Source organism: Pleurodeles waltl, chromosome 4_2 (genome assembly GCF_031143425.1).
Source record: "Pleurodeles waltl isolate 20211129_DDA chromosome 4_2, aPleWal1.hap1.20221129, whole genome shotgun sequence".
Taxonomy (NCBI): domain Eukaryota; kingdom Metazoa; phylum Chordata; class Amphibia; order Caudata; family Salamandridae; genus Pleurodeles; species Pleurodeles waltl.
The window spans coordinates 821,068,099-822,221,531 of NC_090443.1; the positions used below are offsets into that span (position 1 = coordinate 821,068,099).

A 1,153,433-nucleotide genomic window follows, 5' to 3' on the forward strand; every position below is an offset into this window, starting at 1 on the left:
ATTTATTGTTATCACTGTATTGTATTTATTTATTTATTTATATAATCATTGCATTTATTTTTTGTATCTGTTGAGGTCATTAGCACTCCGGCACTCAGCATTGCTGCTATTTTGAGTTGCCCTCAGGAATCAGTGGTCGCGGAGTGCCTGTCTTTGTTTTTGTTTCCCCTCTCCTTACTTGTGTGGGTCTTTCAGGGCAAATCGTGTGATTTCTATTGAGGACATCAATGATTCTGAGGTCGATTCTGATGCCTCAGATGACGATAATATAAGGTCTTGGCTCCCATGCCAACAAAGAGACAACATGAAGATTTCCAGAAAGAAGAAGAAACATGAAGAAGAAACATCTGAACCACAGGGTTCACTCCCAGTACTTTGGGCTACTTTTGACCCACAAGGCATAGTACATCCTGTTGAGGGTAGACCCTAAATTATGGAAATTAGCAACACATGAGGCAGGCCCCTTGGTGGGAGGCATTGTGTTTAGGGATCATTTTGTAAAGGAGATAGCAAACTTTGTAAACACTTTCATGTTTCTTGATAAGGCCCAAGCTCCTCTAAAAAGGCTTTTTAACCTCACCTTTGGATTGGGGCTGGCAGAGGCTGGGGCCACTCTGCCAGCTACTTATCCTGCCTGGTTCCTTCCTCCAGAGGAAACCTATGACTTTGAGCACCAAGGACTGATGGTCAAAGGAGAACCACCCCTTGTCAGAACCCTTTTCAGAGGGCCACTGTGCCCAACCATGGGGGTTGAGGTCTTTTACTCCTGATCTTCCAGGGCCTGACCTACTATGGATTCTGAGCAACTGTGCCAAGTACCCCTACAGCACTTGACTCTTGGGAATAGAGTGATCCAAGCAGACTAAAACTCCCTTGAGGAAAAGTGTGAATACAGGGGAGTGAACACAGGCTCACAACGTAAAATGTGTGCATCAGTAGCAATGAATCATTGTCCAGTGAAATACTCACTTTTATGAAAAAGAGAGAAGTATTTTATTTCTACAGCTAATCATACAAAGGGTAAATATGACATTCACAAACAACTACACAATCCCCCTGAGATCAGGGCTCCAGTTTTTCCTTGGCAGTTCCCTTTCTCACTTCCTCCTAGCTCTAGAAGTTGTGTTTATTCCCCATTCATTATTGGCAACTTCCAGGGTATCCCCCACTAGTATTCCGAGTCTCAAGAGTCCACTCTAACTCTGTTCTAAAGTCAAAAGAGTTCCAGTGCGGACACACTATTCTAGCCAGCAAGTTCCTCCTGGGCCGACTTGCCAGAATTCAGTCTTACCCACACCTGCAGGCTGATACCATTGAGTTCCTTGCGTGCAGCTCAGGCAGGCTTCACTCACTGATCCCGATCTCCTTCACAAACGTTTACACTCCTTCGGCAACCAGAGGTCCTTACGCTTCTCGTTGTAGGTAAACCTTCATGGTCTCTGCCGTAATGGGGTAAGATGAGGAGATCCATCATCCAGGGATAGACTCCTGGTGGATTTCCACGGCGGCCTCACTCCGACGACAATGTTCTGGGACATATCCCTCTGGCATATGAGGTCACTGCATCTCTACTGTACATGGGCACTGACCCGCTCAGCACAGCAGGTGTCCTCACTGCAGCCCCTCCTAGCATACGGGGTTGCAGATCTTCAGCTGCACATGGGCTTTGGCTCGATCGGCACAGAGTTCGACAAAGTTCACTTGAGGCAGCCTCCTGGCATACATGGTTGCTAGTCCTTAGCTGCACACAGGCTCTGGCTCGATCGGCACAGCGTTCACCACAGATCACTTTCCAGTGGCCCTCTCCTGGCATATGGTGGTCGCCATCTTTGTCCTGTACAGGGGCAGTGACCCGATTGGTGCAACAGCCATTTTCTCACACCTCGCAGTCCTTTCAACAGGACTCCCCACTGGACCTTGCTCCCTCAAATGCTCTTCTGTTCCTCACAGGGAACACTGGTCTTGTCAAGCAAGCAGGCAATGGTGCTCCAGGGCAGGTGGCCTTGGATTCCCTGAGTGATGTACCCTCAACCACCAGGGACACTAACAAGCTTTGGCCCCCAGTCTTAGGATTAGTCACAGGTAGAGGTCTTGCAGAGCTTCCTTTCCTAACACAGTCCGTCTGGCTGCTTGGCAGGTGACAGTTTTTGGAGTCTCAAACTGTGATATAGAGTGTTGGTGTTTGAAGTTTATATTAGAGGTCTGTTTCTTTTGAAGTGCTTACTCTTCTGCCCTCTTAGTCCTCTCGAAAATAGTCTGTCACAGCAGGAGTGACTCCAAAGCTAATAGCCCCACAACACGAGTCATGGGAGAGGCTACAGTTCACTTATGTATGTCAGGCACAGTGACATGTGTGCCAGAAAAGGTTAGCCCAGCAGTAATCTTCATGATTCTCTTATCAGCCTCATCTCCTTCCTGCGATGTGCCCAGCCCCCTTCCTTGCGACCCTTCACTGAATTAAAGTGCACCCTTTGAAGTGTACGGGGGAAGCCTGGCTCTCCCGTCCCCAGTGTGTCCCACCCAGCTTACAGAAATGCAGCAATACACAAACTTGTCTGGGATGATTCCTCTACCTCCTCATGTTTCACCATGCAGGCATGGGCCTCCAATAATGGAACCAACAGCCCTCTATGTATTGTATAATTTACAGGCACACATACACCCAGTGCATGTATACAGCAAACACACAATGTACAGCGCTGTATCCTTCATGTATTGTACCACTTATAGGTACACATACACCCAGCACATGCATTTCATATGCATGCACAGCACAGCGTTGCATCCTGCATGTACTGCATCACTCATGGGCACACATACATCCAGCATATGCATTTAACATGCACACACAGTGCAACACTACATCCTACATGTACAATACTACTCATTGACACATATACATCCAACGCATGCATTTAACATGCACGATCTGCGCAGTACTGCATTATCCCTGCATTGTACCCTTCTCAGGCACACATTCACCAAGCGCAGATACGCCACTCCTGTGCTGAGCAGCACTACACACCAAACCGATGTAGAACAAGGGTGAGTTAAGCACACAGAAGCTTCCCTTTTACTGAGTGAGCCCATAGGCCTTACTCCAGTGACACAGGTTAACAAGCATTTGCAATGCAATAGGTCTTGCATTTGTGAGAGTTAGAGCTATTTGCGTAAATAACAATGTCTTTTACCTATTTTGGTTTGAAGTGTAGTGGATATATGATCAGAGACACAGCTGCAGCACTGTGTAGAGGACTAAGAATGGGGAATTTCCACTGGGAACTGAGACACAGCTGCAGCACTGCCTAGAGGACATAGAATGAGGAGTTACCGATGGAACCAAAGAAGCAGCTGGCAGCACTTCCTAGAGGGCTAAGAGTGAGGAATTACCACTGCGACCAGAGAAACAGCTAGCAGCCCTGTCTAGAGGACTTAGAATGAGATATTACTGACGGGATTAGAGAAGCATCTTGAAGCATTCTCTAGAGGACTTAGAATGGGGAATTACCGATGGGTGAAGTGAAGCAGCAAGCAGCACTGCCTATAGGATTAAGAATGAGGATTTACCACTGGGACCAGAGAAGCAGCTGTGTTCTGTCTAGAGGACTTAGAATGAGGAATTGCCTTTGAGACCAGAGAAGCAGCTGCAGCATTGTCTACAGGACTAAGAATGTGGAATTACCACTGGGACCGGAGAATCAGCTCTATCATAATACTCAAGCATTCATACAGCAAGTGAAACCACACTTGAGGCATTGAACTGTGCTTGTAGGGCTGCTGGGTTTCCCAGAGTGGTGATAATTCTCCGATGCCAGGGGGCAGGCAGCACAGGGTGCACGGCCAGCAGAAGGGTGAGGTGTAACCGCATTTCTCCTAGGTGCCCCGGCCATTAAATGTAAAATGAGCCCTACCAGTTCCTGCCTGTGAGGGAGCTGCCGATGGTGAAAGGGAAGAAAGCCAGCTAGATATGCTGGCCCTGAAATGTCTGCCACTTGCCAGGGAAGTGGGCACATGCTCGGTGCAAGAAAAGGGCACGAGTAGATGGGGGGGGGGGAAACAGACAGTGGCAGATGACTGCAGTGATGAAAGATGCTGGCGAATGTGGAGCAAGGGCTGCTAACTCCCAGGACCTGCCATAAGCAAGCACATGTGTGCACCAGTTCAGCAACAGCAATGATCACTTGAAATACTCTTCCTTTATCTGTTTTTTGAAGTTCAGCAGACGTCTAGAATAGTCCAATAGGATTTGCAAACATATGCTTTGCTTAATTTGGATTGTTCTTTCCAGCATGTGGAATGGAGGTTTCTGAAGTATCATCGCTGTGGGCAGACAAATGATTGAAAGGCAAGATGTTATTAGTGCTTGAGAGTGAACTCTCTTAAAATGGAGCTGCATGAATCGTTCCTTTCTAAGTCTCTTCTTTATCTTTCACTTGAGATAGGGACGTTGTATCCTGTCCTTTCTCTGAGTTCAAACTAGTTCAGTGCTGTTCTTGGCATAACATACCTCTTGCGGTATGGTGGCGCACAATGTCTGCTTCGTCCAATTTAGCTTAATGATTCCAGCATATTTCACAGTTTGTCCTTTTACTCTCTCCGCCCCCAGTAAGATGCTGCTGTGATCTTGCAGAAACCGTATTCTTAGTACCCAGGTTTCCTCAGTGCCATATGATTACCACAGCCCATTCCCCCCCCAAAAAAAGTGCTTTGTTAGGTTATGCACGATTATAGTTTTATAATAACCTTTTTTTAAATGCCCTAATTTAACACAGATTCGTATTACTTTTTTAATGCTGGCTAATACGCCTGAAATAAAATATTTGCTGTTTCATCACATGGAAATTGTAGAGAAACTAATCTGTATTCTGCTGTGAAAAATAACCTTGCAAGGAAATGTGTAGGACGAGGGAGGTGAAGAATTATCGGCAGCCACCCTGGGAGAAACTCCCTCCTCCGCCTCACCGCCACCACCATGGCTCGCTGCTGCATCCCATTGTGCTGCCGGCGCCTCTGGTAGGTACCATGGAACATGCAACAGGAATGTGCTCAGACCTGCCGCATGGAGAGAGCCGGCCGAAAGGTGGGACTGAGCTGGGCCCAGCAGCCATCTTGTGACATGGGAGGTTGGAATTAGCCATTTGTTCACCCCAGTCATACGCTGCAAAGATTTGCTACAACTGTGTGTGGGTGCCTAGTAAAAACACAGAAAGATTGTCAGTGTGGGCCTGGTACGTGAGCGCTTTGGACAAAATGTCAACATTTAAACTACATAATGCTAATTTCAACGTCTGAGGCTCCAAGCCACAGACATCACTGAGTCATTGACTATGAATGTAAACTCCAGAGTGTGCAAACCAAGTATTTTATTCTATTGTCAACACATTTGATGCTTACAACTTTTAGAATTATGTGTCTTTGATGGATACATTTTGTTGCAAGAAAAGGCAATTTGCTAACACGTAGCGAGGCATCGCTATGGAGCAGTTTGGCTTTTCTAACACATTGAAATAAAAATAAACAAATAAGAAAGACAGCATGGAGGAGGAAGGAAAGTCTTGAACTGCACAGCAAATGTGACCAGATAAGATTTACAACCCTAATTACAGCAGAGCTCAGAAAGACAAGTACTCCAGCTGCAGATGAAAGATCAAAGTAGTCCCTGAACACATCTCAAAGTGGTGAGCAGTGTATTTAGATAGTAGTTGGTCCGATCTTCTGGGAGGAGACAAAAAAGAAAAAAGTGGGACAAAGAGTAACATTATCCACTAGCAAGCAAAGATTTTTAAAAGACACTGGCATTCACAAATCGCAATGACTGGGTGGAGGTGAGCCTCACAAACCATCTGCAACAGGTTGCTAAGTGGCAGTGTATGTGCTGTCTAGGCTCGACCTAAAAATGACCAGTTCTCTCCTACTGATTACTACACGGTATACTGCCACCACCACTGCTCTTATGCTGCTTAACTCCTGGTGGAAGCCTCTCACCATTATGAGTGTAGCGATTTGGGCACCCCTCCCAGTCCAACAAGACCCCAGTTGGGGAGACAGGCCTATGATATGGCAAGCACACATTTTTAAAAAAAAAATATCTTTTATTACTTTTATAAGGGTGATAACATGAATCAAAATACGTTGTGATATTCCCTGGCAACTTAAACCCTCCCGCCCCCCATCGTGCACTAAGTCCTTCAATATATTTCTTATGATGAAAAGTCTCAAAAGTCTCGAGGTAGGTCAATGCTCCGGCGTTGTTATTAAGTAGTTCTAGCAGTGTGTTCGGAGTCTGAGTTCGATGAAGAGTTGTCTTCGTCCGAGGAGGGGGCATCAGCCAGTTTTAAGTTTTCAAGCAGTAAGTCCCGTTGCGTAACACTCTCTCTGGGTCTTTTGGCCTCGGGATGCTTCTTTCATTAGTACTGTGCTCTCTATTTCGGCACATTTTTCTAGTGCATCTAGCCATCTAATTATTAGTGGGCCACCTGGGTCCTTCCAATGTAATGTTATTTCTCTCCACGCTAAGATCAAAGCTAGGTCTATGAATTTGTTTGACATCTTATGTGTCGATGGGCGTGGGAAGTCCCCCAGGATTGCTGCTATCGGGGTAGGTGATAGCGTTCTTTCAGTGCAGCCAGCTAGCTTCCCGAATACTTCCGACCTGTATGCGCTAATTAGGGGGCATTTCCAAAACATATGTATTATGTCTGCTGCCGGATCAGAGCAACGTGGGCAATCAGATTTATTTGTATTATATATTTTGGCTATCCTTTTAGGAGTTAGGTAAGCTCTGTGGAAAATATATAAATTTATCAATTTAAATCTTGCATTTCTAGAGATACTGTAGACGTGGGATGTAATTCTGTCCCATTGATTGTCTTCTAATATCATGTCAAGGTCATTTTGCCATTTTGTCTTGAGTATATTTAGTGGAGTGCAGGTGTCGCCTTGCATGAGTTTATATATACCAGAGATTAACCTCCTCTGCTCGCCCATTGAGCATAGGAGTTCGCATCCCTTATGGTCTGGGGGTTCACAGGTGCCCTTGCCCCACATTTTTTGAATGATTCTTACAATGGCAGTATGTGTGAGAAACAATCCAGGAGGGAGATCAAACTGATCTTGCAGCTCCACAAAGGAACGAAGTTTCCCATTACCATATAGCTCACCTATTTTCGTGATGTTGAACGGGGTCAGTTTGTTAATATGTTTGAAGATTTGTTTATTTGGGAAGCAATTCAGAGCTTCCAAGGGGATTTCAGAAGCATAAGGTGTTTTTAAACGGGAGCGTTTGAGGTACTGTTCCCATCAGTGTCTGATGGATTCCCATTCTATAGGAAGCGTCTCTTTCTGTTTCCTGGGGATCAGTATTATGTGCAGGATTTTGGTATTTGTAAGTCAGCTGCGACTCGGGGTTTGTTAATCAGTCTTGCTAACCATTGCATTTGTCCCACCCAGTAGTAGATTTCTAAGTTAGGTGCAGCTAATCCCCCCTCCGAGGTAGGTCTTTGTAGGGTCTGAAGTGCTATTCTGTGTCTACTGGGACCCCAAATGAAGCTTGCAATTAATGACTCAGCACTTTTAAATATCCAGCAGGGAATTATTAGATGTAGCGTGGAGAAGAAAGATAAAAGCCTGGGCAGTACTATCATTTTAATCAGTGCAATTCTTCCAGCGACTGTAAGGGATAAGGTGGTCCAGAATTGCATGCTAGCTTTAATTCCCCTGATTGCGCTTTGTATGTTCCCTTCTAGTAAATCTTCTACTGAATGATAGATATTGACTCCAAGATATTTGAAGGTGGATGAGGCCCAGGGTAAGCCCTTAGTGTCAGGGGGTTTCGGGGTGTCTTTGGAGGTTGGGAAAATGGAGGATTTTCTCCAATTAATCCTGAGTCCCGAGGCCGAGCCAAAATCATCTAGCATTTCTATCACTCCGGGGAGATCCGCCACCAAGTTTTGAAGGAATAATAGCATGTCATCAGCATATAGCGCGATGTGGTGTGTCCAATTGTTAATTGGGATGCCTTCAAAGTGACCTTTGGATCTTGCAGTTTGAGCAAGGGGTTCTACTGCGATTGCACATAAAAGAGGGGAGAGTGGGCAGCCTTGTCTAGTCCTTCTTCCCACAGTGAAGGGCTCAGAGAAGGTGTTGCCCGTACGTACTCTTGCTGTGGGGTTTGTGTATAGTAATTTTGTCCAGCGGACGAGGCTATCTCCCAGTCCAAGTTTTAACATGACTTGCTCTAGGTAATCCCATCTCAGGCTGTCAAATGCTTTTTCGATGTCTATTGAGATTATAGCAGCTTGCGATATGGTGTCATTTAGGGAATGAAGAAGTGATATTAATCGCCTGATGTTTAGCGCTGTGCTGCGTAGTGGGATAAATCCCGATTGATCCTGGTGAATCAAAGAGGTCATGTGTGGTAAAAGTCTGTTAGCTAGTACTCTACTTAATATTTTATAGTCTAAATTCAGCACTGAAAGCGGTCGGTATGAGCGGACATCGGTAGCAGGTTTGTCTGGTTTTAATAAGGCGATCATTATGGCCTTATTAGTGGAATGCAGTAATTTGTTATTTGGCCAAGCTTCCGTATATAGTGTGCAAAGTCTGGGTGCCAAAGTGTCCTGATATAGCTGATAGAACTCTGACGGGAGGCCGTCTGCTCCTGGTACTTTACCCTTTGCCATGCTTTGTATTGCAGTTTTGATTTCTGCAATCGAGATAGGGGCTGCTAGGGTTGTGCTTTCTTTAGCTTCCAATCTAGGGAGCCTCAGTGACTCCAGTTCAGCGATCTGGGTACAATTAATTGTTTCGGGGGTGGAGCATATAGAGAGGAGTAGTATTCAAAGAAGCAATTATTAATTTATTTTTGGCTAAGTACTCTAATCTCTGGATCTATCTCTATTTCAAGGATAATAGTTTGATGTTTGTGGGGTTTAGCTAGCCAAGCCAGAAGAGCGCTTGCTTTATCCCCTTCTGCATGCTGTCTACTTAAGTATTGCTTATAGGTGAAGCGAGAGAGTCTAATGTTCTCCTCTATTATTTTCGTTTTAGTTTCCCTCAAAAGAGAGGACAGTTCAGGGTTAAAGGGGAGCTTGCACTCAGTATCTCTTAGGGAGTCTTTTAATTTATTAAGCTCTGTTTCGATAGATCTGCGCACTCCAATACGTTTCCCAATACAGTTACCCCTAGTTACTATTTTAAAGGTTTCCCATTCTAGCGCTCTAGAGGATGCAGTTCCTGCATTTAGTTTGAAGTATTCTTTGATACTATTGAGGAGGTGATGTTTAAAGGCCTCGTCCTCTAATATCTCAGTACTGAGTCTCCAAGTGGGTATTACTGGTTTTTCTTTATGCCAATTAATTGAGATTAATAAGGGGTTGTGATCTGAGATGGTACGGCTCAGGTATTCAGCTGAGGTTACAACGGGTTGTAGCTCCAGAGAGATTAGTATTGTATCTAATCTTACGTGTAGGTCATGAACCGCAGAATAAAAGGGATATTCTCTATTATGTGGGTAGAGGTGTCTCCAGCAGTCTCTGATTTGCCAGCCTTGTTGCCATTCTGAAAGGGCCTTAGCTGCTTTTATAGATTGAGCCTGTGAGAGGGGGGGGTGTTATTTGTCCATCGTAATATCAGAGATGCAATTAAAGTCACCTCCTATTATTTGCGGATTCGCCAGAATCGGACTCAACTCCCCAGACATTTTGTCAAAGAATTTCTTCTGGTCTTGGTTCGGGACATAGAGGCTTCCGATGGTTATTTCTCTCCCATCTAGTCTGCCCGAGATGACTACATATCTACCATCTTTATCTATGTATGTATGTAATGCTTGAGAAGGGATGCCAGGGCGTATCCAAACTAGTACTCCTCTCTCAAATGCCGAGTAATTAGTGGCAAATATTTGGCCTCTCCACCTTTTTCGCAGTGCCGTGACTTCCTGCTCTAGCAAATGGGTTTCCTGTAAAATAGCAATATGTGCCCCTCTGCGTTTGATGTAGCTGTGTACCTTATATCGCTTAGCTATATTATTTAACCCCCTAACATTCCAGGTTATTAGCTTGTAGTTTGAAGTCATGGACTTGGTTCACTGGTTGTTGGTGAATAATGTAGGTGTGGTTCAGGGGTGCTTTTTCGCTACAACTTTCTAGTAAATGTTTGGGACTAGATATATCTTCTATTCTAGGCCTCAGTGCACGAAGTTCCCTTATAACTAATTGAAAAAACAGAAATCCCAACTCCCACTCCCCAGGACCGGTTACAAAAACTCTTCCCGTCCAAATTGATAGCATTCCAGTTCTATAATCCTATAGGAGGGTGGCGTGGTAGGGACCGAGAGTGCACGTCAGGGGCTTTTCCCGGGGCCCAGCCTCAAAATGGTAGGATCAAAGTTATGCACTCTTTTATCCCAAGAATTAACTATTATTGTCCCGGCCCAACTGCTGGGTAAGGATCCTAGCCGGGTTTATACGTTTTTCTCTTAAGTACTCACGGATCAGAGGACTCACTCTTGTTAGCGTCAGATGATTTCTTCAGATGTTCCTGGAGTTATTCTAGGTAGGCTAGTGGCGAGGATAGGAGGAGCCCCCTCCGCTGGAGTCAGGATCTGACAAATTGCTCGATGTTCGGTGTCTAGGGTTAGTTCCCTTGCTGAGGGCCGCTGCCGCTTCTACAGCATCTCGCATCTCCCATAAGGATTGGTGCTTAGGGGAGGGCTCTTCCGTGATCCGTTTAGATGAGCGGCTGCGCTTCTTCTTCGGTTCATTGAGGGGGCCGGAGGGCATCGTTGACGAGGTTAGGTTCAGTGATTCTAGCCATTCCTCCACCAGCTGTGGCGAAGAAAAAAAATGTGTTTTGCCTTCGTGTTCTATTCTGAGCTTGGCAGGGAAGAGCATTGCATATTTAATCCCATTGTCTCTTAGAGTGCGCTTGTGCCCGTGGAAGGAAGCCCTCTGCATCTGGGTCTCTCTCGTAAAGTCCGGGAAGATCATGACCCGTTGGTTGTTGCATAATATTTCACCTAGTTGTCTTGACTGGGCGAGGATGTGGTCTCGGTCTTTGTAGTGCAACAGTTTAGCTATGATTGTGCATGGTCTAGCTCTCGGGGGCGGTGCTTTGTTGGGGATCCTATGTGCTCTTTCTATTGCGAAGTGAGCCGTCAGGCCGTCTGGTTCCATACTGGTTCTAATCCACTCCTCCAGAAAGGCTTCAGTGCTGGTTGCTGAGGACTCCATGCCTTCCGTATTCCAATAAGTCTAAGGTTATTCCTACGTGCTCGGTTTTCGGCATCTTCCGCTCTGATTTCTAATGCCTTAATTCGGGAAGTCAAATGTACCATTTCTTTGGATGCAGTTTATTGCTTGAGGTCGATATTGGTTAAAGATTTTTCACTTGTGTCCACTCTTTCTTTCAATTCGCGGTGGTCGTCTCTGAGTAGTGAGAGTTCAGATGAGAGGTTGCCGATTTTCCCCTTGAGTGCTTCACGGGATTCTTTGATAGCCAGGAGTACCGTGTCTAAAGTTGCTTCTTGAGTGGTAGGGCAGTGTGAGGAGTTCTGGCTGGAGAACTGGGTGGATTGATTCACATTTGAACATTCCGTTTGGGCCTGACCGTCTCGCTTCTTGGGTTTCCCCATGGCTAGAACTGTGCTATGGATAAAGTGGGTGAGTTGTGCAAATTTTACCAGTGCAGGGGTCTAACTTAGCGGTTTCTGCTCAGGTTGCCTGTCTTTTTCCCCATCCAGTTACCACTGTCCACAAGTTTCTATCATTGACAGGGGGGGTGCTCGGGTCTTCCCCGCCCCTCACTCTGCGCCCTCTTGCGTGTTCTGCTTGGGGTGTTCATACGGGGCCAGGTTTCGCGGTGCAGTTTGGGGTGTACCGGGTGTTTTATAGCTGTTTGCCATTGAGATCCTTCAGTGTAGACCCTCTGCTGTTAATGATTACCCCCTTGGCTTTGACACGTCGGTTATCTAGTGTGCCTCCAGGGGGGTTGGCTCCAACCCTCAGAGAGGGATCTGAGGGCTGCGTCCGGGACACGCTGCTGTGCCTCACCTCTCGTTGGTGCGTTTGTTTTCTCGGTGAGGCCAGCACGAAGTTCTGAATCAGAGCGGTGAGTCAGGTAGGAGGTCTCGCCGGTTGCGGGTTCGCCCCGGTAAATAGTGTCTCAGGTTCTTTACCGCGTGGGCCCCGAAGCGGGGGTATTTTGTTCCAGCACCCAGGACCCTTCTTCAGCTACTGAGTCATGCGGGTGTAGTGGCTCACGGGTCCGATTCTTAAAATGGGGGGTCCCCGCTGTGCTTGCGGATGTTAGCGGTCCTATTTTCCCCCGGGTCTCTACGATGGGATAGTTCTGGATTTTCCCCCATCTCTCCGAGTCAGTAACAAGTGATCTTCGCTCAGCGCAGACTGGGAATGTGGCGGCGGCCCACCGAGTCTTCCCATGTGTTAAACTGGTCCCGGTGATCAGCTGTTTCTTTTCTATTTCATACCCCAACTCCGAAGGTGGCCCTCCGCGCTCTCCCTGTTCTTCGGAGGCGCTGCACCGCTCTCTTTTGCGCACGCCATCATTCACTCACCGGGTTCTTTGTTGCACTTTTTTGGACTCGGCTTCGGGCTCCGGTTGCTGCGCTTGCTCAGGGGTTTCCTCTCGTTCTATGGCCTTCCATGGGCACCACGTATTACGCAGTCGCCATTTTGTTTTCGTGCTACTTTTTCTGGCCGACCAAGAGTTTCACAAAATTCTCCTATTACAGAGTGCAATACTCAAGAAAAAAGTAGCATATCTAGGTCCAGCCGAACTCCGGAAGGGCCCACGGTGGTCCGCTGTCAAATTGTTGGGTTCAGTGCGGTAGATATGCCGGCCTGGCCCCGATCCAGCTCCGGAGCTCCGCACTAAGCTTGCAGCCTCATCGGCTGCCGGCCACGCCCCCCCATATGGCAAGCACACATGGCATATTTGCCCATAACAGCAAAAATCAGCATTTGGGAACCAGACATCAATACATTGGGTACTCGGGGCAGGAGTGCACATCCATTACTATGCAAATGACTTTTCTGTTCCAACAGATGCTCCTCCCATATCAGAAACCCCAAACCACTCCAAATCTGGAGAGGTTGGGTGGTGAGATCAGTAAAACTGGCAGGAAAGTCCATCAGCATTCCTGTGGTTTAATCTGGCTCTGTTCTCTACCACAAAGTCTAACCCTTGCAAAGAAATAGATATTCAAACAAATAAGTGTGGCACTTATGCAAGGAACGCACTATAGGAAAGCACTCATCCTCAATAGCCACCCAGTTCTGTTCTCTGAGTCATAGTCCTCTACTAATAAAGGCTACCAAACACTCACTACATTTGCCATCCAGTTAAGCTACAACCGCTCCAACTCCTTTGTCAGAGGCATCAGTCTGTACAATGAATGGCTGGCTGTAGTCAGATGCTTTCAGTGCAGGTGCAGTGCATAGAGCCTTCATCAGTTCCTCAAATGCCTTCTGACACTTCACAGTCCACATCACTTTCCAGGGTTGCCTCTTAGAGGTAAGAACAGTCAAGGGGGCAACTACTCCCATAGTGTGTCACAAAATTCCTGTAATACCATGTGAGTCCTAAAAAGGCTCTCGCTTCAGTCTGGGTAGTAGGCACTTCCCACTCCATCACAGACTGAATCTTGTCATCCAATGGGTGAATCTCCTGTTCCCAACCTCATGCCCAAAGTATACTACAGCGGACCGCCCTACTTGACACTCGGTTGCCTTCATGGTCCGTTTTGCCCCCAGCCAAAACCTGTCCTAGGTGTGTCAGGCGGTCCTGACATGAATTGCTGAACACCACAATGTCATCCAGATAAGCCACACATGGTTCACCAGGCACAGAAAGTTGGCAGGATCATTCTTCAACCCAAAGGACATCACCTTAAACTGATACACCCATTCTGGCGTAGAAAATGCCATCTTCTTCTTGACATTTGGTGCCAAAACAATGTGCCAAAATCCACTGGTCAGATCCAAGGTGCAGCACCTCACCGATCCACAAGCTCACCTGCTCCTCGGATTCGATGGGCACTGTTTTTTCTAACCTCATTGAGGGCTCGGTAGTCCTCAGAGATCACCAAGTCACTAGACCCTTGCTTTGGTACTAAAACCAAAGGACCAGACTAAGGATTACACAATGTCTCAATGAGTCCCAGGTCTAACATTTTGGCAACTTTTGCCTTAATGCTTCCTCTAACCTGGTCTGACATTCTATACTTCCTGCCCTTTGCTGCCAGACTGTCACCCATGACTATGTCATGCACACAGACAGGTGTCAACCCTGAAGTCAAGAAAAAGATGTTTGAAAACTCATCCCAACACCTCTCTACATTCTCTCTGCTGCTCAGGCATTAACTCAGTAACTAATTGAACCCCTTCCACTATGCCATGCTTCATGTCACCATGCAGCAAGTCAGAAAGAGGCTCACTGTCTACCTCTGCTTCCTCTGCCATAGCCATTCACTGCGTAATCTCTGCGGAGGTAAGGCTTCAGCTTGTTCACAGGGAACACTTCTTGGTTTCCTTGTAGCATTTGTGTACACCAAGTAGTTTACTCAGAAACCGTCTGAATTACCTTGTGTGGCCCACGCCATGTGTTATACAAAGCCCTCGGGAAAATAGGCTTTAGCATCACCAACCCCTGACCTTCCTGATTCCCAGTCCATGTAGATTTCTGGTAGTAACATTCCTTCATTAGTGCTTGGTTGACCTGAAGGTTTTCCTTTGTCTGACTGATGTATTGCACCATCAACTTCCTGAGGCCAATGAGATAGTCTACCACATCCTTCTGTGGAGACTCTGAGGTTTCTTCCCACCCTTCTCCGACTAAGGTGAGTGGACCCCACACTGAATGTCCATACAGAAGCTCAAAGGGGCTGCACCGCACTGCACCCCATTCTGTGAACTCTCATGGTAGGCAAATAAGAGATATAGCAGGAGAAGATCCCAACTTCTCCTGAGGTTCCCTTGCAGAGTTCCTGTTGGAAATGACACTTTCTGATGGGTTATACCCAAACATTTTGCCTTTTCCCTCCTATTTTTCTGACCTTCTTTTTGTTAGCTTTAGGACTCTGGGTACTTTACCACTGCTAATCAGTGTGAAAGTGCATGTGCTCTCTCCCCTAAAACATGTTATGATTGGCTTACACTTGTTTGGCATATTTAATTTGCCTGCAAGTCCCTTGTAATGTGGTATCCGATATACCCACAGCCTGTAAATGAAATGCTACTAGTGGGTCTGCAGTACTGATTGCACCACACAGAAGTAGCCTTTAAAACTTGTCTCAGGCCACCCAGAAGTCGTTTTTAAAACCTGTCTCCGGTCTGCCATTGCAGAGTCTGCGTGCTCACTTTACTGCCAAATTGACTTGGCATTTCAAACTACTTACCAAGGCCTAGACTCCCCTTTTACTACACCCAAGTCATCCCTAAGGTAGGCCCTAGGTAACCCTACGGGCAGGGTACTGTGTATTTAAAAGGTGGGACATGTACTTTTATGTTTTGCATGCCCTAGTAGTGACAAACAACCTATTTAGTTTTTCACTATTGTGAGGGCTGCTCCTCCTACAGTTTAGCATTGGGAATTCCTTTCTGTGTTTTTAAGTTGTAATTTCTGATCAATGAGGAGTAGCCGGGCAGGTTTGATATGTTGGGATTGGTAGTGAAAAATCCTGCTTACTGTAAAAAGTTGGATTTTACAATACTATTTTAGAAATAACACTTTTTGAAAGTGGGCAATTCTCTGTGCTTATAACTCTAGTGTTTTTCAGCCTGTCTCCAATCCACTTCTGGTCTGTACTAGTTGACAGCTCCTCTTTAAGGAGCTCCTCCAGCCATAAACACAGGGCACTCAACTGCATCTGCATTCCATCTGCATACTGATGGATCTTCCTGGGCTGGAAGGGTGGAGGAGCTCTTGCTCACACTTCAAAGGATAGTGACCTGCCCCACACAAAAGAAGGATAACCTCCCACAGATAGTCTGGAGCCAGGGCTGGATTCAAAGTGGTTTATTGGACACTTGAAAGAGTTCCTTTGAAATCATCCCTTGATCAAAGACATTTTTGAGTATGAGTACAGGGGCTCTGATCCCATGTTTTCCAATCACTTTTGGAACTGGGACAGAACCTCTATCAGAAGGACTGCTGCGTTGCTCAAAGGACTCATCTGGACTGCTCTTCTGCTGTTGCCCTGCTACTGCTGGGTGCAATAAAGGACTCACTGGATTGCTTTTCTTTTCGTTGCCCTGCTGCCAGATGTTCCCTCACTTTGGCTTCACTAGGCACTGCTCGACTGCCAGGAGACACCACCATACAGCCTATGTGCCTCATGTGCTGGCCTGCTGTCTGCTTGCTGCTCTAGTGCCTACAAGCATTCTCCTTGGACTAGCTGCTCCAGAATTGCAGTGGGACTTTGAGTCTGGCCTTCATGGTCACTTCCAACCTTGAGCACAGTGAGCACTCTGTATTTTCCTTCACCAGCGCATTGTGAGCACTTCGTTGGCCACTCCTGGTCACTAGTGCAAAGTTAGCGCTTTATTTTCCACCAGTACGTGCTGAGTGTTCTCTGGCGCCAACAAGGAGCAGCTTTCCTGAGTACCCCCCATGTGCCATAAAAGTCTAAGGGGACAGGAGCTGACTCAGAAACTTCTCCTGCGCTCCACAGGCATTGCAGGGAGGGTTTCCCGCCTGCATGACTCTGGATCTGCGAGTCCCTGGTGGGCCGAGCCAAGTATCTACGGCAGTACGATTGCTGCCTACATGAGTTCTTAGGGTGAGCTGGGCACCTGGGGAGGTTGTTAGCTGTCTCACGCTACCTTCACAACTAACTGATGGGAGGCGGGAAGCTGTACTGGAGTAGGCTGATGCGCCCGCCCGCGCGGACAGCGGCCCATTTTTAAACCTCTCATGTGAAGAGTTGCTGTGTGGGCACACTGCCCACCTTTACATTGGGGGGCTTGATCCGTGGCTCATGTTGCAGGTCAGGTCCTAAATGGAGGCCCTGTTTGCCACCAGAAAGTGGCTTTCCTGCATGCAGGACCTTGCCCTGATTGCCGTATCACCCCTAGTAGGCGCACAGGCGATCCAGTGTCCTACAACTGAGACTACATTTTCCTTTTTGACCAAGGCACTCTGCAAATACTGTGACCCTGGTAATAGGAGTGCAGGGGTCCCGGTGCCTATCTGGGCATATTCCTGTTTATACACTGATGGTGATATGTGGTGGGTTTTGTACTCACAGTGATACCTGGTGACTCATATGTTTTCTGTTATGACCTCACTACTGTGTCTCATGCCCTGATGTTGTGATGTATGACATTTTGATCCTTGCATTGCCAAGGTAATGAGTACTGACTCAGGATTTGCATGGTGCGCATGGCATTTATGAATAATGTCCTTTTGGTCTATGTTGTGTACAATATACTCAATTTTTTTATAGAACCCTATGTGGAGTCTCTTTTGTGGTGCATTTATTGTGTCACTGGTGTGAGTAGATTGCACAAACACTTTACACATTGCCTATGGAGATAAGTCTGACTGGTCTTTGCCAAGCTGCCAGGGAGTAGGCACAGGTTATCTTTGGTGTGTAACTTACTTGCCCTGACTAGAGTGGTGGATTCTGCCTGGCTTAGGTGCAAACACTAGCCAATCAGAAACCCCATTGCTAACAGTTCCTATCATGCTCTTCAATGACTCCATAAGCCCTGTCAGAAATTATTATCAATGGAAATCCCACCCTAGAAAAGATCCCCAGGAGAGCTCTTGCTACCACCGGTGCAGCCATGCTCCTCAGAGGTACACATTTGTGTTACCTGGTGGCATTATCCACCATAACCAATATATACTTGTTGCATTGACTGTGAATGGGTGTTGAATAAACCAACTATATCTATTCCCACCTTCTCAAATGGAACACCTACAACTGGTAGAGGCAATAACAATGCCTTGGTCTTCTCTTCTGACTTGCTACTCATCTGGCAAGTGGGACAGGTTGTGCAGAATCTCTCTGTGTCTCTGCACATTCCTGGCCAGTAGAACAGAGGGTCCAACCTATCCTGTCCTGCTAAGGGCACTTAATGGTCCAGTGACAACAGTAAGTTCCTCTGCACTGCAGGATTTACTGGCTCCACAGGATTTACTGGCTCACTATAAACTATTCCATCCTGCCACCATCATAGATTTTCCCAACCACTCCTTTGCTGACCTCTGTGTGGGCTTCCCTCTGAGGCCCCACAAGTGTAGGACACTGAATCAGTACCTTGCGGAAATCTTCCCAGGTAGGCTTTCCAACAACTAGCAAACCTTGGAGCTCTGGAAGCAAGCCAGACTCCAGCAACTGGTTGACTTCAGGAGCGTCATCCTCCCCTCCCTCTGGAGCAGAATCGATGACCTCCACGGCCATTGCATTCTGAGTCTATCCCTTTCTGCAAACTACTTTGTCATGGTCCCTGCAAATCCAGAACAATCCCAGACTGAGACTGATGTACAACCTGCGCTCTGGTCAACACAGCTGACACTGTACAAGCCATAAAGAATTCTGGTTGTGGCACCAAGCCAGGGGCTATCAAATTACAGCCCAAGAGACATCCACCACCTTGCTTTTTCCTTACCCTGACATCAGTCCTGGCCACCTTTCCATTGAGCCCAATCTCAACCCTGGTAACAAAACCTGTTTCCCCAGTCCCAGGGAGTATCTCTTCAGGCTTAAGGAACTTTCTCTCAACCACAGTGCAGAAGCCTCTCATATCCCTCAGGGCAGGCAGTTTCCTCTCATTGATACTAACTTCATACACAAATTCCATCGTTTTAGGATGAATGGGCTTCAGAGCATCTGAGTCCCTCTCTAAAATGTCCATAGCTACTAGGTGGAGCGCAACTGGGCCCTCTTGGGTCCCTTCCCCCACATGTAACATGCTTGCTAAAACAGGTGATGCTGGATCCGGATTTTTCAATGACAATCTCCCTTAAAAATTCCCACAAAATGGCACTTGAAGCAACTCACCACCTTGGTCGAGGAAGCCCTTCCCTGTTCTCCTTTCTCATGATGCTCCTTTCCAGACGCACACCATTAGCATTCCCATGTTTCCTGGGCCCTCCTTGAACCCCATGAGAATTACCCTGCCCCCAACATGAGTGCACTGCACATCCCTGTGTTGTACCCTTTCCAGGCACACATACACTCAGTGCAGAACCACCACTTCTGTGCAGTATTACACACTGAACCAATGTAGGCACGCAACAGCAGAACTTTAAGTGAGTGAGCCTGTAGGCCTCATTCTAGTGACAGGTTAAAAAGGATCTGTTCACTACTACTGATCATTGTGCAGTATGTTGCCACCACTGTGCTCATGATGCTTAACTCCCGGTGAAGGCAGTAGCCTCTCACCACTATGAGTGTAGCGCTTTGGGAACCCCTCTTGGTCCAACAAGACCGTAACTCAGGAGACAGACCTATGTCTTGGCTTACACGCATGATCAGTGTATGCCTATGACAACAAAAGTCAACATTAGTGATTCAGACATCAGTACAGTTGGGCTTTTAGGGCAGAGGTGCACGTCCATTAACATGCATAACACTTTTCTGTCTCAGCACCCCTTCTCCCCTTAAAGAGGCTGAAGTTATACAGGCTGCTTTCCATGCTTGCACAGTGGATCAACCAGTTTTTCCCTTCAAGGTAATACGTTGACCCTCTTCCTCTCTAGACTTAGGGGTGTGTCTGACATTCTGGTCACAAGTGGGAACACAAGGTACGTGGGTTCTTTAAACAGTGCTGCGTTGCCATCTTACATTTTATGTGGCCCCTATCCAGACCAACCCCCCAAACAGATTCACTTTTTAGAGCAGAAACAACATTTAATAGATCAAAGAATCTCTTTGCAGATTCAGAATCCAACCATGGTTTCCTCAGCAATGTTTCCTTGTGGACATGAAATGTGGAGGTTTTTGACTAGTAATCAGTCTCAAGAAACCAAATGCCTGATGTGTCAGACTGGAGACATTGCAGCCCATATTTATACTTTTTTAGCACCACATTTGCCTCATTTTGTGACACAAAAGTGTTGCAAAGTTACAAAATACCATTGTATTTTGTAAGTTTGCGCCGCTTTCACGTCAAAAAGCAGCGCAAATGCGGCACTAAAAAAATATAAATATGGACCTACATCTTTTAAGGGACTGTGTAAGAGAAGGAGGCTTCATGTTCCGGTCAGACCTAAAGACCACCTATTTAGCAGTTCCAGTTTTCCACCACATTGGCGTTTCCTGCAGTTTCAATGGATACAGACACAATATGAGTTTTGGGCACTGCCATGCAGTATCTTCAGATCCTTGGTGCTTCCCTGAGGCTTGTAGGCCTCATTCTAGTGACAGGGGTTAAAAAGGATCTATTCACTGCTACTGATCACTACATGTATGCCACCACCACTGCACTCATGCTGCTTAACTCCTGGTGAAGGCAATAGCCATTCACCACTACCAGTATAGCACTTTGGGTACCCCTCCTGATTGAACAAGACCTTAAGCTAGGAGAGAGACATATGTATTGGCTTACACTCATGATCAGCGTATGCCTATGACAACAAAAGTCAACATTAGTGATCCAGACATCAGTACAGTTGGGCACTCAGGGCAGGGGTGCACGTCTAATAACATACATAGGACTTTTCCGTCTCAGCACCCCTTCTTACCTTAAAGAGTTTGAGGTTATATAGGATGCTTTCCATGCTTCCACAGTGGATCATCCAACTTTTCCCTTCAAGGTAATACATTGACCCTCTTCTCCATCAGAGGTATGGGTGAGAGTCTGACATTATGGTCACAAGTGGGAACACAATGTATATGAGTTCTTTAAACAGTGCTGGGTTACCATCTTCAATTTTACGTGGCCCCCTATCCAGACCAATCCCCCAAACAGGCCCACTTTTCGGAGCAGAAACAACATTTAATAGATCAAAAAATCTCTTTGCAGATTCAGAATCAAACCATGGTTTACTCAGCAATATTTTCCTTGAGAACAAGAAATGCGGAGGTTTTGCCTAGTAATCAGTCTCAAGAAACCCAATGCCTGGGTGTTTCAAAATGGAGATGTAGCATCTTTTAAGGTACTATACAAGAGAAGTAAGCTTCATGGTCCGGTTGAACCAAAAGGTCGCCTATTTAGTAGTTTCCAGTTTTACACAACATTGGCATTTCCTACAGTTTCAACAGATACAGACACCATATGAGTTTTTGGCACTGCCATTCAGATTCTCTTCAGCTCCTTGCTGTTTCACCAAGTTGCTGAAAACAGTAACAGAATATTTGAGAGCCCAAAGCATTCTTCTGTTCATTTATATAGACAATATTGTGCTCTTGTCACCAGATACCCAGCTCCTCAAATAAAAGCTAAGTTTGACAACCTCCCTATTAGAGGCCTTGGGATATGTGATCAGTCACGATATGTCAGATCTAGATCTGTCGAATCAGATGACCTTCCTGTGGTTTGCCATCTCAGCTAACTTAGCCCATTCAGGTCAAAATAATTGCTATACCAAAAAAGAGATCTGTCAGGTCTCACACTCCAATGGATTTCCAGTCTGATGAGCTTTCTAGCCTCTTCCATTCAGACAGTTTTTCCAGTGCCACTACATTATTGTGCTCTTCAGTGGCTAATAACCCTTCACTTAAAGAAAGACCTCTCATGCTCAGACCAGATAAGTTTGCTAAGATCTCCAGTGGTGGCTGGATCACATGGACGCGTGGAACAAGACAGCCATTTCTGTCTAGTTCTAGACGTGGTGATTGAATCGGATGCCAGCCGGTTTAGCTTGGCTGCAAGATATGGAGGAATGACAACTGGGCAGATGGTCCAAAAAGAAACTATCCCTGCATATCAATTACCTTGAAGTCCTGGTAGGAAACGCTATGATTCTTTGTTTTTCCTCTCAGGCAGCTCAATGATGTATTTTTTACAGATGAACAATGCCTCAGCAGTCCAGTATGCCAACAGATTGAGGAGGACAGAATCTTGTCTACTAGAGGAGATTGCCAAGGATTTTTGCCACTATTATCCAAATCACAACATTTGAGTTCTAGCGATGCATCTCCCACTCAAGGAGAATAGTTTGACAGACTGTCTTTCCCATTACCTCAAGGATTCCAGTGCATGTAAACTGAATTCATCCTTGTTTTCCTGGATAATGTAAAAATAGGGCCCATGTCATGTGGAACATTTTGTAATTGTAATTGTAAAATGTATTTATATAGCACTTATGACCTCTGACGAGGCCTTGAAGGTCTTTTTTTGCGGCGAGTAGCACTTCACTCTTCCCATGTGGACATTGTAAGGCCAGCCAGAACATCCTCATGCACAAAGATTTCCCGGCCAGTAAACTAGGGAAAGTGAGACAAATCAAACATTTTTTACATGTAGTACCCCCTTCTCTAACTATGTTTTGAAATGTCCTTGTCACCAATGGTATATAGGGAACATGAAACACAAGGTTAAGAAATTAATTCTTAAACATATGCGAGCTATCACTTCTAGTGACCTGCACTACTTGGTGGCCAGACATTTTGTTGAAAAACATAACTCGGATAACTGGTTGCTCTCCTATTTTGCCATCAAACATGTGCCAGCGAAACACAGGGATGGTGACAGATTATTGATATTGAGGAAGAAAGAATCCAAAAGAATCCAAATAGATTTTGGATCTAGAAACAAAATTACCTAGAGGTCTGAATACGGATGAGGAATTAAATATTTACCTCCATGATGGATGATGTTGGTACTTATGTTAATAAGATGATTTCAATCTTTGCTATTTTTCTCGCAAATAGTAGATATGTAGTAAGTTGCCAAAAATCAGAGATGAGGATATTATGAATGTTATACACTAATTGCCGAGGCACATATGGTGATAAAAGGAATGGACAATATGGGAGGGGTGAGGTATATGAGAAAATTTATGTTACACATACTGGGTTTTGCACAGCCCAGTAGTGCTTGAGCTAAACAGGGACAACGATATGCAGTACTTAATAGTCCACATGGCAGTGCAGTTTGAATAGTAGTGAATGTTTTGAGAATAGTGGGGGATAGTCGATACCATATGAATAATGAACAAATATTAACAGAATGTTATGTGTTAACATCAGTATTTGGAGGCTGTGCAAAACAATATATGCTAGCCATTGTGGGTTGGTTTAAGATTTGATAGAGGTACGTTGTCCTGTGATTATGGGAACAAATAGTAGGTATTTATGTGATGATGATGGGCACGGGGGGACTGAGATATTGGAGAATGGATAAATTTCAATGTTTTTTGCACTTGCCGCCCTGAACAGCCCAATTGAGCAAGATGTTATCGAGATTGAGGGAATAGGAACAACGATCTGTATTATTTTACTCTGAAGATGGAAGTTTCACTTTAAATATTGTGAAACACAAGGGGGACAACACGATGAATGGATCGAAATGCCTAAACTAAGACGCACTATGTGTTTATGGTTATTTATAGTTGTTTCCTCCAGAAGGTTGCTGGCATATTTATCTATTGCGGCAAATGCGAGTTTTGGGATTTTCTGTATTTGTTGGTGAGATATATGTTGTCCTATTTCTATGTGCATGAAGACTGTGCATTTATGCTACCATGATTGGGCAGCAGATGCACGTGATCAAGGCTGAGTAGTGTTAGCACGTCAGACCTTAATAAGTAAACTTACAAGGGACGCAAATAGGTTGATGAACCTTTTGACTCGTATTAAGAAGTTCTTACCATAGCTCCCATACACAAATCAATAATCAATATACAGTAATCAATAATCAATAATCATTAGCAATCAATAAAATCAATAATAAATGGATTCAGTAAATGCCACGCACCGTGACCTTTCAGCCATGAATAACCACACCTTAGTAAATGTTTAGTAAGTTTATTTCCCTTATATTAACAATACTAAAGTCATGTAGATTAATCTCAAAATCAAATGAAACACATATAAAAACAACACTGGTTGTCCAAAGCGGCGGAAGAAACGCAATCTAATCAAAGCTTGTACCACAACACATTCTAGAGCTACAGTGCAAATCAATAGCAGAGTCAGTTGCGACAAAGATATAACATACATAAAATTCAGCAAGGTAATTTATCAATCATTAGTCCCTGTGATCATCAGTCATGTGTGAGGGCCCTTAACTAACGTCAGATTAGCCTCAGCATGTTGGGCTTCATGCAAAACAATTTAGGAACACGAATTTAGAAAGACATCTAATTATGGATCTGTCAAAACAGCGCAGTTGATACCTAGAAAGAAAAGGCATAAAATACATAACAGTCAGGTCTCATTATATCTACCTATCCTCGGTATGGGTCAGCAAAGCAGAATCAGTCTTCATCCTCAGGTCATCACTCGATCAGCAATGCATCAGGCTCTCTGTCAGTATGAAAGAATCTCATATCTCTCCTACAGTCTCTTCTTCTCCCAAAGTCACTCTAGATCTGAATAATTTTCCTCTGTTGCATTGTTATATCAAAGTCACCTAAACTATCCCCTAATTCCCTATTGGTCAGATAATCGTACGTTTATACTTTATCCAATAATATCTCTATACGAAGTCTATGAATTCTAATATTTCTCTATTCGCATGCAGTTGATTGGCCCACATCATCCGGCTCGTCAGGTAACAATATTGTTGCATCTTCTGCTACAGTCAGTGTCTTCATTGTTTTGGTCCTGGGAAAGTACATCTCACACACATTACACATAAGTTGTTACACTAGCAGGAACATCATCTCCTTGCAGTCGGTTCTCACGAAAAGCTTCTGTTTATCACTTTCAACAAGACAATGGTCATTTCACAGTTTAATTCACTCTGTCAGCATTTTTATTAAACGCTAAGAAATACAGCTTCTGCATGAGGCCTGGCAAGACTAGGCCAAAACACTTGTTAAGTTAAGGCCTACAATTAATAAAACTTGAGCATACTTCATAACCCTTAAAATGACATATTACTACATTAATCAAGTACATATTTCATAAGTAATATTGATTGATTAGTAAATTTCGTGAACACTGGTGGTCATTCTTCAAGGTCACATTTTCAAGCGCGTGCATTATTTTTCTGCGTTATTCATTTTCGACATAACTCATTATTCAAAATACATTACAAATGTCTAATTAAAACACCTGCGCTAGCAGTAGGACAGATGAAAAGCGTAGTGAATAAACTTGCCACAATGGTATGCCGGCTTTTCTGGATGTCCTGAGTGTGAGTCTATTTATTTTTGTTTTGGTGTTGGATATATAAATATATACACACTGAAAAAAACATAGGTTACAGGGACATTATAGTTAAGTTCACGTTTTATCCACACAAAACCATAGAAAGCAGTTCTAGTTATACTAATAGTTATACTTATGTTAAAAAACTATGCCTTGTTACTTTCCATATCTTCAGATAAGTATAATTATAAGTATAACTATAACTGCTGAATTTCTATGGTTTTGTATCAGTAAAACATGAACCTAACTATAACGTTCCTTTCACCTTGGTGTTTTTTCAGTGAATTTCTATGTTTTTTTTAACGTAAAGTAATTAATAAATACTGCATGTTAACACAACCACCGCTGTGTACAGTTGAAGCGTCCAGGCTCTGCAGCCAACCCCTTTGCATGCACCCAACCCCATGTCTGCATACAGCCTTTGGCCATGCATGGCGTGGGTATGGTGAGTGAGAGGGTGAGGTTTTTTATTTTCCATTGGGCTTCAGATCCACAGATCCATCAAGGATTTACAAAAGGGGTCATGCTGTGTGTCACAGTGGATCTGCGGATCAGCCAAAAACAAAAGGGCAATTTTTTGCTCATCAGAGGTCCCTTAGGGACTCCTCTATGTGTCATATGTGGACAGGATACCTCTATTCTCATCGGCTATGTGTACTTTTATCTATGTTTTCTCCCCAATGGCCCAGCCAAGATGCAAAATGGCGGCCACAACCTTTCTTTGAGGTTGTGGCCAGCCAGCTAGGTCCTTGCATTTTGCTCAGATCGGCAGGTACACGCTGAAGATCCGCTTCCCTACTTATCTTCATTTTTTTGCCTTCAATAGCTCTGAAACTACTGAACAGATTTACACCAAATCACAATAGGAACAATCTGTGGACCAAGATCTAGCGTTGTGCCAAATTTGGTGTAATTCCATTCAGCGGTTTCGACTGTAGCTTTGTCTAAAGATTGCAGAATGCCCTTAGATATAAAATGGGGGAAAAGCATTTTGGAAAAACAAAGATTATAAAGTGACATTATAGTTAGGAATTGTAATAATGTGCTACTTAACATCCTAAAAAAACCCTTAGATATTCACTGGAAAAACCAAAGGGTAAAGGGACGTTATAGTTAAGTGAAAATGCCAGCGAAAATGGCACTTAAAACATAGCATTTTAAGTGAACAAAACGACTGAAATGTACCTGTTATAGATTTGTCAAGTAACTATAACATGTGCCCTAATTAACTATAGCACTACAGCTGTATCAGGCCCAGAGGAAAGGGGTACCCCCTCTCCTTTTGTAACACATATATACCAGCCCCGGGTCCTATTGAAGGCTGAGGGAGGGACCCCTTCATTAATAATAACTTATCAGCTTGGAGGATTGTGTCTTTTGGGGCCAGTTAAAGGCTCAGGGAGGGTGGAGACAGTCCCCTGCCCTACATAATAACATATCTGCCCTGGGGGATGGGGTGTCCGAGGCCTATTCAAGGCTCAGGGTGGAGGGGCAGCATGGCTCCTCCTCTATTATTCTATATCTGCCAGCCCCTTGGGCCCTGGCCGATCCCGGAGGGGTTTAAAAAAAAAAGTGGTGAGTTACAGTTAGTGTTGGCTGGTGGTGGAGTGTGTAACAAGGTGTGCTACTTATAATAATTTGAAGGTGGTGACTACATTGTAGAGTAAAGATTTAACTATAACTTTAAATTTTTTAAAGTTTGTGTAATTTAAGTTTGGCTTGTATAGGGAAAAAAGTTTTCTTAACAAAACTTAGCTTTAACCTTTCAGTTTTTCATTGAATTTCAATGTTTTTTTAAATTTTTTAATAATAATGTACTTCAAATGTCGTGACTGAAGAGTTGTTACATGGAGTGTGGTCTGTACTGTGGAGGAGAGTGTTGTAAAGTCTGTTATCATAGAATGGAGTATTGTAGATTGGAATAGAGTGAAGTAGAATAGAGTGTAGTGGCTCATTATACAGTGTAGTAAAGTGTTATATAGTGCAGTGGCATGGTGTCTCATATGGTGGAGTCAAGTATCAGACTGGAGCAGCGAGTTGCATAGTAGCATAGTAGACTGGTGTGTCAACTAATAGAGTAGGGTGTCATAGACTGTCATAAAGTAGAGTGTTATAGAGTTAGGCAGGGTGAAGTGGAGTGTGACAGAGTGGACTATCAATAAGTGGAGTGTCGTAGAGTACAGCTGAGGATGGTGTCATAGAGCGGAGTGCCTTGTCATATAGTGGAGTTGTGTATCACAGAGACAAGTCAAGTGGTGTGTCATCAAGTGACATATAGGGCCAGATTTACAACGCTCTAGTGCCATCTGTGTGTCACCTTTAGTGACGCTCTGGTGGCGCTATTCACTGAACCATATTTACAAGGAGGTGTTAAGCCACTTTTTGTGGCTTAAAGCCTGCTTCTAAATATGGGCCTCTCCGACGCTGTTTTCTGCAGCAGAGGGGTGTGCAATGGGTGTTGCTGTGGATGTTCCACTGCAACACCCATTGATTTGATGCTGCCCCAGATTTACGTAAATCTGTGGCAGCGCCAAAAACGAATGCCACCCCAAAGGTGGCGTTAGCATTGCGCAATGAGGAGGAATACTTTTATTCCTCCTCGTTTTTGCTTTTCCTATGTGAAGAATGAGCAAAAGCCCATGAATGATTGTTTATGTGCAGGAAGGTGTACCTTGGCGTAGCTTGGAGTGCAGTAAAGTGGAATGGCGGAGCTTACAGTTAAGTAAAGTGTCACAAATTGGAGTGCAGTATTGTACAGTAGAGTGTAGTGGCATGTCGTACAGTACTGTAAAGTAATATAGATAACAGTAGAGTAGTGTGGCATACAGTCTAGTTGAGTTATGTAGAGTGGAGTGGTGTGGTGTACAGTACAGTGTTGTAGAGTGTGGTAGAGTGCATTGGCAAACAGAATTATAGAGTACAATTTCATGGAGTGGTTTAGAGTGGAGTGGTGTACAGTGGAGTAGAGTAGTAGAGTGGAGTACTATGTCATAGAATAGAGTGGAGTAAAGTGGAGTGCAGTGGCATACAAAGAGTTGCTTACAGTGTTGTATAGGGGTCTAGCATATTGTAGAGTGGACTAGAGTGGAGTAGAGTGTTGTACAGTGGCATGAAGTATAGTACAGTGTTGTACAGTAGAGTGTAGTGGTCTAGGCAGGAGTAAAGTGTCAGAGAGTGGCATACAGTGTAGTAGAGTGTTGTATTGTATAGTTGTATAGAGTACAGTAGTGTGTCAATCACTGAAGCTGTGTATAGTAAGGTAAAGTCTCATACATTGGAGTGGTGTTACATAGTGTAGAGTAAAGTACAATTGTTTTTTTGGTGTGCCTTAGAGTAAAATGACATGGAGTGTAATGCTGTAGCATATGTAGTAAACAGTTATAAATTTGGAGTGGGATCCTATACAGTAGAGTGGAGTGCTGTGTCATATAGAAAGCGTTAAATAGTGGAACTGAGCCTTGTACAATGTAGTGTACAACAATGAGTAGACCACAGAGTTCGGCAGTGGAGTGTGCGGGGATAGATTTGAGTAGTATGTTGTAGAGTGCCATAAAGTTTTGTAGACTCTCATAGTGTGAAGTTATATAGAATGGAGGAGAATGTCATTCACTGATGTAGTGTAGAGTAGAGTGGCGTACACAGTAGTAGCCTACAGTGGATTAGCATAAAGTGGAGTAGCATACAGTGGTATCACGTACAGTGGAATACTTTACAGTGGAGTATAGAAGAGTGGAGAGACATAGAGTGGATAGTTTAGAGTGGAGTGGTGTATGGTGGAGTGATGTAGACTGGAGTAGGGTACAGTTGATTAGTGTAGAGTGGGGTGGCATACATTGAATTGGTGCTTCGTAGAGTCAAGGAAACATGCATTGGAATGGCATCTCATACAATAAAGTGGAGTGCTGTGTTGTAGAGTGCTGGAAACTGTTGTAGAGTGGAGGAGAGTGTTGTGCCATAGAGTGGATGGGCATAGAGTACAAATATGGACAGTTGCGTGTACAGGGATAGAGTGGAGTAGAGTCTAGGACAGTGGCTTAGAGTGTAATAGAGTTTTGTAGAGTGGATTTATAGAGTGGAGGAGAGTATACTGGAGTGGTTTCCAATGAAATAACGAAGAATGAACTGGCGTAGAATAGAGCGCCATACACTGGAGTGGAATAGCGTACAGTGGAGTGGCATACAGTGGAATTTCGTGCAATGGAGTGGTGTGGCATATAGTAGAATAGTGTAGAGTGGAGTGGAATATAGTGGAATAGCATGCAGTTGAGTAACATTCAGTTGAGTGGTATACAGTGGAGTGACGTAGACTGGAGTCGTGTGTAGAGTGGAGATGAGTACAGTGTAAGAGCGTGGAGTGCAGTGGTGTACAGTGGATTTCCATAAAGTGTAATAGCATAGAGTGGAGCGGTGTAGAGTGGAGTCTTGTACAGTTGAGAGGCATAGAGTGGACTGGCATAGAATGGAATAGCTTATAATGGAGTGGTGTACAGTGGAGTGGTGTGCAGATGTGTGTCAAATTTAGCAGCAGTTTAGATTATGGTGTGCATGTTAACCTAAAACAGTGAATTGCTCTGCCTGCGTTTCTCCAGATTTACTAATCAACACAGGGCCAACCATGGTGACCTTGCGTTGCTTTGTAAATCTTATGTATTGCGTTGCCCATGCAGCATCATGCATGACGTAAAGGTACCACAATCCAATAATGCAGCTAGGCCTCAGTTATATTTTGGACCATGTTATACTGCAGTAATGTTGCAGTAGGCCATGGTACATGGAAAGGCAATCATATTGTTTTACTACACTTTCACTGTGTTCACTTATTAAAGTGGTAATAAGGAGAGAAATATATTTATATTTTTTGCATATTTTTATATTTAAACTTATTGTTTATGACCACAAACCCCTGTGGTTTCAGACATTTTTGTGAATTTTGCAAAAGTACTGCAGTGACAGCTATCACAATTTTAAATACCTTATCACTTAAAAAATACTCACCCTACTTAACTGCAGTACCCAAAAAGCATACTCTGTGCACCATAATGTATAATCCTGCCAAATTTCATGTAAATCCATTGAGCTGTTTCATCTCTGCATCAAATACCATAGTCTATGGAAAATTCAGTGGTGGAAAAAGCATTTTGAAATCCCCTTTTGTTCTGCACACCCTTACAATTTACCACAAAAATTTACATCATCTCAAAATGTAGAGAATGCTGTGGATCTGGAAAGGTTTGTGGTGGAAAGTTATTAGGGAGCTACAATCCAGGGAGTTCATATCTCTGAGAATAATTGCTATAAGTACACAGTCCCAATTAGATTTAATGTGATTTCTTTCTTTTTGTCTTTTTTATTTGTTATGTACTTGTTATGTGTTTATTGGTTTACATAATCATGTGACCATAAATGTGTCTTTTAGTTGTTCATGTAGTAATTCTGAGCTTTACATGTGCAGTCCAGTTTTTTGGGGGCTTCCTTACTACTTTTTCTAGGATTGTGCTATATATGAAGCCCGCAGTGAATGAAAGCCATGCATTGTTATTGTTATAAAACTTGAGATTCTTTTTTTCCTTAGTGGCCAATTATCATGTCCTTCAAATAATAGCTTGTGTAGCTCACTGCTAGGTCACTTTTACATTTTTTATTTGACTTGTTGGACACAGTTTTAGTTTATGAGCCAGAAAGCATGCAAAGAAAACTGATGTGGATTAACATGTTTTCTATTTGTTATGTATTTGTTTATAGATTTTCATTAGCATGTGATCATAAATGGGTTTTCACCTTTAATGTAGTAAATCTCCCCTCCCCTCAAAAAGAAAATACAACCCTGGAGCTGAATCCCAAGGGCCTGTAGTGGCTCAGGGAGGGGGATCCATGCACCATTCCTCTCTTAAATTACTAAAAGGACCCCGGGGATGGCATCCTCGGGCCTGCAGAGTACTGGGGGGGCACGCACCCGCCTGCTCTTTAAAAATACTACAAACGTGGTAGATGGTGTGCCTGTGGTCTGTAAGGGCTCGGGTATGGGCGAAGCTGCCCCCTCCTCATAAAAATGAAAACGGCCCTGAGAGATGGGGTACCCAAGGCCTGTAAAGGCTCAGAAAGGGTGTCTGAATGCCCCCTCCCCACATAATTATAAAAGGAAGGTTGTCCTGGTTGGGCACTGGGACTCAAAAAGGTGTAATAAGTGAGCTTGGCTACGTGCTGCAAGGACATAGATAGGCTGACACAGATCTGCATGGCAGTTCACAAGATGCCGAAACATGAAGCAAGTCAGAGCCAACCAAAGCTGAGAAGTAAAGCAGTGCTGGTGAAAGACAGGTATGGGTCAGTGGAGGAGCGCTGAAAACAGCATCAGACATCAATTGAGTCATGGTTGCAATTCAATGTTTATCAGATCTTTCAAAGATGGAAAGGTGCAAAGGACATAATATTCGAAGAAGGAAGATTTGTGTGTAGAGTTTCTTGCGGGTGAATCTTGTTGAATGAGTGTTTGGTGCACTATCCAATGTGTTTTATTGGGCTTTAGTCTGTGGCATATCATGGTCTGAGAGCTGCTGTGAGCTTATTGGGGCTCCATATAAGGTGAATCATGTTGGATGTTTATAAGCTGATCTGTCTAAAGTGTTGAATTGCAATGTTGTAGTTGTTGTTTCTTCATGGTTAGTGTTGATGAAAGCCGAGTGATAGCCAGCTATAAGTCAGATGTGGGCTGTGTTGTGTATGTGAAAGGTATTCTGGCTATTAAGTCATTTAGAAGAGTGTGTGTAGTGTTTCATGGTGGGTAGTTGATGTACTTTGTATACAGAATATGCTTGCATGATCATGTATTTGCCTCAAATATACCTATATCACTCAACGATACCTTTTTCTTTTTTCACCCTTTCAGTTTTACCTTCCACTCCTCCCTTCTTCCTTTCCTCAGTCCCCGTCCCTTGATTTGGCACATTGTAATGTTTACAACTTGATTACGCTTGTTGGAGTTGGCTGCTGACAATTGGTGATGAAGGGTGACTAAAGCTGCCTCCTCCACACATGTGATTGTTTCGTCTTCCATTACAGCACTAGTGTTTTGTGAGTGAGTGAAAGCCAGTTATGTGCAATACCTGGGCTGTGTTGAATGTAAGTGCTATGTTGTGCTGAAAGTCTCATGTTAGTTTTCAGTATGTCCTATGGCAGAACGGAGAGACTTCAAGTTAAGATTACATTGCTCACCAGTAGAGGCTTTTATTGATGTACATTACTTAAAAACATCAAGTACAGTATCAGCATTTTCACAAACTATGGTACCTGTATTTTCTTCTCAGGGAGGGCACCATTTTGGTTTGTTAGATAATGTATTCACTTTCTGGCTTAAATAAATTCAGCGTCTTACAATTTATTAAGAGCAGGACATTGTGTGTTAAACTTTTATCTTTGAAAAAGTTTAATATGACAGGACGTGTTACAGGTGAATACATTTTCACCATAAACTCTCATGCTACTGTTCTGATCACATGTCATAAGAGGCAGAACACCTCACACACTTTTGTCACCATGTAAGAATTACTACAAAAGGCTACATCGCTCTAATGGGCAGAGATGGCAGATCTTTACAGTGAGCAATGACGTAGACTGGTATGATCCATGGGCAGTGTTAGCACTCACTTTATTCAGCCTTGGTTTGGGTATGCAGCGTCCACGTCTCACTTCTTACCACAGCTGGTGACTAGGAACTATGGTTAGGTGTATGTAGTAAATATGTACAAATCAATTCATTAAAGTCTGTAATATATATATGTCGTGCATTTTCGTCCAAGGAGAGACAACCACAAACCTGCTGAGTCGTTGGCAGGACTGGCTGTTCATTCTGAAATGTGCTCCTTTGCTGGGCAGCGCGAGAGGGGGCACCTGTCCATTTTCTTCTCACCTTCGCAGCTTGAGGCTAAGAGAAATGTACCAGCTTGGGGTAGGGTGACCAGAATTTTAAAGCCAAAAACCGGGACATTTCACAAAAATGGAAGAAAGACAAGTTTTCTTCAACCGAGCGCCGAGAATGACAGCGCTCATCACCACAGAATTACAGAAGAGGAACTAAGAACACAAATCAAATGCCATTTTTAAATCCAGGATAATGCCTGTTAATGAAATAGCTTTCTAATAACACCCGATTTGTATTTCTGCTTTAGAAAACAAAAAAATCACTTCTTACAGTTTTCAGGCGACTCTCTTTAAAAACCGGGACATGAGCTAAATTTCCCGAAATCTGCCGGGACAGCTGGTGAAAAACCGGGACTGTCCTGGCAAATCCGGGACACCTGGTCACCCTAGCTTGGGGGCGAGAGAATCATCGGGATTGCAACAAGCCAGCTCTTTCTCTGAGGCCATTGACAGCAGTAATGCTCTAGCTGTAGCTCGTAAATCTTCACCTTGGCTTGTGTTGTTTCTACGCAATCATATTACACTCAGATTACAAGGGCATCACATTGTTTCAGTAACATCCCCACACTCTATGATCATGTTCTTTTAATGCAACTCTTCTTACCAGACAAGCTTGAATCTTATCTGGACCCTGGAAATTAGCAGAAACTGCAAAACTACACAACTCTAAACCTGCACTAGCGCACACCATGTCAGTTTCATCTCTAATACAAACCAGCTCTCTTTGAACTGCACTACTTATATGATTTATCTGCTTATTAAAACATAATGGAAACCGCATCTAACTCCTTCAAGCCCCCAAAAAGGCATGCACTTACTCCATTCAATCAGCAGAAAATAAAACAGAATGAAAACCTAATTCAATTTACCTATACCATACATACCCTTGTTTAAAAAGATTGCTATTCCATCATGAAACTCCTGCTAAGAGACTAGACATCATAAATAACGTTTACCTGAACTTGTTATTTATTATAGAAATCTGAATCTCCCTAACATCTCTCAACTTAGTTGGCATGCTAGTAACAGATGTTAACTTATTTACTTCATATTGCAGACTGGATAAAAAATTAAAGCAACCTAGCTTCCATACATAAAATAAAACATGGATCAGTGGATTAGGAGGCTCTTCTTTACCCTACTTCAAATTTATGTGAGTAACAATGAAATTAACTAATCGGAGAAGATCATCTGGTTCTGCACCAGCTTCCACACTCAAGGACACACACAAATCTTCCTAGAGCACATTAACTACCCAGTTAGCGCCTTTCAGTAATTTTATCGTTCTTTGCGTAATTAAAAGAAATGTGTACCCTATACAGTCTTTCTGAGCTGCAAACTGTCCAAATCGCACACAATTTTCAGATTGAGGCATGTCCTTCCTTGATCTCAAAAGCTCCCCATATTCACCAGTCTTGGGTATTCTGCTATACTTGATTTGACCAACCTATTTGTTAACAGTTAGCCAGGGTGGTATCCTGGGCAAGGATGGAGAGGAATTACCTTAAAAACCTAATTGACTCCAAAATGATGAGGAGACTCCCTGAAAGGTATATCAATAATTATACACTCTGAAGAGTAATTAAATGTAGCAATAGGACTGGATATGTGACAAACCACTGAAGATCTCACACAATATTAAAGTCTGCCAGCTCCAAATAGTATCCAGAAATAAGCTCCTTTCAGTTAAAAAAAATCTCAAACCCTCAAAGCATTGAATGCGCTGAAAGAAACGATAAAAACTCACAGACCTAGTTCTCTGCATTAAAATCTGTTTTGTTAAAAGGTAAACCAAGGATCTTCAAATCCCTCAAGAGCACCATTTTAAACAATCAACTTTATAGTTACCCATTATAAAAGTTAACCGTTCCATTTCTGTTCTGCCAGAAGGGTTTGGGTTGGACCCAGGCAAAACTCCTCTTCGTTTGCGCTGCAGGCTGTAGTCCAGCCCGCAACACTACCATCTTCACCATCGCTGGCCATGGCCATGCCTGCCTTGCCTCCCTTTCTTTCTTTAGCACACTACGGTTCTACATGGCGGCTGTTGTTGCTGTTTTGGCATCGCGGGTGCATTCCGCAATGCCTGCTTCTCATTTTATGTCAGATACACCACAGGTCCACGCGGCGGCCCATTATTCTTTCTGTGGCATTTCAGGAATGCTGCAGTTCCAGGCTTGAAACCCTGGCTTCCAATACAGCACTCTGCTGGGGCCCTGACACAACGACCTAACGCTTGGGGAGGAGATGGAAGCTCTTTAATTCCTGTTGCATCACTTCCTGTCTATGGGTATATAAGGGGTACATCTTTCATTTTCTTGCATTGCAACACTCCCTGCTTCTGCTGGTATGTCCATGCTCCTGTTGGTGTTTCCTGCTCCTGTCTAGTGTACCTTTGTTTCTTGTTGGCGCTTCTTGTTCCGGTTTGGAGTCCTCGTGCCTTCTGCTCTTGCCTGGAGGTTCTGTATTCCGGTTTATTTCCTGGCCTTCTTCTTTCACCTCCCTTTCTTTCTTGGAGTTCCCGCATGCAGTAAGAGGCTTTTTACCTTTTGTGTTTTTCCTCTTTGACACTCCTTCTGGAAGGCACAGTCTGCTCAGACGCTACACTGTTGGAAGCACTGTGGCTACTGGAAAGTGTTGCCCTTACCTCGTACAGGCCAGAACCTTCAAGAACTGAAGTCGGGAACCGTCCCCGTACACCAGAATTGGAAAGAGAAGTTCCGATCATGACCGATTGCAACGCCCAAAGCCCTGTTTTGGTCCTGAAGTCATGGATGCTCCCCAAGTGTTACCTTCAGAAGAGTCAGTAGAGGCAGCACAAACCTAATGTAGACTGTTCAACAACAAGCTCAATGATTGCAATAGTTGCTTGATAAAAATGTAGCATTACGTCAAGTTTTAGCAGCTAGGATGTCTGATGTTCCAACAGTCCCTACCACCATTCCTCGGTTATACTGGCGATCCGAACAAATTGAAAGAATTCCTGGATTCTTTTACAATTTTCTTCACTTTCCATCGAGCCAGTTTTGCACAGGATGGCACTAAGTTTAGATATCTGATTAGAGCCTTATCTGGCCCTGCATGGCATGAATGACACCCTTGGTAGCCACGGAGGACACTTGGTTGTCCGATTACATGACATTTATTGCTGCCTTCAAACAAATGTTTGAAAGACTTGGTTAAGAGACCTTTGCAGAAGAAGCCCTGTGTGAGATCCAGGAAGGGAATCAAGATATCCTGCAATATATAACACAGAGACCACTTGGGTGGAACATGCACTAGTGAGGTCTGTGAGAAGACGAGTTGGTGCATTCACCTTGAGTAGATACTATGGCTGGTCTTATGGATTTGGCAATGTCAATAGAACCACGCCTCTATAAACGTCGGTTGGAGAGTCATAAGGTGCATGTCCAGCCAAATACAGGAATGACACATTCCAATAGTCATAGAATAGATACTTCGCAACCTGAAATACCTCCATCAACTAGAGAGGAACCTATGCAGATAGGTTTGACCAGAGGGCCACTATCCAAAACCGAACTAGAACATAGGCGAAAACAAGGACTATGTTTATATTGTGGTTCTTCTGGCCATATGGTTTGTAACTGTCCCACTCGTCCATCAAGGCCATCGGGAAGCAACAGGTCCCATCCTCAGTACGAAGGGAGAGGATAGGATAGTCTGGAATACTTTCAATCTAATCCACGAAAGAACCTTCAAATTCTCTCTTTCTTTTACCTATACTTTTAAGTCTACCTCATAGCATAGAAGAAAAGGTATTCGTACTGTTGGACTGTGGTGCTAGTGGAATGTGTCTGGATGAAATATGTCTCTAGAGCAGTCAAAGAAATGATGCCATCATTACGGCTGACCTTCGGAAGGCACCAAGAGCACTTGTCCTTTGACCTGATTGCCTCACCCAATCATATCATAATATTAGGGATACCTTGGCTGATCAGGCACAATCCTTGTATCAACTGGGAAACCAGGACTATCTCCTTGTCATCGTATTTTTGTCAACAATTTTTCTATGCTACTGAGGACTATTGGTCACCCAAGGAGATGCTTATAGTGACAGAAGATTTTTGCGACTCCATCAGTTTCATTCAAGGGGTACCTAGTCATTACCAGATGTATGCAGATGTCTTCCAGAAACCAAAGAGTAGGAAGTGACCTCCCTATAGGGAATTTGATTGTGCCATCCCTCTTGAACATGGAGCTACAGTACGCTTTGGAAGATTGCACTCTCTCACCGAACCCGAGAAGGAAACGCTTAGACAATATCTCAAAGAGAACCTTCTGAGTGGTCTGATTACATGGTCCTCATCGGCCACTGGAGCACCTCTCTTCTTCGTGCCAAAGAAGACCAAAGATCTGCAGCCATGTATAGACTTTCTAGGATTAAACAAGGTCATTATAAGAGATCGCTATCCTTTGACCCTAATCAAGGATATCTTAGAGTTTGTTAGAGGGGAATAGGTGTTTGCCAAATTGGATCTTTGGGGTGCTTATCATCTCTTTTGAGTCAAGGAAGGAGATGAGTGGAAAAACAGATTTAGAACACCCTTGAGTCATTTCAAATATCGGGTTATGCCCTTTGGACTGACTAATGCTCCTTCTATTTTCCAAACGTTTTTATGAATAATGTGTTTGCGGAACTCCTAAATCAGATAGTTTTGATATATTTGGATGACATTCTGGTCTATTCTGCTAATCCAGATCTGCATGATTCACACGTTACTAAAGTCCTGGAAAGGTTACGTCAGAACAGTCTGTTCTTTAAAACTGAAAAGTGTGAATTCGACAAGCCTGAAGTCGAATATTTGGGTTATCGAATCAGCAAGACCCGAAAGACCATGGACCCACTAAAGGTAAAGGCTATACTGGATTAGCCCTCACCTTCAACCATTAAAGAAACCTAATGTTTCCAGGGATTGACAAACTTCTATCACCAGTTTGTTGGTAACTTTGCCCACAGAACAAGTTACATGTCCCAAACTTTTAAAAAGGAAAACCTCTGGGAGGGGTTCAAATGGACCGAGACCGCAGAAAAAGTTTTTCACTCCTTAAAACGAGCCTTGACTCAAGCTCCCATTTTACGCTATCCTGATACCACTAAAATGTTTATTGTAGAAACACATGTGTCAGACAGAGTAGTAGGGGCTGTCCATCTCCAGAGATAAGAGGATAATGGTCTAGAAGACCCTGTTTTTATTTGTCACACGTCTTGTACAATTCCAAGAGGAATTACCCTGTTCTCGATTGAGAACTGTTAGCCATGAAGTCAGCCTGTTGTGAATGGAGGCAGTTCCTAAATCAGAACAGACCATAGGAATCTACAATGTCTTCGCAGCATTCAATGCCAGAACAGTTGCCAGACCTGGTGGGCCTACTGTTTCAACCAATACGACTTTACCATTACCTATATACCAGGGTCTCGGAACAATCTGGCAGATTCCCTATCTCGTTGTTATCGGGAAAGTCCTACTCTTCTGCAGCAAAATATTATTGAAACGCAATGAATTATTGCCACTGTTCAATAATTTCTTGATAGGGTCCAATTGGAATATGCCTCTCTAACTAGAGAAGAATGGAGAAATGTGATTGATCAGCTTAATCAACACCATAAACACTACTACAATCGGAAGGTGTTATTCCTCCCTACAAAAAGGGTACAGTTAGAACTATTGCAGATGTGCCATGATTCTCCCATTGCCGGTCACCGTGGTGTCAAGGCTACTCTAGAATTAGTGCTTTGCTCTTTTTGGTGGCCATCAGTAAAAGAAGATACTGAGACCTATGTGTCCTCCTGTCCTATCTGTGCTCAGGCCAAAGAAAACCTCACACCAAACCTGTAGGGTTGCTCCGGCCTCTGCCTGCTCCCCGAACACCATGGCATACAGTGTCCACTGATTTCATTACCCCCTTGCCCCCATCTGCAGGAAACCAAATCATTATGGTGACCGTAAACTCATTTTCCAAGATGGCACGTTTTACCGCTTTCACAAAACTACCTACTGCAAAATATTTTTTATTGGTGTTAAACAAGTGATAAAGACTGACATTGAGCAGGAAGCACCTGCACAATACACAGTTATCAAATGTATCCCATTGCCCCCTGAAGTGAACTTTTCACCAACAAACAATAAAAGCAATATTTTTTCAATTACACAAAGGTGTTGGGTTATTACCATCTCTCCAAGGTAGGTATGCCACCATTGCCTGATTTTTCCAGATCATAGTACCTGTACCAGGGGCCCCAAATCTTACCATGTTTCTTTGGGCAACCTCTGGCTTTATATTCTGCTGTCATGTATAGATCCATTCCCTTCTTCCAGTCGGCTGTCATTGTCGGTTCAGGAGCCCACCACCTCCGTGATATTTCTCTCTTAGCCACCACTAACCCCAGTTACAAAAGAGCATCTGTGGGAATGCCTAGAAGTATATACTTTGGATCCGCTGGGACGGATACATTAAGAATCCTTCCCAATTCATGTATTATTGTCTCCCAAGGGTGTTGAATCATTGGGCAGTCCCAAAGGATGTGTAGGAATGTTCCTACTCTCATTTATATCGCAGGCATTCCGGTGACTCAGCTCTCCCAAATTTATAAAGTCTGACTCTGTCAAAATAAATGCGGTGCAGTATTTTTAATTGTATAAGCCTCAGTCTTCGTTTTAATGGCCATTACTTTGGGGTGCATAAGCTCTGCCTCCCATTCAGTGTCATCTAACTCTCCTAGTTTCCCACCCTATATGTCTTTCAGTTTCTGCAGGCTGTCAGGGACATTATTATTTATAGTTTTGTACGTATATGAGAACGCTTTTTAAGGTATATTCTCCTGAAGTAGCCTGCCTTCTGGTGGGGCATATTTTGGAAGCTCCCCCATGTCTATTCCCTCTACCCGCCATGCATGTTTTAGCTGTAAGTATCTATAGTGTTGCGTTAAGTGCAATTGGTATTCTTTTTGGAAGGAAGTAAAAGGGATCAATTCTCCAATCTCTATGATATATCCTAATTTAGATATCCCTTTGAGGTCCCAGGACCGAAACCCTTTGAGTTTCCCTATTTCCATAAAACTCTGACCAAGCCACAGCGGGGTTGCTCCAGTGATCTTTCTCGCCCACCCTAACTATTCACTGATTTTGAGCCAGATGCCAATCGTCACCTGTGTTGCTGGTAACAGCTTCTTCCAGCTCCGACCTCTATACAAGTAGTGCAGTTTTTTGACTGGAATTGGTGGCGTTCTACTCGGTAGGTGCGGTGGTCGGCAGGTGCATATCCCCATTCATTAATTGTTGTCAGATGGACCAACCATCAATATGCCCTAATGTCTGGGAGGGCCAGACCTCCATTATATTGGTTTCTCTGTAAAGTTTGTAATGCTTCTCTAGGATGTCCTCCCTCCCATAGTAGTTGGCGTATTCCCCCGTTGATTTTGGCAAACTATTCTTTGGGGACGGGGTATTGGCTATTTTGGAGAATGTATAGAAATGTGGGCAGAGTCATCATTTTAAACATTGCCATGTGGCCCATTAAAGTCACTGCCAGCTTCGCCCATCTGCTCACGTCTTTTTGGAAGTCTTTTTAGCACTCAGTGGAGATTTTGGTCCAGATCTCTTGCTCTATTTAATATGGCATAAATTCCTAGGTAGCTAAATCCTTCTCAGTCTTTACCAATATGACGAGACAGGTTATCCATCGATGTATCCCCTACAGTTGGATATAAGTGTGACTTATCCCAATTTATATTATATCCCGAATGGGCTCCATAATCATTAAATACCTGTAATATTGCCAGAATAGTCTCTTTAGGGTTGGTATCATAGAGGAGGACATTGTTCCCGTATAGGGAGATCCTTACGTCTTTCCCTAGAGTTTCCTCCGTATGAAAACCTCTGATGATGAGAATTTGGAAAAATCATAATACAAAAAATATTTCACTTACATGGTCTGCCATGGGTCATTGTAGCCGACCGAGGTTCCCAGCATATCTCGGTTATGGAAACACTTCTGCAGGTCCCTCCACATTGAGAGTGCCTTGTCCTCAGGGTTTCAACCTCAGACTAATGGTCAAAGTGAATGCTTAAATCAGCGGTTGGAACAATACCTCTATTGCTTCTGCAATTCTACCCAAAGAGATTGGTCTTTCTACTTACCGTTAGGAGAGTTTTCCTATAACAATACTGTTCACAGTGCATCTAAGGCTACCCTTTTTTCTGTCTATATGGTTACCATCATTGGCCTTTTCCTCTGTTTTACTGGACTCAACTTCTGTTCCAGCAGCAGCTTATTTTACCCAACATGTCAGAGCCATTAGGAAAAAGATACATTTGAACCTGCACAAAGCCAAAAAGAAAATGAAAAATAGCACTGATGCCCTTCGACGTCAGTCTCCTTTATATCAGGTTAATGACAAGGTTTGGTGCTCCTTAAGATTCTTGCCTCATCGCCTGTCCCTGAACAAATTCAAACCACTCTTTTATGGACCCTTCAAGATCACTCAAGTGGTAAACCCATTGCCTTTTCGTCTGCAATTGCCACGTTCCTGGAAGGTACACCCTGTGTTTCACACTTCGCAGCTGAAACCTTATGTCAATGACCTTTATCAAAGGGGTTTTTTGCGACCTCTTCCAGTCCTGGTCAATAATGTTCCTGAGTACGAAGTACAGGAATCATGCAACTCTCTGTTCTTTAGGAACCGTTTACAGTTCCTAATTTATTGGAAGGGTTACCCTTCCAGTGACAGAGCTTGGGAGGATGCACACTCCGTTCATGCTCTGGTCCTTTTCTGCCCATTATTTCAGCTTTTTCCTGACAAACCCCGGGCCTTGGGAGGGGGACCTACTGTTGCGCCGCGGGCTGTAGTCCAGACTGAGACACTACAATCTTCACCATGTGGACTGTGGCGCAGCCCGTGACACGTCCCTCTTTTTTCTTAGGCACACCAGGTTTCTACGTGGTGGCCTGCTTTTGCTGTTTTGGCATCGCGGGTGCATTTCCCATACGGCTGCTTCTTCTATATTTCAGGTGCGCTGTGGGTCCACACGGTGGCCCGTTGTTCTGTCTTTGGCATTTCAGGAATGCCACACTTCCAGTCTTGGAACCGCGGCTTCCAATACAACACTCTACTGGGGCCCTGACACACCTTTCTTATGCTTGGGGAGCAAATGTTACAAACTGGCTAGTAGCCATTCTTGCGGGTCTTCTTCCCATAATCCATAGTCTTGTTCCCAGAATGCCTAGGGAAGGGTTTTGTTACACCAGTCTAAGATGGCGACCTTTCCTATCTCTTTCATTACTGTTTCCCTATTCAAAATGGAGGCTCTTTACTTCCTGTTGCATCACTTCCTGTCTATTGGTATATAAGGGGCATAGGGCCAGATGTAGCAAAGAAACATTTTGCGAGTTGTAAATAGCGAGTCATAACGACTCGCTATTTGCAACTTGCAAAATGTTATGCAGAACGGTGTCTCAGACACCGTCTGCGAGTCGGTATGGGGTCGCAATGACCCACCTCATGAATATTCATGAGGTGGGTCGCAAATTGCGGCCCCATACCGACTATGGGCACTCGCAAACATGGAGGCCTGCTGTAGTCAGCAGACCTCCGTGTTCGTGACTGCTTTAAATAAAGCATTTTTTTTTTTTTTAAGTGTAGCCCGTTTTCCTTAAAGGAAAACGAGCTGCACTTAAAAATAAAACCGAAACCTTTAGTTTCGGTATTTTTTCAGGGCAGGGAGTGGTCCCTTGGACCACTCCCTGCCCTGAAAAAATGTTTTTGGGTCCAGTCACAAACTGGAAGGGGTCCCATGGGGACCCCTTCCAATTTGCGAGTGGGTTACCATCCTCTTGAAGTGGATGGTAACTGCAACACCATTTGCGACCGCATATGCGGTCGCAAATGGTATTGCATACCACTAGGAATCGCAAATAGGAAGGGAACACCCCTTCCTATTTGCGATTCTGAAATGCATTTTGCGAGTCGGTCCGACTCGCAGAATGCATTTCTGCATAGGAAAATGCGATTTGCAACTCGCAAACGGCAGTTTTTGCCGTTTGCGAGTTGCAAATCCTTTCCTACATCTGGCCCTAAATCTTTCATTTCCTTACGTTGCAACATTCCCTGCTCCTGCTGGTGTGTCCTTGCTCTTGTTGGTGTTTCCTGCTACTGACTGCTGTACCTTTGTTTCTTGTTCGAGCAAACAGTTCCTATTTAGAGTCCTTGGTGCCCTCTGCTCTTGCCTGGTGTTTTATGTCTTCCGGTCTATTTCAAGGCCTTCTCCTTTCACCTCTTTTTCTTTCTTGGAGTTCCTGCTTGCTGTAAGAGGTTTTTTCCCTTCTGTGATTTTTCTCTTTGGGACTCCTAAAAGGCACAGTCTGCTCTGGCTTTACACTGTCGGCAGCATCGTGGCTACAGGAAAGGGTCGCCCTTACCTCAAACAGAACAGAACCTTAAAGAACCAAAGTACGAAACCGTCCCAGTGCACCAAAGCTGGAAAGAGAAGTTCTGATTGTGACATCTTCCTTCTGCATTGCCCGGATGCCCAGTGGTTTAACACACCTGGTAAAACCGAACCCAATGTTTTTGCATCTGTTAATCCTAGATGCGAGAACACTGGGCCCTTTGCAATTGACAATTGAAGTATTCCTCTCCTCCCTCACCCAGGATACCATACTGGTTCACTGATAATGAAGGCTAAAATGGTTATCCTTTCAATTGTTAAACAGCCATTCCTTACCCAAAACCACTAACCCCGGCTCCTATAAAGTGGAACCCATTCCAATGAACCTGATAAACTCTTGTGCCTCGCATACACAACCCCTTTAATTGTCAAAATCATCAATACCTTCCTGATTGAAAGTAATTTCCACATATCACTAAAATATGGTCAGATCACTCCTACATATAAAATACCTCTCCTATGCCCCTTAATCTTACTGAATTTATAACATTTCTCCAAACCTCCCTACTTGGTTAGAATGATAGAAAAGAAGTCCCAGGAGAACTCTTAAACCACATATCTAATAGCAATCTCCTGAGCCCTTTCCAATCAGTGTTCTGTCCTGAATACACGAGTGAAACAGCAACTCTAAGAACACTGGGTGAGATTTTACTTGTTGCCTTGCTTACCTTATTGACTGCCTTCAATATAAACAGCCATAAAATTACGTTTACTATCCCTTTTGCTAGGATGCAAAAATGAAAGGGCATTAATCTGACGGTGTTCGAAAATATACTCATTCACATCATCGTCGTTACCTCTAAAATGTGGAACAACTAAAGGAACACCCCGAGGATCAATCTCATCTGCCTCTATACTTAATCTCTCCGTGGAACATCTAAATGCAATGCTAGTGGAAGAAGAGATTGTTTTCTATCAATGTAGAAAGATAAGAAATTCTAACTAAGGATTTCAGGAATGTCAGTGATCATAGGCCTGCACAAAAGCTGCGGGAAAACTTCTAAACTCATTCTTCCTGAAGCTAAACTCAGCAAAACTTGAAATTCTTATTCTTTTCTCTATAGAATCTCAGCCACACCTAACCAACCATCTCACATACTCCGGATTCTACACAAAATGCTTGTGTTTCACCACTGACCAAAACATGAAAAAGCTATTGCACAATTTTAAAAATATGAAAATAGAATCATTCTAACTGTTTCCTTAGATAACCCATTCCTTCTGACTGCAGAATAGTTGTACAGTGCCCAATCTTCTCACAAAGTCATATATATTTTCAGTCACTAACATACAATAGAACTGTAGAATACATTTCTATTTCTTGTGGCACTTGATTTGCAGTTCTGATGTGTTTCAGGCCAGTGTTCAGTGAACAGCAGTCATGCCTCGGCACAATAGAATCCCAGTATGCATAGACCTTTTAAACTTCTAGTTCTGTGAGTGGTTAATGAGATGCATCTTTTTATTTGTAATACATCGTTCATTATTGTGTTTAGAGATTAAAGTCATTATGTTTGCTGTGTGTAATGTAAAATATGCCTAAACTACACTAAATTATTGCTAATTCCTTGTTCATGTTTTAGGTGTGGGCCTTTTTTATTTCCTGCCTCTTTGAGGACGTGTTGTTAAGAACTCTAAACAGGCTTCATTTTGTGTCCTCTTGGTAACTAGATTAAAACAGCAGCAAAGCATCTTAATATTCAAAAATTACTATTACATTTTAAAATATGGAGGAGCAGATACCATCGGAAAGGATCATAGTGCAAATAAGATTGAGAACCTATCCATATAGAAAATATGCTTTTGATTATTCTCCAGGACCTGCAGGTTGAGAAATCATAAGGTAAATCTGGGTTCACGTCTAGGTCAGCTAAGAATTTATGTGTTACATTTTAAAATAACCACTTTTTAAAATATAAAATAATCAATGGCAGTCATTAACTTTTTGTCGTGATTAATTGTATCACCATATCCTACACCTTTTTTTCTTTTAAAACCTTTGTTGTTTTATAAACAATTGACAAGAGACAAGAAAGCGATGCAGCAATAAAAAATTACTATACAGTAGCATCAGGGTCACTCTTGATTCGTTTCATGGTAGCAGTTACAATCGCAAAGTACCACAGTGGAGGCAAGAGGTATATCGAAGCATAGACAATAAATAAATGTACAAAGTCCAAAAGGAGGGACAGGGAGGTTGATGGTCCAGTGTACAACCTCCCCATCATAACCTATGCAAGACAAATAAAGTACACTGTTCCAATGAAGAGAGAGAAAAACCAGAGGGAAGTACTGTTTCTCAGAAGCAAAAGCCCTTACACATCCAATATGATGTCAAGCTTCATCATTGGGCCTGCTCCTCATCAGACTGGCGCTTCAGTGTCTGACGGGCGCTGTAGTGTCTGATGTGTGAGGGCTTTTGCTTCTGAGAAACAGTACTTCCCTGTGGTTTTTCTCTCTCTTCAATAAATATACGTAGTCAACATAGTTGTGTCCAATCTTCCACTCCGACCCTTGCACTGCCAATTTATTGCTGCATTTCACTGTCCATGGAGTCATCTTCCAAAGCATCGCCCTCCTGGCCCAAGAACTTTTGACCCAATAAGTCAACTCGTGGTTTAGAATCTGCGTGGGTGAGTTGCATTTGAATTTCCCCACCCACTGACCATTCAGTGACATCCCGGAACCCATAGTTCCTCAGTGGGAGCCATAACCCGAATCCAAGTGATGGCTACCGGCCTCCTTGCTGTTAGGGAAACTACTCTTCAACCCTCCTCAGAGTGAAGCAAAGAAAACACAAACACCAGGCAAGGCTCCGGAACAGATGAAATGCGTCTTTAGGTACCAAGGTTTATTGGCATGCCAAGGCAGAAGGCAGACGCACATCCCAGTGTTACGTCTTACAAGCAGGCATCTTCTGCCCTGAAGCATATAAGTCACGCACTTATATATGTTAATATGTGCTGTCACAGCACAACCCCAAAAGGGGACATAGACCAAACATGGGCACACACATACAAAAGAAATGCTGCATATACAAAACTTAAAGTCCATAGAGTAAAAATATACATAATGCAGTGTGAGCATGAACACGTGAACAGACAACAGGTGGTCCCTAAAGAAAAGGGGGCTGGGTTGCTGAGTAGCTGAACTTGAAGTGTGAGACCGAGCTAAACTTGTTTACACAGCTGGCATAGGTGTCAGAGATGTCAGCAGGGAAGTCTTACTGGGATTCAGATAATGGAGGAGAGAATCGGAACTAAAGTATCATATCTATTGGTACATACATGTGAATATATATTTTTCTCAACACTTGCCAGCATTAGTGCCAACTGCGGGAACCTGTATGTTTTTTTGCGCTTCTTGGGTCGCATCAAGTTGCCCAGCAGGCAGTGCTGTGGTGTGAGCGCACACGTCAGTGCAGTGCTCCAAGTCAACCCCTCTATTACCCTCTCACAGAAGTCTCTCACGTCTGGGCAGCCCCATGCCAGGTGCATAGAGTTTGCCCCCTCTGCTCCGCAACAAGGACATGCAGCGGTGTGCTCTTAATTGATTTTGTGCATGCCCCACGGGTCATATAAGTACGAGGCACAAAATTAAAGTGTATCAATTTGAACCGGGCATTACTGGACATAGACTTCAACAACGCACAAATAGTAGCCCAGTCCACATCCGAGACTGCCCCAAAATCTGCCTGCCAAGCATCGCGAACTCTCAGCAGGCTGCAGCGCCTTGTAAGTTAATGAGATAAGGTGTCACCCACATCTCAGTGTCAGGAGCGAGCCAAGTGTAGCCGACGCAGGTGGCGCCTCAGGATAAGATGTCCAGACTGCCCTGACCATATCCGACACACACACGTAGTGCAAAAATTGCCTTGGTCCCAGCTCGAAAGGATCCCGCGCTTTCTCAAAGGATATATAGACATAAATAGGACACAACTATTTTCCAGCTCGCAATCTTCCTCGTGCAAAGGTTAAATTGACATAACGTCCTTCTTCTGGTAGAACTGAGCTAAGGCCCAGAGTGGCAACTCCCTTTGAAAAGGGGCCCTCCTGATCACCACTGTCACCAGCCTCTGCCACACCGTAGCCATCTGGCGTACCAAATATGCTATCATGCAAGATGCACACAAGCCCGCCATCAGCAACCCTAGGAGATCAGTCCTCTCCAGCATACCCGCCAGAAGATCCCTTTCCTAGTTATTTCCTCCCTCCGTCCATTTTGCACCATGCTTCATGTGTAATGCATAGTGATAACATTTCAGGCTCAGGACATGGAGTCCACCTGTCTCCTCATTAATGTCTGACGAGCCACCCTACTCTGCCTTCCCGCCCAAATAAGTGAGATGAGAAGGGTAATCAGCTGACGAAAGACACCCGTTCTCAGTGGGAAACACCTTCTTAGACACTACTATTCTTTCCATTAGTGATATCTGTAAGGTGTTCCAGAACCAAACGGATGCTTGCAGGCAGCCAATCACCAGCTGATATTAAACTGGAATTGTTTTTTGTGTGTATGTGCCTCCATCCTACCCAGATATCGGGAGTGATCCATCTCTCACTGAAACCCCAGACCTGGCAACCAGTTTCTAGGCACCCTCACCAGCGCCGCCAACTGGAACAATAAGGACTTTTGTTTATTAACAAATCTCTCTCTCTCTCAGTAACTTCAACAAGACCCTGCAGACGGCCTGGGGCCCTAAGGTAAAACACTGCATCATCCACGTAGAGTCAAATGATATGCCTAGAATGGAGCATCTCTATCTCCCATTCATGCATGACCTGGTGTACCTGTGTTGCCAGTGGTTCTACAGCCAGGGCAGACAAGAGGGGTGACAGCAGGCATCCCTGTCGTGTGTCGCTTTCTATGTCCCACCACTCCGATCTATATTGTCCCACCTTCACCCAACCACTGGGGCAGGTGTATAACAATTGAATGCAGGCTCTAAATTGCAGCCCTGTTCCCATGACTTTCCTCACCTCTAGCAAGTACCCCCAATCCAAGGTATCCAATATCTTTTCAATATCAGTTGAGGCTATCACCATCTCCTGGTTGTCCTCTGCCTCATAGAACACATGTGCAAGGCGCCTCAAGTTCAAGATCCTATTGCAACCAGATACAGAGCCACACTGATCTACATGAACCAGCCCATTCATCACTGGGCTCAGACGATTGACCAAGAGTTTACATAATTCTGATGTTAGAATTTATCATCATGAGTTGTTGTTACGAGGCAGGATCTGAGGTAATACTCTCCAGCTTAGGTAGCATACAAACAATGTCTTCACACATGCTAGGCGGGGGTTCCCTGTCGCCTCAGCTTCCAAGAATACCTCTAACAAAGGCTGAACCCCTGATAAAATTCCACTGGGAATCCACCCATGCCCCTCCCCCCTCCTACAAAGCCTTGTTCTTAGGTAGCAATTGCAAGAGAGCCCTAAGTTCCTCCAACATAACCTCTGCATCAAGCTCAACTGCTGCCACTGCTCTTAGCTGAGGTATGTTCAAAGGTGACAGTGAAGCCTAAATCCTGTCCAAAGAGCTACAGTGGCCCCTGTAACACCAAACAAGTGCAGCTCAAAGGCTCCCACAACCTCTGCCTGTGAAGCTACAACTGCTCTATCCGGTTCAGTCAAATGAATCATGGGATGTGAGCACTCTCCGTCCAGAGTAGTCAAGCCAGTAACCTGTCCGATGTATTGCTCTCTCCATGCAATAGTTGATTGTGTTGTGTAAGCGTATATGCGTCAAGCCTGTCCCACTTTTCAGCTATCGTCTGATGGACTCGCAATTCCTCCCTCTGGTGATCCTCAGGTCTATCAACAAAGAGAGGGATCGGGAGAATTGAGGGCCATATTTATACTTTTTGACGCAAAACTGCGCTAACGCAGTTTTGCGTCAAAAAAATTAGCGCCGGCTAACGCCATTTTGAAGCGCCGTGCGGGCGTCAAATTTATACTTTGACGTACGGCGGCGCAACCAACAGGCGGGAGTCATTATTTCGTGACGCACACAGCGGCGTTACGTCGTAAAGGAAACCAACGTTAACGCGACGCAAATCACTGTGGGTCGATTTACGACAGCGCAACCCGGAAAGCGTTGTTTTTTTTTACGCTATTGCGTCAAATTTTAGCGCGAAAACTGCCCTTTCAGCAGAGGAGAGCCAAAATGGATCCCAGATGCCACTACAGACCCCAGGAGGATGACAGCAGACCAGGAACCAGCCAGGAGGATCCATACCGGAACCAGGACATTTTTAGAAAAAAAAGAAAGTGTCGCTTCAGTGCAGAGGAGCAGGAAATCCTGGTGAAAGAGGTGACGGAACACCAGCACCAATTGTTCATCACCTCTACATTGCCACTCAGTAGGAGAGAGGCCATATGGAAACAAATTGTGGACAAGATCAACAGTGTGGCTGAAGAATGCCGCACAGTCACCGAGTGTAAGAAACGCTGGCATGACTGCAAACGTAGGACAAAAGAAAAAATGGCCAGGAACAGGAAGGCCGCAATGCAGACTGGAGGGGGGAGTCCAGCACAACAGGAGGCCCTGGACCACATGGAGGAGATGGTCGCAGCCGCCATCCCAGAGGAGATCGTCACAGGGATTCAAGGACAGGACAGCGCAGACTACCACGACACAACGCACATGCAGGGTAAGTCGCATGGGGAATTAAAATGCAATAATGGGGACTGTAAGCAGGGGGGGGAGATACCTACTACACAATGCATGTAAGTCAGCACATATATGAAGTGGCATGGGTAAAGGGGCATGGCAGGGGGGCATGGCCAGCACAGACTGAATCTGGGGCACGACAAAATACAGCACCAACAACAGTCCCATGGGCCATCCTGTAAGTACAACAATAGAGCCAAGGGAAAGCAGCGACAGGTGGGAAGGCCACTACGTCAAACTCACATCCAGGCACTTGTCTTGCAAAATCTATCCTACATCAACTAGGTCCCTATCAGTAATGCAGTAGCCAAAACAACAACTCCAATGTAACTGCCACAACAGTTGACAATAACACCTCTCATCTCTGTGCAGCTATAGTACCAAATGGCAGGAACCTCCCCATGGAACATACATACCTAAATTAGGGGGTGAGGATGACATCTGCAACTATTCATAGAAATAAGACAAAGGCACCAGTACACTCAAATGCCGAATGTCCATACTTGACACATACATAAGCCAAAGTAAACAGCAATAGGAGCCACACAGCACTAAGGACACACACATGCTGCATACATCAGGGTCTCTCACGTGCCTGGCTAACAAGGCTACATCATTAATGTCATACTGCTCAGACAACAACATTGAGGAGGGGACACAGGCAACTGGTCACTGAAACACACCTGCACAGTCTGACAACCAAATAGAACCTTCATATGATAAACAGGCCAATCCAATTAAACACACATGACCCAACATCATCTTCAAACATCAACAATGTTTACATCCATACCACATCCTAACATTGACATGCATAGGATATGCCACGTCACATGTACATTTCGGGCAATGTGAATAAAAAGTGTTTGGGGCAGGTCCTGAGAGGCAAGTGTGCTGCCAGGGCATTCACAACACCCACAGTCAGTCAAAGTGTAGTGTTGTAAGTGTAACGTATACTTTGCGCATTAGCTTCAGGCTTTAGGCCTTTGTGCACCTTGCCCTGAATGTACTTTTACTCATTTGCTCACATCTAAGAGCCTCAGAGCACTTTGCACTAAATGCTTTTTATTGGCCTTCCTATCAGTTAATTTAGCAAATAGCCAGTCCTACGGTGTTGTTAATTAGTCAAATCACACTGTTTTGCCTACTTCTGCACTGGAGTTTGCCAGAACATATTCACTCTGTGCCCCAGTCAAGGATACAGTCTGGTACATTCCCGATAGACGTGGTAGGGGTTAAGATTTGGCATTCCTGCGTAGGGACACTTTGTCATCACGATGACATATGACTTATAAAATCACTTCCTTGTCCCAAGACACGCAAAAGGGAGTTTCCAAACAGAGAACCACAACTAGACGCTGCCTGCCTTGCTGCAGATGCAGAACCAGATCACAGGCCATTGCTCTGATATGAGGGATGATGTCTCCCCAGTGATTCAGACAGGCAAGCTCCAAGCTTAACATGCTGTGCTATAAATAGAACAAGCAGAGGGATAGTAGAAACAGTTAGGCTGCATGATAGCTTTGTACAAATGTTTTACTCTCCTGCTGACTATTTCAATTCTAACAGTTTGTATTGTTTGGGTTATTGTGGCTCACACCTAAATATGTACAAGTCAGTTGTGCAATGAAATCATCATATTAAACAAATACTGTCTTTGTCATTTGTGTATGAGAACATACTGGAAAAGAGAGAATTGTGTAGGATCTGAGTGACCACCACTTCCCTGAGAAGTTCCAAAGATGTCATGCGCTCGGATGTCTAAACATTCCTTTGCTGTGGGAGACCAGAGGCACTGCTAGTTAGCCAGAGCAAAAAGAAAGAATCAGGGTGACAGAGTTAATTACAAGTGTGTCAGACTTAGTCCCCCACACCATTAGCTATCCTGCTGCCTAGAAAGCCAGTAAGCTCATGTAGGATAATGAGAGCCCACCCAACAAAATGTCCCTCCATAAGAATAGTTAAACACGGAGGGAGGAGTAGGACAAAAACATGCCTATTCCTAAATTTTTACAAAGCAACACCTAGAGGCGATCAGGCAGACAAGTCTGATAGCTCCATATCATACATGTGACACACAGGTGGGCCATAGGCCTACAACAATGCCCATATGAAGGACAGCAGATACCAAGACAAAAACAGAGCACAAAGTTAAGGCATCCAAAGGCTTGTATCTTAGTGCAAAATTGTCACAACACAGACACACTAATTGTACCCTGTTTCATTGCAGAGGAACATGGATCTCCTGCCGATATGCCTGTCCCTGATTTCCCTGATGACATGGATGACGAGCCCATAAACATTCCACAGGAGACCATCCAAATGGCCCTTGAAAGCCTCCAAACCCCACCTTCAGTCACAAGGAGGAGCACAGAAGAAGCAGCCACCACAGGAGAACCACCCGCCACCCCAATTGTAAGACCTGCCAGCTCCAACACAGCTGAGGACTCTGACGACACTGGAACCAGCTTCGAAAGAACCGTTGTTGGGGTACAGTGGGAGCTGGCCAAGGAGGTGCGGGTGGGGATGCAAACTATGGCAGCCAGCCTTGAGGGGGTGCGTTTGTGCATGATGTCTTCTGCTGATCAGGCAGCTGCTATGCAAGCCCGAACATCTCTCTTGCAGGAACTTGCCAAAACACAGAAGGAAATCTGCACAGCTGTCATCCAGTTGACACAACAACTACAACTGCAATCCAGTCAACGTGTGCACGAATGCAACATAGAACCCCTCAGGGCCGACCTGGCTGCCTACCATCGTGATGTGGCTGCCATTCTCAAAAACCAGCAGGCCCTCCTTGCTGCAGTACTGCCCTTCATAACTCCACAGGGAGCAGCCCCCGGGATGTCTGCCTCCATGTCTTCTAACACTGAGGTGTGTGTTGCCCCTTCACAACCAACAACAACAAGGACAAACCAGGCAACACACACATCAGAAGAAGAAGACATGGAACAGATAACATTCTCACGGAAGCACTAGTCCCTGCACCATGGCCTACTTTGACCAAGGTCCTACGTTTTGTCAAATGCCAGTCTCACTACAACTACACTCAATGACTGTTCGGCAATCCACTGTATGACTTGTCCCCATTGCCAGTGAATGTCTCTCTCCTACTATTTGCCAATTCCTGTCCCTCTGCACTGTCTGTGACATCACCCCAGCATGTCAGGAGCATCATCCACACCCCTTCTGTAGGATCACCATGTAAGAATGCACCAGAACGGACTCAGCAAACATGGTGAATGGACATTTTGCACTACAGCACCTATAAATAAATAGCACTTGCACACCTATTATGTCTCTGTGTTATTTCACACTTCAACTGTGCAGTACCTAACTCCAAAGTGCCTGTGTGGCAACCATGTAGATTCTCAATACTACTGTCCTGATTTCATGTATTCTGAAACATCTGTGCAGTGGCCAGGATTGCATCATAGCCTTACCATACTGAGGAAAATAACTGATGAAGGGACTAACCCCACACAATCATGCTGTGTTGGACAGAATGATGCACCATCTATAGCTATTCTAGACAACTAATGGTGGCTGAGAAACGTAGGCACCATGCAATACTAAAATAAGAAATAATGCCGCAAAATGTAAAGAAACATTAACAAATTACACTGCATCAATCACCCTTATGGAGTATACTTCCATGAAGGAAAGTCATGCAGAATCAGTACACACATGATGTAGGTCAGCAATGAAAGCAACAAGACAAGAGTGTGAACAACTCCTCATCTACAAAGATCTCCCTGAACTTCACACTGCTGTCCGACCTATCAATTTACCCACAATAACAAGTCTGGAAGCACTCTTTGTGAAGTAGGATACATACCAACACAAAACCTTGGTGATCAATGCACACTACCAATGGTGGGTCTCCCAAATGGTGGATACTTACCTAGTTAGCACACGGGTAGCTGGCATGTTAAACCTCAATTTCCTGGGGATGGCGAGCATAGGACACAAATGTCATACTAAAACATTCAGCTACACTGATGTCAAGGCCATGATAAAGTAGCACCTAACGCATCATGTAAAGGGTTAACTATATATTTATTTCTATTGAGTAACACAAGAGGCAACTAAGGGAAAGGTAAACCTACACTAATCTAACCTGACTGCTACTAACCCACAACTGTCCCTAACTAACCTAAGCTAAACTTACTCTACACATGTAACGAAACGATCTAAACATCAACCCCCCACCCACCATTATGAGACAGGACACATGCAGGACAACACTTACTAACCTACACACATACTATACTATCCTAAACAAACATATATTTTTTTGTAATTTTTTGAAAGTTTTTTGTATTTTTTTATTTTTTATTTTTTATTTTTTAACAGGAATCCCAACATTGCCCCCCACCCACCCACCCAAAAAATACAGATAGAAAGAATAAAGACCCCCCCCCTCTTCCCTAACACTAACTAAGCTAATTACCTATACTTACCTAATACCAATCCCCAAAACCCAACTAACAGTAGAAAATTAGAAAGAGGAGAGAGGGGAGGGGTAAAAGTTCTACAGGGCAAAAGTCCTACAAGTTCGCCCTCCGTAGTGTCCGCCTGATGGAGCGGACCCTTTTTTTAATATAGCCCATATCCTGGCTCAGGTTGTCCACCTTCTTGACAAGCTAGTCCATTTTTCTACTTAATGCCAGGAAGGCAGCTGGGTCCACAGGAGGGGCTGAGGTTGTTTGTGTGCCGGCGGAGGTTGAGGTTGTGGCAGGAGTTGGTTGCCCACTGGACTGTCCTGGTATCACAACACGGCTGGGTCGAGGTCTGGAGGAAGAGCCAGGGTCTATTGTTCCCGACGTTACTGGGGCCACTTGGGGAGACCTGGTGGATGTGGTGTTGGTGGCTGTTGGTGGCAATGTAGGGGGAGCCTGTGGTGTGGCCCACCATGCCCCGGAGGCCCGATCCGAATGATATTTGCGGGCCATCCTCCGGTACCCACACTGCACCTGCAGGATGTGCCTGTATCTCATGGCACGCCTCTCAAAATGGTGGCGATCTGCGGCACTCATGTTTGCAGCTGTGAAGAGAAAAGGCAAATATTTACCTTTGGAATTGCATTGGGTGAAATAGCACAATGGGTTATTTGTACATTACTAGAAATGTATTGGTTGCAGCAATTGTCACAACATAGTTCACTGAAAGGCTCAGAGGAAGTACATGTAAAGCATGCATACATAAGGGCATATCACACCTAGAATATCCATGTTTCTACATGATGGATGACATCACCCTAAACTACTCATCCAAATTATACCTAAGGCATCTGACGTTATGGCTGCACCTCTTCCGCATACTGACTTCACTACATATGTCACTCTATGTGATAACTATCACAATCCTCACTCAATGCCATTTGTAATTAGTTGTGTGCTAATATTGAACCCATGGGCCATAACCGAATGTGTACACTAGGGGCCAGATGTAGGAAGATGGAAAATTGCGACTAGCAATTTGCAATGCACAACGGTGTCTCCGACACCGTCTGCGAGTCGCTATGGGGTCGCTAAGACCCACCTCATTAACATCAATGAGGTGGGTTCCAAGTTGCGCACCCTTAGCGACTATGGGCACTCACGGGGATGGAGGCCTGCTGGGAACAGCAGACCTCCATGGCCGTGACTGCTTTTAAATAAAGCAGGTTATTTTTCCCCAAGTGTAGGCCGTTTACCTGAAAGGAAAACAAGCTGCACTTAGCAAAAAATACAAAATCTTCAATCTTGGATTATTTCAGGGCAGTTAGTGGTCCCTTGGACCACTGGCTGTTTTGTACATGATTATTTAGGTCCACTCACAAAGGGGAAGGGTTCCTATGGGGACCCCTTCCAGTTAGCAAGTGGGTTACCATCCACTTCAAGTGGATGATAACTGCGACTCCCTTTGCGACCACGTACTCGGTTGCAAATGGAATTGCATACCACTGCGAGTCGCAAATAGGAGGGGAAAACACCTTCCTATTTGCGAGTTGGAAAAGCATTTTGCAAGTATGTTCAGAATCACAAAATACATTTCTGAATAGCAAACAGACGTTTGCAACTCACAAAGAGCAATTTATGACATTTGCAACTTGTAAACAGTTTGCTACATCTGGCCCTAGGTTCTAAATCAAGTCGCAAAAGGTCGCAAGTACGTGTAACATACTGGTTGCTACAGTCCTAGGTACCCTGTTTCACATTAACATGGTAGTCTTTGAGGGTGGTGTGGGAAGAACAACCAACAATCCCATGTTCAATGCACACCCAGGAGTGTATAGAAAGTTCAACAAGTATGTGCCTTCACACACAACACCTATGAAGGGCTAGCAACACGTTGGAGTCAGCCAAACATTGTCACATCCAAGGTCCACACATGTCAAAATGCTATGACTTAGGCCAACATCACATACTATCAGTGAGGCATGTTTTATAACACACACAGAGGAGCAAGAACACCCATTATCATGAGTCGACAGAACACCTAGGCCATTGCACTCAAGTCACACACACTTCTAGTTCACCTTGTGGAAGTACATGCCCCCGGAAGATCCAACCTACAGTGTACACAGTCCATCCTCAACTAGGAAGATGCACTTTTCATCAAAGCCATTTGCCAAAGCTATATGGGAGAATGTCAGTCTGATATGCAGACTCAGTTCATGCCAAGTCCCCGACCAAGTCTTACATTGACCAGTGTATTCCAAATGACTCATCCCATTCCCCATTGCGGCCCAACTGGAATGACCTACAGCCCCTAAATCTGAGAGATGGCTAGGTATTGGTTTACAGAAACAGAAGTGCTATTTGATATCCCACTAAAGCAACAATGCCAATGAACGGCCAGCGCATCAAATCATGAATTCTGTTGAACACACAGTAGTCCATCATGCATCACTAGCAAACAATAAAAATAGCACTCAGGCCACACTCACTGTAGGTATCGGGGTCCTCAAAATGTGCCACCTCTCCCACGGTGTACGGTGCTGGTCCACCTGTAAAGCATGAAAGGAAGAATATACTCAGACTGGGTGCACTGACAAATAATTGCAGTTACAATGACACTGTGTGAATATGACATGGCAATGATACACTTTCCCACATGCTCATACTGCATGGATGAATTTGTATTCAACATTAACATTGGATGAGTCTCCTGCTACAGTTACACACCCTACTACACACATGCAGTTGCCAGGACAGTCAGGTGTTGTCAAAGATACCCCTCCATTAGTATTCCCCAACAATAATGTCTTCCATACATCTCAGCATGTGCATACCAGAGAGACATCCAAAAGCTGGTTACTTGAGGACTGCATGACCCCTCACAATCAAACAGGCTAGGTGGACATGTTCAACACACAGCAACCAGACACACATGTGACATATGTGTGGACAACATATCTAACTTCATGTGACGTGAAGGCAACACACATTTATAGCATCATCATGGGTTTCAAATTTTCTGTCTAGCTATGGCGTCAACATATGTAGGTATGTTGTTTCTACATGACTTACTCATTGGCCAATATGACCTGTAGAGTACAAATAGAGGCACTAACGTGTCGCTTGTCTGACACAAATGCAACACTACATTACATACAGCTACAGGCATCTGGTATGTGTTGAAAACATGAGCCATCTGACTGCTAGCATTGGTCTTCCTACACATTGTGCAACAACTACACATTAGGGCACATATTTATACTTTTGTAGCTCAGCATTTGCATCATTTTTTGACGCAGAGACGGGGCAAACTAGCAAAATACAATTATATTTCGTAAGTTGGCGCCGTTTTTGCGTGAAAATGTGGCGCAAAATCGGGGATAGAAATGTATAAACATGGGCCTAGGTTTCCCTAGCATTACACACAGTCAGCTACTTATCTAGGAGATTGGGTAACTATCATCACAGGTCCCCACACAGATTTCTATTATTCCCATGTAATTGATTTGTACTCGCCAACATAGCCACCAATCCTGATTCCCAGGTGGTCCAGCAGGTCCTGTTCCCTGGATATCAGATCTGCCCAGCGGTGCTTTAATTGATGGTCATTCCGCATGCTCCCATACACCCGGACCAGGTGAAGGCGCACCTTCCCCCACCGGACTTTCCGTGCCTCCGTGTGATACCCCTGTATCACACGGCCCCCAGCCTCCAGCATCAGTGGGAGGAAATGGCAAACTAGCCAAATGAATCCCCCCAATTCATCCTCACCCATCCTGGAAAGGCGAGGCCTACCTGACATATTTACAGAAAAAATTAGACAAATGAAATAATAAAGTAAAAGTGGGAAATGGGGAAAGGTAGAGTTGTGAAGGAAAAAGAAAAATGAGAAAAATAGCCCTACTAACCCCAAAATTATGCTACCCAGAACAGACTCCCACAGACAATACAAACAAAAACAGGATTAGACAAAACTAGACTAAACAGATTGAGACAATATTATGCAACAAGACTAGGATCACAAAAAGACAAAATACAAGGTACACAGGACACAAAAGCAGTTAAACACAGGACAACACCTTTCACACAACCACACAGTCTAGATAAATCTGAGACTGCAAAGTGAAAGTGAAAGTTAACTCCCAGTACAGATTTAATAAACAGGATATCCTATTACATCACTTCCTGCATAAAATGGCCGCCGTTTTTGTTTTCTCGGTATGCGTCATATTTTCACGCATACACAATGTGCGTCATTTTTTTTGACGCATAACATTGCACATGATGCAGAGTCAAAAAATATGATATGAAAATTAATAACTTAATAAGGTACATGAGATGTCCAACATATTGTCCATGTTGCGTCAAATTTACTACGCATACATCATGGGCGTCATATTTTTTCCACCTACAGGAGTGCACATAATGCAGAGTCAAAAAATATGATATGAAAATTAATAACTTAATAAGGTACATGAGATGTCCAACATATTGTCCATGTTGCGTCAAATTTACCACGCATACATCATGGGCGTCATATTTTTTCCACATACAGGAGTGCACATAATGCAGAGTCAAAAAATATGATATGAAAATTAATAACTTAATAAGGTACATGAGATGTCCAACATATTGTCCATGTTGCGTCAAATTTACCACGCATACATCATGGGCATCATATTTTTTCCACGTACAGGAGTGCACATTATGCAGAGTCAAAAAATATGAATTGAAAATTATAATTTCATGGCTAAATATGAGAAACATTTATGAAAATTTATATTTGACTCTGCATTCTGTGCACTCCTGTACGTGAAAAAATTATGACGCCCATGCTGTATGCGCAGAAATTTGAGCAATTTTTAAATTAGGTCTTCATTTGTGTGATACACATTTGTGGTTAGCTATGACACATGTCCGTTGTTGTATGTATAGAAGGCATTCACACTGTAATATTTATGATACGTTAAATCATCTATTAACCATATTTGTCCACATATTTTGGGTAATTGCTGATGGCTATTTTGAAATGATGGATGGGATACCATGATGTATTCCTTCTCCAAAATGTGTCCACAATTATGATGGTGATGCTTTTATCTATAGTCCTAACAGGGAGTGCAATAGTCACTTACAGTTTTTATGGGGCTAACCATGTCCCATTATGAATTTGTGTTTCTGATTTTTGTTTTACTTTTGACATGTAGCCCACACATGTGCCTTATGCATGTGTTTAGTTCACAAGTACAAGATTCTTGTATATTTGTGGGGCGGTAGAGGTGGACTTAGGCCCCCAGCACCCTAGGATTTGCCCATCCAGATTAGCTAATGTATCCATTGGCTTTTATTTATTCTGTTATGCAAAACCTGCAGCAGCAGGCTAATGTAAGGCCATATGGTATGAATCACTGTTAACCATTCATTCATCTCATTAGCCCATTTGACGTTTGCACTATTGATGATTTGGAGCAATCTGGCATACCATTTTCCAATGACTATGTTTGCAAAATCTCAGCGTTCCTCATGTGCTGATGACAAATATTTAGTTGATGTCTGTGGCCCTTTCTGCATTACCTGGTTTAGTGGCATGTTACATTCTTCCTGCTAGGTTCAAACTGGGACACTACTGTGATGGGCTGCTTTCAAATATTTGGTTGATTGGATGACATATGTGTACATGTGTGTGGGAATGTGGATCCACTATCACCTGTCTGGGTGTATGTTGTCACTGTAACTTCAAGGTCTCCTCATGAGTTGGTGGCAGCTAATGTTGTTCCAATTGGGTATTGCTCATATCACACACTTGAGAGAAGCCATTGATGACATGGTCACGTACACATGGATGGTCCCACCATGTCTCTGAACACGTGTGATGAGACTTTCAAATGATCTACATTTTTGGCCTGGGTGAGAGACTGTCTCAGGTGTCTGGATCAGGCATGTGTAATTGCCACATTTGTACTCCTGTTGGCCTCTGTGTATGGTAATGTATCATGCCACATCCTACCCCTGTGCATACATTTGTGATGTTTATTTTTGGTGTGATGATTGTTATAGCATTCTTGCTCAATGAGACGACATTCTTCTTCAGCAATTTCAAACTAAAGGTGGTCAGAAATGCATAGGCCAAAGCATGATGTGGTGTTTGTTATCTGTGTTTATTTACAATTGTGCAATACGAGTTGTTATAAGAAATTATGAAAAAACATTATTGACAAGCTGTTGGCGCCTACGCACTCCTGCTGCCGTGTTAGGTTGTTCCCCCTCCTGTTGCAGGCCAGCATCCTCCTCTTCGTCATCCTCAGGCATGTCTGGGTCCGGTTCAAGGAGGGGAATGTTCCTTTTTACACAAATATTGTGCAATATGGCACAAGTGAGTATGATCTTACAGACCATCTCTGGGGAATAGAGTAGGCTACTGCCAGTTATGTCAAGGCAGCGGAACCTTGACTTTAGGATCCCAAAGGTCCGCTCCACAATGCTGCGTGTCCTCTTGTGGGCGTCATTGTATGCCCGCTCTGCAGCAGTATTTGGGTTCACAAATGGTGTCATTATCCAAGGCTGGATGCCATACCCCTGATCAGCTGAAAGAAAAACACAGAATGGGATCAATTAGATGTAGGAGGCACTGTTGTACAGATCTTTGATGGCAGTAGTTGTCTTGTGTTGTCTGTGACTCTTTTGTGTACTAATGTGACAACCTATAGTTGTTGGTGAAAACTTTTGCATTGAGTTTTTTTTCCTTGGCTGAGCAAGTGTTTGTTGGCTAACCGTTTGTCAGCAGTATGTATTTGTTTTTTCAGTACAGTGTGCCCTCCCTAGCATTGTGACTTGTCATACAGGTGTCCGTGTGTCTTCACTGGGGGTGAGATGATAGTTCCATGCAGAGTTGAAACATGAAAGTGTATTTAACACGTTCATGTGAAAGTACCCAGGCCATCCCATACCTTAAAACTTATGCAATGTATTAGTGTACGGGTTATTGTGAGACTTCCAATTTGCAAGGTGACATTTAGGCACCCACACTCATTAATGTCTTCACATTAAGTTGTAGAGTAAAATCAAATGTGTGACAGGTTCAATGGTGACTTCTGAAACATGGCTAGTGATGTGAGTACCTCAGTGTGTTCCTGGCTAGGTGTTGCTATTGTGGTGTATGTGTTGTTTGTCCTAGAGGTTTGCTGTGCAGTGTGTATATAAGTAGGATTTTAGTCCTTACCAACAAGTAGTCCATTGCCATACCGTCCATCCTGGAAGTGTTGGTTCATGGTGCTGTGACGGAAGATGAATGCGTCATGTACACTCCCAGGATATTTAGCCACAATGTTGCTGATCAATCCTTGGTGATCGACTATGGCCTGCACGTTGATGGAATGTGTGTGCTTCCTGTTGCGGTAGAGGTGTTCAGTCGCGGCAGGTGGCACAAGGCGTACGTGTGTGCAGTCGATTGCACCAAGGACGTGCGGGAAGCCACTGATGGCGTAGAATGAAAATGTCACTTACCCAGTGTACATCTGTTCGTGGCATTAGTCGCTGCAGATTCACATGTTGTGCATAGCCCGCCATCTGGTGTTGGGTCGGAGTGTTACAAGTTGTTTTTCTTCGAAGAAGTCTTTCGAGTCACGAGACCGAGGGACTCCTCCTCCTTGCTTCCATTGAGCATGGGCGTCGACTCCATCTTCAATTGTTTTCTTTCCGCCATCGGGTTCGGACGTGTTCCTTTTCGCTCCGGGTTTCGGGACGGAAAGTGTGTTAGGGAAGCAGATGTGGAGGGGTGTCAGTCGAATGATGGCATCCAGTACTTTTGGCAGGAATGCAGAGAATGATGGTTGGGATATTCCACCAACCAGGGCACCAGTTGTCTGAAACGAGCCACTTGCCAGCAGGTGAAGTACGGCAAGCAGCTTTGTTTCTGTTGGGATAGTGCGGGGAGTCACTAAAGTGGGGGCCAACTGCTGTTCAATATTTCTCAGCAGCTGCTGAATGGCCTGCCAGTTCAACCGATACCTCTGGATGATGTCCCGTTCCCTGAGGCCATGCAGGGTTGTTCTTGGGCGGAATATCCTCTCCTGCCTTCTGCGCTGCCTTTGGGGTCCCTGCTGTTGTTGTTGTAGCTGCTGTTGTTGCTGCAGGGCTCTGCGTCTACGTGCACGCTGAATGAAAATCACCTCCATGTCTCCCTGTTGCTGCTCTGCTGCTCTGCTGCTCTGTTGTTTGTTCTGTGTGTTCTGATTAAATACAGGTGTGTTTGCCCCATTTTAACGCCTGCCCTGACCCAGGCGTTAAATTTTGACGCTATTCGTGCTTTGCGTCATTTTTTAGCTCCGCCTACCGGCCGGGAGTCATTTTTGCCCGGAAGCATAAATACGACGCACGGCTGTGTGCGTCGTTTTTTGGACGGAAACGCCTACCCTGCATGTCATTAACGCAGGGCGGGGTGCCGCTTCCAGAAACTGACGCACATAGCGGAATTTTCCTTTGCGCCGGCTCGGGCTTCAGTGTTTAAATATGGGGCAACGTTTGCGCTGAATGTGCGCCAAAATTTTTGGCGCACATTCGGCGCAAACAGAGTATAAATATGCCCCTGAAGGTCCAGTGTACGTACTCCCAATACGTATAACCAATACAAAAAAGTACACTGTTCCTAACTCTAGGGTGAACAATTAAAGTTTAGGAGCTAGAGCCCTCACACACCCGAAAGGGTGTCATGCTTCATTATCGGGAAGCTCCTTGTCAGACCGGCTGGTGCAATATCTGACGGGCTCCCCTTTCGGGGGCTCTTTGCCGGAGATCTTTTTATATATGGTGGCTGCCGTTAATTCATAAAGGTCAGACACTCAATATGGTAGGAGAGTAGAAGGATTTAAGATTGATTGATTGATTGATTTGAGACACCTACCCGCGGCGTGCTAGCCCCGGAGGCTCCGGGGCTAGCACGCCACGGGTAGGTGTCTCAAATCGAGGACACCTATGCAAAAAAGCAATAGGCTGGATCGTGCTACTCCCCAAGGGGCCCCCCACACGAAGAGGGCGGGGCGACCTTTTTTTTTTGTTTCAGACTCTTGACGAGACAGTTCACACAAATGTAAGTGACTGTTACCTATTTCTCACACACATAATTGGATAGTGTTTTCTTTTGTATATAGCCAGGAGAAGTCTAGTTTGATGTAGGTCCTGATGAAGCGTTAGAGGATCTTTCACGACCAAATTACGCGAAACACGTTGACCAGACCCTAGGGGTCAGGTGACAATTTCCCAGTACTCCAGGCTTTTAAAGTGGTTAAGCATTACTCTCCTTTTCCACTTAAGTATGTTTTTAATCTTGATCGTAACCCCTTTGGATAACCAGTAAACAGATTAGTTTAGGGGTTTCTAATCAATCTTAAATCCTTCTACTCTCCTGCCATATTGAGTGTCTGACCTTTATGAATTAACGGCAGCCACCATATATAAAAAGATCTCCGGCAAAGAGCCCCCGAAAGGGGAGCCCGTCAGATATTGCACCAGCCGGTCTGACGAGGAGCTTCCCGATGATGAAGCATGACACCCTTTCGGGTGTGTGAGGGCTCTAGCTCCTAAACTTTAATTGTTCACCCTAGAGTTAGGAACAGTGTACTTTTTTGTATCGGATCCTCAGGTCTAGACTTAGCATCCCAGCCAGTTCCCCTTCCTCTATGTGCAGCTCCCGCAGCAGCTGCCGGCGTACCCCGTAAGTCACACCCAAGCACTGCCCTCTCATCACAGTGTTCATGGCATCCCATTCAATTGTGCTGGCACCAGTTAAACTTTAATTAGCCGTCATGTACATGCAATAGCGTTTCTCTCCCTGCTATATCTGCCAAGACATCAATCGGGAAGCGCCAATTCCTTGTCTGAGCCCCCCTTCAGGCGGTCTCACAAAGTACCAGTTAATGATTCAACAAGAATCGGGCCAAGTGCAGTATTGGCAGCAAACACTCAAGTGACATGCTTGCAGCCAGCACTCTATCAAGCCTCCTGTGCGTGTGGTGCGTAGGTGAATGATGGGTGAAGGCTTTATCTAGCAGTCTACGGGCCCTCCAGACATCTAGCAGCCAAGACTGAGCATCACTTCATGCAGCGCCAATGTCATTCGAGGCTTTGTGGCAGTCATAGAGGGTTGCCTATCCCTCTCCACATCCAAAACACAGTTCAAATCCCCCAGCCAAAGGTGTGGGCCATCAACGTCCGAAATCAGTTCTTGGAGCCTAAAGAAGAAGAAGCTGCGGGGTCGTCAACATTAGGGGCTTATAAATTAAGTAAGGAGACAACCCTTCCATCAAGCTTACCATGCAGGAAGACATACTTCTCCTCCACATCAGCCTCCACATAACGGGGCACAAATGTGGTCCTTAAAGTCACCCAGAGGAGTACCCTCCCTTGTGTAAGTGGAATAGTAGGCATAATACAGATACCCCTTTCATTCCTTAGCCACCTTATTAATCTCCATATACCATCAATGCATCTCCTGAAGACAAGCAAAATTTACCCTGTGATGCTTCAAGAAGGACAAGATCCTATAACTTTGATGTATGTAGTCTGTCCCCAGACATTCCAGGTAAATATCTTAAATCTACCTCCCATTCTTATGATATGTTAATGAATTACAAGAATCCTCCACCAGCGCCTCTGCAACTTGTCAACAGTGCTGCATGAAAAACTGATTAAGCAGTAGAAACATACAAAAACACAAACATGCCCCAGGACAAACATAGTAGAACTGTCCTGCTGCATAAACCCACCCATATTGTGTGCCAGGACAACACCTATCCAGCCAGGATAAGTACTTCAACCCTGTACCCCCCCTCATGACTGTCCTTCATTTCCCAGCTCCCTAGGTGCTAGCAGCCACGTATGCAACTGCACACCAGGGTTTTATTCTTGAGTCCTATAAGAAAAAATGGGTGTTAACCAATACAGTAAACAACAATACCATATCATGTACAACTCTACCCAGCGTATGTCACCACAAGGGTGCAGACAGGGGCGAGTCCTCTGGAGAGTCAAGTAACAAGAGACGGATGCCTCAGGTAGTCCCCAGGACTAAACACCCACCGGTCCCTCCCGCTGCCAAAACAGATCACTGCACACTAAATAAACATGAGGGAATGTTACGATCCAGGTCCTACTTCTGCAGTAAGATTAGTCTCCGGCAAATTGTCTATGGGATAGAGCTAAGTGTCATCCAATAGGGAATCCAAAGCCGCACAAGGTGACCCCATTCCCTTCTTCCACAAGGTGTCCAGCCAGCATGTCTGCTGCCTGCATGGTACCATCCTCCTGTTTTGTGACTCTGTTTGAGGCCTGTGGCTCACCCCTCAGGCAACCCCCACCAGAGTGGTTCCTCCAGACACCTCAGATCTGCTGCACCCCGAGCGGGCCCGAGCCCCCAATCCATGGATCAGGGCCCCCTCCGACACCTCCAGCCAATCACATACCTCCTCTGGGTGTTCGAAAAAGGTTGCCTTGCCATTAGAGATGACCTGTAAAGCAACATGTACTTTGGATTCATGCCAGACAATGTTTGTTTTACTCTAAGGAATGACTTACGTATCTCCTGTACTTTTCCTTGTGTAATCAGGGAAAAGGAAAACGGAAATAGCATGATTGTCAAATTTTGGGATATCCTGCTCCATAACAGCATGAACGATACAGTCCCTGTCCCTGTAATACAATATTTTGGCAGTAAAGGCCTGAGGGGGGCCCTCAGGCTGCAGAGGCAGCACCAGGGCGCGGTGCGCTCTTTTCTCTACAAAAAGGTCCAAGAGAGGCCTTGGTTTCAACTGCTGCTTGATTGATTTTTCCAAAAATGTTTCCGCCAAGGAGCCCTCCACCCACTCACGGAACCCCAGAAGCTGCAGAATGGAGCGGTGTGAGTGCCCCTCTGTATACTCTACCCAGGCCTCCAATTCCCTTGTGACCGTTGTCATTTTAGCTGAAGTGTGGAAACCTCACCCGGAAGGGACTCTATGTTATTCTCAGTGGTTTTTACTTTCTCAGCCACGTTTCACAGATCCACCCGAGGCAGATGGACTATGGAAACTGTCTCTGTGACCACTGACAGAGAGTGGCATATTGTTTGATAGTATTGGATGACGGCATCTTCAAGTGCTTGTCCTTGCCTATAGTGGTAGAAACACAGTGCTGCACACTACTCTACAGTGCCTTCGCTATGCCCCAGTAAGAGTGGATCTGTGTGCAGGTCAGACCACCCACCCAGCCCTGATCTGCTGAGCAGCTACCAAGGCATGTCATTCGTAGTGGTACCCAGCACAGCACGGCAGTCTCCGATTCCAGCTGCGCTCCTTTGCTCTCACCAACGGGGCAGCAAGACACAGTATGCCCCATACCTAAGGGTGGCCCACCCAACATTATTCATGACCGGTACTGCAGGGCAATCAGTATCTGCGTTCCTAGGGACCCCAAAACCAGACCACAAGAAGACCTCAGCAGGTCCTCAGGCATATGCACCCAAGAGGCCAGTTGTTCAGTCCAGTTGGGCTTGTATTGTAGTTGCAGTAGGTTGCCTCCCCAAGATGTCTCTCAGGGTCCCCTGCTCATGTAGCCCATAGTCAGAGTCCTCTTATTGCACAACAATAAAAGGACCCTGTCCCAGGTATTCTGTTTTACAACCACTCTGGTCCCTTCCGTGGCAAGTCCCACCGGCCCCACAGCTCTACTCCGCTGATGGGGGTGCCCAAGTGTCGACGGCAACATTCAGGGGGTCCCAACATTCCCCCAATAGCGTCAGGGAAGGCAGCAACATACTGCACATGCCCACAAGACACAGTGTGTAGATGGGTGCCCCAACAGCACCAGAACCAGCCGTAACCACACAAGGTCACCCTTTCTCCTCACTGCATCCACATGCAGGAGCTCCTCTTCACTCAGCCTGTCCCTTGTAGGCAGTCGCAGCAATCCCACTACCACAAGGCCAAGTCTCACCCCGCAAAGGAGACCACCGTATGTTTTCCACTGCCACTGATCACCCTCTCACCAGCTGACCAGGGTGTGCAGAGCAGGCAGTTCTCCCCTAAGCACCAGGGACAGACGAAGGGCCTCTCTCTCTCCTCTGACCACCAGTGCCACTCTCCCCAGTGCTCTTCTTAATTTATTGCCATCCAGAAGGGCTGCCAATCACCCACTATGGAGATGTCTCAGCTCAGCTGTGCTCACTAGGCCCAACTAGGCTGCAGCAATGCGGGTGTCTGTCTGTACTCAGTATGGCACCGCCAAAATGCAGAATCCCTACAATAACAGGGTTCCCAGCTGGACAACTGTTGTAGGATCAACCGCTTGCCACTCCTGCAGCGATTCTCAGCTCAGGATCGCCGGATTATGCAGGATTTTAGACGGGCTTGCCGGGAGTGGCGAGCACTATGGCCTGTCAGCCATCATGCCAAGCCAGACCATGCCTCTGTCCTACAGCCTTAATATATGGAAAGGACAATGGTGACAAAGTAGACCACTAATAATGAACATTATTACATACATACATATATTCATTAGTGTGAATCGTCTGGGAGTTGGGTGTGGTATGCTATCATATTCCTCTGTACTAACTAGGTGGCCACTGAGTTGTTGGATACAGTTGGGCCTCATGCCCTTGGAATTGTGGTCTCATTAATGTGGCAACACCCGCACCACACACACACACACATACACACAAACACAGACATATGAACATACGCACACACATATGCGCACACATATATATGATATGCATACGCACGCACAAAAATAAGCATGCACAATACAAGGGATTCTACCATGGGATGTGATGTGCTCTCCTGCTCGGTAAAAAGTGTAGGGAGTACCAGCACTAAGCATTCAGAACTGTAAAATTCATATTTAAATGGTATTGCTGCTGGAAGAAATTTCTCAAGTAGCACTTTGATAGGCTGTCAGGAATTATATTTTTACAGCAAAAACGTGAGTTTCAATATTTCTTATAGAAAAACAAGTAGTTTGCTTTACAACTTAGGAGAGGCACATCCAGCTCCCCATTTTCATATCATGGAGGGCTAATTGTTGTTTAGCCAACAAGTATTTCTCCCCCTTGAGTGGCTCACACGCCTGGGGCTTTCTTTACGGTTAGATGTTGGATTTGAAATCAGATCCTCCTAGTACTTAGGTCTGTCATGTGGACGTTTAAGGATTCTGGTGAAATAAAAGCATAAAGCAAAATTATCCTTTAGGTACAATGGTTGTGTACATCTACTACAGGTTAAATCCAAGATTATGGTCCATTGCAGTCTGAATGCTGCTTCGGAGGTCACCGAGGTCACTCTCTTGCTTAGCCAGCATTTAGCTCCAGTGGAGAACATACCACTCAGACCTCCCCTCAATATGAATGCAGAGAAACTGCGTACCATCATGGACTATTACCCCAGAGCCAGTCCTGTATGCAGCAGTGTGGCCTGTCACTCATGTACAGTTGTTTTAGGACAGCACGTGCATGCAGCCTTTTTTACTGGCTGCCATCTTGAAAAGGGGACGCAAAAGTATTATTGCATGTGTGAATGCCACATTTAAGGGACATCACTGGAAAAGGGGAAGTATCTTAGATTAGAAATATCTTCTCATCTAAGCACGTCTTTGAGTCGCCTTCTTACCTTCCATATTGTTTCCTTACTTTACCTATATTCATTTCACTCTGTGCTCATTTTTGGCACTTGATCTTGATTAACATTTTGAGCTTCTCTGAACTATTTACCCTTGTTGGCTACCTACGTCTACCTTCTTTTTGTCTCCTCCAGCAATAACTACTTGTGTGAATTACATGTGGAAATCTAGACTTCCATCTTTTACTCTTCTTCCCAGGACTTTACTACTGTGCACATCTTTATCTGTTTGTCCACTGGAAGCCTGCTGTTGATGAACTTGAAATGATCGCTGTTCATCACTACAAGCCTGTTCTCTTCTTTCCCCACTGTCAAGGCATTCCCCTTATTTGCTGCCTACTCTGACTCTGTGTGAGACTCTTATTCTGTCCATTGTGTCCCTTTCTATGATGGCTCTTGTGTGGTCGGACTCTTGTGGGGTCCCTGTGTGAGACACTTATGCTATCAGCCGTCCTGTGTGACACACTTATGCTAGCTGTGTTGTGATTGCCCTGTGTAAGACTATGTGCCATCCCTTCAGACCTGGTGTAAGAACCAAATTTGTTTGTGTTCTTTCCTCTCACTGCATATTATCTTCCCAGCTTGAAGTTCACTGGTCATCTAATGAACTTGGAGACCTTATTACTCCTTCAATACCAGAAAGACAATTTGTGAGGGGAGGGTTACAATGCACAGATCTACAACAACTCAACCTCACTCATTGGTAATGATGTGTGGTACAGCAACATGATCCTATGTTTCCATCCACACACAACAGCCTTTTACACATTTTTTGTCCTGCAGCACTTGTTACTGTGTTCTCCCCTGACATACAATCCAGAAAGAGAGGTAGTGGTTGGTTTGATTGAAACTCTTTCTAGTGGGGTCTCATCTGACTCCAGTGTCTTCTCTCCACTTGAATCTTATTAAATGTATTCAGAAAATAAAGGAATATTTAGATATAGAAATAAAGGTGATCCCATGTAGGTAGATTTTATAATAAAAAAATCATGCCGTCTTGTGAAATAAATATAGTTATTTTTGAGCTTGCAAGTCAAGAAAAAGGGCCTCTGAGTGCTCATGGACTTCATGACGAGCACAGTCTACAATGTGATGCTGCGTCTAGACTGTCTTTTAAAGAATGCCACATTTTATAGTGCATTGTATTAAGCTTTGAAAAAAACACAGAAATATAATGTTCTCACTGTACACAACTTTTTGAATCCTGTGTTGAGTTTTGGAAGCCAGCTATAAAAATGATCTCACTGAATTGTTTAAAAAATGTGCCATCAGAGGAAATAAGGCTGAGACAAAATAAAATTTCCAAATTATGGTATACAAAACGGTTACAAACAAATTATGGTATACAAAAAGGTGACAAGCATTGTGTGTAAACACACAACAGTAGAGGCATATTTGTCTTTGCAAACTGTTATACAGTACATATACATGCATGATATACATAGAGTGGGCTTTGATTCCACCTTATGCTATTAGCTGTTTGGTGTATCATTCCTTGATTTGCAATGCATGAGGGTCTACTTTGCATCACAGACATACACTGAATCATTACTCATTACATTTTGTATCTCATGGATGCATTCTATATAGAAAGCAATCATATTTTGCTTTATTTTTTTCAGTGCAGCTAATTTCTATAATGTTTAGATCCGAACTCAAAATACAAACTGGTAGCTTTACAGATGCTTTTTTAAACATGCAAACAATTAAGGAATATTCTCTGTCCTTAATGCATCTCATTCTTTCAAACATGCTGGTAGATGCATGATAACTCTTTTACTAAACATGTCCTTATGTATTCGAAAATGGCAGCACCACATTTTTCATAGATGCCTTTAAAGTTTCTGTATCTAGTCATTCAATTCAAGGTCATGCCCAGTATTTCCAAACAAATGAAATTAGGTTGCTCATTCTTACCAATGCTTTGTACAAAATCCTACTGAGATTTTGCTACATCAAACTGTACTTGTCATCATTCTGAAGACTGAGCAAGCCTGATTTCTTAAATTGCTACCCTAGCAGTTGAGTATTAGTTTTACAAATACTTTTCCCAGAATATAATTTACTATAACAACACCTAATCACACTCCGTATTAGACTTAACTTTCCTTGGACACATAAGCCTATTTTCACTGCAAGGCACTATTTACAACTAATAACTCTTTGGTGTTTAATCCTCAAGTTTAGATCCGATCCATTGATTCACTGCAACTCCTCTCTTCTTGACTTTTGCAAGTCGATGAAATCCTGGCTTTCTGGGTAAGCCCTCAGGGCTGGCCTCACACACCTGCAACAGTGCATCTGGATACCCTCATAGAAAACACTGATACATCATAACAACTGTAGTCAGTTATTGTATGTTGTGTCTTAAATTCTTCACTCACGATACACACAAAATCTGAGATTATTACTTTTTCAGTTTTTTTCAGTTAGTCTGTCAATTGATAATACATAAAAAGCTCACTCATGATTAATATGTACAGAGAGGTACAATGAGTAAAAAATTAAATAAGGATTGGATAGCTAAGATTAAACTCAATGTATCACTCTTTTGCAGCCTGAGCCCCCTTCATTTACCTGACCTCATCTTATTTTTTTCATTACTGTTTAGTGTTATTTATAGAACTGTAAATTAATACCGCAACAATTCTCAGCCACAGCACTTTTCTTTTTTTAAATCAATAATAATTTAAAAACAAGCATTTACAATGCAACGGGTCTCACGTTTGCTCATGTTAGAGCTGATCGCGTTGTAAACTCTTAACCCGACTTTTCACCTATCGGGCAAAAGTGCATTTATGTACATAACCCGAAAAAGTGAAATCAAGTATGTAAAGCGCTCGACTTCTGCCAAGCGAGATTGCGCTCGTAAATTAGAGAAAAAAAAGTCCACGAGCCCGATGGAAAACAGCGAGCCTCGCATGTTTTCTGTACTTGGTCGCTGCGCTTGAGGAGGGCTAGCCACCGGAAAAGGCATGACATGTGGGTGCCTTCGACTAATGAAAGCAAGCAGATTTTATTAGGGAAGCTCACGAACCAATAAAAAACACTGACGTGAAGTTGACAGGGCTCCGAGCCCTTTTCTAAATACAAAAGAGTCTCGCTGCGATACGCATGCGCGAGCGCATGCAACGCAGGCTCGACCCTAATTATAACATTGCACATGTATTGGTTGCACGCTTTGCTATCGAATATATAAGTTGCTGTCTCTTTACTCGAAAGAAGCCTGCAGAAATAAGTACCCATACTTCTGTGAATAAGATGCCTGTATTTACAAGATAAAATATGGCTATACGAGTAATTAATTGGATTCAGTAAAGTTTAGAAAATGCTTTGCAATGACAGTATTTCATAATCATTTTTTACCACATAAGAAGCAAAAGTAAAAAAGAAAATCACAAAGAAATAAAATGCAGAGATGTATTTTCATTTCTGCCATACACAACATTAATACACCTTTGTGCAAAACATTTGAAAATCAATTCAGACTATACAATATTGTCAAATGAGCAAACTGCTTTTCATTTTCTGAACACAAAAGTACTATTTTAATACAAAAATGGAAACTGTGAAATTGTAATAATCACAGGGTTGTTTGCATATCCTTAAAAGTGGTTTCAAAATGAATGTTCTAAATTGATTATACTTGACTTTCAGTAACTGTTTATAGAAATTCTTAGAATAATATGTAGTTTATTAATAAAAATAGTTTTTTTATTGCTTTGACTTTTTATGAAATATTGCCTGATTGCTTTTTCTAGAGGATGTTTTAAATGGCAGATGACGTTAAGAGCTGAAATAGAAATGTCAGTTAGTCCAAAGTTATGTATTGACCTAAAAACAATAAATATTACGGAAAAATGATTGTCATTTAAAAATGTGGGTTAGAAAGTCTTCATTAAACAGTTGCATAGCAACAAAATATACACATATTCTAATTTCCCCTCTCATACACAAATCAAGAGCTAGGACCATTTAATTGTTGAGTAATAATTGACAAATGGAATGATATATTGTAAATATGATTTTCGTTTAAGTACCATATATTGAATCTCAACATTTTTGTAGGATAGGCCCTACTGGCTTGGTCACACATAATATAGAATCTACAAAACAATCTCAGGCAAAACATGACTGTAGGGTGCAGCCTATTCACAAAAATAGTAAAACTGCAGTTGAATTTATAAATGTACAACCAAGTGTAGTTTTACTACATTTTGGAGCTAGCAATTTCCAATTGGAATCCGCATGGAAAATTGCACCTGGCACAGGTTTCCATGCAGATTTCTTGTTAAATTAACGGATTTCCAAGTTTGGAATTCATTCTTCCTACACATAGTTCTCTGTGATGGAGAACTCTGCTCCGAGGGGATGGATTCCCCTCTGCAAATACACATTTTTTGTTTCTTTTTTCTCTGCAGGGAAATATTTTTACAAATTGAGAAACATTTTCCGGTACATCCCCATCACCAAATTTTAGGGTGAGCCATTCTCCTTCCCACTCTGGAAAAGGATTTATGCCAGCACTTAGCTGAAGTAAAATTTGCAGGCTGTGAGCAATTTGTGAATGCCCACAAACATACTTGTTTATTTGTGGGCATTCACAGACTTCCAAAGTGACCCATGCCTTTAAACACCAATGGCATTCTCAGTTCCACCCCTCTTGAGTGGGATTTACAGGTGTGGCTATCTCTATACTTGTGGGTGAGTCTTCACACCCATGAAGTGGATTACTCTTAACTGCTTTCTTTTTGTGAATTGGTGGAAGGCGTAAGTAAGATAAATTTGTTCATAAGCGTATGTTTCTGTCCAAAATTTATATTTGTGACTATACCCTATTATGATCAATAGATATAAAAATATCAAAAATTGCAGCACTCTTACTTTATCTGACCTCCTATTTTGAGCACAAAACAAATGTTAAATATTGTGTGGAATTGACAAAGTTGTCTCTTTGAAATTTAAGTTACCATACTTTTTAAATAAATGTGGAAAATGAATTGCTGAGACAGTAGAAAGCAAAAATTAATGAGAAGGCAGGGGGTATTGTACCTGTAAACAAGTCAGCCTGCACAGAACTGTATTTGGTCGACAAATGCAATAAAGCAGAAGCAACATCAAGTATTTTAATGGCAATGCATTCACTATGCATGTAGTTACCACTAAATAATCCTGAAATGTCCTTCTTCACTGTATGAACATCTTTGCTTGTGTTCCCAAAGTTGAGTTACCCACAACATTGTTGGTTACTATCATCATATGCTGAATGTTCCTTTTCTTGGCTGTAGTATTCATTTGCCTCATTTTGATGAGTGCACAGTTGCGCTTCACAAAAGATACTTTTTTGGAAATATCTCCTTATCAGCAGACAAATCTTACTTTAATAAAATATTTGAATATAAATCTATTGGTCTTTCTAGTTTTTGCTGTATGTTGCATTTATAAAAAATTAAAACACTCACACCTCAGCTGAAATCACTGATTCATTATGTCCATGGCTGTTTGAGTCCCCTAGTAGTGATGACTGCTTTGAGTCTGATTTATATGCCTTTTGAGTTTTATTTCCGTAGACAGCTGCACCAGTTCCACTCGGATGACCCTGCATTGACATATGAGACAGTAAAGGAATGTTTGCCTCCTGGTTGGATCCAGATGAAGGCAAGCTGGTAACATGGCCAGTGCTTGTTGATCCACTTGCACTACTTGGTGAACGGCTTTTGGGTGGAGGGCAATGTTGAATTACTCTTGGTGGCCCCTGTGGCTGGAAGTGGGTAGCTGGGAAAGCTGCATATCCTGGAGGTATGGGATAACCATTTATTGGAATAAAGCGCTGATTCTGTGACATTGGTGGCCCAATGAAACCAGCAATTTGGCCTTGTGGCAAACCCTGTGTAGTGAACAAGAAATTTGGGTACCGTTGATTGCTTAAATTGCTAACTGGACTTGCGCTGAGAGAAGTTGTTTGAGTAGTGGCATTTCCACCAGAGGGTGTAGTTGAACTAGTGTGACTTGAAAGTCCTTCCCAGGACCGTAGTCGGGCATGGATGTCTTTAAATCTTGGTCTCCTTGGTGGAATTTCATGCCAGCACTCTGTCATCAAGCTGTACATTCTGGGAGGGCAGTCTTCTGAACATGGCAACAGTTGTCGTTTCCTAATCATTTCTATGACTTCTTGATTGCTAAACCCATAATAGGGTTGAAGACCAAAGCTGAATATTTCCCATAAAACCACTCCAAATGACCAGATATCTGAATCATAAGAAAAGTTTCCATACATAATTGCCTCTGGAGGCATCCACCGAATTGGTAAAAGGGATTTATTTTGAACCCTGTAATAGTCTGATGAATAAATTTCTCTAGATAATCCAAGATCTGAAATTTTTACATGGAGTTGCTCTCCAACTAATATGTTACGAGCAGCAAGATCTTTATGGACAAAGTAATGGCTCGAGAGGTATTCCATTCCAGCAGCTATCTGAATTGCAATGTGCAAGAAATCACCATGGTCCAGGCTGGATTTTACAGTGCCATCTTCGTCACTGCTGCAGCCTACATCAGAGTGGGGTGACCGCATGATTAGGAACTCATGAAGGTCACCTTGGTTCATGTATTCAAAAAGCATACATACTGGCTGCTCTTGAGTTACAACACCAAGAAGACAAACAATGTTAGGTTGATGCAGTTCTGCCATCAGTGATGCTTCTTGCTGGAACTCTGCCCATTGCTGAGGATTATTAAAGTCTTTTAGTGTCTTTATAGCAACAAGTTGAGCATGATCCATTCCAGGGAGATAGAGATGACCCTTGTAAATTTTTCCAAAAGCACATTCACCTAGTTCTTCCATGAACCGTACGGCAGAAAGTGGCAGTTCTTTTGCTTTTACCTGTCAAACATAAGAAAGCAATGTCAGAATAGTACAAATATGCAAGTGTGTTTCGTATTGAGTTATGCACAATGTTAAGCTAAGCTACTAATTTATCACAAACAATGTGTTGATGATGCCAGTTAGAGGTATTCATCGATCTTTGCAAGAAAGTAATTAAAAGGGTCAGGCACTTGCTGTATGACTTAGACACACATTACAAGATCTATTTTAAAATCAAGGCAGTGACACTGCCCCCCGAGTCATCAATATCCCGGTTACGGTAATCACCATTATGACGAAGAAAGCTGAAAGAAGGAAAAAAATATTGTTTAATTACTTTAAAGCATTACAAAATTAGAGAGTGTGTAAACGAGCTAGTACAGTATAAAAATACTTTGTAGAGTTCAAATTAAATCAAAAGATTAAAATATTTCTCGACTGCCATCATAAATTTAACAGTTCTGCATTTTAGTCGAAGATTCGCCCCACTTCAGGAGTGAATATTCAAAGCTAGTAAGAGCAGTTTTAGGAGGGTCATTTGTGTCTGATTTAGATGTGGACAGGGACAGCCACAAAGAATATGCAGGACTGACTCCACATGGTAGCCACAAAGCCTGAGCTTTCACCTATGTTTTTCATAGCCAGCAGCGGTTTCATTTAATGGGCACAGGGGCTGCGACCACCCTATTACCAGGTCGGAATCCGCAGGCCACATTTCTTTTAGAATGCTTGGTAACAGCAGTAGGGATGTTACTTCACATTTTAAAACAAAGGTAGAAGCCTTGCGCTAGTCCTGCTGTTGCCTACCTGCCTGTCTGATATTTGACACCCCAAATCAATCACAGGCGTCAGACAGTCCAGGCAGGCTGCCAGGCAGTTTCTTTGTGACACATGCGCTAATGCGCATGTGTCACATTAAGCTTACTAAACAGGGCTGACATGGTGCCAGCCCTGTAGTCACTGTTTGGGGGCCCTTAAAACCACCCACAAATGACTCTAGGCAGTATCATTTTTCCAAGCAGCCCTGCATGGGTACATTATAAGCCCTGTACCTCCTGAGGCTGCAATGTCTAAAACTGATGCATGACGACCCACCCATTCACAAGTCATCACTGGATGGGGTGAGGTCAACAAGCATAACTGACTCCACCTATCTCTATGAGGAGTTGGGAAAGGTAGTGTTTTTTTTGTTTGTTTTTTATGGGCGAGCACAAAGCGCTCCGTTTCAAGCTGTAATCTCTCTTTCGGTTTCCAACCACCCCATGTCACGTCAGTCACTTTCATTGGTTTGTGGGCTGGCCTTTTAAAATCTGCTTGCTTTCATTTGTTAAAGGAATGCCTACGCCATGCCTTTTCTGTTGTTTACCCCACCTACACAGCACCGGTAAACTACTAAAAACATGCGTGGCTCGATGTTTTCAGCATGGTTTCCGGACTAATTTATCTGTTTATTTTCCACACAGCGCGATGGCGCTGCATTTTACATAGTGCAATCGTCCTGGTTTTCTTTTCTTTTAATTTGTGTGGCACGAAAAGTCCGGTTAGGAGTTTACAACGCTAATAGCTCTAACTAAAGCAAATGCGATACCCGTTGCATTGAAAATGCTTGTTTATACTGCCTGCAGCGGTGTCTCCTTGTTTCAGAAATATATTCCAGCTCTCACCCTCTCGGGACTCCGTTTGCTTCAAGCATCTAGAGCCACAGAGATTATTTGCAGTAATATTAGTGAGCTGCTGCTGTTTACAATATTGAAAACACACCTCACTATCCATGAATATTAGATCTAAATACATTTAGAATTTACACAAGTGCGCTTGTGCTGCACTCTCAGTGACCTGGCTAAGTGGGCATGAAAGAGCTGAAATTAGGTCATAAATTAAAAACTGTTCCCGATAGGTGTCCCCAAAATACGTTTGGCACAGGGCCCCCAAAATCCTTACAATGTCACTACTTTGTAAGTGGCCTAGTTTCTTATGATACATGAAACAACTATCATTTTAGTTGAAATCAAACATAACACGTCTTTTTATAGAGCATATATATTCCTGAACTTGTGTTTAAGGTGCACTCATACGTGATAAGGAAGAAAAGTGAGGCTTGGTGACATAAAATATTTGCCTAGGATCACACATTTTGGTCAAGTGGAGAAGGCAGAATTGATCCCAGGATTTCTGCTTTTACATTGTACAGGTCAGACCTTGGGACCGGGTGGTTGCATCACTCATGCCATGAAAGCTGGAAAGAACTTTTATGCCCCATCACTCTCAAAAGTGACCAGCCACCACTGTTCACAGCCCAGGGAGGGGCTTGGTCTTTACACGATAGTATGCCAAAGCGATTCTGAATTAATTTTAATTTTGTATTTAGTGAAAATGGATGCCGAAGGTATTTTGCTCAAGACTACTGGCACAGGAATTAATTATTGACAAGGTGTGCGCGCGTTTTCTGAAAGTACTCTCATCTGCTGTGCATGATACAATCCTTACTGTTTTGTTTGCTTTCTTTTTAAATAAGGCTATGGCTTATACCTTCAGCCCATGCTTCTTCTAAATCATGTGTTATTATTGAGGATCGTAAAAGTTCAAACCGCGGTTTTTAGACATGAACTCTTAGAGGTAATTTCTTGCCAAATTTGATAACTCAGCGAGTTTCCACAGCTGGACTTTATTTTGAGAATGAGTTTGGCAGAAGGCAGCATCATTTCAGACTTTTGATTACACACACCGAACTCCAGCCTGATTTGTGGTTCAGAGGCATTTGTCGGGAGGCAGAACACACGCCTGCAAACTTTGCAGAGAGATGTATTAATCAATGAGACTGATGATTCTGGCAGTGCAACTAGACCACATGATAAAGTTGGTTGTAATTTACTTTTCATTACCTTGGTTAAAGGCTCAATTGATTGGCAATGGATTTTTGTTTGAAGTGACTTGAAAAAATGATGTTCAATTGAGTTAGCTTTTATTCAATGTTCATGAAATGTCCCTCGATGGTCGATTGTTATGGCCAGATATTTCTATCAATATATTGTTTCAATCTGTTTCAGTTTTTCCACCAATAATCGTTGATGTTGTTTTGTCTATGTTCATTTCCAGCATGATTTAGGGCAATAAGTGCTTCAGTCCATTCTAGGAGTCTTTGAAGACCTTGATCAGGAGGTCTTTCTGCATATTGCACATTAGGTAGATGTTGCTGGTCCAGTCTCAGTGAATCTGCAGGCACACCTTTGTTGGCATCCGCAATAAATTAGTTAACCAGGAAAGTGGCCAGGGCACGACCTTGCTTGAGGCCTTTCGATGTCAGAATCACCATTATGAATTTCTACCCTTAGAATGAGGAACCACAGTAATCAAGGTTTGCTCACTGATTTCGGTATGTTTTTCTCTTATTCCGGGAACTTATCCCTGGGTACATTCCATCTGTTTTTACACAGGTGAAATGAGCCTGAGGAAAATCCTAGTCATGGGTGTTACTGCAAGATGCACACTCCTGATTTGGCCCTGTTTCTCTATATTGTTAGGGAACTCTTTAGTGACTTGCAGTATCCTTACAATGTACGGCAAGGCAAACTTTACCCATTATAATCAAGTTGTAAATGGGCTGCGAGCTTAGTTTTGGGAATACAGTCACATCACGGACATCCCTGAAAACGAGCTATATTGTGAGTCTGTAGAATTATAGGGAGTGGAGATACAGGTGCTTTTGTGCACCATTGCCCCTCCGCCCCACCCCAGGATTAGCATAAAGTGTAGGCATTTTGGAGCACAGTAATTGCAAAGACATATTTGCGTCATCCTGCATTGCAGTTGTCGCCTCTATGCCTTCCTTTCATATGGTTCTGTTGATTTTCAAGCTATTTATTGTGTCCACTCCAATTCCAGCATTTTCTATCCACTTCATTAAATGTAAGCAAATCTAAATAGGGCATATTTGAAATCCGCTGTCTTTTTTTTGGGAATGTTCGGCAACCACAAAGCTGTAAATAAGACCCTTCCCCAAGGGACATGACACAGTCACCCTCTGCTGAACAGTATCATTTGTAGCCAGAAATCAAAAATTGGCTGCATAAAGTTTTGATGGAAAACTAGGGGTGGTGTATATTCAAACTATTAATGATGTCTGGGCTAGTGATCCGCTGACGCCACTTATCTATATGAAATGTAAACATGAACTAGAAAATATAGATTACTTGAAAAATGATAAAATTGTTGTTTGTTTGCTAGGATTATAAATGCTAGGGTAACCAGTACCACAATTTTATGTTATTTTAGCAATCTTAAAATGTGCATACAGGGAGTGCAGAATTATTAGGCAAATGAGTATTTTGACCACATCATCCTCTTTATGCATGTTGTCTTACTCCAAGCTGTAAAGGCTCGAAAGCCTACTACCAATTAGGCATATTAGGTGATGTGCATCTCTGTAATGAGAAGGGGTGTGGTCTAATGACATCAACACCCTATATCAGGTGTGCATAATTATTAGGCAACTTCCTTTCCTTTGGCAAAATGGGTCAAAAGAAGGACTTGACAGGCTCAGAAAAGTCAAAAATAGTGAGATATCTTGCAGAGGGATACAGCACTCTTAAAATTGCAAAGCTTCTGAAGCGTGATCATCGAACAATCAAGCGTTTCATTCAAAATAGTCAACAGGGTCGCAAGAAGCGTGTGGAAAAACCAAGGCGCAAAATAACTGCCCATGAACTGAGAAAAGTCAAGCGTGCAGCTGCCACGATGCCACTTGCCACCAGTTTGGCCATATTTCAGAGCTGCAACATCACTGGAGTGCTCAAAAGCACAAGGTGTGCAATACTCAGAGACATGGCCAAGGTAAGAAAGGCTGAAAGACGACCACCACTGAACAAGACACACAAGCTGAAACGTCAAGACTGGGCCAAGAAATATCTCAAGACTGATTTTTATAAGGTTTTATGGACTGATGAAATGAGAGTGAGTCTTGATGGGCCAGATGGATGGGCCCGTGGCTGGATTGGTAAAGGGCAGAGAGCTCCAGTCCGACTCAGACGCCAGCAAGGTGGAGGTGGAGTACTGGTTTGGGCTGGTATCATCAAAGATGAGCTTGTGGGGCCTTTTCGGGTTGAGGATGGAGTCAAGCTCAACTCCCAGTCCTACTGCCAGTTCCTGGAAGACACCTTCTTCAAGCAGTGGTACAGGAAGAAGTCTGCATCCTTCAAGAAAAACATGATTTTCATGCAGGGCAATGCTCCATCACACGCGTCCAAGTACTCCACAGCGTGGCTGGCAAGAAAGGGTATAAAAGAAGGAAATCTAATGACATGGCCTCCTTGTTCACCTGATCTGAACCCCATTGAGAACCTGTGGTCCATCATCAAATGTGAGATTTACAAGGAGGGAAAACAGTACACCTCTCTGAACAGTGTCTGGGAGGCTGTGGTTGCTGCTGCACGCATTGTTGATGGTGAACAGATCAAAACACTGACAGAATCCATGGATGGCAGGCTTTTGAGTGTCCTTGCAAAGAAAGGTGGCTATATTGGTCACTGATTTGTTTTTGTTTTGTTTTTGTATGTCAGAAATGTATATTTGTGAATGTTGAGATGTTATATTGGTTTCACTGGTAATAATAAATAATTGAAATGGGTATATATATTTTTTTTGTTAAGTTGCCTAATAATTATGCACAGTAATAGTCACCTGCACACACAGATATCCCCCTAACATAGCTAAAACTAAAAACAAACTAAAAACTACTTCCAAAAATATTCAGCTTTGATATTAATGAGTTTTTTGGGTTCATTGAGAACATGGTTGTTGTTCAATAATAAAATTAATCCTCAAAAATACAACTTGCCTAATAATTCTGCCCTCCCTGTAGTTGCTATAAAATGAAGCGAACACCTCTAGGATCCTGTCTAAAAATGCACTAACCTAGAAGCGTGTGCTAGGTTAAAAAGTCAGATTTTGAGGCGTTTCTGAAAGATTCCTACAGTTGAGCTTTTGCATAGTTGGACAGGCATATTGTTCTACAGCTTAAGAGCAAGATATCTGAATTTCTTTCACTTTCTAAAGACTGTTGTAGTCAGCCTTGTTGCAGCTTCTAAGGTGTTTAGGCCTTAAATTCATTCCTCTTGACCATTCAGATGGGCAGTGCAGAACTTTGTTTTGTAATGTCACTTCTATCTTTACCATGAATTGGAATAGGCTGTAAAGAATCTATCATTTGCACACCTTGCAGGTTGATTTTTCAAAGAATTTAATTTCCTATAACACCTCTTCATAACCGTAGCTAAGTAGTAAGCACCACATAACAATTTGTTGATTCCTTAGGTCTTCAAAAGGCATATCAGTAAATATTCTAATACCAAATAGAATGCTGCTTACAATTCTTCAGCCTCAAATGTTGCTGCTTTCACCAATGACAACTCTGGAATTGAAGGAAAAACGATCATATTTTTCAATCAAAATATTATCAAGGTAATATTGCAGAGCAAACTGATGGACTTTTCGTTATGTCTAGCTAAGGCTAGTTAATAAAGGAGAACCCGACTACTTATTCACCTTTTATTACCAGAATAGTAACTCTATCCCTGAAGGCAGTTAGTTGATTAGTCGCTATATCCTATTTGCTAAACTGCTGACTTGGAACCCAGGAACCTATGGTCATATTTACGAGAGCCTTGTGCAGCAGGAGCGTCACTTTTTTTGGATGCTCTGGTGTAGCAGGCCTCTCAGCCATATCTTTGAGGCCACAAATAGCCACATTGCATGGCTTTTCATGGCTTCATATATATGGAGTAGGACAAAGCAGCGGAAGTCACTGTGTTCCCTCACTCTGCACCAGAAAGGATTTCCATGGGTGTTGCAGTGGATGTTTCCAAACGGCACCCATGGATTTTGACGCTGCCCCAGATTTACTTAATCAAGTAAACCTGGGGCAGCTCCAAAACCTTATGACTCCCCAGAGCAGGCATAACGAGGAGAAATATTTTTATTTCTCCTCATTTCTTCCTCTTTCCATGTGTGCTGCATGCAGCACACATAGACAGAGGAAAACGTCTCTCAGTATTGTTTTTGTGCAGGAAGGTGTCCTTTCCTGCACAAAAACAATCCTGTATGCAACGCAGGCACTCTTGAACCATGTTGCAAGGGTGCCTGCATTGGCGTTAGGCAGCCAAATGTGCACCAGCACAGTGGGAAAGGACAGGAATGCACCATATTTTGTAGATACGGGGCGTTCCGCCCTTTCACATTGGCGTAGGGCAGCACAGCAAGAAGACTTGCAGCACCCCCCTACGCCAGTTTCGCATAAATATGTCCCTTAGTGTCTAATCTCAGCTCCTGGCCTTGACTGAAAACCATGTGAATCTGGGCAAACACTTTATCTCCAGGTGCCATGAAATGTAATGCAAAATAGCCTTATAGCCTGCTTCAGAGGGCTATATCAGAAGTTAAAGGCCCTGAAACTGAATTATAGGCCTGAGCCGCAAGCAAGGGCCTATAAAGATGGCCTTTAATAATTGGTATAGCCCAAGGAAGAATGGCTATAAGGCTATTAGAACATTCCACCCACTGAGAGTAGAATGTTCTACATTAAAAAGGGAGAAACATAAAGACAAATATTGGAATGTTGGGGCAGAAGGTCTATACCAGCCATTATGAGCCCAGAGCTACTCCACTGTCTTCAGTGGAGCTACAAAAATTCCAATGTTCCAACTGAGAATCTGTGTAATGTAATTGTGAAGTTTAAATCCACCCTAGATGTACAGTGCTATGCTGATACTCAGCTAGGTTTCTGCTACGTAAATGCCAATACAAACATACAAGGAAGTGGGAATTTCAAGCATGGTTACTGAAGGGGCTTTAACTCTTTTGTAAAATCCTACACTGGGTAGTATTTTACTTTCTGCATATCACCAACCTACCCCTTGGCAAAACATGAATTTGGATATAGGGGTGCTGAAACATCCAAACTATTTGGACTGTAATAACTGCAATACATATTTTAACTCAATTTCTTCATGGTTGCAGTGTGTAGATGGCACTTGTATTAGTGTGGATGATCCTGAGGACTTAAAATAATTTTTCAAGAAAACTGTCCGAATAGGGAAAGTTCAGCAGGTCAAGGCAGCAGCTGGTTTCCGAGGAGTAGGGATTGCCATCGGGGAACAGCTGGATGAAGTTGCAGTGAAGATTTCTACATTCTGACTATGGGGGTCATTCCAAGTTTGGCAGGCGGCGGTCGACGCCAGCCAAACTTACCCCGCCAATTGACCGCTCCGTGGTCAAAAGACCGCGGCGGCCATTCAGACTTTCCCGCTGGGCCGGCGGGCGCCCGCCAAGGGAACACCCGCCGGCCCAGTGGGAAAGGCCCTGCAACACAGAAGCCGGCTCCGAATGGAGCCGGCGGTGTTGCAGGGGTGCGACGGGTGCAGTTGCACCCGTCGCGATTTTCACTGTCTGCTATGCAGACAGTGAAAATCATGCTGGGGCCCTGTTAGGGGGCCCCTGCACTGCCCATGCCAGTGCAGGGGCCCCCAGGGGCCCCACGACACCCATTCCCGCCATCCTGTTCCTGGTGGTAAAAACCGGCAGGAACAGGCTGGCGGGAAGGGGGTCGGAATCTCCATGGCGGCGCTGCTTGCAGCGCCGCCATGGAGGTTCAGCCCAGCCAGGGGAAATCCGGCGGGAAACCGCCGGATCCCCTTTTCTGACCACGGCTTTACCGCCGCGGTCAGAATGGGCAGGAAAGCACCGCCAGCCTGTTGGCGGTGCTTTCCGTCGGTCACGGCCCTGGCTGTTTTTACCACCAGGGTCGGAATGACCCCCTTAGTCTCTTTCATGGAAGTTCAAAATCTCCAGGGGAACAAAGCTGCAGGCTGTAGCTGACGAGGCCACCATGAGGCCGGATACCCTTCTGTCTGGATCCACTGGGCAAGATTTGCTGCTGCAGAGAAGAACATAGCAGGAGCTACTGCAAATTCAGGCTGACCAGTGATGCGCCTTGGGCAGAGCGGTGAGCAGGAAGATCCCAGGCTTGTCTCAGTTCTCAGAGCCTTTTTTGAAGAAATGTTTGTATGTCCCAAGTTTTGGTTTTGGGCTACCTGGGCACTGTTAGCACCATTTCAAAGAGTAAATGCCTGGACAGGGACCACTTGGAGAGTCTGGACTCACTCAGAATGGGTTCACGTGCGGTTCAAGATGTTTGGAGCCTTTTCTATCCCAGAGTCTGTGATCATGAGGCCAGCCAACTAGCCCTTGGAGTCACTCTGGAAGTCTTGGGTTCAAGCAGGTCTCAAGCAGCAGGTCCTTCCTCTGAGGGCACAGGTCAGGCTTCAGGCAGCAGGGCAATCCCTTTGGTACAGCGGGCAGTCCTCTGAAGTGCACAGCAGGCCATAGCCAGCTGGGCAGGCCCTTCCACTGGCCCAGAAGTGAACTGAAGAGCAGGTCTGAGAGCCCTATTTTCAGCTGTGGCTCGTCTGCTAAGACAGAGGAGTGTCGCCCCACTGCTTTGTGCAGTGCTGAAAAAGGAAAAATAAAATTATAATAACCCAATGTTATTATCATTTTATTTTTCCTGGGGAGCCAGATTAGGGTGGGCGGGGCTGAACTGGGCTGGAGGAGGAGTGGAGTGCACAATAAGTGCCGTTTTGGGTCGGCCAAACGGCCATGCGCACTTAGTATTTCTCCACCCAGCTATATTGCACAGCCGGGAGGACAGCGTGCACAGGCTCCCACTCCCTGTCTGAGCGCCAAACCAGACTGCTCAGACCAATCATGACGCTTCTGTTATGCTGGTGACAGCAGCCTCGTGATTGGCTTAGGGGAGCCTGGGAGCCTGTGTGCTTCCATGCTGCCGGGGTTCAGGGAAGAGGACAACCAATAGAAAATATAAGTGTTTTTTTTATACCCCCTACCGCCCTGCCATGCCCGTTGAGTAGCAGCCACCACTGCTTAATTTTACACTGGGTGCCCCCTTTAAAGAGAAAGAAACTTCTGGATAATCCCCCCCACAGAAGTGTCTGGAAAGTCCTGCTTCCCTGCCCTGGTCCCAACTGTCTGCAGGTAAAATAGGCTGGTGTTAAGTTCTTTGTGGGTGAGCTGAGGCAGTGTCTTTCAAGTGCAAGTAAGACTGTGCAGAGCTCCGCCCGCTCCCCCACTCCCCCCTGTCTTGGATGACCCACCCTGCCAACACCCAGTCTCTCTATTGTGTGGCTCTCTGACAGGAATCAACAAAGGGAAACTGCCAACTACACCTAGTCATGTGACCTAGAAAACAAGCTGCAGGCATCCAATGCTAGGACAAGAAAATGCCAACTCACTAAATGTGTCATTTTCAGAATTGAGACTTAAGATCTGACCTTAACATTAAAGAGGATTTTAACTTATAAAGTTCTATTTACATGACATTTCCACCTGCTCCTAGACAAATGTTATCACTTATTAAAAGTAGTAAGTAAGCCCTATGGAAGTGGTAGGGCTCAAAGTAGTGAAAACGAATTTGTGAATTTTTTACTACCAGGACATTTAAAACATAAGAGTACATGTCCAACTTTTTAATTACAATGCACCCACGCTATGAACTGCCTACGGTCGACCCTAGAATCAGTAAAGTAAGTAGGGTTAATAAACAGCAGTGTTGTACTCCATGTTTGAGGGATCACTTCTCTACAAGCAGAAGAACATACTGCTGGAGCGCACAGCTCTGCTGCATACTTGAGCGAGTGCAATTCCATCAAGTTGTATCTGAGTCTAAGCTGGTGCTGTTGGGCCATTTGCTATTGCGACAAGGAGAATGTTCTCAGAACTGTCTCTCCCTTTTACTAGTCTTGGTATAGGCAGTTTTTGAGGATATCACCGATAGGTTTTCTGGTGGACATGCACCACATAAGGTTAGACCAAAGACCCAACCCTCCCACAGAGAGGTGGCCTAGCAGTTTTCCAACATAGCAGCAACAATCTTCAACACATTTTCATTGCACAAATGGATTCATTTGTTCAAAAAATTGATGATGCGCTGGTACTTTTTTGCCAAGGGTATGGGCAACTGTATCTTACCACATAACTAAGCAGTCACCATGTCACAGGCATAAGGATTATGTGCAGCTATTGCTGTAGTTCCACGGGAAGAGCAAAGAACATACTTCAACTTGCTAATTTGAGTCTGTATAGACAATACACCTGATTAACTCATCTAGTCTTTTCTCTATGTCCGGGAAAAGACAATTAACAATGCATTAATGCTTTTAAGTAATTTACAGCGAACAACCACATTGTTGAAGAACAGATGGTTTACATTACACATACACTTTAGTCAAAAGTCTTTAAAGCTGCAATATTGGGACTTGCATTCTGTTAATAAAAGCAGAATGACCTCTTTTTAACCTCAAGCAGGGTTTGTCTACTTGAACCAACTCGGAGGAGTCCTGTTAGAGAGGGTGAAGTCAGAACGTCTGGTTCTAGATGTTCATTTACAGTAAGTGGTCATAAATCTCTTTTCGTTTTGTTTGACAAGTATGTGTCATGCAGCAACGCGCAAAATGTACAGAAGTGCAAAGTACATACCATCTCAAGGCTAAAATAAACAGAAAACAATGGAAAATTGAAATAATAAATCTCACTATCCCTATCTTTTTATCAGTCGCTTCCATTAGTTGGATTTGGCCGGTTACATGATTTACCTTAACTGTGAAAAACCTTTCTGAGATTGAAAAAATGTTATACAAGATAAACACACATTTCAGGAGTTTCAAAGATGGCACTCATGTTGTCGAGGTTTCTTTTTCATCGGCAAGGTCTATGGGCCATATGTACGAACACATTTTCCCCTAGACACAGATTGGGTAAAACCCTTTGCTACATCTGGCCCTATGTATCTGTAAAACAGCGAAAAGGTTCGGGCTCAAGGAAGATTGCATTCTAGGCCTTCGCGCAGACGCAGACGGGAGAAGTGTCGCACTGGGATTGTCTGTAGCTCGTGCAGTAGCTTTGTGGGGTGTATCACGTGCACGGTCTCGCACGACACTTCTGTGCACCCGTTTCCATGCAACTGCGCTGTCAGTTACCAAAAACCATCTCTGAGTTTGCACTTGAAGACAGAGAGGCACATGCTGCTCTCTGTTTTCGAGCTGTGCTGTCTGCTGCCCGTGCACTATTTTGCAGGTTTGATGAATTGTTGCATGTACTGTAGACAGTGTTGCTTTTCCCTGAAAAGATGCATGGATCACTTAGTAAACTGGACACGTGAAAAATGATGGCCCCTAGTTTCTGAAAGCCTGTGAGGTACACATTTACTGCAAGATGTGTAGAACACATGGGTCAGTATTTAAACATGGCGTGTATATCTCCATTTGCTGCTATTTTTAAGATAATTTCTTCTATTCTTCTGTTTTTGAGAATCTATTAGTGCATAATTGTTGCAGGTGGTTGCAGGAGGTGGCTATTTTTGGGGATCAGTACTTATTTTCCTTTATCAGACTTTGACCAGAGCAAGAGAGAGAAAGGCAGAAATGTGAGGAAGAGAAAGAGAGGAACACAGCAAGAAAGCTGCAACGCCTCCCCCAATTAGGGCAGAGGAGCGTCACCCCCCTGCTGCCAGTGCGGCAAACGTGAACAATAAAATGGTAATAAAATGAATTACTGTTTATTTTTCACTGCTCCCAGCCCGAGCAGTGTTTGGGGGTGGGGCATTGCTGCTGACTGGCAGCAGAGGAGTGGTGTTCACTCCCCCAGTTCACACTGCGCATGTCAGTTTGGCTGGCTGTCTGGAGCCGGCCAGCCTCACATGCGCAGTGTTAACCTCTCCACCTAGTTGTCTGAGACAACAGGGTGGAGAGCAGGCACAGGCCCCCTGTGGCTTCTGTGGCACTGCTCTCATGCTGCTTATTTGCAGCATGAAAGCAGCGTCGAGATTTGTAGTGAGGAGCTGGTTGAGACTCCACGGGCCTACTGCACAAAGGCGAGGAGCGTGGGTAAGTACGTTGTTTTTTCTTTTATCTTTTGACTCACTGACAGGCACTGTGAGAAACTTGCATTGCATTTAGCCTTAATTCTAGAACTATTAGTCACAGACCTTTATAATAATGAGCCATGATTAAGAGCTTTGGAATGTGAGTCTGTAGGCATCATGATTTAATATAGTTCCTGCCACTGGACTGGCACTCAACTCGACGACCCTCCACTGATAAGGGTCACTGGCCCCCCCTGCAATTGCAGGGTTGAAAAAGAAGCCATTAGTGAGATGAAAAGAAAGAAAGGTTAGGGTGGTGGAATAAAGCGGCATGCATGAGCTGGATTGTAGACTCAGCAGTTTTGGGGTTCAGAAAGTACTTCTTCTGAGGGTCTTGTGTAGATACTCTGTTCTCTGTTTCACGCAGTTCAGCTTTTCCCCATTCCTGCTCATCCTGTGTAAGGTTGCTCAAGGTTCAGCTAAACTAACCACTCGCCATTCCTCTCCACTTCAGATTCTGTCCAAAATGTTCACTGACTGCACTCTCCCACAAGAGCGTACTATCATTTATCCATTTTCTTCTACAAACCAAGCGCAGGCAGCCGGAGAATGGTGCACAAAGGTTTTGGTAGAAGATAGAATTTATGGGAGTGTGACTCAGTGATGGTGAAAGTGGGGCTCGGTTAGTGTGAAAATGTGCCAGGGAAACGATAAAAGCACAGCTCAGCCGGTTCCTGTTCTCCTCTCTTTTTTTAAAACATTTATTTATTGGCATTTGATATCAATTATGTTCAGGTCAATTATAATGTATTATTGAAATACATCACTCTCTGAAACATATGCACATATTCCAGAATTAGGAAGATTGATTGTTCAACATTGTGTAGTTAATCTTTCTGAAATGACTCCCCTCTCTCTGATGTTGGTTGTCTGTGATATAGTTTGGGACTATGTATGTGATTATACCTATTCTACCTTGTGCAGACGTCATAGTCCCTTTAGAGGTGAAACAGTAGGTAGGTAGTAGGTGCTACACACTATAAACCCAGATATTTCATGGCGGGTTTGTTACATTCCCTAACATACCTGGCGTCTGTGAATAAACTTCACTTCCTGTGGGACTGAAAGAATGAAGATGATACCCTGGCCGTAGGGTATGTAGAGCAAGGCCTTCCTTAAGGGCAGCAGAGAATGTTATGGTCCTTCCATACCCTTACCCCACCTACAACCCCCACACCGCGCCCGGGGGGGTAGGGGTTGAATCACTGCTTCCTAATCGCGCCTTGATCAACTTTGGAGGGATGCGGGTGGGGTGAAGCGGGAAGCCTGCTTCTCTCTTTTCCGTGGACATTTGTATGTGGTGAAAACATTCCAGTCTAGAAAAATAAACCTTTTTTTTGGCTCACTGGTATCTGAGCAGTTGGTTACATTGTAGCCAAAACACTCACAGCTCAAAGTGGACAGCGAGCTTTGTCTTCAGGCCAGGTTTGGCGTTGATCTGCCCGGCATTTTATTCTGTGGCCTTGGCTAAAAATCTTTAGGGGAGTTGAAACTGGAAAGGAACAATCCACAACTTCTGTTTCCTAGACCAAGTTCTGCAGATCTTTCATTTTTTGGGAAAGTCGCAAGAAAATTAGTCAAACGTGACCATAATTATCAAAAACACTGATGCTTTCCATAAGAACGTCTAAAAAAAGAGTGCATTTTTTGTTTCCAAAGCATAACATAGTTTGGGAAGTGTACTTAGGCAATTTCTTTAATATTAGACACTTTTTTCTTCAACAAAAGGGGAGGAAATCATTAATCAAGACATTGAGTCTGTGGGTTTGTCTTGATTTTCGAACGTGTGGATGCTGTTAAAAAGTACAACATAGCTAAATACACTATCTTTTTTTTAAACATGCTTAAGGGGGTGTGATCAGGCGAGTAACTGAAGGCGGACTGTGAGGCGACGAGTAAATACACAATTTAAATATTTATGATAAGCTGCATCTTCCTCTTAAGGTATTTCTGTTTGGTTACTCTGGGTGGTCCTAGGGCCACGCCTGTACCTCCCAAGGCACCTAATACCTTGGGAAATGCCCCAATGGCACAACACTTTGCCTCTACATCATTCACTATTTGTTGGTTTGATGGAAAAATGATGTATTTTGGTACTGGTTGCAGGAGGCTGCCTGCTGAATCACCTTTGTAAAAAGTAGGCTGTGCCAGAACATGAAGTCTTTCCGCGGGCCCTGAAGTTCCCACATAACCAAGAAAATGCAGCGTTGCTGGAATTTTAGGTCGGGCCTGGGTTTTGGCATCTCATGGTCAACCTCGCCTTCGTTTGACTCTAAACAGACCTCTGTTGAACCTCCTGCTGCACTTCTGCCAGCAGTTGTAGCTGCAGAACTGGTAGATTTACCTCTTGGAGCCAGAAGTAATGCAGGGCTGCGCTTGGGCCATGGTGCTATTCGCTACCGTGCATGAGCAAAGATGTGGTCTGTGCTTATACATGAGTCAGGTTGGAAAACTGGTTTCAGCTGTTCTGGTTGTAATGTCAGTGTTATGTTGAGTGCATTTGGTTTTGTTTGGGAGATTGTGTGGTCGGTGCCTGCCCAAAATATGGTTTTATTTCCAATTATGTAACTTGTTTACCATGTGCAACCTTGATGTGAGCTAGTAACATGGTTTTAAGTGATTGATTTTTCACCTTGGATTTGCTTTAGTGTAATTTGGTTTTACTTACTACTGTATATGCTCAGGCCTGGAGAATTTTTGTAGAGCAAAATCCCCCACCTTACACAACCTCAACTGCAACTATTTCTTTTTCCACACAACGCAATACCGGGTACAGTTTCACTCACATGCAAAAATAATCACATTCCCCTAATATTAGCAGAAAAATTCACATCCCATAAGCTTGTAATTATAAAGAGAAGATGTATTGCTGTTCACCATGTGGTAAATCCTCTTTGAACAACCAACGAAGACCTACGAGCAGGAAACTGGATAATTGCAAAACAAGGCAAAGATGGCAAACTGTGGCCAGAAATACACAGGTCTCAGTACAAATAAAATATTGACAGAATTTAGGAAAAGTTCATACATATGTAACATTAGAAATATTTAGCAGGACCCATAAAACGTGAGAAGATTTTTAGGAAGTCTTTAACATCAGGTCATGCGTGCCCAGCAGGAGACAGGCTTCAAAGAACTGGTTTTGTGCCTGTTGGCGATTACCTCCTTGCAGTTTAGCATTATGAATTATACCCTCACATTTGGATGAATGATGTGGCCACACAGCCGGCCTGCTGTCTGAACTGAAACAGATTTCTTCCAAGAAAAATGGCCACACATTGAGAGAAAAGCATCCTGAACTAGCTGGAAACATCCTATTATTAGGCATCAGTTCAGAGAAGCAGTGCAGCCCTGGCTGATAAAAATCACACCGTGTAAGTGTGTGGGGCGGTTTTTAAAGTCAAAACAAGCCTAAATTAGCTCAAAGAGAAACACAAATAAAAGTATTTTCTAAATGGCTGTTTTAGGCATAGTTTCTACGCACATTTGGGAAACATACTTCTTGGCTTATGGCGACTCCTACTAGTCGCTTCTATTTTTCAGTGACTGCTGCAGAAATAATCACAATTGTTTCTCAATTAAACTTTGCGGGTACTGTTGCTGTAAAGAGCACAACCAAATTGATGTGAATCAAGTCTTCAAAAAAATGGTGCCCATAAATAGAGAGCAATCTTTAACTAAACATTCAGCTCTGTGCTGGAAGCATATTAAACCCTCAAACTATACTCTTCTTATACAGCCTTGCATGCCATACCTCTACAATACAACCATTTGACAAACCACCGTAATACAGCCATGGATGCCAAACCACCGTAAAGCATCCTTACATCCTCATCCAGCATATTACAGCCATACAAGACCATCCATGATAATACAGCCCTCCCTGCATGGCAACTACCAGAATGCAGCCAGGCATACCAAACCAGCCATGCAGTGCTTCATTTGTAAAAACAAATTGCGTGCCAGGCCCCTCTTCAGGAGGCCACTACAGCTTGCACCACCCATTGCCCTTACCAGCACTGCCAATGACAGAACCACCACAACTACTAACCATTCCACCCTACAAATGTGACAATTCAGACTATTCCAGGCCTCCAAAGCTATAAGAATGGCTTGGGCAGCAGGAATTAGTATTTTGTTAATGTATATCGAATTAATAAATAACTGTTGTTGTGTTCATCTCCAACTTAGACAAACAGCGCCACCAAGTGGCAGACAGTCATAAATGCCAGTGTGTCGTGCCCAGCACCAGATCACCTGCTCAAATTAGGCACTGCAGCCATTCATACTCTCCCACCATATTATAGCCATTCATGCCCAACTACGAGAATACAGCCCTGCATAGTAACCACCATAATACAGCCAACATACAAACTACCATGATACAGCCATGCATGAAAGACCATCACAGCGCAGCCACCCAAAATCACCCACCATATTACAGCCTTGCAAGCCCATGATAATACAGCATGCTGCCAAACCACTATAATGTACCCATGCATACTCATCCATCATAATACAGGCAGACGTACCAAACAACCACCATAGTACAGTCAACATGCCAAATCACCATATTACAGCTATGCATGCCAATCCACTATAATTCCGCCATGCATACTGACCCACCATATTACAGCCATACGAGTTTAACCATGATAACGCAGCCATGTGTGTCAACCCACCATAAAACAGCATGTGTGCCAAACCACCATAATACAGCATACTTGAAAAACCACCATAATACAGCCATGCATGCCAAACCATCATAATGCAGGCATGCATGCAAAACCACTGTAATGCAGCCATGCATATTCACCCACCATCTTGCAGCCATGCAAGGTCAACCACGATAATACAACCCTCCATGCATGCTAACCACCATAATACAGCCAGGCACAGCAATTCACCATACTACAGCATCACACGCTAAACCACCATATTACAGCCATGGAAGCCCAACCATGATAATGCAGCCATGGGGTGTGAATGTGTTACACCTATCTTCATCCTGGCAGTGCCATAATGTGTGTTCACCTCCACCCTAGCAGCAGCATTATTCTTTAGCACCTTTACACTGGCAGTGCCAATGTACTAAATATAACTTCACCCTGCTAGTACCAGTGAATTATATATAAACCCACCCTGACAATACCAGTGTATTATGAGCCCCTTCATTCTAGCTGAGTCAGTAGTTTATACCACTAGAATAGAGTAATGCCAGTAAAACTACTATAATTACTAAGCATGACAAGCCACCATAGTGTATCCATGTTTGGAAACCAATCACAATATAACCATGAATGTCAAACCACCAAAAAGCGGATATGTGTGCCAAGCCACAAATATATACATATGTGCCAAACCACCACAATATAGTTATGCATGCCAAAACACCACAAAAACCCTTGCTCATTTAACCACCATAATACATTTATGCATGGCGAAGCACCATAATTTAGACGATGCTTGGCAAACCATTATAATAGAGCCATAATTCAGTCAATGTGTGGCAAAGCACCAACATATAGCCATGCATGCCAAGTTAGCAGTAAGTACGATATATGAATAATTATTAATTAGGTGAAACACGGAACAAGTGATTTCTCTAAGTATGGAGGACATTATGGGATAACCCAGGAACGGATTGAGTTTTCCTTTGCAATGAGATTACTTGCAATGAGATTACCTAAAACCCCAGGCAGCACATAGCAGGTGGCGCCATTGGCAATTGTGTAGTAGGCATAAACACTGCCTTTAAGCATATGTTTTTGTGGCTGCCCAGGTAGGTTTTGGTTGAGGGATGTTGATACGCCCATCAACCAGAATGCAGTCTCTCACAGAGAAGTGAAAGTAAGTAGGCCAGGGGTGTCCAACATAGGTCTCTGAGGGCCAGATCTATGCTAAATTTTCAGGAAGTCTTCAACAGACGAATGTAAATATAATCAATCTGTATGGAACTCATAGATATAGTCAATAGTGACCCTGAAAATCTGAGCCTACCTGGGACTAAGGATAGAGGGTATTGACGGTAATATTCGTGATGTCACCACAGGTGCGTAGGCAAGATCATTCCTGGGACAGCCACCCAGCCCCATGAGATTTTGTGATTTCACCCTTCTAAGAAATCATGAAGAGTAGGGGCTCTTCTATGAGGTAAACACCTGAGCCAAAAACACTTTACAAAAGAGCAGGTCTGAGTTCATTGACAAAAAGTAGAAATTATATCTTTAATTGATTTCCCTGTGCGAAAAATATGTAAACATGTTGTAGGTCACAATAATTTATATAGTCTATACAAAATGATTCTGTTCGAGAGATTCAGAGAGGGTGTATGAGCTTCCAGGAACAGGGATGAAAGAAAATGTAGTGGATAATCAGCAAAGAGGACAGAGTAGCTGAAATGAAAGTCAAGGTGGATGCCACCTGGTAGTGGGATGAGTGATAGGAATTAGCAAGCAGTGCACAGGGGAAAGAGGCGGGAATGGTCAGACTACACTAAAAGGACAGAGGAAAAGAGGGAAGTGAATAGATTGCATTAGGAGGGAAACAAAGGACGGGTAGATAAAGCAAAGGCAGTTGTGGAGAAAGTAGTGGCAAAGAGATGGTTAAGGTGGTTGGGAGGGAGCGAGCTTGGGGCTCAGTGAGGGATGCTATGGAGGGAGCGAGCCTGGGGCTCAGAGGTTGATGCCTATAGAGGGAGCGAGCCTGGGGGTCAGTGAGGGATGCTATATAGGGAGCAAGCCTGGGGCTCAGTGAGGGATGCTATGGAGGAGCGAGCCTGGGGCTCCGAGGTTGATGCCTATAGAGGGAGTGAGCCTGGGGCTCAGTGAGGGATGCTATGGAGGGAGCGAGCCTGGGGCTCTGTGAGGGATGCTATATAGGGAGCGAACCTTGGGCTCAGTGAGGGATGCTATAGAGGGAGCGTGCCTGGGGCTCAGTGAGGGATGCTATGGAGGGAGCGTGCCTGGGGCTCAGAGGTTGATGCCTATGGAGGGAGCGTGCCTGGGGCTCAGAGGTTGATGCCTATGGAGGGAGCGAGCCTGGGGCTCAGAGGTCGATGCCTATAGAGGGAGCGAGCCTGGGGCTCAGTGAGGGATGCTATGGAGGGAGCGAGCCTGGGGCTCAGAGGTTGATGCCTATAGAGGGAGCGAGCCTGGGGCTCAGTGAGGGATGCTATGGAGGGAGCCAGCCTGGGGCTCAGTGAGGGATGCTATGGAGGGAGCGAGCCTGGGGCTCAGTGAGGGATGCTATATAGGGAGTGAACCTTGGGCTCGGTGAGGGATGCTATAGAGGGAGCAAGCCTGGGGCTCAGTGATGCATGCTATGGAGGGAGTGAGCCTGGGGCTCAGAGGTTGATGCCTATAGAGGAAGCGAGCCTGGGGCTCAGTGAGGGATGCTATGGAGGGAGCGAGCGTGGGGCTCAGTGAGGGATGCTATGGAGGGAGCGAGCCTGGGGCTCAGTGAGGGATGCTATGGAGGGAGCGAGCCTGGGGTTCAGATGTTGATGCCTATAGAGGGAGCGAGCCTGGGGCTCAGAGGTTGATGCCTACAGAGGGAGCGATCTAATGACAAGAAGAGGGGATTTTGAGAAAAGAACGGGGCGCTCACTACTATATCACTTCTAAGGTATGCAATGGACGGTGCTACCCAAGGTTGTTCCCCAAAACAACCTTGAATTGGAAAGCCATAAGGGTGTCCCTATCTAAATATACCAATGGAAGCACTCAAGTCCTATAGTAATATTAATGAAGAGCAAAATCAAAGTCCACAGTTCCACTTGAAAAGGGCATCATCTTCCTTAATCTTTCCTTTTAACAGCTACAGCCAAGCCAACACATGTTTCGTCTGGGTATACATCTCCCATAGACTTCATCAGGGCTTCTCTCAACTGATGCAAAACATAACTCAGTTTGTAACTCTATATTGTAACCTAGTTTCAAAGTATGCTAAGGTGCTATTATCTAATGTTTGATGCTAATATCGAGTGTGTCTCCTTCCTCCCTCTGTTGTGCATGAAGTGCTGTAAAGAATCATAGTACACCTTCCTATAGTGCCACTATCAGTGAGGGATGCTATGGAGGGAGCGAGCCTGGGGCTCAAAGGTTGATGCCTATAGAGGGAGCGAGCCTGGGGCTCAGCGAGGGATGCTATGGAGGGAGCGAGCCTGGGGCTCAGTGAGGAATGCTATGGAGGGAGCAAGCCTGGGGCTCAGTGAGGAATGCTATGGAGGGAGCGAGCCTGGGGCTCAGAGGTTGATGCCTATAGAGGGAGCGAGCCTGGGGCTCAGTGAGTGATGCTATGGAGGGAGCGAGCCTGGGGCTCAGTGAGGAATGCTATGAGGGAGCGAGCCTGGGGCTCAGAGGTTGATGCCTATAGAGGGAGCGAGCCTGGGACTCAGTGAGGGATGCTATATAGGGAGCGAACCTTGAGCTCAGTGAGGGATGCCTATAAAAGCCGAGGTCACCGTATGGGGTATTAGTCCCTGAAGGTAGAGTCTGCAAGTGAAAAGGGTCAGGCAAGTGAATCTCGCTTCACTCAGATGAATCAGGCTGAGGGAGTAAATCTCCTTTTCAAAGACTGACTGAGGAGCAAGTGCTCCGGAACCCTTCAGTGTCTGGTTGCTGTACCATGGTTCTAGTGACAACAGGCAGTGCACACAGTATACACTCACTTTGTCTTGTCTATGTGGATGTGGTATATCCATCTTCATCCTGGCAGGGCCATCATGTGTTCACCTCCACCCTAAGCATCATTATTCTCTATCACCTTGACACTGGTAGTGCCACTGTACTAAATATTACTTCATCCTGCTAGTACCAGTGAATTATATATACACCCACCCTGACAATACCAGTGTATTATGAGCCCCTTCATCATGGCAGAGTCAGTAGTTCATACCACCTTCACAGCAGTATTGCCAGTGTATTACCTCCCCCTTCATCCTGCTACTACCGGTGAATTATGTACAAAACATCCGTCCTGACAATATCAGTGTATAATGTTCAACCTGACGGCGTCAGTATACTTAATACACCTGCACACTGGCAGTGTAATTATATTTGATGCATATTAATCCTGAAACTGTCAGCGTACTTAATGCACATTCATCCTGACAGTATCAGTATACAAAACGCATCTTCCTTCATTCTGGCAGCGTCAGTAGAGTAAATGCACCTTCAACCAGCAGCTTCAGAATACTAAATACATCTTCAACCTGAGAACATCCGTGTCCTAAAGACACCTTCACCCTCACACTGTCAGCATACTAAATGCATGCTCACCATGATAACGTCAGTCTATTAAATACACTTAAGCCTGACACTGTCAGTATACTAAATGCATGTTCAGCTTGACTGTGTCAGTATAGTATACACACCTACACATTGACAGTGTCAGTATAATAAATGCACCTTCATCTTGGCTGTTTCATTTTATACATGCACCTTCACCATGGCAGTGCCATTATACACATACATCTCAATTCTGACAGCATGTGTGTTACATCACTGTCATCCTGGAAGCATTTTTGTGTTACGTCACCTTTATTCTACCAGTGAGCTGCGTAACATCATTCTTGTGCAGGCAGTGTAGGTGTGCCGCCTGACCCTTGATCCTAGCAGTATCAACACAGAAGCCCCACATTCTGTAATTACCATAATATATACCCGTCTCCGTGCTGCCAGCAAAACTATTGTGAATGTACTTATATCCGGGCAACATCTTTCAGTGCATGCACTTTTATTACTTTATAAAGGTCTGAATTAAATAAATGCCTACCTCAAAGTGCTGGTATGACTCACAGACAGGAGAAGGAAGAAACAGACATCATATATAATACGGTTTTATGGGAATGATTCACACAGTAACTCAGAAGTGAGACGTCTGATAGTGGGCATGCCTGGTTAGTCATTAGACTGGGAATTTACATTAGTATGGGCAAGTTGTTGACTATTGTTGGAAGGATGATTCAGTTTGGGACAAGGAACTGTCCAGAGCAAGAGCATCTCAGATTCTGTGGGCACTGGGCAAGCAAGATCAAGACATGGTTTGGACCTCCTCAGGTGTTTACATTAGGATTTATACCTTATGTTCCGTGTAGTCTCACCTGACCAGCACTCTGCCTCCTCCGCGCTTCTGTCATGCTTGAAACACCAGCAGACACTACACTAGCAGCAGGTACTGAGTTGGGTGAAAGTCAGAAAGTCCATAATTTACTGTGCATCTGTGCAATGATTTGAAGGAACCACGTAAAAATATATCTGACATTTTGTCTGCTTCTTTAGTAAAGGAGGAGGAAAGAGTCTACAGACACATCATGGTGATGGCACTGGGGTTTAAATACTTTCAGAGGTATTCCTCTCCTTTGGCTCCTCAGGAACATCAGTGGTCCCATTATTCCAAGTTTGGTGATCTTCAAGTGGAGGGATACATCTCCCACAAGTCCTTCACTACCTTGGCTGTCCTGAGGATCAGGAAAAGTGGACGGCCAGCACTATAAAAAGCATGCTCAAATCCCGCTGCACAGAGGACTTTGGTGTTCTTCAAGTAGGGCACTACATGTCCCACAAGCCCTGCCCCCACCTTGGCTGCACTGAGGGTGAAGAGAAAGGGAGGAGCAGAGAGCTCCATAAAGCATGTGCTCTCAACCTGCTGCAAGGGGCGCTTTGCTGATCTTTAAGTGGGGGACTACATGTCCCCCAAGCCCTGTACTACCTTAGCTGCCTTGAGGACAAGGAGGAGGGGGCAGAGAGTGCTATAAATCGTGGGCATGCATTCCGCTGCAAAGGGAAATTTGGAGATCTTCAAGTAAGGGCTACATGTCCAATAGCCCTGCGCTTGGAGTCTGAAGTCCTTCAAAATGTAATGAACTCTAGTCAGGAAAAGAAACTCCTTAGCATAATTTGCTGGATCATTGCTGGCATTGCCTCTAAATGTGCTGATGCATTTGGCTTGAATATGTTACAAAATATGGTCATCATGTTCCAAGAAACCTGGCGCACAGAAGAAATTGTGTGGGATGGATCTAATAGTTTGTACAACCCAACAGTCACTTCAACCATGAAGGTGGTGTTAGACCTTTCTTCTATGGACTTGAGCTCTGCTTTTGACGGGGTAAACTGGTATAAGCTATGGGGTATCATTGTTGACATGGGCTTGGAATCAAGTTTAATAGATTTTCTTTGTACCCTTCATTCAGACACAAGGGCATGTGTTAGGTATGGTTCCAAGAGGGAGTTACAACAAGAAATTTGCCAAAGATGCTTGCTGGCACCTGTATTGTTTATACTATGTACCAGTGGTCTAAATAGACAACTAAAATCTCCCTTTAGCAGCTTTAATATATGCAGGTGGTGCCATGCCCCCTCTTGAGCACCTCTGTTCTTTAAAGGTCTGGATAGCATCAAAGCACATTATACCTCTGAGGGGAGGGGGTAGAGTATAGGCCTCCCAAAATGAGACCAATCTATATAAAGGGTAAACCTATTGAAAGGGTATACAATTTCCCTTATCTGGGTGTCACATGGGGGCGAGGGCAAGCAGCGGAAGATGGCGCACGCCTAACTCGTCTGCTCCAGCGGGGCGGAAACTCCGTCTTTTATCCTGGGCCGCCCCCCGGGGCAAACTAAAAAAAGAAAGATGCGGAGGCCCGTGTGAGGGAGCCAGGCGTCAACAGAGCTCGGAGCGAGCCTTCCCGGGCGCGTTGGTGGCGTGCGGCGGGTCCCCGGGCCTGAGGCCTACCTCCGCATTGGTGCCAGGAGCCGGGCAGCCGAGAGAGCCGGTGCGCGGCCCGCCCTGCGGCCGCACGCCTTTGCGGAGACAACACCCGATCCAGATCGGGAGATCGAGGCAGCCTCTCCCCCCCGGGGTCCGCAGGCGAGCGGAGGGGCCCCCGGGGAGCTACTGGAGGAGTGGGCGGGGCCTCGGAGCCGGAGGTCCATGTGCTCCTGCGGCCGCGGGGGCCGAGGTGACGGTGGCCTGAGCTGCAGGCGAGCCCTCGGACCCCCTTCCTTTAAACTCAGTGGAGGTGGACTGGAAGCAACTGGGACAGGAGCGTGTGCTGCCCTGAGCCCCGGGGCAGGGGTGGGGACCACACTGAAGTGGAGATCTGATGGGCGCCGACGCCCCTGTCGCGGCAGACACGTGCCTCGAACGACGGCGCAGACTTGAGGACCGGACCTGGCATTTGGGGTGCCCCCCCTGGCAGAGGAAGGTACTGGGGGCCCTGGCGGCATGAGAAGGGGGGCGGACACAGGAAATCCCCTGCAGAGCGACAAGGCCTGGAGGGGCCCTCCGTGGGAGCGAGGAAGTTGCCCTGGGGCTGCGGTCTTGCCCGAGGGGCCCCGGGCTGGGGGGCGTCTGGGTTCGCCCGACAACGCCTGAGGTGAGGTGAATCCTGGGGTGGACCTTGCAGGGGCGCGCCCTATTGAGGAGCTGTAAATCAACGGACGGCCACTGGCCCAGAAGTAAGGTACAGCGAAGCGGCATCCCGTGGTGCCTCATTGGAGGTGGACGGCCTGCCTGGCAGGGCTCGCTTGCGGAGATAAGAAAGAAACGGTCTGCGGTCCCTTGCGCACTGTCCCCCATGATAGTGATCTGTAGCAGGCGCTTTGGTTGTCCGGACCGGGTTGAGCCCTGAGGCGGTGGCGCCCTGAGCCTATTGTGAACCGAAGCGAGGGAGAACCGGCCCCGGTGCTACTGAGATCGGACCTGGGTACCTTTGCGGACCTTGAACTGTGCTGGAGACCGAGGCTCTGGGTGGAGGAACACCTGAGCTGGCACACCGGACTCTGATTCGTCCCCTGGGGGAGCGATTACCTGCACACCCAATGTCCCCTAAGAGCCGCCACAAGGCTAGAATCGTGGACGGCACGGCGGCCCCCCTGGCCCAAAGGGGGGGACACGCAGGGCCCACCGCAGATCAAAGTACAGGACACCCTGGATAAAATACTAGGCGCGATAGAAGATACTAAATTGACACTGCAGGAGGCCCAGCTCAACCGTGGTTGAGCTGGGCCTCCTGAGGGCTGACCACCACAAGTTATCAGACAGAGTCAAAGAGACAGAAACCACACTGGCTGACATCACACCTAAACAAAAAGACCTACAGGCCGAAATGAAGCACCTCAGAGACAGAGTGTCACGTCTAGAGCAAAGAGCAGAAGATGCAGAGGGGAGAAACCGTCGGAATAACGTGCGTGTGGTGGGTCTCCCCGGTGGGGGCCAAGGGACTGAATATGGTGGAATTCCTTGAAAAATGGCTGAGCACAGTGGTGGCACTGGGTCGGCTGACCTCCTTCTACACCCTGGAGAGAGCAAATCGGGTGCCCTCGAGACCTCTGGCGCCGGGCAGACCCCCCGAGTGGTGATCGCAAGATTATTACACTACAGAGATATGGACATCTTACTGCAAAGGGCACGAGAAGAGGGCCCATTTAAAGTAGCGAATGGCAAAGTCACACTCTTTCCAGATTTCACAGTAGAGGTACAGAGCAAGCATGCCTCATACATTGCAGTCAAAAGGGCTCTTAGGAATGAGGGTATTCAATATTCGCTGCTGTACTCGGCTAGACTGAAAGTAATGCTAGACGGTAAAACATAATTTCTTCAATCCCCTGAGGAGGCATAAGAGTTGCTGGAAGCCCGTGGGGTACAGGTGGAGTGACTCAGGGGGGGGGGGTCCGGTTGGAGGCGGACCACGCCGACCACCCAGGAGGCGACGTGCCTGAAGCCGCCCCCGTATGGCACCATCTCAGAACCAAAAAGAGAGTGGCAGAAGAGCGGTACTAGAGGCAGCGGCCCGTATGAGTGGAGAGGGGTCCCCCCCGGAGTGATTTGGAGGAGAGTCGGACGAGACCGTGATGTTGTCGGCGGGGGGCTTGGGCAGTTCGGTGCCAGCCCCAATAGAAACCCCACAGACTGCAGACGATCTTTAATACCCACAGGATTATTGGACAACCCTGGGGCAGGTGTAACTGATGTACTAAAGGCCTCTCTGTGCAGGGCCACCTCCCTATTGGAATCTCGCCCGTACAGGCAGACTGGCGAGAACTGCAACTAAAAGTTGACACAAGCTGCACTGTTGCACAGGGTTTCTTTTTTTGGGTAGCCTACTGTTTAAGAGGCGCCCTGGGGAGGGGGAGTTGGGATAGGCAGTTACTAGTTAGGATGGTAAGGGGTGGAGAATGGTTGGAATACAGCAGAATTCCATTAATGAGCAGGGGAGAGCTGAAGGTAAAGGTGATAAAGTGCAGCCGATATAAATCTGTAAAACACCAACATGACAGAATACAACTTCTTAACGTGGAACGTTAGGGGGATGGGGTCACCGAACAAACGACACAAAATACTGCCTTACTTAAAAAGGAGAAATATACAGGTGGCAATGCTACAGGAGACCCACCTGGCGGCTGGTGAGCCTGAGAGGCTGAGACGCAGATGGAGAGGACGGGTATTCGCAACAGAGTACTCAGCATTCGCAAGGGGAGTGATGATCTGGGTCCGGGCAGGGGTCCTCCTAGAGATAGAGGCCTCCAACGTAGACCGAGAGGGGAGGTTTGTAGTTCTGGAGGGAAGGTTGCACGGTATACCGATAGTCCTATGTTGCATGTATGCCCCAATCAGGACCAGATCCCCTTTCTGACGAGACTGTCGAGCCACCTCACCCGTCAGAGAAGAGGGGAGCTCTTGGTTGGAGGTAACTTCAATAGTATATTAGATATAGATTTGGATAGGTCAACTCCCCCGCTGCAGGGAGCAGTGACAAGCAAGATAGCCGGGAAGCTCAGTGAATGGCTAGACTCTTGGGGGCTGGTGGATATTTGGCGGGAACAACACTTACACGACATGGACTACTCATTCTACTCAGGCCTCCACCGGCTCCATACCAGAATCGACAGGGTGGTGTGCACAGCAGACCTTATATGGGGGATGGTTCACTCAGAATATCTGGGCCGTACCTTGTCCGACCACAACCCCCTACTGGTAACGTGGAGGGCGACAGAGGTTAGGCCCCCCATCCCGGCCTGGAGACTAGCCCCTACAGCACTTGAGGACCCAGCATATAGAGACACCCTGAGACAGCATCTGACTGATCACATTCAAACTAACAGTGGATCCACCACCTCTAGATCACTGGAATGGGAAGCCCTTAAAGTGGTGACAAGGGGTTTTTGTCTGGGACAATCAGCCGGAATACGTCGCACACTTGAAAGAGAACTGACCAGGCTAGAGAAGATAATACATGAGAGGAAACTGGGACTGGGGTCGGACACACCAGAAACCGAGGAATATATTCAGGCAAGAAGGGACCACTCCCAGGTCAAAGAGCAACTCAGATGCCACAATACACAAAAATATTTTGCCTCTTTGCAGTCTGAAGAGGGTAGGTCCGGGAAGATACTAGCCTGGCTGGTAAGACCGGATGGGGAGGCCGAGCCCATTACAAATGTGCTGAACAAGGAAGGGATATGCAGAAGTAGGCCAGGTCCTGTAAATAACGCATTCAAAGAATATTATACCTATCTCTATGGGAAACCGACTGAAATCAGCACGGAAATCTTTGATAATTATTTACAACAGATACCCATACCAAGCTTGACTGCCGAAGACTGGGATAGCTTAGGGGGCCCAGTAACGATGGCGGAGGTCAGTGAAGCTATAGCGTAATTAGCCCCTGGGAAGACCCCGGGACAGACGGCCTCCCCATGGACTTCTACAAAAAATTTGAGAAACAACTGGCTCCCCAACTGGTAGAGATGTATTCAGAAGCGCTACGAATTGGGATAATGCCGGGCACCATGAGAGAGGCACTGGTGATCCCACTCCCTAAGACAAAATCAAGACAGCCATCGGTAACCGACTTCCGCCCCTTGTCAATGCTAAATAGTGATTTTAAAATACTAAGCAAGATCATGGCTAACCTTCTGCTTAATCATGTACCAACTCTTGTGCATGAAGATCAGAATGGTTTTGTCCCGAATCGCAGCACCTCCTTGAATCTGAGGCGTCTCTTTGCAGTCCTGAAAATGCCTAGCGATGCGAGACCTACAGTGGGGGTGTTGCTAGCGGTGGACTTTGAGAAGGCGTTCGACTCAATTAGATGGGACTACTTAAGAGCAGTGATGCTCTGCATGGGAATGGGTGAAGGCTGGGGCAGATGGGTGGACCTACTGTACACGTCACCGCTGGCAAGAGTGAGGACAGGCAAGACGGTATCCGACACCTACCCAATTTACAGGGGAACCAGACAGGGCTGCCCATTATCCCCATTGTTATTCGCCCTGGCCATCGAGCCGCTGGCGTCCCAGATGTGACAGGACGGTGTAGGTAGAGTAGTGGAATGGGGACACCAAGAACATATCATCTTGCTTTTGCTGGTGATATACTTGTCTACCTTAGGGACGGAGAGGGGGACCTACCATGGGCATTGGGAGTGCTGGAAAACTACGGGAATATCTCTGGACTACGCCTTAACCGTAGCAAAACATGCGTGTTCCCCATGTTATCAGGTGGTGAACGCCCGACGACATGCCCTGGGGACATGATTTGGGCCTCACGAACCTTCAAGTACTTGGGTATACAGGTATTTCATGATAAGACAGACTTGCGCGAGGGTAACCTGGGTAGAGCACTACGATCCCTGAAGTCGTCGGTTGGGTTCTGGCGGTCGCTAAAATTAACGGTAATGGCCAGAATAGCATTATCTAAAATGGTTATGTTGCCTCGCCTCCTATATTACTTCGCTAATTTGCCCCTTCTGATACCAGCAGCATGGTTCCGTGAACTTAACACCCTACTCAGGGAACTTATATGGGATGATGGTCGGAGACGCACCTCGCTCTCGATACTGTGCAGACCAACTTGCCAAGGGGGTCTGGGAGCCCCAGATTTTGAAGCCTACTACTTGGCATCCCAGTTGCAATGGGTAGCCAGATGGTTTACAGGTAAGGGTCAACTGGAGAGATGCTCCGCCCCAGCGGAGGAGGATATAAACCGGTTCATTGCGCGAATGACGAATAGGAAGCTCCCTCCCCACACTCACAGCTTGATGACAAGAGTGGCACTGGCGTGTTGGAAGAGATGCGCAAAAAGGGTTCGAGTGGGCCCCCCGTACTCCCTGGCCCTAACCCTAGCGGCACTTGCGGTTGAAGCAGGAGGGAGGAACCTGGGGGGCTTGACTCTCGGACCCTGGAGGAGAGTGGGAATAGAAACGATGGGAGACCTGTTTCATGAGGGAGTGCTGAGATCCTTCGCTAACCATGTTGATGATGGAGTCTCCCCGGGGAAATTCCTTCTGTTCCATAAACTGGTGCACACGTTGAAAACGCATTGGATCACGGTCAATGCAGAACCGGCCACCCACAGGGTGTTGCATCTCCTGTTGACATCGGGGGAGGAGACCCATCTGATCACTAAATTATATCGAGCTCAAATTGAGGATGCACTAGACTCCCTGCGGCCACTGTGAGAGAGATGGGGGAGGATAGTAGGTAGGGAACCGTCCTACGCGGAATGGAACAGAGCCCTAGCTTATACCCGGACTGTTGCGCGCAGCACACGACTGCGTTATACACAATACAATTACCTACACAGAACGTATCTCACCCCACATCGGTTAACTGTAATCTATGGGGGTGATCCTAGGACGTGTCCTAGATGTAAAAATGTAGACGCAAACTTCGACCATATGGTATGGAATTGCCCGGAGATCCAGCAGGGGTGGGGCGAGGTGATGTCTGACCTATCAAGACTCCTCAATATGAACCTGAATCCGACCCCCGACGTGTGTTTGTTGGGCTATGGGAATGACCCCGGGGAAAGGTGGAGATCCGCTTCTTGAACCTGGCCCTGGTACTGTACAGGAGACAAATCGTGAAGAACTGGAAAGCACAGTTTCGTCCCTCCCGGGTCAGATGGAGACAAGATGTTACAACATGGGCCAGAGCTGAACTCCAGGTTCTGAAGAGCGAGGAGGGGAAGGGACTGCGCCTCCAACCTATTGCACAGGCATGGGAGGTGGCGGTGACAAGCTGGAGCAGTATAGTGAGAGTAGTGGACGCAGACACAGACGCACCGACAGTAGTGGAAAATGGGTAAACAATGAGAAAGGAAGGGACGCTGCCACACCCTCCAAGGCAAGGATAGATTGGACAATGATGAGACCAAGATTGAATAAGAGGCGGATCATTAACGGATAGAACCCAAGACATTGTGTAACAGACAGAATGGACACGGTAGAACCCCACCCACCTGAAACCCAATCAGGCAAAGTTTAAGAGCACTGACACCATATATATTATCTAGCATACCCCTGCGCAAGAAATCACCACCCCTCACAATACCATCAGGTTCAAGTTTAAGTTAATAATGGTTTGATATGAGTTAAATGTGTTGTATAATAGCTAGAATACTATGGCGTCACAGCATCCAGCCAATAGGACATCCCACAGAGAAGAAGCACTACTAATGCTATGCTCCTACATAAGCTTAAAATATAAAGGTTACCGAACAATGTAGTAGACAACTAAACAATGTAGACAATGGTGATGTTAACACTGCTACGTATAAATAAGATGCAAACGAGATGGCGCTGTAACCAAGATACTGTTTATTAAACAACAAAATGTTAATACAAATTTTTTTTTTTTTAAATCTGGGTGTCACATTTAATTCTCTTTGTAATCGGGCCAGCTCCCTATTAAATAGGTCCAGTAAGTTTCACCAGTCAACTGGGTCTCCTTTCAATTTTGCAAAACATATTGGGTCCAATCCCACTCCAGCTCTGAATGAAATACAGAAATGTAAGTGTATTCCGATTTTAACCTGCGGGTCTTTTATCTGAGGCTATAGGACCATTAGTAGCCTCCAAGTTGTGACCGCTTTGCCTACCACCAGGTAATACCCATTATTTTGTTCATTGGGGGCTAGTACTTAAATATGTCTGAGATCAAATTAAACTAGCCGCCTAGTGTGGCTGTTGATACAGGCTAATAAACATGCCACCTTAAACAGGGACTTAATAGAGGATTGTCTCGCATGTGGCCAGGGGTATGAAATCCCTTGGCTCACGTATGTTAGGAAAATGTCCAGCGATCATGGGAGACCTGATCTGTATCTCACACTCACAAAAATAACCTTTAAATAAAAAGCCTGGGTGAAGAGGCTTTACTGCGAAAGGGCAGAGCTGATTAGGGAGGCAATAGGAATGATCAAGCACCTGATGAATGAGTACCCTACCTTTCAGACCTCCCTAGTATAGAACCTTATCTCAGTTTGGTGAATAATGTGTGGGAAAGGCCCTCATTGACACGATTCAGTATAGGCAATATAGGATTTCACCTGTCTTTCCTTCCGGGCAAGGCCGGCTCTAGGGCGGTGCAACCGGTGCCAACGCACCAGGTGCTGACTTCGAGTGGGGCGCCGTGTATTATGATTTATAAGCACCTGCTGCAGAGTTCCGTGCCTCCTGCAATGTTCAGGCAACAATAAAAATCTCAAGATAACTGGTGATTAATGTTCTACCTGGAGAGAAATCGGAGTTTTCAGGGGCAGTGTAAAAAATGTAGTTGTGAGGCAATCTATGGTGGTTGTGGTCAAAGGGGGTGGGGTGGTGCCCACAAACAACAAGCACAGGGTGCCACCAGCGCTTGGATGGCCCTGCTTCCGGGTCAGAACGATATAGCTACGACCCAGCTACGCCCGTGCAATGAAATTTCCGCCCAAACATTGCTGCACTTTGTTTTGTTTTTTCAAGTGTTTTAAGCCACACACTCGTCAATCCTTAAATCGCGTGTTTTTTTTAAATCTAAACCTGCACTCTACAGTACATGTAATCATGTTTTTACTGCTCGGGGAGCTCTTTCTTAAAGTCTGCTGTGTGACTATGGAAATCTTTGCTTTTATAATGGGGTGGGATAGGGAAAAATGCACTGAACTGGAATCTTGCAGCTGTTTCATCTTGCTATTTATCATTTTCTTGTGTCTTAATTATTTTGTGTTTTAACGAGGATGTGGGTAGATTGTATTGTGGTACCCTTATGCCTAAATTTGCTGGCCAAATAAAGATGTTTGATGACGATGACCTTAGCAGCCCTTTCAGGACATGATAACAGAGGGGTCATGACAGATTCTCTCTTCTGATTTCTGATCCTTCGCAACACATGACTCCTTTGTGTCCCCATCAAAGTTTCTATCATATTGTATGTTCTGTTTGCGTAATAATCTTCATTCACAAATGGTGGGGTGTGATTTTAATGCTTGCATGGCAGCTTATCATTTGAAAACTTTAACCATCTCTTATAACAATGCTTGACACACAGAGAAAATGATTCACCCTAAAAACGTTGGGAATTGTCAACGTACCGAATGCCATTCCCTAGGAAAAATAATCGTTTTTTTTCATAATAACATTTTTACACCACTGCTCGCTTCTAGGCACTGTAAATAAAACGTTTTATTACCCAGTGATACTCAATTTACCGACAAAGAAAGGATGGAAGGCTGAATTGACAAGGTTGTTATTCAAACGTGCAACCTACAGATTACGCGCAACCCCTTGTCTGGGGATGACAATAGGTCTTTGTTTCATCTGTTTAATTTCCAATCGAGGTGTGTGCCGAGGTAGTCACGATCAGACACCATTCAAAAGTGTGAGCATTTAAAGTTTATTGCAGCTGAGCAGTCAAACACTTGGTTTCCATCCCTGCATAAAATGCTGTGAGATCTTCACAAATTAATAAGCCTATTGGCAGGGGGCCTGCTGACCAGTGTGCTATTAATAGAAAGCGTAAGTACCAGACAGGTGGTGTGTGTCTCCCGTCAGATTTCGAGTCAGTAATCCTGTTTTTCTAGTACAAACAAATGATAAGTGTTACTGTGGACAGAGGAGCAGGACTGATGATATAAATAGAAATTAGGAACTGCAGGCCAGATGTTTTCCTCGTTATTGGACAAGCTGCCAACTGTTTTCTGTGGCTGGCACCTTAGACAAAGAGGTAGGGTCTGGGTGAGTTACTTTAAATTTTCTGACGAGTTTTTTCACATTGTAAGCCTTTTTCTGTCGCTTTTAAAATCACCTTTATTTTTTCCTTTTGGAGTGCCAAGAGGCCTATTCCTGTGTGTGTGCCGCGCTTTATAAACACCCTAAACAACATAACATAAGGAGAATCAGTTACAGAATGGCAAGTATTTCAATTTTCCCAGACTGCGAAAGTGCCTCATGTTTGTATCCCCTACAAACATGGAGAAATAAGGGAAACAACGACTATATCTTAAGTTGAAAGGGAATTGTATAATAATACACAGTGAGAGCATATCCTCCGATGAAAGAGCTACATCCAAACCGAGGTGGGCTTGCTGTGGGAAGATTATCTTTCAACTTAGTGCAAAGAATCGATGGTTTCTCAACTTTGTGACCTTCCCTATGAGATCGTTGTTGCACTAATAATGGTTCTGTTGCGCTTTAGGTGGTCAAAAAATCTAATATTGGGTTCAAAAGTGTTATAATGCAGTAGTACCCAACCTATTAACTTCTGTGAACCCCCACTTTATCATTACTGGAATCCAGGGACCCTCCACTGAGTCATTATTGGAATCCAGGGACCCCCCACGGACTTCTTCCTGGAAGCCGGGGACCCAGACCTAATGCTGTCGATGATTTGAACAGCAAAACAATACACAAAAAAATGGGAACAAGCATTCGATCAAACACATAGAGAAATGATTACGCATTGTAATTAATTTGCAAACAAAATAAAGAAAATACATTTTTAATTTTAATAGGAAAATTGGCGCTTTTCTAAATTCAATTGAAGCCACACATCATCCATGCTATATTCTGTTTGATGCCCCTGCACTGCTCCCACAAATCAATCTGAGGATACTAATTTAATTTTTATATAATTTTTATAATCCAATTCCAAGTTCCTTGACGTTTACAGTACATTTTAGAATTTCCAATTGTACATCTAGCCACTTTATTTATATACCCTTTACTGATCTATTAATATTAATTAATTTTCTAAGCAGTCACAGACCCCCTGAGAAGGTTGTGCGGACCACCAGGGTACCCTGGACCACAAGTTGGCAACCACTGCTATAATACTTTCAGCAAAACCTTAAGGTGTACAGCCATGTCCACATCTGCATATTTTGTGCGGGATAAGAAATGTGAATTATGTGGGCACAAAGCTAGTGCTCACTCAGTAACAAGCGGGTGACCCCATATAAATGGGGGAATCCTTCTGCCCATATGCTTGCTGGAAATTATGGAAATATTTTTGTGGGCAAAAAAGCCCTGGAGGACATGTTAAAGGACGACCACCTGCGAAGTGGCAAGATTTACCTACAGAGAGTCAAAGTAGTTCTATTGCACTTAGGAAGTGAGAAAAGAGTATCCTGGGAAACCCCCACTAGGAGATGTAGTCAAACCTGTAGCCCCCGCGCCCACAAATGCAGGAGAGGTTTTGTCCTTGTGGAGACTCTATAACGTGATTTACAAAGACAATTTTCTGACTTTTGACTGATTTACACCTGTAATTAAGTATATTTTTTTTTGTGTAAGTTACACCATAATCACAAAAGGGTGCATCTCCGTGATTTAAGAGTGCTTAAGTACAAGTGTTTTAAGCATTTTTAAGTTTTCTCTTACCTCACACTTGTTGACATCCTCAGGAGAGTTTCAAAGGAAAAGTTAGGGAAAATCCGTGCAAGCCTGTTTCACACCTACCCAAGTGTAACCTTTTGATATTCACAAACATTTTATATGTGTTTCCAATAGGTATCTGTATACCTAAATTACAACTGGAAGATAAAGATGTAACTGCTTCTGAGCATGTGGGGCAGGAGCACCAGTCACCCCAATTTTCACACAGGGGTGGAGTAAGATAGGACATGGTACAGAAAATAGTTCTAAGTGAGAAAAGAAAGGATTCCTAAAATTGAGTACATTTATTTATCCTATAAAGGTATATTTTAGGAGTATTTATGAACTACACAAACTTATTGATATGGAAATAGTTGTAATTGTCCTTTAGTGAATTCCGCACACATAAGACTACTCCTTAAGACAGCCTAAAGCATGGATGTCATTTAGGGGTACAACCCCTGGGTGTCCCCTGTAAACCTGGCACTGCCTTTGCGACCTTTAGTGTCAGAGGTTGCAAAATTAGTGACAAGAACTTTAAAGGACGGCTCACCCCTATTGGCGCCTGGTTCTGCCCACCTAATTTTCTGCCCATTTTTATTATACTTTTAATGAACAGTACTAGATGTTTTACTATAATTGCAGTAAAAAATAGAAAACAGTGGAAGAACTGGACCGTCGCTGGCAGCAGATGTAGGTTAAATAAAATGCTTTTAAATGGATGTGTAGATGTGCTTGCGGGTGAGTGTGTTTATGTGTGAGAGACAGTGTGTGTGTGTCCTAGCACATGTTTCTGTGAATGTATATATGAGTGAAAGTGATTAAGAGTAAGTGACAGGTAGTAAGTGAGAATGAGTGAAGTCAGTGTCCGTAAGTGAATATGAATGAGTGAAAGCAAGAGACTGCAAGTGAAAGAGTGTGACTGAGCTCCAACACACTGTGAAGTGATCACATAGTGAAACAGTGGAACATTGCAGGTAGTGTGAAAACCCTTGTGACCTTCACTTCAACTTCATATTTTTGTACGTTGATGTGGCGTTGGAAGGGGTAAAATGCAGCGCCATATTTACAAAGTGATGCAATGCTTGAATTGCGCCACTTTGTAGTGCCTTGCACCACATTATGCCTGCGCACGGCATAATGTATGGAGGGGTGCCTTCTGGTGCTGGAGGGGCCGTAAAAATGACGCAAAGGAATCTATGAGATTTATTTGCGCCATTTGTATCGACATTCTTTAATGCCTGCTAAGTGCAGGTGTCAAACAGAGGCTCTCATTGATTACAATGGGCCTCTGAGTGCTTTGCAGGATTAGCGCTTATGACGCTAATCACCCTAAATGCCTCCATGGTGCACCGTATTTTAAATACGGTGCTACCATAGTGGCATTAGGGGGCGTTAAGGGTCGCACAAAAAGTGGCCCTGCAATAGGTGCAGCGCCACATTTCATATATCTGCCCCTAAGGAAGTAGGGAAACAATACCAACCTCATCATAAAATGCACCATTTTTTTTAAATGTAGGAATTGCCTTTTGCAACCATTTCTAAATGGTAATGGTTAATGTTAGAGCTAATATACTTGTATTTAGTCATGGTGATTTCTAGATCTTACTTTGTGATTATTGCCAGTTTGTTTCTGTTTTTCCAGGGTTTTTCTTCATCCTTACGTCTAACTGTTGGGTTATAAGTAAGGTGCCTGAATAACGTTTGGTGCAGGGCTGTTATATAAAATTGGTCAAATAATTGATGGGTTACAGACTTCTTCAGTTCAAGTAGCACTAATAGCTGGAAATTTACTTGAAGTGTGAAGCATGAAGAAACAACCAATGCCTATGTGTATTCGCTGAGCGAAATAGAATCAGAAAGGGTGGAAATGTTGAAGCTATGACATGCATGCAACTCTACATACGCACTCTCATGCCATTAAAACACTGCCACAAAACTCACAGTGATCTGTAATTCAAATGTTGGTTGCACTAAAAAACTGTCAAATACTTGAAACAGTTTTACCAAAGATGAAGACAGTTACATTTAAAAGTTAAATTCAACTTGTTCATGGATTGAAGCTGAGCATAACTGATGGCACTACATTTCCAGATCAAAACATGACTTTCTCTCCCTCTTTATTAAACAAGAATTCTGAAAATACAGCTTTACCTTCTGTTTGTAAGCGTTAAGCATTGACATCTCCACGTTCTGCCCCCTGACATGTTTCGGCTGCCTTTGAACTGGAGGCGATGTGGCCTTCTGGTTGTTGCGGCAGATACAGATGAAGAAGAACAAAAGAGCGATGGCTAGAGGGATGGCAACGCTTGGCACTAGTATGTAGAGAATTTCCATTTTACTCTTGTCTTTGATTTCCTTGAAATCTGTATTATAAAATGTTATTAAAATGTTATGCATTATACTGATGAATAACTCAGTAAACACAGCATTGACCTCTATATTGCTTATCAAAGGGGGATTTTTCACATCCTCACAGCAGTAATTGGAATGGAAAATAGTTTGCATCAATATGTGGTGCAAACTGTGATGTAAGCCCATACTCAGAAAGTGCCACTGGACCACACAAATGGTACAGATCTGTTTTAGTCATTCTCGTGACATAAATGCTGCACAAAATTAAAGAACATGATAAGACTATCTTAATAAAATTGGCCACAAATAGGTTGGCTTGTGGAACCTAAATGACATTCCCAAAAACCAATAAACAGTAACAAAACTGCAATATACTACATGCACAGAGCCATAGTAAGAGGGTGGGGAGGTGAGTTGGCAAAGCAAGGAGCATTAAGGGTACATAGTTTACAGATGGTCCAAAAAGATCATAGGTTTATAGAGGGCTGCTAATGAATTGATGCTCAAGCATAGTTATATTTGTTATTATTATTTTTCTCATTGAGGTTATTATAAAACTATTATTAGTACAATAATTGAACTGTATTACATCATTGTTAGCAACATTATTATAATGATGAATAACATAATTATATTTATTCCTGTATGTATGGTTTTTAATATTGTCATCACAAGTCAGGTCATTGCTGTTAGTGATAACATAATAATTAGCAATTTCAATGGTATTACTATAATTGTTGTTGGCATTAGTATTCATTTTCTAACAAATCATATTATCATCAGTATAGTGTATGATGATGTTATCTTTTGTAACAAGTGTTCAATTACCAGCATAATTTAAGTATCGATTAGACATAATAGTGCGTTGATGCCCAAGGGCAGAACAAGCTTTATTGTTTTTACTTTATATCCTATTTGTGATGTCATACGTGATCTCAGCGATATTATTAATGATGTGAGTTAGATGTCATCAGTGATTCCATATGTGAGGTAATTAGCAGTGTACAACTGGCTGAAAATGGCCTATAGCCACACACACTTTGGTGTTGGCTGAAATGCCTAGTATGTAGGAGTGGTGCACATCGTGTACTCATGATCCTTCACCTGTAGCACAGTAGCTTCATTCTTGGTCAATAAATATGGACTTAAGAATGGAGACTTTTAGAGCACCATGCTTTGCTTTGTTTAAAACACACTCTGTTTGTAGAACTGGGAGATAACTGAAGCTTTTATATGCCAGTTCCAGTTAACAATGGACACTGCTTGGAATTATAATTGACATGATCAGGGTTTATAACACTGCAATTTGTTCAATTAAAGCTCCAATCATGTAAATAGATGTATAGATTTCTTAATGTGCATTTATACATACACATAAATATGTATATACACATGTACATGGCATTGTAGAAACCATGTTAATTTCTCTGAAAATGTGTATAAACATTATAGTAACATCATTTTGGTGAATTGAACTCTTTTGATATGCTAGTTAGATTTCTCCCATAGCAAAATGACACTGTAGTCTTATTTACTTAATCTGCCCTTTGACTGAACCTTTTTTCTGAGACAGTACATGAGATCCTTGATTTTGTAACGCCTTTGTTTCACAGCATTTATTTCATCATTTTTCAACTTGAATGTTATACAGAAATAAGATGATGTTTACCACATGCGTGAATGTCACAAAGGTCGGATTTGACATGTTCATTTAAGGTAAGGCACCAGGGGGCTTCCTTCAGGTTTCCAGGGTTTCGGCAGTAGGAATGTCCCCCATTCAGCTCTGGATACCTGAGAGCTGTATAGCTGTGAGTGTGGGGGTACTGGGAATTCCAGGGCTGACACTGCAGGCCGGACCTAGTTATGCTGACAGTTCCACGGTAATCCACTCCAGTGCTGTTGTAGCATTTGTGATCTAAAAAACATATGAATAAAATAGTTTGAACCTTTTTGACTTTGTAATTCACTGGTGCTTTCCTTTATCCAGAACTCAAACCTCCAGAGTACTATCTGACAATTATTTAGGTTTCTGTTATCAAACATTTTTGGACTCCATATCCAGTGAAGACGTTTAAGTTTATGCTATAGTTTTAAACATTGTGCACTTTTAAACATGTGACATCTGAAAGGATTTAAGAAGTAATCCCCCATTGTATCCACATCATTTACACTGTGTAGGAAATATAATATAGATTGACTTAGATAAAAAAGCACAGTTATCATATTCAGGTTCTTCTAAACACTGAAAATGTTTGCAGGCAGGTTAAAGTTCTTGTTGAGTGAACAGTCAATAGCTTATCATGTTGAGGTATACTGTAGGACTGCAGACTGACCCTCCCCACCCGCGTCCATCCTTGTAAGGTAAATACATTGTGTAACACTGAATTGGGTAATAGGATGAACAAAGGGCCAGATGTACGAAACGTTTTGCGACTCGCAAACGGCAAAATTTGCCGTTTGCGAGTCGCAAAACGTTTATCCCAATGCAGAAATGCATTTTGCGAGTCGTTACCGACTCGCAAAATGCATTTCAGACTCGCAAATAGGAAGGGGTGTTCCCTTCGTATTTGCGAGTCGCATTGGGATGCAATACCATTTGCGACCGCATATGCGGTCGCAAATGGCATCGCAGTTACCATCCACTTCAAGTGGATGGTAACCCAATCGCAAATTGGAAGGGGTCCCCATGGGACCCCTTCCAGTTTGTGATTGCACCCCAAAATATTTTTTCAGGGCAGGGAGTGGTCCAAAGGACCACTCCCTGCCCTGAAAAAAACCGAAACTAAAGGTTTCGGTTTTTTTTTAAGTGCAGCTCGTTTTCCTGTGAGGAAAACGGGCTACACTTAAAAAAAAAAAAATGCTTTATTGAAAAGGCAGGTCGCTAACATGGAGGCCTGCTGACGTCAGCAGGCCTCCATGTTAGCGAGTGCCTATACTCGCAATGGGGCCGCAATTTGCGACCCACCTCATGAATATTCATGAGGTGGGTCATTGCGACCCCATTGCGAGTTGCAGACGGTGTCTGAGACACCGTACTGCATAGCAATTTGCGACTTGCAAATTGCGAGTCGCAGGGAACTCGCAATTTGCAAGTCGCAAATTGCTCTCTTCCTACATCTGGCCCAAAATGTTTACAGTGGTTTTCGATTTTGGTGATTTACTGCTACAAAAGAAGTCAGTTATTATTGATGAGGTGCTAATAGAATAGATATGAGAAACTCTTTCTGCCTTCCTAAAAATCCCCACGTTTTTCGCTTTTTTGACCCTTGAATTTAAACCTCAGTTGCGAGTTGAGTCCTATCAAACTGGCTCAGCCACTCTACTATGGATGTCAGTTCACCAAAATGCCAGGGGTAGCAGACATATCATCCATCCTGTTCCTTAGAATGACATCACTTGAAGGGTCTAAGGGCCACATGTACGAACGATTTTGCACATCGCAAACAGCAAATCTGGCTGTTTGCGATGTACAAAATGCTCTTCCAGATGCACAAACCCAGTTTTGAGATTCTGTAAACTTTTTACTGAATCGCAAAACGGGATTGCGACTCACAGTTAGGAAGGGGTGTTCCCTTCCTAATAGCGACCTGCAGTCCCATGTATGATTGTTTTGTGACTGCAAATGCGGTCGCAAAACAAACGCAGTTAGCACCAGTGTCACACTGGTGCTATCCCATTCTCAAACTGGAAGGGGTCCCTATGGGACCCCTTCCCCTTTGTGAATTTCACTGAAAACATTTTTTCAGAGCAGGCAGTGCTCCACTGCCTGCTCTGAAAAAATGAAACAAAAAGTTTCATTTTTTGATTTGTAATGCATCTCGTTTTCCTTTAAGGAACACGGGCTGCCTTACAAAAAAAATTGCTTTATTTAAAAGCAGTCACAGACATGGTGGTCTGCTGTCTCCAGCAGGCCACCATCCCTGTGAGGGCCGCCATTCCCAAGGGGGTCGCAAATTGCGACATACCTCATAAATAATCATGAGGTGGGCATTTGCGACCCCCTTGCAAGTCGCAAATAGTGTCAATGACACTATACTACATACGGTTTTGCGACTTGCAAATTGCGAGTCGCAAAAAAACCTTTGATTCACATAGCCCATAGTACTTTTCACCCAGATTACATCACAGATAATCATGTAATATGGTGCAGGACAAGGTAACACATGCATGTAATTATTTTTTTGAGGAAACACTTCTACAGGTGTCATTAGTGGAAGCAATGCTAAGTCATGATTCACATGTTTTATTTTGTGTATCGCTTTTTTTAAATAACATCCAATCTTCTGGGCAATACACTGTGTTTTGATTTCTGTACATAACCTTTCAGGCAATGCAGAGGATATTGTCTGCTGAATTGTTTGTGCATAATATAAAACTCTACTTCACAAGAGTTTTTGCACATACCTCCACACACTTTTTCTGAGGCTTGCCTGATCACTCTGGTTAAGCTACCAAATGTGAGCAACATGCCCCATCAATGAAAGCTGCTTATCTTTGTTGAATGGGCTGAGGGTCACTGCCTAGCATGTCATTTTCTGACACCGGGCGTTTATTTATTTCCTGAAGCTGGCAAGTACAGGCACCAAATCATTCAGTGGTGACTTTAGGTTCTTTAAGTGAATTGCATTGATACGATTTATTTGTTGGTAAGTCAGGGTGTCTCTCATACACGTCCAGGAGTTTCCAAAAGGACTATGTGTTAACTGTGGGCAGAGTGACTTTCTGTATGGCCTTCTCTAAATTTTCACAGAACATATAATTGTACACCCTGGTGCTAAAAGATTCATTTTAGGCCCTTTTCATAAAAACAATGTAAAAGTAAAGGGTGGCAATTTACATCTCGGCCTCAACGTACTTTTATGTTTTTTTCAATTCACAAACCATGATACAACAATGCCAGGAAAGCTGAGCCAGGTGCAGGTTTCCATGGATATTACACTGAATGTTATGTGACATCTCCTTCCGGATCCTATTCCTGCTGTGAGTAAATTTACAGAGAGTAGATTTCAGCAGTGGTAAAATGGAACTCACTGTGCCGATGCACAGTTTGTTATCTTTTTGTCTCTAAAAAAACATTTTACTCTGGGAACAAAGCCCTTCCTTTACACCCCTATCAAATGTACACATGATCCAGTGTCTTTCCCATACAGGAGTAACTAGCATTTAGCTGGAGCAACTCTCCAATCATTTCAGGGTGGGGTGGTGGTGGGGGGGGGTATGGATTTGAATTTCTTGATATCCAAAAATATATGCTTGGCTGTGTTCACAAACTTACAAGGCAAATAAGGCCATGTGGTGTCCATTTTACACTTCTGTTGTGGGATTTAGTACTGGAGATTTCTCTATATTCGCGATGGAAGAAGTAATTCAATTTACAGCTACAAGCAACCTTGTTGTAAATTCCTGCCAGGCGTAAATGAGGTATTTTCAGGTGTAAATTCATATTTGTGCTCTAAAATGCCTTTAGAATACGCAATATGTCTTCTAAAATATCACTTCCATTTCTATGGCTGTTACTTCCTGCTCTTGGATATTAAAATGCTCTATGTTTTAACATTTCGGATTACCACATTGAATTAATAGGTTGTACACTTTAAGAACAACATGGACCATATCCACTGATTTGATAACCAAAATCTGTGGACAATTAGAAACCCCTTGTGTAACATGCATGACTTTTAATATGCTTGGTAAAGTGCCAGTCAAATGTTAACAAGTTGTTATATATGAATTCAGTTACAATTTTGCTAACATTCTATAATTCCTAATTCTTCTTCACAACGCTGCTCGACAATTTAAATTATCCTAGGTGTCACTTACTTTTATTGATAGGCTCTGCGATGGGAATTCCAATCCGAATACAATTGGAGGCCTCGGGACTATCTGGCTGAGGAAGGTCTTCGCAGTTTGGCAGCTTTAACCTCATCAGAATCATCGGATTCGACCTTGCAAAGATGTACTCGGCCTGGCAGAGGACATTCTCTAGGATCTCGCACTCGTCGCGGCACAGATCTCGAGGCTTCGGGGCTGCTGAGGTTTCATCACAGTAAGGGAAGGCATAGTGGCATAAGGATGGAATGGCAAACTGGGAACATTTGTCTGATAAATGATTGGATGTGCCAATCATAGTGAAGGCAGCTGCAACACAAACAAGACTGTTTTAGTTAATAAGTCAGAAATAGGTGTCCCTATCCCTTAGGTCCAGTATCACTTATATACATTTCATGTAGATTTGAACTAGTTATTACTGAATATGCCAGGTTTGCTGGACTAAAGCTAAAACAACACAAATTAAGTCTTGCGGATCACCAACCAAAGTCACATTGATTTGTTGTCAAATTACCAAAAACGCATGACTACATAACCAAAGAGCAAGGGATTCGGGGACAGTAAATACACAAATGTCCCAGTCCACAGCAGGTGGGGAATTTGGATGGCCCTGCACTCCTCCATGAACTACACGCATGCCATACACATATATTGACACCGGTCACCTAGTATGGAGGTGAACTTGAGCCTCAAGTGACCTCTGATCCATGTACAGCATGCATACTCCTGCAAGCTTCCTTTGGACCTTTTGACTATTGTTTGCACAGAGGGACTCGATGTCCTTTTTGGCATTTCTCCCCAAGAGGAGTCTACACGATGTCTTTGTAGTGCAAATTATGGGCCAAGTGATAGTAATTAAGACTCGCACTATAACTCATCACCTGATGATCTTGTCCAAACCATGACAGCTTGATTATCAGCTGCAGTGTTCCACCAGGTAATGCAATTCATTTTACCCTTTCTACTTTATGAGGCAGCTCTATAAAGGTGAGGATTCTCACTATGGAACGGGAGTTGGCACCTGAAGTGGCATTATCTCAGTAGTGGCAGTGAGGGCTCTATTGGCTTCTTTGACATTCCATTTGTCCTGTGGTTCAAACCAGCATGAAGGTCTCTGGTTCCACAATCAGATCGAAGATCACTGTCACGATTGGCCAATCAAATTATTCACGTTTTGGGTCTAAACAAGAGTTTGAACCCGAAACAAGATTACAGTCAGACCGCAATTTCGGGGTTTTGCATCTGTGATTTACAGTTTCCACCAAAGTTTTTATATTTCTATATTAAAACATACATCGCAATTTTTATCTTATTGAATGCTATTGTTAGTTAGTATTTGAGTGTGCCTTATCAAATTTTCCAGAATCTGTCTCACCATTAAAATAGAAGAGAGGTAAATTCTTAAATAAATACATAAATTAAACAAAGGTAACATGCAACAATAAATACTTACAGCACACTGTCAAGCTAGGCTTTCCCAATGAAAACATACATATCACTTCGGTCCAATATGTAAGCATTTAAGGAAATATATTATCATTAAGCTTTGATGTATTGTTAGTTCAAGAAACACTGAGACATTACAAGAGTGTAGATCGTTATGTGACAAAACACCAGAACACGAGCAAGTGCCTACCTGTAATCTGATTTTCAATTTCTCCTTGCATATGTAAGGATTCCATATATATAGTGCGGTTACCAATAAATCGAGCACAGGCAATGCCTCTGTACGGTTGACAAAATCCGTCTTCTTCATATTCATCACTGAAATCAATAAAAACAAAAGAAATGAACTATGGGTGCCATGCAATGAAAAGCCGCTAGATGGAGATAGAGTGTCAATTTGGTTCATGATGATTTTACAGTGATTTATTAGGTAAAATAAATGCCCTAATATTCTGAGCAAATCAAAGAAAAAAAAAACACAAAATACTCCTTACGTGTTTTTTTTAAGTATAGCGTTTTTAAGTTTTCTAATAGTGCTACTTTACATCACGGGTCAAACAATTGAAGTTCTGAGTGTGAAGAACATTATAAAGACTTGGTCAACCTAGAGGCAAGCTCCCGTTGACCTACAATAGTCCATAGATTTCAACTTTCACCTATGCTCTAGATCAAATTACCAATTCAATTTACACAGAAGAAATGTAGCTATAATGTGCTGAACGGCAATGTGGGAAGCATTGTTCAGTTACATTTTCTGGTATAGGCCCTGATCTTTCCTCGAAGCAAAATGATTACTTACCTGTAATGTCTTCCTCGTCCCACCCTCTCATCATGAGGTGTCCCCACACCTTTGAGAACAACGTTTTAGGATGATTACCTAAAAAAAAACCAAAACGACCCCCTGTAAATGTGCCTTTTATATGATCACCTCCTGAGTCGACTACCAAAGCAGAATTAAACACAGTAAAAGGTGGGGCACAGATAGTAAGGCAGGGGCGTAACACTGGATAATGCACCCCCAGCGGGGGAGGAGAGAGGCAAACCTTCAGGGCCACCGTAAGGCTTCAGGAAGCCTCCTTTCAGCCCACAGCCAAAGAATATCTGTGAGATATGTGAGACCCAAGGGCCCCTCTTCACACAGAGGTGCAGGGATCATTTTGCCTTATGCCACTGTACTAAGAGCTTGAAGGAGGAAGAAGAAATGGAGTAATGCGACTACCAGTAAGGAATTGAAGCATTGCCCTCCCATCACGTCTCCCAACCCTTACATCATGAGGATTCCTCTAAGCAGATACTCACCAAGGAATCCAACTAGAAATAACACAAAACTTAGCCAAAGGGCAGGAGGAACTAAGTTAGAAGTGCAATTGCCCCCCCCCACCACCTACCCCCAGTGCCAGTTCCAGAATAAGATGACAAGCACTGGAAAATAAAAGTAATAGGGAGCCTAACAAAGCACCCAGAGAAGTAGGACCTGAAAATGCAGATGCCAGCAAGAACTAACTCCCACAAGCCAACAAAAAATCCAAGTAACTCTATGACAGCCACTGGCCAACAAACGTGTGGGGAAAGATCCAGAGGGGTCCATAAAGTAGTTCTAACAAGACAAAGAGCCAAGCACATATTTACCCCTCAGTAGAGCAGACAGACGCATATGCACAAGGCAGAAACCACCAGCAATACACAATGCAAGAAGTGGTGTCAGTGACAGGAATGTGTAATTGACAGACTAGGAGTCAGATGTTGCTATGAGACCATTGCCCCAGAAATCAAATCCAATCCCAAGTACCCTATTGAGCATAGTTGGATTCCAACAGGCATGAGGCCATACCACTTCCAAAACAAGGGAATTGCAAGAGAACATCAGCTTAAGTCACACACCAAAGGTCAAATGAGTGAGAAATACAGAAGCAAGGACAGCAGCCACCATCAAGCAAAAGAATAGCAGGTGATCACAAAAGAGGGAAAGCTCCTGGATTAAAATAGTGCACATGGGAGGGCTAATTAGTAACACTCTTTGAAGTTTTTTATTTTTTTATTTTTTACATACAACCCTTACTTGGATGAATTATATCCAGAAATAAAAGAGCCTTGTATATTAAATTCAGACTAGGCACACAGGCCCGAATTTAAGAAAAGTTGCAAGATTTTTGCGGTCACCCTAACGGGGGGAACACCCCCTTGCATGCCTTATGTCTGGTGCAAGCATAATGTTGGCGCAAGGGGTTATAAAGTGGCACAATGCATGCGTTGCAACATTTTCTAAATATGGTGCAGTGAATTTGGACTCATTGGGCCATATTATTGTCATAATAAATGATGCTAATGTGGTGCAAAGAGGCCCTAGGGGCTTTTAAATCTTAGTGAATGCCTTTAAGATCGTATTATAGCACTTGGACCAATGAAGCTAGGAGCTCTGATGACTTTGTTGAAGTTGGGGTGGGGGTGATGAATCTATCATGCACTTTATGTTTATTCATGCTGCAGGCTAGGAGATATTATCTCCTCCCCTTTTTATTAGTCACAACATCAGATATTGCAAGGATGCTTTGACTCTTTGCATGCGCACTGACACTGGTCTAAATTATAACCAGGTACCTTCATATAATTAAGCAGCTTGAAAGGTACCAGAGCGCTTTAACCAATGAATTGAATTAAGAAGGGCTTAGGCCTACACATCATCTTTTTGTTCACTTGCGCTTTAGCACTTTGTGTCCCCTGTACAAACAACTGGCAGCTAGTTTTGTACTTTCAGTACTGTTTGTTAAATTCTGATTATTAGGCAAGGTACCTTTGTAGCATTTTGTCTGCACGGCTATGGGCACACAGAAGCACTTGTACCTTGTCTTCTAGTTTACATTTGGAATTGCTACTCAATCCAGGGAAGGCTTAGGGTGGCTTAGTAACTTTATGGAAGCAAAACATGTATGTGGAAATGAATTAATCTATATATGTTGTTATATGCGTTGTCATAACTTAAGTTCGTGTTGTGTACTGTATAACTTACATCTGTAAGATGAAGCAATAAACGTGATTTGACTTGACTTTGACAGCTAAAACAATGAATCTTTATTGGTGAAGTGACAGTAGCAACTAAAAACGAGAGATAAAAACCAGCCAGTAGCCACGCAATCTAGTACAAGAAATGTTTGTGGACCAGATTACATTGGTGCTAATGTTAATTTTTCAAATCATAACTTACCCTCACAAAACAACTTTAAATGTGGAATGCATTATGTGTAAAATCAACAGTAACCCTCGTGACAAATATACACACATAGACAATTTCACGAGTGTGCCCACGAATCAATGGAATTTTTAAATTTGCTAGGACTTGCTAGAACTAGTATTTGAAAATGACATCATGTTTATACGCTCATTTTCTAATATACCAGAAGACCAACCACTCTAGTGCCACAGTCTTGGAAGGGGCATGTTTGAAACACGTTTTAAGGAGGGTAATCCTGCTAATCTCTCCAATTAGCATCTTCTTTCTATACTTAGTCTAGCAGGAAAACTGGTTTATAATATTTAGACGGAGGTAATACAAACTTGAATAAAAAATAAGAGCACCCTTCCTATTTCACATATGGGCATGGAAAGGCATACCAGCAAGACATAATGTATTTGGGCGAGTGCTCATTTGGGGTGTATGCTTGCAACAACTTGGTGTTGTGAATTTGTCAAACAGTCATGCAACCCCATGGATCATGTGTTACTGTCCAAACCTGTTTAAACCCTGGAATTACCCTGGCGGTTTCATATCAGGATATTGAGGTCAGAAATATTGGCCTGCAAAAACATTGCCTGCATATAATGGACTCCTGCTATATTGTCAAGATAAGTTTGTAAACAAGTGCAAATGTACTATTCTTTACTCTGTACCTGCTCACCTTGAACAAATATGGGAAGCTATACATGCAATCAATACGTTTATGCCTGTCCATGACTCAGGTCAATGATGACATCGCTTCACTTACAGAGAAAAAATCCAGACTATAATGTCGGCCTCCTGGTACACCCAGGTGCTCAATGATAAAAAAAGCTCCTCAGATTCACTGAAAGCTGAGGGTCGCAAAATCACACTAAAGCCACATTTGAAAGTTCGGTTTCAATGGAAAATACTACAAAAAACGTATATTTGAAACTTAACCCATTGTCATTAAATCTCAAATTGGCATGAATGAATATCTTTCTAAACAGATTTTTGAAATAATCAGATCAGCCATAAATACTTGACTAAGCTCAATGTGGATGGACCAAATAATAAATGTGAGTAATTTGCCCATTTTGTTTACTCTAAAACCAAACCGAATAAAGTGTCCCTCTCATCGCATCCCAACTACCTGCATACAACGCTATGTTGCATATATCCCAATAACTAGTTCATTTTAAAGAGATCTCCAAGGAAGAACTAGTTTTCCTCATCTCTAACTTAAACCCTTCCTGTCATATTTCTTCTCTACCTGCTGACCTAGCTAATCAGATGCAGGAACATCTTGTGCCACAGTGGTCTAAACCTATCAACCTCTTACTAACTCAGATGTCTTTCTGGATCGTCTGAAATTTGGACAAGTGTTTAATCTCCTAAAACAATCCCACAGCAGACCCAGATGATTTTAACAACTTCCACCCAAGTTGTACAAAAATACAAGTCAAACAGTTTGCATTCCTGTCAGTTTTCAGATCTAGTAGTACAGCCATCCTGCAAATTATTGACGTTTTACACATTTTGGATAACAGCAATTCCTGCTTCCCAAACCTGCCTGTCCACTAGCCACTTTCAGTACAGTTAACCATGAACATATGGTTATTGAAGGCGAGGTACCGTACTGGTTTAAATCTTTCTAGTAAACCACTCTCAGCCGCTCAAACTGGGCAGTGCCTACTCCAATCTAGTTCCTTTTCCAACTGCAGATCCAGAGTGTTTTGTCCTAGCCACCACACGTTTCAGACTCTATCCAGAACTGTTGGGTGACATCAACAAAGAGTCTAGCATATCTTATCACCAATATAAAGGTGACACCCAGCTCTATCTGAAGGTTTCTTCATCTACTGAGATATCTCTGCTGCCCTCTACTCTCTACATCATACACTCCTGGCTGACTGCTCACTACCTAAAACTGACCCCTATCAACACAGAGTCCCTGCTCATTTCACCCCAACCCTGGTCCTTACCCATCCAAAACTGGTTTGACTCCAATGATGTCTTAAACTGGACACTGGTCACTTGGGATTCAGATATAACAAGTAACTTCATCTTCACGAACACATTCACTCCATGGTAGGGTATACAAATCACGAGCTCAGACTCTTTAGAGGCATTAAAACCTTTCCACCTGAACAGGACCTTCCAAGCCTTGGTAATTTCTGGAATACATTTTAGAAATGCCATGGTTTCAGGCACTCCCTTAACTCACTACACTCTTCTTAAGGCCTCATTGTGTACAACGCTATGCCTTATTCCTGGGATCTACTAGTTTGACCACATCACTCCCATTTCTTGAATTGCTTCCTTGTTGAGGAACTATCCTTGTACAACCTTGTATATTTAGTGCACAAACTCATAGACTTTGATCATTCTGACTATGTAACCAAGAAGTTGAAAATTTCAAGAGGTGACTTCGAATTCTGAAGCTCTGAAGTTTTCTTTCCTCAAGATCCATTCTCTAACAGAAAAAAACGTTGACCCACTTTTCCTCAGAATCTGCACCAAAGGTACAGTATTGTATTCTGCCACACTAACTCCATCCTTCCTAGATTAAAAAAGATACAAAACATTTTTTTCTGATCCGCTAGTACCAGCCTTCCCCTTGCTAGTTGTCTTTATTTTCACCATAGCTTCCATATATATTCAGGTGCAAGTTGTTCTGTTGTGAATTACCTCGCACTTTGTACAGAGCTTTGACTGATTTTATCATTGTATATGATTTTGGTTTATTAAGAATGATGGCTGCTCATTGCTGTCCATGCTACTGGTTTTCTTGGATACCATGTATAGTAACTATCTAAAGTGCTCAAAATATCAAATAAATACAAACTAAATAAATAAATTATGGATTCGATTTTCTTGTAGGTCAATATTAAAAATTTGATATGGTACTGGAATACCCCACATCCATTGCATTGGTTTACATAGTTACTGACACCTGTTTTCAAATGTCTAAATCCCTTACATCCATGGACACAAATGGGATTCCCTCTTACACCAGCATGCATGTGTGTGTCTGTGTGTGTGTCTTTGTGTGTGCGTCCTTCCTTGCTAGGAGGATGTATGGTGTGAGCATTGTACAGTGCAGATGATCTGTCCTCTGTTTCTATTACTCTGTGAGCACACATTTATAGGTCTGCAAAATAAGTAGTATGTATTAACCGGGCACGCCGCTTTATTACCGTCACAATTATTCACAGCAATCAACCACAAAGGGAAAATTAAGCCCATCAGTAATTATCATGTTGACCCTACATTGTTAATGGCAATTAAACATTTTAAATATATTAAAGTACATTTTTAATTTACATTTTAAATGTAAAAAATTTTAATTGCACTTTAAAATTTAAAATGTACATTTTAAAAACAGTGGAATAAACGCGCCTGTAAATGCTGCAGAGGTGCCTGATGGAACCAATCTGCTGGGTCTGCAAATTAGTACCCATCTAGAATTGACCAGATCACGCAGCTGTCTCTTTGAATGCTACCCTCACCTTTTTTCAAAGTGAGTAGAACATACCCTAATACCTAAATCCATTACTGGTGGAACGAGTTAAAGAGAACTAGTACAGGTAAATATTGAAATTATGCTCAATTTTGTTTACAGTGGCTAACCATCCAGGTTTGAAAGATATTTTCTTGGTTTTATTTTTTCAACAATGTTACTTGTATGCTTCTTGGTTATATTAGTCCCCCAAAAGAGCTTCTCAATGGTACTACATGTTTTATGAAGGTCAACCCTTTTAAAACAACTACAAAATGTTTGGAGGTCTACAGAGAGTACAAAAAATAATGGACATCAGATGTAGTCAGCGTTTGAAGATAAATGATGCCTCCTATAACAAAGCATAGTGTGACAGGATATGCTGTCTGTGCAGGGAAAGGTTTGAACATCTAGGCCATAAGCCATTTTCCTCTTAAACGTCGTGTGCTTAGAGATTAGTTCATCTATGCCCTCCTTTACCACACAGTGCTGGTGGCGAATAAATGAAAATGCCTCCCAGATTAATTGATGCATTTCATTCACAACCTTTTGTGTTGATTAAATGAGTCACCTTAAGTAGAAGGAGTAGATGGGGTTCAAGTCTTGATGTTCCAAAGGGCTGCCTCGCACATCACAGATGAGGCTAAAGAAGCCACAGACGTCATTTAGGTGTCGCCAAGGGTCGCAGCTTGCACCCCCAGAGTGCCCCTTGAGACCCCTGGCACTGCCTTTGTGACCCCTGGCTTCAAAGGTGGCAAATTCAATGTCAGGAGCACATGGGCAGCTCATCCTTATGGACCTCTCTTGGTGATTCACTGCCTTGTTTTCAATCAGTTTTTTTACTACGATAATAGTAAATGATATTATAATATTCACTATTATTGTAATACAAATGGAGTAGTTAGCTAGACTATGAGTCTATGATCCTCCATCGTGGCTGAGGTAAGTACACATTTTTTTTAATGTATGTTGTGTACATGCTTGCAGGTGTGCATGTGCTTATGTAAAAAAAAGTGTGTGCATGAGTGAATGCGTGTGATTATGTGTGTAAGCATGTGTGTGTGTTAAAGTAAAGATAAAATGGCGTGTGATGTCACTTCTGCTACCCTGGGGCATTTTGGTGAATTGACGTCCATGAAAGAAGCCCACAGATCTCAGTTACTTATATTCCCATTCAGAGGGATGCAGTCTACAGTTCACGCAAGGTCACCCTATTTTAAATTCGAGCCAAGATTGCTTTGCAAGAGGTGGCTTTCTGTAGGGGCACAGAGAAGCTATGGAACAATGGAATGGAATGTTGCCCAGAGCAAGAAGCTAAGGTTAAACTCCAGTATTTCATCCTTCATTTCTTATGCTGTAGAGACAAGGCGCTTACTGATCAACGTAATGAAATACACTGACACATATTCATTGGATTCACTCTTTGATTCATTTCATGCTTTTATTAATTATACTGAAGGTTTGGAATATGTTTTCAGTATATATTGTTGTAATTAATTGTCATATAAACTATACTTCACTGTGCATACTCACTATTGACATGTAAATGTGTTTAAAGTGTTCTACTTGTTTCCCACCTCAGCGTAGGGAGCCCGAAATGGTAAATATGGTTCTTTTAAATAACCTTGACTTGTAACAGTCTTTTACAGTGAAATATAGCTCCCAGCTGTTTGGGTGGTGTGCCTTTTCTCCAAAGGAAGTCTTGCTTTTTAATGAATAACACGTGTGTGTTTTTTGTATTTTTCACAACAGCAGAAGGCGCACAGCAAGTCTGGCATTGGTGTTGTAAACATCACTATTGACAGGTGATGCTTTTGGGGTTTAAAAAGACCTTAAAAGTGAAGAGTTCCACTTTTTAAAAGCATCTTCTTCATATAATTGCGTTTTGCTTTGGCTAAATATTTATCTTGGACTTTCTCGCATCGCCTTCAGTTCCTGCTGTGGTGTCCCAAGTGGCTTTGCTGTTTCAAAGCTGATATTATGTTACACAGGGCATTATAAAAGCGAGGAGAAAATATCCTCGGAGTATTTTGACTGTATTATAAATTATGGTTAAAAATGAGTTTTAGAAAGACATCTTTTGTGAGACCGTTTACTCTTTGCATATTGCCATCTGGTAAAAACGTCACTGAATGTCACAAATGCATTTTTATTATAAGGAATCTCCATAATGTTATGCATAACGCACATATCAGCTTCTCTGTAAAAATAAAATCGTAAACCCGAGGGAGAAAGTTCTATGGCATTGAAAAAATTAAATGAAATACAGGCGAGGAGAAAACACAAGGTCATTCATGCGATTTACGATCTGATGCGGAATAGAAACGAACATTCAGCCCAGGCCAAATAATTTGTGAATGAAATTCGGCCTTTGACTTGAGCTGGTTATCTGCATCTCTGCGAAGTCAAAAAAACAAGTTTATTTGCGGATGGAAGGTCAAGTTGCAGTTCACCGTGTATGTTACTGATTCTTCCAACGGGTTTACCTAAAGGGCTCACATACGTCATCGAGAGAGGAGTGAAGGTGTTATAAGGTTCTGGCAGTTCTGCAAAGAAATGACACGTGGGCATGCACAGAGTGATGAATGCATTTGCAGATTCGTTTAGCGCCTAAATGAGTGCACACACTGCTCACGTTTGTCCTGCTTTAATTGTATACAAATCGCCACAGAGGGACGAATCGCCACAGAGGAGTGGATTACGAGGTTTCCATCATTTTCATCGGGGCCATTAACAATGTTAGTGGCCACAAAAGCTTGGTCCGTGAGACTGGAATGGGGGTGAACTTCAAATTTAGCAACAATAACGCTGGCTTATCTTGTGAAAATACATTATTCGAAAAGCAGCCAATAAGGGAGGCTTAAGGAGCAGTATTATTGTTAGGAGTACTGAAAACACAATATTTGTCGAACTAAGCAGCATTTTTTAAGACCTTCAAAACAGAGAAAAGAGAGCGAGGTGTGTGTGCTTTAGCCTGTGCGCATGTATAAAACCCAGGTGGAATCTGACAGACACCTCACCATACCCAACTGAAAGCACGTGTACCCAACTATTTACTACAGATTACATTTTTAGGGGGGTTGTAACACCCCAAACACTCCCCCTGAAGCTACGCCCCTGCCCATTGGGAATTACAAGCTCCATTGTGTGTTCATGGACCTGGAGGATTTCTCCTGTGGACTCTGACTGCTGAAGTAAGTCAAAATTTTGGATTTAAATTTTGGTGGGAAATAAGGAATATGCCCTTTAACCACAGGTATCTCTGGCAATTTGTCATTTCTCAGGGGAACCTCAGGTTCCCACCCCTAATTCCTATTAACTCCACTCACTGCACAACCCTGGCCCTTTAAACTGCCATCCTTTGATTGGACCAACAGCGCTGCTGATCACTCTCTGATCTCCTACCCACGCACACCTGACACCGCTTCTTCCCTGCTGTAATAGGAGAGTGCATGTGTTCACCCATCACTCCCTCAGCATTGCCTTTGATAGCTCTACATGTGCCTTCACAATAAGCGTGTGCTGTGTTTTACGACACGCTACTATGTACAGTAAATTCAAGTGCAAGTCAATAGGGAACCGAGAGACGTAAGGTTTGAAGTTGTAGGCTACATTTGTGCTTCTTCCTAGGCTAAAGTGGGACCAATGCATCAGAGGCTGCCTGTAGCCAAACGTTGACTACACGTGCATTGGTGCATTGTCATCAATGGTACACAAAAACAGAAGGAACCATGTTGGAAAGGAGTTCAATAAGCTCTCTAGACCAAATTGTATTCCAGGCACGGAAGGCCTGTCTATCAGAGTTCATTGCCTGTTGAGGATTTTCGCCAGGGATCTACCGAATTGGGATAAGAAAATGGTCTGACCAGACAACATCTTGGGATTCTTCAACCTAAATAGGAAAGTTAAGAAATATCAGGTCGATAGTATGTCTTGCTGAATGGGTGGGGGGTCCTTACTGCTTTAGTTAGGTAAAGGGAAGCTATTTTGTCTACCAGTTCGCAGGCATGGTAAGGTTATCAGTCTGTAGAATGATGTCCCCTAACAGTGAACAATTAGCATAATGGAGGGTCAAGTGACCCAGGGCTTCACCCAGTGAATTAATAAATTCCCAGCGTAGCCCAGGGGGTGGTAGATCATGGCACCAGCTAAAGAAAGCAGATACTCAAACCAAAAATCTAGACCCTCTGCTCCCAATAGTTCAGATATTTGAAAATGAACCCATTGAAATGCATGATTGAAGGCAATCGCTGCCCAGCCACCTCTACTATTAACCCTGTCTGGGTGCATCAATGAGAACCATTCATGAATGGCTGTTTCTATATCCGGAGCGGCAGAGTCATTCATTCATCCATGTTTCAGTCATAAAATGAAAATCAGCTCTTAATCACCCAAAAGACAGTAAATGTATGCGAGGCTCAAATGTTAATAAGCACAGCCAAGAGCTGAGGAGAAGTTGGCTGTGGATGAGAGTGGCAGAATCACCTGTGGAACCCCGCTCCTTACTGATATCAAAAGGCAGAACGTATGGCAGCGTCTGCAGGCAAACTCCCCGGCACAGTAATCAACAGATATGTTATGATTATGTTGACCCTATTTTGCTACAGTAGATTTATTAGTGATCCAAATATATTTTCTGAACCTGTACTAAATATATTGTAATAAATGTTGTGTTTAATATTATGTGTTTCTGGTTCAGGCAGGGAGAGATGGTTCTGCAGCAGCTCTATTTGCTGGGATGGAATCTGGTTGGTTGAAGCTGGTAACTGGCCCAGAATATCCACTGGAGAAAGCATATCAAGCTCATGAAGATATCATCAGTAGCAAGGGGGCCCTAGGGAAGATGGTTTGGATAATGTGAAAAAGTAATGTGGGTTGGAACTCTACTATTTTGTTTAAGAAATTGTTAATGGCAAATTTCATCCAAATCACATTTACCTAAGTAGCAGTTGGGTAAAATCTGCTTGAATGTTTCACGTTTTTCATATCGAGTTCACTGTAAAAAGATGTTATGTACATTTGTTGCATTGCTTTACAGACTGTTTTACCACATATTTCATGTTATGAAACAATTTCTTCTGATCTGTAAATTGCACTTCAGGTTTAATTTGAAATATCTTAGCAACAAATGATGGTACTCAATTTGGTCCCGATCTCCTATGGATGTGTCCCAGACACATCCCACAAGGTCCTATCCCCCTGTCAGTATTAGTCAGCAGTAGATCTTAGAAACTTGCTGTAGAATGTCGAGTGCAGCTATTGTGTCAGCAAACTAACTATCTCTGCTCAATTGACAAATGGCTCTCCTCCAAACACCGGCTTGGCCAGTTATGTCTTCCACAAAGGAGAAGGATCATGTGTTTTTATTTTTTCCATGTTAGCATTGATATAATTACATTACATGATAGGCATTTGGGCTTGTAGTTACAAACACCCAACTCACTTTCCTCAAATCTTTACACACCAGTTTCTGCAGTGCGGTATCTCTACTGAACTAGGCCCAAACACGTTTAGGGCTATTCACAAAGCTAACATTCACTTGTGAATAACTTTAGTAGTTTTCCCTATTCTTTTGTAGGGGATGTATGTCCCTACCTAAATCCTTACCCAACCATCCATAAAGCCCTCCTTACTCCTCCAGAGAGCTCCTCCCATTCAGAAGTAAGTATGCCCCTTTTTGCAGCCACTCGACCCTACCACATTTACAACTAAGTAATAAACATACATGTGTAAGGATCTCCCCATAGAAAAGATAGGAGAGGGGGAGGTGGAGACTTACACTTACAGATCTGTGAAAAGCATTTTGTAATATTCTAGCAGAATCATTGTGTTACTACTAAAAGCACTTCCAAACACATTTTTTAAATAGGTCTTTTTTAACTTTTGTGTTTTGTGAAATATACACCAAACAAGTATTTTATAGCCTTTAAATTATCTCTTTCTCAAGTCAGAGGCCTACCTCAACATTGCTACCCTCCCCACACTTTCATCCCATTCATATAATCTCTCCATTGATTCAACATTATTTAAACAAAGACTTTAGAAAGTTCATTTCCATTTCACACCTGTTTGCCAAAGGTTTGGTTTCTTTTCCCAAGCTATTTCCTTCCACATTACCCCTATGTTTGATCTTCTTCAGGTAAATAACTTTTCCCATTCCCCCCACTTGATCTCTTATTTGACCTTGAAGCTTGGCTATTTTTCAGTGGTGGAAACCTCTACTTTATTGACACCCTCTCCTTACTAATCTATTGTTCCAACCAGTCCTCTTCTTCATACTTCCTGTCATTTCTTTTGCAATTGCTGCGTGGGGGGCATCCGCCCTTTAATAATTACCATTGTCCTTGGTCATGCCTGTCCTCTGGAATTCGTTTGTTCACACTATATTATCTATATTTCTGGCCCCTTCCTCTACATGTTTCCTACATGATTCCTTCAGACTACCAAATAAGGAGTTTCTGTCTTCTGCTATAGCTTTTTCTGACATAAAACATCATAATGTATTGCGCCTGTAGATCTGCAATGCTTTATTTTACTTCCTTGAAGGAATTTATAAGTTTCTTTTCTGAAATTACCTGTATAATCTTGGAATACACATATTCTTGCTGGTTCACTGTTGATTTGCATTATATTTCATGCTCTTAATTCTTCTGCTGAGTAGCTTTACAATTATAGCTCTAAGGTGTGCCTCAGGTTTGGGGAGAACCCTGGAAGAGGGAACTAGGCAGGAATGGTTTAGATCAGGTCAGTGCTGCCCATCACGTACTTTTGCCAGATTTTAAGTATGACAACTTACTATTAAAAGGAGTTCCACATATATTCATTTTATGCAAATTTAAATGTATGTGGATATCCTGAAAATATGACCTGGTTTTATCCCTCCCGCACCTATGATGAACATCCCTATCAAAAAGCTCTTTCAATTAATTTTTCTGGTAATAGCCATTTTGCTCCTAGGATAAACTAAAGATTTTTTCTGGTGGACAAGGGCATTATCTGTAGACTGTATCCAGTGCGCTCAGTACCGAGCTCTGATCACCATTGATAAATATAAATTGGACTTGGATGGATAGAGCGCCAAGGGCCTCTCTTGAAGATGCTAACATTTCATTATTGTTGATCTATAGCTACATGTTAGTGCCTAGAAGGTGTGATAAATTAGCCAATCTCATTCTAGTCCCAAATTCGTTCTTGTACAACCAGGAAAACAGTTCACAATTTAATACTATTTTTTTATATATGCTCAAAGCAGAAATTGAAGGAGGTGCTGCCATTGTAGAGTGATGCACACTACACAGCACTGTTTTTCTCGAACACCCATGATGCTTGAGGGCAGTTAGTGGTAATAGACACCACATGCCATTAAAGAACATTTAAGTATTATTTAAAGTTTTCCTTTCAAAGAAAGAACATAAATCAATTATCCACACAAACATGCCTTAGAACATCTGATGATGAAAACAATAAAGGCTCGTTATACATGAATCCTCGAAAAATAAATATCCAATGTTCTCTTGTTAACAATGCTACACCATTCTCTGTATTTAATTTGAACATACTTAACATGAGAAAGTTTATGCATGGAAAGAACCCATGTAAGCTAGTAGATGAAAATTATTTTCTCATAGTTTCCATTGCTTTGTAAAACAGTAATTTATTCCCAAGTTTGAAAATAGTAACATATTGGCTGTGGTTCATGGCAATGTCATGGTAGCCTGTATTTCACTATGTAAAGGAAGAATATTATCCAGTCTTCAATCTCATATCTGTAATTTCATCTGTTTATTTAAGTATAGAATTAGAATAAGATGCAGATGTGGTTGTGCCTTCAAAATTATATCACTAATTTTTGAAACAACGCAGTCTTGAAAATATATTATGATACGGATGCATGAAAAGGTTGGCGGAGAACAGATGCACGTGGTGTGGGCAGAGCAGAGCTCCCCCGGCCAACACCATTGCAATGTTCACTGCCTGCTTTGCAGATAGTGAACATTGCGAAGGTGCTGATGCACCACGCACACTACATACAGCATTGCCGCTGGCTCTGTTACAAGCTGGAGATAATGGTGTAGGCTGTTTCCCGCTGGGCCAGTGGGCAGAAACTGAGGTTTCCGCCGACCCAACAGGAAACTCATAATGGGCCCAGCGGGGAGGCAGCCACAATGTTGGTAACCTACCCATCGGGATTTCAGCGGATGGGCTTTTCCATCTGACAAAATCATAATCAGTCCCTTAATGTAGCACAACGTCATGTCAAAGATGGTCAAAGGAGTCAAAGTTAGCTTAACATTTTAAAGCTTGATTTCTAAGGTTCTCAAAGTGAAATGTTTTACAAGCAGCACTCACAACAGTTTACACAATGCACAAAATCTACGATTATAAATACATAATTGCGCAACAATGACCTTCATTTTCATTTGTCTGTGTCCTTTAGAATAATGCGGCCCAGCAATTTCTGTGTTTTAGAACTATTGTAGCTGTAGCTGTTAAAAATTAAGGAATCCCCTTACTGTTGGCTTTTGCTTTCTTTTGCTCCCATTAGACCTTCCTTCTTCTCATTCACTCTCCAATACCACCTTCTTCCTGATGCCCCATTGCAATCGGTGGGCATTTTGCAAGTACTCTTAAGTCACAATTGTGAATGTGGCACTATATAACTCAGGGGCCAGACGTTCAAGGTTTAATGCAACGCAGCAAGTCAACTTGCTCAGCTGCTCTGCATGAAAGGGAGAGGGCAGGAATGCATCATATTACTCACTCTATGGCACATTTCAGGTTTCTGCCTGTGCTGGAGCACAATTTTCTGCCTAGAACCAATGCATGTATCCTTGCGCCATGGTGCCTTCATCTTCTTATGCAATCAAAGCAGAATTGAATGGTCCAGACTGATATGAGGGATGGTGTTCCAGATGCATAAATGGAGAATGCCTTTTCCTGTTCACATTCTGTTGCCTCATTTTTCTTCTTTTTTGCACTTCTTCATTTTTTTTTTAATGGTGTCATGTCTGCAGGTGTTCTAAACTACACACACATTACAAATTCTAAATTTATGGTAATAACTTAAAGTTATAATTTGTGCCCCACACAAATCTTATTATAACTCGCACACCTCTGTACAATGTTGTCAGCTTACTAGCTAGACTAAAGTATCTATGTCATCTCTTCTCCATGCACTGCTTCTATCTTTACTTATTACATCACTCAGAGCACGCTAATCACAGCATCCACATATTCCATCTGAAATGACATCACTTATGAGAAGAGTGTGGATGGTAGAGGGATGCGCGAGTTATCGGCAGTTTTCAGTCTTTGTAGACTAGAGCCTAACTGACTACACTGCCCTTTTTGCTCACTTTTCCTTCAACAAAGCTTTGTGAATGATTCTTCCTATTTTCTTGCTTTAGATGAAACTCTTTGATTTAAAATGTGCTTATTTAGTTAGTGGAAATTGCCCACACTATAGTGAGCTTTTGTGGCAAGCAATAATGGATTGATTTCCTTCAACCAAGATCGCGTGCCGAAACAAGAAGTAGGTGTAATCATGGGATATTCTTGTAGCTTAATTGCTGTCATGGGGTTACTTAACGATAGTATGTAGAACTGGTATGTCCATGCAATCGCATTCACCCACTTAATCACAGGTTGCCACATCCTTGTTCTCTTATTTGATCTATCTGATATCCATTTCCGTGACATTCCTTACAGTACTAGCCCAGTCTTTCATGGCTGGTGGCGAGATTGACAGTCATGTTTTGCAAATATCTCTTCTAGTAAGATGGACCAGGTAAAAAAGAGGATTTTTTGTCTGTGTTGATTGCATCCAAGTCAATCATGTATCTAGAAATGTCCAACATCAGGTTGAATGTTAAAGCTATATTTGTTACACCAATAAATCCATGAGAAAGTTTGTGAAGGAATCTCCCTGTCATAAAGCCCTTTTGCTCTTTATGAATCAGGTATCTGAGAACCCTTTTCAATCTTCTTGCTAATATATTAGTTCAGATTTTATAATCATTATAGTAGTCTTAAAGACCTGTATGAATCACAACTTTCTGGATTTTTATTGGGTTTAAGTATCAGGGTGATTATCGCTTCCTTTCAGGAGGGAGAGAGTTCAAGTCCCTTTCTATAGATTTCCTCGAATAGCCTGGTCACAATTAAAGCTCCCAGTTTTTAGTCTTTACTGATTTTTACAGATAAATACAGACAGAAAGCAAAGTGTTTTCTGTTGTATTTATTTTTAAAAGCAGAAAGATACAGAATAGTTTGCGATTCTTGTGAATAACTCTTCATCCTGTCCTTTATGAATTCAAGGCCAACAGCTGAGCAAGATACAAGCATGAGTAGTTTAAAAAAATACAGGATGAGATTTCCTTAAATACAGGTATATGTTACAGTATATTTGTATATAATACTAATAAACTGTGGGTATAATATTTTATTGTATTTGAGGGCTGAATTTACTAAAACGCGACAGCCATCAAAGTATTATTTGAATGACTGTCTGTTAAATAAATTTGAAAATATACCATTGTACGACTCCATTTATTCTCAAAACATAGAATAAATATGGATAAATACAAAGAAGACGGCAAAAAAAAATGGATGAATACAGATGGAAATGCTTAAACAAAAATACCATAAAACCGGGAGCCCTAGTCATAATCAGTATAATTGTATTTCCCAATTCTTTATCAGTTTATTTGGTAATCCATTGGATCCTGCAGACCCCTTTTTTCCCCGTCCTAAACAGCCTTGATCACTTTTCGTTGCTCTGTACTCTTATTTAAAGCAGCGGCATGAGCATCTGAGAGTTTTACAATGGGGCCATCAAACATATCTGAACCTCAGTTACTTTTAAATTTTCTGTGTAAACCTCTCTGGAAACAAATTGTTGAAAAGCCTCTTCGATATCGTTGTGATCATTTACCACCTCCCCACTCCTCTTTTTTTCATTTGCCTTATAAGGTTTCTTGTGAGATCTTTTTTTATCTTCCATGCTAGTAACTTACCACTTTTCTCCCAATATTCTAAATTAGTCAGTTTACTAGCCTGCCACCTCCTCCTTACCCTTTCCTCCATCAACCCTGCAAGTTTGTTTCTTTTCTTCTGCAACTCAATAGAATAAATAAATTGTATTTGTATAGTGCTTACTACCCCTGACGAGGCATTGAATCGCTTTGCAGCGAGTAGCACTGTACATGAGCCAAATTAATGATCAGTCAACTGGTTATTGGGGTTTGTTTTGTATGCTCATTCCATGCATTCAGGCCAGTTTATTTGTGGTAATTGTCAACATAGATGTGATCATTAGAGTAGGGCTAGGTGAGACACAAGTCCTAGCTGGAATTATTAATAGGTATTGTTATGGTTTCCAAGGGCTTTAAGACAGTTAGGCATGAGTTTTTTAGAGTATTTTTTGTGCAGAAGCGGGAGACAGAAGGTAGAAAGAAGAAGAGGGTGGTTTTAAAAACATAAGTGATGAAAGGCCAATTTGTCATGCAGGATTTTAAGGTTTATAATAGGTTGAGAATTTACGCATGCAAATTGTGGATGTAAACCTGTTGAAAGAAACAGTTTCAAAGATACTTCTCGCGGTAAGAAAGGAAACACAGTGTGACAAATAAGAGCCTTTCTTCACTACACCCTATATAATACTATACTATAAAGTACTGGCGTTTATGCGAATTATCTGCACCAAAAACAATATATATTATACAAAACGTTATGTAAACAACCCACCAACTCAAAAATATAACAAGGCAATTAATATAGACATATTGCAGTAACCATTAGTATATTCAGTGCCATGTTTGTTACCCATTCAGTGTCTGGTTTGGAAGGTGATGTCCCCTTCATCTGCCCCCAGAGCACACCCACAGAACAGACACCACACCATGCCCAGCCACAGCCTCCTGCATCTCCACTTTACTCATCCCAAGCCTCATCCTATTACTATAAACTATAAACTCCCAATTAACACTTATGGATTCTTTCCTCCTCCTGCCCCTCCAGTACTCCAGGCAACCCAACTAACAAACTCACATATCTGTGGCTCAAATTAACTCATAATACTAAAACTACTCATATTTCCCTATACTAATCCACCACTAATTCCTTTTGGGTTCCGGAGTAGCGAGCTACTCGCCGAAAATCGCGCCGCCTCCTCGCCAGGGGTAGTAAGCGCTATATAAATACTATTACAATTACAATTACAATCATTCATTCAGTCTGTGTTCATAATGATGTGCAGCAGATTTTGTTAATTTAGTATTGAGAAATTAGTAATTCTGTTTAAAAATAGTTATTCTGTTGGAGTTTAGTTCTCAGTTTTTAATAACCATAACATATATTTTCGTTTCCAGTGCTAGTCTTTCACTGGCAGGGATGCTGACATCAAAGCCATGTTTAGGGGGGTGGATGTGTGCTTGGAATGCAGGCTGGGATATGATTAACATTGAATCCCAAGTGAGCGTTTAGAAAAACACACCGAGGCCACCGGAAGGCGGGAATCCCGCTCAGCATCTGGGCTGGATCTGCAATAGCACTCAGTGGCACATCCGGAACTGCTGCATTTTGTCAAAACAGTAACGGGGGAGTACAGTGTGCACAGTTTCTGTAGAAGACGCTTAATGCCATTTTCTAATCTGTTATCGAGAGCTGTGTTATCCTGAACAACAATCAACTTTAAGAGTAATTTACAAACAAAGAAGATTCTAATGCAGTTAGGCACATAGTGCAACGCAGGATCGAACTAAAAACCTTCATTTTCACCATGTCCTGCCACTAAGTGACTGTGCACCATAGTACCCCGACCAGCCACCCCTTATCTTGCCCATTCTCCCTGCAAAAACGCCAAAATGTATACATTTAATTGCAACTGTGCCTGGAGCTATGTAAACGTCCTTATGCACACCATATAACCATGCGCCCTTTTGCATACCTCCCACTTCTATGCAAATGGACCCACTGTCGTCTGCATCACGTGAAAGCACAAAATAAAATAAATATATTGCCTGAGTAAGAGTTACACATTTGTATAGGCTCCCATCGAACATTTATTGTTCACCAAAGCGCCCTAATTTGTGGATGGGATTCAAAGAATCTATACATAAAGCGTGTAATAGTCAAGAGCTACTGTGTTTATCTACCTATTATTTTTGAAAAATTCCGTATGAGAGCCAATGACATGGAAGATTCTAAATAAGAGCAAATGATGTGGAAGATTCAATATGAGAGACAATGATATGCAGAAGCGGCTTGCGTGGCTGGGGCTGAGACTGGGCGGGGGCGCGGAGGGCGCTGGAACAAAACAATTGAAAAACAATAATAAAAAAATCTTACCTGCTTACCAGGCAGACTGGGAGTCTGTGCAGACTCTCCAGTCCAGAACCCTGTGCGCATGGGGGTTTGGCCGGCCCAAGACGGCCAAACACACATGCGCTCTGAGGGGAGTGCACAGTGCACTCCTCTCTGCTCGTCACCCCCAATGCCCCGCCCCTTTTATATGGAAAGGAAAATGAACAGAGTTTATTATCCTTTCCATGTAAAAGGATTTGCAGCGGATGCTGCTGTCGGGGGGGGGGGGAGGAGGGGTTGGCTGACGTTTCTCCGCCCATATGGAGGAGCCGCGCCTGATGATATGGAAGATTCCACATGAAAGCTGGAATTTCTTTTTCAAGAAACTCTCTAACCCCATACCCTCTCTTGCTATTTACACTGTTGTTGGCTCTCACATGGCAGGCCAGTGGTACGGTGTTGTAGTGGCCAACCTTTGTAAAGCACAATCCTGCTGGGCCCTTTCAGCAGTGGAGAGGTTAGTGATGCTGCTGAAAAAACGCAAATCTGGTTAAAAGCTTGTTACCCAGATTGGCTCCAAAGAGGTCAGCCAAGCGGCGGCTAACATGCTTGACCATGGATTGTAGACTTCTTTCATCGCTTCTGAACCTGAGGTTGTCATGGTGTTCTCTGGCTCTAACGCCTTCGGCAAATGGCTCAACAAAAGAAGTACTTAATCTGCTGTATTATGGTATCACTGGTGCCAAGTGTACAGGCCAACTTGTGGAAATGCAATCAAACTGTACCTCCCATCTTGTATTAAGTATGCCATTTGTTCAGAAACAGGGAGATGATGGCTATAGCCTCTAGACCGATCCATACTTTTCTACAGCCAGCTTAACTTTAATCAGTACTTGAAAGACCAAGTTGGCCACAGTTGAGAGTCATATTCCTTCAATGAAACAAACTCCAAATATGAAACGTTCTATTGACATTCTGCTTTCCCTACTCAAGAAATCATCAACCTCTGACACCAGGTATGGTTGAAAAATATGATATCAACAAAGACCTGAGTGCACCTGCTCCGAACCTTATCCAGTTTATCAGTTGCTGTGTAATGATTGATTCTCATTCTGACAATGCATCTTGTGATCCATGTAATCCTATTGGTCCTTCTGCCTTGGCACCCACCCGAGTTGATAGGCATCCGTTTTACCACATGGTAATCTCAGCTCAACCAAGGACCTCCTGAACAATCTGATGGGCCGGGAGAATACTGATTTTGTCTTGGATGGCTGCCCTGACTGTAGCGTTCATCTCACTGATCATCCACTTTAATTTTCAAACGTCCCTGTAAAATCTAATTCTCAGCTAAAATGTGACTACCTGATACCTGCAGTAGTCGGCATATGTTTCTCTATTTTGCAGACAAACTAGGAAGTAGGTTCAATGTTTCAGACATATCTGCGATTTCTGAAATTGATAGATCAGCAAAGTTTAGTTCTAAATCTGACAATAATTCTGTGAATGGTACTGACAAGGCAGGACCACTTTAAGCCATTAAGCTAGTCTTTATCTCTTTGACTAGTTTGCATAATTCACAATAGAAACACAATTCCTCTCTGCTGCTATTTTGAATGACTTTCGGGATAGAATGCTGTAATTAAGTAAGCAATCATTGAACTGGTAGAGAGATTTCTCCTGTAAATACAGTGACCCAAATATTTCCTACAGACCTTCATATGTTCCTCCTATATCAAGCTGCCTCAGAGAAAGATGATAATTATTGTTTGTAACCCTAGTGATAAGTCCTGCAACACCTTGAATGTACACTCAAATTTGCATGCACCAAACCTAAGATGTGAAGTAAAGGTAAAAAGAATGTAGATGATGACCTCTGTAATAGAGATAATTTCAAAATCTTAAAGGATGTGTTGACCTATCAAGCTACCCTAGTTATTATCCAAACAAGCATTTGCTATGCAATGGGTCTCGCATTTACTCGATTTAGAGCTATTAGAGTTGCAAACTCCTTACCGGACTTTTCTTGCCACATAACTTGAAAATCAAAGATAAAACAGTTTTGCATAACTGAGCCGACTCACAGCGCGACGGCCTCCATTAACATCAGTGATAAGGGGGACACAAAAGGAAAAAGAAGTTCTCTCGCAATCAAACTTATCACCAAAAGTGCAATTAGCCAAGTAACAGGTGCGATGGCCAAGGCAGTAACAAAACCTCCCTCAGGAGGGACAAACGTAAACCATTTACCAATGTCATCAAAGGATTTTTGAAGGGCAAGCCCACGAACGAGTGATAGTGATGGGTGTGCGGTGGGCGTTGTTAAAATCCCAGATACATACCAACACGCCAGAAAAGTAGCACATACATGCTGCTATGTTCGACCTAAAAAGGGCAATCTAACCACATAGAATCACCCCAAATTTTTTACCAATTGCTACCTATCTTACAATTACAGCTATTACCTCCCCTTACTATGGTGATGGTCCAAGTAACATTAATAACTGTGATAGCCAAATAGGTTCCTATCTTAAAATGCAAAATAAGACTGTTGACTGTTCATTGGTGTGTAAAGATCCCTATAAAAACCTGCAGTCAGCTTATTAACTATGGGGATCAGTTACCTGCCAACAAAGTAAGATGTTAGTATTGCTACTTATCTTGCCTGATCACCTATGTTGATATGAAATGTGTTTCATTTAAAAACTCAATTTGGGATTTGCTCATGGGCACCAGCAGGATTATTTTGGTGGTTATTCCCAGAAAGATTTAGTTTTCACTTATGCCCAGTCTCTTGACGTTCTTTCATATGATGTGTCATTGTCCAATGACTCTGAGTGTAGGTACTCTGAACTGCTTGAGAAAATTGTAGTAACACACTCTCTAATATGTGCTCTCATAGCTTGAGTATAGGTTTACAAGTATTGTCTGGTTGTAATTTTCCTACAGTGAATACACTAATAGTGAAGGTGTTTGCCCATTTTTTAATGTATTCATTCCAACTTAAGGCCATGAAAAGTCTTTATCAGGCTTAGTCAGTCAACAGAGGTTGCAAAGTCAGATTCACATTTAGAAAATCCAAGTTTTTTATTGTGAAATATTTATTTCTTATACATGAAAACTCTGTTTTTACAGTATAAAAATGTAACTGCATTTCATATTTTTAAATGAATTAATTTGCCCAAACATACTCCATTCATGCATATCTTAAACAGTCACACAAACAGTTTCTTTTGATGGGTTCTCTTAAGCCAAATTACATACACTATCGACTCAAAGCCTGGTAATGGCTCTAATAACAGTAAACACAGCATAAAAAGTGCTGTTATGGTATTTCATTGGATTAAACTAGATGAACCCACCTCCCGCCAATGTGCATCTTCTACTTGAATCAAAATGCTTCCCTTCTTTCATGAGTGCTTACAACAAGGTTAAAGGGGGTCCTAAAATCCACCAATAAAACCAATTATTCGTTTTGTTGGGATACGTTCATATCCATAGAACTATGTTTTGGCTACCTGTCTGCTTGCCCAATGATTGATATATCATAAGGCACCTTAAGTCTGCTTCTTGCTTCGCAAAGTGGTAACTCCACTATTTTGTGCAAAGGGTCATACTATCTTACTGCTTTCAACACCACATGGATGATTTCCTCTGTACTAAGCACAGTCTCATCCAACAAAACCTCTATATTGGGATACAAAGAATCCTCCTTTTAGAAATATATCTCTAATAGTACTCGCACTATAAATTTACTCCAAGATGTGTAGAATGTACAATTTGTTAATAATTGGGCTAAGCTTTCTGGAACTGTGAATAATTTAAATTTGTGATTCCCTAAAGGGCTTTGTAATCTGAAAAGCCCATTTTGCATTTCTTAATGGCCCAAAATAGCGATTCAGACCCTTAAGAAATGCAAAATGGCTTTGTACGTTTGGCCCAATATTTCTGATTGCAATATTTTCGTAACTAGCATTGTCTTCCAAAGGCTATCTAACAGATTGGATCAAGTTCCTAGACCTGCTTTTGCAGTCTAGACTGCCCAAAAAGTTTATTCCAAATATATTCTTGTTTCCTTTTACTAAAAGAGTGAATATGCCGTACCTCAAGATTAAGAATAGGCAAGATACCCTGGGATTTGAATCTGTGCTCTACATTTGCTACTGCTCTGTGGCAGTTTGAAGTTTATGGGCTTTTCACTCTATCTGCTCGAAGATATTAAGATACTTTATTGTAATAATTATATCACTGTTTAATCTAGGCCAGGCAAAAAGTGGACTAATTCTCCTATACAATCAATATATTAATATTGCGATAAGGAGTAACCTTATTTGGGTTTTTTAGAATTTTTGTCCTGTAGAATCCACACCTATTAATACTATTCAGATCGAGTCACCTTCAGTTGTCGACTGTCAGGGTTGCCTGGAGTGGGGTCCCTAGAGTGCTCCTGTTCTGTCAGCATTCTTTGATGGATCAGAACCACATGTTACACTTGTCATGAGGATGTGCTCAGCTGAAGGTTTTGACTGGCCAATTGTTGACCTATTTTGAAATTCCTACTGCAAGTGGCAGCGATGATTGGGAAATGGATTGTGCAACGATAAATTGTCATTACTAGAAAATGTGTTGCTCTTCTTATTTCTTAAAAAGGTTTTGAATTGTCATAATAAAATTTGATGTTCTCTGTTTGTTTTTATGGTTTATTCCTTACAACAAATATTAACTGCATTTTAATGTAAACATTTCTGAACTAAAAGAAACTGCACAAAAATCACATAAAACAAAGTAAATATATATCAAAGCTCAGTGGTAAAACCCTGTCAGATATCATGTTCCCAGGAGTAAATTTGAATTAAAACAGTGTCACAAAATCCAATAGAAAGTTTCTGCATCACTGTGAGTTGTGACCAGCTAAAAAGATCAGAATCAATAAGTTACCAAGACAAAACTCTCTATAGGTATAAGTAATTACCAAACACATGGGTCGTCATAGGGATATCCGTGACTCTAATATGGGGATATCTGATCCTCTATATATTTATCAAACCTAAAAGGACGATCACTAAGGCAGCCCTACCTTTTCATCTAACACTGTATCAAAACAGCCAGCAACCACATTCCGCAACTTTGGTGGAGTGAGGCAGATTAATCTCGACTGTACATTCACTCATAGTGCATTGAAGCTATCCATGATGTAGGGCACAGTAACAAGTTACTAATGCAACAATGATTACAATATTCAACTTGCCTTTGTTACTTGTGTAATTATAAAATGATGTAGTACTCATAGAAACCTCTGGCCTTAGTAATCATGTTCAAAACCTAAAAGCAGAATTAGACACAGAGACATTTATTCATAATGCTGCTTTGTGACAGACATTACCACGTTGGGAAAAGGAAGTAGATCCTCCTTTCCTAGGCATTTATGATCTTTATTAATCTAAGGTAGTCACAAACCTGTGGACTTTTGGTATCACTCATGCACCTGCATAGGCACACCTTCAATTATGCATTGTATTGCTGGATACGCTTTGGAACCTAGCCTACATATCTACCTATGATAGTGCCAACTTGGTTGACCGGGCCCTTAAAGTATAACTCAAATAATTATTATATTGTAGAAAACCATGCTCCCTATATATTGAATTTTCAAGGATACTGCATTCTGTGCCTCCTGATATCACAAATGGAGATGCAGTTTGGTCTGTGGTGCTGGAAATGAAGCACATGTTTAGGGAACCACCGGACACATCCAGACCAGCAGTTTCCCAATCTAACTACACAGGTATAAATGCTAACTCACTAATTAAATTTTAGACTCACTCAAACATGGTTTTTGTTTGTGTTTCGACTTGCTTGTAACATTACTCAAACTCAAATATTGATGCAAGAATTCCTTAGTTTTGTGTCTTCGACTACATTTTATGCAACTGGTAAGACCATCAAAGAGCCAATATCAGGACCCAGAGTTGTTGATGCCCTCAACTCAATGAATCATTAATATTGTGGAATAAAGTATAAACAGGAGCATAATTTTCGGGGGCGGGTGGGTGTTTAGGGTGTGACCCCTGCCCCCCCCAAATAAATGCATTCTTGGCTTGAGAGTTGGGTCTTGGGTCCCTGAGTTGGGTCTTCTGTGTGTTTGTTTTTTTTTCTCGTTATCCTTGTTTTGTTAAGAATTTAAACTCTTTTTTAAAGAAACTAACATAGAGGCCCACCTTATGCAAATAAGTATGGAACCTGTTTCTCATGGAAACAGTGTACTTCAAACCTTGCCCATTCCTCTACCCTTTGGCATACTGTTTTTTAGTTGGGAAATTTGCGATTCACACTCCCTGAATCTTACTGACTAAGCTACGTCCATGACTATGAATTGTTGCCCATGTATCTGCCAGTGTTTGTTGGTGTTTCAATACTAACTTCAAAGTTCTGATGAGAGTGTAGAAAAAGCAGTCCAATGGTTTTACTACTGATGGCTGTGTTTGTTTCTCTGGAAAGGTACCCTTATTAATTGCCACTGAGAGGTTGGAAGGATGCTCTGCATGCTCTCGAAGCTGGTTTAAAGCTCCCATGTAAGTACTTTTCACATTTCATCTGCTGATTTTGAACTTGACAGTGAAGTATCTCCTCTGGCCCAGGGGTGATTTTAGCGGAACAGGACAAAGGATGAGAAGTTTTTGGAACTTCAAATCATCTGATAACGGGAACAGAAACAGCTGTAAACTACGTTACAGCGTGCGCCTCCTGCTGGGCGCGTTAGCTGATATATAATTTCTTTGGGGTGCATCCTGCTCTTTCTCAGGTGCTTTTTTATTTTAACATCTTGTGCTGTGGTAACCCAGCGACAAGACAATATGTTGTAATAGTGCTTACAGACGTGGGAGAAGTAGACATGAGAGAGGAGTTGCTGTATACTTCACGCATCACCTCATGCTCTCTGTGCTCTGCTCACTATTGTTTTCATTGAGATGAAATGCATTACATTGCTGTAGCAGCAGGCATTGGTGCTCAAGTTTGCTGGTCAGTAACGGGTGGTTTTCAGGGTCATCAAGGGTCAGTGAACACAGAGGGGCTAAGCAGAGAAGCAGGTGGAATGTTTGTTTGTGGGTTCCCTTGAGTGTGTTTTTCTTTGCACTTTGGATGCAATGAGACCCACTTCAGAGATCTTTCTTCTCTTTGGAGTTTGCAGGTGGGTGATGATCTGGGTGGCGAGGCTAGTGAACGTCCTATGTTGTTTATTGAATCCATTAGAGTCTATAAGGCTGAGCATGGAAGTGGATGAAGGTTGCTTTGAGTATTTTAATGTCTGGTTATTTATTACGTTTGAGTTGTGCAGGCTCAACACAGAGGTGGTTTGGGTTCCCTTGTGTTTTTCACTTTCTACTTACTGTGTTCTAGTGGATATGCCGGTAACTCTTGCCTTTGGGTTTCGTTTATATCGGTCAACAATAGAGTGGGGAAAATGGATATACATTTCTCTGCATTTCTTTAAGATCTTCCAGGATAGAGTCTCGTCAGACACGCTGGTGAATGCTGCTGCATTGTTTCCTATGGGGACACCATGATGAAGCAGGTCCTTTATGGTCTATCATTTCTTGCAGGACCAGTGCTGAGGGAGAGGATGGCTGCATTTCTTGTGCCTTTCGGTTCATTTTGGAGGCGGAATGATGAGCATATGAGGCTGAAGCGTTAAGTTGTCTTCTTTGTAAATCTGCAAGGGCCGCATGCAGTGCGTGGGGGAGTGGTGTGGTAGACTGTTGCTCTGTCCTGAGTCAAAGCAAGAGAGGTAGGGGGTTGTATTGTGTTTTACTTCAACCACGAGCAGGGAGATTTGCGGTGTCCATTTGTGTTTTATTTACAGTGGCTGAGACTGGATTGTCGTTGCAGAGCAGCGTTTCATTTTTTTAATTTTTAATTTTGCCTCATCGGTGTTGTGTAGACTATACAGTTGTTATACAGCCTTCCTCTTCTGCTTGTCTTACATTGTTTCCCTTGCTTTTACTCTTTCTGCAGGCAAGTGATATTATTTACCCACGGGGGTCGTCCCTCCTGAGAAGTTAAAGATGCTGAAGGCCTTGAACTGCCTGTGCAGCAGTGGCGTAAGGAAACTTGAGGGGGCCCCCTGCAAAGTACCTAGAGAGAGGCCCCTCCCCCTTGGACCCAACCAAGGGCCTGCTACCCCATGCACAGTGTACTGTGCTGAGGGGGCCCTCTAGAGCATCCCCGCCGCTTTGCAGGGGCTGCGGCGGGCTTTGCTACACTACTGTGGTGCAGTAATTTGTCCTTAAGGAGAATCACTGTGCAAACTATTTTTTGCATGTGACGAAAACTTACACTGTTTCTGCATGTGCTATGCTGATACTGTGTTTGTGCTTATATGTGCACCAGTGGATAACCTTGCACAGCTATTGCATCTGGTGTGTGTGGGTGTGTGTGAGAGCGATTTTATGTGTGTACATGCATGTGCCTTTCACGAGCCTTGCACAGCTGCACCTGTTCTCTGTGTGTGTGTGTGTGGCTGTACAGACTGCAACGCTACTCATTGTGTTACTGAAGCTTGGTAAATTCTTTTCACTATGCAAAAGCCATAACAATTGTCTTTGACACTGCTTGCTTTTCTTATTGCCTTTGTAAGTTTTGTCTCATTCCCGTCTTTCAGAACACTAACCTATATATTTTATGTAAGTATCAAATACATACACTTAGATGGTGTTAAGGCAATGCACTGCCGGACTCTTTAAGTGGAACTGTGTGTACCGATAATCAAAATAAGGTTTTGTTCTGTTTACTAAATGATGAAGTGACTTATCATCTAAAAATATGCATTAAATCAAGAAGGGATTGGCATAACTCACTATGAATGTGTAGGAAAGTGGCTTTGTTCTAGCATGGTTACCCCCATTTTTTGCATGTTTGTCAGTGTTTGTCAGTGTGTTTTTACTGTCTCACTGGGATCCTGCTAGCTAGGACCCCAGAGCTCATAGTTTGAGGCCTACATGTCAGTGTGTTTTACTGTGTTGCCAGTATGCTTGACTGTCACTGGAGTTCTGGTAATCAGAACTCCAGTGCTTATGCTCTCTCTGTTTTCCAAATTTGTCACTATAGTCTAGTCCCTCCATATTCCAATCCAGATTGGCACACTGGACCCCACCCCCTTATAAATCCCTAGTATATGGTACCTAGGTACCCAGGGCATTGGGGTTCCAGGAGATCCTTATGGGCTGCAGCATATCATAAGGAGCTCATACAAACACTCCTTTAGGACTGCCACTGCAACCTGAGTGAAATAGTGCAAACACTTTCACAGCCCTTTTCGCTGCACCAGGTAACTTATAAGTCACCTGTACGTCTGACCTTCAGTTACTGAAGGCTAGGTGCAAAGTTACTGTGTGTGAGGGCACCCTTGCACTAGTAAAGGTACCCCCACATTGTCCAGGACTGATTTCCCAGACTTCGTGAGTGCGGGGACACCATTACAAGTGTGCAATACATATATGTCAATACATATATATAGCTTCACAATGGTAACTCCGAATATGGCAATGTGAGGTGTCTAAGATTGAGAAATTGTATCCCCAATCCAATTCTGGTATTGGGGGCCCATTCCATGCATCCTGGGGGCTCTACCATGGACCCCCAGTGCTGCCAAACCAGCTCGCTGCCACCTCAAGGACAGGTTTCTGCCCTCCTGGGATTGAGCAGCTCAATCCCAGGAAAGCAGAACAATGCATTTCCTTTAGGAGAGGGGTGTTACACTCTCCCCCTTTGGAAATAGGTGTTAGAGGCATGGGAGGGGTATTCTCCCAGAGCATCTGGAAATACTTTGAAGGGCACAAACTGTGTCCTCCTTGCATAATCCAGTTTACACAGGTTCAGAGACCCCCAGTCCCTGCTCTGGCATGAATCTGGACAAAGGAAAAGGGAGTGACCACTCCCCTGCCCATCGCCACCACAGGGGTGGTGCCCAGAGCTCCTCCATAGTGTCCCTGGCATTAGTCATCTTGGATTCCAAGGTGTGGGGACCCTCTGGGAGCATCTGAGTGGCCAGTGCCAGGAGGTGACGTCAGAGACCCGTCCTGATAGGTGCATACCTGCTTAGGTAGCCAATCCCCCTCTCATGGCTACTTAGGGTCTCTCCTCTGGGTGTTTCCTCAGATTCGGTTGGCAAGACTCCACCAGGATTCCTCTGCAGCCTCTGCTTCAGCTTCTGATTGTCAGATCAACCGCAGACTGCTCCAGGAACCGCTCTTACTGCAACAAAGTATCCAGGAAGGCTACTGTGACCCTGCAACTTCAGCTCGAGCCAGCAACTGCAACAGTTTCCAGGTTGTGAATACTCTGAGGACTGCCTGTCTTCATTCTGCACCAGAAGGACCGAAGAAATCTCCTGTGGAGTGACAGATTCACTTCCCTGCTTCAGCAGGCACCTCTCTGCAATGACAACCGGTTCTCTGGGACTCCTCTCCTGTCGATGAGCATTATCCCTGGAACACAGGTGATAGACTGAAGTGATCCTGACTGTCTAAAGGTCCAGCTGTCCAAATTTGGTAGCGGTAAGGGCTGGCCTCCCCGTGCAGACAGTACCCCTGTGCACTGCGTCTTCTGCAGCTCCTTGGGCTTCTGTGCACTTCTTCCAAAATTTGCATGGCGTAGCCCGGGTCCCCAGCACTCTATCCTGCGATGCTCAGCTCCCTGAGTTGTTCTCCGGTGGCGTGGGATCCCTTTGTGTAGTGCTGCGATGACTGCATTCTGCAACTCCTTTGTCCCCGTGTTCTGGGACTCCTATGGGTGCTGCCTGGTCTTCTGAGGGCTCTCTAAAGTGCTGAGAGCCCCCTCTGCCCCTTCAGTCTGAGTTGAAGTACCCAGGTCCCTCCTGGACCCAGGTAGTGCCTTTTCCTACCAACCGCAACATTTGCATGAGCCAAGGCTTGTTGGAGGAGTCCAACAATGAAAACCAGCCTGCATCCAACGAATTGACATCTCTTGCACCAAGCAGGAACCCGCAGCTGTCTTCTTTGGTGCATTTCTGACTTTTTCTTCCAACAGGAGAATCCACTCTTGCACCTTCATCCGGGTTAGCAGGACTCCTGTTCTTCCTGCTCTCTTCATCGACTTCTGGACTTGGTCTCCTCTCTCCACAGGTCTTCAGGTCCATGAATCCATTGTTGGTGTCTTGCAGTCTTGCTTGTTTTTTGCATAATCCTTTACCACGACTTCTAGTGTGTTCTGAGGAAACTTGCTGTACTTTATTCCTGTTTTCCTGGGCTCTGGGGTGGGGTATTTTACTTACCTTTGGTGTTTTCTTACACTCCCAGTGCCCCTCTACACTTGCCTAGAGGGGAACCGACATTCGCATTCCACTACTATAGTATATGGTTTTTGTTGCCCCAGGCCCAATGCAACCTATTGTGTTTTTCACTGTTTGCACTATTTTCTGACTGCTTACTTATCTGATTTTGGTTACTAGTGCATATATTGGGTATAATACTTACCTCCAGAGGGGGTATAGCCTCTAAGATATTTTTGGCCTTGTGTCACCAAAATAAAGTACCTTTATTTTTGGTAAGATTAAGAATTGTCTTTCTTGTGTATAAGTACTGTGTGACTGTAGTGGTGTTGCAAGAGCTTTGCATGTCTCTTGGTTCAGCCCTGGCTGCTCTGCTATAGCACAGTTACAAAAATGAAGGGGTGTGATGAAAGCCAGGAAATGTCCCTATGTATCTGCTGGCACAGTTCATTGGAAAAAATAAGAGAAAGTGGCACCAGAGAGAGCTTGTCCCCTGGAAATGTCACTATGGCTGTTATAACGAGGTGGCCGTCATCGCATGCGATAATGTGAGCATCTGATAAAAACCGGCACAAGCTGATCGGTCTTTATCAGGCGCAACAATTATTGCCTACCCCAAGATTTTGGGAAGTAGCATGGATATTTTGGTTCTTACCGTACCGAAATCCTCATGTTCAGGTACTAACCAGCATTTCTCATCCAATAGAAATCAGCATGCTTGGCCAGCCGAAATGTATCTGTGGGGCATATTTTTAACTCTGAACTCCTAATTCCAATATGTACTGTAACAGCAGATACCTCACTGATTGGTCAGCTCGTAAAGATATCCTAAGTATTTCTGGATTTTCAGAGTAGACAGGGAATGAAAACCCATGGCCAGTGATGAGTATGTGGTGAGAATTCCTGGAATAGACTGGCTAGAGGATCACATTTACTATACCTGGTTAGCTGGGTGGGTCGAATGCGATAGCTTAATTGACTATAAAGTGCAGCAACAAGCCTTGGCAGCATGTCACACAAGTTTCCTATTTGAAAATTTGCTTCTGTAAAGAAATGATTTTTCTGGGTACTTTGACAAGCCCAGATATACTGGAAAGGTTATGGTCTCTCTTTGACAAGTGATACTAAAGCCTCTGGCCTTTTAGCCAAAATATTTTGAAAATTGTGCTGTAAACTGATTTATTTAGTTCCATTTCTTAAACCCGTTGCCCCCAAAAATGGCTGGGGTTTATTTGAAAGGTGGCTGTACCGTACTGATATTACCACATCTAACAGGATTATGTTAAGTTCTAAGTCCATCCTTGAGAAAATATGACTAGTGCTGGACCACGGATCTTGGTCCTGAAGTAGAAGCAATATTGGAAGCAGTGCACATTCGGATGAAGAGAATGATAATAAATAGTGGCCATGAAGAGAGTTTGGAGGCGCCTTCCAGGCTGGGCCATCGATGCTCCTGGACAGTTCCAGGGCAGTGCGAATAGGTTTCGTATCTGCTTTGCAGAAAAGAATGGAATGATCACATCTTTAAGTACCGCAGGGAATTTTCATTATCCCTTGGCATGAAATGAGCTTCAAGTCGCCTCGCTAGTTATCTTACTCTCTTTCTATCAGACTTAAATTTGGATTCCACATCATTCAAAGTCAGTAGCTGAATAGATGGGGCACTAGCATTCCTGGTTGAATAAATGATAAGAGACACAATATGGCGCTTGGTATGTTGCAGCTTACATTCCAACATACTGTTTTCAAATAAGATTGGGTTTCTAATAGGAAGAGTATCTATCTATCTATCTATCTATCTATCTATCTATCTATCTATCTATCCAGGCGAAATGATAGCAAGCACCTCAAGGTGCATACCTGCGCAGTCCCTTCACCTCCAGAACACTTCATCATGTATACAATGAAGAGGCAGTATTCTAACACATTTCAGCAATAGAGTCATGCTCAAGGAGATATTGCAAAAACATGTTGGCCTTTATGTAATAAGTTTGGGGAAATAAATTACTGCCTACACTCTGTTGTAGTGCTGCCTCTTAATTGTATATACGAGATTTTGAGATTCATGGTCAGTCTATCATTAGTACAGCATAGGCCAAACAATGGACATGAATGGGTGTTAATTAAAAGGGATTTATTGTTTTGTCTATAATAGTGCACACTATTTGTCTTTCTTTCTCTCTCTTGCCTCTCTTTAAGGTGGTTCCGGTCCTCTGGTAAGTGTCAGCGCTCAGTCACATACACAATACGGAGGAGAAGGGAAAAGGAAAGAGAAAAGAACCAATGACAGGTGAGTCTGTTTGTTCGTTATGTGGTGTTTTTCCAAAAGAAAAGAAAAATAAATAAATACCATAGGGGAGGAGTGGATATTTTTAGTGAGGAGGGTGAGTGTCCATATCAAAATATAAAAAAAAAGAACAAACATGACTGCATGCACTATGTCTCCGATCATGCACCAGTCAGCATGCTTTCCTAGTCAGAACTTTTCAACTCTTCCAGATTCCCCTTTATTCTATCACTGTTATGTGGGAATATACCCCACCTTCTAGTTCTCCTCCTCTCCCCACCTTGTCTTGCCCCTTTTTAGTATGGATGACGCAGAGCCCTGGAAATGGTCATGTGGCTGAGTTCTGGGTTCTGTTTCTGGGGACCTCGTTGTTCCTCTGTTGGGCTGGTTCTTCCTGGGGCCCCTCCTGCTCCTTCCTCGTCTGCTTTGTTTTCCCTCCCTCCTGCTCACCCATCCAACTTCCTTCCTGTGCTTCCTTTCGAACCTCGTGTGTCGTCTCCTTCTTCTCCACCAGTCGCATTTTCCTCCTGTTCCTTGCTGACTCTCCCTGCCTGTCCTCCGCTTGCCTCCTTTTCCTCCTTTCTGGTGTCTTCTTCCTCCTCCTCGTCGGCGTTCTGCGTCTTCTCGTCATCCTCCTCTCTTTTCTCCCCTCCCCCGGCGTTTTCTTCTGCTTGCGACGTTACGTCCCTACGTTGGGACGTACCACTCTTTCTGGTCCTACTGGGGCACTCTTCCTTCGGCCCGACCCAGTTTCCACATCTACGTTGATGGGGTTTAGTTCCCCGTCACAAGGGCGTACACGCGTATGCAGCCCCTTCTGTAATAACATTGTGACCCAGGGGTACACAAAGAGGGCACATATGCCCATTGCATCCCTGGCGCACAACGTATAATTCGGCCCCAGGTGCTAATAGAACCTTCTATCCTACTCTTTTATAAACATTCATCATGGTTCAATACAGTCCTGACTTTTTAGCCAATGCCACTGAGGGTGAATGAGGGCCTGGACAACTGACGCCTGCTTTACTGCAGGCAGTGGGGCGACTGCTGGCTGTACCAGTTCCTCATCCTCATTCTTGTGACGAGGAGGACCCAGGACAGTTCACAGTACTCCTAGTGCCTGATTCACAGATTCGCACTGGACAGCATGTATATTGTCCTCTCTCATCTTTGTGAAAGGTGAGGAGAAAAATATAACCTCCTGCCCTTGATCAATATGGAGGGTAATTAAGGACCACAGGTACCAGGAACTAGGTATCAAGGCCTCCTTCACCATTTTAAAAATGAGTGTCAAGGAGGGCTGGGACAAGTGACATCTTCTGGGGCACCTTAATCTCAGTCAATAGGACAAATTGTAAAGTACCCTTCTGTTCAGCATTATAACAAACTAACTATATAAACCATTCAAATTCCAGTACACCCCTTATGAAGCAGCCGTGCGCTGTATAAAGGCATTTTAAGTGATTAATTGACTGATTCCTTCACAAAAAACTTAACTTGAAGGTGCAGAGAGGGTAGCTACAGTACAAAACCCCATAAGACATGAAATTCACAAGTTAATGTTCTACCTTAACCTTAGCTCAAAACACCCACCACCCTCACTTAACCTTAACTTCCACCTCATCATGCACCCTTTCCAACCTGAAATATCTGTGTTTACATATAATACCACATTATGCAATATACTCGATTACAAATTACATAAGGATAAACTAATATCATATAATGAGTAGTTTATATACACTTACACATCTAGACGTTATCAACAGAATATGCACAAATAAACAAAAATCAGATTGACCATTTCATTTTTAAATCACTACAGATACTTAATTGCACCAACACCCAATCTTGCACACTCTGATGCAGTCTCTCATTCATATCTCATTTTCACGCCCCACCAGTGATGGCAGCAGGGTTAGACTGGGTCAGAACAGCGGCCCCAAAATAAAAATGGCCCCATTAGTGAATCATATAGTTAAAAAGCTGCCAAGGTTTGTAAAGTGTGGCAGTTTTGAAATTCTAAATACATGCTGTTTGAGTTTTGTAAGATATAGAAGACAGCATGGAATTGAGCTTACTGCAGGCAATGTTTGTTTAATATTAAGAAAATTAACAGTAAAAAACGGCCCATCAGACCATAATACAGGCCCACAAACAGCCAAAAAACAAGGTACACCTGGGGACCACCACCTCCCGGGGGCTATAATTGTTGGAAGGGGGCTTGGGCCCCCGATTGAGGAGCCATACATGGCCCTGGGGACCACCACCCCCAGAGATGGCTCCTGCTATGTCCTGGGGTGCTTAAAGCAGCTCCTTGCTTGCTGAAGCAATGGGACCGCATGGGAGGTCTTGAGGCATCCCATGGGTCCAAGATAGCCCTTAAAGGGCTTGTTATAAAATAGATTTTTTTTAAAAGCACATAGAGACCACAGGGAAGCCCTTGAGGACACCCATAAAGGGCTAAAAAAACTGGTTTAAAAAGAAAAATAGAATAGCTCAGTATGAAGGTCCACCTGGACTTGTTTCCCTTTTTTTATTTTTATTTTTAAAGTAAAAATGTTTAATGCTCATATTAAACATAATTTTACTTTTACAAAATGACAAATACATTTTTATTTTTAAATTGTGCAGACATATTTTATTCTAACTATATCATACATCAAATCCTAAAAAAGTCTCTATCTCTCACCCCCTTACTCTCTTTCTCTCTCTTCCAATCTCTTTCTCCCACTCACACACCCACTCAGACACTTCTGCACCCACTCACAAACCCACTCAGACACTCACGCACCCACTCACAGACCCATGAGACCCTTGTGCACCAATTCACAGCCCCAGACAGACCCTCATGCACCCACTCACATACCCACTCAGACAATTATGCACCCACTCACAGACCCACTCAGACTCTCACACACCCACTCACAGACCCACTAAAGTCCTCATTCACCCACTCACGGACCTGCAGACACAGTGACGTACCCACTAAAACGCTGATGTATGCACTCTCACACCCAGACAGACACTCTCACAGCCTCTCTCACCCCCAGATACACCCTCTCACTCCTATTCTGACACCCAGAGAGGTCATGGGCAACTTCTGCCACACACAGTCAAAGGGCCATGCACAGCATGGGGGTTGGGTGGTTAGGGGCGTTGGCCACAGGGACTGGCTGCAGGCCAGCCCTTATGGGCAATCCCTGCTGCACACGGGTGTAGGACGTGCATAGTGAAAGGTTGGGTGGTTGGAGTAACGTAAGTAATGAAAATGACTAAACGTTAAAAAAATATATAAATTTACTGGAAAAACTAAAGGTTACAGGGACGTTATAGTTAAGAAATAGAATTAAAAACACAATAGAGATTCACTTAAAAAAAACAAAGGTTACAGAGACGTTATGGTTAGGCTCACATTTTAAATGTACAAAACCATAGAAATTCACCAGTTATAGTTAGAATTATCGCAAGTAACCATAACTCGTGCCCTAAGGTAACTATAACTCGCTTCCTCCCCATGCAGTGCTAATTAGCCTACAAATTAAAGCACGCATGACATTTTTGATAAGATCATTGATTACGTCAATGAAATATTTGCAATAAAATTATTGATGAAAAAATTGTGCATGGCGGGGGCGCAAGTTATAATTAATTACATTGGGGCACAAGTTACAGTAATTTGCGATAACTCTAACTATAACTGGTGAATTTCTATGGTTTTAAAGCAGGCCCAGCCCATAATTGGACACCCATTTCTCGGCCCCTCAGGAATGAAAGCCCTGGGTACTAGCATATTCCAAGGTTGATTGCAATCCCTTCCTCCTGCACCAAAACCACAACACGGGGAAGCAGAAAACGCTCCTCAGTCCTGAATGTACGCTGCTGTGGGAGGAGCTCCCCCCTCACCATCACAGCCTTTGTACTGACATTTACTACCTTCACTTAGTAAAATAAATGTCAGTATATTAATTCTCAGAATTGGGGACTAACACCGTTGCATTCCTGGGTAGTGCGATTAATCCTTATTCCAGCAATAAAACTGAACACTTTCAAAGTTCCAGTTTTTTCCGGTAACGGCTGGGTATGACCCCCAATCCAACAGTCTTTATAGAATGAAGAAAGTCTGAAGTTACTTACAATAGTCGTTTTACGTAAATTGGGTGTATTTTATTCTTTAAAATAAATGGATGCAAGCCTGCACTCCGTGTATCAAATCCCTGGCGTCACTGACATTTCTTGTTCCAAAAATATTGTTTGAAGCACTGGAGTATTGTTTATTTTTTGTTTTGTCTGTTACATTGTCTGTTCTTCAAGAAACAACCTAAAAGCATATGCCTGAAACAGCTATAATACTGATGGCATAGTGTAATTTTTGGGTACAATTTTCTGACACAATGATATCTAACTTACTATGATGAGCCTTCAAGTATTTCCCCTAGCCAAAAGATTATTAGAAGATGGTCCTAATCCCATCAGTATTTACACTCAGGACATATGTGAAAGGGCAATGATGGCTGTAGCTGAAGAGCAGGGCAGTGTTCAACACTGAAAAAGCTTGGGTCTGTGACATGGGGCTCTATAGTACCAAAGAATGCTGAAACAGATGATGGTCTTCTCTAAGTAGCAGAAGGCAAACCCCAAATTCTTTAAAGGGGTGGGGTTAGTTCCAAGCTCCAACCCTCTGCTACTATTCTACACCGGCTGCTATTTAGAAGCAGTTTTTGGAGTCCATGCGGTCCATGTTCCGGCACGCCTTGTACTGAATGCATACAACAGCAAACTGGCGTCTGAGGGGGCCACACTGCACAGAACAAGCATTACACATCTCGAGTCACTGTCAGTACAGTTTAGTAATTCAATGACTCACGCCTGCTATATAAGCGCATAAGAGAAGGGGTATGAATATTCTTCTCTAAGTCATTCCAGGCAACTAAGGATACATGTATTCTGGTGTCAGGACATGCGCAAAACAAAACAAATGAAGGGAAGCTTATTATAGTTAGGCATGCTTTTCATCTGTTATAAAATGAAATATAGTAGCATAGACCTCAGCCGACTGAAACAACCTAAAATGAAATACTGTCCAATTCTTCAAGTTTTACCTTACGTGTTGTTAATGCAGTATTTATATATATATATTTATATATATACACTTGCGTGTTTAGATGTTTGGTTATATTTGGGCTACTGGGCATCTGCTGTTCAAAAGCCTGGTTTATTCCTACACTGAAAAGGTGAGTTAATCCTCCATCTTTAAGCTGTTCCTGCTGCTGATAGCCACTTTTCTGACTTATTAAATTGTAATGTTGGCCCCAATATACAAGCATACACGGTTGTCCAGATGAAGACCTGGTACTTGTAAGATCAAAGAGTTGAAACATCAACTGATCATACCAGAGGATTGCTAGGTTGAACATGAAAACTGTTGCATTTTTCTGTATTTAAGTTGTTGCTTTTTCACTTTGAGAAATACTATATTTAGCACTAGAAACTCAGGGCCTGAGTTAGAACTTGCCAGACTGGTTACTCTGTCACAACAGTGACGGATATCCTGTCCACCGAAGTCTAAGTCCCATAGAATATAATGGCATTTAGATCTCGGTGGATGGGATATCCGTCACCGTTGGGACGGAGTAACCCATCTGCAGAGTTCTAAATCAGGCCCGTCATTTCTAATCAATTAGCCATCTGCACTTAGCGTTACACAAGTGTGACCATATTCAAATGAATATGTATTTAATGATGTTCATCATATTTTGTCTTTTGGTTGTTATCCCTTCAATACATAAAAAATTAATAGCTTTTGTTGCCTATTGCTGATGCTTTTAAGTTTAAGAAACTATGGGACTGATTTAGAACTCGGTAGATGGGTTACTCCATCACAATGGTAATGGATATGCTGTCCGCTGAAATATAAATCCCATAGAATATAATGGGATTTAGATTTCGGTGGACGGGATTTCTGTCACCGTTGTGAGGAGTAACCAGTCTGCAGAGTGCTAAATCAGGCCTTACCCCTTTAACCACTGAACTAAGTATGTATTGAATGTCTCCACAGAGATCACTGCTTTTGCTTTTTTGCTTTGGTCTATAATAAAGATAATTTTGTAAACTGAATACAGGGGTTATTCTAAACAACAGAATGCTGCAGGGGAGCTTAAGGAGCATCAGAGACTTTTACATTAATTTCCAGAGAACATAACATTGTCGTTATGTAATGTGGTAAGCATTAAAAGTATGATTTGGTGCATGAAAATCAGTTGATGGGCCGTGAGACCTTTTTCTAAAAAATGCATCTTTTTTCAACAAAGGTTTCAAAGCAACTCCCAAGACTCTTCTGTGTGTTGTTTTAAAATTGCCTTTCATTCATCCCTGTCACAAAATGTTGTTTCTGCTGAAGTCATAACTGATAGGAGAGTTCTCTCCGATAATAGTTGGAAAAGCTGGTTTATATCAAAGCTAATCCTTATCATTGTACTGGAATATAAAATAAACCATCTGTTCAGGCAAGCAGAACACTGATATATGAACCTACGATTACGAATAATTTTAATGTGTAATAGCGAAAAGCTAAATAAACAGTAATTTTATGCACACTGCCTCCTAATTTATAAGGGCTGTACCAAAGGCGTTCTTTCCTAATTATTGTAAATTGATTGTATGTTTCTCATTGCAGGCAAAGTGTTTTTCAGTGCCAGCAAACTCCCATTACAAAAAATCAAGTTCAAGAATGAAGTTTACAATATTTTGGGCCTATTGTAATCCTGATTCAGGTCTAAATGTATCCAGATTAAAAATTGTGTGGCAAAAATGCAAATATGTAATTTTCCCCTCTTCACGTTTCCAACAAAAATCCTGGCAAAATGTTACAGAAAAACTGTCAGAAAGACGTAAAACAAGTGATAATCGCGTGTGCCCACTTCAATACCACATAATATGCCTCATTCCAACCTATGGAACGTTATTTTGAAGGTAATACTGCATCTGATAAACATTGTGCCCAGCAGTACTAGTATTTTCTGCTTGTAGTATGATTGTAGCAAATATTGGGGCACACAGAATTAATGTTGTGCTGTTTACAGAGTGTGGGGGAGGGGGGGAGAAGAATGAAATAGTTGTAGCATCTCCATCCACACATGTATAACGCGAAGTGCAGAGGGCCAATTAATTAGAACCTAAGTTTCCTGTGCTAAATATAGTAGTTTTCAAAGTGAAAAACAACAAACTTAAATAAGGAAAAATGCAGCAGTCTTTATACCCATATAAATTCAACTGAGCAATCCTCTGTTATGATCTGTTAATGTTTCAGCTCTTTTATCTTATTAGTATGGGGTCTTCATCAGGATAACAACATATGCTTATATGTTGGTGTCAACACTACAACTCAATAAGTTAGAAAAGTGGCTACCAAAGATATAGGATTAACTCATCGATAATCACTCCCTCAGATGAAGCACCACATAGTTAGATGACCAAGCCAAATTTTGTTGCAAGTGATGTGGGGCAAAGTTTGTCAGAATGCTGGGACTTCAGCTCTGAAATGCCCTGAAAAGAGATATCCTGGACTGCAGGCACTCAAGTACATCCTAAATAGTAAGGCCTCCAAGGAGATTTTAAGAACCATCCTTCTTGGGGCTCACCAACTCCATTCATGCTCCACTATCAGTTGAGTCATCCAAAAAACAGTTTTGCCAAATATCTTGAATAAGCAAGAAAGATTAATATTTACCTAGACTTCAGGACCTGGAGCCTCACAATTATATGTACCGGTGTTGTAAAGTGGCTGTAAAGGGTTGTGTTAAAAATAAGTAAAGATAAGTCTAGCAATAACCATGAGTCATCAAGCTGACTTGCTAGAACTGGTCAGGAGCATTGTTAAGCCTGACAAAAATGCAATATATATGGAAGTATGAAACTAAGGATAGTGAAAACCCAGGCTGCAGGTCCATCACACCTACATAGAAGACAAAGTTTTGAATATGTGGGGTTGACATACAGTGTTTTGATAGTCAGAAGGCATCTCCAGATCTTTTAGGAATTTTAAAAGGTTAGCAAAGTCCCTTGAGACAGGAAGTACACCTCCAAAATGAAGCTGTGTTCTTTCCACATTGAGGCACTAGTCCTTGTGCTTTGGTTGTATCTAATTAATTGATGGGTCCTGGGTTTGCTTCTTATTTTGAGGGCAGCACAAGGCCAACTCTAGCTCCATATTCAAGATCCATCTCATCATTTACTAGGTTTGCTCGTGTGCTTAGTTCTGTTGGTGCTGCCTTCATTTTTAAAACACATTAGCTTGTTTATACAGGTTCTAACATTAACTATCTCATAACAAAGGCGCAGTTGAAGACCATCAATATTTAGATGAGTTGGGGTTACAACGATGTGAAGGTCTATGTCTCTAGCATAAACAGAAAATTGTTAATCCTTATGTGCTTCTCATACTCTGTCCCTAAACCGTTAGTTCTGTAGAGTGCAGCACTAATATATTAACTTTCTTGCCCCCTTGCATATTTGTGTCCTCAATCCTTCAATCACACAACTCACTGTTGTGTTTAATCCTTTCCAGCTGGCCTTCTACTTTTGACATGGCACAGAGACCATTATGCAATGCCTAAAGCCTATTACCTGCAGGAGAAGATTACATTTTAGCAACCAGACTAACCCCTTCATTTGGAATAAATAAAAAATTAACTCCAAAAAATACAATGGAGCCAGGAACCATCTAATTGTCTCAGAAAAGATCTTAATTCTGGAATCATCCTCAAACAGTCATATACCAGAGGAACTAAACAGTTTCCTTAAATAAATGAACATATTATATAACATGCTTAGAAAAAAGCACTCACTTTGTACAGTAGAGCTAATCCCTGCATAGGGAAGAGCGGTTACGCATATTATTTGATGTCTATCATTCTCATGTGGCTCTTTTTTATTTCTGTAAAGCTACTAATGCGTTGAACTTAAGACCCAGAGGGAAGCACACTTAATGTCATGATTCACTATTTCTAATATGTTTTTCATCCTGAATTTGTCCCTGCCTAATTAGTGATGGATTGAAACATGAACCCATTTACAATGACTAAGGGCCTCATTACGAGTTTGGCGGTCCCACCACAGGACAGCCAAACTAACAAGGAGGACGCCACCGCCATAACGGTGAAGTTCCCCCTGAGCGTATTAGAATGTTCCCGCCGGGCTGACCGGTGGGAACATTGTAATACGCGTTCCTACTGGGCTGACCGGCAGGAACAGTATTAGGATATTGGCCTTGGATCCCTTAAATGAGCCGATGCCAATATCCTAACACTCGAGCATACTCGGAATGCGCACGGTCTGCAAAGCATGCTTTCTGAGCAAGCTGGGCTGGGGGGTCCCTTCACTGCCCACAACATGGTTGTGGGCAGTGCAGGAGCCCAGCTGTGGCCCCCAGCACTTCCTTCCGCCAGCCTTTTCTTGGCAGGCTCCCTGCCCTGAAAAGGCTGGTGGAAAGAGGAGTTGTAATCAGCCAGGCAACACTGAGCTCAGCGCCGCCATGGCTGGTTGCAAGCCCGAATGCCTTCATGCCATCGGGAACCATGTTCCTGGGGGGACGGCTGTCCTTTTGCAGCCCGACTGCCAAAGTCGTAGTTTGACAGTCGGACCGCCAAAGCCGCAGTGGACCGACTGCCACTGTGAGTTTGGCGGTCTCGTGACCCCCAAACTCGTAATGAGGCCCTAAGTCCCATTACTATTGCTGATTAGGGATGCATTGTAATATACCTGTGTCATTCTCATACTGTATTTATACTAAAATAATTATCATACATTATGCATTATGCATTATGAATTAATTGTTTTTGTGTGCATACACCAGCAGTCAACACTGAACCAAATTTGCCACTACTTTTTTTTCGTTCTGTGTGTAATATACAGTGATTTAGAATAAATGTTTAGGAACTTACAAATAAGGTCTACTTAATGTCTCTCATTCTGCGCTCCCAATTAGTATCTCAAAAATGTCACTCAGCACAGGGCGCCAAGCATTTTGTTCTGTGTTAAAGTCTATTTCCCAAATGTGAACATTCAGTTCCTCATGCTCAAGAAAATGTAATCTCAGCCCTGCAAAGCATCCACTAGCATTGCCCACTCCTAACCACATCCCACTACAATTTAAGAACACACGCTTGTAAATATCAGCTAAAGCAAATGAAGAAATGGACCTCTTTAAAAATTAGCCTGTTGCGCCATTTTCTTTCCAACAGAGGAAAGAACCACACACTTCTCGCTGTTAACAAGATCTATAAAGTTGACACGTTCTGAAGTCAGGGCCCACAAGCCCTTTAACAGCACTTTAGGCACCGCAGCGTTCACCACTTGACATGGCCAGGCACATGGCGCGTTGCATGTTTCTAATTATCTGGATAAATGGTGTCACACCTCATAACCTTTTTTACAGTCTAGGATTTGGAGATAAGTGCTTTACCGTTGTAGTTAATCGCATCTCCCTGCCACCAGTCATGGGGCATACTTTTCCACAGAACAAATTGATAATGCCATCATGACCTTTGCCTTGCGCCTTTTCTAAGAATTACCAAAAATAAATACTTAGAGTTTATTGCTTCACTGAAAGCTCGTTTTGGGCCAGTGAAGGTTTATTTCCTTATTTAATGTTTGTATTAAGTTGAATAAACGGGTTCTTCTAGAAGGGACCCCTTGCCTCCCCGCACCCCCGTGCTAACTTGTGGCTCGCTTGATTGACACACCTGAGAAACAATGCCTGCACTGTTGTGGCAAAAATGCAATTGTCCTTTGCAAACCATATTAATTTACCTCTTCACCGGGTGGCCTTCATAACTCCACGAGAATTCTGATTAACTTCATGTGTACAGCGGACTGAGGGGTAGTAGAAGTATCTGTGGAGTTCTTAATTCTTATTTTTTTGTAAACAAAACAAGACACTGCTTCTCAGCTGAACTAGGAAGAACATGGCAAAGGATATACAGTGGCAGTAAAGACTGATAATAAGGCACAAAACTTGAGTAGTCATCAAAATGCATGTTCTGTATTCTGTAGTTTCTATCTCACATTCTGTTTAATTCACCCACCAACCACACGTTTCCTCTGAACTCCCGTTTCCCACCCACGATTTTCCACAGTAGCATTGTGAACTTCACAGGTAAATGCACGGAACATATCGATTCAGATTCAATTTAACACATCGCTGTACTTTTCACATGGGGCCAGTAAAACGTCTGCTTAAAGCTGTTTGCCACAGCTGTGCACCGTTCATGCATTATAATCAAGTTTGTATTCCATTCACTCTTTCAATCAATCTAACAAAGGCCTTCTCACACAATAGACAAGATTTCGCTGACTGTGGTGTGTCCTTTTACAGTAAGTCATGTGAAAATAAAGCAGGGAAAAGGCAGGACTACAAAGAGGTTGACCAGATTCATGGGAACTCAGTCAGTAAAATTCCCCGAATTGGTGGTATGCAGAGGGAGAGGGGATTAGGTCAACAAATCTCTTTCTGCCAGCCCATGCTACCTGACCTTAGCTTCAATTTTATAGGCCAGAAATGTTCAATTTTGTTGGGACTCCAAAGTAGCGACCATGAGAATGACAGTGCAGAATGAGGGGCTGGGGGGTTGTACCTTAGGTCCCACACCAACAGGAAAGTGGGCCTACAAAGCCCTTATTCCAAAGACCAAACTGATCTCAAAGTCCTGCCCATGCCACCCACACACATCACCACAATTAGGACCATTGGTGGATGCATGGGCAAACCTCACGTGGGTCAGGCATGTACTGATGTAAATGAGGTCTGTGACTTGTGAAGGAGCTCCTTCCTTCCAGTCAACTTAAGGTTATCACTAATCATACAGGATCATGCAATGCTTTAGGGTGGGACCTGATGTGTTGAAAGTCAGATGTGCTATTCGTGTAACTACCTTCAACCTTAACAACTATTTTCTGTTTTTGTTATTAAAGATTTATTCAGAACAATCAATCCAAAGCCCCCACATGTCTTACCCATGTAAATCTATATATTAGAAAACCTGAGTTGAAAGTTCTTGTCATCTAAGTTCCCTTTAAGTTTGTTAACGGCATTATGTCTGAAAAGATACAATACAATAATTTTCCTAAACAATCTTCTTCTCTAACTAAACCATAATATTTCTAATGATTTCCTAACAAATTCTGTATTATGACAGTATACTGGAGGGCATACCTACCTGTGCTTTCTTAGGTTTCACTGGTGCCTCAGTCCTGAGGATATCCATTTACTGATCCAGGATGCCTTTTATAACAGAATGTTACATTGTTTTTAGAAAGAGTTAAAGGGCTAATTTAAAGCTGAGTGGTAACGGGACACTTGTCAAAGATTCATGAATGTCCCCTGTGCCACGCTCACGGTTCCTCTCCTTCAAGAGTACTACTGTGTTTTGTAACAATAGAAACTAGTCTTTTAGTGCCAAGGTGTCCCAAAGAGTAAATGCACTCTTTACAAATACACGTGTTATGTTCTGTGTTTTATCTAGAGGCAATGGAAGCAGTATTTGTCATAGCTGAGCCACAGCTGGTTCTGTTTTCGGAAACACTCTCACCGTGCTGGTCTGCCAGCTAACTCTATGTTGGAAGATCTGCCCACTGTATGGGTTTAGACATTATTTTTCACCTTTCTTCCCCCTTCTCGCCCTTTAACTGGTAGGTGAACAGTGCTGGTAGCACCTGCTCCACTATCAGCCTTTCCACTATTCCGGCAAAGCATCTCTTTGGAAGTTATGGGAGATGCCTACACCCCACCCTGCTTGATATGAGATAGAAAGTAGGTGGGGATCAAGAATGGGTTTACAGTATTTTACAGCAGTTTTATAATTTTGTGAGGGAGCTTGCCCAATACATTTTCCCAATCTAATTGAGAAATGCATTTTATAGTTTGGATTTAATTTAGTGTCCTGGAGAGTCACACACAAATTCTTTACGATATAGACAGGCTGATAGAAAATCACCATATGTAACCCCATTAAATTCTGATTTTACAGACATAGGAATCAAAGCAACCAAAGTTTCCTACTGAGGTAGTGTCTGCCCCCTGTCAATTAGTCAAGAATCTATGTTGGTATATCCTTCTCTTACAGAGCCTCCACCCCTTCATTTATTTCACTATAAACGAACCGGTCTTGCCTACTTCGGTAAATAAATGAAAAGACCCCACTAATTTACCCTAAGGCTACTTAAAGTGACAATTGCTACCTTTAGCTGCTTGAATTCAGAACTCAACAACTGCATTCCTTTATGTCTCTTTGCTGCATCAATACCCAACTATGGAAAAATAAAGACAGTGAATCTGGCTGAGCATTTAAACCTCCTATACTTGCTTATTCTTTCCCTCGTAAGGAAGTCCAGGAGGAATGCTTGGAGTGGTTCGTGCCAGGCCTCCCTGTATTGGAGGAGAGCACAGAATCGGAGATGCTCAGATAATTATATAGTCATCCGGGAAACGAATCCTTATCCATATCGTAGGAGAAAACAATTTCTCTAAGTAGATCTGCCACATATTTTGTTGAGGATCCTCCATATTGTGGACCAGTATTTGTTGCCTTCGCCCTATAGGGTACCATCACTAGCTGCAGGTTGGTTCTACTGGATCTATTCTTTAGATCTTCACATTTGAGTCACAATAATTTACATATGACTTCCTGTTTCAAATCTCATTCCTGAACGGAGGCCTCCAGGGTTGTAACTCTTTCATCAGTGCCACTAAAGACTTTAGTAGGCATAAAACAATTATTTATCCAAGGAGTCTACCATCTCAGCTAACTTCTTGAACATAAATACCTGTTATGCCTCTGTGTTTTTGATGTAAATAACTTCTTCAAGGATAGTTTCCATAAATCTATAGCTCTTTTTGGATTAGCCCTTGGTAATTTTGGTGAGACGCTGCATTTGATATCTACCCTTCCGTACAGCTCTTCCTTTCTGATCACTTCTACATCAGTGTTGTGTGTTAAATCTTCCAAATCGTTTGTGCCAATTGATTGCGCTAGTGAACTGAATTGAGAGCCCTTGCTCAGAATATAGCTGGTGCATTAAGGGATAGTATTTTTGACCTGGCTTGTTGAAACTTTGTTGTTAGGGTTACAGTAATTTTCCCATGTTAGTTAGCCCACTTAAGGGTCTCTTTTGCTCTCATGAAGCTCTTTCTTCCCACTTCTCTGAACAAAGGAGGAGCACTGAAGGGGTCAACTAGATCAGGCAATCCACAAATATCAGGGATTCTCATGATGAAATGTTGATGTCGCAGTGGAAGGCTAAGTTGGTTGAATTTCATGCATGAGACAGGGGCCACACCATCAGATGGATGCTCTTCGGTATCTTTGCTTCCTGCGATTTTGTCTGCTCCTAACACTTCTGCAAGTCTTTGGTTTAAGGGGTAACACTGCAGGCATAAACTAAAGCGAAAATTATGTTTATACTGCCCAGTTCATCACTAGCTTCCTCAGCACCGAATTGCGGCTCAGCAGAGACCATCCATCATACTTTTAAAATCTCCTGTTTCTTAGGCAGTCACAGCAAAATATCTTGTGAATCTATCTTAGCAACTACCTTGTTAGTGCATTTTGGTACTTGTAATTCTTCATTTATCCCCCTGAGACCTTCAACGTGAGTCTCTGCATGCCTCAACGAGGAAGGAGTGGATGCTGGAGTGGTTTATGGATTATTGTTCACCTTCACCTCCAGGCCTGGCTCTTGTCAGCTACTGTATTGCTGTTGCAAACTGCCCAGTCCTCCACATTTCTTTCACTCTATTCCATTTGTTCCATGGGTACATTATGAATCTAGAGATTTTGTGAGTGGCCCATAGATTTATCTGATTCCTTATGATGTAATGTACCTTCCATGGTTACTCTTTTTATCTTTATGATCACAATTCTGGATCTTATGAGCCACCATCCCTAATTCTCTCCTTTTTGGTCCAGGTTGCTTAGTCAGTTGCATTTTTGAACAAGCACCACAAGTGCAATTTAAGGTCTATTAAGTCTCCTCCTGCTGATTGTGTTGTAATAACAAGGGTATTTCAAATTCATGTAGATAACTTGGTGATGCTACAAACTCAAAATAACCAGTTTTCAATAAGTTTGCCAAAGATTATTATCAATGGACACATTTTTCTTTCACAGAATCACATGCTAAAAGTGTTCATATCATTTCAGGCACCCACTGGGAAACTAATGATATAGACAATTATTTTGCCTAGGAGAAACCTACGTGCATTCCTAATGCACCAGTCCAACAAGGCTGCTTTGTGTAATTTATTTTCACTCTTGCTTGACAATATGGACTTGATTTAAGAGTTATTAATACCATTGGCATTAGGTGTGATCCCATCAGAAGACTTGTACAGACTGCCCTATCATCCCTCCCCCACAAAGGACTGGTTATGGCATTTTACTGATTCCTTTGTGGCATTACAGGGCAAGATATGCCAACATGCCCATCAATGCCCCAATACCAGCAAAGACCAGTTACTCTTCATTGATTACTCTCTCTTCCAGATAAATGGTCGTCTCTGCTGTCATTTGCATGGGCTCTTCTGGCACCAAAGAAACAGGAGACAGGGCCAACCTGAAATAAGGTATACTCTAAACAGTAGGTTAGGTAGATGTTATTGCTGTCTTTCAAGACATCTTTCCTGCAGCTGATGGTCTACATGATGAATCATATCAATCATTTCTGGGAACAAAGACATTTGGGGAAATAGCACCTTTTCATCCTAGATTGTTGTAATAGACCCATCTATATAAGGTTATTTATCTTGTTCCTTTCACATTGTTTTAGCTGCCAATTGGTGCATGTTTCTCTCAGAGGAATGTTCCCAGTATGCAATAATTGCAGTTCTGCTTTCCTGCTTTATAGTAGACAGCACAGTCCAAGGGTGCAAGAGTCTTTTCTTCATGTACATTTTTGAGAGGTTGAGCTTGGGCAACCTTCTTTCCAAGCTACCCTGAAGCACACAGAAGTAAAACTTGTGCAACTGACTCCTGGCAAGAAGGCACTGAGAGGAGTAATGCCATGGGCAGAAAAGAACAAGAAGGAGCAAAGAAGAGGTACACAGAATGCCAGAACCGCAGGTGGAACTGAACTTGTCCAGAGTAGAGGTAGCCCGAGGTGGGGACGAGGAGCATGGTGCCCGTTTAGCACATCTGCTTACAGGTCAATGATTGCTACGCACTTGCAAGAGGATTCTATAAGGAAGCAGCGTGTACTTGAGAGTGGCGGTTACCAAACAAGACTCCAGTTGCGAGCTGAGTTCTGGTTTTCTGTAGGCAGAGGTTGGCGGGGGTTATTCCAGGTCAATTTGATTCAAGTGAGGAGCTTATCTCCTTAGACATGTTTTTTAGGCATGGGCAAAGTGAGCAATTGTCCAAGGTCCCCACTTTCTAAAGATCCCCCTGGGAAAATAAACGTTTTCTCTATCTAGCTCATCTATTTCCATTTCTCAACCTCTCTCCTCTCTGCCTACCTCTACCTCTACCTCCTCTAAGTCTGTTTCTATTTGCCCAATGATATCTTAAGGATATCTAGGAGCCCTGTAAAGTCATTTTACAACTGGTTTTGTGTGAACCCTGTATCTGAAGGATTATTTGGCATGCAATTATCAGAAAGCGGGTAATAAAATTCAAAGTTGTTTGGAATTTTGGGCCCCCAAAATATGTTGTCACCTTGGCCCCAAAAATCCTCAAGACGATACAGTAACTCTGTTTGGGAGTTTTGATGTGTGCACCTTGAGGGTGACGTGAGTTGAAATGAGAGAGAAAGTGTTGTTTTTTAGATTAATCCTTTGCAAGATATTTGTCATTTTTGGGAAATGCTATATTTGTGAAAGAAGAGTCAAGTAGTCTAGAGAATTGTTGGAGGTGACAAATGCTGTTGAGAGAATGTCTATGTTGAGTGCTTGCTCTGCACATGAAAGAGTGAGCTTTCCACTTTTTTTTCTTGCTCATTACTCTACTGAGTAGGAGGGTCTTTAGTATTAGTTTGGCTCAGGTTTTGTTTCCTTTTCTTTCCTTGCTTGTGTTGATTTAGAGAATAGAGTGCATAATTAGAGAGAGTGTTTGGCAGAGATCCTAGATTCATTAATAGTCTCTTGACGCATACCTGTGAAGCTAGAGTTCACCAGGAAGAATGATATAAGGCTTATTTTAGATGTATTTAAAACTGTTCCACTATATCTAGAATAGGAGGGTGTTTCAGAGATGTTCCTAATTAAGACAGTTATCTTGAAAGTTATCTTCCAAATGGCCCAGTGAAGAATGTAGATCCATATACAGTAAACCAACAGAGAAAAACTAGTAGCATGCAATAACGTGACATTTCCCCGCAAGAATAGTGCCCTTAGTAGATCTACTCGAGCCAAAAAGAGTTCATTTTGTTAGTGGACTTTCATCTGCGTGACAAAGCCAGAAAAAGCATTTGCAATGCAACCGGTCTCGCGTTTGCTTGAGCTAGAGCAATTAGCATTATAAACTGCTAACCAGACTTTTCTTGCCGCATAAATTGAAAATGAAAAAAATAACAGTTTCATATAACTGACTGGACTTTTCTTGCCATATAAACTGAAAAGTAAAAGTTTCACATAGGTGAGCTGATGGCCACCATCAGTGCAAAGCTGACACATAAAGGGAAGTAAAAGTTCACTCATAGTGAAACCTATTGGCAAAAGTGCAAATATCTACGCAACAGGCAAAAGTGCAATTAACCATGTAACAGGGCTGATGTCATGCAAAGTGCTCAACTTCTGCCCAGCGAGATCGCGCTGCAAAAAAAAAGAAAAAGTAATCCAGAAACCGGATGGAAAACGTGGAGTCTCGTATTTTTTCAGTACTTTGTCGCTGCGCTCGAGGAGGGCTAAACACCGGAAAAGGCATGACTTATGCATGTCTGTCACTAATGAAAGCAAGCAGATTTGAAAAGGCAAGCTCACGAACCAATGAAAGAAACTGATGTGACATGGGTGTGGCTTGAAGCCCAAAGAGAGATAACAACACGGGACGGAGCGCTTTGCGCTCGCCCTTAATAAAGAGATGTAACAGTTTTCCACAACATAACACAGGGGAGAACTTCTTTATTTTAACCTATTTTTTTATTATGTGTGCTGAGATACATTGAGAAAAACTTGCGAAATTATCCTTATTGCTAAATTTACACTTTTTTGTTGAAGACAGCCATTGCAGAGTTGCAGAATATTGGAAGACAATATTGGTTAAATTGATTTTTCAGAAAACCTTTGTGAAAGCATGTAAAATAACTGTACTTGGGTAAACAAAAAGTGTGATGTTAATGATGTGCTCTAAAGAAAAGATTTAAGACTATTGGACATTACTCAATGATAGTAACACAGTGGTAAAATTACTAGAATAAACTATTTGTATAAAGGGACCCTCGCTCACTGGTAACTCTAGTGACAATAGGGTTCTCCCACCTCTAAGACTGTATGGAGCATTAAAGTAGCAACATAAAAAGGAGTGCATTGAAACCCTATTAATATCAGTTTTATTTTTAAACTTGCTAAGAGTTCCCCCAATAAACTTTTCAAGGTATGGGACACTGCAGGCAATTTTAAATATAGATCCCACATTAATATGAACAAAGAGCTTTGCTGCTAACACAGCATAGATCCCATCCAGATTCCCCGTTGTAGCGTGGGTGGGTGAGGACCAGAGGTTGAAGAATGACACTAGTGTAACTAGTGGGCGAGGGTCCTTTTATACAAATAGGGAATCTCCAACTATGTTCTCATGGAGAGACTAGCTCAATTATCAATAAGAATTTTCTCTCTTGTGGTTTTGGCCATTGAAGCAATTGAAAGTGGAGCAAACCCATATACCTGGCTTCTCACTCCCTTCTGGTTGGTGTATTGGACCTACCTACTGAATAACAGACAGCAGGTGTTGTACATTTACTGTTGCCAACAACATATCACCTTCACCCCTACACATGGCAGAGTTTTTATCAAATATTAGCCACATTATGCAGGCTGGCATTACTTTGTATATTCAAACAAACATATTATGTACAATATTAGCCTTTTTGCCTCAGACACCATTTGCTTAGCTATTATTTTAGTACCAAGACCAAAATAATCAGATCTGACCCTAAGTCAAAAGGGGGGACACACCACCCCATAATCATCATTCAGGATATCATTTGTTTTCTGCTGGGTACACTTGAACTGGCATGCAGTGTTAAACTTACGATGATCCAGGACTTGATGTTGGAGGTGGACCTGAAATCATAAAGTAGAAGAGGTTAGCAAAAAAATAATAATGTTTGTCTATTGGAATATCATGTTGATTGTTTAGCATTCAGCCTATGTAATACCCATCATGCAAACAGGAATTTGCTAAGTGAGACATCAGCTGAAACCATTATGTACCATTGAATGGTATAAAACCGCTAAGAACATAAAAATTCAGGTTGTTCAGAACTTAAATTAACTGAAATTCCCCCCAGCGTTAACGTCTATTCTCTTTCATAACAGCACCTAGTGAAGGGAGTCAGTCGCATGGATGTATGATCACTTTTGGTTACCCTCAGAAAAGATGCAAGTAGTTCCATCATGGGGCACTAAAAAGGCTAATCTAGACAAAGGACGGCATGAGTCCAAACCCTGAGGCCTTGTGTGGGAATGGCGGTAAGGTACTGTCTCAGCTGAGAATTTTGTGACATAGGAGGGAAATCTCACCACTGTACTGAAAGGTGGGGTCAACAATAGAGAGCCAAGACCTCTGACAGAACCCAATCAGATAGGATGCAAACCCAATGATTAATGCCAGAAGTACTTGGCCTATAGCTCACTTTTGTTTTACAAAGCCCTCAGCCAGTACCATTGAATGTCGGGGCGCTAAATGCCAGGGTGCATGGTCTTGATTCCAACATATGCCTCTTTGATCTACCACCAGGCACTCCCAACCCCTTGATCTTACTCCTGCATTCTCTCTTTGACACTCTCCTTCTCCCTCCATGTTTGATTCTCTCTCTTGCTCTGGGTCAGAGTCTAGTGAGGAAATATAGGTGCCGCTCTTCAAAGATGAGTGCTTGTGGGCCCCATTTTCAAATTAAGCACTGATGTCAGTACAAATTTAATGAAACAGTGGACAGGAATATAACTACTGGGAGGGAGAGCAGCCATGATGCCCCTCATGCATAAGAAGCATTCTGTGCAATATTTTAAGTCATTACCATCAAACCTAAGGGCAGATTTATGGAAAGTGGTGCTGCCCCGAATGCAGCACCACTTTCCCTGAGCCCCTTAGCGCCCCCCCTACTGCCACCATGTGTGCACCTTATTTAAAATACGGTGCACCATGGCGCAGGGTAGGGGCAATAGCGTCATTCTATGTGACGCTATTGATGTACTTTGCAGGAGTAGCACCAAAATTCTGGTGCTACTCTTGCAGAGTACATAGGGGCCCATTCTAAATAATGGAAGCCCCCTTTTAACGCCTGCTTTAAGCAGGTGTTAAAAGGGCCAAAAAATGGCGCATGGAAATCTCATAGATTTCCTTGTGCCCTCTTTTCAGCCCCCCCTAACGGGGGAACGCCCCCTGGCATACATTATGTCTGGCGCAGGTATAATGTGAAGCAAGGGTTTACAAAGTGGCGCAATGCAAGCATTGCACCACTTTATAAATATGGCAGTTGGAAAATGACACCTTAACGCCCCATTTGTGTTAAAATAAATGCCGCAAATGTGCTGCAAGGTGGCACTATGGGCTCATAAATATGCCCCCTAGTGTTACACGCATGCCAAGAGCCAGTCAATCTGTCAGTCTGCTTGTCGCATCCACCCATCATTCCATGGCCTCCATACCATCCATTACAAATTCATCAACCCATCACATCTATCCATGGGCATGCATAATGATAGCTAGCTCAAAGAAGGCCATAGAGACTTTTTTCCACAATGAGTGAGCTATCAACATTTCTTCTAATGTGATCACTAACACCCAAACAACACAACGTACAGAAGAGGTAATTGGATAGGATTTGAAGAGGATTCCTGCTGTTTATAGCACAGGGACCTCTGTGATGCAAAGAGTTTATACATCAAATATAGTTTCATGTTTTGCAGGTCTTAGGAAATCTTATTGGCAAAACCATAGCCACAGTTTTACAAAACTGATCCTCTCCTTTTTACCCACAACAAATGTAGCATTTGAATTCCTTTAAGTGAACAATATTTGATGAGTTGGTGGAGCACAGTTGGATTACTATATTTTTCAATGACAGGTTGACAGAATAATTCAAGCACTCTAATTGCTTCCACAATAACTCTAACATGCCAGACATTTAAGGTGATGATTTTCACAAGACCACATCTCAAAGTATGAAGACACACATTAGATGTTCTTAACTTCACTTCTGTGGGGGGACTACAAAGCTCACATGCATTCTAGCTAAGGCACTACTATCAAGGTCTTCATTGACAGGATGATATTTACACATATATATTTCAAACCATTGATCAATTGAAGACTGATTTGCAAATTTTTCATAATGATCAAGAGACCAGTCCTATTATGTGAAGCTACTGAAAAGATTCACTTAGGTTCAATTAGATACTCATCTTTACTGTATGAAATATTCTGGCATACGGTGAGTGTGCAATCCTTCCTGCAAGCTACATTGTCATTTAGAATCAATGCCCTCTGTGACTTGTTGCATATCTTCCGATCTTGGCACCATCTTCAGGTCTAGTGGCCAAAAATATTAAGGTAATTCTCAAATATTTTCAAAATGCCTCTTTTTCACAATCCCCTCCTAGCACTTCTGAGTGCAGCTGGGGATAAGCTACGATTGACCATGACCTCTTGGTATTGTTTTGGGTTTGTACCAATAATTATATCTTGGTCATTGTTTTAATGTGGGTGGTACTCTGGCTTTCCATCTATGTTCATAAATTTGATACCTAAATTAACCTCACTTACATACAGTTCCACAATTCTCTTCATGATTTTTGTTCTGTGTGCTCTTCAACCTCATTGGTTTACAGGACATTTCCTTTACTTTGGAAACACTTATTTCCACTGGAATGATGTAAAAACATATGTAAAGTGAAAACTCTTGGGAAAGTTTAGTTGCCAATCGCCTTCCTAGCAGATTAGCAGATAAGATGACTGAAACGGTAAAAGGGGTGGGGGTAAAGGCACATGACATTTTGCCAAGCACATCTACTATGGGATGTAAGTTCAAATCTCAGTTTGTAAATTATGTTGGTTGGGCATTGCTGGGATTGGAATATCCTATGCATGGCATATAGGAGTGTACCCCTTCTGTGAGTGCCTGACTGCATGTGAAACTGGCATCCTGACTTATACTTTGGCCCTGACGTCATGCTAATGTAGCATGTGGGCAGAGGACTAGGAATATCCTTGACAATGGAAGGTGTGGGACTTATCCTGTGACCTGAAAGGGCTTATATATTTGTCCTAAATGTAGATGGTGGTCTCTTGCTCATGCTTTAGGTGAATCACATTAAGTAGGGGTAAGAGTATACTGTGCTTTGCATCTTTAATATGACTAGACTTTTTTTCTGAATCCCGGACCTCACTCGTGTAAACTTCCTTTGTGATGTGATGCACAGAACTTTGCACAGACATCCTTTGTGCTGGTTTTGTGTGTGTACAGTGCTTGTGTAGCACATGTACAGTTGCAAGACTATATGGGCTGAATTATGAGTTTGGCAGTTGGACCTTTCAAACTCAAATACGGCAGTGGGGAGGTGGCCGTCAAGCCGGCACGCTCACCACTGTCGTATTACGATGTTTTTGCCAGGCTAACCAGCAGAAACAGTGCTCGGCATTGTCTTTGGCACCCTCAGGGAGCGGAGGCCAATGCCGTCGCACAGACAGTGCCTCCAGCACCCTCGGAATGCGCACGGTCTTCCATAGCAAACAGTGCGCATTCCAAGGGTGCTGCCTGGAGGGGGAGCCTGCACTGCCCACCACATGATCATGGACAATGCAAAGGCCCCCCTGTGCCTCAACTCTGCCTTTCCACCAGCCTTTTCATGGCGGGGACCCCGCCATGGAAAGGCTGACGGAAAGGAAAGTTGTGATTAGCACAACAGTGCCAAACTCGGCACCGCCGTGGCTGACCACGACTTTCACCGCTGCCAACCCATTGGGATCCCTGATCCTGGTGGTGGTAAAGTGCATATGTTCTCTGTGTAAAGTGTACTGTTGATTGGTGTATCCATGATTGCCATATTTGATTTACTGGTAAGTACCTAGTAAAGTGCACTAGAGGTGCCCAGGGCCTGTAAATCAAATGCTACTAGTGGGCCTGCAGCACTGGTTGTGCCACCCACATTAGTAGCCCTGTAAACATGACTCAGACTTGCCATTGCAGTGTCTGTGTGTGCAGTTTTAAACTGCAAATTCGACTTGGCTGGTGGACCCACTTGCCAGGCCTCAACCTTCCCTTTTACTACATGTAAGGCACCCCTATGTTAGGCCCTAGGTAGCCCCATGGGCGAGGGCAGCGTATGTTTAAGGTAGGACATATAATAGTGTGTTTTATATGTCCTAAGAGTTAAATACTGCCAAATTCGGTTTTCACTGTGCAAGGCCTATTTCTCTCATAGGTTAACATGGGGGCTGCCTTTAAATATCCCTAAAGCGCAGATTCTCTTTGAGAGCAGATACAAAGGAGGAGTTCAGGGTCTCTGAGCTCACAATTTAGAAATACACCTTTTAGTGAAGTTGGTTTTTAAATTGTCTGTTTGAAAATACCACTTTTAGAAAGTAGGCATTTTCTTGCTTATACCACTCTGTGACTCTACCTGTTTGTGGATTGTCTGTCTAGGCCAGTTTGACAGTTGGGCTGTTTTGCACCTCTCTAGACAGTGACTCAAAAGGGGGCGGCGGTGTTGCCAGCATATCCTGATGAGCCATCTGAGCTGGAGAGGAGGGAGGAGTGGTTGTTCACACCTCAAGGACTGTGCCTGCCCTCACCAAATGCAATCTCTGACCCCCTGTTGTGCGTCTGGGGCCTGGCCTGGACAAGGAAGGATCTTGCAAACACTTGAGACTTTGCTTTGAAGTTTGCCAACTTCAAAGGCAGAACTGGGTATAAGAAAAAGACCCATAACCCCAGACTTTTAGAATCTTTCTGGAATCAAGAGGAACATCTGCAAGTACAAGAGTTGAAGAGCTGAAGGAGGAATACTGTCCCTTTGCTGTGCTGCTTTGCTGGACTGGCCTGCAGCTGCTGCTTCTGCCTGAAAAGAGTGCAAAGGGTGAACTTTTCTGTGTGTCCTGCTTGAGAAAATTCTCCAAGGGCTTGGAGTAGAGCTTGCCTCCTGTTGGAAGTCTCAGGGACACCAAAGACTTCAGTTTCCTCAACCTGCAGCACTGGGAACTGTGTGTTTTGTGCTGTTCAAGAGGAGAAACCACTACGACGCCGCCAATGACGCCACTGGCCTGCACCATGACCTGCCGGCGCCACAAGGAATCGCACTGCCACACTTCGCACCGCGACCCTGGTCTCCCCGACTCCGTCATCGGACGACTTCACTGAGCCGCTGCTCGCACCGCCACCTATGGGCCCGCACTCCGGCATCGCCTGCTAACACTGCAGCCTGGGCATCCCCGACGCCGCCGCTCCTGCTGACACTGGCACCACTGCCTGCACCGTGTGGCCTGTGGACACCGCTTGTGAGGTACACGAAGCACCGTCCCGCACCGCATCCCTGGTCCACCGACGCCAGCACCATCGACTCCTGTGTCGTCACCAGTTATCCTGCCTGTACCATGGCCTGTGGACACCGCTTGTGAGGGTCACGAAGCATCGTCCCGTCCTGTACCGCTGGCTTGGGCCTACCGACAACAGCGCTTCAACAACGACGATGATGCTGCCTGCACCGTGACCTGTGGGCACCGCACTTCGCATCGTCCCGCTTCGCACCACAGCCCCGACGTCATCCACGCCAGCGCACCTGACTTCATCAGCCTGGCATTCGATCCGCAACGCCTGTGACCTCAAGGACCCAGCGACTCCTGCACCGACTCTGGAACTGACACCACGACGTCACTGACGCCGCTCTCTGGAGCTCACCGTGAGGATCACGACGCCCTGCAAATCCAAGGTACTGTTTGTGGGTCTTCCCGACATCGTAGCTGGCCCGCAACGCCGCAGCCGGCCTGAACTGTTGGTTTTGTTGATCAAAACGCTGTGATAGCCTCAGGTGGAGCTATTGACTTCAAGGAACTGTATTTTGGGGCAAATCTTGCAGAATTCATATTTTTATTACTGTATGTTGGATTTTTATTGTATTTGGTCTTGTTCTATATAGATAAATATTGGCTATTTTTCTAAAACTGGTGTGGTGTCTGTTTGTAGTGTTTTCACTTATTTCTGTATGTTATGTGCAAATGCTTTACACATTGCTTCTGAGATAAGCCGGACTGCTTGTGCCAAGCTACCAAGGGGGTGAGCAGGGGTTATCTGAGCGGGAATCTCCCTTATCTTGACTAGAGTGAGGGTCCCTACTTGGACAGTGTGGAAACCGACTGCCAACTAGAGACCCCATTCCTAACATGAAGGAAGAGAGTGCTCTATTTAGTCATCGAAGAGCTGTATGTATGTGGTGTGTTCCTGACAGCCAGTCTTCCAGTGCGGGGTCATCACCTGAAGTCAACACTTTCTTCTGGAGATAAGGACCAGTTAAAGAGCCTAAAAGGCAGCCTGCTGAGGGCCAGAAGTGTGTCTGGTCCTACATGACAAGATACTGTTCAGGAGGAGAAGCCCATCCTATTCCCACCATGAGGAGCACCAGAAAAAAAAACTGACCAGAGAGAGAGCTTGAGGATTGAACCATGCTATAAAGGCATACACTGCCTCATGTTGCAGTACCCGAGTGAGCTGTATCAACCTTGCACCAGAGCTGATATTCCCATGACACCGTGCAGTTCACCTCAGGCTGCTACTGAAGAGTGGAGGGAGTGGAGAACCCTGATCAGCTGAGGGGATAAATGTCCCTAAAAATATTACAACGAGAAAGTCAGAATGGAGACTTCAACTGCTGGGAGCCTGACCAAAGCCAACCATTAGGCTTCTACTGCTGGAATCAGATGCTGCTGTGGACCCACCTCCCAGTGACTGCCCTGTGAATTTTTTTCTTTGTGAGGCTGCTGCTGAGTTCCCCCTGTGACAGAGGAGTCAAGATATGAAGGTGAGAACACAGCTCACACCCGCCACACAGCCCAGACTACTGCAAGCAGCCAGCAGTAAACCCGAGGGCCTTAGCCTGAACCAGCCGACAGGAGTCTGAGAGGCGTGGGCGGACTTGACGCACCCACATGAAACTATTCCCAAAAGGAATGATAAGTGCATTGAACTGAGTTGCTTATCGGGCCAGTGAGAACTTTTTACGCCATCTGCACCTGAGCCTATTCTTTCTTGAGCCTGTAGAAAGCGGAGGTTCATTAAAGCACGATTGTGGCCATAACAGGGGGGATAGCAATTACCAGGTAAGCGAAGGAGGACGTAGCACCTAGTTGTTAGATCACAACTTAGTGCAGCGCTGTAAAATCGTACTCATCCGATTGGGTAGTATTAAGTATTGCTGTGATCCTAAAACAGGCTTCCCTGCCCCCTCCTCAACATTGGTCTGACAAGCATAGGAAAGAATGTGTATCTTTAAAATTGCACTTTATTTAGTATTATAAAAATTGCCCTAAAAAAAACCAATAAAAATATATTATTAAATGTGACTATAATGAATTTGCTGATCGTTGCCGGCAGTCCCTGGCCCTAATTCTGTCTCAGTTGTGCATTGTAGCTACAGTAACCTCAGAGACATCCAGATTTCTTCTAAGCTATTTGGTGCTAGAACAGCCAACGTTGATTAGCTCTTTATACCTGCTAACCATCCACAAACCAGCTGAGATAACATCAGCGTGATATCGGTCTCAGTACCGTGAACAGAGCAATCCACCATTAGACAGCAAGATAAGGTGGTTAGAGACAGCTATGAGAGCTATTTCAGTGATGTGGGTGAAGATTCATTCACAAATGGAATCTATGGTAATAACTAGAAAAACTGTGCAGTAATTGTTTTAATTTGATTTGTTTTTTTTATTTTAAATCGATTTGAAAAAGTTATTTTTTGAGCAGATGATTTAAGCTATTATTCTGGGTTACCCATAAATATATTCAGACATTTGTGACCTTAATAATGGAACTTTATTTATAAACAGAATGGTGGCTAAAGCAGCAGATGAAAATCAAAAGATGAGTGTTGTTGATAAGGGATCTTCTCTATGATGGCATAATTAGCATAATGTATACAAAATGTGTATATATACAGTGATATCAAACTTAAACCGATAGATGTAAATAATAAGTGTTTCTAATTTTTGAACGTAACATTTGAGGACATTTGATTTGAATCTATCCAGGTTTATTGTGTTTTTTTCTCACTCCCCACAGGTTATAACAACATGATTTAAAATAAAATCTTACCAAATTTGACAAACAGCACACCAGTGGTAGATACAGTCCTTTTGCTGTTTGTTGCAACACACTGAAAGTATCCAGTGTCCGTTGTATCAAGATTCCGTATTCTTAATCGCGACCCATAGTTTGTTGCACGAATTGAAATCCTTCTGGGCTCTTGCACGACAGGGGCATCATTTTTTAACCACTGTATCGTTGGTGAAGGATTTCCAGACACTTTACAGTGCAATTCTGCCGTTTGCCCAAGCGAGGTGGTTATATTGTTCATAGGCTCAAGAAGGGTCAAGTAGACATCTGGATGAATAGAAAAATATAACATTACCATCAGTGCTTAATTTGCAAATAAAAACGTGCCTGTGCTCAAAGCTCATCTTGAAACACCCTGCTGCTGCAATTAAATGTTCAGCACAGCATACTGAGACAGTGTAATCCTATATCCATCTCGGGCCTCTTTAATTCATTTACAGACACTCCCTGTCCCTTCAGCTCACTCTTGCAGCTTTCTGCTTTCTCCATCTGTAATGCTTTTTCTTCTTTTTATTCCTCCGTTTTTCCCATATGTGTCTTTTGCCTGAGGCGGAAAAATAAGCCCTGGCCCTCAAAAATAAGTGCTGGTGCCCCCCACGGGAAACCACCAGCTCAAATTAAGCACTGATTACCATGTAGCATAATAATTACAGTACTGGTCAACACAATGGGGGTGATTCTCACCCTGGTGGGCGGCGGAGGCCGCCCGCCAGAGTTCCCCCCTCCAAAATACTGCTCCGCGGTCGAAAGACTGCTGAGGGTATTTTGGCTTTTGCACTGGGCTGGCGGGCGACCGCCAAAAGGCCGCCCGCCAGCCCAGTGCAAACCACCCTTCCCACGAGGACGCTGGCTCAGAATTGAGCCGGCGGAGTGGGAAGGTGCGACGGGTGCAGTGGCACCCGCAGCGTATTTCAGTGTCTGCAAAGCAGACACTGAAATACAAAGTGGGGCCCTCTTACGGGGGCCCCTGCAGTGCCCATGCCATTGGCATGGGCACTGCAGGGGCCCCCAGGGGCCCCACGACAACCCATACCGCCATCCTGTTCCTGGCGGGAGAACCGCCAGGAACAGGATGGCGGTATGGGCTGTCAGAATCCCCATGGTGGCGCAGCGAGCTGCGCCGCCATGGAGGATTCTAATGGGCAGCGGAAAACCGGCGGGAGACCGCCGGTTTTCCGCATCTGACTGCGGCCAAACCGCCGCGGTCAGAATGCCCTGTGGGGCACCGCCAGCCTGTTGGCGGTGCTCCCGGGTCAGAATGACCCCCAATATATTTCTTTAAGAAAGTATATTTATGGTCACTTCCTAAAATCAGATAGTCAATGTCTGTAATAATGTTTAGTATGTATCTGAACCCTTCATGTTTTAATGGCCTGCACTATAAAAAAAAGTGGTTCACTATGGCAGGCCTCAAACTGAATTTTTGAATTAGAGTTACAGAGGCCTACATTATACTATGAGTAAAAAAAAAATCATGGTTAGGCTCGAAGGAGGAGGAGTGTCCTCTCAGTCTGGCCTGGAGAGTACTTTCTTTTTACAGTGGTCAGCCCGATTTCCTGGGGGTTTTGCCTGACAGTCCTCACAACCTGTCAGAGGACATTGTTAGGAACAGTTATAACATAACACTTTTTTAAAATATTTGGTGGAAGCATGCGAGGGCAGCAAATACACTGATTTAGGCAATCTGGATCTTAGATGAAGGTGTAAATTGTAAAAAGTTTTACAAAGCAATAAAATATTGGTGCTGATTAGAACACCGTTTTATGTCATGATATGTCCCGACGGATGTTGAAGATAATGTCATTGGGCTACCTGAAAAGCAAAGTATGAGATTCCACAAACTACCCGGTTAAGCACCATATTCTATAGTAAATATCCCAGCACATATCAAGGCGTATGCTGGATTAGTATGTGCCTTCTAGTGATCATCGCTAAGCTCATAAGGGATGTCATGCTAACTTCTTCCATTGATTCATATGACTGAACTCAGCACAAGAAAAAGTCTCTAGCAATTTGGGACAAAGTAACCACCCATCCAAATGGTCTGTAACTCCCGGCTATAATTTCACACTCCTCCATGGTTCCTCCAAGTGCTCTGATGAAACCTAAAGTGGACCTCTTTACAAACTCTCTTAATCAAATACATAAATAAATTGTCAAAGGAAATCGTGATTAGAATAGGCTAGTTCAAAACTTTTTTTCTAGATGCATATCATGTTCAATGTGTGCATAAAAATATATTCGGTCAACACATGAAAATGTATTATTCATAAAGTGTTGTTTATGTAGTCAGTGCTAGGAAATGTAAACCATTTAAAACAAAAACATCTACAATGCCGTGCCGATTACACTTAAAGAAAATTACCAATTGTTTTGTAAACAGAAGTAAGATTCTTTTAATGACGTAGATATAGTAAATGCCAAACAGAACTACTCTACTTTCACCGCCTACAATTCAATAACTGGCCAATAAGTTGGGCCACGTTCCTATTAATGGTGCAAGTCTCTGTCAGTGATTGCCATTGCAAGCGAACTACAACCATTTGACTAGCTGCAACATCTTTTATCCTTAAACTCATAATAACTCTTAGAGCATGATTTAAGTTAGTTGGATGCATGACATCTGCCAAAAGGAGGCTAAGTCCTGCCTGCCCTATTTAGAGTGCATAGACATCTTACACCATCTAAATAGGGAGGAAGGACCAACCTCCAATCTCTACATTAGTCCCTTATTTTGGCGCAAACCACACACTTTTTAACAGTGCAAAAATGCTTGTACAAAATAGCAAAGAAATGAAATGCTTCGTGGGGATGGGGGAAGGATAAGGTGCTTGAAAGTCACTTCTGTAACACTGTCACACATCCGAACAAAAAGTTTCTTTGCTTGAAACATTCACTGAAAGGAATGAGTAGGTCTTGAAAAGCCAACCTTTAGCACTTTGTTTCCAGACTCTTCTCTAAAAGATAAATTCACTAGCAGGAGCAGCAAAGAAAACCCACTGTAAAGTGTCCAAAGGTGACCTTTTTATAAGTGAGAGATCTCCAAAGCCAATGAAGACCAAACAAACACAGACCATGCAGATTAAAAAAAGCATGTCATTTCAAACTGAGGAGTTTGTTTTTAAAATGAACTCTGAAAATAGATAACATTGAATACATGGTTTTTAATGAACAACTACTATCGGGTTGTAGTAGGAAATAAATTGTGCTCCTGTTTTTTTTCCCACGAGGTCTAATGTTCTGAAAGAAATGATACCTCATTCCAAGTGTGGTGGATGAGAGGTAGTAGGTACTCAGCCTCAGAAATATTGCCAGAACAGAATGGAGCATTCACTAGGAGCAGTGAACAACTTCTGGTGGATGTTTTTTTATATCAGAATGAGGCATAATATGCAAAATAAGAAGGCTTGGTAGTTTCAAGCAGTTTCTAGCCATTGTCCCCAGTTACATTTTGCCAGGTTTTTTCCTGGAGAAACAGGTTAGGCAAACATTGTGGGGGTGTGCTCGTTGCCAGTGAACTCGGAAACTTCCATTTCTATGCGCAAACTCCCACACACGAACCAATTGAACACATTGTCAATGTTAAGCAAGTTGTTTCTTCTGAACCTCAAACTATGTTGCAGAGTACTAAAGGAGGAATTGTGCCACTCTGTGCAAGGACGCGCAGGCGCTCTACTTCTTGGAGTCAGATACTGGTGGGGGCTGAAAACTGAAAGGGGAAGTTCAAATGTAAGAGGTACCCGGTGAACATTATTCGGGAATGTTTGAGTTTCATTAATAAATAGAATAGAATAACAGGCCATTGGTTACTAATTACGAATAAAGTAGTGTCCATCCTAATGGCGGCTGAATACAAGCTGTTTTAGCCACGTTACGTTTCAATTTCAGGTGCCACCCGGTGTCATCAGCATGTTGGCAGGACTGGGATCTTTAGAGCTACGACAAAAGGCGCATCTTTAACACAGGATCAGTGGAAAGACCCAAGCACAGCACTACACTGATTCGGCACATCATTTACGGTACACGGAAGGGTACCAAGTGCAAAACCTGTGCCTAAATTATAAGCCAGAATCGTTCCTCTTCACGATGAGTCTGAGGCAGATGAATCTGAGATGTGACTGGGAGGGCTATCGTCTTTCTCAGAGTGAAGTACCTGTCATAAGTGCATTCACTGAAATTCTGGACGAGCCCCCAAAAAGAATTTGAGAAAACATCTCTGCATTCTTTGATAATTACTCTCATGAAAACAGTAGAACACATCTGGACAAAGGCAACTCTAATATACATCTGAAGGGATTTCTTCTTGTATTTTCTGTTTAAAATGTATATGTCCAAGGAGAAACAAGTGCCAGTCTTTGCTGATTCTTCTAATTACTTTCCGGCTTCGACCTAAAAATCCAGATCAAGGCAGTAAAATAATACCCAGGTGGTAACCCTAGTAAATACCTGGGGGGTCTCTAACCTCTGCATTCAGTCTAGCCCTGAAAGCAGTGTCTCTAGTGCAGGTGGCCTCACTCTGCAGTGCTGGGCCAACAAAGGATGGAAAGAACTTCCTGAGCAGGTAAGGAGTTCCAGTGAAATGTGGTCCAAGGTGTCCGCCACTTACATCAAGATGACCCTTATGTGCAAGGGGAGGTGACCAGGTGGCAACGTTGCAGAGCCAACAAATGACATTTTACTTTACCTGCATTCAGGGATTTCACTCACTACAGGTGAGTACCTTAAATGAAGGAAACTCGCCTCGATTTTCAGTTTGGCTGTTTGGCTTATGACACAATTACACATACACGTGTATTTGTTGTTTTTTTATTATAATTTTTCACTTCTTCTGCACTTGGTGATTCACGCAGCATGCTGTTCTCTTGCCAGTGGTTTATGTCTTTTCCTTCCTGTTTGGGTTAAGAACATTCTCTGCAAATTTGGGAAAACAAGCAGCGCACTGACTGTTCATGGCGCCAGGTCACACTCAATACACACAGTCTCTGAAGGCATGATGCTTGATATTTCAAAAAGTGCATTATACACTCCCTCTCCACGAGATGGGCTAGGCTGGCACCCCAGTGAGCAGGCTGGTATGGGGCCTGACCACATCTCAGCAGGTGAACTTACCTGAATGCGGCATGCAGCACCCAGAATGGCTGACGACATAGCATCCCCAACTGACTCACAAGACAGAAAAAATAACACTGAGAGCTCCCTGAGTGCAATCGCTCTGGTGTACCTCCACTATCACTACCACACTGCGACAAAAATGCAGAATCAGTGACGAAGCTGCATGGTCCAGGCACCCTACCTCTGAGGTAAGAGCACAAACTGAGGCATCATGCAATCTACCCCTACGACTCTGTGAAAAACCTTTTGTGATTGGTAGAAAAAGTTCAATAATTTTTACTCTCCTGCCCAAAATGTTCCCGAATCGTCAGGGAAGGTTCCTGGGATACTAACCAATGGTTTCAAGTAAGAAGAGGTTTTTACCAAATTACAGTCAGCACCACACCAAAAGTCCAGTTCCAGCTAGCCTTGTTAGATTTCTTCTTTGAAAACACCTTTGACTCCGTCCTTTGGATTTTAGAAGTCCTTCTTCCCGGAAATGTAACTTCTTGAAAATATCTTTATGAGTCCCAGCTTCAACGGGATGCAAGAGACTCATGTTCCTCAGTACTTTGACTGGCAGACAGGAGTCTTTCAAGGTGGGCAGTCTTGTGACGCCTTCTCAGTCTAATTATTCAATAAAGAGGACTATGATTTGAGAGTGACAGAATTCCAACATATTCTTTTCCCTAAATTTTCAGAAGGAAAGCACAGTCCCTGGTTCCTAGTCCTAACATGAAAATGAATACCACAATGCTTTTTGGGGGAGGAAAACCCCCTGCCCAAGTTTCTCTCTCTCTCTTTATTTCTACCAGCTCCTGCCAGAGTCAGCAACCACTGACACCTCTAGAGGGGTTGTATGACAGAACCACGCATGCCAGAACAACGCATGCCTTAACAACGCAGTCGGAACCAGAACCGATTCATCTCCAAGCATGCCTTTACCTCACATGCCTTTACAACGAATTTTGTTGTAAAAGCATGCCTAGTAAAGGCATATGTGGAAACGGCATTGTGGTTCTGCCATGCAAACCCCAAGGCCCAAAACTACCCCCATCCCCTAATAGCTAAGCTACCTTCACCCCCCACCCACCCGAAGCCTTAAAAAAAACCCTACCCTGATCCCCCCCACCCCTGTCCCCCTAAAAACTAAACTATCCCGACACCCCCAACCCGCCCTGAGGCCCAAAACTACCCCAACTCTAATAGCTAAACTACCCCGAAAGCCCTAAAAAAAAAAACTACCCAGACCCCCGACCCCCGACCCCCGACCCCCGACCCCTGCCCCTAAAAACTAAACTACCCGACACCCCCCCACTCTGAGCCCTAAAACCTTCCCCACCTCTAATAACTAAACTACCTGACCCCCCACCCATTCTAAGCCCAAAAAAAACTAACCCGACCCCGCCCCTAAAAACGAAACTACCCGACATCTCCCACTTGCCCTGAGCCCTAAAAACGACCACCACCCCTAATAACTAAACTACCCTGGCACCTACCCTAAGCCCTAAAAAAACTCCTACTTTGATCCCCCACCCCGCCCTTAAAAACTAAACTACCCTGACACACCCCACCTGCCCTGACCCCTAAAACTCACCCCCACCCCTAATAGCTGAATTACCCCGACCCCCACCCTGAGCCCTAAAAAATAAAACCACCACAGCCCCAACCCTTAAAAAATAAACTACCCTGCCCCCCTCCCTAAGCCCTAAAAATAAATCTACCCCCCACCTCGGCCATAATAATTATTCAGTCCCCACCACCCACCGTAAGCCCCCAAAAAATAGTCTGACCCCCAAGCCATTAATCTACCCCTCCCCAAAAATTCCCCCCCAACCCTGCCCAGCCCCACTTACCTCACCGCGTCCTCTCCTGCTCTCTGCATTTTTCTGTGCCTATGCGTAGTTTCGCACTTGTGTGGTTAAGGCACAGAAAAAAGGCATTTGTTTTCCGGCAAGCCTGGTTACGCTTGTGTGGTATATGCCCGTGTTGTTTTGAACGCGTGGTTAAGGACGTTTCCCCTCTAGGATCAACGTCGCACACACAGCACGTTGAACAACTCCAGCCTTCTCCCTCTGAAGAAGTAAGGCTCCTGTCAGTCGCTGTGAGTTCCATATTTCAAAAAGGGACTTGACTCATAGTTGAGAAATAAAGTAAGATATTCATTGTGGGAGATGTCCTTTGATAAATGACAACCTTCCTTTCTTACTGGGTTGCCGAGACAGAAGCCCTTGGTAACAAGGTAGACCTTAGGCTGAGTATTTGTGTTCATCGATGCTTTGTACTCTGTGCACGAATGCCACTATGGGGGTTATTCTAACTTTGGAGGAGTGTTAATCCGTCCCAAAAGTGACGGTAAAGTGACGGATATACCACCAGCCGTATTACGAGTTCCATAGGATATAATGGACTCGTAATACGGCTGGTGGTAAATCCGTCACTTTTCCGTCACTTTTGGGACGGATTAACACCTCCTCCAAAGTTAGAATAACCCCCTATGTGTCTTCCTTTGTCTGTACATGTCAATGTATGTGTGAGCTATACAGGGGGTTGCACGGATCTTGTATGGCTGTGTGCATGCATTGCAGAAAAAACACACCTTTTGGTTTGGTCAGTGCTGCCAAGCACTTAACAACGATGCTTATTTTGCAACACAGAAAATCACGACTTGGGCGACTATTTCCTGTTGAATGCACTGAATCATGACTTAAAAATGTCCTTAATGCGGTCAGAGCAATATTATTTTATCGTTTCTTCCATGGTTCCTGTTTTTCTTCTGTCAGTCAAACACATGATTAACTCATAATAACCATAAATTAAATGGAAACACGAAAAAAGACTGAATGGAGCCAGTCGACCTCTACTGGCAACTAGCAGAGCGAGCCATGTTTTTGTAAGTAAGAAGGAACATGGGATTTTAGCAGCTCATTTAGAGTCGAATTGAAGAATTGACCTCAAGACCAATGCATGAATGTGGTGGAGTAGTTTAAAGCCCCATTCAGCAGCTACAGGGTGCGCTGTGAGTTGAAGCCGCACCACCCTTCTGCGGATGGGGACCAGTGTGACATGCATGGAGCTTAGGGTGTAATGATTTACATTCACCTCATTTTTTGGAAAGGTAGAGAATCATGATCCTTCATTGTGCAGACAGATGTGACTAGTTAGGTGTACTCAGTCCTCCTCATTGTGATTAATGGAAGAGGAAAGGACATTGCACATCATGCAGCCACTCAGTGAATGTTGGGACTGAGACATTCAAGGGGCAGCAGTCCACCTTCTCAGCATATGCTTTTCATTGCAATCTCTGCCTCTATAATGGACTGAGTTTGGCGGAGGGGATTACTCCATCCCAAAAGTGACGAATATCCCGTCCGCCGTATTATAAGTTCCATTATATCCTATGGAACTTGTGAAACGGCAAGATGGGATATCCGTCACTTTTGGGACAAAGTAACCCCCTCCGCCAAACTCGTAATGAGGCCCTGAATCCGGAATCCGGTTAATTACTGGAGTGACATCACCACAGTGGTTAACAAAACTGTTTAACCACTTCCCCTTCGTTCTGCCCCCCCACCCAGGTCTCCATTAGAAAGGCCATTGGTGGAATCACCCACCACCTTCCGCCTGTCTTGGGTCTTGACACAGCCGAGGAAGATGGGAGAAAATGGGAAGCGCAGTGTATCTGCTAACTGCCTTCTCCCTTCTCAGCGTGGGTCGCGACTTTCCGCTTTTAATGTGAGAGCAGAGAGTGTGGCTTTCACCTGGGAGGGCACTTGAGTGCAAAGAGGGAGGTGGGGGTGGGTGGCTGAAAACCAGGTAATTTTTTTGCCATTTTGGGCTTGGGGCAGGGTTGTGCAGTAGGTTGTGATGGTGAGTGGTAGGAGTCCAGGTTATGATATTTTAATTTAGGGGTGGGTGAGTGAGTCTTGAGGGTGATGTATGTGGATGTCAGGAAACAAGATTTCCTATACATTTTGTACAATACATAAAAGTACAGATAGGTAAAATGTGAATAACTAAGTTTCACTCTTGTCTTTTTGATGCCACTCAGAACCACTAAGTGAATGACATCTGTTTCTGTCACAGTTGCCCGTCTTTAATTCTAGATATTATGTATGGATCTTACTGAGACCCTTTTTCATGACTAGCAGATTCTAAATCTTTTTATTCACTGCAAAGACATAACAGCAATGGGGAACCAACTTATTTTTTCATTGTTGCCGATGGTCGGTGTAATGCTGGCTCTGGGATATCTTTGAGACGAGAAGATGTGGAAGGGCACAGAGCATGGTGGGGGTGGATGGGTGGGGGGGGCGGAGTTCCTTTATTTGACATTTTAGACCAGGAGGAGCAGCCATGTTATATATGGCTCCCCCATTGCTCCTCTGCCCCTGAGTAGCAGTTCTTGGAAAAAGCAGATTATTTTGGGAGCCGTAGATAAAGTTATTGAATGGGTAAAAAATGAATGGTGTTTTTCGCCTCAGGGTTCTGAGTGACATCATAGACAACTCAAACTTTGCTTGACATATAGACCAATCGAGCTTCAATACTGCTCAGTTTGATGTCGTTCAGAATCCCTCTGCGAAAAACATCCCCAGTATTCACTGTTAGCCATCTATAATGCTATATATTGTACATCCTTTATAATATTATTAGATCTAGCGACAAAGAGCAATGGCATTTAAAATGGACTCCAAGATAAGTTTATTTTGACTCTATTTTTATCTCCGTCCAATGTGTCATACTTTGACATGTGGTGTGTGCCCAGTATTATTTAGCATGCAGGCTTTAAAAGAGAGAATAAGAACGAAAAACAAGCATTGAAAAAGACGTTATGTTTAGTCTTGGCAAGCTGGTGCGATGGACACTTTTTATTTTGTTTTGTATTTTGAAAATACATGCTGAAAACAGTAAAAAAAAACAAGAAATAGATGTTGCTTCCTAAATGAGGCAGCCATTTGTTAATTACTAAATATATTTTATAAGAGCAGGGCTGGGTGCTACCTAGCAAGCAGGTGTATGTATAAAGGTTAGATAAACTCGTTGTAGTTTTTAGATATGGTTCAGGAAATAAGATTACAACTGGTAACCAGAAGACATGCTTTAAATACACAATGATGACTAAAAAAGTATAGCAAATGGAAAGAAAAAAAAAGCCAAAGTAAAGTATTGGAGTACCAGCCTAGACACTGAGGCACACTTCCTTTTAGAACTATGTACAAATATGCAAGAGCAATATGCCATCACTCACAGCAAGAGATCCAGTGGCTGAAGTGGGCTGACCTATTGTCCCATGCTATATGCTGCAGGGAGTTGGGGGTGCGGTTAAGCAAAATGTGAATGACAATTGAACAGACCAACAGATGAAGAAGGCTTACACAAAGCCTCTTGGTGTATCTGTATCTATGCATTTTTTATTTATGTTTTTTTTAGGTGACTAGAGCTGTCTTTAGGCCAGACCTTAAGCAGTACAGAATACAGCTATGTGGCAGCATGTGATGGGAATGAAATCTTTATTTATACCTTGCAGAATAATTTCTACAGGCACATTTATTTGACAACTTGCTAGGGAAAGCCATCCTCTTTGTTGTAATGTATCCAATAAATAGGTGTTAAAGCAGCAGTCCACACCCTCTGCTCATTTCACCATTTTCTGCAGCAATATACATTATACCTCACCACCTGGTTTCATGATGCTCTTACACTCTAAGTGTTGTAACTATGTATAATCTACATGCACCTCTGCTACACCAACCTCTTTCAACAGTGTTCTTTGCAAATAACCACTGTATACAACCATAGCCTCCACAGACAAAACACGTCTCGGTATGTTTAAAATGTTAACTAAATCCACTATAATCCCACAGTCAGGCCAAAGGCCATACTAGATGCGCCTTGAATCATTTATTGTTTTTCTGTCACTGTGGACTCATACCTGAAGTAATTGGAAAAGATGGATATCAGAGCAATTGTTTAGAAGTGTGCTCTATTGGGCTTTTGGAGAGGTCTACTGTGGTTCATGAGCTATTTTGGAAAATGGTAGTTCACTTTATGGCTCTGGTGAGATATAGAGCTGAGGTTGACCTTACAACTGATATCTTTTTTTGAGGGCACCCTGCATGGGAGAAATGAAGAGAGTCCATACAACCGTACATTATCAAAATGGCAAGCCGAGCATACTATCCTCCACCAATCCAACAGAATCCCTAGGAAAGAGCCCTAAGAAATTAGGTCAGTAGAAATGGGAGTCCAGATTTTGAAAAAAGCGATTACATAGAATAATATTTTTGTGGGACTGATTGAGTATTGTTGTTTCCAGTTGTCTGCACAAAAATTGTTGTTTAAAAAAGGGGCCATTTATTGAGTAAAAATAGATAAGGATTTGCTGCACTTGTGACAAAATCCACCATTTGCTTCATAGTTTTTTTACTTCAATAAGAAACAAGCATTGTTAAAGACAATAGGTTTAAGACTGTCTGCCAGCCTTCTGGAAATTCTTGTTTTGTCAACGTTTCTGCAAAACTTTATTATTTGGGGACATGTTGGGCCATCATCAATCCTAAAAAACATACATTTGCTGCAGACAATAAAATAGTTTTTGGTAAAAAAAAAAAAAAACACGCACACACACGTTACCATAGTACTCCCTGGCACTGAAGGGAACTACTTCGTGTGTGGATGTGTTCCCTGTGAAAGGGCAGCATGCCGTAACTCGCAGTGAAGCCAGCCAATGACTAAAGTAAGCTAACACATTGCCCCCTAATACATGCTGGAGTGGGTGGAGGATAAATGTGAATGACACCAATCGCAGACTGATGGATGAAGTCTGGATGAAACCCCTATAGGTAACTATTTTATACAAATACTTTTAGGAAAATCAAAAGGTTTTGGCTAACACAGACCTAATGGTCACTCAAGTCTGGCATTGGCTGTAAGTCTCTTGCCTTTGAGAAAGAAAGAAAGAAGCAGGCAAGAAGAAAGAAAGAAAGAAAGAAAGAAAGAAAGAAAGAAAGAAAGAAAGAAAGAAAGAAAGAAAGAAAGAGAGAAAGAAAGAAAGAAAGAAAAAAGTAAGTCTAGGTGAAACCCTTATAAGTAACTATTTTCTACAAATACTTTTAGTAAAATCAAAAGGTTTTGGCTAACACATACATAAAAAATCACTCAGGTCTGGCATTGACTGCAAGCCTTTTGTATTTGAGAGGGAAAGAAAGAAAGAAAGAAAGAAAGAGAAAGAAAGAAAGAAAGAAAGAAAGAAAGAAAGAAAGAAAGAAAGAAAGAAAGAAAGAAAGAAAGAAAGAAAGAAAGAAAGAATAACTTAACACAGAACAGTTTCAAATTAAGAGTCTAATCTGGGATGTTGTGAAACAGCAGAGGAAAGCAAAATACTCCAAAATAAATTTACAACAGCATTGGCAGGAAATGGGATCTGATAAAGAAGGAGTATGCTTCGGAACATCCTGTTATCACATCAGGCACACTAAACACAAAAGCAACACTAGAGTATTTATAAAGTAAAAACAAAAACTCTGGCAGTGAAGGGAACTAGCCTGTGTGCATATGTGTCTCTTATGAGTGAGCAAAATGGGGTCACTCAAAGTGAAGTTAACCAGTGGCTTAAGTAGGCTGACCTTATGCCCCATGATTTTTGCTGTAGTGGGCAGAATCAAAATGTGAATGCAACAATAATAGACCAATGTTTGAAGAGATGTGGCTGAAATCCCCCATAATTAAGTATATTATACATATTTTAGTAAAACCAAAAGGTCTTGGCTAATGCCAGACCTGGAATTGCCTTTCCTTGCTGCAAATGTAGGTGATCCTGCAGCATTTTTTGATCTTCCATTGCTGCATACTTAGATTGACTCTGATTATAGCACACCATAGTGGTAGATGTCACGTGTTGTTGTGGAGGTGGGGTTGGGAACTTGACATCATTTCTCCTGAATCCTCAGTGGAGGCCTTCTCGAGAGGAGACAATACAAGTGGATGAGGGAGGCAGCTCTGCAGGATTGTTGTTTGATGTGGTTTCTTCCTGTTCTGCTCTCCATTAATCTTGCTTCCTTCCCCTTCTATTCCTTTGTAACCACTGCAGAGCTTTGGGTTCTAGACGCTCAAGGGACAGGTTAGAGATACAGCCTTGTTCACTTGGGAGGTTGGAAACTGTACTGTTTAGATGGTTGATGCTTGTGCGCACCACCATATGTGATTGTAAACCTACTTGTGCTTCATGGTCATAAACAACATGGCTCTTAAAACAAGCGAAATAACCTTCATTTCCTTCTGCTATAAATCATTCAGCCGCGTAAAGTTCAGGTCTAGTTAGAGAAAAAAATACCCACAAAAGTTTGGCATAAGAGCTGTGATTTAATGGGCCAATCTTCTCATACTGAAGACAAAGAACACGCATTGTCTGCTTTCATCATCTGCTCATGCAGCAGCCTGGACCGCATGAGAACCGCTCAGCTTGGCCTTGAATTCGTCCAAGTCACTTAGCTCCAGAAAGCTCATGTCATCGTGGAGTATAAACATCAACCGGCCATTCAGCAAAGCAGTGTAGATTGCTTGCACATTCCTGGCCTTTTGGGCAAGCATGAAAAATGGCAGAATCCAAGAGTAACACTAACTTTCGACCACAGAAGTTTGAGGGGAAAGGATGTTAGGTTTCCAAATTAAGACAAACAAAAATACTTTAGGGGTGAATCAGAGTTTTAATGCCAGTCCTGGGCCTGTTAATCATTCATTTGTTCCTCCTGATTGCAGCCCTCAGATGGACGGTAAGGGCTATGGGTGTGCAATACTGCAATGTTTTTTTCCCGTCTGAAGTATGTACACTTCTCACTAGAACGCTAGAGATCATACAGCATTAGGTGGGTCTTTCACATGTAAAGATGGCCTTTATGATTGTCAGATCCCCGTTGTCAGTCACAAGCATAATGCAGTGCTTAACTTGTGCCTGCATTTTCTGGTACCGGGCACTAGCCACTTTCGCAACACAAACTCTTTGATAGTCTACCACATGGTGGTAGTGTCTGAGCATTTTTTTAATTGAGCACATCAACAGAGTACTCGAAAACTAAATACATTAAAAGGAATAATGCTAGCACATCCAGGCCACTTTTACAGTTTTAAAGTTTTGGGTGAATATGCCAAACTTTCACTTTGGCAGGAGTGTGATGGTTGATGGGTAGCCCTGGTTCTGGCATTTAGCAGCGCTGACGGGCAGTGGGCAGTTGAAGCTGCACTGCCCTCCAGAGAAACACGTGAAGTCCTGGCAATTACTTTTTTTTTTTTTTTTTTTTTACAAATTAAGCACTGATATAATGGCCTCACATAGCTTCCCCACATGAGTGCCCACTGTTCAGTGAGTTGTAAAGCAAATGCATGCGAAGTATGCACTCAAAACACTCATGATTTACCCAAGTAGCACAGCGGGCTTATTTATTAATATTTTGTCCGGATGCTCCCATGGTTGAAGGCCACGCAAGGCATTGTGTCAATTTACTTGTCATTGAAAAGGCCCACGGATTCAGATCAACATTGTGAAGCACCTTAGGAAATCCAAGCCATTGTTTTAGAGTACTCACAGGAAAAACAAGGCCAAGTGTGCACTCACACACACGGTTCGTGGGTGGCCACTGCCAGGCAGCAGCTGCCTGGGTTAAAAACTGCCTAGGGTTTGGTAAAATGGGAAAGTCCACAAGCTAGAGCTCGGTACAAGGGAACTCCAAGAAACTGCTGTTAAGAAACATCTCTGAAACCTCAAGTCAAAACCCAGAATTGTTTTGTGATCATATCCCATCAAAGCTCATACAGTTATTCACACATTTTTAATTAGAACTGCCTGACACAGGTCCAGGATGCCGGGATCCAGGCACTTTTCTGGGAAGGCGCATATAATAGTATTTATTGCATACACTAATACAATAAAAATAAAGTGAACTTCACAAACAGTCAGGTGAAAATATTGTACGGATCTGGCCCTACTTGGCCTATATTGGACACCCACTTTTTAACCTGAATTACATGATTTGTTTAGAAGCTATATGACCATAACAATGTTCAAGCTATGGATTTTCTGGAATGCGTTAATGGGGCCCTAATTCCATCAGTAAATAACCAGCGAATGTCTGCCTGGGGTATTAAAGGATTTCCCTTCACATATCTGCTATCCGTCAATGGTTGAAAACACTGTCAAGGTCTCAGCTGTTCCTCACTGGAGCACAAACTCTGAGCACATCCAACTCGTTCCTCCCCCTCTCTAATTTGGTTTAAGCTTGAGCGACATGCAGAATAGTTGCTCGGTGAAAAACATACACGGTGTGACCAATGAAACACTCACTTATAAGAAAGAATGCTACGTTTCTTACTCAAAGCAATTCACGTTTTTCGAAATTGATACGGGGCAAAATCTAGAAAGGGTTATCCACTCAAAAAGTCAAAAATAGTATGCACACACGTGAACTAAGGGACAGAAAATGCACAGTTGATGTAGTAGTAGTGAAAAAACTAGAGAGGACCGTGTTACTTTATTTTTTAAACAAGCGTTTGCAATGCAGTGGGTCTCGCGTTTGCTCGAGTTAGAGCTGTTAACGTTTTAAATTCCTAACTGGACTTTTCTTGCCACTGAAATTGAAAAAGTTCGCTCGCTCGCAGTAATACGTATCAACCACGTGCAATTATCCATGTAGCATGGTGGATGTCCAAGGCGGTAACCAAACCGCCCCACGGAGGGACAAACGTAAAGCATTTACCAATGATAACAAAGGATTTTTGAAAGGCAAGCCCACGAACAAGTGATATTAATGGGTGTGCAGTGGGCGTGGTAAAAAGGCCACAGATAGATTGCAACAGATCAGAGCGTTTACGTACTCCACATAAAAAGGTGAGGAAACACTTGTTTTCTTTGAAACATTTTATCTTTACTATTTTTTTTGCATTGCAAATTTTTGTTTTATAGTCCTTTGCTAATGTTTTTGACCTTGCACACAATTTTATGAGCTACTCTTGCTACATCTGTGGTTGCTCTCTCCTGCTTCAGTGTGGATTCTTTAGAGAATAGGCCATGGGTGGTTGTGTGATTACCATTTCTACTGGTTACTCCTCTGATGCTTCTGTGTAGACTCCAAATCATATATGATAGTTAATAGAAGATTGCAGCTCCTCGAGTACCAGCCACTACATCTAGGAACTTTACTACACTCATTATACAAAGTGTTTTAAACTGTAAGGTACAGAGAACTCTAAAGTTGTAGTTTTTCACAGTTTTCTGTTGCACCTTGGCCATGGGTGCAGCACAGTTTGAACAGTCTCTTCCATACATCCATGGCACGGAAACACTTTCTTACCAGGCCACACTACACTCACACGCTTCTCTGAATCCTTGCACCAACATCTAATGCTTGCGGTCTATCACCCCTTTTCTCCTCAAATTGATGCGTGGGTGCAATGACACTCCACAATAGTCCGGTCCTCACACATGAAATCAGATGCTGCAATATATCCCATGACAGACAAACGCTCTTCCATCAATTGCGCCCACACTTTCACTTCTTTGCCTCATCAAGGGTCTGAAGCCCCTACACATGCAACTACAGCTCAACACAGCACTTCTGTAGGAGACTGTCTCAAGCCTAAAGCCTACTCATCTCAGTGTACATGAAGAATTTTAGTTGGTGAACAAAACTCTGATATCTGCAAAATTTCTACCTCTGCTGTTTATCTTGCGGGGGTAGCAACGGCTAGATTTTCAAGCAACAAAACAGGTTAAAGATATAGAAATGTAACTCCAGTGGAATGCATCTCATGCAATGTGACCTACTCCGCTGAGGAGGTTTTTTAGAAAAGGACCACCTCAGAGGAATACATCACATTGCAACTAATCAATGTTGTTAAGCACGTTAAGCAATTACCACATACAACTTTTCACAAATGAGAGGCACAGGTTTAAATCCCCATGGGTCAGTTCAGAGTTTCCCTCTTTGAAAGGTCGGCAAAGTGAGTACAGTCCGGTTTGGTAACCTAAACAATGCGTTCTATCACTACCAAGGGGCTGCTTCGTGATGTATGAGTTAGTCTAGTAAATTGCAAAGCCTAAGGGGCCACAAACAGGCAGCAACTTCCACCATAGGAGGTAGATAGTCAAGCTAAAATCTTGAAGTATCAGCACTGCTTGGACTTCTAAGATGGCACCAGACACTACGTAAACGTGAATATTGACACATTACACGAAGCGTCCAAATCGAACAAAGAGCATGCATTTTTGGACAAAGAAAGGGCCACAGAAAGAGTTGAATGAACTACATACATGATTTTGTCACTTGTAGTGGTCAATTTGTGCAGGGTAACTTCAACTCCCTGTCTTGCTCATTGGATAGGGTCTGATGCACAGCGAAACACTGTGTTTTTTAGCAAATGCAAAGCAGCGAGAAATGACTATACATTACAGCCACATGTTTCTATGAAAGAAAATGTGTGCCTTCCCTCTCATTGGAATTAAGTTTTTACCTAATAGCAGTGCTAGCACAAAGGACACAATGTTGTCTTTCTTTTAATGCAATATTAAACTGTTCAAGCTGCCTCTATTGCAAGGGAGCTCTTAAAAGGATTAGTAACAAACTTTGGGCAATCTACTGAGTACGTTTACTGGTCTCATCGTCAGAAAATAAGAAAAAGCAGTTCCTAGTTTGCTTAAGTTTACATTGGTTCATATTTTTAGTTTACTATGTTTTAATTGGCTTTTCAAATTTATCTTGCAGAAGTCAAAGAGAGTTGATCCAGCAGGATTTCAACTCATTTTTATTCTTCCTCAATGTACAACTACGCAGGCTTTAACTAAAACTGGTAAAAGTGTCTACACCCCTGGTGTCTGTGGGGCAGTACTTAAGTTCTCGGGAACACAGAATCATTTTGGGATCCACTTGGAGGGTCATCGATGAAAAGGGAACATAACAAATGGCAAACTACTTTGCAGTCACAACACTATTCTTGATGAATAAGAAATGAGTAAAAGAAAACACCAGTGAGTGATCGGACCCACCTTTGTAGCTCTGACTTGTCAGTGAACATTTTGCAAGACTTATTGTTACTGATTCTTTAAAATATATATGGCTCCATCAGTGGAGTATCACTCTCTCACCTCATGCTGTTGGCTAGTTGACGTATCATTCCGTTTGCCAGGAAGTGCTTCAATTGGAATGTATAGAGGACTGTTTTATATGTGAAAAGTACACTCAGTCATTTTGCTGTTTCTCATGTTCTATTCATTATCCCCTACACACATTCCATGAAGTCCAACATAACAACAAGAATAAGCTGCCTACACGGTTCAGTGTGAAACCCACAGAACAACACAGGAGAAACAAATCAAAGGGTTAAAACACTGAAAGGCTAACCTTATACATGGGCTTGGTCATTAATAATATATTTCTTATTCTCTTATATCTATATACATAATCTATAATTTATCTAACTATTATGTACAAACATGAGTATCTCTGCAAGCCAGTCACCCATGTTAGGTGCTGAATAACGTTTACGTTTTTTAAAATCATTTAATTGCTACAACTAAAGATTTAAAAACATTTCTATCCAAAGACATACTAGCCTAAATTCATCAGGAACGCATTATTATCACCAGTGAAGACGATAATTGAGCTGTCAAGTCAGGAAGAATATTGATTCTGTCAAATATTTCAGGGCAGGCTGTCAATCTAGGGCAATAACAAATCATGAAACCTAAATCGACAGTGGTAATTAACACCTATCAGAGTCAAGTAACTTGAATCTTTAAATTTTCACTGGAGTGCAACAAATAACGTCTACATTTCTGAATGTTGAAATATAAATTCAAGTGCAATTTCACATTAACGTGCATGTAAATTCTGACTTCTGAGTTCTTAATCCTTTGCGATCTGTTGATTTCTGTTGGATCTGGCCCTCTCTGCAGGGGCATCCCCATGTTTTTTGTCTTTTCCCTCCACTTTTGCTGAATTAATTTTTGCTGGCTTTAGGATTCTGAGCACTTTACCACTGCTAGCCAGTGCTAAAGTGCTACCCCTCTGTACTCCAAACATGGTAACATTGTCTTATCCACAATTAGCATATTTAATTTACTCGTAAGTTCCTGGTAATGTGCACTGTAGGTGCCCAGGTCCTGTAAACTAAATGCTGCTAGTGGACCTGAAGCACTGATTGTGCCACCCACGTCAGAGCCTGTGTGTGCAGTTTTAAACTGCCATTTAGCCCTGGCAAGTTCACCCACTAGCCAGGTCCAAACGTTCTTTTTATTACATGTAAGTCACCCCAAAGGCAGGCCCTAACTTGCCCCAAGGACAGGATGCAGTGTATTTAAAAAGTTGGACATGCGTTTTTATGTTTAACATGTTCTGGTAGTGAAAAACTGGTAAAGTTGTTTTTTACTACTGCAAGGCCTATCTTTCCGATAGGTTAACATTGGGTTTACCTTGATACAGTTTTTAAGTGTAATTTCCAATTGGGAAGAGATAGAAATTTGGGGTATGGTGTCTCTGAACTCACAATTTAAAATCACAATTTATGGTGAAGTCGGATTTTAAATTGTAAGTATGAAAATGCCACTTTTGGAAAGTTGGCATTTTCTTACTTCAACCATTTTGTGCCTCTGCCTGTCTCTGAATACACATCTAGGGGAGGGGGGTGACAGCTGGGTTTTGTGCAATCCCTCTAGACAATCACACACAAAGGAAGCTAGGGTGTGACATTGACATCCTAATGGCCCATCACCAGGCTGGTGGATCTTCCTGAGCTAGATTGGGAGAGAGGAGCTGACACTTGCACCTGAATAGGACTAGCTGCATTACCTGCTGTAGAGTGTTTGGAGCCACGGAAGGAAGGGCGGGGCAATGTGCACTTCAAAGGCCTCTCTTTAAAGTCTCCCCCACTTAAAAGGCACAACTGGGTATAAGTACTGGACCCCAAACCCTACCAAATCAGTACACAATTGGAACTGAGGACACTCTGCCAAGAAGAAGGACTGCTGTGCTGCCAGGAGGAACTGCCACTTTGCTGAACTGCTTTGCTGTGCTGGCCTGCTGCCTGTCAGTGTAAAGTACTGGAATTAACTTCTCTACATCCTCCAAACCTAAGTGACTCCAAGGAATTGCTGGCTTGCCTCCAGTTTTGAAGTTCAGGGCCATCAAAGACTTCCTTTCACCTTGCTACAGCTTCTGGACTCATTCAACTGTGAATCCTGTCCTGCCAAGAGGTGCCAATCCAGTCCTGGGCCTTTGCATCTGTTGTACTACAAAATCAGACGCATTGAAGCTGTTGCACTGATCGGAAGCACTGCATCAATCCTTGACACCGACGAATTGCTGCTGCTGCTGAGGACGAGAACTTTGTATCGACGATGGCACAGCTTCAGATTGACGCATCCCCACCAGCCTCTGTGCCTTCGTCTATGCATCGCTGGCTGAGCGGCTGAATGACGACGCATTGCCTTCATCACACAGGGTTTGATGCTGCACTTCGAGGACATTGCTTCGACGATTGCTCGATGCTGATGCAGCCCCTCACTGCGTGGATTGGAACCGACACATCATCACTACATGCCTTCGATGTCGGTGCAACCCTCCATCGAAGGTACTTTTCAGCGGGCCCGGCGTGAGTACTGTAGCTGGCTTGGCCTCCATCATGGTCGGCCTGAACTTTAAATTTACGCTAGTCCAGCACGACCTCAAGTAACCTTTAAGCGCTATTGCCTTCTAAGCACTTTATTAAAGTTTATTCTTTACAAATTCATATCTCAAGTTCTACTTATTGGATTTTTGTCATTTTGGTCTTGTTCTACTCATTGAAAATATTATTTATTTTCCTGAACTGGTGTAGAGTTTTTTGTAGGAGTTTTCACTATGTTACTGCAATTTAAGTGTTGCACAAATACTTTACACATTGCCTCTTAAGTTAAGCCTTATTGCTCTGATCCAAGCTACCAAGGGGTGAGCAGTGGTTAATTTAGGTTGTGCATTTAACTTACCCAGACTGGGGTTGTGGTCCCTACTTGGACCGGGTGCAAACCTCTGGCAACTAGAAACCCAAGCTCTAACAATTGGTATTTTGGTTAACGCAGTTTTTAGTCCTTCTAAATAGATAAACTACTCTCACACAAACCTTGTGTAATAATCACCAAATTATACTCACCAAAGAGTGTTTGCTGTAAGGCTGAAGTGGCTGGATCTGTTAGCCTCAATCAGTAAATAAAAGATATCGTGAACTTTTATTTTGTACATTATTTTTTTGTGAATTCCCTTCTGCATCACAGATATTTTCTAATGTTATGTTTGAATTCTAATAGAAAGTGGTCAGTTTTCAAGTGGGCTAAGTCCACCGACTCTTTTCATTTAGCTGAGCACAATGCTATAGGCAGCATTAAGATGGGTAGTGCCAATAATATTATTGACTTTAAAGTTAAGAGAAAACAAGTGCATCTATTTGTCCGTTAAGATTTGATATAGGGGTTTCACATATGTGCTAAACAGTGAAATGAACAAATCTAATCACCGTGAGAATAGCAGTGTTCTACTGACAATAATCTGGTAATGAGGTATAGGAGATAGAAACTGTGAATGAGCAAACACAGCTTTTATTATCTTCAACTGCCTAGGTTTCACATAATTATTTAATGGGGGAAGGCACTGAAGACAGTGGAGAAGCCTATAACATTACAAAAGAGATTTGGGATTTATCAGCATCCGGGAGAAGAGATTCTGTAACGTCAACAAAGACAGTCATTCTGCTTGAAATCTGGCTTGAATGTTATGCAGGAAGAAGAATGAATTCTGTAGCTCCTGCTGTAATATACGCTGAATGATAACTAGCGTAGGATAGTTTTGACATGTGGGTGCCCCTTACTCACCTAGGAATGCAGACTTAGTTACGGCAAGTAAGCTTGAACAGTCTAGCATGATATAGGAAAAGCATGGAATGTTGTGACACTAAGGTGTTAATCTAAATTTCCTGTTTGGAAACATTAGCTTCTGTAATGTTGGAATTGTAATACAATTCAGCTTGAAAGTTGGTGAAATTATATTTTCTTGCAATGTCAGTGGTTTCATATTTTTTAGGAAAAGTGTCATATTAATTTTCTTTAAATCGTTTGGTATTAACTTGCAGTGCAATTTTATAATTTCATTTTATCACTATCTATAAAAGGAGAGTGTTTTTAGAATATTATTAGGGCTGTCTGTATGCTAGTAAACTTAGGACTATAAAAGTCACTTTTATGAATGATGTTTTGGAAAGATTGTTTTCTCACTAATTGTTGTTAAACTGGTATCTATGAGGTTTAATTGTTAGCCTAATAAACTTTGGTTTGGTGTCAATAGTTCTCTTGTAATTTCCCCCCACACCCAATGAGGAGGTCTCTTGTCTGACAGCATTGGGGAAACACTAACAGCTTAGCAAGTTATACACGAGCACCGATTGCACAAAGACAATGGCATTCACAACAACAGATGAGCCGGTTGTTCCTCATGTATCTCTGGCTCACCAATGGGGGGCTCAAGGCTTGTACCCTGAAAGTAGGCTCAAGAATAAAAAACACGAATGACTACAATTTTAATGTTCTACTAGACACTGCTATTCCTAAAATAGAGCAATGAAATGGCAAGCAGAATAAGATATAAGCAACTGGTCATTGGATATTTAGGATTAAAGTCTTTCAATAAAAGAGTACACTACAAAGCCTTGTTCAGTGATGATTAAAATGGTGTGCACAGCTATAACCAACAAACCAATGCAAAATGTATAACTTCACAATATTTATACCAATAAGTAACATCATTTTAATGCACAACATCATTAATAACCAAACAGGGGTGTTGGGGGCGTGGCCAAGATGGCGCCTGCGCTGGTCGCAGAAGACCAGAGCTCCAGCTGGGCCCGGCAATTATCCTGACATTCCGGCTGGTGTCCGTAACCCGAGGGTCCCCTAAGTGGCGCCACCAGCCACCGGGGCCTTGTGGGAGCTGAACAGGCCAGTTCCGGCTGGTTAAGAGGCAGCAATGGGAGTAGCGGCCGGGCCAAGTGCGGGGGGCCCGCTGGGCCGCTAACAAGCCGCAGCCAGGAGACACGGGCAGAGTCCAGCCCTGGAGATGGAGAAGGGCGGGCAAGGAAGGTGAGCCCCTGCTGCACCCTCGGGGGTAGAGCGGAGCCTCAGCCCTGGCCTTGTGGTTCTGGGGCGCCGTTCCGATCATCCGAGGCCTAGCTGAGGGGCATGCTCGGAGAGTCGCTGGGCCCACCAGGTTCGCAGAGAAAGGACAGGGCTGTGCAACGCGGCACTACCGGCCATCGGAGCCTTGAGGGAGTTGAACAGGTCAGTCCTGGCCGTTTGGGAAGCTTCCGGGAGATGTGAGCAGAGCCGGGGCCAGGAGAAAGAGCCAGATAGGCAGAGAAGGTGAGCCACTGCTACACCCTACCTGACGTAGCTGGGCCCCCATTGATTTCGAGAAGGTGCTTTGATCACCTTGGTCCTAGCTGAGGGGTGAGACCAGAAAGTCACTAGGCCCACAGGATCCACCGGGGGAGAACGAGGCTGTGCAGAAGCCAGTACCCCCTCTTAAATAACTCCCCCCACCGGGGCCACCCTAACACCTAGCAGTAAACGAGTCGCCCACCTGAGCTCAGGCACTTGAACGTTGTTTGGACATTATTTAGTGAGACGTCCCTGGTAGCGAGAGGGGAATACTGCACGCATTGGTGGAATCTGGGCAGGTGCGCCTCACTTCTGTGACGCCCTGAAGCATTGCTGGGCTTCTGGACGCGGTGTCCTAAAAAGACGGACAAGAAGTGAGGAGACTGCTGGCTATCACCAGCGACTGCCACATTTCTGTGCCGCACCTCGGGCTCATTGCTGCACGTCAGTGACTCCTGTGCATTACCTCATTACTGATGGTACCACCATGTGGATGACCTTGAGACAGTACTTTGCCACCCTGCCTTGCTCTGGATGGATGTCTACTACGATGGGGAAATCTAAACCACTTTAATCATCAACAGCAGGGTCAGAGGAGGGTCCGCACTCTACTAACTTATCGGTCTCCACAGTGGACAGCCTCCGCCATCTTGAAACTACGTTGCAATGCCACTCAGTGCAATTTGATAAAGTACTGCAAGCTATCCTAGATACCAAAACCTCTCTTGAGTCTCAGATTAATGCAGTTTCTACAGAGGTGAATCTACTGCACGCATATCATTGTAAATTGGTGGACCATGTGGAGGAGGTGGAATCCACCCTCGCCACGATGCAACTAACGGTGCAGGATGTCCATGCTCGGCTGCAACGAATGGAAGATGACATGGTTGTATTACAGCGGAGACCCGAGGATGCAGAAGGGTGCTCCAGGTGCAACAACATATGCCTATTGGGTTTCCCGTAACTTGTTGAGGGCCCCAGCAAAGAACTTTTCCTTGAAACCTGGCTCATAAAGACGGTTTTGGAGGGCAAACCGACTAAATTCTTCTCTATTGAAAGAGCGCACCATATATCGGGTCATCCTCCAGTGCCTGGTGCCCCGCTGTGCCCAATAATAGCACGACTACTTAATTACAGAGATTGAGACCTACTTCTGCAGCGGTTCTGAACTAAAGGACCCTGGCAATATGATAATGCTCCGATTACAGCATATCCGGACTTCACTATGGCGGTGCAACGGCCACGACATTCTTGCATTAAAGTGAAACAACTCTTAAGAGAGGTGAATTTTAAATATGCCTTGCTGTTCCCAGCTAATCTTCGAGTGATAGACATCGAAGTAAGTCACGTCTTTCACTCTCTGGAGGAAGCATGGACCTGGCTCCACACTAAAAATATAGTGAGCACATCATCGGAGACTCAGGAAACCAGAAACTGGCTGACACCCACATCTAAGACTCGAAGGAAAAGGTCACCCAGGGCTAAACCAACTAAAAACCAGGCAGCCGCGGAGCGGGCGCGGGTGGTCTCGGAGGACTCTCTATGCAACACGAATCCTTATGTGGCCCTGAGGACTGAGCAGACGACTGAGTCTGGCTCAGACACAAGTGGCTCTCAATCGTCTAGTACTCTGACCCATACAGGGCCACGGTATACTCCAAGATCCACAGACGACCTGTGAGACTGTTCCTCCATTACACAATAACCACGCAAGAAGATTCCAAATCATATCAGTATTATAGCAACCGATAATATGTAAAGCTAAGGACCCAGCAGCTGTCGCTTGTCCTTTTATGCGAGCTCACACTGGGCATCTTTGGTCCCTTCCTTGACCTCACCCCCGGAGAACTGTTCCGTAAGGACCTGTTTGCCATAAGGCATTGACTAGATCCTTGCTATTTTTCTTTACCAAGGGTGTTATGGTGTTGTTAGGCATTCAGGCCTGGGGAATGGGAGTTGTTTATGATGTTTGTATTACTACGGTTTATATTACTGTCTGGTTCACGCGATGTTGGCATGCGAAGAATGGAAGAGCCACCGAGAGGGGGATCAACAATACTGAGATGTACTTCCATAATTATCCATGGTTCATCAGACTGTAATGTATAACGTCCTCACGTGGAATGTTAGGGGTATAGCAGCACTCCACCATAGACATAAAATATATGCGTATCTCCGATACCGTCATATCCACTTTGCTTCTTTTCAGGAAATCCACCTCACCAAAAGTGAAGTGGCCACAGTTTGTCAGCGATGGGGTGTCCAAACCTATGGAACGGGCTATTTATCCTATGCCCGCGGTGTCTTAATCTGGGTTGCGCCTGAGGTTCCATTTATGTCCAATAGGATATTGTCAGATAGAAGGTAGATATATAATGGTAGAGGCCACCCTAGACGGCCGTCCTGTATATTTGGACTCTTTATAAGGCCAACAACACTGCACAGGTCGCCTTCCTGGACACCCTAACTCCTGCTAGGTTAGCAAGGCTGCAGGTCCTGAGGTTATAGGGGGGCAGACTTCAATTGTATACAAAATATAGACTGGGACCGATCATTGCCCCCCGTGCCTGGCACAGCAGGTTTCTCAACAACTAAGCATTTCCAACAGTGGACTAAGAGCCTGGATTTGCATGACGTTTGGAGACTAGGGCATCCTGATGAAAGGGAATACTCTTACTATGCTCCAGGCCACCAGGCACACATACGTCTTGATTATCTCCTCAGAGAACTGCCCATAGATATATAGTTCTGAATACCTAGGCAGAACTTTATCGGACCATAACCCACTTAAGGTTTCAATGGAGAAGGCCACATCCAGTAATCCCCTCATGGCACCTGCGAGTCAAGGTTCTACAAGACATGGTATATAGCGTGACATTAGCCACAGCCATTTCTGCTTACTTTCAGGAAAACTCAGGAACGGGGATGTCTAGAGGAGCGGAGTGGAAGGCCCTGAAAGTGGTTATGCGGAGACATTGTATCGATACAGCATCGGGGGCCCCCCATACTTACACACAGTGTACTGGAATCAGAGCAACTTTTGCGTTCATTGGAGATGGAAGCGGTCACCACACCGAGTGAGTATCCTAATTTGGTGGCTCAGCGCCACCACTACTGGGAGGAAGTCAAAAGGCTAGATGACCTAGATTATAAATCCTATGTGGCCCTTCAACACGCGGACGGTGACAAGCTAGGACATATATTAGCATGGCTGCTGAAAACGGAGACTGCTAGATCCATGACAGGAGCCATACGTGACGACACGGGGACTGTCCAGAACACTCAGGCAGACATTAACAGAGTATTCACTAAATACTACAAACAATTATTCACTGCACTCAGAGGCTCCCACTGCTTCTGCCTTATCTGCTTGGCTCTATGCTGGGTTGCTACCCACCTTGCCCAAGGAGCAACAGCAGGAGCCAGAACGGCCCCTCCAATAAGAGGAAGTCACTTTGGCAATTCAGCAAATGGCACAGGGTAAAACACCAGGGTTTCCTGTCGAAACATGGGTTTCCTGTTGAATACTATGTGACCTTTGAATCCTCTTTAGTCCCTTGTCTCCATGAAGTCTACAGTGAGGCACATCAGGGTGGTATTCTGCCTGAATTGCTCTGAGAAGCCTTGATCGTAGTGCTGCCAAAGCCTGGCAGGGACCCCTGAGAGGGGAGTTCTACAGGCCATTGTCAATGCTAAATCCAGATTAGAAGATCTTAAGCAAAAACCTTATGAACAGGCTTCTCCCTATATTGAATACACTTATTCACATTGACCAGAATGGTTTTGTCCCGGGAGGGCCACACACTCCAATATCGGACGGCTATCATATTGTAGATGCCCTACCTGTGGTGGTCTCGCTGGATTTTGAGAAAGCGTTTGGGACCATAGGTTGGGAATATTTGCTACAAACCCTCTGAGCTTTCGGTATAGCACCCAATTTCCTTAAATGGGTTAAGCTTTTATACACAGATCCAAGAGTGTGTGTTCGCACAGGCCACTACATCTAACGTTCCTTCCCCATAGGACGGGGCACCCAACAAGGTTGCTCCCTATCACCGGTCCTGTTTGCAATGGCCATTGAACCACTGGCTAAGGCACAACGTTCCCGTGGCCCGGAATGGGGCATTGCAATGGAACCCATATGGCACATCATCTCATTGTATGCTGACGACGTTCTATGTACTTATGGGATCACACTGCCACACTACCACACTTATATGACTTACTTACGCATTTTGAGGAGGTTGCTGGCCTTAAGATAAATTGGTACAAATCCCGTCTATTCCCACAGCGGTAGGTGGCATTAGATCATTGTGACCATTTACAGGGAGGACGCCTCCCCCGGGGCCTTTGCTACCTTCCGTTATTTAGGAATCAATGTTTTTCACTCATCCAAGGACTTGGTGGTGGGTAATCATGAGCAGGCATTGTCGTCCATACGATAGTCAATGCACGTCTGGATGCGCTTACCTTTGTCTTCCATGTGTAGGGCATCGATAATAAAGATGCTAGTGCTCCCGCGCTCGTTATATCTTTTTGCTGCTCTTCCAGTGATTCCGCCCAGGTCCTTCTTCCACTCCTTATGGAGTTTGGAGACAGCCCTGGTATGGGGATCAGCACGTAAGAGAACCTCTTTGATGACCCTACAACAGCTTTGTTCAGAGGGCGGCCTGGGAGTTCCTGATAGTCAGCGAGATGACAATCTCCTGACATGGCTGTTTTCCCCGGATGAGCAGGGCTACAAACCTGGGCTGCTGCTGCGCACGGCCAAGCTCACCTGAACATGCTACATTAAGGTATTTCGGGCACCACTTACTTATGCACCGGAAATACCTTTATGGGATTTACTGGTCATGAATGGCCTGTTGGGTATCCATAACTCTGTCCCATGGAGGGAGGCTGGACTAACACACTTAGGTGATTTGTATCAGGACGGTGCACTACTCTCCTTCCTGGACCTTCAGGAGCAACATGACTTGGGTGTGGGCCTCTTTCTTGCTTACTTAGCTGTCAGGGCAAAACTTGTTAACACCTGGGCCCCTGGAATATCTGACCCTCAAGTACATGCAGGGCTACAGTGTATCCTTACACATCGCTTAGAACGTAGAGCTATATCAGCCCTGTATAAGGCACTTTCTCATGGGAAAGGTAACCCACCATCTTAGAGCAAGGTACGCTGGGAAGATTCCTTAAATACAGAGCTCACTACCACACAATGGGATATTGCCCTCATGCAAGTTAAGCAGTTTTCTCGGAACGCACGTCTGAAATATACACATTTTAATTATGTACACCAGGCTTACCTTACACCCTACCGACTCAAAATAAAATTCCCAGGCACGTGTCCTAGATGCCCTAGATGTAACCTTGAACTTGCCACTTTCGACACATGGTATGGGAATTTCCATCAATGTTGCAGGCTTGGACGGAGGTCATGACACAGATATCCGTGTTTGTAGAAGTCCATATCCCACCCACCCCATTTACTTGTCTTCTCGGAATATTACCTCAAAGAAACCGCAATAAATACTAATTGAAATTCACTGATCTTGTGGCAGCGCTTTATAAGCACCTAATCACCATGCACTGGAAGGCACCTCACCCCCCCTAAAATAGATTACTGGCTGCGAATTATTCACAAATGGGTGTTAGCCAAAGCTAAAGCCATGGCTACTGACTGTCGGCAATGTGGTGGTGATACCGCCACTACGACATAGGATCTTTACACTATCCGCCTATATAATAAGTTACACCCACCAGCAGACGCCTGACATTTTGACATTTCGACACGGTTGACACTGTTCATATTTTGATGATTATGTATGTTCCCTTCTGAGGTTTTTAGAATGACCATTAACATAGCTGTGCACAACCTCCCGATAGGAGTGATATAACTTCCTACCCCGAGGCTCCCTCTCAGCAAGTAGAACCCCCTCCCTCCCTCACATTGTTTTCTTGTTCTGAATCCAGCAACACTCACTTTATAAGTGTTATACGGCGCTAACCAGATGGTTTCTTATGTTTTTATATCATAGTAATGTTGAAGCTATGTAACAATATTCTGTTTTGTGTTGAGTTTTATTGGCTTATCCTGCGATACTACGAATATACAAGGATCATGCATTCCCCTAGAGGCGAACACCCTCGAGGATGTACAGTGCCTTTACATTGCTTCTATGTATGTGTTGATGTATGATTGTAGACAAAATGCCAGTAAAGAAATTTAAAAAAACAAAATTTATAACCAAACCTACTCAAACCAATAAGTAATACTAAATTAGTACAAAGAACAATGCGGGTTAAGCTACCAGCAATTTGGCAAACAAAAGGCGAGGAACATCACAAATTGACAAGAAGAATAAAATGGATGATCTTAAGCTCAACCAAGATGGAAGCTTGGAAAAACAAGTGGGATGCCATAACAACATCCAAGGCTGGTCTGAATTGGTTGACAGTCTGTTACTTCCCATAGGGACATCACCAACATAACCATAACATTTTTAATAACTACACCCAGGATCCCGAATGGGAGGTCAAATTAAGTCCCTGCAAACTAAGGGGTGCCCTTTGGGCAAACAACAGACTAGGAACCATCGCCATCCGGCAAGAGCTAGAAAAGGTCACAAAAAACCATAAGCATGACCTATGAGCCAAAAAGAGAAAGCACCTAGAGGCTGAATGGGTCAAAATCTTTGATATATTGTCAAGAAACAAAGAGTTATATTATATAAGCACTGTAAGCCATACTCGCGCAACTCTGTACCAGCAGATACATTGGTAGCACACGTTAAGTCTTTATATACTGAGAGATCAGACAACCATATGGGAACATCATGGACCCTGCCCTTGCCAACAGATTTAAAAAGTGCAAAATTTGTAAAAACCAGAATACGCACCGCTGGATAAACAGGCGGTAATTAACATGCTGACAAGGCTTTGGAGGGGTGATGCCCAGGGTCCAAACTGTCTTCCAGGTCCCTCCTTAGAGAAGACGCCCCCTTCTGGGCAGCTGTCCTTTCCCCATTGTATCTTGAGAGCAAAATGAATGAAGACATCCCAGACTCATGGCAGGGTTCATTACTCCAACCAATCCATAGAAAAGGGCGACAATACAGACCCCAATAATTACAGGGTCATTGCACTTTTGGATATTGACGGGAAGGTATATGCTATCATGCTGCTACAAGAGTTAGCCTAGTGGGTTGCCAAAGAGGATCTGCTCCCTTTCCACAAAACTGGCTTCCGTGAGGGTGGATCAATGATGGATAACATTATGGCCCTTTCACACATCATCCATCAAGAAACCACAACAGCGTGCCTGTGTTTGCCTGTTTCGTCAACTATTCTGCCCCATTTGATGGAGTAGTGTGCAAAAACCTCTGGCAGAAGCTACACAGTTGGAACATTCTGGATGAACTGCTGAAATCCAACATGTCACTATACACCAAGACATGGGTACGCATCAAGCTTTCTGGCGAAAACACCACCTCTAAAGTACCTACACATTATTGTCTCAAAAAAAGATGCGCCCTTGTCCCCATTTTGTTCAACTTGTAAACAGCAGACTTGGGCCTCGATCTGTCGGGGAGCTATCCTGCGACCCCTGATAATCTTATCCTTTTAGACCACAGAAAAGCAGGTTTTGAGAAGGCGCTGAATGAGTTAAACAAATATAATGGAAGAAATGAGCTAGCGGCCAATGCAAGCAAAACCAAAATGGTCATTTTTTGACGGTACTCAAAAAAAGGAACCACAAACGGAGGATAGGGTCACAGTGATAGAGAACTCCTAGACTTATAATTACCTTACTTTGTGCTTTAGTGACACACTGCAACCTACCACACATCAACATAAGCTGAAGATCAAAGGTAGGCAGCCATATACGACATGTGCAAGTTATACTCCTGCCTTTATAGCTCCACGACTAAGGCCATCCAGAGAGTGCTAAAAGCAAAGCTCACGCCATCTGTCAACTATGGACAGTAAGCGTACCCAGGTCTACTTAGTACCCCCCTGACTAAGCCAGCAGCTGAAAAATAAAACAATAGTTTACTCTCATTTTAGTTTTCAGCTGCTGGCTCAGCCAGCAGCATGTGCGGGGGGGGGGGGCAGGCTGGACCATGGGAGGGGATAGAGGGGAGGCAGGGTGGAGTGCATGCACTTAAGTGCACATGTGTGTTTGGCCGGCCGTCTTAGGCTGGCCAAACACACATGCACACTTAGGTTTCTCCGGTTGGAGAAACTGCACAGACTCCAATACAGTGTCTAAGCAGAAGACCAAGCCGCTCAGACCAATCCTGGCGCTGTTCTCATGCTAGGTTTAGCATGAGAGCAGCACCAGGATTCCATTGGGAGCCTGTGCTGGTGTCCCAGGGACTGCTGGGACACCAACACCATTGAGAGGGAACACGAGAGAGACAGCCAGCGTAGGAGAGGTACGTTTTTCTTCTTGTTTTTTTTATTTTAAACCACCTGTCTTGATCCCCCACCTGCCCGCCCTTCACCTTGAGGTATTCGGCGGCTGCTGCTTCTTAGTACTGCATTAGATAAAAGAAAATGCATGGGGTACAAGCAAATTTTCCAACTTTCTTCTTACTCTCGGAATGCATTGTTTCGCCTAAAGTTCTGCCTAAGATTACAAAACTATGAATGTATGGCTGCTCGTGCAAAACATTTCTTTCAGACAATCAAAGCTCCAAAAATCTCAAAGAAAGCGGACCTCAAAACTGTCTTAACCTCTGGGAACAGACCATGGCACAACTACCCGATGATTGTCGCCTCAGAAACATTACCTGTGATAGCACTTCTTTAATAGTGTAACGATTTTAAGTAATCACACAATACATTTTTCATTCATATATTCATAGTCCTCTAATAGTGTTAATGGAAATGTGATGCTTTATCTCCTCTGTAATATTATTTATGAACATTTGTAATTACATATGTCACATCAAACGTAAGGCCATAAGCACTGCATCAGGTTTGCAAGTTATGGTTTGAGAATTTCAGTGGTTTTTCTGCTTTTATTTGCAACCATATCTGCACTTTAGCTGTGTTTGTTAAGCACATTTTTAAGGTTTCTTATAACCATGTGTTAAGGTGTTATAACCAAAGCTAACTATAGCTTCCCTCAACCTTGAACTTTCGTTTGCAAAAAATAGGTTGTTTGGGTTACTGCACAAGATATCAAGGGAATGGTGCGAAATCTGATAAAGAGAGATAAGAAGGACGCTAACTAACCTAAAAACTATTTAAGAAATGCATTTCTATTTTATAGCCCAAATATTTCCGTCTGCTTTTCTTCTCACCCATATCGCCCTTATTAAATCCTTCTGCAGTGCCAAACGCACAATGGAGCCTCCCTCATTCCCACCAAAACACGCAGCTTAGGAAATATGTGTGTCAACAGAATGCCCAACTTCAAAGTCAGAACACAGAAGCCACAGATGAAAAATAACCACACAAGAGGGAATGTTATGCTAGGGGTTCACTGAACTCAGAGCGCCTGAACTGTGAAGTGACATGGGAGTGCGTCTGCACAGCCAAAGGCGGAACATTCTTTCTGGCTTGGGGTTTTGCCAACAAACACACAACACATTATAAGTCATTCTTATGATTCCAATAAGTTAAAACTGAAGACAACTGATGTTACCTTCAAGGGCCGAAATCTGAAGTTTAAAGTGTGCCCAATCTTCTGCAAATACAAGTGTCAAGCATCAAATGGATTTGTGGTCTCGCCTTGAAGTTCAGATATGATTCCCCAAGCCATGGCACTTTATTTGATTGAGCATTTATTGCTCTTCGGTTGACTCTTATTAGAAAACATGCACCGACAAATAGCCTTTTCATTTGTTGGCGTTTGATTCAGTGCATAACATCTGCGGGGCTGTGTGGATCTCAGTTTGTCCCTCGCACCTGAAGGAGGCAAGAAATTGTAATTTTCCAGTGCAGAAATGCATGCAAGCACAACTCGAGATTAATGACAGCACTGACAGCCGCGGGGAGGCAGTTTATTCGTCGAAAATGAGCGGAGGAAGGAAGCCTCAGCATATCTGCGCATCATTGTCACCAACGTTTACAGGAAAATGCATACGGAGCTAGTTAACTAAACATATACCATATATACTGCATGGTAGGGCACAATCTCTAAATAAACATCTATAAGTAATCTACATACTGCAGGCTAACTCTGACATCACTTCTGAGTTTTTATAAGAACACTATAACAGCGGCGTCTGCAGAATGTGACGCCCTTTTTAATATTCTAGGTACCTTCTGACATCAGAACGTCCTTGTAATAAAACCAAATTGTGCCACTACTCTCTTCCTGTAACCTATTACAAGCTAGTAGTGGGAGTCGCTGTCAGTGCGCCTCATCTCACCAGTAGTAGAGAGCCCTTCCAAACAATGAACTGGCCTGCAAGTGTGTGGAGGAGTTGTCCATTCTAGTACTACAATTTTCAGGGATGAGAAACTGCAGAGCTGGCTCAGTGAATCCACTAATGGGTCATACAGAAGAGGCCACTTAAGCTGGCCACAACCACGCTGAGGAGAAACCATGCCAGTCGATCCAGCCACAGCCAACAGCATATCAGAGCGGAGAGGCCATCCCAACCAGAGTGGATACGCACACCTGCCCAGCCTCCTCCCACACACCAATGCTGGAGAGAAGGTGGAGGTCCAGTGGTTGCGTGGGATAATTTACCCTTAACTGGGTACATAATTAAGATATTGCACGTGACGCTGGAGATACACATCTTTATAAAGTCCTTGAGCATTCAGCCTCAGGCATCTACATATAAGGTAATGCTTTACCTCTTTTGAAACTTAAGGTATCCCTATGATGTGCAGTTGGGGGTACATAATCCTGTGTATGCTGCGCTAATATCTTCTAACTCTAGATTTCTCAGGTTTAACAGCCTGTCCCTCAGCACATGCGAAGTATGAAAAGCATCTCTCTGTGGCTTATGACCTGTAGGGAGTCAGAAGCAAACAGGCTCAAAAAGCCTCAGAATGCCTCACAAGAAATTACAGCCATTTCTGGGTACAAGAAACACTAGAGTTTGGCAGAAACACAGGATCATCAGGAGACCCTTTACAGGAGTGGTAATAATGAAAAGAGGCGGGGTTTAGCAACAGATTGACCTAAGAATATATTCCAAAAATTAATCTTGCACCACTTCAATTAACTTGATTACCAGATCTGGCTTTTTACACCTTAAGCTAGTGGTTGCCAACCTTTTGACTTCTGTGGACCCCCACTTTATCATTACTGGAACCCGGGGACCCCACTAAATCATTATTGAAATCCGGGAGACCCCGCCCCACTGAGTCATTACTGAAAGCTGAGGAACAAATCTTTTAATATTATTTAATCTTCCGAGCAGTTGCGGACCCCCTGAGGAGGCTTTGCGGACCCATAGGGGTCCCCAGACCACAGGTTGGGAACCACTTCCTTAAGCAACTTTGAGGCAGTTGAACAAGTTTAGTGCTTTGATGACAGATGAGATATCATTTTAAAATCAGATTCAGTTATTAACTTTTCTTTAGTAAGATTGGAGGAGCAAGATTTATTAAGAGGTTGACTGAGACATGTTTTAAGACAGTGGCTTTTAGTGAGTGCCTAATGAGTGAATGAATCATTTAGTCTCAAGGGTATTGAAAAGAGTTCAATCATTTAGACGCTTGCCCTGAGAAAGCTCGATCAAATGGAAGATCCTCTTTTGAAATGTTGGGTCTGGAAGCAATTTCTGTTGCTTTTACTAATCAGGAGCCAGCAGAAGTGGTCATTTTATTTGAAAAGCCTTTTGAATTAGGGGTGACCTGTATCTGTTAAAGCGTTTTTGGATGTGTTTATTGTTCATAGCTGTAATCAACATTGTTATCATGGTTGCACAGCTCAGAATATTGAATGATACTTCGTGATGGCGCCTCCTGAAGCAGGTCAATCTGGGACTCCAAGTCCCTCGCCATACAGTATTCTTCACTAGCGCTCCCCACACAGCAGCAACTTGTGATGTGCTTTAAAGCACTGCAGGGATGTGTGCCTGCCTCCTCCCACGGGACTTGTGGTGGCGCGTCCTGGTGCGGGTCAATCTGGGACTCCGAGTCCCTTGCCACGCAGTGTCCTTTACTAGTGCTCACCACATAACAGGAGTCCTTGACGCACTTTGCATTGCTGTAGAGAGGTGTGCTTGCCTCCTCCCAAGGGTCATGTGTTGGTACCTCCTGGCGCGGGTCAATCTGGGACTCTGAGTACCTCGCCATATGTGTCCTTCACTAGTGCTCCCAATACAATGGGAGCCCGCAATGCTCTTTAAAGCAATGTATGGAGATGTGCCCGCCTCTTCCAAAGGTTCTTGTGATGGCGTCTCCTGGCCTGGGTCAATCTGCGACTCCGAATCTCTCGCCACAGTGTCCTTCACTAGCGCTCACCCAATGATTGTTTTTTCAGCGACTTTTAGATACTTGTGTCTGCCTGCCACAAATATCTGCTTGTGTCCTGCACTGGTACTGGGTCAAGGGGAACAATTATTGTGCAGGAAATCACAAAGCTAACTGCCTGTTACCCTTTTTAGGTTGAGCGCGCAAGTGCTCTGGCCTGTTGTAATCTATCTGTGGGCTTTTAACCACGCCCACCACACGCCCATCACTATCGATCATTCATGGGCTTACCTTTCAAAAATCCTTTGTTATCATTGGTAGGTGCTTTATGTTTGTCCCTCTTTGGGCCAGTTTTGTTACCGCCTTTGCCATCAACCCTGTTACATGGATAATTGCACTTTTGCCGATTTGTTTGACTGAGAGGGAGCTTCTTTTTCTTTTTGTGTGTCTCTTTCGCTCTCATGCTCATGGCAGCCGTGGCGCTGTGAATCGGCTTGCTTATGTCAACTGTTTTACTTTTCATTTTCATTTTATGTGGCAAGAAAAGTCCAGTTAGGAATTTACAACGCTAAAGGTTCTAACTCGAGCAAACACGAGACCTGTTGCATTGCAAATGCTTGTTAACCTGTCTCTAATCCAATTGGTATTTAGGACATTCCTCCATCAGCATTGGCTATGCTATGCTCTACCAGAGACTCTGTGTGATTTTGATCAACCATTTGGTCGTTGCTCCTAACTCTGACCCTTACTTTGTCACTGATTATGTAACTGACTTTACTTGACTGTTAATTTACTCATCTTAAAAAAGCCATACAATTAAAATTAAATAACAGTTAAACCAGGTAAATCATTAACTGTACAAAATGTCATTCAAATGAAAAAAGAATCAATCACATAATGAATCTGAATAGAAATTTGGGTATAAAAATGCAATCATTTAATTTACAGTGAATATCCACCCTGAAGCCCTAATAGCCAATAAAAACAACCCTTAAATTTAAAAAACAATGTATCATTAACTTTTAGGGGTTTCGTTATTTTTGAAGTAGTTTTAGCTTGTTCTGAGATGAGGAATTTAATTGCGGCGCTACTTGGAGGGAGCAGCAGTGACCATTTCAGCTCTGCACTAGCCGCGCAGTAAGAGGTGCCATTTTCTGGAAGGCACGCTCTAGATGCTGGACTCTCTGTCTTGCCCTATTTCATGCAAGCTGTGGTGCAGATGTGGAGCAATATAAGTGGAGCTTTACTATTTTGCTGACAAATCTAGGCCCTTCTGCTAAAAATGATTGTTAAGTGTCTTATTGCTTATTTGAAATGAACTGCTGAAAATCGATCTAAAACTCTTTCTTCTAAATTTTATTACTCATTTGCACACCGTAATATTGATGAGTTGCACGATCAAAATTTGCTCTAAAATCTTTGCTGCTATTTTCTTTTAAACCAATGGGATTAAAGTGTGTTTTTTTTGCATGTTCTGGACCTAGGAATTCAATTGCGGCGATACTTGGAGGGAGAGGTGGCAGCCATTTTCCCACTCCTCCGGTAGCACAGCAAGAGGTGCCATTTTCTGGAAGACACACTCTAGGTGCTGGATTCTCCTCCGTCCTGCCCAACTTAACAATGGCAAGCCATTTGCACCCATCCGCTCCTGGCTTGGACCAGCCATTATGCCCTAACAAATAGGTATTCCTGTTGTGAGCTAAGAGTTCTCCCGTATTAGTAATAATATAGCAAATATATTGAAGCATAAAAATATACTTGACAGTTCACCAACATCTACTTTCCTGGTAGAGATTAAGAACCATAGAGCTGACAGCTACATTCCATCAAACACACTGAATGACTTACACGTCACTTATCTAAACACTTGCTCATTAGTAAAGCACAGAACGAAGATATTTGACCTACTCAATGCTGACCGTTCAGATATCCTACTGCTTACTGAAACTTGGCTATGAGGCGAAACCACCCCAGAGTTATTGGCCGCCTTACCTGATTTGTATGAAGTTTACAAGGCGAATGGGATGGGCAATGAGAAAGGTGGGGGGTGGAGGGGTGGCAGTGATTGTTCATCAAAAATTCAAAGCATCTCTTCTCCAATTCAAAATAATAATACTGAATGTGGAATTACTCATAATCAAAAATTCCGGTAAACAATCAGATACTGACCTTTATGGTTACCTATTGCCCTCCTAATTACATGTCGGATTTGCCCCAACTGTTTTAAAGTATCTTATGCTCTTTGCTGGTCAACAATTTCAAGATTTTCTTAATTGGTTACTTCAACTACCCAGGCAATGACACTAATGGTGAGTGTAAGGGCCAAGAATTCTTCAACCTAATGAACAGTTTAACATTTTACCAACGTATATTACTCCATACTTATATCAAAGGAAAATCCTTGGATCTGTTGTGGACCTTAAGGCCCATATTTATACTTTTTTAGCGCCGCATTTGCATCATTTTTTGACGCAAAAGCGGCGCAAACATACAAAATACAATTGTATTTTGTTAGTTTGCGCCGCTTTTGCATAAAAAAGCGGCGCAAATGCGGCGCTAAAAAAGTATGAATATGTGCCTAAATTCTAAGGTTATCAATCTGGAAGTGTCTCCGTGCAGCTGGTCCGATCATCATTTGATTAAATGTGGGCGTCCTTCTTCCTCTCAAAGTAACAACTGCACTATTGGACAAAAATATTCTAGTAAGTGTCTCTCAGGTAATACAGAAAGCATGAAAAGCACCCTAATCAACTCTACTGGAACTTCAAAATGAACATCATTGTAGTCACGGAAGAGTATAATCAATGAATGATAGCAGTGAGTGACATATGTAGGTGGTCATTCCAACCCTGGCAGTCGGCGGTGAAGCGGCGGTAAGACCGCCAACAGTCTGGCGGTCTTTTTTCATGTATTCTGACCATGGCACAGCCGCCGCTTCACTGTTCCGACCGCCACGGCGGTAACGACCGCCGGGCTGGAGACTTGGGTCTCTAGCCCGGCGGTCGACACATACCGCCGGCGGTATTCCAACCCGCCTGACCGCGGCTTACCGCCATGGATTTCATGCGGTTTGGGACCGCCATGAAATCCATGGCGGTAAGCACTATCAGTGCCAGGGGATCCCTTCCCTGGCACTGATAGGGATTTCCCCCACCCCCAACCCCCGCCCCAACTCCCTCCCCTACCCCCCCACCACCCCTGCCACCCCCAAAAGGTTGCAGGACCCCCCTCCCCCACCCTGATCCCCAACATATACACACACATACACGCACGCATTCATGCACGCACACATGCACATACACACACTGCACATACACACACCCCCGCATTCATGCACGCACTCACACGCCCACTCAACATACACACACGCACACCCCCATGCACGCACACAACTCACAACATCCCCCCACCCCTCTTCCCTAGCGGACGATCACCTTACCTGTTCCGGTGATCCTCCGGGAGGGGACGGGACCCATGGGGGCAGCTCCGCTGACACCGCCACGCCAACAGAACACCGCCACAGCGAATAACAGGTCGTGATTCGCTGGGCGGTGTTCTGTTGGCGTGGCGGTGGAGCTACCGCCACTTCCCCGCCTGCCACCAGTATGGCTGTTGGCGGCTCTTCGTCTGGAAACGGGCAGAGCGCTGCCAGCAGTCAGAATGGCCCGTGCGGAAGACCGCCAGCACTGGCGGTCTTCCATACGGCGGTCCCTTGGCGGTCTGTTGAAAAGACCGCCGAGGTTGGAATGACCCCCATAGTCTGCTAACTAAACCTAAAGCTAAAACCCAGACCAGACAGGCTCCTTGGTTCTCTCAGCAATTAAAAGATGCCATGCTTAAATAATGCCAGCTTGAACGCTGTTGGCATGGAGATTATTCTGAGACTGCCAGATATAACTTCAAGAATGGGAGGATGTGATATATACTACTTCTCAATCAAACTAAAACCACCTTCTTGCACCTAGGATCGTGGAATCCTCCTATAAACAGAAGGATAAATTTAAAACATAGCAGGAATTGATGGTACCTGACAGAATTATCCTGACAATGGCTCCTACTCAAGACCTCTGTCAATGAATGATAGCAGTGAGTGACATATATAGGTGGTCATTCCAACCCTGGCAGTCGGCGGTGAAGCGGCGGTAAGACCGCCAACAGTCTGGCGGTCTTTTTTCATGTATTCTGACCATGGCACAGCCGCCGCTTCACTGTTCCGACCGCCACGGCGGTAACGACCGCCGGGCTGGAGACTTGGGTCTCTAGCCCGGCGGTCGACACATACCGCCGGCGGTATTCCAACCCGCCTGACCGCGGCTTACCGCCATGGATTTCATGCGGTTTGGGACCGCCATGAAATCCATGGCGGTAAGCACTATCAGTGCCAGGGGATCCCTTCCCTGGCACTGATAGGGGTCTCCCCCACCCTCAACCCCCGCCCCAACTCCCTCCCCTACCCCCCACCACCCCTGCCACCCCCAAAAGGTTGCAGGACCCCCCTCCCCCACCCTGATCCCCAACATATACAAACACATACACGCACGCATTCATGCATGCTTAAATAATGCCAGCTTGAACGCTGTTGGCATGGAGATTATTCTGAGACTGCCAGATATAACTTCAAGAATGGGAGGATGTGATATATACTACTTCTCAATCAAACTAAAACCACCTTCTTGCACCTAGGATCGTGGAATCCTCCTATAAACAGAAGGATAAATTTAAAACATAGCAGGAATTGATGGTACCTGACAAAATTATCCTGACAATGGCTCCTACTCAAGACCTCTGTAATTTGTTGGATATTCTATGCACAAAAAAAGAGAGAATCCTGTTGCAAAGGCTACCTTTTCCCCTATCAACACAGATTGTCTACTTTCTCTGATGTGCAAGGTAAAATCTGGATCTGCTTGAGATCCTTGCCCCTCTTGAATTTTGAAATCTGTCCAGCCTGCAATACAAAATCATCTAGAATCCTTTTAAAATGAATCCCTGGCCTTAGGGATAGTTCCCAGTTCATTTAAAGAGGGTATTATAATTCCGCTACAAAAGAAGCAGGGTGAAGATCTATTGAATTTGAAAAATTATCATCCAATTTCACTTCTGCCATTCTCCTCTAATGTTCTGGAGGCTCATGTGGCACATGCTACCTATATGAAACCAATTTCATTGATTCTTTTCAAGCCGGATTTCAATCGGCTATAGAATCATGATATTGGTACTCAACAACATGCGATTGGCATGGAATAATGGACAAAATGTGACTCTGGTAATACTGTATCTTTTGGCGCCATTAGACAAGGTCGACCATAAAATCTTGGTGGACTGTGTGGAGGCCGCTCGATTAAAAGGCCCCACACTTGAATGAATCAAATCACTCTCACGCAATCATTCACAGGCAGAGCACCTTATACATTCAAAGTCACATCAATTTAGGTGATGTGTCGGGTGCCTCAGGGTTTATCCCTCTTCCCCTACACTTTAATATTTATATGAGGCTTCTCATTAAAGAACTCAGGAAAAGAGATTGTCTTATATACAGCTATGCTGATCATTCCCAGATTCTATTTCACCTGGATGGCTAGACTATCTCACAGGAAACAGTCCATTATACCATGTACTTTATCTGGGAATGGATGACCAGGAATCAACTGAAATTAAACACAGACAAAACAGAAATCGTCATCTTAAAAAACAAGGACTGTCAGTGGAATCAACTATACTGACCAGTAGAACTAAACCCGACCCCCACACTGAAGGGTCAAACCAAAGGTTGTGGAATAATTATCGATGGAAATCTATCTTTAAAACCACAAAGTGGTGCTGTAATCTCTACCTGCTTCTTTATCTTGAGAAAGATTAAAAATAGCCATATTTTTTACCAGGATGAGTTAAAAACAGTAATTATGGCTTGATCATTTCGAACTTGACTATGCTACTTCCTTATACATAGTTCACCTCTAAAAACTGATTCACAGGCTATAGTGTGTTCAGAACAAAGCAGTAAGGCTGATCCACAGTTCTCCAAGACACCCAGGCCCGTATTTATACTTTTTTAGCGCCGCATTTGCGCCGCTTTTTGACGCAAAAGCAATGGAAACTTAGAAAATCCAATTGGATTTTGTTAGTTTGCGCCGCTTTTGCGTCAAAAAGCGGCGCAAACGCGGCGCTAAAAAAGTATAAATACGGGCCTCAATCCCTTTGCTCAGAGAACACCAATCGCTTCTCCTAGAACTGAGGATTAAATTTAAAGTCTATTGTCTTACCTTTAAGGCAATCCTGGGAGAGATTGCATCTTTTCTAGGGGAACGTTTAAAGAAGTACTGTCTAGTTTGGGGAGTGCATACATCTTCCTCCTCTCTCCTGATCATCCCTCGAGTTAAGACGACTAGAATGGGAGGCAGTGGATTCGCTTTTGTAGCTCCCTTCCTCTGGAACTCTATTCCTGTAAACTCACGTTATTACACAAACTACTTTAGCTTTAGGAAAGAACTCAAAACTTGGCTCTTTAGGCATGCATACCCTGGTTCCTAGCGGTACATATCCCGCCTAGTAATTTCCCCATAGCTCCATGATACTAATGGTAAAAAAACGCTTAGTAAAATTAAGATAACAAATAACAAAAATAAACTATAGATAAATATAATTCTCCTGAGACTCTGTTCTGAGGCAATTGTATCTTGCCACCAACCATTAAAGAAATACATGCTAGATCAGTTCAGTGATACAAAGTCATTGCCTCATTATAATACCTTACTTTATATTTTTGGAACAAATGGCTGAGCATCTGTTTACTTAGGGGCAGGGTTTTATACAGAATAGCATGAAATGGTTCTCGTCCACCTAAATTGCACGTGAACAGATCAGAGTGATATTTATCTTTGCTTCTTTTATTGAGTGGAAGCTAAGAAAAATATCCAGGTAAAATACCCAGTATGAAATTCACATGAAGACTTCTCTTAGCTTCTGCTTGGGTTAGATCTAAATGGGGACTATACACCTTGGGAACATTAAAGTACTTTACTCAGCCTATTGTTTTCAGGGTAAATTCTACATGTTTCAGCCACGGAAATAATTTAAATCCCTTCATAGTTAAACTACTACTGAGAAAGCCCAGTTCAAATCTTAAAGCTGCTGTTGGGGTGCCAGGACCAAACATGTAACAGTGGCCCAAGGGTTTCGATCTTGTGAAAATCCGTAAACCCACAATCATGACCCCACAGCTGTATAAGGAACAGAAGCAACAGTTTTCATCTTAGAAATTTCAAAGGCTAACTTTATGGAAGGAGCTCCAATAATCCTCCAGTGGTATTCCATTAATTTCAAAAGCTTTTCTCAATTTACTCATTTAATTCATGATCATAAGCTTAGTTTTCCTAACATTAGTAGTACGTTGTGTACTGTTGCAATAGTGAATGAAGACCCACAGTAGTCCATGCATTGCACACTCAGTTCTTTTTAACAGGACAGCGTTATACGCAAAGAGGAATATGCCAATGTTTTTCTTCACCCATTATTAAGGTATTTAGATTTGGGTCCATAAGAAAGCTGTCCACATCATTTATATATAAATTAAACAATGTGGGTGCCAGGATACAACCATTGTTCTAATGCCTACTTTGGTGGGAAATTAACTGCCACATTCTTCCTTCTCATGATGTATAACCATGGTAGAGGAATTATAGTAGAGACACTTCAAAAGCAAGTAGTAATTTCATAGGCATGATCTGGACAACCAGGATGGAAGAAAGAAGAGTTCTGTTGACTAAATCAAAATCATCCTTCACATTTTCATCATTACATGTTTAGTACAGGGCAAATATATTCCCATTGCCAGGTCGGCAGGGCCAATTCCATTTCTGAATTCTTCCTGGAGATAAGACATGATCTGTTGTTTCTCAACCCAATGTTGAATATAGTTAAGCAATAACCTTCCATTGATTTTGCCCACCTGTCCAACAAAGATCAGATGAGAGTTCCCCAGGTCTGTACAAGAGACTTTTTTTTAAATATTGGCACTATAATAGGCATCCTATGGAACTCAGGGATCATTCTTGTGTTCCTTATGGCATTATGTTTTGAGAATAGGAGCCCTTACAGAAGAATTTATTTGAAAGACATTGGTGGGAACTCAGTCTGGACCCGGTGCTTTATTGGACTTCTGGAAGCAGATTGCCTCTATTGTATCCTGTAATATAAATAATCATCTTAGTCCAGCTCCTGGAGCTCCTGGAAATAAGATTTTGCAAGTTGTTCATTAAATTCTTTCTGAATTGTTACAATTACCATGCCGGATGGAGAAATGTGGAAGCTATTCTGCGGCCCCACTCACTGGTTCAAGTTAGTTGGCTGGCTGCTGTGCCACCTTTAACTATGGCCTAGAATTTTCTGGTACCTTTCTCAAGTACAGCTATTTTCACCATGTACCAGACTTTATGTTGCAGATGCTTCTTGTTATTTTTTTTACTAGGAATTTGTATATTTTTCTCAGTTGTTTTAGAATCAACTCCCATCAGGAGCCATTTGTCTATATCTAAGGGCTCCCAAAGGATTTTAGTCTTCTTGTAACATACCTCGTCATACCACTTAAAGTTGTTTGTTGATTTTTTTATAGTTGCTTGAAATCATGATAGTTTTGAGAGGTCTAAGTATAAATCTTATGGAATCCACAAACATTGTTTATTTATTCATTGTCCACAATTTCTGTGTGATAAATCACTTATATGAATTTGTCTTGGGCAGTCTTTTCAACATAAGCATTTAGGGCATCTTGATTGCCTGGCATCCCTCTAATAGGCCTTAGACATGTCTTCAACACTAATATTTGGGATGTCAGGTGATACTCCTGATTATTAGATGTGAACTACAGACCTGGCAATAGCAATTTGGCAATTAAAGATTTGTGGTCACTTTTGCCTCTTGAATGTACACTCAAATCAAAAACCGTATTCCAACACTCCATACCAGTTAAGACGTAATCAATTAAAATTCTTTCAAACGTCTCCCTATAAGATTTATTAGCTGGAATGTCAAATGGTGTGCACCCATTTAGGCTCCAGAGACCACATGATGCCAACAATGTAGTAAAGGATAGGGATTCTTTAGAAGGCATAACGCCATTAATTACAAGCTCCTACATGCCCAAAGCATTTTCTTCAACAACAAAATCTAGCTCAAGCATTATTTTGTGTGACCTTGTACTTAATTTACTAGAGACTTGCATATTACTTTTTTGCACTTATATTTATTGATGTTCCTAGAACCATTTTTTTTAATATTCCTCAGTTCATGTTTATGATAAGGTAGAAATTAAAAATGTCCATTCTGCATGTCTCATTTCCAGGAGTAAAGTGCTGTAAGCTAATATTTTGTATATCTGATGGTTAAAAGATTTTCTTCTCCATGTTCTGTTACTTCAAATGAATCCTCGTGTTTGACCAATAGTCAGTATTTGCTTGCTTTGTACTAGGGCCCCAATATGACCTAAAGGTGACCTTGATGTCAGCAACTTCTTGCTTTGGTTTCCTTCCCCTGGTAGTTCTAAACTTATGGGGTAATGATCTTCAATAAGCATGCTACCCTTAATACCCCATTTTAGTAGCATCTCATTCTGATGGAATTTGCCTTTACTAGCGTCGGTGCTGTCCACAGAGTTTCTGTGATTTCTTTTCCTGTGACCACATTTTGTTCCAAATATTTTACAGCTAAAATGTCCTGTGAAGAGATGTTTTCCTAACCCTTTAGGATGTGATTATTTTTTAAAAGGTTTCCATATTAAGAATATCATGAGAACTCCTTGAGGTATAAAGGGAAAAGAAGAAAATAATACAGGTGTGCTTTTGAGGTAATTGGTCAAATACATCTTTTGACCAAGCAAAGGGCCCAACTAACTATTGGGGAGATCTTCCTGATCAACTATCAACAAGGGCCTTATTGTTTGGTGCACCTATAACCATATCAGTTAAAGAAAGTCTTCCAAAATATGAGTCATCAATTATTTCTATTGTCTCCCTTATGTTTTTGGTACTTCTTGCAACATGAGGTATAGGTATAATGTTTCGGCAATGCCACATTTTTTCTCAGCTGTTACATGGTCTTGCAGCATTCTACTTGTGAAGTATGATGTAATATTATTTTTGACCTTAGCAGAATCAGCAATTGTAACACTTAAAAGTAGCACTGATGGTGAAAAAGTGGATGAAAGTGTTGGACTTATGCCATGTCTTTGATCTTCTGGCTTGCAAAATAAAAAAGAAGCAGTAGAAAGGTCCAGATGAGTCACAGAAATAAGACCTAGGTCTCATGGTTTATTGCTTGTCTGGCCTTAGGGGATTCAATCTGTAAGACAGTCTGTGGTGCATGAATTACGGATCAAAAGGAATCTAAATTGGCATCCTGGATCTCATTGGCAAGTTTGCGGTCTTTCATTCTTGTTGTCCTCACTATAATAACCAATGTTAGAATTAGAGAATATTTACGGCTTATATAGGAGATAAAATATATATCAAAAAGTCACTGATAAATCAGGCGATGCTAATAGTGTAAGCATTTAATATGTGTAAAAGAGGTATTATCTTACTAAGTTAATTCCCTCTGCACACATGGTCTGCAGCCTCAGGCAGGAACCCCTTCCACTTTGCCTGTTTTCCAGTTATTGCCGTTTGACTAGGACTGTTATGAAATGATTACTATTGTTGTTATTGCAACCATTGCCTGACACTGCTACCTTGACCCTTACCCTTAAATCTTGCCAATGTCTCAATTACAAACCTCATTAATGTACCACCCGATTACTAGTATGATGAAATATGTAGAATGTGACATCTCAAGATGGAGGAATCTTAGAAGATTTGGGGTATCACAAGCACCTCTCTGGCTCCAAAGCCCAGGATCCAGGACTCTGACATTGTCAGGGGCCACAAGCCACACTGGAGTTGTCTTTGCCTCTAGGTCCTGGCTCTCAACCGCACCAATATCTTGGCTAGCACACTCAGTTACGACACTTCTCGCAGCATCTGCCCCTCGGAAACGGGTGAGCTGGCGGAGAGACTTAGAGCTTGGATTAAAAAGATGTCTCGCTATGGCTTAGGACATGAAACTCGGAGAGGTATGAGTACTCCAGCTACTTTTGCAGTCCTCACTGACTCTGGTGTTGACGTTGACATACTACAGAACAACCGATAGAGGCACCAAGGGAATAGGAACTCAGTGGAAGGATTGACAAGCTGATCAGATTCCTTTCTTTTGAACCTTCCTTTCTAATAGTTCAGGTACTGATTAATACTTCTAGGGCCAGATGTATCAAAGGGTTTTTCCCATTCTCTGTCTATGGGAAAACGCTTTAGTACATATGGCCCCTAGTGTGTTTATTTTCTACAGTGCTTAAAATAGTAATAGGAGAAAATTAACCTGTCTGCATTTTATCACACATTCTAACCCAAAAAGCTAACTTAAAAATTCGAATTTCATTATATTACTTAAAATAGTTGCTACTGATAAGTTACAAGCCATATGTTACAGTATAGACGTGCTTATTTGATACCAGGCTGTAGGGCTGTGAGGTTTATTCAAAAGTTCTGTTCCAGAAACAGTTGTATTTTGGTCTCCCCAGAAGTGTGGGGTCCCTCTGTCCCACAGTTAGACCTTGACTTCCAGATATGTGTCTCTGTGTTTGTTCTTTTAGAAGGAAAGTTTAGGGATAAATTGTGTTATTGCCAATCAGAGATTTCTGTTGGGCATGTAGTGTGGGGCCAGTCCCTACAGGTATCCTGGTACTCTGTCCCAGTAAGTCTGCGTGTGGTCCTACGAAAGGTTGTTTTTAAGTAGTTGTAAAACTGCGGGTACAGACACATTGTAGCCCTTGATTCTGGAGCTTTATACTATTTTCATATATCCCTAACTCATTTCTCCAACACATTTGACTTCAAGATGTCTCTTAGATACTTTTGAAGTATTGGTAACTTCAGGAGAGATCCTGGTAAGACTCATGTGGTGCTTTCGTTTGTTACTGATGACTGCAAGCACATTCTCCAACCACATTATGCTAAATGATGCTCTGGCCCCTCGCACCTCAGTCCACTGCAACCTCCCTAGCCCTTCATCCCTCATATAACCGGGTTTTGGGATGGACCTAACAAAGTTCCCCTTAGGGTATAATTCACAGCATAAATCTGCATTTTGACTCCTTAGAAGACAGGGAATGTAATGATAGCCTAGTCTTCACATTTGGCTTATGATGTAACCAAGTAAGTTTGAGAATGGGACAAAGGGGTGTGAGTAGTCAACGTCGAGTGAGACATTTTTTGAAAAGGGGGAAGAGAATCTTTGGAGTGTAAGAGGACATATTTAAATTTTTCTAGGTTTAGATTCATGGATAATCAGGACACTGAATTTGTATGTTTCTCCAAAATGTTTTTAGGCTTAATGCATCTGATGGACCTACAATTTAAAAATACAGCTGGATATTGTCTGAGTATGTGTTCATTAACATCCTGTTTCTTCATGTAGTAGATGAAAAGGGTAAGTCAAAGGAGAGGTAGATCACAGAAGATTAGTAAAGATGGAGAGCTCAAAACGTTTTTACAAATTGTGATCTGTGTGGGAGGAACAAAGAAAACCATGTCAGCACCAGTTTGTTGGTGGAGAAGAGCACTGGGCTGCGTTTGAAATAAATGCTCATTTGTGAAAGGGCAGAAGAGGTATGTGGTAAACAAAACAAGAGCTATATGCGACTATTCTTGACACTCAGTGAATAATCACAATTATACTTTTACAAAAGAGCAATCGATATTTTGAGACATAAAAGACAGATTGTTAAATATTCTCTTTCCCAAGTACATTACTGCTTTTCTGCTGGCTTTGACTAGTTGACCCCTCTAGTGACAGTCACATAAATACTAAGAGAATGAGATGCATTTTGTCCTGGATGTTCATTGTGGGACTGGAACACTCACCCAGGATTACACTTTCTCAGAATAATATAGAAAGGCAAATAGCGGTGATAATGAGGCTCTGCAGACATCATACCAGTCCATTACCACACTCTTCATGGATGGCCAAATGGGAGGCCTTCTGCAAATTAGGGGACTCCCCAGTAAGACTTCACAAAATGGGTGCAACGTCTGATTAGACATACCATTGTGAGCCATTGTAGTGAACGTGAAGCAAAACTGCCACAATAACCCGTGTACATCAGCGAAAAAGATTTACTATTAACCTTGATTTTTCAAGTCATTAGTTAGTTATTCGCTTTGATGTGGAACATTTTTGCTTGTTTGGAAATGCACATGGTCTAACTAGTTTCTTTTGAAATTCTGTAACTAGGAAAAGTCATAAAGCAGAGCTCCTCATGCATAATCAAACGTGGAAGGCAACAAGTTAAACCAGTAAAGTGCTCCCTATGGCACAGTTCACTCAAATATTTAGCTTTTCCTGTTCTGTTTTAGGTTCATTGTCGACAATTTTACTATGTCTCTAGCAGTGATGAGGGATTTTTCTAAGAAATGTACGCGTGACATAAGCATCCTAATGTCATATGTCCTAATACACTGGTCGAAAAAACGGGTCACAATTGGGGACCAGTATGTTTGTAACTAGTGTGGTATTTTGAGAACCGATCCTTGTATCAATAGGCAAGTTCCCAAAATTCCGAATGAGAGCAGGTCGCAATCTGACCTATCTCATTAATAGGTCACAAATTGTGACTCTGATTCTATGGCTAGCTATCACAGGGAATGTGGCCTGAAAATGTCAGCAGACCACCATGACTTTAATTGGATTTAAATAAAGATTTTTTTAATGCAATAATCAGTTTTACTGAAGGCAAACCAAGGCCATTTCCTTTAAAAAAAAGTTTTCTGTTTTTAAAAGGTTTCCATAAGAGTTAGCAGTAGTCCTCTGGGCAACTGCCTACTCCACTGGAACTTGTTTCAGTATTCGCAAAAAGGAAAGGGGTCCTCTTACCCTTTGCAAATGAACTACCACCCCAACTTGGGGTCTAGCAGCTTTTCAGTATTTAGCTACCAGAACTCCAGTGACAAACCATTAATACATAGGACACCGATTTGCATTTTGGAAGGGTTGCCTAGAGCATACCCTTGCAATTGCAAATCAATATCCATCGCAATCTCTTTTAGGGGATTCGTACATTAGAGAAAACGTGTGCATTCTCAAAGGCTCCTATTTTGTGAATTGGAGCGGTTATTACTGCAAAGGAGGTTAGTACAGCTGCGCCAGTTCATCATTGCACGGATACATGGCTTTGGCCTAGCTGTGTGAGAAGCCACAAAAGAGTGCGGTGGAATTTATCGTTCTTAATTTATAATTGCGAAATCAAATACATTATTCCTTTTGGCTTTCTTTGCGAAGTCTACTGCATTGTTTGTTTGTCAGCCTGCACCTTGAAGTCAATACCTTGATAATCTTGGAGTTATTATGAAAGTAACATATTTAAACTCAGCCTTCAACACCACAGAGCTACATGATGAAATGCCGGGCCAGGCACAAGGGAAGAATTAGAGTGCAGCGTGAGCAGAGACTGCAGAGGCGAAAGCTATTGAGGCCGGTGATAGACTGCCCAGGCGGAGGGGTTCATTAAAGACTGATTTTGTCCGCCCTCTGTTCATCTGTTCCCCAGTGTGGGGGGCACATTTGCGGCCGGTACGTGGCATGGCTGTCTCCAGCCCCATAACACTTCTTTTGTGCGGGGGCTACAGGTCTGTCAGACAGCACAGCCAGCGGCCGGAGCCTGCAGACAATACCGCCCTGTTATGCCTACTTATCGAGCATGGAATCTTCCTTTGAACGGGAGGTCTGGGGGAGGGGAGTGGGAGGGTCATAGGGGGCTGCGGGGATGTGGGACTCTTCTGACTGATTTTGTATCCTGCAGCTTTGAATATTTGAAGGGGCTACAACCCCGACTGGGCATATGGAGGTATCTGTTTATGATTACAGGACGTGAAGAGGGGGCCTGAGGGACCTGCCCCCGTCTGACATCAGCCACAAGAAAATGTGCCTGAGGGCAAGTTCACAACAGCATGGGCCTTCCGGAGTTGTGGGCTACGTATGCATGCATATGATGTAGCAGAAATTGTGGTACTGTCCTCCATGTCACAGCGACCATCTATACGTAACACTTGTGGCATAGCATTGCAAGTTTATGTTTAGCAGATTAGTTTGTTTTTATCTTATACTTAATGATGCTAATTTACAGTTTGCATTAGAACAGTAATAGATTTCATATTTTAAAAGTGACATTTAAATCTAAAGAATGCTGTTATGCGTTATAGTTACATGAAAGGGTTAATAGAGTTTTTCATTTTGAATTCACTGTAACATAAACACTGACAGGGCTTATTATTATTGAGTTTATGGTTTAGAATGCTAAATGTATATAAAATGTATAAAATAATGTGCTGTCCTAATTCACTTGCATTAGCCTAAGGGAGGCCTGCAAAAGCCCTGCTTCATGGTTTCTTAAAAATAGATATTCTATTGTTTTATGCATAATGAGCTTGGGAACTAATCTTGAACAGCAGTACCTGTGGAATAAATATGGATACAATGGTTTCAATGCGCATGGATGAGCTAAGATCATGGACGTCATTTAGGACTGGCTTCAGAGGTGGCAAAATCAGTGTGAGGAACACAATGGCAGCTCGTCCTTATGGACATCAGTTATGGTCCCCTCTCTTTGTTTTCTGTCAATTTTCTAATACAGTAATAGTGAAAAGTAAAATATTATTCACTATTAGTATAGTCAAAATTTGAATGTGCCCTTCCATGGCAGCTGTGGTAACCAAAAATGCTTCTAAATGTATGCTGTGTGCATGCTTGCGGGTGAGAGCGTGTTTATGTGAGTGTGTGTAAGTGTGAATTTGTGTGTATGTGTAAGTATGTGTCTGTGAACGAAAGTGGAGGCCAAAGGGCTTGTGATGTTACTTCTGCTCCACCTGGCATTTTGGTGAATTGACGCCCATGGCTAATATGGAAGTCGTTTCACATGAAGAACCTGAGAACTTTCACTGATGTTGCAGTCTGAAACGTATGAATGCTTGTCATTGGGCATTTTCACTTTTTGCATCATATGCAATGAAGGATGGACATATCATTTTGCCCGAATAACTTTAATATGCCGTTCCCCAACTGGACTTTGGTCTGAATCCTATCCATTCCTCACTTCTTGCGTAACCCCTTGTACTCTGAGAAGTAAAGTCCTCCCTGTCCTTTGCCCCCTTGAAACGCCTTGCCGAGACTTAAAGAGATTTTCCCCTGACACAGAGAAGACTCTTGACTGAGTTTCTGAAATGCAGATGCCTTCCATTTTTACTTATTTACTGCAAACCTTAGTTTGTTACAGGTCTCCCCAGATTTCGTTTTTACAAATTCTTTTTGTCTTGTTTGTGCTTTTTGCCTTTTTGCCCATATCTGCTTGTTCCAGCACATGCTAAATGCACTTGCAAATTTAGAGGGTTATGAGAATTGCAGAATTAGAATTGCTAAATGGTTAACAGAATTAGACAATGTTTGTTTCCTCCATTTCAAATGTTTCTATTGCTTGTGTGTATAGCTATTATTGAGTGTCTAGCATTTTTTATGTTAATTCGTTTGAACTTCTTTAGAAGGCTCAGACAACCACTCATGATTCTGAATCTTTACAGTCTTGTTTTGAGAATTATCTCTGTCACTCTGGGCATTAATATGCAATAAACATCCTTGGATATCAGCTTGGAGTATTCTTGGTGTGGCTAAATGAGCCATACTGTTAATTTAATTGAATGTTGATGTTTTGATGTCCTTTTCCTCCACATACTTATGTTGGGCCAAAAGAGTCATCAACTCAGCCCAAGCATAGGCCTGCGAAGGAATATACTCCAACGCATAAAAAAAAATAATGTGTAATTTCCCTTGTTTGCAACTCACCCTTAGCTTGCCAGTGTGCACACAAGGGGTCTAAATTATGATAGTTTCTTGTGGGACGCTTTGTCATTTTATAGAAGTGCATTGGATATTTTCAACAGCACCCTATAAATATAAATAAATAATAAATATGGGGTTTGGGGTATTTTCATAGGACCATGCCAATATAAATAAATAATAAATAAAGGCTAATGGGAAATTTTCATAGCACCATATAGCATCAGAATCATCCTTATGCTCTTTTATAGAATCTGATGTATCTGCCGCACATGGAGACTGAAAGAGTTGTCGTGACCAGCATTACAGGGGTCATCTTTATGGATTCTCTGAGCACCTACATCCAGCGGGATGTGCCTACTATCTGAGAAGCATTCTACAAGGCATACAAAGAGGCTTACAGGGTGCCTCGAGGTTGTATGGTACACCATGTTTCAGTCTTACAACTCCCTTCTACAACATTAGTCTGATTTCATTTCTCTCACCCACTAGTTTCCGCTAGTGGCATGCTTCAACATCAAATCCTCACCTAGAGCACCCAGTGTGTCGGGTGGGCTCAACCTCTCAGAAAAGTTAGTACTTCTAAGTGAAATTTCCAGTGGGACCTGTCTTGGGATAATAAAAATTCCTTTGGTGACCGGAATACGTTTTAATTACATCTGAACTAGTACTAGGGTAAGGTTAAAAACAGGTGAGATGTCAATGGGGACTGATTATGTAACCCCGAACATCAGCTGTAATAGTGGTCTACATGTTTCAGCCCTCACCCACCAGGTCTCCTGGCTCAAACTAGCAGATATCAGTATAGGTATATTCTCAGTGCACGCTTTTTGTGATATCCACAGTTTTAAGTAAATGAGAAATTACATGTACATACATGCATAACACAACTTTTGCACTCCTAGAGCCAAACACTTTTGGCCCTGTACCTAAAATGGGGGCTCTAAAAGGCCCCTTAGGGTGCACTGGAGGAGGAACAACCATGTAGTCGCACATTCGTCAAGGGTTCCCCCGTGCCAGCACACCTAGCGATGGCTCCAATCCCTGCATTTACAAGGTTTGGGAGTTGAGTGGTCCCATGCTCAAGACTTCTAACTCCCCTTTCTCTTGATTATGTCGGAATTTTAAGCTTTGGTCTCACCGTTATTTTGTGAGTGCTGAGCTGTTGGCGTAGCCAATGTTTGTCTATAAAGAACTGTTTACAATAGTAAAAGGAATAAATATTCCAGAATACTGTAGGAAAAGAAAACACATATTTTACGTATCTCAGACTGTACATTGAATTCAATGTTTTTACCCTTTATGAATGGCATTGTTTATTTTTTCAAATACTTTTCACTCAGATAACTGAACAGAATTTAAAATGAATGAGGACATATCAGAATGTAAAGTAAAATTACTGCTAAGGCCTAATTTACTTTCCACTGGATTCAGCCATTTGGTCCTTTATAACAGACCAGGGAACAGATTTATGAGCTTCCCAAAGTATAATGCTGAGTCCAGCGTCTGCCTCAGGTGCTAGCTGAGGTAGTGCAGTGGATGGCCATTCCACCAGCTCCATAAAAGACTTTGGGCCTCATTACAACCCTGGTGGTCTATTGACCGTCAGGGTCGCGGTGGCGGTCTGACTGCTGCCAAAGTGGTGGTTGGACCACTTTGGCGGCGGTCTGACTACCACATTATGACTGCGACGGTCGTGCTGTGGTTGGACCGCCAGCACTGCCAGTTCTCCTCCACAGGAGGGTCTCGCGGTTTTAGCAGTCCTAATCTGCCAGGACAGCTCTGCAAGCAGCCCTGGGGATTTCGACTCCCTACCTTCTCTGCCAGCCTTTACATGGCGGTAGCACCGCCATGTATAGGCTGGCAGAGACGGGGTGCAGAGTGCCCCAGGGGGCCCCCTACACTGCCCATGCACTTGGCATGGGCAGTGCAGGGGACCACCTGGTCAGTCCCGTCGCATAGTTCACTGTCTGCTTTGCCGGCTCGATTAGGAACCGGAGACAATACTGTAGGCCGTTTACCGCTGGGCCAGCAGGTGGAAACTTTTTTTCCGCCTGCTGACCCAGCGGGAAACTCATAATGGGGGCTGCAGGAAGGCGGCTGCACTGGTGGCAACCTGACCATCGGGAGTCATAATGACCCCCTTCGTGTGGCAAGCTTGTAAATTAAATATGTATAATACTGTGGATAAAACAAAAACAACCCTTAAAGCTTGCTCTTCAGCAATGCCTCAGCAAGCATGTCTGTTGCTCTGCTTTTATAGACAAGCTGGGAGGTGTGAGAAGCAAAAACAGTGTGGGGAAAGGGTACTTTAGGGAAAGCAGCACACATGGGTGACAGCTAAAAAACACAGGTACTCTTCTGTGTTGAATGAAGAAGAAAAATGAGTTGAGAGAAACATTTGAGCAGTGAAAAAATAAATCAGCCCATCAAAAATCGTAAAGAGGCTATGCTCCAGAGGTGGGAAGAACAAAAAAAAGAGGATGGCAAGTCATCAAATAAGAAGCAAGCAAATCAGAGTGACAAAAAAGGCAACCAATGGGTCGGCTTTAAGTCCACTGTAAGTTCACAAGAGGTCTTTTGCAACCAAACAGTTTGCACTGTCTGGCAGGCGAATCCTAAAAAATAACATGGAGTAAGGCACACACACAAACCCATACTTCCCATTCTTTCCAATTCCCTCCCCAGTCCCCAGTGGTTCTTGATCAGAGCAGACTGCCTGAGAGCCAGGAGCTACTTCCAACTATTTACAGCATATACATAAACAATGTCACCATCTACATATCAGTACATGGATAGCCTAAGTATCATATGGCCACAATAAAAGAACATCTGCACATTTTCGTATTGAAATCAGGGGCGTCATGAACCCCCTACTTTTAACAACGTGGCTTAGTGCCACTTGGTAGTACCTTGTCACATAAATCAATTAATCCAAGACACTGGCCTCCAAACAGAAAGTCCTAAATACTCAGCAAAGCAATAGTTAATGCAGCTGTGGGGTGGGGGTATCAAATGGGACAAGGTTGCACAAAAGTAAGCGAGGGAGGGTGGTAGGGACCGATGGAAAGATTAATGTATTTAGAGAAGGTTGGAGAGAGGATGGAGGGGGAGGTGGATGTGTTGCTTCAAAGATGGATGGAGAATAAACAGAAAATAGAAGGGTGGATGAATGAATGGAAAGAAGGATAAATGGACAGAAAGACGGGAAACTAGGTGTAGAAAAGGATGGGTGTGAGGTTGAAGGAGGGATGAAAAAAACGATGGAGACACAGCAGGACGGATGGCTAAAAAGGCAAAGCCAAAATGTCCCACCTTAGAGACCCATTGGCTCTGCCAATGTCTTTTTTCATGCAGTACAGCATCGAAGCAGATTCTGTGCAGCATGAAGGAAAGATGAAAAAGAAAAGAAAATAAGCACAATAGCATGGTCTTCGGGACATGTAATTTTGGAGCACATGTATGAGTGAAGCACACATGCACGTGGCAGCAAAATGGTGCTGGCAAAATGGTGGTCACTGCACTTTCTTTTAATAAATGTTAATGAGCAGAGTGGTCGGGGTAGCGTGTGGTTGATTGTAGGGGTCAGCAACGTGGAGTGGGGGAGAAGCAGATGAATGAATGAGGGCGGAGAGCATCATGGAGGAGAGTGGGGGGAACATAAGCACTCGAATGAAAGAAATATCGGGGTGACAGAAGCACACGGGTGAAAGGGGGCATCATGAGCGTGGGAAGGAAACAGAAACACATCGGTGAGAGCAATACGCAGGCCAGAGAAACTCACAGGCGTGAAAGGGCAATATGAGCCCAGATCGGTGACAGAGAGCGTCAGAGAGAAGAGAAGCACATGTGAGAGACAGGCCGGAAAAACATGGACTGTAATGAAGTACTGAAACATAAAAAGTAGCTCTCAAAATGAAAGAAGTTGAAGGACACAAGTATCTCAGTCATATTCAAAAAGAGGGCCAAACAAAAGAAGAGGAAGTAAAGCGCAGAGAAGCCAATGAATACGAATCAAGCAAATGAGAGTCACGGTGCAGCTAACCAGCTGGAAGTGGTGGGTGGGATCTAAGCCCACTGTGAGCTGACAAGAGTCTCACAGCTGTCTAGTACGCGAGCGAGACTTAAAAAGACTTTACAGAGGGAGACAACAGAGTAGGGAGCGAAAGTGCAAAAGTAAGGCACATTTATAAGTCAGAAAGTGAAGAGACATGGGACATAAGGAAAGGAAGATGTGTGTGGTGTGGCTGAAGCATATAATGAAGACCATGAGCGCTGGAATATTATATTCCTCACAAATGTTACATGACTTTGTAGTTTTGAGATGAAGACACATGGAATATTGCAAAAAACAACCAACTCACCCGCCCCTTTTAACCATTAACTTCAGGAGTGCTGTGCTGACAATGCAAAAGTGAACAGTGGTGCGCTCCAAGCAGCATCCACACTGGACCCGCATTTTACTTCATGTGTTTAGAATGATACTCCCATGTGTCAAGTGATGCCTGTCAGGATAGGCACTGCTCCTCCTTTTGCAATCACACTGAAGTCACACAGTGGCTGCCAATGAGCCCTTCTTATATTCCTCAAACAGTGCCCTGCAAAGAGGCCGGCTATGCAGCAGTGACAGGCACTAGCGCCTCACCGCCTCCTCATAGTCTAGCACACACATTGAGACAGATTTGTAACATGTCAGCGGGGCACCGGCTCTGGTGCTGACTCCATGGGCCCTCCAACAATGGTGCTTGACAGGAGTGCCCTTCACGGAAGAAGCGCACATGGAGACATTGTGCCATAACAAGTCCCACCTCCCCCGGCTCTCACTGATTGGGTGATTGGTTACTAGTTGAGTCACGTCAAGGTAAGTTGCAGATATCTGCAGAGGGTGCTGTGTTCCGTCCCACTAAACAGCGCAGAGCAGTATCCCGAGGTATTAAAATGGATAGGTGACTGGGATACCTGAAAAATGCTTTTCGGGCCACGATCCAGCAGCCACTACCCATAACACCCATAGAAAGGCAAGAGACAAAAAAGAGACAAGGTTTATAACTTGGAACACAAAGGGGCTGACCTATTCCCGACAAATATACCACATTCTAGCGTATCTGCAGCAAGTTGATGTAGACATAGTGCTAAATCAGGAAAGGCACCTGAATGCAGATACACAACATCGACTTCATACGAGAGGGAGAGAGCACACAATTGTACTCCATATATGTGCGGGGAGTGGTGATACCAATCTGCAAAGGTCTCCCTGTCTGTCCACTGGGAGGTATATCATGCTACATGTGCTACTGTACACGCACCCTGTCCTGATTATCTGCATTTATGACCCATAGCCCCTCTTTGTTTTCTTGAGGTATGGCAGAAAGCGCAGACCTATGGAACAGATGCTGTACTATTGGAGGGGGGACCTCAATGTTACTTTAGACCCGAAACTCGACAGATCATAAGAGGGTCGGCGTCCCCATGCCCATGCGGCTGAACAACTGAGAGACATTATGTCAGAAGGGCGACTGAAGAACATCTGGCGGGTTAGGACCCCAAATATCAGATGAGGTACATGGGTGGCCAACACATGGTCAAAATGGTCCAGATTAGACTATTGGCTGGTCACGAAGAGTGTAGGGGCATGGGCCACTGGTGCACGGAATCTCCCAAGAACCTATTTGGATCATGCCCTGATTATGCTAGAACTAGATGTGCCAGAGAGGCCCAGGGGTGTTTTCATGAGGGCTTCCCTGCTGGGTCCTGAGGGATGAAGTATTCCGGGAAAGGGATCCGAAAGGAGATAGTGCTTTTCTTTTGACACAAATGTTAAGTCGGTTGACAGCCCCTGAATACTGTGGAAGATCTACAAGGTGGCGATAAGTGGCTTATGTGTCTCTAAACAAACTGCGGTCTTTAGGGACATCAGAGCCCTTCTGCACAGACTTGAAGGAAAGTTGAACATGCCGGAAGCAAATCGCTGGCAACGGTACCCCAGCACGGCTCGCAGAGGAGCAATGGACACTTGAGGCATTTCAAGAGGCTGAATAGAGTGAGCTCAATCACCTGGCTAGAGAAGTCAAGGTCCATACTCATGGGGAGGGCGAGAGACCTGGCCCAGAGCTCTGTCAACTATTATATGAAACAGCCACCTCAGCTCAGTCATCACTGAGATAAAAACTAGTAGTAGAGAAGTAATTTATAACACCTCTGAAATCCTGACATTCAGCACGTACTTTCAGGAGTTGTTCAGCTCCGAAGGCTCCCCATCTCCTCAATAGCTTGCAGGCGGAGACAATAGCACCGGTGTGGCTGGATTGAGGCAATATTGAGACCAACACATAGTGGTTGAAAAGACAGTCGAAACAATCTGTGGCCTCCCAAACGACAAAGCCTTGGGACCTGATGGGCTACTGCCCCAATTTTACAAAGAATATCCACAGATGCTGTCAACCTTGTCCGCTGGCAGTACAGATAGAGGACGTTTCTTTCTTCCCTCTGTGAGCATTGATGATTAGAGTCCTCAAACCAGACAAACAGAGCACACACCCGGACTCAAATAGGCCACTCTTGGTTATTAACATGGACAACAAAATATTAACTAAAATACTGGCAGCCAGATTACTTCCCCCTGTGCTGAAGTTGATCCACCCAGACCAGGCGGGAGCCATACCTGGTAGATCCATGTCACACAACCTGCACTCACTGTTTGTGCTACTGCATCATACAGATCCCAACATTGCAGCAGCAGGGTTTTTTTAGATGCCACCAAGAGTTTGACTCATTAGGGTGGGCCTATCATTTCTATGTGTAAAAGAAACCTGATAGCCAGGCTGAGGCAGAACGGAGCTGTGTCTGCCCTGATTCAGGTGGCTGGGGGGAAACGCCAGGGATGCCCGCTGCCCCCCATCTTGTTTGCATTGGCAATGAAGCCACTGAGTGCCACGCTGCACCTGCACCACCTGGAGAGGGGACTCTCATTCAGCGATAGGAGGGTTTTGATATCACTGTACTCTGATGATCTCACACTCTACATCAAAGACTCAGCAACTAGTACAGCACCCCTCATACATTCATTCATTCACTTTGCTTCCCTTTCGGGGCTAATGATAAACTGGGCCAAATCCCTTATGATGCCTTTTACAGACTGCAGAGAACAGGGGGACCTGGACTACACACTAGTCTGGAACACAGAGCCCTTTAGATACTTGGGGATCTAAATTAGCAGGGACATGCAAGAAATTGTTAGAGAAAATTACGGTAAGGCGCTGACTGTGTTTAACAATATCCCAATTTTGATAAACACAGCCTTCTTTCAGTAAATGCAGTCCCTTCTAGCGAGGGTGATGTGAGCTGGAAGACAGGCTTGGAGGAAATGGGAAACTTTGAAGTTCCAGTATGAGAGAGGAGGGCTGTGCAGAACGTACATTACATTTCCCAAATCTCTACCAACCACACGTAGCAGTTGAGGGTGACAAAGTCGCTCCATACCAACTCAACCGATATGTCTGAGCAGATATTAAGTGCCCAAGTTAGGACATTTATCCAGCTGTAGCTACGTTGGGGTCCTGGTGGCGGCTGCTAACCAAGGTGGAGTGAATCTTGTGTTTGCCCCTAGCGTCCCTCTAGTATGAAACCCCATGCTGCCGCCAACTTGGATAACTCCATGGCATGACGACTGCAAACACTGGGCCTTAGTTGTCTAGGAGACCTTTATCAAGGGGGCAGTTTTATTTCCCTGGTCGTCATCACGGAGCAAGATATGCATACAGCATTGGATATTTTCCTTTATCATAGGCTGAGGGCACCCACAAAGAATGGGGCCCACCCTTTCCACAGCAGCCACCCACATTTGCACTACTAGAGCACGTCTGTACTTCCGCCATCCCCCAGACACTTGGTCTCACGCATATATCCAGCATTCCAAAAAGCTCTCCAAGTCACCCTGGTGGTAGCAAGAAGGCAATGGAAGACACACAGTGGACACACTGCTGTGCACAAATAGGACCTCTGTCCCCCAATTGCACACATTGATTCATTATAAGTACCTGCACAGGTTATACCACACGCCCGCAAAATGACACAGACTGGGACCAAGAGATTCATCACAGAGTGAGAGATGTGGAGCACAAAAGGCGGGTTTCTGGCACATAACATGGGATTGTCGCGGGACCAGGCAATACTGGAAGAAGGTGGAAAGAGAGAAGGGTGACATGGTGGGCATGCCCCCAAAGCTCCAGTGACTGATGGCCCTACTGGGCTAGGTGAAGGACGTACCGGTGCCTGACCGGAAACTAACAGCACTGCTTCTGGTGCTCGCAAGACTCAGAGTGGCAAAAAATGGGGTAGCCGGCCACTGCCCGTGCTGTCAAACTGGATTCATGATGTGAACTTTTGCAATGACCAACCATCGGTTTACTGGGTGTTGACGCTATATTTGTGTAGGCCTCAAGACATTTGGGTGTTAGTGCACCATTAATAGCTGTGTCGAACATCCGAGGAGGCCCTAGATGAGGCTGTAGTGCCAGACAGTGAACAGATGGGACTGACCGGGTTGTGGGGATGACTGTAGTGGCCTCCCTGGCATTCTCTGAGGGAGCATGGAGGGGCACACAGAGGCCTATTGCATTGATGGAGATTGGTGTGTGGTGGCTGACAACAATGACATAAGTGGGTATGGGTGGTGGGGGTGATTGTGGAAGCAGGGAAAATCAGTTGAGGCTCACTGTGTGGTGAAAGGGTGGGGTGGCGGGGACAACAAAATAAACAACTAACATAAAATTTTAAAAAATAAATACAATTAAAACATAACTGACTCGCCGCTGCGCCACTCCTCTGTCCTCAGTCACTGCAGGCTCCCAGCCAGCCATGCAGCCAATCCTGACACTGCTGAGAGCACGTTAGGATTGGCTGGAGTGCACTGACTTGGCATTCCCGGGCAAACTGGGAGCCTGGGTCTGTTGTCTCCAACCTTGCAACACAGTGCCGGGTTGGAGAAAGCACAGCGCACATATGTGTTTGGCCGGCCCAAGACGACCGGCTAAACATACATGCGCACTGAGGGGAGTGCTGTGCACTCCCCCTCCATGCTCGTCATTCCCGTGGCCCCACCCCTTTAACAATAAAACAGTAATAAACATTGTTCATTGTTAAAGGGTTGCAGCTACTGCTGGGGGTAGGGGTTGATGTGTGATCTGTACCTTTTCTGGTCGTTACTGGTATCTTAAAATCAGTAAAAACGGATTAAAAAAAATTACCTCTCTAGAAAATTATGAAAATGCTTTTTTTATGTTATGTGTAAAAATGCTTTTTTTGGTAGGGTGGAGTTGCCCTACCGAATACAATAAATATACTGTATAGTTCTGCGTTTAAAAAAAAAAAAGCTGTCCATGCACATTCAAAGATGGAAAGGCTGATGCACACAGTCAGCCATAGGGAAAGTGAGCCCTATTTTAAATTATTTACATTGTTGTCCGCATTGAAGAATACAACTCCTTTGATTTGTTCACTTTTGAATTTGTTGTCATAATTTAACATCCATGATTAATAACAAACTTAATGATTCAAGAAAAAAAACATTGTAGGATTTCATTTTCAGCATTATAGCAGAGTTTTGTGGTGTCCCTAAAATATACATTTTTAAATAAAATATCAGAAAATGCAGAATAATTAAGCATTGTCAAAGCCAATAGGTTTAGCCTTTATCTTTTTTTTCTATGTAACTGGCTTACAAATATCTGAAAAATATTTCAATAACGTTTGTTGTATTAAATTAAAAACAAACATTATTATAAAAAATTTCTAATAATTGTAAGCCAGTTACATAGAAACAAAGACAAATGCAAAACATCTTGGAATGCGGGAAAGACAGAAGAAGACAGCAGAACACTGAGGAAGATGGCAGAACACACAGGAAGATAGAAGACGGCAGAAGAGAGAAGACAGAGGAAGACAGAAGATGGCAGAAGGGAGAAGACAGAAGAAAAGAGAAGATGGAAGAAAAGACAGAAGACGGAAGCCAGAAGAAGAGAGAAGACGGAAAAGAGAGTAGGCGGAAGAAGCCAGAGGTCGGAAGAAGAGAGAAGATGGGAGAAGAGTGCAGACGTGAGAAGAGAGAAGACGGGATACAGAAGGAAGACAGTGAAAACAGAACACGTTATGCAGAAAGAAAAAATCAAAGACAGATGGCAACAAAGAAATGAGAGAGAAAAGAAGGCATTGAAGAAAGAAGATGTCAGCGAAGTAAGAAGAGAGCATGCAGGAAGAAAAAAGAAGTCAGCAATGAAGAAAGACAGCAGAGAAGATGGAAGCAAAGAAGGAAGACGTCAGCGAAGAAAGAAGACAGCACGCAAGAAGAAAAAGAAGTACCTTCTGCTTTGCAGCCAACGGGACGGACATTGGCCAGTGTCCCATAGGAAGTGACCGGAAGGAGTAATAAATCCACAGGAAACTCAACAGCAAGATCAGCAAAGAAGACGAAGATGACGACAGGAAGTCACATGAACACGATGTGCTGGCAATCCGAAGCAGGTAAATCAGAACGACGTTGGTATAAGCCAATGGTTAGTTCAGGTAAGTAAGGGAGTTCCAAGCCCCTCTTTTATGTTTTTTACCAACAAAAGATTTCTCAAGCATGCACACAGGTGCGCATGCAGGCGATACCTGAAAAGTAATAATCGTACAAGCCTTGGACTCCAAGTGTTATTGGAAATTACAGTCCATAATTAGACATTAGTCAATGCAGAGGGCCTGATTTAAATTTCGGTGGAGGGCTCACTCCGTCACAATGATGATGGATATCGTATCAGCCAAAATCTTAATCCTATTGTTTCCTGTGGGATTAAGATTTTGGCGGACGGGATATCTGTCACCGTTGTGATGAAGTAACCCCTCCACCAAAATCTAAATAAGGCCCAGAATGTCGCACTAATGAAGGCCTGATTTAAAACTTGGCGGACGGGTTGCTCCATCACAATTTTGACGGATATCCAGTCCGCCGATATCTAAATCCCATAGGATAGAATGGGAATTAGATTTCGGCGGACAGGATATCCATCAGGTTTATATCAGGCCGTAAGTGGTTAAAATGTGTTTGCCATTATTCAGGCTATGTGAAATGCACATTCTCTAAGAATAACACACTCTTGACTCTACTCCTGGAAAGGCAAATGTACTGTAGCTAAACAAATGTTGAAACAAAGCTGTCATAATTCACTGCTCCCGCTGCTGGCTGGGTCCAACATATACGATAGCTCGTTTGAAAATTGGCAGGCTGATTTACTGAGCGTCGCACGAAAATGAAAAAAGATGAAATATTAAATGTGAATTCACGAAAAGGCTATTTTTCATCCCTAGTGCATCAAAGGAATGGAGCTGCTATCCAGGGATCCTACACCGAATTATCTCTGCCTCAAAGAATTATCCTCTTTTGAGCTCCTGCAGTCACAGCATGTTAGTGAAATGGATAAAACGCCAACTTATCTATTCCCTGTTTCTGCAATAAAAATTCAACAGCAGAACTTCTTTCAGTATTGGATAGTACGCTCACACGCCAAGTACAACATTTATCAATTTCAATTTCACTTTATTTTACAAAAGCTTCGAACTCTTCCCAGAGACATTTATTCTTTTTTCCAGATAAATCCAGCAATCAGTAATTGAAAGAATGAAATGAAGGTTTATGTAAAAACGTCCACGCAGAATATGTTGAGCTCCCCTGGAAATCACACACAGCATAACAACTCAATCATAAATGGTCCACCTCTCCAAGCCCCCCCTCAAATGCAAAGGCAGTGTAGCTCTTGACTTGCTGCCAGAACATGTCGCCTCTTTTTACTGAATTCTAGATACAGTTGGGTTTTGCAAATTGAGGGCATTAATGAGGAACCAATGAAACAACTAGAGGGTACAATCTGGTGTTTCAGGGGCTGCCATGATTGTTTGCATAAGACAGGCCCATGAAAATGTGTCAAAAGGCAGAAACAGATCCAGAAAGCTCAGTATGGTGGTCCCATTGAATTCTGAATAAGCTAGGATTATATGACATATGTTGACAAGATGTGTTTTAGTAGTTGGGTGCCTTGTGTGGATACTCAATTGGCAGAAATCAACGATATTGTAGGTTTGTTGTTGCTCTTGCTGGAAATGCTTTCGTTAGATGTTGGAGAGGGCCAGAGATGTGTTGGGAGAGTCTGAGCATGGCGTGACTGAATGATCATCATTCAGAGTAGATGGGGTCTGCCTGCTTGTGGGCTGTAAGGACTGTGTGCGATTTCAGTCAGAGGTTTGAATACAAGCCTCAGAGAGAAATAAGTAACTAGACACAATAGCTGGGAATGATCTCAGAGCTAGACTCCGTTGGGGGTTGAGGGGGTGAAATTAAATGAAGGCGTTGTTGGCGTCAATGATGTCAATAGAGGAGACATGGACCTTGTGGTTGGATTTGGTGAAGATGCAGCTGGGGAAAGGATGGAAGTTTTCCAAGTTTTGCTTCGAATTCACTTAAAATTACTTTGGCTGCCAGTGAAGAAACTGTTGGATTTGGAACAAAGGTTCATGAAAAGCTTGACAGAGAGTTTATGAAGTATGGTTGATGGAGCAGATTATGGACTGGAAGAGTTCACTTTGTTTTTGGTCCATTTCTGAATCAAGGTTCTCATGATTATTGATTGACATTACTCTTTCCCTTCAGAGATTAAAAGTAATTTACAATGAGGTTTCGCATTATGGAAAGGGCCGCACTGTCCCTGTTTGCACTGTGGTGAATGTTTAACAAGGATGTTATGCATAAACCAGGGCAGTGCACCCTATTACCATCAATTCAATGCCCCAAGGGCAGTACCAAGCATGCACCTGCCTTGGGGGGGCAGCACATTATTGAAAGTAGACTGGTTGTTTGAAACAGTCACTCCTTCATTCACAGTGAAGGTGGCTACCACTTGCTTTACACAGGGGGCTGAAATTCCCCAATGCGTGGGTCAGTAGGTGCTGCACCCACCTGCAGAGGTATATTTGAGGGGGGGTGCTGATGGGACCCTCTTTAACCCCTTGCCGGAGGCACTCTTATACTTCTTTGCAGCCTACAGCCAGTGAGTTCTCTGACAACTTCCTTGCCTAAGCACCCATGTCCGTAATACTGTGTGGGCACAGATGCAAAGTGTTTCCCTCATTAGATTGGGGTCACAACGCCTAGTAAATGAGGGAAGGCAGCTTTAAGATTGTGCTATACGTGCGCCAGCGTGATCAGTATGACGGAAGGGGCCATGCAAGAATGCTAAGAAAACCAAGTGGACCAGGAAAACTACTCACACATGAGATGAGGCAATTTACTATCTGTCCTACAAGTTGTCCAGGTGATGGATACTAAGGTGGGTGGGTGGCGAAGCCCACAGTAGGACGATACAGACAAATTCTCATAATATTCAATTGTTTTGAATAAACCCTAATTGCAAACATCTTTTATTTGTTTTGTTTGCCTGACTGAGACTTATAATGTGTGGGGACTAGCATAAATAGTCTTTTTTTTACTTTTATCTTACTAATTTATTATGTGCCATTAGATTGCAACATGGCTCAGTACAATAGAGAGAGGTGCTCTAGAAGGCTTGCCTGGTAACTTTGCGGAAACTACCTGATTTTCATTTTGTAGTATGTTTTTTTCTGTACAAATGAGGCTAAACGATGGAAGCCTTCCCAGGTTTCGCCATTAAATAGGAACACAAGATAAATGATGCTGTAAAATTTCCAGACAGATCACATCTTTAGAATCCCTGCCTGCCATTGTGAACTGTGTAAAGTCAGGATGCATGTAATCTGAAACACATGAGAGGCTACAAAGCAATCCCTCTACAGTACTGTAGTGCCATGAACATGTGTGGACCTCTGGAAAAATCATTGCTCATAGGGATAAGAGTATAAGGAGAACTGAAAGATAATGCTCATTTACTGTCCCAGTGTTCACAATTATTTGACTTGCACCAACATAATCTCCCTTTTAAGGCCTAATGCTCTTCTAGAAGCCCTGTTCCTGCTGTCTAGGACTTCACAGGAGATTCTATGATGCCAACACACTTGGCATGAAACAAATTTGGAGAGCAATCCTTATGCTGGACTTAAAGAACTGAACATGGGTTCATTTACAATAAAAAGTGTATTTGATATTGCATTACGGAGTTTGAAGATTTGTTGCACTGTTCATAACATGTTTTACAAGTACCAAACCAAATTATCCTAATTTTATCAGCCTAAGGAGGTCAAATAGCTGAGCCTTTACCATTGGGTTGTTGTTACAACTCTATCTTGTGCACTATGTGCAGTGGATTTTACTCACCGTCCTCATATCATTCCTTCCCCTATTGTACTATCATGCACTTGGGGTTCCATTGTACTTTTTTATTGTTTCCAGTTACCAATTGCACCTGCCACCTGTTAGACCTCATATCCGTTGAATGTAACACATGATCTTCCACAGGTTCATTGGAATATACCATGCTTCCACATGGGACAAGTGCCCTTCTGGAATACTCTGTGCTTCCTGTATAAATTCCCCCGCCAAAAGTGCATCGGCGCTTGGCCTCATTCCTGTCCAGCGCAAGCATCGTCCCATCACTCACCTACTGAGTTGCCTGCATCTTCAACATCCCAGTTCTGAGTAAGTTTTGTCCCTGCACTCAACTTCCAAATTGCCCAGATCTCCCAGCGCTCTAGTCTTCCAAGCCTTCCTGATGATCCTGTGACCCTGGATTCTGCAAAGCTTCCAGTGTCTTCCTTCATGAGCTACAATCCCGCCTCCTCTTGAGCTTCATGCACAAAGCCTCCTGCCGTCTTCAGATTCCAGTTAAAGTACTAGACTAAGCTAAATAATTTCTCTTCAGGTTAGTGTGCACATATCCTTTATTGTAGTAGCAGGCCTGTCTGTCAGCCTCTTCAAGACTCTAGACCTTGCTCCAATTCCTTCTCCGTAATTTTCCTTCAGTGCTCTTTGCTCGTCCTTGCTCCGGATCCTCTCTCCAAACCTTGGCGCTTGAACTGTGTTGCTCATGGACAAGAGGCTTAATTTTGAATGAACCTTGTAACTTCAATCTATTTACCAAGTGCAATATTGTTTCTTGCATACCTTGGGAGTGTGAATAACTCCAACCCCTGTTTCAAGTACAACCTTGAGAGTGTCAGTAACTCCAGCCTTGTGCAGAGTATAAACTTTTTCTGATTATAACCTTGTTCTGAGTGTAACCTTGCTTCAAGTATAACCTTGTTCTGAGTATATCCTTGCTCCGAGTATAACCTTGTTCCGAGTGTAAACTATGTACCGAGTGTAACTTAGTTTCGAGTGTAACCTCGTCTCAAGCATACCTCGAGAGTTTGTTTAAACTCCAACCTATGTACCAAGGGCAACCTTGTTTCTAGTATGCCTTGGGAATGTACCTGACTCCAATCCATGTATCGAATATAACCTTGGGAGTGCCAGTAACTCCTGTCTATGTTCTGAGTTACCCTGAAAGTGGCTCCAATCAGTATTTCAAGCTCTTTCTCAAGAGTCACAGAAGATTCTCTGTGTATTCTGCTCTTATGCTGTGCTTTTTCGAATAAATCTGTAAGTGTTGGTTATTTAAGCAGTGCATCATAAGTTATGTAGAGGATTGCTAATCTATTAATGTTAATTGCCTCTTCTTGTTGTCCCCAGTGTATTGAGTCTTCACAAAAAACAGAGATGCTGGTTACATAAACATTCACCTCTGCATATTCAGAAGGTCCTGGGAGTGACACAGCCTGTAAAGCAGAGTAGTACCATCACTGAGCAGGCCCAATACCATTCGTTTCTTTTTTTAATTTTATCCCTTCCTCCTCTGAAAGCCACGGAATATAGGAGTACTGTCCCTTGATTTTGTATTTTCCTGAGAGGGAGTGGTGGTCCAGCATCACGTCCAGAGTAGTTTCCACAGTTGGCACCATGTGAGTGTGTGACAGATGTGAACTGACATGTGCAGGCGACACACAGACCTGTGCAGTGGGCATTTTACTAGCCACTTAGCAACTTATTAACTACTGTGCTATTAATTTGTTTATTTAGTTTATGAAGACAGAGATTGTAATCAATGTCATATTTATTTTACTTCTAAAGAATCACAAGGTATGCTTGACCTAGAACTACATGCAAGAAAACAGTCACAATACAGGGCTCCTAAATATAAGGGGTAAAATATGTAGGCATCATTGGGATACTACAATGAGCACTGGAAAAGCCAATTGGTATCACTTTGCCACTTCTTATTGTCTGTCAGCATTGGGTTTGTCAATGTTTGTAAACTTTCGATGTAAGCATTGGAAAAGCCACCAGTGACCTGCAGCTTTCTTGGAGTGCTGTTTTATGCATTTTCAAGATGGCAGTAATGTTCAGTGCAGACATAACTTGGAGGTTACTTTGAAGTGCAGAATATAGCATTCCAAAATGAGTGACTTTTATTTTCTATATTTCCAAGATGACTACCGCATTGTGTCAGAATGCAGTGTGGCAACTATCTTTGAAGTATAGGAAATAACATTCCAGGATGACCTCCACTGCAGCTAAAGGTGTTGCCAGTGCTTATAAAACTGCATTGGATGCACTGGCATGCCAAAAGCAGTGGGCAGCCAACAAACACTATTGCCTATACTTTATGATGGTGTTTATGCAAGTTCGTGGTCATCTTGGAAGCATAGAAAACAGTCTTCTAAGATGGCCACTATTGACCAGTCCAGTGCCAGGGAAATTCTACAAGCATCATCAAAGTCAATAGCAGCAGTGAAGAGCAGCAGGCAGAGGGCTAGGAGAGAGAGATGCCAAGCAACAGGAGTGCTTGGTGTTGATGACAGAGGGATTTGGAGAAAGCAATATGGAGGCAGTGTGGGAGGAACTGAAAATGACTGGAGTGTGGAAACAAGGATGAATGGAAAGGAGGGGATATGGAGCGAGAGAGGGAGCAAAGAGAAAAAGAGACAGAGCAAGAAATAGGACGTGTACTTATGCTGAAGCTCAAATGGCACAGAATCATGCAAGTATTGAAGTAGGTACCTAACATCAGCAGTGGAAAGTGACATTCAAACAATACTAAATCAGGGTGAAACATAAATGCTCTTGAGGCAGGGAAAAACAAGAATAGGAAAGTCATTAGACCAGGAGCAGAGAATTGAAATTCATAAAAAGTGATCAAGTGATGAACAGGGGTCGGACTTAAAGCCCACACTAAGCTAAGGCTGCGTGTAGGAAGACCACAAATAACTCTTGTTTCTAGCCTCTAAATCCAACATTGCAATGATTCCATCATCCTGTATTCCATCCTGAAATGTTCCACAATATCTAAATTACACACAAAAATGTCACTGAAGCAAACAGGGTTTTTATCATAGCTCAACACAAAATATAAAACTTTTTAAAATATGTAATTTACACTGTCCACTTTTTTGAGGCATATACTTGTCAGAAATTCAGAAACTTCAATGCTTTAGATCCCATCTGAGATCAACAATATTTACCTAAAAAGTATTATATCATAAAAAAGAGAGTAATTTGATCATTGACAATCAAAACTCATTTCATCCATGATTATTACATTTTAAGCATGAATTAAAAATAAATATAAAGAGTATAACAAATTAACTCACATGGAGGCGTCTTTACCAATGTAATCTATTCTTTAATTTTAAAATTTTTACATTTAAAATACAAAAGCTTTACACCCTTGTTGTCAGTGTGATGCAGAAGGAACTTTGTAGAAGGTAAATTGTTCTATGAATCCTCAGAGCTATGAATGATTTCATGTATGTGCTTGGATACCTGGATATCTATTTTTCATTAGTTATTCTGAAGAAGATTGCCAACCCATCAGTTACTGGGCCACAAAATGATTACTCAATGTATTATACTGTGATTGCATTTCTATAGATTTGACTTCCCCTGATATGCTTAACAGGTAAGTAGCACAATATCCAGGAACCTGAGGATGTTGGTCAGTCCATTCATTATTCAAGATTAGTCTTGTGTTCTGAGCAAAACTATTCCTTGCTCTTTCTTCATTTTCTCTGTTGTAGAATCAATTAATAAGACTTAGGCATGATCATCAATGGAGGTATGTGAATTCATACAAAGGAGTGGTGGAATGACTAGATAGGCTAGAAGACATCAGGTGCTTGATTTAGAGTTTGGCAGATGGGTTACTCTGTCACAAAAGTGAATTTGTTCTCAAAGCACTGCAGTTCAGTGAAGTTCCTAATGTTTTAAGAAAATAGATAACAAATGTTGTAAAACACAGGTTATTTTGGTCGGAAATTTTAAAACAGAATTCTTTTTCACAAATTAAAAAAAAAATCCTGCAATATTTCTCCACACCTGTAATATTTTCCTACAAGGGTGAGGAAAATCTCTGTCCCTGAATGTTTACTAGAAAATGCAAAAATACCAGGAGAATCAGTCATTATTGCTACACTTCCCCCTCTAATTACTCATTTTGCCCCAAAATTTCACACATAGCTTTCATCTGCTATCAGCAGCTACAATTTCGGAATAAAACACAACAGATCTGTGGTGTTCCTGCTGATCTCACAATCCCAATCGGGCTCAAACCTGTAATTTCCAAGTCAATCTCAATTAAGCGGCCACTTATAATGAGGGTTTAGGTCCTCGATTTATAATTGGACAATGGCATATTTTTACAGGTCTCTTAACACTTGTAATGGCCATAATACTTGTCTTGTTTGACAAATTGGTGGAAGTTGACAATGACAAGCTATCTGTTTTAATATTCTGTGCTGCTATAAAAATAATTCATTTAAGTAACAGTAGAACGGATGAATGAGCAGTTAAGTGAACTGGATCCACTAGGTATTTTGTTGTTATTGTCGTAGTGTAACGTAATGATGTGTGTGCTTGGTCATTAATCTTTATAAGCTGAGCTATTAGAGAAAAGATGATCTGTGATGTTTTGGCAAAGATTGTTTTGTTCATTCTAAAATCCATTTTGAGAAGCACAGCCACAATATTTTTGTGATGTGAAACAATGATTCCCTAAGATGCTGTTATGTACAGGTGTTCCAGCCTTCATGAGTGATATTGCTATCATGCCAGATGTCATATTGAGTAACAATAATCCTCTCTGTAAATCCTGAATTGCTTGATCTATCAAGCCTGCTACTTGATGTCCATATTGTTCCAGTATCGATTGTGTGTCAATGATTGAAACTATGGAGACCAATAGACATTGCTTACTCATGTCCTAGAGCTCTCAACCCTTTTTTCCTTATCACTAACTCATAAATATCGGCACTGCATTTTGATCAGCTTCCAAAGTGAGGAAAATCCTTTTACTTGAAACATGTGAGCAAATTCAATAAACAAAACACCACAATAACTACACATGGGACTAAAATGGCAGCTAAAAACAGCTAAGGAGAAAAAGGGTTGTGGTAATGGACAAAGGAGAGGAAGGAGGTACCAGGGTATAAGTATTTGTAAGCATACGTTAGCATAGGTCAGTGTTGCAAATTAGTTACTAGGCCATAGACGGGCATGGAGCTACTAGAGTAGAAATGAGGTTAGAGTAGACGTAGTTGAGGATAGGGAGGCATTGAGGTGCTAAGGGACAAGGAGTGGTAGTGGCAGGGGCAGAACTAGAGTATATTTAGGAGAAGAATACATAGGATATCTATAGGGAGGAGAAAATATGGTATAGGTAGAAATAAAAAAAAAAAAAAAAGTTGGAAGAGAATAAGGGGGAAATTGCTTAGGCCATTAGGAGAGACAAAGAGCGAAGGAGAGAGCAGATGGGAGGGGTATCCATACTTGGAGCACCCCATGTGTATTCACCTTACTGCCTCCTTTCCTCTGGTCCAAATTTCAATGTGATCCTCCTGCCCTCCTATATTTCCTCTCTCAGGTTGTACCTATGTCTTTTTCCTGGTGTGCTGCGAAAGTGTGGAAAGTAAAAAAGGACTTGGCCTACTATCCTCCTTGATGGACAAATACTCTCATAACAATAAACCCCTTGACACTTACAACTGCAAATTTTTCTTTTCCAAAAGTACTTATTTCCTTGGGCGCTTTTCCCACCACTTTTTAAGCCCATAACTCACATACAACAAAATTCTCAGATGCATTATGGGCATCTTACTCTGTCCCCTTAACACTAAGGCCCTCCTTACGACTTCGGCAGGTGGAAACGCTCGTACACCCAAAGCTGTGCGGTCAGAAAATTGCCAGTACGGTGATCTGACCACAAGGGTTAGTAAGAATTTCCCAGTGGACCGGCGGGCAGAAACTCTGTGGGAAACAGCCCACAACATTGACGCCGGAGGCAATGTTGCGGTGCGCCGGGTGCAGCAGCACCCATCGTGCTTTTCACTGTCTGCCAAGCAGACAATGAAAAGCGCGACCGGGCTGGCCATGGGGGGCCCCTGGTGCCCCTACTCTGCCAGCTTTTACATGGCGGTGCAAAGGCCACGTAAAAGCTGGCGGAGAGGGGACTCATAATCCAAGCCTGCAGCGCTGCCCTGGCACATTGAGGGCACCGACAGGCCATCCGCAGGCGAAAAAGTGGCAGTGCCGGCAGTGCCGGCAGTCCGACCGTGGTGCTTTCGCCACAGTCATAATGTGGATGCCGGATTGCTGCATTGGTGGCCGTCCGACCGCAACCGCGAGTCTGGTGGTCCTAGGACCTCCAGACTCATAATGATGTGCTAAATATTTGGTCCTCACATTCCATGCAGTAATTAATCTAAATCTCAGCTTTTTAGCATATCACTGAGTACACCTATAACATAAATTTAAATTACGATACAATATTTTTGTAACCACTAATGTATCAAGTAAAGTTTGAATGCTGGTAGTGATGTTACCACAAAACAGCACAAGGAAGCTCTGTTTTTCAATAATGAAATGTTCTAATGTTTATGGAGAGTGCTGCATTACTTAACCTGATTTTAGTTTTTCTGCTAGTGATACTTATTATCCTCAACAAGTCGTTATAGTCTATTGGCTACCTCACCCTAAATATTTATATGGAATAATCATATCATCAAGATAATACATAACTTATCATAATGTTTTGCACATGTGTAAACTTTCACCTTTAAACAACACAGGACATATTCACAAAGGCATTTGAAGTAGATAGTGTAGTACTCCTGTAGTACTCTTTTATGTAATCTTATAAGCTTTTATGACTTTGTTGCCCTAAAGCATTTAAAATGTGATTAAAGTGGGCTCCTTCGGCCAATATTTATACAAGGTAGTACCAATAGAAAGGACTGTGCCCCTTTGCACTTTTATTAGAAAAGGAAATTTTGTGTTTTTCAGGACTGATTCACAAAGGCATGTGAGAGTATATAAAAAAGAGTGCTACAGGATTACTGTTTCCATTACTCAGAATTGTTTTTGTGAATCAGCCCCGATATTCCCCAGCAGAGTTACGATGTATGAGACAATCCCCATTGAAGTTATATTGTGCTTCAGGAAAGATGAGTGAAAATGTAAGTATGAGCTGATGGAGATTACTATTTTGGGGTTACCTCATCTAAGATATCTTAATCAGTATCTTGATACTTGCAGAACAGGCCAGAGATCTACTTTTAGTATCAAAAGGTGAAAATGGTAAATTGCTGGTAAGTTTGGTTATGGACAACTGAGCGGGGTTCACATTAAAAATCTATTTAAATCTTGAACACCTTACCCCATATAATAGGTAACTGAATTGCTTGTTGAATATGGTCATTTACAAGTTTACCTCTAAGTTCCAATTGGCATCAATTAAGGTCTAGCAACTGCTTACCCTGACTTGCCTTCTGTGACCCTTGGCATTACCCATTGCTATTCCTAGTTTCAAGGCTCACAGATGTAGTGAAGGAAACAGAACGTGGATGGGACTTTAAGGTTCTTTCTTATGTGCTATAGTTGTAACTCTTTGTCCTTACACTAACCCCTGAGCACCAATAAGAATCTGTTAAGGGGCTAAGAGGTCAACAATGCGATGTCATCAGTGGTCAAGGGGTGTGAGATGTTGCTTTCACTGTCCCTGTCATTTTGGTTAGTCAACATCCCTAAACATACCATTCCCAGTTGGTGGTAAGACTCTTTGGAATGAATGGCACAAAATTCACCTAACTTAGATGGAGACAAACGGGGCAGCTCCTTCGCAATGACAAAGGACCGTGGACCCCCCTTGGTTACCCCAGGATCTGAATGATAAAACAATATTGCATTATCATTTTATCTCTCAGCTGCTGGCTCAGCCATCAGCAGGTGCAGGGAGTGGCATAGCTGGGCCACGGGTGGGTGGGGATTCAGGGAGGCGAGTGGAATCTGTGCACTAAGTGCGCATGTGTGTTTGGCCAGCCATCTCAGGCCAGCCAAACACACATACACTCTTAGTTTCTCCAACCTGGCTGTGCTACACAGTCAGGCTGGAGAAACTGCACAGGCTTCAGTGCACTGTCTGAGTAGTAAAACAAGCCGCTTAGACCAATCCTGTCAGCACCAGGACTGCTGGGGAGCCTGTGCTGGTGTCCGAGTGAATGCTGAGAGACTGGAAGAAGAGCAGAGAAACAACTCGCAGGCGGTGCTGGAAATAAGTACTTTTTTAAAATTAGATTTTTATCCCCTTGTCCCTCCTTTTGAGATTTGTGGCGGCCGCCGCTGGAGACAAAGGCATGTGAACGAGTACTCCGGTAGTGCTAGTTTACAGAATTGACTCCTGAATATTTAAAATTGAAATAAAATTAAAATATTTGGGCTCTATACACAGTTGTACAAAGAGAAAGGGTTCTGATCTCGTTGCAGTTTTGCAAACATGGAGTTTGACGTTTCGGGCTCGAATACCAAACGCATCTAAGAGAATAGAAAAGAGTACTTCTGTAGTATTGCTTTTCGTACTCATTGTTTTTTAATCCTCCCCAAAGTTTTTATTCCCTGTGAAAGCACATACCAGGCAACTCTGAGATTGCCTCTGGGAATACACTAGGTACAGATAGAAATTTAAATGCCTGAGGACTAAACCATGATGATTTTTAAACCCTTCTGAGTAGCAAATGGGGAGCCTCTCTAGTGATAATGCAAAGAATACAATGTGATGAAAATTAAAACATTAGTACTGTGAAAACCTAAAGTTGAACCAAGAGTGCAGTGTTCACCGGGGGCATTTTTTTACTACCCCGTGTTTCCTTGTCCGATATTTTAAAATTGAAAAGGCACTGTGTCGCTGACACGTCGTCAAACGGCAAACCTGTGTGTGAAAATGAAATTTCTTTGTATTTATATTTAATAGCGCTGTTTATATAGTGCTCCCTAACCCCGGGCAAAAGGACACTTTACAACAGAACAAAACATCGAAAGAGAAACAAGTGTATTGTAGATGGCCAAGTCAATGAGAGATTATTTTTTATCGAACAGTTTGTCATTGAAGCTGGTCAAAAGAATTGTTCCACAAGTTTCTAAAACCTTGAGATGAGACAGGCATTTGTATAATCAGGGAAATGATTTATGACGTGCACAAGCACGAACTTCAGAAGTGCAGGTTGAGTAACGCAGCTAAGAAATTACACCTTTGACAGCGAAGGTGCCAACAGCTAATTACAATTAAAACAATTTACAGTTTTAATAACAGCTTCTTGGTCATTTTCTGTGCTTCTCTTTTAAAAAAAACATATTCTGATGGCATAAAAGCCACGTGAGGTGATGTTTAACGTGCAACCCAAGGGAGTTGCCGTCAGTTACTACCGTTTACTGCTGAAGAGGCGGTTAAAAACGCTTTTCATGACGTCTGCAGGAAATCTTGTCTGGCATGTGACTGTAGAATTTTCCGGCCTTGTCTAGATTTTTATTTCCATAAGGGTTAATGAAGTGTCCAATGAATAGTTAAAAATGGGCACATGAAAACACAGCTTCATCGCTTCACCTGCAAAGCCGGAAACCTTTGCTCCAGGATTCTATGCAGGCACCTATTTTTAGAACTGATTGCAGTCTTATTGCAGAGGATACGAATCAGGCAGTCTAGTGCTCAGAGATGTACACTGTGAACCAGACCATTGGAGCCCTTTTCACAGTGGCACGTGCACCCAGACCGCCCACTGACACCTCTCTAAATGCCCTGCTTGATCTGTGTACTCCTGCTAGCGAGAATGAGTCTGTGTGTGGGGGAATGGAGGATGATTGAGAATTGCGTCAGATTCTTCCTTTGCCAAATCTTTTAAGTATTTACACATATTTTGTTTTACACCTTAGACTGCCAACCACCTACCTCCTTGCATTAGGAGATGAGGTGCTATGTCATTTAAAAATGTAAGGAAAAAAAGTACAATTAACACATTTATAATTGGTATATTGCAGATCATCATTGGATTCTATGACCTTTTATAGGCTTTCAGCTTATTACTTTGTGCTCCAAATTGTCACATAACATGTTGATGACGAACAGTGTCCTATCTGTGCCCCTGAAGTGCCCTGAAAGTGTAGATACAGGCGTCCCCTATTGGTCCATGATTATTAGGCTTTACGCAATTTAGTAATTATGTTTGCAGAGAAATGAGATTTAAGTTAGGCATTTTCTTGGTTGCTATTGATCATTTTTTTCTTTGAGGGAGAAGCAATTCCTTTATAAAACATTAGCTAACCACACTTAACTTACAAATCTATTTATTCAAGGAGGTCCAAAACAGCTTTTCGACCATTACAGACCCACCAAATGTAGTTATATGTTCTGATGTATTTGTTCCTTTTTCAAATATTTGTATTCGATTTTTAGAAAAATATCAACAACAAAATAACCCCATTGAGACAGCAGGCATATTTCACATAGTAGTTTCAAACAACTTACAAGGACCAATTTTAAAATTCCATAGTCTCTGATCAATAACATTGCTTAAGTCTGATCAACATTCATAAGTTGGTATTGCTTCCTTTAATCTTAATGTAAACGTGACATGTAACCTTCTTCAGGGCTGTAGTGGAATTCACTGAATGATGATTCCTCACTGCTTAGATATTGACGTAGGATCGGAATTGGAAGTGAAGCGCGGGATTCTTCGTTTCTAAGTCTTTGATAATATACGTGTTTTAATTGAAAGGGGAAGAGGAAATGTAATTGTTTTGAGTAAGTATCAGGTCATCACTTAATCAGAACCATCAGAAACGATTCTGAATTGCTAAGAATAATCAGTATTTGTCATGCTTACAACATATTTCATGACTGCGTCAAAACATTTGAACATTTCCAGGACTTTTAACTAAACTCCTCCCATACGCTACTGATTCCCAGGTGCACGGTGCCCATTTTATGACTTTCGTACAAAAGGAGATGGCTCCCTCTTTAATCTGCTAATCGTTTGGGCTGCACCATGTTTTGGGCACGCCTCCAAGCCTCACGAACTGATCCCAACTACTCCCACATAGGTGCATTTAAGGAAAAGAAGTAATAGACTTGGTGCTGCCAATATCCATTTAACTTAAGAGAATAGACTTTTTTTTGAGGAAGTGTGTTTAGAGACTGCTCATGACACTAATGCCAATATAATATTGCTGTTAGCTTACGAGATCAGGTAACTGGCAAGATATTTCACCAATAAAGATATCACAAATACGTTTTGCTAGACTTTTGCTAGACTTCACTCCTACTCACTCAATGCTGCATTACATGATATACATGATATACAATATGTGTATATAACATATTATAACAAGGAGGTGAGAGACTATTGGTAGCATAATTGTGCTGAAAACTTTTAGCACATCAGTCTGATTTTTGAGAAAATATACAATTGATTCTATAGCAGAATCTTAAACGAACGTTTATGTCACGGACCCTGTTTCTATATCATGCCTACAATAATACTGCTATAATTTCTGAGCATATATCTTTTTATTCCAAAGTAAGAAACAAAACCGGATGAGACTGGCCTCTACTGCTGCCATTGAAATATAAATGGAACTGGATAGAATAATATATTCACGTTTCCTATCCCCCACTAAGCAGCCTGGAGTCCAAAAGGATGACCATTTGCCCATTTGCTCAATGTTGTGCTTGCAGTTTGAGACAGTATCTCTGTGAGCTAAAAGACCAGCATTTCAAGCTGCACAAACCACCCTCACTAACACAATAACTCATCTACAGACATGATACCAATCATTGCCAAGGGCTTATAACAGAAGGTAATTCTACATATAAGTCCACTGACACTTATTACATTGTTTCCATCACAACTTCAGCCAGTAAATGTAGGAATGCCAGATTCTGGACACCACTGAAGCAGTGCTTATGTGAAGTTCGGAATCCATTTTTTCAGATTTTAAATCTACCTCATCTAGAATGCCCTAAATAATGGAACAATCCTGATTCATTCGTAGGTTGAAGGCAATTTGAATAGTCATACAGACTCTCCTTAGAAAGAAAGAGGTGGTCAAAGGAATATTATTGTATCATTATTTCAGTAACATATAATCAATTTCTGGTCTTTCCAGTGAGCCTAAGATACAAGAAAATCACTGCACTGAATCAAATGTCTTCTTTTGCTTCTTAATTTTTCCAAAGAGTGCCACAACAATTTAATCATCTTCCCTTGAAAGTATTGTGTTTTGCATATAGAATTCTGCACAATAGCCGAAGTGCTTTAATAAAGTCTGGGAACTATGATGCTGTCCACAATGGGGATGAGTGAGAATGGGGGTGTGGTCAAAGGTGCGGCAAAAAACAAACACATTTTCTGTAACTTTTTTCTGTCTTCTACCTTCAGGTAATTGCATATAAAATAACGTACAGCTACATGAAAATTAAATGCAAATTATGTTAATCAGTTTGAAATGCACTATGTTCATTATGAAACCTCTATGGGTTAATGCATTGCACCAGAGAGACACAGAATTGGATATCGTTTGGTGCAGTGGACAATAGTGACCTGTGTGTGTTTAGTACCACAAGGTCCCAGTCTGTGACAGAAAGCACTGTGAACATGTAAGTCATCATTTTAAATGAGCATTACACATAGTGAAACATTTTTAACTGTCTTTTAAAAGCACACACTTCACATCTTAGCTGGCAGCTCCTTTACATTACCGCCGAAAAAGAAAAAAATATGTCATCAGGAAGCTTTAAGAGCTCTCAGTTAAAGCCAATTCCAGCTTCTAAGCACCCTTTACATTAGCAGATTGTCCAGTTGCACACATTTACAATTCTCTCAGGCAAGCAGGCACCGGGCAAGAAGGCTTGTTCAGCTGCCTTCCCCTGCCTCTGTTTCACAACACAAGAAACCTCCTGAATTTCAACTCTTGGCACAGTTGTCTTTTCAGTAAAAGCAGGGAAGCGGTCTTTCTAAAATTGAAAAAGATCCCCCCAAATCCGACCATTGACTAGGTAGCACTGCAAGTGGTAAGGAATCAGACCTATTTAAAAGAAAAGGTAAATATTTGTGATTTTTCTAAACTCTGACTGTCCTGCTAAAACAACCTCCACCCGTGCAAAATGAATTTGTTAAATAATGATGAACTACATTTTCATGATACAGGAGGAATCAACATGTCTACTAGTTTGAATTAAATGTAAATATGTAGGGTTTTTTCATGTAGTAAAAACATTTCTTGCTTACAAGATCAAAGGGATATTGCTACTCTCTGGACAGCAATGTCACCTCTTTAATGCCTGTTTTATACCAGGATCAACTAATCAACACCCTAAAAATTACATGGTCTTTTTTAAGTGTCTGTTACCGCGGAGCACAACTTTCGATTCGTTTGAGCTAAAAGCCAAGGAATTTTTGTAGAAATTAGCTGATTATCTAACAGATGGTGGATTTAAAAATGCTTAATTCGAGTTGCTCTGCTAATATGCGACTTCTATGTATTTATTTGTTATCAATTTTTACAAAAAGCTACATTTTTGCACACTTCGAGGCACCAGCACCATGCACTTTTTTGTTTTTATCCTTTGCAAAAAGTTTAAAAAATACATGTGGTACGAGCATGACTGCAGAACCCTTGCGTTTTAAAAAATAACCCAGCGAAACTGGAAGGCAAGCAGTTTGTTTTTTCTTTCCCACAACAATGTTTAAGTGACATGGTGTTTGCTTTGTCTTTTTCGCTGGAGACACGACTTTTAATGTATTTATTTATTTATGAGATAAGCAGCTCTCTGGCACTGACCTCCGAATGGAACAAGACCACATACCACATGAGTGTGCCTACCGCATGTGGGTTTTGTTAGCACTGCTACAGAGAAAAGCCAGTTAATGCACCTTAATTTTTATAGGGCAGCTGTGGATTCAAGTTTTTATACGAGGGACTCGAATAGAAAAGTATCTCGCATTTTAAAAGGAAACATGTTTTTGCGCATGATTCATTTTTGAGGCCATTAATATGGCTTTTTTTCCTTTTTAATATTTAAAGTCAGACCCTGCTAAATAAGATCCACCAGCCGAAATGTCATGCAGGTCACAGAGCTCCATAATTCACATCTTGAAACATTTCTACCATGTGGAACATTTTACTGGAGGGAAAAGAAAACATTCGCATGAAATCCCCACGTTTTGACTAATTAAATGTTGGGCGATTGCTAGTCAAGCGAGATTCTTTCTACTTTACCTTAAAGTTTCTAATCTAAAATATGTCAAGTCGCAAAAGTGTTGGGAGGTGTATAGAAGGTGGGGTTTATGCTTTTAATTCAGTTCTCTTTCTTTACCTTTGTCAAGGTCACTTGAAACGTTCCACAGTGAGGTAGGCATTAAATCAGCAGCGACTGTCAACTCAGTTCCTGTGGAGGGAGAATAAAAGAAACACTTAATAAACGTATTTATAGACTGCTAAAGACCTGCGTGATCTTTGCAAAGACACCAGTGCCATCAGCACAGTTATTGACATTATAAAGGCTGCTAAGAGCTGAAGGGCGTGCTATCATACAGACAGAGATAGACACAGGCCAGACAGACAAACATAACACACACACACAAAAAAAACAGGCACAAGTAGATATGTGGATATACAGATCTAAAAGGACAAGCACACACATACATACAAGCACCCACACATACCAGGGCATCCATGCATCCATCTATACATGTGTCAGCACACACCACACACCACCCACACACAGGGGCACACATACAACATCCACCTCAAACTCATACACACAACCACATGTTCAGATGAATGCAAGCATAAAACAACACACAAATCAAATGGCCACAAGGATGCACACGTTAACAGCTAACCAATAAAAAGACTCACACAAACACACCACAACACACACTTATACAAGCAAAAAACAAAGAGATGTACATTGATCTGCAGACACTCGATCATCCACAGATACACAAGGACACACACACATATGCATGCTCCACACAAAAAAAGTCATGTCACACTCACAGCTTTCTAACAGACAAAGAAGCCCTGACACGCAATTGACAGCCATACAAACACATGATACAAAAATAGAAGGGCACACATGGGCATTCACACACAAACATACAAGGACACACACTCAGGCAAACACAGAAAGACACAAATGCACACTTGATGCACAGAGAATACAAGCACCACACACACATACAGTCAAGGAAATAAATACATCCATCTTCCTCTGTGCACACCTCGATACCCATGAACAAAACACTCATTCATTTAAACATGACCAATGCAAAAATACATACCCTGACACCAACACACCAACATAAATCACCAATAACTTGATTGAAGTCCATTGATGCCCCTTGCTGGCATGCACCATTTCCAAACTGCTGCATTATTTGCAAAATTATTACGACCAGCACCCATGCTTATCTTTCAGACAAGTTCACCATCTCTGGTGGATCTCTGCACCGGAACAATATCAAACTGCAAACTCAGAAGTAGAAAAAAAGAAAAAAACACAGCAGGCCTTTTCTATCTATGCACCCAGGATCTGGAACACCATCTCTGAATCTATAACAACTGCTCCTATTTAGGAAAAAGTTTAACACACACCTTTTTAAAGAACCCTACATCACAATGTAATAATCATTCACAACCCTGCTTCCCTACTTTTACTTACTGATTTTATTGTGAAATTGTAATTGCATTTATATACCGCTTACTACCCCTGACTAGGCGTTGAAGCACTTTTCATACTTTATGGTTGTATTTGACAATGCACATCTCTCCACTGTCTCTTGGCTAGGTTTGCACTGTAGAAATATCATATACATAAACACAAGCATGGGCACATTAGACATGGGCACAATAGACAAGGACATACTGACAACCACTTACCCACAAAATCACAAAAGACACACACCTTGTGCTCATATCTATTCAACACACAGAAAGACACAGACACATAATTTGCTCTCAATTAAAATGCACACACAGAAGAAAAAACATGTTAGTTATAAACGCCATACAGACACCCACACACATCTGATAACCACAAAGCACTCCCACACATACATGTTCACAAATGTTGAATGATAAAAAAAACAACTGATAGGCTTGAACCCAAGAGGCCTCATTGATAAAGTTATTTGTAAATCCAAGTGCCTTGATCATGAATGACAAAATCAGGATCTGCATATATTTATGCTCACAAGCTATTACTACCTGAGTGGAAAACAGAAGGAAATGCCTTATACTTTACAAATGTGTAGGGGAAGAATATTTCTCTTTGCAGGGAAATAGGACGTTTACTGTGACGATGTACAGATTCACCAAATGTATTGGACGTTCGTCTGTAGAAGAGAAATATGGCTAGTGTAGGAGGAGTACTTCATAGTCCCCAAAAAGTAAAAACTCTGAGCAAATATTTAAATCTACCATTAGATTTCCGCCTTCCAAAACCCTTTTGTGAAAGGGGCAAGGACCATTTATTTCAGTTTCACTATTTTTGAAATGGAAAGGGCACATTCTTAAAGATGAGACACACCTTCATTCAAGTCAGAGCTTATCTACCCTCATAGAGCTTTTAACTAACATATGCCATCAAAACGGGTGAGAACTGTTATTAGGGAAACAAAAATGATGCATATACAAATCTTCTATTCCTTTGTAAAATCTTCAGTTCTTTGAACTGAAAATGTCACTTTATTTTCTGAATAATACCACTATACAACTAAGAGTATTTGTCAGAGCATGAACTTACAGAAAATACAAATCTTTCTTTCGTGTAATGGGAGAAAGGGATCCAGTTAGTCCTTTGGCCCTTAAAATCCATAAGGATGTTGTCATCAAAGGCGTCAAACAGGTGGATCAAGAACATACCCTTCAATAAAGGAGAGCTCTAATATATATTTGTTTTGGTGTAAAAATAAATATTTATTTCCATTTTAAAAATATACCACGTTTAGCTATTTATTGACATAGTCCTTGCTCGAGTGCAATAATCCTTAGCATTCATCTGCCAAGTTGCGATTTTGTGCAACAAATGTCATTAGTATCAATGCCAGTTGCCCTCAAAGCCATCACTCTCAAAGATTCAGAGCCAATAGCAAGTACGTAGGGCATTCTCTCAACCTCTCAAATTTCCTTATAATATATACAATTTTTCTTTCTTTCAACATGACTTTGTTTGTAGGATTGCAGCCAGCTATTGGTCATGCGCTTTGGACTCTATGTAGGAAAGTTGGCTGTGAAACTCGGTAGATAAACACCCAGTGACATGGGTTTGTGAACACTAAAATGATTGTATTCCAAATTGCCTATCATTCTTTCACTTATTTTCCTCCAATGAATTCGAACTGCCCGTCATTCAGTTTTGGCGTCCAGTCTAGTCATTCCATGCTGACCACACTACTCTCTTTTTCACAGCATCACCCCACTCCTCCAGTTGCATTTTACAACTTCTGCAATGACACGCTGTTCTCAGCGGGGTGAGCCAAAACTAAGGACCCAGTCACATATTTTGCAGGGGGCCCTGAAATGTAGCCTAGTCCTCCAAGTTCACAGTTATAGGAATGTCTTCAGCCAAGTGGGGCCATCTGGGGGTGCAGGTATCCCTGAAGGGAGGAGTTGCATGGGTCTAGTTTACACTCCACACACCTGATGTACCCCAGCTTTACTTACCCCGCCATCAGTTCTACGATGTCTTCGATGCTCGAATTACTTTTTCCTTTCCTCAATGTATCTGACAGCTTCAGTAAGCGGTCCTAAGCGACTGTTCTCGTTTCTCCCTCTCCTGCTCTCAGACCATTTCATCTAGTTATTTTGAGTCACTTGTCGACTATTTACTGATAACCCCTAGAATCGTCTCCAGTTTCTTTTTTCATGTCTAATCACATCTAACAGACTTTCAGATGAAGTGCACATCCTAAACGTTTGTTCTTCCTATCATATACCCTACCACTCTCAGTCTCTTTTTGCTTTTTCAAAACAAACTAAAATGACAACATAGAAGGTTTTGCGTTTGTCCGTTCATGATACTAGATGTTAAACTAAACATTCATTGAAATTATATCTGTGTTGGAATTAAAAAGCTGAAGTTCACAAGAAAAATATTGCCTTTAGATATCATTAATGGAGGAATGCTGAAGGCTTGGCTATTGAACAATACATTGAAATATATGTCTTACTTTTTTAACATAGAACTGTGTTCATGCTACATTTAAAAAAAAGAAAATGTATGTAAAGCCAAGTGACTTAAGGATGTATCAAAAACGATGATGTTTTAAGGAGTCAGTGAACGGTGGGGGTTTTATGGGGATGTCTTGTTTCAAAATTCTTTTTTCAAAGACAATAAACCCTGTGGTTTGCATTAAAGGATTTTGATGAAATTCCCAGCGCTGAAGTGGTAAGGCCAAACCTACTCAAAGTGTACTTTTAAAGCCTGTTCTTCAATGCACACCCTTGGAAGTACCAGTCCTTCTTAACTGTTCTCAGTCAATTAATGACATTATCTTTAAACGCTTTGCATCTGTAATCCTACCATGAAAAATTGTTGAAATATTATTTTTCTGATTGACTTTACAAGACCCTTATCATGGTTGTGTGTACTCAGTCAGCCAAAAATGCTTTTATCTCCTTTTTCCAGTCCAACGAGAGGCTAGGCTTGTCAAACTTTCCAAAGAATCTAAGGTTGCACCAAGAATATGGCCTCCTTGGCCTTAAGTAAGTGAATAATTGACCACTGTGCGCCACAATGGGACATTGCATTCCCTTGCACCTTTAACACCTTTAATCAATCACATTTCCAATGATTGATTACAGAAGAGTAGGGTTGTTGCGTGCTTTGTCTGAGGCCCACCTTACTCCTGTAGTAATATACCCATAACCCAACACCGTAGGGCCCAGTTTTTGCTTCCTACTAAGTGACTGCCGTACTTCCCCTCCCTCTTTAATTGGTAATTAGATCCCCCCATTTTTCTAAGCTCCGAAGCTCAAGCAAAGCAATTTCGAATGTTCACTACTACCCTCTCAAACAAGTAGTAAATTACTGCAAGGTTGAATAATTTATTGCAATAATTTCAGAATTGTTAGTGAAATGAAAAAGCATTATGCTGCTGGCTTGAATTCAACCCTGTGAAAACCCATCAAGCATTGCCCTAATGTATTTCTAACATCAGGCACATTGGTGGGAGACTGGTGCAATAATTTCAGTGATGTAAGAATATTCTTCCCTGTAATCCTTAGTGTGTTAGGGCATTTCTACTGTAACGTTCTGCACCAGTCTAATGAACAATCTGGGTCTGTTGACTGCAGAATAGGAGTACCCATTCCTCCACTTGGGCATTTTGCAGCACTGTTGCAGGCTAGAGGGTTAGTTTCAGGCTGTGATAAGCTCTCATCAACCAACAGTGCTCCACATAACCCCATTCCACTCACATTCTCCTACAACGTGTGTTTGTCCTGAATAGTTTTGCAGGGATGATTTTGGTTTCATGTCTCACCCTGATTTACTGACCCAAAGTAGTCAGTCTAATTAAAAATTACTTGCTAGGTATAGCTAGACCCCCACAGAAACAATGGAGAAGATCTTGGGCAAAACAATATTTTACCTTGTGCCCTTCTGCTGTAATATAGTGGGGGTTAACATCCTATTTATGTTGACATCATGAAATGTGATACTCAGGTCTAATTAGAAAACAAAATATGCAACTGTTTTGTCCCTTGAACCTTTGCAATGTGAACTATAGGGCGCCTTTCTCTGCACTGCCAGGCACCAGATCTGTTTGGGCAAAAGAATCTTTCTTTGTCCAGAAAACGTCCTGGTCTAGACATTTAAGATGTTGGATTGACCTCTTCAAATGCTCCCCAGGGCGAGGTAGGTATAAGTCTCTTGTGTGTATTTAAAGTTAGAGGTGGAGCTGTTTTAGTGGCTGGGCAGAAAGTTTTCAGTGCCTACCATTGAGTTTGTTAAAGAGTAGAGTTATTATGACATGTTTTAATTCTTAAAGTATACAAAAAAGGGATGGAAGGAATGTTAAACATAATCTCAGCCACTGGTAATTATTCAGGCCATCCCATCCCAGTCCATTTTTATTATGCACACCATGCCAAAGAGTGGATCACTGGCTTGTCCATCAGCGAACAGAAAAGCAAGAATTCGATAAGTATTGCTGACTTCCCTTAGGCCCTTATTCATGTTGAGGTTTGGTGGAATCTTGATGTCATCTCATAGTGTCCATGGGCTTAATGGTCCATGATATCTGTGACTAATATTTTCTGCATGCTGCTTGTATTATGTCTACTGATCTACATGTTTAAAAAGGGGTACAGTGGAACTTGTCATCATTGGAGATCATGTTGCGTGCACTTTGGCCATGATAAGTACATGGCATAAGAAGATCAGACTCTTCGGGTGTGCTTTGTTCCACTATTAGTTTGTCCTAATATCACTGTGCTTTATTATGATGAAAACATACACTCATTGACTTTACATCAATTTTACCATTGAAGTTATATATTGTTAGGATATTGCATGGCTTCACCCATTACTGCTATACTTATATACTTTATATAAAAAAAAGCAGACTATGGGGGGTATATATTTTGGGAATATGCTTCATTAAACCACTATCCTTAGCACAGGATCAGAGGCTATAGCCAAAACATTGTCTATACCACAAAACAACTGAAGCAGCCTGTCAGTAGAAGCCCCAAAGCAGCGTGGGGTGGGATTCCAATGAAAGGATGTGAGGTGGCATTGTTCCAGCGGGTACTGCTTCTGTAAGCAGAGCAAATTGACTATGATAAGGGCCATTATAAAAGGATTGCCTCTATTTCTCTTCACAGGATAATCCTGGGGTCAGATGGCTTCCTTCTGTACCAGAGCATTGTGTCCTCAGCAGGTCACTGGGCCCATACTACCTATGCATCTTTACAGACTACATAACAGCATATGGGTTAGGACTGGTACATCATGTTTTTGCTTGTAAAAGTGCTTCATTGTTCTATGGCAATTTGGTTGTTGCGACATTGCAAAGTCCACAGTAGATATTTTTGCATACCTACTTAAATACCATTGGCATAATCTAGATAGCATGAGACTAGTGGTACCATTGCTGAGACCCTACGGTTTTTGTCCAAGGAGAAGGCATATTGCTTTTTTAGCTTTCAAGTAAAATAAATCAATGTTTTACCATTCTTGGTTTTAGCATGCTGGCCAATTGTGATTCCAGTGACAAGGCCAATGTAAAACAGTAACCCCAAATGTCTACATTCAGGAGAAGGGGTATTGCACAGCCCTAATGTCTCAGGTCCTATGCCCACAAACTTGATGGGTTGTTTTCCAACTCACAGAATGTTTATTTTGGATGGGTTTGATAGAATGACATATATAGTATTTAATTTGTTCAGAAGGAACGCATATTCTGCAAATAAATGACATCGAATGGATTTTGTAAGTATGCTCTCTGCAAAAAGTAATTTTTGTGTCATCTCCACAATTTAAATACTGGAAATCAAATAATCCGGTCTCTGTATTAATGGCTTCAATTAGACACCAAACCAAACATGATATAGCAGACCATCTGAGGCTCCACATTACAATGTTTTTTTTCCTAAGCGTTTATGTCTTAGAGAAAATATAAATATACATAAAACCAAAGAATACACATTCAATAAATTAGAAGAGTACACCTAAAGATACTAATCATTCAGCATACTCAAAGCATTAACTTTGATAACTGAACAATATACAAGGGACACACCAAGAAAACATATCTTGCATATGCAAAGAAACTATTCATAGAAATCTACACAAACATTACTTTTTGCAAGAACTTTCTCCTTAAATTACAGCTAGTCTGCATTGCAACACACACATTCACATATTTGGATTCATTCATAAAGTCACTTACTAGAGTTTAAAGATTCTAACTAAAATCCTAATCCCTGAACCCAGAAACTCTTTTTTCAGATTATGCAATCAAGGATATGCAAAGAAAACCAGTCTTTCTAAAAAAAAAACTCAGATGTTCAGCAATCTAGAGAATGCAGAAGTATCATCAGGAGTTTGGATAAGAAACTATTTTTGAACTTTTTAATTTGGCCTTAAAAACGGTAAAGACTGTGAAACCTTGAGGGAGACCACATCTCTTTAGAGTATCATATAGAAGTAGACAATTCACATGGTCACTACTTTTCAGAACCTCTACATCAATGACATCAATGAACATCTTAAAGTTAGAATGGCATAATTTGCCTACGACTAAATCTACCAGTGAATACTTGGACTAGGCATCCTCCATCCTCGATGTATTGAGACACTTCAGAATGCTCAAATCTCTATGAAGAAGGAAAGTAGGTTGTAACCTACACAGACATCGGTGCCCTTTACAGGCATAGGGTATGTGTTATCAAGAAAAGACAAATACAAGGGAAGCAACTTTGAAGATTTTCTAGACAACCCTTCAGCTGATGCAAAGAGAGTGGCTCCAAAGAGAGGGCCTGGTCTGAGGGGGGCTGATAAGTTGGCAATGTGAAACATCTCGGTAGTCCAGTTCAATTACCATTAAAATTCTAATTTTAGGACCTTATGTTAAGCTTTGTCATGCACACAGTGTCATGGTATGCAGGATTGCAGATGTTTTCATAGAAATGACACTGTCTGCAGTATGTACCTTATTATTCTAACTCGACGGATCAGCACTTGTGCCACAAACACCAGCGCATGGGAACGTGGATCTAGACCACCACCACATGTTATGGTGCTTTGCCACACGCACTAATTCACAAAGTTAGTAAAATAGTGACTTTGCTACAGAGTGATTATATATATATTTTTAATGCTTGCAAATCTCCCTTCGGCTCCTGTGGCCCTTGTGGACGTGATCTTCATACCGTTATGTAGACTGTTACCGACGGCAAGCACTGTATAAAAATAAGATATTATGATAATGGTGCACAAGGAAGCAAATTTAAAATCAACCATTGTGTATGACTTAGTGCATCTTGCACATTATTTAACAAGAAAAAATGTAAGTAACAACATACCAACATAACACTGCTTTTGTATTGCTTGGCTATACAACCACAGCCTTTTGCGTAAAAGAATGGTAAATCCGACGCATTCAATTGAATATTGCTTGTTTACAAGATTCGCAAACGCCAGCGTTATGTGATGGGATAAGCTGCTTATATTCTTTGTTTTGAGATTTTTTGTTTAAGAAAAGAGATTTAGAGCGCTCTTTTTTAGAATACATGGAATGTTTTGTTATTTTACATTTATTAACGGAGGGCTATGTAACATACTCTGTTTCTCGGACCGCTGTGCTCCCATTGGCTAGCTAAAAATCCAGCGAGGCCTAACTTGACATAGCAGTGGCCTGTTGCAGCACCTAAACAAATATCTATTGTTGGAGGCCATAGCAGCTGATTTGTTTCAGATGACAAGCAGACACAATATCATAGTAGCTGCAGGGCATTCTCAAAGGGCCTGGCGAATCAGTTTGTTCTACTTCTGTGAAGCTGAGAAGGCCCTGCGAGTTAGACTAAGCAGGGCATTTTGTTAGACCTTCAGGAATGAACTGTAGAATATGAAGCATGTCTATCAACAGAAAAAGCGAAGCGAGGACACATTGTTACTAGAATACTAATGCTGTAAAACAAAGAAAGGTGAAATCGGATCGGGACTAAAACAGGGACTCTGAAAAATGTCTAGAGAAAGATATACTTTCTTTTTTGTTTAGGCGAAATAGAGACACATTTTCTGTTTTTGTTGAGGCCCATGAACATCACGTAATTTGGACAGAACTCTTCCACACTCACAGGAATTCAATCTACTCTAGTATATTAATTTCAGAATTCTCCAGGAAGAAAGGATGATCTCAAGTAGCTCCGTGTACCACAAGGATATTTCAGATTTGGAGACTGAAGGTTAGGAGGAGGCAATAAACACTGAAGAAAGAAGCAATCTCCCTCTCATTCCCTTGCCAGGTGTCATTGCCTAATTCGTAAAAAAAATAGTGACAGATCCCAAAAATGTTATTTATAGCATGCTTCCCACTGCTAATGTTGTAGTCCACATGCACCCCTGACGTCACCTACTGTCAGTGAGGCGGCCACCGTCTGCTTTCAGCTGCAGCACAACCCTGGATGTGGCCATTCTGCCCCTCGCCACACAACTGGATTTTTATACTGAATCTTCGGTCTGTCTCTGACACTTCGTGCGTTCTTGGTTTGTGTCATAAGCTTCCCCACAGGCTCTCGGTCACCTGAGCTATCATCCTCTGCCATAGAATTATGATGAATGCTGCCTCTTTGATTGACTCGTTGCCTCACCTTGTGGCAGGTAGGAAAAGCGAATATAAAATCTGTCTCTTTTCGGTCCCTTTGTCTCATCTTGGGTGAGTCTCACTGGATGGCTGTGTGTTACTTGTCATTAGAGTGTGCTCTCAGTTACAAATACTTTGTTGGCTTGCAAGGCTAGCTCTGAGGTGAGTTGAGGTGCGCAGGAGGGAGAACACTAGGCATGCACATGCAGAGGTTGTCACAGGGGTGCTGATGGTGGGATGCCCTTGAAGGCAGCTCCTCATATGAGGACCTGGCAGGTCACTAAGTAGCGTCTGCTTGATTGCAAACTAACCATGGCAATCTCTTGTGCACAACCGCAAAGTCTCTTCAGGTTGAATGCACAACTTGACTAAGCGAAGATGTGGCACATTCAAGGATAATATTCACTAAATAATAATCCACAAATTCTGTATGTTTTGTACCAAGGATGACCTGCCTGCCAGAACTACAATTGAGGTGTAGGACTCCGGAGTGATGGTACCACTGATGAGTGAGTGACAGGACAAATAGCCCATTTGTCCTTCCCCTGGAATGGCCACATGGCAACACCATGCTAAGTTAATGCAAACTGCAAATCAAAGTCCTCTTTCTTTCCCTTTCAAAAGTCCGTCGTGCATTCTAGTGAAAAGTGAGATTAAATTGAGCGGTTGTTTTATACCTAACCTTAACCTAAAAATTAGGGTCTAACTCATCTTGTAAAATAGATGGCATTTTCCACGCAAATTGGATCGTTCAAATACTCAGACTGCTATTGGACGAATCCCTCCAAGAAGCTGATTAATAACCCAGAACAAATATATTCAAGTGAGAGGCTTCTTGCCAGAATAATATCAATAGCAACTTTTGGAGTGACAGTTGTTTTTTTTTTAACCTTTCTCACTATTGTATTTTCAGTTCACAAAAAACATAAAATTTATATGAGGGGTTCGCTCTCAAGCAAAGATGCACAGAACAGCATCTTCATCCTTGAACCTTCTGCAGTTCACATACATTCAACTTGCTGCCCCGTTCTTGGAAGATCAATTTATAGTACTGATGAGTGAGAAGCTTTAATTCCTTGGTTAGAACCACCGATTTTTACTTTTCCATGGTCTAAAAACCCAGTACTACAATGCTTTAATAAATCATCTCATAAATTGTTTTAGTTCCTGCATTAGTTTAGAACACTGATTCTTAAGCTTTTGACTTCTGAGGACTCCCACTTAGTCATTACTGGAAGCCGGGACCACCAATGTATCATTTTCAATTATTTGAATGGCAAAACAATACCCCAAAAATAAAGAAATATGCATTAATTCAAATAAAAATAGAAATGATGAAATATTTTATTTATTTCACAAAAAATATAACAATAAAATAATTTTAAATTTTGGTACCCGGAAAGTTGGAGTGTTTCTAAATTTAATTGAGGCCACTCATCATCCCGACTATATTCTGTTTGATGCACTTGCATCGCTCCCATGAATCAATATTAGGATACTAAATTAACTTTTAGCATCCAATTTAAAGTGTTAATTTTTTACATTTTTCTTCTTTATTTATAAGCACTTTGTTAATCTTTTAATATTATTTAGTTTTCCAAACAGTCGCAGACCCCCTGTCGCTGGGCCACAGGATAAGGACCACTGGTTTAGGTCATTGTCAGGTCATTCTTCTGCATTTCCCATCAGGATCCTTCTCTTGGACAGACAGCAGCACACCTGCTATCTCTGGGCTCCAGAAGAGAAGTTCAACTACCATCACAAACCTCACCCTTAATTCTGTTGGATGCAAAAGTCAGGACTTCGCTCCTTTACCCAGAAAATGTGTTTCATCCTGTTGGGCTTTCTGTTGGTGTTCATTCTGTGATGATATGCTTTTATTTCTCGAGTTCTCTGGGCTTTCATCCAAAATGTCTTTTACAGAAAACAGTCTTTCAATAATTCTCTATCTCTGCTCCTCATATCTTAAGCAACATCTCTGCTTAGCCCTGCCAAGCCCCATCTTTTGAAACTTTAAAAACGAGAACTCTCAATGCTGATGCTCGCCAGAAACTTTTCTTAAAATAAACCACCATATGTATTCTCTAAGCCACATCTCTGATTATCCATCCTCCCTAAATTCTCAGTTACTATGTGAACTTGCTTTTGACATCTCCCATAGGCCTTCTAACAACGTGTCTTCGTTCTCTTACACGCCACTCGGATTTATAATTACCCCATTTGCTGATTCTCTTGAATGTGGTGGTTTTACTTGTTTCAATATGATTCTGTACATTGCTCTGACGCCCCTGTGGTCCTAGTACACATTCTATAAAACCACTAAAGCGAAATAAAATAAAAATAATATGAAAGAAGTGAAAAATAAAGAAAAGAAACAAAAGAAAATAATTTCAAGTTCCTCCCCGAATCACAGCTCATGCCGGTTAAGGCTGTGTGATGTCTTCATGGGGGTTTTGCATACAATAAGTTCTACTTGCTACGGTGACCTGCCTAAGCCAGAGTCTATAAATGGAACTTTTCCATGTCACGTTCATTTACGAAGTGAGAACATGTAAATGCGCTGAGTGAGGTCACTCAATGAGAACAGGTGTTGGGTGATAGACCCATCAAAGATGGCCTCTCAGGGGCAACAATAACACGCGTCGAGCGCGGGGAAGGGAGGCTACATTTTTTTCCGTCATGACTACTTTATGACCAGTCTGGGCAAGCAGGTATTAAATCAGTTTACTTTAATAATGACATCACTGGTTGTTCTGTTTGTTCACATAGGTGGGTGGGAGCCAGTGTGACTGCACTAGAAGGTTTTCTGCCTGTGCTGTATTCATTTAGAAATGTGTCAGTAATTTCTGGACACATAAATCCAAAGAAAGGCTGCACTTGAACCTTACAGAAGGAAATGATGTGTCCCTTGAGCAGTGGCATTGATTACAGCCATCATGTGGTCGCCGGCTTATGCATGAGGCAGCTTTACAGTCACATAGGAAATTGTCTGCCTGGCTGGCGCCGGAGGAGGGTGTGAATCGATAAACAGTACCCACACCCCAAAGAAAGTGTCAAACTAGAATATAGAGAGATGATAAATTCTACTAGTGAGGTTGTTGGCAGGGAAATTTGTCGATCAGTATTCTAAACCATGTTACTTTAGTCAGGCAGATTTACTGAGGACAGGGCTCACGCTTGCTCTGATGGAAACAGTTGTGGAGCTATCCTTACATTGAATGTTCATTGGTGATACCCTTAGAGTTCCGTTAATGAGATTTTAACGAAGCGTGAGCAGGCCCCGATTCATGTACAATTCATGCAAAGCAGAGCAGCAGGTAAAGGGGCGGTGCTGCGTTGCATGAATGGGAGAGGGCAGAACTGTGCCATAGGTGCTAGATGTGGTGCAGTTCTGCTCTCTGCCAGTGCTGGCGCACTTTTGATGGCCATACGCCAATGTGGACATCCTTGCCCCTTAGTGCAATGGTGCCTGCATTGTGTGAAGCATCGTTTTTGTGTGGGAAGACTATCTTTCAGTACAAAAACTATGCTTGAAGGGGTTCAATGAATGAATCAGTATTTGTAGAGAGCGACTTGTCACTCGTGAGGATATCCAGGCACTAAGTGCAGGTCTCAAGCCTTTTCCTGAATTTGGTCAGCGTAGGTGAGGTGCGGAGGTGGAGGGTGTTTCAGGCCTTGACATTTCACACTTTGTGTTTCCTGTAGAATTCAGCACACAAGCAACCAGACAAAATATGAGGAGAAATTAAAAAAAGACTCCTCATTATGCCTGCCTCGAGGCGGTGCAGGATTTGAGTACAAATGCCCGTTTACAGTTCTTTGTAGACATTGGATTTGTATCGAAGTCCAGGAACTGTTGCATTTGAACGGCCATGCACCACACACACAATGTCCGCTTGATGCAAAGTAATGCAAGGCCATGCATTGTACAGCTTTGTGCTACTTTGTGTTACAATACAAATAACAATTCGCGTTAGATTGTAAATCCTATCACAACACTTTGCATCGGGTTTGCATTACAAAAGTAACGCAAACCTGATGCAAAGCGTTAGTAAATTGGGCCAAAATGTGTATAGAATTTTAAAAAAATGGTTTGACTGATGATATAGCACCCGATGAGTGCAGGGCTACTACTTTAGTTTGCGTTTTTCATGTACTGCTCTGGACAATGCCACCACAGGAGAAATAATAAACTGTTATGTATACATAGCAGGTTTTACAGACTGACCTAATTCACAATACAGTAAGCAAACCCGCTAGGTGCACTGGGCGCCTGAGCTGTTCATAAGTACTAACCGGGGGCATCGAGGTAAGGCTGTGTTGCACCTCATCCTTAATATGTAATGTCAACATTTAAGGTTCTTGACTTTATATAAAAATATGGTGATGAATGTAAGATGTTTCTAATGTTTATGACGATGAGTGTGTGTGCAGATTGGAGTAAACTCAAAAGATTCCCTGATTGAAAAATGAACAGTATTTCACTGCTGAATGAACCCTGAAAAATAAAATGATAGATGCATGGAATGGGAAAAACACTGCAGTGCTTTGTCTGAGTGCTACGTTATAACATAAATGCTACTCAGAAACGAATTGTAACACTGGCTTTGCACCTATAATCTTATTATCTGTAATGCACGAGTAATTAAAATATTATTGTACACATCAATGGCAATTCAGGAAAGCCAGGGCCATTGTAGGTGGGTGGAACAAGATTGAGGAATGTCTAATTACTCCATTAGTTTGCATTGAATGGGGGGATGTGGCTGTGTCAGCTGGTGGTATGGAAGGATTGCTTTAAAGAGCTGCAGGATCAATGATATATTTTGTGACTGGTATTTGCAAAGCGCATAGTCTTCCATTTTTCTGCCCATGTAGCGCTTCCAGCAGATTTACCTTTGGTTCCAGAGCTACATCTGCAGACTAGAGTCTGAGTCATCTCGTGGTGATGTGCTACATGAATTGTGTTGTGGCTATATTCTTGAATAGGTGGCGGAGCTGGCGGTCCCACCGCGGCCCGACTGCCAGGGTTGAAATACAGCGCTAGTGACCGCCAGACTCGTAATGAGGGGCATATTGTTCTAAGGGCAGCATGGGCATTTGTGCCTGCTATTTGTACCTTGGCGAACTATAGTTTTACCGATCGAGTGCAGATGCTTGCATGCACCTTTCACTAACTGTGCTATAGCAGGATTTCAAGGGGCTATGCCTCGTATCCATCGTGCATGCCCCCACGCATAGGAGAGAATAGTTTGCCTTTGCACCCATGATATGTTAAAGATGCAGGCACAGAAACAAGACCATCAAGAACTAAGAGTGTGATGTACATAGAGGTGCTGCACGGTCAAAATGCCCCCTGAGGCCCCCCTTGTGAGAGATGCCCAGGGTCCTAGAGACTCCCAAGCACCTCACCGCAGGAGAACATTATCACCCATTGCATCCCCTTGCCTGTGGATCTCTCCCCCTCTTTGTAATGGAGGCCGGGTTTCAGCCTTTAATGAAAGACAGATTATCCACCTGGAACAACCAGTCTGTCCTTCACCAACACCAACGTAAATTAGTTTCTGCGTCACTGTTATGGTGGAAAGTGAAGTCTTAGGCACTGCAGAGGGAAGACCACTGCTGTGTGCGCCTTTGTCCATGCCGACGAGAGATGAAGCCACGTCATGTCAGCGGGCTGCTGTATTTCCACTCTAGGGGGCAGCGGTGACAAAGGTGCGGCTACGTAAGTGGCCTATGCTAAATACTTACCTATGTCTGAAAAGTCAACTCGACTCATTCACTTCAAACCGTGTGTGTCAGTTGTGTTAAACACGCCACTGACCCAACAAGACACAACGTCACAAATAAGCAGTTTCATTAACCTGTGCAAAGTCGAGAAATGTCACATTGATTCAGAAAGGTATGTTCTTCCTGAGACACGGCCTCTCCGGGTCAAGGGCCAAGCAAGTGCAGCGGCACCCGGCCCCAGAGGGCCGAGAGACTTACAGAGCATTGCTTACTGCTATATTTTAGCATTACAACAGCAGTCTGGGGGGCATTTCCTGCCTTGCACTAGGAGCCCAGCCTATATTAGTGCTTTGGGTGGTAAAAGGCTGCTCCCAATTCATGCGCTCGGAATATGTTCGCAGAATTCGGATGATCTAAAATGAACCATGTTTTTATTAGGCCAACTTCCTGCCTCAATGACGGTACGTCTGGGTCTCTGTCCGTGTGTATGCTTGATATCTGCCTCCTCTGAGAATCTCAGTCCTCTAGCCTAGTGTTTCTTAGAGAAGTTTTACAATGAAAATGTTTTGAGCTGTACCTTCTAATGATGCAAAACCCACAACGAACAATAAAAGTACAATTTATTAGCTCCCAAACAGTTTTACAGGGCTAATTTATGTGGGGAACTCTTTGCCCTGGGATTTTATTGTTCCCTTTTTACTCTGGTGAATGAGCCATTAATTTTCCAAAATCTGATGCCATACCTCTTGTGAGGCGATTGTTATTAAAAGAAAAACTAGAGATTCAAGTATTCACACCCGATTTTTTAAATAAAATGTAATTATCCAAATCCACAGAATGCTATGGCACAACATCATCGTGTTCACGGAGAAGAGTTGAAAACTCGTGGTCTCATTTGAGACATATCACGTTTACCACTGAGAAAGGAAAATGCTTTTAAAATAGCCACACTAATCACCTTGTCAGTGATTAAATATAATTACTCTTGCTTGTAAATGTTATACTTATTCACTGATTATGGTTTAAAAGCCAGAAATCACATTCACATTACAAGAACAGAACGGTTATATGCAGAATGTTGCACGTATCAATAATAGGAAGGCACATTTCTTCCGAGAATCATCCGCAATGCTGTGTTCTCAGGCGAAGGATGTATATCGACTTCAAAAACTACATGCGCCTATAGGAGCACTGGGAGCCAGGTCAGCTCTCTCCACATCATTACTAGGTACCACCACCAGTAGCTATGTTTGTTGGAATTATTGTCTCGTTTTTAGTTTAGCACCATGGCTTCACTGTTCCAGGAACTGGTTCGGGTCCAGCCTTTCCAATCGCTTCCAGCAGGTGAGAATGGAAACTCTTCCTCAAAACACTCATCCCTTCAGTACATGTCTCCTATCCTGTTCAACCTGTACGCTGAACCATTTGGTGAACTACCTCAAAAACATGGGTCCATATTTAGGAGGGCCTAGAGCCATCTAACGACACCTTAGCGTAATTTTTTTTGTCACTAATGTGGTGTTAGATGGCCAAAAACACCACATCAGATTTACAGAGTGGGGCAATGTTTGCATTGTGCCACTTTGTAACCCTTTGTGCCACATTATGCCAGGCATAATGTATGCAAGGCGGGCTTTCCCGTGTCAGGGGGGGCAGAAGAAATGGGACAAAGAAGTCTAATAGATTTCTTTGCGTAATATTTTCTGCACTTTTAACGCCTGCTCAGAGCAGGCATTAAAAGGAGGCTTCCATTGTTTCCAATGGCCCACTGGGTGCATTGTAGGATTATCGTCTACATTTTTTACACTAATCCTGCAAAGCGTGAACTAGCGTCAAAAATTTGCACACATGGTGGCGTGGGGGGCGCTAAGTGGCCCAAGAAAAGTGCCGCTTCACTAGGTGCAGTGCCACTTTTCATAAATCTGCCCCATGATGTCTTTCCGTCCGTCATATGGACAATACCTCCATCTATTTAAATAGAATTTTCTTGCATATCTAACTGCCTTTTTGCAATTTAAGATTGTGAGAGGGAGTCTTTTATAAGAATAAAAACATTATGTTATCAACCTGTATAGAAGAATTTGGCCTTAACTAAACATTGCATTTAAACGTGGGTTTTACATTTGAAGTGTGCATTCTGTCCTTTTCTTTGTTCGTTTTGACCTGTGTCATGGCCATAAGTATATTTCATGATGCCAATGTCCTCAGTAACAAATGAATGGATAGATACATGATTAATATCATGACCCTTTAACATATGAAAGGAATTATTGCAATGCTAGATTATTCTTAAAAATGTTTCTTTATGGATAAGGTTTTGCTAGAAAGACGTGTGAGAATGGAAATGAGATCTTTTAAGAAATGCACTGTGCTCACATAACTGTTCTTCCTCTCATAGACCTTTATCAGTGGGAACAAACTCGAATGTTTCATTACTGTTTAGAAAATAGTTAAATATATAGTGCATTTAGAATGTTCTTTGTTAAACCTTTCCATATCGATGGAAGCTGCCCTATTCAAATGAAGACTTCTGAATGCTGATTGGCTAAAGCAGAAGGTTATCTACTCATGCTTTGTAATTTGTTTCATTGTACAATTTTATAAAAATGTGTTCCCAGACTAAGATAGGGGAGACACTTTTTAGAGAGAGACACATTTAGACTCTCACATAGGCAGACGGAGAGACTCTATCCTTGCTAGACTCTTTGAGAGTCCTCTGACACCTTTTGTCCTATACTCTTTGCCTATGTGTTGGATTTATTCGGAGACTGATTTATCCACTTGAACTTATTACTGAGAGACTCTACTGAAATGTTCAGTGAGGTACTTTTCTAGAGACTATGGCCCTCAATACAACCCTGGCGGAAGGTGCAATGTTGGCGGTAGGACCACAAACAGACTGGTGGTAATTACTGCCACATTATGACATTGGCGGTTTGGCACATGCCAAACCGGCAATGTACCACACCGTCCGCCACGGCGGTAATGACCGCCAGATTGGAGACAACGGTCTCCAGCCCGGTGGCCATTACTAGTCCGCCTGCGGGATCATGACCCCGCATACTGCCATGGATTTCGTGGTTTTTGAACCACCACAAAAACCATGGTGGTAGGCACTATCAGTGCCAGGGAATTCCTTCCCTGCCACTGATAGGGGTCTCCATCCTTCAAAATGACCAGCTGGTACCCCCATAACTAGGAACAAAGAAACATGACAGAAACAGCTGGAAAGGAGATGGCACACCAGCAAGGACACCTCCAACAGGGCAGCCTTCAAGAACTCTCTGAACCTCTACCACCTCCTGCTGAGGGCCACAAAGAAGACTGCCCCAGCAGCACACATTGAAACCCGTACTAACAGCAAAAAACCTATCATAATTAAGGAATTCTCCAATCCTGCTGCCAGCGAAAACACCATCACACCCTCGCAAGAGCTGTACAACAACCTTGCCGACTTCTTCCATGACAAGATCGCAACCATGTACACAAACTTCAAACCCCAACCTACACCCACGGACGTCCTCAACAGGTACACCCCTACTGAAATGGACACAAACCACAGTCTGACCACCTGGAACCAACCCTCCACCCAGGACACCACCTCGAGAATGAAATCCATCCACTCCGGAGCTCTCACAGACCCATGCCTGCACCAAAGGATGGGCCAGGAACTCATCACCCTGCTCAACTTCTCAATCACCACTGCAACATTCCTCAATGTCTGAAAACATGCAGTCACATCACTGTTCAAAAAAACCTCCACTGATCCCAGCAAACTCAAAAACTCAGGCCCAATGTCCCTGCTCCCGTTCCCAGCCAAGGTACTGAAAAGGACTATCAACAAGCACCTCACTACATGCCTGGAACAGAATCAGCTACTCAATGCCTCCCAATCTGACTTCCACAGCAATAACAGCACTGAGACTGCTCTGATTGCAGCCACCAATGACATCTGAACCCTCCTCGACAGAGGAGAAACTCTGATCCTCCTCGACCTCTCGCAGCCTTTGACACTGTATTCCACCACATGCTAATCAAGAGTCCACCACTTTAACACCTAAGGGGACGCGCTCAGATGGATCACTTCCTTCCTCACCAGGAGAACACAGAGAGTCCGCCTACGACATTTCACCTCTGAACGACATTGTCTGAGGTTCAATCCTCAGCCCCATGCTCTTCAACGCAAAGATGACCCCGATAGCCAACATCATCATATCTCATGGCCTTAACATAAAAGCCTGTGCAGATGACAACCCACTCATCCTCTCACTCACCGATGACCATACACCATCGGAACCACCTTTCACAGATGCATGACATGTGGCACTGACTGGATGAAGAACAACTGCCTGAAGCTGAACACAGGCAAGATAGAAGTACTGTACTTCGGCAACCACAGCAACCTTTGGAACGACTCTTGGTGGCCATCAGATGTGGGACCTGCTCCCACACCCACTGGCCATGCCAGAAACCTCAGGATCATCATTGCCAAGACGTCCACCGGTCTCCTCTGCCTGCTTCCTCACTGTGAGCATTCTACATAAGATCTTCATGTTTCTTACCCTGTACATGAGACGCACTATGACACAGGTCCTTAGGAATCACTGTGCACCTACTTAAGAGACTTCAAACCATACAGAACGCTGCAGCCAGGCTTGTCCTTGACCTCCCCCGAAGAACCCACATCACACCCACCTCAGGCAACTCCACTGCTCCCGTACAGAAGAGATGTCAATTCAAGCTGCTGACTCACACACACAAGGCTCTACACAACTTAGGACCCACCTACCTTAACCATCACCTGAACTTCTATCAGCAATCAAGAAGATTACGCTACTCCTCCCTTTCACTTGCCTACACTCCCTGCGTCTTTCAAAGCAGAAGTGGAGGATGCTCCTTCTCCTACATCGCAGAAAAGACCTGAAATAGCCTTCCAATGCAGCTCCTGACCATCATCTCACTTTCGGAATTCCTATGAGTTCTCAAGAACTGGATGTTTGAATGAGCCTTCCAGGACCTGCAAGCGCCTGGATATCCTATCGGGTGATTAGCAGCACTATATAAATCTGGATTGATTGAATATCAACGGGACTTAAAGAATTTATACAGAATATTAAAACCTCTCACCAGATGCAGAGGTGACAGCTAATCACAGCACAGCCTGTTTTATTTCCTGTGTGGTGCAGAAATGTCCTCCGGTCAAGGTTTTGCTTACTAGGAGCCAACATTGGATAGGGCAATCCTGCATTCACACACGCAGCAGACAAGCACTATTGATAATGTATAGGCAGTGACAACCAAAACCCCTTGTGAGTTCATGCTGACCTGGTGTCCTCGCACTTAGAGGAGTCCCAGTGATTTACTTGACTGCTTTTGAGTTCAGTGACAAGCGCAATACAAAAAATTTATATTTCTAAAAAAAATTAAATCTTAAAGAAGCTCATTTGAATCAAGTACTCTTGGCCAGTTTTTACAAATACATTTCTGCTTCATTGCCTTCTTTCCCCCTACACCACTAGAGCTCTGGGTGCAATACATACGTTTTGGCCACTATGAAGGACTATATTTGCACGAAGCTGTATTTCTCAAAAATGCATTAGTTTTAACTGGAGAATCACAAAAGATGTGGCCGTTTTTAAACCCTTGAAGCCTTGATAAAATAGAAATTGCAGACAATCCCTAACACGTGCAAGGTCCAATTAAAACAAACATTGGCAAAGTAAAATCCAAATGCTCTGACTAACGCCAGACCTAAAAATCGAATTTGAAACTCACAATATTCAACAAAGGGTATTTGCTGTTGTTCATCTTTCCGCAGCGCTTCACAACCCAGGCTGGAAATCACTAACCCACCATATGAAGGGGAAAGCACATATCTCAATGAATGATGAAGTTGAGATCAGACATTTTCAATGGCCAGAGAGAAACAGAAATTAACCCTGTGTGCTTGTACAATGGGTTGGTGACACAGTGCCTGTTATGGCAATCTGCAGTGATTTAAATGTCACGGGTTCAAATTACAGCGAGGCAGACTCAGTCTTCCTTCTTTCTGTGTTGGGTAAATTGAGTAAAAAAAAAATGAGCAACAGTAACATCTGCAATTAACAATGCTTAGCAACACTACAAATGCAGTATGAATAATTACATATGACAAGCTATTATTCTTTAGTGGGCATCCCTCCCACCTATGGTTTTAACAGGTGCCTCATGGGTGCTTAAATTGAAGTGGGGAGTTGACTAATAACAAATAGAAAAGTAAGTATATGATACCCTGATTTAATTATACAATACATTATTTTCAATATTTAAGAACAACGTTAAATTATTAAAAACATTATTGTGCAATCAAATTGCAGAGACAAGGAAAGCCTCTATTCTGCTACTTATTAATGGCCACAGACAGTACTTCTGTACTGTGCAACCATATTTAGAAGTACAGATGTTACCAAGAGTCTCTATGTACATCTTCACAGCAGCCAATGCTTGTTTCGTGGTACCACATTACTGCTTCTTCGGGAGCAAAAAGTGTAATTGGCATTAGAAGAAAAAGATCCCCATCACCTTTAAAAATCGAGATATCAAAGAAACCGCAAAGAGGCAACAGTTTCAGAAGGAGCTTGATAGTTCGCAGTCTTCACAGCAATATCTCCAACATGCACCAGAGTTCAACTCCAAATTCAAATGGATCAAATGTCTTATATGTCACAAATCTTGAAACAGCTCTTATTAAGGCTCAAGGAGCTTATATAGGAATAGTGTTAATTAATCTGCGACCGCAGTAGTAGCGGTTCCGAAGCATCCCTCATCCCTCCCGGCACTTCAAAGAGCAAGGTGTAATTTACTGCAGTGCACTGAGTGCACAGTGCATCAGATTGTAGTATAGAAAACACCGGTAACTACGAGGCAGTAGTAAGTCTTGCTATAAACAATTTATCTCAACCTTTTGAAAACCATGAATATTTTCTCTTCTCCTATAGCACTGTAGAATGAAAGAGTCAGAAAGTAAAAAGTGGAGGTAAGTGACAGGGCTTGCCAGGTGTCTGAAACCACAGCAGGGACTATGTCATTATCCCACTGGAATTGTGGTTCGTGGTAAAAGTCTAATCACTAACGCAGAACAATGTAATGCACTTTCAGAGGTGAATGGCCACTTAAGGTTTGCTGTTGGATGGGTACTTGTGGTGTTTAATTCCACTTAGCTGTGATCACTGAAGCACTGACTGAATTTACACCATTAATAGCAGCTCAGCCCTTTTTATTCCACTGTTCAAATCACTGAATCTCAGCCCCAGTCCTTATACTACTCTCATTCCAAGAACCATAGAACTGCTTCTGCACAATTAAAGGCATTTGCAGCTGCTGCCAAATTGTATTTCAGGATTACATTGACTGTACAGACATTTTGGCCAACTGACCCCTGAAAAATGTTGGTTTTACATTAGACAATATGGGGAAATGTAATGTTCGCACTTGTCAGGTGGAGCAAATATCAGTGCAAAATTGGACAAGCATCAGTGCAACCTATAAACACATCAAATGCCAAAGCAAACATGTACCAGCACTAGTAGATCCCATGGAATCTGGAGATGTCAACTGTTAGACATGACAGTCTTGTATTCCACCAGACATTTTGCCATTAGGACTCTGTACACTTTACCCCAGCTAACCAATGGTAAGGTGCTTGCGCTCTCCCTCTTAAACATGGTAAAACTGGTATACACACAATTGGCACATTTAATTTACTTCTATGTCTCTAGTAATTGGTACTACACGTACCTACGGCCTGTAAATTAAATGCTGCTAGTGGGCTGCAGCACTCATTGTGCGACTCACAAAAGTAGCACTGTATAACATGTCTCAGGTCTGCTGTTGCAGCCTGTAGTGCAAAATAAACCTTGTACCGGGCCTAAAAAATTCATTCTTAGGTCGAGCCTAGGCAGCGCGCATGTGCTGTCTGCAAGACATGCTTTATTCAGTCTATGGGCTTTAACCACGCCCGCTATTGCCAACCGTTCTTTGTTGTGCCTGTCTTAGATGCTACCTTTTTATTGGTGCACTTTTCTAAATGTCCCTCCTTTATGTGCTTAGTTCCCTCCCAGGTGATTTCACTAAGAGAACATTTTTGTTGGCGATCACACTACGTTCACACTTCCTCTTGTTGCAGCGTGTGATGGCCCCACCTCACATCTGGGAATTGTAGCCTTAGTGTTCTTTTTTGGTTGTCCATACAAATGTGTTCACACCACACCAGTGAAAACACATGGAAGATTTCAGGTTTTGTTTGTGATGGTGCTTTGATCTTGGCTATCTCTCTTTCTCTGCACTTCCAGCACGGTGATGGCGCTTTGTTCTTGGATACCTCTCTCTCTCTCGCTCCTTCCCTCTCTATATCTCTCTCTCTCTCTCTCTCTCTCTCAATCCCTCTAGTTCTCTCTCTCTACCTCTCTCTACCTCTACCTCTCTCGCTCCACCTCTCTCTGTACCACTACCACCACTCTCTCTACACCTCTCGCAACTTCTACACTCTCTATCTCTACACCTCACTCTGTACCGCTACCCCCTCTCTCTACCTATCTCTCTCTCTCTGTCCACCCCCTCTCTACCTCTCTCTCTCTACCTCTCTCTCTCCCCATCTCTCTACCTCTCGCTCTACCTCCCTCTCTAACTATCTACCTCTATCTACCTCTGCTTCCCTACCTCTATCTCCCTCTACCTCTCTACCTCTACCTCCCTCTAGCTCTCTACTCCGCTACCTCTCTACACCACTACCTATACCTCTACCTCTCTCTCTACCTCTACCACTCTCTACCTCTAACCATCTCTCTCTACCTCTAGGTCTACCCCTCTCTCTCCCTAATCCCCTCTCTCTCTACATCTACCCTGCTTTCTCTCTACCCCCCTCACTCTCCCTACCTCTCTCTCTCTACCTCTGCCTGTCTACCTCTACTTTTCTATCTTTAAACCTCTACCTCTCTACACCTCTACCCCTCCCTCTCTACCTCTACCCCTCTCTCTCTACCTCTACCCCTCTCTCTCTACCGCTACCCCCTCACTCTCCCTGCCTCTCTCTCTACATCTGCCTGTCTACCTCTACTTGCCTATCTTTAAACCTCAACCTCTTTACACCTCTACCCCTCTCTCTCTACCTCTACCCCTCTGTCTCTCCAAGTCTACCTCTCTACTGCTACCTCTCTAAAGCTACCTCTCTACACCTCTACCTCTCTCTACCTCTACCCCCACTACCTCTACTCCCTCTCTATCTGTACCTCTCTACCTCTCTACACCTCAACCTCTCTACACATCTACCTCTCTCTCTCTACCCCCTCTCACTCTACCTCTACCCCCTCTACCTCTCTACCTCTACCACTCTAGCTCTACACCTCTCTATCTCTCTACAACTCCCATCCCCACCTCCCCCGACGCATATTGATTCTGACACAGCGGGCAGTTGTTTCTTATTCACAAAGCATATTGGTAGTCTCAAACAAGGAGCTGGCGAATGCTCTGAACACAGCCCCCAACCGTCCTTTAATATTTTCGATGCGTGTGAGTACGATGTCACACTCATATCTAGGGGTGTTTTTTCATTTGTATTGGCAATGCGAGATGCTAAACAATAACACAATAGAAACACAAAAATGGCACATTCGCATCCAAAATACGAGACCTATTGGGTATGCCAATGCTCGTTATTACTTATAAGTCATCCCTAAGGTAGGCACTGAAGACCCAAAGGGCAGGATGCATGGTACTTAAAAAGTATGAATAGTGTGTTTAACTTTTACTTGTTCTGACATGGAAAAACTCCTAAAGCCGCTTCTCACTGTGGAAAGGGTATCTCTCCAATAGATTAACACTGGGCTACCTTATTACAGTTAATAGGAGACAACTTCAGTATGGGAACAGGTAGAGGAGTGCTTCTTGCACTAATTTTAAATCCTCTTTAATAGAAAAGTTGGATTTTAAGTTACTATCTGAGAATACCTCTTTTCTGCCTAATCCAAATGTACATTCCTGCCAGTGCCCAGGTGCAATACTGTGAACGTTTCTCCTTAGATGTGTTGTGTATTCCGTCCTGATATGGTGACAAAAAGGAGTTGGTCTTGCAGACAGGATGGCTGTAGAGAAGGTGTCCCCTGCCCTTATTACACTTTAAAGCACCCTTCCTGCAGCACACCCAAAGGAACCTGACACCAGGCCTGCTCTTGCCTGTGTCACCCTAGACAGTATGGAGCCAGACCTAGGAGAAGAGGAAGAACTGACTAGAACCAGTTTAGGAATAGGCCAGGGATTTCTCCCACTCAAAGGCTGGCACAATGTATAAATGTGGCACTTTTAGAACCCATCACCAGAGCACTCCTGGACCTGTGGAAGACTCAGAAGGACAGCCCTGATGTCCGAAGAAAGAATAGTAGACCTGCTTACCTTCAATCTAAAAGAGTTAGTTGGCTGACCTTCTGTGTGAGCTACGGGGACACAACAAGTTTCCAGAGACCTTCCCTCCCTGCAACTGTCTAGCTGACCAGAACCACCTGAACCAGCTTCAGCCTTGCTGCCGGCTTCTCCTGTGGTGAGACTTGTTGCCCAAGATGTGTCCCTTAAGGCCAGACCCTGGTCTGGCATCAGAGTGTACTCCTCTTGCCTCAAAACTATAGAAATCGGCACTCCAGGGGAAAATCCATATGTTTGGGGCTCGTAACCCTGAGAAGGCTCCTTGCATCAGCAATGGTCACCACGTCTTCCACAAATGTGACGGTCCGACAGTGACCTGCTCTTTGTGGCAAACAGCAATGGTCCACATCATCCACCAAAGTCACATCGAAGCTCCGGTTGAGGCTCCTCACCTGGACTTTGAGAAGGTAAACTTTTCAGAGGGATGAACCCATTCCCTGTATCTGCCTCACTTTCCATTGTCTTCAGCCTGAACTTGTGAATTTGACCTGGTCCAGCGCGACCAGATAGCTGCGAATTGAGCTTTGTGCTTCTTGGTGCTATTTTACCTGAAAACTTTAAACATTAATGACCTCGGATCTAATGATTGGATTTTTGTTGTTTTGGTTACATTTTGTTTCTTATACTATACTCTGTCTTTCTAAATTGGTTTGGAATTGATTTTTACAGTGTTGTGTTTTGACTTTATTACTATTTCAGTGCTGCATAAATACTTTGCACATTGCCTCTAAATTAAGCCTGACTGCTTTTGTGTAAAGCTATGACAGAGTTTTGTGGTTCACCCTGACAATGAATGTTTATTACTTGAATGGGGCTCTCACTCCCTCCTCTAATAACTCAATTTATTACATGAGCACTAAACTTTGGAAATGTCACTAAACGTGTACACCGAAGGCTATCAAGTCTCAGCACAGGAGAAGCAGCTTTAATTCAAGCCTCAAAGGAAGTGGCAAATTACTGTACTACAATGGCCTAATCACTAAAGCAACTTCTCTTGCAAGAGCATTTCTAAGTCCTGCAAGGTCTACTAATGGCAATCCACTGCTATGCAAATATTTCTTAATAATAGCAAATTATATAATATTACACAATATCACTTGTAATTTCAACGACGACTGCATAGTTAGTATAGAAAAGGGACAAAGGGCCAGATTTACAGCGGGTGACAGCGGATAATCGCCTGATTGGTGGCAGGGGTGGTAGATCCAGAGTACTCAATAACTTAGCCTGATCGTGCAGGAAATACTTCCGGTGGACTCTCCTGTGAACTTTACAGTGTGCTGACAAACTGGAGGATGTCCTACTGTCTCCCAACCTTACATCAGGCCCACCTGGGTTTTCGGCTGAGTTCTGTCATTCAGGGCCCCTCCGACAGTGGGAGTCTCGTCGGAGGTGAAAGGTGAGTTCGCTGACTCACTTGAAAAACCCATCACAGCAGCCCAAGGATCCACTGCTCGTTTACTGTGCAAAAGACCCCGAAGGCATTCAACTTTCTGAAGAGTTGTGATGACTTGTGTGCCTTTGGAAAGCAAAAGATTCTGAAGTTTGTGAGTTTTCGGGACTGATGTAGATGTCAGAACCTTTGTTTTCAAGGCTCTGAATGTTATCTGTCATTTCAATCTTCGTGGTCCACAAGCCACACGGTAGTGATGACAGGCTTCCATTGTGGCGAGTGAGAGGGCCTTCCCGACACAAATGTAAAATATAATATCTGAGGTTTTTGAGGGAAACTTAAGTTCACACAGCAGGCCTAGGAAGCAACATATCTTCTTTAATGAAGTGAGGGGTCGGTTCCTGAGACGATCGAAGACATCTTTATTAGTCAGCTGGCCGTACCCTTTGTCGAACCCCGCTTATCTGACGGCTCCGTCACGCCCCTTTCCTCCAGCTGCGATAGGGGAGCAGGTGGGTGCAGATAAAGCGACTCCACAAACACTCTGTGAAGTCTATTCGCTGTTGCAACAGACGCCTTGGACCACCTGCGCATCCGGGCTCGGAGTCCGGGAGAAGAAGCAGTCCATTATTTGAAGGCCCAGCGGCGTGCGCTGGTATCATATGAGACACGCTCCGCCAGCGGAGCCCTCCTTCCTGTAAACCGATGTGAGCCTATCTGCGGCAGGGATTAACTGCTCTACACTGGGCCTACAAACCTGGCAGAAGCACGCGGGGCCATCAGCATGCTTTGGCGAACAGGAACAGGGCCCCCTTTAGGTCCACCTGTCAGGTGGTGGCCATTCATGCAGTGGGCGATGTCCCCACTGGCGTGAGCTTCAGGGGCGTGCCTTCTACTGGAGCAGGCAGTGTAGTGGCACCGGGACCTAGAGGCCTAGGGGGGCCATTGAACCTGATTATTGTTGTATTTAATTCGAAAAGCTGCAAGGGGAGCATTTTCTTCCTTCCACTCCCCTCTGATGAGCTCACATTGTACTGCAGCACTGTGGAAGCTTCTCACACATGTTTTGCTAACCAAGGCTGCGGGTAGTCCAAATCCAAATGACACTCGTTCAAGGGGCGTAGCTATCCATGGTGCAACAGGACAGTGGCACTGGGGTCCAGAGGCACGGGGCGCCACTGAACCTTGGTAATCACAGTACTTTACTACTCAACCAGTTGTGACTGGGGGACCATGCTCCTTGCTTGCACTCGGGCCCTTGGCACACTTTCTACTCCACTGACTTGGGATTCAGTCTTGTTTCTGCTTGCTGTGTCTCATGACAAAAGAGTCATCCAGAGTGTGATGTCACAATATAGCTCAAAACTCCAGCAGATATCTTCAAACAAAGCAAAACTGCAGAATGCCTAATGCTGGTGAATGTCAGATGCAGGACTGTGTTCAGAGAGTTGTTTTTTATCTGTACATTGGATGAGCACTTTAATTTGATATTGTATTTCAGAAAACCGCAGTGTCTTTGAAGTGCAGCGGGCATTTGTATTAGGCTTTATTTACTCCGGGAAGCTTCAGTATTAAGCTGCAGATGCATGTCCGGCCTCTTCTAAAATATCTATTTCAGGGGCCTAAATTTAGTACCACTGCAGTATGAAGTTGGCGTTTACTCATCTGCATGTAGTAAGTGAGGGAATATTTTAGCTTGCATGACTGGTATGTTACTGATGCAAAGTCATCGGCATAAAGGGCATAGCCATCTGGCACCCCTGGAGAGGGAGGAGACACAAACTCCACCCCATGTGGACAGGAAGAGGAGTGGAGCCACAGTCTGCACCCCATGTGGACAGGGATCCCAGCATACCTTTTTATAGGCTGTTGGTGCAAAGGCACTGACGCTGAGGCAAAAGCCTCAAAACTGTTTTTCTGCAGGCAGACCACGCCCCCAGTCTGTGATGGGCTTTGAAGGCAGTCATAAGTATGCATGGAGGCCCAGACTGGACGTTCCCTCGACGGTAAGAAGGTCTCTAGCAAAGTCCCAAACAGTGGCTTGAATCTCTGCCCTGTTTCCCTGTTGCAATCTCCTCTCATGTGATAGTCCCTAGAGTAGACATCTTCAAACTGTGGGGCGACCCCGGCAGGTGTCTATGGCTGCATTGCCAGGGGGATGCAAAGGTCTCAGTAAATGCTTGTAAATTAAGATAGCCTGAAAGCGCAACCTTATTATTTGGTGTGTTTCCAGGCTGTCTTCAGGCAGCCATTAAATGTACGCATGGACACTGTGATCCTAAGTTGCATGACTGCGGGAGTCAGTCTGGTGGCAGGGTCAGTGACCTGAATAAAAAGAACAAAGGGCCAGATTTAAGAATTCCCTAGTGCCACCTTGAGCCACATTAGTATCATTTTATTTATGCTAATGTAGCGTTAGATTGGCAAAAACAACACACCATATTTACAAAGTAGCACAATGCACACTTTGTAAACCATTGAGCCACATTATGCCTGCACCAGGCATAATGTATGCAAGGGGGCGTTCCGGCATTAGGAAGCACAGAAAAATGGCACAGTGGAATCTCAGAGGTTCCACTGCACCATTTCAAGCATCATTTTTAATACCTGCCCAAAGCAGGTGTTAAAATGAGTCTCCCATGGTTTTCAATGAGCCTCTTCTATCTTTACAGGATTAGTGTCAATATTTGTGCGCTAATCCTGCAAAGCCCCAAACTAGCATCAACATTTTTGGCGCTAGTTCCCTAACGTGCACCTTTGGTGCACCGTATCATAAATACAGCAAAAACATGGTGGCATTAGGGGGGGTACAATGGGGTGCAAGAAAAGTGGCGCATCAAGACATGATGCGCCACTTTTCATAAATTTTCCCCAAAATATTCTGTAACTGTTTTGTTGTTTTTGGCACCTCCAGTTAACTGCATAACAAATAGCACATACACTTCAGATTAAAAATAAATGCAAACTAATCCGCGGGAAAGGCACTCATATGCAATTAAACCTCAGTTGGTCAGCGCAATCACTGCAGATATCTCTCTGTGAGCAGAGAGTCACAGAATTGAACTCTGGTTGGTTGTATTTATGGTGCTTCTACGTCCCAGGCAGTGACAGTAAGCACTATGAATGTGCCATTACTTTAAAACTGCATTGCACACAACATAAGCCAGATTTCAGCAAAATGATTTAGGCCCAAATTTACAAAACTGAGGCAAAATGTTGTGTTGGTATTAACATTCCAGCTCAAATTGCATTTGTATTGGATTGTAACTAAACGTAAAGTAACACAAGGCAGTGCAATGCTGCTCTACAGCCCAGATTTACTAATGCATTGTGACAGGTTTGCACTACTTTTGTAATGCAAACTTGACACAAAGAATTAGCATTGGATAGTTCCAAAGTAACACAAATTTGCACTGCCTTGCATTTATTTGTATTAAAAAGGCATTCCATGGGTAGTGCATTGGTGTTCCCATGCAACCACCATGAGATTTGATGCGAATCCCAGTATAAAGGCAATTGGGGACAGAGCTTTGAGAAATGTTTTTTATTTCTCCCTTTTTCCCTCTTTGCATGCATGCTGCATTGTACAACGCACAAAGAAATGCCTTCAAGCATAGTTTTTATACAGGAAGGGACTGCACAAAAACTATGCTGATCACAGCGCAGACACCTATATTCTATGGTGCAACAGCATCTCAGTTGGCGAATGGCAGCATAGAGTGCCCCAGCACAGGTTGAGAGCAGAACAGCGCCACACCTTAGTAGGCGTGACTCTGTGTTGCTGTCTCCTGTTCACGCAATGCCGCACAGAAACTTTACTTACTGCGCTGCATGATTTCTTAGTAAATCTGGGCCTCAGAGTTTAAGATAAAACAAGTGCTCAGTGTATATTTTAAGAATACCTAATCAAAACCAAACTCTGTACCTAATCAAACTGTACCTATTACCAATATTTTAATAAGAGTGCATTAAAAGGACGCAATGTAGAACTCAACTGATAACACTCCTGTGTTACCTCTCAGAAAGAATACATCTTTGTCAACATGAAGCTTCAAGAGACTCCATCAATTAAAGCCTATACTGGTTCCCAGACAGCCTTTAAAACCAATTGCATGCATCTACATTTCTTTCACTTAGCAGGCAACCTGGTGAGAAGGCCTGTTTCTTCTTTACTTCTCTGTCCCTCTCTAGGCTTCTCAGCACAGGAGACATGCCCCTCCCCCTTCTCTTTCAGCAAAAGACACCTCATGGCCAGCAATTACTGCTCAGGGACATATGATTGTTTTTTAACAAAAATATGGGAATTGTTTTTTTAAGTCACCCTTTCTGTGTAGGCCCCAACCAAAACCGCGGTGAGACCTGTGGCCTTTATTCCTCAATTTCTTTTTAACACTAAGGGGCAAACAACTTTCTTTGGGTCTTAGACCTAGGTGTGATGGCCCAGTGATGTGGGCAGCTGGAGGCAGCGTTTATGTATCACTGGTGCTGCAGGTGCAGTAGCACCAGAGCCCAGGGGTGTGAAAGGGCAAAAAAATAAAACAAATTATGGCTTTTTTACTATTGTTCCTTGTGTGCAATAGGGCCCAGTGCACACTTGTAGTGCCACAGTTGCTTTGGGCCTCGGCAATGGCCTTAGGGAGGGAAAATTGATGCAGATTAGAAACGTTAGTTCAGGCCTCTATGATATGGGAGGGAGAATGATGGGCCAAGACATGGGCCCGTGTTTTTAGCAATGGACAGAGGAGACAGCCCGCTTTCAAGAAAGAAGCTAGTACCTATCATTAGTGAAGAAGGAGCAGTGGTGCTGGTGCCCAGGAGATTGAGGGGCCCACTGCATCACAATTATGATTGCATTACTTTACATAAGGGGCATCAGGATTGCATTCCTTACTAGCATTAGAGCTGAGAGCACGCTTGCTTCAGATGGGTGGGGCAACATGTCTTTCTGAAAGGAACAGAGAACCTGCTTGGAGATTGGAGTCACAGACAACCGTGGTGGGTAAGGGGTGAAAGAGGCAAAGGAGATAGCCTGCTACTCAGGGCCACAGCTAGTATTAGTGCAGCTGGCGGAGTTGCAGTGGGGCCCGGGAGTATGGGAGGCTCACACCCTCCCAATTATGGGGGAGCAATGTTTGTTGATCAATATCTGTTTTTGTTTGATGCATGTACTCTTTTATGAATCTCGTGTTTAGTGTGGATTATGAGCTACAAAAAAGTACCACGGAAAGGAACTCACTAGACCAGCTCCCTAGGCTCAGCCGCCTTCCCTCCAGTCTTTGCCATTACGTTTTTGGATGGTGGTCCAACTTCAAAACTTTTAGCTTAGGGAGGCACAGAGAAAAAAAATTGAAGACCTCTGTCCTAGAGTCAGTGCACCTTAGATCATGGGATTTGCCATTTTTTTGTATATTGTGTGTCTCTTCCTGGTCTGTGCCAGGCACACAGTATGAGGGTGTGAACCGGTGCCATTTACCCATTTGAAAATCTGACCCATTGAACCTTCTGGCTATTGCTGTGATGTAAATATATTATATTGGACCTTTTATCCCTACCTCAAGCATTTTGCTCCTCTGATGGGTCATGTTCACTCTATATAGAACCACAAATACATTTAAAATAACAACCTTCTGGTACAAAAATTAGCTGACCTTCCTACCCCTTGTAGTCACCATCAAGTATAAGCACAACATACCAATGTGAACATACATCGATTCTTTACAAAGTAAAAATATAAACCTTTCTTACAAAAAGATAAATGGAAAAATGACTTCAATCTACTCATACATGTACAACAAAGAAAATCAACTTTTATAAATGATTAATTGTGCAGTGTATTTTTAAGACTGCTACTATTTTCAGCCACGTGCAAGACTGAAATCTATCCCTTTTTCTGAATTATTGTCTTCCTTTATCGTTTTCCACAAATCGGGAAGTAATACACATAGGGGCATATTTACAAGAAAATGACGCATCGGTCCAGATGCACCATTTTTCTTGCATGCCCCTAGTGCCACCTAACGACACCATGGTTGCGCTGTATTTACAATACGGCGCACCATGCAGTCGTTCGGCCAATAGCGTCAACATTTTTTACACCATTGTGGCGCTCGCTGCACTAGCGTCAAATGTTTTGATCCTAGTGCAGCAAAGTGCAAGGAGGCCCATAGGTTACTATGGGTGCATCATTTTAATGCCGACGTTAAAAATGGCACAGTGAAATGTTGGAAATTTCACTGCCCTATTTTTGCGGGTCTCCTAGCACTGGAACACCCCCTTGCATACATTATGTCTGACGCAGGCATAACCTCGGGCAACGGGGTGCAAAGTGGTGCAAAGCATGCATTGCACCACTTTGTAAATACAGCGCAGCAAAAATCCCTCCTTAAAGCCACATTAGAGTAAAAAAAATAACACTAATGTGGAGCATAGTGAACCAGTGGGGCAACAGGCATGACATTCATGCTGTCCCTTCAATAATAGCAATACCCCTGGTGCACATGTAGTGCCAGTGCTATGTGCTATGTGCTATGTTGAGGGAATATTCTGATTTGTTTGTGGGTGTGGCCTTATGCAAATTAGGTTATTGCTTTGCCTATGCGACCCCAGTCATATTACAGATGCTGGCACATAGGCAAACAGGCCCTTAGGAGGTGCACAGGTAGTGCACCATAAAAAGGTGGCACATTATCAGTGTTCCCTGAGGGCAGCCCCCTGGAGGGGCAAATACAGAGCCACCCCCGCCCAAACATCCCCAGGCAAGTGCAATCTCTCACTGCATCTACCTGCAAGGGGATCTCTCAGTTCCCTCTTTAAAGTGCAGGCGGACATGGAGTGGCTTGTAAACTTCACTCCCTAATTCAGTGAATGCACTGCCCTAGATTCAGTGCATTAATTGTCATTAGCTGCGCTGTCCCTATTTGCACACAACTCACCTGCTTAAAGGTGGGTTATGGTGCGTGTGGGGACAGGCGCTCAATACATAATAACGGCCATAGTGTTCTGCTCACATATTCCAGTAGTTCTTCAATAATGCTCATTCCTACTTGCTTTTCGTATTTGCTCTCAGCATAACACTACCGTTCCTATTTGTTGACTTGGCCAAAAAGTTTCCTCTTTTTTAGGGTCGAGCCTGCATTGTATGCGCTCGCACATGCGTATCGCAGCGAGACGCTTTAGTATTTAGAAAAGGGCTCAGAGCCCTGTTAACTTCACGTCAGTGTTTTTTATTGGTTCATGGGCTTGCCTAATAAAATTTGCTTGCTTTCATTAGTCGAAGGCACGCATACGTCATGCCTTTTCCAGGGGCTAGCCCTCCTCTAGCGCAAGCGACCAAGTACAGAAAACATGCGAGGCTTGCTGTTTTCCATTGGGCTCGTGGACTTCTTTTTCTCTAATTTACGAGCGCGATCTCGCTTGGCAGAAGTCAAGCGCTTTACATAGTTAATTTCACCTTTTCGGGTTATGTGCATAAATGCACTTATGCCCGATAGGTGAAAAGTCGGGTTAGGAGTTTACAACGCGATCAGCTCTAACATGAGCAAACGCGAGACCCGTTGCATTGTAAATGCTTGTTAATTTTTGGTGGCTATTGATTCATGAGTTGATTCTCAAAAGTGGTGAAGTCCTCAAATGGGCTGAAACGTATTACTTTGAGACCTGATACAAGGCCATGTAGTGAAGCAAACTAAGTTACTGTTTACATTCGTTTGGCAGTACACTTTGTTAACTGAGGGACAAAAAGTTTTGGCAAAATCAGATACTTGGTGAGTTGCCTCACTATATATTGTCATGTGATTTTTGAAAAACAAGAGTGCTTGCTTGTGGTACTAAATGGCACTTTATGTGGTGATATCTTGAAACACTTTGTATTGGAACTAAAGAAGGAAATAGCCTAGGTTGCATGGCACAGTAACTTAATATTTTGGATATAGTGCCCAGAAATGTACTATATAAGTCAAGTAAAAATCACTATGAAGATCTCTGACCATAAAGAGTACGGTGAGCAAAGACAATCTTAATGGACACAAAGTCAGGCATAGTCAGGGACTTTCACATTTCCTAAAGATGTTTGAAGATCTCTGACTAGCTTGAAGCATAGTTTTGCTTCACACACCTGGCTCCATTCACTGCAGCTATTGCAAAGTCCAGGAGCACAGCTGGTTAGCTTTTGGTTGTTAGTGATGTTTAGAAGACAAGGTTGAAGATGTAGCCTTTAGAGTGAGTTGGGTGTGTGCCATGTTATATCACATTGAGTGTGTAAAAGAGGTTGAATGGGGTGTCTCTTGTCTTTTTTGAAGGTTGAAGCCACTGAAGAGGGTGGTGTGGGCATGCCTGATGGATGAGGTGGTGAGCAGATGTGAGAATTCCACAAAGTCCTTGTGCTGCCTAGGAGGTCTGTACATGAGATGCAAGATGGCAGTCTGAGTTGCAGAGAGTGGGAAATGACATGTTAGCATCTCCTTGGAGTTGGCTGTTACTTGTTTGCTTAGAGTGCTGGCCCTGAGGACTTATGGATGACTGCACATATAACAAGCATTGGAAAAGCTAAGTCTCATCTGATATAAGAACTATTGACTTAGCAATGTGTTTTTGCCATGCTGTATACCATGCCGTATACCAGTGTGACTGCTGTTCAGCATGGCTAAAAGTTAGTGGTGTGTGGTGTCATGTAGTGGACTGGGTGAGTAGCGTTGTAGAGTGGATTTGTTGGAGTAGAGTGTGGTAGAGTGCAGTAGGAGGAGTAGAGTGTCATAGAATTGAGTAAAGGGGAGTAGGGTTCAGCAGTTCAGTAGCAGAGAGTTTTGTAGAGTGGATTGGAGTGGTGTGGAATAGGGTGGAGTGGGTTGGAGTAGATTGAGGTAATCTGGTGGATCGAATTGGAGTAGAGTGGGGTGGATTGGATTGGATTGGGCTAGACTCGGGTGGGGTGGACTGGATTAGGGTGGGATGGGGTGAATTGGAGTGGAGTGGGGTGGATTAGATTGCACTAGAGTGGGGTGGATTAGACTGAACTGGAGTGGGGTGGATTAGACCAGAGTGGGGTGGATTGTATTGGAGTTGATTGTATTGGATTGGAGTGTGTTGTGCTAGATGGATTGGATTGAGTTGGGGTAGACTAAACTGAGAGTGGGGTGGATTGGATTTGGATAGATGGGGCAGACTGCAGTCAATTGGTTGGAGTGGAGTGGGGTGGTGGAATGGAGTGGAGTGGGGTGGATTAGAGTGAGTTGGATTGGTGTGGAGTGGATTGGATTGGAGTTGGTTGGACCTTTTGAAGTGGGGTTGGTTTTTGGAGTGGGATGGGTAGGAGCGGAGTGGATTGGAATAGGGTGAATGGGATTTGTTTGGGGTGGATTGGATTGATTTGGGGTGGATTGCACTGGAGTGGGTGGATGAAGGTGGTTTGGAGTGGGGTGGATTGGATTGGAGTTGGGTGGATTAATGGAGATTGTATTGGACTGAGATGGATGGGAGTGGGATGAGCTAGGTTGTGGTGCATTGGATTGGAGTGGATTGGATTGGAGTGGGGAGAACCGAGGGTGGAGTGGGGTTGGGTGGATTGGATTGTGTGGGGTGGGTTGGATTGGAGTGGGTTAGATTGGATTGGGTTGTATTGGATTGATGTGGAGTGAATTGGAGTGGGGTGGATTATGGTAGATTGCAGTATGGTGAAATGGGATGGCATGGGGTAAGGACTGGGGTGAGGTGAATTGGATTGGTTTGGGGCAGATTGTTTTGGATTGAGTTGGTAGATTGGATTGGGGCAGATTGTTTTGGCTTGAGTGGGAAGATTGGGGTGGGGCAAATTATTTTGAACTGGACATTGGACTGGGGATGATTGGAGTGTGTCAGATTGTTTTGGATTTGAGTGGGCCAGATTGGAGTGGGTTAGATTGTTTTGGACTGGAGTGGGGCATATTGTTTTGGATTGGAGTGGGGCAGAATGGAGTGGGCAGGTTGTTTTGGATTGGAGTGGGGCACATTGGAGTGGTGAGGATTGTTTTGGATTGGAGTGGGGCAGATTGGAGTGGGGTGGATTGTTTTGGATTGGAGAGGGGCAGATTGTTGTGGATTAGAGTGAGGTAGATTGTAATGGGGCAGATTGATTTTTAGATTGGAGTGAGGCAGATTGCTTTAGACTGGAGCGGGCTGATTTTTTGGATTGCCGTGCGCGGAATAGTGTAGGGCAGAATGTTTGGGACTGGAGTGGGGCAGATTGGAACAGGCACATTGTTTTGGATTGGAGTAGGGCAGATTGGAGTGGGGCAGACTGGAGTGGGGCAGATTGTTCTGGATTGGAGTGAGATAGATTGAAGTCGGGCTGCTTGATTTGTATTGCAGTGGGGCAGATTGTTTTGGATTGGAGTGGTGCAGATTGTTTTGGATTGGTGTGGGACACATTGGAGTGGGGCAGATTATTTTGGATTGGAATGGGGCAGATTGTTTTTTTATTGGAGTGGGATAGATTGTTAGGGTTTTGAGTGGGGAAGACTGGAGTGGGACAGATGGGGCAGATTGGAGTGGGCTGAGTTGGGAGGATTGGAGTGGTTTTGGGTGAGTGGCTTAGTTTGGATTGGGGTGGATAAAATTGGTCTGGGGTCAACTGGATTGAGTCGGGTAGATTGTTGTGGGGTGAGATTGAGTGTAGTGGTTTGGAGTGGGGTGGGGCGGATTAGATTGAAGGTGAGTGAATTGGGGTGTACTGCATGATTATGTGTTAAAGCATAATTTTGGAAATGACGCATGAGGAAGAAACAATGCTACTTTGCAATATTCAGAACAAGATAATTGTCATCTTATGAGAACAGCGCCCACAGCCAAAAATAAAACAAAACAGGAGTGCAAAGTGAGAAAAGAAACTTGCCAAAATAAAGGAAAATGTTGTTTGTCCTGCTAGGCACCTTTTTGCTAGCTGCAAGCCATCTGTTTGCAGGGCCCTAGAAGTTAAAAAGAAGTACCTAAAACACATTGGGAGCAGTGGACGGGCACTGATTAAGTTGAATCAATCAGTGCTTGGTCCCTGCTCCACAGAGAGGAACAGAAATGATGAAATACAGTGTTTAAAATAAGAGTGCCAGGGAAGCCTACAAATGATAAAGAACTGGTGGGCTCCAAGCCATTTTTAGATAACAACAGTCTCACTAGCAAGAAGCATGCACAAGCCCTAAAAAGGGAGGAGTTCTTGCTGTCATCCATAAGCATCTTGATCCGCCACCCTAGGCAAGCAAGTAATGCAACTCCATGCAGCTTCTCTCATGCCATTCCCCACTCTCTGCAAATGTGATCAATTCACAAAGGCATGTAAAGATACTTAAGAGTACTACAGGAGTACAAAGGATTACCACAGAATGAGTTGTTTACATACTCTTACATGCCTTTGTGAATCATCCCCAAATGTGCATCATTTGCATTTACTGCCACAACAGGTGCCCAACTGGTGGTGCAAGAAAGAGTAGGTCTTCCAGTGAAATTCAATGTAAGCACAGCTTTTACTTTGCTCCATTACAGCGGCAGGAAGTGTAGCAAAGCTTGCTATTTTAATATACTTCATTTTGCATGCTGGTAATTGTGGGTCTTCAAATTGAAAATCGAGCACTTTAAGCACATCAACAGACTGCCAGACTCGCGGTGGTGGTCATGTCCGCCACCGGTTTGGCAGCCTGACCGCCAAATTAAGAGTTTAGGGGTCTGAGCGTCAAATGACCACCGTCTCCGTCGGGAACAATGTTCCAAAGGGGCTGACGGTGCTGCAGGTCATAATTAGTTAGGTCAGTGCTGAAGTCAGCACCGTTCTGCTGATTACGACCTGGTTCTCCGCCAGCCTTTTCATGGCAGTTTCACCACCATGAAAAGGCTGGTGGAGAACAGGTGCAGGGAGCCACGGGGGCCTTTGCACTGCCCATAGCATGGGCAATGCAGGGGTCCCCCTGCCCAGAACCCTCATAATGTGCACTGTCTACTGTGCAGACAGTGTACATTCTGAGGGTGCTGGTGCCCCTGCGGGCCGCAGCATTGCCGCCGGCTCGATTACGAGCCAGTGACAATGCTGCTGCCACTTTGGTTTCTGCCCGTCAGCCCAGCAGGAAAGTCATGATAGGGCCGGTGGGGAGGTAGCCAGTAAAGCAGCAACCTCTCCATTAGGAGGTTGGCGTACGGGTCTTCCCATTCGCCGAACTTGTTATGAGGCCCTTAGTAAAGCAAGGTAAACAGCCCAGGAGGACTGATCATCTCATCCCTGGCATATGCCACTTTGGAGTGATCCCAACTTGTAGGATTTACCCATTTTCGTAGCTGGTAATTTGATAGCAGTATTTGTAACTCCAGATACATATCAATATCATAATTCCTGCCTCATTCTGATTCAATCAGGTCAGAATGAGGGACAAACTGTGTTTTCAAAGTCTATGCACCAGACAACTGCTAGTTTTCCTTTTTTCTCACGTCTTTTCCTTATGCATATTTCACTAGATTTTTCCACACCATCATTACGAGTGGCCTGGGCTTTGGTGAGAATGTCTCGCACCCAATAACAATCGAATGTGATAAGTAACACCTATGATGAGATTTTCCCCAATAATAGGGAGAATCTGCATATTCCGCTAACTGACTGCCATTTGTCTCAGTATTGAGCAGGGTAAATTCAGCTCCAAGAGTGCACTTTAAATCACCTGGTAATTACCTGGTTGCCACAAAATACACAAATTGTACAAATGTTATTCCTGCACAAACAGGTTTTGAGGGGCTGTATTATTTTAGGTCACTCATAATTATGGCTGAAATCTGTTCTTATGTCGGGAAATAAATAGCCCATTTGAGATGAGTGCATTTTAAATCTTCGAATGAGTAGTGCACACCACTTTCTAATGTTGATTTTTAACAAAGCTGGCCCTGTTTTAAAGTATATTGATAGTGCATGCTGACTTTGCCCATGTTGCAGCTGTAGCGGCTCTTTTTAGGTTTCGCCTGTATGCTGTGCCTGCGAAGTCTTTTGTTAATAAAAAAAAAAATCTCAAAAGGGGCTTAGAACCCGCTCCATACTTACCATTGGTAGGCTTCTCGGTCACTCACATATTTTGGCTTCTGATTGGTCAGAAGGCTCAGGCTCGTCATCAAGGTTCACTTCTGCTCTCTTCTGCTGTTCTGCGCTTGGAGCCTGGACAAAGTAAAATTTCTAGCTGGCAGCCAGTGGTTGGCTTTCAGCCTCCTTCCATGGCTGCATGCTTCTCAAGGTACTATTTTTTTAATGACGTTTTAAGCACTCCATAAGTGTGCCCGTGTTTTCAGACAGTTCCCCTCCTTTGCATTCCTTCTGTATAGTTGCTTGTTTTTTTTAACTGCACTTTCCTTGCCTTCCTCGACTCCCTCATGCTGCATTACCCACACCACCCTCTCCCACCATCCACTTGTTGGTGCGCCCTCACACGACTCCTTCCCTGCTGTCTCTTGTTTCTACCTCATGTTCAACAACCCTTCCATCCCTCTCCCCGCTGTCTGTTCTCACTCACTCCTCTGCACCTTCCTCAGAGTGGGTTTCTTAATATGTGATGTCCGTTTTGCCCCCTTCCTCCTCCCTGCACCTTCCTTTGTGTGGCTTGTTATGCACTATTTTGTAGTTTATGATGGTAATGGCTGCCTGAAACGTGACCCTGGATGGCACATAAGTGACCCTATATGGCACCTAATACAATTTCATCGAGCTCAGAAAGAGAGGCTTTATTATTTTCAGCTGCCCTCCGCAGAGATTAATTGTGTGAGTTGCTCTTTCAATTAAGTTCAGAAGTGTATTGAGAATATTTGAAATAAACTGACATGAAACCTTTTGAGCCTATCACAAATGCACCAATTTAACAATGAAAATGTCAGGCTTGACAGCACAGACTCAAGTGTACGGAAGATGTACGCACTGGGCGCTCAGTCTAAAAGCACAAAAGTTGTGCTCTTCATTACAGATGCCAGCTATTTTGGTAAAGTGTCTGGCAGTGTGATATGCTCTTTTAAGAGGGAACAACCCTTTTGTTGGTAAAGTTTGAAAACCAAGGATGCAACTAACACGTGAAATATCTGCGGACATGCATGACACGCTATCTGGGCTGGTTTTCTGCGGCTCTCATTTTTTAAACCGAGCTGTATATAAGGCGGCACTCAACTACGCTGAATGTGCACTCTTAAGGAGACGCCAGATGTCAGTGGGGTGAATTTAACTCATGCACTCCCCATTGTGCCGAATGTGCACTAAAGAAGATAATCTTCTATCACACAAGCTACCTTCCTCGAAGTACGTGCAAAATTCAAACTCATGAGCTGAAAATGCACCAGATGTCAGCGGAGAGTATTTAACTCATGCATTCCCTGTTGCACAGAATGTGCATTCTCTAGAAGATGTTCTTCTATCACACGTTACCTACTTTGAAGTACTTGCAGAATTCAAACACATGAGCTGAAAATGCGCCAGATGTCAATGGGGAGAATTTAACTCATGCACTCCACGTTAAGCCGAATGTGCACTCAAGAAGACGTTCTTCTATCACACAAGTTACCTACCACAAAGAACTTGCAAAATTCAAGCTCATGAGTTGAAAATGCAGCATATGTCAGCGGAGAGCATTTAACTCATGCATTCCCTTTTGCACAGAATGTGCACTCTCAAGAAGATGTTCTTCTATCACACGTTACCTACTTTGAAGCACTTGTAAAGTTCAAACTCATGAGCTGAAAATGTGCCAGATGTCTGCGGGGAGCGTTTAACTCATCGCTGAAGCCTGTAGGTTTCACCTGTGCGAGATCTATTGGCTTAATCCATGTCTTTCAGATATGTTGCACAGCACCACATGTTGGTGTGCAAGATGGGTTAAAGTGGAGAAAAAAATGCTTTGAAGTGGCCATTGTTGCTTGCATCATTGTGGTAATACTTCCTTTACTTTCAGCTATGTTGCATAGTAACCTGTGCTGTTACAAACATTGGCAAAGCCAATAGGTGTCGCACGAGCAAAAACTATTGGCTTTGCCAATGCTTGTTTCTAAAGTGTCAATGCCCTAAAGACACGGTATTAGCTTACATTGGCTGCGAAATGTCAAGAAGGCGTTTCACCTGAGGATTCAACAGACTCTTGAAACCCACACAAAAGCATATGATGTTCTGTTCCACATCACTTACACAATATCCGCAGCTCGGTGAACTAGATCCCTCGTGCTTTGATGTGTCTGCCTGACTGCGTCTGCTGTCTCACTGACAACATGCCTCTCAGCTATTCTCTCTTCGGAGTCATAGCTGTCTGTCAGTCTCAAATGAGCTTCAGACTTCTCCATTTCATTCTCAGCTTTGTCGGCAGTATCAGTGTTCTCATCGCATCCACAGCACACTCAGTGTGCGATAAAAGTAAATTAGCCAATTATCTGTCGCCCACCAGGAAGCAGCTGATAACAGGCTTGTGGTGTCTGCTAACGCGACCTACAGGCGCTGTCACCACAGGCCGCAATCAGACGAAAAAACATTGTAAATTGCGTTCCTAGCGGTCGACTCTACTCTTGATGAAAAAGCTTAGTTGGATTTTTTCACTTATTTAGGTGTGCATTCATGAATCGAAGATGGGGTGTGCTTTGTGATTGCCCTAGAGCCCCCCTGAGCAGCACTGTAAGGTGAAACGGCTATGCAGCCAAAAGAAAACAAGCATTGGCAAAGGAAATATGTCTGCCTTTGTCAAGCTTGAATTTTATAATTTACTCTTTTTGCAAATACATGCAATTAAATTAAAAAAACTAATACAAAATATGAATGATAAAATCTATAGGTGCCATGTATATGTTTTTCAAATAAATAAAAAAAGACATCGCAAAAATAATTGGAAATAAATACAAGGAATGAAAACAGACATCAAAGCAGAGATTAACCCACCACCCACAAACGTGGACTACTTTTAGGTAGATGTGCACATGTGCACAAGAACAATCCCCTCAATCACAATGTAAGATAACCAATGCACGAAGTTGGCCGATCCACTGCCCCATGCTTGATGCTGTGGTGGGAAGATTCTAAAATGAGAATGACACTTGAACCGACCAATGGATGTGTAGAGCTGACAGAAAGCTACATATGTATGCATATGTATGTGTTTTTATTATGATTTTGTATTAAAACATAAGGCAGGGGAGACAACTAAATCTGATTCTAGTCCAGACAAAAAGTCAGTACTTTTTATCGAGTCCTGCCATGATAAAAATCACCCAGAACAGTCTTTCCAGAATGTTCTTTATGCAATGAGTTCTACTTGGATTTTGAGACCTTATGTGCCATTATTCATCTTATGGTTGCTTTACTGGGCAATGCGTCCATAAGGGAAAAAAGTTATCTTCAACAAGTCCTCCATCACCAACACTGTGGTTTCTAGTATGCTGCTTTGTTTTAAATGTATAGTTGGGTTTTGAGGTGTATTTTGACATCAGTTACTGGGTGGGGCACTTTAAGCGGGCAGGTGAGTCTGCTCATAAAGCACTTTCTTCCACGAAGGTTGTAAAAACGACAATAGGCTTGGGGACCAGGATGTGCGACTTTGATTAAGCCTTTAAGTGTATTGGCAACATTCACAAATAAAAGCAGTAAATCTACACCCATAGTAGTACTCCTATGAACAGGGGGATATTTACAGTGTTTGGGAATCACTAACATTCCCAGTGGTATTCCTGAAAAGGTGTACCATGTACAGCATCTATGTGTACTACTAAGAACTTTGTATCACATGTTACCTGTGAGTTTGTTACATAGCATAGAATTACACACTGGGAAAGAGGACCCTGATGAGCAAATTCAAATTTTTTTCTTAGTTTTTTTTCCTCCATGTGGAAACCATTTTCTCCACGGAGAAACCCCTTTCCCTACACCCCCTTCAAGTTTGGTTCTTCTTTCCTCCCTGCAAGAGGAGAGTAAAACTATAATCATTTTCAGGATGGGGAGGGTAGGATCAGAATTTTTGAATGACAGCAAACTCAAGAGTTTGTGGGCGTTCACAACATTTCAGACTTTCCTTTGGGCCCTCCCTACCATCTGCATGGGGTTTACACAGCAGATTTCTCCATTCTCGAAGCAGATAAATCTGCAGTATTATAATCAATTACGCCTCTCAGGAATCATTCTGTGAATTACTGATAGGGGTAAGTGATGCATTTTTCAGTGGAAGATTTTCATGTTTAGGAAAATCCAAAAGGGGGATCCCTAGATTGGTCAGGAGAGAAAACTAGGGAATCAAATCAATCTTTAAACAAGCATGTCTCTCTCCTATATGTTTCACAAACAAACAACTACCCACAGATACCACAAATATTGAAATAATACAAATTTTATTCTAAATCAAACAAAAATACAAAAACCATATAAAATAGAAATCCTGTTGTAACTCACATAAAAACACAAGGACAGACAATTAATAATCAACACCACACCTCACTCAAACCACGCTCATATAGAGACAACAGATAAGGACAAATTTCTCAACACAAATCAAATTCCCAAATAAATTGCAAAATACCATATATACAACACTTGTGGGGATTTTTGTTTTTTTGTTGATTTTCATGTTTGGCATCTTTTGGCATCATTTCGGTTGATTATAAATGTTCATGTTTAATCAAAAATGCCTCATTGAACCAGGCCCGAGGTCTTTATTGTTAACTCTTTGCTTAAGATTTTATCATAAACCTGCACAGTTATGGTTTACATCCTACAGACAAGTTGTGTTGTACCACAGAGAAAATGAGTTATCTTTCATAGGTCATTTAAATCTTCATATATCATCCTGTAGAATCCAGCCAGAGTGCTTCATGCCTACTATGGTGCCTGCAGAGCTGTGGAAGGTGAAGAGGGGAGTTTAGATTACATACCCACTTAATCCCCATTTCTCTGCAAGAGAAAAAGAGAGATGGAGTAAAATAAACAGCTATATTGTTGACACAAGAGGGGGATGGAAATACAAGATGGCTCTTTTGTGTTTATCTGCTGTGAGCATCCATCCAGCTCTGTATGTGACTCCTATGGCACTATGGCCTTTTGCAGAAAGTCCTAAAGTTTCTCACTGCGTCAGATTTTCTGTATAACTAATTTCCTCACTGAGATCCATCTATTTAAAGTTATCTCATGAATATTATGTGTTGAAGTACTGAATGGCCAACAGGGTCGGCAGTGAAAGATCACTAACCCATATCAATTCAACTATTGTAATGCCTTTATCCTTTATGACTTTGAAAAACTGCCCAGTGTAAATACTATTTAAGTTAAAAAAAAAGTGTCCTCAGCGAGTATGCTTGATAGACAGACAAACTCACAAATAACACAATTGTATTAAACACCAACCCATCAAAGTGTAAAGCAATTGTAATAGATGCCCCTAAATGGTCTCCTTTTTTAGCAGTCTCAGAAGGATTGAGTGCTTAGTTGGCCTTGTACACAGCTCTCAGGAGCAGCTACCTTAACCTGCAATACCATGCCACAGCAATCTCTAATGAGGTGGATGCAACCCAGTGACACGAAAGAATCCCTAGCCCTGAGCTAAAGGATTAAGCCATCCAGTTGCCTGACAGTGTACAGATTGGCTGTAAGCGATCTAAGCTCAGGCAAGAACTGAGCACAAGAAGAGGCGGACGCTCACTGAAACCTGTTTCTATTTTTAAGGATCATGTGCTTGTCAGAATGATTTCAACTTATTACTGGCTTTTAAAACTACACCAGTCATCCCAAGGACGTGAAAGCGTATGTCTGTACAGAATGGGATTCATATACTGGTTACATTAAATGTTTAGAGGGGGTGGACATTAGCTGTGCTGAAGAGCTTGTGCAGGGTGGGCATGGCAGACCCCTGCAAAGAGCGTTTTGAGAGTAAAACATTTCAGCAGTTTGGTGGTTTAATAACAGGTCCGGGCAGGCCTGACTGAGCAAGAGGGACCCACGGAGAAAAGACAAACAGCATCAGAGCTGGCACCAGCAGACAGGCACAACACAGAGTACTGCGAGCCACCTCTTCATTCAATGTGTCATACAAAATCAAAACAAATGATATCTCCGAAAGCAAACTTGCAAACATGAAAGGAAGGGTGCCAGGGAATTCTTAGTTACAATATTTTACAGGAGGAGGGAATGCGCAATGTATGATTTTCAGCCTTCCTCATGCCTTACCAACATATGTGTTTTGGGGCGAGGCTTCCATTAGAGCAGCAGGTGCAGTGGCGCCCGGGCCCAGGGGCCTGAGGGGCCCACTCAAGCCTGCTAATTGCTGCATTTTACAGTTCAAGAAGCAGCAGCCAGGGGCGCTATTTCCTTCCTTGCACTAGGGCCATTGCACACTGCGTAAACTGCATCTCAGATGTGTGCCCGGCCCTTACAACGTGGTATTGCACGATGGACCTGCGTGTGTACAATGGGTTAGATGTGTGCCAAGTGCTGCATTGCCTGCTCCAGTAAGCATGTGGGACGCCGCACTTGCTTACAGTTAATGTGCACGGCCTACCAGTGCACCCACAGCCTGTGAACAGAAGCGTGCCAGAGCCCCTCCAAGCACGCGCGTACCCACACTCGTGCCTCAAAGGGGGGATTTCAGGGTTTCATGAGGATAAATGATGCTTCATTGGCTGGTTTAGGCAGAAAATCAATGACTCCCCTGACGTCGTTCAAATCTGTTAATAAAATTCGCCAGGTAGATTACAAAAAAACTGTGAAAAATACAAAATGTACAACCTGCTGTGCAGTGCAAGTTGTGTTGAGCCTGCGCCAGTGGTGGGGTGAGCATTCTGCTTTGCATTGTGTGTCCTCGCCCCATGGAAGCCGAGTGCACACATCAGAAGGGGTCTGCCCAACGGCTGCACGTCCCTGGGAATTTACGGAGGCGGAAGTGCTCTATAAAGGTGGAGACCTCCCTCTTAAGGCATGGGATGCTTCACTCTGTGTGACCAGGGCAGGGGCTCCTGCTGCAACGTAATGTAGGTACAACCAAGCACTGACAAGGCAAAGATGGCAGGGTCCCTCATGCAAGCAGGAAATCTCCCTAGCTATAGAGTGCTAGCAAAATACAACCATAATAAGAGTCAGGGGAGCACCTCACACCCATAGGTCCCGGTGCCACTGCAACTGCTGCACTGTGGATAGCTAGTCTCTCACTCCCAGCAGCTTTTGAAAGAAGCGCCAGCTAGTATGTGAGACCACCCCTGGGGCGTCAAAGATTCCAGACCATCCAGTGATGGTCTACAGTCTGCAGTCCCAAGGACAGGAGGACTGTATATGAGGGGTGCTCGGTAAGTGAGAACTCACCCCGAGACTTCAATCATTAACTGAGAGAGTCCTTATTTCTTTTGGAGATCAGGACCCATTTTCTGTTTCTTGTGTTCACTGCAGTTGAGCTGGCAGTGGAGGATGGAAATTCATCCCCGATTTTATCTAAACTTCTGACTGCAGTGATTGAAATAATTGATTTGTAATCCATAGTTGCATGGGCAATTATTCAGGTTCTGGCCTGTTTTCTGTCAAGTAATACAATCCTATTGGATATTGTCCAGTGGTAAAGGGACATTTCCAAAAGTTTATCTCTTACTCTTGGGTGGATCCTTCTGGCGCACACATCTGCTAGTCTTTCCAACTCTCTTGCCAAGATCCAATAACTTTGAAATCACTTTTTTTCTCAAAGATAATTTGTCATACCATTAAACTTAATTACATATATTTTCGAGTTCAATTAATGACAGTTAAATTAGGGTTCTAGAAGAGTGGAAAGTCTGAATCATGTCAGCGAAGACGATAGTTTTGAACCCAGTGTGCACCAGGCCAAACCCCAGCGCTCTGGTAGTATCTTGTTAAATGCTCCATTACCCTGTACCCCTCCCTGCTAGCTGCTTCTTGGCGCTCTCCCCACTATCCCCTACAATTTGAGGCAGGGCAGGAGCTAAAAGAGCAAACATTACATTTGCTTCAATAACGTATTGTTTCATATTCAGAGATGTGCAGAATGCTCTAGAGAGAGTCAAATATAAGTTCTGATTAGAAGTGATAACTGAAATGTAAGCAACATTTTAAATAGTACTCAACAATGCTTCTGATGTCTATCAATAAACCTATTCGACAGATTGAAGTTTATTTTCCCTTTCTCCACTTAATTAAAAAACTTTAGTGCCTACTTGAATGATGCAAATAATTGGTGTGCTTTGTTGCCTTGTTAGGGGAATTAAGTGATATACAAATGTGCAACTTTTCCTTCTTCCTTTCATACCAATATAATTTATTTATGGCCAACAACATCCCTGGTCTGCTGGAGTGCCGTCACCTTCCTACGAGCCAGTGAGAAGGGAACTGACTTCCCTGAGTCCTCGGGCACCCAACTCCACACTCACTGACAAAACGTTTGGTTGAAGGAATTCACGATCTTGCTGATCTCAGTCCCTGCCAAGGAATCATAAACAGAGGTCGAACTGTCCTGCACCTCACTGGTAGAAACAGACCAGCTGAAACGACCAATCAAAGTGTTGAATTTTCCTTCAGTCTGAGACTTCCTGGTTAGGCATGTTACACTTCACAGTGCAACATGATGCAACCTCCAATCTACCAGGAGGCTGGGAATTATCCTTACACAATCAGTCTCAATAGAGTGTAGAAGCACATAACTTTTCATTCATCAGAGGAAGTAGAATTTTGTACCTTCTGCACTATATATGCTTTTTTCTTTCCATAACAATTTTAAAGACAGAGAGGATTGACCACAAAGGAAGTTTCCTAGAAAGTTTGTCTTGCAACCAGCCAATTAATTAGAAGGAATATACTGAAAAATAATATTAACTTGTTTCTTATATAGTACTTAATACCACATTTGTTTGCCACTTCTAAGCCCTACAAACAGCAGGTATCACGAGGGCCAGTCAAATTTTAACTTTTCAGAGATATCAGAAGAACCAAAGGGTGCCACTGGGATTCAAACTAGTGACTGACTTTGGCTGAACAAGATAGCGGTAGAAATCACTTAATTCACTGAAGCATTGCACGCAACTCTTGACGATCACAAGCATATCTTGAAAGTGCGTACCAGTCTTCACATATTTAGCAATAGGTATTTCAAGGAAGCATATTATATAAATTTGATTTTTGAATTGTGTCTGCGAATGATATATGTGCAACTGTGGTGAATGGACGCCCTTGACATGAGTTTTAAATTCATTTTTATTGCAGACCCCAGTCACAGTTCAGCCTAATTAAAAAAGCTTTCAGGTTCCTACCTGACTTATGTCAAGAACCCCAGTTAAACTTTGTTAAAGTTTGGGCTACTGCCAGAATTTATTTTATGCGTTGGAAAGGCTGTTACAGACAGCCTGACATCCTTTACAGTACAGGGAGTACTGGACATTTCTACAGCCTTGTAATCCCCTGGAGAGGCATAAAAAGAACACAATGTGTATACCTTAGACACTATGGAAGCAATGAATGTTCAGTGCAATTAATCCAATTCAGCAGAGGATGGCACCACTCCTTTAGCGTGTTGTGTCCTGGCACAGAAAGTAAGTTGCTCCCCCACCAGGTATATTCCTATTTCTTCCTATTTCCGATGTAGGACAGAGCTGCCAGTCTCCGCAGTGTCTACAGCCCACAGACTAGTATTGTGAGCCCCATGATAAAGCGCTTTGACGTGAGACAGTTTTGTGTCACGCACAATACAGGCTACAACCTTCGAACTGGTTAGTTTTTCACTTCATCTGATGAACTAAACATTTAAACTCGGAATAAAAAATAATTTGAGAAACAATATTGGTCCAAAACTGCTCTTAAAACCGCTTTTCTTTCTATTGCAATAGTATCAATTCATATATCTAATATTGCATTGATGGCCTACGAAGAACAATAACAGACATTAATCTAAAGTACATCACAGTTTGATCCTTTAATGTGCTTTATCAGTACTCCTGTGTCTATTGAATGCACTCGAAGTCCATATGGTAAGTGCTGGGAAGTATGGTTATACGGCTAGTACCTGTCATAAGATGGCCCGGGTGCCATTTGTGCTCTTAGATGTTCTCACTTCTGCTCAGAACACACGCTCCTCTAAAAACTATGGAATTGGTAAGAATCCAGGATCCTGAATTTGCCCAAATAACTTTCACACCCTATAAAAATATTTGTGGAGATATTTGTTGAGTTTGGTTAATGAGATGAAAATTATGCACTGCAATTAAACAGCAATGAGGTTAACCTTTGCACCTCAAAGACTGAAAGTGATTCATATGCAAGATAAAAACATAGAGTAATGTTGATGGAAACTAACTGCATAAAAGATTGTGCCAATGCTGCATTCAGTCACCGATTTTTGGTGGTTACTGGTGGACACCCATCAATGCCAGACTCTACAGTCTAGATCCCATACGCTATAGATGACAAGGGTAGTTGACAGACTGAGGGAAATTGACCCATGCCCTATACAAGAGGTACAGATACTCCACCCAACATCTGGAGATAATTCATGTTGGTTTTTCCTTAAATAACCAATAAATCAAAATGTTAAAAAAACAACTAGGTAAAACAGATTATTTGTGGACTATTTGCACCTTGATAACTAAATAATTTAGGAGATTAGTGGGTGTCGAAAGGAAGTTCTCGGTGAACAGTGCCCACAAGCAGTATCAAGTCTCTTGGAGCATGTGGCAAGCAGAAAGAGGAAGATTATTTCTTAGTGAGACATTATCATTTTCCTGTTACATCCATCATGTATCTTAGGGAGGCTTCCCAAAATCACAACACTTACAGGCTCCATAAGGGCATACCCTGGACATCAGAAACTACACCACATCATTGGGATTATGTTTGCAGGCCTCAGGAAGTCACAGAGAAGCTAATGTAAGCCCTACTCAATGATGTGACTCAGTAGCTGGCGAGCCAGCTTCCATTTTAATTTCCATTAATCATTTGTACAGTTTGACAAATATCATACCTTTACTATGCTTGTGAATCTAATCTGTCTAAGAATAGTTCATATTCCTCCTCTGGAATTGTTCCTTTTATTTATTTTTATGGGTTTCTAAAGTTGCAAAGTGGTAAGAAAGGGTTTCTCATAATGGCTAATCAAGTGCTAAGACTTGACAAGTTTGGCAGTAAATGTGGTGTGTTATTGATGCCCCCCTTTTTCTCAGCTCCCACTTGACGAATCACCCCCAAATTTTCCAGACAGCAGCTGAAGTGAGTGGCATACTAGTTTGAAAATTTAATAAATATTGGTCAAAGGGCGCCAAAGTTATTGGCAAAACAGAAAACTCTTTTCATATGGACACTAGTTCCTAAGTACAACTACCTACTGGCAACCACCAGTAGGTAATAAATATATATATATATATATATATATATATATATATATATATATATATATATACTTTAAAATATATGAAAACTATGTTTAAAACAATTAAAAAATAAAATTAGCAAGCCAGTCTATAACGAAAACATACATCTTTAGAAAAATAAAATTAATGTAAAAATAGTTTTAATTAGCGATAACCTAAAAAATATAAAAAATATTTAAACAATTTTGGAAATGAATTATATTAGACATATCAACTACTTAAGAATTCGTTGTTAAAAAATATACTAATATATACATTTAATCTACATTTCTTTACATAATTGTAACTTCAAATAAAAAATAAATAATGACAAAAAATCGATAATGAGCAAAATTACCAAAAGTGTTTGGTGAGACATTATCATTATCACATTTACTCTTCTAATTCAAATTTAAGCAAGAGTAGGGGAAGTGTTAGACTTGCAGGGGTTAGAATGACTATTCCTCTCTAACAAAAGGAAAAGCAAGGAAAGTGTTTGACTTTCAAGGGGTTGTGTTTACTATTCCCACTCCAACCAAATCAAAGGGGAAGAAAGTGTTGGACTTTGGAGGGGTTAGATTTACCATTCCCACTCCAATGTAAGCAACAGTAGGGAATTGTAGACTTTGGACAGGCTAGCATTACATTTTCCATTCCAACGTAAGCAAAAGCAGGAAAAGTATTAGACGTTGGAGTGGTTACATATATCATTCCATTTCCTAATATTTAAAAAAAAAAAAAAACATTTAAATACCTAACTACATAAAATATTGAACCTATTTAAAATATGTATGAATTATAGATAAATAAAAGTAAATGTGACCAACAACAATAACATTCATTCAAACAAAAACTATTTAACAAACAACAAAAATAAATTAATGTAAAGTAAATATGCCTCCCTCCACAGTACACAAAAACCCACCAAACAAAACAAAAAATGTGAATTAAATGATAAAACATTAATAACATTAAATGAGTAATTAGATAGAGCAAATACAATGTAAACAAAAGTTAAATATAAAATTAATTAGGAAATGTTATTAAAAAAAGTATAAAGAAATTAAAATATTATTAAAAAACAACAAATAATAAAATAATCATCCAATTAACCTAAAACCTCATTACAATTAAAAACACTAATTTATATTTTCAATAAGTCCCACACTAAACTTCTTTATGCCCAACATTCCAATACTGAACTATAAATTTAAATTACACATTAGAAATCACAAAATATACATAAAGTAAAATAACAATGAAGCAAGTAATTAATTAACTTGATTAATTACTAATCATTATCTAATTAACATAAAATGTATTTACAAATATAATTAGTGATTTATATTAAAAACAAATACATTTCCTAATCCCCATTACTTAATTAAAAATCACTAATTGTTTACAATTTTTAATTCAATTTGAAAAATTACAGACTATGCTAAAATAAATAAAGGAATTCATCACTTTAACAGTTTACAAAATGAATTGCCAATTAAATAGTTAATTAACAAAAAAAAACAACAAAAAAAACAATCTTCTCTTGCTGCTCTCCTACAAGCCCAACAATCAACTACTAAATTAAAAACGAACAATTAATGTAAAACAATATTAATATTACACAGAAATGTATAAACTATAATAACACATACAAGGCAATTATTATAATAATACTACTCCCTGAAAATAATATAACGAATGTTAAATTAATAAAAATGGGATGAATATGAGAACTATATCAAAGTAAACAATAATATGCATATTTAAAAAAAACAATATTATACACGTAAAAAAGTATATTCTTTCCTTTTATATTCTGTCCCATGATATTTCTGACTGTCAACATTTATAACATGATATTGTTGCACCACAATCTTTTTTTAACCAATATTTTGCTTATTCATCACTGCCAAGTGCATGGGCAGTGCAGGGCCCCCCCAGTGCTCCCTGCACTTGTTCTACACAGCATTTTCATGGAAGTGGTACTGCCATGAAACCACTGGCGGAAAAGGAGGTCGTAATCCTCAGGGCAGCACAGCTTGCATTGTTGACAGTCTGACCCCATTCTGTGAGTCTGGTGGTCTACTGACCGTCAGGCTCATAATGACCCCCTTAGAGTTTTATATATATTTGTGCATTGTCTACATATTGAAGCATGGCATTCTTTTCATCATGAAGCACTGACACTGTTGATTCTATGTAGGAATTAAAGAGATGACTGTGAACATTACTACCTGACGTTGTTTGTAAACAGTAGCTTTCCACAGTAAGTAATGTTATGTGCTTATATATGTGTCACCATTCATATCTCAACCATCACCAAGTAAATTTGTTTTTTGGGAAGCTAGCCGCAACTGCACTTATATATCATTATAGTAACCATGTACAGAAATTACAAAGTCAACCTCTCAACAAATAAACAGAAATGCAAAATGCAAATAAGTACAAGCAGCCCAAATTCGTTGCATAGCACAGTACAATTAAGAAAGCATAAAGGAGAAAGTATATAAATAACCCCCACCCCGACCCTGGCCTGAATTCATTCCCTTGTGTGAGCCGAAATGTTTGAGGCAAGAGTGGTTAAAAGATGTTTGCCACATACTTCTCCTAAAAATAAGCATAATATGTCCACATTAGAGCCAGAAGATGTTGTTTATAATGCTAAGTAACCACTTTGATTAAAATTGCATTATCCCTAGTAATCTTTTTGCCTCTTTGTGATGTGATCCATTTCCCTTTTTCAATAAGATGTAAAAGTATATAAACATGAGGAAAACCAGCATAAAGCACAGTACATCCAACATCAGACTACTGTGTTTAACCTAGAGATGACTAGCTGTCATCATGATCACAGTTCTGCTTTGTTAGTCTAATCTCCTGTTACCATAATTCCTATAAATGGTTATAAGAATTTTCTATGATTTTCAGAATCCTTAAAAAATATGAAATCAGCCCTGCCAGGCCTGCAATGATGCAGTATGTTTTGGCCTTTTGAGATGATACATCAAAAAGTAATGTTATTAAAAGCTCTGCAGCAAGGATTGCTATCGCTTACCAGTGCTGGTCTCATCCTACAGTGAAAGAGTGAATATAGATCAAATTGCTAACGATATTTCGAGCCATATTGGAATGGCTGACCATTACCTCTACGACCAAATCAGTAATCAGCAACTATTCATACAGCTTTATTCATCTGGAGAAACACAGCTGACCACACACTCTAGTCAAGATGACCTGAATGGATGAAGCACAGGTCCAAATCCAGGAGTCAAGATGACCTCATATGGATGTGGGATGTTCTCGAAAACGGGGCTGCAACAATGGAATATCTGACCACTCTCTGTCCAAATCCAGGGATTTTGCCAACCTCTACAATCACATACTGTGGTTTTGGTTATTTCAACCTGTCCTCAAATGAACAATGCACACACCTCTCTGCATTGGCTTCCCTACAATAATGTTGCTTTCTGCAACGTCTTCCAGCATCTGAGTGTGCACTCCTGACACTTGACCATTGATAAAGCTGCTAAATTTTTCCATGTTGCCTAATCTCCTACCAGCAGAGATCTTAAATCCAACCTGCCTGTGAGACTAAACACAACTACGTTAAGGTTTCCCTAAAAAAACATTTTGATATTGAGTTGGTTCCATGAAAATATAAAAAGGTTGAATAATTAAACTATATTAAAATGTGGGCTGGTGTTGGTAGTTTAAGCATTTGCAATATCCATACTCACAGAGAAACTGACCAAAACAACTCTAAAATGTGACTTGAATTCCATACAGGTCCTTCAGAAGTCAATCACACAGTTGGAAGTTTTTAGCAGACTAGTAAAGCTGACTGTAGAAAATGAAGCAATCCAATCTTGGTTTACTTCTTTCTGAATAAGAAGAGAACTAGATTGTGCCTGAAACATATTTTTAAGTCTGGCTTGAGAGTACAGCTCTCACCAGAACTTATGTGTTTAAAAAGGGCTTCCAGGAATATTAAAGAGATGGACTGTGGCTCCACCCAGTTGTAGGCCCACTTGCAGTCAGAGTGTGATTTGTGGAAAGCTTTGTGCTTGCACTGAAAGCCAAACAGATGTGACCATTTGCTTATCGAGCTGCTTGAGCCAGGCTCTTTAACAATCAAAGCTATTGTGTTTGACCTTTCGATCACCCACATGCCACGGATGGAGCATGCTCTTTAAGGTCACAGAAATGCCACTGTGATGCTATTAAACAACAGCTCTGAGACAATTAGATAATTATGGTGTTTGTTTTTCTCAGGTTGTCATTAGTGAAAATTTATGCTCAACACAGCAGGGCTTCCTAGGTCATGGCAGCATTTGGTTGTCCAGTGACCAAAACCATACGCTTAATCTGTTTGCTATGAAAAGTTATAATAAAGTCAGTGGACTTGACTTAAATATTGTGAAAAGTATATGTTAAATTCAACAGGCGTTTAAGGGTGGGTTGTTATTACTCTATTGGTAGATAGGCCTTTTGTTCCCCAAAATGTCACAGTTTAGGCAAGGGTTGTATTATTAGTTCACCATGGGTATAGAACTCTTGCAATGGGGGAGGTGGGTAGTGCCCCAGTAGACACCAGGGAAAAGTTTGCCAGAAAAAGAAGGGGTGAAGCAATCCAGTCAGCCAGGCATTGGACTGTGCCCTTGCCTCAGAATGGGTGAAACAGTCTTTCTGCTCCCCTTGGGGGTGAATTGGGGATTTACCCTCAATTCCACCACTGGCTCCCCCAGAGCAACAGACCACCGTACAATCTGCACAGAAGCTGTTCATAGGTGTATAAATACAATACATGTATGACAGAAATCCCCTTTGCAAGCACTTTTATGGTTTAATCATCCATGTATCACTATTGATTATTCAATATTCAGGATTCAGTATGGTTTCCACATGAAATTAAGTGTGCACTGAATGTGAATAAATGGATAACAGAGCCTTCATACCACTCTGTGAAAACTCTGGGTCTAAAAACATTTAAATAAGAATAGGCAAAACAGCTTTTCTCCCCTCCTCTCCATTTACCCCAATCTTCTCCCTCACCCAGTTTTTAAAGGAGAAGTGTGAGAAAGCGTTTTTAGCCAAAGTTTGAGGATTACAGGGTATTGTGGCTAACAAAAGGTAGTGGGATCCATGCAAGGCAGACCACCCTAAACTCGTTTGGGTTTCTAGTTTTTATTAATATCTGGGTTTGGTAGGTTTCTCTGTGTGGCACCCAAGCCCGGCTCAAATTCCTCAGTCACCCACATTGCAAAGAAGGGTTGATTTTGATAGGGACAATTTGATGTCTCCACATTACTTTTTGGGGGGTTTCCTGTTATAGGCACAGGACCTACCCACACATGTGGAATACAGTTTATATCAGGAATAGTGTGAAAATACAGACAAGTAGAATATTTCTTTGTTATTACCTATTGGATTTTCTCTATTTGTGGTTTTCATGTGTAAGGTAGTATGCAAGAAAGAAGACACTTTGCAAAATGTCATCTGAATCATATGATGTTATGGGTAACTCTAAATTCAGAGGTGTACAAATAATCACTGTTTGCAAACTTCGTATCTTGTACACATTTAATAAAGAAAATACATATGTTTCCTTCATACCCATTTTGCACATATTAGGTATTAGCGTATGAATTGCTGCATAGTCAGTATACAACGAAAAACCATTATAAATTACAGCTTAGTTGTTGACTAAGGGTATTGCATGTTTGTGGACAAACACTATGTACCCCTGCAACCAGAAGGGTCTGATGGACATAACATTATGTTACTTTTGTAAATCGGCCATGGGAGCAAAGAATTACAGCTGAAAATATTGGCACCAATTGCTATTTTTCATATTTATTTTCATTATTTTCTAATTCATCAATTAGTGTCTTTAGGAAACCCATAAGCAATTGACACAAATTCCCCTTGCTAAATTTGGAATTTTGTCTAGTTTTCAGCAATGTAAAGCTTTCCAGTTTCACCCTTGGGTTTTACACCTGTTACCACCATAAACTGCAAAAAGTTTGAAACCAGAAACAAATAGGAAAATGGATCACCACTTGGAAAGATGCAAAAACTGTGGCAAAAATACTTGTTTGCTTTCACACCTCTTCTTTTTCTTAAAAGCTAGGAATATATCGATCTTAGCACAGCAAACCTTTTGTTGATGCCATTTGTAGAAAAATAATTATGCATTGCAAAGCACTGTTTCCCATTTTTTCAAAAACACAACATTTTTTGCTATATTGTGGCTACTTTCTTGGTTTGTCAAGGGTAATTCACAAACCCTAAGCACCGCTACAATTCCTAAAATGTGTGAAAAAAGGACATGATTTGCCCACGGAACTTAAAAAAAAAAACATTACACAAAGGCATAAGCGCAGTGCCTCAAACATTAAAAAAGCCTGGCAGTGGGGCGGAAAAAGCCTGGCAGTTTAGTGGTTAAACGCCAGACCTGCTAGCCTTGCCAATGCTTGTTCCCTCTGCGAAAAGGTAACTAGAAAATATAGTGTACACAAGGGAGCTACAAAACGTGTGCTGTATGCAAAACAATATCTCAACCAGAGAGTATACTGGAGGCTCATTAGTGTCTGCAACATCACCCGGATGAGGGTACCGGGATGACTGCTAGTGGTGAATTGCAAGTGAATGCTTTAGAAGGTATTGTAAGTGACCTATTGATTAATGAGTCCTGTCATGTACCTTTCTCCTAGGCCTGAAACTTGTAAACATGTTTGATGGTAGCTTCAACCTGAAGCTATACCTAACATACCTTCCTATTATGACCAAAGAACCACAAAATGCATCCAGGTCATTCGTCTCAGATCAGGAAACAGTACCTCTGGGTCACTGTGATCCAAATTTGAAAACACACACTTTTAAGGGCTTTCATTTGAACTTGTGAGGAGCCTTCAGTTGATGTGCATCTATGTGTGCCAATGAATGCCCGAGATGCATGCATTCGGGTGTGCACATGTGCTGAAATCACAGTTTGTGAACTCTCACAAGCAGTTACACAGCCTGTGCATGAAAACTATGTGGCGATTGGGTTGGCCACGTTGTTGTGTGTTTTGCTGAAATGTTGGACCACTTCAAATTTGGTTAGGAGCACCACAGACACTCTGCGAATACAGGCGTGTTTTTGTTGTTTCTGTGCTCATGTTTGAAAAGGTGGCGTGGTGTCTATGGTTTTCTTTTGTGAATCAATGTGTATATGTATAGTCACTGTAGTAGTGGAGGTTGGGGGTGTGAGGTAAGGGTCTAGGGTGGTAGATCTAACCCCTGTGGGCATATACATGTGGGACACATCTCGTTTACAATATCTATGCCGCTTGGTGCTTCAGCACTTGGTGATGCCTACAATAAAGAGCAGTCAGACATCACACACTCTTGTGTGGGGTTCTACCTTGTCTAGTCATCTGAACAAACCTGGACATACCTGTGTGAACGTGTGTCACCTTAAATGAACTCTGAGGCAGGACGTTTTACTCCCCTAGGAACTGCATAGGAATGAAGTGAATAATAAAAACAGTATTTCTGCCCAAAAACATTTTGAAGCTATGAATAATAGTCAGAAAATATATTTGGCCTATTATCATATTACAACGTAAAGACAAATATTGTTTACCTTGAGCATCCATTGAAACTCCTAAATGGCCCCCGCACTCAGAGCTTACCCTTCCTTTACAGCTGTATCGGTGAGCAGTCAAAGGACCAACATGACACTGACGAAACCGGAAGCATACAACAATAAAAAGTAAAGGACGTTCTAAATGCAAAAGAGCACTATCTACAGAATAGGGACTGTCTATTGAACGGGGATAAATTGAATAACAGGTTTTAGTAACCATTATGCTCCATCATTGTCTAATGAAAATAAAAAGAGCCTGAGCAGCTCTGCTTAGCAAATTACACTCCCTTTCCTAAAAAAGGAACTAAATAGCTTATTGTACTCTCTACAACTGTATATATGGTTTATGCTATGGTAAAAAGGTATTAACACAACCATGGTGCAAGGTGTTAAGTTTGTGCAGTGAGGTACAATCAATTTGAAGAGGCCCCATGACCATTAACAAAGTTGTTTGTCTGTATATATTCAGTGCAATATACGTCTATGAGGCAGCCAACAGTGCCCTCTCATCGTTGTCCTTGAATCATGGTGTTAATACTGAATCTCTCCTTGGCAGAGTCAGTCTAAATCTGTCAATTCCTGTTTATTGGTACAGTTGTTTTACATAAAATGTCAACGGGGCCACATTTATTTTCACTGAGAGCGCGCGCCCACACACACACACACACACACATATATATATATTTGTACACATACATAATATAAATATAATTAAGATCCTTTTACATGATATGCAACAAACGGAAATGACTAAATGCACGATTGAAAATATCTAACGGTGGTCTTTTTGCACAAAACTCGTTTTTGCTTCTTTTCTCAACTTTGGACGGTAAGAAATATCATCAAATTAAAGAGGGATTCTTGTGCAGCGTCAATAATCCAAACAGACTCAAAACGTGCCTCAGCTCGGGAATAAACAGCCCTGGCAGGGACAGAGGTAGGCCCGACATGTTTAGGGAATACAGACAATAGCAGAATTATCTGTAAGCAGAGGCATACATGTTTTCATTCTTCTCATTCTCAGCCTCTCGTCACTGACCTCTGACAGCTGTGCATGAAGGATGTGTAGTCACCATTCACGAAAGAAAATAAACCATTGACGAAACACGCAGTACATTCCTGCCAATCACCTCGGGGGGAGGGCGCAGGCGAGGGGAGGATTGAGGGAGGTTGGCATTCCAGGTCATTTTTATCAATGAAGTGCTTGTCATAACTGGAAGCTCTTAGAATTACACTATGAGAGTCAGGCCAAGGGACAATGGGCTCCATTGTACGGGATTGTATTGTAGTTGCATTTATAAAGCAGTTCTTACCCCTGAGAAGGCACCCCAGCACTTTCAATGGAGGGATAGCAATGTACACCATTGGCTTGACTTGTTTTGAAGGGTCTGCCATATAATCTATATGAGTCACAAAGAGTGTCTTGCCCGGAGTTAAATGTGATGGACTCTTGACTTTAGAAGCTTACTGACAGGAAGAAACTTTGTGGAATCAACCTCCCTTCTCAGGGTCCAGTACCAGTGCTTAATTTGAACTAGTGGTTTCCCGTGCGGGGCACCTCGATTTATTTTTTCTGGTCGGCACTTATTTTTCTGCATCAGGAATTTACTGCGAGCAAAAGAGACAGATGGGTAAGACGGAGGAAGAGAAAAAAAGCATCACAAAGGGAGACAGCAGAAAGACGAAAGACGAAAGAGTGAGTTGAAGGGCAGGGAGTGGCTGTAAATGGATTAAAGAGGCCCGAGGATGGTTTTAGGATTATGCTGCCTCTGTGCTGGCACATTTAATTGCAGCAACCGTTTCAGAGGAGAGCTTTGGGCACGGCATGTTTTTAATTACAAATTAAGCACTGCCCAGTACATTCCTCTCCATTGAAGCTGGTTATAGTTCTTCTGAAGGGAGCCTAAATGGTCAATGTATTTTATTAATATTTAAACTGGATCCCGGCACATATCTGCTTCACACCACCTATGAAATAAGAAAAATCCCCCACCTCACCCTTGTCAATTTACACTTCTCCATGGCTTCCAGTGATTAGTTCACTTGCATGCACGGGTCATGGTGACAGAGAAAGGTTGAAAAGTGCTTGGCTATGCTCCTGGTAATACTTGCAGTAGCAGTCCCATTGGCACAGTATTCATATTTAGAGATGTCACAATACTAACACATATGGGCATCATTCAAGCACATTGATGAAGGGGTATAGCCGTCCTCTATTGGCGGAGCTAAGTATTCAATGACACAGTTGTGTGCTAACACTCAGCTTGTTCCATATAAAATCGGTCCTCGCACAGAAATTGCCAGAGAGTTCTTTGAAACAAGTCCTAATCCAAGAAAGAAGGCGTCAGGCATTGGTACCTTAAGACACAATGTCATCTTTTCAGCTGAGGCTTGTTTTCAAGAGAGACATCCAGTTGGAAATACAATGGACCAAATACAGTGTCTAATAAATTCAGTCGACAAACGGCTTCTTATATGTTGCTCTAAAATGCCCAGTAGAAAAGCAAGCTAAGTTATTGGACACTAATACCGACTTCCAAGATGTAACTATTGTCAAAAGGCATTTTCTAGATAACAGCGCAAATCCAAGCAGCAGAAGAAACCATTTGCAACATCTTAACAGGGGTATCTTGTATCCATTTGGTCTTTGTCTCTTATTCCTCTACTTGCACAAGGTGTAGCACTTGTGCTGTTGTATTTTGTAATGCAGTGCTTCCATTGTGCGAATGGTTGTAGGTGGTGGGCACCAGCACTTATTGCAGGGATCAGGTTTATTTTTCAACATCAGGCTCTGTGAGAGAAAGCCATGAAAGAGAGCACGAAGGGGGAAGAGAAAGATAGGAAAGCATTGACAAAGGGAAGACCCAGCACTGACAAAGGGAAACAAACCTTCAGGGGAGCGATAAGGACTGAGCTAGGATAGGTACTGGGGGTGATGTGGGAGAGAATGAATCATAAAGTGGAATCAAGGCAAGGCAGCCTGGGTATTCAGCAACACCCCCATTCAGCAGAGTTTCTTTCATCAATTAAGTACTACTATTGCGCCATATTAACAGAATGATAATGCATGTTGTGTTTTAGAAAGTCTCCCTCACATATTACATTATGTCAGCATTGGATATCTATTGTGAATTCATTTTAACTCTAGAGTTTTTGTAGGATAGGATTGTTTGGTTTAATAACCATCAAAAATGCATTTGTGTATATATAGCAGGCAGACTCAAGCTGAAATGTACTTTTTAGAATATGGACTATTACATGGCATGCTATAAAAAAGACTTAATTTTTTTATTGTTCTGACAAGCAAAAAACATGTTGCAGTAAAAACTGATCTTTAAACAGCACTTACTATACAATGGTCAGGACTGTTATCAAAATACAGTGCCAACATCAAAGGTGCTTCAGGAGCAGTTGGTGTATAAATGTACTTCCATAGTCAGACAGTAATAAGCTTTTGTTCTAGTGGCAAAACATTAACTATATCAAACATTATGCAGAAATAACATCGCTGCTGTCTTTTCTTTGCGCTCTTTGCCTTTGTTAGTTACACAATCAGCTTTTTCAGAGAGTATGATGCTACTTAATTTTAACAAAGAACATTCCCAGACCTAGAGAGGGCCACAGCTAGATTAAGATCACTGTAGGCAGCTGCCTTAAGGCACAACCACGAATGGCCACCGGTGGCTCTCTTCGATAGTGAAGCTTCAGGTCAAGAAGAATAAAACTCCTCTGTTTTGGAAGAAGACACCTTAAGATGTACAAATGATGAAAGGATTACTTCTAGCCTTGGGAACTGTGAATGAGAAAACCCTAACCAGTTTTATTCGCTGTCCATAAAGAAACTATTTCATTTCATTTAATTTCCTCTCCCAGCTATGTTGCAGTATTTGGCTGCCCTGGTAGCTCAGACATAATCTGTGTATCAAATGAGCTACATGAACCATCTCAGTGTCTTCCCAGCTTTGGCATGAGCAACAATTTTCTTCTAGGGACTACAGAGTACCATTTGAAGATCTTCGAGACGAGTCTTTGTACTCAACCATTGCTAATTTGACTTTGATTCCGCGGCACTACCAAGAATATTTAGACATTTCTGAAATACTGTATTTAAGTTGCCTCCTCATAGGGAGTTTGGTTGTGCATACCTATTTAGCTTAAAGCACGTTTTGATCAATTGTATCCATTCTTTGAGCAGGAAAAGAGAAAAGGGGCATTTACAAGAGAATCTGCAAAATGGACTGACAGTTTGTTCTTCATCCCCAGTTGGAATTTCTATAGTTTTATTATCCCAAAGAAGACTTTGAACCTCCATCCTCGAACTTATCATCAAGTACTAAATAGCGTCATCATCAAAGACAGGTATTCCCTGCCCCTGAGCCAAGACAAACTTGAGAGAGGAGCAATTGTTTACCGAGAGTGACTTCTGTGAGAGGAATCATCTTTTGAGTATCAAAGTGGGAATAAATAGAAGGCCGCCTTTTGTGAATCGTTCGAGTACTTTGATTATTAAGTGATGCCCATGTGGCTAGCCACACTTTTACGGAACACATCTTTGCAGGCATCCTTAACCACTACATAATAGTATGGCTTGATGATATACTTATCTTTTCACAGGCCCTAAATGATGATGGCAACAACATCTCTTTTGTAAACCTGAGAAGTATGAAGTGTGAATTTGATAAAGAACAAGCAGAGTACCTGGGCCACTTTCTACCACATTTTGGTGTTTCTGTGGGCCTTGCGAGGACTGCTGCCATCCCAACGACTCTACACCCACTACAATGAAAGAAATGTAGTGCTTCTTAGGTTTTGCTGCAATCATAGTAGATTTGGCCCACTTCGCTAGCAATGTAATCAGAGTTATCAGGCGTGAACATCTAAAGTACAGGTATGTGGGATGGCAATACTGAGCAAACTTTTCAAGATCTTCAATTGTATTTTATCCAAGCACAATTTCTGAGCTATCCAGATCTGTTCAAAACATTTACTGCGGAGGCAGACTTATCTGAGAGAGACACTAGGGGTGTTTTGTTGCAAGTAGAGGGTGAAGATGCTCTTGAACACCCAATCTGCTATTACATTCCTGTGAATGTAATTCAGTTATTGAAAGGGAACTGTGAGTTATTAGACTTAACTGTGTGGATTGGAGATATTTTTGAAAATAATCCTTTGAGGTTAAAACTGACCATAGGGGCCTAAAATGTGTCCATAATGTGTAGAGTTACAACAGGCTTACTCGGCCTATTTCTTTTCTCAGCATGATTTTTTATCTCACACATATTGGTATCTAAAAATACTTTTGCTGGTGCTTTGTCTTGATAATAGCCTTGGCTTCCCAATTTAGTGGAACAACATATTATTCCTTCTCATAGGACGATAGGATTTGTACAGACTTAGCTAGGTGAGGTGAAACAAGCACATACCTGTTTCAATCTTTCTGTTTTGGAAGATCTTATTTCTAAATCTCTGCTAACCAAACCAGAGTGTTTATATTTTCATCAGCAAGTATTGTATGTTGCCACAGAAAGCTTCAAAGAGAGGTTCTTAGAAAATGTTATGATTATACCATCTCTGGACACATAGCAGTGGAAAATACCCTTGATTTTGTACCTCATAAGTTTTGGTGTCCATCATTTAAAGTAGAGATGCTCATAAAAAATAGTCATTGTTAACCATTTAGACTTCTATTTCCTCTTCCTGTATACCACCAGAACAGTGACCCAACATATTTCCAGATTTAATTGTAGGGCTTCTTCCGTATAATGGATCTCAAGTGACAACGGTGATAGTTCGCATATTGACTAAGATAGCACATTTTTATCCTTTCAAGGATACCCCTACCACAGAGACTATGGCTCAAAACTTCATCACTTACATCTTTTGTTTGCATTGGCTTTGAAACAATATAATTTCTGAATGAGAATCTCAATGTTTCTCATTTCTGGAAGGCTTATTGTTTCATCTGAGATCCCCAACAAGCACTTTCCTCTGATTATCTTCCTCAGTCCAGCGGCCAAAATGAGAGAGTTATTCGGTGCTCTGAGCAGTATATGATCTCAGTTTAAGAATTAGTTTGTTTCTCTCCATCCCAGGAACAAAGTCAGAATACAGCTCCCTGTGAAACCATTCAGGCAGGGGAAGAGGATGTGTGTTTTTCTCCTAGTATATGACACCTCATAGCTGTCATTTTGGGTACTAGCTCATTTTGATTTTATTCCCTACCCAGGGAAGCATTTACGAAATGTTGCAGAATGGGTTGCGAGTGCGCTTGTATTTTCACTACGTGTCGATGCAATTAGTCCTGACTTGCACAGGAGGCCAGAGACTGATGGGAAGCAAACTGGGGCTGTCAGACCTCAGTTGCCCAAACAATGAAGAAATATTTTGTAACACGTAAGGAAAATACTGAGCTTCCGGATCAAGGGGGTACAGCAAGCCGATGCGAGGTCACCACCGGCTGCAGGTGAGTTACATTCTTGCAGTCTGAGTGGGCCCTAATGTGCAATAGGTCCTTATGGTGAGGACAGTACATGTCAGCTCATGCATTCCTTCAAGGCCTGCTTTCGCAAAGGTGTTGGAAACGCTGTTAAGTGTCAAAGAAGCGGGACAGTATGACACCTGGCGTGACACATGTGGCTCAAAGTGCTAGGTTGTGTCAGTGTGAGTGAACTGCGGATAACTCCATTCAGCAATCTGTATACAAGCAGCCAATACTGCCCAGGTCAGCGTTATAAAGTAGGCTGGGAGAAATTTTAATTATGCTGGAGTAATTTTAGTAATTACGCATTAGTCTTTTGATGCAAAATTACTGAAAATAAACAATTGTGCCAGTTGAGTAATTGTGAGTGATTTGGGGTAAAAACCCCTACGCAAGAGCACAGGAATAAAGACCTAAGAGAAAGCAGGTGACTGTTGGCTATTGCTGTTCGTGTCCTGTAGCATTTAATGCTAATTTTTTAGCGCTAATTTTATCATTGGCCCATTTTAAATGCAAGGGTGCATTTGCATTATGCTTTTCACATAATTATGCATAATTTAAAGTAATATTGTGGTAATTATGAGTTATTATGCTAGAAAGAATTACGCCAGTAACACCCACAGCTGTTATATAGCAAGTATTTCTTGTAATAGAAAAGTAATGTCAAAATACACCATATAAGCTTAGTTCCACTCCACAATTCTTCAATAGTCCCAGTGGTATGCCAAGGAACCTGCAATGAAACCCAACACATGAATATACTGACACTACTCCAAGTAAAGGAGCCAAACAAAAAACAAATAAGGAAAACTCAGCAAAAGTGAAGTTTATTTTGTTCAACAATGTCAAAGGGTTCCTGAAAATAATGTAACCACATTCTCCCAAAATGTGGGATGCCCAACTGTAAATTGTTCAAAATTGATTCTCAGGTTTGAAAAGTAATTGAATGTATAAAGCTAGAACGATCCCTGAATCACTGCATTTTTCTTTCAGTTTACTTTTGACAAGATTGACCTGTACCCCTGTCAGATAACACTACAATTAGATTGTCACTAGACTGCCCTATTTCGAAATGAAGCAAAATAATTGACGATAGGCATGAGCATTGGGGACCAACTTAAATCATTGCATAAGGTAAACAAAAGTGAAAGGAGTCCGCCCCCTGTCATTCGTGCAACTCCCATAGCAGTGACTAGGAGATCTGGGGTGACTTACGTGTCCTTTCCCCAGCGACGAACAGTGCTAGACGAAGGCCTTTTAAGGAGAGGTGTGGTCTCCTCTTAAAAATTACCTAGTAAAAATAATCTCTGTGAATAACGTCAAATATCATTTGGGAACACACTCTCTCTAGATATGTACACCACATAGTAAACAAGCATTTGCAATGCAATAAGTCTCACATTCGCTTAAGTTAAAGCTATTGGTGTTGCAAATGCATAACTGGACGTTTTTTGCCACATAAATTAGTCAACCCTGCCGCAAAATTTGGTCCTCTCTGCCACATAATTCCAGAGGCCCTACATATAACTAAAGCACTTGCATTTACCTTCTTCCTCTACCTGCAGCAAAAAATGAAAATATTGCCATTGTTTATTATATTATTATTCCCCCCCCCAACCTATTGTGGGGACCCAGAGATGACCGGACCAGAAAGAGCACGTCATGTGGTGAGTTATGGGCAAAAATGTATTGGTAAAGGAATTCCTCGCAAAGCATTATGGGGCCAGTATCTGAATGCAGCAAATTTTGTAGTGTCTTGACTGTAATGCTCAGAACAGGCCCTAGAGGAAACCATAATAAAAATAGCATTTGTAAGAAACAAACAACCATTTAACCCTACAGGGCATAACGACATGAAAATAGAATGGCAGAAAGTAATGCATTGTAACCATATATTTAGCCCCTAGAGGATGTAGTGCCTTACATATTTTCAGGCCTAGCAGGCCTACTGAAATACTATTACAAACAAGGCCCTTAAAACACAAACCAGTCCTAGCTGTAAAACAAAACTTCCAGCCATGAAAGAGCTTTAAAAGATACTTCATGGTGGGAGAGGTTACTATGTTTGCCCCCCGCCCCTCAACCTAAGGTGGGGACCCAGATATGACCTACACAGAAAGTGTGCATCTTGCTGAACGGTTTGGCGGTGGCCCCATTGTCGTAAGACCACCACAGGCTGAGTTATGGGCAAAAATGTTTTGAAAAAGAAATGCCCGGCAAAGCATTATGGGGTGAGTTTCCTGAGTGGAGTGAATATTATATCATAGGCTCTCCGGCACGAAGAGCGGCGCATTGAGTATTTCTGATTTTTTTAATGTTTTGAATGCTCCAGTTTGTATATTTTTCAACTGATAAACTTGTAGGTAGGTGGTAGTCATGTAAAGCGCTCCTCAGATGGAGTACGCACTATATAAAACTTAACATACTCGTGTAAAACACTCCCCGGGTTTGCACTATTTGAACCTTTTAAAAAAAAGCAAAGAACCCCCTCCAGCTTGCAGCCTTTGTGCGCAAACACCAGAAAGAAACAGTCTCATGCCCAAAATAAGGAAGAGGAAGAAACAACATGGGGCCACGCAGCGCGAAGCGGCGAAAGCAAAAGAAAAAAGCAGTGCACCACACCAAGGCATATGGCCGATCGTGCAATAATCCACGTAACATGCTCTGCCTCCAAGGTAATAACAACGCAGCCTCAAAGCGGGACAAATGTTAAGCATTTACCTATGAAATGAAGGGAATTTTGAAAGGAAGGGCAAGGAATGAATGAAAGTGATGGGCGAGAGATGGGTGTGGTACAAGCCCACGGATGTAGATTACAAAATGTCGAGAGAACGCGCATGCGCGCTCCTGGGCTCGGCCTAAAAAGAGGGGTTGGGGTGATACATTTAGACACTAGGAACATTTGAAAAAGAGAAAGAAAAATTCAGCAAACAAAAGAGAGTTGGGTTGGAAAGAGAAAAACAGATTGGGAGAGAGGGAGAGAAAGACATGAGAGGGAAGGGAGTGAAAAATAGGAATGGAGGGAGGAAGAAAAGAGAGGGAGCTGGTGAGAGAAGGAGAAAAGAGAGGATGAGGTAGAATGAGAGAAAGGTAATGTTGTGGAGCGATAGAAAGAGAGCATTACCTTAAACACCTACTTTGTCCATTTTCCTTTATTTTTTTTAAAACAGATAAGTATAGTGCACCCTGATCTGTGTCATATACCTTGGACAATGGTTGAATTAGACATTGGGAATAGTTAAATCAATGCTGATTAATTTGTACTACCTCGTGTCCACCAGGCCCACGAACATTACTAATGGATAATAGAAATGCAGAGTTAATTAGAGAATGGTAAACAAGGTGGGGATCGATGGAGTGTTAGTCTTAGCTCTGTGGGAGGGAGACAGAGCTCTAGGCTGCTCTTCTTGTATGTAAGATATGTACAATCATGCTCTCAGCAAAACACTTACACTTGTATGTTTAAAGATCATGCAATAAAATATAATCCCCTTTTAATATACCCCTTCCATATGCTTCCTGGAGGTCAGTGTGACCTTTACTTTTCCTTATATTCTTCTACCTTGCGCTGCCTTTATGCTTCCGCAGAAGAGAAAAAAATTGGTCATTCCAGTAGGTCTCGCCTTTGGGCCACATTGAGTTTTCCAATGGTTTTTAGACATGCTGCACAGGGTGGTGCGATGGGGGGGACTTTAGCTAATAGGGAGTGCATGTGGTGGGCAAAAGCAGAATGAGGGATGCAAAATGGGAAGCAAACGACAGAGGGAGAGAGAGAGATAGAGAGAGAGAGAACAAAGTGAAGTGCTTAGTGGAGCAAACAGACAAAAGAGAGCAACGTGAGCTAGCAGGGAGAAGCACACAAGCAATTTCGGGAAGTGGGGAAGCAAAACATGGAAAAGAGAGAGGAACATAGAGCGTGGCAGTGGGGGAGAGAAGCAAATTAGGGAGACAGCTGGATAAAAACATGCACTCTTGTGGAGTGATTAAATTAAAAAAATGTAGTGCATGGAGAGCAAGCAGTGGAAAGACACAAGTAATGCATTCATGCTTCAGGGGCGGTACAAATATAACAACAGGAAAGAAAGCCCACACAAGCTTACAGGGAGCAAGCAAATGAGTGTGACAATAAAGCCAACCAATTGTAAGCAATGGGTGGGCTCTAAGTCCAATGTAAGCCAACAATACATCTCTGAACAGGCAGTGAATGTGCTGTCTAGAAGGGGAAATCCAAAAAGCTGTGCCTGAAAAGGAAACAGAGGAAGCATAAAAGCCAATCAATAGAAAGAGATTGGAAAAGATGCTATTCTACATTGGAGGGACAAACACAAGTTTGAAAAGCAGGGATGCATATGAGAAGCACGGAGTGACAGGAAAGCAACCAAAGGTGAGCAATCGTTGCTTAATTTGAGCTGGTGGTTGCCTGTGGGGGCCACTGACACATATTTTGGGGACCAGCCCTTATTTTGTCTGAATGAGGGAAAAACATACATACAGGGAACACTGATGATGAGAAAGATGGCAAAACTGTCACAAAAGGAGAAAGCAGGGACCTGTAAGAGGAAAATAAGGGGACAGGGATCATCTGGTAGGCAGTTCATACACTTGGGGAAGCCAAACCTTAATATTTGATCACCCCAATATTTACCAAAATAAATTCTCTAGAGTCTCAACTTGATCTTGGGGTTAGAGACTACATTCCTCATCATGAAAACACAATTTAGCAGAGTTAAATGGAACAAAATATTAGACACATAAAGGACTGAATTCTAGATCGAAAATAGAGCAAAAAGGGTATTTATTACAGAGTAGTCAAAAAGGTGGGACAGATGAGAAATGCATGAATTGCCATGAAGGTGCAACACAGAAGTACAGAAAAATGCAAAATCATAAAACCCTAACTTGACATATTCTAAGCAAAAATTATAAGTGTCAGATTCATAAAGAGCACCAACAACATAATGCATTGCTTATGAGGAAAATGCCAAGGTAATCCCATGAAACACAAAATGCCAGAGGGTATATACACAAAATGAACAAGCTGTTAGCTGATTCTGCAAATTCAATATGGTATGATCATGGTTAGGGTCCCATTTGGCAAATCAGGAACAACAATTAAAACCTATGTAAATATTTAGCACTAACGCATTTATTAAAGTAGAAGAAATCTTCCACTTGCTTCCTCAGCAACGGTACTCCAGAGAAGTATAACACAAATGAAATGTTTAGCAGTGGCTCATAGAACTCACACCAGCACATCTTCAGCGGACCTTCCAGTGGAAGTCCTTAAAAAGTATACTTTGGGTAATTCATGGAAGCCTCATTCACAATAAACATTTTCTAAAAAATGTTGCACATTGCACATATGTTGAGGTAATTTACTTGATGCTCTGTGGAAGCAAAGTTAGAGATGGCTTTGCAGCGGGACACTGATTGGAAGGGGATATGAGCAGAAGAAGTTGAACAGAAAATAATAAGCCGCTCCATTTAAAAAATAAGAGCATTCTACACCCAAAGGTGGCATAATCATTCATTGCAGTTTTTAACTTTCAAAGTGACCTAGCTAACTTGTTTCAAATGCAACTTCATTACATCATCAATTATTATTCTATGCACCAGTAAAACTCAAATTATTTGAAAGCAATTTGCACACGATATTCTCACATTTGAATATTTTAAAAAATGCTATAAAACCCTTTCTTGTAGGCTTGACATAAAACACCATTTCAGGGGGACCTAAAGGGGCAAAAAAAACAGTCCCTCTTCTTCTGATATCAAAATCATGCTATAAAAAGCCTGAGTGTATGATGACATAATGTGCATGGACTAAAATGCCACACATTTGCATGGCGTTAAGTGTAAGGGATCAAAAACAATACTGTGTGTTTCTTTATGTTTTCAAGACTGATGTTGTGCCTTATTATGATGACATCACATGTACCTGGGGAAGTGGACAGATCCTGGTGAGCTGTGTTCCACAGGCTTGTTTTTTTTATATGTATGGCTACTGAGACTGCCTCCTTACCAGACCTGTATATGACAGGTATTGAATTACCCAATTAATGTTATCGACTTTAGAAGATTAAAGCATGAGTGCCTGATTTAGATTGTGACGGATATCCTTTTCACCGAAATATAAATGGCGTTGGAAATAAGGGGATTTATTTTTCTGCAGACAGGATATTCACCACGTTGTGATGAAATAACTCATCCGCCAGAATCTAAATCAGGCCCTAAGCCAATCTTGGCTGGAATTCTGAACTGAAATCTGAAGGTTACGAAATGACCTCTGCAACAATGATGAAATCAAACAAGCTGGCTTACTAGACACAAACATCCTGGTTTTCCCAAATCCATCCCCCATGGGTTTGTGTTGTCGATGCAGATAGGGAATATGTTAAATTAGGCTGTGAAGACCGCCAGAGCAATGGAGGAGAGTGTCCTCTCTCAGGGTTATGCAAAGAGCTGTGGCACAATAAACCTTCTTCATGTGGTACCACATGGTACAGAGCCCGGGGTGCAATAATGCCCGACCAACTCACAGTCTATCAGATGGGCCCACAATCTGTTTAATGCTGCACTGTCCCCATTGCATCAATAACCAATGTGTACACTCGCACTCACTCACTTACTATCTCTCTTCAACAGTTTCCTTCACCCACAAGGTATGAAATTAATATAAATATTTTAAAATGCAACATTTAGTAGCCACACAGACCTCTACAGCTAGCAATCAAACCCCTGGACGAGATTACTAACTTTGTTTCAAGAAGTGCTGGAGGACAGAACTGACGTAGTGGATGTGTGGGCTATGGTACTGCATAGGAAGAGAGTGCTGCAAGTCAGGAATGATGTACATTGACAGAGCTCTTTTTTAGGCATGGGTGGAACTCGCACAGTTTCACTCTGGAATTACATAAAAACTCCATGGAGTTCCGGCAGTGGATGAAATTCGGGCATTTGGCGCTGCTCCCGCTCATTTTTAGCCCCGGGAGCTTGTTCTGCACTGTAATAGCCTGAACACCAGCATGCACCACGCAAAAGGGTGCTGCTTATTTCTGCTGCTTAATTAGATTTTCTATTCGACTGGCAGCTTTCTCAACGTGAATGGCTACGACATGCTGCAACTGTCAGCATTGAGAAATCTCACCAGGAGGCGTTCTAGCGCCTGAAAATAGCACTAGTGGATCTAAATTCTACTTGCCAACTTACATTTTTTGAGCTGTGCGTGAGAAAAAACTCTGCCACGCGTTGGTTGGTGGAGTTTTTCAAGAACTCAGCGCTCCAAGTGCAACGCAGAGTGGGCAAAACTCTGCGAACTCCGCTGATGGAGCAGGATTTTTCACCCACCCGTACTCTTTCTGAGCTGTGGGCAGAACTAGAATAGTAGCATGTGAAACCAGGCAATGTGAGCAGAGCCGTCTGTGGTCTTTGAATAGTACTGAGATAGCTCTAGGTCAAGAAGAAGGATATTGGTAAAGCTGTCTGTGGGCTACATTAGTAGCCAAGTCGCAGGTCTGCAATGAGGTCCACCAATAGAGTGGTTTGTGAGTGGCCATTCTAGAACAGCTGCAGCTCAACATTGACGTTCACTGTCAGGATGGACTTACAGATCAGAATACTACAGTGCTGCCAGACATGAACGAGGTCCATTGACAGAGTTGTCTCAGAGCTGCCATAACAGAATAGCTGCAGGGCAGCAATGTTGTCTACTGGTAGAGCTGCCTGTGACTTGCAGTACTATAATAGTTACAACCCTAGACAGGAATGAGATCCACTGCTGAAGCGGTCAGTGGGCTGTAGTGCTAGAATAGCTGAAGCTCATGTAATGGGGTCCACTGGAAGAGTTGTATCTGGAATAACATGATAGAATACCTGCAGGTCAGAAATGAGGTCCACTGGCAGAGCTATCTATGGGCTACCGAGCTAAAATAGCCACAGATCAGAAGCTAGTTCCACTGGTGGAGCTGGATAGTAGATGATGGCGCAGACCAGTACGAGATGTCTCCTTTCACCTCTCCTGAAAGAGAAAATGAAGCAGTATTTCGGCTGCTAGAGCAAAGCAAGGAAGCTTGGGGGTTCCTGTTGAAATAATTAAGATATTGTAAATAGACAAAGCATTGGCAAAGTGTTTATTTTCCTTTTTGTTTGCAATCCCAGTTGAACCTATAAACAAAAAGAAAATAAAGTACCATGGGTGAGGGAAACCAACAGGTAGGGGTGGAATCATGGAGGTCTGGGGAAGCAACATAAGGCCACGTGTGGCTGGGAAAGTGTTGGACGTGACATCCCTGTTGTGGTTTGTTCCCGACTTTTTAACTTCCAGCCTCCTGTTTTTGCTGGCCTTAGGATTCTACACACTTTACCTTTTTTAAATAGTGCTAAAGTGCTTATGTTCTCTCATTTAAGCATGGTAAAATTGGCATATACCCAATTGGCACATTAGGTTTACTTGTAAGTCCCTAGTAAAGCGGTACTACATGTACCCAGGGCCTGTAAATTAAAGCTACTAGTGGGCCTGCAGCACTGATTGTGCCAACAACTTAAGTATCCCTTTAAACATGTCTCAGGCAATGGCATCCTGTATTTGCAGTTTTAAAGTCATATTTTGACTTGGCAAAAATCACCATTTTGTCAGCCCCAAACCTTCCTTTTTATTGCATCTAAGTCAGCCATAGAGTAGACAGGACCGGCTTTAGCCCTGGTGGTTCCTCAATGTGGGAATCTTTTTGGCACCCCCAATGACCTCCTTCTCCACTGATTCCCTCATTACCACCCTCCAATAGTGTCCCTCATCTTTTCATAGCCATCTCTCACATGCATTTAATTTGTTTTATAGTGCTATTCATACTAGTGTAGGGTGTCGGAGCACTTTAAGTCACACATACTTTATACAGAGACAATCATATATGTGTAAATCATCTATAGAAAATATTACATAAGACAATGAGAGTCTCAAGGTGTAGTAATCAAATGTCTTCCATACCAGTAGGCAGTATATTTTAAGTTTTTTAATCTGCAGAAGCACAAACTCGGGATTTAAAATGTAGCACAATTGATGGGGTTGGCTTTACTAATAAGAATGTATTTCTACCCCAACTAACCCCCTTTTGCAACCTGCTTGTTGAGAAGGAAGACTGACCTGTACTGTTCATCCCAGGCTGAAGAGACTCCAAGGGACAGGCAGCTGACCTCCTTTTCTGAGCCACAGCGACATAACAAGCTCTGGAGCATCCCCGCAACTTTTCAGCTGACCTGCTGCCTAGACATGCCTGAACGCTGCTGGGCTCTGCTCAATTGAGGTACTGACTCCCTGTTGGTGCCCCTCAGGTCCTGGACCCTTGATGTGGCTTCAGCTAAGTTCTACGGAAGTTCCTGGGCTCTTTGCAAATAGGCCAGTTCTCACCAAGATCTTGCTGCCAACTTGAATCTCTATTGAACCCAACTCTGAGCTACAGCGACCGCCGACAACACCTCATAGTGTGAGATCTGCACTTCGCTGTACAGCACCACCAGCTCACTGTGAATGCCAACGTGAAGCTCCAGCAACGACCGTCCACAACACTTGACAGGATCTTCGCTCTACAGCGACGAACATCCATAAGGCCCAGTCTGCACTTCGTGCTACATCAATGACCATCCGTGACAATATCCCTGCTCCTCACGACCTCCTTCCACTGCGAACGGAACTCTTTGCACTGGACATTGATACTAACTCATTCAGCAGGACTAACATGGTCCTCGCGTCTGGCTAAGCTCCATTGGGGTCAGCCTGAACTTGTAACTGTCACCATGTCCCGCATGACAAGATAGCCACAAGTGGAGCTTTGGACTTTTTGGCACTATTTTCACTCCGATCTTTAAAATTGCATTTCTCCCATTCTACTGATTGGGTTTTTGCCACTTTGGTGTCAAGTACTTTATTACGTTTTACTCTATTTTTCTAAATTGTTGTGGGATTGTTCCCGTTTTGTGTTTTCAGTTTATTAATGTTTGAAGTGCTGCATTATTTTACACATTGCCTCTAAGTTAAGCCTGAATGCTTTTGTGCAAACCTACCAGAGGGTGAAGCAAAGTTTAATTTGCAGTTTGCTTATGTTTCACCCTGAGAGAGATTGTGGTTGCTGCTTGAGTTGTGTTTCACCCCCCACCAACCAGTATCCCAGTTTTCAACAGAGAGCTACACAGAGGGTGCAGGGAGTGAAGGAACTGGGGAGAAAGGAATGGGAGAAGCAAATAGCAAGAGAGAGAGAGAGTACAATGTGGAGCTAGAGGGGTGAAGCATACAGGCAAAAAACCAACACATGGGAATAAGCACACAACAACATCATGGAGAAAGTGGAGTAACACGAGCACAGCAAAGGGGGAGAAGTAGTCAAAGGGGACAGCTGGAAAAACAAATGCACTCTTGTGAAGTGCTTAAGCAAAAAGAAAAAAAAAAACCTGAAAAGTTAGGGTTGTAAAAACGAAAATTAGTGCAGTCATGCTCCAGGGTAGAGACAAATATAAAGCCCCATTCAAGAAGCAAGCGTATAAGAGTGACAGAGAAGCCAAACAATGATAAGCAATGGGTGGACTCAGAGTCCCCTGGAAGCTGACAATATATCTCACAACAGATAGTGCATATGCTGTCAAGTGGGCAATACCTAAAAATGGAAGAAATCAACAAATGTTTTTTTTCTCCTTTGACCAGCCAGGCTACCACTTACAGAGGTAAAAGGTCCACCCAATCACATGCAGAATCTACTCTAATCTCTATGTTCTTGAATAGCTTTGGATTGAAGCAGAAGGAAAGATTGTATATTCTTTATAAGTTGACTTCTTGTGATTTAATTTTATTCAAGAAGTGTGTACCTGCTCTCATTTTTGGGGATCATGGCTTAATTTTCATCCTTGTACCTTGACCTTGTCAAGAAAAAGAGGGGAAAAGACAGAGAAAGTAAAAAGAAGGAGGAAGAGAATAAGAGGGAAACCGAGACAAAGGGAGAAAGTAACCATGAAAACAACTTGAAAGAGTGAGATAAAGAGTCAGGCAGTGTAGGGAGGTTGAAGAAAGCAGCTTGAGGTGGAATCAAGATTAGAAAGCTTTAGTATACAGCAGCTCCAGCAATTAGCAGCGTTTGTGGTGGGTAGCTTTTGTGGTGGGTTCCTAAGAAAAACTTAGGGCCCTTGTATTTTTTTTTGTTTAACACAATAAATGACTTTGGTGTTTGTGCTTCCTTTGTTCTGGGGCTTTTTTGTGGAATCACTAAAAAGGATTGAGGCTTTCAGTGTCCTTCAGGAATATTCCAAATAAGGTCTAATTGTGGTTGAATGGTAAGAACTAAAATGACCCTTATAATAAAAATACGTTTTGAATACAAGTGATTTAAGATGGACATAAATGATTAGTCGTAGACGAATGTAGTGTAATGTGTAGTAAAGCTATTATAATTGTTTTAATTTGAATTGTCCACAGTTGTTTACTGATCACCTACTTAGGAGGTGATTTCTCTTAAGATGCACACCACCACAGTATGAGTTCAATTAGGATCCAATGAAAAAATATCCTATGTAAGCTACTCTTGAGTCATATTTGAAAGGGGCTTGGCGTGAGATGTTATATTCACATAGCTTTAAATTAAATCACACAATGAAGCCTCTAACTTTTCTTCAAAGAGCACCTGCTGTGGAGCGACTGAATGAAATAGCCTGTGTGTTTAAGACTGTACATCGCAGCATATGTTAGACATCAGACCATACCGCCTCCTGCTCACCGTTTTCATGCAGAGCTAAGCAATGAGACTTGCTCCTTCTAAGGAGGATTCAAAGACAACAGCTGACTTTTGTTTCTCTAGTTGTGCCAGGCACTTTGTGTTAAGTACATGTCAGGCATGACTTAGGTAATTGATGTTTCCTTTATGGGTCTTCAGTCCCTACTCTGAGCTCCACAGGAACATTTCAACCACTTTTCTTTCTGAACCTGTTATATAGAAGATCCTATAAAAGTAGGAGTTTAAAAATGTATGTTAAGTTTAATTTGAAATTAGGTAAGAGTAAATACAGAGTCTTAATTTAACGCCTTCCCTACTAGGCCTTCACCCCCCCCCCAAGTGCGAAGCCTTTTTTTGACTATTTGGGGTAGTTTGTGCTTAGGCCCCCATAACTTTTTACCCACATAAGCTATCCATGCCAAATTTGCTTCCTTTTTTTCAAACATCATAGGGATTCTAAAGGTGCTTAGGGCCAGTTCTACAACAAAGTAACGCATTGGTCCTGATGCACCACTTTGCTTGCGCCGCCCCTACCCCACCTAACTCCACTGTGGTTGCGCTGTATTAACAGTACGGCGCACCATGGCGCTCATTTCCACAATAGCGTCATAATTTATGACGCTATTGAGGCGCTTTGCTGGATTAGCGCCATAAATGATGGCACTAGTGCAGCAAAGCACTAGGAAGGCCCATAGACTACTATGGGCCCATCACTTTAATGCCTTCCCCAAGCAGGTAATAAAAAAAATATGGAAGAAATGTTGCTGTGAAATCTTGTAGATTTCACTGCGTCATTTGTTGCAGTCTCCCTGAGTGACTCCTCTTGCATGCATCATACCTGGGGCAAGTAAATGTGGCGCAAGAGGTTACAAAGTGGCGCAATGCTAGCATTGCGTCACTTAGTAAATATGGTGAAGGGGAATGGCCTTCTTAACACCAGATTAGTGGTAAAAAGTAATGATGTCTGGCGCTAGGAGGCGCTAGGGCCTTGTCAATCTGGCCCGTAGGGTTTGTGGATTCCCCAGGAGCGACCCAAAAAATTTGCCTAAATATAGCTAAATTTTGTTTTTAAGGGGGAAAATGCAAAAAAAAGTGCTTCAGAAGAAAGTGTCTAGTTTTTTTCCTGCAATTGGTATCAACGAAAGATTTGAGGTGCTAAAGTCACCATTTTTCCAACCTTTCAGGGACAGGTAGACTTGATTCAGAAAACCAAATGTTCTAACACAGTTTTTGCATTTGTGGTGGATCCAGGAAAGTTGTATATTTCTGAAAACTAGACACAATTCTGAATTCAGCAAGGGGACATTTGTGTAGACCCTTCAAGGATTTCTCAAAGAAACCACGTGTTGAATAGAAAAATATTGAAAAATAGTATGAAAAAATAGGCATTTGTGACAACATTATCATTTGTAACTTCTCATCATGATGGCCTATTCAGAAAAGCTATAGACTATTACATCTGCTAGACCCTTTGTGTTGTGGGGATATATATGGTTTGTGGGTTTTCCAAGAACTTGAGAGGTACCAAGAGCCAATAACTGAGCTGCAACTTGCAATGGTTTTTTATTGTTTACCAGATATAGAGCAATTAACATGGTAAAATATAGATAGTGAAAAGTAGGTATAAAGGAAACCTATGCATTTCAAGAATGGGCACAAGAAATGGAGTTTAAAGACAGAGGTTATTTTCACATTTCAGAATTTGTGGGTACCCTTACTAGAATGTGAATTAGAGGGTATTTCTCAAAATTACTTCTTTCTTACATATTGTCTTACATTTGGAAGGTGCAAATGCAGAGAAATACAATTAGTAATAACACTTGTTCTACTATTCTGTATTCCCTTACGTCTCCCAAGAAAAATGGTACCTCACTTGTGTGGGTAGGCCTAGTACACGTGACAGGAAATGGTCCAAAACGCAACATGGATACATGAAAGTTTTCCATGCAAAACTGATCCGTTTTGTGCAAAGTGGGCAGCTTTGGTATTTGGGCCCTACCTTAGCCAGCACTTAGGGAAACCTTGCAGACCTGTACAATTTTGAAAACTAGACTCCAAGGGGAATCCAGGATGGGGTAGTTTGCGAGGCTCTCACCAGGTTGTTTTACCCAGAATGCCTTGCAAACCTCAAACTTTGACTACAAAAACAAATTTTCCTCACATTTCTGTGATAGAAAGTTCTGGAATCTGCACAGAGCCACAAACTTCCTCCCACCTAGCATTCTCCTAAGTCTTCTGAGGAAAATGGTGCCTCGCTTGTGTGGGTAAGCTTAGTGTCCATGACAGAAAACAGGCTAAAATGAAACATGGATACAACAAATTGTTCCATGCAAACCTGACCCTTTTTGGCAAAGTGGGTAGCTGTAGTTTTTGGGCCGTACCTCTGCCGGTACCTAGGGAAACCTAGCAAACCTGTATGTTTTTTAAAAAACTAGACACCTAGGGGAATTCAGGGAGGGGTGAGATGCATGGATCCCACGAGGCTTTCTACCTACAATGCCCTGCAAACCTCAATCTTTTCCTGAAATCACTCATTTTCCTTACATTTTTTAGATGAAAACTTCCAGAATCCACAGGAATCCACAAAATTCCTACCATCCAGCATTGCTCCACTTGTGCCAATAAAAATGCTATGCAACTTGTGTGTCTGGGCCTAGTGCCAGTGACAGAAACATATCAAACCTAGGACCATGGGAGCCCTTGCGTGAGGCCTCCTATTGACATCAGTTGGATCCATTCCTGCCGCTGGCACTTCGCTCAACCACACAAGACACAGCATTTTTATTGGCAGAAGTGGGGCAATGCTGGGTGGAAGGAATTTTGTAGAATCCTATGTGTTCTAAAAGTTTCCATCTCAGAATTGTAAGGCAAATGTGAGATTTCAGGCAAAGTTTGATGTTTGCAGAACATTGTGGGTATGAAAATGGTGTGAGAGGGATGCAAAGCACACCACCCAGGCTCCCCTAGATGTCGAGTTTTCAGAACTGTCTGGGTCTGGTAGGTTTTTCCAGGTGGCAGAATACCCAGGCCCAAAACATGCAGCTGTTCAACATTGCAAGTGAGATGACACCAGGAGTTAGCCAAACTCTCCTAGCCTAATCTGTAAAAACTCAAATATAATTTTGCTTGCCATTGGTATGAGATGCTTTAGTCTGCAGGGGAGCAGAAGGACTGCTTCCCAATTTTTTAAGGGGGTGAAGGCATGCCTATGTCCTTGCTGGGCAGCTCCCACTCCAACAAAAAAAAGTAATCCCTGGTGTCTAGTGGGCTTTCTGCCCCTGGGGGAGCATATGGGGTAATTTCACCCATCTGGCCCCCAAGGGGACAGAGAGACTGTTTCCCTTTTTTTCGGGGGGGGAGGGGTGAAGTTGGGGCATGACGCCATGCCCATGCTGGGCATCCCCGACCGTTACAACTAAAAAACAAAAACAGTAATCCCTGGTGTCTTGTGAGATTTGTGTCCCCTTCCGGGATGGAAGATTGGGTAATTGACCCCATCTGCCCAACAGTTTCCTCTTTATTTTGGGGGGGGGGGGTGAGGGCATGGCCATGCCAATGATGGGCAGCCCCCACTGATAGAAGTTTTTAAAGAAAGTAATCGCTGGTGTCTAGTGGGCTTTCTGCCCCCCGGGGGGAAAGGGGAGAAGGTAACTGCCCCGATCCCCCCCCACCTGTTTCCCCTTTTCTGGGGGGGTTGGAGGCATGGCCATGCCCATGCTGTGCACCTCAACCCCTACAAATAGAAAAAATAAAAGTCCCTGGTGTCTAGTAGGCTTTCTGTCAACCTGTGGTGGGTATTTATCCTATCTGACCATCAGAGGGGCAGAAAGACTGTTTCCTTTTTTTAGGCGGTGGCCATGGCCATATCAGGCAGCCCCCTCCCCTACAAATAAAACAAATTGAGACAGTAATTCCTGGTATCTAATAGTTTTCTGCCCCTTTTGTGGGCAGATTGGCCACATAGTGCAATCTGCTCCCGGGTGGAGGAGAAAAGAGGCCAAAAAAATGCCCCCATATTGACGAGTGACCTCTGCCCCAGGGACCTTTCCCTGAAATATATTGTAAAAATCCCTAGTGTCTAGTGGTTTTCTGCCCCCCCACCCGGAGGGGGAAGATCGGCCTAAGTAGAAGGCCAGTCGGCCTCAGGGGGGCAGAAAACAGCCAAAATATTGCCTCTATTATGGGGAGTGGCCGTTGCCTAAGGGGCCACTCCCTTTAACAAAAATAAATCCCTGGTGTCTTCTGGGGTGGATCCCTGCTTGGGGATTACCCTCCTTTGGTGATTATACAGTAGATGATGAATTATGTGGCAAATGCAGCAAATACATAATCATGCAAATAAAGCCACAACCACACAATTGCATGATTCCAGTGGCCCTAATGTTACTACTACTGCTATTACTACTTCTGCTAATAATAATAATAATAACAACAACAACAATAATAATAATAATAATAATAAAAATAATAATAAAAATAATAATAATAACAAAAAACAATAATAATATATGTGCAGAAATGGACAGTGAACCCAGAGTACTGATCCTCACAAAAAGGAGTCCATGCAGTTTGGCACAGCAGGGATTGCAGTGCAACTGTTAGACAAAGTGTTTTGTGAAGATGGGATCAAAAATGTTGCATAGCCCGGCGCGGGTATACGTTTTCCACCAACGCATCCGGACCCAATAGAAATGCCTCAGCTGCGACAAACTCGTGTTAACAGAACCATAGGTCGGTTGTTTAGTGTGTGCCCAGTGCTTACATTGACCCCTAATGACTAATGTTAGTAAAGGAATGAGGTTACATTAGCAGGATGTATCACACAGAAGAGGACATCTCATAGCTGGTTTCATGTGCGTGCAGATCCACTCTACAGCCCACTGAGTCCACACAGGATGCATGCTAAATAACCATCCTCGAAGAAGCATGAGGTAATGCAGTTTTGAGTTTCATCTGATTGACATTTTGGTCCAATTTTTGGATGGGATTTAATATCGTTGTCTTGCCTTTGACGTTAATCTCCTGGTTGGAAATGGACCAGACCTGTGTGTCCTGTGTGTTCTTCCAATCTTCAGAATGGTTTATACTTTAGATCCCCTTTCATGAGCAGACTCTTGTGTCTTCCCACAAAAGCCTTTGTCATGTTGTGTGAGATTCATTTGTTATACTTGATCGCTCTCCAGAACAATTATACTGCGTCTCCGAGGAAATGTGTATTCTAAAGAGATTTAGTTACTTCTCTGCTCGGGTTACAACACTTTTGGTAGCTGCTGCATCTAATATCCAGTCTCAAAATCAAGCCTTTTTGGAAATCCCTTATGGTAGAGAACGCTTAGCGTCAACTTTGTCAATTTAAGGGTTTGGGTAGAAAAAAATGAGTTAATAGGTTAAGCTAGATGTGTAACTCAACTCAAAGCACTCCTTGGAATTCGGTGTGTGTTATCCAGCTACTGTGGTGATTGTTCATTTCACAATTATTTTGCCTAATGCTTACACTTACGTGGGGTTCTGTTCGCCCTCCATTCATTGTATTCACTACTGTTCCTCGTGCTCGGTCCTGATATCTCCCCAAGCCCCCACCTTTTAAGAGGGAGTGTAAATTCACTCCATGAAACGGTGTGAACCGGCCTTGCCTTTGAGTTATTTTTTTTTACCTTACGTCATTGTTCACATAGTTCTGTATATATCCCCCTGTGGCAGAAAGTACACTTTTCTCTCTCATGGGTTGCCTGTGATACATAACTCATGGAGTTCTCTGGGCACTGTATTCTCACACTGGCAACTTTACACGCTTGCCTGGTGTTCGAGGGCGCAGAAATAGGTGAACCTTGAAATGGTGGTTATTTAACACCAGCTGGGGAATTGGGAGCCCAACTTGAAGTCACACAACCCTAAAAATATGGGGAAGGGTCCTGAGAGGCTGTGGCAAATTTAATTTGCTGCCACATAAATTGTACAAGATTTACTGTTTGCTAATTCTGAAGGCGAATGTAAAATATTTCCACTGCAGTCTGTTTATTTTGGGGAAATGTTGACCTTTAAGGCGTTCTCATCAGAGTCAGTAGTGCAGGTGAGGTCGCTGCCTCATTTGCAGATTTCAATAAATATTGCTTCAAACGCAAATAGATGCAGAAGTTACAAAAAAAGTGTCAACTGCGGTGTGGTACAGTGCAGGCCCATTGCAAAGGTTAATGATCACCTTTAAGTTTTTAATTGCTAGTTTCAGCTGTGAAACCGGTACTAATAAAATGCCATGTTAGCCTTGACAGTATTTCTGTGTCGTAAAATGACAAACTAATGAAATAATAGTCAAAGTGACATAAATATGTAGGGTCTGTATGTAATGACACTTCCTGATCAGAAGATTTCACTAGTGAGTCGAGTACAGAGTTTTACTCAGTATTGCTACTTTGTGTGTTAGCATATGAGGAGCTTCAACATCAATTGTGTCTCCATGCCAACTACATACCCTGCCAGAAGAAATGTGATGGGCCAGTGATCCTCGACAAGATAGCAGGCCAGGCGATGGCACCAAGGAATTTTCAAACTACTTTTGGAATGTCATGGTGCCTTAAATGTTGAACAACTATCCCTAGTGAGGTCGTTCTCGTACAGCCTTTCTGAATTTAAAATCTGTATACTGCTCCTGAAGTGCTTAGTGAAGGCTTTTGTAACCAGGATTTCTGGTTATTTGGCAACCCTTTTAGGAAACACATTTCCATTCCTGGATACATTTTTTTTTTTTTAGCAAAGGTCACCTCGTTTTAAATATCAATATGCTTTGTTTTTAGAGATTTTCATTGTGCTACATTTTTTCTCATTGGTCCGAATCTCGAGCTTTCATGGCACAAAAAAATTAAATTGCAATAAAGGTCTGTGGCTTGTCTCTTATTCTCTATAATGACTAGGCTAAAGTGCATTTAGCTGATAAAAATTGGCATTTGATCTATCTCTGGAGGGAAATCAGATATCTTCCTACAACCTAATACAAGAATTCTAAATGCACGAAGCTACTAGATTCAAGGTGAAATGAACACATAACAAACAGTGTGTCACTGTTCGTATGTTAGATAAACAAATTCTTAATACAAGGCCATCGATGACTCTAGCACAGAGCATGTTCCATAACAAACATGTACATTTTCCAATGACAAGGTACAATTTGCTAATTTGAATCCTAAATTACTGGGAGTCTATGATTGAATGCTATTACAGTGTTTCTCATAAGTTCACCTTGAGAATTATAGAAATCAGGTATATACAGATATAGTATGAAAAGGAAAATATCTACTAAATCCATTCTCTTCTCCCAACAAAGAATAAACATTATCAAAACAACTATTTGAAAGATTTTCATAATTTACTTCTTTGTATGCATAGTCAAAAGAAAAACTGAGAAGGGCCGTCCTCATTTTACCTCTTCTGAGTCTGAACACAGGTGCATCATTAAAGTTGCCACTGCATGTTGGTGGTTTTACACATATGTTTTTACGTTCCTCGAGGTGAAATTCTTAATTTTGTAATTTTCTACCATTTTTTAAAGAAGTTGTGGTAAGAGAAACACATCATTTGGTCTAGGCCTTTTTATCATACTTTTTTCAGACGAGTACACCAAGGAGCTTCCCTAGACATAATCAGTCTCAAATGATTCCCTCTCTGTGGAATTCAAGGTAGATAGTTACACCCGACCAAGATGAAAGTTCACAAGCAACCGGCAGGCAATGTGAAGACCGATGAGCAATATGAAGGCTTGATGTTATTTTAAGGAAATAGTTCACAGGTCGGTGGATAACTTTTTGCATTTGTAGCACTATAAAAGATAAATGTTGATTAAGGCTTTCAGTTGGACCAACACGGGGTTAGAGCAGGGATATGCAAAATGTGTCCACAACACAGGTGCCACAGCAGAATATCTGGATATCTATTCCACAGAAGAAGCATATGTATAGAAAAAAACCATGATTGGTAAGCTCAATAATTATCCTGAAGCTATGGAATGTCTCTGGCCCTCTCGACCAACGTTAGACAGCCAATAACAATTACTCACTGCTTGAGCAAGTAGAAAATAAAAAATAACCCAATACCATGTGTTAATGATCGCTATTTCCTCAAAAGTAGGATACCCTAACCAGTACACACCCAATGTAGGGAGCATAAGTGTGGACAAACGCAAGACTGAAACCAGCAACTAAGCACCTTCTACAGGCATCATGGTCTATTATGTTGTACCTATGGTTGAGTTTATGTAACATGTTTCTATACCTGTGAGGTAGGATTTTATGTTCAGGTATGAATTGCAAATTAGTGACGATCTAGCATTCCAAATTAGGAGTTGGGTCAACTGTACCTGCCTTCAATATGGAATAAAAATGTTTTCTTATATTTGGGCAGGTGTTGAAACTACTAATCTAAAATAAATAAGGATGCACATAAAATGAGTCAGGTTATTTTAATTGTGTACGTGGTGAACAATGAGGGCAATTATGAAGCCCAACCCACAGCAAGCATCCATATCTGTGCATCCGATGGCTTCCCCAGATCCACCATGTTTGCAAACTATCACCCCTTTTGAAGCTGAAGAATTTGCATCTATTTTGTTTTGCTTAAACATCTGCTTTTCAAGAACTTGTATGATGAGTCTTCAGGTTCACCGGATCATGGCAGGCTATAAAAGTAAAGCAAAAATAATGTACACACAAATAAATGGCTATGACGCAAACGCCTCCACCACCAGGTGACTAAATTGGATGTATAAGTCACCGGTGTAACAATAGCCCCTGCAGCCACTGCAGTGCAGGGGCAGGGGGTGAGCTCCAGGGGTCCGCCTCAGCACAGCACACTGTACTGGCAGCAAGCTCCTGGCCGGAGAGGTTCTGGCTGGGTGGGGGTGGGGGGCCCTCCATGTACTTTGCAGGGGTCCCCTCAAGTTTTGTTACGCCACTGGTACAAGTGGAACTATATGTCTTCCCTCAGTCTAAACAATCACTTGGATTATATCTGGCATAAGTTGCTTAAGATATGATACATAATCATAATAATTAGTCACTAGATTTATTGATAACACACTAAAGCTGAACTGCCTCAAGGCTCGAATATGAGGTGTTGTATCCACCTCTATGTCTTTTATTTCATCGGCCCAAGAAGGACACACGGCAGTGCTTGCGGTGACATACACATTTCTCATTGTATTAAGAGGGGTGGGCGAAACTCCTCGGTTTTTAATCTGCAGTAAGCAGAGGGGAAACGTTTGGCAATTCCACCTGTTTTCACTGGTTTTGTATTTACCTGCCCAGAACGGAACAGAGGTGAAATGCAGGCAGCATGCCCTGCAGCGCAATAATTATTCGTTCCACACAGTGTGAGAGCAGGGAACAAGAAATCCCTGAGCAGCGCAGCACTGCCGGGACCGGACAACAGGATTACCTTGTTGTTAAATACATTAAGGTAATTATGCTATTTTGGCCCCGAGAATGCACCAAAGCAAGCTCCCTAACAGTGGCCCCGGCCTCGGATAGGCTAGGAGGACCTAGGAGATAGGCTTAGAACAACACTGCCAGGTTTCCAGCTCATTTATTCACCTTAATGAAGTTACCATTAAGGTAAATACATTACCCAGCCCCTTACAGTGTGGCTTTTGTTCCCCCTACCGTGAAGCAGCTGAGCATCTCTGACTCCACTCAGCAAGTAGAAAAAGAGGGTGAATTTTGCCTAAACATTAATATGTTGAAATATATTAAAACTCACTGTATCCGTTTGGAGTGAACAGAAGTCTTAACCGTGAACCTGGGCTATCCAAAATATGGCTGCTGTAAACATTAAACTGATACCCAGGTATTCAATGTTAGGATGACACCAGACACTTTTATAGGAGATCTGAAATCCTGGATGCATCAAATCAGTTCTGAGTCCATCACCAGATCTTATAGTTGGCTGTAACCTGAGGCAAGCTCCTGTTGTCATCATCTCCTGTCTTCCTTTTCTTGGTCTGATCTCTTTTGACAGCATCTTTATTATATCTGAGGGAAAATCAAATTCAGAAAGTCTTGGCATGTGCATTATGGTTTATTGCATGTCATGGTAAAGAGCTCAGGCAATTATACTGAGTCTATTAGCAGGCTTCAGAATGCAGTGTGTGGAGCAGAACGCTTCAAATATGTTTTTCTTGGCGAACAGGCCACCCTGCGATGGAAATTTTACTGACACTTTGAGACTTACTTTATGACTATATTCCCTATGGTTAATATCCACAGAGGTCACCATGGAAATCGCTGCTGCAGAGCTGCTCCCAGGTTAAATAGCATCATTGTACCTGGCCTTGTGGCTCTATCGCTTTTTGCAGTGTTACACTCACCAGGATCAAGGCTACAGACGTCTACGGAGCGCCGGGCGGGGTGTCAGCGTCATCGGGCAAAGCCTCTTGGGGGTATTATGTATTTCAAGCCCAATATTGAGTAGCATGCAATAACTGTCCTTAAGTGAGGACAGTGGTGATCCAGAAAGACTGGGAAAATAAACCTCACTTACACTAAACAAATCTAATGTTTGGCGGCGGTGCAGTGTGGTCAAGGGACTCCCCTTGGTATAAATCGAATTTGAATGGAGACTTCAAAATGAAAGCCAAAAAGAAAACTACAACATCTGATCCAAAATCAGTGCACTTGGGCATAGAGCAGCGGCACTGGAAGCTTGCGTGTGCTGTGACGCGGGGGATAAGTATAGGATTGTGTGCAGATGGAGGGCCGCACTGGGGAATCTCAATGAAGAAAAATTAAATCTATTGTGTTACAACCATTTCAGGTATTGCTTTTTTAGTTCATTCCCCCATTTAGAACCACAGCTGGGGACAACACACACAAAGTGTAGTATGTATTACCAAACAAACCCCTAAGAAAATGCCAGGTACAAATATCATTGCTTGCCAAAATCTAGTACAGACTTGCCTGAACCAGTGTAACGTACATGTTGTGGCCCTAAGTTAGTAATGTCCTGCCATCACCAAACTTGTGTGACTGTGCTCACCAAGTCAAAGTTAAAAAGCAATGTTACAGAATGCTCAGGATTCACACAGCACAAATGCTTCGTTGGGTTTAGAACAGTATGCAAAAAATAAAAGTCAGTTCTTCAAATCCATGGAATGAGTTATGCCAAAAGTTTTAATCAATTATTAACAACCAAACAAAATCAAACAAAATCAAGCAACCAATTATGATCGTGTTTACACTCATTCTGGGTGTCAAATAACCAACATACCGAGGCATTGAAGCATATATGCTAAATCACTCACTCTGAATATGATCAGTTCATAAAAACGCGTTTAAAAAACACCTGCACATAATGTTAATAATTAATAATGATAATGGAGTTGATGATATTGATTGTTAATATTATTCTGTAGATGAAGTTGATGATTATTATTAGCATTAACATTAAACACCTTGCGACACTGACATACTAATAATAACGCGACAATAATACGTCATTTGGTATGGACAGCCTTCAGAATATTATTCACGAGTTCAGTATTTTAATGCAGCTCATCTGCGATTGGCCTCAGAAGGATAAAAGGCGGAGTTGACCTGTGTTGACCTGCTCGCGCTTTGAGACTACGTGAGCCTCCTTCCGAGGGGATTTTACAAGCCAGCACCTCCTGCAGTTGAAAGATGCCGAGGGAGTGAATAGTTTACTTGAGTTAATTAGAAAGCAGTTGCCAAATTAAAGAGGTCAGTCAACACTGAAATGACGGGTTTAGAGCTGGTCCGAAGCCACCATCAATAAATGCAGCAAAAGGGAACTTTGAAGCGCAGACTGATGGCGAATTGACTGATGGCGAATTGACTGGAGTTCATTAGACAAGCTCTGAGGGCTATACAGGGTATAATCCCAGGATCCGCTGTAGTTCAGTCGCTGCTTCAGAATAAAAATACACCGATTCTGTATGTGTATATGGAGAATGTATCGTGGTCAGTAAAATAAACGTGACTGTTGTATTTATCACGTGATTTTTTTTTAAAGTGTCATGCGTTTGACCAAAAATCGAAATTAATTGCTTCTGAAAAGACGGATGCGTTTCTTACTTCATTTGTCCAAATTACCCCGCAGTTTCTTTGGCTTCTCATTTCTGACCTGACACTTTTCTTGTTTGCAACTCTTCCCTTGATGTCTTGCTTCTCAACTCAGTAATCCATGAAGAAAATTAATTGTGTTGAGCTCATAATGATAATAACTTGTGTTTCAAATTTGTGGCTGGTGTTGCATAACTTGTCATTTCCGACCACGAGAGCCAAAAAGTGGCAATCTTACAGACGCAGGATGCCCGGCGTCGGTCCCCTTCGTGGACAGCTTTTGTGTCTGCCATAGGCTGGAGCTAAAAGCCAGAGTACCAAAAAAGTATTTCCTTCATCTCACCTGACATCTTTTATAGGTGCACGCGCTGGAGAGAGCCCCGCCCAGACACACAGAGCGTGGGCCCAAACTGCCAGACTATCTTCCTCTGATGGCCCTTGAAGGGGGCATGAAGTCTTCTATGACTGAGTGCAGTGCTAAAATATAAGCCCCGCCATCAGGGCTAATCAGTCAATCAGTCAGTTAGTCAGAGGCTGGAGTGCTTGATGACTTTGCAAAGACAGGGACAATTGACTTCTTGCTACACTCTAACACCCTCATTCTCAATAGGTGTGTTTTACTGTCTAGTACCTTGGGGGAAAATCCACACCTTGTGGTTTTTCTCCAGGGACAAAATTGCTAAAATATTGTTTTCCTTCTTCGAGCGAGGGTTAATATACAAAATTAGAAAGCACGAGGGTTAATATGCGAAACTGGAGAGATCATGCATGAATCCACAATTTTTCATCTTTCTGGCCTGCGACCATTGTGATTTTGTTCCCCTGGCAAAATGTGCATAAGGAAAAATTCAGGGGCACCTCACCCACAATGGCGAAGCAGTGTTGCCCTATAAAATGGTATTTGACTATGGTTGTATTGCGCAGGTATGTTTCAACGTAGGTTGTGGTTTAAAGCCAAAGGCTGTTGCAAAAGGTCTGTAAGAAAAGCCTAATCTTCCATTGACTATAGATTATCCCTGAGTTGATATCTTAAGGACGTCCCTGTTAAAGAGTTGCAATAAATGTTATTGACAAATTCTATGTAGAGAGGATTTATAAATTGTGGATGTTTATTTCCAGAACTTACTTGACTAAAGATTCTGAGGCATTGTAGATTGTTGAATAATGTAAAATGTAGGGGTGTCCCACTCAGAGGTGGCTTATCTCACACTGGCACTGTAAACATGGCTCTAAGGTTGTATGTCATTGTGCCCATCTCAGGAATGTATGTAGTGTGTTTTACCAAACTACAGATTGATGTCCAGATTGCCTTGCAGATGATGTATTTTCAGTGGCAAATGCATATCTGTTGACTTCTTGACTTAGAATTGTGGGTCATGTGAAGTCTTTGGGAGGATAATCCGATTAAGGTGAGAAGAAAAATGGCCGCAGTTGTAGCATGTTGAATTTCTTCAAGTCCGCAAACTACATAGGATGCTGTCTCAATGACTGGATGATGTCATCAGTAATGCCATCTGAGATGATATTAGTGATGTACTCAATTATGTCACTAAACAAATCTTGAGGTATGTAATATGTGAGCTCATAAGTACTGCACAGCGAGATATTGTTAGCTCGGTAAACTACAACTGGTGAATTCAGTGGTTTTTAGTATTTAAACATTAGTTTTCATCTAATTTCAACACCTAACTATAACATCACTTTAACCTCTGTGTTTTTACAGTGAATGTCTGGGTGATTGTTTAACGTAACACACAATCTTAGTACCATATCTAACTATAGTGTCACTTTAACCTGTGGCTTTTTAAACACATTTCTGTGTTTTTTATTATATTCACCTTGAGCATAGCCTTAGGACCCTGGGGCAACCTACAACCAATGCCCCTTCTGTGCATGGCTTTTGGCTGTGTGCAGCAAACCAGTGGCTGCAGGGCCCAACCACTGGCCAAATATGGGCACCCAAACACCTGCTGTGCACGGACTTGGGCCATGCACACTGGGGGAGCTGGCTACAGGGCCTGCCCCAAACCTCTGGCACGGGTGCCCAACCCCCAATGGGAGCCCGACCTACATTTTCTTTTTTTAAAATATTTTTCTGCTACCACTCTACTCCCATAGTACGTGATGCTCAAACTTCACCCACAAGATTTCATGGTGCCATGCAAGATTTCTCAAGGTACAAAGTCCCACAGTCCTGTAATAGGAGCCATGCCATTTTCCTCAGCCATTTCTCTTGGACAGTCAGAAAATCTTATTTCCTTACTTTTCACTACCATGAGACCCCGCAGGACAAACTGTTTGGATATATCTAACTTTTAAACCCCTTAATACCTATCCAAGCACCTCTTTAAATGATAGTTTCTCAACAATGACTGAACGTATTTATACCAAATCACAAAGAACACGCTTTCTGAATAAAGTTCTAACTTTCTGCTGTATTTGGTGCGATGCCATTCAGCCATTTTTTCTGTATCAGAGAGCAATGTTTCCTATGGGATTTAAAATGTGAAATCAATGTTTTGGGACCCTGACCCTTTTTCTTGGCTTTCTCTTGATGGATCAGCATGAAAGTTTCCCTGAAGGAGCCGAAGTGGAGGAACTTCTTTTGGAACATTTCATGCAGATTTGTCAAACGGCATCAACGCTAATAGGGAAAAAAAACTTTTTGTATGGAAACTCTGATCTAACTATAGCAACACAGTTGTGCCTGCCACTGAGTAATATATAACCTATACAGACTTTAAGCTAGCCTTTTCATCTGTTGGTCTACTGTCTGATGTGTCATTCACACTTTTCCTCCTCCTACTACAGTATACAGCTTGGAGCAGCTGGTTAGCCCACATCAGCCAATGTCTGATTTCCCTGTGAGTGATGACATTCTGATCTTTCACTAGCAGCACATGTGCACACTAAGTAGTTCCCTTCAGTGCCAGGGTTACTATGGCGATGTATGCTGTTTGAGACCAGAAAGAAGATTTTTGCATTGGGCAACATCTTTTTTTAAATATTAAGGAACGGTCCAGCAATTCACCCAACAATAATGTTTTATAAAACCCATTACACAACAAAACAAGCATAGGCAATGGCAAAAACTGGTAGCAAACACTAACAGCCTGATTCACAAAGGGCCTCTGCACTTATGACGGAGGCCCAGCAGTCGTGGAGCAGTCTCTACACTCAGAGTGAAATCTGCAGTGAGAATTCGCCCGAGTGCGGAGATTCCCCCACGACCGCAGGGCCTCCACCATGAGTGCAGAGGCCCTTTGTGAATCAGGCCTTCAATTTACACCCACCTAGAGGATAATGAAAAAAGGCCTGCACTATTGTTTTCAGCCCTTGCTGTAAGGCTTGAATTCCTGCTGCATGCCAGCAGCACTCCAGTTATACAACCCATGAACCCCGCAAATATGAATATCTGAGTTAGACTGGCTAGTCTTTAAATCTTTGACTTCAAGGATAAAACCTGACTGATAGCAGGGTAGGGAGTGTATTAGCCTCTTGAGCCATCATTGGAGCAAAAACATCAAAGTGGATATATGACGGTTTCTAAAATGTTCTCAGGAGTGCACATTTTCTCTGCTCTTATGTTATAGTTTATCCCGCATAAAAGCCCCATCTCTCCAAGGGTTACTAACAGGTAACCTGGTGCTCTGACTCACACCAACTGGAGATGCAGGAGGCCAGAGTTCTATAGGATCTTTCCACACTCAATTTCCACAAAGCCAAAGGTTAGGTTACAAGTGTGGCGAAACCAAACTTGAAGTCTAACAAGAAGTGATGAACCCTATCAGAGTGAGCACTACTATATACAGAATCAAATGACAAAGTCCTTCAACAACAGCCACATGCATAACGCACTATGCCTATGGATAACAGGATATAGCGGGTGACTGACTGCAGTCAACAAGAATCTGAGCATGGTGTGGATGCTCACATTTTGAAAGCGCTACAGTAACATTCAAACTGCAGAAAAGTGCTATACATATCCTCTTAGTGTAACATAAAGTTTGTCATTTTTTCCCCTTCTTAATATGTGTCTGTGACACTTGCCAGACAGTATTCTAACCAAGCACTGATGTTCCATTCTCAAATCTCTAGGAGTGTTCACAAATATTGTAGTTAATGGTTGATGAAGCTTTGCCAAATTTCATTTACTGAAACTGTCTGCTTTGGCAAGAGAGATGTTTAAAGACTTACTTGCAGTTTACTCAAGGAGGAAATTGCACATTCAGTAAGACATTATTTTCCTTAGGTTTCGTTGCTTTCCTCTTCAGAGCAAATGGAATCGAATGTGCATTTTAAACTTCATGAACAAATATAATGCAATTGGCATATGAATGGCCTATTTCAGCGACAGAAAAAAAGAAGTGGTTTTGATTTTATGGCACACTTAAACTAAGTGTTTCGGAGATTTATTAAGTCTCTTCCTGTGCATGAGAGGAGTTCACCTTCCACTTGCAGAGTCATAAAATCTTCAGGCTCTCCCGGGTAGGCCGTTTTTTTTAGGTCTGGTGTTAGTCAAGACCTTTAGGTTTTACTAAAACGATTAGCGTTGGCAAGTCGGAATCGATTGGTTTGCTTTTACTAAAATTATACATATGATAAACATTTATTGAGACTTTCAGCCAGCCCTCTTTATCCTTTGCTCTTTTGTTTTGTCTTTCTTATTCTTCTTATGCTCACTACAGCATACAGCATGGGGTGATGGGGTGGCCTACCTGAGCCGCTGGCTAATTTCACTGTGAATTACAGCATTCTCCTCTTTCACAGGAGGCATAATCGCACAGTTGTTTCCATGAGTGCCAGGAATTGTTATGGCAATGTGTGCTTTTTTTTTAGACCCAAAAATATTTGTGCTTTTTGTAAAAAAAAATTAAAGGTTGATGATGATCCAATAGTTTCCAACAATAAAGTTCTGCATGAACTATGGCAAAACAAAACAAGCATTGACAAAGCCAAAGATATGGCTTGGCCAATGCCAGTTTAATGGTTCAGCATGCCACTTTAAAGCTCAACTAGGGTGAACAATAGAAGATCACAAAAAATGTCATTTCCTAACATACACTAAAATACGCTAACTCTGGCAACTCTCTTTTTTTAATCAGTGACTGGATAACATTTCAGGGCCGTATATGCTAAAAAAGATGAAAAGGTCCATAGCAGTATATTTAGACATTTACACGTGTGGAAGATGGGTTTCTCGGTTAAAGTGTAAATTCCATATTCCACCTGCTAAAATGTATACTACATTTATAATGTTAGCAATTACTAGGTGAGTCTCTTTCTCTCTGAGCGAGAGGCAGATCGAGAGAAAGGGTCGCAGGCACTTTACAAAACATTTTCGTGTCAGTTGAATGTCAGTGAAGTTGTAATCAGCAAACACATTTAACAGAATGCACTGCTTTGAAATAACAGTTATGACCTCAGTTTTGTCCTTTTTATAGTGCTGTATTTAGTTTCTTGAAACTTAATCTTAAAAGCGCTGAGAAGTCCTGACCAGGATTTGAACAGCTGGACTATATATAGGTAAAATACACAGCAGTCACCAGCAACCACTTAACTCACTGAGTGATCTTGCCCGGTAAGTCTAGGATCACAATCTGGTCTCAAACTCTATCTAGCCTGTACTACAGTGACTAACAGGGGCGGCTCCGCCCCACTGGTTTTTCCAAAAAGGAAAAATTAAGTTATTATCATTTTATTTTTCCTTGTAGGGCGGAGCGGTGCTGGAGGGAGGGGGCCTGAGGAGGGCTATGTGCACACAAAGTGTGCATGTCTTCTTGGCTGGCCGGGTAGAACACATGCATAGGCTCCCATTCCCAGTCTGAGCGGCGAAGCAGGCTGCTCAGACCAATCACAACGCTGCTTTCAGCAAATAGAGTTGCTGTCAGCAGCGTCATAATTGGCTGGAAGTCTGTGCAGCCTGGAAGGGGAAGAGGACGGAGGGGAGACAAACGCATCTCCCCTCAAAGGTAAGTGTTTTTGTTTTCTAAAAAAAAAAAAAAAAAAATTTACAACCCCCGTCCCTTTGCCCCCTGTCCCACCCCACCACTCCTGTTCAGTGACAGCCGCCACTGGTGGCTGATTGTCCTATATTTACAGATTTCTCCTGCAGTCATGGTTCCTGTTCTGCTGTACACAGAGAAGCACTGTGCAACACCCACTGTCCTGCATTTGTCTTCTCCACCACTTTTAACCCTCTCAAAGGATAAATAACTCTCATTCTTTCATTCCTTTATGAGCTACAGAGGATGTGCCTGTTCAATGTTGGGAGGGAGGAGCTGCAGCACACAAGGAACCCTGCTGTTTCAGGAGAAGGTTTGACTACAGAAATTCAAATAGAGTTGCTAAACAGCACTGAATGTATGAATGAAAACCATGCTGGGGAGCTGTCCTGGGAGCCTGTTTTAAAGTACTGACATATTATCAGATCATTGACAGAGGTACAGGAAGAGTATGATTTGCCTTGGATCAAACAGTTCATTAAAGTAGAAGACCTGGGACAGCAGCACGCTGCTATTTACTGCAACGGATATCAATTTACTACAATTTTGCATTTTGGTGCATAAGCAATGAGCCTGGACACTTCTTCACTTCCACAGGTAATATCCAGTCTGTTTTCAAGCAGCTTTCACATTTATTTTACACTCCAAGTCTTGCTAAAAGAGACCAGAGGAATTAGTTAAAAATGTCCCAGAGCACACAATTTGGCCAAATGAGAGACAATGATTAAAAAGTGTGTCTCCTAGTTCCAACTAGTCCACTAGATCACAAATGGGGTTACTGTAATTCTGATGGCAAGGCCAAGGGGATGCCCTTCTCAGGGAAACAGTTGCTATGTTGTGGGCCCTGCCTTGCTTTAAAATGCGGTGTTTATTTCCAGCAAATTTAGGCGAGTTGGTAAAGCTCAGATTAGATATCAAGTGTCCTAGTTCTATGACTATACACACTCATTGGACCAAGTCCTGTGAGAGTAGGTAGTTACTGGGCAGTATGCATGCTAGATTCAGATATTCACCAATGGGGTTTCAAAGTTTAAGACTATTTCATTCCATACCAGAGTAGTTCATTTTCTAAACTTGTCTCTCAAAAGTTGCAATAGCAAGCAGTTAAGGCTTACGTCAGAAAGTGGTGAAGGGTTAAACTCATACTCATATAGCCATGTGTGTTCTACCCACTACTACCATTGGTACACCAGATACAACATGTCTTATCAGCTTCAATTGAATGCTATCGATGCGTGGTGCACTGGTTTCCATAGTGCCACAATTAAGTTTCATTTTGCACTGCTAACCCATCATCATGATAGCTTTGCTACATAATGTTTAATAAACTATTGCCACCTATACTGTTTTACAGTTATGTTCTGGTAAAATATATATGCTTGATATACTCTTACTCATACTTCTGTCTCCAACCCAAGTCTCTTGACACTCGTCAGTCACAAGCTGACTCATGAGATTATCATTCCATTGCACTGTCAAGGTAGGAGGCCCACAGGAGAGTGAAAATGGTTGGCCAACTTGTGCGCACTCCCACGCCCACTCCCAAGGCTTTGACATACATTTCTTTTTATTGATTCTGTTAGCAGCTTTCACTTGCCTATTCATGCCCAAGGCACAGTCATGCACTCCATATTCACAAAATACAAGTGGATCAATACACCTAGCAAAGGATTATCATGGCTCCATCTTTACACATGAAATTCCAACCGCCCTTTCAGTGACAACATCATGCTTTTTGTCAAACCACAATCTTACTTATGTGTGATTTCTTTACATTGTCCAATAATATATCTTTTCTTGTAGCCAGTGGATCACAGGTTTCAGGTGGCCTTCTTCGCCTCTTCTCTCAAGCCACTTACCTCAAATTGCACAGGTCATTGGAAAGGACAGAGATGGAAGTCTGAAGAAATGAAAACAAATAGTATAATGCATTCCTCCTTGCTAGCTGCCTGCTTTATTGTACTCATTTGGGTAGCAGTCCAGCATTCGTAATTTCAGAAGCACCTTCCAAAAGATACATGCCACTTCTCAAACAGATTGAAAGTCCCTGAAACATAACTATGAGGGCTGATGGAATAACTTCAGTTCAACCAGACCTGTCAGTGGAATTAACTTTCTATATCTATTTGCTGGAATTCTCCCTGCATGCCCAGATTACAGTAATAACCTCCACATGGATTGTCCATGAATTCGTTTTATAACACTTCCAAGCTCAAAACACACATTCCAATTTAAGTCAATACTTAGTCTGCTGGTTGTCTGTAACCAAAATAGGCTCCACAGTTTATTGAGTTCTTTGTGTTATGTGGTTGTGTCATTATGTGTGCCACTTGAATATGGTGTGCATGTTGTTGTGTATGTTGCGTTGTGTTGCTGCGTACAGTACTCAGGTGCATATTGTTGTGTGGCGGTCACTGTCATGATATGTGTAGTTGTGCTCGTGTGTGTTTGTGTAGATGAGTGTGTTGGTTGTTGTGTTTGTGTCATGTGTGGGTGCAGTGTCACTAGTGTGGGTATGTATGTTTATGTGTGTTTGAAACATGTAGATGTTGTGTTGTGTTGTAATGGATAATGGTGTGTCTGTGGTGTGTTGTGCTGATGCAGGGGGACACATATGTGAAGGGCAGAGTGTGTGTTTGTGACTTACGTCTTTTCTACAAACCAAAATTGGGGGGAATAGTGGGAATAAATTGTAAAATATTTTGGGTAAACGGTGAGAACATTTATCAGACACTGTACATACTGGTGTATTTATTATTATCACCAAAACAAAGATAATTTATTACTTTGTTAAAGCAAGCTCCAGTGTGCTCCCAATGTGTTTTACTTCATAAGATACATATTCTCACATATCAATGAACATGACATAAAATCACATGACATAACGAACACAAAAAGGACTTTATATACATTAATCAAAGAGCCTTTTGATACTCACAAAATTTTCTTAACACATTTCTGTGACTTCAAAACATATACTCAAATTCCTTACATTACACAAAGACAAAACATATTAAATTCTATCCACGTAAGTCGAAAAACGTCTGGATTTCCAATTCCATACCCCAATAAGTTTATGTGGCTTCAAATACCATATATAAACATAAAGTCCCCCGCTCAAGGTGGCCCGATATTTAAAAAACAAAAGGTTCCCAAGACTTCTATATCTCTGATTGCTTCAATACGCCATAATTATATGTGCTCAGCTTTGAAATTTATAAAATGCCCCTTGGAAAATGGGATGGAGTTGATGCTTTTCGACCCTCCTGGCTTTGGGCCTCTTCAGGACATTGGAGGAAAAGGAACCTAAATTATATATTTAGTGTCTGTGACTTTTACCATTTCGCATGAAAGTTTCCAATGTAGTTACAATGTTAAAAAGTTCACACTGTTAGAAGGAAATGTTCACACATAATTAAATATATATACTCAGTCACCCAGAGGACACGCTATAGCCAAGTGATACCACACACTCGTCCTCTATATGGTGTGTATATTTTTGCTTGAGGACGTGGCTGGTGTACGTGAGAAAACCACAAAAACTGTGAAATAAATCAGTGTGCCACCTGGACGTGAGGGAAAACAAGGTTGCACTAAACAAAGAATGTCAATCCCTTAGCCAGGAAACTGTAAAATTTAATATGTGTTGTCTTTGTGTAATATAAGGAATTTGTACATATGTTTTTAAAGTCCCAGAAATTTGTTAAGAAAAAACTGGGCGTATTAACCGGCTCTTTGGTTAATGTATATAAAGTATTTTTGTGTTATTTATGTCATATAATTTTATATCATGTTCATTGGTATGGAAGAATATGTGTCTTATGAAATAAAACACATTGTGAGCATGGAAACTGGAGCTTGCGTTAATAAAACAGTAAATTGTCTTTGTTTTGGTGACAATAGCATATACATCAGTGTGTATGGTGTCTGATTAATATTCTCACCATTTACTGAACATATTTTACATTTTATTCCCACTATTCCCCTTAATTTTGATTTGTGTATTAGACATATATGCCCAGGATACGTGGGACGACTTGGGCAAACTCCATTGTTGGTATAGTTACCTCTTTTCTATGGGCACTGGTTTTGTCCGATGTCCGTTGGGTCAAGTGATGTCCTCCCTCCATCAGCAAATCGCCACATGTGAACTGCCTGTCCAACTGTAACACCTACTTGACAGCTAGGGAGAGCACTCCATTGTGGCGGTCTTCGCCTCAGCTACAAAACATCTAAATACGGCAGACGGTGCGATCGTCAACTTGGTGGTCTTCTCGAGTCTGCTGTTGACGCAGCTTGGCGGTGCAACCATCAAGAACTAAATCGGGCCGTAGTGACAAGTTATATATCTATATAAAGTATCCAGGGCTCCATTCCTATATCAGTTTGGTCCCCAATGTGTCTCTTAACCCAATATAGTCTTTCCATAATCCACCATCTAGCTGTATTTCCAAAATGTCTGGAAATGTCCTTGTAATAATACATCTACACACCCAATTTGCATCTAGTACTCTCTTGTAGTTTTTATCTGGTACATAGGAAACAATATTTAAAACCATTTTTTCTAAGAGAACATTTGCATGCTTATCGGGAGGCATTTCAGTACTTATTTGACCTAATAGATGCCAGCCACTGTTTGTTTTAATGTATCAAAGGTGTTTTATTAATGTTTAAAGTACAAGAAAAGACTTGTCTTATCTGGAAATTTAGGGGGTGATTCTGACTATGGCGGACGGCGGAGGCCGTCCGCCATAGTCCCGCCACCAAATGACCGCACTGCGGTCAAAAGACCGCGGCGGCCATTCACACATTTCCTCTGGGCCGGCGGGCGCTCTCCAAAAGAGATAGGCATGGGCACTGCAGGGGCCCCCAGGGGCCCCGCGGCACCCCCTACCGCCATCCTGTTCATGGCGGGTTTCCCGCCATGAACAGGATGGCGGTAGGGGGTGTCTGAATCCTCATGGCGGCGGAGCGCGCTCCGCCGCCATGGAGGATTCCCCCGAGCTGCGGAAAGTCGGCGGGAGACCGCCGACTTTCCGCTTCTGACCGCGGCTGAACCGCCGCGGTCAGAATGCTCGTGGGAGCACCGCCAGCCTGTTGGCGGTGCTCCCGTGGTCGGTGGCCCTGGCGGCCACCGGCCGCCAGGGTCAGAATGACCCCCTTAATGTCTCTAGTTCTTGCAATTATTGACCTCTATAGCACAAATGCTAGCTGAAGTTTGTTGCAATTAGCAGACCCCGGGCTCCTTTACAACTTTGAAATGTTCCTGCATTGATAGAACTATCTTTCCTTATTACACATAGTATTTCATATTAAGTTTGATGCTGCCAAAGGGATCATAGGGGTTCTCTATGAATTCTGAAATATTTTGAGATTAATACAGTTTTACCCCATTATTACACATAGCACTTTATTTTTGTAGAACTGCGGTTATCCCATTTATTAATAAGAACATGCTAGATGTAGCTATTTTGAAATAGTTATTATATTTTCATATCAAGGTAATGATGTGATGTTTTTGTGATGCAATGCAGTTTTTAATGATTATAATCCAATGATGTTTTTTCATGTTATAAAATTGTGATATATTTTATGATTTATTTTGCTATAAACCAATTAAAGTTTGAACTGTTTGACTGACTGAGTCTGAAAGGTTTCAGTATCCTGAGGTCATCTCAGAGATGTGTGCACTTCATAAGGCACTTTAGCCCAAATGTAATCATGGGTCAGTTTAATCCATATGGGAAAGTACTATCATTCAAAAGTGGCAGACAAACTTTTTTTCTGTTTTCGCACTTTAAGAAAAATGAAAAACAAACACATATTTATGCTGTACGCAAACAATCATACATCACTTTGAAGCTGAATATGATATTAAATTTTAGGTAAGAATTATAACAATTTTGATTAAGTCTTTGTAATCAAACCAAATGTCCCTCTCCTTTTATCATAGTTTCTATGACGAAGCAGTTATGAATGACTTTCGTTTTTAGAATTATTTTGCCAACTTTGATAAAGTGGCTAGTCACAATGATACCTTTAAAGTTCTGGTTCTTGTATTTCTTGTATCCATGTGAGATATAAATGAATCCCTCCATTGATTTACTGGAGAGATGATGTGGAGTTACGTCATTGAGAGCAGAGGGGTGGCCATCCACAGAGGCAGAATCGCACTGGTGTCCACATGAAGGAGGCACTGTAGTAAAACCCATAGATATTACACCGAGCCTGCAAAGCATGGTGATGCCCCATGTATCTGTTTTATGTCTCTCCCGTGCTGTCAAATAACCATCAAGGTCCTTTTAACAGATGCCTCGTCCACATTTAAACAAATAAGTCTTGACTGAAAACAAAAAGGCCAGAAGGAGGTATAAATACTTCATATCAATAGAGTATGCAATCAGTGAGATGTAAGTTGTTCAATGTGAAAATGTCAGCTTCAGGAGCTGTTGGAGTTCTGATACTAGGAACTAGATATCCTCACCTGTAAATGGATACTCCTGGGTCCTAATGTCCACGATGTTAGGCAAGACTTTACCTAACTCAGATTAGGTTGATTTAAACAATCAACACACAGACCTGCGTTTGTCATTATGAGGTGAATAACTCAAATAATGTTCGTTTTCTGCGGGAAGATTGTAAATAATGTAAACATGTTTGGAAACCCAACGATGTTTATTTTACTTCTTACTCTGTTACCTAGATGGAATTTTAGATTGAAGAAAGGTGTTGATTTCGCTGGTTGGCCGTGTATCTCTTTCTTGTGATTCTGTGAGAAGCGTTCATTCACTTCTTAATGTTTTTGGTTTTTATGCAGAGATAAATGTCACTTTGCTTTTAGTTCATCCACCTGCCTGTGGGTGGAGTGCTAGGCCATTAGGAGGATGGGTCAGAGGGCTGCGTGTTCTCTGTTTGGCAGTCCCTGGTTCTCTGGCGTGAGGAGGGTTTTGGTGTCCCTAGTCCGATCGTGTGGGGGGGTCAGTACTATGTGACCTCTCCCCTTGCTACAAAGAAACAGTTTTCCACTTTGCCCTCTATTGCACACAAACTATATCGCAATTTAGTGTTTATCTTTAATACTAGGACCCGGTGAGAGATTCAGTTGCGGGTAAAAGCACTGAGGCCGCTCACTCACTCCTATCAGGAGCGCCCAGTGCTTCCAGGGCTACAGCCCGGATACTGTTCAGCACTTTCTCAACCCTTGCTCGGCTCAGTTGCCCAATATTTAATTCTCCTTTGTAAAATTCAGGGCACTTCCAGCTGTGTCACATCTGTTTTCAATGAGTATATTCTCTGCTTAAACGGAATTACCCTGACTAACAATAACCAGCCTGTTGCTTTGCTGTAAAGTTCTCTAAATTAATATTTGAAAATTACTAATCATGATTGATTTTGAGAAGTTTTATTGCTATCAGACCTTTTCTTTATTCCAAGAACCTACCATATACTGGTTTCAGCTATTGATCCCGCATCTTCTGCAAAACCTTCTCACATGGCAGGAACCTTTCTTTTCGTTTTTATTTGTTCTAATAATGAAAGCATGCAGCTTAACTTTTCTTCTTAAATGCTGTTTCTACCAAAAGATTGAAGCAGCCAGCCACTGATCCGGGCTCTCTGATATAGTTGGATATTGGTTTTCAATGTTTCTCCAGAAAAAAAAAATAACATTTGGATCTCATTGTAGAAGTAGGTAACAACACTACAGGGTTCAGAGAAATGATAGTTGTATCGTTACAAAAAAATACTCTGGACCATGCCAAACCAAACCATCAGTTTCAAAGACAGGACTTTCCATACCTTTTGGGTTGGAGAGGATGAACTAACAAAGGACTTACAAACACAAGGGCCTGATTATGAGTTTGGTGGGCAGACCTTCGGCCCGCTAGACCCGTGGGGAGGAGATCGCTGTAGAGCTGGATGTCTCCCCTCTGGCCCAATTACAATTTTTCCAACAGGCTGACCAGCAGAAACCTCTGTATTAGGAGGTTTTCACCAGTCAGCCCGGTGGAAACAGTGTGACGGCATTGGCCTCCGCTCCTCAGGGAGCCAATGCCAATTGCATCGCACAAAAGGTGAGCCCAGCGTCCTTGGGTGCACATTCCGAGGGTGGTGGGCAGGGGGTGCCCCTGCACTGCCCGTGGCTTGGTCTTGAGCAGTGCAGGGCTCCCCCTGCGGCCCCCAGCACTGCCTTTCCGCCAGCCTTTTCATGGCATGATCCCTGGCAGAAAGGGAAGTCGTGATCAGTCCGGCGGTGCTAAACTTAGCTCCACCGTGGAGGACCACAACTTCGACCGCCGCCAATCCATCAGGATTCATGATCCTGGTGGTGCTGGCGGTCCCCTGATGGTCCGACTGCCAGGGTCGTAATATTGCAGTCAGACCGCCAGTAGTGCATAGGTCCGACCACCGCCAAACTCATAATTAGGCCCCAAGATTTATAATTTAATATATTGTGAAATTGAAAAAAACATTCTTGGAGCTGGAAGGGCTTGCTCAAAACTATTCAGCAGTATGCACAAACATTTTCGCAAGATTTCTGTCAATTATGCAGTGCAGAACTATAAGGAATTCTATAGTTTCTGTCATTTTCTTTTCAAATTTGCAACTGGAAAAGTTTGTGTTAAGGCTAAGACAGAGGTGCAGATTGAAAAATGACAGTGGCACTGGCAGGCTGGGTTAATTCCTGGTGCTCATTTTAATCACTTTTAGTCTTGGAATTATTTTCATGTCCACATTCAAAAGCTGTCTTTCGCTCAAATAAAAGGTATCTCACAATCTGTCATGATTATGTACGTCTCACCAAAGGCCTTAAGAAGTTTGACCATGTCACTTCAACCCTGAAGGAACTACACCCGCTCTCACTTCAACCCTGGATCATCTTCAAGACCAGCTGCATCAATCAATCAATCAGGAATTTGTAAAGTGCACTACTCACCCGTGAGGGTGTCAAGGCGCTGAGGAGGAGGGGAGGAGTGAAGGTGGGGGGGGGGGAAGGTGCTGTTATTGCATCACATGCAAAGCTGCCAAAAACAGAACCCCTGCTTACTTGGAGAGAAAATAACCACAGCCAGGACCTCGGGTGGACGGGGAAGAACCAGAAGCCCTGAGATAGACAGATTGGAAATTATAAATTGAATGAAATAAAAACTGCGAAAATATGCTTTCTCCATCTATACTTCCAGGATCAGGAAAACATCTCTGTCATCCTACATTTCAGTAAGAGGCTGAAGGCTCATCCCTTCAGATAACATTATAGGTCACATTTATCAACAATTTGCACCAGTGCAAATTCACCAAAACTGACTCAAACTGGTGTACAGTGTTTATTTATTTACTTTCCAGAGGAAACTTTATTTGTGCTGGAAACTTGCCTAACACAAATGCAAAGTAACTCTTTTCAGGCGTTCCGCTACCACCTATCACCCATGGTTTGTGACGGAAAACCTTATCTACTAACATCTGTGAAAAGGGCTTTGCATCAAAATTATGCCTCTTAGAGGCTGGTGCAAAACATGAGAAAAGCTGTTTTCTCTCCAAAATTTTGAAACTTTACATGTGTACTGCAAAGTACATCACACATCCAAAGAGGGAAAGATGCTAAAAGAGTCTGAGTATAATACCTTTTACTGGAAGGGTAGCCTTCCAGCACAAATCCTATGCTAGACATCCTACACACAACTTTACACTATGTTGCCAAGATGTGTGTGGCTCAAGGCAGTCTAATTCACACTGCTTGTTGTTCTACGTAGGGAGTGTGTGGCCGAGAAGGCCATGGTTTGCTTTTCCTTTTTAGGCAGGTTCAGACTGATTTGCATATGGACGTTCCTTTCTCATGAGATCACAATGGATAGCAAAGAAGTGATAGATGGCAAACCACAGGGTATTTACTTAAAATGCACAATTGCAAACGAGACCACGAAAACGAGTTCAGCCTGGGACTTTTAGAAACTTTCCCTAACAAGAATTCCCCATGCGGCCCTGTTTCCATAATTTGTCAACAAAAATGCCAGTTGTATGTGGCAGAGCAGTACAGAATAAATAAAGGACTACAGTAATGCTTCCATTGATCGGCCTCTCGTTGTTTATTTGTGGATTTGTGTAAAGCGCTTATCGGTCACCTCAGAGCGCTTTGCCCTGGGATACAGATTTGCAAGAGAGCCGCAGGAAATGTATATTCCTCGGAGTTTGTAAATGGTCCAGGGCAATGCTGGTCAAATGCAGCCTTTTGGCTGCAGTTGACCTAAAATATGTTTTTGTGTGATTTAATGATACAATAAATAAAAATAGCATCCTTCATCCTCTCCCATCCCAAACAAAAAGTTATTTCCGGGACGTTTGTGCAATGCTGCTAAAATGCACAGGTGAAAAAAATGATACTTCTTGGCTCCTTTTCCAGTTCACATGAAGTTACTGACCCCTTCCCCGACCAGAATTAGTACTCCAGGCCTCGAGCAGCTTTGCCTATTGTCACCAGGATGGATATAGTTTACATTTCTTAGATCTCTAAATCTAACAAAGCTGGAAAGAAGATTAGTAAATGAATAAAACTGGAAAGTTCATTAAACCAGCAACTAAAATTCCTGCAGCATTACCCACTGATTACAACCGACAGTGAAAAGCAATGCAGCAGACCATCGTGCTAAGGGGATTAGCGTAGTCGGCCGCGTGATTGGTTGGCCTTTATTTGGTTTGTGTTACCATGGAAAATGACATTGGTATTCTTTAGCCGATTAAGTACCGCACAATGAGAAATAAAAAGAAAAAAAACAACAAAACCAAAAAAGCCTTCCAAATTGATAAACCCAAACCTTGTCCATATTTTATCTGTCATTGACTTAAAGTAGCTGAGTAAATTCTTAGCGTTGTACTGTGGAAAAGAATGCAGACAATGCAGCTGCCGTATGTATGGTTTTTGGATTGGTATTGTGTAATTATTTACAGTGTGTGTCTAGGCATTTCGTTTCTGGAGCATAACCCTTAGGCTGGAAAGTGACAAGCATTTGATGACATTTCAATGAAAGTAGAAATAATGTCACAGAATATGGCAGATGTGATGCTGACATTCGGTAATAGGTGTATCCTAGAGGGGTAAACGTTATTTTATTCCATCAGGAAAGGTTTGCAAAGTGTCCAAGACTGACAGCTCACCTGTGCAAAGTTTGCAAACTGCGAAATCATTTGTATTCATGGCAAGTTAATTTTCACTGTCAAGCTGGAACACAAGCCTGTTTTTTCTCTGGAACTTTACAATTTATGGAGCTTTTCTCTGCACTAATATATTGTGTGGAAAAAAACACCAAGGCCCTGGTTACAAGTAAGCTTGGGCACAGTTGGAATTACGCTGGTGTAATTCTGTAATTTTGGGAATTACATTTTACACTTGGTTGGTGAAATTCACAACATTATGCCATTATGCCACGTCGTTTGTTTAGTTGCATCGCTATTTGTGGCAAAGTTGTAGTGTGTGTTAGTGGCTGATAACCATGGCAAATTATTTTTTTGTGGGTTTTTTTAGCACAAAAATAATTTTTATCTGAAAAATTACACAAGTATGAGTCTTTCACTACATTTAAGCACTAAGGGTTAGAAGTACAAAACATTTTCCTGGTCGCAAACGACCCAATTAGCCCTCAGAAATATCATTTTTCAAATATACAAAATGCAAATCGCAATTTGTATATGTGATTCTTTATTTGGATGGGGCATGTTCTGGGTGTCCCACCCAAATACCGAATCAGTGTGGTATGTATTACTGTTTTGTGACCAAATTTCGGTGGCAAAACAGTAATATTTTGCCACCATTTTAAAAGTGGTGGTGACCCATTTGCAACAATATGGAGGTGGGAGTAGGGCTTTTTTGATGAGCATACTCCATCAACAATGTTAAACTGTACCTTCAAAGAAGAGTGCTATGAAAAGGTTTCAGAAGATGGAGTTTGTGTTGTAAGTAGTGAACTTTAAGGAATACACAGAAAACTTACTACAGGCAGTATTCATGCTGCATCCTTAAGAAAGCCTGTGTGCCAGCACATTGTTACACTGTGAATGAAAAAAGGCATAAATCCAAAGACATGTTATCACGACAGAAAAGTAAAACAAATTAACTTGCAAGGGTGTTTAATAAATACCACTGTGTCACTGTGACAGGCTAAGGCATCCAAACAGCACACACTTACTAAATAAAAAAGGTTACAAACAGCAAGTAAATTGTCATTCTGTAAGGAAAGTAAGCACATCCTAAGTGGTCTATAAGCAGACATATGAATGACATAGCACTTCAGAACTGGTTAAAATCGGTATAACTTGCTTTTTATGCCTTATTCCAAGAGAAGAACAATTGGGCCCAAAATGTGTGAAAGGTATGCAGTGGAAAACTGGTTTTAACTTATTGTGGAAAACTCATGATTCTCATACAAACATGGCTAAGCGAAAAAGTCTGTAACTTACATGAACTTGTAAATTTTCCAAAGAACTTTCCAAAGTCTGCAGACAAAAAAATGCTATTTTGCACACAACTGAATTCTAAACAAGCAGTCATGTTGCTCAGTTCAGGGGTTATTCACAAGGAATTAAATCTTTGGGATCATATAGTTGCCTAGCAATTTATGGGGATCTTCTAAAAATGTCTATGATTGTACTGACTTCTATAATCAAGGTAAGATGCAAAAAAGGTCATGTTGGTCATTAGCATATGTTTACATCCAAAATTACATTTCTACACTTACCATGAGTCCACAAAGGATTCCTGATGAGAGGATAAGTGTATTTACTACTGAATAGTTCTTCACCTTGAGAGTGGATAAATTAGCTGTAGTAAATCCAACTCAGTGGTTGGTAAGTGGGCATCCCAAAGCGTAATTTGCCTTTAGTAATGTCCACTCGTTTCCAAATTTATTTCTGACCCTTTTTCACCCAGGAAATGTTCAGATATTTACTTTTGCCAGAAGCTGATGTAACTTTCCTTTTAGGATGGAAAGGGGAATAGATCACCACCAAACTGCTGGGGATGTAGGCAAAGGGTTTTTCCATGGGGCTAATATTAGCCCTGGAGAGGAAAGATAATGTTCATTTTCACAGGAGGCTCCAAACCCTCTGTAGGGAGTTCTTCGCTATGGGGAATTCCAGATAGGTGGAATAGGAACCTTTAGAGAGAAATCACCTGACATTCCCAAAAGTTCACCTGGGACAGATTTCCAGATGTACTTCTGGAAATGTTTGTGAATAGAACAAAATGTAAGAGAATGCTCAGATGGAGGTGCAAATGTCACCCTGTACCTTTAAGAGTTTTAAGGCACATTGTGCTTGAAAAGTCTTGTTTGTGTAATGACAGGTTATAGACTAGAGTATGGTTGAAGGGTTGTAATGTTCTTTTCTGCCACTATCAATTCTTTAAACACCCTTTAACATAATGAGCCTGATTAAAAGACGTGCTGCTTTTCACAAAGCAAGAAAAACACTTTTACAGTTTTCAGAACAAATTAAGTTATACCAAAAGGCTCTTCATGCAAGTGTTGCAGAACAAGCTGGAAATGTTATCAGCTACCTAAGCTTTCACTAGAGGTGTTTTTGAAGGGGGATATGGTGGGCATGTAGTTTCAATTAGTAAGAAAAAGAGTAAAACGTTCTCAAGTTTTCTGAATTGACATATGCATGAATACTCACATGAAGTTAAGGCACATCAATTGTGCAGGGACTCTTCACAGGAATACCAAATACTTATACATGTTTCTGAAAACACGAATAAGTTAATGCTGCATGTATAGTATTTACTAGTGTAATTTACATTCACACAAGAGTGTAAATAACCCAGAATATATTGCATCTATTTTTGTAGATATGTCAATGTCAAGCTTTCTTCTTTTTAATTAATATTGAATAGTGCTGTAGCTGATATCAGACATCAAACTGAAAATGATTCACTCTCAAGAACAACACTGGGCCACATGTAGTGCTCTATAAAGCACTAATATTAGTATATAACTTATAAGCTATTTTACAGTAATTTAACACAGTGTAATGCAACTTAGATTAACCCAGGGTAGCATAGTAAAGCCAATCAAAACAACTGACTCTCTAAGGCATGAACTTCCGCCCTCAAACAAAGCTTGATAATTAGATGTTTTGATTCCCTTTGGCTATTGAGTGTTTGACGAGTGCTTGACCTATTAATTGAGTCATGTTTTGGTACAACTGCCATTCTGTTGCTGGCATTTTGATTAGTGAGATAGTTGCTTCTGGATGTCTTCTGATCACAGCTTACTAGTAGAATGTAATCTTTGAGAAGCTTTCTCCCGTTTGTTGCTCTTGTGATTACCCTTACTCACTCTGTAGAGTTTCCACTGCTTTTCTCTAGTTGACAGACCTGGAAGTGGGATCAGATGTGTATGGGAAAACACTACAGTCCTGATGAAGGTCCTCACAACTTGGCAATAGGCCCAAAACATCAACTGTTTATCATCAACTGGGCGAACAAATTAGAATCACAATAGCATTCTCTCAGAGTATAGGATGTGCTGTTGGGTCCAATGATGATTTGTATAGTATATGTTGTAAACAGATAAATTGTTTATATTTCATTAGTTTATTGCCTTTCTATAACTTATTGGTGTCTATTTGTTTTTTGAAAATCCTGCAATAAATTTGGGTCTGCATACTGCTTTCCCACACGCAGAATTAGTTTTTCCTTTAATGCACTTTTCTGTCACTGAAATGAAGTTAAGGAGATTTAAATGCAAATTTGTTAACTAAATTAATAAATATTACAAAAACGCTTGAAGTATTTCTTGTTGATAGTATTTTAAGTATTTTACCTCACCAATGTAGAGACAGTACTACTTCTGCTTTGGTCAAAGAATATTGTGAGAGGCAAATATGTCTTAAGATCATGATATAAAAAATATTGTGGGTCAGAATATCACAGATAAAAATATAGTTTCTTCAAAAATATTTTTTTCTGAAGCTAGTACAAATATCACTGTGTATTCTGGCATTGTAATTTATATCATTTGTGAGTGTATTTTTATGTATTTTATAATTTAATATTTTGCATTTGTTTTTAAACATTTTGTATTTTTGTATAATATTTTTAGGAGTTGGATGTTGGATTTATAGGAGAATAAGGTGGGGAGTAATTTAAATGCTTTATGTGTGTTTTGTTTAAAATTGTTGTGTTCATCTTTGTTTTTAATGTTTACAAATGTACAAAATTAAATAATTATTTTTTAGTTTTTTAATATGTAAATTCAGGTTTTTACATATAAAGGTTTTAAAAATATACTTAAAAATTTGATTCAATATTATTTTTTTAATGTGTAATGATATTTTGTGTACAGCTTAATAAAACGTTCCTAGATAAACAATCTAGTTTGATAAACAGGTACTTAATAAAACTATTTTTATTTATTTTTTAATAATTGGAATAATTTCATTTAAATATTATTATTTTTTATCAAGGTCATTTTGTAATTTTTGTTGTTTAAATGTATGTTATTTATTTATATTTATTATTCATTTTATAAATAAGGGCCTTTAAATGTAAAGTTTTTTAATTATAGCTACTACTTTGAAAGTTATAATAAATATTAGATTTTGGTATTTTTTGGGTAGTACTCTCAACTTACTTTTTTATGCTCTATGATCTATTGTTTGGATAATTAAAATGGAGTTCTGTAATATATCCCTAAAATGTGTGGTAGTAGTTAATTTTGAAATCTAAAAGTACAGCACATATTGTAATGTCTTTAGGTTTACAGTAGCAATAGTAAAATTGACCACCCTCCACCCCACAGTCCAAAATTTTCCCTAATGAGTTCATGTTTAGATTTGGAATAGTAAATTTTACCCCCGCCAAAGTCCAACACACTTTTAAATGTGATTAGGTTTGGAGAGGAAATAGTAACCCCCCTAAAGACCAACACTTTCCCCAGTACATTTGAAGTAAATTTTTCAATTTCCAACAATTTCTTCAATGTCATTTAGGGCCTAAGTACAAGTTTGGCAGTCAACAGACCACCAAATTCGCGTGGCAGTAGGATGCTGCAATTCAGGTGGTCCGACTGCTAGATTATTATTTTGGTGGTCGGACCGCCAGAAGAACGCTGCCTCCACCGGGTAGGGGATCCTGACGGGTTGTTGGCGGTCAAAGTCTTGGTCAGCCACGGCAGTGCCGAGTACGGCACCACTGTGCTAATCACTACTGCCCTTTCCACCAAACTTTTCCCTCCATGAAAATGCTGGTGGAAAGGCAGTGCTAGGGCCCACAGGGATGTCACTGCACTGTACAATGTCTTTGGCAGTGCAGGGTCCCCCCTGCCAGCACCCTCGGAATGCGCACTGTCTGCTATGGCATTGGCCTCGGCTCCCTAAGGGGGGATCATAATATGACAGTTTCCGCTGGTCAGCCCAGTGGAAACATCGTAATACTTTGATGCTGAGGCACCGGCTTGACCGCTTCTTACCACCACCGTATTGGAGCTCTGGTGGTTCAACCACCCAACATGTAATAAGGCCCTTAGTTTGGACTTAAAAGAGAAAATCTAGACTCCCCAAAAGTTCAATACATTCCCACATATGGTTTCGTTCAGAGGTTGAATAGTTAATCCAACCCCTCCTCCAAAGGTCAAAACTTTTCCCATTGTGATTAAGGGCCTGATTTAGAGTTGGAGGATGGGTTACTCCGTCACAAATGTGGCAGATATCCTGTCTGCATATTGCAATTTCCATAAACTATAATAGAATCATACAATGGTGGACAGGATATCCGTCACATTTGTGACGGAGTAGCCCCATCCACCAAACTCTAAATCAGGCCCACGTCTGGAGTAGGAATAGTAAATCTGACCTCTCTGCTCTCCAAAGCCCAACACTTTCCCTAATGTGGTTAAGTTTGGAGTTAGAATAGTAAATCTGCCTCCCCCAAAGTTCAACACTTTTCCCAATGTTGTTAAATGTAGAGTGAGATTAGTCCCTTAAAGTCTAGCATTTCCCTTTCCCCAGGGTGGTTACATTTGGTGTAAGAATAGCAATCCTGAACCCTCAAAGTCCTACACATTTGTAGATCAGTTTGGAATGGGAACAATACATTTGAACCCCTCAACAACCAACACTTTCCCCAATGTGATTAAGGGCCTTATTACAACTTTGGCGATCGCAGTGGGGAGGCAGCTGCGAAGCCGGCATCCTTCCCATCGCCATAATATGACTTCCACTCCAGGCTGGCTGGCACCGACAGTGCAGTAGCATTGGCCTCAGCTCCCCCTGTGATCCCAGGGCAAAAGTGTTGCACTGTCGAGGTCTGCAGCATACTCAGAATGTTCACTGCCTGCTATTACAGACAGTGCGCATGCCAAGTGTGCTGACAGGGGGCGCTCCTGCACTGCCATTGGCATGGTCATGGGCAGTGCTGGCCCCCCGTGACCCTGAAATTGACCAACAACTGCCAGACCCGTTGTGAGGAGACCGCCGTCAAGGTGGCATTCTCTTCACCAGCCCTATTATATATTTCCCAATGGGCTGATGGACGGGAACCAAGGTTCCCGCCTGTCAGCCCAGTGGGAAAGGTGCATGCAGGCAGCACCAGCACCATCAAAATGCACACTGTTTGGCCATCAGATAGTGCACATTTTGAGGGTGCTGGGCAGGGGGCCTCTAAACTGCCCATGCCCATGGAAATGGGTATGGGCAGTGCAGGGGCCCCCGTGGCCCCCTGCCCTTGTTCTCCACCAGCCTTTTCATGGCATTTGAACCATGGGCATGGGCAGTGCAGGGCCCCCCTTGTCACCCCCTGCACTTGTTCTCCACAAGGTTGTAATCAGCAGGGCGGAGCTGACTTCAGCACCACCCTGGCTTATTACAACCTGCACCGCCATCATCCCATCGGGATCGGAGGTCCTGGGGTGGGTGGTGGTAGGTTGGCGGGTCTGCCGACCAACATTGCAATGTGGCACTTGGACCACCACAACCACAGCGGTCCGGCCCCATCCTCCTCCCCAGGAAGACCCATTCAGTATGCAGATGCAGCTGAGTATCCTGTGTTGTGAGTGTCTAGAGGAAATACACAAGTGCAGCTGTCACCTAGACTAGGTCAGCTGTGTGTCAGAGACAGGCTGTAGGTGCACAAGGCAGTGCGGTTGCAGTAGCAATAGTGAGGGTAGAGACATACCCACTTCCGAAAAGTGGTATTTCTAAAATAGTAATAATAAATCCGACTTTACCAGTAAAGAGGATTTCCCATTACCATTCCAATGATACTAAACATGATGCTGCATGATTACAGCTTAAAAGTATTTTAAGGCATTCCCAATGCTGGCCTATGAGAGGGGCAGGCCTCACAGTACTGAAAAACTGCATTGGGAGTTTTTCATTACCAGGACATGTGAAAGTTAAAAGTACATGTCCTGCCTTTTACTCACATTGCACCCTGCCCTATGGGCTACCCAGGGCCTACCGTAGGAGTGGCTTATATGTAAGAAAATGGGTGTTTAAGGCTTTGCAAGAGGTTTTGAGTTCCAAGTCAAGGTGACAGTGAGACTGCACACAGACTCTGCAGTGGCAGGCCTGAGGTATGTTTACAGGGCTACTTAAGTGGGTACACAATCAGTGCTGCAGGCCCACAGGTAGCATTTACTTTCCAGGCCCTGTGTATATGGTATACCAATTTATAAGGGACTTAAAGGTAAATTAAATATGGCAATTGGGGATACACCAATGTTACCATGTTTAGGGAAGAAGCACATGCACTTTAGCACTGGTTAGCAATTGTAAAGTGCTTGGAGTCCTAAGACCAACAAAAAGACACAGAAACAAAACAGGCAGTAAAAGGAAAAAAGTCTGGGGTAAGACCACCTTAAGGATGCCAAGTCTAACACTGAGCAAAAGAGGAAATTATATTCAATGATATGGTCAATATGCATGGGATAAAAGGCAAGTTGCAAAAAGCACAGTGTGGCACAGGAATTGAGCAACTTAAACGCATCATGAAGATCAATCACGTTTACCTAAATATTAAAACTGCCAAGAAGTAGAAAATAATACTATCTCCTGATAAATGGTGCAAGAAAATCTGCTAGTGAAAGGCAGAAAACTGCTCCTGGGCCAAGAAGGCCAATGGTAAGAATCTCAGTGAAGGTGTCAAAGGACTTCAATAAGGGAAAACTAGTTAATTTCAAAATGCATTAACAAAAGTATTTCTGGGAAATTGTATAACCTTGTAACAAACAGGGAAACGATCACTAGAACTGGCTCAGAAGCGCCATGTGTCTGCGATTCAGTAATGAGCAGCATATCCAGCAGCAAAATACAGTCAAGAATCTCTAGTTTGTATTTTGAGATGGAGTGGACATTCACCAACATGCAGGACAATGTATCAGGTGGAGTGTGAACCTCTCCATATATAAAACCAGCCCTGAGAGAAATGTTAGCAAGGGGACTACAAGGCAGTGGGAAAATATATAGAGGGTGAATGCTAACAAAGTAACAAAGTAAAGGAAATGCGACAGACAAGTAAAATCAACAGGATGGATGGCTAGACCAGCATAGCGGCTGACCCTGTGCACAACTGGTGCGTGTAGGGGCACAGATGGGTGTGCCTTTTACAGCTGTGTGTGTATGAGCAATAGCTAAGATGCCCGAGCGCAAGGGTTAGACTCTTCTGACACTGTGTTCAAGTCAAAGTAAATAAAGTGTGAGAAACAATTAATAAAAACAAATAGTGAGCTAAAAATAGCATGCACAAAACACATCTGTTAAAATAAAAGAGCAAGGAATTGGACAACATCTTCATAGTACATGAAAAAAAAATGTGGGCATGCAGCCAACCTGGCACAAATGTTTTGCTTCTTAGCAGTGTTGAAAGCCAATGGTGGCTGTAGGAACATGGCCACATTGTATTTCACGCTCTCTTCTGCAGCCATTGAGAGCATGTGCTGTTCAGACAGGTTTCACCCCACAGGGTGGCAGACGTCACGGTTGGAGTGTGTGCCACCGTGTGTTTCAATCGCCCTTGGCAGTCAGTCAATTTTCTGTTTTTCATACCTTGCTGACATGATTGTTATTTTTTGCTTCCTCTGAATAATAGTTCCTTGCATGTGCCAGTTGCGGACCACTCTATATCGGTTCTGGGCACATGTGGCACGCACAAGCTGTTGTGGTATTGTTGCAAACTCTCAGGGTGAGAAGTTTTGTCTTCTCTGGTGTGTGTCCCCTACTCATTACAAGTTGTAGCATCTTCCCCAGCCCTGAAGTATGCAGATGAATTACACCACATGGGAGCTGTGATCAAAGTTTACTTTATTCCTCAGAATACACTTACACACTTTGCGTTAAATCATACTTTCCATTAACCACACCTTAACACCTCCCTATACATTTTGTACTTCCTGCTCAAAGGCCGCTCAGAACCATGAGGATTCTAGTGCACATAACATCTAGATACTACAACTTACACCTATCATCGTATATTTATGGCTAGTTGTTCTCATTAAAGTGTTTTTTTTTTCTCATTTTTGGGTTGGTCAAGTTGTTCCAAGTGCGGACAATGCAAATCATGATTTTGTGTATGATAGGATGCATATGGCGACCACCTAATTTCTCTGTTTATTGCAGAGCTAATGTTTTCCATGGTCATAGTGTCTTCTCTCATTAGTAGGGTGTGTTCAATTTAAATTTAACATGGTGATGCAAGGTGAAACCTACATATATGTGAGTGATACTGTATTTCTTTGGATAACCACTTGTTCCTAAATTATGTTACCAGAAAGTGGGATAAATTAAGATTTCATAATCCTTGACATACACCGAGATGAGGCAGAATGCAGCAAACAAAAAAAGCATTGGCTGGCAGATGAGCGTGTCTGGCTCATACTGTATGAAAATCTCTGCAGAGACTTACCTGGGCAGAGGGCGGGAAGAGGGCAGCTTGTGGGCTGTGAGCCTTGGTACTAAACCAATGCTAGGTCTGAAGAAGATGCTTCTGGCGTTCACAGATATGTGGTGGCTTTATGTCCATCACAGAACTAAGTTGCATCATAAGCAATGTCATTATGTAAAGTCAGTAGATCAGTGTATCCATGTGCAAACTCCTGTGGCCCTGTACACACATGGCGCTCGCGCTAACTAGGCCTGCCTATAGCCAGAGGCTAAGAAGACAAGACTGAGTTCTTTGTTGTATCCTTGCTGGAATCCAGCATCAGTCAAAAATTGGGGCACAATCTCTAGGAATACAGTGCTATGAAACAGTGCCACTAGCCAATATTTTAAACCAGGTGACGCAAATATATTGAAACCACAATTCAAAGACATTGCATGAGGACCGCGTTTGCTTCAACATATGGGCCCGATTCACTAACCCTTTTTCTCAACCAGTACTAAATCAAATAAGGAGGAAAGTGCAGTCTTTGCACACACAAATTCACAAAGAGAATTTGCACTTGTGCACAATGGAATGCATATGAGAAAATGGGGCGATGTACATGCTTTTTACCCAGAAGTGGAGGAGTCAAGTGCAGATTCCAAAGCACCCCTCATTCACAGAGTGATGAGCTGTAATCCGCACCGAGCATCGTTCCAGTCCGGGCCTGTCCCAGAGGTCGAGAAGGAAACACACAGTAAGAGCAAGAGAAATAAAGTCTCTTTCCTGGGCTGCAGCACTGGGAAAGCGCCTTGAAACCCTCACAGGAGGTATGCCAAGCTATATAAACCTACATTTCATTTTTTCATTAATCAGACTCCTCCCAAGACTGCAGGAAGTGAACCCGCTGGTGCGTCGTGCTGTCTAAGTCACTGGAAGTATCACTGATCCACACACAGTAAAGTAAAACATGTCTCCTCTACTGCTTAAGGAAACATTCATAAGCAGGTCCCTTTTTGAAGAAGATGAGCTCTGAAGTAAGAGGTGCTGAAAACAAAGGCTCGGTTCCATGGATGTCATTTCACCAAAATGCTAGGGGTAGCGCAAATGACAACACACACCTTTTGACCTCCACTTTCACTCACACACACATAAACACACTCTCACCCGCAAGCATGCACACAGCATACATGTAAAGGCATTTTTTGCTAACCTCAGCTTCCATGGAAGGGCATATTCCAGCTAACTGTACTCCATTTGTATTACACTAATAGTGAATAATGTATTTATTACACTAATAGTGAATAATATATCATTATTCACTAATAGTGTAATTTAAAAAAATGACAGAAAACAAAGCGTGGAGCCCTAGCCGACATCAATAAGGTCCAGATGGAACTGTTTTCCTGGCAGTGAATTTGCCACCTCTGAGGACAGGGGTCACAAAGGGAGTACCAGGGGTAGCAAAGGGCAAGCCAGGGGTCGCAGCTGCAACCCCTAAATGAGATACATGCTCTGTTCATCACGCGGTGCAACAAATGAGCTGAGGTCAAGTTAAAGGAAGAGAAGACAAAGACAAACACAAAAGCATCTGCACTCCGGAGATGAAAGGGCCGAACAGTGGGTGAACTGGACTATAACTTTTTTCCACTCGAAGGGCGCTTCAGGCCACCTCCGGCACGAGTTCCTTCCCACACTGACGTTTCCTGACCACATATTCCTTAACGATTCCCTTTTTTGGCTGAGCCGTTCTCTTCTTTGCCACTTATTAATCTTCCCAGAACATTCTGGTCTCTCGGTTCCTTGTGGGGTTCTACAGATTTCATAAAAGTAACTTTAGTAATAATTATTTTCTTGCCATTTTTCTAAAAAAAAAAAGTAGAATAGCACATGCCCTCACGTTGTTATAGAATAGTGATCAATTGAGACTTCATTCCAATCAAATTTCTTCAAGTGACGCATTATTAGCATATTAAACTATCATTGGTAACAGTGGATATTAAAATAAAGCTCAATTTGATCTTTTTTTTAATTCATTTGAGCTATCAATTAATTCTTGATCAACAACAACATGAGGAAACGTGTTTTTATATTTTTATTTCAGAAAACTGTCAGCGACAATAATTAAAATAAGCTGAAGAAAAACCACAAACTATAAAAGTTGTTGAAAAACGTTTTAATAATCTAGTGAAAGACGGAGGAGAACCCACAGACCACAGCAGCCTTCGACCACCTAGCAGAGATTAAGAAATTCTTAACACTGCGTTGGGGTTACCTTGCACGATTGGATGGCATTCATGAACATTTCTGAATTCTCTATGCTTAAGACAAAAAACAGCTATTGGCGAACAGTTCTGCTGGAGCAGTAACTAAATATCAATAGGAAAAATGAGCCACTGGCAGAAATAATGTGTGTTCAGGGCAATAATGGTGAGTGGGCTCCAACACAACAGCCCTTTGATAAGGTAACCTAAGAAAAATAGTAGGCTGGTTGTCTGTTATTACGGTCTCTTTGAGTATTCATGGAATTAATAATAACCCCTAGACGGAAAATGATCCCCTTGTCCCGGTTCCGCGCCGCATTACAGTAGGGTCTGGTACAAAAAGAGCATTCATGCCCACTGGTCTCAACAGTGCCTAATAAAGTCAGAATGAAGAGTGGCACATGCTTGTTGAGAGACTTGGCGAGCCGGGCGGGCCAAGGCCCTGCCAAATATTTAATGACATCGAAATATGATAAGCTCCATGAAGCATGGCCATGGGCAGCATTCTGGGCATCTGAGGAATTACAGGAAAAGGCACTTTTCTGCTCTGAAGAATGATGCCTATAATCCTTAAAGATTTACACTTCCCTTGCCATGTTCTTGACACGGAGGAGCACATTAGCACGTTCCATCTAAGAGCTGAAAAGAACAGCGCAGTTAAGCTTTACTGTACTGCTCAAGGCTATGACATGGCGTTAGAGCCCTCTCTAGAGGGTATTAATCGCACATTCATGATTATAGGTTCAGGCTGAAGACATAGGTGCATATTGAAGCTAAGAGCATTGAACAGCTCTTAATGCCGGCTGCCTGTTTGTAAACCCGTCCAGCTTATCTTAGTCAGCAAAGGCAGATCAGCAAGACAATTTTCCTAGCCTGCTCTATATTCATGCATCACTCATCACTCATTACTAATTTTAGAATACAATTAAACAAGAGTAGTCTGTGCCAGCATTCAAAGCGTTCTGAGCCAATCCCATGATTTCCCACAAGGTGCAACCAATCAGAAGAGTATGCTGGCACTGGCCACTGGTGAGTCAGATAGGTGTGGATAGCAAGGGCCATATTTTGCACCACTGTGCCACAAGCACAAAGCACATGTGTCATGAATCTGATTAGACAAAGTAGCATGAAGACCCTGCAGCTGAGTGCAGCACACCCTTATTGATCTGCTCCTCTTGTGTTTTTACTGGTAGAAGCCAAGTGCTGCAAGCACATGCACACATTTGTTCTTTGTGGCCTCAGCAGCACAAAAAAGAGACCTGTAACTCCAGCTTGGCTCTGGAAGGTTATCAACGAAAGAAGATACACAGGCACAAAATAGAACTCTTCTCAATTTAATTTGCACCAAGAAGATAAGGCAACACCCCATTGTAGGCACTTGAAAAGCGCCTATGTGTTTGATCTTGTGAAAGAACACTGCTTCTTTAAGACCAGAGAACACACCCTGTGCTTAATTAGCACATAGTGATGACTCTTTCTGTGGTACTTCTCGAGGCCACCCGCTGAATGATGCCATAACGGAATTAAAATCCAAGCAGGCATCAATCAGCAATGGAACATTCTGGAATACCTACTTTCAGTGGATGATAGCAATACCAGGCTGCATAAGGGAAATTCTTTTTTTTTACTACACAGAAGGTTTTGCTTGTGGTATTCATGATCCACGATGAATTTCTGCATCAATCAAAAAAGCTTCCTTTGATGAAAATCTTCTCAGGGACTTAAATATATAGATTATTAAAATTGCCATTGGAACAGTCACCAGAATGGCCTTACACAATACCAGCACACTAATGCACTTAGTTGCCCCAAAAAGATTTCTGGAGGTTATCAGGGTGGATAATGCCCGATATTTACCAGTATATGTCGATTTCTGGTTTAATTTTTTTGACACAAGAAATTCTGACCCAGCTGAGTCAGATTTTGTCAGGTCCAATAACTATTGTCCCACAGAGCGGGTTACTCGTAACGGCGGACAGTCACACTATTACCCCACAGGTGTACAATATAGCATATGACTAATCCACCCAAAGGGAGAGTGGATGTTGCAGGTTAGGGTTTCCTTTGTAAGTTTGAGATCGTCCACTTTCATAGTCACCAAAGACCCCTTCTCACCCTAGAAATGGTCAAAAATTTCCTTCTGCCCCCTGGGGAGTAAATCCCTTTGCTGCGAGAGAAGGGAAAAAAACATCCTTAACCTTGATGTGGGAGTAAGAGAAAAGGTTTCTTTGCAGGAAAAAAATATGTTCTCGTGAATTTAAAAAAACAACATTAAACCATTGCTAAAAGGTAAAATAAAAAAATAAAAATTAAACCATTGCTAAAAGGCAAAGGCATGTCACTAGTTTTACTTTTATATAATGATATCTCGACATTGTCAGAAACAGAAATTCACAAAGGCGTTATGGACGTGCGCCTGGAAAAATGTGACTGTCACCTGCTGGCACACTTCTACAAGGCTATAGATTTGCACCATGTTAGGTAGTAAAGTTGTGGGAGCAGATTTACAACTATAATTAAAAGTAAAGTGCATGTAGGTTAAGTACCATAGATGGCAAATTATGTTCGAAATACCTCACAGATTATTGTAATTTATGTTCAGTGAGTAACGACAAATATGGGGCACCCCCTGCAGAATGTGATGATGGGCACCTGAGTCTCCCATGTCTCACAGATATTCACTGGCCTTGGGTGAATGGGGGCCACCTGAAGCTTTGAGGGGGCCACAGGGGCTTGTTCCCCACACTAAAAGGGTGCAGCAGCCTGTGCTACACCCCTCTTTATGTTAATAAGTTACATTGATTGGCAGACATTAGCAGAGGTAAACTAAAGAGCTTTTGTATTCATCACAGTGTTTGTCATTAAACAATTTTAATTTTGAAATAATAGCTGTTGTGCAAAACAAATGTAAAGTCTGTCCCCTTGACTGTTTCCCGAAGCCTAGAAGGACCCATTTGTAAAGAAATGCAACTATATTGACGGCAAGATAAAAATAAAGGTTATCAATGTAGTTGGAGAACATTAAATGCATCAAGTGCTCTAATGAAGCATCAGACTAGTATACCTGGGACATACTGGTGCTTTGACGCAGCGAGTCACAATAAGTGGAAACCTAAGCAGTGCACTGTTACTATTTTTTATATAATTATGCATTTTGTATTTTTTATGGATTATTTATCAAGGAAATGAACAATTTACGTTCTTCACTGATTTTTCCAAACTATATAGACACAACTAACTTTCCAAACTATATGGACACAACTAAGTAAAACACCCGCGGACATCCTCTTGACCAAGCAGAGTGGTTATTACTCTGTTTCACATTCAATGATATAACACTCTTGTATGTTCCCTGTTCTCTCTTTCCCATGACGTCATAGCATTGCAGGCCTTTCTAAATTGTCATTGAATGTCTCAAGAGGGCACATGGGCAGTCAAAATAGGTGTCCCAAATTGAATAAAATAAGTTATCTAGGCCCATGTTTTGCTCCAGCACATTTGGGACAGGCCAGGACCCGAAAGCACCTTCGCCACAATGTTCAATCAAACCCCTGCTCTCCTTCTGTCTCTTTCTGTCCTGTCCCTTTCTGTCCAATAACTTTCTCTCCATCTTTCTCTCTTTTTGTCTACTTTGCTTGCTGCGGTAAATCCCTGGGAGGACAGAGACGGGAGACGCATTCATTAGCCTTCGCCCTTCAAAAACCAACCTTCAAATGCTTTCCCCCATTCACCCCAAGGAAAATGCCATATGGGTCCTGCAGGACCTCAGCGTGACATTTTGTGTCAGCCCATTTCAGAAAGTCTCCCATCTGGTACTCAAGTCATACAAATGTAAATCTTTTTCCAAAATGAGATAATTCCAAGCAGAGAATCATCAGGGAAACTCTACAGGCCACATCCTGTGACTGCATTCATTTTGTTGATCATCTTTCCGAATACCTTCAGCCTGAGGCAGCTTCGTATCGCATGATGGAAGTGAGTACTCTCCATGCAGGGTCCCGGAGGTTCCTTTCCGGGCCCGCCTTCCTCCATGTTTTAAAGTAATAGTGGGGGTGGGGGACTATAGTCAATGTCGTCATTTAACAAATCAATTTAAGCTAAACATTTCTAGATACCTCGTTTGTGAGCACTTAACCCATTTTCCACTCTTCATCTGTGAACCCATGATGTCCCAGGTCACGATAAGTCCCTGCCGGTTGTTGTGGCCATGATTGTCTAACTATTGTTCATCTTTGTGCATAGGACAGAAAAGTGCCTCTCTGTTCACTCCGCATCAGACATCTGCTGCACTGTCAAGTAACATGCGTCCCTTGTTAATCTATGCCATGTCGCCATTTTGTAAAATTACTTCATAACTGAATGATTGTCTGCTATGGATTACCTACGGGCTTGTAGTGCTGAATACTATAAGTGTACAATATATCTTCCTTGTTACTCTATTATCTACGCACAAAATCTGCAACACTGGATTTGGACTCACAAGTTGTGCTGTCATTTAGGTGATATGGATTTGGGCTCTCAATAATCCTGTCCACAGCGGATTGTAGCGGAGACATATGAATGTTTTTAAATCTGCCGCTCCTCACCTTCCATCACTTCTATGGCCAATATGATGCATTTAGTACTCATTTTGGCATCTGCCTATTCAAATACACGAGTCACAATGATCGCTTTCTATTACATAATGTCTGGAATGTAGCTGAGGTGTGTTTCTGTTTAGGTGAGGAGCTACGAATGGCTGCTTACAATGTTGCTTAGATAGATAAATTACAAGATACATTTATTTCTGTATTTATTAACTCAAAATATACTCTTGTCTAATGACTCAATCATATGTTCTTTAGGGACAAAATAGGTTTAAATGTCTTTTATTTTTTGTGTTGAGGGTCAAATTTTATTTTTATTTTTCTGATGATTTTAATAAATCATCAAATAAAGTTGAAACTGAAGCAACTGTCTGAAATGTACATCTTCAAACTAAACCTTGTTCATTTTTACTTAAGTCTATGGAATTGCCTAGTTGAGGATAGAGATCAGGTTGTATTAAAAATATATCTGCTCTATATTATTGTTTGTTCTTCTTACAATTTCTGTTGAAAGTACTTATATTTGTCAGTGGGAATCCACTTACTGCAATGAGAGTGGGGAAGCGCAAAGTACGCGTCATGAAGCCCCATCTATAAAAAAAAAAAAAAAAAAACTAAAGACGTCAACCAGCTCCAGTATTTGATGTACTTTGTCTCAGGAGCAGTTAGCATATACCAATGTGTCTTGTGCATATAGGGAACTTGTTCCAGCCTTTAACCACAGTTGGACACCTCCTTAAATATTTTAAAAATCAGATGTGCCAGCAGTCAGACTGAAGCAGCAGATGGAAATCTGGAAACTAGGCATCACAATATGGTTTGCCTCTGTCGTGCCTGTTTATCTATCAGAGCTTCATATGGTGGGTCATGTGCAGATAAGCCACACCCCGTACATACACCCTGGCCATGTTTTCATTCTGCACAATGTTTTGAAGATGGACTCTCAGCACAGTATACCTATTCAGGATCTAAACTTATCACACTGAATATTGTTTCTGATGTAAAATCAATGTTAGTTTGTGGAAAAGCGTAGTGATGTTCCTCTCTGTACAAATCTAGCTCAGCCATCTTCTATGACAGTGGATATGTATTGTCTCCTGACAGCCCTATAGGATTTTACACAATTCTTCAAAGCTGGTTGCTCACTGACGGCGGCCTATAGGATGCACGGCATGTGGGCACTTCACAAACTTCAAGGGACAATGCTAGGTGATCTTGGTACATAGACTCTGCTAACAGTCACTTCCCAGTGCTTCAAATGAACAAGTGGTGGGAACCATAAAACATTCTTCTCTAAATAATTTGATGACACGTTCATCCCTCCCCTCGTTTTCCCCTGTATTCATGAGATCCACAGATTTTCTAAAGCACTTTATATCACCCTACATGTAAAGGGATGGCCTACAATTTCCATAGGTCTGCCGGATAACTCAGCAGACCTCAGTTCATATTCTATGGGTCTCGTGGCCATACTTTGATTCAGCCGTAGGGGACGTCCTTCCCATGTGAGCCCATCGCTGGTCCCTACTAGTGGTCAGGAGTGCCCAACATGCCTTCTTTTGGCCTCACAATTTATTTTTCTAACACACGGTCCACCGATATCAGGTCTACAGACCTCGTAATGGTTGTCAGTCTGTAGTTTTGGGTTGATATTGCTTCCTCCAGGAGCTTTTGTGGTATCAGCCAGCAACAATTTACTGTGGGTGTTTGAATGGTAAATGAAACTTCTTAGGCCTACCCTACAAACCCATTCTCTCTTTTGACCCAACCAATCTCCACAAAACCTCTCAAGCTCACACTTACCTGGCTGCACGCCCTCTTGGCAGGTTTCCTGCAGCTTTCTTACAGTAGAATCGTTATAAGCCTGTTTAGTCAGGGGTTGCTCAAACAGTGATGCATTATGCAGCTGTATTTATCTGTAAATCAAAGTCAGGAAGAAAGGCCAGCGCACATGAGGAGCTGCTTTCATTTTTCCTAGTGGACTCCGCATAATTTGAATTCCAGCACTGATAACATGTGAGCCAACTGCGTATGAATCTCTAGGCACACTTAATAATTTCTCTGGGCCTCTTTCCTAAGAATATTTTCCTTACATCAATCTCTGGCCTGTAACCCTGCTGTTATCTTAAGATGTTCTCTTAGTTTTAATGTAGCTACGTGCATAAGGCTGCCTCGAGCTTGCCTTGATGTCCAATGTTTATTTAGAAGTTCATGCCCTGTATGGATATGTGAGAGGTCATGCTTGCAGAAATATAAGCTAGAGTTTAGCTTTCCCCTGGAACCTAAAAGTATGTGCCTTTTGCGGGGTGCAATACAGGTAGCATATGTGACTTACATAAGATAATACTACGTGCACACAACAGGATTCGGTTCCACTGTTGCACACACACAGATAGCTATTGGACGTTCGCATATGCACACCTAAGAAGCGTGCTTTATTTATTTAGCATCACTGTGTATAGATCTAGCATATGTTTTAACATAATTAAGTAACGAAACAGAAATGCTTTCAATCCTGCTGTAGTTGTCATGTAGCATTCCAAGATCGAAACACTTGATAATAAGCTTTTTGCCCTCTCTACGAGGTCTCTTCCTTGCCTTCTTAGTTCTAGTGTTTTAGTAAAATTAGATATATAATATACTTGTTTATAAATGCTTTCAGACATCCCTTTTCATCCATTCGTCTCCTCGTGTCATTCACATGTTCCTTCCACCCACTACAGCATCCAGCGCAGAGCAATGAGTCAACCTACTTCAGCCATTGGCTAACTTCATTATGATGGTGGCATTCTGCTTTTTCACAAGGTGCACATCTGCACACTATGTAGTTCCTTTCAGTGCCGGTGACTACTATGGGAACATGTGCTTATGAAACTAAAAATATTTTTGCTTTTAGTCATTTTTTTTATTGCAGTGAGGGCCTGACATCTACTCCAAAACACGTTTTACAAAAAACATGACAAAGCAGAACAGCATTGACAAAATCAGAAAAATGGCAGCCAACACAAGAGCCTTTGACTTTGCAAGTGCTTGTTATTCCCCTTCAGTTGAGTCTTCGTGATTGAACTGTTTTTGTTTTATCAATTGGTACATATGCAATATATTGAGTTCTACAACAGTTGTACATCTTTTTTACACAGGAGTAGGAAACGGAGACAATCCCCTCACCGTGTAAACTATATCTTTGGTATATTGCCTACAGTGGATGCCAATCCTTATCAGTCATTACAATGGCTTGCACAGAATGGAAATGGCTCCAGGGTCATGTGCAGTAGGGAAGAAGATGTCATTCTTCTCAGCATCTGGTGGAAAAGCATCACAAATCTTGACCCCTGAAGATTGTTAGTTTGTATCAATGGCTCTCGTACTTTGTGTTGTCCTTCTGTCACATGCTTTTCCAATGCCTGCATTGTTGAAATAAGCTACTGATCCGGGACCCCGCAGGTCATGGTGGAAGAAGGCATATACATGGGAGTACATCTACCTCGAAGATCAGACTCTCTCTTCTTCAGCTCATTTCCAGGAGAAGTAGGTGTCTGGTGGCCTATTGCGAGTATCACTGCCTGCTACAAGTTTCACTGGGTTTCTGAAGGTTAAGACACCACTTAGTTGGAAGTCACAAGAAGATGCAAGGCTTCCATTGCCCATGCCTCTGCAGCTGCTCGGTACACCAGGTTACTAATAAAGAGACTGATTCCATAACTAATAGTCATCTTAGGTAAGGCACTGAACATTAGCCACAGAAATGAGAACTATGTGACAGAGTAAAATAAAAAGCAAGTAAGTACATCACTGATTCAAAGTCGTATCTTATTTTCCAAGATATCAAATGTTCTATTTTGCTACAAAATACTGAAATAATATGAACTTGTTGGGTTGTATAAAAAAAGACAAGAAAAACTATTAGAAAAAAATAGATGATTGTAACATTGGTAATAAGGAATACTACTAAATCTCAAACTTCTGAAACATAAATGAACATCAACGTAGCAATGAAAAAAAACAATAGTACGGGGCCACTGAAAGGAAGGACTGGAAATACAGATTACTTCTGCTGTCGAAAAGATTTGCAGAAATCAAGCTAGTAAAACAAGCATTGATGAACTGTGTTGGGTCAAAAAGAAATAGCAATGAATAAATATTAGAAATTAATGCATAATGTTTTATAAACAATCACCCAAAAATGGAAATTACTAAAGAAGGTCAGGTGATTTTAATAATGGTAAAATCACTGCAGCGTAATAAATGACAACGGATGGGACACATATATTGCACAGATGAAATGAAACTGCATGTTTCCTCAGAATTAGAAGATAACCATACAGAAATAAGAATCATGCAGGTTAGAAAGGAGGTGAGATTGCCTTATGTTTCAGACATACTTTGATTTTATTGATGCAATTTGAAGGATTTCCTGAGACTGGCAGTATCCCTGAGTCATGGAGTGATGGAGCGAGAGAGGCACAAACCACATAAACGGTTCAAGGCAAGATCACGACAAACTCCAAGAAAGGACCACCATTCTGACTGGTTTAATGCAGTGGTCCAAACGGTGTGATATTATTCCACTCCAAACCAGTTTCAGGCAATGTTATTACATAACGTGCAATGCTATGGTGTTTGGATTGGTGACTGGGTGATCTTGTACTCACAGCATTGCACCATAGCACTATGCGCGTATAGATTTCTCCAAAACCTTTGAATGTGTACCAACCCCCAGACTATAGGCTAAATTATTAAATATGGGACAATTGCTTATTAAGACAACAATTGATCAAATTATGCAGTTAGAATGTGACTCTAATATATGTTCACTCTGGAGTCAGGCAAGTATGTGCTTCAGGTCGGTATTCATTCACTGAGTGATTGCTTTTCCTATAAGGCACTAATCCACTGTGTTTGGGATATACAACATTACAAGCGTTATTATTTTTTTCTTGGAGTTTCATATAACACAAGCTCAGCCCAAGGGCATTGGCGAGCTTTAAATGAACACCAGAGTACGTTACATGAGGCCAAATGCATTTTAGGCACCTGGAGAATGAAAGATTTGCCCCGAATGTTGAACTTACGTCGGGACTCAAACATGGTTCTCCAATTCCAAAGTCGGTATTGCTGGCCATGAAGCCACATGTCCTCCTGCTGCAGACAAAGTTATACTAGTAGACCAGGCAGTCATGATACTTTAAAGAATATAAATTATCTTTTGTATATCTGCGAAGGAAAATTAAATAGAAATATAACAAAAAGCCAAACATAAACCTTTGGTGTATCAAGATATAAGGATGCTTGGATCCTTGATAGCCCAAACCGGAAGCAGTGCCAGGCTATAGACACACAGCATAATCTGAGATCAGAAGGCACAATGGAAGCCTTTGTTAAAAATCCAGTGAATGGTCTTTTGCTGTTCACTATAAAATTCACAGGAGGAGCCGCAGTACTTTTTGGGTTCCTAAGCATTGTTTTCTATGCTCTGGAAAACGAATACATTGTATTGGGCTCAATATGAAGCTAACTCTTAGGGCTACATAAAGGGACACCACTGGAGGTGGTACGATTAGGACTGAAATTTTTTTTAATCGATGTGAAAACTATTCTATTTTTCTTCGTATTTTGCCTTATCATGATTGTCATAGTTAACATAGGCCATTTGGAATATCAAAGAATTACATTTCATGAAACCACATATGAGCAGAAAACATATATAATTTTGCAAGTATTGTCTAGAGCAGTGATACTCAAAGTACGAGTGGCCCTACTGACCTTTGCGTGCAGCATCCTGGGCTGCTGTTTTCTCCACTAGGCACCAGATCAAAGAGACATTAAATAAACCGCCCCAGTATTCATTTGAAAGTTAATTGAAGTTAAAGAAAGAAGTGATTAGGGTGTCCTGCACCCTTAACTGTAGGAACAGCATCGTTTTTTAAGACACCTTGCAGCAAAAGTGTACAAATACAATAAAGTATTTTTAAACTTCAAAAAGTGTATTTTATTAACATGCAGAACCGTTTCACTTTTGTACATCAGACTATGCCCTGAGAAGTACTGTTTTAAAAGTGATAGTTTTGGAACATTAATTTGGAAACATTACTCTTCCCCCCAACCTGGCAAGTATTCCAATAGTAAACTAAGAGGCAAGCCAGTTGTTATGTGCACTATTTAGGCGGCCAGGGTTTTTCTTATACATGAACTGTAGTTTATTAAATCAAACACATGAGAAGGTTTTGTGCAGTGCACATCCTGAAGACATGTATTTCAAAGTCCTGTTGTATGGGATAGTAAAGTCCCTGCAAAAATGTTTGTGAGAACCCATGGTGTGGAGGATTGGGTTCAAGATAATCTATTACTGATGGTGTAATAATCAGTTAAGTCTTAAACTCATACATGTAGAGGGAAGCAAGCCTTGTCACATACTACAGATTTACTTTTTTATCAGTGGACAAAATACATAATACGTAGATTCCTTTGCCATGTATGACTACTTTCAATTATTGGCACATCAGAAAATGTTAACGGTGATGAAACGGAATATTTTTCCAACTTTAAAAGTGAAAGGAATTTAGCTGAATTAGCCAAGGTCCAAAAGACTTTACTGCTGGGTAGTCACTATTACACAGATTTTATTCTCTTGCAACGGTAGGTAGATTTTGTATAGTAAATATTTTTGGCGATGCCTCCTCAAATCTAAGCATGGTGGGTACAGTGAATTTATTTGCATTTTTAGGAGTTCTAATTGTAACCATGCTTGGACGTCTATTGTGATGTTTTTAGATTATTTTAAGAATATGATCATATGAATAATGTTTTTTTTCTAAACGATTTCACGATTTAGCATAATGTGCAATGTCTTTTACAGAAAATATTTAGGCCCAATTTTAAGAGGGCCTAAGGCGTCCTCGCGCCACATTAGCGTAATTTTTTATGATGCTAATGTGGCTCACCAAGGCCAAAATTGCCACACCAGATTTACAAAGTGGCGCAATGCATGCATGCATGCATTGCGCCACTTTGTAACCCCTTGCACCACATTACGCCTGCGGAAGGCAAAATGTATGCAATGAATGCAAGGGAGGTGTTCACCCGTTAGTGGGACAGCAAAAATGACACGCAGTGGAATCTGTGAGATTCCACTGCGCAATATTTTGTGGCCTTTTTTAACGCCTGCACAGAGCAGACGTTAAAAGAAGCACACCATTATTCACATGGGGCCCCTAAGTAACTTGCAGGACTAGCACCAACATTTTTGGCTCTAATCCTGCAATGTACTACAACAGGCTAAAAAAATTTGAGGCTATTATCCCTAACCTGCGAAATAGTGCACCGTATGTTTAATATGGCGCACACATGGTGGCGTTAGGGGGGACGCTGATGGGCGCAAAGAATGTGGCGCTGCATTTAATGCAGCACCACTTTTCTTAAATTTGGGCCTTAGAGTCTACTATAAACATAAATAGGAATGATGATGATAACAAGACCCTAGGTAATGCCCAGGTCACGAATTTTGTCACCCTGGGCAGAGAAGCCACGCATTCAACTTGCCACAGACCCCTCCAAACCCCAGATGTGCCTGGGAATTACACACACACACACACACACACACACACCTCCCACCGCAAGCCCCCGCCCGCGTGCGCACCTATAACGGCTTGTTGTAGCCCAACCTGAATTCTAAGTTATGAAACTGCTCCTAAGGAAGGCTGCGTTTGTGCAAATATCTTTACGAAATAAAAGGGCAAGTTGCCCTTGAATGCTACTTCAGGAAGTTATTGCTCTAAGCAGTTTTTTTCAGGGAAAAGTACCTACTTCACTTTTAGGAACAAATGAAAATATAATTACTTTGGCAAAGTTACTATGCAATTTGAAGACAACTTTATTACCCTAACCCCCTATAAAACTGCAATAGCACTACTTTGACCTTTTACTCCGTAATTGCATTTTCATGAGCCCATTAAGTTGGCAGTCTCTAGTTTGTAATTAACAGTCCACTATATAAAACGCCTTCAATGTACACACCGTCGTTTTTACATCAAAAGGAGGCAGACGGTTTGTGGCAAATATGTAGCCCTGTACTAACTAATAAATGTTTTTTTCGAAAGTGGTACCAAAAATGACAAAGTTTGTTTTCAATGACTATCTACTGCTTGTATCAAGTTTGGAACCAGCAGAAGCCTACATATGGGCAGTGACTTGCCTCTTTAAAAATATCAAAGAACAAAAAGAGAATCGGAGTGATAGTTTGTTTAAAAAAAAAAGAAAAAATCAATTTACCCACGTCATCACTAAGGGATATTTTAGTTTTAACCAGAGGAATAGTGAAATAAAGTTTTAAAAAGTCCATACCTGCTTGATGTTTGACCACTTTTACAATGAATGAATGGCTGAATGAAGTTTCCCTGCCACCTCCGATCAGAAGGACTGTGGGAGAGTGAGCAGATTCACAGCTTGCAACTCAAAGCCAATTGAAGCTAGCCAAGATTGCACTTGGTCCTGAAGGGGCACTTCACATTCTGGCTTGGGAGCCACAGTAACATCATGTAGGATGTTTGGCCTATAGCCGTGGAAGAAACATCATGATTTTTCAAACCTTTAGAAAACCAGGGAAAAATGGCATGCAAAAGTCACATGAATAGATATGTATTTTTATTGAGAGAAATTGTCAAGTGACATGTTTGGGAAACTTTTAACTGTGAAATACATATAAAATAAATAGTATATTTATGGCGCAAACCTGATCATTTGAGCAGGGGGTCACTGTATTACAAGTATTTTCAGTGTTTTAAAAATATATAAATAGATGGCTAACGGGACACAAGAAGAGGTGAAAATTCACCAATTCAGGCCTTGTTTGTGTACCAGTGTGCACAAACAACGACAAAAAAAAGAGAAGAAGACTCCTCTCCGATGAGTCCTTCTCAGCACGGCTGCCTCCCTCCTCTGCTCCTGTGCGCGCTGCAGCCCAGTTATGGGCTGCACAGCACGAGCGAAGACTGTCTGTGCATAGGGTGAGCTCCGCACGGCTGGCAGGGCTAGCGGATTGTTTTGGACAACTCATGCTCCAAGCGGAACGCGGAGTTCAAAAACTCTGCTAGTTCCACCTGCGGAGCAGAGCATCCCACACACCCTTAATGAATAGCACAGGATCTTCCTTGTATTGATCCATGCACAGTACTGGAACTTGTTTTATGTTTCGATCCTTAGATACTTTGCATGTATTTATTAAATCGATATGCTTTGAAAAGCAATAATTGATTAGAATATTCATAAAAAGAATGTTTTCAAACGTGTTTTTTGAATTGCATGCCACGAGTATTATTTATGGATATATATGATAACGAAAAAAGGAAAAATTGAGGGGCTATATTGAACAAAAGTGACTATGAGGAAGCCACAATTGTGACTAACGTATTTTAAAATTTAAAGAGCCTATTATAATGAATAGCAGAATTAAGATACTCCTTGATAACTTTCCTTATCCAAACACTAACCATAACAATAAACAATCATAGCCGCCTATGAAAACGTAAGGACAGCCCTAACTGTAACATTTAGCCTAACTTTAAACACAGTCATAACAACCTCTTAAAGCCACATTCTAAAATAACAGCAATCCTACCCTGACGCTAAATGTAGTCCAACAATTTCAAAATCATCAATGATAAAAGTACGTTCCCAATATTGATAGGATCCTCTTCATTGTACCTTGAAATAAATATTTGTCACACCCACAGATTTCATTACATTTCCATTATTTTGGTTTACATCATTGCTATGTTTCCTCTTTCACATTAGGTAGTTGTGTGGTGCTTGCATATTTTAGGGAGGAATTTGTGAAAGCCTAGATCAGTGACACAGTAGTGAAGAAGAAGGCGGGTACTTATAAGTATTTTAATAAAAAAGTGTATTCCTTGTTAAGTGTACATAGGAAAAATGTTCTACCTGGAAAATAGTTTGAAAACAATATGATTCATTGTAGTATGTGATAGCTTGATCTAGTTTCACATTATTTCTACATTACAGCTGATATACTTAAAATAACATGCTTATAGGAAAATAGCTACTGAATTACAGGTTCATTTCTACAACATTTTTCCAAAGTTTAGCTAAGTGTACAAATATGAGACTGCCGCTTCACGGCTGCAGTGCCACTCTCCGTTACTGTTGGGTGAAATTACCTGGAAAAATCCACGTCTTATCACTACCTATGGTGCTTTCTACATTTAAGGTCCTATTAACACTCACTGTGTTGCTCACAGAACACCTCACTCTCTTGGAGACTTACTTCTCTGTCAATATTTTCTTTTTGATATCTTGTCAGCAATATTATATCCCATCGATATTCTAATGTTGATATTCAGAGTGCACACCCACATATTGTTGTTGTTTCCAGTCAATTCAAACTCATATTCTCATATTTGTCCAAGGAAGATGACAGGGACATCTGAAATGTATTCTGTCTGACCTCCTTTTAGAAACATTTTAGAAAAACTCACATCAGTGCAAGTGTGATAGACATGTTAGTCATTTTGTTATGTTATTGCAGGAGGGGAAATGGAACAGTTATCATCTTTCATGTTCTTCCTGTATAGCTGGTAGTCATCCTTTTCTGCATCGTGTCATAGACACAATAGAAAGACGAATATGTGTTTCTGAAAGGATGACTTTGGCCTTATTAATCTTTCCGGTATGACTATAGTGAGGGGAAGACTGAGAAAGTTCTGAACAGTTCTAGTAATGTTCCCATGATTTACAGAACAGCGCAAAAAGCATTGGATAATTGCTTTGAAAACTCCTAAATGGCCTCATATTGACAAAATACCGTCGTTCATCAAAAAAACAACCAAAGGTCACCAAAATAAAATGATTTCTGGCAAACATGGTGCCTGATGGAAAGCAGTGTTGATCTTTATCTATTATATAACACCTAAGAATAATGCATGTTATAAATGTATAGACAAGGACTAGCACATTTCCCTGCAGTGTGTGCTTGCAGACAAACTTTGCTATAGAGAAATAGAATTCAAAACTTATCAACATCTTTTTCGTTTTACTCATATTTACAGGCATATCTGTCAACCACCAACATGTCAAAGGCCATATAAGTTGAAACAGTATATTTTTGAAATAAGCACTTTCAAATGTGCCATGTACTTGTGGCTGATGTCTAAGTGTAGTCATAGGTTAGTGGTACTTATTCTCATTCAGTGAAGTAAGAGGCAAACATACATTTCTGATTTGAAGAACAATATGGTTAGCAGCATGAAGTCATTACAGTCCTAGGAAACATATGCTAGTGATAAAGTGCTGGGGTCTTTGTACAAAGGAAAAGGTTGTAAGGCATAGGATCTTTGCTAATGACTGTTGCATTTATGCTTAACATACACCTTTGAGGTTGTGCAATGGTACCACCACAAATCACATTGTGCAGAAGAGCAGGTCGCTGACAGTCTGGATTGTTGTGAAGTATAATGAGCCGAGATTGTCCATGTGGTGGGAAAGCAATCTTCATAGGAAGGTCTATAAAACAATACGTTCCAATATAACCCATTCAAGATGCAATTTAGATCCAAAGAACTGCATGACTCTTAAAGTGACATTTACCTATATCAAAAAAGTGATGTAGTTATTGCATTAGATGCTAAGACGTAAAAGGCCTATTCACAAAGCTATTTTGCAGTATGCAAAATAAAAGTCCTTTGATAGTCTTTTACACACTTTGTGGATCAGCCCCAAAATATCTGAAATGTGAATACAATGGGAATAATATATAATTAGTACAAACGGAAACAACAGTTCCCTCTTTCCTCTTTTACTAATAGGAAGTTGGACGATTCGGGGGTGATTCATAAAGGCATGGGAGAGTATCTATAAGAATACTCCTGTAATACTGTTTCCCCTACTTATAAATGCTTTTGAGAATCGACCTCAAGATAAAGATTTAAGTTAACCTCCCGTTTGGTGAAATTATGACACAAAAAGGCTACTTTCAACCTATATAACAGTGAATTACTTGGGATTGCAAACACGACACTTCAGAATTTATTAAAATATTAACCGCATAAAATCAAATTTATGGAGGATTTTAAATGAATGAGGGCCTGTTGCTTTTGGGAAAGAGGCGCATTCTTCTGCCATGTTTCTAGAGCTGTCAAAATTGCAACTCAAAAAATCCTATGATTCGCTAGCATGTCCCATGCATTAATGCGCAGCCAGTTAAAACACCTTCCCGTGTGAAGACCCACCTATCTGCAGCTCCCTATATCAAAAAACTTACATACACAACTATTTTATATGGCAGTTCTAACCACAGGTTTCTGGTGCAGTAGCACTGCATGCGATAGGTGGTGCTTTACTCAAATCCGTGTTACTTCTTTTGTGGTTCAACAGTTCAAAGCATCCCACAACAGCATTACTGCATCATTGGTAGAAAAATAAATAAAAAAAGAAAGTATCATGGTACTTATATAAGGAAAAAAAATCACATTAGTACATGGATACAATTATCTGGTTATAACATTCCACATGGAGCGACTTTTCATGAACATACACTTGCTCCAGAGCTAAAAGCCAACTTATTGAGTCATCTTTTTAAGTCACTTCAAACAAAAATCCAGAGCCCATCACCTGAGCATTTAACTGAGCTAATGGAAAGGGAAATATATCCAACTTTACAGGTGTGTATTCTGCCTCCCACCCAACGTCTCACAAGCAAAAACCAGGTTGGAGTTCAGTTTATGTAATCAAAAGTCTGGAAGGGTGTCGTCTTTTGCTAGACTCATGTAGAAAATAAAGTCCAGCTGTTAGACCTCACTGAGTTATCAAATTTGGCAACAGTTACCTGTAAGTATTAATTGTCTAAAAATGTGTGGTATGAACATTTACAATTCTCAAAAAAACACTTGTCGACTTATTTTAAATCCCCTCGGCGCCGTTGGAGCGTCAGTCTTAGTGATGGTCTGGCGGTGCACACTGAAGGGCCATATTTACACGGCCGTGTAAAGCCACCCGGGGTGGCTTTTGATGGCCTTATAACAATGGACTGAGGCAACGCAGCGCAAGCCACTGGGTTGCCTCACCCTGCAACATGGAGGCCTGCGATGAGTGTTGTGGTGGGTGTTCCCACGTAATACTCGTGGCATTTGACACATTCCCAGACTTACGAGGTTTAGTAAACCTGGGAATGCGTCAGAAGCCTACGCCTCCCCAGGGGAGGCATAAGAGAGATGCAATGAGGAGAAATATCTTTATTTCTCGTTGTTTTTTCCTTTTTCTATATGTGCTGCATTTTGCAGCACACATAAAAAAGGAAAATGCCTCTTGTGATTGTTGTTGTGCAGGAAGGATTGTTTTGTGCAGGAAGGTATACCTTCCTGCACAAAAACAATCATCCCTGCAATGCAGACACCCTTTCACAATGGTGCCTGCATTGGGGCATGGCGGCCTATTGTGTGCCAGTGCTGGTGAAAAGGACAGGAATGCGCCAAGGTTCCTTGTCACGCTGCTGTGTGCCAAACTCTCATAAAGGAGGCCCTTGATTTAAAAAAGCATTGGCTGAAAGAATATATCATAGCCTTTTTAGAAATAAAGGAGACAAAGCAGCAAGAACTGTTATCATGGACGAGTACTTTCAGAAAAGGCTTACGCTCGTGCTTGTTCCGTGATTAACTCCTATACTAGCAGTCTTCAGCAAGGATATCTTCGGTAGCCATTTTCGCTAAATACAAAATGAATATTAATCATGTATCTCTTTGGCATATTTCTTTGTGAAAATCAAGCCCCTCCGTGGGTTATGAAAGGCATAGATAAAAGCTCTTGGCTATGTGGCCACCATGTGGAGTCAGTCCTGCATATTCTTTGTGCTGTCCCTGTCCACATCTAAATCAGACTCAAGGACCCTCTTAAAACTGCTCTTCCAGGCTTTGAGCAGTCACTCCTGCCATCAAGCGCTTTATTGCATATCTCAGGGGGGAGAATCATACCGTATTTGCTAGTTTGCACAAATAGACATTTTTGTAATGTAAGTAAATAAAAAAAACCTTTTTCAAGACATTACTTCATCAACGTCATTTAAGGGTCGCATCTGCGACCACAGGTTGCCATTTGTGACCTCTGGCACTGCCCTTGCAACCAATAGCTTCAGAGATGACAAATTCAATGCCAGGAACGCAGTGGGCTTGTCCTTATGGACGTCATTTGGGGTTCCTCTCTCTTTGTTTTCTGTCAAATTTTTATTACTCTAATAGTGAAACATAAAATATTATTCACTATTAGTGGAATAAAAATGAGAATATGCCCTCTTGTGACAGCTGAGGTAAGTAAAATGCTTTTAAATTTATTTGTGTGCGCGCTTGCAGGTGAGTGTGTTTATGTGAGAATGTGTGTGTAAGTGTGAATTTGTGTGTATGTGTAAATATGTGTCTGTGAATGAAAGTGGAGGTCAAAGGGCGTGTGATGTCACTTCCGCTACCCCTGGCATTTTGGTAAATTGAACCCCATGCATTACATCCGGAAGAACATTCAGGCGCTGTACTGGAGTGCGTTGCTTTGCACTCGTTGTGGAGACCTCAGTGTACTCTATAAATCATAGATGTCAGTAACCATCAACTACTCACAGTGTATTTGGTTCAGAGTGCAGAGTTTAATCTGCAGGTTTGATTGTTCATAATTTGCGGGACATAAGATTAAATATCAGCACGGGTAACTAATTTATTAATTCTTATGAGATTTATAAAGTGAGCACCAATGAACTAGTTTGAATTTTTTGAATGGCTCTAGCAACAAACACAGAAACCCAGAACATTTCTGCAGATATCGCGAAATCCTAGAAAATCTGTCTGAAACCTAAAAGTTAGGCAAGTCACATGTAGCTAAAACCAGGGAGGGCTATAGAGCTGTTGGCACCCTGTGCGACAGTCTTTTTTGGTGCTCCTAGCCCATTACCATCCTCCTTGTATTCCTCACTACCGCACGGCAAATGTGCCCCTATCTCTCCATAGCCCCTCTTTCACATACATTCAATTGTTTTAAGGCGCTTGTGAAGGCTGGCTTCACTAATCAACTCAGCTATCCACATAAAATATAGTTCTTTTCTTTGCAGCAGGTATACTAACCGTCTACGCTACCTTATGGTGAGTCAACGCTGACATTAATCAAAACTCTTATCTCTCTCCCTAGAAGGAACAGTATTCACAAGAAGTATCTTGACATTTTACATGCTTCCTGAGGGCTGGCCACACAAGAAACTTTTCAGGAGGTTCTTTTAAATCCCAAGTTTCTAAGTTATTGCTAAACACAGCGCCCCCAAAGGTCAGCGCCCCCCAATCCAGGTCAGCACCCGGTGCGGCTGCACCACACTAAAGCCAGCCCTAAGACTGCCAGAAAGAGCCACATTGAGTAAACCTCAGCTGAACAAATCATCTGCTTACAAACATCTGCAGGTTCCTTCTGCCTCTGAATCGAAGTTGATTAGAAAACCGCGTGGATTTACTATTCAGAATTCACTATTGCAAGTCAGAGTTAGTTTTGACTGGATATATAGAACGCAAGAGAGGAAGAGAAAGAGCCACAGAAAGAGAATGAGAAAGCCACAGAGATGGCAGAACTAGATTCTATACTAGCAAATGGTCTCCTTAATGCTCTTGGCATTTTAGAAGAGCAGGCTAAATAGAATACAGAGCTTAGGGGAGCAAGTTAGATATCTCTTCTGCACCCACCTGCGGGCAGTTCCTGTCAGTGGCTATTACAAAGAGATTGAATTAGGTTTTGCTGTGGGTACACTTCCAAGAGTCACATACATTAAGCACATTAGTCCTGACTGTGTCATAGTGGTTTCCCAAATTAGTTTTAGCCACACTGCAAAGCGCCCGGGCTGCTGTACAGCATGGCTACACAACTTTGCCAAAGCCAATAGCTGTCACAGATGAAACATGTTGACTTCGCCACTGTTTGTTTGGGCTGATGTCAAGTAATGTGCATTTAAGTAGTATTTATAGGATTCTGTCTTTTACTTGAAATGAAAGATGTTTTATATAGTTTGCACTGAACTGAGCATGCTTTGGAGCTTACATTTACCAACATTTCCCTTAGTTGTAGAAGAGTAAAACCAGCTTAATTTATTGGAAGTCAATCAAGCTCTAGCTACAGATTGTGGAACTACTGGCTGTTAATTTAGGCGAACCCATGGCTAATTCCTGTGGATTCAATCAGTCTCCCATGCGAGGGATTTATCAAGTTTTTTGACCTTTGAAAGTAATAGGCACAGAACTCGCAGCCCCACAAGAATGAAGTGCAGTTTTTCCTGTGATTTGCATTCTTATATTAATCGAGTCAAAATGACCATGTGCCCCAGGTGTAAAGAATGGCAAAAGAGGCATGCCAGATCAATATTCAGTTTCTGAGAAGAAAATGGCATAAAACAACTGCAAACCATACAAGCATTATAGTACATCATACTTTCAGGTGAGGGTTTGGTGTTTAATCAGAGCTAAGGAGGCAGCTCCAGGAATGGCGAGAAAATGTTTAGTGCTCCAGACAATATATCGCTTTGCTGCAGGAGAACTCCCCATCTACAAAAAAGAAGGCAATATTTCGCCTTTTTATTGTAATGTGAAACCATCCTGTGTGCTTTTGCCCTAAGGTGGTTGCGCGCAGAAGCGGTGGCTGCAAATCTCAAGGGGGGGGGGCCAGCTGGGAGGGAATAAAAAATAATTTGAAAAACAAATTACCTCTTTCCGTTGCTGCCACCACATGCTGCCTTGATCCTCTTCTGGTGTCTCAGCTTTTACAACTGGGACACCTTTGCAGGCTCCCCAGCAATCCTAGTGCTGCTTTCATGCAAAAACTTGCATGAAAGCAGCACCAGGATTGGTCTGAGCGGCAGTGACAGCCACTCAGACACAGCCATGGGGTCTGTGCAGTTTCTCCTAAGTGCGCATGTGTATTTGGCCAGCCTCAGACAGACGGCCAAACACACATGCGCACTTAGGTGCACTCTCTCCTTCTCCCCCCTCCCACCTCCTCTGGCCCAGTCCCGCCCCTCCCTGCACTGCTGTGCCAGAAGCAGAAAAATAAAATGATAGAAAACTATTGTTTTATTTTTCTGCTTCTGGCACAGGTGAAGCGAAGGAGCAGCCCCTGGTTGCACAAAACTTCTAATGCCTAAAAGTGGGCGCAGCTAGCATCCTCATACTTCATTAGTAGAAAGTCTTAATTCCAAATATATATTTGTGAAATGTTCTAAATCTCCAGTCTTCAACTGTGGGAAGAGAAGCCTGCTGACCAAGAGCCTACCAGGTGCATACCAGCTGCCAGGAAAATATCTTTTGCAAGCATGTATGTATATATTAATTGTGCAACGCAAACCGTACCAAAAGGCAGCAGAGCATAGTACATGTGAAAAGAAATCTTAAAGGGCAAACAAAATATCCAGCAGTGTGTGGCTATTCTCTATTGATTAATTATGGCAGCTTGGCCAGGGCATAATTTGTTCCTGTGTCTGCTAGTGCTTAGCACCGGCGCTTCTCATTGGTTCTTATTGATGACAGGCTACCTCATGGTGGTGATCTCTGTGCATGTTTACCACAGCTCATTAACAACATTTTCAAAAATAATTCAAGACATATGAAAGATGTGTGTACAGGCCATGTATTCACGGCGTGATCTGTAATAGCATGTGGCAGTGTGGGCAGGAATAGAAAGTATTGCTAACCACAGTTGCTTCCCGAGAAATGCCTCAGGCCCTGGCACTTACATTTTTACAAATTAAGAACTAGGGTTAGCTAAACAACATGCCTATGCTTTAAAAAATGACTAAACTGTACTGATGTGTAGTGAGCGACAGATTGCTGCACAGCTCTGACTATTAAGTAAATAAAAGCACATGGTAAGTGAGCAGTATTTCTTTTATTACATTCCACATGTGTGTCAAGGTGACTCCACAGTCTCTTTTGCCAAGAACATCTCATGGTTAAAATAACATCTGAAGCTGGTCATTGTTATGTCGGTGAAAAAACACATTGGACTCCGAGTTGTATCTGGCATTCCTGTTTTATGAGCTCTGGGTTTCAGTAAGGAGGGGCGCTCTGCTTGTGGCAATGTTCATGTAAGTCTAAAATAGTCACTGGAGGATCATTGGTGTAGGACAAAGTTCCCCAAAACCTCCAATAACACAGCTTCATTTTTCCTTAGTAACAGTATTCCGACAACATTGAGACCTCTGTTCCTCCAGTTCTAACAACCCTAAGTAGCTTTTGATCAATAATTGATGGATCGGGCCCTGCCAGGTGACCCCTTTCCACACAGACTTCCGCAGAACCCACGGCAGCCCTGACCTACCAGTCTACAAAACACTCTTGTTAAAGGATTTATCCCCTAAACAGTTTTTACCAAAAACAATCAAATCCGTGCATTTGTCAAACACCCCTTACCCACTTTGTAGAAGAGAAGAGTTTATACGAAAACGTCTATGGGGGGTCTGTCCCAAGCATTGTGCATAGTTTGTACATTTTTAAAGCATATCTTGCAGAGTTTGAAAGTAAGATCAAAGTTTTTTCTCCATCCATTCTCTCTTTCTCCTCTTGAAATCTTTAGCAATGTGAGCTTTGTCCCTGCAGTGCCTTCTGAGTGACATCGAACCCCAGTAGTCTAAGGTTTGTCAGAGACGGTTTAAGGCCTGGGCAAAAGGGGCGATGACCCGCGTACCCCGCCTTCCAAGGAACCCCTTTGAAAAGTGAACTTTTGCTGTAGCTCACTTCCGTGTATTTTTATATCTTAACAATTAACGTATAATTCTGTATTGTTAGGCAACAAAGGGCTTGAATTAGCAAAAAAAATGGTCATTAAAATCTAAAGTTGTCCCAAACAAGGGACCAAAACATCCTTAAGATGACACTGAAGTTCACAATGCTGGCACTGAGGCAGAAGCTTCAATCTGCAAATACAGCATTCATGTAAAAAGGCTCTGGTGTGAGAATTACCCAAGCATGTCAGAAGGTTTTACAACTCCTAGATCAATATGTTTAGAGGGCTGCCTTATAGGATGAGGCTCGTATTTTTATTTAAAAAAAATATGTCATACAGGTTAAAGGAAATCAAGGTAGATCCAACTGCTGGAACAATCTAGTGGTTTTGGCCACGTTAGCTCCATCATCACTAATAAATAGTACAGTCTTGTGTTAAAAACTATAAGTGAACTTTGATGCATGAGCATGGCACCCTGAAAAAGTACGGGCCTGTGGAGTAAAGCTCCCTCTGACAGCAGTGCCCTTACATTTCTATAGGACTTTAGCTATTTGAACCTACCCCCAGATGCAACCTCACAGTGTTGTAAGCTATGTTCCATCTAAGCCGCACATCAGAACGGCCGCGCACAGTATCATTTTTACCACGCAGGGGGCCTTAAGGAGTGCGCAAAACAAGGAATATGCTGCTGACAGGAGAGGAGCTCTCCATGACTTGTTAATGACCTTAAAGGATGATGTGTTTCTTCCTGACTGGATTGTTCAAGGTGTGACCTCCCCGCTCCACTACCACCATTCTTAGAAGAAATAAACTAACTCACTGTTTTTGAAACTGCAATAGCAGACACAAGATTAACATACTTTGCAAGTGGGAAAATAAAGAACATGTTTGTCCGAGTACTACAATTTTTATAATAAAAGCATACCAAAAAAAACTATCTGTTTTATTTACATGCTTGTATTCAAAATATGTTGCCAGAAAGTTGCAAATTGTATTATGTTCAACCTGGTTTAATTGAGGAGGTAAAGAAATGCTGAGCTGAAAAAATGAGCCCGGTTCAAAATAACTGTTATCAAATAATCTGCATCTCAGACACGCTGTTCTCCACATCTTGTAGGGACATGTCCCTACTGTACATAGGCCCTTCACAGTTCTGTCAGAACTGGACACATCGTACACTTGGTGCGGTGCATATGGGACTGCCAGGTCAGCAGCTCCTGCTTTAGTATATAACATCGGGCTCATGCTCCCTCATCTTGTCTCGAGGTGGTTGGACGATGCACAGGAGTTTGGTGGGTCTGGAGAGTGTTCAGCCGTTCCTCTTTCACCTGGGGTGGGCGCACCGCCGTTGCTGCGGTCAGAACAGAACACAACGAACACTTGGTGTGCTGCCTGAGTGGTTCCGCCATTGTGGCTAGCTGAGGTATGAATCGGCCACAGTACGTCACTATACCCAGGAAACTCCTGACTTCAGTCGCACTCTGGGGGGTTGGGGCTTGGCAGATGGCGTCTGCTTTTCTCGGGTGTACCTGAAGTCCTTCCCTCGAGAAGATGTATCCAAAAAAAATCAATGGACGTTTGGTAAAATGCACACTTCTGTTTGTGAAGTGTGAGATCTGCATCCGCAAGTCTCTGCAGGGTGGCTCTCAAACGGCAATGGTGTTCCTCACGTGTTTCCGAGTAGATTAGGATGTCATCACTCAGGTTGATAACTCCTGACAGCCCTGATAATATTTCTCTGATGGCATTTTGAAACACCTCCACTGCTGAGGATACCCCGAAGCTCAACCTCTGGTATCGCCTCAACCCTACGTGGGTCGAGAAGGTGGTGATGTTCCTTCTGTCCGGATCTAGCTTAAGATGATGGTAGCCAGAGTTGAGGTCTAGTTTCGAAAACCACTGTGCACCATTCAGGTCCGCTATTATGACGTCCATTGTGGGTGTGATGTGATGCTCCCTCCGGATGGCACGATTGGGGAGACGCATGTCCACACAGAGGCGTATGGGCCCTGGCGGCTTGGGCACGATCACTAATGGCGAAACCCAGGGGGTGGGCCCATCAACCTTTTCTATCACCCCTTGGTCTTCCAGCATTTGAAGTTCCCTCTTGACTGCTGGTCTCAGATGAAAGGGCCCTTGCTGGTGCCTCAGTGTGACTGGTGTTACCTCCAAGTCGATGTGCAGCTTCACACGCTTGGCTCTGAGTTTCCCTAGTCCTTGAAACAGCTGCGGGAACTCGCTGAGAAGAGATTCGGTGTGCGATTCGTACACCTGGCAAGCAAAAAAGACTAATTCTAGGTCTTCCGTTGTGTGGCATCCCAGCAGGGTGCCTCGGTCTCCTTTGACCACATAAAACCTTGCACAGGTGGTGTGTTGTTCATTGGTTACTGGCACTTCAATCGTGCCTTGCAGGGGAAGCGGATCACGTCCTCCATATGTATAAATCTTGGTGTTACTGGGAGTCAGGCATGGTTTGGGAGAGAGTTGTTGGTACATTGTGTCGTCCATCACGTTGACTGATGCTCCTGTGTCGATGAGCACCGTTGCTCATAGCCACAGCTGCCACATGCTCCCTCTTCTTGTTTCGAGGTGGTCGGACGATGCACAGGAGTTTGGCGGGTCTGGAGAGCGTCCGCTTGTTCCTCTTTCATCGGGGGTGGGCGCACCGCCGTTGCTGCAGTCAGAACAGAACACAACGTACACTTGGTGCAGTGCATATGGGACTGCCGGGTCAGCAGCTCCCGCTTTATTATATAACATCGGGCTAACGTCCGCCCTCTTGCCCTCCGAGGGCAACAAAGTATAGAAGAGCCCAGGTGGCTCTCTACACCTACTAACATTCTTAAGCTAAAATGAATGCACCAACTTTGTTGAAAATGTTGAGATATTACATTCTCTCCGAATTGGTCTTAATAATTATTGTTCCTCTCTGTAACTGTCAGGAGCGCTGCTACAACAAGCACTTCCTTAAAACATATTATATAAAACAAGTAATCAAAAGACAGTTAGCAAGAACAAGATTGCTGAATGGGAGCAGAAGTAAATCCACAATTTAGTGAAAAATAAGACCCCTAGTCAAAATAGATAAAGTGACCAGAGTATGTGTACCTTTGAATTGGGTAATAAGCATTGGTGATTTAGCACCAACCAACCCTTGGATGAACATGTATTTCACAAATACATGTGTGATTCCCTCTCTGGTACACATTTTCTCCCAAACAGTGGCATACTTGTTTGATGTGCTTTGAATCTACATTCTTCTATCCTTCTTCCCACTAGTTTCTCTGCTCCCCCGCTTCATGGAGGATACCATGCTTGTTTCAGACAGCACTGCGTTATATTTTAGGGTGCCTGGGTGCCAGAGTTGCATTGGTCTAGGAATGAGAATTCTCACTGGACTAAAGTGACAATGCTGAAGGAATGTTGGGTCCTCTCTACACAAGTCATGATAAAAGGTGGGAAAAATTCAACTATATCAGAAGTTAAAAAGTGCCTTTATACTGGAACAAATGATAGCCATGTGTGCAGCACTTTTCCGAGAAGCCACATTAGTAATTCAAAGCATCTATTTCTTTACAGGACAATGTAAAAAACATACATTTTGAAAAGTTAAGGAACACCAGTGTTGATCACACGAGTGGGCAGTCAAGTTAGTTGACATACGTTTTATCTTTGTATATGTTTCAGTGCAAAGGGTAGTGGGGTGGTAACACCATAGGGAGGATCCGAGGCTTACTGCCTAGCCTGCTCTCTCTGACTTCATTCAAGCGATCTTCCGAGCAGTGCCTGAATTATAATCACATAGGCATTACAATTTCTTACTCTCGATGAGATCAGACATATTTCAAGCTGATGGGCTCACATGAGTAACCCCCAAACAACCCTCAGCATTTGGTGCAGCACCGGGTGAACTATCCAGCCACTGCCGGGGTACAAGCCTAACAATATGCTGGAGCAGCTAGCAATTCATCAGCATGTGAAAAACACGCATTAAGCCTACTGTGAACAGGTGCTTCAAAGTTTTCATAAGGTAACAGTTGGTGCTTTACAAAGCGCCCAAACAAATAAAAACAAAAACAGGCACCTGCTCCGCATATTTACTCAGTATTTGTAGGAAAGTACCATCTTGCCTGGCATGTTACCCCCATTTTTCACTGTATATATGTTGTTTTAGTTGTATGTGTCACTGGGACCCTGGTAACCCAGGGCCCCAGTGCTCATAAGTGTGCCTGAATGTGTTACCTGTGTAGTGACTAACTGTCTCACTGAGGCTCTGCTAATCAGAACCTCAGTGGTTATGCTCTCTCATTTTTTCCAAATTGTCACTAACAGGCTAGTGACCATTGTTACCAATTTACATTGGCTTACTGGAACACCCATATAATTCCCTAGTATATGGTACTGAGGTACCCAGGGTATTGGGGTTCCATGAGATCCCTAGGGGCTGCAGCATTTCTTTTGCCACCCATAGGGAGCTCTGACAATTCTTACACAGGCCTGCCACTGCAGCCTGAGTGAAATAACGTCCACGTTATTTCACAGCCATTTTACACTGCACTTAAGTAACTTATAAGTCACCTATATGTCTAACCTTTACCTGGTAAAGGTTAGGTGCAAAGTTACTTAGTGTGAGGGCACCCTGGCACTAGCCAAGGTGCCCCCACATTGTTCAGAGCCAATTCCCTGAACTTTGTGAGTGCGGGGACACCATTACACGTGTGCACTACATATAGGTCACTACCTATATGTAGCTTCACAATGGTAACTCCGAATATGTCCATGTAACATGTCCATGATCATGGAATTGCCCCCTCTATGCCATCCTGGCATTGTTGGTACAATTCCATGATCCCAGTGGTCTGTAGCACAGACCCTGGTACTGCCAAACTGCCCTTCCTGGGGTTTCACTGCAGCTGCTGCTGCTGCCAACCCCTCAGACAGGCATCTGCCCTCCTGGGGTCCAGCCAGGCCTGGCCCAGGATGGCAGAACAAAGAACTTCCTCTGAGAGAGGGTGTGACACCCTTTCCCTTTGGAAAATGGTGTGAAGGCAGGGGAGGAGTAGCCTCCCCCAGCCTCTGGAAATGCTTTGTTGGGCACAGATGTGCCCAATTCTGCATAAGCCAGTCTACACCGGTTCAGGGGACCCCTTAGCCCTGCTCTGGCGCGAAACTGGACAAAGGAAAGGGGAGTGACCACTCCCCTGACCTGCACCTCCCCTGGGAGGTGTCCAGAGCTCCTCCAGTGTGCTCCAGACCTCTGCCATCTTGGAAACAGAGGTGCTGCTGGCACACTGGACTGCTCTGAGTGGCCAGTGCCACCAGGTGACATCAGAGACTCCTGCTGATAGGCTCCTTCAGGTGTTAGTAGCCTATCCTCTCTCCTAGGTAGCCAAACCCTCTTTTCTGGCTATTTAGGGTCTCTGTCTCCGGGGAAACTTCAGATAACGAATGCATGAGCTCAGCCGAGTTCCTCTGCATCTCTCTCTTCACCTTCTGATAAGGAATCGACCGCTGACCGCGCTGGAAGCCTGCAAACCTGCAACATAGTAGCAAAGACGACTACTGCAACTCTGTAACGCTGATCCTGCCGCCTTCTCGACTGTTTTACTGCTTGTGCATGCTGTGGGGGTAGTCTGCCTCCTCTCTGCACCAGAAGCTCTGAAGAAATCTCCCGTGGGTCGACGGAATCTTCCCCCTGCAACCGCAGGCACCCAAAAAGCTGCATTACCGGTCCCTTGGGTCTCCTCTCAGCACGACGAGCGAGGTCCCTCGAATCCAGCGACTCTGTCCAAGTGACCCCCACAGTCCAGTGACTCTTCAGCCCAAGTTTGGTGGAGGTAAGTCCATGCCTCACCTCGCTGGGCTGCATTGCTGGGAACCGCGACTTTGCAGCTACTCCGGCCCCTGTGCACTTCCGGTGGAAATCCTTTGTGCACAGCCAAGCCTGGGTCCATGGCACTCTAACCTGCATTGCACGACTTTCTAAGTTGGTCTCCGGCGACGTGGGACTCCTTTGTGCAACTTCGGTGAGCACCATTTCACGCATCCTCGTAGTGCCTGTTTCTGGCACTTCTCCGGGTGCTACCTGCTTCAGTGAGGGCTCTTTGTCTTGCTCGACGTCCCCTCTCTCTTCAGGTCCAATTTGCGACCTCATGGTCCCTCCTGGGCCCCAGCAGCGTCCAAAAACGCCAAACGCACGATTTGCGTGTAGCAAGGCTTTTTGGCGTCCTTCCAGCGGGAAAACACTTCTGCACGACTCTCCACGGCGAGAGGGATCCGTCCACCAAAGGGGAAGTCTCTAGCCCTTTTCGTTCCTGCAGAAACCTCAGCTTCTTCTGTCCAGTCGAAGCTTCTTTGCACCCGCAGCTGGCATTTCCTGGGCATCTGCCCATCTCCGACTTGCTTGTGACTTTTGGACTTGGTCCCCTTGTTCCACAGGTACCCTAGATTGGAAATCGACAGTTGTTGCATTGCTGGTTTGTGTCTTTCCTGCATTATTCCTCTAACACGACTATTTTTTCCTTAGGGGAACTTTAGTGCACTTTGCACTCACTTTTCAGGGTCTTGGGGAGGGTTATTTTTCTAACTCTCACTATTTTCTAATAGTCCCAGCGACCCTCTACAAGGTCACATAGGTTTGGGGTCCATTCGTGGTTCACATTCCACTTTTGGAGTATATGGTTTGTGTTGCCCCTATCCCTATGTTTCCCCATTGCATCCTATTGTAACTATACATTGTTTGCACTGTTTTCTAAGACTATACTGCATATTTTTGCTATTGTGTATATATATCTTGTGTATATTTCCTATCCTCTCACTGAGGGTACACTCTAAGATACTTTGGCATATTGTCATAAAAATAAAGTACCTTTATTTTTAGTATAACTGTGTATTGTGTTTTCTTATGATATTGTGCATATGACACTAAGTGGTACTGTAGTAGCTTCACACGTCTCCTAGTTCAGCCTAAGCTGCTCTGCTAAGCTACCATTATCTATCAGCCTAAGCTGCTAGACACCCTATACACTAATAAGGGATAACTGGGCCTGGTGCAAGGTGCAAGTACCCCTTGGTACTCACTACAAGCCAGTCCAGCCTCCTACATTGGTTGTGCAGCGGTGGGATAAGTGCTTTGAGACTACTTACCACTCTTGTCATTGTACTTTTCATAAGAGAAAAATATACAAAACAAGGTCAGTGTATATACACATAGCCAAAAAGTTTTGCATTTCCTCTTTTCACTCTTTTCTAAGTGCTGTAAAGTACTTCTAACTTTCTAAAAAGTTCTAAAAAGTTTAAAAAGTTATTTTTCTCTGTCTTTCTAAAAGCTCTGACAAACTTTTTATCTTTTACTATCACTTTAACTCTCTCTAAAAATGTCTGGCACAGGCCAAAATGTTGATCTGTCCAAACTTGCATATGATCACCTTAGCTGGAAAGGAGCAAGGAGTCTCTGCATAGAGAGAGGTTTGAGTTTAGGGAAGAATCCTTCTTTAGAACTGTTAATTAACATGCTTAGAGTACAGGATAAGGCCATAAGTGCCCAATCTGTTGAAAAAGTAGCTACTGGTTCTCAATCTGATCCAGGGACTCCCCCAGGAAAAGATTCAGGAAAGAAACTTCCTAGCCTGCCCATTACTAGACAGTCTAGCATAGTTGGTAATGATGATGAGCCACACCATATAAATAGTGTTGTCTCACATCATAGCAAAAGCATTTATTCTCACCATACTGGTAGTGATGTTTCTGTTAGCCAAGCTGTTAGGGTGGCTTCTGTAAGGGACAGGTCTCCTTCTGTCCATTCTCATCATACTTCTGTTTCAAGGCATGTCCCTCCCACCCACCCTGATGACAGATTGTTAGAAAGGGAACTCAATAGATTGAGAGTGGAACAAACCAGACTGAAGCTCAAGAAGCAACAGCTGGATTTGGATAGACAGACTTTAGAAGTAGAGAAGGAGAGACAGAAACTGGGTTTAGAAACCCATGGTGGCAGCAGCAGTATTCCCCATAGTCATCCTGCAAAAGAGCATGATTCCAGGAATCTGCACAAGATAGTTCCCCCTTATAAGGAGGGGGATGACATTAACAAGTGGTTTGCTGCACTTGAGAGGGCCTGTGTTGTACAGGATGTCCCTCAAAGGCAGTGGGCTGCTATCCTATGGCTATCATTTAGTGGAAAAGGTAGGGATAGGCTCCTTACTGTGAAAGAAAATGATGCTAATAATTTCCAAGTTCTTAAGAATGCACTCCTGGATGGTTATGGCTTAACCACTGAACAGTACAGGATAAAGTTCAGAGAGACCAAAAAGGAGTCTTCACAAGACTGGGTTGATTTCATTGAACATTCAGTGAAGGCCTTGGAGGGGTGGTTACATGGCAGTAAGGTTACTGACTTTGAAAGCCTGTATAACTTGATCCTGAGAGAGCATATTCTTAATAATTGTGTGTCTGATTTGTTGCACCAGTACTTGGTGGACTCTGATCTGACCTCTCCCCAAGAATTGGGAAAGAAGGCAGACAAATGGGTCAGAACAAGAGTGAACAGAAAAGTTCATATAGGGGGTGACAAAGATGGCAACAAAAAGAAGGATGGTAAGTCTTCAGACAAAGGTGGGGACAAAGCTAAAAATGAGTCTTCATCAGGCCCACAAAAACAGTCTGGTGGGGGTGGTGGGTCCAAATCCTCCTTTAATCAGAACAAGGAAAAGAAACCATGGTGCTATTTATGTAAAATAAAAGGCCATTGGACAACAGATCCCAGTTGTCCAAAGAAAGGCACCAAGCCTCCTACCACTACAACCCCTACTGCTACACCTAGTGTCCCTACTAATAGCAGTGGTGGTGGGAGCAAACCTACTAATAGCCAATCCAAGGGAGTAGCTGGGCTCACTATTGGTAACTTAGTTGGGGTTGGCCTTGTTAGGGAGGCCACAGAGGCTGTGTTAGTCTCTGAGGGGGCTATTGATTTAGCCACCTTAGTTGCTTGTCCCCTTAATATGGATAAGTACAAGCAGCTACCCCTAATAAATGGTGTTGAGGTTCAGGCCTACAGGGACACTGGTGCCAGTGTGACTATGGTCATAGAGAAACTGGTCCACCCTGAACAACACCTACTTGGTCACCAGTACCAAGTAACCGATGCTCACAACAACACACTTAGCCACCCCATGGCTGTTGTAAATCTCAACTGGGGGGGGGGGTTACTGGTCCAAAGAAAGTTGTGGTAGCTTCAGATTTACCTGTAGACTGTCTATTAGGGAATGATTTGGAGACATCAGCTTGGTCAGATGTGGAGTTGGAGGCCCATGCAGCAATGCTGGGCATCCCAGGGCATATTTTTGCTTTGACAAGGGCTCAGGCCAAAAAGCAAAAAGGACAGGGAAGCTTGGATCCTGGAACAATGGACCAAGTACTCCCTAAAGCTAGGGCTAGTAGAAGCAAACCACTTCCTACTATCCCTCCCTCTACAGTGGATTCAACTTCTGAGGAAGAAGAATTCCCTCCCTGTGCAGAACCTACACCAGAGGAGCTGGAAGCAGACACTGCTGAGCTTTTGGGTGAAGGGGGGCCTGCCAGAGAGGAGCTGAGTGTGGCACAGCAAACCTGTCCCACATTAGAGGGTCTCAGACAGCAAGCTGTCAAACAGGCTAATGGGGATGTCAGTGACTCTCACAGAGTTTACTGGGAGGACAACCTCTTGTACACTGAGCATAGGGATCCTAAACCTGGAGCTGCCAGGAGATTAGTGATTCCTCAGGAGTACAGAAAGTTCCTCCTAACCCTGGCACATGACATTCCCCTAGCTGGGCACCTGGGTCAAATGAAAACTTGGGACAGACTAGTTCCATTGTTTCATTGGCCTAGGATGTCTGAGGACACAAAGGAATTTTGTAAGTCCTGTGAAACCTGTCAAGCCAGTGGCAAGACAGGTGGCACACCAAAGGCACCCCTTATTCCACTGCCTGTGGTTGGGGTTCCCTTTGAAAGGGTAGGGGTTGACATAGTTGGCCCCCTTGACCCTCCTACTGCTTCAGGCAATAGGTTTATCTTGGTGGTAGTGGACCATGCCACAAGATATCCTGAAGCTATTCCTTTAAGGACCACTACAGCACCTGCAGTGGCAAAGGCCCTCCTGGGAATATTTTCCAGGGTGGGCTTCCCAAAGGAAGTGATGTCAGACAGAGGAAGCAATTTCATGTCTGCATACTTAAAGGCCATGTGGAAGGAGTGTGGTGTAACATACAAGTTCACAACACCCTATCATCCACAAACAAATGGACTCGTGGAGAGATTTAATAAAACTCTCAAAGGCATGATTATGGGTCTCCATGAAAAACTCCGCAGGAGATGGGATATCCTTCTACCATGCCTCCTTTTTGCCTACAGGGAGGTACCCCAGAAAGGAGTGGGCTTCAGCCCCTTTGAACTTCTTTTTGGACACCCTGTTAGGGGTCCACTCACACTTGTAAAGGAGGGTTGGGAACAACCTTTAAAAGCTCCTAAGCAGGATATTGTGGATTATGTATTTGGCCTCAGATCAAGGATGGCTGAGTACATGAAAAAGGCCAGTAAAAACCTTCAGGCCAGCCAAGAGCTCCAGAAGCAATGCCATGATCAGAAGGCTGTTTTGGTTCAGTACCAACCAGGGCAGAAAGTGTGGGTCTTGGAGCCTGTGGCCCCAAGAGCACTCCAAGACAAATGGAGTGGTCCCCACACAATTGTTGAAAAGAAGGGAGAAGTCACCTATTTAGTTGACTTAGGCACTGCCAGGAGTCCCCTTAGGGTGCTCCATGTCAACCGCCTGAAACCCTACTATGACAGGGCTGATCTCACCCTGCTCATGGCAACTGATGAGGGACAGGAAGAAGACAGTGATCCTCTACCTGATCTCTTCTCTTCCACAGAACAAGATGCTCTTGTGGAAGGTGTAGTTTTGGCTGATTGTCTTACTGCTGAGCAGAAAGATAATTGCATAAATCTCCTAGATCAATTCTCTGAACTCTTCTCTACTGTGCCAGGTACCACTTCTTGGTGTGAGCACACTATAGATACTGGAGACAGTTTACCTGTCAAAAGTAAGATCTATAGGCAGCCTGACCATGTCAGGGACTGCATAAAGCAAGAGGTCCAGAAAATGTTAGAACTAGGAGTGGTTGAGCACCCTGACAGTCCATGGGCTTCTCCTGTGGTACTGGTACCAAAACCCCATTCCAAAGATGGAAAGAAGGAAATGCGGTTTTGTGTAGACTATAGAGGTCTCAACTTGGTAACCAAAACTGATGCTCACCCTATACCCAGGGCAGATGAGCTCATAGATACACTGGCATCTGCCAAGTATCTAAGCACTTTTGATTTGACTGCAGGGTATTGGCAGATCAAATTGTCAGAAGATGCTAAACCTAAGACTGCATTTTCTACCATTGGAGGACATTACCAGTTTACTGTAATGCCTTTTGGTTTGAAAAATGCACCTGCCACTTTTCAGAGGTTGGTGAACACAGTCCTGCAAGGGCTGGAAGCTTTCAGTGCAGCATATTTGGACGATATAGCTGTCTTTAGCTCCAGCTGGGATGATCACCTGGTCCACCTATGGAAAGTTTTGGAGGCTCTGCAAAAGGCAGGCCTCACTATCAAGGCTTCAAAGTGCCAGATAGGGCAGGGTAAGGTGGTTTATCTGGGACACCTTGTTGGTGGGGAACAGATTGCACCACTTCAGGGGAAAATCCATACAATTATTGATTGGGTTCCCCCTACCACTCAGACTCAGGTGAGAGCCTTCCTAGGCCTCACTGGGTATTACAGGAGGTTCATTAAGAACTATGGCTCCATTGCAGCCCCTCTTAATGACCTCACATCCAAGAAAATGCCTAAAAAGGTATTATGGACAGCAAACTGTCAGAAAGCTTTTGAGGAGCTGAAGCAGGCCATGTGCTCTGCACCTGTCCTGAAATGCCCTTGTTACTCTAAAAAATTCTATGTCCAGACTGATGCATCTGAATTAGGAGTAGGGGCAGTCCTATCACAACTTAATTCTGAGGGCCAGGATCAACCTGTTGCTTTTATTAGTAGGAGGTTGACCCCTAGAGAAAAGCGTTGGTCTGCCATTGAGAGGGAGGCCTTTGCTGTGGTCTGGGCACTGAAGAAGTTGAGGCCATACCTGTTTGGCACTCACTTCATTGTTCAGACAGACCACAAACCTCTACTTTGGCTAAAACAAATGAAAGGTGAAAATCCTAAATAGTTGAGGTGGTCCATATCCCTACAGGGAATGGACTATACAGTGGAACATAGACCTGGGAGTAGCCACTCCAATGCAGATGGACTCTCCAGATATTTCCACTTAGACAATGAAGACTCATCAGGTCATGGCTAGTCTTATTGTCCTTCGTTTGGGGGGGGGGTTGTGTAGGAAAGTACCATCTTGCCTGGCATGTTACCCCCATTTTTCACTGTATATATGTTGTTTTAGTTGTATGTGTCACTGGGACCCTGGTAACCCAGGGCCCCAGTGCTCATAAGTGTGCCTGAATGTGTTACCTGTGTAGTGACTAACTGTCTCACTGAGGCTCTGCTAATCAGAACCTCAGTGGTTATGCTCTCTCATTTCTTTCCAAATTGTCACTAACAGGCTAGTGACCATTGTTACCAATTTACATTGGCTTACTGGAACACCCATATAATTCCCTAGTATATGGTACTGAGGTACCCAGGGTATTGGGGTTCCAGGAGATCCCTAGGGGCTGCAGCATTTCTTTTGCCACCCATAGGGAGCTCTGACAATTCTTACACAGGCCTGCCACTGCAGCCTGAGTGAAATAACGTCCACGTTATTTCACAGCCATTTTACACTGCACTTAAGTAACTTATAAGTCACCTATATGTCTAACCTTTACCTGGTAAAGGTTAGGTGCAAAGTTACTTAGTGTGAGGGCACCCTGGCACTAGCCAAGGTGCCCCCACATTGTTCAGAGCCAATTCCCTGAACTTTGTGAGTGCGGGGACACCATTACACGTGTGCACTACATATAGGTCACTACCTATATGTAGCTTCACAATGGTAACTCCGAATATGGCCATGTAACATGTCTATGATCATGGAATTGCCCCCTCTATGCCATCCTGGCATTGCTGGTACAATTCCATGATCCCAGTGGTCTGTAGCACAGACCCTGGTACTGCCAAACTGCCCTTCCTGGGGTTTCACTGCAGCTGCTGCTGCTGCCAACCCCTCAGACAGGCATCTGCCCTCCTGGGGTCCAGCCAGGCCTGGCCCAGGATGGCAGAACAAAGAACTTCCTCTGAGAGAGGGTGTGACACCCTCTCCCTTTGGAAAATGGTGTGAAGGCAGGGGAGGAGTAGCCTCCCCCAGCCTCTGGAAATGCTTTGTTGGGCACAGATGTGCCCAATTCTGCATAAGCCAGTCTACACCGGTTCAGGGGACCCCTTAGCCCTGCTCTGGCGCGAAACTGGACAAAGGAAAGGGGAGTGACCACTCCCCTGACCTGCACCTCCCCTGGGAGGTGTCCAGAGCTCCTCCAGTGTGCTCCAGACCTCTGCCATCTTGGAAACAGAGGTGCTGCTGGCACACTGGACTGCTCTGAGTGGCCAGTGCCACCAGGTGACATCAGAGACTCCTGCTGATAGGCTCCTTCAGGTGTTAGTAGCCTATCCTCTCTCCTAGGTAGCCAAACCCTCTTTTCTGGCTATTTAGGGTCTCTGTCTCTGGGGAAACTTCAGATAACGAATGCATGAGCTCAGCCGAGTTCCTCTGCATCTCTCTCTTCACCTTCTGATAAGGAATCGACCTCTGACCGCGCTGGAAGCCTGCAAACCTGCAACATAGTAGCAAAGACGACTACTGCAACTCTGTAACGCTGATCCTGCCGCCTTCTCGACTGTTTTCCTGCTTGTGCATGCTGTGGGGGTAGTCTGCCTCCTCTCTGCACCAGAAGCTCCGAAGAAATCTCCCGTGGGTCGACGGAATCTTCCCCCTGCAACCGCAGGCACCCAAAAAGCTGCATTACCGGTCCCTTGGGTCTCCTCTCAGCACGACGAGCGAGGTCCCTCGAATCCAGCGACTCTGTCCAAGTGACCCCCACAGTCCAGTGACTCTTCAGCCCAAGTTTGGTGGAGGTAAGTCCTTGCCTCACCTCGCTGGGCTGCATTGCTGGGAACCGCGACTTTGCAGCTACTCCGGCCCCTGTGCACTTCTGGCGGAAATCCTTTGTGCACAGCCAAGCCTGGGTCCACGGCACTCTAACCTGCATTGCACGACTTTCTAAGTTGGTCTCCGGCGACGTGGGACTCCTTTGTGCAACTTCGGCGAGCACCATTTCACGCATCCTCGTAGTGCCTGTTTCTGGCACTTCTCCGGGTGCTACCTGCTTCAGTGAGGGCTCTTTGTCTTGCTCGACGTCCCCTCTCTCTTCAGGTCCAATTTGCGACCTCCTGGTCCCTCCTGGGCCCCAGCAGCGTCCAAAAACGGCAAACGCACGATTTGCGTGTAGCAAGGCTTGTTGGCATCTTTCCGGCGGGAAAACACTTCTGCACGACTCTCCACGGCGAGAGGGATCCGTCCACCAAAGGGGAAGTCTCTAGCCCTTTTCGTTGCTGCAGAAACCTCAGCTTCTTCTGTCCAGTCGAAGCTTCTTTGCACCCGCAGCTGGCATTTCCTGGGCATCTGCCCATCTCCGACTTGCTTGTGACTTTTGGACTTGGTCCCCTTGTTCCACAGGTACCCTAGATTGGAAATCCACAGTTGTTGCATTGCTGGTTTGTGTCTTTCCTGCATTATTCCTCTAACACGACTATTTTGTCCTTAGGGGAACTTTAGTGCACTTTGCACTCACTTTTCAGGGTCTTGGGGAGGGTTATTTTTCTAACTCTCACTATTTTCTAATAGTCCCAGCGACCCTCTACAAGGTCACATAGGTTTGGGGTCCATTCGTGGTTCACATTCCACTTTTGGAGTATATGGTTTGTGTTGCCCCTATCCCTATGTTTCCCCATTGCATCCTATTGTAACTATACATTGTTTGCACTGTTTTCTAAGACTATACTGCATATTTTTGCTATTGTGTATATATATCTTGTGTATATTTCCTATCCTCTCACTGAGGGTACACTCTAAGATACTTTGGCATATTGTCATAAAAATAAAGTACCTTTATTTTTAGTATAACTGTGTATTGTGTTTTCTTATGATATTGTGCATATGACACTAACTGGTACTGTAGTAGCTTCACACGTCTCCTAGTTCAGCCTAAGCTGCTCTGCTAAGCTACCATTATCTATCAGCCTAAGCTGCTAGACACCCTATACACTAATAAGGGATAACTGGGCCTGGTGCAAGGTGCAAGTACCCCTTGGTACTTACTACAAGCCAGTCCAGCCTCCTACAGTATTGCACTGCTAGTTAAGTCTTGTGGGGTAGTTCTTAAATTGCTGAGGTGGCACAGCGGTCTCTCTCAATTAGTCCTATCTTAAGCTCGTTATTTTTCTGTCAACTGCTGTCTTTCCTGGTCACCAGCTCTGAGCTGTATTTTCTTCTTTACACAGTTGTGTCGCACAGTTGCAGCTGTATCAACTCTTGCTCTCTCTTTCTCACTGCTACTTCCCTGGCACTGTTTCTTTCCTTGCGGTCTCATTTTCTTTGTGCAACAGTCTCTCACAATTAAGGCTCTCTTCAGTTCTGACAGTTATACACCCTTGGCAGTCTCTTTTCTTCTCTCCAAAACTCTCTCAGCCCCAATTCCCTCTGTTACCAGTGTCCCGCCAGGGAATTCCCCCTCCCTGCACGGTCTCTTTTTTTGTAATGTTATTGCCCCATAGTTTGCTATGTTTGCTTCAAATGACCAACTTGCCTCACTAATGTTGCCCTCCATTACTGCCTATAATATCGAAGATGCTCTATACTTTCATTTACTTACAAAGGATTTCATTATATCTCTTAATTCATAATCTCCTACACCCATCTAAGTCTAACATGGAGAGTAAAAGGGGTGAGATTGAATTCTCTTTCACAGCTCTCCTCCTACTCCTACAGGTTGGGCTTTGGAGGATCTGTTCTGAATCTAGTCGTCCTCAATATCTCTGACTGGGTGCAAGGTTAGTTGTGTGCCTACAAGTACAAGGATATTGGTATGTCTGTATTAGTGTAGGGTGAGGGTTTTTCGGGGTGAGCAAAGTGGATTTAAAGTGCAGATTGAATAGTGTGTAGTGTGATGCAGTCTTGGGGTGCACCTTTATGACTATGCAATGAGTGGTTTGTCTGAATGAGTGCATTGTGAGTAATGTGATTGTAATTGTAAATATATAGTGCTTACTACCCCATAATGAGGTGTCAAAGCGCTTTTCTTCGAGTAGCATGCTACTCCGAAACCCAAAACGATTAGTGGTGGATAAGTATAGAGAAATTAGAGTACAGTATTAGTATGAGTTGATTTGAGCATAGGATATGTGAGTTTGTTAGTAGGTTTGAATAGAATAATGGAAGGATAGAAGAAGGAAGAATCCACAACTGTTAATTGGGAGAGTATAGTAATTGGATGAGGCTTGGGATGAGTAAAGTAAGATGGAGGAGGGAGGAGTCAGGAGAAAGGGGTGAGCGAGATTATAGTAGTATAACAGGTTTGAATGAGTCAAAGGTGAGATACGTGAAGGAAAATTTTAGTAGGGTTGTTTGGGAGATCATAGTAGTAAACTGAGGTTCAGGGTGAGCCAGAAGCGGTAGAGAAGGAAAGAGCTTAGACAGGGTGATTTTGGAGATCAGAGTAGTAGAATGCGTTTGGAATGAGTCAGAGAGTGGGGATGGAGGATAGATTGATAGAGGTATAGGGTGATCGGGAGACAGAGTAAAGCTTATGAGAGTTTTTTTCTTTCTCTTGTACAGTAGAACTAAAATAATAGATAAATAGATACGTAAATACATAGTAAGGGAATACACGTGTAAGGAATATAATAATTGATATAATATTTTGAGAATTAAAGTTGTGTTGTATAAACACAGACCTAAAAGATAAGTAATATTTGAGGTTAATTTATTTATGTACTTTTCTAACATTATTTTATCTTTTTTCAGTTTTCACTAGCGAAATGTTTACTCCTAAAATAGTTAATATAACTTTGCTCATTGTGATAGCTGAAATGAAAGCAGGGATTCATAAGTATCTAATCTAACAATTTATCTAGGAACAATGCAATGACCTTTGAACATGTTAAGTATAGGATAACATACACATTTATGTATGCATACACTGTATATATACTTGTATATACATATATGTGCACACATATATATGCACACACACACACACACACATATATATAAATGTGTATGTGTGTATATATATATATACACCTTTACCTGTGAGTAAATATACATTTGCTAAACATACTTAAAGAGTATGCACATATTTTATTATTATGAAATAGTAACTATACATATTTCTCAAAGAAATACACATATCTAGATGTATACACATAATCAGATTATAAATGCTTACCAGCACAGGCATATGTAGTCCATTGCGGTTTGGATATGGTTGTTATGAAGGAAAGAGCCAACTCTTGAGTAGTCTTCTGAAGACAAGATAGTTATCTGTGGATCTTATATTTGGGGGTAATGAATTCTATAGTTTGGCCGCTTGAACAGAGAAGGATGTACCCCTATAGTCTTTTTCTTGTATGGTGATGTTTTAAGGTGGAGTGCCAAACTTGAGCGGAGGTTTCTTTATAGAACATATATGGTGATTTTATTCCCGATGAAAATCGGTCCTGTTCCATGTGTTGCTTTGTGGGTGATACAAAGCAGCTTGAAGGTGGTTCTTCTGGCAACCAGTAATCAATTTAGTTCCTTGAAGGCTGGGAAGATGTGGGCTTGTGGCTTTACATGTTGTTGTAGTCTGGCAGATGAATTCTGAATGCACTGGAGTTTTTCCATAGTAGATTGAGATGATCGATGTTAGAAGCCATTCGTGTAATCTAGTTGAGATACTACAAGAGAGATAGTAGCCTGGACCTTGTGCGGAAATCAGAGATGGGGGAAAATGCATCACAGAGTTTTCAAGGTGATGAAGCTTGACCATGCTAACCTAACCTCTTGGGCATTCCATGGTAATTCCAATGTTTTTAACATCCTTAGATACTTTAGGAGGTGGTCCCAGATCTGCAGGTCAGGCGCACAGTGGGTTATAATTGTTCCAGTCACCACATATGAGTATTTCCGTTTTGGAATCATTCACTTTGAGATGGCTCCACGTCATCCACTGATCAATGACTCTGAGGCAACTGAAGATTTGTGAGTTTCCAATGTCTAATTTAAGGAGCATTTGTGTGTCATCTGCATTGTTGTAGCATGTGAGTGGAAATTCATTGATCAATTTTGTTAATGACATCAGGTGTGAGGGATGAGTGCTGTGCATAGGGAGTTCAGGGTGAAAGGATTGCTTGTGGGTGTAGAATGAGTGGTGTACCTGTGTGAGTGTATAATAGGTCTTGTGTCGGTGCGAGTGTAGAATAAGCGGTGTGTCCAATTGAGTGTACAGTGAATAATGTGCCTGAATGCAGAACTTCTAGGTGTTTATGAGTGCATCTGAATTCGGGGTAAGCAAAGTGCCTGAATGAAGGATGAGAAATGCATGTAGGTGTAGGGTAAGCGGTAAGTTTTTGTAAGTCTAGAATGAGGGGTATGCTGTGTGAGCCAGGGTAAGTATGTGCCTGAGTGCAAGTTCTCAGCATGTATTGTAAGTGCTGGATAAGGAGTATGCCTATGTAAGTGCAGGCTGCAGCACATTAAAGCCAGAAATATTGGCATTGCCAATGCTTGTTAGACAATTTAGCAGGGAAATGTGCTTTCAAGTAACTCTTTAACATGTAAATGTTTGGGAAGGTGTCCTTTTTAAGCTCACTAGAAAGTAGTATAATGTTTGCTAGTATCACACACTTGTGCATACAAAAAATAAATGCTGGCACACAAACAGGTCACTGCTGAACGGAGACAAAAATAATTAGGGGGAGAACTGATTGTAAGGCTTCCATAGCACAGATCTCCTTCCACTGCCACGCGAGAGCACATTTTTCACAATGTGCCAGTCAGCACACATTGCTAATTTCAGTAATGGCTTAGCATGTACAGGTTACCAGATTGCATCATGGCTAAGTATGTACGAATGACATGTTGCCATAATAACAGCACTCATTATGAGTTTCCATATAGTTTCATTTAGCACAAATTGCCGTTTTCAGTAAAACCTCATTATGTACTTAGTAACTCAGAATGCAGGCATTGACAAATTTCATAATTACAAAGTGCACACAAATATTCATGATGCTAAAATTGACACACAAACAACATAAGTAAGAAATATGGGACACTGTGCACATGTTTGTTGTCCCACCTCCACCCCACCCAGGCCCCTTCTCTGTCCCAACAATAGTTTTTGGAGGCTTGGCTGCCAGTGCATGACAGGGATCAGTCAAAATGTTTCTCCTGGACACACAACTGATGTCTGTGACCTGCTTCACTATTCTGGAGGGAGTTCCAGAACAAGGCAGCAGCAGCTTTCTGCCTGCCCAGCCTGTGTGTTTCTGCTTTAGAGGCACAGAGGAGCCCTCCCCTCCTCAAAGTCACAAATGACTCCAGCTACTTACCAGTCAAATTTGTGCAATCAATACCCAAACCTAGCAATGCACCAAGTATCCATTGTAAGGTGGGCATATATAAAGTAAAAATGAAATGCATTGATGCACTTATAAGCGCAGAAAGAAAACTATACATTTTTGCTCCCGTTGCGGCAATACATGGCTGCAGCACTGACCAGGTAGCCACGAAATGAGAACCCATTGTCACTTTACTAGCTTGGTATGGTTTGTAATTCAGCTAATCCTAAAATTAAAAATCTTCAAGTAAATGTGAAGTAGTAAGATTTAAAAGCATGGCAGTTTTGGATATGTGCTCCATATAAATGAGCAGCTCTCCACCTAAAGATAGTGAAATATCCAAAATTCGCTGCCTTTGTTTTGCATAGAGATGGAACACTCCACAGGCAGTGAACCTCCACTGGGCATGGTCTTTACAGGGGGGGAAGGGGAGGTTGCCTGACCTAACCCACCATAGTTCTAGCCCCCACTGCACACAGCCCTCAGCCAAGTAAAGCAAGGGTTGATCACAGAGCCTGGAGTTTGGCCGTGTTCTGCTTCCAACCCTCTGCAAGTGAGTAACGCCCAAACTGCACAACCTTTGGCTATACACAGAGGGGGCTTGCTGTAGGGCCTGACCTACAAGTAAGCACCTGGGTAGCCTGTCCCTGTTGCACCCTGACTGCGTGCAGCGGGAGGTGGTCACGGTACCTGGCCATTAGGCAGGACCTGCACCGAAATATTCATGAGTGGACAGTGGGTCTGGACTACTGCTGGGAGGGTCTTCACCCAACCCTTTGCGAGCAGCAACCCCTTACTGTGCGCTGAGTGCTGTCAACTCCAGCCTAATTCGACCAAAGGCTCCTTAATTTTCTTTTGTTTTTTCATTTATTTTACAATTTACGGTCTACTATCAACAACACAATCATAGATGATGATCAGTAGGATGTCATCAATGGTGTAATTTGAAATGTTACCAAAGATGTCATTGAACATGCCATGAGCGGTTATATGCAAGCCCCCCACCCCTCACTTGGGCCTAGAGATCAGGGTAAGCTATCTCTGTCCCCATATGGCCTTTTTGTTTTTATTTTTCTCATTATGGTGCTCAGTTCATAGTGTTGGCTAATGAATCCACTGCTGAATTGGTGAATCTGCAATGTGCGATGTGCTAAAGGACTAAAAGCTCCTCAGTCTAATGCAATGCCTTTATGTTTTTGATTGGATTTGCAAATCCTCCATCGATTTCTGAATTCTTGGAGGATCCACGGCATGTGTGGAAACAGTCCAGATAGCTCTAAACTTTTTCCAGACTGGAAAACTTGGACTTAAGAGTCACCCAACCAAACACTGAGACAAGATCCTTGGACTTACAGTCTCCCAAGCAAACACTGAGGCATGAACACTGGACTTAGAGTCTCCTAAACAAACATTGAGAAAAGAACCTAGATTTACAATCTCCCAAGCAATACCTGAGACAAGAACCTTGGACTTAGAGCGTCCCCCAAACAATGAATGAATAAAAAGGGAAGATGCGGCCGAATGAATGATGGTGATGAATGATGTCTACAATTTGGGATGTGTATGGCAGTGAATTAGGTAAACATCAAAACGCTAAAAAATATTTCCAGAAAGCAGATTGAAAAGATTGTTTTATAAAGATCGGAACTGACAAACTACAAACTTATTCAGAGCTAGCATTCTTAATCAGGTGTGTAAAATAAAGGCTCGCTTTAAAATCCATCCCTTCTGTCACACATTTTATCATTGACATATGGGGTTCGGGGTTTGAAAGCTATGTTAGGGGTAGTATGTCACAATAGGGAGGTCGGTTTCATATGAAAGACTCAATTCACCTTTGCTGCTGTAACAATATCTATTTCAGTTCTTGTCTTTGTAGAGTATTTGCAGAAAATGATAGAGAACAGGCCTGTCCAATTCAGTAATGAAACCAACTGCATTTGTTGGCAAGATAGAGTCCGTACATTATTCTAAGATGCTCAATTACATTTAAGATAAATCAGTACATGAATAGGAATTCTTGGAGCAGGGAAACCAAGTGGGTTGTTCGAAATACCAGAGAGGTCACTCAGCAGAAAGTCTCCCACAAAAGAAAACAGACTTTAATGTTGGCCACATCATTGAGCGTATTCGAGAAATTTTGTATTTCGTGTAGATATACAAACTTCCTGAATTCACCAAAGAAAATCATAGACAGATTTAGCCCATTACTGCACCACGATGTCCTGCCCTAACAGGATGAAGCATAAAATGGAAGAGATTTGTTTTTCCCCAATGCTGAGTGCCATCAGGGAAACATAATGGCCACCCGATGGCCGCATCATCTACTTGGCCCAGTCTAGGAATTCCAGGACTGGGACTTCCGGAAGTGGGCGAAGGGAGCACAGCCCGGTGCTGCCGCAGAAAAGGTCAGTAGCTCGCGGCTCCCAGCCCTCTGTGGCAACAGGAAAGTGGGAAATATCGGACCCGATTTATTTTTTACCACAAACCTAGCGTTATAGTTCCAAAAGCTGATCCAGTTAAAAAAGCCCGAACTTGTACACCTCCTGGAAACTCGCTCGCACTATTTCAGATAGGAGGAAGAGGGAATATAGCGTGCCCCCTCGTGAGGCAAAAAACACGACTGCCATGAAAGTGGTCCAAATGTACATGCTATTGCATCAGACCTGAGTAAGGGCTATTTAATAGTGGTATAATTATAATTATTATTATACTATTTCTTTTTAAAAATATATTTTGCTGTTTAATTATTGCAGGTTTCCAGCATGTGAGTAGTGCATGCCTGCCACAATTAATTTATAGTATTAAAAAAAATGGCATTTTGCTGTTTTGTTAGTGCATGCGATCAGCGTGCGAGTAGAGCATGTCTGCCATGTGCATGGCGTCGCTAGCCTCTGGGCAGCCTGTGTCTCACTGACTCATTGGCCGCAAGCTCTTGGGAAAGTTAGGGGGCCTAAAATAGAATTTTATAGGGCATTCCATAGCCTTTGAATTCGACTTCCCTCCACGGAGAGCGCTGCACTGGCTGTCCGTGGACGTCCATTAAAGTAAAGGGCCCGCGCTAAGTTCCCGTCGGTCGTCTTCTCTTACACGCGCGCCTTTTGTGATTGTTCTTTTGCAGCGCTTATCCAAACGGCCGGGACAGCTTGTTTACTGGGCGCTCCGCAGACGCCTAACTATACAGCGTGCGGCGATGACAGAATCACAGGGTGTTTGTAGCTACAGTAAGCACTTGGAGATGTCACAGAGGAGGCCGCCGCGCCTGAGCGCTCTTAATTGAAGCCGTGTTTGCTTTTAGTCTGTGTGCATTCACTCCCGGAACCGTAGCCACTCTGTTTCATAAATAAAGCAGGCCTCGTCTTCCAGCGGTCCTTGTTGATGTGCAGGGACAAAGCATTTAACCATTCACAAAAAAATCTATCCTTGCTCTGGAGTTATCAGCCCAGTGTATTAAGGTCCGTTCCATAATTTCCATGTGCAATTTGCACAACTGATTGATCTGTGAATGAGTATGCAATTTGTGATGTGATCTTTGTAGTAATAGGTCGCAGTGCAAATTGCACATTTGCATAGGGCTGCCAAACTATGGGGGTTATTCTAACTTTGGAGGAGGTGTTAATCCGTCCCAAAAGTGACGGAAAAGTGACGGATTTACCACCAGCCGTATTACGAGTCCATTATATCCTATGGAACTCGTAATACGGCTGGTGGTATATCCGTCACTTTACCGTCACTTTTGGGACGGATTAACACTCCTCCAAAGTTAGAATAACCCCCTATATGTCAAATGAATATCAATTAGGCAGTTTTTAATTTACTGCCCCTTGCAAATGCAAGGATGGCGGCCTGCAAGGGACAGCAGACCACCATCCATAATCTCTTTCCCAAATGGAAAACATTTTTTTTTTTTAAACAGTCTATGGCCCTCATTCTGACCTTGGCGGGCGGCGGAGGCCGCCCGCCAAAGTCCCGCCGTCAGGTTACCGTTCCGCGGTCGAAAGACCGCGGCGGTAATTCTGACTTTCCCGCTGGGCTGGCGGGCGGTCTCCTTCAGACCGCCAGCCAGCCCAGCGGGAAAGAGGCTTCCACGATGAAGCCGGCTCGGAATCGAGCCGGCGGAGTGGAAGCTGTGCGACGGGTGCAGTTGCACCCGTCGCGTATTTCACTGTCTGCGCAGCAGACAGTGAAATACATTTAGGGGCCCTCTTACGGGGGCCCCTGCAATGCCCATGCCAGTGGCATGGGCACTGCAGGGGCCCCCAGGGGCCCCGCGACCCCCCCTACCGCCATCCGGATCTCGGCGGTCCGACCGCCGGGATCTGGATGGCGGTAGGGGGGGTCAGAATCCCCGCGGCGGTGCAGCAAGCTGCGCCGCCGCGGAGGATTCAATGGGGCCGCGGTACACTGGCGGGACCCCGCCAGTGGTGCCGGTCCGACCGCGGCTTTACCGCCGCGGTCGGAATCCCCATTGAAGCACCGCCGGCTTGTCGGCGGTGCTCCCGCGGTCCTCCGCCCTGGCGGTCAAAGACCGCCAGGGTCAGAATGAGGGCCTATGTCTTTTTAAAATAAAGAATGTTACCCTTATAGGATAACATCAATGGGCTCATGATCCTCTGAAGCACTGTTTGCTTCCTTGAAGGTTGTCCAGCATTACTACCCCTTTTAAGATGCTGGAAAGTTTTAAAGTTTTTGATCACAATCACAGTCTCAAACCATTAATAAGTATTATTGCAAAACACAGTTAGGAAGGGATGCCCCTTTCGCATTCCCAACTAATTGAAATTCATAATGATTGGAAAACACCTTTTCCAAGTGAGAAAGACCTTTTCAAGTCAAAAGGAGGTTTAGTACACGGTTCTATGATGGAACCACGCATGCCACAACCACGCATGCCTGAACAATGGGGTCGGAACAATGACCTCGTTGTTTCCACGCATGCCTTTACCACTCATGCCTTTACAATGATTTTTCATTGTAAAGGCATGCCTAGTAAAGGCGTGTGTGGAAACGGCATGCGTGGTTGTCGCATGCCACCCCCACCATAAAAACAGAAGTATCCCGACCCCTCCACCCTGAAAAACTACCCTGATACCCCAACCCACCCTGCCCCCTAAAACTGACCCCCACACCAAAAATAAAACAACCCAGCCCCTAAAAATAAAATTACCCAATCCCCCACACCCCTGCCGCTAAAAACAGAAGTACCCTGACCTCCCACCTTTAAAAACTACCCCGATGTCCCCACCCACCCTGAGCTCTAAAACCGACCCCAACCCCCAAAAATAAAACTACCCAACCCCTAAAAACAAAATAACACCAACCCACCCACCCCACCCCTCACCCAAAACACCCTGAATACAAAATTACCCCAAACCCCGCCCCTAAAAACCGACCCCTCCACCCACCCTAAATACAAAATTGGCCCAACTCCCCACCCCTAAAATCCCACCCTAAATATAAAATTACCCCAAACCCCTACCCCGACCCTAAAAACCCGACCCTCCCACATGCCCTGAATACAAAATCACCCCAACCCCCACCATGCGAACCCCCACCCCGCCCTAAAAACCCAACCGCCTCACCCCTAACTACAAAATGACCTTGACCCCCCACCCCGCCCCTAAAAACAATATAACCCCGACTCCCCACCCCACCCTAAAAACCATAGTACTGACCCCCTACCCACCCCTTACAAAAAATAAAATAGCCTAACCACCACAAACCCTTCACCCCGCCCACCCCTAAAAACTAACCCCCACCCTTCCCCAGCCCCACTAACCTGATCGCGTCCTCTCCCGATGGATCTTCCTTTTACTCTGCCTTAACTACGCATGTACGTTGTTCAGCACATGCGTTGTTAAGGCAGAGAAAAAGGCCTGCATTGTTCAGGCAGGCTTGGTTCCGGACACTTTGTTCCTGGTTCTTTCCCTTAGTAAACAGTTCAAAACAATTATGCAAAGCAAATCATGATTTTTCAAATCATGGGATTTGGGATTTCTGTTTTAGTGGCAGCCAATACCTATATGATCTCTTTTCATCTAGACAGATGAAATGCTCTATTGGCCAGCACCCTATATGCCCAGTCCCATACCCCTGGAGACTGTATTTAGTGCAGTACTTGAAAAAACACCTTAAACATTTTGGGGGTTATTCTAACTTTGGAGGAGGTGTTAATCCGTCCCAAAAGTGACGGAAAAGTGACGGATTTACCACCAGCCGTATTACGAGTCCATTATATCCTATGGAACTCGTAATACGGCTGGTGGTATATCCGTCACTTTACCGTCACTTTTGGGACGGATTAACACTCCTCCAAAGTTAGAATAACCCCCTTTGTCAGGAAAATCCCATTCTAACAGAACCCAACTGACTGCCTCAAACAACTTGCACCATCTTCAAAACAAGCTGCCTCACCTTGAAGTAAGTGAAATGTAGCATCCCACTTTCATCTAGCAACTAGGCTCACCAATGAACTGTGCAATATCCAAGCAGCAACGTCACCAGGCTATAGAAAAGGAACTACAGGTACTAATAGACTAAATGGTGCGATGGACCAATCATCTGTAGATAAATCTTAATTCAAAGCCAATAAATGATGTATCTCTTGAAAGCAACATCTTGTCCCACTGTACCAACCATGTCCAGATGTCACATGGTTACTGAATAGCCATCTAGCCCGATAATCCTTACTCAACTCTCCTTCAGAAAGTTACTGAAGTCATGCCTTTCATATACATCTTGACTAACCTAACAATGACACCTTCTGAAATATATACTCTCACACCTTTATCCATTAAGATACACTGAACCAATTTGCTAATTTGCTTTATTCTTATTTGTAAAATGTTCTTTGCCAAAGACATCAAATTCTGTTTGTCCTCTTTACATCAGCAGTTGATATGGTTTTCCTATCATTCTTTGTCTATATCGGTCTGGTTACAATATAAGGAGTGCCCATTCCACTTGGTGAAGCTGCACTACAGACAAATGTTAACTTAATACGATAACTCTTAAATTCCACCCTCTTTAATGGAACTACATTGCTTTGTAGCTGGATTGACACTTCATTGCATCCATACACACATACAAATATACGTACACAAAATTGTCATATTGCTACTCTAGGCAGTCACCAGAACCTCCATGGTCACACCACACCTACTAATATTTTTTGATCTCTAAAAAAGGTGCTTTGGTCATCTTGTCTAGGTGGACAACACCTCCCTGGGTTGAAAGATATCAATAAATTTTTCAACATGCTGTAGTCGAGAAAGAGAGCACGTGCGATGCCATGCTATCCCACGACATGCATTAACTCAACTTTGAAGGACTTAAAGTAGTCCAGCGTAAACGGGTCTCATGGAGTCTAATCACCCATTGGTGGAAATGTAATGTCTTAATGAAGAAGTAATGTTCCTTAGTGATAAGTGAATTATTTTGTTTATCTCCCTATACTTCAGCGACCTAAGGGGCATTGTGATAGAACTTTTGTTTGGCAGACTTCCAGCTCAACTCCAAACCCACAGCTGTCATATGTCTAACTAAGATGTAAAATCCTTAACTCCCTTGCTGGTCAGAGCTCCCTTTCTTCTGGGCTTCACATCCTATATTTGACTCTAATACTCTTTCTAGGGCTGTGGCACTCAATAAACGGCTCAGGCACTGCTGGTGGTGGTCTGGCAGAACTTTCCTTGCAGCCCGCAGACCTCCCCTTGAGAATCAGCAGCAGAGAAACAAAGCTGCTCAAGTGCAGTTTTTTCCTGTTAACCAAGAAAATTCGTTTTCTGATTTTGGACGTTTTTAGGTTGAGCGTGCAAGAGCTTTGACCTGTTGTAAGTATTGTGGGCTTTTAATCACGCCCACTTCATGCCCATCACTCATTTGATGGTGGACTTGCCTTTCAAAAATAACTTGATGTCACTGGTAAATGCTTTACGTTTGGCCCGCCTTGGGGCGGTTTGGTTACCGCCTTGCACACTGACCCTGTTACAGGGATAATTACATGTTTGCTGATATACTCTGTGATATTGTTTTTACATTATATGCACTCTGATCTGCTTAGTACATATTCTTTGCAGCAGGCACATTAACCCTGTGCGCTAACTTATGATGGCACAAGGCTTTGAATACACAAAAGTACATTCTTTCTCCAGAAAGAACATAAATCGCCCGGGCTATTTTGACATTTTTACATTACATGCACTTTGTGATTTGCCTAGTGCACATTCTTTGCAGCAGGTACATTAACCCTGTGCGCTACCTTACGATGACTCCAAGCTTCCACTAGAGAAAAGTGCATTCTTTTTGCTGCCATGGTGCTCACAGCACTCAGGATTTAAACTCCATCAGCAGTATCGTTTTTACATTATATCCACTCTGATCTGCTTAGTATACGTTCTTTGCAACAGGCACATTAACCCTGTGCGCTACCTTATGATGACTCCATGCTTCAACTAGACAAATGTACGTTCGCTCTCCAGAAAGAACATAAATCACCAGAGTTATTTTGACATTTTAACATTACAAGCACTTTGTGATTTGCCTAGTACACTTCTTTGCAGCAGGCACATTAACCCTGTGCGCTACCTTATGATGACTCCAAGCTTCCACAAGACCATGGATACTCAAAGTACAGCCCAAAGTCCTCAAGCAGCCCCCCCTTACATTTACATGCAGCCCCCTGGTCAACATGAACACTGGGCTGCTGTTTATTCACTCAGCAAGAACAATAAAAAGAAATTAAATAGGCAATCATTTATCTCAAGGTTAGTTGGTGTTAAAGAAACAAAGTAACTAGGGATTCCTATGTTTAACTTTAGAAACACATATAAGTATGACAGTCACTGCAAAGTTCAAAAGAGTGCATTTAATTAACATGCAGAACCGTTTTACCTTAGTACACTTGATTATATCAGTGCATTGAGAAGTATTAAGTTAAAAGTGGTAGTTTTCAAACTTGAATTTAGAAACATTAATTCTTCCCCTTACCCTGACAACAATGCCAATAGTGAGCTAAAGAGACAAGTCAGTTGTTATGTGCACTTTGTGGGTGGCCTGGATTCCTATTACACATGAACACCATTCTAGTTTCAAATCAAACACATCAGAAGGTTTTGCACACTGCACAACCTGAAATCATTTATTTTGAGGTCCTGTTATATGTGATAATGAAAAAACAGGAAAGAAAGTTAAATTAAACAATCACCTAGGATCACACAATTGGGAAAAGTGGGGAAGCCAGGATCAATCCCTGTTTATCTGGTTTCACATTACACATGAACACCATTATAGTTTCAAATCAAACACAGCAGCAGGTTTTGCACAGCGCACAACCTGAAATCATTTATTTCGAGGTCCTGTTATATTTGATAATGAAGAAACAGGAGAGAAAGTGAAATTAAACAATCGCCTAGAATCACACAATTGGGAAAAAAGTGGGGAAGCCGGGATTAATCTCTGGTTATCTGGTTTCACATTGTTCAATTCAGCCACTTGAGGTATATCTTTAGCTTCGCCTACACCTACCTTACTGTCAATGCCTCCAACCCCTCTTGACCAAGCACCAGCGTGCTGGTATCTATGCAGCCCTCCGCCCCATCACAGACCAAACTTTTTGGCCCCTGGGAAACTGTTTGCGAGTACCCATGTAATAGACAAAAGTAGGTTCTCTGGGCTGCCATGGTGCCCACAGCTCTCAGAGCATGAACTCGATAGGCAGTATTGTTTTTACATTATATGCACTCTGACGTACTTGCTACACATTCTTTGCAGCAAGCATATTAATCCTGTGCACTACCTTATGATGACTCCAAGCATCCACTAGATAAAAGTACGTTCTCTCTCCAGAAAGAACATTAATTGCCAGAGTTATTTTGACTATTTTACATTATATGCACTTTGTGATTTGCCTAGCACACATTCATTGCAGCAGGCACTTTAACCCTCTGTGCTACCTTACAATCAGTCCAAGCTTCCATTAGACAAAAGAATATTCTCTCTCCAGAAGGAACATTAACCCTCTGCGCTACCGTATAATACGTCCAAGCTTCCATTAGACAAAAGTACGTTCTCTCTGTCCAGAAAGAACATTAATAGCCAGAGTTATTTTGACATTTTCATATTATATGACTCTGATCTGCTTAGTAGACGCTCTTTGCAGCAGGCATATTAACCTTCTGCGCTACCTCATGATGACTACAAGCTTCCACTAGATAAAGTACATTCTCTCTCCTGAAAGGACATAAATCACCAGAGTTATGTTGACATTTTTACATTATATGTACTTTGTGATTTGCCTAGCCCACTTTCTTTGCAGCAGGAACATTAACCCTCTGTGCTACATTATAATGAGTCCTCCAGAAAGAGCAATAACCTTCTCAGCTACCTTATAATGAGTCCAAGCTTCCATTATATAAAAATATGTTCTCTCTGTCCAGAAAGAACATTAATCACCAGAGGTATTTTGACATTTTTACATTATATGCACTCTCTGATCTGCCTAGTACACGTTCTTTGCAGCAGGCATATTATCTCTGTGTACTACCTTATGAGGGCTCCAAGCGTCCACTAAACAAAAGTACATTCTCTCTCCAAAAAGAACATAAATTGCCAGAGTTATTTTGTCATTTTTACATTATATGTACTCTGATCTTCTTAGTAGACGTTCTTTGCAGCAGGCACATTAACCCTCTGTGCTACCCTTTGATGAATAGTTTGATGCATGATTCACTCATTTAGTTTTACATTCTAAGACTTGTAGTTTTATTTTTATACCGTGATAACAAGCTGCAAATACAATTCAGAAACCTGAGTAGATGAACTACACACATTTCAGTCTGTAAAACTTGAGTTGTGTGTGCGTGTATTTATAAAACTAACCTTGAGGAGAGCTTACGGTTGATTATGCTGTACAATGGTCAATATTTTATAACTAATATTTCAACTCAAGACTGATGTGGGATCATTAATATCATGTTAGATGGCTCCCCTCAAGCATGTGGAAAATCATGACCATTTTGTTCAACTCCCCAGACTGCACTAAAGGGACAGTGATTCAGTAAGCGTGCATTCTTGGAGTACAATTATTTATTCATTACCCTGCGGGCAATGTTGCCTGTGCAACTGCCAAGTAAATATGTTTTGCACCTGGAAGTAGTCTGTATTTTAAGGGCCTTATCTAAAAAAAAAATTCCAGTAGGCCTACTAGCCCTTTACTTACATGCAGGGCCATTGGAATTATGTGGCAGAAAGGACCAAAATATGCAGCAGGGTTGACCAATTAAAGTGGCAAAAAAGTCCAGTTATGCATTTACAATGCCAATAGCTCCAACTCAAGTAAATGGAAGACCTATTGCATTGCAAATGCTTGTTTCTATAGTTACTTCAGCTTATTTTATGATCAGGACAGCCCTGCTAATGGAACAAGCTAAAATCACTGTAGAAGCAAAGCCTAGAATCAGGACAAAAGAAAACAATGTCGCTAAGTTTCATTACGCTGTTCTGGTTATAGGCTTTATAGCTACTTCAGCTTGTACTGCCTGGTAAGCAGTCCTGCTCATAGGTGAAGGCTTATCTGATTGGTCTGTGGATGTGTATAAAAACAAAACTATGGGAACTGTGAACATAAGTATAATAGGCTGGATTAGTTAGTGTGAAGAGTGGGAAAGTATTTAAAAATATTCTATAAATACTTTCCTTGTCTTTAAGCTACAGGAAAGTGAATGTAAATGTGATGCACATATCTTAAATAAAAAATTAAAGCAAGTTCAACTAATATGAGGAAATGCTTTGCTTTGGTAGGAAAGCACAGTTTGATCACTATCAAAGGTGCCATGTTTCTCAAGTCCAGTCCAGTTGTACTGCTCCAGTCCAGGCTTTTTTTAATTCTTAGATTTGTAGTCCTGCTTTCTAATGGAATACACAAGACTACAAGTCCCAGAATCCAAAGAAAAACCTGGAGTGGGCAGTACATCATGCGTGGACACTTAGCAGGGCTAAGTGTACAACTGGTAGGGTCGCTCACTTCAATCCTGGTAGGTGCACTGGGGAAAAGTAAAGCATATTCATAGTGCTATTGGGTCCCATACTGTAACAGTATACAATGCGCAAAGTAATCATTAAAAATTAACTACACACAGTATAACATAGGCTGCAACATTTTAAAAAGGTATAGGCAACCCACTGGATCAAATAAGCTGCTGTAAAATCATGCATTCTAATAGACCCCATTTAGGCAGGAGACCCCACATTTGAAAGTAAAAAATTGCTTTATTTTTGGTGACTTCCATCTAAAACCGCCTCTGTTTCAATATAACCCAAATCCCCCACTTCCCAGTTTGAAAAGGTTGGTATGTATGCAAAATGTGCAAAAAAATCGAAAGAAACCATTTTCCTGTAATCTTTTGAAAAGGTGTGTTTTTGATTCTGCCTCAATAATCCCCCATCCCGCCCTACATCCCTGAAGATGTCCCAGCATCGATGCAGCCCTCGAACACACACCAGACTGTACTTTGTGGCCCTGAAGAAAATGTTTATGAGTATCAATGTTCTAGGGCAACCCCACCTAATGCTAAGTTGTTATTGAAGCTTCTTGGGTTTAAGGACATCAAGCTTATCTTTGAAACATTCTCCATCAAGTCCTTCAAACTCAATATATTTCAGATAGTAGCTGATGGAGACCCAAGGAAGATTGTGATATTAGTATGAGATTCAATGCAAAGTAGAAACTTTATCTCACTGCCTGGGGAACCAGACTGTGTTTTAGAAATACATTTAAAACAAGCAAGAAGTATGCACAATGGCTGCCTACACTAAAAAAAGAGATGCTGACTTTATAAGCGTAAGAAGGGTGAAATGCAAGGTCACTCCTCTTGGACATCAAACCTCTCACTTGCAAGCTTTATAGCAGTCACTCAGCAAACAAGTATGTATTCTTGGACACTTGTGATGCTGAAGCTTTGCTAGTGCCAAGGTTGTGGAAGGAAAAGTATGGATAATGGAGTGCATGGCACAGGAGCATACACAATCACAGTAAGGGCCTGATTTGGAGTTTGGCAGATGGTTTACTCCGTCACAAACGTTATGATTTCTATAAGCCATAATGGAATCCTAATATGGCGAACGGGATATCGGTCACATTTGTAACCCCACGGGCAAGCTCTAAATCAACATATGCGTCTGAATTCCATAGAAATTTACTAATTACATATTCAAAAAGCTGCAGTGCCAACATGATCCCTTGAGCACACCAATCTAAAATTGCTGTTTGTGTACTTAATCCTTTTCAAGTGTGTGTCTTCAATGCACATCTATTCTCACAATATCAAGTTACAGCATATACAGCATCAATATTTCCGCCCCTTCTCTAACATTTAAACACAGAATTTTCTTTCAAAAGTTATTTTACGTTATGACGAAGATGAACTATCACAGTGTGATATACATTTAATATATTTAATTTAAATACATTTATAAACTGTAAAGATTTTTGGTGTAAATTCATTGTCATACTTTGCAGGCCAAAGAAGAATGAAGAAAAAGAAAATACACAATCACATCACGCCTTTCTCAAAAAAAAAAAAATGAATTACTTTAGAGGAGACCAGCTTTCCTGTCTTTATTATTGCTACTGGGTAGTTTTCATATTTTTACAGCTGTTTAATTTATGGTTTATTATAAGCCCTGTTTGTAAACTCCACTTTATAAATAGAAATTCATTTTTATAATTATATCAATGAGTGCTACTTTGTGGCTACAATATATATTGTAATTCTTGGTTTACATAATGTTTTGTATTTTATTGGAACTTATGATTGCTGCTGCTTAATGAAATGCAGAGGCTTTTTATCCAAATGCTTATTAAATGTAGTTATTTATTGAATTATCAATTGGCCAAACTCCCAGGGTAGTACAGAGGTAGCTTGTGAAGAGAATGCCAGGAGGCCAAAACCTTTGTCAACTATTTAATAGCATAAACTGTAACTATAGTTGTACATCGGTTGCGATAATGTAATAATGTACTCACTTCTATTCCAGAACTTGGGCTTCTGTGTTGTGCTTTCATTTCTAAGGACTGATTAGTGGAAGGTTGTATGGTAGCAATTATTTTGCTAATGAATAGGTGTTATGCCTCACATGCTATTCTTTCTACCATGAAAACTGTTCAAAGTTTGTAAGTGCTGTCTCACACTAGATAGTAAGTGCTGGCTCACGCTAGCTCTTTTGGCGTTCACTTTATTTCTATGGCCAGGGCTGCTAGTTCGTTTTATCTTATCTTTTTTAGGTATCGTGGAAAAATGCACTGTGGACAGTACCAATGCTTACCAAAGTGGCCTTTAAGTTAGCTCATTGCATGACTCTCTTGTCAATCTCATTTGCTTGCTTCTTGTTCCTTCTTGCTTCATTCCTTTCTCTTCCCGTATTTGTCCCTTGTCTGTGTAAAGTTTCTTTATCATACTTTTAATTAATTGGATGACTTATATCCTCCCATTACTTATACTCAAGGAGGTACTTTCTTCCTTTATGTTAAAGCACTCCACGGGAGTTGTCAGGATTGAGTGTTACAGGCAAGCACGTTGTGATTTTTCTACCGTAAGGACTGCTAAATTGCATCACCCTGTTCTTACCTTACTTGTTGCTCACTAATATAGTCTGTTCTGGTCTGCGTACCTATTTTTATGGGAATTTTGGAAGGCTCTGACTACTATTGGCATTATTATTTTTTTGGTTCATGACTTTCCTGGAATGATGTTAAAATAAAAATTAAAATAAAAATGAAAGTCAATATTTGATAAAGATTGGTTGATTTGTCTTTGAGTTTGAATTTACAACGAAAAAGCTAAATAAAAATTTCTCTTGTTGCTTCATGATAGGTAAGTAAGGAAGGAATTACATTACATTAGAACCACAAATAAAAGGAAGGAAGATAGGGGCAAACCCCCATTCAATGGAAAGATTAGGTATCAGGCTGAAGGGAGGGTGGTTACAGGAGATGTCATTATCATATAAAAAATAGAAAGGGCAAAACAATTCCAGCCCCCCAAAAATGTGCAATATGATATTTTCATGAAAAACACTGCTAATAAGTCCACAGATGATTTTTCTTAGATATTGATGCATAAAACAGCTACTGCTGCATGAGAATATATGGATAACATTGCTCTGCTCTACCTATGCTGCCATATGTGACTCACATCACACTTTAACTTTATTGTGGAAATCAGGTGATGAACCCCATCATATCTGTTTTGATAAGTAACCTTATGGCCATGGGATGTCATTCAAAATAGTGAAGTTCTCATACAACAAGAAAGTTGACATGTTCTGTTGTACACGACATACAACAAGATATTTTCCCTTGGCCTTTAAACACAAGTACGCCATTAGACACAAAAATGAAACCGCTTCATCACTGAGTTATGGTCAGCTATGTAGTTACTGTTCTTTTTATGTTTTTTGGCATTGGCTCTAGGAAGAAGTAGGAAGGCTATGTCTTTTTTTGGGCCAGGGCAGAATTGTTGATTCTGCTTGCAGAATTAGAAGAATTTGGCAACTTGGTGTTACTCTTTTAACCCAGAGTTCTATCCAAATTCCGCCAATCTCCGAGTGGCAGAATGTTTTTCCCATTCGAGCAACACGATGACAAAAGGAACAATGCATGGTTCCAGCAAGTGAGCTGGAGTGCTACATTTGGTGTTCCCGAGCACGATTTCCAGTTGCTTGGAAGCCTTCCGGCATGATTTTCTAAATCAGGAGCAGTAGTGGTCAGAAGGCTGCTTCGTGAGTAGATTTTCTACTCAAGCGGCAGTAAAATCAACTTAAATGGCTGCACGCTCTTGCTGATTTTTCAGCATGGAGCATAACTACTGGCGCTAAAACGCAGTGGAAGCAGAGCAACATGCAATTTTTCCACCTGTTGGCGGCAGAAATCTATGGAATCTCGCCGAGTTTTTATTTAAATCCAAAGAATTCCAGAGTGAAATTCCTCTAGATCCGCCGACCCCTCTTTCTTCACAACAAGTGGCGCATTGATTGTTTCGGCACTGCCAGTCAGCCTGAACACTAGGGGAAATTCCAGCATCCACAGTAAACTCCAAAAATAAAAAGAAACAAGGGTGTATACTTCTCTCCGCCTGTACGCAATGTAATTCAATCCAATGAAACATTTTTGCATTTAAGAGTAACACCACTGAAACCTACAAGTATATTGTTGTAAGTCGCATAAACACATGAACATCAATTCACAAGTAAAAAAAAAGTGAAAAACATATTTCTGATATGTGTGCAAAGTAGCTTCATTTTATGACAAAAGTGCATAGATTCTTTTTTCTTTTGAAAATAGTTTACTTAATAATTCTACATTCAATTGGTTGTGCTAACATGGCCCTCTTTTAGTCTTCAATGGACTTTGAACAGTGGGAGATAAAAATACAAAATGTTTCTAGATTATCCTAACATTTTTATTCCTCAAGTGATTTTCCCTTCTACTTCTTGGTATACACAATAAAAACATGTTTACAAAAATCTAAGCAAATATAAGCAAGACTAAAGGTCTCTAGGCCCTTCTATAAGCTACGGTGTTGAAGAGGTTCCTGACTCTAGTGGCTGTGGAAGCCCAACCACAGTCAGTATAGTCCTTGTTCACCTCCTAAATTATCTTCATCTAAATCAGTGAAAACATAGGGGTTGCAAACAACCTTGCATGATGGAGCTTGCTTGCTTTATGAAAATGGCAGTCTATTCCCAAAAGGATTTTGAGTTTGGTCCCCTATTAAGATACTTTTTGAAAATATGAAAAATTAAATAATGAATTTCAAGCACATTTTCTAGAATATACTCACCAAAGGTCTCGCTGCATAATCTAATATACCATATTTAACCACAGTACCAAGAGTTCTGAGAGTACTGAGGACGTACACTCACTTTTCGGATTACTTGGAAAATAAAACCCTTCTGGACCTATCCCGGTCAGGTTTCCAGGCCGTTACATAGCACCAAAACAGCGCATGTGGCAGTTTCTGAAAATCTTAAGGCTACCCTAGACAAGGGAGGCTTTGCAGCCCTGATATTTTTGGACCTTCTTGGCAGCCTTCGATACAGTCTGCCACTCTATCTTTATCAAATGTATGTCGGACCTTGGCATTTGCAGGTCCACTCTTAAATAATTTGCATCTTTTTTGTCCAACACGTCAATCCATGTCTTTACTCCATGTTCTGTTCAGATCCAGTTTTGCTCTCACAAGGGGTCCAAAAGTCTGATCCCTAAGTCATACCCACTATAATATTTACATTCCTTGCTGATCTCATTCATCCTTTCAGACTGGAAGGTTTTTCATATGCAACGGATAAGCAAGTCATTGTATTTTCTCTACCCTGATGCTGATGTGCAGAAGAGATTTCACAAATTCAAGAAGGCAATATGGATGTTTCTCGATTGCCTATAATTAAATGGAGAAAAGACTGATGTCCTCCTTTTAGAGTCAATGTGCCTCACTCGGTCTTCAGACTGGTGGCCAGATGACCTTGGACAATTTCCTTTGCCCTCCTCTTCAGCCAGAAATCTTTGTTTCAGCTTTGACAATAATATTTTCTTTTCCACTTATGTCTCCAAAGCATCTGCCATGTGCTTTGTTCTTCTTAGATAGCTCAGGAAAATCTTGTTCCATCTACTGGTTTCTTCACTGAAGTCAGTAGTTCGGGATCTTATAATATCTCGACTGGGGTATGACAACTCCTTATGTTTTGTTATAACCAAATTCCTTTCCAATTGCCTTCAAACTATTTAGAATGTCACAGCTGGGCTCTTCCTTAATATTCCTTGTCCCCATCCCATATGAAGTCACTTATCACGCTTCAGTGGTTGCCAGATGCAAAATGGTCAAAATAAAAGCTCTTTGCCTGACGTATAGAGGACCAAGATACTCTGTAACCTCATCTCTCTCTATGTGCCCTTATGAAATTCCATTCAGCCAGTGAAAGACTCAGAAACAGCACCCCCCCACCCAATCAGAAAAAACAGACAGGGTGGCCCCTGCATCAACTTTGTGGCTCCTACCCTTTGGAATAAACTCCCACTTGATGTAGAAGCTTGCCTTCTGAAGACATAGTTAGAAATAACTTTAATACTTGGATTTTCAATCAATCGCTTCATTCCAACTTTTTTCCTAAAGGAATTCTGTCACCTTAGAGCCACGATGCCTCACAGTGGATAACAAGGTGCTTTATAAAATATAAAAATAAACATAAACATCTCGCTTAAATAAGGACCCTGATCTAGGAACATTTAGAGTCAGCATAAATACTATATCCATCACTTTGCAAAAGCTGGCCAAACCACCAACTATGCTAACAGACCATCACCATATCAAACAATGAGGTCAGTTACTCTGAGGAAATGTGATGCCCTTAACACCCCATACAAGTTTCACATTACTGCTTATATCCATGCTTAGCTGGCCTCTCCAAGAAGCCCAACCACAGTACAGTCTGACTTGCCAACAACTCTATCAAACCGTTACTGGTCAGAGGGATGCTTAGCGTCATGAGTGCCCATATGTTTGCTGCAGACTGGTTCACTGGTGTTCAGGTCTCTGATGAGCAAAACCCCACTCGTTAGGAAGCAACACTTTGCTGAGCGCCTCGAATGCAAATATTTGTTGGCAAATGCCACCTTTCACAGAACTGTGAAACATTGTTTCCTACAGGTGGACAACTGCCAAACTTGTTTTAACATAGAGATGTCTCTGTGAGGTTAAATGTGCATTAATTAGTGAGCAATTTCTTCAAATTGTTGGAATGTGTAACCAGATGTTTTATGAGACTTGAAAAACACTTTCTGCACTAGAAAAGGCAGACAGAACTTCCAAATTGCCATTTTAATATGCAAGAACCAAGAAGGGCGCCCATCCTCTTCTTTAATGCGCCCAAAGAAAACTATCTGTTTAGTGTTAGTAGAAGGGTTATATGAAGACCAAAACACATAATTAATTACATCACTTTCGGTAGGACACTATATTGCCAATAGCCTCTAAGCACTTTGGGCATCATTGACAAAGCTTGATTTGGACGAGAAACGGATGGATTTATGAATACAGGGTAGTAAGAAATATTAAAAGATGGGGACTGGTGATGAAGAGTGGAGGTTTCCAAAGTAAATATGGGAATATCCACATACTCAAGACCTTGTGGGTTGTTTCAAACTCCTCTCTGACTCCTTCAGACCCTGGAAATGATCACAGATCCCTTTCTGCCAGCAGGAGTAAACTCCTCTCCAGTGTAGGAACCAGAAAGGGAACAAGGGAATAGGGGAAGGTGTTTATTAAATATTTTGCTTGTCAAATAAAGAAATAAAAAATGTAGCAAAAAGCAGTCTGCGTAACTGTGCAACACGTACAATTACGAAGGTAGAAAACCAACCTTATTTGTTTGTATACAGAATGTTGCAGAAAAACACCTACAACGTTGCTATATACGGAGTATAAGGATTGCCAAATTCCCCAATATAGAGAGAAAAGAGACAGAGCGACAAAAATAATTGTATTATCGGAATAAAGAGGTCATGAGGCAAGCATTGTTATCGTGTTCCTGCTTCAAGGGACATTATTAAGAACAACGGGCCAGATGTACGACCTTTTTTTTTTACGACTCGCAATTTGCAATCTGTTAGGGAATCGCAAATTGAAAGTCTCAAAACAAAATGTACAATAGTGTTAAGCACACTGTTTGCGATTACCAATGGGGGTGCAAGTGACCTACCCTCATCAATATTCATGAGGTAGGACTCAATTTGCCACCTCATTGGGAATGGCCAGCACTCACAGGGATGGTGGCCTGCTGGGGAGAGCAGACCATCATCTCTGTGACTGCTTTTCAATAAAGCATTTTTTTTTAAATGCATCCCATTATCGTTAAAGGAAAACAGGATGCATTTCAGAAAGAAAAATGAAAAAATATGTTTGCATGCATTCACAAAGGGGAAAAGGTCCCATGGGGACCCCTTCCCGTTTGCAAATGGCTTACCACCAATTTGAAATTGGTGGTAATTTGCGAGTGTTTTGCAATCTCATTTTGGTTGCAAAACATTCGCACATAACTTTCGGATTCGGTGTTAGGAAGGGACGCTCTGAACACACCCTTTCCTAATACCGATTCGCAAAACCCAAATTGTGATTCAGTAACAAGTTACCAAATCGCAATTTGGGCTTTGTACACCCCAAAAGGCATTTTTTCTAGTCGCAAACAGGCCCCTCTCAAGTATGTGGCAGCTACAATGCTGAACTTCCAAGGGAGTGCTGCTTTCAATTGTTGTCTATGAAGTGCTACAACCAGTGGTGCACTTTGCAGAGGGGCCCCTCAAGGTTTGTTACGACTGTGGCTACAATCATGTTACCAGCATTAAAGCACCTCCATTGGCTGCCATTTGAATCAAGGATACATTCTAAAGCAATTTGCATTACTGACATCCCTTTACATTGCCATCTCCAATTATTTGAGTTTTAAATGGGTATGTTATATTCCCATTCACCCATTCCGGTTTGCTGAATCTTGTCTGATAGTACTCAGACATGTCAATCAAGCCTGTAGGCGATGTTTATTCTTCTGGATAGCTTAAGATGAATATAAGAAAATGGAACAATTTCACAAATTAACATGAGTACAAAAGATCGCTGGTAGGTATTTAATTTGTTGATATGTTTTGCATCTAGGTCTGAAATAGCAGGGAAAAAATGGGGCTTTGCCATAATGTTTCTCTTTCAATCCCAAATAACAATTGACAAACTGGTGATGTTGTGGAATGCAATGTTTGTTTTACAAAGGTCCATTTTCAAACACAAACCTTTGCTTACTGATGTTCTTTACAATTCTATCTTTAATGGTTGTACTCAATGTTTAATCTGTTGGTGGCTCATAGGACCACATAGAACATGAGCAGCAACCTACTGTGCCATTAGCTGTTTCCTGAAATGAGATAGCTGTTAACTTTAATACTTATGAATAGATATCTGTGCCTCCCAGATTCAATTTACTCACAACCTAAATGGAACAGTCATGAGTTAATATTCCAGAATTATCAACCTCTCTGCATAGCACCAACGGGCAGAACCTTCTCAACACCACCTAACGTTCCCTTTGGGAACAACCATTTTTTCCCAGAGTTCTGATACATCATAGAGTAGACGATTATCAAAAATGCATCCATGCAAAAAACACACATTGAGTCACCACATTGAGTCATCAATCAACAGGGTTTCATTTGTTTAAAAATAAGTGTGCCCAAAGCTCTACTTGGGAGGCTGTGCCCGGCACTAGCGAGCCGCATACCCAGGCTGCCTGGTCTGGAATCGACTTCATGCCTCTTTGATCGACCAGCAGATAATCCCAGCACCCTTATCTCATTCTTGTTTGTCTGTATTTTCTACCTTTGTGACGGTTTTTCAGTCTTTTTCTGCCTCTGTCTTTCCAAGTTGTGCATTCTTCATGTCTTGCTCTCAGGAAATGTCCGATGAGTAAAAATAAGTGTCGGTCCTCAAAAATGAGTGCCCGTTGGCCCCACCAAACACCAGCTCAATCTAAGCACTATCAATTGAAGTCAAAAAGGAGGATGACTTCTCAAATCAAAATATAGAAGATGAAAAAAATCATAAAAACTCAACTAGAGCCGCTATCTGTACCAAATTTTCATTCCAACATTTTTGATGTTATTCCTGTATATATGAAGCCCGGGACAAAGCTATTGAGCATGCATGACCTTTGGTTGTTATTTTTTTTATTTTTTTATAAAAAAAATAGAAATTTGAATTTATTTAATATTATTTAGGTAGAAATAAAAATGGTACTTTCAGATCACGTAAATGCGCTTATTCAAATGCATACATTTCAGGAGCTTAAAGATGCAAAGGGAAACGCCAAACAACTTCACTCAACATTCCTCACTCCTTCATAAATAGATTTGTGGTATTGTCTTGGTCCTCACTCAAAACGAATGAGCGTCTATAGTCTGGGCTTGAACTTCCACAACACACGGTAATGCAGCAGCCTTGGGGCAGCACTAAGTGATGGCACCATCTTCCATTAATAGGCATGAAAAATTCTTATTGCAAGTGGATGGGGGACGCTTCAGAGATAAAATGTTATTTTTTCCAGGAGCTTCCAACATCCTTATAACTTTCTTGCTTGCAATCGTGCAAGGCTTGTTTTCACATATTTTTATTTCACATGAATAGCCACCCGTGTTATTTATAAACTACTGTATGAAATATACATGTGCTGACATGGGAGCTAAGAATATAGCTACTGTCCATAAAGACTCGTTTGATTTTGTCCTGAGCAAAACATGGCAGCCCTGGCAACCACACTGTTTTTCCAATAGAGTTTTAATGTTCTTCATTTTAACTACAGCACAAAAAAGATGAGATTGAAGTTATACACAACAGTGGCTCACCAAGCAGAGCCAAGTTTGGAACAAGGGAAAACACCTCTTTATTGTAACAGACTTAACATCTTCATTTAAAAAATAACTGAGACTATTTTGAGAAACTTAGCTGAAGATGTTAGGTCCCTGAATGTACGGGGTTCAAAATGTTTTTGTCTCAGAGAGATAGCTTAGATATTTTTACAACATTGTACATAAAAAGTTCTTAGTAACAAAAAGGGAACCAAGAAAACGAACCATGGATTATGCCTGTCTACTCCCAATAATATTGCAAAGAATGTCTCAAAAGGTTTCATAAAGTGAGGCTCTTGTCTGTTTCAAGGAGGAAAGCCCTTGCCAACGCCGCAAAGGTGGAAAGCTCCATCATGGGGCTTCTCCTTACACTGACACCAGACTAAGGCCCATATTTATATATTTTTTGCGCCGCTTTTGTGTCATTTTTTTTAAGCAAAAGCGGCACAAACTTACAAAATATAATTGTATTTTGTAAGTTTGTGCCACTTTTGTGTAAAAAAGTTATGCAAATGTAGTGCAAACAAAGTATAAATATGGGCCTAGGTGTCTGTGTGTGCGACAACATTCATGGAGAGGAGCACTTGAGGTGTAAAGACATTAGACGTCCTTGGTGTGGAGTGGTGTGGTTTTGTATCTGGTGGGGTGCATGCAGAGTGAAAACGAAATTGAATTTGTCTAGTAAAAACTCCCCATGGTGGACTATTAGTTTTATTCTAGTTCTAAGTGGGTAGATTCTAAGAAGAGGAGAGGATGGATTCGGCCCAATGACAGTTATCAACACGTTTCTGTTTTATTCTATGCCCTCCAATGAGAGCCGTCTAAGCATTCTTCAGGACCGACCCCTCTCTGCTAATAGTAATCATTATGTGAGTTGAAAATTTAATGAAATAAATTATACCAAATAAGTGGACGTTTGTCTGTGGTTAGTGACTAGGTGCTGGAGAAACTTCACTTCTCAAAGGATAAAAATAAAGTGAGTCCACATTGAAGAATACAAAGTATATTACAATTTAGTGATTTAGGTGTGGAGTGAGGCCCGCTGTCAGATCCGGGAACCTACACTAGTCAGACAGCAAACATCAAAGAGAGCCGCACAGTATCAGTGTCTGGTGAACACAGCACACATTGTTCACCTACACACTGCCTACAGACCAGAAATGAGCAGTTTGTGTTTGAGAGAGATAAACATCACACCAGATTAATGAAGTCATGTGCACATGTGTGAATGATGAGTCAGGCCACCTACGAGAGAGTGAGGGCTTTCTTTGTCCCTAAAATAGACAAGATCCACACTTTATGAACATTTTTGAAACTGAAAAAAAGTTTTCCATGCTATAGGGCAGTGGTTCCCAACCTGTGGGCCGGGGACCCCTGGGGGTCCGCGAAGCCTCATCAGGGGGTCCGCGGCTGCTTAAAAAATGTAATAATATTAGGTCCCAGCTATCAGTATTGACTCAGTGGGGGTCCCCCGGTTCCAATAATGATTCAGTGGGGGGTCCCCGGGCTCCAGTATTGATAAAATGGGGGTCCAAAGAAGTGAAAAGGTTGGGAACCACTGCTATAGGGTATAAGCTTCTAGGCCGTCAGTCAAAGGGTTAAGTTTGTCAGAGCGAGAATTTCCTTGTGGTGGAAGAAACACATCTTACGTGCATGCCACAGGCCTACGGAGCTTAGAGGGTTATCTCTGCGTTGGGTGTTTGAGACGCTGAGAGAAATACTTATGAACTGTTAGGAACACTTCTCACTTATGAAATAGAAAAGTAGATTCTATTTCCAAGTACAAATGTAATATAAAACTGCAAAGCACGTGTGACCAAAAGGATAATTTGAAATACAAATATAATACTATTCAAAGCTATTTAAATAAAACAAGAGTTTGACAGATGTAGAATTCGGTAATTCAGTCAATTGTCTCATTCGAGATCATTAAAGTTCACCCCACAAAACAACATGAAAAAAATGACATTGAAGTTTCAGATATTTTAAAAGTTCAAATGGAAGGTTCTTCCATCCTATGATGATTTTCCACTGACTTTTGTCACCAAATGCAAATTAGACCTAGAATGTTGTTTATTTATAATTTTGTTTTGGCTTTGTGACATAGGACCCGATTCTGAACTTGGCAGTCTGACCGTCAGACCGCCAAGACGACGGTCGAGAGGACGCCGCCAAGGTGGCAGCCTCCCGACTGCTGTATTTCGATATTCCCATGGGGCCGGATAGCAGAGACAGTGCGGCGTCATTGGCCTCGGCTCTAAGTAAGAGCCGCGGCCAATGACGCCACACTGTCTGTACCGCCAGCACAGTCGGAATGCACACTGTTGCCCCCTGTCAGACAGTGCGCATTCCGACTGTGCTGACAGGGGGGTCTCTGCAATGCCCATGATATGGGTATGGGTGGTGCAGGGGCCCTCCTGTGGCCCCGTGTCTGCCTTTCCACCGTGATCAGCACGGCGAGGCCAACATCGGCACCGCCGTGCTTGACCAGAGCTTTCCACACTGCCAATGCATCGGGATCCAAGATCCTGGTGGTGGCGGCAGTCCGACAGCCAGCATCCTAATATGGGGTCCGACAGCCAAGGATACAGCAGTCGGACCATCACCATCGGTATGGTGGTCCTAAGACTGCTGTACTCATGAGGTGGCCCATAGTCTTTCCTTAAATGGTCACCATAAAGTCACTGTAATCCTTTTCAGCTAAAACCATGGAAATAAAATATGTATTTAGTGACTTTTGTCTGCTATTAATTAATATATTGCCTCAGAAAACCCCAAAGAAATAGTTTATTTTCTAATGTGTTGCACAACCCCTGGAGTCACATTTATTAAGACGCCAAAAATTTCTAAAGAAGTACGTTGTCAGAAACCATAGCCAACACACTCAAGAACTGGTAAGGCCAATAGCTCTTGTCTTTTTCCAGTGCTGTTCACCAGTGGCTGTGCAGGATTGGCAAAAAGAAAAAAATAGGCCCATGCATGTGTGATGACATACACACATGCATGTGTCACAACAAGTGCTTATGAAAAGACAAGAGTGACTGTTTTTGATGTTCTTCCATAATTGGCTAACAGGTCTGGGCACCCTGGGGGCTGTTATTGTGTCACTTGGGTTTGCACTCAAGTTCTTAAAGAAATGAACAGCTGCTCACAACAGCACCTCACTTAGTTTACATTATTCCTCACATCACTAACTCTTTAGATTTCCTCGATATGGTAGATGCACCAAAAACCAGTGTGCATGGTTAAAATAATTCTAATATACAGATTTAAGACTAAGTAATCTTGGCTAGGAGTGTATGATGTTGCAATGTGTTTTGCATGTTTACACTCTATGACGGTCTTTTAAAAAACGTTATAACTTCACAAGGGTCGTGCAGTTTCGAGCTTTGCCACAATTATGTGAAAACTGTGATGTTGGTGAAAATGTATTTTGCGTATACCCATTGATAACAACAACACAACTGCTCTGTGTAACATTTAGTTCACAGAAAGCAACTAATACCTGCAACTGGAGGTATCAATACAGTGGAGTATCGCCCGGATGTGGGATTACAAGGCCATTGGGAGTTTTGGCTCATAAATGGAGAATTGTCTTGGGAATTTGTGTTTTTGCACCCTATAGGTTATTTCCACATTTTGGTCTACTTTGCTAGGTTTTTACTCGTGAAATATGAGAACAGTAAACTGGAATTAAGTGTTCCTATGCATTTCAGAATGGCGAATTGACTGAAGTATGTTTATGGCTCACTATGGATTGATTACCTTCAATCATCCTTTCAGAATATAGCTTTGTACACAAAAAAATCTCAGCAAATTATAAACTTGCAGAGAAAGTTTCTGCACGTATTTGCTATTGTGTATACTTGACTTCTTCAAATGGTACACCTGCAGATGAAAAGTCTGTAAATGGCCTGTTTCAATAGTGGAGAAAATAATCTTGCAAGGCACAAAACAATTGCAAGGTCGAAGGTAGCCCAAGAAACTGTGCAAGTTGTTTGAAAGGCAAAAGTCAATAACTTAGTACAACTTCATTGATGGAAAAAAACTTTGCACAGCCATAATCCTTGCCTCATATTAGTCACTGACTGCCTGCCTTAACCTTAATGAATAACCAGATGATAACAGCAGGCTGGGGCTCAGCTAGAGATCATAAATTAAACCAAGCAGCATAAATAACGAGCTTTAGTTTACTGAAATGAGTAATAAAGACCTTGAGATTGCAATGGGAAGTCCTACCTTGTATTACTTTATTACTAATGCAAGGTTTCCAATGTACAGAAAAAACTTAAATTGATAAAAACGTTCTAACAAATTGCAAAAACTGCAATATTTTATGGTTAAAATCCACCTGCAATGTGATTCCCAATTACTTTTAAGCAGGTGCAGGGCTGCTCATTCTGGAGCGCAGGCATTTTTTCGGTGGACCTCCGGCCAGTGGTGCTGCATGAAAAGCAGGAAGGTCTGTAATCTCCAAACAAGCCCCATAGCCTTACTTCTGTCATGATCTCCTCTAGAGTTAGACTGGTTTAAATATGTTTGCAGAGCAGATTTTGGTTTCTAGTTCACATCTGTTGTAGATCTTCTACAATGCCTAACCACTTTTCTTCCTCTTTATTCCCCAGACCCTATCCGCGTATTCACGCGCTTTAAGGTCTCCCCTAAAGCTCCTATCTTCACCTTGCTTTTTCTCTCACCTCTCTTGCCTGGTCTCTGTCTCCACCTGATTTTTTAAAGATGAGGGGGGCGATTAGTTTTGCTTCCAATAGGACCCATTACACATTTGCTACACTGTGTGTGCCTCTGCCTGACCTTTAAAAAAAAACCAGAGACTTCAGTCTCCATGGCCGTTTCCCCGTAAAATGTACTGAAACTCCTGTGGAAGAGTGGCGCTGTAGAAAAATGTAAAATAAACTCAAAACATAGTCAACTTTTCTGTAATCTCCTCACGTTCACTGGATACATACACCATTTTACAAATCATTACACCTGTCAAGGGTGTCACCGGTACACTTTAATCAGAATGCTATGGTCACAGCTCCATTTGCCAACTCCAACACCACCACAGCTGTTGCAGCTTAACAGACCGGCGCCACCGTCCAGAGTAAGCTGAATTGCTGTCAGGGGAGTATGCGCACCAAATCCTGAAATCAATGGCGGACTCCCTCCCACCTCCATCTCCCACCACCCCCTCTCTTACCATGTCAAACGCAGCATAGGAGTAGAAACTTTGGGTCACCGAAGGTGGTAGTCAAGTTATTCAGTCGCTCACATAATGCACTTGAATGCCAACTCAGAACTGAAACCTAAGCAGTACTAACCCCATGAGTTTGTTCTGGTGGTAAAAACAGCAGATCATGAAGCAGCCGAACCATGTTTCATTGTTTCTTTGCCAATAGCCGAGCCTGCCGGGCTCCTGAAAGTAGCAACGTTAGCATTTATATCCCTGTCCAAAGATCCAGGCCTAGTGTTTAATTTGTAAAATAATGAGTGTCGGTTCCCAAGGCTCTGCTCAGATGTCTGCACCCAACACTATTAAATGTCAGACGCCACATACCAAGGATGCGTAATGTTCAGTCCATCTCCTGCTTTTTTAATCCTCTCTTCCCCTTCATCACATCCTAGCAGGTTTCTGATTTTTCCCTTGTAGCTAGTTTTCACGTCTTTCTCTTCCTCCATTCTTTACTCAGTCTGTTTGTTCTTTTTCTTCCCCTCCGGAAATAGCTGATCATGAAAAAAAAATGCTGATCCCCAAAAATAAGTGCTGTTGGCTCCCACCGGCAACCACCGTCTCAAATTAAGCACTGTCTAGGCCATACATCTTGCACTACACCTTCTCCGAAGAGTTGCATATGAAAAGATATCCTAACAAAACACAGGCTGCTGAAACATGGACTCAGAGTTATGCACTGGCAAGGTATCTATCATACATTCATATCTACCAGCAAAATGCCTGACCTGTGCCCAGCTTCCAATTATACCAGGTTTGGAGTTCAAATACTTAACTAAATCAGCCCAACAATATATGGCAAGTAAATCTGTCGACATTGGGGATGTAAAACAGGGCGGATACAGTGAGAACCTGGAATCCTGGGGAAACACATGGCTCCGACAAGTTTGTACGTTTCTGTCACAGTTCTGGTTCATGAGCTTTAGACTTTTTAGTGTGACCAGTTTATGGCTCTATTGAATTATTCCACATAGTATTGTACAGCTCAGAAGACATGAATTTCTGAGTCAAAAGTACAATAGAATCCAGTTGCATATCAAAATTTCATTAGCAAAAATATTATCTTACATAAATATTGTGTTCTAAACATCATTTACCATAATATCATCCCAATGGGGAGGTTTTTTATCGTTAACTCCAATAGGGGGTATTTTTTATACTCGAGATTTTGTAAATGGTCCTGTTATCTAATATTTTGGTTGCAGTATTCTGTTACCACACCCATTATACCTCTGCTAGTTTGAGGCCTGATTCTGGAAGCATCAGAGTTCCGTGCAGAAACCAGTGAATGGAATATACCATCCTACGATTTGTATGGACGTCCATGTGCTATAGAATTCAGAAAAACATGGAACTATCTATGGGAATCCATTAAGCTTGAATATTTCTATGTGTGCGTAACTTGTAAACCTACATATTTTCTAAAAATCTACAGCATTACAATAATCAGTTGTAATTTACCAGTTCACTTTTTTCACTACACTGAAAATATTTTACGCCCTGGAGAAACTCTTTCCCCCATAGTCCCAGGAAATAAGGGATGTTTGGGTGAATGACGCAACACATTTAGAGAAATACACATCTCTAAAAACGCTGCCCCTAATGTGAGGTGTTAAAAATGAGGTGTGAAACTCCAAAAGAGATGCCAGTGAATACCCACAAAGTTGTGACTATGTGAGTGTTTACTACCTTCTTAATCACAATCTCTCATTCCCACTCCTATTAACATCGGTATCCACATCCCCATCACTAAAATTAATATTTACGGAAATCTGGTGTATTCAGTTCCATCAGTATACCTATCCCAACACCTAGAGCTCCTGTTTGAAGGTACCTTATTGCTAACATATAATCAACCTAATTGTGCAAAAAATGGTGGAAGATACCCGGTGTAAATACAAACATTAATTTAATGTAAATATGCCACCTACTCACACAAATATTCTTTTTCAGCATCTCTATTTTGCTCCCTGGGATTAATATTTAGGTTCATCTTAATAAATCTCCTCATAATTTATTTAATATGTCTATAAAAAAAAATCAGTAGCAGTGTGTTTAGTAAATGTACTCTCGCACGATAAACAGAGGTTTGGTGCTAAACTTTGAAAGGGTAGGTCATGCTGTGCAGGGGTTCATCGCCGGACATCTTGCAGTCACTCGTCATGCTGTTTTCTCCATCTGGAAGTGGGGCTTCCAAGTCCTGCCGCTTCTCGCCACAGTGCACAGACATACATTTTCCCTTCTTCAAAACCGGCGTGAGCGCCATTTTAGCACTTTTCCAGACAGGCGCGAGTTTGATGGAAGGTTACTGGCTGGATCTTTAGAACAGGCCACGAGGGGGGTCAGCAGTTTTGTTATTTGTTGTAGGATGGAAGGATTTTCTTACCGGGTCCCCTTCGAGCTGTCTAGTCCATGAGCCCTGTGACTGTCTCAAAATAGGCGAAAAACAATGCCTCCCAGGCATCAGACAGATGTATCCAATGTCCTAGGTCGGGGAGGGAATGCTTTCATCCACTGCTTCTCAAATTGATTGTGTCACAAAAGGCTTTATTGTGCTTCACTTTTTACCCTTTCATGTTCTTTCTGTCTCTACCTGCATATGGTTCCCATCAGGTCTTAGCCCAACCTTCACATCGGCCTAACATAGTCTATTAAAAAGGGAACTTCAGAAGAACTTCTATTCGTGGCATGGTACGTGGCGGCTTGACCTAACGTTTAGGTCATGCGTCCTGGTATCCATTTCACATCAGGACCCGTCTCCAAGCATTGCCGGAAATATAGTTAGTCTAGAACCCTGGCGAAATGTGATGCGAAAAGTTGAGACAGTACTTCTGGGCTCCCTGGACTAAGATCTTTCCTTTACCATCCATTTAGTTGGCCAATCACGGATGTATACCAACATAGAAGGCTCACATATTTCCGTTTTTACTGATTTTCGCACATAAGCACAGAAGAAAACACATCTTCCCATCTGTACTTGTTTTTAAAAAAAAGAGTGTTCTTCCTTGCTCTCAGTAATGACCAGCAGGCCAGTAGCTGTCAAAGGTGACATCATAAACAAAAGGATAACATTTCCTAATGAAGCTAATACAGGTGCAGTCGTGCACACATCCTAATACTACAGTCCTAATGATTTCAGATGAGAGTGTTTTATTGTCTACGGCCATTTAGTGCTCTAAAACCCCAATAGACATGGAAGTGTGAGCTTATGTCTAGCAAAAAAAAAAACAGTGGGGAAATACACTTGTTGCAATTTCATCCTCCTACCAATCTTGTGGCGCAGCACAAAATGATGGGGCTCCACTGCAGAATATGATAAAGGGCACTGTGTCCCCCGTAGCTCACAGATTATCATTGAGCTTGTGCTGCATGAGAGCCCCCTGAATAGGGGAAGCCCTCGGAAAGGTTGGGACCACCCTGTGCCCCTGTACCAATCGTAGGTATTCTATGAAACTTGCGTGCGAGCAAGGTGCCCCTTATCATTTTTTTCATTCAATGCACACTGTAGTTAGTGCCTGTATTCATGTCATCATCTGCCCCTTTCATTTGTATTTAGTATCTAGGGCTTGGTTCTAGCTCCACTCAACACCTTCAATCAAACAATCAATCATGGATTTGTAGAGCGCAACTCAGTGGCAGCTGCTAAGGTTTGAAAATGGTGGGGCGTAAAATGAAGCCATACATTTTCCATTAGTTATCAAGCATGAGTAAGCATAGGCTAAAGATGCATGCAGGCTGTAAAGTTTGCGCAAATCATAAAAGTACCCAGCACCAAGCATCTTTGACCTCTTCTATTTTTTTGTTGTTATTTAAATTGTTGATTTTAGTCTGCAGCATTGGTACCAGAATAGTCCTGTACAGGCCTCCCTGCACGTGCTTGGTGCTGGGTACCTTTATGACATCTTTCATCGGTCAGACAGATCAACAGGACAAAAAAGTGTAATATAGCTAGCCCTTTTAAAATTATTCCCAAAGGAAACAACATTTTGCACGCATATGTGACTTGTTTAGCCCAATTCATCTAATTGGCTCCTTAAAGCGATGTGGTGAAAGAATTACAAATCATGTAATTCGAAAAAACACACACAGCCATTGAACATTTCATCAGGGCAGTGCCATTCATCTTTTAAAATGCAATAGAAAAGCTTGACCGCCCACATATATTGACTTTGAGACAAGCATAAAGATACAGCAGTCAAAAGGTTTCAGGTCATTCTGGAAGCACTCAGACAATTATAACCCTTCTCTTGTGGGATGGTGTTTTTTTCTAATTATTGAAATCTATTTCACTGGCGGAATGGTGGAAACAGGAAATAAATGCCAGCATACACGACCATGGGAGAGGAGAAAATACTCAGCACATAATGGAATGAGCATATATGGGCGCTCCAAACTGAAAGTACATGCCAGACGCTGCTGATATAATTGTGCCAGAGCATCCTGTCTACTGACACAGCAAGATAATAAATTGTATTTGTATAACGCTTACTACCCCTGACGTCGGACAGGCAATTCTGAGCCGTGCTGGACTAGCTGCTTTGTATTCAGAGAGATTGTGGGGATAACTAGCCACATATTCACACTTTTCTGGTGAAAATAACCAGTGCCAGGGAATAAATAAAAAGATGAAGTCCTCCTGCTTTGGGGCTCGCTTGATGTGCAAAATAAATCTGTATTGCCCTTTTATCTTCCCATCTCTGGGCTCGCTCGGCTATGAAAAGGATCATTAGACAAACTTCTCTGACCTTTTTCAGTGCACCTCCTCTCAGCGACGTGCAGTGACACAGGAACCTCAACAGTTTGTCTTCAAAACTCGCAAACTGCGCAGATTCCAGGGCTCGGCTTGCCGCCTTTGGCCTCTAACCCCACCCCCTCACAACTGGTCACAGGGTGGGGAAGGGTTAGTAACGCTTGATGATCCAGGCACCCTGTGACAAACAGGAAAAGGGAGGGGTGGCTTTGCTTCAGTGCCTGATGGACACGATGCCCTAGAGCTGCAGGGCTTCAGTTAAAAACGCCCAGGGACAAACTTTCCACTCATGTCATCAGGGGGTGGAGCTTAGCGCAGGAGGCAATGATTTTGCTGAGCTGATGGCCTCACAGCCTACAGGGCTGTGAACTTATCAGCCGGAAAATAGTATTCGATGCAAGCCTCACTGAGACAGCTGCGAAGGTGCATGAGAGGCCTGCTAGATCAGTGTTCGACTGACAGTGAGTTATTTCAAGCACTGCCCTAAAGCACACCTTTTGTTTTCAGAACCGATAAAGTAGATGAAAACATTTTTTCTTCAGTAAAGAAAAATCTGTTTTGCAGAACAGAATAAAGGGGGCAGAGCCCCAGCGCCCATGTGGGGAAACCGCCACTGGCGCAACTAATCATTCACAGAGTCTGAAAGCGCTGTTTGAGGGCGTGTTGCTCAGTAGAAGAGCCAGGTCTTGAGGTCCTTCCTGAACTGCTTCAGTAATGCGGTCTGCCTGAGCTAGAGAGGTAGCGTGTTCCATGTCCGGGCTGCTGGGTAGGAGAAGGATCTTGGGGACAGCTGCAAGGGCGAGCTGGGAGGAACGGAGACCTCTGTTGGGTACGTAGAAGGCGTGGTGGTGGTTGAGGTATGCCAGTCCTATGTTGTGCAGTGCCTTGTAGGTGTGGATCAGGAGTTTGTATGTGATGCACTTGTTGACTAGGAGCAAGTGTAGGTCTCTGAGGTGGGAGGAGATGCGGCTGTGTCGGAGGATGTCCATGATGAGTCTGGCTGCTGCATTCTGGACTCTTTGTAGTTTTGATTGAAGTTTCTTGGTGATGCTGGCATAGAGTGCATTGCCATAGTCCAGTTTGCTGGTGATGAGGGGGTGTGTTACTGTCTTCCTCATGTCTGACGGAATCCACTTGAAGATCTTCCACAGGAGCTGGAGGGAGTGAAAGCATGACGAAGAGACGGTGTTGACTTGGCGGGTCATGGATAGGGAGGAGTCCAGGATGATGCCCAGGTTGGGCGCATGGTCTGTGGGGGCGGGGGCGTTTCCCAGAGCAGTGGGCCACCAAGACTCATTCCAGGCAGAAGGGGTGGAGCCGATTACAAGGATGTCTGTCTTGTCTGAGTTGAGCTTGAGGCACCTGGCCTCCATCCACTGCTCTCATCCTGCTGTGGAAATTTCTCTTGGCGTGAGCAAAGTCCTCGGACAAGGATCAGTTTGGTGTTGACATTGTGTGTGCACTGAGGTTGTGAGAACATGAATGCACTCAATGCCTTGCGTGTGCACTGGGGTTGAGAGACCCTGCATGGGCCCAATGCATTGTGTGTGCACTGAGGTTGTGAGAACATGCATAAGCTCAACACCTTGTGTGTGCACCGAGGTTGTGAGACCATGCGTGCTCTACAGTGCCAACCATGCTCACCTATGGTAGACATGCTGTCTGCTAAGCGGGATTACTCAGGTCACAGTGCACTAGTTAGCTGCAATGTTAGCAGAATGGAAAGCAAGCAAGTGATGGCATTACATCCATCCAGTATGGGCGCCTGGTACAGCTCTCCTGCCTGTGCTGTCAGTTCCTGCAGAAGTTCATTAATCATAATTAGCACCCTGTGGGAGAGCGAGGCCTTCGCATGCAGACGGCGCTTGCTGTTGTTTGCCTGCGTTCTGCGTTTAGATGTAAATCTGAAGAGCATGACGCAGTCAGTTGGCGTGTTTGTCTGCAGCAAGGGGTGAACAGTGGGGGAGGCGACTACTAGCTATAGTTATGGTCAGCTGTACTGATTCCATGACCTCCATAACACATTACAGGAAACTAATGACTTTGGTAAAAGGTTATCAGAGTAAAAGCCTTCACGATAATTAGATGTTAACAACCTGGTATTGTCCTTTCCGGCCCTTGCCCCGCCCTCGCCTTTGATTGGTGGAATATATGCTGTGTGACCAATTAGCAGCAGTTAAAAGACTTTACCGAGGGGATTAACAGATATTAATGCCCCCACTACAGGGCAATAATCCTTAACCGAAAAACATTAATTTTGTCTTTGAGGCTGAACATATAGGAAACAGTTTTTGAATCATTTTAAGCATCAGTTGAGCAGCAGGAAAAGGGGCAATGAACGTGAGCACAGATGTTAGAATCAACAGCTCTGGCTCATGTCTGGAAAGCAAGATATAACCAGGTGTAAGGATTATACGAGAGGAAAGAGTAGAAACAGAGGGCCAAATGTCTGACATTTTACAAGTGGAATTGCACTTAGACAACCCCGGAAAGCATCTAAATGTAAACACTTGACTAAGCAACCAAGGATTTCTGTGCTGGACATTGAAGCCAGTCAGCTGCTTCATTTGTGCAGGTGGTATAACCATGTAAATCATGTATGATCCTGGGGCGGGGGAGCTCAGACCTGAACCCAAATACAGATTTGTCTTGATTTGTCCTGGTTAATCTTCTGAATTCTTAAAGCCTTGACTTGAGTACCCTCGTTCTTCTTGCTGCTTCAGTTTACATTTGTTCACACCCACTGTGCACGGAGGGCAACGAGAATGAGAACTTTATAGCATTTTAATCTACTAGTTGGTAATTTGTATGTATTATCCGTTTGGCTATTTATTTTTTGCATATCTATTTTCCTAATACTCCAAGACTGGACAGGCCTTGGATTCCACCAGGTCCCTGGAAGCCAGATTTGAAAGCCCGGGCCTGCCCCAGGTGCATCTGCCACTTTCCCCTGCGCGCCCAGCTTAATTGTAGCAGGCTGGGGAGGCTTCAAGAGAAACAGGAAAGAAAGGGGGAGACAGGAAGCAATAAGAGAGGAAGACGAGTGAGAGAAGAGATATGGAGAGAGAATGGATGGATAGAAAGAGAGCAACAGCACGAGAGGACAAAGGGGGTGGTTTGAGCCTTGTAGCCAGGACTACTTTTGGCTCCCCAGTCTGGCCCTGCAATGCTCACCATCTGATGAAAACACTTGCAGAAAAAGTCAAAAACTGATTTAGAGAGACAGGAAATCTGCTCTTTCAATTCCACTGCTCAGTTCTTTGGAAAGCCCATTCTGGTCTCCAAACTTTTCAATGCCGTGCCCCGCCCCCTCAGTTGAAAAATAAAAATCATTGGGCCCCCCTTCAGAATCTTTCACACATTTTTTATAAAGATGGCAATGTTTAAATATGTCTAGATATATTTAAACATTGCAGTTAAGTACTGTTGCCACTTTAAAAATGCAATAACATGTCTCTGCTTAAAACAAAAAACACTGTTATCTGTGAAATGCTTATTTTGGCCAGAACCTGGCGCCCTCCCTGGGATCACTTGAAGCCCCCCAGTTTGAAGAGCCCTGGTGTAGAGCCATTACTTGTGGTCTACTAACCATCGTAGTGCCAGAAAGACCAGCTATAGACCCATATGGGGTGAGTTCAGTGGCACTAAAGAGAGATTAGGATCATCTGAGAAAACACACCACTGCACATCCACAGACACAACCAACGGAGATAAAGCTAGAGCCTGCTATCACCAGAAGAGGAAAGGGTATAGTGTGTCATTCTCCTTAGAGACAAAATCCTATTGTACAACAGACCTTCATGGACGCTATCAAGGCTGTCAGGATCCCCATCACAGTATTCGCCTAAGAATGTAGCAGCAGTGGCGAAGCTTGCCCTGGATGCAAGCCTTTATTTAACTCTTGTACAATAGTACACCAGTGGACAAAATGGTTTACACAGGCCTTGCCAGAGACAAACTCTGTTCATAATGGTAACAGGCAGCTCAGCATGGGCTATCAATATGTTTAGGCCAGTAAGGACCCTGCTCAAATGTCTTGTAATTGTACAATAAAGTAATTTTTAAAAAAATCCAGATTGTAATCCATAATGCTGGCTCTCAGCAAAGCAGCTCTTGCAATTATTACACGAAGACCATCCTCTCTTGAAAATACACAGTTTAATGTATACAAACACCTTGATTTATATAGCACTAAATACAGCAATTCTTCAATTTCTAAATGCTGTAAATAACAGATGCTACTGTTACTCAATTTTAAGATAGAAACTAGTTTGGGGGGGTATAACTCACTAAACATTTGCAATCTCATCTAAGTTCAACTCGATTTTAAAAATGTATTTCCATTTTTCTATTGGCCACATTAAATACACAAGGGGGTTGATTTCAATTGCCCTATTAAATTGTGATCTCCTTGCACACATCACACATAAGTGGTGCATCGTTTATTGCGCCCTGAATCTACCACGTGGGATAAAGCTTGCACCCTCTATTAAATTTAAGCAGAGCAAACTTGCTAAAATGTAACAAGGACAAAAGTCTGGTAATTACCAGCTCATGCACATTTTGGTGCATAGAGCAATAAAATATTTTTTTCCTTTTAGCAAAAAGACCTCAAAATACAGACAAATTCTTATCCCGAATATCCTGTTGCTTATGTGTTATTAATACATTCTATCTCACCACGACACCCACAATCAGGCCCAAAGTGTAATATACCTGCAAACAAAGAATTACAGTGCAAATATATTACAGGTTAAATGTAGCTCCCTGAAACATTGGTAGTGCTGGTTTTACACCAAGGCATAAACATATGTATATTTTATCAAAGGAATATGCTGCGAGGTATAATTAACCGAAGTACTGTTGACTCAAGGCCTGGGCCAAATGTGAAACCTCACAAAGCCGCGAGAGTGAGAATTCTGGGGTGTGTCGAGTCGAACAGAGTGTATGGCAGCTCTGCTAAATACAGACTGAGTGACAATTTGTCATTCCTCTTCCAAGTACCTTTGAAGATATTCTTGGATTTCTCACCCTGGACTAGAAGGTACTGGGATGGTTCAAAGGGATGCTCTCCAGATGTGAAAGGTTAACAAAGAATGGTTCCTGGGACACACAAAAGGTCACATGGAGGCCCACATTTACTTTTGCAGCTGCTAGACATTTTTCTCTCAAGATATACATTCTGCCACGTCTGCTTCTCTTTTCTGTTGATTTTGTGCCTTCGAGACGTTTCGTTTAAACGGTAATGGCATTTTTGGGGCTATGTGATGTATCCTATGGAGTGTCTCTGAAACCATCACTCAGCAAAAGTGTTCACATTTTAGGCCTAATAGGACTGGCTTTCACAGAACAAAAGAGGATGGATTGAAGGACAAATCGAATACAATTTTCCATCCATTTTCTAATGATACACTATCTGACCAAAAACGAAACATAAACAAAACGTTTTCTAGAATGAATATGTAGAAAGCTGACATTCAGTCACCGGAGGAGCCACAGCATATCATTTATGAAAACACATAAGTGGTTGACTTTAGTTAGTGCATAAACAGCAGTGATTTCAACCACGTAATTGACAAAAATGTTGTCATGCACAGTGTGATGTATTAACCCAAAAATTGATTAAAGACACAGTAAAAAAGAACGATGCCATTAGATGCTTTGTTATGTTTCAGCCAATAGAAAGCCTAAAATATGATTTAAACTATTTTGTAAGCAGAATGATGACATACACAATCATGGTGATGTGACAGCCAATTTAAAGCATAGAAAATTATTTCAGACGCATTATAAGAATTGTGTCCTTATAAGAATTATGGTGTTTGAAGCAACAGGAGCCTAAAATGTGATTAGCGGCACTGTAAGAAACATATAACAGCCAGTTGTTTTCAGATAAGTTGCATTGTTGACCTCCAGTTCAAGCTGTCGGATTGGGTAATCTTCAGATCACGCCTGGGAATCGTCCATTATTAGGTGACAATGGGCCAGATGTAGCAAAGGGTTTTACCCATTCTGTGTCTATGGGAAAATGTGTTAGTACATATGGCCCAATATGCGGACACTCGTTATATAACCTAACATGTTGCATGACGTGGTAATGAGGGCCTTCTCCATACACCCTTGTTGCTTGCCAAAAACTGAGGAAATAAAAAACGTTGAACTAGGGCTTAGGAAATGCAACACAATTATTTTCGAGATAACCTGAAGTGTTATTGTGGGTAATGGTTATTGTAGGAAAAAACAGACCTAGGAATAGTGTGTGATTTACTTTAAAACGTATATTAATCTATCAGCATATGTATTATCAACAAAGTATGATGGAGCTAATGAACCACTTGCTAAAGATGCAGAAACTCGAAAGAGGCTGCTTAACCCTTGCTATGGAAACCTAAAGGTAGGAGCTACTTTGCATATTGTTGAGATCGAATGCTGTGGCACTGTTACTGAGTAGGTTTTCGTTTATTTTTGTTGTGGTTTAAAGTACTGTTCCTAAAGATCTGGGGCAAAGACGTGGTTGCTGCACAGCCAGCTTTCGCTGTTGTGCTAAGAGAAAGAATTGAGGCGTTGCCCCAGATCCCATCCATAACTCCGAAAGTCCTATCAGGTTCGGTCGTCTTGTCTTCCTGCCAATGACGCAACCTACAGTGACTTGTGTTTTCATGTATGTGGTTGTAGCATGTCCAGAGGTGGACTGAGACCAGAGTGTCCCCCTCTACAAAGTACTCCCACCCTGGACGGCATTCATAAATAAATGGGAATGAATGTTGGATTGAACTTATTGCTAAAACAAGCATTTGCAATGCAATGGGTCTCACATTTGCTCTAGTTAGAGCGATTAGCGTTGTAAATTCCTAACTGGACTTTTCTTGCCACTTAAATTGAAAATGAAAAGTACAACAGTTGACATAAGCGAGTCACTTCAAACCACCATGGCCGCCATGAGTATTAGCGCGGAGGTTATATAGAAACAGATTGGATTTTAGGTGGGAGGCACCGAAAATAAAGCCATTTTTCACTTTAAAAATATGGAGTCTCCTGTCTGAATGGGGTCTATTAGAATGCATGATTTGAAGCAGCCTATCTTATACAGTGGGCTGCCTATACAGTTTTAAAATGTTGTAGCCTATGCTAAACTGTGTGTAGTTATTTTTTAAATGAATGATTTGTACATTGCACACTGTTACAGGATGGGACCCAATAACACTATAAATACACATTACATTTCCCCAGTGCGCCAACCAGAACTGAAGTGAGCGACCCAACAGTTGCACACTTAGGCATCTAAAGTCTGTAGTAGCCCTGCTAAGTGTCCACGCATGATGTACTGCCCCACTCCAGGTTTTCCTTTCAATTCTGGGACTTATAGTCTTGTAAATCCCATTAGAAAGCAGGACTACAAATCAAAGACTTATAAAAACATCTGGACTGGAGCAGTACAGTGTGCCTCGGCTTGAAAAATATGGCACCTTTGATAGTGATCAAGTTGTGCTTTCCTACCAAAACAAAGCATTTCCTCATACTAGTGGAACTTGCATTATTTTTTTATTTAAGATATGTGCATCACATGTAAACGCAGTTTCCTGTAGCTTAAAGACGAGCAAAGTGTTTACGGAATATGTTTAAATACTTTCTGACCCACTCCCCACACTAACTGGCCCAGCCTATTATACTTCTATTCAAAGTTCCCATAGTTGTTCTATGCACTTCCACAGACCAGTCAGATAAGACTTCATCTATGAACAGGACTGCTTACCAGGCTGTACAAGCTGAAGTAGCTGTAGCATTAAAGCCTATAACCAGAAGAGCTAGCGTAAATTAATGAATCCTAGTAACATTGCTTTCGTTTTTTCTGATTCTGAGTTTTGTTTCTACAGTGATTTTAGCTTGTTCTATCAGTGCTGCCCTGATAATAAAATAAGATGAAGTAAATATAGAAACAAGCATTTGCAATGCAATGGGTCTCACATTTGCTCAAATTAGAGCTATTAGCGTTGTAAATTCCTAACTGGACTTTTCTTGTCACATAAAATGAAAATGGAAAGTAAAACAGTTGAGATAAGTGAGTCGATTCAATGCGCTATGGCTGCCATGAGGATGAGTGCGAAGGAGAGTCACAACAAGAAAAAGAAGTTTGCTCGCAGTCAAACATATCAGCAATCGTGCAATTATCCATGTAACATGGAAAGTCTTCAAGGCGGTAACAAAACCATCCCAAGGAGGAAAAAAAGTAAAGCATTTACCAATGATAACAAAGAATTTTTGAACGGCAAGCCCAGAAACGAGTGAACGTGATGGGCGTGCGGTGAGCGTGATTAAAAGCCCACAATACTTACAACTGGTCAGCGCGCTTGTGCGCTCGACTTAATGAATGCAGCTGATGAAGTGTGCAAATGCCATATGAAGGAGGCACAATTCACTCAGGACCAGGAGCCTGCCCCCCACACCACAGTGGCTGTGGGGTCATGTCTTACACCCCTGAACATGTCTGCATATCCATGTCTGTGTGTCTGTCTGTTTAGAACTGCCTTAAAACCCACCGTTTGTCTTACATTCTTTAGTGTCAGGCCCTAGATGGAGCAATTTCTCTCACATTCCTAGATCAGAACCTGCATGCCCTCTCCTATCACTTATTTATCTTGTACTCCACTTCAACCAATCGTAAAGCACCATTCACCAATTTTTCCATAAATTCGTTGTTGGAACCCCCGACCCTATGCTTACCAGTTCACTCTTTGTCATTGGAACTCCTTCTCTGTGTCTTTAGTTAATAAACTAGTGAAGAAGTGAGTTTGGTCTCCGTTCAGGTGAATCGAACAAATAGGAAACACTCCTGAAAACAAAGACGTGTAAAAAGAAAGCACAGGACGGGGAATAGTTCCACCTGTGATACTGGCCTAAAATGCTTCACTACTGTATATGTGCTGTACATTCCCAGAAAGCCCTGGGTGGAGCTCACCCCACCCACTTGTAGATTCATATCTGAGTCTGACCAAGTTTCCCAGTGCAATATGCTTTAAAATAAACATTTTTTTGAGAAAACACTTAGGAGACAGAGTCTCACAGCTCTGGCCCAAAATGTGGTTGTCGTCACTGTTGGCCGTGACCTTGGGGCTGCCACACAGCTCCTAATGTGTAGTGGGAGTTGTAGATATAAGACAATGACAGAGAACCAGTTGGACCCACTCACCTGATAATAGTGTGACATAAAATCCCTGGAAAAGAAACATGGTGTCCTGAAAACATGGATGTACGAAACAACTCTACTTTTCCTCTAAAACAGGTTAGATCAGTTTCCCAGTTCAATCCACACGATGGATGGATTGCCAGGCCAGGCTCGCTTTGCATGCTGGGAATTGTAGTCCTGTTTTTTCAATAAGCACGGCGAACTTCCCAGAAAGCAACGCTAAATCCTCCACGAGCTACGTTATTCACACATGGATTTAGGAAAACTGAGAGCTTCGGCAAATGCTCCTGGCTGCAGCCCTGCTTGAGATTAATTAAGCTTAAGAAATGGCTGACACAGAGGAGCACGAATAACAGGGCAAAAAGAGGCCACTCGCTCAGCCGCTCTATTGTTCTGTCTACATAGATTTGTCAATGAATCTAACAGTAAGTTGTCCTCATCCGTTCATTAAAACATTGCAAGCCTTTTGGATTGTGTTTCAAAGGGGGCAGAATTGATGTTTTTCTAAGCGCTAGCCAGACATCCAGTATGACAGTGCAAGTCAAGAGGGCTCACTCGAACTTTTTCATTAGTTGAAATTGCAAGCCAGGCCGCTCTTTGAAGACAATGCATGCACATGGCCCGCTAATTAATTTCTGGGCTCGAGTTGGGACCAGCAGCCTCTGAAAACAGGGATGCCTTCAATCGTCTTCTGTGGCTATTAAAGAAAACACAGGTGTTCTTTGTGGCCTGCAGGAAGAGGAAATACCACACTGATTAAAACGTAAAGCAGGCTAGCCTGATAACCAAGAGAGAGCAGCTCTCTTCCTCGTGAGCGGACAGATGTGGGCTGCCACAAATCCATTCCCTTTCCCCTGTAAGTGGATATCCCTCAATGAAACCAGCCACGTGTGTGCACGCGCCGTGAGCAGTCAATCACGCGCACAGCAGAGCAGCTTCCAAAGAAACCCGAGCCTTTATGCTGCTGTCCTCGTCATTTGCATATCGCCAGAGCATTCAGGTAAAGAAAACAACGTCAAGCGAAGGTGAGAAGCAGGCCCCTCAAGTACTCGCCTCTAAGTTGTCACATGATGCTCAAGCTTCCCAGGTCCGTGCTTGAGCAGGTCGCGCCATCCAGGTTTTCAAATATATATTCCAGGAGCTGTAGTTATGAAATCAGGACTACGAGTCCCAGAAACCAACGAGGAACCCTGGACTGGATAAGATACTCGTGCATGGAGCAGGGAAGCTTGAGAACTCTGGTGTCTATATTTTATGGTCTAAGTAAGTCACAGACCTTAAGATTCCCAGGTCCATGATTAGATAGTTATTCAATTCAGTTTCCTTTTCTATGTTTTCTAGAATGTGTAGTCTTTTTTTAGCCCATTATAAAAATCAAAACGACAAGTCCCATCATGCAAAGAATAAAGCAGGATGGATGTGCATGGACCTGCAAAACCCGAGAGCTCTGCAGCTTACTAAGACATGCTTTAAAAACACGTAAAGACCGGTTTACAGCATTCTAAAATGCGTGAGGGTTAAAAAAGAAACACTATACAAATGCCAATACAATACACTGATCAATGTTATTTATTTAATGATATATAAAGGGTAGAAATCCTCATGGCAATACTTTGAAGAGGGATTCCAAACCTTGTAATGAAGAGAAAAGGGGCATAATTTACAAATGTTACACTCTTATGATTAGGTGTGCAACAAAGTAATTGTGGTGTAAAATTCAGGGGCGGCTCCTGCCCAATGGTGAAGAAGCATAACCCACTGGCCTTAGACAGTTTTATTTTTCAGCTGCTGGCTCAGACAGCATGTTCAGGGAGGGACAGGGCTGGGCCATGGGAGGGGGGATGAGGGGTGGATCGCACTAAGTGCTCATGTCAGTTTGGCTGGCCATCTTAGGTTGGCCAAACTGACATGCGCACTTAGGTTTCTCCAACCTGGCTGTGCAACACAGCCGAAACAGCACAGGCTCCAATACATTGTCTGAGCAGCAGACCAAGCACCTTAGACCAATCCTGGCGCTGCTCTCATGCTAGGTATAGCATGTCAGCAGTGCTAGGATTGTGTGGGGGGAGCCTGTGGTGGTTCCCAGGGGCTACTGGGACACCATCAGGAGAGAAGAGGAGCTAGGCAGCCGGCAGCGGTGGCAGCAGTGCAGGTAAGTTTTTAATTATTTTTTTTATTATTATTATTTTATTTTCCCCACTCCTCCCCTTGAGATTTGTGGTGGCCACCGCTGGTAACATTCCACATTGTGATTAAAAACTGCAAGCATGCCGATTTATCACAGTTGTTCAGTTAGGAATGAGAATGGGCATGCGCTGGTGTAACAATAGACCCCGCAGCCCCCAGGGTGCGGAGGGGGGAACTGAGAGGGGCGAGCTCCCGGGGGGCCCCTCAGCACAGCAAACTGTGCATTGGTGGCAGGCCCCTGCCAGAGAGCTCCTGACTGGGTAGGGGGGCCCACATTAATGTACTTTCCAGGCAGGACCCTTCAAGTTTTGTTACTCCACTAAGAGCAAGGTGGTGTTTTTTTAGTATTAGCCATGCCAATGCAGGACATAAGTTAATGAGAATTCACAATCAATTTTCAGTAGGTTTTTCCGTCCTTGAAACAAACATAAAGGGGGGTGGTTGGACGTAACCCACATCATTCAGTCTAGAAGAATCACAAAGAATTACCTAAGAAGTCTGGGAGATTCCACATTACACAAGAAGAAGAATCCCATATTTAGTGCTATTTCTTAGACCAAAAATGCCCCCTCGCTTACTAAGTGGACAGGAGAATGGATTTTGCTCTATGATATAGCACAAACTGCAGCAGAACGTGAATAGCGAGCATGCGCAGCTTCTCATGCTTACTAAATGTGCTCTTGCTGCAGGATTTTCCCTCCAAACTGTAGCAGGAATTGTATTATTATTGGTAACTCCACGTTAAATAGTAACATAGAATTACCAACATTTCTCTGATTATTCTGGAGTAATAGCCTAATATAAAGCTACTCCTGTTATAGGCAAGACTGAGGTCCTCAGTTAGAGCATGTCAGAACAGGAGCCATCCTGTAAACCCAGCTCCACCAAATTCTGAGTTTGTCAACTCATTTAGAAGTCAGTGAATTGTGAGGTTCCTACCGGCAGAGTCTCAGCTTTTATCAACAGCTTGTATTCTGCCGGGCTGTTGGTCAATGTATCTCAGAATACTTGCCAATAGAGTGTAATCCTTCTGACATACAATTTCTCCTGATCAGGACAGCTAGGAAAAAACTGGCAATCCGCAACAGAAAACAATACTAACCCACCTCTTTAGTTGGAAGAAAACACCTAGTGTGACAGGACCACTTGTCTTTTTGTTTTTCAGGAACAAAGGCCTGCTCAAGGTTTATCCTGAAAAGCATAAAAGTTTGCAAATCTGCCAAAACAACATAGTGGTGCAATGAATTGCTCTGCCAAACCGCATTCTACACATCAGTGGATGCACAGAGGGGATTGAGATTCCTACCAAAAGAGCAGGGATCTCATAATACACCAGACAGTTCTCCATCAGCGAACGGGGGTCTGACCTCTGCCGTCATGTTAAGCTGATGGCCCGCCCACTGCGCCTTAAATGACCCTCCAAGAGCCTTTCCACAGTGGGAAAGGACAGTGTACCCCAATGTTTTAAGGGGAAGGATAGGAGAAGACATTTATCCTTTGGGTAAAATATGTCCATGCAGAGGAAAAAAGGTACATGTGTGAATGCAAATTTTCACAAATTACTCACATAGATTCTCTACCTGGAGAAAAATCCATGAGTAGCTTTTGGAAAGAAGGAGTACTTGAAATGTCCATCTGGTTTAACTTTCTAGGAAAGATTCTTCTGAGAACCCCTGAAAAGTTGAAAATATACTGCAAAGACAGGAGAAAATCAAAATCATTGGAATAGATTTTACACTTTAGCCAAATCAAATCAAATCAAATCAAATCATTAGCATTTATAAAGCGCGCTACTCACCCGTGCGGGTCTCAAGGCGCTAGGGACAAAGGGGGTGGTTATCGCTGCTCGAACAGCCAGGTCTTTAGGAGTCTCCGGAAAGCGGAGTGGTCCTGGGTGGTCCTGAGGCTGGTGGGGAGGGAGTTCCAGGTCTTGGCCGCCAGGAAGGAGAAAGATCTCCCACCCGCCGTGGAGCGTCGGATGCGAGGGACGGCGGCGAGTGCGAGGCCAGAGGAGCGGAGGGGGCGGGTGGGGACGTAGAAGTTGAGGCGTCTGTTGAGGTATTCCGGTCCCTTGTCGTGGAGGGCTTTGTGTGCGTGGGTGAGAAGTCGGAAGGTGATCCTTTTGCTGACTGGGAGCCAATGCAGGTGTCTCAGGTGTGCGGAGATGTGGCTGTTGCGGGGTACGTCGAGGATGAGGCGGGCTGAGGCGTTTTGAATGCGTTGCAGGCGATTTTGGAGTTTGGCGGTGGTCCCAGCGTAGAGGGTGTTGCCGTAGTCCAGGCGGCTCGTGACGAGGGCGTGGGTCACGGTTTTTCTGGTGTCGTCGGGGATCCAGCGGAAGATCTTGCGGAGCATGCGGAGGGTGAGGAAGCAGGCGGAGGACACGGCGTTGACTTGCTTGGTCATGGTGAGAAGGGGGTCCAAGATGAAGCCGAGGTTGCGGGCGTGGTCTGCGGGGGTCGGTGCGGTGCCGAGGGCCGTGGGCCACCAGGAGTCGTCCCAGGCGGACGGGGTGTTGCCGAGGATGAGGACTTCAGTTTTTTCAGAGTTCAGCTTTAGGGGGCTGAGCCTCATCCAATCTGCGACGTCCTTCATACCCTCTTGTAGGTTGGTCTTGGCGCTGGCGGGGTCCTTGGTGAGGGAGAGTATAAGTTGGGTGTCGTCGGCGTAGGAGGTGATGATGATGTCGTGCTTGCGTACGATGTTAGCGAGGGGGCTCATGTAGACATTGAAGAGTGTCGGGCTGAGTGATGAGCCTTGAGGTACACCGCAGATGATCTCAGTGGGTTCTAAGCGAAACGGAGGGAGGTAGACTCTTTGGGAGCGGTTTACGAGGAAGGAGGCGATCCAGTCCAGGGCCTGGTCTTGGATCCCGGTGGAGCGGAGGCGGGTGATTAGGGTGCGGTGACAGACGGTGTCAAAGGCAGCCGAGAGGTCGAGAAGAATGAGGGCGACTGTTTCACCGTTGTCCATCAGGGTTCTGATGTCGTCTGTGACTGAGATGAGGGCGGTTTCAGTGCTGTGGTTGGTTCGGAATCCGGTCTGTGAGGGGTCGAGCAGGTTGTTGTCTTCCAGGAAGGTGGTCAGCTGTTTGTTGACGGTCTTCTCTATTACTTTGGCTGGGAAAGGCAGAAGGGAGATGGGGCGGAAGTTTTTCAGGTCGCTCGGGTCAGCCGTAGGTTTCTTTAGTAGGGCGTTGACTTCGGCGTGTTTCCAGCATTCGGGGAAGGTAGCAGAAGAAAAAGAAGAGTTGATGACGGTCTGGAGGTGCGGGGCGATGATGTTGTCGGCTTTGTTAAAGATGAAGTGCGAGCAGGGGTCCGAAGGGGCGCCGGAGTGGATAGAGTTCATGATGGATTTGGTTTCTTCCGTGCTGATGTGGGTCCAGTTGTTGAGGGTGATGGTCGGGGATGTGGGTTCGGTGGTGTTAGGTTGGGTCTGGTGTCCGAAGCTGTCGTGGAGGTCGCTGATCTTGCGATGGAAGAAAGTGGTGAGGGATTCGCACAGATCCTGTGAGGGCGTGACGGCGTTGGCGCTGGGGTTGGAGAACTCCTTGACGATGCTGAAGAGTTCTCTGCTGTTGTGGCTGTTTTTGTCCAGTCTGTCGGTGAAAAAATTCCTTTTGGCAGTGCGGATCAGGTGGTGGTGTTTGCGGGTAGCGTTCTTGAGGGCGGTCATGTTGTCAGCGGTGCGGTCCTTGCGCCAGGCTTTCTCAAGTGCGCGACAAGTTTTCTTTGATTCTTTGAGGGTGTCAGAGAACCAGAGGGGTTTCTTGGTGTTGTTCTGTCGCTGCGAGCGTTTGAGGGGAGCAAGGTTGTCTGCGCAGTTGGAGATCCAGTTTGTGAGGTTGAGGGCTGCGACGTTGGGTCGGTGGTGAGGGTGGGTTGGTTGGCGGCGAGTGCGGCGAAGAGTTGCTCTTCAGGGATCTTGTTCCACTGTCGGCGAGGGATGGGTTGAGTGCGGAGGTGGCGGGTCTCGCGTCGGAATGTGAAGTGGACGTAGCTGTGGTCGGTCCAATGAAGGGCGGAGGCGTGGCTGAAGAAGACGTGTTTGCTGGCGGAGAAGATGGGGTCGAGTGTGTGTCCGGCGATGTGGGTGGCAGTGTTCACCAGTTGTTTGAGGCCGAGGTTGGCGAGGTTGTCGAGCAGGGTGGTGGTGTTGGGGTCGTTGTTTTGTTCCAGATGGAAGTTGAGGTCGCCTAGGAGGATGTAGTCCGGTGAGGCGAGGGCGTGCGGGGAGATGAAGTCGGCGATGGTGTCGCTGAAAGGGGCGCGAGGTCCGGGAGGACGGTAGACGAGGGATCCTCTGAGGGTGGTCCTCGGGTCGGTGCGAATCTGAAAATGCAGGTGTTCAGCGGCAAGAGGGGAGTCTTCAGTGGAGGTGGTGACGCTGATGGAGTCTTTGAAGACGATGGCGATACCTCCTCCTACTTGGTTGGTGCGGTCTTTCCTGGAGATCTTGTAGCCTTCGGGGATGGCGGTGGCGATGTCTGGAGCAGAGGAGGCGTTCATCCAGGTCTCCGTGATGAAGGCGACGTCCGGTGCTGTGGAGTCTAGGAGGTCCCAGAGTTCAACGCCGTGTTTGTGAACGGAGCGAGCGTTGACTAGGATGCACTTGAGGTGGTTGATGGCGCGTGGGCTTGTGGTCGTAGTTGTTCCGTGGTGGAAGATGCGTTTGCAGGAGTTGCAGGCGAAGGGTCCATGGGTGCGTTTGGGGTGAGCTTGGAAGCAGGTGTTGGAGCGTCCTGGGTTGAGGGCATGGAGGGTGGTGGGGTCATAGCGGATCATCGGGGCTTGGGAGCGCTGGGGAGCAGGGGTCATGGCGCTGGGCGCGGGCCAGGTGCGGACGGGCGCAGACGGGCTTGCCTCTGGCGCGCCTCCGGCGCACCAGCGGCGCGATCGCGCAGCGGCCGCCATATGAGGTAGGAGGGGGGGGGGAAGGGGTCAGCTGGGGGCGAATGGGAGCTGGGGGGCGGGGGCGTGCAGGAGGTCGCGGCGGGAAAGCGCGAGGGAGGGGGGGACATGTAGAGTGAGAAGAGCTGGGGTAGGGGGGTTTAAGGGTGGAGGGGGGAGAGTGTTAGGAGGTTTAGGAGATTAGGGAGAAAGATAGGTGTAGGGTTGTGAAGATAGGGGAGGGGGGGTTGTAGAGGTGGGTGAGGGTGAGAGGTAGAGTGAGGGGATAGGAAGATAGGTAATAGAGGGGGTGGCGGGAGGGGGGGAGAGATAGAGAAATAGGTAGAGAGAAAAGGTAGATAGAGAAATCGATAGATAGGGAAAAAGATAGAGAGATAGGAAGATAGGAGGAGGTGGAGAGTGAGGGAGTTGGATAGTGGGATAGAGAGATGGAGAGATAGGTAGATAGGAGGAGTGAGGGAGGTAGAAAGTGAACGGGTTAGATAGGGGAGATAGAGGGGGGGATGCGAGTGGGGGAGGGGGATGAGGCAGGAGCAGGAGGGCAGGCGCAGGGAGAAGAGGACGGAGGAGGCAGAAGAGCCGAAGGCAGAAGACAAGAAGACAAGAAGAACAGAAGAAAAGAAGAACAGAAGAGCAGAAGACCGGAAGGACTGAAGACCGGAAGAGCAGAAGACCGGAAGAGCAGAAGACACACAGAAGAACACAGAAGAACACAGAAGAACAGAGAGGAGTACAGAAGAACAGAGAAGAATACAGAAGAACACAGAGGAAGACAGAAGAAGACAGAGGAAGACAGAAGAACAGAGAAGAATACAGAAGAACACAGAGGGAGACAGAAGAACACCGAGGAAGACAGAAGAACACCGAGGAAGACAGAAGAACACCGAGGAAGACAGAAAAACACCGAGGAAGACAGAAAAACACCGAGGAAGACAGAAAAACACAGAGGAAGACAGAAAAACACAGAGGAAGACAGAAGAAGTCAGAGGAAGACAGAAGAAGACAGAGGAACACAGAAGAACACAGAAGAACACGGAGGGAGATACAAAAAACGAAGAAACAGAGTGCAGAATACCACAGCAGAAGATGAGGAAGAAGAGAAGAGGAGAGAAGACGGGGAGAAGAGGAGTACAGAAGAAGAATACAGACGAGGAGCGAGGAGGAAGAACAGAGAAGAAGGAAAAGAAGCAGGAGAGAGGGTGAGTAGCGCGGGGCAGAACGAGGAGCTGGGAGGTGGGGGGTACTTACTGTGGGGTGGGTCTCAGGAACTCAGGAACCTGGAGGAGCTGCAGCGGCAGGGGGAGCGACCTACCCTTGAGCCAACGGAGATCTGTCACGTATGCCTAAGGTATTCAAATGTTGCATATTACCAAGTAGTGCACCCTGGTCAGAAGAGAGGGGGCCATCAGAGTTCAGCAACAGCAACACCTGCTCTTGAAGCCCTTGAAACCAACATCCTGGACATTGTACATATATGGTTTGTCAGTGTGTAGACATAGACACTCATCACTTATGGTGTCTACATTACTCAATGAATGTGCTTTCTGGGGCTCATATTTGCCAAAGCGGTACATGCTGTTAGTTGTAGTTTTCTCTTTGCATCAATTGAGCAAACTGGACTGACACACCTGGAAACCATGGTTTGTAAAAGGAAAACCTGAAGCTGGAAAACTGCTGCTCTATTGACTTTGCACAATCTGTAAACCCTGTTAGCATTACAAAAACAGATGTGATACACGCAGCAGGTCTACTGCAAAAAATGTGAATTATTTATTGAAGGTCCGAGTAAAAACAAAGTCTTGTGCAGCTCTCTGTGAAACTGTTTAAACCCGAAGAGTGATATATCCCAGATATTTAGATATATTTATGTAATTGGTATATTACAAACCTAGTTACAAAGTATCGGAGTGTTGTACAGAGTGAAAGTGGATAGGACCTCTGCAGGGAGGGGGAGGAGTATTAAGGGGGAGTGGAGTTCCGGGGAGGAGATTCAGGGATGGACCGGCCTGTCAGGCAGTCTGGCACTTCTAGAAGTATTGGTGGTGGGCTGTTGGTCCTGTGGGCAAAAAAAAAACAATAGTGGGTGGGCCATACATTGTAAGGGGCGCAGATTGCCATTAGATTAGGGTGACCAGGTGTCCCGGATTTACTGGGACAGTCCTGGTTTTCACCTGCAGATTTTGTGAAATTCAGCTCATGTCCCGGTTTTTAGAGAGGTTCGACTAAAAACGGTGGGAGGTGCCTTTTTATGTTTTCCAAAAAAAGGATAGTTAGCAGCTGTTATAAAGAAGCAATTTAATTAGCAAGCATGACACAGACTTTAAAAATTCTATTTTATTTATGTTCTTAGCTCCTCTGCTGAAATTCTATGCTAATGAACATTGTCATTCTGTGAGCTCGGTTGAAGTAAAATTGTTGGCCTTTTTCTATTTTTATGAAATGTCCCGGTTTTTTATTTTAAAATTCTGGTCACCCTACATTAGATGCATGGAAGGAATTGAAGTACGGTGGGGTACAAGGACTGCATGAAGGGGAGTGTTGAGCGGAATGTGGGAGTGGATTGGACGGTGCGGGCTGCGGCTGGGGGGCGAGATAAGCCCGGCAGACACGTGGTCATGCTGTGATCTCGGAGATGTCATTTTGTTCCATGAAAAGTATAAGTTGCTTGTCCAAGCCTATTTTGTCGGAATGTGCAGCCTTGAATTTACAGCTCACAATGCAAGCTGAAGGATTCAATAAAAACATTCACACTATACAGTATAATAATACAGAAGTGACTGAACTGCTCACAGTAACACGTGCTTGCTTGTATCTAGGCAGTACCCCTGGGTTCCTGGTTTTTCCCACTCGGGCTGAGATCTGAATTCGGTTTCAGCCCTAGTCCAATGTCAGGATTATAAGTAGTTGTGTGTTTTATGAAGTGGTGATGCATGGAGGGTGTATGGCGAATTACTGGGTTATCTGGTGGGTGAACGTGTGTTTGTGAGAGACCCAGCAAGGTATGCAGTCATATATTTATTTTTTGTATTGCAGTACATTCTATTTTTCGATGGAGGAATTCTCGACAGGATGCATATACATAATTTGTCTTTAGATAATTATTATTATACATATATATCAGTGTGACTTTGGAATACATTTTGTAAATAATGTTGTTTTTCTATTTGACTCCATTCCTTATTTGAACCTTTATCTACAGGAGGTATTTCCATTTTTACAAACCTTCAGAGCAGCAGCTGCTTTGTGTACCCACAACCATTCCTAGCCTGACATTTACCTGAACCAGACCCTCAGGCATCAGACAGGCGCAGTGGCAGTCTCCTTTTCACAGATACCTTTTCTTCTGCAGGTGTCTGCAGCAGGGGCCAGTAAGGATAGGAGCAGAAGCCACTTGTACTGTCGAGACGCCCTATTGCCCGGGAATAATGAGGGTCCCTGACATTGGCATCTTATTTTTCCCTAAACTAGAAGGTCCAGGGAATTGCTACAGCTCGCCAGCCTGCAAACATTTTTGCTAAAGAAGAAAACAGAACTTGTGAGTCCTTGTCTGCTTTAGGAAAACAGTGATATTAAAGACTCACTGGTCCAGAGAGTCAGGGCTGATGAGGACACAACTAGGTAGCTAGAGCCTCTCTAAAAATTAGTATACCACCAGTTCGCTAGAGCTGCTCCTCTGAAAATGAGTATACCACCAGCTAGCTAGAGCCGCTTCTCATAAAATGAGAATACCACCAGGTAGCTAGAACCACTCCTCTGTAAATGTAAATTTATATAGCGCGGCTTTTCACCGGTGAGGGTCTCAAGGCGCTGTCCATGGGCACAGGGAGATTAAGTGATTTGCCTAGAATCACAGGATGTAGGCTGTTGCGGAGGATCGGACCCCGATCTCTGGCTCCCCAGGCGGTTGCTCTGACCGCTGCGCTACATCCTCTCCCCATGAGTATACCACCAGGTAGATAGAGCCGATCTCTGGCTCCCCAGGCGGTTGCTCTGACTGCTGCGCTACATCCTCTCCCCATGAGTATACCACCAGGTAGATAGAGCCTCTCTAAAAAGCAGCATGCCACCAAGTAGGTGGAGGCGCTTCTCTAAGATAGGGCTTGTTTAGTTATTATTCCTCCACAGTCAGACAATGTAAGTGAATGGTTGTGTATGTTCTCCTGGTACAATACTACATGACACACAGAGTAACCCGGGACAATTATTATTCATGTGCGATTTCTTTCATGGATGTGTTTTCTCTTGCTTCTTAATCCGTGGACAATTTCCCAAACAGCAGTATTTATCCTGGCACAGCCTTCTAAAGGGTCCTTTTCTCTAGGCACAGAAAACACAAAACACTCTTTATGTCACAATACAGTAGTTCTGGCTAACGTTATTTGTCAGGTCATGGTACTTCAGTATTTCTGATAACTAAAGACGTGGCGCTGTTTGGGAACTATTTATGAGGATGATTACTTCCCCATGTGAGAGTATTATTGGTGGAAATAAAATATGATTTGTGCTGTCTTCCTGTCAAGGAATATAATGTCCCTGGCACAGTATCTCCAACTCTATCTCCACGGAGATCTTATGTGTCCCCCTCCCCCCCCAAATTCCCTGATGGACATGATTTATCCTGGCACTGTGTTTATGATTGTCATTGGTTCTAATCTGGCCCCTCTCTCAGAAATACACTATTCACGCAGTAGAAAAATCTTTCTTTTCTGCTCTCGTTTTTTCGTACTGGGCAGAGACGGTTTCTGAGCTACAAAAAATATTCTGATAAACACACAAATGTCTTTCATGCTCAAGGTGAACATGCCTCGTGCATACTGTTGATAATATCGAAGCCATGAATGAAATCACGATTCCACTCTACCCCCAGCGCCTTAAAAAAATCCCTGAAATCTAGAACATTTTTTTAGGTCAAGCGTAGGCAGTGTGCAAGCGCTTTTTCTCGACATGTTGTAATCTACTTTAGTGGGCTTTCACCACGTCCATCTCACGCCCATCTCTTTCATTTGTTCCTTGGCCTGCCTTTCAAAATCCCAGTGATTTTGTAGGTAAATGCTTTACGTTTGTCCCGCCTTGAGGCTGCTATGTTACCGTCTTGGAGACTGACCCTGTTACATGGATTATTGCACGATCGGCTATATACCTTAGTGAGGCGCACTACTTTTTTCTTTTGCCTCTCCGCTTCGTGCTCCGTGGCCGTATCTTGCTTCTTCCTCTTTCTTGTTTTTGGGCATGCCGCTGTTTCTTTGTGGTTGCAAGTGGGAGGGGTGTTCTTTTTTATTTATTTAATTATTTTTTAGGAAGTTTCATATAGCGCAAACTCGATCCGAGGAGCGTTAAAGTCAAGATACTACAATATTCGATGCACTCGTAAACACGCCTCATAATACTCTGTGGGGCATTCCTTTTACAGAACATTTTTGTAAATAACTCACCATGTGCTTGTCTGAGGATAATGGGACCACCATCAAAACGCTCAGCATGAAACCTCGTTCTGTCTAGGTCGTCTCTGGGTTCCCACTCTAGGTTGGGGGGGACCCCAAAATAATAACCCTGCCCACCATTCAAAGTCTTTTTAAGCTTTGTCATGGCTGGAACTTTTGTTTAACAGCTGAGAGTAGTTTGTGTTTTAAGGGGCATTGGTTGTAATATTATTCTAATAGGCCTGAAAATGTGTAATGCGCTATTCCTTCTAAAGGCTAAATATATGGTTACATTGCGTTACTTTCTGCCATTCTCTTTTCACATGATTATGCTCTCTAGGGGCTGACTATATGGTAACATGACCATGTTTCTTACAAATGCTATTTTTATTGTGGTGCCCTCTAGGGGCTGTTCTGAGCATTACAGTCAAGATACTATAATATTCACTGCACTCGGAAACTCGCCTTATACCGCTTTGCGAGGCATTCCTTTTACAAAACATGTTTGCCCATAACTCACCATGTGCTGGTCCTAGGGCAATGGGACAACCATCAAAATGTTCAGCACAACACACTCTTTCTGTCTAGGTCATGGCTGGAACTGTACAGCGGGGAGTAGTTTGTGTTTTAAGGGTCTTGTTCGTAACATTATTCTAGTAGGCCTGGTAGGCCTGAAAATGTCTAATACACTAGCCCTCTAAGGGCTAAATATATGGGCATACTGCATTACGTTCTGGCATTCTGTTTTCTTGTAGTTTTGATTTCTAGGGGCTGACTATATGGTACATAAGCATATTTCTTACAAATTCTATTTTTATGATCATTACAGTCAAGATACTACACTATTTGCTGCACTCGGAAACTTGCCCCATAATGCTTTGCGGGGCATTCCTTTTCCAAAACCGTTTTGGCCATAACTTATGGTGTGGTGGACCTAGGACAATGGGACCGCCATTAAAACAGTCAGCACAGCATGCTCTTTCTGTCTAGGTCATCTCTGGGTCCCCACTCTAGGTGGGGGGAATAATAATGTAAAAACATATAATATAGAACTGCAATATTTTCATTTTTTGCTTTAGATAGAGGGAAGTAGGTAAATGGAAGTGCTTTAGTTATATACAGGGCCACTGCAATTATGTGGCAAAGAGGACCAAATTAAGGGCAGAGTTGACCAATTTATGTGGCATGAAAAGTCCAGTTATGCATTTACAACACCAATAGCTCTAACTCAAGCAAATGCAAGACTTATAGCATTGTAAATGTTTGTCTTCAAGAGGTGCTTTTTAGGGCCCTGTAGGTTTTTAAAACTACAGACGCCAACATTTTCAATCTAACACTGCTGGTAATATATTCCAGTATGCATTTGTATATTTGTTGAATATTGCCAGCATACATCTTCAGTTCTATTACTGAGAGATTATTTATGCTACAAGAATATCACAGCAAAGTTTGGGATTTTTTTCTTATGCATTGACATGCAACAATGGAATTACTGTGACATGCTTACCACAGTTTGCATTACGATTTGATTCACAACAATGAAAGCACTCAATTGAAGAGCAAGAATTCCTGCCCCAACGGCCCAGATCCTTACTAAACAGCAACTCAACAGTTTTCTCCTACAGGCACTAAAGGAGCACTTAGCAAAGTATCAAAATAGGCAATGCTACCAGATCAGAGCATTGTTCTCCATCATTTAGTATATGCGTAAATGCTGACTGAGATAATTTAAGATTGATTTTTAGGGCTGACGTTAGCCAAGATTGTTTGCTTTTATTACAATATATATACTACAGAGACTTGCATTCTAGGGCTTTCACTCTGTCCTCTTCAGCCATTAGTTTGCTGTAGTGTCATTCACATTTTGCTTCCACCCACCAAAGCATCTAGCATCCGGCACAAAGTCAGCCCGCTTCAGCCACTGCCTTACCCGGCTGTGAATTACGCCATTGCGCTCGTGCACATTGTGCACATCTGCAGAATAAGTAGTCACCTTCAGTACAAGAGACTAAATTGGCAAAAATCAAAAGGCCAGCAACACATTGCAGACCTATTGGTTTTGCTAATACTTGTTTAGTTTGTTAAAAGAGAGATATCCATAACACCCATAGGTTTGTCTCAGGAAAGCTACATATGAGTCACTGCATGAGCTTAAGAGTCCAAATATTTCACAATGACAGACCTTTCAACTCACATGTTGCTACCATGTGTCACATGGTGGATGCTCCTTTCACCTGGTGAAGCCGATATCACAGGGTGTGCACACAATTACCTGGAAACCATTGCCGACAGCAGGTTTCCAGCTAATTGTTTGGAGTCTCTGTGCAGCCGGTGTCCATTCCAGGGTGTGAAATCTCCCCAGAGCACCAGCAGCAGCCTCAAAGCATTGTTTTTTCTTGTGGGTGAGGGAGGCGGTGAGTTAAACTCAGCACAAAGCCTTGCCCCATCCAAAGCCCATCCCTGCTCACAAGGTGAAACATTTCTAGAACTTGGCAGGTCTACAAGGGTAATAATTTCGAGCAGTGTCTCTTACTTACTCAATGATGTTCTCTCAAAGTATTGATATCACGATGAGTGTAAGTTCATACATTATATTTGTAAAGTGCTTTTTATGTCTGATTTTCAACAGTAATAACATATCGCTTTTTAAATGGAAAAAGGCATGAACTCCTGCGAGTGTTCTCTCATGGGAGCAGCAGAGGAAACCGCAGTACTTCATTTAAGAGAATGAAGGAAGGAATCGGTGTGATAGATCTGCTTAAAAAACATACTTGCTTGGGGAAGTTTCATTACAGGCCCTTGGTGCTAAAGCTTGGCTTTGCCCGTTGCGAAAACGAGAGCTAATTAGCTCTTGTGTCTGCTGAATTGGATTTTCTCCACAAAGGCATCTCAGTCTGCTTGCTGTGTGGTTTCTTGAATGCTCTAAAGTACTTTATTGTGTGTGATTCCATTTAAAAGGCTCATGTCTTCCATCTACTATTTCCTTCTTCCTACATCTTGTTTCCTCCAGTTCTCAGGTCTTTGCTCAGTTGAGTCGCAGCCCGTGGCATGAGAAGTGTTTCTTAAAGGGGTAGTGTGGCAGTCTTAAAATATGTTGGGTGGTAGAAAGAGGCCATTGATAGCTTTGAAGCTCAATGGTGCTCCTTGTTCCATGACGACCTCTGTGTCGTCAGGGTCTGTACAAGTTCCACTATAAACCGACGCGAAAATAACCTAAGGAGTCCAAGATGACCATGTTATCAGCTCCTCAAAGGGTCTGTTCAAGCTGTGTCACCCTTGTAGATGATTTAAGCTCTAACCAACTGTGTGCTGCAATGAGGTACTTTTGCTTTCAAGATTGAGACACATTTTTCAAAAGCAGTCACAGCATATACGCATACCTATCCTTTGATGAGTGAAAACTACTCAGTGTAGGAAAACCACCTTTTCTGCATGGTCAGCCCATATTTCTCACTTTTTGCTGGACCGTACATTTTTGCCGGTTTTAGAACTCTGTGTACTTTACCCCTGCTTTATCCTAGTTACATGGTAGTAAAGTTATTGTCCTCCCCTTTGAACATGGGAGAATTGTCATGTTCCTAATTGGTGTATTTACCTTGCCTTTAAGTAGCTAGTATATGGTACAAGGTGTTCACAGGGCCTGAAAGTTAAATGCTATCAGTGGACTGCAGCACCTATTATGCCGTCAACAACAGAGGTAGTACAAACATGCCTGCAATTCGACCTGTCAAAATAAAACCGTTTGACAGGTCAAAACCTCCCTTTTAAATATTATTAAGTCACCCCTCTGTAGGCGTTGTCACACACAAGCCAGAGCGTATGGTACTTAAACATAGAAAATGTTGAAATCTAATATTAAATTGTCCTTACAATGATTAGCACCTAAAAGCTATTTTTCACCATGGCAGGCCTGTCTGTCCTATATAAAAAACTAAAGTACAGATTAAAAAATCCTAATAGTGTATCTCATGAATGGGACTAGCTAGAAAGATAATTAATAGTTATTAAAACATCAATTCAAAGACAAGGTCTGATTTGCAACAAATATTAGGGAGAGGAAAATTTTTGAAAGTTACCTTTTCCTGCCTAAAGTTCCTGGAAGCTAAAGTTGCATTTGCTTTCCCACTTCTGCTATCCAGTAATTAGCATTTGAATAGATGAGAAAAAGGTGTGAAGGGCTTCTCAGGAGCAAACAATGGGCTGACTTGCATGGGCAGACTGAAACAGACAGAATATTATGCATGGTGGGGCTGTGAACATTTTTTTTACATTACAATGTTAAATTCTGCTTGAATGTCAAATCTTCCTTGACGTGTTTTTTTTTTTAATATGATGCTGGTGGCACAATTGAAAGGCAGGGAAACAGGATGCCAAAGCAATTGTTGAGTATCCACTGTATGGGTGCTGGATAACCCAGTTTTGTTCTATCATACTTCTGTTTCTGGGTTTATTGGCGGTACAGTGACCGCTCCAAACAGGATGTTGGAATTAGGTATGGGAGGACACTAGAATTACAGTAGTACATTTCCCCCACATACCTCCAGTATTTAGAGCCCACGTTTAGTGTGGCCAAAAATGTGTGCCATTTTGAAAATGCCCAAAGGGGGTTGGGTGGGCCCCAGGAACTTTTACCTCATTGGTTTGGGGGAGCCCAGGAGTCATTCCCTCTCAGTAGCTCATGCCAGGCATAAATATGGCATCTCCGGACACCCACTTCAGAACGCTCCGGGAAGGACTGAGGTCTGAACCTGCTGTCTGCAACCCAAACAAAGTGCTGAAGGACTGGACCTGCTCTTTCTTGTACCCGGGACATAGAAGTGGATTGCAAGGGGCATACAGGTGACCTACTGTAAAAGCTACAGGGACATAACAAGCTACACAAGCCTTTTCTGTAACTACCCAGTTGACTAGTGGCAACTAAGCCCAAACTGAAACCTTCTAATTGGCTTCAGCCTGACACCCTCTGGGCCTCTAACAGCCCCCGATGTCCTGATAAGCTTTGGAAGTGTACTGTGGTGAATTGGGACTTAAAGGACCAACGTCGGAAGCTAAAATCTTTGACCAGGATGAACCTGGGTGGTGTATCCAACTCACTTCCATCACAGTCAGAGTCAAATTGCACCTATGTTCTGGTCTACCTCGACCATGGACTATCACTGGCACCATTTCCACTTAAAGCTTTAAAAATGTGTACCTCTGGCTCCCTTATTGGATGTTTGTCATTTTGGGGTCATTTTGCTTATTACAGTTTACACTATTTTTCTAATTTGGTTTTATTATTTTGCACTTTGGCTTTATTACTGTTTTGGTACTGCGTAAATACTTTATCTATTGCCATAAGTTAAGCCTGTCTGCTATGTACCACAACTAGCAAGGGATTGACCTCAGATTAATTTAGTGACATTAAGTGTTCACTCTGACCAGGGTTGTGATTAATTAAAATCTGGCTATTCGCTGCTCTTACGTGACAACAGTGAAAAACAAATTGTGTTTTTCATAGCTGGAACATAACCAAAGTCAGGGCTTTTCCCAACATTTTCCCTGCCTCATCTGATTCCAGAGACAATATTAATGCTATGCAATTCAAAATACCAGGTTACCCTCTCCACTGCCTCTCTGAGGCCCCCGAAGCCTGAGTTAGGTTGTGGATTAAGCAGTGACACCATTTTATCCTGTCTAACACATGTCTACGCAGATTGTGACTGGCAGGAAAAGTTTAATCTTTGTTGATGAAGCTCACTAAGAAACACAGTCAGCATGATGCTAGCTCTCAACTCTATAAATGAGAGCAGAAAACAAGGCAGTCGAGTGGGGAGGGAAAGGGATGACCCAGAGGGTGGTGAGAATAGTAACAAGATGTCTATATATATATATGTATATATATATATATATACATATATATATATATTGATTGGATTTATCTGAATCAATGAAAAAAAGTGGACTGTTTAGGACTGCTGCGGTATTTCTTTAATTGCTATATGTACAGTGTCACCTTTGTGGTGCACAAATATGCTTTTGGGGGGTAGGGCATAATTTACCGTCCAGCACCACGTTACTTTACTATTATCTGTTTGGTTTCTTTACTTGTTTCGCCACCTACTATTTGAAACATGAAGGATGAGCACCCGCTGATACCACTATTACCGGGTGAAGGAAAAAAAAAAAAAATATATATATATATATATATATATATATATATATATATACATATATATATATATTTATATAGATATATTATTATTACATTCGGTCGGGACAGCGTGATTGAGACTTTGTTCTGAACCTATATATATTTTTTTTTTTACTATAATAAACAGTCGACGAATGATTCCTGTTTGAAATTTCTTGGATAATCCATCTATTCCTCAGCTAAATACGATCCTTGGGACATTGTGTAGCCGTCTGGTGATTATATTCTTCACTGGGTTTTTATATATGTATGTATATAGGCTAGAGATTCCAATGCGTTGATAGAGGGTGGCAGGACAGCAGTTTTTCAAAAATATATTAGAAAATTTAATTTAGAGGTGAGGAGTGGTGGAAGTGAGGGCACTATGGGATTCCTTTATAACATTGCATTACTGATGTTTCCTTGCACAGCTGCTCCATGGCCTCAACCTCCAGGGGGCTTCTCTTGGAGGGCCATAGACAAAATCACATTTTAGATGGGTAATTATCAGTAATTTGGATGTTTTTCACCTCAAGGGTTAAAACAACGTCAAAGACAACTTGAACTTCATTTGTGTATTTGATGTCACTTGGAATCCCTTAGTAGAAAACAACCCTGTTATTGATAGCTACTCATCTATAATTTTATTTATATATATATATATATATATATATATATATATATATATATATATATATATACACAAAGTGGTCTAGATTGTCATTAGTTAAAACTGCCGCAAAACAGGCTAGGCCAAATCTCTGATTTGATCACAAGAGAAACCCTGTTGTCGGGCAAGGAGTAGTCAGTCGTTCATTTGCCAGGACTGATTTGTTTCTTCCAAAGCTACAAGTAGATGGATATAATATGATTCAACAAAAAACTCTATTATCACTTAAGTTATGTGGACAAGCATTAGCCAACCAAAGGCAGTAAAAAATCCCGTGGCTTAATGTGTCTGATCCAGGTCTGCATGAAACATGCTGCTGCATGAGTAACAGACTGCCTTTGATCCACCCGAATTTGATAAAGGTAATACCATTGATTTGAAGGATATTTACAGCACTGCCAGACAGCAAGACAGCGCTAGCCAGCACTATGCAAAACAAGTTAATGGTAAAATACATTCTGACAATGACAAATGAATGTGACCCCATACAAGTCAGTAGAACATGTACCTTGAAGCATGTTTTTTAATAATTACTGAGCGAAGATTCCATTGCTGGTTCTGTTTAAACAGCACTGTTGTCTCTACCGTTTTTATCCTTTGAAACCTGCTGTGAGTTACATTTAAGGAAATGAAAATAAAATAGAAAAGGGTGGGTAAAACTAATCTAAAACAATTGGAAACACAAAGGCTTTTAATCTAAACCGGCTGGCCTGTCTTCCTGAAGCGTTAGATCGGATGATGATAAACTTTACTGTCCATGCATGTATTAATTTCTCAGACAGTGCTGTGCTTGAGGTGAATTCCATTACACTGGGTTGCCCACAAAGAATGTTTATTATATCATAAACAGATGTCAAAAGATAAAGAGGCCCAAAAATCTAAAGGAAAACATCATGGTCAATTTTTTCCTTAATTTACACCATTGGAAGGACTTCTCAGAATGTCATTTCCAATTAATGAAGTCCTTAATGCTGGATTTATTTTAGATGCTACATGGCACTTACAGTAAGGCTACTGTGTTACTGAACAGAAATAATATGTTTGTATAAAAAAATCTGTACAATTGTTATGGGTGCCTTATCCACCACAGATTCTCCAGGTGGCCCAGTTTCACCTCCAATTGTCATATAACTTAGTTCAAGTGACAAAGTGCGCATGGTATACACATCTGCCCACACCCGTCCCACCTAGGGTAGCACACTAAAGTATACAAAAAGTGATGGATGGAATGCTTGAATTAATCTCAGTCAGTAGTAATTAGACAGGCTGAATCCCAGCCCATCGTTCTTTTGTAGATCATGCTTGCTCAGTTTGGACACAGACATATGCAAATCAGTTCTGACTTTGCAGAGTGGGACTTGGATGCCGGTCGCAGTAATTAGCAGTAGCTGAGAATACTTCCAGCATTCCATCCATCATTGATTGATGGATTGATTAAGTGGAATGGGTATGCCCATGAGAGAGTTAGACGCTTATATGCACGACAAGTACAAATCCCGACAGAACTGACCAAGTCTTCTGATGGTAGTTCACTTTATAGTAATGGCTATTTACAGCGCTGTAAAATAACGGACCGGAAGTAGCACAATAAAAGACGAGTTATTATTATTTAAAAGTCATAGCCATGAGAGTGCATGGTGGTAAGTATTTAACTCTTTTTTGGTACATGACTGTGACTTACATGGTGGCAAATTCAAAACGTTTGTTTGTACATTTGTTTATTTGTAATGGCTGAAAGGCCTGGTATTTCTGCACTTTCTTTGGCTCTGTGAGACACACAGCTTTTTAGGATTTACTCCTCGCAGGTACCTAATATCCCTCCCTCCTGTACTTGTTCTCCATTTAAGAGCATCTGCACAGACTACTTCTTTAATCCAGGAGTTGAACCTGGTGTGAAGTGACGTATTGTTACGCCAGGTGATTTTTTACTTGTGGCCTGAGGTTGAGCTTTTAAGATCGCACTACAGCAATCAAATTGTGATGTTCTTCTGAAAAAGTGGTGTGGTTGTATATCTGACATTGAAGGAGAAATTTGTGAAATCAGCAAGATATTGTGTTTTACCCTTTAACTGACACAGTTTATTGAAGTAGCTCTTACACTCAGTGGCGTAGCGTGTGGGGTACAGGGGGGGCCGGCCGCACCGGGCGCAACATCTTGGAAGAGACTAAATCCACGGGTTAGGGGGCGCAAATTACTTGCCTTGCCCCGGGTTAGGGGGCGCAAATTACTTGCCTTGCCCCGGGTGCTGACAACCCACGCTACGCCACTGCTTACACTGAGTCGGTTTAACCACTTTTACTACTAGTCCGTCTTCTAAATGCAAGACTTTGGTGTAATATCTCACCTAGATGATTTTTGGACATTATGATGACTGTTTGGCCACCAACAGCTCACAGTGGGGATAGACTGAAATTCACAGGTCAGCCAAAGGATCAAGTTGAAGAATTCCTGAATCAGGGAGAATCCTACAGGATCCTACAAATGCTTGTGACCCAGTTCACACTACAGCCATAAAACATACCCTGTAATGTTTTACCATTAAGAATCAACTCACTCACAGCATTCAACTTCTTATAAGATGACCTTCCAACAGTTAGTCAATGGAAGATCTTGTGTTTTTCAGACTTTTAGGAAAATTATACCTAAAGAAAGTTTTGTTTCAGGCTTTGACATTCAGATCTTTTCAGACCCATTGAATAGAACATTTGTCACTGTATATCTGTTTGTGTGTGCATGTGTTAGACTGTGTATTGAATGAAAGGCTGTCTTCAAACAGGTTAGGGAACCGAAAAAGTGCATAAGGCTTCAGGAAAGAAAAGGGATCTGGTAGAATATCCGGTAGAAGTCCAGCAGCTCTTATATTAGAAGCTAAAAGGGGGCTTGAGGGCACTTGCAGATACAATATCATAAAGCATTTGGATATGCAGCCTTGTTGCTTAATATGTCTTCCAGTGACCCGAACTTTAATAGTGGGGGAAACGTCCTTAACCACGCGTTGTAAACAATGCAGACGAGTACCACGCAACCATAACCACACTTGCTGGAACGACTTCCTTTTTCTGAGCCTTTACCACACATGTGCCAAACTACACATAGGCGTGGTTAAGGCACAGAAAAAGCAGAGAGCAGGAGGAGACGCGATGAGGTAAGTAGGGCTAGGGCAGGTTGGGGGGTCGTTTTTTAGGGGTGGGAGGTGGATTAAGGGCTTGGGGTGGGTGAGCGGGGGAAGTTGGGCTATTTTTGTTATAGAGGCGGGAGTGAGGGGGTTAGTGGAAGTTTATTTTTTAGGGCTTACAGTGTTTGGGGGGACTGAGTAGTTTATTTTTTAGGGGCAGGGTTGGGGGGGGGGTAGATTTTTTTTTTTTTAGGGCTTAGAGCCGGGGGTGGGGTAGATTATTTTTTAGGGGCAGGGTGGGGGGTCAGGGTAGTTGTATTTTCTTTAGGGTTTAGGATGGGTGGGGGATCGGGCTAGTTTATCTGCTAGAGGTGGGGTTGTTTTTAGGCTCAGGGCGGGTGCGGGTGTTGGGGTAGCTTAGTTTTTAGGGTCAGGTGGGGAAGTCAGGGTATTTTTTTTTAGGGCTTAGGGTGGGTGGAGGGTCAGGGTAGTTTAGTTATTAGGGGTGGGGAAGGTTTTAGGGCTCAGGGCTGGAGTGGGGTGGTGGGGTAGTTGTTTTAGGGTTAAGGTGGGTGGGGGTCGGTGTAGTTTAGTTATTAGGGTGGAGGAAGGTTTTAAGGCTCAGGATGGGTGGGGGTGTCGGGGTGGTTTAGTTTTTAGGGGCAGGAGTGGGGGGGTAGGGTCATTTTTCTTTAAGGCTTAGGGTGGATAGGGGGGTCGGGGTAGTTTAGCAATTAGGGGTGGGGTAGTTTTGGGCCCCAGGGCATGCAGGGGGTGTTGTATGACAGAACCACAATGCAGTTTCCACATATACCTTTACTAGGCATGCTTTTACAACAAAATTTGATGTAAAAGCACATGTGGTAAAGGCATGTGTGGAAATGTGGCAGTTGTGGTTCCAACGCATTGTTCCCGCATGCATGGTTCTGTCATACAACCTTAATAGTGGCGTGCGATTCTGATCAACTGTATCTCCCAGTGGCTCAAATTTGTGACTAGGTCGAATGTAATGTTTGTAAATATACACTAAATGAAAAAGAACTGTACAGTATATGGCACAGATTGTATCCTTCTGCCACACAAATGTTATCTGTAAGGTTATCCACCGTTGCTTAGGGGTAGGTTTGGGTTGCAACAAATTATGAGTTCTTCCACCTTGCTGCTTCCACTGTTGCTGACATTGATTTCAATCATTTTACGGTGCAGATTACTGAATCGTTTTGAATAATAGCATAAACATAGCATTGAAAAGGGGCTAGAAAACACTCATCCAATCATCGTCTTGAAGACTGCACAATACCAGCAATCACATTTTTCAGACCAGTCTGAAAATATCTGATCTGTTATGTCGCACAGACCTTGCAATTAACTACTACTTAAATGTAGCTTTAAGAGAAGGGTAACAAACCCTGCTTAAATACGTAAAGCAGACAGTAAACAAAATCTATCCAATTGTATTTTACAGATTGAATTAGAAACATCTATCCAATTATATCTTTAATTCTATGTTAACAATACCTGGCCAACTTATTTATATAGATTAAGATGCATATGCCTTCCTCAACATGTCTTTTAAACAGAGCTAGCACCATGTAAGCAACCACACCTTGCACAGTGAGGTAGATATATCTAACAGTCTATTTGTTTAAGAATAAGTTATCATTGCACGGAAACCATATTTTACAGACCGCCTTATCATCTGTACTACTATATCTTATTGGCTGAGTTAGAAATATCTTGTTCTCCATACCTTCCAGACTCAGCCGATGATGCTTGCTTAAATCTACATCAGGTAACCAAGACTATAGTTCTGCTATAGAACTGAAGTGTAAATCTTCTCTATCTGTATTCTCTATGCTTGTTTACTTCATGTGTCACAAGCTGACACAGTCTCATCCTCCTGCTTCCACACCCTCCGCAAGCTCTTCAGATGGTTCCCAGCAAACACCAGAAGGACCGTCACACAGGCCCTCATCACCAGCAGACTGGACTATGGAAAAACGTTCCCTCCTGAAGAGTCTCCAGACAATATAGAACTCAGCAACAAGACTCCTACTCGACCTCCCAGAAGGACCTACATCACACTCCATCTCAAGAAGCTACTCTGGCTCCCTAATCAGAAGAGATGCCAGTCCAAGATGCTGACCACGCCTACAAAGCCCTGCACAACGAAGGACCAGCTTACATCAACAAATGCCTGACCTTACACCAACTGACCAGACACCTCCAATCAGCTTTCCTCTCCCTCACAGACACCCCACAGATCCGTTGAGCCAACAGCGGAGGATGCTCCTTCTTGCACATGCCAGTCAAGGCTTGGAACAACCTCCCCCTGCACATGAGGACCACACTAAAGACCTGGATGTTCGAATGATCATAGCTCCAGAGAGCAGCATACAGCTCAAGTGCCTCAAGACCCTCAAAGGTGATTTGCAGTGCTATATAAATGTTTGATTGATAGATTGATTGCCAGGAAGTTGCAATTTCTGCATAAACCTCTTGGCTCAGAAGGCCTAGGTGGATGAGGACCTCCCCATTTTGGTAACCAAAAAATGATTCAGCAACTAGCTTGACATCACTATAATCTGGCAGTGAAACCCATACCCATAAGAACAGTTCTTTTTACGTTAAACAGAAGAATATTTCAATTGGCACATCCCAAATGGTGTTTCCTAACTTTGAAACTTAGGAGGCTGTTTGGAAGCCTCTACTGTGCCATTGAGTCAGGTGATCTCATTGTTTGGGCATCCAATCAAAGCTTTGACAGAAGGCTCCTGATGAAGAGGATTGTACTGGTGTTTTCTGAAGGAAGTAGATCTTTGAACAGCTGTGTCTCTTTATTTTAATTCCCAGTGCCATGTTTCTAGCCTTCTGGTTCCATAGTGTTTGCCTAACAGTAATGTTTTACATTCTCAAAATGAAGAGAGTTTACAGTCCAAAGTTCTGCAAATAACTTTAGTTTTCAAGGTGTGAGTGATTGATTAGCGTGAAACTGTTTTATAAATTTTTAAGTAAGATGGCACTATTAATCACAGAACCAGTCAAAAAAAAGAAGGTAACTAAATCTCAAGAGACTTGGAGAAAAATGATTGGAAAAAAGGCCTCATCTCTTTTTATTACAAATCTGACCTGTTCTAATGAGGTATTATAAATAAATTGTAGAACGGAAATAGCATTTTCATGGCCCTCCTTGTAAGTTATATCAACATCCAACTATTTCTGAGCTGCCTGATAATGAAAAACAAATGCCTCTGGCAAACACTGGAATCGCGGGCTCTGTCCGTGGTTTCTTATTTGTTGCTTCATAAATCAAGGCCGCTCATACTTAAAACAAACGGAGAGAAATGGGATGTAGGCACTTGCCAGAAACAAAACGTTACCTAATTAAGTCCCTGCCAGAAGAATGCAACCTATCAAGTTGAGTTCAGTTGATGAATTAAACAGCCATACTTTGCTTCCATCTGTAAGTATGTTTACAGTTGGGAAACACTTTTTAACAAACATTGAGAAAGTCAGTAGGTCTGGCATTGGCTGTTAAACTTTTGGGTTGTTAATGTTTACATTTGTTGAGTCAAGGTCTTGTGCAAAACTTTATTGATGGAAAATCTGCCTCACCCGCAACAATGTAAAAAAAAAACATTTGCTACAAATAAAAATATGATTTAGTTTCAAAAAGCACACGGTAGTCCACTGCACTTAAGGGACCTACTCTTGCTTGAATGTGCTCCTTGTGACAGGGCAGAATGCTGTCACTCACAATGAAGCTAGCCAGTGGTTGGCGCAGACTGATCCATTACCTAGTCCTGTATACTGTAGTAGGCGGAAGAAAATTAGGAATGACACAATAACAAACCAATGGATGAAGAGTGCTGGCAAAAAGACCCCATATATGTGCATGTGTATTATAGATAAGTAAATTTAGCATAATTGAAAGGTAATGGCTAATGCCAGGCCTAAGAAAACAAAATGTTCTCTTACTTCAGAGTAAGACAATCCTGAAGGATGTCTTTATGCGGTTAACAGAGGACCACCAACCAAAGGTGCCCAGAGGTGGCAGCTGTGACCCCTATGCTGATGCTCGCACCATTGTTGACTATGTTGCAGACTGAGACCCTCATTACGACCCTGGTGGTCTTAAGACCGCCAGGGCTGCAGTGGCAGTCGGACCGCCACCAATGTGGCAGTCCGACAACCACAATTACGACTGTGGCGGTTGCGCCACGGTCAGACTGCCAGCGCTGTCACTTCCCCTCCACTGGAGGGGCTGGTGGTGCTGGTGGTGCTGGTGGTTCTGGCGGTCCTGATCCGCCAGGGCAGCACTGCAGGCAGCTCTGCCCTAGGGATTACGAGTCCCCTCTCTGCCAGCTTTTAGCTGGGCAATGCAGGGGTCCCCATGGCCAGCGCCATCGCAAGTGAAAAGCGCGATGGGTGCTGGTGCACACTACGCACGCAACATTGCAGCTGGCTCAATTATAAGCCTGCGTCAATGTTATAGGCTGTTTCCTGCTGACTCTGTTTAAGCCCGCTGACCCAGTTGGAACTTTTAATAGGGGCCGCGGGAAGGGGACCGCACTGGTGGTAACCCAACTGCAGGAGTTTGGCGGGCGGCCTTTTCCGCCCACCAAATTAATTATTAGCAGGGACGGCTCCTCCATTAGGGCAAGGAGCATCGCCCCCACCCCGCCAGCAGTGGCAGCTGCAAACCTTTCACCAAAAATGTTTAATGTTTTTTGGTAAAAGGGGTGGGGCTACGGGGGTGATGAGCAGTGAGGGGAAGTACAGAGCGCATGTGTGTTTGCCCGGCCGTCTCGGGACGGCCAAACACACATGTGCGGTAGGCTCTGTCCAGCCCAGCAACACAGTTGCACGGCAAGCAGAAGTGGCGGGGTGGCGCGCAGGGCAGGGGGTAGGGGATGGGGAGGGTTGATAAATAAAAATTAAATTTAAAAATATATATTTTTTAAAACACTTACCTCCTCTGTTGCCGCCGTGCCACTCCTCTGTCCCTCGTAGCTCTGGGCTGCAGGCACAGGCTTCCAGTCTACTTGGGAGCACCCTGGCTCTGAGCAGCATCAGGATTGGCCGCAGGGAAGACTGGGAGCCTGTGCCTGCAGCCCGGACCTACAAGGGACAGAGGAGCGCCGGCAACGGAGGAGGTAAGTGTTTTTTTTTTTATTACTTTAAATTTTTATTTATCAATCCTACCCCCTCCCTACCCTGCGCGCCACCCCACCACTTCTGCTTGCCGCAAGCCACGACTGATAATTAGGGCCCCTGTTTTTTCACCTAATTTGATCTAATATATCTTTAGCTTTCCCTACTTTAAGTAGTTGATAGTGCCTGATAGCAGTCACTTTGCTGCACTGTCCAGTTTATAATAAATATTGATTAAAACCAGTGTCTTGTCCAGTTATTGATGTTAAAGATTGGGCATTCCCTCAGCCTGGGGGGCCACTGGAAGAGAGAAAGTTAAGGCTACCAGATGTAAATTCTGCCGGCTGCCTATGAAAGGGTGACATGGTGATATTGCAGTTATCATTTTTGTTTTCTTAAACATTAAAATAATTTAGGAATTCCTGCTGGGAATGTCACACATTATTCGCAGGAATACACATGGAAAGCTGTGCATGGTACAACTTTTCATGCATGTCCTTGGGATTGTTTGTGAGTTCCAGGAAGTGGTAAGTCCACACTTGCATGTAAGGGTAAATCTGTGGATGCAGGTTAACTACTTTCTTTGTGAATCAGGCCCATGAATTCCACTTTATCCACCAAACTCTGACACGTATAAGGAGCATCATAGATGACTGTGCCAGCAGTGGTCCACAAAGGGTTGCAACAGATGATGAACGTGAGACAAATTACTTCAAACCTCATCACCTCAAGGCTCTGCATTGTGGCATGATAAAAGCATCTAAGGCAGAGAATGTTTTGGCGGTTTAAATCTAGCCCGAATAGCTTCTCTTGAAGAAATCAATCGAAAGCAATTTGTAATAATTTCATTGGTCAGAACAGTTTGTACTGGAAGGATGCATATTAGAGCGCCACAAAATCTCACTTGAGTGCTTACACATGATCAAACGTCCTTCTGTACAGTGCAACCTTAGATAAATTTCTTCCAGGAGTGATCAAATTGGTTAACATGTACTAAATGGGTAGTTGGGTTGGTAGACCCGCCATCCACAAAATGCACTTCAACACTCACTGATTGACTAGAGCTTGAAACCTTAGTCTAGGATTAAAGTTCGATACTTTCAATGCAAGCTCGGTGCTGTAAGCACTCGGAGTAGATCACTCTCGCTGACAAGTAGAATCCACCTGGAAAACTTCAAATCCTCACATTGTGCCCGGATCACATTTCTACAAGGGATTGTGTCTTCTTCTAAAAACACCAGTAGTGGAGCTTTGTACTAAACATATCACACCAACACACTATTATGGGACAAACATCAAAGGAAAGGCGCATAACAAGTAGGTACTATTTTTTGTAGTATAAATTAAGATTTTACTATGGTCAAATCATGAGAGGAATGTGTTACTGACTCCCCCTCACCTTCCTATAGTTCAAACACCTGTCATATGTCCATCCACTTGTGCTGATTATGCACGCTTCACAATACAATGTGTCGAGTGACAAGCAGAGTCTTACACCTGAACTTGAATATGCTTTTGCAATTTTTCCGATTCACAAACCTTTCCAGACTTAAGATGTGGCAGTAGCAGGTGTTCTGGTTTACGTATGCGTAACTGTACGTTCAATACATATCCTGCTAAAAAATCTATATAAATACAAAGGGAAAATAGCAAGTCTGCCAAAGTAAATACAAAATATATACAAAACAGGCAAGATTAGATTTGTGGCATACAAGTACACAGGAATAAATGCATTTACGTCTGCTAGATATACTTTTCTGAATACCTAGCAGACATAAACCAGGCATATTAAGCTGTAAACGCTTTTATGGCGATAAAGCAGTCTGTGAATTAGGCCACATTTTCGAAAGTACTACTCAGAGACATCATCAATGAAAGTTAACTAAGGAATGTTACTGATAATTGCTATTGGTAATTATTGATAATTTAGTCAGTACATACCCTTCACATGTTTATGTAAAAGGATGTAGATTCTTTAACAATCGTATAAGTATTTTGACAGGCACATTGGCATGGCACACAAAAGTGACAGAAGCTGAGACATATACCTGCAGAAAAACGTAATTTTCACTTTTCAGTCTGTAAATAATTTCTGAAAAATTGTTTTAATGCGAGTGGCAAAAGAAACATGGTAAATACCATAAACGTGTCTACTTTTAATCAGGGCCACTGGAATGATGTGATTCCGTGGCCACAGTGTTTTCCACATAATTGTGGATTTGCAGTATCTGCCACTTATTACTTCATCTGCTGCATAATCTGCAGATTTTCACAAAAGTATTTCTAGCTCAATAGGATCAAAAGTCCCCAACAAAATAGTGACGTGTTCCCGCGCAGTGGAAGGTCCGTATGAAAGGTTGGCTGGGCTACTTTCAGTTGTTTATTACTGTATTTGTTTGTTAAAAAGGTACAAATGAGGTTACCATGGGCCAGATGTATAAAAGGGTTTTCCCATTCTGTGTCAATGGGAAAATGTGTTCGTACATATGGCCCCATGTGTATAAAACACAAAATAATAAAGTCATATTATGGCAAAATGTGCAGCATTACACAGCATATCTTGCTTTTATGTAATCCTACTGCATAATTTGGTCCTCCCCTGCCGCATAATTACAGTGGCCCGGGCATTAATCTATGGGGTCTACAAACAGAAGTAAATGGGCTGAACTTTTGCAGAACGTAATGGGTATTGTTACTTATGACAATATAACACCTACAGAATTTCAGAAATACTGAGGGGTGGAGTTAATGGGGATTACGAGTGGGACCTATAGGTTTCCATTAGATATGAGGAAGTATCAGGAAATAAGAAATTCTACATATGATTACCCTGGTTTTTCCTCATTTTCTCGTGGTTTTTTATTAGAGATTTTACCTCCTCGTAGAAGGAGAGATTTCTGCCAGAAAACGCCTGTTTTTTAATATAAACATTGCAATTACAGTGGAAGCAGTAGCAGGAGTAACCAATCCCACCAGTATTAAAGGAGCACTCATAATGAGCCCCTTAGTGTAGCGACTAGGATGCCTGTTCTGATCTGGTGGGCACGTGATAGATTCAATACTACAAATCCACGGACCTCACACACCAACATATTATTCAAGTCCACCACTCTTCTGTATCCACATGGATGAGGTTGCCTGACCATTATACCACCCTCGATTTTCACTCTTTTTAAAATGTTCATCGGACCCTGAAACAAATAATTATCTATTAAATAGGGAGACATTCTATGTTTCTCCATTCCTTATAGCTTGTTATACCAAAGGACACTTGGGTCAAGTGTCCGCTTACATATAATTCAGGTGCCTCAAAATAACAGGGGGCCTAATTAAAAAAAAAACTCACAACTACCTTCGCAGTCAAGCCTTTGTTGCCATAAGTGATAACAGAGTCCGTTCCGCCTGAAAGGTATGACTTAGGGACCCCTCTTACTGTCACAATGCTGGTAAACGCCTCCTTTGTGATCCATAAAGATCTTCATGAAATCAGAAGCATACCTGCTTGTGTTTGTCACTGATAGCTCTGAAATAGCAAGGAAGTGGCATGTATGCCACTTTATAATAACAAATATTGTAACCACATAGATTTGAGACATTGGATTGGCTAGCAGAATGACTGAGCTGCAAGCTCTATGTGCTCACAGGCTTTATTCTTACTTTCAGGGCAAGGCTCTTTCTATTCTCATCCTTATTTTGTTGCTATGGTTGCGTTGAGTTTTTGTTCCAGACACTTGGCTCCATCTCTTTTTATTTCCTTATCTCTCTAATCCCTTTTGAAAGGGATATTCATAAGCACAAAAGCAGGTGGCCATCAATTATTGTCAAAAACTTATGGAAGCCAAAATATGAGGTCAAGTATATTAGTTTATTTTGGGAAAGTCTTAGAATTCGTTTGTGGCAAGATATTTTGAACTTTGATGGTTGGAATGCTTTTACTAGATCACTCGTTTGAAAATATATCAATAAAAGGAGTTAAACCCATTGAAGAAATACTTTGAGAAGAGGGTCATTAATAGTCAGGTAAGATATTTATTCATGATAGTTTTTATTTCTTGAAACAACATTGGCTTGAGCAAGCGGAAGAGCTCCTTTTAAGGTTGAGTGCGCAAGAGCTTTGACCTGTTGTAAGTATTGTGGGCTTTTAACCACTCCCACCTCCCACCCATCACTTTCACTTGTTCACGGGCTTGCCTTTCAAAAATCTATTGATGTCATTGATAATTGCTTTACGTTTGTCCCCCTTTGGGGAGGTTTTGTTACCTCCTAGCAGACTGACCCTGTTACATGGATAATTGCACAATTGCCAATATACTTCAGCGTGGGTGAACTATTTTTGTCTTTTGTCTCTCCCCTTCGTGCTCCATGGCAGCCATGGTGCTCACAGCACCAACAGCACAAACTCCATCAGTGGTATTGGAGCGCTGCTCACATTGTTCACACTGTTACCTAATCAGAATCATTTCTTTTAGCTCGCCCGTACACGCTCCACAGCTTTCCCAAAAACACTTATAATTGATAAATGCTTTACTAAAAAACACAGAAATCCACAACGAGGCTCTCCCGCCACAAGATTCACTCCACTCAGGAAAAGTCACCCCATAATGCTTTGCAGGCATTTTTTCAAAACATTTTTGCCCATAACTCAGCCTGGGGTGGTCCCAGGACAACGAGACCACCACCAAAACGTGCAGCATGACACACTCTTTCTGTTCAGGCCATCTCTGGGTCCCCATACTAGGTTAGTGGGAACCACAAAATAATAACACCTCCACAGTTCAGTCCCTTTTTAAGCTCTCTTGTGCCTGGAACTTTTGTTTTAGAGCTGGGAGTAGTGTGTGCTCTAAGGGCCTTAGTATTGCAGAAGGTCTGCTAGGCCTGAAAATGTGTAAGGCACTACACCCTCTAAGGCAAAGGTCTTTAAACTGGGGGGGCAGGCCAGGGGACCCTCAAGTGATCCCGGGGGAGTACCAGGCTCTGGCCAAAAGAAGCATTATAAAGCTAACAGGGCTTTGTTTTAAGCAGAAGCATGTTATTGCATTTTTTTAAAGGTAATAGTACTTAACTGCAATGTTTAAATTAGTCCAGACATAAACATATCTTTATAAAATAATTGTAAAAAAATTCTGAAGGGGGTCTAATCGTTTTTATTTTTCAACTGAGGTGGGTGGGCGCAGCATTAAAAAGTTTGGAGACCACTGCCCTAAGGGCTAAATATATGGTTATGTGACCATGTTTCTTACAAATTATATTTTATTGTGGTGTTCTCTAGGGTCTAATCTGAGCATTACAGTCATAATATTACAATATTTGCTGCACTTGGTCATCCCATAATGCTTTGTCGGACATTCTTTTACAAAACATTTTTGCTCATAACTCAGCGTGTGGTGGTCCTAGGACAATGGGATCACCTTCAAAACTCTCACCACGACCTGCTCTTTCCGACTTGATCATCTCTGGGTCCCCACACTAGGTTAGTGGAGACCCCAAAATAATAACTCCTCCTTCCATTCAGTGTCTTTTTAATCTGTCTCATGGTTGGAACTTTTGTTTTACAGCTAAGAGTAGTTTGTGTTTTAACAGTCTTGTTTGTAATAACATAGCAGTAGGACTGCTAGCCCTGATAATGTATAATGCACTGTGCTGTCTAGGGGTTAATTATATGGTTACACTGCAATACTTTCAATCCTTTTCTTTTCATGTGGTTTTGCCCTCTAGCGGGTAACTATATGGTTACATGACCATGTTTCTTACAAATGCTATTTTCATTGTGGTGTCTTCTAGCAGCTGTTCTGAGCATTACAGTCTAATGCCAAACATGTATTTCTGACAAAGGTTGTTATTGGGCTTATATGATAATTGTATATGTTTTATTAATCTCTCCTTATTGCAATTATCACCATGATTCAGTCCAACTTAACATCCTTATTACAATATGACCGTTTAAACACTCTTGATATGTTTGGGTGAGCCTTCAGCCTTCTAGTTTATTTCTCTCATTACTCCTCCGTGTCTGTTTTGTTTGGGAATTGTGTTAGCCAGCCAGCAACTCTGATGGTGGGCTGGTGAAAGTGGTATTCTATTGGCATTAGCATGGCAGATTTAAATTAGGATGCTAAATGGCAACATTTTCAGATAGAGGAAGAAGGTAAATGGAAGTGCTTCAGTTATATGCAGGGCCACTGGAATTATGTGGCGGGAAAAGACCAAATTATGAGGCAGGGCAGACCACTTTATGTGGCGAGAAAAGTCCAGTTATGAATTTGCAATGCCAATTGCTCTAAGTCAAGCAAATGTGAGACCCATTGAATTACAAATGCTTGTTTAAGATAGAAGACTGATATGCTACAACTAATCATTTTCAAAGACATCTGGTTGAATATCCTGAAATATTATTTTAGAAAGATGCTATATTATATAGCTGAACTGGTTCTTCAAAGAACCTTCTCGTGGTTATTGGAGTCTGTTTACAAAAGTTAGTTAAACTTCTTTCAATAGACACAGAGTAAGACATGTACCACTACCCATCACCACTAGACCGATAACAACAAGTTTACTACATTTCTGTAAATACGTGTGGAACGTAGGTGCTAATGTCTAAAAAAGTAGAATATTTTAATAGGTGTGATGTTGCAGGTGAATACACAGTATGAAAAGAGCTGCATCATAATAAATGCTACAAAAATGTATCTATCACAATGACACTAATTGGCTTAAAGGACTGCTTCCAAAAATATAAATATCATACAGTTTGCCTATTAGTCATTTATTTGTACTAAGAACATTACCAGTGTTGTATTCAGAGCGTGCACTTTTTTATTGTTATTGGACAATATTATGTAAAGGTTCCACTCTGAAGAGGCAACTTAATTGCAGAAAAGTAATTACAATAAATAAAGGAAATAGCTCTATTTATGCCACTTTTTCTACAGTTATATAGACCTATAAATTTGTGCTGTCCAGCCCTGGCTCAGAAATGAACTAAATTGTAGGAAACATGCTTCTCCTACACTTTGTTAAACTGGAATTTCAAAACTTTTGTTGTACACAGAAAATCAATGCCAGATCTACATGCCGAGTGTCGTGTTTCATTACACTACGTTTATGAAAAACAGACCTTTTTGAAAAGGTAGTGCCTCTCTTAGGAAATATTACAATTACTACCAGCATTTGCAATGCAATAGGTCTTGCGTTTGCTCGAGTTAAAGCTATAAGAGTTGTAAATTTCTAACTGGAACTTTCTTACCACACAAACTGAAAATAAGTAAAACAGTTGACATAAGAGAGCCGATTCAAAGCACTGCCGTGACCGTGAAGGATGGAGACAAAAGCTAAAAGAAGTTTGCTTGGAGTCAAATTTATCGGCAATTGTGCAATTATCCATGTAACAGGGGCGATGTCCAAGGCAGTAACAAAACCGCCCTATGGAGGGACAAACATAAAGCAGTGCCCACGAAAACAAAGAATTTTTTAAAGGCAAGCCAATGAACGAGTGATAGTGATGGGCGTGTGGTGGGCGTGGTTATAAGCCCAGATGCATACCAATACGTCCGAAAAGCAGTGCTTGTGCGCTGCTATGATAGACCTAAAAATATAAGGATACCGAAGTCTGCTATTTTAAAGCCAAAGGGTAACATAGGATAAGCTTTACTGCAGATAAGGACCAAACACTTTAAGGCATCAAAATTCTAATCGTGCATGAAGTTTTCAAACCCTCTGATGAAGAACACCATTTAACATAATGGAAGTTGAATTGTTTTGGGAAAACTAGTAGAGAATTTAAGTCTGGAAAACTAATTTTATGGACATCTAAGTAGACAAGATCCTGTTGGTTACACAAAATCGAAATTGTGGCCATAAGTGTTTTAAAATTGTAATTGTTGCAGGTCCTCTAAATTTAAATTTTGATTTCTGATCCTCGTCACGCCATATTCAATAGCTGACACTGTTTGTTTCATCCTCAAACATGCTACCACTCACAGAGTGAATTACTAGCCCATTATGATTCTGACGTCTTTAACAAAACTCCTGATATAGCACCAGCTCCGCATATAATGTAGGGTGCCTTTAGGCATCCATTAGCAGGAGACATTTCCTTGAATATCTTTTTTTTCTGGAGGGTGCTATATGTCCAGGTTTCCACTTACCAGAGTCCCCCACTCTTGTCCCACGGGCCTGCAGCTGGGGTAGATAACTCTATCCTGTCTCCATACACGTGTCACCACAAGCTAATACTCAGGATGTAAATCCAAAGGAAAACTGTGGGCCACCTTGAGTGGGCTATCAACTAGACTATTGTATCCTGACAGCTGCGTCAGGGGCCATAAGAAAAAAGCGACAAGCATTTGCACAAGGTGCATCAGAAAAGATAAGGGCTCAGGTAAGGGACATCGTGGCATAGCAGGTACAGTATTTTGCACCCTGTGGCGTATTGTGGCATATTCATGTTTCCCTTGGGATGTTGTGGAATGTCCCTTTGGCCATCCCCAGCAAGAAGCTCAATTTTCTACAATCCATGGTATTTGATGGTTTGTTTGGATGAAATAAATCGTATCAATTTTTAAATAAAAAATGAATGCGGTGCAGTCAAATACTGAATTAATACTACTCAATCTACTTTGACCTCTATTCTTCCAGGTGCTCACATAGCGCATCAGGGTTGGCGCTAGTTCAACTTTGCTGAGCAGGATCATGGTGCGAGTCACCGCAGGAAGCATCAGGGTAGGCTTTCCTAGGATGGGTGGTGCAAATTTGCTTGTGTAAAGGCAACATTCACTCTACGGCACCGGGTCTCTTTCTGTTCATTAGCATGGCTTCCGTCACAGATGGCCCTTTTAGTAAAGTAGCTGAGAGGCTTTCCGCGATATCATAGCGCAGCCTGCAGGTGTCAGATTTGAAAGGTGATACAACAAAATCAACTTTCGTTCTGAGTACTGAGGGGTATATTTACTAAGATTTTACACCGAATTTGCGTCACAAAAGTGGCACAGTTTTTTTTTACCTATTTACTTTCCAGTGCAAAACTTGTTTTGCGCTGGAAAGTACCTGAAAAGTAATGCAAAGCAGCATGAAGCACTGCTTTGTGTTACATGGACGTTCCCATGCAATCACCCACGTCTTTTGATGCAAAATCGTATCTACAAACAATAGTAGACAGGGTTTTGAACCAAAAGTTAATGCTGTGTGGAAGCAGGCATTAAAAAGAGAAATGTTTTCATTTCTCTTTTCTTTTCCAACTTTGCATGTCTGATGCACTGTGCAGCACACATGCACCGTAGGAAAAGTTTTAGGCCCATATTTATACTTTTTTAGTGGTGCATTTGCTCCGCTTTTTAACGCAAAAGCGGCGTACACTTACAAAATACAATTGTATTTTGTATGTTTGCACCGCTTTGCGTAAAAAAATGATGCAATGCAGCGCTAAAAAAGTATAAATATGGGCCTTAGTGTGTGTCTATGCATAGTATTTTCTACTGTAATTGTACCCTTCCAGTACAAAACCTATGCTAGACTTAAGCACACACCCTTGCACTATGGTGCAAAAGTGTGTGTGTGGCGCACAGCAGCAAATGTCTGCACCAGAGCTATGGAGAGAGGATGAGAGTGTCATATTTCTGTAAATATGGCGCTCTCCTTCTCTCTACTTCTCGTGCAGTACAGATTTTTGGGCTGCTGTGCTATGTGCGCGAGAATCTAGTAAATGTGGGCCCATACCTCCTTTACTTGGTGCTTTGGAATTTCTGTATGGGTGGTAATTGCTAGGGATCCTGGCTGACCTTTATGATGCAATATCTGCAACTGTGAATTCTGAAGAAGCAGCAGCCTTACTAGCGGAGAGTTCTATGATGCGGTCCATTTTCAATAGGTACGCTATGTGATGGTTCTGGTGTATCCCTGGGGCAGCGAGGCACGGGGGAATGTGTAGGGGAGGTAGATTTAGGTTGGGTGTTGCTGCAGTGTGCCAGTAGCATTGCTCATCCTAAAGCCTATTTTAGTACTTTAATGCATTCCTACCTTCCACAACTTAGCTCGGTTAAACCAAATCTCCCCTTTGTGATCAGGACAAGGAATTATCCCTGGTCAGGTGGGCGGGGCCAAGCACAATAGCAAAGCCAAGCATGCTGGTATTTCAGTGGTTATGGTTTTTAGGCAGTAACCTGCATTCCAGATGAGTATTGTTTCGAACAGGAACACCTGCCTTTTAGCATGGGGTTATGGTGTAGTTATATGGATGCAATTTAGTGGTGGGGCATGGACAAGAAAGGTATGCATTTTTGGCTCACTGGATGAGAGGTCTTTTTGTGAGCCAGGGCTAACGCAAGATCTGTGAAGGAAGCTAAGGTGCGGATAAAGGGGGCTCTTTATCACTGGCACCAGTGCAGTTCTGTCTATTTTTTTCTTAGTATGCTGCCTACGTGAGTGCATACATCCGCGAATAGACTGTCCACCTGTAATATTTGTATTTTGACCACTGACTCCATGTTGTACCACGTTGCACTTAGCTTAGCTTGTCCACCGTCACATTAGAGGTCAGGACCTACAGACTCCATTTTGTTTTTAGCTTAGCCTTAGCTTCACCGCCATGTTAAAAGCTGCAAATATTTTTCTATGCCCAGGTTATGCAATGTGCTCTTTGCTAATTTTTTTATTCTACGTGTCTGTGTGTTCTTTCTCATCAAGAACTAAGGCATAACATGGGGGAGTTAGGCTGATAAGAACGTGCTAGGATGATGTTTATGGTACGGCAGGAAACCGGTTGGTTTTGGTAGAGGGCAACTGGGATTTTGGCCAGTTCCAACGTGTTCCTTTCAATACTGACCTGAAGTAGCCAGCATTTTTTAACAACAAATTTTGGAGCGGGGGGGTGGTTCCAGAAAACTCCTCTCTGGCTTGTTTAAGGCATATAAGAGACCAAATGTTGACTGTGGGCGGAATTCAGAGATCTCAGACAGGATCGGGACGCTGATGCCTGTCATCCCGTGAGGGTAGATCTCTCTTTCTCTACGTACAGTCGATCTGTGGTCTACGACCTGAAGCTGCTGAGAGAAAGATGAAGGAGCAACTGTGCCCCATGGTGATGAATTTTTGCTAATTATTTGCTGTGCATTGTGTATATATATATATATATATATATATATATATATATATATATATATATGTATCTTTGCATATACGTTTGCTGTTTATAGATTGAAGATTCTTTGTACATGTTTTCATTTAATTTTAGTGCACATTTTAAACATGCACTTTCGGTTGTACTGGCCTTCCTTTATGAGCCTTGCAGAGTGACTTAATAAATGTATTCTCTAGACTAACAGGTGCATTCCAGAGATTCTTTTCAGTGTGTGTGTGTTTCAGCTCTGTCAGCAGTGAAGCAAAACACCACCCAAACAGAGTTGCTCACTTTCAAGGAGATCTGGGAAGCATCGATAAACCACAGTATTGATTCAGAATTACAGAAGGTGTCAGAGTACCTGGGGTCAGAGCTACAGCCATCTAAGAACTGCCCAATAGGGCAAGAAAAGTACAAATGCACTACAGGGATTCTACAGCACCTGGTGGTGTTGGGGTGATCCTGGGGCATCATATCCCCGGCGAGTCACCCCTATTGCAGTTGATGAGTTGACAAGTGGTTAAGTGTGAGTTCTCCCCACCAAAGATCAGAGCTCCTTGAGTTCCTTTAATAATGCAAGTCTGGGTGTGGTGTGTCTCGGCAATACATCAATCGTTCCCTCTCCGCAAGAAGAGAGCACCCACCAACACTACAGTAAATCACTACTCCATTTAAATTCTGACCTCTTTAACTAAACTCCTAGAAATAAGGTAACTATGCAACTTTGGGAACACCTGGTATTCTTCAACCTTTTTTAATTCTGTTCTTAATATGGGACAGAGACCGCATTCTGAACCTTGGCTTGACAACACTTGCTACTCCACAACTCGGAGAGAGTGGGTCTGAGGTACACTCTGTGGAAAGGATTGCTCAGAGGTCAACCCCTGGGTAGCGCCAGCTCACTTAAAGCACTGGGAGTGCTACATAAAGTGTATAGTGACAATTAGATGGAAAATGTGATAAAGTATACTTGCATATTTAGGTCTGGCACTAGCCAGGACCTTTTGGTTTTACTAAAATTATGTATATGATTAACTTGCATACAGGGGCTTTCAGCCAACTCTCTTTGCCCACTGGTCTGTTATTTTATCATTTGCATATCTCTTTTGTCCACTACAGCAAACTATCAGTGGAAATTGGTGGGCACACTTCATACATTGCCTAACTTCACTGAGTCATTGCATTCTGTTGAACACATCCACACACAAAGTGGTTTTCTTCAGTACCGGTTCCCCCACATCAGTATGTGCTTTCTGAGATTAAAACACATTGGTTTTTGGTTTTAGGAATGTTTTTGTTATATAAAGGTGAGAGCCCAGCAGATCCCCCAAAAATAAAGTTTCACAAAAATGGAGAGAAAGCAAAAGAAACACTAGCAGTGCCAAAAGGCTAGTAGCCAACTCTAGACCTATTGACTTTGCCAGTGCTTGTTATTTATTTATTGCATAGTTCAGCATGAAAATATTAAAAAATACGCTTTCATTAGACAATAATTATAAAATATATTTGCAGTTTACATAGTAACAGTGATTAGCATGTGGTAGAGCATGACATGCATTAGAATTTGAGATGTTGAACATTAGCCATGTGATAGAGCATGTACTCAGTAGAGTTACTCAATGTCTGTGTTTCCACACACAGATGTACACAAGTATGCAGAAGAACACATACACACCAGCCCGGCCGAAATTTCAATTACGCTGGCGTAATCGTTTGTAATTTTGTGAAGTGTGAGTAATGCTTGTCTTGCGAAATTCTTGAAATTATGCCAATTACACCACACAATGGGGGCAAGAAACAATGCACATGAAAGGCCCGCGAATAGTTGTTATTCCCGGACTTGTGTTTTTTAGCTCTATTTTGTAGTGCGAAATGCTTACTCGCGGCCAAAAAGATGTCCATGCTGAATATACCTCGCGGCCAAAAAGATGTCCATGCTGAATATAACTCGCGGCCAAAAAGGATGTCCATGCTGAATTTAAACTGTTGGTTTTGCATTTCACCTACTTTCACATAATATTGTGCATTTTTTTTACAGAATTTTGCATAATTCTACCAAGGTAAATTTGGCCAGCCTTAATTTTACACACGTGCGTGCACACGCACACTTAATGACCTTCTATGTAAATACTTTACAAGAGCATATTTTAGGTGAGGATAGCACTGGTTTCTCTTCTCACATGACAAAGCATTGAATGTTCCTCACTACAATATGCTTTAGATGTTGTCCACCTCCCCCCCCCCCAAATAAAATAAAACGTGCCTCATTAAACTTCTTATCAAAGTGTTGGGACTGTGAGGAAAAGAGTGGTATTTTTCCCTCTTCCAGACAGGAAACGCGATATTTGTAGAAAGCTCTGAAAGAAAGCTCATCTAGTCCACAAAGCACCTGCCTGCACTTAACCCTGAGGGGACTTCCTGCTTCAGCTGGCCCTTTCAGCCAGGGCACAAGATCCACAGGGGCCCAAAGGTCTCTAGAAAGGGTGCTTTTTCTGAACAAAATCTCACCCAAAAGCCATTCAGAGCCGAGTCTCCAACCCCACGATTTGCTAAAAGCTCAAGCGTAGGTATCGCTGGAGGCCCGGACAAGGCCGTTTTGTTTCCGGGCTCAGAGCTGCTCTGTTCATTATGCCAATCAGGTGCCCCGTTAGGTCAAGAGTTACTCACATGCTTCACAAGCACCAGACATTTGACAATTTGGCGCCTTTTGGCCACTCTTCATGCTCACAGTGCCTGAGCTTTGAAGGTCCTGTGCAACTTGACCCGAGTGACAATGCTGCAGGGTTCAATCCACGAGGCATTCAGCATTCCCACATTTGCAGTTTGGTTTTACATACGGCTAGCTTGACAGAAGCTGCCCGTTTCTGATCCTAGTATTCCAAGATTTGCTTTTTACTTTCGCTCCAAAAAATGCATTACAATGGCAAAAGCTTCACACAAAATTATACCTTTCACCTCATCACATAAACCTTTCTTCATTTTGAGATTACATTTTGGGAACATGTAATAGCCCAAATCAGGAAATGGAAGGATGGTGAGCCTTACTCTCTAATAGTATGAAAGACTCATTGAGAACCCTTGCAAAGCATAACGCCTTGAACTGTTGCATGACTACTTCATGCATCCTGGCTCGAGAGGGGCAAGCCTCTGTTTTTTAATGGCCTGTTAGCTCTGTCACCCTGATAATCAGGGAGGAGCAGATCCAAAGAGTCGGGCTTCTGAAGTGCTAAGAGACGTGCTCTTCCAGCTATCACTTATTCTAAACATATGGAGTAGATTATTTTAGATGCTGAAGACGAACGAATATAGGTCTAGTCGAAGACAGCGTGCACAAGCTATTGCTTGCAAGAGATATTGTTTACTACAAATGACTTTGAGCCCATCCATTGCTCACCATTCACTGTCTTCATTATCACTCTTATTTACTGCCACCTAATTGGCCAGTACATGCCGGTTTAATTTCCTCTTCTTTCATGTGCAGCATGGACCAAGTGTTGATTGCTTCATTTTGATTAGTGTCCTTCCACAGTTTTCACTGTGATTCAGTTACTATTTTTCTTTCGTCTTCCTTGTTGTCCTTGTTTCTTCTTCTGTGATGCTTCTTGTCTCCCACCCTACCGTTGGCTGTTTTGTTTATCTACTTCCCACATTCCACCCTCCTCTTGTCTGTGCTGCTTCTTCTCTCCCACCTCCTGTTGTCTTTGTTGCTTGTTCTCTCCCACCTTCCACTTGTCTGTGTTGCTTGCTCACCTACTATAGGAAAAAAAAATCGCTATGACGCAGCCATCGCAGGCCACGTCGTAGAGCTGTTTTTACTCTCCCCTGGTCTATGTTGCTTGCTCCCTCCTTCCTGTTGTCATGTTGCCCATTCCCTCTCACCTTCTGTCTAATTCTCCATGTTGGTTCCTCTCTGTTACTTCTTCCCTTCCACCTCCATTATGTGCTAGGTCTTCCCTTACACCTTCCCATGTCCGAGTTGCTTCTTCTTCCTCACCTCTCACTCTCCAGGTGTCATGTTGCTTTTACCTTCCTACTTTCCACACTTTCGTAGTCTGTTTTACCCCCAATCACCATAGGAAAAAAAGTGCTTTGATATGGCCACTGCCGTGTCATAGTGCCCGTTCTCTGTGTTGCTTCGCCTCTTCCATCTCCCACACTTGCATCGTCTGTTTTACTTCTTCCCTCTCACCTCCCACCCTCTTGTTTTCTGTGCTGTTTCTTCTCTCTCATCTCCCACCCTTCCATTGACTGCTTTGTCTACCTCATGTCCTATTACAAAAAAGCGCTCTGATGTGGCCACTGCTGGCTCCATCATACCACTTTTTCCCTCCCGTCGTATTTATTGCTTCTTCCCTCCCTCCCTTTGTCTATGTGGCCCATTCCCTCCCACACTCGCCCCTGTTGTCTATGTTGCCCACCCACGCCCATCATAAGAAAAAGATATGATGCAACTAGTGCTGGCCACGCCATAGCACTTTTTTCCTAACTTTTAGCCATGCTGCACAGTAGCTGAGCTGCTCTTTAACATTGCTAAAGGGCTCTGTCAAAGCCAATAGCTCTTCATAAGCAAGAGCTATTGGCTTTGCCAATGCCTGTTTTGAATTGAGTTATGGGTTGTATTGTGGTGATTTAGATGTAACAGAATAACTATTTTTTGAAAAGGGGTGATGAGCACATGTGTATTTCCCACGAAGGCTAATTCAACTAGAGAACTGTATATTTAGATTCATTGCACATTATTTCAATCGCAGATGAGCTTTTTACGTTTCTCCCAGACGTACCTCATACCCAATATGGCTTACAAAGTGTGTACTCATTAGGCTAATAGACATATTTTCTATGCTGAATATTACTGTACAGCAAATAACTCCAATTCTACCAGTCACACACACATGTGAAATCTAGATGTCATTTTATTGTTATTTTCGTCACGAACATTAAAATGTTGGTTAAGTTTCCAAGCATGGGAAAAAAATGTAAATGGTGAAGAGTTCTGGGTTCAGATGTCATTTTGACACGTACTGGGTGGGGTTGCTACTGGCCCAGGCTACTTCCCAGGTCCAGCAGCGCAAAAGGACGGTTGACACATTACAAGGTACTGGGGGCCTACTTGCTGTACTGTAGTTTGGTAGTGTGTTCGTGTCAGCCACTTTGTACCACGCTGCTTCCACTTTGAAACCTCAAAGCAACATGCATAATCTTTGTGCCTGTGTGGCACGAAGAGCAGAGCACAGTGGCAGACTCCTGCCTGGGAAGCAGGGACTATCAGAGTTCCACACACTCCAACTTTGGAGTGTGTGGAACTACACCAAAGTTGGACTACTGACCTATTTGGCCAGGTAGCACACTCCCCACACGCACAGCACCACCAAGCCATGCCTGTGTCTCCCCCTCCCCGCCCTCGCTGTGTCTACGGATCGAGGCCCCTCGGGACCCGTTCCACTAGAGTGTCTCTCTGCCCCCTCAGCCTTCACTCTCTTTTCTCCAGTGATCCTTGACTCTCTCTTTCCTCTCTAGCCTTTGACTCCTTTTGCCACTTTTTCTGCCTTTCTGCCTTTTCCGATCTTTTGACTCTTCACTCTTTTTGCCTCTTTTTCACTCTTATTGCCTTTTTGCCTTTCTTCCCATTTCCACTCTTTTAGCCTTTTTCTCCCATTTCCTTGCTTGTGCCGTTTCCCGCCCCTTTTTTCCCGCTCCCCCCGCCCCCGCACCCCCATTCGCCCACGCCTCCCAGCTGCTCCTCCCTCCCCCCTCCCTTCTTAATGGCGGTCGCTGTGCACTAGGACGAGTGTCTACTGACCTGTTTGGCCAGGTAGCACACTCCCCACCCACACAGCACCACCAAGCCGTGCCCGTGTCTCCCCCTCCCCGCCCTCGCTGCGTCTAGGGATCGATGCCCCTCGGGTCCTGTTCCACTAGAGTGTCTCTCTGCCCCCTCAGCCTTCACTCTCTTTTCTCCAGTCATCCTTGACTCTCTCTTTCCTCTCTAGCCTTTGACTCCTTTTGCCACTTTTTCTGCCTTTCTGCCTTTTCCGATCTTTCAACTCTATTCACTCTTTTTGCCTGTTTTTCACTCTTATTGACTTTTTGCCTTTCTTCCCATTTCCACTCTTTTAGCCTTTTTGTCTTTTTCTCCCATTTCCTTGCTTGTGCCGTTTCCCGCTCCTTTTTTCCCACTCCCCCCGCAATCCTATTCGCCCACTCCTCCCGCCTCCCAGCTGCTCCTCTCTCTCCCCTCCCCTCTTAATGGCGGTCTCCGGCGCGCCAGAGGCAAGCCCGTCAGTGCCTGGACCTCGCCCACTGCCAGAACCCCTGGTCCCAGCAACAGCCACCCCGTCAGCATTCGCTATAACACCGACACCCTCCGCGCACTCAACACCAGCCGAGACACCACCTGCTTCCAGGCCTCTCCAAAGAGCACGCACGGACCCTTTTCCTGCCACAACTGCAGCTTCACCTGCAACAGAGCCCACAAACCTCCTAGGATCAAGATCAACCACTGCCGTTGCAAACTCCTCAACACCCGCTCAGCACGCAAGCACGCCATCGAACTCTGGGACCTGCTCGACTCCACCTCCCCGGATGTGGCCTTTCTAACCGAAACTTAGTGGAACGACTCCTCAGCACCCAACATCGCCATCGCCATCCCGAACGGATACAAAGTCACTCGCCGAGACCGCACCAACAGAACCGGAGGAGGTATAGCCACCGTCCACAAAGCCACCCTCAAAGTCAAAACCACCCTGGACGACTCCTTCAGCGCCACCGAACTCCTTCACTTCCAAGTCTGCACCGACCCCAACACCACGCTCAGAGGAACACTCATCTATAGACCCCCAGGACCCAGGGCACCTTTCAGCAATGCCATCGCTGACCTGGTCAGCACCCACGCACTCGCCTCCACGGACTACATCCTCCTCGGGGACCTGAACTTTCACCTCGAAAACAACAATGACACCAACTCCACCACCCTGACCGAAAACCTCGCCAACCTCGGCTTCACACAGCTCGTCAACACACCCACCCACACAGCCGGTCACACCCTTGGCCCTATCTTCTCCACAAGCAACCACGTCACCTTCAACCATGCCACCGAACTCTACTGGACAGACCACCACTGCATCCACTTCACCATCAAGAAACAGACAGAACACCACCTCACCGAACAACCACCCCGCCGACGATGGGGCAAAGTCACCGAAGTTCAACTAACCAACGCCCTAGCCCAGAAACCGCCCGTCAAGCCCACCGACCCTGACATCGCCGCACACAACCTCAAGCTATGGATAAACGACTGCGCCGACCGCCTTGCTCCACTCAGAAAACCCTCCAACAACCACATCAACAAAAAAGCCAACTGGTTCACCGACGACCTCCAAGCCTCCAAACGCCACTGCCGAAAACTTAAGAAAACATGGCTACTCGAACGCACTCCAGACAACCACACGGCACTCAAGGATGCTACACGCAAACACCACCAACTCATCAGGCTAGCAAAAAGATCCTCCTTCAAGACCCGCCTAGAAAACAACACCCACGACTGCAAAAAACTTTTCAGCATCGTAAAAGAACTCTCCAACCCAAACGCCACCGTCAATGACATCGCCCCCTCCCAAGAACTATGCGACGCCCTAGCAACCGCCTTCCACCGAAAAATCACGGACATCCACGACAGCTTCAACTCCCCTCATACATCGGACGCTCCTACCCCACCCACCACAAACTCCACCCGCTCCAGCCGACTAACCTCCTGGACCAGCATCAGTGGCGACGAAACCCGCAAGACCATGAACTCCATCCACTCCGGATCACCATCAGACCCCTGCCCACACCACATCATTAACAAAGCAGACACAGCCATCGCACCACACCTACGGAAAGCTATCAACATCTCCTTCGAAACTGTAAGATTCCCGGAAAGCTGGAAACACACCGAAATCAACGCCCTTCTCAAGAAACATAAGGCGGACCCCAAGGACCTGAAAAACTTCCGGCCCATCTCCCTGCTTCCTTTCCCAGCAAAGGTCATTGAGAAAATCGTCAACACTCAGCTCACTCGGTACCTCGAAGACAACAACATCCTCGACCCCTCCCAATCCGGCTTCAGACGCAACCACAGCACCGAAACCGCCCTCCTTGCCGCCACAGACGACATCAGAAGCCACCTCGACAATGGAAAAACATCAGCCCCCATCCTCCTAGGTCTATCAGCCGCCTTTGGCACCGTCTGTCACCACACCCTGAAATCCCGCCTCCACGCAGCAGGAATCCAGGACCAGGCCCTCGAATGGACTGCATCCTTCCTCGTCGGCAGAACCCAAAGAGTCCGCCTCCCCCGTACCAATCCAAAGCCTTCAACATCAGCTGCGGCGTACCCCAGGGCTCATCCCTCAGCCCGACGCTGTTCAACATCTACATGGCCCCCCTTGCACAAGTGGCCCGTCAGCACAACCTCAACATCATCTCCTACACCGATGACACCCAACTCATCCTCTCCCTCACCAAGGACCCGCACACCGCCAAAACCAACCTCCATGAGGGACTAAAAGCCATCTCCGACTGGATGAGAGACAGCCGGCTAAAACTGAACTCGGACAAAACAGAGGTCCTCATCCTTGGGCCCACCCCCTCTGCCTGGGACGACTTATGGTGGCTGACCACGCTGGGCACCCCACCGACACCCACCGACAGCACACAAAACCTCGGCTTCATCCTCGACTCTTCACTCTCCATGTCAAAGCAGGTCAGAGCCATCTCCTCCTCCTGCTACATCACTCTCCGCGTGCTTCGCAGAGTTTACAAATGGATCCCAACAGAAACAAGAAAAACAGTAACCCAGGCCCTCGTCAGCAGCAGACTCGACTACGGCAACGCCCTCTACGCCGGTATCCCATTTAAACTCCTTCAACGCATCCAAAACGCCTCCGCCCGACTCATCCTCAACATCCCCCGCCACAGCTACATCACCCCCCACCTAAGAGACCTCCACTGGCTCCCCATCAACAAGAGGATCACTTCAAGCTCCTCACCCACGGACACAAGGCACTCCACAACACCGGACCAACATACCCGAACAACAGACTCAGCTTCTACACCCCCACCCGGCAATTCCGCTCCGCAAACCTCGCCCTCGCCTCCATCCCCCTCATCCGGCGCAAATCTTCCGGCGGCAGATCTTCCGGCGGCAGATCTTTCTCGTACCTCGCCGCCAAGACCTGGAACACCCTCCTGTCTGATCTACAACAGACCCAGGACCTTCTTTCCTTCAGAAAACGCCTCAAGACATGGCTCTTCGAGCAATAGCAGCACCACCCCCCCTCAGCGCCTTGAAACCCTCACGGGTATGTAGCGCGCTTTACAAATGATTTTGATTGATTGATTGATTGATAATTTCCAGTTTGTGCAGGAGTTCGACCTTGAAGGCAGCCGGGTCCTGGAGATGGGGGCTGGGCTTTGGAGTGCACTACTACCTGTGCTCCCGAGCAACCACACCTACCTTTCTCAAAGGCACAACAAGGGACCTGGGGCCGCCTCTCATTCTGGAGAGGTTTCTAAACCTGTAGGGGATCACAACATCACAGAACCTGCACACTGTGCTGGAAACAATAAACATTTTTTTGCAGTAAAGATTTCCAGCTCACCATAATGTTATCTGTTGCTGGGGCCGCTCCTCCATTAGGGCGGAGGAGCGTCACCCCCCCCCCCCCTCCGCAGCAGCAGCTGCTGCAAACCTTTAACAACAAAACGATAATAAACATAGTTTATTATCGTTTTGTTGTTAAAGGGGTGGGCCCATGGGGTATGACTAGGGGAGTGCACTGTGCACTCCCCTCGGTGCGCATGTGTGTTTGGCCCGCCACGGCGCGGAAGCAGAGCAGGTAAGTTTTCTTATTTTTTTTTATATATATAATTTTAATATTATTCCCCACACTCCCCCCCTCGCCACCCGCTGTCCCGCCCCTTTTAATCCCCGCGAGCCGCGACTGATCTGTTGTCCATGTATGGTAGGCAGATACCACGTGACACATGAAAGTGAGGTCAGTTAACTGGTCTCGATCTTTTTCAGAGCCATGAACCTCCTGCAGATTGATACTATGACCAACTGCACCACATCCTTTGATCACAAAAAATAAAGGATGCCCTTCCTCGGTAGGCCCCTGCTTTGGAGATCTACATGGCGCCCGCTCGCTCACTGTGCATACAGATGCCCTTTCGGGGGTGGCTCCATGGTAATTAGAGCACAGCTGAACTCAAATGACCTTTGCTTATCCTTTCAGCTAAACTCAGCATGTGATTTTCAAGCCATTAGTTTCAAGCTACCACCTAGATTTGTCATACTCGATCTTTTATAGAGCTTGCATTTTGACTGGCCAAACCGATGCTAATTACATTCACACTGGGAAGTGGAAACCAGATTTTTTGGGATGCTTCCAAGACCACCAGCCAAGTCTATGTTATAGGGGTCGGACGCCAAGCATGCTTTTTCTCCAGCAATCTGTTGCATCGCTAATGTCAAATTACACGATTTTCTGTGAAACTGTAGGAGCAAAAAGTAAAAGGAAAATTAAAATAAATACATTGGATTGAAATTGGAAGAAACTGCTCCAGGCTTTAAAACATGGTGTGATCCCTGCCTGGCAAAACAACTTTAGCACTGGATAAATAAACTTAAGTAAAAATGTTGTTCCCACCACACTAAAGGTGTTTTACCTCCTATATTCATTCTCCAGAAATATATTCAGAAGGCTATTGTTAAGACATGTCTGATGCACTGTATAGAACTAATGCTAGGGGAATAGATCTGTCTTTTCTATTGTGTGTGACGACTAAATGCTGGGCGAAACGTCCAAAAAGCCAACCATCTATGTGGTTTTCGACTTGATATGAGACTCAAAGAAATGAAAAAAAAATAATAATAAATGCTGATTTGAGGCTGTTTTGCTTACTTTACTATGTCAATCCAGTAAAGTCTGCTTACTGTACGTTTTACGTAATTTGCCTAGGCTCTTTGGAAAATATGTTTTGTGCATAATTTCAGCAGGTGACTACCTCTCATAATACACTACAGCCCATATTTATACTTTCTGACGCAAACCTGGTTTGCGTCAAAAAGTATAGCGCTGGCTAGCACCATTCCAAGACGCCAGCCGGGCGCCATATTTAAGGAATGGCGCAAGCCGGCGCTAAGGCACGGTTAGAGTCAAAATACATGACGCTAAACGGGTAGGGGAGGTGTAGAGAAAACTGGAGGTTGTGCGGGAAAGAATGGCGCTAGTCAGGTTCGAGTCAAAATAATGACTCTAACCTGACTAGTGTCATTTTTTTAATGCACAACCCCCATGGATATGACTCCTGTCTTAGTAGAGACAGGAGTCATGCCCCCCAGCTCAATGACCATGCCCAGGGGACTTATGTCTCCTGGGCATGGCCATTGGGCACAGTGCCATGTAGGGGGGCCCAAGTTAGCCCCCCCCCCCATGGCACTTTAAAAAAAAATATATATACTTACCTGGGATGGGTCCCCCCAGGTGTGGGAGGGAGGGGGTGGTGGGGGTGTCCCTGGGGGCAGGGAAGGGCACCTGGGGCTGTTTTCATTGGTCTCTGACCATGGAAAAAGGCCCACAGGTCCCCTAACTCCTGCCCATACCCAGACGTTAAATAATGGTTAGCGCCATTATTTAAGGCCCTCCTCCTCCCGTGCATGATTTTTGCATGGGAGGATAAATAACGCGTTAGGGCCTTTGAGTCATTTTTGCCCGGGAACGCCTACCTTGCATCTCATTGATGCAAGGTCATTTTCTGCAGGCAAAAAATGACGTTAACTCCAATATTTTGGCACTAAACATGTCTAGCGCCAAAATATAAATAGGGAGTTAAGTTTGCGCCAGATTTGTGTAAAAATAAATTACGCAAATCTGGCGCAAACAGAGTACAAATATGCCCCAACGTGTCTTTACATTTTGGCATACTCTCCTCAAGCAGGACATTTTTTATAGATTGTCCAACTCCTTTGGTTGTGGTCAGTGCAGAATATCGTTGACAAACATAAATACACGCCCTAATCCTCGTTTACAACTATATATTGTCGCCTGGGGTTTAGATGTTCTATTTTTAACCCCTATGGGCCGCTATTTTTGTGAACAATATTTGGAATATAATTTTTCTGTCAGACAATACTGAGTTTGTGATATTTTGGTACCACACCTACCCTTCATTTGCACTGCATGTGCCCCAGGTTTCCACAATGCCTGCGAGAGCAGAGGAAGAGGACAGTGGGTTCACCTTGTGTGGATCAGTACTATGTGTGCTCTCTCACCTCCATCCTGTGACCTTTATCTCCCACCTGCAGTGGTGTAACATAGGCCCCTGCAGGCCCTGAGATGCAGTGGGGCTTCCAACCCTTTAAAGGGTCCACCCTTCAGGGGGGGCACATTCAGCCCAAGGCCAGTGTATCTCTGTGAGGTACTGGAGTCCCAGGGGCGCGTCATCACATTTTTCAGGGAGGTCCCATAATTTTGCGTTACGCCACTGCTCACTTGTGCCTCTCTTCATCTTCTTACTGCATCATTGTTTCCTGACACATGCTTCTCTTTCCAAACATGATATGTGCCCTGTGGAAGTCCTCGTCAATCCACTTCCTGCAGACTCCATCTTTCCTCAGATTTAGGTCTATGGGTCCTTTCTCATCCTGTTTTTGCTCTGGCTCCTCCTCCTGAATCTGTCTCAGCAGGGATGTCTCCCTACAATTTAGTGTTTTGGGGGTGTGATACCTCAGAACATTGTCCTCGACTACATTGCAATAGTTGATGTGGTCACTGCATCGAGAGGATCTGGCAGGTCAAGAAGAGAGAGGCAGAGAATGGGACGAGACATCCTTCTCTCACTTGGTAAAGAAAACGAAAGGGATGGTCGGGAGTAGGGCAGATCACAGTGAAGAAAAGAAAGCAGAGCGAGAAGTTAAATGTCATATCCAGATAATGACACAAGTGGTTGTGAGAAGGGCCAAAGACCAAATTAAATGAAAGCGGCAAACCACCAACTTTCAGGCTGGACGTGAATACCAACTCTCCGATAAAGAAGATACTGAAATATCCTGCGTCATTTTAGAAGGGAGACCAAAGAGCCATGGATTTAGACTAAATATGTTTTTGAAAATTCTGCAGAGAAGAATTTCTATTGCTGCTGATTCCTGAAGACAGAGGCAAAATAAAGAGTTATTTGTCCCCAGAGGTGAATGTCTTGCTTCGAGCCACATTTTTTTATCTCAAAGTACAGACAGAAGCCTCAAAGGAAAGAACTGCAAAGCTCTTGGACATTGTGAAACACACCCTCTGTCCCATATCTTATCATTTAGTTTTTTTTTTTTTTCCCAAGCACGTCGTGCAAAATATGTGCTAAAATTAATTTAAAAGAGACAGTAAGTCACACTTTAAGTTGAGTTATATTAATGTCATTTGTATAGCACACATTGTGCCATAAGTATTACTTAATTTAATTTTGGCAGCCCGGAGACTGCCATGGCAGGCTACCATATCATAAGCCAGTATGCAACAGCGTATGCTGTGCTCATATTCTCAATTAGGTGTCTAAGTTGTTTTAATTGAACTGTAGATGTATGATTTGGGTGTTTAAGTAAGATTTGTCAATTATTTAAGCAGCTTCTTGGTCAATTGACAAGACCATTGCCCAGTGGATTTCTCTATCATAGTCATATTTCCCCCCTCTGAATTGTTCCATCCATCCGTTTGCTGCTCAAATATATATATTAAGGAGCTTAAGCTGATAGTACTGTGAGCTGGACTTCCTGTCTGAGGATTTCCATTGGCCCGAGACTCCTCCACTTTCTCACATTCCAGGTTACAACTAGAAATCTGTCTCAAATGTAGGACGTTCCTCGGCATTCTTTACCCAGCAATGCAGCCTGTGGACTCCAACTTGTGCTAGCCTGTTCAGAGCCTCTCCTCATCAAACCAGAGGGGTTTAAATCCCAGATGCGGAGTTCTCTAGCGGCTGCACATCCAAGTGGTCTTCATTTGCACATTCCTCATGAACTAGGGATTAATTCAAACTCCACCTTACTATGTCTCCAGCGGAGCAGTTTTCATTCTGGTACCTCAAGAGGCACAATCAGTGGCTTGCAATCAGCATTCACAAGCGAAGAATATCCAGCATGGAATCAGAGGCAATCAAGACTGGTATTTGGGATGTGTCCACCCAATTTCTATAAGGTTCTAAGCAAGTGGCACGTTTGCCATTCACCATATACTCTTACCAACAGATATTGATATGATAGACATCCCAGCGCTTCCAAATATATCCAATATGAAAATGTTTTAGCTTGCTTCACTTGCTGCACTTCTAATTGTGAAAGCTGTAGAAAGAGTGATATTTTTATGGTAAGTCTAAGTAGGTGATCCAAGGACAAACGTGCCTAGCCCTCTACCTCTTAATGCTATGTAATCACATAATAGCTTTGAAAACAGTGTTAAATGGCCCTATTTGTCAAATTATTTGTGTGTGCATCAAGACTTGGTATCCCAAAATGATTGTTCAGGCAAAGAGATTGATGTTGGAGCAATAGATATGAAGATTGTCATAGCAGAAGGGTACAGCCTTAAATGCATAGGGTATGATTCATGGTGGCTGGCTGTGTATCCTTGCTAAAGAGTAAGCAAAATAATTGCTTCTTTGCCGCTTATTATTGCCTGATATTTCTTATGGTATATGATATGTCCAATCCTAACCCTATTTTAGGCAGCACATCATAATAAAGCATTCAACACTGGAACAATAGTCATTTAATAAGCTCTATACAAATCACAAGTCGCCATTGGTTTGGTTTTGCAGTGCATTTGACTTTCTATTTTTTTGGAGTCAGTGTTTGGTGGGTATATTGTTCTATGTAAGTTGTCTTTTTTTGGGTGGGTGCCCGTTGGCCCGCAAATGTATATGTGTGATACGGATATCTACATTTATAGTTCTCACAGTTGCAGGAACTCATATTTGTTTGTTCCATCTGTATTAGAGGTGCTATTTCGCATGGAGAAGCATGTTGTACAACTCACCTTCTAGGATAGTTTCCCAGGACAAGATGTGCTTTGGGACAAGTTCTAGTTGTGGTTACAACTTGTACTTACGTTAAGACCCGTGACATTTCAGGCACCAATAAAAAGATTGAGCTATAATCCTGTAATCACTAACTTGAGAAATTGCTGAGTAGTCTATGTGCTTCAGTCTGCATTGTTTGAACCTGTTTTAGCCAAGAGAAGCCAGGTCTACATGTCCCATATAATTGGTTTGGCATCACAACTTTTATTGAGGAACTGCTACAAAGTACTCCACTTCTTGTTGTGGCAGTCGGTGCTGTTTTGTGGCAGCAAACACAATCTCTGTGTTTTCTATTTTAAACAAAATGCAAAGTGTCAAAAAGAGGCCAGAAACATGATTTTATTGAACTTCTATTAACAGCAGTGGAAAGATGCTGTTGACGGGCTTTTTTTAATTGCCCATAATGGCATGATTAAATTCACAACCACTCTTCAGTACAGATAGTCTTTCTTGTGTTTCTGCCATGTAGGCTAATCTGTCCACCATTGAATGTTGCTTTAGAAATAGCCACTTGGGCTAAAGAATTCAGCAGACAGCAATGGATGTACATATCTCATTCAAAGTGTCACATCATACATGTAAGGATCAATGTATTTTTTTGACTAGTGTTTCATAGCAAGTGGGCGATGCCACCCATCACCAACAGGTTAGTGACATCTTAAAGTATGTGTTGGTACAAAGAAGGGAAGTAATAAGGTTTGCATACCAGAAGCAGGATACTGTGCAGGATTCTTACAAGGACATAACAGCAGGAAGAAAACTGGGTAAATAGCAAGACCCTGACTATCATTAGAGCTGCAATGGGACATTATGGGCCTACTCCACCCCAATTATTGCTGTCTTTTACAGGCTACCCAGGGGACAAAGCTGCATTTTGTCCTTGCTTGGGGTTGCATGTCGGGGCCTAAATATTGTTTACAAAAATATTGCGCCGTAGAGTGTTTTTATTATTAACTCCAATAAGGAGATATCCTTGCAAATCATATTGAATACACTATATTTTTCCAGCCAATATTTAAAGCATTATATTGTGGTGCCATACTCTGGCTTGCATGAGAGACCATGGCACTGTCCCTGGGCTACTAGCCAAGGGAGCAGGGACTGGTGAAGTGACCGGTGTGCTAATCACCAATGATTCTCTTGGAGTGTTGGAGGGTATGGGGCTGAGGCGGTGATATTGTGGGTAAGATAGTTCTCCTATGAATCATTTTGCTGCAGTTCAGGTGCTTTAAGGTTTGGAAGAATGCATGAGTTATCAGATGTTTTTTGAAGCTCAATAAGTTGGTCAGTTACTGAAGATGGGGAGGGCCTGGGTTGTGTAGAGTTCCCGTGGTGGGCTGTGGTGAAGGGAGAAGGGCTAATCCAAAAACGCCTCTAGATTAACTTTGTCCTTAATGTTGTTTGTACTGTAGCTTAATGTGTTTTTATTTTATATCCAGTAACACAAACTGACTTTCTGAAGTGAGTGTTGGCTCTGTGGAAGAAAGGCTAATATAGTCATTTTTTTATATTTTTTTTATTTTACTACATTGTGCATTGACAATACTTAGTTGATTTGTTTATTATTTTTGTAAACTGCAAACTAGCTGCACTTGGATGTCTGTACTAATAGATTTTGTCATTACAACTGGAGATGTCTCTATACCATTAAAACTGTATTCCAGAACCTCGACGAACGTCTCTTTGACATTGTCAGCATGATCCTCATGTTGAAATACGCCTTTTATTTGAAAAAGGAGAAATGCAGTTAAAATGTTAACTATATCACAAAGGATAAGCGTTGCCAGCAACCTCTGATGTCCGCAGGCCTTGCACTGCTTTTTAAGCCGGTTTATTTTAAAGTTACAGCCTGTGGCCGATGCCCATGGAAGCAATTTCCCCCTTTCATTTTTATTGGCCTTTAAAAAATTTTAGCATGTTCAGTCCTCTTTAGTCACCCATGAGCGCCTCCCTACTGGGCAAAACCACTTTACTGTTCTTTAATGAGCCATAACGTAAAGCGTGCGAATCCCCGGGATATAAACAGCACGTGCACAGGACGTGGCAACACTTTCACCCTGAACCCTTAGCACGCACAGTACACAACCGTAGGATGTGGGCCACGGCTAAATCCAATTTGTTACAGGCAGAAAATATGTCGAGAAGGCCTAGTGCAGAAGTTTGAAAACAGGTTACTTTAAGAGACACTTTGGTTTACAGTATTTTATCAAAAGAATACTGAGTAAAACAGGACCTAGGAATATAGCTGCTGTCATGAGAGGGTAAGAGAAAAGCCCCTATGAAGCAGCACAAAGTGAATTTCTGTAGTGGCTGTTGGCTGAGGACTATGTGGTCGGAGGGCTGGTTGAATTATGTTTTTAGTTTCTTTCTCAAGCCATGCTGCTCAGTTCCATGTGAAGTCAGTGGGGAACGCATCTCTTACTAGGAACATCAAAGCATCACCCACTGTTAAAGGTAGCGTGATCTGTGGATGTGACAAAGTATACAACGGCAGAAAGTATTGAAGCGAGGAAATAACATGCTCACTCTCAAAACAGAATTAAATGGAAATGGTATCTAACACGGGTTTGAGCACAATGTGGACCTAATTTGGAGTTGGCAGACGGGATACTCCTTCACAATTGCGGATGTCCCGTCTGCCATGTTACAAGTGCATTATTGCTTATGGCACTCGTAACACAGCAGACAGGATATCTGCAACCTTTTGACAGAGTATCTTATCCACCAAGCTATTTGTCTTGTCATATAAGGGATCTGGAAATTATGGTTATACAGTGATTGCCCAGGCTTATGCAAACTAAGCAGAAAGGGGAAATTATACCCCAGGTCCTCATATTGTCTGTCATCCCCTACCCTTTTTGTGATTGGTTCCTTGTTGAGTTATCTGGCTGATAGCTCTTGGATGCACCTGCACTCTGGGAGTGGTACAGACACCTGAGAAGACTCTGAGTAGCATTGCCAGCACCCCTGATTTTCACTTGTTGAGCTCTACAGAAGAAAGACAACAATCCTGGAACATTCTTTGAGATACACAGCACCGGTTGCACCACCAATGGTAAATACTAAAGACTTTCAACTAAAGTGGGTGTTATCATACACCGCATTCACCACAATGTGTCAGGGCTTATTGTATGCTGATGCGCAAGGCAGTGTGTTCCCTGCTCCGTTCGTGATTGGCTCCTTGTTGAGTTGTTGGGCTGACTAGCTCTGGGATGCCCTCTAGGAGCGATACAGAAAAATGAGAAGACTGTGCGCAGAAATGTCCACACCCTCAATTTTAACTAGTTACTCTCCTACTGAAGATAGATAGCAACTCTAAGACACCAGTCTAGAGATGCAACAAAACTGGCTGCACCAACAATGGTGAATACTAAAGACTTTCAACTAAAGCAAGTCTTATCATGTGCTATTGTAGTACTAATAAATGTATTACGGAATGCAGTTTGTGAATAAAACGCATCATAGCAGACTGCTCCACTTTTGGCCAAACCTTCACCAAGCTGCCAATGTTTTCCTTTGTATTCCAGTGCTCCGAATGGTATACAGCATTCCAGTTATTGGAAGAAAGCACTAACAGACACGTCACACGTTAGTTGTGTTATGTTACGTAGAATTGTATATCCTTCTCCGTATGAACATAGCAAGAATGATTATTGAAAAGTTGCCAATTCAGCATTTTCCTTTCTTTTACATTATTTTGAAACTAACAATTTAAATGTGTAAGATTTATTGAACCTGTCTCCAGCACTAAGATAGATTTCCTTAATATGTGTGAGCAGGAAAACCTATTGAAACCTCAACGGGGTTCTTTTCAGAGCCTTTCTTGCTTCGGTGCCAACCAGTTGGTCAAGTATAAATCACTGTGAAATTTTAATTTATTCATCGGATACTTCAGATTGAAAAACATCCCCATTTCCTAAGCCTCACAACATTCCACTGCCTTACAGGGTTAAAACAGAGACAGGATAATTCTGACAATGACATGAACAAGGCTTTCTGGCCGCAGCCTGTTGAGAATGGTAGTCACAGGCAGCTACTAAAAGTGAAACCCCAGGCAATTTTGAATTGAAAAATATATGTATTATCATCTTTCAGCTCTTGGACTCGCGCCCATGGAATGACCTCGCAATACCAATCACCATTGTCTCTAGGAATACATAGGGGGTTATTACAACTTTGGAGGAGGTGTTAATCCGTCCCAAATGTGACGGATATACCACCAGCCGTATTACGAGTTCCATAGGATATAATGGACTTGTAATACGGCTGGTGGTATATCCATCACTTTACCGTCACTTTTGGGACGGATTAACACCTCCTCCAAAGTTGTAATAACCCCCATAGTCTCAATCAATCAATCAAGAAACATTTATTTGGCAGCTTTGAAAATACAGCGATAAAATGCAAAGTCAAACGTTCCAATCCCTACCTTCCATCATGACTAAATTGAAATAAAACACAATGTATAGTGTTGCAGTGAGGAAGGCATCATAGCCGGTTCTGACACCTTGACTCGGATTCAGTGACCAGCGAGACAATCTGTGCTTGTTTGGGGAATCAAAACCTTCTTTAAAAAAAATGCTGTTTTGACTTCTGGTTAGAATGCTGATTGTGTGACTCTATTTTATTTGCTTTTTTTCATGCATAAAGGAACACATATGTCAGAACCAAAACAAATTGCTAATCACCTACAAACAAAATAATACATGAATATCAAAGCCCGTCAATGACCCTTAAAACAAGCCAGGTGCAAAGAAACGTGAGATTTTTAACAAACCAAGACAATTATTACAAAAAATAAAAACCGCAGACAGTTGTCTGTTGACGGCAATCACCTTAGTTTTATGTGGCCATGAAAATATGTGTCAGACATCAAGAAAGAGGGAGACTTTTAATTACCTGTAAGCATACCCAGGAGTAAGGTATAAGTTTGGAAGGAAACAGTAATAAACTGGAATCAGACAGAGTCGATGCCAAAAACAATTCTGCAACACAGTGTAAGGTGGCATATTTGTTTCTTTTTAAAGAAACCCTAAAGTTAACCTACAAAGACATCTAGATAACAGAGAAAACCCTGTTTATTCAACTTCACATTTATGTCTATTGACAGAAAATAATATTTCCCCATAGCTTAGTGCCAGCCAGCCTGCTTATTAGCTCTGCGGGAGATCAGCTATCAGTTGCAATGTATTTTCAGCCAAATTTAGCATGGTAAAATGTCAGGACATATTGAGAAAGGGCTCAGGTTGTATGAAAAACAAAGGCCGGCACCCCTGCTGTGTTCAGATGCACACTGTAAGCAAGTTTTCTACTGAGACTCCAGATTCAGACAGGAAATGAAGGCAGCCAAAAAAGCAGGCCCGCAGCGCACTGAGAGCCAAAAATATTTCTGAATAAGAAAAAAGGCTTTTTTGAACCTATTATGTATCATTTGAAACTACCAGTATGGCTGTGCTCCCGCACTACTGACTTTGTGTAGAATGACCTTGGAGATTTTGTTTCCTAAAAAAGCACAAGCCCCAAACCTAAACGGATGTCCTTTCTGCGCATTCCAAACCGATCACCAAAATTAGGCAAATATTTCTTGCTTTACAACCCTCCCCATTGTTTCTAGATTCAGCAGGCGTGAAGGGCAGCATCTTGCAACCACACAGATGCAAGCTGTTGAGTTGTTAGTGTCATGGCAATGTAATAAAGATGCTTTCCCGTTCAGGAAGTGCCTACAATAATTGACCTTAGTCTCAACCAATAGTTATTTGACTTTATTTAGCATTTCACAATGCTTTCCCTATCCAATTTGATCACCTCGGAAGGATATAAGGCAGGTTGAGTCGGCCTTGCCAGGATTTAAACTTGTGATCAATACCATGTTTCACCTATGACCACTGAACTCACTGAGCTATCCTCCCATTAACAATGCCTCCACTTCAAGAGTGTGTTCAATACAATGTCCTCAGCGTGAGTATCAACCAGCGCAACCTCATTCTTGTCATTTCGTGAATTATCTGCCAGGCAGGTAATCCTATTGCTTTATCAGAGTGTTCTATCCTCTCTGCCTACCTGTTCTCGTTTACATCTAGGATTTTGTTTTAACTACTTCCTACCTACAGGGCTACAAGTAAATATTAAAAAACTTCAAATTATTGTAGTCTGATTTATTTCTTTAGTTTTCTGGTCACATGTTAAACTTTCTAAGGTGACACTGTGAAATCCTATTGACAGGTGGATGATATGCCAGCGAACATTTCTCTGTTTCCTCTTGCTTCTCTTGGTCACCTGTTGACTTCACTGCATATAGAATATGCTGACAATGCCCTCAGAGATCGTTGGTCTGCATCCACACCTCTTATATGGAGGATTCTGCCAGCTGGATGTTTGCTGAAGGGCTAAAGTTGATTTCCCTTGACTCTGTCCCATGACTAAGGTAGTGCTTTTCAGAGATCACATAAATAAATAATAGATCAATAGTCCTGGGAGAATTTGTGCCTGCTATAAACTCTCTATCTATCATGAGAGAGAAATTCACTCTAACTACATGCTTATGTGCTACTGGATGTATTTTTCGACCCATGCATCCTTAAAATAATTATTGCTGTTTTGACATTTGCCAAAGACTGGAGGCAGAAAATACAATTACCAGTAGTAATGAATTTATAAGCAAAATTGAATCTGAACTGACGCTAGTTTCACAGGTTAAGACCAACCCCTTTTAACAATTCTTTATTAAAGGTTTTTCATAAGGAACACATAATGCATGTACATTAGCACAGGAAACATGAACAGAGTTCAATCTGGGCAGTAGCTAGAGGAAACCTAAGCTCTGGGACCCATGGCACATGCAGCTCTGGAAGTAAGAGAGTAAAGAGGGGAGGGGTGGAGGACGGATGCAAAATAGGACGTTAGAGATTAGGTAATGAAAACAAAGTACCCAATAGGCTTACCAACTTTACAAGTAGAGATGGAAAACCTAAAACAATAAAAAAGCAAAATTACGAAACAATAAAACGATGCAAGGGTGAAAGCAGTCTATTAGGACTGATACTGAAGTTATGCTGTCCCAGTTGCCCCATACAGCAAACCCAGAACATGGCTAAAAAAAGTAGCAATGATCAAGAAATGGGCCCCAGAGATGGCGGAAGAGACAACATTGAACATTCAGTTAAATGTGAATCTCATTACTGTTACTTTGATTTAAGGAGCTTGAAAAATCTTCTGCATTTTTTCTTTTTCCTCTAAAATCATTGTTAATACCATCATATGATTATTATTGGATTACCGCAAAGCAATCAATTCAGGCCTGTCTAAGCTGTCAATTCAAAGACCTAGGGGTATCCTAAACACAACAGCTTGAATTCAGATGAACATGAAGAAGAGGAATCATATTAGCCTATCATTGGTAACCTCGCACTGCCTTGCAGTAACTCCTTCTCTTGGAAGGTGTAATTTACAAGGCCATTTATCAGGTTTAAAAACTTTAGAATCAAGTACAGCGGATGCTTCAGCTGAGTAAATGTGCTGTAGACCATTATAGTTGGTCGTTTCACCCAGAAAACACTGTGACTCAGATTGACTAAGGTTTTGTATTGGAGTTACATCACTTTTGCGTCGTAGCCCAATGCAAAAGCATTTTTGGCATTACTAAGCCATGTAAAGCCACTTTGCGTGGTTTAGTAAATGCCAAGTAATACAATGCAGCACATAGCGCCAGCACAAAAAAACAGAGCGGAAATACACCATCTCATTGTAAATATTGAGCACTTCTGCTCTATTCCTTTCACGCACTGCAGCACAGTAAGTTTCACTTGCTGTGTTGCGTTGTGTGAAATAGTATTAAATGTGGCCATGTACTTATTACTTTCAAGCATGATTAGGAGAAAGAGCTTTCTCCTCACAGATTGTTCAACTGTGAAATAATTTACCTGCAGCCTTGTGAACACAACCAGACTGTTTGAATTTTGGATAATCTGGTTTCATCACTAGTCCTAGTATGATTCATCCTATAGCACATGTGGTGCCTCAATGCGTATGCTGTGCTATTAAATCCCAGAAAAATAAACTTACACTGTCCGGTCCTTGTGTTGACACGTGACCAAAAAGCTTTAATTTAACCCCTCTTATATCACAGGCTGTGTTTTTCACTAATAATGGCCGTCTTGCCTAGATTCAGCCCTTATGCTACAAGCCTTAGGTCTTCTAATGCGACCTCCAAATTGTTCCACGGTTCTAAAGAGCCTAGAGTGGTGGCAGATCATCGTCCTTGATTTTTCATTGATTGATGCTCAACTGTAAATCTTTCTTCCTGCCACCATCCAACTATCATCCAAGCACCCGGCCAGTCCTGTGACTCGCCAAAGCTTCTTTCCCTCAGAGTATCAGGGCACAGTCTGGCTGGTCCTGCATCCCAAGTTAGTCTCCTGAATTCACTCAGGACGATACAAATGTTGGAAATATACATTTTGGAAATTACTAATTGTATTCAGTATTCTAATTTTTTTATTTAATTTTTAAATAATACCAGATAATACAACTTCTCAATGAAATATAAAGTGGCAAAATTAAATGCATGTTATAAAAATGAGATATGTTTTTTCAGTCTAAAACGTTCTAAAACTTATTTCATGAGTTTTATTGCTGATACACGACTGCCTCTTTTGAAGCATATCACTCTAACCATGTGCACGGTCTTCCATAAGTAAAGTATAATGATGATGAAGATTATGATAATAATAATAATAATAACGTGTTTCATTAGTTTCTATTGCCCAATTTAAAAGTACTGAAACTACCAACATTGGAAAGATCAGTATGCCTTTCCGATATTCAGACTTCTGACCTGCTGATCACAGCACAAGTCAAAGATGAGTGTCAGCTCACAGACTATCTTGGTAGATTAATCTCACTTTTCATCATTATTAAAGATTTCAAAAGAAAGTTTTGTGAGTTTCTGAGTGGGTCACCACAGCTTTATTTTAATTAAGAATAATTAAGATCCGGGAGCCTTTAATTTGAAAAAAAAAAGTTTCTACAGGAAAAGATTTTAGCTCAAAATTCGGGGTAGCTTTCTCAAGTGACACTTCATCTACAAGCATCATTACTTAGTAAATAACCATAGGAAGTTATCTTTCTAATCAGCATAGACGCATGTGAAACTTCTCAGCAGAGCCAGGCATGATCACCAGAACCACAAGGTCATTAATAGCCAGATCAAGAAATGTTTATAGTCTTCTAATATTCAGCTGTAAGGAGTTGAATCAAAAATTTCCAGTTATGAAGACTCTTATCCTGTTCTTTCATAGATTTACTGTGTTTTGTGAAGATACTTTTGGTTGAACAACCTGTGTTCATCTTCAACAATTCTGGTGGATTGAGGTACGGATTGACAATACGTATTCCCAGTAGAAAGAGTGCACTTTTATCCTTTTCTTTAGTCTTACTCTACGCATACGATTCAGCTTATCCTTTTCCTCCATCTTACTCTTTGCATAAGAATACACATCTATTTTATTTCAAGCAACAATTCAAAGGAAACCCGAAAAAAAACATGATGTGGCCTTCCTCTAAATGCAGGAGAAGATGAGGTTGACACCTTTGGTTTTACCCTCTAATCTCCCCCCCCCCCCCCCCGAAGGAGGATAGGGGTGGGTTTAGTTATTATTGTTCCTTGTTCAGACCTTGAAATGCTTCAAAGTGATGAGGAACATTACTATAAAAGTTCTAAAGTTATTCCTGCAAGGGTGTGGTTCTAAGAGGTAAAAAGCATCCTCTCAAGAGTAATTCCACTGGAACAACAGTCTACCATTTCAGGGCACACACTGCCTCGCTTCTGCCATGCCAGCGGGTTGAAACTGTTTTCTTTAACAAACTCTTTCCTGAACAATCAAATGTGGCTTCTGGCATCCTGGGAAACATGCAAGGCTCCTCTGAGCAGATGGAAAGTGGCAATATACTTATTGGCAGTCTTATGAAGTCAGCAGTTAAAAAGCCCATCAATATTTAAGAAATGGTTCACTGTGGTTGGAAAATCTTGTGCCTGTACTTGATTTAATTCTGGTGGGACTCCGGTGGCCAATCCATATTTTGTTTTCCAGCACAGTCTATATCTCCAGGGTGCCAATCAATAAAAGATTGTGGCCACCTAAGCTAGGTGCCTTATTTTGCGAATACAAGTTTCCTATTTTCCAGAATATACATCACTTATAATGACCGAACTTCTTAGTACTAAAATTCATTTTCTTTGTGGGGTTTTGCAGGAACAAACAAATCTCAGAAATGGAGGATGAGACAAAAGTTAGAACATGAGGCCGGATGTCCAAAGCCATTCTGTGGTCACAAACAGCGCAGGGTTTTTTACTAGTTGAAATGCCTTTCCGACTCACAAATGGGGTTGTGTTCCTCATATTGGATTGTAATTAGGAGAGGATGTGAAAGGGAAATATCTTCCTATCATGTTTTTCCATTCTCCCCAAGCCCATCTTTATTTATTTTTTTAAAGCATATGTTGCTCTGAGTCTGTAGGTCTGTCCACTGCCCTCATCAGCTAGATGTTAATGCTCTTTGTCTGCCAATAGGTTGCCTACTGGTTAGGTTTGGGAGCTGAGTATGGCTGGGATCAGTCACGGCTGACCACCATTTGTTGGCTCGTGAGGTGGCTCGTTCTCTGTTTGGCAATAATTCATGGTGTGTAAAAGTATACTGGAAATAGATGTACATGCCAGCAAATATATTATTGAGTGTTTTCTCGTCGTGAAAGTTATTATGTACTTGTTGACTATGGCATCCGCCTTTTTACTCCTTGTTGTTTTCGCTCCTAAAGGCTGCCATGGAGCCACCCACGACTCTGCCTACACATGGGTAGACAACAGCAATGTTATTTATCAGCCATGTTAGTAGACAAAGGATCCACATTTGGACGGTTCTCCAGTCCTGTTAACAAACCTTGGACAACACATTAAAGGCGGAGCTAATTTTCTTTTAAAAAAAATGCAGATATTGTAAACTGAGAAATCTGCTGCTAAACATACTCAGGCCCATATTTATACTTTTTTTGTGCTGCATTTGTGCCGCTTTTAGACGCAAAAGCGGCGCAAACTTACAAACTACAATTGTATTTTGTAAGTTTGCGCCCCTTTTGCATTAAAAAATGACGCAAATGGAGCGCTAAAAAAGTATAAATACGGGCCTCAGTCTCCAATGTGGAGACCCCACAAAACACTGGATAATATACTGTATTTAGGGTTTCACGACCCACTTGTGCAGTATTTCCATACTACAAATCACACGAGTGACTATTGCCCAATGTAATGGTACTCATTTTGGAGAGAAGGCTGAATCGGTATTGGGACAGGAAAAAACAGAATGCTGACTTTGTCTCGTGTCTCTTAGGCCTCGATTAAAATATAGGTTCAATCCCTGCTGCAAATTGCTCACTCAGTAAATACTAATTGAATGGGATTGAGTATTTACCATGCGCGTAATTTGCATCTGATTCCCGAGTTTTGGAACTCGGAATTGGGGAGAAGATGTCAATTGCATGTTTGCCCTATTCCGAAGTGCGCAAACTCACTTCTTCCCCACTTGTTATTTTATTGGGGCAGGCAAAATATATGTGTTTACAATGTGTGCTCAGTTTGTAGTCCCGATACTGTTTGTGCCGAAACAGGCTTTGCGCCTAGAATGTAATCAGAGTCTTTATCTTTCAAATATGTGAATATAGTGGGATGGAAACAGTTCGCTTAGTTTAGATTTTTTTTTTTTAAACAATTACATGGCCGACATTTTAAAGAGCACGTCCGTTTATAACCGTGAAGGCTTGCTGGAATGATGTGCTGAAAAATGAAATGTCTGGGCGAGTCCTGAAAACACAGATAGCCCATATGTTTCGAGCACATAAATCTTTCTTGAGAGCGCGCGTGACAGGTGAGAATAGCCATGCACGTTTTAATGAACACAAACATTGTGCGCGTTATTTGAGAAAGATGTGTAACTTTATAGCACAGGGGGAAGGGGGTTGGAATAAAGGTCTGTAGACGCCTGATGTTGGCTGCTGCTGTAATAGCCATCCATTATATCTGCCTTGGCGTTTCACGCAGGCCTGCCTGCGAGGCTGATGACACTGCTGGCCCAGTTATCTGGCAATGGGGTTACAAGAAACTGAAGGCTACACGGTGTACACTGCTAGCTCAGACCACACTGGAGAGGTTTGTGTGGCTTTCTAGCAGACTTTCTGCTGAAAACCTTTAACTATAATGAACACAAAAAATCACAAGTCATGACAGCTTTGCAATTCTCAATTGTGGACGTGCATACTGTATGACAAATTTGTTGAAAGCTCATATTTTCTTGAATGAATTAAATGGAATCGTAGTGAAGGGGATTTGGGCCTTGTTAAGCCCTCGGTGGGCATCCTGCCCGATGAATGTAGGGGTGTCCTCTGCTCCCCCTGGTGGAGGACCAAGGGAGCTGCAACGAAATAGTCACCGAACTTCTTGGTGACATGCATTACCCTGCTAATGCCCTGCAGGGGGTATTTTACATAAATATATATATATATATGTATAAAACAGTTACAAAAGCAGCAGGGGGCAAAGGGAGGGCAGGGGCGAAGGGAGAAATCCACATGGGAAATAAAATTGCCCGTCATGCAATGCAACACAAGGTTCAGATATCATCAGTGGAAGGCTACGAATCATTCATCCAAAAATGCTGTGTCAGTGGGACAAACACAAGAATACATTGTGAGGAGCATGGAATTGCATTAGTGAGGAAGAGGTTGTCTCTAGAACCTCTAATGTCATCTGAGATGTAAGTTGAAAGCATGATGGAAGACGTTTATTCAGAGATGCTCTGAAATTAGATCCTTTTATTCAAATATCACCTAAAGTTTTTGGAATGCCAGTTAAAAGCCACACAATTATGCACAAAGGCCATAAATTATTTGTTTCTGAATCTGCCAGTTAATGTATTAAACTTGAAGACAAATGTAAGAACATTTACATATCTGATGACCAAATCCACACATCCACCAACTATGTTTCTCACGGGGGGCAGCGCATAACAGAGCAGTGGGTGCGCACATAACAGAGCAGTGGGTGCCTGCCGGAGTTTTGTACAGGAAGAAAAGAAGGAGGGAGAGAAATATGGAAAAAGCATGACAAAGGAAGAGAGCAGGAACCTGCAAGAGTAAATCGAAGCAGTAGGGAGTGCCTGGTGGTGGACTGAAGAGATGCGAGGTGGAATCAAGACTGGTCATTGTTGGTGTTAGTGACACAGATATTCAACCACACTGTGTTCTGAGTAAAACTTTGGGCCAGGGCATTTGTATTTTTACAAAGTAAGCACTAAGCATCTGTTTAGGCTGTTGGCCCAAAAACTGCTGCAAATTTGCGACCCTCATTTGGATCAATTTAAATATGCAACAAGATTTCAGAATAATAGGACCTTTGCTTTTATGTTCTCGTCCACATGTCTAGGCACTGCAAACGCAGAGTCATGCCATGATGTGGTAGTCCACAATACCAGTAGCCAACAGGCAAATCTCACTGAATTGATAACTAAGCATGCAATAAAAAATAACAGGGTTTATCAAAGTAAAGTGCAGCTTCTACTGCAGAGAGCAAAGGCCGTGGATATATAAAGCAGTATTTGTTCTTGGAGAATATACATAAATTTTAGTATTAACAACAAATTTAAACAAATCAAATTATATGTAAGGTTTCATCAGGGCTCCCAGCAAAACGTTGCAGTTCCCCTCATTAGCAAGTGTTTTTCTTTATATTAGAACAGTGGTTCCCAACCTGTGGTCCGGGGACCCCTGGGGGTCCACAAAGCCTTCTCAGGGGGTCCGTGAGAGCCTAGAAATTAAAAAATATTAACAAATATTGGCAAATTAGGTCCCCAGCTTCCAGTAATGACTCAGGCGGGGGGGTCCTCGGATTCCCATGATGATTAAGTGGGGGTCCCTGGGTTCCATTAATGTTAAAGTGGGGATCCACAGAAATCAAAAGCTTGGGAACCACTGTATTAGAACATTACTACTGACACCAAATAATACAGTGGTGCAAATATTATCTTATAAAATATCAGCACAGAAACTAGAGGTTAGGAAGTTTGAGAACTTCAGTTTCCTGGATGTTCAATACCCACTCACTGACCTAGGGCTGGAAATTCATATCAACTATGCAAAATATAATAGACTTTGGAGCAAATTAAAAATGCAATTATTAAGGGCATGTTTAATTGTTCTGTAGTTTTCAAGTAAAGGGAAGCATAACGTTTCACAACTTTGTGAAGTTTCGAAGTTTTTAATAGAACATAAGAAAGGATACAGAAAGAAGTTTTGAAACTGCAACACCACTAGATCTTGCAACGCTGTGTTTGTATGTTCCAAAGCCTCCAACTTCATAATTTTTTTATTTTTTTACTAAAAATGGTAAATTCACAAAGTTTGAAATCTGTCGAGTAAGACTGCTGGAGAGTGTCAGCGCTACGGACTCGCAGCGCTCGGAGACCTGGAGGCGCACTAAGTGCCTCTGCGGATGTTTAAGGGCAGGCTCTGCTCTTTCAGGACTCCAGAGGCGGGAAAAGCGAAGCTGCCTTTTCAATCACTGAAATGTTAGAAAAACAACTTCCTCGGGGAAAGGCTCTCCTCTGTGTACATCCACTTAACTGCCTTTTAGTGCTTTCCTGGTGCTATTATTCTGATTTTAACAAAGTTCTGCAAAATGCAGATGTTCCTGAACTGTTTACATTTGTTCTACAAGAGACTCACAATTAAGGCTTTCTTGCATGTGGTTTTTAAAAAAATATGCCTTTGTGTGTTCGCACTGAGAAGAGAGGGTTGCACATTTTTCCTTTGAAAAATGTAATGAGCAGGCTGATTGGCAATTTCAAAATGTTCTTATAAATACACATGCAATAATAAAGTTTCTCTGTTCTACAGTAAAACGTCCCTTGCTAACATGAATCGTGCACTTAAGCAGGAACATGTTCCCGGGGCCCTCATTAACTGCACAAGTAGACGTCTAGCATTTGAGGCAGCTTTACAGAAAATCTGAATTTTCTAAAAATATAAAAACCCTCATCCATATTACAAAAGCTAGTCTCCTACCGTGCAAGTTGAGACAGAAAGACCAATGTAGTGCTTTGAAGTTGCTCAAAGAACATTTCTTCCTCGTTTACATCTGGATAGCGAGCTCTTCTGCTTTGGCCCTTCAGCTCTCCCTGATGGTGGTTGTCCAAGTTTTGAGTCTCCAGGGAGAGGCAAAGTGAAGTCAAAAGAGGCTGTTTTCTCTCGTTGGGACTTCGGTACACTGCTTGCAAGGTCTATTGGGCACTTGTCCAAAGAGAGCACCCAGAGAATTGACTAAAGTACCCATTCATTTTTTAGAAGTATGTGTGTTTTCAAGCCAAGTATTTTATTGTTAATCTATTTGTTTTTATTCTAAAATACCCAGAGATGACAATTTTAACAATCTTCTAAATCAAATAAACTTTTCTTCTATCAACAATTTTAAAAAGCAGCATTAAATTCCTTAAAAACGTAGAGCCTCAAACTTAGAGCTGGGCTGACCGGTGGGAACATTGTAATTGAGAATTCCCACCTATCAATCCAGCAGCAACACTGCCACGGTATAAAAGCACCTTTGGACTGCAGACAGTGCACATTCCGACGGTGCTGGGCAGGGGGCCCCCTGTACTGGCCATGCCATGGGCATGGGCAGTACAGGGGGCCCCCTGTGGACCCCGTACCTGGCTTTCCACCAGCCTTTTCATGGCGGGGTCCCACCATGAAAAGGCTGGTGGAAATTGGGGTTGCAATCAGCCAGGTGGTTCTGAGTTCAGCGCCGCCCTGGCTGGTTACAACTCCGACCACCCTCACCCCATCGAGAACCTTGTCCCCGGCGGAGACGGTGGTCCTTTGGTGGTCTGACTGCCAGGGTCATAATCTGGCAGTCGGACTAGGATTGCAGCAGTCCGACCGTCACCATGAGTCTGGCGGTCCTAGGACTGCCAGACTCGTAATCAGGCCCTTAGTTTAAAAGTAGGAATTATACTTCATGTCATATATATTGCACCAACGGTAAAATAATAAACACACTTTCATCCGCAGTCAGGGGCATCGTTTATCAAGTACAGCAGGTGCAATGACACCGGAGGCCCTGGGTTTAAGGGCCCAGTGAACACTGATTACAGCTGCTTTCGACGACCATGCTAGGAGACAGAGGGCCCGTTTCTCTTGCTTGCATTAGGGCTCAGGGCACCTTTGCTTTGAGGCTGTCTACAATGCTGACAGTGCTGTCTTTAATTTACTCTCCTCATTTTTCATTAGCTACAGCTTCTTCTCTGTGGATGAGTCCGCAATCTACTTTCCCCTTCCCCTTCTTCTGTTTCCCCACATCATTCTCTTGACCTTTTATGCTTCGAGGATGGACCAGTTGTCAGTAACGCTGACATAGATCCCTACTGGATATGTTGGATTTTAATAGATGAGGGAAGATAGTGATGAGCACAAATGTATTTTGTTTGTGTTTGTTGATAGTGCAGCCATGCCTACCAGGGTAGCTAAATATACCAGGTTTATTGTTTGCGTGTTTAGGAAGAATCATTCACCAGGCACTGCTCATCAGTGGAAGTAGGTCAGTGAAATAAGAGGAATGCAGAAGTAGCAGCAAGCTGTGTTTAATTTCTGGGTCAAAAGCAAGTCGATCTGCATCCTTGTTGTCATTGACAAACCTGGGTGCCCTCTAGTGAAATGTTCCCCAAACCCTCCACAATTCTACATTCAATTGAGTACCTATTGCAAGGTATCAATCAACTACGCTATTGTGTTTCATTAAGTGGATGAAACCTTTAAGGAGACTCCATTGTAACATCAAGCATTTAATAGAATGTTTTTATACACATAAAATAAATGATAGGCCGTATAAGTTGCAATGAAACTTTAATTCAATTAAATTAAAATAATACTGAGTTGATGACGAAAGGTGTATGCAAGTGAGGTGTTGGGGATAAAAAGCCATAGAAACAGATGAAGGATTGGACAATGAAATGGACAACTGATACTATACATTGTTGTTTTGTTCATTCAAAATAAAAGCACTCCTATTCTATAATACATGCTTAAAGGCTGTGAAATGGAATTGGAAATTGCGTTATGTTGGAGCAAAGATTGTCCTGACTGAGAAAGTTGAATCTCTTTGTAGGAAGTTGGCTCTTTATATACTATCTCACAGTGAGAGATAGTGTGCACAGAGTCCAAGGGTTCCCCTTGGAGGTTGATAGTGGCAATAAAAGATAATACTAATGCTCTGTTTGTGGTAGTGTGGTCGAGCTGTAGACTTATCAGAGGGTAGTGTTATGCATTTGTTGTATTCACACAGGCAATAAATGAGAACACACACTCAAAGACTTAACTCCAGGCCAATAGGTTTTCATGTAGAAAAATATTATTTTCTTAATTTATTTTAGAACCACAAGATTCAAAATTCAAGTAACTACATAAATTGTAAGGTACTTGGCATAGGTAAATATAGAACTTTGAAGTAAAACAGTAATGTACACAGTTTAGCAGAAAATGTCAATAAACTATTTTAAAAGTGGACACTGCAAAATTCAACAGTTCCTGGGGGAGGTAACTACATGTTAGTTTAGCAGGTAAGTAAAGCACTTACAAGTTCAGTCTCCGGGGCATAGGCAGCCCACCGTTGGGGGTTCAAGTCAACCCCAAAAACCTGGCACCAGCAACACAGGGCCGGTCAGATGCAGAGGTCAAGTGGGGCCCAAATAACATAGGCGCCTATGGAGACTAGGGGTGCTCCAGTTCCAGTCTGCTAGCAGGTTGCGTCCTCGGGGAGCAGACCGGGGCATTTTGTAGAGCACTGGGCAGGGTCCCAAACAGGCACACAAAATACACCGTCAGCGGCACAGGGGCAGCTGGTTGCAGTGTGCAAAGTAGGTGTCGGGTTTTGTATTGGTTTCAATGGAGGGACCCGCGATGCAGGCAGGGTACAGGGAGGCTTCTTGGCCAGCCACCAACTGGGCAGAGATGACAGCCACCTGCTGGTCACTCCTGCACCAGTAGTTGGTTCCTCTCAGACCTGGGGGTTGCGGGGGCAGTGCTTCTTCCAGGCATCGGGTTCTTTGTTATCGGGCAGTCATGGTCAGGGGGAGCCTCTGGATTCTCTCTGCAGGCGTCGCTGTGGGGGTGCAGGGATGTCTTCTCAAGGTGGCCATGTTGTGGGAGTCACCTGGGGGTCCTCGCTGCAGTGTTGGTTTCTCTGGACACGGGCTGGGGGCGTCGGGTGCAGAGTGTTGGGGACTCACGCTTCAGTCCCTTTAAAGATGGTTTCTACTTGTTGCTTTGGACAGAGCCGCTGTCCACTGGAGTTTCTTGGTCCTTTGGGTTGCAGGGCAGTCCTCTGAGTCGGCAGAGGTCGCAGGTCCCGCTGGATGCATCGCTGTTGCAGGTTCTCTATCACCTGTGATATAGTGCACCCTGCCTTAGAGCTGTAAGGCCTGCTAGAGGGGTGTCTTACCTATGCCACATGCAGTGGGTTGTGGGCCATGTCGACTTAGTCTTTTTCTCCCCACAAGCACACACAATCTGTGAGGCAGTGTGCATGTGCTGAGTGAGGGGTGTCCCGGGTGGCATAATACATGCTTCAGCCCTTAGAGAGCTTCCCTGACTTAGGGCCCTTGGTAGCAGGGGTAGCATTTACAAGGGACTTATCTGTGTGCCAGGGCTGTGCCAATAGTGGAGACAAAGGTACAGTTTTAGGGAAAGAACACTGGTACTGGGGCCTGGTTGGCAGGGTCCCAGCACACTTTCAATCAAAGCTAGCATCAACAAAAGGCAAAAATTTAGGGGATAACCATTCCAACAGTGGCATTTTCCTACACTCCTCTAATTTAATAAAGACTTTGTGCATCTGATTGCCTAACATTATTTATTATATAAATAAAAGAGGTCAGGTGCTCAACGTCATACAGCACAAATGTAGGCACCATTAATGCTGAAGGTGCCACAACACTAAGCCCTGGCATTTAAGGGCCATTGCACCCCATCAGCAGCTGGTTTTTTATACCTAACCTGGGTGTAGTGAGCCAATTGCCTTGCTTGCATTAGGTCCAGTGGCAACCTTGAACATACGTTCATTGTTGGGCAATGTTAGCAAAGTCATTTTTTGAAGGGTGTTGTATAATCTTAGAAAAGATGAAGAAATGACAAGGGTCTCATGCCTTCAAAATGATTTAAATAATACACACAGTTGATTGGATGTGGAGAAGGAGCTGTAAGGTACAGCAGATAATTCAGCATACTAAGCACGCACAGAAGGGTAATATTGTGTGGTTGGGGAATTATGAATTTGGATAAATATGGCTTTCTAAAGCAATCAATGTCTTCAATGAAGGTCCACAGTATGGAAAAAGCATCAGTCAGTAGGCTTTGGTACACATGCGCACTGACTGGAAGATACAAAATAGGTGCAAGAAGAGATCATTTGTGGTGTATGTTTGAGATGTTAGGTAAGACATAAAGAATTCTGCACATTGGAATGTTCTGCATGTGAGAGTAGAGGGCATGTGGGTGATCTGATAGTAAGAGCCAGTGTAAACAATGTAGAACTGATTAAATGAGCAATTGTGGTAATTGTGGATAATGACTTGGGGTGTGCTGGACTTACTGGAGAAGAACCAGAGGACAGATGGGGAATATGGAGCATGCAGTGTTGTTTTTCTCAAGTGCATGGCCGAGGACTTTAGAATCCTTATGTCATACAAAAGAGTGTTGTGAGACCATGCACTGAGGATTACATATGGGTTTAGTTACATTACAGAAAAGTGAGGTAAATAAAATGCATGAGACTCATTTTGCCACTCCATGTCTCGAAGAAACCTCACCGGGCATTTCTTTGAAAAGAACCTTTCAATGTTCATAAAAATACAACCTAATAAAACAACCAGGTGTGAAATTAATAGTGCACCAAAAGTGTTCATAAAAATGGCAAATATTGAATGAAAATCCACCAACAGGAAAAAAACGAAAGGTGGTCTCTGTATTTTTTTATACAGGTAAGCACATTAACCGCACTAATTGGTTTTTACTGAAAATATGGGTTTTTAATTAAAGACTAAACACTGATGGAAGGTTTGAAGAGCAAACTCGGTCGGCCTTCATAATGTGACATGTTAATGATACTGTACTTTGGGTTTGGCCTCTGGCCAATCAATGAACAGGGCCAACTTTTGTAGACTTCCAACAGGAAATTAAATAACTACCCTGCTGGAAATATAAATCCATTCACAGTGGTCAAAGTTGAATTTTCCAAAACACTGCAATAGTTTATGTGCCTAAAGCTCTCGGAAAATTTGAGGAAAGGGGTACAAAATCTAGTTTTAGCTTAATAGAATCTTATTGAATATATGCTCTTTTCACTTCATAATTAATAGTTCTTATTAAGGTGAATTATGTTATCAGCGGTGCATTTCAGGAGGCAGCTTTTATGAGCTGCAGTGCATACCTCTTACATGAGACTGGAGTCATTATCAGGAGCCTCCATCATTCTCTGTGAAACAGCCTTTTCATTTGCTTTACAATGTCCCTCTTTTATCGGATTATTTCTATTTTGTGAGAGGATTTGTACCATTCCTCAAAGGCGTAGCGAGTTTGATGAAAATGAACAATGGATGAACTGCACCCAGCAGCATCCTAAGCGATTTTTAAAACACCCAGAGTTGGAAAGACAGGCTAAAGTTCAAGAAGGTTACTTAGCATAACACCACAGCATGAAAGTTGGGGACTTGCCATTTGAGTTCACAGCTGCAAAATCAAGACCTTTAGGCCTGGGTTAAACGCACTTATTGTGCTGGACCCATGTGAAGCGTCAGAGACGGGGATAGATGTGGCTTAGGGACCTGGAGCTTCTGAGTTTGGGACCTGGTGTTCCAGGTTTGAATCCGAACCTTGGCGCTTGGCTCGACATTTTGTGTAATCTCTACTTGATATACATGAACTTGTAGATTGTCTCCCAGCCCCCTCCGCCAAGTTAATGAACCGTGCTCTGTTGCTTCTGAGAAAGGTTTGTGCTGTAAAAGCAACGATATATACATGTAACAGCAGGGATCTATAGTGATCTCCTGGTTGGCCAGCTTCACTAATAAGTCATAATCAATGTGTAATTTGAAAACAGGGTAGAGGAGTCATTACATTACTGAACTAAGGGACTGATTTAGGTCTTGGCGGAGGGAATACTCTGCACAAATGTGATGGATATCCTGTCTGCCATATTACAATCCCCATAGGAGATAGTGGGGTTGTAATACTGCGGACAGGATATCTATCAAGTTTGTGACAGAGTATTTCCCTCCCCCAAGACCTAAATCAGGCCCTAAGTTTACTAAATTAACATTAGGCCACTTCAACAAAGGTCTGGTAAGCCCTGGTGTATACCACAGTACATAACTCTATCTAAACCCCCACCCTTTGTTTACTCAAGCAAATCATAGGATTAAAAGAATTAAGAAGGTAGACACAAGAAGTGTTTAAAAGGGCTAACGCCAGCATCATTTCAATACAATGCGACTGAACTCCTGAAGTATGCACTGTAAGGTACAAGTGCAGAAGGTAAACCTGTTGACAAATGTAGGAAGCTGGACTACTTTAAACATGTCTGCCTTATTTGTTGCCCTGCCATTTTAGCCACAAACATAGTTCTAAATGAAACACTCAAGCCCCTAGTATAATGATGGATATTAGGCTTTAATCGTTTGAGTGTGAGCTGGCAGATACATCTTCGATTATGTAGCTAGGAGCTGAGGTGTAGTACTGGTTTCACAGTATGGCCAAGTTGTGGAATCCTGGGAATTTCACTTATCTTCCTCTGCCTTAGTTTCCTTCAATTCAAGAAATGGGAACAATCATCAACATAGTAGCCCTTGTATTAAGAACTATCTAAAGAAAGCAGAGATACATGTGTGTCTATAAATATTCATAATATGTGATTTGTCCATTTATTGACTGTTCATATATTATGCACAACTTCGTCAGAAATTGCTTCAGAGAAGGGTGTGCAGAGCTGTTGGGTGGGCAGGGGAAAGGGAAAGTGGAGAGAGGGTTATGGGCAGATTAAGGGCCTCATTACAACTTTGGTGATCGAAATTATCAGACCGCCAAAGCTACGGGGAGGAGGCATGGCCATGGGCAGTTCAGAGGCCTCCCTGTGGAAACCAGCGCAACCTTTCCGCCAGCCTTTCCATGGCAGTAGAACAGCCATGGAAATGCTGGCGGACAGGGGACTCCTGCCCAGCAAGGCAGTGATGAACTCGGCACCGCCGTGGCTGAGCATGAGTCAGACCGCCGTTAGCGCATCAGGAACCATGCTCTTGGCGGGGACGGTGGTCCCCTGGTGGTTTGACTGAGGGGGGTCATAATGTGGTGGTCGGACAACCTGGCACGTGGTAGTCCAAGCGCCACTGCAGTCCCCAGACCACCAATGTCATTTTAAGGCACTAAGTCTACTGGGGATATCGGATCCAGGCAATGAGAATGCCAGCTCAAAGAGATTAGTTTTACATTTTTTTGTCATGGCTCATTGGGGACCTCTTAAGGTATCGTACACTAAATATCTGTTCAGAATCAATCAACCACTCACTTAGTTAATTTGCATTTATTTAATAAGGGCTTTTGTTAACAACTCATACAAGATTTATACATATATTGCAAATGGAATAATACAAGAACAAACAAAAAGGTAAGAAAAGAAAAACTATACAGGAGAAACCATTGATGGCATCGTCACTTTTCTTCTCAGTCCAGTTGATCAAAAATCAACAATTTAGCTTTCTTGCAGGACACTGCATATTATGTATTTCTTGCCATCTGCTAGTAGTTACAGTTTGCACGTCAACTGATGAGTAGTCCTTCCTTTCCTAAGACTAAAAGTCTTGCTATGACATCATTTCCCGTGTGCTCAGGGTAACAGTGTGCAAGTCAGACTGTAGCTTGTTCATGTTCTTTTTTCTTTAGTCCAAGTTTTGTACAACAAACCTTCTCAGGTGTTGAGTTAATTCCTCTGAGAAGTCACTAAGTATCATTTTCCATTTTTATTTAAAGAGGTGATCTATGATCCAGGTATATAGTGGGCAATGTAGCACAAAGTGGGTCATATCTTGAATTTGTCTACATTGACAGTTGTCGGAGTTTCCTTGATTTATTTTCCACAAGAGTGCTTTTAGTGTCAAAACTCCACTCCTGGATAATGCAAACAAACTTCTTTCGCAGGAGTTGGCTAGCTTGGCCAGGTAGGATTGCACTTTCTGTGCGGGATCAAACAACTTAGCTTGACCTGTACCATGGAATGTCTCTTAGGGTTTGTATGTTTCATCCATATGTCTAAATTTGTCAAACTGTTTCCTGATGAGTATGTTGAACTTTTTATTCGTTGATGATCTTAGTGCCGTATGTTCAGATGTTACAACTAAGCCAAGCTTCTTTGTTTCCTTTAACCAGTTAGTGTAAAATGTTGGCTTATTACTTGGATGAAAGTGCTCTCTCAAAACTTTATCACCCAGAATTTCTCTGTCTCTCTCAGTCTTTTTAGACTATATTTTATAGAGGCAGTTTGGCATCTGCTGTGTATAGAAATTTAGCCAGCATCCCATTTCAGTGCAACGCAGGAAAATCTATGTATGTATTAATCGTGTACAAAAGGCAGAGATTTTTTCTAAAAGCAACTATTAAATGAACTCAGCAATTCATTTAGCTACCCAGCCAACAAATCAAACAGCAAAGAATCTTCTTCCATGAGTGATGTGAGAGCCATTAAATCAGGGCTAGCGCAGAAAAACCCTCTTTTTGTAGACCATGGATGAGGGATCTGGAGAAAGTGAGGGTCACTACATTTTAGTATCTGGTTGTTAACCAGACCTTGAAGTAGGTATGAGTTTTCGCTCCAGAGTTACTAAGGACTTGCATTGTCCATGCGTGATGCATATCATCGCAAGGCAATGCAAGCCCTTTACTGGGATTTACTAAGCCCGGCGAGCGGTAATTTGCACCGCCTTGCATTGCTTGGTACAGAAACAGCAACGCAGCCTCTTGTGCTGGATGCTCCACTGCACCTGGGAGGCATTCCATGGGTGAGGCATGTGCATTGCCATGTACCCACCCATGGATGTGGCGCATTCCCAGATTTACTGAAGCTTGTAAGTCTGGGAATGCGTCAAAATGCTACGCTTTCCCTAGTGAGGTGATTCGAGGAGAAATCTATTTATTTTTCCTGATTACTTCCTCTTTCTATGCGTGATGCATTCCACATAACACAGACACAAAGGAAAACACCTCTAAGGATGGTTTTCCTGCCATAAACCAGGCACATTTGTGCTACTGTGCAAAGGTGCCTGCATTGGTGCTAGGCTACACGACGCACCAGCGCAAGGAGAGAGCAAAAATTGGCAATTTCTGCTATCTCCCTTTCACACAGTGCAGCACAGCACCCTTGCTTGCTGCACTGTGTGAAAGTTTGGTCAATATGCCCCCTTGTATGTAGCTCTATGTTTATAAGACAGTGAACGCTGGATTTAATGCAAGTGTGAAAGTGAGGCTGGTGTAGGTTTCTTGAGACCCCTCTACTGTGTTCATTAGGGTTTTATGTTCAAATGGAGTCTCGATGGTTTGTTTCTCCTTTTTTAACTTTTTAGCTTCCTGGGTGATTCATGTGTAGCGTAAATTGGAAAGGGAATTCCTTCATGATGTTGATTAAAAATGTGGAGGCGTCATTAGGGCTGGTCTGGGGTTGCACAGAATCTGCACAATTGAATACCTGGGTTACTTGGCCAACACGAGAAACAACAAAGGGGCTAGACTGCAGATCATATGGGTTGAGATGTGCTCAAATTGAAGTCAAGTTCATGAAAACCTACCAAGGAAGACGATCTTGTATTGCATCACTTGAGGGTAGGTCTGTTTTGTTTCATTGATATTGGAGGCAGGTTACAATATTGCTAAATAGTGTTTTTAATGTTACCAGCTCGATGAGTTATGTTTTCAGCTGATTTGTTTCAGGTGACTTCCCAAAAAATTAATCTACTGTCGTTTATAGTTTTCCCTAAATTAATGGTTCCTTTTGTTGAATACTTTAAAGAATTATTAGGTAAAATGTCATTAGGCCGCTACCTTTCCGCCAATAGCCCATTAGTTTCCATAACCTGTCCAACAGTGTTTTGTAAAGGAAACTGGTGAAAGCCATTAAATGCATTACAGAAGAGTCGTCCAATGATGCTGTGGCTGTGCTTCCCCATCACAGGGGGCAATGAAAGATCAGAGAAGAGGGCTCTGTAGCAAGAGCAGCCAGAGCTCAGATAGGAATCGAGTAGAGTAGCCAGTCAAACTTTAATGCTGGCTTACTGTTTTTTTCTCACAGTTTTAGGCTCTTCTTTAAAGTTATTAGAGTAGGCTTTGGGTAAACAAGCAGTCACATCTGAGGTCTCCTAAATTTCAGGGAGACATAACTTAATGTAAATATGCCACCAATGCACAAGGTCAGGGGCGTCCGTGGGGGTGGTGAGGGGATGGGAGGAGATGTTAGCTGGGGTGCTTGACCCCACCTGGATTTAGGTACAGCCTGGTGTGCAGGCTCACAGTGCAGCTAACACCAGAGCTGCCATAGTGTTATGCTGCCTGCACTAGTAGGGTCTCTGTACCTGTAAACAATTATGCGCCCCCCCCCCCCCTGAAAACAATTCTGTGGACTCTCATGCACAAGCCTTTTTCTTTATATAACAAAAGAATAAAACACAGCAAGCTTCAGAATATGAGTTTTTATGAGTCTATGGCAGACATGGACAACGAGTAAAACTCGTGATTTATACTCTCTTCTCTTCCATGCATTTATGATCCATTGTTTGCAGGGTCCACACAGTTTTTCAGTCTAACCGTGATGAATTGCACTCTGTCAAAATAGATGGGCTAATCCTCGTGTTCAGGGGTCAGCTTGTGATTCAGAGGGGATGCCTCGCAGTGATGTTGGTTGAAAAGAAAACAATGTGCTGCCATGCTCAACAAACACTTTCTGACAGATATAAAGAGCTTTAGTCAAATAGAAGACTGGTGCTGTCCCCTCTTCAGACTAATGGGCAACACTGACTCTCCAGAGGTCACGACGCTATGACCTTTGTGCACAATGGCCGCCATTTTCACTGGGTTCTTCTGTGTGGCGGCAAAGTCAACACTGACATGCCCAGTCGTGAGCAGAAATTCCGTACGACCACAAAGGCTTGTTCTCTACACAGTTTTTCCGTTCCGAAATATGTCCTCCACTGACTAGAATAATCTTTTAAGCGGACATTCAGACATCTCAGTGCAGGTCATTGCAGAAATTAAACGTAAAGTTCTGCTGTTTGTGCTTTTTCAATGAAATATAGTTGTTTTTTACATGGTTCCACCCGACAATCTAAATTTGCCTTTTCAGTTGTTGAACTAGCTGACATCTGCGTGATGATGACGTGATTGCCACTTTTTAAGGGCGTAGAAAGCAACGGGTGTCATCAGTATATATGTTTGGTATTTCTTTAGCACAAACCTAGTCCAAAAGCAGCAGACCTCTGTATTGAGTCAAAAGCAAAGATACAGTCATTGACTGATCGGAGAGGTAGGTTCTCAGAGGGGAAGTGGGCTGTCACTTCTTTATGATGTTGTGTTATTTAAAGGGGGGTGTCTTTGGTGTGTCTTGCGTGCAAGTGAGTGCTTTGTTGTCCTGGTAGTTTTACGTTTCATTGTGTTAATACATTGATTGCATAAATGTTTCACCTGATGTGAGAAATTTTGGGTGGGTGGAACATCACGGAGTGTACTCCATGGAATTCTGTGGAGTTAAAAATTCTGCACGATTCCGTAGAGTTCCGCCCACTTCTACCACAGAGGCTCCACGCTGCGTTAGTGGCTAGGGGCAGCGCAGTGTTCAAAGAAACGCCGTGACGAGATGCGGACCATGGCCGTGGGGGAAAGGAGCCTCAGAAGGATTCTAACTTCTTCCGATTGTGTGGATGGTGGGAGAAGAGTGAGCACACCACATGATTGAGTTGAAGAAATGAAGCAGCAGCTCTTAAGATCTTGTTGCATCCACTATGGTCCCAGAGATGCGCTGACCACAGGGCAATGTACATACACATATGTGCCGCACCTGTCTGCTAGAAGTGGAGCAGCCACTACTCCAACCATGATTGGCACACCTCCTCCCCACCGAGGGTGGAATGTGGACTGAAGAATGGAACACTGAAGTGAATCCCTAGATCAAGTGTGAGAGATTGAGAGAAATGACTGCCAAAGACTAACAGTGTAAGCGTTGGACCTACACACCACAGCAACCCTAGAATAAAGAGGGCAGGGTTGGAGGGGGTTAGAGTGAGAAAGGAGGACAGCCTGGAAGTAATAACCTCACACACGTAACCCAGGTATTTGATGTTATTGAGTAGCATGTAGTTTTGTCATATAATAACTTAATATTCTAACAACAAAGTAAAGTGCTGGGATGGATAATCACATTATGGCACTGCTGGGTGTCTGTGAATGTTGAACCTGTTATTCTCTAACTTCCCTGAGAAGCGTGTAGGGTTTGGTGACAAGCCAAGCGATACAAATACCACCTGATTGATTGAAGCCTGCGATTTCTTGCTATTGCTGCCACTGAAAGTCAAGTGTTGAAGGGGTGGTGCTCGCCCCAGTTTGTACCATCAGCGGCAAACAACTAAAGCCTGCATGACTAATGCCAAGCAACCCCTTCTTGCCCCAGGGCCAACTGAACAGGGTCTGACAGTATCTGTTCACAAAAAAAGGGAGCTGAAAGCCATTATTTGATGAGTGTATTTGAGGCATTCTGTGCCCGTAGGGCAGTTACACACATCCTCATCAATTCTAACACTGATATGCACTTCATCCACATACATCCAGCAAGCAATGCTGTGAGCACTTGTAATGCAAAGGAAGCAATGTAGACGTTAAAACTCATCGGAGGAAGTGTATACCTTTTTGTGTACATCACCAAGAACACAGAAGGACTTGGAGAACAAAAAACCCAAATTCACTTGGTTTGTGATTTCTTAAGATCTCTTAAGAAAGACCTGAACCAGGAGAGTGTTATCCTACCATCACCAAAGAAGGGCTCTAGTTGGTGGAGGACACTTTTGCTGTCCGCTATGTTGAACACCACATACCTTTTGAGTCTTTTCAGAACACAGGATTGCCTTACAACCTGGAGGTCTCTTAGAAGATGTTTAAGTTTCAAATGAGTAAGCAGATCTGATGATTCCACAGAGCAAAACTATTGTGTGCAGTGGCTTTTACAGTGAGTCATCCTCATGTCTGCCAAATACTTCCAAATCTGAACATTTCAAGTGAAGAAAAAATAAGGCACCCCTTTGTGGTCGACCCCTGAAAACAACAAATAAAGTGCAAACTGATTTGAACAAATCAGTTGTGTGAATGCCAAATTGTATGTGCAATATAAATTGGAAACTTCATGAAGGTTTGATACATTTACAAGTGAAACTCTAACACTGGTAATGATATGTAAGAATACCCAATCAAAATTAGTTTTAGAATAATTTCTTAAGAGTTCACTTTTGTGAATGTAAACTGTGGGAAGGAATGCCACCAGACCAGTGTTCAGAAAGTGCAAAAAAGAGTGCGATGAAAGAGGATAATTTGTATATTTAGACACAGAAATGTGTTATTAAAATCATAACTGTTACATAAAAAAGGGAATATATAAGAATTTGTCTTCGATATTTCTTGATCAAAGACCATAAATACATAGCAGGTGTTTCTGATCAGTCAAATTCTCTTTTTGTAGTGTGGGAGGAAGAAATAGTCCCTTGTTTTTTGTTGTTTCTTTATGTCTGGAAAGTAGAGGGAAGTAGAAGAAATGTGGAGCATATACACAGTTATATATATATCAATAGATAGATGACTATCAGTCTATACCAATGTTTTGCTTTGCAAAGGCATGCATGGTAAAGCCCTGCATGGTATTACAACGTATTGCAAAGGTCAATTTGTTGCAGTGTCCAAGGGATAAAGGCGTGTGTGAAAAAGCTGTGCGCTGTAACTTCTAATATTCTAACTTGTTTGTTCGGGCAGTGATTGACATTCATAAAAGATTAGACCAGTAATGACATGGAGACTTCCCATAAACATACATTTCTGAGGATTGCAATCACTACATTTATTTAGATTTACAGGAATAAAGGTCTTGACTGATTACTGCCCCCAGACCAGAAGTTCTGTCCCTTTAAAATATGAAGTGTTCTATTTGGACTATTAACTATTTTTCTCACAACAGGCTCTTCCTGCACGCAGCAATAGATTTCCTAACCATTCCCTGTGCGAGAAGACTGGGCAGAGCAAGGTACATATTATTAATAATCAGTTGTCAATTTTCCGTGTTTGGCATTGTGCATAATATTTAATACTGGGAAAGATGTCTATGTGGATCATGTCACAGGACTCCAAATCAGGATGTGCCTTGCATTGCATCCCTTACCAATGAATCACAGTTCCACAAAAAATGATGAATTGTACAAGATCACCTGGGAAAACGTGCTGAGCTCATTAGGACAGCAAAGGATATTCACAAAGGTAAATATACTTATGCATATTTACTCATACAGATCTATTTGGAGACCTAGGTGCAGCTCTCCACTTTTTTGCTATTCACCATTTCCAAGGGAAGATACACCTAAGAGTATGCTTGCATGTATCGACCACAGTCCTCCAACAACAGAAGTTACAAGTGTAAAGTTATTACTAGTAACTTTTCACCTGTTGGCAGAGATATCCACCACTAAGGTGCAGATCTCCTGATGGGAAAATATGGGGAAATGGAATAAAGGTAATTAGTTGTAAAAAAATAAAAACAATTCAACTTATTATATTAATTTAAAATAATTTTAAAAATGTTTTAATCACCTGGAACTAATAACATAAATGGTACAGCACATTAACTTATGCAATTAAATGTGTATTAATTAAGAACACAATTAAAATATAATAATTTCATTAATGAAAAAGTTTCAAACAATTTAAGTACCCACCTTCATTTGACTTTTATTTGTAAAATGTAAGTTACTTTCTATTCCTAAATTGTTTATTATTCAATGTAAAAAAATAAACAAATATATAAATTATAATGGATTTATTCTTTTGTGGCTATGTGTATTATTTTAGCATGTCCATCCCAAAACCCTTCCTTAAATTTCCGTGAACCCCACCAATTTTGAGTAATTAGTCCCCATTTTACCAGTACTCCCCTATCCCTTCCACATTTCCTACAATGTACTTGTGTGGAGATCTCCGCCATTGTGATAAAGAAAAGATGTAGGGAAAAGATAAGTGAGGTGGCGTTTTCCATCAGTACATTTGGGATCTGCATTTAAATTGTAGATGAGTAGTACTACTACTGAAGTTTGTGTATCTGGTATAAAAACAGTAAACAGTGACAGCTTGCAAATAGCTAATGTCTGCCCTTAGCAGGTATTAACCATCACATTGACTGGAATGCCCCTTTGTAACCTAGCATCCCTTGAGATCTGCAATAGTTTTCAGAATGTCCCTTTTATTCTCAAATACAAATATGAAGTTCAATTTACTTTCGCTCATTGCTAATTAGTGCTTTGCTTTTGCAAAGTCACCTGTGCTGCCTTTGTGAACAGAAAACCAACCGCGCCCATTATATACTTTAACAACACCATGAAGCATGAATCTAAACAATATGTGCACAAAAGAACTCAGCACTGGTCTAGCATTCCTAGTATTTAAAGATACTATATAACTCTAAGCCAAATGTGGGTCCTTTAGATCATGTCGACTAAACAAGCAATTCGGCTTCTTCATTTGTCACTTTAAAAAAACTGTGTACACCAACAACAGGCAATACGAAAGTTGCATTGCTTGCAACTTTCTTTTAATTAATGTGAGTGATTCAATTTAAGATTAGCCATCCTGTTCTTACACGTCATTGGCAAGGACACAAATCAGCAAAAAATATCACTGGAGCTACAAGACTACATTTAATGTTAATTACAACCCGAAGCACTGCTTTCACAAGTTTATTCATCTTCGATGTTGTTGGACTTTTGGCCATACGCATGGTCATCCCTAGTCTTTTTGCCTCCTTCCTCCTGGTTTTTCTGACCTTTCGCTGTTGGCTCTAGGACTCTGAGCACTTTATCACTGCTGACCAGTGTTAAAGTGCAGGTGCTCTCCCATCTAAAGTTGGTATGATTGGCTTATACCTGATTGGCATATTTAATTTACCTATAAGTCCCTTGTACAGTGGTATCTCTATACCCAGGGCCTGTAAATTAAATACTACTAGTGGGCCTGCAGCGCTGCTTGCGCCACCCACTGAAGTAGACTTTCAAACCTGTCTCAGGCCTGCTAGCGCAGGGCCTGTGTGCGCAGTTTTCTGCCACAGGGACCTGGCATCTAAATTTACTTGCCAGGCCCAGGACTCCCCTTTTACTACATGTAAGTCACCCCTAAAGTACGCCCTGTGGGCAGGGTGCCATGTATGTAGAAAGGCAGGACATGTGCCATATTGCATGGCCTGTCCTGGTAGTGACAAACAGCCTAACTTGGTGTCTCACTGCTGTGAGTGCTGCCTTCTTATAGGATTGCATTAGAAATGCCCTGCCTTATGTGTAGGGGTATTGTCTGATTTATGAGGGCTAGCGTAGGCGTGTTTGGTATGGTTGTGATGGTGATAATAAATACTGCTTACTGGTGTGGGTGTATTTTTTATTACTATCACAGAAATGCCACTTCTAGAAAGTGCGCATTTATCTGTGCTTATGATTCTGGTGTTTTGCAGCTTGACTCCAATCCACGTCTGGGCAGAGTGACAGTTGGGGCTTTGTGCATACTTTTCAGACAGCCTGTACACAGGGAGGGTGGAGGTGTCACTGAGGTGCATCTACATACTGAATAGTCTTCCTGGGCTGAGAGAAGGGAGAGGCGGGGCACACCTACATTTGTAAAGGCTGTGCCCTGGCCTCACACAATAGGGTCGTTAACCCCCCACTGATGTTTGGAGCCTGTGCTGAAAGGAGAGAGGGGGCACTCCCAGAACCAGTTGTAACTGGCTGGAACCTCCTCTCCCTACCACTGTAAAACACTGTAAGAACTGACTATAAGTACAGGGGAATTTTCCCCACAATTTGAACATTCTTGGAACTTGAAACTGGACACAGGACGCTGATGAATGGACTCACCAGGAAACCGCCATGGACTGCTGCTGCTGTGCTGACCTGTGACCTGCCTGGTCACTAGGAGGAACTGCCACCAACTGCACCCCTTGTGCTGGCCTGTAGCTGGACCCACCAGCCCTGTACCTTTTCCTTGATTATTGTTCCCAGGGGCAGGGTGCTGGGGCCCCTGACCCCTGCAACGATCTTTTCTTTTGCCCAGAGAAATCACCAGGCTTTAAATGTTTCCTAGCGCTTTGAAAAGCGCTTTTCTTTGGCCCAAGGAAGAATCACCGCCGCAGCCCTGGCTGCAGAATTTTCCTAGCGCTGTGAAAAGCGCTCTATTTGGAGCCCCCGGATCACCGCCGCAGCCGGGTTATTTTATTATTTCAGAGCGCGAGGATCGCGCTCAGCTCTGTGCCCCCGGGGCACGAGAAAATCCAGAAAGAAAGAGTCAGGAGCAAACCTGCTCCTAGCGGTGCCCCCGGGGTAGGGATCGCTCCGAGGAGCGCCCCCGGGGCACCAGAAGGCCCTGCCTGGGGCCGGTTGCAGCCGGAGGGCGAGAGGAGAGGAGGACGCCTCTCCCTCCCCTGGAGAAGCCTCGGAAGGCTTCGGTCGCCGGTTGCCGTCGGAGGGTGAGAGGAGAGGAGGACGCCTCTCCCTCCCCTGGAGAAGCCTCGGGCGGCTTCAGTTGTCTTGGGAGCGGGCAGTAGCCTCCTCGAAGGCTCGCCGCGCCCCCGAATTCCTCAGGGCCCCTGCGAGGGCCAACCTTTCAGTAAAGGGGTCTCCCTTGGTGAAAGGGCCGACGGAGGCCCCGGGAGACCCCAGGAGTTTGCGGGTCCCCGGAGGGGCCCGTTTCTCAACCGGAGGGGGTGCGTGGCGCCCCCCTCCCAACCTCAAAGGTTTCCCTGACCGGGGCGCCCCCCTCGAGAGGGCCGGTGGAGGCCTGGGGGGGCCCCCAGCATTTACGGTCCCCCGAGGGGCCCGTTTTTCGTTAAGGGGAGGTGTGTGTTACCCTCCTCGCTCCCCACATTGTCAGGGGCCCCCATTTTGCGCAGAGGAGCGCTGGGGCCCCCTTTCTTCTTTTTCTTCAGGAACGGAGGGTGCCTGCTTCATCAGAACAGGTACTGTCTAACATGGACCAATATGCTGATAATTTAAAGTTCTTTCTACAGACTTTATTCATTCTGTTATATTGCCTACCTGTTCTTTGATGTGTTGACATATGTGTGCACATGTTCCTTTTATGGGCATGACTTGCTAATATGTTTGCTTAACTTGCCATAGATTTTCTAATGTTCCTATTATGGGCGTTTTATGATATTCTTATGACAAGTGTTCTAATGTGATAACGTGTTTCCTGACTACTGCTTATGTTGCAGAATACTGAGTAACCTGTGTGTTATGTGTGACTACTGCTAGTTTGCAGAGTAATTAATGTGTAACGTGTTCTGACAACTGCTAAGGTAGCAGGATAGTACTGTTATGTGATGTTGGTCTAATAATTACGTTGTGTACAATACAGTGTATTTTTATATAATCTGGTGTTGTGTTTCCTTTGTGGTGGGGATATTGCGTCACATGTATGTGTGTGTTGTGCAAACGCTTTACGCATTGCCTCCGGGTTAAGCCTGACTGCTCGTGCCAAGCTACCAAGGGGGTGAGCAGGGGTTATCTTGGACGTGTAACTCCCTTGCCCTGACTAGAGTGGGTAAGTTCTGCCTGGCTGAGGTGCATACCCTAGCCAACCAGAAACCCCATTTCTAACATTGGAAGTCAGCGGTGAGGATAGGACTTGCGCTTGCACAATACCATTGTGACTCATTATTTCACTATAAGGATTTCGTTTAGACCATCACATGTTTGGCTTCTCTTAACTTTCTCTCTTTGGTCATTTTACCTGTTTTCAGTTCTCACGCTTGGGTATTGTGGTTGTCACAGTTGAGTTATTTGTACCTTTTCAAGATGGGGCTTACCTTTGATTTAGAGGACCTGCCGTTTTACACGCAGGGGGAATTAGAGGGGTTCTGTAGAGAGAGAGGGCTGCCTGTAGAAGGGGACCTCAGGAGATCTCTGAATTTCTTTGAAAGGTTTGTGACATTTACCCAGGGAGGGAGTGTGCGTAGGGGGTACCCAGAGGATCCTGAGTGTAGCGAGGGTTCCCAATGGGAGGGCTCCCAGACCTCATCCCTAGAGAGTGGTAGAGAGACTGATCAGGAGGGTGAGAATGACCGGTTGGGGACGCCAGTTGACAGGGAAGGCCCCAGTGATAGGGAGTCACTTGCTGGGTCCAGTGTAAGAAGCAGGGCTACCTCTCATTCCTTGACGCCTGATGAGCTAAGAGATAGGCGGGAAGAGAGGGACCTGAAGTTGCAGTTAGCGCGCCTAGCTGTTGAGGAGAGAAGGGCTGGGGTAGAGAAGGCCTTAGTACAGGAGAGAATGGCAGAGGCAGAGAGGGCCTTTGCCAGAGAAAGACTCGCTCTAGAGCGCAGTCTGAAGGTTCTGGACTCACCAGCGTTGCAGGTGGAGTCCAGTGGTGGCAGCAATGTACAGTGCTGTAGCAAAGAGGTTCCTCACATACCCATAGATCTGGTACCTAGGTTCCAAGAGGGGGGTGACATACGTCAGTGGTTAAAGGAATATGAGAAGGCTCTGGTAGAGCGCAGGATCCCTGAGAAGGATTGGGGAACTGGCCTAGGGAGTTTTATTCCTGAGGAGGGGAGGGATGCCCTACTGACTCTAGAAGAGAGTGACAGGGAGGGGTACTCCGCTGTGAAGAACGCACTGATTGTGAAGTATGGTTTTTCCCCTGAGGAATACAGAAAAAGGTTTAGGGGTGGTAAGAAACTGTCCCACCAGTCTTGGGAGGAGTTTGTGGAGGATTGCTGCCTTGCACTAGATGGATGGGTGAAGGGTAGCACAGTAAACAATTTTGAAGGGCTGTTTAATCTGATTCTCAGAGAGCACCTGTTTCGTTGTTGTTTTTCAGAGTTACGCCAAAACTTGTCAGTGTGTGAGCTCTCTGACCCCAGGGAGCTTGCAAAGGAGGCAGACTTCTGGTTGCGTACCAGAGGGTCTGGTGTGACATTAGGGGGTGTTCCTAATGAGAGTGGTCTAGGTGTTTCCCAACAAGGTGTGGTGGGAAAGGAATGGAGTGTCCCAGGTAGGTCCCAGTGGACTGGGATGGGTGAGGGACCCCATGTCCCGTCTCTGAGGAGAGGGAATGGGGCTGGGCTGAGGCCCAAGGTGCCCAAGATACCGTCCCAGGCCCCTGAAGGTTCCATGAGTGAACGCCAGGAGGTGAGCCTAACCTGTGCCGTAGGGCCAGCTGTTCAGAAGGATCCCATTTTGTCATTAGGATTTAGGCGGGTGGCTGGTGATAGCGTTCCGCCGGTCCTGGTGTCTGGTAGTCTCGCTCTACAGCGGAGGAGGTGGAAATCCAGACATAGGGTTGAGAGGGGGCTGCGGGCCCCAGTGGAGAACCTGGAGGGTCAGAGGTCAGCTCTGAGTGCAGAGCCCCCCAGGAATGACCTTGGTGAGACCATTTCTGGGCTGGGAGGAATCCAGACTCTGTCCGATGGGCAGAGGTCAGGAGACCTGCGCCAGCCAGACTCTTGTGTGGCCCTTGGGGAAAGTGTTTCCCTGGTGGGGGGTAGGTGTGCCCCCCAGGAAGTCCTGGTGCGCCAGGCAATGATTCAACCGCAGGGTGGTGACTCTGGGTTGGATGATCAGGTTCAGGGGGTAAACTCTGACCTGATGGGGAGTACGTGTGCTCCCAAGGAAGTCCTGGTGCGCCAGGCAGTGGTTCAACCGCAGGGTAGTGACTCTGGGTTGGATTGCCAGATTCAGGGGGTAAGCTCTGATCTGGTAGGGGGTAGGTGTGCTCCCAAGGAAGTCCTGGTTCGCTGGGCAATGGTCCAGTCTAAGGGTGTCGTCCCTGGACTAGATAGACAGGTTCAGGGGGTAAACTCTGACCTGGTTGGTGGGGCGGTTAGTGTGCTCACCCCCCTGTGTGAAACTTCTGGTGGCTTCTCCCGAGGTGGGGAGACGCAGGACTCTGGAAGTGGGGTTCAGGGAGGGGGAAGCCCGCCCCGGACCCCGGTGCAACCCAAGGGTGTCGTCCCTAGGTTGGGTGGTCAGTCGCCAGGTAGTGATCCTGGGCTGGCGAGAAAGTTGTGCAGGGCTGCTGTACCCAGCACCCTGGCAAGTGTGGATTCTGGTGATACCCCTCCTAGGAGAGGAGGGCGGGATCCTAGAAGGAGGGGTAGAGGGAGGAGAGCCTCGCCTCTAGCCCCTGTAGAACCTATGGGTGCGGACCCTAGGTTGGTGGATCAGTGGCAGGGTAGAGCCCCTGAACTGATCAGAGATGGAGTGGAGACAGGTTGCTTTGCACCTGGGGCTACCGCCCCCCACTCATTATGGTTTCAGAGACCAGAGGCTCCTAGATGGCCTGGGGCCTGGTTCTGGCCATTGGCAGCTAGAGAATCCCCGTGGGTTGGTCTAGGCTGCCTGGGACGCATTGACAGAGAGATCCCAGTGGAGTCAGGAAGGCGTAGAACTGGAACATGCCCCTGCTGTTGTGGGCCTGGGTCCTTGTTCTATCGCCCCAATCAGGAAAGTACATCAAGGTATTGATTGTTCTCCCCTGGATTTTGGCTGGTAGGGGGTTGTGTTGGACTTTTGGCCATACGCATGGTCATCCCTAGTCTTTTTGCCTCCTTCCTCCTGGTTTTTCTGACCTTTCGCTGTTGGCTCTAGGACTCTGAGCACTTTATCACTGCTGACCAGTGTTAAAGTGCAGGTGCTCTCCCATCTAAAGTTGGTATGATTGGCTTATACCTGATTGGCATATTTAATTTACCTATAAGTCCCTTGTACAGTGGTATCTCTATACCCAGGGCCTGTAAATTAAATACTACTAGTGGGCCTGCAGCGCTGCTTGCGCCACCCACTGAAGTAGACTTTCAAACCTGTCTCAGGCCTGCTAGCGCAGGGCCTGTGTGCGCAGTTTTCTGCCACAGGGACCTGGCATCTAAATTTACTTGCCAGGCCCAGGACTCCCCTTTTACTACATGTAAGTCACCCCTAAAGTACGCCCTGTGGGCAGGGTGCCATGTATGTAGAAAGGCAGGACATGTGCCATATTGCATGGCCTGTCCTGGTAGTGACAAACAGCCTAACTTGGTGTCTCACTGCTGTGAGTGCTGCCTTCTCATAGGATTGCATTAGAAATGCCCTGCCTTATGTGTAGGGGTATTGTCTGATTTATGAGGGCTAGCGTAGGCGTGTTTGGTATGGTTGTGATGGTGATAATAAATACTGCTTACTGGTGTGGGTGTATTTTTTATTACTATCACAGAAATGCCACTTCTAGAAAGTGCGCATTTATCTGTGCTTATGATTCTGGTGTTTTGCAGCTTGACTCCAATCCACGTCTGGGCAGAGTGACAGTTGGGGCTTTGTGCATACTTTTCAGACAGCCTGTACACAGGGAGGGTGGAGGTGTCACTGAGGTGCATCTACATACTGAATAGTCTTCCTGGGCTGAGAGAAGGGAGAGGCGGGGCACACCTACATTTGTAAAGGCTGTGCCCTGGCCTCACACAATAGGGTCGTTAACCCCCCACTGATGTTTGGAGCCTGTGCTGAAAGGAGAGAGGGGGCACTCCCAGAACCAGTTGTAACTGGCTGGAACCTCCTCTCCCTACCACTGTAAAACACTGTAAGAACTGACTATAAGTACAGGGGAATTTTCCCCACAATTTGAACATTCTTGGAACTTGAAACTGGACACAGGACGCTGATGAATGGACTCACCAGGAAACCGCCATGGACTGCTGCTGCTGTGCTGACCTGTGACCTGCCTGGTCACTAGGAGGAACTGCCACCAACTGCACCCCTTGTGCTGGCCTGTAGCTGGACCCACCAGCCCTGTACCTTTTCCTTGATTATTGTTCCCAGGGGCAGGGTGCTGGGGCCCCTGACCCCTGCAACGATCTTTTCTTTTGCCCAGAGAAATCACCAGGCTTTAAATGTTTCCTAGCGCTTTGAAAAGCGCTTTTCTTTGGCCCAAGGAAGAATCACCGCCGCAGCCCTGGCTGCAGAATTTTCCTAGCGCTGTGAAAAGCGCTCTATTTGGAGCCCCCGGATCACCGCCGCAGCCGGGTTATTTTATTATTTCAGAGCGCGAGGATCGCGCTCAGCTCTGTGCCCCCGGGGCACGAGAAAATCCAGAAAGAAAGAGTCAGGAGCAAACCTGCTCCTAGCGGTGCCCCGGGGTAGGGATCGCTCCGAGGAGCGCCCCCGGGGCACCAGAAGGCCCTGCCTGGGGCCGGTTGCAGCCGGAGGGCGAGAGGAGAGGAGGACGCCTCTCCCTCCCCTGGAGAAGCCTCGGAAGGCTTCGGTCGCCGGTTGCCGTCGGAGGGTGAGAGGAGAGGAGGACGCCTCTCCCTCCCCTGGAGAAGCCTCGGGCGGCTTCAGTTGTCTTGGGAGCGGGCAGTAGCCTCCTCGAAGGCTCGCCGCGCCCCCGAATTCCTCAGGGCCCCTGCGAGGGCCAACCTTTCAGTAAAGGGGTCTCCCTTGGTGAAAGGGCCGACGGAGGCCCCGGGAGACCCCAGGAGTTTGCGGGTCCCCGGAGGGGCCCGTTTCTCAACCGGAGGGGGTGCGTGGCGCCCCCCTCCCAACCTCAAAGGTTTCCCTGACCGGGGCGCCCCCCTCGAGAGGGCCGGTGGAGGCCTGGGGGGGCCCCCAGCATTTACGGTCCCCCGAGGGGCCCGTTTTTCGTTAAGGGGAGGTGTGTGTTACCCTCCTCGCTCCCCACATTGTCAGGGGCCCCCATTTTGCGCAGAGGAGCGCTGGGGCCCCCTTTCTTCTTTTTCTTCAGGAACGGAGGGTGCCTGCTTCATCAGAACAGGTACTGTCTAACATGGACCAATATGCTGATAATTTAAAGTTCTTTCTACAGACTTTATTCATTCTGTTATATTGCCTACCTGTTCTTTGATGTGTTGACATATGTGTGCACATGTTCCTTTTATGGGCATGACTTGCTAATATGTTTGCTTAACTTGCCATAGATTTTCTAATGTTCCTATTATGGGCGTTTTATGATATTCTTATGACAAGTGTTCTAATGTGATAACGTGTTTCCTGACTACTGCTTATGTTGCAGAATACTGAGTAACCTGTGTGTTATGTGTGACTACTGCTAGTTTGCAGAGTAATTAATGTGTAACGTGTTCTGACAACTGCTAAGGTAGCAGGATAGTACTGTTATGTGATGTTGGTCTAATAATTACGTTGTGTACAATACAGTGTATTTTTATATAATCTGGTGTTGTGTTTCCTTTGTGGTGGGGATATTGCGTCACATGTATGTGTGTGTTGTGCAAACGCTTTACGCATTGCCTCCGGGTTAAGCCTGACTGCTCGTGCCAAGCTACCAAGGGGGTGAGCAGGGGTTATCTTGGACGTGTAACTCCCTTGCCCTGACTAGAGTGGGTAAGTTCTGCCTGGCTGAGGTGCATACCCTAGCCAACCAGAAACCCCATTTCTAACAGATGTGATGATTGTTTACGGCTTCAGATTTTTAGAAAGCTAGAAAGGGGCGCAGAAAAGACATTTTTCAGCTGCTTACCTGGATGCAAAACATGTGCTCCCTTCACAAACAGCAAAAACTGATTTTGGTTCCCACTTGCAAAGGCGACCTCTTTCAACGTGACTGGCTGTCTGGTTTTGTCTTTCACCAGGGTAAACAGAGACACAATGTTCGAGTAAACAGGATTAATGCCGAGGATAAAGGGTCCTGTCATCTAGACACAACCCAAAGATGTTAGTAGTGCCCTGGGGCCTTGGATAATTGCTCAAATAGAGGCGAAGTGTAATAATTGTAAATAAAGCTTGACAGTCTGTGGAAGAACATCAATCAACTGTGCTTAGCATTTTAGGTTTTGCAAATCTAACTCTGACTACCTGAATTATTTTACCAGTAAATTGTACCGAGGTGTAGGGGTGTTTTGCTTTAATAAGATGGCAGCCACGTTGTCTCAGTTTTCTCCTATCACTGGCTGCAAACAAAGGTTCCATGGACCCATTATTCGTTTGGGGAAACATCTTTCATGATAACGCAGCTCACTGGTAAATTGATTGGAATACGTTGTATAGCAGTTACCTTAACAATACTTTAGGTGCAACTCTTAAATGAGCTATGAATATGTTATGATGTGACAGTGACGCAATTAAAGGGCACAAAAGATAGAATGGTTCGTATCACGTGAATTGAGATATAAATCCGACCATTATTCAGACACAAAACAATTTTTTTTATTTTGTAAGTGGTTGATTAATGCACGCCTAATTCTGGCAGTAGGTGTGGCAAAGTTTGTGCTACACAAGAGGCAAGGCTTTTAACACACTGCTGTGTAATACAGGATGTTTACAACCGATGTCTACGCAAATGAGCAATTCAGACGGTTTTTGGGTGTTACCAAAATCTTGTAGGATGTACATCTGCTGCCAACAATTTTGATGTTGTATGTAGTTTGTTGTATGGGCCAAAAGAGTTAACTCTTTTCTGATTCATATACTTTGCAGCTCCCACGGCCCCAGCATGAGATTTCTGTGGTTTGTACAAACAGAAAGAAAAGTAAGTAATTTTGCTGACCTAGGCAGAACAACAAATATGGGAGGTACTTGTAAAGGCCATGTAGGAATGAAAATGGCACCCAAGGTGGCCGTCTACTCTTGCCTTGCCTCAGCGCAAGATTTAAATGAAAAGCAAAGCAATTGTGAACACTAATATTACTATTTCTTAAGTTGTGGTACCACAAAATTAATAATATAATCATTTGCACAAGTGAGGTCCACGTTTCTCACAAAATGTTTCCTTATACATTTTTTTAATGCTTTTCTTTAAAACATTTTTTTTTTTTTATTGAGTAACATGTAAACAAAAGCCCAACACAAGAAAACTATAAAACATGAGAGTAAAGTGCTTTTAGTGCCAAGTGCGTACAACAGGAGTCCCCAAGCCTCTCTATTGGCATAATTGTGGCCACAAAGTTTCAGTTTCACACTCAGAAACAAAGAAGGTTTTTGGCATGTAACACCAGATCCAAACACAGCTAACGTGTTTAATTCTGTAACAAACTTTTTCAAGGTTAAGTTGAATATGCATGAAGAAAAAACATAAAAAGCTTTCCGGATAGGGAGCACAATGTCTACTTCGTAGCACCCTATTCATAGCAAGTTGAGTGCACACACGTGTGTTACTAGGCTTCAAATGGGAGGTGAGCTGCAAAGAGAAAATCAACTTTCTGAGTTGATGATATCTTCGGTAATGAAGAAAGTAACGGGATCCACTCACAAATGAACAAGCACGAAAGCCATGTGTGGTAATTATATCTCAACAAGGCACGTCCTAAGGAAAGCCTTCATTTGATAAAGCATAATTCCCTCCAATACTCTTCCAAAGGTGGTTACTACAATGATTCCCCTAAACAAATATTAATAATTTCCACTAATTACTTGCCATGGTACAGGTTAAGGTCGTTTAAAGTATAGAGTTGAAGCAAAATTTAGACAGTACTGTATGAGGCCAACCTGCTTCTAACAAACAAGGCTTAAGCAGGCTTGTGATTTCTTATTTTTAATCCACCCAAAATACAAACCACTTAAGAAAACCTAACATCCTATGCTTTTTGTACTGAAAGAAAGGTTCAAGACATTGTTCTGAATGGAGAGGGTCTGTTTAGTGTGAACAACATGTACTTTTTGAAGTGGGTATGGTGCTTGATTATTAATAATCAAAGCACTGTAAATGCATTGAATGCACTTTGTTTTATATGATCACATGTGTGGTTTGCACTCATGAAAGAGCAGGATAATGGAAGGCTTAGGAAAGAACATTTTCATGTTCAACAAAGGCCTCCACTTTATACATGAGGCTCTTTCTGTTCTATGCCCCGGGGCACATACATGAAACAGAAGAAAAAGGAAAACCCATTGGGAATCATATAGTTATTTGCATCAAATTACACACTCATACAATATTTTCAGCCAGAACAAATTCTCGGTGCGTGGGATTTTGACAAGGTTTCTGTAGGGTTCCACAGTGGTCAGCCAAAACTGAATGAGACGAAATGTACACTTCATCATCGTATTCTATCTTGTAGAAATAGCTTCTCTTATTACTCTTATTACAGACAACACTTTGGGACTGAATTACAAATGGTTGAGAAAAATTCATAAGTTTCACAATGCTTATATTTATGCTTCCCTGTGATAATACCATGCACAGTTGTACTAATCCAAATAAATAATTACTCCACATATTGTGGAATCTGTACATTGCATACAATGTATGCATAATTATGGTATTCAAGTAGACTTAGCAATTATGCTAATTTCTATAAACCGAGAAATGCCCAATTTATGAGTAAGGTACATTACACAAGTCATGGATTAGAAACATTTCACAACTTTAACTTTTTCATCAAGATATAGTTTGTCAACCAGTAAATTACGTATCTTTACACTCACCTTTTGTTAATAGAAGACAGAGTATTTTGCCCTAACAAGCTACAGCCCACTTTAAGCCCATCCAAGTGTAAAATAGGTGTCAGAATAAAGTATGAAATAGAATATCACAGATATGGCTGCCACTCCTTAAGATGGGCTATCTTTCTGGCCAAACTGGTCTAATAGGAGCAGTCACAAGGCTACTCATGACATTGGCATGGAGACTCAACTGCTCCCCTGAAGAAAAACCTCAAAAGGGACAGTGCAGACTACAGGCTAATATATATATATGAATATATACATTTAAATATAGGTTTACTGGATATATATCTAGTATATAGGCTGAGGCACAAAATGTTGTTATATGCTATTAATCACCATTGCTGACTGTGTGGAGGGGCAATGACTCACAAGAATTATGAATTCTTCTTAATAAACGGGTGTGGTTATTGATTAGAGTCTAATATTATTGATTGTCATTGACCTTTGTTGATGCTCATGTTGCTCATTGATGACATCCCCTCAAACCTATGTCGCTTCGATCCATCGTCCTCTAGCGCAGAATCCACTATTCAGTGTAGATAATAGCTAGGATTCCGTGGCGCTGCGGCACTACCAAACCTGCCTTGGCCCTGCGAAGGGGTGGCTGAGCCCAAGGTCTGGCCAAGCAGCTAAAGGCTAGACCTAAAAAGAACATTAATAGACACATAGTTATATACTACATATAACATTACAAATATGTAGAGGTTTTACTGTCGGCAAATTAATATACAACCCCATCTAAGAGGGCTTAACAAGGATCAATACAGTCCTCATTTTCTGCTACCAGAGTTTTGTCAGAGCTGGTTACCAATATCAAGCCCCTCACCTATTGTGGTAATCTGTGAGTTTCTATGCAACAGAATTCCTCTCTACTGGCTTTAAGCAGGGAAATAACAATCCATCCTAAAGGGTCTGTTGTGTTTACCATATTTTCACAATAAAAAAGTTAGGCCTAATGCGCTTATCATAACTTGTCATAATAAATAATTCAGGTTAATGCATTTGATATAAATGTTTTGAATGTATCAATCAGGACTATAGCTTTTATCATTGGCTTGTTACAATATCCAAGTAAGGCATACTGTATTGTGCAGATGCTTTGTAAAAAGCCTTCCATCTGCCATACAATCATAAAATTGAAAATATGTATGTTTGCAAACAAATATAGAACCTTTCCTAAAGACATCTAACAAAGATTATCATTGTGCAAATCTTCTATCCCCAGGGTTTGACAGATGGAGGGGCAACACCAACACCGTTGCCCAGTATCTGTCGCCTAGTATCCTCGTATCTGTGGAATCAGTGAAATTCCATGTAAAAAAATACAAGTCTATAACATACAGTCTTTAACACAGTGTAATAACAATCCACTCTTATGGGCCTACTTCCTATAACAAAGGTTTTCACAGTAAATAACTTTTAATAATAAACACATCGCAAATACAGCATGTGGCATAGCTCTTCCCAGATACTCAATTAGGCCTATCAGTGGACTTTACAAGAATTCTCATGATGCAAATCTTCTACCTACAGCTTTTATCATAGGGTGTAACTAACACTAAACCGTTGCCTCTGACGATAATCTCTGAGATTCCACATAGCAAAATATCTGCTGCAAGCTTTGAAAAAGTGTAATAGTAATCCACTCTTAAGGCCTATTTGCTTTAACATACAGTTATCAGGTCACGCCTACATTAACGTCAATTCACCGAAATGCCAGGGGTAGCGGAAGTGACATTGCACGCCATCACGCACCCTTTGTCCATAAATTTCACTCACACACATGCTTAAACACACACAGCCCTACGCACACACTCTCAGTAAACACACACACACTCTTTCCTCCTTTACTCATCCCAAGCCTAATCCTGTTACTATAAACCCCAAATTAACACTTCTGGATTCTTCCCTCCTCTATCCCTCCATTATTCTATTCAAGCCTACTAACAAACTCACATGTTCTCGGTTCAAATTAACTCAAACTAATATTGTACTCATAGTTCCCTATACTAATCCACCACTAACCCTCTGGGGTTCCGGAGTACCGTGGAACTCACCGAAAAGCACTTTGACGCCTCGTCAGGGGTAGTAAGCGCTATATGAATACAATTACAATTACAATTACACACCTGCATGCATGCACACAACATACATTTAAAAGCATTTGTTTTTAAATACGGCTTGCCACTGTGTTTCTTGCACTGATTTTGCCACCTCTGAAGTCAGCAGTCGCAAACGCAGTGCCAGGAGTTGCAGGGGGCAAGGCAGAGGTCGTAGCTGCGACCCCCTGACGATCCCTAAAAGACATCCATGACGCCTATTGTCTTTGTCATAACTTTGATAATGAGCAGATCCGACTCATGAACACGTCTCTATCTCCCTCTCACACGCACGCGCACACACACACATTCACCCCCCCCCACACGCACATTCAATCATTGAAGAAAATCTTCTTTGATTCACAAAAAGTGATCTCTTTGTCGAATCCCTCAAAAGAAGTCCTAACCGCTTATCGATACTGTTTTATCAAATCCAGTGAAAGTGATGTTTGAACAGTAAATGAGCCCAGCAGTGCAAACACAACAAATACATTCAGAACGTTGATAGCTTTTTACTTCACACACACACTCACACACACCATTATTTAAATAGTTTAACTCACGGCAGAACTAAGAGCTGTTTAAACATTTACCTTGCAAGATAAATGGAGCAAGCACATTTCTGCTAAGAATGGTGCCTTCTGTTCTTTTTAAGTCTTTAAATGCGGGACTGTATTGGCAAGCTTAGACCGCGCCGCTATAGCGAGGGTGAAGGATTAATGCGAAGCAGAGAGTAAAAGGCCAAAAAGTTGCGAAATGTGCATAAAATTAAAAGCCAAGTACAGCCGCCAAGCAGTGTATTGTTCTTTAAAGAAGCCTTGAGGAAACACTGTGGGTAAAAAAAAAAAAAAGTATAATTATGGGTCCGCGTTATCCTTCAGAGTAATATTGTGACCGTTTTAGTAGGCACCAGCTCGTGCAAAGAGGGGGCAGTTGATTAGTCATCAAAGCCTTCCGTCCCCTTTCAACTGGCACATGGTCAGAGAAAAGAGGGATATTGCTGGGAGGGAACGCAGTGCCCGATCCACGTCACAGGAGGGGCGTAGCTGGAGTCTGGAAAAAGAGACATTTTCCCCAAACTTTTCAAGCTGGTGTTGGGATCAACCTCGCCCTCCAATGCTGCGCTGTTTTTAAGGTGGCCTTTTCGGTTCAAAGAGAAGACATTTGAGTCCTTGGTTATACTTTTTTAGCGCCGCATTTGCGTCATTTTTTTGCCGCAAAAGCAGCGCAAACTTACAAAATACAATTGGCCCGTATTTATACTTTTTTTAGCGCCGCTTTTTGACGCAAAACGGCGCAAACCTACAAAATACAATGGTATTTTGCAAGTAAATGCGACGCAAAAAAAGTATAAATACGGGCCAATTGTATTTTGTAAATTTGCGCCCAATTTGCGTCAAAAAAACTACGCAAATGCGGCGCTGAAAAAGGAGAAATAAGGGCCTTGATGTATGCTTTGGCTGTTAACAGTAATTAATGCCTTTTAGGAAGGGTGTTAACTGCTGTTAATTGACGAACCAGTAGTTATGAACCAGGCCAAAGGTGAGTGGTGGATGACCTGATTGGGGAAAGTTTATATTTAATCAATATAAACACTTGCACATTTACAATAAATAAATTCCTCTCTAAACTGTATTTTCAGAAACACTCTGGACACTTAAACATCTAACTTTAATCAAACAATCCACATACTAATCTCAGAATGATTCCCTGTCACTGAACTGGGAGTGGATTGATGCTGAACTAATTTAAGTTAGATGTGAGAATCATGTCATTTATAATTTGTAATTTACCCTCACATGCAGCTAGATTCACAATAACATGCTAATTTGCGTCTGGATTTTACATAATAATAATAATTTTACATTTATGATGCCCATTTATTACCAAGTAAACTTATGTCACCCTATATGGTAACATATTCTGCTGTTACATTACAGGTTATGTACTTCTGACTGAGGTGGGGAAGGAATTGTTTTTGTGGTAGCTGTCTGAAGGCACACAAAGAAACCAGCAGTTCAGCTGCCAACCAATCAAAATACAGTATGAAGTGAGTTACTTTGTAATTGGCTGTCTCTATGGTAAAAGCCAGCCAATAATTGACTGGTGTTTTTGTAGACACCTCTCTGTTGGCACAAACAGATGGTGGAAGCGCCAGTGACATTAGGATACTCCAGTCCCCCACAACTGTACACAGAGCCACTAACCCTGCGGTCAATGTGCTGATGCAAACTAGGACACCCTACAGGTGGTACTGTTGGAAAGATGTCTATTTCTGAGTGTGCTGAACAGTACCTATAACCTCAGTGCACCTCACCTTTTGTAACTGTTCAAGGAGAGGACCAGGGAAGAAGGACAATGCCTCAGCTGAACCAGCTCTAGTAGGACGCACATTAACCTTCACTCTTCAGTGTATCTGGAGCTGTGGTTAACCTGTCATACTCAGTGCAGCTTTGTTGACACGCTGGGATGCTGGCAATGCGCTATACTCGCCTACAGGCACACAATGTTTTTCATGGCTGCAGCTAGTACTAGGATCAAGTAATTCTGCTAATGGCTCCATAGGGCAAACTATATCCTGAACACATTTGACATTAAATATCTGCTCAGTTTTAATTAGGAAGACAAACTTACACACATTCTCAATTTTACCAAACAAAGCAGTACACTTTAGCAGCTGCTAAAATGTTCATTTCTTTGCCTTGGACATCTGCTCTGCATTAATTAATTGCCATTTCAACACCACTCCTAGTGATTCATGAAACAAACTGGGTCATCTTGACTTCCTTTCTGTGCCATTTTATGTTGTATGGTAAATATCAGCATCAAAGAATATGATGAATAGGCTATCATTGGGCCTTCCGTATTGGCACAAAGCCTGGAGGAGCAGAACCATCTGAGCATGAACATGATTGGTTCAATGAATGACTTTAATTTTGCCTGCCTCCTCTGAAGCGGACAATTCGAGCTGATCGACAGAAACGCACAAACAGTACATACCCAATAGATACTTTGCTATTGTATGTGTAGTGCCTTTTCTGTGTGCGCCACTGTAACTATCTATACTTGACCTTGTGTGTCTGTGAGCAAAACTTGCTTTGTTCTTGCCTACAGACTCTCTATTTTGTGACTGAGGGTGGCCTACTCTGCTGTTGCCAGTGCAGTGCATGTTCTGGGTGAAGGAATCATGCACGCAATGATTTGCTACATCAGTTATTTTTGTACTTTCTAGGTCGAGCCTACTAGACAGCACATGCACTGTCTGTTGCAAGACATATTGTGGCTAACCAAGAACATAGAGGACCTTAGAGCCCACCCATTGCTTATCATTGGTTGGCTTTCCTTGCCACTCTCATTTTCCTGATTCATGTCCCAGCTTGTCAGTCTTGTAGTTGACGTTCTCATGGAGAATTGCCTCTTTACAATCTTGTTGGTTGGCTACCATCTCTGCTTCCACTGTTTGCTTTTTAAGCACTACTTTTTTTCTTTTGTGTTAAGCACTCCATGAGAGGGTATGTCTGTTCCCCTATACCCCGTATTGCTTTGTCACTGCTTCTCCCCACCCCTCCCTCTTGCGCTCGGCTATGTGCTTTTCCCTATTGCTCTCCTCTCTATGTTGCTTTCCTCAAACACATGTGTTGTTTCTCTGTTCCTTCCTCCCCATCTGTGTTGCTTCTGTGTCCCTTTTAGCCCTGTCCCACTGGTTTCACGTCCCTTTCTGTGCTGCTTTGGTGTTTCTCCCGCACTCCATAATGTTGTTTCCACAATTCCACCTCCATCTTCCCCATGTTGCTACCACAATTAGCCCCTGGCCTGCTTTAACAAAAAACACTTTGCACATTTTGTTTTGTTTGTAGTTACCAATGAAACTTTGATCAGTAACTACAAAGAAAAAAGGCCTCTGCATCATTTTGCATGCGCATGTGTGGTAGATGCACCTAGAAAATGACACAGGAGCCTACATCAAAGGATTTAGTTTTTTTTTTTCCTTTAGTCATGCTATATAGCATTCCGGATGCTGAGCTAGTATGTCAAAATAAAAGATCTACTAGCTTTGCCAAACCTTGTTAGTTCTATGAACACGCTTTAAACATTTAGCACAGGACAAGGGTGAGACAATTACAAAATGTTAACTGAATTCAGAAGTAATTACAATAACATAGAAGACCAAATAAAAAAAAAATCAAATGTGAGAAGATTGCTTAAATGGATTACAAAATTGATTCCTAGTTGTTATAAATCTTATTTCATGAATAGGTGTGTGTATGGATAATCCACATTAGAGGGAAGGCTTTGGTTCTCCCAAAAGTAATTGCCTGATTGAGCCAGACACAAAATACCTGTATAAGGATCAAAGACCTATGAATTCCAGTCATGATAACATTTAAATAACATTTAATGTAAACGGTGTGCTTCACAGTATTTTTAGGGTCAAGCCTCTGAGAACATGCTCTACTACATGCGTCTCGCTTTCCAGACACTATTGTAGACAAAAAGGACTTGGAACCCACACATTAATTACCATTTTTTGGCCTCATACCACTCTTCTTTTCCAGCCTATTTAATTGGCAAGTGCAGGCAAAGCATCATTTCCGATCACTTTTGCGGAGCATGGATCAAGCACTGATTGATTCAAGTTAATCTGTGCCGATCCGCTGCTGCCGATGTGATTGAGGTACTTTTTCTACCCTCCTCCCACTAGCCTTGTCTGCTGATCCCTCCATAGTGTCTGTGCGTTTTTCTTGTTTTAAAATACCAACTACCTTCAGAAGCTACTTTCACAGTATGGGCAGGGTTGTTGATGCAATTGTACCAATAAAATACAATTTCTAATCTATGCTATTGAAAAACTGTCAGAAGTCCCATCATTTTAAGACATGTCTCCTGATCGACCCCCCGTGTTGTATTAGTTACCCCTCCTTACCCCTTCTCTTATATAAGTGGATTCGTCTGCACTTCTGCAGGTGGACAGACAGTCCTTTTGAATTTCTGGGCAGAGCATGTGTGAAGTTGGTAATAAAGCGCTGTAATGCAATTCGATCGCTGACTTATTCTACATACCAGCTCTTGTGATTCTGGCTACAGATGATACACCTATGGATTCACATTTCCACATGCCATGTTCATTATGTGGAATTGTCAGTGCACAAGGTTTTGAACACCGTTATGCCTCTGGTAGTTTCAGGAGACCAGTCCGCTCTCTAGTCCTAGTCTATTTCATTGGAATTAAATGTGTATACAATTTTACCAGCTTGTCTGTGAATAATGGGGCACCACAAGGGTCTTAATGTTTGATAGCCCTCTAAAAACAATAGCTAGCGATCAAGCGGTGTACTAATAACTGGACGGATAAGAAAGTATAATGTCAAAGTTTCTTTCTCTGATGGACCACCTATTAAGTGTTTTTGTTAATGCCTATGCTCTGACCTCTTGCTTTATATTTTCACTTTCCTGTGATACGCGTTGATCTCTCGGCCATTTGCTGAGTAAAGTGGTGGCCCAGAACATGTCTTTTCATAGACGTAGCATCACGTTCATCCTGTCATTGAGTCCACCTTGAGCCCGGCATGCATTGCACGAAGTTGTGCACTGTTCTGGTGTTGTCTCGTTGGTGTGAATGTGCGCAGTCATTAAGCGCGCTGTTCTCTTTTCTGAGCCATGTTTATGTGAGGAGTGAGCACTCCTGTCTCAATGGTTGTTCCATCCTCTGGCTGATAAGGCTGTGACGTAACTGTGCCTTGGCACTTCGACTAGCCATCAGCACAGCGGGGGCTGCCGCAAATGTCAAGATGGGATGACGTGGATGGGGGAAACAAATAATTTTAAAAAACACTTACCGTTCCACCATTCCTGCCACCTCGCTCCTCTGCTCCTGATGGTGTCCCAACATTCATGGGGACACCAGCACAGGCTCCCCAGCAATCCTGGCACTGCTCTTATGCTAAACCTAACATGAAAGCAGCATCAGAATTGGTCCGAGCATCTTGGACTGCCGCTCAGACAGTGTACTGGGGTCTGTGCAGTTTCTCTAGCCCGGCTTTGGAGAAACCTAAGTGCGTATGTGTGTTTGGCCGGCCTACGACGGCTGGCCAAACACACATGTGCACTTAGTGCACTTCCCTCACCCTTCTGCCCCCTCCTGTGGCCCAGCCCCTCCTCTCCCTGCACTGCTGGTTGAGCCAGCAGATGAACAATAAAACAATAGTTAACTATTGTTTTATTGTTCATTTGCTGGCTCTTAGCCAGGGGGGCGATGCTCCGATGCTCCTCCGCCATTGCGGAGGAGCCGCCCCTGCATCAGCACCCTTGTCTTTGCGTGACCCGCATGAGCTTGGAGTTCCTCCTATGGTACCTGGGCTGATTCAGGAGAATGTCCACTGGTTCCTCATTCTGGCCATCACTGCCACCATGAGGGCGACCACTGGGAGCACTTCCTGAGTTGGATGAGGCTGTCCTTTGGAGTGGCGGAGCGGAGGTGAGGAGATTCTGTCACATTTTCGGTTGTTTCAACGTTAGATAACCTGAGGCTATTCAACACTAATGCTTAAGTCCTCGTTCTTGATTATTTTAGGGGCCATACCATTCAAGATTACCAAAAGTGATCATCTCAATGTATCAGGGAGGGTTGACAGCAGAAATGTTAAAAAAAAAAGCTATGTCCTTTTGGAATATCTTTACATAGTTAATATATAACAGCCGTAGTGAAACAGTAGTACTTATAATAATAGTAATGTCTCATAAATGCCACATCATTTATCACTTAAATATAAGTGTTAAATATATTTTAGAAATTGAATAATTTTTCTTCAAACAACAGCTTATGAGTTCTCAAAATAAACACATTTTCGTATCAAAATACACACTTTTAAATTTTGGTATAAATATATTAAATCAACCAAGCAAAAGCTTCAACTTTAGTAGGTAGGGCTGCACACAGGAGAGCTACTTACAGCTTGCGAAGAGCTACCAGTAGCTCACAAGCTACTCTTTGGAGAAGTCTGTACTAGGGCCTCTGCCACTCTGCAACATGGCTGAAAGTAGCGCTATGATTTGGAAAGTATTGACTGCATCATAGCACTTTAGTTTTCTTTATTTTTAGCTATGTCCACATTGACCTATTGATATTACCAATGCTTGTTTACTTTTGTGTGGGGTTAAGGTGACAGCCCAGAAAAGTTAATAAATATGCCAATGTCCTCAATGAGCAGGTGCGTGTGTGTGTGTGTGGGTGCAATAAATCTTCTACAAATTATAAAAACAAATTTATAGTGTGCATGCGAGGCCTGTGTTCTGTCCCTTTTTTAGGTCAGTGTGCAAGCGATTTGGCCTGTGGTAAGTATTGCGGGCTTTTAATCATACCCACCACATGCCCATCACTTTCACTCGTTTGTGGGCTTGCCTTTCAAAATTTATTTGTTATCATTGGTAAATGCTTTACGTTTGTCCCTCCTGGGGCGGTTTTTTTACCGCATTGCAGACTGCCCCTGTTGCATGGATAATTGCAAAATTACTGATACGTTTGACTGTGAGTGAACTTCTTTTTCTTTTTGTGTCTCTCCTTCGAGCTCATGCTCATGGTGGCCATGGCGCTTTGAATGGACTCACTTATGTCAACTGTTTTACTATTCATTTTCAATTTAAGTGGCAAGAAAAGTCCAGTTAGGAATTTCCAACACTAATAGCTCTAACTCGAGCAAAAGCAAGACCCATTGCATTGGAAATGCATGTTATATGTTGCAATTTCAGTTTGAGTAAATAACCAATTAAGGGCTATTTTTAAAAAGGTGAATTTATTTGTAAACATTAAAATTAGCTGTTTTATGCCTTTCAGGAATTCACAGAGAGATTCCTGGCAGACATACACCTATGCACATGTGCAGAGATCCCCACCTCAACACCTTTCAATTCCATTCCTGGAATGAGAAAATGGGCATTACAAAGCATGGGTAGGCTTAGAGGTTATTGAACGTCCACCGAGAATTACATTTGTGGACATTGAGAAGCTATATTTATTCCCCTGTTGACCCTGGAATTGTTAGGATTTCTATTCCAGTCAAGAGCTACTGTAAATCCCTTTCCATGGAGAGAAGGACAGTAGATAGTTTCAAGGTACATGAGTGTGTGTAGTGGAAAGGGCTTCTGTATAAAGAAATAGATTTTACACGTGGAGAAAAAAAGTTTATGTTTGGACTGGGGATCCTCTATCCATGTGCAAAAACGTCCAACAACTATGCACAGCGGGAATAGGATTCTGATGGATCTAAAACATGATCTTTCCAGAAGGATGCCTGGAAACGTGTGCCTGGCACAGCCTTTTGCATATATTTCTGTGAATGTTTGTGAATTCCAAAAGATCTCGGTTGGTACTTTTCCAACTTTCTTTGAGGGGCCAAAGAATTTTCCTGCTTTACAGATTATAAAGAACAATGATTACTTCCACTTCTAGTTGTCTAAAGAAGGGAAGCATGCTAATAGAAAACAGGCAAAACAGAAATAAGCTGTCTCAAGCCAACCTATCAAAATTTAGTTTGCAAAGAACTACCTTGTCTAATATTCTGTTAACCACGCAGATTGGGCTATGCATTCCATAGAAAAAGGCAGTCATGGCTCACAGGCCGGCGTGTGGCCAGGAAGGTCGAGGGGAATAATTAATAATATAAAAATAGTTTACAAAAAAACTTACCTGCTGCGCCGCTCCTCCGTCCCCTCAGCAGGCACAGGCTCCCAGCCTGCCTGCGGCCAATCCTGACGCTTCTTAGAGCAGCGTTAGGATTGTCTGGAGCTCCCATTCAGGGCACTCCCAGGCATTCTGGGAGCCTGTGCCTTTTCTCTTCAACCTGGCAATACAGTGCCGGGTTGGAGAGAGCACAGTGTGCATGTGTGTTTGCCCGGCCAGAGACGGCCAGCCAAGAACACATGCGCACCTAGGGGAGTGCACAGTGCCCCCCCCCCCCTCGTTCCCATCATCCCCCATGGCCCGCCCCTTTAACAATGAAACAATAATAAACATTGTTTATTATTGTTTCATTGTTAAAGGTTTGCAGTGGCTGCTGCTGGGGTATGGGGTGGCAACGCTCCTCCGCAATAGCAGAGGAGCCAAAAATTTTGAACATTTAGCAATGTTGCTTAATTTTAGACACAGCCACAAGCTCAGGTCTTCAATGTGTGGAAGCTCATATATTTGAATGACTGCTTGTTGAAGTGGACTTGGCATGTGATAGCGCAAGTAGAAGCCATGTGCCAAATTACATCATCTTTGCCCTATCGCATTGCAGTTTTACACCAACACCTACACAATCCAAGGTGTGCAAAAATGACAGATTACATAAACTTTGCACCACCACAATGCAATTTTCTACCAACATTTACAAAAACCAAGCTTTGCAAAAATGACATTCACAGAGATTAACTATTGTCAAAAAGATATTTGCACTAAGTTACAGGTGGAAAAATTGCACAGGTTGGTCATTAGGTCAGCTGCATTCGTTGGGTGGTGTAAATGCAATTTTTGTGTCATCAATCAATCTTACAATAAGACTCAGTACAGCATGAAATACTACACAAAATATGTTTTTAGGTTTATGTGTATTTACTCAGATATATTACTGAATATGACTGTATCATGTTCCATTACTTTGTGCCCCCCTACAAACTCTGAAATGGGACAGTAGCAACTAGGTTCCTACATATGGGATTCCAAGAGATGTGGGGCCAAGGCTGGAAGAGCTGGACAGGTATTTTCTAACTTTGGCAAGGGTGACACTGGAATCTTACATCTGCAAAGAAAAGTATTCCGGAAACATAAACACTGTAATCTAAAAATGGTAAATATTGGCAAAGGCGAGATTCCCTCACATGCACAGTGTGAACACCATTCTAGTGATATCATTTCCTCTGTCTCGACAGAGTGAATGGGCATTTTGTATTTCTACGTGGGCTGGGACCACCTGTTACAGAGAGCAGAGAAAGGCTTAAAAGAAGAGTATGTGAGGGAGTAGCCAGACACAAACTTATCCACTGCCTAAGCGGGGAAAGTCGGAAAGAGCTGGGAGGCTTGGGTATGAATATATATATAACTACATTTTGTAGCGCACATCATTGGAAGAAATACACCAAATCATGAAAACTGCGTGTAAACCCACGTCTGGTGACTTTTTCCTGAAGATGATCAAATAACTCAGAAGACTGTAAAAGCTAAAGAAAAAAAGCATTGTCAAATTCTTTGAATTTAGTTGTGGTGAGGATTTGCTATTCTTGGCTTATGCTTTTCATAGTTGAGTCAGACAGCTTTGAATTTGAAGCAGATGTTGATGGAAGACAATTTAGCTTTGGAGGTCCCAGTGAAGACAGGAGGGATAATGTTTAGTTGTTCTTACTGCTTGTTGATACCATATAAAAAAAGCTTTTGAAAGGTCAGCAAGTAGGGTAAAATTAAGCTGTGCAGCACAGGCACAATAAAATGTACCTTGGTCAGATGTTGCACCAAAGACAAGAGTTAATGGTATTCCCTGTGACTAACTTACTAGCACATTGAGAGTTAATGGAGTGTGAACTTGTTAATGGAAGTAGTGATGGGGTTTTCTCATCAGATATCAGGACCGAGTTTGAGAAACATGTTTGTCTCAAAGGGACCTGTTAGGATTTTGAGACTGGTAGTAAGGATGACATACCTATGTAGGATAGGCAAGCCTACATGGCAAGATGGCTGGCTGATGGAATGTATGCATTACAGAAGATTAGTTCTATTCTGAAAACATAGTCACTCAGGGAATTTCAAGGTAGTTGTGAATGGTGGCATATTGGCAGATTTTTAGGACTTTTGCATTGATGCTTGTTGACTTGAATGTCCTCAGAAAAGTGGTAAAGGATGTTATGGTATCTGATTATCTGCAGAAAGAGTAGATAGAGATGTCAAGAGCATAAGTAATAGGCATGACACTTGAGGGACTTCACACAAGTCTTTACGTGAATCAGACTGGAAAGTGTTTTGCTTGAGCAGATGTCCTCAAGGGAACCATCACCTGTGAAGCTAGCATGGAATAAACAAGCATTGCCAAAACCAACAGGTTGCAACTTAGCAAAGAAGCAGCAGATTGTTTGTGCTTTCCAATGCTCTTTACAAAGCATCAGTGAAAAGAAAGGCAAACAATGGCAAAGCCAACGGGTCTGCCTTGCATTAAAGTTTTTACTAAAACATGTTTTAAAACAAACTGTGGCAGGAAAAAACAAAACATAAAATGTTTAGTTTGTTTATGCAATGAAATAATTTTATATGTGATGAGTCACTATATTCTTGAGACATAGAACAGCCATGCACTGCATGCAAGCCCTGCATAGGAGGGGGAATGGTACACCAAACAGCCATTGACAGGAGGTGTTTGAAATGACCTTTTCTGCAGGGTTAACCCTAAACTTTTTGCATTCCTCTTCCTATTTTTGTGACCCTTTTTCTGTTGGCTTTAAAACTCTGGGGACTTTATCACTCATAAACAGTGTTAAAGTGCATGCTCTCTCTCCCCCAAAACTTGGTATAGTTGGATTACGCTTGTTTGATTTATTTGATTTACATGTTAGTCCTTTGCAAAGTTGTATACCATATACCCGGGGCCTGTAAATTAACTGCTACTAGTGGGCTGGCAGCACAGATGGCACCACCTACAGAATTAGCCTTTCAAACTTGTTTCAGGCCTGCCACTGCAGTGCCTGAGTGTGCAGTTTACTGCCACATTCACTTGGCAAGTCAAGCCACTTGCAAAGGCCTGAACTCCCTTTGCTACTACACCTAAGTCATCCTTTAGGTAGGTCTTAGATAGCCCTAAGGACAGGGTGCTGTGTATGTAAAAGGTAAGACATATATTCTTATGTGTTACATGTCCTAGTAGTGACAAACATCCTATTTTGTTTTTCACTACAGTGAGTGCTGCTCCTCGTATATGTTTGCATTGGTAATCCCCTTATACATGTCTAAGTGGTAATTTCTGATCTGTGAGGAGCAGCGTGGGCATGTTTGGTATGTTTAGAATGGATGTCAGAAATCCTGCTTACTGCTTATTTTCCATTCCTATTTTAGAAATGCCACTTTTAGAAAGTGGACATTTCGCTGTGCTTATAACTTTAGTGCTTTGCATCCTGACTCCAATCCATGTTTGGGTCAGAGTGACAGCTCCATTTGGTGCATACTTTCTAGACAGCCATCACACAGGAGGGTCTGGGTCTGACAGAACAGGCATCTGTATACTGATAGTCATCCTGGACTGGGGACAGGGAGGATCGTTCCCACCTTACATGTGAATAGACTGTGTCCTGCACTCACACAATTGGCAGATTACCCCCTGCTGATCTCTGGAGACAGGGCTGAATTGAAAAGGTGTTGTGCTTCACTTGAAAGGGCTCTTTTGAAGCTACCCCTGAACAAAGGCATTTTGGGAGTAGAAGTACAGGGGCTCTGGCCCCATGATTTTTAGAGCACTTTTGGACCTTAACCGAATCTCTGCCAGAGGGACTGCTGCACTGAGGGACTCATCTGGACTGCTCTTCTGTTGCTGTCCTGTTGCCTGCATGACTGGGTGGCCTAAAGGAGGGCCTAACTGGAGCGATTTTCTGTGTGTTGCCCTGCTGTCAGCTGCACCCTGATTCTGTTATAGAGGGACACTGCTGTGAGACTGCCAGGAGGAACCATTATCGTTTGCCAAGCTGTGATAATCTACCTGCCCCTGTTGTGCCCTCCTTTGGTGACTCCCAAGGAGCCCAGCACAGAGAGAGCTCTGTCTTTCCGCTCCTTGGCCTGTTCCCATAACCAGCGCATGGTGAGCGCTGTACAGTAGGACTTTGCTTATGCCATTATAGTGCAGCTTCAGTGCATGAGCATGGAATTTTGTGGCTTTCCTTAAGTGCTGCACACCATCCTTATGCCCTCACAAATCAGGGCATGGAGAGCACTGATAATTGCTTTTGCACTGCTGCGTGCTTCTTTGATAGAGCGCACAGGGCAGCTGGGGAGATTGTGTGTTGTGCCCTGGGAACCCTCGCGGAGGAGTCCCAACCCCTGAACCACCATGACATAAGGCAGGAAAACTATCCCAAAAGAAAGGAGCCCGTGCTTTGTACACCGCACCACAAACATCCGGGAGCTCAACACCACGGGCCCCACTGCTGAGGCCCGCTGATTCTCCTGCAGCCGTCCTTCCTCGCCGCTGCACCAATCACCTCTCATCACTACTGACTTCTTTGGAGTGGGGAGAAAAGGGTAGCTGCCCGGTTTTACACTCCATGCGGGGGCTGAAGTGGGTCCCCACCATACCTCACCAGAGGTGGGTGTTTCCCTGGCCGAGCTGCATCACGACATAGAGTGCCTGCAACACCCACAGTCATCTATGTGTGAGCATCCCCCGGGGAGGTTGCATTATGATTACCTCCTCCCCATGTGATGAATTCCTGGGGGCAATAGGTTACCACCTTGCATTCGGGGAAGTCCTCGACAAAGGTTCCTGCTTTGCTAAGAACTTGCTTCGTTCTCCGAAATGCATAATTACTGTGATATATCTTGCAAGAGAGTCAGGGCTCCTGTCCTCTACCAGGAACCCCCAACTACCTTATAAGGTGTAGTAGGATGGCAAGTACACTGCCCCCTCTGCTCTTATAGTGATTCCTTATGATTTATGTACTGCTAGGGGACATGGTGATTCATATATTTTCTTGCTGTTACCTAACAGCTGCAGTTCTGCATTTCATGTCCTAATTTTGTGAGGTATGTGCAGCCTAGGACATGATGATCCATGACAACCCTGGGTAGTTCGTGCACTTTTTTTGTATCATGGTCTGCATTCTTGCTCTCGAGTGGTGATTTATGTACCTTGTTATGAGGTTTATGACCAAACAGGATCTCCTGGTCCTAGGATATACCTGCGTTATCAAGACACTGATTCGTATTACAGTAATTGCTATATATGCATCCTATTTCTGAATTATGATGGTATGGTATATGTCATGTTGATTCCTGCATTGTCCGCGTAATGATTCTTGATTCAAGATCTGCATAATATGTGCTGTAATGGTGTTTTGACATGGGCAACATAGAAATCTTTCTTTTACTTCACTCATTGTGATGTTTGACAATTGCCTAATGGGCAAGGTAATTTATGTTTTATGTCATGTATGGTCTATGATTTATATATAATACAGTCTACTTTTATATAATACTGTGTGGAATCTCTTTTGTGGTATATTTATTATGTCACTGGTGTGTATTGCCCAAACGCTTTACACATTGCCTCTGAGGATAAGTCTGACTGCTATGTGCCAAGCTACCAAGGAGTGTGCACAGGTTATCTTTGCTGTATAACTTACTTGCCCTGACTAGAGTGGTGGGTTTTACCTGGCTGAGGTGCATGCCCTAAACAAACAGAAACCCCTTTTCTAACAGGAGGCGATATGGAAATGCTTCTCGGGTGGAGGCAAAGCCCACTATTCATACATTTTTTTAATTGATAACAGCATGTCTTGTAGACAGCTGCTCTGTCAATCCAGGCCTGAAAATGATTATTGCTGAAATAGACATACCCAGTGTAGTCATGTTCATGCTTGTATGCATCACTCTGCATGTGTCATGATGCTTAGGTGGACATTTCTTTTAATTTACCATTCCAAGATAGTGGATGCCAGTCTTGTAGCTGTAAAATTTGAAAAAAATTAGAAGTGTAGAAAAATGTGTTTTGTACAGAAAGAAGTGGCCCAGTAGGAATTTGAACTTCCAGGTCCTCAACAGATAAAATAAAAAATAAAAAACAAAGGTGAAAGAATGGAGGAGCAACAGAGAATAGTGTTGGAGTAACTCAACATGTCTGTGTGGTGGTGCAGCGAAGGCAGGAGAGCAATGGTGGAGACTGGGGTGAAGCAAAAGGGGACCAGGGAGGTTTAGGGTCAGCAATAGACATACATTTAGGGGGAAGCAACACCGAGAGCATCACAGTGTGGAAATGAGAGGGAAGAGTGTAACAAAACACATGCACCCAGCATGGAGTACTCAAAGAAAAAGATGGTTCCATGAAAGTAAGTTATGTAAGGATACAAACCAGCTAATCAGAAGGATGGCAAAGACGCTATATTCTTTGAAGAAACAACCACAATAAGAGGATAAAATAAGAAATAAATGAGACTATAAATATTGATATGGTACCCAACAGGTCTTTAACCAACATACAGCTATAAATATGAGCCAAACTCGTCATAAAAAAGATATGACACAAGAACTCAGGATATGCAGTAATGTTTGAGACACTGTTGGTGGTGGATCTCACTGTATAGCAGGGGTGTCCAAGCCTTAAATCTTACTAGGCGATATTTACACAGGCAGTGGCTAACCTGAAAATCTTGCATGAATCCTGACCATAACCATCAATTGAAGACATGCCTACCTTAAGCAATAATGTCCATTTGAAACAATTAACATTGTATATGCGCTGGTGTCAAACAGCCCGACAGTCCAATGGATGCAACATTATAATTCCTAAATTGTAGAACATGTGTTAGGAAGACTGAAGATGCCACTGTGAGATCATGAGGCTGATTTACAAAGGTAAAGTTAGACCAAACGTTTAACCCAGACCAAAAGTCTAACTTTACTATTTTTCAGTATTGACAAAAGTTAACTTTACCTCTGTGAATACGAAAAGTAGTAACGTTAGATTTTTAGTCTAACTTTACTAGTAGTAAAGTTATTAATAGTAATTTACCTCTGTGAATACTGAAAAGTAGTGAAGTTAGACTTTTCGCCTAAGTTAGATTTTTGGGCTCACTGTGCCTTTGTCAATACCAAAAAGTAGTAAAGTCAGACTTTTGGTCTAAGTTATACTTTTGGTCTAGCTTATAACTTTGTAAATTGGACACCATGCGTTTTGGCACTTATTCAACCACTGCTTGATCTTTGTGCAGGGACCTTGCACCAACGAAAGAAAGTCCTGTAAAATCTAACCCAAAAGACCATTCTATCACCAGTGCATTAAACTTGAAACAAGTTTTCTGTATCTTTCACTGAGCCTCTGCATTGAAGCTTTTATTTCTTGACATTAATCCATTTCACGAATACATTAGGACTTGATTTGTCAGGTTTTTCCTGTGCCAGAAAACTACTAAATTTTATTCAAAAATGGAGTGTGTGTTCTGCCAAAAAGGTGTTTTCTTAGGAGGGTTGCAGCTGTCAATACAAAGTAGGCCAGACAGATGGCTGGCAGCAGATTCTAGCACCACCGAGAGCTGATCAGAGTGTGAAGTGCATTACTGGGCTTCAGAAACAAAGGCAAAGGCAACCTCTGCAATCCAGACCGCCTCCTCTGCCCTTTAACTTTCTCCACTGGTCCTTGGCTGTGCAAGAGTTGACTAATGGAGATACTCACTTCTGCTTCTCACAGCTGGCTTTATATCCAGGCAAAGCATCACCAAGTGGAGCCTGGAGCTTTGGACTCAAACACGTATCCTTCATTTTAACTCATACCAGCGAATATAGACAGTGACAGCTAAGAAAGAAATATTAGTCTTACTTTTTTCCGAGACATTTTACTTTGATAGGTTTGGCACTTTCAAATAAACATGAGAACGAATTGTCTTCTTTTAATATTCTATGTATGATTTATAGTTTTATTTTCTCATTTTGCAAACTTCTTTTTCGCCTCTCGTGAACCTGAGTGTGGTTGTGAATAGGTCAGAAAACTGGCTAATATTTCCTCCATGCGAGTTACTAATATTGCCGGCCTCAGTTAGTCATCGGGGGAAATAGCGCAAGAAAACAAATTGGTCCCTCTGGAACCAACAGGGAATTGGGAATACCACATCTGATTCCTGCAGTTATTCCAGATTTCCCCCAGAATTTCACCCTAATGTTTCACCTGTTTTCACCGGTGATCCCACTGGCTTTTAATCCAGATGGGTGATATGACTCCTGTAACCCGTCCACTACAGGTCACTCGTAATGAGGGCCATCAAATTTTAAACTGCTTGATTATTCAGTACGGAAATTACACCTCATAGAAAATAATCTTTATATGATTATCTTTGCTTAAAATGCTAATCATTATCTTATTTGCATATAGATTCTATTTAAAAGAAACAAAAAATAAAAGAGAAGGATGCAGGATTATTCAAGTCTCAGGTCATCATAGTAGGGTCTCCTACAGCTTCCTAGGGGCACATCAAACTATATTCGGCGCACCTTGCAACAGGGAACAGTGGGGTCACCTGCCCATAAATATCTGTTATTTTGAAGTGAAACACTTTCCTGTACTTTCAATATGCTACATGTGAGGACCAAACAGTCACAAACTTGAAACAAACAAATAAGACTTACTAGGGAATCTATTTTCATAACTATAGAAAACTGTTCACCTTTGTTGTCAGGTAACAATTATATCTACCACAGATACTGTCAATGCTGGTAGAGTGCAGAACAAGAACTGATAAGTTCAAAGGAGGTCTTGCCATGAAGGGAATTCTACAGCCCCAAATTATTTAACATTGTGAAATCCCTCACAGCACAACCTCTACAGTATCGTCTTTCTCCGAAGATCGTCTGTTATTTTACAGAGACAAAGGAAGTCTCTACTTTCGATCTGGTGCAATTGTACTCGAACCAGTGACAGACTATTGAGGACAAAAATATTGAGTACACAGAATATTGTGTCCAAATTATTGAGGATCAAAATATCAAGAAAGTAAGTGCATACAGATAAGTATAGATTTAATATTCTTAACTCCACGTATATGTACCTTGAAGATATATATATTGTTAAGGCACAAATATTTGGAGTTAGGTATAGTAGAAACTTACCTTCACAATATTCTTGTCCTCAATATACTTGATACAAAATTTAGACCACCTGATACTATGGATTCGATATTTTGGCAAAACACCATTGTACTAAGAGCTTGTTTATTGCTCTGAATGGCAGCTGGAGCTTACCAATGCTTAAACTGTGAAAAAAGAAAATTAGTGCAGGGGACCAAAGTTTTTCTTAGAAGCCCACCACAAGTGCTGCAGAATGCAGGGATTGCTGAATACCAATGCTGCCTAGTCTTGACTCTAACTCATGCCACTTTTCTTCCACCAACCTCCACTTTCCATCTATCTCACGAGTGGAGGTACTTTTGCAACCCTGCCTTCTCCCTTTTGCAATGTTTTCCTATCTTTCTTTTCCTTCTTTTTTCTCCCTTTTCTTCTTTTCTGTCTCTTGCTCTGGGTCAAGGTCTGATGATGAAAAATAGGTATGGTTACCAAAGATGACTGCTGCTGCCCACCACCTGAAAACACTGGTGCAAATTAACACTACCCATACCTTAAATAGAAAGTGAACTCCCATCTGTAACAGGGCTCGAGGCCAATACTAATGTCACAGTAGATTATTATTACTGAAAATATGCAGCACTTTCACATGAAATCTAATGAAAAAAGGCAGAATTAACAAAAGCCTAAAATCTCCCCCTTTGATCTGAACTGAACTGAAACTAAAATGAAATTAGAACACACTTATAGAGTACCTTAATGGTGTAAACTATCCCCACAACTAGATCACGCAAAAGAACAAGAACTCGAGTACAGATGGGTTATTAACTGATTATAATCATCTATACCAGAGGGTGACCTTACTGCAGGGCCAGTATGGCCATTCTGACGTAGGCAGCAGAGTTGGGATTGGCCCTCATAAAAGGATAAGCTGCCATGGCCCAACTATACCCTCATGCTCCTCATTCTAGTTACAGCCTCCTCCTGTGCATGGCTAGTTTGACCATTTTTTGCCAAGGTTTCTTTAGAATCTACAAATCTGAAAGCACAAAAAGGCTAGAATTTCAAGATAGATGTTCAGAGTCATGCCTGCCCACTCTAGGATACCTGACTCTTGAACATATCAGCGCTCAGCAGTATGGGTTGATGTTTTTTCAAGGCCAGTTTTTTCAACCACCCCACAAAGTGAGGTTATGTTTTTCCAGAAATATTTTTTTTTAAAATAGGGAGTAGAATGCTCTTTTGAACCACTTAGACCCTCATGGCCCATTTTTTCATCCCTGTTTAAACAATACCTGTCAGTAATTAGCACCCCCTGCTATTTTCTACAGGTGAATTTTGTCAGGCAAAACCTGAAAATGCCCAATAAATACTCATACTCATAGATTTTGCTGTGAAAAGCACCAAAGTATGGGTGTTATTCCCCAATTAGATGTAAAACCTCATGACAGCAGTTACTTATCAGGCATAATAGATACCGATCGCCGAAGGTGGAGTGTGTGTGTGTATATATGTGTGTGTGTGTGTGTGTGCACACATATGTGTCTGTTTTCAAGCAACAGGAAAAGTATGTAGTAATGCAACAGCCTCATTTTGAGACACAAGAGTTCCCCTAAACTACACAAACAACAAACCATCTTTACTACCACAAATACATCAACACAACAAACACATTTTCTATCTTTGCCAACACCTACCACAAATACATCAACACAACAAATCTCATTCACCCGCCTCTTATCCATTGCACAATTTAGAGCCTTAAAATATTACCCACATGCTCCACCACCACCCAAACCCCATACACCTTCTATCCTAAATAGATGCAAACCAAATAAACAACATGCAACTATTCCCCACATAGCATCTCAATGTCTATTACAACACAAGGCTATTCTACAAAAGCAACACAACTCATCCTCTCACTGTCAACCACCATCACCACCGACACACACAGACCCAACAAAATGCCTTCTAAGCCTGTTAAATGAGGAATATGGGATAGGACCCTCATGCAGTTAATACAAGCACTCACGACACACCTGCTACAAGTTCAAAATATACTGCTCACTCTTCTAGAAAAGAGTCACTTCACCACCAAACACCAACTCTAAAATGCCTACTAATGAATGCTCGATCACTCTCTAAAAACAAGCACCACATCTACGACCTACTCATTGACACACAACCTGACTTACTCTTCATAACTGAATCATGGTTGGGAGATAATATGGCTCCAGTGTTGCAAGAGGCCGTTCCTCCAGGCTATCAAACTATCACACAAAATCATATAGGCAAAAGAGGAGGTGGACTAGCTGTTAAATTCAAGCAAACAATAAATCTCACCACATCTGACGACATTTCCATACAAGGTTGTGAGGCCCTCATCACCAGATGCAACCCTACACCAGCTTCCTCCTGTAACTTCCTCCTTCTTTACAAACTACCACCTAGGAGTGCAACATCCCCAGACATGTTTCTAGACACAGTTATAAATCTTATGACACTACACTCCTACTAATGCATTCTTGGGGACCTAAACATTTGTTTTGACAAACACAATATGCCCCAGCCTAAAATTATCATCACTGGCCTAGACACACTGAATCTACCTCAGATCGCACACAAACCCACGCACATTGCTGGACACATCCCAGATGTAATTTTTGCAAATTCAGAACTGGTTACCTTTCAAAGGAACATGTCACATGGTCAGACCACAATTTGATAGCTTTGCAACATAAAACACCACAAATCAACACACCCAAGGCCACCTTAGATGCATCCACCTATCGACCATGGAACTAACTCAATTTTGAATACCTAGAAACAAAACTAACAACCAACAAAGATCTAGACACAATAAATTCCATTCAAAAACTTTGGGAATAGCTACAGGAAGCATTTGATATACGATTACTACTCAGAACAACAACACAGGACAAAAGAAAGCAAACAACTTGGAGAAACACAAAACTAAAAAAGATAAAACAACAAATCTTCAATGAACATGGCTCCAAACAAACAGCAATCAAGACAAACTTTACCTATGCAAACCTAACCGAATATACAAATCAACAATAACAAAAGCTAAAAAAGGTACCATTCAGACAGAATTCAAAATGGTAAATGTGCAAATAAAGATTTTTATAAAATTCTCACCAAATTTCGTAAACCTAAAAGCACGGAAGAAACTCATCTCATTACTCAAGAATTCACAGTCAAATTACGAATCATTACACAACCAAAGCAGATATATTGAACTTGTATTTAAAACAAAAAAAAAACACCAGCGCCAACCCATTTCCAAAAATCCCCTCCAAGAGTAAGTTAACCCAGCCTCTGCATTCCTTCAAAACAAATATCACAAAGTGAATTTATGGATCTAGTCAAAGCAAGCAGGCTTTCCAGCTGATCTTCTGACCCTTGTCCACTACATATTTTCATGAACATTCTTGTATTTACCTCTGCTGCCACACCAGTAAGAAGAATCATCAATAATTCTTTAACTATGGCAATCTTGGCTGAAGACCTAAAAAGGGCATACACCTGGACCTGTGTGACATCAACAACTACGTAACAATTACAAATGGACCTCTCCTGGGCAAACTGATAGAAAGAGCAGCATTCACCCAGTTGTCTATACTTTCAGACTACTAAAATAGGTTCTGCCCAGAAAGAAGCACAGAATATGCCCTCATCGCCATCTGGAATGACCTTAGAAACACAGTAGACCACAATGGAGTTGCTGCACTACTCCTCTTAGACCTCTCAGCTGCCTTGGGAGCAGTTGACCCTGACATCCTAATACAAAGGCTCTAAGAAGCTGGCATAGAGGGGACTGCTCTCGACTGGATCACATCCTGGCTTCAAAACAAAACAAATGTCAGCCATAATCCCCCTCCCTCATGCAAACCGTACTTCACAAAAGCAGTGGTCCCTCAAAGCTCAATCATCTCACCCATGCTTTTCAACATCTACATAAAGTAATTACCAGTGATAATCAACAAATTTTTGCTCACATGCTACAACTATGCCACACAAGTACTCCATAAACTGGAAATCCCCACAGGCATTGGAAACTCAAAAATCTTCAGTTGCCTCAGAGCCGTTGATCAGTGGATGGCAAGGAGCCATCTCAAATTAAATGCTTCCAAAATGGAAATACTTACATGTGGCGGTTAGAAAAATGATGGCCCACTGTGCACCTGGCCTGACGATCTGGGACCACCTCCTAAAGTATCTAAGGAAGTAAGAGACCTTGGAGTTACCATGGACTCCAAGTTAACAATGAATGCCCAAGTGGGCAAATTAGCAACATTATGCTTAATCACCATGAAAACTCTGCAAAGCATCTTAGTCCATCTGGGATTTCCACACAAGGTCCAGCTTACTATGGCTGTTGTGCTATCTAAACTGGATTATGCCTCTACTACGACCATCTCTATCAGCTATGAAAAGACTACGACTGAGTCAGACTCCTCCTACATGTAAAGCCACAAGCCCACATCTCCCCTTCAAGCTGCTTTGTATCACCAACAAAGAAATACACAGAACAGGACTACTTTTTATCAGGAACAAAAACACCAAATACATTCAACAAAGGAACCCCGCTCAAGATCGGGCCTTCACCTCAAAACCCCACAATACAAGAAAAAGATAATATGTGGTACATCTTTCTCTGTTCAAGCAGCCAAACTATGGAATTCATTACCCCTACATATAAGATCCACAGATAACTATCATATCTTCAGAAGACTACTCAAGAGTAGGCTCTTTCCTACATAACGCCTATACTCAAACACTAATGTACAACATATATCTGTGTATGTAAGCATGTATAATTTGATTAAATGTGTATATATATATATGTATTTCTTTGAAGAAATATGTATAATAACTATGGTTTTTAAAATATATAGAGACTCTTTAGCTCTGCTTAAACTAGGTATATATTACTTACGGATATATATCATGATATGATTAACATGATTATAGATGATTTCATAATTTTTTATATGTTGTTTGATTAGATGCTTATGGGTCACTGCATTATTTATTTGTCACAATAGGTAAATGATATCAGAACTATTTATCTAAAAGAACTTCACAATTGAAATACTGAGGAAAAGATAACATTTAAAGAAAGAATAATAAAAAAAACATGAGTTATAAAAAGTACACAAATAAATTACCTTCAAGTACTGAAACATTTGAAAGTGTGTTTAAACAAAACATCTTTAAATCTCAATATATTATCTTCCTTATACATATATACCCTTTCTATATAGTTATGTATCTATATATTTATTACTTTACTCCTACTGTAGAAGAAGAAAAGAAATATTTCACTCTCTCCAAATTCACTACTCTGTCTCACCCTATACCTTTCGCAATCTACCCTCCATCTCCACTATCTGACTAATCCCAAACCTCATTCTTCTATTACGATCTTCAAAATAATCCTTTCTAAGCTCTTCCCTCCTTGGCTCATCCCAACCCTCATTTTGCTACTATGATCCCCAAAACAATCCTTCTAAATTCTCCCTTTATGTATCTCTCATTTGACATCCCAAGCCTCATCTTACTACTATGATCTCCCAATTAACACGTTTAGATTCTTCCCTCTTCGATCCCTCCATTATTCTATTCAATCCAACTAACAGACTCACATGTCCACCGCTCAAATTAACTCTTATTTCACTGTACTAATCCACCACTAATCCTTTTGAGTTCCGGAGTAGCGTGCTACTCTCCAAAAAGTGTTTAGATGCCTTGTCAGGGGTGTTAAGGGCTACATAAATACAATACATTTACAATTCAAGTGAATCGAGAGGGTGACCCCTTTTTCCACTATGTCCCACTCCCTACTTCGCCAGAGTGGAGTAGCCCTTCATATATTGTTTAGAGGAAGACATCTCAGAGTGTTGATCACAGCTCTGCAACCTGTTGGGTATCAGATTGCAGGAACACAGACTGGCGCTCTCTTTCCACTGTGGCTGACAGCCAGCGTTTCTTCACACCGCACTTATAAATGTGCCCACAGGAGACCGTAAATAGTGCTATTTGGTGACATAACTCAATTTGCTGCCACATGAGTGGAATGACCCATAACTTGTGGCAGAACAGGAGTTGTGGCAGGAAAAGAAATCTGCAACCACAACATGTTCATTGTACTTGTGTGAGGAACCAGGATTCGGTTCCATTAATCTGCTGTGCTTTTTTATGAAAATCTGGTTGTGTTATAAACAAAATGTACTTAAAACAGTGGTTACAAATTAGGATTATTTACTTCATCAGATAATTTTGAAAGGAGCTTTCTAGTCAAATTATGTCACAACAATTTTCATGAGCCTCAAAGAGCTGTACACCTTTTTCTTTTTTAAAGACCATATCACGAGGTAGATTTACTCATTTGTTTTTACCGTTCTTTTATTTTAGACATATCTAAACTGTTGTCTGTGCTTTATGCAAACCAGAGCTTAATTTGTGCTTGCTGTTTCCAGGGCTGAGCACCGGCACTTATTTTTTAGGGCCAGGGCTTATTCTTCTGCCTCAAGCATTTGTTGCAAACAAAAGAAACATATGGGACAGACGGAGGAAGGGAAAAATGAAAAAGCGTCACAAAGGGAGAAAGTAGCTGCTAGAGTGAGCTGAAGGGGCAGCGAGTGGCTTTATATGGATTGAGGAGGCCCGAGATGGCTTCAGGAATAAGCTGCCTCAGTGTTCCGTGTTCACACATTTAATTGCAACAGCCGCGTGTTTAAGAGGAGGGCTATGAGCATCGGCACCTTTTTATTTACAAATTAAGCACTGATGCAAATGTACTAAAAATCAACAAAACAAAGTATAAATGTAACTGAAATTGTGTACAATGACGATGCAAATGTGAAATCTGTACAATCAAATAAATTAAGTTGATTGTCTAATTCAGGTTGTCCAACACAAAGTGCACAGCAGGTTCTTTCCAGTCAAAGCTTGTTAGCTAAATCATACTGATGAACTCCAAACAGGGTCGAAGTTGTCTATGATTCCTAAACATTTCTTAGATGTGCTTGATCTTCTCCTATAATGTTACTTTTGAAAATATTCTGGTTTTGGATTATAATAACTTTATTCAGAGGATTGACTTTCAACGACAGACGCTACAGAGTGGTTGCTACTCAGTGAGAATTTGTACGTACATCCCGTGCCATCGGACTGAAGGTGAGGCGTGCATCTGCAAAGTATGATGCATGCAAGTGTTTAGCACATGCTCAAAGAGAAATGTAGTGGAAAAGATGCCATAGAAAGATCTAGAACTGCAAAAATCACCTTATTTTCATGTGCAAAGGGTATCTTCTTAGAAATAAATTCGGTTTTCGACAGTAAAGGAGAAAACCCCACTAAGATGTTGGCTGATTTACAAATCAGTCAAAACTAAAGAATGAGCTCCCATTTTGGGAGCAAAGCATATTAGGCAGCAAGTTGTGCAATGAGGCATGAACATGGAGTGCCAGTGACAATGTCATGGTGCTTTAGGTGGTGGTGATGTCATTTGGGTCGAGTGAGCAAGTGCCCTGGCCCCTGTTGTAATCTCTCTGTGGGCTTTTAACCACGCCCATCAGTTTGGTTGGTTTGGGGGCTTGCCTTTTAAAATTCACTTGATTTCATTAGTGAAAGGCATGCATATGTCATGCTCTTTCAGGTGTTTAGCCCTCCTCTACAGCACTGGTAAACTACTGAAAACATAGGAGGCTCAGTGTTTTCCGAATTTCTGAACTATTTCTTTTTATTTCTTACGCAGCACGATCTCAGTGGGCATTAGTCGAACGGTTTGCATGACATTGACCCTTTACATGGATAATTCTACTTTTGCCGGTTACATGGATAATTGCACTTTTGCCGATAGATTTCCCTGTGAGCAAACTTCTGTTTCCTTTTCTGTGTCTCCTTCACGCTCATGGCGACCATCGGCTCGCATATGTGAAACTGGTTTACTTTTGATTATCAGTTTATGTGGCAAGCAAAGTCTGCTTAGGAGTTTCCAACGCTAATAGCTCTAACTCGAGCAAATGTGAGACCCACTGCATTGCAAACGCTTGTTTTTCTGTTGCTGCCAGTCCACTTCTGGAGTCCTGTATGCTTGGGCAGTACAAACACATGGCTTAAAAACCAAGCTGTAAGACCTTGTGGGTCTTATTTTTTCCCATGGCCCCTGGATCTCAGATAACCTGCTTTCCTCACCACCTTACTCTTCTTAGTGTGTCTTGAGATGCCCAATAAAGTAAAGGGTGGGGTTAGGACTTCTTTATTTTTGGGGTGCATTTATTATTTTAATGTGGTAATTTTTATAGCAGTTGATAGTGTGGATGTTGGTGTCCTTTCTACACATTGGTAGATTAAAAATAGCAATGTTCTTCAATTCCTGTTGTGCTTGATATTCTATAAAGCTTATTTCCAGATGATATTGTTATTGAATTTGCCACAGGAATGTGGTTTGTGGATTTTTGTGGAGAACTCTAGACTTTCATGGTAGCACTGTTGAACTTTGAATTGACCTATGGCCCAAGGGTAAGGGTGATGGGTTGTGACCTAAACCCAGACCTGTACCCCAGAAAACAGTGAGTCCTTGATCAATTCTATGACTAAGAACCTTCAAACTGTATTACTTGTATGACTTATCAGCAGCAATAATTCGACTAGATAAGTCATTCTAGCTCTGTTTCCTAGGAATTTTGCAGGAGATTTTGGGTCAGGTGTACGTTTCTCTGAGTCATATTACAGCACTTTTTCCCCCATATCTGTGAAGCAACTTGGATTTTTTTGTGCTATGCAGCATGTTCTAATCTATCAAAGCAAAGGCTACTTTCAAGGATTTGGAGACATCCTCCCTCATTAATATTCATGAGGCAACATTTCCTCTTTGAATTCTTGTGAATGACTGTAAACGTGGATATACGGACAAGGTGGGGCCAGAGAACCTTTCCAGCTCTGCATTCGAACTGGCACAGCAATGTTTTACCAAACATTGCCCTTGCTTAGCTGAGCAATCTGAGAGTTGGCATAGGGGCTACAAACAGCGAGCTCCAATGTCAGGAGAGATGCGCGTGCTCGTGCTAGCACCATAGAACGTGCTTCAGATAGGGCAACGTCTTTCACCTTGGTCACACATTTCCTCTGTGAGCCACACTACGAGAGGGCTCGTGGAACTACACGTTTTGTGCACATAACGCAGGGTGACCAGGCCTCCCGAAATTGCGAGGACAGTCCCAGTTTTTCATCTGCTCTCCGGACAAATTTGAGCAAATGTGTCTCTTGTCCTGGATTTCAGGAGAGGGTGACAGAATCCAGTGGGAATCGCATTTTTATGTGTGCCAAAGCAGGGCAGCTTAGCAGCTTCTATCTATTAGGCAGCCTGTTTAATTTTCAGGTAAACAACCGGGTCTAAAGAATGCATTTTATTTCCTTAATATCTCGTTGCCAGCGTTTCTATGTTAATGAGCGTGGTCATTCAGTGTCCCTTGAATAATGTAAAATTGTAGTCCTTCTTTTATCTTTGTGAAATGTCTCCGATTATTTGTTCTAAAATCTGGTCACTCTAAAATAACAATTATATTTTCTGCTGCAGTAAACCCCTCATACTGAAAGTCTCTTGTAAAATTAAACCTAAACCAAAATAACTGAAAATAAAGATATGTTGCTTTCCTTGATCTGATATTGAGACATACCATTCATATCACATACGTTTTGCTGTCGTATTTTCTTTTTATACCTACCATTTTTTTCTAAGTGTCCCAACAAGTTGTCTTTCTTCCACTGGTCAAGAAATAGAGTCTCGTCTTTCTTTTGAAAACAAAATACTTGTTGAAAGCCTGGACAAAGGAGCGCATGAGAGCAAGGAGCTTTCGGAGGGTCTGATCCCCTATCATTTACATGCTTACAATGTGACCTTTCACAGGCCATTTAACCTCGTCCTTCAAGAAGCCCCTTCCTCGCATCTCTGTCTTCACGCTGGTGGCTGGGAGGGAGGTCTGGGCAGGATAAGAACTGAAGGGGGAGGGGCGTGGCGTGTTTACCAAGGGAAACAATTACCATCCATTCCACTAGCCCATCAGCAACCTGCTGTAAGAAAGCCAAACACTACCTGCACAATGTGAAAAGCCTGTCCGTGTGTTAGACTTCACCCCTCTCTTCACCATGGTGCAATCGGGGTACAACTGCTGTACACCCAGAGTTCAGTATCAATCAGGGTTGTAACTCTACACCTTGTTCAAGAAGCAAAGCAAAAAGCAATCACAGTGCAAGTTAGAAGGAATTTTAAGAGGGGGCCTAGACACTATGGAATCGTGGCACGTGGCAGCATTCGCCATAGAATTCTGTAGGACAGTAAACTTCTTCGACGTGAATCACACAGGATGGCAGCAAGTTAAGCAGAATCATGCGACCGACATATACAACAAAAATACCAAAGGTTGATTATGCTAACCAGAGATGCCCCTTGCTCGGGTGTCACCCTAGGCAAAAAGAGATTTTGCGCCCTGGCTGCTGCTCGTGAGTAAAGTGGGGCAGCAGGCACCCCTTTTGTGTTCACAGGTCAGTCCCAGCTGATTACATCTGAGCAGTGACTGGCCTCTGACCACAAACATTCCCACACCTTTCTCATCCCACCGAATCCACTCAGCACAACTTCATCATAATGGGAGCAAGTTGTTTGTTTCGGGGAGGGGGGGTTGTGTGAGGCTGCAGGAGGTGAGAGGAAGCTGGGTGGCATGTTGCAAACATTACATGTGGCCTGTAAGCATGACCTTAATGCAGGTAGCTCTGTGCTACTCTCTAATGATTGGCGACATAGGCCTGATCCCAGCTCACCCCCACCGAAAGCCCTTGCTGACACTAACTTCGGAAAATGCAGTGGAATTCTGATGCTGCTGCTTATGCTCCTGAATATACATGTGAGTGCTAATGCTAACCTTATGCTACTGAATATGTGAGATAGTATTAATGCTAAGACGTATGCTCCTGAAATAGCCATTTCATGATAATACTAACCCTTATGCTCTTGACGATGCCATTGAGGGCTAACGCTTATGCTCCTGAAAAGGCATGGTGTTCTTTTAATGCTCAGTATTCTTATTCAGCTGGTCTGTAGACTATCCTATAACCAGGGCATTTCACCTACTGAAAATAGGTGAAATATCCTGGAGAAAGTTCACCAAAATGTGGGACAACATGCATCTTATTTTCCATTCTAGCTACGAAACTTGGAATGCCCTGGTACACGCACAAAAATACTGTGCACTAATGGTCATACCATTACCTGGGTGTTACTAGTCACATGTACCGAGCCTCTCGTGATGGGCCCTTTAAATTATATTCACATGTCTGAAGAGACAGCGGTTCGACAACCATCATTAATCACCATTGTTGTGACTTCTGATCTAGTTATGGTTCAAGTTAGGCTGAAGCAGTGAGTAGTTCTAAATATCCATATCAAACAATCTGAATGACACCAGGAGCAAGAAAGGAAGAAAGAAAGAAAGAAAGAAAGAAAGAAAGAAAGAAAGAAAGAAAGAAAGAAAGAAAGAAAGAAAGAAAGAAAGAAAGGAAGAAAGAAAGAAAGAAAGGAAGAAAGAAGGAAAATTTAAAAAAATGGAAAACATATTTTTTTTATTTTCAACTGAGTCTGTGTGACAGGGAGAGTTAGTAAACAGCAGGTTAAACATTTTCTTTGATGTGTTATAAACCCAAACATTGCCCAACAGTCTGTCTTTTAATGTGTCTTCACATTCAAATGCTTGTGGTGTATTGCTACAATTTCTTACCACAAACCTGGATCTGGTAGGCAGCAAGATGACATACCCTAACTAAAGACAAGATAACAGAAAAGGTTGGCACTTTACAGTAAACAGAATGTACCAATACAAACCAAATAGACAGGCAACACCTACCCCACTGTTTAAACAAAATTGCTACCAAGTTGGTGAATGTAAACAATAAATATATGAACTATTATTGATTTTCTGTATAAATTCTTCTGTGAAGGAATTATGGAGAATCACGTTTCTAACACTGTATATTTTGAGACTTTTAAAAAGGAATATGTACATGATACCAGGGTTCGTATTACATATAGTAATATTACAAAACGGGTAGCAGTTGGTTGTGGGGCCCCTTCTGTAATACAAAGAGCGCCTTTGCACATATGGTGCCTTTGCACATGCAGCACCAGCCCTATTTTAAGGGCCTCGTGCAAAAGAGGGAAACACTTCACCCCTGTTCAGTGCTTTATTATTGTTCTTATGTTTTGGCCTAGAGGAACCTTTAAAAGGAAGCTGGCAATACTTCATAAAATGTGCTAGTTGGCGCTGAAAATCGATTATGATATTTTATTGTGAGTTTTATGAGTATTTACCTCACAATTTTATAATAGGATTTATGTTGACAATTTTTTTGTTTCTAACAACAACTTAAAATGGGACTGAACGTCGCTATTTTCATAAAGAGAATGTTAGGCCTAGAACAAGTTTAGGATTGCAAGGTAGAGAACGAACTGGTGGGATTCCGTGCGGTCTGTGGCGGTGAAGGGGGTGCACCGACTAACATCCAAGTTCTGCGACAGTTAAACATGCCTATTGAGTTTGGATCAGCTCTTTAAAATAAAGAGTGGGCCAGTGAAAGCCAAACCAAGAAGTCATGTGGCTAGGCACTCGTTTACCAATGTAGGCACAAAATATGTATTAAATAATCAATCCCAGATGTGACTTGTTGTGGGTCCACCTCTCGGAAATGAGATGCATTTTTCCAGGCAAGCTGTCGAAGTAAGATGTGTGCACAGAGAGGGGTTTTATTATTTTAAATGCAGCATAGTCACTTTCTGGTAATTCAACTCCAAAGAGTGAGATAGCTCTGACAAGATTCAGAAAAACCTGTAGCATGTCTTTTGATAGATTAAGAGTTACCCCCCTGTACAGAGGCAGATGTGGAAGATCTCATTGAATTTCCTGCATAGCCACACTACCTCGCAGAGGGGTGCTGCACGTAAATAGCCCATCTATGAGCATTTGTACTGAGATTAGACACAACGCAGCTCATCAAAGTTGCTGTGCTGTGCTGTGTCAAAGGAAGAGAGCAGAACAATGCCATATCTGCTAACATATGCTACTGTTTCTCTCCCTCCCTGTGCTGCACAATTATGGTTGCCTTGCACAACACACAACCTTGCATCATAGTTTACTTTATGTCTAGCATAGGTTTAGTAATACTAAGGGTAGCCCTGTAGGACAAAATGCTATGCTCCGACATAGCTTAAAGCTTTTCTAACTTGGTATGTGTGCTGTAGAGTACAGCACACATGCAAAGGTGGAAAAGTTTGGAAAAAGGAAATGTTTTCGCTAGTGTTACACCTGCTTTGAGGATACATAATTGTTTGACACAAATCATTTTCTACCAATATCAATAGATAGGGATTTGTGTCAAAACCTATAGGTGGTTGCCTGGGAATGTCCAGCTGCTATCCATTGCTTACCTCTTGATGCAAAATAGTGCAAAGCAGCTCATTGCATACTTTGTGTTTCTCTAGGACTAGTTTTTTCAGTTGAAAAGTAAATCTAATTCCGACACCTTGTACCGATTTGCAGCACTTGTAATGCAAACCTAGTGCAAAGTGTTAGAAATCTGCCCCTTGGGTTTCTGAGAGACATTGATGTGGGTGTGGATGTTCCTCAAAGAATCATTGCTAGACTACTAAGCAGCGAATAACCAAAATCTACATCCTTATTCATAACCCAGCAAACCTAAATGGGTTCTCCTATTAACTGCTGGTGACATGAAGTTATTTCATAGTCTCCCACCTAACACACTCTTATCTCTACTATCTGTAGCTCTGCTTCACTTGGTTTTTAAAAAGTACACTTCCCTGTTGTTTCAGTACTTCCACTATTGAAAGCTGTTTTTTCAATACCCTTACAGAGTACATCAGATCTATATTGATTTTTGGTTGACCTAGACATTTTAACTTTTCTTGCTCTCGCAACTGTTGGTCTATTGGTCAGCATTACTCATTCATCTAGCCACTAATAGTGCCATTGCAGACGTGTTCCTCCATTTCATACTCTATAACTCATACACATCTCTCCAGCTTCTGTCACCTTTCTGCTGAACATCCGGGTACACATTAATGGATCCTATCCAAATTATCTATTTAATTTTTGGGCTTCGTGTTTCTCTTCCTGGTTTTTACTCAATTTAGCTGCCCTTTCATCCACTCAGATCCATCTCCCAAATCATTCTTTCTCACTGTCCTATTTTGTTCCATTGCTTGTCTCGGCCCTGCTCAGGCATGCCCATTTGTCTGTGCTCCTTTCCATCTCAATCTCTTCAAAGATAAGAAAGACACCATTGCCCTTATCCATCCACACCACTACTTCCTTAACTAAGTTCTGCAAAGTATTTAAAAAGCATCTGTTTCACATTTTTCAACTCAGAATATCCTTTGTCTGAACAGGAGCTTCTTTGGTCTTCCATCACCAGAACCCTATTTTACTGGGTAATCTGACACTTCTTAAATATCAAAACAAATCAATGTATAGTGCCTTAAATCCATTTTTACTGACATTATTAGCTTATTTGTTAAACATATTAGTAGTCATTCTGCAAAGCTTACTTATTCCTTCATTGGATGATCCTATTTGTTACCTAAAATTCTGTTCTTGTGTTTGATTTACTCAACTACTGTATTGTTACTGATACATATTGTAAAATTATAGATCTTTACATCACAATGCATTACAAACGCAGACCACCCCAATGCAATGACTGATCTACATGACTTGGCACATGGGAAAATGTGCAATGTTGCTTTCTAAAACCAAAGCAGTACGTTTTGCTAGCACTCGCCCTTTAGTGAAACAATTATTTTTAGGTCGCTCTCTTTTAATTGGTATTTTCTTCACCTAAAAATGTAAACCTGAACGCCAACAAATAAGCAATGCCTCACAAAGAAGGCCACATTTGTCAGTAGTAAGTGGATGGCTTCTTCGAATACCGGCTTGTTTTCAGGACATGTGTTGCTTGTTCACTGAAAGGTTGCTTCCTTTGGTATGGTTTAGGCGTGCTCACATACGTTTTGCTTGCTCAGCGCCATCGTTTTTCTCACAAGGAAGATATTACCGGGCTTACCTTTTTGCCAGGTGGATTAAACTGCGTTTGCTTCTAAACCTGGAGGTTTGCTTTAGGCGACAGCAGAAAGCTGTGGAGGTTAACATCAAAGGCTTAAAAAAAAACATGGCTTTAGGAACAAGATCAAGGGCCTGATATAGAACTTGGCGGATGGAATACTCCGTCACAAGCCTGACGGATATCCCACCTGTCGTATTACGATCCCAATAGGACATAATGAGATTAAAATACAGCAGATGGGATATTGTCACATTTGTGACAGAGTAGTCCCCTCCACAAGTCCTAAATCAGGCCCTACCTTCCTTAAATTCATTAACCATAGAGTGAACACACTTTCTATCGATATGAAATTGGTGCCACAGAAAGTGCAGGCATCTACTCATTGAGGCGTACTTTATGACCTAAAGATTAGAATAAATGTGCCCTAAAGCATTATGTAATTGTTCAAATAAATCACAACAGTGTTTTTCTATCAAGCAAATCGTGTAGTGCTGGATCTTTCACTGCTGTTGAGCCTGGTTATGAACTATAACTTGGTACAGAATGAGAAGTCAAACCCCCATATTATGAGACTTATTTTTCAGATATTATACATCATAATAATAACATTTTCTGCTGGTGACTTCATAGCTAAGACATGAACCCTACTACTAAGTTAAATCTGTTTATGCTTGGTTATCTTTATCAACCAGAAATGATATGCATTAAACTTTAAAATTGAGGCCCTTTGATAAATTTTAACCATATTAAAGATGCCAAGCTTTGAAATAGATTTTTGATTCAGATTAAGCGACAGCAAAAAAAAAAAACTAAACAATTTGCAACCAGATTTCACTATTTAATCTTTTGATATTCATATAGCCCTAAATGCTAGGGTATGCAAGGATTAATGGATTCTACTCAACAGCTATGTAATAACAGTGCGGGAAAGGAATTCGAGCAAGGTGGTTACTGCTGCATGAAGGTGCAATACACCAAATGCAATGTTCTGCCCTCACCGTTAACATAACAGATGAAATAGCAAATGTCATAAATGATTTTTCAAGTCGGATTACATATCACATTACCATTAACAATATCAATGAGACAACCATGAATATAACATTAATTATTGGTTTGAGTATGTGTTGCTATTTATTTCCAATGTGCATTTAGGTGTTGTTACCTATTGGTATAAATATTGTATGGTCATAAGCATTGTGTGAGTTATTTTTTGGTTTCAACTAATAATATTCACAATTCTTTGACACTTTTTTAGTTGATTTGAAGTTTTTAAACACATATGAAAGTCTTTTTAACAAATTCTAACCAAAGATTATGTTTTTCAATGAATTATTTGATTATATAATCCAGCCAACTTTGAGCCCGCATAGGTGGCCGCATGCAACCTTTTAAACCTTCCATGTAGAAACTGGGTAAACTTTTTATTGGAAAGTTTTTTGGTCATTCTTCGCATGGTGCAAAAGCTATTAACAAAAAAAATGTATTCTTTAACTAGACTAAGGGCCTTATTGCGACTTTGGTGATGGATATCCCGCCTGCTGTTTTACAAGTTCTATAGGATATAATGGAACTTGTAATACGGCGGGCGTGATATCCGCCATGTTTGGGACGGAGTAATCCCCTCCGCCAAGGTCGTGATCCGGCCTTAATGTGGTCCAATAATACATGTTATGGAGAGCAACTATACTAATACTCATAAATAGGCTTCCACACATTTATTACTACAGTGCAAAGGTCAGTTTCAAGTTTATTACCACAGAACAGCAATGTAACTTGAGAAAAAAACGTTTTACTGCCTCACTGATTTCCTGTGACAATTACTTTATATATGGTATTGCAGCATTTACATAGTGCTTACTACCCCTATGTGGTGTGCAAATGCCTACATGAGTAGTAAGCTACACAATGTAAGGTGTGTGGTTAGAAAGATGTTGGTTTTTGTTTTGATTCAATGTGGGAAGTTTTCAAGTCGTTCGTGAGGTGTGATTATCATGCTATACGATGCAGCATGTATGAGTGCATTGGATGGTGAAGTGCAAGAGACAGACGTGGAGGTTTATGGTTTTCCACATGCTGGTAGTTTGGAAACAGCTGTGCGGGCCCTATTAAGGTACTTCATACGATACAGTGTGCTTCTCTGGTTACTGCGTTGTCCAATATGAAATTTTGTTAAAAGGTGTTGTCCTGAGCTGGCATGGCTGGAATGAGATAGAAGTAGAGGGATCTGTTGGGATGGATGTTTTTAATTATCATCCCATATCTGAAATGTATAGATGCATTAGAACGGTCAGCTAAATAGATGGGACCTGCAGTAAATAGACTCTGTTGAAGTCCAGCAAATTTGTCAAGTAACGTGTGACAGATATCTTCAGTTATTCCATGCCTGTTCTTTTGCTGATGCTTTGTACAGTGCTGGTGAAGGACAACCCGCACAGCAGACATGTTTTACGTGAAATTAATAGTATAATTACAATTTGTTGCTGTTACTATGGTTTTAATGGTATGCAGGCCATAACTCAGATACATGGAAGTACATAACTATATAATGCCACAGCAAACAGTAGGTCAGCCTTTTTCTGGCCCGCATAATGAAAGCAGGTTGCTGGCTGATTTGTTTGCAATTCTAGGAAATAGCCAGGTTTTCAGCTGTCTTCTGAAGTGTGTATTGTGCTGGGTGCTTCTAATACTGACTGGTAGTGAGTTTCAGAACTTGGCAGCTTGCTCCCACTGAGAAAGCGGTGCCTCCGACACATTTTTAATGGTAAGGTGGCATGATGATAAGTGGTGCAACCCTGGAGCGCAGCCTGCTGTTTGATTCGTATTGACTGAATTTATCTTGTAAGTATAGTGGCCCTTTCCCTTGGGATTCTTTGTGGACAGTGCAGAGTGCCTTGAACACTCCCCTTCTAGCTATAAGTAGCCATTGGATTGATTGCAGGACTGGAATCATGCATTCTCTCGGATGAATTAGCAGAAGAAGCCTTCCAGCAGTGTTGTGGAAGAGTTGTATTTTTCATATAATGAATGTGGGTGCACCAAGGCATAAGCTGTTGGTATATTTGAACCTAGAGATAATGAGTGTGAGGATGGCTTGCAGTTTGAGTTAGAATGCAAGGTATGGAAAGATGTGGCATAGTGTTGTCAGTGTGTAGAAGGAATTCTTTGCAACATTGTTAGTATGTGGTTTCAAGGGTAGGTCTGAATCTATGGTTACTTCTAGGTCTCTAACTTCTCTTGATGTTGTCAGAAGGGTTCCAAGTTCTCTAGGCAATATGGCGGCAGGCTGGTACATTTGTCACTGTCCGCATGTCTTAATCTCTGTCTTCGCAGTATTGAGCCTTGAATGGATGTTCATCATCATGTGTTTATGGAACAAAGGCAGTCATCAGTTTTGAATTATAGAGATCATCAAGGTTATCCATTTTTTAAATTCTCTGGGTGTCATCTACACAGCTGTAACAAGTGAGGTTGCATGATTTAATCACATTTAATAAGGGGATTATATAGTTATTAAAAAAATAGAGGGGATATTATAAACCCCCAGTGTTGTGTGTGAGGAGGTGATGTGAAGTGGGATAGGTATACTACAGTGTATCTGCCTGTAAGATAAGAAGCAATCAATGTTAAAGCATTTTCATGTATTCCAATATCACAAAGTCTTTGCAGTAGCATGTGATGGTGGACAGTGGCCAATGTAGCTGATAAATCAGAAGTAATAAGGCAGCTACTCAGATTTTGTATGATGTGTGTTTTAGATCATCCTAGATGGATTTGGAGGCAGGTTCTCTGCCTGGTCTGAAACCGGACTTCTGGTCAGAAAGTAAACCATAATGTTTAGTAAAGTTAGAGAGTTGAGTAAACACTGCTTTCTCAAAAAAACATTCCCAAGGATGGTCCATTTGGTACAGGCCTGTATTTTGCTGTATCAGATGGGTTGAGGTTTTCTCTGTTGAGGGGAGGTCTGATGTCGGAGGTCTGATGTAGGAGGTTTTGAGCTCAGGTAAGAATTAACCTAGTTCCAGGGACTTGTTGAGCAGGCATCTGACTATCTCTCCTGCACAGGCTGAGTGAGGGATATCTTTAAAGATTCTTGGTGGTGCTGAGCCTGATGGTGATCCTGATCCTATGGAAGCAATGATAATATGAATAAAGTCTTTTGGGACAGAGTGACACTGAAGGAAGGTTATTGGTCACAGAAATCTTACTAGCATGGTGTTTCTGTGTTTAGGCAGGATTGTGGAGCACCGTTAGAATTTTATGGAGTTCTTTGGAAGGACAGTGTACTAGGGAAACAAATTTCCTAATAGTCATTTTGAGTGTGATTTTACAGTGCTGCACAAATGTAACACTTTACACCCTGTTTTTTATTAAATACATTTGGTAAAACAAACATGAAGAAAAAATACTATGGCATAGACCATATATGCAGCAGCACGTCATATAATATGCTATTTATTACTGTTGCAGGAGGGGAATAATGACTCACTCCAAGCTTTGCGTTCCATGTGTCATGATCCCTCCACACACTAAGCAATTGTAATAAATAGTTCCACACATCTACATTTATACTAGATAGATAGATAGATAGATAGATAGATAGACAGACAGATAGATAGAGGTTTAGATAGATATATGCATATTTTACACTGTCAGCAATAGCATCAAATTACACAGGGGCTGGTCTGGTCTTGCGGTAATACCACAGTACTGTGGCACTGTGAAAATAAAGATGTTTTCATGCAACACCAGGAGGTACTCATCTGAATTTTACTAATTGCCAAAGCAGTGGACCAAAATAGGTTACACTTGCCAACATTTAATATCGGTTGAAACCAGTAATTAAGCCATTGTTTAATTATATACAGTCTGGAAAAAAAACACGTTCTTCTTTTTTGCACCGGACTGAACCAGTCAAAGGAGGTGCTAGATTTCAAACACAGAAGGTCTAGAATATACACAAATTATCTGTTTTACCTCAATGCTCATGCTATTTATTGTGAAAAAAGCATTTGGTTTGATGAACTTAAGGGTTCTTTGAGAAATTATAGGCATACGGAGATTCCCACCACTATTCACAAGGTCATAGCAACCACTATATAGAAGATGCAGAACGGAGGCCATTACTTGTGGCTTTTTCTAATGACAAGTTAAATTCTTCTGTGCACTAAACATGATTGTCCTATTTCACTCCTATATTTTTCTCCTTACATTAAGACACTAATCAATGCAATAAGAAACAACTTGGTGGTAGTCAGCTGCATGTTGGTGGGAGGCACCGTGTGTAGAACTAACAGAGACCTCCACGGATGGAAGAGCTGGGTATCTAGGGAGTGCGGACAGGATTAGTTGTATGCAGTTGCGGTGGCAAAGGACGGATTTGTGACCACGTTAGGCCAAAAACTTTTGTTGAATCTTTGTAAAATGTAAGAAACATTTTACATGGAGATGTTCAGGGTTTTCCCTTAAAGGTTTTACTATTAGCAAGCAGATGCTGTATTTGCAAACCCATTAAGCTATTAACTTTGGTAAAAAAAAATTATAAAGTGTAAAACACTACGGATCTGAAAAATGACTGCCTGTGGTCTGCTGTTGTAATCTAAAAAGCAGGTAGCAATAAGTAGACACATTAAGTAAAGTTAGTGTGTGTGTGTGTGTGTGTGTGTGGAGCTGCTCCATTTGTGGATTTGCTCACAGAACACTCTAAGGCACCTAAAAGAAGGAGAGGAAAACAGGCGTACAGAAGTGATTCACAACTGCTCACTAAATACTCTAGTCATCTGCCCCAGAAGCACCGCTCTAGCAGGGATCAAGCTAACACAGTGCGGCCATTAGAGGAGCCTCAAAGACCCACTCGCCTTAACAAGTCACTTGACCCATGGTTCTCCTATAAATGGCACCAAACAAGGAAAAAATAGTGGCCTCTCTGCATCTACCCTAAAAAAAAATAGACTAAAGGCATGAATGTTTCTAATCTAGTGGTATTTTGTTGTCTTCGAGAGGAACTATATGTTTTATGATTTTCATTTTCTTATGTCACGTACATCTTTGAAGTGGACCTTTAAATAATCACCCTTTGCTATGGCTCAGGTGAAACAACATGACCTTTCTGGCAGTAAATATCCAGAGTTTATGACACAGTGAGTTTTGTTTGGCAGTTTTTTTACGGCACGAACGTGTTGCAAAGGCATTTGGTAAAGCGCCCTCCCCAAGATGGGGGGAGCGCGGCCCTTAGGGGTCGGGGAAGCCGTGGCCCAACCCTCCGCACTAGTTGTGCGTCGGGCTGGCCTGGGACTTCCGCCCTCACGCCTCGCGAGGCGCGGGGCGGAAGTTAAAAAAGAGGATGCATTGGGCCGACGTTGGTGCCTGATCCAGCCGCCGCACACCAGTTGTTGGGGGGCTATTTAAGCGCCACCCCCAAAAGGCTAAGCCTTTTCTGCTGCGTCGGCCGGCTGATCCTTGGGGCCAGCGTTGGACTCGGCGTTCGTCCTGATTGGATTTCGTCTGGCGTGTGGATTTGCCCTGGCCCCTGACTCGTAGTGTTCCTGGACCCAGCGTACGACTCCGCGTTCGTCCTGTTTGGAGCGGCACTGTGCCTACCGGTGTGTGGATTTGGCCCCTGACCCGTCGGAGCTACGGCCTGGACTGTAACTTCAGCTACACGCCCATTTTTCCCGGAGATCGCGCTGGGCTTTAAGCCTCCGATGTTCAGGTTTTGTTCTTCCCCCCGGGGTCTCCCCATTTCGTGGGCCCTGCACTGCGCTCCCCCCCAGGTCTCCATTTTATAGACTTCTCCCGGTCACATTTGTGACCTCGACGCAATTTGTAAACTGCATATTTGAACTTTGCACGCGTTTGTGGTAATTTGAGCGCATTGCACCCGAGGTTTAAATTAATTTCGACTGTATAGCCTGCTTTTGGGGCTATACTCAGAGTGCGTCACGCTCACAGATTCTACGGTGATAGTATTGGTTGGGACCAAACTGAAGTGAACGTATGGCTAGAATGTGTAAATACCAAATTGCCTGGGAAACAGCCCTTTTGCTCACAATATTCCATTGATAAAAAGGGGTCGTGCTGGGCATTTAATAGAAAGGTATGTTCTCACCCCTCTGGGTCTTGCAAATTCAAGCATAACTGTTCTTTCTGCGGGCATCCTTCTCACCCAGTGTTCAAGTGCATTAAAAAATCCAGAGAGCAGGTTAAGGAAGGGAGTAAGCCCTCACATTGAAACTACTTTGCCTTCTCCTATACAGATTGATGCTTTGCTCCCCTGTTTACAGGCCTATCCCGATAAAGAGTATGCAGAACTCCTAGTTAACGGCTTTTCTGTTGGTTTTAGAATCCCTGCTCTACATGTCCCCCCTATTCCATACTGAAAACATTCATTATTAGCATGGAGGAATCCGGGGGTGGTGGCTAGGAAGATAGAGAAGGAAAGGAAATTAGGTAGGTTGGCGGGCCCCTTTTCTTCCCCTCCAACTAAAAATGTTGTTTGCTCTCCTTTGGGTGTTGTTCCCAAGAAAGATTCAGGTCAGTTCAGGCTGATACATAATTTATCAGCCCCCTGGGGATCATCTGTGAATGAGGCAATTGACCCCCAACTATGTTCAGTCCGGTATGCTACTGTGGACCAGGCCCTTGTGAAATTACGTGCTATAGGTCATGGGGCACTGCTAGCGAAAAAATGACATTAAATCCACCTTTAGGCTTCTCCCAGTTCACCCTGATGACTATCACTTATTAGAGTTTCAATTTGGTGGGTCATACTTTCACGATAAGGGATGTAGTGTGTCCTGCAGTTACTTCGAACAATTTACCACCTTTTTGCAATGTAAATGTAAAAGAAAATGTAAATTAGCACTTGTATAGTGCACTACTCACCCGTTAGGGTCTCAAGGCGCTGTACTCATACCGCTATGGAACCCCTCCTGGCTTTTCCCTGTGAGGCGCCCACTCCTGAGCACCCCCAGGGTGAAGCCAGGCATCCAAGCACTGTTGGGGCCGTTGTGGAGATTAAGCAAGCTATTGCCCAGAGTTGCAGAGTGGGACCCATGAATTAGATTAGGCACTGAGGCGAGAATTATCTGGTCAAGGGGAATTGAGCCCAAGACCTGCCGAAGCGGGACTTGAACCCTGGTCTTGAGCCAGGTCTCTGCCTCAGGGTCTGCCGCTCTAACCATTGAGCCACACTTCTCCAATGGATTTTTACTAAGCGCACAGGTCACAAAGAAGTAATACATTACTTGGATGATTTCCTGGTGTTGGGCCCTCTGGGGTCGGCAAGGTGTTTGTGGGCCCTCCAGGCTTTGACTACTATGTTTGAAGAATTTGGGGTTCCCCTTGCCCATGACAAAACAGAAGGCCCCTCTACCCGCATCACATTTCTGGGGATTGAGATAGCGTCCATAGCGGGTGAGTGTCGCTTACCGTTGGATAAATGACAAGTATTTAAGGATTCCATTGCCTCTGTATTGTCTCAAAAGAAAGTCACCCTGGACCAGCTCCAGGTTATGGTAGGTCAACTCAATTTTGCTTTACGCATAATTCCCATGGCTCGCCCCTTTTCCAGGTCCATCGCTAGGGCGATGGTGGGTTTGACTGAGAAACACCATCACACTAGACTGTCCCTTGAGGTACGGGATGATTTGAAAATATGGGATGCCTTTTTACAGGATTTTAACGAGTCAGTCATTTGGCCTCATCCGCCAGTTCCTAGTCCTACTCTGGGGCTCTTTACTGATGCTGCTGGCAGTGTACGTTTTGGTGCCATCTTGGGCACCTGCTGGTGCAGGGCCAACTGGCCCGTGGAGTGGGTTGAGAAAGGGTTTACTAAGAATGTAGCATTTTTAGAACTATTCACCATTATTGTCGCTGTCACCATTTCGGCCCAGACATTTAAAGATAGGTCAGTGTTATTCTGGTCAGACAACATGGGGGTGGTGGAGGCGATTAATAGACAAAAGACATCTTGCAGAATGGTGTTCCGTCTCCTGAAACACTTGGTTTTAGTCTGCTTAAAACGTAACATTACCTTTCGCGTGAAACATGTGCCTGGGGTCCATAGGAATGCTGCTGATGCTCTATCGCGCTCATTAATGCAGGACTTTCTGAGGTTCCACCCACAGGCGGAGGAGAAGATGACGGAGTTCCCAGCATATCTGTTGAAGATTGGACACCCTCCCTTCCCTCTTTAGTAGCGGCATCTCTAGTGGCCCGCACAAAGAGGGCTTATGAAAGATAATTTCGGCAATACAGACAATATTTAAATTCAAAACATATTTCAGATTTGTTTTCTACGCAGGCTATTTGTGGGTTTTTGAATCATTGAAAAGAAAGGGGCAAACGAGTTTCATGCGCCAAGGCTCACTTCTCCTCTATTCGTTTCTTTGCAAAGCTTCAGAATGAGGAGTCCCATTTGAACACCTTCATTATTAAAAGGGCAGTAGCTGGTTTGGCTCGGCTAGAGGGCCCAAACAAAGACTCTAGGTGCCCCATTAAAACTGCTGCCTTACTAGGGATGCTCTTAGACAGAATCCCCTTTGTGTGTTCGCCACCGTTTTTACTACAGCTTTCTATGGCGCCTTTCACGTGGGTGAATTAGTTGGGTCTTCCAAGGGGGATCACTCAGGAGGCCTGAACCAACCTGCAGATGTACACAACAGCTTAGGGGGTAGGGAGCCCAGATCGCTGGGGTGGCCATGGGGCTCCCGCTCCTGGCTGCACCGTTACACCTCCTTGCAGATTGGTGTTTGGGGAGGGGGCGGAACCCTGTGCATGAGTACAAGGAACGGTGAAGTCGGGGGAGCCGCCCCCCGAGGGATGCAGGTGAGGTACGGTTCACCTGTGTGCTCCAAAGGAGGTTCAGGACAGGAAGGGATTCTGTCACATTGACTTATGGTTATTGAATTAATCTCATTAAAATGGTTCTTTGAATGATTGTATATATGATGTGAAAACTCCTGTTTGAATTGAATTATTACGGACGGTAATTTTGTGAAGTAATTGAAAAGTTATGAATAAAATTCTTCCAACAAAGATGGGTTTGTCGGTCTGCATATGGTAGGTCTAGGGGTGAGGGCCGTCTGGTGGTCTCCGAGTCCTCATACCTCTTTACAACGAAAACACACTACAATACACTTTTTTCATTAGAAGACAAATGGACATTAAGTCATTTGCCTAAAATCATAGGAAGTTGATCCGAGGCCAGGAATCGTTCCGGCTTTCCAATGCTGGAAAGCCGGTGGCTCTAGGCACTATGCACCGCACTCACCCTCCCCCCAACACCCCGCTCCGTTCATTCGTGAATGTCAAAATACACATTGAAAATCTACTTGGAATTCGATGCACTGGTGTCATTTCGTGTGAAGCACGCATAATCTACATTGATCGAAATTAATGCAGTAATACGTACTATTAAATAAGAGTTTACCCAATGTTTACACCTTCAGATGCCCGCAACACTAAGTATCAAACATCCACTATGTTCCTTCAGGTACGACTTGTTCCTTGGTTGATGGCCATCAGCTGAGCTGTATTGGCTGAATTTATTGAAAAATTGTGTTTACTTAGCCACCTCTTCCTATGAGCCTAAACTCTAATCTTTGTGCCTCTGCGTTTATGCCTTAAGGACCAACTTTGCTCCTGGCAATGACATTTTCTTAATAAAGGATCCGTGTTTAATTTGTTTATGAAAAGTAATCCAAGGCTTACTATCAACCTAAAAATCATCCCATACATTCTGTTACTGGGTTGTGGCAGGGTATGTGATGCCTTCACTATTAGATTGCCCTGAAATCCAAATACTCGGTTTTCTTGATTCAGATAATATGCGTGTAATGTATAGGGGGATTGGATAAATATGTGCGTGCACACACTGTGTTTGTGTGAAACAAAATTGAGATAGTGTGTTTTTTGAGTGTGTATGTGTGTGAGTGCGAATGATCAGTGCCAATTTGTACAGTATATGTGCTTAAGTTTGTGTCTGAAAAAATCTACGCTAATGTATTGTATGTGTGGGTGTATGTGTGTGTTTGTGAAGAGCCCATGATGGGATATGCATGTGCAATGTGTGAGGGTATTTACAAAAATGTGTGTGTATTCTGTGTCATCTAGTTTATGTCAAAGCAAGTGAGAGGACACAAAACATAGATATATGATGTGTGTCCCCGTACAAGCGGGTGTGTATTCTTAATGTATTTGCTTTCTGTGTGTGTATCAATGTGTTTGTGAAAGGGTGTGTGTGGTGTGTGTGTGTTGTATGTGTTTGTGAAGAATGTAGGATGGGATGTACATGTGCAATGTGTGGGGTTGTTTAAAAAAAATTGATCATATTCTTTTTCATCTAATTTAAGTGAAAGTGTGTGAAAGAGAATGTAAAGTTATAAAACATAGATAGGATGTGTGTCTGTACAAATGTGTGTGTATTCTGAGTAAATTTGATTTCTATGTGTGTGTCAATGTGAAATTGTGTGTGTGTGTGTGTGTGTTTGTATTGTATGTGTGGTGGTGTTTGTGAAAAACAAAGATGGGATGTGTGTGTGCAATACATAGGGGTGTTTACAAAAATATTTGTATTCTGTGTGATCTAGTTTATGCGAAAGCGAATGTAAAATTATAAAATGTAGATATAATGCCCGTGTCGCCATACAAATGTGTGTATATCTGAGGGTACTTGCATACTATGGGGCAGATTTGTGAGAGGGGGTGCCCCTTAGTGTCCCTCTTACGCCACCATGGTGCTGCCATAATATGGTGCTCTATGGAGGTAGTTAGGGTGACTAGCGTCATACTTTTTCATGCTAGTCCAGCACTTTGCAGGATTAGCATAACAAATTATGATGCTAATCCTGCAAAGCACCTAGAGACCCATTGCAATCAATAGGAGCCTCTGTTGAACATCTGCATTTAGCAGATGTTAAAAAATGCAGATAAAAATGTTGCAATTTTTACAGCCCCCCTAACGCCGGAATGCTCCCCTTGCATACATTATGCCTGGTGCAGGCATAATGTGGCACAAGGGGTTACAAAGTGGCACAATGCAAGCATTGCGCCACTTTGTAAATATGGCACTGCGTTTTTCCCCTTCCAGCACCACATTAGCATCAAAAATATGGCTCTAATGTGGCGCTGGAATGGCACAAGGCCCGCATAAATCTGGCCCTATGTGTGGGTCAATGTGTTTGTGCAATTGAATGTGTGTGTGTTGTATGTGTGGGTGTGTGTAAAGAACCTAGGATGACGTGTGTGTACAATGTGTGGCTGTGTGTTTGTGAAGAACCAGGATGAGATTTGCATGTGCAAAGTGTGGTGGTGTTTGCAAAAATGTGTGGGCATTCTGTGTCGTCTAGTTTATATGCAAGCAAATGTGAAGTTAGAACACATAGATAAGATGTGTGTGTTCATAGAAGCCTGTGTGTATTCTGAATATATTTTCATTATATGTGTGTATTGATGTTTTTGTGAAATTGTGTGTGTGTATCTGTGTGTGAGAAAGAGAGAGAGAGGTAGAGAGATAGAGAGAAAGAAAGAAAGAAAGAAAGAGAGAGACTAGTGAAGACTAATATCCCTTTCAAACTAAAGAAATGCAGGTACTGAGTACCTAACAGTGCCTGCTTGTTTAAAGTGAGACCACATGTCCTGGTAAATGTGCCTGTGTACCTATGAGAGAATGCAATGTCTCTTCAATGGTGAGATTGCATAGTGGTATAAAAATGACTATTCTGAAAGGTGACATGACAAATAAATATTCTGAAACCAGAAAGAAACAGGTGACAAATATTTTTCTGCTTTATTCTGAAACATGTTCTGACCAAGCAGCCTGAATCTGCACGGATTCTCATAGCAATTGTAAGGGTCTCTCTCATGCAGTGTTGTACTATGAATATACCACAAATAGAGTCATACAAACGAACTTGAGGTAAGAAAATATTTGGATGAATGACAGTCGAACTGGAGTTCTTTGAGGTTCCATATATCACCAAAGCCACCTATATACTTCATGGCGATCAGTGTAGCAAACATGATTCTTCTGAAAGCAATGGGGTCGAAAAAGACGTGCTTACATTTTAAGAATATTGGTTCCCACGAGAAAAAACACAAAATGCAGTTATGAGCTAACGAAAACGAACCCTGATTTTTTTCTTCGGAAGTTAATGACGACTTCCAACGAATTAGAGTGCCCAGGCATCAATCACACCATAGGAACATTCTTATCTGCCAAATGTAAATGCTCAAATAACTTTAGGAACAACTAAAAACAGCAAGAGGAAAGATCTAAGTCACATTCTGCTTGCCAACAACTAGAATGTCCTTTTTTAGGGTCGAGCGCACCAGCGCTCTAGCCTGCTGTAATCTCTCTCTGTGAGCTTTTAACCACGCCCACCGAATGCCCATCAGTTTCGTTGGTTCATTGGTTTGCCTTTTAAAAGTCGCTTGATTTTATTTGTGAAAGGCATGCATGTGTCATGCCTTTTCCGTTGTTTAGCCCTCCTCGAGCGCACCGGCCAACTACTGAAAACATACAAGGCTCCATGTTTTCAGCATAGATTCTGGACTACTTTTTTTTTTTATTTCTTATGCAGCGCGATCCTGCTGCACATTTGCTGACAATTTTGACTGCAGGCGAACTTCTGTTTTATTTTCTGTACTCCTTCACACTCGTAGCATGGCGCTTCAGATCAGGTCACTTATATAAAACTGTATTACTTTTCATTTTCATTTTATGTGGCAATAAAAGTCTGGTTAGGACTTTACAATTCTAATAGCTCTAAGTCGAGCAAATGCGAGACCCATTGCATTGCAAATTCTTGTTTTTGATTCTCAAGAATGAAAAAGGTCCTGTTTTAATCACTGGTTACACACGTTGCATTTTATTTGCATGGCTATAGGGAGGAGCTCAAAACATCTACATTGAACCCACGTGAGCTAGGCCATTTGAGTAACCCTATTTTGGGTTCAACATTTCTGCAACTTGCCAGAGGCATTATGATTTGCTACAAATAGCCACTCCTGCAAGAGATTTTCTGGTGGCAGAACTCTTGAAGTCTCCTCCTGTACCTTCAGTAGGGTAAGACAACTAACTGTCAGTAGTGGGCCCCAGACTGCGGAATGATGTTTCTTTTTAATTGTTATCAGTCTCTTCACTCCCTCTTCTTCGTAAGTCAATTAAACATCACCACTTTGTTTCATTTGAGGCAATTCAGACTGCATTTGGGAATCTATATGCAGTTAGGTGTACATACTCACTCATTCATTCAAATATCAACACCTTTTCCTCACGACCAACATGTGCTGGTGTCTATCGCTCATCACACCTTCAGGAAGACCTTCTTTCCTGACAGCACTCTACAATTACTCACCTCCTTCTTCTCTCAGACAATTGACCATCCTCAATGGTCCTCCAAACCTGAGCCCAGAGGACAAGTCCGCCCCAACAATGCACCAATGAACAACAAAAAAGACAAAAGATTTACCCTGAGCAACTATAACACACAATCAGTAGCTCTGAAAAATGTGACAGGAGTCCCAGTAGCTCTAACTACTTATTGTGCAAATATCCAGCTGCTAAAACTACTTGCAGATATTAAAAGACTTCGCATCACAGGTCCTGGAATGAGTGAGGACTTCCTGAGTTGAGCCATGTGACACTCATCAAAGTGTCATCATGATCTTAAAGCCACAGAGAGAACAAAAACTAGATGCCAGACCCCATTTCAGATTATAGAAGGCTTATTAAAATTCTCCCACCTTTTGAAGTTTACACTATCTGCCTGTGGCACAGAGAAAAAAAGTTCAAACTTTTCTGCACTTTCTTCAAATCACAGCATGCCATAGTTCAAAGGCCTTCAGTCATTATTCACTAACTGTGCATTCAGACAAAACTTGACACCTGTTGATGCAAACCTGACCAGATTCAAGTTCAAGTATCACAGACGGTGGTCAGTATGAGAGTCGGAGGCACTCCACTGCTACACCCTTTGCCCAAATGTAAAAAATCAACCAAATCTGCCATTATTTAGGGAAACCTGAAGAACAGCCACTTCAGAAAGTTGTTCCCTTCCTATCAGTAACCCAATGGGTCAAACCACTCCCTTCCTCATAAAAAGACCGACCATTTATGAGTACAATTTTACCCCCTCTGGAGATCGGACCTGTAAACTTTACATATGATCCTCAACCCTCCATTATCAGGATCACACTTTTGTCAGGGAATGGTTTCATTCAAATCAAAAGTTGCCTTTTGGTAGATTAAATCTGCATTACAGAATGTCTACGAGAAGCCAATGCACTACAAAACAAAAAAATTACTGAAGTGTTCATAAAGCCGTTTTTGTCGCACAGTGGTACCCTATATGCTCACCTCAGTCTAATGCGTGTGAAAGGATCTCATCCTCAATTCTGCCCACAAAATCTCCACTGTCAGTGCTAATGGAAAGGATGCTCATGCAGTAACGTCCACCAAAATGGTCTGTTTTAAATTGTAATAATGACATTTTGTAGGTATCTTTGTAAACTGCATTTGTTTGCAATGTTTTTGATCATTACACATGCACAGTAGTTCTGACCAATGTTCCAGAACATCTGCTTGACGGTTTGGGTGAAAAGGAGATACCTCCAGCAGCATTTTGGGTATCTTCCATGCACATTTGATCTTAGATAAAAACTATGTAATGTGGTAATATAACCAGCAGATTGTAATACAGTTTTGACACTGATTTTGTGACCTAACAAAAAGTCTGTATTTTAGTGATAATGTTTAGTCTATATTTTGTGAGGTTTCTCTCACCCTTGATATACCTGAATAGGACTAGTGTGTGTGCACTGGCCTTAATTCACCAAGTCCGGTTAAACTTGCACGTGCCAATAGACTGATTTGCACTAGCAAAAGGATTATGCCTCATTTAGAGTTTGTCAGAGAGGTACACCTTCCAAAAAGTGACTGAGCTCCACTCCATCACATAGACAGCATAACTGATATCAGTGAGCTCTCAAAACACCGGACGGACATCTGCACTTTTTGGCAGATGTCCCGCATCCACCCAACTCTAAATAAGACCCTTTCTCACATATACACGTGATGATATTCACAAACTTTGCCATGCCATACCAAATGAAGAGAAAAAGAAGAAAAACATAGAAAAAGCACAATTCGACTACATTGTCGCAGTTAAGCATGTGTAAATTTTCACACCATAAAAAATGTGAAACTGCTGTTGGGATATAAACAGAATTTACTATACAATCTAGAAGTACTCCTGGTACGCTCTGTCTGTTGTCGCATTGCCAGGCATATATCCCATGAATCCTTTCAAATTCTGAAAAAGTCATATATGTACTCCAAATGTGGGAGAAAATCCACGAGAGTGAATTTCTTACTTTTTGTGAACACAGGCAGCAATATTTACTGCTACGGACTCCAACTCAGCATATGAAGGAACACAAAACATTTATCATTGTAAAGCAAGACATCTCAACACATGCACTTCTATAAGATTTTTTGGGCTAAATGTTTACAAAATGAACACATGGCCTAGAGCAAAAAACTGGATCAGAAATGCAAGGTAGCTAGCTTTATAAATGAGAACAGATGGCACACTTTAAGAAAAGCACGGTCTTTTCAAAGCAAACAAGTCCCAACGCCACGTGCAGGGTCTTTTTGTCCATTGCAAACATCCCCATCTTTCATGGAAGATTCCATTCTCAAAAAATACGAACATATCCACAGCTTGTGACCACTATAGGAAGGAGGGCTGGTCTGGCCTATAGGATAATCAGGCACTTCCTAATGGGCCGGTCTGAAAATCAGTGTGTGGACCCTTGTTTAACAGCTTGTGGGCCATTTTAATTGTCTTGTGGGACAGTTTTTACTGTTGAGGTCCCTGATATTACAGCAAATATTGCCTGCAGCAAACACAAATACATTAATTCCCACATAAATTACAAAGCACCTCTGCAGGGTGTCTTGACAAGTAGAAAACCACCCCAATTTGCACAGATGGACACGTTCTTAGCTATCAGATTTGTGGTGGGGCCACTTTTATTCTGGTTTGCGCACACCGACACGCAAAGAACAATTGATGCTATTAGAAATCAGAATCAACTCCACCTCAAATTGTGCTGTGATAACAGAAAAGCAAATCAAGTATTCTCTTACGGTGTGGTGTATTCATTTTACTGTAGGTAAATTCTATCTATCTATCACAATTATTATAATCATTATTATTATTAATATTATTATTAATATTCCATCCTACTGAAAATAATGCCAGCTGAACAAACCTCTTGTTTGAAAGAAGAGCACTATTGAGTCTATGGTCAAACATTTATCCTATAGCGCAAAGGCACACCAAGACGTGATCAACCTGAGATATCACTGCTTATTGCAGAGTGGCCACTATCCCTCTATACCACCAGGGCTCAGGCACTCATCCCGCTCAAATCCCCCTCCATGTCAGAGAACTAGATCTCTCCACTGACTTCCCACAACAGTAGAACTTCAGTACTGAGTATTACTTCTCTGATGCTACATTACTTCACCGAGGAAAAGAACTGGGGCTATATCCACAAGGCCTATTTAATGTGGTTTTATATCACTGTGTGGATTTAACTCCTCCAGTCAGCACTTTAAGTGGGCCAGGTCATCCGGGTCTCATACCCGCTGGTAATTAAAAACAGACATTGAAACAAGTCACTTTCGGGCCCTGTTTTTATGCCCTTAGATTTACAGATAAAAACAATGAGCAACTATTGAGAATGTAAAATGTGTTTAGATAATCCATGTCGTTCCAGTTTCAATCTCAGGTCTTGCATTCCCTCGGAGTGTTTGCTTTTTCCAGGATGTTGTGTTATGTTATTTTTCAGGCAGCATATTACTCTTGGACAGTGAATACTTTGAAATGAGTCCTGTCCAAGTGTTTCTACGGCATGATTAACAGCTATGGAGTTGTGGCTGAAGGAAGTGCAGTTTTCTCTCAGTGTCTGACAGTGGGTCAAAAGGGAGTTGAGGATACATGCTCATCCAATCCTTGGCCTCTCTGCAAAGCACACAGGGCACTGATTATTTAGCGCAGTTGCAGTTGTGATTCTATGAAAATGTGTGAGAAAGAGGTACACAGTTGTCAAAATATTGACTAAGTGAAATCAAAAGAAAATGCGTGCTTACAGCTGAGTGTGTGTGTGTTGTGTGTTTGGGGGAGGTGGAGTGAAGGAGATGCAAGGGTGTATGTGGAAGAGAGAATGAAAAGAGCATGCTAAGAGGAAAGAAATATGTGGGATATGCAGATTGAGAATTCCAGAAAAATATGGAGAGAAAAGGGTATAAGTATCTAACAAAGGATGCAGGGGGAAGTTTATATGAAATGAAGAACAGGCTAGGCCTGACTGACTGGACACTCTGAACAACGCTATCCCTTCCTCAGACTTTAGTAACGTTTAATTCCAAGTCTCATGATTTCAGAAATTAAACTTTTTGAATATTTTTTACAACACAATCATTGTTGTTACTCGTTTATCTTAAACAGCTAACAGCCACTGGCAAAGCCAATAGCCCTGGCTTATTTAAGGTGTATGTCAGTTGTGCTATACATCCGGATGCAATGACCGAAAGCTCAGAAAGGTACCAAAATACCAGATGTGTGGCACTATACATGAACCACAGATTTTTGGTTAACACATTAAAGACATGCCCTTAATTATATAGGCCACGCCCCGTTACGCTGCCCTCCAAAACACATTTTTTTCATCCTACTTTAAAGCACTGCCTCGAGTACTGTTTCAATTTAAATACTTTTGCTTATAAATTCTGCGTCTTAAAACACAGCATGGCATACTCAGACGATAAAACAGGCCCTCTAGCATTTAAAGGACCGGCCCACACGCTGCCCTGTCAGACCAGCCCCTGGTGTCTGCCTGGCTGCCCTATAGGCCAGCCCGACCCTGGAGTGAGGTGCCAGGCCGGACCCCCAGAATTCCCTTCTGGATATTCATGGCTGCTTCCCACGCTCAACAATGACTTGTACACACAGTTGGGCGCCTTATTTCCTTTACTCTATCGGTGTGTGCTGTATGTTTGTACCTAGTGACTCTCTGATAGTAAATAGATGTTTCAGTTGTGTCTAGTTGTGGCTAGATTTCAAGGTAATAGGTCAGATCAGGCGAGCTTCCTGCCCTGTTTAAGTTAAAAATGCAAGTGTCGTGTCCCCTTGGAGACGCTTCGTTAAAGTGAAGCCCGGGACCCCGGCGGTTTTAATCAACTTTTTTGTTTGGAAATTGAATGCATAGCGCCCCTGAGAGGCGCGCGCTACCCCTCCCCATTGTGTACTCAGGGAAGCATCGAGGGCACCCCGCAGGCAGGAGAATGCCCGGGGCATCCATTATTAGCTTTCCACTAAATGTTTCTATTGTCCGCCCGGACTGCCACATAACGTGTGCATTTAACGTGAACAAAAAGCGCACTCATTACATTTTAAGAAGCCACGGCTTGCCGCCTTGCTGACCGGGGCAGGCCCTCTCCCTGCTCCGGAGGCCGGCAGCTTTCCTCCTCCATTGAGGGGCGCTGCTGATAACAGATAATCGCGTTCGGCTGATAAATGGACAATTGGGGTGTCCCGTGCATGTGTGGCGGTGGCGGTTGCGGGGTTCTTCGAACAGAGGGCGCCCGTTTGCTGTGCTAGCTGTGTCTGCGTGGCCCGCATTCTTTCACTCTCTCCCCAAGGACAGAGCAGCCCTCTGGATCGCCTCAAGTAAACCCTGAAAGGAGGGGTGTGATTCTGGGGGGTGGCTGCCAGTAACCAGACATCATGACACACTCCTGAAAGGCACAGAGAGTTGGACGCTGTCTAACGGTGGTGCGTGGAAATGGAACGCAAAAACGTGTATACTTTCAGCCCACAATTATGCCCACTCCTTTAAAAACCTATAGTGGCATGCTGAAACAAATAACAAGAGGCCACGAAACGCACACTTAAAGCAGGGTGAACAAACAAACCAACCAACATATACAAACACTCAGCAATAACACACGGTCCTACACATGCATACATGCAAACACTTTCAGCAAAACAGACATACACAGGCTGACACATGCAGACACAAAGCAAAAAAAAAGGGAGGAATACAGTCAGAAAACCGATGCAACATAAACAGCAAATATATAAATAGAAACAAAGAGAAGAGCACATGCACACAACAGACCCATGCTCTCTCTTATTCAGGCACACCCAGACACACATGGTAGCGCACATAGGACCCATGGCAACATATTTTTTCACACACACACAACATGACATACCTATTATTAATTATGAGGCCCACTGGAGGTTATAAAGCGGAGGCAGGTAAATATAACTGCATTTTTACTTTTTTGATGCACTCCCTGAACAATCCTTAACACACAACGGGGACCGGTCCCCCTAACGCACCCTCTTCTCAAGAATAGTGTTTGTCTGGTTGCAGCCCCAGAGGACAGTACAGGAGGTGATGCAAACACTGTATAAAAAAAACACGAATACACGCATCCACTAACCAAAACACAGAGTAACACATAAAACATGCAATTCGCACACAGACAAAAAAATAACAGACAGCGAAACAAGCGTCCCAACGCTGTAGGCAGCAAAGGGCCACGCATGCTTCCAAATGCATATACTGCAATAACCAACTACACACACACCAAGAGAAACACGGCGACACCAACATACCTACAGGAACATGCAAATACATCTAAAAACACGCAAACTCACGCAGCAAAGCCCGAGCACACAGTACCGCACACATCAGCACAAGAATGCGCACACTAAGCCAATTCTCCAGCCGCAATCCCAAATGCGTGTACGTACAGACATATACTGAAAGCCCATACCGAGGGGAACAAAACCAGCCGCTGCCCCTCCCTCCCATGTAAACACAAACATCCAGGCATAAACTCTCCCGTGTGCAACAGAGCGGTTACCCGCCGTCCGTCTCCATCACCATGCCGCTGGCACACACCACTAGCTCATCCCACAGCAAAGTACACAAGGCAGTATTACTTAAGCACACACTGGAGGTAAAAAAAAGCCACGCCAAGTGCCCTCGGCGCACTTACCTTCAGCTCCGTGCTGTCCAAGTCCAGTCCCTAATGCCATCATGACCAGCAAGAACCTGGCGTGCCAACCTTGCCCCGAACCCAGCCTCTTCCTTCCTAGGTGCATTCCTCTCATGTCCCCGCTGATCCGAGGTCGCCAATGAAGCATCCGAAATATGGACCGGGGACCCTACAATCTCCCTCCTTTCACCAGCGGAGAAGTTGCAACGGAGGTAGTTTCTTTTGCTCTGCCCTTTGTATTTGGTAGGACTGCTGTTTCATTCCCTGTCCCACGAGTTACTTCTGTGTGCCAGCACACGCCGGGTGCTGCTTTTTAGCTCTTCTCCGTGAGCAGATGTTCATTTGAGCGCCGGGAGCCAACAATCTTTCTTCTTTCCAAAGCACCAGGGGTCGAAACTGGTCTCCCTGCCTCTCCCTGCTTTTCTTCCCTCGCCCCCTCCCCAAACTTTTCCCAAAATCTCTAGTAAGAGACCGTGGTACATGCTGCAGTCCTCTCTCCGCGGACGTCACAGCAACAGCGCCCTCTTGTGGAGCCCCTAGGAACCTTGCGTTCCTTACAAAGACACTGCTATTCTGTGAAAAGTCGTTCTCTGTAACATAAGTAAAGCATTGCAGTAATTAGCCCCGGTGTTCAGATATTCACTGTCGTTTGAGCTTATTTTAAAGTTGGCATTCCAGTCAGGCCAAAATAAGAAACGGAAAAAAGCAATGAAATTAATCTCTTTACTTGTGAAAAATCAGGCGTGACATCCCATGGGTAGGACGACACATACCTTAAATTCGAGTGAGATATCTTTCCAAAGAAAACTTTTAGTGAACCAAACAATATGGCTCATCTGAAAGTGCAGCAACATTTTCGTGCTTTATATGGAAGTTAGAAAAGATATGACAGTTTGGAGGAAACTAACACGTCTGAAACTATGGGCAAAATTGGTCACTTGCTCAGTGCCCAATTTTTTAAAGCTCCACAGCCCCGATTATAAGGTTTAAAAAACACTATTTTCGTTTATTTTTTTTTAAAGCAGGGCGTAGGTTGAGATAGGTGTAAGTCCATCGCTGAAGACTTACAGAGAAGGACTTTTTTTTATGTTTTGTTAACCCAATGCAATGGTCACAAAATATGCCTAATCATGGGCAATGCAGCCCAAAAACAACATCTAACTGTCTTTACCACCAAGTTTTCACTACGAACTACGATTACCATGCATTTTTTACACCCTCATTACTGTTTCTATGTATGCCACTCAGTGCACAAGTGAGTGTATAAATAGCGCTCTTAACTCCACTTCCACTGACCTCCCAAGGTAAGTATTCACAGAGTTAAGAATATTAAACATTTACTTACCATACAGCGAAGTGAGAGGTTAATATAACGGAATATTATTGTAACTCAATATTATTCACCCTGATAAGTTAAATGGAACTATTATTCCGTGTGAGTTGGGGAAAAATGCACAATACATTCATAGCAATGACAGAGTAATGCATTTTGCCTATAAATGAAAAGTGAATCTCCGTGCCTCTCTCTGCTAGTCACTGGTAAAATCATACTTATTAAATGACGCTGATATACAAGGCAGGTAGTACTGAGAAGTGCACAATAACATGCAGAGCCTGTTTACTGTCCATCAACAGATTTTTAGTTTAGTGGGTTAACATTATGGAAACTCTGTCACATCACAAGAGCTTCCTGAACAAGAATTGCTCTGCCAGGAGCGCTGTCACTTCTTGGCATGTTTTCTGCACTCAGAAATCTTCCTGCAAAGAGACTTGTACCCACGCAGTGCACATACACGCTGTGCGCCTTGCTTACGCACTATCATTACTCTGGAGGGAAACTTTCAGAGCAGTGGCTGATACTGTGGGGCTCTTGTACTGCTCTCTGCTTCCACTGCGGCTGGTTGCACGTTACCTCTTCTGTGGCTGACAACAGGCTCCAGAGTAGCCGGAGAAACTGAACGAAACAATATCTCATTAAGGTTTGGGGTTGTGTCCCACTTGGAAGAGCTTCTTAAAAATGTGGCCAAATCACTTATTTATTTGAAGGTTTGGTAAAGTGTGCAGTTATCCGTTGGGGCACCTAGGTGCTAGAAATCCTGGGTGGTCAACAGAACAAAATCTAATGGCAACAAAGAGAATACATGAATAGCCACATTTTACGTCATTTTCTGAAAAATAGGTGATTACATATTAAAAGCGTGTTCTTTGATAAGAAATGCAATTTATGAAAAAAGGCAAACACCTTTGAGCAGTTTAGGGTTCTAGAAACAATCAGATGTGACATAGCTGATCAAGGTTTTGAACATAATGACCAGCCTGTTAAGGGGCTCAGGGTTCTGCCCGTCAACGCGGCTTTGGCAAGATATGAGTCGTTTGAAGACAGCACACTGGCAATGGGGAGCCAGGGAAGTTGAATGAGATAATGCGAGATGGGGTGGTGGTGGGCTAGTCCTAGCAAGACTCAGGCTACCATGTTCTGAGCAAGCATCAACCAAGGAAGTTGAGGGGAGGACTTCCAAAATTGGCATTCCAATAAAAGCCTGAACCAGTGATTGCCTGGATTAGTGGGGTACAGGAGTTGACAGGAAGGAAAGGCAGAATCTTTCCACATTTCTCCTGTCAACTCATGTTGATAAGAACAAACACAGGGTCAGACTGAAAACCTAAATCCGCTCTGGCAACAAAGTTCAAGCTCAGCTGGAATGAGGAAAATGGAGGGATCGCTGGATCACAGAGCCTCCCTTGCTCTCAGAGCTGCACTAATGGAGGGATCGCTGGAGCACAGAGCCTCCCTTGCTCTCAGAGCTGCACTAATGGAGGAATCGTTGGAGCACAGAGCCTCCCTTGCTCTCAGAGCTGCACTAATGGAGGGATCGCTGGAGCACAGAGACTCCCTTGCTCTCAGAGCTGCACTAATGGAGGAATCGCTGGAGCACAGAGCCTCCCTTGCTCTCAGAGATGCACTAATGGAGGAATCGTTGGAGCACAGAGCCTCCCTTGCTCTCAGAGCTGCACTAATGGAGGAATCGCTGGAGCACAGAGCCTCCCTTGCTCTCAGAGCTGCACTAATGGAGGAATCGCTGGATCACAGAGCCTCCCTTGCTCTCAGAGCTGCTCTGTAACTTGCAGCCTCTGGGGAAAAGCTTAAGTAGCAGAATGTCCAGGCTCTGCCCTGATGAAATAGTGCAATTCATCACACAGTTTGCAAAGAATATGGCCATAAAGCATCAGGTTTTCCGATGTGCTCTGTGTGGACTCTCATGAAATAATTTAAATACCAAGAGTTGCCTATTGCAGCTGAACTTCCTCAGAGCGAGTGTGGCAAACAATTCTTCCTAAGAACAGTTTGAAATGAAATAGAGCCATCATTTGCATTTACAGCACAATTTTCATATTAATTGGTTTAAAAAGTCATAGTATTTACAAATAGTTCTTAAGAGATGCTCATAAAAACCTTTCAGTCCTTGGAATGTGAATTACATACATAAGCATATGAGGCAGATCCCATTCCTTAGAAACAATTGACCAATTGAGCACTCAATGAAAACAATAAGACGGTTTAGGAAGCTGGCTCTTGATATGAAATATGAAAATGAGATATATTGTGCAAAGAGTCCAGGGGTTCCCTTAAAAGTGGACAGGGGCTTGCTCAAGCAATCCCAAGGTGCTTTTGTTAGGGGCTGGTGTGGTCAAGCAGCCTTAGACTTATCAAGGACGAGTGTTAGACATCTACAAAAACACACACAGTCAATAAATGAGACACTCAACTCAAGAAGGAGATCCACATCAATTTACAAAAATAATTAGTATCTTTATATATGTTTAGGAATCGGAATCAATGCGATTAGGTAAGTACGTTTTGCAAGAAAAATACCTTCAAGTTTCAAAAGTCGACACTTAGTGCACTTTTCAAATGCAACAATATTATCCTATGGAGAGAAAAACAAGTACTGCATTCAGGTATAGTACAGTGACTTACAGGACCAATCGCCTGACCTTGAGGTAAGTATTGGGCAAGGGTCAGGACCACACCAACAGGTCACAACGGGCAGACTGGGGCGGCCGGGTGCAGAGGTGCAGTACAGTGTAGAGTGCCCATTGTTAGTCAATAATGATCAGTTCGGTTGAAAGGAGGCTGCAGGTTTGGACAAGGGATCCAGTCGGGAGGAACCAACAAGTGGGTTCCAATCCTAAGATGTCCGGGGACGAGGGGAAACTTTCAGTCCTCTTCTCCACAGGCCAGGGGCGACGTGTGCAGAGGTGGACTGAGGTGTTGGGTTTTCCTCCACCAGAGCACTCACAGTTGATGGGGCCTGCTTGCAGAGGCTGCAGGTGACATTGGAGGGTCCACAGTGGGCAAGTCCAAGGTGGACTTCATCTCTGGAGGACCGGGGAACAACGCTGGTACCGTTGGTTTACTTCAATTTGGGCAGGGCACACGGGTCAGAGGTGCTCCCAGGTGTTGGGTTTTTGGCAGTCTGGAGTCCTTGCAGTTTGTCTTGGGGTGCCTGCAAGATGCAGGGAAGCAGCTCTACTGCCTCCATGGGAGTTCCTGGGTCTTGGTTGAAGACAGACAGGCCTCCCAGGCTTTTGGAGGCACACCAGCTTGCAGGACAAGTTGACATTGGAGCAAATCGGCAGGAACAGCAGAGAGGCCAGCAGGTCTGGGGCCAAGTCAGGTGCTTCTTCCTTAGGCTTTGCTTTTGCGGCTCTTTGGTGTCCTTCTTCTTTGTAGGTCTGCAGGAATCTTCTTTCCTGGTGCTAGGGGCTCCACTCAGTACTGAATTTAGGGGTGTTTCGGGGAGGGGAGGGTAGGGTAAGGTATTAGCCAATTGGCTACTGTAGGAAGTTGGCTCTGTATGTGCTATTTCAAAGTAAGGAATAGCATGCACAGAGTCCAAGGGTTCCCCTTAGAGGTAAAATAGTGGTAAAAAGAGATAATACTAATGCTCTATTTTGTGGTAGTGTGGTCGAGCAGTAGGCTTATCCAAGGAGTAGTGTTAAGCATTTGTTGTACATACACATAGACAATAAATGAGGTACACACACTCAGAGACAAATCCAGCCAATAGGTTTTTGTATAGAAAAATATCTTTTCTTAGTTTATTTTAAGAACCACAGGTTCAAATTCTACATGTAATATCTCATTCGAAAGGTATTGCAGGTAAGTACTTTAGGAACTTCAAATCATCAAAATTGCATGTATACTTTTCAAGTTATTCACAAATAGCTGTTTTAAAAGTGGACACAGTGCAATTTTCACAGTTCCTAGGGGAGGTAAGTATTTGTTAGGTTAACCAGGTAAGTAAGACACTTACAGGGCTTAGTTCTTGGTCCAAGGTAGCCCACCGTTGGGGGTTCAGAGCAACCCCAAAGTCACCACACCAGCAGCTCAGGGCCGGTCAGGTGCAGAGTTCAAAGTGGTGCCCAAAACACATAGGCTAGAATGGAGAGAAGGGGGTGCCCCGGTTCCGGTCTGCTTGCAGGTAAGTACCCGCGTCTTCGGAGGGCAGACCAGGGGGGGTTTTGTAGGGCACCGGGGGGGGCACAAGTCCACACAGAAATTTCACCCTCAGCAGCGCGGGGGCGGCCGGGTGCAGTGTAGAAACAAGCGTCGGGTTTTCAATGTTAGTCTATGAGAGATCTCGGGATCTCTTCAGCGCTGCAGGCAGGCCAGGGGGGGATTCCTCGGGGAAACCTCCACTTGGGCAAGGGAGAGGGACTCCTGGGGGTCACTTCTCCAGTGAAAGTCCGGTCCTTCAGGTCCTGGGGGCTGCGGGTGCAGGGTCTCTCCCAGGCGTCGGGACTTTAGGTTCAAAGAGTCGCGGTCAGGGGAAGCCTCGGGATTCCCTCTGCAGGCGGCGCTGTGGGGGCTCAGGGGGGACAGGTTTTGGTACTCACAGTATCAGAGTAGTCCTGGGGTCCCTCCTGAGGTGTTGGATCGCCACCAGCCGAGTCGGGGTCGCCGGGTGCAGTGTTGCAAGTCTCACGCTTCTTGCGGGGAGCTTGCAGGGTTCTTTAAAGTTGCTGGAAACAAAGTTGCAGCTTTTCTTGGAGCAGGTCCGCTGTCCTCGGGAGTTTCTTGTCTTTTCGAAGCAGGGGCAGTCCTCAGAGGATGTCGAGGTCGCTGGTCCCTTTGGAAGGCGTCGCTGGAGCAGGATCTTTGGAAGGCAGGAGACAGGCCGGTGAGTTTCTGGAGCCAAGGCAGTTGTCGTCTTCTGGTCTTCCTCTGCAGGGGTTTTCAGCTAGGCAGTCCTTCTTCTTGTAGTTGCAGGAATCTAATTTTCTAGGGTTCAGGGTAGCCCTTAAATACTAAATTTAAGGGCGTGTTTAGGTCTGGGGGGTTAGTAGCCAATGGCTACTAGCCCTGAGGGTGGGTACACCCTCTTTGTGCCTCCTCCCAAGGGGAGGGGGTCACAATCCTAACCCTATTGGGGGAATCCTCCATCTGCAAGATGGAGGATTTCTAAAAGTTAGAGTCACCTCAGCTCAGGACACCTTAGGGGCTGTCCTGACTGGCCAGTGACTCCTCCTTGTTTTTCTCATTATTTTCTCCGGCCTTGCCGCCAAAAGTGGGGCCTGGCCGGAGGGGGCGGGCAACTCCACTAGCTGGAGTGTCCTGCTGGGTTGGCAGAAAGGAGGTGAGCCTTTGAGGCTCACCGCCAGGTGTGACAATTCCTGCCTGGGGGAGGTGTTAGCATCTCCACCCAGTGCAGGCTTTGTTACTGGCCTCAGAGTGACAAAGGCACTCTCCCCATGGGGCCAGCAACATGTCTCGGTTTGTGGCAGGCTGCTAAAACTAGTCAGCCTACACAGATAGTCGGTTAAGTTTCAGGGGGCACCTCTAAGGTGCCCTCTGGGGTGTATTTGACAATAAAATGTACACTGGCATCAGTGTGCATTTATTGTGCTGAGAAGTTTGATACCAAACTTCCCAGTTTTCAGTGTAGCCATTATGGTGCTGTGGAGTTCGTGTTTGACAAACTCCCAGACCATATACTCTTATGGCTACCCTGCACTTACAATGTCTAAGGTTTTATTTAGACACTGTAGGGGTACCATGCTCATGCACTGGTACCCTCACCTATGGTATAGTGCACCCTGCCTTAGGGCTGTAAGGCCTGCTAGAGGGGTGTCTTACCTATACTGCATAGGCAGTGAGAGGCTGGCATGGCACCCTGAGGGGAGTGCCATGTCGACTTACTCGTTTTGTCCTCACTAGCACACACAAGCTGGCAAGCAGGGTGTCTGTGCTGAGTGAGAGGTCTCCAGGGTGGCATAAGACATGCTGCAGCCCTTAGAGACCTTCCTTGGCATCAGGGCCCTTGGTACTAGAAGTACCAGTTACAAGGGACTTATCTGGATGCCAGGGTCTGCCAATTGTGGATACAAAAGTACAGGTTAGGGAAAGAACACTGGTGCTGGGGCCTGGTTAGCAGGCCTCAGCACACTTTCAATTGTAAACATAGCATCAGCAAAGGCAAAAAGTCAGGGGGCAACCATGCTAAGGAGGCATTTCCTTACACAACCCCCCCCCAAACGAAAGAGGATGAGACTAACCTTTCCCAAGAGAGTCTTCATTGTCTAAGTGGAAGAACCTGGAAAGGCCATCTGCATTGGCATGGGCAGTCCCAGGTCTGTGTTCCACTATAAAGTCCATTCCCTGTAGGGAGATGGACCACCTCAACAGTTTAGGATTTTCACCTTTCATTTGCATCAGCCATTTGAGAGGTCTGTGGTCAGTTTGAACTAGGAAGTGAGTCCCAAAGAGGTATGGTCTCAGCTTCTTCAGGGACCAAACCACAGCAAAGGCCTCCCTCTCAATGGCACTCCAACGCTGCTCCCTGGGGAGTAACCTCCTGCTAATGAAAGCAACAGGCTGGTCGAGGCCATCATCATTTGTTTGGGACAAAACTGCCCCTATCCCATGTTCAGAGGCATCAGTCTGCACAATGAACTGCTTAGAATAATCTGGAGCTTTTAGAACTGGTGCTGAGCACATTGCCTGTTTCAGGGTGTCAAAGGCCTGTTGGCATTCCACAGTCCAGTTCACTTTCTTGGGCATTTTCTTGGAGGTGAGTTCAGTGAGGGCTGTCACAATGGATCCATATCCCTTCACAAACCTCCTGTAATACCCAGTCAAGCCAAGGAATGCCCTGACTTGAGTCTGGGTTTTTGGAGCTACCCAGTCCAGAATAGTCTGGATCTTGGGTTGGAGTGGCTGAACTTGGCCTCCACCTACAAGGTGGCCCAAGTAAACCACAGTTCCCTGCCCTATCTGGCATTTGGATGCCTTGATAGAGAGGCCTGCAGATTGCAGAGCCTTCAAAACCTTCTTCAGGTGGACCAGGTGATCCTGCCAGGTGGAGCTAAAGACAGCAATATCATCAAGATAAGCTGTGCTAAAGGACTCCAAGCCAGCAAGGACTTGATTCACCAACCTTTGGAAGGTGGCAGGGGCATTCTTTAAACCAAAGGGCATAACAGTAAACTGATAATGCCCATCAGGTGTGGAGAATGCTGTTTTCTCTTTTGCTCCAGGTGCCATTTTTATTTGCCAGTACCCTGCTGTCAAGTCAAAGGTACTTAAGAATTTGGCAGCACCTAATTTATCTCTGAGCTCATCAGCTCTTGGAATTGGATGAGCATCTGTCTTGGTGACAGAATTGAGCCCTCTGTAGTCCACACAAAACCTCATCTCTTTCTTTCCATCTTTGGTGTGAGGTTTGGGGACTAAGACCACTGGGCTAGCCCAGGGGCTGTCAGAGCGCTCAATTACTCCCAATTCCAGCATCTTGTGGACTTCCACCTTGATGCTTTCCTTAACATGGTCAGATTGTCTAAAGATTTTGTTCTTGACAGGCATGCTGTCTCCTGTGTCCACATCATGGGTACACAGGTGTGTCTGACCAGGGGTTAAGGAGAAGAGTTCAGGAAACTGTTGTAGGACTCTCCTACAATCAGCTTGCTGTTGGCCAGAGAGGGTGTCTGAGTAGATCACTCCATCTACTGTGCCATCTTTTGGGTCTGATGACAGAAGATCAGGGAGAGGTTCACTCTCTGCCTCCTGATCCTCATCTGTTACCATCAACAGATTGACATCAGCCCTGTCGTGGAAGAGCTTAAGGCGGTTTACATGGATCACCCTCTTGGGGCTCCTGCTTGTGCCCAGGTCCACCAGGTAGGTGACCTGACTCTTCCTTTCTAGTACTGGGTAAGGGCCACTCCATTTGTCCTGGAGTGCCCTGGGAGCCACAGGCTCCAGAACCCAGACTTTCTGCCCTGGTTGGAACTCAACCAGTGCAGCCTTTTGGTCATACCAAAACTTCTGGAGCTGTTGGCTGGCCTCAAGGTTTTTGGTTGCCTTTTCCATGTACTCTGCCATTCTAGAGCGAAGGCCAAGTACATAGTCCACTATGTCCTGTTTAGGCTCATGGAGAGGTCTCTCCCAGCCTTCTTTAACAAGGGCAAGTGGTCCCCTTACAGGATGACCAAACAGAAGTTCAAAGGGTGAGAATCCTACTCCCTTCTGTGGCACCTCTCTGTAAGCGAAAAGCAGACATGGCAAGAGGACATCCCATCTCCTTTTGAGCTTTTCTGGGAGCCCCATGATCATGCCTTTTAATGTCTTGTTGAATCTCTCAACCAAGCCATTAGTTTGTGGATGGTATGGTGTAGTGAATTTATAAGTCACTCCACACTCATTCCACATGTGCTTTAGGTATGCTGACATGAAGTTGGTACCTCTGTCAGACACCACCTCCTTAGGGAAACCCACTCTGGTAAAGATACCAATGAGGGCCTTGGCTACTGCAGGGGCAGTAGTCGACCTAAGGGGAATAGCTTCAGGATACCTGGTAGCATGATCCACTACTACCAGGATATACATATTTCCTGAGGCTGTGGGAGGTTCTAGTGGACCAACTATGTCCACACCCACTCTTTCAAAGGGCACCCCCACCACTGGAAGTGGAATGAGGGGGGCCTTTGGATGCCCACCTGTCTTACCACTGGCTTGACAGGTGGGGCAGGAGAGGCAAAACTCCTTAACCATGTTGGACATATTGGGCCAGTAGAAGTGGTTGACTAACCTCTCCCACGTCTTGGTTTGTCCCAAATGTCCAGCAAGGGGTATGTCATGGGCCAATGTTAGGATGAACCTCCTGAACAGCTGAGGCACTACCACTCTCCTAGTGGCACCAGGTTTGGGGTCTCTGGCCTCAGTGTACAGGAGTCCATCCTCCCAATAGACCCTATGCGTTCCATTTTTCTTGCCTTTGGACTCTTCAGCAGCTTGCTGCCTAAGGCCTTCAAGAGAGGGACAGGTTTCTTGTCCCTTACACAGCTCCTCCCTTGAGGGTCCCCCTGGGCCTAAGAGCTCAACCTGATAAGGTTCAAGCTCCAAAGGCTCAGTTCCCTCATAGGGCAGAACTTCTTCCTGAGAAGAGAGGTTCCCTTTCTTTTGCTGTGTTGCAGTTGGTTTCCCAACTGACTTTCCTTTCCTCTTGGTAGGCTGGGCCATTCTTCCAGACTCCAGCTCTACTTGTTCACTCTGTGCCTTGCATTGTGCTCTTGTTTTCACACACACCAGTTCAGGGATACCCAGCATTGCTGCATGGGTTTTTAGTTCTACCTCAGCCCATGCTGAGGACTCCAGGTCATTTCCAAGCAGACAGTCCACTGGGATATTTGAGGAGACCACCACCTGTTTCAGGCCATTGACCCCTCCCCATTCTAAAGTAACCATTGCCATGGGATGTACTTTTCTCTGATTGTCAGCGTTGGTGACTGTGTAAGTTTTTCCAGTCAGGTATTGGCCAGGGGAAACCAGTTTCTCTGTCACCATGGTGACACTGGCACCTGTATCCCTCAGGCCTTCTATTCTAGTCCCATTAATTAAGAGTTGCTGTCTGTATTTTTGCATGTTAGGCGGCCAGACAGCCAGTGTGGCTAAATCCACCCCACCCTCAGAAACTAGAATAGCTTCAGTGTGGACCCTGATTTGCTCTGGGCACACTGTTGATCCCACTTGGAGACTAGCCATACCAGTGTTACCTGGATGGGAGTTTGGAGTGGAACCTTTCTTGGGACAGGCCTTGTCTCCAGTTTGGTGTCCATGCTGTTTACAGCTATGACACCAGGCCTTTTTGGGATCAAAGTTTTTACCCTTGTACCCATTGTTTTGTGAAGAGGCTCTGGGCCCACCCTCCTGTGCAGGTTTTTGGGGGCCTGTAGAAGACTCTTTACTATTTTTAGTTTTGGTTGTCTCATCACCCTTCCCCTGGGGAGTCTTTGTGACCCCTTTCTTTTGGTCACCCCCTGTTGAAGTCTTGGACACCCTTGTCTTGACCCAATGGTCCGCCTTCTTTCCCAATTCTTGGGGAGAAATTGGTCCTAGGTCTACCAGATGCTGATGCAGTTTATCATTGAAACAATTACTCAATAGGTGTTCTTTCACAAATAAATTGTACAGCCCATCATAATTACTTACACCACTGCCTTGAATCCAACCATCTAGTGTTTTCACTGAGTAGTCAACAAAGTCAACCCAGGTCTGGCTCGAGGATTTTTGAGCCCCCCTGAACCTAATCCTGTACTCCTCAGTGGAGAATCCAAAGCCCTCAATCAGGGTACCCTTCATGAGGTCATAAGATTCTGCATCTTTTCCAGAGAGTGTGAGGAGTCTATCCCTACAGTTTCCAGTGAACATTTCCCAAAGGAGAGCACCCCAGTGAGATCTGTTCACTTTTCTGGTTACACAAGCCCTCTCAAAAGCTGTGAACCATTTGGTGATGTCATCACCATCTTCATATTTTGTCACAATCCCTTTGGGGATTTTTAACATGTCAGGAGAATCTCTGACCCTATTTATATTGCTGCCACCATTGATGGGTCCTAGGCCCATCTCTTGTCTTTCCCTTTCTATGGCTAGGAGCTGTCTCTCTAAAGCCAATCTTTTGGCCATCCTGGCTAACAGGAGGTCATCTTCACTGAGAGCATCCTCAGTGATTTCAGAAATGTGGGACCCTCCTGTGAGGGACTCACTATTTCTGACTAACACAGTTGGAGACAGGACTTGAGGGGTCCTGTTCTCCCTATTTAGGACTGGAGGAGGGACATTGGCCTCCAAGTCACTAATTTCTTCCTCTGTGAGGTCATCATCAGAGGGGTTGGCTTTTTCAAACTCTGCCAACAGCTCCTGGAGCTGAATTTTGGTAGGTCTGGAGCCAATGGTTATTTTTTTGATATTACAGAGAGACCTTAGCTCCCTCATCTTAAGATGGAGGTAAGGTGTGGTGTCGAGTTCCACCACCTGCATCTCTGTATCAGACATTATTCTGCTAAGAGTTGGAATACTTTTTAAAGAATCTAAAACTGTTTCTAGAATCTAATTTCAAACTTTTAACAAACTTTTAAACTCTAAAAGACAATGCTAAACAGGGACTTAACACACAAGGCCCTAGCAGGACTTTTATGAATTTAGAAAAATTTCAAATTGAAAAAATGAATTTCTAATGACAATTTTGGAATTTGTCGTGTGATCAGGTATTGGCTGAGTAGTCCAGCAAATGCAAAGTCTTGTACCCCACCGCTGATCCACCAATGTAGGAAGTTGGCTCTGTATGTGCTATTTCAAAGTAAGGAATAGCATGCACAGAGTCCAAGGGTTCCCCTTAGAGGTAAAATAGTGGTAAAAAGAGATAATACTAATGCTCTATTTTGTGGTAGTGTGGTCGAGCAGTAGGCTTATCCAAGGAGTAGTGTTAAGCATTTGTTGTACATACACATAGACAATAAATGAGGTACACACACTCAGAGACAAATCCAGCCAATAGGTTTTTGTATAGAAAAATATCTTTTCTTAGTTTATTTTAAGAACCACAGGTTCAAATTCTACATGTAATATCTCATTCGAAAGGTATTGCAGGTAAGTACTTTAGGAACTTCAAATCATCAAAATTGCATGTATACTTTTCAAGTTATTCACAAATAGCTGTTTTAAAAGTGGACACAGTGCAATTTTCACAGTTCCTAGGGGAGGTAAGTATTTGTTAGGTTAACCAGGTAAGTAAGACACTTACAGGGCTTAGTTCTTGGTCCAAGGTAGCCCACCGTTGGGGGTTCAGAGCAACCCCAAAGTCACCACACCAGCAGCTCAGGGCCGGTCAGGTGCAGAGTTCAAAGTGGTGCCCAAAACACATAGGCTAGAATGGAGAGAAGGGGGTGCCCCGGTTCCGGTCTGCTTGCAGGTAAGTACCTGCGTCTTCGGAGGGCAGACCAGGGGGGGTTTTGTAGGGCACCGGGGGGGACACAAGTCCACACAGAAATTTCACCCTCAGCAGCGCGGGGGCGGCCGGGTGCAGTGTAGAAACAAGCGTCGGGTTTTCAATGTTAGTCTATGAGAGATCTCGGGATCTCTTCAGCGCTGCAGGCAGGCCAGGGGGGGATTCCTCGGGGAAACCTCCACTTGGGCAAGGGAGAGGGACTCCTGGGGGTCACTTCTCCAGTGAAAGTCCGGTCCTTCAGGTCCTGGGGGCTGCGGGTGCAGGGTCTCTCCCAGGCGTCGGGACTTTAGGTTCAAAGAGTCGCGGTCAGGGGAAGCCTCGGGATTCCCTCTGCAGGCGGCGCTGTGGGGGCTCAGGGGGGACAGGTTTTGGTACTCACAGTATCAGAGTAGTCCTGGGGTCCCTCCTGAGGTGTTGGATCGCCACCAGCCGAGTCGGGGTCGCCGGGTGCAGTGTTGCAAGTCTCACGCTTCTTGCGGGGAGCTTGCAGGGTTCTTTAAAGTTGCTGGAAACAAAGTTGCAGCTTTTCTTGGAGCAGATCCGCTGTCCTCGGGAGTTTCTTGTCTTTTCGAAGCAGGGGCAGTCCTCAGAGGATGTCGAGGTCGCTGGTCCCTTTGGAAGGCGTCGCTGGAGCAGGATCTTTGGAAGGCAGGAGACAGGCCGGTGAGTTTCTGGAGCCAAGGCAGTTGTCGTCTTCTGGTCTTCCTCTGCAGGGGTTTTCAGCTAGGCAGTCCTTCTTCTTGTAGTTGCAGGAATCTAATTTTCTAGGGTTCAGGGTAGCCCTTAAATACTAAATTTAAGGGCGTGTTTAGGTCTGGGGGGTTAGTAGCCAATGGCTACTAGCCCTGAGGGTGGGTACACCCTCTTTGTGCCTCCTCCCAAGGGGAGGGGGTCACAATCCTAACCCTATTGGGGGAATCCTCCATCTGCAAGATGGAGGATTTCTAAAAGTTAGAGTCACTTCAGCTCAGGACACCTTAGGGGCTGTCCTGACTGGCCAGTGACTCCTCCTTGTTTTTCTCATTATTTTCTCCGGCCTTGCCGCCAAAAGTGGGGCCTGGCCGGAGGGGGCGGGCAACTCCACTAGCTGGAGTGTCCTGCTGGGTTGGCACAAAGGAGGTGAGCCTTTGAGGCTCACCGCCAGGTGTGACAATTCCTGCCTGGGGGAGGTGTTAGCATCTCCACCCAGTGCAGGCTTTGTTACTGGCCTCAGAGTGACAAAGGCACTCTCCCCATGGGGCCAGCAACATGTCTCGGTTTGTGGCAGGCTGCTAAAACTAGTCAGCCTACACAGATAGTCGGTTAAGTTTCAGGGGGCACCTCTAAGGTGCCCTCTGGGGTGTATTTGACAATAAAATGTACACTGGCATCAGTGTGCATTTATTGTGCTGAGAAGTTTGATACCAAACTTCCCAGTTTTCAGTGTAGCCATTATGGTGCTGTGGAGTTCGTGTTTGACAAACTCCCAGACCATATACTCTTATGGCTACCCTGCACTTACAATGTCTAAGGTTTTGTTTAGACACTGTAGGGGTACCATGCTCATGCACTGGTACCCTCACCTATGGTATAGTGCACCCTGCCTTAGGGCTGTAAGGCCTGCTAGAGGGGTGTCTTACCTATACTGCATAGGCAGTGAGAGGCCATGTTGACTTACTCGTTTTGTCCTCACTAGCACACACAAGCTGGCAAGCAGGGTGTCTGTGCTGAGTGAGAGGTCTCCAGGGTGGCATAAGACATGCTGCAGCCCTTAGAGACCTTCCTTGGCATCAGGGCCCTTGGTACTAGAAGTACCAGTTACAAGGGACTTATCTGGATGCCAGGGTCTGCCAATTGTGGATACAAAAGTACAGGTTAGGGAAAGAACACTGGTGCTGGGGCCTGGTTAGCAGGCCTCAGCACACTTTCAATTGTAAACATAGCATCAGCAAAGGCAAAAAGTCAGGGGGCAACCATGCCAAGGAGGCATTTCCTTACAGCTACTTACTCCTGGGTCACTAGACCCCCTATATGACCACTTCCTGCGGGAAGTAGGCATAACCCTGTACCCAGTTCCTTAATTTGCCAACACCAAGATGGCAGATTTCTAAATGTTGTGTCCACATCAGGCAGCTCACCTTGGGGGTGGGACTGCCCTGCGGGGACACACAACTCTCTGATTACAAGCAGTTCAAATAATCTGGTATGCAGTTTGACATGCCCCTCCACTTCCGTTTTAAAGATGTTTTTCAAGTGAACACAATTTTTATTCTCCTTCATTTCTATTTTCTATCTCCTGTAAATTTCCCATCTTAGCCACTCCAAGTAGATTTCCAGTCACACATTATTACTAACAAGCAGTTTGAAAGTAGCAGGGTGATGAAAAAAAGTTATGCAGAATCTGTAGATGGCAGGGTGGCAAAATGGAAAGTTAGGCAGAATCAGTATGGAGGAGAGTTATCCATTGGGATAAACACTCAAAAGGTGATGGGATGATGCTTGCAATAAGGCCTAACCATTGGCAATCACTTGTTTTACCATTCCTATGTGTCACTCTTTTGCCCATTATGCTACCTTAGTTTGGACCCAGCCATATGGAAATCAGTCTTGACCCTGCACAAATAGGAACAGTCCAGCCCGAACTGCCAGACCAGGTCCTCCCTGAGCCGGAACACAAGCAACTCAAGACTGTTGTCATTACAGCGAATTGTTAGTCGTGTGGGGCTTATACAAAAAGAGTCAGAGGTATATCAACTCTCAGGGTTCCTTGACCATCAAAAAAGATCTCTACAAACGGCTCTTTATAGAGCCCATTTGACATTGCATGCCCCACCCAACTCAGAAGGCGAACCAATGATGAAGCATGCTTTGCTGGTGGGTCAGGGCCAATACTTCCTGTAAAAGATATTCTTTGGACTTCTGATATTTTGTGGATCAGGCGTAAATTTACCTTCTTTAGGCATGCCTTCTGGAACACCACAGCATATGTTAAACAGGCCCATCTGGAGGGAAGAAGGCCTCACAGTTTGGGTTGAACTGATCCTGCTGGAGCAGAACCAATACTGATTTGCATAAGTCAGATCTCAGTCTAGCATGGCAGAGTAGAAGAAAAACCATGGTCTAGAATGCAGCCACATTCACAATTGGCTGAGATTAATTCAAGCATGTCTTCCATCACCTTTTTTTGCAGTAGAATGAAATACAGACATATCACAAGAGTAGAGCAGGGGCTTCAAAATCACTTGTCCATGTGCTTTGCCTGGTGACTGTGCTGTCCGTAAAAAGATTGCACTGCTGCTTCCTCTGCTTTGCCTGTTTTGTATGTGCTTTGGGATAACACTGCTGGTAGTATTGAGGTAATTCTAAAATTACCTGTAGCATGTGGAATCTGGTTGTGTTTATGTACATTAGTTGATGTTGGTTCTAGAGATTAAGGGGCATATTTATACTCTGTTTGCGCCAAATGTGCGTCAAAAATGTTGATGCACATTCAGTGCAAACCATGCACCATATTTAAATTTTGACGCCCGAGCCCGCTGACGTCAAAATTCCTCTGTGTACGTAAATTTTTGGATGCGGGAAACCGCCTTGCGTTAATGACATGCAAGGTAGGCGTTCCCGCCCAAAAAATGACTTTAAGGACTGTGCGCCTTCTTTATACTGCTGCGTCATTTTGATGCACAGGAGGGGGCGGGCTTTAAAAAAACGGCGCACAGCCTGATGTGCGCTGTTTTTTAAAGCCTGGGTGAGGGCAGGCGTTAATAGACCTGCGGGCTCACATCCATGGTCTCTGACCATGGAAGGAGTCCAGAGGTGCCGTTCCCTGCCCCCAGGAACACCCCCTGCCACTCTTGCCCACCCCTGGAGGACACCCATGGATGGGGGGACCCATCCCACGTAAGTACAGATAAGTTGAGGTAAGTATTTTTTAAAATTTATTTAAAGTGGCATGGGGGGCCTAATTTGGCCCCCCCTACATGCCACTGTTCCCAATGGCCATGCCCAGGGGACAGAAGTCCCCTGGGCATGGCCATTGGGCAAGGGGGCATGACTCCTGTCTTTGCTAAAACAGGAGTCATTTCAATGGAGGTTGTGCACCAAAAAAATGGCGCAAGTCCGGTTTGAGGCATGATTTTTGCCTCAAACCTGACTTGCACCATTTTTTGACGCACAACCCCCATTTTCCCCTTCTCTGGCGCTGCCTGGTTTGAGTAATTTTTTTGGACTCAGACCAGTCCGCAGCGCCGGCTAATGTCAACCCTTAAATAAGGTGCCCACCTGGCGCGTAGGAATGGCGTTAGCCGGCGGTAAAAATTTTACGCAAACCAGCACCGGCGCTGGTTTGCGTCAAAAAGTATAAATATGGGCCTAAAAGAGAACCAGTGTAGCACCTTAGCGTCAATTTCACGTTCAATATATGTATATTGAGCTGAGACTGGAGGTCAGTGGTACCTATGGTGGCCTGGAGATCAAGCGGGATCAGGGACTGTAGGCAGAGGTCAGGTTGTATGATGAGAAGAGCTCCAGCCATTATTTGGTTGCTTGCTGTTTCAGTGATGTAATTTGCTTGGAAATTATATTGGTAGTCTTGCGGGACCGCAGTAATGTTAACTTGGTCTTTTCATTGAGTAGGTGATTGTTTATTTATTCATCTTTTTTAGAAATGGTAGGTTTATGAAGAGAGATTTCATTCTCAGATTTGGGTTTGACGTGATTTCATTTGTTGCTTAGAGCTCACTTTCTCTTCTCTCTGTCAATGAGAACCTGTGTGCCTCATGATGCAGAAGGCTTTGGTTTTACAGACTTCATGAAGTAGAAGTACTCTGGTTTTGAATGACTCTGGTGAGAGGGTGATGTCAGGGTGATTATGGTCAAGATGGTCATGTGATCTGACCGATCAAGTATCATTTGGAAGAGCTCATGGTTGTGAAAACCAGAGTGACAATTTTGATTTTGGGCTGCATTGGTTTAATTAATTGATTGATATGTCAAGGAGGTTGAATAGTAATTCTTTCAAGGTTTTGCTGTGGAAATTGGATAGTCCAAGTGAAATATATTGTTGGAAAAGATGACATGTGAGGTGCTGACGGGTCTGTGATTTCCTCAATTAAGGTTTTGCTGGGATCACAGATAGCAGTAGTGAGGATACTTAGGATGGGAAGAGGAATAAGCCTTGCGTAAGCCATTGTCTGATAGTTTGTTCTTAAAGCATCCCCTTGATTTATTCAGAAGAACCATGATAGAAGAAATAATTGTATTAGTGAAGACCTGATGAAAACCGCTTGGGAGATGAAGATGGCCTGTTTTTTGCAGAGATTGAACACCCCTTCTAACTTTTAAGGTACAAGGAACCATAACTTCCAACAGCTAGCAAAAGTCCTATGATCCAGAAAGAGTAACTTTTTAGGAGGTGTCTCTTCTGATGAACCCCATATCATTTCCTAACCTTTTTCAAACATGTCATTAGGTGACCAATTAGGCACCCAATATCAGTGCTGCCATTTTCACTCTTGAATATGTTAATAGTATAATAAATACGCCCAACTTCAATGTTTAATTAGTACCTATCCCTCAGTTGTAGAAAGCACATTGCTTTTCTGTAATCTTTAATATTTTACTGGAGAATAAATTGCTGTGTGCTCCAGGACGAAGTCACTGACTGCCGGCTTCTATGATGCTGCAAAATATGCCCCAAAGAAAATGTATTTGATTAATATTCTGTCCCACCTCGTTTTGTCCTCATTTGATTCATAGGAAATATCTTAGGTTTATGATCACACGGTCCCCCAAACATGGGAATTTCAGTTTCAAAATGCTTTGGGCTGAATGAACTGTCATTGATGAGAATTATGAGATTATTGGCCTTTAGTTTTGTTATTTATGACTAATGGATTAAATAGATGGGCAACAACTAACAAAGTTTGGGAACACTAAATAATGTATGCGCAAGAGTATTCCAGAATTATTTTGGATCAAAGCTGTGCGTGGACAGTAGTCAGAAAGTTTCCTTTGTGTATAATTTGCCACTTCCATGTTTCTCACAAACTCAGCAAAGTGCTAACGGCCCAAGGCAGTTTCTCAATATATTTGTCTCTGGGAGGCCTACAAGACATATATTGTGGTTCCTATAGTGAAGTCTAGGCCAATACACAATTTTCAAAAAGGAGAGCAAGGAGCATAAGCTGATTGTGGACAGAGTTTGAGAAGGTGGATACCACTGGTGTCATAGAGGCATACCTCACACAAGCAGCATGGGGATTTCACCTTGATGGACTGAGGAAATTCTAACTCTGACAAATCCAGAAAGTATATCCTAGCTATGGACTATGGAACACATACTTTCTCCAAATCCTCCATTATGATCAGAAATAAATAAGTTAAAATGTTGCAAATTTATAATTTTGACATAGGCTGATATATCTATGTGTGTATATTACAGGTGGGCAAAAAACCCCGCTTCGCCGGCGTAGTTCATGGAGTTTTGCCTGGGGCAAAACCCTGTCAACCGCCGCCAACTGCAGAGGTTTTTCTCACGTGCGGCTCGCCAACATTGTTGGCGGTGAGAATTTCCACCCCCTAATGAGATTTTCAGGTGCTAAATCGCCTCTCAGGCAAGATTTCTTAATGTGGATGGTCATGGCAGGTCTCAATCGTTTACGTTGCGAAAGCTGCATCTCAAGTAGAACATCTACTCAAGTGGCAGAAAGAAGCAACGTCCTTTGTCATGCTGCATGGTGCTATTCATGCTGATTTTAAAGCACGGAAGAAGCTCCTGGCACTAACAATCAGCTCAACATACACAATTCCGCCCGCTCGCAGAACTCTGTGGAATCTTGCAGAATTTTTAGGTAACTCCGTGGCATTCCACCGAGTAAAACTCAGTGAGTTCTGCCTACCCCTAAAGTATATGGTATTTTTAGAGAGCAAACCTAGCCAGAAGGCAGCAGAGCACTGTCCATGGTGAAAGACAAGCATAAAGTCAACAAGTAAGAGGAGAGGAAGCTGGGTTTTGAATTGTTTATGCATTGTGATGCAATGTTCTTTAAAGATGTACTCTTCAAGGCTTTTGGATATTGGAGCAGCGCTATGGCGGTCTTGATGGATTCGGGGATGTTGTTCCAGATCCCGGGTGGATAGATGAAAAAGACCTGCTGTTTTTTTTTTTTTTCTCTCTTTTACACTTCTTAGTCTGCAGTGTGCTGCTGTCCTGGTTGCGGGTGTGCTAAGATCCATCAGAGCGCCTTGAGACCCTATAGGTGATTAACCATTCTCTACAGATCCTTGATTGATTGATTGAGAGATTGCTTGCGAGATAAACAGTGTTACTAGTTGAGATAGCTTTGTAAATCATGTACCTGGTGCTGTAGCTTTGAAGATGATACAGGCTGGCAAAAGGAACCAAAGGACTTCCATCAAGATGGGGTGAAGTAATCATATTTCTTCAGGTCCTGGACAAGACATTCTACAGCATGTATGATGCCCCTAGAGGTTGCCAGTGTGGAGCCTGGGAGGCATAGATTAGGGCATTACTATCTACCAGATGGAGAAGTATGAGAGCTTAAACAGCAGGTCTGAAGCTAGTTTCTGTAAGAAATGTTCTGACTTTCTTCAGAAGAGATTGCTAGTATAAAGAATCCCTTGGCCATCAGTCTATAATTACTTATACCTCCCAGTGCTTAATTTGTGCTTGTTGATTCCGGTGCAGAGCACTGGCACTTATTTTTGAGGGCCAGGAAGAGAAGAACGAAAAAGCGTCAAAATGGGAGAAAGCAGAAAGCTGCAAGAGTGAGCTCAAGGGGCAGGAAGTGTCTGTGAATGGATTGAAGAGACCCGAGATGGCTTCAGGATTACGCTGCCTCAGTATTCCGTGTAGGCACATTTAATTGCAGCAGACGCATGTTTAAGAGGAGTGCTTTGAGCACCGGCACGTTTTTATTTACAAATTAATCACTGATACCTCCTAGGGGAAGCAGGTTATGGTGTGTTATCAGGAACCTGGGACCTGGACGTTTTTCTTTTAAGTCTTCATTTCAATACCTCCTACAGTTATCATTCCAAATCTCCTACAGTTGTGCTCAAGGGACAACTAACACTGGGCTCTATCTTCTGCCATATATGACAGGGGTGTGGCTGAGAAGCAGAGCTCTTCTTTACATCCCATTAGGCCCCCTGTAACTACTTCACTTAGCATACTGGTTCATAATAGGGACCAGCGGAAGTTACTTATGGTTCAGTAATTTTTGGCTTCAGACCCCACACAGCGTTCAATATTTGGATTTGTACATCACATATTCATTTTTGTGCTTAAATCTTACTGTGGATGGTTGGCTGTTGCTCGCATTCTGGAGTTGCTGGACCCAAGAATACTCCTAGCTCACTTTGACCTCTCCTGCCTGGATCCGGATGGCTGTCTGGGTGACCATTCTGCTGGCTACCCACGCACTAAAAGAAGTTCACAGCAGGTGATACGGGCTGAATGAAATGTGGCAGTGTCCCATGGAATATGACTGTGGAAAGATGACTGAGCTCTGGAAATGGCAATGAGCCTCTGTTTGTAGGATCAATGCTGAGATCGGCTATCTCACCAATGTCTCTGACTTAACTACTGGGGAGCCAAGAGCCGATCACGTAAATAACTTACCATGGGGAGCAGGAGACTGGTGTCTTTATGCATCATTTTAATAGAGAAGTATTAGGATCTCCTAGGCAGAATTCATCACTATAGGCATATTTCGTTTCCACATTTTTTTACATCATCGGAAATCATGATGACACGTGGGATGATACAGTCTTTTTGAACCTCCTCTGAACAATCCTGTAATAATGACTAGAAACGCTACTCACCACTATCCAGTTCCTACTTCTCATCACATCTTAACCTTGACTCACAACCTGACACAAACTTGCTTTTCCTTGATAAGAAAATCAGCCACATCTTTGACCATTTTTGAGCAACAGATATACGGGGGGGTCAGAACTAGACAAGATCCTCTTGTTAATAGGTTGTCCTTATCAGTGATAGAGATATATGCAGATACCAAAATACAAGGAAATGGAAAAGGCAGAGGGTGACATGACAAAATCTACTCAGTACTGAGAGGACTTTTAGATCAGCAAGCAATAGTGCCAATGCACCTAGACATCCTATATCTTTCTTGGAAACTCTCTCATGCAGCATCTGCCAGGCCACTACAATATCTAGTGACTCACCCGAACAGACACCCCCAACAGAGGCTGCACATAGATTAAAAGACACAGACTTCTTAACACCCCTGCTACTGGGTAACCAGTGAGCCTGGAGTAGATAGATCACACCTAGATTGATTTTGCTAGACTGAAAGAGACGGAGTTGCTGACAGTTCTCCAGACTATTTCTCATATGGTCCAAGCCGATATTATGCTATACATCATGTACTACAGCTATGTTTGGAGACAACAATAGTCAACTACCTTGAACAAAACAAATTTGATCAAAAGTTAAAGATTACCAGGGGAGCACTGATATTGATCTTCCATTTTAAGATTATAAAACAAATCCATCTGATGCCCCATCAGAGACTGGAGGGAGTGAGAGAAATGAACCTCAGGCTCACACATCAGATACTGAGAAAAGTGAACATCCATCTACATCGGCTAACAATCAACTGCTTCCAACAGAGAATAGTTGGACAACAGTGGATAGTCACACAACATCTTCCTTTACTGTATGCTGCCGAAAGAGAAAATGTTTTTATCCAACAGGCATATTACTATGCCTTTCACAGAGTTTACTCAAAAGACCCACCATTTTATCCACCATCTAATACATACTGCATCAAGCCTGATCAAGATAGGCAAGGAGGAGAGCTTGAAGCAAACAGATCCACGGCTCAAGTTTCAATGAGTCAGCAGTACCATTAAAGGACACACACCAAGTTCTCATCAGGCAAAATCTGTTGACATATCTAACCGAAGCTCCAATCCAATTTTTCCAGGAGGTGCTAGGTTGGTGGAAGACCTTGAACATGACAAAAATAAAGGCCATTTTGGCCCAAGAGCAAGTGCAATCTGCAGGGTTTAAATTGACATAAACTTCAATTTAGCATGGATCCTCAGACACAAAACACCTTGTATCCTTTATAGAGAACTCTTCATCATTCACCAGGTCCTAGTTACAATCGGGCTGCAGGAGCTAGATTCTGCTGAGTACGAAGCTGACAACAGAGAAAATTATACATCTGACATTTCTCCATGTTCAATCACACATCTGCAGACTCCAAATGTCTTACGCACCAAAGACTCTGAAGACCATAGCACTAGATTTCCGTTCTCCATGTCTACAAAAGCCTGTATTCAGAGCAATTCTGAAAGAAGTCTGAACCATTAAAAAAACAAGTTGAACAAGCAACTAGATATGATGCATTAGCGCTAAAGGTTCAGATCACTGATTAACTATTAACTTTCTTTTTTTAAGTAAGCGTGGAGATGAAAAATAAAGTTTCCCAACTGTAAATTATAGTGACGCAGCAGCACGCTGGCACTATGCTGCAGGCAAAAGCTTTGGCATGCAAATCTGAGAACAGGCTTCAGCATGAAAATCTCTGAATAATAGGAACTCCTGAAAGCTTAGAAGGGGGTACAAATGCCCATATGATCTCACGAATAACTGATCTCCTCAAATAGAACGTTCTTGATAAGGATCAGGGCAGCGTAACTTACTAGATATGTAGGGCCTTTTACTAGGAAATGCCAGCTGCCAGAAAGTTTTATAAGCACAGGACCGGCCTGACAGACTGGGACCGGGCAACACAGACACTTTCTTGCACCGCTTGACTTTCCTTCTGAGCTTGTCTAAGTTCGTGGGCAACCCGCAGGTGACATTGGGTCTCAGCAATTTGATGAACAAATAGCACTCTATGTATGAATGGCCTTTCATTGGGCATTTGCCAAGATGAGCGTAATTACACGTTTTTATGGCCTGATGCTTTTAAAATGCTTTGCATGCTGTTTTATTTGTATCTTAAGTGACAATATATTTTTGTAACAATTATGAACTAATTGAGACAAAGTACTACACACACACCTTGGGCTAGCAAACGATGATTGTGCTGTGGTGCCTAGCTTGTGGAAAAGTCACTCACAAGTCCCAGAAGTAAGAGGTGAACTTTAAGAACTTAAGAACTTCAAGAGTCAGTTGTCTGACTTCCCGTTACAGCACCAGGGCTACAAAAGCTGAAGTAGCCTGTTCTGGTCAGCTAGTGGCCACAATTTCCAAATCACCCCTGACCACTGATGTGCAGCCTGGACCACCAAGTCCCAATTGTCAAAAGTTTTACTCAACTTTGAAGGACCTGGGAGAGTTGTTAGAGTGCAGTTTGGTCACCCAAGATGGACACTAACCTTTACCAAAGGAAATGCTGGTTTTGCTGTGACTGGGGCAACTGGATTTCAGCTGGCCCAAAAAGGACTAAGAGGGACATTGACTACTGTGGCCAAAGTCACCCCTCCTGAAACATGGACCGAAGAGTAAATCCAGGAAGACACCCATCTCCTGCACAGTATACTCAGCTTCTTCAGCATCTTGGATACCTTGCATCAGGGCTACTCCATTGAAGTATATGGCACTTTGCCCATAGTGACTGGACAAGACTCGAGACTGCTTTGGTGCAGAGGTTACTGTCCAACTACTCCTCATTGGCCTCTCTGACCTTCCCCTTTTCTGATTTGGTTGCCTAAAGCAGGCCAGAGCAGCTGAACACAACAAAAGTTTTACAAAGTTTCCAAACTTTGTGGGTAACAATGCTTGATTGTGTTTTTTTGAGTGAAAACTGGAATTTACGTTTTACTTAAAACATTTTTATCTCTGTAATCCTCTGGTGGGTTTGGTTCATTTTGGTGTCTAACAATTCATAAAAATAAGATCTATTTTTATAAATTGGTATCAGATTTCTTTTGTATTTTGTGACTTTCTTATTTCGTTGTTTTGGTACTTCTAAATGCTTTACACTTGTTTCATCATTTAAGCCTGACTGCTTGAAGCCACACACTACTCAAGGGTGAGCTAAGGTTTAACAAATGAGCCTGACAGGACTCAAGTTGGTTTCATGAGTGTATCCCACGGTGAGGGTTGCAGAACCACACCATATAGTACACCACATTACTCTTCGTGCCCCAGGCTGAAAGCACAATCCCATGTATAAAGTTAATGTCCTATAATATTAAGGAATTAAAAACCCTAAGAAATATTTGATTGGTACAATCGTACAGGTTCAGAAATGAAGTAGATTTAGTACAACTTCAATAAACACACTTACATGGCAAATATCTGTCATACTTCATAATCAGGTCGAGGCAGCAAAAGTACTATTCCTGGATACAGAAAACCCATACATTTTTACACCCCAAAAGTCACCTGAATAGCATGCCCAGAGATGGGTGGATCAGGGATGTTGTTAAACTTCAATTTCATGAAGCAATGTGTCCGGAGATGAGGCACAACTCAGCATCTAAAAATGCAATCAATTAAGTAAGAACATGCTCATTAAGTGGGTTCTAGGGCAGAGACAGACACATAAAAGGATTTATTAGACACATTTAAAAGGTACAATAGAACAATTATACGTGCAGATACATTCAAATCAATGCCATAAAGGCTCTCTCAGTAATAGGACAATACTGAATTATGAGCAAAATCAAGAAATAACCCATGTTTCAATCGGCAACAAAATCAATAAGAAAAAAGGCAGCATCCCTAGTACTATTGGAAAGTCATCTGTCTCGCCCGCAAATTATGAGGATCATATACAGTTTTCTTGAAGAGGAAAGCTTTAATTTCTGCAGAATCATCATGGTGTGAGCAAAAGAATTACACTTTTAGCAAATTAGAGCACAGTTCTAATAAGCATCATGTTGCCTTACCATCATTTAAGGACTATCCCACCACATGAATATTTTTGTTCTGCCCACTCTATGCTAATGTCATCTGGATATTGCAGAATAAACTAGTTACAAGAACAAAAGCAGATTATTGTGAATTAATAAAATACAGCGAGGGAGTGCAGGGGCAACGAAAAAGGACATAATTGCTGTGTCCATGTTGGAAAGGTTTCTTCGAAAACAGCAAGAGCCATACAGAAACAAGCAAACAACTCTGCTTGACTCTGTACTGCAGAAATGATGAACAGTGAACATAAAGGAGAATACATGCATTTTTAACAAGATGACATTGAGGCTTGAGTCCGAGTTAACTTAAGCTAGGAAAATGCACTTTACCAAGTTATAGCAAATTCATTTGCAGTAGAACCATGTCAGCGTGCACATATAAATCTAAGAGTAAATCCAAGAGGTGTACATTGGTAGTAATGCATAGAAATATAAAATGCACACAAATTCCAATATATGTGCCTCCACAGCTCTTTGCAAGAAAACTGGTTCTATTGATCCATAAGAGAGAGGATTATAAGCATAAGGAAGTTTTAAGGGACACCAACGCAGCATTACGATTGAAATTACTGGTTAATGTGCATTTTGAACCTAAGCCTTAGCATATACACTGATATATAAATTTGATTTAGTGTGTACCCTATAGAGGACTCTACTGGCCTTGAGAGGGGAAGATCAGTAAGCAGAAAACATAGCTCTAGATTGAGTGCCCATGACATTTTACGTAAAAAGGCAGCTTTTAAATATGAATGTGGCCAAAACCATTTTAAGACATTAGGGACTTCTACCATTATGCTGTTTAGCTTCCATGGATAATGTTTCATTTCAGTTGTCCTAGGTATATCGAGATGTAGAGGGAGGGACTCTCACGACATCCAAGCCATTCATTAATGGCTTTCTATGCAGGTTGAATAGGGAACATGTAATTGTATGCCCCTATAATATGTGGACTGTGCTTGTTTAGTGCCCTATTAATTAACTGAGAGATTCTTGTCAAAGTGAGCTTTTCTCACCTCATAAAATGTTAATACATTTGTAAAATATCCTGTCAAGCTCTGTCAAAAAATAACGAAGAACTCACTAACCAGCTTTTCTGTTTATTTTTATAGCCCGTTTACACCGAGGTTTCTTGGCGCTAAAATAACCTAAACATTTCCAATGCCAAAACTTGATTTACCTAAGAAACGAGAACGTTTTCAACTCTCTTCAAAAGTGAATGAGAGACCATAAAGAATGATGGCTGGTTGGAGAGCGTTCGACAGGTGGCCGAAGTTACAGGGAAAAGTATAGTCACCAAAAGTGATTTTTCTAGTTCTGTGATTTTGAAAAAGGAATAAATCGATAGACCTCAGGCATTGATGGCCTTTGTGACTCTGGCCCACAGTGAGCCGGTGTAATTGCTTCTAAAAAGTGCATTTTGGAACTCTGTATATCAAGTAAGCAGCCAAACTTTAAATCAACTAAAGTTGGGTCAGGGATTTTTGAGGAACTGATAACTGGATGTAGTTCCCATAGTCCATAAGGGACTGAAAAAGGACATTAATAACTAGGATATGGTGTTTATTGTATAAAAAGTAGAAGGAAAATGATAAAAACAGACACTTGAATGTTCAGTAATATGTGAGCCAACAGGGAGATTGACATCAAGTTGGACACCTAAATTCCCAACAATTGTAGGGAAAGGAGCCTTAGGACTGATTACTGAATCCCATGACAGTGGGCCTGATGATAAAGAACTGACAGGCTCCACCGGTAGTTTAGTCTTAGATGGATTTAGATTTATTACATTCTGAGACAGCTGACAATAGGCCAAATTTAAAGCACGAGCAAGAAAAGGAGTAGTAGAAGAGTCGCAAGCAAGCCCAAAGATCAATTGGCCCAAAGATCTGCATAGATGTAAAACTTGAACCTAAATGATGTAAAACGTTGAGCTGAGGGGTTCATGTGGCTGTTAAATGAAAACGGCGGGGGATAAATCAAATCTTTGGGGACACCACAATTGACAACATTGGTTTTCAACTGAAATGAAGAAATGATCACAATCTGGAATGATCTCTTCAAGAAAAGGTTAGCCATTTCAGGACTGCGACGGAAATGCTGATCACACTGATTCTGGCTATTAGAATAGAGTTGCCAGTGGTATCAAGCACAACAGATAGGTTGAACAGAACCGCTGCTGCCAACTCTCCTTTATCCATTTGTCTACATAGATAGTCAACTACAGAGAGCCCAATCAGTTCTGTTCCCTGAAACCAGCCTGAAGGGAGTCTGATAGGTTACTACTTGGTGTTTACTTTTACAAATATTTTGGAGCTGATTGAAGAATTTCTTCTCGAGTAACTTAGTGTAAGGGAATGTATCTTTTGCATGTTCACCCCAAGGGAAATGAGCTGTGAGCATGAGCATGAGCCTGTCAGGGAAGGCTTGGGTGTGAATCATCAATGCCAAGCCCTGAGCTTGGGAGACAGCTGCGTTGGTCTCTATACATGCAGGGCCCTGCATGTAAAGAGGCCCACACAGCTGTTTTCTGAGTTGAGAGCTTGGAATTGATGATTCACACACAAGCCTTCCCTGACAGGCTCATGCTCATTTCCCTTGGAAGCCTAATCGGAATGTTTAACTGTGAATAAGCCTGTGGCTTCTCCAACAGTGGCTCAAGCTTGTGCGAGTAGTTTCTGCATGACATGTTGGATTTCGTCCACACCAATATACCTAGGGCGGTATGACCTCCACACAGTTCTTAGGACGGTAGTGGTAACTTACCTCAGTTGGTGTCTCCTGCGCAAAATATTTCTGTCCTGATGATGATCCTTGTCTAAGTTGCTGTGTTATGTGGTTGAAACAACAACAGCTTTTTTGTAGTTGGCTGGTTTTTAAGTTTGTTTAAGGATTTCCACACTCTTATTTTGAGTGTTGTTTATTCCATCTATATGTCCTTATCAGCCACCTGTACGTATTTGCATTTTGTATCACACTTGCATGCTATTTATTCACTTGATCACTTGTACTGCAACGATATTTGGTTTTCTGAACTAAAATATGTTCTTGATGTGTTTTAGATATTTTTCTAAATAATTTTGTATAAGCGCATTCTTGTAGGCAATACATTTGTCTAAGTGCAATCTATCTACTGAAGATTTGTATATCAATGCTTCTGTGGAAGTCTCGGGTTATACTTCCCCCTTCAGGCCAGTGGCAAGGCAGGTGGCAAACCAAAGGCCCTCTACCTGTGGTGGGGGACCTCTTTGAGATGGGGGATTGATATTGTTGGTCCCTTGGACCCACCTACTGCCTGAGTGCATAGGTTTATTCTAGTGGAATTGGACCATGCCACTAGACATCTAGAAGTCATTCCCCTTAGGGCTGCCACAGCCCCTGCAGTAGCTAGAGCCTTACTCTGTACGTTTACTAGGATAGGCTTCCCTAAGGAGGTCATCTCAAACATGGGCACTAATTTTATGTCTGCTTATCTGAAGGCAACGTGGGATAAATGTTGGGTGACTTTCAAGTTCACTGGTCCCCATCACCCACAGGGCAATGGTTTTGTTGAGAGGTTTAACAAGACCTTGAAAGGCATGATCATGGGTTTACCAGATAAACTCAGGAGAAGATAGGATATCCTTCTCCCCTGCTTACTGTTTGCCGACAAGGAGGTTCCCAGAAATTAGTAAGCTTCAGCCCATTTGAGCTACTCTTTGGACACCGTGTCAGGTGTCACTTAAGTTTGGTGAAAGAAGGTTGGCAGAGAGATCTCTCAAGGAGCCCAAACAGAACATCCTGGATTACGTGCTCGGCCTTCGCTCTAAAATGGCTCAGTACATGAAAAAGGCAAAAAATAAATTGTAAGCCAGCTAGGAGCTTGTTAAGCACTGACATGACCAAACGGCTGCCATTGTTGAGTACCAGCCTGGGCAATTGGTTTGGGCGTTGAAACCTGTGGCACCCAAGGCACTCCCAGGCAAGTTGACTAAGCCTTACCTTATCTTGAAAAAGAAGGGTGATGTCACATACTTGGTGGATTTGGGTACCCCAAGAAACCCTCATCGGGTGAATCATGTGAATAGGGTCAAGTTACATCATGGCAGAGCAAATACAACAATGCTTATGGTGACAGATGGAGGTGAGGAAGAAGAAAGAGATCATCTCCCAGACCTCTTGTACACCTATGCCTGTGATGGGTCAGTGGAAGGAGTAGCACTCTCTCCTACTTTGACTGATCAGAAACAGCAGGATTGTCTTCACTTACTTAGAGAGTTCTCTGGGTTGTTTTCCTTAACTCCAGGTCAGATAACATGGTGCATCGATGATGTGGACACATGACAGTTTACAGATTGTCAGATCAAGTCAAGGCTAGCATAAAAACAGAGGTGGCTAAAATGCTAGAGATAGGGTTGATTGAGCACTCTAATAGTCCCTGGGCTAGGCCAGTAGTTCCGATAGGTAAAGCTAATCCAAAAGCAGGGCAACCTGAGCTAAGGATTTGTGAGGACTATAGAGGACTAAATGCAGTTAATAAAACTGATGCTCACCCCATACCAAGAGCTGATGAGCTCATAAACAGGTTGGGGGCTACAAAATATCTGAGTACCTTTGACCTGACTTCAGGTTAGTTGCAGATAGCCCTCACCCCAGGATCTAAGGAGAGGTCAGCCTATTCAACCACAGAAGGCCCATTCCAGTTCAGAGTAAAGCACGGTAGGTTGAAAAATGCACCTGCCACCTTCCAGAGGTAGGTGAACAGAGTTTTCTCAGGCCTGGAAAGTTTCATTACAACATACCTGGGTGATATTGCTGGATTCAGTTCTACCTAGGAGGATCACCTAGTCCTCCTCAAGGAAGTGCTTTAATTCCTTCAATAGGTAGGGCTGACTATGAAGGCAAGCATGTGCCAGATAGAGCACCAGGATGGTGGGATATGAAGTTGATGGAGGTCAGGGGTAACCTCTTCAACCCAAAATCCAGACAATTCTGGCATGGGAAACTCCAAAGATACAGACACAGGCCAGAACGGTCTGAAGCCAGACTGGGTATTACAGAATATTTGTAAAAGGCTACAGGACCATAGTGGCACCATTAGCAGAACTCACTTCAAGAAAATAGCCAGAGAAGGACATATGGACTAACTCCTGTCAAAAGGCTTTTGATACCCTAAAGGATGCTCTGTGCACAGCACCTGTTGTAAAGGCACATAACTTCACCAAAGAGTTTATTGTCTAGATTGATGCTTCAGAACATGGGAGTTGGGCAGTTCTGTCACAGTTGAGTGGCCAGGGTCGGGGTCAACTTATTACCTCTATCAGTAGGCAACCCCCTCCGCCGAGAGAGCTAGGTTGGAGTGCCATTGAGAGGGAGCCTTTGCTGTGGTTTGGCCCTTGAAAAAGCTAAGACCCTATTTGCTTGGGACTCACCTTAAAGTTCAAATTGCCCACAGACTTCTCAGATGGCTTATGCAGGAAACATCCTGAACAACTAGGTCTAAACCACTACTTGCCTGAACCACTACTGCTAAACAACTAAAAAGTCTCTACAACTGAGTACTGAACAACTGCTGTCTAAACAACAATTGTGCCTGAATAACAATTGCCTGAACAACAAATTTTAAGGTAAGGTTTTCTTTTTGGTTTTTATGGTTTATTAGTTGTTTAGAATATATATATATATATATATATATATATATATATATATATATATATTAGTTGTTCAGGCAATTGTTATTCAGGCACAATTGTTGTTTAGACAGCAGTTGTCCGGTTTTCCCGTGGGTGTGTTGTCCTTAGGTAGCCACACCTTTAGGGTGGGCTACCTTGCTTCTCACGACTGAGAAAGGGTTGTGCCATCTTGGAAGGGGCAAGAATGTGGCATTCTAGGATAGCCTGATGTCACACATCACAGGAACTGCATCACTAGGTAGGAGGGGACATAGTAGCCCATTGGCTAGTGACAGCATGGTCCCATCAGGGCACTTTCTGGGGCTAAATATGGCACCCCTGGCATGTTGACCCTCAGCACTCACTGGATCTGGAAAGAGGACTAGAAGAACACCACTCTGCACCTGTTAGACTTGCACAAAGAGAGGCTGTAATGCCGGAGCGACTGCACCTGCTGCAATTTGAGCTAGTAGAGTTTGGACCCTCTTTGGCGTGCCTACTGCATAGAAACACTGATCCCTGGCCCCAGACCAAAGCAGAAACTCATAGGGTCAGTTGGTGGTCCCCCCAGCTGACCTGAGGGCATTGAAGCTGCAAGACCCCAATTCGCACCTTCGGTACCCACCGCAGATGTCTTGCCGCTACTGGATGTTGTACAGAGATAGCCAAAAGGTACACCCATGTCTGCTGGACCCGTGAGTGTTAGTTGTGCCCAGATTTGTCACTTGAGAGGGACACTAGCCTCCACAAAGGATTTGCACTGTGACCGCTTTGCTGCAAAAGTGTGAGGTCTGCATTGGCAGCCCTTGGAACCCTGCAAAGAGGACTTCATGGGACCCCGAACTCCATGGTCAGATTTGCCCCCACTCACCTGTTGACCGAGGGCTCGATTGGACTTTACCCCTGTGGACCGCACAGCATCCAGAGTACACTTCAGCATCTTTAAGCCTGCATCCCTCAGCATCAGGACCACTCCATTGATGTCTATGGTGGCCATCTTGTACATTTTGGATCTTGCACTAAAAATACTCTGGTAGCCAGGTAACTGTCCAGAGTATCCTCTCTGGCCCCCAGGACCTCTGTCCTGCTGGAAACATTTCCCAACTTGGGCAGGAGTTGCTTAACATCCTTTTCCAAACTTTCCACAAGTTTTCAAAGTTTTTGGTTACCAATGCTTGTTTGCATTTGAAGGTAAAGTTATTTACTCTTTTAATAATCTATACCTCTGGAGCCTCTGATGGATTTTGACGATAAAGGTCTCTAAAAATTCATAAGCATCGAATCTATTTTTCTAACCTGGTGTCCTGTTCTTTCGTGTCGTGTGACTTTCTTATTCTGTTGTTTGGTGTTGTTAAATGCTTTACACATTGTTCCTTTGCTAAGCCTTAATGCTCATTGCCACTGCTACCCAGGGTTGAGCTTAAGGTTTAGTAAACATACTTGACTGGGCCCAAGATGGTATTTGTGAGTGTACTGCACAGCGGGGCTGCTAGCCAAACCATATAGTACTCCCCAAATCCTCACACTTAGTCCAAAATGGAAGTAACAAAATTGGCCTAGAGTTGCTAAAATCTGAGGGATTTAGAGTAGCTTTTTTTAGGAGAGGTTATTACTTTTTTCCAGCTAACAGGAACAGTTCCAGTATTTAACTATAAACTAAACAACATTGTTAGTGATCTGCTGGTATCAAGCTAAGATCACGTAGCCATGTCACGGGTTTGATGTCTAATAGCGAGCCAGAGGGACAACTTCTGCTGATTATTTCCACGATGCGGTCTTTGGAAATCGTGTCAAAATTGGTGAAACTGAGTATTTCCAGGCAAGTAGGAGTGAAAAGGATAGAGACGTCAGGGTCAGAGATAGAGTTCAATAAATTAGATATTAGATAATATCTAATATTTTGTTTGCAAAAAGGACAAATGGTCTCTGAAGAAGAGAATTCATTATTAGTTGCAAAGGGTAATTGAGGCTCAATAATAATTTGGAAACGTTATTTTGGTAGATTTGGGGCTGCAGTAGTATGCCCCTTTATAATATCAGGCCTTGCATTCTTTAATTGTTTCTTTGTGTAATCTTTAGCCATTGCTTGATTATTCATCCAAAGTTTGGGTCAATAATCTTTCCACCATTGTCTTTCAGCCTGGCACACTGACAGCTTGTTTTGCTTTTCTGCTGACCGAGTCAAACTACACACACTGAAAATAGTCAAAAAGAATCTCTGGAATGCGCTTCTGAGTCTAAAAAAGACATTTATTAAATCACTTCGCAAGGCTTGTGAAGGAAGGTCAGTACAACCGAAAGTGCACCTTCAAACTGTGCACCAATAAAGTGAGAACATGTCCAAAGAATCTTCAATCTATAAACAGCAAATATATACATGCAAAGATACAAATACCTATACTGACATATATATTCATACACAATGCAAAGCAAATAATTAGTAAAAATTCATCACCATGGGACACAGTTGCTCCTTCATCTTTCTCCTGCCACCAAGTCGTTGACCCCGGTTCCACTGCAACGAGAAAGAGAGATCTACCCTCACTGGAAATATCAGGCATTCAACGTCTCAATCCTTGTTGAGGTCTCTGAATCTCCCACTGTCGACCTGGTTCCCTTATATACCTTAAACAAGCCAGGAAGGAGGTTTCTAGAAAATCCCTTTCCAGCTCAGTGAAAAGTGTTAAAAAATGCTGGCTACTTTAGGTCCGTTTTGAAAGAAACACGTTGGGGATGGCCAAGTTCCCAAGGTGTCCCTCCCAAAACTAAACTGTTCCCTGTTGTACCATAAACATCATTCTAGTACAGCCTTATCTTGCTGACTGACTGACTCCTCCACGTTATGCCCTAGCCTTAGGCAAGAAAGAACACACAGACACACAGAATAAAAACATGAACGAGAAAACACGTTGCATAACATGTTTTGTACGGAAAAATACTTGCACCTGTAATGTGGCAGTAAAGCTAAGACTAAGCTGAATACAAAATGGAGTCCATAACTTGTGACTACTAATGTGATGGTGCACAGCTAAGCCAAGTGCAAAGTGGTGTGACACGGAATCAGTGGTCAAAACACAAATATCACTACAAAGTTTCAATATGGCTAACTGAAGGGTAAGCAAAAAGTTATTTCTTTGTTTATGAGAGGGGTTTACAATTCAAGAGGGGAAATTATGTCTAAGCTCTCCTGCAGAATTTGAGAAAAAGAAGAGAGTGACTCATTAAGATGTACTTCAGTGCTGCCGTTAAGGCACAAGTTAAGGCCTTCAATATTGGCCAGGGTTGAAGCAGCTGTTACTTTTTTCCAATTTCATTTCCTTTTTGACGTGCTAACTGATGAAACGGATTGCCTCTTGGAGAATATTATATTAAAAGATTCTAAAGAGTGATTGGATGAGAGGATAGGAAGCTCATTGCAAAACGCAGTCTTGCTACAATTGTAAAAACAGGGGCAAATAGATCACCTTCAATATGTGTAGGCTAATTGGAAATTGGGTCTAATTTAAAAATGTCCAGGTTTTCCCTAAATTGAGATTTGTCCTTATGAGAGGTCTCCATCCATAAATTCAAGTCTCGTAGTGCGGATACATCTCTCCCATTTAAACAATAAGAATTAATTTGTTCAGATAATATGTAACATTGATCAGCAGAAGTATTGGGGGCACTAAAGGAGAATTAAATAAAATGTATATTTTGATTTCAGTGAGCAGACAGGTTGGCAAATAGGTGCAACAGTATCATAGATATCAGTGTTTAAAACCAGGCTTTTAAGGAAGATGACCCTTACACCATCCCCATATGTCCCACGGCCTCTTCTCAGAATCTTAAAATCAGCTTGGAATAAGTTGATAACAAGAGGTTGAAGGTGGGGGGTAGGGGTAACAATTTTTCAGTAAGTAGTAGAACGGCAGGATTGTGGTCAATTATAATATCATTACTTTACTGTCTATGTGCCACTGTAGAACGTGCATGGCATACTTGAATAGTGATAGTACACTGAGTTGCTAACATATATGGGTAAAAAGACTCTCCAAAAATAAGACTCACTAAGTGGTGACTAAGATGAGGGAACAGAGGAAAGCAGACCTACTTCAAATTAACTCTGTGGGAGTGATGTGAAACCTGTCCTACCCCCACAGCACCCTAATCTTCCAAATAGAATTGTACGCGAGCATGGCCTCATGTAAGATCATAAGGGATAAGTTAGAAAATCACTTCAGTGTATAATTTGCCTATGTTATGTTATGTTGTGCTATGTGGATTTGTAGAGCACAGCTTGTCACCTAATATGGTATTCAGGCACTGGAACAGTTGTGTAGGTGTGGGTCTGAAGAGGCCTGGTCGAGAGGTAAGTGGGAGATTAGTTGAAGAGCCAGATCTTCAGCTTTGTGCAAATTTGAAGAAGGGAGGAGGAGGCCCTGATGTGAAAAGGGAAGGCATTTGATGTTTTCAGTGTGATGTGGGAGAAGGCTAGGCCTTCAGTTCAACTTTTCAGATACTGGGAGTGTGTGCGGGAGAGAGTGAGGCAGAGCTTAGGAGACTGCTGGGTTGGTGGAAGTGCAGACAGCTGTTGAGATATGCAGGCCCTATGTTGTGCAGTGACCTAGGCAAGAGCGTGAGGAGTTTGAATTGTCAGCATTTGTGTATTTGTAACCAGAGAAGCTGTCTGCGGTGTGGGATGATGTGAGTGCAATGGGAGTAGTTCTAGGACTGAGTTTTGCTGTGGCATTTTGGATGGTCTGAAGTCAGTGAAGTAGGTATTTAGAGATTTGTGTCTCTGCAGTCTAGTCTGCTAGTGAGGAGGGCTTGGGTGATGGTATGTCTGGTGTTCTTGAGAATCCACTTGAAGATTTTTCTGAGCTTGTAGAATATGAGGAAGCAGGAGGCGCTGACTCAGTTTACCCGTCCTGCCATGTTGAGTTGTCATCCACTTAGCTACATTGATCATGCATTTGTTGGGGTTGGTTCTGGTGGTTTTGGTTTTGTCGGACATTGATAAGATGAGTTCAGTGTCATTGGCATAGGAGATGATGGAGAAGCTATGTTCTTTGATGACGTCAACGAGTGATGTCATGTGGATGTTGAACAGGGTTGGGCTAAGCGATGAACCTTGTGGAACTCCACTGATCAGATTCTTGGGAACTGATGTGTAGGGTGGAAGATTAACTTTCTGAGTTCTTCCTGTGAGGAAGAAACATATCGGTTTCAGGGCCTGGCCTTAGAGGGCCTTTTTCGTGCACAATTGTGATGAAGTTGAAGTGTGACATGATATCAAATGCAGCTGAGAGGTTAAGAAGTATCATGGCAGCCATTTCTCCTTAGTCCATTAGGGTGCGAATCTCATCAGTAGAAGTGATGTGTGCTGTCTCTGCTTCTTCGAATTTGGTAGGGCTGTGTATTAGGTCAACAAGACTTTCACAATATAAAGTCTGAGTCTTCTTACGTCATCAGTAAATGTTGGTTTATAAAGCTAGTTAACAGTACCACATCTAAAACCCCTAGCTTTTCAGGGTGATAGATGTTGTCGGTAACCTTGCACATGACCACTCTGATTCCCAAGTAATTCATGTAAACATATCTAACCCTTTAGTTTGTCACTTTTGCATGTCACTTTTGCATGCCCGACATGTCACAAAGAAAAGTCACGAAAATACATTTTCAAATATTTCTTAAAAATATCTTATCCTTGTAAATGAAACATAAGGTGCGCTTATTAAGCAGATGAGACACATCATTGTAATAAGCATTATTAGAATGGTGAAAAACAAAAACAATTCAACCAGGTTATTTGTTCCTAATGTTACTTCTATCTGTCACTAGTACCTCTACACTAGAAAGAGCATAGCTGAAGTACTCTTCTGCCAAACCTGCTGGAATGATCTAAACCCAAAACTTGGCATTATGTGTCTGGAAGCCAGCCTCAGTGCACTGACAACTGCACTTGTCTAAGTGTGCAGGCCTGCACACTTTTCTTGCACAGCTGTCTTCCTTCTCAGGATGAAGGTCGGGCCAGTAGGGCTGCAACTCAGTCACAGCTCACTTACACCATGATAACTTCAGTGTGAAGTGTCTCTCACTGAAGTCAGCAAGGCTGTTCTTTATATAATAACACATTATCCTTATCGTGCTGTGCCGTAGGTGCAAAACAGCATCTTAGATATATATAAGACCGCATTACTCGATCTATTGAAATGCCAAAACGCTAATACTCTTCCCTGGATTCGCCATGTGGCCCATTGGCTTCGGCTATTGGGTCTGGGTGATTATTGGGAAAATCCCCATAAATTAGAGACGGCATAAAAACGTTTTAAAGTTAACCTATTGGTCTTATGTTAAGGATAACTACATAACCCACAAATCCCATGGTCGCTTAACTAATTCCTTCATTGATATTAAATGGTCCCCAAAGTTTGAATCCTATTTGGATGTTATACCGGATTTGCAGGGCAAGAGCTTATATGCAAGGTTTCGTTTTGGCTCTCTGCCCCTGATGTCATTGATTCATAGGTGGGGGGTCGATTAATCTTCCCGATATATGCCCTGCCTGTGGCAGTACTTTCGAAACCATTGAGCATTTCATGTTCTTCTGCCCAGCCTATGCGATTCCGCGATTAAAATGGATCCGCAATATTTGCAGGGACATGGGATTCAAGAACTGCTCTTTGGCTCTACGGGTTCTAAAAAGCCATAATTCAGCCGACGTAATTCTTTCAGTAAGCAAGTATTTAGCAACAGCTTGGCGCATACGATGCCATCTCCAAAAAGTAATTTAAGGTCTCATCTCTTTTATAGATAAGTTTTAGAGTCATATGTGCAATTCAAGTTATTGTTTTAATGTTTTTACACCAATTTATAGATGTGTATTTATTTATTTACTTAAGAATTATTTATTATCTTGTTTTATGTGCTTTTATGGTCATTGATCGAACAAAGTTGATGATGATGATGATGATGATGATTTATTGACCATGTGGTTTGGACAGGGCTTTGGAATAGATTTTTTTCAGACAATATGTGGGTAATCATCCTGTGTTTCTGCTATTTTATCACTAGTGTTAGCCGCAAAGAGTTATTTTTATGCACCTGTCTGGTATTCGTGCCATTTTAACATGAATCCGATATTCATTTTAAGTTATTATATAAGCTTTTTATCACACTGTGCTTGTGTCTTTAATGACTTGACAGTGCCTAAATTTGCCTATATGATTGTGCCGGTAGTAGGCTCTCTTTGTCAAAGTATGCTATCTAAATTATCAAGAAACTGTATCACTATGTAACATCAACTTAGCACTTTAAATCTTTAAATCTTGGATCGGATAGTTTGCATTTATCTTGATGATGGTATCACCTGGGAAATTTGAATCTGAAACCACCTCATATTGTTTTAAGAGCTTTTAAATATTTGTATTATTCTAACATTATGAAGCAGACGTTTTAGAAACCTTGGTATCTAAATGTTAAGTTATGTATCGGGAATAATGGTGGACTATAGTAGGCCATGGCCTATGACTGTTTTTAAAAAAAAAAAATTTTATTGTTAGAATTTGAAGGTTTTAGAGAAGCTATTTTTATTCTAAACTCTATTTTAAGCCAGTGTGAAAGCATAATGAAACAAACGCACCTTCTTTGTACAATTTAATGTGTAACTTTTATGACCTATGGTCGAAATAAAGTATATGATGAATAACACATTATCCTTATCGTGCTGTGCCGTAGCTGCAAAACAGCATCTTTAGTAAGTCTGGAGAGAAAGAGTTGTCTCCTATGAGTGCAAAAATATAACAAGGGCATAATTCTTATTGTATGACCCTGGAACTAATTGTGCAGGCTACAGTGCAACAATGCTTACAGGATCATATGTGTGTGTGTGTCACATTCTTGCATTAGGGGAAAACATGTGCAAACCACCATTTGAAAAAGATGCTAAATTAAAAAGGAGAGCTTAAATAGAAGCTAAAAGTAATCTCTACAAGACTGTGCTGTGGTTGCTTCAAAAGCTGGGCTGGTTGTAGTTGAGTAGGTTGTAGAGTTTCAGATGTTTGATGAGTTGCTGATTCATTGTCGTCTTTATTACTTTAGCCGAGTATGGGAGTAGAGAGATGGGACGGAAGTTGCACAGTTTGCTGGGAATGGCTGACAGTTTTTTGAGGAGGGTCCTGACTTCTGTGCAGTGTGTTTCTAGTCTTCTGGGAGGGGGGCTGATTCGATGAGGATTTTTCTGATCAGCGGTCCTACCACATTGTAGATTGAACATTTGTAAAGCAAGGTAGTCCGAATAGATACAAGCCTGGTAAATGCATGTGGATCAGTATGCACTGAGAGACTACTGCTATTGATAAAATAGCAGCAGAGATGGAGTTTGAGATTATAGTGTGTGCATGTCAATTACAGACATCTGTAAGCAGAATACAACAGCACTCACTAAAAACATTTACAATAAATGTAGAGCAAGGTAAGTTATGCTAAAATAATCTAGAGAAATAGATTTTGGTGGGTGTGTTTACATTCTGGAAATACTTTCTCTTTCATCTCAGAGGCAAGCAAACATGCCATTGATAAGTATTTAGTCTTGTGCCACTGCAGTTTTCAAATTATGGAAATAATAGTGAATCCACTCAAAGTGTTCCTTCAACAACCCCATGAAAATATCACTTTTTCAGGGGGACAACTGTTGAGTATGAAAGTAGAACTACTTTGCATAAATGATGTGGAGCACATCAGACATTCTATACAGCTTGGTGTACTGTCCCCACTGTTTAAAGCGTTTTTGATGAAGCCTCATATGATATTTTTTTGGCATAAAACCATACACTTTATGCTTGCTTAAGTGAAGTAGAAATTGCTGAATTTAAATGTGCATTTGTTTATGGCCAAGACAACTCTGCTCATGAAGCTTTGGTCCAGCATCATGATCCTGGATATCCAATCTCAAAGGCAGTCAGCTGCCTCTGAGATACATGAAAGCAAAGTAAATAATTCATTGAAATATCAGAAAGAATAGGTTGTAAATAAAGGCTGGCAATTGTGCACATAAACTGCAAAGTTAGACCTATGCATATAGAAAATCCAAAACAGAATAAAAGTTATGAATTGAAAAGTACCCTTATCTTACTCAAGTAATTTCGTAGTGAGCCACAAATACTACACGAGTCAATCACTGCCATTTTAATTATGAATTGTGTAAAACACCAATAAGTGGTTTAACGAGTCCCAATTTAAGACAGTTAAATTTTAGCTTTCAATTGGATTTATGAATAATACGTCAAGGAATTCCTCACTGCATTAGAACAATGTATGTGATAGGGCCACGGTGCTCAGACACAGATGTCACCACACTAGCTTTGGCTTTTTCATACACTAAAAACCTTAACAACTATGGGCCCGATTGACAGAGACTTTATGTATGGGCTTACTCTTACTGACGTATTCTTGAAGTACTCTTGGCTTATACATCAAATTCCAGGAGCAAGCAAAGAGTGCTGTGTGCTTGCTCCTGGCTTACTTCAGAATTCAGGAGTGCTGCAAGAGTAATTTGCAGCAAAACCTTTGTGAATCTTTCGGTTACAACTCTCTCGTCCCATCTCTAAGGGGCGCTGTAAAGGGACTGTCTGTAGCCTGGGAATCACCTTGAACACTCATGTAGAGTCCCTTTCTGACTCCTGATTGTTTCCCTTTTCGCTATGGTATGCTTTTGTAGAATTACATTTGCTTCCTGGGACTGCAAATCCCATGATTCACAACCAGGTAGTCAGGAAAGCCTGGATTCTGCTATACATTGTTTTCTATGGGAGAAGTCCAGTTGTTCCTTTTCACTGGATTCTCTCCTCCGGGACTTGCAAGTGTCCGAAACTACACACACCTGAGACCTCTCCTGTGCAGCCCAGTCATGTGATTCCACCTGGGGTTTGCTGCAGCCTGAAACTGCTTATAAGCAGCCATTTCCACAAGATCCTCGTCGTGCATTAGAGTTCGATTCCTTTGTGTTCCAGACCCTTTATCGGATGGTGTTCCAGTCTTGTTCCTGTTCTGTTTCAGCTTGAACCTGCTTTCTGTTACTTTGCCCTGTTCCTGCTTGCTCCAGCCAGAGTCTGCTCCCTGTCTCTTAGCTTTGTGCATGTTTGTTTCTTCCGGAGCCTGCTCCCTGTTTACCAGTCCTGTCCCTGTTTCAGCCTGAACCTGTTCTCAGTTTCTCAGTCCTGTTTCCTGCTTGTTCCAACTCCCTGTATTCCAGTCCTGTTCTTGCTTGTTCCAGCCAGAGCCTGCTCTCTGTTTCCCATTCCTGTTTCTGCTTCTTGTTTCAGCCAGAGCAAAGGATTCCTGCCTTTGCTTCATCCTGAGCCTGTTCCCAGTTAATGCCTCTGCCTCCTAGTTTGTCCTTCTGTTTCCGTTTCCTTTTGGGTATTTGTGTCTGGTAAGTGTTCTATCAGTCTTCACCTGTATAAGTGTTTCCTTTGTACTGGGGTTGGCTCCTGTTTTCCCGGAGGCGATTCCAGCACCCATCCTTTGTCTAGTGTTATACGTAGTCTTTAGTGCCTAACAGTGACAGTGAGCTATTGCTGTTTTTTCAGGATTTGCCACTGTGTTTCCAGCTGGACCCACAAGGGCTTGTCTTGTGTATGCAAGGACAATCCTTGTTTGTGCTCCAAGGGTCCAGAGACAGAATCACTTCTGCTGCCTCCTTTTTTTTGGGGCTTGCGGGGTGACTATCTGTAAGAGCAATCTGCACAGAGGCATTGACATTCCCTATCGCTGTGGGAAGTTCTGAGCCGTACCCTGTGTACAACCTTAGTGGTAACCACAGTGTGTTTGTCCATTAGTAATTCATTTCCTATTTGTTCACACTAAGGTTGCTCTGCTTTTACTTTCCTGTTTCCTGTGCCTGTCCACAGCTGTCCTTTCCCGTGTATGCCTTTAGCTGCAACTCTGCCCCCGTACACTACCTCTTTGGGATATTCTGTGAGCTCAAGGGGTGGCCCAACCAGAGTCCTGATCAGACCCGACCAAAACCGTGACACTTTCACTTAGGGCCCAATTCACATAGTTTTTTTGCTTTGCTGTGACTTACTCTTGACTTACTCCTGGGAGTCCTACAGGGAGTACGCCAGGGGAATGCTAGGATTATTCTTGGCTTGCTACTATGTAATTCAGGAGTAAGTCAGAAGCAGTAAAACATGAGTCACACATACTCATAGCTAAAAATTTGCTAACTGTGCCCGAAATACTAGGGCCCTAGTTACGGCTTCGTAAGCCGAAGCCGCGGCACCCAGAATACACTCGTGGTATGCTCGCCTCCCTATTAGGAGTTTACCGCTGGGCCAGCAGGCGAAAACAGCATTTCTGCACGCTGGCCCAGTGGAAAACTCACCAAAACATTGACGCCGGCTCGTAACCGAGCCGGGGGCAATGCTGTAATGTGTCGGGTACGATAGCACCCATCACGCATTTCACTGCCCGTAATTCGGGCAGTGAAATACGCGACAGGACTGTCCATGGGGGCCACTGCACTGCCCATGCCAAGTGCATGGCCAGGCTGTTGACAGGCGGCAACCTGGCAATGCCGGCGGTTGGATGGTGGCACATCTGCCACGGTCATAATAGGGTGGTCGGAAGGCCCAGTCTTCGGCGGTTTCGACCGCCATCGTGAGTGTTGTGGTCTTGAGACCGCCAAACTCTTAATGAGGACCAAAATGTCTGATTCCAAGTGAAACAATAAATTCTGACCCCAGACAAATCTCTTTTTGCACAGGAACCAAAATGCTGAGATTTGATTCAAACCGTGTCCTCACAATTCCCACCCGCATGAATTTTGGCAACTCAAACCTGTCAAAATTTACAGGCAAAAGGAAGAGATACATTTTAGTGCATGCAGAATTATGTTGGTGCAGAAAACCCATTTTGCATTCAGTTCCTCAATTTTCAGTAAAGAGCTTGGAATAAGAGGTATGTACCAGAACCGGTAACTACAGCACCCTTCAGTATCACTATTTACCAGGTGCAACAAGTACCTCATGCATAGCCAGCCCACTAGGAATCAGGGACTTAAAGAGCAATAAGTGAAGGCAATTAAAATGCAACAAACAGATCATAATAATAATACTGAAAAGAACAAAACAAGTATATTCCTAAAATCACAAATGACTAAAACAGTTGCATATTAAAACCAAAACATTGTTTCAAAATAACTACAGAAAAGATGTTGGAACAAAGACACCATTGCAAAATGCATCTGGAATAGCAATGTCGAAATTGGGACCCAGATTTGCAACACTGTCAGGCAACTCAGTGCAGCAGCCAAAAATGCTGCGTTGTGTTGCATGACAGGAAATGAGCAGGAAAGCACCATATCTACAGAGATATGACACTCTGCTCCCCTCTTCCTTGGTGTCGCGCTGAATTTTGCTGCTGAGTGCCACTCAAACACCTTTGCCCCATAGTGCAAGGGTGTGTGCATGAGTCTTGCATAACCCTTCCATTACAAAATAGTATGCTTAGACTTAATTTTAAACTTTTTCTACTTTGTATGTGTGCTGTATAGTGCAGCATGCATGCAAAGTCTGAAAAGAAAGGAGCAATAAAATATTTCTACTTTTAACTCCTCCTTAAATGACATTAATTTCTGGCGCAAAATCCTGTCTACAATTGTTATTAGATAGGGTTTTGCATAAAAAAGCATGGGTGGTAAGATAAGAACACCCATGTACACGTGTAATGCCCCCTTGGCGCTCAGTAATGCAAAGCAGTGCTTTGCGTTACTTTTAGGATACTTTCCAGTGCAAAACAAGTTTTGCACTGGAAAGTAAATTAGAAAAAAATAACATTGTGTGCTGGTTTGCGTCACTTTTGTGACACAAACCCAGCGCAAAATGTCCATAAATCTACCCCTGAATCTCTAATGGTACTGGAGAAGAAACAAGTGCTATACAGACATTCCCTTTATGTTCCAATGTGGATTTTTAAAATGAAAGTCCAACTCCTATTTGTTTAATTACTTTACAGAAGAATAGATGTCAAAAGAGCTTTCCAAAAAACAACCTAGATACAGTATTCTAAGTTTTGGCACATGTACAAATTACACTTTATTGCTAAAATAAGTTACACATTTGAGACAAGTGGCATTCATTGTGCTTTCTTGTTATAAAGGCTTACTGCAATTACTTAAACAACTGTGTAATATTGGGCTACTATGCTGGACAGACTTTGGTGGCAGTCAGACACAACCTGAAGTCTTGCATTATCTTTGTATGTGCACTGTTCGTTTTTGCTTGGAAACGGCACAATTTAGGCTATCCTAGTTCATCATGAAGTGAAGTAACAGAATTCCAACTGCCTTTAAGCTGGGGTGTGTTAATAGGGCCTAAAATGTTTATTCATCAGTTAAAAGGGAAACCCATATAGTTCTAAGTGAGTATAACAGGTATTTTAATTTATATTATTAACCTATGGGATTTATGTTTCGGCGGATGGGATATCTGTCACCGTTGTGAAGGAGTGAACCGTCAGTCACACTGTAAATCAAGCCCCAAGTCTTTAAAACATACCTTTCTCCTGCCTCACTATTTATTGTGAGGCCAGTTTAATGAAACCAACTCAAATCCTCCCGTTGATTGAGAATTATGACATCTTTCCCCCAGATTACATATGACAAACCTGCATTGTTCACACCAAATCTTTCATTCTGAAGTTACTGCTTAGACATCTTATCCACTGGGTATTGTTAGGGCTACAAATTTCTTATTCTAAAAAACCTCACACTTTACAGAAATCACATTTTTTTCTGAGGCATCATACATAATACCTATTAATTGCAAATACAGAGCTATACTTGGTACTGAAACACTAATGGAGTAAAATGTGTTTATTCCCCACGAGGGATGACGAGTTGGCCTTCCAAGGCAGGGTTAGCTTTGAAAGTCTGCGCAAACCGTCATAGATTTGAGTTAGTCAGTATTTTTACGAATTATTTTTCAACTCTTTCCCAGGAGCTGCTCCTCCATATAGGCGGAGGAGCTTCGTCCCCCCGCAAGCAGCAGAAGCTGCAAACCTTTCACCAAGAAGGGATAATAAACTATGTTTATTATCTCTTCATGGTGGAAAGGGTGGGGCCACATCGTAAAGAGCACCAAGGGGAGTGCACTGTGCTCTCCCCTATGGACGCATGTGTGTTTGGCCAGACGTCTCGGGCCGGCCAAACACACATACGTTGTAGGCTCTATCCAGACCAGCAGAGAGAGACTGCACACGCTCCCAGTCTGCCTGGGAGCACCCAGCCAGGGAGCTCCCAGCCAATTCTGACGCTGCCCTGAGCAGCGTCAGGATTGGCTGCAGGGCAGGCTTGGAGCCTGTGCCTGAGGGAGGAGAGGAGCGGCACGTGAGGAGCAGGTAAGTTTTTATTTAATAATAATTATTTTTTCATTACCTTTAAGACCCGCTCCATTGCACCACCTCTCCCCCACCCCCTCATGCACCGCCCCTCCCCCTCCTCATTAGGGAAGTGAGCCGCAACTGATCTTTCCCATCCTAGAAATGGTTGGAGATTTACTCCTCTCACAGTAAGGTGTACATTTCATTCCTTGATAGGAAAAGGAACTTAACACCACAACCAAAACGATGTGGAGGTAGAGAGAAATAGGTTTTTCTATGGATAAGAATATTTTCCTGATGGAGATAAAAGAAAAGCATATCTTGCCATTGCACAAAGGCATTCCCTTTTGTCAATGCGTAACTGTACAATGCGTACAACCACACATTGGAAAAATACCTAATTGAGAAGAAACATGAAAATCACAACATTTTTGGAGGATTACACCTAGAAAGGTGCAACTCATCCAGCTTTATAGGTATAACATGTGAAATGGTTGTTAACAACACAAAGCCATAATTCTGTACCTTAGGCAGTTAGTAGTGAAGATACAGATTCATGACTTTGAGCCTGATTTAGAAATTGGCAGGTGGATTACTCCATCACAATGGTAATAGATATCCCATCCGCCGAAATCTAAATCCCCATTATGATGGAATAACCCATCCCCCAATATCTAAATCAGGCCCTTTATGTTTAATCAGTATCCTGTGGAGTAAAGATCATACAGGTTACATTAATCGAGATTAAAAGCCAAGTTTAAGAGACAGTTCATGAATATATACAACCAAAGACTCAAAAGTGGTGAAAAAAAAGAATGCGCCAAATTGACGTGAGAAGATGTATATTGTTAATAAATTTGTGATCAGGGGAGCGCCGTAATTGTGTTTTGTTGCTAATGAGAATGTAGGACTTTCTCAGGAAAATAAAGTAGGTATAAAAGTAAGTCAACTGACTTTGTTTTTGTTTTACATTGATTCTTTAACCCCTGAGTTTCTTGTTGATGCCAGCATAGAGTGCGTTGCTGTAGTTGAGTTTACTGCTGACGAGTGCATGGGTGACTGTTCTTCTCACGTCGATGGGGATCCACTTGGAAATCTTCTGGAGCCAGCGGAGTGTGTGGAAGCATGAGGATGAGATAGCGTTGACTTAGTGGTCTGTGGGAGTTGGGTCAGTTCTGAGGGCAGTGGGCCACCAGGAGTTGGCCCAGGATGAAGATTTCCATCTTATCTGAGTTGAGATTGAGGCAGCTGTCTTTCATCCAGTCAGCAACGGCCTTCATTCTGTTGTGAACGTTGCTTTTGGCTGTTGATTGTTAGCCAATAAGGGAGAGAATTAGCTGTGTGACTTCAGAGTATGAGACAATGTTGAGCCGGTGGTGACTGACGATCTTGGGGAGCGGGGTCATGTAGGCATTAAAGAGGGTGGGACTCAAAGAAGAGCCCTGGGGTACTCCCAGCTGGTTTTCATTGGTTTCAAGGTGGCAGCCTGACTTTCTGGGTTCAGCTGGTGAGGAAGGAGCGGATCTACTCTAGTGCTTTGGCACGGATGCTGGTAACGTGTATTCTGGTGCACAAGGTGGTATGGGAGATGGTGCTGAAAGCAGCAGAGAGGTCGAGGAAGATGATGGCAGCTGTTTCACCATGGTCCAGTAGGGTGCAGATGTCATCCGTGGCTGCTAGGAGTGCTGTTTCAGTGCTGTAGTTGCTCCTGAATCCAGATTAGGAGGGACCTAGGATGTGGTCTGTCTCTACGAACTTGGTGAGCTGAATGTTCATCGCTTTTTCAACTACCTTGACCGGAAAAGGGAGCAGTGGAATGGGTCTGTAGGTGTTCAGCTCCATTGGGTCTGCAGAGGGCTTTTTCAGTAGTGAGTTTATCTCCTTGTGTTTCCATTCATCCGGGAAGGTGGCACTCTCAATGGAGTGGTTGATGGTATGGCATGGTTTGGGTGAGTTAGTGGTGCTGACTTAGTTGAAGATGTGGTGGGGGCATGGGTCAGAGGATGTCCCATAGTGGATGGTACACATGAGCTTCTAGGTGACTTCTGGGGCGAGGAGGGTTCAGTGGTCTAGGGTCAGTGGGGTGGGTTGCGTCTGTAGTGGTGGTGCTGATGTGCGGTGGGGGCAGGTCTTTGCTTGCGAATCCTTCGTAGATGTCCTTGATTTTTCGGTAGAAGAAGGTGGCAAGGTTGTTGCAGAGGTCTTGGGAGGGGGATGTCTGTGGTGTCTGTGCCGGGTTTTGCAAATTCCTTGACAATGGTGAAGAGTTCCTTGCTGTTGTGTGCGTTGGTGTTGATGTGTTCCTGAATGGCTGATTTTCTGGCTGATCTGATTAGCCGGTGTTGCCATGTGACAGCGTCTTTGAAGGCTTTGTAGTCTGTCTTGATCTTACTGCTTCTCCACTTTCTCTCGATCGTCTGCAAGTGCTCTTGGATTCTTGAGGTCCAGAGAAAACCAGCTGGGTCTTCTGTGGTGTTGATTGTCGGCAGGTTTCCTTAGGGGGGTAGAGTGTTGGTGCAGTAAGTGATCTATTGGTGGAGGTTGTGGGCTGAGGTGTTGGCATCAGTGATGTCTTGTGGTGGGGAGTGGCAGAGAGCAGCAGTGAGCTGGGCTTAGGTAACCTTGGTCTGGTTTCTGAGGGGGTAGCGGTGGGCGTGGTGCCATTCGGTGATCTTGGTGAAGGAGAAATGGTTGGTCCAGTGGAGTTTGGAGGTGTGTGAGAAGAAGATGTGGTGTGTCCTGCTGAGTGTGTAAGAAGGTTGCCCAGGTATCTGAGCCAGATGGTGGCAAGGTTCTCCATGAGGGTTGAAGTGTTCAGGTAGCTGAGGTTGTCGAGGTGAAAATTGAGGTCACTGAGGAGGATATAGTCCATTGAGGAGAGGGCATGGGGAGCGATGAGGCCTGTCAGGACTTCGCTGAGGAAAGGGGTGGGGACTTGGGGGGATCTGTAGGTGAGGGTGGTGTTCGGATTTGTCTGAATTTGAAAGTGCAGATGTTCGGCGATGGATATTTGGACATCAATGCTGGTCTTGAAGTGGAGTGAGTTTTTGTGGGTGATGGTGACACCTCTTCCTAGTCAGTTGGTGCGGTCTTTATGTATGATCTGGTATTTGTCTGGGATGGCAAAGGCCATGTCTGGCACTGAGGTGGTGGTAATCCAGGTCTCCATGAAGTAGGTGGTGTCGGGGGCGATGGAGTCGAGTAGATCCCATACTGCTGCTGCGTGTTTGATGAGGGAGCGAGTGTTGAGTAGTATGTATCTGAGGTGTCTGGGTGGTCTAGCAGAGGGAAGGTTTGGTGCGCGATGGAAGGTGAAGGTGCAGTTGCGGCAGGAGAACGGACCGTGAGTATCACAGGGCGCAGGACAGCAGCAGCAGCAGGTGGTGCTGTGCGGTGAAACGATGCAAATGCTGACCAGATGTCAGTGAAGTCACCCCTTCACCACTCAGCCTGTGTCATTAAGAAGGGGAGGGAGGAGGAAGAGGTCTCTGAGGTGGGAGGGGAAACAGGGCAGTAGGAGGGGACGGGGCTGCAGGGACAGCAGTGGCAGGGGGAAACATGGGAAAAAGGGCAGGAGAAAATGAGGCCAAAAAAGAGGGGGAAGTTAAAAGCAAACGCAGATGGAGGAGGGCCTCAAACACCGTGAGCCAGGCAGAGTCACAGGACAAAGGGCAGCAGCAGCAACAGGTGTGCCTCTAAATCTCCTGATAAAAATGGCATCATACTTGTGTGGGTGGGCTTAGTAGCTGTGACAGGAAACAACCCAAAACACAATGTGGACACATCACATTTTTCCACTGAAAACTGACCCTGAATTTGCAATGTGTCCAGCTGTGGATTTTGGGCCCTAGCTTGGCCGGCATCTAGGGGAATCTAGAAAAACTGTAAATTTTTTAAAACTAGACATCCAAGGGAATCCAGAAGGAAGTGACTTGTGTGGCTCTCACTAGATTCTGTTACCCAGAATCTCTTGCAAACCTCAAAATTTGTCTAAGAAAACACATTTTCCTCACATTTCTGTGATGGAAAGTTCTGGAAACTGAGGGGAGCCACAAACTTTCTTCCACCCAAGATTTCCCCAAGTCTCCCAATAAAAATGGTACTTCACTCGTGTGGGTAGGCCTAGTGCCATGACAGGAAACGCCCCAAAATGGAGTGTGGAGTGTGGACACCACAGTTTTCCACTGAAAACTGACCCTTTTTTTTTTGCAATGTGCCTAGCGGTGGACTTTGGGCCCTAGCTCAGCTGGCACATGGGGAAACATAGGAAACCTGTACATTTTTGAAAACTAGATACCCAGGGACATCCAGGATGTGGCTCTCACCAGGTTATGTTACCCAGAATCCCTTGCAAATCTCTACATTTGTCTAAAGAAACACACTTTCCTCACATTTCTGTGATGGAACGTTCTGGAATGTGCAGGTAGTCACAAACCGTCACCCACCCATCATTCCCCTAAGGACCCTGATAAAAATGGTACCTCACTTGTGAGGGCAGGCCTACTGTCCGCGACAGGAAGCGGACCAAAACGTATTGTGGAGACATCAAAATTATCTATCACGAAACAACTTGTGTTGCAAGGGGGTAACCTGTGTTTTTGGTACCTGAGCTTGGCGGCCATCTCGGGAAACCAACCAAACACAGACATTTCTGAAAACTAGATATTCGGAGGAGTCCAGGGAGGTATAGCTTGTGTAGATCCTCCAAAGTTTTCTTTCTAGAATCCCCTACAAACCTCAAATTTAGGTGAAAAAAAACTAATTTTCCTCACATTCCTGTGTGGGATCACTGCACTGGCACAAATTTCCTACCACCCAGCATTTTCCTCGATCTCTCAATAAAAATGATACCTCACTTGTGTTGGTGGGCCCAAGTGCCTGTGATAGGGAAGGGCCAAAAACGTGTGGAGATTGAAGGTGCACCAAAGCATGTTCATAAGTGCAGTTTTTTTTTAAATATACTTTTAGGCTGACTCTTCTCTGGGCACCAACACAAGTGAGGTATCATTTCAAGGGATCGTCCTCCTGCACTGATCAACTAGGGAATGGTGTCATTGGAAAGGGGAGTTTCTTTCCTTTTAAATGATTTCTCTCTCGTCTGCCTCAGTGCTCAGGGGGCAGAGAAAGTGAAATGAGCCGATTGGCTCATTTCACTATAGTTTTTACTGAAATTATGTCAGCGCGCCATGTGCGCTGCTCGTCATTTCAGTGAAAACTAAAAACATAGTCTCAGTAGCTGAGAAGGCTCTTTCCCAGTTCCCAAGGCAGTTTTTAGAAAAATCAAATCCCTCTGCTGCAAGCAGCAGAGGGATTTGATGGTCATGTGCAGAGGACATGACCACCGGTGCTCATGATGGAACCGTTCCGTCATGAGCACCGAAGGGGTTAATAAGTGTTTTAAAAAAATTGCTTTCATCACATGGCAATGCATCAATCTTATCTTGAACTATTGATAATAAATAAATAAAAAAAAACAATACCACCAGCATACATAGAGGGTCTTTTCAACCGTCTGGTGACCGGGGCCAAAGTTAACTCAGAATGAGATTTAATGGGCTAAAGAGAGGAAGATCTCCGTAAGTGTACAATACTGGGTTTTCTAGGAAAGGATGGTGAAGTGAGGCATCCTATGTGAGGGGTCAAATTCTGCCAACTCTGTTGGCGGAGTGGAATTTATCGTGCACTCCTATTATTCAGAAATGTGTGTACGGCAGTGTGAAATACGAATGAACAGTCGGTCGGTTCACAATGATGGCAGATTAAAGGGTGTGACGTGTGTTAGGCATATGAGTATTCTTTATTCATTACAGAGAGGGCCCAGATCATATCAAACACAGCTACCTGATCAATTATTGTTTGGATCTGGGTGTACTAGATGATAGGGCTCAGAAAGAACAGTCTTCTTACTTAACCTCCAGCTCAACCCTGGTTAGATATGGCTGTGAGTAAGGCTCAGTAAAGGAACTGTGTGTAAAGTATTTACCAGCACCATATAGCAAAATAAGAAAATCACACACCAAAAAAGAGACATGACAGCAATGTATAGAAATAGAGCTTATTTTTATGAATTTGTGGGGTCCTCGATCATCAAAATCAGCCGAAGGGTTCTGGAGTTAGGGTCTTTAGAACTTTTAAATAACACGTAATGGTAAAAGTGAAGTTTGAAAACTTCTAGAAAGTTTGAAAAAGTTATTTGGAGTATTTTGGCCCAGCTTGAGTGACCCAGTCTGACACGGAAGGGGCCAGAAAATATACTTTCCACAGTTACCTGGCCACCAGAGCAATTTTAAAGCCAGTTTCCAACTTTAACCTCCGATCGCCGTAAGAAACAATGGAGTAGTCCTGATACTTAGGGATACAGGCCAAGATGCTCACAAGGATGGTCCGGCTGTAGTGCGGTCAACAGGGGGGGTCTCTGTGGTGGTTTCTCGGGCCATGAGTGCAGTGGAGTAAACCTGGTTACATGGATCGATGTCCCTCAAAGTCCTCTTTATTGCAGTGGTTGCACAGCTGCGGCTGTGCCACTGGTGGTGGAACACTGCAGCTGGAGCAAAACCTTTGGTGGGTGCTTGTGCCTTTGTAGTCCAATGAATCCGGTCTCTGACATCTCTCCCTGGTCTGACAGTATGAGGTGCAGACTTTGGCCATCTTGGATTCCTTTGTTGGGATGCTTGACGACTGATAACAGGGAAACTTCCACGAGGGCACTGGAATTATGCAGCAGAACAGATCCAAAAAAAGCAGCAGGGTTGAGTAAATTATGTGGCAAGAAAAGGGAAGTTATGCTGCATTATGCGCCACATTATGTTATAGTATTACTTTATTATTTGGGCCTTTTTTAATCCTGGTCACACTGTCTGGACTTTGGTTGCACCTCATTAGTAACAATTTAATACCCAAATATAATAATAAGCAACACAAAGGTGACCAGTCCAGCTTTGCAAAGGGCCTTCCACCATGCAACAACAATTATCACTTCATTTTTAGCAACTTTTGAACCGTTTGATCTAGAAACACATTTTTTGTTAAAATCTGCAGAATATGCCCCGAATAATGGATTGTGTGGCAAATGTGGCAAATCTCTAATTATGCAAAAATTGCCACACCAGCACAATCACATAATTCCAGTGGCCCTGAATGAGGGCTACTACTTTGTTGAGTTGGTCACTATCCACGCATATGTCCCAGTAGTGGGTTCCAGGGGACCAGCCACCTGATCCTTGGAGTCACTGGAGTTCGTGAAGTGGGGAAATCAATTTTTCCTGTGGTCACCAGCCACAGGCAGGGTCCGAGCTCACTAGCCCAGAGGTGCAGGAGGTGCAGTCCTCTCGGTGATGCCTCCTCTCTTTGTGCAGTCCAAGGTCAGTAGGACAACCCTTCTTCGGTCCTTCTTCTTCTCCAAATGTGAACTGAGGGTAAGGGTGCCAGAGGTGCCCATTTCATCCAAGAAACATGCCCAGAGGAGACCATACGGTCACTAGCCAATGGACTACTAGGTCCCCTCCTATCTAGTGACAAAGTTCCTGTGATGTGTGGTACCTTGCTATCCCAGAATGCCCCATTCTTGCCCCTCCCAAGATTGCAAGACTCTCTATTAGTCGTGAAGAGCAAGGTAGCCCACCCTCTGCATGTGGCTACCTATGGGCTCCACGCCCATGGGACAACCGGTTCTAACACTGGCTTTCCCCTTTTGGCCCTGTCTCCTAGATATCTGCAGGAACATAAGGCATCCTGCTCAGGCGTTTTGTGGTCAGCAGCCCTTCAAAGGCAGCATCACCTTTGAAGCTCGCCTTTTGGGCCATTACTCTTTGCAGTTTCCTGGGGGAGGAGGTCACATCTCACTCCCGGGCTAATGCTTTTGTTCCCTTGCATGGGAGCTGTTCACACATCTCACCAGGAGGTCAGAAACCCATCTAAGTGTGAATGGCCTTTGTGAAGCCACTGAACTAGATGGAGTGCAGGGTAGCAACTTCCTAAAAGGTGCTTAAAATTAATAGGAGCATTAAGTCTGATCTGATCATCAGATCTGGTGTACTTTTCCCATTAATTTGATATCTTACTTGTTCTATGTAGGTTGTCCCGTCAGAAGTTAGACATGTTCAAGTGTAAACAATTTAACCATGTGTTAGCCAATGTTGCTCCTGACATTCCGCAGGAAAACGACAATTTGGAAGTGTTACTGGAAAGACATATTGAAACATATGTTTGACGTAAGAGTATATTGTGCACTGCTATAGGACTTGGTAGGCCAGCTATAGGGGAGTCTGATATGTATACTTAATGGAAATGGTCCCTTTGCCATTAGGGATGATGGCAAAGTCGAATAAGCAGTGTGGCACACTGCTCTTTCGTATGCAGTGGCAGGTTGAAGTGTCTTTCACGTTTTTTACATGCAGGATGACAAAAACAGTGCATCATTCCTATGTGGACACTCTGCCTTATGTGCCCTGATTACCTGGGCACCATATTAGGGACTTATAAGTAAGGTAGTGCTTGCTGATTGGAGATAACCAATAAAACATACTTTTGTGTAGGGATAAAACACTGATACTGAGGTTTGGTAACAGGCCAAGTCAAAAAACTAGCAGCATCAGTCCCAAAAGGTGGGGGTGAACATGCAAAAAGATGCATTTCTTTACAGGGTCCTCTCCCAGATGAAAGGCAATGAGCAGTCTAACCCTTATCCTAGTGTTTCTCATCGCCTTAGTGGAAAAACCTGGAAAGTCCATCTGCATTGGCATGGTCAGTCTCAGGTCTGTGTTCCACTGTGAAGTCCATACCCTGCAGGGAAATGGATGACCTCAACAGTTTGGGGGTCTTTCCTTTCATCTGCATCAGCCATCTGAGAGGCCTGTGGTTAGTTTGAACTATGAAGTGAGTCCCAAATAAGTAGGAGTCTTAGCCTCTACAGTGACCAAACCAAAGCAAAGGCTTTCTTCTTAATAGCACTACAACATTGCTCTCTGGCAGGGGGGGGGGTCGCCTGCTAATAAAGGCAACTGGAAGATCTAGACCTTGGTCATTCATCTGTGACAGAACTGCCCCAATCCCATGGTCTGACGCATCAGTTTGTACAACAAACGTGTTGCTAAAGGCGGGTGCTTTTAGGACAGGGGCTGAGCACATAGCTTACTTAAGAGAATCAAAGGTCTTTTGACAGGTGTCCGTCCAAATGACTTTCATTGGCTGTTTCTTAGAGGTTAGCTCAGTTAATGGTGGAACTATGGTACCATAACCTTTAACAAATCTCCTAAAGTACCCTGTCAGACCTAAAAGGACTCTGACCTGGGTCTGTGTCTTTGGAGCCTCCCAGTCAGAAATGTCTGAATTGTGGGCAGAAGAGCTTGTACATGGCCTCCACCAACTTGGTGGGCCAGGTACAAAACAGACCCTTGCCCTATCTGACACTTGCCTTGATAGTCAGCCCTGCCTGTTGAAGGGCGTGAAGTACTTCTTTGAGGTGGATCAGGTGATCCTCCCAGGTGTAACTGAATACAGCATTGCCATCAAGATATGCTGCACTGACATTTTCCAGGCCTGGAAGTACTTTATTCACCAACCCCTAGAAGGTGGCAGGTGCAGTTTGTAATCCAAAACGCATCAACTTGAGCTGAAAGTGGCCTTCTGTGGTTGAAAAGACAGACCTCTCCCTTGCTCCAGGTATGGGGGCTATCTGCCAATAACATGGGGTCAGGTTAAAGGTACTCAGATATATGGCAATCCCCAACCTATATGGCAATCCCGAACCTATCAATGAGCTCATCAGCTCTTGGAATGGGGTGAGCATCAGTTTTGGTTATTGCATTTAGAACTCTGTACCCCACACAGAATCTTAACTCAGGTTTCCCACCTTTTGGATTTGTTTTGAGGACCAGAACTACTAGACATGCCCAGGGACTACTAAAGGGCTCAATCACCCCTTACTCTAGCATTTTTGCAACTTCTGCTTTAATGCCAGCCTTGACTTGGTCTGCCAATCTGTAAATGTTGCTTTTGACATTATGGGGGTCATTCTGACCCCCGCAGGCGGCGGGAGCCGCCCGCCTGGAGGGAGCCGCCATATGGCCGCTCCGCGGTCAAAAGACCGCGGAGGCCATTCTGGCTTTCCCGCTGGGCTGGCGGGCGACCGCCAGAAGGCCGCCCGCCAGCCCAGCAGGAAACCCCTCCCCACGAGGAAGCCGGCTCCGAATGGAGCCGGCAGAGTGGGTATGTGCGACGGGTGCAGTGGCACCCGTCGCGTATTTCAGTGTCTGCAAAGCAGACACTGAAATACATAGTGGGGCCCTCTTACGGGGGCCCCTGCAGTGCCCATGCCATTGGCATGGGCACTGCAGGGGCCCCCAGGGGCCCCACAACACCCCATACCGCCATCCTGTTCCTGGCGGGCGACCCGCCAGGAACAGGATGGCGGTATGGGGTGTCAGAATCCCCATGGCGGCGCAGCAAGCTGCGCCGCCATGGAGGATTCTGCAGGACAGCGGAAAACCGGCGGGAGACCGCCGGTTTTCCTGTTCTGACCGCGGCTGAACCGCCGCGGTCAGAATGTCCTGAGGGGCACCGCCAGCCTGTTGGCGGTGCTCCCGCCGACCCTGGCCCTTCAGAATGAGGGCCTATGTGTACACCATGTGGTCAGGGAAAACAAGTCAACATATTGTCTCAGCAAATTTCGACAGTCACTCTGCTGATGGCTATTCAAAGTGGAAGAGAGTACTACTTCCACTGACCTACCCTTGACATTTGTTGACATCAGGTCTGGGAAAGGTTAACTTTCCTCTTCCATTCCACCATCAGTCACCATGAGCATAGTATGTCAGCTCTGTCATGATGGAGTTTGAACCTATTCAAATGTGTCACCCTGTGGGGGTGTCTTGGAGTATCTAAGTCCACAAAGAATGTGACTTCACCCTTCTTCTCTAAGACAGGTTAAGGGCCAGTCCATTTGTCTTGGAGGGCTCTGGGTGCTACAGGCTCCAACACCCAAACCTTCTGGGCAACTTGGTATTTCACCATTGAGGAATTCTGGCCATACCAGTGCTTTACAAGCTCCTGGCTAGCCTCCAAGTTCTTGTTTGCCTTCTTCATGTCCTGGAGCGGAGGCCTACTACATAATCTAGGAGATTCTATTTGGACTCCTTTAGGGGTCTCTCCCAACCCTCTCTAAGCAAACTTAAAGACCGCTGTCAGGGTGTCCAAAAAGCAGTTCAAACGGGCTGAATCCTACTACTTTCTGAGAGCACTCCCTGAAGGCAAACAGTTGGCATGGGAGAAGAATATCCCATCTTCTCCTGAGTTTATCAGGTAAACCCATGATCATACCTTTCATGGTCTTGTTGAATCTTTCCAAAAGCCCATTACCTTCTGGGCGGTATGGTATGGAGAACCTATATGTCACCCCACACTCATCCCATATTGCTTTCAGATAGGCAGACATGAAGTTTGTGCCTCTATCTGAAAGAATCTCCTTAGGAAAGCCCACTCTGGTGAAAATACTAAGTAGGGTTTTAGCCATTTCAGGAACAGTTGCTGCCCTAAGTACAATAGCTTCTGGATATCTAGTGCCATGATCCAATACCACCAGGATGAAACTACACCATGAGCCAGTAGGCAGGTCTAGGGGAGCAACTATATCAATCCATACCCTCTGAAAGGGTGTCCCCACTACTGGAAATGGAATGAAGGGAGCCGTTGGCTCCTTACCTGCCATGCCACTGTGCTGACAGGTGACACAGGAGCGACAAAACTCATTTACCTTCTCCGACATCTGGGGCCAATAATATTGGTTGACTAACCTGTCCTTGGTTTTAGCCTGTCCCAGATGTCCAGTTAAGGGGATGTCATGGGTTAGGGAGAAACTCTCTGTATTGTTGTGGGACCACTATTCTCCTGGTTGCCCCTGGTTTAAGGTCCCTTGCTTCAGCATACCTTATGGGCACCTGTGACGTCTCCTTCCTCTTGTCTGACAGCCAACTGTCTTAGACTTTCAAGAGTGGAACAAGTTTGTTGCCCCTTACTCAAGTCCTTTATGGAGGGCCCCCTGCTCCATGACGTGCTGCCAGGTAGGCCAGTCCTTCAGGGCAGTTCACTCCTCTGAAGAGACCAGGCCCTCCCCCTGAGGGTTAGACTCCTTCTGGCTCTGAGGGCTCTTGGAAGAGGCCTTCCCAGACCCCCCCCCCTCTTCTCTTGCTGCCAGGGACTTGGTCCACTCTTTCAGGATCCACAGTCCCTTCACTGTGCCTTAAGGCCTTTTGTGTTCTAGTAAAGACAAACACCTACTTAGGGTGACCCAACATTGCTGCATGGGTCCTTCTCTCCACCTCTTCCCAAGCTCTCTGGAGCCTGACTGCTTACGGTCTACCAGATGCTGGTGTAACTTCTCTGAGGCACAATTAATTGGAATGTGTTCTTTAACCACTAAGAGCCAGATGTACGTAGATGCAATTTTGCATTCCCTAAATAGTGACTTCAAAGAAATCGCTATTTAGGAAATGCAAGATGCTATCACGAAATCGCAAATAAGAAATCCCATGCCATTTGTGACGATGGGACAGTTTTGCATTACCCAAATAGCGATTTCCTATTAGAAAATCGCTATTTGAGAAATGCAAAACCAATGATGGCTATGGGCAAAAAGACCTCCGAAATGCACCCCAAAAATAGTGGTGCACATGTAGAGCATACATATGCCCAAGGGGCATGTGTGTCTTCTATTGCTCTTTAAAAAAAGCATTTTGTGGTCCTTTTTTTAAATTACCACATGGTTACCATTGACTTGAAGTGGATGGTATTTGCATTTCCTAAAAGCCCAATTCGGATTTAGGAAATGCTTAATACATCTGAATAGGAATCGCAAATAGGTAATCCCTCACTAATGTGAAGATCTGGGTGTACTATATGATAGGGCTAGGTAGCCTTATTGTGGAGTGTTGGACTTTTGCACTTTTGCAGGGTCATCCCCAATCTTTTTGCCTCCTGCCTCCTATTTTTTCTGACCTGTTGTTGTTGGTTTTTGAACTCTGAGCACTTTACCACTGCTAACCAGTGCTAAAGTGCATATGCTCTCTGTGTAAATTGTATTGTTGATTGGTTTATCCATGATTGGGATATTTGATTTACTAGTAAGTCCCTAGTAAAGTGCACTAGGAGTGCCCAGGGCCTGTAAATCAAATGCTACTAGTGGGCCTGCAGCACTGGTTGTGCCACCCACATTACTAGCCCTGTAATCATGTCTCAGACCTGCCACTGCAGTGTCTGTGTATGCAGTTTTAAACTGTAAATTCGACTTGGCAAGTGTACCCACTTGCCAGGCCTAAATCTTCCCTTTTCTTACATGTAAGGTACCCCTAAGGTAGGCCCTAGGTAGCCCCAAGGGCAGGGTGCAGTGTATGGTTAAGGTAGGACATATAGTAATGTGTTTTATATGTCCTGACAGTGAAATATTGCTAAATTTGTTTTTCACTGTTGCAAGGCCTGTTCCTCTCATAGGTTAACATGGGGGCTACCTTTAAATCTGATTAAAGTGTAGATTCCATTTGGGAGCAGATGTACATGTGGAGTTTGGGGTCTCTGAGCTCACAATTAAAAAATACATCTTTTAGTAAAGTTGATTTTGAGATTGTGTGTTTGAAAATGCCACTTTTAGAAAATGAGCATTTTCTGGCTTATACCATTTCTATGACTCTGCCTGTTTATGGATGCCCTGTCTGGGTCAGTTTGACAGCTGGGCTGGTTGAACCTCACACTAGAATGTGACACAAAGGGAGCTGGAGTGTAGTCTGCATTTCCTGATGAGCCATCTGTGCTAGGAGGGGGGGGAGGAGTGGTCACTCACACCTGAAAGGGCTGTGCCTGCCCTCACACAATGCAGTCTCCAATCCCCTGGTGAGTGCCTGGGGCCTGGCCTGGGCAAGGCAGGATTTCACAATCAAAAAGACTTTGCTTTGAAGTAGGCCTACTTCAAAGGAGAAAATGGGTATCAGACGGGCACCCAAAACCACAGACTTTAGAACACTTCTGGAAACCAAGAGAAACCTCTGCCTGGAGAAGAGCTGAAGAGCTGAGGAAGAAGAGCTGCCCTGCCTGTGACTATGCTTTGTGGAGCTATCCTGCGGTTGCTGCTTCTGCCTGTGCTTGAGGACAAAGACTGGACTTTGTGTTGCCTTCCTTCTTCCTTCTTGTGAAGATATCCAAAGGCTTGATTTAGAGCTTGCCTACTGTTGTTTGAAATCTCAGGGACAGCAAAGACTTCTCTCTGCCAGCACCTGGAGCCTCTGGAGAGACTCCCACTCTGCCCAGTGGTGCCCATCCAGTTCCTGGGACCCTGAGAAGAGAAGCTGACAGCCCAAGAGTGAGAAATCCACACACAGACCGCAGTGCCGGTAAAAGATCGACGCAACTCTGATCAAAGGCTGGAAAATTGACACGCAGCCGGCCTCGCAGCTGAAATTCGACACTCGCCTGCAACGCGACTGGAAGATCAATGCCCGTGCAGCATCGCTGACGGAGGCTGGTGAGATCGCAACCCGCACTGTGTGGTTTTTGGATCATCGTGCGGCTGGATTTCCGTTGCATGGGCGTGTAAAAACTACGCAAGGCCTGCCCGGACCCGAGAGAGCTGACCGGATCAATGCATCGCTCTCCTGCGGAGAGAAGAAACGACGCACGCCGACCCGACTAAAGGAGAAATGACGCAAGGTCTCGCTTGTGAGTAAAATCGATGCATCGCAAGCCCTTTTTGACGCACACTCGCCGGTGCAGGATATTTTTGACGCACCCAAGGTACATTTTCGCGCTAACAGCATTAGCGTTGTGTTTAAAATTACATGAAGACTCTTTTTTAATTCTTAGTGATAACTTGACTTGTGTATTATGGATTTTTGTCGTTTTGGTCTTGTTTTGTTTAGATAAATATTTTCTATTTTTCTAAACCTGTGTTGTGTCATTTTGTAGTGTTTTTATTAAGTTACTGTGTGTGTTGGTACAAATACTTTACACCTAGCACTCTGAAGTTAAGCCTACTGTTCGTGCCAGGCTACCAAGGGGGTCAGCAGGGGTTAGCTGGTTCTCTTTTACCCTGACTAGAGTGAGGGTCCTTGCTTGGACAAGCGGTTACCTGACTGGCAAACAAAGACCCCACTTCTAACATGGACTATACCCGCAGAGACCCCTTTGGGAAAGAACATTCTTGTTTACTTACCCTATAGCTCAATCCTGAGTAACTGTAGCTGCGAGTAGTAACTATCAGTAAAGGAACTGAGTCCCTCATTATGACCCTGGCGGTCCATGGACCGCCAGGGCCGCTGTGCCGGCCTCACCGCCGCAGGATCGGTGGTGCAGATTGCCATAATACTGCCGCGTACCCACCCATCCGACTGCTTTACCGTGGCCCGCCAGGCTGGAGGTTTCCACCTGCAGCCCGGTGGGAGTCGGATAACCGCCAAGGTTATTCAACTCTGGACACCACCAGAATTTTCCTGGCTGTCTCATCGCCACAACATGCTGGCGGTAAGGTATCCTTGCGTTCCTGTCACCGGGATACCCCCTAAACACCTTCACACACACGCATGCACCCACACACAATCACACACAGAGATACCCTCACTCACACATGCACTCCCAACCTTCACCCCATAGACACGCATACATACCCATACACATCACACACGCACACATACACTCACCATCCCCCACCCCCTCCCTTCAACTACATCCATACATACACACACCTGCACGCACTCACTCACACACCCTTTACCCCTAACACATTTACCCATGCCCACACCCTCACCCACCGTCCACAAGTATACACACACCCATTGCCACATTTACACAAAGGCACACATGCACGCACGTATAGACATTCCCTCTCTCCCCAACATTCATGACACGCATACTCACACACATCCATCACACCCCCCAAACCCCTTCCCTTTGAAGACGTCACTTACCTCGTCCAACGAGGTGCTCCTCCATTAGGGGATGGGATCCGGCGCTCCCATCACCAGCACTGCCACGCTACCAGAAGACCGCCACACAGATATACTGTTTGTAATCACCTAAGCGTTGCCGACCGCCTTGATGAATGCCACCGGATATCCGACCTCCAGCAGTACGGATATCCGGTGGCAGTCATAATACAGCGGTCTTGGCAAAAGACCACCGCAGTCATAATGAGGTCCTTCGTGTAAAGCATTTACAGCACTACATAGCAGAATAGGAAAATCACACACCAATAAAGAGATACAACAACAATTTATAAAAATAGAGCTTATTTGTATGAATTTTTAGTGTCCTTCATCATCAAAATCAGCCAGAGATTTCCGGAGTTACAGATATTAGACATTTTAAATTCTTTAAAATGCAACCACAAACAAGCATTGTTTAACGTAACATTTGAAAACTTTTTAAAAGTTTGAAAATGTTTGTTGAAATATTCTGCCCAAACTTGGGCGACCCAATCTGACAGGGACAAGGTCTAGGGGGCCAGAAAGGATACTTTGCACAGTTACCTGGCCACCAGAGTGTCTCAAGTGTCCCAAGCAAGTGTCCAAATTGAACATACGACTGCCCTCTGATGCCGAGGGATACAGGCAAAGATGCTCCGGTTGTGGTGCAGTTGACAGGTGTGTCTCGGTGGTGGTTCCTTGATCTCCGGGTGATATGGGGCGAACCTGGTCACATGGATCCATGTCCATCAAAGTCTCTTTCTTGTAGTGGTTGCTCAGCTGAGACTATACCACTGTCAACGATACACCACAGTTGGAGGCAAAAGATTTGGTGGGGACTAATGCCCATTTATTCCAACTAATTCAGTCTCTAACTGCTCTCACAGGTCTGGCAGACTTGGGTGCAGAATTAGGGTATCTTGGATTCCTTTGTCAGGACGCTTAGTGACTAATAGCAGGGAAACTTCCTTGAGGGCTACCACTTTGTCAAGTTGGGTTCTTTCCGCTCTTGTGTCCCTGTAGCTGATTCCAGGCGACCAGCCACCTGGTCCTTGGAGTCACTGGAGTTGGCAAAACGGGGAAATCTAGTTTTCCTGTGGTCAGGAGTTACAGGCAGGGTCCCAGCTCACTAGCCCAACAATGCAGGCGGTGCAGTCCGCTTGGTGGTGCCGCCTCCCTTTGCGCAGTCCAAGGCCAGCAGGACAAGCCTTCTTCGGTCCTTCTTCTTCTCAAAATGTGAACAGAGGGTAACGGGGCCAGGGATGCCCATTTTATCCCAAACACATGCCCCTTAGGGGACTAGGCGGTCACTGGCCAATGGACTACTAGGTCCCTTCCTACCTACTGATGAAGTTTCTGTGATGGTTGGCACCTGGCTATCGCAGAGTGCCCCATTCTTGCCCCTCCCAAGATGACATGACCCTTCCTTGGTCATGAGGAGCAAGGTAGCCCACCCTCAGTGTGTGGCTACAAGTGGATTACATGCCCATGGGAGTATTGGTTCTAACACTGGGTTCCCCCTCTTTACCCTGTCTCCTAAATATCTGCAGGAATAAAAGGCATCAGGTGTGTTGTGTTCAGCGGCCCGCTAAATGCGGCTTCATCTTTGAAGCTCTCCTTTTGGGCCTACACCCTATGCAGCTTTCCTGGGGGAGGAGGTTACATCTCATTCCTAGGCTACTGCTTTTGTTCCCTGGCCTGGGAGTTGTTCACACATCTCCCTAGGAGGTCAGAAAACCATCTAAGTGTAAATGGCCATTGTGAGGCCACTGTAGCAGCTGGAGTACAGGGAAGCGACTTTCTAAAAGTTGCTTAAAATTATTAGGGGCATTAAATCTGACCTGGCATCAGATCAGGTTTAATTTTCCCAATAATTTGATACCTTACTTGTTCTGGGTAGGTGATCCCACTCATTAGACATGTTTAAGTTTAAACTGTTTAACCCTGTGTTAGCCAATGGGGCTCCTAACCTTCCTTAACAAAACAACAATTTGGAAGTGTTGCTGGAAAGACATATTAAAACATAAGTCTAACTTAAGAGTACATTTCTCCGTGCCATGGGACTTGGTAGGCCTGCCACAGGGGAGTTTGATATATATGGTTAAAGGAAATTGTCAGTTTGCCTTTAGGGATAATGACAAAGTCGAGTTAGCAGTGTGGCACACTGCTCTTTCCGTCTGCAGTGGCAGGATGTGGTGATGTTCACATTGTGTACATGCAGAATGGCACAAATGGTGCTGCAGTTCTGTGTGGACACTCTACCTTACATGTCCTGTGTTCCTGGGTACCATACACTATGGACTTATAAGTAAGGTAGGGCTTGCCAGTTAGGGATAACCAATTAACCATGCTTTTGTGTAGGGTTAAATACTGGCACTGAGGTCTGGCTAGCAGGGTTCACTGCACTCTCAAAGTGGAAAAACAAGCAGCATCAGTCCCAAAAAGCGGGGGTGAACATGCAAAAAGATGCATTTTGTTAATACTCGGCCACATTTGAAACTATGTGCTGGCACCAGTGGCAAAGAATGCAGAGCTTAGCAGTGGCTAGTTATGTTTCCAACCATCAGCACCTGGGGTATATTTCTTGGAGATCAGTCATATCATGTAATATTTCAAAGTGCACTGGGAGTGCTTCCAATATATCACTGACAGCCAATATTGTATTTCAAAGATCGCTCCAATATTGGTCCAACATTGGCTCAGATTAAGAACACTGAACATGCATTAAGTAATACTGCTTTTGTACATAATGCCTGCGTGTAGAATGGGGAGCAAGCAGGCCCTACCGAGGCTCTTGGGAGTTCAGTAAAAGTTATGCAAAACTTTGTAAAATAAGAATTTAGATGTAGCTTTTTTAAGATGTTATGGCTCAGATTGACCAAATAGTCATGCAATGCAGTCCAGCAGCTTACAATGCTGTGCTGCATGACCGGGAGATAGCAGGAGAGCACCATATCTACAGAGATGTGGCTCTTTTCTCCCCTCTTCCTAGTGCTGGCGCTGATTTTAGCTGCTGTGCACCACACACACACCTTGGCGCCATAGTGCAAGGTTGTGTGTGTGAATCTAGCATAGGTTTTGTACTGGAAGGTAAAGTACTTTTAAACTTTTCCCACATTGTATGTGTGCAGCACATTGCAGCACCCCTGCAAAGTCGGAAAAAAGTCGAAATTAAAACATTTTCCTTTTAATGCCTGCTTTCAAAAGGTGCTAACTTTTGGTGCAAAACCCTGTTCACTATTGTTTGTAGATAGGGTTTTGTGTCAAAAGGCATGGGTGGTTGCATGGGAACGCCCAAGCACCACCCATATAACGCTCCCTTGGCACTGACACGCAAAGCAGTGCTTCGAGCTACTTTGCATTATTTTTAGGGTACTTTCCAGCGCAAAACAAGAATTGCACTAGAAAGTAAATTAGGAAAACACATTTTGTGTTGATAAGTGTCACATTTGTGATGCTAACCCAGCACAAAATGTTTGTAACTCTCCCCCTAAGTGTGCATCTCTAGAGGAATGTACCAATCCTCCAAGATGCAATCTCAGTTCAAAGCAGGTTGCTAGGAAAGCAGTGACATGCAAAGTTGTGCTCGAAAATAGATGATTCTTCAAGACACTATACAATTCAGAGACCACTCCCTTATATGCTCTATGCTGTGATGTATCAGGAAGACTGGTAGAATGCATTGATACATGTTTTGTTAAGTGAAGACCATAAAATAGAAGACAATGGACAGAGGCATCTGATATTGGGGATCCAATATTTCTTGACTGCCTTGTATTCTTTTTCACGTGTCTCTCTTATGATTGAAGGAGCAGTGCATCAATGTGCTGCACTGATTCTGCGCACTTGGTTCCATTTCTATTTCGACACAATGAAGGATGTTATCATCGTTATGTGCCCCAAAACCAGTCTGTATATTCATAATTGCAAACACAATATATTGTATTTAAATATTCCACATCCACACAAAGGTACATGTGTCCTCTTTCTATGGCGGCTGACAAAGTAGTACTCATGTATTTATCCTTTGCAGACCGACAATCATGAACATCAACTCATGAAAATGTAATGGGTAGCAGCTGTGAAAAGTCATTAGACATTTGATAGCACTACTTGTCCCAACCTTAGCCCCTCAAAGCCTCCTATTTTCTGTTGATGGGCTTGTGAATAGTCACGTAGGAACTACAGAGAGAATAAGGCTCTTTGTAATGCTGTCCAGCCTGTCTCATCCACCCTGGCTACCTCACTTACTGAAATGTAATCTCTCCTGTGTGATAGTGGTTTGGCAATGGAGGTAGTGGGTTACCTGTGAGGAGGCATCCAGCATGTTGGTGGGGACTTCCATTTAAACGCTCTTGTCTATGTGGGCGAAGTGGTCCTTGTAAACTACAACGCTGCTTGGTTTCTAGAAAGAGGACTGTTACTCCCACGAGACAATGGAATTAGAGAGGGCAGTTCCCAAATCAAGATGGTGGATGATCCATGCTGTTATACATTTTTCCCAAACAAAAATGACAGCCTCAAGATTGTGTGATAACTTCCTGCCTACTCACTATAAAAGGAGGAGTCTTTCAAGACTTTCCTACACCACAATGCATTCGGGAAGTTTATCTTTGTCACACTCATCACACCCTGGTATTTCTTCTTTTAGGCTTTGTAGCTGGCTTTTCCTTCCCTGGGGATCATTCTCGAAGGCACGTGCTGCTAGGTGCTTCCTGGTGTCTGCAGCACTGTGGCTACGGGAGGGGCTGGTCCTTACCTCTGGCAGTCAAGACTGGACTGGAAAGGCACCCTTGGAGTGATTGACTTGACTGACACTTAGAGGCCTGAGCACTTTCCCTTCCAGTTAGTATTGCTAATGCCACTGAAAACAGGGATAGCAAAGACAAGGCCAGAGGTCGCAAGGAGCAAGCCAGGATACCTCTGCCTATCATTAAATAACATCCATGCCTAGAAGGCACATGGCAAATCCTTATTACTTTGGTATTTCACAGATCAGCAAAACCTATAGACAATGGCCTCCTACAAAATGTTCTTCTTCTGTAAAGTGATTATTCTGCCTTCCGCCCTGGTGAAGCCCTCAAACTGCATCAGGAACATGGATGCAGCCATTGTTTAGGTATATCCAGCAGTGAAAACAATAATTCCAGAGTTTACAGGCCTTGGAGAAAATAGGAACTGGTTGTGTAGTGAAGTCACAGGCGCACCAGCCCACAAATGTGTGCATTCCCTTTCGATCATGTTACAGTAAATATCATGTTATGATGTCTGTACAATGAACAAAATAACTGTCTCACCAGAAAAGTTTCCATAATGGCATTCCACTGATTCTTTGTCTGCCACACTTCTTTGTTAGACTATATTTGCTTTATTTAAGGATGAAAAACATTGCCATTCAGTAAAAACAGCTTTTTGTTGTTATCTTTTTATTTAGATTTATATCCAGGTTTTAAGAAAGACGAACAGCACCTAACGGTTGTCCTATTTATTGTATGCATTTTGTTCACCCAAGAACTATTATACTTGAAACATTTTAAAACCCTTGAAATAAACTTTCTTCAAGAGCTGCAGGGAGGAAACGTTTCTGCAAATAGAAAAAATAGAAAAAGTAAAGGAACTGCAGGATGCAACGCACAAACCTAGCACTATCTCACTTCCAAAAAAAACCTTAACTCATGAACCACTCCAAATTGCATCTATGCTAGGATCCATTCGTCTTTAATTTCTCTTTGAGATGAATGATGATGTTCATAATGGGCCTGGCAATTTGAAGGCTGCAATTCACACACAGGGCATGACAGTTGTAGATTTTGGTTTTGCCGTTACCTGCTACCTCTCTAGAGGACTGGGGTGTCACATACAAATAGTAACTTCTACTAATTGGTATTTCGGTGGACATTCTACACAACCTGCTGTTGACTGGGTGAGTGCTGTAATACGAAAGTCAGCAGGACCTGCCTGCATATGTGTCAGCAGCAGTGCTTATTTGTTAACAAAATAAGGGCCAGAGCCATCGTCAGGACGCCACTGCAGCCTGCATCATCTATAGCATCTGCCAGCGCTACCAATGACAGAACCAACACAACTTCATAACCATCACACGCCACCTGTGGCTGCTGAGTCTATTTCACGCTCTCAAAGCTATAAGAATGGCTTGGGCAGCGGTTATTAATCATTTTCATGTATACTGAATTAATAAACTGTTGTTGTGTTCATCTCTAATTTAGACAAACACCGCCACCATGTGGCAGACTGTCATAGTGCCTTGTTGACAATTAAGTACCCGTGCTAAGCACTGAAAACCACTGGCTCAAATTAAGCACTGGTCAGCAAGTTAACCATCTATAAAGATGACCAATATAGTTTACTTACCTCCTCAAGCACTTTCTCGTAGCATTACTTAATAAATGTGGCATCCCACCTCATATCAGACACCACGTGACCTAGCATAATTAAATTAAAAGTATAAGCAGCCTGCCCTCCATCTTCCATCCATATTGTCCATCCTTAACTGAGCAATAAATGGGAAGAGGCACCTTGATTATCTCAGGTGGACTTGTAGGCTTTTGTACAACCATGTTGTATCATAGCCAGCAGCTGTGCAAGCACATCTTCTATTTCAAGCAAAGCCTGATTCAGAAGATACTTTACTTACTTTTCCTCAAATTAGTTTTACAGTCATTAGCATGGTAGTAATAAGGGATGCGCAGTAGCAGAAGAGTGTAATAGCGCTGTGTGCTTTCTTTCAGCCATGCTTCAGATTGCCTTGGTGAACGTGCTTCCGGGCTTGAAGAAAGCGAGGAATGAGGTTCATTTGTCTTTCAAGTGGCAACATTTTTTAAAGTAATGTTGTAAATGCGTTTACTGGAATCTTTACAACCACCCTCTGGGGCTTAGGAGCAGAATTACTGGACTGGTATGATAAAAAGAGCAGAGTTCAGATTAGAATGTTGCAGTTTTGAAGTTACTGAACCTGTACACAGACAAGGTAAATAGCAACTGGTGGCTTTCTTTTAGTGCCTGCATAATGTTTCATTGGGAATTTTTAAATGTATATTTTTTGTATTTACTTTTATCTTTATTTGAATAAACATTTTCCAAAAAAGAGAAAATATAAATGAAGTAGATATTTAGGGTCTGATTTACAAGACAATAACACCTTTGAGTAATTTACAATTTGGACTTCTTTTCATATTACATTTCCAGTGCAAATCTACTGCAAAAGTGTAAGTTACAACTCCCCACCCTTGGAGTATACCAATTTACTTACTCTTATGTGGGTGGGTGATGTGCCTACTTAAATCTTTCTCTGACCCTCCCTAAACCCCTCTTGTTCTCCCCTGACCCCATCCCCTTTTGGAGTAAGTCTGACACTTTTAGAAGCCACTCCCCTGTGTCACATCCACATTTACCACTAAAACGTATACTTAAGGTTGCAGACACTCCACTGGTGGGGCAGACCTCTGTACACATGAATATAGTTAATTGTGGAGGCTTAAACACTGCATGCGGTTAGTGAATAACACGTTGTAGTATGTTTTGTGGTACTACAAAATATATTACAAAGTCCAGTTTGTGAATCAAGCTATTAGTCTTCTGAACAGGAATTGTTGAATACTAATTCGGGGTCTACTTCGAGAACATATAGTAGGCTATCACCTGTAATTGCATGTCTCTTTGTACATTATCAAGGATTATTAGAAACATCATTGTTCGATGGAGGATGCTTATTGGAACTGTTAAAATCTTTAGCAGAGGCTTTAAAGAAAAGAAGAGATTCTGCCGTAAGCTGTTACTCCTCATTTTCACCTACTTCTTCTCTTCCCTCTGTTAATGTGTCATCACCATCATATACTTCTTCTTGGCTTCCTGATTATTATGACAGGGGGACTTATGTACTATAGCCCTTACCAAATCAGACTTGGTGACTTTGTTCAAGTATTTGGCAGACAACCTTCAGCAGCCAATGTAAGAGGGCAATAAACCAAGTGATCAAGAAAGAACTTGATTGACTCAGGAAAGTTGGCCCTTCCATAGTTTCTGAAACACCTATCTCCCTTAATGAAGAGAGACATAGAACTCCCATCAGCTGTAAAAATAAATCCGATGTTGACAAACTTGTTGGAATGTTCGTCAGTTATAGCTGATGATGTTTCAGTCAGGCATGTCATAGACCCCCAGATGGAAGCAGTGCTGAAGAACCATTTTGCGAGTCAGAATCTTGTAACAAGAGCAACCATATATTCTTTGATCACAAATTTTCAAGTTATAAAGTAAGCGATTCAAGAGGGTCAGGATTGCTCTGAAAACAAAGAGGCAAGCAAATTCCAGTCATATGTCACTTCTGACATTCTCAAAGCCTTTGCCTATTCTAGGGAAGTGTTATTGGTGAGAAGTCTGGTCTTTTGGGATGTCTTTTTGAGGGAATTAGTTATTTGGGGAGGAGCTAGAGAAAATGCTTCACAGTGTTTAAAAATCAGAAGCATGCACAGCTGTTGAAATCCCAGATTAACTGAGCAATGTCCAATCCATGCACTACTTTGAAAACTCAGGCCCGTATTTATACTTTTTTAGCGCCGCATTTGCGTCGTTTTTTGACGCAAAAACGGCGCAAACTTGCAAAATGCCATTGTATTTTGTAGGTTTGCGCCGTTTTGCGTCAAAAAGCGGCGGAAATGCGGCGCTAAAAAAAGTATAAATACGGGCCTCAGTGTAGAGACTGATCATTTTGGGGATATGTTTAAACAAGAGCTCTTTGTGTTCTTCACTGTTGAATCACCACTTGTATCCAGTAATCATGTGTAGTACATATGTTTATTCACTGTACATAACGTGATCACATATCCTTGTATCAAAAAAGTGGTATCAGAGGGGGGTTCAGTTTTTAGCAAGAAAAAAATAAGTACAACCAGTCTTTTCCTTTCAGATGAGGAAACTATTGCCCCTCCTCCTCTGAAACCCAAGAAACTTACCTGACAATGTCTGCATGCCAGTGGGGATCGTCCTTCATACTTTCAGTAGACTTGGCAAGGCAATGTATCAGATGCATGGGTGCTAGAAATACTAAATCGGGTGACTCTCTGGGATTCAAGGTAGTCCCTCCAGACTCATTTAAGTTATGTTCAAGATCCGATCAAGATAAGGACATATTGACCTTCCTGGCAAGAAATGCAGTTTGTCCGGTACCAAAATCACAGTAGGGAAAACGCTTCTATTCCAGTGTCTTTCTGGTACAAAAGTAATTTGAAGTGTTCACAGGTTTAATACATCTTAAGAGACTGAGTTGATTCCTAAAGACAATTCATTTCAAAATGGAAACACTACAACAGATAATTCCATTAGTATCTCCTTTATAATGGATGACAGCCTTAGAGCTTCAGGATGCATATCTTTGTGTTCCAGTTTTCCCACTGCATCACAGATTCCAAAGGGTTTTTGGTTAGGGAAGGTCCTCACTGGCAGTTCTTAGTACTTCTCTTTGGCTTAACTTCCACCACTAGCAGCATTCTCCAGACAAGAGGTGTGCACCTTCACCTGGACAACAGACTTATATATTTATTATCAAGGACTAGTGCCCACGAACAAACAGAGACTGTATGCCAAATACTGAAATATCATAGATTTACAGTCAATCAAGAAATCCCAGGTGGTCCCAGTTTAGGATTTTGAGGTCATCATTGCCATGTTCTAGGCTCAACTGGATTATGTATCCATTCCTCAGTCAGGAGCTGTGAAACTGCACTGTTTTTCCTGCCTGGAAAAGAAAAGGGAGGCCTCAGGGAGAGAATGGCTCTAAATACAAGATCACATTGTAGTAGGGGTGGGTGATAAATTGCACTCCATCAGCGGAGCTAGTGCAGTTTTGGCTACTTCACATTATGCATGTAACATGGATTGCCAGCCAAACCCGCTGACCTCCGTGTGGCGGAGTTTTTTTCTCACACATAACTCCCTAACACTAAGTTGGTGAGAATTGGCGTTCCCAAGTGAGAGTTTTGGGCAGTAGGAGGGCACCCAGGGAGGTGTTCCCAGCGCAAGCAGTCATGGGCATTCGCTGAGGGAAAGCTGCCGCTCGAGTGGAAAATCTACTTGAGCTGCAGCAAAACCAACTCATGCAGCAGTCCCCTCTAGTGTGCCATGTGGTGTAAGTCATGCTGATTTCTCAGTGTGGAACAAGGTCCCGGCACTAAAAATCAGCATGGTCAGCACGTCGTGCAGATTTCTGCCCGCTCATGGAACTCCACTGAATCTCCCAGAGTATTTATGTAACTCCACAGAATTGTACAGAGTGAAATGCCACGAGTTCCGCTCACCCTTAATGGTAAGCCCTAGAATGAAGGAGACTAAAATATTAGTGGTAGAGATGTTTACTGATACAAAACTATAGGCTTTTATTCCTATATCTCCTTACCAACATTGTGTGCTATTGTAGTGCCATGGGCTCACCTCCATCTAGGACCACTGGTTCATCATCTTCTATGTCACTGGGATCCTTCATCACACAGTTTTTGGTGAAGTGGTGCTGGACGCCTCCAAACCTCATCAAGGGAACTCCTTTATCTTTACATCCTACCCATTAATCCTCACTACCGATATGAGCAAGATTGTTTGGGAGGCAACACTGGGGGTCAGTCCGCTCCGGGTAAATGGCTTCCAAATGAGATTTCATTCATCGAACTGGAACAAGATGGATGTGGTGCATTATGCTCCTCTACATTATTCCCATCTTCATTAGAACAGGTGGGTCTGACGAGAACACACACTGTAAGAGAATGTAGTGGCATACAGGTTAACCAGAATATTTTCCCATCCAACACATTTTGTCTGGCAACTCAAACACCTGAGGACACATGTTAAAGGTTAATAACTCCTGTAATAGATCTGTTTGCTAGTGCAAGGAATACACTTCTACCAAATCTTTTGTCTATGTATCCAGAGGAGCGGTGGATGCTTTGACCTGGCCGTAGCCTCCTCTTCTCCTTTATGTACTTCCCCCATTGTCATTAGTAGACAGACTTCTGACTCATCATTGGAAGAAGATGGTAGTTTTAGTGGCAACTCTGTGACCGAGTATGATTTGAATCCGGTCACTCAGGATAATGTCCAAAATGCCAAAGTGGTTCTTCCCATTGGATAAGAGCACAATATGGCTTCTCTTTTTCCTGTGTCAAATATCAGAAAATGCCACAAACCTGTTGAGAGGAGGGGTTTCAAAAATTTAGGATTGTTGGCCCCAGCAGTTATGTCAGTCCAACAAGTTAAAAGTTTGCCTACTGGGCAGCCAGTGGTCTTCTTCTCTGATTGGCGTGCTGGGGAGTCACCGACTCTCTAAGATTGTGATTCAAAGTGGACTCTGCAATTTCTCTAGGATGAATTTAAAAGAGTTACATTTTTAAGAGTTCAATGGACAGAGATAAGAGCAGTTAGAGCCCCCAGTGGCAGAGGCATAACGCAGTCCTCTCCACCATCTGGAGTGCATGGTGGGCCCCATCCCCGCAAGGGGGGGGCCCATTCAACCCAAGGCTAATGGATGTCTGTGAGATATGGAAAACTCAGGGGGCCCTTTTCATATTCTTCAGGGGGTTCATCATTTTGTGTTATGCCACAGCCTTGGGGTGTTAAGGAAATTAGATTAATTGGCAATAGGCTGTTAAAAAGAGTATCTTTGCTTGGACCTTTTGTGAAGTCAGTGACTCCTTCATGGAATCTACTGTTGGTCCTTGGAGCATTACAGTATCCCCTTCTTTCTAATATGGATCTCAAACACCTAACTCTTTGGTTTATAGTTGCCATAACATTGGCATGCAGACTAGTGGAATTAGGTTTTCTATATATTAGACACCCTTATCTGAGGATGTTTGTGGAGAAATTAACTCACAGCCTGGGTCCAGGGGTTTGTCTTAAGGCAATGCCTAGTTTCCATCAGGAACAATAGGTAATTCTTCCTGCTTTTTTCTACTGCCTTCAAATCCTAAGGAGGAATCATTGCATACTTTTTGGATGTGCTGAGAACAGTACACATTTACTTAACAAGAACATAAGATTATAGACAATGTAAACAACGTTTTGTCATATTTGGTATGTTTTGACATGCTTATAAGGCTTATACACTAACCATGAGTAGGTGGATTAAAAAAATGATATCCATGTCCTATAGTTCTCAGATTGTTATCCTTCCAGGGAAGGTGCAGGGTGCAGGGTAGATTATCTAAATGATGGGTGCCTCCTGGTTAGAAGCATGTGGACCCTCCACTGTAAGGATATGTAAAAAAGCTACATGGGACACTTCCCTGCTTCCTCACACTTTGCATACTCTGGAAAATCTTCACATAGCTCCCCATCAACACCAGACGCACTATCACTTGAATCCTAGTCAACAGTTACCTGGACTACGGCAATGCACTTCATGCAGGAATCACCACTAACCTCCTGAAGAGACTGCAAATCATACAGAACCCATTGGCCAGACTTATCCTCCACCTCCCCAAATGGACCCACATCACCCCTCACCTCAAGAAACTCTACTGGCTCCCCATACAGAAGAGATGCTGATCAACACCTACAAAGCCCTGCACCACCAAGGACCAGCATCTAAACAACCACTGCCTGAATTTACACCAACCTTCCAGACACCTGTGCTCACCTGTGCTCCGCCTCCCTCTCTCTCTCACACACACACTACACCTGCCAAAGCAACAGTGGATTACACTCCTTCTCCTACCTCACAGCAAAATCCTGGAACAACCTCCTCCTGCACCGCTGGAACTCCTCATCACTCCTGGAATTCTGGAATGCAGTCAAGACCTGGCTGTCCAACTGAACCCATCGAAAGCAGCAAGAACCTCAGTGCCTGGATAATCTCATGGGTGGCTAGCTGCACTTTATAAATCCTGCTTGATTGACTAAAAAAATAATTGTTTTTGACGAACTAGTCCTAAATGCTGGCACGCTGCGATAGAAGATCAGTTTGGCCCATTGCCCTAGGAACCAAAGGAATGAACAATGTCTTCCCATATTTAAAAAACTTGCAACTGTCATTTTGAATCTGACACTGGAGCGCATCCTTCTAACATTCTTGTCGAATAAGCCATATGAAAGTGGGAGCCAAGCTCCCAGGTGGCCAATCACCAAAACAATACTACTCTCACTCTGCATGTGTGGAGTATTAAACCACAGCTGCTGTGGTTCTCTTGTATTAATGCTAAACTCTGGCAGGATTACACGCGTCCAACATTATAAAGTTGCATTTTAGTATTTTACATCAGCCCGACTTTATTCACCAGCGATTGCTGAAAAATATATTTTTAGAAGGTATTTCCGAAAAGTGTTTGATTTATTGTTTAAGGCGATCGTTTGAATTCGTTTTGTGATCCAGCAGCTATTTGTTCAAGTTTAACTGGTACATAGGGTTTTATCCAAAAATAAATGAGTTACGTCAAATCTGCTCCGCAAAGAAACCAGGGGGCAGATTTATACTCTGTTTGCACCAGAATTGCATCGTTTTTTTTAACGCAATTCCGACGCAAAACTAACTCCATATTTATACTTTGGCGTTAGACGCGTCTAGCGCCAAAGTCCATGGAGTTTGCGTCATTTTTTAGCGTGGACACCTACTTTGCGTTAATGAGATGCAAGGTAGGCGTTCCCGTCTAAAAAATTTACACCGGGGCATGTGCGCAGTATTTACACTCCCAGTCAAAATTCACGCCCGGGAGTGGGCGGGTCAAAAAAAATGACATACGGCCGCTTTTGCGCCGTTTTTTTGCGCCTGGACAAGGCAGGCGTTAAGGGACCTGTGGGCTTGGAAGGAGCCCAGAGGTGCCCTCCCATGCCCCCAGGGACACCCCCTGTCACCCTTGCTCACCCCAGGAGGACACCCAAGGCTGGAGGGACCCATCCCAGGGACATTAAGGTAAGTTCCGGTAAGTACTTTTTTTTTTTTTTTTTGTGGCATAGGGGGGCCTGATTTGTGCCCCCCTACATGCCACTATGCCCAATGACCATGCCCAGGGGACATAAGTCCCCTGGGCATGGCCATTGGGCAAGGGGGCATGACTCCTATCTTTGCTAAGACAGGAGTCATTTCTATGGGGGTTGGGAGTCGAAAAAAATGGCGCAAATCGGGTTGAGGCGAAAAATTTGCCTCATCCTGACTTGCCCCATTTTTTGACGCCCAAGCTCCATATCCCCCTACGCCGGCGCTGCCTGGTGTACGTCGTTTTTTTCACGCACACCAGGCAGCGCCGGCGGCTAACGTCATTGAATAAATACGGCGCCCGCATGGCGCTTCAGAATGGCGTTAGCCGGTGCTAATTTTTTTGACGCAAAACTGCGTTAGCGCAGTTTTGCGTCAAAAAGTATAAATATGGCCCCAGGTTTCTGCTACCAAATCGAGCACCCTTGTGACGGGCGTTCAGCCTCCATTGCAGTGTGCGCGCAGTGATCTTAGTTTCAAAGAGAAGTAATTTTAGGGGGAGGAGGTTTTGCCAGCTTAGTCCACAAGAACATAACCAGTGCTTACTTTCTAAAAGAAAGTGCGAGTACAATGTTTTTCTTATCAGCCCGCTGCCAGTGCTACCCAGTGCAAGGACTGATAAATACCCAGGGGGTAGCTTGGCCGGTAAGATTGGGGCTGTGTGAGCTTCAGATAGTCCAACAATCACGCTGCCATTTAGGCCCATAGTTAGGAAAAAGTGGCGCATCAGAGCTGATGTGCCACTTTTCCTGCGCTCCCCTAACAACACCATGGTTGCATTGTATTTATGACACAGTGCACCATGGCGGTCCTTAGCACAACAGAGTCAACATTTTTTAGGCTAATGTGGCGGTTTGGTACACTGATGCAAGCAGGCCCATAGGTTTCTATGGGAGTGTCATTTTAACACCTGCTCTGTGCAGGCATTAAAAATTACGCCAAAAATGGCGTAGTGAAATCTGTTACACATCACTGCGCCATTTTTACGGGCCTCCTAGTGCCGGAATGCCCCCCTTGCATACATTATGCCTGGCACTGGCATAATGTGGCACAAGGGTTTACTAATCAAATATGGTACGTGGAAAAAGCCACTTTAGCGCCGCCTCAGCATCACAAAAATGACACTATGATGGCGCTAAGGGGGTTCTTAAATATCCCCCTTATTTTTAAATTACATCATGTGACAATCAGGGAACATGAGAGGGGCTTAAGAGACAGTGGAAAGGGAGAGAAATGCGGATTGGTAGAAGGACTAACTGAGAGTAAACACAATATTTTGTGAAATAACTAACATTTTTGAGGACTTTCAAGACAGAGAGAGGGAGAGTGTGTGTGTTACTGTATGCAGAGGTCGCAGGTGATTCCGGCAGATACCTCACCAAACCGACTGAAAGCACCTGTACCCAACTATTCATCACCAAATACATTTATTAGGGGGCTGTAACTCCGCAGACATCCCCGCTGAAGCTACGCCCCTGCAAATATCAAGGCAGTCTAGTCCTGTTTCTAACTCATGCATCCTTCCTCCAGCACCCAACGCTTCCTGCCTCTTCACCTCACTCTTGCAGGATATTTATCCCCACCCGTCTTACCACGGTTTTCTTATATTTCGCTTTCTTCTTTCTCCATTTTTTCCTTTCTCCCTTTTGCTGATGATTGAAAATAAAACCAGTTCCCAATGCCCACAACCTGCAACCACTGGCACAAATTAAGCACTGATAAACCAAGACAAGTTGGATGACTGAGAGTATCCTCAAAAAAAGGTGGCATACGTGTGGGGCGTAAACACAGCCCAAATTATCCTGATGTAGGGTTGTAAATCAGGAGCGGACTGAGAACTAAAGCCTTGGCAAAAATGTTCCAACCACGCCTGCTCCATTCTTCATATCTCTCTCTCTCTCTCGTCCTCTCCCTCGGCCCCTCATCTTTTCCTTCGTTCTTTCCTCCCTTTCTCCCAAACCATCAGCTGTGCCTGCTGTTATTACCTGGGGGAGCTGGAGAAAGTGGCACGTGTGCCAGCAGCAACCTTGGCCTTCAAAACCAGCCTCCAGTGACTCCAGCACCCAGGGAGGTGTGCAGTGCAATAAACGGGCAGTCGGGTCCTAAAGGAAGTCAGGCAACTGAATTACTTTGGCAAGAAATACATTTCTCTCTGTTCCACTTCAATTAACCTGCTTTGTAATATCAGGCACACCCACATAATAGGCTTGGATAGACTTCTGTAAGAGAGATGGAAACGGCGTCATTTGTCTCATCTATTTATCTAGGAATTCTGCAGTAAAATCCCACATCCTCAGCATTCAACAGACATTGGAAAAACACGTAGAGCTCTGCGTTATTGCTTTATAGGACTTCTTTTCTCTGCCTACTGCTGCCTAGTCGTATCTGAACACTCTGCCCACTCGACCTTACTTTTGAGCCTGATTAAACTTACTCCAACCATGCATGGGGGGGTAGACTGCTGGAGTAGAAAGGGTGTAGTTTATTAACAAGAATAAAACGCGTCTGCTCGCATAGGGGCAAAAACATATCTTTAATTAGGCAGCATCCATTTTACAAGACATAAAAACACGAACGATCAGTTACTATCAATGTCCCTGCCGGTGCTTCATTTTTGAGGTGGCTTCCTGAAGATACTAAGGGCCAGATTTACATTGCCCTAGCGCCTCTTAGCGCCACACTAGCGTCATTTTCTTTTACACTAATGTGGCATTAAGGAGGCCATTCTCCTTCGCCATATTTACAAAGTGACGCAATGCTTGTATTGCGCCACTTTGCGCCACATTATGCCTGCGCCAGGCATAATGTATGCAAGGTGGGTGTTGACCCACAGGGAGGCCTGTATAAATGGCACAATGAAATTTACAGCATTTCACTGCACCACTTTTAGCATAATTGTTCACGCCTCCTCAGAGTAGGTGTTAAAGTGACGTGCCCATTACTTTCAATAGGCCTCCCTTTACTTTGCAGGATTAGTGCCACAATTTATGGCGCTAATCCTGCAAAGTACCACAATAGCGTCATAAATTTTGAAGCTATTGTCCTAACTTGTGCTATGGTGCACAGTATTGTAAATATGGCGCACACATGGTGTTGTTAGGGGGGACACAAGGGGGTGCAAGAAAAGTGGTGAATCAGAGCTGATGTGCCACTTTCTTGAAAATCTGGCCCTAAGTCGAACTTGCTACCATTCGCTTGTGCCCGAGAGCCTCTTCCACCAATCTTGAGGTGCAAGCGCCTTCTCCTTGTTTCCATTCTCTTTTGTGGTTGTATGCCCTTTGCCCCTTACTTAGGTTTGTGTGGGTTAACTTTCTCTACCGAGAATGATGGTCCTTGAGTACCAAAAATATATCTGTCTCATGCCCATGGTACTCTTGCCCCCTCTTCCCATTCCCTAGTTTGCTGCCTTAGGAGAGGAAGGACCATCTTGTCCAAAGTGCACCAGGCACAGTTATGATAAGGCCAACACAATCCCTCAGCCAGATGGCGTTCCAACCTCTGATGCCTGCAGCTCAGGCCAGGCCTTCATGTGAGTGAAGTGATGGTCTACTGGGTTGGTGACGTCACTGATAGCAGTGGAGAAAGGTGGTAAGTGGGATGGGCTTGTTTCTGCAACTGTGGTTGGAATTTCTTTGTTTTAGAACTGAGTGAGTTTGCTTTCTGTAGCAGGATGGAGAGTTGTGTGGTGGACCAATGAGTTGGTTCTTATGTGGCTTGGAGTAGGCATTTTTTTAGAAGCACATCTAATAGAGTAGGATCTCCAAGGATGGGAGGACCCCTGTTAAACACTGAGTTAGAAATGGCTGATTTACTAGTTTTAAACTAAAAGGTATTAGTTGTTCAATAGTTATTTAGTCAAACCTTTGTATAGAAGGGGATAAATTGAAGGATGCTTTTGTTTACTAATGGGAACACATGAAGAGTGCCACATATTAGGCATTGGTGTATACTGCTTTTGTAAGAACAGCTGGCCTTGAGTACAGTATTTACAGGTCAAAATTTCTTATGTTTCATGACTCAATACAGCAAACTAAACAGACATTTAACATTGTTGTATATTTTGTAATTCCAAGGGCTTTTATGCACTAAAGATAAAGGGCCATATTATGAAAGGGATGTGCCGCTTTTGCACCACACAACGGGGTGCAAAAGCAACGCAACCCTTAAAATGCAATTTATCAAGCCAATCCTGGCCACCTCACGTGACCCTGAGTGGCTTGATAAATCTGGAGCAATGCAACACAGCACAAATCTCTGCATTGCAATTCTCTGCCCCAGGCAAGCGTTCCATGGGTGGTCCTTGTGTGTTCCCATGCAACACCCATGGATTTTGAAACATTCCCAGAGTTACCTTCAGTGGTAGACTTGGAAATGCACCAAAACTGCTACACCTTCCATGTGAGGCGTAACGAGGAGAAATATGTTTATTTCTCCTCGTTTTTCCTCTTTCTATGTGTGCTGCATTCTGGAAAATGCCTGAGGGGATTGTTTTTGTGCAGGAAGGTGCACCTTCCTTCACAAAAAACTCCTGCTTACAGCTCAGGCACTATTGCACCATGGTGCAAGGGTCCCTGCGTTGGCACTAGACAGCCAAAAATGCACCATTGCTGGGAAATGACAGGAATGTGTTGCATATTATATGACGCATTCCTGATCTTTCCCTATCCCTTCTTGCTGCGCTGCACTGCATGATAGTTTCATAAATAGGCCCCAATGTTGGAGACCTGAAATGCTATTTTTCCACCATAAAATGTGTTGTCTCTCACGGCTTATGACAGGGGGAGACCTAAACAGACATTTAACTTTATGACATCTTTTGCTGTTCCAAGGCCTTTCATACGCTTTTGAAAAAAGGGGAGACCTTAAATGCAATTTTTACATGATGAAATACGTTGTGCGCCATGGGTCTCTACTGGGGCAGACCAAAGCAGACACTGAACATGTGCAGTACATTTTGCTATTTCAAGTGCTCTTAAATGGTACAAGAAATAGGAGCGCTGTGTGATCAACTGTGCACTAAGAAATGACCCCTGCGGAGGCTTGGGGCTTTAATAAATACGTTGTTTGATAAAGAACTTCGGAGGGAAAGAGAACTACGAGGGAATTACAAAAATAAACTTAGCAGTTGGTCAATGGTCCATTTGATGGCAGAAGTCCCAGCGGGACCTGGGCACACTAAGAGCGAGAATGAGACTAAACAGAATGCAAACTTAGCAGGAGCCAAGTGTAGAGTGATCTTCTGCAGATGCTTACTGGTCAATTAACATGGACTTTTTCATCATATGTAATCATCTGTATGGACTACACTGAAGTTTCTGTGCCAATGTGCTGAATAGGTCAAAATAATAATTAATAATGCAAACCAAATTATCATGGCACACTCTATTCTGTCCACTGATCAATATCTATTTTGAATCCCATTCTATGTTCTAACTGGATACACCTATTTACTGTCATATTACCACGTACACACATACATTCAGATACACCGATCCATACTCCTTACAAAAAGAAAGTCATACCATGGTACACACTCTCTTTTACACAAGTATGGTTTCACAATTATCATACATATACCCAATTCCCTATGCATGACAGGGAATATGAAGTTGATCAGACTATACTGTTCAAGTTTTCTACTCATAGTTTTATTCAAAGTCTGCATAATACCAGTTAAAGCACCGATTCGTGCAACAGCACAATGTTTTGAGACAATCACTCCAGCCCAAATTATAATGAAAGGAAAGTGTCATATGCATCTTTAAAATTTCCTGACTCTCTCACAACATTCTCCAGAAATGGCCCCTCAATAACTGGACAACAGAGTTGATTGTCAATTTCAGGAAGAGCATGATCACTTCCCAATATAGAGAAAAGGATCTTGGAGCGCTAACCTTCAAGAAAATACACTATATGGAAACTGGGAGTTGAAACCCTAACCTTCAAGAAGGACTGTACCAACTCACCCAAATCTATGCCCAAGGCACTCCCAGGATCTGAACTAATTTCTTACTGATCTCAGCATGATCTGCTCACACCAGTCAGTCAAGAAAGAATGGGACCACCTCCTGATCTGTCAGTACTTCACTCCACACAGTTCTCACACTTTAACTCCTTTTGTTAACACCCCTTTTATATCACTTCTCCTGTTTCAGTGCTTAATTTGTGCTTCTTGTTTCCGGTGCTGGGCGCCGGCACTTATTTTTGAGGGCTGGTGCTTATTCTTCTGCCTCAAGCATTTTCTGCGAGCAAAAGACACATTTGGGAAAGACGGAGGAAGGGAAAAACGAAAAAGCGTCACAAAGGGAGAAAGTAAAAAGCTTCTAGAGTGAGCTGAAGGGACAGGGAGTGGCTGTAAATGGATTGAAGAGGCCCGAGATGGCTTCAGGATTACGCCGCCTCAGTATTCCATGTTTACATATTTAATTACAGCAGTCGCATGTTTAAGTGGAGGGCTTTGAGCACCAGCATCTTTGTATTTACAAATGAAGCACTATCCTGTTTACACGATTTCAATGTTTTGAAACACTAGTTCTAACTCCAATTACTTTGATGGAAACGAGCAAGCTGCACTGGTCTCAAAATAAGGTTGTCTCTGTGTTTATAGAGCCTGATAAATAATACTATATATATATATATATATATATATATATATATATATACATATATATATACATGTATATCTTCTTCCAGTGTACCATCCATTCTTATACATATCATATTCCTGAGCGTACCCTACATATTATAATATATTTCACACCTTTACCGTAGAGCACTCTGAGACTCTCTGGGGCCTGCTCTGCACTAAATAAAACTTCACAATTAATATGATAATTATTTAAATAGTTGCAGTCAACATCCACTACTCCAGGTAGAATTAAATAAAGATGTATTAGACACAAGAGCGTATTCACCCCAAGCCACCCTGTGGGAACACAGGACACAAATAAACATTGTAATTTTTAAGCAAACCTAAATCCTGTTCCCTTAATATACAAATAGCATAATGCAAAAATATAGCATAGACCAATAACATGTTAAAACAAGAAATTATATACATAACTGATATACCTCTAACACACAAAGTCACTCATAAAAGGGTGGTCTGCGTTTCCTGTGACTTCTTGTCAATACATTACTTTGGCATGGTTCACAAATGCTTCCAGGGTCAGCCTCACAAATGAAGCAGCATTCTCCAGCCTGCATCCTAAAGCACACAACACATCATCAATCATCAACATAAACCACTATATCGCTTCTCCCTTCCTACATTACAAGCACCACCCCTTTGACACAAAGTAATCCTCCTATGATTCCAACTGTCACTAGTTTCAAACACTACAGGGTACTTATAAGTTTGTTTAATGTTTAAAGGTCCCCTTAACGTAGCGAAACCACCTTTAATCCAACCAGATTCAATTTCAACCCAACCACCTACTCTGAAACAACATTGATACCCAGCAGATGACTTTTCTCTCCTTCCACCTTGCAACACCCACTCTTTCAGCCATGCTGGACTTTGTTTCCAGGATTCTTATTCACAGCAGCTCAAAGGGAAACTTTTTAGTAATATCATGTTTAGTAGTGCGATACACCCATACCATATCTGAGAGCATTCTCTCAACATCTTGACCATCCATTAATGCATTTGGATGGTTCCTGTGACGAACTATTAGATGCCTCAAGAACACAATTGGCCTGTGGGTTATATAGAGAAGTACCGAAGTGTTTAACCCTACAAGACAACAAAAAGGTTTGCATCTTAGTAGATGTCAATAGTGTACCGTATCTGTTATAATCACAAAAGAAAAAACGTCATCAGCAAAAATCTCTTTCAAAAGATGGATGGTTGCAGAGTGGTAACATCCACTTCTACCAATGCAAATTTTGCTACTCCCGTAAGTTAATTTGTGGGTCCAGTGAAGTCCATGTACAAAGTGTGCCATGGATCTCTAACATGACCCATATCAGATTGTACTCCCTCTTGTAAACTTTTCACCCCTTTGTTACAAACTCTACAATATTTCATACACAAGGTGACTTGGTCATCCATACCTGTGAGCATAACCCAGACTTAAACCTTTTGTATGTGCATGTTTGCCCTAAATTTCCTTCATGCACAATTCAATCAATTTAGAATGTAGCCCAACAATTGGAGCAAACGTCTGCACCTCCTCACCAGCATCTCACGACATGGCGTCATTTCTTCTAAAACTTTGATCAGTGGTCTCACAAAAGGGAAAACAGTACTCTCTCTGACTAACCAAAAGAAAAAGGCGTTTTAGCTCCCTCAACATAGAATCCGCTTCCATCTCTCGCATTCACTCCTCACTTTGTAATAGCCCTAGCACCTCCAATTACTGCAACCTGTACTTTTTTTCTGTTCAAAGAGATTTATTTTTATTTTCCGAAGAACAATAAAACATAATGGCACACAACGATGATAGTGTAAAATTAGTGGGACTAGAGGGTTAAGAGTATACAACATGTTACACAAATATCACGCCCTTATAAGGCTAAAAGTAAAGACCCTGGGGAAATATAAAAAAGTAGAACAAAATATTGTAGTACAGTTGATCATGACATGGTTTAGATCTAACAAAAACCAAATACAAAAAATATTGTATCACAATTGGCCATGACATGGCTATAATCCAAGGGAATCAAAACAATAATTGCAGTTGTGTACTGAACATTCCAAAAAACTGTGCAGGATAAAAGATTGAAAGGAGAAATAAAAAAAAGAGTTGATTAGGGGACAATGTAAACAAAAAATACAGAGAAAAAAAGGAGTGAAGAAAAGAAGCGAAAGGAGGGAGGAAAAAAAGACAATTGTGGCATATGTTGGCATGTATATAGAGATAAGAGGAAAAAGGCTACTTCAGTGTACAAAGGTTGTATAGACTGGTGAGGATGAAAGGGGAAAAGACGGGCGTGCAAAAACAACAAGGGAAGTTTTTTTTTCTGAAGATAGGTATCACGAGCATCCCATTATGCTTAGGCTAAGAAATAAAATGTGACTTTTGGAAACACTCATTGTCAGTGCTTCTAACAAAGCATAACCATTCCCACCATGTTTGATATGATCATTTGGGAGAACTCTTCCACTCTGAGAAAATCAGGATTATACCTATAGCGAGGATCAGGTCAGCCAGCAAACAGTCTGTTGGAGAAATATCTTTTGCTTGAGAAGATGCATAAATCTCTAAGGTGGCAGTGACAAAGTTAACATTTAAATGAAAGCCCATAATCTTGTGTATTATGTCCTGAATCCATTGTCATAGTTGTCTTGTTGGACTTGGGTCATTCCCAAACTTTTTGCCTGCCTCCACTATTTTTGCTGAATTTGTTTTTGTTGGCCTTAGGACTCTGCACACTTTACCACTGCTAACTATCACTAACTTGGTTGTGTTCTCTGCTTAAAACATGGTTGCTTGGCTTATATCCAATTGGCTTATTTAGTTTCTCATAAGATCCTAATAAATAGGCACTACATGTGCCCATGACCTATAATTAAATGCTACTAGTGGATCTGCAGCACTAAATGCAACACCCACTTAAGTCACACTTTAAACATGTCTCAGGCCTGCCATTGCAGCCTGTGTGTGTCTGCAGTTTTAAATTGCCATTTCAACCTGGCAAAGTAATCATTTTGCCAGGCCCAAACTTTCCTTTTTAATTTCATATGTCACCTTTAGGGTAGACCCTGGACAGTCCAGAGGGCAGGGTGCAATGTATTTGAGAAGTAGGACATGTACTTTTACATTTTACATGTCCTGAAAAACTCAAATTCATTTTTCACTATTGCAAGGCCTACCTCTCCCATAGAATAGCATTGGAGTTACCTTATCACACTTTTATAAGTGTAATTTCCAAATGGGAATATGTACCCAGTTCAAGTTGGTGTCGCTGTAATCCTAATTTAAAATCCTAATTTGTGGTGAAGTCAGATTTTAAATTACAGTTCTGAAAATAACACTTTTAGAAGTTGGTATTTTTTGCCTTAGCCGTTGGGTGCCTGCAGCTTCATTCCTGGTCATATCATGTAACTGGGTGCAGCTGAGAGTTGGGCCTTGCATATTCCTTCTAGACAGCCACACACAATGCAGAGTTTAGGTTTGACTGGATTGGCCATCACTGGTAGAATGATTGGGAGGCGCTGGGCCTGACCCACTTATACTCGAATAGACAGCTTCCTGTCTTCACACAAAGGCTCTTTGCAACCACGAATGAGCCCATTCGCATTGAGACCTCATCGCTCACACCTCAAATCAGTGTGAAAGTCCGTCAGCCTGACTCTTCGCACTTTATTTCTGACCGCTCATTGAGAATGCCACCGTCAAGCTCCAGCAACATACACCGAGACACCGGCTGGCTCCTTGCTCTTTGCCGACAGCATTCCACGGCACTCTACCTGCTCTTTGCGTCATGAACCGGACTCTTGGCACAAACTTGAGAAGGTAAATCTTCAGCTAGGATAACCTGGGATTATATGCAACCTGTGCTCCATCACGGTCAACATGAACTTTTGAATTTGACACAGTCCAGTGCGTTCAGATAGCCGCAGTTGGCATTTTGTGCCTTTAGGCACTATTTTACACTTTATTCTTTAAAAACTTGTAACTTCGATTCTACTGATTGGATTATTGTTGTGTCGGTCTTTTTTCATTTGTTAAAATGTACTCTATTTTCCTAAATTGGTGTGGGACTTTTATTTTGTTGTGTTTTCTCTAATTACTGTTTGAAGCGCTGCATAACTACTTTACACATTTCCTCTAAGTTAAGCCTGACTGCTCTGTGACAAGCTACCAGAGGGCAGAGCACAGGTTAATTTTGGGGTTTGATTGTGCCTCAGCCTGAGAAGGACCGTGGTTGCTGCTTGAGTAGTGTTTCACTCCCCTCAACCAGTAACCCAATTTCTTGCAGTTACCTTCTAATGTCTAGCGCAAAGAGTTTAATTCTCGGTGGAGGAGGCCTCGAGGAGCATGGAGAGTATTGCAGAAAGTCATTGCTGTAGCACGAAGAGCAGGCTAGGTGTCGCAAATGGTTGTTGCACTAGCACGAAGATCCTGTTGAGCATCACAAATGCCCACTGCTGTAGATTCGCATTGGTGGTATTTGCTGGCTGTCAGTGCTGTAGGGGAAAGTGCAGATTATGCACTGCAGGTCGTCTCTGGCAGTCGCTATAGCATGAACAGTAGAGACACTGGTGCTTCACATTGGTGGTCGGCATGGGTGGCAAGAACTTGACATAAACATGCCCGGTAACAGTTGTGACGACCCCAAAACTTCAGGATTCCTTCTTTCCTTCAAGGAGGAGCTCAACTGATGCCACACCAAGGGTCCAGGAGTGTACTGAAAAGTGGGTCACAGGGTCTCATTGTTAGGGCGAGCATAGCAGCACGCAAGCGCTGCTTTTCTGAAGTGTTGTTATGTATCTGGGCTTTTAACAATGCCCACATCACACCCATCACTACCACTCTTTCGTGGGCTTGCCCTTCAAAAATCCTTTGATGACACTGGTAAATGGCTTACGTTTGTCCCTCCTTGGGGAGGTTTTGTTACCGCCTTGGCCATCACCCCGGTTACATGGCTAATTTCACTTTTGCCAATAAGTTTGACTGCGAGCAAACTTCTTTTTTCTTTTGTGTGTCTCCTAACGCTGATGCTCATGGCGGCCGTGGCGCTGTGAATCGGCTCGCTTATGTGAAACTGTTTTACTTTTAATTTCCAATTTATGTTGCAAGAAAAGTCCGGGTAGGAGTTTACAACGCTAATAGCTCTAACTTGATCAAATGTGAGACCCATTGCATTGCCTTCATCTGAGATCCTGGTGAGAGGAGACACTGTGGTCCCTCTTTAACTGGAATAAACTAGCAAGGTAAGAACGCCATACAAATAGAAGACAAACCTGCCTACTTGTGACACATTCGATGTTTGATCACCAGTCAAAGATATAAGTAAACTTAGCCAAGACAGACTGCCTGTCATACAGGATTGGGGCAGTGGCCTAGATGAAGCAAATGGCCAAGGTCACAGCATCTCTGATCTGACTGGGAATGAAGAATGCCTCTCATGTTTGTGAATAAAGAAATATAAGGGACCAACACAAGAAATCGAGCTGGACTTGCAGAGGAACTGCTGCAACTTCTTATCTTTACCTCATATCTTTCAGGGAGAGCAAAGGGGATAGTAGAAGTTAGGCTTCCCAAATAGGAGTTAGCTTGAGGAACTTTGCTGGCAAGGGTCACTAGCAAAAGCCACTGCCAGAAAAGCCACAGGATTATCTACTGATGGAGTCCTTGAAAGAGTCAGTGATTGGAGTTCAAGACCAGAGAGGAACTACATGAATTGTGGTTACAGCTATATAAAATATTTAGGCAGTGCACATTTCACATCTTGAGAGTGATTATGGGACAAGAGGTGGCCAAGTTAAACTGCCTAAGATGTTTTTAAACTGAGAATTAGGCAGCCCATAACACCTGCACACTGCCTGGTTATCTAATAATGAATGCGGTAGTCAATCTGTCACACCATGTCCTAAATGCTACTATGGGGACATGCCCTCACATAGTGATATGGTTTCTATGAGCAAAACTCATACAGCAAACTGACAAAGGGTTTGAATGAGGGAGTATGGCAGGGCCGCTGGGAAATAGATCCTGGTGCGACTAGAAGTTCTGGTTACTCTTCACCTGGTACAAACAACCAAGGTATGTACATTATGGCCTACTCACAAAGGAATGTGATTTTTATGTTTGATGTTTATGTTCAATGTGAAACTCCAAGTTTCAACACAGGATCGGGATCATCCAGGGCCACTTACATGTTGTTGGGATCACATTCTCTTGGAAAGGAAATGTCATGATGGTTTTCTGCAAGTATACGAATATGCAGACGGTCTGACCGTTTGCCTAAGTTCCTAAATGCACAGTGTTGTCAGATTTATGTCAGAAGGTCTTTACTTGTTTCTGCCTTTAGTGGAAAAGGCCTTCTCGAGGCTGGCCTTAAAAGCACTCTCTGAGATCTGCATCTTTTCTCACAAAGTGCTATTGACTAGCAGGGGAAAAATAGCTCACCACCCTCTCATAGGGAGCCTTTTAAATTGGCCACTGGTTCTTACATGACTTAGACCATTCCAGCTTCCTTTCTTTTAAATCAGCCCCTGGGGCATGCACTTCAGGGACCCTATAATACTTTTGGCAGTGTCTGGTTACTGAGCTCAGGCATTTGCTCAGCAACACCACCGGGATGAAACCACCTGCCTCTGAAGAGCCAGGCTCTGCTGAGCTAGAGCTTTACCCCATTTAGGTTGCCTGCACCAGTGGCCCATTGCGGATTTCCTTCTGTTTAATGTAAAAAATCCAGCAGTGGACATTTGATGGCCATTTGCCTTATGATGGAACCGCATCTTCCCACCTTTGCCACCAGTTTTCCACAAATAATGGTCTTTAGGAGTCAATCCTTTGTGTTCTTTTGGACCCCATTGAAAAAAAGACTTGAACATGTTTCCTTTTACAGTCAGCAACCTCTCATTCCTCAGTGATTTTTAGATTCCTAGTACACCTTTTCTGTTATTGTTTTATGGTTGTGGGCACAGTCATTGCAGTAGAAGCATGCTTTCACTGTTTTACCTCTGACAGAAAACCTTTGCCTTGGTAGAAATTATTACAAAGAGTAGATATATCCCTTGAGATGCATGGGAACTGAAACACATCCATAACCGACTACAGAGATGTGAAACCTAGAGTAAAATGGAAAAAATGTGATGTGATCAGTAGTATGGCTAAGTTTTTGAGATCGGCCCACAGTATAACATTGACTATAATATTTTAGGCTAAGTGGATTGCACTGCCTTACCACATAAATGGTATAATGTTTGTAATCCACTCTCAAGCCCAGATGATGCTTAAATCCTCTATCTTCTACACGTTCACGTATTGACAGCACTGCCTCTCACGAATGTTGAAAAGGCTTATTCTTTTTATTAGATATAATCCTAACAGACATTGCTTGTAACACTGTGTGATCTCTGCACAATGTAGTTGGATTTGAAGCATACTCCTGGAGTAGGGCTGGGCTACAAAGGGAGTAGTTAAACTGTAAACTTTGCACTTGTATAGCACACTACTCACCCATTAGGGTCTCAAGGCGCTGTACGCATACCGCTGTGGAACCCCTCCTGGCTTTTGTCTGTGAGGTGCCCACTCCTGGGCACCCCCAGGGTGAAGCAAGGCATCCAAGTGCTGTGAGCAAGCTATTGCCCAGAGTTACAGAGTGGGACCCGTTAATTAGATTAGGTACCGAGGCGAGAATTATCTGGTCCAAGGGAATTGAGCCCAAGACCCACCGAGGCAGGAATTGAACCCTGGTCCCCGGCCAGATCTCTGCATCACGGTCTGCCGCTCTAACCATTGTGCCACACTTCTCCACGCGTAGTTGATGAATCAGTACAAACTTGAGTAGTTTACAGTGGTAAATGACAGAATCCATAATAGATACTGCACAGTCACCCCTGGATGGTCAAGGGTCCAGAGAAGAAGCCTTTTATCACCCACAGGTGCATCTGCACGGTGTGTACTACCAACAAACAAAACCACCACTTACCTGACAAATTTGTCAACAACCCTCAACAGCTACCAACATCCATATTCCATCTCTTAAGACACATTATAGAGGGTTCACACAGTTATAAACAACAGCAGTATAAAATTGCCCTCTGTATCTAACCACACCCCCTTCAACAATATTTTCCTAATGCCTAAGAAATGCCAAAATCACAAAGGGAAAAACTATATTTATTTTGATTTACTTTCATCAAATGTGTTTTAAGTCAAATTCTAAAAAAGAGATATGCATGTATTTTCCAACACTACGTGTACATCTGCTCTCAATCAGCACTTACTCAGCAGTCAATAAAATTACTTTACATTTCTGTCTCTTATCCTATAAGACTCCGTCATACCGTGCCATAACTAAAATAGAGCTTCGAGGGGAACCCGGTGTATTGTTACAAATACATTGTCAAGAGCATTTAAAACTAATGGCAGCAAAAAGAAAAAACAGCATCCTACCCCGAGGACTTTGAAAGGGTACTGGGGTGAGGTGAATGGATTTTGCTCGCTATAATCCAGTTGATTCTTGAAGGATAAAATGTTGAAATAAGCCAGCCACGAGACATCTCAGGGGAACATAATCTCTGTCACAGCATGGCTAACTTTTGATGAAAACTAAATGCTTGTGGTTAACTATCTTGCAGGAAGAACACTCCCCAGTGTAAAACATTTCTTAAAATATATTATTAAGTAGATGTTCAAGCCCTCTGCATGGGAATAATTTAAAGCACAGTAAGGAGACCAGGTGATTACCCTCTAAATGGGCATCTACTGGTGTGTAGTGGGAATAGAACTGGGAATAGCCAGAGAAAAAGGGACATCACCTCTGATTTCTGTCACACGAGTGGTGTTTGAAAGTATTTGGACCATACCTCTATTTGGCTAAAGGAGTTCTTGGACACCTCAGGATGTGAGGGTAAATCACTGTCCTAAATTGAATGCAATACCACAAAAGCCCATCTTAAATAATAGGATTAAAGGATAGCTGATTGCAAATGTGGTGTATTTTGCAAAAATAAAGGCATTTGTTATCAAGAATACCCAGAGGACAGTAAATGCTGTATGTCCTGACTGCTCCCTGTATTATGAGTACTAAAGTGATATTTGCTGCATTGTAATAAATACTGGTAGGGATATTTAGGGGCATATTTATGAGAGTTTTGCATCACATTTGCACCATGCAAATTGGTACATGTGTGACTCAAGGGTCTGAGTCAGATTTATGAAGCCACACAAAGCCACACTGCGTGACTTTGAGTGGTCTCATATAGCCTTAGAACCCGCCGTAGCGGGCTCTACCGGCTATTAAAGGCCCGCTCCCCGCGTTAAATGCCCGAGCCGAAGGCGAGGGCATTTAACAAGGGAGAGGGACTTTAATAGCCGGTAGAGCCCGCTACGGCGGGTTCTAAGGCTATTAGAACATTCTGCCACACAGGGCAGAATGTTCTATTAAAAAAAAAAATGTTCACGGAGCCCGAGGGGATTTGAATCCCCTCGGGCTCCGTGAGGCTTTGTTTACAGCTGTTGCTGTGAACAAAGCAAACATTGGAATGTTGGCGCTGTGGGCTTTTACCGGCCAGTAAAAGCCCGCAGCACTCCATTGTTTTCAATGGCGCCCCCAGCATTCCAATGTTCTAATAAATATTGAGCATTGTACCACAGCACAAAGCTGCGTCACCTTACTCTGAGAAAGGGAGGCATTCCACGGGAATTGCAGTGGGTGTTTCCACGCAGCTCCCATGGGTTTTGATGCATTCCCAGATTTAAAAGCACTTGTAAACCTGGGATTGTGCAAAATTGTACATCACCCCAGGGCAGGCGTAACAAGGAAAAATATATTTATTTCTCTTTGATTTTTCCTCGTTCTATGTGATCTGCCTTCTGTAGCACACATAGAAAGAGGAAAACGCCTCTATGGATTGTTTCTGTGCAGGAAAGTGCCCCTTCCTGCACTTAAACAATCCTGCTGACAACCCATGCACCCCTGAACCATGGTGCAAGTGTGCCTGCGTTGGCGCTAGGCTAATGAAATGGCGCCAGCTCAGTGGGAAAGGACAGGAATCCACCATATTGGATAAATACGGTGCATTCCTGCCCTTTCACTTTGACGTAGGGCAGCAGGGCAAGGTGACTTGATGTGCTGTGCTACGTGGTACATGCAGTAACTACAGCATGCGATAAACAACATGCAAATGCAGCCTTCTAAGTTACAGAAAAGCAGAGTTTGCCACTGCAAAACACCCAAACCCAAAAGCAGACACAAAAGCTTACAGATCCATATTTCAACACCCAAAATACCACAAGCATGCAATAAATGCCCAATTATGAGGTCCGTAATATCTACAGAAACAGGCTAAACAACTATCCACAGCGTTTATGCAAACCACATACAGACCCCATTCAGGTGCACCTCTCTACTGACACTTAAAACACACATCATAACAATAATCACGCTCAGGTAAACACAGCAATATAGGCCATTGTAGTCACTGACATCAAATACCACATCATCATAGATAATTACCACATAAAAGGTGAAAATGTAGCGTGACGCTAGATGTCAAAATATTCACTCAGTGTCTAATGCATTAATTTGTTTCTTGGTCAATCTGTACCTCAAAACACAAGTACAGTGAAAAACAGCGCAACAAAAAATGCCACTTAAATATTTAGAGCTGCAGCATGACAACAGCATAAAACAACTGGAGGCTAAGTTTACGTTTGTCAGATGGAGGGTTATCTATCGGAATAGCATGGACATTGCCCTGCTGTTCCAAGGGACATCTGCCCAACAAATCTGAAGTTGTCTGCCATCCCAGTGGACAACTCCTAAAATTGACAGGAACCCCATCACAGTGATTCCTGTCAATGTTATGAAAGTTTGACAGCTGGCTTTGTCAAACATGATGGCTCTCTGTCAAACATTTACAGAGTTTTACATTTTTCAAAAACAAACTCCCAAACCACTTGTTATTGAAAAATGTAAAATTGATGGCCCCACACTGTGGGATTTCTCTCCCATGATGTAGGGGTCATTTCTTTTTTTTCACCGTCCATCATCTCCAGATTTTACCTTCCCAGGGATTCTCTATTTATAACAGGCTTTACCTGGTGGTGAGAGACAACAAAAAACAAATACATGCAATGCCATCCTTCTTATTTCTGTCTAAAAGGCTTTATTTAAATATCAGAGCATAAAACAAGAACAATACAATATGAAGAGGATTATCATATAAATATAAAACAGCATTATCTTGATAAAGTAAAGTCTCTATAATTTTTGTAGTAGGGAGGGGAAGAAAGACGGTATAATAAAGTCCTCATAAAATGCAAGGAAACATACTAATTTGGTAACAATTATGATATATAGATATAAATATAAACAACAGAGAAAAGTTGTAACCACGGTGGTTGAAAGTTTTCAAATAAAATACAATTGGTATATCATACATTATCTGATGATTGCTGAAGAAATTAGGTTAAAGGTAACCATGATAACTGAGCATATTGAGAGCAGGAGCATTGAGATAAATAGGTAATATACAACTTATGATGCAGACAAATACTGTTCCACCAGGGTTTATATGCTAATTTAGAAGAATATTTCCAATTAAAAATAATTTGTTGGAAGGCAATTGCAAGACGAATATCTATTAATTTGTGTTTCGGGAAAGAGTGGAACAATTGACTAGATAAAGTACAGAAAAAAGATTGCAGAATATTGAAAAAATGGTGAATGTTACAATGTTCTCTAATTTGGGACCAGATATTGTGCCAAAAAGACAGAGTATAGGGACATCTAAACAGCATGTGCATTATGTCACTAGTGGGATAATTACATGACCAACACTGAGAAGAAGTAGTTGGTGAAAACTTGGCTTACTGTGCTGGAGTAAGATATAATCTGTGATATAGAAAAACATAGATTGTGTAATACTGGCTGCTCTAGATAGTTTATATATACAAGAACACATTTTATTCCAAAAAGAGACATGGCATTGGACACCAAGATCCTGCTTCCAAAGAAGTTCAGTTTTGGGCTTAGTTCTAGGATTAAGTGGAGGGTTTAACGCCAACATTGAGAATTTTTAGTTAAGTCAGATGTATGAGGAAAAGTGATAGGATTAAGTTGTAATTATAAATATGCCTCTACGACAACAATTATTTTTTCTTCAGTTTACAAATGCTTTATTATATAAAAGTATGAACAAAAAGGAACAACAACTTTCAGAAAAATAATCAAACTTATTCCAAAAAGCAATACAGGGAAATGTAATAAATGCAAAGTTAAAGGATAATGCATAAATGTATGACTAGCTATAAATACTAAATAATGAGCAAAAAATGTACCACTTCTAAACTTGCAATTTATGATTTTTGTTTCATAAAAAGAAAAGAGAAGATAGATGCAGCAAAGAGAATTGAGAGGGAAAAATATATAAAAATAAAATAAAAGTGAAAGAGAGATATAAATAGACAAAAGTTGAAGATACTTGACCAGAACCAGTAATTGTGATATATTGTCAAACAAAAACAACCATTAAGTAGTATCTTAAACATGTACATGACGTATAATTTCATGGTGGCTGGAAGACAAAAGTGCTGTTATGAAATTGAGATGGTGGAAGACATAATTAAGTCGTAAGAGGTGACCAAAATGTGTCTTTCTGAAGAAGTTGTTTTGTAAAAATGGCAGATGCTCTGTCTAATCTGTGATGATGCCAAAGTGAGTTCCACCATCCATTAAAGGTGATCTTAGTAGCATCCTTCCAGTTTGAAGTGATACTTGTAATGCTTTAGCAATGAGCAAATCCACGAAATGGCCCACTTTACGGGCGCCAATTCAAATAAGAGAAGAACTTCCCCAATTTATTACAAATCTCCTGCCAAAAAGAAGCAATAGTTGGACTTTGGAAGAAAGAGTGTAAGTTAGTGCCTGGTGTATTAGAACAGGTCCAGCAAAAATCCGGAATGCTTTGTTATACTTGGAGAGAAAGAGAGGAGTGAAAGAAAGTCTATGATAGAAGTAATAGGTGGTTTGTGTAGTGCTGACATTACAGGATGTATGATGATTTTTTTGACCAAATGCAATTCCATGTTTGAACAGAGAAGGAGCAGTTGAGATCCGATTCCCAAATAAGTTCTAGTTTATTTTTGACACGACTTGAGAAGTGATAGCATAGGTATTTATATATGTAAGAGGCTTTTTAATAGGGGTGCAGGGAGAAAACTGCATTGGAGTTGAGGTTGGAGTGGGGGTTAGGTCTAGCAATAAGATATTTAAATGTTGTACGAAAAAGGTTCTTAAGCTTTGATATTTTGGCATGTGAGTGGCTGATAGATTAAATTTAAATTGGAATTCAGAAGAAGAAAGAGGTTGCATATGCACAAACAATTGTTCGACATGTAAAATTCCTTTAATTACCCACTCTCTCCAGAAGAGAGTATGATTAGATAATTTGATATTTCTATTATGCCAAATAGAGGAATCCAGAAATGTATGTAAGGATGATAGCAGTTTGGTAAAAAATGGATAAATACTTGAGATGGAGTGCTTAATGCTGGGAGATGAGAACCCTCTGGGAGAGTATGAACAATATGAGCGATTGAAATGGAAAAGGGAAAATAATAGCCTCCTCTAATTTATACCAAATCGATGGGTGAATTTCTTTAGGAGAGTAGATATAAGGTAAAACTTGTTTCAATATAAATGAGGAATGATATTGGCGAAGATTAGGAAAATTGACTCTACCTATGTCCTTAGGTTTGCACAGCGAGGATAGAGCTATGCGTGCTTTGCGTCCATTCCATAATTTTTTTTTCAATATGCTATTAAGCAATTTAAAGAATTTCAAAGGTATTTTGACCGGCAGCATAGACAAATAAAAATTAATCGCTGGGAGCATCATCATTTTAATGAATTATAACCTACCCCACCAGGATAGCTATAGGGGAGACCATTTATCCTACATACTACGAATTCTTTGAACAAGATCAGCCAAATTAATCTGAATATTTGACAGAATTGAAGAAGTGTACTTGATCCCTAGGCATTTTATATGTGTAGGGGTCAGCAAACATATATTTGAAACAGAATTTATTCAAAGGAAAAACTTCAGATTTATTTAAGTTTAATTTGTATCCTGAGAGGCTAGAGTATGCGTTCAAGAGATCAGTAAATACAGGTAATGATGTCTGTGGGTTAGAAACATACAAAATAACATCATCAGCATAGGCAGTGAATTTAATATGCAGATCCTGAAGCACAAACCCGGTAAACAAGTTAGATTGCTTCAGGGAATATAAAAAAGGTTCCAGAGATCAAATTATTAGTAAAGGGGATAATGGACACCCCTGCCGAGTACCTTGGTGAAGGGAAAAATAAGAAGATTGGACTCAATTTAAAAAAATAGACGTGGATTGGGAAGAATATAGTATATTAATGTATTTTAGGATTACAGGTCCAAAACCATGCCATTTCAGGACATTGCATCATAAAAAGCCAATTAATACGATCAAAAGCTTTTTCTGCATCCAAGGTACTATTGGGATAGTACTTGTGGAAGTAAGATGTAAAATATTTAATAAGGCTCTGAAATTGTCAGTGATATATCTACCTTTGACAAAGCCAGTTTGTTCAATGCCAATTACATCCTGTATAATCTGAATAACTCAAAGTGCTAATATCTTTGCAAAAATCTTACAGTCTAAATTAATGAGAGAGATAGGCTGATAATTGGCACACAGAGAAAGGTCTTTGTCTTTTTTAGGGATGAGGCAAAGCATTGCTTGAGAGAATGTACCTTGAGCCCTATCATTCTGAATGAATTGATAGTAAAGTGAATGCAACTGTGGAAGGAGAATGTGTGAAAAACGAAGGTAGAGTTCAACTGTAAAGCCATCTGGGCCCATAGCTTTATCTTTTGGTAATTTTGCCAAAGCAATCTTAATATCTTGCAAAGATATTTCTTTATCTAAACAAGAAAGGTCTTGAGACTGATGAGGGCGAGTTGGGAGAGATTCAAAAAAAGATTCAAGAGCTGCCTCAAAGGGAGATGATTCAGGCATATAAAGATTTTGATAAAAATCAGAGAAACATTGCATAATATCCTCATTTCTAAAATGATTAATCTCCTTCTCGTCTATATTATTTGAAATCTTGGATTTTTGTGATTTAACTTTAAAATAATTTGCAAGCATTTTTCCAGCTTTATTACGCCCACCATAATATCTGGAATTAATTTTTAATAGTGTGCCTGAGGCTTATTCAGTAGACTTCTTATTAAAATCCTTTTTGGATTGAATAAGGAGTTTAAGAATATCATTATCATTTGAGGTAAAGTATTTATGCTCCAGAGTTTTAATAGATGATAAAAGAAGAGCTGACTCTGTGAGAAACTTTTTCTTCTTTGTGGCCATGTAGTCAATAATGAAGCCTCTAGCCGAGGCTTTGAAAGCATCACAGATAACATGGAATTGCAAAGATGGCGTAAGATTAAGTTCAAAATATTCCTTGAGAAATACTTCAAATTTATCTACAAAAACCTGATCCTTCAGCAAATAGTTGTTAGAACACCATCTCCTTGACCTACAAGATTCAGATGTTATGTCAATCTCTATAAGCATAGGTGCATGAGCCGATATTAACATGGAGCCTATTTAAGCATGCACTAGACCTGTAAGCAAGTGAAGTGTCCAAAAATATATTCAATTCTAGATTTGGAGTTATGCATTGAAGAATGGAAGGTAAATTCTGAACTATCTGGATTGTATAATCTCCAAGCATCTGTTAAGCCTCTAGAGTGAATGGCATTCTTGAATGCTTTTTGCATTTTATTAGGGATGTATCTGGAAAGGGATTGCCTGTTCGTAAAAGGATCCATAACTTGATTACAATCTCCACCCAATATGAGATTGTCAGTCAGACAAGAACGTAAAAGATATTAAATATTTTCCCAAAATTTTAGATCAATACCTGTAGGACCATAAATGTTGAGTAAGGTGTATGGGACATTGTTGATAGTAATGTGAATAAGAAGCCACCTCTCTTTGTCATCCTTCCCCTCTCTGTCTATTTGTATGGAGAGTGATTTATGAAATAAAATAAGAATCCAATTTTTATTGTGAAGCGCAGGAGAACAAAAAACATGGCCCACCCACTGCCTCCTCAAAAAATTAATATCCTTATCAGAGGTGTGAGTTTCTTGTAACATAGCAACCTTGCAATTTAACTTGGAAAGATGTGAAAGGACTCTCTGCTTCTTAATGGGATTGCGTAAGTGTTTCACATTCTAAGAAACAACACGCATGACTTTAACCATCTTGCAGAACAATAAAAAGGTATTCCTGTTACAACATTTTCAATATAATATAAATTATATGATAATAAATTGAATACCACTGGATCCTGTAGTAACGAAAGCTATGAAGGATGAGCAAACAACTCTCAATCAAGTAAGAAAGAAAAAAGGAAGAAAAGAGAAAAGAAAAAAGGAGAAAAGCGCAAAAGGTGATCAAAACGGAGTAGATAGCTAGTAGCCAGATGGCTTGAGTCATAGTAAGACAGGGTAAATACAATACAGTGACAATAAGAGGGGAGGGTGGGGAAGCACGAAAAAAGCCAGGATGAGCCACAACCAGAACTTCACAAGAGAAGAAAAAGAAGGTCACAAAGACACTATATCAAGTAAAACATAGATAACGGCATGAATATTAACATTATTGACATATACAAAACACTTACCGACAACTGAGAACATAATGTAGACAGTGGGTCTGGAACATGAAACAGAGAAGGGACACATATCTGAGTTAGGAAAACAAATGAAGCGTGAGGTATCTGTGATCAGAAAAGTAGGACAATATATTAGCATAGACAATCATATAAAAAAAAAGAATAATCAAGATTTGCCACATTCCATTTCTTCACCCTTGCATTGGCAAATAAACTTTTTCAGATCAGCAGGAGAGGCAAATGAAAAGGTACGATCTTTATAGATCACTTTAAAAAAGCAAGGATGCACCAGTCCATATCGAGCATTTAGAGGTCTCAACCCTGGATGCAGTGAAATAAATTCTTTGTGGCGAGCAGACGTAGCACGTGCCACATCCTGTGAGAAGAAAATCCTATGTCCCGACCACAGCATCTGTTTCCTTTGCTTGGCTGCTGCTAAAACCATGAGTAACTCAGTATACTCCAAAAAAAGAACTATTATGCCTCTCGGTCAATCAGGTGATGAGGCACCGGAAGATTTGGGCCCCACACAATGTGCACATTGTAGATTAAGGGTAGTGCCATCCTTCAGCCCAACTATCTTTGGAATATGAATTTTCAGAAAAGTGATTATGTCATTGCCTTCCGCCTCCTCAGGAATGCCATAAATTCTAAGGTTGTTGCGCCGGGTACGATTTTCCAAGTCCTCAGTTTGCTGCTTCAGGAGCAAAAGTTCTTTAGACATGACATCAATTTTAGTAACCTCCTCCTGCATATTACTTATCCTTTGTTCAGCTTCCAAGACCCTGGATTCCAGATTAGACCACTTTTCTTCCATCCTTTGAAGAGTAGCATTAGTTTTCATCACAAAGGGCTTTAAGTGTTTTATTTCATTCATGAGATCTTCTAGGGTCAGAGGCAGAGGAGATTTTGTTGGAGAAGAGGGATCTTTCTTATGTCGTTTAGAGGTATTATTATAATCTTTCTGTGAAGAGGACATAGCTCCAGAGACTGTTGAAGCCGTTGGGGAGGAAGATGAGGGAGGCTCCATATGCAATAAATATTGAAGAGAGTACACTCAAAACTGGTAGATAATATAAGATTATCTAATTGCAGCAGAGCAATCTAAAATGCACTCAATACAGTGAATATTCTGACCGGCAAAATTATTTTGACCATATCCCAATTGTAAAGTTAATATAATAGTCATGCACCAACGATTATAAAAAAAATAATAATAATAAATTGACTGGATAAGAGTTACCCATTTAGAAAATGAGCTTCAGAGAATGCCTGCATCCTACAACAAGCAAAGTAAGCAGTTGTTTCCTTAAATCCAAAATGGCAACCACCAAGCTGAAGACGGGCCATATGAGCCAAAAAAAAAGACAGAACACACTCTAAAAGTATTCCAGGGGTGAAATACCTGTTGCCCACACAGTCCCATCTCTGTGCCTCTATTATATATTGTCAGCAGTGCCCAAATGCCGCCAAACGAAGTAAAAACATCTCCGTGATGACGCAGAGCTTCAACGAGCTGTGGCCATCTTGCAGGCGTCTCGGCCACGCCCCCCTAGGACAACAATATTAAGTAGTAAAAAAAATGTGATTATAAAGATTCGGGACATTTGAAGATTTGTTTTTGGTTAATAGGATTGCTTTCAAATGATTGTGAAATCCACATTATGCCTTTAGTCTTCCAGGAGTGCCAAGAATAGGCCTACTGTTAATTTTGATAAGTTTATTATATCATATATGCATTTTGAAAAACATAGACAGAGTTATTAGTTTAGGTACAAATGTGGATTTGGTAAGGGAAGTGGTGTGTTGAAAAAGAGTGAAAGTTAGTATAGCAGACTTAGAGGTGAAAGATAGCACTTCCTATGGAGAGAAGGGGAAGAGAAGAGTTTTCTCTACATCCAAACATAAGGGCGGAAATGGTGAAAGTGAACTGGAAGTCCAAAAGGAAGCTTGACTGAAGCCAAAAGCTTTGTCATATCCATAAAAATCAGGGAAGCTTTCCAGCTTTCAGTTTTGTAATAGAGATAGTGAGATTATTATGTACTTATTTGTCCATAGAAATTTGGTAAGTGAGGTTTTAATTTCTCTGAAAATAGTTTTGGGAATATGAACTATCATCGTATAGAGAAGATATAGCACAAGAGGAGATATCATTTGATAGAGTTTAGGTGACCCTACCAAAATATCAAGAGAGGATTCCAAGAGCAAGTACATTTACAATTTTAGTAAAGAGGATTTCAAAATTGTTTTAATGGAGTCGTGTATTGATTAAGTGAACCAAACACCTAAATATTTCATTTTGGAAGATGTTGCCCATTGAAAACCAATTTCTGTAAAAAAAAATGTTTAAATTTATATTTGGAAGAATAAGTGGGAGAATTTCAGTTTTATCCTTATTGATTTTATCTCAAGATACTTTAGAGAACTTAGTTATTTGCTGAAGAAGAGCTAGAATAGAAGTTTCTGGAGAAGAAATAAAAAGAAGAATATCATCTTCATAAACTGCTTGTTTTAAATGACAATCACCAAACTGGGAAATTAGAGCGAATTTGGGTAAGAAAAGGTTCCAGCGCTAGGGTAAACAATAAAGGAGAAAGAGGCAAACCTTGTCATACACCACATTCAGGAGAAAAATATGGATAGATTTTTCCATTTACTAGAGCCGAAGCACATTGAGAATGATAAAGATGGAAAATTAATTATATATTTTTTGTACTAAATCCATGCCATGCTAACAATTTTAACATGAAATCCCAACTAACTCTGTCAAACACTTTATCTGCGTCTATTGTACTTGCAGCAAAAGGAGTTTTAACGAGAGGAGATTTACTGATCATGTTGAGAAATAATCTAGCATTGTCTGACACTAATCTACCTTTAATGAAAACCAGAGAGTTCCCTTCCAAACAAATCAGGAAGAAACAATTCTAAACAGAGGGCTTATAGTTAGCAAGAACCTTATAGTTGATGTTTATTGGCGAAATAGGTCTATAATTTTTACATTGAGTAGTCTTTACCACCTTTATGAATAAGTCAAATTGGGGCTTCTTGAAACACATCAGAAGTAGATTTAGAATCTATAAAGTAATGAAGAAGATTTAACATATGAGGGAGAGTAATATTTGAAAACTGTAAATAAAATTCTAGAGTAAAACCATCTAGTCCTGGCGTTTTCTCTTTTTTCAATGAGTTTAATGCTTGAATAATTTTGGTGAGGGTGACATTTGCTTCGAAAGACTCAAAAGATAATTGGGAAGGAATAGAATGAGGAGTTTGTTGGATTTTGTTTTTAGATTGTTCGATTGGAGAATCAGGAGTATATATATTCATACAAAAATTAACAAATTCATTTAAGATATCTTGGTGCTTCATCAATGGTACACCTTGTGAATTGATTAATGTTTTGAATATTTAAAGCATAGTGAAGCAGAAGAGATAGATGTAGCTTGATTGATTGAGGAAAACTCAAAAGCAAATGCTATTAAGGAGGAAGAAAATTGTACATCTTTTAACAATGAGTTATTAAATCTCCATCTATGATTCTCTGATTGAGCAGAAACCATGTCCAAATCTGTAGTGACCAGGGCATGGTCTGATAATGTTATAGGGCTAATAGTTGATTGTACAATGTTTTGTGCTAGAGATTTAGAGAAAAAATTTGATCTAATCTGGTGAGACTGCCATGTAAAGTGAGGTAATAAGAATAATCTCGGGCAGTGGGATTAGAAATTCTCCAAGAATCCACAAATTAATTATTAATACTAGTAGTAGAGTGAAATTGTTTATGCATTTTATTTGGCAAAAATGTACTGTCTATCTTAAAATGGATCCATAATTTGGTTACAGTCACCTCCTAGAACAAAGTATGAACTGCGATATTGTGTACATTCTTTTTTGCAATTTCAGGCCAGAATGTATAATCCGACTGTCGGAGCATAAATATTCAAAACAGTTAATGGCATTTTATCAATCAATAGATTAATAATAATCCATCTACCAATATCATCTTTTTCTTGTGACAGCACAGACATATTAAGATTTTTCCTACACAAGAAAGTAACACCATTCTTTTTGTTTGAATTGGGAGTTACAAAAAACTAACCCACCCAACTTTGTTTAAATTTCAAAGCTTCAGATTCAGTAAGGTGAGTTTTTTGGAGTAGGACTATGTCAGGACTAGATATCCCTAAATGGGATATTATTCTCTGTCATTTAACTGGGTTAATACGCCCTGTAATATTCCATGAAATTACTCTGAATGTTACAACGTAAATATATTAAGGCATTCATAAGGACTAATCGATATGTAATAGAATTATAATTAGAGTTAATAACTGTGTAAATGATGAGGAGGAGTTGAAATGGAATGAATAAAAGAAGAGGGAGAAGAATGAGGTGAGACAAATAAAAGGAAGGAAGAAGGAAAATCAAAACGAGACAGTACATGTCATAAAGTGACAACTGTAACAACATACCTGAATAAATAATAAAAAGCAGAAGGGGGTGGTGACAACACAAATGACGATGACACAGCCGATAAGGGGAACAATGCACCACATGAGGACTATATGCACGTAGGAGGGGAATGAACAATATACAAGATACTCATGAATCTGCAAAAGTAAAGAACAGCATGATAATACATGTATGATACCAATAAAATACACAGCATATAGAAATGCACAACACTATAACGGATGCAACAAGGTGAAGGGCTATCAACATGTAGAAGGACTAGCAGTTTCCATCTTGTCTACAACATGATGGACAAGATCATTTCTTCAGTTCAGCCGGATATTCCTAAGTGGTGGTGTTGTTTTGATGAGTGACTTTAAACAAGCATAGGTGAAACAGTCCATATCGGGCACCCAAGTTGTGTAGAGCTGGACGAAGACTGAGAAATTCCTTCCATCTTCTGGCTCTGGCTTTGGATACATCTTTTGACAAGAACATTCTTTCGCCCGACCAGGAAGGTTGTTTTTTTAATTTGGCAGCATTAAGAACCTTTACGAGGTCAGTGAATGCCAGAAACAGGAGAATAACACCCCTTGGTTTGGTATTAGATGTAGATGTAGATGTAGAGAGACAATGACCCAATCTATGTCCTCTATGAATATTTAGAACAATGGATGAAGCAAAGTCCAACAATTCTGGAAGAAAGGATGCAAAAAAGAAAACATGATCAGATCCTTCAATGCCTTCACGAAGACCATAAATACGGAGGTTATTGCAACAATTTTTATTTTTCAAGTCTTTAGAGTGCTTCTTTAACTGTAAAACTTATTTCTCCAAGTCTGGAATTTTATTGGTTTCGTCATGCAGTTCAGCTGCTCTATCAAAGACACTTGTGTTTCCATGAAAGACCACTTGTCATCAAGGTTCTGGATACGTTTGTTAGTCTCCTCTACAAAAGGATGTAAGCCTCCTATTTCCTCCAACACCAGTTCCATTGACATCAGAGATGGGGATTTGTCCAGTGAAGGAGGATCTTGTTTTTGCATTTTCTTGGCAGAGGATGGTGATGGAGCTTTGATAGTGGAGAGAGGTAATGAAGAAGACCGACTAGTATTTAAATGTGTCATATCACCAGTGGAATGTATGTTATCCAACGATAAATCACTAATATAAATGCGCTGGAGTTATGATACGATTGGGCCTTAGAAAAAGTTGAAATCTCTTTAGTCTACCCAGGAGCACTACAGGTAACAAATGAGAGACACTCCAATGTTAGATGTGCAGTGTAGTAAGAAATGTACTGGAAATATAAACAACAATATAATTGAATTTCGTAGTCTGGTCAGACAAGTACAACAGTAATAAAGAGGACAAAGAGCCCTCACATGCTAGGTAAGTGGAGGCTTAGGCATTGTTTCTCATCAGTAGGTCAATGGAAATGCCTCTAGAAAACATATTGACAGAACAAAAGGCCTTGTAAGGCAGGAATCATTAAGCAAATTATATTAAGCTGAAATGAAAACAATTCCAGGGTCATTATGCACAAGGTTAGGTTTATGAGTAATGCACATTATTTTTGTGAGGTGAGAGGCAGTAGGTAGTGTCATGAAGGAAAAACAAAATGGCGATCATGAGCATCTAGTCCATCCAGTGACACTATAATAACTGGTCCACCTATCTCAAGTTTACCAAATGAAACTTCAAACTATCCCTGATCGCACGGAGGGCAAAGAGTCATTGTGCCAGTTTTTCTATTAACAGAAGACGTGCCTGCCCTTACCCTAAGTTGGTCATGGACTGATTCAATTTCTGAAGAACCGGAGTATTTCTGAAGGTGGCAGTACAGATGTAGACAAGTACCACAATAGTCTCCTTCATGCACTTCTCTTCCAAGCCCTCAACCTTAATAGGCATTCCTGGCTAAACATTGGCTATGCTATTTGATTGACATCAATGGAAATAACCAGGGAGAGTGCAGTTGGGCAGTACCTACTGCTAAACTGTCAGTGGAGTGAACCATCAACCCCTTGTAACTCTAATTCCAGTTAATAACAACAAGATCCATAAAGAAACTGGCAAATTCAAATCTACCTGAAAGTCACAAAATCTAATGACATAGATTAGTTCAAGAACATCCTTGCCTCCATTTAGACCCAAAGGGTAAACATCAATTTCAACTAACAAGCTTTTATAAAACAGTGCATAAAAATCCATGTAAATTTAAAGTACTGAAAGGCCTGCAACTGCAGCATGACAAAAGCAAAAAACTTGGGGCTGATATTGAGTTTGGCGGGCAGAAGGCAATCCATCAGAATGGCGGAAGCCTTTGACCCCCGTATTTCAAGGGATATCTGCCCGCCAAATCAAGAGTTGCCTGCCACCACTGTGGACTACTATTAACATTGACAGGAACCGCTGTCACAACAGTTCTCAGTAATGTTGAAAAACATTTGACAGACACCTCCGTCAAACATGACAGCACTCCGTCAAACTTTTACTAAGTTTAGCTTTTTTCAAAATTTCTCTCATTGTGTGGAGATGTTTTTTTTTTTTACTTTCCATCACCATCAATTCTTACCTTGCCATACTTAAGATCCACCCACCTCTAAATTGTGCACGCAGACCTGGAGTTTGGCGGAGAGGGTACATCATCTCTATTGCAGCAGAACACCCTCTAAATCAGACTCTAGATCACCTCCCTAATCCTTTATCTTGGAGCCTGCTCTTCAGGAAGTCAAGGGAGTTGGACTGAGCTCCTCCTTGCCCTTTGGGGAAGGCTTCTGAGTAGAGGAAGGTGGTGGATACTGCCCCTTGCAGAATAATGTGTCATGATAGGCAATAACATCTCCCGTCACTCCAAGAGCTATGCGAGGCCAACCACTGCCAAAAAAGTGGAAGCATGACCAGTGTCATGTGTCTCAAGGAGGCGGTGCACCGCAATATGAGCAAATAAATATATAATACAAGAAAAAGCAGAAGTCCAATGTTCTGACAGTGCAGATGAACAGTCCTTTTTTAATATTTCATTGCTTGTCCAAAGTGTTGATTCCACACAATTCCGTAGATGAAATAAGTTAGGACCAAGAGTAATAAAGTAAAACAGCCATGTGTTCTTGCAATTCCATAGACAAATTAAATGATACTCAGGATGAACAGCCAACGCGTTTCGCCCAATAAAGGGGTTTCTTCAGGGCTGTAATACAACCAGAAAAACACATGTATACTATACTATCCATTGCATAAACGATGTAAATATCTAGGTAAGTGTGAGAATACGAATTATGAAAGTGAGACAAGAAAGAAAATGCTGTGTACCAACATGTTAATGAAAGTGATGAACCCATATAAAACCTGTTCCATACCATGCAGGAAGAAAAATATATCATGAGGAATATGTAAACATTCACCAAACGATGAGTTAATTAAAAATAAAATTGAAATATTTATGTAGAAATATGTACATGAAGTGTTAGTATATATCCAATGAAAAATGAAATCCCAAAGGAAAAAAGTGGGGGGCATCAAGTGTCAAGTGAAGTAAATAGAGCAAACTACTAAAAAACATACCATCAATGGTATCCAGTCAGTGGTAGTAATAGCGAATATATTGGTAAGTTTGTGACCTGAAAAGACGAAACCAAGGAAGGGGAGAGTAAAAAAAAATGTAGGATAAAAAGGGGATTCATTCATATGGAAAAAATCTCATAGAAACCATATAAAGTAAGCGCTTCAAAGTGGCAAAAAATAGACCACGTGCTTACAATAACTGAAAATAAAGTATAAGGCAATAAGATGACCCTTACGACAAAATGCCAAAGACCGATCCAAAATACTCCAAAATATAAGGACAGAACGTAGTAAGTAACGTTAAGGTAAAAGACTGACCAAACGAAGCAAATAATAATGGGAAGAAGAATTCAGAATAAGCGGAAAAAGTGGAAGCCTTACCGCTAGTGCTGTAGTGCGGCATGTCCCGCACTCAGAGGGGTTTCAATAACACGATCAGAAAGACCGCGAAGGATCGCACGCGTCCGGCCCGAGTATGGAGCCGGACGCCAGAAGGCAAACCCCTTGAAGGAAACCTCCGGTCCGGGTGTGCTGACAATAGACGCCCGGAACCCGGAAATAGGAAGATAAAGCCTCTTAAAAATAAAAGAGGGACAAAGCAAACCGCCATCTTAAGGCTGGTTGTGAGTACAACGAGTGCATACTAAAAACAAAAATAGGACAAAAGAAAAACCGCCATATTGGGGTTGATTTCCCTATTTCAAGAAAAAGCAATAATAAATAGAAATAAAACGGACAAATTGGGAAAAGAGTAGAAAGGAAAAGAACAAATTACATAAAACTGACTGGGTACCCCATAGAACTTAAATAAGCCAAAGAAATAAGTGTACCAAGGAAAAATGAAAAGGAGAGAGTGAAAGGGAAAGGGGGAAAAAAAAAAAAAAGGGGGGGGTGAGGGGGAAGAGGAAGAGCAGGTGAGCCCAAAAAATAATGTGATCGAGCAGCATATGGTTAGCATAAAAGAAGACGTATACATATTAACAAGAGAAATGTGAACACTTATAGGGATGCACATGATGACAGATTTCGCCAATTAGCACATGATATTGGTCATAGAGTTAGAGCAACGAAATATTCACAATATAGCAAGATGAAACATAATTTTGGAAAGATCAATAGTATATATCAGAAAAAATAGTGAACATAATATAAGTATATTACAAACAAATAGCAAAAGTGTTACACGCCCCCAGTGTACATTGGCAATCATGGTGAAAAACACATAACATTTCAAGCCAAACAGGCACACTTAGAGAAAATAATGGAACTCATGATCTGTGTTGTGGCCCAGTTCTACCGCTTGGAGGTGGCAGATCCAGGCCGCCTCTTTTTGGTGCAAAGTCATTTCTCTGTTTCCCCCTCTAGGGTGGATGGGAACGTGTTCGATACCATGAAACCAAATAGTTGGATCATTAGAATGGGTCGATATCATATGCATTGCAAGTGGATATGTAAAATCATGTTTTCTTATGGCTCGTAAGTGTTCCTGTATTCTAAGTTTTAAAGGGCGTATCGTGCTGCCCACATAGACCTTATTACATGCGCAACCCAAAATGTAAACAACAAATTTGGTATTACAATTAATAAAATGATGAATAGTGAATCTCTTTGTGTTATGATAAAAAAAATCTTTGGTTTTATCACGACCAAAACTGCAAATATTACAATCATGACAAGTGTAGAAACCCTTAGGTTTCATAGAAAGCCACGTAGTGGGACTGGGAGAAGAAATGTAGCTGGGACATAAATGATCTCTAAGAGTTAGCCCTCTACGATAGATAATCTTAGGTTTGTTAGATATGATTCCTTTAAGACCCGGGACATCGGTCAGTAAGGGCCAATGGCGTTTAAAGATTTTAAAGATACCCTGGCTGTGGGCCGTGTACTGAGTCACAAAAGATAAGAAGTCCTTCCGAATCTTGTTATTCCCATGTGTTTTAACAATCAAGGTGTCCTTTCTAGGTGTCTTCATGATACGATGAACGGCCTGTGTTAGGATCTCGGCATTGTAGCCCCTATTAGTGAATCGTTGTCTAGTGTGCTGAATCTGTGTGCAAAAAATATCGTTGGTACTACAATTGCGTCTAACGCGTACCATTTCTCCATATGGGATGTTGTGAATAACCGAAGCAGGGTGGGCACTGGTAGCGTGAAGAAGACTATTGCATGCTGTGGATTTCCTAAAGAGTGCACTCTGTATGCTGTTGCGTTCTATGTAGAATCTGTTGTCCAAGAAGTCTATAGTATTTTTATTGTAATGTAAGCTAAGTTGCACATTGTAAGGATTGTTGTTAAGAAAGGCATGATACTGAGTAAGTTGATCTATATTCCCGTTCCAAATGATGATAATGTCGTCAATGTATCATCCCCAAAAGACAATTAAATCCGTCCAGGGCGAAGCAAGTTTGCCCCAGGCGTGTATTTTTTCGTACCAGCCCATGAACAAACAGGCATATGATGCGGCAAATTTTGAACCCATCGCTGTCCCCTGTGTCTGTTGGTACCACTCGTTATTATACAGAAAATAGTTTCTAGACAGGATAATATCAATCATCTGAAGAAGCATCTGATTATGTGCAAAGCAGTCCGCAGTCCTAGTATTGAGAAACATGGTGACTGCTTGAATCCCAAAAGGTTTACGTATACATGTGTACAAGCTATTCACATCCATAGTTACAAAGAGAAGATCCTCAGACCAAGTGAAATCATCAAATTTATTGAGGATATCTTTGCTATCCTGTATGAAAGAGGGTAAGTTACTGACAAATTTCTGTAGGTAGAAATCCACATATTCAGATATTTTTTCCATAGGGGAGTCTATCCCTGAGATAATAGGTCTTCCAGGGGGGAAGTTACCGCCTTTGTGTACCTTGGGAAGTGTGTAAATACAAGGAAATTTCGGGTTCTTAACAGTTAGATATTTGAATTCATCATCTGAAAGTAAACCTAGTTCATACCAACCCCACAGCTTGTTATTAATGTATTCAATCAGGCCACCCATAGGATTATGTGTAAGGTGTTTGTAACAGGTAGTATCAGCTAGTTGTCTGTTAATTTCCTCCATATAGTCCCTGTGATTCATGACCACCACATTGCCTCCCTTGTCGGCCTCACGTATAACGATCGATTGATCGTTCTTGAGGTTCCGAAGAGCCTCCCTTTCTGTAGTAGACAAGTTATCAAGTTGATGCCAATTGCGTATGCGGGTATTCAAAGTGTGATGTAAATCAAAAGAAACTCTTTTGGCAAATAGCTCGATATTGCTGTGAGAGCAAGCGGGTATAAATTTGGACCGAGATTTAAATCTGGTCGTTCTTTCAATTTTCTCTGAAATCCCCAAGTCTCTCTGAATATCTTCTATTTCCCTACAGTCATCTTCTAGGGACATAAGTAACTGTACATCATGAAGATCAGAGACCGAATGGGTGGAGGGTTGGGTGTCAAGAGTGGAGGGGACTTCTGTCTGCTACAGAAAGGGAGGCTCTTCGGAACCTCAAGAACAATTGATCGATCGTTATACGTGAGGCCGACAAGGGAGGCAATGTGGTGGTCATGAATCACAGGGACTATATGGAGGAAATTAACAGACAACTAGCTGATACTACCTGTTACAAACACCTTACACATAATCCTATGGGTGGCCTGATTGAATACATTAATAACAAGCTGTGGGGTTGGTACGAACTAGGTTTACTTTCAGATGATGAATTCAAATACCTAACTGTTAAGAACCTGAAATTTCCTTGTATTTACACACTTCCCAAGGTACACAAAGGCGGTAACTTCCCCCCTGGAAGACCTATTATCTCAGGGATAGACTCCCCTACGGAAAAAATATCTGAATATGTGGATTTCTACCTACAGAAATTTGTCAGTAACTTACCCTCTTTCATACAGGATAGCAAAGATATCCTCAATAAATTTGATGATTTCACTTGGTCTGAGGATCTTCTCTTTGTAACTATGGATGTGAATAGCTTGTACACATGTATACGTAAACCTTTTGGGATTCAAGCAGCCACCATGTTTCTCAATACTAGGACTGCGGACTGCTTTGCACATATGCACATAATCAGATGCTTCTTCAGATGATTGATATTATCCTGTCTAGAAACTATTTTCTGTATAATAACGAGTGGTACCAACAGACACAGGGGACAGCGATGGGTTCAAAATTTGCCCCATCATATGCCTGTTTGTTCATGGGCTGGTACGAAAAAATACACGCCTGGGGCAAACTTGCTTCGCCCTGGACGGATTTCATTGTCTTTTGGGGACGATACATTGACGACATTATCATCATTTGGAATGGGACTATAGATCAACTTACTCAGTATCATGCCTTTCTTAACAACAATCCTTACAATGTGCAACTTAGCTTACATTACAATAAAAATACTACAGACTTCTTGGACATCAGATTCTACATACAACGCAACAGCATACAGAGTGCACTCTTTAGGAAATCCACAGCATGTAATAGTCTTCTTCACGCTACCAGTGCCCACCCTGCTTCAGGTAATTCACAACATCCCATATGGAGAAATGGTACGCGTTAGACGCAATTGTAGTACAAATGATATTTTTTGCACACAGATTCAGCACACTAGACAACGATTCACTAATAGGGGCAACAATGCTGAGATCCTAACACAGGCCGTTCATCGTATCATGAAGACACCTAGAAAGGACACCTTGATTGTTAAAACACATGGGAATAACAAGATTTGGAAGGACTTCTTATCTTTTGTGACTCGGTACCCGGCCCACAGCCATGGTATCTTTAAAATCTTTAAACGCCATTGGCCCTTACTGACCGATGTCCCGGGTCTTAAAGGAATCATATCTAACAAACCTAAGATTACCTATCGTAAAGGGCTAACTCTTAGAGATCATTTATGTCCCAGCTACATTTCTTCTCCCAGTCCCACTACATGGCTTTCTATGAAACCTAAGGGTTTCTACACTTGTCATGATTGTAATATTTGCAGTTTTGGTCGTGATAAAACAAAAATCTTTGGTTATCATAACACAAAGAGATTCACTATTCATCATTTTATTAATTGTAATACCAAATTTGTTGTTTACATTTTGGGTTGCGCATGTAATAAGGTCTATGTGGGCAGCACGATACGCCCTTTAAAACTTAGAATACAGGAACACTTACGAGCCACAAGAAAACATGATTTTACATATCCACTTGCAATGCATATGACATCGACCCATTCTAATGATCCAACTATTTGGTTTCATGGTATCGGACACGTTCCCATCCACCCTAGAGGGGGAAACAGAGAAATGACTTTGCGCCAAAAAGAGGCGGCCTGGATCTGCCTCCTCCAAGCGGTAGAACTGGGCCACAACACGGATCATGAGTTCCATTATTTTCTCTAAGTGTGCCTGTTTGGCTTGAAATGTTATGTGTTTTTCACCATGATTGCCAATGTACCAATGGGGGCGTGTAACACTTTTGCTATTTGTTTGTAATATACTTATATTATGTTCACTATTTTTTCTGATATATACTTTTGATCTTTCCAGAATTATGTTTCATCTTGCTATATTGTGAATATTTTGTTGCTCTAACTTTATGACCAATATCATGTGCTAATTGGCCAAATCTGTCATCATATGCATCCCTATAAGTGTTCACATTTCTCTTGTTAATATGTATACGTCTTCTTTTATGCTAACCATATTCTGCTCGATCACATTATTTTTTGGGCTCACCTGCTCTTCCTCTTCCCCCTCCCCCCCTTTTTTTTTTTTTCCCCTTTTCCTTTCACTCTCTCCTTTTCACTTTTCCTTGGTACACTTATTTCTTTGGCTTATTTAAGTTCTATGGGGTACCCAGTCAGTTTTATATAATTTGTTCTTTTCCTTTCTACTCTTTTCCCAATTCGTCCATTTTATATCTATTTATTATTGCTTTTTCTTGAAATTCGGAAATCAACCTCAATATGTTTTGTCCTATTTTTGTTTTTAGTGTGCACTCGTTGTACTCACAACCAGCCTTAAGATGGCGGTTTGTTTTGCCCCTCTTTTATCTTTAAGAGGCTTTATCTTCCTATATCCGGGTTCCGGGCATCTATTGTCAGCACACCCGGACTGGAGGTTTCCTTCAACGGGTTTGCCTTCCGGCGTCCAGCTCCATACTTGGGCCAGACGCGTGCGATCCTTTGCGGTCTTTCTGATCGCGTTATTGATGGCCCTCTGAGCGCGGGACATGCCGCACTACAGCGCTAGCGGTAAGGCTTCCACTTTTTCCGCTTATTCTGAATTCTTCTTCCCATTATTATTTGCTTCGTTTGGTCAGTCTTTTACCTTAACGTTACTTAATACGTTCTGTCCTTATATTCTGGAGTATTTTGGATCGGTCTTTGGCATTTTGTCGTAAGGGTCATCTTATTGCCTTATACTTTATTTTCAGTTATTGTAAGCACGTGGTCTATTGTTTGCCACTTTGAAGCGCTTACTTTATATGGTTTCTATGAAATTTTTTCCATATGAATGCATCCCCTTTTTACCCTACATTTTTGTTTACTCACCCCTTCCTTGGTTTCGTCTTTTCAGGTCACAAACTTACCAATATATTCGCTATTACTACCACTGACTGGATACCATTGATGGTATGTTTTTTAATAGTTTGCTCTATTTACTTCACTTGACACTTGGTGCCCCCCACATTTTTTCCTTTGGGATTTCATTTTTCATTGGATATATACTAACACTTCACGTACATATTTTCTGCATAAATATTTCAATTTTATTTTTAATTAACTCATCGTTTGGTCAATTTTTACATATTCCTCACGATATATTTTTCTTCCTGCATGGTATGGAACAGGTTTTATACGGGTTCATCACTTTCATTAACGTGTTGGTACACAGCATTTTCTTTCTTGTCTCACTTTCATAATTCGTATTCTCACACTTACCTAGATATTTACATCTTTTATGCAATGGATAGTATAGTATACATGTGTTTTTCTGGTTGTATTAAAGCCCTGAAGAAGCCCCTTTATTGGGCGAAAAGCGTTGGCTGTTCATCCTGAGTATCATTTAATTTGTCTATGGAATTGCAAGAACACATGGCTGTTTTACTTTATTACTCTTGGTCCTAACTTATTTCATCTACGGAATTGTGTGGAATCAACACTTTGGACTTGCAATGAAATATTAAAAAAGGACTGTTCATCTGCACTGTCCGAACATTGGACTTCTGCTTTTTCCTATATTATATATTTATTTGCTCATATTGCGGTGCACCGCCTCTTAGAGTAATTTCTAGTGGGGCTGCTTCAGCCCTGTTCAGTTCCTTTTTGCAGCAGGAACTTTGGTAAAGTTGCACGCTTGCTGAAACTTAATAGCAGGATTGTTGTTTTCTATTTGTATTTTCTTACTATTGGGTATTAATAGGGATTGTGCGTTGCCTATGAGCCTGCTGCAATTTTTGTCTGTCTGTTTTGTGTCTCAAGGTCGGTATTGACACAATCAGTGGATTCAGAGAGTGGCCATTTGAGATGGTGATGCACCTCTATCCATCCAGTGACACTATGCCAACTGGTCCACCTGCTTCATGTTCACCAAATAGTCCTTCAACCTGTCCCTCATCTCAGGGAGGACAAGGAATCACGTTGCCTGTTTTCCTATCAACAGGAAACCTGTCTGTCCTTCTCCTATGTTGGTCATGGGCTAACGCAATTCTTGCAGAACCAGTAGTATTTCTGCGAGTGATGGTACAGCTCTCTGCAAGGGCAACAACAGTCTCCTCCTCTATGCACTTCTCCTCCAATCCCTCAATCCGAATAGGTATGAGGTCTCCTGGCTAAAGGTGGGCCATTGCTACCTGATTGACATCAATGGACTAAAGCGAGGAAGGGTGCAGAGAGGCTATCAGCCCCTTGTAACTCTCCTTACAGTCAATTATATCAAGACCCAGAAAGAAACTGACCAATTGAATGACATAGATTGGTTTAGGAACACCCTTGCCTCCATTCAGACCCAAGGGGTAAACATCCATCTCAGCTAAAATGCTATCAGAATACAAATTTTAACCTCTTCACAAACAATAACAGATAATCACACATGAAGACCATTTATCCAACATGAAGCAAAATGGGATCATACATGAGCTTGCCACTATACCTAAATCACTTGGCATCACCAGGGACACCAAAGGATACTTCAGCTCACACATTTCCAAATGATCAAAATAGCATGGCACAAGAGCACACTTTTGAAAAAAGGGAATCCCTTCCTACCTGAAGCTGAGAGCATACCCTAGATACTTACAACCTGTGTGGGGTTAACTCCCTGTTTTCCGGCATCCCTGCTTCCATGCTGACTTCACTCAACCACATCCCATACGATTCTATCCATCTGATCATATAAATGAAGAAATGTCACCAGCATTACCAGCAAATAAACACTAGCAGTCACAGGGTAGTCAGGCTCGAAATCAATAAGTTTCAACTTTCAAACACAGCTTGCGGCATATGTGGTGAAACAGGACTCTTCAGGGGGCTCTCTTGCTAGTGCAAAATTGTCACACATCAGGGATTTTCTCTATCAGGGATGTAACTTATATCCTACTGTTAGATCTGAACTCACTCAAAACTATGATGGGTCAAATCATGTGTGTTTCCTGCAATCTTACTTCATACATCTGAGTGACCATGCAACAATGATTTTGCAGATGCTATGCTTGGTCTGAAAAGAATACCTTTTGTGGTAGCAGCCATCACCTAATGTGATCCAAATGGAGTATCGCTATTAGCAAGCTCGGTCTAGTAAAAAGGAGCAGCAGTATGGACACAACACATCTTGTAGAAAGAGATATGATGGTACAGAGATTGTTGGAAAGTGAATAATCGATACACAATCTTACCAATGCATTAAAAAGTGAATAAAAATGACAGAAAGTGAACTACAATGCAACAGCCACAGGAATGAGAAATAATTATATAATTCAGATTACTACCACATATAGGGCCTGATTACGAGTGCAGCGGTCCTTGGATCGCCCCACTCATGATGGAGCTTCAATCCCGACGGGCTGATAGTGGCCGAGATAGGAATCAGCCAGGGCAGCGCTGAAGTCAGCGCTTCCCTGCTGATTATGACCTGGTTCTCCGCCAGCCTTTTCATGGTGGTTTCACTGCCATGAAAAGGCTGGTAGGCAACAGGTGCAAGGGGCCACGGGGGGCCCTGGCACTTGGTATGGTCAGTGCAGGGGTCCCCTTGTCCAGCATATTCAACCTGCTCACTGTCTGCTGTGCAGACAGTGAACATTTAGAGGGAGCTGGTGCCCCCTTCGGGTGGCAGCATTGCTGCTGGCTCCATTATGACCAGCAGACAATGCTGCAGCCACTTTCTCGCTGGGCTAATGGGTGGAAGACTTGGTTTCCCCCCGTCAGCCCAGTGGGATAATCGTAATGGGCTGGACTGGTAGGTAGCCAGTATGACGGCAGCCTCCCCATCAGACGTACAGCGGACGGGTCATCCTGTCCGCCGAACTCATAATCAGGCCTAGTATTGAAGGAAACATGATACATGACATTTTACAAACATTTAAATATTCTTCAGATTCATAAATGTTTAACTGATTTGTTACCTTTTGTGAGGGTAAATAACTAAGGGCCAGATTTTGAGTTTTGAGGACAGGGTACCCCATCTAAATGCATAGGAGTACCCTGTCTGCCAAACTCTTGGTTCTCCCACCTAATTTAGAGACAGACAGACCCTCAGTTTTCTGTCGACAGAGTCCTCTTTGGCTCTGTCAATGGAACGCTTCCTCAGGGAGATCATTACACTTCCTGCCTTGTTTAGGGTGGATGGTGTTATGTCCTTTTTTCCACCCATCACCACCAGGTGAAGCTTCTGAGGGACAGAAAAAAACAAATAATGACCTCTTCACACCATAGGAAAAAACTCCTAGGGTGTGGAGTCTCAGTTTTCTAGTTTTTTCAGAAGCAAACTCCCGCTTTGGGCGCTTATTTAAAAAAAAAAAAATGTAACCATTTTGTAGATGGCCCTGAAAAACGATGGTAGCCAAACCAAACCTTTTGAATCACGGAGAGAACTTGTATGATGTCTGTTCATTTCAAGGTACAGAGACAACCGTTGAGCTGTCAGTCATCTCTAAATTTGACAAATAGAGTACAGTTGAGATTGTGGAGCTAATGTCCTCCACCATCACAATGGGCACCACTCCATAGATCAAAATGTAAATCAGGCACTAAACAACTAGTTTGTTAACAGTAGTGTAAGCAATTATGCTTCTGAAACCTAACTGGACCAGAAGAAGGAGTGATTCACATGTCTGAAATGCAAGACCTGCAGACATAATAACAACAGGACCTCTTAACCAGGTCCGCACTACAAGGTAGAAAAAAGGAAGTAAAAAGCTGATTACATGTTGTATTGCTGTATTGTAACATTATTTCATAGGGGTTTCATTTTAAATGTCCACTTCCATTGTTAGTAACAGTGTTGCAATACCAGTGGTTGGCCATGTGTAGTGCTGGACTTATTACAGTTTTTGTTTTACTAGTAACTTACACTCAAAGTTTGTGAATACCGAAAACTCATAAAATTCTTTTCAAAAGAGGAAACCTAATCAAAATTTAAATTACCTTTGTGATTCATGTCCAGAATGTAATGATAAGTGTATGACAGTATTTAGAATCACAGGGCTATTCTTGCTTCTTTTTTAATCTTCAAATTTTTTTTTATTATATCAAAGCTCAGTACAGTACATCATTAGCGAATATAGTCAACTGTGATATCATGGTCAGGGGTATCAGCCTTCATTCGAACAATCATATCTACATAGGATATTACGACAATCATCTAACCTTCTATCCGTACCTCACCCTATGTCCCACTATGTACCTCGTAACCCTATCCCTTCCCCGTCTAAAACTCCCTTTAGGCGCCCAAGCCCTACCCTTTGTAGTCCTCTATATCTTCCCCACTGCAACCATATTTTGTCAAATTTCTTGGGGCAGCCCCTACCTCGGTAAACTACCCGCTCGGCATGGTGGCACCAGTCCATGTTCCTCTCCCAGCTTTGGACGTTCAGCAGCTCTGATGCCCCCCAGGACCGGGCAACATCCCGCTTGGCCACCCCTACTGCTAGCATCAGCCAAGTCTTTTGGTGTCTCAACCAGGTTTCTTGCCTTGAGATCTGCAGTATTAGCCATCTAGGCTCCTGAGCAACCCTGAGTCCCGTGACCTTGGCCATTGAACAATTGTATTATCAGACAATCCCACAAGATATGGAGGAACGTACACACCCCACTACACCCTCTTCGGCATAGATCTGAATCCCCATGTCCCATGCAATGTAGGAGGGTTCTAGAATAATATGATCTATGAAGGATTCATAATTGCACAAGGTGGAATCTCGCTGGGATTGAGACCTCTCTTGGGCTCTGGAGGGCGTCTTGCCAGTCATCATCTTCAATTCATCCTATATCGCGCTCCCATGCCTCTCGGAGAGCTTGCCCAGTGTCAGGTGAGTTATTCATCATTTATTTTTATAAATTAGAGAAACTGCTTTCCCTGATATGGGGTCCATCAACAGGCGGTCCTCCAGCTGGGAGAAATCAGGAACTTGTTCCCCCGCAGGTAGATAACTCCCCAGGGCGTGGCCCAGTTGGATGGGCTTAAATTTCTCAGAGGGTCCCAGGTCGTATTCAGTCTGTAAGTCTGAGAATGTAATCAGGGAGCCCTCCCTCCAAACGTTTCCGAGTTTATCAATGACAATTAGCCTCCAAGCACGGAAGCGCTTTAATGTACAAAGTTTGCGTAGTTGGTCACTACACCAAAGTGGAGTCTCTGCTGTTAATCTCCTGTCCCAGCCCAAATAATTAGTGGCCTCTCTCCATGACCTCCCGCTGTTTGTGTGTGGGGTGGGAGCAGGTCTCCCCCTCTCTGGGAGTACAGCACCGAAGGGTGTCCTTTGCCTCCTATTGACTCTCTGTCTATTCTGTAGGCAGGCTCTCCCACATCTGTATGGATCCAGTCCCCCCACCGAGACAAGTTAGGCCACCCAGTAATATGCCCACATTTTAGGGACCGCTATATTGCCCTGATACATTCCTTTCTGCAGTTACGCCAGGGATATCCACGGACTTCCCCCTGCCACAGGAGCCTGTGTATTTCGCTATCAATCGTAATAAAAAAGTCAGGGGGTATCTTATATGGGGTATTTTGGAACACACAGAGTAGGAACATCATTTTGAATAGGGCGGCACTGCCCATCAGAGACAGGGGGAGCTTCTGTCAATGGAGGACATTCGTCCCAAGTCAGGCCAGCTGGGGACATAGGTTCTTCTTGAGGAACTCTGATGGGTCTTTTGCCATGTAGATTCCCAAGAACTTAAATCACTCAGTATTCACCGGGCCAAGCACTGTGCTGGCAGGGAGATGACCCCGGTCGTTAGAGGGAAAACCAGCGACTTGTCCCAGTTTATGTGATACCTGGAGTATGTACCAAAGAGCTGGAAAATGTGTATTAGCCTATCTTTGGACCGGTGGGGCCTTGTGACATATAAAAGAATCTCATCTGCGTATCATGATATCCGGTCTTCCCACCAGTTCCCTTCCGGTATACCCCACACCAGGGGATATTTGTTGTACCTATGCGGCCAGAGGCTCCAGCGCAAGGGTAAACAGCCATGGCGATAACCGGAAACCCTGCCTAGTGCCTCTATGGAGCTCAAATGAGCGGGACAACATCCCATTCACCCTGACTCATGCCCATGGGCCAGTATATAGCAGGTGGACCCAGGCACAAATTCTAGGGCCAAACCCCAGCCTGGTCAGGACCGCATGAATATAAGGCCACTCCATACTGTCAAACACCATTCTGGCATCAAGCAAGAGCACTGCTTCCTCCTCCGCCCCCGGGACCTCGGTAGCATAGTGGATCCCCATACAGGCACCTTAGATTTAGCCTAGTGCTTTTGTGTGGCATGAAGCCATTTTGATCCTTATGTATTAGGTTAGCCATGTGGGGCGTAGTCTGTTTACCAGGATCTTTTACTTCTGGGTTCAGAAGGGAAATGGAGCGGTACGAGACACAGGACATCGGGAGTCTACCTTTCTTATGTATGACCACTATGGTGGCAAGTCTTTGGTCCTCCTGGAGAACTCCCTCCGTCCTAGCTGCCTGAAACATTTCTAACATATGTGGAGCCACAATATTGTTCATGGCCCTAAAGAGTTCCACTGGGAGTCCACAAGGGCCCTCTGTCTTCCCCAATGCAATCTCCCCCAAGGCCTGCTTCCTTCTTCCACTGTCAGGTCCTGATCTAGCAGTTCCCTGTCAAACAGCTTATTTGCCTTGTTTCCAACTTCAAAGATCCGACGTTGTGTGGCACGCTCATGGGCTCGTGCCTCGTTGGGCCCTGGGTCCTGCATTTCTTTTTGTTTAAGTTACAGCCTGTGACACTGGTGTGGGTCGACCACCCCCCCGAAGCGCCGCCGCCTCCAAGTCTGACACCTCCTTCTCCAATGCCATATAGACCTTATTCCACTCTTTTTTGTGGCCCCCAATCAGCGCCTGAGCCTGGCCCCTAAACACCGTCTTGAATGCCTCCCAGAGCGTACTCGCCGAATCCACTGTCCCACCGTTTTCAGAGAAGTATCTTTTTGCACCTTCCTGTATCTTGTCGGAGAAATCTTCCTTTCTTAGCCACCCCGGATCTAGCCTGGGTATCTATGTCATGTCCCGCTTGGGTCCCCTCAATGTTACCGCAACAGGAGAGTGATCGGAGATATCTCATGCTAAGTGGTTCTCCCCATGAAAGCTACCCACCCACGAGTATTGGGTAAATAGATAATCTAGGCACAAGAAGCTTTTGTGGGATGAAGATCGAAAGGTATATTGCCTATCCCTGGGGTTGTGGGCCCTCCACAAGGACCAGGAATAAATAGCGCTGCCCTCCTCAGCAGGATGCCCTCCCCTCTTGAAGCGGCTGTAAAGCCGGAGTGCACCAACATACAGTACCTCATCCTGTCTAAGGCTTTATGGTGATTGCCCTTCACATGAGTTTCTTGTATGAAGACTACGTCTGGTGTGTGTCTCTTGATATACAGTAGGACTAAAGTGCGCTTAATTTTGTTGCCAAGGCCATTCACGTTCCATGTCATGGCCTTCAATGGCAAAGCTTTAGAAGTCTGCATAGCGGATCCAGTACCTTCGCGACTTGAGACCATTGGCCCCATAGTCTGATCACCCTCCCCGATCATCCCATCAAGGCTTCCTCCCTTCTTCTGAGTACCAAATCCTTGAGCTCTTTGTACATTAACAATATCTTTTTCTGAAATGACTAATCCCTCCACCTTCCCAACTAGATCCCCCCTCCCTGCTACCCTGCATAGTAGGCTCAGAGCTGCTCCCCCAACTTGCAGAGTGCCTGTCGCCCTAACAGTAACATTAAGTGCGTTAAAGGTGGGCTGGCTCCGCTCAGACGTGCTGTGCGATGGTCGGAAAGCTTTCTACTGTTAAGTTAAACCGTCAGGTCCTTATGCAACCTCCTGCCCACTGTCATCGGGTGTCCTAGTTTTATGGTTCACCCCTTTCAGTTTCGCCTGGATCACCATTGTCCTGGGACTATCCGGAGGGGCCAGCTCGCTGTTGAGTTCTTGTGCGCACATCCTTCCCTTTGTCACGGGCCCTCGATCCAGTCCCACACATCGGCGGACTAGGTGAAGTACTGTGATTTGCCTTCCACTATCACTCAGAGCTTTGCTGGAAAGAGCATCATATATTTAAGTTCCTTGGTGCGTAGCACTTTTTTAACTTAATCAAAGCTACAGCGTTGTTTCTGAACTTGAAGTGTATAGTCTGGAATGAACCTAATGATCGCGTTTTCGTAGTGGAGATCTCCATGTGTGCATACCATTTGTAGTGGAGATCTCCATGTGTGCATGCCATTTGTAGGATGGCATTACAATCTCAATGGTTGAAGATTCTGGCAATGATTGTTCTTGGGGGATCCCCTGGTCTTGGCGCTAGGTGTGCCCTCTCCACCAGGAAAAAGTTTGATAGTCTCTTGGGGCAGAGGGTTTTCAATATAAGATCTTCAAGAATGAGGTCTACAGATGCCCCCTCCGCTCCTTCCGGAACCCCAACTACCCTGAAATTATTTCATCTTGTGAGGCCCTCCTAGTCCTCCAGCCTGGCCACCATAATTGCGTGCTGCGCAGTAAGAGTTCACACTTGTTCCTCCGGGCTCTTGGAGGCCGACCTCAGCATCTGTAAGTTGGATTCTGCTGTGGAAATCTTGTCTACCATCTTCTGTAGATCCACGCATAGGAGGGAGACATCTGCCGTCATTGTATCTAGCTTGGGTTCTAAGGTAGACTGGAGGTCTGTGATTGCCGCTATTCTAGCTCCCAGTGAAGGTTCCGCTGGCCCCACTCCGGTTGAGTCCTGCCCCGATTAATTCAGGGCCTGTTTGACGATGGCATAGTTGTCCATTTTATTCGATTGCTTGGGGCCTTGGGTTTTAGGTTTCACCATGATATGTGGCGATGCAGGTCTCTGCCGCTCTGCACCAACACTATTTGCCACCTGCTTCTGTACAATACTCCTGGGAGCTTCACTCACCCCGCACTCGCTCCTCTATTTCCAAGACTCTATGGTGCAACTGCTGGCCCTCTCAGGCCTCTCACTCCGGGGTGGATCTCTCTCTTTCAGGCATCTCTGGTGAGCAGTGCTCCCTCTCACGGGCCTCTTGCTACAGAGCTGACCAAGATCAGACTTGGTCTGTCCGATTTTAGGCCTTCCAGTCTTCCCCAGTTCTTATCCTGGCCCTTTTCCTGCCCTCTCCTAGAGGTCTGGATATGTAGCTGCCGCTCTCCTGCTGCCCACCGGCCCCTCTGGCTCTGAGGTACAGGCCAGGCTCTGGCCCTCTGGTCTCCTCCTTCACGGGGGTCACGGCTGAACACCCTCAGATTTCATCTGCCGGGCTCCTTCTCTCACACTGCAGGTCCTCCACTCGGGCCCCAACACCTGTTCCTCACGGGGCCACCCAGCACCACGGGGGCCTCCCGCCCCTGACCAGCCACATCGGTCTCCTCCCTGGGCCACACCCTCCTTACCGCTCTCCTACTGTGCCAGGGGGAGCCTTTGCCACCAACCCCCTGCAGCCGCTGAGTCAACTCTGATACCGAGGGCCGGCGTCTGCTCTCGCCATCCCTTTGCCCGCAGCATACACTCCGAGGCACAGGCCTCACTCCGCTCTGCTCCTGGGGTGCCGCTTGCCTCCTCTCTCAGCGGGGGGCTCGAGGACTGTCTCCGACACCCTTAGGGCCTTGTCCTTCTACCATGCACTGAGTTTCACGAGCCCTTTGTCTTAGGGCAGGATGTCACCGGATTATGTCCGGATTGCAGTAGTTTAGATTATGGTGCCGCAGAGCTCACTTAGGAGGCAGCCATCTTTGCACAAGCCAAGCAACACCCCACTGCTGTTCTCTCTTCTTGACGTATATCAACAGTTCAAATGTGCTCCCCAAACAGAATAATCCGCTTCAGGTGTTGGGAATGATAACAGCTATTGTTTCAGAAACTGAGACAGCATTTCTCTGAGGTATAAATAGGTCACCAAATTGCCAACTTTAACCAGGTTTGCTGTCTAGCTTGGTCACCACTTCATGAATCATGTAATAGGTGAATTTAAAATTAAGGGAATTTTGATTTGGCTGTATGAGGAATTTCACCGACCAAATTTTCAGAACTACTCTTGATAATAAGAAGATCACCTATAAATCATAGTCAAACTATAACGTCAAGTATTTTCCAGATGTCTAAAACCTGTTTCTCACACCAACCCATTAGCAAATTCATGCAGGCTGGCATAAATATGTGTCCTTAGCCATAACATGCATTAACAGTGCAACTTGGAATAGAAAAATATTATTCTTGAGATATAATTTCAACATTTGTAATACCTCATGTGCATGCTCAAGTAGTTGGCTGAAAAAGTGTGCAAATGTTTTTAATCACTTGACATGTTGCATGCTAGTAAATAGTGGATTGATAGCAATGGAAATCATTAGCTAATAATCATGCCAATGGATCTCAGAGATTTTAGTAAGGAAGCCAATACTGTCTGAGCATAAGAGTGTACGTCTATGACTTGTGGCCTAAAAATTGACCAATATGCACTGTGGTTGGACACGAAGGTCAATCAGTCTATCTGGTGATTTAGTAAGATGTTTATGTATTTTGGGTAAGGAGTATATCATTGGTAGTCTCAGGTACTCTTTTTTTTTAGGAAATCAAACTCCTCATATATAATCAATCCCTTATCCTTGAATTTAGCCATTATCCATTATATATTAAGTTTGTCTCCCCTCAAAGAATTAATGGCATTTTGCTGTTGTTTGTTTTCTTATTCTTTGTTCAAAAACGTCTTATTTCTAATTTTTATCAAATACGTAGCAACAGTCTCTCGCAAAAAAATACCAGTGGCATTAAATACCCTGTTGCATAAGAAGTTATATTTCCTATAAAAACACTATCACTACTCTCATCGGTTGTTATGCCCATTTCATTCACATTCACATTTATATTTACCTCCACTCATTTCTTAAATCGTACATTACACTTAAATGTTTTTGTCACCTATTTTGAGAGGGGTCGCAAAGGTTTTTTCCTTTTCCAGAACTCCTTTGGTCACATTTGTGGCAAAATATTTTACTAATTTTAATTTCATTCAAAATGTAAAGACACCATTCTGAGTATGGACATAGTCAAAATTTTCATCAGGGCAAAATGTGGTCCTGGTTCCAATTTTGTACACTCATCATCAGAAAGTACATGATTAAATAAATTAAGATAGTATTTGGAGCAGGTGTCTCCAACAAGTAGCTTGTGAGCTACTAGTAGCTCTGCAGTTACCTGTGAGTAGCCCAGCCTACTAATATAGGGGCTGATGCATGGATGGATTATTATTTGTGTACCAAAATTGAAAAGCATGCACTTAACACAAAAAGTGTGTATTTTCAGAATTCAAAAGTTAATGTTTGGAGAAAAATGATTACATTCTCAAAATGAATTTAAGGATATTGTTTGAGTTGAAGAGATTTATTACCTTGGTGCCAGGGATATTGCAGCTTTGACTGTGATATATAACCCATGTAGATGCTTTGAAAGTGCTTTTTTTTTTACTTTACAGCTGGCCACCCCTGCCCAATGCACTGATGTGATCACTGCTGATGGGGTGGTCACAATCACATCACTTACTTTAGTAGCTCTGGATGATTTTCATTGAATTTAGGTAGCTCTTCTTCCAGAAAAGGTAGGAAACCCCTGATTTGGAGCCTCCAAAAGTACACATACCTTCTTAGGCTTCCCTGTGTGATTCTTTCTTTTTCAAGAAGATCCCTTTGCACTTCTTGTTGGTTCCTTTTAATGCCCTCTCTGAATGATTTCTTTTTTCCTTCACCTCCTCAGGGTTGTCCTCATCTTTTTCGTTCTAGAAGTTGATTTGTTGTAATAGTATTAACTCATCCACTAAATGTTGCTTGGATTTACACTATCATATAGTGTACTTTCCCCTGAGTCAGTTGAATCCATATAGCTGCCTCTATCACTTGGATCCCTAATGGTATTCTTCTATTTGCTTTTACTCAAATTGTTGATGTATACCTCCAAGTGTACTTGTTCTGAGAATATCAAAATATTTTGTGAAAGTAGACAGTCCTGTTTATCGCTAACAAAAGTCAGTCATTTTAATCTAATTTAACCTGACACAATGGGCTGCCATTCAGATGCAATATCTTTTTCATTTTCTGATTTGACCAACAACCAGCATCTTAGATTTAAGGACATCAATGGTAAGTTCAAATTTGAAATACAATTTCTCAACTCCAACAAAAGGCTGACAGTTACCCTCAGTGCACACATAGAGAACAATGTCATTAAAAGCCATAGTAGGCCCTTTGAATTTCTCTTTCACTACAGTTAGAGTGATGAAGTTAATACAATTTTTCTCCTTGGAATTTCCTAGAGTGTTATATCCATTATAAATGCCTAGCAACCCCCTGGGAACCAATGCTTCCCTTTCACTGATTAAAGTTACAAACACTTACTCACTGTGAGATAGAACGGGTCTCAATTTAATTATCCTCCATCCTTTCACCATTCAGTCCGTATAGCATTATTCTAAATTTTTTGATTATGTCCTTCATTGGCAGGCAGTACAATCCGATGATGCTTAATTGGCAGTGTCTTACCTGTACAAGAATGTGCAGCTTGGGCGTAACTAGTGCCAGGTGACAGTCAGGCACTCCTGTATGTCTACCGCCACACATAATATGAGTAGATAACTTCAAAAGAATGCACAGAACCACAGAATGTGAATGGAGCTCAGACATTCATTAAAATGCACTTTAACAAATGGAGCTGCAACAATCCTCCTACTACATGCAAACTTTCTGGGTACATCCTAGGCCCCATAGGAAAAGAAAGCTTACAACTTAATTTTTCACCAGCAGCAGACATCTCTCAAGTTATATGGATCCCATGACCAGTGCTGAACACATTCAGACACAGAGCCTGTTTTATAGCTTGGCAGTATTACTGTGAGTCTGCTGTGGCGGCTGTCTCGAAAAAACCGTTAAGTCGATGGGGTTCCGCCAGCCATATTTAGGTGTATTGGAGCTGAGCCGCAGACTATCACAGTGGAGTGCTCTACCTAGCCTTCAGGCTGGTGGGTTCACACCGCCCCTATTTAAATCTTATAGTCCTGCATCCAGTGTACTGGAAGTGGACTGCTGATGGAGGGAGACAGTCGTTGGACCCAATGGACATCATACAATGGCAGTGGCTATGGAATAGAGGTAAGTGACACACACACACTGTACCTTTGCATTATGAGTCCACCTGTGCAACACACTACACAACACACTACATAAACTCTATCATCCAATGCCATTCCAACACCACAACATGTACATGCTGAAAACATACATCAATGACACAACACACACATTATTGACACTGCACCCACACACAACACAACCACAACACCCAGTATGACTACACACTCATCTACAGAAACACACTGACACACAAGCACAACTACACACATCATGACAACAACCAGCATACAACAACAACAATCACCTGAATGTTGCACACTACACACACCCAAACAGCAACACTACTCAAACCCAAACAGACACAACAAACAGCAGACCCATATGCAGGTGGCACACATACAGACACAGCCACATCACCCACTCCAGCTGCATCTGCCTCAACCAGCCACATGAATAGCACACACATGTACACGTATTGACTCACATACACAACTGGAAGCACAAATTCTCAGGTACAGGTCCGCTTGCAATGTGCACACATGGACATAGTTGTCAGGTGTGAATGTAACATCACTGTGGTGCAGGCATTCAGACACCAAAATGACAATTGTGTACGTGTGCAATGTGTCTCATGTACCAGTGTGTGCCCATCCATGTCCCACACAAATGTGTTTCGGACATGTGCTTGTCGCCTTAATTGAAATAATTACTGTCACATGTATATGACTGCAGTAGTCCCGAGCTCATATGTGGTAACCACACAATGTACACAGCTAATGCAGGTTCCCTACCTTCAAGTCTGGCGATGAGAGTGGGTTGTGTTTTTCCTTGGTCCAGTGGCAGCAGCGATGGCAGGTGATGTTCAGTCGGGTTCATTCTGAAATGGAAGCAGAAACGTGGAAAAAGATGGGTTTTGTGCATCTTCCCCCTCCAATCCACCAACTCAGGGGTGGAGGATGGACCGCCACATTTGGCTTGGCGGTAAAGGCACAACCAAATCTGATTAGTGGTAAAGGTGGCTGGAGTTCCGCCATCAGCCCCTATTCCTAATGCTGCTGTTGTGGTGGCTGGAGATTCCTAGTGGAGTCAGCGGGGCTCGGGCAGTGTTTCACCTATGGTCCCGCCAACATCTGAATCAGGCAGGCAGACCACCAAGGTAGCAGTCAGGTTTTCCAAAAGAAAACCAGCAGCAGGATCAGTACCGCCAAGATCTAAATCAGGCCAATAGTGAAAAAAACTGTTCTTTAGATAATTGCATAAAGAATGTGACACGTGATAATGCCAATAAATCACATATTGACCTCATAATCAATCAAGGGAGTTCTGAATTTACAATTATTTGATTATAAATTTGATAAAGAACTGCAGTCTACCCTCAACAATGTCTCGTCTTGGAAAATAAACCAGTCTGCTGAAAGTGTTACTTGGTAAGGGCAACTAAAGAGTCAGGTATTGAAAACATTGGCATATTAAGCGTGCTCCTACCTGAGTTATCCGCCAACATCAAAGTGCTGCACATCTCTTACCTTTACCCAGAATTGTGGAAGGCTGAGGCTTGAAGTTGGTTCAATGTACGTGGGACAGGACAGGCATGTCCATATGCCCAAAGAGGCCAATATGAAGTGAGTATACTTACAACTAATCGAAAAATGTCTTATGGTTGTATAGACAAATTAGTACTATTAAAATGTTTCTATTGAAAACAAGTTACTATTGCTATTGACTGCTTGAGCAACGTACAGTTTTGGGGAATGAAAGCAAAGGTGCCACCCAGAATTCAGAGGTGCACATGTTTGCAATAACCTAAAAAAGCTGAAAAAAGAACACAACCCAACAGGCTACATGTGATAGAATCCACTGTAGACAACATAGACAAATTAATGTCTGACAAAAGAATATCTTAACATGTGGTGGAGATGGCCAGTTCTCCCACAACTTTACTTCTGCAGATTACTGACTGCACAGCTGTTGTTCCCGTATTAACAGGTGAGACAAAGGACTAGAACAACCAAGCGCTGTCACCAAGTGAACAATAATAAACAACGGCAACAATAAAGGAAATATGTCAAATTGTTTGTCAACAGTGCACACCTTCTTTATCAATGTGTTCCCAATCTTCTCTGTTTGTGTGCACTAGGGTATCACCATCTTTTGGTCTTAGGTGTAAACAAATAGGTGGTCATTACTAGTCTTTGGTGGTCTGACCGCCGCCAATTCGGTGGTCCGAGCGCCACATTCTGACTACGGTGGTCGTGCCGTGGTCAGACCACCAGCACCTTCAGGCTCAGAGATCCATTCACTTCACAATTACCACACCCAGCAGGAAATGGAATGCAATCACCAACGAGCAACTCCCCTCATCTCTCACCAAATTCCCTCTTGCCTCCCTCCCATGACGAAAACACATCAGTGCGTAATCTCAACGCATTGATCGCCGAATGCACCAACACTCTAGCCCTCCTGTAGCTGACATTGGCCAAATGTGTATCTAAGAAAGCCAGCTGATTCACCACTAAACTCCAAGAATCAAAGTGTACCCCCGACGTTTAGAGAAATACTGGAGGAACTGCCAAACCAGCGGAGACCTCGCCTCCTTCAGAGCCTCAACCGCTGCCCACTGCCGAAAAATCAAGAACGCAAGGAAGGACGCAGTCTGGGAGCGCATCAACTCCTCTACACACAACTCTAAGGAACTCTTCTCAGCCATCAATGAGTTCACAGATCCCCCTTCTGAAGCCACCAGCATCCCCCCATCACAGGACCTCTGCGGCAAACTTGCCACCTTTTTCCACAACAAGATCCACGACATCTATGACAGCTTCCTCCCGGAAAATCCTGGCACCGGAACCTGTGATAGACCCCCCCCAGAACTCACCCAGACCATCCACAGCTGGTCCACACTCACCACGGAGGAAACAGTCAGCATCATGGACAGCACCCACTCTGGAACCCACCCGGGTCCCTGCCCACACCCCATATACATCAGAGCCAGTGCATCTATCGCCTGAGCTCTGGAAAATAATGAACTGCTCAATCAACACTGGCACCTTCTCCGAGGACTGGAAACACACCAAAATACACCCTCTCCTGAAGAAACCTTCGGCCGACCCATCAGAACTAAAGAATCTGTGGCCCATTTGCCTGCTACCCTATACCATCAAAGTACTGGAGAAAGCAATCAAGGCACAACTATGGAATTTCATGGAGGCCAACAACTCCCTGGACATCTCCCAGTCCGGCTTCCGCAGCAACCACAGCACGGAGACAGCCCTCCTGTCAGCCACTGACAACATCTGATTACTCATAGACAGCAGCCACACTGCAGCACTCACACTCCTCGACCTCTCATCAGCCTTCGGCACGGTCTCCCACAGCACTCTACGCACCAGACTCCATGCCATAGGAATCCGCAGAAGAGCCCTAGAATTGATCCACTCCTTCCTCTCTGGGAGGATGCAGAGGGTCAGACTTCTGCCCTACATATCCAGACCCACAGGAGTCAACTGTGGAGTCCCCAAAGGATCCTTTCTGAGTCCCACACTGTTCATCGTATACATAGACCCTCTTTCAGCCATCGTCAGAAACCACGGTATGAACATCATGTCATATGCCGATGTCACACAACTCAATACACAATGCAAAATATCCAACCGGGACAAATATATGTTCAATATCTAAGTAAAAAACTCAATTTTTTACTGAATCATAATTTCTTTTATTCCAAGTACATCAATACAAACCTAATGTCAACTGATCACCTATCTAACTAAAAACTAAAACCTGTAAATCTAAATATATGCATGCAAACCTAACTCAAAATTACAAACCAGCACCGTGATATATAAAATATAGGCTGCTAAACCATCAAGTGGCGAGCAGTCATCCATCCAGGTAGTGACTGTAATGGAAGAGAAGTATCCTGCAACAGTGAGACAAGTCAATCACTGGGGTAAATGTCCGATACAGTCCACAATTTGCTTAATCCAGGTATTTCAGGAATTATAACAGTCACTCCTTAGAACGTTATAGTCGACGCGTTTCGGCCTCAGCAACTAAGGCCTCCTCAGGACAGTGAAGACAGTGCCTATATATACAAGACAGAAAAAATCTTAACAAACTGAAAACATACTACAAATGAAAACCACCAGGAGTAGGGGAACCCAACGCCTGTTCACCAACATAACCTCATGGGTGCACATAAATATATATATATATATCGTGCAAGAATAAAGAATTGTATATATTAAAGCAATATAAAACAGCAGACTGAACCCCATCCTTAATCCATTAAGGAAATTATAAACAATGTTTACTGAAAAAGAATGTTGACTGAAAAAGAAAAAGAATAAGGACCAGAGGTATAGCCCACCAGGTTTAAGCATATAAACAAGCTAAACGCTGTTATTCAAACTAACCCACACAGGCAAATAAATACAAAAGCACACTTCTGATGTATACATAATAGTCTAAATCATTGGCAGAGACGCGTGATCGAAGGAGACTGACCTTGGCTTAAAAACTCGGTATGGAGCACAAGCACTAGAGCGATAATCAGTGCGACCAGACCACAGCTGCAAAAAAATGGAAGAGCACCAAAGGTGACTAAAAACAGGCTTAACAGTAACCGATGCCTGTACATCGCAAGTACAGCAACGCACAAGACACCTACCTTAGTCTCAAAAACTCGCCGGACAGCTTACAGTGGGACTTCAAAGCATCAACGCTTTGTGAATTACAGCGACAAGTATTCAAAAACTCAGAGTGTCGGAACATCGCCTTAGATACGCGTCTCCGCTAAACATAAAAAGGAGACTAGACATGTTTCTCTACTACAAGAAATTATGGCGGCCATCTTTTAATGTGCAAAAAACGTTATTATGCACAAATTGGGAGATAAATATATGACGTGATTAAAATAACCCCAAAAATTGGTCAACAACATTTAAACAAAACCTTTTATCATATTGTTGTCAATAGGCCACTGATTGAAACTGTCATGCCCAATGTAATGAATAAATCATCAATAAAGAAACTACCACAGACTAGAGATAGTTACGAAACTTATAGTGAACCTGAAGTTATAGATTAGACCGCTACGCCAGGTCTTAGTAGAGCCTATCTAGGCGATCTATGTGTTCACGGAATCTAAAAGCCTACACTGACACCGACTTGGCGACATAGATGGAAAAATAATATACCTAACTGCGATTGATTCTATAGATCATCATCTACATCGTGCAGCATATATGATTGGAAGCACTCTAAAGCGACTCCTGTTTAGTTAAGTAAGGCCCACATCTCAGACAGATCGTTTAGGCCAAACCTGGCCGTCCCAAATCTTTCTATCAGACGAGCTTCCATTTTATCCAAAACAGAAGCTAGTGTCGTGCCTGTTTTTGTTTTGTCAGCCACATATAAAATGGACCATTTAATATCTTCTGGACGATGGTTCTGTTCGATATAATGGTCAACCATAGGGGCACCAAGTACCGCACATCTGATCCTGGACATATGTTGGAGTATGCGTGTTTTCACCGGTTGTATCGTCTGGCCAATATAAGTAAGTGCACAAGGACAAGTGATACAATATATCACATGACGTGTGTTGCAATTAGAAAAGCAGCGTTGGTGATGTATTTTACCATTCAGCTCGATCTGTCTGCTCTTTTCTGTGTATTGACAGGCCAAGCAATTCATGCATGGGAAATGTCCGATAATAGGTGGTAAGGCTAACATGCTTCTTAAATCGGCTTTCTTCTTGCTATTAGAAGTCAAGGGGGCATGTACTAAAGAGTCATAGATGTTTCGGCCTCTTTTGAATGCGAAGAGAGGTTTATCTATGCCTAAGGGAAGAAGCAACTTCCAGTTTTTTTTACAATGATAGCTCTGACCCGATTTGCTTTCGGGTTGTATGTTAGAACACAAGTCAAAGGGCAAGCCCTATTTTTTAGCTTAGGTACTAACAAATGTTCCCGGGGGGTGTACAACGCTTGTTTGCAAGCCCCCTTCACAATTTTCTTGGGATAGCCCCTATTGATCAATCTAGAACTCAAGGTTTCTGCGTTTTGAAAATAATCTTCCTTATTGGTACAGTTACGGCGAATTCGAAGAAATTGGCCGTAAGGAAGATTCTCCTTAAGAGAACGGGGATGGTTACTTGAGAAATGAAGTAAAGTATTTCTATCAGTGGGTTTTTTATATAGACTCACCAAAATCTGGCCTTCAGAGGATTGAATCCATAGGTCCAAAAAGTTGATTCGTTTAGAATCAGAAGACAACGTGAATCTAAGGTCAGGTGTTAGATGGTTAATCCAATCGTGAAACCGGGAAAGGACCTCCTGATCCCCTTCCCAAATCACAAAGATGTCATCAATGTATCTTAACCATGTTTTAATGTGATTTCGGAAGGGATTATTTATATCAAAAATCCATTTGTCTTCAAAGAATGACATCACAAGATTTGCTATTTCAGGGGCAAAATTACAGCCCATCGCTACGCCCTTCAGTTGCAAATACATTTCATTATCAAATGTAAAAATGTTTTTTTTTTAAGCACAGCGTAGCCAGGGCAAGCAAAAAAGAAGAGGGGACCTTATGAGGAAGAGGTCTTTGATCTAAATATATGTTCATTATTTCTACTGCCTCATTTTGAGGAATATTAGTGTAAAGAGCCTCAATATCTAGAGTCACTAACATTTGTGTTCTTTCATCGAAAGCATTTCCTTCTAGTTTATTGATCATATGCATCGAGTCACGCACATATGCCTTAGTATTATACACTAATGGTTTGAGGAATAAGTCCACATATTGAGCCAAAGGTTCTAATAAGGAGCCACATGCAGCAATAATTGGTCTCCCCGGAGGGTTAATGGCATCCTTATGTATTTTAGTAAGAATGTAAAGAAGGGGGATACGTGATTGTCTTTGGTTTAAGAAGTCGTATTCTTTTTTACATATCCAGCCTTCTCTCAATGCTTCGTCAGTGATGGAAATAATAGTGGCTGTTAGTCTAGATGTAGGATCTTCTGTTATCAAACGATAGTGATCCCTATTGTTTAGTTGACGACGTATCTCGATGCAATATTTATCTTTGTCTAGTATCACTATACCACCGCCTTTATCGGCTGGCTTGATTATAATGTTCTCATTTGAACGGCACCGACTGAGCACGCCCGCACCTAGGGATCATCCTCGACCCCTCCCTATCCATGACCGACCAGGTAAACTCAGTCGCCTCCTCCTGCTGGCACCCACACTGCAAACTTTGGAAGATCTTCACATGGATCCCAACAGACTGTTGCAGGACAGTCACCCAAGTCTTAGTCACAAGCAAGCTCGACTACGGCAATTCTCTCTATGCCAGCACCTAGACTAGAAACATAAAAAACTACAAGTCATCCAGAACGTCACCTCCAGACTCATCCTGGACCTTCCACGCCGAGCACACATCTCCCAACACCTGAGGACCCTCCACTGGCTCCCGGTAGAGAAACAAATCACCTTCAAGCTACTCACCCACACGTACACGGCCCTACACAATGCAGATCCAGCGTACCTGAACCACTGCATCTCCTTCCACACCCCCCACCAGATCCCTCGGCTCCACCCAGATGGCCCTGGCAACCATCCTTCGCATCTGTAAAACCACCACCAGAGCACGATCCTTCACCTACATCAGAGCAAAGAGCTTGAACAACCTCCCCCTGCACCTCAGAGAAACCTGTCGCTCACCATCTCCAGGTAGAACCTCAAGACGTGGCTCTTCGGATGAGGCCCCTTCCCTCGCGCCTTGAGACCCTCACGGGTGAGAAGCCGCACTTTACAAAAACTGATTGATTTATTGAGATATCCACGGTCTGGCGGTTGCAGCGGTCCTAATTGGCCAGGGCATTATGACCTTGTTCTCTGCCAGCAATTTCATGGCGGTAAGACCGCTATGAAAAGGCTGGAGGAGAACGGGTGCAGGGTGTGAGAATAGAGAGAGACTTTTGAGCATTTCGTGTGAACCATTGCACCTGTTAAAGGTGCCTGTGCTTTCAAAAAAGTTCACAGCTGGTGTTTTTTGACGCATTGAATCTATCAAGTTAGAATTTCTCATTAAACGAGTTAGTGTGCATTCTAACCCTCAAAATAAACGTGAGTAGAGGGCTCCACTATGGCTCTATTACTCATACATGCCCACATACAAAGAATGTGAATGAATGCAAAACTGTGATTATCGAGACCAAACAATAGTACTAGACGAATGCTGAAGTTCACCGCTGGTATTGAAATGCGGGTTAACGCGTTGTACATCCCGTTAAATACATCGAATTCAAAAAGAGTATGTGCAATCTAACCACCACGGCAAACAAAAGTTAAACGAACCACTGTGACTATGCTAAGTGTTACATGCAAAGCAGTGTGATTTATAAAACTGAACTCTATAACCTAAGAACTGATCATGCAGTGAAGTACTATTTATGAAGAGTGCACTTGTCAAAACTCTTTTATAAACTTACCTCCACTCTACTTGGATTCTTGTCTGAGTGTGCATGTGCGATAGTGTGGACCGTCCATATGGAAGACAGACTGAGGGTGTTCTCATTTATATGCAACCAGGTGTGATTGTGACGTTGGACTATTCCTGAGATGTTGCTGTGCATAAGAAGAACAAAGGGCAACAGTCTTCAAAAATTCCCATGTCATGCTAAGAAGCGGACCTTCATGCCTCTATCTCAAATCAAATTGGCCTCTCAATAATTCGCCATTTTGGAAGTGGTATAACGCTAGTCATAAAAATTAATACGTTCATGATCATGCACTAAAACCAGAATTGTCACCCAAAATCTATTCCCTAAAATATAATGAATCATGTTGTGGTGAACGAAATGCTTCCTCACCATTTTTAACAAAAATCAAATGTGTCTGATAACAAATTGAATGGAAGAAAGCTCGCTGAACCAGTATCAACCGTCAGTCAATGTTAAAACTAATTGTCAAAAATGCTACTGTTCCCAAAGAGTCTATGTCCTAGACTAAGAATCATATATTATATCCACTCACGTTCGTACCTTGAAACTTTTAATTTAAAAATTAAATGGGCTCCTGAACTGAAGCATACACTCAATGGAGAGTTATACAACAGTTATCATTTTATAGAAGGCAACCTTTTTAAGAAACAACTGAATTCCAGTCTATCATTTAATCTTTTTTGGAGTCAAGTGTCTAGTTTTTTTATGCAGAAAAGCTCTCTTTGAAGAAGCAATTTTCTTACGTTGTGCAATTTCTAGTATGAGAAATCTCAACTGGCAAATATTGTGCCCATCATATTGAAATGTACTGCAACAGTAGCATTATTATTCTACATGTGGATATTGCTTTTGTGCTCATTCAAAATCGTTTTTATTTTACGTTCTGGTTTCCCCACGTATCCTAAGCCACAACGACATTTCAAAAGGTAAATCACATTTTTGGAATCGCATGTGGCCTTAGTGTGTAGCTTAGTGTTGGTTCCTTTTCGTGGATGGGTCACTGTGGTACCCCACATGATAGTGTTGCAATTTTTTAAACATGGTTCTGTACCTTTAAAATGTATGCCTTCAGGGCGATCATCTTGATATTCCAAAAGTTCCTTTAGGTTTTTAGACCACTTGTATGCAAATAAAGGGGGCATCTTAGAGATGCCCCTAATATTTTACCCAACCCTTCTGTGTAAGGCTGACCAGTCTGTACCAGCCTGCCACTAACAGACATGTTTCTGACTCCATGGGGTGAGAGACTTTGTGTACTCTGGGGTCAAGAACAAAGCTTCACACCTCCCCCTTGCAGGAACTGTAACACTTGGCAGTGAGCCTCAAAGGCTCAGGCCTCCTGTTACAGTGCCCCAGGGCACTCCAGCTAGTGGAGATGCCTGCCCCCAAATCAAGCCCCACTTTTGGCAGCAAGTTCATCTGGAAAAACAAGAAGAAATGACCACTTCAGCTGGGACCACCCCTAAGGTGTCCAGAGCTGAAGTGACCCCCTCCTTGCAGAATCATCCATCTTGTTTTGGAGGACAGGGACCAAGGAATTTGCCTCCCTCCCCAGAGGGAGAGAACATAGAAAGGGTGTAGCCACCCTCAGGGACAGTAGCCGTTGGCTACGGCCCTCTGACCCATGTGACACCCCTAAATCTAGTATTTAGGAGCTCCCCTGAACCTTTCTCACCAGATTCCTGGCAACCTCAGAATAAAGACAAAGGACTGCTAAGCCGACCCCAGCAGTGAAGACTCCAGACGACAACTGACTTGTCCCCAGCCCTAAGGGCCTGTCTGCAGCTTCAAAGACCCCTGCTCCAAGAAGGCGATGCATCCTGCAGGACCAGCGACCTCTACAAACCCCAGAGGGCTGCCTGCCCAGCAGAGGACCAAGAACTCCTGAGGACAGTGGCCCTGTCCAGAAGAAATGACCTACAGGACTCCAGAACCGCCCCGGATCCACGAGTCCTGTCCACTCTGCACCCACGGCCCGAGTCCAGGTGGCCCACCGGTCCATAGAAGGCCCCCAGGCAATTCCAACTTCAAGTCCATCGAGGGTTGACCCTTCCTGGCCAACACAACAACACCTGCAGCCTGAATCCGGAGGACCCCCCCAGACAGCGACCAGATCCGACGAAGATTCCTAATGCCCACGGAGACCCGGCACCTGCAGCCCCCTGGCCTTGGGGAATCTGCAAGTTGGCCAGCAACATCCAGTGGGTGCCTCTCTTGCCTGTTCAGCCTTTGGCTTCAAGCAACCAACCCCCTGGACCGGGACTGCAGCATCTTTTGTGACCCTCATGTTCCCCTATTGAAAAGCATTGGGCGCCCAGCTCTGTGTTTGCACTTTGTACCCAGCCGCCCCTGTGCTGCTGAGGGTGTGTGTTTGGTGTAGACCTGTGCAACCCTCCCCCACAGTGCTCCTCTAAACCCCCCTAGGTCTGCTCCCCAGGGACACGGCTACTTACCTACCAGCAGATCTTCAAGTGCCCCCAGTTTCCTTAGAATCCCATTCTAAATCCAACATCAACAAAATATAGTTGTAAAACAATTGGCCTGGAGTTAGTAACTGAGTGTATGCCTCATTTCCTGACTGTGTGTGTACAACAAATGCTTTGCACTAACCTCTGATAAGCCTCACTGCTCTACCACACTACCACAAAAGAGAGCATTAGTATTATCTACTTCAGCCTCTGTTAAGCCTCTGGGGAACCCCTGAACTCTGTGCACACTGTACCTCACTTTGGTATAGTATATACAGAGCCAGCTTCCTACAACAGCTTCATCAAGAATATTTTCAAGTCCTCTTCCTTGTTACTTTTCAACAAGAAATATTCCACTGCTTCAATGCCCAAGTCATGTGGAATCGATTTGTGTAAAGTGATTTACCATTAACGGTGCGTAGCGTGAGTTTTCTGCCTATGTCGAATTCTACATTATTTATTTTCAATTAAAAGAAATCAATGGTATCTTTCAGGTATGTGGACATGCTCTGTACCAATGGTTGTAAACATTTATCTAGGTATTTTCCTATGGGTTCATGTATGGATTTTCTTGTGGATACAATCGGTCTGAATGGTGGATGAGTTGAATCCTTATGTATTTTAGGTAACATGTGGATGCTTGGAGTTTTTGGACTGTCTTGTGTCAGATATCTTTTGTCTTCTTCTGTTATCCTACCCTGGATTACTGCTCGCGCCGAAATCGTTGAGAACATTTTTTGGAACACTATAATAGGATCATTAACGTGGATTTCTACATTCTGCTTGTAATATCTAGTGTCCTAATGACTAAGGCTCCTCCTTTATCTGCTGCACAGCACGTGAAATCCAGGTTGTTGGCAATGCTTCGACCGGAATCTTTTTTTTCTTCTTTTTGGTATGGTGCATGGTGAAACATGATATGCAACAAAAACTGATCAATTTAAGCATTATGCAAAGACTGAGAACCTAGAGGAGGAATCCAGAGAACATCAATCACAGGCGACTATGAGCACTGACACTAGGAAGCTACGGAGGAGTGATGGAAAAAGGTTTGAACTGAGCACAGTTTTCCTAAACAATAATTCAATGAGGAAAATAAGGTCACAAGATCCAGATTGAAGAGTGTGATGATTATGGTGTAGGGCTGTGGGACATAAAGGAGTCTGAAATCAAAGAAGGAAACTGGTTGCTGTCACTTAAGAAAGTAAAAGAGAAGACAGCTAAGCCCTGAAAGAAAACAGTGCAAATCTCAAACAGGACTGGGCCACAGAAAGCACAACAGGCCGATTAATCAACTAAAATGTGTAAAACTTGAAAATTAGGCCTGGGAGGAAATTCAATTACAATAGAGTAATCTGAGTAATGTTGGTAATTCAGTGTTACTCTTTGATGCAGAATTACGGATAGCTACTCAACTACTCCTCTTGCGTAATTTGGGAGGAAAAACTCCTACTACTTGAACACATTTAGAGAGCATGAGTGGCCCCTCGCTATTTGTGTTCTACTGAAATTAGGCTGTTTCTTAGAGCAAAATGCATCCTCAAATTCATTTTGGATGCAAGAGTGCATTTGGCACTAAGAAAATAATGCTAAATGTCAGGAGTAAATTGGGGGAAATTCTACCCCAATAGCACATTTAGCGAGTGGGAGTGACTGCCTTCACACACTATTTTTGTCCTGTTGCATTTAGAGTTATTTCTTAGCATAAAATCCACCCTTTTCTCCATTGTGGATGCAAGGGGGCATTTTAGCGCTAACAGATAGAGCAAAACGCAGAATGACTCTCCTTGCGCAATGACGTGCAATCTTGTGGAATTCCTCTGTAATTCTGCGTGTTTATGCTATACAGAATTACATGATTTATGACCACCAATACAAATGATAGGTATTAAGAATATCCAAAGTAACCATCACTCTTCAATAACCTCACCAACAGCATGGGGTCTGGTGTACACTGCACCAGTTTCCTGAACATCAAAATATACACAACATGGGAATGCCACCATTATCTCGTGCCTTTTGAGAACCCTATCCAGCTCCATCAGGGTTTTTTGGCCTGTCATTGAAGAGATGCAACCAGTCAACAGAGAATGAAGAGAAGTTCCCTGTAAGCAAGCAGTCTATGTAGACTCGAGCTATGGACATCAGTAACATTGACGGCAGGGAGGTGATGTGAGAGGATCGCTCCAACCAAAGACACTGGACACCAGCTTCGGTGACCAATCATTGGACAAGAACTAATTGGGTCAGAGTCAATTGCAAGCAGGACAGCAAAGACATAGTCTACAGGGAAACAAACTTTTACGAAACTAAATGAAAAGATATAAGGTTGACATTTGCAATGAAGATTAACTTCTGATGTACTGCCTGCTTGTGTCTTATTTACAAAAAATACCCAATGAGAGCTTGTTAGAATGCCTAGCTCCTGGACCATGAAAATTTACCTGGACTCTACAATAACTAATAAAGGCACCTATTTTAGCACAGGGCAAAACCAATGGATAATTTCAACTACGATCTGTTATTTTATTTTTTTAACAGTTCTGTATGGCTTTGCTACACCACAAATGCTGTTATGGTGCTTTCATGAGAACATATTACACAACCAATTGAATTTCACCAAACAGTAGTATCATTGGGCAAACACAGTACATGCAAGATTACTTAGTCTAGCAGACGGATTACTCTGACACAAACTTGAAGGATGTCCCATCCACATTATTACAAGTGTAGTAGAATATAATACACTTTTAATAAGGCAGGCAGGTCATTAGTCACATTTGTGACAGAGTATCCGGTCAGCCAAACTCTAATTCAGACTCTTAGTCACTCAGATCTTGATCTCTTAGAGTTACAGCTATGGGAAAGTGGCGTTTGGACCCTGACCATCCATTTATAACATATTTGGAGTGGTCGACAAATAATTCATGCAATGAAATTACAATTAAGTTATATTCATAAAGGTAATAATGAGAAATTCTTATATTTGCTCCTGCAGACTGGTCTTCCAATATGTTTGCAGCCAATTACAGTATGGAAAGTCCTGGTGACTAATATATAATAGTCTAGTGATATATCATCAACCAGTTTGCTGACAATCTGTCGCTTGCCCTGTGCACAGTTACTGTTATAATACAGCATTGTTTAGAGCCAAAACCGATTGAAAACAGATTTAAGTACATGTACATAAAGGACTGAAGGGCAACCAGTAATCCCTGGCACTTACCACGAGAAGCAATGCTTGCTATGCACAGATGTCTTCCAGTATTGGGCGTTGGAGGTTAAGAACAGACAAGTGCCATTGTTTAGGTCGAGCGCACAAGCACTTTGACCTGTTGTAAGTATTGTGGGCTTTTAACCATACCCACCTCACGCCCATCACTTTCACTCGTTCATGGGCTTGCCTTACAAAGCAAACTCCATCAGCGGTATTGGGGCGCTGGTCACATTGCTCATACTGTTACCTAATCAGAGTCATTTCTTTTGGCTCTCCCCTTCACGCTCCATAGCTTTCCCAAAAACACATCATTGATAAAAGCTTTACTAGGCGCAGTGGGAGAGCCAATATTACAATATTCACTGCACTCAGGACAAGTCACCCCATAATGCTTTGCAAGCATTCTTTTTCAAAACATTTTTGCCCATAACTCAGACTGTTGTGGTCCTAGGACAATGGCACCACCACCAAAATGTTCAGCAAGACACACTTTGTTTATGTCATCTCTGGGTCCCCACACTAGGTTAGTGGGTAGCCCAAAATAATAATCCCTCCCCCAATTCAGTTCAGTTTTAAGCTTTCTTATTGTTGGAACTTTTGTTTTACAGCTTGGAGTACTTTGTGTTCTAAGGGCCTTAATATTGCTGTAGGCCTGCGAAAATATGTAAGGCAGTATGTTCTCTGGGGGCTAGATACATGATTGCACTACATTACTTTGTGCCATTCTATTTTCATGTGGTTCTGCCCTCTAGGGGCTAATTTCATGGTTACATGACCATGTTTCTTAAAACTGATATGTTTATTGTGGTGTTCTCTAGGGGCTGTTCTGAGCATTAAGTCAACATACTTCAATATTTGCTGCACTCGGTCATCCCATAATGCTTTGCAGGGCATCTACAACCTGCTCTTTCTGTCTAGATCATCTCTGGGTCCTCACACTAGGTTAGTGGGGACCCAAATAATAACCCCTCCCTCCATTCAGTGTCTCTTTAACCTCTCTTATGGCTGGAACTTTTGTTTTACAGATGACAGTAGTTTGTGTTTTAAGGGTCTGTAACATCATTGTAGTAGGAGCTATCCCTGAAAATGTGTAATGCACTACGCTCTCCAGGAGCTAAATATATGGTTATATTGCAATACTTTCAGTCATTTTCTTTTCATGTGGTTTTGCCCTCTAGGGGCTAAGTCTATGGTAGCATGACCATGTTCCTTACAAATGCAAGGGGCTGTTCTGGGCATTACAGTGTAATGCCAAACGTTTATTTCTGATAATGGTTTTATTTTGGGTTTATATGATGATTGTATATGTTTTATTAATGTCTCTTTACTGCAACTATCACCATGATTCAGGTCAACTTAACATCCTTATTACACTATGACTGTTTAAACACTCTTGATATGTTTGGGTGACCCTTCTAGTTTATTTCTCTTGTTACTCCTCCATGGCTATCTTGTTTTGGGAATTGTGTTAGTCAGCCAGCAACTCTGATGGCGGGGTGGTGAAAGTGGTATTCTATTGGAATTAGCATGACAGATTTAAATTAGGATGCCAAATGGCAACATTTACATTTTTGGCTGCAGATAGAGGAAGAAGGTAAATGGAAGTGTGTTAGTTATATGCAGGGCCACTGGAATTATGTGACAAGGAAAGACCAAATTATGAGGCAGGGTTGACCAATTTATGTGGCAAAAAAAATCAAGTTATGAATTTACAATGCCAAAAGCTCTAACTCAAGCAAACGTGAGACCCATTGCATTGCAAATGCTTGTTTTTTGGAAGAAGTAATCTGGTCCTTTGCTCCCTTACTGATATGAAAGTGACAGGAGAACCAAGACTAGTGGGTGGCTCTATGGATGAGGCCTCCCCCGGTGGTATTTTGATTTTTGAGGTTTAAAAACATAAATACCTAGTGATCTGAGAGATAGAGGTCTGAGGTCAGTTGTGAAGCAAACATGGAATCCAGCTAATGAACAAGAACACTTAGATTTCTGTGGTTGAACAGGGCTAGGAGCCGGAGACATGGTAGGTACAAACCTAACACCAACAAGCAGAACAAAAAAATAAATGTCAATCCAATTGTGTATCCAGTCTTGAATTTAGAAACTATTGATTAAGCAGATGTTTTATAAATGAACAGGTCGGTTAATTTATTGATTGAGAATTAAAGACAAACTAGAACATTGTGTTTAAACCTTTCCTATATTTGTAACTAAAACTGCTTAATGGTGCATTAACTTTGGGTGTACAAACCAATTAAGGATGTCATAAAACTATTTAAAAACTGTACTAGTCACTCTGTCATAATTGATCTGCACTTACATTCCTTATCTTGAGAAATCCCTCCTCATAGACACCACATCACTCCTATCAAGCGCTAAAACGCCTTTTTGTAATTCCGGTCTTTCTTACAGTACTTTAAGTTCCATCGATGTTTTTTTTCTACGCTTGTCACTAATTTTGTTTTGAGGTCTAGCCGAATGCAATTGTGTCCAAACTGTTGAAAAAAAGCGGATGAGGTCACCGTGCAGACCTGCTCCTTTATTTGCGCATAGCTTGCAAGTTCTCTTCCCCACAGTGCTTTGCGGCCTCGGAGCTTTCATCTGGTTTGTGAAGCAGCGTCCTGCAGAGCACTCACAGGCCGGCCTGTCTGGAATTCATTAGGCGCCTCTCTCCAGATTGGCAGAGGGGAAAAGTGCAAATAAGAAGGGTCACCATCTGAAATGCGAGATCAGCCAACATCTTGTGAAGTTTATGGGAATGAAAGGAAACCCAATACGCTTCAAAAAGGAGATTTAAAGTTGCATCATGTGAAAGCATTTGCGAGAGTTTAAGCACGGAGTTTAGGATTTAATGACGAGCATTACCATTTATCAACTTGGATAATCTGAAATTGATTTCCCTTCTCTGAAATGCAGTCTGTCATCTGACAAAGGTCACTTCATCTGAACACTGTACTGGAAAGACAACAGAGTTGATTTTAGTCATTTACATTGTTATCTACCTTTGTTAATCAATAAAATCCTGTTCCTCTGCCACTTACTGTTTGGTGATTTACCGGATACACAGGAAACCCTGACAGTGGTGTCTGGAACATAACAGTCTCCACCGTGGCCTTCTCATGGGACATTATCATGCTTCGAAAACAGGACGACTGTGCTCTGGTAATTGCAGTTTTAGGTAAGGAGGCATAATGAAGATGTGATCAGCAGTAGCTACTGTAACATGTCTACACTGAAAAGGTGAGCAGCGCTAGTTTTGGGTCACTGTTCTCACTGCAAGCATAACACAAGTTAGAATAGCAGGATATTTACCTGATTCTTGCTACAGACTGGTGTGTCCCAGGATGGCAAGAAACTTCTTTAACTCTGCACATTTTTGTAACCAGAATGCATTAGCAGAGGTATGTGTAGACGTTTTAAGACTCAACACAAAGGATGTAATTTAGGGGTGACTAGAAGAAGGTGCTCTTACCCTAGTTGTCCGTTTTGCACCCTTACAACTATCCTTGTTTAGGTCGAAGCCTACCACACAGCACATCTCTCTGGTTGCTAAAGACGTCTCGGGGACATTCTGAAAGCTTTCCTGGCAATGTATTCCATCCCTTTGCTTACCGTTGGCTATGTGTTTTGTAACTCACAGTTGCTTGCCTTCTATGTGCTGGCTTTATTTGTTCTAGGCTGCCCAGCTTGAAATAATGATTTCTATGAAGCATAGACTGTTTAATGTATTCCTTCACAAGTACCCACTCTCTGTAAACAAGCTATTAAAGTTTGTTCTTATCTTGTCACATTTGCTGCGCATTCAAAGATAGAGGTCAGGCTATGTCTTCCGAGGAAGCTTGGTGTTTACGGATTTATCTGACAATATAAGTTGTAAAAGGAAATACTTTTTTCTAGCACACAACAACATGTAAATGTCTGTAAATAAATTATGCATATATTTCAGAATATATCAGAATTCGGAAAGCACAAATGAAGTACTTTTTTTGTAATTCTGAAGTGTAATAAATCAATACCTAGGTAATGCAATTTTCACACATTATCATTTGTGCGCTCTATAGTTTGATCAGTATGACTGTACATCTATGTAAATGTAATGGTCATTTCAAGTGATTTTTTTTCTTCTGTAATGGCAGTGGCCTAAAACACTATCTATTCCACACTCTCTACTCCATGACACTCTATGGCACTCTACTCTCCAATTAACTATGCCACTCTGCTCTACACCACTCAATGCCACTCTACTCTACTCCACTTCACTCTTCTCCACTCTATGCCACTCTACGCCACTCTACTCCACTCCACTCTACTCTAATTTTGCAGATGCAGCATAAGCAAAGCAGCACAAATGTAAAGTACGGATAGCTCTGCTGTCCCAGTTGTCCCCATATACGCACCAACCCATCTCCCATCACAACATAAAATAAAAGGCTGTTGCAGAGACAAGTGATTGTAGCTTCCAACCCATTTCACTGTTCTAACTCATTAGCATTATGGTTCTTGCACAGGACAAGGCATAGTTCCCCTACCTGTTGCAAGGGGAAAACGTTGAGGGTAGTGCCGGGGGGGGGGGGATAGGCCTGATGCTCCACTATAGCTTCCCATTGTACTTCCAGGGAAGGAACAGCCTAAATATATGAAGTTACCAAGGCAAGTAGGGAGTTAGGGGTCATACCCTGGACTGAAACCTGCACATGTGCCCAAGGGCGCTGGGTAGTTACATTTCTAACTGTAGGCTGGCTGTACTTTTCTTTTGATTTTATACCTGTAAGTGGGAATTGTGTATCACGCATTTTAGGCTAACCTGCGGACTGGGACTCTGTACTGTGCTTTTCAAGCTAATCATGCTCCTGGGCACTAAGCATTTGAGGCGAAACTTGCACATAGGCAGATTACTCTGGGCATCTGAGGCTACCTGCACACATGTCAACTTCATTTGGCATTTGAGATTTAATTTTTAAATGTGGAGCCTGCACTAAGCATTTGAAGACATACCAGGGCATGTGTAGGATGCAGTGGGCATTTGTGGCCAACTCTAAATGTGTAGTCTGCACCACTCTTCTGAGGCTAAACCTGGGCATGGGAGACCTCAGTCAGCAAATCATCCTTTAATTGAACTGTGAAGGATATTTCATGACACCGTAAGGTGGCACTGAGTAAATGTGGCTACACCTGAGCATATAACAGCACACATGGGTATAAGTTGGTTGTGCCTGTGCATATCATGATGGTACCTGGGCTACTGAGCCTCTGTGTAGGCATTTGAGACTGTACATGTGTGTTTAAAGCTGTGCTTAGGCAACTGAAGCTGTTTCATTATTGCACTGATGCATTTTATGCTGTGCTTTAGATTTTGTGCTGTAAGTGAATATTTGGAGTTGCGCTTGGGGATATTGGGTGCTGTATGGGGAGTTAATGTGCCGTAAGGGGAATTAATGTTGCATAGTTGATAGCAGAAACTGCTAACCATTCCCAAGTCAGACAGTAACAAGCAGGCCCACAGGCTCAATCCATTTACTTCTAAACAAACTGGCTGATTAACACATTCTGCACAAATTAATCTTTAATACTTGAAAACTGAGGTCATTCAATACAGTATGCTGTCTTCTGACAAGAAATCCATTCCTTTGAAATATAGCCTCTTCAATATGTTCATTACTTCAGTGAGTTCCAACATTAAAAACTCTAAACCCCAATGCATTTTGGGTCAACCAGACCCTTCATCGGGGGAAGCTCAGGTCGCCACGCCAGTGAGCAGAGTGGAACCTCATATGTGGAATTAAGCCAGCTCTTATACATTTGAGGTTGGTTCTGGACAGTTAACACTGTGCCTAGAAAGTTAAGCCTGTACCTGGCCATTTAAGGTTGTGCCTAGGAATTTAAAATCATACTTAAGAGGATTCTTGGACAATAATGTTCTTGGGCATACTGTGGTTGTCCGTTGTCATTTGACTCTCTACTTGGATATATAATAGATATATGATGGCAATATGATGACTCTACCTTAGTTAGTGATGGCCATACAATACGACATCATGGCCACACACCTGGTATACTATTGCAACAGAGAGGAAAATATTATAACAGTAACCCAGTTAATAGATTGGTGGTAAAATAAGATTAAACTGCACAATCCTAGGCTTAAACATACATGTAAATGTTTCCAATTACACAAATTCACGTTCGCGGTGATGCCGACACAAAAGCTTGCAAAGATTGTCACTGTCTCACCCAGCCTTCCAACCTCTCCTACATCCCATTAGAGTTATAGAGAAAGGAGTGCTCTTAGACTGTCCATAAAGGACAGGAATAGTGTAGGGTGCACAGAGTCCCGGGGTTCCCCAGAGGCTTAACTGAGGTTACAGTAGATAATCCTAATGCTCTCTTTTGTGGAAGTGTTGTCGAGAAGTTAGGCTTATCAAAGGGTAGTGCCAAGCATTTGTTGTACACACACAGACAATAGAAGAAGCACACACTCAGGCCCTCATTACAACCCTGGCGGTCGGTGTTAAAGCAGAGGTAATACCACCAACAGGCCGGCGGTGAAAAAAATGGGATCACGACCACAGCGGAAACCGGCAATACAGACAGCCACTTTAACACTCAGACCGCCACGGCGGTAGCAACAAACACCGCGGCGGTCACCACCAACAGACAGGCGGAAGACAATGTTCTGCCCACCCTATCACAACCCACCAATCCGCCAGCTTTTCCGGGGCGGTACTAATGCCATCAGAAGCACAGCGGAAACAGTACACAGAAGGGGAACCACTCACCTTTCAACACTCAACGAAGAACCAGGACGCCATGGAGCCCGAACTACAGGTCCTGCCGATGCTGGTGTATCTGCTAATACCAAAAAACCAAAAGTACACAGTTCTAGCCAATAGACTAGTACAAATGTATAAAGTAAGTAATAGAGTCTAGGAGTCTTCTCTTATTAGAACAAGAGCCCTCACTCACCACATGCTTCATCATCGGGCTTTTGCTCCTCGTCAGGCACTGAAATGCCTGACGGGCACCTCGTGGGGGCTCTTTGCCGGAGATCTTTTGAGTGTAAAGAATGCAGGTAGCTGAGTGCTAGTATGTAGGATTGGTATGTGGGTATGTGAAAATAAAAATGGCTAGAGGTCTGGAAATATTGTATTTAATCAACCCAGACTCCTGTCATGATTAAAAACAGAGTGTGGGTAAGGATTAGAAGTAATGTCTAGTCCACCCTCAGAAACAAAAAAACTGTCAGTCCCTGAATTGGGGGAATGTGGAGAGTTAGAATACAGAACTAACTATACTTCTATCATCGGGGGCAACATGTTTCTCGGAATAAATGTCTGTTAAGATCGGTGCGATTCGTCAGGACCAAAAAACGTTCCTAATCCACATGTTATAACCCAATACAGGATTTCTTCGTACCACAAAAACCCTCCTTGTATTAGAGGATGGGCCCCATCGGGATAGCGATAAGCATCAGTGGTCCAGGCTTGTATAGTCAACCCGCCCGTGTGGCCACCGGGTGGATAACCTACCCCTGCTCCTCGTCCCTCCCCTCCCAAGGAGGGTTTTTGTGGTACGAAGAAATCCCGTATTGGGTTATAACATGTGGATTAGGTACGTTTTTTGGTCCTGACGAATCGCACCGATCTTGGGAGTGGAGGAAGTGGGAGTGGTTGTAGGAGGTGTCTTTCTGCTGAGTTTGGGTGAAGGTGCATGGGCTGGATGCTGTCGTGAGGTGGATGGCTGTTGGGTGGGTGGGTGCTTGCGTTTGTGTACTTTGGGAGGAGGGCTCACATACACACTGGGAGAGGACACAGGGGTCGTGTGCATGGTTGTGGGGGTGGGGACTGCTCGTGAGGGCTGTGCTGTGATGGGCGTGCTGGTGATGGAAGTAGTGGATGAGGATGTAGTGCATGCAGGTGTGAGTGGAGACGAGACTGGGAGGGAGGTGGACGAAGAGGAGGAGGGGGACACAGTGGAGGCAGTGGATGTTGGTGTGTCTGCATGGGCATGGTGCTTGTGTGAGTGCCTGTGAGATGAGGTGTGGCGCTTATGTTTACCTGAGCCACTTTTGTGTGTTGATTTGGGTAAATGCTGGTCTGAAGGTGTGCTTGGGATAGGCTGAGATTGAGGGGACTGGGACTGGGTAGAGGAAGTTGGAGGGGGGAGGCTAGACACAGAGACAATGGCTCCCATCAGTGCTGAGGCCAGAGCCTGAAATGCTCTCTGTTGGGCTGCCGTGCCAAAGCGAATGCCCTCCTGGTATGCATTTGTTTGTTGCAAATGCCTCTCGACACCCTGGATGGCATTCAGAATGGTTGACTGCCCAGCAGTGAGGGATCTCAGGAGGTCAACAGCCTCCTCGCTGAGGGCAGCATGGCTGACTGGGGCAGGGCCTGAGGTGCCTGGGGTGAAGGAGATGCCCACCCTCCTGAGTGAGCGGACATGGGAAACACGCTGAGGGGCTGCTGGGAGGGTGATGCTGGTAGTGGGTGGCGGCTGTACCTGTTGTTGGGGTGGGCAAAGAGGTGTCTGCCACCGCCAAGGAGCTTCCATCGGAGGAGGAGTCGCTGTCACTGGTCTCCCCTCCTGACCCCGTAGTGGTGCTCCCCTCACCCTCCGTCCTACCTTCACCCTTAGTGGATTCGCCCTCAGTAACGTGTACTGAGGTAGGACCCCATCCACCAGTTTCTCCAACTCCTCCGCAGTGAAGGCAGGGGCCCTTTCCCCAGACACTGTAGCCATTGTCGCTTCCAGACTCAGTTCACAGCAGCACTTGCAGTGTATGTCCTCTCCTGTTGATGGTCAGGTTCAAGTGAGTGAATAGTTAGAAAATGGCGGTCGCGTCCACGGCGGTGCGTACCGTCACTGCCGGTGTACATCGCCATTGGCTCCTGGAACCCATAGGGCTCAATGATAACCAATATGAAGTTGCGCGGCGGTCATCGACCGCCTACCGTGACGGCACACAACGCCTGCGCACTTACCTCATTTCCACTTGTCCTTGCTCACAGGTCAGGCAGCCACCATTTCAGGGGGGCTCATGGCATGGCACCTAACTGCGTCACAGCAGACATTGGCCCATCAACTGACTCTCGACTTCACATACTGCTTCTGTGACCTAACTTCAGCAACAGTTGTGCATTCTATGTGGAAATATGACCTTCTGCTCACCGTCCTCCTCCATAGGCTACAAGCGCTAAGGCAGATGATGAGATGGCGGCATCCTCCGGTGTACAGACCCCTGGTGGACCTGTCGACAATGGAGGACAGACACATTATCATCACATACAGACTTAATTGTGCCACAATTCAAGAGCTGTGTGCCCAAGTGGAGCCAGACCTGATGTCAGCTATCCGCCAGCCCACAGGAATACCCCCTCTAGTGCAGGTTCTGTCAGTGCTTAATTTCCTGGCAAGTGGTTCATTTCAAACTACACTGGCCATGGCATCAGGAATGTCTCAGCCAATGTTCTCCAACATGTTGACCAGAGTGTTGTCTGGCCTGCTGAAACACATGCGTAGCTACATTGTATTCCCCCAGGTGGAGGATTTGGCCACAGTGAAAGCTGACTTCTATGCCCTGGGACATATCCCCAACATCATTGGTGCCATTGATGGTACACATGTGGCCTTTGCTCCCCCCCACCGGAGAAATGAACAGGTTTACAGGAATAGAAAAAGCTATCACTCGATGAGTGTGCAGATGGTGTGTTTGGCGGACCAGTACATCTCCCATGTGAATGCCAAATATCCTGGCTCTGTGCATGATGCCTATATCTTGAGGAATAGCAGCATCCCTTATGTGATGGGACAACTCCAGAGGCACCGGGTGTGGCTAATAGGTGAGCCCAAGGTACCCAGACACCATAAGTAGGTGTCTGGGTATGGGGTTGTCCCTAAGGGTTACTGTGTGTCTAACAGTTGTCCCTCGATATTTACAGGTGACTCTAGTTACCCCAATCTCTCATGGCTACTGACCCCAGTGAGGAATCCCAGGACAAGGGCAGAGGAATGTTACAATGAGGCACATGGACGTACAAGGAGGATTACTGAGACAACCTTCTGCCTCCTGAAGGCCAGGTTCTGGTGCCTCCATCTGACTGGTGGATCCCTGTACTACTCACCCAAGAAGGTGTGCCAGATCATCTTGGGATGCTGTATGTTGCACAACCTGGCCTTGAGACGTCAGGTGCCTTTTCTGCAGGAGGATGAGCCTGGAGATGGTCTTGCGGCAGCGGTGGAGCCTGTGGACAGTGAGGAAGAGAAGGCAGATGAAGAAGATGTGGACAACACAACAAACATTATACAGCAGTACTTCCAGTGACACACAGGTATGAGACTGTAACTCAACTTTACTTTTCAGTAATGTTTTGGACATTGTACATGGCAGCCTCTTACCCTCTGTCTATGGACACTGACTGTACCCTTTGGATTCTCTATTCTCAGATCTGTGTGCCCTGTTCTGGCTCCTGCTATATGTACTGCTGCCCACCAAAAGTCATCCTGTAGTACATTTCACTATACATATACATTGCAATGCTTTGCTAATGTTGTAGTAATAAATTTATTGATTCATGACACTGACTCCAATATGGTATTTGTTTAAAGGGTATTTATTTTTGTGCCAATAAGTATGGGGGTATGTGCAAGGGGCTGGGGTGATGGTGGAGGAATGTCCAGTTAGAGTCCAGTCTATTGGTATCACAGGTGCATTGTCCAAGGGGAATTAGGAAGTGGAGCAATGTCAGTTCAAGGTGGACAGGGTAACATGGTGGGACAGAAGGGTGACAATCAGGAGGGTCTCATTTCCTGGTGGGGGTCTTGGCAATGTTCTCTGTCTTCTGCCTGGATCGCAGGGACCGTTTGCGGGGTGGTTCTCCTTCTGCAGGGGGTGGTGTGCTGGTGGCCTATTGTTCCTGTGGCGGGCGCCCTGTCCACTAGCACTGGCGGAGGTGGAAGGCTGTTCCTCGGTTTGGCTAGTGTCAGGCACCCGTTGTTGTGCCACTGCCTCCCTCATGGTCTTGCCCATGTCAGCTAACACCCCTGCAATGGTGACCAGGATGGTGTACATTTTTGTTAGGTCCTCCCTGATCCCCAGGTACAGCCGCTGGGTCTCCTGTAACTTGGCCAGTACCTGGCCCATGGTTTCCTGGGAATGGTGGTACGCTCCCATGATGTTTGAGAGTGCCTTGTGGAGGATCGGTTCCCTGAGCCTGTCCTCCCCCTGTCGCAGAGCAGTCATCCCAGCTTCCCTGTTGTCCTGTGCCTCTGTCCCCTGAACGGTGTGCCCACTGCCACTGACCCCAGGTCCCTGATCGTCCTGTGTTTGTGGGGTTGCCTGGCGTCCCTGTAGTGGTGGACACACTGCTGATTGACGTGTCCTGGGTACAGTGGCATTGGCCCGCTGGGTGGGTGCTGTGGTGGTGTTTCCTGAGGGGGGCGGCTCAGTGGTGGTTTGGGACTGTGGCAGGGTAACCCACTGTCCGGAGGCCCCAGATGGGCCAGGTTAGTCATCCTGATCCAGGCGTGCAGATCTGCTATCGTCACTGTGGGCCTCTTCTGGGGGGGGGGTGCTGGATGTGGCTGGCACCTCCTCTCCGGCGACATTGGGTAGGGGTCCTGTTGGGAGAAAAATACATTGTCAATGTATCTGCGTGTGCCATCTTGTGCATGTCCCTCTATGAATGTGAGTTCCCTCTCATCTTGGACTTGTGTGAGTGGTGATTTTGTGGGCTGGGTAAGTCTCTCTATTGGGCATGCTGGGGTGATGGGTGTCCATGCATTGGGGGTGCATGCAGTGCTTGGTATTGGAATGGGTGGGCTGTGTTAGTGGGGTACATGTGAGTTGGTGGAGTGATGGGGCTGGGGGTAGGAGTTTGTGATGGCATGCAGGTAGGGTGGGTGATAAAATAGTAAAGATTTGACTTACCAGAGTCCAGTCCTCCTGCTACTCCTGCGAGGCCCTCAGGATGCATTATTGCCAAGACTTGCTCCTCCCATTTTGTTAGTTATGGGGGAGGAGCTGGGGGTCCACCGCTAGTTCTCTGTACTGCTATTTGGTGTCTTGAGACAACGGAATGCACCTTCCCCCGTAGGTCGTTCCACCTCTTCCTGATGTCATCCCTTGTTCTTGGATGCTGTCCCATAGCGTTGACCCTGTCCACGATTCCCCGCTATAGCTCCATCTTCCTTGCAATGGATGTCTGCTGCACCTGTGATCCGAATAGCTGTAGCTCTACCCAGATGATTTCCTCCACCATGACCCTTAGCTCCTCCTCTGAGAACCTGGGGTGTCTTTGGGGTGCCATGGATGAGGTGTGAGTGATATGTGTGAGGATGTGTGGGGTGCTGTGTTGTGGTGTGTGCTGTGAGTTGCGTGTATGGTGTATGGGTGCTGGTGTTCTGTGGCTCAGATTGAGTGGGTGCTCCTGGCTTGTGTCTCTCTCTGTTCGCAATTTTGTTTTGGTCATAAAGGGTTGTGGGTAATATGGGTGTGTGTTTTATAGTGTTGTGGGTGTGGTGTGTGTATGTGTGTCAGGTGTGTGTATTTTGAATTGTCCAATGTGGTGTAGTTTTGTAAGTGTGTGTGTATTTTGAGCGCGGCTGTGTGTACTGCCAATGGTTTACCGCGGTTGAAAGACCGCTGCAGTGATTCGTGGGTCGTGATACTGTGGGCGTATTCCTGTTGCCGTAACGGTGTGGGTTTTACTATCGTCAGTTTATCACTGACCTTTGGTCTGGCAGACTTGTGTGGGTGTCTGTATAGTGGCGGATTTCTATGTGTGGGTCATAATACCAGTGGCGGATTACCGCTGCGGTCACGGTATGTTGGTGGTAAGCGGATTTTACCGCCAGGGTTGTAATGAGGGCCTCAATGACTTAACTCCGGACCAATGTTTTTTGAATAGCAAAAATATATTTTCTTAATTTATTTTTAGAACCACAACATACAAATTGCAGGTAAGTACTTCAGTAGATTCATAATTCACACAAATATCAGCAGTACTTTTTTGAAATTGATAAGTTACACAGTTTTTGAAATATTGGGAACAATCCGTTTTAAAACTTGACATTGCAATTTTAAAAAACAGTTCCTGGGGGGAGAAAAGTTAGATTGTTTTGCAGGTAAGTACAACACTTACAGTTCCAGTCTCCGGGGGTTAGGAAGTCCACAGGTCGGGTTTCAAGTTAACCTCAAACACCCACCACCAGCAACACGGTAGCAGGCCGGGTGCAGAGGTCAAAATGTAGACAAAATTAACGTGGGCTCCTATGGAGACTGGGGGCACTCGGTTTCAGATCTGCAGGAACGTAAGTACTCACGTCTTTGAAGGGCAGACCTGAGGGGTTTAGAGGAGCAATGGGGAGCCACAAGTAGGCACCAAACATACACCTTCAGCGGTGCTGGGGTGGCCGGGTGCAAACAAGATGTCAGGTCTCCAATGATTCTCTTCGAGGGGACCCCCGGGAGTCATTCCGAGGCTGCAGGCAAGGTCCAGGAGGTCGTCTCGGGCAAAACACAGGCTTGACAGGGAGGAGGGCCACCTGCTGAATGTTGCTGCACTGCAGGTTGGGTTCACCAAGGCCTGGAGGCTGCGGGTGCAGTATGTCCTTAGGCATCGGATATCTTCGTCCGGAGCTTCGCGGTCAGGGGAGTCCTCGGGATTCCCCCTGGAGGCATCGTAGTGGAGGGGTGGAGAGGTCAAGCCAGGGTGGGTGGGCACTGCCTCAGAATCGCCTGGGGATCCTCTCTAGCTGGTTGGGCCACCTGGACACTGGCTGTAGGTGTCGGGTGCAGAGTGGTTAGGACTCACGCATTCAGAGTGAGGACTTGGTTGTTGTTTCTTCTTGGGCAGGGCCGCTGTCCACTGGAGTTCTTGGTCCTTTCGAGAGCAGGGCAGTCCTCTGGAGCTTAGCAGAGGACGCTGGTCCAGCTGGATGTGTCGCTGTTCTTTTGCAGGTTCTTTGAAGCAGGAGGCAGGCAGGTAGGGCTGGGGCCAAATCAGTTGTCTGCTGGGGGTTTCAGCTATGCACTCCTTCTTCTTCTTGTCAGGTCACCAGGAATCTGGTGAGCTGGGTTCAGGGAAGCCCTTAAATACAAGATTTAGGGGTGTTACAGGGGTCAGAGGGCAGTAGCCAATGGCTACTGTCCCTGAGGGTGGCTACACCCTTTCTGTGCTCACTCCCTTTGGGGATGGGGGCACAAACCTAACCCTATTAGTCCCTGTTCTCCAAACCAAGATGGAGGATTCTGCAGGGAGGGGGTCACCTCAGCTCTGGACACCTTAGGGGTGGTCCCAGTTGGGGGGGGGTCACTCCTCCCTGTTGTCCCTAATTTTCCCAGCTGGACTTGCCGTCAAAAGTGGGGCTTTGTCCGGGGATGTGCAACTCCACTAGTTGGAGGGCCCTGGGGCACAGTAACCCGAGTCTTAAGCCTTTGAGGCTCTCCTCCAGGTGTTATAGTTCCAGCAAGCACCTCCACCCAGGGCAGGCTTTGTGTCTGACCACCGAGAGCACAAAGGCTCTCACCCCATGTGGTCAGAAACTTGTCTGAAAGTGGCAGGCTGGCACAGACTCGTCAGTCCTACATTAGCAGTTTGCCTAACAAACAGGGGGCATCTCTAAGATGCCCTCTCTGTGCATTTTTCAATAAATCCCACACTGGCATCATTGGGGGCTTATTGTGCTGAGAAGTTTGATATCAAACTTCCCAGTATTCAGTGAAGCTATTATGGAACTGTGGAGTTCGTAATGACACACTCCGAGACCATATACTCATTATGGCTACACTGTACTTACAATGTCTAAGAATGGACTTAGACACTGTAGGGGCATATTGCTCATGCAGCTATGCCCTCACCTGTGATATAGTGCACCCTGCCTTAGGGCTGTAAGGCCTGCTAGAGGGGTGCCTTACCTATGCCACAGGCAGTGGTTTGTGGGCCTGGCACCCTGAGAGAGGTGCGATGTCGACTTTGACTTTTTCTCCCGACCGTACACACAAGCTGCAAAGGCAGTGTGCATGTACTTGGTGAGGGGTCCCCTAGGGTAGCATAATACATGTTGCAGCCCTGAGGACCTTACCTGGTCACAGGGCCCTTGGTACCATGGGTAACGTTTACAAAAGACTTAACTGCGTGCCAAGGCTGTGCCAATTGTGGAAACACAGGTACAGATTTTGGGAAAGAACACTGGTGTGGGGCACCTGGTTAGAAGGATCCCAGCACACTTGGCATCAACAGTGGGCAAAAAGAGTGTGTGGGGGGGTAACCAGGCCAACAGTGACACTTCCCTACAAATAGAAAACAGGATGTTCGAAAGAAGGGAAAGAATCGAAATAATGGAAGGTCAGAGATATAGTCAAAGATGTTGGTGCAGTAAATAATTAATATGTTTATATTTTCAAACAAGGCAGGCATGAATTAGCTACACATCTTCTATCAACATCACTACAGTGAGGGTCAAAACACATAACAGTGTTATTTCTCAATGTCAATTTTATTAACCTCTTAGCTGCTGACCCCTCCCTTTCAGTGCAGAGCCCTTTTTTGGCTATTTAGGGTAGTTCACACTAAACTTTCCATAACGTTTTACCACTTAAGGTATCCACACCAGATTTGCATCTATTTTTTACAACATACTCGGGATTCTAAAGGTGCCTTGTGGATTTCTCTTACAGGCAACCGAGAAAATAAGAAAAATATAGCAAATATTTGAGTTTTTGTGAAAAATAGGGAAAAGTGCTCCAGAAAAAAGTTTCTGGCATTTTTCCCTAAAAACGGCAACAACAACTGGTTTGCTATACTAAACTCACCATCTTCCCTGCTTTCAGAAACATGTATGTTTTTTGTTCTCTGAAACTATTCACAGTTTGTGATGGAAACCAGTGTGAAACCCCTGTGTGATCCGGGAAAGCTGTAGATTTTGCTGGTGATTAGTCGTGCTCCATAAATCCGATTTAATTTGATTTGCTGGTCCACACCTACAAAGCCTTTCACAAGCATGGACTACCATACATCCACCACCTCCTGAACTTCCACCAACCGTCTAGACCCGTGTGCTCTGCCTCCCTCTCTCTCGTGCACACCCACGGCTTCTGCCAGAGCAACAGTGAAGAACCCTCCATCTCCTACGTTGAAGCAAAATCCTGAAACAACCTCCCCCTTCTCCTGCAGACCTCATCCTCTCTTCTGGAACTCAAGACCTGGCTGTTTGACTGAACTCTGGAGCTTGCTATCAGTCCCTGCATTCCCTTGTGGGTGATTAGCCGTGCTCTATAAGTCTGATTTGCTTTGAAAAGTAGACATAATTCCAATTTCAGCAAGGGGTCATATGTGTAGAACCCACAGGCTTTTCCCAAGGAAAATAACTGTTGAAATAAAGAAATATTGAAAATGAGCAGATAAAAAACCCACCATTTGTGACAGCATTTTTGTCACAATCGTTGATTTACTAAATAAATAAACCATTACATTCACTAGACACTTTTGGTTGCAGAGATATATAAGGTTTGTAGGTTCTCCAAGAACTCAAGGTACCCAGACCCAACAAGTGAGCTGCACCGTACAATGGCTTTTATTGAGTACCAATATATAGACAAATTCATATAGCGAAAAATGGCTATCAAAGAAACCTATGTATTTTTTAAATGGACGCAAGATATGGAGTTTAGTAGAGGTGGTTATTTGTACATTTCTGAGTTTGTGGGTACCTGTACTAGTGTATGATCTACAGGGTATTTTTCAAAATGTCTTCTTTGTTATACACAGGTTTACATTTGAAAGGCACAAACGCAGCAAAATCCAATTGTTAATAACAAATGTTCTGCTATTCTGTGTTCCCACAAGTCTTCTGATAAAAAAGTACCTCACTTGTGTGGGTAGGTTTTGGTGGCTTGGTGCCTGTGACAGGAAATGGGGCGTAACACATCATGAACGCATCACATTTTTCCACTGAAAACTGACCCTTCATTTCCAATCTCGGTAGCTATACATTTTGGACTCTAGCTCAGCCGGCATGTAGGGAAACCTAGCAAGCCTATGCATTTTTGGAAACTAGATACCTAGAGGTATCCAGGGTAGGGTGTCTTGTGTTGCTTGCACCCATTTATTTTACTTATTCAGAAACCCTTGCAAACTTCAAACTCTGCCTAAAAAATGCATTTTCCTCATATTTCTGTGGTGAAAAGCTCTGGAGTCTGGGGGAAGCAACAAACACCCATCCAGCTGGCATTTCCCCAAGTCTCTGGATTAAAATGGTGCCTCACCTATGTGTGTAGGCCTACTGCCGGAGACATGGCACAGCCCAAAACCCAACATGAGCGCATCACTTTTCTCCACTCAAAACGGACCCTTTTTTTCCCCAATGTGGGTAGCTGTAGATTTTGGACCCTAGCTCAGCCGGCATCAAGGGAAACCTAGCAAACCTGTACATTTTTTAAAACTAGACACCAAGGGGTATCCAGTGTGTGCTTACTCGCATGGGTCTGACCACGTTTGTTGACCCAGATTCCCTTGCAAACCTCAAACTTTGACTAAAAGAACACATTTCCTCACATTTCTGTGATGTAAAGTTCTGGGACCTATGGGGAGCCACAAATTTCCATTCACCCAGCACTCCCCCAAGTTTCCCCCTTGAAAATGGTACCTCACTTGTGTGGCTAAGCCTAATGTCCGTGACAGAAACGGATCAAACCAAGGTCAATGGGAGTCTCCTGGCGAGGACTCCCATTGACTTTGGTTTAAGCTGCTCCTGTAGCAGGCACTAGGTCCAGCCACACAAATGGGGCAGCATTTCTATTGGCACAAGTAAGATAATGCTGAGTGGTAGGAATCTTTTGGATTCCTGCTGATTCTGGAAGTTTGCATCACAGAAATGGAAGGAAAATGTGTGATTTCAGTCAGATTTTGAGGTGTGTAGGACATTGTGGGTAGGAAAATCTCTTAGAATCCATACAAGGTACACCATCCCGGACTCTCTTAGTTGTCTAGTTTTGAAAAATGTCTGTGGTTTGTAGGTTTGCATGGGTGGCGACACGGTACGGCCCCAAATACAGCACCTGCCCCTATTGCTTACCTCTCAACATAGCAATTTATTGTCATTTGTGTTATTTTCTTTTGAACCACCCACTAAAATGGGGTACCATTCTTATCGGGAGATGTGTGGGAACTCAAGGTGGTAGAAAACCTGTGGTCTCCCCACAGAGTTTGTGTCTTTCTGTCACAGAAACATGTTGAACATGTATTTCTTACCAAAGTTGGTCATTTGCAAGGGCTTCTGGGTTTAATTACCTAGTGAGAGGAAGTCTGCACCCCTGAACTCCCCTGGTTGTCTAGTTTAAAAAACGTTTTACAGGTTTGCCTAGGTGCTAGCTGAACTAGGGCCCAAAATCCACAGCTAAAAAAGTTGAGGAGTTCTTAGTAAGGTCCATCTTTACATTTTTGCTGATAAAGAAGACTCCATCACTCTGGTGGGGGACTTAACATCTGTCATGCTGATACTACTCCAACCACCAAATTTAGAAATGACCATTCAGAAATTTAGACAGGTGCTGCCGAAACAGCAGTTCCTGTCAATGCCTTTTTACGTTTAACTCACTACTCCATCAACATGACGGAGTCATCCACCATTTAAAAAAGAAAATTTAAAAACAAAATCCCAAAGTCAGATTTTAATTTTAAACAAAAAATGCCCCTCTCACCATGGGAGTTAGCTCCCATGGCCAGTGGGGGCATTAGACAATTATCACTGCCCCTTACCACCATGGTTTTCCAGGTGGTGACGGGCAGTGAAAACTGACCTGTATGTCTGCACACCTAAATCAGGTGGGTGGACGTAGAGGTCAGCCGCAGATTTACCTTACTCAGTCCGGACAGAAGGTATGCAACCATGCCACAAATGGAGCAGTCTTTTCCATGGTTACACCAAAGCTGCACCCACATATAAATAGTGCGGCCAGACCATCATGTTCATGATAATTATACTCTGTTGCCATTGTAATGGAGTATTGGAGTATCCTTACTGCCACAGATATAAATTTGGTACTAATTTCTTAAAGATATTCCACCATTTACACCGGTTGGATTTACCACCTCCAGAAATGCTAGCTTCAAAGCACAAATACTTATCAGAGTATCTGAATATTGAAACCAAGACTTCTGAAGGTGAGCCATAAAGCCATGTCAAGGCAGCAACCGCTTTATGGTCCATTCACATGCCATTCACACACCAAACACAAGACTTTCATAGACAGCCACAGGCCCAATCCAACAGATCAGTGCACTCACATCAACATACCGCCGACATGCAAGGGCCCATCACATTCATAAGCCACAGGACAGAATCCCCATTTACGCCCCAACATGTTAACAGTTGATGCATCTACAACTTTCACAAATGAAATACCAGTTTGACTACATTTTTACAACCTGTCGAGTAAAATTATGAATTCTGAACATTACTGAATGCATGCCTAGTGAACCTTTACTAGCCACATGTGGCTCAGGAATACATGTCTTATGTATGTCTTTAGCACGCTCACTGTGGTTAATCCAAATCCTTCCAGTTTGTGGATGCAGGTTGGGGGTGTTCAAGTATGCCGCCAAGGTGTCCCTCTTTGAACTGAGTGAGCATATCTACCTTTGGAACTAAGGCAAACATGCTGGAGAACACTGCCGAAGTTCCTTGTAGAGAACATCATAAAATATGAAGAATGGTAGTTTTTGACACAAAGGGTAGTCCTTGAGAATGTAGCATATATCCCATCCACAATTTTGCGCAGTGCTGTGACTGTAATACACTTGTCATACAGAAAACTGAACATCTACTAAGTTCCGACGGAGTTTGAACATGGCAAGAAGGACAAACATGTTACCCATATGTGTAGCAGTGGGAGCAGAGTTCTCTGTAATGGTTTGAATTTTTTGTAAAGCACACTATCACCCGAGAGGGTATCCTGTCGCCAATGCAAGAGCAGTAAGGGGTGATCTATGGAGTAGCCTAGTTGAAGAGCCAAGTGTTCAGATTCATGCGGAATGCAGTAATTCTAGACAACACATTTGTGGAGAGGAATGTCATTCTGCCCTCTTGGAGACAATTAGAAGAAGTCTATTCGCCTTGCTCTGGTGCTGCCTACGCTGAGCAATGGAGTCTGGAAGGTTTCTGAAATCTAAGGCAGCCTTGAGGTGTGCTGGACCAGTGCTGTGTAAGACTTTAAATGTGTGTTTCAGGAGTTTGAAAAGAGCTGTGGATTGGGAGTCAGTGAAGCTGTTTCAGGTACCGGGTGTGTGTGCATGTTGAGATGTTGAGGGAGGAGGCTGCCTGCTGTGTTTTTTATGGTTTGGAGTCATCTGCTTAGTTGAGTGAGGGAGTAATTTAGTATTGGGGCAAGTGTGACACCAATTAGTTTTGAATCCTTGGTGAAGATAAAGTGATGGCTTGTGTATCTGTACTACCTTTAATATGTGCCTTCTACCTATGCAAAATCCCTGTGAAAGCACACCCCCCCTAAGCTTTTCTTGCCCGTTCATGTATCTGTCATCATCAGGGTCCTGACTAATCCTGTATACTTGCCAAGTGAACCTATACTAACTCATTCCGTCGCTAGTTACTTGACGCACAAGAAAACGTCTTTCATGCACCTTCAGCACACTCACTGTGCTGAATCCAACTCCTTCCATTTTGTGGATGCAAGTTGGGGGTGTCCAAGTATGCCTTCTGAGGCCTCATTCCCCGAACTGAGTGAGCATAGCTACCTTTGAAACTAAGGCAAACATGCTGGGGAATACTGCCTAAGTTCCCTAAACTAATAGGTCAAACACATGTCCTGCAGGACTCATTCACTGATACTTCTACTTTTGCTTTGAAGGTGTGAAAACTCAATACTAGCTTGTATCATTCCCAATGTTTATTGAGAAAGGGCACAGGACAGAATATCTTGCATGATGATTGTTTTCACATCTTTAGTATAAAGTCAACATAAAATTACTCATGTATCTAAATGAGTACAGATGACTGAGTGCTCAGACAGTGAAAAAGTATTTTTACAACAACAGAGAACACAGACCCTGAACAGATCCCAAGGTTGCATAGGATTTTATATCAAACAAATATAAATGGAGATCCTGTCTGTACATACATATGGTTACCCCTGGCAAAACATAACATGTTTTGAAAGCAACTTAGGGTGGGGATGTTGACGTTTCGACCTGAAATTAGTTTTTGGGTCTCATTAGAACAAAAGTCGTCTGACTAACCTTTCCTAGAAATAGTGGGTTGTCCCCTTAACTACAGTACTTTACTTTTTTTGGAGATGTGTGGTTCTCCTGGGTGTCAACCAAAGCCCATATGGGAACCACACATTTCCCAAAAATAGAGAGGCCCACAGAGAGTCGGTCCAGGTCTAGAGGGATGACCCCCTGACAATTTCATTAACTTTTTCTTCACCTGAATGAAAGGGCATGTCAGTGTCAGGGAGTGTCAGTGTGATTCTGTATCCAGAAAATAATGTAGAGTAATACAACACATTTTGGATGTAAAGCCTTTTTCAAGTGCACAAGCTCCACATTCCATTGAAATTATAAACACACCACATAGACTCAGAACATACAATTCATGGTCCATTCCTTATGACACACAAAAATACTACATTATTGAAATGGTCTTTTGTGGATAATGATAATTCATAATTCATGAGATATCCATTTCAGTCATGTCATGTAAATTGGAGCATTAACCACCAAAGCAGCTTACTATGTAAAATCTAGTTTAAACAAAAAGTAGAGTATTAAACACATCAAGACTTGATAGTACAAAATGTGCTAAGAGGCACAAAAATGCAACATCATGTAGAAGTAGCTCTCATAAATTTAACATATCCACCTTGTTCCTGTCTGGAAATCAAATAACCAATTATGTCTCCTAAAATGATACATAAACACTCAACTATTCCCATTATTCAGCAAACAGTTACTTTATTACATTCTCTGTCCAAGTGTGTTCCAAATTTGTAACCCATATTAAAGCCCATTGATACAGAATCCCACTATAGGGTGCAGCCCATCACAGGCCATCTATCACTCTGGGGTGATAGGCAAAATCCTATAATATAACATGCACTCCAGTATAGGCACTGATTCCAGGTCTCGCAATGATTTTTCATGGTCTCCTACCCATGCAGAGCATATGATCTTAGTGATAACAAAGCAACATAACAAGTCAGATCTACTGCCATGGGTGTCCTAAAATGACTTGCTACAGGATAAGCCACATCTTGCTTTTTGACTGCCCTCAAATATTCTGATATCCTTTGCCGCACCAGGAAATAAGACAAGGACATTTCAAAACATAGATACAATGATCAGAGTCACATATGATTAACTTGTTTATGGGTCTGTTCACCACTTTCCTTACCTGAAAACATCGTGGCTAAACTTATATTCTTTGCACCTACCACATAATGTAAAACCTTTTAATTGAGCTAGCCAGCTTGTAATATTTTTACGTATTTTGTAGTGCACCAAACTATATTTCAGGGACGCAGCTTTTGATAGATAATACTACCTCTGATACCATCATTTCTGAGAACATGCCAACAATTTCTCAGGATAGATCTAATTTTGTCGGTTATCGGTTATTTATGGTAACAAATCCTATCCCCTGAGCTTTAAATTCTTCCAGGGTTTTCTGGTAAGAAAAAGCTCATTCCTGGCTTTGCTTTGTACTTCATTTTCTTTTCTTGTGGCCATCAAGATCCTGTGGCAGCAAACCTCTGTTTCATTACATTTGTCTCTTTGGGAAATTAGACATCATTGCTACAGTTGTGCTTAGAGTTGAGCAGCTCCCCATACGGTATGCTATTAATCTAACTTCTAGGGTGGTGACTGCTGGTATGTAATAGGGTGTTACCTACCCCACTGTTCTTCCTGATCAATGATGCAGTGTTGCCCTCCTCAACCTGTATTTTTATGTACAAAAATTAAATTTTTTCGACACGGAAGCGAAGAGTGAACATTTGTTGGTGGTCGATGTGAGAGTGAAACGTTTTTCTCACACATTGTGTGACTACAGAGATGGTCTTACCATGCACCGTATGGTGCTAGCATTTATTCTGATTGGAGGTAAATCTGCCTATAAGAACAATCCATGCTAGAACATGAAGGAAACTATAAGTGTGTTGACTTTCTGTCCTTATGTGTAGAAACTAGTTTGCAATTTCTCACTTTCACATCCACCAAAATGTGCAGCGTTTTGCATGTTTGCAGTGCTCCACAATTGTAAACCACATTGAAATGTAAATGCTTTAATGATTTTATGTGTTTATCTCTTTCCACCCTCCAATTAACATGTGACCAATGGTCACCTCCGTATGTATGTATGAATGTGTGCATGTTTATTGATACAATAATAATGGAATTATAAATAAATGTCACTGTAGCTTACTTGTTTAGGTATAGTTCGGTCCTGACAAAGGTAATGTGGCCAGTATGGGCAATTTAACATGTCCGTAACATGTAGACCTAAAGACAGAACATAGAACCCATTATCACCACCAAACATCCCTCAGTTGCTAATTCAGTACCATATATTTTTAATCTCATCAGGATGACCATCAATAACTGATTACATATATAGTTACATCCTAGGTAATTTTAACTTCTTTCTTTCTCATTCCTACAATATCTAATAGCTCCAAGGCACCTAGTTGAGCCCACCCTAATGAAGAGCCATTCATAGGTTGAGGGTCCAGTGATGAGGCATGCCACAAAATCTTGTAAGCAAGTACCCTTTCTAAAAATCCATGAGGGTGTTTGAGAAAGCAGAGTTTTTGAGAGATAAAAAAGGGAAATATATATCTACTGATTGGATGGAGAAGGGCCTTAGCTTGGTTGGTCTATTTCTGTGTTTCCATTAGCATGTCCCTCCTTAAACCCTTGCTTACATTTCACTAAAGCCCACCTGTTTAAGAGGAAATATTCTCCATTTTCCTACCACTCCCTCTGGTCTCTCCCACATTTCCACCTAAATCGTTTACATACATGTGCAGGGATCTCTGACAGTTTGGCGGAGATCTGCACATAGGTAAGATAAAGGTGGAGGCCTTCCCTGTAGGTTAATAAATTGCATTTTGTAGTATGTGAGTAACTTATAGTAGCACTACTTCACATACTACAAAGTGAAGTTTATAAATAGACTTCACATTTCTCCACCCACTCAAATGAGAGGATGGAGTCTCCTAAAACATGATTTATAAGTGTTAAGTTATTACCAGTAATTAAGTACATCTAGGTTGAGATCTCTGTCACTATGGCAGAGATCTCCCTATCTGAAAGTAAAGGGAAAATAATTTAAGTTTATTATTCATTAAAGAATATGAAAAGTATTTAAATATATATTATAAACATAAATTATTTTAAAATAGTTAATATTGGCCTAGAGCTAGTAAAATAAAATGTTGTAGCACATACAGGATCTGATGCCGAACTTCCAATGTGAAGGTTGCTGCCACACTGTCTACCTTCCCGTCTGACCCATTAAGAGTATCCCGCTAGGCTGGAGGGCAGCAACCTAGCCTAGTGGGAAACAGGCTACAGCCGTCAGGATTGCTGTAGCCAGCAGGGTGCCCCAGCACCTTCACAATGTTCACTGTCTGCAAAGACGGTGCTGGGCAGGGGGCCCTGCACTGCCCATGCCAGGTGCATGGGCAGTGCAGGGACCCCTCCGCAGCCCCCTGCACCTGTTCTCTGCCAGCCTTTTCCTGGCCATGCTACCGCCACGAGAAGGCTGGTGGAGAACGAGGCCGTAATCCGCAGCGCTGTATGCAGCGCTGCCCTGGTGGATTAGGATCTCCGCACCGCCAGACCAACAGGATCCAAGATCCTCGAGGAGCTGGCAGTTCCCTGGTGGTCGGACCACCAGGGTTGTTATGTGGTGGTCAGATCGTCGCATAGGCGGCGGTCCAGACCACCACCGTGAGTGTGGCATTCGTAAGATCGCCACACACGTAATGAGGCCCTAATTCATCAAAGTAAATGTGCATTAAACAAATCTTTCATTTAAATATATTAATTTATTTATATTGATGCCAATTTATTTTTTAGAGGTAATTTAATAAATGTTACAATTTTAAAACAATTGATTAATAATTAATTTGTTTTTAACATTTGAAATATTTAACTTCTGAAATCATTTTATTCATTTAACATTAGTTCCTGTGGGTGTTACTTTATTTCCCTGCCTCCAGTGTGCTCTATGGGAGTGTGTTGCAGTACCTGTAAGTGGCCATATGTGGTGCTTGGCTATAGTAACTTTATAATTATAATTGTGAATAGCAATGATCATACTTTTTCTGAACATGTGTTTGAATTAGCAAGCCCACCCCTACAAAACCCTTCTCAAACTTCGCTGAACGCTTCCCAATTAGTAGCATATATTGCCTATTTTTCAGCCTCTCCCCATTGTCCCTTACACATTTACTACAAAAATGCACACCTATGTGTGTCTAGGTGTCTGTCACCTTGGTGATGGTCTCCATGCAAAAAGGATTGGAGAGAAGGAGGCGGTGGTCCCTGGCTGTAAATTTCTGAACTAGATTTTGTATTACATTAGTAGTGCTATTGTAGTATTAGTTTGCTTACTACAAAATGCAGTTTGTGAATAGGGTCCCAAGTTGTGTGTGAAATAATGTTCACAGTACAAGGAGGTTGAATAGACTGAATCTGCATCCAACTGCACTTCTGCTGTTATCAAACTATAACCAATAGGGACAGTTGCTGTCTTTTTAACATCATGAGCATGCCCATACTTTTCTTATAGGTATAAGATCAGCTAGCCCCAGTTACATCTCACGTACATGCACTCTGACATGGCCCATGACAGGCAGGCATAGTGTTAGTAGGAATTAGGGGACATCTGTCCTGAAGAATTACAATTGACTGAGTTAGGGCACATGATAACTAAGAAACATTTCAACATGCTAGACATGAAGGAAGAGACATAATCAGCCTTCCTGTTTTTAATTTGCCAATGGGAGATATCAATAAGGGCAAGTTTCGGACAAGTTTAACTCTCCAGGTCCCATTTAGCTACAAGATGCAAGAAGCTATGTGACAGCACTCAACAATCATCAGAGAAAGCCATCCAGACACATTTTAGAAATAGATTTGTTAGACTACGCAAAGTGATACAAAAAAGCCACTACATATTGCAGCCCACCAAAGGTAACTTATCACCCTGGGTTGATAAGCAAGACCTAATACTCAAGCATGTCAGTCAGGTCGTGGTCGGTTTTGTGTCTTTTTAACCCAAAACTCTCTGAGTAAGAATCTAGGATTTACAAAAACAAGAGGATTCCAGTAATTCCTAACTGACATATGAACTCTCAGCACACCATTTCTAGCCTTGCAGTGCCTGGTAGTTTAAATGTGATGTAAAATATGGAGGGTGAAAGGCAGGTTGCATGCATTTGCCTTTCAATTCTTCTGGTACTAAGTCCTCATTTGTGCATGTCTTAGAGGTTCTCTTTCTTAGTCTTTGCCTCTGCTCGTGTGTGCCTGTGTACATAAATATGTTTATATGTATGTGTGTCAATGCATGATTTTGAGTGTATAGAAGCTCATCTAGGTGTCTGTGTTGGCCTAGCTTGAGAAAGAGTGTGTTTGGGTGTGTGTGTGTGGTATGTATGTGACCAGACCATGAATGTGGGGTTTGAAGTCTTAGGGCCTCATTACAAGTTTGGCGGGCCAGCCGTCGACCCGCCAGCCCCGTGGAGATAAGACGGACACAAAGCTGGTGGTCTCCCCCCAAGGCAGATTACAAAGTTTCCACTGGGCTGACTGGCGGAAACCTCCAAAACCGGAAGTTTCTCTGGTCAGCCCATCAGAAACCGTGTGGCAGCACTGGCCTCTGCTCCTCAGGGAGCCAAGAATAATGCAGTCACACAAAGGGTGCTCCCAGTACCCCTGGAATACACACTGTCTGCCCTAGTAGACAGTGTGCATTCCGAGGGTGCTGGGCAGTGGGGGGCTGCTGCACTGCCCACAACATGGTCTTGGTTAGTGCAGGGGCCCCACTGTGGCTGCCCAGCACTGGGTTTCCACCAGCCGTTTTATGGCGGGGTCCCCGCCATGAAAAGGTTTGCAGAAACTAGAGTCGAGAACTCAACTCCGCCGTGGCTGACCACAACTCCGGCCACCACAACCCCACTGGAAACCATGTTCCTGGCGGTGGCAGTGGCCCCCTGGTGGTCCGACTGCAAGGATCATAATTCAGCGGTTAGACTGCCATGAGTGCAGCGGTCTGACCACCACTGGGAGTCTGGTGGTCCACAGACCACCAGACTTGTAATTAGGCCCTTAGAGGTTTTAAGACTCATGTGAGGATGTTATATATATATATATATATATATATATATGTGTGTGTATATATATATACATATATATATATATATATGTGTGTGTGTATATATATATATATATATATATATATACATATATTCAACCACACTCAATTGTGTCATCCCTTCCTGAACATAATCATCTTTGGCGAAAATGACAGTACTGCCACCTTTGTCTGATAGTCGGATGACAATGCTGTTGTCCTGCTGTAATGCCTTTACGTCCATCGTCTCATTTTTAGACAAATTGCCCTTTTCCAGTTATTCTTAGTAGCCATTTTTTAAAATCTCTTACCAGATTCTTAAAAGTGCAGCTGGAGGAGGTATAGGATTAAACGTAGACTTAGGTCTGAAGTCATTTGGGCAATTCCTTTCTACATCAATATCCATGCTATCCAAATTAAAAAACATGTATCCCCACTGTAATCACATTCAATGTCTAGTTTAGCAAGTGTAAATAACAAATCAATATCTCCAATACTGAGATTTCTCAGTGAGGTTGATGTTTCTAATTGTTTCATTGGTCTCCCTTTCAGTTTAAACCATTTATGCAATTTTAGTTTTCTTGTAAAGTGAAAAAGATCTATCCAACTTTATGCATACTTAAATCTGTCACTGGACAGAAGGATTATCCTTGTCTAAGTACTATAATTTCCACAGGTGTTAAGGTGCATTTTGAAAGATTCACCACATTGTTGGAAGTCTTCATTTTGTAGCACTTTTATGTCCCCTTGTCAGTTTTCTCACAGGGGTCGATGTTGTTTTTCCTCCTTCCACCTCTTCTTGTTGTTTTGAACCTCTGCCTCATCCTCTTCCTCCTCTCTCTCTTGCCCTGTCCTTTATCCAATTTTTGCAAATTTCTTCCATGGTTGAGAATTCGTAGCTCCTTCCCAAAATGTCCAGCTTTTTGTATGTTCATAGCAGATTGAATGTTAGATCCTACATCTCAGACATCACTCCTATCACTTATTGAGCCAGTTCTTTCACCAATCTCTTAATTTTGTAGTGAGGCTAAATTTTGTGTTGCTTTGGTGTTTTTTCTTAAATCATCATACTTATGACTGAAAGTCAGTGCTCTCCCCTCCACATAATATTTTTGATCTTGAGAAAATGTTCTCTGTTTCTTCTGAATAATTTCCTCTTCATATTTATTTATCCTTAACAAAAAATCTTCCATTTTTTTAGCAAAATTATCTTTACTGTCACCATCTTCCAATTCTTGTTTGAGGAGTTCATTTTCTTTCAGCAGTGTTTCCCGCTCCTGCCATGCAAACTTAATCAAGGTGGTCATCCTACCCCTTGCACAGTCTGTTAAATTACTGGCCCACTCCTTTAGCATTTCCGGGTCAGGTCGCTTGTACGAGGGGTCAATAAGGATCCGCAAGGCTCTAGGGATACATTCTTGTTCACTACATTTTTCCAATGTTGTCGCCTCCCACCATTCATTAGTTTCCTTTTGTGACAGTTTCTCCAAACTGGAAAACTTCTGAGCCAGGGAGAGAGGTGTAGTGTTACCCTCCTTGCAATTGGGATGTACGGTGAAAAGGTCATATGCTTTTTGCTTCCTCACACTGTTTGTGTTGCTAGCCATCTTGTTACAGTTATTCTAAATATCAATACAATATGCTTTCTATGAGCAATCTGCAATGTCCCAAACACAACCTCACATATTCATAAGCGAGATGAGAATGGGCATGTAAAAATCCAGAAAAACAAACTCAGTCAGTAACGCTTTCTGGCCAAAAATGTGTGTTAAACTATTGCCGCAAATAAAGTTCACCCACATGATAGATTTCATACACTGAGAAATTTTGTGAGCTCATGTATCATGTTTCATGCTTTTTGCGTAATTAATAAAAGAGAATGTCTGAACGTGATGACGAGACAACTGTGACAGAGACAGACGGTTTGTGATTTTGGTGTTGTGAACCAGCTTACAGTTTAAATGTCTAACTTGTCTAAAACATGGATGCCATCAATAGTGTATTTAGGTATATATTCTGTAGAAAAATTATTGTAACACTACGTGGGACGCGCGCTCTATTGGCATCTGACACTGTTGCTGGGGGAAAAAAGGGACCACACCCCCCAGCATTCTTTGCATCTCCGGCCCTACTTCAGGGGCCACGAGCCACGCTGTGCGGGACACGCCTGTGCGCGTGCCGGGGCCGAGACGGGCTCGTCTTCGCCCATCATCGCCTGCTCGAGCCCGGGCTGGGCCAACCTTCTAAGCCCCAGGGTGCTAGCGTCCTAGGTAAGGTGATCACCGGCACTTTCCCCGGCATTTGTTTTACTCCACCCCCTTTCTTCTTAATACCTCCCATTCCTTTGACTAAGCTATAGGGAAACGGAAGGCAGCTGATATTCCCGTGCCCCATTCTGGTATAAAGAAGCATAAGAAACGGCTAAGTGGGAAAGTGGATGGTCATTCCAATACCAGCAGCAATCGATTCAAAGCTATTGACACGTTGTTTGAGGAGGTGGAGGCCATGCTGAGGAGTCCCTCCATTCCTCCACCCTCAAGTCTTGATACCATCTCCCATAAGAATATTCCTGATCTCTTTAAGAAAAGACCACAGATGCCTCCATTGGCTGTAGAGGTGGATCTTCATCCCCCTCCCGCAGTCAAGATATTAACACCTTCTCCTATGAAGAGATTTGCCCCGTGTATGGAGTTTGTTGAATGTCCTGAAGTTGGGGTTCCAGCCCCCCCAAGCCCAGAGGTCCTAGTCCCTGTTGATATTCCTTGCTCTAACAGATTCTCAGCCCTGTCCGCACTTAGTGAATCCCCAGAACACAACTTGCACACATCCCCTGATGAACCAGGAAAGGGGAATTCCATTCTTCATTCACTTTTGACCCAGGACAGGAAAGCGCAACCAAATGGAGTACTCGATCTGGCTACCATCTCCCAGAAGCTGGATGATTTAAAGTCCTTGGTACTATTAATCTTGAACCAATTTACTGGACTTCTTGAACAGAGGGCAGTGTGCAACTGCAAACTGTCTAATGAGGGTGACCCTAATCCTGTTCCTGTTCCCGATGGGATGTTTATTACACCAGTTGTGTTAGATATCTGTGTTGAAGTGCCCTCCTGCACGCCCAATGCCCAATGCAAGGCCCGGAAGCATGGTGGTAAACGGCAAAGCGAGCTGCCCATCTGTGCCAGTTCCAACTGGGCAAATGCTTAATTCAACCCCAAATACAAATGGGAGTATATTAGGTCTAGGGAAGCAGATTATACCCCATCACTTTGACACTATTAAGGGTTCACGGGGAGTTACAGGAGAGCAGGTGCCTGTCAGACCACCTAGACTCCCCCCTCCCTGGTCCCCCAAGATTAACTCAGGTGTATGATATGAAGGGGGAACATGGTTGGAGGAGGAAAGGTGGTTACATTTATATGACAGGGGTCCCCAGGTTGTCATCTGGTTGCAAAGAGACACAGGATTCCCTCACCAATAAGGTCATCTATTGGTTACGGACGCAGAGGAACTGTCTCTCTGTCATCCGGTCTGATATCCTGGAGGTGTGCAGACATGGTCAACCAGGATCGGAGTTTGATTTCATCTCAATTCTCCTCGTGGATAATCTCTTGGTGGACAATCTTATTTCTTTTGATACACGGACTAGCTCCTTGAGGGTTGGTATAAGAACTGGTTTTAGTCTCCACACTTATCCACCTTGTGGTAATGTTAGTAGTCGCTCTACTTCATGTGATGGCTATATGGGAAGGGCCCAAGATCCATATAGAAGCTGTCTTCAACCACAACAGAGAATCCCTCCCCTTCTTTATTTGACCTGGATTGACTAAATTCTGCTGCTCTTGCAGGGATTTCCATTGCTGTCACCGGGGTCAGTCGGTAAGAGTGGATTGGTAAAATAGAGAATGTCCCACAATCTAGAGCCAGGATTGAGACCCTATGTTCAGAACTTGCCATTATGTCATGGAATGTGGCAGGGACTGGGAAAAAGTTGGGAGATCCGGAGTGGGTTAGTTTCATCAATTAGCAGGATATATGCTTATTTCAGGAAACCTGGGATGAAGAGTCGATCTATTTAGATGGGTTCACAACATATTTCTCAGCGGCGCAACCTGCATCTGGGGGTTTTGGCAGATCAAAAGGGGGTCTTATGATTTTGTTGAACAAGAAATTAAAATGTGATCATTCAGTATTATGTTTTAATTCGTATGACCTATTGGGTGTCCAACTTACATTCCAACCCGGTTTCAAATTGACCATGATCAATGTGTATGCAAGGTCTGTTTCTCGAGGTGTAGAGTCCAAAGTACTTGCCCAGTTGGCTGAATATATGGAGCACCTGCATCCATCAGTTTTTCTGGTGGTTGCAGGAGACATGACTGCACCTTTGAACCTAATACCTTTAATAGCAATCTGACAATTAAGGAGGATGAACTTTGGGGTGTTCCTCAACTGAAAGAGAACGCTAACTGCATTGGTTCATGTGCTGCTTCACAGTTGGCTTCCCTCTGCCTTAGATTCGGACTAAGAGCATGCAATGGCCGCACCAGATCCGATTCAAATCTTGCCCCCACTTTTAAGCGAGGACCTTCTTCCAGCACCATTGACTATTTCCTAGTGGATATTAGGCTTTGGACCAGCACCCTAGATATGAAGGTAGAATCCCGTCATGACAGTGATCACAACCCTCTATGTCTTACTTTAACCAGTCACACGTTTAGGAGAGTTCAGAACTCTGAGACCACTGATGTTCCGAGTCCCCTTCTGAATCATAGACAAACTTGTGTTAGCTGGCCAAAAGTAATGTCAAATCCATACTTGGTTAAGGAAATCTACTCATCCTTTTTAAAACTTTTCTCCCGTTTTGATGAGCAAGAGGCCGGTAACATTCCAATCTTGAGTATTCATGCAGAAATGGCAAGCACCTTACAGGGCTTCTTCTATAAGGAAATCACGTCTAGGCATTCCCCCGATAATACTCAATCAAGGGAATGGTTTAATAAGGACTGTATTTACGCGAAGCTTAATCTAAAATCTGCCCTTGAAACGCATTCTCAGGGGGTGATTAGAAATGCTAGACTCAGGTGCAACAATGCCTTGGAGCTAGCCAAGAAAGATTGGGAACATGATACTTGGCAGAGGATGCTGGATGCAATCAAGAACCAAGATAATGGGTCTTTTTGGAGGCTGTTGGCTGGTAGACATAGAGGGGGTAACAATACTATTAGTATGCATATCCAGCACGAAAGATGGGTGGCCCACTTCTCCGAGCTTTATACCTTACCTGTACAACAGGACCTCATGCCTTCATCTCAGGATGAATTGTGCTATGGGGTTGATGACTGTAGAATATCTGTTGACGGTTCTTCAGAGGACATTGTCTTTTCAATGGCTGAAACCACAGCCGCCATCAATTCCTTAAGACAGGCTAAGGCATCCGGTCCCGACAAGATACCGGGGGACTCGTTTAAATCTGAACCCGTCATTTGGTCGTGGTATATAAATACATTATTAAATGCTTTAGCAGTAGGTAGTCCTATCCCGGAAACGTGGTTCGGGTGGAAATAATTCCCATATATAAAAAGGGCGATGTGGGTTTACCCGTTAACTACAGATCAATTAGTCTCATCGACAATCTGCAAAAGAAATTTGCCAAGCAAGTCTTAAACAGGCTTATGGAATGGGTTCAGGACAATCAGGTATTATCCCCACCTCAGGCTGGTTTTCGTTCCAGGATTAGTACAATGGACCAGGTCTTCAGGTTCTCCCTTTTATTCTGGAAATATGTAATTCTAGCAAAACAAAACTTGTATGTTGCCTTTGTGGATTTGAGATCTGCCTTCGATCTGGTCCCTAGAGGGAAGTTATGGCAAGTTTTGTATAAAATTGGTACCCCGGAGAACTTAGTACATCTAATACAAAGGATGCACGAGAACACCTATGCACGAGTGAGATGGGGCAATCAGGGTGAACTTACCGATCAAATAGATATTAGGGGGGGGAGGTGCGCCAGGGTTGTGTCCTTGCTCCTACTCTCTTTTCCTTGTTCATTATTGAAGTGGTGCAAGTTGTGTCTGCCTGCCAAAATGACGCCCCTTCTTTGAATGATCAAAAAATTCCGATCCTATTATTTGTTTATGATTCACTTTTGATCTCCAAAACCCCTATGGGACTCCAGGTTCTGGTGGATAGGTTCAGTGCTTTTTGTACAGATCATGGATTGGAGCTCAATTCCAGCAAAACCAAATTTATGATCTTCAGTAGCGGCCCCACCAGAAGATGCACTATCTCACTTAATGAGGTTCCCTTAAGTAAGGTATGTTATATTCATTATTTGGGGGTAAGAATTACTAACAATATGCAATGGGAGGCCCAGATTGATAAGAGTACTGCACTTCTTCAGCACAGATCTGGGGCTATCTTGCGCTTTTATAAATCTACCACCACGAAAGCTGTTTCTCCAGCTATTAAGATTTTTTTAGCAAAGGCCCAGGGTGCGGTGTCTTATGGTGCTGAGGTCTGGGGTTTTTCCAATGTTAGCAAATTATCTGTAGGGGAAAACAACTTTACAAGAACTCTCCTTGCATGCCCTTGTAATACTCCATTGATCCCAGGTTTTCTGGATTTCGGGTTCCCCCGTATTTCTGATGGAATAGCCTTAAGACCTTTACTCTTGTGTGTGCGCAGCTGTATATAAGGAATCTTTACAAGCCATTTTAGGTAGACCAAATGCACTTTCTAGCCCCGGGCTCAAGCATGTCTCGAGGTGGTTCCATATTTTGGGACTTGGGGATTTCTGGAGACACCCCATAACTTAGGGAGGGCCCAGAAGCAACATCTGAAATCAGTCTACTGGTCCTATGTTAGGAAAAACTACTTGTTATGAACGTCACATGGTCGACTGACATCACAATTTCTTGACTTCAAGTGGTATCCTCACTTTGAACCTTTCCTGGATCTAATTTCTGACCTATTATCCAAAAGTTTGTACACCCGTTTTAGGTATGGGCGTTTACCACTGATGTCCTTTACTAGTACCTGGCGACCTGCTTTGACAACAGATCTATGCCCCAGCTACAATTGTATTCCGGAATCTATAGTACATTTTATGTTTATTTGCCCAGCTTATGAGTGTGCAGGAACATGGGCCTGAGACACTGCAAAGTTGCTCTAAGGATGCTGATGAGAGACACCTCTCCTTTTTTAATGTGTGCGGTCAGCAAGTTCCTTACGGCCGCATGGTACATACGTACTCGTTTAAAAAATAAAATAAAAATGATTTGCCCCAATCGATTATTGTTTTTAACTTATTTATTTATTTACTATACATACTAGTTTTATGACTGTCGTGACCTTCCCCCGGCTGATGGTAAAAAGCAATATGAGATATTGTAAGCTGTACCCAGGATGTTGATGAGAGACAGTCTCCCTCTTTTTTTAAGGCGGTTAGACAGTCTCTAGTGGCAGCATGTCAAGGAATATATGTATTTTTGTTCTTTTAATCATTTTTCATATCTCTATGATTGTTGTCTCTTCTCCTTAAATTTTTTATCTACGTATTCATTATGTACACTAGTATTTTACTTGCTGTGATTTTATTTTGCTTTGATGGTTAAATGTGACCGAATTAAGCTTGTGTTGATGATGATGATTGTAACACTAAAAATTAGAGCAGATTTGAGAATACACGTTGTTTTGCATAAACATGGAAGGCACCGTATGAACTATATCAGAAGGGTTTTGCCTTGCCAGAAACGACGGAGGACTAGCATGCTGAGGGCTCTTAGAAATTCCTATGAAATCACAAGTCTAGATGTGTGTTACAATGTTGTTGAATTTCACCTGACTATTATTTGTTTATGTTTGTTACACATTATCCCATTTGGATTTTTTGATGTTATAAGCACTTGAGCATTTATAAAATGGTGTTTGAAACATAACTAGTTCACCCCTTACCAAAGCAGCTTTCCGCTCAAATGCGTTGTGTTTTCTCTTGTTACAACAGATTTTCAAAGCACCGGATGGCTTATCACACAAGATAATGAACTGTGTCTTTGGCTACACGAAGTGCTCACTAATTTCATATCCATGTGAGGTTTTTGGTTGTTGATTTACCAGACACCTCACCCGGGCGAGCAACCAGGTTATTTTGGGTCCTGGTAAAGAAGCAACGTTTGTAGAACTGGTATATGTGTATATATATGTATATGTATATATATATGTATGTATATATATATATATATATATATATATATATATATATATGTATATAGATAGATAGATATTTTGTAAAGAATTCTATAGGAGTAGAAGTATATATAGTTTTCATCTATGTTTTTTTAACAATGCTATATTGGTCTACCTTTGTTTTTTCATGATTTTGGTCTTGTATTGATAATATTTCATGTCTCTTTATTTTTCACATGATACTTTTACAGCAATATATTTGTAGTCAATACATGTGTATTTATTAGGGGTAGTCAGAATTGGCGGAGTTTTATTCTGCAGATTTACTTTAAAAGTATGGAGTGGCATCAGGGAGTATGCAGTGCACTACAGTGCAATGTATATCCCTCGGCACCCTTACATACTCGGGGCACCAATGTGGTTTAAACAGGGCTGGATGAGGGAGCAGGCCCTGTATGTTTAAAAATCACTGCAGATTAAAGTTTAATCTGAAGTGGTTGTAAACCCTCTTCCATCCCTGTTTAAAACTATTACAGTGCTGATTTAATTCTGCTCAATGGAATTAATAAGTAATTCCACATTACATGAATAACGCAGAATTAATAAATGGCTCCAATTCCGCTGGTGGAATTAAAAATTATGCTCACCCCTAGTTTTTTTATGTTTCATGTGTAGGGTGCCAATATTTGTGTGTAGAATACTTTTTACCAATATTTATGATATCAATATTATTTCTCTCATTATTATGTCAGAGAAGCATGTAATGGATTATGGGGGTCATTTTGACCCCGGCGGGCGGCGGTCGCCGCCCGCCTGGAGGGAACCGCCATATGGCCGCTCCGCGGTCGAAAGACCGCGGAGGCCATTCTGGCTTTCCCGATGGGCTGGCGGGCGACCGCCAGAAGGCCGCCCGCCAGCCCAGCGGAAAACCCCTCCCCACGAGGAAGCCGGCTCCGAATGGAGCCGGCGGAGTGGGCATGTGCGACGGGTGCAGTTTGCACCCGTTGCGTATTTCAGTGTCTGCTATGCAGACACTGAAATACACAGTGGGGCCCTCTTACGGGGGCCCCTGCCGTGCCCATGCCATTGGCATGGGCACGGCAGGGGCCACCAGGGGCCCCGCGGCACCCCCTACCGCCATGCTGTTCCTGGCGGGCGAACCGCCAGGAACAGGATGGCGGTAGGGGGTGTCAGAATCCCCCATGGCGGCGCAGCAAGCTGCGCCGCCATGGGGGATTCCAAGGGCAGCGGTAAACCGGCGGTAGACCGCCGGTTTACCCTTTCTGGCCGCGGCAGAACCGCCGCGGTCAGAATGCCCTTTGGAGCACCGCCGGTCTGTCGGCGGTGCTCCCGTGGCCGGTGACCCTGGCGGTCACCGGCCGCCAGGGTCTGAATCAGGCCCTATGTGTCCTTCCAGTGTTCATCTTTGAAAATGCTATAAGTGATGTGTGTTATAATACCCATATTCATTATTTTATCAGTAGGATTCTTCCCTTCTTGTCCCAGTCATTACTCACTTGAAGTGGAATCGGCATAGTTGACAGACACCATAATACCAAAACTACAAATTGTCTATGAAATTGCCTTATGTAAAATCAGGAAGATCCCTACTAACTGTATGGCTATAAGAAAAGAGTCACCACATCATCATTATTTGGACATACCCAAGCCCGAGCCAGGGGCAAAGTCGAAACAAAGGCTGAGGTGAAGAAGAGATATTCAAAGTAAAGAAGGTCATAATTGAGTATTCTCAGCATTATCTGTCCATTCTCTTTCTCATTTCAGTCCCTACATGTTTGGGAGTATAGCCAAGCAGAATATCTTCATCATAAACCCATCTGCAGCTTGCTCACTACCTCGATCAACTCAGCCATCATGACCTCCATCCGTTCTGGTGCACCCACTGACCTCTCCCCCCACCACCTCTACAACCTCAGAGCTAACCCGATCAACACACACCTCAACAGTATCATCAATGCCTCCATTGCCTCTGCTAACTTCTCTGACAACTGGAAAAATGCCGACGTGAGACCCCTCCTGAAGAAACCCTCTGCCGACCCCCGTGACCTCAAAAACTACTGCCCGATCTCTCTCCTCCCGTTCCCGGCCAAAGTCCTAGAGAAAGCTATCCTCCAAATGACCACCTTCCTAGAACAGAACCACCTTTTGGACACCTCACAGTCAGGATTCCATGCAAACCGCAACACGGAAACTGTTCTGATCGCCACCAGAGACGACATCAGAAGACTCCTCGACTGCGGAGAAAGGGCTGCTCTGATCCTACTCGACCTCTCCGCAGCTTTCGACACAGTCTCCCACAACACCCTCATCAACTGACTTCACAATCTAGGAATACAAGAAGATGCCCACAAGTGGATCACCTCCTTCCTCGCAGGATGCACTCAAAGCATCCTCTTGCCCCCTACAGTTCAGCTTCCAAAGACATCATCTGCAGCGTACCCCAAGGATCAACCCTCAGCCCCGCCCTGTTCAAAAGCTACATGACCCCCCTTGCAAGCCTCATCAGATCCCAAGGCATCAGCATCATCTCCAATGCTGACTATATGCAACTTATCCTCTCCCTCACCGAAGACCCAGCCAACACTAAAACCAACTTTGCCAACGCCATGACCAAGGTAGCCAGCAGGATGAGAGACAACCACCTCAAGCTGAACTCTGAGAAAACTGAAGTATTCATCTTCTGGAGCAACACCTCTGCCTGGGACGACAGCTGGTGGCCAACCCAACTCAGACCCAACCCTACCCCTAAAGACCAGGCCCGCAACCTAGTGATCGTCCTCAACAGTCAACTGACCATGAAACGTCAATTCAACACTGTCACCTCCTACTGCTTCCATACCTTTTGCATGCCCCGCAGAATCTTCAAATGGATCCCCACTGAAACCAGGAAGACTGTCACGCAAGCCCTTGTCACCAGCCACCTCAACTGTGACAACGCCCTCTACACCAGCAATCCCAACCAGCCTATTCAGAACACAGCAGCCTGACTCATGCTGGACCTTCCCAGATACACTCACATGAACCCTCACCTGAGGAACCTCCACTGGCTCCCCATCCAGAAGAGATTCCAATTCAAGATCCTCACCCTCGCCGTCAAGGCTCTCCATGACCTCGGACCCTCTTACATTAACCAGTGTCTCAAGTTCCACCAACACTCCAGACACCTCTGCTCTGCCTCTTTTGCCCTCACTCACACCCGCAGCATACATTGTAGCCGCAGCTACGTCCTCCTCAATAGTGAAGACTGTTGTGGCATGCGGGCCGGAAAAGTTTACGTTGTTTTGGTCACTAATGTCATTACTTGCTGCGGGAACGTGTTGTTTCCCCCCCACCAAAATTAGGGAGGTAGCGGATATTTGGCCTCACATTGCTACTTCCAAGGTGAATTTTGACAAGTTAAGTAGACTAAAGGCTTTATTGTTTCAGAAGCATGTGGCCATTACATCTGCACGCGAGACCTACGCACTTCATGTGGCAAGGTCATCGGCGGAAATGCAGTCCCTGTTGAGTACAAACTTTCCGAGACACTTTGGTGAACTCGTGGGACGTATATTTAATGCGTCCAGCACAGCTGGATTAGCTCATTTTTTCAAAGCTGTTGCTATTGGTTTTGTTCACACCTTTTCCTCCATATTCGGTTTAATACCTTCGGCTATTCATTCAATTTTCGGAAGCATTTTTGGGGGATTTCCGATAACTTTGGCTTTATAAGCCGGCATTTTGCAGTTGCTGTTGTTCTTCCGCAATGGCAGTCCTGCCGCAACAAGGACGAATGTGGGCGCTCCCATCAGTGCAGCTGTGTCGTGAACGCATGATGCAGCACTTTGGAGCAACACTCCTGAAACATTTGGAGTGTGACTGGTCTCGGTCATTCAGACCAGTTTTGGATTGTGTACAGCCCGTGTTTCGGTGCCGTTGGTGCTCTTTTGAACATGCACTGGACGTTTGTCTCTCACAGCAACGCCCCCCAGTGATTGATGCTGATCTGTTGATGTTCTCGATGAGGGTTCATTACCAGACATGCATGCTGCGGCTGCGTTTGCTGAGAGAAGCTGATTACGAGCTACCCTTCCTGGAGGAAGTTGATATTAACTTGTTCGTAGGCACTGCACGGGATGCCGCCTTGGTTGATACTGGGGCTTGTCACGTAGGCTCTCATTATCCTAATGAGACTACTGGATTTTGAGCGGCAAGATCGTTCACAGTGTGGGGGACTAAGGGCCAGATGTAGCAAAAATAAATTTTGCGAGTTGCAAATTGCGAGTCATACCAACTCGCAATTTGCAACTCGCCAAATTGTATGCAGAAAGGTGTCTCAGACACCTTCTGCGACTCGCTATGGGGTTGCAAAGACCCACCTCATGAATATTAATGAGGTGGGTCGCATTTTGCGACCCCATAGCGAGTTCATACATTCACAGGGGTGGTGGCCTGCTGAAGACAGCAGACCTCCATGTCTGTGACTGCTTTTTTAATAAAGCAGTTTTTTTTTTTTTTGAATTGCAGCCCGTTTTCCTTAAAGGAAAACGAGTTGCAATTCAAAAAAATAATGAAAGCATTTGGTTTCATTTTTTCAGAGTAGGCAGTGGTCCATTGGACCACTGCCTGCTCTGAAAAAATATTTTCAGCGACATTCACAAAGGGGAAGGGGTCCCATGGGGACCCCTTCCCGTTTGCGAATGAGTTACCACCCACTTCAAGTGGGTGTTAACTGCGAATTGCTTTGCGACCGCTTTCGCGGTCACAAAGCAATTCTGCATCGCGGTGTGAGTCGCAAATAGGAAGGGAACACCCCTTCCTATTTGCGAGTCGCATCCTCAAATTGCGAGTCGGTACCGACTCGCAATTTGAGGATGAGCATCGCGATGGCCGTTTTGCATGTCGCAAACAGCGTTTTTCGCAGTTTGCGACATGCAAACCGGTTGCTACATCTGGCCCTAAGTCTGACCCACGGTGAAGGACCCTTGTCACTCTAAATCCGGGTTTTGCTCTGGCTAACTAGCAGTGCCTCATCTCTCCCAAAGGGAAGAGACAATTTTGCAGCCGAGCGCATGACATCTTAGCACTTCCCAGGGAAGTCGTGATCACTCAGGTCCCAACCGGTTCTCTCATTCGCAGTACGGTCTCACATAGAAATGACAAAGGCAGTTTAAGTTTTAAAGATTGGTTTAATAAAACGACTGCATTTTAGATAGTGAAGCGTGAACTGCAATAACCAGAACTAAACAACACAGTAGGATTAAAATAGTAACGATGAGAGTGAAGCACAAGAATAAAGCTATCATACTGCTGTTAGGTTATGTTCTCTCTAAGTTGTATTTCGAGCACAGCATGTTAAGCTCTAAGCCTGCCTTTCAGGTTCCCCCGGGAGGACATCAACCCTCATACCTGAGCAAAGGACTGTAATCTGCATCAGCATCTGCAACGAGGCAGTCAGCATATAGTTGTAGATTCCTGGCCAGAATCTCCCGTTGGCAGGCGTAGCTTCTCATACATCACTTCAAGAGCCACCCCACCTCCAGATATCCCCCTCACTGACTGACTTCAGGGAGAAGTTTAAGACCTGGCTCTTCAACTAGGCACAGTGCTCAGATATACCCCGCAGGTTGATAGCGTGCGCTATACAAATGCATGATCGATTTATTGATTAATTGAAACTAATCCATACCAAATCCAGCTGCATAGCATGACAGCCATTTTACTTAAACATTTGGAAAGAAAGTTCCACAATAGACATGCAACACTGAAGAGAGTACCTTGGTACTGAACTCTAGAGTGCTCTTCTCCCCAGCCTCAAGACTGTGAAGTGGCACAAATGTTAAGGGAATTATCCATGTGGGGCCCTAGCAAATATAAGAGAGGTAGGCAGCTCAGGAAACACCTATTCTATAGTCTGTCCTCACGTATTTCTTAGAAGAGCCTGATCAGCATTGGCATAGGCAAAGGTCACTGTTTTAGTCTACCTGTGTAGAATGGAGGAGGGCGACAGCAAGCCATTATTGGCTACTCCAAACTTAACAAAAAAGCTTACCACAATTCCAGTCACTGATGAACATCTGCTATATCTTTCTGCACTTTTTCTGGAACTCAGAAGCTGCAACCCATATTCTTCCACTGAGGCTGGATCTGAAAAAAACCAAAGAGATCCCCTGTATCCTCTGAAAGGACAAGATCACCTTTGCTAGAACAATAGTTTTTAGCTGAAGTGCCAATTTATCAAGAAAGGCAACTAAAAAGAGTGATCTAGCTACTAAAATATTCCTTGTTTCCCAAACCTTAGCACAGAAATACTGACCACCGAAAAGAAAATGACTCATAGCAGGAATTTGAGTGAGGTTTCAGAGAAAGGATCGTATGAAGAGTCCAGCAAGGAAGACAATATAAGTGCCAAATCCCAAGCTGAAGTCGGAGGCCTGTCCATGAGGGCATTAACCTGTACCTCACTTGAGGGTTCTCTCAAAAGGCACTGACAGTTTTCTCTGAACTTGTGGAGCTGCTACCACCAAACCCAAATCCAAGTCATCCTATAAGCAGTGGAGCACAAATCTCGACTTAGATTCCTAATAGTGTATCTCTAATTCCAACTACCAGGATTTAAAAAACATAGTAATGGCAACAGGTGCTGTTGGTGGAAATCTCCTGGGAAACCTAGGGAGTGGAAGTCAAGTTCATCAGCAGTCCTAGATGCTACTGCCTAGTCTTCTTAATATCAAATTCAAGATCATTTGTCTTTGGAATGAGGGGTTTCATAGCAGTGAGCTCATTAAGGGTCAGGAAATGACTGGGAAATCTGGAGCTACAATCAATTGTGTAAATAGAGGTAGGAGTCTGGGAAGCAGGGGGGTGGATGAAAGGCATACAAGAGATGGCTAATCCAAAGGGACAGAAGACAATATAATTTTCAGCCCCTTCGTGTCAAAACAGGAAAAAATAAAAGAGGCATATCTTGTATTTACCTGCAAATAGATCTACCTGACGACATACTTACCTCCTGCAGATGGTAGAGAAGAGAGCTAAGTCCTTGGAGGAATAAAATAACCTGCTCTGACTGTCTTCACATGCATTGCTCAAAATCTAAATGTGGATGGATGGAAGTGCAAGGTTACCTAGGAATTAGGATCTGGAAAGCCAGAGCATCTATGGACCCACAGTCAAATCTGGAAAATTGCCTTTTTAAGTATGATCTGGTCCCAGTGTTAGCTGTTACTATCAGAGTAGATTCCTGACTGTTGAAATGGGGAAAACGTTATGTTAATGCACATTTTTACCATTTCCAATGATATTTGGCATTTACAGACCTTCTGCAGTATTCCTTCATAATTCCACCACATTTACCACCAACAAAGGTCTTGCAGTAATCAAGATGAAACCTGTTGGAATACATTTTTGATAGCTTCCCTACCACAGGTTATTACTCGTGTTTCCTGCTGAGACCTAAATCCTTTGACAATGCCCATCAGTAAAGTGATTACCACTGCAGGCCAATCACGGGTACTTATTACCCACTGCCCAATCGGAGCCTTAGTTATGCATTTCCTTTCTCTACAGGAATTTAACACACCCCCACACTAATGCTCAACACACATTTGCAAAATACTGAGGTCTGTGTTTTACAGAATTGAATAAAATGTGTTTCAAATAATGAGCTTTAAGAAACTGGCCGTCACTGATCAATCAGTCGATATTAACTGAAAAACAAAGGCAGGTGGCAAAACATATTACACAGCTGTTGCTCATTTCAGTTTGCATGTGTCACGCCACACTGCTGATGCTTCACAAAAATCAGGGAATCAACCAAATGGCAAATGCCAGAGTTGAAAGACTGGCAACATAGACAATTTAGCGAAGTTTTTAAAATAGCAAAAACGATCTGAGGCTTAAAACTTATTTTGTTTTTAAACCTGCAATTTCTGGAGCCAATATAATGCCATGAATGATCTCAAGCCCTAAAGTATAATTACACATTAAAACGTTATTTTCCTTCTGAATGCGATGGAAACAGGGTGCAAAGAAATTATTTTGAGTAAACACACATATGCACATATTGGGTGAACATGTCCCTAAAGCCACGAGCTAACAACTGCTTTGTTCTAGTTATCCAACCAAAGCGCACAAGCTGCTGGCCTGATTTTGTTTTGATTGTGAATTTAATCAGGTGTTGCCCCTTCCAAATGTGCGTTGCATCTAGTTAGCTTCAGCAGTAGACGTGTTCAGTGTAGCAAAGCTGCATGATGATGATGTGCTGTCGTTAGTACTTTCATCCAGTAGGAAGCTTTTTCTGTGTTCACGTCAGTTTTTACCTACAAACATTATTCTGATTCTCCAGAGTCACACATTGTTATGTCCTTAAAACTAAGCACTTCGAGTTAAATAATTTGACTTGCAGCCGCAGTGACAGGCTTTTTATTCGACCTGGCATTTCCCCATTTCTGGCTTTAAGAGCTGAGGCCCCTCCTGCTGCCTGTGTCACTTTCCTAGCTCCTCCTGGTTAATTGCAATAGGTAGGGGAGGCTTCAAGAGACGGAGAAGGAGAGGGAGTGTGGGGGAAGGGGGAGAGTAAGTGATCAGAGAGGGAGAAGGGGAGAGACAGAATGCTTGACGGGAAAGAGAGAGATTGTGCGAGGAGATGAAGTAAATGGAGCTGTTTTGACCAGTTGTTTCCAGGACTACTTTTATGGCCAGATTTACAGGGCCCTATCGCCTACTTGCGCCACATTAGCGTAATTCTTTTTACACTAATGTGGCTCAAGGAGGCAAAAATCGCCGGGACATATTTACAAAGCGGCGCAATGCATGCATTGGGACACCTTGCGACCTCTTGCACAACATCATGCCTGCGCCAGGCACAATGTGTGCAAGGGGGGCACTTTGGAGTTAGGAGGCCCGCAAAAATGGCGCAATTAAATCTACAAGATTGCATTGCATCATTTTTGGCGTCATTTTTAACACCTGCTCAAAGCAGGCGTTAAAAGGATGCACCCATTGAAATCAATGGGCCTCCTTGCACTTTGCTGAACTTGCGTTAAAATGTTTGACGCTAGTGCAGTAAAGCGGTACAGTCGCATCACAGATTTGACGCTATTGCCTTAACATGCACCATGGTGCACAGTGCTGTAAATACCGCACACCCATGGTGTTATTAGGTGGCATGGGGGAGGCACAAGAAATCTGGCGCATCAGTACTGATGCGCCACATTCTTGTAAATCTGGGCCTTAGTTCGCCCCTGACAAGCATGTCGCTTCAGAGGGTGTTTGGGGTCTTACGCCCACCTAATACATGGATTGTGTTGTAAATAATTGGGTATAGGTGATTTCAGTCGGGTTTGGTGAGGAATTTGTCGGAATTGTATATACACATTCAAAAACGCACACAGACTCTTCCCCATCTCTGTTTTGAAAGTCTTCAAAAATGTTCGTTATTTTACAAAATATTGTCTTTTCCTTCACTTAATACTTCTACCAAACCTTGGTCCTCTCCCTTTCCACTGCCCTTTAAGGCCCCCTTGTGCTCCTTGCTTGTCATATGATGTACTTTAACATTATATGCCAGAGTGATTGTTGGGAAATCAGAATCTCACACCGCCCATTCTTACTGAGTAAGCTACGCCCTTGGCCCCTGATCAACCGGGAACTGCAGTGTGGCGTTCGGCTGTAACTCGTGCCCGTGGGCTGACGCACCAGCTTGTCAATTATGCAAGCGCTTTAAACTTAAAGAGAATGCTATTATGTAGGTGCTTCAAAAGAAAAGCATATGAATACTGCATGTGACATCTGTTCTGCAAGAGAGAACCCACGCCGATGGCAGTACTGTTCTTGTGGCACATGACTTATGCAGTAGTCATCTCTGTTTACATATTTGTGCTAAAGAGTAAATGCTGACTATAAGGAACACATAATCACATGGGATAACAAACACAAAACTGTGCACCGGCACAGAGCCAGTGTACCTCCCTTGTCACTAGGCCACTACACCGTTAAAATGACTTGAGGGCTGAGAAGAAGGACAAACTCTTCGAATAATACACTTGCTCTGTACTACTGTGTGGTCCCATACGAGTGTACTAAATCCACCCGCCGATATTATTAATGATAATGATAAGTTTATAGCGCCAGCGTTTGAGAAATGATGCCAATGAAGTCTTGGTAGAAAACGATCATTCATTGTCGTGTTCGAGCGCAATTCCCACCCACCACAGCATACAGTTTGCGGCAACAGATCAGCACATTTTATGGTTTGGGTTTCTTGGACTGAGTTATTTTACTTGATTCCATGTACACATCCTCAGAGAGTGCATTTTTCAATTGTTTTTTTTCTTTGTAAACGTACGCCTGCCATCTTTAGACACCAACGTTCTTACTTTTTTTTATTTTTAAACTTTTGATTTCTATTATGCAAATAAATGTAAAAAATTGCATGCTTTACAAGACCAGACCAAGTGTCTTTGCCAATGTTTGTTTGTGAAACAGCCATTTTAAACACATATGCTGTAGATATATATCAGGATGTGGATCGTTCTCTTAGATTCTGGAGATTTTCACAGTTTATCTCTACCAAGAGTTAACTTATTTTATAGGCCACAAATTACTCCATTTGTTCCTATTTTGATTTGTTCCTGTTGTGTGCACTTGGCCCAGCCACACAAGTGGGGCAGAATTTTTATCGGGAGAAGTGGGGGACCACTGGGTGGTAGGAATTTTGTGGGTACCTGGGGAATACTGATGTTTATGTTACAGAAATGCAAGGAAAATGAGTGATTTTGGTAAGGTTGATGGTTTGCAAAGCATTGTGGTTAAGGAAGATCATGGGATCCATGCGAGGCACACCACCCTGGACTCCCTGGGTTGCCTGGTTTTCAGAATTTTCGAAGTTTGGGAGATATTGTCTGTAGTTACCACAGTTATTATTGTAGATATCTCTGCATTGCTTTTTGGGGCCTTTTGTGTTGCGGACACTATACACGCCCACACTAGTGGAGAACAAGGCTCGACTAGCTGGACTGGGCATCGGTCATTTCCCTGGGGAGGGTGGAAGGGTGGGTGCCGCTTTTGTTACTGGGAGCAGGGTTTGTAGCAATGCAGCAGTTTTAAAAGCACTGCAGAATTCCTTCTATATCAAACAGTTTTCAGGCAACAATAAAAGTGCCAAGATAACTCTGGTTATTAATGTACCTGCTGGAGAGAGTTTAGGGTTTTGTCCAGTGGCAATTTTGACTCATCTAAGGTAGCGCAGAGAGTTAATATGCCTGCTGCAAAGAACCAGCACAGTGCAGATCACAGATCAGTATTTTCATGTGCAGTGCTCACTGAGATACTGCTTTTTTCACAGAGATGCTTTTGTTACTGTACAGTTTATAAGTTTCAATCATAATCAAGCACAGTGAGCTATAAACTGCCATCAAAGAGCTGCATGCAAACTGCAGGCTAAAGGTTAGAAAGTTATGTTTCTTCCAAGTCTTCCATCATCTTAATTTTGTTAAAATGGTTTGTTTGGGTAGGAAAAATTGTTATTAGTAAAGTTAACCCTAAGCAGTGTGTTACATTCTCAATCCTGATTTCATGCTTCCCCAGACCAAGCAATTTTAAAAAATGCCTACCAGTATGGATGACGTGAATCCTACCATGTAGCCCTCCCTTTGTCTTATGTAACATTTTGTACACACGTATTTACACATGTATGATTCATTGTCTCTGTATGTGTGTGTAATTTAAGGTGCTACACGTTCTACTCTGGTAAAAGGGTGCATAAAACAAATGTAATACATGTGAGAGAGGGGCTTTGGAGAGATGAGAGGCACTGTTAGAAGATGATGTTGAAGAAATCAGTGAAGAACCCCAATAAAGGTTGCTGTATCCTGGTGTACTGTACGTCTTCATTTTCTATGCTTTAAAAGCTGATACAATTGACTATATAATGAAAACTGTGTTGTAGAATGCACAGTGTTTGCCATTTTCCCCAAGTGTCATTGGGGGAAAGAGCCCCCCCAAACTCCATTGTAGTGATCAAGCTCACTTGCTATGCACCAAAAATGTGCTGGTCTGACAAAATTAGCCAGGCCAGCCTTGGTGGAGTACCATCTTTATTGGGAGATGTGTGGGAATACTGAGTGGTAGGATATTTGTGGAGCTCCACATATTTTGGAACTTTCTCTAACAGAAATTTGAGGAAATGTGTGTTTTTAGCCAAAGTTTGAGAATTTCAAGAGATGCCGGGTAAGAACATATTGCGAGATCCAAGCAAGTCACACCACCCTGGACTCCCCAGGGTGTCTGGTTTTCAGAAATGTCTAAGTTTGGTGGAATTCCATTGGTGCTAATGTAATATGTCCATGTTTCATTTGGGCCCTTTCCTATGGCAGGGGCTAGGCCCACCCACACAATTGGGATACAATTTTTCACCCTCACAAGTGGGGTACCATTTTTATTGGTAGATGTGTGGGAATGCTGAGAGGTAGGACATTGGTAAATCCCTACAGATTCTGGAACCTTCCTTCACAGAAATATGAGGAAAATCTATGTGTTTTAACCTAGGTTTAAGGGTTTGCAAGGGCTTCTGGGTAAGGCAACCTAGTGAGATACATGCAAGTCACAACATCCTGGAATTCTCCAGGTGTCCACTTTTCAGAATTGCCTGGGTTTGTAGGTTTTCTTGGGTATTGACTGACCTAAGGCTCAAAGTTTGCAGTCACTCACACTGCAAGTAAAAGTTGGTTTTGAGTGGAAAAACTTGAGGTGTCCATCTTCCATTTTGGGCCCTTTCCTTTCATGGGTACTAAACTCAACCACACAAGTTGGTTACCATTTTACTGGGAGACATGCGGGAAGGCTGAGTAGTAGGATATTTGTAGACCCCCACAGATTCCAGAACTTCCACTCACTGAAATATGAGGAATATTTGTGTGTTTAGCCACAGTTTGATGTTGAAAGGGCTTCTTAGTTACAAAATATCTTGAGAATCACACAAGTACCAGCACCCTGGACTACCCCTGGTGTCTACTTTTCAGAAATGTCTGGGTATGGTGCGTTTTCTTGGGTGATAGATGAGTTGTGGCCCAAAATCTGTAGCTACCAAAAATGTATTTAAAAAAACAGATTTTGTTCCTTGAAATGTGATGTGTCCAGATCACGTTTTGGAACATTTTGTATTGCAAGAACTAGGTCCAGCAACACAAGTGAGGTAACATGTGGAAACTGTCACACCTCCATCTTGTGCTCTAAGTGTGGTGGCTATTACTCGTAAGCCTCATGTTATTGCTTCCCCTGTGGCGTATTTCTGTCTCAACTACTCTATGGCTCCCTCCTCCAAGAAAGTCTGAACGATCAGCCCTTCAATTTTGTTGCAGTGCATGTTTAGGCGAGTTAGCACCTGCAGATATCACATGCCTATTTAGGATAGTCATGTTTCCATTGTGAACCATTGGATTGTACCATCCTACTTTTGGGTTTTGTTGTGCTTGTTGTTGTCAATTATTGTTTGCACCTGCTGCCTGTTAGGCCTCATATTTGTTGAATGTAACCTACAATTTTGCCCAGGTTGACTAGAGGATTCTACGCTTCTGCCTGGGACAGGTGCCTTTTTGGAACACTCAGCTTCCTGTATAAATAACTCTTTGTGAACCTGCATCAATGCTTGGCCTCCTACCCATACCCATCCCAGTCCTGTACAAGCAACGTCCCTGCACTCATATCCCGAGTGACCCAGATCTTCCTGCGTTCCTGTCCATTGCAAGCTTCGTCCCTGCACTCATCTCCTGAGTTGCCAGGACTTTCATCACTCCATTTCTGCACAAGCCTCGTCCCTGCACTGATTTCCCGAGTCACCCAGAATCTCGCAGCAATCTAGTCTTCCAAGGCTTCCTAATGATGCTGAGATCCTGACTTGTGACACTTCCAGTGTTTCCCTTCATGAGCTATGCTTCTGCCTCTTCATGAGCTTCTTACGCCCCCGTCTGCCATCTTCAAACCCCAGTTAAAGTAATAGTTAAGGCTAAGTACTTGCCTTCAGGTTAGTGTCCTTTAAAGTACTTGCAGGCCCGTCTGTCAACCTCTTCAAGACTCTAGACCTTGCTCCAGCTCCTTTGTCATAATTTTCCTTCAGCACTCCTTGCCTATCCTGGCTTCGGACCCTCTTTCTAAACTTTGGCGCCTGAACTGTGTTGCTCATGGACTAGAGACTGAATTCTGAATTAATCTTGTGACCTCAACCTAAATACCGAGTGTAACCTTGTTTTCTAACATGCCTTGGGAGTGCCCCGGACTTCAACCTATGCACCAAGTGTAACCTTGTTTCAAGTATACCTTGGGAGTGTCCCTGACTCCAATCCATGTTTCAAGTACAAACTTGAGTGTCAGTAACTCCAACCTTGTGCCGAGAGTAACTTTGTTCCGAGTATGATCTTGTTCTGAGTGTAACCTTGCTTCCAGTACAACCTTGTTTTGAATATAACCTTGCTCCGAGTGTAGCCAATGTAGTAAGTACAACCTTGAGAGTGTCAGTAACTCCAGCCTTGTGCCGAATACAACCTTGTTCCAAGTATAACCCAGTTCTGAGTGTAACCTAAGTACTGGGTGTAACCTATTTCCGAGAGTAGCCTGGTTTTTACCTTGAGAGTTTGTGTGAATTCCAACCTATCTACCTACAGCAAACTTGTTTCTAGTGTTCCATGGGAGTGTTCCTGACTCCAATCCATATACCGAGTATATCCGAGTGCCAGTAACTCTAATTTGTGTCCTGAGTTTACCCCAGGAGTGCCTTTGACTCCAATCAGTATTTCAAGTTGTTCCTCAAGAGTTTCAGAAGATTCTCATCTGCTCTTATGTTGCAATTATGACGAAACCTGTAAGTTTTGATTATTGAAGCATTACTTGTAAGTTGTGTTGCTGTATTGGTGGTAATTGCCTCTTCTTGTTATTCCCAGTGTATTGCATCTTCACGAAAACCAGAGGTGCTGGTCTTGTAAACGTTCACTTTCACATAACCAGAAGGTTCCAGGAGTTATGACAATGTTAAGCAGAATAGTACCATCACTGAGCAGAACCAGTACCGTGTTCTTTTATTATATTGTCCCTTCTGCCTTACCCATCTAGAAGTCAGTGGATCTAGGTGTTCCCTGGGTCTGCTTCTTCCTGAGAGGGAGTGGAGGTCCAGCATTGGCTCCAGTGTTATCCTTGTGATTGGAACCAGTTGAGTGTGCAACAGAAACCCAGAATAGTAGAACATTTGATTTCTCTGCTTTAGTGGCTTTCAAATGTAAGCCAGTGTGCAAGAAAAAATACCTTTTGTAAAATGCCCTTGAATCACATGATAGCGTGGGTAAACGAAAGTCAGAGGTGAACAAATAACCAATGTTCCTAAACTCAGTAACTTGTGTACATTTCATAATACATAGTTTTCCTTAATTCCCATTTTGTTTCTTTACATATCAGAATGAAAAATCATTGTAAGGTGCAGCTCAGTTGTTAGCTCTAAATAACACATGTTTTTGGAAAACCTACAAACCTTATACATCACTGTGACCAGAAAGGCCTGTCTGATGTGACGCTATATTTCATTTGCAAATTGACCATTGTGACAAGAAGCTGCTGATGAAAATGCTGTCACAGATGGCTGTTTTTCCTTCTTGTTTTTCTTATTCTTTTATTGCATTTATTTTTTATTTCAACAGTCAATTTCTTTGGCAAAACCTGGAGGAGTCTACACAAATGCCGCCTAGCTGAATTCAGAATTCCTAGCAGTCAAGGGATTAAACACCTGGTAGTGACTAAATACGTGAAAAAGGTTTTATGCCACTATAATCTACAAAGTACAAACTAATCTGCATCCTGAGCTCAGTGGCAGACAAGACAGAAACCTCCGATGAGCTAGGCTCAGTGTCATGGAGGAATTAAGGTCAGAAAAAGGCAACAGTAAATCCTACAAACCATACATCTCAACCAGGTCTTTCCAGCCTGTGAACAAAGATAAGGTGTGTCCCATTCAGCTATAAAAAACAGACTCACTAGCCCATGCCAGCCAATATAGCAACAGGTATGATCTGCATTGGGAAGGAAGACCACCTGTCTACAGTCTCTCACTCTGTCAGACAGGAGATTAATTCAGATTAACATACCAGTGAAAGTATCTGTCTGACTCTAGCCTGTGTATTTGTTTGCCCTCTTCCTATTCCTCAAGTTTTGGTTGCTCTGCCCTCTTACAATACCTGTGAGTGGCATGAGATGCTTGGGAAAAGACCAATAACTAAAAGTCTTAATTGCTGGTTTATTATTAAGGTGTGTGTTGTAAGTTTGCCCTTCCAGGAGGGTCATCCAGGAACCTTTTGACTTTTTATTGAACCTTATTTGTGTTGACTGTAGAACTCTGTTCATTTTACCCCTGCTAACCAATACTAAAGTCTTGTGCTTTCCTTTTTGAACATGGTAAAATTGGCACACACCTAATTGGCGCATTCAATTTAGTTATAAGTGCCTAGTACAGGCTTCTCCAAGCAGAAGCTCATGAGCTACTGGTAGCTCTCCAGCTCCCTGTAAGTAGCTGTCCTGCATGCAGACCAGCCAACTACATCAGAAGCTTTGGTTAGTTGAAATATTATATTTATAGTAAAACTGAAAAGCATGTAATCAACACACAGAAATGCCTGTATTTTCAGATCTCATAAACAGTTGTTTGGAGAAAAATGGCAGGGTTACAAAAAATATTTAAAGCTGATATTTCAGCAATAAATGATATGGCATTGAGGAGACATTACAAATATTACCTTGGTGCCAGATGCATTGCAGCTATTGCTGTTATGTATTATCCACAAAGAAGCATTCCACTATGACAAAGTCTTTTGTTACATTACTTTTGGCAACCATGACAGATGAATTGAGGTGATCACTTTTGGTGGTCTTGCATATGGTGGCCACTAATGTAATCATGTCTAATATGGTCACAATAACAACTGATAGCTTAGAATGGTTTAAATTGAACATATGTAGCTCTTATAGCAGAAAAGGACTTCTGTCCTGGTATATGTTACTACCTGTACCCAGGGCTTTCAAAGTAAAAGCCTATAGTGAGCTGCAGCACCCACTGTGCCACTAACTAAACTAGCACTGTAAAACATGTCTCCAGGCTGGCCACTGCAGCCTTGGTATGCAATTTTAAGCTGCCATACTGACATAGCAAAATAAACATTTTGGCAGGCTTAATCCATCCTTTTTAATACTTATAAGTCACATCTAAGGTAGGCCTTAGAATCCCATTGGGCAGAGTGCATGGTACTTAAAAGTATCTCCAAATTAGTTTTTTACTGTGGTAAGGCTCACTCTTCCATATGTTAACACTAGTTTACATTATATTTAATAAGTACTCAATTTGGTTTGGGAATAGCTAGAAAAATATTGGGCTCCTTCTAATAATAATTTAAAATCCAACCTAACGGTCATGTCAGATTTTATATTACTCTTTTGGAAATTACACTTTTAGAAAGTTGCCATTTTTCTGCCTTAAACCAAAAGGCTTTCCTGCCAGTGTCCAGCTGTCACCTGACCCTTGATCTCTCCCTTGTGATTAAATGTGTAGTGATCCCAGACATTGCACAAAGGGCTCTGGGTGTGGGAAGAGTGTCGACTCCCTTGACAGGATGGCCTTGAGGCTGTGCCCAGTCCCTTCCGGAGCTTCAAAGGCTGCCTACCCTGACACTGGCAGACAATGCTCGCACACAGGCCTGCTTCCCCTTTTTCTTTCTAGTCAGGCTGGCTTCACTGTAGGGGAGGAACTGACCAGAACTGGTTTAGCAGGTGGTCAGAGGAGAAAGGGTAGAACTCCACACACAGGCTAGTACTGGCCTTTAACATGAATCCCACAGACCTCTTCAGAACACTCCTGGACCTGTGAAAAATCAGAAGAAGGGCTGGCCTGCTAGCTAAAGAGCCTGAAGGAAGACTGGACCTGCCTGCCTTGAACCCAGGAAACCAAAAGTGACCCCCAAGGGTCGGCTGGGTGCCCTCCTGTTTGAGCTACAGGGACATAACAAGTGTTCAGGGGCCTCTTGCCCTGAAACTGCCCAGCTGACCAGATGCAACTGGACCTGCCCTGGATCTTGCTGCTTGCCTCTGTTGGAGTGAGTCCTAACCACCAATGATGCCCCCAGGTCTTGAACACTTAGCTGGTGTTATAGTGTACCCCTCCTGTCCCCTCGCCGGTCGGCCCCAACTTGCCAGTTTGCACCGCTGAAGAACCTCTGACTTCCAGAAAAGTTTGTAAGTCAGAGCGTAGAGGACTTCACAGGGACAGGTGCCAAAGGGCACCCGATTGACATCAAGGCCTTCCTGGGCTTGATCTTCATACTTTACCTGCTTGAAAAATGCACCGGGCCCCTCTCTTCAACAGCCACCCTGTTGTGGAGCCCTGCTTCAGACTGAGCTTGCAGCTTGCCCTGCAGACAACTCATCGATGACAATTTTTTCTCCATAAAAATTCCAAAGTCAGAAGGTAACTGTGACGAACTTGGTCCTGGTCTCCAAGCAGTGATCCATCAGGTTAGCCTTAACATTTGACTTTGACCCGATGTAGTGTGAGCAGATACCCCTGGTTGGTGTTTTGTGCATTTGGGGCTATTTTAATATAAACTTTAAACAAATCATATCTCCTGTTCTACTTATTGGATTTGTGTTGTTTTGTTTTCATTTTAGATATTAAATTATTCTCTATTTTCTAATTTGGTTTGGGATTGTTTTGTGTTGCGTTTTCACTTCAGTACTATTTGAGTACTGCAACCTGTAGTGCAGTTTTAAATGGCCACTCTGACCTGGCAAAAAAAACCTTTTACCAGCCCTACATCTTCCTTTTTAATAGGTATAAGGCACTCCTAAGGTAAGGCCCTAAAGGCTCATAGGGCAGGGTGCATTATATTTAATAAATGGGGCATGTGAACTTACGTTTAACATGTGCTAGCAGTGAAAAACTCCTGATGTTGTTTTTCTCTTTTGTAAGGCTTATCTCTCACATTGACTAACACTGGGTTATTTTATTCCATTTGATAAGTGCTACCTTTACATTGGGAGCAGATAGAACTATGATGTTTACATTCAAATGAATTGTAATTTAAAATCATCTTTCATGGCAGGGTTGAACTTTCTCATACAATTTTGAAAATGGCACTATTTATTTAAAGTTGGAATTTCTTGTCCCAACCAACTATGCCTTAGTGCCAATGTCCTGGGTGCCATGACTGTAAATGGCCCTGCTTCTGGGGTTTGTGTGTTACTTCCCAACAGTGAGACAAAAGGGGCCTAGGCGTGGAAAGGAGGGGCTGTCCTGAAAGGATGACTGGGGAGGGGCTGTACAAAGCCCCACTTACACTCCAAAGTGCTTTGCCTCCTTCACACACAAAAGAACTTGACTCAAAGCCTGTCCTGCCTTTTTGGTACCCCAGACATTTTGGAGCCTTGACAAAGGAAGGGGGATAACCTTCCAGAACCCAATGTGGGTGTATGCACAGGGAGACACGCCCACACAAAGGCTGGCACCAGAGCCATTCATCAGAACATCGCTGGACCTGTGGAAGATTCAGAAGAAGGACTGCTTAGCTGCAGAGGCCTGTCTTGCTGTCTGAAGAAGGAAGACTGAACCAGCTTGACATTTTCCTAGGCTACCCAGAGTGACTTCAAGGGTCAGTTGGTTGACCTCCTGTGTGAGCTACATGGAGACAACAAGCTTCTGAGGCCTCTCTGCAACTGCCCTGCTGCAGCTGGGCCTGCCTGAGCCTGCTACTGGCTTCTGCCGAGTCCTGATTCCCAAGAGGTGCCCCCATCCCAAGATGTTATACCCTCGGCTGCCATCAGTGGAAACTCCCACAAGAAGAAAAGGTGAAAATCCTGAAGTTTGCCCATGAACGGTCACTTTCACATCGAGACTCTGCTACCCGCTATGATTAGCAACAAGAAGCTGTTCTTCACATTGGCAGCAACCATCCACAATGTCCGCCAACGCGAGACCTGTACTTCGCACTATAGAAACAACAGTCCAGGATGACCACTAACGCGAAGCTCCAGCGACGACAGATCTTCACGCTACATCTACAAAATGCAGTACTTCCGGTTCCACTGGCTAGATTTTTGCCCTTCTGGTATCATTTTATTTATTAAAATGTACTCTGTTTTTCTAAATTAGTTTGAGACTTTTCTTGTGTTATGATTTCACTGTATTACTGTTTGTGTGCTTGATAAATACTTTGCACATTGCCTCTAGGTTAAGCCTATCAGCTTTGTGCCAAGCTACCAGAGGATTATGCATAGTTTGATTAAGTGACTTTGGTGGTTTCTTCAATGCAAGGATTGTGACTGTTGTTGGAAGTGGAACCTCACCACTTTCAATTAATACTCCAGTTTCTTACAGCGCGTCAGGTTAGTGATTGGACAGTTAGGCTGTGGGTTGTCTTGACAGCTAAAACACTGAAAGTTGTGATAATATGACTTTTTTCTACTATTGTTCAATCATAATAATTGTGACAGTGGATCCCAAACTTTTGACTTCTGTGGACCCCCACTTTATCATTACTGGAACCCGGGAACCCTCAAAGAATTATTATTGGAATCCAGGGACCCCCAGTGAGTCATTACTGGAAGCCGGGGACCCTGGCCTAAACAATGTTGATGATTTGAACTGAAAAGCAATACACAAAAAAACTGAAACAGGCATTCCATCGAACACATAGAGAAATGATAACACTTTTTATGTAATGTTCAAACAAATAAAGTAACAAAAATAAAAATGTTAATGGGAAGATTGGAGCTTTAGTAGATTTAATTGAACCCACACATTGCCCATACTATATTCTGTTCCATGTTCCTACACTGCTCCCACAAACCAATCTGAGGATACTAATTTAATTTTTAGCTTCCAATTTCAAATTCCTTGACATTTACAGTACGTTTTAAATTTTTCAATTGTACATTTAGCCACTTTATTTAGATATATTTTAATAATCTGTGAATATTAGTTCATTTTCTAAGCAGTCACGGACCCCCTGAGTAGCCTTCGCGGACCCCCACTGCTCTAGAAAGGTGCATCACTTAAAAGTAAGTATATTGATACATGTAAAACCAGATCATTTGCAAACATGTAAACACAAGGAATTTGTAAATATGTAACAATAGTCAAATTGTAAACAGATATAGGCGGTCAGTCTGTGAACACGCAACAACGGGCAGCCTGCGAGCATATTACATGTAACACATAACGCAAGAAGAAGCTATCGTGGGTAAGGGGAACTTAAAACATTTGAAACCAAAAAGGCCACTAAATCCAAGGGGCGCTGTTTAATGAAAAACATATGGGCTCGACATGACATCACTCTAACACCACGCACAGACCTTATTATTCACCATGGAAACTTCTCGAATGTCAGCCAGATTTCTATAGCAGGTGTACAGAGAGCCGTGCAGAGCGGCGGACATTTTAGCCTGCATTTTGGTCATGTGATAAATGGAAACAGGTTGAGAACAAGCCTTTCTAAACGACCTAATTCGGCATAAGGAACGATAATAACCCTTCATAACCAAAAGGAGCTTTCCTAGAAGTAATCCGGCTGTCTGTTATCGGCAACTGTACCTGTCAGAAGCCGCCCTCCCTTCAGATGGCAGCCGCCTCTTATAATGGGCATAGATCACTCTGCCAAGGGCCGCACCTGGCAGGAGGACCCCAGAGAGGCCAGGGATTAAGACTCGGCAGTTTGTCAGCATCTCCCTGACACCACAGCGGCCTGTAAACCACGCATCCACATATTGGATGAAATATACCTCAATAGTTATTAGGAACGCTCCAGATCTGGGAAAGAAAAAATACAGTGCATCCTGACATGATGTGATTGTCAGCTAGCACCTTAGAAATCCTATGGATTTGAAGCACCCACGACTAGTCATCTGTAGTCAGTGTTTTCATTAATCACGGATACATTTCTTGCCCTCTCAAACCAGCGAAGGCAGGGGGGGCACATGAATGTGAGCAAGTGTATTTTATTTTGTAAGACTGCCTTTTTGGGTAGAATGTTTGGTAACAGTGAACCGTACAGTAAAGGTAAAGAGAATAAGAAATTATTTTTCAGTGATATTTAACAGGTTGTATAAATAAGAAGACACCAGTGTAGCCAGACCTGCAAAGAGCAGCTGTCAAATGGCAGTCTCGGAATGCATGGAAAGAAACTAAATAATAATGTTAAAATACAAATATTCTAAATAGAGTGTAATACAACATAGCAATGCTACAAGGTAAAAAAGATACCACACAATCCTACTTCTAGAGATGATTTTCTCTTTTTTTCCTTCTCCCTTGGCTGGCAATCATTGAAGAATACTGAAAAGGTTTATGGTCCAAGCATACACCCTAGGTCAAGAATCCAAAAATGTTTTAGAGTCCACTGAAATGTCAAAATGAAGGAACAGGTGGAAGAAGCCTCCAGAAAGAAGAGTATAGGTATGAGGAAGTCCATTCCAACAACCCTTCACCTTTTTATTGCCTAAAAATCGACAACATTTCCTTTTGACATGTGTAATATTTCATGATGTCCTGCATTTTGCATTACAGATGTGACACATAATGCCCGAGATCGCGCCATTGCTCTTTGTTACAAAATTAGATTTTGCTCGAGTAAAATACCTATTGCGGGAACAAAGGTATCAAACCAAAATGAGTGGATGCAGTGTGATGCCATGCACTGATACATCACCTTAAAATTCCAATTCTTACCTAAGTGAACCAACTGGGTCTTTTTTTAGTTTGATTTCCGTGCTTTTAATTTGTTTTTGTTTACAGGGAAGCACCATAGATAGTGAAGCTACTGTACATATATTATCAACGTCATCCTATTCTGAAGACTTCTCCTGGTTCTTTGTTCAGCCTTTGGTCAATTCGATTTGGGTTCTAGAAGGAAAGTATCACTTATCCTTTTCTGGCAACCTTTGACCCATCATCAGCCCTTGGAATTTTCACATTTGCCTTAGGGAAATCAAGTAAGTTGGCTGAAGTACTAAATATAAGATGTTTTAAGGAGGACAGATACCACTATATATTTTTTTCTTTTTTTGCTGAATGGCTTCGAGTTTGGACTAAAGGGTGCAGATAGGCCATGTATGAAATAAGGGATACAAATGTAAGGGCAATGGACAATTTGGTAAGGTGGAGGAGAGGTGTCATATATATTTACTCATTGTGATTTTGTCTGTCAGTATAATGTGGTGTCTTACTGTTTGTAAGGCTAGTGTTCTGTAGGCTATTGATTTACTTTTTACATTCTTGCTGCTGCTTTTATGTACTTATTGTTTTAAGTATTTTAGGGCTTTGTATATGGCATTGAATTCATGCCAAATGTGGGATAATTTTTGTTTGCATGTGCCTATTGGTGGCTAGGGAGCCGGTGACATTAGAAGTCCAGGTGTATCCAGCCAAACGTTTTCCTTTGTAAGTAAGTAATTGAAAGAGGGAGAGAGTTTATGTGTTTTGGTTGTTTGATTAATGTACATTTCTGCAACGTTTATACTGTTGCCTAGAACTGGTTGTGCTCGGGGCATTTTTATCAAGTTTGCTTTTACATTTTGTTTATCAGTTTTCATGCTGCAGTACTCTTTTTTTCTCTTAGTTTAAGTTTTTAACATTCTTGTTGCTGCTTTACTAGTAGCATGCAAGCTTCTGCATTTAGCTTTTTGTATCATTTATTTACATACAGCCATTTATTTATTTATTCAATATTCTTGTAATGTCTCGGGTCTGCTCGCCCGCTCTGTTGCACTTATAGCCTGCACTATTCTGTACTACTGGCCTTTCTCTCCGTCAGAACAAATGAACTACCCATTGATAGAGCTCCCACCTAATTAACAACATGGCGCAATCTTAGAGAATAGCTGTCCGTTAGAAATTCTTCAGTAGGGAATAGCTGGCTATCACCATTCTTCAAAGATCATCAAAACCTGATATACAACATAACCTCCTAATCAGCACAAAGTAGACAGATCTTACCAATAGCATCCGACACACAAACTTTTAAACTTTTAACAAATGTCTAATGAATGCAAACAACACACATTTAACAAAATGTACACATATCCAACCCATGAAAACCTCAAAACCAGACAATAAGGGCCTCATATCAAGAAAGAACTGCAGCACCATGCTAATGGTAGGAGGCACTATACAAATGCTTATTACATAGCATAAATGTAGTTATTTGCTTATGTTTTATAATATTGACCATATGTCCAACATCTCCTGGCCATTCCTTATATTCTAATAAATATTCTTCCTTAACACCTTGATCACAATACCTCTTAATCCACCCTTACGGATTGAACAACATTGACTGACTAGATTGCATAAATCCTTGGTCAGGTATCGGTTAATGTGTTTTTGAGTTACGAGTAATGCTATTTACAGAGTCAAAAAAGCAATGGTAGTTATCTCTAACAGTGCTCTCCAATATATGATCTGCAATTCTCAGGCATCATAGCTCGCAGAATTTCCTTTATCTGTTGAAAGCTCGTGCAAGGTTGAGACATATAATTGACACAGGAGCCGTACTGCTGTAGGGGCTTGGATACATTGTTATCCTAGCGCAGGAAAGAGAACATTTGAGTTTCTTTATGTTTGCTTTACTAAAAGTCTATATTTTGAAATGTATAATATGTGTCTTACTTGGGTTTGCGTGCTGTTTATGTAGTTGAAACATGGTTGAAGATCCTTTATCTGCTGCACTTGCAGGGATTCTCCAAGTTTCTTTGTGGTCTTTTAATTGCAACATTATTCAACAAACCTTATGTGCTGTAGTAGGCATGATTCTTCCAAAGGCGTCTTTGATTGCCTGTAATTGATACATACATGCTTCAACATTTGATCTAATAGTCTACATGCAGGATAGTAATTGGAGCTTAATGTCCAACTTCATATTTGCCATCCTCAAGTACAACTGCGCCCGCCGGAAGCTTAACACTGGCTCCTGCTACTCCTTTGGTGTGAGGAGGATGGGGAAATCTTCAGGGGACCCATATTTAGAAAGCCTGAGTGTAAATATAATTCTGTTCGCAGAGTTGACCCATTTCTGGTAAATCCAGGTTAAACTTGTACTGCGGGGGCCCTGGTATATTTCGCTATCTGGCGAAATTATATTCTCATTGGCACACAAGAGGCTCTGTAAACGTGCACTCGCAAATGAGATTTGCTGCCCACTAGCATGATATCTAGTCTGGCGGGATTTTGTGGTGCCGCCGATCGATAGAGGCCGTGGCTGATTCTCAAGTATAGTTTCTACTTGAGAAGCAGCTAAATCAAATCAAAAATACCTTTTCGAATTGGTATTCTACTCTAACGGATGGTTCAGGTGATTTTTTAGTGCAAAAGCATATTTTTTTATTTACTTTTCTTTTTCAACAGGAAGAAAGTGCCCCAGAGGCTCCACTTCCTCCTCCTGTGCAACAGGCTCTTTCCAGTGCTTTGTCCATCTCCTGTTCACTTTTCATTTAGATTTCAAGGTCTAAGGATCACTCTCTTCATTTGCAAATCCTGCTGCAAATATACTATTGCATTTTAAGGATTTTGTTTCTTGACATCACAACAAGTGAATTCAAAAACCTTTGGATAAAGGTGTTGCTTGATAGAGGGCATGTACCAGTATTTATATTTCCACTTTTATTCAATTTTAGAATTTGATTGTGGCTCTGGTGGGTGGCCTGGAGTTGCAGTAGGGGGCTAGCATTTTTTTTGCTTTAATTTTTTTAATCTTTTATGAAGGAAAAAGGTTGGACAGTTAAGTAAATTTCCCATGTTTGTTAAAGTTGCACTATTTATTTATTTTACCATGTGGCCTAGTCTGTCCATGGGCCATCCAGCCATTAGTAATCACTGGGCATATGAAACAACTGTTTCTGTAGCATATGTTGTTTTAAAACATCTATTATTTAGGTCAGGGATTTCACTGGAATAATGAAAAAATGTTTTTGTTTTTTACTTTTCTTCTGCAAAAAGTGTATTTTGGTGGGGTGATATAATGTTGTAAAAATGTTTATAGCTGACTTAGGTGGTCATTACAACCCTGGTGGACGGTGTTAAATCGGCGGTAAGACTGCCAACAGGCCGACGGTAATAAAATTGGAATTACGACCGTGGCGGATACCGCCAACAGACAGCCACTTTAACACTCCGACCGCCACGGCGGTACAAACAGCTTGGCGGTCACTGCCAACAGACAGGCGGAAGACAAAGTACCGCCCACAGTATCACAACCTACCAATCCGCCACCTTTTCCGGGGCCGATTCCCCGCGGACAAAAACACGGCGGAAACAGGACTTTGAAGGGAAAACGCTCACCTCTACACACCCCACGAGGAATCCGGACACCATGGAACCAGAGCTGCACATCCTGCCAGCCCTCATCTTCTTGCTCCTCTACCAGGAGCAGGAACGCCGGTGGCGAAGACAACGGTGAGTACTGCACCTACGACACAGGGGAGGGAAAAAACAGGGACACACACACGCAACACCTCCACACCCACCCTCACCCACTACAACACACACACTAATACATATTTATACATTATAATTAGGCCCCCCAACCCCCTCGGAAGAATGCAAAGACAAAAGGAAATGAGTGTAACCATTGTAATATATTAAAATCAAGAACGCAAAAATATATATATACACCATAAACAAAATATACACCAAGCTTAGTAGCCCAGGTAGTGCTCCAGTGAAGTCCGTGGAACACTGATCCCCGACTAGACAGAGAGAACACTGCAGGGGCATCAGAGAGCAAGAAAACAGGCACCTCAGGGGGAGGGAAAGGGGGGAGCACCTCAGCCGGTTGAGTGCACAACGCCAAAACCACGAGGGGGCCACATGCCCACTGTTCCATCCTGGGGAGTGCAAAGCCACAGTCTCTCAAGTCTCACAAGTGGGTGGGTTGCCCACTGTTCCATCCTGGGGAGTGCAAAGCCACAGTCTCTCTAGTCTCACAAGTGGGTGGGCTGCCCACTGTTCCGTCCTCGGGAGTGCAAAGCCACAGTCTCTCAAGTGGATGCCTTTCTCCACCGGTTCTGGAGGGGGCCTTTTGCCCAGAGTGCTTCATCCTGCTAAGGACAGAGGTAGTGGATGTATCATCCTCGGGAGTGCAAAGCCACAGTGTCTCAAGTCTCTACAGTGGGTGGGTTGCCCACTGTTCCATCCTGGGGAGTGCAAAGCCACAGTCTCTCAAGTCTCTACAGTTGGTGGGTTGCCCACTGTTCCATCCTGGGGAGTGCAAAGCCACAGTCTCTCAAGTCTCACAAGTGGGTGGGTTGCCCACTGTTCCATCCTGGGGAGTGCAAAGCCACAGTCTCTCAAGTGGATGCCTTTCTCCACCGGTTCTGGATGGGGCCTTTTGCCCAGAGTGCTTCATCCTGCTAAGGACAGAGGTAGTGGATGTATCTCTCCACTGGTTCTGAAGGGGGCTTTGTTCCCAGAGTGCTTCATCCTGCCAAGGACTGAGGTAGTGGATGCCTTTCTCCACCGGTTCTGGAGGGGGCCTTGTGCCCAGAGTGCTTCATCCTGCTAAGGACAGAGGTAGTGGATGTATCTCTCTACTGGTTCTGGAGGGGGCCTTGTGCCCAGAGTGCTTCATACTGCTAAGGACAGAGGTAGTGGATGACTTTCTCCACCGGTTCTGGAGGGGGCCTTGTGCCCAGAGTGCTTCATCCTGCTAAGGACAGAGGTAGTGGATGTATCTCTCCACTGGTTCTGGAGGGGGCCTTGTGCCCAGAGTGCTTCATCCTGCTAAGGACAGAGGTAGTGGATGTATCTCTCCACTGGTTCTGAAGGGGGCTTTGTTCCCAGAGTGCTTCATCCTGCCAAGGACTGAGGTAGTGGATGCCTTTCTCCACCGGTTCTGGAGGGGGCCTTGTGCCCAGAGTGCTTCATCCTGCTAAGGACAGAGGTAGTGGATGTATCTCTCTACTGGTTCTGGAGGGGGCCTTGTGCCCAGAGTGCTTCATACTGCTAAGGACAGAGGTAGTGGATGTATCTCTCCACTGGTTCTGGAGGGGGCCTTGTGCCCAGAGTGCTTCATCCTGCTAAGGTCTGAGGTAGTGGATGACTTTCTCCACCGGTTCTGGAGGGGGCCTTGTGCCCAGAGTGCTTCATCCTGCTAAGGACAGAGGTAGTGGATGTATCTCTCCACTGGTTCTGAGGGGGCCTTGTGCCCAGAGTGCTTCATCCTGCTAAGGACAGAGGTAGTGGATGTATCTCTCCACTGGTTCTGGAGGGGGCCTTGTGCCCAGAGTGCTTCATCCTGCCAAGGACAGAGGTAGTGGATGCCTTTCTCCACTGGTTCTGAAGGGGGCTCTGTGCCCAGAGTGCTTCATCCTGCTCGTGACGGACTCAGTAGCGTCAGTGCCCTTGGCGCTCATGGGCCAGCGGTGCTTGTGGCGGCCGTGCCCTGTTCAGTGGTGCTTGTGGCGGCGGTGCCCTGTTCAGCGGTGCTTGAGGCGGCGGTGCCCTGTTCAGCGGTGCTTGAGGCGGCGGTGCCCTGTTCAGCGGTGCTTGGAGCGGCGGTGCCCTGTTCAGCGGTGCTTGAGGTGGCGGTGCCCTGTTCAGCGGTGCTTGAGGCGGCGGTGCCCTGTTCAGCGGTGCCCTGTTCAGCGGTGCTTGGAGCGGTGGTGCCCTGTTCAGCGGTGCTTGAGGTGGCGGTGCCCTGTTCAGCGGTGCTTGAGGCGGTGGGCTCCTTTGCAGTGACTCAGCTGCTGGCGGTCCTTTCTAGCCCAGCGGGGCTTGTGCTGGCGGTCCTTTCTGTCCCAGCGGGGATGATGGCGGTGGCCTCCTGGGCAGCTGGGATGTTGGCGGTGGCCTCCTTGGCAGCGGGGATGATGGCGGTGACCTCCTGGGCAGCGGGGATGATGGCGGTGGCCTCCTGGGCAGCGGGGATGGTGGCAGTCTCCTCCGCTGTGCTGCTCTTCCCAGACTTTCCTGGTTTCTTGTGGCCCTTCCCCACCTTGGAAGGTGTCGCAGCTGACTCCACACTCCCACCGGGACCCCTGGGAGCGGCTTTGGTGGCTGGAGTCTTCCCCCTCTCCCGCCGGGCACTGGCCAACTTCTGATGCTTGACAGGAGGGGGACTGTCCGGGCTGTGGCTCCGTGCCACACTGGCTGCCCTGGTGGCCGGTGCACTCCAGATTCCGGTGACTACAGGCACCACTGGTCCCGGTGGTGTTGTGGCTGAGGTGCTAGGTTGGGACCTGGAGAGTCGGGCCCTAGGAGATGGACGGGGTGGGGGAGGTGTGGGAAAGAAGTCAAGGTTGGACAGGAAAAGCTTTTTGGAGACTCTGGGATGGGTAGCTGGAGGGGGTTTGGGAGTGGAGGAAGAGGTTGTGGTTGTATGAGGTGTTCGTTTGGTGACTTTGGGTGAAGGTGCATGCGCTGGAGGCTGTCGTGAGGTGGATGGCTGTTGGGTGGGTGTGTACCTGCGTTTGTGTATCTTGGGAGGTGGTGTCACAGACACACTGGGAGAGGACACAGGGGACGTGTGAATGGTAGTGGGGGTGGTGACTGCACGTGAGTGGGGTGTGCTGGTGTGTGTGCTGGTGATGGCAGAAGTGGCTGTAGATGTAGTGCATGCAGGTGTGAGTGTAGACGAGACTGGGAGGGAGGAGGGAGATGAGGAGGAGGGGGATACAGTGGAGGCAGTGGATGTTGCCGTATCTGCATGTGTGTGATGCTTGCGTGAGTGCCTGTGGGATGTGTGGTGCTTATGTTTGCCAGAGCTTCCCTTGTGTGTTGACGTGTGTGCATGCTGGTCTGAAGGTGTGCTTGGGATAGGTTGGGGTACAGGGGATTGGGTCTGGGTGGAGGAAGTTGGAGGGGGAGGCTACAGACAGGCACAATGGCTACCATCAGCGCTGAGGCCAGAGTCTGAAAAGCTCGCTGAAGGGCCACCTGACCAGAATGAATGTACTCCAGGAATGCATTGGTTTGTTGCAACTGCCTTTCGACACCCTGGATGGCATTCAAAATGGTAGACTGCCCAACAGTGAGGGACCTGAGGAGGTCAATGGCCTCCTCACTGAGGGCAGCAGGGGTGACAGGGGCTGAGGTGCCTGCGGCGAAGGTGATGCCCACCCTCCTGGGTGAGCGGGCACAGGGCAAAGGCTGAGGGGCTGCTGGGAGGGCGGTGCTGGTACGGGGGGTGGCGGCTGTACCTGTAGATGCGGGGGGCACAGATGTTGCCGCCACCACAAGGGAGCTCCCTTCAGAGGACGAGTCCGTGTCAGCTCCTGTCCCCGCTGTGGAGCTCCCCTCGCCCTCCGTCCCACTGGTGAACTCCGAGTCCGTAGTCTCACCCTCCATGGACATGTGGGATGCAGCTCCCTCGTGCTCCGGTGCCACTGCTCCTACCGCCTGATGATGCTAATGCACACAAGAACAGGGAGACCACAAAAAGGGGGGGGGGGACGACAGAAGAAAGACATGTTGAGTGCATGCATTACTGCAACCGTTGGCGGACACGACAGACACAGAAGCCCCCTGCACTACGCCGTGCTCTTGGGCTCCACTGTTCAATCCCTGGTAAATGGCCTACTCGGCTATGGACGACATCTGCACACATGGATGACACAGGGGCATGACTAGGTGTACTTCGCACTCTACAGAGGTGGGGTGGGGTGGGGTGCCACATGGCCTGCCTTACGGAGGGACCTTGCCTACTAAACTCGCCCTGGCCTAGGGAAACCCACAGCCCACCTCCCCCACCCAGACCACTCCACTGCGCCCAAAATCAGCAGGATGAGAGTGTACTCACCTCCTTGTGGCTGCTGTGATGCCCTCAAGCGCCCATCCAACTCCGGGTACGCCACAGCCAGGATCCTGAACATCAGGGGGGTCATGGTGTGACGGGCACCCCTCCCACGTTGGGAGGCCATCCCCAGCTGAGCCTCCACCGTCTTCTTGCTCCAGCGGCGAATGTCCTCCCATCTTTTCCGGCAGTGGGTGCTCCGTCTGTGGTAGACCCCCAGGGTTTGGACATCCTTGGCGATGGCACGCCAAATATCTTTTTTCTGGTGGGCGCTAACCTACATGAATTGTACAGGGGGAAGAGAAACTTATTACCAACTGCACCATCACAGTCATTGGCCCCCATCCCTACCCTTGCCATGTGGCACATGCACTCACCGTTGTTTCATGCACGCCACACTCTCCCCCCCCCTTCTTACATCCACCCCACTCCACACAGGCATAGCCCATACAGCATGCTCCCAGTGTACTTACCTGTTTGTCTGGAGGACCGTAGAGTAGTGTGTGCTGGTGAGGACCCCATCCAAGAGTTTCTCCAACTCCTCCGATGTGAAGGCAGGGGCCCTTTCCCCAGACACTCCAGCCATTGTCTCTTCCAGACCGAGGTCACAGCAGCACTTGCAGTGTAGGTCCTCTCCTGTCGAAGATCAGGTATCGAGTGATTGAACAGACAGAAAATGGCGGTCACGTCCGCGGCGGTGCGTACCGTCACCGCCGGCGTACATCGTCATTGGCTCCTGGGACCCATAGGGTCCAATGTTAACCAATGCAGCATTGCGCTGCAGTCTTCGACCGCCTACTGCAACGGTGTACAACGCCAGCGGAGTTACCTCACATCCCATTGGCCCACTTTAGAGGTCAGGCAGACGCCATTTCAGGGGCCCACATGGCTTCATTTTTAACTGCGTCACACATACCTAGGCCTAGACTCAACACACATACAGGCCACTTTTCGGATTAGGATTCATGTTCTGTGTAAGCTGTGGGTACGTATCTCTGAGTTGGTTGACTCTGTGCTCGCTGTTGTCCTTCATAGGCACCGTCCGCTGGGACATGTGAGGAGATGGCGGCATCCTCCAGTGTACAGACCGCTGGTGGACCTGTCGACAATGGAGGAAAGACATGTGATCATCACATACAGGCTTGACCGTGCCACAATCCAGGAACTGTGTACCCAGCTGGAGCCAGACCTGATGTCAGCTATCCGCCATCCCACAGGAATCCCCCCTCAAGTGCAGGTGCTGTCAGTACTCCATTTCCTAGCAAGTGGGTCATTTCAAACAACAGTGGCCATAGCATCAGGGATGTCCCAGCCTATGTTTTCCAACGTGTTGTCCAGAGTGTTGTCTGCCCTGCTGAAACACATGTGGAGCTACATCGTTTTCCCTCAGGTGGAGGATTTGCCTACAGTGAAAGGTGATTTCAAAGCCCTGGGACATTTCCCCAACATCATGGGTGCCATTGATGGGACCCATGTGGCTTTGCCTCCCCCTCCAGGAGTGAACAGGTATACAGAAACCAGAAGAGTTATCATTCCATGAATGTGCAGATGGTATGTTTGGCAGACCAGTACATCTCCCATGTTAATGCCAAGTTCCCTGGCTCAGTGCATGATGCCTACATCCTGCGGAATAGCAGCATCCCTTACGTGATGGGTCAACTCCAGAGGCACTGTGTGTGGCTATTAGGTGAGCACCTGGAAGCAAGACAGTGGGAATGGTTGTCTGGGGTTATCCCTACAGGTTAGTGTGTGTCTAACAGTTGTCCCTCGCCATTTTCAGGTGACTCTGGTTACCCCAACCTGTCATGGCTACTGCCCCAGTGAGGAATCCCAGGACAAGGGCAGAGGAACGCTACAATGAGGCCCATGGGTGAACACGGCGGATAATCGAGCGGACCTTCAGCCTCCTGAAGACCAGGTTCAGGTGCCTCCATATGACAGGTGGATCCCTATTCTACTCACCAAAGAAGGTGTGCCAGATCATTGCGGCCTGCTGTATGCTTCACAACTTAGCTTTGTGACAACAGGTGCCTTTTCTGCAGGAGGATGGTCCAGATGGCAGTGTTGTTGCAGCTGTGGAGGCTGTGGACAGTGAAGACAAGGAAGCAGAAGAAGAGGACATCGACAACAGGGACTCAGTGATCCTGCAATATTTCCAGTGAGACACAGGTAAGAATACAAACCTGCCTACTACATGTACTTTAACACTACTACCTCTCTACTGTCTGCCGTTTTCACCCAGTGTATGGTCACTGAGTTGTCACTTTACCTTATGATTTCACAGATGTGGGTCCCACTGTGTGACATCTGCTTTCATTCTTAATGGACTAGAGCTGTGTGACAGAGGTATGTTGACATTACAATTGAAAGAGCTTTTTGTCACTGTAATTGCTAATACACAATTTCGAAATCACAGACTGACTCCAGATTGTTTTGTGCTTCAAGAGAGTTTATTTAAGTGCTCAATATTGGAGGGGGTTGCAAAATGGTCAGGGGTGATGGTGGAGGTATGTCCATGGCAGAGTCCAGTCTATTAGTCTCACAGGTGCATTGCCCAAATGGGCTTAGGAAGTGGAGCTGGGGCAGTTTAAGGATGGACAGGGTGACAAAGTGGGACAGAAGGATGACATTTCTTGGCGGGGTCTTGGCATCGTTCTCTGTCTTTGTCCTGGATCTCAGGGACCGTTTGCAGGGTGGTTCTCCCTTTGCAGGGGGTGGGGTGCTGGTGTGGTGGTCCTGTGGCGGTGCCGCCTGTCCACTAGCGCCGGCGGAGGTGGTGGGCAGTTCATTGTCCAGGCTAGTGTCAGGGGCCCCTTGTAGTGCCACAGTGTCCCTCCTGGTGTTTAGTACTTCCTTCATCACCCCTACGATGGTGCCCAGGGTGGAATTGATGGCTCTGAGTTCCTCCCTGAAGCCCAAATACTGTTCCTCCTGCAGGCGCTGGGTCTCCTGAAACTTGGCCAGTATTGTTGCCATCGTCTCCAGGGAGTGGTGGTAGGCTCCCATGATGTTGGAGAGGGCCTTGTGAAGAGTGGGTTCCCTTGGCCTGTCCTCCTCCCTATTCCCCTGTGTTCCTGGGCCTCCGTCCCCTGGACCGTGTGCCCACTGCCACTGCCCCCAGGTCCCTGTTGTTGTTGGGGTGGTGGGTTAGCCTGGGTTCCCTGTAGTGGTGGACACACTGCTAATTGACGTGTCCTGGGGACAGAGGTATGGGCCCGCTGGGTGGGTGCTGTGCTGGTGTTTCCAGAGGGGGGAAGCTCTGTAGTAGCCTGTGACTGTGTGATGGGAACCGACTGTCCTGAGGTCCCCGATGGGCCGGGCTGGTCATCTAGATCCAGTTGGACAGAGCTGCAGTCATCACTGTGGGCCTCTTCTGTTGGTGGTGTGGACATGTGTGAACCCTCCTGTCCGGTGACGTTGGGTAGGGGTCCTGCAGGGGTATAAAAGGATGTTTATTACATCTGTGTGTGCCATGGTGTGCAATGGGTGGGTGACGGTGTACCCCAGTGCTTGCATTCCTGTGTGGGACCTTGTGTGATGATGGCTTAGGGGGGTGTATGGGTTTGTGCAGTGGGCATGCTTTGGTGATGGGTGTCCATGCTTTGGTGTTGCATGCAGGGCTTGGTGTTGGGATGTGTGGTTTGTGATGTTGGGACATTTGTGAGGAGTTGGAGTGATGGGGGTGAAGGTGAGGGTGGGGGTATGTGATGGCATGCAGGTAGGGTGGGGGATGTAATAGTTAAGATTTGACTTACCAGAGTCCATTCCTCCATCTACTCCTGCAAGGCCCTCAGGATGCAGAATCGCCAAGACCTGCTCCTCCCATGTTGTTAGTTGTGGGGGAGGAGGTGGGCGTCCGCCGCCAGTCCGCTGAACCGCAAGGTGGTGTCTTGAGACCACGGAACGCACCTTCCCCCGTAGGTCTACCTCTTCCTAATGTCATCCCGATTTTTTGGGTGCTGTCCCAGTGCGTTGACCCTGTCCACTATTCTTCGCCATAGCTCCATCTTCCTTGCAATGGAGGTGTGCTGCACCTGTGATCCGAATAGCTGTCGCTCTACCCGGACGATTTCCTCCACCATGACCCGAGCTCATCCTCCGAGAACCTGGGGTGTCTTTGCCGTGCCAGGGGGTGGTGTGGGTGATGTGTGGGGTGGTGTGTGTGGTGATAAGTGTGCTGATATGTAGTGGGGTGTTGTGTGAGGTGCGTGGAAGTTATGTGGGTGATGGTCTGGGGTGCCTGTGGATGCTAGTATTGTTGATGGTGTTGTCTCTCTCTGTGCTTCTTTCTCAATTGTGGTCGTAGGGGTTTGTGGGTGATGTGGGGGTGTGTTTTATATTGTATTGGGTGTGTGGGAGTGGTGTGTTTATGTGTATCAGGTGTGTGTATTTTGAATTGTCCAATGTGGCTATGTTTTGTATGTGTGTGTGTATTTTGAGCGCGGCGGGGTGTACCGCCAATGGAATACCGCAGTTGAAAGACCACCGCATGGATTTGTGTGGGCATATTTCTGTTGGCGTGACGGTGGAGGTTTTGTTTTCGCCAGTTTATCACTGACCTTTGGTGTGGCGGACTTGTGTGGGTGTCTGAATTTTGGCGGATTCTGTGCTGTGGGTCATAATAGCTGTGGTGGATTTCCGCGGGCGCGGCGGTGTGTTGGCGGTCTTCTGCACGGCGGTAAGTGGCTTTTACCGCCAATGTTGTAATGAGGGCCTTAATTTTTGTTATTGGCACTGCTCAATTAATTGTAGGGTTTTCTTATTTGTTTACCATGCCTCCTTTTGTCACGGTTTACTTGTCGCTTATGGTTTTGGCCAACTGGAACTGAAAGATGTTCTCGATTTTTGTAGGTCCTGCTCTGACCAAGGTAAGGGCGGCCCTTTCTGGTAGCCACGGTGCTGCTGACAATGGTACGTCAAAAGGCAGTCTGTGCCCTCCAGAAGGAGTCCCAGAGGAAAAGCCCAAAGGGAAAAAAACCTCTATGACTGGAACTCCCTGGATCAGAAGAAAAAGCACAAGAAAAATTTAAGACTTCCAATCAAAAACAATAACTGGAAGGAAACTGGAATGAGCAAAGGAAAAAAGGCTGGAATCAGAAGAAAAAACAAACGGAGCATGATCACCACCAAAGGAAGTGTTGCAGGGCAAGGAGAATAAAAATCCCACTTCTTAAGTACCCCTAAACAGGAAGTGACATACAGGAAAGGCAAAATACACCATGTTGGATTGGGAAAGGACAATAGAAGGAAATAGATGAGGGCGCCATTTTAGAAAGGGAACCTAATGCATGCAGGGAAAGAGGTAGAAAGAAAGGCATGCTGGGAGAAAGAAGAATATGGCCCCTACTTGGAAAAAAAGGAAAGAAGAAAGAAAAAGAAAGAGGAAAGATGATAGAGAAAAAGAAGTCCAAAAGAAAAGTCAGTCACCAGGTAAGTGAGGGGTCGGGGGGCCCACTCCTAAATCCGAGGGCGCGCCTCACCCTGAACTCGCCGAGGCCCGATGCTGAATCTAGAGCCTTGTGCGAAATTAGGCCAAAAAAAAGGGCTGCGGCGAGTCCCGTGGCCAGGAAAACGAACCACTACCCCAACCGCGTCCCGAGCCGGCTTTCCCACCTGGGCCATGGCAGCACGTGGCACAACACCTTTGGCTGGCTAATGTGTGTCTGTATGTGTTTGCCGTGGGCCACCATTTTGTCTTTGTCCTCCTAGCCAGTGGCACAATGAGCAAGAGATCCACTTCTGGGCTTATCCTGGCCACTTGAAGGGATGACTTTAGCAACACAATAGGATAATGGACGGTGTGCTGAAACTTTTCAAACACTCACACTGAGTCGTGCACCACTGGATTCAAGCAAGCCTGGCTGATGAACGGTGAAACCCTGAAACCAGTCCCAGGATGCTTGTTTCCAGTCCAGGGAGGACCAGGCTTGGCAGTTCAGTCTGTTCCCATGGGGAGCAGGGTCAAGACTGATCTCCATGCAGCTGGGTCCAAACTGGGGTGACGTGGCAAGCAAAAAAAGGATTAAACCTAGATCTGTGTCTAGGGCTTAGTGTTTGAAAAGTTTCAACACTCCGTCCATCATTTTATTTTGTGGTGTTGCCAAGTGCGCTCTAAGTGGCCTGGGTATGCCAAGACATGGGTCCCTTGCTCACTGCGCCACCGGATTCAAGCGAGCCTGGCTGATGAGGGGTGATACCCCAAAACCGGTCCCAGGATGCTTGTTTCTGTTCCAGGGAGGACCTGGCTTGGCAGTTCAGGCTGGACTGTTTCCATGGGGGGGCAGGGTCAAGACTGAACTGCATATAGCTGGGTCCAAACTGGGGTGACGTGGCAAGCAAAATAACAATATATTAATCCCAGATCTGTGACTTGGGGTGATTGTTTGAAAAGTTTCAACACTCCGTCCATCACTTTATTTTGTGGTGTTAGCTTTTCTCACTCTACCAGCTACATACATGTTTCTAGGTTGAGAAGTTTCAAGTATTCATGGGAAACAGCATGATTACGTCATGCGCACAGGTGGCCATTTTAGAATGGTGAATTTGTCAAGAATTTTCTTCTTTTCCACTTTTAAAGCAGATTATCCATTGGGGATGTCTTTTGTTTACCTTGTGGAATTTTTAACACTACATATATACTTTTATATACTTCCTACATTTAAACATGGCAAATACACAAAATGTTCCTCATCCTCCTCCATTTTTGCTAAAAGCTGGCAAACCAGAAATCAAATGGAAACAATGGGTTTGTATTTTTGAAAATTATCCATCTCCCATTGATTGCCTTGAGTATACCCCATCAAGGAAATTTGCACTACTTTTGAATCTATTAGGAGTTGTTGGTTAGAATATATTTGATACCCTTCCTGTAGTACCTTCTCTAAGAGGTGATGCTGTATGGAATGCCTATATTAAAGCAAAAGAAAGACTTAAAAAACTGTTTTCTGAAAAAGAAAGAGTGCTTTTAGGAGGACACAGCTTTTTCAAGCATAAACAAGCTAGTGATGAATCGGTCAAAAGTACATTGCAGCCCTACATGTTTTAGCTTCACCTTGTGAATTTGAGGGCTCAGTTGATCTGAATATCAGAGACCAGTTTGTGTTCAACTGTTTCTCTAAAAAGATGCAAGTAATACTTCTCACTTGGAGAAGTTATTCCTTTTCTGAAGTAGTTGACATTGCTAAAAGTATAGAGCCTTTGATAATTTCTACTCAAGCACTGGCCAATCAAGCTTTCATTTCTGAAGACAACACTATTGCTTCCATCAAACTTTCTAAAGAAAACAGTCTATTTGCTATCACCATGGTTCAAGAAATCACATAGGCAATGTCTTTCCTTTGTGAAAAAATGTATTAAGTGTAAGAAAGTAGGACACTTTGAAGCTGTTTGTAGGTCACAAGGCATTGAAAATAGTGTAAATCAAGGCATTGGAAATTGTGTCAGATTACACAATGTACATGTTCAAGAACCTTCCAAGATTGCTAATACTGATATTCAATAATTTTCTGACAGGTTTTCTAATGTTGTTTTGACTATTGACAATAGTCAAGACAAATTTAAGGTTGTTGGTCTCATCTGCCAAGCTGTGATTAATGATAAATCTCTCCAGTTTATGGGGGATTCTGGGTCCCCTATTAAGGTATTGGCAGATAACACCTTCTATTCCTTATGGCCTACTAATGTCCAACTACAAGCTTCTGATATCAGACCCAAAACCTTTGGGACTAAAGATATCAATCGACTAGGTTTATTTTGTCCTTAACTGTGCATTTTGGGAAGAAGCATTTGCACCAAGGTCTACATAGCAGGAAAAGGTAAAGGTTTGGTTGGTTGGATGGATCTAGCCAGATTAGGTATTTCTTTAAAGCCTGGCCATAAGATTCCTATTGTTTTTGGGGGAAATACCTGTTCTTTCTATTGATGCTGACTTTGATTTTTTGCAAAAGATATTTGCCACATTTCCAAAAGTATTCAGGAATGAGGTGGGAATGGTCTGGGGATTCGAACATAAAATAAAATTAAAAAGTAACGCAGCACCTGTTGTTCATAATGTAAGACCAGTTCCCATTAGTGTCTGTGCTGACCTCCACAAACTTGTATACAGGCTAGCCAATGAAGGTATAATTACACCTACTGATTCCTCACAGTGCGTTTTGCCCATTGTCCCTGCTCTAAATCCTTACATTGCTGAGCAAAAATGTGTAATCTAAGTTGGTATCAGCATGAAGGGATTGGGAGCTGTATTTGGACAAAGAATCAATGGCAAAGACACTACTGTTGCTTTTGCCTCTAAATGTTTACTTGAATCTGAAAAACATTATAGTACTATAGAAATGGAAGCTTTAGCCTGTGTCTGGGCTGTCCAGAAGTCCAAAACCTATTTGTGGGGCACTCCTTTTGAAATATATACAGATCACAAGCCAATAGTCTACCTATTGAATGGCAATGATTTTGGTAAAGCGTCTGCTTGCCTTGTAGGTTTACTGTCTAAGCTATAGGAATATGACTTTTCTATCAAGTATGTACAAGATTTGAAAAACGTTCATGTAAATTGCCTTTCACACTTGCCTTTACCTAGTTTTGATGATATTACAGATGATTATGAATGCGTTGTGAAAACCATTGATGCAGTTTCAGTGAGGCAGGGAATTGTCACTGAAAAGGGCTGGATTGATTCCACTTCTCAAGATGAAATATTACTGAAGGTCGTGAATATTATTAAAAAAAAGAGCTGGCCTCCCAGTTGCATCCTTTCCAATGAGTTAGGACCATTTGCCCAAATTTCCTCTGAACTTTCCATTGAAAGTGGTATATGCACTAGAAATGGTTGTTTTGTTCCACCTAATTTGCTAAGACAAAAATGTATTACCTTAGCACATGATAGGCACTTAGATAGCACAGCTAAGTACAAGAAATTGAGAGAGAACCTTTGGTGGCCATCCTTGATTAGTCAAGTCACTGCTTTCCTTTGACCCCTGTCCCCAAGGTTTAGTCTCTGATAAGCATTGGATAATTGTAGAAAAAACACGTCATCCAGTACCTTTACCTGAAGAACCATGGCATAAAATTGCTTTGGACACTGTAGGTCCATTCAACCTATTGCCTACACATAACAAGTTCTTGATTGTTTTAATAGATTATTTCTCTAAATGGACCCATTTTTCTCCTAATAAATTAGCATCTATACAGTATGTGTTACCTTTTTTCTTCAGCATGTTTTCTTCATTGAGGGAACTCCTAAGGAAACTGTAATGGACAATGGCACTCAGTGTTTATCTGGCAACCTAAGCCCAAGCCCATGGCTCTCAAGAAGGCAGCCACTGCAATAAAAGCCAAGAGCAGTGAGTCTGAATTGGAGTTGTCTGAGCCGTGAACTAGTATCCAGTCATCACAGGAAACTGAGCAAAGTTGACAACAGGAGCCACAGCCAGCAAAACTTCTTCTAGAAGTAGGAGCAGAACAGGAGATTGTGCTTCATGATGAGAAATTTGCACCTTGTTTTGAAACACTGGCTTCCTAATCTCTAGCAACAAAAAGAAAGGGTACTCCATCATCTTCTCCAAGCCCCCTTCTGATGATTTGGACATGAATTGGACCCCGTCTGAGTCTGAGACCCATCACTAGAGACAAGAGAAAAGGAAAGTTCCTAAAAGCTTTAGAATTATGGAGGGGGATGAGAACGATGAGCCAGTCATTGTCATGGAAGGTGGCTCATAGAACACTGACGTTACCCCTCCTATTCACCCTGCTCAGAGGGATATGGCACTGCTTCTACCCACAACCGCCAACTTCCATATCTGCAAGGTTCCCACTGAGACCTGCGTCCACCACTGCCTCAGTCAAAGTACACACTGCAGAGGGGCAATCGTCCACACACCCACCTGCCTCCAGTTCTTTGGACATTGGCAGTGGCACATTAAAAAAGTTCTCCTCCCCGGTTTGGGACTTCTTTAAGATCAGCAAGCAGGAGTATAACATTGCAATATGGTCAATTTGCAACATGAGTGTTTGTCGAGGAAAGCCTGGTTCACACTATGATACTGAAGGCCAAACGACCCATTTGGAAAACATCACACAATCCGGTGGGAGGAGCACCTTAAAAAAACTACTGCACGTGGTGGTGGTCATGAGAGAGGGGAATCTGCTCCAATCATGGTGGGAGGTGATGAGTAATAAAAGAGTGACAGCTTTACACAAATCACCCCTGTCCCGAGCAGTGTGCGAGCATCACCGGCATCAGCATCCTCGTAATGACACAAGACGCAGATGAAGACAGCACCCTGTAGAGTGACAAGACGCATATTGGGTCTCGCACCTCTTGAGTCTCTTCAGAAGTTGCATGCATCAATGGCACCACAAAACAAAAAAATCCAAAGTACTATTACAGGCATGTTTAGGTAAGAGGGGCCCTACAAAAGCAACCACCCAACAGCACGTTTGTACAGCAGGAAGCTGACTAAAATGTTAGTTCTGGATCTCCTCCCTTTTTCTTTTAAGGAGGAGTGGGATTTTTTGAATTTGTGGCGGCCCTTCTATATTACATTAGACAGTGCATAGAAGAATATGATGAATTATAGTGCAAGGAACTGGATCTTTTATTTGTCACAGAGTATTCCATCTGCCAAACTTTAAGTCAGGCCCTTAGTCCACTATTGCACCCAAGCCTCCAGCACAGATTATTCTCAAGAAGTACTTTAGCTTGATAGTGGGGAGGTAAGTTATAGGGATTGGGCTGGGCAGAGGTTTAGCCATAGAATGGTTGGTTGGGGGTTAATAAATGATCATGAATAAGTTTTCCTCCCATCAATCATTGTGACTAAGAAGAACTTCAAAGTCACATTGATTGATGGGATGAAAAATATTGTAACCGTCAATCCATATGTGGAAGATAAGATAACTTCACTTGGGGCGGGAAATGTAGCACAAACATCATATGGAGAGATAGAATACTATTTTTTTAGGTAAACTATGACAGGAAGATAGAATGACGAAGTGAAGCACTAAGAGGCAACTGAGTGGGTGCTGGGACACACCTTGTCTCCAGTTTGTGGTTTGTGCATTGTAGACTTAGTTCCATTGTGCTGCTGTGTCTCAGCAGATGCACATGAATTCAATCACCACCTGAACTAACTGCAGCAGCATCACCAGACATTACGCCATGCTGCAGTTTTAGGTTGCGAGATGCCAAGAGCAGGTACCGGACTCTGGAGGTAATGGGCAGGATATCTGCTTTGCTTACCCAGTACAATACATAGTAAGAAAGCAAGGTGACTTAACACATGCCCCTGCCACCACTGGGACATTGCCCTCTCCCTCAGTTGCCTCCACCCCGATGTCCCTACTTTGATGGCTCTGCAAGTGGTGGCCTTTGCACCTAGTGAAAAACATTAGCACCCATTTGAGATACCAGATAGCCACCTAAGTATTGATTTTGCACAAGATACAACAGCAATACCTCACTACAGATAGGTTATCTATCTATCAGTATCTTTTTCTATGGAACGTAATCTATTTGGGAGGTTTGTATTATTTTTAGCTTGACAACATTTTAAAAACCAGGTAGCCACTGCATCAACCACAACATCCTTTTATCCTAATAGAGAGCTAGAGATCCAGGGTAGGCAGATTTAGGAATAAGGGAAGAGTATAAGGCAAAGCTATGATTCTACGAATGGATAAGGGGTAAAAGTGAATGCAAAAGACATTACATATGGTATTGGTTGTGGATGTGGTATCTCATTCCTGCCAGGGTGCACTGTCATGGAAACTGCTAGTATAAGACAATATTGAGGATACATGACCATGATGACCAATCTGTCTCTGCCCCTGTACTTTTTAACTGGTTGTTTGATCAAGAAAACCACCGACATGTTTGGTGACTAGAGTACTACTTAGGCCTGGCTGTACGATCCTCTTTACATTGCCAAAAATCTTTTCACCTCTTTGATACTACACAACAAGACATATAATTGTAATAGAGGGGCAAGGGGAAGCTTAAAAAAGGAGCAGAAGGAAGGCACAGACAGGAGAAAATTAGTTGCGGAAATGGGAAATACAGAAAAACAGAGGGAAATACAAATACAGGGATAACAAACAACATTCAACATGAAAGATCTAGTCAAGTATACAAAAGAGCATAATATTAGTAGGGAGGAATAAAAATGACTTACAGGGCTGGCAGAACCATTCCCCATGGGCTGGTGGTAGTGGGGGGGGGGTGGTGGTGGTCACACCTGCCGAGGCGCTGGAATCGGTGCCCTTTAACCCTTGATGCTTAAGAAAGAAGATAAAAAACAATGATTGGTAATAACACATTTTTGACAGGCACAGCAGCATTGTACTTTGTCAATCAGATAGCCTATTCCTTGTTTCATAATCCTTAACCTCAAACCATAACATTTTGAACTAGTCTTGCATTCCAAACAATAATGTTTGCTTCTCTGTCCCTTAGATGGGTCAAATCGGTCTCCCTTTGTGTATTGTACACATTCACGAGATTTGGACTATGATCTACATAAAGATAAAGCCACAGAGAAGAACGCAGGTTGGTTATGTGACAGGCCTGATATAATACCATTGTAAGAATTAGTGACATGATGAGTTGACAATCATGCCTAGCTCACCCTTTAACAGAATCTTGGCAGTATCATTCACTTGACTTCCAATACCCTCCTGCGTGCCCAAATTCCTAAATCCTCCACATCAGGATGGCACCATGCACAGCTACTGTGCAGCCCCCCTCCAAATGTCATTTATAGCCCCAGGACCACCACCACCCTGGGGCTAGGCAAATGTATATGCGGGGGGGGCAGTGTGGACCACCCTCCAGGGCCCATAAGGGCCCCAGGTATCACCACCTCTCCGGGGCCAGGTCACTTTAGGAAAAGAGGGAGGAGAGCTGCACGGCCCCCTTCTTGGTCTGTTTTCGGCCCCAGGGACCACTACCTCTCCGGGTGAGGTCCTGCAAAAACAAAGGAGGAGGCCACATGGCCCAGTTCCTGGAGCCATTAATGGCTCTGGGGACTCTGACCCCAAGGGCGGGCTCCCTATGTCCAGAGGTGCCCATTCTTGGGACTTAGATGTTTGCTTTTGATTGGTGGGAGCTTTGACAGCTCCCACCAAGCAAGAGAAAAACGTAAGTCCGTTCCCAGCAGGAGGGAGCAGGGAAACTGTATGGTGTCCACAGGGCCAAAATCAGCCCCGGGAGGGGGTCCACATGGCCACCCTTCTGTTTAATGAATTGACCGGGCCAAGGAGGATGAGGTCCCCTGGCCTGTAATTTGTGTACATTTGGGAGATGGGTGCCTGCAGCAGACCCACCTCCATGCAAGGCCAAAGACCATGCATGAAGCGGGGTAGGGTGCATACAGGGGATTGGCTGCAGAACCTGGCCATAGCAAACTACACCTGTGCATGGCTGGAGGCCATGCGCAGCAAGGGATTGGGTGTTATGGGGCATCTGGCTGCTCCAACCCCGGGCGGGAGTTGGATTGATGTAATGTAATTAAATATTATTTAATGTTTACAAAACCCTAGAAATTCTCTGGAAAAGCCAAAGGTTACAGGGATGTTATGGGTAGGAAATATAATTAAAAAGACTTTAAAAATTCATTACAAAACCAAAGGTTAGAGGGATGTTATAGTTAGATTCAGATTTTATATGCACAAGACCATAGAAATTCAACAATTATTACAGTCATCTCAAGATACTATAATTTGTGCTCTAAAGTAACTATAACTTGCACCCTCGCCATGCACTTCTACTTACCCCACATATTACATCAGTAATGACATCTTCTATGGCATAATTTATAATAAAGCTCCAACATTTGCAACAAAATTGTTGATGTGCATGGTGGGGGCGCAAGTTATAGTTACCTCAGAGCATGAGTTACAATGTCTTGAGATAAATCAAAAATATGATTTGAACTTAACTTACCGTCTGTGATCATACTACTTGAAAAAAAAATAGAATTTTTAGAAAACAAAATTATTATTTACTCACTGAGCCTCACAACCTTGACACCGAGCAGATCACATTTCCAGTCAAGTACATCTGCCCAGCAGTGTGTCAGCTGTTGCTGGGTGCAAGTGATTCCAGTGCTGCGGCACACACACATCACTGCGCTCGACCCCATTGAACCTGATGCTCCCGCAGTCCTGCCACCTCTGCCTCACTAAAAATGTGGAGGTCACACCCCTGCCCTTCTGCGATGGCTGTATGGGATGTGTCTGTGCTGCCTGCTTCTTCCATACAGGAGGAAGAAGTAGGACTGGAGGACAGACAGAGCATACACCTGGAAAGGCATAAGGAAAAAGAAACTACAGAAAAGTTGTCAGAACATAAAATAAATGCAAAAATGAACACAGGGACAATGATACAAAAACAAGTATAAGTATATTAAAACATTTGGGATGGGGTTTAGGAAAGAGCAGATGGGTTGGATGGATTAGAATTAGGAAAGGGTATTGCAGTCAAAAAGGAATGCCAGAAGTAAGCAAAACAAAATGGCTTCGTGCTATTGTTGCTGATTTTTTAGAGTGGAACACGCTAATGGCCTAAAAACAACATCACAAATGGACAGGCAAACATTCTTCTACCAGTTCAGGGAGTTCGGCAGAATCTCACAGAGTTTTTGGGAACTCTGCATAATTCCATGAAGTAAAACTCCAGAAGTTCCACCCAGGCCTAGTAGTCAGCAGTCAGTCTAAGGACTACACATTCTCCTGAGATATTTGAGCCTCTGGGACCCCTCTCCACATGCTCCAGAAGCTCTAAACATGGTAAGATTACCCACAACTGGCATATTTAATTTACTTGTAAGTCCCTAGTAAAATGTACTGTATTTGCCCAGGCCCTTTAAATTAAATACTACTAGTGGGCCTGCAGCACAGATTGTGCCACGCACTACTGTAGTCCCTTAAATGCATCTCAGGCCTGCCACTGCAGAGCTTGTCTGTGCAGTTTTAAACTGCCATTTTAACCTGGCAAGTGCACCCACTTGCCAGGCACACATATGTCATCCCTAAGGTAGACCCTGGTTAGCCCCATGGGCAGGGTGCAGTGTATTTAAAAAGTTGGACACGTACTTTTAAGTTTAACATGTCCTGGTAGTGAAAAACTATTACATTTGTTTTTCACTACTGACTCACAATTTAAAATCACACCTTATGGTGAAGTCAGATTTAAAATTGTAAGTCTGAAAATGCCGCTTTTAGAAAATTTGCATTTTCTTTCTTTAAACATTCTGTGCCTCTACCTGTCTCTGAATAAACATCTGGGATGAATGACAGCTGGGCTTTATGTATTCCCTCTAGACAGTCAGAAAAAAGGGAGCGTGTGACATTTGCATTCTGATAGTCCATCAGTAGGTTGATGGGTCTTCCTGAGATAGATGGGAGGGATCAGCTGGCATACCTGAATAGGACTACGTCTCTCCCACAAACAAATGCTGCATAACCCCCTGAAGAGTGCCTGGAGCCAGAGAAGGAAGGGCAGGAACTTCATGTACATCACAAGCCTCTCTTTGAAGTCTCGCCTACTGCAAAGACTCAAATGGGTATAAGTATTGGACCCCATACCCCACAAGATCAGTATAGTTCTGGATCTGAAGAACATTCTACCAGGAAGAAGCACTGCTGTGCTGCCAGGTGGTACTGCCACTCTGCTCAACTGCACTGCTGTGTTGGCCTGCTGCCTCTTGCCTGGGAGTGAGAAGAATTAGACTTTGCTCTTGACATCCTTTACAGAACCAAGTGACTCCAAGGGCTTGCTGGCTTGCCCCCTGTTCCTGCAGTCTCAGGGATATCAAAGACTTCCTGCAATTCTGCTCCTTCTGCTGGACTCTGCTATCTGTGAACCCTACCCTTACCCCAGGTGCCAATCAAGAACTAGGCCTTGGAAAAGGGTTTTTCAGCTGTTTCTCTGCAAGAATTGAAGCATATGAGCTGCTGCGTGGCTCGGCACTGACCCAGTGCCCTCCGACGCATGGCCTATTCAATGATGATACGGGTCCCAACTGTGAGGTTCATCGACGCCGCAGCACTGATCCGAGTTCAATACAAGTCTGTTAAAAAAAACAGCTGTACTAGCTCGGAATGTGTAGAAACATGCAGAAGGATTCTAGCTTTTCTCTATCTAAGGAGTGCAAAAAGTAAACGTATTCTCTCTTCTTGTCATTATAAGCTATTAGAATAGAGCAGAAGAAAAAAAGCAACAAGTCATTTTTGTTCCTTTAAACAGCTGCTTAAGTTTTGCTCCATGACCTGACCTGCCTTTCACCTTGGCTTCTGGTTCTGGCAATAGTATTGCGACATCAGAACTCAAATGTAATAACTTAGAATATTTGAGTTCTGACATCTTTTCTTCATTATCGGAGACTGAGTATTACAATAGTCACCGATTCTAAACAAAAAAATAAAAAATAGGCATGTGCATTTATACAGGCATTACAGAATCCCATATATTATTAAGAATATATTACTATTGTAATAGTTTCCTGAAATGCCAGCTATCAGTCACAATATGGCAGGGAGGCAGTCAAGGTGCTAAGCTATCACATATGCAAGTAAAGACTTCCTACGCTAAACACAATAACCATGTAACCAAATAAAGAATGATGCAGCCTCAAATGTAAAGACACTGCCATCATATTCCCAAACACAGGTACAAATGCCTGGGAACTGCTTAAAATGCCTAGGTATAACCCCAAATGCACAATTAAAGCCTGCAATGCTTAATCAGCACCACAGTATGACTAGGCATCTCCTCCAGTGCTCAGTCACTGCTTCAAAGGCCCTCACATAATATTAATTTAACAGCTGAAAATTTAAAATCTAATTTTGACCTCAGTGCCATCTCTTCCTCAAATAAAAGTTTGAGCCTGCAACAAAAAGGGACTTCGATCAAGCTCATAGCCTCCAAAAGATCCTTTTTGTGTCTGTTATCACTGTAACAACAGTACTTACGGATATGATCAACTCATAACTTGACTTTGGTCTTGGAATTAGATACGCCTACCTGATAATTTGATCAAGCACATGTGGATAATACAGAGCATTGACATTAATTAGGTTTGTGGGCCCCATTGACATAATCATTTTTCTCTGGCAAGGAGGAGCTCCATTGGCTCCTAACGCCCATCATAGTTGCTTAAATGCAATGTTAGTTTTCCAGGTGCCATTTGTATTCTGGCCTCTCAAGTCTAATTTATACATGCATTCACAATTATGTGAAGTTGCTGAAATAAGTCAGCTAAGCCAATCTTATTGTAACAAGAAACACAAGCACAACAGAAAACATCACTTTCAGCATATGACTTTCATGACTGTTCTTCTCACAAGCGGAGGACTCCTTCAGCTGAAGGAAAAAAGGTTAAAGCGTCACATTTTTCAGATTATTTGATCCATGAAGATTCAGAGTGCTCTCAGTTTTATTTTGATACAGACATTGATTTAGAAGCATTAGAGACTGGTTTCAATGTTCTGAAGCACTGCTGGGTGGAATGGAGGGGCGAGCAGGGACCTGTCCAGGGATTTTTAAAGGCTAAAGAAATGGGGCAACAACCTTTGCTCTTTTCCATTCCCAATTAACAAGTACTCAATATCCCAGTAGTTTTTGCATTTCTTTCCAGTGTATTTACTTAAGAATCAAAAGCCAAGAGCAAGGCCAATGGGAAATGAAAAAATGGAATGATGGATGAGAGTGGAGAGTGGAGAGCGATGACTGCCATCTCACTGATTTGGGGCCTGATTTTGATCTTGGTGGTAACGGTCCCGCATCGTTTTTTTGGCAGAAAACCCACCCGCCTACTAGGCGGGCCACCCGCCTGATTTAGTTGTTTGTGATCCCATAGCCAATAACCTGCCCGAGTCCCGCTGACTCCACCAGAACTGACGTAGCATTCACACTTGTCAACTATGTCCATGTGTGCACATGATAAGACAACTTGTGGTTGTGTCTGATTGCGTGCCACTTGCATTTGGCTCTGAAGTTGTTGTGTATGTTTGCTTGTGTGTTGTGTTGCTGTGTGTAGCATTCATGTGATTGTCGTTGTGTGGTGGTCATTGTCATGATGTGTGTAGTTGTGCTTTTGTGCAAGTGTGTTTGTGTATCTGAGTGTTTAGTTGTGTTGATTATGTGTTGATTGTGTTGTGTGTAGGTATAGTGTCAATAGAGTGTATATGTTCTGTCATGGATGTATGGCAATGTGTGTTTCCGGCATGTACGTGTTGTGTTGATGTGGAATGGCACTGGATAATAGTGTATTTATGATGTGTTTTGCATTTTGTAGTGCAGGGGCACATATTTGGCTAAGGCACAGTGTGTGTGTGTGTGACTTACCTCTCCTCCATTGCCACTGCCGTTGTACGATGTCCATTGGGTCCTGCGATGGTCTTACCTCCAGAAGCAATCTGCCTCCAGTACACCGCCTGCAGGACTGCAACATCTAAATATGGTCGGCTCAGCTCAGAAGAGCACACCATCGCTGCGGTCAGCAGCTCAGACATAATACATCTAAATACGATGTTCTGAACACCATCTTCTTGGCGGCGTACCCGGGTCCACTGCCGCAGTGGATTGGCGGCAATACTGCCAAGATCTAAATGAGGCCCTTACTATTCAGAATCCTCCCGCAACTTCTGTTGTAAGAAAATGTCTCTTTTTTACGATCACCCCCATTTTGTTTGACTGATGCTGCTTTTTTTTTTACCCAATGTAATGGGACTCTGCTAAACAGGGCCAGTATATGTGCTCCAACGCCTAAAACATGTCACAATTGGCTAGAGTCCTCATGGGATACTTAACTTACTTACAAGTCCCTAAAAATGGTACAAAGTGTACCAAAGGGCTTGTAAGTTAAATGTCGCTAGTGGACTAAAGCACCCATTGTGCAACGCACTACAGTGACAGTGCAAATATGACTGCATTGCAGCATGGCTGTTGCACTATTAAACTGGAAATTCGACCCATCAAAATAACACATTTTTGACAGACTTAAACCAGTGCCCCTGGAATTATGTGGCAGTAGATGGCCAAAATATGCAGCAGGAGTTGAGTAAAATATGAATTATTATCAAGAAAAGGCAAATTACGTGCCCTAATGTGTCACATTTTGTAATATTATTCATTATTTAATTAATTGTTTAACCTGGTAACACTTTCTGAGCATTAGTTGCACCTCATTAGTACCAGTTAAATAACCAAACATAGCAATAAGGAACAGAAAGTTGACCAGTCCAGCATTGTAAAGGGCCTTCCACTGCACAGCAACATATATCACTGCATTTTTTGTAACTTTTGAACCATTTGAGCTTGAAACAAAATTTGTTTTTTGTAAAATCTGCAGATTATGCAGCAGATGATGGATTATGCAGCAAACGCAGCAAACCTATAATTAGGTGAAAATCGCTGAGGATGCACAATTGCATAATTCCAGTGGCCCTGACCTAAACCTTCTTTTTAAATATAGATGTCACACCTAAATAGGCCTTATAAGCCCTAGGGCAGGGTGCATGGTATTTAAAAATAGAACATGTAGAAATGTAATGTACACATTTACTTACAGTAAAACGGACCCCAAAAGTTATTTTCACTCTAGCAAGGCTGGCTTTTCCATAGGAAAGCATTGGATTACATTATTACATTTAATAATGTTAATTTCAATTAGGAAAAATCTAGAAACAGATTTCCAAGACTCTTTTAAAGTTATTCAAAATCCAATTTAGAGGTAAAATAAAATGTTGTATAACTGTTAATGAAATGCTGCTTTTAAAAGTCTACTCTGTGCCGTAGACACCAGGCGTTGTGCAAAGGTTTAAGTTACTGAAAACATTACTGCACATAACAAGAATAGTGACATTATTGCTTGTGGTGAACTACCATCCATCCCAATTAATAATCCACTTTCTCACACCTCTCTTTTCACAGTTTCTGCTATTTATTTTTTTAGTTCCGTGTAGTTTTATGTAGCGCGTACAAGAACCCGGGGTCATCAGAGCGATTTACAGAGCATAGACCTGGAACATTGTAGGCAGTGACGGATATAACTTCAGGCAATGTGGGTTACAGGTAATACAACAAGGTGCTGTTGAAATGACAAGGTAATTACATAAAGTTCAGGGGGCATAGCATCATCAGGGTAGAAACAATCAAGAGAGATGCAAGAACCATGAGATTAAACAGAAGGATCTAACAGCTAGTGAGTGTTTAGGTTCTTCTTTTTTGTGTAAGGGTTTGTGCACATATCTGCTGGGATAGGAGTCCATACTCTGGGATCATTCCTCAAACGACTGGGAGGAAGTTCTGAGTCTGTGCTCTTACTGGAGAGAGTACCTCCAGATCAGATTACTTTTTGTGCAAGATATGATGGTGTAACATGGCGTAGGGATTTGCAGATGATGCAGAAGACCAGTCCTGTTAAGGAATTGACTGTCTTTTCGAGGAGCACAGTGAGTTATGGGAAGATCTGTGAGTTGCTCATTTCTGTAGTCCAGCCTGGAGATGACTGGAAAGTGTACTGTGGTTTCGAAGTCTGATTTCACAATGAAAGGTTTCATAGGTTTTAAGAAGTTTGAGCCGGTACTGGGCAGCTCTTGTGGAGGTGTTTATGTGGGCTTACAGCTTCAGGTTCTTAATGAGTGTGAATCAAAGTGATTGTGTCTCATCAATAATTTTCAGGGTGCAGTTTCGAGTGTGGACAAATTCAGCCCTAATTGTACCGGGACAGGCAGGGAGTAGGGGGAGGATGAGGAGACATTCTGTCTTCAGTGTGTTTAGTTTTAGGTGGTTGAGGGATAGCCAGGATTGTATGTTTTTTAAGGATTGATCCAACCAGAGTATATTGCCAGTGAGGACACATATGTAAAGTTGTATGTCATCAGAGTAAAGATGGTAGGAAACTTTGGATTGCTTGAAAATCATGATTAGAGGTTCAATGTAGAGGTTGAAAAGACTGGAGAAGAATATGTCTCATCATGGACCCTGTGGGTTCTGATGGAGGGAGTAGACAGTGAGTTGTTCATCTTGATTATTTGAGAACGGTTGTTAAGGTAGGAGTAGAACCAGTTTAGTACAGTGCCAATTATTCACATTCTTCCTTTGAGAATGCAAAGCCAGACATTGTGGTTAAACCTATTGAATGCTGCCAACGGGTTAAGGAGCAAGAAACCAGAGACCAGAAAGCAAGAGTTTTGTTTGTCAAGGAGAAGAAATGCATCAGTTTGTAGAATGGCTGCTTCAGTTCCACAGCTTGGTCTAAAGGCCAATTGAAGGCTGTCAAGTAAGTCATGGTTGTGAATGAATTTCTTCAGTTGGATAAAGATACATCTTTCCAGGACTTTTGCCAGGAACAACAGATTGGTGTTAAGGTGGAAGTTGTTCAGGTTTTAGGGATTGGAGTAAGGTCTTTTAAGGCATGGGCTAATCTGCCCCATCTCCTGGCAGTTGGGAACCTCACCATGTGTGAAGGAAGAGTTGATTAGATGGGTCCAGTATTCAGTGATGTGGGATTTGACAGATTTAATTAGAGAGAATGGAATCGAGTCAGCAAAGTGTGAGGCTGCTTTCATTGTGTGGGACAGGTAAGACAACGTAACTGAGACAAAGTAAGCCTGGCCCCTTTAAGGAAAGAGATGACCCGCTACTGTATAACTATCCTGCATTTAAGGCAGAATTTTAAAAGTTATTTGACCGCCATACATTCATTCAATCCGTGGACACAGAATTGCTTAATCTGAAACAAGGAAATAAGGACGTATTAACAAACATAACCATGTTCAATAGATTGGTAGCAGAATCTGGCTGCCCAGAGAGTGAAAGGAGTTCCTTATTCTATAAGGGACTACGAAATGAATTAAAAGATCTCCTAGCCCAAGTGATCAATCCCCTGGAAAATTGTTCCAAACTGATAGTTACAAGTAAAAGAAGCCAGATGCAGAGAAGGGTGATGATTCTGAACCTATGCAGCTGGGAGCTTTAGAGGGCCATTAATCAACGATGAATGACAAAGACGCAGGGTGTTAAAACTCTGCTTATATTGAGGTAATAAAGGGCTTTTCTTATGAGACTGTCCTGTAAAACCCGGTATAGCAGGAAAATCAGGAAATTAGAGCACCCAAAACCTAGGGAAGCAGGTTTTTTGAGTCCGCATCACCCTTGTGACTGTCAAATTGATCTGGTTCCTTGTTTGCGTATCCCATGTAGCAGGATGTATGCACTGACTGAGAAAGAAAACATTGTTCTTAGGGAATATCTAGACAAAATGTTGCACGTTGGGATTATCCGGACATCTTGCTCTCCGGCCTCTTCCCCTTTGTTTTTTGTACTGGAAAAAAAGGGATGAGTTACGGACTTTGACTTGACTATAGTGCACTTAACAAGGTCACAGTTAAGAACCGCTATCCATTGCCTCTTATTTCTAGCCTATTCCATCAGGTAAAGAATGCTTGTGTATTCACTAAATTAGACCTAAGGGATGCCTACCATCTGGTGCGTGTGAGGGAAGAAGATGAATGGAAGACAGCTTTTCACACCAAATTTGGCTTATTAGAATATCTAGTAATGCCGTTTGGTTTGTGCAATGCCCCTTCTGTGTTTCAATTTTTCCTTAATGAAGTACTGAGTGTCTTTTTGGATACATGTGTGCTTGCCTATCTGATATATTCCCCACCATGACTGAACATAAGAGCAATGTAAGAGCAGTGTTATAACAATTGTGCGATAACCACCTATTTGTTTAATTAGACAAATGTGAGTTTCATGCTCCCATTGTTTCCTTTCTGGGCTATATTTTGTCTTTCCACAGGGTTAGCATGGACCCACAAAAGGTTACTACCATTTTACAGTGAAAGTCTCCAAAATCCGTAAAAGAAGTGCAAAGTTTTATATGGTTTGCTCATTTTTATTGACGATTCATAGGCCACTTTTCCATCACAGCAGCACATGGTTTTTAGTTGGACCGAAGTAGCTGAGCAAGCCTATCAACACATAAAAAAGGCTTTTGTTAATGCTCCCGTTTAACAACACCCAGATACTTAAATTAACAACCACTTATAGTTGAGGCAGATGCATTTCATGCAGCAGTCAGGGGGGTTTTGTCACAGAGAAATAAGGAAACAGGCCTAGTACACTCCGTCAAATACTTTTCACATAAACTTAGCCCAGCTGAAGTAAATTATTCTGTGGGTGAAAAGGAACTCCTAGCTATCAAAAAGGCATTTGAAGAATGGTGTCATTATTTGACTGGGGTCTTACATACAGTTACTGTGAGTAAAAACCATGCGAATATCAAATTTCTGAAATTCACATAGCCCTAGCTATGAGACAACTACGATGGACCCACTTCTTTACTAACTATGTCTTCGTAAGTCAGTTTCAGACAGATAGACAGCATGGGAAAGCGGATGCCTTAGCACACCTGGGAAATGAGGGTGGAGAAGTGAAACCAGATTATCCCTCAATTACACCCCCAGATCATATCCAAAGGGTAATGGTATCTAAGGATTCCTTTCTGAAGGCAATAACTACAGCATAACAAACCAAAGAAGCAAAATAAATCATACATAAACACAATAGTCAATAATGGAATAATATCTGTTACATACAAGATGGTATCTTTGTTTCCACACCAGCCTTACAACAACAAGCTCTACAATGGTGTCATACTAAATTATTAGCAGGTCATCCTGATGAAAAGAAGACCATAGAGTTAGTGCAATGTCATTTTTAGTGGCCTACTCTTGTAACTGACAAAAAACAGTTTGTACAGTGATGTGTTATGTGTGCTCAGGGTAAAGCCAGTCATAAATTGCCAGTTGGTTTATTACCCCTGTTACCTACACCTCCACACCCACAGCATACCATCTCCATGGACTTCACCACAGAATTATCTGAGACAGAACTTACGCACACGGCAGTCATGGTTACAGTAGACATTTTTCCCAAAATGGCCCACTTTACTCCATTATCTGATTTGCCTACCTCAAAGATCTTTGCAGAAACTTTTTTACTATCTATTGCATGCCTGCATGGTTTGCAATCAGTAATAGTGTCTGCTAGTGAGCCATAATTAATCTCGAGTTTTTTGAGAACCTTATGTGGCGTCTTACAGATAGAGGTTCACCTATCCACAGTCTATCACCCACAAACAGACGGCCAGACAGAAAGGGTGAATCAATGCTTAGAACACCAGTAAGGTGACACAGGTTGAGAAATACTGCTGAATGGGATAGCTGTCTTCGGGCAGTGGAATTTGCTTATATTAACGCACAACATAGCTCTGCAAAAATCACCCCTTTCTAATGTAATAATTGTCTGCATCCTCATTTCCTATTATCTTCACCTACTACTATAACAGAGGTTCCTGCAGTACAAGATTATGTAGATCACATTAAGGCATTACAACAAATGACCCAGGATAATCTTGAACAAGCAAAACTTGTCTATAAACGGAATGCTGATAGACATCGTAGAATGAGTACCGACTATCAGGTTAGAGATCTAGTAAGGCTATCCACACAACATTTCAATCTCAAAGGTCCTCAAAAGTTCCAACCACATTACACAGGCCCATATCCCATTGTCAAGAAAATTAATGACTTTGCTTTGAAATTAGATCTCCCTCCACCATTACGAGTACACCCAGTGTTTCTTGTATCTCTACTGAAGCTTGTCGCTCCTGGAACCTTGATTCCCCAAAACACACAGCTGTTGTCATGGATCGGAAACCCGAATTCAAAGTAGAGGCAATTTTGGACCTTAAGCGAATACGCCGTAGAATGTTTTATCTGATTCATTGGAAAGATTATGGCCCAGAAGATCACACTTGGGAACTTGCATGTCATGTACGTGCCTCTCGTCTTTTACTTATTTTTCATCGCCAGTATCCTGATAAACCCTAACCTGTGGGGAGGACTCTAGGGGAAGGGTGTACTGTTCGGTACGACATGCAAGCCGCACTCTCGCCACCCGGTCCTTTTAAAGGGTGGAGTGCATAGGTATTTTAGGCTGTGCACTGCACCCTGAACAACTGCTCGTAGTTCAGGATTTCACATCGGTTTCCACTTACCTGTGTTGTTTATGTCCGGCTTCCTCCGTTCTCCATGGCATTGTAGGCTCCTTCCTGGCGGTTTGCATCCTGCTCCACTCCAATGTCCTCGTCCCGGCACTCCCCTGTCCTTGCTGTTGTGACATTGGATGGCAGGTCATCTGACTCCTCATTCTCGTCTGTCGCGTCCTGCAAAGAGAAAGCCAAACCAAACACTGAGAAAGCCAGAACGCTTTCTACTCTCCATGATGGCAACCCACTTATTGTGCTAAATTATTTTTACTAACACTTATCTGATTTAATATATTATAGATGGAAGGGCACCAACGAAGTTCAAGAAAATGTAAAGTCTTCCAAGTACATTTCTCCAATGCAGCTTTTATTTACTTCAATATACCAGCCAACGTGTTTTATTCACTATATGTGAACTTCATCAGGGCTGTAAAATAAACATATATGGAGGGTAAAACATTTTTTATATACAACATACACAAGTCACCATATTCAAATGTATGCTAAAAACACCCACACAAACCATCACCATACTTCAAAAACAAAATAGAGAAAACACTACCCAAATACTCTATCAGAGTATTAAAATATATATAACTTGTTAAACAACCAAATAATGTAAACTATGGGACCCTCTGAGTCGCTTATTCCATATATGTGTTACATTCAAGACCTAGATGCAAGTCGATGGCTACTCCATTACAAAATGAGAGCAGAAAATCGAAATACCATCATATTCTATACTAATTTCTGCCACTAGTCTGCCATCACATATCAGGGTATGTTCTGGTACATATATGTTGCTAATCTATTTATTGATACAGGACCGATAATGAGCATTTTGTCCTCCCCTAAACATTTTGATTGACATTTTTCCCAGTGTATCAAGTAGTCTCAGATATACTTACATGTGATTCAGAGTTATGTATTGGGCACAAGATTATTTCCTGTTAAATTCAACTGGTGAGAGGTAAAGCCTGTCATGGTATTTTGTATTCTGGCATTGGATGCACTGAGAGTGCTACACATTGGTGTTAATGATCGCACAACACTCTTAGAGGGGTTTTCAATATTTACCCCTAAAATATGACTACGTTTCTCCAATAAATATGAATGACCCTGTCGAGCAATTATGTTCTCCTCTTGTATTTCATTTGTTTCATGTGGCATAACCTGTAGCAAATTGACCTCAGTGTCCAAAATAACGTATCTGCCAATCTTTCACTACCCTGGATCATCAGACACTAAATAGCCAGGCCAACCTCAACAAACCCCATGAAGGAGTCCATGCGGGAGGCAAGCTATTGGTCAGCTAGTCCACCTACACCGGGCAGGAAAGAGGAGTTTAGGGTGCGTATAGATGTTAATAAGTGGCATGGTCCTTGACAATGTGGATATGAAAGTGTTATCCCCTACTGGTTTTAGGAAGCATTGCTGATGGCCATTATCCTTTACTCCCATTTGCGATCTAGCATACTGTCTGACTTATAATGACATGCATAACCAAGGCTGTTTTTCCCAGAGAGTGAGTACAGGTGCACGCCCCACCCCCTTCTTATCTCGCATGGAACATTCCTAAAATAGAGGAAGATACTAGTGATGTTAATGTTTGCATTTTTCTGCTTGCTTGTGTTCGGTGTTTTGCTTGCTGACAAGTTGTGCAATGTCTATGTAGATTTGCACAGTATCATGAAACCCTGCTTGATATCTTTGTCAGGAATAGTTACACACGGGACACGAGTTATTAAAGCAATACCTGGATGTTCCTTAGGTATTTTTACCTCTTAAAAGACCCTCAGCAGGGAAAATGTCACAAGTGTTCCCTGAAAAATGGAGAGTCCACCCTGGCTTATAGGGACCAGGATGAGAAACATTGATGAAGCATGTCAGTAGTAGAGTGGGTGAGGGTTTTCAATAAAAACCAAGTGAGTTTGCAAATTGATTACTTGTCTTTTTTTAAATTTTATTTTAGCAGACAGTAGAAAAAAATAATTAGTTCATTACAGCATAAATATCGATACAAAAGCCCTTACATTGCTATAGCATTCACACAAAAAAGCTTGACACCTCATTGTTATTTCTCATTGCACCAAGTTATCCTGTATTTTAAAATTAGGAGCATCGGGGGATTTCCATTTTAGCCATACTAATGACCGTGCCACTAGCGAGGTAATATATAAGTATTGCCACTGTCTCACTGAATCTTGCATCCATGGGGGCAGCATACCAAACAATGCCTCCAAGGCTCCCGGGGTTATCTGGATCTGACACTGCTCACTAATTGCTATACATATTTGCTACCAGAAAATGTTTAGAATGGGGCAGGTAAAGTAAATATGAAGCTAATCTCCCTGCTCCTGACCACATCTGAAACATTCCACAGAGCAACATTTTCTGAAGACGGCTGAGAGTATTATAGAGCTTCCATTTGCTGTAAGAAGGCATTCTTTTAAAATTAACACCCCGAATGGTTGTATTAACCATTAAATTATAGCAGCCCCAGGGGCACAAATTTATCTCATGACCTGTCAAGGCCAGTGTTGCAGGAGCCATTACACCCTACAATTGATGGGAGAGCAGGCTATACCAATTCCCTACCACACCATCGTTGCTTACAAAATAGGCTTTACTAACTTGTTCCAAGAATTAATTCCTCTCCACCCAATTGTGGCGCATGAAATGCCTAATTTGCCGATAGGAAAAGGATAACTCCTGGATGGTCGCGGAATTGCTTGCAGTCATCAATTCCCAAGTTTTCATGTCTCCTGTCACCATAAAGTCACTAAGTTTAAAAACTCCCACCTTTTCCTATTTTTCCATAACCCAGTGTTTATGTCAGATCTGGGGATGGAATAAGGGGAACTTTATTTGCTTCTTGAATTGCATGATTCAATACTTAAGTATATGTGGCACCATATAACAAGTAAGTTTGGGCAATTTGGGGATCTTAACAAATGCGGATAACCAAGCTACAACCTCATGAAGCATGCATCCATTGGAGATAAAAACAATGAGCGTCACTGTTCATTGTCACTGCCCGAGTAAGCCAATGAAGAAGAGCAGCCTGATAATACACCTTGATATGTGGTAGTGCCAACCCACTGTGCTCGATATTCAATTGAATTCTCCAAGATTTGTATGAGCCAGTTTCCCCTGCCACAGAAAGTGACAAATTACTTGATGTACCTCATCGAAAAACTGTCACTTAACTTTGATTATAACATTTGAAAATATACATCAGAATAACAGCAGAATAGCCATTTTAACTAGGCTACATGTCTGACACTAGATAACTGTGGGTTTTGACATTTTTGTATTAGTGTGAGTACTTTATTCAGAGTAGCAGTATAATTTAGAAAAAAAAGCTCTGCAAAATGTGGAATGTGGAAATGTGGAAACCAAAATATCTTATAGGACGGGTAATAGAATAGTGCTGCTGCATTTCTGCGGTTAATATTGGGGGAACTGTTAAATAACAACACTTCAGATTTACTATGGTTGGTCTTATAGCCTCCGATGCTTGTGAATATCTGGAGTTTTGCAAAAGCATTAAGAATATTTTGCTTTGTAGCAGCTAAAGAGAGGATAATGTTGTCTGCATAGATCTTAATTTTTGGTGCTCCAGCAATGGAGGACTCGATCAGCGGGTCTTGACTTAGCGTGGTTGGCAAGAACTCGGGAGAGAAAAAAAATTGTAACATGGGGCAACTTTGCCTTGTAACCCTTCTGATTGTGACATGTCCTATCACCTGGGAGTTGATTAGAACTCCTGCCTCGGCCATTTCTATAGATTTTGCAATACCTTCACCTACTTCAAATGGAACCCATAACACTGAAGAAAAGCAAATAGTACCTCCCAGTGCACTAGATCAACTGGTGTTTCAACTGCTCTCACTTTAGCTAATGAAATAGGAGCAGCTATCGAGGCTTGACAATCGCTCTTTAATACAGGGAGTTCTATTGGTTGCAGGAATTCCTCTATTTGCTCTGCAGGAGTCAAGCCCACAGGGGTATAAAGGTTAGCATAATGATCAAGGAAAACTTTTCAAATTAATTCGGGTTGTGTGACTACGAAATTCCTGACTCCGTCGAAAATTGATTTATTTGCATCTCGATTTAGTTTGTGTTTAGTTGACCACACTAGAAGTCACTGTGCGTGTTCCCTTTCTTCATAATCTGTGTGAAAGCAAGATCGCTCATTTATTTTTTATTTGTATATGTAATAGCCCTTTAGATTCTGACTGGATTGAAAAACCTTAGCTTTAGATACAGATGAATTACATACAAAATGCTCATTAATTACCCGACCTAATTCGACCCAGCAACTTAGTTTGTTGACTTGAACCTTGAACAAAATTGCTTCACCACTAATGAAAGCCTTACAGGTACCCCATCCTCCAAAGATTGGAGAGTACCTAAATTCCTATGAAAAAAGCCCTTGATATCCGAGGGCATGTGTGATACTTAACTGTCCTCTATTAGGTGCAATTTGTCAAGCTGCCATAGTGGACATTCTGGTCTAGAGGTATATAGAATCACCTCAAAAAACAGGACCAGATGGTCTAAAAAATGAATTGCCAAAATACCAGATCTACTTCTATCACATTTATAAGACACTGAAAAATAATAAATTCATGAAGCTGGATTGAAGCGCTTGGAGTCATAAGTATGCTCTCACCCATTCGGGAAGTCCATTCGCCAAGGATCGATTAAAGCAAAATCTTTACATAGTTGTGCTGAAAAATAGACAGCTTTAGGTTTATTTTGTACCTTGTTCTTCTGAGAGCAATCTAAGTGACCATCCTGAACAATGTTGAAATTGCCCCCATAATCAGTAGGCCCTTAAGTGGAAGTAGAATATCATTCATTTCTCTAAAAGAGAAGATATCATCCTCAATGGGGCCGTAAAAACTAGTGAGGTGTAAGAGCATATTGCCTGCTGAAAAACTCACCAATATCAACTGAGCCCTTGGGTCTTTTACCACCTATACTACCTCTCCAGGAAAGTCACAAGTAATAAGACTAGCTACCCCCCTGACTCCTGCGCTAACTGGTGCAAAAAAGGCATGTGAGATAGAGTTAAAGATCTGGGGTAGACAGGCCTGAGTTTTCAGGTTGGTCTACAGAAGAAGGATTATCTGGGCTTTAGCAGACTTCAACTATGCCAGAATAGCTCTGAACTTGGTTCGGTTGTTAATGCCATTAGTGTTGCGGATGACTACTCTAGGGCATAAGGAATTCATCCCAAAGGGGTAGGGGGTGCCATACATCTGCCTCCATTATTACCCAGCTAGGTTGGCTCTGCTTTTTCAACTAGAACGCCCATTGTTATACTGATGTCCTCACTGCACATCACACCTCCAATAAATGTATTCTTATACTTATTTGACTGGCCACCTGATTTTTCAACTCTGAAGGTGTCCAACTCCTACTCATTTAACTCCTAGAGCCACTCACTAGGAAGCATCCACCCACACATCTTGAAATATGCCCCACTTGCCACCATCTCCCTCTCTTCCAAAACCACCTAGATAAGTGCCTTGACATAGCACTTGTGAGACTGCCTACTGCAGTGTGCTTTTGGTGTGCCAGCATGTAGCCAGCTGGTCTCAAAATGCAACCATTGCTTACATTTAAGTATTACATTGCAAGCTATATGGTTTCATCATGCCTGGCCCTTAATTTAGGCCCGTGGGAATAGAAACTAAAAAGTATTTTGCTTGATCGACAGATTGAAACATTTGTGCATGACCCTTGTAGAGTACTTTCAGTTTGGATTGATGAAAAATCCCTGCAAAAACTCCTAGGTTCTGGAAACTCTCACTCAAAGAACTAAGCTCACAAAGGACATCTGAAAAATGTGTTAAAGAGTAATTATCTGCAGCATGATACATTTTAGCTTTAATACATTTGGACAAAATATGTTTTTTAATCTGGATGTCTTCAAAATTCACAAGAATGGTCCGTGAATCCTTAGAATTGGAAGATTGTGTTGAGAGGACATAGGGCACCAGGGAAATAGTGAGATCCATCTTTTCAATGGCTGTATCCATGTCCACATATTTACCGATAAGTTCAGAGATGAATTTGACGACTGATTGACCATTCTCATGCCCCTCGGGTATCCCTTTGATTCGTAAATTGGAACAACATGACCTATTTTCTGCATCATCCACTTTTATTAGCACTTCACCCACCTCAGATTGAAGTTTGATAGCAGTACATTCCTGGCCAAGTTTGAAATACTCAAGGTGTGATACTCTGTGCTCAACCTGGGATACCCTGAATGTATAAAGCTGAATATTGGAATTATTTTGGCACAATTGTTTGTTAGTCTTTCTGTGGGCTTCTTCCTGAGAAATCTTCATGACTCGCAATTCATCCATTTTTTGTTGTAATATTGACTCTGTTGAGCTTCTATGGGTTAAAAAAGAGTCTGAAAGTTGTGGTCGCCACCTGTTCTTGTGGGTGTTGCAGATGTTGCAGGTCTTCACAGGACTTACTTCCCTCTGCTGAGGGGCTCCCGCAGACCTCTGCGAACTGTGATAAGATAAAGAGATGGTTGGAGATCCTGGGGTACGCTATTCCACAACTGTATCAGTGGTGCATATACTGACCCTTGTTGTTTTACCTTACATACTTACCGACTCCGGGTCTCTTTCTGCAGCCCTTTAATGCAGCTAATGGAAAACAGGGGCTAGGAGGGCTGACTTTTGGGTGCTGCATCGTCACCTGAGATACTTGATAAATTGAGCCCTGCAACTGAGCAGTCATTGTGATTCATCTTTTATCGATTGTCCTCTAGCGAGGACCCACCTGAAGTCAAGATTAAGGGCAATGTTGGTGTAATAAGATTAATAGGGCCTGTGCTTTCTTTGGCTGGTACTGTCAAATCAACCACCGAGCCCAGCGTTTCCCTTGCTTGTGCCACAACTTCCTTAGAAAGGTGATCAGGTAATAATTCAGGAAAAGCAATCTGAAGTGCCATTTTCATGGATTTGGTACTTTGCACCAAATTTATCATTGAGCAGTTCTGTTGCCTCATGCCTTCCAGAGTCTTCCTAGGAGGGTGTGTTTTAATCAGGCTGTTCCTTGAATGGCGCTTCATTTATGGCTCATATTAGTTTGTAGCAATTGATATGACTGTGGACAACGTCTAGTCACAAATGAATGGGGGACATCTCCAGAGATCTCCCAAGGTGGTCACAAGCCACATCTGTCACTCAGGCCAAGTTCTAGCAGGTGGGCCAGGGCCACCCAAACATGATCTTTGGTCCTCCGAACTGGCAGAAGTGGCCATCAAGAGCGCACCTGTGAAATGTATTATCCATGTTGATGGCCAAACCCTGTGATGCTTTTTCACTTCGTTTATGTTAATTATCAGTCAAGGCTAGGGCTGCTACATTTCCAAAAGAAAAAAATGCCCTTTTGTTGTAGTTTTAAGAGTGTGCAAAGGCTTGTACATGATACTCAATGGGACTAAGAATAAAATTGAATGTACTCACTTGAAATATTACTTTTCTGTCTGTATTTGCATTATTTATTAGTGAGGAATCTTTGCAGCACTAGAACACTTTTAAATGTCTTTTAAATGTATAGTTTCTATTTGTAGCATGTACAGATAAGGCCTTAAAATATCCACTTTAGGTGATTTTGCTTATTTTTGTACCATTTGGGACATTTAAATACTGGTGATGGCGGAAAAAACCTGCCAGTTGGCAACCTTAGTCAGGAGTCATTGAGGAGCCTCTCAAACACATTAGTGTTTTGTTTTTATAAATGCCAGCTTTAGGTGACTTTCTCTATTCTGTACTGGCTGAGACATTAAAATAATCATGTTGGAATAAAATGGCCTTGTTGCAACTCTAGCTTGTGTCAAAGGCAAGCTACACTTGGGCGGTGTAAATTGAGGGTGTGGGGACATCAATTCTCATGTGCCACTTTCTCAATAATATGGCCCTAAGTGTCTGAATAAAACATTCACCTCTGTGCTTCACATGAGTGATAGAACCATGCAGGTGATTTTAACTCAAAATGTATTAAGAGTGAAGATTAATTTAGGTCAATTATATAGTTTACATGTGCACATAACTACTGCTGTTTTATTTAAATCCATTGTTTCTCTCCCTATGATTTAGCAATACATTTCTCATTGCAGTATACAGCAGGGAAACTAATAAATAATGACCATTTGTGCTAAGCTTCCCAATGCTGTTGAGTGTTCTATGGTACTCTATCCTCTTCAGATGAGCACGTAACACATACATTTTCATGTAATACTAAGGGAAACAATTAATGATCTTCTTGCATATCACATCAGCGCCCTAACACAGGTGGTATCATTTCTCTATGTTGTGTTATTCTATTAGTCATGCTTTAATTATAATTAGATTAGTGTCAATTATTGTGAGGTCATCAGGGTTATTGTCATGTGACATTACTTTGTAGAAGATTGAGAGCCAAGGTCGTATGATGTCACAGCTGGTGGTGTCATTAAGGTCAAGGATGTGTGATGTCCTTTCCACTACCACTGACATTTTGGTAAATCAACATCCAAGTGTTAATCTAGTGCTTGTAGGCTACCTCCAGAACTGACATAAATTGGGCCCTCATTGGCCCACCCAAACACACCCTTGGCCAATCCAGATAAAAATTCCTAGAACCGTGCTTTCTGTCACTATACGGATCGCTTTTGTAATTCCCCACGGGTTTATTCCGCCAAGAGAAATGCCTATTGCGTTCCCTCAGGTTGATAAACTCCCCAGATATCGAGGCAAATGGATGCCGTATACCAGATCTCAAGGTCACCTGCTAGGGTTGGTCTCTCATTCTTTTCAATGATTGCCTAAGCCACTTGTTTCAAAAATGCCAGACTGTGTCCATTTGCATGTGTTGCTGTTTCTCGATCATGAGTTATCTCCCCGCATCACTCTTCTTGGTACCGTTTCTGCCCTCTGCAGCTTTACCATCCGGCATAACACCCAAGTGCATTGTGGGGAAGAGGAGGAAAGCCTCTTTCCTTCGTGCCAAGCCGCTCGACTGGCAGTACCAAGTTGATCCTGGAAAACATGGCAATTCTAGTTTTATTGTTTTATTTCCTCCTTCAACAATGATGCCTCTGTCAAACATTTGTTCATGCACTGTGCGCTGCAAGTCATACCTTTTGGAGCACATCTGCTCCTCAGTTGCCTCAGTCTTCACTAATACTGTGGTTTGAGAGCAGCAAATTGTGTTCACACCGGGAACTCACAACCTTGGTACCGCACACTCAGCGCCCATGTCTGCTTGGCTTCGCAGAGAAATCTCTCGGTTTTTGGAGAAACCAAATGACTAGTATATGGAGGAAGGGGGGAGCAAGGTACCTATGATCAATGGTTTCACATTCAGAGCAGTGTGGAAAGGCAGGGTACACTACATGCCATCTTGTCAGTGACCTGTAGTCGACCCGGAAGCAGTCTCATCCATGGTGCATCTACCTGGTCCCAAATGGATTACTTGTCATTGTTCTCCACCTTGATTCTAACTACACTTTTGGATCATAGCATGTAAGATACCATTTTGTGATAAATCTATTTGTTAGGGAGACTGTATCCTTCCTGGGCATAAAATGTGTTCAATGATCAGATATAAGTAGCAATATGCAGGCCAATCTACCCATTTGATCAAAAGATTTCAAAAGTCCAGAATGATGCAGGAGGCCTCATTTTTGGGCTTAAAAATATCAATAGGTACAAATAGAACATAAAAGCTCACAATGGATCCTTTGCAGGGCAGAATATCCCTAAAGATGCTATACCCCATATACAACTGATTTGCATGAACCAGTTTCCCCACTCGTGTCTGCTGGAAGCAGTTTAATGTTCATTCCCTTATTCTTGACCACATAAGATGCAGGGCAGAGGGTTACATATATTTGTAAATAGTTGCACCAAAGGCCCTGTGTTGTGTACCAAATTTACTTGTGCATGAATATTGTCTGAGATAAATATTGTTTAATAAAAAGATTTTCTAGGGGGGCATGGCCAAGGTGTCAAGATGGCAGACGCACTTTTGTAGTGCTCCGTACCCCTCCGTCATCTGCCTTTGATTCCACCTAGAATCCGCCTTCATCGGCGACATCCTCCTGCTTAGGGCATCTCGCCATTCTCCCCCCCCCCCGACATGTTGGCGGTTCCGACCGGTGCCTTGGTCCGGTAGTGAGGCGCAGTGAGGCATGGGCGATCTGCGACACTGGTGCCGGCCGGCGGGTGTGACCGGCGGCGGCGAGAGCATTGAGGACCCGGAGGAGCGGCTCCGAAGGTGGGGGTCGCCCTCCTTCCTTCTTCCCCCCCTCCCTGACAGATGGGAAAACCCTGCCGGTTTCCCAGAGAAAAGAGGACGAGGGCCCGAGATGACCCTCACCCAAGATGGCGGCCAGAGCGGGCGACCGGCGGAAAGAAACCTGATGATTAAGCCGGCCCTGGATGCAGTGGCTGACTGGCGCTACTGGGGCCATGGGGAGCGGCGCATGGCCATGATGATGTGACTCACCGACAGAGGCGGCGAGAGCCGAAAGGTACCGGGGCCGAGGCTCGGAGGGGGGAGCTGGAGACGCCGCAGAGGAGGCGGCGCTGATACACACAGGGAGAGGGCCCTCTCTCTTGCTGCTGGCCCTCCTTCTCTCTTCCCCTTCTCCCCCGCCCTCCTCCCTTGGGACAGTGACGGAGGAGACATCCAGCGGCCGGAGGAGACAGGGGTGAGATACCTCGAGAGGCACCACCCTGCTGGGGAACCCACCCTTCTTCTTCTTCCCCCCTTTCTGCTCCTCGCCTCCCCGATCGGAACTGCAGCTGGGGGCGCAGTGAGGCCGGGGAAAATCGTGCTGCGCCGAGAGGGACGTGGCGCGGCCATGTCCCAGAGCACGTTGGAGGCAGATGAGGTCGGTGGTCATCTGGAACCGCGCTGGGCCGTAGCTTGACATTGACGGACTTTGCCCCCTGGGCCCTGGCGGCGACCCACTGGAGATAGGTGGAGGGAGTGTGGACCTGACCCGTGCCTCTGCTGGGACATTGGACGCCCCGGAGTCCAGCGCCATGCCCGGTGAGGCCCCCTCCAAATAGATTTCGACCTGGGTGTCGACAGGGAGCCACCGCAGAAATATGGGCAAAGACAAGACAACACGGCAGTCGACAGCACAAACGTGAATATTACAATTTACCACGAGCGCAAGTGGACCCCGAACAGAGGCCCGCACCCCGGGTGAAAGAGAGAATCAACCGGGGGCGTCTGGAGATCTGGAGACGTTTCTTCGGGCCATTCACACATCCCAGGTGGCGGTGGAGGCCAAGATAGGAGAAGTCAGAGAGGAAGTGTCCTTGGTCCGGCAGGACCTTCGCAATGCCACGGCTCGCATCACTGAGGCAGAGACCAGCATATCCATGGTGGAGGACAAAGGGAACGCTCTCAAGACACAGGTATCCACACTCATGTCCCATACATCGGAGCTCTACCGGAGGGCCGAGGACGCCTAGAATAGGTCAAGACACAACAATCTCAGGGTGGTTGGCCTGCCGGAGGCCACGGCTGCGACGTCCCTCGCCACTTTCTTAGAAGAGTGGTTTCGCTCCTGGATGCCAGTGGAGCGTCTTGCCCCATGGTTCGCCATCGAACGTGCTCATAGAGCGCTACAGATGAAGCCCCGCTGGGATCTCCACCTAGGCCGGTGATACTTCGCCTTTTTAATGTTAAAGACAGGGATGTGATCCTACAAGAGGCCCGCTCTAAAGGGGACCTTTTTTGCAATGGGGCTAAAGTCCTCCTCTTTCCCGACAACACAAGGGACGTGCAACAACAACGACGTTCATTTCTTGAAGTCAAACAAAAACTGAGAACAATGGATATTCAATACCGCCTGTTGTTCCCCGCGAAGCTACCAGTGGTTCATGGGAACAAAACTTGTGCTGACAGAGCTGACGGAGGAGCTGCAGCTCAGACCGATCTGCGAGCGCCCTGGTCTGACACAGATCGGGGACCGAACAAACACCCAACCAAAATGATTAACTGCTAGGTGACACCGCACGCGGTCGAGGAAACGCAGGGAACGCCGCGGCTCTCGCTCGAACTCCCCACTAGTAGCCACATCTGATAACTCGAAAGATCACCAGCTGCCACTGAGACCTAGAGAAGCCGAGAAAGACATGGGGCCACGAAGCCCACCACGGACAAGTTCTGACTCATCTGGGAACACTGATTTATCTTACAGTCCGGCACTATAACTTGATGACCAGAGGGATGTCTCTGGGGAGAAGATGTTTGTCATGATGAAGTACTAATGTTATAACTAACTGATCATTACTAATTGCTTCATTTCAGTGATCCGTCGCTATGGAGGAGTCCACCACTGCTCATTCGGTTATCATTTCTATCCCGCCAGGTTAAGGGGTGTGATGTTTATGGGTAAGGGCGACAGATGCTTCTGGGGGAAGTATGGGGTGGGAGTTGGGGGGGATAGGAAGTTTAAGTCCTATAGTAGGGTGTTCACTATTGTTCAATGTCAAGTTGACATGCCTGTTGGTTTTGGTTGAGGTACGAGACAGACGATAGACAGACTTAAACGGTACAACAAAGCTCTTATTTCGACACGTAGGAAGCAGAAAGGGAGGAACCTCAAACCCAGTACAACCATACCCAAGGGGTAGGGCCGCCACAATTTCCTACATAGCTCTCGATGAATCCAATACAGGCTATCTCGTGGAATGTTAATGGGCTCTTAGATAAAATCAAACGCACTGCAGTATTTACCTTCATACATAGATACCGACCTGATGTGCTCCTATTACAAGAGAACGCTGCCCCTTCCTGGCACGAAGAGGTTTTGGCAGGGTGTACCATGCGGGGTTCATGCGAGGCTCGCGAGGTGTTGCGATTCTACTACACCACTCCTTTCCGTTGACAGTGGTGCAAGTCTGGAAAGACAGTCAGGGTCGGTTTGTGGCCATTACCGGCAGAGTGGAGGGGGTGACGATCAACGTTGTCAGTGTGTACATTCCTCTGACGCTAATACACGGGGCTATCAAAGAACTGACTCAGTTTCTCCTGGGCCTACCCCCGGGACTCACTATGTTGGGGGGTGACTTTAAGGCGGTTCCAGACCCCGCCCTGGACATAGATGGCCCATTAACAACCCATAGGCGTGAAATGGCGACGCGTCTCACGGACTGGCTGGCGGCAGCAGGGCTCTGTGACGCATGGCGGTTGTGGCACCCGAGACAAAGGCAATTTACCCATACCTCGGTGGCCCACGGCTCACAGTCCTGAATCGATTTGCTACTATTGCCCAGCACTGACTGCAATGCCCTAACCCACATTGAGATCCTAGCGCAAGGTATATCTGATCATGCACCACTTCGCTTTGTGATAGGCCATACCAGACCGACGAACCGCCCTATGTGGAGACTAAATGCTTGGTACTTGCAAGACGAGGAGTTTGTGGGGCAACTGCAAAAGGCGCAGGTTGACTATTTTATCTTTAACGGCGGTTCGGTGTCCTCTCCTAGTACCTTATGGGCCACAGGCAAGGCTGTACTGAGGGGGTCGGCCAAGGGCTTAATACGTGAGATAGAGCGCTTAAGAACCCACGATATTGAACTATAAGAAAAACGGGCAGCAGGTCTCGAGCACACACAAGAGGTAGAGCCCAGCGAGAAGGTGACGCAACAGCTCTCCCTAATACGCGAAAATCAGGGTCCTATCTCTAGAGGCAGCGAAAGCCCTATGGCGTGCGACCACTATGGGTGGGGGGACAAGATGGAAAAGTTGCTACACTGGCTGGTTTCTCACCATAGAACCTCGGGCATTATTCCCGAAATTTAGGACGGAGAATATGGCAAGGTTGAGAGACACCAAGATATAGCAGAGGCCTTTGCCCGCTACTACAGAGCGTTATACAAGGCGTCAGACTCGGTTGATCCGGTCCATGCCCACAGGCTATTGGATGACATCTCCTTGCCGTGATTGCCCCGTCAGAGGTGCAGATTCTGGACGAACCTCTGAGTGAGGAAGAGATAGATGGAGCCATCTCTGGGCTGAGAGCTGGGAAGACCCCGGGCCCTGACGGCTTCCCATCAGAATACTATAAGACGTATAGGAAGGATTTGGTGCCTCGTTTGATGGCTCCCTTTGTGGAGGTGGAGCAACGAGAATCCTTTCAGAGAGGACTAGATGCGGCCACCATTGTGGTGATCCCCAAATCTCAACCCCAATTGCTGCACTGTGCGGACTATAGACCGATATCTCTGATTAACTGCGAAGTCAAAATCCTCGCCAACATTCTTGCAGCGCCTCTTAAGAGAGTCCTGCCGCAACTGGTCCACTCCAATCAATGCGGATTTATGGCAACCCAGAGCACTCGCCATTGTATCCGTCGTTTACACGTGGCATTTGCTGAGCGGCATCGATTGCCCTGGGACCTGGCGCTGCTATTTATTGACTTTGAGAAGGTTTTTGACTCGGTAGACTGGGGTTTTCTCCTCTTGGTGCTCCAGAAGGCGGGCATCGGACCAAGGTTCTGTCGCCTAGTCTGGGTGCTGCCTGCTGATCCCTCGGCCCGGGTGCAGGTCAATGGGACCATGTCATCAATTTTTGAAGTCAGACGAGACAGGGTTGCCCGATATCCCCCCTTCTCTTTGCCCTTGTTATAGAACCTCTGGCTCAGATGTTCTGGACGGATCCGGAGTATTGTGGCTGGAAATGGGGACATGCCAGGGAGGACAGAATAGCCCTGTACGCGGAGGACGTCTTGCTATACATTGGCGCACCGAGTATATCGGGCCCACGCAGTCTTTTACTCCTTGAAAGCTACGCAATGGCATCAGGCTTGAAAATGAACCCCACAAAGTCAATGCCAGTTCCCTTGATAAACACCCGTGACTGTTTTGACTGGCAAGACACTATACACCTCCATAGACTGAGTTTTAAATACCTCGGCGTCTGGGTGACTCTCCTACCAGAACTGACTTGGGCAAAGAACCTAGATCCGCTGCTGACACGGGTCAAGACAGACCTACAGAGATGGCAGACACTGCCGCTGAATGCAATGGGACGTGTTGCCCTGTATAAGATGATGGTTCTGCCTAGGCTATTGTATGCTTTCCAGAATTTTCCTTTCACAATCCCTCGTTCGTGGTTCCGAGCCCTGGAGGTAGCCAACGGGTGGCAGCGAGGTACTGCAGGAAAGGGATATACGAAGGGGGTCTAGGGGCCTCTGATCCATACCTATACTATCTGGCAACCCAGTTACTGGTGATTCATGATTGGTTCAATGGAGGTTGGTCAGACCCGGCATACCAGGTGGAATTGGGAATCCTGGGCTTCCCGCACATCCTTGATATGTTGTATGGTACACCTCTCCCCCATCGCATGGAGGCGATTACCAAGGCAGTTTTTCTGGCCTGGCGGGCGGCGCTACGGCACACCCATTGGAATGCTGTGGTTACTCTGCAGACTCCGCTGTGGAGAGGGAGGTGGATGAGCGCTACTGCTGCACTGGAGGGGTTTGCGGAGTGGGACTTGTTGGGTATTTCCTTGGTGGGTGATGTGTAGAAGGGGGAGACACTAAAGACCTTCCAGGAACTACAGACAGACTTTCAACTATCTCGAACACAGTTCTTCAGACATCTCCAACTCAGACATGCCATAGGAACACATATCCTGAAAGCAAGCCCACTGCCGGCATTTAGCCCACTTGAAGCCAAGTTACTCATGGGGAATCTGGACGGGAAAGGGGTTTCACAGATCCACAAGATCTTAATTAATAATACACCAGAGGGCCTGGACCTGACCAGGACAAGGTGGGAGACGTGGGTAGCACCCTAGACGACTCGGAATGGTTGGAGGCATTGAGAGCCCCCAAGACCCTGGCTATATCGGCAAAGCTCCGCACCGTACAGTTTTACTATCTACACAAAGCATAACTAACACCTGTCAGACTCAATCGAGCTGGACTGTGGCCAAATGGTCAGTGTCCTCATTGTGCCGGGGACCACGCAGATTTCTTCCACATGGTCTGGTCCTGTCCAGTTTTGTAGATTTACTGGTGGAGGGTGCTAAACTAATTAAACAAGATACTGGAAATCGAATTACAGCTCTCTGCTAGCTTAGTGTTATTGGGGGTAATGGAGGATGTAGTGAGATCGCGGACAAACCGCGCTCTTATTGGCAAAGCCCTGCTGGTGGCAAAACGAGACATTGCCGCGGCTTGGAACTCGTCCTCTGGCCCGTCCCTATAAAAATGGAGAACAGGAATGGACTGGTGTGCAAATCAGGAGAAGCGGGTGTATGAATCGAGAGGGTGCCCCATGAAACATGACAAGATATGGGGTCCCTGCAAGAGGCCCTGGCATAGGCTGGACTGAAACAATTCCTTCATTATTGTACCTTGTTGGAGCAACACATATACTCCCTGAAATGTCATATGCTCAAATGTCAATAATACATCAAATTGAATTGCGTCGTACTGTCTGTACTAAATGTTTGAAAACATACATCTTGAAAAACAATAAAAAATCTGTTTATAAAAAAAAAAAGAATTTCTAAAAGTCACTACAATGGGGCTATCTTTCCTAAACGTTATTTAGGAAAATTTCTATGTCAGAGAATATTCTGACAATGAATTTCTGCACCCATACCAGACTCTGGAACACTCTTAAAAGAGATATCAGCACGATCACCACCATGGGGCGGGTTATAGCTAAACTAAAAACACACCAGCTCTGTAAAAATCAATGAACATATAAAGGTGCTTGACCATGCAAGATGAATGCTAAGTCCTCCTATCCTAACAAGTTTGAGGCAAAATAACTTTGAAATTCTTTATTAATAAAGAAAAAGCAAAAAAAAGGCAAAATCTATATCTCCGTTTTTTTTCAATCTTTGGGGCATATTTACAAGCCCCTAGGCGCTAGCTTGCACCGCCCTACTGGCATTTTTTTTTTTACACTAAGGTGGCAATAAAGAGGCCTTTTTCCCGCACCGTATTTAGCAAGTGGCCCAATGCTTGCGCCACATTATGCCTGAGTTAGGCATAATGTTTGAAAGGGGGGCCTGCCGACGCAGGGAGGCGCAAAAAATTGTCACAATCAAATTCACAATATTTCACTGCGCCATTTTTCTGTCATTTTTAATGCCTGTTCAGAGCCGGTGTTAAAATGACACACCTTTTTTAATCAATGATCTTCCTTGTGCTTAGCTGCACTAGCGTCAGCATTTTTTACACTAGTGCAGTAAAGCACCACAATAGCATCAAAAATGTTGGCGCTATTGTCCGTCGATAGGTGGTGAAGCTGCGATGCAAGAAAAGTAGCGCATCGGGGCCAATGCACCGCTTTCTTGTAAATATGACCCCTTATCTTTTACACATGTAACATGATTTTTTAGCAGAAAATTCTTAATTTGTTCTTGCAATATCTCCACAATCCTTCTCCTTTATTTTGGTCCTGGTGCAAAATTCTGCTGGTTCCCAACTTTCAGAACAAACAAAAATGGTTCAAAATGGATTTGTACTATTTTTGTTCTAGTATAAAGTTTATACAAAATGGCATGGTGCATGTAGGCGATGACAGTACTTGCCGTGGTGTGGATGAAAAGTAAAAGACGTCATAGTTGTTTGCTTTGTAAATGATATGTAAAGCCTTGTTTCCCAAAAAGAAAAGTGAAAATGCGAGAACATGGACTTTAGTACAGGAAATTTACAAATCTGTATTCCACGCCTGGATCCGCATACCTTGTAAATGAAAACATGAGTAACTCTCTTTACTGTAAGAAGGGATACCGAAGGAAGCTGTACATTTTTGGGTGTGGCTTGGCTGAAAAGCCAATGCCTTTTAGGCCTACACATGCCCCTGAGACAGGGAAAGGCGGCTCCTCCACCATTAAGCATTTTGTTCTCCCATTATCCAGATGTTGTGATGATGTCATCTGACTGAGACATTTTACAAATATGTTGCCTGAGGATGTTAGACCGCGAGAGTGCGAAAAGAGGAAGCACATCTTTCTATTCATCACGTACCTGTCTCCATTTGTATAAATCACCCACATTTTAATCCTAGCCCTCGGTGTCGAGGGTCCCAGATGTGCGCCGTGAAGCAGACAACTTTCATTTTGAGGCCCAGATGAATTAAATTTGGATTGTTCTAGAAATGCATAGACAAATTGTGGTACAGTGCACTTACAGTCCACCTTTTAATGATTCGAAGCAGCCTCACTCTTTTTACTGGAACATAACACTGCAATGCATTCTTTAAAACATATTGATTTCATTTCACCATTATTGCCAAATCATCTTAATATTACAAATAGGACCCTTGCGGAAAAACATAAAAATACTTTATTCTCTGTTGAGGAGAGGAAAAGAATGTAAAAGAAGAGGGGTTAAATGTCAACCGGTGATGAAAGCCTTTTTGTCTTGTGTTCCAGGGTCGACTGCTGTTAATTTCTGTTTCATATTATTGAGGACATTCACAATCGCTTGTGTCTATAATCACAGGGACAGCAATTGGCAGCCATGGATGTATGCCCAAAGCCTCCTGTTTTCCTGCAGCCTAGCTTGTCGGTTCCTGTTACTCATGCCTGAGTGTCGTAGGTCTAGGGAGGAAGGTGGCTTATATTTGTAGACCCCTCGACAGGGTGTGTCAGCCATCTGGGGCCATACAGAAGTAAGATTGGATTCACTATAGCAGGGGTGCAATGGGGGTCGTGAAGTACATCACTTTGAAAGAGCACATGTAGCTTAGCCTGTTTAGAAAGCCTTATTGGCAGTGGACATCTTTGATGGTTGGGACTATTAGGCAGAGTTATACTTTACCATATCGATGAATTTTGACTGCATGTCTGGCCTTTACGACTCACAGGTGCTCTATTAAAGCAGTGAAGTTCAGGGGGTATGGTACTAGATTAACATGGGCTGATTGTTTGTATTCCAAAAAAATATTGTATCCTAAATATCTTTTACTAAAATATCTGCCCGTTGGAGTTTATAAAGCAACATGTACACCCAACTGAGCAATATTTGTATAGAAAATATTTAGACTGCAATATTTATGTCTGATGACATTTTTGGTATCACTATTCTGACACAACCACACAAAAAGGGTATGGTTTACAATTTGGGCTTTGTTTTTCACTCACAGCTGTATTCTGATGCCCATTTCATGTAGATGTTACCTTTTCTTTCCAACTCTTCCAGGAAGGCCCAAGTGAACACATTGATCACATCCAAGTTGGACTATTGCTTGTTGGTCTTCCTAGCTATCTGACTTAAAAACTGCATCTGGTCCAGGATGAAATCATCCTATTTGATTTTGGGTCTCAACAAATGTCCCCTTATTACTACCTGTCTCGCTCTGCATCATTGGCTTCTGGTCCACAAATGAAGTGTTTTTAAAGCTCTTTGTTTGTGTGATAAGGTCATATATGATGATTCTAACATCAACTACATGTCCTCTCTTTTCACCAAGCATAATTCGGCTCAGACTCATGGCTCTCTTCACCTACTTACAGCGCCTGGGTTTAGGATAGCCAGACAACTTTCGTTCATTTGCTGCTGATAGGGTTACGAGATGGAACACCATTCCTCTCGTGCTATATGCAGCATGTAATTAACTAAACTTAAGTAATTGTTAAAACATACCTGTTGATTGTTCACTTATCTATTTAAGCTTCCCCTTAGTGCCATGACACTTTTTTATTTGGGGTAATGGCATGCTTTGTAGGTTTTTCAGTAATTTAGTAATAAGGGCTTTCCCGATGTGTTTTTTGGCTGCAATCTCCATGTGAAATGTTCTCAAGCCATGCAGGTTGATTTGTACCTGCTCTTTGAGCAGCTGAGCTCTCACTTATCTTCTCCAAGGAAGTATGGGCCTGATCTATGATTTCTTTTTGCGGTTGCAAAAGACGAAAATCACCATTTGCGACTGCAAAATGGCCAGACACGATGTACTATCCCTGTTTTGCAAGTCGGTACACAGTTACCAACTCACAAAATAGGGACTGCAACTCACAATTAAGAAATGGCGTCCCGAGGGCCTTCTTAATTGCGAGTCGCAGTGGCATGAATCATTGTTTTGTGATCGTGAATGTGGTCGCAAAACAATTGCAGTTAACACCAATTTCAAACTGGTACTAACCCATTTGCAAACGGAATGGGTCCCCACAGGAACCCCTCCCCCTTTCTGAATGCATGCGAAAATATTTTTTCATAGCAGGCAGGGGTCCTCTGGACCCCTGCCTGCTCTCAAAAAACAAAAAGAAAACTTAAGGAACATGGGCTGCATTTACAAAAAAAGCTGCTTTATTGAAAATAAGTCAGAGACATGGTGGTCTGCTGAACCCAGCAGGCCACCATCCTTGTGAGTACAGCCATTCCCAAATGGGTCACAAATTGTGACCTCCCTCATGAATATCAATGAGGCAGGTCGCTTGTGACCCATTGATAATTGCAAACAGTGTGGTTCACACTGTTGTACATTTTGTTTTGTGACTCTCAATTTGCGATTCGCAAACAGATCGCAAATTGCTAGTTGCAAAACAAAAGGTTGTACGTCGGGCCCCTTGTGTGTGATGAGACAATAGTTAAGTCATGGACGTTAACATGTTTTTCTTCTTTCAGCATGGGGAGTATTTGTACAGGTTTAAGTGAATCTGGGAAGAGCCTGGGGCCTTTGATGTTGTTGAGGATAGGTTTGTTCTGAGTGTGTGATTGGTGATTGACTTCACAATACTGTGAAAAAAAGAAGCATAAAGGAGGTCCTCTTTGCAGTGGATAATGGCATTAAATTTGTGGATTGGGCAAAGTATGGCTGGAACTGTGAGATGGGTCAACACAATGTTTGATGAGTATGAAGAGTGGTTTGCTCTTGCTCAATACATCTGAGATGGTCGTTTTGTAGAAAGCAGCTGTACGTTTGATTATGAGTAGGGTTCTCGATTGGGTGGGTTTTGCTGTTGAATTGGTCATACACTATGCTTTCTTGTCAGCCTATTGACACTTTGCTTTCTTGGCTGTACCAGGGCATGAAGGGCTTTACTTTTGTATAGGCGAGCCTCAGGAAGACATGTACATTCACTTTAGCTATAATGACTCACACACTTGTCAAATCACAGACTGATTTTTCCGAATGTAAATAGAAACTATTTCTGAATGCATAAATAACTAAATAAATAAAAAAGATATTAAATTATATTAACGTGACAATGATTATTTTCATGGGTTGCATTGATAATGAAATTAAATTATCTCAACATATGTGAATTCCTCCATGAAGTTGGAATGTGGTGGAATACCTGGCAGTCATACACTGTGTCTATTCATTAGGTACAGCATACACATCCCTACTGAATCATGCAGTTTTCGATTCATGTATTTATAAAAAAGGGATAATATAAAAGCAACAGTTTAATGTGATCGCTGAAAAGAATTAGGGACTTTAAGTGGTCTCTAATCATATTATTTTGGAATCATCTGCAACATGTTTAAACCTTTAAATTAGTGTTTACACCTGAAGTTTTTGCTTTCTTCCCTCAGGAACTCACAATGCTCACAGTAGCTTCCTGCTTTTACGAGTCAGGGGTGGCAAACACGGAGCATGGTTGCATACTGTGGCCTGGACTACTTTCGTTTTTTAAGTGTAATTACAGGGAAGAGGTAATTTTATCTTTAGCTAGTTACACCTTGAAGGACTCTTTTAAGATTCTTCTTAGCGACAGCCCAAGGCATGTACATCCCTATCTCAACCACTTCCTGTTCGCCCACCCATCCCCTGGTCTGGCACAGCACGCGCGCTCCTCCGCTTGTCAAGGCTCCGCGAGACGCCGCGTCTAAGCCTCGGCTGGTGGAGAACCAGACGTCGCTGAGGTAAAAAGGCCGCCAACCTGGAGTTCTTTGTTCTGTTTTTTTTCTTCTTTTTTTCTGCTGTCTCTTTCTACAGGACATCCGCACAGGCATACTGTATTGTTTGGAGTATGTTCAACATGTTACATGATACCGAACAGCCCTTACATAATGTACACTCACCATCTAATGCTTTGTATACACGACACTCGCCCTATAGTTAGAATTGCCATGTATGTGACTTTTTAATGCCAAATACAATGCAATCAAATTTGTTTAAAAATCAGTGGCCAGCCTACACACGGAGACACACTCATACAGCAATCTCCTCATTGATAAGTACACATTAGCAGGAACATACATAGACTATCAGACATGTAAAAAAAATAGTAACTGCAATTCAAAATACACGACTCGGGTAAACAGAAAGGGAGTCAAGTCAGCAGGGTTCAGTGAACGAACACGGACCACTGAAGATAATAAAAGTGAAATCTCTTGCGTTTATCACTTCAGGTGCAATTTACTCACACTCGTGGCGAACCGAGTATTTAACGTCGATGGGACCCAGTTATGTGTGGCAAAGGGTAAGGCAGCGCAAAAGGATGAGTTGAACTAACCAAATACCCGGTTAACAGAATCATGATACTCCAGTTCAGTGAGACAAGAATCAACCTACATTTCCCTTGATGGGCATTGGTATTGTATAGCTACCCCTGGAATTATGCGGCAATGGATCACCAAATTATGCAGGAGGTTTGACTAAATTATGCGGCAAGAAAAGCCAAATTGTGCAGCATGACGCATCATATTTTTTAATAGTAATATTTCTTTATTTTGTCATTTTTACACATCGTAATACTGTCTGGCCAAAGATTTCACATCATTAGTACCAGTTTAACAAACAAATACAGAAACAAGAAACTGAAAAACAACCCGTTAACTTTATTGAAGGGCTTCCACTACGCGCAAACATATGCGACATCATTTTAGTAACTTTTGATCTGTTGGAGGTAAAAATATATTTTTTATTAAAATCTGCAGATTATGCAGCAGATAATGGACTATGTGGCAAGTCCCTAATTATGCAAACAACGCTGCAGCCGCAGAATTGCATAATTGAAGCAGCCCTGTGTATAGTCCTACGGAAAATGGTCACCATTGAAAAGGTAATGGACAGCGTCATTAAGCTGTGCCCTAAAACAACTATGAAAAGTCCTTACGGGACAGGGGGGCCTTTAGCATTCACCTTCCCAGCACCGTCCGCAACCAGAGGCGAGCCGATGACAGTAGAGCACCAGGAGACACATAGAACTACCGCACTCTGTCCACAGCGCAGGACCCTCCCCATGGGACCGGGGGACCCTGGGGACTCACCTCCCCAGCACCGCCCACAGCCGGGGATAAGCCGCCAACAACAGCAGAGCGCCAGGAGGCTATAAAACTACTGCGCTGTGCCCACAGCACGGGATGCACACAGGCGCATGCCCGGGCGAAGACCGGGCCAAAAGCAGGCCCGTCTGTGGTCAGTGAGGCTGGGCTGGGCCATCTCGCTTGGCCTGTTACCCCACTTTGTGGAAGATGGTCTGATGACTGCCGCTTTGGTGGCAATCAAGGCACAAGGTACAGTGAATCTTCATTGAACAAATATAGGGGTTAGCCAGCTACTTATAGTGACTTGTAGGTGTGAACTAGGGCAAACTGGGGCGTTTCTAACCCACAGTGCCGTTTTGTGGTTGACTGTGTTTTTTTTTCCTGCAATGCTGCAGCTGTAATATTCCAGCAGCCCCATCTACTTCTAATTCCTCACTGGAGGGCTTCCGACAAAGAGCTGTGGGTGACCTCACTAAGGAAATCAAACTGTCGAGAGAAGGTTGTCACTGTCTTCACCTGCATCTTGTAATTCAGCCTTAGTTCCAGCTCCTGTTTTAGTTTCGGGTTCGCCGTAGGTGATGAACTGTCCGGTGGGAGATACTTGCCAGTTCCTACAGGCTGCCCCATTGATAGTTCCAGTCGCGCCAGCTGTCTGGTGTGGAAATTCACTGAAGGTTTGCAAAAGGTCTTCAAATATGCCGCCTCAGGCTGTAAGAGGGGGAATGATGATTAGAGTTATCGCCAAGGCCGCTGTTGTGAAAAGGAAAAGAGGTGAGATTATCACAAGATCTAAAAAGTAGAAGGTCGCTGTTCATAAAAATATCCTTAGCCCCAGTAAGGAGGTGTCTTTGGGGGTTTGGCAATAGGCCAATGGGGGATTGTTGTTTTTACAGGAGTAACTTATTTTGAACATTGGGAAGTTGATTAATGACACTCTGGACCCGATATTGGCCCCTTTAGGGAAAATTGAGAATCAATTGGACCAATCGATAAAAGTATCAAAAAAGGGTTCTCGGTTAGAGCTGACCGAGATAAATGGCCAGGCCTTTACTTTTGTCCCCACCGTCATTCAGGAGGGTCAAGGCAACGCAGGCCCTTCACTGTTTGTCAACACGACTTCTACTGCTCACCCTGTCAGCGCTACATCACTTACTAGCAGCTCAGGCAATAGGGATGGGACTTGCTCCATCGCGCAGAGTACTCCTCCAAACGGACCGAATGGGGCTAAGTCCATTAGAATAAATCACAACTTATCCCTCAGGCCAAAGGGGCTGGGTGCCGATTGAACAAAGCAGCAAATTGGTGTAAAAAAACCCACTAACTGCCACCAAACAATGATTGATAATCTTATCATGGTTCACAGAGTTAGTTGGGTTGGCCCAAAAGGTAAAGGCCATCGCAGAGGATAGTGTTGTGTTACATTTTAAGGATGCTAAGTGGGTTCATTTTTTGTTGTCTCGCCTGAGTTGTATAGATAAAATTCAAAGTGGAATAATGGTTAGATCATTGGGTTTTCTTTTATAAAAACCCATTAGAGGATCCCTGGAAGGAAGTTCATAACAGGCCTCATAAGTACAACAGGCCATTTAGCAGGCAATTCTCTTTAGCTCCATGTTCATCCTAACCGCTTCAGATTTGTCGGATATTGACTGACGCCCGATCCTATCAAAGCTCAAAGAATCTGGGGTTGTGGTTAAGTCAATAGAGATTTTCCCCGAAGTTAATGTTCCCTGTCCCGCTTCTGATGAGCCACCCTCAGAAACTAATTCTGATATGAGCTGTATAGAAAATGTCGAGGGTTTGCAGCTTTTATTTTGGAATGTGGCAGGGGTTCGAAATAAACTTCTTAATGAGGACTGGTTGAATTATATTGCTACTTATGTCATCATATGTGCCAGCAAACATGGGCCTCCAACCCTGTCATAGTTAATGGGTATATATCTTATTGCTCACCCGCTATTCCATCGCCGGCTGGAAGAGGGGAGTGGGATTTAGCCATCTTTCTATCTTGTGCATTAGATAACGTAAAGGCTGAGGTGGTAGGTTCTACCCCCAACTTCCAAATTTTATACTTGCAAAAAGCTAAGGTGGTAAATATGATTTTAATTATTTTTTATAATAATCACTTCGTTTTACAAACAGCAGAGATTGTTGAGGATTTGGAGAAGACTCTTCCACCATTTTACAGTAGAGAAGAGAAAGTGTTTATTTCATTAATTAATGTGGGCAGACAATTTCAATATTCCGGTTTAGCGGGGAACGCATTCGTGTTTTTTTTATCCACAGGAGAATATTAGTGGCCATTTTTCACATTCCGTGTATGGTGAAGCTATAAATAAACTAAGCTTGTCCTATAGCCTGGTTCAGACATATTTGACCAAAATGACGTTAGGCCACCCACATTTACAGGAAGAGCCAGGGGTGGCACGATTGAATTCATGCTGGTATCCTCTAATTTGGTATGTAGCTTGGGACACTTCAAAGTGCACTGTTCACACTTTAGTGATCATAATCCTATCTACATTTGTTTGGTTGGTAATTATCCCGCAGCTCAGATAAGGGCCACCTGTTTTCCCTCCGCCTATATGGCAAATAAAGGAGTTTGTCTAAAGTGGAATAATGTTAACCCGGACATCTTTCTTAATAATTTAATTACAAATATGGTGAATTATTTCTCATGTTGTCTGTCACTAGACAGGCCCCCTGAAGACATTCTCCAGAGTTTTAGCAATATTAGTAGTGAGGTAGCTTGCAAACTAATTTCTAAAAAACAGAGAAGTGAGCACCCAACTAAACCTTGGTTTAATAGTGAGTGTACAATGGCACTTAAAGCGCTTAAAAAGGGCACAGTTCACCTGCCATGCAACCGTGCAGAGGTTATAGTCAGCCCCAGAAGGGCCTGTACACAAGCCTTATCAAAAAGGAAGCATAAGTTGAGGGTTAAGGCTTGGGAGGATCTAGACAAAGCAGTAAGTTAGTTTTGCAAGATTTTTAATCGTCTGTTTTTTACTGATGAGTTTTCTTCTGGAATTGAGTGTCACATCAGCAGTCAGGATTGAATTGATCATTGCTCTGCTCTTTTAATCCCCGGGGAGGTTTCAGTCGCTCAACGGGAAGCCCTAGTCCCTTCATCTACTACAGTTAGCGACGAATGGTTAGCTGATCTAATTAACTATGCTCCTGTAGTTAACTAAATCCAGAGCACAGTTAATAGCAAGGCCTCAGTCCCAGATGGGGTCCCAATTGACTTGTATAAATATAATAATGATTTTTGGGCCCCACTATTGACCAATGCCCACAGGGCAATTGTTGAAGGTAATTTGACAGACTCAGAGAAAGAAGCTAATGTTGTTCCTATCTTCAAAAAGGAGATCGGATCTCGCCTACGTGTTATCACCCGATCTCCTTATTAGATTCCACAGTATGCATGCATTGTGCCACTCTGTAAATACAGTGTGGGGATTTCGGCCTTGTTGGGCCACATTAACGTAAAAAATAATGACTTTAATGTGGTGCAAGGTGGCGCTAGGGGATCATAAATATGCCACTAGGTTTACACATAAACTATACTGGGAGCTTTTGAGACATACATAGTAAGGTCTTAAAGTCAAACATGATGTTCAGCATCAACATATGCAGATATAATGAAACCATTGTAGGTCGTTAAAAGCCGTCAAATTTCTAGAGAAGGCACATTACCAACTAGACTAAATTACATTATTTATTTATAAGGAGCAACACAAAACAGAAATCCCGGCAATCACAAAGACCTTTTTTGCTTTCTCTACATTTCAGGCACACTTCAAAAGCGATCGTAACGAGGAGCCTGAGCAACAACCCTGTTAGAAAATTAGATGTGCACATTTTAATTTGCTGCAAGAGCTTTGTCTTGTTTAAAGAAAAATATGCCTAGATAGATTCTAGCAGGCCTGAGAACTGTTCAATAATTTCCCTTCTACTGGAGTTTCTGTGAAGGGCAGGGTGCACACTCCAATACCAATCTGTACATACAACTATAGATTAATGCTAACATGGGCTGTGAAGGAAGGACTCTTTACACCATGTGCTGCTTGAACAGACCAAGGAGGGGCACATATCAGATACAAGTGTTTGGGATTGAGGGCTGGGGTGTGAAGGGGCTACATCTGATATTATATTAAAGTCTCTGCATGTGGGGTATGCTAATAGGGGCTGACCTCTTTGTAGTGCGTTCTGCAGCACTTGACAAAGTGCTTCAACACCTCTTCAGGAGTAAAAAAAAGCGCAATAAAAATACAATTCAAATAAAATGCAATGTACTTAGGGAGCTCCTACGAGAACTAAAGACAAAGCATTAAACTTTGATGTAAAACAGGATAATGGCATGGTCACCTAGTGACTGAAGTGTGCAAGCAGGAAACCTGGGAAGAATCCCAGCTTCCACATCTGACCAAATTGCGTGATCTATGGCAATTACTTTATTCTACACTTCCGCCTTTTCCTTTCCCATCATATTTAAGAGTTCCATGAAATACATCACTTCAGGTTTGCATTGTACAAGAAACACCCTTGACTATATATATATATATATATTTATACATATATATAGTAGGGAAATGTGTGTTTTGACCACTGACTTCGTGTTGCACCACTTTGCACTTGGCCTAGCTGCCCACTGTCACATCGGTGTTCACCAGTTACAGACTCCATTTTGTATTCAGTTTAGCCTTCGCTTTATTCTGCCTATTGACTTTATCATAGCATTAGACACTGCCATGTTAAAGGCTGCCAGTGATTTTTCACATTTTCTGTCTGTTTTCATGCTTTTTCTCACCAAGGGCTTCGGTTGATAAGGATGTACTCAGATGGCAGGGAACGACCTTGCTTTGACTTGACATCTTGGGATTGTGGCCAAACCCAAACGTGTTATTTTCAAAGCACACCTAAACTAGCAAGCATGTTTGAATCACAACAGGAGGGTTTTTGCCAGAAAGCTCCTTCGTTTTTTTAAAGATATAAAACAGACCCAGAGTGACAGTGAGGGATATAGATTTCCCATGAGAGTAGAGATCTCTCTTTCTCTTTCGCAGTCGAACATGGTCATCGGCTTGCTGGCAGGAGAAAGATGAAGCACCTGACAGGTCCTATGGTGATGTATTTTTATTAATTATTTGCTTTGCACTATAATATAGATACATATATTTGCTGTGTATCTTGCAGTGGAGAAACGTTTTGGTATGTTTTCATTTCATTGCTGTGACTATTTTTAAACGTGTGCTTTCAACATGCTAATCTCCTTTTAGGAACCTTGCATAGTGAAATAATAAATATTTTTGGACTAAGAAGTGCATTCCAGAGATTTTTGTCAGCTCAGTCATTAGTGAAAAGCAAAACACATATATATATATATATATATATATATATATATATATATATATGCCCCATCTATATTACAAACATTGGCTATATCAGGGGTCACATGACAACTATCTTGCCGCTTGGTTCTGTAATGGCATTGTGTTAGAACACTAGAGGTGGCATATAAGCTGTCCATGGTAGGTATTCATTACATTGTATGCCGAGTACTAATAAATTGTTGGTTGTGTGCTGGTTCCCGGTTAATTTTGTTGATGACCATCACTGTGATCTAGGTTTACCCCTGACAAAGAGGATGTGTTGAATCAGCTCCATGATTTTGAGGAGCCTTGTATAAATACAACACACTTCCAACTATGTACACAGCCACCGTGTAACATGCAATGTAGGCTCAGCCAAGCTGGGATACACAGTCCTTTGGAAATATTACATAGGCATTTACAGGCAGCCCACTCTTAATGCCCAGCTACTCCAGAGAGACACTACCCCGTTTTTCTGGAAATTGCCATTTTAAAGGTGATAGTGAATGAGATGGCAGCAAGAAGTGGCACCATGATCCCAGGCCATCCACACCTCTCGGTGCCTTGTTGATGTGGCAACCCCATAGCACCCCCAAGTTTGATGCACCATCTCCAGCCCTGGCACTCTCACTTAGTACTGAAATGGCTTCACCACTACCCCTACCTCCTCACCCACAGAAGCACAGGGTCCACCATGACCGAGAAAATAAGAAAGCACTATACCCTGGTCCTCTGGTAGAAGCATGTGAACGCTCCTGTACTGACAGCTGAGGCAGCATCTATTCACTTAGCTAAAATGCAGACCACCTTGTGGTTAGATTCCCTGTGCCTTGATGTACAGATCCATAACTTGAGTCCAGGTGATAAGAAAAGGATGTGATTCATGTCATTTACAGCATCCTTCCTCTGACACAACAGTCTCCCACACTTTCAGTGGCTCTCTCAAGGCAAGAATGTTAAAAATACTTTCTCTCCCTGCAGTTTATCACAGGTTCCCTAAAATTGTATAGGTTATTTAAAAAATGAAATAGTCTTTGCTGCATTCCCTTTCCTCTGTGCACACAAAGAGGAAGACAGAGCAGGATGTTAGCGCACAAGGGACTGCTGCTGACTGTGTTGTTATTGGCCACGGGTAAAGTCATAGCTTAACACTGAGTTGTCCCTCGCCCACCTCTGGACACCCTGAGACCACACTCCTGTGGAATAGGGAGAACATACCCCTGGAATATTCCCAGTCCATATCTTTGCATTAGACACGCCTGGGAGTGCCACAGAGGTATTTGTAGCCAACTGCAATCTAGCAACAATCTTAACATGACCACACCCCTATCCAGCCCTTGCTGAGACCACTGAGGATTTCATTCAAAAAGCTGTGTTACACTGGTCCCTTAAGGGGGCAGAAGGAGACACAAACTATATTTTAAAAACAACTCTTCACTAAGACGCAACCTCTAATAAATTAAGCAATGTACAAAGGAAGTACACAAGAGTAGTGCAGGCATTTTTAGTGGGCAAAATCGCATTTAGGCCCTCATTATGACCCTGGCGGACGGCGGTATTTTGGAGAAAAGTACTGCCAAAAGGCTGGCGGTACCTTTCCCCAAAATATGATATTGGCGGTTTGGCTCAAGCCAAACCGCCAATGTACCACTCCGTCCGCCAGGGCGGCCATCACTATCCCACCCACGGGATTATGACCCCACCTACTGCCATGGATTTTGTGGCTTCGGTACCGCCACGAAAACCATGGCGGTAGGCACTATCAGTGACAGGGAATTCCTTCCTTGTCACTGATAGGGGTCTTCCCTGCCCCCCTCCTGCTACCCCTCCCCATGGCCCTCCCCACCTTCCTCCTCCCGACTCCCCCGACATACAGCACTTGCAAGCACCATCATACACATGCATACACACACTCATACCCACATTAATCCATGCATGCATGCATCATACACACACAATTACATTCATACAAGCACCCACGCATTCACACAACACAACATACATGCACACTCACATCTACAAATGCACACACATACCACATGCAACGCACACCCACATTCACGCACACACATGCATCCACCCCTCCCCCACACACACACACACCACCCTCCACCCCTGTTGGAGCACCCAACTTACCTGATTTCAGGGGGTCCTCTGGCAGGAGACGGGGCACTGCTGACAGCAGCAGCATCAGCCAACAGAACACCTCCAGGCCGTATCATGGGTCATGATATGGTCTGCGGCGGTCTACTGGTGTGGCGCTGATTTTGGCAGCAGCGCCACCTTAGCGCCGCCCGCCGCCATGGCCGTCACCGGTGTTTTGACGGTTGTCGCCGTGGGTGTAGGCAGTTTTAAGCGCCAATGTCATAATGAGGGCCTTAGACAGTGAAGTGCTTCCTACAATACTTTTCCAGCACTGACAAAGTAAATAAGGATGGCTTTCATGTACTAAAAAACAATTGTGTGTGCAACACATGTAAATAGCAGATGTGGGGCGCAGAAGGGGCGGGGCAGAGGGGGGGGGGATAAAAAGCCTCCATCGCCACTGCTGGCTGCAGGCACAAGCTCCCAGTGTGCCCTGCAGCCAATCCTGACTCTGCTCAGAGCAGTGTCAGGATTAGCTGGGAGCGCCCAGCCAGGGCGCTCCCAGTCAGACTGGGAACCTGCGCATGCTCTCTCCAACCCGGCAATTGTGTTGCTGTGCTGGAGAGAGCCTACTGGTCATGTGTGTTTATCTGGCCTGAGACGACTGGCCAAACATACATGCGCACTGAGGGGAAGTGCTGTGCACTTCCCCTCAGTGCTCGTCACAGCCTGTGGCCCCATCCCTTTTACCAAAAAAACGATACAAAACACAGTTTGTCATCGTTTTTTTGGTAAAAGGTTTGCAGCTGCCGCTGCTGGCAGGGTCCGACGCTCCTCCGCCCTAATCGAGGAGCTGCCCCTGGTAAAAAGAATCTGTGAATGCCTGTGTACACCTGCTATGGCACATTAAATCCAGGCCTATTGGCTTTACCAATTCTTTTAATGTTATTTAGTAGTTTTACTTATGGCAGATTGCTTTTAAAGAGTACTTCAGTGTTTTTACACTGTGAATGCTACACGCTCCATTTTACTTCCACTACACTCTTCATTACCTTATTGGTAATGCTTGAGAGAAGATGGAGAGAGGATGCAACAGAGTATGAAAGTTTGAAGAAAAGGAAGGGATCAAGTAAAAAAGAGATGGGGAGAGAGAAAAGTTAGAGGAAAAAGAAGTTGGAGGAATGAGAGAGCGAGAGGGAGAGAAAGAAAGAGAAAGAGTGATAGTAAAAAGGAGTGAACCACAGCAAAGAGGGGTGACAGGAAGTCAGAGGGGCTATGGCCTGTGAAAAGTGGAGGGGGTTGAGAGAAAGGAGTGAGGGGAAATGGATGTGGGGGTAAAGGCAGTCTATGATGGAAATGTGTTGTAAAATTCACCATTTTACCTAATTTGTCCCATTTTTTTCAGAAGCTCCTTTTGGGGGAGAATACCCCAAACTCGCCTTGCAGTGATCAGGCTCACTCCTCAAGCACACTCTGCACACTACCGAGGCTAGTGTGAAAAAAGTGGCAGGATTTCTTTTGGTTTTCAGTCCTATGCTGCTTTCTACATTCGTTTCTAGCACTATTCTTGGACACAGCAGCTGTCAATAGAAAATGCCTTTGCGGCATTTTGAAAAAAACAATAGACCACTTATGGTACCACCTCCAACAATGTTGTAAATAAACCGTCTGCTAAAGTTTTAGTATAATATGCAGGAGCAGCTAGAAGGGCAGGGCGGAGCAGGGGGTGGGTAGAGGGGGTGGAAGATAAATGAATAATAAAAAGACTTACCTGAATTTGCTGCCAACTTGTAGCTCCTCTTTCCTTCGCCGCAGGCACAGGCTCCCACAGCCTGCCCTGGCCAATCTGAATGCTGCTGTCATGCTGCTGGCAGCATGACAGCAGCGTACAGATTGGTCGGAGCTCCCAGCCAGGGCGCTCCCAGGCATACTTGGATAGTCTGCCTGCTCTCTTTGCCGGGTTGGACAGAGCTTAGTGCACATGTATGATTGGCCGGCGTGAGGCGGCAGGACAAACATACATGCGCACTGAGGCGAAGTGCTCTCTGTGCTCGTCACGGCCCATGGCTCCGCCCCTTCTACAATAAAACAATAATCAACATAGTTTATGATCATTTTATTGAAGAAGTTTGGCAGCTGCTGCTGCTGGCGGAGGGGGTGACGCTCCTCCACCCTAGCGGAGGAGCCGTGCTTGATAATATGTAAAGAACATTTAGGGCCAGATCTACAAGAAAGTGGTGCATTGGTCCCGAAGCGTCACTTTTGTTGCGCCACCCGTGCCCCACCAAATGACACCATGGCGCTCGTTTCCACAATGGTGTCATAATTCATGACGTTATTTTTTTGCTTTGCTGGATTAGCACCGTAAATGATGGTGCTAGTGCAGCAAAGCACTAGGGAGACCCATAGGTTACTATGGGCCTGTCACTTTAACGCCGGCCCCGACCAGGTGTTAAAAATGACGGCCATAATGTGACAGTGAAATCTTGTAGATTTCACTGCGCCATTTTTTGCGACCTCCCTGTGTGGGAAAGCCCTCTCGCATACATTTCAACTGGCGCAGGTATAATGTGGCTCAAGGGGTTACAAAGTGGTGCAATGCAAGCATTGAGCCACTTTGTAAATATGGCGCGCGGAAATGGTCTCCTCAATGCCACATTAGCAACAAAAAAATGACGCAAGTGTGGTGCAAGGGCCTTGTAAATCTGGCGTTAGTAGATTGAGGCAAAAATGTTCACGCGGGATGAATTTCGCTGTGCTGTTTCGAGCATTTTTAGCGGGGGTCGTGCGCCCTTTCCTAACGTATTGAAAGGGGCGAGAGAAAAGCCAAGACTTATTGGTCATATGTACAATTTATTTCAGTGAGCTACAAATCTTAAACATGTAGGCCTTCACTTTTTTTCTTTAAAAAATTCTGTCTTTCGAGGCACAAAACAGACGGCCTGCTCCTGCTCAGACGAACATTAATGACCGAGGTGACCCCAATTGACTACAGATATTTATTTTTACTACAGAAGAAAGCAGAGACCCCATTCAGAATGTTGCCCCAGGTACATTTCAGGGCTGTGACACAGTCCCGGTCCCAGCCTGACAGGCAGAGCTCACTCATAATTCATGGCCGCCGGCCAGAGTAAATCGTGCAGTGTAATTACACGTGACACATACAGGAACATTCCTTCGGAAGTCGAAAGAACACATGAATGAAATTGTTTATACTCCAACAGAAAGGAAAATGTTTCGTGGATTGAGATTTTCCATTCCAGCAATTTGTAATCTTAAACTAATATTTGTTTCTTATTAATAGCGGGGCTAAACGTTCTAGAAGTTGTCAACTTTATTCAATTTTCTTTCTGAGACGTTTTACCACCTGTCGCAGGGGTCAGGACCGAAAGGCCTAGTGAGGCTAAACAAGCATGTAAGGGCATCAGATGGTAAGCTTTGCCTTTGAATAAAGAAAAACAGCACGAATTTACATGCTCAAACAAGTTGCTTTGTGCTGTAAAAAGCGCATTTCAAGAAGAGGGTGGTTGAAAAACTGAATTTTTCTCTAATCTGTTTAGTGCTCACCTTTAGTGCTTGGCTTGCCAGGCCACAGAATAATAAAGTCCAGTTACTTTTTCAAGCTATCCACAATAACTATTCATGCACTCACTTTTATGACATATATTTACATATGATGAATTTCAATGGCCATTATTTGCATACTAGGTCATTCTGAGAACCCGGCTTGATTTTTGGTGCCCCATCTGTGATAGCAGACTGAAATTAATATGAACATTCTTTTTCCGGGCTCTGACCGGGGATGCCTTCTGGAGAACACAAGAGTGGGATCCCACCAAAACAGTGAACCTAGTGCATAGTATGGATTTATAGCAGCAAATTGAACAAGCATTTGCAATGCAAGGGGGCTCGCATTTCCTCGAGTTAGAGGTATTAGCTTGTAAACTCCTAACTGGACTTTTCTTGCCACACAAATTGAAAGAAAAAAAACAAGCGTAATTGCGTTACGTAAACTGCAGCACAATCGCGCTGAAATTGAAAACCAAAAACTCCAGCGCCATTGCGCTATGTAAAACCCAGCGCAATCTCGCTGTGTGGAAAATAAAAAGATAAAGTAGTGCAGAAACCAGGCTGAAAACATGGAGCCTCGTAAGTTTTCAGTAGTTGGCCGGTGCGCTTGAGGAGGGCTAAACACCGTAAAAGACATGACGTATGCATGCCTTTCACTAATGAAATCAAGCGTATTTTAAAAGGCAAGCCCACAAACCAATGAAAGTGACAGGCGTGACATGGGCGTGGTTAAAAGCCCAAAGAGAGATTACAACAGGGACTGAGCACTTGTCGGCTCAACCCTAAAAACTGCTTTAAGGGGGGTGGGGCTCCCTTAGATCCATGAGGATGTAGGAACTCCTCTGACAAAAGCATTTCTCACGCCGCGGATAAAATAAAAACTGTGAGTGTGTTAATTGCCTTACTTAGACTGAACTGCCAACCAAACCGGCTGTAGACACATGAGAACATTTAGGGTATGGAAGTGGTGTTCATTGAAGAAGATAGCGTGATAGCACTTTGGCCTGAAATCTTCAATGGGAGTGTGTATTTCTTACCTTCATTAGATACTGCTGAATGGATTTTTGGGTGAAAAATAATGTATTAGATGGGAGATTAGAGATGCCCCACTGAACAGTGTAGAATGTAATGAAACATTTCAGGGGGATTTAGGTGTTAAATTGCACAGTACTCTGGTAATGCACAACAATATACAAAAAGAAGATGCACCCTACCCACATAGGAAGAACACTCACTATCTTCTCCATTACACTCACACCCATCACTATGTGCAACTGAAGGGACATTTAATGCACGTTTCTAGCTGTATTCTAGCTGGGATAATCTGTATTTTGTTACAAGACTGTAGGTTCATAGTATGTTTTTAGTGCACATTCACTAGTATGAAATAGGCATGAGCCACCGGATTGCAATAAAACATCCTGAATGTTGATACATTCGACCGATGAGCTGATCTAAGACTGTCATTTAACCTTGTTTCAGCAAAAAGGCTCTGGAGACCATGCCACCTCTAGTGTTATGAATCCAAAATGTTTTTTGTGCCTTTTTCAGCCAATGACATAGCTTTAGCCCATCTGGCTAAATCAAATTAGGAGGGACATTCTAGTCTTTCATTCATATTCATCTTATGTAAGGCCACACTGCACACAACATCAGAGGAGAAGGAAAATAAGAATATTAAGCACTAGCGAATGCATTTTTCAGGCATCTGGTAACAGAAAAGAACACCCCAAAAGGTTACCATGGTCTTGTAGAAAAACCTCAACCCTATCATTTAAGACTTTCAAAAGTAAATCAAACAAACAGATTAGTGATGACAATTTTGCATTGACAAGGAGTCATTTTCAGGCCATGTCTGGAACATTTGCAGAATTTGTTTAATATCCATTATTGAGGAATAACAAGTAGAGGACAGAATAGCTGATATTCATCAGTATTTTACAAACTGAAGGATGTTCCCTTATGAGTTTACCCTCATCCAACTCAGGAGCAGCAGCATAGCTTATCTGCAGCCATTAACATACCTGAAAGACTTGCCCTGAAATGCCAAAGAGGGAAGGCCATTTCAAATTGAAGTGATATTTGCTAATATGAGATAGTGGTTACTTTACCTAAACCCACCAACTCCAAGCTTACTAAGCTTTTGTGTAAGTCGTGATGGTACCCAAGGGCCATGACTATTTCTTGAAGCTACTAGCTGAAGGTAAAAGGTCCCTCAGGGACCAAGAATAGCATAAAGTTTCAAATCCATCAACTGTAGATTAAAAGACAGGATCAGATTGTGACTATTACTATATAGATCTTTCAGAAGGCGAGGGTAAAATGGAAGAAATATAGGAACATCAATAGCTCTTTTGAGATGAGATCGGAACCAGGCCTAAGCCACCTAGAATGAGGTATTAGAGCCGTTAAGCCTTCGGTCTAAGAATCTGAACCAGGGACCTGAAAATCGTACCAAAAGGAGGAAAAACACAAATGTAACCAGTCTTGCAAGAACATATCTATGGCAAGATGACACTGTAAAAGTGAGACATTGTGAGTTCAAACATGAGACAAAGATTGGCAACAGTGCGTGGAAAGCAACTGGATAACCTCTCCTGTCATGAAGGTACCAGAAGTGCCAACCTGACATCATGTCAACAGCAGGAGGAAATTCTTCCCTAACTGAAATTTGTTGATGGGGGACAGAACTCCTGACTGCCATTCCCAACACTATCAGGGGTTTAATCTTGGCACCTTCCAGATGGTTTATGCGTTTGGCTGTAGAAATGTCCACCTGCAAAAGTACATTAAAATGTGCCTTGCCTTTGGTGAAATTGAATGTCAAAGGAGCATACAAAAGATATAAACAATTGACATGAATTGATAATTCCTTCACAGATCATGTTTCGTAAGTTGAGTACTGAACACTTTAAGGACCTGACCTCCAGAAATTGGCATGTAACTAAGTCATCTCTTCTTTAGTATCTTTTTCTAAGGGCATTTTGTCTCTATACAGAATGCGTACAGTAATAAAGGGGGCATGGTAATAAGGCTTCAATAAACAATTACAAAAGCCCTACCATTCTAAACACTTTCCTGAGAGATAAGCGAGTATGACATGATCCTCATATATTTTTGTAAGATTTATCTTGAACTCTGGAAAGTTGTACAATTTCTCTTTGAGTCTTATAGAGAAACTTAGGGAAACGCAGAGCAGAGGACAGATCCAATGGAACAAGACATTATTTGGTAAACCCTGGTGTGCCAATTAAATTTAAGGAACTCCCTTTTCCAGACAATCTAGCTTCACCATCCATTTTCCTGGAAAAAGAACATCCCAGAGATGAACGACTTCCATTTTGAAGGGACAGTTATTTTCCTTATTTATTTTCTTCTCTAATTTATGGTCACACATTCACCATAAGATGAAATGAAGGATGTTCTACAGGTCCCTTGGAAAGAAGCCTGATTCTCCTTCATATAAATGAATTGGCCTTACAGAAAATCTTGAAACAAAGGAAAGAAAATATTTGTAAAACCTGTACTGTTCGAAGAACCCAGTTATACTCTATTGCTTGCTAAATTTGAAAAAAACACATATTGTGCAACCAATTATTAGACGGAAGAAAATAGGATGTGAACCTTGAGAAAATGAAATGTTCTCCTTTGTCCTGTGTTGTAGAGGTTTTAGGGGAGATATCAGTGTGTTCTCCTTTTGGGAAAGGAGGAGGGTCATTGATATTGCTAAAACTTGTGATCAGATGTTGTAACCGGTTACTGAAGTGATAATGGTTGATACAAATTTCCTAAACCTACTAGCTTCATCAAAAACATGTTTACTCTACACTGTTTTCAGAGAGTACAGAACTTTGGATACTGAGGAAAAGCCTTGAAATATATCTCTATTTTCTTTGTAAAATGATAATTGAACAAGGAAACCCTGGGCTTCTGGACCAGTCTCTGAGCCTGCAAGTTCAGTGAATATGTAAACAATATTAAGCAACAAGACTTTGGGGGTCATTACAAGTTCGGTGGTCTGAGAGCCGCCATGTTGGGGGTCGTACCTGGCCATAGTCATAATTTGACGGTCTTCCCAACAGAATACAGCCAATCCACCGCCGGCGCCACCAATGCGGTTAGCAGAGACAATGTTCCTGCCAGACAGATTATGAGGCTGCACACCTCCAAAGTTTCCGCCGCAGTCGCACCACCACAGAAACCCTAGAGGAAACCAACTCTATAAAAGGAGACACTTACCTTCAGGAACAGATACCAAATCTGGAGTCGCCATGGAACCTGAACAGCATGTCTTCCCTCTGCTCCTGTTCGCCCAACGACTCAGGAACGATCAACGACGACAGCGATGACACCAACCGTGAGTACACACACCTACCTGTCATTGTTGCAAAATGCCAATGTACATACGCACACACAACATACACATCCTGGACAGGAGGGGAAGGTGACACACACACAACCTCACACCTACACGCACATAACACACATTGCCACATACACAGTACACACACAATATGGCCAGCACACACACACATGCCAAAAACACACACCAACCCCCAGATACACAGTACCGCCACGGTCAAACACAACAACACCCAGCACCACAAATTACACAACTACACCACAACCCAAGACCACAAAACACCATTAAGCACCCACAATACACACCTCCACTTGACAAGTCATACATACAACACAACATAACACCAGAGAACAAACACACACAATCACACATCCAAACAATGTGCCATGCCACATACCCCACAAACATACATCACAACGGATCTGACATACCAATCCCCACACACACCCACGCTCCCAGTACAACCACACAAAGGCACACAACACAGTAAATAACACATGTCAACACAAACACTACACAAAACCAACACAACATGTTCCCACCTATCACTGAGGGACAAATGCCGTGCACACAACCACACATGCAGCCCAGACACAACTGGTAGAACAATCACCACTCACACACAAACAGTGTCAGCCAAGACAAAACTGCCCTTAGTAAAGAAATGCAGGACAAAGATGTAACCTTGAAACCAACAACAAGTTGGTCCTGTGATATATTAAATATTAAAATATCTGAATAAATGTCCAAGGCCAGAGGCTAGTCCAATATATAGAAGTGCAACATGCACAATATGCACATGTGTGTGCCCCAACTTGACTTCTGCCATGTAACCCCCCAAAGATTGGGGCATCAAGAGGGCAGGCAGGCACCTCAGGGATTGGGGGGCTGAAGGGGGTAGTTGGGCTTAGGTTTGGGTGGGTGATCCTTGGGCTTGGGTTTGGGAGTGGGGGGCTTAGGTCAAGGCTTAGGGGAGGACTGGGAACTCTTCAGAGGGGTCGACTTCTTGGCTGGGGGAGGGCCATGGGAACTTGCAGGGGTGGCAAGGAAGGTCTTGGCGGTGGAAGGGCTGGAATTGTGGTGGGACACAGACTGTCTAGGGGTATTACGGGATGGGAGAAGAGTAGGGAAAAGGCACAACTCTGAGAGGAATTTATTTTTACTCAAACAGGCACGTCATGCAAAAGGGTTTGGGAGTGGAGGGAGAGGTAGTGTTTGTAAGAGGTGTCTTGGTGGATGTCTTGGGTGCATGTGTGTGCGGGCTATTCTTGCGGGTGGTGGGTGTCTGTTGGGTGTGTGAGTGTGGGCGTTTATGTGTCTTGGGAGGAAGAGGGGTAGAGGTGCAGGGAGATGCCGTAGTGGATGGGTGACTGTTGGGGTGGTGACTGCAGGATTGGTGGATATGCTGCGTGTAGGTGTGTCGGTAGTTGTGGTGATTGTGGATGTAGTGACTGGGGTGGATGTCTGAGGGCCTGCTGTCATGATGACTGTGGGTTAGATAGGTGTTGTGGCTGTATCAGTGGATGTTGGTATGGTGACTGCAGGTATGTCTGGTGTAGTGTCTGTGGTGCTGGGGGTAGTGGGGGTGTCAGGGCAGGTAGTGACTGTTGCTGTGTCTGCAGATGGGTGTTGTTTGCATGCATGCCAGTTGTGGGTCTTGTGATGCTTGTGTTTGTCAGCACTACCTTTGGATGTTGAGGTGGATGCATGCTTGTCTGTCGGTGTGCTTTGGCTGGGTCAGGGAAGAGGGGTTTGTGTTTGGGAAGAGAAAGGTGGAGGGGGATGGAAGACAAAGGTTGACTGGCTGCCATCATTGTGGAGGCCAGAACCTGAAAGGATCTCTGTAGACCAGCCATTGCACCGTGAATGCCTTTCAGGAACGCATTACTCTGCTGGACTTGAGTTGCAGTCCCTAGATGGCATTCACGATGGTCGACTGACCCAGAGAGATGGACCTTAGGAGGTCAATAGCCATCTCACTGAGGGCAGTAGGGCTGACAGGGGAAGAGGTGCCTTTGGCGAAGGAGACTCCCACCCTCTTGGGTGAGCGGGTGCAGACAACTGGGTGGGGAGGTATAGGAAGGGCGGTGGCAGACAGGGAGGTGGCAGATAAAGATGGTGCTGGGGTAGTCCCAGAAGGGTCCACCAGAGCCAGGGAGTGTTCACTGGAGGAGGCTTCCGAAGATGATGAAGTGGAAGATCCGGTCTCCCCCATGGCACTCCCCTCACTCTCCAGGCCACTGGGTCCCTTGCTATCCGTGGTATCAGTACTCCAGGTCCCGTGGCCAGCAGCATCCCCACTCACCTGTGCCCTGTGTCCTTCACCTGCCGATGCTGATGCACACAAACAGAGAGGTAGGGTGGGAAAGATAGAGAAGGAGAGAGAGGGTCATCACAATCTTCACATATATACATCTCCTGGCTAGGGAATTGCTTATGGAACACCACATATCCTACTCCATGTCACAACATGTCACTTCTATCCAAGCCCTTCATGTCATATCTCTCACTGCTATCATAATCCATGTAACGTACCACAACTGGAGCCTTCCATTAATTCACCTGTAAACCTATGCACAACATGACCTTGCTAAAACTGAAAATCCGTCCTATTCTTGTTCATATCTCTCCTATCACCAGTAGGAACAGCAGTTGACAGATAACAGCATATCATGCATGTTCACATTCAACTCCAGCCCTGTCCATTTCCATAAGTAATGTGCCATGCAAGTAAAGACAACTCTATTGACTAACTACATAGCACCTGAAATTGCAATACCTCTGTACAGATCTTACATTATGGATACAATCCCTGATGAAGAAACAAAATGTGGCAGTCCCATTGAGGTGCCATCTGAATCTTAGAATACATGTCTGGAGAACTGCTAAATCACTACATGTATCAAATTCTAGAGGCTTAGTTGTAGTCACCATACACAGATACTACACATCACACCATACATGCATGTACGGCAACAGTGGCCGACCTAGCACACATGATACATCCACTGACAATTATAGAGAGCAGTGTAACAGCACCTGAACAAAGTACAGCCAACTAATACCAATTATGGCAACTTATATACCATGTGACATGCAGATACAGAGCTTTGACATATCAACATGAGTGAACCCACTTCACTCACACCAATCCCGACATGTGAATACTAGTACCTAGGTCCACACATCATACATATCCCACTGAAAAAACATGTACACATGATGCACTTATGGACCCATATGATTGCCATTGCACTTACAACATACGCCACAACAACACCTTACAGAGAAATAGTAAAATAGCCAAGCCATCTCGAAATATGAAGTAAGGCAAAATCAATGCCTGTCCAACCTGTCCACATCAGCTAGGCTAAGGGAAACCTGGATTGTCCCACTCCACTAGATATGACCCCAAGTAACCATTGTGACATGATGCAGGTGGATAAACCATATGTGCACTAGTATTGGTAGGCCATTGAAAGCTACATAATCATATATTCAGGAAATACTGGACAGGTACTCTAGTAGTGGGTAGAGTCACACATGTGGCACTGTCAATTGTACATCGCCACATGCAGACATAGATGTACCTTCACACAGGTGACCTAAACGAACACATGAGCTAGCCTAGGACCAGAGCTCCAGCTCTTAGTCAGGCAATTAGAGTACTATGCAATCCCAGTAGTCAACATACATTTAGCACCTTCTACTTTGTCACAGCTGCTAAAGTGTGACAGCAAGCACCAAACTATCAAAGCAAAGTACATGGGTTCTTTAAGTACTTACCCCCTTGTGGCTGCTGTGCTGCCCTCAAATGCCCATCCACCTCAGGGTAGGCCACTGCCAAAAATGCAGGCCATTAGAGGCGTCAGGGTCCTATGGGCACCCATCCCTCATTGGGAGGACATCCCCAGCTAGGCCTCCGCGGTCTTCCGGGCCCAGTGTCTCAGGTCCTCCCACCACTTTCTGCAATGGGTGCTCCGCCAGCTATGGACCCTGGGTCCACATTTGCTTGGCAATGGCACGCCAGATCCTCTTCCTCTGATGGGTGTTCACCTGCATGGATAACACAGACAAAAGGAGAAAGTAATGTACAGTGATCACTGCACACCAGTCACAGCAAGTTGACACACATACCCATCCTGTCAGCAAACACACCTACAAAGCATGCCATCTGCATGCATCTACACCCACCCTAGTGCACATGCCTGATGCAACATCACGCACAACATCTATCACGCATGGCTAAGGTATAGGACTCACCTGCTCCTCTGGTGCCCCATATAGCAGTTCATAAAGGGGTAGGACTCCTCCACCAGCCTCTCAAGTTCTTCTGGGCTGAAGGCAGGTGCCATATCACCTACAGGACCTGCAGGACGTGGCAAGATGGTTTCCAGAGGCAGTACACAGCAGCTCACATAGTGGAGGTCTTGCTGGCAACAGTGTCAGGAGTCAAGTGAGCAATACTGCAGAAAATGGCGGTCACGACCACCACGTACAGGCCCGTCACATCTGGCAGTCATCGCCATTGGACCCCGTCCACCAAAGGCTGCAATGTTACCTAATGGCAAGTTGCACAGCAGTTGCGACCGCGTACCGACATGACGACTTCCGCTGGTGGACATAGGTCACTTACAACTGTCTAGTACAGTAGGTCAGGCGCCTGCCATTTTGAGCACATTTCATCGATGGAGGTGTTTATTAATCTGCGTCATTCAACTATTCAACCAAAAGAGCTACATATATGTATGTGCAACATGATGGTCATATATTTACTAAATGACATGATGAGGGAGTATATATGGTGACAACTATGTAAAACTACTCTGAGATACATAGGCCACGGGTAGCTATTGGTAGGTTACAAGACATATGTGTGAATAGTGCAGGATAGCTGAATATTACACATATGTACACAAACATTAGTTTCATATGTACATTCCCATTTACATAGCCAATGTGCAGCAATTATGCTTGAATCGGTGCATATCTATAGGCTGTACTATATATGTCAGGAGGACTACACATCCTCTACAGATGTTAGGTTTCAGGTAATATATAATGTGTAAATGATGTGTGCATACTGCTTAACTCATAGTATATTCATTTCTCTCTACATAGTAATGCTGCCATGAGAAGAGTGAAACAACCACCAGTGTCCCGTCCACTGGTAGACCTGGAAACCCTGAATGACAGGCATATCATCCAGACATATAGTCTGAATCGTTATACCATCATAGATCTTTGTACTCAGTTGGAGCCAGATCTGATGCCTGCCATTCGCAATCCCAATGGCATACCTTCCATCCTTCAAGTCTTGTCAGTGCTACATTTCCTGGCCACAGGGTCCTTTCAGAATACTGTCACCTTAACAACAGGGATATCTCAGCCCATGTTCAGTCTGGTGTTGAATGATGTACTGTGTGCATTGTTGAAACACCTGGACAGCTACATCAGGTTACTCCAACATGTGGATTTGGCCTCTGTAAAGGCAGAGTTTTATGATATGGGACACATTCCTCATGTGGTAGGAGCCATTGATGGCCCCCATGTAGCCCTGGTCCCTCCCAGTGCCACTGAACAGGTGTATAGGAACAGGAAGACCTACCACTCAATCAATGTGCAGGTGATGTGTCTGGCAGACCAGTACATCTCACAGCCAAGTTTCTAGGATCTGTGCATGATTCCTACATCAAGCGGAACAGCAATGCCCCCATCTAATGGTACGACTACAAACAGAGAGGGCCTGGCTGCTTGGTAAGTTTGCATTGTAGTGTGTGTCTGTGAGTTATGTCTCCTATCATCACAAGATATCCAGCTACGCCATGGAAATCCATTATAATGAGGCTCACTGGAGGACAAGGCGTGTGATCAAACTAACATTTGGGCTCCTGTATGCATGATTCAGGTGCCTGGACCTATCTGGAAGAGTCCTCCTCTACTTGCCTCAAAAGGTATGCCGAATGATCGTTGCCTGCTGCATGCTCCATGATCTAGCCCTGAGACATCAGATACCATTGACTGGAGATGAGGGGAAGGCAGCTGGACCTGTGGGTGGAAATGCTGATATGGCAAGTGGTGAAGAGGAAGAAGGAGCAGGTAACTTTAGGGCAGTTCTCATCAATCAGTACTACAACTGATATACAGATAGGTGAAGTGGACCTTTTGATGTGTTGTATGTGTCAACTTGAAGTAGATGGATGCCATTACTCCTCCTGACTTGCGTCTTCAGTGGGGGAGTCATGAGCTCCAATGACTATGTGTGAGTTGTGGATGCAGGCTGATAGATTGTAAAGTGTATAATACATTATGTTCTGCTATGTCATGTATAGTTACATTAATTCCTAACATGCACTTCTGTAATGGACTACTCAGTATTGAGGTATGTTTCTTGCAATCTCCTATCCTCTTTTCCTTCCACTCATTGATATAGCCATTTCCTGTTTGGCTCTGCAAACTAGGCTTGAGGTATTCATTGTCATTAGGCAATGTTAATTTTGTTAATTGCTGACAGACATGAAAGTACCAGACAGATAGCTGATAATATGGATGTAGATACAGTGGGGGTACCTTGTTAGTACTTCGTTCATACAAGTGGGGTTGTAACTGTTTAATCCTTTCCTATTACCACTGAGGTTGGGGAATGTGAAATGGTCTATTATGTGTCAGTTATTGTTAGTGGTCCATGTCTGATGTTTGCATCATGGACTGTGGCTTCACAATTGGTGGGGTACTTAGTGATGAGCTTGGGACCAAGCTGTGTTTGTATACTGACGTTGCTGTCCAAGGTGCAGGTAAGTGTATATTGACAAAGGTGAGTGACAATCCTACAGGTATGGGGCCTATGTTAGTGTATGGTTTAAGTACTGTGTTCCTCTGTGATGATGTTTGTGTGTTCCATGGGATATGTGAATATGTAGCTGTGGTATGGTTATGTGAAGAGCCTATACCTGGTGATGTATAGGTCCAATCTGGGTGACCCTGCTTTTTAGGTAGTCTACCATCGGCATGACTTCTTTTACTTGTAAATGTGCTTAGTATGCCACCATGCCTTCCATTCTGATGGTACTCTCTGTCATGCTCTAACTGCAGATTGGAATACTGGCTGAACCCTTGTGTTTCTCTGGATTTCAACCTCCCTGACATCTGTCCAGTGACATTCATGTTGTCATGTGTCTCCTGCTGAGGGAGCCTCTGTCTGATGGCCATTACACTTCGTGTTCGATTCAGGGGACAGACCACAGTTGGCAGTTGTGTTATTAAAGACACATATACAGTAGCTGTGTCCAAATGTGATTTATTGTGCATTTCAGAATACAAATGTCAAATTAAATGTGCATAAATAAACAAAAAGGTCATGAGTGAAGTCATGGTAGATTGATTCATCAGAGTAGCTGCTACAACATTTGGTTACACAGGTCCTGTGTCTTTGTAACATGGGAAAATCGAGTTATATCTCAGAACAGTGAACATGGTGTCTCAGTGGCACACAAGGGTGACAAATCAGGAGAGGTTCACTTCCTGGCAGTGGGTTTGGTCTTGACATCTGCTGCAGCCGGATGTCTGGATGGATATCCACATTTGTGGGGATGTTCTTCAGCTACAGAGGGAGGGGTGTCTGAGGCATGTGGTTCCTCTGGCAGGGCCTCCATTCCACTAGCTGTCACTGATGAAGCTAGGGAAGATGTTACATTGCTAGTAGAAGGGGCCTGATGGTGTGTTGAGAAAGCACACAGTGTGGTGTGGATGTTCCTCAGCACCCCTGAAATGGAAGACATGGTGGCATTTTGTGCCTGTCCCGGCTGCATGACGTCCTGGTGGTATTCCCTCTGCAGCCTTTGGCTTTCACCCAACATGGTGATTAATTGTCCCATCCTGTCCTGGGAACTTTTGCATGCTCCCCAGACTTGGGAGATAGTTTCCAGGTCAGTGGAGTCCCTTGGAGGCCCCATCCTCTGGCCCACAGCATCCCTCCCATGCACCCCACCCCCAGGTGCCTGTGCCCCTGGGCATGGTGTGCCCATTCTCAGTGGTAGCAGGAAGGACCATCATTGTCTGGGGTATCAAGGTTCGACTCAGGTCTCTGTACTGTGGGGCACAGAATTGATTAAACAGTCCTTGGGACACAGGTTTGGGGGTGTATGGTTGGTTGTGATGGATACCATAGGGGTGGGAGGGGTTGATGTGAGCAGGGTAAAGCAGGGAGTCGTTGATTGACCAGGTGTCCCAGATGGGCCAGGTTGTTCATCACTGCCCAGACATCCAGGCGTGCCGTCTTCCCTGGGGCCTTCATCCTGAGGGGGGCTGGCAGTCTCTCAGTCTCTGGTATCCTCTCAATGGTGGCAATGGCAGGGTTACCTCTGGAGGGAGTGAGACACCGAATTCAGGTTAGAAAGTGTGTTTGGTTACCTCTTTGTGAGATGTAGACAGTGGTTCAACATGATTCCCTGCAATGACATTGACAGATGCTGTACACCATATCTTGGTTGTACATACAACTCTGGGACGATTTCCATACTCCATGTTGGGAGCAGTAATAAAATTTTGGTACATATTGCACTGCATATGCGTTCTGGTTTTCCCTGATAATTTACATGACTGTTCAGCTCTGTTACCTACTGAAGTCAGGCTTGCTAGATGGCGCACATCATAACTTCATATTGCACAATGGTGTCCTAGTGGGAACACAGTATGTGAGTATGCAAGGGTAATAGTCCTGCCTCTGGATATTGTGCGTGTGCATGGAGTCTGCCATCCTACTTTCTAACCAAGGTCAGTCTATTTCAGGCTTGGGGATATGGATTTGTGGTCATTAGGAATAGTCACTGAGCTGGAGCTGTGTTTTGCTTTGGCTGCTATTGTGAGTGTGCCATTGCATTGCTGTCATTGCATGTACTGATCCTCACTAGAACAATCTAGATGGTGTGGCTTGTACTTTAGTTTTACATGCATTACATGTCATGTGTTGTGCACATGCCAGGTTTTCACATTGATGGGTTAGTGCATTCTGGGAGTCATAGTGAAATGTTTAGCCAGTAGTTGATGTGCTTTTGCCAAGGGCTGTGTGGAAAGTTGGGCTGAGTGGGGTGGTGGCATGCAGGAGAGGGGCATTAGGTTATTAGGTGGTAGGTGTAGTGGGACATTCTGTTAATTAGGGAGTAATTGGGTGGTGAGGAAGCATGAAGGACAAGACAAATGTGTGACATGGATGCTGTGGGTACTTACCAGACTCCAGTCCCCGAGGTATTCCAGTAAGGCCCTCTGTATGCATTATGTCCAAGGCCTTCTACCCCCAATATGTGAAATGTGGGGGAGGAGGTGGGAGCCCACTGCTAGTCTTCTGCACGGCGATCTGGTGGTGTGATGCCATGGAATGCACCTTCCCCCGTAGGTCGTTCCACCTCTTCCTTATGTCGTCCCTTGTGCATGGATGGCTGCCTACTGAGTTGACCCTGTTGAATATCCTTTGCCATAACTCAATTTTTCTGGCAATTAATGTTTGTTGAACCTGTGCTACAAACAGTTGTGGCTCTACCCTTACAATTTCATCCACCTTGATCCGCAACTTGTCATCAGTGAAACGTGGCTGTTTTTGTGGGCACATGGTAGTGGTTGTGTAGACGGTGAGTGGGGGTGTTGTGAGTGTAAGGGTGCAGTTTTGGGTGATTAGTGAGGTGTGGGTGCTGCGTTGAGGGTGAGAAGGTTGTCGTGGATTGTGTGTGCCCGTGATGTGTGTAATGTGTTAGTTGTGGTAGTGTGTGGTGTGGGTTGTGTGCTGAGTGTGATGTGAATGTGTACCTATAGTTTAAAGGTGCTGTCTCAACATAAGTGCCTGCTCTCGGTGTCTTTTAATGGCATTTTTGTTGCAAAGGATTGTGGGTTGTGTAGGGTGTGTTATATAGTGAAGTGAGTAGGTGTGTCAGATGTGTGGATGTGTGTAAGGTGTGAGGTTCAGACTATCTAATGTGATGTTGTGTTCTGACAGTAGTGAGTTGTGACCAGGTTCACACCGCCAATGGTTTTCCCCATGGAAGTACCGCTCTGGTGATTTGTGGCTCATGATCTAGTGGGTGGATTTTTGTCTGGCTGGTGGTGCTGGTGGAGGAACTGCCTTTTTTCCACCCTCCAGTGTCCTGGAGGTTTCGGATTTTTCGGCTTTTTTTTGGCAGTCTTCACAGTGTGACTCTTAATACTGCGGTTGGATTGCTGCCAACATGGCAGTCTTTTGGAAGCCGCCACCGCAGTGGTCTTGCCAAAAGACCACCAAACTCGTAAGGATGCCAATTGAGTCTTTCCAGCAAAAGAGTTGCATTGTCATTATCAGCAAAACAAAAAAACTCATTAAGCCCAGAGAGACAGGAAAGTCTACTGAATCTTTAGATGCTTTGTTGCAGATTTACTAATATTTGGTGCAACATATTGCTGGAAGACAATATGCTCTGTTATGTTAAATGGAGAGGGCAGGAATACACCATATCTATTAGGATATGGTGCATTTCTGCTCTCCGTTTGCACAGGTGCCAATGCACCACCCTTGCACCATGGTGTAAGGTGGCTTGCGGTACAGCCAGGATTGTTTTTGTGCTGGAAGGTTCACCATCGAGCATAAAAACAGTCCTCTGAGATGTTTTCCTCCTTCTAGTACTCCAGAGTGCAGCACATGTAGAAAGAGGCAAAAACAAGGATAAATAAACATATTTCTCTTCCTTACAACTCCCCTGGGAAGGCGTACCATTTTGATGCATTCCCAGATTTACTAGTGTTAGTAAATCTGGGAATGCACCAAACCCTGGGTGGATGCATTAGAACACCAACGCTCCAACCATGGAACACATTCCCAGGACAGAATAATGCAAAGCAACAACTTACGTTGCCTTGCGTTACTCCAGGTTTACTATGCCACGCAAAGACATGCTAGGTGGTAAATTTCACTTAAAGGGCTTGTGTTGTCCCTGTGTCAACTTACTTGACGCAAGAGCAATAAAAGTACTTGATGAATCTGTCCCCTTGTCTTGTTCTATGAGTACTAACATGTTAATAAGGTGAATTGACCAAATATAAAAGCTTGTCTTGGCAAGAAACCCAAGCACTCTCAACTGCATTCTTTGGAGAAACAAATTACCTTTTACTTGTTTCATTGAAATTTGAAACTCTTTGAAACTCTTTGTAATGAAACAGACACATGACCATGAAGAAACCAGAACTTGAACCCCCACACCTTCAAAATTAGCTTCTTATACCTTAATCTTTAGGCAGGGAACAGTGTAGTCATACTAGGATATAATACGGGATAGCTAGGGAATAAGGGTGCTAAATAATAGATGGATCAAACATTGGTTTAACCTTGGCATCTAGGATGACGGACACAAGTTGTGGCAAGAGTAATGGGCATCTTTGTTGGGTCAGGAGTAAAGCAGAAAGTACTGGAAGTGTTCCATTTTCCTTGTTTGAATTAGTTGAGTTATAATTATCATATTCATACTATTGTGCATTCTACAGAGCAACTTTAAGTTATTTCTTCATTTTAAGTTCTACCTCCAGATATGAAGTAAAAAAGATTGACTAAGTGCCATTCTCTTTCGGTGGATGAGAACCACAAATAATATTAAAGCTAATGGAATCATCCCAGTTATTATATTCTGAATCGTTGGTATCATAACTATCATCATTGTTTTGTGCATTCTCCAAAATAACATTAGTTAATTTCTTCTTCCTGCATACTACCTCCAGACATGAGGGTCAAATAATGCAATGAGTGTCAATAACTTTGGACAGTTGACAACTAGTAGTCATAAGACCAACAGAGTTGAAAATCCATTGTATAGAAGACTTGTGGCTCTTATGAAAATGCATGTGTTTAGATTTAAAGAACATTTCCCTCTTTTGGTTAAAGACTGCATTTTTATGGCTACAGAGGCAAACCTGACAAAAAAGTATGCACCTTTAGAATGGGATCCACGTAGCCAGCTACAACCAGAAAGTGGAGGTCAGGGTTTTAGTAATTACACAGGCCCAGGATCCAGTATCTTAAGCCATGACAATTAAAACATAAATATTAGGGAAAGAATATAGGTCACGTTTTATCAAGTCTTCCTCTTCAAATTCAGAACCACATGAAAGATTCAAGGCCTATCGTAACTATTGTTAACATTATAAGCTTACGTTTATATGAAAACCAATAGCAAATGTATTCACACAAATAGATATTGAAATACAAGGTTTAGAAATCAGAAGGGCCACTCTGGTTTAAGATGGTTTAAGGTGTAATTTGTATTTTTACTGTTTATGTCACGCACCAAACAATCTGACTTCTGGATAAAAAATAGCATTAATCATTCCTCCTTCAATATTTTCACCATTGCTTCTCCACAAGGACACGAACACATGTCCCAGATGCAAGCAATGAATGCATGTGGGAAATTATGGGACCTGTATTTTGTAAATTATTCTAGTACTGAATCTATTCTATAATATTCATGTTTGCTGGTCATTGTAGTGTCCATGTCACATCTTCAAACAAACTGTCAGTGCATGAAATGTAGCATGTCAGTAGTAGAGCCCAATTACCAGGAAAGAGGAACAAGTCCCCAAATCATTCCAAAATATAGAAACAAACCAATTGAGAATCGCAACTGTGGGAAACACAGCCCATTAAGCCAACATACTATCAGATGATCAGCACATCTATGAAAATGTTTAACAATAGAATACAGAGAGAAGCGATGCAGAGGGCTTACCTCATGGTTTAGGGGCAAGAGAAGACGCTGCTATTTCCTGATGTCTGCTACATATAGGCTAAGCTCATGAATGATTGGTGGTTTCACTTCCCCTCAACCTGTAGTTTGTGACTCAAGGTTTGTGGAGAAGTGGTGTTTTGTTGTGATTTGTTGGTTCCACAATAAAAGTAGTAAATTAAGAACACATAACATGATCCTCTGGTCTTGAAATAAAATGAAGCTTCATGAGTGTTGCATTCATGCTAAATTTTCAGGACATCAACATAACAGAGAGCGTTCATGTGTGTGTGAGTGTGGGAACTGAATGTGTGTATTACCTTTCTTGGCAGGCACATTCTTAACACACATTCAAAGGCTCATTTCGTATCATATTGTTCCAACCAATTACTATTTACAATGTATATAATATATACCATCATTTACAATGCATAATATTGACGTACAGTGGTAGCTACTGGCAATCAAAAGTGGTGGGGTAGGGGGCATGTCAGGGAGGTGGTTTGGGGTGTAAAAATAAAATTTAAAAAAGAAAATCATACCTGCTGCTACTTCTCCCAGTCCTGCTGCAAGCGCGCTCCCTCTCCTCCCACCAGTCGCCACTAAAGCACAGGCTCCCAATCGAGACACTGCTCTCATGCTATACCAAGAATGAGAGATGCATCAGGATTGGCCCGAGCGGGCTGGTTTGACTCTCACTCAGGCACAGGGAGCCTCTGCCATTTCTCCAACCCGGCTGCGTAACACAGCTTGGTTGGAGAAATGTAAGTGCACATGTTGGTATGGCCGGCTAAACTGACATGCACACTTTCTAGTGTCCACCACTCCTCCTCCTCATCCCTATTGCCTGCCCCAGCCTACGTTCCATGCCTGTCAGAAAGACAGCGACAAATAAAATGATAATACAATTGTTTTATTATCATTTTGTTTGTCACTGCCTACCTGACTGAGCAGGGGGAACATGCTCCTCCGCTATTTTGGAGGAGATGCACCTGGTGACATATGCTTGGTGGGATTATCAGGTAGGCAGAAGTTGAAATCCACCACTTATGAGCATCCAGCCACCAAGCAACACCAACAATTTCCATCCTGCTGCTATCTCAATCATCTGGATTTCCAAAAGGGCAAGGAGAGAAGTTAAAGGGTCCCAAACTACATAGCAGAGGAATTTGCTTCTGTTAGAAATAAGGTTCTTGCAGAATGTTCTAATCTTTACAGAAATCAAGAGGTGTAACTGGGCGACAAGGCCAAATTTGAGAAATATAGGGACATAACTGAGAGATGATCAGAAATGGGCATTTACAACAGAAACAATTGAGATGCCGGTAAACAGTGAAAGGTTTTTTGCTCATGGTTTCTTCCGAGGTCCCTTGGCATACTGAGGAGGTTTACTCACCTCAAGACAGATGGGTGTGGCTCACACCATTGCAGAGGTGTGTACTGCTGGTTACCTTTCCTGCCCTCTGTGCCTCGTTGATGAACCATGAATAGCAGCAAGTTTGCGAGTATCCGTTCCTTCAACTATCATCCAACTTAAAATGACAGAGACATACACTTACAAGACTTGCTGTTCATACACTGACCTAAATTTAGGAGTTGAAATGGTTCACATGTGATGCACATTTATTCCTGCCCAGGAATGTGTCATATACTTTGTTTTGTTTATAGTTTGTTGTATTATCCTTTGGCTACTACATTTTTTTAATTCAATTTTTTTTTCAGACATCTTTCACCCTATTTCCCTAATCATAAAAAATGCTTAAGTTAGTTGTGAGTGTTTGTTCATGCCTATTACTATATGCAACACGTCATGTTTGACTTTATGTAGAATGTTTCTTATATGGCAGCTGTGATTGAGGGCAGAGGACATTAGAAGTCTCACAAATGACATGGGGCCTGATTTAGAGTAAAATGTAGAGTGTACTCCGCCACAACTGCCTCTCCACCAAATCCAGACTTACAGGAGGGCAGACCTTAAGTTTGCCAGTGATGGAGCCTACTCTGGCTCCATTGATGGCATATTCCTCCAACAGCCCGAAGAAGTACGAGCTGTCAGAAGTTTACATGCAACACCAGCTGTCTAATTTAAAGTGGACGGTGTCATTTGTTTCTTTTTGCCAGGTAAAACCCATTGGCGAGGACTGTAAAAAAATAATGATCACCACACCACAGGAGACAACTTCTTGTTGAAACTTTGAAAGGTGGCCGATGTGTTTGATGGACCGGTCCACCAAACATTTAACATATTGACAGCAACCGCCATAATAGCAGCTCCTGCTAGTGACTGGCGATGCCCACAAAGTCACCAAAGTCTTATTATGGGTAACAAGTGTACAGTTCAGTCGGGCTTGGCCCTGCTTTACTGATTCCTGCTGCAAATATACAGATCTATTCTGGCTTAGGGACTACATAAGAATAGCTGTTTCCTCTGGATTGCATCAGGGGTGGTTTAGGGGAAGTGTTCCAAATACACAGAATGTGGGCCAGCTTTAACTCCATTTCAGCTGTGGCCATTCTGCCTCAGTGTCAAAATCTGTCCAGGGGGAAAAGGCAGGGTCAGAGTATTACATCAAGATGTAATAGCCACATGGGGAGTGACTTATAGCATTTGTTGCACTGCCAAGTTGCATGGAGTTATCAAATGTGTCTAGAGGTTCAGAGAAGAAGCCTAGCAGGGGAGACCAAAGCACCTGTGAACTCGTATCTAGAAAATTTCCACAGCAGGAGAAGCTTGAACACTGTGGGGGTGATTCTGACCTCGGCGGTAAAATGCCCTTACCGCCGGTCAGAAGACCGCCATAACACCGCCGCGGCCGCGGTCAACCGCCACGGTCATTCTGACCCACAACGGCCAAACCTCCAAAAATCCGTCCTCCACTGCAGCCCGCCACATCGGCGGGCAGCGATAAACTGGAGATGACCAAACCTCCACCGTCACGCCAACAGAAATACGCCCATGCCATTACGACCCACGAATCCACACGGCGGTCATTCAAACGCGGTATTCCATTGGCGCTACACACCGCCGCGGTCAGAATACACACACATCACCAAAACACAGCCACATTGGACAATTTGAAAAACACACACCTGATACACATACACACACCACTCCCACACAATCAACCAACTATAAAACACACACCCACATCACCCACAAACCCCTGCGACCCCAATTACTGAGAGAAGGAGAGAGAGACACAGCAGACAATCCAAAGCAAGACACACTGAGGCACACTACACCATCACACACACCACATAGTAGCACAAAGCACCACTCACCAACACACTCCTCATCACATACACCACCCCACACCTCACCCACACCACCCCAAGGCACCCCAAAGGCATCCACGATTTTCGGACCAAGAACTCCGGGTCATGGTGGAGGAAATCCTAAGAGTGGAACCCCAGCTCTTCGGCTCGCAGGTGCAGCACACCAGTATAGCCAGGAAGGCGGAGCTATGGCAGCGGATCGTGGACAGGGTCAACGCGGTGGGACAGCATCCCAGGAATAGGGAGGACATCCGCAAAAGATGGAACGACCTACGGGGGAAGGTCCGATCGATGGTCTCCAGGCACAACATCGCGGTCCAGAAGACTGGCGGCGGACCCCCACCCACCCCTCCCGAATTTACATCGTGGGAGCAAGACGTCTTGACCATCCTGCATCCTCAGGGCCTCGCAGGAGTAGCCGGAGGAATGGACTCTGGTAAGTCCCATCTCAACTACTATATCCCCCCCACCCCACCAGCATGCCAACCCACACCCCCACCCTCACCCCCAGCACACATCCTTCCTGACAATGTCTCACCAGCACAACCCACCCATCCCAACACCAACTCCTGCATGCCAACACAAATCATGGGCACCCATCACCTAAGCATGACCACTGCACTAACCCCTCCCCCCCACTAAATACCCTCACAACACCTCCCTCCAGGGAATGCCTGCACTGGGGGACAAGGGCACCCACAACACGCATGCTATTGCACACACAGAAACAATAACCAAACTCTCTTACCCCATGCAGGACCCGAACGACAACACACCAGCCAGGAGGGTCCAGAAGTGTCCATCCCACCACCGGAACAGGCCCACACTGAGGATAGCAGCTCTGTCGACAGTGAACCTGATGACCAGCCCGGACCATCGGGGACCTCTGGGCAGTCGGTTCCCCTCACCCAGACACAGGCGACACCAGACCCGACCCCCTCTGCCGACACCAGCACAGCTCCCACCCAGCGGGCCCATGCCTCTGTCTCTAGGACAGCTCAATCAGCGGTGTGTCTGCCACTACAGGGCACCCAGGCTAACCCGACACCCCAACAACAACAGGGACCTGGAGGCAGTGGGAGCGGGCACACCGGCCAGGGGACAGAGGCCGGGGGAAACCGGGCAGCTCGGAGGGCTGCTGTGCGACAGGGGGGGGAGGAGAGGCCCAGGGAACCCACTCTCCAAGAGGCCCTCACCACCATCATGGGGGCATACCACCACTCCCAAGAAACGATGGCGACGGTACTGGCCAGGTTCACTGAGATCCAGGCACAGCAGGAAGAACGCTACATGGGGTTCAGGGAGGAGCTGAGAATCATCGGGACCGCAATGGGGACCATCGTCCTGGCCCTCCACAGGATAGAGGACGCGTTGCGGGACCATGGTGCACCACACAGGGCCCCTGTCACTAGGCCGGACCAGGAACAGCCTACCACCTCCGCCGGCGCTAGTGGACAGGAGGTCCCAACACCTCGACAGCCCCCCAGAACCCCACCTCCTGCTGAAGAACAACCACCCCGTAAGAGGAGCCTGAGACCAAAGAAAAAGACAGAGTAGGATGTCAAGACCCCCGCCAGCAGGACATACCCCCTCAAGTCTTCCCACTGTCCCACATTGCCACCCTGTCCAACCATGAACTGCCTATGCTCCATCCTTCCACAGGCAAAAGAACAATGCACCTGTGAGACTGAGAACTGGACTCTGCCATGGATATTCCTCCACCCCCACCCATCACCCTCAGAATCACATGTACCGATATCTAGCACTGTAAATAAATCACATTTTGCACACAAACCTGTTTTGAGTCATGCTGTATTATTAACAAATGGATAACATATTACTGTTCAATTTCTGTTCTGTCAATTAGTCATGACAACATACCAATGTCAATACGCTGTATTTCATGGGCGAACCAAGCAGAAGTCAGGTACTGAGTCAGACAGCACTGAGAAGGGAAGGGAAAGGCATAAATTAATAAAAAACATCTGTGGGGAACTACAGAAAGTACAGATGCAGGAGGCTAGAAGCAATTGTGAAATGGCGTGGGTGATTCTTACCTGGGTGTTACTGGAAATACTGTTGTATCACTCTGTCCCTATTGTCTGTGTCGTCCTCAGAGTCTTCCTCCTCTTCACTCTCCGCAGGCTCCACGGCTTCTACAACACCACCATCTGGACCATCCTCCTGCAGGAAAGGCACCTGGCGTCGCAAAGCCAGGTTGTGAAGCATACAGCACGCCACGATGATATGGCACACCTTCTTTGGTGAGTACATTAGGGATCCACCAGTCATATGCAGGCACCTAAACCTGGCCTTCAGGAGGCCAAAGGTTCGCTCAATCACCCTCCTTGTACGCCCATGGGCCTCATTGTAGCGTTCCTCTGCCCTTGTCCGGGGATTCCTTACTGGGGTCAGTAGCCACGGCAGGTTGGGGTAACCAGAGTCACCTATTAGCCACACACGTTGTCTCTGTAGCTGCTCCATCACATAGGGGATGCTGCTATTTCGCATCACATACGCGTCATGCACTGACCCTGGGAACTTGGCATTTACATGGGAGATGTACTGGTCAGCCAAACAGACCACCTGGACATTCATCGAATGATAATTTTTTCTGTTTCGGTACACCTGCTCATCGTCTTTTGGGGGTACCAAAGCCACATGGGTCCCATCAATGGCCCCAATGATGTTGGGGATATGTCCAAGGGCATAGAAATCACCCTTCACTGTGGGCAAGTCACCCTCCTCGGGGAAAATGATGTAGCTCCGCATGAGTTTCATCAGGGCAGACAACACTCTGCTCAAAATCTTAGAAAACATAGGCTGAGACATTCCAGATGACATGGCCACTGTGGTCTGGAATGACCCACTGGCCAAAAAATGGAGGACTGACAAAACCTGCACCAGAGGGGGAATCCCTGTGGGTTGGCGGATGGGGGACATCAGGGCTGGCTCCAGCTGGGCACACAGTTCATGGATAGTGGCACGGTCAAGTCGGTATCGAAGTATTATATGGCGTTCTTCCATTGTCGACAGGTCCACCAGCGGTCGGTACACGCGAGGATTCCTCCTTCTCATCCCAAGTCCCAGCGGACGGTGCCTAGGAAGGACAACATGGAGCACAGAGTCAGCCAAACCACAGGTACGTACAGACAGCTTGCACAGTTAAAGAATGGCAATGGGTTGAAAGGCGTGTATGTGTGGCAATGCAAGGCCTAGGCCTGTGTGTCGCAGTCAAAATTAAGCCATGTGGGCCCTTGAAATGGCGGCTGCCTGACCTGTGAAGTGGGACAATGGGATGTGAGGTCACTGCGCTGGCGGGGCACACCGTGGCGGTAGGCGGTCGAAGACCGCGGCGCAAAGCCGCATTGGTTAACATTGAAGCCTATGGGTTTCAGGAGCCAATAACGAAGTGCGCCGGCGGTCGCGGTACGCACCGCCGCGGACGTGACCGCCATTTTCTATCTGCTTAATCACTCGAGACCTGATCATCCACAGGAGAGGACCTATACTGCAAGTGCTGCTGTGACCTCGGTCTGGAAGATACAATGGCTGCTGCGACTGGGGAAAGGGCCCCTGCCTTCACGTCTGAAGAATTGGACAAGCTCGTGGATGGGGTCCTCCCCCAGTATGCGCTACTCTACGGTCCTCCAGACCAACAAGTGAGTACACCGGTGCTAATGGAATGGGCTATGCCTGTGTGGATTGGGGTGGATGTAAGTTGGTGGGGTGGGGGGCGAATGAGGAGTGCAACGCCCGACAGATGAGAGCATGTGCCATATGGCAAAGTGGGTGGGGGGGGGCCAATTACATCTAACATGCAGGCCATTGATGATTTCCTCCTTTCCACCCTGTACATGTCTAATAGGTCAGCGCCCATCAGAAGATCGAGATTTGGCGTGCCATCGCCAAGGAAGTCCGGACCTTGGGGGTCCACAACAGACAGGGCACCCACTGCCGCAAGAGGTGGGAGGACATCCGCCGCGGAACAAGGAAGACCGCAGAAACACTGCTGGGGATGGCCTCCCAACCTAGGAGGGGTGCCAGTCGCACCATGACCCCCCTGATGTCCCGGATCCTGGCGGTGGCCTACCCTGAATTGGATGGGCGCTTTAAGACATCACAGCAGACACAAGGGGGTGAGTATCAGCACATTCTCCTATCTTTCTGCGCAGTGGAGGCGTCTGGGTGGGGGAGGAGGGCTGTGGGTGACATTAGGCCAGGGCGCTTTCTGTAGTGTAGTCCTCTCCCTTAGGCATGGCCCTGTGCCCCCAGCCCCCACCTCGGTAGGGTGACAAGTACAGCCATTGAAGGTCCAGCATCTCCCATGTGCGCGTTTGACGTCTCTTGGCCTGTTGTCTTAGTCAGTAGTACTGAGTAGTGTACCCCGAATGCGCGGCTTAGTGCATTAGGCACCTGTGTCTGTCCTCTCCGCCAACGGTGTTGACATTGCATGCACTCAACCTGGTCTTCTTTTTTCTCCCCCCACCCTTTCTCTCCATCTTCTTGTGCATGTGTGCATTAGCATCATCAGGCGGAGGAGATTTGGCATCGGAGCACGAGGGAGCTGCAGGACACAAGGCCCCGGTGGGCCCAGGAACAGACACCGAGGGCACCAGTGATCCGGAGGGCGAGGGGAGCACCACGACGGGGACCGCTGGTGAGAGCAGCGAAAGCGACACGTCCTCGGATGGGAGCTCCCTAGGGGTGGCGGCAACATCCGTGCCCCCCACCTCTACAGGTACAGCCGCCACCCAGCGCACCAGCCCCGCCCTCCCAGCAGCCCCTCAGTCTTCGCTCCGTGCCGGTTCGCCCAGGAAGGCGCGCGTCTCCTTCGCCCCAGGCACCTCAGCCCCTGCCCCTGTTGCCCCTGCTGCCCTCAGTGCGGAGCTCATTGACCTGGTAAGGACGCTCATTGTTGGGCAGACGACCCTTTTGAATGCCATCCAGGGTGTGCAAAGGGAGGTGCAACAGAGCAATGCGTACCTGGAGGGCATTCATTCGGGTCAGGCTGCCCATCAACGAGCGTTCACTGCTCTGGCCTCAGCACTGACGGCAGCCATTGTCCCTGTTTCCAGCCTCCCTCTTCTGACTGCCTCCAGCCTGTCTCTGTCTCCTGTTCCTCAGCCTATCCCATCCACACCATCAGACCAGCCTGCACACACCTCAACACCCAAGAGCAGCTCATCCAAACACAAGCACCACAGATCCCGCAAACACTCACCCGAGCAACACCCAGATGCAGACATGCCAACAGCCACTGCCACCCCTGTGTCCCCCTCCTCCTCGTCTCCCTCCTCCCTCCCTGTGACGTCTACACTCACACCTGCATGCACCCCAACATCAGCCAGTGCTTCCATCACCACCTCACCCTCCAGTACAGTCCACACTCGTGCAGTCACCACCCCCACTGCCATGTACACATCCCCTGTGTCCTCTCCCACTGTGTCTGTCACCCCCTCTTCCAAGACACACAAACGCAGGCAGCCACCCACCCAACAGCCATCCACCTCACGACAGCCTACAGCACCAGCACCTTCACCCAATGACAGCACACCTGACTCTCTTACAACCACCTCCTCTACCTCCACTTCCATCTCCACTTCTCCTACCCTTTACCTTGGCCCTAAAAAACTTTTCCTGGCTAACCTTAACCTCTTTCCCCCCGATGAGCTCCCCCATCCATCTTCAAAGAGTCCCAAGAGCACCGCAGCCACCACCAGCCCAGCTTCGGGTGTCACTGTTGTGCCTGGGTTCTGGAGCCCACCCTTTGCCAGCAGTGACACATCGATCAGCAGCAAGGACACGTCCAGCCCCCCCCCGGCAAGAGGACCCGCCAAAACAAGGACCGCCGTGCGAGGACCGACAGGGCTGCCCCCAAGGAGCAATGTGCGGCCACTTCACCACCCACACCATCTAGGGGAGGCAAGGGCCCGAGAGCCCCATCAAAGGAGCGGAAGGGCAGCAGGAGCGCGGAGAAGGTGGACCCCACATGCCACATCCCAGCTGGGAAGGAGGACACTAAGGAGGCCAGGAGTCGGTCCCCGAAGGGTCCAGAAACGTCACGGTCACAGGGCGACTGAACAGGGAGTCCAGGCCAGGTCTGGCTCCCTTGACCTGCTGGATGAGCACCGCTGAACAGGGCCCGCGGTGCAGAAGAGTACCGCTGAACAGGGCCCCGCCGTGGAGATAGGCACCGCTGAACAGGGCCCGCGGTGCAGAAGAGTACCGCTGAACAGGGCCCCGCCGTGGAGATAGGCACCGCTGAACAGGGCCCGCGGTGCAGAAGAGTACCGCTGAACAGGGCCCCGCCGTGGAGATAGGCACCGCTGAACAGGGCCCGCGGTGCAGAAGAGCACCGCTGAACAGGGCCCCGCCGTGGAGATAGGCACCGCTGAACAGGGCCCGCGGTGCAGAAGAGTACCGCTGAACAGGACCCCGCCGTGGAGATAGGCACCGCTGAACAGGGCCCGCGGTGCAGAAGAGTACCGCTGAACAGGGCCCCGCCGTGGAGATAGGCACCGCTGAACAGGGCCCGCGGTGCAGAAGAGCACCGCTGAACAGGGCCCCGCCGTGGAGATAGGCATCGCTGAACAGGGCCCCGCCGTCTCAAGCACCGCTCCGCTGGGCCCTTCCTCTCAAGCACCGCTCCGCTGGGCCCTTCCTCTCAAGCACCGCTCCGCTGGGCCCTTCCTCTCAAGCACCGCTCCGCTGGGCCCTTCCTGTCAAGCACCGCTCCGCTGGGCCCTTCCTCTCAAGCACCGCTCCGCTGGGCCCTTCCTGTCAAGCACCGCTCCGCTGGGCCCCGCCGTCTCAAGCACCGCTCCGCTGGGCCCTTCCTCTCAAGCACCGCTCCGCTGGGCCCTTCCTGTCAAGCACCGCTCCGCTGGGCCCCGCCGTCTCAAGCACCGCTCCGCTGGGCCCTTCCTCTCAAGTACCGCTCCGCTGGGCCCTTCCTGTCAAGCACCGCTCCGCTGGGCCCCGCCGTCTCAAGCACCGCTCCGCTGGGCCCTTCCTGTCAAGCACCGCTCCGCTGGGCCCCGCCGTCTCAAGCACCGCTCCGCTGGGCCCTTCCTGTCAAGCACCGCTCCGCTGGGCCCTTCCTCTCAAGCACCGCTCCGCTGTGCACCGCCGTCTCAAGCCCCGCTCCGCTGGGCCCTTCCTCTCAAGCACCGCTCCGCTGGGCCCCGCCGTCTCAAGCACCGCTCCGCTGGGCCCTTCCTGTCAAGCACCGCTCCGCTGGGCCCTTCCTCTCAAGCACCGCTCCGCTGTGCACCGCCGTCTCAAGCACCGCTCCGCTGGGCCCTTCCTGTCAAGCACCGCTCCGCTGGGCCCTTCCTCTCAAGCACCGCTCCGCTGGGCCCTTCCTGTCAAGCACCGCTCCGCTGGGCCCCGCCGTCTCAAGCACCGCTCCGCTGGGCCTTTCCTGTCAAGCACCGCTCCGCTGGGCCCTTCCTGTCAAGCACCGCTCCGCTGGGCCCCGCCGTCTCAAGCACCGCTCCGCTGGGCCCTTCCTGTCAAGCACCGCTCCGCTGGGCCCTTCCTCTCAAGCACCGCTCCACTGGGCCCTTCTTCTCAAGCACCGCTCCGCTGGGCCCTTCTTCTCAGGCACCGCTCCGCTGGGCCCTTCCTGTCAAGCATCGCTCCGCTGGGCCCTTCTTCTCAAGCACCGCTCCGCTGGGCCCTTCTTCTCAAGCACCGCTCCGCTGGGCCCTTCTTCTCAAGCACCGCTCCGCTGGGCCCTTCCTCTCAAGCACCGCTCCGCTGTGCACCGCCGTCTCAAGCACCGCTCCGCTGAGCCCTTCCTGTCAAGCACCGCTCCGCTGGGCCCTTCCTCTCAAGCACCGCTCCGCTGGGCCCTTCCTGTCAAGCACCGCTCCGCTGGGCCCCGCCGTCTCAAGCACCGCTCCGCTGGGCCCTTCCTGTCAAGCACCGCTCCGCTGGGCCCTTCCTGTCAAGCACCGCTCCGCTGGGCCCCGCCGTCTCAAGCACCGCTCCGCTGGGCCCTTCCTGTCAAGCACCGCTCCTCTGGGCCCTTCCTCTCAAGCACCGCTCCGCTGGGCCCTTCTTCTCAAGCACCGCTCAGCTGGGCCCTTCTTCTCAGGCACCGCTCCGCTGGGCCCTTCCTGTCAAGCATCGCTCCGCTGGGCCCTTCTTCTCAAGCACCGCTCCGCTGGGCCCTTCTTCTCAAGCACCGCTCCGCTGGGCCCTTCTTCTCAAGCACCGCTCCGCTGGGCCCTTCCTCTCAAGCACCGCTCCGCTGGGCCCCGCCGTCTCAAGCACCGCTGAACAGGGCACCGCCGTCTCAAGCACCGTTGATGGTTCACTGTGCCCACCGTGCCTCCTCCTTGACCAGTGGAGACTGTCATCCACCTGATGGACTGTGGTTTGCACTCCCCAGGATGGTCCAGTGGGCAGCCCACCCACTGTAGAGACATTGAGAGACTGTGGCTTTGCACTCCCCAGGATGGTACAGTGGGCAGCCCACCCACTGTAGAGACATTGAGAGACTGTGGCTTTGCACTCCCCAGGATGGTACAGTGGGCATGGTGGCTCCTCGTGGATCTGGCGTCGTGGACTCATGTGGCTGTGGTGCCCCCCCTTCCCTTCCCCCTGAGGTGCCTGTAGTTTTTACATCTGATGCCCCTGCAGTGTTCTCTCCAAAGGACTCAGGTCTCCTGTGTGGGCTTTGCCCTTGTTTCTCAAGACTTTGGCCCACGGACATGCTGAATTCGTAGGATGTGCAGGACTTGGTACTTCAGTTATACACTGATGTGTATGTCATTTGTTTTGTTGTGGATATCTTTCATGGTTGTACGCTAATTTTCTGGAGCTTTTTGGTACATAAATGTTTATTCCAAATATGATTATGTCCTAGCATTTTTCAGGGGTGTTTGGGCGGTGTCACTGTGACTTGGTGCTCTGCATTGGTGAGTACATAGTTGGGGGGGGGGGGGTCGCATATGTGTGTGCCCGTAACCTTTCGTCCTCCCCCTCCCGTGTGTCGTAGGTGCAGTACTCACCGTTGTCGTCTGCGCCGGACTTCGTACTCGTGGTAGATGAGAAGGTAGACGAGAGCAGGTAGGATGTTTAATTCGGGTTCCATGCTGTCCTCCGTACTCGTGGAGTGTGTTTTGGTGAGCGTTTTCCCGTTCGTAGTCTGTTTCCGCCGTGTTTTTATCGGCGGTGCTCCCGCCCCGGAAAAGGTGGCGGATTGGTGAGTTATGATAGTGTGGGCGGTACATTGTCTGCCGCCTGCCTGTTGGCGGTGACCGCCGCGCTGTTTGTCTGTACCGCCGCGGCGGTCGGAGTGTTAAGTTGGCGGGCTGTGTTGGCGGTTCCCGCCAGGGTCAGAATTCCATTTTTTGGACCGCCAGCCTGTCAGGGTACCTTAGGCGGATATGGTCTGGTGAAGAGAATTACTCATGGTGTACAAGGGGTTTGGGAGCACTAAAGACTGTTACGATCAGGGTTCGCCACCCGCAATGGAGCTGACATGTGACCCCTGGTCTATTTCTACACGATTCACCTTGTCCTGCTATTTCCTTTCGTCTTCCACTACAAAGCGCTGTTTCACCCATATGATTCAGAAATGCAAGATGCTGCCAAATGGCCTGCACCTCAAAAACATAGGGGTGTAAGATGTCAGACTGAGTAGATCTCTACAATACACCGCGGCATAGTGAACTGGTAGACTTACCTCCTTCTCTGCATATTTCTTCATCCAGGACCCTAAAGTGGCAACGATGCAGCGGTAGAGTAAGGGGACCAAAGGGCCACCCATCGGATGCCTTTGCATTTCTGCATGCAGTTGTGTGTCAGTGTGTGTTATAGCCATCAAGGGTGCTGTAACTTAATGAAAAGTAAAGGTGCCTGATTTACAGTTTTCGTTATATGCATGCTCATGCTTTTCATTCATGGACTTCCTACTGCTGACTGCACCTAGGTAAATGTGTACATTGGCTCTTTACAAGTGCAGAAACTGTAGGTGCACAGAAAAACTGCACATAGGGACTCAGAAACTGGTCGGTCTATAGCAGTCACTCACATGTCAGCTTGCAAATGCCACAAAATCAGAGGAATATGCACATGCAAAGGCAGAGGCTTCGAAGTCATAGATTTATATTACAAAATGGAATCTTGCGAATTAGGCCCACTAATAAAAGTCGTACATCTCTGATAATGCCTTTAGGTTGAGGAGAAGAACTGGGGGCCCTGCCCCGCTAAACAATGGCGTAACAAACCTTAAGCCAATACCCCAGTGACAGTTTCTTGTCTTTTCTCTGTCAGTGACCTCAGAAGCAGAGCTTGAACAAATATTAGTACCAGTGTTCTGAACAATGATTTGGTACCTTGGTAGATGTTCAAAAGAGGCCACTCCATGGAACGTTGAGATAGGAGTGCAATGAGATATCAGCAACTAAATAGAGTAACCACCAGAAAAAGCATTACCGAATGGAAGTACCTTGGTCTTGTGAGTGATGTTTCCATCCATAGTTTCCACACATTAACCAAAGATGGAAGGTCTCTGAAGTGGACTCAGACCTAAAAGGCTTGCAGGACCAAGTGGACAACATCTCCTTACTGGCAGACCTGGCTGTCGTGCCACCAGTGCTTCGTGAGCACATGTTGCAGACTAGAAGAGGTAATGGACAGCCATTTGGCATGACCATCCAGTGTTAGCAGTGCTAGCCCTGGTGAAATGTGCTCTAAGCCCTTGAGGGGGCTGCTTCTTGGAAGTGCATAGAAGATTTTAATGCAGAAGATCTCTTCTGCCCCACCTTCCCTTTCTTGGGTTTGAAGACCCTTAACATCCTTTTGTGGTCCAACTAACAGAGCCTGTCTTCTTTCAAAGGGTGATAGGGAGTAAAGTACACTGAAAGAGTGTTGCATTGGCCAACATGGAAGGGAGTTGCAACTTTTCTCAAGAATGACAACCGAGTCCTCAGCACCAACTTGTCTGGGGTAAAAAGTGGTGTACGGCGGTTGCACTGAAAGTGCCTGAAGTTTAGTCACGCAATGAGCTGACATAACCGCAACGACAAAGATGATCTTAAAAATGAGTGAGCAGCTATGCATCAGATCAAAAGGAGTACACATCAGAAACATCAAGAGCAAGTTAAGATCCCACCATAGCATTACAAATGATCAGGTAGGGCAACATTGTGTCAAATGTTCAAGAAATATCATCAGAACGGTTGAGTTAAGCAAGGACAGTTGTTCTGCCAAACATATAAAGGCCAAAAGGGCTGACAAATAACCTTTAATAGTGACCTGCGTAAGGTCGAGCTGGAACAAAGATAAAACAAACAAAAGGATGACTGGCACCCTTGTCTGCAGTGGATATATTATGTGTATGCTACAGAAGGCCACAAATTTGTCCCAGCGCACAAGATTATACCAGCCACTTCAGGTTGCAGATCAAATGCAGTTAGGTGCTGCTGCATAATCTCCGGGCATAGGTACAGATTGCACAGATTCTGCTGGGCAGCCTGTGCTGTTTTTGAGACAGGAGGTCCTTACGAAGTGTCAGCCAGATTGTAGGACAGATTCTCATGTTTAGAAGGCCTGAGTACCATGCTCTCCTGACCTATCCAAAGCCAGAAGGATGACTTGGGCTCCTGATCATTTTCACAACTTAGGGCAGAAGAAGCAGGAGTGGGAAGGCATACAAGAGCCCCAGTATCATTCCAGTCAGAGCACATCTCCCAATGAGTGTTCTTAAAGAACCTTCAGTGCACACAACTTTCAACACTGTGCTGTGACAGAGATCTAGCCAGTGTTTTACCCATGGTTAAAAGACACCTTGCACCACATCTGAATGTAGATGACACTTGTGATCTATCAGGCACAGCCTTCTGAGCTTGACCGCTCTAGCATTTGGTTATCCTGACAGGTTCATGATCAGTAAAATGCCCTGGTGTTCTACCCACCTCTACAGGCACAGAGCCTCCTGACAAAGTACCCTGAGCCCTAGCTTGAGTTCCACATGGCGTTGGTGTTGTCTGTGAGTACCTGTAGCAGCTTCCCCTATGGACAGCAGGAAGGCCTTCATATCCAGAAGAATGGCTTGCAACGCCAGCACATTGATGTGGAGCAGGCCTTTAACCCAAGACCAAAACACCCTTATCTCCACCTCCTCCTGATGACCTCCCCAGACCAACAGAGGTGCGCTCATCACCACAGTCAGTGCTGGGGGTTGAGGTAACTTGGCTGCAGCTGAACCTACTGTATTTCATCAGCCACCACTCCATACCTCACAGATCTGGATCGCATGAGTCAGATTGCCTTGATGATGGACCCATTAGAACCTGCATGTTCTGGCTGGTATTGCTGACAAGGAGGATGCAAGATGCCACGAAGCGGCAGAGCTGCTGTCTGTAATCCAGGATCAAGAATGAAACATCAGGATTTCAGTGTAATGTCCAGGACATGTTTGGCTGAGGGAAAGTTTTAAACTCCACTGTGTTCAGAATTGTTCCAATGAATGAAACCCTCTGAGATGGAGTCAGGTGGGACTTCGGATCATTGATAGTGAACCCAACGTCAAGAGGTTCATAATCATCTGGAGGTGGTCCACAACTGACTGTGGTGAGCCCCAATGCTTATTGTTTAAGAAAATAAGTGCCAAGGCCCTTCTCAAGAGGCCACCACAGCTTACACTAGCTATTGCCACTGCCAGCTCTGCCAATGACAGTACCTACAAAACTGCTAACCATCACACTGCTACGTTTGACAATTCAGAATGTTCACAGTCCCTAAAGCTATGAGCATGGCTTGTTTTAAATGCATATTAAAATAACAATCAGTTGTTGTTGTGCCTATCTTTATATTGCACAAAGAGCGCCACTATGTGGCAGATGTCATTAGTGCCAGTGCTGACAATTAAGTGTTGGTGCTGAGCACTGGAAACCACCAGCTCAAATTAAGCACTGGTGAGCCCATCTTCAACAGCTAATTGTTCATATACGGGAATACTAGTATCAGAGACCTCAGAAGATGGTCATCAAAAACTGCCATCACTTTCTTGAACATCCGTGGGGCATTGGTGAGGCAGAAAGTGAGAACAGCAAACAAAAATGCTCCTAATCTACCTTGAACCAATGATAAGATCTGTGAGACTGCAGGACGGGTATATGAAAATACACATCCAACAGATCTAAGGACACCATCCAGTCCCCAGGGTCCAGAGCACACAGAATCCGGGCCAGTGCTGGCCTTCCAAAGGAAGGTCTTTCAGAGGCCAAAGGTCCGGTGTATGCCCGAGGCCCCATCCTTCTTCAGGGCAAGGAAAAAGTGATGATAACATCTCCTCTTTCAGAATTCAGAACACTCTAGAATGGACCCTTGGAGAACAACAACCACATCTTCTTAAAAAGAATGGACAGGTATTCATCAGAAATTCGCTCTGGTGTGGGATGAATAGTGGGCAGGTCAGAAAGGAAAGGCAGAGTCTAACCATTTTGAAAGATCTGAAAGATCCAGCCAACCTGTTAAGCATACACTTCAAAGGGCTAACTAAAGGGGTTTGTAGCACAAGTGGAATCGAAAACGTATACCCCTGCTGACCCGTACCCTGCTGCCAGACCCACATCCATGGCTTTGAAAGGACTGGGATGCCTGCTGTTGTGGTTGGTAAGGCTGTTTCAGTCTATATTATATCCCTCTGGAGTAACCTCTAAATTTTCTCAAGTGATGTAAAAACTATTTTGCAGGGATCAACAGTCCCAACGAAGATGCCTTAGCTCTGCTGTTCTTGAAGCACCCCAATGCAGCCTGCCTTCTCACCGGAAAGGCACAACCTATCAAAGGGCATATCCATAAGGGAGGCCTGTACATCACTAGAGAATCCTGTGGAAGGCCTCCACCCATGTCAACGAAGTACAACACTAGTACTGAGTACTGTCTCCAGGCAATCCCAAGGTATCCAGACCTGGGTGGATATCATAGTCCATTTCATTATGCATTGTCTAAGGCAAAGAGGCCCTAAGATCTTTAGGGAATGCCAGCAAGATCTTACTAGCCATATCCCACAAACCATATGTGTAATGACCCAGCACACAAACAGCATTAACAGGTTACAATTCTATACTGGCTGAAGAAAACACGCAGTTTTCCAAAGCTGTCAATCCTCTTGGACTTCCCATCTGAAAAAGCGGTAGGAAATGAGTTAGGATTCACCTTACTGATCAAGGCCGGTGCAATAAGGCTGGCAGAGCCACGGTGGTTGTTGAGAAAATCAATGTCACCAGGCACAGGCCTATGATGTCTGGTAGCCTGCTTACTCACAAGCAGGCAAGAACAAGGCTTCAACCAAGTGTCCATCAAAGTATTAGTGAGGGAACTGTTAAAAGGTAGCAAGGACTCTAAAGGAGCCGGTCGAGGCGGTTACTGTTTCAACTGAGAGTGGCTGCAATTCTAATGCCTCAGCTGCCTCTAGATCATCACCGAAAAAGAGTACTCTCTTCTGTTGGTGGCCCAAGTGGCGCTAAGCCCATTGGCATTCTGTAAATAAATGTATAAAGTGTCATCATACCTATCCTAGGATACTCCCTGCTTTGACATGGGGTTCCCAAGTGGGCAGATAGGAAGGGCTTGCTGGTGATACCCTGACTGGGGGCCTGTGAGTTTCCTTGGGGCCAAAGTCATGCCAGCAAATTTGCCCCATGGACTCCTTGAAGTGCTTGATCTGGTGCAAGGTCAACAACAGCCCTGGAAATTCAGGGTATGCGGTTACTATCTGAGGAATCATTCCTCAGTTCCATGGCTGGAGACCTTAAATGTCTGAAAAATACCTTGTGAAGCCCTCCCACCTTTACTTTGGAGTCTGAGTGGTAGAACGGGACAGAGACCCACTTCACTTTTTTTCTGCTTGTGCTTCGGCTTGTCGGAGCACTTTGAGAAAGAAGAGCTGTCATGGAAATGAGGGACCAATTCTGCACCAGCAACTTGGATCTTACACGTAGGCCGTGACGTGGTCTTGTGTTCAGCAACATATAGTTTTGCATCCAGGTCTCTGATCCCCCTCGGGTGCACTTTTTACATAAAATAGGGTCAGATTTTGAAAGTTGTCACACAACACAGAGGAGCAACCATAGTTGCAGTGCAGATTTCTGTGAGAGGGAGAGAGCAGGAGATTGCCAACTCTACTAAGATTTGGTGCTATCCTGCTCTCTCACATGTGGTAGCACACATTCATGCTGCCTAGCGCCAAACACACACATTTGCACTCTGGGTTTGACTATATAATAAACAGTTTTTTATCCACATCAGACTCCTGGTGATGTCCCTTCACCTCTGAGAAGGTGGCTGTCAGGTAGACACCAGATCTGGTTGCAGAGAGTCCTCTGGGAATTCTGAGGGGCACCCTTTCCTTGGTCAAAGAGAACTAAGAACTGGAACAACAAGTTGGTCAACAATTCCCACTTATATGCAGGGCTGCCACATAGGGGATATGCAATCTCTGTTTGCCTTACATAATCAATTTGGGAGAGCTCTGTTATGGTAGCGGAGGTCTCCACTTGCATGCGAGATGAAACTATTACACTTCTAAATCGTAGAGTAGGAGACTTCATCCATGAGTAAAGACATGCAATCATACACGTCGGAGTAACGTTACACTTTTTTGCTATTCACAGTTTCCGAAAGTAAAGTTACTACCAGTTGCAGTAGTAAATGTACATGTGAGTAACACTACATATGTATGTCTACCATTGTGAATGTCCCCCATAGTTTGTAGCTTGAACATATAAGAAGGGAGTATTTTTTTTCTGTCCTCAACCCACATTGACCCTGACCAGAACGGTCATACACTTTGTTTTTTTAAGCTGCTACTTCGTTTGGCTCCTACTTTGTTTTTTAAAACTAAGAATTTTTTTTCATACATGTTCCACCCCGTTTCCCCTATTCAGAAATAAACCCTTAAATTAATCATCAGCATTTGTGGATTCCTATTACTCTAGGCCACACTTCATTTGTGAATTTATGCACATCACTTACACGTCAGCTTTGATTGAGGACATGTGACCTACTGGGACTCAAACATGACAAGGTCTCATAACACAAGTGACATTTACCCTAATCACTTGAACATGACTCAAATATTTCATGTACACAAAGTATTCTTCACAAATGTACAATGACAGATGTAGTGATATGGAATATGATATGAAGTGAATTGTGTTCGGCTGGCCATGTGAATTGTGTGAAGGTTGTGGATGTGTAAAGGCAAGAGTGAAGTTGTGATAGGTTAAGTGTTCCTTCATCAGGAGGTGAGGAATGGAAAAGTGAGGGTAGTCATACGTACAAAACCTGGATTGCCATTTCAGCTTCTTCCACAAAGAACAAGTGATGAGCTGTTGGCAGGAACAGCTTTACCACAAAGGGAAAATCACCTGCTGGGCAGGAGCAGATGCTAAATATGCTTCAGAGGCTCAGTGTTTGGTCGTGGTACAAGCTGCAACCTGTCTGCAGCAAGAGTTACCAGCAGTTATAGACCACTGTGGCACTGGCTGTCAGCTCTCATATCCTACGTGTCTTATTTATGCAGCTTTTTCATGGCCGGGTGCAAGTCATTTTACTCCTCCATATAGTCAAAATTCAACCAAGCCTCACAGATTGCAACAAGTGTCTGATCCAGTAAGGTTTGATATTGTTTTACTGATTACTGCTGCCAAGATGCAGAGCTATCCATGGTCTAGGATCTACACATGCATAGTTGATGCCCCTGGATGGCATCAGGGGCATGTTTGGGGCGAGGGGGTTCCAGATATGCAGAATGTGATGTGGAGTCAATTCCTTGTCAGCCACGTCCATGACGCATCAGTGGCAAAGCTCGTCCAGGAGACAGAGGCAGGATTAGAGTATGATCTCAAGATGTAGTAATCACATGGGCAGTGCCTTTTTTGGCCTGGGGAATCATGTGGCGTTAACAAATGTGCCTGGGGATTCAGAGACCAGGCCCTACAGTGCTGACCTAAACATGTGTGAACTCCTTCCTTATCCAGTGCAGAGGAAGCATGACGATAGTTTCTGTCCCAGAAACCTTGGATCTGGGATTGGATGTTGTCATGGTCAGGATATCGGTAATGGGAACAAGACAGATTCTATTTATCTCCCTGCAATTGCAGACCTTTATTGGTCATTATGGACACATAGATGCATCGTCAGTGATGGAAGGAGCACAAGGGTCAGGTCACAGCTCCACAGGTGCTATAATGTACTAAAAAGGTGTTATTTAAAATCATCACTATATTGACCTGTTAAGGTTGTTTGCATTGACCTTGAAATAAGGGCAGAGAAGAGGGCAGCTGGGGTCAGTAAATTGAGTACCATTTTGATGGTGTAATATTAAATGTATATTTAAATGGGAAGCACTTTGGACAGGAGCACCATAAAAATAACCTATTTCTAGGGTGGTTGGATGCGAGGAGGTGCCATTCCATGGTGCTATGATATGGTAGTAAGAATTACATGAGGTGTACTGGGGGTTGGGCGCAGGAGGGTCCATTGGGGTTATCATTCGCGACCAGGCAATGCAGCTGCAACCTGAACCCTGGAACACTTTAACAGCTTCATCTCATCATGTTACTTCTTCTCATCTTCTACCACGGTGTGCTCTTCCACCCAGGTGTGTTTCCACGACATGCAAGATGCTACAGATGGCCTGCAGCAGCACACAGGTGTGGGATTTCAGACTCAACAGATTGTTATAATACACCACAGCATAGCAAACCACCCCGTAGGGGCGTAACAGCGGCCTCCCCACCCCCTGGGCAGCATGGGCGATTCCCCACCCTTCAGGGGAATCCTTTTAAACCCAAAGCTATGAGTGAGTATATGTGAGCTAAGGGAATCTCGGGGAGGGTGGGGGGCACAGGCTGTTTCGTTACACCACTTTCTTACCTCCTATGTGAAATGTCTCTTCGTGCTCAGTCTTCTTGCCCGTTAATCCAAAATTGACTGTTTCGTTTGTCTCTCAGTGTTTCGCTACTCTGTTTAACTGAGTTTAGCCTCAAGCGCAGGCACATTTGTTTGTGTGGTTATAACGCTACTTTCTGCATAAGGTGTTTAACTCATGAGGGAGCCTGGTACATTGTATCTAGGTCGTCCAGTCTGGGGTGTGTTTGTTTCTTGATCAGGGGACATCCAAGGCATCTTGTTACATTGTAGTTTTGTTTTTCCAGTCTGGGCCTGTGCGGTCCTTTAATGTATACGTGGCCACTTGCTACAGAGGTTTTGTGCTGTGGAGGCAATCATATCATCCAGCCGAACCAGAACTCGGCTTACTTTTGAGCTATTTAAAATAGATGCATGGCGAGGAGTGCGATCCATTGGTTTAGCTGCAGTATCAATATTGTTTAAAACATTTGACTATGGAAGCTGGCAATAGGGGGTGATGATGTGGAGCAAGGTGAGGCGTTTCAAGGAAACCTTTAATTTTTGACTGCTTCAGTGGCTAGTTTCTCACATAAAGAGGTGTCCTAATTTAATACTGTTGCTCTCACACTGGAAATTCAATTGTGATAGCAAATTCAATACATCTGCCCTAGCTGGAGGTTAGTAAATCGTATCCTCTGCATTCAGTCCTGGAAGTTCAGGTTTTTCCTTCTAGTGTGGAGCGACCGACCTAGTGTGGCAAGAGAACAGCTAACACTAAGCACCTGGTGCCATCCAACGATTCTAGTAATGGGAGCATTTTTGGAAGTGACCATTCAAATCTGCAAAGAGATGATGACCTAAAGTGACAGAGTCTAACCCACAATGTTGAAACTGCAGAAGGTTAATACAGTGATTTTTTGGGTGCTACCATGTTTGCCCCACAGTTGCTTCAACAACCACATTCCAAATAGTGATCGCCTCTTCCGTACGTGGACGATTATGTCAAATCCAGAATTAAATCTTCAATAGGGCAATAAGATACTGGATGAGGTGGACTTTAGCAAACAAGGCAGCTGTAACCTTTCCCTTTCCCAGCAGAGGCGGGAAAGTCCCTAGAAGAGGGATAGAATCAAAGCACCATGCCAGGAAAAGCTCTCTGACATCCTGGGTCCAATAATCATGGTTTTTTAAGTGGTGGATCAAGCAAGACGTTCTGCAGAGCACGTGGATCCTCAGTGCTTAATTTGTGCTTGTTGTTTCCGGTGCTGAGCACCAGCACTTATTTGTGAGGGCTGGGGCTTCTTCTTATGCCTCAAGCATTTGCTGCGAGCAAAAGACACATATGGGAAAGACGGAAGAAGGAAAAACTAAAAAGCGTCATAAAGGGAGAAAATAGAAAGTTGCAGGATGAGCTGAAGGGGCAGGGGTGGCCGTAAATGGATTGAAGAGGCCCGAGATGGCTTCAGGATTACGCTGCCTCAGTATTTAGTGCTGGTAGATTTAATTACAGCAGCCTCGTGTTTAAGAGAAGGGCTTTGAGCACCGGCACCTCTTTATTTTCAAATTAAGCACTGTGGATCCTAGTCTAATTTTCGGTTGGGATCCGAGAGCTGTCCGTTTCTTGGGAAAAAGTTAATTTGGGACTATCTTATGAAAGATGTAAATCTCTTTTAATTAGAAGAAACCAAAGGTTTGAGGAGCAGGAGATGGTGGGTTCAGACATAGAACGGAATAATTAGAGCCTATTGTTCGGAGATGCTTACACTATCAAAATAAATAAATAAGTTCAGGCCTTCACTTCCCTAGACAAGGCCTATTACTCATGTCTAGAGTTTTTAAGGATTTAGGGCCATACGTACAAACACATTTTCCCATAGACACAGAATGGGTAGAATCCTTTGGTACATTTGGCCCAAAGTCTTTGACATGGCCAGCCAATATGGGACCAACTGATCTGCCATGCCAGCTATTATTGATCCTTCTACCAACAAGCATATTAGTGAACCAACCTGATGTTTTTTTTTAGAATAGGAGGGTGCTTCCCCACCCCAACAGAGGAAAAAGAAGGGGAAGTGCAATAGATATATTTTATTCAGTTTCGCACTGTTATTTTACAATATCCAGTTTTTACGGTCTTGTTTTAATTTCTTCTATCACACTGTTTAGCTTAGTTCAGCACTGTGTTCTCAAATAATGCATTCTTGATCGGCATGTGCTTCAGTCAAGGCTACAGTCTGGTACATTGCCAGTAAACGTGGTAGAAGTTTAGTCTCCAACATTCGTAGACAATACACATCCTTACGTAGGAACATTTTCTTAGAACATCTGCGTGTTAGTTATAAAAATACTTTCTAGTCCTAGTACACGTCAAGAGGGAGATTCCAGCTAGGGACCCACAACTGTATGCTGAATGCCCTGATTACAGGCCTTTGCTCAGGTATGAGGGTCGATGTCCTCCCGGGGGAACCTGAAAGGCAGGCTTAGAGCTTAAGATGCTGTTCTCCAAAATATAACTTAGAGAGAATGATCTAGCGGCACTAGGATAGCTTTATTCTTGTACTTCACTCTCATCATTACTATTTTAATATTACTGTGTTGTGTAGTTCTGGTTATTGCAGCTCACGCTTTGCTATCTAAAATGCAGTTGTTTTATTAAACCAATCTTTAAAACTTATACTGCTTCTATTGTCATTTATATATGAGACCGCACTGTGTATGAGAGAACTGGTTGTGACCTGAGTGATCATGACTTCCCTGAGAAATATTAATATGTCATGCGCTTGGCTGCCCAATTGTCTCTACCATTTGGGAGAGATGAGGCACTGCTAGTTAGCCGGAGCAAAACACGGATTTAGAGTGGCAAGTGTCATCCACCGTGGGTCAGACTCAGCCACCAACGTTTGGTCAGGCTCTAATTTTCGGGTCCACCGGCATATCTCAGGTCTCATCTTTATATAATGACCCCTCAGTTCCGTATACAGAGACGTCCGTGGTACTGAGGATTTCCACCACCGCCGTATAGGTAATACTATTTTCAGCTGGTGGTTGTTCAAGCTTGAACCTTAAAAGGAAAAACCCCATCCTGGTGTGCCTTCTCTGAGACTCTTAGTGCTTCTATGATGGCGAATCCCCAGGCTGTACAAATAGCTCTTAACATGAGACAACCTCTCACAGCGCATTTGCTAGCACATGGCCTTATGGCCCAGGGTGGTCCGGTCAGGTTTGTGGTGGACACCCACGCAGCATATTGAACAGAACTTTTTTACTCTTGGGTCACATTTCCAGCAGTAGATGGTAACACAAATAAATTTCATACATATACAGTTGCGAACGTGCCTGGGCAATACAGGGCTTTCGCATATTTAGAGATACCTCTATCTTATCAAGAACATAATAATTGGCTTGATGGTGCCCTACCCCATACAATATTACCAGTAAGGTTAGGTCCACTAAGTAATGGCGATCCTACCTGACCTTTATTGGCCACATATACACCACATCCTTCAGTTGCGAATATGGCAGTAGCTGAGGTTCGACGCTTATACATTGAGTTAATAGCAATATACAGACAATTAGTACAATTTGTGATGCAGACTTTAAATACAAACCCAGCGCGTGCTGCTCCAGCACAACCACATGCAGTGACACCAGGTATAAATCAGGTGACTGTACATTCTATTATGGGTAAAGTCCCATCCAAACGAGAGGAGACTCTGTTTTGGCTAGCACTAAAAATTAATACGCTGGCGGCAGTATTTCCCCATACAGGACCTCAGGATAAACATAGGATATTAACTATGTGCTTGCCCTTTGGGATGGTCCCTACAGTTGAAAACTGTAACACATGGGGCACGGTCTTTGCCACGCTCTATACAACGGCACACGGTACACCGACATTAGCCAATCTACCGGACGTGCTTAAACAAATTCAAGATTAATATGGGGCTGTTCCGGCCCTAGATTTAGGGATGCAACTGATGGGCAATTTTGCCACAGTTTCCTCAATCATATTAAGTAACCTTAAAAGGGAAGCAGTTGCACTCACAGTGCGCATGAGGCTCTGTAACGTTCCGCACCAAGATCAGGAACGAGAGCTGCCTAAAATAATAGCGGAAACTTATTCAAGTATCGGTCGAGATAGCCTTGGGGCCAGACCACAAAAACCTCAATTTCAGGGTAAAATTAATAAACACAATACTAAACAACAACCTGAGTGTAATAAGAAACGCTGGGAGAAAAAACAACAAACACCTAAAAAAGAAAGGGGAGAATCTCCATGAGTAGAGACCCCACAGAATAGATATAATCTCAGGAATAGATATAATATAAAAACGCTTCATAGATATCAATATACTGATACACGCCAATCTCGTTCCTTTCAGGACTCATCGGAAAAGAGAAATTAGAGCGGTGGGCGATCAGAGTGGAGAACAGAGTACGTGAAACCGAGACAGGAATCGCAACGCTCTTCGGAGGTTTCTGTTAAGAAGGAAGAGAAACCAGTACAACAAAAACAACAGTTTAAAAAGAAAAAAGTGGCAGCTGTCTCATTTAGACATGCCACTCTGGAAGAGGGTTCTCTTGAAGAACAAGAACTGGGCTCTAGCACTGCTAGACAGCGCGGCAGAAGTCACAATAGTTTGCCGGAATCTTCTAAAGCATCTGGAGGTGAAGCAACTGATGACTTTATACAAGTAGAAACAGCAGACATGCGTGTCTCTGAACCCGATAGGGTGTATAAAGTAACTATACAACTGGAAGGAGACATTGAACGCACTATACACGCACTCTTTTGGGACCGTGTAGTAAAAATATAAGACATTTTGTTGTCCAAACAAGATTTTCCACCTGATTTTGTCCGCACCTGCCCATATGGAGAAGAGGTTATTAAACCTTCCTTCTCGCCCCTTGTTCCAGAGGAACTTGCTGAGTCCTATTCTATATAATGGGCTCTAGCACAGGCACCTGCGTTATATAGAAATCACGTAGGGTGGGATAGGGACTCTCCGTACCATGTCATTCCTATTAAAAGTGAACCTCAGCCACAACTGCAGTATCCCATAAAAGATGAAGCAAGGGCACCGGTGAGAGAGATACTTACGCAATTAGAATACCATGGTGTGATTGAACCCTGTGTCTCACCGATGAATAACCCCTTATTCCCTGTAGCTAAACCGGACCATTCATACAGAATAGTCTTAGACTACAGACATTTAAACGGACATACATGCAACATATACTATACAAAACTCACATAGCACTGCACTAATGAGCAACATTGTGCGGAAAAAATACAAAACAACATTAGATTTCTCGAATGGGTTCTTCTGCCAGAATATAGCGCCTGAAAGCAGGGATTTAACTAGCTTTAGCGCATTAGGCTCCCAGAAAAAATTCTGTTGTTTGCGGCTCGTGTGACTGCTATTTTACACGAGATAGACCCTGAAGCATTGTCATATGTGGATGACATATATCTCACGGATGACGAGTTACTACAACATTTAAGACGGGTAGCCCGCATTTTTGTAGGGTTTGCCGAACTCGGCTACAAATTTAACTTCAAAAAGTCAAAAATTGCTTTCCTCAGCGTCCTATTCCTGGGATATTAGCTGTCGAGTGAAGGGAAGAGCCTAGCGCCACAATTTTTAGAAAAATGTGCACAATTGTAACCACCAAATACGAATAAAAAAATTCAATCATTGTTGGGCTTTCTACATTTTGGCAGAACATACATTCCTGATTATGCAACACGCATAAAACCTTTATATGAATTGATACATCCCGATTTTTCAAGTAAATTCTGGACAATTGAACATACACGCACCCTTCGAGAATTGCAGACAGATATGCTAGCAGCAAAACATTTACACACACGGGTCAATAAGACACATTTGGTCATCAGGGTAATAGCTGTGGCCATCGGTTTTACTTATGTCACATTTAATGAAGGTGAGACAGTCCCGATAGCATACAAATCATATTTGTATTCAGCTGCTGAACAACGTTTTGCACCCAGGGAGAAAATTCTCACTGCTGTGCAGATGGCTTTTATTAAAGAAAGACCTCTTGCCCAAGGAAAACGCATTATTGTCATGTCTCCTATTCCAGCCCTAGAGGCTGTTACAGAAGCTAGCGTCCCGAACGCAAAAGCACTTCATCCACGATGGATACAATGGGCTACGTCTTTAACAGACACTGATGTAGACTACATTTTCGACCCAAAGTTACAAACTCAAGAATTCCTACAATATGAAGTAGAATATCCAGTTCCCGGTGACACCTTGCCTATTGATCAATATCATGTAGTCATGTACACCGATGGCTCTGCGCAACCAGCGATTCGAACTAAACATCAATATTCTGCTCCTGCGCGGTCGTGAGCGGCTATATGGAGGGGGAGAAATTCTGTCCCCAACATACCTATACACAGACCTTAGGGGATTGTACAGCACAATTGGCTGAGCTAAAAGCTCTACTGATGGCACTAGAACATACGGATCCGACACAGTTTACACTGATTGTGATTCATATTATTGCGTCCAGACTTTTAATGAATATCTGCATTACTGGCGTTTGAATGGGTTCAGAGATTCAAAAGGCAACACCATAAAACACAGACTTCTGTGGGGGAAGGTAGCAGACCTAAAAGAGACGCTACCCAAAGTCCATGTTGTGCATAAACTTGGACACCAGCGCATTGGAATACACGTTGCTGGAAATACTTTGGCTGATGAAGCCGCAAAGTCAGCAGTGGCAGTCGCCACTGTAGCTGCTGTGACTCGTTCGAGTTCTAAACCAGACACAGATATTATGGCTGCCATAAAAGCTACGGTTGATGGCACACCATATCCTAAAGGATTTCCTAATAAATATCAATACTTGATGGGAAGTATGCTGAACGCTGAGGTTAAAATTCCCGGCATAGGCGTACGCGACATCCCCAATAAAGATGTAAGACCTCAATTGATTAAAGCAGCGCATGAGGGGGTGGCATCTGCACATGCTGGTGTGGCAGCTACAATTTCACTCTTGCAGGCCCGTTATTGGTGGCCTGGTCTCTATAAAGAGACTAAGCAGTATGTCCTTTGTTGCGACATCTGTCAACAAATTAAAGTTTCAACGGCCAAGCGCCCGCTGCAGACACCCCTCTTAATTTCAAATAGACCATTACAATGTGTGTACTTGGACCATTTTGGTCCATTAACACCGGATAGTGCATACAAATATATATTAGTCGCTGTTGATTCCTGCTCCAGATTTGTGTGGGTGTGGCCACAGCGCTCGGCTGATGCTCGGACTGTTATTAAAGATTTGCGAGTCTTTGTCTGTACATATGCAGTTGCAGCATTCCATTCGGACCAGGGCCCTGCTTTTGCCTCAAGGGCATTCAGGGACACCATGGCTTCATTGGGGGTCCAACTCCAGTACTCGTCTCCATTTCATCCAGAGGGAAATAGAGTTGTGGAGCGATTAAACTGCGTTTTAAAGCAATCCTGAACTGCCAGAGTGTTAGGTACGGGTCGTAGTTGGCTAACCCACCTGTATGGAGTTCAGAGAGCACTAAATAACCTGCCTAGAAGGTCCCTGGGGGGTCGTCCTTCATACGAGTGCCTGATCGGAACACAAATGTTTGTTCTGGATCTTGAGGGTCCTGGCGTGGAGGCAGCGGAAACACCTTTTGACATAAATGATCATGTCACTGTTTTACATGAATTACAGCAGTTCCGTGAAGTTAACTCTTCTAAAAGTGCTGCATCCACAGGAATTAAGGATGTGCCAGTAACACCTACCCGCTGGATTAGCACATTTTTTCAAAAGTTGTTGGTATTGGTTTTGTTCACACCTTTTCCTCTATATTCGGTTTGATACCTTTGCCTATTGACTCAATTTTCGGAAGCATTTTTGGGGGATGTCCAATAACTGGCTTTATTAGCCGGCATTTTGCTGTTGCTGTTGTTTTTCTGCAATGGCTGTCCCGCCGCAACAAGGACAAATGAAGGTGCTCCCATCAGCGCAGCTGTGTCGTGAACGCATGATGCAGCACTTTGGAGCAACACTCCTGGAACATTTGGGGTGTGACTGGTCTCTGTCATTCAGACCGGTTTTGAATTGTGTGCAGCCCGTGTTTCGGTGCCATTGGTGCTCTTTTGAACATGCACTGGAAGTTTGTCTTTCACAGCAACACCCCTCAGTGATTGATGCTGATCTGTTGATGTTCTCATTGAGGGTTCATTACCAGACATGCGCGCTGCGGCTGCGTTTGCTCAGAGAAGCTGATTACGAGCTACCCTTCCTGGAGGAAGTTACCATTAACTCGTTAATAGGCACTACATGGGATGCCGCCTTGGTTGACATTGGGGCTATGGAACACACCTGCTCCTTAGTGGTCTTTAGCACGGATTTACCAGTTTTGTCATCTGCTGAAGTGGAGGACCTCCTGCTTTCTATGACTGCTGCTTGATTTAGAACTGTCCAAAATTGACATTTTCCTTTGAATTCAGCTCTTGGCCGCATGCTCATTTTTTTAAATTACCGAATAGTATGCTTGTGTGTCCTCTTGACTTGTCAGAATTAAGTAGGGTTTTAAATATATTTTAGCTTAGGGCATTTTAGCTTTAGCTTAAACCACTTTCTACTGACAAGGTGAGGGTGTAGTGTAGCCATTTTTTATATAGCTTCATGCACATACTGGGCCGCTGTACACTTTGCCCTAGATATATTTTATTCAGCTTCGCACTGTTATATTACAATAACCAGTTTTTACAGTCTTGTTTTAATTTCTTCTATCACACTGTTTAGCTTAGTTCAGCACTGTGTTCTCAAATAATGCATTCTTGATCGCCCTGTGCTTCAGTCAAGGCTACAGTCTGGTACATTGCTGGTAAACGTGGTAGAAGTTTAGTCTCCAACATTCGTAGAAAATACACATCCTTACGTAGGGACATTTTCTTAGAACATCTGCGTGTTAGTTATAAAAGCACTTTCTAGTCCTAGTACACGTCAAGAGGGAGATTCCAGCCAGGGACCCACAACTGTATGTTGAATGCCCCGTTGCAGATGCTGACGCAGATTACAGGCCTTTGCTCAGGTATGAGGGACGATGACCTCCTGGGGGAACCTGAAAGGCAGGCTTAGAGCTTAAGATGCTGTGCGCGAAAATATAACTTAGAGAGAGAATGATCTAGCGGCACTATGATAGCTTTATTCTTGTGCTTCACTCTCATCATTACTATTTTAATATTACTGTGTTGTGTAGTTCTGGTTATTGCAGCTCACGCTTTGCAATCTAAAATGCAGTTGTTTTATTAAACCAATCTTTAAAACTTATACTGCTTCTATTGTCATTTATTTATGAGACCGCACTGTGTATGAGAGAACTGGTTGTGACCTGAGTGACCACGACTTCCCTGAGAAGTATTAATATGTCATGCGCTTGGCTGCCCAATTGTCTCTACCATTTGGGAGAGATGAGGCACTGCTAGTTAGCAGGAGCAAAACCCGGATTTAGAGTGACAAGTGTCATCCACCGTGGGTCAGACTCAGTCCCCCACACTGTGAACGATCTTGCCGCTCAAAATCCAGTAGTCTCATTAGGATAATGAGAACCTACGCAACAAGCTCTCTATGCCCAAAATTGGTTACACATTTTAAATGATCCTTGGATTTTGTAAATGGTGCACAGCTTTCAAATAGATTTTCATTAACATCCGGCTCAGGAACGTTTTCAATCCTGGTTCATTTTCATCAGGATTTCATTTCCATTGAGGTGAAGGAATGGCTTATGAAAGGGTTATAGAATAATGTCTGTTAGAACTAACAGGGTTTGTCAGCAACATTTTTGTCAGAATAAATGAGTACTGCCCTTTAATACATTTGAAAGATTTAATTCACCTTGTTTTGTGCCAATACCATGGATGGGAGCTATAGTTCACCTTAGGGATATTCTTCAAGGTGATTGAATAATGTGGTTTAGACTTGTAGGTACTTCTTGTTGGGTCGATAGATCGGACTGTGAGGTAGGCATCTTACAATTCCTTTGACAAGGGCAGGCGTTTGGGTTTTCCTCCTTTCCTTTTCGTCTGTCTTCCACTCCTTTGTTTCACCAAGTTGCTGAAGCCACTTGTACCGACTTTCATAGCTCAGGGACTCAGGATGATCATCGATTTTGATGATATGATCTTCTTGGTTCAGGAAAGGGAATTCCCATTAAAGCAACCGCAGAACAGTATTGTTCTGTCCTTGGACTTCATTGTATATTGGGAAAACTCTGATCCAGTACCATCGCAGAAGGTAGGACTTCTAATTAACTCAGATAAGTTCCTTTTACTACCACTTAAATCTGGGCCTTCAGGTGTTTTTTTTTTTTTTATCCACATTTAGCTAGGCTGTTGTGTCTACCTCCATTCTCAGTTCAGGCAACATTTTCTGGCCCCCTGTATTATAGGGCAATTCAGTGCCTTGAAATAAGGTGCTACAAAGAAGCTTAACCTTCTCTGAGGTAGCCCTTTCATATCAAGAGTTCCAGGAAAAGATAGCCTGGTAATTGGTTTACACAGATGCATGGAATGGTCAGGCCATAGGTTCTACATCCCAAGATCTAGTATTAGAATAGGATGCATATATCTGGGAATACTGTGGCTGTTGCAGCAGCTTCTCGACTGGCAGAAGATGATCAAAGAGGGATTGTTAATGTATGTTTAAAGTTTCTTGAAGGCTCCTTTGCAGTATAAAGCTTTATAATGGAAGAGACAATTTGAGCAATTTTGGTGCTTATTAATTTAGCTGTGGAAATGTACATCCATTGATTGAGGGAGGACCAGATCAAAACTATTAGTGGACCAAACCGAGTCTGCCTTCATCAGGGAATATCATTGACAGGAGAATAGTGTCTGGGTCAGTGCAACACAGCAGCAGGTTGGTAAACCAGAAGTTTCCCGGATGGCAGTCACTGGCAGCTGCATTCTCGGATCATCAATGGCCTAAATGAATTTTTTGTGACCTCTTTTAGTGAACATACTTGCCTCATGATTAATAGCTCAATGGCATTTGTTCTTCAGTTGGAAACCAGACTTCGAGGCATGGACAACAGATGCTTTCTGCAAGATTCGGCTTATGGAAATGTGTACGCCTTTTCTCCTTTTGTAATGATATCCAGGTATCTGTGCAGATCCACGGGGCAAGTGGCATAGGTAGTTACGACAGCTCCTCTATGGAGGGTGACGCCTTAGTATCCTTCCATTCTGGAGCTGCCATTTTATCTCCAAATTCTGTTACCATTCTGTCTGCAGTTATTGACATCCCTAGAAGGACAGTATCACAATCTAATTATACAGGACAACCTTTAGTGACAGCCTGGAATCGTTTAGGGCACTTACAGACATCCTTTCAGAACTGCCTTCTAAATACAATAGGGTGTCCTGAGAAGCAGGAATGACAAAAACATATAAATTAGCCCTGGACATTTGGTCTGGCTGGTGTATGGAAAGGAAGATAAATCCTCTCATGAGATGGCATCGCCTCAAAAATCATATTGTATGTAGATGAGCAGAGATCAGCAATTTCCATGGTACAACTCAAGGTGGAAATTAAGCTAGCAGGTGAAGGTCTTCTAGTACGTAGATTGCTAAAATAAATTTGGTATCTGAATCTGCCAATGCCACCCTATACTTAAACTTAAGATGTTAATGTAGTGTCACAAATGTTTGAGTCTGAAAGATAGTGATGAACTATTGTTGAAGATGTTATACGCTAAGCTTGTGACATTAGATATTATCACAATGCAGTTTTCTGCAAACAGAGATCATTTTATTAATACCAGAGGTACAAAAAAATGCTCCTCCTGCTGTTGTGCGTCCTGCTTTTCCCATTACACCCCAAGCTTTGCGAGGTGAAATGAATTAATAACTATGTGCAGGTGACAGAAAACTTGAGAACATCCTTCTTTCGGTTACTCGTTTCTATTTGCAAACCTCTTACACCAGTTTCTTCTACAGCACTTGGTTGCTGGTTAAAAGAGAATGTCCCTAGCTGGGTTGGATACAAAATTGTTTGAGGCCCACTCTGCAACAATTGATATTCCCTCAAAAGCCTTCTGGCTGATTCTAGATTAAAGGACATTCTCCACTGTGCTGACTGGTTCAAGTTACTATTTTACGACGTTCAATTGTAAGACAATGCAGCATTGTCAGTGGTGACTAAGGTTTAAACATGCAAAATAGGACATCCGGTTTTGTAATATAAGTGCAGGTGCTCCTAAACATTTGGTGAAGTTCTTTATCTTATTAAAGATACAGAGGTAAATATTTCACCACTATAACTTAAATCCACCCTAACTAGGAGTTCATGTTAAATTATTTTACCGAAGTGACATCCTAAGCCAATGTAAGAGGCCCTTTCAGAAGTGAGCGATCTTTCGGTCCAGAGGTGCCTGGAGGGAAAACAAGAAGGATGAAGCCCTATAGACCCTTTTGGAATGTCTGTCATTGTTCCTGTTTTTGCTTCATCAACGAACTTTGATCAAACCCATCAAGAAAAGAGAAAGTTGTTTGGTGCGACTCCACGTGTACATTATTGTATCCTATCTTTTTGTCTAAGACTGAAAGGGTCAGATGGGATGCACAAGGAATTAACAGACTTGGAGTATTGAAATAAGCTCTACGGGAGTTTTAAGACCATGGAGTATTGATGTTTTTTGCTATGGCCCAGTTTAATGAGGTCTCCCATGATAGGGGGAAAGCGCTGAATATTATTGATTCAGACACTGCAAAGATCTCCCAAAAAAAAAAAATCAAGCAATGGCACCTGGTGGATGGCAGAGGGTCAAAATGTTGCTTTATGGTACTCAAACGAGGGGGGTGAAGTGAAGGGTGTCCGAAGAAGTGGGTCTTGAGGGATTTGTAAAGAATGGCAGCTCGTCTGCCTTTGCAATTCTGACTGGGCAGTGGGTAAAGGTAATGTGGTCGATGTGGAGAGATGCAAGAGTGAGAATCTTTGGGCTCAATCCAGGTTTCAGTAATAGATGGGAAATGTAGGGGCAAAGTGAGAGAACATAGAGAAGGGCAAACTCTTGTTGCAAACTAGTTCTGCGTTCCAAACAGGAAAAGTGACAGGGTATGCAGTTGGGCAGTTCTTTGAACTCCGATTTTTGTTTGATATTTAATCTAGGATGTTTTGTGGAGGGTCTGGTGTGGCACCAGTAAGGAGAGAACTGGGATGATGTAAGGTAGAGGAAACAGTGTATGGCTGCTGTGGTCTAAGGTTTTGGGGAGTCTGAGAAAACCAATAAGGATGGCTAAAGAGAGTGGTAGCGTCATGATGCTCTAAGTATTCACCTCCACAGTGTGTTTCTGATTACTGCACCCGGTCTGTTGCACAGTGACCAATGTAGTTACAGACGAAGCAGTTTAAGTGTAGGCAGTAGCGTTCTTGTACTAGTCCCACTCAAGAACACGCTGGCACCATCTTGGGAACTTCTGCAGAGGCTCCCGTAGATGCACACCTAAATCCACTGGACAGAACAGTAGTCTTGAAACAGTAACCTTCTAGATTTAACTTTTTCTAGAAGTTTGAATTATTTTAATGCTCTAGTGTGCTTCTCAAATGCCCGCTGGAGCTACAGGTGCATAATCATTTCTAACTATAGTTCCCGATCAACTCTGGGGTAGATTTAAGGAACAATGTACCTCTGACATGCACCCCATGTGATGCTGCAACTGACCCACATTTGTGGCCACATTCTGTTTAACGATCAAGCTAAAGAAACGCAAAGCAATGGAATCAAAACACAGGTACTGAATTTTAATGCTCATCTTTTATGGGATGTAATTTTTCAGCCTGTAAATTTCCAGATATTCAGACACAGATCTTTCTTGCTAAAAGTTTTCAGCAAAATCACAGTACTTCAGTTAAATAAGACTTCTGTGCGTTAGTATATACACCGAGTTATTGAGAGCCAGTCCTCCTACTGCACACTTACTAGCACCATAGGGCAGCACTGCCGGAACATCCTATACGGGACACTTCGGTGCCTAATGTACCAGTCAGAAAGTTGCGGTGCATGAAATATGTAGATGCACACTGCGGACAGACTTCACTCCGCTGTTCAATGTCCTTGATCCTCTAACTTGCAAAACGTTCTAAATGACAGAAGAGGTGCAGATGCAAGTAGGATCCATTTATGTAACATACACGGTCCAACATTGCCTTTGAGAGGCAGGTGGACTATATACAGGCTTTAGCAGAACAGAATGCATGCAGGTGCAAGTAAATCAGAAAACCACAAAAAAAGGCAATAGTGTGACATATTACTAGGATATGTAACTGAAATGTAAACTCGAAAGCAGTGCTGGAGAGAAAAGTATGTGCTTACTGTGCTCTTCCACTATTAACATTCACAGTCTGTTGTCATCGCAAAGGACGTACCCTATAAAATCTACACTGGTTACATCAAATGAGAGGACTTCTAACACAAACATTAACAAACATATGACAACACATTTTACTGCCTTCACCAAACGCACACAAAAGGAAGTAGTTTGATGGAAAATGTACTTTCATTAGTTGGTTATACAGGACATGGGTCTGGGTGAGGCATCCCTAAAGAACAGATTGCACACCAATGGAAGGGCTGGACTGTGGGGGGGGAGAATTTATTCAGAAATTTGTCAAGGTCCAGTCTTCCAGACATACAGTGTATTACATTGCATAATCAGACATTAGCAGTTATGTGATGACAGTCGGTCCAGTGCGACCAGTTCTTTCGTGAAGCTTGGAAATCTTCTGTGCAATAGTAATTAGAGGCGCCAACATCACCTGGAGACACAAAACAACAATTAAATATTATATTAGCATTCATATAGTGCTTCATATCACCGAGAAGGCACTGCAGCACATTTATCAAACGGTGGTGCTTGGGTGGGACCAGTGTGTATTTATCATGTGGCCTGCGTCAGTACTTTTATGTCATGCCTGAGGACCAGAGCACTGCTCTGACAATGCGGTTGTTACAGCGTATTGTCAAACAGGCACCAGCTCTGACTGCACAACAGCCCTCCTTCCTCGCTACGTAAATGTGTACAACTCACACGGAGTATCCTTGTGCCGAAACCGGAATTGTGTAGGCTGAGCCAGTGCCATGCTAGGTGCAGAGCCAGGTCTTCAGTTTCTTGCAGATTTCAAGAACTGAGGAGGCGGCACTGACGAGAAAGGCAGGTCTTTCCAGGCTCAAAGAGAACCTGGAACTGGAACAGGTGAGTCAGCAGCTCCAGTGTTTATAGAGCAAAAGTAGACCGAGATGTGGATTCTCTGTCTGTGCTCGAAGAACCAGATGAGGTCACTTCTCCCTTTCCAGGCAATCTTCCAGATACAATGCACACACCACTCACATACCTACACACACACACTCATGCACTGGGATGTTAGCGCTAGGACCTGGGTAGGCTCGTAGCAGGGAAACTTCAAAGGAGTTAGCCCATGGGAGTGGAAGCCTACTGAGCAGGTACAAAGGTTTGGTCACAACTATCGATCGACAAACCACAATATGCTACCCCCAGTGCTCTACATGTTAATCCTCTCACAGGGAAGAGGACAGGGATGGGGGTCCAGTATGAAACAAAAGAGGACACGCTTTTGAGCCCCTCCAGATCCAGGTTAGTTCCAGGTCATGTCAAGGGGCTGGCCTAGGCTTCTGGGCACACACTAAATTAGTATGAGGCTAGGGCCAACATCAAAACCAGGGTATTAGATGCTCACAATTGGGTAATAAGGGCAGGGGGAGAAGATTGTTCACCCTGCGGGGGGTCATTTCCATCCCAACATGAGTTTTCTTTTGTATGTTTTGTAACTAGGATTAAAATGTATAAAATCTATGAAATGCATTTCTAGTGACAATTGGTGACAAATATTTTCCAAGAATTGGCAGGTTGCTGGCAGAGAGAAGGCAATTCCCTGAATCTTTTCATTTCTTTGAACTAAGTGGAAAACTTCACATTACAGAAGCAAAAGCATTAAGAAGCCAGGTTTTGGGATCAGCAAAAATGGGTGGTGAAGGATGCCTTATATGGTATTTTCTTGTGCAGATGAGTGGGACAGGACTTATTGCACCTAGTCTGGACATATATTCCAAGACAGGACACAAAGTAGTACTTTTCTACACACGATCAATACAGAAATTTGGAATAGAAGTTACTTTTATCACTCAGTATGTTAATCCCCACTCGTTAAATAGCACAAGTGCTGCTCCAAAGTACAGGTTGACGAGATAAAAGACAATGGCATTAAATATTAGAAATTCTAACTCACAAGAGTATAAAATCAAACCAACACACAGAAATTGAACTTTGGAACTCCAAACCATGCTGTAATCTTCCAAATGGTGTGCTATCTAATTTTAAAGGGATTAAAATACTTCATCTGTACACCTTTCCTGACAGACTATCAGGGAATGGCAATTATCAATTACAGAATGAATAAAATCAAGACAAATGTTGGGAATTACCTGTGGATCCTCGTATATCTTTTGGGGATCTTTTTCATAGCTGTCGATGTACAGGCGAACAGTTGCTCCAGCACTGCCTGTGCCACTGAGCCTGAAGATGATGCGGGAGCCATCAGCAAAGAGCAGCCTAAGGCCCTGGAGTAAAAGAAAAACAGGAAGTTACTACTGCGGGATACGTAGATAAACATATGATGTTGTTGAGTAAAGCCACTGAGGCACTGTCAGGCAAACAAAAGGAGCAAGGCACACGAAACCAATTCAAGCACTGCGACTTACTTCAGATTATTTAAATGTCATAAGCCATTGGAGCATTACAGTAATCAATAATCGTATGGCATACAGTTTATAAGAAACAAACAAGTTAAACAATAAAATCATATTACCAGGTGTAATACATGGTAGTATTACATTACTCAAACTGAAAAGAACAATGTAGTTAAATTGCACCTATAGATAATGAACAAATATGTGTCTTTTATTTACATTAAACTAGCTGCAAGGCTTAAATAAAATATTCTGTTAACAAAAGGTCACTTTTCTCAAATCATCCGTGCAAAGTTGTATGATACACACCACTAAAAAGTGCATTTTAAACAATGTTTCCTTGCACCTTCCTAGCCCTCATCCAGCACTTAACACAATTAGGCACTGTTGAACATGCGAGTTGCATCTTATGAATAAATGGCACACAACTTCCCCCAAACCACTCCTAGGCAACTGCCTGAGAGTATGAGGCAAAATTAAAAATTAAGAAGGGTGAGGGAACTTTCATTTGTCCAAGGAAACCCCATCCAAATTTCTTCACACTCCATCGGCCCACCGAACACACTACTCAGGCAGTAACAGCACCACTGAGGACCTTTCGAGGTACAAAAATTGATTAAGGGCCCGATTTAGAACTTGGTAGATGGGTTACTCCATCACAACAATGACTGATATCCCATCTGCCGAAAGTTAAATCACTTAGAATATAATGGGATTTAGATTTCGGCGGATGGGATATCCGTCACCGCTGTAATGGTGTCTGCTGAGTTCTAAATCAAGCCTTAAGTTTTTTTTACTCCACATCAATTATTTTCTTATGGTCCTAGTGTAAAGAACTCTGATGCCCATGGGCCGAGGCCAAATAAAAATCTTCCTTTCACCACCAGAGCAGGTAGGAGCGCAGACAGCATCTCTTCAGAGTGCAACTGGTTGAATACTGTCAATGCTAGTGCCCACTGAATGGCTTGATTACCCATTTAGTGAAAGCACAAGTGCTGCTCAGTCAGCATCAGTTAGGGTAGAACAGAGGTCAGAATTATACAGAGCAACTGGCAGATGATTTCACCCACACAAACAAATGACGTGTCAACATACCATGATAGGTCAGAAGTTATGGAACAAAAGTGATTAAAATCAATTCAGAATGATGACTGTAACCAAGTCTTATTTGACCTCATGGAACAAACACAACTGGGAAGAGACCGCTCCCTGACACTACAAACAAGCAGCGCTATGCTTCCTGCAAGTTCTCGGGCAACTGATCTAGCAAACGAGTAACCAGTCTTGTTCATGGTTGCCAATTAGATCTTGCTGAGAGTTTGAAGCAAATACAAAAGATCAAAATAAACTAAGGACAGAATAAAGGTATTCTTTCTTATGATGAGGATGTGACAAGAGTGGGAGTTGGTTCACAAAACAAATTTGACACCAGCTAGAGGGTTTGAACCCTCTGACAGTGAGCAGAACATTAGAGGGGTGATGAGCAGATGCCAGAAGGACCCATGCCTCCTCTGGTGCTGGCTTCTAGGAAGAGCAGGAACGGTTGCCTACCTACAGAGGGACGTGGCGGGCCAGGTTCATTAAACATTTTATCAAATCCCGAATCTACAACTTCAGGCGGTTTGTGATTAAACAAGAACTTTTATTTTTAAATTTTGAAAAGAAATTCCCTGCAACGAAACAGAAGATGTGGCAATGCAGCATCTACCACAACTTAGGAGCCATGTTACCTTTATTAATAAAGAGGTCAAGCTTTCTTTAAAATCTCAAAATAAATGTTGCGTCAGAAGACCTTGGCCCTGAAAAAGTGTGGTGCCTGTAAATTAACCTCCCCTCTACCCCTCCATCTTGAATGCCAGGCACATGGCTGATTTCTAAGCAGAGGAAACACATGTGATGTTGTTACACTGGAAGTTAGAAACCTATGGTCTATGCATCCACGAGCAGAGCAATGGACTTAAGGCACAGATAAGTGGTAGGCACTGGATAGTGTAAGTCTTACAGGTCACCCAAGAACAGATGGCTTTTGGGTTTTATCACACTGAATTACCCCAAAGTGCCCAGCAATATGACAAAATCAATGGGAGAACAAAGCTGCCGCATGGGAGACGCATAAGTAGAAAATAAAGACAACTCAGAGCAGTAAACTCCTTGCCCACCATCACCAGTGAAACTTTATCTGAAGTACAGTGTCCCATTCTGGAGGTCAGATTTCCAGAAGGAAGCAGCCAGATTGGAGGCAGTCAATAGGTGGATACCTAGAGCTACGAGTTCATTGGGGAGGATGCTTAACATAGGTAAACAGTGAAGGGAATGAGGAGCAGAAATTGATGGAAACAGGCAAACTCTGATGTTAAATAGAGAGTAAAAGAAGCACATTTTGTAACAGAAGATGCAAACCTCTGTAGCAAAGGAGACCTAGAACCAGTCTAACAGTCTAAATTTTACCCTGGAAAGGACACAGAAGGAGAAAAGCCAATTCCAGCTCAGTCTTAGCATGAATCAAAGCCTTGGCTTTTGCTCTGCCTTTGTTGTCTATGAGGAGCCAGTGCCAGGGCGGTTTCCCCTATACGAAGTAGGACAGACCCTGAAAGAATATGACAGGCAAAGCTAAGGCTGATAAGAAAGAACCATTTCTAATGTATTGACACAAAAAATCCTGATGGGCTCGCTGAATATTTTACTTTTCTATATATGATTCTGTTGCATTCTTCCTCCATTAAGCAGGCCTTGGCTGGGTTTGCGCTTTGGGTGCTGGCGCCAAATCAAACCACGCTCTCGGCTGCACCTCAAAATTTTCTGGCTTGCCAACCTCGACTCAAGCGGCTAATCATACCCCTTCTCAAATATTTCCTTGCAAGGAAGTTTGTGGTGGAGAATTGAGTTCTCCAGGGTTATTGCAGGTAATGAGTCTATAAAAAACGTTCAGACAAATTACATCGTAAGATCTTCTAGGAGTCTCCAGACACTTTTGAGACGGAATTTTGGACTTTCGGAAGCCAAAACTACTTTTTCTACATTGTGGAAAAGTAAACGCCATAAAGTTACAGTCACCCTTTAGTAAAAATGCAATTTTAAGTTTTCCGCAAATTTGCTGTAGTGGCTTTTCGTGAAGTGATTGTTCTCGCACAACTTTGGTGTATTTCATGCAACAAAGGATGCTACCATTGTTAATAAAATTCGCTACTAAGTAATATTTTTTTTTTAAACAATCCTTTGTCTAGGAAGAAAGTAGCTTGTAAGCGTGAGATAGGACTGAATTTAAAGTATACATAAAAACCATGGCTTTACACTGGTTATCTTTCCTTTAACAAGGCCATAGTACAGGGTAGTGGAGACGGGGGGATGTGGGGGTAGGGGGTGGGAGTGTGTGTGTGTGTGTGTGAGGCAGACACCAGCTTGGCATTACGTTTGCTATCGTAATTTGATTCATATTATTGCGAAACAATTTGGGTATTGCAATAAAAAAACTGGAAAAAACGTATAATTAATGCTGCAAAACACCCAAGGAGTTTTCTTCCAATTACGCGTTAATTCCCACCAGTGCAGGCAAGAACGGATTCCTTATCCTGCTTAAACCACATTTATTAAAAAAGTGAATTAACGCACAAAACTGGTACTCTGGTACTCTGGCACTGAGAGATTTTTTTCATTAACTTATCAGCCTCTTCCTGATTTCAGTCACTCGTGACTCAGTGAGGCAAAGTCTGCATCATGCATCAAGCCCTTTGGAGCCAAAAAAAAAAAAAAAAAAAAAAAAAAACACTTCACGCTTACCATTAACTCATGGACCAGAAAGCTGCACGTCTCAACCCCCAAAACAGGGAGGAGCCAATAAAAGATAGATTCTCCTACCCTGCCACCTGTATTTATGGTCTCCCCTTCAAGCAGAAATACTGGGGTAGGCTCTTTGCATGGATCTCTTGCACTGTACTCTTCTAGGCGACTTTCACAGTTTTAAAATTGTATGGTAAATGGCAAAGATAGGCAGTGAAGACAGAAGTTCTGGTCTCTTGCAGGGTGAGGCTCGACTGTGTATGAGAGGAGAATACTCCATTTTGGTGAATGGGTGGCTCTTGAGTGAGCGAACCATCCACATTTGAGGCTAGCTAGTTGAGGATGATGAGAATGGCACTGGTTTTCTCACTCACCTCAACAGGAAGTGGCACCTCTGATCTCACTGTTATAGTGGAGTTATAGGTCAGAATTGTGACCTGTGCACTTAATGCCCGGACTACACGCTACATGAACTTCTCACTCATGCCTTAAGAACACTGCTAGACTTATCCAAGTCAGCTTCTGTCTCTGGTTGTCCCCGGGTGGGCAGATTTCAGGAACGCAGAACACCCAGTGGGGTTCTGCCCATACTGGCAAAAGCAAAATCTTAATCTCTCGCCCAGGGTAGGCATGTGGCCTGTGCACTGCGGTCACCAGGGAACAACTTTCAGGTACAAACAAAAGATTTGCTAGTGGGCAAGTCGATTTCAATAAAGAAATAGTTCAATTATTTTTCTGCTGCCTCCTTGCAACGTCTTCAGGTTATCGCAAATGTTCTCTGGTTCATTCATTTGCATCAACGTAGCCTGGAAGATACCATTTTCAGGGGCTAAAAACATTTAGGGATCAACTGAAGTTTCAAGTCCACAGAGCGTTACCCTTAAACAATGGTATAGTTTCTGGGGAAAAGAAAAGTCTCATGATCAGATATTCTTATCCTTTAACATGGTTCTTACCATTGTCCCCATTGTACCCCAACAGGTACATTTCAACAACTTTCTTTCCAAGCTGTAAACCTCCTTCCTGTCTATGCTGTGGCTCTGCAGGGAAGGTTATCTGAGAGTAGGAAGTTACTGTTCTTACTTTTCCTAAAAGATGTGGAATCAGTCCTGGATGTTTTGGTCCTAAAATGCATCATGCACTGTTACCCCAAGGATTCTTCCTTATCTCCCAGTAACGGACCTACGTGACACTGTAAAGAGGGGATCTAGTGTTTAGACTTGCTCGGGAAGAAAGAAATCTGGCCCTTCTATAATTGAGGCCTCATTGTTGGAACAGCCACACTTAGATAGTCATTGGTCTTCTTGGCCCTTAAATCCTTATGAGGGCATCAAGTAATTTTTGACTTGAAGGCAGTAAATCACCTACAGGAAACCATCCCCTTCCCTGTGAAAATTGTACTCACTGGTTTTCAAAATGTCCAGGCTACACTGGAAGTTAGTGTAGAGCAACTGAGCCATCATGCTGCAAGCTACTGGAATAGCTGGATGGTCTGAGCTGCCACAAAAGAACAAGATCACAGATTCTTGATGAGTCTGAAGAGGTTGCACCTCAACCCGACATAAGACTTACGGTACCTAAGGGCTTGGCTCCATATGGAAGTCAGAGCCATATGTGAGCCGGAGCAGAGCATCCTCTCACCGAGAGGTTGGTTGCCTTGTTCACTTCAGAGGGAGTCTGAAACAGTGAGAAATTTGGTATTGGTCCAGTGAGACTGGTATTTTGATGAAGATGTTGAGTGCATATGTTTGTGCTAGTATGCTCAGTGCGAAATGATTTTCTGCTTCAGTGCATTTTGTGGTACAATGGGCCAGACGGTGTGAGAAAGTAGGCAGCAATCACTCTAGTATCCGGTGTGACCATGAAATCTGTGCAATAGAGGCTGAACGAAATACTCCCCCCCCCCCCCCCCCCACACCTCAGCACAGAGTCCATTTGTAGACTGTATCAGCTTCCAGCCCACATTGAGACCTACACTCTTGAGGGAACAAACACAGAGCACGGCAGCTCTCAGAAGCACAGGCGACTTCACAGGTGTTTGGCTTCAGTAGGGCCACCATCCGAAAAGGCCATTACATTATGATCAATGAAGCCCTTGCATCTTTCATGTCATTTTCCATATTGAACAGTAAAATACAATGAATTTCGCAATGAGGTAATCTCCTTTAGTATACAAAGTTCGATTTTCACTGTGGTATTTTCCTGAAATCAAGATGTTTCTCTTTCATTAGAGAGCTTCAGTGGAACTCAACCTTGTTAGGTCCTGTGGACTGAGAGCTGCAGAATAATGCAAATGGTACAGTACGCGGATACCTCTTCCAACAAGGGAGCAACCAATGTGCGCAGATCGGTGGCCCTGGAAGGCACACATTTCAAAAACACAGACAGACAGTGGCTGCCCTCAAACAAAGCAGCACAAAACAGTCCACCGGTGTTTGCCTTCAAAACGGCTGCATTCAGTAAGTTACCACAGCGTTATGGTACATGCTGTCCTTGCATTTTTCATTTCATTCGTCTCTAAGAGCCAGTCACATTTGATATTCCCTTACCCATTCCAGCATCAGCAGGGGCACCTCGAAAACCACAAGTGAAGGAGAGATCACCACACACTATCCTTCAACGCAGCCAGATACTTTAGTAACAGGTCATGTATTACCAGATCACAACCTACCTTCCTCCTATACAGTCAGACAAACTAATGCACAGACGTAAAAAGCACAGCAAGACAAGTCACTACACATACAAGCCAACAGCAATGTCACATGGCTGAATCCAGAACAAATGCAAACATAGAACACTGCAGTTAATCAAGCAAACCAAAAGAAATTCAAGGAGCAGGCATTTTAAGTCTAGGACATGACTTGAGTGAGCAAACTGGCCAAGCACACTCGCCTCTACTGCATAACACATGTGCACACAGTCATTCTGCCAGAATATTCCACAACATGTAGTACTATATCTCCCATCTCTATGACCGAGAGCAAAATAGCTCAGACAGGATAATTTACCTCACACATAAGCTTCCTCCGATCACCAAGCAGAAGAGAAGACTCTCTCATAATATTCTGGGATGGGGTGCAGGGGGTGGGGGAGAGTAGCTCGCATAGAATACTTCACATCTTGCTACCTATCTTAGCTCACCATCAGGGAGAGAACACTCCTCCTAATATAAGGACTTCTCCCTCCACTGAAAGTGATAAGGAAGCCGCTCATTCTCAGCTACCCTCAGCACTACAACCCCAATTCCAACTCTTATTTCTATGCCTGGCTTCTAGTTGAAGGGGCCTGGAGTGCAATGTCCCCACTTCTCCTTGATTGGTCAAGGTTCTTTAGACCTTCTCTTTGTTAGCATGATCTCTGGCCTGTTAGTCCTCATCAGGAGCAAAGTGTCCAGTGCAAAGGAGGGGACTATATTTTCAAAGTGGATGAATGGATTTATTTTCTCACCTCTGCAAAATGGCTATGCAAATATCAGTCCATGGCGCCGTGCCCCCTTAGGTCACCATCAAGGCATGATGGAAGTCTGCCAGCTCCACCTGATGCCAACCTGACCGAACTGTCCTTGAGAAATTCAGACCATTCCCACGGTGTAGCTGAGCAGTTCTGTTCTCACAGAGTCCTCCCACATTGAAAATGGAGGATTAACGCTGTTTTTTGGGAGGGTTCCAGTCTTGGTACCCGTTTAGCTGAACTCCCGATCAGATTTGGAGGTGACAAAACTTTACAGGTAATTTGTGAGGTTTCTGGATGCAATGACATGCTTTTCACTGTAGACTAAATTGGTCACTCAGGCTCAAAGGACTTTTGGGGTAAATCCAGCAACATAACGCTCAAGTTGGACATTTTAGCTAAAAAAAAAGAAAAAAATGGGAACATTACTGGAACGCAGCACACACACAGTTCGGGACTGTAAAGAAACATAATAAATTGGCCAATCATGGCAGGCATTCGGTGTGCAGAGAGGAGTCAGATAAGGACCATAGTGTGCATACAGCATGCCTCGTGGAAGGTCTTTCAGGTCTCAGGGAAGGGAGCCAAACAAAGTTTATCGAGTTTAAAAGACTGGTGAGTTCAAGTTACCAAAGAGCTTCTTTTCGCATCTTCAGAAGAATTGCCAGTTGTCACTTGGATTATGGTGCCAATTGTTTTTGATACTGGGAAGGATAAATGCAAGAGTTTTTGGACTTGTGACTGTTGACGCTTAAGTAGAATACATCACAGAGGCATTAAACGGCCTCCGAAATAGAATTAGGAAACATTTTCACTGAATTGTGAACCCACAAAGCGAAAATTCATCTGATAAGTGAACTAAATTTGCTGCTTGTAAATTGCCTTCAAAATGTCTCCATGAAGCGCATACGAAAACAAATGATACCGACTGTTTATTTGTGAAAAGTGACCACGAGCATACTTCCCTATAATGTTCGCACCTTTTTGACTGTTACAGGGAGCAGGAATTTCAGTAAAGTAATTTGGTTTACGGACATAATTCACAATTAGTAACGATTTGTCGCACTTCTTCAAAAAAATACATTTGCACAGTTTCTATCTGGTTGCAGTTCCTTCTTGCAGGTGATAGGTGTCTTTAAAGTTGCTCATGTATTACCACGTATTGCTTTCGTAACTCTGTTTTTCCCTGTGGAATTCTTTCCTTTTACCAAATTGTGTATGCTAGAACAAGAAACGCATACAAGTGCATTTATTCAAGCTTACCCATTGTGTACTTCACATTGATGGTTATTGCGTTGGTTTCTGTGGCTGAATGTCTGGAGAGATGTCGACTGGGGTTTTCCTTCGGGTACCGTTTTGGTGCTTCAATTGTTAATCATTTAGGGAGAAGTTTAAGGTTTGATTTGTCAAATATTCGTACAGTAGAGTTCTAAATTGGAAAAACTCCTGCTTCATAAATATTGAGGTAAGCCACACTTGGTGGCCCTCTACGAAAGACTGAGGGGCATATTTATACTCTGTTTGCGCCGTTTTTTTTTTTACGCAAAACTAACTCCATATTTATACTTTGGCGTTAGACCCGTCTAGCGCCAAAGATCTTGGAGTTTGCGTCATTTTTTAGCGTGGACACCTACCTTGCGTTAATGATATGCAAGGTAGGCGTTCCCGTCTAAAAAATGACTCCGAGGCATGTGCGCCGTATTTACACTCCCGGGCAAAAATGACGCCCGGGAGTGGGTGGGTCAAAAAAAATGACGTCCAGCCGTTTTAGCGTAATTTTTTAACGCCTGGTCAGGGCAGGCGTTAAGGGACCTGTGGGCTCGGAAGGAGCCCAGAGGTGCCCTCCCATGCCCCCAGGGACACCCCCTTCCACCCTTGCCCACCCCAGGAGGACACCCAAGGATGGAGGGACCCATCCCAGGGAACTTAAGGTAAGTTCAGGTAAGTATTTTTTTTTTAAAAATGTTGTGGCATAGGGGGGCCTGATTTGTGCCCCCCTACATGCCACTATGCCCAATGACCATGCCCAGGGGACAGAAGTCCCCTGGGCATGGCCATTGGGCAAGGGGGCATGACTCCTGTCTTTGCTAAGACAGGAGTCATGTCAATGGGGGTTGGGAGTAAAAAAAAATGGCGCTAATCGGGTTGAGGCGAAAATTTTGCCTCAGCCTGACTTGCCCCCTTTTTTTTGGCGCCCAAGCTCCATTTTCCCCTACGCCGGCGCTGCCTGGTGTAAGTCATTTTTTTTTACGCACACCAGGCAGCTCCGCCAGCTAACGTCATTCCATAAATATGGCGCCCGCATGGCGCTTTGGAATGGCGTTAGCCGGTGTTAAATTTTTTGACGCACAACTGCATTGGCGCAGTTGTGCGCCAAAAAGTATAAATACGGCCCTGAATGCGAGAATTGAGGCCTTTGAGGGACAGCAGATTTCAGACCCCACGTTTACATTCCTGGCATCTCGACATTTTCATTTCAAAGCAGAACGATACTTAAAAAGCGCGCGTGCTGACGTGCTCTGGATACGCTGGCGGGAACATGCAGTGGTTTCCTGGATGTACCCCACTTCCCTCCACTACCAAGATCGCCCGACATGGTTCCCAAAGTGGAATTTGTCGCACTGGGACAGCTTCGTTTCGCAAACCAGTTGCTGCCCGAGCTCGGGTGTTGGTATCCGAGAAAGGTTTGCAGCTGAAACTGCAGTCACGAATAATTTACGCATCCTACTGAGGTGGCCCATACGACCTGCAACGCAGAAAAGGTCACAAAACACCTTTGGCAAGAGAGAACGTCTTGTCTGATTGGCAACATGGGTTTTGTATGTTTGAAAGGGGCATTCTGTAGTCGCAACCTGTAAAATGCAAAATACCTTTCCACGCTGGCCTTACACTGCATTATACACTGAGCCACGTAATACCTGCTTTTTAACCAATGTCCCAAAGGACGGGGTTGGTGGACGCTCACGACTGGCAACAGCCGTACCACTGCGGCAGAGGAAATGTTTACTTTGGGTTCTGCCCTGCTGCTGCGCTGGCCGGGACGTCCACCCTGGGCAGTGCCAGGAGCACGGAGCTTGACTTCCGTGCTCCAATGCTTGCTCGTGTATGTATTTGTTGTTAAAACAACATCTTAGTCATTGTGCACATATATGTAAGTCCGAGGAAACAAGCTGATCCAGAACTTTACGTGATGCAAAAATGTAAAGGGGGAGGGGCTTAAGCCGTGGTGGCAACCTGTGGACGAATATTTAACCCACTGACAGGCACTAGTAAAAAGTAGCAGCGCCCTTAGGCTCAATGCCAAAGCTCTCAAGCATGGTCTATTTTAAACAGTGTTTGCTACGGGCCACGATTGAGAGCTCAGGAATTGAGGCTGAAGGCACTAGGAGGCTCACAGTGCTGGTCAGTGAATTAAATAAACTTTAAATAAAAAAATTAAAAGATTTACTTACCCATTGACTCACTGCTCCTCTTCATCCCCGCAGTCCATGGCTCCAGCACAGGCTTCTAGAGCCTCAGCCAACTCCACTCTACCAATCCATTGCTGCTCTCATGCTACTCCGGCAGCATGAGAGAAGCACCAGGATTGGCAGGTTCGACTCTCCTTCAGGCAATGGGTGCCTCTGTTTGCTCTCCATCAGCTGTCTAAGACAGCTCGGATTGGAGTGTTTAAAATGCAAGTATCAGGCAGGCAGTCGAAAGACAGTCAGCCAAAGTGACATGCGCACTTTAAATGAAGTGCACACTGCCCCTCCCTGCCACTGGCCCCACCCTCAGACGCGGCTGCTGCCAGTCTGAAAAATAAAAAGGTAATCAATTTGTTTTATTAACATTTCATATTCCACATTTCCCGCACACGCAGTGGAGGAGTGATGCTCCTTCGCCCTAATGGAGGAACCGCCTCTGGTCTTAAGTGCGGTGTTTTCCGGGTGGAATTGAAGTTTATTTTCATGATGTGGGTGAATAAGGTGTTAGTAGCTGTTACATTTTAAGATATCCCTGGTCAGGGAGCGAACCATCTCTGTACTTAGAGAGTCCGTCTCTATATGTGACACTTGTCATTTCAGTGAACCCTTTCTGGACCGCACTATGATTTTGTCAGTGCGCTGCTATCATTTGTCAACATTCCACCCTCACTCTACTTAGCAGAGAAATTAATTGTATCCCGCCAAAGGTTTAATTATGAAGTAATAATTATTATTTGTATTATTATTATAATAATAGGTAATCTCAACTTCTCTATCCATTATAACGATTTGTCGCAATAGTAATGCTGAAGGAACTGAGATTTTAAAAGTATAAGGTAGTTTAACAAGTGATAGAGCTTCAGACTTGGACGCTCCTCCACTAGGAAGATCTAAACCGATCTACAATAGACGGCCCGAAAAAATTCAAGAAACAACGTTTTATTTGCGGCCTTAAATCGAGTACCCCATGACGCGGTCTAATCACTTGATACAGAGGGCAGTACACAACTTCTACTTTGGAAAGGAAAAGATTTAATTAAAAAGAAACAAAGGGCAACTTAATGGAGGTATCAATAATAACAAAAAGTGCCGGATTTGTGGGTGGTTGTAAACAAGTTTTCAACATTGTCTATGGAGAATAGGGTCCTGGATGGTACTATTGTGCCAGAAGACCATGCAGGACTGATTTTTCTTTTAATAGTTAGACAAATAGAGCCCTAGGTAAGCAAGAATTAGAAAATAAAGACCCCAACCCGTTTCTGATTTGGTTTCTTCATTACAGTCTGTCTGTTACAAAAAAAGTCACTTTTCAGGACACGGATGATAACGGAGTGTGTGAAAACCCTCTACTCAACAGAATATGCATTTTCTGTTTCTCTGCACATTTTATTTCAGTATTCACAAAAGGTATATGTGCCAGTCTTAGAGCCATCTGAGGGCCTGTCGACCTGCCTTTGTTGTCTTTTGACACTTTCATCCCTGGTTATTGCTAGGCAGTTGGTGTAATGTTTTTTTTACAGTGGACGAAAAAAATAAAAAAATAAAAAAATAAAAAGGCGGAAACCTGAAAGGTAGAGTTCAACAACACTATTGCACATGTGACCTTTTGAATTAATTTTCTTGCATACTTAAATATTAGTTAGTATTTTACATGTATTGTGGTTCGTAAGGTAGATTTTATAAATTATTTTTAATGTACTGATTTTTATGACCTTGTAGTTTTAACTCATTTAGAATTTGTTATCTTGTGGTGGTGCGGATGGTGGGAAGCTTTGTGAGGTCCTCGATGTAGTGTGACAGCTTTGCGTGCATTTGATCCCCTCTTCCACCTCACTTCGTCCTTACAGCATGCAGGGCTCTTTACATCTGGCACACTGGCACACACAAGTACTGTGAGGTCCAGAACACGGACTGCTGGTTTCACCACCAAAGGTTCTGCTGATCACTGCCATTTGTCTGTCTGGTGGTGGCTTTACCCTCGGTGCTCCTGCTGCTGGTTTCACCAAAAAGTCTGCTTATGAGCAGGGTGTTTAAACTCTGAGGCTGCTAGGAAGACACAATGCTGGTGTGCTTCGTTTGTGGCTGGTAAATCTAATCCGTATCTCCAGCAAAGATGCTCGTTGACTACTCCTGGTTGATGAAAAAGCAGATCGCATGCAAAGTTGCTTCACTGTTTTTGGGGTGGTGATGGCAAGTCGAGGTGGCCAAAGGGTGAACTGGATGACAGAATATCACCTGCTGACGGTAGCTGCTGCAGCAGGACCCAGATATCACTTTAATAAACAGGTGCTACCTCCTTGCTGCAAACCTCCTACTGCACAGTCAATGGCTGTAGACGCTGCAGGCGCTAGAACATCTGCTGTAAAATAACTGCCACTGCAGGCTACCTGACAGGGTTGATGCATAGAGGATGTCGGATGTTGTTGACCCCGGCAGTGCTCATGCACTTGGCTCCTCCCCTCCGTACCTAGTTGTCCTTAGAATTCCAAACTGTTGATCACCTCTTTTTAGAAATAAATGTATTGCGTAGGGATGCAAATAAGAACAAATAGGACTCTTCTGGGTCTAAAGACCTGGGTCAGGCAGGGTAAGCAGTGGTTGGAGGAACTGATGCATCATCTGCAAGGCCCCAGGGAGGCAGAGAATCACTGTGACCCTGGTACTGGCTTCAGACTCTTACCTTGCATTGCTCTGACATTGAAGGAATGAACAACTTCGTAATGTAACCGTATAATGTGTAGATGACCCCAATAAAAGTAATGAATAAAAAATGAAAATTTTTGTCTTGCAAGATTGCATTGTGTTTTCTAAATTCCTTCAGAATATTAAGAAATGCTGTCCACTCTGATAAACACACATGCTCTTTTCCTCTTCATGTTGACTAAAGTTATTTTTGGACAGACCCAAATGTTGCTTTACTCAGTATAGTCTTAAGAATTGTTTGTGGTCTTAGGCCGAACATATTTTTAGGTCCCCATTCAGCTCAACCTTGAATTGTATTGCCTATTTTCTACCAATTCATGGCTGCATGAATGAAGCAATGTAGAAAAATTGACAAAGGAGAGATCCACTGTTAGAACAATCATGTTACCAGAGGCCCCCTTGGAAGGTGGGACCCTTGGGCAATTGTCACTTTGTCCATGCCTTAAAACGTCTCTGGCTTTACGCTGCAGTTTCATTCTTACGTTACTGCGAGTACTGAACTGATGATGTACTGGAGCGTAATCTGTATCTGACTGTGACGCGCGGGTTCTATCTTCAACTCCTGGAGACACAAAGTAGAATGTTCTCCCTTTATAAAGCACCTGTAAGCTCCGCCCGCTGAGCCACGCCCCGTCCACCCTCGAAGTAGGTAAAGGAATTCCCGCCTTTTTTACCAGGATGATGGACAGCTTTCCAAAACGACCCCACTGCGTTTACCGCCGATTCCGGTGGTGCGTTGTTGATGCTCAGAAGCACGAGGACATCTCCACAAAGACGCACTAGTAACAATCACATTGCCAAAGGAACACAAGGTTGCTGGAGACGTTTTTTACCCCGTGGCCCATCACGGACCCTTAGTGTACAATATAAACGGGGCATATAAAACATGCTAGGTTATGCTTACTGACATACTCGTAGAAAATACTCCGGTTGGGTAGGCCACGATGCTCATTTTACAGAAACTAAACCAATAACAATAAAATACACACACACTCCTTTAAACCTGTCAGACTAAGTATTTTTTACCCATGATTCTAATTATGTATTGTATGTGCATATGTGTGTGTATTCATGTGTGTGTGTATATAAATATATATATATATATATATGTGTATGTATGTGTATATGTTGTTTCTGTGCCTGGCATGTTTGTGGATCATTGCATGGCTCCATTTCTCACTCGGACTCATCCCAAATCCCTTCGACCATTTTCATCTCCTAAATATCTCTGCCTAAGCTCATCCCTCCACCTCCACATCTAACTCACCAAACCTCACTCTACCTCTGTGACCTCCCACACAACCCCACTAAATTCTCCTGCATTCATCTCACTCTGCTACTATGCTCTCCCTAACCCTTCCACATCTTCTTTCCCCTCCGCTCCCCTTTTATTCATCAAGCCTTTGGATTGAGTAAATGAAGGATAAACTCCCAATTAACACTTCTGGATTTCTTTCCTCCTCCACCCCTCCATTACTCCAGTCAATCTAACTAACAAACTCTCATATCCGCAACTCAAATTAACTCATAATAATACTAAAACTGTACTCCTTATTAAATTATACTAATCCATCACTAATTCTTGTTGGATACCGGAGTAGCATGCTACTCATCGAAAAGCGCTTCGACGCCTCGTCAGGGGTAGTAAGCGCTATATAAATACGATTACAATACAATTACAATACTATGAATATTATATTTCAAAATCTTTAACATACAGGATATGGTTCAACCAAATTAACTGTACCGATAAATTAGCAATTCCAGAGCACTTACTGTTAACCCAGTGCTTAATGTGTATTAAAAAAACATGTGTCATGGTCTAAGACATTTCTCAGGAGGCCATTGCAGCTTTTACCATCCACTGTCCCAGCCAGTGCTGCCAAATGCCAGTACCACTACTGATTTAATATCACACTTCTGCAAAAGTGAGAATATGGACTATTCCCGATGACCCACAGTTGTAAAAAATTACTTCAGTATGCTGGTGTTATTAATTATGTATTATGTATTGTTAAAACGTCTGCTGATGTATAAAAAAAAAATGGACAGATAGCACCATCATGTGGTAGGCTATCATAACTATGCGCCAGAGCCAAGAAATAAATGCCAGTGTAGAGCGCCAGCAAATACTGGCACAAGTTAAGCACTGTGTTAATCACTATTATGCTACATTCATCCCCAAAACTTGTGTAAACACAATGTTGACTTTCAGGGTTATTCTAAGTAGTTTGTTGTTTTTTTTTTTTTTTTTAGATCAGCCCGGGCATGGGCTAATATTTGGAAAAGGGTGACTGTAACAAGGTAAAAATGGCGAAAAAGAGGGCAGCGATAGCATAGTTCTGGTTCAATTTAGAGATGAATTCAAAAGGATTAATAGTTCTTTTGGAATATATCGTCATTTCCTTCAGCATGTGTTTTCTTTAAGTGGCTGAACAAAAAAAGTACCACAAATTTTCTTTGCATCATGTGAAAACACACTGATGCCTTCAGAATGCATTTTCTTTGACTAACAAAACTTTACACTTGTGCCCAAAAATGATAAAAAATAATCCCCAAAAAAGGTAAATACCGTGTTGCCTAGATAAGAGCTTGTTGGTCTAACCTGGTTTCTTGAAATGCTTCCATCGACAGGGTCGCTGTATTCAAAATTGTCTGCTTTTTCAACAGTGTAAACTTTATCACCAACTGCGAGCTTCTGGCCTACAAAGGAACGATCGAACATTATGGTCTCGAGATCCTTCATCATTTGATTGGCTCCATCGGCATCCACTTCCTCATAGTCATATCTAAAATGAACAAAAAGATACAGTGGAATAAAACCCTTAGGCAAGCTTGAACATCTGTAGCCTGTAAACATAAATGACCATACATACATGTGACCCACAAAGGCCTTTCTTACCAACCCCTTAGCTGCTGAGGATTTTCCACCAGTGCTGAGCCCTCTTTTTGATGTATGGGGTACTTCGCGCTTAGGCCATCATAATCTATTTTCTACAAAAGGTATCCAGGCTAAGTTTGCACCCTTTATTAAAACATCGATGGAATACTCAGGGTACCCAGAGTTTGTGTATTCCCTTAGAGGGAAATGAACAAAATAGCCAAAATATAGCTTTTTTTTTGGTGGGGGGGTGGGGGGGTGTTAGCAAAAAAAAATGGACAAAAAGTGCTGAGCAAGAAAGCATATTTTTTTCCTAAAATTGCCATCAACGAACGTTTCTTGTGCTACAATCAACATCTTTCCAGCTTTATGAACATACAATGCAGTTCTTGCATTTTTCTAAGCGGTAGTCCCTTTTTCCTAATTTTGGTTGTTTCAACCTCAATGCAGTTTGTGGTGGAAACAGGTACACAGTCCACTGATGAGACTGGAAGGCTGTACATTTCCCCAAAGTAGTCAAAAGACTGAATTCAGCAAGGCATAATTTGTGTATTTCCTTGAATGTTATCCTAAAGAAACTAATTGTTGAAATAAAAAAATAGAATGAAAATAAGTAGGAAAAATAGCAATTGGTGACAATGTTTTCATTTGTAATTTTTGCCAGGATAGCAGATTTACAAAAGCAATAAATAGTTCCATCAGTTAAACTCTTGTGGTTGCATGGATGTACAGGGTTAGTAGATTCCCCCCCCCCAAAAAAAAACACAGTACCCAAAGCCAAAAACTGAGCTGTAGCTTATAATGATTTTTCATTGTGCACAGAACACGCAGCAATTAATATGGTAAAATCTAATGAATGAAAAATGGGTATGAAGGAAACAGATGTAATTCTAAAAAAAATGCACAAGATACTGAGTTTAGAAACAGTGGTTACTTGTACATGTCGGAGTTTGAGGTTTGCCCGGCACTGTGGGTAAGAAAATGTAATGTGATCAACGCATTTTAAGGGCGCCCAATGACTGCGATCTGCTTTAAGCTGTTGAAGGAGTTGGGGCTGGGGAGTAGTTTGCACTGTAAAGGTCGGTCACTTTAGGGATGATCTTAATCCTGAGATAGGTATGGTCTTTTTTGGCCCATTGGAATGGAGTGGAGCTTGCCAGCACCTCCATCTCCGTGGGGAGAGTTAGGTTAAAAGGAAGGATTTGGGGAGGTTAATATGAAAACCTGCCACTGCTTCGTAGTCCACCAGCTCAACTTGCAGAGCTGCCAAGGACGTCTTGGGAGAGATCAGTGAAAGTAGGACATCAGCAAACATAGATATTTTATGTTCCACAGAGCCAAAGGTAAGGACCCAGATGGAATATGTCGCCTGCAGCTTAGCTGCCAGGAGCTCAATATTTAAAGCAAAAAGGAGAGGGGAAAAAGGGCACCCCATCTCATGCCGCGCTCTAAGTCAAAAAGATCCAAATTAACCCCATTTGCCGTTACTATGGATTATGGATGAGCATAGTTGGCTTGGATCATATCTATGAATTTCTCCCCAAAGCCAAACTTTCAAAGAATGTGGAACAGGAAAGACCAGTCCATATAGTCGAAAGCATTTTCAGCATTGAGAGCCCAAAGGTCAGCAGGGATGTGTTTTTCAGTAGCTTTCTCGATCAGGTGATCCCACACAGAAATGTGGGAAAAATTAGATTTTTTAGCTAAATGAGGTTTGCTTAGGATTCTGGGTAAGAAAACACTGGGGGCATCCATACAAGTCACACCTCCCTGGACTCCCTTGGTTGTCTAGTTTTCCGAAATGTTTGGGTTTGGTAGGTTTTCCTATATGGCTGCTGAGCCCAGGACCAAAAACCCAGGTCTCCTCCCTCCTACAAAAACAGGTAGTTTTGTATTTGATCATTTTGATGGGTCCACGCTGTGTTTTGGGGCATTTCCTGTTGCGGGCACTAGGCCTACCCACACAAGTGAGGTACCATTTTATCGGGAGACTTGGGAGAGCGCTGGGTGGAAGGAAATTTGTGACTCCTCTCAGATTCCATTTACTGCCACCGAAATATAAGGAAAAAGTGTTATTTGGCCAAATTGTGAGGTTTGCAAAGGATTCTGGGTAACAGAACCTAGTGAGAGCCCTACAAGTCACCTGATCTTGGATTCCCCTAGGTGTCTAGTTTAAAAAAATGCACAGGTTTGATAGGTTTTCTTAGGTGCCGGCTGACCTAGAGATCAAAATCCACAGCTAGGTACTTTCCCAAAAAACACAGTTTTCAATGTAAAAATGTGATGTGATCATCTTGCGTTTCCTGTCGCGAGCATTAGGCCTACCCATGCAAGTGAGGTACTATTTCTATCGGGAGACTTCGGGGAACACAAAATAGCAGAACAAGTGTTATTGCCCTTTGTCTTTCTCTACATTTGTTCCTTCCAAATGTAAGACAGTGTGTACAAAAAAAGGCATCTATTTGAGAAATGCCCTGTAATTCACATGCTAGTATGGGCACCCCGGAATTCAGAGATGTGCAAATCACCACTGCTTCTCAACACCTTATCTTGTGCCCATTTTGGAAATACAAAGGTTTCCTTGATACCTATTTTTCACTCTTCATATTTCACCAAATGAATTGCTGTATACCAGGTATACACGGAAAACCCATTGCAAGGTGCAGCTCCTTTATTGGCTCTGGGAACCCAAGGTTCTTGATGAACCTACAAGCCCAATATGTCCCCTCAACCAAAAGAGTACAATAGATGTAACGGTATATTACTTTTGAAAATCTGACATCGCAGGAAAAGTTACACAGTAAAAACGTGGAGAAAAATTGCTTTTTTCTCACCTCAATTTCAATATTTTTTTATTTCAACTGTTATTTTCTGTAGGAAAACCTTGTAGGATCTACACAAATTACCCCTTGGTAAATTTAGATTTGTGTCTACTTTTCAGAAATGTTTGGCTTTCCGGGATCCAGCATTGGTTTCACACCCATTTCTGTCATTAACTGGAAGGAGGCTAAAAGCACAAAAAGATAGTAAAAATTGGGTATGTCCCAGTAAAATGCCAAACTTGTGTTGAAAAGTGTGGTTTTCTGACTCAAGTCTGCCTGTTCCTGAAAGCTGGTGATTTGAGCACCGCAAACACTTTGTTGATGCCATTTTCAGGGGAAAAAAAAAAAACACAAGCCTTCTTCTGCAGCCCTTTTTTTACCCATTTTTTTTTTTTAAAACAACAACATTTTCACTGTATTTTGGCTAATTTCTTGGTCACCCCGAGGGGAACCCACAAACTCTGGGTAACTCTAGAATACCTAGGATGTTGGAAAAAAGGACGCAAATTTGGTGTGGGTAGCTTATGTGGACATAAGTGCGAACCGCCCCAAATAGCCAAAAAAAAGGCCTGGCCCCTAAGGGGGAAAAGGTCTGGCAGCGAAAGGGTTAGGTTACATAAGATTTGCACTGTGAGAGTATCGAGACCCTCTTTGATGATATGGTATTTTGCTACGTCAACTGTAACTTTGTAAACGTGTTTAATGTTATGATCATATATCTGATGGCTGCTTTGTAGGAAAGCTTAAGTGCAGTATGCATGCATGACATGATATGTTATGATGACATGCCTATGACAACACCTATAGGCTTGATAGGGTCACAGGGGAAAAAAGTATTTCAGAAGCCATAGGTCTGATCTATTTACTAATAAAAGTTACGGCAAAGACAGTAGGCATGTTTTATTTACTTTGATGGATTGTTTATGCACTGTGTTAAAGCCTGCAGACAGGTATTTTGTTGCATGAAATCCCACAGATTACCGCTGTCTGGAAAGATTTTGCTGATGGTTACCCACCTTGATAAACCCCAGGGGTAGAAGATTTGCACAGGAATAATTCCTTCTAGAATCTCTTCAAAAGGCCTTAAACTGTGAGCTGTGCCAGTATACTGTAATATACACACACCCATATGTCTGAATACAAACTAATACAGATATATAGAGGGCCTTTGAGTCGGCCCTCTTTGATTACTGGTCTGTCTGAATGTCATTTGCACATTCCTTCCATCCATGACAGCGTACTGAATGGGGCAATAGTTCGGTGCGCATCAGTCCTCTCTTGTGCCCAGTGTATGATCACATGTGCATATCTACCTGAAAATAACTGCGCTACTGTGTCAGGGCCGGTTGACCGGGCTCTATTTTTTTTTATTTCCCCATTTTATAGTTCCCCTGTGACATATCTTTGTTTTTCTTATTTTTATTATCCTTAAATGGATGCTGTTTCAGTGTTGGAGAAGTGGTAGGGCTCTAGGGCCTTCCACACCCCGGACATCACTTCGGGGCAGTGGGAGGCAGGTCTGGGGGGGGGGGGGGGGGGGGGGGCACGCAGGACAAGCAGGCACACTCGCTGATGAGACCTGCCCCCAAGAAGCAACCCTACCCTGCCCTGTCTCTGCGTACTAGATACCACAGCGCCCCATGTAGTACTAATGGACGACTTTCTATGGCTCCTTCCATCCGCAGCGTGCAGCATCCCACCGTCCTCTAAATCAAGCGACCATCATCGAATGCTGTTCTGGACTATGAGCAGGTTTCAGACGACCAGCACATTGGTTCTAAACATGGAGACCACGCGCGAACATGAAACCAAGATATACTACGTACAATACCACTGCGTGAACATCCATTCCTACATTTAGTTTACTTATTTCGAGCATATTTTCGTCGGGTTTAGACTGTACCAGGTTTTTCTTACTACTTGCATTCTGTTAGTTTAACCTGCACATGTTTAGTTTCTGTCTCTTTTCAACTGAGTTTGTGCCAGAGGAATGAGCCAGTGGATGAATGATTGTATGGATGCATGCGTGAATTCAAAGAGGAGTGAAAGTCACTTTCATTCTTAAGGCAGACTTAGTGGCAGAGCCAAGGCTTCTTTTTCTTGCAAGTGTTAGTAAGGCTTCGAAGCTGGGGCTTCCCTTTTTCAGGGGCTTGCTGCAAAAGCTGACGTATACTGCGCTCACTGCATTTTCTGCATGGGTGACTGATGCTCTCAAAGTGAAAGTTACACTGGGTTCCCCTTATGTACAGTTACGTAAAAATGCTTACTGACATGCCAAAAAGCTTTTAGCTGTAGAAAGGCGTGTTTGCTTAAAATGGATAGTAGGCAACATTAAACGAATTGCAAAAGTCCCGCAGTTCACAGGCCAGCCCAGACCCAACCTTCATATTTTCGGAAGTTTATGTGAAAACGGTCTTAAGAAATGAGCCTTGCATCTTCACACACCCCTAATCCTGATTGAGTGAGTGGGATGAGCCCTTAATGGTGCCCTGGCATGCTGCCAGACCTTGGCATACATGTCCCTGCAGAGATCAGCAACACTATTGCATAAGGGAATCCTAAAATCATAGCACCATAGTAATGTAAGTCTAAATATTTGGTGAGATACAAATCTCCATGCACCAAAAGTTAAAAATTAAAATATGGGATTCATTAAGCCCTAAAACGCAGACCTTGGTGAATAACTCAAACTCATTTTAGAATATACTAACCAAATAACATTTCAGATTTTGCTTGTACAAGAGACTTTTTGCCATGCAGCCTATTTACTCTACTGAATGGGTTTGATGACTATCAGATGAACTAGGGATTACATTTAGAAGCCCTCCTGTCTATACACAGGTATCTTTTATCATTAGTATATAACAAAAATCACCAAAACTAACATGTCTGTTTTTTTTTTTTTTTTTATTACAGGTAGTATTTGGTAATGTTGCGCAAATATCTGAGTCACCCCTCGAAATGAAATTCCATAGTGAAACAACATCTTGGAATACAACAATATGGAAGGCGGGAGTAGAATTATATTGCGAACAGCCTGCATCAACAGAGTTAAACTACACACTCAAAGAGAAGTGTTACATAACGAGGCAGAAAATCAAATTTTGTCGGCATGGATTGTAGGTTACAGAAGTTCTTTATATGCACACAGGACAACTATGTTACGGCCAGTGTATAGTGCTCCCCTTTATTAGTGAGCACCGCTGTCCCACTCCACACTAAAATAAAATACAAAACTCTTTACACAGTTATTGGGTGCATCTTTCTTTTAGTATATATCTGGAGGTTCTAAATTAAAAACAAGCACTGGCAAAGTCTAAAAGTTTTGCCTAAGCAACATCTAGGTCAATGTTTTTAAACATCTTGCACAGCAGTGATAGCTGCACAGCAAAATGGCTTAAAGTAAAAAAATAAATGCTGTGACATGGCCAGCGTTAACATCACAGTAGGCAAGCAACACGGGGGGCGAAATAGGGAGCTTCAAATACAGACAGTGAGCGGAGGGAGGGCGAGAGAGCGAAATGAAGAACAGACAGCGGGTGGAGGAAGGGCAGGGGGTGAGAGAGCAAGCACAGCGAGCAGAATGAAAGAGGGCGGGAAAGCAAGCAGACAGCGAGAGGAGGAGTGAAGCAAGCACAAACAGCAGGAAGCGAGTGCGGGGTGGAAAACCAAGCACAGACAGTGGTAGCAGGTCGGGATGAGAAAGCAACAATGGACAGCAGGAGGAGGGTGGGGGTGATAAAGCAATAATGGACAGTGGAAAGAGGGCAGAGGAATGACACTGCCGACAGACAGGAAGTTGTACCTGGTCCATGCTCCATGGCAGGGACACTCACGACGCCCCAGAAGGAAGCCAAGGTGACGAGGCCAGGACCAGGGAGAAGCAAGGAAACGAGAGTGGCATCTGAGCCAACCAACGGTAAGTAATGATAAGTATGGGGCAAGCCCCAAACCCGTTTTAAGCACTTTTTTTTGTTTGTTTAATAGATTTCACTGGCAGCGCATGTGCGCTGTATGGGCGAAACCTGAAAAAAAACAGTCTTGCACAACTTGCTCAGTGTGATAATCAGAAATTCTTTTATCTAATCATACTTGCATTGAAAATATTATATGTCTATCCATGCTGACGAGCGCTTCGCAATATTTGAAATGGTATTTCTGGGGCAAATAACCTTTGATTTTACTCTATAAACATTAAGTCAAATCACACGCTTCAATTAAATTAGATTTTCTGGGCATAATATTAACTTTGCTTCACTTCATCACACAGGAGACCAGACTATAACTTATCTTTAAACATTTCTCCAGGAATTTGGCAAGCCTTCTGCACACGCATAACAGGATCTATTTTCAAGTGATGAATAGGACTAAATGCTTGCAGAGTCAAACTGAACCTTATATGTCCAGAGTAAATGAATTTCAAATATTACAAAATGTGCTGGCAAAGTTAGACCCAATAATGTAAGCAAAAACACACATTACATTACTTCTTTAGAAACAGCAAACACAAAATTATAATTATAAACTGAATGACTTGTGCGAAGACTTTTTTTTTTTTATTGAGAACCTCATGACATATTTAAAATAAAGGTGAACACAATGAGAGTGTGAAGAAGCCATTTTCTTTGGTGAGGTCCACGGGGCTTCCGAATGGCTGCAGCCCTCACCTTGGTCTTCTTTAACCAGGAAGTCGAAGTGAAGGGTTTGAGGCACTTACCAGTTGCTTTGTCTTGGTTAACTGAAGTAACAAATTTGTAACCAACTCTGCAATTGAAATTCCTTCCTCATTGCAGACAATGAATTTGTTTCAGGTGGTACAGATACAAGACCTAAAGGTTCTGCAAGCTCAACTCCTGTGCATGAAAAGACTGTCTGGGACCAGTGCATCTGGGGTTCCTCCTGGTCTATGGTTCCCCTAGAGGAGAAGTTTAATGAAGCCAAATTCTTCGGGTTACTTCTGATCCAGCTTTTCCAAAGAGGGGGATTTCCCACTGTGACCCTCATTACAAGTTCTAAAGATCACGGTGTAGTATTTATCACACTCGGTAAACCCTAGTTCGCTGGGGTGAGGTATTTACTGGGTGTGGTAAATGCTTCCTATTCAGAGTGTACAACATGAAAGCAATGCGCTGTCACTTTAGAACACACACAACACTGCACGTTTTTCCTTTTTTCTGTGTCTTTACCTCCCACTAAAATGTGGCAGATTTATCTGCCAGAAGCTATCTGGAAAGCAGTGTGATAATTATAAAACAACTCTAATTCCAATCCCTGTGCAAACACTCAGGTGCACAAGGATCGTAATTTAGTCCTGGACTAGTAATGTGGGGTTTAGACACAAAATACTCTACAGTCTCCTACAATTGAATACCTCTGTTAGTTGAGTGCGTGTTGCAGTGGCACTTTAGATCACAGGTTCAAATTCTGGCATGGATGGCTACGCCTTTAAAACTTGCAAGGTCAACAAAAGAAATACCAGAGAGTTCAGCGATAAAACCTTCTCAGCAACAAGAAGCAATTCAGTTTATAGTGTGCACTAATGACAATAGCTTTTGTAGTTAACATGTTAATTAATGGAGTGGATGGATAAGGAACAAAAACGTACAAGGTACAGGGTAGGATCCTCCATTAGGGCAGAGGAGCGTTGCCAGTCCCCCCCCCCCCCCCCCCCCCCACCAGCAACGGCAGCTGCAAAACCTTTACAAGAAAACGATAATAAACAGTGTTTCTTATAGTTTTCTTGTAAAGGGGCGGGACCGCAGGGGTGACTATCAGTAAGGGGGTGTGCACAGCACTTCCTCTCAGAGCGCATGTGTGTTTGGCTGGACGTTTCGGGCCAGCCAAACACAAATGCGTATTAGTGCTGGCTGGGCACTCCCCGCCAATCCCAACGCTGATCTGAGCAGCATCAGGATTGGCAGCAGGGCAGGCTGGGAGCCCGTGCCTGCAGAAGAGAAGCAGATGGGGGGGGTGTGGCGGCAGTGAGCAAGGTGTTTTTCTTTTTTTATTATTTTCATTTTTATTAAGCAAACCCCCCACCCACCCAGGCACGCCAGCCTGCCCCTCCCGCACATGAGCTTCGACTGACCAGGTAGAACAACAGACTGGCCCAAGGACAGGAGAAAGAGCCGAATGTGCATTCCTGACTTCTCTACTAATACCTTTTGTAAAGTTTGCTGTACCATCTGCTGCATGGAAATATTCCAATGCGTAATAAGCAAACGGTCAGACGTACGAATGCCTGTATCCCCAACACAACAGCTGTCGAGTTACATCCTGTTCTGACTACCTCGCTCTCCACAAAGACATGCAACTTAAAAAGGAAGCTAGAGGCACTGAATCCACCAAGTTACAATTGAAAAGAGATCTGGACTGACATCTATTTCTGTTGTTTCCCACCGAGTGGAAGGAACAGACTATGGACCTGGAAATCACTAAGCATACCCAGAAGTCAGACACGGGTACACACAATCCAACGGGCAACTATATATGTAGACAAGGCAAACTCTTCCAGATAACTGCTATACTCTAGGAAGGTTTGCATGTATGAGTCTATACTGAATTTCATCCTAAACGAACTTAGAAACTCTGCTTGGTCCTTGGCCCTTTCAAAATCCTCAATGCCTAGCAGAGTCCTTTGCCCTGTAGCCTGATCTCCCACTAAGAATCCTAGCTTAATTTGGAGTCAACCCCAGGTATTAGCTTTACTGGTATGCGCATGCCTCTAGGTGGTCTGGCTGTATGTTCTGGCTGTCTTCTTAGGCCACATCACCAGCATGGGATTCCAGCGTACTGTGCTTCCTGGAATCCCATTGTTGTACACAAGAGGGCAGCGTTATTCTTTCCAATCAAGCATTATGGTTTCAACTGCGGGCAATAATGAATTTTACTTAACTTTCCTATAGTTATGGGGCCAAGACACAGGTGGGGGCACATAACAAGAAGAGTGGGTCATAAACAATCATTATTGCACTGCAGGTAAGGACAATGCCCCTTACCTAGAAGACAGGTTGGAAAAAAACACTGCTCCTTTCTCCCACGGCTCTCCTTCAGTCTCTTCAGCACCCGGACGACACAATGTTGGTTAGCCTGCTCCAACCAATCCTGGAGCTGCACCCATGCTGAAAACAGCATGAGAGCAGCTCCAGGATTGGTTAGGTTCACGTTGGCTTTTGTAGGAAGTCAACCCCCTTCCTTCTTTTTCCATCCCTTTCCAGCTTGATAGCTCGCTAGACAGCTGCTCTCGGAACAGACAGGAGGAATTTCCATTCCAGTTTCCAGTGCTGTTCTGCCTGGATACCCGTCCGCTCCTCCTCTCTGAGCATGCTGGTTTTAGGTTACAATTGCTATCACTGTCTTCAATGCAATTCAATTGGTAAAATAAATGTTTCCAAAGTCACCATCCTTCCGGTTTCCAGTTGTTTCCATGTGTACTATGCTCCACTAGTTGTCTAATATTTTAGCGCCATGATCTGTTGATGATGGTCCCCTTTATAAATAATAAGTACAAATATGTCTTTCACGTGCCGCCTCCTATTTTACAGCATAAGAAATGGCGGTGCTGGATCAGGTGTCACGTGATATACTCTGCATGAGCTTACAGCTCCCTCATGCAGGTCGACGATCGCCATGGACTTTTTATTGGTGTTTTTATTACTGCAGCCGGTGTTGCACGGCATAGGCTTTTGGGCTGTTGCTTGGCAAAGCGGTCGGTGAGGAGGAGAACAGGGTGTTTTCTTTATGTCTAGATCAGGTCAGGACCAGACTGAGCCAGAACGTTCCGGCCCATCAAGGAACAGGAGTTTGTCTCAAGCTCGACTCCTCTGCAGCACGCAAGATGGCAGGGTCGCTGGTGGAGAGAGACCGACTCCTGGCCATGGCAAGTGTCCTTCATGGTAGTGTGTGTGGTTGATGGAGACAGGAGAGATGAGGTGGGCCAGGCCTTGTCATAGGCCTCGTCACAACCTCTAGGCATGGCACGCTGTGCTCCCCGCGCTCTACCAGCCACGTTCACATGCAGCTCTGCCTTCAATGCCAGCTCCCTTTCTGGGACGTGTGCCCTACTTGTTTACACCAGAGCTGGAGGCTCTTGTGCACCTGGAAAGCATCCTGGAGAAAGTGCTTTAAGGACAAAGTGCAGCAGGTACAACCTTTAGGTTTCACATCACTTCTGTATAGTGAAAGCACCAAGTTGTTTGCTAACTGACCTCGTTCAAGAGATCCCCTAGGGACAAGGTTACTGGATATTTGTAAATCATCGCGCTCAGGATAAAATGGCAAATGTGCCAGAGTATCTTATAATGGATATGCCATTAGCACAAACAAATATGAATAAAAAATATCGTGACAGCGGTTGAGTTTATTTTTTTTGGTTTTCTTTCACTGTTTTGCTAATCTCTCCTTCTGTGGGAGACTGAAGGCTGATGAGAAAAAAAGAGCCAGATTTTCATCAGCGTCAGAGCTGCCAGAATTAATTTTCATCTTACAATACAAATAGCTGTTATTATGCACTCCTGTGCTCTCTGCAGACCTCCGCTCTTTCACCTTCTGTACTGCAGACCCCACATACCTAGTCACAGGTGCTGCATCCCGATTTTGGAGTATAAGGCCGACAAGTGCATTTATTGTGCATTCATCTTCACTTGACCATGTGATGATCTTCATGAGCGTGGTTTTGGACCAAAACTAGGCATCAGCAGTCTACGGATAGCTTTGTCATTCAGGTAGGCTATCAGTTTTGCATGGGTGTCGATTTAATACACATGATAATGTAAAATATTAGCTACATTCAGGATGTTGTTTCTGTACTTGACATGTAGCACTTGACTCTTGTATAGTGCATACTTTGAACTGAGTGGCATGATTGAGAGCTCTGGTTGAGGCACTGCAAGTTTCTCACAGGGTCTGTCAGTGGGTCAGAAAGGTGTTCAGAAGACATGGCCATCCAATCATTGGCCTCTCTGCAGAGCGCACAGGACAGGGGTCAAGTATTTCAGTTGTAATTGTGATTCTATGCAAATTGGTGCGATGATGCCAAGATCATGGGGTTACACAGTTTTCAAAATAATGCAAGGCGAAAGTAAACAAAAATGCAGTGGTTGCTTGCTACTTAAAACTCATCCCTAAATTTTATGCCCCACCACTTTCAAATGTCACCTGCCACCAATGGGAGTGCAGTGGGAAAGTGGAGCAGTCTTTTCAACCTCTTTAAGATATGAGGCAGATCCTGCTTCAGTGCTCCCAGGGCTCACAACACACAGGACAGACATTAGGACATGGCAGCAAAGAGTGCTCAATTTACAGACTGGTAACAGTGCCTGTAGGCAGGGGCAGCTCCTTCACAATGGCAAAGGAGCATCGCCCACTGGCCGGGCCAGCAGCTGAAAAATAAAACAAAATGTTTCTATTGTTTTATTTTTCAGCTGCTGGCTCAGCCAGCATGCGCAGGGAGTGCCTGGGCCATGGGAGGGGGGAGGAGTAGGAGTGGAGTGAGTGCACTAAGTGCACCTGTCAGTTTGGCCGGCAGTCTTAGGGCAGCCAAACTGACATGCACACTTAGGTTTCTCCAACCTGAGGTTGGAGAAACTGCACAGACTCCAGTGCACTGTTTGATCGGCGTACCAAGCTGCTCAGACCAATCCTGATGCTGCTCTCATGCTATACTAATTAATTTAGTATGTGTGCCCCCGGCCCACAGCATTACAGCGACAAGTAGGCTGCGCATTTGCAAGTGTTTAGGAAATGTGATAGGAAAAATGTGTTCTTATAAGTATTCAGGTATCAACCATCTTATAACAGTCTGTGGTGCTGTATAAACGAGGCAGACCTATGAGCACAGACTGGATTACTTAAAAAATTGAGTTGAAACAAATAACTTTTTAATTCGATGTGATTAGCAGACAGAAGGAGCGCAGTGCTTCATTTGATCTTTTTGGGGGGCCGGCACTTATGTTTTTACTTTACTGAGCGCAAAATTCACTAATGGGACATAAGGAAGAAGAGCAAGACGGCAAAGTGTCACAAAGGGAGAAAGCAGAAACTGCAGGAGTGAGCTGAAGGGGCAGGGAGTTACTGTAAATGGATTAAAGAGGCCCGAGATGGCTTCAGGATTACGCTGCTTTAGTATTCGGTGCTCGCACATTTATTTGCAGCAGCCGCGCGTTTCAGAGAAAAGCTTTGAGCACGGCACGTTTTTTTATTTACAAATTAACCACTGCCTAGGTGACGTGCAGGGCAGATGGCGGCGCGGGGGTTACAGTGCGTGTAATCCATGCCACCGCCACTGGTCACTACCGTAAATCTGATAATTGCAGTACTCTGCTCCACGTCATGACCGCGCATTATGAGCGCCCGTTTGGAGAGAAGACTTGCTTTCTAGTTGAATGTATAATAAATGTTTCTCAAAGTTTAATTGCTGTAAAAGTTTGACTTTGAGAACATTCATTCTTACTACACCACTTGTACTTCAAATATGCAAATGACAGGAAAGCTGCTCAGTTTATACTGACAATTATAGGACAGGTTGCGGAGGTTTAAATTGTCTCAACCTCGTCCTTTCTTAAGGACATAAAGGAGAAAGACCGCCACCTTATGGACAAACTTGCTCAACTACATTTAAAAGAGCCACAGAAAACTCGTGAAACCCCCTTCCCACATTGAAGCTTCCGTCTTAAAAACTACACTTTGCGAGATTCCCCTTTCGTTTAAGATAGCACCAGTACACCAAGGATGGCCGGATCCATGCCACATTTTAACACCGCACCATATATCCATACCATATACGTACAGACAAAAGGAATAATGTAAGGAGACGGTGGTTATCCTGATAACCTGGCATAGATCTAGAACTGCTTTCGACTCGCGCCGTACTCAAAATTATGTAAATATTTAATGTTGTAAAACATTAAGACAAGAAGAACAGGAACGCACTGCCCGGTGACGGACGCATCGCGTCTTCGACTGAACCCGGTGAGCTAGGAGTCGATCCCTGCAGTTGTTTCGTGGCCTGCAGCAGCGGTGGCCCTTGAGATCCAGCCGCCAGGAAGGGAAAGACTGACAACCTTCGTTCTCTGATGCTTCTGGTGTGGACATCAAGCAGCTCGAGTCATCAGCAGTGATAGCACCAAAGCCTGCATCCCCATTACTTCACAGCCCTGGACCAGTCGAGGGACCGTGAACAAATGACATGTCCTATGCAACTCGCTGAGCAGCAGAGACGTGCGGTCCTGGAGACCAGCTACCTGAGGCTTAGGCGGAGGCAAAAGCCTCTTAAATGGAAGGTACACCTGACAGGTGAAATTAAGAGGCCTGGCTAATAAACTCAATAAACGCTGTGCACCACAGAGCCACGGAAAGTCAAATACAAGGCATACGAGGCACCTGTAAGGGTTAAGGAAGTAGGCATTGTAAAATTATGAATGAGAAACGATCCGAGTGTTACAGAGAACGGATGTTATCTGCTGGTTTCAAGAAGTACATAGTTCACTGGTCTTTCACAGGCCTCGCTCACTGCCCTCCCTCCCTCGAAGGTGGCATGGACCATGGCTAAAGTCAGCAAACTGAACACATCATCTACATCTTTCAGTTCCACCGGTCCTTTTGGAGCCCACACCGAGCTTTGCTACTAATGCTACAACAAAAATGCGGTTTGCAATCAGGATTCTGGATATTAGGCAAACTAATTAGACATATAAAGCCGCTAAGGGAGGGCTAGGAATAGTGGCACGCACTGATGGAAAAACACTAGCTGTATATAGCGTCCACTCTAGGTGATCAATTTGCAAAGAAAAAAAAAGTGTCATTTTCAGTATGCCCATGTTTGCCTATGTCTGTGAATTCCCTAAGTTTGAAAAATAACATACAAAGAATCTGTGGAGATCATTATAGTATTAGTATTCATTGTAGTACCTCCTTTAAGAAATGTAGAATGTGATGAGGTAGTGAGCTGAGGTCAGGGATAGAATGTTGGGAGAGGGATCTGGAGAGTAGAGAGAAAAGGATGTGTTGAAGATTGCTGAAGGTGTTATGATTGATCAATCTTAATAAAGAAACGTGTGAAAAGAAGAGGAATTCTGTGGAGTGGATTTTACATTGGCGACGAGGACCTGTGCAGGAGACAGGCTAAAGAACACCTTCACTCCTGGATTATAATGAACAGTTATTTATTTTGGCCTTCGAGGAAACGTGAAGAAAGAAAAAAAAAAAAAAAGGTACTTAAAACTTCAAAGTTCATAATATTAGTTCATGCTCTAAAACTGCTTTAAAAGCGGCAATTCTTATGCTAAAATCGCGTCAATACGCGATACTTTGTCATTATAGAAATCGTTTTAGAAACTGTGCCGTTAAAGACTGCTCGTGCTCAGCGTTTGAAAGACGCGATTGAAAGATCAGCTTTCAACACGTGCTTTCACAACGCGTTGGAAATGGGTAGGCGTGCGTCATAGTACGCCGCCTCGAGTTAATCAACACGCGTACAGACAGGCGTGTTTGACTTGCATTTCTTTGGCGCGCGATAATTTGAAATGCGTGTTTGACTCGCATTTCTATACAGTGCGAAGAAAAGGAGCATAAAATAAAGGAAACCTTACCTGCATCTCCGAACGAGGAAAAAAAAAAAAAGGAAGTAGGACTTGGAGAAAGAGGAAGTGGAAAAAAAAAAAAAAAAAAAAGAACAGAAAAAAAAGACTATTTCATTCCTGAAAGGGTGAAGAAAGACTGAAGTTACACCATTTTATTATTTATTTAATTTGTAAACTGAATATATGAAAATCTGAAAATAAATACATAATTTACACAAGTGAAAATAACTTACATATCCAACTGGAAAAGTGACAAGTGAATAGTGCAAGGAATATATATATAATGGCTGATCAAGGTATATCAGCGCCACCACCGTTCCTAGCAACTCCAGGTGATCCATCCATACCCTGGAAACAATGGAAGAAGATTTTTAACACGTATATGTTAGCTATTGGGAGTGATCGATATGCTCCTCCGAGACGCCAAGCCATATTGTTACATCATCTTGGAATTGAGGGAAGAAGAATATATGAGAATTTACCAGAGGTATCGCTAGGAATGGGAGACGGTCAGCCTTCTAACGTCTTTGAAATGTCTATACAGATGTTAGACTTACAGTTCATTCCAAAGTCGAATCTTGTGTTGCAACGTCATAAGTTTTTTTCTAGAGTACAACAAAGAGATGAGGACATTGTATCCTATGTAGCCAGTCTAAGAGGTCTGGGGCTATCTTGCGAATTCGATCATTTGCTGGATTCCCTAATAAGGGACCAGCTTGTGAGGTGTGCGAGTGACAAAAGAATACGCGAAAAGTTATTGATGAAGGATCCAAACTTAGAGGAAGCAATACTGATTGCTAAGAAAATGGAGCATGCGGCTGTATGGCTGCAAGAAATGGATGTAAAATCTATACAGGTTGAACAAGCAGTTGTGGCAGAAGTTAATAAAAAAGAGGAACCTCGCAGTGCAACACGATGGAATAGATGTGATAAGAATGGTGACGATGTAAAAATCAGTAAAGACGAAAGACGTAAAACACAGGAATGGAGAGTTATAAAATGTTATCGATGTGGTGCCCCAGGGCATATAGCTTCCAGTAAAACATGTGCTGCCAGGAATGCTATATGTCGCAATTGTGGGAAAAAAGGGCATTTTGCCAAAGTTTGCAGATTCAAATATGGCATGGATAATAAGATGATTCAGGAGGTAGAAGATGTATGTGAGACCATGGAGGATATAATCTTGACGGTTCATGGAGAATTGGTCTCTCACAATTGTGAGGTGATTTCACTTCAAGGGGTGAAGAAGGAGAGCACTGAAGCACTGGACAAGCCGCATATCCAAGCCATGTTAGATGGTTTTCCGGTAAATTTGTTGGTGGATTCGGGAAGCCTATTCACCCTCATCTCAAAGGAAGTATTTGATTCTGGATGGACAGATTCTTCGTGTAAGAATCTAACAATTCCCGATATAAGAGCCGTAGGTTATGCAGGGAGAAGAATAGAGATTATAGGAATGTGCTGTATGACTATTTCCTTCAAGGAAAGAATCATTCAAGGGAAAGTGTACATCACAGACTTTGGTACAAATCTCCTTGGTTGGCGCCATCAGAAGGACCTTGGAATAATTTTGAATCCAAACGCAAAGGAACCTGTGTCACTTACTGAGGAGATAGGTATTGGTGTGGTGACAGAATCTATAGAACATGGATTAGTTGCAAGATATCCTGAAGTTTTCTCTCCTAAATTGGGTCTTTTAAGAGGATTTGTGCATAAGATTATAGTAAAAGAAAATACGATACCTATTGTACACAAGGTAAGAAATGTCCCAAATTTAATGAGGGAGCCATTGAAACAAGAATTGGAAAAATTGTTGAAAGAGGACATCATCGAACCGATAGAATCGTCGGAATGGTTGGCTCCGGTGGTCGTTGCACCGAAGGAAGATGGTAAAATCCGTCTATGCATTGACCTCAGAGACCTCAACAAATGTATATGGGTTGATCGTCAACCTCTTCCAAATATTACAGAAATGCTATCAGTGAAGGCGAAGGGTAATACATTCAGTGTTTTGGACATGTCGTCGGCGTACCATCAAATAAACCTACATGTTGATTCACGACATTTAACATCCTTTGTAACACCGCTAGGAGCTTTTAGATATAAGAGAATGCCCTTTGGACTTGCTTCTGCGTCTGCGGTGTTCCAAAGGATAATGGAACGAGTTTTTGGGGACATGAGTCGTGTATTATGTTTTCAAGATGATATACTAATTGTAGGGGAGGATGAATCTGATCATGATCTTTTATTTCATGAAGTAATGCACAGGTTAAAAAGGAATGGCCTAACAATTAAAAGAGAAAAGTGTCAGATTCGAAAAAGGGAAGTGACATATTTGGGACACACAATAAATGAATGTGGAATTAGGCCAAAGAAGAGCATTGTCTCTGCAATTAAGCATGCTCCTGAACCGGGTTCGAAAGAAGAGTTAAGGTCATTTCTGGGTCTTGCAGAATATTGCTCCAAGTTTGTTAAGAACTTTACAGAAATGGTTGAACCATTAAGGAGACTTATGAAGAAGGGAGTAGTGTATGTCTGGGATGATAGTTGTAAGTGCTCTTTTCAAGAACTAAAAGATCATATTTCGAAGGTTCCAACCTTAGGAATATTTGATTCATGTGCCAAAACATTTTTAACAACGGATGCTAGTAACGTAGGTGTTGGAGCTGTGTTAACTCAAGTTAAGGATGGTGAAGAACGCATCATACGTTTTGCATCCAGGAGATTGCAGGGTGCCGAAGTTTCATATTCCGTGATAGAGAGGGAGGCCCTAGCCTGTTGTTGGGGAATAAACCATTTCAAATTTTATTTGTGGGGTTTACCCTTTAAGTTGAAAACTGACCACAAGCCACTTACCTACATTTTTAAAGGGGGGCGTGGTTTAGAAGGTAGTATTACCCCGCGAATTTCCAAGTGGTTGTTGTCAGTATTGGGATACAACTTTACGGTGGAATTTGTGAAAGGTGATAAGAATGTTGTGGCAGACTACTTGTCTAGAGCGCCAGTGGATGAAGGTGAGTTTCAGGAAATGGAGTCAAAAGATGTGGTGAGTACCATTTTAGGAGAGATGGCTATAACAGCACAAGAGTGGGAACAGGCAGAAGTTAGTGATATAACTATGCAAGTCGTGAAAGAGAGAGTAATTAATGGTTGGAAGAATAGTGATGAGCTGGATTGTGATTTGGTAAGGTACTTTAGAATTAGAGATCAACTAAGTATAGTTAATGGGAGATTATTAAGAAGAGATCAACTTGTTCCACCTGTTAATATACGTAGACACATTATTGAAATTACCCATCGAGGACATCTGGGCAGGGGAACAATGAAAAGGAAGGTGAGACAGACATTTTGGTGGCCTCAGATGGACAAGCAAGTGGAAGAAGCAGTAAAAAATTGTGTGGCATGTGCCAATAGCGATAAGACCAAGGTGTTGAGGCATGTACCCCTGGCTCCTGTGAAATTTCCTAGTGGTCCGTGGGAAAAATTGGCTATAGATTTCATTGGGCCTATGTCTAGTTTGGGAGTAGGGTGTAAATATATTTTGGTGTTAGTAGATTATCATTCTAAATGGTTCACTACTAAGGTAGTTGGGCATGTGAAAACTTCAGTAGTGATAGAATTTTTTGAGGAGGTATTCATGGAGGAAGGTTTTCCAAAATGCATTGTAACCGATAATGGGGTGCAATTTATATCATCAGAAATGACTGATTATATACGAAGAGTTGGAATCAAACATGAGAGGGTAGCTCTTTTCCATCCACAAGCCAATGGTCTGGTGGAGAGGGTAAACCGATTAATAATGGAAAATATACAGTTATCTCTGGCGAATCGACTTCCATGGAGAAAAGAGTTGAGTAAAATGATATGGACTTATCGAACGTCTCCCCATTCTACAACAGGAGTGTCACCTTTTGTATCATTAAAGGGAAGGGAACCTGGTGTATTGGAGTGCCCGGTGTGGTTGAAGACTAGTAATAACAGAGTGATGGTTGATAGAGAGTCAATAAGGGCAAGAGTTGAAAAGAAGCAGGAAAAATATGCCACATATTACAATAGGAGGATGGGTGTGAAATCTTGTACAATACAAAAAGGAGATTGGGTGGCGGTAAGGAAGAAGGGTATAGTTCTCAAAGGAGAAAGCAAATATTTTCCTCAACGTGTATCGAATGTAAAAAAAAAAGTGGTGGTCTTAGAAAATGGATCCACATGGGACTTGGGGAATGTTTGCAAACTTAATCGTTGAAATGTTTTGTATGATATTTTACATTATTGTATATAGTTATTTATATTAGGTTCATATTGATTATTTTTGTTTTAATGAAAGGGGGGAGGTGTGTGGAGATCATTATAGTATTAGTATTCATTGTAGTACCTCCTTTAAGAAATGTAGAATGTGATGAGGTAGTGAGCTGAGGTCAGGGATAGAATGTTGGGAGAGGGATCTGGAGAGTAGAGAGAAAAGGATGTGTTGAAGATTGCTGAAGGTGTTATGATTGATCAACCTTAATAAAGAAAACGTGTGAAAAGAAGAGGAATTCTGTGGAGTGGATTTTACAGAATCGCATGAAGACATTTAGACAGGAGTACATTTATGACGCACAACGCAGAGCGTGCACAACCAAAATCAGTCAGATCACGTGGACACATGTATGCACCAGGATGTCCACCTGCAGAAATTTGTATCTATGAATTTTCTTACACAGAAAAATGTTTTTATGTTAGGAAGACTTACTTTCAAGCATTGGCAAAGCAAAATGCCTGGTGCTGGCTGGCAAATTTTGGCTTGCTGATTGTTTGTGAATTTGGTTTGCAAAAATGTAGAAGGGGGGGCTACATTGTGCAAGAGCAGAAAGTGGTCGCTGATGGGGGCCATAGGTGAGAGTGGCAGGGGTAATGAAGCATCTGAAAATCAATGTGTGAAAGTACATGGGAGGGGCTTTGCCAGAAGGAGGACACAGATGTCATCTCAACTGACTCCATTGAACAGCAACCGATAACCATGATCTACCCAGAGGCTGCCGGACAAGGGTTTTTAACAACCACAATGGCATGGCAAGTATGTACAACAAATTACTGTACCCCGGTGCCTCGTTCTGCACTGTACCCCCTGAAGCCCTACCCCCACCCTCCTGTCTACCACCATCTCCAAAGAACACCTTAACTGTTGCAACGCTTCCCTCTGCATGGACAGGACGTGCACAGTTTTGGATATGTCAAGAAGATGTCCATAGGATTCATTGGAATAGACTGGAGTTGTATCCACTTCCTATGCAGGTGCTAATAGTCAATCATTCTAGCCTATTGTGCTTGCCGTAGTCTAATACTGACCGCACCACCAATGCATGACCGTGTCATCTCAGCCTGCGGCCACTCATTGACTAACTCCTGTTGCAGCTGCGCATGCCCAATCATGTTTGGTGCCGTAGGTGGGATTAACACAACCAACCATCTGCAGGGGAAGACATGTGCCCTCCAGTCCTTTGTCGAGCAGAGAGCCTGTGAAACTATACAGCAGAGGGCGAGATGGTTAGGCAGCACATTGGGACTGATGAAACTGATGGGGCTCTTGACACAGATAGAAATGTGCAGCGTGTGGAATGATTCCATATTGTCTCATATACTATGTCAGTTCTATCAGGGAAAGAAAACAGCTGCAGAATTGCCACTTCCCAGGAGGGTAAGGTGAGAAGATTGCCCCAACCATCATGGGAGGCCTAGAGAGAGTTGTGAGACACCATGGCAGTACACAAGCATGTTCTTACTGAGCATGTTCTTACTGTGCAGTCATAAAAACTCAAACTATTGCAAGTGTCTTTTCATACCAAGGCTGTATAGGTCATGTGTCCCATACCCATGAGCAGTAACAGTGTGAACATGGCTGTAATGAGTGAGGATGAAGAAAGTTGGATCAAAACAAGGGAAAATGGTGACATCAATGAGATGGGGCAATTTTCAGAAGCATGAACAAAATGATTTCATATAAGACACCAATGTAGGAGCTGCTTGACTATGGGATAGATAAAATACACGGCCCTGTATTCACTGGGGAACAGGAGCATAAAGTCCATAGCAGGCAGGTCTCTTGTGTGGGTGGGTGGGTGGCTCTTCTGTGGGTAGGGGTTGAAAGTTGGATGTAGTAGGGGATTAATGAAGTTAAAGGTTGGATGGATAATATCCACATAGCAAGGTGTCGTGGTCAGAGCTGGCCTATGTTGTAGCCAAGGAAGAAAGTAGGTAAGTGATTGCTGTTCAGGTCAGTAAGCTGTGGCCATAACTCACTCCAAGATTAGAAAAAGCATTAAATGCATGTTGCTGAACAGGAAAGGCTGCATCTAATGTCCTGCAGTCCTCACAGGAGGCAACAAGGAAGGTGACTGGGTGCTTTGAGCAGGGGTTGAAGGAGATGGCAAATTGCCTCTTGATGGTGAGAGGTCGGTCTGATCTCCAAAATGCAGGAAAGGAGAGGGGTGAAACAAGGAGGATCTAGTGACCTTCCTAAATAGAATCGGGCATACAAGGGACCCTGCTCTTCCTACCCAAATCAATGCCGCGCGGTGGAGCCTGTCTCCATATTCCTGACCTCTCCCAGATACCATGTCTTTCACAGTATCAGACTGGATTACTGGTCTCCTCTTCATCCTCAGATCGGTGCACAACCAAAGGCATAATTTATCGGAGAAGTATGTCACAATGAATGCGTCTGTATGTATTAACCACTGGTTTGTTTGTTTGACACTGATCTTCTACCAATATGCCCCAGCAAGTGTTGCGTTTTATAAATAAAACATAAAGATGTCCTTGGGCATTGCAGATGGCTAGGAGACTGTGGCTGAGGAGGGTAATACAAATGTTCAGTGGGCTTGGGTGACTGCAGCGAGACGAGTGCAGTCCAATAAACCAAGCACACGCGAGAGTGATGCAGCATGGAACGCCAGTGCCGTGCACTCTCTCCCCTGTATAGACTGTAACGTGGTGATGAGCTGCTGCAAGCGACTGACAAAATACCACAGCATCCGGTGAAGGCATCCGAAATGGCTTGCAGTGAAGGCAAAAGAGTTCCGCAAAGATCCGGTCATCAGAAACCAGGTGCAGCAAGTACTTTGACATGGTTGGGCAAAGCGGTAGTCTGCTAAGTGATGTGAGCTCACTCTTCTCATCTAGGACCATAGCAAGGATCAAAGTGAATGCGACAGCCAGTCACCCCAGCATCCCTCTATTAGCTATAGTAGACACAGTTATCCTTTGTCTCAATACACTCTCTGTAGCTCATGACTGAAAATGCAGAGGCCCTCGAGCACATAGCACTAGCTCCTTTTTTCCAGAGCATCTCCAAGGTGGGATTGCCACAACTGTCACAAACGCTGGACGCGTTCATGTGCCGCATGAGGGGAAATTAAGGCTTCAAAATGGAGGTGGGTGAATGCATAGTGAAGACAGCTCTGCAATATGTCTTGAAATCAGTAAAGGTGGTAGAAAAGACAAGGGAGCTTTCTTCCCAGAGATATGAGGGAAGGTGACAAAGTGTTTTATGAGTAGTGGGGTGAGACACCTGGAGAGATCAAGTGCATAATAACTCTTCCTTTTGAACAGGGAAGTGTTGAGAGCAGCTGCAGGCTGGTGGCAAGAGAGGACAAACCTATTCCTTCCTGTGGAGGAAATTAAAGGGTACATCTGGAGGGGAGGCGATGCGTAGAGGCAACCTCTATTAGATTTCCCACTCTGGAAAAGGAAGGTGAGAATTCACCTGCGTTTATTGCGATAGTGTGGCAGAAGAAGCGAGATACATTCTATGCCCTGCGTATCCTCTCGATCACCAATCCTCATGCTGCATATATTTCACTGCCGCAGTGCAGGGGAAACAAGTTTGTGTATGGTGCAAAGGTTCTACAAAATATAAAATTGCATATGATGCTTCTATTACCAACCCTAGCTTGGCTAACTCCGGGTATAACTGGCGCCAGCAACTCATCCTCATATTTTGTGAAGATTGTGACATATATGGTAGCTATGCCGCCACACGCTACTACAGTACCGCCAGTAGAAAGTCAACCTTGTGTTTTTAAAAATACTCCTACAGCGCCTAGAGACACGGCGTCTAGGCTATAAAAGATAATAAATTATTAAATAACAAAACGTATATGTGTCCAAAAAAAATCATAAGTAGTACGTGTAAAATTGTCTCTTTGTTCATGGGTGGTCACCAAAATTAGGTTGTAGGTGATCATACATATTGCACAGAAATTATAATTAACAGTTTCATGAAGTAAAAACATTTAAAACAAATATAATTCTGTAGCCAAGTCTACCAAAGGCCTCGGGCATTGGGTCTCCGACAAAGTTTAATGTCAAAGTATTCATCATTCCCCAGTCAAAGGTTTTACCTGGTGAAGAAATTTCGTCCATACTTCTGCCAGTGTTCTTTCAGGATCTCCTCAATGCTTTGTTTGCGTGTAGCAATAATGGACAACCAAGCCAGGACAGCCCAGAGCCCATCTTTTTCACGAATATGATCTGAGCCTAAAAAAATATACAAGTCAAAATCGAACAGTCAGCAAAAATGCATAACTTGCAACACAAAACATGTCTGAGACTTGTACGCAGTTCACTGAAGATAAATACACTTCCTCGGCATAAATAGCAGTGGCTGCAAAGTGAAATGTTGGCAGTAATAACTAAATACTGCGAGATGCGACTAAAATGCTTAAGGAATGGAGTACTTTTGCAAACCGAAAGTAAATATTTATAATCTTAAAGCGCACCACCCAAACTGTTGAAGTCCTCAGTCGCCTCCTCAATCTGACAAAGTAGTGTCTGGTTAAGTCTTGGAACTAGGCAGAGGTCTTAAAGCCCCAACCCCAATGCAGACCCACACAGGGGCTCGAGGCCCCTTTACACACTGTGACATGCCACGTTGGCTTGTCGTACAAGAGGCCACGGAAAACGTGTTCAACTTAAACCTGAAAATGCCTAACAAAATGCCCTGAAACAGAAAAATATGTAGATCAGGACAAAGTGACAATTAACACCAGTAGTTTTGTTTTTCTGTTTTGCTTTTTTGGCGGGGGTGTACTCTTTTCACCTCGAAGGGTTTAATTGGTTAATAATAAATTTCAAATAACCAATTAAACTATATAAAACAGTAAAAAATTGGTTTATGCTCAAGAAAAACCTTACATATAATTGAGGACGACTAGCGGGAAAGTTCCGCTGTTGCCAATAAATAAGCTAGATCTTAGTACTAAATGGGAATTGAGGTAAAAGAGCAACGTAAATGTGTATTTTAAGGCACCCTTTAGTGTTATCCGGTATTGAACTGGCTATATCCCCATGGCAAAAAACGGGATGGCCTTGGTCTGAGACGTAGGTTGCATGAAACAAACTGAATCAGGAGTAGTCTGCCATCCAGAGGGCTGGAGGAGGAGTGTACAGTGCACCTTATAACTTACAACTAGACCGCTGCAGAGCTGTAGCAGCATCTCTGTGGAACTCTGGTGTACTGCCATGTGTAAGTGAGCATTTGTTGGGTTGAAGGGCATAACCCAACAAATATTAGAGCAGAAATCACTGAATAACGGAAAGTATTGTTTTAGCACTTCTTTCATTGCCACGTGTGCGTAACATGTTTTAATGCAAACAGGTCCCTAAAATACATTAGGTGTTAAATTGAACAATCATTGTCTGAACTCATTTACGCCAGGTGTGCCCAAAAGTTGCAATAGTAAAGACTAAGCACTGCATAAATCTTCTAAAATACTGAGCCAGATGCTCCCACGCTGGCTAATCCGGGCTTTACTCTTCCGAATACATCTTGGCCCAATTGCTGTCCATTCTCCCCACAATAGCTGTAGAGCCGATCTGCAGTCCAAAAGTCAGGGAGCCTGGACTGTATCACCCCTTCAAAAGCTGGGTAGCCACACCTGCTTCTTGCCTCCACTGCCTAACCTGCATTTCTTTTCCAACAGGGGCACAGTTTGACCGGCATCCCCTGTCTAACAGCTGTGAGGCGTGCCCTGCATCTCCCTTCCAAAGATGCACAACCGGACCTGCATCTCTCTCCCAGATGCTTCTCGGAAGCATAGTAGAACGGGATACTGGGTTTCTATATAGTTCCAGCTGTGTCAAAGTCCAGCCACAATTGTTTTCTTCATTGACGTCAATGGGCAGGTGTTACATTGTTAATTCCACATCATCAACAAAAAACAGGTTTGTTTCACCCCTTGACTGCTCTATTGATGTATAAGCATCATACAAAGTTGTGCCACATATGCCATTCAAATACATCTTGGGCACAAGACAGAAATGCTAAGGAAAGTGTCCCTAAAAAAAAAAAAATACACTGCAGAAAGTACCCGGCACTATGTAGACCACTGACAATCAATGGGTAAAATGAGGAAAAGCATTGGGTGGAAAGTAGGGGTAACCATATGGCATGGAAGTAAATTCTGGGCAGTAACAGCACACAATCAGGACAAAGGGTCAAAAATTCAGGACAAAACTTCATGATAAAAAGCTCATTACACATGCAGCTAAAGAGGTCAAACAAGAAAATAAAAGTAAGTAAAAGACGGCGGACACAAGTACGAATCAATATAGGTTCACGTTCTTACATTTCTATACTAAAGAGTGGTTTTGATCAAACATTCCTTATTTAAGGAGTACAAAACAGCAAATATATGTACATTAAACAAAAGCTGGCATCTGATCAAAGGTTCTGCCCTCCTGCTCTGAATTATGCTAGAAGTAGTGCTCTGTTGCTGAGCATGATCTTAGAGCAGATAGGCAAAAGCACTACTAGCTCTAGATTGAAAGAGTACTTTTGTATGCTGCAGTGACAGACTTCAGAAGTTGTCTGTTTCCAAGACAAAGGGAATAGAAATCTAAGCATGAGTATTTCAGATGAACCTGGATCTGCAACTCAGCTTTAACAAGTTCAAAATCACACCTATCGCCTTGAAACATGCCGGGGGTGAGAAGAAGCTGATCTCAGAAAATGAATCCGGAAACGTAAGGAGGTTTATTTGAACTATGCAACACTGCATCTGGTCGAAGCCAGGAATAGACATCCACTGCCCCGGCAGCTAATACTGTCTGCATCACAAATTCCAGCTCACGTATTATTCAGGCATCTCCTGCAGGGTTACATGCTTCATCATATCACTCCTGTACCTAAAAAGTTCATGGTAAACACTAAATAGGGGAAGTCTACTTATCACAAGGACCAGTCTAGGATATGACATGAAGAATATGGCTAGATGTCATTTAGCATGTTAGTAAGCCTTCATAGGTTCGGCAGACAAAGGAGTAGAGAGAGAAAGAGATGCAATTTGCCACTAAACATAGTTTGGGGCTAGATTTGAGTACAACCTTTAGAATTCTATGGTCAACTGATTTGTTACATCTCTTTGTATCACACAGAACATCTTAAAATGTAATAAAAAGAAAAGCAAGCAAACACATTTAAGGAAGGGGGTACTAATTGATTGGACCCTTTAGGGACTTTATTTCTATCTAAAACTTGCCTTGGGGATTCACCTGGTCCCAATATTACTACTGTAGATCCTCAGGACACCCAGAGTATCAGAAAAGAACAGCCTAATCATGCTTGCAGATTTTTTCCCCCCCAAATTATGTTATCCCCAGTATTTCCTCTTCCGGTCATCTCATCTATTGGCCTCTTAACCCATCCATGAATGTTGGCACTTTCATAGCAGAAAACGTCTCACCTTCTATGCTAAAGTACTCCAATCTTCTTTTCCTGGAGATTTTGATATTTGGAGTGAAATTACTGAGGAACAAACAAGCAGTTCAGTTCATGCCTGGACACATTGGGCTTAATTCAATGAGTCTTCTAGCCAACGCATAAGGCGGGGCATATCCAGTACCCTTTAAAAAAAAAAGTTGTTAACCAAGGTGATGGGCATATACTCTACTAGGGCTTTTTACTGGATTTACCACTTCACAGCCCTTTCTACTTTTTCTATCTATCCTTTTAAAGCAAGGCTCACCTCTGACATGTGTAGCAAATAGCTGCATTATGGGCCAAATTTATTTTTACTCGTGTTTAACACAGTCTTGCAAAATCACCTTGCACTCTAAACATCTATTTTAGGCATGAATGTTAACACAGAACATTTTATTGGTTGGATTACATCTGCAGTAGCAGGACCGGCCTTATCGCTGGGGTGCTTCATGCCACAATCTTTTTTGGAACCCCCATGACCTCCTACTCTGGTTCCCTCACTACTTCCCAGCAAAAGTGCCCCCCATCTTTCCATAGCCCCTCCAAGCCGGCCCTGTGCAGTAGATACGATTACCCCATGTGTTCTTATAGGGATGCGTTCTTATAGGGCTATTTACACGGCTCAGTGCTACTCAGAGGGATTGTATTCAGCCCAGAGGTTGTGTAAAGCACTGTAAGTGTCATGGAAGACAAACTATAATCCAATCGAAAAACAGCCATACACAAAGGAACTCCAAGTTTATACACAACTCAGCAGAAAAACCATTATTATTGCAGATTCTCCCATAGAAATTTAAGAATGTAAATAGCCCGCCCCAGTTTCCTCCTGTATTCCTTACTCAATAAAAAATTACGTACATCCATCTCCCTTTTTTCTTAATAAAAAACACTGTATGTATCATTCATTGTAGGAACGAGGATCCTTCATTAACAGTAATATTTTATCCCAACTGGTACATCTCATTATAGCCTGTTGCGGCTCAATCCCACAAGCAATGTAAAGAGAGAGGGAAGGAGAGAAGAGGAAAGAAAAAAGAAAGAGCAAAAAGGAGAGCAAAACAAAAAATGTGAGAGAATGTGGAAAGACTAAACCCAAAGAAAGAACAAAGAAAAAAAGAGACAAAGACATAAACAAAGCAAAAACGAGAGAGAGAAAGAAAGTCAGAACTGACTTGAGCATGTTAAGAACCAAGAGAAGTGACATAATTACCTCCCTAGGCACCAATAAAATTACGGACAAAGGTCGTGCGTTACAGGAATGATTATGAAGAAAGCACATTTCTCCAAAACAACAAACTGTTTGTGTAAATAAAAGGCAGGTGATAAGTACTTGCAGGGCCACTGGAATTATGCGATTCTCTGGCCATGGCGTTTTCTGCATAACTATGGATTTGCTGCATTTGCCACATAATCCTGCCACATCTGTTGCATAATCTGCTGTTTTGAACAAAAACAGTTGTTTCTAGGTCAAATGGATCAAAAGTAAAAAAGACATGGCAACGTGATACCACGCCGTGGAAGCCCCTTTGCAGAGGTTGAATGGTCATCTTTCAGTTGTTTATAGCTGTGTTTGGGCGTCACACTTGTCCTGGTGAAAAAATTCCCAGATAGTGTCACCGTTTGCAAAATAATGAAGTAATATAGTCACAAAATATGACGCACTACGCCACATAAATTGCCTTTTTTTCTGCATAATTTAAACAACTCTGCCTTACAATTAGTCCTCCCCCTGCCACATGACTCCTGTGGTTCTGGTCATTGCCCTCTCACAAGTACATCCTTCTCCCTCAAGGAACGAAAATATGTAAAAACAGGCAAATGTCTGGAATTTATTTTGAGATACAAGATGTTTATAGATTAAATGTTATGTACAGTTAAAAATGGAAAGGTTTTTAGCAAACCTGTGTAAATATGTTATTTCACATTTGGTTGTACAAAGCTACTGAAAGCCACACTGAGTCTGCCTCTACTTTTAATCAAAGACATAACCATTAAATAGATCTCGCTGCCTTGAGTTGAGCTCATTTCAGTAATTGAGGATTGAACTGTGTAAATATATTTCCTACAAAGAAAACACTAGAAGTGTTATTATGACCACCAGAGTTTCAAAAACTAGTTCAGAGTTGCAGTTTACGTAATCCCCCCAGGATCCTCTGCTAGGCAAGTGGAGGGGGGCCCCCACTTCCTGCTCAAGCCAACGAGCGCGCCTTCCTGCGTAGGAGGACTGCTCATTTCAAGACAAAATGAAACCCGCACACTGACATTGTACATGTAAATTAATGAGAAACAGTTTTTTTTTCTTTTACTTGACATTGCAAACAACTTGAGCAATTTTACAGAATCATCTAATGCCTGCATGCACTTGTTTCTCGAAATAAATTGCTTATTTAGGTGAAACATTTGCGGTAAATAAAATCAAATTTATACAGCTGCATAAAAAATAAAAATAAAAAAATAAATAAAAAAAATGTCACTTACCAGTACCAAAACTTTCCTCGCCACAAAGGGACAATTTGTTTGCATCCATCAAATTTCCAAAGAATTTCCAGCCTGTTGGGGTTTCATACAATGCGATCTTTGTTGCTTTAGCAACCCTGGTAAAGTAGAAATTTGGAGTTAGTTATACAACTGTGGACTGGTACATGGTGTGCTTCAAGCAGATGTCTTCCTCAAGGTGTAGGAAAGATTCTGAAAACTCAATGGATTCATCAGTTTGTGAAGTGTGGTCTAATCATCTTCGCTAACGAACTTCAAATTGCTGAAGAGTGCTGAATAACAGACGTACCTCACTTGTTGCAAGACTGTGGGGGTTATTACAACTTTGGAGGAGGTGGTAATCCGTCCCAAAAGTGACGGTAAAGTGACGGATATACCACCAGCCGTATTACAAGTTCCATAGGATATAATGGACTCGTAATACGGCTGGTGGTATATCTGTCACTTTACTGTCACTTTTGGGACGGATTAACACCTCCTCCAAAGTTGTAATAACCCCCTAAGTGTGTAAGAATGTTTTCTTTACAGTGCTAAACCCTACATCATTTACATAACCTTTTTCACTCCCAAAAAAACAGTGCTTGATAGTTACATTTTTAAGCAAGCAATGACAAAACCAATAGGCTTGACTTCTGTATAGTGTATGTCATAGACATACAATGCACTGGTACTCCAACACCTTATTTTTACTGTTGTTCTTTATAAAGCACCAACTACAAATAAATATATTGGCTTCTAGTGAGACTCAAATGAGAAAAAAAATTAACACACAAATGGTGTGGTGAATCAAGAACCCGACTGAGCTCAACATTACTGACCTTCAATGGAAGGGATTTAAGGATGGCAATATTGACGGGGGTATCTCAGTGGCTGGAAGAAGCATGCACATGTATATATGTGGTCTACCAAGTGTAATACTGTACACATCTTACACAACTTTGTTTACTCAGACAGGAGTAGAAGAGTTGCAGGGGACATCTTTAAGGCTTTTATATAGTGAATGCATTTATGGAGTGGGTAGGCACACCAACATGCACTTATCAACACTGCTATGGTAACTCATTTTCATAAAATCCAACAAACATACAGGCATTCATGCACAGAAACATGCGTACTCGCGTCCAGCTGAGGGCACCGTAGGATTTGTATCAGAGATTGCAAGGTGACATGAGATGAGCATCAGAGGAGCACAAGTCTATGTGCAACAGGGAGCACTGCTGATGTACCACAGGTGGGCAATGAGTGATGTGCCACAGGAGGGCAGTGGGCAACTTACAGCTCAGGGGCACAGGATGTGTGCATTATTGGGGTATAGGAAATTGTAACTGAACACTAGGAGTGTGGGAGAAACGTTGATGGCCACGTCATATGTAACATTTTCACACAGTACTGTGTTTTATGTCAGCAGGGGTTAAAGTCGCTGTTTTTTTTTCTTCTTTGTTTATAGAAAGCATAATGGTAAATCCAAATCTAGAAGTCTCAAAATGCAGGGCTCTAGTGGCCAACAAACAGAACTATTTGAAGGTGTCAGACATGACGTGTCCCACTTGCCAGCTACGTACATGGATGTATGACAATTTTACTTTTTTCACCCTGAAAATGTTCTCTGCTTTTTCACTGGTCAACAGTTGAACCAAAAGCGCCTATCAACTAAAGTTTTCTTTTATCATAATCCTTTGCCCATGGTCATTTTAAACTTGTATTCCTGCAGACACAAAGAAGTACTTCTAACAAATCAATGTCATTGGATATGCAAAAGTAGGCAGTCTGTTCCGGAAATGCACTACCTCACAGGAATAATTTCTAGGAAAACTTGACTGGACTGACAAACCAAGGAACATAACAAGCTGTTTTAAAATAGTACAGTGAGGAAGCAAAAAATCAATTATTGAAACAGGATACTGCAGCTCAACCAACTGCAAAGCCCATACTGGGTTTTAGCCGCATTAGAAGGTGACTTAAAAGATGTAAGCCTATCTTTGAACGCATGATAAAAACAACAGGTTGGTAATTAACTCAATGTATAGTTTTAACTGAATGTGTATAGATCCGTCTTACATTAAAATGCTTGCAATTTCTAAGTCAATGAGGTCTGTTTTAATTGATGAAATAAAAGTCCCATATTAATGTTACCGGTCAGGATGTATAACTTGTATGAAAAATAATATGCCTACAGGTATTTCATTACTTTTCTATTGCTAGAAAAATAAACGCAAATAATGATAGTCTTCTTAACGTAATAGAAGGTGGGACTAAGTTATTCGTCGTCGGTATCCTTGTCTGTGGTGGGTACTAAATCTTCCCACAGATTCCTCACTTGGTTATTCCTAAGCAGCAGACTGGATCTGGAAAGCTTTTCCCTTGACAGCAACTCTCCGGCACCACTATGTGCAGCTACTGAACCCCAGTTGAAGCACTGGCGATCTAGGAAGGGATAACAACTGGCCTACAGGTGGTGCTATGCTTTGTGCTGGCATCAGCTCATGGTTTTCCATGTGTAACAGGCACCGGTCCACAACCCCCTTTAGTTTTTATTGAATTCTTCAAAATTCAAACAGCACTTGTTAAGGCAGACTAAGTTAAGAGTTGCCCACTGAGGTTTTGGGGTTTTAATCCTGCCAACAGTGTTGCAAGCAGATGTCCCTGTCCAAGATGGACAGCATCTGCATATGGTACGTGGGCTTGATCATGAAGCCTAGATGTGGGATTCTGTGCCTCCATGCAAACGAAGGGCATCGGGAGCAGGAGGACCAGGGGCGGCTCCTCAGTTATGTTTATTATCCTTTTGTTCCAAAACTATGTTTATTATCCTTTTGTTCTGAAAGGGGCAGGGCCATGGGCGTGACTAGCAGTTGGAGGGGGGTAGTGCACAGCACTCTCCCTCACTGTGTATTTATGTTTGGCCGCCCGTCTTGGGCCGGCCAAACACACATGCACAGTAGGCTCTCTTCAGCCCAGTAACACAGTTGCTGGGCTGGAGAGAGCCTGCACAGGCTCCTAGACTGCCTGGGAGTGCCCTAGCTGGGCGCTCCCTGCCAATACTAATGCTGCTTTGAGCAGCATCAGGATTGGCCGCAGGGCAGACTGGGAGCCTGTGCCTGCAGTGACGATGGAAAGGAGAGCGGCGTGGGTCAGCAGATCAGGTACGTTTACATATTATTATTTTTTAAATAATTAAATGTATCCCTTGCTTCCTCCTCCCCACATCCCCCTCTTGTGCCTCACCCACCCCTTTTGAGCGCTGCGAGCCGCGACTGAAGAGGGCAAGATGTTCTTTGGCCAACCCAAGGATATAATCCTGTACATACAAGCCCCAGCCGGGATATATTCTTCTGAACATTATTCAGGAACAAAAGATGTGCAAAGTGGATTTAGGTATTCCTCCATCAGCTCTCAGAGATGAGTTCTATCTAATTTGAAAATTTGCATTGAACATTAGCCACATACCCAAGAGGATCACATTTGTTTTTACTAAGTCAAAATTAGGGCAAGGACTTCAACAATAAACTCAAACGTGTTTCTCCCAGAAACTGAAGGGATCAGTTTGACTTGGATTGGAGACCCTGTTTTGTGTACCATTAATCAGTCGGTGTGCCTCAGTGAGTGTAGTTTATCAGACGGATTGTTACTTTCAATGTTCATTTTGTTTTCTTTTCGAGTCTCAATGCACTTTGGGATATATATCATTGGGTATTACGTTGATGGTGTCTACAGTAACTTGTATTCTAAATACTGTAGCTTGCATTCTAAATACTTACGATCCCCACTCGATACTCTTATCGGGCCCTCCTTACACATCCATCCACTTATGGGACTGTAAGATTTTATGATGTGTGCCTTTCAATTATACATTTTTTTCAAATATGACCTTTCTTCCTTTGAAAACAAAGGCACTTTAGTCTGCCGTTTTCAACCACATAGTGACATCTGTCAATCACCTACCTACTTGAGAACCTCTCATTGAAATGCCAGACAAATGCTACAGCCTGGCTCACCGAGCTGATCTCACACTAAAGTTGATGGAGATAGAACAGTGTTACTTGGAGCTGTTGATACTGTAGAATGTTCTGTACATACAGGACCGGCTTTAGTGCTGGCGGCGCCCTGTGCAACAGTCTTTTTTGGCACCCACACCCCATGACCACCTCCTCGGATTCACTCACTACCACCCGGCAAAAGTGCCCCTCATCTCTCCATAGCCCCCCTTTCACATACATTCATTTGTTTTTAAGCGCTTGCAAAGGCAGGTTTTACTAATCCACTCAGCTATCCACATAAAATATAGTTCTGTTCTTTGCAGCAGGCATATTAACCCGCTACGCTACTTTATGGCGAACCAAAGCTGCCCCTAGACAAAACTTCCATCTCTTGCCCTAGCAGGAACATTAATTACAAGAGGTACCTTGACATTTTAATTGCTTCCTGAAGGCTGGACGCACAAGGAACTTTTCAGTAGGTGCTATCAAATCGCAAGTTTCGTATGTCATTGCTAAACACAGCGCCGCACCTGAGGTCAGCACCCCCCAATCTAGGTCAGCACCCGGTGCGGTCGCACCGCCCTAAAGCCAGCTCTGTGTGGATTTGAGAGCAAATTCTAAAAGCTTTAGTGTTTTTGAAGGCCCCATTTTACTCTGGACTACAGTTATGGGCGAAGTAGTATTCAGGTTCACAAAATGAAAAGTAAGTCAACATTTTGCCTTTACATTAGGGATCTTATTCTTTGACGTGGCCATAATTAAGCTTACTTATTTATTAGTGGCTAGTGACTAACTAAAACAGAGATGGAAAGAGCTATCACAAGGACAGACTTACCTGTCGAGAGCTCCACTGGTGGGCATGCTGCGCGCGAAGCCCCGGACTCCAGTCTGCTGGAAGTAAGGAATACTGAAGATATTGGCAGCAATGACCGCCACAGAGTCGGAGGGGTTTACGAAGAATCCATTCTTGCCAAGGATCATGTTCCGATCCTAAAAGAGACGTGGACATCATGCTTTAGATCGAGGATGCTTCACCAGAAATTCTTCGACATCCCATCGTTAGTATTCCAGAATGTCACTAACTTAAAATCGTCAGATATCTTCAGCACGGTCCACATAGGGGCTTCAGTCTCACTGTTAATATCCACATTTCAATACTTCCAAGGCTTTTACATTCAGAAATATTTTATTACTCGAACTATTCACAAACTAACTTTCAGTTTATTATTTTGTATAAAAACCCTGCAGCCAATAATCGGAAAGACAATCACCTTATGTGTTTGCATGATGGGACCAGTCTCCGGTTAGGCAGTCATGGCCATGCTGGGGTGTCAGGCCATACTGCATGTCCAGAAGCTGCCATGTGATTACAAGTACAATATTGCATTGATATTTACAACTTGTGATAAACATTGTATACAATATTTACTGTGTGTAATATTGGCAGCATGCAGTAAACACTGCAAACAGTACATAACCTACAATCACAAGTCTGCTGGATCGGCTAAAACAGGACAAATTATCACTAAAAACGACTCCATTCAAAGGCAGTTGATGAATCGTGAAAGAACACAATCGTTACACTTCATGCAACATTCCCACAGATGCACACCACCACCAACCACAATAAATGCACATCACATCCCCACCCCATTCACATAAGCCTTCACCTCGCCCCACAATACAGTGAAACCAAGCAAGGCCATTAAGATTACTGGCTTCAGGGACACACAAGCATAATTATGTTCAGTAGACCCGTTGTGAAACTTATTAAAACTGAAACTTTGTTTCAATCAGCATTGAAAAAAATTACAGGTTTGGCCTTGGTAATCCTTTGTGAGTGGTGCATTTATTTTATTTTTTATTGCAAGCATGTGTCACAAAAATAAAACTGCCACTGCCAAAACGAAATTGTCATGCGCTCGCAATAAACATTTCAAATTAAAAATAAATTAGACATTAAATATAATTTTATTAGAAATATCCCAGTGCTTCCAAGCAAGCAAGCAGGTGTATTTAGAACTGGTGCAGAAAGTCTTGTTTATTTTAATGGCCAGAACAGGAAATATGACACTAAGTGGCACAAAGAAAAAAAAAACACATTTGACCTGGAGTTACTGTAAAATGAAGATAGTTTAAACAAAAGTGAAGGACCCAAAAAATAATGACTAAACAACATTAAGAAAAAGGTATTGGCAAAGTATTAGCCTGCCAGCTCTAGCCCCAAGGTACTCTTTTTAGGTCGATATGCACATACGATCAGGAGGAATGCTGTCACCTTGTGCAAGAAAAACAATAGCTGAAGTCTGCTCAGTGGTTCCCAACCTTTTGACTCACAAGGCCCCACAATGAATCACTACTGGAATTCAGGACCCCCAAGCATTTTGTATGATTTAAATTTTAAACATTAAAACATTAATTCGCAAAAAAATACACAAACAAGTACGCACCAAATAAATACTCGAATTACTAAAGATAAAATTCTTTTATATTGAAAAAAATATGCAAAAATCGAAACATTTTAATGAGAAGGTTGGCACTTGGTTGATGCTTGGTTTTAGTTAGGAAAGTTGATTCCTCAGGTCAGAGTCTACATTTTCCAAGCGATTTCGGTTTTTACTTTTTAGGTAGAGAAGATCTGAGAAAGCTTTTTCACATAAATATGTGGTGGGGACAGGAAGTAAAGCCATAAGGGCCTCCATAGCCTCTCTGTCACATGTAATTAGTTTGTTTCATAATACCTCTCATGCCAGAGTAGGGTCTCCGAACACTTTACAGAGGATTACAAGGTGTAGGATTCATATGTCATTCACACTGGTATGCATGTTCTAAGAGTGATTGGTCTGGAGAAGCACAAACTCGGGATCAAAAGAATGGGGGGAAAAAAACATAACTTTCTAATTTGTGACATGAAGCTTGCAACCAGCTCTTTGATGGCAGCACATGGCTCACTGTGCTCGATTGCAACTTATGAATTGCAAGGTGACAAAAGAATCTGTGTGACAAAAGCAATAACCCACTGTGCTAGGCACATAAAATACTGTTCTTTGTATGATACACGTTCTTTGCAGCAGGCATATTAACCATCTGCGCTATCTTAGATGAGTCAAAACTTCCACTAGACAAAACTCCCATCTCTCTCTAGCAGGTACAATAATCAGCAGCGTTATCTTGACGCTTTTATTTTTGCCCGAAAGCAGCTGGATGTACACGGAATTTGCAGTGCTTTTAAAACTGCTGCACAAATGAAGTAATAAATATAAAAACATGCATGTGTTTCTGTCAGAGGCCCCAGTTAGAAAAGTACCTTTCTGCTGGCCCAAGCCTGTGGACCACTTGGGAATCTGTCATGGACCAATGGGGGTCCGCAGACCACAGGTTGGGAACTGCTGCTCTAGTGGGCAAAAGGAAAATGTGAATGACAGCTTACCAGATCTCTACTGGATGAGGAAGGCTGGCCCAGGTTATTTTAATTAATTTATTTATATATAGAAGATTTTCGTTTGCGCAAGACTGGCGAAAAAGCAAAAACTGACAGACCGAAAAGGACACATGCTTGCTCTTCTGAATAAAACATTTCTACATTTGCCCACCCCCTTAAAATACATGTTTTGTGATGCAAATTGCTTATGGATACCTACTCCAGGTATGCTGGAAGACTTAATGACAAGTCAAATGGAAACTTAGATGTTCTACATATATGATGTTTAATAGACAGCAAAAGATTGCTGACAACGACAAACACATTGGCAACTAACATGCTGAAGCATTTGTAATTCAGGCGAGATGGGTGGATGCTATTGCAACTGAGGACTCTTGATAAAAGCCCACTTCAATGCACTGGGTGGACAAACCACTGAGTCTTGGGAATGGTTATCAACAGTTAGTCTTAGGTACCCGACAAAGACAAACAAAACATATTTTCATGATACCACTGGACTTTCCAATGTTTTAATTCATTGAACTACTTAGCCTTATGAGGTTGATACAACTAAGCAGATAAGAAGGTCCCGCTGAGAACACTCCGTGATGCAGGCTGTGTTCAAACATTACAGGTATAGACCAAAATTTGTGTACTCAAAAGGTATTATTACTATTATTATTTTTTTTGTTTGTTTCAACATCCTGCCTTCTTAAAGAACGTCACCCTAGATCATGGGGAATACAAAGAAATGGCGGACAATGCAACAAAATGCACAAACAAAGAAAGGTTTGAAGTCAAGTGACGAGGAGAAATAGTGACAATGTGGAAGTGAAGTGTTTGCAGGAATTGAGTCCTGCCATTAAGGAGAACGGGTTTTAGGTTTTTTTGTCAAAAATAAATGTTGCTTGGAACATATTTCAGTAAATAAAGAGAATAAAGAATAGGTCTAATTATTTCTCTGTAATTTAGTGGAATGACCTTCTTGCACTCTGTACTGCTTTACAGTCCCCAGATCACATTGAATATGTTGTGTTTTTCACCATCTCACTTTCATAGCTATTTTAAGAACTCTACTAGGAAGCTTTGGTGTCTTCTGCATCTATGCACAATTATCAATTTTCTCTTTAAGCAAATTGAGGTATTGCAATTTCATGGATCTCTTCATTTTTTTTTTTACTGAGGTCATGATGCAGCAACATGCCATCCACATGCATTTTCACAGGGTTCTATGTACATGAAGAGTGCCCGAGTCTATACTGTAGAAATATCACCAAAATCATTAGGTTCTGAACCACCTCATCCGACAATCTTTCCTTCTTTCCCTACCCTGATTACTGAGTAAGTCCAACAAGCAATTCAATCCATTTGGGGCTAGACAGCTGTCACGTCTTATTCTCAAGTGTTAATTAACACCTATAAACAATTCATTTTAACACGCACTTTCAAAATATATTGGGTAAAATCCCCAAGGTCTGAAAGGCTTTTCAGACGATGAGACCATGAAATAGCCAGTGACTGTAGACAAGAGTACTATTAATATACAACCAAAAATTAATGTTTGCCCCCATCAGCCTATAAGTACCCATTAGAAACTTGTGGAAAACCAGGTGCCGCAAGAGTAATTGAATAAATTTTTATGTTTGCTAGTTTCAGAGGTGAAGGGGTGCACAACTGTGTCTATATCTCCACTTCTACTAGGACTATAAGACCAGTCAATGTCTAATTTGGTAGCAGAGAGTCTCAAAGTAGAATGGCACTTAGAAGTATAGAATGCAGTGTAACCCTTGGTGACACTACCAATCCCGTTCATCCAGAGACCTCCAAACGGCTCTTCCGTGACTATTACCATGCATTAAAGTTGCCTCTAGAAAATTCCAAAATACTATTAACTCAGAAATAAGGACCTATGTGACAGGTAACATTTGTTCTTCTTACGTATCTGGGTTGAAGCAGTCAAAGGACCAACATGAAAGGATATTTCAAAGTCTGAGGTTTTTAGGGCAGATACATCTGGTACAATATTACAGCAATATTACAAAATAAAAGTTATGTTACGCAACAGGATTTAAATAAATTACAAGAGTTCAATCCCCACCAAAATCAAGTAAACAAAGTTGAAGAGAAAACTGAGTAAAAAATAGATTTTGAGAGAAGAAAAGATAATAGATAAAAAGTAAACTGAGGTTCTACTTGTGTTGGATAAGGCACAGTGTAGCAAAGAAAGACATGCAAGTAGATCTGATGAGGGAGCTTCAAAAGATCAATATGAAGAGTGGTGGATCAGTCATCACTTGAAGACTTTAAGGTATTAGCGTGTCCACTAACTACAAGAAAAGCAGAGGAAGCATGGAAATGTTTAATTAAGTAGAATGAATTATGAGGGAAGTGGTGAAGCCAGCACCACAAACCTTGGATAAGGGTGGTGACTGCTTTTACAATGGTTGAGACAGTATTCAGAAACCTTACTTGCGTAGTAAGTAAGGAAGATTTGGGATTATTTTTAATGAATATGGAAATAAAAACAGAGTATATTCACAGAAATCATAAAGCAAGTATCGTGGAATCATAGCGAAGTATAAGAAACAACAAAGAACATCTGATGACAAAGATGTTGGATATAAAAGAACCCTTTGCTTTAGAAGAAAAAAGCATCATTTGTAGTATGACAAAAGGTCACAGCCAAATGGGAAGACAGATGAAAAATTGCTTCTGCATACAGATTACACATGTTGAGATGGAAGAGATGTACATTATAATGGTATCTCCTCTATTGACTTCTTCAAAGGAAAGCAATATACAAACTTAAGATAAAGGGGGAAATATGAACAGAAGGAACTAAAAGGAAGAAATGCACTGTTAAAGCGGCAACTGAATAAAAAAACAAATTACTGGATAAAGAGAAATACTCGAGTCACGCAGCACAGTAAATTATAAGTGGCTAATGCTCCGTAACAGGGAGACCGATGCAGTCACAAAATGTGCCTAAGCGGAATGGCGCAAGGCCATTGAAAGGCACCTGATAAATGTTTCAGATGGACCAAAAGATCAAAATATCAGCAATGTTAAGACTGAGCATAGGTACAGTAATATAGAATGCAATGCAGATTTCTGATAACAATATAGGCATGAATCTTCGCACTATGCCCGGTCTTGAAATGACGATGATTATTATAACTAACCTGATTAAATAAACCAGAGACTTAGTTGTGAAAACGTATGCAAGGTTTAATTTCTTTTATGTACTAGACTGCCTAATCGGGGAAATTGTGAATGGAGGATAAGAATCAGATAAGGCAAAAGTTACACAATATAACAAAACAAAAGTTTGTGTAATGGTTTGAAAGATGGTTTTGGCCAAAGAACTTGAAAACCCTGTAACCTCTTGTGGCATGGAGGATGTTAGGAATTAGGTAGATGGTAAGATATCATAAAAAATGGATGAGGTTGGTTGATACCATAATAGTGACAAGATTGTTAAGGTCTTCTTTAATGTATGACATTTAATGATTATGTCTCACGAACCAAAACAGCCTTTACTTACTGATATATTTTCAGTGGAGGATGATGCACCAAAGTGATCAAAATGCATTTAAGCATTACTTATAAAATAGAAAACTAATGAGTTTAAAGGACAAAGGTTAAGCTGTATGCCACGAAAAAACAGATTCATACTTCCTTAACTAAAAGATTACCCACACATCCATGAGATGAAAATTTGATAGAAGATGTTGTGGTATGCTTGAAAAGTGATCTACCAAGGCAGTGTCAGACATTACTGACCTTGATGCTACTGTGAATAATTCAACTTGATGTTTCTGTAAATTAATACATATATGTCAATGACGAGCCAGCTCCTATCGAGTGGCGTTATTAAAGTGTTAGCAATATGACATTTTTTTTTTTTTATAAAGAATTTTTATTGGTTTTGCAATTGAATAAAATAATACAAAACAAGCCAAACAGTTTTATACAGAAATAACAAGGCGCCAACGGGCACCAAACAGTGGTCAAATCCAATGCCCCAGCCAACACCCTAAATGAATAGATTGTACATGTCAATATCGACGTATCGCGTGTGTGTCCCATTTCCACCAGAGGAAATAGAGGAATGTGTGTGGATTCTACCTCCCATTGTGTCGGTCTGCGGCATCAGGGGTTAAATTGTCATGCCTTCCCACCTCCCCCAGATCTTGTGGTATTTATTCGGGCACCCTCTAGCCTCATATACGAGCTTCTCACATTGGGCACACCAATCCATCCCTCTCTTCCATTTGGTCAGGGCCGGTGCCTTATTGGCTTTCCAGTCCGCCACGATATCTCTTTTAGCCACTAGGCATGCCACCCCTAGCAAGGTTCGCTCTGCTCTGCGTAATCCCGAATCCCCCATAACCCCTAGTAGGGATATCAATGGTGTCAGCTCCATGTCCACTTGCAGGGTCAAAGAGATCTCTCGCGAGATCATCTTCCAATAAGTATTAATAGTCGAGCATGACCACACCATGTGAAAAAAGTCAGCGTCTGGGCTCATACATCGGGGACAGTCAGCTGTAGGCCGGAGCCCCGCCCTGTGCATTTTGGAGGGTGTAAGGTAGGCAGTATGGAGGTAGTAAGTCTGTATTAGTCGGAGACGTGTCGCCATGGTCAGGGTGTGGGGAGCTGCCAATGCCTCAGTCCAGTCCTCCTCTTCCACAGGGCCCACCCATCCCTCCCATTTCCGACGAAGTTCCTCCAGGGAGCAGGCAGTGGAAGTGATTAATGTGCGATATACCTAGGAAATGCCTCCCCTACCCAGATTCCCCATCAGGGCCCTCCTCTCCATAGGACTGCTTACGGGTATGTTGCCCCCTGTTTGGACCTGCGTCAGAAGTGCATGCCGTACTTGGAGATATTTGTGGAATTGTGTCTTATTTAATGCAAAGGTTTCTTGGAGATCCTCGAAGGAACGCATATGCGTGCCCTCCCATACATCACCCAGTGTAGAGATGCCTATATTATCCCATTTCTGGAATCCCTCAAGACCCGCCACCTCTCCCAAGCATGTCCCATGCCACAGTGGGGTCTGCTGAGTAGGGCGCCCCCACCATCCTGAAATCTTTTGAGCCGTCCGCCATCCCTGCAACACCACCCCTGTAACCCCAGGAGTCCCCCGTGTGATCGGACCGCCATACAGGGCGTCAAAGATCTTGGGGTAGCTCAGTGTCTGAAGTTCCAGTCGGTACGCCGGGTCTGTCCATCCCCCTCCCAACCAGTCGTTGATCACAAGTAGTTGCATCGCCAAGTGGTAGTAAAGGACATTAGACATTCCTAGGCCCCCTTCGTAGACGTCTCTGGCAAGTTTTAAGCGCTAGCCGGGGACGGGTACCACTCCACAGAAATTGGCGTGCTAGCGAGTCCATTTCTCTAAACCATTTCATGGGGATGGGGTTTGGATAATTTTGGAGGAGGTAGAGAAGCCTGGGAAGGACCATCATCTTATAGAGTGCGATTCTGCCAAGCAGGTTAAGAGGGAGGTCCTTCCACCGTTGAAGATCGTCTTTGATTCTTCTGGTTAAAGGCGTGACATTGAGCTCCCATGTTAATTCAGGGAGCGTTGAGACATGCACCCCCAGGTATTTAAAGCTATTCCTCCGCACTGGTATACTTTGTTGCCAGTCTATACAGTCTCTAGATTGATGGAGCGGAACCAACAGGGATTTTTTGGGGTTTAGGGCGAGACCCGAGGCCTCCAAGAAGATGTCTAGAATTTGCATGATACGGGGGCCGCTCCTGGCCGGGTTAGCTATGTATAGTAGGACATCGTCCGCATATAATGCCACTCGGTCTTCTGGACACGCGGGCCAAGACCAGCCCTCCATCAGAGGGTCCTCTCGAAATAACTTCGCCAGGGGTTCTATTATTAATGCAAAGAGTAAGGGGGATAGCGGGCATCCTTGTCGAGTGCCACGGCCAATCGGGAACACACCCGAGACCACTCCGTTTACCTGGACCTGAGCCGTTGGATTAGAGTAGAGCAGTCCCACAAGGCCTCGGAACTTGGGTCCAAGTCCATTTTTTTTTAATACTTGTTCAAGATAGGACCAATCCACTGTATCAAAGGCCTTCTCAAAATCAAGTAAGAGCAGCGCCAGAGGGGTGTGTGACAGGATTTTATGGTGTGCTAAGGCGAGATGTAATCGCCTGATGCAGTGCCTGGTGCTCCGCGCTGGCATGAAGCCGCATTGGTCAGGGTGCACCAAGGTGGGCATTGCCTCTTTTAATCTAGTGGCGAGGATTGACGCTAACACCTTGATCTCAGTATTGAGGAGGGAGATTGGCCGGTAAGCCGAGCAGTTTGGCGATGGGGGTTGAGTCTTTGGGATTACTACTATTGTAGCTAGGTCAACTCCTGAAGGGAAGTGACCTTTTTCCTCAGCTTCTTTATACATCTCAAGTAAGTGCGGGGCCAAAATGTCACTACATTTCCTATACAGTTCCGCAGGAAACCCATCTGGTCCTGGCGTCTTGCCTGAAGCCAGACTGGCTATCGCATTCGTTATTTCTGTGAGATCAAGTGCCTCGTCTAGCCTGTCCTTGGTCGCCTGAGAAACTCTGGCGAGTGTTATGTCATTCAAGAGGGGAGAAGCTTTTTCAACCGCAGGCCGGGGGTGCTCTGCATACAGGCGTGCATAGTAGGAAGCAAAACTCTGAGCAATCTCGATGGGTGTCTTGAGAAGGGTACCTGTATCATCTCTAATTTCGGGAATGATTCTGTTAGCTAAGGGCCGGGTGGCCAACCAGTGCAAGAGCTTCCCATTTTTGTCTCCCCATCCATATATTCGGGCAGGCGATGCCCTCCACATATGCTTCGCTGACTCAAGTGCTAAGTGTTTGATTTCTTCTCGGACCCTGGTGAGCTGCCTCAATGCGGAGACTTCGGATAAGGTCGTTTGCTGGCGTTCCAGTTTTAACACTTCAGCTTCTAGCTCGGACATTCGTGAGTCACGGGTGCGCTCACGTGCGCGCAGGAGGCACTTCGCATGTCCTCTTAAGGTAGCCTTGTAGGCAGCCCATATTGTGCCTGACGACTGGACCGTTCCCGCATTCTGTTCAAAGTACTGCGTGAGACAATCCCTAATCTCGAGGGTATAGTCCTCATCCTGTAAGAGCCATGCATTTAGGCGCCATACCGGACGTTTAGTGAGATCTACTCCACCCAGCCGAATTCGCACCGGTGCGTGGTCCGACACCCCTCGAGGCAGAATCTCTGCCCCCGTGACACCAGTGAAGTCCATGGCCGGCATAAATACTAGGTCAATTCTAGAGTGTGTCCGGTGGGCAGCAGACGTGTGCGTATATTGACGCTCCATAGGGTGCCAGGTTCTCAATACTTCACATAGGCCAAGGCTGTCGGCCCATCCCTTGAGGCCTGCGGCTCGGGTGGACCTGCCCGCAGTGACATCTCCTGACACATCTAATCTGGGGTCTAGAACCGCATTAAAGTCCCCTCCTACTATTGTGATTCCTTGGGGGAGTCCCGCTACCACCTGTCGAAGTGAGAGTAGAAAGGCGTCAAATCCCGCTGGGGGGGCATACACGCACACAAGATTCAGTGTCACCCCACGAAGTAACCCTGAGACTATAACAAATCTGCCTTGCGGATCGGATCTCGTAAATGTAACCACCATTGGTAGTGAGCGGTGGAGCAGGATAGCTACCCCCTGGATCCCCTAGAGAATCCTGCGTGGTAGACCCTATCAAATCCTCCTCGAGCCAGCATAGGGCATTTAGTTCCCATAAGGTGGGTTTCCTGCAGTAGGGCTGCCAAGGGGGAATATCTACGGAGAGTGTTAATTACTGCGGATCTTTTGATCTTATCTAGCAGCCCGTTCACATTCCATGAGATGATTTGTGTCAATGGGGACCAGGCGTGAGTCGCGTAGGAGTCTTACGGTGTTGGGTGTCAGTCAGTGGACAAAGGAATGACCAGTTAAAACTTAACAGTGCAATACTCAAAATATACCTATCTAACCCTAACTTACCCTTCTTCCCCCAAAACCACCCCCCTCCCCATACTCCCACCCAGGAAGCATCTGTCGCCCTAACAATCAACCAGAACAAAACAGCCATATGGGCTGCCATAAGAGTGGAGTGGTGGACCCCTCCATTAGGTCGGATCATTTACAACTAATCACGAAAAGTCATGCCATACTTTACAAGTCTTAAGGAAAGCCCATATTCCCGATGCAGCCCATCACGGATTTCCTCGAGATGGACCGGGCCCTTCGGCCCCCCCCACACACGCTCCGTTCGGGGCTTCGTGCAGCATGTCAACCAAGCGCCGGGGATTGACTCAGGCGGTCATCGTCTCCAGTCTGCGTCTGAATCCGCCCCTCTGGAGACCCAACAGGCAACCCCCCTCTCCGTGAGCCCGTCTCTCCCACCGTCTCCTCACCCATGGGAGCGTCCGAGTTTCCTCGTCTTCCTCTCCGAGACCTAGTGCGCTTACGGCCCCTCCAGGGCCCCCCAGCGGGGGGGATCCGCCCGGGAGGGCTCCCCTCTCCCCGCAGCGGACCCCTTTCGAGCCCCAACGCCCTCCTCAGTTAGCCAATCCCACGCCTCCTCCGGGGAGTCGAAGAAGTACGCCTTGCCCGCCATAATGACTTTAAGTCTCGCAGGAAAGAGGAGCATATACTAAAGTTGCATCGCCCTAAGTTTTTGTTTAACTTGCTCATATGAGCGGCGACGGGCCTGAACCTCCCTGGTGTAGTCCGGGAATACTAGGATTTTGTGGTTTTCCCACTGGAGATTTTCGGAGCGCCTAGCCTCCTTAAGGATATTGTCACGGTCTCTAAAGTTGAGGATTCGGGCAATCATCGGGCGTTTTGGACCGCCCGGAGGGGGGCGTGGGGCAAGGGCCCTGTGAGCACGTTCCACTGCAAACCAGGGTGAAAGAGTTTGGTCTGGCATCCAATTTTTGATCCACCGCTCTAAGAATTCTGTGGCTTTGTCTTCCTCCGAGCCTTCCGGGAATCCTACAAAACGTAGGTTGTTTCGTCTCGATCGGTTTTCTGCATCTTCCGCCCGGCGGTGTAGTTCGGATGTTCGCGTCTGTAACTGGGCCACCTTGGTCCTAAGGTCAGCTATCTCGTCCTCGTTGTGGGAGACTCGGCCCTCCACGTCAGTGATACGATTTACCGCGTTTCTGAGGTCCTGCCTGATGAGGCCCATGTCCTCGCGCACCTCCCCGATTTTAGTCTCCACAGCTGTTTGCGATGATTGAATTGCCAGGAGAATGGCATTTACTCCGTCTGGTACCAGGCCCCCCGCTGCCGTCTCTCCGTCTCCTCTAGGGCCTGTTGGAGTTGTAAATTGATCAATCTTTTGCTGAGAGGGCGGGGGATGTTTATTCGCTCTATCCTTCCCCATTTTGTCTCGGAGGGAGGGGATGGAGTGTCTAGTTCAAATTATGCAGCTCTTCTGTCCAAATTCTACACCCTAGACGCATCCACAGGGAAGGTCCCAAAGGAGGACCATCGGCAGGGCCTCATCAGGGCGCGTCAATGATAGATGTCGCAGTCCCCTCCCCGGGGCTTGGTGGCCTCCGGTCAGCCACGTGTTGCTGGTCTGCCAAGTGTCTGGTTTCTCTCCGTTCCAGGAGACTTCAGCACGTCTTTAGTGGGTTCCCATCACCAGGGTCTGTTGGCGTGCTTTATCAATGTTATGGCCGTGGGTTGGGAACAGGTCTCCGGGGAGTCTCTTTACTTTGAAGATTGGAAATCGCGGGGGCACAACACTGTTGCCCAAATCTGCTGCGCCCTTTTGAGTTTCCAATGCAATGTTTATTTGGGGGGAGGGGGGGGCAGCCCCGGACCCTCTTCTCCCTTCTTCCTCTTTCTCTCCTTCTTCTAGGAGGGGGCAGCCCCGCTCCCGGGTGGCCGGACCCGGGGGCTGAGGGCCACCCACCCCACCCCGGTCGCCCGGAAGCAACGGACAGGAGAGCGGCCGCACCGCACAGCCGCGCCCTACCCGGCTCAAGCGAGGCAGCCCCCACCGTGTGGCTCACCTCTTTAGCGCCAGCATCGTTGCGATCATTTCGCCAGGGTGGGGTACATCAAGTCGGCCGCGTCGCCTCTCCTCTTGCGGGGGGCTCCAGATTACACGGCTCGCTCGCCCGCAGCAGTTTTATTTGCGGTCAGGCCCCCGTCCTGGGGCCCGGCCGCGCAAGTCTGAGTCAGTAAGACCTCTCCAGGCTTCCCCTCTGCTCTCCGAGCCCGGTGCCACGGAGTCCGAGTCTCCGAAGGCCAACAAGGGACGCCAGCCGCGTCGCTCCACCATCCGCCGGGGGCCCCAGGTCACAGTCCGCTCCGGGCACTTGAGCGCTGCGCACAGCACTCACTCCGGTGGCGGCCCCGTCAGCGGGCGGGCCCCGGTCCCCGGGCTCGCCGAGACGCCGTCAGCCCGGCCGCCATCTTGGGAGACCTATCGATCCGGTCGCGACCAGCGCTCACGGCTCGGGCCGTGCTGACACCGGTGCCGGAGGTCTCATCAATGTCTGGGAGCTAGCGGGAACAACTAGGGCAGCATAATAAATTTCCCTGGTGGCAGCTTCTTAGGGCGGATGACGGAGGGGTCCAGAGCACTCTCAGAGTGCGACCGCCATCTTGACGCCCGAAGCCCAGCAATATGACATTTAATATAAAATAAAAATGAACAGTTCCTTCTGTTTGAGCTTGGAAGCAGAAAAATTTAGCTTTCTGTGCAACTTTGCACTCCACAAGATTCCTCACTCTCCCAGCCCATGCAGTAAATGATTTGTGAGTTATTAACAGTAGAATGACACTAGCATTAGACAGAGAAGTTGGGTAAAAAAAAAAGTTCTACTGTTAATTATTAAAACATTTCTTATGAGGATACACAAGTTAAGCGAACTACCTGGCAGAATTAAGAATGGAGGTAACAACAAGCTGAAGCTAAATTTAAGTATCATTTAGGAAGGATGAAGAACCCAGGACCTAATATTGAAAAAACATTACAACCACAGCAACAACAATAAGAGCGGGAGCTCAGTGTTCCTTTCTTTAGAAAAGCTCACCACTGGTGCTGCCAAATGCCAGGTTTGTCGACTAATAAGTGTGTATAGTTTTGACTCCTCCTCAAACCTTTCTTCCACCACTCCTGTCTCTTTCTGGTGGGTTCTTTTTAGGGTCGAGCCTGCGAGTGCATGCGCTAGCACATGCGTATCGCTAGAGAGATGCTGTTGTAGTTAGAAAAGGGCTTGGCGCCCACCCATAGCTTACTATTTGCTGGCATGCATGGCACTCTTCTTTACAGCCTCGTAATTCCTCACTGGAGGCCATATCATTTCCATTCCCATCCAAGGAGCAGGGACCAAGCACTGTGATTCACCTTATTAAGTGCTCCTCGGTAGCTCCCTACACGGTTAAGGTACTATTTCCTTCTTTTAACTTCTAGTGGCCTGCAGGATGGATAGTTAAAGGTGAGGTGTGGGTGGTGGTGGCCATGGCTTGTTTTTTCTTAGCTTTGTATTGGTTCTCTGCTAGCCGCTCTGCTGGGCGCCTCCTGTCTGCACAATCCTTCCCTTGTGAGAAATGAGTTTCACACAAAACTGTTTTCATCAAAATGGCATTGTTTTCTACTGAGTCAGTGTGACACCATTATAGGGAAGTGCATGATTTAGAGGCCCCTCTAACATGCTTTATTACAGAATTTGCACTTCCTAAAAACTGGGCACTTCAGGACTAGATGCCGCGCAAGTAAAAGATGACAGCTTCCATCCAGCAACTTTCCATACTACAGAACAGTGCCCATTGAAGCTGCTAGACAACTTCAGAGCCTTTTTTGCGACCAATGCATGCTTGCTAGTTCCTATGATTGTCATTTTTACCCTAGGAACCGATATTTGCACAGCAGTAACGTGGCACAAGATGAGTGGGCCCTGCCCAAAATCCGAGACTACCACGACATGACATCTCTACTTAGCCTTCGGTGCTCCCTCACGAACCCCAATCGGTGTGTTTCAAACTTTTGTTACTCTGTCTCTATTTCTTCTCCCCATCCCCTTTTCATCTCCCTCATACCATTCTCCCTCATCTGTTTTCCTTCCTCCCTCCCTCTTACAGGCATAAAAAAGTGCTATTTAACAGTCTGCTCTTCCCGGTTCATAGAGCTTTTTTTTTTTTTAAACCTTCCCGTTACCCACGATTCACCCCTCACCACTCGATTGCCAGTAGCGTGCCCATTGGCGGGACCTATTGGCTTTGGCAATGCTTGTTCAATTTATGCTTTCTCCCTTGACCCCTGTGCTCCCATCTTTCTCTTCTCCTAGCATTCCTATTCTGCGCTTCTCTCTTTTTTGCTCTGGGCCAAAGTCTGATGATGAAAACAAGCCCCACACACCAAAAACAAGTGACAGTGCTCACCAGATACAACCTCTGCCAAAATAAGCGCTGGAATAATTCTAGACGACACGGCTGACAGTGAAGCAGAAAATTACAATGAAGGAAGCAAGAAATTTCAGATGAAAGTTGCGTGAGCCTGACTGAAGGTTAAATAAGAATTAAGATGTCAACGTTTTCAGCATTGTCAGCCATTAGAAGAGATCAGTAGATGAAGTATCTGCAGACAATACCTGCTGGCTTCCTTATTTTGATGACTTTCTGCTGAAGGGCGACCCCCCGTTGCAGCGTGCTGGGACCCAGAGAATGCTACGCAGGAAGGAAAGTCAGGGAACATAGGGACCCTTTATATGCCTCTGCTGGAACACGAGTAGCAGCAGCACATCACAATACCTGAGGTATAAGGCTGAAAGTGTGGGGGGGGATACTGAGCTGGGCTGTTCTTCCTGATTACAAGCAGGAGTGTGTTGGGTTTGCTCACAACCTCCTGAGGAGAAATGAAATGCAAAGGAGACTTTCAGACTCAAATCCAAATTCAAAGCGGACACAGAAAATATGATTGCTTTTCTACTGTGGAACAGTAGACACCTAGATTTACACCTTTGGAGGAAAAAGTCCACCAAGTACATTCAGTTTTCTGCTTACTTGACCGGCATCTTCACCACAAAAAAAAAATTAGACGCTTCACTTTTGAAAGTCACCTAAGAAAATAAATGAAAGCTAATTTTTGTTTTAAAATGACATTGTAATCAAATTCTAAAAAAAAAATTAAAAAAAAAAAAAGGACCAAGGCAAGTCAGTGACCATTACTATCTAATTAATGTTCCCCTTGATTGGCACTGCCGAGCAGGCTAGCAGAGTAACTAAATCCTTAAATAGGGAACGGCGAATACCTAGCTTAGAAGTGTACCAAAGAAAACCAGGATACCCTGTACCTTGGAATTGTGCTGTTCCAATTGTAAAACCTAGAAAAATAACTTACTGTATTGTGGATGACGTTCAAGGTTTATAAATAGTACTTAAGGCCTTAATATGATTAAAAGATACTTAAAATATATTGGGTCCAAAGAACAAATTACAAAAATATGCGAAGAATAGCAAATAGGGGATGAATGCAAAGCTTTTGAAATTGAGAACTGTTGGAGACCAAAGAGGAGCCCTCTTGGAGAGAGAATTGTATAGAACGCGAGCTACAGTCGCGAATCTCCGACTATCTTAAAGGGTTACTTGAAGACATCTCCACTAAGCAGCATTTTATTCAAATGGTTATGAGTATCCGATTCATGTGCTTCTGCGTAAACAATTGTCTTTCCAGTAGGCTGTCCCCAAATGGTACAGAGCTGTATTTATATAGCACTTATAACCTCTGAGAAGGTGTTGAAGCACTTTAAACTGTGAATTATGCAGCTGAGGAACCCAAACTCTGATTAATCCAGAGGTTATTGGAATTCTTCTTCTTCTCCCGAGGAGACCATTCCATGAATGTGCCCCACTTTCTTTGTGGTAGATTAAATTGATCAGATTCGATGTGATCATTATAAGTAAAAGATAATACTATACAGGGTACAGAGTGAGTGCCAGGCAGTGTTGGAACCACACATTTCACAATATATTGGCTTCCACATTGCACAAACAGTAGACTTCCACTCAGTAGTATGAATCTCTAAAGATGCATTTAAAGCACACCCCAAGTTGTGAATTTAGTCTAATGTTCTAGCTTCATGAAAGAATGGGTGAGGCTCACCCCTTTAGTCAAGAGCTGTATAAAGACATTTTCCACTGCCAGGTTTCAAGATGCTATGATGAAGTGACTCTTTTTACCGAATGTAGGCCCCAGATTAAAGTGTTTTGTTTCTATCTTTCTTTGTAGAGCATCAGCAATGCATGCTTCAGTAGTATGGAATGATTGAATGTTCACTAAAAGTTTCAGTGTTTAATTTAAAGATACAATCCAACCATCAAAATAAAGAAAGACATAACTAACATCAGAAGGACCATCGCCTTGAATCTGGAGTATGTGCTCTATATTAGGAAAAAGAGGCCAAAAGGAAAAATGTATACACCTAGGGCCATATGTAGGCAGGGGTTGTTCCCGGGCAGGGAGGGCTTGGGGGGTCAAATTTATTTTAGGGCATTTCTGCCCCCCCCCTCCCGGGGCCGGCTGAGCTAGAGGCCAAACTCCACAGGTAGGCACTTTGCAAAAAACACCTCGGTTTTCTGTGAAAAAATATGTTCTGTCCACGTTGTGTTTTGGGCCATTTCCTTTCGTGGGCGCTAGGCCTACCCACAGAAGTGAGGTACCATTTTTATCGAGAGACTTGGGGGAACGCTGGGTGGAAGGAAATTTGTGGCTCCTCTCAGATTCCAGAACTTTCTGCCACTGAAATGTGAGGAACATGTGTTTTTTTAGCCACATTTTGAGGTTTGCAAAGGATTCTGGGTAACAGAACCTGGTCCGAGCCCCGCAAGTCACCCCTCCTTGGATTCCCCTAGGTCTCTAGTTTTCAGAAATGCACAGGTTTGGTAGGTTTCCCTAGGTGCCGGCTGAGCTAGAGGCCAAAATCTACAGGTAGGCACTTCGCAAAAAACACCTCTGTTTTCTTCCAAAATTTTGGATGTGTCCACGTTGCGCTTTGGGGTGTTTCCTGTCGCCGGCGCTAGGCCTACCCACACAAGTGAGGTATCATTTTTATCGGGAGACTTGGGGGAACGCTGGGTGGAAGGAAATTCGTGGCTCCTCTCAGATTCCAGAACTTTCTGCCACAGAAATGTGAGGAACATGTGTTTTTTTAGCCAAATTTGGAGGTTTGCAAAGGATTCTGGGTAACAGAACCTGGTCCGAGCCCCGCAAGTCACCCCATCTTGGATTTCCCTAGGTCTCTAGTTTTCAGAAATGCACAGGTTTGGTAGGTTTCCCTAGGTGCCGGCTGAGCTAGAGGCCAAAATCTACAGGTAGGCACTTCGCAAAAAACACCTCTGTTTTCTTCCAAAATTTTGGATGTGTCTACATTGCGCTTTGGGGTGTTTCCTGTCGCGGGCGCTAGGCCTACCCACACAAGTGAGGTATCATTTTTATCGGGAGACTTGGGGGAACGCTGGGTGGAAGGAAATTTGTGGCTCCTCTCAGATTCCAGAACTTTCTGCCACAGAAATGTGAGGAACATGTGTTTTTTTAGCCAAATTTTTAGGTTTGCAAAGGATTCTGGGTAACAGAACCTGGTCCGAGCCCCGCAAGTCACCCCTCCTTGGATTCCCCTAGGTCTCTAGTTTTCAGAAATGCACAGGTTTGGTAGGTTTCCCTAGGTGCCGGCTGAGCTAGAGGCCAAAATCTGCAGGTAGGCACTTCGCAAAAAACACCTCTGTTTTCTTTCAAAAAAATGGGATGTGTCCACGTTGCGTTTTGGGGCGTTTCCTGTCGCGGGCGCTAGGCCTACCCACACAAGTGAGGTATAATTTTTATCGGGAGACTTGGGGGAACATAGATTAGCAAAAGAAGTGCTATTGCCCCTTGTCTTTCTCTACATTTTTTCCTTCCAAATATAGGAGAGTGTGTAAAAAAGACATCTATTTGAGAAATTCCCTATAATTCACATGCTAGTATGGTCACCCCGGAATTCAGAGATGTGCAAATAACCACTGCTCCTCAGCACCTTATCTTCTGCCCTTTTTGGAAATGCAAATGTTTTCTTGATAGCAATTTTTTACTCTTTATATTTCAGCAAATGAATTGCTGTATACCCGGTATAGAATGAAAACGCACTGCAGGGTGCAGCTCATTTATTGGCTCTGGGTTCCTCGGGTTCTTGATGAACCTACAAGCCCTATATATCCCCGCAACCAGAGGAGTCCAGCAGACGTAACAGTATATTGCTTTCCATAATCTGACATTGCAGGGAAAAGTTACAGAGTAAAACGTAGAGAAAAATTGATGGTTTTTTCACCTCAATTTCAATATTTTTCTTTTTCAGCTGTTATTTTCTGTAGGAAACCCTTGTAGGATCTACACAAATGACCCCTTGCTGAATTCAGAATTTTGTCTACTTTTTAGAAATGGTTAGGTTTCTGGGATCCAGCATTGGTTTCATGCCCATTCCTGTCACTGACTGGAAGGAGGCTGAAAGCACAAAATTGCAAAAATGGGGTATGCCCCAGTAAAATGCCAAAATTGTGTTGAAAATTTGGGTTTTCTGATTCAAGTCTACCTGTTCCTGAAAGCTAGGAAGCTGCTGAGTTTAGCACTGCAAACCCTTTGTTGATGCCATTTTCAGGGGGAAATCCACAAGCCTTCTTCTTCAGCCACTTTTTCCAATTTTTTTGAAAAAAAACGAAATTTTCACTGTATTTTGGCCAATTTCTTGGCCTCCTTCAAGGGAACCCACAAAGTCTGGGTACCTCTAGAATCCCTAGGATGTTGGAAAAAAAGGACGCAAATTTGGCTTGGTTAGCTTATGTGGACAAAAAGTTATGAGGGCCTAAGCGCGAACTGCCCCAAATAGGCAAAAAAAGGCCTGGCACAGGAGGGGGAAAAGGCCTGGCAGCGAAGGGGTTAAGAAACCTATTTAAAATAGGGGACTTGAACTCAGAGGGTTGATCAGACAGCCGCAGAAAGGGAGACATAGCGAGACATAGCCCTTCAGAGTGCCCAGAGCGGAGATCCCGGTTGAGAAAGAGAAAGAATGAAAAGAAGAATATCAGATACAGAAGCAGAGAGAGCATCTATAGACTTCTCTGTACAATATCTTACACATCTTTGCCAATGGCAGGTGTATACCATTTTTGTGGTGAAACACCTGACTGCCAACATAACTTTACAGACTTTGCGAGGATGGTCGAAAGCGGTCAACGGCCGCCACTCAATCTCCACACATGAAGGTGCAGAGTTGACAGGTTCGGGTGGCGAACCTGCCCCTGCTGCCGAGACAGAAGATCCTTCCAAAAGGGGAGCCTGATCAGAGGATCGATGCTTATTTTCAGAAGCTCGGGATACCAGACTCGCCATGCCCAGTCCGGAGACACAAGGATTACTTGGGCCCGGTCATTCTTAATCTTCTCGGGAACTCTGGACAGGAGGGGTATGGGCGGAAAGGCATACAGGAGGCCTGAATTCCACTCGCAATGAAAAGCATCGCCGATCAATTGCCCTCTTGGAAACGCCAATGCACAATACTGCTGGCACTCTAACCAAGGCTCTCCCCACTCCTGAAAGAGACCTTGAACCACATCTGAATGGAAACGCCACTCGTGATCCGCTAGGCATCGAAAACTGAATTTGTTTACCCTGGCGTTCAGAGAACCTGCCAGGTGTTGAACTACCAGGGTTATGCCCTGCTGTCCCAGCCATGTCCGGAGATGCGGGCCTCTTGACAAAGGATCCACAACCCCACACTGCCCTGCTTGTTGCAGTACCACATGGCAGTGGTGGTGTCTGCGAACACCTGCACTAACCTCCCCTTAAAAGAGGAAAGCAATGCCTTCAAATCTAGTCTGATCGCCCTGAGCTCCAAAATGTTTATGTGGAGTTTGGATAACGCTGGAGACTGGACAAAGTTCTCAGCAGGACATCTGTTAGTGCTTAAAGGGCAGAAGAGGTTCAGATCAAGAAGCCCCAGCCTGAAGCACTTCCGTCAAGATATTCGTCTTGACAGCCACTGAGGGCAGTTTGAGGTCAAGGACCTCTGCTGCCCTACGCACTACTATTGCATAGGATGCCCCCTCCTCCATAGCCACAGTATGGGGAGAAAGCAAGCCAGTATCTGGAGAGGTGTCCAGACCCCTGGGCTCTCCTAGCTCCTCATACCAGTCCAAAGTACTCTCCAAATGGTGTTCTAAAGGGTCCAGTGACCCCTTCCAATTCGTCTCCCATGCCCGGCTGCGTAAAATAAAGCTCAGGCAATGATCTGGCACCTGTTGGAGGAGGAAACACCATCATGCAATGCTTTTCTGGCTCATCGGAAATCAGAATGGGGCTGGTGCAGTCTGTGGGCACCGGCAGCATCGGCGTCAGTGCCGACGCCAAAGAAGGTCACCTGGGTATGACTAGCACTGGTATGGATCCAGAATCTGATCCATGAGACCCCACCAAAGCTGAGGCCGAAGCCGCCTGCATGGAAACCGGTTGGGGCTTCCTCCGACTCTGTGGGGCCCAAAGGCGCGTGCCAGAGGGTTCGACCTGCTCAAATACACATAGTCTTCCCTCATAAAGCTCTTATCTGAGCAGGTGTTGATCCAGCTCTTGGACACGAAGAGAGGCACACAGTCAAACTGGGCAACGGCTCCACAGAACCGTGCCAGGAAAGCCAATGTTACCCAGTTTTCTCGTCAGCAGAGGTGAAGTCGAACTCCTCTTTGACTTTTTCTTCTGCTTCTTCTTCTTCTTGTGCCTATACAGAGTGTCAAGAGGACCTCGAATGGGCCAAAGAGGATGTGGGGCTTCTGGTGCGGTCCTGCAACCTCCTTCTCCACCAAGACCTCCTTGGAGTCTCACGTGCCAGTGTTGCAGACTACCCGGCTGCAAGCAACTTTAGGGACTGCTCCCTCAAAGCCTTTGCCACCATGGCATGGCAGCCCAAGCACAACTTGGAGTCGTGGCTGTGCTTGAGGCACCAGAGGCAAACAAGATGGGGGTTTGTAACTGACATGGTACGGTGACAGGCACCACATTGTTTGAACCCAGCCTTTCTCGATTTAATCTTCAACACAAAAAAGGACGTCTCAAAAAGCGACAGTGGGATAGCTTTCTCCGGATTTGCTCTAACTGGTGCAGAAAGAAAAGAACTGATGCCTGGGTGGCACCTATACAGGTTACTGTGATGTCACTTCTGATGCCAACTATGCGACGAGGAGCCGAATGGACCCACCCGACGACGCGCACAAGGTGTATTGCTCAGCAAAAGTTTATTGATCCAGTCTGATGCCTGGGAAAATCAAAGGTTAGGAATCTGCAGCTAGAAGTCTCTATCGGATTGCATTTTTAATTGCATTCCAGTTTTGTATGAACCACACAAAGATAGTGCTTAGCACTGAGCACTATACAAGGTCTAAAAAATATTTTTAATTACAATCCATTGACAACAGAGAAAGAAGTCAACATCTATGATGGTGACAATTATATCACACAAATCATTTGCAGCAAAGAAAAAACAGATATAAAGGCAGGCTAAGCAGAGTCACAGAAATTGCCAGGCTTTCAGACAGCCCAAAGGCCTTGGAGCCAAGGAGGGCCAGTTCATGCTTACCTGCAGGCAGGCAATGGCGGCCAAAGGAGATGAGGTACGAAAGGAGTAAAATGATCAGCCCGAGCCCAGCCTGACCACAGAATGTAAAACTGCCATAAAGGATCCAAAGAGATGGGTAGGACACTAGTGTGGACTTTAGTCATCTGTTGCATAGTATTAGTATATCGATTTCCTATCCCGGTCGAGGACCAAAAAGCTTCCTGGTGCTCGCATAAGTAACTATTATATACTTCATTTATAAATAATGCACGTGACTGGGGCTTAATTGCATGAGCAATATGGTACATGTTTTACAACTGTGTAGCGCAACGTTCCCAAAATGGTTAGACAAGCAGCTAGGTTTGTAGACTGAACCTTCACGCATCAGCTTCCTTGCCAGGTTGTCCTGGTGCATGGCTAAGCAAAGACCACCTTCCTAAACTCACTCCTGGCTTCAACTGTGGCAAACTCCAGCAAGGACAATAATGGAATGAGTCAAGTGGTGAGAATGATAAAAGAGACCTGGAAAGGAGAACTCCTGTCTTTGGCAGGGAGTTAAGAAAGGCATGCTGCGGTCCTACCCAAGAGATGTGAAAAGTACTTCTGCTGTTTTACCCAAGAGATGTGAAAGGCATGCTGCTGCTTGCACAGAAAATGTGAAGAGTACTGCTGCTGTTTTACACAAGAGGTGTGAAAGGCTTACTGCTGCCTTGCTTGCACAAGAGATCTGAAAGGTACTGATGCCTTGGTTGACAAGAGATGTGAAAAGCATACTGCTGTCCTACACAGGGAGATTTAAAAGGCATGGTGCTGCCTTGCTCACAAAGACGATGTGAGAGGCGTGCTGCAATCTTCCACAAGAGATGTGAGAGGCGTGCTGCGGTCTTACACAAGAGATGTGAGAGGCATGCTGCAGTCTTCAACAAGAGATGTGAGAGGCATGCTGCGGTCTTACACAAGAGATGTGAGAGGCGTGCTGCAGTCTTCAACAAGAGATGTGAGAGGCATGCTGCAGTCTTCAACAAGAGATGTGAGAGGCATGCTGCGGTCTTACACAAGAGATGTGAAAGGCATACTTCTGCCTTGCTTGTGCAGGAGATGCGAGAGGCGTGCTGCGGTCTTACACAAGAGATGTGAGAGGCGTGCTGCAATCTTACACAAGAGATGTGAGAGGCGTGCTGCGGTCTTACACAAGAGATGTGAGAGGCATTCTGCGGTCTTCAACAAGAGATGTGAGAGGCGTGCTGCGGTCTTACACAAGAGATGTGAGAGGCGTGCTGCAGTCTTCAACAAGAGATGTGAGAGGCATGCTGCGGTCTTACACAAGAGATGTGAAAGGCATACTTCTGCCTTGCTTGTGCAGGAGATGCGAGAGGCGTGCTGCGGTCTTACACAAGAGATGTGAGAGGCGTGCTGCAGTCTTACACAAGAGATGTGAGAGGCGTGCTGCAGTCTTACACAAGAGATGTGAGAGGCGTGCTGCGGTCTTACACAAGAGATGTGAGAGGCGTGCTGCGGTCTTACACAAGAGATGTGAAAGGTACTGCTGCCTTGCTTACAAAGGAGACATGAACATGAGTGCTGTTGTCTTACTTGCGTAGGAGATGTGATAAAGAGTGCTGCAGTCCCACAGAGGGAGACGTGAAAGCTATACTGGTACCTAACTTGCACAGTGATATGTGAAAGGAGTACTACTATCTTATTTGCACAAGGAGATGTGAAAGATGCATCATTATTTTACACGGGGAGAGGTAGAAGCTACTGTTGGCTTACACATGGAGATGAAAAAAGAATAGAACGGCCTCGCACAGTGAGATAAAAAAAATGTACTGTTGTCTTACACAGGGAGATGTGAAAGCACTGATGTTTGACACAGGAAGATGTAAAACGCTCACTGCTGCACTTCCTGAACAGGAAGGCGTGTCAGACATTCAGCTGTATTATACAGAGAGGTGAAAAGTGCATTGCTATCCTACTTGCACGAGGAGATGTGAAATGCATGCTTTTGTCTTACCCCATCCCCGTCAAAGGCAGCTCCAAAGTCATGCTCCCCCGTGTTCATCGTCTCGACCAGGTCGGCAGCATAGGTTAGGTTGGGGTCCGGGTGGTGACCACCGAAGTCCTCCAAGGGCGTGCAGTTCACAGCGGAGTTTGCTGGTGCCCCTAGCTCCTCACACAGAATCTTCTTCACATACGGCCCCATCACTAATTTGTTCAGTATAGGCACATAGAACAGAATGTCAAACATGATGCACTTGTACAGCATTTGTTTTTATCTTAATAGCAGTTCACAGATCGAGGGGAATTTTTTCACCAGTAAGGGACTCATCTGCAGCTTCACCAATACCAATAGTTCAAACATGCGCACACACAAGCAAATGATTCTTGCAAAAGTTCATCCACCCTTCTGGTCTTATATAGCCTTAAGGCAATGCCCATTGCTTTTATTAGTTGAGGCACAAACAAACACATCTGGCTCACATGGGGTCCGCCACTGCACACCAAGCAGCTTGAGAGTGCCAGCTTCAGCACATGCAAGGGTGTTTGAGGCTCGACTCACTGAGTCAAAATAAAACACACATGAAGCTACAGCTTTTCTTAAGTGTGGTAGAACCAAATATGCGAACTAATTCCCATGATGTGCTAGGTGACAAAAAGGAAACTGGGAAATTAGATTTTTTTTTTAAATAATAAAAAATAAACACACAGACAAAATGCCATTGGAGACAGTGCTGGCCCAGAATTGAAAAAGTATCACTATAAAGGGAGTGAAGAAGCTCAGGGAGAGGTCACCCCCAAACGAAAAAGAGTGAAAAATTGTAGCTGTCCACTGTAACACTAATGTAAGGCTGTATAGGATCTTCACTTTCTGCCACCTTGCTGGTGATAGGCTTACGGTCTTTGGGAATTCTGTCCCTGCTCGGAGGTGGATGCTTTGGCACTACCCCTTTCTTGCTGCTTACAAAGGGATTGACATGGATTTGTGGTCTACAACACCTCCATGGCCTTTGCCGTCTCAGTATCTTTTATGTTTTTTCTAGCATTTCATCGACCTGTGGGTGATATAGATTCTAGCCATCAAATGGAAGGTTAAGTAGGTACAGTAGTACCTCTGGTTTGAATCATGAAATCCTCAGACATGCATGTCTGTGCAAAATGACAGCAGGGTTTGAACTCCTTACAGGAGTGTCAGCAGTATCTAGTATACACCTGTTAGAAAGTGGGTTTCTGGTTGGCAGAGGTATGCACCCTGCCCTGTACAAGCAGGAACCACCATCATAGTCCGGGTAAGTCAGATACACACCCTAAATTAGCCTGTGCTCACCCTCTGGTATCTTGGCACAGAGCAGTCAGGCTTAACTTAAGAGGCAATGTGTAAAGGTATTTGTTCAAAACCTCAAACAGTAAAACAGTGAAAACACCACACAAAGATACCACACCTTGTTAGAAGAATAGAGTTTATTTAAAAAGCAAGACTAAAACGACAAAAATCTAAGAAGTAGAAGTTGAGTTGAGATATGGATTTTTAAAGAATAATCTTAGTGCTTGAAAACATAAAGCTCCCAGCGGAGCTATTTGGTCAGGCCAGACTGGGTCAAATCTGAAAAAACAGGCTGACCACGATGAAGTGCAGGTAAGATACAAGAACCAGCCTTGGCCTGCTAAAAAAAGTACCTTATTTCAGAGTTACAAGATGGGAGGTGAATAGGTGGCGAAACGTCTGTGTCAATGTCGCAGATACAGGAAATGCATCGGCTCCCAGCAGCACAAAGCCAGGGATGCACCAGCCTCCCACACTGCAGGTCCAGGGACCGCCACTTCCCTGGGGCTATAAATGATTACGGGGCAGGTGGCCAAGATCCCCCGCAACCCCGGGGACCACCAACTCACTGGGGCATTGTTTATTGTAGAGCTAAGCAGCTCCCTTTCTGTGACAGCAATGCTGGCTCCCACGGGGAGGCAGGGAGCCAGCTGGGACCATGGGGGCCTTCAGGCTCCCCAGACAGTCCCCAACATTCAGACTGGGTTCCCTGTAGGGCACCCAGGTCAGATGGCCGGGCCCCAGGCCATGCACCATTACATCTTTCAGCACTCATGACATCTTTGTTATTATCAGTGATGTTATCAATGTAATATTTGCAGTGAAAAGTTTTACGAAAAAACTGTGCATGGCGTGGGTGCGGGTTATAATTACCTTAGGACAGGAGTTACAGTTACTTGAGATAACGAACTATAATAGGTGAATTTCTACGTTTCTGTACATTTAAATGTGAGCTTAACGATAACGTCCCTTTAACCTTTGGGTTTTTCAGTGACTATATGTACACACCCCACAGACCGATACATGGTATAAATACGATTCATGAAAAGGCACATGCAATGTAAAGTAAAGGGTGTTCATTCATAATGTATAGGTAATTGCAAAGGAAGTATTGCAATGTAATCTACTGCGCGGTAACTACCTACAATGTAACAACTGATACTGTTCTGTATGTACAAGGAGATACATACAGCGGTCAGGTCAATTAGCTATGTTGACTGATGCCGTGTGGACAGCTCAAAACAAATCTTAAAATAGCAAACCAACTACAAAAAGGTGACACGCTTTTTGATTTAGCAATGAGTTCGGAGGCCTTAAAAAAGACAGTATTTATATCATTGTTGGGTCAGCTGTGAACTTCCAGGCACCCCCCCACCCTATCGAGATTACAAAACTGATACCTACTCTAAAAACAAAACCTCAAGAAAAACGCACTCCCAGCTTTCAGATCAGAAAGCCTACCACTGCACTTCAGGAGGAAACAATACAAATGAAACAATGCATCCCTCTCCGACTCGACTGGGCGCGCGTACGAGCTGCATTCTTTTTCAGTTTAGCGGTGGTCGAAACCATGACATCCACTTTACAACGGCAGCTGTCGGGAGCTAGTGTTACACCAGCTGACACTTTTCTGGCAGGTAAGGCGCGCGCTCCTCTGGAATCCATAAAACATTAGACAAGCTAAACTAACCTGACTGCGGCACACAGGACCTAACAAGACAAAGTAGCTCGGGAAGAGAAACAGCCAGAGTGGATTCCTCCTCGAGAACTTGCACTTTTGTCTTTGGCAGACTTTTATTTTCTGGTTTCATTTACAATTGCAAAACGTAGGCGCCTGACAGAAGGATAAGAATCCACTTGCGGCCCCTTAATTAGACGATTAGTCAAAGTTACAACAAGAAACTATGTTCATGGAGCCACACGTTAGCTGGTCTACATGATCAAGAAACTGTAGAGTTCACAAATGTGTGGAATTATACTACTTTTATGGAAGGGGAGAAGGAGCTGTCATGATCAACGGGTGGCTAAACCGTCTCAGTATCACTACTAAGTACAGTATACCGACTTTCCTGCGACTGTTTTTGGAAGTCTCTCAATTGGAGTCACTTTCCAAAATTAGGCTACTAGCTTTTCTCAAGGGACATGCTCCAAAAGCCTTGATCCACTATCTAGAATTCTAATCTATTTTTTGACTTCCTAGCACCACAAATAGATGTGACATTACCTTGCTCTTCAACATCCGAAGGGCAAAGATCAATTGGCTCAACGCCATTGGCTTACCCTAGAGAAGCGACAGCTCAGCTGTCCAGTGGGCTCCCTTGAAGGGAGTGCACACGGAGCCATTCTGCATGAAGTCTGTAGTAGGAGCACATTAGAGCCTAGAAGCAAATGAACAAATGACTATCACCAAGTGCTGCATCACTAGAACTGCAATAGCGACTTCAAGTACACTACAGAAGAAACCAAGGCTTTGTGACTATTGTGGATGCAGGCTCATTGGGAAGGTATCTATGTATCAGCTCTAGAGAGATTCACTCGGGGTGACTAGAGCACCAGCTGAATCCAAAATCAGAAATATTTCTAGGAGTCAACATCACATAGTGGCAAAGAACCTCTGCAATATATTGCCTATGGAAAATGTGAAGAAAAGCCTATCTGCTCAAGTTAGAGGCTTGCCGTTTGTTGTTATTGTCAAAATCTGCTCTGCGATGTGGCAACCAAAATAGATCAGCAAAAGACTGTGCCACAGATTTCACGCTCAAGAGTTTTGCAATTTCCCTTGAGCCACTGGGCATCTCTGCTATTTTTTTTTATTTCCTCTAAACTGAGGCATTAGCCTTTGGTAAATGACCAGATTAGGCTATTCTTTGGTACCTAGATCGAGTATTTACTTTTTACCTTTTTTTAACCTATGGACATTTCAATGATTAAATTTAACAAATAGAAATGTAAGACTTTAATGTCCGCTTTTCATTCAGCAACCCCAGTTTTACTAGAAAAGGGACCTAAGGGACAGGCATGTACCAACTATCAAGCAATTGTGGCAAAAAGAGAATCTAGAAGAACACTGGTCTCCAGCTTCTACAGTGAACAATTTACACCTGGACTTCACTACCCAAACATTTAACAATCTGTGTCGCAAAAAAGCATGAACTGCAAGGGTGGCCTTAGCAGCAAGCCTATGTTTGTTAAACACTTGCTTGGCACAGGACTGCCACAGAGCTACAACAACAAGGCGTGGCAAAAAGTCAGGGATAGACGTTTCCTTGAGGTATTGCTTTGGGAAACCACGAAGGTAGTTCACAGGGTTATTAAATAACAGTATGGCAGTTTGTATTGTGGAACAGAAGGCCAGGCTCCTCATTTGAAAGACCTTGGAGCTGGGGTTGGCACCTAACCCATAATAAGAACAACCTATAGAGAGCTGAATGAAACACATTCATCCTCTTCAATTGTGCACCTTATCAGCACAGTCTCAACAACAAAGCAGATATCACTTGACCCTGAAACATGTAGCTTTGCCAAAATATGATTAAGACATTTTCCAAAAAAGAAACAAATTAAACATTAAAGAGCTAACACTTGGTATTCTGTCACTACACAGTTATAGCGCTTTCAAACAAAAAAAGGCTAAAAGATTCAATGAGGGTATAGATTTGGATCAACAATGGCAACTTGAAGTATTTAGTAAAACGGAGTAGGTCCAATAAAATCACTTTTTGATATTAACTAAAATGACTTGGCCTTTTAACTCCCAGACTCCCCCGTGACTGCTAACTGGCCCCAAGAAGCATGTCGTCCCTAAAGCATCTCTCTCCAATTAGAAGGACGGGCCTGGAGGTCACCTGCTTGATCTACTGGCTACACAAATTGAAGTGTTTGAGGCTCATACTCGTGACATGGAACTACTTTACTCTCACCAGCCAGGGGCATTACACAAAACGATGGGACCCCGGCGTCTCCCGGACTGCACAGGTATTCATTGGTCGTGGGCTCAATGGTGGCCCCTGAACGGCCTCCCCGCACCCTGCAGGGAGCTGCTTGGGAAAGCAGAATGGCTATGCGGAGTGTTTAACTACTTCTTATTCCATGCAATGGCATGGCTTAGGGTGGGGGCCTGCAAAAGAAGGAACACTGCCCCCCTCTAGCACCGCGGGGGCCACAGGGGCCCCGTTATGCACATGTCACTAGCTCCCACTATCGTGAACTGTGCTGATGGGAGCCATAGCCCGTGACATACTGTATGGGACCAAATGTCTCTGTGCTCTTCCCTAGAGATTATTTTGTGAAGCACAGTTCATAAGCTACTAAAACATGTGATGACCAACATTAAATACATTAATTCTAAATGTAGGCACCAAATCGTATGTATTAGTATTCATATAGTGCAAAGCTACTTAGAAAGAAAAAAGCGCTTCACAATATGTGGGTGTCGGGAAACAATCAAGAGCGTGTACATGAAGTCGAAATTATATTTCACACATTAACATTTCACATTTTTTGCACAGGATTCGAACGTAGGTCCCGAAGTCGGGAGCTCGAGACACTAGGCCGCATCATTTTACATGTCATTCCTCAAAGACCAACATACCACAGATCAAACATCCCTAAATGCGACTTCTTACAGGGTATGTGCACACGTCTCTGCAGTGTTAGTTTAGCGAGGGTGATGCAGTTCTTAGGAGAGGATAAACACCAGTGGCACTTTCACAATGCTGTAGTCTGGAAGGTCAGAGATAGTAGGAGTGTAATGGAGTTGAAAGCGGGCGAGACAAGGTTTGAAATAGGCGGGCTGCTCTCTTTTCAGCGCTACAAGCACCCTCTACACAGGACTTCCAGTCCCATAATCACCAGCGCCAGGGGGCGCTCCCTCGGCCTGCATGGGCCCGGGTCCGACCTGCAACACCTCGCTAAAGCGCACTATCACTCCCGCAGCGCAGGACATGAAGGAGAGGGGCTGCACTCTTTTCAGCTCTACCATCGCCCTCTGCACAGGACTTCCAGTTCCATAATCACCAGCGCCACGAGGCGCCCCCTTGGCCTGTAAGGTGGTTGGGCCAACATTCAACACTGCACTTTAGCATGAACCGGCACTCCCGCGGCACGGAACGTGTCAAGGTTCCCTTTTCAGCGCTACAAGCGTCCTCCCTACAGGACTTGCAGTCCCATAATCACCAGCGCCAGCCTGCAAGGGGGCGTGGCCTACCTGCAACACTGCCCTAAAGCGCGCACCAGCTCGCGCCCTCGCCAAGGGCGGGCCCATCTGTACCTGTCCACGGCCTCCCAAGGTGGGCTGGGTCACCCCATGACATCATCTGAGCGAGATCGAGTGTGTCTACATATTTGAGTTTGGTTCTTGCCACTCCACAGTGTATCAGCAGCTTGTTTATGAACGGTCACCTGGTTTGCTTTCAACGTGTGGTGCAGAGCCAAGTGTAGGGCTTAAGGGCAAATGCAAGTGCGCAGGCAGGCCTCAGGTAGCCATCCCTCCCTCCAAACCAACTTAAATAGATCGGATGTTCCAACGAGTGATAGTTGTTTCAAATGAGATAGAATTAACTGAGAGGAGGCTGTCCCTGGATGCTGGGGTGGCTCCGAAACTTGAATGGCCAGTTAGCCCCCTTGATCCATCTGTTGCTAACGACATTTCTGAGGCTACAGCCAGCGTGCTAACCAGGGCTTTTGACCAAAGTTCTAACACCTTCCCCCCCCCCCCCCCCCCCCTACAAGGTTCTGTCCTTGGATGACTGTATCTGAGGGTCAACGAAATGTTGAAAGACATAGGAGGGCACAGAGGAACAAACCCCAGCACCCTTGTGTCAAGGATCTCATCCAACCCAAAGCCTAAAGTGGACGCACAGTCTCCTGGTCCATCTGGGAAAGGTACGGTGCTCCAACCAGGCTGGATGGTCCATCTAATGAATGAGGTAACCAATAGAGTCAAGAGAATCCTTTGCTCCAAACTCTCTCCAATATTGAAACATCTCACCATGATTGAGCAAATGCTCAAAACTATTACAGACACGCATCTCCAGTCCCGACAGGCCATGCAAGCACTGTTCCAGCTGGCTCTGGAGCTGTGTCTAGCCGCCTTATGTCACCTCCAGAGTGCCCTGCCCGGAATCGCGTTAACAGAAGATGTCCTTGAGAGTTCACACACTTGACTCTTTAGATATTAAGTTGGCAGGAAATATGTCATGGCAACCCCATGTTGATAAAATGGTAACTAAGCACTGGAAAACTGTTGGTGCCTTGCTGCAAGAGCATAGAGCTTCCCTTAGTAAACCAGTAGCAGCCACTATTCAGATATATAATATGAAGGCCAGAGGGTCAGTACTATATGGGGCAGAGAAACCTTGTCCAACTGCTAGTTAGCACCCCACTTTTACCCTTGAAATTGGATACGGGCAGGAAATCCATTCAGGCTAAGGCCAGGCTTCATCCCCTGCTCTATTGGAGGAGGCTGTTGAACACACAAGAGCTAGCCATGTGCGCTGACGTCTTCCGGGAGGTAGTCAGAAGGACACCTCTCACAGTATCCTGCAATATCAAGCAGCAGCTCACTTCTTTGTGTCTGAAAGATGTATGGAATGCCGACTCCCTGGAATCTATTCCATCAAAGGCCCAATTGAAGAAATGTTATTGGTCATGAGTTGCACAAAATGAAACACCCACTGTGATAGAAGGTTTATGGTGAACTCTTTTCTGGATTTCAAGTCTGTTAGTGCCTTGGAACCCTATTTAGATCTTATTTCGATACCTAGAGATGGGAAATTGTACATTCAGTTTAGATATGGCACTCTCCCTTTGAGGCCCTTTACAAATAAATGGGTATCAAAACCTGTAGCATTTACTTTATGCCCCGGCTGTCAGTCTGCTAAAGAATCTGTGGCCCATGTATTATTAATTTGCTGGGCATATGTAAGCCCCCACTGAAAGTGCATCAAACCTGTCGCTTGGGGACAGGGAGTAGCACATCTGCCCTGAGGATATTGCTAACAGGTCCTAGTCCTCTCTATGCTTGTTCTGTCGCAAAATTCTTAGGACACGTGGATCATTGGGACCAAGGCTATTAAGCAATGGGAGTGGAATGTATGAGAACATCGATGCTCCCGGGAGCAGATTTTAGTTTCCCCCCAATTGTCAATAGGCTTTAGATAGGGAACTTGTGGCTTATATTAATGTTGACGATTTTAATGCGAGTGGGATATACAAAGCTGTTATAGCACTTTTGAGGTGTCTTCAGTACTTAATCTATTCGATTTTGAATGAATTTATTTGCTGCTTTTGCACAAAATTTAAATATTTTACTTCACCAACTGTGGGCCTTGCATGCTTCCATTGTAAATTATTATGGTTGCTTTCCAGCGTTGTTTTGGATCAGGTTTACAGTATAGGATCCAGAAGACAAAATGACTATAGTTTTAAGGATGGTTTTAAAGGTTTAGAACTTTTTATTCATGTTGTTTTGTTTGTACACATTTTCTATGTGCGTTGTGCTTTCAAGTCACATGTTGTCGAAATAAAGCTTTCTTTGATTGAGTTAGAAGCCATGGAGATGGATTTACAGGAGGATGACCTTTGGAATTCTCATCACAATCTGTATACTCTGGATGGATCCCTTGAGACAGTAATTTTTTTGTGATTAGTTTTGGCCTGGACATTTGACCACTTCATTCGTATGTGATCTAAGAAGGCGGAAGTGTCTTGCTTGAACGTCAGCCGTGGGGTAAAACATTATCACTGCCCCCACTCCAACCTAACATCTCATGAAGAGGATACAGGGTTTTAAATTAGCCTGTTTTACCCGCAGTTCTTGGCGTAAATGACACCCCGTACCTGTAAAACGCTCCTTCATTAAGCTAGCTCCCACTTCTATGAAAAAATTCCCATCGCCACGTCCCTAGCTACACGTAGATCGTGTCAATGGCAAAGCAGGCCTAAAATGGAACTAGCAGATCTTCCACCCCTTAAAAACCATTCCCAGTCTGTGGTTCATTGTAGTTCACGCCCATCTCCGCTGCCAACCACAAGAATTCCAAACTGCAGTTCACAGGACTGCTCACACACGACTTGTTCTAACACCGGGTGAGTGGTTGTAGCATGAAAAGGTGCAGCAGGAACCTTTGTGCATGGCGACATTTGGGAACACACAGTGGGGATTTTTGGAGCAGAAGGAGGAAATCCTAAAGGCCCATCTAACTTATAGAACAGAGGTATTGGCATGGGAACAGAGCACAAAGTCTAAGGTCTGACCAAAGAGTCGAAAGAGCTAGAGTATGGGGAGGATCCAGAACAGGGGGAAAGGACAGGGGAGCACCGAGGCAGGGAGGGCACAGGGGCAGAGTGTAATGATCTCATGGAAAGCGGAGATGTTTGTGAATGACATTTATGAATGAGCCAATCACACACACACAATAGAAACAGAGAAGCCCTGGCCCCTTCAACCGAGCAGGAAACCTTGTATTCAACTCTAAACATTCTACGGATATTCACAGATCATTGCAGCTATACATGACTAAGTGTTAATACATGAACGCACTACAGAGGAACCCAAGGAAGAAGACAAGGGCAGGATTAGAGAAAGATGGACTGTGAGTGATATAGACTAGAAAGCAGTAGAGACAGGGCACAATACCGGAACAAGCCCATGCTTTCCTCACAGAACACCACCACAGTGAACATCAACAAACTGCATACAGCGCTGACAGCATTCTCATTGCAGGGGAGGGCATTTGAAAGACCAGACATCCCCGCTTCACACCTTGAAAAGTTCCCACAAAACACATGATACTTTTTCACTTTTAACTCCCAAAGCATCTAAAGGCTAGGAACCTGGTGAAAGCAATCCAAACTAATACTGCGTAAGAGAAGGGTCTGTCTTTGATTTGCTTGAAGAGATTTCAAGATATCCATGCACTTGTTGAATTGATGATACTCCTTCAGAGGAAATCAACCACCACAACACAAAATAAATGATTGGCTAAAATGTAGGTTACCCATCTCACAGGTATCCACAATTACTCTAATTGGCCAACAAATTACTTAGAACATACTAATGAAGCACACAGGGGCGTAGTTGAGGTGGTAGTTGGGGAGGGGTGTTTGAGATGTTACACCCCGCCAATAAATACATTTTCTGGTAAACTGGCCACAGGTGCTTTTACACGGATATTTTGAAGTGTCTGTCAGATTTCACCAGACAGCTTTACATACACAGAGACTGAAACACACATTCACCCTCTTCCTTTCTCTGGTTTGAAAGTCTTAAAAAATTAAGTTATTTCACAAAATATTGGGGGTCATTACGACCTCAGCGGTCTTTTCGCAAGACCGCGTGCTGAAGACCGCCAGTGGAGGCGGTAGCCCGCCGTCCTTTTTCATACGGAAAGCCGCCAGCAGCCATACTGGCGGACGGCGGGAAAGTGAAGGTTGCTCAACCTCCACCGCCACGTCAACAGAACACCGCCCACTAAATCACATCCCATGATTCGGTGTGGCGGTGTTCTGGTGACGGTGTTCGGGTGGCAGAGCTGCCCCCATGGATACCATCCCCTCCCTGAGGATCAACGGAGAAGGTAAGGTGATCGTCTGTTAGGGAAGGGGGTAGGGGGGCAGGGGTGTTGTGTGTGTGCATGAGGGTGTGCGTGTGGGAGTGTAGAGGGGGTGAGTGAGTGTATGCCTGCGGGGGTGTTGTGTGTATAGGAAATGTGTGTGGGTCGGACGGTGTGCATGTCTGGGTGTATGTGTGCGGATATGTGTTGTCGGGGTGTATGTGTGCGTGTAGGGGTGTGTGCGTGTAGGGGTGTGTATATGTGCATGTTCGGGTGGGGAGGGGCATTGTGCCACCTTCGGGGGTGGCAGGAGGGAGGATTCGTGGGGGGTAGCGGGGGTGGGGGAGACCCCTATCAGTGCCAGGGAAGGAATTCCCTGGCACTGATAGTGCCTACCGCCATGGATCTCATGGCGGTTCCCAACCACCCGAGATCCATGGCGGTATGCAGGGTCCTGATACCGTCGGCGGTCTAGTGACGACCACCGGGCTGGAGACCGCAATCTCCAGCCCAGTGGTCTTCACCACCATGGCGGTCGGAATGGTGAAGAGGCGGATGACACCGCCGCGGTCATAATTCCATTTATTTTTCCGCCCGCCTGTTTGCGGTCTTACCGCCGCTTTACCACCGACCGCCAGGGTCGTAATGAGGGCCATTGTGTTTTCCCCTCAGTTAGTCCCCCTACCAATCCGCATTGCTCTCTTTCCACTGCCTCTTAAGCCCCTGTCATGCACCCTGCTTGTCGTTTAGTATAACATGATATGCCAGCATGATTGTTGGAAAATATGAAGTTCACCCCTCCATGCTATCCAATCTTACTGACCAAGCCACGTCCCCGGAAGCACAATGGACATATAAAAAGCCACAATACCATGTTACACAGGTCTGTCATTCCCAAATCCGTCATGCACTGCTGATGTGTACCAGGGGTTTCCCTACTCCCTGGGACATCCATAGTGTTTTTGGGGACGGGAAGAAGGGTCTCCTCCAGTGATGAGTGGATGGACTACAAGCCTTGCCTCCTCCCCTTCGCCCTTCTGCCTCTACGGAGGGAGGCTAGTGATGGCCTCAGAGTCCTGGTGCTTCTCCTTGACCCCACCCATTTAAAACTCTACCTTCTCCCACACAGTAAACATACTTTTTAAGGTTGTCAGGTCGGTAAATCAAAAAATGTTCCTTTAATTCAGACACTTACAACATCCCAAAACGAAAAGAAAGCCAAACATACGAGGAAGGTCAGAGGGACCAGGGGGCGTAAGAGAGTCCCAGAACACAATAAGGCACAGTCAGTAATTGCAAAATACACATCGGTCGGTTTGAAGCTGTCACGCACAACAATGATATCAGTCTGACTAGCAAGACTATAAAGAAACAGAAGCAACAAAATTCATAGAAGAAATTTAAAAAACACCCAAGGCTGAATTTGCCTTGACAATATGCATACTTTTTTGTGTGCAATTTTATATACCACAAACGGAGCCCAAGGCATTAAAACACTTTTCATTGATGTTATTCCACACCGTTTTGTTTTAAGTCATGGAGAGGCTAATTGGCTGGCCCAGATACACAGTATGTTGAGCCAAGGTCAGGATTTGAACCTGGTGCCTCAGTCCCAAAGTCAGTAGCTCTAGCAGATGGCCGCATCCCCTCCCAGAATAAGGTTTATGTTAAACTGAAAAACAAGGACAGCAATGGCTGTAAACATAATTTTTAAACAGGATTCTGTACCTCCGTGCATGGCATCTATACGGATCTTTAAACGATTTTGTCCAGAAAGAAGCTCTTTAAGTGCACTGAAGTCGAAGATGTTTCTCAACATAGTAGCGTATGCGTCCACACAGTCCACAATTTCCACTGAAAGAGAAACATGTAATGAATTATCAAAAGGCATATCAATGCTATGCGAGGGTTGTATTATTTATGCACAATTGAAAGGGGAAAAACAAAAACAAAACACGAACCAGTAAACATTCATTTCGAAGCTAAATTCAAAATACGATTACTATGTAGTGGCAAGAGGCGAGAGCAAATGTTTTTAAGGCTCCAGCATGATATGAATGTTGCAAAATAGATAATAAGCTCTCATGATGTGTCCATTCTATGAGAAATGTGCTGCATGAAAAAGTATTCCCCGCTTGCACAACTGGTTTTGTTTATTCATACAGAGAAGTGGACATTAAATCTCAATCTCTGTGGTCTCCAAACACCGTGAAGGACCTAAAGGAGCACTGCTCTCTTTTGAATTGACATCAAATAATTTTCAATTGACAACCTGAAGCTCAAACCTAGTTTCTCCGAGTGCCACCACTACATCCAAAGTCATCACCCTTCTAAACAGCTTCAACACATTTCTAGAAAACCATGTGAATAGCCATACTCCCAACTAAAACACACAAGTGCAAGCCAAACCCTTCAGCACTCTGGTACTCCAAAGACCTCGCCAACAACTAACGCTCCAACTGCTGACAGGGAAAAAAAAAAAAAATGGAACAATAGCCTGACACCGACCTCACACTACTAAAGCCCACCAGGTAACACACAGAGGACTGTTCACATCAGCCAAAGCCAAGTATTATACCAGCATCATCAAAGAAGCTGCCAACGGAGGCAGAACACTCTTCAAGATAATCAAGCACTGCCCAGACCATCTAATCTCACACTCCAGACAAGTGCAATGCCATCAATTTCAGTGAACACACAAAAAAAACTAACCAAAAAAAACCTTGACGATCTGACATCAAGCATCCTCCTTTGATACCCACCCTCTGCACTGTATGCCACTAGGGCAATCCTTTTCCATCTCCTCTCTTAGATCTTGCCGACATCCTCAACTCCCTCAAATGAAGATAATGTCTTACCCTTATCCATCATCACTGGCCTTTCGGGAGAAGCTCTCGCAGCCTCTACTCACTGTCGCCAAGGCCTCCCTCTGGCACAAGCTCTCAAAACAAGCCAGATCTTTCCACTCCTGAAGAAACTCACTAGACCCCAATGACCATGCCAACTTTGAGCCCACTGCTCACCCACATTTCATTGGCAAGATCATTGAAAAGAAAATCTATGCACAACTCCAAGATCACAACAATATCAACTATCTCAGGCATAAACACCAGTCTGGCTTCAGCTCATACTGCAGCGGGGACACCGCTATATTGCAAACCATAAACAATACCCTTGTGACCACAGATAAAGGTGGACCATGCTTCCGAATATTGCTGGACCTCCTAAATGTGATTCACTAGCAATGTCATTCACTGGTTCTCTTACATATCCAACAACCCCCTTTGTGTTCACGTGGACACCTACAGGACCTAGGAGATCCACATCACCTGCAGATTTCCCACCGAATTTCATCTTGTCTCAAGTTTACTTCAACCTCTATATGGATCTTTTTGGTACTGCTCCCAAATAAATGCATACAAATTCACTGATGCTGTCTGTTTGCATACAAAATGCTAATAAATATATTTAACAAAAAAGTCACAGACACACCGAGGAGACAACTGTTCTTGCATGTCTCTTCCACTTCAGACATCCAATGCCTGAAAACCCTACCTACACCTCACCCAGACACTGATGTCCAATGCCTATCTGAACCTCAACCCCTTCAAGACCGAATACCTACTATTCAGTAACTAACAACAAGCAACAAACCTGGTTCATCAAGAAGAACCTTGAGGGGTTTGAACCCCAACTTTCATTCAATGCCAAGTCTCTCCTATTTACCTTGGACACCAAACATGGCCTCAAGAAACACATTGCAAAGGAAGCCAAGATGGCCTGGTACTAACCAGCCCTACTGAGGGAAATCACATAGTTCCTCTAAGAAGCAACTCCAGAGAAGCTGTTCAAAACATTTACTCACATCTGGATAGTACCCTGTGTCATGGCCTCCGGAACTCCACAATGGCACTCTCAAAGGCATTCTATGTGCTTCAGCCCACCTCATCAAGAGTCTGAAGAAGTAGGACCACACCACCTCCACCATGATGGTAATCCAGTATAAATCATGATCAAAACCAGCTACATCACTGACAAAGCTATCATGACCTGCACTCCTACCTATTAACCTGACTAGCTCCCCATCACCAGTGGCTCTCAACACAGCTGCAGAAAAGACACCATCAAAATGAAGACAATTCAGAACAAAATCAAGGGCACAGGTCTTCTACATTCTTGCATCCAGGATTCACAAAACATCTTTGTATCCATTAGGAATGTCACAATCTGTTCCAATTAATGAATTAGCTGAATACACACCTCTTTAAAGAACACTATGTCACAGTGAAGTAGCAGTCTACCTCAACTCCCAACATCTACTCCAATGATTGACTGATTGTGTCTTTGCCTTTGATGCGGTACAGCTCTCTGCTGCCTTTGTATGTGATATTTGTATAATACAAATCTAGCCCACTCTCTCTCAATCTCACTCAAACACACACAAACCACTACACCCACAGAAAACCTTCCAGCCATCTTCACTCCCTCCCAGATAGCCACCGAGCCTTATCCACGTACTTGTTCTACAGTTGAAAATCAAAATGTGAAGATGTTTTGTGGCCACTGGCTGTGGATACCATAACTGGTTTTGTCAAAGGGCTTAGAAAAATACCTGCTAGCAAAGGAGCTGGAATGTTCAATACTGACATTTGGTTAATCAATAGTAAAATATTTGGTACTCTATAATATAAATATAATATAAAATACATTTTGAGCAACTTTACCCGAGGAACACACAGGAAACGAGAAATTAGTACTGTTAGGCCCTCATTACAGTAGGATCGGTAAAATGGCACAGTAATATCAAATCTGAAAATATATATGTTGGAAGGAAACCATATCTTTACCGTGCCTTTACATGTTTTGCATTTAGACTAGGGAAGGACATGCTGAAACAGTTATTGCCACACAATGTTCCACATATGGACTGCAGATGATGGGTGCTTTTCCACATATGTATTCCACCTGCTTTCAGTGGTTGAATAGATGCCTGGAAATACATGTGGTAGTTGCACACCTATCAACTCAAGGGGTACTGATTAAACACTTGTAAACTCATTTTGACCAAAGACAGTTGTCAGCTGGAGCTGAATTCATGTCTATTCATAATCAATGTGATTTTACAGCAGAATGATCAGTGATCGTTACAGAACAACCAGCAAAGTTCCCAATTATCATTTGCAAAACAATTTCCGAAAACCTTTGCCAACTCAGAACACTACATCTTATGCATCGAACTCCCAGCTAAACACAGGGCTGAGAAAGTATTCCCTGGCAAAAGATGTATGGTTGGGGGCTATCTTGATGGAGGTGAACCAAATTTCAACTCTGAAAGGCTCAATTTCTTCTTAAACTATCTATTCGCAATTGGATTTTCATGAAAACCCTTCAGAACCTCCACAATCGTGTTCCAATCACTCACATTATCAAACTGACATTTTTATCTAAAGTCAGTGTCCCATGAAATCTGCCTTCAACTAGAGAGCTACAAACATTTTTATTTAGAAGACTGCTGCACTCAAATGGCTCCATCCTCTGGAGATCCCACCTCAAAAACTTCACATAAAAGAGGACTTAGAGGTTCAGCTATAATTAAAGGATCTTATTCAGCCCTGTACTAGCTATGACTTGTAGTCACACCCTCTGCAGCCAAAAACCCTTCAGCTACCAACGTGAGAGCCTTTCTATCCAACTTATGAACAAGAAGAGTACGCTCCAAACACCAACCTGTCTGGACCAGACGTCCTCCTCCAGTTATCCACCGTAAACGTCTCAACTCCAAACTCCAAGTCTGCTTCAGAGTGGCTCTGAGGGCGTATAAACCTTTTACAAAACTAAAATGTATCAATGAAATACTTATCGTAGAGCTTCCGTGGATTCCCTAAGCTCTTTATCCTTGACCAACAATGCCTATTGAATGGTTGGAGAGAAATCTGCTGTGGTATTTCAGAGGTCATGTTAAACTTTTACTTACCCTCAAAGTTAGAGACTGAAACTCAACTTGATTTATTAGAGAATATCAACTTTAATAGTTTCCAGCACTGCGAGTTACAAGTGAAGGTAAACCAGAAAAAATCCACTATTTACCACCATTGAGCCTCTAATGTCTTCTCCCAAAACAGTGTTGAGAAAATAGGCCCTGCACGTTACTATACCTCAATCCAACCAGAACATCTCTGCACACGGGTGTATATTAACAGCCTTGAAGGCTATTCCTTAGAGGACCAGTCTGTGAAATTAAGAGTAGAGCAGTTTTGGGCAGGAGGACACTTTGTTACGGGAGTAGTGTTGGTGCTGGCATAATCTTCATTGAAAGTTTCTACTTCACAAGAGTCTTGCCGCAGAGTTACCAGCCCACACAATAATGGGCCTCGGGTAACCACACAATAATGGGCCTCGGGTAAGCCAGAGCTACAAATGTCACCATGTTTCAACAAATGAGTAGAAGCTTGTCACTCCTAAACCTAAAGCCAGCTCTTAAGAGATCAAGTCCTCTTCAACCCCAGCTTAATCCAGCAAAAGGGGTAAAGCTTTCAAGGTTTGATTGTGGAAGCTGTGATTGGGCTAAAATGTAAAACAATTTAGCAGCAGGCCCCCATTCAGAATAACTCTTGGGAGGCCAAACACCAAAAGTGGAGATTGGCTACAGAAAAGGCAAAGTGGTGTGCATCGCTCACCCTTTAAATACATTGTGGCAGGTAGGGAAATACAACGTCAAAACAAGGACAACACATTTTTAAAACCAAACCTCATTCTACTGAGAACATATGCAAATACCGCCCCACACTAGGGCTCAGTCACAAAAAAGGGTAGAGAGAAAAAAAAACCACACCTTTGCGCAAAAGAACAGAAAATACACAAAAATAGCCATGGTTTCACGGAATGTATTTTTCACCTTTGCAACAAGTGACCTCTTGCATCCAAGAACCAAAAACATTACGCACTCTGAGTCAGAAATGAGCTTTAAACGCTGTGGTAGCTAATGCTCAAATGTCACACTACGGCAGCCCACAACCTTCTCTGTCCTTTTAGATCAGAGTGGTCACTCCATAACTTTTCTAAGAATGAGAGGTTTCTTCTCTCAGTGCTGTAGGTAACATTTGGCAGCCACAATCATCAACCACAATATCTTTAGACAGTGGATGGAGGCTGAATTACACTGGGCAGGACACCTGCTAGATTAGAAACCAAAAGAAGCCCTGTGTTTTCTTAGTGACATAGCTCAAGGATTGCATTTAATTGCTTTTACATCAGGCAGTGCTTCTCCTTAGCATGTGGTTGATGCTCAGTAGAACACCACCCAAAAAACAATTTCAATTGGTCTTCACCCTTTTTACGTTTAAGTGCATGTTTTGATCTTAGGCCTTAGACTCTGCTTGCCAATCAAGTAAATCTGGGAACTGCATTAAACTAACATTATATAGTACAATAGACATACATTTTAGAGACGTTAGAAACAACATTACAATGTCTGCAGTCGCCAAACTAAAGTGTCAATCTGCAAATTCAAGGTTTGCACAATTATTGCGCTGCCCTCCAACTGGAACCAAAACACTTATGCAGAGCTGGTCCTTACACCTCCCCCCCCAAAACTGATATTCTCATTAAACAAACTGTAAACTCAACTCCTGCAACGACATGACACCATGTGGATCCCCAAAACATCAAAGCCCACATGAAGCCAAGGCAGTACCCATAATGCATTCAAGATGTAGGACACATATGCAGCTGACGCTCACTGAGGTTCAAAGGCTCAGGCAATCCACACTCAGCAGCGCCTTATGATCATCAAACCCTGAATCAGGGCCACGTTGTTGTGCTTCAGCAGCACTAAAACTGCTACACTGCTAGCAGTATTTACTACCAGAATCTCCCAGCAAACACCAGCTTTCGCAAGTATATGTCTAGAAGATGTCCAGACTGCCCGCAGGTTAAGATCAAAAGCCCAGAAATACTATTCAGCTCCAATCTGAATCTACATACAAAATATAGTATAGAGAGACAATTTAATTATTGCTAAGTTTGAACATTTCAGTTGATCACGTTTAAATGTTTTCTACTGGATTAATCTGCAGTATTTAGAGCTGCATACTATGTATGCATAAACACAAAAAATAGAAAAGGTAAAATGAACTTCCTTAATGAAGCACTAACCGAAATTAATGGATACGAGTTCGGAGATGCAATTGGAATTTTCTGTATAGCAGTTTAGTAGGTGTCCAAATGCTTTTCTGCATCAACTGGACGCAGAAAGCACTATTTCTAACTTGTATAGAACAGGACCACACACCTTATGGGGCACCTTAGACAGGATTATCAAGATAACTGAGCTAGATAGAATGTCAGAACAGCATGGCACTCTTTCAATGCAATCTAGTGAATATTGAGTGTTTGGCTTCAGAACAATCCACTTAGAATTATTTAATCAATAATATTTTACACATCATCGCCAGTCAGATGACACTAAATATTCGCTAAAAAAATCAAGTAAAGCTGGAATACTTTGAGATGTATTAGTGGTGTAATACAGAGGATTTTTTTTAGCACAATGAACAACTGATGATAACAGTGTCCACACAGGCAAAGCCATTTGAGGAGTTGCCACGAATCAGGATCTGACCTATTAATCCACAAAATACTATCACAAAATTAAAACATTTCTCAAGCAAGTGTCAAATCACAACAAGCATTGGCAAAGCCAAAAGGAGCGCCTTAGCAAGCTGGTGCAAAGGTTCAGATTTTATTTTTATTGCAAACTTGAGATACAAATTTAAACAGAAAAAAAACAAGACATGGAGCTATCTAAACCTGGCAGACATGTTTGCAGTAATAGTTTTCATTTTAAAAACGAATTAACCATTCCTTACAATTTTAATGTAACTTGACACAAGCTTACTAAAGGGCATGTAAGCGTTGAACAGGTAGAATACCCTGTTTTTTTATTTTAACAAAATCAAAGAAAAAACATACTCTTTTGACATAATGTGCACACACACTAGGACAACATAAAAAGAAAGCATCAGCAAAGCCAAACAATCTCTTCTTTTAACAAAGAGAGGCAAATTATTAGCTTTGCAAATACTTGTTTTCCTTAGCAGAGGAAAATGCTTTTGGCGGATGCTGTTCCGCATCGGAAATAAGAAAGGGCGATGATGTATACGTGCATTATCACAAAGGTGCAAGTATGCGTCATGATGCTATATTGTCCTGGATATCAGCACATGTACTCCTGCAAATGAACTACCACACTTGCGTGCACCAACTTTGAGGTAGTAACTATTTTTTATTTACCATTTCAAGATTACAGGCGCACATCTGTGAGCAGTACAAAAAAAAAAAAAAAAAAAAACATTTTACCTAATGGCAGTCCTAGTTAGGACCATGTATCCATAGAAAAAGCGTTTTTTTGACTTGCCTATATCTTTGGCACCGTTTGATGAAATCTTCACAAGATTTTCCAAAGAAAGTGCCCCAGTGATTCTCGTTGTGCATGGAATGTTTCAGGGTGATCTGTTGAGTGGGGGCCGAGAAAAGGAGTTTGGGGGGGGGGGGGGGGTCAAAAAAAGTTGTGTTTCCCATAGGACATTTAGACACAACTACAGCCTGAACCGCTGGATGGAATGACGGAATTTAGCAGAAAAATAGCTTTCGGTACGCAGATTACGCTTTTGCTTATCTGGTGTAAATTCTTTCAGTAGTTTTTGACATATTAAAGGGAAAATAAATTTGTATATCTAGGGAAGAGGATACTTCCCGAATACATCGCGAAAATTTGCAGATTTTTGAGAATGCACTGGCAAATAGAAGCACAGCCAGATTAGAAATTTGCAGCAGCATTTTATGTTATTGGAGAGGGTCCACGGGGCTGAAAATCTAAAGGAACAGTGGTATATGGGGTCATGGTGGAGGTACTCTAACCCCAGGGGGGTGATGTAGGTGTGTTTCAGGGTTAAATTATGGGTTTAAAATGAATTTTCTTCACCATGCACGATATTCACAAATATCCTGGAATATTCGAGGAAATGCAAAAAAAAACAAATTCAGAACATTCACAGACTTATTCATACACTAATTCATTTGATCATACATGCACTCAGAGACTCATGCACCGACTCTGACCCACTCTGACTCAAGCACCCACTTTCAGACTCTCACGCACCCACTCACAGATCCACTAACAGAGACAGGCCCTGTGTCCAACTTCCATTGGGAGGATTGGAATAACGTATATTAATTAAATACCATAGGAATTCACTGAAACAAACAAAGGTTACAGGGACATTATATTTAGGTTCTGAATTTACTCTTACAAAACCATAGAATTTCAGCAGTTATAGTTGGAGTTATTTCAAGTAACTATAACTCACGCCCTAAAGTAACCATAACTCGCGCCTTCGCCATGCACAGCTAATTACTCCACATATTATATCATTGATGACATCTTTCTATGGCATCTTTGATATTATCACTGCAACATTTGCAATAAAATTATTGATCAGAAAACTGTGCATGGCAAGGCCACAAGTTACAATTACCTTGGGACGTGAATTAGTTACTTCAAATAACTAACTTTAACTGCAATTTCTATGGCTTTGTGCAAGCAAATTCAGAACCTAACTATATCGTCCCTGTAACCTTTTTTTTTTTTTTTAGTGAACACATTATTATATATATATATATATATATATATATATATATATATATATATATATATATATAAAAAAAAAACAGGTCTGCATTACTACAGTTGCAGAAAGGAGCAGTCGAGTATCGAGTGTAAGGAACTGGGTCCTCCTGAAAAGTGAAAAATAAAAAATAGAAAAAAAGAGTGGAGAACAACAGGGAATTGCTATGAGTGTAGGAGATAAGTTAGCACAGCCAGAGAGGGTCAAGGGTGAATAAGGAGTGAGAAGGGAGTTACAGAGCGGAGGGGTGATTGGGGGGGGGGGGGCAACAGATAACAGGAGGGTTGGAAGAGAAACAGAGCATGGGGGCTAGGGATCTGAAGTGTGAAGCAACACACAGGAGAGAGAGAGGGTGCACTCTTAATTGAATACTAAAAGAAAAAGCAAAGAAGGTAGGTGCCTGAATGTTAGCAAGGGGGGGATACAAGTCCTGTCATCAGAACATAGCAAAGAAGAAATGCTCTAGAGGTGGAACAAACACAGAATGGGGGGTGAAAGCCTTTGAATACAGAAAAGGAAAACAAAATATGCAATAAAGCCTTCCAATTAGGAGCAAGTGGCTCACCCACAGACTACTACACATACATATTTTAATGTATGGGAGACAATAAGTCTTCTATAATATGGCACGACCTAAAAGGACAAAGTAAGGAAAGAAAATTTCCATTGTCAAAGTATTGGGCTACTAGTCCTGGCACTGAAGTGAATTTCTTTTCATGGGCAGGTATACATGCAATGAAACAAAATGTACTCGACTGCAGAACAAGGCAGCCAATAGCTGATGTGGGCTGCCCGATAGCTCCATGCTGTAAGCAGTGGTGAGCACGGGTAAAATACTAATGGCTGCTGAAAACACCAGTGGGTGAAGAGGGCTGACTCAAAGTCCCTCTATCAAAGTTTATATGCATGTATTTTTGTAATTTATGGTTTTGTTTATGATTAGAGGACAGTGGCAAAACAACTAAAGCCATCACTAAGCCAGAATCAAAAAGTCTGCCCATTTGGGCAATCATTCTTTCATTGCATGGGAGGCTGCAACATCAGAAAAAATACGATCATGAAGACAATGCAATACCTGTAAATGGTTTAAACTTGTTTTCCAGATCAAACTGCTGCTTGCCAATTGTGCTAAGGTCCACTTGGAGATCCGGACAGATGGCATATTCTTCAATAGTTTTGCTAAGCTGGAAGATCTTATCTGTGATCGCTTCAGGAGCAGGGCCTGCCAAGAGATGAGAACACTGGTGCATTTATACATATGTATAGTTGGAATATCAAAAGTGACGTACACTGTTAATACTTAAGTGATTACAAACACACATTATCCTGTTTCAGAGAAAATTATAATCCTACTCATAAAACCTAGTGAGATTTTGGAATAACTTAGAATGATGGACCGTGCTAAATTAGTAATGTAACATTATGCTTTACGTGAGAAATCCTGGGTTTAACCCGTGGGAGAAGTGGAATAAACAGCAGACTTTTACCCCAGAAATTACGTTGTTTTAACTATTTAAAAACAGCACCAAATTAACATCAACAAAAACACAAAACTGCCAAAACAAGTTAGCAAAAGGGGAAACAGTTTAATAAGATAAATAAGATCGTCAAAAATTGGATTAGGAGAACTGTGGAGAAGACTTTCTGGAGTTTTTAAGTCCAAGGGCAGTAAGATAAGATACTGGTTGGTCATTTAGATGTTGGTGGATACCCTCGAAAAGCACGAGAATGCTAAGGCAGCATAAAAAAAAATAAAAAAAATAATACTTCTACCCGCTGGCTGATCAACTTTCATCACTGAAATCCCCAGCGTGGATCTTGAAATGTGAAATGGTGTGGTTAGTCCTCTGCCAGGAGCAAGGAACAGCCAAGGCCTAAGTCCCTGCTGATCTGAGGGGCTCCTGGTGAACTCAAAGTGAGCTCCAAAGCATCTATGATTACAGTTAAGCAGGAGCTAAGTGAAATTTAAGGATGATGGCACTGGTGCAGGATTTGGGCAAGAGGAGTGAACCATATCATTCAGGAGAGATTTACCTGTTCAGTTTTGGCACTTAAACGCAGAACAGGAAAGGCTTGAAAAACACACTCATAAATCCCCTAATTCATGGAATCTCTTATCACCTTGTACTGCTCAAGTCTGGTCTTCTGACCTTTTTTGAAATCTTTACAAGGTCAGGGCTCCACAAGGCTGGATACCATCACCCTGAAGTCCTACAAAAGACCTCTTCGTCATGGCAAAATGTTTAGAGCGAGAAAAATAAATTATCTTCCCACTGAGGTCACACCTTTCTCTAGTACCCTCAGCATCTTGTCCTGGACCTCCAGAATTCAATTAAATCCCAACTTTTGACAATGCTGGAAATGTTTTCCTGGTCATTCATCCAGCTCCCTATGAGCAGAGAAAGGATTAGGTACAGTCACCCCCACCAGCAGCAGCCACTGCAAGCCTTTTACAATGAAAAGATAATAAACTATGTTTATTATCCTTTTGTTGTGAAAGGGGCGGGGAAATGGAAAATGGAGACAAAGGGGGGTGCACTGTGTACTTCCCTCAGTGTGCATGTATGTTTGGGCGGCCAAACACATATGCGCATAGTGCTCTCTCCAGCCCGGCACTGTGTTGCCGGGCTGGAGAGAGCAGGCACAGGCTCCCAGTCTGCCTGGAAATGTCCTGGTTGGGCACTCCCAGCCAATCCTAATACTGCTCTGAGTAGAGTCGGGATTGGACGCAGGGCAGGCTGGGGCCTGTGCCAGGAGCGACAAGGGAAAGAGGAGCGGCTGCAACAGAGAAGGTAAGTTTTTATTTATTTTATTAAATATTCCCATTTCCCCGCCCCCCTCACCCTCCCCGCCCCACCCCTTCAGAGCACAGTGAGCCGCGACTGATTAACTATCCAGGCTGCAGATCAGTACAAGCAGACACAACCACTCTCTCAGCACAGTTCGAGCCCCCACTGGTCTGCTGTGTCTTCTTTCTAGATGCTCTTTTACAGCCTTTTTATCACATTGAAAATATGAGAGGCTAGCTGGTCTGACCATCAAGACAATTTCATATGCTTGGATACAAAAGGAAATACACAAAAAAGTGACTGGAGGAATGCTTTCAATATGTCCAAGCACGGACAATCGCTCTGGACAGCATTCCAAACCATCATTCTTTTGCCCACGAGTCCAACTCAGATTAGACCCATCCATGTGCAAATCAGTCCTGGTTCTGCTCTAGCAGAACAGCCCAGCATGCACTGTCAAACCAGGTCCACTCTGAATTGAAACCTTTTTTGTATGCTTCAGTGCAATGCCCTAAGTGTGACATGTATGACCAGACATGGGTCACACGCTTACTGTGCCACTGGAACCAAGCTGCACCCAACTAACAAGCCCCAATCTGGCCGAAACTCATCTTGGTTACCTGGGATCTGGTTCATGGAGAACTTGCCTGGCAGTTTGTGCTGACTGCTCCCATCAGAGCAGGGTCACAACTGATTTGCATGTGGCTGGTCCTGCATTAGGTGGCATGGTGTGCAAAATAATGGTTGCCTGAGAAATGACCCGAGTAATTTCCAGTAACTACAATTAATCAAGCATTCCTCCATTACTTTGTTACTCAAGTACAAAAGGAAGCAAGGTCCAGGTCTCTGTCATTTCTTGGAAGACAAACAAAAATCCTCCTTTCGCTATTCTGTTCTCTTCCACTTCCAGCTTTTTCTGGATGGGCTGGTAGAACAAGCCTTTCATATTGTGATTACTAAGAAATGACTAGTGATAAATAGTAACCCAATTCTATGCAAAAATCCCAGAGTCCACGGAGCCCTCATTAGCTGATGTAGACAACATCCAAAAACCATGTTCAAAGGGGCTAATGGGGTCAGGATGATAGGGCCCCCATGCTGGTATGCAGAGCTGTCAATATCAACCAATAGGTTTGTCTTTTGAAATGAGGAACTGCCCCTCATCATCATCTGGGATTTATGGAGCACGGCTAATCACCCATGAGGGTATTCAGGCACTAAAATCATTGCTCCTGGGGGAGCTCAGTTGAACAGCCAGGTCTCTAGTCCTTTCCTGAATTCCAGAAGGGAGGGGGAGGTCCGTCTGCAATTATCTGGTTGTTGAAACTGCTTCCCGTCCAGGATGATTCAAAGGTTTCAAGCGCGGTCTGTCCGCGTAGGTCCTTCGAAAGGCCACTAGGAGTCGTTCCACAGCAGGTTTTTCCAAAAATCAGCATTTCAGTTGTCCGTGTTGAGTTTTAGGCTGCTGTTGTTCATCCAGTGGTGATGATAGTCATGCACCTGCAGAAGTTGGTGCTCATTGTTAGTGGGTGGGGTCTTCTGAGAGTGTGAGGAAGCATTCCGTGGGTCCTGATTATATTGGCAGAGGGGTGGGGGTATTGTAGATGTTGAATAGCGTAGGGCTGATGGACAAGCCTTGAGGGATGCCGCAAGGGTTCATGGGCTCCAAGGCAAAAGGCGACAGGTGAATTCTCTTTGCCCTTCAGGTGAGAAAGGATGGAACCCACTTGAGGGCATATCCTTGGATTACAATGTGAAGAAGCCTCTTGATAAGAGTGTGGTGGGATATGGTGTTGAATGCAGCAGAGAGGTCGAGGAGGATCAGGACTGCTGTTTCACCCCAGTCAGGGAGGGTTCTGATGTCAGTGATCCTGGCTGTTTCTGACCTGACAAACCCTCCTCTCACGAGTAGAGGTATCTTGGCTAGAAGCAGAACTGTTCCCAAGGCTCCACCAACACTCTAGCAGTGTTTATAATTAACATGCTACTTTGGAAGTGTTAGAAATTGGGTCTCTAGTTGGCAGAGGTGTGTACTCTATCCAAGTAGGGACCAAAACTTGGCCAGATACACACCCTAAATTAACCAGTGCTCACCATCTGGTAGCCTGGCAGCAGAGCAGTCAGGCTAACTTAAGAGGCAATGTGTAAAGTATTTGTGCAACACTTAAAACAGTAAAACATATTAGAACAATAGATCTTAATTTAATGAACAAAACAACACAAACATCCAAAACATAGAAGTCAAGTTATGAATTTTTTAAGATTATCTGCAATTGTAGTGCCTAGAAACTTAAAGTGCCAACCTGGCTATCTGATCGTGCCAGGCCAAGGTAAATCCAAACTTCAAGCCCAACGTGATGGAGCATAGGCCAGCTTCAGGGATCAACCCTCTCCTGCTAAAACAGTATCTTGGAAGGAGAGCTGCTTCAACGATGAAGATTCAATGAGCAGAGGAGCCGATGCAAAAGCGATGCGTCTGTTCTGATCTGTGCAGTTCAGGGTTGCATCATAGTCAAGCCGTGCAGTTGACAATCTCCGAGCAGGGATGAGGCTTTGAACCTGATACGATGAAGGGGCCGATGGTGATGCATCGATCCCGACCCATGTAATCAGCGATGTGAAGTCCTCATCCTCAGCGGCAGCAGCAATGCATCAGTGTCAAGAGAGGATGCAGCAGTTCCAATCGGCGCAACAGCATTGATGTGTTGATTTTTGCAGAAGAGAAGCTGCAAAGCCCACTTTCAAGGCCCAAGACTAGACTCGCACCTCTTGGCAGGACAGGACTCACAGTTGACGGAGTCCAGCAGCTGAAGCAGGATTATAGGAAGTATTTGATGGACTTGCAACTTCAGAAGAGGAGGCAAGCCAGCAAGCCCTTGTAGTCACTTGGTTCTGGGGATGAAGAGATGCAGGTCCAGTCCTTCTCACTTCCAGGCAAGGAGGGTGGCAGGCAGCAGGGCAGGCACAGTAAATAAGAAGTCCAGCAAAGTGGCAGTCCTTTCAGCAGCACAATAGTCCTTCTTCCTTGCAGAGTATCCTCAGGTCCAGAAGAGTACTGATATGGTAAGGTCAGAAGTCCAGTACTTATACCCAGAGGTGCCTTTGAAGTGGTGGTGACTTCAAAGAGAGGCGCTGAAGTACACACAAGTCCTCCCATCCTTGCCCTGGCTCCAGACACACCACAAGGGATAGGCATCTTCTTGTGTGAGGACAGGCACAGTCCTCTGCAGGTGCAAGTGTCAGTTTCTCCCTCCCATCTAGCCCGGGAATGCCCATCAGCCTGGTGGAGGGCCATCAGGATCTAAGTGGCACACCTCAGCTCCCTTTGTGTATATCTGTGTAAAGGGAATGTACAAAGCCTAGCTGTCACGAAACCCAGACGTGTATTGAGGAAGGCAGTAGGCACGCAGGGCTTAAGAGCAGAAAAAAAGCTAACTTTCTAAAGGTGGCATTTTGTAAGTTGTAAGACCAAACATTACAGTCCTACCCCTTCCCAATCAGAAATTACACATGATGCATGCATCTTGTAAGCGGGATAGGCCTTGCAGTAGTGAAAAACGACTTTGGGAGTTTTTCACTACCAGGACACGTAAAACAAAAAAATATATATCTCCTGCTTTTTACTTTAATCACAACCTGCCCTATGGACTACCAATGGCCTGCCTGAGAGGTGTCTTATCTATACTAAAAGCAAAGATTAAGGCTTAGAAATTAGCTTAAAATGCCATGTTGACATGGCAGTGAAACTGCACATAAAGCCTCTGCAGTGGCATGCCCGAGACATGTTTAAAGGGCTACTTAAGTGGGTGGCACCATCAGTGCTGCAGGCTCACAAGTAGAATTTAATTTACAGGCCCTGGGCAAATATAGTGCACTTTTCTAGTGGCTAATAAGTAAATTAAATATGGCAATTATGGATACACCAATTTTACCATGTTTCTGAGGCTTTCGCACAGGGACTTTAGCACTAGTTGGCAGTGGTAAAGTCCCCAGAGTCATAAGGCTAACAAAAACAGATCAGTAAAAAGTGGAGGAGGGAAAAAGGCTAAATGTTTGTGGATGACCCTGTAGAAAGGGCCATTTCCAACAGGACGGTTCTTGAAGTTCTTCGTAAGGGCCATTTTCTATCCCTCTCCACTACCCTTCCATCTTCCGCATTTCAAGTAGACTATAAATACTCCTACTCGCCTTATCTTCCCTACCCCATTGTGCCCTTCAATGAAGTTATTGCACACCACTTCAAGGAGCTAACTACCACTGGAGGATGGAGGGCGTATCAGAACCAAATGTATTACTGATTAGGTGTTCAAATAGAGACAAGCATGTCTTTAAAAACTCATCTTTGGAGACTAGTCAACAAAACTATACGTGAACTCCTGAATTAGATGTTTGGCAAAAATTATACTGGTGCACAATTATTTCTGTAGCCATTTCCTTACTTGAATTGGACTTATTCAGAATTAGGCTTTTGCCATTGGAAAAGGTTACCACAGACTCTGCAGTGAAAAAAGGAGCATCTGTATCATTGTACTATATAGAGACTTACCAGTCTAAATATTAGGCATGTCCTACTTTTAAACATTAAGCACTCGGACCATGTGGGACTCAAGGTCCTTCTTTTTCGGTGGCTTTCGTTTTACAGCTTTGCTGACAGCAGTCCGTGCTGCAATGGCAGATCTGATCTCACCCTTTTAAGGGGACTTATGTAGGTGGCGTAAATACACACTGCGGTCCCACATATAACATTTAACAACGATCACCCTGGCATGCTTCCTGTTCTATATTATCGTAACCTTACTTTAAATAGGTCAACTGGGATTAGGATTGTCATGTTTAGGGGTCAAAGCGCATGCATTTTCGGGCTAGATAACGATCTCTTAGTGGCCATCGCGAATGCACCGAGCATCATGTTTTCTATATTTTGTGTATAAATGGGTACATCAAGTAGCTGCGTTCAGAAAAAAAACAGATAGAAAAAGAAATGCACAATAAGGTCTTGAAGTCAGTGGCGTAGCGTGGGTTGTCAGCACCCGGGGCAAGGCAAGTAATTTGCGCCCCCTAACCTGGGGCAAGGCAAATAATTTGCGCCCCCTAACCCGTGGATTTAGTCTCTTCCAAGATGTTGCGCCCGGTGCGGCCGGCCCCCCCTGCACTCCCCACGCTACGCCACTGCTTGAAGTTGCCCGATTTAAGTTAAATGAGGATCGTGAAATTTACTTACATGAAGAAATTATATAGTATGACCCACAGCAGACTTGCAGGGAACCAGGTATCAGATCACTTTACACAGTTATGGTTCTTGAAGATGTCCCAGATATTAAGTTGCCCATTGGGAAGTTAAGTGGTTAAGTCAGCGCTTGAATGGAATCAATGGGTATGACATTTGTAAAATGTTATCAATAGGGAGGATGATTGTTATAAAAAGGTGAGCTTAAGATGGTAATGTTCACAAACCTGGTGGGTGGGTGATTTATTGTGTTATTTAAGAACACTAGAAGTCATGGTATATGGTAATGACTAACGAAAAAAAAGAGTATACTGAATTATAACACTGTTTCTCCCTTATACTCTTCTGCCCAATTAGTTTACCAGTTATCTTTATCTTTTTAATTGCGTGGCTGAGTTTAATAGTAAATTGGATAGTAAAAGCACTGAGGGTAATTGGGGAACTGCACTATACCATATTATGGCTGGATGTGCACGCAATTATTGGCGTTTGCAGGATACACAAATAAATCAATAAATCAACTTAATTCATCAGACCTATTAAAATAGGCATATTTGATAATCCTACAACAAAAGTACCAGCATTAAATCTTTCTGAAAAGGCTTGAACTCGAGTTCAAGTTAATTCAAAGTTTATTTCGCTGTTTTCAACATCTGTAGCAGCTTCCAGAAAGAGCAAAGTGGACAAGGCCTCAGACAAGAACCAGACTAGGGAGTCTACAAATATTTAGTCCACTGACTCCCTCAGAAGAATGCTGACCAATTCTGACTCAGCAAGCTATGCAGACATAACACGTGTCCCATCTTCACTGCATGAGATCTTAATAGAGTAATTGCCGGGTAGGGTAGCCATCAGCTGACTACCGGTCAATTTTCTAGTTCTGACTGCACCCTTCATGTAAGTCTCCCATGTTTCATTTGTACTCCTAGCCAGATAAAGTTCACAAAATAGGATAAAACTTTGACGGGAGGGCACCGGGATGAGATCGAATGGTGAAAAAGTACTCCCTGCTCAATGTGCTCCACACCCACAAAGGCTATAACTCTTGAGCAAGTCTATTCCCACTTACCTGACTGAATCTTTGTTTGATTCTGTCTTTCAGAGGCTATATTGGCTGACACCTCCTGCTTGAATTATCATAAATTTCCTGGTTTCCTTTTAGCTTAGCGTATAGGGAATTTCCTTTGAAGGGAAACTGAAACTGCCTTGATTTGCTTATGACAACTTTAAAGAGTTTGTCTTTGCTATTTTGAATAGCTTTGAATTATTAAACTGACCAAGGGTTTTAAGCGATGATCAACTTATTACTATTGAAATTTGAGTTTGTAACTTTGCTAAACTGCTAATGAATCTTCATGTTTGCATATGTACTACTCTTCTCATCCTTGTAGGGCCTAATGTGCTTCACTTTTATTAATGTATTGTTGATGTCAGGCCTCAATTTGTGCTAAAGGTCAATCTGCTCAAATGCAGCTTGTACTTGAGTGTGCACCAATTACACACATGGTGCAAATCCCACCTGAATGGGACACAAGCCTTTCACTACTTTGTTTTATTGGAATCATTCATAGTAGTAAACAATCACAATAACAAGCCACAGAAAAAAAAGGTAATTTCATGAATAATATCCAATATTTTCAAAAACAGCTGATAAGATTTTAGTAGGACTCCAACTCACCTCCGTTGGAAGTATTGAATTTAATGCCAAAGTCACCATTGGGTCCACCTGGGTTGTGGCTGGCTGTTAAGATGATGCCACCAATAGCTTTTATTTTTCTAATAATACATGAAACAGCAGGAGTAGAGAGAATTCCATTCTGCCCAATGACTAGACGGCCAATCTAAAAAACAATATATAAGATGAAAAATGTAAAAAAGGTCAATTTTTTTTTAATATCGTTTCACATTTTCTTCAGAAGTATTTTGGACAATGAAAAAGTTGCCAATCAATGCAGGTTCAGTTCTCCAGACCAGGGTGATACTCTCCTTCAAAACAATCAGTAATATGAGGGACAGTTGACTATTGCCTTCAGAGTATGCAGCTGTCACAGTAAATCACTGGTCACAGTTTTGGTCGGAGGAGTGGACTACCCTAGTGCCAGCGAGCCCAGCTGCCATCTTTTTGCCAAGTGCCTGCTTTGGAAGCAGTTGGAGATTTGTTACAGCTGCCTCAGTGGAGGACCTCTTTGACGTATCAATTACGTTTCATTTCAGCAGATGAATAGAAAAACAAAGTAATTCCATACTACAAAAATTAATCAATAAAAGCTAAAATCAACTATCAAATTAAAGGAAAAAAAAACCTTAACACAGGAAACGCAGCTTTACAACGTATACTTTGTAATCACACAATGACCTGCAAATATTTTGTGTTGTGGTGCGTGTATGCCTCCTTTAATCCAAAAGCTGCCCACCAGTTCCTTTCTACAAAACCTTCATTTCACCCATTGTTCCAAATTATCTTCACCATAAGGCTTCTCTAATTGTTCAGCAGTTTCTCAGAAATAGTGCGACTGTGACAGATCACTGGCTGCCGCGGTCAACAGTTATTCACATGAGCAGTGGAGAGATTCTCATGAATTATGCAGATTTCACGCATACACAAAGTTGATGTATTATTATTTGGAGGAAACACCGACTTTTCACTTCTGGCCTAAACGACTCTACATCACCATCCAAGCAAAAGCTACTGTAATGGCGTCTATATGGGGCATGGGTAAGCCATTAAAAGAGTTGTTTATCGTTCAATGTTTTTGTAGTTGCACGCTTCTGCTGTGGTATTAGAAAAGAGGCGGAGCAGTTACACAGTGACGATATGTGCTGTTATCAAGGTCCCCCTTTAGTTCTTCGTTTTGCATCAATCACCACTGTAAGGCAACTACATACAAACTACGAGCCTCCATCTACAACACTGCAATAATACAACCCCACAACACTTCAACCCAGAAATAGTAGAACCTCAATAGCACATCCTTATCCCTGTGGTTAGAAATGGGGCTTCTGGTTGGCTTGGGTATGCACCCCAGCCAGGAAGAATCCACCACTCTAGTCAGGGCGAGTTAGTTCCACACCAAACTTAACCTGTGCCCACCCCCTGGTAGCTTGGCACAGTAGTCAGGCTTATCCTCTGAGGTCATGTGTAAAGCATATGTGCAACACACTCACATCAGTGACACAATAAATACACCACAAAAGAGAGGCTACACAAGATTATGCATAAAAAAAATATAGTATATTGTGTGAAACATAAACCAAAATGACAATATTCATATGCACTGTGCGCATTAAGCAAATCCTGAGTCACTACCCATTACCCAGACAATGCAATGATCATACATTATAACTCAGGGCATGGCATGCAATAGATTGTAAGATAAAGATACATATATCAAGGATACTGCACCCACTATGCCAACCTGTGACAGTCCTAGTTATTCTTTCAGTTAAGAACTCAAACAAACAACATCCATTAGACATCAGGGAATGGACAGGAGTAGTGATGGATAAGACACTATTACACAAGATGAGAATAACCACATATGCAACATGTAATGAATGAAACATATATGAATTACCCACGATGTCACCATAAAGTCATTGGGTGCAGTGCATCTGTGCTCCTATTATCCAATACACAGTAATCTCAACTGAGTACATGAACCCTCAGTTACTCCCCTAAGTGCATATGTCACAGGGCACCTGCGCTTATATACAGTGATGCCTAGTACTCAGAAGTCTGTTAATTCAAGGCCCCTCATATTTACAGTATGGGGGTGGTAGAATACAACAGAAAAACGTGCGATTTTACCAGCGGCGGCCGCCACATATGTCAGAGGGCTGGGGGGCACGGGAGAAACAACATTATTTAAAACAAAAAAAAACGACAACGCTTACCGTTTCCCTTGCACCACCATCTCCCGCCACCTCGCTCTTCTTGTGGTGTCCCAGGATTAGCTGAGACACCAGCACAGGCTCCCCAGCAATCCAAGCGCTGCTTACATGCTAAATATAGCATGTAAGCAGCGTCAGGATTGGTCTGGGCGGCTCGGAGTGCCGTTCAGACACAAGCCTGGGGTCTGTGCCGTTTCTCCAACCTGGCTGTGTACATAGCCGGGTTGGAGAAACCTAAAGTACACATGTGTGTTTGGCCAGCCTCATACAGCCAGGCAAAGAAACATGAACACCCCTCCTCCCACAGTATGGCCGATGCCCCTCCACTCCACTCGCTGAGTAAGCAGATGAAAAATAAAATGAAAGCAAGCTATCGTTTTATTTTTCATCTGCTGGCTCAGCCAGGGGGCAGCCCCCTCTGCCACTGCAGATAAAATCATTTTACCCAGTGTCACCATAGCGATAATCAGCTCTGATGGGCACTGGAACTCCGGCGCTGTAATCGGGATTACAGTAACCTTTATGGGTTAGGAGTTTGGTTTGGCACTAGACCAGTAGGCTGCAGAAGTATCTGCGTACCTACAAGTGTTAAGGTAATTCCTGCACGGGCCCCCATCGATACCAGGGTGGAGGTTCGGTGGCCACATAAAAGGCAAGTGCCTCCTCCACCGCTGTAGGGGTGGTGTTGGTGCAGGGCAACACATTTCCCATGGGGACAGTCTTGTACACCCCTCTGTGTTGCATGCCGGTTCCTCAGTTTGTGCCTTGGTGGATGGGAGGTCATATACATATATCCCCCAGCCCCTCAGGCGGCGACCCCGTGGGCAGGATACTCCTCAGGCGCTGATAGAGAGTACACAGCCAAGTGTGGTGCGGGAGACTACCTGGTTTCCCCCACGTTTCCTTCCTCAGCGCATCATCAGCAAGAGTGACTCATCAATACTTGGCTACTCAGGCCAGGATGTGATGGCGGCATTAGTCTCCTTGGCTTGTCGGGGTCGCTCCAGTCACAAGGGCAGCTCCAGCACCCATCCTATTCTTCAACAGCTGATGTCAGGGCTAACGCCGCATGGGGCGCAGGGAACCCCTCATTGCGCTCACTTGCACCGAAAACAAAGGGAACAGAATACGTTCCGCCTACGGGGATTAAACCCTCCCATCCAATCACCCCCCAGTGGTGCAGATGGGGCCATGCTTGCCCGGCCCTCGGCAATTGTAAGGAAGTTAAAAGAAAAGCTCTCTCCACAGGCTGCGTTAAGGGGTCAGCGGGGTATACAGCCCGTTCTGGGGCAGCTCGTCCCAGGAGAGTACTTTGGGGGGGAGGGGGGCACAAGGGGAGCTACTAGGCCAGCACACCAGTGGTAGTCCCTCCTGCATCCCAGAAGTAAACAGGCAGCAGGCCAACACAGCTTTAGTTGCCAGCAATAGTTGTGCTGTCTCCTGGTAGTCCAACAGTGCCTGGGGACCACTTGGTGAAGAAGCAGCAGGGCAACATGCAGAAAAGCAATCTCGATGAGTCTTTTACGTGAACCAGCAGACACCAGGCAGCAGGGCAACAGACGAGCAGTCCAGATGAGTCCTTTGTGCAGTTCAGCAGTCGATCTGGCAGAGGTTCAGTCCCAGTCCCAAAAGGGCCCCCAAAAATCATGGGGCTAGAGCCCCTGTACTTATACTCCAAAAGTGCCTTTGTCTAGGAGGTAACTTTAAAAGGTGCCCTTTCAAGTGAAACACAGCACCCTTTCAACCCAGTCCTGTCTCCAGACATCAATGGACAATAAGTCCATTGTGCAAGGGCAGGACACAGCCTGTTCACATGTAAGATGTGAACGACCCTACATCTCCCCAGCCCAGGATGACTATCAGTATGCAGATGCCTTTTCTGTCACACCCAGCCCCACCTGTGTGATAGCTGTCTGGAAAGTATGCACCAAGTAGAGCAGTCACTCTGCCCCAGACATGGACTGGAGTCAGGCTGCAAAGCACTGGAGTTATAAGTGAAATGCCCAGTTTCTAAAAGTGGCATTTCTAAAATAGTTATGTGAAATCCACCTACACCAGTAAGCAGGATTTCTCATTACTAGTCCAAACATACCCATGCTACTCCTTACAGATCAGAAATTGCCACTTCGACATATATAAAGGGAATTGCAACACTATGAGAGGAGCAGCACGCACAGTACTGAAAAACGAAACAGGCGGTTTGTCACTTCTAGGAGATGTAATGCATAGAAATATATGTCCTACCTTTTACATACACAGCACCCTGCTGTAGGGGTGACTTAGGTGTAGTAAAAAGGGAGTTTATGCCTTGGCAAATAGGTTGACTTGCCAAGTCAATGTGGCAGTAAACTGTGCACGCAAGTTTGAAAGGCTACTTCTGTGGGTGGCGCAAGAGGTCCATGCTAAATAATTACACAATAACCAAGCAAACCTATTTGTAGAGGTTTCTTTTACTTTAGATAGGATGCAACACTCAAATCATGCATATAAAAAGTAAATACAATAAAACTATTCTTTACTACATTATTTTCTAAAAGCCCACAAAAAGAGATAGAAAAAAACGGATTACTGTAGCAAATGCATGGTTTCTGTTCAAACCTCATTTCACTTAGTATTACACCCATTCATTTAATATTGCATCCATTCATAGTTACACATAATTCTACTACGCACCAGAAGAGGCTCCAAAGAAACATTTACCAGAAGAAGCAACATTTTTAGGAAGAGCTGGCTCCAAGAGATCTTCATGACACCTACTGACACTACCACCACAGGTGGACACAGCTTCACTCACTTCGGTTAGAAGCTGTTGGATATATGTATTTCAGCTTTCAAAAGGTGGCACAGCAAAGTCCAAGCTTCAAAATCTGTCAACCACCCTAAATCACGTATTCTATTTACAGCAAACGTCTTTAAGCCTTACTAAGTTGACTGAAATTGCTTTAGGATTATCTATAGTCATATGAGCATCATGAGATTGGTAGTGAATAGTAGGGGGGTAGGGACACCTGAATATGTGTCCCTTTGGTTGCCTCCACTATTAAAAAGTCTCCATTAGTCAGATGGGACATCGGGAAATCCATGGTACGTTTATTACTGGGGCACATTTCAGGGGTGGGTGGGTGGAGTGGCCAGCAGCTCCAAGTCTGGCAAACATCCAGGAAGGCCAACACCAACTTCCTCAATGAGACAAGCAGTCTTGCCCACTCCGTTCACTCATTACATTATGTGGCTGGCAAAAACTTTTTCCCAGGCTGCTTTTAGCTCCCAGTCCACCACTGAACTGCTAGCACTGAGAATAGTCAGGGCACTGTCTAGATATACAGAGCCCTTGTGCTGCAACTGCCCCTACTGATGGGATAACCACTGAAGCAGAAACTGCAGCATCCCGTGATGCACTCCAGTGCATCACATATGCTTTGGGCGTTTCCTGCCCGGCTTTTGATTTATTGGAGCACATTTCAAATGAGAAGAAAATCCAGGTCTATTTCAAAAAAATATTCATTATTTTTTAAGTCTATATTCATCAAACATGAATGTGGTGTAAGATTTTACAGTTCTATCCACCCCTATGATCCTACACGGGGGTATCAAATATCATTGAGGGTTGCAAAAATTACATTCTCCAGCAGAACCAGAGGAAGGGATGTCAAGATCTTTCATCACTCCTCAATTTATACAAGTCATTCAATTCCAACAGGGACTACGAAGCTCTCATAACGGAACAATGTGGTAAGTGAAGGAACGCAGAGCCTGTGTCCTCACGTAACTCACACTAACATCAGTTCACCGAGCCTACACCTGCAAGAGCCTGCCAATGAACCTCAAGGAATACAGTACACACTCGCAGGCAGGGCAGACACACAGCAAGGCCACACACAGGCTTCCTAGCTTCTCTACCACTGGTGCAGCAAAGCAGAACACCTGGTCAGTGTGCCTGACACACAGGCATCCTTTATAGAGAGCACAGAAGGGGTTCATAAAAAGATGGCCTCAAAGTTCTGCACCTCCCAACATCTGATATGCCATATTCACAGACATTCAAGGCTTCCGAGGAACAAAACTCCAACTACTGAAGTGCACTTTTGGTAAAAGTAAATACCCTCATAGCTGAATACCACCTGGTGTGGTTGGAGAACCAGCTATCCCCATGAATGGCCAAGTCGGTCACGTGTTTTTTTAAGCAGGGAGGTTTTAATATGATATTCTTTATGGAGAAACTTTAAATAAGACCAATGCTCAAATTGAGACAGTGGTTGCCATGGGGGCCACCTGCACTCATGTTTGGGGGCTGGCATTTATTTTTCCACATCAGACATTTACCAAGAGAAAGAAAGGGAAAACACACAGTGGAAAGACTGAGTAAAAGAAAGAAGGAAAACCCGTCCCAAAGGGAGAAAGGAGGAACTTGTAAGGGAGGTCAGGGGGGAGGGAGTGTCTGCTCATGGATTAAGGAGGATGTGGTGAATTCAAGACTACACAGTATTGGAATTCAGTGCTCCAGCATTAAATAGCGCCAGCCGTGGGCTTCTGAGCAGAGCTTTGGGTACCAGTGCTCTTTCTTTTTTAGTTCAAGCACTTAATAAGACACCTAATGGAAATTGATGTCTTCCCTTAAAGTATTACAACCATGCATAATCAGTGCTTCATTTGTTTAAAAAAAAAGTTAAGGGTTTACTTAAGAGCCCACTGCTGGTGCTACTGAAGACCATAAATGCCAAACACTAAGGCTTCCTGGCTTTGATTCCACCCCGTGCCTTGCCTCCACCGCTCTACCCTTTCTGCCTTTTTAACATGCACTTGCAACTTCTTTTCCATACCTATTTTGTTTGTGCTACAGTTTTTTTTATCTTTTTCATTCTTATTTTTTCCCTTTTCTGCTACTCTCACCCTTACTCAAAGTCTGATCATGAAAAATAAGTCCCAGTCTTCAAAATGAGGGCTGGAGACCACCGCTTTCATAAAAGGAGCATTGCATAAGAATGGCAGACAGGCTAGAGACTCCATTACATCTGTTTAAGCGGAGTGGTTTGAATTTGGAAACTTGAAATAAGTCATTTAATGGAATTCACCCTCCTGACCTACAGGGGTACAGTCATAATATGCAAGTGTTCGTGTTTCATATGAGCAAGTAGTAACCTTACTCGGTCTGTCTAGGTGATATGTTAATATATAACTCCAGGAACTACTCGCTAGGACTGTTTGATGTACTGTTCTTCAGAATATTTGAAGCTAGCGTAAAATAACTCCTTCCCCACGCCCCCAACCTACACCCAAAACGCACTGGCAAATCCAATAGGTCTGTGTTATGAGGAGGCCAAGCTACTGACTTTGCCAATGCTTGTTCGTAAAAATGTGTGGAACATGTAAAACACAAAAACATTGGAGGAAAATGTAGACATACTTTAAGGTCTTTTAAAACTTTATAATGAATTAAATATTTTCATTCTTTATAGGTGGCTGGCTTTATTTTTCACTACGAAATCTCTGAACCTATTTTTAAACGAAAACGTGTCAGAGTTAAAGTAAAATGTTTGTCAAAGTCTAATTTACTATCCAGAGGGATCAGAACGGAAACATGTGCTAGTTGTTTAGTCCCCAGCAGTAGCCCAGGGAGCAGAGTCACTGGCCTCCAGGGGAAGACAAAGCTTTTTTATTTTTTCAGTCATCCTAAAACCTTCTGCCTCAAATGCTAGTTGAGCGAGTGCAGCACCCACCCCACCCACTCCAGCACCATTAAAGCCTCAGTGTGCCAAGGTCTCTGCATGCATACAATATATGGAAAGCAGAAGATAAAAAAAAAATTAAAAAAAAACACCACAACCTTAAAGTGTTCTCTTTAGTCATACCACCGCAAAAAAACACATACCTGCTGTGCTGTTACATGCACGCTCAGAGGGGTGGGGAGAAACACTGAGCGCACAAGCAGTGCTTTTTTGTGGGTGGGGAGACAGCACACAAAGGAGAGTGACGGAAAACACATGCTCTCTCATGGAGTGATGAATGGAAAAGAAAAAATTACCTCCATGAATGTGAGCTATGGATGGACACAAGTCATCCAATCTAAAGGATGATAAAGAGTCTATGCTCCAGAGGAGAGACATGCACAAGTAGAAAGAAAGCTATTGAATAAGAAATAAGCAAATGAGAGTAACAAGGAAGCCAACCAATGGTAATCATGGACAGGCTTGAATCCAATTAAGTTTTGTGTGGTCCACAGACAGTAGGCAAGATCTATAAGGGAGAATCAGCTAGACTATGCAGTATATTGAATGCCTAGTAGAGTCATTCACTCAACATCAGGTCTTTTCACTATCATTTAAAAGGTAGTCAGTTTCCAGCATGCTTACTTCAAGATGGACTGCAAACTCAAGACGTCACTCAATGCTCTGCAGTGCCAAAGTACTTATGTAAGGAGGTATGCATGCAAGTATGCATTTGAGATATGTACTGAATGCAACATCAGTTGTGTCAGGAAGCATTAATACCAAGCATTGGCAAAACCAATAGGTCTCAGATATGGGTGAGCTTTTGGCTTGGTCAATCGGGTGGGGGTGGTGAATGGTAGGTGGGTGGGGTTGGTGATTGGGGCATTCAGGTGGAGGTGGGAGGGAAACAGGAGGGCAGTTGTGGCAGTACTTCTTTTATCCCAAAGAGAAAGTACATGCATGAGTCTCTGATTTCCAGATAGCTTTTATCAAAGTGCGGAACTTAGTATGAAGTCTCACTCACCCTACTAACCTCAAGCCTTGTACCCTGCAACTCCAGAATCAGCAGCACTCACTGGATGGGACTAAATATGCGCTGTATTACAGCCATCGGTTGTGCTGAGTGGAACCGAGAGCTGCTGGCTCCTGTTCTCAGCACTGCACTGGAAGAGAGTGAGTACACTTCTGCTGAAAGAATCAAGTAGCTGCCACTGTAGGTGCACTGCAAAGCCCGGTCTGCGAATAGGAGGCCTGTGGGCAGTCTAACCCGGAAGATTACACCTTCCATTTTACTTTGGGCTTGAGCCCATTCTTATTTTAGATATGCAGCGCCGGCAAGGAGCGCCCACAGACGGACATGAATGAGCAGGAAGGTGTTTGCTTGTGAGCAGCTGTGGTCAGTGTGGTAGGACTTGGAGACAGTAGGAGGGCAGGGGGAGAAAAAGCCAGCATGTATTGGGTGGGTGGTGGGGAGAAGAAACACACACGCAAGGGTGGGGGAGCGATATGAAGCAGGGACGGGTGTAAAAGTAAGAGATGTGGGCAGGGGGTTGCAGCGAAAACAAGCAACATGTGAGAAATGGCCTGAAATCCCAAGCGCTCATGTGGCGTGCTTGAACACAAAGAAAAATGTAGCTCTAAAACCGGGAGAAGGGTAATAGACGCAAGTACTTGGTCCAATACTACTGGGGAGGCCCAAACACAAGAAGAGGACACGACCCAGGCATGCTGAGACCAATAGGAACGAAGCAATGGTAGAGCGTCCTCACAAAATGGGGGAGTACGGCCCCTTAGAGCTCGGGTCGTTGTGGCCCGAAACCTCACGCACTAGTCGTTTGTCAAGCTTCCGTCCCTACACCTCACGAGGTGTGGGGGCGGAAGTGATTCACTGGGGGTCGCGTCATTTCCGGCCCGGCCCGGCCGCGCATTGGATGGGGGGGCTATTTAAGTGAAGTCCCCCCCCAGGGATACAGGTGAGGTACGGTTCACCTGTGTGGTCCAAAGGAGGTTCAGGACAGGAAGGGATCCGGTCATATTGATTTATGGTTTGATGAGTAATTCTTATTGAAATGGTTTAAAGATATTTGATGTATTGTTTTGTTTTTCAGGTGAAATATTAATTGCGTGTGTTTATAAAATAATGGTCAAATATACAAATAAATTCCTTCCAACAAATAAGTCTTGTCGGTCTGCGTGTGGCAGGTGTTGGGGTGAGGGCTTTCTGGTGGCCTCCGGGTACTAATGAGAGCGACGTTGAAGCGAGCCAATGGTACGCTATGAGCGGGCTGTAACCCCGCTAACTGTAAACAACATCTCAACGAGACAGCGCTTGCGCTGTCCATGTGAGACCTAAACAAGAGGTGCCTCTCCATCTAGATAAGAAAACTTACTACCTTAAAAATCCTCAGAGGCCTAAAAACATTTCAACCCCGCACTTTAAATGAACACGCACAGGGAGAAGGGATTGGGGGAGGGGGAGGCATACATATTTTTAAATCAAACAATATTAATAACAAATTGCCAGTCTTGAGGCTTCATCCAGTTGTGAAGAACGGTGGTTACAATCATCCACTATAATATAATCGTTCTGCGAAGGACAGGTGTATCATCCTTCCAAGCGTGACCACTTTACGCAGCAGAAGCATTAACATACTGAGGGACTACACTAGCTCACTTTATTCAAAGAGCGGCACATATTAACGAAAACCAGGAAGAAAAACACAGCAGCAGTGGGGAGTAAATAAATGGCATGTCAGAGGCAATAATACTAAAGAAAAAAAAATATATACATATATTTTTTTTTTCTTTTTTAAAAAGGCACGCATTATTTACATAGTTCAAAGTAGGCGTGGTTTGGCCTAGTTCCCTTTGACTGCACTTCTCTGAAAGTCCACAACCCCAGGAGCAGAAGATAAAGGGCGTGTGCTCAGTCAGTAATACTTAATTCCTGAAAACAGCGGTCCTTTAAAAAGGAAGCACGCGGTTTTATGAAGCCGGGGAGCTTTAAAAGCGGCGACATGGAATGCTGCTAACGAGCTACCCGGCAACAATTTAGTCGTCACTCATTACTGAGCTCATCGTGGCCTCGTCACCAATAGGAAGCACCCAAAAAAACCTCAAACTCCCCGACGCGGTGTTGATGCGTCTGACAGATTGCACCATGCGCGTTTTGTCCACAATGCAATATCCGGCCAACCAGACATCCCTTGTCCCATCTCAGAAAATTGACGATTATGACCCAGTGAACGAACCTGGCGCTATCACTTCTTGGAAACTAAATCTAAAATTCTAAAAGCTTTCTCAGGATCACCCATCACTCGCCACATCTGAATTAGTGCGATGGCAATGCAGCATATATATTACAGTGTAGGTAAGCCAGTGCGATTTCCATAAAGTTATTTTTTTTTAATTGAATTTGATTATACATTGCTGCATGAGCACATTAAAAGCTATCGTATACAAATATGAAGACACTTTAATATCCAAATCAGGTATTAAAGAAAGTATGAAAATAAACGACTATCACTTAAACTTCATGATATTAAACTACATTGACATTATGGTAATACAGAAATGGAGAGTATTTCTGGTTCCGGTTAAGGTGCAGGTCGTTGGAAGAACTAGTGGTTATCAGATGTTTTAGTGGTGCACGCCCTAGATGGGCCCCTTACTCAAGTGCCCCATAAGGTGTATAGAAATACAAAATTATGTAAAGGCCTTAAAGACATTTCTCATAAAATATAATCATTTCCCAGCCATCCACGCGAAAAGAAGCAAGACAGTAACTGTTCAATCTTTCAATGATTGACGCAAGCAGCCACGACGGAGTAAGAAATATGGTGCCTTTTTATTTGCTATTAATTTTAAACCATTTTGTGTTCGACTTCTGACATCTGAGGAAATCAACCAAACTGCATTGAACAACCAAAGTGACCTCAAACTTCTCCCCATTTATTTTTATATAATACATGTGCGAAAGCTTAAATGACAATGTACTTTGCAGCAAAGATTTTAATAAAATTGAATAAGCACTCAAAATATGCTGTCTTCAAGAAAACCATCCACCCCCTCGTCCTCCATATGCAGCGTGCATGCACGAATACAAAAAAGGGTGCTCTCCTTCAGAAAATAAAAGCTACTTTAAATAACTGCACATCAAAATCTCTTAAATTTTATGGCAGCAACATAAGTCGTTATCCTACACAGACCAGTAAATAAAACAAAATTCATGGCACGTGCAAAAATAAAAAAGTTAGCAACGTCTGCAAGAAGATGGGCTAAACAGACAGCATGCTTTAACACACAGTGTGCATATGCCTACCCCATTGGCAGCGGCCATTTGAACAATCAGCTCAATGGCGGGTCTATTTAAGTACCTCCCATCGCCTCCAACCACCAAGGTCGACCCCTGCCGATCCCGCAGGTCTATGGAGAAGAAAATGCTCTGGATGAAGTTATGCAGGTAGTTGATCTTGGTCTCGAAGTAGTAGGTCTTCTTCCGTAACCCACTGGTCCCCGGTTTCTGGTCATAATACGGCGCCGTCGCCAATGTCAACAAAGGCAGGGGGCTGTCATCCATTGCCCTATAGTGACAGAAGGACGTGGAGTTTTTGAAAAGATAATTGGGGAAATTCAATTAATCCATCTGAAGGCAAAGAATATCTTCCAGTTGGATGTTCCGCGAAGCAGTCCGGGGACCCAAAAATAGCTCCCTGGATCTTGAGCCGAATGTGGTTTCTGTAACTGAAGAAGTTTTCTTGCACTTGCCCAGGAGATCACTGTCACAGGCAGAGCAGATATATATTTGCACGTACGGAATTCCTCTTGCTTGTCTCTCAAAAGGGAACACAAAGATATTTTTCATCGATGTCGATGCTTCCGCGAGGGCACAGTGCTTTGCAGCATTTCCTTGCCGGCTTCAAGTTGGACAACGGGGTATGTTAATTCGGTCCATTTCTTTTTTTAGGGTTGGAGGGGGCTGTCCAGTAGGTCAGATGTCAGAATGAAACGCTGATTTGTTGCCAGGCACATCTCTGTCAACCAATGGGAGGCTTCGACTGTTCTAGTTTGACAGAGAAATTTATTGGCACAGTCGGGGCTCTAGATTTGGCCACCAAGTGCCTCACATTCCGGCATGGGAAGTGAACTGCTTGGGAGGTAAAACCGTATCAGTAACACATTAGCATACTCCGGGATGCCTAGGTCAGACGTCAGTCATGCTGATAGCGGTACTTACGAAAAAGGTCACCTTAATCATCAATTATTCACACTATTTTATGTGTGTGCCTTTACATAATGTTTTGCAATAAAAGACACTTACAACTACATGCTGATTGTCACGTAGTTTATACAAGATTTAGGACATTTTTGCCTCTGGCCTAAAAAAACCAGGAAATCATAGTCTGTGATATTCTGTTTGTGTGGATACTAGTTGCAAGTATATAGTGCCTGGAGGTCTAACAGCAAAACGCTTTAGACCTATACGCGTCCTATTCTTTCACCCCAATCTTCACAAAGCAGGCCTTCTCAGCTTCTCTCCACTTAATATAATAGGAGGGAATGGCACTTGGAAGGCTATAGAGCTACCCCCCTCTCTAGCTTGATACTGCACGGAGAGCTACCCTCTATGCGCCGGCTGTTGCGTCTGGGTATCCATCCAAGCAGGCATTTTAAAGCTAAATGTGGCAGTCAAGAGAGCTCAGCTTTTGGGCATTTAATGGATAGCAAGCCAAGCGACAGCCCTACAATGAGGCGACAACACCAAATCAAGACTATGACTAAATAGGCAGTCAAAGCTCCCATAATAATTCAATGCCATCTGGACTATTTTTCTTTTTATGGACCAGGCTGGCTTCTAACACTACGTGATGTGAGAGAACCATTGCTTTTAATTCATATCTCTTTGCACACACGTGAGAGTGCATCAATAAGACATCTGCGCCTTTTGAGCAGCTGTTACATGGATAGATTTCACTCCTGCATCAATGCAGAACATAGAAGTCTTGCTTGACATGGAAAAAGCATTCACCACAGAAACCACAGGACCAATGTTAACTAACGCACCTAGAAATGCCTCAGCCAAAGACTACGGTAAACAGACCAGGTATTGCTGGATTCGACCAAATAAACTACGGGGAGGCCTCGGCCAGCCTGCAGCACACTCTTGAAGCAGCGATGATGCAACATAACCAGTGAGTCACAAAGCACTCAGCCGGTCACCACAGCACCGTGTGCCCTCACACCACCCAATGGGCACCCATTTTCTGGTGGACAATAATGGTAATGTCCCTAAACGTTGATATCTGGGCATTTACATTAATCACAGGGATTCTTTTTCTTGGGGGGGAGCAGTTTATTTTAACATTCATTGCTTCTTTCAGATTTGTTTAACATTTAGTGGAAGCAAACCTTTTCATAGAGTGCCTACACTCTAGGGCTGGTTGCTTTCGATGTTTAAGGCGATTTTCAACGTAGAACACAAGCCGCTGAGGCTACTAGGGTGACAGGCTACAAATAATCGTAGGCCATACAACAGAACTGAATGTTTTTCCCAGTTCTTAATTTGTAAATAAAAAGGTGCCCAAATCCCTCCTTTTAAGCTTGCGGCTGCTGCAATTAAATGTGCGAACACAGAATACTGAGGCAGCATAATCCTGAAGCCCTCTCGGGCCTCTTCAATCCATATAAAGCCACTCTCTGCCCCTTCAGCTCACTCTTGCAGCTTTCTGCTTTCTCCCATTGTGACTTTTTTTTTTCTCTTCCTCCTTCTTTCCCGTATGTGTCTTTTGGTCGCAGTAAATGCTTGAGGCAGAAAAATAAGCACCGGCCCTAAAAAATAAGAGCCGGTGCCGCCCCCAACCTTCCATGAGACAAAGCAGACTGAAACCTTCCTGCGATAGAGAATATAACAATTCTTAGGCCATATTTATTCATAACCACATAAATACGACATAAAGAACATTATCACATTTTACCGTATTTTTCTTTTTCCATCCTTAATTTCCAAAATGTATTTACAACATACATCTCAAGTAATTTTAATGGGACAAACTCTCGTACATAATTTTGATTCTTTAAAAAGGAGTCATGGTTGACCACCCCCCCTATTCACCTGTGGCATCGACTGGAGACTGTGTTCCCCCCAAACAAGTTACACTTCACAATGCAAGACTCACCTTCCCCCTCAAGATCGAGGGGGCGCGAGCAGCATGAAAACTGTCCCCCATAACAAACCATGCCGGAGCCAACCCTAAGAAAGGGATTCTCCCCGGCACCCGATGGGGGATGGTCCTGAGTAACCGGGCCATACTTTAGTCCCCTGGCGCAGTCTCCATCCCTCCCCAAACTCCCAGGGCCATGTAATGGAGTACCGTGGGGAGAGCTTTGGACATTCGGGGTAGCAGTCATCCGAGCCCCTTTTCTACACCCACAGCACCGACACCCTGGTTTGAGCTAAAAGGCTTCTGATTCCATCTTGAGTTTGCCTGCATTAGTATTCTTGATGCCAAGGTTGTCCACCTGCTTTGTGCCCAAACTTGACTCCTTCCCTCCTAAGGTCTTCCTTGCTATCCATTGGGGATGGGCGGGTGGGAAAGAATTCCTCCAGTCCTCTGGAAGTGTGCACATTGACGATCGTCAGGGGCAGCCAGGGTCAAGAGAACAAGATGACCTTAACGGGACTTGCTGTCCCTTTTAACCCTTGTCTGGCTGCCCCTGCCAACCGCCCTAGGAGCCCCCACCACACCCCCATGCACCAATCAGCTCACCCCGCAGTGGTGAGCCAATTTTCTAAATTTTCAACGGCGCCCACTGTTGGGCTACCGCCTAGGACCGGTCCGATCCGGCCTGCACCTGCCCAGGGGGCGCACTATGCATTGGTGCACACCCACAAGCACAAATTAAGCACAGTTTTTTCCCTGTGTTAAAGTTTAAACCACCTAGCATAAACCATAATCTCAGACCTGAAAATCAATTATGAACTTTTTTTTTTGTTTTTTTTTTTAAGTATTCAATTTTAAGAATTATTCTTAAGGTGATACTAAGGCCTCCTGATGACATTCTTGCCACAGCACAAGGACACGCACTCTTAGGCGGACGATACAGAAGCACTTCCCACATAGGATCAAAATTAAAACATCATTCTTCCAGCCACACACCCTACATGGTATGGTATGCTAATCATGTGCAAGTGCTTCAGCACTCTACATAATGTAGTAGGCGCTATATAAATGCTGCAGTACAATAAAATAAAGAAGGTTGCTCAGCCAAGATTGATGAAGCACAGAAATCAAGGCTACAACGCTCAACGCTGCCCCCAAGGGTCCACTTCGTACATCACACCACAACAACAAAGACATATGTTCTCCAGAGCAATGTAACATTTATTTTGCAGTCTAGAAACGACAGGAGGGAGTCGAGCAATTGTATCCCCATCAGGCACTGTGTTTTATCTGTAAAAAACAAAAATGGACCAGAATAAATACCCGCGAGTCTGGGGGAGAAACTACTTCATGGGGGGAGTTGAAGTTTTTATTCCTCTCTATCATATCATATATCATATCATATCATATCATGCTCCTCTACATTTCTTTTCAGTCGTGAGGGTGGTCACCGATATGCTCCCAGCTTCAATCACATAAAAAAAGTTGTAAAAGTGTGCACTATGTTGCAGCAGTAGCTGTTTCCAGCGGAGGCTTGCTGCATCCCTATCAGATAGGATTGCCAATTGAATTCATGTCACCTTTCACACGATGCTCCACTGACGGGGGAACCATTGCTTTCTACTGCCTTAGTTTCACTGGGTCAACTGAAGCGCACCAGGACAACAACTCCCAGAATTCACTGCGTTCTTAAACTAAAATCCAGGCGCGGAGCACTGTCCTCAGTGACCGCGTGATCTTGTCAACTTTTAATCTGGTAATGATTTACAGCCTGGGTACTGCACACATAAACTGCCTGGGGAAGGCCCCTGAAAAAGGGAGGGGAGGGGGGTAGGGGCAGAACGACAGGTGTAAAAATAAATTAGGGAGGAGGACAAGACACTAGTCTTAACTTTAATCCAGTCGTTGCTCAATTGGACGAATCTCGCTCCAAACAGCTCAATAATTACAGGCACACAAAGTATTTACCCCCACATACAAAATAGGTTGCTTGCATTTCTTACAGTACACCAGCCTTTAATATTTTTTTTACAATGTCAGTCAATTATAAGATACGATAGTATCGCTGCACTATTTTAAATCTACACATAGTAAAGAGGGCCTCAACGTAAACATTCTGGCGCACGAAGTCTCATACATACACCAACAATAACCACCCGGGCCTCTCCGTGCTGCACACCACATGCTCACCCTCCCATTTTTTAAGCAGCACCGATGGTTCAGCCCGGAGCCATCGGCGACTTCTAGCACAATGGAGGAGAAGTGCGGATCGCCATATGCTGCGCATTTGTAACTCAGTACTGCAAACCGTGGGCTGAGGAATGTGCTTACAATACAGAAAGGTCAAAAGGAAAACTCCCGCCAGGTGTCCAGAAAGCTCGCAGGGGAGGTGCTCGCTGTCAGCAACAGAATGGACCACAAAACTGATTTATAGATTAAGTATCCCAAGCATACATAAACCGGATATTGCAGGACACACGGAGTTCTATGGCCATATAGATCGCGTGTGTTTATGAAGTTATGAACATTAGAGGGAAGACAGAGAGAAAGATAGACAAATAGACAGATATGGTCCTGCACTACCACTGAGGGGTTGTAGTGACACAAACCACATGGCTGCAGGCAAGAGTGGTTTAAAATCGTCATCTGAACCCAAAGATGGCAAGATAGGGCCATACTACATGATACTCATCATATGTAACATGATAAAACAGGATTCATTCATTTGAGTAAAGTTTGGAAAGATTTAGAGCATATTTTAAACAGCAGTTTTTTATTCATTGTCTACCTGAGACTGCAGATACATCTGTCAAGGTTTTGAGAAATGTGCAAATAAACACATTATCAACAGCAAAATGCAATGTGCGTTTTATATAAGTGTGCATTTATATATCAAATTGTAAATGCAAAGCAAATTATAAGGAAATTAAAATTGCATTCTAAAGAGTGCTTTTATTTTGTAGTACATTGACTCTACAGGGCAGGTTTAACAATACATATACACAAAAAGAAAATAAAGTGCAATAAGAGAAAATAACTTTTTGCTGGTATGGTCTGACTTTACAATATTTGTTTTCAAGCAGTGGGGATGATTAATTGGTAGATGCCAACATCAAGATGGGCTTGAAAGGATAAGCTTATCAGGAGTGCTAATTAATGGTCTAAGAGCAGCACTGTCACCAAAAATATTTTTTAGGTTTCGCCTGCACAACAATTGTGAACTCTATTGCATTTTTTTAAATAATCCTAAAAGGGACTAAAAAGCCTGCCCATTACCTACCTCTACTTACCAACTGGCTGATCCCACGTCAGTCTATCATTGGCTGGCTCCAACGTGGATCTTGTTTTCTTGCTTCCTATTGGTCAGCAACTCCTCCTGGCCTCTGACTTCCGCCAGCTCTTCAGATTATTCATCCTTGAGTTGGAGACTGAACCAAGTACTGCTTCCGGTGGCCAGTGGTCTTTCATTGGCCAGCAGGTATTTTTTTTTTTTATTTACTTTTAAACGTGCACTGAGTGCATGTGTCTGCAGTCTCTCGCTTGCACCATCCCCCTAACCCCCGTCCTTCCAACCACCTTCTTCCCATTTCTGCTTGCCCACTCCCCACCCAGTTGCTTTCCCCATTCCGCTTCAGGTAAAACTGCAACCGGCAACTATGTGGAAATTATAGCTCTATGATGTTACCGCATTTCAACATGGATGGAATATTCCAACAACCTCAGAAGAAACTTGGTCTCTGGATACAGTAGAGCTGTGTTTACTTTTCTCGTAGGGGGATTGAAAAATATAATTTTTGAAAACTTAGTAATTATTTTCTATGGTCATTTTTCATCACCACTGCTTCCTATCAAAAAGTCTCCTGTAGGTACCAGGATTCCTTAATGGAACACAGCTACATTGTTTGTAAGGTTATTTATGCTGGTGTTTACCGAGCTCTACATATATGCTTTCAACTCCTTCACAGCGCTCTGTTGAGATGGAAATGCATTAAAGATCAAGGATCAAGGCAGAGTCCGGCCGAATGTGAGGTGCAAGCCCACACAACCTCTGACATGCACTTTTACACTACTAAAAGCAATATAAACTAAGAACCGGGTGCAAAGCGCTATGAAGCGTGGGTAAATTACAATTAAAAGGGAATTAATGCAAACAATGCTTTTCAAGGAAACATCATCATAGCGCATGCAGTGACTCAAAAAGCAACAAAATAACCATGTTTTTGATTGAGATGCCGCCCGCTCACATGGTCCACGGCACCCACCACCCTATGCTTGTTGTTTTAAAGTAAGACCCTCACACCCCTCACATGCATACCTTTGTTGCTTGACCATTCCTCCCACCACCTTCCTTTCGTTGCTGCTTGCCCCCTCCCAGCTCAGTTAGTTTCCCCATTCCATTCCTGCCCTCCTCCCCTTCGTCCACTTGCTTCCAGCTAAAATACACCCAGGCCTGGTGACAGTGCTAACAACAGGTCCCCGGGGGTATCTATATAAATTAGAAGTTTCCTTGTCTATAGTATTTGACTAAAACTTCTGACAGATGGCAGGCAAGTTTCATAACGAGCATTGGCAAAACCAATAGTTTTCACCTATGCAAATTTTATTGACTGCCATTTTTCTTACACATTGCAAAGCAGTTGAACTGCTGTGTAACATGGATTAAGGTTACAAGAAAAAAAAAATGTAAAAAAAGAGATACAACACTGACAATGCTGGTCATGTCGTGCTTTTTTAAAATATATTTTAGGCCATGCTGCACAACAGCTCAACTGCTGTGCAACATGTAAAAAACACTTTGACAAAGCTAATACATTTTCCATACGCGAAACCTATTAGCTTATTCAATGCTTGTTTATTTTTATCAGCACTGACAGAAAGGTGGAGATGGTGGGTCATTTATTTACTATTCCCATATCCTCTGCCCCAGCCCTCAAGAGAAAGATCTCATCTCGCCAGCAGGAAATCCCATAATCCTATTACAAGCAAGCAGTTACTCCACTGCACAGATGCACCCACAATGGGACATTATGCAGATAAAGGTGTATCCATCACATTTGGACTTGAGTCAAGTCTTTTTTTTTTATGTATGAAAAGGACTCGACTCAAGTCGTAATGTATCAGATCCCCTGAAGCCACTAAAGAACTTTTATCTGCATAATGAAGCATTGTGAGTGTATCTGTGCTGTGGAGCAACAGCTTGCTTGGTATATATATTTACCTAGAGGCGGTTGCCACTAGGTAGTTAGGGCTGCTTTTCCATCGAAATAATGGTTTTTGGTTTGCTAATAACGTTGGCCCCATTTGACTAATCTTCATTAAAAAAAAAAAAAAAAAAAAAAAAAAAAAAAAAAAAAAACCTTTTAAATAAATACGTTCATCCATCTCTTCTCTTTCCTGCAAAGTTTCCGGGTGATCTGTCATGTGGAGACAAGAAAAAAATTGGGGATGCCAAAAAGCAAAATCCCCATGCATTTTCCGTAGACTTCTTTAGACAAGGCTGCAGCAAAAACTGCTAAATGGAATTACACCAAATTTGGCACAAAGTCAGATCTTGGTGCGTTAATTCTGTTTTTTGCAATTTGATGTAAATCTGTTCAGTAGCTTCTGAGTAATTAATGGACAAATATGACTGTATATCTGGATGGTTGGATCTGCAAAAGTCTCAAGAGACTCTTGCGGGAGCGCCAATTTAAAAACAAAGCGCTCTCATTAGCTCAGGAAGCTCTATTTCCCTTGGTCCATCTCAATCCCGTAGGCGTCAGACACCCACAAGTGCTCTGGCTATCTGCAACATGAGAAAAACATTGCCGGCAGCCATTACAAGACTCGGGGACTTAGTGCTCTGTACTGAAGTTAAAAAAAAATAATAGTATTATAAGGGGCAGGGATATCTTGACCCACTAGGCCCTGGAAAGGGGGGCCATGTTGCCAAAAAATAAATAACAGACAAATGCCACAATTGCACAACTTTTGCAGGATCCGAAAAAGAAAAAAAAAAAAAAAAAAAAGGCATCCGGGCCACATTTATTCACCTTATGCCCAGGGAAGCCCACTCCTGGAAATGTGTTCATAAAGGGGAGGCTGCATGGGTCGACCCCCCCCCCCCCGCTCCCTGAGCCTGCATAAGCCGTGGAGATTCCTCTCCTGGGGCGGATAATAGTTTATGTGGGGTGGGTGGCCACGGAGCCCCCCTCCTCCCAGGCAGCCCCCCCCCTCACTGCGGAACCAGATTCCCCAGGGAGCACACCCCAGAGCCAACATTTAAGAAAATGGGGAGGGTAGCCATGCTGCCCCCTACCCTGAACCTCAGAAGCCCTTAGGAAGCCCACCCCTTGGACTGGCTCAGTAGCTATGTCCCAGGAAGCCTATCCCAAGGACATAGCAGCTTCCCTACCTGCAGCGGCACAGGCAGGGAAACCAGTGTTTGCTCCCACTTTATTTAAAGGGGTGGCCCTGGGATCCCAGATTCTAATAAGTTTCAGGGAGGTGGCCATGCACCCCCTCCCCTTTATTTAAATAGGTAGTCCCAGAGGATGGGGTCCCTAGAGCCGATAATGTCTCAGGAGAGGGGCGTATGGGCCACCTCTTCCCTTTAAAAAAAATAAAAAATAAATAAAATAAAAACACATCCCTTGGGGATGGGGTCATCATGCTCTAAAGGGGCTCAGGGAGGACTCTCAAGGCCCTGGGTGATGCGGTCCCCAGGGCCAGGCTTTGTGGGCAACCCCACACCGTGCACAGTCTGGGGTTGGCTGCATGCAGGGAGTTGGTCGCTAGTCCTGGACACAGGCCACACGCTGCAGTCAACCCCCTCCCCCAAAGTGCACAGCCTTTGTCTGTGCGTGGCAGAGTCTGCATTTATGTATGGTAATTAAATATTGCTTTATGATAACAAAAAAACAAAAAAAAAAAACTAGAAATTCACTGAAAAAAAACAAAGTTTAAGTAACGTTACAATTTGGTGTGATAAAATGATCGATTTAAAAAAAAAAAAAAAAAAAACCTTAGGAATTTACTGCAAAAAAACCCAAAGGGTAATGTAACATTATAGTTAGGTGAATTTTTCAGTGACAACATTAACGTTGTGTACTTTGAAGAAAAAAAAAAAAGTCACAGAAATTCACCAGTCAGAGTTCTCGGGGCTAACTTTAACTTGTGCCCCCACCATGCACTGCTTATGACATCATTCATGACATCAATGACCCATCCTGCACACATTGTTCAATCTGTATACAACTGTTCAGGGAAAACCAAGTTCCTCAAGATACTTAAGCCCTGTTATATTACTAACGTCCTACTCCGACACTCATTACCTGTATCAAACCCCTAATAGCTACTAAACCTACGGTGAGAAATGAAGTGGATATGAGTAGAAAAGTAGGTATTGTTAACAGTGTTTAATTTATGGTGAGAGTTACCACATTGTTGCAGACAGAGAAACTCATGAGAACTACACCACTGAGTATTAATAAGTATCTACTAAGAACAGTGTACACTCTATGCAACAACGTGCCCAAAGACCAACTATTAACTTAAAATAACCAAAGGTCTGAAGGTGATGAAGATCATACTACCTTCAGCCTTCATACTGTGGTGAAAACTTCACAGCTAGCCCATCTTCTGAAGCAAAACAAGCACATCTACACTGGTTAGTAGCTAGTACGCACAGTCTATGTTAAGTAGAAATTGAAACGCTGAGATGATTCTGTGTAATAACTGAATGCTGGTTACAATACTTAGTATGTAGTATATACAATGTTTGCCATGTTGCAAAGTGTTTCTCCAGTATCAAAAAAGTGACTGGAACATGCAGACAACTGCATCCAGAGTTACTCTTCAATACAAAGACTTATAACGTGTTCAATACCTCTACACACCTATGATGCATTTGAAACACGTGTTTTGTAAACACTTACTCCCATTAGCTGGATCCAGGCTGTACAAAATAAGGTACAAAGGTAATATGGTAGTTACCCGCCACTATGTAAAATATAAAACTAACAAGCTCGCTGGATGATGTCCTGAGTGATGTCATGAGTAATGTCATAGAACATGTCATGAGTGATGTCACTTGAGAGGGCATAAACAATGCACGGCAGGGGTGCAATTTATAGTTAGCACTGCTAACTAGAACTGATGAACGTCTTTTTTTTTTAGTTCAAAACATTATTGTTGTCACTGACAAACTTACCCAACTATGTTACTTTAAACATATATATATATATATATATATATATATATATATATATATATATACACACACATGCACACACACACACTCACACATATAGCGATTCAGAGTAAACTATTTATCACCATTGTGGGGAATGGAGAGGGCAAATGACCTATGAGATGTGAAGCCTTGAGTGACTCTCAATCCCCTACCCCCAAAGTCATGACGCTCCTCCCTTCCCTCAACAATGGTGATAAAGTGCATATTACACTGTGCACATATGGTTTATACCAAGGTCTTTTTTCAATCGTGTTTGTTTTAAACAAAAGGTACATAGCCACCTGCATCCTAGTTTTGGTTAAGTTTGTGATGCAATGTAATAAAAACATTTTTTTTTTTTTTTAAATCACGCTTTGAGATTTGGAGAGTTGTTTTCTTGTGCAAACTAATTGTCATGTCATCTCTGAGGCAATAAAAGGGTTTTTTCTCATGTCAGTTTTTCTGTATTGTTGTAATAAACGTGAATTGGCCCTTTTTGCTGTAGTAATAAATGTATGAATGTGCATTTCTGCGTATACTTGAATATATATATATACTCATGGCTATATTCATGTGTATTTATAGATAAATATTTATTGATATCATGTCAAAGACAATGAATGTGGGGAAATAACACTTGTTATTTGGAGAACCGGCACAGATATGTTCAGTTGGGGTGATGATGGATGGATGGGACAAAAGTTAAGCCATTCATTTCCATTCCGCATAAGTGCAGCAACTCAAATCTTGTGTCAGAGTTTCACCTGGCAAAATAAAAGGTTGAGCGTTGCTTTTCAGAAAGAATTGTTAAGATATTAGGTTCAACAGTGGGCTGCGCACACTATAGTTCCTAGGAACAAAGTGGGGCACTTTGTCAGTCTGTACTACGCAGATATTGCATGGGAGTAATTACACAGCAGTAAGTATATCAAGAGTACCTTTACACTGAGTGTTTACACCAGTCGTGCATTTACTTTGCATCACTAAGCATAATTGTATTTTAAATGGATATATAAAAACACACGTTTTTAATGTGTATATGTACCTTAACCACTTCGCTGCCAGGCCTTTTCCCCCTCCTGTGCCAGGCCTTTTTTTGCCTATTTGGGGCAGTTCGCGCTTAGGCCCGCATAACTTTTTGTCCACATAAGCTAACCAAGCCAAATTTGCGTCCTTTTTTTCCAACATCCTAGGGATTCTGGAGGTACCCAGACTTTGTGGGTTCCCCTAAAAGAGGCCAAGAAATTGGCCAAAATACAGGGAAAATTTTGTTTTTTTCAAAAAAATTGGAAAAAGTGGCAGCAGAAGAAGGCTTGTGGTTTTTCCCCTGAAAATGGCATCAACAAAGGGTTTGCGGTGCTAAACTCAGCAGCTTCCCAGCTTTCAGGAACAGGCAGACTTGAATCCGGAAACCCAATTTTTCAACACAATTTTGGCATTTTACTGGGGCATACCCCATTTGTGCAATTTTTTGTGCTTTCAGCCTCCTTCCAGTCAGTGACAGGAATGGTCATGAAACCAATGCTGGATCCCAGAAACCTAAACATTTCTGAAAAGTAGATAAAATTCTGAATTCAGAAAGGGGTCATTTGTGTAGATCCTACAAGGGTTTCCTACAGAAAACAACAGCTGAAAAAGAAAAATATTATAATTGAGGTGAAAAAAACATCAATTTTTCTCTACTTTTTACTCTGTAACTTTTCCCTGCAATGTCAGATTATCGAAAGCAATATACCGTTACGTCTGCTGGACTCCTCTGGTTGCGGGGATATATAGGGTTTGTAGGTTCATCAAGAATCCGAGGAACCCAGAGCCAATAAATGAGCTGCACCCTGCAGTGCGTTTTCATTCTATACCGGGTATACAGTAATTCATTTGCTGAAATATAAGGAGTAAAAAATAGCTATCAAGAAAACCTTTGCATTTCCAAAAAGGGCACAAGATAAGGTGTTGAGGAGCAGTGGTTATTTGCACATCTCTGAATTCCGGGGTGACCATAGTAGCACGTGAATTACATGGAATTTCTCAAATAGATGTCTTTTTTACACACACCCCTATATTTGGAAGGAATAAATGTAGAGAAAGACAAGGGGCAATAACACTTGTTTTGCTATTCTATGTTCCCCCAAGTCTCCCGATAAAAATGATACCTCACTTGTTTGGGTAGGCCTAGCGCCCGCGACAGGATATGCCCCAAAACACAACGTGGACACATCACAGAAAACAGAGCTGTTTTTAGCAAAGTGACTACCTGTAGATTTTGGCCTCTAGCTCAGCCGCCACCTAGGGAAACCTACCAAACCTGTGCATTTCTGAAAACTAGAGACCTAGGGGAATCCAAGGAGGGGTGACTTGTGTGGCTCGGACCAGGTTCTGTTACCCAGAATCCTTCGCAAACCTCAAAATTTGGCTAAAAAAACACATGTTCCTCACATTTCTGTGGCAGAAAGTTCTGGAATCTGAGAGGAGCGACAAATTTCCTTCCACCCAGCGTTCCCCCACGTCTCCCGATAAAAATGATACCTCACTTGTGTGGGTAGGCCTAGCGCCCGCGACAGGATATGCCCCAACACACAACCTGGACACATCACAGAAAACAGAGCTGTTTTTAGCAAAGTGACTACCTGTAGATTTTGGCCTGTAGCTCAGCCGCCACCTAGGGAAACCTACCAAACCTGTGCATTTCTGAAAACTAGAGACCTAGGGGAATCCAAGGAGGGGTGACTTGTGTGGCTCGGACCAGGTTCGGTTACCCAGAATCCTTTGCAAACCTCAAAATTTGGCTAAAAAAACACATGTTCCTCACATTTCTGTGGCAGAAAGTTCTGGAATCTGAGAGGAGCCACAAATTTCCTTCCACCCAGCGTTCCCCCACGTCTCCCGATAAAAATGATACCTCACTTGTGTGGGTAGGCCTAGCGCCCGCGACAGGATATGCCCCAAAACACAACGTGGACATATCACAGAAAACAGAGCTGTTTTTAGCAAAGTGACTACCTGTAGATTTTGGCCTCTAGCTCAGCCGCCACCTAGGGAAACCTACCAAACCTGTGCATTTCTGAAAACTAGAGACCTAGGGGAATCCAAGGAGGGGTGACTTGCGGGGCTCGGACCAGGTTCTGTTACCCAGAATCCTTTGCAAACCTCAAAATGTGGCTAAAAAAACACATGTCCCTCACATTTCTGTGGCAGAAAGTTCTGGAATCTGAGAGGAGCTACAAATTTCCTTCCACCCAGCGTTCCCCCAAGTCTCCCGATAAAAATGATACCTCACTTGCGTGGGTAGGCCTAGCGCCGGCGACAGGAAACACCCCAAAGCGCAACGTGGACACATCCTAAATTTTGTAAAAAAACAGAGGTGTTTTTTGCGAAGTGCCTACCTGTAGATTTTGGCCTCTAGCTCAGCCGGCACCTAGGGAAACCTACCAAACCTGTGCATTTCTGAAAACTAGAGACCTAGGGGAATCCAAGGAGGGGTGACTTGCGGGGCTCGGACCAGGTTCTGTTACCCAGAATCCTTTGCAAACCTCAAAATTTGGCTAAAAATACACATGTTACTCACATTTCTGTGGCAGAAAGTTCTGGAATCTGAGAGGAGCCACAAATTTCCTTCTACCCAGCGTTCCCCCAAGTCTCCCGATAAAAATGATACATCACTTGTGTGGGTAGGACTAGCGCCCACGAAAGGAAAGGGCCCAAAACACAACGTGGACACATCACATTTTTTTATAAAAAGCAGTGCCTACCTGTGGATTTTGGCCTATAGCTCAGCCGACACCTGAGGAAACCTAGCAAACCAGTGCATTTTTGAAAACTAGAAACCCAGGGGAATCCAAGATGGGGTGACTTGCGGGGCTCTGACCAGGTTATGTTACCCAGAATCCTTTGCAAACATCAAAATTTGGCCCAAAAAACACCTTTTCCTCTCATTTCGGTGACAGAAAGTTCTGGAATCTGAGAGGAGCCACAAATTTCCTTCCACCCAGCGTTCCCCTAAGTCTCTCGATAAAAATGGTACATCACTTCTGTGGGTAGGCCTAGCGCCCACAAAAGGAAATGGCCCAAAACACAACGTGGACACAACATATTTTTTCACAGAAAACAGAGGTGTTTTTTGCAAGGTGCCTACCTGTGGTGTTTGGCCTGTAGCTCAGCCGGCCCCAGGGGGGGGGGGGGGGGGGGGGGGGGCAGAAATGCCCTAAAATAAATTTGCCCCCCCAACCCCCACCCTTCCCTGCCGGGAGCGACCCTTGCCTACGGGGTCGCTCCCCCTGCGTGACATTGGCACCAAAAAACAAATCCCCGGTGCCTAGTGGTTTCTGCCCCCTTGGGGGCAGGTTGACCTAAACTCAGCCAATCTGCCCCCAAGGGGGGCAGAAATGGCCTAAATACAATTTGTCCCCCAGGGGAGCGACTTTTGCCTGATGGGTCGCTCCCCATCTCTAAAAAAAAAAAAACAAAGAAAAAAAAAGAAAAATTCCCCTGGCGCCTAGAGGTTTCTGCCCCCCCCCCCCCCGGGGGCAGAACGGCCTAATAATAGGCCGATCTGCCCCCCGGGGGGGGCAGAAATGGCCTAAAATAAATTTGCCCCCCAACACCCCCCCCCCCCCCGGGAGCGACCCTTGCCTACTGGGTCGCCCCTGCGTGACATTGGCGCCAAAAAACAAATCCCCGGTGCCTAGTGGTTTCTGCCCCCTTGGGGGCAGATTGACCTAAAATTGGCCAATCTGCCCCCAGGGGGTCAGAAATGGTCTAAATACAATTTGCCCCCCCAGGGGAGCGACCCTTGCCTGATGGGTCGATCCCCATCTCTAAAAAAAGAAACAACAACAAAAAAAAACACAAAAAAAAAATTGCCCTGGCGCCTAGAGTGTTCTGCCCCCCCCCGGGGGGCAGTTCGGCCTAATAATAGGCCGATCTGTCCCCCGGGGGGGCAGAAATGGCCTAAAATAAATTTGCCCCCCCAACCCCCACCCCCCCCCCGGGAGCGACCCTTGCCTACGGGGTCGCTCCCCCTGCGTGACATTGGCGCCAAAAAACAAATCCCCGGTGCCTAGTGGTTTCTGCCCCCTTGGGGGCAGATTGACCTAAAATTGGCCAATCTGCCCACAGGGGGGCAGAAATGGTCTAAATACAATTTGCCCCCCAGGGGAGCGACCCTTGCCTGATGGGTCGCTCCCCATCTCTAAAAAAAAGAAAGAACAAAAAAAAAAAACAAAAAAAAAATTTGCTCTGGCGCCTAGAGGTTTCTTCCCCCCCTGGGGGCAGATCGGCCTAATAATAGGCCGATCTGCCCCCAGGGGGGGCAGAAATGGCCTAAAATAAATTGCCCTCCCCCCCAGGGAGCGACCCTTGCCTAAGGGGTCGCTCCCTTTGCGTGAAATTCACGCAAAGAAAAAACTCCCTGGTGTCTAGTGGTTTCTACCCCCCTTGGGGGCAGATTGGCCTCATCAAAATAGGCCAATCTGCCCCCAAGGGAGGCAGAAATGGCCAAAATATAATTTTCCCCCAAGGGGAGCGACCCTTGCCTAAGGGGTCGCTCCCCACCCAAAAAAAAAAAAAAATGAAACAAAAAAAAAAAAATGGTCCCTGGTGCCTAGAGGTTTCTGCCCCCCCCTGGGGGCAGATCGGCCTAATAGTAGGCCGATCTGCCCCCAGGGGGGGCAGAAAAGGCCTTCCCAAAAATATGCCCCCCCTGGGAGCGACCCTTGCCCAAGGGGTCGCTCCCTTTGGTCAATTTCAATGAAAAAAAAAAAAAATCCCTGGTGTCTAGTGGGGTTTCAAAAGCCGGATTGCAAGCAATCCGGCTTTTGAAACCCTCGGAGGGACTTCAAAGGGAAGGAAATACTTTTCCTTCCCTTTGAAGCACCTCCGGGCCTCCCAAGTGATTGAAAAAGAAATGCTTTTGCATTTCTTTTTCAATCGCGCTGGAAGCAGAGCTTCCAGCGCGACTAGGGAGGCCCCTGTGACAAATCAGCGCGCGCTCGCGCGCTGACGTCACAGGGGGGGGGGGGGGGGGGGGGGGGGGGGGGGTGGGGGGGTGTCGGGGGTGGAAGGGGAAGGGATTCCCCGGTCAGCCCTGACCTAGGGGGGGTGGGGGGGCGGCCCTCGGGAGGAGCGCTAGCGCTTCTCCCGAGGGAAGCATTCAGGACGTAATGGTTACGTCCATGGCGCCACACGGGCGCTGCCATGGACGTAACCATTACGTCCGTGGCGGGGAAGGGGTTAAAACAAAAAAAAGGTAAACGTTCATTTTTTTTTTTTTTTTTAAACAAATAATTGTAAAAAGTAATATACCAAACTTGAATCCTGTAAATAAAAATTAAGACTAAAAACAGAATGGTAGTTTCAATAATAATTCTGATACTATTCATAATGACAGCAATGCAATTTTACATTTGATTGATAGGTAATATTGCTGAACCTAAAATCCTAATAACCCCCCAAAAACATCCATGATTCACCCAAAGAAATTTACACTCAAACACTCCTTAAAAAGAAAAACTCCCCCTCAACTCATTTCACCCCTAAACCCTAAAATCCCATTATCCTGAAACTCTAACCATCCCTACAACCTAAAAAACAATTTCTGAATCCAAAACACCCTTAAGATCCCATACCCAAATTCTCCCCAAAAATCCCAACACTACCCCTCCTCAACCCAATTGCATCACTAACCTCTAAAAAGCTGAATATTTGTCCATATTTACAAATATGATCTATGCCAAATATTTAAACTTTATTTTTTATAGGTTCCATGCCTATATTTAATCCAATCTACTTTTAAATAGTCAATAACCTAATTTTTCAAAACTTATAAATAAATTGCAATTACATTTAAATGTGATAATTAAACTTGGAAATACAATTGAGACTACTTTAACAATTGAAACACTTATCCTTAAATATCTATATCAATACCAATAAATATATTATGTATTTGTAATGTACTGAAACTTACTTGCAATTTAAAGACTCCCTATGGAACTCCTGCAGTGTAATGACCCCTCATGCAAGGCCTTCACAGTAATGGTTGAAAACCATTTCATTTAGTTTAAATAATGCTCAGAGTCTGCCTAACTAATGGTCTGAGGGGTACTATCCCAGTAGGAACCACATTCGAAAAGAAGCTGCTGCCCAGGGTTGGTTCCTGCCTTAGGGCATTGGGGTGTTGACTCTGATATCCCCCCACCCCCCCATTAAGTGAATATATTCACAGACAGTGACAGTAAGTACACACTTATAAGAGCTGAAATCCAATTAGCGCAACCGCAAGTCTGCCTTCAGCCGCAGGTGCAATGAGCGCTCTAATGGGGATGGGGCTTCAAATGTGATAGACATACATGGGTAGCAGTGCAGGGTGCTTAGGCCACAAAGTGTGCATGTTGGGTTGGATGGCTGCCTTTCTCTGGCCAGCCCAACATGAGCACTAGAGGCTTCTCTCTACTGCACATTAGTGAGTGGGGGTTGCTGAAAGTCGCAGACTCCTAGTCTCCCAATGATTGGTGAGCTTCCCCGCACGAGTCAATCCTGGCCCTGCTCTCATACTGTGTAACAGCAAGGTAGCAGCATCTGGATTGGCTGTGTGACACGGTTGCTCGTGCAAAGTTTGTGCACATGGCACCAAGGGGGTGAGAGGCTCCGCCCACAGAGCATAGCCAATCACTGTAATGGCTTATTGTCAAGCCATGCACTGATTGGCCATTATCGCCATTGCTGTGCTGTTTGGCCATCCTGTCTCTCCCCCTCTTGGTGAGCTGGAGTCAGACCACACCTGTGACATGCACCTCATGCTGCTGTGGCCAGTGGACTGGCCTTTTATGGTGATCAGTCAGTCATCATGAAGATCAGTGTACTGTGTAATGGAGACGAAAGCATTGCAGATTTATTATGAATGTATTTGAGCATCCGTGTGTGAAGCTGTGAATATGTTTGAGTATGCGTGATAGTGAGATAATATATTTACGTGGTGTTTCACTCCTGGCTATCCCCCGACACACCTTGTGCTCACAGTATACTTGCCTCTCCTTGTGAGTCCAGCATATTTACAGTGGCAGCTTTGGGCTCAAAGGCCATCTCAGTAGACAGGAAGTGTGCATGTCTTGTCACCCAACACTGTGTGGTCCATGGGCATGGAAAGTATGTGCTTCTGGGCACGTGCATATCTGCTACGAAATATAGATGCAATGCATGTATATACGTAGGACATGCCTGCTTATGTACATTTGCTTTTGCAAATCGGTTTATGCCACGACATTTCAGCAATTATTCGTGTACATGCACCAGTCTGATTTCAACGGAGACAGAATGAGAATGGGCGTCTAATTGTGTCAATCTCAATTATTAAATAAGTGCGCACACTTAACTTATATTTTGTTAATAGTGTTCAACGAACACGTGGTGAGGTCTGCAAAGGGTATGTAGAAAGTTCCTCACAAAGTGTGGTTTCGGACATCAGTTACGGCATCATTGTTTTTTTTCCTTCGGTTATTCTCCAATCTGGGTTGATATTTGTACTGTTTTTTTTGCACAGGTGAATCTAATTCAAGGTGTTAAGAGTTTGCATTTTGGATTGTCATACATCATGATCTTCTGCCACCTTCCCCTATTAACATGTCAAAGTGAATGCCCAGTTACCTTAAGATGCCTTTCACTCTAGTGCAGTGCCAGCTGCATATATCATTGCATGTCAAAGTTTGAGGCCATCTATGAAAATCTCATGCAGGATGGGCTTCTTACTAAGTCACGTCCCCTATGCCTCATCACCCCCAAGTGTTCTATACTCTTTAATCCAACACCAATTCGGAGCAAGCCTTTAGTCTGGTTTCTTCAAGCTCATGGGGGCGTGGGTGGCCACAGTATGAAAATCAATTATAACGTGTGTAAGAGAGTTGCGGCAGGATAAGGAGGTGAACCCTAAAAGTAAAAGGCCCGCTTGGGACATGAAATATCTTTACTGATGTATAACTAAACTTTCACAGTTGCCTCATTAACCTTGCTTTCTCAAATTTGCTTGAAAATGCACCATTTGCCCGCACGTTTTTCAAAATTTTCCCTGAACTCCCCACTTGTAGTGGTTGGATTTGCTCACTAGGTCACGCACCCTGAACTTTCACGCCCCACCACTTTCAAATGTCATCAGCTGCCACTGCTGTTGCCCTTAGGCTTCCATGAACTGGAATACTATGGCTGTGCCTGCCATTAGTAGTAGGTTTGTAAATAGCCGCTTGGGGGGTTGGAAATCAGCCTTTCTATGAGATACGAATCTGAGAAAGGGTGGACAGGACAACCAAAGGAGTCAGATGTTTATCAAACAAACAAATAACAGGAAGATAAGACTGCCTAGGACAAAGTCATTTAGTCTCCTTGATCAATTTTTCATAGGGGACGTTTGCGGCTCCTCAAGTTGGCGTACAGACATGGAATAGGGACTGCTATACAAGTGATATTCACTTGCTCAATCCTACTTCCTTCAATTGCGTAGACATGCTTTTTAGGTCGAGCATTCAAGACCTCTTGTATATACTTTAGTATATACACTTCTATACTTCTTTGTGGGGTCTCTGCTTTTTCACTGGTTTGTTTCAGTGTCCTTAAAAAATCCTTGCTTGCTAGTGGTCAATCCTTGCTCTTTGTCCCACCTTTTCCACAGTTGTACACTCCCCTGGAGCATGGTCCTAGTACTTGTACCCTTCCATTTATGCCTATATAGCATGTGCTTAGGGATTACTTCTTTCTTAGACTAATAGCATTTGACCAGAGCGCTGGATGTTTCAGTGGCTCCAGTCTGTTTCTGTTAACAGGGCTCTAGTCTATTACTTATTTTCAACTGCAGTCATGTGTGACTTTGTTTATGCCATTACTTACTGTCCCTCTGCTCATTTTCTGTTCTTGCATTGCAAATGTTTGTTCCTTTTGTCGGTCTCTGCAAGCTCAGGGGTCGCTTTGAACCGGCCGCTTATGTCAAATGTTATACTTTTTATTTTCAGTTTGTATGGCAAGAAAACACTTATAGCTCTAACTCGAGCGAACTCGAGACCCATTGCAGTTCAAATACTTGTTAGATTTACAATCAATGGAATCCATGCAGACCTATTGATTTCTATACCTAAAAGTGGCTTTGGCACTTCCTTCTTAAGTAATTTGCTTCTTTTTCCTTTGCACCCTCAGCCATTGGCTTGCAACATAGTCAATCATATCTTAGAGGAGCTCACACGATTATTTTGGGTCACCGTTTTTCAATTGGCTATCTGTGCATTCCAAAGGAGCAGAAAGGGCATACTTAATTTTAGCGTCTGCAGGTCACTCGTTGGCACTTGCAGATGAACGCTGACAAAACTACCTGAAAAAATAGGTATTACACAAAATATGTTAGCCTTTTTTGTTGAAGCATTGATTTTAGATGATTTTCTGTAGTTTCTTCATAGCACACAAGCAAGCATTGGCAAGACCAATAGCTTGTAGGACAAACCTGCTGGCTTTGCCAAAACGTATTTAATTTTCAAGCTCTCCCTTATTTGTTTTTTGGTTAATCATCCGTGCATACCACTAGAAGGCTGTAATGTCAGACTGCACATAAAAATGTTAACCCTACATAACAGACAAGATAATATAAGGGATGAGTTATCTCTATATGATCTCTCCTGAAAGAATCCTTCATGACCGACAAGAAGGGTGTGAGGATCGTGCTGTTGTTCATTACCAACTAAGGAAGATGCTGATCTACAGTAAACCAGTGTCTTCCACATTCTGAATAGTGGGACTACATTGTAGACGACAAGATCAGGATTGTCTGAGGCTTTTAAAACAAATAAGTCTGCAAAAGACTTAGTCCAAGGAGAATGAGCACAAACCCACATTTAGACACGACTCCTGGATAAAACCTCACTAGTTTATTCAAAATTATGGTATTTGTAGAAAGCAAGAAATAATTAAAAAATAGAAATTATCTCAATCAAGACAGTCCTCTTGCAGAACATGACTGACTAATGTTAAGTCAGCCTATGAAGAATGCCCAAAGTACGAATCAAGGGTAAAACAAATTGACAGACTAGCACAGAGTCTGCATCCATAAAAATAAGCAAAAATACTTTCTATGAAGTTTCAGGGTGCAGAGGCCATGCTTTTTGTAGTAGGACTACTACATGACAGGGTTTAACTAGCAATGTGGCAAACACAAACCAATCAATATCCTTTTAAGTAAGATACTTCTAGAAACACCTACTTCCTATTGGATCTAATTGGTTAGGCTAAGCATAACTAATTAAGGAAATACATTTTCATTAAACACAGCAATACAATTGTTTGTTCAGCTAAACTAATGACACACACAGATCATTGTTTGTATATGTAGGAAAGTTACAGAGTAAAGGAATATCCTGAGCATTGCTTCCTCCAACTGAACGCACATTTTACATTAGACACCACAGTATGGGCCTTCTTTTTCAATGGGTTTTCTGATATGGAAAAACATGCAAGCATACAGAGAGAGGTAGAAAGGCTTGTTTGCATAAAATAAATGTGCACTATTATTCTGCAAATGTGAACAGACGTCCATGCAAGCTAAGCAAGTTCTATTAAGGCTAACTTAACCATGTCTAAATTGGGCAATATTTCTAATTTGTAAAAACCAGGCTACAATCTTCACACTCCCTAACCCAAGAGTCGATGCCTCTGAGCTGAAAACCACTTGGAACTTTATCTGACAGAGTACAGCTCTGTTAGCTACAGCACAATAAAAATTTTCTAAGGGATTTCCCTATAATGTGATCTGCTTTATAGCTTACTGTGAGTTTAAAGAAACAACTGCACGGTGGAATAGGTGTGGGAGTTCCATTAAACAAAAGGACCTCAGTGAGGGAGTGCTGGCTAGAACTGAATGAAGATGAGATAGAATTAGTAAGAAGGCTCATGTAGACCAGGATACTAAGCCTCAATATCACCAGGCCTACCTACAAAGGTAGCTATATGGTGGTTCTGTAGTTTCTCCATAGCACACAAGCAAGCATTGGCAAGACCAATAGCTTGTAGGACAAACCTGCTGGCTTTGCCAAAACGTATTTAATTTTCAAGCTCTCCCTTATTTGTTTTTTGGTTAATCATCTGTGCATAGCACTAGAAGGCTGTAATGTCAGACTGCACATAAAAATGTTAACCCTACATAACAGACAAGATAATATAAGGGATGAGTTATCTCTATATGATCTCTCCTGAAAGAATCCTTCATGACCGACAAGAAGGGTGTGAGGATCGTGCTGTTGTTCATTACCAACTAAGGAAGATGCTGATCTACAGTAAACCAGTGTCTTCCACATTCTGAATAGTGGGACTACATTGTAGACGACAAGATCAGGATTGTCTGAGGCTTTTAAAACAAATAAGTCTGCAAAAGACTTAGTCCAAGGAGAATGAGCACAAACCCACATTTAGACACGACTCCTGGATAAAACCTCACTAGTTTATTCAAAATTATGGTATTTGTAGAAAGCAAGAAATAATTAAAAATTAGAAATTATCTCAATCAAGACAGTCCTCTTGCAGAACATGACTGACTAATGTTAAGTCAGCCTATGAAGAATGCCCAAAGTACGAATCAAGTGTAAAACAAATTGACAGACTAGCACAGAGTCTGCATCCATAAAAATAAGCAAAAATACTTTCTAAGAAGTTTCAGGGTGCAGAGGCCATGCTTTTTGTAGTAGGACTACTACATGACAGGGTTTAACTAGCAATGTGGCAAACACAAACCAATCAATATCCTTTTAAGTAAGATACTTCTAGAAACACCTACTTCCTATTGGATCTAATTGGTTAGGCTAAGCATAACTAATTAAGGAAATACATTTTCATTAAACACAGCAATACAATTGTTTGTTCAGCTAAACTAATGACACACACAGATCATTGTTTGTATATGTAGGAAAGTTACAGAGTAAAGGAATATCCTGAGCATTGCTTCCTCCAGCTGAACGCACATTTTACATTAGACACCACAGTATGGGCCTTCTTTTTCAATGGGTTTTCTGATATGGAAAAACATGCAAGCATACAGAGAGAGGTAGAAAGGCTTGTTTGCATAAAATAAATGTGCACTATTATTCTGCGAATGTGAACAGACGTCCATGCAAGCTAAGCAAGTTCTATTAAGGCTAACTTAACCATGTCTAAATTGGGCAATATTTCTAATTTGTAAAAACCAGGCTACAATCTTCACACTCCCTAACCCAAGAGTCGATGCCTCTGAGCTGAAAACCACTTGGAACTTTATCTGACAGAGTACAGCTCTGTTAGCTACAGCACAATAACATTTTTCTAAGGGATTTCCCTATAATGTGATCTGCTTTATAGCTTACTGTGAGTTTAAAGAAACAACTGCACGGTGGAATAGGTGTGCGAGTTCCATTAAACAAAAGGACCTCAGTGAGGGAGTGCTGGCTAGAACTGAATGAAGATGAGATAGAATTAGTAAGAAGGCTCATGTAGACCAGGATACTAAGCCTCAATATCACCAGGCCTACCTACAAAGGTAGCTATATGGTGGTTGGATTGAGGTGCAGTGCTTAACTTGTGCCAGTGTCTGTTGGTGCTCTGCAGCAGCTCCTATTTCTAAACACCTGCACTTAACCAGAGTCTACCGCATGGTGCCAATGTCTACCCTTTCTATTTTTGAGCAGAGCACATTCGTAGCTTATTAAACATATCAATATACTTCTAAACATATGATAGAACTAGCACAGCCAGGCCACCCATACTGATTGAGCTGACCTGAAAATATTCCACGTGTTACACTAGTAAGGGTGTGCTGGTAGAAAGCTAATGCTGGCACTGGCAGGTGGCAGGAGCCGTGGGTGGTGCCAGCTGCAGTGGACTCCTACGTCATATTCTTGGCACAGGGTCTTACGTTTTTAGAAGTTAAGCACTGTTGGGCTGAGACCAGGTATCTGCCGGCTCTGCCCAATCACGAAGCAGAGGAGCACGGCCGCAGCAGGCAGAACAAAGCAGAGGACTCGTGTTTTTCCATGTTTCAGGGTCATCGCACAACTCTGATTGGGCTCTGGCTCCTAGAACTAGCAATGTTTTTTTTGTTTTTTTAAGTCTACCAGGACCATCAATCGGGTGCAGTCCCCACTATCCTCTGCTACAGCCTAGAAAATGTCTTCCCAATAATGTTGGAATGGGTGGGAAGTCCCAGGCGAGGTGAAAGAAGCCAGGGGGGGTGCAAGGGCCTAGGGGCCACTGTGTTGGTTTTTCCTGGTCTGTTCGGTGTAAGTACTGCGGGGAACAGTATAGTCTGTTAATAAAATTAAAGTGAAGCGGCTTTTGTCTAATTAATAAATATGAGTTTAGTTTGTAAGTAGCAATATTTTCACATATCCAAGCATCTATCTTGAACAATATCAGATTTCCATTTCTCCAGGGCTCCGAGATTGGTACTTTTGCAAATCGCAGTGTACCACAAGTATACTATGGAGACCGCGCCTCTCTGATCTGGTTTTAGAATGAGGTAGGTGAGTGGGGGCAAACTCCGGTAACTCCACAGGGAAGGTAGGCCAGGCAGATAGTGTTGTATGTCGCAGACACATATAGTCAAAAACATCAAGTAGTGTGGCTTCACTCGCTTAACTCTGGCAAGAATTGCCTGAAACAAAGTTCATGAGAAAGGGCTTTAAAGGCGCTATTGAGTGAAGCCAGCTGACTGAATTGTTCAGGATCACCAGCGCTGCTTTCAGATGTGAGAGTGATCATTAGTTTCTCATGGTATTCAAAGGAACGCAACTTCGGTACCTAGTGAAGGCTGGATTGCATGGGTCTCAAAAGCCCAGCACGTGGGGTCTTTGCCTTACTGTGCCCGGCTCACCGCAACCTCAGCGATTCTCACACAGTAACACATTTAATGGATCAAATCTGTTTATTAGCATATAAAAACCACAGCATAGAAACCAGACACAAAACACTGTGCTGCGACCAAAACAGGCAGAAGCATTGAATACAGACCAGTACCACTGTCATGGAAGAGTCAAGCTAGGCATGAGCCGAGGACAAGGCACGCAGAAGTTGTATTGCCCGCAACCCCATCCACCGGCACTGGCACCCATGCCGCCCGTGTCCATAAGACCAGTCTGTGCTAAGCTGGAATGCAGAAAAAACAAACAAAACACAATAACAAAACAGTGCTCCCCCATATAACCTTCAGCAATGCCTCTCCCTCCCAACGCCCTCCTCCCCGCGCTCCCAGGAGGTCCCCCAGCCCCATCACCGTCCTGGGCCACCCGTCTACCCCCTCCCCCAGACACCTCCAGCAGCCCCAATACCCTTAGATAGGTAGGACAGGTCAATTCATTAAATTCTGATGGAAAGGATCTGAATGAAGGGTCGCCAAAGTTCAGAGGCCTCCTCTGCCCGCTGCTGCGAAGCTAGTGTTAATTTCTTCATCGCAAGGATGAACCACAGCCTATGGAGCCAGGAGGTGTAAGTCGGGACCCTGTCTGAACCCCACAGGGCTAAGATTGCGTGATGTGCTGCATTAAGGGCAAGAGCCATCTGTCGGCCCCTCAACGAGCGCAGGGGATAAGTGCAGGGATTGGGTAAACCCAGTATAACATATGCCGGAAACCTAGGTATCTCTGTATGAAAAACTTTGTCCATATCATCAAGAATGCCCTTCCAAAATCTATTTAACTTGGGAGAGTGCCACAGCAGATGTATAAGTGTGCCAGTGTTGCCGCATCCCCTCCAGCAAATCCGCGTTCTAGAAGGGTCCCACGCATGCACCCTGGCCGGCGAATAGTACCAATGTGTTGCCAGCTTATAGGCTGTCTCTGCCCCTGACGTATTGTGTGCTGTATGGTGTGCCCTATAGTGGATACTCTCCTATTCCTCCTCCGGCAGCCCTCGTCCCAACTCCTCCTCCCATCGCTTCTGTCCCGAGGTTTTCGGCGGAGGTGCAACCCCCTGCAAGAGTCCATACAGCTCCGATATCACCCGTTTATCATCCTTCTTCACCTGCAGCCATCTCTCAAAAGGAGTTCGCACTCTGTCCACCAAGGGCCTAACCGCCGGCTGTAGGGCCCAATGTCGGATCTGATAATATGTCAACCTGTCCGCGTCCATGAGCCCATAATCCTCCCTCATCCGATCGAAAGGGATTATTCCCTCTGCATCAAATAAGCTCCCCACTCTTCTGCAACCCCCTTCATACCAACGACGGAAGCCCTCCGGTTGCAGGCCCAGAGCAAAATCTGGGTTCTCACAAATCAGCGACAAGGGAGAGGGGAAGGTCGTCAACCCCTGCCTGACCTCCACTGCATCCCAAACTCGAAGGGTCGCACCCGTAATCGGGGAGGAATACAGCCCATGTGCACTGTGCCTACGACGGAGCCAGGGCTCCTTCCATATGTGAGACCCAGCCACCGCCTGGTCCATAAAGCACCAGTGCTTTTCTGTAAGCGACCGGTTCCACTCAAGTAGAAAGCGTAACTGAGCTGCCTGGTAGTACTTCAACAGACACAGGACCGCCAAACCCCCTTCGTCCTTAGGACGATACATTGTGCGGCGCGGGATCCGCGCTGGCCTCCCATCCCAAATAAATTTCAGAATTGCCTTTTGAAGCCTTGCAATAGTATGCATCGGTGGCGTCGGAGGAAGCATCTGGAACACAGAGTATGCGCAGCGAACAACGTCATCTTAACCGCAGAAACCCTGCCCAACCAGGACAGCTTTTGCTTACCCCAGTTCCCTAGATCCTTCAAAATCTCCCCAGCAAGGGAGGCATAATTCATGCTAACCGTCCTAGTCACTGACGAGGCCAGCTCTATGCCTAAATACAGGATATGTGACGCCGCCCATATGAAGGGATATCTGGACCGAAGGGCCTCCTCATGCTCCGGAAGGACTGACAAATTTAGAATCGGACTTCTGTGTATTCACCTTAAACCCTGAGACCCTGCCAAAGGCACTCAGGACGTCCATTTATGCTGGTAACGAAACCATAGGGTCCGCCAAAGTGAGGATCACATCATCTGCATATAGACTAATGAGATGCTGATCCCCCCCAAATTTAACCCTGGTGACAAGGAGGTCATCCCGGAGGCGCTGCGCCAGAACAGAGTCCCTTTGACACGGACCGCTGCCCTAGGCTCCTGATAAATACATTTAATCCATGTCATGAGCACTAGTCCCACCCCAAAGTGCTCCAGCACCCGGAAGAGGTAGGGCCAGTGCACCCTGTCAAACGCCTTCTCCGCGTCTATGGAGAGGAGGAGCGCTTCCCTACGGGACCTGTTCATTTTGTCTATTATGTGTAAGAGCCGTTTCGTGTTGTCCCCACACTGTCTATGGGGTATAAAGCCCGCCTGGTCTGGGACGATAAGTCCAGGCATAAAATAACTAAGACGCTGCGCCAAAACACCGGTGAATAACTTGGCATCTATATTCAGGAGCAAGATGGGTCTATATGAGCCGCACTCCTCCAGACTCTTCCCAGGCTTATGGATGACCGCGATAGTGGCCTCGAGCATGCTGGGGGCGAGGGCCCCAGTCGTGAGTAAGGAGTTAAAGGGCCACACAAGGACTGGGGCCAACTCTGGGCAATAGGTCTTGTAAAAGAGCGCCGTAAAGCCACCTGGACCAGGAGACTTCCCGACCTTAAGACAGGAGATCGCTGATATCACCTCTTCTACCCAAATGGGTTGATCAAGACTCTCTGCATCTTGTTTGCGTAATGGCACAACCCGACAGTCCACGACATACGAGGAAGGATCTGCGCTAGCTACCAAATCTGCGGCATAGAGCTCCCTATAAAAATCCACAAAAACCGCAGCGGTTTGCCGAGCAGTCCCGGCTTCACCCAGCTCGGTGGAGCGCACCATTATGAAAGTGTCAGCAGAGCGCTGCGCCCTCAGCTTGTGAGCCAAAAGTTTCCCACAACGGTTACCTCCCATGTCAAATTTGTGTTTGAGCTGAGCTATTGCATACTCCGCTCTGTCCTAATCCAGTCTCTTCAACTGATTGCGCACCTTCTCCAGCTCACTCCATATTCCAGGGGCACCCGTGCGTTTGTGGGAGCATTCTAATGTTGACACTTTCTGCTCTAGCGCCGCCCTCAGCTCTCTTCTAGTTTTATTTTCTTTGGCCGAAGGTGAAATCACCTCTCAATGCACAACTGCCTTCATCGCCTCCCAGAGTGTCGTTAGGCTAATATCCCCATTATCATTGTGTCTGAAGTAATCCAGAATCACCTGACGCAGCGTATCTTCCACCGACCGGGACTGCAGCAATGGGTCCCGGAAGCGGCAACCTGGAGCCCGAGCCTGCTCCACTTCTAGACAGGCCACCAAGGTTATGGGGGCGTGATCGGTCATCGCCCTAAGCTCAATCGTAGTCCCCCTAACTCTGGTACAAAACTCTGAGGAAGTCAAAAAGAGGTCTATACGTGTGTAGGTCTTGGCCGCTGCTGAATAAAAATGTATAGTCCTCCGCCAGATGTCACCAAGGTCACAGTCAGTCCACCACTGTCACCCCGCCGGTGTCAGTGCCGCTGTCTGCCCAGAGCGGTGTCCAGATCTGTCTAGTTCATTATCCATGACCAAATTAAAGTCCCCACCCATGAGGATAGCCCTGTCTGGAGTGGTAACCATTGGGGTTACAGCCTGCCTCATAAATGCTTCTTGAGGCACATTAGGAGCATATAACGTAGCGACTGTAAAGTGGAATGATTCTACGCGCAGTCTAAGGGCTAGAAACCTCCCCTTAACCTCGTGGATCTTGGCAACCACCTCCCCAGGAAAAGCTCTCAATAGCAAAATCGCCACCCCGCATGCTTCGTTGGGGCGAAGGACCAATACTGCCTGGGAAACATCTGGAACGCATACGATATGTGTCTGAGGCCACTAAATGCATTTCCTGCAAAAGACAAATGTGGCTCTGAGATCTCTCTAAAGCAGAGAGGATCACCACATCTTCGTTGGGCTATTAAGGCCTCTGACGTTAAGACTTTGGCATTTTAATGACATGCATGGTTATGTAAGTAAAGCCCTAGTCGGCATCCCCCCTCGGGGCAGCAGCCAGGGACGCTACCAGAATCAGCGCACTCTCTATGGAGGAAGGGCCGAGACCACAATAAGAAAGGCCACCCGAGGGAGCCAGGGGTGTGGAATTTATTAAAATATCTACTTGTCCAGGGGACAGGTTGCTTTCTCAAATCTACTTGTCCTGTAAAAAGATCTACTTGTCCCTTTGGTGCCATGTAGTGTGGCGACAAATTATGGCAGCAATCTCATTATGTAAGAGCTCTGATAATAGCCTCTCTGATTATGCCAGGGCTACTACCATAGTAGGGCTTGAAAACTTGCAGTTTCAATCCCTACTGTAGCAATTTCCTTATTTTGCCACCTTTCTTCAGATCTGCATACTGGGGCTGGAGGAAGCAGTAAGCAATAGTTCCAGGGCTGGAATGCCTTTGAATCTGCAAACCTACTAACCTGCATGTTTTAAAGATTTTCACCAGCTTCTCTCTAATATTTTCCCATAATAAGAAAGGTTGGACATTTACTCCTGACAATGGCAGAATTAGAACTTCTTCCAGGGTTGGGAAGAAAGTGGCCGGAGGGAAAATGAACTTGCAAATGCTCAATAGATTTTCACATGAGCAAATCTACACATGCGTATTTACCCATGCTAAAATTCAGTTCACAAATATTTTATAGGGGTACGACATATACCATTGGTACACTTTTGTGACTTTCTTTAAGAATTTTGGGCCACATGTAGGTAGGTTCAGATTTGCGACTCGCAAATTGCGAGTCGCAAATCCGAATGTAGGATGGTGTCCCTGACACCATCTGTGATTCGCAAGGGCTTCGCAAATGCCCACCTAGTGAATAATCATGAGGTGGGTCGCAATTTGCGACCCCCTTGCGAATAGCAGCCCTCACAGGGATGGTGGCCTGCTGGAGACAGCAGACCACCATGTCTGTGACCGCTTCCTTAAAGGAAAACGAGATGCATTACAAAAACGAAAAATGAAACGCTTTCGTTTCATTTTTTCAGAGCAGGCAGTGGTCCGTAGGACCACTGCCTGCTCAGAAAAAATGTTTACAGTGACATTCACAATGGGAAAGGGGTCCCATGGGGACCCCTTCCCTTTTGCGAAAGTGTTAGCACCCATTTGAAATGGGTGCAAACTGCGATTGGTTTGCACCCGCGGTCACAAAACAATCCTACATTGCACTGCGAATCGCAATTAAGAAGGGAACACCCCTTCCTAATTGTGAGTCGCAAACCCGTTTTACGATTCGGTAACCAGGTTACTGAATCGCAAAACTGGGTTTGTGCATCGCAATGTGCTTTTTGCACATCGCAAACAGCGAAAGTCGCTGTTTGCGACATGCAAAAACCTACCTACATGTGGGTCTTGGTCCCTAATTAGGTCTGGTGTTAACAAAGACATTTTGTTTTTATTAAACTTCTATTTCTCTCTTTTTCGGCTGGCTTTACTGTGAGTGATCGCATTCTGCTCTTCCACAAGGAGCATATTGCCACACAAAGTAGTTTTGTTCAGTGTCAGGAACTACAGTGGCAATCAGTGACGTAAAGAAACTGGAGGGTGCTCCTTTGCAAAGAACATGGAGGAGCCCCCTCTCCAGACTCACTCAGGGCAGGTGCTGTGCTGAAGGGGCCCCCTGGAGGGCGGCTGCGGGGCCTTGGTTATGCCACTGGTGGCAACATGTGCTTTTAGAGTTCAAAAACTTTTTTTTTTTTTTTGCCAGTGTTTGTTACAATGTTGAGGGCCTGGTAGCTCCCACAACAATAAAGTGTTACAAAAGCCATGTCAAAACAAGACACGCATTGTTGAAACTAAAAGACTTATAGAAATGTCAGACCAGTTGGCTTGTCAGTGTTTGTTTATTTTCATGCTTCCCATATTCGTGTTGAAAATGGTTACACTGATTTTCCATTAGAAAGATTTTTGGGAAATACTAGCATGCATCAACACATTTTACTAAATGACACTTCATTTGCATCTAATCAGAGAGCATTCTGGGAGCATTATACTTAGCCTCATAGCTTAAACTTTTCAAACATGTGTATAAACCTTTTTTTTTTGTACTGGAACCAACGTCAGTAGTGAAGTGTGACCTTAAAACATTTATTTACAGCACTCACCCTAATAATGAAGGCTTTCAAATAATGAACCATAAATACAAGTTCGAACAGCATTATCTTTTGGAAACACATTACCTCAACTGAAGAGAGTTCCACTCTCTGTAAAAAGGCAGCCAAAGGGTTTGTGCTGCAGAGGGTTGGGCCTACTTGTCCCAAGGACAAAGTAAACATAAAAACTTGTTGCCCTTGACCCCAAACAAGATATTCCACATCCTTGGGAGCACAACAAAACCAAAAGGCACAACAGGTGCACATCAAACACAGACAAGTCCTTCATCGGAAGTCCAACAAAAGGTAAATTCTAGACACGGGTCGTCAACGCCTCCCAAGGCTGTCTCGCGATGTCCTGAGACCCCACCGCCCAGGCCCCCCGGCATCTTCACCGCTTGCTCTGGAAATGGGCCCGGACCCCAGCAACTTTTCAGGGAACCTTCACATCTAGCAACTGGTCCCCGCCGCCAGACTGCTCAACACAGACTGTGTCTCCAGGGCACGTTCGGATGACGACGGTCGTGGCTGCCTCCGCTTCTTGTCTCTGTTATGTCATTGTGGCCATTTCTCTGCAAGGCCCCCCACCAGAGGCCCGGAACCTGCCTCCTCCTCCTCCTCCTCCTCCAGATCCAGGATCCGACGTGCCTCCGACAGCGACCTCACGTGCCTCATCTGGTTACCCCCATCGGAACATGAGACAGAATGGGTGACCCCAAGTATAAGGTGTAGAATTAGCACGGAGATGCTCCGGGATAGGCTTGAGTTCCCTACGCCTCGCCAGTGTCTGCAGCGCAAGGTCCTGGAACAACTGTAGCGCATGCCCTCTGAATTGGACCTGGGGAAGATTGCGTGTCTTTTGCAAGATATTTTCTTTAGTCACAAAGTTATGGACACAAGCCAGGATGTCCGGGGGGCGGGCGCTTGCCCCGCTCTGTCGACCCGCCCTGTGAACCCGATCCAGTCCTATTTCATGCGTGCTGTCCGGGCCCAGAATGGAACGGAACAGGGCCGTAACGAACTCCCTGATATCTTCGCCTTCCGCCCCGGTCAGGGCACCTCTAATACGGCTATTGTGCCTCCGAGAACGATCTTCAAGGTCCTCTGTCGTAATCCTCAGTTGCTCCTGCTGCAACTGTTCAAGCTCTTCTCCCCTGGAGATCTCATTATCTTACATACTCGAGACCCTTTCCCCCAGTGAGGTAACATCAGTATGTAGATCCCGCAGCTCTTTGGAAAGGTCCTTCCGCAGCTCCTGCAAGTCCATCCTCAAGGAGTCAAATAAAGGAGGTAAGGAAGCCCTTTGTCACTGCGCCCCGCCGTCCTCTTCCTCTTCACCTCGATCGTCAGGCCTCTTTACATGCATGGCCCCGTCGGCCATTTTGCTCTGCGAGGGGTGAGATCTCGTCAACATTTCCCTCACTGATTGGTCCCTTTTTGTTTGGAGGACGTCATCTGTGCCCCTAGTATCAGCCGCTACCAAAGTGGGCAAAACTCCTGACTCCCACCTCAGCACCTCGCAGCGGACAGACCCACGCCGCCGGCCTCCGTTCTCCACTGGAGCCCCCAGCTCCTGCTCAGGGCCCTCAGACCTGTCTGATCGGGGCAACCAGCCCTATCACTGCTGTGCACTCAGGGCCCGCCCGTCCTGTTAGGCCTCCACTGTAAGGCCCTCCGAGGCCTAATGACCCTTCACAGCCGCCTTCTACACTTGCACTCTGCGGGCCAAAGTGTCCCGCCGAGTCCAACACCCGTGCTCTCCCAGCTCACCTCAAATTTTTGGCTCTGCCGTCTCCAGGGGGGGGGGGGGGGGGAGGGTCTCTTTCTTTCCCCTTCCCAGCTTGCATCATCTCAGTCAGGCCTCCTTGAAGGGGGCCGGGGCCTACTCCAGCCCAGAGGGCCCCGACCACGCAGCACCGACCTTCGCCTCGCCCCCCCTTCCTGCTATGCGTCTTTGTGGCCCAACAGCCGCCGCCAGTCCAGCCAGAGCCGCCGCTCCCTTCCTCGGCGGCGCACGGCCAGGAGCACTGCCTCCGCTCCCCAGGCCGCTCCCCCAATCACAGGCCCAGGCCGCCGGGCCCTCCAGCGGCCCGAGCCGCTCCTGTCTGGCCGCTCAAAGTGGTCCCCGGCTCTTCTCGGCGCCCCCCTAGACTCGGGGTATGCCCCAGCCAGCAGAATCCAGGCCCGTAGCAGCGCCGAAGAGGCCTGAGCGGCGGAGCCCCAGGACACACGTCCGTTCACGCCGCCATCTTGGACACGCCCCCGTAACACATTTTAATGGAGCTTCTCACATGGGCAAGGCACCGCAAATAATTTCATCGACATGGATTCCATGTCGGTCAACTGTAGCTTGCTCAGCCCTGCTTATTTTCTTTGCATACTGGTACTTTTAGTTCTGACTTTACTATAGCAAACCCAATGCTGCAAGTCCCAGAATGTAAAGAAAACGCGACTGATTGACTTACTTTTGCTTGAAACAGGGCAACCCAAACTGTCCGGTTTTGTAGGAGGCCAGAATCTGGCTCATCTATGTAGCTGCCTTAACACAGGCCAGGACACAGCTCTGCAACAAAAGCAGAGCTGCATGTTTACCCCTTTCACTAGTGGGTGCAAGAGAAAGCAGCCAAGACAACTGTGGTTTTATATCCCCACTCCAGCAAAGGATCACAGTCCCAAATCCAATCAATGAATATACATACACGTTTCCAATTGCTCCAGGTGTATTGTGACCAGATGACTCTAGTCAAGTAGTCACTTTCCCTGTCCTGAGCTTTACTTTCACTAGTCCCCGATATTAGGTGAGTTAGTGCTATTATTTTAAGTGAAGAAAACCATAACTACAGCTCTCAGAATGTAATGAAGCTAATGTCCTGGATCATAAAAATGGTTCCCCCCATCATAAACACTAGTAGCCTTTTAACCATGATCAGAGCAGTTTGACATTCAGCAGAATTCATGGGCACGGGAAATTATCCGGTGTAGATTAGCTGATGTGCCACTGACAGTTTGATAATAATACTAATATTACTCATAATAACAGCAATAGTATAATTAATGCTGCAATTCCTGTATAAAAAGTGGTCTGTAATTTTTACTGTGATGTCTCTAAGAAAATGTCATAGCTGCTCAACTGTAATAACTTACTACAATTGAGTTGCAATGTCATGATGCCTGCTACCAGTGCCAACCGCAAAGTCAAAAGGTAGATCACAGCGCATCATTACAGCCGCAGTTTTAACAACTAAAGCTTTTTTTTTTTTCAACAGACTTATACTACAGGGATTCTACCATGACAGCAACAAATCACTAACAACCTTTTGGTGTGCTTATTTTCCTGCAACGTTGCTATCTCTTTCATAAGAAGACACAAAACGCCACTGATTTAAAACTTTTAAGGGGTGATGGTGTGACCAGGTATTGATTGATTTACTTTGTCATGCAGACAAGAGCAGGCTGGTATCTAAGGGTTGATGAAGATAGCACCCCCCCCCCCCCCCTTTCCCATTGGTTTTTTGGGCAACATTGAGGAGTTTTCTTGGTGAAGGTATGCGGTTCAGTGGAATAGGGCTTTATCTGCTTCTATGTAACAGGGTCAAGGCTGTCAGTAGGGGGAATCATGCCAGATCCCAGTTCTGACAGCTGTTTCAACCCAGGGAAACATGCTGAATTTGTCCTGGTGTCATTTTGCGGCACTACAACACATTTGAGCAGCACCCACATGTCTGCATTCCAATTAGTACACCAAAGTGCAAGCACTAGGGGCGCTTTTTTATTTACACTTCCGGGTAGGCCCAAAACAAAGGCCTGATTTAAAGGGCTATGTGCCCTCTTTTTCTTTTATTATACTACTGTATGGGAGCTATCTGGAGCCTAACTCCTAAATGCCAAAACAACAGAAGAAAACAAAGGAACACAGTATGTTAACACTTCACAAATACTTAGCAGAAACTATGATCTGGAGGCAGGTTTTTAAACTTTGTTCAACTCCCTTTGTAGGAGATGTGCTTGCACTGCAACAATGAACGATACAGCTGGGTGTATAATTACACAAATATTGATGTAAAGGCACCTTTCTTACTTTTATAGCACTTCTCACCCCAGTGTAGGTGCTTTGCCTCACACACACAGGTACAATAAGGCATACAGGTTTCTAAAATCAATGAACAGGAAGTGTTACATAAGACAATAAGAGGTATAATTTATAAGGGGAAGGAATCCCATTTCAACCATAGACGTTATATGTGAACAGTAGGGAGAAACAGAAAGTCAGGATATAAAGCCTAACATAGTGAATGTGGTTGTACATACTAATAAACTATCACTTCCCATAGGAACTCTTCATGGCAATCTTAGAATCTCAAGATTGAGAAAGAAATAGTGATCAAAACTCATGCAGCTCTTTGATGCTGGTAGAGCACGGTTGTTAAATATACACTTATATATATATAAGTCATGTTATTCTGGAATAAGTATAGAAAGGCTAATACTCCGCAGTAGAACCCAGACCTCTCTCTGTTCCATTAAGAATGTTGTGATTCAAATGGAAAGTGACCAGTGCCAGGGTCAAGCGGATGGCTGAAATGTTCGTAGAGATGGTTCTTAGATAAATGAATAAAAAGAACTTACATTATTACTACAACATTCATCAGAGAATGATTTAACACTGGCAATGAGCAGAATGAACACCTCAACATCAGAACGGTATTTCTTATGTACAAGACTTTGCTGAGTACGGAGAGCATAACACATGAGTTTAATACACTGATTTCTGTGAAGGCGAGCTATGGCGCTAAGTGAATATCTGTTCTTTTAATTTAATTTTACTGCGGTGTGGTCGCGTGCAGCGCACAGCGTGAAAAGTCTCGGAAGACAATTTGCGGCACTCTATATAAATGGGCTGTGTACATTTTATCTCACTTTCCTGCTGAGTGGTCAAGCGTTCAATTTTCCCTGTGACCTTTTGAAAGCGGTGAGGTGCTCAAGATTTGGCAATCTTTCGACTTCTAAGTAGGGGGCCACCTGCTAAGCACCATACGTCATCTGTATCACCCACCATTTCTACATTTAGTTATACAGCCACGACGTGAGGAGCGTGTTAGAGACCCAGTTGCCTAGCAACACTTTGATGGAATGGATTGTGTTTTTTTGATGTATTGTCTGCAATAGGCATATACAGATTTTGCCTGTCTCACTTTGTTACACTGCGATAGGCACGCTTTAATAATAAAAATAAAAAGGCAGTGATTAATAAACATTTCTTGATTGGCGAGGGAAACATGTTTGCCTACATATGTGTAGCGATAGGCACGCTTTATAAACTCTTCATCCTCATCTTTAGCGATGACTAGCAATATACAGCATAAGTTTTAAGAGTGTTGGGCAATTATTTTCCTTTTATCTTGGGTTATGTCAAACTCTGAAGGTACTCTATAGCCAGTGGAGGTTTTCTATAGTGTTATTGAATTGTGATTAATTTTGAGTATTCTTAAATTCAATATGCAGAATGTGACAGCACCTCCATTTTTCTTATCAAGTCCAGGTAATCCACCTATTAGGTGGGGAAAATGGGAAAAAGTTTTTGAAAGGTACTCCAGAGTGTGTGGCACCTCATTGAGTGCTGAAAGAAGAACAGCTTTGTTACTGCATTGTCTTCGGTCTGAAGGTCAACAGGTAATTTTTTACCTTCCTGATATTCCTGACAATGAAGCACTTGATTTAAATGAATATGAGACTTACATTAGAAAACTAGACTTACATTATTTACCAAAGATTAGTACTATTCTGGAGCAGTATTATTTTGGTAAAAGAGTACAAAATGAGGGTGAATTTATAGAAAATTACATAACTGATCTTAGACGTTTGGCATCTTCTTGTAAATTTGGAACTTTGCTGGACTAGATCAGTTTATGTTGGGGTGTAATATTGACAAGGTACATGATGAACCGTGGTTACTTGATGATTCTAGTATAGATGAGGCATAAATCTTGCTAAGAAAATTGAACACTCCATGAAATGTGTGGGAGTAATGAAAAAAAGATAGTATTACAGATGTTAACCTGGTTAGGGAAGAAAAGACTTAAAAAAAAACAAATTATACATAAGGCGGGTGTGCAAAGTAAAACTATTAAAAAGTGTTAACGGCGTGGCAAAGGAAGACACTTTGCCAATGACAAGATATGTCTGGTTCTCAAAAGTTCTTGTTTATTTTGCAAAAAGAAGGGGCACTTTTCATCTGTTTGTAGATTGAAGAAATCCAAACAAGCTGTGAATGAAGTGGTTGAGTGGGATAGTGAAGATGAAAGAAATCCGGACTTTGAGTGCTGCTCGATTCGGGAGCCAAAATCACCATGATTTCTAATAAGTTTTATGAGAATGAACTTAAAGGAAAGGTCAAATTATTAAAACCAAATATCAGACCATGTGAGTATGGGGAGAACCGAATGATCTGCATGGTTATTTTTTTGGTCTGATTACACTATACTTCAGGTAAAAGTTGTGTCTAAGAGAGGGGGCAGCATCAAAGTTGGTGGCATCAAAAAGCTCTAGGTGTAATATTAGATCCTAACAGTTCTCCACCAATTATAGTTAAGAGACATCATTTTGTGAACAAGGTTGAAAATATTGAAACTTCTTCTGAACTTCAGTCTGAGTTAAATAGTTCTCTAATATTTTCAGAGATGATTTAGGGTGTGAGAGGATATTCCCATAAAATTCAGTTGGTTCCGGGAGCTGTGCCTTTCTGTAGAAAGGTCCACAGCATTCCTTTTACAGTAAGAAATGGATTGCATAGTGAACTAAAAAAAATTAGAAAACCAGGGGGTGAAACAAGAAGTAGAAGGGACGGAATGGTTGGCACCAGTTGCGATAGCGAAGAAACCCACTGGGAGTATAAGATTATGTGTAGATCTCCGCAAACTTAACAGGTATGTCTTGGTGGATAAATATCCTGTTCCGAATATCTCTGAATTGCTAATGATGTTTGGTGGAGCTAGGGAATTTTCTACAATAGATCTAACTTCGGCCTACCATCAGATAGAACTGGATGAGTCTTGCAGAAATGTAACAGCTTTTATTACACCTTTTGGTATGTACAGGTTTGTTCGACTACCTTTTGGTTTGATTTTGGCGGCCTCAGTTTTTCAACGTGTGATGGAAAAGGTCTTGTGTGGAATCAATGGTGTATCAAGATGATATTTTGGTTTATGGAAGAGATACTATTGAGCACAATGAAAGACTCAAGAAAGTACTGAGTAAACTTTCTGAACACAACTGGACTATCAAAATAGAGAAAAGCTAATTTGGTATCAATACCATTGATTACTTAGGTCACACGATAACGGGCAACGGTATATTCCCCAAAAGAGACTTGATCAACACCATCCAAGATATGGTATCTCCAACAACAAAAGAGGAACTGTTGTGTTTTCTTGGCATGGCTGCATGCTATAACAAGTTTAAGGACTTTGTTGGTTCGTGTTTTAATATGAGACGGTTGTTGAGAAAGGGAGTTGAATTCATATGGTGTGCTGAATGTGAGAAAGAATTTAGAGATTTAAAAAGAAAACTGGCAAAGGCACCAAACATTTTTAAAAAATGACCCCCCCAAAAAAAAGAGTCAACGTTAACCACTGATGCTAGTAGTAGAGGTTTAGGTGCTGTGTTACAACAGGATGTGATAGGACCTGAAAAACAAAATTATGTTAATTTCCAGGAGTTTGAAGGGTTCAGAAACCAAATATTCGGTTATAGAGAGAGAAGCACTTGTGGTACATTGCGATTTAAAAAAACTAAAGAAATTCCTATGGGGAGGTTTGTTTGTGGTGAGAACAGATCACAAACTTATGTGTGAGGTATTCAATTCAAAAGGGATCAATGCAGTGTCAAGTAGAGTTACTAAATGGGCAGCGAGTCTACAAGAATATGACTTTGTAATTAAATATGTTCAAGGGGTGGACAATATTTCGGCAGAAGTCCTGTCAAGATTGGTGCCAGATTTGAGCGAACAGATAGATGGGGGAATGAGTAAGAACTCAGAACAATCCGAGTGTGTGTGTGCACAAGACTGATTATGAGATCATACCTGAAGAGAAGTGGCATAATGAAGCCTAGATAGACAGTGTTTTGATGAAAGTTATCAATTTTTTACAAGTAGGTTGGAAGTATAAAGAGCAAGGTGGTGTTGAGTGTAGAGATTTCTGGGGTATTAAAGCTCAACTGGCGTGAGACGGGGACTTATTAGTCAGAGGCACAAGGTTAATTCACCGTAACAACCTAAGAAGACTTGGTAGTTCATACACATGAAAGCCATATGGGCATTTCAAAAACTAAAGAAAGGTTACAATCTTCTTACTGGTGGCCTGGTATGGATATGTAAGCAGAGAGGGCAGTGAGCGATTGTATACATTGTGCCATCAGTGAGAAGGCTATGAAACCCAAGGTGCAACCCCTGGAAATTAGAAATAGACCGTTTGGTGCATGGCAAGACATTGCTTTGGACCTATTGGGACCCATTCATGGAGAAAATTCCAAGAATTATGTTATTGTGGTGATGGATATGTTCTTAAGGTGGCCTGAAATTTGCTTTACCAGAAACATTGAAACCAAAAATGTTATTGTATTTTTGAAAGAATTGATAGCAAGAGAAGGAATTCCTTTGAATCTTCTCACAGACAACGGTGCACAACTGCTGTCTAAAGAGTACTTTTTGAAAGGGTGTGGCATAAAACTAGAAAACAAAAGGTGCTCTGTATCACCCAGAGTGCAATGGGATGCTTGAGAGGTTCAATAGAGTTCCAAAGGAGACTATCACCATGGTAAAGAGCAGTCAACTGAATTGGTAGCCGGAAGTGGTCAAGAGAATAGGGGTATACAGATTTACTCCACACACTACTACTACAAGGGAATCCCCATTTGCTTTGTTTCGTGATAGGCAACCCAATACAATTCTTGAACCAGCTTGGGAGAATAAATTGAGTGACAGAGGTAAAAGAGTGGTGGCAGAAAATTGGAGCCTTAAAGAAGAGAAAGGGACAAAGTCAGGCAAACTATATTTTGATAGAAGGAAGTCGGTGACGAAGACTGTGGTGGGTGAAGGAGACTGGGTGATGATAAAAAGGCCTGCATGGAAGGATGGTGGAGGAAAATTATCCAAACTTATGAGAGTAATAAAAATATTCATAAATGCAATCAAAACTGAAGATAACCGAATATGGAATCTAAATAGAGCTGTCAAGTTTGGTGGTAATAAAAATGCTGGTAGAGAGACTGAGTCACATCTTGAAAGAAGGTTTGAAATTGCAGAAGACAAATCAAAACTCAAAGAGAAGTGTTGTCAATTATGATGATGATGGCAAAGGCATAGTTTTAAGAAGATCGGACAGGAATATCAAGACACCGTTATATCTAAAAGATAATACTATAAAATGATGATTCTCAGAAGGCTGATGTGGAGAAAGTTAATTGGTGCCAATGTCATACAATTTTATGGGCAAATTTATGAGTTATAGAGTATATTATAATAGCTGTATTTAGTTGTGTTTATGTGAGGGAGATGTGTTATATATACATATATATTGTCACGTTACTCTGGACTAAGTGTAGAAAGGCTAACACTCTGCAGTGGAACCCAGGCCTGTCTCTCTTCCATTAAGAATGTTGTGATTCAAAAGGAAGTGACTGGTGCCAGGGTCGAGTGGATGGCTGAGATGTTCATAGAGATTGTTCTTAGATAAATAAAAAAAAAAAAATATTAACAAAAAAAAAAAAAAACACACCTTACTTTATTACTACAACGTGCATCCGAGAATGATTTAACAACTGTGCTATATTAGAAGTTTTGCAATTTATGGACTGGAAGTAACAAAATAACCTCAGTGTCCAAAACGCAATTAACTATTTAAATAATAAAAAAAAATATGTGGTCTGCTTTTCAAATGTTGTGATGTGCTTTGCAGCAGGCACATCAACACTCAATGCTACTTTATGATTTAAACCGGAGACAGGACAAAACACAGAACTCTAAGAAATGTGTTAGCCACTCGAGTTAGCTTGCCACTATTAGAATCCCTCCAAAATTGCTAGCACGCAATAACCGCTGCAGCAAGTGACCTAATCCTGTAAAATATTTTAAATGAATGATCTTTGTGACCAATTAAGTAATCTGGAACAGATTTACTGTCACATATCTCCTTGTTGCCAATTTCTTTGTGCAGATTTTATTTTTAAATAAAATTATAGGTTTACTATCAGAGACTGCTTTTCAAGCTGAACCCCTCTAGACTCCAGCTCCTTTCATCTGACACACATTGAGCCATAATTTATGGAGTCTCGCAGTACTTTCTCTAATTCCAACACTGGACAGGGTGGGTAGTTTGCCTCCTGCCATCAAACAAACAACCTTCAAATAGAGATGGGAAGAGCAGACGCCACAGTGAGCTTGCAATATCCTTCGTCTGAGTCGAAGCTCACGATGCAGAACTAAAGACAGTCACTTTAGGCCGGGATAATGGTTAAAAATTAAACCTGGTAAAGATGGAATCCAGTTAGGATAATTCAGATGTTGATTTTATTGTGATCAAAGGAATTTTGTTTTTAACACCATGCAGAACGATATTTATGATGCAACTCAGTACAGTGTTTCAAGCCGCTTTCTCCCTCCTGGCCCCACAAGCAGTAACTGAGTCGGCACTTGAGCACTCTAATGAGAGCTAAGGTAAGTGTTACAAGCAAGGTGGGGCTGGCCTCCAGGGCAATGGTGCAGAGCCTGGTGTTCTTGTCTAACAGATCAGTGTGTGGGCCGGTTTCTAGCAGTTTGGGGGCCTGTTTTGTGGGCAGGTAGGGCGGTTTTCACAGTTTTTCCCGGATTTTCACAAATGCATGCAGTCTCCCATACCTTGCAAAATACCATTACAGCGTGCCTTGACAAGCTGAAAACTGGTCAGATTTAAAAACTAGGGCCATTTTTTTTTTTTTTTAAGTTATTTAGTTCGCTAATGGGGGACACTTATTTTGATCCCCTGGTCTACATGTTGGCACCGTCCGACTCTGGTTATAACCTGCATTCAATACGAACTTAAAATCGTCTATAACTATCTACACAGCTTTCGATTACTGCGCTTGGAATTCTTGGATTGTACCTTACATTTGTAAGAAAGTGGCTCCCTCTTGTGGCAAACATTTGGTACTGCAAAAGTAGCATTTGAGGAAAGACGAATTGTGCCTTTCAGACTACCAATAACACATGAAATTTTGAAGGTAGGCACGTGTCACTGCACAGCCTTCTCGGCCAGCAGCGTGTATGCGTGTCTTAATAGACCAGAGGTGTCTGGCCATGTTGCAGACGTTACATTGCATCACTCTCGAGAACTCCACAGTTCAGTTCCGTAATCTCCGAAAGCTACACATAGGGGGTGATTCTGACTGCGGCGGACGGCGGTCGCCGCCCGCCAAGCGGTTCCCGCCGAAAGACCGCGGCGGTCATTCTGGCTTTCCCACTGGGCTGGCGGGCGACCGCCGAAAGTCCGCCCGCCAGCCCAGCGGGAAACACCCTTCCCACGAGGAAGCCGGCTCAGAATGGAGCCGGCGGAGTGGGAAGGTGCGACGGGTGCAGTTGCACCCGTCGCGAATTTCAGTGTCTGCAAAGCAGACACTGAAATTCTTTGTGGGGCCCTCTTACGGGGGCCCCACGACACCCCATACCGCCATCCTGTTCCTGGCGGGTGAACCGCCAGGAACAGGATGGCGGTATGGGCTGTCAGAATCCCCATGGCGGATTCCCATGGGCAGCGGAAAGTCGGCGGTACACCGCCGGCTTTCCGCTTCTGGCCGCGGCTGTACCGCCGTGGTCAGAATGCCCGGCGGAGCACCGCCAGCCTGTTGGCGGTGCTACCGCCAACCTCCGCCATGGCGGTAATTACCGCCAGGGTCAGAATGACCCCCATACTTCTTAACTGTTTAACCTCAAACACTTTCTTCCACGATCACTTGTCGATCTAAGTTCAAGTAAACCATCAGAGTTTCACAATGACATCAGTACAATTTCTCACCCAGCTCACAGAGGTCTCAAGGTATTTATAGTTAGAACACATCACTTTCTAAAAGAAGCATGCTGGCACCCCAGAAATAAGTGTTTCGACAAAGTTTAACTGCACGCAACGTAACTAAACAGGATAAACCAAGTTTGTTTTTCTCTCCGAAACATGAACACTAAACCTTGAATTTTACCAATGGACACTAATGCATAAACAGAAGTACAATTTGCCAATATTACAATACATCATCAGGTTGCTGCCCATCAGTGTGGGAGCACCGCTGCGACTTTCTCCTTGTCTGGTGTGGTCCAGGGGGTTAGGGTCGAGGATGTTCTGCGATGGAGAAACTAGGGTTGGACAGAGTATCCACCAGAAAGGCGGCTACCAAAGGGGAATAACTTGTTAGGCTGCCTCACTATCCACTATGATTCTGCAAACTGACCTCTCCTCAATACTCACAAACTCTGCTTCTGTGTAACAATTCCTTGCAAACTAACATTATCTGAACTCCTCTAACCGGTCTTCTCATCCCACTTTCCATTTGCATAGGTAGGCTCTAATGGACTAACTTAGCGCCTTTTAACTTAATCTACCACAAAGAAACTGGATAAAATGAATGAAGCAGTTTATAGGAGCGCAATACTAACCCCCAAAAATATACATTTACCATGAATGACACGTTCACAGTAAATGTTTACTATTAATGGCACATAGTTACACAAAGTGGGCTAATAGTGAATTTTCAGGAACTCTGTGTAACACGAAATTCGGTGGATTTTGCAGCACAATTTAAATGTCGGCAACTTATTGTTTCTCAATTATTTTAATGCTATTACTAACCCAAAGCATGCTATTAAATTATACTCATTCAAATGGATCAAAACCATTTAGTAACATTATCCTGAGCACCAAACCTTTATTACTTGTCATTAAATTCAATTTGCAATTATTAACTGTACTAATAACTATTTTTTTAAAGCCTGATGCTATTTTTCACTCTGTTTTTTAAAAAGGACTTCCTGTTGATGCTTTGTGTGAAATGATGGAATAATTCAAGGAAATAAAAATGAAGTTAAGATGAAGTCGAAGTTAAAGCAAGGAAATTAAATATCTGCCAAAGTAAGGCTCAGATACTCTTAAAGGATCTCAAAAACCCAGGGGGTGGGGGGCATCTTCTGATAATGGCATGTTAGAGCAGTGTGAGAGGGTGGTGTGTGCGAGGTGTGTGCATGAGACATGTCACAGAGAGAAAGGAGTGTTTGGGGAGAGTGTGAAGGAAGCACATTTGAGATAGGGTATGTACTGCACTCAGAGGAGCAGAAAGATTTCATTTCATTATCATTCAATTGCAAATTAAGAGTAAAGTAAGTGGACACTTCAGCTTAATTACTCACTTTTGATGACGTTATGTGTTTAAGCTGTAGAACATGTGTTATAAGAGCAGATAAGCATTGGCAATAGCAAAATATCACAGCAGTAAAACCTATTGGCTTTATAGCTCAAATGTTTGGAGGTGATCAGTTTAGCTTGGACTGTATGGTTTTCCTTCAATCTGTATTGGATGGTGAAATTATATTTCAGATTATAGTTTTGTATTCTTTAGTGGTTTTGAATTGATGGAAAATATACAGACCCTTAGGGATGAAGGATGTTTGTGGTCTATCTTTTTTGTCTGCCTTTGTTACATAGCTATTTTTGTACAAGAAACCCATTGGCTTTTCCATTGCTTTTTTAGGTTTGATAGCGGTCACAAATGGTCCCTGGAACAAAGCTATATCTGAATGATGAGCCCCAATAAGGGCAAAACCAGTCCTGGATTGCTTGTGTTCCGGTTCAGGGAGGACTGGCCTAGCAATTCTGGCTGGACTGACCCCACTGGGGCAGGGTCAAGGCTGATTTGCATTTGGATGGGTCGAAACTGAGATGGCATGGTGTGCAAAATAAGAACGAACAATGAATAATAACCAGTGGCTGAGACGAAGTCAAGCATTCCATCTGTCAGTTTTTTTGTATACTTCAGTGAATGGAGGAGCATATTTGGATCCAGTTTTCATATTTTGGCATACTCATTCAAAGATGTCAACGGTGGATGCACTTGCAAGTGCTGCAGCCATCTTTTATGGGTGTGTCGAAATAATACAAACCCATTTGTACTTGCACTGTTATGGGCAGCCATCTTGAAATGGATAAAATAAACATTTTAAGAAGTAGGCCCACCGATAGCACAATGGATGCCAAAAATGTAACAACAAATAAAAAAGAAGCTGGAGAAAAATTAGGGTAAGGTGAGCAATGAGGGAGTAGTGCAAGGGGAAAAAAATTCAGAGCTAGGCTGGGACAGGGGAGCCAACAAACGAGCTGGGTGACAGGAGGGGAAGAAGAGAAGCAACATGGACAGTTGGTGGTGGGAGAAAGTGAGGTGGGAAACAGAGCAAGGAATCACATGCACTCCTATATAGTACTTAAAGTGAAATAAAATAGGGTTTCCTTAATGCAGTGTTTTTCACTTTTTTTTTTTAATGCCGCCGCCCGTGGAACTCATCGCCCCCCCCTCAAAATTCTTCACAATTATTCTTTTAAGTTGGCAATGTTAAAAGATGTCTAGACTTATTTAAACATTGCAGTTAAGTTCTGTTACCTTTTTAAAAATGCAAAAAACTGTTTCCTGCTTGAAACAAAGCACTCTTATCTGCATAATAATTCTTTTGGCCAGAGCCTGGCACCACACCCTGGAACCACTTCAGGGCCCCTAGGGGCGCCCGCTCCCAGTTTGAAGACCCCTGCCTTAATATAATACCAACCGCAGAGGAAGGCCAGAAGTCAGTCAGTCAACACAGTAAGATCTAATTACAGCTGGGAAGGAAAAATAATCATAATCACTGAATACAAAGACAGCAACTGAGATGTACAACCAAGCCATCTAAACATGAACAAGAGGCTGACCAAAGACAACTCTGTATAGAGAAAACAACTGGTCTGGCCAACAGCGCCCTACAACTATCTGTAGCAGAGATTGTAAAAAAAAAAAAAAAAAAATAATAAATATATATTTTTTTATTATATAAATACAAATTAATTAAAAAAAAAAAAAAAAAAAACTGCCACTGGGTTATTTATCAATGACAAATATCTTCACCAAAATTACAGGACTTTGCGGTGAACAATTAAACCACAAGGGAAATTAAATCAGGTCAAAACGATCTGTGGGTCGAATCACAAAAAAATTCTAATTGCACTGCCCAAAGATAAGGCCATAATTTATGTATGCGTAACTTTCAAGTTCTGTGATACATAATCAGTCTTAACTATGCAGTGATTCACAAACCTTTATAGATTTGGCTTTCAATCTTTTTTTAAGTATGAGGATTTATACATATGGAAAATTGCATCAAAGTGTGCAGTTTTCGGGGGAAAGACAAATGAAAACCATTTTCAATGAAGAATGTAAAAGTTCTCAAATTTCCAAATATCAGTCAAGTACTCAAGGTGTAAAGTACACACTCCTGTTTGTTGAAAACCTCTAATTCATATGTTTTCTTGAACTGAATTAAATTCAAGAAGACATGCAAGATGGAAAGTATTATAAATTAACCACGTGGGTATTATTACAATCATGCATATGCAAAGACTTTCAAGACTGAGGAACTCATGTTTTAGGTGAGCGGCAGAGGCCGCCTGCCAAAGTCCTGCATCGGGATGACCGCATATGCGCCCGTCCCTCTGCGGTACCTAATACGAGTTTCCTGCTGGGCCGGCGGGTGGGGGAAACACCACAACAATGACGGTGGCTCGTAATGGTGCCGGTGGCAATGTTGCGGTGTGTCTTGTGCAACAGCACCTGTCACTTTTTTCATTGACCGTAATTTGAGCAGTGAAAAGCGCAATGGGGCTGTCCATGAGGGCCCCTGCACTACCTATGCAAGGTGCCTGGGCAGTGCAGGGGCACTCAACACCCCTTTCTGCCAGCCTTTGCATAGCGGTGGGACTGCCATGCAAAGGCTGGCAGAAACGCAGCGCTGCCCTGGCAGATTGAGATCGCTGGCACCGCCAGGCTGTTGGCTGGCAGCAACCCAGCAGTCCGACCGTGGTGGTTCTGTCACGGTCGTAATATGACGGTCGGACCGCCCCTGTCAGCGGCAGTCCGAGTGCCACTGCGAGTCTGACGGTCCATAGACCACCAGACTCGTAATGAGGCCCTGAATGTTTTGCAGAAATAGGTCTGATTAAAGGATAGATATGCTTAATTTTATTTATGTAGCAACATTCTTGCCAGCAGGAAGAGATGAACTGCAAAACAGAAGGAGAGTTTAGAATGAAAGAAATCATGCGTCCTAGTACAAAGAAATAAAATGGTAATTAAACCATAAAACAATTTTCAAACAGAACAGTAAAATAGATTAGTCAGAAAAGTACATACAATGTGATAAAGGTAAAACGTTATTTCGTTATAGAAGGAAAACAAAGGTACAAAGAAAGCAGAAAGTAGCAGCTGAACGAATCGGGTGGAAAAATAGCCCTCAACAAAATGAATGACATCACGCACATATAAGATCGATGCTGCAATAGAAAGGAGTCAAACAACACTCCGCAACTTCAAAGCCAGCGTCGGATGTTACCCAATGATAAGTGCTTTGACATAAAGGCAAGGTAAGATGAGCAGAGTCTTGCAGGCAGGGCTAAGCTGTGCAAACTAAATGCTAAAGAAGCGATGGGGAGGCTCAGTTTACTAGAGAGAAGGCAGAATGCAGACATGCCCTCACCTGAAGCTGCGTCAAGGAAGCAAGGAGCTCAATACAAAATCTCTCTCAACTTCAAATTGACTTATCAAATGAATGTCAGGTCGATTATTACTATTCCTACAAAAAAAGTGTTGCTACACAGGACATTTAAAACATATTCCTTCTCTGGTACCCATTATTTCCAAAACAAATTCTCCTCTGGCTATTTCACACACGTATTCAAACATGACACTGCGACAGCGTTTTAACTAAATACAAATTAATATTATTAACATGTGAAACACATTGTGTAGTCCTCAGATTAATGCAGTATTTAAAACATGAATTTGAACACCAAGCTGCCTTAGACATATGTATTTGGCTAAAACCGCAGATGAACGCATCTTTCTTTCTTTTACCCTGCCTGTGTCAGGAATGTAAATGCTACAACTTCAATGACACAATTGTGTTAGGGCAATGGACTGCACAGATAAGGGGGGTCATTCCGACGCCGGGGACCGCGGAAGCACCATAAACAGGCTGGCGGTGCTTCCTGGGCCATTCTGACCGCGGCGGTAAAGCCGCGGTCAGAAAAGGGCAACCGGCGGTTTCCCTCCGGTTTACCCCTGGCCCAAGGAATCCGCCATGGCGGCGCTGCTTGCAGCACCGCCATGGGGATTCCGACCCCCTTCCCGCCATCCTGGTCCTGGCGGTAAATACCGCCAGGAACAGGATGGCGGGAACAGGTGTCGTGGGGCCTCCTCACAGGGCCCCATAATGATTTTCAGTGTCTGCAAAGCAGACACTGAAAATCGCGACGGGTGCCACTGCACCCGTCGCACCCCTTCAACTCCGCCGGCTCCATTCGGAGCCGGCTTCATTGTTGAAGGGGTTTCCCCGCTGGGCCGGCGGGCGGCCTTCTGGCGGTCGCCCGCCGGCCCAGCGGGAAAGTCAGAATGACCGCCGCGGTCATTTGACAGCGGTACTGTCTTTTGGCGGTTGGAATGACCCCCAAAGTGTTATATTTCAACCTACTCATCAACATAGTTTTATAAAATAGTTTTCACAGATTTTCCCTATGAACAGGTTTTGTTAATCGAAGCATATGGGAAAGGGAATGATTTCACCTAGTAATGCGATGATGCCCTAACCTTCAACTGCTTTTGTCTTATAGTAGACGGCAACGAGTAACCAGCCTGAACTGATAGTTGCTTTACAATTTGTGGCCCATTTGCTTCTTACTTTGAGAAACTCTTTTGTCTTAGTTTGCTTAGACAACGCAAGCTATCCTTGTTCCCACGATGAGTTGAGAAACCTACGAATGGCTACAATTTGTTGAACTTGCAGATATGAAGAAATTATATAATTGTGTGTTCCTAGAGTAGAAGCAAGAACGAGATTCCACCTACTTGAACTCTCACTTCCCAGACTCTCTTTAATGAAATGCTTTTCAGGTTCATTCTGAGAGACCATTTTTTCTTCTGCCCGAGTCTATGCTGCTCTAAAACACTACTGAGGTTTGTGAAACTTTTTAGGGGTAGTTCTGCAGATGTGAAATATATGCTAAAAGCTTCATGCTTTCCCCTCTCAAATTTAGAGCTCTTCATGAGTTTTGGCTGATACTTTTCTCCCATTACTCTTAGCTTAGAATAGAACTAAAAACTTCAAGAAACGTGCTTTATGCTTTTTTCTGTATTGTACTGATATTTTCATGGACTAATATTGATGCCCTTTAATAAAGAAATAATTACTAAAAAGATTTAATAAAGCTTTGAAACTCACACCAAAGTCTCATCATTGACTACCATGAAAATGTAATTGATATATACTAACAGATTGTTGATTTGCAGCTTCTGATCAAGTCCTCACTTGCATCAAAGATCCACCCTCTTGGGCCCAGTAAGATTGGGGACTTCATGTATACGGACAGATTGGTAAAACATATGCCATAAACAGATAATATTTTAGTTGAGGTCCGCTTTGCTCCATCACCATCATTTAAAAAAGCTCCAAGCCATCTAATCATTATCTCGGGCTAGTCTTGCATCACAAAGGCAGGAGAAACAGTGGGGACCAAAGAACTATAACCACAGCTGAAGATGGGCATTCTGTTACGTGACCTCGTCTCCAAATACCTGGGGGGCAGAGGGGCAGACGCAGCACCACAAAGCATCAGAAAGGAATTTTCTGTCACCCAGGGTCAGGGTATGGCTTGCTCATTGCTTTTAGCAGACTCTCGGCAGCTTTTGACACCATAGACTATATGCTTTTGTTCAAGTGATTGACAAACAGACTCACATGCACAGGTGGGAGCTTCTCCTGCCAAATGTCTCACAGAAATCTGCTTGTCAACCAAATCTGTTTGTGTCTACTTGATACAAAAAGACCATTAGGCCCTAAATGCCGATTGTGTTCTCTGTAAATATACAGTATCTGGTGCAAACACATAACTACATTTTGAGTAAGGACCTAGGCACTTTCAGAAAGTGACCGATTGCCTGATGGAAATTCAACATTTGATTCCACTCAATTGGCTTTGCTTCAATGATCTGAAAGATGAAATTCTAATCACAGGTCGAGGTAAAAACTCGACATTATTGTATACATGGCCAGATGTTATTTTGTGCTCTCCCTCAACACTAATAGAAAAAACATAAAACTTATGTTTGTTAACAGTGCCATACTGTTCACAACCAAGTAACCAAGTCAAGAACTAAAAATGTATTTCACCTCCTAAGACTACTTCAAGGAATCCTACCCCAGTTCAACAAGCCCCCACAGTATGGTCCCATAATATGGTCACAGTTATTGCAATGGTCTCCCTGAAGCTGGACTACTGCCACGCCATCTATGCAGAGATCTTGTTCAACTTTGAAAGGCCCAAGTCTGGCACAGTTGATTCTTCTCCCAAGATGAAATGATCACATTTTGTCCACACTCAATTGACTTTGTTGGCTGCCTATCTAAGAAAGAATCCACTTCCAAACCTGGGTGGATACAAATGCTTTAGTCCACCACCTGGTGACTTCGTACACACATTCAGCATTTTTGGAGAGGAGACAAACGCTGCAACTCACCATAAAGTAGGTACTTCAGTTCAAGCAGGGAGACTGGAAAGGAGCATAAAATAATATAGTTCATTCTGGTGGATGAGGACATGGTTGGTATCAAAGCGAAATCACTTTACAATTGCTTCATCATATGCACATGTATATGTAAATACAAAGATTTTTCACACAAACAAATGGTGCACCTATTTCTGCACCTTTGCTTCTTTTGTGCCATATAAAAACATGGCAAACAGTGCTCAGCATTTTTGGCACTTACCAGGCTGCAAATTAAAAAGAGCTTTTTTGGTCTGCAAAATAGGTGGTGTAAGATAATTTCATATGCTAGATGACAAAGAGACCCGTTTACTAGAGTGATAAAAGAAATTGATTTGAAGAAGGACAAAGTGGGTGTTTGAAACAACACTTTTCTTGACTATGAACTTCATAACCAGTGTGTCCCAGTGACCAGAAGACCGCATGAATATGGGTCCAATTCAATTTGCCGACATCGTCATGGGGAAAACATCTTTATCTGTGAACGATTCATTTAGCTCCTGATGGTTCGGTTTCTGAATCCAGCTAGGTGCTTGTTTTCAGATTTGTCAAGGCAAAGGTGCCTTGACAGGTAAAAAAATTGAGCCATTACAGATGACCAAGATTCAACAATGCCTTAAGACATAACACCAATGTGCTGGACAATCATCTAATTTGTTGAGACTGCTTTGGAATACATACACAACTCTGAGTTCATGTGTGTCAAAGGAGGCTTGTGAAACAACCAGGTTTTTGCAACATGCCTGTTTCAAGAGCAAATGAGTATTTCAAATGTCTGCTACATGCTACAAAATGTTTCCATCCAATATGGTACAATTTAAGTAGGGTGTCGAACCTAAGAAACAGACACAAACATCATGAGGTTCGCATGAGAATAAAGTTTTGAACATGGAGAGGGAGCCAATGAAGTTGGTTCCTAAAGTCACTTGCCCCAGACAATAAAACCTTTGTGATGTCCCTGGAGGATCTCAAGTTTGAATGTACGTCACTTTCTAAACAAAAGCTGGTGCAGATGCTACAGTGAAGTTTCCCCAAAACAAACGGGAAGAAGTGGGATCAAGTATTCTGCAGGATGCGCATTTTACACATACTGGTCAGGAACACATAATGAACTAGCACTTTAACCAACAAATGACAGATACATTGGGTGACAAGTCTCCACTATGGGACAGAAACACCTGACAAAGTCCTATCTGTATGAATTCTGAAATAGGGTGATTACATTACTTAATTGTTCATTCATTGTTGAATCCTCCAAAAAATTATAAAAATAGGGTAAAGTTTTTTTTTTGACAGCCCTCGGTATTAATGTGTAAAATAGGCATGCATTGGTAATCTTAATTCACAGAATCTGAATGACCGGGCATAATGTAATAAGTGAGTTCAAGGGGAGACAAAAAGGTTTGGCCATTTTCTGAAGTTTCGACGCATGGTTCCCGGATAGCCACAAAGATGAGCCTCATTCACAGATATTACTTCGAGAAGGTTCCAGTAAGCTTGCCTCAAAACAGTGCAGCCAGAGGTTTGAGCAGGAGGACTCATCCCCAAGTGTCTCATATCGCAAAGTTCTTACAAAAATGTTCAGTGCTATTGTGTGATCAGGATCCTGACCTAAAAAGGTCTTAGAAGACTGCATCAGCATCTAGGAAGGATTGAAATTATTTGTCTATATATAAGTATTTGTATATATAATAAGAAATTAAATAGTAGCCTCAGAGTAGACACCAATTGGCAACTTAGTTTCCAGCATTAGCTTTTGTTAAGCAATAAACATAGCGGTACAGGATACCGCAACATCTTTGTGAGTTTCCCTTTCAAACCGCCTCCACCAATGTCACAAAAGCAAGAGGAAGTCACCCTTGTTTAAATGAGGAGTAATTAAAAGGCCGTGCACAAGATGCGCTAGCAAGGAAAAGTACCCAGCCTCAATCCTGAACTTAATAGTAAATTACTGACTATCACATTAGCATGGAGTCAGTCTGGAGCCATTTCTTAGGTTTTTCAAAGTTTGAAATGGAACCAGAGGGCTGCCGTGGAAACTTAGATTTCAAAAATGCACTGCTCAGAAAAAAGCTCCTTCGCATTCAGGAAGGAGTGATAAGATTTGCATGCCTTGATTCATGTTGCTTCACTCCCTGAAGAGGGCATTTTAAGCTTGCCAACTTGGTTTCTGGGCACTTATACTCAAAGAAAGCATGAAAGGCATTGCTAGTGACAGGCAAGTTCGAAGCTTTACTTGAATTACAGGCTTCCAGTGGGATCCGAAAACCCCTTTTGTACAAGTTCTGATGGAATCTAGAAGCAATGTTGGAGTGACCTGGCAGTTGGGCCAGCCTGAAAGCTCAAGTGGGAGGGATACTTTTATTGGTCTCATCACAGCCCATGTAGCCAAAGGACAAAAAAAAAAAAAAAAAAAAAAAAAAAAAAAAAAAACAACCAGAGCCTACACACTGGCCCTCTCAAGCTGTCCCATCTCGCAGCGACAAAGTGCCCAAGTGGCCAGTCCACCACTGACTTGGGACATTGTTGTGAAGAGACTTGAACAAGAGTGCCATAAATGGGCACATTTTCCCAATGCCCATACATTAACAGCAAGAGCGATGCGGCAATATCAACTATGAGGCCTTTCCAAGCACCTCCCTTTAGCAACTGAATCCAATTCTAAAGACCATTCTTTAAAAAAAATATGCTAAAACCTGTTCCAACCATTTCAGATTCATTATTTTAAAATACTGCGGCTAGATGGGAGGACATCCCAATTTTACAATTTCATGTTTTAGTAGCAAGCATCATTGTGGTCGAACCTGCTATTATCCCCACATCTATGCTCAGGTAACAGCTTTTGGGAGGTGGCACAATGAACAGGCTCCTATGCTTTCTTTGGTCTCATGACATTTCTAATGGGTATATTAGAGGCCAACAAAGAGCTAGCAAGGCTCACAGAGGTAAATCATTTAAACAGTGTTGGAGCACATATAAGCTCAGAGGGATCATTTAAAGGAGGAAAAAGGAAGCCCTGAGAACTAGATGATCGAAAGAAAAAGTAATGTAGGAAATAAGACCACTGCAAACAGTACCAACAGATTATATATATATATATATATATACACACACACACACAAAGATGTTTAAAGTAAAGAGCGACTGCTGAGCACAAAGACGGATGTTTGTGTAAGAGTAGGGTTGAGAAAGGTATGAGTTTGAAAAGTACAGTATTGCTAAAGATGTTGAATTTATAACCCAAAGAAATAATATTGTGTGGCATAATGTTATAATCCTGATGACTCAAGGAGAGGACGCTCCGCTACATGTTTTTGGGCACATGGTTTCAGCTGTGCTCCAGAGGCTCTCTGCTGGGTAACAGCTGCTTTCTGAGCTCTTGCCTATGTTTTGTGGGACGTTTGGATTTTCTAATTTACTTGTGCTTTGCACCATTTTGCTATTGAACTTCAAGAAACTTCACAGTTGTCTATGAGTGTTTCTTTTATCCAAGGCAACACTTCAATTTGGCGACGGGGGAAAATCAACCTGGGCGCACCAAAGCACGCCAAGATCTGATGTGACAGGAGGCTTGTATTAATTTGGCTTGTGTATTTTGGGGCATCACGACTGCCACGGACATTTTAACTTTGATGCGGCTTTGACTGGCTCCGCAGGAGGCAGTGCATGGCTTGTGCAGGTGTAACACTGCTCCAACTACGCCAGAACATTTACGCAGCAGCAGTCATTCTTCAGGGCGCGTGCCTTTGCATCTATGGCGCGCAAATACTTAGGGCCATATGTACCAAAGCATGTTCCCATTGACACAGAATGGGTAAAACTCTTTGATACATCTGGCCCTTAATCCTTGTTTCCGTGTCTGCGCAAGGAATTCTGGGGTGCGTTTCAGCATAAGACGCAGAGCATTGAGGGGCGCACTCTAACAGGAAGTAATGTCCATGCCGACAACATATTTTACTGAATAACTTGCTGAATCTCAAGAATTGATCTGTTTGAACAAATACCACAGTGCTGATTATCCTCGATTGTATAAGTGGGAGTTTGTATTGTCTTCATTTGCTTTTGAATAATTAATTTTGCGGGGATTTATTTTATATATTTCTACAACATGGCAAGTCAAATACACCCAGGGCAAGTTAACCCTTTTCGGCAACTTCATGGAAAACTGCCTATAAAGTGGCAACAATGGTTTAGGGCATTTGAAAACTTTTTGGTAGCCATAGATGGCAAAAATTACTCTAGTGACAGAAACAAAGCATTACTATTTGGGTTACGTGGAGAGGCAGGACAAGAGATTTTTGATAATTTACCAAAGATTGAACCACCTTCAGGGGAAGAAGAATCTTGGAATGTTATTTAGAGGTTGTAAAGAGATTGGAAAAAAAGATTTTGTGAGCAGCCAAACATAATGATTGAACTACATGTTTTTTTTTGTTTTTTAATAAAACGCAAACAGTTGGCTGATGAGTCTTTTGAAGAGTATATTTCGAGTTTAAGGATGTTGGCATCTAAATGTGAATTCAGCAAAAAATGTGGATACTTTAAGATACCAATTAGTTTTTAACTGCTTTAGTAAAAAGTACAGGAAGAATGGTTGCTTGCATGTAGGAATCCTACTCTGAGTGAGGCTCTTGTCATAACCAAGAGCACTGAATGTTCATCGCTTTCTACCAAAGCCATTAGTGGCAGTGATACTAGTGTGGATCCCGTTTGTGCCATGTCTCACAAAACATGGCAACAGGATAATAGTGGTGGAACGTACATTTCCGCTAACACAAGAACAGTCTGTTACAGATGTGGCTCAAACAACATTTGGGTAATAACTGTAACTCTCCTGCAGTGAACAAGAAATGCAATGTTAGTAAAACAAAAAAAACAAAAAAATAATAATATATGGTCACTTTCAAAGTGTTTGAAGATCTAGTGCTAAACAATCTACATCGATTAGAGTCAACTCTGTGGAGAAATCTACTGTTGATGTACAGGAAGACATGGTCAATGATGTATTATTAACTATAGATGGGGAATTGGATTCTACTTCCTTTAAAGCTCCCTTACGATGAGCACAAATTGGAGACAGAACACTGGAGGTTATGACCAATTCTGGCTCACCCATCACGATTTTATCTGATGTAACATTTCTATCAAAATAATTTACCAAAGATTTTCTGAATCAGATATGAAGCCCAAAGTGTTTGAGGTTCAGACTATTGAAATGCTGGGTTATTTTGAAGACATGTCGAATGTTTTAGGGTGCAAGATTGTGATACAAATTTATGTCACTGTTAATGGATGTGATATTGTTGGGTGGAGAGACCTGGGAAAAAATGTGGATCATACTTAAACCCGAAAGTGACACACCTATTGTGTTATGAGATACACCTGTTTTGCCTCTAAAGAAGTGGTTAATGACAGCTTTTTAGAGAATGTCAAAACCATCATTGACAAGTATCCTGAAGTTTTTAGAACCAAAGTAGGTTGTGTAAGGAGTGTCGTTCATGATATCAAGTTGAACTCTAATGCCATTCCTGTCAAACAAAGTCAGACCTGTTCCCATTAGTGTAACGGATGAATTGAAAAATGTTTTGCATGAACTGTGTAAGGATGGCATAATTGAACCCACTGATTCATCTGAGTGCTTTTCAGCCATGGTTTTTGCTAAAAAGAAAAATGGCAATTTGAGTTTATGCGCAGATTTGCATTCTTTCAACAGTAATATCCCTGTCGATTGTCATCCCTTGCCAAAAATTCAAGAAACATTGATGGCAATTAGTGATGCTCAATATTTCTCCACAATAGATCTCAAATCAGCATACCATCAAATTACATTAGCGCCTCATTTGCAAAATCTTACCATGTTTGTCACACCCTTTGGCACCTTCAAATTTCTGAGATATCTTTTGAACTAGCATCTGCCAACAGTGTTTTCTAAAAACGTACGGATTCTCTGTTTGAAGGCGTTAAGTGTGTGCAAACGTTTCAAGATTACTTTGTTGTGTATGGTAAGAATATTGCTGAACATAATGCCATACTGGAGAAAGTTCATACTGACAAAGGAGTGACTGTTTCCAAGGAAAAATGTAGAGTTATGGTTAAATAATTTGATTACTCGGGTCATACCCTTACTGCAGATGGCATAAGACCAAAAAAAGATTTAATTGATGCCATCATTCGAGCTCCTGCTCCTATTGATTTGCTGAGATCATTTTTAGATCTTAGCAAATATTATGCCTGTATTGTTCAAAGATATGCCATCGATGTAGAACAATTAGGATGTCTTCTAAGAAAAAGATAAATTAATTTGGACTGAAGAGCATTCCAGTCAGTTGAAAAGTTGACTGTCACAGCGCCAGCTTCACAACCTTTTTGGTCTGGGGACAGATGTGCTGTAATAGTGGATGTCAGCTCTATAGGTCTTGGTGCCGTACTTACTCAATATCATCTGGGTAAAGAGGTCACCACTGCTTTTAGTTCAAGATCACTTTCCAAGGCTGAATCTGTAGGAGGCTGGACTGGCTTGTAGTGAGTACCAAGGGGTACTTGCACCTTGCACCAGGCCCAGTTATCCCTTATTAGTGTATAGGGTGTCTAGCAGCTTAGGCTGATAGATAATGGTAGCTTAGCAGAGCAGCTTAGGCTGAACTAGGAGACGTGTGAAGCTACTACAGTACCACTTAGTGTCATATGCACAATATCATAAGAAAACACAATACACAGTTATACTAAAAATAAAGGTACTTTATTTTTATGACAATATGCCAAAGTATCTTAGAGCGTACCCTCAGTGAGAGGATAGGAAATATACACAAGATATATATACACAATAGCAAAAATATGCAGTATAGTCTTAGAAAACAGTGCAAACAATGTATAGTTACAATAGGATGCAATGGGGAAACATAGGGATAGGGGCAACACAAACCATATACTCCAAAAGTGGGATGCGAACCACGAATGGACCCCAAACCTATGTGACCTTGTAGAGGGTCGCTGGGACTATTAGAAAATAGTGAGAGTTAGAAAAATAACCCTCCCCAAGACCCTGAAAAGTGAGTGCAAAGTGCACTAAAGTTCCCCTAAGGACAAAGAAGTCGTGTTAGAGGAATAATGCAGGAAAGACACAAACCAACAATGCAACAACGGTGGATTTCCAATCTAGGGTACCTGTGGAACAAGGGGACCAAGTCCAAAAGTCACAAGCAAGTCGGAGATGGGCACGTGCCCAGGAAATGCCAGCTGTGGGTGCAAAGAAGCTTCTACTGGACAGAAGAAGCTGAGGTTTCTGCAGGAACGAAAAGGGCTAGAGACTTCCCCTTTGGTGGACGGATCCCTCTCGCCGTGGAGAGTCGTGCAGAAGTGTTTTCCCGCCGAAAGAACACCAACAAGCCTTGCTAGCTGCAAATCGTGCAGTTAGCGTTTTTGGACGCTGCTGTGGCCCAGGAGGGACCAGGAGGTCGCAAATTGGACCAGGAGAGAGAGGGGACGTCGAGCAAGACAAGGAGCCCTCTCAGCAGCAGGTAGCACCCGGAGAAGTGCCAGAAACAGGCACTTCGAGGATGCGTGAAACGGTGCTCACCTGAAGTCGCACAAAGGAGTCCCACGTCGCCGGAGACCAACTTAGAACGTCGTGCAATGCAGGTTAGAGTGCCGTGGACCCAGGCTTGGCTGTGCACAAAGGATTTCCGCCGGAAGTGCACAGGGGCCGGAGTAGCTGCAAAAGTCGCGGTTCCCAGCAATGCAGCCCAGCGAGGTGAGGCAAGGACTTACCTCCACCAAACTTGGACTGAAGAGTCACTGGACTGTGGGGGTCACTTGGACAGAGTCGCTGGATTCGAGGGACCTCGCTCGTCGTGCTGAGAGGAGACCCAAAGGACCGGTAATGCAGCTTTTTGGTGCCTGCGGTTGCAGGGGGAAGATTCCGTCGACCCATGGGAGATTTCTTCGGAGCTTCTGGTGCAGAGAGGAGGCAGACTACCCCCACAGCATGCACAAGCAGGAAAACAGTCGAGAAGGTGGCAGGATCAGCGTTACAGAGTTGCAGTAGTCGTCTTTGCTACTATGTTGCAGGTTTGCAGGCTTCCAGCGCGGTCAGCAGTCGATTCCTTGGCAGAAGGTGAAGAGAGAGATGCAGAGGAACTCTGATGAGCTCTTGCATTCGTTATCTAAAGTTTCCCCAGAGACAGAGACCCTAAATAGCCAGAAAAGAGGGTTTGGCTACCTAGGAGAGAGGATAGGCTAGCAACACCTGAAGGAGCCTATCACAAGGAGTCTCTGACGTCACCTGGTGGCACTGGCCACTCAGAGCAGTCCAGTGTGCCAGCAGCACCTCTGTTTCCAAGATGGCAGAGGTCTGGAGCACACTGGAGGAGCTCTGGACACCTCCCAGGGGAGGTGCAGGTCAGGGGAGTGGTCACTCCCCTTTCCTTTGTCCAGTTTCGCGCCAGAGCATGGCTAAGGGGTCCCCTGAACCGGTGTAGACTGGCTTATGCAGAATTGGGCACATCTGTGCCCAAGAAAGCATTTCCAGAGGCTGGGGGAGGCTACTCCTCCCCTGCCTTCACACCATTTTTCAAAGGGAGAGGGTGTCACACCCTCTCTCAGAGGAAGTTCTTTGTTCTGCCATCCTGGGCCAGGCCTGGCTGGACCCCAGGAGGGCAGATGCCTGTCTGAGGGGTTGGCAGCAGCAGCTGCAGTGAAACCCCAGGAAGGGCAGTTTGGCAGTACCAGGGTCTGTGCTACAGACCACTGGGATCATGGGATTGTGCCAACTATGCCAGGATGGCATAGAGGGGGCAATTCCATGATCATAGACATGTTACATGGCCATATTCAGAGTTACCATTGTGAAGCTACATATAGGTAGTGACCTATATGTAGTGCACGCGTGTAATGGTGTCCCCGCACTCACAAAGTTCAGGGAATTGGCTCTGAACAATGTGGGGGCACCTTGGCTAGTGCCAGGGTGCCCTCACACTAAGTAACTTTGCACCTAACCTTTACCAGGTAAAGGTTAGACATATAGGTGACTTATAAGTTACTTAAGTGCAGTGTAAAATGGCTGTGAAATAACGTGGACGTTATTTCACTCAGGCTGCAGTGGCAGGCCTGTGTAAGAATTGTCAGAGCTCCCTATGGGTGGCAAAAGAAATGCTGCAGCCCATAGGGATCTCCTGGAACCCCAATACCCTGGGTACCTCAGTACCATATACTAGGGAATTATAACGGTGTTCCAGTAAGCCAATGTAAATTGGTAAAAATGGTCACTAGCCTGTTAGTGACAATTTGGAAAGAAATGAGAGAGCATAACCACTGAGGTTCTGATTAGCAGAGCCTCAGTGAGACAGTTAGTCACTACACAGGTAACACATTCAGGCACACTTATGAGCACTGGGGCCCTGGGTTACCAGGGTCCCAGTGACACATACAACTAAAACAACATATATACAGTGAAAAATGGGGGTAACATGCCAGGCAAGATGGTACTTTCCTACAGAATCACATTACAGCACCACTGAAAGAGAAGTGTTAGCCTGTACCTGGGCTGTTGAAAAATTTAAATCGTATTTGTGGGGTCAAGAATTTGATTTGATCACAGATTATAAACCACTTATTTTTCCTATTAATGGCAATGGCACAGGCATGGTTTAGGCCAGATTGGTAAAATCATCAACTTACAACAATATCATTTTAAGATAAAACATATCTGGAGGAAAAAATTACAGATCTGATTACCTATCCGCTTACCTATCAAAGTAGATAATGGACGCAATTCATGTCAAGATCAAGAGTGTGTTGTTTCTGCTGTTGATGCTTCTATGCACTCTTCGGATTGTGTGACTGAGGGTGAATGGATATCATCTGTTGATAAAGATCCGCTAATTGTTATGGTTAAGTGACATATTTTGAATCAATGGCCGCCTGTGTGAAATTTGCCTAAGACCCTTGCACTGTATGCACAAGTCTCTCCAGAGTTGTCACTTAAGATTGGCTTACTTGCCAGAAAAGGACTATTTATTCCTCCTGAATCTTTGAGAGATAAGTTGATTGTTGTTGGTCATGAGGGGCATCCGTGACTGTCTGGTACTAAGAAATCACTGAGAAAATATTATTGGTGGCCAGGTTTTACTTTTAATGGAGAATGTTTTGTGGACAGATGTCCTGAAAATTTAGTTTCAGACAAACATTGGAAGGTTAACAAAGTCATGAGCTCCAGCATACATTTTATGGGTCATTTTGGAATTTCTATTTTACTTGTGCTTTGCATCATTTTGCTGTCATTATTAAACTTCAAGAAACTTCACAGCTGTCTATGAACCTTCCTTTTATACAAGACAAAAGCAATACACTTTTTTCTGGTGATTAGTCCACACGGGAGACAGAAAAATGCTCTAACAAAAAGGTCTCAGTGTAAGAGAAAAGAAGCTTGTTTAGCGAGACTTAGCAAGTGAAGGGAATTTAAGGAAATAATTGATGAATGTTGGTTTACCATTAGATTTATATATGATAGACATAGGTAAAGATTAAAGTTGACTTGAGCAACAAAGTATTTAATGATTGAGAATTTCTGATTTCAGTCTTTGTCTGTATTGGAGTGATGGGTGGGCTTGATGGTGGATTTCTAAAGGTCTTGAGGAAGACCGTTTACAGAGCTCGAGAACACTTCTTTTATCAAGCAGGAACTTCATTCTTTAAGGAAAAGAGCCTCATCTCGGTGCATAAAAGGTGGTTTAATCAGTCCCCACTACCCAAGACATGCCAAAAAAGCTGCATTAAATGCATTCCATAACCTGGCTCATGGGCTTGGGCAGGCCTACAGGGTATTCAGGCAGTGCCTGATGGGCTGGACTGACAAGCCAGTGTGTGGGCTTTTTTTGGACTGTTTGTGGGCCTGTTTATGGTCTAGTGGTCCAAGTTTTACTGTTGAGCTCTCTGATATTAAAAATAAATAAATAAATAAACTGCAGCAAAGTCAAATCCATGCATTCTTCCATACCTTTCAACACACTTATACAGCATGTCTTTACAAGTTGAAAACCGCCCCAATTGGCTATCCAAGTCACTAATGGGCACCACTTTTATTTTGGTGCCCAGGCTTATTTTCTGTACCAGCCTGTCCCTGCTGGCTCATACCCTATAAAAACACTGGCACTGACCCGAGGAGCCACACATGTGCCATTCCAAAACAGGATCAAATATCAGGAACTCCATCATATTTATCATAACGCAACATAAGTAATATACTGTACCACCAGGGATTAATCTTCATGGGTTTGTTGAGATAAAGGTTCCTCATTTACATTTCGTGGCATGCTTCATCCTTGGGTCCAACTCACTAGCAGGACTTAATGTCATCTGCCCAGGCTCACCATCAAGTTGGACCTCTTATATATTAGGTATGGTCTTTTGAGATTGAATACATAAAATTACAATGGGGACCACCTAAAGGAAACTTTATTAAGGGTGTCTGTAATAAAATTAAAACTATAACAGGGGATTCTCCTGGAACAGCAGTGCTTCCACATCCTGTTGTGGACATGCTCACTTACAACTAAACCAGAAGGGTCAGTGACTTTCATCAGAACTGTCAGTCTCTAAAAATAGCCCTGCCCCTACCCAATGTGTGTGTTGGGACAGAGTCAACAAAATGAATGGAAGTAAAATAAAGTGACAGTAAAGCTTGCAAACTTTAGCAGAACCAAGGTACGTCCTGGTAGAGTAAGAGAAAAGAAAGAATAAAAGATTACATACAACCATCTCGGTTGTATCCTATGAATGTACAGTAAACGTTGTCTATAGATCTCACCAGTTTAAGTAATCACACCTTCCATGGTTAGCTCTGAAACTAGTCCACGTTACACACATCTGTGCGAAAAAACAATGCCACAACTTGACACTGTTAACCTCATTCTGGTTTAAGAGGATTAAGGTCCAATTGTCAAACTCTATAATGTCAAAAAGAAATGTAAAAATAATTTGTGTTCAAGTGTTAATTTAATGAAAAACCTCTAACAACATTGCTTAGGAATCTTTCCAGCCCATTAGGACCCCAACCATTCCCAGTCATCCATAACAGCCCCCATACTTCATCAAGCGAGTAAGCCTGCAGGTTCACCTATACTCAACCGTTCCATCTGAATGTTGTGTGTGGAGTGGAATAAGGTTTTTTTTTGTTTTTTTTAAATATTCAAATACCACTGTGGGCCCAAGGAGCCAAGTCTGCATCTTCGATTGGGAGGTATGTGATGTCAGATCCTGACAGGGGTGTAACAAAGGCCCCAGTAGCCCCCGCAGGGGAGGGGGGTGCGAGCTCCCAGAGGGCCCCTCAGCACCTGGCCTCACTCATTCCAGAGGGGGCCCGCCCAGTTTTGGTATGCCACTGGATCCTGCCACAGCACACCACACTCAAATCCTCCCCTGTAGAACATTCTGCAAACACACCTCCCAACTAGTCACATATGCCTGCTTTTAACCACTTTGAGTTTAAATACTGCAATGCCACAATAGTGGCAACTGGGTGCAAGACAAATCCTAGGTAACACAGCACCACTCAGAGGGTGAGGTTGTACAGTGTATACAAGTTGCCCTGGTTAGGGAAAAATGTGCCTACCAATGATCGACTGGCACATGGAGAGTTGTCAGAAAAGCGTAGTATAACAAAAAGGGAGCAGATAAAGGAAGAACAAGAGACAATGAAACTAGAGAAAAAAATAAACATTCTGATTAGCAGATTATTTTGCATTGAAACTCCCTTAAAATCATACCATAAATGCTATTAAAATAATTTGATATGCCTGTATTTCACTAACTCTTCTTAATGAAATAATCGCTACTAGGAAAGCAACTTTCCAAGTTAGAAATTGAATCTCACAGGAATACATAGGTTCAAAAGGCAGGCCCATTGGTCTTGTGAGTACAATATTGAGATTCCAAGCAGGAACTGTTGGTGTTCTAGGTGGAATAATACATTTTAGTCCTTCCATGAAGGTTTTGATAACTGGAACTAAAGAGAGAGGTATGTTGTATAGTGTGCAAATATGCTGAGATGCAAGTAAGATTAATTTTAATAGAAGAGAAAGCTAAATTTGACTTCTGTAAATTAAGTAGGTAGCATTCAATATCTTGTATTAATGCTGTGTCAGTATTTTTAGATTTACAGTAATAAACAAATCATTCAATTTGTTATCATAGCATTGTCTAGTTGTAGGTTTGCGTGCTTGTTTGAGAACTTCCATGCATTCTAATGGAAGTTGCAAGTATCCAAATTCTATGACTTCAGGAGCCAAATCGCTAAGTTGAGAGCACTGGGATGTCTGATTTGTCCTTTGTTTTGTGTTAGCAAATCCAGACTGTTTGGAAGTTTGTAGTGAGGTACTACTGACAGGTCTAGGAGTGTTGTGTACCAATGTTGTCGTGCCCACGTGGGGGGCTATGAGTATCATTGTGAGAGCGGTCTGACACAGTCTGTAGACCAGAAATGGAAGTAGTGGGAGAGGAGGAAAGTGTAAGCAAATATCCCTGACCAGTTGATTCATAGAGCATTGCCCTTGGACAGAGGCCGTGGGCGTCTGAATGTGAAATATAGGCATTTTGCGATTTCATTTGTTTCAAATAGGTCTATTTCTGGTTTCCCCCACTTTTGAAAGTACTGACGAAGTACCCGAGAGTGAATCTCCCATTTGTGTATCTGTTGGTGTGTTCTGCTTAGGAGATCTGCTAGCTTACTGTGTATTCCTGGGACGTATTCTGCTAGTAGATGAATGTGATTGCGAATTGCCCATTTCCATATTGTTTGGGCTAGAAGTTGAAATGAATGTGTCCCGCCTTTTTTTTTGTTTTTTAGGTAATACATGGTCATCATATTGTCTGCTTTCAACCAAGACAGTCTTGTGTTTGAGAAGTAGTTGAAACACTTTAACGGCAATGAACACAGCTAATAATTCTAAATGGTTTATGTAATAATTTTGCTGTTTTGAATCCCATTCCCCTTGAATGGTAAGGTTGTTGAGATGAACTCCCCAACCTATCATTGATGCATCTGCTGTTATTGTGGTCTGAGGCACAGGGTCTTGAAATGACTGCCCCTTCATTAAACTGCTCTGATTCCACCATTGAAGGGGCCTGTGTGTTTGGCAGTCTAACAACACTAGAACTTGCAAATGACCCTGTGCTTGAGACCATTGCTGTGAGTGGTTCTATTGTAGTGTTCTCACGTTTAGTCTTGCATGCAGTACTACTGCTATGCAGGATGCCATTATTCCCAATAGTTCCATGATCATTCTTACAGTGTATTTTGATTTGGCTGCATTTGTGGTATGAGATTTTGGAAAGCTTTTATCCTTTGTGTATTTGATAGGCTAAGGCTTTTTGCGTATTGAGAATAGCACCTAGGTAAGTTTGGACCTGTGCTAGCTGAAGATGGGATTTTGGGGAGTTGAGAGTGAACCCTAATGTATGTAGGGTTTCTATTGTGTATTGAGTGTGCTGTTGACATTGGCTAATAAAATCAAGCAATTTTATACAATCATATAGATAAGGAAAGACATGTATGTGTTGTGTTTTTAGGTAAGCTGCTACTACCACTAGACATTTTGTGAATACTCTTGGAGCTGTTGTTATGCCGAATGGCAGAACTTTGAATTGGTAATGTTTTCCCGCTATCACAAACCTAAGGTATTTTCTGTGAGCTGGATGGATGGGTATATGGTAATACGCATATCTGAGATCTAATGCAGTCATATAATCTTGTTTTTGTAGTAGTGGAATGACGTCCTGCAGAGTTACCATGTGAAAGTGTTCTGACCGGATATATAAATTTAGTGGTCTGAGATCTAGAATGGGTCTGAGAGTGGCATCGTTTTTGGGAATGAGGAAGTATAGCGAGTATACACCTGTTCGTTGTTGAGATTTTGGAACTAATTCTATTGCCTCTTTTAGCAGTAGCGATTGCACTTCTTGTTGTAATAGAAAATTGTGTTCTGGGGAAACCCTGTGATAAAGTGGAGGAATGTTTGGAGGGGTAGAAATCAATTCTAGGCAATAACCATTGTGGATAATTGAAAGTACCCATTGGATATTTTGCCATTGGGAATTAAATTGGTGCAGTCTGCTCCCCACAGGAAATGTGTGGGGTTGTGGCATGCTTAGTAAGTCACTGTTTTGATGGGGTAGTGACATGTTTTGAGGCCTGAAATTTGCCTCTGGCTCTAAAGTGTTGGCCTCTATAAGAGCCTCTAAATCCCCCTCTCTGGTACTGCTGTTGTTGCCCTTGTTTAGGCTGGGAGGTAGACTGTTTAGACTGGTAACGTGAGTGTGTGCAGGAGAAGGTATTAAAAAGGAAATCCTCTTCCAAAGGCTCAGGGTGCATAAATACCCTGTGACACGCTGCTGCCCTAGAAATGACCTGCGTGTATGCAGTAGTGTCTTCTGGTGGGGAAGGTTTGGAAGGATATAAGTGTGGGTCATTAGAAGGTACAGGATCTGGATCATACAGATCCTATGGATCAACCATATCACCATGAGAATAAGTCTGTATGAGTGGTGAAGGCAAGGGTGGTGGGCTAGTGGGTGGTGGTGAAAAAGAAAGTTGTGGTGAATGAGGGGGGAGAAGTATGCAGAGGTAATGGCATCTCCTTCCATTTAAAAATCTTTGCTGGTGGTGGAGCAGTATCTAGATGTTCCTGAAAAGCCAACTTTTTTAGTCTGTGGAGGAGGTACAGTAATTATTCTGCCTGTCTCTTTATTGATATGGATCCTTGATTGTCTCTCATCCATGATTTTTAGAATGGGTTGAGTTTCTGTGTCCTCAGAAATATATTCTGATGATTTAGAGGACTGTTCATCATATGGCTTGGAGCTCTGCTTAAGATGGCTCGAAAGTCCTTGTTCTTCTGAATAAGAAGACTTTTTCGGCTCCGAAGTTGGCAATTTTTTCGGGCCCGAAAATACAGCTGGTTGTTTCAGCTCCGAGGTAGGACGTTGAGGCTTCGACTCAGAAGAGTATGGACACCGACTCGGTTCGGAGGTTGAGCTTTTGGTGGACTTGCTCGACTCCAGTATCGAAGGAGGTGTGGCCTTTTCCGGCACCGAACCCAAAGGTAGGTCGATGAGGATTTTCTTGCGGGTCAAACCATGCCTCTCTGGCAGTGGTGCACCCAAGGCCTTCGAGGATCTTTTAGGAGTGGGAGTAGGGGCAGTCGTACTCACTTGCTGACCAACAGTGATGAGTCTATCTTCCTCCGGGTCTTCTTTGGAATCGGTGTCTTGGATGGAAATTGCCGTCTGCATCTGTTCTTCCTCCATGGTGTCGATATACTCGGTACTCTTCAACGCCATTTCCAGTCTCCTGGCTGTACAGTCACGTAGGGTCTTCTTGGATCAGAACGATCGACAGGCTTCACAATCCTCTTCTTGGTGATCAGGAGAGAGACACAGATTACATACAAGGTGTTGGTCTGTGTATGGAAATTATGCGTGGCATCAGGGACAAAATCGAAATGGAGCCCGATCCATCAGGCTTCGACGTGGTAGGCCCGAACAGGCCAGAGTTGGGCGCTCGCACCCAGAAGGGCGAAATTTGGTTTTCAACTCTACTATCGTTCAACTATGGGTGGAAACTCAATCAAAACAATACAGATGGTCAAAGAAAGTTATCTAAAGTTTCCGAATCAAAATCTCGGAGTGAGAGGAAACACATCCGAACCAGACAGCGGAAAGAAAACAATTTAACAATGGAGTCGATGCCCAGTATGACCGAGAGGAAGAGTCACTCGATCCCGTGACTCCAAAAAGACTTCTTTGTAGAAAAACAACTTGTAACTCTCCAAGCCCAACACTAGATGGCGGAAGCAATGCATAGCGTGTGTATCTGCAGCTACACATGCCATCAAACACATATATATATATAAATATATATATAAAAATAAAAAAACAACACTATGCATAACCACTTTTCAGAGCACTTCAGGTAAAGAAATAAATTGTGGTGGACCCCCCCTCCAGTCACTGTATTGGACGCAAAGAGCTGCCGGCACATAACATGCATTGGCAAATGCAGATTTCAGGAGGTAGGACCTGAGAAATTTAAATAAAATTATAGTGCTCTGACAAGTGAAGAGGCGATTGTAGGGCGAAGATGTGGGCTGAATACAAGGAACGCATTGCCAATAATTGCAAATTTTGAAGATTATACAAGAGCCAGAAGCCCCAAAAATCAGCTTTTCCTCCAAGCTGATGAAGCTGCATTGGTACTGGTAGATCAGAGAGGCTATGCCTGTAAGACATCTGTGGACGATGCACAAACCCTGAAAATGCCTTTGGTTTGAACAAACCCTGCCAGGTTTCCCAGGTCCATGTGGACTCACTGCTAAAGTCCATGTTTTTTTTCTTTGCATTCTGGGACTTGTGGCCCAATTTATGTACAGTGCTTAATTTGTAAATTAATGAGTGTTGCTACTGAAGCTTTGCTTAGAAACCTGTGGCCACTGTAATTAAATGTTGATGCAATGAATACCAAGGCTGCATAGTCGTAAATACACATCATCATAATTTATTCCAGTACCCGACATTCCCTGCCCCTTTCTTTCTCTCGCTGGCTCCTGCTTTATCTTTTTTCCAGGGTTTATCCATCTTTCCGCTCTGTACATTTTTCCCTCCATTGCTTTTAGTACAGGTCTGATGCAAAGCAATGAGTGCCAGTCCTAAAAAATGAGTAAAAGTCTAAGAATGCAAAGGAAAAGCCTGAACTGAAGCAGCTAGTCATGCAAGGATCTCGGAAACTTGGTATCTATACTTCATTTACACCCAGTGTCGCAACCCAAGCCTGGTGTCATGTGTTTCCTTTCACTGATGAGCTAACTCTGCAGGGACAATTCCTCTCAGCACACCCCGCCAGCCCAACTTACTGCCTCCATCTCAGCCGATGGACTACTGCCCAATCATGACTAAATATTACAGTCATTTATTCAAGTATGGGCTAGTGCTAACGTGGGGAAAGCAGCCTGTACAAACATTTTTCTTTGCATCCATGTCCGTGTTAAAGCCACATGCAAAGTGATGAAGCTCTGCTCCAGTACTCTAAATCCAACGACTTAGGGACTAGTGCACTGACCAAGCCTGCGTACCTCGGTCCTGAATCTCGGCCAATTGCTGAGTCAGGCTTTGCTTGCATGAAATGCCTCGGAGTACCATGTGCATACAAACATTGTTCAAACACTGGTGGGTGCGCCCCAGTTCATGAGCAGTATTAAGAGCTGCTGCAGGCACGGATAAGTCGCTACATTCACTCATTGCCAAATATCACTCAACTGGAAGCAAGTGGCACCACCGTCTAGTCAAAAGAAGTATTCACCACCACATCAACCCCCCAATGCTGCTCCAGCAACACATTTCCATTCACTTCGCAACCAGTTGTTAGAAGTTAATGCTTGTATTGTTTACTAACACCAGTTTGAAGGGGGTTTAATTGCAGCCGCAGGGTAATGAGACAGCCAGAGATCAAATGGACTTAAAAAAACGGAAATAGAGAGACTATTTTCTGCTCTGCAGTTCTGGAGCACCTGAAGGGCTGTTTTGGTGGTCATATCTTTGACACCTCTAGGAAGCACCACCTTCTACCTTTTAGTGCTTGTATGAAGAGCCAAAGGGAAAAGAGAACATGGCCACCACACCATTCTCATCAAGTGGAACACTGGGACTAATCTACACTCTGCTTATGTAAATTATGGCTTATTAACCCAAAACGTGTTATACTTTGCCTGGGAAGGTGCATGCTCAAGTCCTTTTTCTGCCTTAGCATGGATGGAATTTTGTAAAACAAAAGTTTAAAGACATTGCAAGAAAACAGGCACTTGAACAGGATGAAATAGTGCTTCGCTGGTAGATGGACGACTTCCACTCCACCCAAGGTTGAAACTGCTTACAAGCCAATTTTTCTTTTCCATGCTGTAGGCCATCACTAAGAATCCAAACCATTTGATTTCACTTGTATTGGATTTATGATTCATGTTCTGTACTGGATTTATGGTTCATGTTCTGACTGAGCTGTACTTATCTTATATCCTTGAGTGAGAGCGAGCAGACCTAGGAAATGCTTTTGCTTCATTTCAGGTGAGCTTGTATAGTATTTTTCCAAAACCGAAGGCTGTGATACTTTGCCCGGAAAGGTCATTGTTAGTTACATTTGCTGGCAGCTGACAGTGGTTGCTTTTTGAGGTACAATTAATCAAGGTGGTAGTCAGAAAAATGAAATATGTCCATTTCAAAGCATGTCCCAAAGAGCTCTTAGCGGGTGGGCGAGTCAAGTGACCTGGCAGTTGTTCAGGAGATTGCCTCTCCTCCCCCACCAACAAATACTGATATTCTTAAAATTTCTTTAAGTACTTCAGTCTTTGTACATCATTCTCTCCATAGTCCTTTGTCTATTTCCACTATTCTTTCCATCCTTTGTTCTTTTTTTCACTCACATCCTTGTGTCAGTCTTACCCATCTTTTCATCCATCCTCACCTTTTTTCGACATCCTTTGGTCTTTCTTTACTTTTTCATCCATCATGTATACTTCCTGCATCTGCCCATCAACCTGTCCATTAGTCTATCCAGTCTATTTTCTCCCTATCTGTTCATCCTACTCTCCCATACACCCTTTCCTCACAATCTTCTCTCCAGCCATCTATCTCTGCGTCCTTTCAACCATACTCACTCCATCCTTTTCTCCCTCCATCACTCAATCCATCCATCTTGTCTCTATCCCACTTTCTCTCTACACATCCCTCCCTTCCACTGCAAGAGATTGTACTTGTGAGTGTCTTGGAGACCAGATACCAAATACCATATACAAATACATGAATATGCCATGTTACACAGAACTGTCCAGAGACACCTCCCCCCCCTAAAACTGCTGAAGTGAGAGGTTAATGACGCCCCTGCATTTGCCACTGGTATGACCTTATAACACTGTATAATCCAGGATTTGGGATTCAGCATGGTTCCGCCAGAGACATGATGTCTTACATTTATTGGGTTCTGATCTATTCCTAAGGTCCTCTGATGTCCCATGTGTGACTTCAATACTAAACACAGAGGGAAAAATGGCCACTTCTGAATTCAGCAACCGCATGTTAAAAAGTATATTTATATTATCCATTCACCATGTTCAACTTCAGTGGTATGATAAGCAAATATAGACTGGTGTGAAGTGAGCAACATTACCTGCAGTAAAATTAGGATGCCATGGGGTTTGAAAGTACCTCCTTATCCACCTGACTTACTTAAGAGGGGGGCTGATGCACCATCCCCAGGAGTCCTTACTCTCAAACTACTTAAAAGTAGTGAGCGCAGCACACGCAGGTCGCTGGAATCAAATGTGGGGACAACTACGTAACCGGACCAACCACTGCTACAATTAGTTACACGCTAGATTATTTTGAAATTACACCCAGGCAGGTTTCACGTCTGCATTCATAGGATGGCAGAACCCATTGCTGGCAACCACTTCTAACTCCACAAGCTTCAATTCCCACATCCCAGTCATGAGGTTATTTGTTTTAGGGAGTGATAAACTGATCAAACTATAAAAGCTACGAAAAATCTAATTTCTATCCTGATGAAACCGAACTGTGAGCCCATTCCTCTTCCAAACTCCATACCAGTGACTGATCCTCCATGTCTCAGGAAAAGTCATTAAGAGGTCTCTGGAACTCACAGCACATAAACAATCATTTGTTAAGCCAAACAGTATGGACTTTTGGTTGAAATGCAGACCCAGCGGCATTTCTTATGTCTTTTGCCAATACTATTCGGGACCCGAAAAAAGGGCAATGACATGTACACATACATGTATCATCATGCATATGCACTTATGAGTCTACATGCTACAGCATTAAGATATATTGGATGCGTTACTATGCATGTACATATGCTATGATGCAGCCACCATTTTACCTTTTTCTGTGTTTTTAAGATGGTAGACACCAATATTGGAGAGATAAATTAAAAATAATAACGACGTAAATGCAATAAAGTGTGTTGATAAAAAGGAGCAGCACCGCAGCTGCGGAGACATCCCTCAAAAAAGTAAAGCCCCCTTTTTTTTTTAAAGGTATACAGACACCAATATGGGAGAGGGAGGGGAGCAGGTGGGGGAGATGTCAAATAGCATGGGGGTCAAAAGGAGAAGCTTCAAGCAGGAAGGAGAAGCAAAAAATAGAGAGAGAGAGAGAAAAAAGCAAAACTGGGCCAGACAGGAGTGGTGGAGCAGAAGCAACAGACGTGCTGGGCAGTGGGCAAAAGAATAATACAGCATGCAATAGGGTGGGTATATAAATGGGAAGCCACACATGATAAAAGTGAGCAAGAAAAACATATCTACTCCCATGAAAGTGCTGAAGGAAAGAGTAGTTCCCGGAATGCATACAACACAGTAAACAATACATACTCCAGAAGGAGAGAGGAAAGACATAAGTACTGGGGAAAAGTAGGAAAAGGAAGTCATTCAATCAAGACCGTGGACTAAACCTAAATCCCACTATAAGTATAGATTAATGCATTAGTAACATAAGGTCTTTGATAACAGACAACAACAGACAGCTAAAGCTTTCTTCAAGGCTATTGAATGTCTTCACAGCTATAACCAATTCCTCACAACTCTTCAACTGCGCATCTGTGCGGCTCCAGCACTGAATCAGCCACTGTCAAGATCCTTGACGACATACATCAGATACGGGATGGTGGCAGTTCCCATCTTCTGCTACTTTTCAATCTTCAATACAGTTCATCATAGACAGTTTGCAATAGTTGAAGACAGCATAAGACTGTATGGAGCTGATCTGAGCAGGTTCACCTTTTTGTCTAACTAATAGATCCCAGCTGCTGAAGACTGAGTGCCACAGCTCAGCCTCCACCGTAATGGCATGTGGTGTTGTCAGGGTTCCATTCTCGTCCCCACACTATTCAACATACATATCGACCAGCTGAGTTTGATCTGTGAGAGGTGCTGTATCACCACTCATCAGTATACGGATGACACAGAGGTCCATTTAAAAACCTCCTCTTTAGATATTTTTCACGCAGTTCTACACAGACAGCAATCTAGGCTTGATGTTGAAATTCCAAATCCAGAACACAAGAGAAAGTTAGACTCAATGCTACCAAATGATCTCAAAGTTTGAGACTTCTCTCACTTATTTCCACAATAAAGTTCACCTTCATACATTATCCTGCTATTTTTATGGGTGCCTGATAGCAGATGACAAAAATGTCAACTTCCACACTCATGCCCTCAAAATTCAAATCAGTACTTCCAGCCTCCCATTTAAGACCTGCTCAGCCTTTACTTATTTTTCGAACAGACACCAGCAACAATGTTCATAACAGAGTAACTCAAACTGTGTTCAATTACCTCAAATCAATTCTACATTATAAAGCCATACTTCTCTCCTCATCCAGATAATTTGATCCCATTGCCCCTCTTCAAACCAACTTGCGGGTGGCTTCCTTTTGATGCAAGAATACATTTTAAACTGAAATTTCTAAGCTACATTGCCCTGCATTCTCAACATTATCATTCTTGGTCACTCTCCTGAATACTTCAAGGGATCAAAAAAAATCTAACAATGATGAACGCTACTCCTTGAAGCTACCAGATTCAGATTGACTTAAGCACAGCACCAATCCTTCTTTGGTGTGGGGGACCTCCTCCTCCTGGAATTTGTCAGTGGTTTGGAGGGTCAGACACTCCTTATGTGGTTACTATATCACATAAAAGCCCACATGTCCTACTGCTGACTCAAACTGATAATGCTATCCTTTATGTCAATTCAAAAAGGTTTCTTCCCGATCACTTACATTTTACAGTTAAAACTTGTTGTTGCATAGTTGGAACAATCACAGGTGCCAAGTACTAAACACAGTTAATAACTAAATAAAAAAAGAAATATCAGGGCTAGTCTGTTTAGAACGAGTGGGCAGTTTTGGCTTTCTTAATTGCTAACATATAAAATTGCAGTAAGGCTACAAACAGACGACACCTTACGTTGTACATGTACACTCAATTTTTTTTCCATAATGTCGGCTAGTTTGCAGAACACTGTGTGCGGTAGGCACCGATTCGAGATGTTTTAAGAAAAGAATAATGAATGAATCTACAACATTTAAAATGCTTTAATAACTCGAGCACACAACAGAAGAAAATAGGTCAAACTGACTGCAGAGATTTAGATGGGGGAAAATGGCCCATTAGTCATAATTATTTTAACAGCCTTTGAACTACCTCGGACACTTATATGTCAGTAAATTCCCCAGTGGGAATCATGAAGAAATAAAATATAATCAAACCAATCAATGGAGAGCTGTATTAAAATGGATTATTAATATATTAGACTTCTTTTCTTTCTTATGAGTAGGACAAGGAAAAAATGGTTTATACCATTGAAAGATAAGAAAATTATCTAGTCGGATAAGTTGGGCAACAGAGGTCAAGTAAACCTTAAAGTCACCTCGAAAAATAGCATCCGAGTACTGAAGGGGAACTCAAGACCTAAATTGTATCTCGTTCTGGTCTTGACCCATTTTTAAAAAAGTAGGTCCACGTGTACAATAATGGAGAGAAAGAGGCAGCTGTATTGGGAGATCTCCATTTTAAAGACATTCCTTGAAAATAATCATAGCAGCTGAACTTCATTGGAACAAGGATTTCAAAACGATAGCTACTTCACCATCTCAATAACACCATCCCCATGAGCACTGCTTCAAATCTCCCACAAACAAGAACGAGTCACTTGTGGCACGAATCGTTCACATAAACCAACATCAACATGCTAACCATCCTTGAAATAGGGAATTCCCTCCACAAAAGGATGCCCTACAGTCATTCCCCTGCATCTGTGAACTCAAAGCCATTGACTCTATGATAGTTAATCACAATTCAGTTGTACCAATTTCACAAATGGAGCCCTCAGTAACTCTCTCGCAGGGCCAGGCCCACCCAAACATGACCTTTGGCCCTCTCAGTAACAGAAAAAGAGGCCACAGAGAAAGCAACTGTTAAGTGCTTCCTCCAAGTCGGCAAATGTGATTTTTTTCCCACTTTCACTTAATTATCAGTCAGGGGGTCAGCAAGAAATCTCTAGAATATATTTTATAGAGTATTGTTTTAATAATAACTGTTTTACTTGTGTACTGATAGGGAGAAAAATACCGCCTTTAGATAAATTTCCTACTGTCTCAGACAAAACTCTAGGCATGCCTGTAAAAAGAAAACAGCCTGGTGGCGACCTTAGCTCATGTCTGAGGCAAGCTGCAGTGGTGAGGTGTGCGTTGGTGAAGAGGAGACGGGGGTTTACCTTGCAATGATGCCGCAGGTGCAGTGAGACCAGAGCCCAGGTTGTAGGCTACCTCCAGGAATGTTGAAAATTGGGCACACACTGGCCCACTCAAACGCACCCTTGGCCCATCCAGATATAAATTCCTGGAACCGGGCCTGCGCACAGACCTTACCCACTGCTGCTGTCAGTTTAAACTTGGCAGAAAAGTGTTGCAGCAAAGATCAGGGATTTTAACTTGATTATGGCCAAAACTTGTACTGCAGACCTGGACAGTAGATAACCTGGATGTATAGTTTGTTCCCCAGGCTTCACTAAGAATATCCCAGCATCTCCACCAGATGCAGCAATCTATCAACAACATATCTTCAGCCAATGTCTCATTGCGCATTGGAGGACAAAGGGGAAGGTATAGGCCATTCCTCTGCAATTTGTGATACACAGGGATAGAAAAAGAAAACAAGCATTTACAATGCAACGGGTCTCGCGTTTGCTCATGTTAGAGCTGATCGCGTTGTAAACTCCTAACCCGACTTTTCACCTATTGGGCAAAAGTGCATTTATGTACATAACCCGAAAAAGTGAAATTAACTATGTAAAGCGCTCGACTTCTGCCAAGCAAGATCACGCTCGTAAATTAGAGAAAAAGAAGTCCACGATCCCGATGGAAAACAGCGAGCCTCGCATGTTTTCTGTACTTGGTCGCTGCGCTCGAGGAGGGCTAGCCACCGGAAAAGGCATGACGTATGCATGCCTTGACTAATGAAAGCAAGCGGATTTTATTAGGCAAGCCCACCAACCAATAAAAAACACTGACGTGAAGTTGACAGGGCTCCGAGCCCTTTTCTAAATACAAAAGCGTCTCGCTGCAAACTCGACCCTAAAAACAGACATGACCTGCTATTGCTCTTTGATCGTGTTTTCAAGCAGATCCTTATCCTAAATGGGTCTGGCTTCACATTCCTGAATCTATCAAGAGATCTGCAGTATCCATAAGGAGTAATGCTTCTTTACATAAACTATTTCTCTCTAAATTACTTTACTCCAGATGAAGTTATCAACTCTGCTGACGTCTATTTTGCTTCATTATAATCTGTCTGAAAGAAGGAACCCGAAAGAATTAAGCACTGTTCTTTCATTACCCATTCCTTAACTTTGGAACTTTGGGAGGGCTTCCTGGTCAGTTTTGAAAGAGGAAAAGGAGGCAGGCGTTTCTGTCTTCGAAGAATTGAAGAGTGTAGCCCACAAATTTGAGGACCAAACTTTTCAGGGATGAGAGCAGATCAGATAGCAAATTTGAAATCTCAGAACACATTATAGTGATATTCTTACTCTGTAACAAGTTTGATACAGTAGGCTTTAATCTTCGACTATTATGACTGTATTACAAACGATTTGAGTATTTAAATAGGCTCAATAGAGGATAATTATTTCTCAAATCCTATTAAAATGCCGTAAGGAGTTCAACCCTATATTTTTTGGTCTTTGCGAGGAGCCACTCAGTGATTTCTTATGAAAACAGGGTATCTCCTCTAAAAACTGCAGTTGATCTCGAATTCTACATTACAATGTATGGTTCAAACAGACTTAAAGGCCTCAACCAGTTCCCCAAAGGTAATTGAAAACTGGCTTGAGATATATCTCTCAGGCCATGTCATGGAGAACAGAATTTCTCCTGCTCCCCTTTCACACACGCCGAGAATTACCTACTGGCTGAAGAAAAACGTAAGGTCTAGGCCTAAAAAATAAAAATAAAAATAAAACACAACAAACCATTTGGCTCTAAACCTGGCAAACTACTCCTTCCTGATCATATCAAAGAGATGACCCGAAATACCTGATTCCAATTAAAAATACTCTGTATTCTTAAACCCTTCCTTAAAATGTCGCTTCATTGTAAAACCTACAAAAACGCACTACTGACCAGCCAGCACAAAATCTCAACTATCTTGCCTTGATACATGGTCTTCCATGCAACAGTCTGTTGTCTTGACTACAAAAAGATTTCTCTGTTTAACATATGTCCTCCCACTTGTAGGTTTGCTGGCTGCTCGAACAAGGCGTTTCACCTCAATAACTATTACAAAAACTTCACACTTCCAGAGCAAACTGAATCCAATCAGGTGGAGCTCTGCTCCATATGTATCAAACAAGCTTCCTCTGGAAACATGTCAAAAGGTACAGAACGCTCATCGGATATATATATCAGAAAGTCAACATAATCTCCACCTTCAATAGGGACCTCAAAGAGCTTTACTTTTAAACACTTTATACAATTAGCATCCATTGTCTGATTCCAGGAAATGCAAAATACAATACACTACAACATTGTTGATACTGCCGACAATACAATGTAGCGGTCCTAGACGGCAAAGGAATTATACGAGGAGAATTCTGTGATCTAGTATTTATTCACTGAAACAGAACCTGGGGAAAAGCATGCAGGTGGCTATAAGGTAATATTTTAGAACATGCAGCTACCAAAGAAGTCCTATCAGACCCTTGTGTGCTGGGGACAGGAGTAGAAAGTTAAATTTAAAAAAATAGATATTTCCACGGTTTGAAGAAAATGCTGATGTCAAAAGCACTACCGGTTTGGGCATAAAGAGGGAGGGAAGAAGAAAACCCAGTTTTAAGTGGGTATTAGGAGCAGGGATTGGTCTATGCGCTAAATAGGAGATGTATTTGCAAGAAAAAGTTCAACACAGACTACTCGTTGCTCTTAATGGCTCGTGGAGGTGAAGCTCCGTGGCCACATTAGCAGGGGACAGTCGAGAAGCTCCTGGGAGCTAAACCAGAGAACTGTGGTCCCAAGGAGTTAAACAGGACAAGAGTGGATAAGGGGTGCATATAGATATGAAGGGTCAGAAGAAAGCAGAAGTTAAAAAAAAAAAAAAAAAAAACACAGGTGAGTGGTGGGAGCAGGGCCAGCTTTTGAGAGGGGCGAGCTGGGCCCAGCTCTCAACGATTTAGAGAGGCGCACACAGCTGACATTGTGAGTACCTTAAATAATATTTTTCATTGGTTCATTACATTGAGATTGGCTATAAAATATTTTCTTTACTTTCCTTAGCCTCCCTCCGATTGACTTTCTTCCACTTTCCCTTCTTTCACCCTCTCCGCCTTTTCCCCTCCCATGGAATTGCAGAGGCCGTCGCCATAACTGCCACCGGGGTTCTATAAGGACCTGTTTGACTTGTTTTGGGCCGCCTTGATGGGCCCCATCAAGGGTGGGATGCCCCTGTTCCCCCTCACAAGCTGGAACGCACACCAAGGTTGGCGTAAAAAAAGTTGGGCCAATGGGGGGGGAGCAATTAAAGTTTTGAACCCCCCAAATGGGTAGATGTTCCATCTCACCCCACAAGGGCAGTGGGCTTATAAGGATGCGTTGCCCTTGCCAGGTTTACATCCATAGAAGCAGGGGCAGCGCTCAGGACATGGGCTAGAGCATGGGTACTCACAAACTTTTTCTCGGGGGCCAAAATTGCAGTATGGTTTGCGGCCGAGGGCCGCACTGAAGTGACAGCGGGGCGGAGCTTAGAGGAGGAACAACCACCCCACCCCCTTTTTCAAAACATCTGCACACTACCCCAGTAACACACACAGCACCATCTGCACACAGCGCCATCTGCTCCCACCCCTACCCCAGTAACACACACAGCGCACACACACAGCGCAATCTGCTCTCACGCCTACCCCAGTAACACACACTACATTAAAAACAAATAAATAAATAACCAAAGAGCCTTACCTGACTCAAAGCACTGTAAAGATGCCACAAATGTGGAACAGCAGGCAGGCAGGCGGGCAGCAGACGTGGAGCCGGTGACAGGAAGCAGACGACAAAGCCCCGTAAAAGTTAGCTGCAAGCGCTGACTTTTATGGGGCTTTGGCTTCCAGGATCGTCAGGGTAACGCCATAAACAATGGCCGCCGTACGTAAACATAGAGGAGGGCCGCGGGAGCATGCGCAAGGAAGCCACTGTTGCGCATGCTCCAGCGGCCCTCTTCTATGTTTACATACTGCTGCCATTATGATATGGCGTTTGGTGTGCGTCTCGCGGGCCCGCCAAGCTAGGTCCGTGGGGCCACTGGCGGCCCGCGAGACGCACACCAAACGCCATATCATAATGGCAGCAGTATGTAAACATAGAAGAGGGCCGCGGGAGCATGCGCAACAGTGGCTTCCTTGCGCATGCTCCCGCGGCCCTCCTCTATGTTCACGTACGGCGGCCATTGTTTATGGCGTTACCCTGACGATCCTGGAAGCCAAAGCCCCATAAAAGTCAGCGCTTGCAGCTAACTTTTACGGGGCTTTGTCGTCTGCTTCCTGTCACCGGCTCCACGTCTGCTGCCCGCCTGCCTGCCTGCCCGCTGTTCCACATTTGTGGCATCTTTACAGTGCTTTGAGTCAGGTAAGGCTCTTTGGTTATTTATTTATTTGTTTTTAATGTAGTGTGTGTTACTGGGGTAGGCGTGAGAGCAGATTGCGCTGTGTGTGTGCAGATGGCGCTGTGTGTGTTACTGGGGTAGGGGTGGGAGCAGATGGGGCTGTGTGTGTTACTGGGGTAGGGGTGGGAGCAGATGGCGCAGTGTGCAGATGGCACTGTGTGTGTTACTGGGGTAGGGGTGAGAGCAGATGGCGCTGTGTGCAGATGGCGCAGTGTGTGTTACTGGGGTAGGGGTGAGAGCAGATGGCGCAGTGTGTGTTACTGGGGTAGGGGTGAGAGCAGATGGCACTGTGTGTGTTACTGGGGTAGGGGTGGGAGCAGATGGCGCTGTGTGCGTTACTGGGGTAGGGGTGGGAGCAGATGGCGCAGTGTGCAGATGGCGCTGTGTGTGTTACTGGGGTAGGGGTGGGAGCAGATGGCGCAGTGTGCAGATGGCGCTGTGTGTGTTACTGGGGTAGGGGTGGGAGCAGATGGCGCTGTGTGCAGATGGCGCAGTGTGTGTTACTGGGGTAGGGGTGAGAGCAGATGGCGCTGTGTGTGTTACTGGGGTAGGGGTGGGAGCAGATGGCGCTGTGTGTTTTACTGGGGTAGTGTGCAGATGTTTTGAAAAAGGGGGTGGGGTGGTTGTTCCTCCTCTAAGCCCCGCCCCCCGCTGTCACTTCAGTGCGGCCCTCGCCGCAAACCATACTGCAATTTTGGCCCCCGAGAAAAAGTTTGTGAGTACCCATGGGCTCTAGGGTCTCCAAAGGTAGGAGGCAGATGGGGAAGGGTTGGAGGGAGACAATTAGCAGGGGTACCAAATTTAGGTTCACCCTGGGTGCTGCCTGTTAAAAGGCAGTTCCTGGGAGGGAGGAAGGCCAATCAGGAGCGGCCTTGGATTTCAGGGACACAGGCATGTTATAGAGATCTTGATATTTTAACATGCTGTTGCTGTTTTGGCACCAAGTAATAGTCTGAAAGGCAGTGGAGTCGTCTTGATGATGTTTTATAGGCCTGGTGCCTTCCTATAACGTCACTGCGACCCTTTCCCGCCCGGGTGGTGTCTATTTTCAGTTCGGTGCCATATTATGCACAGCGTGAGCAGCCCGAAGCGGACATCTCCAACTCATTCAAAAAACATATGCCTTGCTCTAGAAATGCACGCTATATGGCCGCCGCATACACTTAAAACGCTACATAACGATCCTATTAAGGACACAAATTAAGTCGGGTACATTGTGACCTTGAAAGCATTCACCACCGAGCAAAACAAACAGTGATTAACCTTTACATACAGCGGGGGGCAGCAGAAATATGCAGAAGGCAAAGTGGAGCTGGAAACAGTATCCCAGACGGCTCTGCCTTAAATGTCAGAGGGCAGGCACGGCAAGGGCGCTGAAGGTGAAATCAGGGCGACTGTGACCTCGGCCCCTTGTACCACTGCAAGCAGCGGGAGTCGTGCACGCAGTGAGCGGTAGAGCGGGTTCAGGGTTGTGACCGCACAGCACAAGAGCAGTGTGCGTGGTCAAGGGAGGGGCGTGTTCCCGCACACAAACAAGCGAGAAATACGCTTTACTGAATGCACAAGAGTGAAAACTGAAAGACAACAACACTTGACACTGCGGCTTCCGAGCGAAGACTCTTAAATGCAGTAAATAGCGAAAGGTTCCATCAGGGTCACAGAAAGCCCCGCACTCGAGTGTGTGCGGTGCTCCCAGCCCACTTCCGTGCGTTGTGAGTGACAGGTCGGAAGTGAGGACAGTGACATTAGGAGACCGCCTGCCTGCACGTACATAACGAACCTGCTGTACGGGCCCCCTCCCCCTCCCCCTGGCTGCAGAGGGCAGCGGGCTACCCCTCCCGTGACACAGAGGCAGCTCCGTGGGGCTCTGCTGCTGCTTCCCTCAGACTCGGCCCCATCCCCAGCAGAGGGCGGCGCAAGCACACACCGCCCGGCCAGACTGGCGAGCGGCCCGCTCTGCGCAGCCTCAGTACACGCGCCTGCTTCCGTGCTCAGCTGGGACACGGAAAGGGTCGACCACAGTCAGACACAAGTGCAGGCACTGCCTAGTGGCGGGGATAACGTGTACTCCCCTGAGAGGAATGTCCAGTCCAGTTTCCCTGCGGACTCTGGTACCGGTAGTTCTGCATGGGTACTTGAAAAACTTTAACTTGACACAGGAGACCTGAATATGTCTGGTACGGCGCCGGGCACGAGTTAAGTTCTAAGTACACACGCATCAGCCTCCCCTACTTAACACACAGCCAGCTATACCCTGCTTGCCCTTCGATAAAACGTGAGACGGTGTATGTAAGAGACACCGTCGCAAAATACTAGCATAGCGCCCAGCAGCACTCCCTGTGCACACACAGGCTCACGTAAAACACGTGTAATGCAGTGTTTAATTCGTAAATAAAAAAAGGTGCCGGTGCCCAAAGCCCTTCTCTTAAACACGCGGCTGCTGTGTGAACACGGAATACTGAGGCAGCGTAATCTTATAGCCACCTCGGGCATCTTCAATCCACATACAACCACTCACTCCCTGTCCCTTCATCTCACACTAGCAGTTGTCTACGTTCTCCCTTTGTGACGCTTTTTCGTTTTTCTCTTCCTCCGTCTTTCCTATATGTGTTTTTTGCTCGCAGCAAATGCTTGAGGCAGAAGAATAAGCCCCGGCCCTCAAAAATAAGCGCCGGTGCTCAGCACCGGAAAAACAAGCACAAATTAAGCACTTGTGTAATGTACAGTGCTGCGTGCCGTAGTCCATTTTCCTACAGGCCCTACCACAAGCAGTGAAATGGCCCTCTAGCTGCTGTCTAAACTGTAAAATACCTCAATAATCAGGGCTGAGTAGAACCCTCAAGCCTCCATGCCCCGGTGTCACTGCACCTGTTGCACCAACGAAAGGCACGCACCTCTATCTTGCTCTGCATCTGTTCAGCTACAAGCACTCACGCTAAGGGGTTAGCACCTTAACAGCCAGTGCTTACACATCATATCCCACCTTTCCCTACACGCCCAGGTAGAAGCACGCACAGCTACTGCCACAAGCCTAGGGCTTTAAGTGCGATAAAAAATGGGGCGGGGGAGTCTCTATTAGGGGCGTCGCCTATGTAATTAGGAGTGTGGCTTAAAAAAACAGGTAAGCTAAAAATCTCTGCTAAGCATAGGTGCCACTGACTGGTATTTTTCTGCTCTTTTCTGTTATTGCATCCAGATAAATAATACGACTGGCATTACACCTTAAACAAACCAGAACTATTGGCTTTGTCAGTGAGTGTTAGTTGCATAAGAAAAACAAGTACCAACAATAGCTTTGCTGGATATAATATTGAAAATGCTTCAGTTATGAAAATATGAGTGTGAAATAAGTTTAACTAATCTCTGTGAAGTTACAAATGCAGTAAAGATTGGTACTGCTATGGAGTTACGATTTTTGTTTCACTCTGAAGGTGAGGGCAAAAATGGAGAGATCGACAGGGACCCGTTTCAGAACCTGCTTTTTAGAACTGCCGGGACCCAGCCCACTTAATGCCCTGCACAAACCCAATCCACTTGTGAATGGCAGGTGGGCTCCCAGCGCACGCACTGCAGCCGCCCCAGGCACAGCTCTCTGCCCGGAAGCTGCCCACTCGTCCGTCCCGCGCACACCTACCCCGTTGGCGGCCGCGATCTGCACGATGAGCTGTATGGCCTCCTTCATGAAGTAGCGGCCATCGCCGCCCACCACCAGCACGCCGTCCTGCCGCTCCTCGGGGGCCGTGGTGGAGATGATGCTCTGGATGAAGTTCTCGGCGTAGTGTGCATTGCTCTGGAAGACAGCCACCCTCTTGCGCAGGCCGCTGGTGCCCGGCTTCTGGTCGCTGTACGGCTTGGTCTTGACGGTGATGATTTTGGGCATGGTGTGGACGTGTTGCGGCGCCTGGAAGGTGTCCTTGCAGTGCAGGGGGTCGGTGCAATGACAGCACGGCCGCTGGCCGGGTAGCTTTGCTGTGCCACGGAGGCCCGCCCTCTGCCGTTCACAGGCCCAGCACGGCTGACGTGGGTACCTCCCACCAGCACTTTAAAGAGACAGAGGTGACGTGTGTACATGGCATCCCTGCCCACCTAAACAAACAGTAACCAGTGCCCCGGCCACGCCCACTTAGGAGAGGTGCATGGAACCGGCACGCCCCTCACACGCGGCAGCCTACACTGCTCCCTTCTCCTTCACACATTTTACATCTACTCTTCCTCTCGCCTCACTTCTGGCTTCTGTTCCCCTCAGCGCTGCACCCCTACCCTTCCCATCTCATCCTGCAAGAGTTTTCTTCCCTTCCATGGCTGCCTAGCAACGCTTCACTTAGAGAACCACCCTCTTCCACTCAAGTTGCGTGGCTCTACTTCCCATGCTGAATGCCCCAACTCTTCAAATGGTGCTCAGTCGTCTTTCCATGGTGCTCAGCCCAACTCTTTTCAAATTCTGCTTGACTCGAACCCATTCAAGCCTGGTTTCTTTTCCTTTCTCCTCTTTAAAGGTAAAGGTAGACAAGCCATCAAGCTCATGGCAAGCGCTGAGACAGCGGCCTGGCTTGGCTCCTAGAGCCGGAACCGAGCCAACTCAAAAGCAAACTTTTTCCACTATCAGGTTTAGATTGGGATCACAATTAGGCCCGAACAGTGGTTCCCAAACTGTGGTCTGGGGACCCCAGGAGGTCCGGAAAGCCTTCTCTGGGGGTCCGCGACTGCTTAGAAAATTAAACAATGTGAACAGATTAGGTCCCCAGCACTCAGTAATGACTCAGCCGGAGGGGGTCTCTGGATTCCAATAATGATTCAGTGGGGGGTCCCTGGGTTCCAGTAATGATAAAGTTGAGGTCCACAGAATTTAAAAGGTTGGGAACTACAGGTCTAGACTAAAAGCACTACAATTCTGAAAACTGAATACTTAGGTGCAGTCTCACCTCCCTGTACAATATAATTAGATACTAGAGGTGGCAAATCCAACAAATTAACAGGGAGAGCCAAGCCAAGGGTCTAGCTCGGATCTTGAAACCCGTGCACAAGCCAAACCCTGAAAATATTTTCTATGTAAATCATACAACAAACCACATGCACGCTGAGCTTTCTCAAGCCTGGCACTGTGTTGCCAGTTTGGAGAGAGCAGGCACAGGTTCCCAGTCTGCATGGGAGCGCAAAGCCAGGGTGCACCTCGCGACAGAAGCAGTACTGTGATTGCCCTCGCCAACAGCAGCAGCTGCAAAACGTTAAGAATAAAACGATAATAAACAATGTTTATTATCATTTGATTTTTAAAGGGGCAGGGCCATGGGGGATGACAGACATAGAGGGGAGCAGTGTGTGTTTCTCACTTTTCCCAGTCATTTTGGCATACAATTAAAGAAACATCCTTAGTATAAGATTATATGTTGATAGAGCGGAACGTGGTAACAATTTACCTGTGTTCGGACGCTCTTTAGGCCGATGAATCTTTTGACTAAGTGGGAACTCTCTGTACTCTTGATCGATCAATCACATCAAATCGATAATCAATAACGAACATAGGCAACCCCTTGAACAACATAACACTTAACAATTAATCCAGAATACATTTCGGCGAACCCTGACCTTTCAGTCAGGAATAACCACACCAGTTTATTGCAAAGTTAGTTTATTTATTTCCCTATATTAACAAAGCTAGCACAATATAAATGTGTCTCAACACTAAATGATAAACATAAATGAACATTAATAGCTGTCCATATCGTCGAAACAAGTGCAATCTATGTAGCATTTGAATCACAAGGCATTCGATAATGGCAATGCAAAGCACTAATACGATAATCTGTAATGAACTAATTGCGTACATTTAGTCAGCATAACAAGATCTCAAATTGCATCGTGCAACATACGGAATCCTCGTCTAACCTCAAATTAGCATCAGCATGTGGGACTTCATGCAAAAACAATTTAGCAACATAAATTTAGAAAACTCCTAGCTAGGGCTCTTACCAAAATCAGCAGTTGGTTACCTAAAAGAAACACAATGCAATTTTACAATTTCCTTTCATAATTACCAATTCCGATCAGCAATCAATGAAATCTTCGTCTCACAGGTATCGTTTCTCGATCAGCATAGGACGGGACAAAGGGGCAGGGGTGAACGGGGCAATCGCCTCACGGCGGCAAGTTAAGACTACTACTTCATGCAAAGGGGCAAATCAAAGTTAAAGTCTCTAGGGCAAGAATCATTAAAGTCTCTTTCTCTCGACTAGAGAAAGCATCAAAGTCTCTCAAAATGGCGTCGCAGCAAAGTGGGCCATAATAGCTCCGAAGTCTGCAAAATGGCGGGTTGTCCAAAAATGGAGAGCTAGCTTTCCTCTCGTGCACCTGGGTTTTATAGACAACAGTTCAAGTCCAGTAGGGTCTCCATTGGAGGGTTCATAGGTTAGCTTCAAATTGTCCAATCAAAAACGACAGTTCTCAAGCTTTTACTTAAGCATACATTATCCTTGGAGATGGGTACGCAAATCGCAACATTGTCTCCCAATTAGCTCACTTTCAGAGCCTCCATTGTCCGCACCTGCAAGTCGACCTTGAATTAAAGAGAAAATATGCCAAGCTGGCACGAAACTTTAAGATAAGCATGTGAACAGTTTCTGTGGAAAAGTACAGCTTCAAGCAGAAATACACGTTTAATAGCACATTGGAAAATACGAACATCTAAACCGTGAGACCAGGCCACTAGGCCAAAGCCTCCGCTAAAGTAATGCTAAGCTAAAGCATTTCAAACAAGCAAATCGTAGCATACGTTTATGATTATGTCGGATTAGTGCAATTCTAATACACCACGTTATATAAAGCACGCGTATAAATGTTGGCAAACTACTCTGAGGGCACATTTTGTCCCCGTACAATCTTAATTAGTTCGGTTAAAGTCACACAAGATTATTTCAGCACTACGTTTAAGCGTTAATAAACCAAAACCTTAATTTTCTGCTTCATCAATCCCTCCTCTGATGACTAATTGTCATCACACAAATCTAGCCCACAAATTTTATTCCATTAAAATTCTGTCAGTTCCCTTTTCCTTTTAGTACCCCTAGTTTGCGCTTTGTATTCTTCTGCCATTCTTTTCATAATTTTCTCCTCCTTTCTTCTTTTAATTCTTTCCATAATCATTATTATTCCCCTTTTTATTCCCCAAATTCCAAATACACAAATTATTACTATTAATATTCCTTCTATTATTTTCAATAATATTCCATTCCAAATTCCCCCAATCCAATGTCCCACTGAAGCTAATCCCTTTCCAACCTTCTCCCACAGTCCTGGTTCTTTCAGTTCTTTCAAATCTGCACTTTCTTTTGTTAGATTAGCAAGCATAATTTTAATTTTCACACTATTATCCGGTATATAGGTACAACAGTGACGTGCACCAATCATTTTGCAAACGCCTCCATCCTTTGCTAAAAGAATGTCTAAAGCAAGCCTATTTTGAAGAGTCATAGCTCTTTCCGCTGCAAGCTCAGCATCTATCAGGATTATGGCACCTGAAAACTTTGTCAACATGTTATCCACTATAGTAGACAACTTTCTTATTTTGATGGAATTCAGCACAACTCCCAATGAAGGAATCATGGCTCCAAATATATCACCTACCACAGCAGCTGCGGTCTCTCTTTTCTGGATACGATGGGATCCAGATGTCTTTTGAATCATTGATACGTCATCCAGCTGATAAACCTTTGGAAACACTATACCCAAATAACATCTTCCCCACCATCCCTTTGGAAGACGATAATAGGCATTATGCCCACAAATGTAATACACCCCTGGAATGACAGGGTCAAGTCCGTTCATCATGAATGTCCATTTGGCCTTAAAGATAAACGTATGTTTGCATTCACTCGCTCCTACAAAAATATTGTCATAATAAGATTCTCCTCGATATATACAAAACTTCCCTACATGCCAAGCATCTAAAGCAATTTTCCCTTGCGTCTTTATAGCAGCAAAATCGTAATTATCTACTGAAGTCCTTTTATGTAGCTCCTTTTCTAATTTCGCTTTCATTTGAGCCCTTCTATCATCTGTGCGATCTAAAAAGCTTATTTCTACAGCAGAGACGGAGCAAGTAAGGTTCTCCCTATGAGCATGAGCCGTCTCAAAAGGTAGCATTGGTTCGAAAAATTCCCTCATAATTTTAAAATCCCAATCTTTTGCAGTCTGGCTTAGCTGCGCTATTATAGGAAAATAAGCAAAGGTAACATCATAATTCGAGTAAAAATACTGTATGTTAGATTGACCATAAAACCTAGACATTACTATACTACATGTAATCCCATATGTAAGAGGCATGTGGTGATAAGTTACCCCTTCCTTTACTGATGTCGGTATCTGGGTACACACATAACAATCTTTCGCATCCATAGTCTCAACATACTCTGTTAATAAGCGATAGAAAACGTTATACGAAAGCTCTTTCTTATCGTGCAAGAGCCTCTCATCCAGTGCTAGTCTTTTCAATGGTGTTAATTCAGTGACAGTAACAGGAGCAATAGTAGAAGCAGCAATAGTCTCATTCTCACCCTTTCCATGCATTCCAAACACAATTGCCATTATTATTAGTACACGTTACTACCAAGCCTATACACACGTATTTACAATATTTCTTTCTATTGTTTTGCGTCATGATCTGTATAGAATCAGAGAGCTAGAAGCACTTATAAATGAAACTAATTAACAATTCAGTTACAAAGTTGAACGAGCACAATGTTCACACCGTCTTCTTCAAAAGGCCAGTCACTTATCGGTTAGCAGCATTTGTCTCAATTCGGTTTAGCAATGTCTCAACTGGTTGTTTGTCTCACGTTAGATTGCAGCAAGCAATACCATTTACTACCGTTTCAATCGACAGAGTCTATGAAACTTTTCTTTTCTATTGGTATCTCTTCTTCTTCTTCGTTCTCGATGCTTAGAGATACAAACTCATCAGTCCAATCATCATTTACTGCATATGCCCATTCAGGACCGGAATACCTCCTGTTTGGTATCCTTTTCCTTTTCAATTTTGCTTCTCTTTTCGATTCTGCTTCGCTGGTACTCTCCTCTTTTGTCAAGTCTTTTTCTTCACTTGACGATTGTTCCACAACAGTCACTTCCTTTCTTTTCTCTTTCACTTTTGGTCTCCCTCCCTCGTTCAAACCTTCTTTACCCTTTTCTTTTATCGGGGAGATACTTAGTCTTCTTTTTGCACCGTGTCCGTTTGATGGACCTGCGATCTTTTCTGTAGAGGTTTGAACTCTTTCGTTCTGCTCTTCCTTGTCCCCACCTTCAGGGGAATCGGTCACGTTTTCTTTTTCTTTTTCTGTATCGTCTGTTTCTGGGAAAGCCCCCTTCTGATCAGGCTCTCCTGCCTTTTCACCTTTTTCGAGCCCTTCGTCACCGTTACTTTCTTCAGGCTCTGTATCACTTTCAGCTGCTTCAGGTTCTTTGTCACCTTCAGCTGCTTCAGGCTTTTTGCTACCCTCAGCTGCTTCAGGTTCTTTGTCACCTGCAGCTTCTTCGTCGCTATCTGAACTTTCTCCTTGGCCTTCCCCAAGTGAGTCAGACTCTTCGCCCTCCAATAATATTTCCTTCTCTCCTGCTTCTGCTTGTTCGCTTTCAGTTCGCTTCTGTTCTTTCTCAGCACTCGGCACTGTTTTGTCAGGCACTGGTAGTTTCAGCGCTTCAACTTCCTCATCTGTGGGACACAACACCTTCTTTGTGTGACTGGCGTGAATCCAGTTGGGAACCCCCGCGCACTTCACAGCGGTAGTTGTCGTCAGGATCACTTGAAAAGGGCCTTTCCAACGGGGTTCCAGACACGATTTTCTCACGTGCTTCTTTATCACGACCCAGTCACCTGCTTTCAGTGCGTGTCCTGGACCTTGGATCGGTGGCAAGGTGGTCGCTTCCACCTGGTGAGAGAAAGAGCGAACCACGTCAGCCAGTCCTTTGCAGTAGTCTAACACCATATCATCTGTAATATTCAAAAGCATGTTTGCGGGAACTGCAGGAAGTCTCATAGCCCTGCCCATGAGAATTTCGTGCGGAGACAATCCAGTTTTTCTATCAGGAGTGTTTCTCATTGACATTAGCACTAAGGGCAATGCGTCAGGCCATTTCAAATTTGTCGATGCACATATTTTTGCCATTCTCGATTTCAGCGTACCATTCATCTGCTCCACCAGTCCTGATGCTTCAGGGCGATAGCTACAGTGCAGCTTTTGCTCAATGTTCAGTGCTTCGCAAAGTAACTTTATCACCTCGTTATTGAAGTGACTTCCCCTATCTGATTCTAAAGAGATCGGGAATCCGAAACGTGGTATTAACTCCCTCAATAATAGCTTGGCAACTGTAAGGCTGTCGTTTCTACGTGTGGGGTATGCCTCAATCCAGTGACTAAAAATGCACACAATCACCAACACATATCTTAAACCTCCATGCACAGGCATCTCAATGAAGTCCATCTGCATACGACTAAAAGGTCCGCTTGCCCTACCAATGTGACTCGCGTTCACAACTGTTCCCTTTCCTGGGTTCATCTGCTGGCAAGTGACACATCGATGGCAAACTGCTTCTGCAGCTTGACGAAATCTGGGGTTAAACCAATCAGTTTTGAACAATCTTATCATGGCATCTCTCCCTAGGTGAGCCTGCCCATGATAGAACCGCGCAAGCTGCGATAAGAGACCATTTGGCAAAACAAATTTTCCCTCATGTGAAACCCATAGCTCGTCTTGTCTCTTTATACATTGTGATTTAATCCAGGAATCTCTTTCATCCTCCCTGACATTATTCTGTAGTGCTTTTAGTTCCTCTATTGTATCTACGACCTTCAAGGCAAATGCTTCAGCTGGTTCGAGTTCTGGTTCACTTATTGTATTCCAATCATCCCTTAGCAATATACAGTTCAAAGCACAAAATCTTGCGACTTGATCTGCATATGCATTTCCCAGAGACACATAGGCCCTCATTCTGACCTTGGCGGGCGGCGGAGGCCGCCCGCCAAAGTCCCGCCGTCAGGTTACCGTTCCGCGGTCGAAAGACCGCGGCGGTAATTCTGACTTTCCCGCTGGGCTGGCGGGCGGTCGCCTTCAGACCGCCAGCCAGCCCAGCGGGAAAGAGGCTTCCACGATGAAGCCGGCTCAGAATCGAGCCGGCGGAGTGGAAGCTGTGCGACGGGTGCAGTTGCACCCGTCGCGTATTTCACTGTCTGCACAGCAGACAGTGAAATACATGTAGGGGCCCTCTTACGGGGGCCCCTGCAATGCCCATGCCAGTGGCATGGGCACTGCAGGGGCCCCCAGGGGCCCCGCGACCCCCCCTACCGCCATCCGGATCTCGGCGGTCCGACCGCCGGGATCTGGATGGCGGTAGGGGGGGTCGGAATCCCCGCGGCGGTGCAGCAAGCTGCGCCGCCGCGGAGGATTCAATGGGGCCGCGGTACACTGGCGGGACCCCGCCAGTGGTGCCGGTCCGACCGCGGCTTTACCGCCGCGGTCGGAATCCCCATTGGAGCACCGCCGGCC

At 43.4% G+C, this 1,153,433-nt stretch overlaps 2 protein-coding genes across 4 annotated transcripts; both read right to left on the reverse strand.

Moving 5' to 3' along the window:
* Positions 1-74,539: 74,539 nt before the first annotated feature.
* ROR1 (receptor tyrosine kinase like orphan receptor 1) lies at positions 74,540-620,944 on the reverse strand. Of its 2 annotated transcripts, XM_069232517.1 has the most exons (9): positions 620,444-620,944; positions 264,165-264,236; positions 182,637-182,924; positions 174,363-174,393; positions 121,743-121,870; positions 120,098-120,415; positions 115,947-116,192; positions 114,077-114,288; positions 74,540-76,310 (listed from the first exon to the last, which is right to left on the reverse strand). In XM_069232517.1, exons 1-9 carry the CDS (start codon positions 620,589-620,591, stop codon positions 74,886-74,888), a joined length of 2,868 nt encoding a protein of 955 aa, XP_069088618.1. In that variant the 5' UTR covers positions 620,592-620,944; the 3' UTR covers positions 74,540-74,885. The 2 variants fall into 2 exon arrangements, with proteins under 2 accessions (XP_069088618.1, XP_069088619.1); XM_069232518.1 differs by lacking the exon at positions 264,165-264,236 and having other exon boundaries at positions 74,755-76,310; positions 620,444-620,738.
* A 318,751-nt stretch (positions 620,945-939,695) lies between these two features.
* PGM1 (phosphoglucomutase 1) lies at positions 939,696-1,146,156 on the reverse strand. Of its 2 annotated transcripts, none has more exons than XM_069232521.1 (11): positions 1,145,534-1,146,156; positions 1,048,843-1,049,005; positions 1,040,224-1,040,370; positions 1,030,192-1,030,317; positions 1,017,602-1,017,792; positions 993,390-993,544; positions 988,560-988,675; positions 982,723-982,858; positions 958,666-958,849; positions 942,400-942,534; positions 939,696-940,715 (listed from the first exon to the last, which is right to left on the reverse strand). In XM_069232521.1, exons 1-11 carry the CDS (start codon positions 1,145,777-1,145,779, stop codon positions 940,626-940,628), a joined length of 1,689 nt encoding a protein of 562 aa, XP_069088622.1. In that variant the 5' UTR covers positions 1,145,780-1,146,156; the 3' UTR covers positions 939,696-940,625. The 2 variants fall into 2 exon arrangements, with proteins under 2 accessions (XP_069088622.1, XP_069088621.1); XM_069232520.1 differs by lacking the exon at positions 1,145,534-1,146,156 and adding an exon at positions 1,061,085-1,061,414.
* Between the last annotated feature and the right edge of the window lie 7,277 nt (positions 1,146,157-1,153,433).

What these genes read in the sequence shown, in the direction of transcription:
- PGM1 (XM_069232520.1), bottom strand. Translation starts at nt 1,061,342, where the DNA reads ATGGATGACAGCCCCCTGCCTTTGTTGACATTGGCGACGGCGCCGTAT. An exon ending in ACCAGTGGAGCTCTCGACAG is followed by an intron (nt 988,676 to 993,389) that starts GTAAGTCTGTCC and finishes CTACTTTACCAG; the next exon opens with GGTTGCTAAAGCAACAAAGA. An exon ending in GGACGAAATTTCTTCACCAG is followed by an intron (nt 958,850 to 982,722) that starts GTAAAACCTTTG and finishes TGTTCATTTTAG; the next exon opens with ATATGACTATGAGGAAGTGG.
- ROR1 (XM_069232517.1), bottom strand. Translation starts at nt 620,591, where the DNA reads ATGCTTCATTGGCGACCTCGGATCAGCGGGGACATGAGAGGAATGCAC. An exon ending in ACATCAAGTCCTGGATCATC is followed by an intron (nt 121,871 to 174,362) that starts GTAAGTTTAACA and finishes TATTGATTTCAG; the next exon opens with TGATGAATATGAAGAAGACG. An exon ending in CGCAGAGCCTATCAATAAAA is followed by an intron (nt 116,193 to 120,097) that starts GTAAGTGACACC and finishes TATGTTTTTTAG; the next exon opens with ATCACAAATGCTACAACAGC.